Source organism: Lepidochelys kempii, chromosome 6, assembly GCF_965140265.1.
Source record: "Lepidochelys kempii isolate rLepKem1 chromosome 6, rLepKem1.hap2, whole genome shotgun sequence".
NCBI classification, from domain to species: domain Eukaryota; kingdom Metazoa; phylum Chordata; order Testudines; family Cheloniidae; genus Lepidochelys; species Lepidochelys kempii.
In genome coordinates this window covers 134,496,178-135,649,610 of record NC_133261.1, presented here as the reverse complement: position 1 = coordinate 135,649,610, position 1,153,433 = coordinate 134,496,178, and positions in this window count along the sequence as shown.

Sequence of the window (1,153,433 nt, the reverse complement as noted above, 5' to 3'; positions counted from 1 at the left end):
TCTCTGGTCACGCAATCACAGACATGAAGGTCGCTATCTTAAAACAAAAAAACTTCAAATCCAGACTCCAGCGAGAAACTGCTGAATTGGAATTCATTTGCAAATTGGATACTATTAATTTAGGCTTAAATAGAGACTGGGAGTGGCTAAGTCATTATGCAAGGTAGCCTATTTCCCCTTGTTTTTTCCTACCCCCCCCCCCCCCGGATGTTCTGGTTTACCTTGGATTTAAACTTGGAGAGTGGTCAGTTTGGATGAGCTATTGCCAGCAGGAAAGTGAGTTTGTGTGTGTATGGAGGTGGGGGGGGTATGAGAAGGCCTGGATTTGTGCTGGGGGTGGCCCACCTTGATTATCATGCGCATTGTGGGGAGAGTGGTCACTTTGGATAAGCTATTGCCAGCGGGATAGTGAGTTTGTGTGTGTGGTTTTTGGGAGGGGGTGGGGGGGGGTGAGAGAACCTGGATTTGTGCAGGAAATGGCCCAACTTGATTGTCATGCACATTGTGTGGAGAGTTGTCACTTTGGATGGGCTATCACCAGCAGGAGAGTGAATTTGTGTTGGGGGGTGGAGGGCGAGAAAACCTGGATTTGTGCTGGAAATGGCCCAACTTGATGATCACTTTAGATAAGCTATTACCAGCAGGACAGTGGGGTGGGAGGAGGTATTGTTTCATATTCTCTGTGTGTATATAAAGTCTGCTGCAGTTTCCACGGTATGCATCCGATGAAGTGAGCTGTAGCTCACGAAAGCTCATGCTCAAATAAATTGGTTAGTCTCTAAGGTGCCACAAGTACTCCTTTTCTTTTTGCTAATACAGACTAACACGGCTGTTACTCTGAAAACTTTCTTTCAGTGGAGTCTCTGTCCTGTTGGGGTAAAGATTGCTTTGCTCTCTGTTTGGACTGGAACATTCTTAAATATCTGAAGATGCAATTAAAGTCTTTTAATAAAGTTAAGCTATGGGCAGAGGTATAGAGCTACTGGTAGAAGTATTCACTGTGGAATACGTTAGCAATTAGCAACTTGCATGGTTTTTTTTTATAGTGCTGCCATTCATAGAATCATAGAATATCAGGGATGTAAGGTCATTTTCTGCGGAAAAGGACCTACGGGTGACAGTGGACGAGAAGCTGGATATGAGTCAGCAGTGTGCCCTTGTTGCCAAGAAGGCCAATGGCATTTTGGGATGTATAAGTAGGGGCATAGCGAGCAGATCGAGGGACGTGATTGTCCCCCTCTATTCGACATTGGTGAGGCCTCATCTGGAGTACTGTGTCCAGTTTTGGGCCCCACACTACAAGAAGGATGTGGATAAATTGGAGAGAGTCCAGCGAACGGCAACAAAAATGATTATGGGTCTGGAACACATGCCTTATGAGGAGAGGCTGAGGGAACTGGGATTGTTTAGTCTGCAGAAGAGAAGAAAGAGGCAGGATTTGATAGCTGCTTTCAACAACTTGAAAGGGGGTTGCAAAGAGGATGGATCTAGACTATTCTCAGTGGTAGAAAAGGACAGGACAAGGAGTAATGGTCTCAAGTTGCAGTGGGGGAGGTATAGGTTGGATATTAGGAAAAACTTTTTCACTAAGAGGGTGGTGAAACACTGGAATGTGTTACCTAGGGAGGTGGAGGAATCTCCTTCCTTAGAAGTTTTTAAGGTCAGGCTTGAGAAAGCCCTGGCTGGGATGATTTAATTGGGGATTGGTCCTGCTTTGAGCAGGGGTTTGGACTAGATGACCTCCTGAGGTCCCTTCCAACCCTGATATTCTATGATTCTATGATTCTATGATCTAGTCCAACCCCCTGCTCAAAGCAGGACCAATCCCCAACTACATCATCCCAGCCAGGGCTTTGTCAAGCCTGACCTTAAAAACTTCTAAGGAAGGAGATTCTACCACCTCCCTAGGTAACGCTTTCCAGTGTTTCACCACCCTACTAGTGAAAAAGTTTTTCCTAATATCCAACCTAAACCTCCCCCACTGCAACTTGAGACCATTGCTCCTCAATCTGTCATCTGTTACCACTGAGAAGAGTCTAGATCCATCCTCTTTGGAACCCCCTTTCAGGTAGTTGAAAGCAGCTATCAAATCCCCCCTCATTCTTCTCTTCCGCAGACTAAACAATCCCAGTTCCTTCAGCCTCTCCTCATAAATCATGTGTTCCAGTCCCCTAAACATTTTTGTTGCCCTCCGCTGGACTCTTTCCAATTTTTCCACATCCTTCTTGTAGTGGGGGGCCCAAAACTGGACACAATACTCCAGATGAGGCCTCACCAATGTCGAATAGAGGGGAACAATCACGTCCCTCCATCTGCTGGCAATGCCCCTACTTATACATCCCAAAATGCCATTGGCCTTCTTGGCAACAACAGCACACTGTTGACTCATATCCAGCTTCTCGTCCACTGTAACCCGTAAGTCTTATTCTGCAGAACTGCTGCCGAGCCATTCGGTCCCTAGTCTGTAGCGGTACATGGGATTCTTCCTTCCTAAGTGCAGGATTCTGCACTTGTCCTTGTTGAACCTCATCAGATTTCTTTTGGCCCAATCCTCCAATTTGTCTAGGGCCCTCTGTATGCTATCTCTACCCTCCAACATATCTACCTCTCCTCCCAGTTTAGTGTCATCTGCAAACTTGATGAGGGTGCAATCCACACCATCCTCCAGATCATTAATGAAGATATTGAACAAAACGAGCCCGAGGACCGACCCTTGGGGCACTCCACTTGATATTGGTTGCCAACGAGATATGGAGCCATTGATCACTGACCGTTGAGCCCGACAATCTAGCCAACTTTCTATTCACCTTATAGTCCATTCATCCAGCCCATACTTCTTTAACTTACTGGCAAGAATATTGTGAGAGACCATGTCAAAAGCTTTGCTAAAGTCAAGGAATAACACATCCACGGCTTTCCCCTCATCCACAGAACCAGTTATCTCATCATAGAAGGCAATTAGATTAGTCAGGCATGACTTGCCCTTGGTGAATCCATGCTGACTGTTCCTGATCACTTTCCTCTCCTCTAAGTGCTTCAGAATTGATTCCTTGAGGTCCTGATCCCAGGATCCTCCTTCTTCCCTTTTTTAAAGATTGGCACTACATTAGCATTTTTCCAGTTGTCCAGGACCTCCCCCAATCGCCATGACTTTTCAGAGATAATGGCCAATGGCTCTGCAATCACATCCACCAACTCCTTTAGCACTCTCGGATGCAGCGCATCCGGCCCCATGGACTTGTGCTCGTCCAACTTTTCTAAATAGTCCCGAACCACTTCTTTCTCCACAGAGGGCTGGTCACCTCCTCCCCATGCTGTGCTGCCCAGTGCAGTAGTCTGGGAGCTGACCTTGTTTGTGAAGACAGAGGCAAAAAAAGCATTGAGTACATTAGCTTTTTCCACGTCCTCTGTCACTAGGTTGCCTCCCTCATTCAGTAAGGGGCCACACTTTCCTTGACTTTCTTCTTGTTGCTAATATACCTGAAGAAACCCTTCTTGTTCCTCTTAACATCTCTTGCTAGCTGCAACTCCAGGTGTGATTTGGCCCTCCTGATTTCACTCCTGCATGCCCGAGCAATATTTTTATACTGATCCCTGGTCATTTGTCCAATCTTCCACTTCTTGTAAGCTTCTTTTTTGTGTTTAAGATCAGCAAAGATTTCACTGTTAAGCCAAGCTGGTCGCCTGCCATATTTACTGTTCTTTCTACACATCGGGATGGTTTGTCCCTGTAACCTCAATAAGGATTCTTTAAAATTTTGGCCTACTGCTCCTGCTGGGCAGCATGGCAGCTTGGCTGGCTCTGGCCGGGCAGCGGGGCTGCGAGCTCCTGCTGCTCTGAGCAGCATGTAATGGGGCGGGGAGCAGGGGGTTTGGATAAGGGGCAGGCAGTCCCGGGGTGCGGTCAGGGGACAGGGAGCAGAGGGTGGTTGGATGGGGTGGAGGTTCTATGGGGGGGCAGTCAGAGGACTGGGAACAGGGTTGGGTTGGATAGGCTTGTGAGTCCCGGGGTGCCTGTCAGGGGGTGGGGGTGTGGATAGGGGTCAGGGCAGTCAGGGGTCAGGGAGCAGGGGGGGTTGGATAGGGGGTGGGGTCCTGGGGGGGCAGTTAGGGGCAGGGGTCCCAGGAGTGGGTGGTCAGGGGACAAAGAGCAGGGGGGTTGGATGGGTCAGGGATTCTGAGGGGGGCAGTCAGGGGATGGGAAGTGGGTTGGGGAGGATACGGGGTCAGGGCCAGGCTGTTCGGGGAGGCACAGCCTTCCCTACCCGGCCCTCCGTACATTTTTGCAACCCCGATGTGGTCCTTGGGCCAAAAAGTTTGCCCACCCCTGCAGAAACAGGAAATCATCGAGTTATCCATCCCGTGTCTTCCACTCCCAGCTTGTGGCAATTTGAGGCTATGGATATGCAAAGCATGGGGTTGCATCCCTGGCCATCTTAGCTAATAGCCATTGGTGGACCCATCCTCTATGAACATATATAGTTCTCTTTTGAACCCTGTTATACTCTTGGCCTTTACAACATTCTCTGGCAAGGAGTTCCACAGGTTGCCCATGCATTGTGTGAAGTACTTCCTTTTGTTTGTTTTAAACCTGCTGCCTATTAATTTCATTTGGTGACCCCTTGTTCTTGTGTTTATAAGAAGTAGTAAACAACACGTCCTTATCTACTTTCTCTACTCGAGCCATGATTTTATAGACCTCACTCATATCTCCCCTTAGCCATCTCTTCTCCAAGCTGAAAAGTTCCAGTCTTATTAATCTCTCCTCATATGGAAGCCATTCCATAGCCCTAATCATTTTTGTTGCCTTTTTCTGAACCTTTTCCAATTGCAATATATCTTTTTTTGAGATGGGGCGAACACATCTGCACGCAGTATTCAAGATGTGGGCATACCATGGATTTATATAGAGGCCACATGATTTTCTCTATCTTATTATCTATCCCTTTCTGGATGATTCCTAACATTCTGTTTGCTTTTTTGAATATCGCTGCACATTGAGAGGATGTTTTCAAAGAACTATCCACAATGACTCCAAGTCCTCTTTCTTGAGTGGTAACAACTAATTTAGACCCCATGTATAGTTGTGATTATGCTTTCCAACGTGCATTACTTTGCATTTATCTACTTTGAATTTCATCTGCCATTTTGTTGCCCAGTCATCCAGTTTTGACCGATCTTTTTGTAGCTCTTCACAGTCTGCCTGGGACTTAACTATCTTGAGTAGTTTTGTATCATCTGCAAATTTTCCACCTCACTTTTTACCCCTTTTTCCAGATCATTTGTGAATATGTTGAATTGGACTGGTCCCAGTACAGACCCCTGGGGGACACCACTATTTACCGTTCTCCCTTCTGAAAACTAACCATTTATTCCTACCCTTTGTTTCCTAACTTTTAACCAGTTAACAATCCATGAGAGGACCTTCCCTCTTATCCCATGACAGCTCACTTTGCTTAAGAGCCTTTGGTGAGTGACCTTGTCAAAGGCTTTCTGAAAATCTAAATACACTATATCCACTAGATCCCCCTTGTCCACATGCTTGTTGACCTCCACAAAGAATTCCAGCAGATTGGTGAGGCATGATTTCTCTTTACAAAGACCATGTTGCCTCTTCCCCAACAAATTATGTTAATCTATCTGACAATTTTGTTCTTTACTATAGTTTCAACCAGTTTGCCCAGTACGGAAGTCAGGCTTACTGGCCTGTAATTGCCAGGATCACCTCTGGAGCCCTTTTTAAAAATTGATGTCACATTAGATTCGTCCAGTCATTTTGTACAGAAGCTGATTTAAACAATAGGTTACAAACTACAGTTAGTAGTTCTGCAATTTCACATTTGAGTTCCTTCAGAACTCTTGGGTGAATACCGTCTGGTCCTATTGAGTTATTACTGTTTAGTTTAGAGGTGGGCAAACTATGGCTCGCAGGCCACTTCCGGCCCACGGGACCCTCCTGCCCAGCCCCTGAGCTCCTGGCCTGGGAGGCTCACCCTTAGCTCCTCCCATGCTGTCCCCCGTCCCCACAGCCTCAGCGTGCCGCACCGCCAGTGCAACGCTCTGGGCAGCCGAGCAGCACAGTGCAGAGCTGCAGCCGGACCTGGTGCTCTGGGCGGTGCGGCTGTAGAGCCACCAGCCACCAGTTCTCCAGGCAGCATGATCAGGGGGTAAGGGGGCTGGACAGAGGGCAGGGGAGTTGGGGGTGGAGGTTGAGGGCAGGGGTGAGGATAGGGGTTGGGTTGGTCAGAGGGTGGGGAACAGGGGGGTTGGATGGGGCAGGGGTCCTGGGGGGGCAGTCAGGAAGGAGACGGGGGTTGGCTGGGGCTGCAGAGGACAGTCAGGGGTGGGGCTCCGGGGGTGGTCAGGGGACAGGGAGAAGGGGTGGTTGCATGGGGCAGGAGTCCTGGGGGGGCAAGTCAGGAATGAGAGGGGGAGTTCGATGGGGCGACAGGGGGCAGTCAGGGGTGGAGAGTCTGGGGCTGGTCAGGGGACAGGGAGCAGGGCGTGGTGGATGAGATAGGAGTCCCAGGAGGGCCGCCAGGGGACTGGAGGCGGGGGGGTTGGATGGGGCAGGAGTCCTGGGGGAGCCGGCAGGGGGCGAGAAGTAGGGGGGTCGGATAGGAAATGGGGACCGGGCCATGCCTGGCTGTTTGGGGAGACACAGCCTTGCCTAACCGGCCCTCCATACAATTTTGAAATCTGATGTGGCCCTCAGGCCAAAAAGTTTGCCCGCCCCTGGTTTAGTTTATCAATTTGTTCCAAAACCTCCTCTAATGAATCCTCAATCTGGGACAGTTCCTCAGGATTTGTCACCTAAAAAGAATGGCTCAGGTGTGGGAATTTGCCTCACATCCTCAGCCGTGAAGACCGATGCAAATAATTCATTCAGTTTCTCCGCAATGGCCTTATTGTCCTTGAGTGATCCTTTAGCATCTCTTTTATCCAGTGGCCCCACTGGTTGTTTAGCAGGCTTCCTGCTTCTGATGTACTTTAAAAAAAATCTTGCTATTACTTTTTGAGTCTTTGGCTAACTGTTCTTCAAATTCTTTTTTGGCCTTCTTAATTATATTTTTACAGAGTTTATGCTCCTTACTATCTTTTTTCCCCACTAGGATTTAACTTCCACTTTTTAAAGGATGCCTTTTTGTCTCTCACTGCTTCTTTTACACTTTGGTGGCACTTTTTTGGTTCTCTTACTATGTTTTTTAATTTGGGGTACACATTTAAGTTGAGCCTCTATGATGGTGTCTTTGAAAAGTTTCCATGCAGCTTGCAGGGATTTCACTTTTGGCACTGTACCTTTTAATTTCTGTTTCACTAAAGTCCTCATTTTTGTGTAGTCCCCCTTTCTGAAATTAAATGCTACAGTATTGGGCTGCTGTAGTGTTTTCCCCCTCACAGGGATGTTAAATTTAATTATATTTTGATCACTATTACCAAGCAGTCCAGCTATATTCATCCCTTGGTCTGGATCCTGTGCTGCACTTAAGACTAAATCAAGAATTGCCTCGCCTCTTGTGGGTTCCAGGACTAGCTGCTCCAAGAAGCAGCCATTTAAGGCGTCAAGAAACGTTATCTCTGCATCCCATCCTGAGGTGACATGTACCCAGTCAATGTGGGGATAGTTGAAATTCCCCCATGATTATTGAGTTTTTTTTTAATTTTAATAGCCTCTCTAATCTCTCTGAGCATTTCACAGTCACTATCCTGGGCAGGTGGTGGTAATATATCATAGAATATCAGGGTTGGAAGGGACTTCAGGAGGTCATCTAGTCCAAGTAGTCTATCCCTACTCCTATATTCTTATTATCTGAGCATGGAATTACTATCCATAGAGAGTCTATGGTACAGTTTGATTCATCTAAGATTTTTACCTCATTTGATTCTACACTTCCTTTCACATATAGTGCCACTCCCTCACCAGCATGACCTGTTCTGTCCTTCTGATATGTTTTGTACTCTGGTATTACTGTGTCCCATTGATTATCCTTATCCCACCAAGTTTCTGTGATGCCTATTATAGCAATATCAAACCCAGGGAATTACAGACCAGTTAGCTTAATTTCTGTACCTGGGAAGATAATGGAGCAAATAATTATGCAATAAATTTACAAACATCTAGAAGATAATAAGGTGATAAGTAACAGTCAGCATGGATTTGTCAAGAACAAATCTTGTCAAACCAACCTGATAGCTTTCTTTGACAGGGTAACAAGCCTTGTGGAGAGAGGGGAAGTGGTGGTGGTATATCTTGACTTTAGTAAGGCTTTTGATACTGTCTCACATTACCTTCTCATAAACAAACTAGGAAAATGCAACCTGGATGGAGCTACTATAAGGTGAATGAAAAACTGGTTGGAAAACCGTTTCTAGAGAATAGTTATCAGTGGCTCACAGTCATGCTGGAAGGGCATAACGAGTGGGATGCTGCAGGGATCAGTTTGGGGTCTGGTTCTGTTCAATATCTTTATCAATTATTTAGATAATGGTATAGAGATTACACTTATAAAGTTTGTGGATGATCCCAAGCTGGGAGGGTTTGCAAGTACTTTGGAGGATAGGCTTAAAATTCAAAATGATCTGGACAAACTGGAGAAATGGTCTGAAGAAAATAGGATGAAATTCAATACGGACCAATGCAAAGTACTCCACTGAGGAAGGAACAATCAGTTGCACATGTAAGCAGTGTCAGGATGAGCTCCACCCTGACATCTGGTGGTGAGGTGTGGCAAGTTGTGGAAAAGAACTTCAGGGGCCGATCTCATTTGCATAGGCACACCCACCACGCCTAGAATGAGACCATAGCTGCCCAAATGGTCACTTTGGCTGCTTTGGGATCCCCAGTGTCTCTGTTATTCGGGCAGGAAGAATAAATTGTTATTACCCTGATTATGGGAACTGTGCTTGGAACTGTACGTGGCCTTTTGTTATGATGGAGGGATTCACCATCAACTAAGTAGCACTCGCTAGGCAAGGGTCAGGGGTTCCAAAACTGTGTGAATGGAGAGAGGCTGGGGACAAGTAGTAATACTTGGTGAGGGCCTTACATGCTAATTGCACTTCCTCCTCTCTCCACTGTGGAATATCAGAGCTAATTTTGATTTCATTAGAAGTCTAGTTATAGGCTGCTGAGCTCACTTTGGGCTGACAGTGCACCAGCACTGGGGCTCCCCTACTACAAGCTGAATTCACCTAAGAGCTGAAATCACTGAGTGTTGTGTTAAGTAGTGGGGGAGCTTGAAGATATACTGTGGAGCAGTTTGCGGGACGGCTGGTGAAGCAGTTCGACGCGGAGCAGTGTGTGGATGGCAGGAGCTGCTTGTGGGCCGTGGAGCTGAGCGAAGGAGTTCGTGTGGCGGCTGGCGGAGCGGAGCGCAGCTGAGCGAAGGAGTTCGTGGGGTGGCTGGCGGAGCGGAGCGCAGCTGAGCGAAGGAGTTTGTGGGGCGGCTGGCGGAGCGGAGCGCTGCTATGGAGCTATGGGGCGGTCAGCTTCAGATCATGTAAGGTGCCTCTTACCCCCGTCCCATTTCCACCCAGGTTGGGAGGTAAAGCTCTGCAGATAAACTTTCGAACTCTGGGGCTGCCCTGACCAGGGACAGAGACTTTTGGGGCATTGGACTTTTGGGATTTTGGGTGATTTGGGGTTGCTGGACTCAAGAACCAAAGGGAAAAGGGCATGCCCCAATTTGCCTGGGGTGGGTTTTTTTTGCTCATGGGTTGTGTTATGAATCCTGTTGGTGGTGTTTCCCCAACATAATGCCACATTGTTTCTCTCTGTTATTAAAAGGCTTTTTGCTACACTCAGACTAGGTGCTTGCGAGAGGGGAAGTATTGCCTCTTGGAGGCGCCGGCGGGGGTGGTATATATTTGTCCCAGGTCACTGGGTGGGGGCTCGAGCCGGTTTGCATTGTGTTATTGGAATGGAACCCCTAGATATTGAACCCGGCCCTTGTTGCTGCCAACTCTGACGGGCAGAAGGGTTACATTTTTGGGGGCTCGTCCGGGATCGCCTGGGTCAGTACCCCTCGCAAGCACCTGTTGAGTGATCCACTACATTGGGAAACAATTTACATTTTTTTTGTTTGTGCTTATATTTTGAGGAAATTACTGTTTGTATAATGGCTAATATGTCAGGTTTGTTGGGCCCTGGCTCAGCAGCTTCTAGCTCAGAGGCTGCAGCCTCGGCTGATGATTGGACAAAAGCTCTGGGGCAAATATTGGAAAAGGTTGTGCTGCCCCATGCTGAGTCAGACTCTTGTCGTAAGTTAAGATTATTTGCTGGGGAGGAGGAGTTTGAACCCTGGTTAGAGCATACCACTGAAATGCTGCAAGAGTGGGCCGTACCAGATGCAGAAAAGCGAAGATGCCTTATAGAGAGCCTTGGCGGCCCAGCATTAGATGTGATTCGCACCCTGAAGCTCATTGACCCTGGGGTCAGTGTGAAGGACTGCCTAGAGGCCCTTGAACACAACTTTGGGAGCGTAGAGGGCCCTGAAGACAGCTACTGTAAGTTCCTTAATTCCCGACAACAAAAGGGCGAGAAGGCTTCAGCCTACATACAGAGACTGGAGAGATTGCTTCAGAGAGCTGTCATGAGGGGAGCAGTGACTGCTGAGCAGATGGATCAGACCAGACTGGCTCAAATTGTAAGAGGAACTCAGTATCAGAACCCGATTCTACTTCATCTCCAGCTAAGAGAACGACGGGAACATCCCCCAAGTTACTCCCAGCTGATAAAAGAGGTCCAAGAGGAGGAAGAAAGGCAGGCTGCCAGTGAGTTTTGGGAAGCCCAAACATTGGAGCCAGGCAGCACAACACCACTGCAAAAGGCCAGTGTACTGATGGTGAGCACCAGAGAGGAACTTGCCCAACAAATGCAGGTCCTGACGGAACGGATAGCTGAGCTGCAAAGTACCGTTGACCGAGTTAAGACTTCCAGGAATAAGAAGCCTCAAACTGTGGCGATTGAGAAGCCCGCACTTAGAGCCACCATCCCCCCCAGGCGAAGGGGGAAAGGTCAATTCTTCTGCTACCGATATGGTCAGGATGGACACAGTGCTGCCAAGTGCCGTAATGAAGAAAACCCCTCCTTAGTGTATGGAAAGCTGAGGATCAGTTGGGAGAGATCCGGTAGCTGCCAGAGGGTCTGGGGACAGGGACCCGCCAGGTCTGCAGGATTTGAAGATTCCCCCAGAAAAGACTGTCCAGGTGGGATCCCTGCAGGACTGATAGGGCCTCGAGCAGAGGTCATGGTGAGGATTGAAGGGGTGGAGTGTAAAGCAGTGCTTGACACTGGATCTCAAGTGACTATTATATTTCAGTCATTCTACCAACAGATGCTTAGGCACCTGCCTATACAGCCACTGACTGGCCTTGGCCTGTGTGGCCTCAGCATGGATGAATACCCCTATCAAGGGTATATTATAGTGCACCTGGAATTCCCAGAGGAGGTTGCTGGGGTAAGAGAAGAGGTAGACACAGCTGCCTTAATATGCCCTGACCCTAAAGGGACTTCTGATGTGTCTGTGCTGATAGGGACCAACTCCAGTCTCTTCAAGGTACTCGCGGATTACTGCAGAAGGCGGGCTGGGGACCAATACCTGAATACCCTGATGATCCATACGCTTTGTGCTGAAGCCTATAGGAAAATTGAGAGCGCTAAAAGGGACACATCTGAGCTACCGCTTGGGGCACTGAAGTACGCGGGCACAACCCCCTTAGTAGTGCCTGCAAGGACGGAGCAAGAAGTGCTTGTCATGAGTACCTGTCTGAAAGGCAGTAAAGGGACGTTAGCAATGATAGAGCAGCCGATGGGAGGAGAGCTCCCTGAAGGAGTGCTGGTCCCCAGTGGAGTCATAACCCTACCTGCTGAAGCCCAGGAAAGGGTGACTATACTGATTGCTAATGAAACGAGTCGTGATATTTTTGTGAAGCAAGGACAAAAGATAGCAGACCTCTTTGAGCCTGAGTCGATTGTAAAACCCCAGTGTGAAACTCAAGTTCTGACAATAGACCCAGCAAAGTTTGAGTTTGGAGATTCACCAGTGTCCGAGGACTGGAAAGATCGCCTGAGGAAGAAACTTTGTGAAAGATCCAAGGTGTTCTCACTGCATGAGTGGGATGTGGGATGTGCAAAAGGAGTAGAGCACAATATCAGACTACATGACTCTCGACCTTTCAGGGAGAGATCTAGGAAGATTGCTCTCTCTGAGATGGAAGATGTGCGACATCATCTTCAGGAGCTGGCTGCGAATGGCATCATTACAGAGTCCCGCAGCCCATATGCCTCACCCATTGTGGTAGTCCGCAAAAAGAATGGGAAAATCCGGATGTGTATTGACTACCGCACCCTAAACAGCCGTACTGTGGTCGACCAGTACACTATGCCTCGAGTGCAAGATGCCTTAGACTGTTTGCTGGGAAGCCAGTGGTTCTCTGTGTTGGATCTTCGAAGTGGATACTACCAGATCCCTCTGGGAGAAGAAGATAAGGAGAAGACAGCCTTCATCTGCCCATTAGGGTTTTATCAGTTCGAACGCATGCCCCAAGGGATTTCTGGAGCACCTGCCACCTTTCAACGTCTCATGGAGAAAGTTGTGGGAGACATGAATTTACTGCAAGTGTTAGTTTATTTGGATGACCTGATTGTGTTTGGAAGAACCTTAGAGGAGCATGAAGAAAGACTTCTTCAAGTGCTTGATAGGTTGGAGGATTATGGTCTGAAACTTTCAATTGACAAATGCCAGTTCTGCAGAACCTCAGTGAAGTATGTGGGTCACATTGTGTCCCAAGAAGGTGTGAGTACTGATCCTGATAAAATAGAAGCACTCACTACATGGCCACGTCCAAGTAACTACAGAGAACTCAAGACCTTTCTTGGATTTAGTGGCTACTACCGCAGATTTGTGAAAAACTATGCTATGATTGTAAAGCCTCTGAATGATCTTACCAGGCGACATCAGTCCAGCAAGAACAAATCTAAGTCCAAGAATAAGGGGAGGTCCCCAAAGCCTCCTGTGCAGAGACACAATGGCCCCTTTGCACCATTTGGGCCACAGTGGGATGAGAGATGTGAAAGGGCTTTTCGAGAAATTATTACTTGCCTAACTCATGCTCCAGTCCTAGTTTTTGCTGACCCAAGCAAACCATTTATCCTGCATACTGATGCCAGTTTGGAGGGTCTGGGAGCAGTCCTGTACCAGGAAGTGGAAGGCAAATGTAAACCTGTAGCCTTTGCCAGCCGAGGATTGTCTGATAGTGAAACTCGCTATCCCACCCACAAGCTGGAATTTTTGGCCTTGAAATGGGCCATCACTGAGAAATTTTGAGACTACTTGTATGGTGCTCAGTTCCAGGTGTGGACAGACAACAATCCACTGACTTATGTGTTAACAAGTGCTAATCTGGATGCTACAGGGCAGAGATGGGTGGCCGCCTTGGCTAGCTATGAGTTCAGCATTCAGTACCGATCAGGGAGAAGCAATGTAGATGCAGATGCATTGTCCAGGCGTCCACAGGCTCCAGAAGTTGCTGTGATACCCACAGATGGAGGGAGAGCTATTTGCAGTGTGAGTCGCCGAGAGCCAGAGGCCCGTGAGGGCTTTCAGGGATGTGTTGCAGAAGCTTTGGGCCTGCCCCCTGAATGCATGCCTTCTGCTTCAGTGAACTATATTGCATTAGACCAATCTCCTTTGCCCATGCTCAATGCGGCTGACTGGCAAGAAGCCCAGCGGCAAGATATTGACATTCGTGATACACTACTTGCCAAAAGGGAGGGGCGAAGCCCAGCTGCGGTTGTCCCACCTAACCCGGAGGGTAAACTACTATTGAGAGAATGGACCAAACTAAAACTGATTCAGGGAGTGCTACACCGAATGACCACTGACCCTTTACAAAAACAACGAGCACAACTAGTACTGCCAAAAAAGTACAGAGCCCTGGCCATGAGGGCCCTGCATGATGACTTTGGGCATTTAGGGATGGAGAGGACCCTGGAACTTATTCGTAGTAGGTTCTATTGGCCCCGAACGGCTGAAGATGTTCGCAGGAAATGTGAGACTTGCGCTCGATGTGTTCAAAGGAAAACTCTGCCCACGAGGGCTGCATATCTCAAGAACATCACCAGCAACAAACCTTTGGAGTTGGTATGCATTGATTTCTTGTCTGTAGAGGTAGACAAGAGGAATGTTGGAAACATTCTAGTAGTGACTGACCATTTTACACGGTATGCACAAGCATATCCCACACGTGATCAGAGGGCCACCACCGTTGCTCGAGTATTGTGGGACAAATATTTCTCAGTCTATGGATTCCCGGCTCGGATACACTCTGATCAGGGGCAGGATTTTGAGAGTCACCTTCTGAAGGAGGTGCTGAAGATAGCAGGAATTAAAAAGTCTAGGACAACGCCTTATCACCCCCAAGGTGATCCTCAGCCAGAGAGGTTCAATCGAACCCTATTAGATATGTTGGGAACTTTGCGACCAGAGCAGAAGGCAACCTGGAGCCAGCATGTCGCATTTCTGGTGCATGCCTACAATGCCACAAAGAACGATGCTACGGGAGTCACCCCATATCTCTTGATGTTTGGGCGAGAACCAAGATTACCCATAGACTTGTGCTTTGGTGTATCAGAGGATGGAGATAGCTATGAAACTCATCAGCAATATGTATCCCGACTAAGAGAAAAGCTGCGGGATGCTTATCGCTTAGCTACCGCTGCGGCTCGGAAGAACGCAGACCGCAACAAACATCGATATGATGCTAGAGTGCGTTCGCAGGAGCTCCAGCCGGGGGACAGAGTCCTGCTGCGAAATTTGGGTATTGCTGGCAAACACAAGATAGTTGACAGATGGAAGGCAATACCTTACCTGGTGATGGAAAAGCTGGGAGATCTGCCGGTCTACAAGGTCAAACCTGAAGACGGTCCAGGGCAAATAAAGACGGTGCATAGAAACCTTTTGCTCCCTGTGGGGGAATTGGTAAGCACCCCTTATGAGATGGGCCACGGCAGGGCCGCCGGGCAGAACAGAGATGCTAGACCAAAGCCGCCATCCAACACAGACAGTGGGCCCCCTGCAGCTAACTTACCCCTATTCTGCACATCTGAGAGTGAGTCTGAGGAGGAAGACACAACCCTGGTGTATCCTGGGATGGAGACAAGGTTTCAGTCTCGATCAGCTGAACCAAACGAGAGTTTTCCCTCTTCCGCCCTAAACCCAATGGCGGAACTATTTAGGCCCCTTTCTGATACCCCGGTGCTGCTGATGAGACCCCCCTGTGATGACACACACAGATTATTGGACAATGGGGACAGACAGGTAGAGGATGTCCTGGGCACCTTGGACCCTCCAGCGTTAGAACTAGGAGTGCAGGGGCCTACGCCAGTAGCCGAGGGACCCTCCAGGGAAACCTCTCCGTCCGTCACTCAAGAGGATGTTCCCCCTACCTCGGCAACAGGGATTCTCAATAGACGAGACAGGGTGATAAGACCAGTGAAACGGCTAACTTATGATGCACCTGGGGTGACTAGTGAGGAGCCAATACATTTAGCACACAGGCTTGTGGAAGCTAAAGTGGGCTTCCTGAGGCCCTTTGGAGGAAACCAATGAGTTGGTATAAAGGGAGTGTGATTTGTCGGGAGGACAAAGTCTCGGCTGGGGGGAGGATGTAAGCAGTGTCAGGATGAGCTCCACCCTGACATCTGGTGGTGAGGTGTGGCAAGTTGTGGAAAAGAACTTCAGGGGCCGATCTCATTTGCATAGGCACACCCACCACGCCTAGAATGAGACCATAGCTGCCCAAATGGTCACTTTGGCTGCTGTGGGATCCCCAGTGTCTCTGTTATTGGGGCAGGAAGAATAAATTGTTATTACCCTGATTATGGGAACTGTGCTTGGAACTGTACGTGGCCTTTTGTTATGATGGAGGGATTCACCATCAACTAAGTAGCACTCGCTAGGCAAGGGTCATGGGTTCCAAAACTGTGTGAATGGAGAGAGGCTGGGGACAAATAGTAATACTTGGTGGCATGGGCCCCTTGGTGAGGGCCTTACATGCTAATTGCACTTCCTCCTCTCTCCACTGTGGAATATCAGAGCTAATTTTGATTTCATTAGAAGTCTAGTTATAGGCTGCTGAGCTCACTTTGGGCTGACAGTGCACTAGCACTGGGGCTCCCCTACTACAAGCTGAATTCACCTAAGAGCTGAAATCACTGAGTGTTGTGTTAAGTAGTGGGGGAGCTTGAAGATATATTGTGGAGCAGTTTGCGGGACGGCTGGTGAAGCAGTTCGACGCGGAGCACTGTGTGGATGGCAGGAGCTGCTTGTGGGCCGTGGAGCTGAGCGAAGGAGTTCGTGGGGCGGCTGGCGGAGCGGAGCGCAGCTGAGCGAAAGAGTTCGTGGGGTGGCTGGCGGAGCGGAGCGCAGCTGAGCAAAGGAGTTCGTGGGGTGGCTGGCAGAGCGGAGCGCAGCTGAGCAAAGGAGTTCGTGGGGTGGCTGGCGGAGCGGAGTGCAGCTGAGCGAAGGAGTTTGTGGGGCGGCTGGCGGAGCGGAGCGCTGCTATGGAGCTATGGGGCGGTCAGCTTCAGATCATGTAAGGTGCCTCTTACCCCCGTCCCATTTCCACCCAGGTTGGGAGGTAGAGCTCTGCAGATAAACTTTCGAACTCTGGGGCTGCCCTGACCAGGGACAGAGACTTTTGGGGCATTGGACTTTTGGGATTTTGGGTGATTTGGGGTTGCTGGACTCAAGAACCAAAGGGAAAAGGGCATGCCCCAATTTGCCTGGGGTGGGTTTTTTTTGCTCATGGGTTGTGTTATGAATCCTGTTGGTGGTGTTTCCCCAACATAATGCCACATTGTTTCTCTCTGTTATTAAAAGGCTTTGCTACACTCAGACTATGTGCTTGCGAGAGGGGAAGTATTGCCTCTTGGAGGCGCCCAGCGGGGGTGGTATATATTTGTCCCAGGTCACTGGGTGGGGGCTCAAGCCGGTTTGCATTGTGTTATTGGAATAGAACCCCTAGATATTGAACCCGGCCCTTGTTGCTGCCAACTCTGATGGGCAGAAGGGTTACACACACATACAAAATGGGAAATGACTGCATAGGAAGGAGTACTGCAGAAAGGGATCTAGGGGTCATAATGGACGACCATAAGCTAAATATGAGTCAACACTGTAACACTGCAAAAAAAGCAAACATCATTGTGGATGTATTAGCAGCAGTGTTATAAGCAAGACACAAGAAGTAATTCTTCTGCTCTACTGCAAGCTGATTAGGCCTCAACTGGAGTACTGTATCCAGTTCTGAGTGCCACATTTCAGAAAAGATGTGGGCAAATTGGAGAAAGTCCAGAGAAGACCAACAAAAATGATTAAAGGTCTAGAAAACATGACCTATGAGGGAAGATTGAAAAAAATGCGTTTCTTTAGTCTGGAAAAGAGAAGTCTGAGAGGGGACATGATAACAGATTTCAAGTACATAAAAGGTTATTACCAGGAGGAGAGAGAAATTATTCTCCTTAACCTCTGAGGATAGGATAAGAAGCAAAGGGCTTAAATGGCAGCAAGGGAGGTTTAGGTTGGACATTAGGAAAAACTTCCTAACTGTTAGGGTGGTTAAGCACTGGAATAAGTGGTCTAGGGAGGTTGTGGAATCTCCATCACTGGAGATTTTTAAGAGCAAGTTAGACGAACACCAGTCATGAATGGTCTAGATAATACTTAATCCTGCCATGAGTGCAGGGGACTGGACTAGATGACCTCTTGAGGTCCCTTCCAGTCCTGTGATTCTAGCCTCACTTAATACAAGGCACTCTAGTTCACCCATCTTATTAATTAGACTTCTAGCATTTCATGGAATCATAGAATATCAGGGTTGGAAGGGACCCCAGAAGGTCATCTAGTCCAACCCCCTGCTCAAAGCAGGACCAATTCCCAGTTAAATCATCCCAGCCAGGGTTTTGTCAAGCCTGACCTTAAAAACCTCTAAGGAAGGAGATTCTACCACCTCCCTAGGTAACGCATTCCAGTGTTTCACCACCCTCTTAGTGAAAAAGTTTTTCCTAATATCCAATCTAAACCTCCCCCACTGCAACTTGAGACCATTACTCCTCGTTCTGTCATCTGCTACCATTGAGAACAGTCTAGAGCCATCCTCTTTGGAACCCCCTTTCAGGTAGTTGAAAGCAGCTATCAAATCCCCCCTCATTCTTCTCTTCTGCAGGCTAAACAATCCCAGCTCCCTCAGCCTCTCCTCATAACTCATGTGTTCCAGTCCCCTAATCATTTTTGTTGCCCTTCGCTGGACTGTCTCCAATTTATCCACATCCTTCTTGAAGTGTGGGGCCCAAAACTGGACACAGTACTCCAGATGAGGCCTCACCAATGTCGAATAGAGGGGAACGATCACGTCCCTCGATCTGCTCGCTATGCCCCTACTTATACATCCCAAAATGCCATTGGCCTTCTTGGCAACAAGGGCACACTGCTGACTCATATCCAGCTTCTCGTCCACTGTCACCCCTAGGTCCTTTTCTGCAGAACTGCTGCCTAGCCATTCGGTCCCTAGTCTGTAGCTGTGCATTGGGTTCTTCCGTCCTAAGTGCAGGACCCTGCACTTATCCTTATTGAACCTCATCAGATTCCTTTTGGCCCAATCTTCCAATTGGTCTAGGTCCTTCTGTATCCTATCCCTCCCCTCCAGCGTATCTACCACTCCTCCCAGTTTAGTATCATCCGCAAATTTGCTGAGAGTGCAATCCACACCATCCTCCAGATCATTTATGAAGATATTGAACAAAACCGGCCCCAGGACCGACACTTGGGGCACTCCACTTGATACCGGCTGCCAACTAGACATGGAGCCATTGATCACTACCCGTTGAGCCCGACAATTTAGCCAGCTTTCTACCCACCTTATGGTGCATTCATCCAGCCCATACTTCCTTAACTTGCTGACAAGAATACTATGGGAGACCGTGTCAAAAGCTTTGCTAAAGTCAAGAAACAATACATCCACTGCTTTCCCTTCATCCACAGAACCAGTAATCTCATCATAAAAGGCGATTAGATTAGTCAGGCATGACCTTCCCTTGGTGAATCCATGCTGGCTGTTCCTGATCACTTTCCTCTCATGCAAGTGCTTCAGGATTGATTCTTTGAGGACCTGCTCCATGATTTTTCCAGGGACTGAGGTGAGGCTGACTGGCCTGTAGTTCCCAGGATCTTCCTTCTTCCCTTTTTTAAAGATTGGCACTACATTAGCCTTTTTCCAGTCATCCGGGACTTCCCCGGTTCGCCACGAGTTTTCAAAGATAATGGCCAGTGGCTCTGCAATCACAGCCGCCAATTCCTTCAGCACTCTCGGATGCAACTCGTCCGGCCCCATGGACTTGTGCACGTCCAGCTTTTCTAAATAGTCCCTAACCGCCTCTATCTCCACAGAGGGCTGGCCATCTCTTCCGCATTTTGTGATGCCCAGCGCAGCAGTCTGGGAGCTGACCTTGTTAGTGAAAACAGAGGCAAAAAAAGCATTGAGTACATTAGCTTTTTCCACATCCTCTGTCACTAGGTTGCCTCCCTCATTCAGTAAGGGGCCCACACATTCCTTGGCTTTCTTCTTGTTGCCAACATACCTGAAGAAACCCTTCTTGTTACTCTTGACATCTCTGGCTAGCTGCAGCTCCAGGTGCGATTTGGCCCTCCTGATAACATTCCTACATGCCCGAGCAATATTTTTATACTCTTCCCTGGTCATATGTCCAACCTTCCACTTCTTGTAAGCTTCTTTTTTATGTTTAAGATCCGCTAGGATTTCACCATTAAGCCAAGTTGGTCGCCTGCCATATTTACTATTCTTTCGACTCATCGGGATGGTTTGTCCCTGTAACCTCAACAGGGATTCCTTGAAATACAGCCAGCTCTCCTGGACTCCTTTCCCCTTCAAGTTAGTCCCCCAGGGGATCCTGGCCATCCGTTCCCTGAGGGAGTCGAAGTCTGCTTTCCTGAAGTCCAGGGTCCATATCCTGCTGCTTACCTTTGTTCCCTGCGTCAGGATCCTGAACTCAACCAACTCATGGTCACTGCCTCCCAGATTCCCATCCACTTTTGCTTCCCCCACTAATTCTACCCGGTTTGTGAGCAGCAGGTCAAGAAAAGCACCCCCCCTAGTTGGCTCCTCTAGCACTTGCGCCAGGAAATTGTCCCCTACGCTTTCCAAAAACTTCCTGGATTGTCTATGCACCGCTGTATTGCTCTCCCAGCAGATATCAGGAAAATTAAAGTCACCCATGAGAATCAGGGCATGCGATCTAGTAGCTTCCGTGAGCTGCCGGAAGAAAGCCTCATCCACCTCATCCCCCTGGTCCGGTGATCTATAGCAGACTCCCACCACTATATCACTCTTGTTGCACACACTTCTAAACTTAATCCAGAGACACTCAGGTTTTTCTGCAGTTTCGTACCGGAGCTCTGAGCAGTCATACTGCTCCCTTACATACAGTGCTACTCCCCCACCTTTTCTGCCCTGCCTGTCCTTCCTGAACAGTTTATAACCATCCATGACAGTACTCCAGTCATATGAGTTATCCCACCAAGTCTCTGTTATTCCGATCACGTCATAGTTCCTTGACATCACCAGGACCTCCAGTTCTCCCTGCTTGTTTCCAAGGCTTTGTGCATTTGTATATAAGCACTTGAGATAACCTGTTGATCGCCCCTCATTGCCAGTATGAGGCAGGAGCCCTCCCCTCACAGACATTCCTGCCTGTGCTTCCTCCCGGTATCCCGCTTTCCCACTTACCTCAGGGCTTTGGTCTCCTTCCCCCGGTGAACCTAGTTTAAAGCCCTCCTCACTAGGTTAGCCAGCCTGCTGGCAAAGATGCTCTTCCCTCTCTTCGTAAGATGGAGCCCGTCTCTACCCAGCACTCCTCCTTCATGGAACACCATCCCATGGTCAAAGAAACCAAAGCCTTCTCTCCGACACCATCTGCGTAGCCATTCGTTGACTTCCACGATTCGACGCTCCCTACCTAGGCCTTTTCCTTCCACGGGGAGGATGGACGAGAACACCACTTGCACCTCCAACTCCTTTATTCTTCTTCCTAGAGCCACATAGTCCGCAGTGATCCGCTCAAGGTCATTCTTGGCAGTATCATTGGTGCCCACGTGGAGAAGCAGGAAGGGGTAGCGATCCGAGGGCTTGATGAGTCTCGGCAGTCTCTCCGTCACATCACGAATCTTAGCCCCTGGCAAGCAGCAGACTTCTCGGTTTTCCCGGTCAGGGCGGCAGATAGATGACTCAGTCCCCCGGAGGAGAGAGTCCCCGACCACCACCACCCGCCTTCTCCTCTTGGGGGTGGTGGTCGTGGAACCCCCAACCTCAGGACAGCGCATCTCATGCCTTCCAACCAGCAGAGTCTCCTTCTGCTTTCTCGCCCCAGACATATCATCTGGTCCACTCTCCGCAACGATACCTGTGGAGAGAACATGAAAGCGGTTAGTTACCTGTGTCTGTGTTACTGGAACCCGGACATTCCGCTTACCTCTTCTGGAGGTCACATGTTGCCAAGCTTCTTCACTAGCCTCTTGGCTCCTCTGTGCAACCTGCTCTATATCTGTAGAGCTTTGTGCCCCTAGAAGCCTATCCTGAGTTTCGTCCAGGAAATCCTCAGTTTCCCGTATGCAATGCAGGGTTGTTATCTGTTGTTCCAGACCTTCAATCTTCTCTTCCAATATGGAGACCAGCTTGCACTTTGTACAGACAAAGTCGCTTCTGTCCTGTGGAAGAAAGACAAACATGGCACATCCAGTGCAGGTCACAACAGCTGAACCCCCCCCTTCCATATCACCTTCCTACTATGAGCTTCCTCAGAGCAGTTTGCAAGACGTAAGCCTCACTGGGCTCCCTCCAGGCGAACTCCCAGGCAAACTCCTGCTGTGTGCTGCTCTGCTGTCCCCGCTGCTCAGCTGGTTCTCCGCCGCTCAGCTGGTTTGCGAAGCTCTGGCTATTTTTAAACAGCCAGGCTTCCCTGTCGCAAACAAACAGACACCCTACTGCCCGCCCCCTGCAGGCTAGCAGCCAATCAGACACTCACTCAGGCTCTCTTTTGTATGTAAGCACTTTAAAAACTTGACAATTTTTACCTTTCTGCGATTGCATGATGTAATTGAATGGGACTCTCTTTCATTTGACTGTTCCTTATCAGATCCAACTCGTATTTTATTATCTTCCATTCTCTCCTCTTTAGTAGGCCATAGAGAATCTCCATTAATAGATCCTCCCCTAAGGGATGCCTCTGTCCGAAACACATACTACTCCACACTTGTCAGCTTTCCCCAGCCCTCAGTTTTAAAACTGCTCTATGACCTTTTTAATTTTAAGTGACAGCAGTCTGGTTCCATTTTGGTTTTGGTGGAGCTCATCCTTTCTGTATAGGCTCCCTTTCCCCAAAGTTTCCCCAGTTCCTAATAAATCTAAACCCCTCCCCCAACACCATCGACTCATCCATGCATTGAGACCCTACAGTTCTGCCTTTCTAACTGCCCCTGTGCATGGAACTGGGAGCATCTTAGAGAATGCTACCAGGGAGGTCTTGGACATCAGTCTCTTACCTAGCAGCCTAAATTTGTCCTCCAGGATCTCTCTCCTATCCTTCCCTATGTCATTGGTACCTACAGGTACCAGGACCACTGGCTTCTCCCCAGCACTACACATAAGTCTATCTAGATGTCTTGAGAAATCCACAACCTTTGCACCAGGCAGGCGAGTCACGATGCAGTTTCACGGTCATCACAAACCCAGCTATCTATGTTTCTAATGACTGAATCACCTATTACTAATACCTGTCTCTTCCTAATAACTGGAGTTCCCTCCCCTGGAGAGGTATCCTCAGTGTGAGAAGATTCCACAGCATCATCTGGAAGGAGGGTCCCAAGTATGGCATTGGTTTCAGAGTGGTAGCCATGTTAGTCTGTATCAGCAAAAAGAACAAGGAGTACTTGTGGCATCTTAGAGACTAACAAATTGATTTGAGCATAAACAAATGGGATTGTTTCCCTCTGCTCTAGTTGGACGTTCTCCTTCCCTGAGACTTTCATCCTCCTTAACAGCACAGAGGCTGTCAGACCGAAGGTGGGACCATTCTACTGTGTCCTGGAAAGTTCTCATCTATGTATCTCTGTCTCCCTTAGCTCCTCCAGTTCAGTCACTCTGGTCTCCAAAGCCAATCATACACAGTCTCTGAGGGTCAGGAGCTCCTTGCACCAAATGCACACATACACCACCTGCCTATAGGGCAGGTAATCATACATAGAATCATAGAAGAATCATGGAAAATTAGGGTTGGAAGAGACCTGAGGAGGTCATCTACTCCAACCCTCTGGTGAAAGCAGGACTAATACCAACTCAATCCTCCCAGCCAGGGCTTTGTCAAGCCGGGTCCTAAAATCCTCTAAGAATGGAAATTCCACCACTTCCCTAGGTAACCCATTCCAGTGCGTCACCAACCTCCTAATGAAATAGTGTTTCGTAATATCCAACCTAGACGTCCCCCTCTGCAACTTGAAACCATTGCTCATTGTTCTGTCATCTGCCACCACTGAGAACAGCCAAGTTCCATCCTCTTTGGAACCCCCCTTCAGGTAGTTGAAGGCTGCTATCAAATCCCCCCTCACTCTCTTCTCTTCTCTTCCCTTCTCTTCTCTTCTGCAGACTAAATAACCCCAGTTCCCTCAGCCTCTCCTCGTAAGCCATGTGCCCCAGCCCCCTGATCATTTTCATTGCCCTCTGCTGGACTCTCTCCAGTTTCTCCACATCATTTCTGCAGTGGGGGGCCCAAAACTGAATGCAATACTCCAGATGTGGCCTCACCAGTGCCGAATAGAGGGGAATAATCATTTCCCTCCATCTGCTGGCAATGGTCCTACTAATGCAGCCCAATATGCCGTTAGTCTTCTTGGCAACAAGGGCACACTGCTGACTCATATCCAGCTTCTCATCCACTGTAATCTCCAGGTCCTTTTCTGCAGAACTGCTGCTTAGCCAGTTGGTCCCCAGCCTGTAGCAGTGCATGGAATTCTTTCATCCTAAGTGCAGGACTCTGCACTGGTCCTTGTTGAACCTCATCAGATGTCTTTTGTCCCAATCTTCCAAATTGTCTAGGTCACTCTGGATCCTATCCCTACCCTCCAGCATATCATAGAATATCAGGGTTGGAAGGGACCTCAGGAGGTCATCTAGTCCAATCCGCTGCTCAAAGCAGGACCGATCCCCAATTAAATCATCCCAGCCAGCGCTTTGTCAAGCCTGACCTTAAAAACTTCTAAGGAAAGAGATTCCACCACCTCCCTAGGTAACGCATTCCAGTGTTCCACTGCCCTCCTAGTGAAAATGTTTTTCCTAATATCCAATATAAATCTCCCCCACTGCAACTTGAGACCATTACTCCTTGTTCTGTCCTCTTCTACCACTGAGAACAGTCTAGAGCCATCCTCTTTGGAACCCCCTTTCATGTAGTTGAAAGCAGCTATCTAATCCCCCATCATTCTTTTCTTCCGCAGACTAAACAAGCCGAGTTTCCTCAGCCTCTCCTCATAAGTCATGTGTTCCAGTCCCCTAATCATTTTTGTTGCCCTCCAGTGGTCTCTTTCCAATTTTTCCACATCCTCCTTGTAGTGTGGGGCCCAAAACTGGACACACATCTACCTCTTCCCCCTGCTTAGTGTCATCTGCAAACTTGCTGAGGGTGCAATCCATCCCATCATCTAGATCATTAATAAAGATGTTGAACAAAACCAGCCCCAGGACCAACCCTTGGGGCACTCCGCTTGACACCAGCTGCCAACTAGATATCGAGCTGTTGATCACTACCCAGTGAACTCAACAATCTAGCCAGCTTTCTATCCACCTTTATAGTCCATTCATCCAATCCATATTTTTTTAAACTTGCTGACAGGAATACTGTGGAAGACTGTATCAAAAGCTTTGCTAAAGTCAAGATATATCATGTCTACTGCTTTTCCCACATCCACAGAGCTAGTTATCTCATCATAGAAGGCAATCAGGTAAGTCAGGCACTGACTGTTCCTGATCACCTTCCTCTCCTCCAAGTGCTTCAGAATGACTTCCTTGCGGTCCTCCTCCATGATTTTTCCAGGAACTGAGGTGAGACTGACTGGCTTGTAGTTCCCCAGGTTCTCCTTCCCTTTTTAAAAGATGGGCACTATATTTGCCTTTTTCCAATCATCCGGGACCTCCCCCGATCGCCAAGAGTTTTCAAAGATAATGGCCAATGGCTCTGCAATCACATCAGGCAATTCCCTCAGCACCCTCAGATGCATTAGATCTGGACCAATGGACTTGTGCATGTCCAGCTTTAATAAATAGTCTTTAACCTGTTCTTTAACCTGTCCTGCACTATAAGGTGGGTAGAAAGCTGGCTAGATTGTCGGGCTCAACGGGTAGTGATCAATGGCTCCATGTCTAGTTGGCAGCCGGTATCAAGTGGAGTGCCCCAAGTGTCGGTCCTGGGGCCGGTTTTGTTCAATATCTTCATAAATAATCTGGAGGATGGTGTGGATTGCACTCTCAGCAAATTTGCGGATGATACTAAACTGGGAGGAGTGGTAGATACGCTGGAGGGGAGGGATAGGATACAGAAGGACCTAGACAAATTGGAGGATTGGGCCAAAAGAAATCTGATGAGGTTCAATAAGGATAAGTGCAGGGTCCTGCACTTAGGACGGAAGAACCCAATGCACAGCTACAGACTAGGGACCGAATGGCTAGGCAGCAGTTCTGCGGAAAAGGACCTAGGGGTGACAGTGGACGAGAAGCTGGATATGAGTCAGCAGTGTGCCCTTGTTGCCAAGAAGGCCAATGGCATTTTGGGATGTATAAGTAGGGGCATAGCGAGCAGATCGAGGGACGTTATCGTTCCCCTCTATTCGACATTGGTGAGGCCTCATCTGGAGTACTGTGTCCAGTTTTGGGCCCCACACTACGAGAAGGATGTGGATAAATTGGAGAGAGTCCAGCGAAGGGCAACAAAAATGATTAGGGGTCTGGAACACATGACTTATGAGGAGAGGCTGAGGGAGCTGGGATTGTTTAGCCTGCAGAAGAGAAGAATGAGGGGGGATTTGATAGCTGCTTTCATCTACCTGAAAGGGGGTTCCAAAGAGGATGGCTCTAGACTGTTCTCAATGGTAGCAGATGACAGAATGAGGAGTAATGGTCTCAAGTTGCAGTGGGGGAGGTTTAGATTGGATATTAGGAAAAACTTTTTCACTATGAGGGTGGTGAAACACTGGAATGCGTTACCTAGGGAGGTGGTAGAATCTCCTTCCTTAGAGGTTTTTAAGGTCAGGCTTGACAAAGCCCTGGCTGGGATGATTTAACTGGGAATTGGTCCTGCTTCAAGCAGGGGGTTGGACTAGATGACCTTCTGGGGTCCCTTACAACCCTGATATTCTATGATTCTATGATTCTTTCACCACCGAGGGTTGCTCACCTTCTCCCCATACTGTGTTGCCCAGGACCGCAGTGTGGGAGCTGACCTTGTCTGCGAAGACCGAGGCAAAAAAAGCATTATGTACATCAGCTTTTCCCACATCATCTGTCAGTAGGTTGCCTCCCCCATTCATTAAGGGTCCCACACTTTCCCTGACCTTTTTCTTGTTGTCAACATACCTGTAGAAACCCTGTTTGTTACCCTTCAGATCCCTTGCTAGCTGCAACTCCAGTTGTGTTTTGGCCTTCCTGATTACACCCCTGCATGCTCGAGCAGGTTTTTTACACTCCTCCATAGTCATCTGTCCAAGTTTCCACTTCTTGTAAGCTTCCTTTTTGAGTTTAAACTCACTGAAAATTTCACTGTTAAGCCAAGCTGGTCTCCTGCCATATTTGCTAGTCTTTCTGCACATCAGAATGGTTTGTTCCTGTGCTTTCAATTATGCTTTTTTAAAATACAGCCAGCTCTCCTGGACTCCTTTCCCTCTCATATTAGCCTCACAGGGGATCCTGCCCTCAGTTGCCTAAGGGAGTCAAAGTCTGCTTTTCTAAAGTCTGGGGTGCTTATTTTGCTACTCTCCTTTCTTTTTTTTGTGAGGATCCTGAACTAAACCATCTCGTTGTCACTGCTGCCCAGGTTGCCACCCACTTCTACTTCCCTTATCCATTCTTCCCTGTTTGTAAGCAGCAGGTCAAGAAGAGAATGGCCCCTGGTTGGTTCCTTCAGTAGTTGCACCAGAAAGTTGTCCACAACACTCTCCAAAAACTTCCTGGATTGTCTGTGACTGCTGTATTGCTCTCCCAGCAGATATCAGTGTGATTGAAGTCCCCCATTAGAACCAGGGCCTGTGTTCTGGAAACTTCAGTTAATTGTACAAAGAAAGCCTCATCTACCTTGTCCTCCTGGCCCGGTGGTCTATAGCACAAGCCCCCCACGACAGCACCCTGGTTGCTCTCATTTCTAAGCTTAACCCAAAGACTCTCAACAGGCTTTTCTCCAGTTTCATTCTGGAGCTCTGAGCAATCACACCGCTCTCTAACATACAGTGCAACTCCTCCACCTTTCCTCCCCTGCCTGCCCTTCCTGAACAGTGCTCCAGTCATGTGAGCTACCCCACCAAGTCTCTGTTATTCCAATAACATCATAGTTCTTTGTCTGTGCCAGGACTTCCAATTCTTCCTGCTTGTTTCCTAGACTTCTTGCGTTCATGTATATGCACCTAAGATAACTAGCCGATTGCCCTGCTTTCTCAGTATGACTCAGGAGGCATTGGATGCAATAAACTGGATAGCCCCCACCCTGTAGCTGGACTTCTAAGTGCATTCTCTTTTTACTCTTGAAAGCTCATTCCTTTGTTGATGTTTTGTTTTTATCAGGGGGTGTTTTTGGCTTTAAGTTTAAAGAATGTTAACTGTATTTAGCCCTGCCCCACACTGCTGCTCTAAACTCCCTTGCAAAACTCCCCTGTTAGCTGTTCCTGTTCTCTAGCTCCTCTGGTTGCTTAGGAGGCTTTTTTAAACCCCCTGGTTAAGAGAGGGGCCAAAGTGGACCCAGGCAATGGTCATGACCTGATACCAGAAGCTGCTACAACAGTGATTTTGTGTTGAGTTGTACAGGTGGCGAATCAACCTTTGAAGATAGTTGGGCCAACAATACACCTTGTTTGCAGTCTTTCTCATCTCAGAGACCCAATTGTTGCATGTAAATTTAGCTGTAGAGTCAGGGTGGTGATTGGTTGAGTTACCTCTGCTACCACAGTGTTTTAGGAGTCACGGCATAGAAACATGTCTTATTGTTTTGCTATATGTAGATGGTCTGTCTGATTGTTTTTAGAAGCCATGGGCTGCACTCTTAAATCTAGTAAGAGACCCTTTGACTTCAATTTAACCCTAAACATTTGAACTGGAGTATAATTTTCCAACAGGGACCAGTGAATAACTACCTCTTCACTTCCTTCCTAATCTTTAGCCCTGGTGCTGTGGAGAGGAGATGTAAGACATGTTGATAGCCTCCTGCATAACTAGTTCCTGGCTGGAGTTGGAATCAGTGACATGGATGGTGCATAGTCTAGTTTCAGGTGTGTAGGCACGTTTGGAGGCATGCCACATCCGCTTTGGCTTTGAACGTATCCCCTTCTATATTCTTATCACTTTTGCTAGCTATGCATTGTATGTGTATATTTACTGAGAAAGACAGTTTTATGCATGGGGCTCAAGTGTCTGAATGGTTCTCTGCTGTTTTTCTCAACTGTTCTTCTCTACTTAGTTGTATGGTGAGCTGGACTTTTGCCCTTCCACAGACAGTTTTGAAAGTCAAACAAGTGTTGTGCTGCTGAACATGTTTGGCTTCCTGTCTCCCCCTCATCACAATAATTTCTGATGCAGCAAGATGATCCTTGTTAACAATGTGTTCCTGACACTAAGGGCTGTTTGACTAAGTGAGGCTTATATTTTACATATGATACTGCTTGATTCAAAGGTCTTTTTCACTAATGAATTTTAATGTTATTTATTTCTTTGAGCTGGAAGAATCAGGTTTTAGTCATTTCTAAGTCCAGTTGATTTCCTTTGGAAATATAGAGGCAGTGGTGGGGAATATCTGATAACTTTGACAAACATAAGACAACACTAGAGCAATCCTCCCTATGGCTCAATACTTTATCAAACTTCATGTATGTCAAACTCTATGTATAACTCTGACCCTAACAGGCTTAGCTATGTTGCTTCATACAGTACTCTAGTGCAATAATACTCTATTTGGAATCTATATGAAATTTATTATTGCAACTATGCCTGGACTATCTGTATTCTTAGTGTAGAAAAAACATTTAAATGGGGTCTGATGTTGATTATCTAACTAGCAACCACTTCTTAAATTGATTTGAGTTAGTATGTAAATCCTACAATTTATCTCATAATTCATGTCATGAACACAATGAACATATGATGAAAGGATTGCTTAATTATTAAGATGGGTGGTAGCTCACAGGCCTCAGGCAAAATATCTAAAGCAATGTTTTTAATATGCTGCTGGAAAGAGTACATAAATCTCAGTAAAATGCCACTTCCCTTGTTGTATTGTTGTGAGGCTGCCAATGATTAATGCCCATTAGCTGATTTACTTTTGGTGGTTTTATGTGCTCAGTTCAATATGAAGAATGAAGTAAACATTAGACTATCATACTCTTGTTAAGATTCTTGCCACACTTATTAACAAATAAGGGCCATGAACCAAAAATACTCTGATTAATAGTTTCATATATTTTTTATTTAAGATTTAATTTGCCAGGCAATATACTTTTTCTGATTCATCTGAAAGCTGTTTAGCTGTTTCTTTAACTGCACAAACAATGCAGATTCTTTTTGTATCTCTGAATATATTTGACAGTCAGGAGACTGCATTTTCCCACTGATTTAATTTTACAATTAAATTCATGGTTTAAAATAGCAATTTTTCACACAATGACTGGCAAAGTGTAGTAAGATAGCTGAAACAACACAGTTTGTGTGTGTTAGCGATGGGCAAACATCAAAAGGTTCAGAGTTTTGTAAGGACTCTCAACTGTTTGAGAGCTTCCATCTCCCTTTAGGGGGGTGGGGAGAAAGCCTGGATTTGTGCTGGAAATGGCCCATCTTGATTATCATACACATTGTAAGGAGAGTGATCACTTTAGATAAGCTATTACCAGCAGGAGAGTGGGGTGGGGGGAGAGAAAACCTTTTGTAGTGATAAACACCCATTTTTTCATGGTCTGTGTGTATAAAAACATCTTCTGTGTTTTCCACAGTATGCTTCCGATGAAGTGAGCTGTAGCTCACGAAAGCTTATGCTCAAATAAATTGGTTAGTCTCTAAGGTGCCACAAGTACTCCTTTTCTTTTTGTGAATACAGACTAACACGGCTGTTACTCTGAAACCTGTTCAGGTTGAAATTTCCCATGCTGGGTGTCTGCCTCAGGCTGAATTTTTGGGAGGAAAATTTGAGATAAATCAAATCTGCAAATTTGGCCAATCTGTAAACCTTTGAAAAAATTCAGTGACTGTTTGTACATGGTGTGATAGACCCAGGCCAGTTGGGTACAGCAGAGTAGCCTTATTGGGTCTATTGGGATCCAGGAAGTGGGCAGGCAAAGCCTACAGCACAGTAGCAGAAGGCAGATATATTGGCCACTGGATTAACAGTTTTCTGTTCCTTGACTGACCAGAGCAGGGGCTGCTCCAGGCTAATGAGAACACCTGACTCCAATTAACCTGCAAAGAGTCAGGTGAGGCCATTAAGCTAATGTGACCACCTGACTCTAATTAAGGCCCCTCTGATAATATAAAAGGGCTCACTCCAGTCAGGCAGAGAGGAGCTAGGGAGCCAGAGGAGAGGAAATGCAGCTCAGGGGCTGGTTAATGAAGACACCCTCAAGACATTAGTAAGGGAGAAGCAGGAGGGTGGGGAAATGGCCCAGGGAAATGTAGTAACTCTGGCAGTAAAAGGTTGGTTGCTAACAGCTGCTACCATTAGGGTCCCTGGGCTGGAACCCGGAGAAGAGGGTGGGCCTGGGTTCACCCCAACCCACCACTGCAGAAACACCTCCAGGGAGGGGGAAACAGGCCCCTGTCAGGACAGGAGGCTAAACTGTTTTGGCATGAGATTGTAAGAGCAACAGAGACTGTGGGAATTCTCTCACCAACCTCCATTGCTGGCTTATGATGAAGAGGGCTCAGTAGACTTTATCCCTGGCCCTAGAGAGAGAGAGAGAAGGGCTATGTGGAGGGTTGCAGTGAGCCTCTGAAGCTAGCATAAACTGCCTGGAAGTGTGGGACCCATGGGGACAAGGTTGGAGCTCTGCCACAATGGGCAGGAACAAAGGTAAAACAAAATGGGGGTTAGGAACAAGTGATGGGGGACAGCAACAGGCGTTGGGAAGCATAGGAGTGGGGAGGAGTAGCATGGACAGAAGCTGGGGGTGGGGCCAGAAGTCAGGTGGGGCAGGGTAGGCAAGAGCCAGACAGGATCGCAACATGGGAGGGGGCAGGACATGGGGCGGGGGGATATGTGCAGTAGGGGATAGGGAGAGGCTGGGGGTAATGGGCAGAAGGGTATGAATCCACTAGAGTACACTCCCCTACAAAACTGAAATTGAACCCACTAGTCCTAAATATCAGTATTCCTTTGCTGATTAGCAAAGTTTATGTCTCCATCCCTCTGTAGTGGCAGGTCCCTATAAAAGATAACCTTCTATTTCTACCAGTTACTCCATTAGCTCATTGGATCATTTAAAGATCTCAACTGTTTTGATAATCCATGTGGGATGTCAACATAGTTCCACATAATTTTTTTTAACTAAGTATTTTAAAAATCTAGGAAATTACATTGAAAAACTCTCTGTTAAAAGAACATTAAGGTTGAAAAGTCAAGCACTCGGAAGATAGGAAGGGTCAGGATTAAGATAGCCCGTGTAAGCTTTGTTCTGCTTCTTGTGTGTATGCATTACAAGAAGTATGCATTATGATACAGTCTTTAATTGCATGATCCTGCACTATTTTTTTTCACAGGACCCCATTTCACTCAGTGCACAGGTTGGGACTGTTCTGAGTATGAATTGGTTGTGCAGTGAATGAGAGTATTGTGGGACCTCTGCCTTTTTGATGCAGACATTGCAGACGTGTGCAGTGAATGTGGTGGTGTTACCTGGGGTTCTTTCAACCCAAAGCTCTTGGTAACTTTTACTCTGTGCGAGGTGGTGTCAGGAAATAAATCAGGGGAGACACGGCCATCTGACCAATAGATGGCTGGCACAAACAGGACAAACAGTGCTTTCACTTAAAGCTAAACTTTACTTAGTCTCAAGCACTTAAACACATCTGCAAAAGGTTAGTAAAAAACCCCCAACCCTCAATAATTACTGAAGCTGAGTGTGGCTCTCAAGTGGCACAGCGACAGGCTTCCTTTGGCCAAACTTTCGTCTGCCAGTGGGGACTGCAAGATGTATCCAGATGGAGAGTCCAGTCCAACTACCTCAAACTTTTTCCCATTATTTATACACTAGTAATACAGAGACATGTCCCTTAAAGAAAACTTGTTAAGCAAGCAGTTTCAACAGTCAAGCAAGCGGTTTCCTTCTGATGATTGATTAACCAGGTTTGGTTTGGTTTCCCAGAGTTTGCAGCTTTGAGGCCCTAACAGAGATTCCTGAAGGCACATCCTGCTCTTCTAAAATGAATGTATCCGCAACTTCAACACAAATCTTATCAGGAAGGATGCGGGGTCAAGCTGCTCTTTCTGTGGCACCCAAACCCCCCTCCCCTCCTGCCTCAGTTAAGCTGCTGCTGCTGCATGGCCAATTTACCTGGCCTGCTGACTTGGATGCTTTTAGCAATAAGCAATAGTGGTTTCAGGCACTTTACTGGTTTGCTGAAATCTCCCTGTATAGTAGGGAACTGCAGGAAGAGAAAAGAGTTTTGTGGTTAAAGCAGTTGAATGCTGCTCTGGACAACTGGAGTCTATCTCTGCCTCTGCCACAGAGTTCTTGGGTGATTCTGGACAAGCCACTTAAACCAAACTTTTTGCATCATTTTTGTTAATGTAATTTAATATTTCCATTACAGTAGTACCTTGAGGCCTCAACCAGATCAGGGTCCCATTGTAGTAGGTGCTGTACAAACACTGAGAACATAATAATCCTTGCCTCAAGGACTTTACGGTCTGGAAGACCTAAAGAGGCATCATGTTCTGTTGTTCTAAAGCTATTTCAAGCTTTTACTGTATGGCTACTAAAAAATTTTGTTGCCAGGCCTGCTTAGAGGTGGAGCATGTTAAGCTAATGCCCAGCTCTCCCTTGAAAGAAGTGTTGTGATTACCTCTCCTCATGAAGAAGCTTCATACAGTTCATATGATAGTTTCATTGTCTTAATTTTTGCTGGCTTGACTTGTCAGCTCAGTTATCACAGTTTGGCTGTTCTTAACCCAGAAATATACAGAGGTACCTGATCCTCTTAATCCTTTGGAAGCCATTGTGTTCTGCTATGCAAGTGATGCACTACACCATTCTGAAAGGCCACATGGCATTGGTCCTGCTTTGAGTGGGGGTTTGGACTAGATGACCTCCTGAGGTCCCTTCCAACCTTGGTGTTCTATGATTCTAAGAGATTCATGGTTTCCCCAGATAAACCCTTCTCCTAACTATGAAGATTGTATGTGGCATGTCATAGTCTGGGAAAAATGGTATAGAGTTAGTGTAATCATAAATCACAATTAACCCTAGGTGAAATTACTAAAATGCAATTTGGGCATTTTTCCTTTTCTTTATGCTCACTTGGCTTTACTGTTGCCAGTGTTAAAAGAGCTCAGGTTTAGAATAAAATGTTACCAGGAATATATGTTCTGATGGAGAAAATGCTACTGGGATAGGAAGGAAAAAAGAAAAGTATCATCATTACTTTTTTCATTTTGTTTTTGCTACTGTCTCTCCTCACCTCAGTTTTCAAAGATGACTGCTGTATTAACATCTTTGTTCAGACTTCCATGAGCACAAGAGACACTTGAAAGCTACATTGCACTTGGAAAGTAGCTTTTCAAGTAACCTCCCCTCCACAAACCCATTCTGACATGACCAGAAATGTACAGTAATCATGACTTCAAAATTCTGGATAGCAAAAATCTCATGACACAAGTGTTAATTTTCTGATGAAGTGTAATGAAAGCACGAACACCGGCAGACACTGTCCTTTGTTGTATATAACCATAACTTTAGCATGAAGCTGTTCTAATATCCTATCATACTGATTCATTCTCCTATAATGCTGAGTGCTGTGCGATTAAAGTCTCATAACATGAATAACCTCCACAGAGTTGGGTGACATTTGAGCAGATAATGGGCTTTTAAATTTCTGTAGGCTCAGGAACTGTTCTTGGGTTCCAGTGACAGGCAATGGGAATACGGAGTCATTGTAGAGCTCTGTGACAGCCAGAGCCTAAAATTATTGTAGGGAGATGGGCAGAATTCCTTGGAAATTATCTGGGACTTAGCTGATTAAACCTGAAATATAATTATCTAGGGTTCTGTACCCACATATAGAATCATAGAATATCAGGGTTGGAAGGGACCCCAGAAGGTCATCTAGTCCAACCCCCTGCTGGAAGCAGGACCAATTCCCAGTTAAATCATCCCAGCCAGGGCTTTGTCAAGCCTGACCTTAAAAACCTCTAAGGAAGGAGATTCTACCACCTCCCTAGGAACGCATTCCAGTGTTTCACCACTCTCTTAGTGAAAAAGTTTTTCCTAATATCCAATCTAAACCTCCCCCACTGCAACTTGAGACCATTATTCCTCGTTCTGTCATCTGCTACCATTGAGAACAGTCTAGAGCCATCCTCTTTGGAACCCCCTTTCAGGTAGTTGAAAGCAGCTATCAAATCCCCCCTCTTTCTTCTCTTCTGCAGGCTAAACAATCCCAGCTCCCTCAGCCTCTCCTCATAACTCATGTGTTCCAGACCCCTAATCATTTTTGTTGCCCTTCGCTGGACTGTCTCCAATTTATCCACATCCTTCTTGAAGTGTGGGGCCCAAAACTGGACACAGTACTCCAGATGAGGCCTCACCAATGTCGAATAGAGGGGAACGATCACGTCCCTCGATCTGCTCGCTATGCCCCTACTTATACATCCCAAAATGCCATTGGCCTTCTTGGCAACAAGGGCACACTGCTGACTCATATCCAGCTTCTCGTCCACTGTCACCCCTAGGTCCTTTTCTGCAGAACTGCTGCCTAGCCATTCGGTCCCTAGTCTGTAGCGGTGCATTGGATTCTTCCATCCTAAGTGCAGGACCCTGCACTTATCCTTATTGAACCTCATCAGATTTCTTTTGGCCCAATCCTCCAATTTGTCTAGGTCCTTCTGTATCCTATCCCTCCCCTCCAGCGTATCTACCACTCCTCCCAGTTTAGTATCATCCGCAAATTTGCTGAGAGTGCAATCCACACCATCCTCCAGATCATTTATGAAGATATTGAACAAAACCGGCCCCAGGACCGACCCTTGGGGCACTCCACTTGATACCGGCTGCCAACTAGACATGGAGCCATTGATCACTACCCATTGAGCCCGACAATCTAGCCAGCTTTCTACCCACCTTATAGTGCATTCATCCAGCCCATACTTCCTTAACTTGCTGACAAGAATACTGTGGGAGACCGTGTCAAAAGCTTTGCTAAAGTCAAGAAACAATACATCCACTGCTTTCCCTTCATCCACAGAACCAGTAATCTCATCATAAAAGGTGATTAGATTAGTCAGGCATGACCTTCCCTTGGTGAATCCATGCTGGCTGTTCCTGATCTCTTTCCTCTCATTGAAGTGCTTCAGGATTGATTCTTTGAGGACCTGCTCCATGATTTTTCCAGGGACTGAGGTGAGGCTGACTGGCCTGTAGTTCCCAGGATCCTCCTTCTTCCCTTTTTTAAAGATTGGCACTACATTAGCCTTTTTCCAGTCATCCGGGACTTCCCCGATTCGCCACAAGTTTTCAAAGATAATGGCCAATGGCTCTGCAATCACAGCCGCCAATTCCTTCAGCACTCTCGGATGCAACTCGTCCGGCCCCATGGACTTGTGCACGTCCAGCTTTTCTAAATAGTCCCTAACCACCTCTATCTCCACAGAGGGCTGGCCATCTCTTCCCCATTTTGTGATGCCCAGCGCAGCAGTCTGGGAGCTGACCTTGTTAGTGAAAACAGAGGCAAAAAAAGCATTGAGTACATTAGCTTTTTCCACATCCTCTGTCACTAGGTTGCCTCCCTCATTCAGTAAGGGGCCCACACATTCCTTGGCTTTCTTCTTGTTGCCAACATACCTGAAGAAACCCTTCTTGTTACTCTTAACATCTCTGGCTAGCTGCAGCTCCAGGTGCGATTTGGCCCTCCTGATATCATTCCTACATGCCCGAACAATATTTTTATACTCTTCCCTGATCATATGTCCAACCTTCCACTTCTTGTAAGCTTCTTTTTTATGTTTAAGATCCGCTAGGATTTCACCATTAAGCCAAGCTGGTCGCCTGCCATATTTACTATTCTTTCGACTCATCGGGATGGTTTGTCCCTGTAACCTCAACAGGGATTCCTTGAAATACAGCCAGCTCTCCTGGACTCCTTTTCCCCTAAATAGGCTCATCTTGTACAAAATTAGTTACAATCTGCAGCTCCTTGAATTCTGACAAGCCAGGTGCTATCTGATCAACATGTTCCAAATATTATATGTATTGTGTCTGTCAGTGACTCCTTGTGAAGCAAACACTTGGATATGTGGTATGTGCATGTTTTAGTAATATTATCTTAATACTGTTAATAGTGGTTGCCATTTGAGACCGCATGGGAGAAGGACAAGCAACAATAATTAATATCCTAGTCTCTGTGTGGTTAGGGAAGATTTGGACACCTGTAAAGAGGTTAACCAATTTATTAGAGCATAAGCTTTCGTGAGCTACAGCTCACTTCCTCAGATGCATATCGTGGAAACTGCAGCAGGCTTTATATATACACAGAGAATATGAAACAATACCTATTCCCACCCCACTGTCCTGCGCAGGAAATAGCCCAGCTTGATTGTCATGCACATTGTGTAAAGAGTTGTCACTTTGGATGGGCTATCACCAGCAGGAGAGTGAATTTGTGTGGGGGGGTGGAGGGTGAGAAAACCTGGATTTGTGCTGGAAATCACTTTAGATAAGCTATTACCAGCAGGACAGTGGGGTGGGAATAGGTATTGTTTCATATTCTCTGTGTATATATAAAGCCTGCTGCAGTTTCCACGATATGCATCTGAGGAAGTGAGCTGTAGCTCACGAAAGCTTATGCTCTAATAAATTGGTTAGTCTCTAAGGTGCCACAAGTCCTCCTTTTCTTTTTGCGAATACAGACTAACACGGCTGTTACTCTGAAACCTGTAAAGAGGTTGTCAGACAGTGTTCATGAGTATTTGTTTGGTTTGACCAAGTTCATGCCCTTTATTATTCACTGTCCGCAAACAAGTACAGCGGAGGGCAATGAAAATGATTGGAGGGCTGGGGCACATGACTTATGAGGAGAGGCTGAGGGAACTGGGCTTATTTAGTGTGCAGAAGAGAAGAGTGAGGGGGGATTTGATAGCAGCCTTCAAATTGCCAAGAAGGCCAATGGCATTTTGGGATGTATAAGTAGGGGCATAGCGAGCAGACTGAGGGACGTGATCGTTCCCCTCTATTCAACATTGGTGAGGCCTCATCTGGAGTACTGTGTCCAGTTTTGGGCCCCACGCTACAAGAAGGATGTGGATAAATTGGAGAGAGTCCAGCGAAGGGCAACAAAAATGATTAGGGGTCTAGAACACATGAGTTATGAGGAGAGGCTGAGGGAGCTGGGATTGTTTAGTCTGCAGAAGAGAAGAATGAGGGGGGATTTGATAGCTGCTTTCAACTACCTGAAAGGGGGTTCCAAAGAGGATGGCTCTAGACTGTTCTCAATGGTAGGAGATGACAGAACGAGGAGTAATGGTCTCAAGTTGCAGTGGGGGAGGTTTAAATTGGATATTAGGAAAAACTTTTTCACTATGAGGGTGGCGAAACACTGGAATGCGTTACCTAGGGAGGTGGTAGAATCTCCTTCCTTAGAGGTTTTTAAGGTCAGGCTTGACAAAGCCCTGGCTGGGATGATTTAACTGGGAATTGGTCCTGCTTCGAGCAAGGGGTTGGACTAGATGACCTTCTGGGGTCCCTTCCAACCCTGATATTCTATGATTCTAACTACCTGAAGGGGGGTTCCAAAGAGGATGGAGCTAGACTGTTCTCAATGGTGGCAGATGACAGAACAAGGAGCAATGGTCTCAAGTTGCAGTGCGGGAGGTCTAGGTTGGATATTAGGAAAAACTATTTCACCAGGAGGGTGGTGAAGCACTGGAATGGGTTACCTAGGGAGGTGGTGGAATCTCCATCCTTGGAGATTTTTAAGGCCCAGCTTGACAAAGCCTTGGCTGGGATGATTTAATTGCGGTTGGTCCTGCTTTGAGCAGGAAGTTGGACTAGATGACCTCCCGAGGTCTCTTCCAACCCTAATCCTCTATGATTCTAAGTTGGTCCATGGAAGCACTCTGGGAACATGTGGATGCCCCACCAATGAATGAAGGATTGGTGGTTGGCAGATATTCAGTGGGGGTGTGCATGTGCCTGAGACTGGAAGATTTTTCAGTAGCAGCGTCTATTGGTCTGTGCCTGGGCCCTACCCCTCCTCATGCTGTGAACCAAGGGCATGAGGGGCTGACTGCCTCTCCAGTTCCTTTTTATTGCTTGTGATCTGAGGTGGAACCTCCCGTGTCTGTAGCTTTGCTCATGTCTCTACTAGTCGGATGTCCTCAGAGCTCTAACCTCCTACTTGCAAAGGACAAGGCGCTTTAGGAAGTCTCTGAGGGTATTTGTTTCCAGCACCTGAGAGAATGAAGGGAGAAGCAATCTCATGGCAAAGACACTAAATTGATCTGAGGCTGCATCTTACTTTGTAATGAACTTAAGAAAGCCCCGTCCCACAGTGTGTCAGGGTGCTCAACCAGATCCCAAGCCGCCTTGGTGATTTCCCTGCAAGGAATTCCCCTCATGGAGATCTGCAGAGCAGTGATTTGGGGATGTGTATGCGCTTTTACTGGACATTGTCTCCTCGTTCAATCTTTATCCTTAGACGCCTCCTTCAGTTCAGTGGTCCTGCAATCTGTGGTGCAACATACTTCCTTGCACCCTCCTCAGAAAGTACTGATTGGGAGTCACCCATGGCAAATGCCCAAAGGGACCAGCAGTTGAAGAATAAAGAAAGGTTAGTTACCTTATAATAACTGGAGATCTTTGAGATGTATGGTCCCTATGGGTATCCCATGACCTGCTCTGGTTCCCCTCTGCTCAGATCCTCACTTGATTCACAGAGTAGGCACTGGAGAGGTTTCTGGTCCACACCACCCCTTGTGCCCTCATTTGAGAGGAGGAGAAGGGCACAGGTGCAGACCAACAGACACTGCTACTGAGGGAGGGAATACACTCACAGTGAATAGAGTTAGGGGGCACATCTCAAAGCACTCGAGTTTTCTGACCTTACAGTAACTGCTGTTATGGAATGAGAGAGAGCGGCAAGTACTAGAATGGGGAATCCTCAGTTCAGAACAGTTTGCCATAATGTTTTGTTTCTTTGCACTTGCTAAGGCTCAGTAACCCCTTGTCTTCCCCCATAGGGCTTCACAGTGGCATTGCCATTCCTGAGGATGGTCAGGCCAGCCTGGGAAAGGGCTTGGAGTGGATGCATAGCAGCTGTGCAGCTGGGACCTGGGCAGGCCACGTGCAAATAAGTTTTGCATCCCTGACACTTCTCTATGCTGTGCATGGCTGCAAGACTCAATTCTGCCTATGCATTCATCCCCACAGAGAAACTTTCTGCAGGGATAGAGATCCAAGGACTCAGGGACCCTGAAAACAGATCAGTAAACCCCAAACCAGATTATATCTGTGGCTGCCTGTGAGGGGGAAAGTCAGCTGGACTGAGCCCCCAGTGGTCACAAGGGATTGTTGTTGATAACTGGGCTCTATTACCCCTGAAGTGGTTCTTTACTAGCTCCTGGTGGAGCAGATTACTGTCATACCAGTAAAAAGAAAAGGATGACTTGTGGCACCTTAGAGACTAACAATTGGTTGGTCTCTAAGGTGCCACAAGTCCTCCTTTTCTTTTTGAGGATACAGACTAACACGGCTGCTACTCTGAAACCTGTCATACCAGTGAAAAAGGTTCACAGTAATTATCTTCAATGCACAGCTGTTTATTGAGAAGGAATTACACAAAGGGTAAAGGGTTACATTAAGCACATAACTCCTGTGATAGTCACTAAGAGCTATACATTCCTCTTAATGAGTCTCTTTCACAAACTTACACAAACAGACCCTGTGCTTGCCTCACACAGTTCCTGCCTGGCAAACAGAGAAGGTAGTTACCAATTTTATGGATGGCTTCTTCTCTCCAGGTCTGTTCTTCTCAGCCTTCTGGTCTGTCTCGGATTCCCTCAAGGCCAGGCCTTGGCTGCCTTGAGACCTCTCTGGTTCACAGTCCTACTGGAGGCCACGGAGCAGAGGTTTGACTGCTCTGCAAGGCAGTGTTGCTTCTTCAAGTGTCAATTAAGGAATCCCAACCACAGTAATTTACTTTGCTTGATTCTTGCACCCTTTCCCTTGAAGGAGTCACATGCTTTACAAGCGTGCCCAGGGGGCATGTGGTTATTAATTTTATCTGATAAGTATTTTAGAAGGGGGTGGTGGTACCAAAAGAAGATCACCCCACATTTACTCACTCATCAATCATTCACTCTGGCTCTTTGTGTGGTGTCCTTGCTGTAGGGTCACTATAACCAGGTCAGCCTGTGCTCCATGCTGGCACTTTAGACATGTGATATAAACTTTTGCATGGGCCCATATTTGCTGACCAATAGGTTCAATATTGGTCACACACGCAGGCTTTGCTCGCCCTTTATCAAATCTGTTTCTGCTTAAAAGGGAACCCTGCTCCCAGGATCCTCTGCAGCCATTCATCCATGTTTAAGACATGTCAAGTTATGCTCATAGCATTCATTCATCATAGAATATCAGGGTTGGAAGGGACCTCAGGAGGTCATCTAGTCCAACCCCCTGCTCAAAGCAGGACCAATCACCAACTAAAACATTCCAGCCGGGGCTTTGTCAAGCCTGACCTAAAAAACTCCTAAGGAAGGAGATTCCACCACCTCCTTAGGTAACCCATTCCTACCCTCCTAGTGAAAAAGTTTTTCCTAATATCGAACCTAAACCTCCTGCACTGCAACTTGAGACCATTGCTCCTTGCTCTGTCATCTGATCCTACTGAGAACAGTCTAGATCCATCCTCTTTGGAACCCCCTTTCAGGTAGTCGAAAGCAGCTATCAAATTCCCCCCCCTCATTCTTCTCTTCCGCAGATTAAACAATCCCAGTTGCCTCAGCCTCTCCTCATAAGTCATGTGCTCCAGCCCCCTAATCATGTTTGTTGCCCTCCACTGGACTCTTTCCAATTTTTCCACATCCTTCTTGTAGTGTGGGGCCCAAAACTGGACACTGTACTCCAGATGAGGCCTCACTAATGCTGAATAGAGGGGAATGGTCACGTCCCTTGATCTGCTGGCATTGTTCCTACTTCTACAGCCCAAAATGCTGTTAGCCCTCTTGGCAACAAGGGCACACTGCTGACTCATATCCAGCTTCTTGTCCACTGTAACCCATAGGTCCTTTTCTGCAGAACTGCTGCCTAGCTCCTTGGTCCCTAGTCTGTAGCAGTGCATGGGATTCTTCCATCCTAAGTGCAGGACTCTGCCATTCTGCATGGTCATACCAATTTGGCACCATCCCAACAATCGTTGTGAGAGGCTCTGCTGACCCCTTGCTCTCTAGGGACCATCATAGAATCATAGAATATCAGGGTTGGAAGGGACCCCAGAAGGTCATCTAGTCCAACCCCCTGCTCGAAGCAGGACCAATTCCCAGTTAAATCATCCCAGCCAGGGCTTTGTCAAGCCTGACCTTAAAAACCTCTAAGGAAGGAGATTCTACCACCTCCCTAGGTAACGCATTCCAGTGTTTCACCACTCTCTTAGTGAAAAAGTTTTTCCTAATATCCAATCTAAACCTCCCCCACTGCAACTTGAGACCATTACTCCTCGTTCTGTCATCTGCTACCATTGAGAACAGTCTAGAGCCATCCTCTTTGGAACCCCCTTTCAGGTAGTTGAAAGCAGCTATCAAATCCCCCCTCTTTCTTCTCTTCTGCAGGCTAAACAATCCCAGCTCCCTCAGCCTCTCCTCATAACTCATGTGTTCCAGACCCCTAATCATTTTTGTTGCCCTTCGCTGGACTGTCTCCAATTTATCCACATCCTTCTTGAAGTGTGGGGCCCAAAACTGGACACAGTACTCCAGATGAGGCCTCACCAATGTCGAATAGAGGGGAACGATCACGTCCCTCAGTCTGCTCGCTATGCCCCTACTTATACATCCCAAAATGCCATTGGCCTTCTTGGCAACAAGGGCACACTGCTGACTCATATCCAGCTTCTCGTCCACTGTCACCCCTAGGTCCTTTTCCGCAGAACTGCTGCCTAGCCATTCGGTCCCTAGTCTGTAGCTGTGCATTGGGTTCTTCCGTCCTAAGTGCAGGACCCTGCACTTATCCTTATTGAACCTCATCAGATTTCTTTTGGCCCAATCCTCCAATTTGTCTAGGTCCTTCTGTATCCTATCCCTCCCCTCCAGCGTATCTACCACTCCTCCCAGTTTAGTATCATCCGCAAATTTGCTGAGAGTGCAATCCACACCATCCTCCAGATCATTTATGAAGATATTGAACAAAACCGGCCCCAGGACCGACCCTTGGGGCACTCCACTTGATACCGGCTGCCAACTAGACATGGAGCCATTGATCACTACCCGTTGAGCCCGTCTGTTGGAGGGGTGCTCCATGCCTGTATCACCCTCTGGCTGGCTGACAGCTTTGCTTTGCAGTCCTCAGTGGGCTCCAATGCTGGCTAGGGAAGGGAGAGCTCTTCCCCTTGCTGTACTCAGCCAGGAGAATGCTCCCATGTTTAGGAGGAAGTTGTGGGCACTGACAATACTGTGCTATGTATTGCCACGAGGGGGACACAGACTGGGGAATCTGCCCCGGGCACCCTTCCTGCACTGTTATGCTCAAACAAGGCTGCTATTTCCAGGTCACACTCCCATTGGCATCAGTGGCAAATGGCCTAGATCCGTGCTATGGGGTAAGCTGTAATATGGCTTTGTACATCTTGGGCCAGGACCCTGCTGGGCAAGGTGCTGTATAAACAAGAAATTAATTTCAGCCAGTCATCTGAATGAGCTCTTTCTTGCCATCTACTGAGGAACTAGAGGAAAAGACCTTTTCTTTGCCTTGTGTTTTTCCCCACAGCTCCCAGTGGGAGGCTATTCCAGAACCTCCACCCACTGCCAGTTACAGGGGCTTGGATTCTCCCATGCTGTCAGTAGAGGGCAAGGGGAATAAGGCTGAAGGAAATATGGAATAAGGCACAGACATGAATGACGATTATTAGTTTCAGTTACATTAGTTTTACTGTTTTCTCTCGGCAGGTGTACAAGTTAGTGGGCACTCAAATTACAGTGGTGCATAATAACCAATGAGGCCCTAAATCTGCATTGTTGAGCCCTTCTCCAAAAGGCTGGACACTTCTCGCCTCAGGTTCTACCATATCCACTTCTCACTGTGGAGCAAAGGCAAGAGACTGCCTGACTTTCCTGGGGGCTGAAGTCATTCCAGACCAAAGCCTGGTGATTGGTGACCTGAGTTCCATTGGCAGGGAGGGATGGCACTCTCAAAATAGCCTGGTGACCTACAGCCCATTCCCACCTCTGTGTGGTCCAATCAGCTGGCCCAGGAATGGGTCTGCAAAAGAAGCTACTGAGGCTGCCTGGACTTGGAGCAGAGAACAGAGCAGGTGTAAGCAGGAGTGAAGGTGATACACCCTGAGAAGACCACATCAGGGAACCAGAGACCAACACATATCAAAGGAACCAGAGGCAGCCTCTGAATAGGAACAGGGACCCCTCACTGAGGTCACAGCATGCTGCAGAGGGTGCTGCAAAGGGGATTAGCAGGTACCTTTTTGTCCTGGCTGGGGGCTAAGCTGTTTGGACCCTTGACCAGTCAGAGAACATTCTTTTGTGTGTAGCTAGGTGCTGAGCAGAGATCATGTTGCTCTGTTGATGAGGAAGCTATGTGAAACTATCTTGATCTCCCCCTGGGATCACGCTTGGTATTTACTGTGGGCAGTACAGCATGGTGTCCATTTCTTGGGGTTAACCCCTGCCTTCCCAAAAGGGGTCAGGTGCTTAGTTAGAGATATGTGGCCTGGAATTTGGGAACCATTCCAACAGTCGGGGTGGGGGCGGGCACCTGACAAAGAGCATCCTAAGTGGAATCGGGGAGTTTGGGAAGAAACCATTGGGACCATGTTGAGTAAGGATACCCCATTGGCAGGCCTCTTGGCTCTGATGACTATAGTTATACCCAGGGTGCTAGGGAGGGCATGGATGTCCCAGTTTACAGGGAAAGGCTGGACCAGTTTTGTGACTTGCCTAGGGGGGGCAGAATCCACTGCTCCCAGAGAACCAGAAAGTTGGAGTCCTGCTGGGTCAGCTGTGGGAAGCTGCCCTCTGCAAAGTGAGGACCTGTCTAGCCCTCCAAATGACACAGCTGACAAGAATTTTAAGTGGCAGGGGACTCCTTGGGCCTTTGACCCACCATGAAAAGAGGAAGAAGTCTGTCACAGGGCAGTTGGTCCCAGTAAATGAAGTAGGTCCAGCTGCATTGGACCAGAACAAGTACTTCCAGTTTGGCCAATCAGGCAGGTGGGGCAGTACCTGGGAGCTATAAAAGATCAGGAAGGGAGATCTAGGGAGGGAGGGCTGGAGTCTGGAGAAGGTCTCTGGGAAAAGCTACAGAAAGCATAAAACTCCCTGACAGTTCTTCCCAGGGAGGCCTGCAGAAAGAGCAGCATGCAGGGTTTGCTGGCTGGCATGCACAAGTCAAACAGTCATGGCCAAATGGCTCGAGGGGGCTGAAGGCCAGGGAACAGCAGAGGAGCTTACCTGCTGATCTCTCCTGGGTGGGAGAACTGGACCAAGAAGAAATGAGAGGGTCTGAGGGAGTGAGGAATGATCATTTGGCAAGGATGCTCCTAGTAGAGAGGCTGTGGGGGTCCTGCTGGGAAAAACGGGATTGCACTGCAGCTGGAAGGGTGGGTTGGCTGTCCTAGTACAAGGACAAGAGAGGACTGTTCTGGAGATCTAGAGGGTGGTGAGCAATGCCAGGACTGTAGTTGCAGGCACTGTTGGGACTATGATGGAGGAATTCTGGAATGTGGTTGTGGGCAAATGTGTGGTGATTTATGTTGTCAGGGTTCCCTCCCCACTCTGACCTCTGGGGTACAGATGTGGGGACCCGCATGAAAGACCCTAAGCTTATTTCTACCAGCTTAAGTTAAAACTTCCCCAAGGTGCAAATCCTTTCCTTGTCCTTCGATGGTATTGCTGCCACCACCAAGTGATTTTAAACAAAATCCAGGAAAAAGGGCCACTTGGAGTCCCCAGTTCCCCGAAATATTCCCCCAAGCCCCTTCACCCCCTTTCCTGGGGAGGCTTGAGAAAAATATTCTAAACAATTGGTTACAAAGTGAGCACACACCAAGCCCCTGGGTTTTTAGGACACTGAAAATCAATCAGGTTCTTAAAAAGAATTTTATTTTTAAAAAAAATGTAAAAAGCACACCTGCAAAATCAGGATGGAAGGTAACTTTACAGGGTAAATAAAAATTTTAAACACCGATTCCCCTCTAGGCTCAGCTTCAAAGTTACAAAAAACAGGAATAAAACTCCCTCTTAGCAAAGGGAAAATTCACAAGCTAAAACAAAAGATAATCTAATGCATTCCCTTGCCTTTACTTACAATTTCTGTAATTTTAGACGTATCATTTCAGGTATCTTTTTAGGAGATGAGTCTATGAGTTAGTATGAGATGGTTTACCTGCTTGGTCTCTTTCTCTGTCCAGAGCGGGAACAAAGAGCACAACCAAACCTCTCCCCCACCCCAGATCTGAAAGTATCTTCTTTCCATATTGGTCCTTTTGGTCAGGTGCCAACCAGGTTATCTGAGCTTCTTAACCTCTTACAGGTAAAGTGATTCTGTACCTCTGGCCAAGAGAGATTTTATGTTACTGCATACATAAAGGTTGTTACCCTTCCCTTTATATTTGACGTATGTGCACAGGATTTTTGTAATAAATGAACCCCACAAGGGGCTATATTTATACTGAACGTGCTTTGGACTATTTATGGGGACTCAGAAGGGGGGAAACTCGGGCATACAGTCAACCCTCCCCACCACCAAGATGCTGATGGAGTTTGCCACCAGCCTCCAATCCATCAAATGGATGATTTCTCCCCTGGCCCAGATCCTGGACAGCAGCTGGCTGGGTGATTGACAGTGGGGCCTGTAATGTTGTTGATCAGCACATGTCTCTCATGCCCTATGGACCCAAGCATGGACTTTGGAGACCAAGAAGAAGGCTATGCAGGTGATTGGGTCACAAAAGCCTGTTGGCAAGAAGGGACCATTGTGATAATCTAGTCTGACCTCCTGAATATCACAAGTCATAGAACTTCCAGAAAATAATTCCTAGAGCAGAGCTGTTAGAGAAAAATCCAGTCTTGATTTCAAAATTGTCAGTGATAGAGAATCCACAATCCTTGGTGAATTGTTCCAATGGTTAACTACTTTCACTGTTAAAAAAGTGTGGCTAATTTCCAGCCTGAATTTTTCAAGCTTCAACTTCCAGCCATTAGGTAGTGTTATACCCTTCTCTGCTAGATTGAAGAGTCTATAAGTGCCTATGAGGGGGAATAATAGATGGTAATCAAGTCACCCCTTAACCTTCTCTTTGTTAAGCTAAGTGGATTGAGCTCTTTGAGTCTCTCGCTATAAGGCATGCTTACCAATCCTTTAATCATTCTCATGGCTCCTCTCTGAACAGTCTCCAATTTATCAATATCCTTCTTGAATTATGGTGGCCAGGTCCCTTTACTGAGTGAATCAGTTAATTTAGAACATGTGAATAGTTTCATTTTTCCATCCAATGTGCATTACTTTGTATTCATCAACACTGAACTTATCTGCTATTGTATTGTCCATCTATTTATCTAGTTTCCTCTGCTGAGTCTGTCTTTTCTGATCCAGACTAACAGAAATAACTGTCATCTGCAGACTTCCTTCCAGATCATTAATAAATGTATAAAACAACACAGGATCTAGTATGGAAACTTGAGGCCACCACTGTTCACTTTTTGCCAGGATGACCATTTACTCCTTTGTTTCCTGTCGCTAACCAGTTTTTGATTCTTGGCAATACTTTCTCTAATGACCAACTAGTTTTGTTAGGAAACTCTCATGAGGGAGGTACCATGTCAGACCTTTTGAAAGTCTAAAAAAATTGTGTGAGCCAGTTCTGCTTTCCTGCCACATTCAAACAATTCTAGTATAGTGTAAAAGGAGCTGATGGAGCAAAATGTCTGACTCTCTCCAGAAAGTGCCCTGTACTGAGAAACTGACCCTGAAAATCCTGGCTCACTGGAGTAGTTCATATCCCACCAGCTCTTCTGGACCAAATACTAATGTCTTTGCATATATTTTACTCAATTGGAGTCAATGGGAGCTTTGTCTGAGTAAGAACTGAGTAAAGATGGGTGGAGAGTGAACGCTCCTGTCATAAATATAAAGGGAAGGCTAAACACCTTTATATCCCTCCTGGGCAGAGGAAAAATCCTGTAAAGGGTTAAGAAGCTAAAGATAACCTCGCTGGCACCTGACCAAACTGACCAATGAGGAGGCAAGATACTTTCAAAGCTGGGGGGGTGGGGAACAGAGGGTTCTCTCTGTCTGTGTTGGCTTTTGCCAGGACTAGAGCAAGAATGCAGGTCAGAACTCCTGTAAAGGGCTAATAAGCAATCTAGTTAGATATGCATTAGATTCTGTTTTGCTTAAATGGCTGATAAAATAAGTTGTGCTGAATGGAATGTATATTCCTGTTTTTGTGTCTTTTTGTAACTTAAGGTTTAGCCTAGAGGGATTCTCTAGGTTTTGAATCTGAATACCCTGTAAGGTATTTACCATCCTGATTTTACAGAGGTGATTCTTTTACTTTTTCTTTAGTTAAAATTCTTCTTTTAAGAACCTGATTGCTTTTTCATTGCCCTTAAGATCCAAGGGTTTGGGGTCCGTGTTCACTTATGCAAATTGGTGAGGCTTTTTATCAAACCTTCCCCAGGAAAGGGTGTGTAGGGGGGATTTTAGGGGGAAAGACATTTCCAAGTGGGCTCTTTCCTGGTTATATTTGTTAGACACTTGGTGGTGGCAGCAATAAAGTCTAGGGACAAAAGGTAAAATAGTTTGTACCTTGGAAGTTTTTACCTAAGCTGGTAAAAATAATCTTGGGGGGGCTTTTCATGCAGGTCCCCTCATCTGTATCCTAGAGTTCAGAGTGGGGAAGGAATCTTGACAGCTCCTCACGGGAAATCTCCCCTAATGTGGGAGCTGGGAGGGTGACTGCACTGTATAGCAAGCACTCCACAAACATGGAGTCTATACAAAAGGAATGCATGTGTTTGGGGAGACACTATCCCTGCCAGGTTTAACTGGAAAAGAGAATAGTCTGGCTGACTTGTCTTCTCTGCAGAGCCGTCTCCTCTCTGAGAATCCCCAAAGGCAGTTGCAGTGGCCAGGGTATCCTTGGTAATGAGCTTTTTGGAACTGCAGAGGCTCTGGTTGGCCCCTGTGAGGGCGCTCCTGGATATTTCCTTCCCTTGAGCTTCTTGCCATGGGTGTAGTTGCAGGCTCAGCTTTTAGGGGGTTTCCGTTGACAATGGTGGGGCTACATGTATGAATTAAGGAGTGGCCCAGTCAGATGCAGGTGTAGCTTCAGTAGCTGCTGTTATCAGCTGAACATCAACTCAAACAAGAAATCTCTTTGCCTAGAGGCAGAAACAAAGCACTGATTGCCTCATTAACAGATTCTATCCAAAACCATAAAAAAGCCAAAGTCCTAAACTGCCCAAAGCTTGACTGATCCTCCCATAAACACTTCTCATATGTATTGTACTTACCGCTGGCTGGGTGCTTTTATTAATGTAGCTATAACTCAAAGTGACGCTGTAATATAAATCTCTGGGATGGATATTATGAAGGCTACATAGGTATAAAATCAAGACATGTTCTGAAAGAGCGCTTTTATTCTTTGGATGTGCCTGACTACAGCTCAGCATGTTTTATTCTTTTGTCACCTTCACTCAACCCCCCCATGTTGGATGATACCTCTCCATGCTAATAGTGGTGCAGTATGTTTGTCATTTGATTTGATACAGTCTTTTAACCAGCTGTGCACCTACCTTATAGTAGTTCCATCTAGACCACATTTCCCTAGATTGCTTATGAGACTGTCATGTGGGATTTGGCTAATACCTTACTAAAATCAAGATGTATCAAGTCTACTGCTTCGCCTCATCCACTAGCCCTGTCAAAGAAGGAAATTTAAGTTGGTTTGGCATGATTTGTTCTTGACAAATCCATGTTGGCTATTCTTTATAACACTGTTATCCTCTGGGTTACAAACTGATTGTTTAATAATTGTTTCCTGTATCATTCCAGGTATTGAAGTTAGGTTGAGTGGTCTATAATGCCCTAGGTGCTCTTTGTTCCTCTTTTTAAAGCTAGGTACTGTCTGTCCTTCTCCAGTCTTCTGGGACCTCACCCATCCTCCAGAAGTTCTTTGAGATAATTGCTAACTGCTCTGGGATTGCTTCAGCTAGTTTCTCAAGTACTCTAAGATTAATTTCATCAGACCCTGCTGACTTGAATAAATCCAATTTACCTAAATATTCTTAAACCAGTTCTTTACCTATTTTGGTTCGCATTCCTTCCCCTTTGTTGTTAATAGTGACCAGATACTCAAACATAATTAATATTAACCTTTTTAATGAAGGCTGAAGCAAAATAGGCATTAAACACCTCAGATGTCTTGATGTCATCAGTTTATAAGTCTCTTTCCATGCTAAGGAGAGGACCTATGCTTTCCTTCATCTATCTCTTGCTCTTAATCTCTCTAAGGAACATTTTCTTATTGCTTTTTATGTTCCTTGTTAGATGTAACTCATTTGTGCCTTAGCCTTTCTGATTTTCTACTTACATGGTTGTGCAATTCTTTTGTACCCCTCCTTAGCAATTCATCCAGGTTTCCACTTTTTGTAGGATTTCTTTTAGATTTTCAAGTCATTAAAGAGCTCCAGATGGAGCCATATTGGCTTCTTACTATTTGTTCTATCTTTCATTCACATAGTTTGCAGTTATGTATTTAATATTGTCTCCTTGAAATGCTGCCAGCTCTCCTGAACTCCCTTTTCCCTTGGACCTTACCTATTGGCTCTCTGAGTTTGTTAAAGTCGTCTTTTAAAAATCCATTGTCCTTATCTGCTGCTATCACTCCTTCCTTTCTTTACAATCGTAACATAAGAGTGGCCATACTGGGTCAGACCAAAGGTCCATCCAGCCCAGTATCCTGTCTGACAGTGGCCAATGCCAGGTGCCCCAGAGGGAACGAACAGAACAAGTAATCATCAAGTGATCTCTCTCCTGCCATCCATCTCCACTCTCTGACAAACAGGCTAGGGACAGCATTCCTTACCCATCCTGGCTAATACCATTAATGGACTGAACCTCCATGAATTTATCCAGTTCTCTTTTAAACTCTGTTATAGTCGTAGCCTTCACAACCTCCTCAGGCAAGGAGTTCCACAGGTTGACTGTGCACTGTGTGAAGAAGGTTTCAGAGTAACAGCCATGTTAGTCTGTATTCGCAAAAAGAAAAGGAGTACTTGTGGCACCTTAGAGACTAACCAATTTATTTGAGCATGAGCTTTCATGAGCTACAGCTCACTTCATCGGAGAAGAACTTCCTTTTGTTTGTGTTAAACCTGCTGCCCATTAATTTCATTTGGTGGTCTCTGGTTCTTATATTATGGGAACAAGTAAATAACTTTTTTCCTTATTCACTTTCTCCACACCACTCAGGATATACCACTTTATATACACCACTTTATACCTCTATCATATCCCGCCTTAGTCTTCTCTTTTCCAATCTGAAAAATCCTAGCCTCTTTAATCTCTCCTCATATGGGACCGGTTACAAACCCCCAATCATTTTAGTTGCCCTTTTCTGAACCTTTTCTAATGCCAGTATATCTTTTTTGAGATGAGGGGACCACATCTGTACACAGTTTTCAAGATGCGGGTGTACCATGGATTTATATAAGGGCAATAATATATTCTCCATCTTATTCTCTATCCCTTTTTTAATGATTCCTAACGTCCTGTTTGCTTTTTTGACTGCTGCTGCACACTGCGTGGATATCTTCAGAGAACTATCTACAATGACTCCAAGATCTTTTTCCTGATTAGTTGTAGCTAAATTAGCCCCCATCATACTGTATGTATTATATGTTGGGGTTATTTTTTCCAGTGTGCATTACTTTACATTTATCCACATTAAATTTCATTTGCCATTTTGTTGCCCCATCACTTAGTTTTGTGAGATCTTTTTGAAGTTCCTCACAGTCTGCTTTGGTCTTAACTACCTTGAGCAGTTTAGTATCATCTGCAAACTTTGTCACCTCACTGTTTACCCCTTTCTCCAGATCATTTATGAATAAGTTGAATAGGATTGGTCCTAGGACTGACCCTTGGGAAACACCACTAGTTACCCCTCTCCATTCTGAACATTTACCATTTATTCCTACCCTTTGTTCCCTGTCTTTTAACCAGTTCTCAATCCATGAAAGGATCTTCCCTCTTATCCCATGACAACTTAATTTACATAAGAGCCTTTGGTGCGGGACCTTGTCAAAGGCTTTCTGGAAATCTAAGTACACTATGTCTACTGGATCCCCCTTGTCCACATGTTTGTTGACCCCTCCCCCCCCAAAGAACTCAAATAGATTAGTAAGACATGATTTCCCTTTACAGAAACCATGTTGACTTTTGCACAACAATGTATGTTCTTCTATATGTCTGACAATTGTATTCTTTACTATTGTTTCAACTAATTTGCCTGGTACTGATTTTCAATTTACCAGTCTGTCACTGCCAGGATCACCTCTAGAACCCTTCTTAAATATTGGCGTTACATTAGCTATCTTCCAGTCATTGGGTACAGTAGCTGTTTAAAGGACAGGTTACAAACCATAGTTAATAATGCTGCAATTTCACATTGAGTTCTTTCAGAACTCTTGGGTGAATGTCATCTGGTCCCAGTGACTTGTTACTGTTAAATTTCTCAATTAATTCCAAAACCTCCTAGTTGCACTTCAATCTATGACAGTTCCTCAGATTTGTCACCTACAAAAGATGGCTCAGGTTCGGGAATCTCCCGAACATCCTCAGCCGTGAAGACTGAAGCAAAGAATTCATGTAGTTTCTCTGTGATGACTTTATTGTCTTTAAGTGCTCCTTTTGTATCTCAATCGTCCAGGGGCCCCACTGGTTGTTTAGCAGGCTTCCTGCTTCTGATGTACTTTAAAAAAAAACATTTTGTTATTACCTTCTGAGTTTTTGGATAGCTGTTCTTCAAACTCCTTTTTGGCTTTTCTTATTACATTTTTACATTTAATTTGGCAGTGTTTATACTCCTTTCTATTTACCTCACTAGGATTTAACTTCCACTTTTGAAAAGATGCCTTTTTATCTCACTGCTTCTTTTACATGGTTGTAAATCCACAGTGGCTCCTTTTTAGTTTTTTAACTGTGGACTGTGTTTTTTAATTTGGGGTATACATTTTAAGTTGAGCCTCTATCATGGTGTCTTTGAAAAGTGTCCATGAAGCTTGCAGGGATTTCACTCTAGTCACTGTACCTTTAATTTCTGTTTATCTTCCTCATTTTTGCATAGTTCCCCTTTCTGAAATTAAATGCTATAGTGTTGGGCTGTTGAGGTGTTAATGATCTCATGATCACTTTCACCCAGATTGCCTTCTACCTTCAGATTTGCAACTGTTAGTCAGGATGAAAGTCTAACTAACTAACTAACTCTCTGTTAGTCAGGATGAAAGTCTAAAATGGCTGTCCCCCCAGGCTACTTCCTCCACTTTCTGAAACAAATAGTTGTCCTCAATACATTCCAAGAACATACAAGAAATTTTGTGTTTTGCCATGTTACTTTTCTAACTGGTGTCTGGGTAGCTTAAAGTCCCTCATTACTACCAGATCTCATGTTTTGGATACTTCTGTTTGTTCTAGAAATGCCTAATCCATCTTTTTCTGATTTGGTGGTCTGTGGTAGACCCCTATCATAGGACTGGAAGGGACCTCAGGAGATCAGCTAGTCCAGTCTCCTGCATTCATAGCAGGACTAAGTATTATCTAGACATACACCTGTCAGGGATGGTATAACCTGCTCTTAAAAATCTCTAATGATAGAGATTCCACAATCTCCCTAGGCAATTTATTCCAGTGCTTAAGTATCTGGAGACTTAGGAAGTTTTTCGTCATGTCCAACCTAAACCTCCCTTTCTGCAATTTAAGCCCATTGCTTCTTGTCCTATCCTCAGAGGTTAAGGAGAATAAATTTTTCTCCATCTTCCTTGTAACAACCTGTTATGTAATGTGGAAAGGGATCTGGGGGTCACAGTGGATCATAAGCTAAATGAGTCAACAGTTCAAAGCTGTTGCCAAAAAAAGCAAACATAATTCTGGGATGTATTAGTAGGAGTATTGTAAGCGAGACACGAGAAGTAATTCTTCTGCTGTACTCCACGCTGATTAGGCCTCAACTGGAGAATTGTGTCCAGTTCTGGGCACCACATATCAAGAAAGATGTGGACAAATTGGAGACAGTCCAGAGAAGAGCAACAAAAATTATTAAAGAAAGAAAATGAGTGGCATAAGTTATTACTAGTGATTAGTGGCGTGGTTGTGACCCCCAAAATGCCACATATGAAATCATGACCTATGAGGGAAGATTGAAAAAACTGTGTGTGTTTAGTCTGGAGAAGAGAAGACTGCGAGGGGCCATAACAGTTTTCAAGTACATAAAAGATTGTTACAAGGAGGAGGGAGAAAAAATATTGTTCCTAACCTCTGAGGATAGGACAAGAAGCATGGGCTTAAATTGCAGCAAGGGCAGTTTAGGTTGGACATTAGGAAACTTCCTAACTGTCAGGGTGGTTAAGCACTGGAATAAATTGCCTAGGGAGGTTGTGGAATCTCCATCATTGTCCAACCTGCTCTTAAAAATCCCCAAACACGTGTCAGGGATCTAGATCGGTGCTACTCAAAGTGGTGGTCCCTCTGGACCGGTGCTGGTCTGTGAGCCATCGGCTGCTGGTCTGCACGCACATTTGGAAAAAAAAAGTTAGCTTGAGAAGCACCGATCTAGATAATCCTTAGTCCTGCCTTGTGTGTGGGGGACTGGACTAGATGCCCCCACGAGGTCCCTTCCAGTTCTGTGATTCTATGTCCCCTCTCAGACTTCTCTCCTCCAGACTAAACAAACACAGTCACTGGTCATGTTTTCTAGACCTTTAATCATTTTGTTGCTCTTCTCTGGACTCTCTCCAATTTGTCCACATCTTTCCTGAAATGTGGCTCCCAGAACTGGACACAGAACTCCAGTTGAGGCCTAATCAGCGCAGAGTAGAGCGGAAGAATTACTTAGTGTGTATTAGCAGGAGTGTGGTAAGCAAGACATCCCAGAATGATGTTCACTATATTTGCAACAATGTTACACTGTTGTCTCATATTTAGCTTGTGATCCACTATGACCCCAGATCCCTTTCTGCAGTACTCCTTCATAGACAGTTATTTCCCATTTTGTGTGCACATGATCGTTCCTTCCTAAGTGGAGTACTTCTTGCATTGGTCCTTATTGAATTTCATCCTATTTACTTAAGACCATTTCTCCAGTTTGTCCTGATCATTTTGAATTTTAATCCTATCCTCCAAAGTATTTGCAACCCATCCCAGCGTGGTATCATGCACAAACTGTATAAGTGTACTCCCTATACCATTATCTAAATGTTTCTCTTTCCTTTTGTCTTCACCCGGAGACCTTTAACTGGCCTGGCTCTCATCTCCTTCTGGACCACAGAACAAGTTGGTATTTATTCTTGATATATTAATGTATAATGCAACACCTCCTCCCTTTTTCCTGCTGATAGTCCAGTCATGAGATTTATCACACTAAGTCTCTGTGATGCCAATTAAGTCCTAATTTAGCTTTTATACTAATACTTCAAGTTCTTTCTGTTTATTCCCCACACTCCTTGCATTTGTGTACAGATATCTAAGATGTGCAGAAGATTTCCCTCACTGGTTTCCCTGTTGTTGCTTCTATGATCTTACTGTATTTTTCCATGTCCCTCCACAACATCTAGCAGTCTGGTAAGGCCCCACCATTTTATGAGCTTTTTCTCACCCCCCACTTTGAATCATAGAATATCAGGGTTGGAAGGGACCCCAGAAGGTCATCTAGTCCAACCCCCTGCTTGAAGCAGGACCAATTCCCAGTTAAATCATCCCAGCCAGGGCTTTGTCAAGCCCGACCTTAAAAACCTCTAAGGAAGGAGATTCTACCACCTCCCTAGGTAACGCATTCCAGTGTTTCACCACCCTCTTAGTGAAAAAGCTTTCCTAATATCCAATCTAAACCTCCCCCACTGCAACTTGAGACCATTACTCCTCGTTCTGTCATCTCCTACCATTGAGAACAGTCTAGAGCCATCCTCTTTGGAACCCCCTTTCAGGTAGTTGAAAGCAGCTATCAAATCCCCCCTCATTCTTCTCTTCTGCAGGCTAAACAATCCCAGCTCCCTCAGCCTCTCCTCATAAGTCATGTGTTCTAGACCCCTAATCATTTTTGTTGCCCTTCGCTGGACTCTCTCCAATTTATCCACATCCTTCTCGTAGTGTGGGGCCCAAAACTGGACACAGTACCCCAGATGAGGCCTCAACAATGTCGAATAGAGGGGAACGATCACGTCCCTCGATCTGCTCGCTATGCCCCTACTTATACATCCCAAAATGCCATTGGCCTTCTTGGCAACAAGGGCACACTGCTGACTCATATCCAGCTTCTCGTCCACTGTCACCCCTAGGTCCTTTTCCACAGAACTGCTGCCTAGCCATTCGGTCCCTAGTCTGTAGCTGTGCATTGGGTTCCTCCGTCCTAAGTGCAGGACCTTGCACTTATCCTTATTGAACCTCATCAGATTTCTTTTGGCCCAATCCTCCAATTTGTCTAGGTCCTTCTGTATCCTATCCCTCCCCTCCAGCATACCTACCACTCCTCCCAGTTTAGTATCCTCCACAAATTTGCTGAGAGTGCAATCCACACCATCCTCCAGATCATTTATGAAGATATTGAACAAAACCGGCCCCAGGACTGACCCTTGGGGCACTCCACTTGATACTCCACTCCACACTCTGCCAACTAGACATGGAGCCATTGATCACTACCTGTTGAGCCCGACAATCTAGCCAGCTTTCTACCCACCTTATAGTGCATTCATCCAGCCCATACTTCCTTAACTTGCTGACAAGAATACTGTGGGAGACCGTGTCAAAAGCTTTGCTAAAGTCAAGAAACAATACATCCACTGCTTTCCCTTCATCCACAGAACCAGTAATCTCATCATAAAAGGTGATTAGATTAGTCAGGCATGACCTTCCCTTGGTGAATCCATGCTGGCTGTTCCTGATCACTTTCCTCTCATTCAAGTGCTTCAGGATTGATTCTTTGAGGACCTGCTCCATGATTTTTCCAGGGACTGAGGTGAGGCTGACTGGCCTGTAGTTCCCAAGATCCTCCTTCTTCCCTTTTTTAAAGATTGGCACTACATTAGCCTTTTTCCAGTCATCCGGGACTTCCCCAGTTCGCCACGAGTTTTCAAAGATAATGGCCAATGGCTCTGCAATCACAGCCGCCAATTCCTTCAGTATTCTCGGATGCAACTCGTCCGGCCCCATGGACTTGTGCACGTCCAGCTTTTCTAAATAGTCCCTAACCACCTCTATCTCCACAGAGGGCTGGCCATCTCTTCCCCATTTTGTGATGCCCAGCGCAGCAGTCTGGGAGCTGACCTTGTTAGTGAAAACAGAGGCAAAAAAAGCATTGAGTACATTAGCTTTTTCCACATCCTCTGTCACTAGGTTGCCTCCCTCATTCAGTAAGGGGCCCACACTTTCCTTGGCTTTCTTCATGTTGCCAACATACCTGAAGAAACCCTTTTTGTTACTCTTAACATCTCTTGCTAGCTGCAGCTCCAGGTGCGATTTGGCCCTCCTGATATCATTCCTACATGCCCGAGCAATATTTTTATACTCTTTCCTGATCATATGTCCAACCTTCCACTTCTTGTAAGCTTCTTTTTTATGTTTCAGATCCGCTAGGATTTCACCATTAAGCCAAGCTGGTCGCCTGCCATATTTACTATTCTTTCGACTCATTGGGATGGTTTGTCCCTGTAACCTCAACAGGGATTCCTTGAAATACAGCCATCTCTCCTGGACTCCTTTCCCCTTCAAGTTAGTCCCCCAGGGGATCCTGGCCATCCGTTCCCTGAGGGAGTCGAAGTCTGCTTTCCTGAAGTCCAGGGTCCATATCCTGCTGCTTACCTTTCTTCCCTGCGTCAGGATCCTGAACTTGACCAACTCATGGTCACTTCCTCCCAGATTCCCATCCACTTTTGCTTCCCCCACTAATTCTTCCTGGTTTGTGAGCAGCAGGTCAAGAAAAGCTCCTCCCCAGTTGGCTCCTCTAGCATTTGCGCCAGGAAATTGTCCCCTACGCTTTCCAAAAACTTCCTGGATTGTCTATGCACCGCTGTGTTGCTCTCCCAGCAGATATCAGGAAAATTAAAGTCACCCATGAGAATCAGGGCATGCGATCTAGTAACTTCCGTGAGCTGCCGGAAGAAAGCCTCATCTACCTCATCCCCCTAGTCCGGTGGTCTATAGCAGACACCCACCACTACATCACTCTTGTTGCACACACTTCTAAACTTAATCCAGAGACACTCAGGTTTTTCTGCAGTTTCGTACCGGAGCTCTGAGCAGTCATACTGCTCCCTTACATACAGTGCTACTCCCCCACCTTTTCTGCCCTGCCTGTCCTTCCTGAACAGTTTATAACCATCCATGACAGTACTCCAGTCATGTGAGTTATCCCACCAAGTCTCTGTTATTCCGATCATGTCATAGTTCCTTGACATCACCAGGACCTCCAGTTCTCCCTGCTTGTTTCCAAGGCTTTGTGCATTTGTATATAAGCACTTGAGATAACCTGTTGATCGCCCCTCATTCCCAGTATGAGGCAGGAGCCCTCCCCTCACAGACATTCCTGCCTGTGCTTCCTTCCGGTATCCCGCTTTCCCACTTACCTCAGGGCTTTGGTCTCCTTCCCCCGGTGAACCTAGTTTAAAGCCCTCCTCACTAGGTTAGCCAGCCTGCTGGCAAAGATGCTCTTCCCTCTCTTTCTAAGATGGAGCCCGTCTCTGCCCAGCACGCCTCCTTCATGGAACACCATCCCATGGTCAAAGAATCCAAAGCCTTCTCTCTGACACCACCTGCGTAGCCATTCGTTGACTTCCACGATTCGACGGTCCCTACCCAGGCCTTTTCCTTCCACGGGGAGGATGGACAAGAACACCACTTGTGCCTCCAACTCCTTTATCCTTCTTCCTAGAGCCACGTAGTCCGCAGTGATCCGCTCAAGGTCATTCTTGGCAGTATCATTGTTGCCCACGTGGAGAAGCAGGAAGGGGTAGCGATCCGAGGGCTTGATGAGTCTTGGCAGTCTCTCCGTCACATCGCGAATCTTGGCCCCTGGCAAGCAACAGACTTCTCGGTTTTCCCGGTCAGGGCGGCAGATAGATGACTCAGTCTCCCGGAGGAGAGAGTCCCCGACCACCACCACCCGCCTTCTCCTCTTGGGAGTGGTGGTCGTGGAACCCCCAACCTCAGGACATCGCATCTCATGGCTTCCAACCAGCGGAGTCTCCTTCTGCTTTCTCACCCCAGACATATCATCTGGTCCACTCTCCGCAACGGTACCTGTGGAGAGAACATGAATGCGGTTAGTTACCTGTGTCTGTGTTACTGGAACCCGGACATTCCACTTACCTCTTCTGGAGGTCACATGTTGCCAAGCTTCTTCACTGGCCTCTTGGCTCCTCTGTGCAACCTGCTCTATATCTTTAGAGCTTTGTGCCCCTAGAAGCCTATCCTGAGTTTTGTCCAGAAAATCCTCAGTTTCTCGTATGCAACACAGGGTTGTTATCTGTTGTTTGAATCTAGTTTAAAGCCCCTCTCACTAATTTGGCAAGTTCTTGGACCTGTGGACTCTCTCTTCCCAGCAATCCTCTCTCTTGCAACAGCATTCCATGGTTGAGGAAGCTAAAGTCTCCCACAAAACCATCTGTGCAGCCATATATTCACCTCCAGGGTGTGTCCCTGCCTGGGCCCTTACCCTCAAATGAGAGGATTGACAAAGACACCGTCTGTGCTCCTGAAACCTTCACCCTTCCTGCCAGAGCCCTGTAGTTACTGCTGATCTGATCAGGGTCTCGCATGACCCTGATCACTAGTGTCCACATGAACTAGTGGTCAGCGGGATGGCTGAATCTCAGCAACCTTTCTCTAACCCCTTTTAAAAAAGTAGGGGTAGCAATTAAAGGTCAGCTCCTGCAAAATCTTCCTGATGTGAAAAATTCTGACCCTTTATTTAAACATGACACAAGATAGTCCCTGCCATATTAGAGTTTGTTTGGGCTGGGCCCTGCACAATGAGCCACTTATCTGGATTAGGGTCACTAGCTGCTACTGTGATGATAAAAGCTAGGCCTGGCTGGAAAACAAGAATTCTGTTTTGTGAAAAAGATATTTTGCCTCTATTTTTTCATTCTGATGCAGAATGAAATTGAGACCTTTAAAAATGTTTTGTGAAAAAATGTAGACCCATCCCCACCCCATAACACCCAATGGCTGATGGTCAGGGCACTCCCCTGCAATCTGGGAGAATAGCAGGCCAGGGAATTTCTCCCTCTCCCTCCAATTCCTAACCATCTTCCCCCCCCCTGCAAAAAAAATCCACCCTGAGTGAGAACCTCCCTTACAAAATATCATGTTTTGATGGAAAAAAGTTTTAATCCAATGTTTTTTCTAGTTCTAAAACCATGAGTAGTTTGGCTGAGGTAATAGAGGGTGACTCAAATGGCCAAGGATGGTTCACATGAGTGAGGTTCTGTGGGACCAGATCTAACTCGCATTCAAATCTGGGAGTGTCTAGGCTGTTCAGACTCTTGCTTAAAGCCAGTAACAGAATGTCAAAATCAAAACAATGCTTTACATTGCTGGAATGGTCCTTTAGGTCCAGAGATCTCCACTACTAGTAAAAGTCACTGTGGGTGATTAGTTTGTACTCCCATGAGAACAGCTAATGAAATCTCAATCAGCAGAGAAGACACTACTGTGGTAAAGGCCATCCTGCATACAGGACATTGGGTCCCTATAAAGCTGTTGAGTGGTTTTTAATATAGTTGGGTACAGGGCTACAAGTCTCAGATGCCACAGTACTCAAGTAGTTTTAAACATGACTTTGTTTTATCTGCAAATTCTTTTTCTTACTTCAATTGTCAAAAATTCCCAAGCGTCTCAGAGACTGAGAAGAGGCTAAGGCAAGACCAAGCACACCCCTGTTTAAGGTGGTATTGAGTAAATCCTATTTCTTGGAAATTCGGTCTACTTACTGACCTGACAGGGTATATTTTCATTGCAGTGTTAGCCTGGGCTATAACCCCACTGGTTTCCCTAACCTCCGTTCTGTCCATACAGAAAAACCTCTAACCTGAGCTTCAGAGTGCTTCAAACCCAGGCTAACAGGCATAGCTGCGGGTATAGGTTTGAGGTCAGTTTTGGCTTCAGCCTGGGCTGGCTACTCATTCACTTTGCAATGAGACCACAGATTAATCAGGCTTGGGTTCTGTTAGTCCTCCAGAACTATTGCACAATTCCACATAGGTTCTACTTTCTTATTTAATTCCTCGCTGCTTTTGTTCATCGCTTTAACTGCCTGCCTGCTCCATTTCTGTTACCTTTCCACAGCATTTGAACAGAGATGCCATCCATTACAGTGGACGAGAAGCTGGATTTGAGTCAACTGTGTGAACTTGTTGCCAAGAAGGCTAATGGCATTTTGGACTGTATAAGTAGGAGCATTGCCAGCAGATCAAGGGATGTGATCAATCTCATCTATTTGGCATTGGTGAGGCCTCATCTGGAGTACTGTGTCGAGTTTTGGGCTCCACACTACAAGAAGGATATGGAAAGAGTCCAGCAGAGGGCAACAAAAATGATTAGGGGGCTGGAGCACATGATTTATGAGGAGAGGCTGAGGGTACTGGGATTATTTAGTCTGCAGAGGAGAAGAATGAGGTGGGATTTGATAGCTGCTTTCGACTACCTGAAAGGGGGGTTCCAAAGAGGATGGATTTAGACTGTTCTCAGTGGTAGCAGATGACTGACCAAGGAGTAATGGATTTTGTTTGGATATTAGGAAAAACTTATCCACTAGGAGGGTGGTGAAGCACTGGAATGGGTTACCTAGGGAAGTGGTAGAATCTCCTTTCTTAGAGGTTTTTAAGGCCCAGCTTGACAAAACCCTGGCTGGGATGATTTAGTTGGTGATTGGCCCTGCTTTGAGCCGGGGGTTGGATTAGATGACCTCCTGAGGTCCCTTCCAACCCTGATACTCTATGAATCAATCCTCCTCCCATACTGCCTGTTTGCCAGAAACTGACACCAGGCTCTAGGAAAGCAGAAGGGTGATGTCCATAAGACCCGTAATATGGGAAAATGTACCTAAAATGACCTTATGTTCAGTGAACAAGGAGAGGGAGAGAAGTCAGTTGGATCCACTGTGAATCAGTTTGGAGGTTGCATGGAATTGGGGAAATACACAAACTTTATTTGATACAGACAACTATAACTGAAATCATAGGAAATCAATATACATAAATATAAGTACAGTAAAGGGGTTTCCTGCATTGTTCATACTTGCAGTCTTGCATTATGTATACATACTTTTCCTTCTATCTTTGTTTTTTAATGGTGACTATAATTTGTAAGTGGAGCCCATCAGAAGGGAGGTCTGGATTCATTTTATACTGGCTTGGAGACACGACAAACCTGATAATAGGGAACTGGATTGGATTCTTTATACCCTTCTTAATGTAATTTGTTGGATATCTAACCATACGTGACCACCTTGCATGACCATGTCAAGATTAGTACCTGTCCATTATCCATATGTGGCACTTTGGGGGGTCACAACCGTACCTGTCGAGGTTCCTTCCCCACTCTAAACTCTAGGGTACGGATGTGGGGAGCTGCATGGAAAAAACCCTAAGCTTATTTTTACTAGTTTAGGTTAAAACTTCCCCAAGGTACAAACTATTTTTTACCATTTGTCCCTGGACTTTATTGCTGCCACCACCAAGCATCTAACAAATATAACCAGGAAAGAGCCCATTTGGAAACATCTTTCCACCCAAAATCCCCCCCCAAGCCCTACACCCCCTTTCCTGGGGAAGGCTTGGTAAAAATCCTCACCAATTTGCATAGGTGAACACAGACCCAAACCCTTGGATCTTAAGAACAATGAAAAAGCAATCAGGTTCTTAAAAAAAGAAGAATTTTAATTAAAGAAAAAGTAAAAGAATCACCTCTGTAAAATCAGGATGGTAAATACCTTACAGGGTATTCAGATTCAAAACCTAGAGAATCCCTCTAGGCTAAACCTTAAGTTACAAAAAGACACAAAAACAGGAATATACATTCCATTCAGCACAACTCATTTTATCAGCCATTTAAACAATACAGAATCTAACGCATATCTAACTAGATTGCTTACTGACTTTTTACCGGAGTTCTGACCTGCATTCCTGCTCTGGTCCCGGCGAAAACAACACACAGACAGAGAGAACCCTTTGTTTCCCTCCCCCTGCAGCTTTGAAAGTATCTTATCTCCTCATTGGTCATTTTGGTCAGGTGCCAGTGAGGGTGTCTTAGCTTCTTAACCCTTTATAGGTGAAAGGATTTTTCCTCTCCCTAGGAGGGATTTAAAGGTGTTTACCCTTCCCTTTATATTTATGACACAACCATACCACTAATCACTAGTAATAACTTATGCCACTCATTTTCTAATAGACCGCAGTAACATATAGGAATTAACTCCCAAGTTACTGCTTACTAATCAGATTGCTAAAGCCCCCTCAAAACATGTCTTGCAGAATTCTGCAGTGTACTGCCTTACACATGTTCCAAAGTAATAAGCAATACACCCCTGTCAATCTTAGGCTCCTATAAAATAATTTTACCTTCAGCAAGCATAAGGTCACTCATAAGACACGAGACAGGGATATAGGTTATAACATCAGGTCAGGGGTCAATGGTCAACAAATGAGTAACTACAGTTAAGTTATTTATATACAGTATGGTTTTCATGTCACTGCCACAGACAGCAGCTCAACACTAGGTTAGAGAGCACCTAGTGCATGAATTCATAGAGCAACCCACTCTAATGTACCACCAAGTCCCATGGGATATCCATCCAAGCACATTGGCTAGCACAGCACCATTATGGATGCAGTAACACTGATCTGGTGCAGGTAGCACTTTGCAGTGGAGATGCTCCACCCATGTTGGCCATCCTGAGTTAATGCTGCAGTGAAAACATACCCACATAGATGGCCTGGGAAGCAGCCCATAGAAAGATGGTGAGCTCAGAATAACAGCCGCATGTATCCTTGGGATATTTTCTGGATTGTTTTAGTCTACTTTATATGATGTGACTGAGATTGGCCAGGAAGAATAACCATATGGATAAACCCAAAATCAAACTCTGTGTTCTTCAGGTTTCCCCCCCCCCTGACATCTGTACAATTTGGAGACTAGATCCACAGGTGCTGATGGGGGTGGAAGGGACAAACTCCACCCAATTGTAAAAGTCTGGAGAAAGAGGAAGCTCACCAGTATTTCCCCATCCTGGGCTCCTTCTGGCAGAATTTACCCTGGGATGTGGAGAGCTGGCCCCAAATCAAGTGGCTAATTTTTTAATTAATAAATTAAAACTTTGGGGTGCTAAGAGAATGCACGTGATACCAGGATCTTCCTGCTCTGTGACTCTGGAACTTGCCTACTGATCTAGTTTTGAGGGAAGACATTAATTTTAGGAAAATAAAAATGATGCTTAGCCTTGAGCAAATCTAGCTGCACAGGCTTCAGGGGAGCCATCAGAGTATTTCTCTGCAAGCTCAACTCCGAGATTTTCTTGGGCTTGTCTATGATTCCGGCTAAATTGGCACTGCTCCTATTGATGCAGTGGTGTCGATTTAGCGGCTCTTGTGCAGACAAGCTAAGTCAATGGTAGAGTGCTCTCCTGTCAGTGTTTGTATTCCACCTCCCTGAGAGGTGGAAGGTAAGTCAGGGGGAGAGAGTCTCCCATTAACATAGCACCGTGTAGACAGTGCTGTAAGTTAACCTAAGTTACATCGATTTCAGTTCCGTAACTGAAGTAGCATAACTTAGGTTGACTTACAGCTTTAGTGTAGACCAGCCCCTTATTAGCTACTCTCATGCTGTCTTAAAATTGTATTGGGCCTGACTCTGATTCTGTTACACTGCTGCGATTCCACCACCTTTGCTTTTGTCCATGGAGTCATCCTGGTGTAAAACTGATGTGAGAGGTGAGGTAGGCCTATAACTGTTGTGACACAGAGCCAGTGACTTCAAGCAGAAGAACTGTCTCATCAACCCCTGGTTAGTGCTGAATCACACTTTTTGGATAAATATTTTATTTGTTGAAAGATGCAGTTCTCGATGCTCCTGTGCTATTTTCAAACTTTACACAAATTCATTGAATAGCCTTGGCCCCTGTGACGGGGTGTACTGGGCTCTTTAAGGCCACCTGCTGGAGGCCTCATAATCCTACTAGACCCCACCCCAGAAAAGGAGCGGTCAAGGTGTGTCCTCCAGATCTGCCTACAAAGGCTATAGGAAAGCAGCCAATCAGAGTGCAGCAGGTTCACGTAAAAGGAGCTGCAGGGCCTGAGCAGATTAGTTCCTGACTGGGACACTACAGAACTGCTAAAGGTGAAAATCTCCAGGGAAAAAGCCCTGGGAGTTCTGCTCTATAAGAGGTCGGGGTGGACTTAAAAGCTAGCCCAAAGGGATTGAGACTGAACCAACAAGGGTCCAGTTCTAGTTCTTCTTGGACCTTTGTTACCCAGGAAGGGGTTCATTCATTTTAGACAGTGTGTGACTTAGCTGGAGGGCTGAGCCACCTGGTGAGGGCAACAGCCAACAGGGGAGCTGGCAGCACAGAAAGGGAAGAGTGCAGGTTTGCACCCAGCCAAGAGGAGGCACCCACATGAGGTCAGTGAGCCCCATCACATCCCCACAAAAATTTTAGGCTAGAATCAGAAGAGGGTCTTGGGAACCATTCATAAAACAACAGAAGGAGATTGTATAACCTTGAGCCCAGGGATTGGGCACCCTTCGGTGCGGTGGGAGACCCATGTTCAGAGCTCCACTGTGGAGCAGTGATTTAAGCCAATATCTCACAGCTCAGTGCCTTACGCATCAGGCCACTGGCTGTTGTGAGGTGGGTCTCTTGCAATCTCGCCTGTTTTGAAGCTTGTTCCACTTTGTATAAATAATTAAAAATTAATTGGAGCAGAGACTTGAAGTAAGGTTTCCCACATTCTTGGTGACCGCCCTCACCATCAGGCTATAGAGTCATTCTTATTTGCTTGCTATTTCTCCCTCTCTCGCTCCCAAACAAAAAAAAAATCAGTTATTTGCCCAGCTCTTCTCCTGTTTCCATTGCTGTTTTAAATCCTACCAGAAACAATTCAATGATTCCCTGCAGGTCTGGTGGAGGGAGGGTACATTTCTGAAGAGTTGTTTTGTATGTGTGTGGTTTTTTTTTTGTTTTTGCAAAAATCAGGCCAAATTAGCCTTTGGCGTAATACCATACACTTCAGTAGAACTATACCAGTGATTAATTTGGCCCATCCTATTTCATTGCAATGTCTCCTGGGGAATGGAGAACAACAATCTGTATTGAAAGCTGTAAAATTTCTGATTCCTGTAAAAGCAAGCGGGTTCAACTCTATTACAAACTCCCCCAAATAATCTCTAATTAACTAGCTACTTTGAAATGTTCAGTGTTTCAGAATATGGATGCCTAGTTATTTTGATGGAAGCAGCACTACAAAGTGCCACTGTTAAGTACCTGAATATGATCATAGATGAACATCTAGAATAGTGAAGAATGATTCCTTTCACTGCAGGATCCCCTGGCTTAAGTTCTCAGCCCTGTCATATGTTGTGCAAGAATTGGTAGCTGATCATGGTCCTTTCTGAACTGTAAAGCATCTGTGATAAAGCACAATTCCCCAAAGTCCTGCTACTGATCCAGAAATATGCGCACGGGTCTAAGCCACAACAGCCTTCCCAGCCAGCTTCTCAGTGCCATATGGCACATTCTGATCAGTCTCCTCACCAGTTTGCTGGGCCTGAATCTTTCACCTTGCTGGATCATGAGTAGCAATGCACCATACTCCACAACACTTGATAGCTTTAGCATGGCTCTTACAACATTTATTTGGTCCTATACAATTCCACTGAAATCCACAGACTAATTGGAGAAATCAAAACAAGAGCTCAGGGGGTACCCATGCACCTACAGACTAGGGACCGAATGGCTAGGCAGCAGTTCTGCAGAAAAGGACCTAGGGGTGACAGTGGACGAGAAGCTGGATATGAGTCAGCAGTGTGCCCTTGTTGCCAAGAAGGCCAATGGCATTTTGGGATGTATAAGTAGGGGCATAGCGAGCAGATCGAGGGACGTGATCGTTCCCCTCTATTCGACATTGGTGAGGCCTCATCTGGAGTACTGTGTCCAGTTTTGGGCCCCACACTTCAAGAAGGATGTGGATAAATTGGAGACAGTCCAGCGAAGGGCAACAAAAATTATTAGGGGACTGGAACACATGAGTTATGAGGAGAGGCTGAGGGAGCTGGGATTGTTTAGCCTGCAGAAGAGAAGAATGAGGGGGGATTTGATAGCTGCTTTCAACTACCTGAAAGGGGGTTCCAAAGAGGATGGCTCTAGACTGTTCTCAATGGTAGCAGATGACAGAACGAGGAGTAATGGTCTCAAGTTGCAGTGGGGGAGGTTTAGATTGGATATTAGGAAAAACTTTTTCACTAAGAGGGTGGTGAAACACTGGAATGTGTTACCTAGGGAGGTGGTAGAATCTCCTTCCTTAGAGGTTTTTAAGGTCAGGCTTGACAAAGCCCTGGCTGGGATTATTTAACTGGGAATTGGTCCTGCTTTGAGCAGGGGGTTGGACTAGATGACCTTCTGGGGTCCCTTCCAACCCTGATATTCTATGATTCTATGATACTGAAACCAATGGAAGCAGTGGCGGATTAGCCACCGGGCCAATGGGGCCCATGCCTAGATGCCCCAGCCAATTGGGTGCCCCCATGTCCCAAACCACTCCACCTGCCTGCCCGACACTCCTGCTGGGGAGTGGGGTTGGGGTACAGGGGCTTGCTCCGCGTATCTGGCAGTCCTGCCGGGGAGTGGGTTCGGGGTGTGGGGGCTTGTTCCGCTCTGCCTGCCCACCCAGTGCTCCCGCTGGGGAGCAGGGTCAGGGTGCAGAGGCTTGCCCTGCTTTGCTCGCCACCCCCCCCCCCCCCATATACACACCTGGCACTTCCCCCAGGAAGCGGGGAAAGCCCCCAGGCCTGACCCTGCTCCCCAGCAGGCGTGCCAGGCAGGTGGAGCAGGGGGGACTGCATGAAGAAGGGGTGAGGAGGGGCCCCCACTTATTATAGAATATTAGGGTTGGAAGAGTCCTCAGGAGGTCATCTAGTCCAATCCCCTGCTCAAAGCAGGACCAACACCAATTAAATAATCCCAGCCAGGGCTTTGTCAAGCCAGGCCTTAAAATCTCTAAGGATGGAAATTCCACCACCTCCCTAGGTAACCCATTCCAGTGCTTCACCACCCTCCTAGTGAAATAGGTTTTCCTAATATCCAACTAGACCTCCCAGACTGCAACTTGAGACCATTGCTTCTTGTTTGGTCATCATCCACCACTGAGAACAGCCTAGCTCCATCCTCTTTGGAACTCCCCTTCAGGTAGTTGAAGGTTGCTCTCAAATCCCCCCCCCTTCTCTTCTGCAGATTAAATAACCCCAGTTCCCTCAGCCGCTCCTCGTAAATCATGTGCTCCAGCCCCCTAATTATTTTCGTTGCCCTTCACTGAACACTCTCCAATTTGTCCACATCTCTTCTGTAGTGTGGGGACCAAAGCTGGATGCAATACTCCAAGTGTGGCCTTACCAGTGCCAAATAATCACTTCCCTCAATCTGCTGGCAATGCTCCTACTAATGCAGCCCAATATGCCATTGGTCTTCTTGGCAATGAGGTTACACTGCTGACTCCTATCCAGCTTCTCATCCACTATAATTCCCAGGTCCTTTTCTGCAGAACTACTGCTTAGCCCATTGGTTCCTAGCCTGCAGCGGTGCATGGGATTCTTCCTTCCTAAGTGCAGGACTCTGCACTTGTCCTTGTTGAACCTCATCAGATTTGTTTTGGCCCAATCCTCCAATTTGGCTAGGTCACTCTGGACTGTATCCCTACCCTCCAGCATATCTACCTCTCCCCTCCCCCCCAGTTCAGTGTCATGTGTGAACTTGCTGAGGGTGCAATTAATCCTATCATCCACATCACTGATAAAGATGTTGAACAGAACACCTGCTCTGGCCTAGGGCCCCACCAAACTCCTAATCTGCCTCTGAGTGAAAGTTATGCCACTTGCTTGAATATCAGGTGGTTCATGCCTTGACCCTCTAACCCTTACTCTTGTGAATAGCCTTGTAGACTCATAGACCAGAAGGTACCTTTATGAACATCTATTCTGACCTCCTGCATAACACAGGGTAGAGAACTACACCTAGTAATTTCCACATCAAGCCTATCTAGCACATCTTTTGGAAAGATATCTTGATTTAAAGGCTTCAAGTGATGGAAAGTCCTCTGAATCGCTAGGGAAGTTGTTCCAATGGTTAATAACCTTCCCTGTAAATGTGTACTTAGATTATTTCCTGTCTGAATTTAACCTGAATTTAACCTGAATTTAAACTGAATTTGATGATTTAACTGGGAATTGGTCCTGCTTTGAGCAGGGGGTTGGACTAGATGACCTTCTGGTCCCTTCCAACCCTGATATTCTATGATTCTATGAACATCCACTTCCAGCCACTGGATCATGTTCTGCCTCTGGTTGCTAGATTAAAGAAACCTTCACTAACAGAAATCTCTTCCCTGTGTATGAACTTGTAGACTGTGATCTAGTCACTTCTTAATCTTTTCGTGGATAAACTAACTAAAGAGCTTCATAAGACTCTCACTATCAGTTATGTCTTCCCAAACTTCAGCATGCCTGCAGTACACCTTTCCAATGCTTCGGTATCCTTTTTGAAGTGTGGGGGCACAAGCACTGGATGTGATATTCTAGTAATGGTCTCACTAGTGTTTTATACACAGGTAATACCACCTCCCTACTCTTACTTATGCAGCCAAGGTTGTCTTTGCACTCTTAGGCCATGTCTAGACTATAGCTGCTACAGCACTGCAGACTCTATAAACACTGTGCAGACACTTCCCACATTGTCAGAGATGTTTTTCTGTGAATGTAGCTAATCTGTCTCTCCAAGAGACACTAGATTGACAGAAGAATTCTTCTGTCAACCTAGCTGTGTCTACACCAGGGGTTAGGTCGACCCAACTATGGTTCACAGGGCACACAATTTTTCACAACCCTGAGCAATGTAGCTAGGCTGATCTAAATATAGTTCGGGCCTTAGCAACAGTGTTGCACTATGAGCCCATGTTCAGTCAGTTTTCTACCATTACCCCTAAGTCTCCTGGGTGTCACTGCATTTCAGGACGCTGCCTCCCATTTTGTAAGTGTGACCTTTAGTCTTTGTTCCTCCTGGATATATGACTTTGCATTTGGTTATATTAAAATGCATAATGTTCAAATGAGCCCATCTTATCAAACTGATCCAAGTCATTCTGCTTTACTGACCTGGTGTCATTGTTTGCCACTCTACCAGTTTGTGTCATCTACAAATTTTACCAGCTATGACTTTACATTTTCTTCCTGAGTTGATAAAGATATGGAATATCATTGAGCCAACAACAGAACCCCACAGAACCACACTAGAAATAGCAGCACAGGAGGATGATTACTTATTGACCATTACTTTTTGAGATTTATCAGTTAACCAGTTTTTAATTAATTGTATATGGTGTCATCATTCCAGATCTGCCCTGCACGCATTCTTGCAGGCAGGTGTTGTGTTGTGGGAGAGACCTTACTTGATTTTTTTGTCTCACCCAGGGTATCAACAAGTCATAGAATTATAGAATATTAGGGTTGGAAGAGATCTCAGGAGGTCATCTAGTCCAACCCCCTGCTCAAAGCAGGACCCAACTAAATCATACCAAGTCTAGACAGTCTGTTAGATGCAAATGAGCACCCCTTTTTGCAGGGTTTAATTTATTAACAGATAAGTCAAAACTTTCACCCCAACATCTTAGCTGGGTGACCAGGTGATTGTGGAGTCCATTTGTCCCCCACCTGAGACCAGTGCTCACCTCTATTCATGCTTTTTCCTAGGGGTTCTCTTGATTCTGGGCTCTGCCCCTGGTGTTTGGCCTCTTGCCTTTACCCCGAGTAAGATTCTTCTCTGTAGTCATGGACCGGGAGATCTGTCCACTGTGACTCTTCTCCAGGAACAGCCAGTGATCCTTGTCAGGCTGGGCTTCTGACCAGTCTCTGGGAGATCCGTGGCTGAGATTTCCCTCTCTAGGAGCGCCTCTTACAGGCTCCCCATTCTGCTGGGTTCCCAGAGAGCTCCCATTCTAGGTTCCCCTGCTCAGGTCTCTCAAGAGAGGGTGAGCTTCCGGTCTCCTTTGAGAGCTCCCCTCTAAACTGAGCTTGGGTAACTTTTGTTAGGACCAGATGATTGGTTACTAATGAGACACCTGGGGCAGTTACAGACTGCACTGACTTTTTTTTTTTTAAAGGTGTTGATTTTTTTTTTTTACAGATTATCAGTTGGGACTAAGCCAAATGCCTTACACAAGTCTAAGTCAAGACAAAAACAATGAGGAGACCTTGTGGCACAAGACAGTTACCTTCATCAACCAAACTCGTAAGCTATCAAAAATGATGACACCTTTGTCTAACAAAACCTATTTTCCATAAACTCATGTTGATTAGCATTAATTATACTATCCTCTTTTAATTCTTCACTGATTGTATTCCATATCAGATGTTCTAGGACTGCCGGGTATCAATGTCACACTATATAATTACTCTGATCATTTTTCCCCTTACCCTTTTTAAATATTGGCACAACTTTAGCTTTTTTCATTCCTGTGGAATTTCCTGAGTGATCTAAGATTTGTTAAAAATCATTAATTGTTCAGAGAGCAATTTTTGGCCAATTCGTTTAATGCTCTTGGGTGCATGTTAGTTGACCCAGCCAACTCTAAAGCATTTATCCTTGTTAGTTACTGTTTAACATCCTACCTAGTTACTGATGGAATAGAAAGTATTTCATTATCCTTTTAAGATATGTATATCTCATCCTGTTTCTTTCAAAATACACAATAGAAATATTTATTGAATACTTCTGCTCTTTTCTGCATCGATGCATGATTGACAGTTTTGCCATCCTTATCTAGTATCAGACCTATATTAAAGTTAGGTTTTTATTTCTTCCTGATATATTTAAATATAATTCCTTCTTATTGTTCATAACCCTGCTTGACAGAGATTTTTAGCTATAATTTTAGATTGTAAGATACCTTTAGCTTTCCTTATCAGTGGCTTGCATGTCATAACTGACACTTTGTATTCATTACTATCAGTTTCTCCATTTCTTAATTTGTTATATTTTAAAAAAAATACTACTTTCATTTTCTGCTTCACCAGGTTGTTTTTTAACTGAAGTAGACTTCTTACAGGATGGCAGAATTATGTTTCTTTGGGCAACTAATAAGGCATTCTTAAACAATTCCTAATTATCTTTCATATTTTTATGTTTAATTTTTTTCTCCCAAATAATTTTGCCCATAATTGTTTTCAACTTTGCGAAATTGGACTTCATTCTGTTTACACATAACAAACTAAATTAGGTCATGATCACTTGCATGTGGGCCACAATCAATTTTTAGACCAGTGATCAATTCATCTTTATCTGTCAGAATGAGGTCTAAAATAATTACCACAATTTAGTTGCAGACCTTTTTAGGTTAGAAAGTTGTCTATAATTTTTAGAAGCTCCAAGCATTTTTTTAATGGTAGCACAAGATCTCTAGCCTAAATCCCCTCACTGAAATTTCTCAGAACAACACATATTTTATTTCTACACATTACAGACAGATATTTCAGGAGCTATGCAGCCTGTTCCCTCATTTGATTTGGTGTCTGTAACAGCCTCTACTACCACCCCATCTTGTGGTCTGTCAGTAAGAACTTGGATCCATCAGTATTCATGGACGACTTCCAAATTGTCAATAACTCTAAAGTAGGTAATGGGTATTTTGATGTAGAGTGCACCCAGACTTCCTTCCCTACTGCCCAGGCTGTACTTCTGTTTTATGCACCCAGTAACTCCACTGACTCTTGGCAGACTACCTGCATGAAGAAAGCTGGCAGAATGGGTGCCAGATGGGAAGATGCTGAGTGCACACAGCTCCCATTGATTCCGGGGGGAGGGGGGCAGAGTTGATCAGCACCTCTGAATCGTGGCCAATGAGCTGCTCATCCGTGTGTAAGCCTATGAGCTGCTGAGCATCCATGCTTATAGCTTCTGGAATGGACGTGTCAGGGGTCTGATTCTAGATTCTTTGAACACTGACAACGCCCATCCAAATCACTGGAGGTCTGGCTGTGCCAGAAACTCAAGACCAGACCCTAAATGTGTGAAATGTTTTGAATAACTCTGCAATAGAGTGTTGTACAAAACTGCTGTACGGTGTCAGCTTTGGTTATTTTATTTGCTTTAGTGGTGCACCAGCTAGAGCCAGATTGCAAAGAGATTCCTAACGAAGGGTTTCAGAAATCTACATTTACAGCAGATGATTTGCATCGATCCATTTTATTACAGTAACTATCAGCAGTAATGAAATAAGCAATGTAAATTGAAATGACTGTCAAATACAGAAACAGCAGTACAGCTGTGAAGCTTGATGATCTGTAGGCTTTACGTAAAAGCAACGTATTCAGAGGGTATGGAAATGTTCATTACATTAATCGTTAGGCTTGTTCGAAGATTTATATGCAATTGTTTGATTTTTATGCTGCAAATGTATGTCTTTTTAATCTTGAAATTTATCCTTAAGTATAATGAAACTGAACAGTTAATGGTATTTGTACCTTGGAGTGAAAGTTCTGACATGTCATTACTTTCAGTCTTCTTTATTCTAAGGCACCTTGAACATTTCAGCAGTGATGCATGGTGCTCCTTGGCTTTACATAATTGTTATAATAGAACCATTTTTTAAAACTTTTGAATTTTGAAACACATTTTGTTTTCCCAAATCATTCTCACTAACAATTTTGTTTAGTAAGTTTCAAACACAAACTGCATCTGAGTCAGTCTGTTGTTGCTTAAACCACTCTGGGATATAATGGATAGGGTACTGAATTTCAGCTGACTGCATCTCCTGTTTCTGATGAGCTCTCTGAGCTAAGTTTTGTTAATAGGAATGTTCATGGAAACTTAATTTTTAGCCTGGTAGCTGAAATTTGTTTAGTGACAAAACAGAATTCATTTGCTGTGGAGGAAATGTAGTCCTAGAAAACAGAGCTAGGCAGAGAACAGTAATTCTATTCTGCAGAGGATTTCAAGATCTCAAAATGTAGTTTCATTCTGATTTGGAATGAAAACTGAAAGTTTTGATTTTCTCCAAACAATGAAATCCCTTTCTCCACTTAGTTCTGCTGGGAATCCCAGTTGTGGGACAGTCTGTATGGGAAGCTCTGGGAGCCTGTGCTGCTGAGGTCAGGAAACCAGGCCCAGTCCCATGGAATGGGGGAGGGGGAATGCAGCATGCCTGGGGGAGGAGGTGGGGCTGGAGATTTGGGGAAGGGGTGGAGTTGAGGCAGAGCCGGGGGGGGGGGGGTGGGAGTGGCCACAAATTTTTTTGCTGGGGGCAGCAAAAATCCTAGAGCCAGCCCTGACTAAAGAGTGTAGACTCAGTAATATAACCTACAGTTTTCTACATTTAAAAAATAGTAGGGGAAATACAGTCTTTGAAATGGAATCTCACCACTTAACCCTCAGATGGCGGGTGTCCTTTCCATATGGCTGGTCCAGAAGTTGGTAGCACTTTGGGTTCTCCGGCTTCTTGTGCTGGGTTCAGTTAACTCTCTTGAGCACATGGTGACTTCAGTTTATTCACCCTAGTTTCAAGGCTGTTAGGAGGGGGCGACCCTCAGATTCCTATTGGACACATGCCAAGAGAGTACTTAGGTTTTAACTCTTTCAGTTTCTTTGCTGCTTCCATGGGTATCCTGTGACGGTAATGGTGTGTAACACATTTTTTCAATCCATTTCTTATTGGAGGCCTTTTAAGTTTGATTCATTTCAAGGACTGTATGTCATCATTAGCCCCTATTAACTGCATATCTCCTCTTTTAAGCAATTACTTTTAATATCCCATGGTTATACCCTGGTTTATATCTTTTTAACATGTCTTGTGCCAGATAATTCCTATTATTTCTAGAGCACAGCAATTATTTACAACAAAAACAAAAAAAATCTGTATAACCTGCTAAAGTTGGAGGACATATTCCATATATTCTGTGATTATACAGAAGCATTGCATGTTATTTAGGATTTACAATAGAACAAGAGATATTTTCCACATATAGAAGACTATAGATCTGGCTCACTGGGAAAACAAATGTGCAGATTCTAATTTGAGGTGAATGTCCAATTAGGCATTGTATATTTGGCTTACAAGGAAACAATGTATAGTTTATCAAACGGGGTGAAAACAAGTGGCTTGGATTTCTTGGGGTAACAGTTGGTCAATTTGATCTTCAATCTTACAACCACATTTCTACTTTGTTTAACTTTCAGCACAGCTTCCCCACCCTTTTCTTTACTTCCTGTGCAATAGGCCACTTGCCTGGTAACTTGATGTTCTTTTTAGCTAGACTGGGTGGGAGAAAATGGGTTTAGCCATATGCATATTATGAGAGATTCTCACCTAGGTCATTAACAGTACTCTATTTTTTCCATTAGAGTTTCTATTTTGTGGGAAGTGAATGCCCAACTGTGGCTGATTTGTGGGTCCTTAGACAAAGTGACTCACGTGACGTGAACAGTTTTCTCATTGAATTCATAGGTGGGTCCTATTTTGAGAGAACTTTTCTAATTTTTGAGGCTAGAAGGAATCATTGGTCATTAATCATTCAAGGCACATCTGTTCCATGTACCCTTTGGAGGGGTAGTGTTACAGTGATGAGATAGTGACAGCCCTTTGTAGATACACTGCTTCAACATGTCTCCCAGGCAGTCTCTTCTGTAAATCACAGCTGCCTCCCTCTGCAATAGCAGTAGGGCAGAGAAACTGCATTGGTCTTATTGGATAATGATATCTGCCTGTACGTGGATGGATTTTGGCTTTCTCAGCTGTCGAGCGCAAGAAGCCATTGCTGTAGCTGTGATCCCTAGCATCCACGGCAAAAATCCAGTATGGATGGAACCACTTTCAAAGGGCTTTGTTCTTACCTCTCTGGAAGGACCTGCTGAAAGGGGGTTGTGTGAATCCTGTTCTCCCCAAAGAGATTTCTTGTGTGAGGTAATGCTAGAGTGCACTCTGTCATTCCTCTGCTTAATGCGCGTGTAGGAGGGGTCTTGGGCTGTGATGCTCTCAATATGCAGCTCTTTGTCTCTGTTTCATCAGAGCTGGGCCAGTGTGTGTATGAGAGGGAGCTGGCTGAGACTCAGTCTAGTTAAGACAATGTTAATAGAGGCCAGGGGAGGGAGAAGTGTCAGCAGTGAGATCCGCTTCCTCGGCTAAAGGTTCATAACCTCAGCATTTTATTAGCTGCTTCTGGAGGTCCAGACAGCAGCAATGGCCAAGTGCTCCTTTACTGTCTCTGCCTGGCAGGATTCAGACCTCGCTGCAGAAAACTGTGTACCTTTGATCTCCCCAGACTGGATGGCTACCATGCAGCCTACATGAGGCTAGAAAGCGAGAATAATATATAGTGTGTCAGCAAGTTGCTGAGTAGTCTCCTGCACAGGACCAATCACTCCTTTGCTTCAGGCTCAGAACTGGCTTGAATCATGTTACTGGTGAATTGTATGGCTTTGGTTTAATCTCTAAGGCCCTAAATGGTTTAGACCACAGGGCCCTCAAACTCCAGGTCTGTCTCTGTGTGATACCATGCCACTAGAGGTCAGGTGAGTGCTGGAGCTTGAAGTCTCCATTAGGTCATGCCACAAAGCTCACCTACTCTCCCTGGGCTTTTTGGAATGGAAGGGTGAATGTAGGAGCAGATTTTTAATAGTGCAGACCCCAGTAACATGCTTAAAACCACTGCCAGTGGCTGGAATATCAATTGGTATGCTTATTCCTGAAAGCAGCTGGAAGTCTTTCTGAAGTCTTAGCATGACTAACAGACCAAGAGGGGAGGGGAAAGTGAGAGATCTCGAGGAGTAAACATGACACTCTGCCCTCCTGACTTGAGTTGTTTGTCTGAAGCATGTGGTTTTGCAAGATGGAAATTCTGGCAACAGGTAACTATTTCTGTGTGAAATGCAGTTGGTTAACCGATGGAAAACTACAGGCTGTAAATCTCCACATTTGACTTAGCTTCTGCTCAGCTGTTTTTTTTGATGAACAAGCTATGTAATAATAACAAATTTGGTATAAAAAGGGGAAGAAATCTGAGCTCGATGGACACTTGAGCACATGGACACCTCTCAAGTTCCCCTGCAGACAGAAGGCTGACCACTGGATGCCTGCAGTTATCCAAGCGAGACCTCGTCAAGACTCTGGGTAAATATAAATCTTGGATTTTTTGGGATGTTTTACACACATCTACAACAGGTTAGTAAGTGCCGGAAACTAAATAAAGTAAAGTTTTAAGTGAAAGCACTCTTGTATAGTGCTGTTTGTGCCAGCCACCTATCAGTTAGACAGCTGTGTCTCCACTGATTTATTTCCTGCCACCGCCTCGCCAAGAGTAAAAGTTACCAGGAGCTTTGGGTTCAGATACACTGGGTAACAGGGAAAACCAAATAGAAATAAATAACATGCAATATCCTTTGTGAAACTGGCCATTAGGGAACCCAATGGGAGAGCTGAGAAATCAGACTGCAGTTTCTCAGTGGTAGCCATGTTAGTCTGTATCAGCAAAAACAACAAGGAGTATTTGTGGCACTTTAGAGACTAACAAATTTATTTGGTCAGACGCTTTCGTGGCCCACTATAGTTTTTAAATGGCCTAATTTGTGACTCTCGTGGGACAGAATGGGGCGTCTGTATAGGAAATATTAAGATGGCAGTCTTATCTGTGAGTCATGGAGATTTCATTCTCTTCTCATCCCTGGAGCTGGGACCTGCAGATCTGGACTGAAGCCACTGGTGAGGCAGAGTGGGGGAAATCATACTGCCACTATCTTGCCACACCAGGGCTGCCAACCTTACACCTTCCAGAAGCATTAAATGTATTAACGTTTTGTAAAGATTATACAAAAAACAAGGCCATGCCCAACAATAGCTAATAGAATGTGGGGAAAATTCTGTAGCCAAAGCAAACTCAGTCTCAGGAATGTCCTTCGTTAACACCCATTGATTAGGTTATCTTCACAGAACTGGAAGTATCGCCAGAGTCTCTGACATGATCCCCTCAGGCACTAACGTTACTGAGACTAATGATAAATTAGTATTCCAAAAAAAACCCTGTGTACTTATAAAATGAGTCATCCTCCCACACTGAATCTCTCTGAGCACTTACAGCACATACACCAACAAATAGCTAAAAAGGACCCATAATTGGTTAGGATAGTGTTCAGGAGTTGGAGCAGTGAGTCATATTTATCTCTGCCATTTAATGAAACATCTTTACCCTGAGGACACTGTGTGAGCCAAGGGTCTGAAATGCAAATAAGTCTTAATTTTGACAGCCTAGAGGCAAAGCAACAAGCTAGGCATATGGAAAGCTTCCCAATCAGCTGTGAGAAGGAATAGGAAGAGTGTTTAAGAGCCTAGTTCTGTATTGTTTGCATGCCCACCACTTGCACTGAGGTCATTGGGAAGGTCGGGCATGCAAGGAATGTAGGATTGAGCTCTGAAATAGAGAAAATCTAACAAATCTATTCATGTTACACAAGATGGGTGCAGTGACAAGTCAACAGTGCAGTTATGCAGGTGGAACCATTTCAGGTATGTGCCTTCATGAGGGAATTCATTATTGTTGGGTGAAGATGTCTCTTCTCTGTCATATGTATGGATATGTCCACGCATGTTCTACCTTCCACTCCAATTATTTCACTTCATTTGTTCTTCGGGCAAAACAACACTTTGTAATGAACCATGTTCATTCTCTTTACCAAATGCCCCAGGAGGTGAGGCTCACTGGAAACAAGACCCTCATTTTATGGAAAAAGTGCCCAGATGCTAAAAGCCACAGCAGGTGATTTTATTCTTTAACTTCTTAGCATTTACCACACCATGGATTTACCTTACTGCAGTACTCGCTATATGCTGGTAATAGCTCACCTTACCTGATCACTCTCGTTACAATGTGTATGGTAACATCCATTGTTTCACGTTCTCTGTGTATATAAATCTCCCCACTGTATTTTCCACTGAATGCATCCGATGAAGTGAGCTGTAGCTCACGAAAACTTACGCTCAAATAAATTTGTTAGTCTCTAAGGTGCCACAAGTCCTCCTTTTCTATATACAGAATGGGAATTCTGAATACACTCTAGTAACCACTATCTATACAAGGTTAATAATGAAAGCCAGCTTACATTAAATCTGGGGTTTCATAAGCATTTCTCTCCATGTACCCCCGTTGGTCTATTATTGCACAACTTAAAAAGCAAGCTCTCCCACCTGCTTTTTGTGGTCCTGGCAAGTCCCGAGATATCTGATTATCACACCACATTGAAGTTACTGTATAAACCACAAGACTGTGCCAGGTAATTAATAGCACCTGCTAGTATTAGTTACATTAGGGCTCTTCTGCAGCCTAGTAGCTGCTGCTAGGGAAATCCCTCTTTCATAGACAGTAAGCTCAGAAGGGACCATCATGATCATCTAGTCTGACCTCCTGCACATTGCAAGCCATAGAACCTTCCCTCCCCACCCATTCCTGTAACAGATTCCTAAGCTCTGGCTGAGTTACTGAAATCCTCAAATCATGGTTTAAAGACTTCAAATAACAAAGAAGCCACCATTTACACTAGTTTAAACCTGCAAGTGACCCATGTCTCATGCTGCAGAGGAAGGTGAAACTCCCCTGGTTGATGCCAAACTAACCTACGGAAAGATTGCTTCGCAACCCCAAATATGGTGCTCAGTTAGACCCTGAGCATATGGGCAAGACCCACCAGCCAGACACCTGGGAAAGAATTCTCTGTAGTGACTCAGAGCTCTGTAATAACTCAGAGCCTCCCCATCTAGTATCCTGTCTCCAGCTGTTGGTTAGATATTTGCTGCTAGCAGTCACAGATCCTCCTGATTGCCCACATAGTGCCCACAGGTAGGATTCTGCCGCTTGGTTCTGGGGTTTTTCCACAGATTTTTTTTAGGCCAGAAGGAACCATTGTGATTATCTAGTCTTACATTTTCCATAACACAGGCCATAGGACTTCCCTGAATTAATTCCTGCTTCACATCCAATAGTGATATTTAACTAGGTCACATCTTGTAGAAAAATATCCAATCTCGATTTAAAAATTTCCAGTGATGGAGACTCCCCCACAGCCCCTCACTGTCAAAATTTACAGCTTAGTTCTAGTCAGAATTTGTCTAGCTTCAACTTCCAACCAGTGGATCATATTCTACCTTTTGCTGCCAGATTGAAGAGCCCTCTGTTGTCAAATTTCTGTTCCCCAAAACTGTGTGCTCTGCAATATCCGGCCCTTTCCTGGACCATACAGAGGAATAGTAAGGTTCATTGTCATCTCTAAAGAGACTACATACACAGCTTATCACTTAAACTAAAGTTAATAATTATTCAGTTCCAACGCAGCACTGGGTTGGTTTAGTTTAAAAGTAAAACAAGTTTATTAACAAAAGGAGAGCAGATTTTAAGTGAATTCAAGTACAAGGGTTAGAGTTAGAAATGGTTACAAGCAAATAAAAATGAAAAACCCTTGCTAGAGGCTAAGACTTAAGAAAACAAACTACGGCCTTTGTTCAAGGTAGTTTCCTTACCAGGCTACCTTCCAAGAAGATGGCTGACCACCTCTCTGGTCAGGATCTCCCACAAAGTCACAGTTCCTTTGTCCACTTAGGTGAAAGATAACTTGGGGTTCTTTGCCTCCCCTCTTTTATAGTGCCGTGAACCTTTGAAATGGATTCTTCTGAAGATTACTCTGCAAAGTAAAGTTCATTCAAGTTGTAAGGAAGGTGACATGGGATCTCCTAGTGAAGGAAGTTCCATGCTGGCTGCTTTTCCCACTGGTGTTTGCTAAAATTAAAACTGATCCGTTTTCTGCAATCTTCTCCCCCAGCTATGATGCTGAGTGATAATCTCCAACTTGATGGTTCTGTTTATCTTTTATGTAAATTGCATTCCCATTGTCTCTTCAAGGTGGCAGAATCACATTCCTTTGTCTAGGATGGGGTGATTTCAGCCCTGCCTGGCAGACATACTTTAAGAACATATTCTCAGTATGTTTTAATTTTGAAGTTGTTCTCTGTACAGAATACCCACAGTAATATTAATGACCAGTACGTTATTAGCTTTCTATCGCTATTGTACATAACACATTTTAGATACCGGTTATGAAATTAGTGAATGGGGGTACACTCAACTGTTCAGGCGAGCTGAAACTCACTACCAGATACCAGTGAGCCCCGGCCTCTTGCACTGGGATGCTGCCGCACACTCTGCAACCTTTTTTGGTAATGCAGTGGGTTGGATGAAGTGTCAGTGAAGTGGGTGGGTGTGACCTCTGCCCATCATTTAATGTAACTGTAAGAAACAGTTACGCTCCCTTATAGCAGCCTTTGCCTAAAACAAAGGCATATGTAAGTCTGCCCAGGAATTAGAACTATGTGGGCAGAGAGCTTCACTGGGTATTGTTTTGGGAAAAGGGGTATGTGTGTGTAAGAGAGCGAGCATGAAAGAGAGAGAAGCACACAGAAACAGACCGTTACAGAAGTTACACACGCAGGCTGGACAATCATGGTGTCGTGCTGGCTAAAAGAGACTTAAGCCAAGAGACTATCTTTTGTTGTTTAATTCCTCCTGTATTCAAGGAAACAGGTGTTTGTAAATTATTTGTAATTCAACAAGATTTGTCAAAGGCACTAGACTCCTCAATTTCTCCTAACTGGAACAAATTACAGCCCACAAAATTTTGGCTAGCTCTTCAGGCCAGAAGAGGTAACATTAAGGTAAATAGACTGGGCTCCTTGAACCTCTCATAATAAGGCATGTTGTCTAATCCTTTAATCATTCTTGTGGTTCGTCTCTGAACCATCTCCAATTTATCAATCACCTTTTTGAACTGTGGTCACCAGAACAGGACATACTATTCCAGCAGCGATCATACCAGTGACAAATACAGAGGTAAAATAATCTCTCTGGTTCTACTCAAGATTCCCTTGTTTATACATTCAAGGATCATATTGTCCCAGTTAGCACAGCTTGGCACTCGTAGTCACTCCTGGTGAGGTTTTCCCACTCTTTTTATAAAATAGCTATTCGAGCAGAGACTGGAACCCAGGTCTGCGAGATAATTGCTCTAACCACCAGCCTATGGAGTCATTCTCATGCCCTCTCTGGCCAAGATGTATGTATTTTACTAGGGCTCTTGATTAATCTCACCTAACTCGCGATTAACAAAAAAATAATCACGATTAAAAAAAATTGTGATTAATTGCAGTTAAACAATAGAATACCAATTGAAATGTATTGAATATTTTGGATGATTTTCTACATTTTCATATATATTGTATTCTGTGTATATTATTTTTATTACAAATATTTGCACTGTAAAAATGATAAATGATATTTTAATTCACCTCATACAAGTATCATAGGGCAATCTCTTTGTCATGAAAGTGCAACTTACAAATGTAGATTTTTTTCTTTGTTTTGTTTTTGAGTGAAGTAATGTAATATTTCAGTCCTACTTCTTGTTCAGCCAATCACTAAGACAAACAAGTTTGTTTACATTTACAGGAGATAATGCTGCCCTCTTCTATTTACGTTACCAGAAAGTGAGAACAGGCATTTGCATGGCACTTTTGTAGCCAGCATTGCAAGGTATTTACATGCCAGATATGCTAAATGTTCGTATGCCCCTTCATGCTTTGGCTGCCATTCCAGAGGACATGCTTCCATGCTGATGATGCTCGTTTAAAAAAAAATGTCCATTTAAATTTGTGACTGAACATCTTGCGGGAGAATTGTATGTCCCCTGCTCTGTTTTACCCACATTCTGCCTTATATTTCATGTTCTAGCAGTCTCGGATGATTACCCAGCACATGTTCATCTTAAGAACACTTTCACTGCAGATTTGACAAAATGGAAAGAAGGTACCAATGTGAGATTTCTAAAGATAGCTACAGCACTCGACCCAGGGTTTAAGAATCTGAAGTGCCTTCCCAAATTTGAGAGGGACGAGGTGTGGAGCATGCTTTCAGAAGTCTTAAAAGAGCAGCACTTTGATGCGGAAACTACAGCACCCGAATGACCAAAAAGAAAACTTTCTGCTGGTGGCATCTGACTCAGATAATGAAAATGAACATAAAATCATGGAATAGAATAATAGAATATTAGGGTAGGAAGAGACCTCAGGAGGTCATCTAGTCCAACCCCCCTGCTCAAAGCAGGACCAACACCAACTAAATTATCCCAGCCAAGGCTTTGTCAAGGAAGGAAGGAAGAATCCTATGCACCGCTACAGGCTGGGGACTGAATGGCTAAGCAGCAGTTCTGCAGAAAGGGACCTGGGGATTACAGTGGATGAGAAGCTGGACATAAGTCCACAGTGTGCCCTTGTTGCCAAGATAGCTAATGGCATATTTGGCTGCATTAGTAGGAGCATTGCCAGCAGACTGTGGGAAGTGATTATTCCCCCTCTATTGGACACTGGTGAGGCCACATCTGGAGTACTGCATCAGATGAGATTGCACTATAGTACTTGTATTAGGTGAACTGACATACACTATTTTGTTGTTTTTTATATAGCAAATACTTTTAATAAAAAATATAAAGTGAACATGGTACACGTTGTATTCTATGTTGTAATTGAAATCACTGTATTTGAAAACGTAGAAAACATCCAAAATATTTAAATAAATGGTATTTTATTGTTTAATTGCAATTAATCAAGATTAATTTTGTTAATTGAACAATTAATCACAATTAACTTTAATTGCTTCACGGCCCTCTATTTTATACAGCATATAAGAGCTTCTATCAGAGACCATGAGAGAGGCTCTCCCAGAATACCCTATAGCCCTTTGGTTAGAGCACTCACCTGGGAGGCAGGAGCAGAGCCATAACTAAGCATTTTAGTGCCCAAGGTCAGCAATCATATTTGCACCCCGTAGAGGTGACGTGGGGGGAGATATGGGGTCATATGCCTCCCCCAATTTCTGCCTCCCACTTAGCACAGAGGTTTTCAAACTGTGGGAGCATGCCTCTCTAGGGGGAAGTGCCCCACAGCTTGAAAACCGTCACCTCCTACCAGGAGCCAGCACATTGAAAGTTGGTGGGAGCTACCCTGCCCTCTGGCTCTCCATGCCATAAAAGCCGGGGTGCTGGTTGGCTGCCTGGCAGCTCTCCTGGCCCTGCTCCCTGAGCCAGCGGCCTCTGCACAGCCAGGCAGTCCTCAGGCACAGTGGGCAGCACAGCTCCAAGCTGCGTTTGCCCCAAAGGAGCCTGACTGCCACGAGATGTCCCTACTCCCTGCATTACTCGTTCCCCTTGGGCACCTGCCTCTCAGCAGCCCGATCACACCCCAGTGGCCACCTGGGAATCTGCCATTGCACCTAGTGACTCTTCCCACCCTCCCTACATGCAGAGTGAAACTGCCTCTTGCTTCCCTTGGCTGCCGTGCCCCAGCCCCATAGCAGCCAGGCTCGCAGTCACACAGCCTGAGCTCTGCCATGCGAGTCTGGTGCCCAGCCCAGGTACTGGGGACAGGCAGCTGATGGCAGGGCATTCTCGCTCCCACCAGTTCCAGAAAGCAAAGCCGTGAGAACAGAGTGACCCCTAGGGTTACCATATTTTAAGTTCCCAAATAGAGGATGCTGCCAGGGGGAAAGAGCCAGATGGGGTATTTGGGAGGTGTCTGTGTACTACGAGGGATATTTGCAGAGTGCTGGAGTGGGTATTTGGAGGGCTCCAGAGGGGGCCCCTGCTGCAGGGGTACCCGCTGGAGGTGGGCTGCCAGTGCGGGGCGGGAGCAGGGGGAGAAATGGGCTGGCTTAATGGGGATGCTACTACTGAGGGGATGCTGAATGAGGGGCTCCTGCTTTTCTGCTATCCCCTTCTCTTCCTCATCCTATCCCTCTGCCCCACTCCCACATCCCCTTCTCTTCCCCCTGCCCGATACTGTCTCCCTTACTTCCCCATTGACTCTTCCCCACCTCAGCTCCCTTCCCTTATATCGTGCATGCTCCCACTCCCCCCCCCCCCCGGATACTCACCATTGTACAGAAAACAGGATGGGGGCCATGTAGGGTACCCATCACATGCAGAAGGGGAAGATAACAGGCACTAGGACCCAGGAGGTGGCCTCCAGCTGCAGGGGCGGCTAGAAGCCGCTGCGCACCCCCCCTCCGCTCCAGCCAGGCCTCTGTTTGGGGGTAGGGAACTGTGACCAATGGGAGCTGTGGGGCAGCGTGGAGCCTCCCTGGCTGCCCATGTGCCTCGAGGGCCCCAAGGACCTGGCGGTGGCTTCTGGGAGCCACAAGGAGCTAGGGCAGACAGGGAGCCTGTCTTAGCCAGGGCCCCTGCTGCACTGCCAACCGCACTTTTAACAGCCCAGTTGGCTGTGCTGACTGGAGCTGCCAGGGTCCCTTTTCGACCGGGAGTTCAGGTCGAAATCCGGGTGCCTGGCAAGCCTATTTGGGGGGCATTGCCCCCCCCAAACTACGCCCAGGATTCTGGCCAACATTGCTGGGCCCAATCCTGAGGGGAGGGGGGGCTGACAGCACTGGACCTGATCCTGCAGGGGTGCTGATGCCACTGGGCCTGATCCTGCACTGTCCAATTTTTGAGCCCCCACTGGCTCTGCACCCTGGGTGGCTGCATCTCCTGCCCCGCTCTAGTTACAGACCTGGGTAGGAGATTAATGTTCAAGTCCTTGCTCTGAACGAGGTAGAGGAGGGATTTGAACTGGGGTCTCCCACATCCTAATGGGGAGGGCTGGGGGGCTCCTCCCCCATGTTTTAGGTGGGACCCCTATCTAGCAGGCAGCTTCTTGAGCATGTCTACCTGATTGGGCCCCATTGTCAAATGTCTAGATTGAGAATCCTGCTGGGGTTTAGGCACTGAGCAGCTCTGCAGCGTCGGTACTCATGGCTTTGTGTAACATTTACACATGCCCACTGGCAGAAATCTAGGCAATATGGGGACTTCATTGGTGAAAACTTAAGTACCTAGGGACTGTGGAAGCCTATGGGTTAGGGGTAGCTGAGCAGGGGTCTGAGGCTTTAAATGTTGAGTTAGCAACTCAGTCCCTTTGTGGATCTAGTCCTTAGATACAAGTTACCCAGAGCTGCTGAATTTAAAATGTCCAATGTCAGTAGTTGGATGGGCATTAGGTAAACTGCCTGGCACTCTGGCTGCACCCACTCTCACTGCTTCTGTGCAACGGTGGCAGTCTCTGACTCAGGAATATGAAGGTGCTCAATGAAGCGAGTATCCTTCAACTGGACCCCACCCCTCCTCAAACCACAGCATCCCCAGTTGGGTAACCAGGAACTGAGACATGCGGAGCCAGGGACTGGTATTTAAAGTCTGGCTGAAGACCTATCTCCTTTGTAGACCCTGCCCAGGTTTCTGCATATTTGATTGTTAACTCTTCATACCAAAACTGACCTAAATACCCTGCTTTTTGACTATTTCTGTTCCTCCATTTTTCTTTCAACTTTCCAAACACTAATCTCACCACAATTGTCTATAAATGCTGCTGTAATTGAAATGGTCTCTGTGATACAGTAGTAACAGGTAAAACACAACAAGAGACCCCTGCCAAGAAGCACATAATGCCTTCTTGTAGGAACTACATTTCCCAGCATGCCCTCCTTTGACCAGCCCTTTATATTTGGTAGACCCAGACTGCTGCAGACCTAGCATGGCTATTTTGCTCCTGATCGCTGTGTGGTGCCTGCTCCCCTCTCACCATTTTTTTCCTGTTTTCTCCATTTCCCTTTTGCTATTGCTGATGTTCTCTTTCTGGGAGACTTGAAGGATGGTTTTATATGTAATTTTTAAATCCTATTTTTAAGCATATAAAATAGCAAATCCTATTTATTGTTAAGGTTATTGCTCTCAACACCTGTGAAGAGTAGAGTTTAAATTGCTGAAAGGTACACCCGTGGATTGGACATGGAAATAATTACAGGTAGGGAGTTTCTAAATGAGTGGTTCTTTTTTGCTTCTCTCTAATTACTTTCCTATCTCCTTTGGTTTTTAATTCTGCAGGCCACAATAAGAAAGCACTGAGCCTGAATAATTAAAGATTGAAAATAAACGGAAATCCTCTGATTTGTGAAAAATAGAGAAGTCTCCAGAAGAGTTTAGGATAAACTGTTTGCAGAGTCCTAGATTATGAAGAATCTCAAGAGAAGGGTGGGCAGCATAATCAAATCCTGGGTGATCCAATCCTGTACTGGAGTTGTGGACTTGTTCCCAATAACTGTGCCTTATAGGGCTTCTGTGTATAAATACTGTGATTTTTTTCTGAGTATTATGGGAGTGAGTGAATATTGCAGTTAAGATCTGTTATGCAAATCGCACGGCATTTCCCTCAGTGAAAAGCAAGAAAAGAAAGAAATTGTGGACATGAGCTTTGATCATTATTAACAGATTAATGTTTTATACACCGTACATTCAATAAACGTAACTAGCATTTGTGTATTCTGCCATGAACTATGGAACACATGCAATAGAAAATACAGTACTCTGGAATTACAGTCCGATCAGTGCTGGTAGCTGTGAGTAACTGCAAACTGGAGATGACACTATGCAGAGTTCACAAACAAATGTGTTACACATCTTTTTTTGCTCTTGCAAGGAGGGAGGGATACCATTATTACTTAAAAATTGATTGATCTCCAGTGTTGCATTCAATCTTTACTCAGGTTTTATTCTGACATTGCTCAGTGACAATGTGAGCTTTCCCTAAGAAAGCACTGAATAAAAGCCGAACAAGGGTTGCAAAGTTGGCTCTTTGTGCCTATGTAAATGGATTGTCTTCAAGAAATGAGGAGCTCCTTACAGTATCATGTCAAAACTGGTAAAGAATGTCTTTTTTGTTTTTTTCAGTGTTTCTTTTATTCGTGATTTAGAGAAATATCCCATCCATTGCTGGACAGTCCCACCAGAAAAACAGATTGGCCCAGTGTGTTGCATCCGAGACACTCAGCTCAGAACTATTTTTAATAGGCAGGGTGCCTGTGACACACTAGTTGCATGCAACCTGCATAGCCCCTTCCCTAGGACACCTTCTCTTATGACCCTGCTCTCCCTGCCAAGTGCAGGGTTGTCTTCATACAGGCCTTACTTTTCCCTGCATGCCTGTCTGGGGCTGGTGTTTAACACCAGGCAGAATCAAGCACCTGTAGCCCTAAAGTGGATATTTTGCAGGGCTGGCCTCTGTTTGATGCCCCTCTCTCTCATACATCTGGCATGCTGCATCTGTCATGTTCCATGTTGCTACAGGAGACGGCACATTTGCAACAATGGCCTTAGGAACTGGGTTCACCAGTGGAGGGCAGAGGGTGGTGTTATGCCATGTTTCTGCCCCTCGTGCTGCATCCTTGTGATAGTGTGTCAACAGAGCTGCTTTAACAGGTTCCTAGGGTCATTGTGTCACTGATCATGGATTCCAGTGTGCTCGGTCCTTGTCCTTTCCTGTCTCTCAGAGTCAGGCTTTAACTAAAGGTCCAACTAATTTATACTGAAAACCCTGGAGCCAGTGTAACCAGAAGCTATTGATAAGGAAGTGATTATGCTGATAAGCTGATGTAATAACAGTATGGGAATGACTGGCCCCAGAGCATGCCAAGTGTGAACAGGGTATTTCCACTGGGCAGTGGCTGATCAAACTGTGCACAGGCCTTCTTTCCAGAGCAGCCTTTGTCCTGAATATTTAGTGAACATTGCTGATCCTTTCTGGTGGGAGCTTCAGGAAGGATGTGGCTCCTTTCACAACACTAGCAGAAGCCGTATGCGTCAACACAATTAGGATAAGTTTGTTAATTTTGTATCTACTGCCCACTGATATTCAGTTCACCATATAAAACACCCCTTTTGCAAACTTGACAGTGCCTAGCCTCCTGGAGTCTTGATAGCAGTTCCTTGACATCCAAGTCCTGGCTGGTCCTTGGGGTTTTGCCGTATATTTTATGCTCATACCTAGATCTCTATGAGACAGACAAGTATAGCACAAGAGTGACCTACTTGCTAGTGCTTTAATGCCAATCCTGGCTGTATCACAGTATAAAGACATTAATTCTGGGACTAATGCCACCACTTGACACATCTGCAAGTACAAAGGTATTGCTGGTGCCCTTGTAGGTAGAAATAGGCTCCCACTAATAGTAATTGGTAGAAATTGGCTCCCACTAATAATAATTGGTAGAAAACCAGGCAGAACTCTAGCTGCAAAGATTTCAATATTCTGTCTTGCCTAATGGGAAATGTGGTGGTTTCATGACCAGGCATGGTCATGCACATCAATGCTTCCATCAAAGTTTAGTTTGCAAAAAATTGAAATGTAGCTTCCTCAGACAGTGTTGTGCCGGAGATTGCTGCCTGCATTATGCACTGGCTTGCACTGTATTGTAAACATCTACCCTTCAGGTAGTTGAAGGCTGCTATCAAATTGCCCCTCACTCTTCTCTTCTGCAGACTAACTAAGCCCAGTTCCCTCAGCCTCTCCTCAAAGGGACCAGCTTGCACTTCATACAGACAAAGTTGTTTCTGTCCTCTGGGAGAAAAACAAACATGGCACATCCTGTGCAGGCCACAACATCTGATGGCTCACTATCCATATTGTCTTCCTGCTAAGAGCCTCTTCAGATGTTGTATTTACTGCTCACAGAAGCCTGAAAGGCAAAAACCCTGTGGGAACTTGCACCAGGCGAACTCCAAGGCAAATGCCCTCTGTTTGCTTCTCCTCTGTTTACAGCTCACTCAGTATTTATTGTTATGAAACTCCACCTGTGTGCTGATGGGGCTGAGGATGTTACACAAACAATTATGTGTACAAAACCAAACAGCACCACCGAGCGAACAGCTGAGACGTGAGGTTTGCACATGGGCGTTCAGAACCCGTGATTAGTTATAAACAAAAAAATTCCCCCAATGAGTCTAATTTTGCTCCCAAAGGATGGGTGTTGGCAGTAGAAGGGGAAAGGATGGGCTGAAGCAGGTGTTAGTTCAATGAATCTCCATATGCTACAGGTGGCTCAGCCAACTGATGGTTTAAGGAGAGATGATGTAATCACTATGAGTGGGTGATGTGAGAGCTCACCTAATGTGTGCAGCTGCATGGGCTTGTTCTTTTAACAGGTTCTCTTTGTGTTGGCCATGAGCTAGAATTTGTATTAGCAGTTGTCCCATTTGGCTTTCCTGCAAGACAAGGTCACTTCAGCTATTAAAATGCAAAGAGGGACATTTACATAATCAGGCCAATACATTTTATTACAGGAACAATTAAAATAAATACCATGTTTTTTTTTTACTGAAAGTGCTATGGACTAATCAATGATCTCAATGGGTTTGCCACCTCCCTTCAACTTCTTAATCATGATGCACTCAGTTTACACAGATGAAAAACTCCTTTCTTTACATTCCCTTACTATTCCCATTCCAACCGCAGCGAAGCTTCACCACAATCATATCCTTTTGTCACGGGACCCTTGCATGATCAGTTATTTGACAAAAATGCAGATTATCAAACAATTTTAAAACTATCCAACTCAACCATTTTGCATGTAAGCTGCGAACCAGCTGAGTGGCAGCGAACCAGCTGAGCAGCGGGGAACAGCAGAGCAGCAAACAGCAGAAGTTTGCCTGGGAGTTCGCCTGGGGTGAGCCCACTGAGGCTTACACCCTAATGGCTTCTCTGAGTAATTACTGCATCTCCTGAGGAAGCTCGTAGTAGGAAGGTAGTATGGATGGGGAGTCTTCAGCTGTTGTGACCTGCACTGGATGTGCCATGTTTGTCTTTATTCCACAGGACAGAAGCGACTTTGTTTGTACAAAATGCAAGCTGGTCTCCATATTGGAAGAGAAGGTTCAAGGTCTGGAGCAACAGGTATCGACCCTGTGTTGCATAAGAGAAACTGAAGATTTCCTGGACAGACATCAGGATATGCTTCTACGGGTACAAGGTTCTGAAGATTCAGAGCAGGCTGCACAGCGGGGACAGGAGGACAGTGAAGAAATTTGGCAACATGTGACCTTCAGAAGAAGAAGGGGGACTGTCCATGTACCAGCAACGCAGATACAGGTAAGTAACCATTTTCATGTTCTCTCCACAGGTACCATTGCGGCGAGTGGACCAGATGATACGTCTGGGAGAAAGGAGCAGAAGGAGACTCCGCCAGTTGAAAGGCATGAGATGCACTGTCCTAAGGTTGGGGGTCCCACGACCACCACTCCCAAGAGAAGGAGGTGGGTGGTGGTGGTCGGGGACTCTTTCCTCAGGGGCACTGAGTCATCTATCTGCTGCCCTGACCGGGAAAACAGAGAAGTCTGCTGCTTGCCAGGGGCTAAGATTCACGATGTGACGGAGAGACTGCCAAGACTCATCAAGCCCTCGGACCGCTACCCCTTCCTGCTTCTCCACGTGGGCACCAATGATACTGCCAAGAATGACCTTGAGCGGATCACTGCGGACTACGTGGCTCTGGGAAGGAGGATAAAGGAGTATGAGGCGCAAGTGGTGTTCTCGTCTATCCTCCCCATGGAAGGAAAAGGCTGGAGTAGGGATCGTCGAATCGTGGAAGTCAATGAATGGCTACGCAGGTGGTGTCGGAGAGAAGGCTTTGGATTCTTTGACCATGGGATGGTGTTCCAAGAAGGAGGAGTGCTAGGCAGAGACGGGCTCCACCTAACGAAGAGAGGGAAGAGCATCTTCGCGAACAGGCTGGCTAACCTAAATGAGGAGGGCTTTAAACTAGGTTCACCGGGGGAAGGAGACCAAAGCCCTGAGGTAGGTGGGGAAGCGGGATACCGGGAGGAAGCACGAGCAGGAGTGTGTGAGAGGCGAGGGCTCCTGCCTCATACTGAGAATGAGGGGCGATCAGTGGGTAATCTCAAATGCCTATATACAAATGCACAACGCTTGGGAAACAAGCAGGGAGAACTGGAGGTCGTGGAAAAGTCAGGGAATTAGGATGTGATTGGAATAACAGAGACTTGGTGGGATAACTCGCATGACTGGAGTACTGTCATGGATGGGTATAAACTGTTCAGGAAGGACAGGGAGGCCAGAAAAGGTGGGGGAGTTGCACTGTATGTAAGGGAGCAGTATGACTGTTCAGAGCTCAAGTATGAAACTGCAGAAAAACCTGAGAGTCTCTGGATTAAGTTTAGAAGCGTGAGCAACAAGGGTGATGTCCTGGTGCGAGTCTGCTATAGAGCACTGGACGAGGGGGATGAGGTGGACGAGGCTTTCTTCCGCCAACTCGCAGAAGCTACTAGATCGCACGCCGTGGTTCTCATGGGCGACTTCAATCATCCTGATATCTGCTGGGAGAGCAATACAGCAATACAGCGGTGCACAGACAATCCAGAAAGTTTTTGGAAAGTGTAGGGGACAATTTCCTGGTGCAAGTGCTGGAGGAACCAACTAGGGGCAGAGATCTTCTTGACCTGCTGCTCACAAACTGGGAAGAATTAGTAGGGGAAGCAAAAGTGGATGGGAACCTGGGAGGCAGTAACCATGATATGGTCAAGTTCAGGATCCTGACACAAGGAAGAAATGAAAGCAGCAGAATATGGACCCTGGACTTCAGAAAAGCAGACTTTGACTCCCTCAGGGAACTGATGGGCAGGATCCCCTGGGAGAATAATATGAGGGGGAAAGGAGTCCAGGAGAGCTGGCTGTATTTTAAAGAATGCTTATGGTGGTTACAGGGACAAACCATCCCGATGTGTAGAAAGAATAGTAAATATGGCAGGCGACTAGCTTGGCTTAACAGTGAAATCCTGGCTGATATTGAACACAAAAAAAGAAGCTTACAAGAAGTGGAAGATTGGACAGATGACCAGGGATGAGTATAAAAATATTGCTCGGGCATGTAGGAGTTAAATCAGGAAGGCTAAATCACACCTGGAGTTGCAGCTAGCAAGAGAGGTTAAGAGTAACAAAAAGGGTTTCTTCAGGTATGTTGGCAACAAGAAGAAAGCCAAAGAAAGTGTGGGCCCCTTACTGAATGAGGGAGGCAACCTAGTGACAGAGGACGTGGAAAAAGCTAATGTACTCAATTCTTTTTTTGCCTCTGTCTTCATGAACAAGGTCAGCTCCCAGACTACTGCACTAGGCAGCACAGCATGGGGAGGAGGTGGCCAGCCCTCTGTGAAGAAATAAGTGGTTCGGGACTATTTAGAAAAGCTGGACGTGCACAAGTCCATGGGGCCGGATGCGTTGCATCCAAGAGTGCTAAAGGAATTGGCGGATGTGATTGCACAGCCATTGGCCATTATCTTTGAAAACTCATGGCGATCAGGGGAAGTCCCGGAAGACTGGAAAAAGGCTAATGTAGCGCCCATCTTTAAAAAAGGGAAGGAGGAGGATCCTGGGAACTACAGGCCAGTCAGCCTCACCTCAGTCCCCGGAAAAATCATGGAGCATGTCCTCAAGGAATCAATTCTGAAGCACTTAGAGGAGATGAAAGTGATCAGGAACAGTCAGCATGGATTCACCAAGGGCAAGTCATGCCTGACTAATCTAATTGCCTTCTATGATGAGATAACTGGTTCTGTGGATGAAGGGAAAGCAGTGGACATATTATTCCTTGACTTTAGCAAAGGTTTTGACATGGTCTCCCACAGTATTCTTGTCAGCAAGTTAAAGAAGTATGGGTGGGATGGACGCACTACAAGGTGGGTAGAAAGTTGGCTAGATTGTTGGGCTCAAATGGCTCCATGTCTAGTTGGCAGCCGGTATCTAGCAGAGTGCCCCAAGGATCGGTCCTGGGGCCAGTTTTGTTCAATATCTTCATTAATGATTTGGAGGATGGAGTGGATTGCACTCTCAGCAAGTTTGCGGATGAAACTAAACTGGGAGACGTGGTAGATACGCTGGAGGGTAGGGATAGGATACAGAGGGACCTAGACAAATTGGAGGATTGGGCCAAAAGAAATCTGATGAGGTTCAACAAGGACAAGTGCAGACTCCTGCACTTAGGACGGAAGAATCCAATGCACCGCTACCGACTAGGGACCAAATGGCTAGGCAGCAGTTCTGCAGAGAAGGACCTGGGGTGACAGTGGACGAGAAGCTGGATATGAGTCAATAGTGTGCCCTTGTTGCCAAGAAGGCCAATGGCATTTTGGGATGTATAAGTAGGGGCACTGCCAGGAGATTGAGGGACGTGATCATTCCCCTCTATTCGACATTGGTGAGGCCTCATCTGGAGTACTGTGTCCAGTTTTGGGCCCCACACTACAAGAAGGATGTGGAAAAATTGGAGAGAGTCCAGCGAATGGCAACAAAAATTATTAGGGGTCTGGAACACATGACTTCTGAGGAGAGGCTGAGGGAACTGGGATTGTTTAGTCTACAGAAGAGAAGAATGAGGGGGGATTTGATAGCTGCTTTCGACTACCTGAAAGGTGGTTCCAAAGAGGATGGATCTAGACTATTCTCAGTGATAGCAGATGACAGGACAAGGAGTAATGGTCTCAAGTTGCAGTGGGGGAGATTTAGGTTGGATATTAGGAAAAACTTTTTCACTAGGAGGGTGGTGAAACACTGGAATGCGTTACTTAGGGAGGTGGTGGAATCCCCTTCCTCAGAAGTTTTTAAGGTCAGGCTTGACAAAGCCCTGGCTGGGATGATTTAGTTGGGGATTGTTCCTGCTCTGGGCAGGGTGTTGGATTAGATGACATCCAGAGGTCCCTTCCAACTCTGATATTCTATGATTCTAATCTATTCTGGAACTTCATTTGGCAAAACATCTATGTTGGTACCTTTTGTGCCTTACCTTTTTACCTCTGCTTCACGTGAAAACATACAGTATTTGTCTGTTGATTGGATATCACAATGCATACTCTCCCGAATCCCTTTGTGTGTTATATGTAGGCCAGTTTTTTATAAGCAAAAGACTTTTAGTGCCTTGAGGGCCCTTCAGCTTATCCATAACTCAGCACATTTTCCAGTAATTGTTAATTTAAAAAAATTGCAGTTCTCCTTCTTATTTGTGGTATTTTACCAGAAGGTGCAGCTCATTAGCACCAACTCCTTGAGTGCTGCAGGAGGGAAGCAGTGCCAAAGCACTTACCAGGGAGTCATGCAGCAGCCAAGCGCAAGTTACCAGTGACCTTTGGGAAGGGACATCATTTTGGACAGCCTCTATCATTAGTTGGAAAAAGATCCAGAATGGGAGCAGCTAACTTGAATAATTTTTGCAGCTCCTTTAGAAACCAAGTGTGTTTGGGGAGAAATAAAGCACTGGAGAAACTACATTCCAGAGTGTTGAGCCAAGGTAGCCTTGACTGATATGGTAGGCCACAGTGCAGCACCTAGCCATGTTCTGTATGGTGTGCATAATTCATTGCAATGTCAGCTGGGAAATGGGAGCCGCCTCCATGGTTTTAAATGTAATGGTCCTAGGATTATAATCCTAGAGTGTAAGACCAGAAGGGACCAGCAGATCATCTACTGTGACTTCCTGTGTATGACAGCCCATTAACACCACCCACACACTAAACCCATTGTTAAGTACTTTGTTACTAAAATTGTGCAATATGTTCATAGTCAATCCATGTGCTGTTTGCCTTGTTCCGTGCCCACAGGGACCACTTGCAAGATGTGCAGAATCGTTCAAATGTATTTTGAGCAGCTGCACAGAGCATTTCCCATGCTCAAAAGAACTGCCCCAGGTTTGGCAGCTGGGGGAGATGATTAGCTGTTTGTTGCCTCCACTGAGAGTAACAGTTCTTGGATGGGATAGGACAGGAGAGAGATGTAGTTTGAGGAAAGATTACTTACTGGCAATTCTGTCTATTATCCTCCTGTGTATCCCCCTTCCGCCTCTTCCCTTGGGCAAAGTACAAGTTTCCCACTCTACTTCATTAACTCTTAGGGACTAGAAGTCTATTGCTGACTGGCGGGTTATGCACAAGATGAGTAACTGACAGTTCTCTCTCTCTCTGGTTGCTCCTATAGATGTGTTTCCCTTTGCCTGGTCCTCTCCCCCTTGCACAAGTTTCCTTTCTATTTGGTTCCTTTTCCCTGTGTTGCCTGGTCATGCTGCCCAACACCCTGTCCTCTCTTTCCTCTTCTGTACTGGACATAATACTCAGCTGCTTTGTTCTGTTCTCCCATGAACATTCATCTCTTCTTTATAGCTGGCAGCTCCTACTCCACTGGGACTCCAGTTCCTGTTCTCTCCCTGCCCTCCCTTATCCAGCAGTGCCCCTAGTTTAGTCAGCTAAGCTGGCTCCTCCTGGCTTCATTGCAATGAAATGCCTGGATGCTTTATAGAAGCAGCTTAAAGCCAAGGAGAAAAGTCAGCCTCTGAAAGACATCAGTTTCTCTGCAGAGCATGAGCAAGTGCTTTGGGTTGGAGTTTGGAGGGTGGAGGTCAGGTAAATATGAGCAGGTCTCCCCTTTTATCTAGCCAATGTGGCCACAGACATGTTAGTTGGCTGGTACATTATAAAGTCTTGCATGTTTCATTATGAATGGCATATTGAACATGTCTGGAACCCATGCACAATATCTGGTTTTCCTTTATAATTAATAGGTTATTGAAAAGTTTTATCATAATAAGTACAATGATAGATTTAATTTTTATATGGAACCTGTACAACTCTCTCATTTATAGAATGTATTGCAAAATTATAAATAATATATAAATATTAAATATTTATTAAATATTTCTGACACTGGCATGTTAGAAACACATTAATCTTTCATAGCGCTTTTATAGACGACCTTCAGGTAAAGTAAACTCAGAGTGGCTGTCAGTACAAAAGGAGGCTTAACTTTTAAAAAAATTGACTTTTACCCTGAGCGTTAGCTAGAGTGTTTTAGAAATAATAGTACAGTTAGTACAAACATCTTGGTTTTTAAATGAAAGGAATTTCACAGGATTTTGGGTCATGTTGCAACCTGGTGTCTATAGAAGAAATTAACTCTAAAGGAATGCCTACACAGCATTTTGGAGCAAGCCTCCTAGCCTGGGTCAGCAGTCTTAAAAATAGCTGTGCAGACCGAGCTTGGAAGTTGTGGCTTGGGCTCTGATGCCCATCCTCCTCCCTTGGACTTCATCTCCCTGAAGCTTTTGCTGACAGCACATTTTGCTCTCTCTAAGTAAGAGCTGAAATCACAAGTTTTTAATGCTCCATTTTTTGCTCTCCTTTAATGAAAATTGAAAGTTGTAGGTGTTACAGCCAAGGACAAAAAAACATTGCTAACTGTTATTAATGGAGCAGAAAACCCATGAATGACACTGATTTGTAAAAGTGAAGGCTTCCAGGCTATTGATGTCCTGCGCTTGCTATTTTCTGGGCAGCATTGACGGGATAGGTGTTTTCCCCCTTAGATTTTAGTGTTGCCTCCCAGACCTGGATTCCCTCATATGGTTCCCCCCAAGAGTTGGCCTTTGAGCCCTCAGAAGCCCATGGTCATGGGGGAACTAGAAATATAAAATAAAAATTACCACATTCATTGCTGAGAGTCTGTAGTCTTTCCCATGCTAATATAGGGCAGGAAAGGTGACTGGTGACTGGCTGTGACTGAAAGGAAAGAGTTTGCAAAGTAGAAATCTGGGCTCCATTTCTGCAGTAGGAGGCTGGGTTGGAGACAAATGATTTGCTCTTGCTCGTCTCATGTAAAGTGTCAGATGACTCTGAGCAGTATCACAAAGAGCCCTCTCCCCAAAGCTGTTAGGTCACCAATCCTACACGTAATAGGGACTGGCTGTGTTTGCTATGTGGGGTTGTGATGGGGTGTTACCCCACACTTTCCCTGAAAGGGTTAATGCAGCCTGAGAAGAGGGCTAATTAACCCAACAGGCCATAGCGAAGAGGAATCAGGTGGCCAAGGAATCCCCTGAGAGAGTGAGGGAGCCCAGCCAAGAAGGAATGAGCTAGGCTAGGACTATAAAGGCAGGAAATTAGCAGCAGAAGAGGGCTGCAGGGATGTAGGCTGTAGTCTCTCCTTGGGAACAGGGAGGTGCGTTAGGGGTGGAGGGTAGTCCACAGTTACTCCCTGAGAGGAGGGAGTTGGGAGGCTGGCGAACATAGAGAGGGGGCAAGCCAGGAAGGTAGGAAAAGCTCAGGGGAAAAGCAGCAAGATGTGGGCCTTGGCTGTTGATTGGAGGGTCCCTGGACTGGAACCTGGAGAAGAGGTCAGGCCTGTGTTCCCTTACCAGCCACAGGTGACGTGGCACAGACCATGCCAGCAGACTGCCTGGGAGTCCTGGAAAGACTTTCTTACACCAACCCCAGAAGGGGGAGCTATGTAATGACCTGGCCAGAGGAAACTGCAGCTCCTGGAGTGAGAGGGGCCACAAAATGAGACAGGGGGACAAGTGAAGACACTGCCAAAAGGGAGTGGAGTGCCTGGCAGAGATAATCCGCAGGATGGCCAGAAGGAGGCACCACTAGCGGTGAGAGCAGCCCCTAGTCACAAAGGCATGTAAAAGATTCCTTGGCAGACCAGTTTTCTATATGCACTTTTGGAGTACTAGACCAAAGCTGGAACCACCTTGCATGTTTAGGGTGTAAATCTATGAAAAATAATAGGGGATTGCTGTGACGCTAGTAAACCAGGTGCCAGCTCTTGCCAAGGCTGTAGGCATCAGCTGAGCCCTGACAAATTCATAACTGGGAACCAGACCAGCTCACCTGTATGTTAGTGTTGTTCAAGACAGGTGTTAGACTTGTAAGGATGTCTTTAATGTGTAGACTCTCTAAAATGCTTATAAGTTGCTACACACACTAATCTTTCTTGTAATGCATGTTTCCTGTGCTATAAGGTAAAATATAAGTTTGCTTTATGACTATAAAAGCACCTGCTCTGAACGTATGAATCTAGACAGGAAAAGTGGTTCCCCCAGCCCATTCAGAAATATCAAGACTAAATGCGCCATTGTGGAACATCACAACACAAAGCCTGGTTTACTGGCCCTCTTACACCCATGCAAGCAGCTGGAATTATGGAAGAGGGAAATAAAGGTAGCTTGTAAGAGTCCAAGAGAAAGTAAGAGACTCTTGTAAGAGTCCAAGAGTGTAAGAGAAAAATCTTAGTCAGATTTTTCATCTGTTTTCTGTTTGGACTCTTACAAGGGTTGGAGCTAAAAACAGGGTGGCCAGATATCCCAATTTTATAAGGACAGTCCCAATATTTGAGGCTTTGTCTTTTATAGGTACTTGTTACCCCCACCTCATCCCAATTTTTAACAATTGTTAACTGATCACCCTAGCTAAAAACCAATGCAAAGGTCCCCAGGGTCCAGCTGAGTTAGCCCTAAAAAGACACTGTGGACAGATTACTACATCTTGTGGCCTATTGGAACCATACACTGAACTCATTTGTGTGTATATGTTGCTTGATGTAACTTGTAAATAACTTTTTAATTTCTTTTTTTTAGTTAATAAATCCTTAACTAGTTTACTACAGGACTGACTACAAGCGCTGTCCAAAGGTGCTGGAACAAATTGTATAGTGGGGGTGCAGAGAGAATCATAGAATATCAGGAAGTCATCTAGTCCAACTCCCTTCTCAAAGCAGGACCAACCCCAACTAAATCATCCCAGCCAGAGCTTTGTCATGCCTGACCTTAAAACCTCTAAGGAAGGAGATTCCACCACCTCCCTAGGTAACCCATTCCAGTGCTTCAACACCCTCCTAGTGAAAAAGTTTTTTCCTAATATCCAACCTAAACCTCCCCCACTATAACTAGAGAGCCATTGAACCAAACTGTAAACCCTGTGTATGATGGAATCCACTTCAAGCCAGGGGATCCAGCACCTATGGTGTTGTCTGTGGTGTGCGATCTAAGGGACAAATTGATCTGGGATAAGTGACTGGTCTCTTGGGACTGGGAGGAATCAGAATATTTTATGATTTTTGGTGTAAGTGTGGAGGCAAAATAGACTGGAGTACCCAAGGGGATTGTCTGTGACTCCATTATAAGACTATTGTAATACTTTAGGAGTGCACACTTGTTACTGGGTTGATGAAATCTAATTATAGAACATACCTCCAGGTCAGCGTGTCTGCCCTGCTTTTTGACAGTCTGCACTGTGGTTAGCATTGTCAGTTGTGAGCCACTCCAGACAGAGTGACAATGGCAAACCAATAAGCTTCTGGCTAAAAGAGGATAAGGAAGTGATGAAAGTTCCCAGTAAGTTCCTGACCTGTCTGAGGTGCCCCAACACAGATGTCAATTCATCTGCCTTCTAGGAAGTTTGCGGAGCCCTCCAGCCTGTCTATCCTGATTAGTCCTTCAAGCTCTTCAAAAACACTTTCTTGAATTATTTTAATTTGCAGTCTGTGAATTTCTAATCTCCTTAGTCTGTAAATTTGCAAAATCCCCTGTAATTCAGTGTTGGGAAATTTTTGATTTAAGATATTACCTGTTGTTGAGACTGTCACGGTGAAATAGACTACATTATTTAAAGAGTTCTTAGAAATAGTTTTAAATAGACAAGGCCGGCTCTCGGTTTTTTGCTGCCCCAAGCTCCGAGAGTGAAACTGCCCAAGTGCGCAAAAAAAAGGGGGGGGGCGGGTGGCCGGATACCCCCCCTGGAATTGTGCTGCCCCAAGCACGTGCTTGCTTCGCTGGTGCCTAGAGCTGATCCTATAAATAGAACTGAATGTAAAAATCCTCCAAGAGTTAAATTGGACCCTCCCTAAATTAAAAGCATCCACTCTTGCAGCAATCTGTATTTGAAGACATGGCTTGAAATGGAAGAGTAAATGGGGTATACATGCCATGAGACCCCTGTAGAAGAACTGATCTTTGTGGTGGGTTTGGAGCATGCGTGGCTCTAGCTGAATGGTTTTCTAGTGGTTTGGCCTCTGATTCTATCTCAGTAATTGTGACTCGCTGGCTATGTGTGTGCCAAAATCTAGACAATTTGGATTTCTTTAACTCCTGGCAATATAAAAAGAAGCAGTGCCCACAAGATTTCCTATAGTAAAAAAAGAGGGTAAGCAAATTCATTGTCTCATTTGAGACAGGAGAACCCTGATCTTGCATTCCTTGGAGAGATTAATAAAAGGAGGAGTTGTTTGTGGGGATGATCACAGTGTTGGATATTACGCTTGATCAGTTAGCACTAGAACTGTAAAACCTTCGGAGACTGCAGTGGAAGAGAATGCAATATCACTGGAGTCATGTGATTGAGAGCTACTGAGTTATCAGATCTAACCATTCCAGACTACTGTACCCCTTTCAGGAGTATGATTTGTCTTGTGTACCCCCAAGTTTCACCTCACTTAAAAACTACCTGCTCACAAAATCAGACATTAAAAATACAAAAGTGTTACAAGACACTATTAGTGAATTTTTTTCTCATTTTACCATATAATTATAAAATAAATCAATTGGAATATAAATATTGTACTTACGTTTCAGTGTATAATACATAGAGCAGTACAAACGAGTCATTGTCTGTATGAAATTTTAGTTTGTACTGACTTTGCCAGCGCTTTTTGTGTAGCCTGTTGTAAAACTAGGCAAATATCTAGATGAGGTGATGTATCCCTCAGAAGATATCTGTGTACCCTGAGGGGTATGCATACTCCTGATTGAGAACCACTGCTCTAGTTGACCAGTTAGGGGCTGGGAACTTTAAAACAAAATGTGAAGCTGGTAGCATAGAGTTTCACCACCACCTCTTTCTCATGGGATAAGAGCATGCTGGCATGCTAAACTCCATTGTCTTCTCTGGCTGAACTCCAGAGTGAAGAAATCAGTCAGGAAGATCAGAGGTGCCATACCTTGTTATTATTTATTTGTACAGCATGTGTAACAGCATAGCTGCCCCCTGAAATCAGGCCCAGCTCTCCTATTCTAATCTAGGTGCACCCTGGCTCGGTGCAATGAGGAGGGCAGGTCTGCCCTAGGGATTATAAATGAGAACCAACCCAAAGGTGAGAAGGCACGTTCAGAACCCAGAGAGCTCAGAGGAAGAGCAGAGCTGGGATTGAGAGCATCAGGGAGGGAATGCACCTAAAGGAAAGAGCTGTGTGAGTTCCCCAGTGACCTGTGGCTCTATATCAGGCTGGTGAAAGCAGAAGGCAGGAAGGTAGTTGGGAGTGTGGAGGGGAGGAGCACCTACAAATTTCCTCAGGCCAGAGAGCCCTGTCCAGATTGGGCTGGGGGCTGAGTGCCTCAGAGGGAAATGCCTGCTTGTTCTTTGAGCCATGGAGCTGGAGTCAGAGGGCCAGAGAGGGCTGAAGGCTGGGGAATGATGGATTGGTGAGCTTGTTAATATCTCCAGGTGAGAGCAGGAACCCTACCTGAGAATGAAATGGAGAAGCAGGATTCCAGCTAGAGGGGCTTGGTGGAGTGGTGGTGGGAGGTGCTGCAGCTGTACTGAGAGGTGGGGCACATAGTAAGTGACACCAGAGCTGTATTTTGTGTTCATGGACTGTTGAGACTTGAAAGAGTGAATATATTGGTTGGACTGTGCTGGGGAATCCTGGACTATGGTTTTAGACCTTTTCATACTAAATTAACCCAGCAAAGGAATATTTGTACGCCGAAAACTTATGTGGAGTTACTGCGGGCTATGGAAGAAAGGAGAAACTGAGGCAGACACACCAGTTGTGCCACAGCTTGTGGCAGGAGGGTACCTGAGGAAGAGGCTGCTATATGGCATAGCAAAGACTGCAGACAGGCCATTGACCCTTGGGAAGAGGGGACACTGAAAGAGGGAAATCAATGCACGGGCCGCTTCCAGAGCCACCCTCTGTCACAATCCCCAGGGGATGCAGTCCTGGAGCAGGGCTCTGTTGGGTTGGGGACTGTCCCAACACATAACCAGAAGAGGTAGGATGCAATGAGCAGCTTAAATCCCTTTTGTCATTCTCTGAATCCATTTGTATGTGACTGGGGCAAATTACTTAATTTTATCATCATTTCCACCCCTATCCCACTCTCTTCCCCTTCTCCTTGCAGGATTCACATGGAAATCCCCATGTGTGCACTTGAAATTGACACTACAATATGGCTCAATCTGAAGTAGAGGATTTGAGGGTCTGGATGCCTTGCATGAGTCTCTGGAAAACTCAGAGATCTGGTGATAAGCACTGGCCAAATTAATCCTGGTGTAAGAAGAGGCTACTGTGGTTTGCATTGCCTCTCCATGGGACTAGTAATTGGATTTGCATTGTTCAGAGATAGGGACCAAGAAGAGGGCATGTTGCAGAGACTAGCATCCTGATCCCTTTGGAATCCATGGGGATATCTGTGCAGTTAGTTCAGACGTAGAGTTCTTGCTTCTGATGGCTCCCCCAGAACCACAGTATGCCCACCTAGTTCAGTGGGCATGCGATTGAGACTCAAGTAGCATTAGTCCTCTCTTGTTTGTCATGCAGTGAGATGCAAGTGGCAGGAAAATCAGTGTGGATCAAATGCCCTGGCAGGTGTGGCTGAGAGAAGGGCTGGGCCCAGTGCCCATGTTCTGTAGAATGCTGCCCTCACAGGGCTGTTCACGTTGTGTCCTGGGCAATCCCATGAGTTGCTCTGCCAGAAGGGCTGGGCCCAGTGCCCATGTTCTGTAGAATGCTGCCCTCACAGGGCTGTTCACGTTGTGTCCTGGGCAATCCCATGAGTTGCTCTGCCTAGACAGTAACTCCAGTATTGGAACAAGCACGTGGCAGTCTGGAACATTTGATCAGTTTGCCTGGCACATGATAGCCAGTGTTGGCCCTGGGGAGCCAAAAACTGCGTGCAGAGGTCCTAGACACCTTCCACCGAGCCCTGCCAGTGCTGAGGCAGAGAACGCAGACAGATAAGAGATTCAGTGAACAGTCCATGAGGGAACCTGGCTTCTGAACCCCACAGAGATGTCCCTGTTCATGTGATGCAAGGGCTCTTCTCAACATTCTGATTATTGGAGGCCTCACTGCCAAGCCAGCATAGATGGTGTTTTTGAGGACTTTGCATGCATTTGGGGAACCTGGGCATGATGGCCTTTATTGCTTCCCTGCCCCTTTCATTTCCACAGAAGGAAGCACACAAAGGTCTCTGCTCTGAAAACCACCTCACTTCCTGCAGGCTAAGTGATGAGGTGCTTGGAAAGGGTTTGACAATCCACTGCCCCTGCTGTGCACTCAGGGAACACAAAGCAGAAGGTGATTTGCTGCCTTTTATAATAATGTCATTAAGAACAAAGAAAGTGTATTGCTTCCTCAGCAAAGAGTGTGGAATTTGCCTCTTACAGATGTAAAAAAGTAATGAGGGCAAGGGGCATGTTCCTCATATGCTACTGAGGTAACTCCAGGTGACTCCTGCCAGTGGAGCTACACCACCAGGAGAGCAGAACTGGTGCCATTTCTCAGAAAAAATATTCTTAATTTTCCAATATTACGATCAGGGCCAGGCCATTGTTTGCCTTGCACAGCCTTATCTTGTGATGAACCTAACAAGGCAGTGCTAATGCTGGGGTCAGAAAAACATTTTTTCAAGTTTTTCAAATAGTGTCTAAAATCAACTGACCTGCTGCAGGCTGATTTGTCATGTGTTCTTATTTCCTTTTCGCTATACTCAGCTTCTCACCAGACCCCATAATAAAAACAGCAGGAAGCTGGACGTGAAACCAAATAGCAGCTGAAATGACATTTTGTGTGTAGGAGAGAAATGTTGTGTTCAGTCAGCATCTTTCTCTCATGATGGGGATGTAATCATAATTCCTAATTACCTAGTGAAAACTAATTACCATGTTGTGGGTTTCAGTTTGCGCCTCTCATTTTGAAAGCAGAGAGCCCAATGTTAATCCTGTGGTAGCTGACACACTTCAGCTTGACAAACAATATATTCTGTGCCAAAAATTTCCAGTCACCTGTGGGCCAGAGACAGTTGCATTAAACATGTTGAGTAAAGAAAGGAATTCCAAAGTGTAGCACACGGTCAGTAGGAGACACCATTGCTCAGCAGCTAATTAAAATTTGTAAATGATTTTGTTTCAGATTTTTAGAAAAGAAAGACATTTACTGTTTGTTGTGACAATTTTCACAAATCAAAATTTTGTTGGTTTTCACATTTTCATCCCTTTTCTTTCTCCATTTTTCCTTTTGTTACTGAAAAAGGTATAAAAGGGGTGGGAAGGAAAAGTTGAAAACCAAAAAAGAAAAAGCAAATTTTTCATTCTTATCAAAACACTGTCCCGAAAAACACATTTTTGTTGTATTATCATTTTAGAAAAAGAAGTCATCAGAAAAATGTTGACGAACTGTAACTGAAGGAATGTATTCACCTCAATTGAAATTACTTTGTATCTTGGTGCTACATGTACCACTTCAATATATCTGGCATAAAGAGGACTTCTCTGATTACCCTCTAGCATGATAACTTTACAACAAACTTGGGCAGTATGAAGATAGCAGTGTTAATGAATGTTCTAGTGGTCAGGTTTGCACCGTGACAGTTCAACACACAAAATTTTAGGCTTTTACTTGTCAGAAGGCTCCAAGACAAGTAAGGCAGGGGTGGTGTCCCTAGCCTCTGTCCGCCAGAAGCTGGGAATGGGTGACAGGGGTTGGAACACTTGCTGAATATCTGTTCTGTTCATTCCCTCTGGGGCACCCGGCATTGGCCACTGTCAGAAGACAGGATACCAGGCTAGATGGACCTTCGATCTCATAGAATCATAGAATATCAGGGTTGGAAGGGACCCCAGAAGGTCATCTAGTCCAACCCCCTGCTCGAAGCAGGACCAATTCCCAGTTAAATCATCCCAGCCAGGGCTTTGTCAAGCCTGACCTTAAAAACCTCTAAGGAAGGAGATTCTACCACCTCCCTAGGTAACGCATTCCAGTGTTTCACCACCCTCTTAGTGAAAAAGTTTTTCCTAATATCCAATCTAAACCTCCCCCACTGCAACTTGAGACCATTACTCCTCGTTCTGTCTTCTGCTACCATTGAGAACAGTCTAGAGCCATCCTCTTTGGAACCCCCTTTCAGGTAGTTGAAAGCAGCTATCAAATCCCCCCTCATTCTTCTCTTCTGCAGGCTAAACAATCCCAGCTCCCTCAGCCTTTCCTCATAACTCATGTGGTCCAGTCCCCTAATAATTTTTGTTGCCCTTCGCTGGACTCTCTCCAATTTATCTACATCCTTCTTGAAGTGTGGGGCCCAAAACTGGACACAGTACTCCAGATGAGGCCTCACCAATGTCGAATAGAGGGGAATGATCACGTCCCTCGATCTGCTCGCTATGCCCCTACTTATACAGCCCAAAATGCCATTGGCCTTCTTGGCAACAAGGGCACACTGCTGACTCATATCTAGCTTCTCGTCCACTGTCACTCCTAGGTCCTTTTCCGCAGAACTGCTGCCTAGCCATTCGGTCCCTAGTCTGTAGCTGTGCATTGGGTTCTTCCGTCCTAAGTGCAGGACCCTGCACTTATCCTTATTGAACCTCATCAGATTTCTTTTGGCCCAATCCTCCAATTTGTCTAGGTCCTTCTGTATCCTATCCCTCCCCTCCAGCGTATCTACCACTCCTCCCAGTTTAGTATCATCCACAAATTTGCTGAGAGTGCAATCCACACCATCCTCCAGATCATTTATGAAGATATTGAACAAAACCGGCCCCAGGACCGACCCTTGGGGCACTCCACTTGATACCGGCTGCCAACTAGACATGGAGCCATTGATCACTACCCGTTGAGCCCGACAATCTAGCCAGCTTTCTACCCACCTTATAGTGCATTCATCCAGCCCATACTTCCTTAACTTGCCGACAAGAATACTGTGGGAGACCGTGTCAAAAGCTTTGCTAAAGTCAAGAAACAATACATCCACTGCTTTCCCTTCATCCACAGAACCAGTAATCTCATCATAAAAGGTGATTAGATTAGTCAGGCATGACCTTCCCTTGGTGAATCCATGCTGGCTGTTCCTGATCACTTTCCTCTCATGCAAGTGCTTCAGGATTGATTCTTTGAGGACCTGCTCCATGATTTTTCCAGGGACTGAGGTGAGGCTGACTGGCCTGTAGTTCCCAGGATCCTCCTTCTTCCCTTTTTTAAAGATTGGCACTACATTAGCCTTTTTCCAGTCATCCGGGACTTTCCCGGTTCGCCACGAGTTTTCAAAGATAATGGCCAATGGCTCTGCAATCACAGCCGCCAATTCCTTCAGCACTCTCGGATGCAACTCGTCCGGCCCCATGGACTTGTGCACGTCCAGCTTTTCTAAATAGTCCCTAGCCACCTCTATCTCCACAGAGGGCTGGCCATCTCTTCCCCATTTTGTGATGCCCAGCGCAGCATCTGACCCAGTATGGCCATTGTTATAGTCTCATGTTCAGGTATTTTCTTTAAAGGTCTAAAAATCAAAAAAGAGTCCTACAAAAAGTGGAAACTATGTCAAATTATAAAGAATGAATAAAAACAAATAAAACAAGTATGCAGGGACACAAAATAAGATGAAACTAGCTAGAGACATAAAGGGTAACAAGAAAACATTCTACAACTATATTAGAAGCAAGAGTAAGACCAAGGCTAGGGTAGGCCCATTACTCAATGAGGGGGGAAAATACTAACAAAAAAGGTGGAAATGGCAGAGGTGCTTAATGACTTCTTTGTTTCGGTTTTCACCAAGAAGGTTGGTGGTGATTGGGTGTCTAACATAGTGAATGTCAGTGAAAATGAAGTAGGATCAGAGGCTAAAATAGGAAAAGAACAAGTTAAAAATTACTTAGACATGTTAGATGTCTTCAAGTCAGCAGGGCCTGATGAAATCCATCCTAGAATACTCAAGGAGCTATCTGAGCCATTAGCGATTATCTCTGAAAAGTCATGGAAGATGGGAGAGACTCCAGATGACTGGAAAAGGACATATATCGTGCCAATCTATAAAAAGGGAAATAAGGACAACCCATGGAATTAAAGACCAGTCAGCTTAACTTCTGTATCTGGAAAAATAATGGAGCAAATAATTAAGCATTCAATTTGCAAACATTTAGAAAATAATAACGTGATAAGTAACAGCTTGAATTTGTCAAGAACAAATCCTGTCATACCAACCTGATAGCTTTCTTTGACAGGGTAGCAATCTGTGTTGAGAGGGGGGAAGGAGTAGATGTGCTGTATCTTGCCTTTAGTAAAGCTTTTGATACTGTCTCACATGACGTTCTCATAAACAAACTAAAGAAATGCTACCTAGAGGGAGCTACTATAAGGTGGGTGCAAAACTGGTTGGAAAACCATTCCCAGAGAGTAGTTGTCAGTGGTTCACAGTCATGCTGGAAGGGTGTAATGAGTGGGGTCCTGCAGGGATCAATTCTGCGTCTGGTTCTGTTCAATTTCTTCATCAATGATTTTGATAATGGCATAGAGAGTATACTTACAAAGTGTGCGGAAAATACTAAACTGGGAGGGGTTGCAAGTGCTTTGGAGGGTAGGATTAAAATTCAGAGGATAGGATTAAAATTAAGTAGCATGTTTTGGTTGGCATTTTTTTTACCCCTTTTACAATATACACTGCACATGTCCTGGGGAAAATGCACATTTCTTTTATAGTTTAACATTTATAACGTTCTATTAGCTATATCAATTTTTACATAAGGTGTAACTGGGTTTTTTTTTGTGCTCAGAGTTTTTATGTACCCTTATTAAAGTGACACCTTAAGGCTCAATGTTTCTAAATTGCTTCTTGTTCTTTTTTTTTTTTTTTTTTTTTTTCATTTTACCCTGCTGTTACTCCAGAGAGGCAATGTCTTTTTAAATTTTTTTTTAACTACATTTCTTCTTTGGTATTTTGTTACAAAAAATACCCCCAAATGCCAAATCTCTTCCCATTCTTTTCGTTTTGACTGCCATGCTGCAACCACAACTTTGGTCTTTAAAAATATATTGAACTTTATAAAGCATTGAGGTACCTTAAGGATTAAGTGCTAACTACCAAAGACAAATAACACTAGTTACCTGTGTCTGGCAAAAAGTGTCTATTAGTTTTGCATCTTTGAATGAAAGATTGAAATGGATTTTTAGTGGTATTTAAAAACAAAACAAAAAGCAAAAATCAATTTATTTTAAACCTACAAAACAGAGTTTTGGAAATCAAGGGTGTTGGTTTAGGTCCTAAACACTCAATGTATTTACACAAATTTACATACACATACAGATACATAAATACTCTTTTGCTTAACATTCCTTACACTGCTTTAATTTTTACACAGCTGTATATAAATTACATTTCTATATATTTGCGTGCAGTTAAGTTCCATTAGAAATCCATTATGTTCTTTTAGCAAATTTGACTAAATTGTCCATAGTCAAATTATTTATTTTAGATTGTCTCTTTGTCTGGATTATTTATAGACATTTCTTTGGAAAAGGGCCCATTTTTTCTTCAGAACGGCTGCAAAGAAACCCCAAATTTTCTCCTTATAACACTTTTTCTTTTTAACAGTTTTACAAAGTTTAACTGCTTAATTCCCTCCAGCCTTTGCAGAGTTAATGTCTCACTTTTTCCTTAAATCACTTGCTTATTTCCCAAAATGACACCTTCATCAGCTCAGGTATTACCATTCCAAATATTGTTCCAGGGATCTGAAATCCCCATGCCTGCGTCCCTTATTCCTGCCACTATGCCCCTCAGGGCTCCCAACCTGTTTTCCAATCTCTTTATCTGTTGCCTGCCTGCTTGTCTGGGCCCGATCCTGCTTTCCTCCCTGAACCGCCCCTTTTCATGGACATAGGCTTTGTTCCACTACCAATTTAGCAAGGCAGTGGGCTCCTCAACTAGTCCCCACACCTCCTGGTCTCTTTTCTGAAACATTTTTTTTAAAAATTGTGAAATCACAACATAACTCTTCCCCCCCCCCCCCCAAAAAAAAAAAAACAAAAACCTACCCTACCCAAACTCCTATATCTTTCAAAGTTTGGTTTAACACAGCAAAATCTGTTTAAAAGGAGCAATCTCTTGAACAAAAGGTAGTGATCCTTGTCCTCCCCCCTTAAAGGTATCATCTTTCATAGAATCATAGAAGATAAGGGTTGGAAGAGACCTCAGGTGATCAACTAGTTCAACCCCCTGCTCAAAGCAGGACCAACACCAACTAAATCATCCCAGCCACAACTTTCTCAAGCCAGGCCTTAAATGCCTCTAAGGAGGAGATTCCACCACCTCCCTAGGTAACCCATTCCCTCCTAGTGAAATAGTGTTTCCTAATATTCATCCTAGATCTCCCCCACTGCAACTTGAGACCATTGCTCCTTGTTCTGTCATCTGCCACCACTGAGACCAGCCGAGCTCCATCCTCTTCGGAACCCCCCTTCAGGTAGTTGAAGGCTGCTATCAAATCCCCCCTCACTCTTCTCTTCTGCAGACTAAACAAGCCCATTTCCCTCAGCCTCTCCTGGTAAGTCATGTACCGCAGCTCCCTAATTGTTTTCGTTGCCCTCCGCTGAACTCTTTCCAATTTTTCCACATCCTTTCCGTAGTGGGGGGGCCCAAAATTGGATGGAATACTCCAGATGTGACCTCACCAGTGCCAATTGGATTGCTTCCTTTTCAACATTTTTACACAGGTGCTACCACTATTTGCCCACACTCCTATATCTTTCAGAGTGAGGTCTTACAGAAATCTACTCCTTATTTGCCCTTGCTCTTCTATTCTTCAGAGCTGTGTCTCACATAGAAAATATCGCCTGGACATATTTTTTTTATGAATTTTCTTTACCCTTATAACTTTTCCTGTAGATCAACGCTTGTGCTGGGACTTACACAACACACAAAAAAGTCTCTACCCACTAAAAACCCTGACTGACAGAGCAGGAGGGGGGAACACTAAGCCCCCTATCTTTTGCGCTCGATCCTGCTAAAACCAAGGGTATATTCACCTATGCAATTTTTCCCTGACAGATTGGTAGGAGCAGCGAGGACTCAAATTCTACCCCTTATGGCCTGGTATCTCTATGACCAGGCGTGCATATACCTAGGCAGTTTGTACGAACAGTTTGTTTATAGTTTTTCCCGACGGACGAGTAGGAGCACTGAGGACTCTAATCCTCTCCCTATTGCCAGGTATCTCTACTACCGGGGGTGTGCACACCTAAATGATCGATTACTTTATACGTATGGTATAACTTTTAGCAGTATTTTCAACAATCAGGGTGCACGTCTTCCCCCTTTTGCAATTCTCCACCAAAAATCTTATGTTTATAAGAAGCACACAGGATCTTTTTCAGGGGAAAAGGCAATAAGCCGCATTTATTGGAAATACAACAATTAGCATATGCATTCAATCTCACACTCACGCTCACACTCACACACACTGTCCCACTAGTCGATGTTATCGTTACCAGTCCACAGTCCAGATCAATGTAGTGGCCAGCAAGGTTGATCACGGGTTGGTAGGAGTCGTGTTCTGTCAGTCACGACACGATGCTCCGGGGAAGTCTTGCCAGGATGAATCCAAAGTTTCATGGCAAGGCACCCTGTTTATATAGTGATTTTTCTTCATTGGGATCAATGAGTTTTGCACCGTCATGCTGTAATTAATTGTCATTTGATGAGTGTTTGTTTTCTTAAATTGTTCTTTTAATTTTTTATTTTGTTTTTTTTTTATTAAGTCTCCTAGGGAGACTTTTATTAAGTCTCCATGCTGGTTTTGATTACAGCTATCTTGTCCCCATTGATAGGCATCTGTCTCATTTTTAGAGTCGTCAATCTGCCCTCCTCTGACATTTCAATAGGGGCGTGTTGCAATCTCCTGTTGCCCTTATGTTTGTCCTCAGTTCCTCCCTAGAACATCTGGTCCGGTGATGGCCTTCACACTTGTCTTCTAACACACACATTCCTTATTCACATACTAAACAGGATTGATTTACACAGAGCATTTGAACAAAAACATCAAATTGCAATGCAGGAGAAAACAATCATTGCATTCTTATTTTATAATGCTAAACCTACAACAAAGTGGTGACTCTAACAGTCTGTCCCTGCCTTTAAATCAGCTTCAGACACAGATTCTGGCTGATGTATCTTTACCCATGGTCCATTAGGCCATTCCTTTCTGCTTTCAGAAAGGGTGGCTGGCAGGATATGGGCAAATCATACACAAATACATTTAATGCATGCTACATTATTATTCTTTATTCTAAATGATACAAAATACAAACATAAAATCATCCTATTACTACAATAGTGCCCATCTATAAAACAGGAAATAAGGACAACCTGGAGAATACAGACCAGTTAGCTTAACTTCTGTAGCCAGAAAGATAATGGAGCAAATAATTATGCAATCAGTTTGCAAAAACCTAGAAGATAATAAGGTGATGAATAACAGTCAGCATGGATTTTTCAAGAACAAATCATGTCAAACCAACCTGATAGCTTTCTTTGACAGGATAACAAGCCTTGTGGATGGGGGGAAGCAGTAGATGTGGTATATCTTGACTTTAGTAAGGCTTTTGGTACTGTCTCACATGACCTTCTCATAAACAAACTAAGGAAATACAACCTAGATGGGGCTACTATAAGGTGGGTGCAAAACTGGTTGGAAAACCATTCCCAGAGAGTAGTTATCAGTGGTTCACAGTCATGCTGGAAGGGCATAATGAGTGGGTTACCGCAGGGATCAGTTCTGGTTCTGTTCAATTTCTTTGTCAATGATTTAGATAATGGCATAGAGAGTACACTTACAAAGTTTGTGGAAGATACCAAGCTTGGAGGGGTTGCAGGTGCTTTGGAGGGTAGGATTAAAATTCAAAATGATCTAGAAAAACTGGAGAAATGGTCTGAAGTAAATAGGATGAAATTCAATAAGGACAAATGCAAAGTATTCCACTTAGGAAGGAACAATCAGTTACACACATGCAAAATGGGAAATGACTGCCTAGGAAGGAGTACCGTGGAAAGGGATCTGGGGGTCACAGTGGATCACAAGCTAAATATGAGTCAACAGTGTAACGCTGTTGCAAAAAAATCAAGTATCATTCTGGGATGTATTAGCAGGAGTATTGTAAGCAAGACACGAGAAGTAATTCTTCCGCTGTACTCTGTGCTGATTAGGCCTCATCTGGAATATTGTGTCCAGTTTTGGGTACTGCATTTCAGGAAAAATTGGATTTGTTTAGTCTGGAGGAAAGAAGACTGAGGGGGGACATGATAACAGATTTCAAGTACTGTACATAAAAGGTTATTAGAATGAGGAGGGAGAAAATTTTTCTTAACCTCTGAGGATAGGATAGCAATGGGCTTAAATTGCAGTAAGGGTGATTTAGGTTGGACATTAGGAAAAACTTCTAACTGTCAGAGTGGTTAAGCACTAGAATAAATTGCCTAGGGAGGTGGTGGAATCTCCATCATTGGGGATTTTTAAGAGCAGGTTGGACAAACACTTGTCAGGGATGGTCTAGATAATACTTAGTCCTGCCTTGAGTGCAGGGGACTGGACTTGATGAGCTCTCAAGGTCCCTTCCAGTTCTATGATTCTATAATCCCTGTTTTTGAAGCAAATTCAAAAATTTGAAATGCAGTTTTATGTCTATGTAATACAATTTCTAGATTTATTTGTTCTTAAGGGGTAATTAATGTACATAGATTTTCCTGGGGGTGAACCAGATAAATCATAGAAACATATCATATCAGGGTTGGAAGGGACCTCAGGAGGTCATCTAGTCCAACCTCCTGCTCAAAGCAGGACCAATCCCCAACTAAATCATCCCAGCCAGGGCTTTGTCAGGCCTGACCTTAAAAACCTCAAAGGAAGGAGATTCCACCACCTCCCTAGGTAACGCATTCCAGTATTTCACCACCCTCCTAATATCGAACCTAAACCTCCACCACTGCAACTTGAGACCATTACTCTTTGGTCTGTCATCTGCTACCACTGAGAACAGTCTAGATCCATCCTCTTTGGAACCCGCTTTCAGGTAGCTGAAAGCAGCTATCAAATCCCCCCTCATTCTTCTCTTCCGTAGACTAAACATTCCCAGTTCCCTCAGCCTCTCCTCATAAGTCATGTGTTCCAGTCCCCTAATAATTTTTGTTGCCCTCCTCTGGACGTTTTCCAATTTTTCCACATCTTTCTTGTAGTGTGGGGCCCAAAACTGGACACAGTACTCCAGATGAGGCCTCACCAATGTCAAGTAGAGGGCAATGATCACGTCCCTTGATCTGCTGGCAATGCCCCTACTTATACAGCCCAAAATGCCATTGGCCTTCTTGGCAACAACGGCACACTGTTAACTCATATCGAGCTTCTCGTCCACTGTCACCCCTAGGTCCTTTTCTGCAGAACTGCTGCCTAGCCATTTGGTCCCTAGTCTGTAGCGCTGCATGGGATTCTTCTGTCCTAAGTGCAGGACTCTGCACTTGTCCTTGTTGAACCTCATCAGATTTCTTTTGGCCCAATCCTTTAATTTGTCTAGGTCCCTCTGCATCCTATCCCTACGCTCCGGCGTATCTACCTCTCCTCCCAGTTTAGTGTCATCTGCAAACTTGCTGAGGGTGCAAGCCACGCCATCCTCCAGATCATTAATGAAGATATTGAACAAAACAACCCTTGGGGCACTCCGCTTGATACTGGCTGCCAATTAAACATCGAGCCATTGATCACTACACGCTGAGCCTGACGACCTAGCCAGTTTTCTATCCACCTTATAGTTCTTTCATCCAGCCCATACTTCTTTAACTTGCTGGCAAGAATTCTGTGGGAGACCGTATCAAAAGCTTTGCTAAAGTCAAGGAATAATACATCCACTGCTTTCCCCTCGTCCACAGAACCAGTTATCTCATCATAAATGACATTTGCTGTGCTTTAACATGCTGTGAAGAGCTGATTTGCTTTTTGTTTAATGCATTTTGTTCATTCTGACCATTTCCTTTAAGGATGAACACACTCATTGGAGAGCATTTTCAATCTTTTGCTTAGGAGGACCACATACCTCAGATCCAAGCATTGTGCCCTGCTTTAAGTCCACAAAACAATTATAGATTTAGCAAAGCTGAAATTGTCGAGTTCAGGATCCTAACACAAGGAAGAAAGGAGAGCAGCAGAATACAGACCCTGGACTTCAGAAAAGCAGACTTTGACTCGCTCAGGGAACTGATGGGCAAGATCCCCTGGGAGAATAACATGAAGGGGAAAGGAGTCCAGGAGAGCTGGCTGTATTTTAAAGAATCCTTATTGAGGTTAAAGGGACAAACCATCCCGATGTGTAGAAAGAATAGTAAATATGGCAGGCGACCAGCTTGGCTTAACAGTGAAATCCTTGCTGATCTTTAATACAAAAAAGAAGCTTACAATAAGTGGAAGATTGGACAAATGACCAGGGATGAGTATAAAAATATTTCTCGGGCTTGCAGGAGTGAAATCAGGAAGGCCAAATCACACCTGGAGTTGCAGCTAGCAAGAGATGTTAAGAGTAACAAGAAGGGTTTCTTCAGGTATGTTAGCAACAAGAGGAAAGTCAAGGAAAGTGTGGGCCCTTTACTGAACGAGGAAGGCAATCTAGTGACAGAGGATGTGGAAAAAGCTAATGTACTCAATGCTTTTTTTGCCTCTGTCTTCACAAACAAGGTCAGCTCCCAGACTACTGCACTGTGCAGCACAGCATGGGGAGAAGGTGACCAGCCCTCTGTGGAGAAAGAAGTGGTTCGGGACTATTTAGAAAAACTGGACGAGCACAAGTCCATGGGGCCGGATGCGTTGCATCCGAGAGTACTAAAGGAGTTGGCGGATGTGATTGCAGAGCCATTGGCCATTATCTTTGAAAACTCATGGCGATCCGGGGAAGTCCCAGATGACTGGAAAAAGGCTAATGTAGAGCCCATCTTTAAAAAAGGGAAGAAGGAGGATCCTGGGAACTACAGGCCAGTCAGCCTCACCTCAGTCTCTGGAAAAATAATGGAGCAGGTCCTCAAGGAATCAATTCTGAAGCACTTAGAGGAGAGGAAAGTGATCAGCAACAGTCAGCATGGATTCACCAAGGGCAAGTCATGCCTGATTAACCTAACTGCCTTGTATGATGAGATAACTGGCTCTGTGGATGAGGGGAAAGTGATGGATGTGTTGATCCTTGACTTTAGCAAAGCTTTTGACACGGTCTCCCACAGTATTCTTGCCAGCAAGTTAAAGTATGGGCTCGATGAATGGACTATAAGGTGGATAGAAAGCTGGCTAGATTGTCGGGCTCAACGGGTTGTGATCAATGGCTCCACGTCCAGTTGGCAGCCGGTATCAAGTGGAGTGCCCCAAGGGTCGGTCCTGGGGCCGGTTTTGTTCAATATCTTCATAAATGATCTGGAGGATGGGGTGGATTGCACACTCAGCAAGTTTGCAGATGACACTAAACTGGGAGGAGAGGTAGATACGCTGGAGGGTAGGGATAGGATACAGAGGGCCCTAGACAAATTGGAGGATTGGGCCAAAAGAAATCTGATGAGTTTCAACAAGGAGAAATGCAGAGTCCTGCACTTAGGACGGAAGAATCCAATGCACCGCTACAGACGAGGGACCGAATGGCTCGGCAGCAGTTCTGCAGAAAAGGACCTAGGGGTTACAGTGGGTGAGAAGTTGAATATGAGTCAACATTGTGCCCTTGTTGCCAAGGCCAATGGCATTTTGGGATGTATAAGTAGGGGCATTGCCAGCAGATCATTCCGCTCTATTCGACATTGGTGAAGCCTCATCTGGAGTACTGTGTCCAGTTTTGGGTCCCACACCACAGGAAGGATGTGGAAAAATTGGAAAGAGTCCAGCGGAGGGCAACAAAAGTGATTAGGAGACTGGAACACATGACTTATGAGGAGAAGCTGAGGGAATTGGGATTGTTTAGTCTGCAGAAGAGAAGAATGAGGGGGGATTTGATAACTGCTTTCAACTACCTGAAAGAGGGCTCCAAAGAGGATGGATCTAGACTGTTCTCAGTGGTAGCAGATGACAGGACAAGGAGTAATGGTCTCAAGTTGCAGTGGGGGAGGTTTTGTTTGGATATTAGGAAAAACTTTTTCACTAGGAGGGTGATGAAACACTGGAATGTGTTACCTAGGGAGGTGATGTAATCTCCTTCCTTATAAGTTTTTAAGGTCAGGCTTGACAAAGTCCTGGCTGGGATGATTTAGCTGGGGATTGGTCCTGCTTTGAGCAGGGGGTTGGACTAGATGACCTCCTGAGGTCCCTTCCAACCCTGATATTCTATGATTCTATGATCCTTTGAAGCAGTGACTCTGACAAAGAATTGGGTGTCTGGAGGGATAATCAACTGAATAGGGGCTCTTAGTGCGACTCTGTGGCCAAAAGGCCTCATGCGATCCTGGGATGCATAAACAAGGATGTGACTGGTTCCCCTTTGGGTGCTACCTGGAACTGTGGTACCACTGAGCCCTCTGACCCACGAGCCTGGTCTTCCTCTCACAGTGTGCTGCTGTGACAAGCTGCAGACCCGCTCCTGGTCCTACACTTCTTCCAGCATTCACAGGTAGGGACACACCAGCTGCAATTATATGCAGTCTCTCTGACTAGCCACTGCATGTGAACCAGCAATAGAGGCTACAGGCAAAATAAACCCCAGCTTTCCAATCCAGGACCCCAGAGCTGTACCATCCTGCCTTGGTCAAAACCCCGACCAGTATTAATTTATTATCCAGTTTGCCTGCCCCTCAGTATGGTGAGGAAATGCAACAGCCCTTACTAAATTAAGCTGAGGTTTTTCCCCAGACACTTCACTTAAAGGTATTCTGGGTTTAAATTAAAACATAAAACAAGTTTATTAACCTACAAAAAGATTTTAAGTGATAATAAACAGATAAAAGCAGATAATCTAGCAAATAAACAAAAACTAGGATTAACCTACTAGAAAGGTAGGATTTGAATTAACAATCTCTCACTCTGACTGATGATACAAGTAGACTTGCAGACTCTTAAGGGACAAGCTACACTTGCTTTGCAGATTGAAATCCCCAGGCTTTTCATACACAGACTAAGAATATAAGAATGACCGTACTGGGTCAGCCAAAGGTCCATCCAGCCCAGTATCCTGTCTACTGACAGTCGCCAATGCCAGGTGCCCCAGAGGGAGTGAACTTAATAGGTAATGACCAAGTGATCTCTCTCCTGTCATCCGTCTCCACCATCTGACAAACAGAGGCTAGGGACACCATTCCTTACCCAATCCTGGCTAATACCATTAATGGACTGAACCTCCATGAATTTATCCAGTTCTCTTTTAAACCTTGTTATAGTCCTAGCCTTCACAACCTCCTCAGGCAAGGAGTTCGACAGGTTGACTGTGTGCTGAGTAAAGAAGAACTTTTTTATTTGTTTTAAACCTGCTACCCATTAATTTCATTTGGTGGCCCCTAGTTCTTATATTATGGGAACAAGTAAATAACTTTTCCTTATTCACTTTCTCCACACCACTCACGATTTTATATACCTCTAGCATCTCCCCCCTTAGTCTCCTCTTTTCCAAGCTGAAAAGCCTCTTTAATCTCTCCTCATATGGGAGAGCGGTTCCAAACCACTAATCAGTTTAGTTGCCCTTTTCCTAAACTTTTCTAATGCCAGTATATCTTTTTTGAGATAAGGGGGCCACATTTGTATGCAGTATTCAAGATGTTGGTGTACCATGGATTTATATAAGGGCAATAAGGTATTCTCTATCCCTTTATTAATGATTTCTAACATCCCGTTTTCTTTTTTGACGGCTGCTGCGCACTGCGTGAACGTCTTCAGAGAACTATCCATGATGACTTCAAGATCTTTCTCCTGATTAGTTGTAGCTAAATTAGCCCCCATCATATTGTATATATAGTTGGGGTTATTTTTTCCAATGTGCATTACTTTACATTTATCCACATTAAATTTCATTTGTCCATTTGTTGCCCAGTCACTTAGTTTTGTGAGATCTTTTTGAAGTTCTTCACAGTCCGCTTTGGTCTTAACTATCTTGAGCAGTTTAGTATCATCTGCAAAATTTGCCACCTCACTGTTTACCCCTTTCTCCAGATCATTTATGAATAAGTTGAATAGGATTGGTCCTAGGGCTGACCCTTGGAGAACACCACTTTTACCCCTCTCCATTCTGAAAATTGACCATTTATTCCTACCCTTTGTTCCCTGTCTTTTAACCACTTCTCAATCCATGAAAGGATCTTCCCTCTTATCCCGTGACAACTTAATTTACGTAAGAGCCTTTGGTGAGGGACCTTGTCAGAGGCTTTCTGGAAATCCAAGTATACTATGTCCACTGATTATGTAAGAGAAATGGCAGCTGCCCATTTAAGAATAGGGTGGGGTCCAGTGGGTGAGCCAGGGCTAGAGGGTGATCAGACATGTGTTGCTGCTCCTAGGCACTGAGCAGGGCTCTCTTTCTGAGAAGCTTCTAAAGCAAAAGTTTTGAATTCCCAGAATAAACCATGTGGGGTGCTGTTGTTTGGGGGCTCCCTTCTGAGGGGGACAGATGCAGCATCTGCCGACCTGACATGATGGACAGAACTACATCAAAGAGTTTTAGAACAACTGAGTCATGCTCTGTCTAATCCTTCAATCATGGCTTACCCAGATTTCCAGAAACCATTCACCTTGCATAGTGATGCCTCAAATGAGGGCCTTGTGGACGGTCCTGTAGCAGCATCAAGAGGGAAAACTCCAGGTGATTGCCTCTGGATCCAGAACTCTAGCACCTACAGAGAAGAACTACCACTTCCATTCTGGGACACCAGAGTTTCTAGTTCTGAAGTGGGCTATAACAGAAAGGTTGAGCAATGACGTCTTCTATGCACCTTCATGCACAGTCTGCAGAGATAACTCACTAATGTAGCTGGGCATATAGGCTAAATTAAATGCTTATAGTCCATAGATGGGTTTCAGAGCTTTCAGATTTCAAATTCACCATAAAATACCATCCTGGAAAAATGAACATTGATGCCAAGTATTTGTACAAGGAATCTTTACATATCGTGTGGGAGAATGCATACAAGAATATGATCCTGAGAGCATTTGTTCAAGCTGGGAAAACCCAAAATGAGGGTCATGTGAAGTAGATTACAGCAATTCTATACTTTACAAGAAAATCAATACAACATATTGAACCCATAGTGGAAAAAAATATGTCCTGACGAGCTGAAATCAGCTCAAGCAAGTGATTCTACAATTCAAAGAATTATAGAGCTAAAGAAAAGCAACTACAAACTGGTCTGAAGGAAAGAAAAAGGGATTCAATGAAGTTGAACACTCTCTATATGAGTGGACCAGGCTTCATATTGACTCCAATGGTATTCTGAAATGCAGGACAACCTGCAGGACCCAACCTGTGCTGCCAAAACAATATAGTGAGCTAGGCTATAAACAATTGCATGAAGAAATGGCTCACTTGGGAACAGAATGAGTAGAGAACCTAGCAAGGGACAGGTTCTTTTGGCCTAGGATGAGACCGGAGTTAGAATATTATATCACAAGAGTTTGTAGACGTGTGAAGCAAAAAATTGCTTAATGTAACTAGCAAGCACCTATGCAAAGTGTCGTCTCTGCAGACACTCTTTGAAAGGATTTGCGTTCCCTTCATTTGGGGAGAAGTAAAGGAGGGTCTGAAAGAGTCCTGATGACTGGGGATCATTTCACACAATTTGCCGAAGTTTACATTACAACAGATAAGTCTGGTAAAACTGAGGCTGAGAAATCGTCCATGGCTTTGCAATGAAATTTGGATTTCCTTCAGAGATATACCATGGCCAAGGACAGGAATTTGAGAACAGTTGTTTTAAAAAAACCACAGGTATACATAGGTAGCCAAATCTGAAAACAACCCCTTACCTTCCTCACGCAGTGAACTCCCAGGGGGCACCCTCTTCACAGCCACCAATTAGTCTGGGATCCCCTTGTAAATGGCTGGACTCAGAGTCATAGCTTCCATGCCCCAGAGAGACTAGCCCGGAGTGACTGTAAGGGCAGCATGATTAACTCATGGGTTCAAGAGAAAATCACTGCAGCAGCCTTTACATCCCTGAGGCTCATTCCACTGAGTGACCGGTTAGACAGCTTTGTATCCCATCGCTTTGCCAGCCACAAAGCACATTGACATCTCTAATTGCTTAATATCTCACTGTCCAAGCAAAGGACCAGCTCATCATAGGAGTGGAGGTGTGGAAGGTGTAAGCCTATTTCAGAATGGCAGCAGCTCCCTCTTAGCATGGAGTGCTTGGTACGCTGTTCTTCTAAATACCATCCTACAGGAGATTAAAGCTCTGCAGAAAGCAACACCTGTCTGCAAATCCAGGCCAGGGAGCAAATGGAATAGTCCTTGCAACTTTAAGAGAAACTTTCAAGACAACTTTCGGTAGGTATCAGAGGAGTTTATTTTGTTCATTCTTTGAAAAAATTAAAGCACCTTCTTCATATGTTGTTCTCCCATGGCTGGCTTGATCCTCCTTCCTAGAACTTTTAAATCTGCCAGTAGCTAGAATTTTTTATCCTGCAGAAAGATTCCAAAAGTTGGCAGGATGAGTTCAAATATTATTGTTCAGTGATTAGAAATCCTTTTATATTCAACATGTCACACCTTCTGGGGCAATTTTTATGCCCATTTTGGAGGCAGCAAGATAGATTTGAAAGAGAGGGACCTAGATAGAATCTGAATTAAGACCTTTGGATCTCTGGTTTCTAGTGCTTTCTGCCTTTTCCCTTCTGTGAGGACTGACATCTCTCATTTAGGAAAGGGTTTTTTCTTTTTTTAGCTGAATGCCAGTAAAAATCAGAGGGCTTCAGGATAATGTTTATTATGTCATTACAGGCGCTCAGAGCAGTGACCTTTGTGTATTCTTTCCAAGCAAAACTAATAGCGCTTAGTTTGAAGACTAGAAACCATGCGAATTAAGATAATTTAAAGATAGAATGTAAAAATAATGGGCAGCAACATTGAAAATGATTCTAGATCAGATTACAGAGTAGCAGCCGGGTTAGTCTGTATCCGCAAAAAGAACAGGAGGACTTGTGGCACCTTAGAGACTAACCCATTTATTTGAGCAGGAGCTTTCGTGGGCTGTAGGTCACCGCATCGGATTAGAGTCATTAAGGCAGAATAGAAGCAGAACCTCTTAATTATGTTGGTCTTTTTGTTATTGTATGGAGCTAGTAGTGAGATAGCCGGGGAAAGCTGGCGAGGAGCTTGTGCCAGGGAGAAAAAGCAGCTGTTTGTAGCGATGTACTTTCTTTCTTGCCCGGTTTGCAATGTGTTTTGGCTATAACCATATTGATTATGTTTCTTTATTCAGTGGATACACGTGGTCCGATTTTCCACCCCCAGATAGGTGTGCATATGCATGCACGCTTGACAGGATGTGCTTCCACTTTTAACACTGCCTTAAACCCATCAGGCTTGTGAGACTTAAAAGTTGGGCCTATCGTTTGTAAAGAAGAATATGGCCCAGCACAACCATGATTAAGCCGATGTCAAGGATTGAGCAATGTTGTTGTTCTTTGTGACTTGGTAACTTCGCTGTAGTTTTATAGACAAGTGTTTTAGAACCATTAAGGGCAAGGTCTGGAGCTATCGCAATAGCAAACTAAAGCCGTTTGCTGGGGATTCAGTATAATCTAGAGTGCCCACCATCTTCGCTATCTCAGGCCCGCCGTACGGTTACATCTACTGGTAGCCGATGGAGACAAGAAATAGCCCTATGACCACCTGAAATTGTTTTCTAGCACACAGTGATCAGACTGCCTGCCTGCAATTTTGGAAGATCCGCTGCCCCTTTCCTGACTTTCCCCCCACCATTTAACACTTGCTACACATACAGTGTTTAATCATAGCAAATAAAGTTATTTTTTAAGTTTAACACAATCAAATGTTATTTTAATAGAAAATTAGACCTATTTGAAGCACGCCCTTCTGCTTTTAAATTTTTTTTCAGCAAAAGCGGAGGACTACATTATTTAATTTTATACCTAGAGGGCTGCCAAATTTTACTGAACACACAAAGATTTCAATTTGTAAAATCAACACCTGTTTCATGAATGTTAATGGTAAAGAAATAGCAATATCACCATTGACAATAGAATTAACACTTTTTTTAAACGGTTTAAATGGACTTAATTGTTTTGTAGTGAAATAAAGAGGCCCCCTTTTAACAACAACTGCTTTAAACTGTTATAAAATGTGAAGAAGTCCTGTGTATAGTATAAAAATCCTCAACTAAGGAGGGATAAATGTTTTTTTTAATAAAAAATAGCATGCAGTGAGGCCTATTTGAAGCAGCATGTGAATTGCCCAGAATGCAAAAAGATAACCAAACAAAACTACTTTACCTGTAAATTGTAAAGAAAGCTTTAAAAGTCTAGGGTGCAGTTAAAATCCCATCACATGATAGATTTTACAATAAAAAAATTAAAAAGTCAAAAGTCACAGCCATAGAGAACAGGACATGGGTATAACAGAGATGTTGTGGTTTTAGGGGGAATATTGATAACTTATTTAGTTAAATAGTTTTGTAGGTAGCCATTCTATTTGTTGTTATGCTTTAGCATCGGCAAGCATTTGCCAGTCAGAATCACTTTCCCACTTTATGATGTATTATCTCCCCCATCCAACGGACTATCAGAAATAATAATAACAAAACCATATTTGAAGATACTTTGTAGCAGGGCCTGCAAAGCAACAATTACAATTTTGCTTTTCAATATCTTGTCTAACCCCCTAGAGATTTGTATTTTGTTTTTATAAATTACTTTTGTGCAAACTGTAACCCCAGATGCTGTACACATTAAAAAATATGAATCAGTAGATGAGAGACCTGAGACATTGTTGAAATCAGAGGGGTCATGATTAAGTCCTAATGCAGAGGGCCTGGGGAATGAAAAGGTACCGCTGAAGTGGAAGATAGTATGATTTAAGAGGGGTTCTGGGGCTACTTTGCAATGGTCTAGAGGGCCCAAGATCCTATATCCCTCATGCACAAGCACCCGGGGGAGCCCTTGTTAGAGGAACAGGCCACCCATATATTTCTTGTTGTTGACAAATTGTAACCTAACTACAAGTATACTATGGGGCTACTGACTTCCCTTTTGATATCCCCCTATTGAGCTCCATAAAAACACGCTTTGCACAGTTATTTTCAACTGATTCTTTTAATTTAAAACCCGCATCTTTATTTTATTTTACAGCACCCTGATTGTTCCCAAAACATGCTCTAACTTGGAGTGTTTTTTCTTAGCTGGATTTTGTAATTTGCTGAAAAAAGAAGATGTTCAACATTCTGCATTAAACATTTATCTATCGGTTGAATTATTTCATCTAAAATGCTATTTGGGTCTTCGGCCTTCATCACTTTGTCCACCAGCTCTGCCCCTGGACCTAAATGTTCCTGGGTTAAACAGAGGCACTGCAGCGCGTATCCCAGTGAAATGACAATATTTAACAAACTTTCCATACACAAGCTACCACTAATTTTTTTTAATTTTACAGTTCACATCATCTTCAGTCCAGTTCATGCAGTCATGACACGTCTGACCTGGGGCATCTATCATGCACTCAGGGCAATCTTCAAGTTGTTTCTCTTTCAGGCAGTGCTTAATGATTCTGTGCATAGCAACTTGTACAATTGCACACATAACGGTTTTGCAGTTATGAACTTGTACAGGGTCAATACCAAATTTCTCCCTTAACTTTAGATAGTATAGGCTTATAGAATAAGCATCCATGTCTCTATCAGTATCCTCTTAAGCATCTAGTTTTGGGCCTGGGCAAAAACAGATTGGGCCCAATCCATTTGCCCCTTCGGAGCTGCCGGTGTCCAGAATCTCCAAGTTGTCTGAAGAATCATTGCTCAGCTGCTGAAAACGTTACACTAAGAAATTCTTCCATACAGTGTTCCTGTGCTTTGTCTCCGTACCTCCCTTTGTTGAATCATTTAGATTCTACCGGCCGGGGTCCAGAGTCTCAAACAAATCTTGGCTCAATGGTCCAGCCTGGTGTTTCTCCTCTGTGTCATTTTTGCGGTCACAGTCATAGTCCGCTATCCCCGTTTCCCCACTACCGTGATCCATCTCAAACACCGTTTGTGTCAATGGTGTGTTTGTTTCTTCAGGTCCCACAACATTGTCCATATAATGCCTTTTCATGAGAGGCTTCACTGTTGATGTATGGCCAAGGCTTTCTAGGTGCTGCCATCTTTAATCAACAGCCCCATTTAAATGCCCCATCCTCTTTTATATGACAAAAAGAAAAGGAGGACTTGTGGCACCTTAGAGACTAACCAATTTATTTGAGCATAAGCTTTCGTGAGCTACAGCTCACTTCATCAGATGCATACCGTGGAATGTGTAGAACATTGTAAGGAGAGTGATCACTTTAGATAAGCTATTGCCAGCAGGAGAGTGGGGTGGGAGGAGGTATTTTTTCATGCTTTGTGTGTATATAAATAGATTTTCTACACTTTCCACAGTATGCATCTGATGAAGTGAGCTGTAGCTCACGAAAACTTATGCTCTAATAAATTGGTTAGAATTTAAGGTGCCACAAGTACTCCTTTTCTTTTTGCGAATACAGACTAACACGGCTGCTACTCTGAAACCTTTTATATGACAGCCGCATGATACTCTAGGCAACAGTTTAGGGCTAACATTTCAGAATATTGTTCAATCCTTAGCATTGGCTTAATCATGTTTGCTCTGGACCATATTCTTCTTCTTTACAGACTATGGGCCTGATTTGTAAGTCTCACAAGCCTGATGCATTCAAGGCAGTGTTAAAAATGAAAGCGCATGCTGTCAAGAAGATCTGGGGGCAGAAAATAAGACCCTGCGTATCCACTGAATAAAGAAACATAATCAATATTGTGATAGCCAAAACACATTGCAAACCAGGCAAGAAAGTAAGTAACTCAGGTCACTCTTGTGCATATGAAAGACAAGATCAATTGGTTTGCTGCTTTTTGTCTCCTTTTAGAAGAGTATCCTCTTTTTTTTTTTTTTTAATTGCTGTTCAGTGCTTCTGCAAGTAGTGATCTTGTGATGTTAGTTACATACTAATAACTTTTAGGTAAATTGAGTAAACCTTTTCATTTACTGACATTTCTGTTATGGAGGAATATAAATTCTATATATTACTATAAAATTACTTTAAACTGATTCAAAACTCACAGTAACATAATTATGCAGTTTAGAGTGAATAGGTTTCAGAAAGCAAGCTTAATAAATCCTTTTGGGATTCAAGGGAGTGTGTGTGGGGGAATTTCAGAAGCTAAGAATAAGGTTACAAAAGGAATTCACAATTAACGTGCCTGTAAATGGGTCGATCCTACCTTAAAAACGTTATTTTTAAAAGGATAGGCTAGTGAAGCTTACACATATTTATGTCACAGAGCTTTTACGAACATTAAAAAAAGCCTTTCTCTTTCTTAGCATAAAATTGTAAAACAGTTTTATATTAAGTCCGTTTAAACAGTTAAAAAACATTGTAAATGGTAATATTGTTATTTTTTATCATTAACATTTTTGTAGTTAGAAGGCTTTGAAATCTACACCCCAGTTCCCTTTAATGAAATTCATGACCAGGGCTTTTGTTTAATGGTAACTAAACAGATTTTTAAAAACAAACATGCTGGTTTAAACAGGCCTCATTCACAAATGACCACTGTTGATTTTTTACTAAGGGCATGTGGTTTTAACCCTAGGATGCTTTTCCCCCCTTATTTCACATTGTTAATAAGTTAGAAAATATGTCTCTCTAGGCAGCACTTTAAAAAGCACACTGCTGTAGGTTTTAAAACCTACACATTTGTTTCTTTTAATTAAAGTAATATGTACAGCAACTATACTAGTCTTCCGTATTTTACCCAGCATCCATGCATGGGTCCCTGGCTAGTCTAATTAGTCTTATCTGTTTTTAAAATGTAGAGGGAGCTCCAGCTCCAGCCTGTGATGTATCATTTTAATAACATTTTGAAACCCCAAACCAATACAGGAGTTAGCACATGGGCTGCAAACGTTTGCTCTAACTTTTGATAATGCAACAACAAATTCCTACTAAAATCCCTAAGTAAATAAAAACTTAATATAACTTTCACTTCTATTTGTTAAAAAGTTAGAAATTGGGGGAGGGGGAGCAGTCTTCTTATCTGTAACAAAAACTGATTTTGGTAACTCTGCTTTTGCTGCAACTTCAAATTGTCCTTACTAAAAAGAGACCAATGTTAGCAAAAACATAGGGGAAAACCTTTTTTTAAATCACTTTTATAAACCAAGCTTAGAGTTAGTGTTAGGAAAGATGTTTATCTTGCTGCTTTATGCTTATACGACATTCCTAAAGCAAGTTTGTTTGTCCTTGGTTTATATTTGAAAAAACATTTAAAAGAAAACTGTGTGTGTGTGATGGGAAAAAACAGACTCCTTATCTCTGTTAACTTTTTCACAAAAGCTGGTTTTTGTGTGTGTTTTTTATAAATTTAAAGTTGTGTTAGCATGCCCTGCAGTTCATTAAAGTAATATGTAAAGCAACTATACAAATCTTTTGTATTTTACATAGCATTATTTCTAATAAAAATATTTTGTTATATTGTAAATAACATTCAGCCTTTACAAAGCTAAAGAAAACAAAATTCTTATCTCTAGTAGAAAGGGTTAAGTCAGCCTGTGTGCGCTTTGTATAAAATCTAAAGGCTTTACGCAAAACTAATGCATTTAAAAAGTAAGAAAAGTGGAAAAAACAAACTGGGATGATTTAACTGGGAATTGGTCCTGCTTTGAGCAGGGGGTTGGACTAGATGACCTTCTGGGGTCCCTTCCAACCCTGATATTCTATGATTCTATGATTCTATGAAACTACTTCTCTCTCATCTACTGGTTTACAAAATAAGGGAAATATTTATCTTACTCCTTTTAATTTGTATTTCAAATAACATTCAGCCTTTACAAATCTAAAGAAAACAAAATTCTTATCTCTGGTAAAAAGGGTTAATTCTTTTAAGATAACCTATCCTTTGTATACATTCTTTACAAAAGTTTTCCGTTAGGAAAATATTTTAAAACCAAGCCTAGGGTTTTCATATTGTGTTCTGGTCATCTAACAGTCTTCTTATCTCTTACAAAAGTTGTTTTTGGTAACTATGCTTTTGCTGCAGCTTCAAATTGTCCTCACTAAAAAATAATCAAGGGTCTGTGGTTTTAACCTGGGGGTGTTTCTGCATTCTAATTTTTTTATTGAAACACATGTAAAAGTGCTAAATGAAGGAAAGGTGGTGGGGAAATGTTTCTTCACATAGGCTTGTTTTTTTAGTGTTTATTCCTTTACAAAACTTAAATTTAAAGTCAATTTTCAGAAATACTTTAAGTAAATAAAAAAAGCCTGTGGAAATATCCTTCATGCAGGGCTTGGGGAGGAAAGGGTAAGGAAGGGAGGAAGGAGGAGGCAGTGGGCTGTAGAACAGCTTCTGATTGGTCCGCCAGGGTTTGCTCCCAAGGCTCGCAGCCCCCTGGATAGTTATTTTCCTGGGAACAGCCAGCAGGTAAGCTTGCTGCTTGGCTCTTGTTGCTGCTGCTTTCTACACTTTACCTCTCTCACTAGCCATGTATTCTGCTCACTAACAAAAAATGGTCTTTCTTACTCTTGCTGCTCTTTTCTATACTTTACCTCTTTCACATAGCCCGGTGTCACTGAACACAGGCTCTCTAGCTAATTTTTAAAATCCACTTTTTTTTTGCCATGTGCTTTTTCTCAACCTAACATTCTTTTTTTACATTTATATTTTCCTCTTTTATTTCAAAATAACTCCTTTCAAATGCTCCTCTCTTAACCTGATAAACTATGTTTATATTTTTCTCTTTTATTTTGAAATAACTCCTGTTTTTCTTAAAGCCCTTTTTGCTCCTCTCTTAACCTTCCTTTATATTTTCCTCTTTTATTTAATAAACCTTTTGCTTTTTAAAATTTATTTTAAAAACATTTCTATTCTTTAATAACCTTGTTACTCTTTTCTTTCAAACTTTTTCTCTTAAACCCTCTCTCCTTAATAAACCTAACCAAAAATCACTCTTCTTTGATAGCCAACCTCTCTCCTTACTAAACCTAACTAAATAATATTTTTTTAAAAAAAAACCCTCCTTTTCTTTAAGCCTCTTTCCATTCTTTCAAACTCACCCTTACTTTTTTCTAAACAAATCAGCCAAACGTGTCAACACGCAAGCACACAATATGCCCCCATCCAAAAATAAAATAATAGTTTTTTCAAAATGGCCGATGGCACTGAGCCTGTACACAGCTGGAATTAGGAATGGAGGTGGGACAGAAACCCTAAATGGGGCTGGAAACCAGTCAAAGAATACATGGTGATGAGTACTATTGAACCATATACCACTGGTTGCCAGGCTGTGTGAACATGGCTAATGGGATTAACCTACTGGCTACCCATTTGGAATTTGTAGCTGTTGTTCTGTTGTCCTTAGGTCATCTTCACTGGCAAGGGGAGAACAGCTGCTGTGCCTCACCGAGGCAAAGCCAGAGGATTCAATGTGTGTGAGCAAAGGCTGGGAAGAGTGAAGCCCATGCTGTGAAACCTGGATTAGCTGGATGACCTGGGGAAATTGGATGCAATCAGATAATCAAGAGAATTGTCAGTAGAATTGTTAGTTGCTGGAGGACATGATGGTGTGACAGGGTGTTTCAAACAAATGCAGTTTTATAATCACGTTCATAGCAGTAAAAACTAGGTTTATTATAAAAGGGAGGTGTGATTGTGAAAATTGTATGTAATAAAAGCATTCCTAGTCTAACCCCCTTGTTCCCAAAGTATCACTTAGCCATCTGAAGAGCTGGTCAAATAAAAAAACAACAACGTGTTCCCAAACAAACTTATTCAATGAAAAACTGAAATTTTGTAACTAACGGTATTGATGATAGCTTATTATTCTAGCCCTGGAGACACTGAGGATGCCACGCAAGGCAGCTTCCATGCTGTGCTGCAAGTCAGCTCCCTTCTGGGCAGGCTGCTGGCTAGAGAACACATTGGATCACAGGGCTAGTCCAAAGGGCCTCTGCAGGCACCAGAAAGTGGTGGTGTCATTAGGCCGCTGTGGTGTGCAGCCCCTGCTGGTTCTAGCCTTGCCAGAACACGGGGCGTTGAGCTTTACAGGAATCCGTAGGAAAGCACTGGCTGGTGCCAGACTGACGCCTGCCCATCCAGGCCATTGGGCAGGTGCAGTTCTGAGGGGAAATTCCATGTTTGGGAGGTGGCAGAGGAAGCTTTGGCACTTTGATTTATAAAAAATGGGGCTGTTGGGAGCTGCACAGGGGTGAGATGCACACTCATAGAATCATAGAATATCAGGGTTGGAAGGGACCCCAGAAGGTCATCTAGTCCAACCCCCTGCTCGAAGCAGGACCAATTCCCAGTTAAATCATCCCAGCCAGGGCTTTGTCAAGCCTGACCTTAAAAACCTCTAAGGAAGGAGATTCTACCACCTCCCTAGGTAACGCATTCCAGTGTTTCACCACCCTCTTAGTGAAAAAGTTTTTCCTAATATCCAATCTAAACCTCCCCCACTGCAACTTGAGACCATTACTCCTCGTTCTGTCATCTGCTACCATTGAGAACAGTCTAGAGCCATCCTCTTTGGAACCCCCTTTCAGGTAGTTGAAAGCAGCTATCAAATCCCCCCTCATTCTTCTCTTCTGCAGGCTAAACAATCCCAGCTCCCTCAGCCTCTCCTCATAACTCATGTGTTCCAGTCCCCTAATAATTTTTGTTGCCCTTCGCTGGACTCTCTCCAGTTTATCATCTGCAAACTTGCTGAGGGTGCAATCCACACCATCCTCCAGATCATTAATGAAGATATTTCCAGATCATTAATGAAGATAAAGAAGGAAATATTTACAGCATAATGTAGAACTAACAGTTCTTTAATTCTCAGGTCCTTTGCATTTCTTAAAGAAATTGTTTCTCCATTGACCTTTCCATTTTACTCTTTTCCTTTCTACTGTCCCCACTTCATATTAGCTTCACTATATACACTGCTTTTAGATAGTGAAACTCTAATGATCCTTGTTTTTTTGGGTTTGAAAAGCTCATTTCTGCCCCATTAGTATATGTATAACATATAATATGGCAATGTTCTGGAAGATGAAACCTTCCAGGAATATCATACAATCGTAGTATCATAAAATATCAGGGTTGGAAGGGACCTCTGGAAGTCATCTAGTCCAACCTCCTGCTCAAAGCAGGACCAATCCCCAACTAAATCAACCCACATACCACAGAAAGGTGATCTGACAATGTGACACCAGCTATACCTTGGCATCTAAAACACTTTTTTGAGATGCAAAATGTCTTTGCATTGTGTAACAGTCTGAGCGCTAAATAAGCATCATTACAGCATCATTAGACTGGAAGTACGATTGAGTGTGGGGATCTGAAATAGGTATAGCTAGTGCATATCCATCCACTGATGCCTGCAGAATATGGTACAGGAGAGTTTACATTCTCTCCAATTGCAGTGTAGATGCCTGACATTTAGAGAGGAATGCAGTTATGCTTTACCAAATGCTAGTTTCCTTGGATTTGCTCCATTCCAAATGTTCACGGAGAATCCCTATGTACTCCTGACTACTGCAGAATCCCAGAGAAGCCTGGATTCCACAAACTCATATATACCTGCTCACTTTTACACACTGAAGTAGCAAACTGAGTACAACAGGAATATGCAGCAAAGTGAAGCACATATGCAAGTGTTTGCAGGTCTGGGGCCCAAGTTTGTTCAGTTTCGGTACCATTTCAGTGGAATGCAGTGACCCTGGATAAAGATTTAGGGGTCATGGTAGATAACCCTCTGAACATAAGCTCTTGGAACAATACAGTAGCTAGGAGCATGAACACAATCCTTGGATGTATGAGCAGGGGAATATTAAGTGGGAGGAGAATGTTATTACCTTTGTACATGGCCTTATCATAGAATCATAGAATATCAGGGTTGGAAGGGACCTCAGGAGGTCATCTAGTCCAACCTCCTGCTCAAAGCAGGACCAATCCCCAAGCTTGTTGATATGATTACTGTATACTGTGTCCAGTGCTGGGGGCTACACTTCACAAACAATGTTGAAAAACTGGAAAGGTCACAGAAAAGAGCTACAAGAATGATTTTTGAGACTTAAAGAAATGCAATCTGTTTAGTTTATTCAAGAGAAACTTAAGAGGAGATGTGATCACAGTCTACAAGTACCTGCATGGGGAAGAGATTTCGCACAGCAGATCAATCTTTGGTCTAGCAGAAAAAGGTAGAATGAAATCCTATGGCTGGAAGATGAGGCTAGGCAAATTCAGACTAGAAGAAATAAGGCACAATTCTTTTAAGCAATGAATAATCAACTACTGGAACAATTACCTAGTGACATGGTGGATTCTCAGTCACTTGAAGTCTTTAAATCAAGACTGAATGTCTCTCTAAAAGATACACTATAGCTCAACCAGAAGTTGTGGGCATGATGCAGAAATTACTGCGTGACATTCTGTAGCCTGTGTTATGCACAAGGCCAAGATAGGTGATCATGATGGTCCACTCTGGCCTTAAAATAAATGAATTTCAGCTTACAGCTATGCATGACTGCCAGAGCATTGGGCATGTCAGGCATGGGAGCATGTGTGGCTGAAGCATACTGCACTCCAGGGATCCCATACTGCAGAATGTCCTCGGGGGTATTCCAGCTGGCACAGGTGACAGCAGCCCTGAGGATGATCCAAGATGGTGGCCCACTGTCTCTTTGATTGGAAGGGCAGTGAAAAGCCATCTATTCACTCTCCCTCCTCCCATCAGGCATGCCAAGCTGGTCCATAATATGCATGAGTGTCTGGGCAATGTATTCACACACACTCTCCTGCATCACTGGGCTGTAGTGATCATTGCTTGTGCATTTCTTTCTTTTGTAGTTCTCACTACAATAATTGCCTCTGCTTTTCTACTAATCCACAGTGTAGCTGGGAGATGGAACTTATAGCTGACTGACTGGAAGATAAGGAGGACTTGTGGCACCTTAGAGACTAAAAAATTTATTTGAGCATAAGCTTTCATGAGCAACAGCTCACTTCATTGGATACATTCAGTGGAAAATGCAGTGGGGAGATTTATATACACAGAGAACATGAAACAATGGGTGTTACCGTACACATTGTAACGAGAGTGATCAGGTAAGGTGAGCTATTACCAGCAGGAGAGCAGGGGGGGAAAATCCTTTTGTAGTGATAATCAAGATGAGCCATTTCCAGCAGTTGACAAGAACATCTGAGGAACAGCTGGGGGGATGAGGGGGAGGAAATAAACATGGGGAAATAGTTTTACTTTGTGTAATGACCCATCCACTACCAGTCTTTATTCAATCCTAAGTTAATTGTATCCAGTTTGCAAATTAACTCCAATTCAGCAGTCTGTCGCTGGAGTCTATTTTTGAAGTTTTTTTGTTGAAGAATTGCCACTTTTAGGTCTGTAATCGAGTGACCAGAGAGATTGAAGTGTTCTCCGACTGGTTTTTGAATGTTATAATTCTTGACGTCTGATTTGTGTCCATTTATTCTTTTACGTAGAGACTGTCCAGTTTGGCCAATGTACATGGCAGAGGGGCATTGGTGGCACATGATGGCATATATCACATTGGTAGATGTGCAGGTGAACGAGCCTCTGATAGTGTGGCTGATGTGATTAGGCCCTATGATGGTGTCCCCTGAATAGATATGTGGATACAGTTGGCAACAGGCTTTGTTACAAGGATAGGTTCCTGGGTTAGTGGTTGTATGTGTGGTTGCTGGTGAGTATTTGCTTCAGGTTGGGGGGCTGTCTGTAAGCAAGGACTGGCCTGTCTCCCAAGGTCTGTGAGCGTGATGGGTCGTCCTTCAGGATAGGTTGTAGATCCTTGACGATGCGCTGGAGAGGTTTTAGTTGGGGGCTGAAGGTGATGGCTAGTGGCGTTCTGTTATTTTCTTTGTTGGGCCTGTCCTGTAGTAGGTAACTTCTGGGTGCTCTTCTGGCTCTGTCAATCTGTTTCTTCACTTCAGCAGGTGGGTATTGTAGTTGTAAGAATGCTTGATAGCGATCTTGTAGGTGTTTGTCTGAGGGGTTGGAGCAAATGCGGTTGTATCGTACAGCTTGGCTGTAGACAATGGATTCTGTGGTGTGGTCTGCATGAAAGCTCAAGGCATGTAGGTAGGAATAGCTGTCGGTAGGTTTCCGGTATAGTGTGGTGTTTATGTGACCATCGCTTATTAGCACCGTAGTGTCCAGGAAGTGGATCTCTTGTGTGGACTGGTCCAGGCTGAGGTTGATGGTGGGATGGAAATTGTTGAAATCATGGTGGAATTCCTCAAGGGCTTCTTTTCCATGGGGCCAGATGATGAAGATGTCATCAATGTAGCGCAAGTAGAGTAGGGGTGTTAGGGGACGAGAGCTGAGGAAGCGCTGTTCTAAGTCAGCCATAAAAATGTTGGCATACTGTGGGGCCATGCGGGTACTCATAGCAGTGCCGCTAATTTGAAGGTATACATTGTCCCCAAATGTGAAATAGTTATGGGTGAGGACAAAGTCACAAAGTTTTGCCGGGGAGTATCGGGGATAGTGTTCCTGACGGCTTGTAGTCCATCTTTGTGTGGAATGTTGGTGTAGAGTGCTTCTACATCCATAGTGGCTAGGATGGTATTTTCAGAAAGATCACCGATGGATAGTAGTTTCCTCAGGAAGTCAGTGGTGTCTTGAAGCTGGGAGTGCTGGTAGCGTAGGGCCTGAGGAGGGAGTCTACATATCCAGACAATCCTGCTGTCAGGGTGCCAATGCCTGAGATGATGAGGCATCCAGGATTTCCAGGTTTATGGATCTTGGGTAGCAGATAGAATACCCCTGGTCAGGGTTCCAGAGGTGTGTCTGTGTGGATTTGTTCTTGTGTGTTTTCAGGGAGTTTCTTGAGCAAATGCTGTAGTTTCTTTCGATAACACTCAGTGGGATCAGAGGGTAATGGCTTGTAGAAAGTTGTGTTGGAGAGCTGCCTAGCAGCCTCTTGTTCATATTCCAACCTATTCATCCATGTTTATTTCCTCTCCCCCACCCCCCGCCCCCCAGCCCCGCTGTTCCTCAGATGTTCTTGTCAACTGCTGGAAATGGCCCACCTTGATTATCACTACAAAAGGTTCCCCCTCGCCCCCGCTTCCTCCTGGTAATAGCTCACCTTACCTGATCACTCTCATTACAGTGTGTATGGTAACACCCATTGTTTCATGTTCTCTGTGTATATAAATCTCCCCACTGTATTTTCCACTGAATGCATCCGATGAAGTCAGCTGTAGCTCATGAAAGCTTATGCTCAAATAAATTTGTTAGTGTCTAAGGTGCCACAAGTACTCCTTTTCTTTTTGCGGATACAGACTTACACGGCTGCTACTCTGAAACCTGCCTGGAAAATGCCACTATCCCCATTAATCACCATCAGCAAATGGAAAGATGAGCTTACGCTTAAATGGCCAGACAGAACAAAAGCGTGTGGAATGTAAGAGCCAGTGAAGCCCCGCTGGCAGTTTGACCCTAGGGTAGCATAAAAGGCCGCCGGAGCAGTCATCCTGCAGGGAAATTCCCAAAGGGGATCTTACAGACAGGAGATGCTGAGAATGACAAATCCTCTCCATAGATGAGACTAATGAAGTGGAGCATCCAAGTGCTAGAGGACATATTCACTCCCCACAGTGCCAAAGACAGCTTCCTGCGAGAGACAGAGACTCTCTGGCCAGCTGTCTCTCAGACACACATGGAGGCGATTCATTACAATGAAGACATGTTCTTCATACATTTAGTGTGTCACATGGGTGACTTTAATTTTCCTGATATCTGCTGGGAGAGCAATACAGCGGTGCATAGACAATCCAGGAAGTTTTTGGAAAGCGTAGGGGACAATTTCCTGGCGCAAGTGCTAGAGGAGCCAACTAGGGGGGGCGCTTTTCTTGACCTGCTGCTCACAAACCGGGTAGAATTAGTGGGGGAAGCAAAAGTGGATGGGAATCTGGGAGGCAGTGACCATGAGTTGGTTGAGTTCAGGATCCTGACGCAGGGAAGAAAGGTAAGCAGCAGGATACGGACCCTGGACTTCAGGAAAGCAGCCTTCGACTCCCTCAGGGAACGGATGGCCAGGATCCCCTTGGGGACTAACTTGAAGGGGAAAGAAGTCCAGGAGAGCTGGCTGTATTTCAAGGAATCCCTGTTGAGGTTACAGGGACAAACCATCCCAATGAGTCGAAAGAACAGTAAATATGGCAGGCGACCAGCTTGGCTCAATGGTGAAATCCTAGTGGATCTTAAACATAAAAAAGAAGCTTACAAGAAGTGGAAGGTTGGACATATGACCAGGGAAGAGTATAAAAATATTGCTCGGGCATGTAGGAATGATATCAGGAGGGCCAAATTGTACCTGGAGCTGCAGCTAGCCAGAGATGTTAAGAGTAACAAGAAGGGTTTCTTCAGGTATGTTGGCAACAAGAAGAAAGCCAAGGAATGTGTGGGCCCCTTACTGAATGAGGGAGGCAACCTAGTGACAGAGGATGTGGAAAAAGCTAATCTACTCAATGCTTTTTTTGCCTCTGTTTTCACTAACAAGGTCAGCTCCCAGACTGCTGCGCTGGGCATCACAAAATGGGGAAGAGATGGCCAGCCCTCTGTGGAGATAGAGGTGGTTAGGGACTATTTAGAAAAGCTGGACGTGCACAAGTCCATGGGGCCGGACGAGTTGCATCCGAGAGTGCTGAAGGAATTGGCGGCTGTGATTGCAGAGCCATTGGCCATTATCTTTGAAAACTCGTGGCGAATCGGGGAAGTCCCGGATGACTGGAAAAAGGCTAATGTAGTGCCAATCTTTAAAAAAGGGAAGAAGGAGGATCCTGGGAACTACAGGCCAGTCAGCCTCACCTCAGTCCCTGGAAAAATCATGGAGCAGGTCCTCAAAGAATCAATCCTGAAGCACTTGAATGAGAGGAAAGTGATCAGGAACAGCCAGCATGGATTCACCAAGGGAAGGTCATGCCTGACTAATCTAATCGCCTTTTATGATGAGATTACTGGTTCTGTGGATGAAGGGAAAGCAGTGGATGTATTGTTTCTTGACTTTAGCAAAGCTTTTGACACGGTCTCCCACAGTATTCTTGTCAGCAAGTTAAGGAAGTATGGGCTGGATGAATGCACTATAAGGTGGGTAGAAAGCTGGCTAGATTGTCGGGCTCAACGGGTAGTGATCAATGGCTCCATGTCTAGTTGGCAGCCGGTATCAAGTGGAGTGCCCCAAGGGTCGGTCCTGGGGCCGGTTTTGTTCAATATCTTCATAAATGATCTGGAGGATGGTGTGGATTGCACTCTCAGCAAATTTGTGGATGATACTAAACTGGGAGGAGTGGTAGATACGCTGGAGGGGAGGGATAGGTTACAGAAGGACCTAGACAAATTGGAGGATTGGGCCAAAAGAAATCTGATGAGGTTCAATAAGGATAAGTGCAGGGTCCTGCACTTAGGATGGAAGAATCCAATGCACCGCTACAGACTAGGGACCGAATGGCTAGGCAGCAGTTCTGCAGAAAAGGACCTAGGGGTGACAGTGGACGAGAAGCTGGATATGAGTCAGCAGTGTGCCCTTGTTGCCAAGAAGGCCAATGGCATTTTGGGATGTATAAGTAGGGACATAGCGAGCAGATCGAGGGACGTGATCGTTCCCCTCTATTCGACATTGGTGAGGCCTCATCTGGAGTATTGTGTCCAGTTTTGGGCCCCACACTTCAAGAAGGATGTGGATAAATTGGAGAGAGTCCAGCGAAGGGCAACAAAAATTATTAGGGGACTGGAACACATGAGTTATGAGGAGAGGCTGAGGGAGCTGGGATTGTTTAGCCTGCGGAAGAGAAGAATGAGGGGGGATTTGATAGCTGCTTTCAACTACCTGAAAGGGGGTTCCAAAGAGGATGGCTCTAGACTGTTCTCAATGGTAGCAGATGACAGAACGAGGAGTAATGGTCTCAAGTTGCAGTGGGGGAGGTTTAGATTGGATATTAGGAAAAACTTTTTCACTAAGAGGGTGGTGAAACACTGGAATGCGTTACCTAGGGAGGTGGTAGAATCTCCTTCCTTAGAGGTTTTTAAGGTCAGGCTTGACAAAGCCCTGGCTGGGATGATTTAACTGGGAATTGGTCCTGCTTTGAGCAGGGGGTTGGACTAGATGACCTTCTGGGGTCCCTTCCAACCCTGATATTCTATGATTCTATGACACTAAACTGGGAGGAGAGATAGATATGTTGGAGAGTAGGGATAGGATACAGAGGACCTAGACAAATTAGAGGATTGAGCCAAAAGAAATCTGATAAGGTTCAACAAGGACAAGTGCAGTGTCCTGCACTTTAGGACGGAAGAATCCCAAACACCGCTACAGACTGGGGACCGAATGGCTCGGCAGCAATTCTGCAGAAAAGGACCTAGAGGTTACAGTGGACGAGAAGCTGGATATGAGTCAACAGTGTGCCCTTGTTGCCAAGAAGTCCAATGGCATTTTGGGCTGTATAAGTAGGGGCATTGCCAGCATATCGAGGGATGTGATCGTTCCTCTCTATTCAACATTGGTGAGGTCTCATCTGGAGTACTGTGTCCAGTTTTGGGCCCCACACTACAAGAAGGATGTGGAAAAATTGGAAAATGTCCAGCAGAAGGCAACAAAAATGATTAGGGGACTGGAACACATGACTTATGAGGAGAGGCTGAGGGAACTGGGAATGTTTAGTCTGTGGAAGAGAAGAGTGAGGGGGGATTTGATAGCTGCTTTCAACTACCTGAAAGGGGGTTCCAAAGAGGATGGCTCTAGACTGTTCTCAGTGGTAGCAGATGACAGAACAAGGAGTAATGGTCTCAAGTTGCAGTGGGGGAGGTTTAGGTTGGATATTAGGAAAAACTTTTTCACTAGGAAGGTGGTGAAACACTGGAATGCGTTACCTAGGGAGGTGGTGGAATCTCCTTCCTTAGAGGTTTTTAAGGTCAGCCTTGACAAAACCCTGGCTGGGATGATTTAGTTGGGGATTGGTCCTGCTTTGAGCAGGGGATTGGACTAGATGACCTCCTGAGGACCCTGCCAACCCTGATATTCTATGATTCTTCCTGTTAGATGGTGACACACCATAAGGCCTGCTGGGCACATTGGCTGGATCCATGCAAGGGCATAGAATCATAGAATATCATGGTTGGAAGGGACCTCAGGTTCAGCAGTCTGGATCACTGGATGGGGCTGGCCTCCATGTCCCATATTTAATTCATTTCCCGATTCTCTCCTTTAGAAACATTGCACATAGGGTTCTCTCTACAATACTGAATAATAGAAGGGGAGCTGGTGGTGACCTCTGTCTGGATTGCCTAACACTTTCTAGTATAAAAGATACTTGTGACTTTTTTGAGAAAGCCTAATGCCTCGGTTACTTGCAGCAGGCCCAAGATACTTGGCAGGGAGAAAACCCTCAGGCTAGGGAAGTGCCTTTTCTTTGTCCCATAAAATTCCGTTTAAGCTCAGCTGAGTTATGAACTATTAAACATCACCCTTGTGCTCACATGTTGTTATATGCTCTTTAGTTACATGATCACATACTGTTTTTTTCATGGCACTCTGTCTTATTTAGCGCACAGGTTGGATGCACAAGGGAGGAGAATTAAAGTTGCATGAGTAACTGTAAATGTGGCATTTCTAAACTTTCAGACATTTGACTTTGCAACCTAAAACATTTTCTTTTAACAGTTTTTTTGTATATAATCTCTGCTGTCAGAAACAATAGGTACCTGGGGATCTGTCCTCAAAATGATAGCATTATGTACAGGTGGATGGGATGGGGAGGGTGTGTTTTATTCATTTCTATTCTTTAGAGCCTTATTATTTTAATACCTGCAGTTCAGATATCATTTGCTTTTGTGTATGGAATTCACAATGAAGGCAATGAAAGTGGCACATGTGCACAGTCAGGTTGGTTAGGCCCAGGTCAAATACGAAAAATACTCAAAAAGACTCACTGGTTAGGCAAAAAAGGGAGGCAGACCCTAATGTGCTATAAATCAACATAACTCCATTGAAGTAAATTATGTTCTTAATTAGTCATTTGTATAATCCTTCCTTTGCTTGTGGAAATCCATAATGTGTAAGGGAAAAAAAACTGCCTGGTCGCAGGGCTTCAGTTGGACTGATGTTTGCTGGAGGTCTCATGCTGACAGTACTGAAAAATTCTTGAAATTTCTAAATATCATAGATGACAATTTCTTAGTTGAAAATTTGTTGCAGCCCACATGGGGAATTCTGTATTAGAGCTTGTCCCCTAACAGGTAAAGATGAACTGATCACAGAACTAAAAATTAATGGTAGCTTAGGTACAAGTTATCATGACTTGATCATATTTATAATGTGCAAGCAGACTATAGCCCAGACCACTGATATACATACCTGGTGCTTCAACAGGGCCAATTTCACAAAGCTGAAAACAGTTATGAGCGAAATCGGCTGAGAGGGAGAATGTAATCAGAAAAATGTGAATGATAATTGGGAATCATTTAAGAACATTTACTAGATGCCCAGAAAGCCACAACCCCACAAGTGAAGAGGAAGTCTGTAATGGTTAAAAAACCCAACTGGGTTTCTATAAAAAATGAAAAAAAAATACATTACAAATAGAAGAAAGGGGGAATTGATAATAATGAACATAAATCAGAAGCTAGGAACTGCAGAAAATCAATAAAGGCCACCAGAGTTAAGGACAATAAGAGTTTTTAAGTATATTAGGAAGAAAAAAATTCTTCTTCAAGGAGTGTCCTGGTGGTTGCTCCATCTTAGGTGTCTTGGCGTCCTGTGCTTGTAATTGGAGATTTGTAGTAGCAGTGCCTGGTGGGCCGCGCATGCATAACAGCCATCTCACATGGCTCCAAGCGGTTACATAGCATGTGCAGCCAATCATCTCCCAGTTTCTTCTCTGACATCTTTGACTGAGTCGGAGTGACAGCAGCACCCTCTCTTATCTCAGCGCAATAGTTCTTTTTTTATTATTCCCGGTATTGTTAGCCTATCATTTCATTCTTTACATCCAATATTTTACTTAGTTTTTCCCTTTCAGCCCACCTCTCCAGTGGGTACCTGGCTTTGAAAAACAAGAAGAGAGAAACAAAAAATGGCTTATCCCTCTTCTTTCTCCAAAGCAAGTACCCTCTCAGGCATGCCCAGCTCTCCTGGCTTTAAACTCTGCCTGACTTGCAGACTTTCGATACCGGTCTTGGACGGCCACGCAGTGTGTCCACTGCCTTGGTGAGACACACATTGCCCCAAAGTGTCCACAGTGCAAAAAATTGACTGCTAGGACAAGGAAGGCCACGGATCTCCAATTGAAACTTCTCCATCAGACCTGCCTCCGACCCAGAGTCCAGGATGCCTCCTGGCCAACGGTCATCAGCGGCAATGTCTGAGGGGCTCTACTTCAAAAACAGATGCTAAGGAGCCCGCTTCCAAAAAGGATGCTGAAAAGAGGTCTCCCTTATCCCCACAATGAGTTTCACCTAAAAAAAATAATAAAAGCGATCTCTGAGTGAAAAATCTGCCCCGGTACCGATGGCACCGAGATCCCCAGACCATGAGGCACCAGGAACGTCCAGTACCAAAACATCCCAAGGAGCTAAAGACCCATGTGCACTACAGCCAAACCTCCCAGCTCGGCACCTATGGAGCCGAAGAAACCTCGGCACTGGAGTAGTCCAATGGTGCCATCTGCTGTACCTATACAACACAGCAAGTCATCGGAACTGACAGCTCTGACCCTGATTCTGAGTCCGCGCACGCAGCCATCCCCAGCGCCGAGCCTCATGGTTCTGCAGCAATTCATGAGACAGGCGGACCTGATCGTTGCCTCAACGCCTGGGACTCCCCTATTCAGTACCAACGGTAACCCAGCGAGACCGGGACCAAGCCTGGTGACCACTCCCTGTGGATCAGCTCCTCCCCTCTTCAGTGATGAGGAAGAGGAGGATGATTCAGGGGTATACACCTCTTGCCACTCCTCCCCTAAACCGGGACCTTCTCAGTACCAAACATCTGCAGACGTGCGGGGCTGGCAGGCTCAGCATGGGTACTGCCTCCTATGACCTTCCCACCCAATTGGCCATACTGGGTTCTGTGGGCCATGTAGAGGGTCCAGAATCTCAGCCCCCAACCCACTGAGATCCAGAACAACACGGCCCCCTTCATCAACTGTCCCAGCACCCTTAGAGATGCAAGATGAACAGGTCAAGGAGCCTGAGGACGCACCTGAAGGTGATACTTTGCGCCCACCCACATCTCATCTTTGTTGCCGGATGAAACAATAATGCCACCCCCCACACATACTTTGAGGAATGATTTCAAATCTTTCCAGGACCTATTTAAAAGGGTAGCGGAATCCCTGAACATTTCGTTAACTGAGCTACCAGAGACCCAACACAAGCTCACAGACATACTTCAGGCATCCCCAACAGCAAAGATAGCACTGCCTATTAATGATGCCATAATGGACCCTGCAAAAATAATCTGGCAGACACCTGCCACAGCCCCTCCCTCTTGTAAAAGGTCTGACAAAAAGTATTATGTGCCAGAAAAAGGAGTTGAGTTTCTGTTCACCCACCTGCACCAAATTTGCTGGTGATAGGTGGCGGTCAAACAAAGGGGAAAACACCAGTCTAGAATGACCCATATGATAAGGACTGGAAAAGGCAAGACCTTTTAAAGTGGAAAGCCTATTCCTCAGCTATAATAGAGCTAACTATTCAGTCCTGCTGGCTAAATATACACATAATCTGTTCTCCAAAATGTCAACTTTTAATGAAAATCTGCCAAAAAGAAATCCTGTACAAAGCAAACATTTCTGAAGGGTCTCTTATCACAAGGACAGCCCTACAGGCCTCTCTTGGCTCGGCAGACACAGCAGCACAATCCATTCACCAAGCATCCTGGCTCCACCTCTCCAGGTTCCCCAGGGGAATCCAAGCCACTGTGGAAGACTTATCCTTTGAGGGTCTGTCAGGGTTCCTTCCCCACTTTGAGCACTGGGGTACAGATGTGGGGACCCACATGAAAGACCCCCTAAGCTTATTCTTACCAGCTTAGGTTAAAACTTCCCCAAGGTACAGATTTCTTTCTTGCCTTGGGATCCCTGCCACCACCAAGTGATTTAACAAATAATCAGGGAAAGGACCATTTGGAGTCCTATTCCCCCAAGCCTACACCCCCTTTTCTGGGGAAGGCTTGAGCATATATCCTCACCAATTGGTTACAAAGGGACTACAGACCACAACCCCTGGGTCTTAGAACAATGGAAAAATCAGTCAGATTCTTAAAAAGAAGGATTTTATTTAAAGAGAAAAAGGTAAAAGAATCACCTCTGTAAACTTAGGCTGGTAGTTAGCCTTACAGAGTATCAGAAAATTCAAAGAGCACAGAGGAACCCCCTCTATCCTTAGTTTCAAAGTTACAAGAAAACAGGGATAAACCTCCCTCTAGCAAAGGGAAAATTCACAAGTTGATAAATTCACAAAGATAAACTAAAAGTGAGCTGTAGCTCACGAAAGCTCATGCTCAAATAAATTGGTTAGTCTCTAAGGTGCCACAAGTACTCCTTTTCGCTTTGCCAGGCTGTTACTTAAAAGTTTGAAATATGAGAGACTTGTTCAGAAAGATTTGGAGACTATGGATTGATGTCCGATCCCTCTTATTCCCAAGAGCGAACGGCCACAGAAAACAAAGAACCCAAAACAAAACCTCTCCCTCCTACACCAGATTTGAAAGTATCTTTTGTTCCCATTGGTTCCTTTGGTCAGGTGCCAAACAGGTTACTTGAGCTTCTTAACCCCTTACAGGTAAGGAGGAATTGAGGCTACCCCTATGTTTATGACAGGATCAAAAATTATTTGCAGAAAAAAACAACATATCCTTACACACGTTAAATGACTCCCGGACAACCTTAAAAACCCTGGGCATATATATACCTGCAAACAAAAAGAAACAGCAGGTTTTACAACCAGAGATTCTGGCCCCCAAAGACAGTATGACCAACGACGTAAGTAAGCAAAGACAGACAAGACACCAGCAGAACCAAAATCAGCCTTCCTCGTCTCAACCATCTGTCAACCATCTGTCCCCATATTACCCACTCTGGAATAACATCACTACAGACAAATGGGTTCTGGAAATTATTCAGAAGGGTTACTCCATCTCCTTTATTTCTGTTCCACCTACCCACTCCCCCTTCTCCATCCCTCTCCATGGATCCCTTTCACGAGCACCTGTTACAACAGGAAATAAACCACCTCGTACAATTTGGTGCCATGGAACCTGTACCAGCTCAATGCAGGGGGATAGGGTTTTATTCCCATCACTTTCTTAATCAGAAAAAGACCAGTGGGTGGAGATCCATCCTGCATTTACGGAAACTCAACAAATTAATGAGAACACAATGTTTCAAAATGATGAATCCACAATAATTCCAGCATTAGAGAAAGGAGATTGTCCTAGAGGTTGAGAGCCACTTATTTTCATGTTACCATTCAGCTGGAATGCAGAAGATTCCAGAGATTCACCTTAGGAAATCAGCATTTCCAATACACTGTGCTACCCTTCGGCCTGTCAACTGCCCCAGAGTTTTTTTCTGTACGGAGGTCACTGCAACACAGCAGGCAGCGATAAATGCCACACACACCACTGTAACCCTGTTCACGGACCTTGGGGTACAGATAAATGCACAGAAGTCCAATATAGTTCTTGTCCAACAGTTGGCATTTATAGGAGCCTACCTCGACTGTCTCACAGTAACAGCAAGGTTACCCCAACAACACTTCCTTACCGTAGCCAATCTAATTGCAATGGTGATGGACAGCCCACAAACGTCTGAACATGCTTGCAACTCTTGGGGCACATGGCTGTGACAACGTTCATTGTAAAATATGCCAGGCTCCACATGGCTTTGAACTGTCTATGTACCACACACACATTTGCTCAACAGATGTCTCACGATGCCCCATAGGGTTAAAGGACTCGTTCACATGGTGGACACAACCACAGAATGTCTACTCTGGTGTCCCTTTTCAACAAAAAGCTCCAACTATAACAATCACAATGGATGCTTCTCTGGTGGGTTGGAGGGCACATTTACATGACGATATGACCCAGAGCCACTGGTCCCCAGAAGAGTCCAACCTGCACATAAACTTACTGGAGCTAAGGGCAGTCTGAAACACATGCAAGCACTTTCCCTATCATAGAATATCAGGGTTGGAAGGGATCAAGAGGTCATCTAGTCCAACCCCCTAGTCCAACCCCCTGATCAAAGCAGGACCAATCCCCAACTAAATCATCCCAGCCAGGGCTTTGTCAAGCCTGACCTTAAAAACCTCAAAGGAAGGAGATTCTGTGGCCAGTGCAGAAGTCCCAGGGACAGAGTGCCTCTTGGCAGAGCGCCGAGGATCATCAGCCAGGCCCTGCTACGACAAATCTCCAATTACAAGCACAGGACATCAAGAAACCTAAGATAGAGCACCCACAAGGACACTCCTCGAAGAAGAATTTTTTGTTCCTAATATACTTCTCCCTATTATCCTTAACTCTGGTGGCCTTTACTGATTTTCTGCAATTCCTAGCTTTATATTCATGCTCCCCCTTGCCTGTTGATGTAGAATATCTAGGCTGTGTTGTCCGTCGGGACTCTGACTACTCTTCCCGACAGAGAAGATAGGAAGACTGAGCATGCTCTGTGCACCGCCCTGAGCTCTTTGACATTTATGTGTAACATCATTTCCTCTGGGAACCACATACCTTGGGTCTGGATGGTGCTGGGGCACACCTCAGCCAAGCTCTGAGGCGTCCAAAACCAACTCGATTGAGTGAGGAGTGCTAACAAAGGGAACTCGTTCCAGGACTTTCCCAGGGTTGGTCCACCGTTGCAGCAAGGTAAGTAGTGTTGCAGGGATGGTAACGACCTTTTTCAGGTGGTCCCTGGACTGGGAGCAGGGTGGGTGTATAGGTACTCCTGGCCTTTGGATGGCACAAAGTACTTGCACTTAGCCCTCTTGCAGATGGGTGGCAGGGAGGAGGGAATTTGCCACATGGCATTAGTGATCTTAAAGACCCCATCATGAAGGGGCAGAGCCACCCTGGCCAGTACTGTGGAGCAGAGGACATCAAAAAGAGAGTCTGAAGGCTCCTTTTGCTGCTTCACCTGAAGACCCAGGTTGGCAGCAACCCTCTTCAGTACTTCCTGGTGTGTTTTAGCATCATCCTGAGGAACCGAGGGAGGGGGCCCTGTTATAGCTTTGTCTGGCAATGATGAGGAAGATGCCAGTGCTGTAGGGTCCTCCACAATTGGTGGCCCAGTGGCTTGTTTCTCCACTCCCTCTTGGACCTGCAGGGTCCTCTCACTCGAGGCGTCATGCACCGGAGGAGGGCGGGAGAGAGAGGCAGGTGCTCCTTCTGAGGCTTCAGACACTGAGCGGGCAGCCTGGGAGGGCTGGGTGAACCCCCATGGTTTCCATGCATACCACGGCACTGAGGCCACGGGGCCGGTTTCAATGCCGACAATATAGCTGATACTGCCGGTAGCGGAGCTTGTCACGCCATCAGGGAACCTGGCTCCGAACCAGGGCTGGATCCTGAGTAGTCACTCCCAGGTGACTAGGACACAGCGGTACAGTGACTCTGTCTCAACCAGTGCTGGTCACTCCTCCTGGAGTCCAATCTGGAGTGGGGTCTTAGGGACTGGTGACGCTCAATGGATGTGTGACGGCTTGGAGCCAGCGATCTACATCTCGCGCTTGACAAGCGGTACCAGAATGAGGAACGGGACTGGGAGTTGGAATGGGCCCGGTGCCGGGAAGTGCTTGCACGCAGTGATGCCCTCCTAGGGGATTGGCGATGGTACAAGGAATGGTAACTTAGATCCCTCAATGGGTCCCTGGAGCATTACCGTGGTGTCGGAGATACTGGGTGCTGGGACCGGTAATCCTTCCGGGGGCGCATCCCTCCAAAGGTCTGTGCCCGGTGGCTGGCGAGCTGCGCCTTGAGCCTCTCTGCCCATACCCAAGGTCTGGGGACTGAATGGGGCTACGTTGCATTTGCCTTTCGTGGTGGCTACGGGAGGGCAAGCCCTGGTGGGACATCCCCCGCAATGGGGAATGGTGCCACTGAGGTGGGGACTGAAGCGGTCTGAATATGGGTTTACCCCATGACCAGAGAACTGAAGAAGCCCGTGTGGGTGGCACCAGGAGGGATATTATCTCCTGCATTACCTGCAGGGCCTCTGGTGTGGATGGCACCCAGAGCTGACAGAGGCCTCTGCCACTCTCTGGGGTAGCCAGTGGGCAGTGGGTTGGGCTACATCGTTCCACCAGAGCTTGGGCCCAAGATCCCGATGTGGATGAAGAGTTGCCTGGCCTGGGACCTTGCTTGCACCCATCTTTTCCTTTCTCTTGTGGGAGGTTGGAGACCGGCCATGCACCATCTTCTTGGTCGGAGCCATGGATGGGGACCAGTGCTGGCCAGTAGACGGTCCCGGTGGTGTGCAGCATACCGAGGTCACAGTACTTGCCACTGAGTCGGAGCATTGCTCCAATGCCAGGTGAGGCCCGACTCCATAAGGAGTGTTCTTAAACTAATATTGTGATCCTTCTTAGTCCTTAGCTTGAAGAACTTGCAAATTTTGCACTTCTCACTCATGTGGCTTTCGCCCAAGCAATCCAGACAACTACTGTGTGGCTTGCTAATGGGCATGGGCCTCTTGCAGCGATCACAGGACTTTAAGCCTGGGGACTGGGCATGCCCCATCCAGAGGCAAAGTCCCATTCGGGACCTATGAAGTCTCTAACTATAGCTAAGGGATTTATAAACACTAACAGAGCACTATATCCATTGTAATGTAAGAGCTAACTAGTGTGTATGAACAAGCAGCAACAGCACTAGCGGAAGCAGGAACAGTCACTGGTGGCAAGAAGGAACCGAGGGTGGGTGTAACTGGTGGCACCCTATATTCCTCAGCATGTGTGCGTCACTGTAGGGGGCACCGGAGCCGGTCCCCTACGGACGCTGCTGAGGGAAAACTTCCCAGTACCAGTGCACGTGATGCACACACACATCTAAGTTAAACGGACACGGGCAAGCACTCAAAGAAGAATGTGGAGTTGCGCGCACAGGTGCTGGTTTTGCAAGGACAGATAGTTGCAGCTACGCACTGAAATTAACTTTAGGAAGCTCATTGAAAATCTCGGGCTACGTTTTCCTAAGTACATATGACTGGTTACATGGCTGTGTGATACCACCCCATCCCCTCCCACCTATGAGATGGCAACCATACTGCTTAAAAATGCTGCAATTTATTTCCGAAGAACTCTACAAGAAGTAATGAAAGGCAGTCCGAGGCCTGCTGAAGCACAGATATGTCCTCCCTGTCAGGACTGTGAGTAAGTACAATGTGAAATAGAAGGAAGAGGGTACCATTAAAAACTCTATAGTTTTCTGTTTCTGCATTTTAATCATGACTAATAATATACGCAAACATGAAATGGCATTAATCTTCCCTCCAATCTCAGGACATGCTCTCTCCTCCTGGCATCATTATGATTACTTTTTACATTTGCTTTTACTTAATTGTTAACAAGTGCAGCAATTTCCTTGTAACAGCTAATTAGATCTGGTGACTAGGTAGGCCAAAATCTGCTTGCATGTAAATCAAATAAAGCAATTTTCCAAAGCAAAGAGTTGAAAAGAATAAGTAATAAGCAAATACTTGAGAGAATCCTCTGCCAAACATTTAGTCCATATGTTCTGACACTATCAATCACAAATTGTTCATGCTGGGGCCTTCCACTGGAAATCTGACCCAAATAGAAATAGATGGAAAAACAAGCATGTTTTCTGAAAGAGGATTTGGACTATGCTTGTTTAGTTGTCTCCTGTAACAAAAATCCCTGCATTCTGTACAATTATTATTCACACATACAATTCAAAAAAGCTATATAATGTAGCCTGTCCTTTATGAAAGTCACCTGTCCTAGCCTGAAACATTCAACATAGAGAACATGCAATCATGCCCAGGTAAAATGTCTAGGTGAGCAAAGAAGGGGTGCCTGTTAGGATATAGATATTCAGGCCTGTCTGCAAAGGCCTATACTCTAAGAATTTAGGTATATTCTTATCACTTAGCTAGTTCTAGAGGTATAAAAGAAAGAATCAAAATCACTGTCTGCCGATGTAAGGTCCTTCTTTTACTGTTGACAGTCTGAGGCCCTGTTCTTAGGCTAAGGCCTTTGGCTAAGCAGCAGAGGCAGCCATAAGACTGGTCACCTCCTCACATTCCAATCTAGTCTCATTGAAATAAGGTGCTATTGGGCAGTTAGAAATACAATCCTGTCCTGATAATGCCTATCACCTCCAGAGAAAGGGAAGTGCCTCAAAAATGTAAAAGGAAACTTAGTTTGATAGCATCCTGCCTGGCAAGAACTCACTTATCAATAGCTGGGATGTGAAATTCTCACTTCTGTATTGTTTTGTCATTATAGTTCCCACTTTGCTATTGTTTATTTGCATGGTCTCTGTCTGGTTCTGTGATTGTTTCTGTCTGCTGTATAATTAATTTTGCTGGGTGTAAACTAATTAAGCTGGTGGGATATAATTGGTTAAATAATCATGTTACAATGTTAGGATTGGTTAGTTAAGTTTCAGGAAAGTGATTGGTTAAGGTATAGCTAAGCAGAACTCAAGTTTTACTATATAGTCTGCTGTCAATCAGGAAGTGAGTGGGTGGTGGGGAATTGGAATCATGTTTTGCTAAGGGAGGGAATAGGAACGGAATGGGGGTGGGGAAATTGGAATCATGTTTTGCTAAGGGGGGGGGAATGGGAACAAGGACACAGGTAAAGCTCTGTGGTGTCAGAGCTGGGAAGGGGGACACTAAGGAAGAAAACTGGAATCATGCTTGCTGTAAGTTCACCCCAATAAACATCAAATTGTTTGCACCTTTGGACTTCGGATATTGTTACTCTCTGTTCATCCGAGAAGGACCAGGGAAGTAAGTGGGTGAAGGAATAAGCCCCCTAACAGTGCCCAATATGGTGAGGTGTACTACCATGCCTGAATGTGTGTGCGCTCCCAGTGTGCTCAGCAGTTGTGCATACTCCTTTATGCCCAGGATCAGAGTTACCCAGGCAATAGAGCTTTGGGAGTGAGGTGGAATTTCCCCTCTCCAGAGGGGAAGAGCTCAGTTGACATTAGCTGGCTCTACCAGACAAATGCAGATAGAGCACATGGCTCTGCATTCAGCACTGCAATGCAGGGATCTTTGGGATGGAAGGCTACAACCTTGTAATGTATGGAAACCTAGCAAATACTGACAGCTCAGGGTGCATCACAGCACTTCCCCAAACACATTAACATGTGTCCACCCTATGGATACGCCACACACCTTTTCCAAGTGCCCCGACCAGAACAGCCAGCGTCCCGAGCCTTAACCACCCTTTTCACAGCCCTCTGAACTGCAGAGCTCTCTTGCTTTCCACCCAAACACACTTCCGAAAATGAGTCTCTGGCCTTCCTCCTGTTCCCACCTCCTCACACTGGTCAAAGTTTTGTGGTGTTTCATCCTAAATGCAGCAGGTCAAACAAATCCAGGCTTTCCCTTCACAAGCACAATCCAGGTTATAATGGGTTTTCCAATTTTTACTGAACACCTATGCTATGTTTACACTAGAAAGGGTTTACTAGTATCGCTATACTTGCAAACTCTCCTGGTGGAGATAGAGCTTGTAGGCGTGCAAGGCCATCCCTCCCTGTCAATCTCCAAGGGAGGCCACGCCTTCTTGCTACAAAGCTTATATTGGCAAAAGCGTTCTCTTGCCAGTATAGCTTATCCCATTTTCCTGAATGAAATAAACTATACCAGCAAAAAGGACTTTTTGCCAGTTTAGTTATGTTGGTTAGGGGCGTGATTTTTACATTCCTAACTGACAGCTATTTTGGCAACACTTTTAAGTGTAGACCAGGTCTTAGGGTTAAACTCTGGCTCCACTGAAGTCAATGATCCTCAAAGTTAGCTCTGCCAGACAGCCCTCTTTCTTCAGAAACTCATTCTTACTGGCCATAGCCAGGAAACTAATGTGCTTGTTCTCACATTGCTGGAGATTCCTCCATAAAATGCACTTTAAGGCAAAGTCGTGTCACCATTAAGCTTCTCAACAATCCTTGGAGCACGAATAGCTCCAAACAGCCACAGAATTTCCTTACTACTGCAACTGAAAATGATTTCCTTCTGACCTTGATGTAAGAGTCAAAGATCCACAATATGTAATTGACTCAGAAAGGTGCATGACAATTATGTCAAATGCAACCTTTCAGGATCAAAGTAATTTGATCTAAAAGAATCTACTTGCCCTTATTGGCAGGCATGTCTCAAGATAATGTCATAATATTGTCACTCTGATTTCTTATTGGGGATGCACTGAACGTTTGAGACAACAGTCTATACTTCCTATTCATAAACAAGTGTGAAAAATAACTTTTTTTCCTCACAGGCAGAGGTGGGTGGGAGTTGTTTGAGAAATTATGGCTGGCTGGCAAGCAGCAGTAATGTAGAACCACCTCTTTTGCTTGTTTTGCCTTTTCTTCCTTTTAAAAAAATTAATTAAAACTGTGCCGTATTTGCACTGTGGCTTTAACCATTTGTTCTTTGCTCTCTCTGAGCCAGATTTAACTGGCCACATTGTTGGCTACTCTCATTGAGAAAGGGTTTAATTCAATGGGAATGCTCTCAGAAGAATACACAGGACTGCAGGGTTCTGTCACCCTTCCTGTTGAAGAGGAGGATGTGGGAACTTGAAGTGTTTAACTCAAACCATTGCCCACAAATGTCAACAAAGACTCTTCCTGTTGCACTTTGGCTGGCCACAGGAAAACTAAGGTTCTCCTCTGTCATCTTGTGATTAGCTCCTGAAACACAGAGGGATCATCAAGGTCCAACCATGGAGTGTCTGGTGGTCCTTTAGTACCCCACAAAGAGGGGCTCTAAAATGGGATTATCTGAACCAGCTGCCTCTCTATGGCATTATGAAGCAAAATCATGTCTTCATTAACCAGCCCTTCAACCACACTTCCTCTCCTCAGCCTGACTGGAGTGAGCCCTTTTATAGTAGCAGAAGGGCCTTAATTAGAGTCAGGTGTTCACATTACCTTAATGCCCTCACCTGACTCTTTGCAGGTTAGTTGGAGTCAGGTGTTCTCATTAGCCTGGAGCAGCCCCTGCTGTGGTCAGTCAGGGAACAGAAAACTGCTAATCCAGTGGACAGTATATCTGCCTTCGACTACTTTGTTGTACCCAACTGGCCTGGGTCTATCACATAACATGAAACAATGTAACATTCATAACACAAACACATATCTTTATTAACCCAAACCTACAGACAGATACTTATTGCTCCTGTTTTACACTATAGTTGATATGCTCACTCTCCGTCACTGTTCCCTCTAAGCTGTGCACGTGGACACACAGATCCTAAACCCTGCGCACAAGGCGAAACACCACACACACACACACACACACACAAATTTGCATAGAAGAATTTTTTTGGTCACACAGCCTGTCAAAAATTAGAGGGAACATTGCTCTCTGTAAAGTCTTCTCTCACTTTGCTCTGTCTAAGGCTCCTTCTGTTCTGTCCCTGGTACTGCAGCTGCTGTGACTGCTGCATCTTCTTTCCGGCTGTCTTCTCTGCTGTTCTTCGCTCTTTTCGGTTTCTTTTTTCTGATAGAATCTTCTCCCAGCTCCCTATCTTGACTGACTTTTGCCTGCTGACTGCCTCTCTTTTATTCATTTTTACCAGCCACTAGACTCTTCCAGACTGGCTTGTTTTCCAATCCTGACATTAGCAAGCATGCTCTATCCTCCAGTCACCTTTAAACCCTCTCGGATTGGTCCATACCAATAATAGAACAATTACAACTGCTAAATTTCAAAAAGAAAAGGAGTACTTGTGGCACCTTAGAGACTAACCAATTTATTTGAGCATAAGCTTTCGTGAGCTACAGCTCACTTCATCAGATGCATTCCAACCCCTCAGACAGAGACAAACACCTACAAGATCTCTGTCAAGCTTTCTTACAACTACAATACCCACCTGCAGAAGTAAAGAAACAGATTGATAGAGCCAGAAGAGTTCCCAGAAGTTACCTACTACAGGACAGGCCTAACAAAGAAAATAACAGAACGCCACTAGCCGTCACCTTCAGCCCCCAACTAAAACCCCTCCAACGCATTATTAAGGATCTACAACCTATCCTAAAGGATGACCCAACACTCTCACAAATCTTGGGAGACAGGCCAGTCCTTGCCTACAGACAGCCCCGCAACCTGAAGCAAATACTCACCAGCAACTACATACCACACAACAGAACCACTAACCCAGGAACCTATCCTTTTAACAAAGCCCGTTGCCAATTGTGCCCACATATCTATTCAGGGGACACCATCACAGGGCCTAATAACATCAGCCACACTATCAGAGGCTTGTATACCTGCACATCCACCAATGTGATATATGCCATCATGTGCCAGCAATGCCCCTCTGCCATTTACATTGGTCAAACTGGACAGTCTCTACGTAAAAGAATAAATGGACACAAATCAGATGTCAAGAATTATAACATTCATAAACCAGTCGGAGAACACTTCAATCTCTCTGGTCACGCAATCACAGACATGAAGGTCGCTATCTTAAAACAAAAAAACTTCAAATCCAGACTCCAGCGAGAAACTGCTGAATTGGAATTCATTTGCAAATTGGATACTATTAATTTAGGCTTAAATAGAGACTGGGAGTGGCTAAGTCATTATGCAAGGTAGCCTATTTCCTCTTGTTTTTTCCTACCCCCCCCCCCAGATGTTCTGGTTTACCTTGGATTTAAACTTGGAGAGTGGTCAGTTTGGATGAGCTATTACCAGCAGGAGAGTGAGTTTGTGTGTGTATGGGGGTGGGGGGGATGTGAGAAAACCTGGATTTGTGCTGGAAATGGCCCACCTTAATTATGCACATTGTAGGGAGAATGGTCACTTTGGATGAGCTATTACCAGCAGGATAGTGAGTTTGTGTTTGTGGTTTTTGGGAGGGGGGTGAGGGGGTGAGAGAACCTGGATTTGTGCAGGAAATGGCCCAACTTTATTATCATGCACATTGTGTAAAGAGTTGTCACTTTGGATGGGCTATCACCAGCAGGAGAGTGAATTTGTGTGGGGGGGTGGAGGGTGAGAAAACCTGGATTTGTGCTGGAAATGGCCCACCTGATGATCACTTTAGATAAGCTATTACCAGCTGAACAATGGGGTGGGAGGAGGTATTTTTTCATATTCTCTGTGTATATATAAAGTCTGCTGCAGTTTCCACGGCATGCATCTGATGAAGTGAGCTGTAGCTCACGAAAGCTCATGCTCAAATAAATTGGTTAGTCTCTAAAGTGCCACAAGTACTCCTTTTCTTTTTGCGAATACAGACTAACGCGGCTGTTACTCTGAAACCTGTCATTATGCAAGGCACTGCATTTAGCCGTATGGAGTGGAAATCTATCAACTGCATGAAAAAACTTGTACAGATACAGACAGACATCATCTTCCTTTCCAAATGCAAACAGATGGACATCGTACCAAAGGGACTGAAGGTAAAAAATCCATTACAATCTATATACCACACAGACTATGCTGACAGCTTGTGCCACACGCTCTCAAAGAAACTGCGGAATCACCTGATCAACATCCTCTACAGCAAACAGGGAAAGATTAAGAATGAGCTCTCAAAAATGGATACTCTCATAAAAAACCAACCTTCCACACAAACTTCCTCGTGGCTGGATTTTACTAAAACTAGACAAGCCATTTACAATGCACACTTTGCTTCTCTACAAAAGAAAAAGGACACTAAACTTTCTAAACTACTACATGCTACAAGGGGCCACAGCAATGGTTCCCTCAACCCACCTAGCAATATTGTTAACCTATCCAACTATACTCTCAGACCAGCAGAAGCAGCTGTTCTATCTCGGGGCCTTTCCTTCTGCCCCTCCACCCCCACGAACATGATACAGTTCTGTGGTGACCTAGAATCCTATTTTCGACGTCTCCGACTCAAGGAATATTTCCAAAATACCTCTAAACAACATACTAATCCACAGAGACCTCCCTACCAACACTACAGAAAGAGGGATTCTAGGTGGACTCCTCCTGAAGGTCGAAACAGCAGACTGGACTTCTACATAGAGTGCTTCCGCCGACGTGCACGGGCTGAAATTGTGGAAAAGCAGCATCACTTGCCCCATAACCTCAGCCGTGCAGAACACAATGCCATCCACAGCCTCAGAAACAACTCTGACATCATAATCAAAAAGGCTGACAAAGGAGGTGCTGTTGTCATCATGAATAGGTCGGAATATGAACAAGAGGGTGCTCGGCAGCTCTCCAACACGAGTTTCTACAAGCCATTACCCTCTGATCCCACAGAGTTACCAAAAGCAACTATAGCATTTGCTCAAGAAACTTCCTGAAAAAGCACAAGATCAAATCCGCACAGACACACCCCTGGAACCCCGACCTGGGATATTCTATCTACTACCCAAGATCCATAAACCTGGAAATCCTGGGCGCCCCATCATCTCAGGCATTGGCATCCTGACAGCAGGATTGTCTGGCTATGTAGACTCCCTCCTCAGGCCCTACGCTACCAGCACTCCCAGCTACCTTCGAGACACCACTGACTTCCTAAGGAAACTTCAATCCATCGGTGATCTTCCTGATAACACCATCCTGGCCACTATGGATGTAGAAGCCCTCTACACCAACATTCCACACAAAGATGGACTACAAGCCGTCAGGAACACTATCCCCGATAATGTCACTGCTAACCTGGTGGCTGAACTTTGTGACTTTGTCCTTACCCATAACTATTTCACATTTGGGGACAATGTATACCTTCAGATCAGCGGCACTGCTATGGGTACCCACATGGCCCCACAGTATGCCAACATTTTTATGGCTGATTTAGAACAACGCTTCCTCAGCTCTCGTCCCCTAAAGCCCCTACTCTACTTGCGCTATATTGATGACATCTTCATCATCTGGACCCATGGAAAAGAAGCCCTTGAGGAATTCCACCATGATTTCAACAATTTCCATCCCACCACCAACCTCAGCCTGGTCCAGTCCACACAAGAGATCCACTTCCTGGACACTACAGTGCTAATAAATAATGGTCACATAAACACCACCCTATACCGGAAACCTACTGACCGCTATTCCTACCTGCATGCCTCCAGCTTTCACCCTGACCACACCACACGATCCATCGTCTACAGCCAAGCTCTGCGATACAATCACATTTGCTCCAACCCCTCAGACAGAGACAAACACCTACAAGATCTCTGTCAAGCTTTCTTACAACTACAATACCCACCTGCAGAAGTAAAGAAACAGATTGATAGAGCCAGAAGAGTTCCCAGAAGTTACCTACTACAGGACAGGCCCAACAAAGAAAATAACAGAACGCCACTAGCCGTCACCTTCAGCCCCCAACTAAAACCCCTCCAACGCATTATTAAGGATCTACAACCTATCCTAAAGGATGACCCAACACTCTCACAAATCTTGGGAGACAGGCCAGTCCTTGCCTACAGGCAGCCCCGCAACCTGAAGCAAATACTCACCAACAACCACATACCACACAACAGAACCACTAACCCAGGAACTTATCCTTGCAACAAAGCCCGTTGCCAATTGTGCCCACATATCTATTCAGGGGACACCATCACAGGGCCTAATAACATCAGCCACACTATCAGAGGCTCGTATACCTGCACATCCACCAATGTGATATATGCCATCATGTGCCAGCAATGCCCCTCTGCCATGTACATTGGTCAAACTGGACAGTCTCTACGTAAAAGAATAAATGGACACAAATCAGATGTCAAGAATTATAACATTCATAAACCAGTCGGAGAACACTTCAATCTCTCTGGTCACGCAATCACAGACATGAAGGTCGCTATCTTAAAACAAAAAAACTTCAAATCCAGACTCCAGCGAGAAACTGCTGAATTGGAATTCATTTGCAAATTGGATACTATTAATTTAGGCTTAAATAGAGACTGGGAGTGGCTAAGTCATTATGCAAGGTAGCCTATTTCCTCTTGTTTTTTCCTACCCCCCCCCCAGATGTTCTGGTTTACCTTGGATTTAAACTTGGAGAGTGGTCAGTTTGGATGAGCTATTACCAGCAGGAGAGTGAGTTTGTGTGTGTATGGGGGTGGGGGGGATGTGAGAAAACCTGGATTTGTGCTGGAAATGGCCCACCTTAATTATGCACATTGTAGGGAGAATGGTCACTTTTGATGAGCTATTACCAGCAGGATAGTGAGTTTGTGTGTGTGGTTTTTGGGAGGGGGGTGAGGGGGTGAGAGAACCTGGATTTGTGCAGGAAATGGCCCAACTTTATTATCATGCACATTGTGTAAAGAGTTGTCACTTTGGATGGGCTATCACCAGCAGGAGAGTGAATTTGTGTGGGGGGGTGGAGGGTGAGAAAACCTGGATTTGTGCTGGAAATGGCCCACCTGATGATCACTTTAGATAAGCTATTACCAGCTGGACAATGGGGTGGGAGGAGGTATTTTTTCATATTCTCTGTGTATATATAAAGTCTGCTGCAGTTTCCACGGTATGCATCCGATGAAGTGAGCTGTAGCTCACGAAAGCTCATGCTCAAATAAATTGGTTAGTCTCTAAGGTGCCACAAGTACTCCTTTTCTTTTTGCGAATTCAGACTAACACGGCTGTAACTCTGAAAACTGCTAAATTTGGTTGTCAATCAAAGCTGTTACGTCTTCGTATTATGGTCTGTTTACTATTATGGTCTGGTGACCTTCACCTATTTTTGGACTGAGCATGCCTGAGTGGCCCCTCCCTGCTGTGTTGGAGTGACCTTTACCTGACCTGAGTCCACACTTGTCTGCCTGCCAACAGAGCAGCTATAGGCTAACCTGAAACTGCTAACTCATTCTCCTTGACTGCGTGCCAATGTTTTACACATACCACATTACCAAAACTATTAAACTGTAAATAATTACCTCATCCCTTTTAATATGTATCTAATTGTTAATTTATGCATCTTAATGTTAAGGTCTGCTGTTTCTGCCCTATTTCTTACCAATTTAGTTCATTTTATTTTAGTTCTTCCCTTATTTTCAATTAATGGTGGCAAAGCAAAGTTTTCAGTGCTGTGCTTAGGAAACAGAATAGAGCAGCTCAGAATTTCTGGATTGCAAGGAAAATATTTGGGAACACTGAACCAGTTCTGGAGAAAACCTTTTTCTGCAATATTATTATTATTGTTATGATTTTATTTATTAAACTTTTTCCATCTTTTTCTTATAACCAAATTCTTGGTGCCAATGTATAAAAGAAGTACAAAAACGCGATGCATCAGAAAAGGGAAATGAGTAAGATATTTACCCAATGCTTGGATTCCTGTGTATTGCTGCAATATTCCCTCCAGATCCCCTGATGGGATTTTTTTTTTGACCATTCCTAGGAATCTGCCCTAATAGACTCAGATTTTCTCAGGGTTTCATGTCTATTGTCCATTGTATTGTGTGTGATCCTTCTAATCCAATTTATTAAGTAGGCCTGTTGTGTATATTTAGTTAGTCCTAATGCCTCGGAGTTGCTGCAGTTAATCTTGTATCCAGACAAGTGCCATACCCTTCGATGAATTCTAATAATGTGGGTATTGAACATTGTAGGTCAAAAGGTAGGACCAGCACATCATCTACATACAACATCATTTTTTGTTCTGTCTGACCAATCTTAATACCTGTCTCCCGCTGCCCCAGATTGCATGTGGCAGAAGTTTCAGCACTATGTTGAAGAGTAGCGGAGACAGTGGGCAGGCCCACCTCTTTATTCTCTATAATGGTTAACATGCAGACATTTAGTTTGCCATTTGCCATTACAAATCTATTGTGTGTGTGTGAGTGTGAGGGGGTCTGTTTCTTGCTCAGTGACTGGGAGAGTTAATAATTTGTGAATCAGTTTTGTAACTCCTCTAACTCTAGAGTTGTCAGAACTTAGAAATATCTGCTTCCACCCAGTACTGCTCTAGGGTTTGCACCTCTTGGTCAGTTAAATGGGTCTTGTCAAGGTTCCTCCCCCACTCTGAACTCTAGGGTACAGATGTGGGGACCTGCACGAAAACCTCCTAAGCTTACTTTTACCAGTTTAGGTTAAAACTTCCCCAAGGTACAAATTAATTTTATCCTTTGTCCTTGGAATATCCACTGCCACCACCAAACTCTAACTGGGTTTACTGGGAAACATAGTTTGGACACGTCTTTCCCCCCAAAATCCTCCCAATTCTTGCACCCCACTTCCTGGGAAAGGTTTGGTAAAAATCCTCACCAATTTGCATAGGTGACCACAGACCCAAACCCTTGGATCTTAGAACAATGAAAAAACATTCAGTTTTCTTACAAGAAGACTTTTAATAGAAATAGAAGTAAAGGAATCACCCCTGTAAAATCAGGATGGTAGATACCTTACAGGGTAATTAGATTCAAAACATAGAGAATCCCTCTAGCATTAATCAAAATCCCTCTAGGCAAAACCTTAAGTTACAAAAAAGACACACAGACAGAAATAGTCATTCTATTCAGCACAGTTCTTTTCTCAGCCATTTAAAGAAATCATAATCTAACACATACCTAGCTAGATTACTTACTAAAAGTTCTAAGACTCCATTCCTGTTTTTTCCCTGGCAAAAGCAGCATACCGACAGACACAGACCCTTTTTTTCTCTCCCTCCTCCCAGCTTTTGAAAGTATCTTGTCTCCTCATTGGTCATTTTGGTCAGGTGCCAGTGAGGTTACCTTTAGCTTCTTAACCCTTTACAGGTGAGAGGATTTTTCGTCTGGCCAGGAGGGATTTTAAAGGGGTTTACCCTTCCCTTTATATTTATGACAGGTCTCCTGTAGCATTGTTATGCCAGCTCTTTGTTTTAAAAGTAATGAATATATTTTTTCCTTTTAATGGGTTATTTAGCACATTAATGTGTCAGGAGACACAATTAATATTATTGGGCACATCGACTGTAATTGATAACTGATATTATGTGGGGATGTGGGCCCGTGCCATGTGTTGTCATGTATGTAGCTTGCAGAGGAGGGTTGTGCTATGCTTGGGTGTTGTGTGATCCTTAGGAGGCTTCCCCTCTGCTGTTGTTCAGCTGTGCTCTGAAGGTTCCAGCTGTCTGTAAAAGAAGGCATGATGTTGCCCCATTCCTACAGATCCTGAGATATAAGGTGGGGGAGGATGGATGGTGGAAGATGTATAGGGTAAAATGGGATAGTTGGAGGGGGAAGAAGGGGGAAAGTAAAGGAGAGAGGGAGGGGCAAAACAGGGTAAAGGCAGGTCAGGAAGAAAGGAGTGTGCAGTCAGTGAGGGTGTCCCTGCAATCCTTGCATTTTGTGGGTTATTTCCCGGAAGAAGCTGATGTCCTTTGCTGCTGTGCTTATTCCTTGAGCTTGTGGTTTTTAAACATTCAGGAGACCTCTAGTAACTCATCCCCAGTACCTATTGATTTCTTCAGTTCATTCCGGTCCAATGCATTGGTGAGACCGTTGGCTGACATGGATAAGAGAATGTTTGTGACCTTGATTCCTGTGATACAAGTGCAACACTGCTTTGCAGAGATCTGCTTGCACTGTAGTTCTTGTATCATATCATAGAATCATAGAACATCAGGGTTGGAAGGGACCTCAGGTCATCTCATCCAAGCCCCTGCGCAGGACCAATCCCCAACTAAATCATCCCAGCCAGGGCTTTGTCAAGCCTGACTTTAAAAATACCTAAGGAAGGTGATTCCACCACTTCCCTAGGTAACGCATTCTAGTGTTTCACCACCCTCCCAGTGAAAAAGTTTTTCCTAATATCCAACCTAAACCTCCCCCACTCCAACTTGAGACCATTACTCCTTGTTCTGTCATCTGCTACCGCTGAGAAGAGTCTAGATCCATCCTCTTTGGAACCCCCTTTCAGGTAGTTGAAAGCAGCTATCAAATCCCACCTCATTCTTTTCTTCCGCACATTAAACAATCCCAATTCCCTCAGCCTCTCCTCATAAGTCATGTGTTCCAGTGCTCTAATCATTTTTGTTGCCCTCCGCTGGACTCCTTCCAATTTTTTCACATTATTCTTGTAGTGGGGGCCCAAAACTGGACACTGTACTCCGGATGAGGCCTCACCAATGTCGAATACAGGGGAATGATCATAGAATCATAGAATCATAGAATATCAGGGTTGGAAGGGACCCCAGAAGGTCATCTAGTCCAACCCCCTGCTCGAAGTCGGACCAATTCCCAGTTAAATCATCCCAGCCAGGGCTTTGTCAAGCCCGACCTTAAAAACCTCTAAGGAAGGAGATTCTACCACCTCCCTAGGTAACGCATTCCAGTGTTTCACCACCCTCTTAGTGAAAAAGTTTTTCCTAATATCCAATCTAAACCTCCCCCACTGCAACTTGAGACCATTACTCCTCGTTCTGTCATCTGCTACCATTGAGAACAGTCTAGAGCCATCCTCTTTGGAACCCCCTTTCAGGTAGTTGAAAGCAGCTATCAAATCCCCCCTCATTCTTCTCTTCTGCAGGCTAAACAATCCCAGCTCCCTCAGCCTCTCCTCATAACTCATGTGTTCCAGACCCCTAATCATTTTTGTTGCCCTAACGTCCCTCGATCTGCTGGCAGTGCCCCTACTTATACACCCCAAAATGCCATTGGCCTTCTTGGCAACAAGGGCACACTGTTGACTCATATCCAGCTTCTCATCCACTGTAACCCCTAAGTCCTTTTCTGCAGAACTGCTGCCTAGCCATTCGGTCCCTAGTCAGTAGCGGGGCATGGGATTCTTCCATTCCAAGTGCAGGACTCTTCACTTGTCCTTGTTGAACCTCATCAGATTTCTTTTGGCCCAATCCTCTAATTTGTCTAGGTCCCTCAGTATCCTATCCCTACCCTCCAGCATATCTACCACTCCTCCCAATTTAGTGTCATCCGCAAACTTGCTGAGGTGCAATCCACACCATCCTCCAGATCATTAATGAAGATATTGAACAAAACCGGCCTCAGGACCGACCCTTGGGGCACTCCACTTGATACCGGCTGCCAACTAGACATGGAGCCATTGATCGCTACCCGTTGAGCCCGACAATCTAGCCAGCTTTCTATCCACCATATTGTCCATTCATCCAGCCCATACTTCTTTAACTTACTGACAAGAATACTGTGGGAGACTGTGGCAAAAGCTTTGCTAAAGTCAAGGAACAACACGTCCACTGCTTTCCCCTCAAGCACAGAGCCAGTTATCTCATCATAGAAGGCAATTAGATTAGTCAGCATGACTTGCCTTTGGTGAATCCATGCTGCCTGTTGCTGATCACTTTCCTCTCCTCTAAGTGCTTCAGAATTGATTCCTTGAGGACCTGCTCCATGATTTTTCCAGGGACTGAGGTGAAGCTGGCTGGCCTGTAGTTCCCTGGATCCTCCTTCTTCCCTTTTTTAAAGATAGGCAATAGATTAGCCTTTTTCCAGTTGTCCAGGAAACTTTTTCCAGTAGTCCAGGAAATGGCCACGAGTTTTCAAAGATAATGGCCAGTGCTCTGCAATCACATCCGCCAACTCCTTTAGCACTCTCGGATGCAGCCCATCTGGCCCCATGGACTTGTGCTTGCCCAGCTTTTCTAAATAGTCCCGAACCACTTCTTTCTTCACAGAGGGCTGGTCACCTCCTCCCCATGCTGTGCTGCCCAGTGCAGTAGTCTGGGAGCTGACCTTGTTCGTGAAGACAGAGGCAAAAAAAGTATTGAGTACATTTGCTTTTTCCACATCCTCTGTCACTAGGTTACCTCCCTCATTCAGTAAGGGGCCCACACTTTCCTTGACTTTCTTCTTGATGCTAACACACCTGAAGAAACCCTTCTTGTTACTCTTAATATCTCTTGCTAACTGCATCTCCAGGTGTGATTTGACCTTCCTGATTTCACTCCTGCATGCCCAAGCAACATTTTTATACTCTTCCCTGGTCATTTGTCCACTCTTCCACTTCTTGTAAGCTTCTTGGTCGCCTGCCATATTTACTATTCTTTCTTCACATCGGGATGGTTTGTCCCTGTAACCTCAATTAGGATTCTTTAAAATACAGCCAGGTCTCCTGGACTCCTTTCCCCCTCATGTTATTCTCCCAGGGGATCCTGCCCATCAGTTCCCCAAGGTTGTCAAAATCTGCTTTTCTGAAGTCCAGGGTCCGTATTCTGCTGCTCTCCTTTCTTCCCTGTGTCAGGATCCTGAACTCGACCATCTCATGGTCACTGCCTCCCAGGTTCCCATCCACTTTTGCTTCCCCTACTAATTCTTCCCAGTTTGTGAGCAGCAGGTCAAGAAGAGCTCTTCCCCTAGTTGGTTCCTCCAGCACTTGCACAAGGAAATTGTCCCCTACACTTTCCAAAATCTTTCTGGATTGTCTGTGCACCGCTGTCTCCCAGCAGGTATCAGGGTGATTGATGTCTCCCATGAGAACCAGGGCCTGCGATCTAGTAACTTCCATTAGTTGTCTCCACTGTATATGTGCTCCCTTTGAGAAGTCTCTGGAGTGGTGGATTCTTTCCTTGATTGGTGTTGATGAAGCATGAATGCTGTCTAGTTACTCCATTGTTGAACCTGAAAGGCCAGTTGTAGGTGTTCCCAACCTCACAACATATTTCAGTAACATATATAGCAATACCTCAAATACAGTGATAGTACATACAATCCAACAGGGTATTAATGTTCATCAGATCAAGACTTTTAAAATGAAACCTCACAAGGCATCCTTTGTACAAAGCACATCATAATTATATGAGAGTGGTGAATATGGGAGTACCAAGGTGCTACTCTGAGGTACAGAGTGTCACAGTATTGAATGATGTTTTTGGCCTGGCCAGTGCCTGGATTGAGTAAAACATGCTCTTCATTCAATGATCTCCCTGGCCAGGTCCTGAAATAACATTATTCAGGCAGGTGGGTGCTCCTTTCTCACTTACTGAGCTCTCCAGCCTGCCTGAGTAGCTTCTCCTTAACCATATATTTAAGGCGTTTGATAATAAATGCTCCGGATCCATTCCCCTGTGTAGGTTTAGGGGCCAGAGTCATGTGTGCTCTCTCTATCTCCAGGTCAGCATAAGAAGGAATTTCAGGGCCTCCTTCAAGGATTGAATAAACTCCATGGATCAAAGCTTTCCTACACTATTGGGAATACCCACAACTCGAATGTTATTTCTGCTTGACCTGCTTTCAAGGTCTGATAGGGTCTGAATTTCCCTGCTGACCTCTCTATTTCACCAGCCTAATCCTTCAGGCTGGATAGTCATGCCTCTGACTCAGTAATTTGCATAGCACATCCAGTTAACACGTTGTACATGGTGCATACAGAAGTTTGCAAAGTGACTATGTTGTTTTAATGTATGCCACAGAACCAGCCATGCTTCTGATTGGCTCCACAAACTGATCCTGGTCTCAACTTGTCTCTGCCGGTGCTGTCATCTTAGATTTGGGGAAAGGGGCCACAACAAATCATAGTTCATCTAAATCCGTGCTTAGGGGGCCCTCCAAAACAACTGTACAGGTATTGTTAAGCTCAGACCAACTGGCTAAGCAGCAGTTCTGCAGAAAGGGACCTGGGGATTACAGTGGATGAGAAGCTGGATATGAGTCAGCAGTGTGCCCTTGTTGCCAAGAAGGCCAATGGCATATTGGGCTGTATTAGAACGAGCATTGCCAGCAGATCGAGGGAAGTGATTATTCCCCTCTATTCAGCACTGGTGAGGCCACACTTGGAGAGTTACATCCAGTTTCGGTCCCTCCGCTACAGAAAGGATGTGGACAAATTGGAGAGAGTCCAGCAGAGGACAATGAAAATGATTAGGGGGCTGGGGCACATGACTTATGGGCAGAGGCTGAGAGAACTGGACTTGTTTAGTCTGCAGAAGAGAAGAGTGAGGGGGGATTTGATAGCAGCCTTCAACTGTCTGAAGGGGTGGTTCCAAAAAGGACGGAGCTCTGCTGTTCTCAGTGGTGGCAGTTTCCTTTTGGAAATGCTATACAATTCATAATGTAAGCATGAATGGTAAAGGACAGAGTTCAATGGAGTGAGACCTTGGACTTACTTTCTTTTTTCTTCGTTTTCTATTTCTATTTCTATTTCTTTTTTCTTTTTTCTTTCTTTTTTCTTCTGTTGCATTATTCCATTCACAAAACAAGCTTTTCTTTAAACACCTGGGCTGATTTTTTAAAAAGGCAAATTCATTGTGTTGCTGAGACCCTGTCTTACAAATTTCAGTATGTAAGTGTATAAAACAACAAAATATCATGCATTCTATGCACATTCATTAGAAAGCAGAATGCATTGTAGGAGTGGTTCACACCTAGGGAAATACAGAGTGATTTCAAGAGATGAGAGAATTATAGGAAGAAGGCATTCAGAAATGAATTTCATATCCATAGCTATGGGACAGAGCTCTGTGGAAACAGCACATTGAGACTGCTTGTTTATTTTATTGCTACAGCTTTTGGACATACTGTCCGTTTTCCCTTCAATGTATACTGTTAGTTCCATGGAAACTGAGTCTCAGATAAGGGAGAGTTGGCTTTCTGTGGAGGTGGTGTCAGATTTTTAGGGGAATGCATTTCTTTCTTTCTTTCTTTTTTCCTTGCCGTGTAAAAATACAAAATGAATAATGTCGATGTCCCCTCAGAGGAATAGCAGAGGAATTACTGTGCATAGATGGCCATACCTCTGAGTGGATACTGTGTGTGTATGCATGCAACAGAAGTGTTTAGAAAGAAAAAGCTAGGTACTGGTTGTTGATAGATGTTTGGCTGTGTGGGTTTCCTCTGTATGCTGTCCCAGCTCTGCACAGACAGCTGGCACAGCAGACCTTGAGTGAACCGCCCAATGACCACGAGATCCATTAAGGTGTGAAGGCACTTAGGTTTATTGTCAATGAAGCATGGTCCTCTAGCTCCCCGGATCAATGTCTACAGTTATACTAGCACATGTATGCCCATGACAATGGGCGCAGTTCAGTGAATGGCAGGACTTTCCATTCCCCCTTCAGCTAGCCAAAGACATTCCCTTTGAGATACCTCTTTAAACAGTGATACAAACAAGCTATGTACTTCCCCTCTGATATATCTGAGTGCCACCTTCTGACTTAGAATCATAGAATCATAGAATATCAGGGTTGGAAGGGACCTCAGGAGGTCCCCTAGTCCAACCCCCTGCTCAAAGCAGGACCGATCCCCAATTAAATCATCCCAGCCAGGGCTTTGTCAAACTGACCTTAAAAACTTCTAAGGAAGGAGATTCCACCACCTCCTTAGGTAACGTATTCCAGTGTTTCACCACCATCTTAGTGAAAAAGTTTTTCCTGATATCCAACCTAAATCTCCCCCACTGCAACTTGAGACCATTACTCCTTGTCCTGTCTTCCGCTACCACTGAGAATAGTCTAGATCCATCCTCTTTGGAACCCCCTTTCAGGTAGTTGAAAGCAGCTATCAAATCCCCCCTCATTATTCTCTTCTGTAGACTAAGCAATCCCAGTTCCCTCAGCCTCTCCTCATAAGCACTTACCTGGGTGCTGCCCATTGCCTTGTACCTGTTGGCTCGATCAAAACATCTCTATCCATCATGCTGTTATCCTGACCTTATCTTTAGGATGGGTCAGCATGTTTCTGTTATCTTTGATGAATGTGTTTGATTTTGAGGTGTTCTGGTACCACCCTTCTGGAATGTGTTTACGTGAGTGCCTACTTTGGAATGTCAGCCCTGTTCTTGCTAGGTTCTGTGAGCCGGGACTGACTCTTGCTCACAACTTAAATTTGCTTTATATCAGCAAAGCTTTTACCACTACTTTGGCCCAGGCCTCAGGGTATATCTACACTACGAAATTAGGTCAAATTTACAGAAGTTGTTTTTTTAGAAATCAGTTTTATATATTTGAGTGTGTGTGTCCCCACAGAAAATGCTCTAAGTGCATTAAGTGAATTAACTCGGCGGAGCACTTCCACAGTACCGAGGTTAGTGTCAACTTCTGGAGTGTTGCACTGTGGGTAGCTATTCCACAGTTCCCGCAGTCTCCGCTGCCCATTGGAATTCTGGGTTGAGATCCCAATGCCTGATGGGGCTAAAACATTGTCGCGGATGGTTCTGGGTACATATCGTCAGGCCCCCGTTCCCTCCCTCCCTCCATGAAAGCAAGGGCAGACAATCGTTTCACGCCTTTTTTCCTGAGTTACCTGTGCAGACGCCATACCACGGCAAGCATGGAGCCCGCTCCGGTAACCGCCAGCGTATGTCTCCTGGGTGCTGGCAGACGCGGTATTGCATTGCTATACAGTAGCAGCAACCCCTTGCCTTGTGGCAGCAGATGGTACAATACGACTGGTAGCTGTCATCGTCATGTCCAAGGTGCTCCTGGCCATATCGGCCAGGAGCGCCTGGGCAGACGGGGGCGCAGGGACTAAATTTGGAGTGACTTGACCAGGTCATTCTCTTTAGTCCTGCAGTCAGTCCTATTGAACCATCTTATGGTGAGCAAGCAGGCGATACGGGTTGCTAGCAGTCCTATTGCATCATCTTCTGCCGGGCAGCCATGAGATGTGGATGGCATGCAGTCCTTCTGCACCGTCTGCTGCCAGCCAAAGATGTAAAAGATAGATGGAGTGTATCAAAACAAGAAATAGACCAGATTTGTTTTGTACTCATTTGCTTCCCTCATCCCCCATCTAGGGGACTCATTCCTCTAGGTCACACTGCAGTCACTCACAGGGAAGGTGCAGCGAGGTAAATCTAGCCATGTATCAATCAGAGGCCAGACTAACCTCCTTGTTCCAATAAGAACAATAACTTAGGTGCACCATTTCTTATTGGAACCCTCCGTGAAGTCCTGCCTGAAATACTCCTTGATGTAAAGCCACCCCCTTTGTTGATTTTAGCTCCCTGAAGCCAACCCTGTAAGCCGTGTCGTCAGTCGCCCCTCCCTCCGTCAGAGCAACAGCAGACAATCGTTCCGCGCCTTTTTTCTGAGCAAACGCCATACCAAGGCAAGCATAGAGCCCGCTCAGATCACTTTGGAAATTAGGAGCACATTAAACACCACACGCATTATCCAGCAGTATATGCAGCACCAGAACCTGGCAGAGCGATACCGGGCGAGTAGGCGACGTCAGCGCGGTCGCGTGAGTGATCAGGGCATGGACACAGATTTCTCTGAAAGCATGGGCCCTGCCAATGCATGCATCATGGTGCGAATGGGGCAGGTTCATGCTGTGGAACGCCGATTCTGGGCTCGGGAAACAAGCACAGACTGGTGGGACCGCATTGTGTTGCAGGTCTGGGACGATTCCCAGTGGCTGCGAAACTTTCGCATGCATAAGGGCACTTTCATGGAACTTTGTGACTTGCTTTCCCCTGCCCTGAAGCACATGAATACCAAGATGAGAGCAGCCCTCACAGTTGAGAAGCAAGTGGCGATAGCCCTGTGGAAGCTTGCAATGCCAGACAGCTACCGGTCAGTTGGGAATCAATTTGGAGTGGGCAAATCTACTGTGGGGGGCTGCTGTGATGCAAGTAGCCCATGCAATCAAAGATCTGCTGATATCAAGGGTAGTGACCTTGGGAAATGTGCAGGTCATAGTAGATGGCTTTGCTGCAATGGGATCCCTAACTGTGGTGGGGCATAGACGGAAACCATATCCCTATCTTGGCACCGGAGCACCAAGCCGGCGAGTACATAAACCGCAAGGGGTACTTTTCAGTAGTGCTGCAAGCTCTGGTGGATCACAAGGGACGTTTCACCAACATCAACCTGGGATGGCCGGGAAAGGTAGATGACGCTCGCATCTTCAGGAACTCTGGTCTGTTTCAAAAGCTGCAGGAAGGGACTTTATTCCCTGACCAGAAAATAACTGTTGGGGATGTTGAAATGCCTGTAGTTATAGTTATCCTTGGGGACCCAGCCTACCCCTTAATGCCATGGCTCATGAAGCCGTACACTGGCAGCCTGGACAGTAGTCAAGAGCTGTTCAACTACAGGCTGAGAATGTGCATTTGGACGTTTAAAGGCACGCTGGCGCAGTTTACTGACTCGCTTAGACCTCAGTGAAACCAATATTCCCACTGTTATTACTGCTTGCTGTGTGCTCCACAATATCTGTGAGAGTAAGGGGGAGACATTTATGGTGGGGTGGGAGGTTGAGGCAAATCGCCTGGCTGCTGGTTTTGCGCAGCCAGACACCAGGGTGGTTAGAAGAGCACAGGAGGGCGCGGTACGCATCAGAGAAGCTTTGAAAACCAGTTTCATGACTGGCCAGGCTACGGTGTGAAAGTTCTGTTTGTTTATCCTTGATGAAACCCCCTGCCCCTTAGTTCACTCTACTTCCCTGTAAGCTAACCACCCTCCCCTCCTCCCTTCGATCACCGCTTGCAGAGGCAATGAAGTCATTGTTGCTTCACATTCATGCATTCTTTATTCATTCATCACACAAATAGGGGGATGAGTACCAAGGTAGCCCAGGAGGAGTGGTGGAGGAGGGAAGGAAAATGTCACACAGCATTTTAAGCACAGCACTTTAAAAGTTTACAACTTTAAAATTTATTGAATGCCAGCCTTCTGTTTTTTGGGCAGTCATAGAATCATAGAATCATAGAATATCAGGGTTGGAAGGGACCCCAGAAGGTCATCTAGTCCAACCCCCTGCTCAAAGCAGGACCAATTCCCAGTTAAATCATCCCAGCCAGGGCTTTGTCAAGCCTGACCTTAAAAACCTCTAAGGAAGGAGATTCTACCACCTCCCTAGGTAACTCATTCCAGTGTTTCACCACCCTCTTAGTGAAAAAGTTTTTCCTAATATCCAATCTAAACCTCCCCCACTGCAACTTGAGACCATTACTCCTCGTTCTGTCATCTGCTACCATTGAGAACAACCTAGAGCCATCCTCTTTGGAACCCCCTTTCAGGTAGTTGAAAGCAGCTATCAAATACCCCCTCATTCTTCTCTTCTGCAGGCTAAACAATCCCAGCTCCCTCAGCCTCTCCTCATAAGTCATGTGTTCCAGTCCCCTAATCATTTTTGTTGCCCTTCGCTGGACTCTCTCCAATTTATCCACATCCTTCTTGAAGTGTGGGGCCCAAAACTGGACACAGTACTCCAGATGAGACCTCACCAATGTCGAATAGAGGGGAACGATCACGTCCCTCGATCTGCTCGCTATGCCCCTACTTATACATCCCAAAATGCCATTGGCCTTCTTGGCAACAAGGGCACACTGCTGACTCATATCCAGCTTCTCGTCCACTGTCACCCCTAGGTCCTTTTCCGCAGTCCTCTGTGGTGGAGTGGCTGGTTGGCCGGTGGCCCCCCTACCGCGTTCTTGGGCATCTGGGTGTGGAGGCTATGGAACTTGGGGAGGAGGGCGGTTGGTTACACAGGGGCTGTAGTGGCAGTCTGTGCTCCAGTTGCCTTTGCTGCAGCTCAACCATACACTGGAGCATACTGGTTTGATCCTGCAGCAGCCTCAGCATTGAATCCTGCCTCCTCTCATCACGCTGCCGCCACATTTGAGCTTCAGCCCTGTCTTCAGCCCGCCACTTATTCTCTTTAGCCTGCCACCTCTCCTCCCGGTCATTTTGTGCTTTTCTGCACTCTGACATTATTTGCCTCCACGCATTCGTCTGTGCTCTGTCAGTGTGGGAGGACAGCATGAGCTCAGAGAACATTTCATCACGAGTGCGGTTTTTTTCCTTTCTAATCTTCACTAGCCTCTGCGAAGGAGAAGATCCTGTGATCATTGAAACACATGCAGCTGGTGGAGAAAAAAAAGGGACAGCGGTATTTAAAAAGACACATTTTATAAAACAGTGGCTACACTCTTTCAGGATAAACCTTGCTGTTAACATTACATACATAGCACATGTGCTTTCGTTACAAGGTCGCATTTTTCTCCCCCCACCACATGGCTACCCCCTCAACCCTGCCCCCTCCCCGTGGCTAACAGCGGGGAACATTTCTGTTCAGCTGCAGGCAAACAGCCCAGGAGGAACGGGATCCTCTAAGTGTCCCCTGAAGAAAAGCACCCTATTTCAACCAGGTGACCATGAATGATATCTCACTCTCCTGAGGATAACACAGAGAGATAAAGAATGGATGTTGTTTGAACGCCAGCAAACATACACTGCAATGCTTTGTTCTGCAATGATTCCCGACTAAGTGCTACTGGCCTGGAGTGGTAAAGTGTCCTACCATGAAGGACGCAATAAGGCTGCCCTCCCCAGAAACCTTTTGCAAAGGCTTTGGGAGTATATCCAGGAGAGCTGTGAATGCCAGGGCAAATTAATCCTTTCACATGCTTGCTTTTAAACCATGTATAGTATTTTAAAAGGTACACTCACCGGAGGTCCCTTCTCCGCCTGCCGGGTCCAGGAGGCAGCCTTGGATGGGTTCGGGGGGTACTGGCTCCAGGTCCAGGGTGAGAAACAGTTCCTGGCTGTCGGGAAAACCGGTTTCTCCGCTTGCTTGCTGTGAGCTATCTACAACCTCATCATTATCATCATCATCTTCTTCATCCCCAAAACCTGCTTCCGTGTTGCCTTCATCTCCATTGAAGGAGTTAAACAACACGGCTGGGGTAGTGGTGGCTGAACCCCCTAAAATGGAATGCAGCTCATCATAGAAGCGGCATGTTTGGGGCTCTGACCCGGAGCGGCCGTTCGCCCCTCTGGTTTTCTGGTAGGCTTGCCTCAGCTCCTTAAGTTTCATGCGGCACTGCTTCAGGTCCCTGTTATGGCCTCTGTCCTTCATGCCCTGGGAAATTTTGACAAAGGTTTTGGCATTTCGAAAAATGGAACGGAGTTCTGATAGCACAGATTCCTCTCCCCATACAGCGATCAGATCCCGTACCTCCCGTTCAGTCCATGCTGGAGCTCTTTTGCGATTCTGGGACTCCATCATGGTCACCTCTGCTGATGAGCTCTGCATGGTCACCTGCAGCTTGCCACGCTGTCCAAACAGGAAATGAGATTCAAAAGTTCGCAGTTATTTTCCTGTCTACCTGGCCAGTGCATCTGAGTTGAGAGTGCTGTCCAGAGCGGTCACAATGGAGCACTCTGGGATAGCTCCCGGAGGCCAATACCGTCGAATTGTGTCCACAGTACCCCAAATTTGACCCGGCAAGGCCGATTTAAGCGGTAATCCACTTGTCGGGGTGGAGTAAGGAAATCGATTTTAAGAGCCCTTTAAGTCGAAATAAAGGGCTTCATCGTGTGGATGGGTGCAGGTTTACATCGATTTAATGCTGCTAAATTCGACCTAAAGTCCTAGTGTAGACCAGGGCTTAGGTCTCATTCCAGGCCTCTGATACAAGGGCTTATGTCTCAGGCTCTCTTCCTACTACACTGGTGGTTTCTTCCAGTCTCCTGCTACACCAACTTAGGCAACATCTTCCACTGCTTGACTCTATACAAGGATATTTAAAAACAATCCAACCACACACAACTGAAATAAAAAGTAAGATTTGGGGGTTTTTTGTTGTTTTTTTCCTCACTGAATGCATCCAATGAAGTGAGCTGTAGCTCACGAAAGCTTATGCTCAAATAAATTTGTTAGTCTCTAAGGTGCCACAAGTACTCCTTTTCTTTCTGTAAATGAATGACTCTTCAGTTAGGGATCCTGCTTCATCCCCTGGGATTACTTCATCCCCTGGGAAAAGGAATCTCCGTTTGCACATTTTCATTGGTGCAACATATCACCAGAGGTATCAAGGGAACTTTCAAAATGCTGTGAAATAAATTGACTGTAATTTCTTCTTTTTTCAATTTTCCTAGGCCAGATGCCAAAGGATACGTTCTGCTTGCATCATCTGCTGCTTTTTCTAATTTGAGATGGAGAAGCTGATCTCCAAAAATTTAAAATATCCAGTTCTGCAGCCTTGGCTCTGTTCCATACGAGAAGTATGTGAACAGGGTACAGCAGTCTCTGGCAACAACTACAAAGAAAGGTAAGCAAAGAAATGTAGAAAATGTATGGAACTGAATGGGAAAACACTGGCAGGATTCTCTTGCTCCTGTCCAAGAAAACAAGACATATCACACCCACTTGGCATATTGTAAAATACATTTTAACCAATTTATTTTCAGCCACTAAAGTTGCTAATCTCTTTGGCTGAAATTCATCCTTATGTAGAGGACCAGTATAAGGCATATGAGACACAGGTATCTCCTTTGAATTCTCATGGACTTGTGATGGCTCTCTACACAGGGGTGAACTTCACCCAAAGGGATTAGCTTCTCTCTTCACTGTGCTAAGTGAGGATGATCTGCTGCAATGACCTGATGATTGAATTTTAGTTTATTTTGCTGTTTCCATGAGGCTTCTCATGAAGATATCTGTGGTTGTATTCAAGAGGAACACTCTGTGTGCATGTAACACCCCAGGTAAATTTATGCAGAAGAATTGAAAGATCCCTTCTACTTTGTTGCCACTTAACACTGGCATGTTAAGTAACGGATGATTCCTTTCTTCTTGCCATGTGCCGTACTTATCCTCTAAAGGCTTCTCTGGTCCAACTGAGAATGGCCATTTGAAATTCACTTTGTATTAAATGCTACAGGAAAATCAACTGCAATTCTAGTTTTTGTTAAAACAGAATGTACGACAAATGGAGATGCTATCCTCCAAACTTTTGTATGTTTCTGAATGCCTTTTGATGAATTATGATTTATGAATTTCAACAATGAATGTGGTTGCTCTTGAAATTTAGGAAGCTAAAAGTAATTCTTTGTGCTTGGCTGTCCTTTTAATCAGAGCATTTCATTGTTGGCAGAGTAGGTTTTTAGCCAGATTAGCTAAGTATACATTTTTGGGGGGCATATGAGTAGCAAAGGAGCATCTAAACATCAATGAGGGGAAGGGTTGGGCACTGAACTTGGAGTCACCTGACCTGGGTTCTATTCTCACTCTGCCACTTACCTGCTGGGATACTTGGTCAAGCCATTTGCCTCAGTTTCCACATCTGTAAAGGCAGACACTGATACTCGGCTTGCGTTGAAAAGGGCTTGGAGAGCTCCCTACAGCCATGCAAAGAACAGCTAGGTACTCTCATTTTCAGTAAGGAGTGCCCGAATTCTGTCCTTGTCCCTTACGTATCCCAAAAATTCAAAGTCTAGGACCAATTCAGATGGATTGTTTTTAGACTTATCCTGGTTGTTCTCTGAGAATACAAATGCATTACATTAAATTCAATCTTTACTCTCAGAAGGGTGGATACAAATCGATTAAAAAAAATTAAAAACATATTTTTTAACTTTAATTTAGATTTTTATTTACATATTTTTTTTAAAAAATAAACATGTTTACAATGAAATATGAATATAATACAAATATGTTAAGGCCTAAATTTACAATTTCTTAAACATATAAATAACAAATAAATATGCTGAATCCACGATCCTCTATTAAAAAAAATGGAATTAAAGGCTGCTTTTCTATATAAAGAAAGAATCGGTGAGAACCATCTACCTTTTGAGATCAAGCTTTATAAATATGGAGGCATAGATCATATACTGTACTAAGAGCTTGATCCCATGGGGAATCTTAGGACTGTGCTACTGGGAGCAAAATCTGGAAAAGTCATCACAGGCATTAGGAGCCGGCCTCTGACTGCAGGAGACATCATCATGTATCTCATCAGCATCATCCACTGAGCCCAACAGGATGGTCTCAGACCTATTTTATAGCTTCCGCCTACTTGAGCTCTGATTGGCTAAATTCTCAAATTATATGACTTCACCCACCTTGGAAATCTACTTGCCAGCTCATAGAAAAACACTGATCTGCCCAGTAGCTACCAGCCCTTGCTTCTGGGTGATTCAGAGCATTTCAAGAAAATGGACTTGCTCTGTTCCCTTGCACAAACAGAAATCCATTTGTTCCTCAACTGCCTCCCTCTCTGTGGAGTCTTGGATTGTTGTTAGTCCTTTTGTTTTTCTGGTGGTGGGAGAAGGGATGGGGTTGGGGGAGGAATTTATGTTACAAGGGAGATGGCTCCTTTCTGGCTGCATATTCTGCTCCAACACTGGTGTAAAAGCAGGATGCTGTGGGAAGAAGAGACAACATTTGATAGAGTGCAGCCTCTAGAGTTGATTTCAACACCTGGGCGCTGGAAAAGAAAAACTGCCATGGCTGCAGGTCACAGAAAAAAACCCTGCTTGGGAATATTTTCAAGAAATTTCTGTATCTCTGAGAGGGAAAGAAATATGCCGAATGTAAACAGTGCAAGAAAGAGATGCAAAGGCTTGTTATAAGAATGACAAGGTGCAAAAAAACAACAACAAAACATTGATGGGAAATGTGTTAATCAGAGTCTTGCTGGGTAGAGATATGTACACAATGACCCAGTAATATGTTGTTCTTGCAAAGAGAATGTTGGGAATCATTAAGAAAGGGACAGATAATTAGACAGAAAATATCATATTGCCTCTATATAAATCCATGGTACGCCCACATCTTGAATCTGCGTGTAGATGTGGTTGCCCCATCTCAAAAAAGATATATTAGAATTGGAGAATAATAGAATCATGGAAGATTAGGGTTGGAAGGGACCTCAGGAGGTCATCTAGTCCAACCCCCTGCTCAAAGCAGGACCAACCCCAACTAAATCATCGCAGTCAGGGCTTTGTCAAGCCAGGCCTTAAAAACCAAGGGGAGCCAACTGGGGGGGCGTTTTTCTTGACCTGCTGATCACAAACCGGGTAGAATTAGTGGGGGAAGCAAAAGTGGATGGGAATCTGGGAGGCAGTGACCATGAGTTGGTTGAGTTCAGGATCCTGACGCAGGGAAGAAAGGTAAGCAGCAGGATACGGACCCTGGACTTCAGGAAAGCAGACTTTGACTCCCTCAGGGAACGGATGGCCAGGATCCCCTGGGGGACTAACTTGAAGGGGAAAGGAGTCCAGGAGAGTTGGCTGTATTTCAAGGAATCCCTGTTGAGGTTACAGGGACAAACCATCCCAATGAGTCGAAAGAATAGTAAATATGGCAGGCGACCAGCTTGGCTTAATGGTGAAATCCTAGCGGATCTTAAACATAAAAAAGAAGCTTACAAGAAGTGGAAGGTTGGACATATGACCAGGGAAGAGTATAAAAATATTGCTCGGGCATGTAGGAATGTTATCAGGAGGGCCAAATCGCACCTGGAGCTGCAGCTAGCCAGAGATGTCAAGAGTAACAAGAAGGGTTTCTTCAGGTATGTTGGCAACAAGAAGAAAGCCAAGGAATGTGTGGCCCCTTACTGAATGAGGGAGGCAACCTAGTGACAGAGGATGTGGAAAAAGCTAATGTACTCAATGCTTTTTTTGCCTCTGTTTTCACTAACAAGGTCAGCTCCCAGACTGCTGCGCTGGTCATCACAAAATGGGGAAGAGATGGCCAGCCCTCTGTGGAGATAGAGGTGGTTACGGACTATTTAGAAAAGCTGGACGTGCACAAGTCCATGGGGCCGGACGAGTTGCATCCGAGAGTGCTGAAGGAATTGGCGGCTGTGATTGCAGAGCCATTAGCCATTATCTTTGAAAACTCGTGGCGAACCAGGGAAGTCCCGGATGACTGGAAAAAGGCTAATGTAGTGCCAATCTTTAAAAAAGGGAAGAAGGAGGATCCTGGGAACTGCAGGCCAGTCAGCCTCACTTCAGTCCCTGGAAAAATCATGGAGCAGGTCCTCAGAGAATCAATCCTGAAGCACTTGCATGAGAGGAAAGTGATCAGGAACAGCCAGCATGGATTCACCAAGGGAAGGTCATGCCTGACTAATCTAATCGCCTTTTATGATGAGATTACTGGTTCTGTGGATGAAGGGAAAGCAGTGGATGTATTGTTTCTTGACTTTAGCAAAGCTTTTGACACGGTCTCCCACAGTATTCTTGTCAGCAAGTTAAGGAAGTATGGGCTGGATGAATGCACTACAAGGTGGGTAGAAAGCTGGCTAGATTGTCGGGCTCAATGGGTAGTGATCAATGGCTCCATGTCTAGTTGGCAGCCGGTATCAAGTGGAGTACCCCAAGGGTCAGTCCTGGGGCCAGTTTTGTTCAATATCTTCATAAATGATCTGGAGGATGGTGTGGATTGCACTCTCAGCAAATTTGCGGATGATACTAAACTGGGAGGAGTGGTAGATACGCTGGAGGGGAGGGATAGGATACAGAAGGACCTAGACAAATTGGAGGATTGGGCCAAAAGAAATCTGATGAGGTTCAATAAGGATAAGTGCAGGGTCCTGCACTTAGGACGGAAGAACCCAATGCACAGCTACAGACTAGGGACCGAATGGCTAGGCAGCAGTTCTGCGGAAAAGGACCTAGGGATGACAGTGGACGAGAAGCTGGATATGAGTCAGCAGTGTGCCCTTGTTGCCAAGAAGGCCAATGGCATTTTGGGATGTATAAGTAGGGGCATAGCGAGCAGATCGAGGGACGTGATCGTTCCCCTCTATTCGACATTGGTGAGGCCTCATCTGGAGTACTGTGTCCAGTTTTGGGCCCCACACTTCAAGAAGGATGTGGATAAATTGGAGAGAGTCCAGCGAAGGGCAAGAAAAATGATTAGGGGACTGGAACACATGAGTTATGAGGAGAGGCTGAGGGAGCTGGGATTGTTTAGCCTGCAGAGGAGAAGAATGAGGGGGGATTTGATAGCTGCTTTCAACTACCTGAAAGGGGGTTCCAAAGAGGATGGCTCTAGACTGTTCTCAATGGTAGCAGATGACAGAACGAGGAGTAATGGTCTCAAGTTGCAGTGGGGGAGGTTTAGATTGGATATTAGGAAAAACTTTTTCACTAAGAGGGTGGTGAAACACTGGAATGCGTTACCTAGGGAGGTGGTAGAATCTCCTTCCTTAGAGGTTTTTAAGGTCAGGCTTGACAAAGCCCTGGCTGGGATGATTTAACTGGGAATTGGTCCTGCTTTGAGCAGGGGGTTGGACTAGATGACCTTCTGGGGTCCCTTCCAACCCTGATATTCTATGATTCTATTATTCTAACTGCTACGGATGGAGATTCCACCACATTCCTAGGTAACACATTCCAGTGCTTCACCAGCCACCTAGTGAAATAATTTTTCCTAATATCCAACCTAGACCTCCCACACTGCAACTTCAGACAATTGCTTCTTGTTCTGTCATCTGCCACCACTGAGAACAGTCTAGATCCATCCCTTTTGGACCCCCCTTCCGGGAGTTGAAGACTGCTATCAAATCTCCCCCCGCTCTCCTCTTCTGTAGACTAAATAAGCCCAGTATCCTCAGCCTCTCCTCATAAGTCATGTGCCTCAGCCCCCTAATAATTTTTGTAGCTCTCCACTGGACTCTCTCCAATTTGTCCACATCCTTTCTGTAATAGAGGGTCCAAAACTGGACACAATACTCTGAATCTGGCCTCACCAGTTCTAAATAGAGGGGAATAACCACGTCCCTTGATTTGCTGGCAATGCTCCTACTAATTCAGCCCAATATTTTGTTAGCCTTCTTGGCTACAAGGGCCTACTGTTGACTCATATCCAGCTTCTCGTCCACTGTAATCCCCAGCTCCCTTTCTGCAGAACTGCTGCTTAGCCAGTCGGTCCCCAGCCTGTAGCAGTGCATAGGATTCTTCCATCCTAAGGGCAGGACTCTTCACTTGATCTTGCTGAACCTCATCAGATTTCTTTTGGCCTAATCCTCCAAGTTGTCTAGTTCACTACGGACCCTATCCCTACCCTCCAGCATATCTACTTCTCCTCCCACTTAGTGTCACCCATGAACTTGCTGAGGGTGCAATCCATCCCATCATCCAGATCATTAATGAAGATGTTGAATAAAACCAGCCCCATGACAGACCCCTGGGGCACTCCGCTTGATACTGGCTGCCAACTAGACATCGAGCCACTACCTGTTGAGCCCAACGTTCTAGCTAGCATTCTATCCACCTTATAGTCCATTCATCCAATCCATACTTTTTTAACTTGCTTGCAAGAATACTGTGGGAGACCATATCAGAAGCTTTACTAAAGTCAAGATATATCACATCCACCACTTTCCCCATATCCACAGAGCCAGTTATCGCATCATAGAAGGCAATCACGTTGGTCAGGCATGACTTGCCCTTGTTTAATTCTTGTTGACTGTTCCTGGTCACCTTCCTTTCCTCCAAGTGCTTCAAAGTGGATTCCTTTCTTCCCTTTTCTAAATATGGGCACTATATTTCCCTTTTTCCAATCGCCTGGGACCTCCCCCAATCTCCACGAAGTTTCAAAGAGAATGGCCAATGGCTCTGCAATCACATCAGCCAACTCCCTCAGCACCCTTGGATGCATTAGATCTGGACCCATGGACTTGTGCATGTCCAGCTTTTCTAAATAGTCCTTAACCTGTTCTTTCACCACTGAGGGCTGTTCACCTCCTCCCTATACTGTGCTGCCCAGTGCAGCAGTCTGGGAACTGACCTTGTCTGCGAAGACAGAGGCAGAAAAAAAGCATGGAGTACTTCAACTTTTTCCACATCATAAGAACATCAGAATGGCCGTACTGGGTCAGACTAAAGGTCCATCAAGCCCAATATCCTGTCCTCTGACAGTGGCCAATGGCAGGTGTCCCAAAGGCAATGAACAGAAAGGTTATCATCAAGTGATCCATGCCCTGTCACCCAATCCCAGCTTCTGGCAAACAGAGGCTAGGGACACCATTCCTGCCCATCCTGGCTAATAGCCATTGATGGACCAATCTTCCATGAAACTCTCTAGCTCCCTTTTGAACCCCGTTATAGTACTGACCTTCACAACACCCTCAGGCAAGGAGTGCCACAGGCTGACAGTGCGTTGCGTGAAAAAATACTTTATTGTGTTTGTTTTAAACCTGCTACCTATTCATTTCATTTGGTGGCCCCTTGTTTTTGTATTATGAGAAGGAGTAATAACACATCGTTATTTACTTTCTCTAAACCACTTATGATTTTATAGACCTCTATCATATCCCCCCTTAGTCGCCTCTTTTCCAAGCTGAAAAGTCCCAGTCTTATTAATCTCTCCTCGTATGGAAGTCGTTCTAAACCCTTAACATTTTTTGTTGCCCTTTTCCAATTCTAATATATCTTTTTTTTGAGATGGGACAACCACATCTGCACGCAGTATTCAAGGTGCGGGCGTACCATGGATTTATATAGAGGCAATATGATATTTTCTGTCTTATTATCTATCCCTTTCTTGATGATTCCCAACATTCTGTTCACTTTTTTGACTGCCGCTGCACATTGTGTGGATGATTTAAGAGAACTATCCACAATGACTCCAAGATCTCTTTCTTGAGTGGTAACAGCTAATTTATACCCCACCATTGTATATGTATCATCTGTCACTAGGTTGCCTCCCCCATTCAGTAAGGGTCCCACACTTTACTTTACCTTCTTCTTGTTGCTAACATACCTGTAGAAACCCTTCTTGTTACCCTTCACATCCCTTGCTAGCTGCAACTTTAATTGTGCTTTGACCTTCCTGATTACACCCCTGCATGCTCGAGCAATATATTTATACTCCTCCCTAGTCATCTGTCCCAGTTTCCATTTCTTGTAAGTGGTTCACTTCTTGTAAAAGGTTCAGTAAAGGGCAACAAAAATGATTTGGGGTACGGAACAGCTTCCATATGAGGAGAGATTAATAAGACTGGGACTTTTGAACTTGGAAAAAAGATGACTGAGGGGGGATATGATAGAGATCTATAAAATCATTACTGGTGTGGAGAAAGTATATAAGAAAGTTCTATTTGCTTCTCATAACACAAGAACTAGGGGGTCACCAAATGAAATTAGTAGTCAGCAGGTTTAAAACAAACAAAAGGAAGTATTTTTTCACAGGACACACATTCAATCTGTGGAACTCCTTGCCAGAGGATGTTGTGAATGCCAAGTGTATAACAGTGTTCAAAAAAGAAGTAGATAAATTCATGGAGGATAGATCCACTAACGACTATTAGCCAGGATGGGCAGGGATGGTGTCATTAGCCTTTCTTTGCCAGAAGCTGGGAAAGGGTGATGGGGGATGGGTCATTTGATGATTACCTGTTCTGTTCATTCCTTCTGGGGCACTTGGCATTGACCACTGTTGGAAGACAGGATACTGGGCTAGATGAATCTTTGGTCTGACCCAGCATGGCCATTCTTATGTTCTTATGTTATGTTCTTATGTGACAACATAAGATGGCATTTTCTGTCTTGCAGAAACAGTGGATACATCAGGAAATGCCCATATAGCAACATACTTACAAGAAGTAGCAGTAAAAACGGTAACAAACTGTGAACAGAAATGCAAGTGTCAATTGCATAACTATGTCACAGGCAATGCTGCAGTGTTGCATAGATGAGAAAAAATCTGGAAGAAGATAATGAAGGGAACCTGAAACTTAAAACATACGGGTGGAGTGCTCACTTGATGCATCTTTTAGCCAAAACTTAAGTACAACTCCAGGTTCTGTAACAAGTGTTTGCTTCTGCTTCACTGAAGAGAGCAAGATGATCCAAACTAATTCTCCCCAAGATGTTTGATGGAAGTCAGTGGCTGGCTGTTTTGAGCAGTATAGTAAGAACTGGCCTAGTCCAATAACAATTTCTGAAGAAAATGATGACGTAATAGATGGAAGCATCACAGCCAAAGTCATCAACATTGGACTGAAGAGAAATGTTGATGATATGCTGAATATACTGAAACCTATGTCTGTAGCCTTGGCCTAACTGCAGGAAGATTGCTGCCCTCTGGCTCATGCTATTGAAATTCCCAACAACACTGTTTGATAGCAGGCAGTGAACAAGCGGATGGATCAAACACTTACTCCACCCCATTTTCTTGCCAATATTCTGAACCCAAAATACCAGGGCAGAAGCCTTGTTGCTGAAGAAGAAAATGCTGCCATGACATGGGCATCTAATACTTACCCGTTGCTCATGCCAACCATAATACATTTCAGGGCTGGAGGTGAACAATTCAAGCAGTATATGTTTGCTGTTAACGTTTGAAAGCAAGTCACACCACTGAACCAACCGGTGGAAGTCATTGGCTAAGAACCTGGAAAGAGAGTTTGTTGATGTGTTAAATCCTCTTTTGACAGCAGTAGCCTCTTGTAGCCTCTATTGGTTTTGATATTGAATAATATTGATACCACCTTTTAAATTGTAGTATTAGATAAAAGTCTGATCTCCAATGGCTACTCCAATATTTAAAACATTAGGGCTAACACCTCCATGTGGGCTAGCATCACTGCTGGAGGTTAGAGGAGCATGCGAGAAACAATGATCACATTTAATTAGATTTACCTTTACTAAAAGTCTTATCACATAGAAAACCCCAATTAAAATAATGTCACATAAATTGTGATGGTTAGAAAAAACAAAGTGTCCAGCCCCAGTATTTCCAATTCTTTCATACTCACATCTCCATGTGGAATCCTGAACCAGGATGGAGGTGGCCAATTCCTGTGGAGTGTCAGGAAGCAATCACCTCCAGGAAACAAGTGATCTGGTATTGATACTGATAGGTAAGCTGGAGAGATGTGGGCTTGGTAGAACTACCATTTAGGGGACACATAAGTGATTAAACAACTGCAAACACAGAGTAGTCAATAATAGAATGATGTCAGATTGGAAGGAGGTCTCAAGGGGGGGTCCACAAGGATCAGTTTTGGGTCTGGTGTTTTTAACATCTTTATCAATGACCTGGATGTAGGAATAGAGAGCATACTGACCAAATTTTCAGATGACACAAACATGGGAGGAGGAAGTTTGCAAACACTTCTTAGAATAGAGTTAAAATTCAGGAGGATCTTGATAAATTGGAGAACTGGGCTATAGACAACAAATGAAATTCAACAAAGATATACGTAACGTGCTACACTTAGGGAAGAAAAACCAAATACACAAATACAGGATAGGGGATAACTGGCTTGGCAGCAGCACTGCTGAGAAGGATTTGGTTGTTGTGGTGGATCACAACCTCAATGGGGAGCATGGATCAGTGTTTGTCTTGCTTCCCGTCAGTACCTAACCCGGGCCAGGGAAGCTAATGATCCAACCAGTGGACCAAATTCAGTGGTGAATCCTGGTCATGTGCCACCTGAAGCACATTGCGCGTACTCTAAGAAGACAACCTCAACATGAGTCAAAAATGCAATGCTGTTGCAAAAACATCCACATTCAATTTTGGGTTGCATTAACAGAGGCATAGCATGCAAGTCACGGGAGGTAATTGTATCAGTCTACTCAGTGCTGGTTAGGCCTCAGCTGGAGTAGTGTATCCAATTTTGGTCACCAATGTATAGAAAGGATGTAGAGAACCTGGAAAGTATCCAGAGGTGAGCAGCAAAGATGAGCAAAGGGATGGAATGTAACATACGCCATGTGTGCGAAGGCAGAAGGAACTGGGTTTGTTTAGTTTGGAAAGAAGGAGATGAAGCAGGGACATGATAGCTGTCTTCAAATACTTGAAAGGCTGCCATAAAAAATGGAGAAAAGTTGTTCTCCCTTGCCACAGAGGCAGGAGAAGAGGCAATGCGTTCAAACTACAGTATAGCAGATTTAGATTAAATCTCTTAACAGATAAACTTCTTACTGGTAAGAACAGTAGGACAATGAAACAGACAGCCTAGGGAGGTCGTGGAAGCTCCTTCACTGGAGGTTTTCAAAAGGAGGCAGGATAGCCACCTGTCTTGGATGGTTTAGACACTACCAATCCCCTTGGCAGGGGTTAGACGAGATGACCCTTGTGGTCCCATCTAACACTATGGTTCTATGATTTTATTCTATGATCTCCATCCATGTGTGAGGCCCTATTTATACTAAGTTATTCATATGCCCACCAAAGGTCATTAATACACAGGAGGCTTGAACCCCTGTCAAGGTTCCTTCCCCACACTGAACGCTAGGGTACAGATGTGGGGAGCTGCATGAAAACCTCCTAAGCTTACTTTTACCAGCTTAGGTTAAAACTTCCCCAAGCTACAAACTATTTTACCCTTGGACTTCCACTGCCACCACCAAACTTTATCTGGGTTCCTGAAAAAGCGTAGTTTGGAAACGTCTTTCCCCCCCAAATCCTCCCAACTCTTGCACCCCACTTCCTGGGGAAGGTTTCGTAAAAATCCTCACCAATTTGCATAGGTGACCACAGACCCAAACCCTTGGATCTTAGAACAATGAAAAAGCATTCAGTTTCCTTACAAGAAGGCTTTTAATAGTAGTAAAAAGAAAAGAATCGCCTCTGTAAAATCAGGATGGTGAATACCTTACAGTGTAATTAGATTCAAAACATAGAGAATCCCTCTAGGCAAAACCTTAAGTTACAAAAAAGACACACAGAGAGGAATATTCATTCTATTCAGCACAGCTATTTTCTCAGCCATTTAAAGAAATCATAATCTAACACATACCTAGCTAGATTACTTACTAAATTCTAAGACTCCATTCCTGTTCTGTCTCCGGCAAAATCATCACCACAGACCCTTTGTTTTTCTCCCTCCTCCCAGCTTTTGAAAGTATCTTGTCTCCTCATTGGTCATTTTCACTGACTGACCAGTTGCTTTCCCTCTCAGAGAGTTTTTTGCTGAGAAACACTACAGGGTGGAATTCTTGATCTGGTCCTTTCTGCATTAAAACTGCTCCCACACCACGCTCGGACGCATCTGTGGTTACTAGGAATGGTTTGTCAAAGTCTGGGGCCCTTAGTACAGGGTCAGATATGAGTGTCGCTTTAAGCTGGTTAAAGGCCTTCTGACACTCTTCGGTCCACTGAATGGCATTTGGCTGTTTCTTTTTAGTTAGGTCTGTCAGTGGGGTGGCGATTTGGCTGTATTGCGGTACAAATCGTCTGTAATAACCGGCCAAACCTAAGAAGGATTGAACCTGTTTCTTTGACTTCGGGACAGGCCACTTTTGGATAGCATCCACTTTGGCCTATAGGGGGCTGATAGTTCCTTGACCCACCTGGTGTCCAAGGTAAGTCACTCTGTTTAGGCCTATTTGACACTTCTTAGCCTTAACAGTTAGTCCTGCCTCCTTTCTGTGCTCAAGGACTTTTTTTAGATGTTCCAGGTGTTCTGCCCAGGAATCCGAAAATATGGCCACATCGTCAAGGTAGGCGACTGCATATTCTCCTAATCCCGCTAGGAGACCATCTACAAGTCTTTGGAAGGTGGCAGGTGCATTTTGCAGCCCAAAAGTGAAGACATTAAATTCAGACAGCCCGAGATGTGTGGTGAAGGCTGACCTTTCCTTGGCGGATTCATCTAGCGGTACCTGCCAGTACCCCTTGGTTAAGTCCAAGGTAGAGATGAACTGGGCCCATCCCAGTTTCTCTAATAGTTCATCTGTGTGTGGCATTGGATAGTTGTCTGGGAGAGTTACAGCATTTAGCTTATGGTAGTCTACGCAAAAACGTATCTCCCCATCTGGTTTGGGAACTAGAACCACTGGAGATGCCCATGTACTTCCAGAGGGGCGGATTACACCCATCTGTAACGTATCCTGGATCTCCCGGTCTATAGCAGTTTTAGCTCGAGGAGACACCCGGTAAGGTTGGACTTTAATTGGGTGAGCATTACCTGTATCAATGGAGTGGTATGCCCGTTCAGTCAGTCCTGGGGTGGCTGAGAACATCGGCGCATAGCTAGTGCACAGCTCCTTGATCTGTTGTCGATGCATACGCCCAAGGGTCATGGAGAGGTTCACCTCTTCCACACCACCAGCACTTTTCCCTTTGTAGTAGACACCTTCAGGCCAATCAGCGTCATCTCCTCCCTGGGCTGTAAACTGACAAACCTTTAATTCTCTGGAATAAATGGGCTTTAGAGAAGTAATATGGTACACCTTAGGCTTTCGGTTGGAGGTGGGGAATGCTATGAGATAATTAAGAGCTCCCAGACGCTCCTGGACTGTGAATGGCCCTTCCCACGACGCTTCCATTTTATGGGCCTGGAGCGCCTTTAAGACCATGACCTGGTCCCCTACTTTGAAGGAACATTCTCTGGCATGTTTATCATACCAGGCTTTTTGCTCCTTTTGAGCATCCTGTAAGTTTTCTTTATCAAGGGCTAAAGAAGTTCGGAGGGTGCTTTGTAGGTTGGTTACAAAGTCCAGAATGTTAGTTCCTGGAGAAGGTGTAAATCCCTCCCATTGCTGCTTCACCAACTGTAATGGCCCCTTAACCTCACGGCCATATACAAGTTCAAATGGGGAAAACCCTAAACTGGGATGTGGTACAGCTCTGTAGGCAATAACCGTAATAACTGTATGACCCCCCAAACGGTCTTTGGTCCTGTTCATCCCAGCATGGCCACTAGGATGATCATGGACTAAGCTCAAGAGTTTGGCCCGTTATTTAGTTGGAACTACCAACTGTCTCTGAGGATGCCAGTCTTCCTGGTGTCCACCAGAAAGAGTTTCCTTGTATAAAAGTCCTTTTTCTACAACAAATCTGGATCGATTAGAAGAGCTGAGAGGCATTGGGTTGCTCTGTGCCGCTGTCCAAGCTCTCTGGAGGCTTTCATCTGCTTCCTGTTCGGTCTGGAACTGTTCCCTTGATGCTGGAGACATTAGTTCCTCATTGGATTGTGGACCTATGCTTGGTCCCTCTGGAAGCGATGTAGGGGATGGGGCTGTTTCCGTTGACTGTGAACCGCTCTCTGCTGGGACACTATGTTGGGGTTCAGGCTCCGGCTGAGCCTCTTGTGTAGGGTTATGGGCTGCTGCCGGTTCAGGTTTGGTGGGGCCCTCTGGTGTTGAGGTTGCAAGTACTGGATTCACTGCTGGCAATGGGTCTGGGGCTGGTTGTTCCGCTGGTTCTGATTCTGGGACTGGTTCCGTCTGGGTCTCTGGGACTGGATCCACTACTGCTGTTGCAGACATTGGCCTGGGTTTCAGGTCCATGACCTCTGACCGGGTCCTGATAGAAGTTTCTGGAACAGAACTAGGCGTCACGGCTTGTTTAGCCTGGCTGCGGGTAACCATTCCCACCCTCTTGGCCCGCTTCACATGTTTGGCCAAGTCTTTCCCCAATAGCATGGGGATGGGATAATCATCATAGACTGCAAAAGTCCACGTTCCTGACCAGCCCTTGTACTGGACAGGCAACTTGGCTGTAGGCAAATTGAAAGAGTTGGACTTGAAGGGTTGAATCATCACTTGGATCTCTGGGTTGATTAAATTGGGGTCCACTAAGGAAGCATGGATAGCTGACACGTGCTCTGGTGTCCCTCCACGTGGTGACCTTCTTCCCATCCACACTCACGGTTTCCCTCCGCTCCAAGGGTATCTGGGAGGTATCTGGGCCTGCAGATCTCTGGTGTGATTCCGGTGCAATGGACTGTAATCTGTTGGGGTTCTTGGGGCAGTTGGCCTTTACATGCCCCAGCTCGTTACATTTAAAACATCGTCCAGCTGACGGGTCACTGGGGCGAGGCGGGTTGCTGGAGAATGGGGTGGTGGGACGATAAGGTGTCTGGAGGATTCTTTGGGAGGCAGGTGGGGCCTTGGGCGGCCCCTGGTAATAGGGTGTGGTCTGGGGTTGTCCCTTCTGGTCTCCGCTCCAACTGCGACCAGTTTTCTTCTTCTCTGCCACCTCCACCTGTTGCGGTTCAGTATAAGACAGGACACGGCTTTAGGCGAGCAAGCAGGCTGGTTTGCTGACGGGATTGCCCCTGTCAGCTTTTCCACCTCTCTTTTATTTCTCTTCCCCCTGCACATTACATACTCTGACCGCAAAAGGCATCAACAAAGGAAATAATATGACTTCGATTAATATTCTTATTTACCAGCCTCAGTCTACTACAATCCTTGTTCTCAGGCCTTGAGCCCAGTCCAAGGAAGCTTCCCACGGTTCATGTCCTCTGAGCGACTTCCCATGGTCCATGGCTTGGACGGAGCAATGTGTGCACCGCTCCTACAGAACAGTCAGGGTGTGCCCTGAATGTTTCTTGGTGCATGAGCTCTACATGAACCCTTCATCCCCCCTTTTTTTGTTTATTTGTGCTCAGTCATCTCATGGTAGCCATCAGTTTGCTTTTGCAAGCGATTTAACTCCCGGACAGACAAGGACATAACTCGCGGAGCCTGCCAAGGCAGGTCTCTACAAAGCCGTAACAAAGAGGGAATACATTGTACACAGCAGCAGCAAAAAATAAGCCCAGCAATCACAAATACAGCATAACCAAAAAGTTGTCACAGCCACCCTAAAGAGGGCAGCCAACCTGTAAGCCAATTCCAAAAGCCCTCAAACCCCAGATCTTGGCGTATGCGTGCTGTAAGATTGGCCAATTCGGCCAGTCTACTTTCTATGGAATGACTATTATCAGTTAAATTAAAACAACACATATGCTGAAACATGGAACAGCCTAAATGATGTTTCAAGAGCAGAAAATCAATGGCTGCTCTGTTATCCAAAATTGCATCCCTTAATTTGTGTTGCTCTGTATTAAGTAGGGCAATTGCCTGGGATGTTGTATTAATTGCCTTTGCCGCAAAACACGCCAGGGCATTTAAAGTTCTTGCTGTATAAGTGGCAAGCCCGGGGACCCCAACAATAGAGGCCGCTAAGGCAGTATACTCAGAGTGGCTGAGAAGATTGACATCTGCGACACAATCTTCTGAAAGGGGTGTAGCCCTTTTACTGTGCTTTTGACCGGCAAAAGGCAAAATGAGTGTCATTTTACTGAGGCAGCAAAGGGTGCCATCGCTTAAATTTGCGGGAATATAACTAAAGGTTCGTGAGCCGCAGGTAAAAAACCACCCGGATGGTAGGATATGGCCATAATTGTACGAAACCTTCACGGCGTGGGAACAATTTAAAAAGGGTTGAGAAATTTGCCGACAGCCTAAGGGCACCTTTGTACTAGTGCAGTTGACTACACGAGCACAGGTGACATTGTTGGCCCCAGCCGAATACGGTGTGTGGAGGGATATGGCCGTGTGAGGCAAAGTATAGTTGGTCGGTCCCCAATTAGCCATGCCAGAGTACTGGGAAGAGAGATTCACGTAAGCAGCGAGCATCGTCTCATTCCCTATTTCCTCAGGGTGATGACATACTGGAATAAGGCATGTACCTAACAGTTCTCTGGCTGCTACAGAATCAGATAAACAAAAGTGGGTAAACATTTGCTATTGAAGCCAATCTTTCCCATAGGTTATATGTCATTTGGGCCTGTAACGGAGAAAGCACTCCCGAGCCAACCCCTACAGGAAATAGCAGGCACAAAAGGCATACAATCAATACAGAATTAGCAGTAATTTGGGCAAGAATTGCCACAAACAGAGTCTCAGGAGTCTCTGGCTGTTGGTTTGCTGCCAGTCTTCGTTGAGCTGCGGCGACCAATGCTTTTACTGCTCCCCATGTCACGGGCTGCCTTGGGACGCTACACCTCCTCCGTTTCCGTCCCGCCATTGTCGACCCGGGAGGCATCGCGCTCTCCTTCAGGGTCAGCTGAAACTCCGGTATGGGGTTCGATAGCCCCTGGTGCCACGCCATGCTGTTTCAGTGCCGGTCGCACACACCGGGCCGGAACCCACAACAGTCCTGCAGAGGGAGACACAGCAGCATATCCCTGACCCCAAGTGATTAGAGGTATTGGGCCCAGCCATTGCGGATCAGGCAGCTGACAGTAATAGACACGCGGTCTTTCCAGTACGTGCTCAGGTAAATTTCACATTTCGGTTTTGTGAAAATGCCGATCCGTGGGGGTCTGCTGATCTGCATTCAGCGTTAAATTATTTAAAGTGAACAAAAGGATATGCAATTGCTGCTGAATGTCTCCTAAGGTTCGGAGACGCAGCTCCCCTTGTTTTAATTGTTTGTCGAGCAAGGTTTTTAGCGTGCAATTTGCACGTTCAACAATGGCTTGGCCTGTGGAATTATAAGGGATCCCGTGTGTGAGACGGACGTCCCATTGGGCACAAAAGGTGGAGAGGGCTGTGGAGCAATAGGCTGGGGCATTATCTGTTTTTATCTGGCTGGGGCGAACCATAACAGCAAAACAGGCTAGCAAATGGTGAATAACTTTGGGAGTGGCTTCCCCACGCTGTGGGCTCGCCCAGAGGAATCCTGAATAGGTATCAATGGAAACATGTAAAAACGAATAGGGGCGGAATTGTGGCACGTGAGTGACATCCATTTGCCACAGCTGATTCGCCGTGGTGCCTCTGGGGTTAACAGCATAAGAAAAGGTAGGGGCAGCAGCAGCACATTGGGGGCAGGAACGAACAATAGAAGGTGCGTGATCAGCAGGAATGTGAAACTGTCAGGCCAAAACAGAGGCAGACTGATGAAAAAAGGAATGGCTTTCAATGGGGTCAGAAAAAAGGGAATTTACCTGACCACGTAATGCGCGATCGGCACGCGCATTGCCTTCAGTGAGTAGCCCAGGCAGAGGGGTATGACTGTGAATATGAGCAACAAAATAAGGGAAATTACGACTGGTGATGAGATATTGTAAGGACAAAAACAGGTGAAAAAGGTCTGCATCGACCTGAGGGGTAATGAGGGCAAGGGGTAAATGATCAATTACCTGATAAACATAATGTGTGTCCACAATCAAAGGGACAATCAGCGAAAAGTTGAAAGGCCAAAATAACAACAGCCAGTTCTGAGCGCTGCGAGGAACGCTGAGGCAGCGTAAAATGAGAATGCCAACGAGGGGGGTCACCAAATTGATAGGTGACAACACCTCGACGTGGAGAGCCATCAGTAAAAAGAGTGACGGCTGAAATAATAGGTCGAGAGCGGCAAAGACGATGCACAATTAGGGGCACCTGTTGGGTAATCACCAATCGGGGATCTTTTGGGGGATTATAAGAGATCTTTCCCACATAATCACAAAGAGCAACCTGCCAGGCCAAGGAGGTGTGGTACAAGGAATCAAATTCACTATGTGATAAGGGGAACACAATGGCAACTAGATCAGTGCCCGTGAGTTGCACTGCACGGTGGCGGGCTTTACGAACAAGGTCAGACAGGGCATCTAAATAAGGATAAATGTTCCGAGGAGGAGTGGAAGACAAATACATCCTCTCTATGATAGAGACGGCTGTGTCTGTACGAGGTACAAACAGAGCCGCCGTGGGCGTATGAGGGGTGGCAAGGAGAACCAACCGCAGGGGACGGACCTCCGTGAGTCTGTCCACAAACTGTTGACTCAACACTGCATTGATCTGTTGAATGCAGGCAATGTGCTCCTCAGTGATGGCAATAACTGCACCCGGTGCTCAAGCTCCACGTAGGAGCTCGAACAACGGCTGTAGCATTCATGTGGGGAGACGGAAGTAGGGTCGAATCCAATTTAAATGACCCAAAATCTGTTGTAATTTAACAAGGGTCAGAGGTTGGGGAAGGACTAGTTCTGGGCGAACAGGGGCAGCATAGGTTTGTAAAACCTTATGTCCGAGGTATTGGTAGGGATAAGAGTGTTGGATTTTTTCTGGTGCCACTAACAGGCCATTTTGGCCGAGAATCTGGGACAAATATTCAAGCTGTTGTGCCATGACCTGGGGACCACTAAGCAAAATGTCATCCATATAATGGTAGACTTTTAGTGTGGGGTATCAGGCACGAAAAGAGGTGAGGGCCCGATCCACAAAAAGTTGACACAAGGTTAGACTATTTTGCATTCCCTGGGGCAAGACCTTCCACTGATGCCTGTGAGAGGGTCGCTGATTATTATATTCTGGCACCGTAAACTCGAATTTTTCGCAATCTTGTGGGCAGAGGGGGATGGTGAAGAAACAATCTTTTAAATCTAACACACAAAGCTGATCGGTTTGAGGAATTAAATTCGGGTTTGGCAACCCAAACTGCAAGGGGCCCATGGGTTGGATGCATTTATTTATTTCCCTTAAATCATGTAACAGCCGCCATGCACCCGATTTTTTCTTAATAACGAACACCGGGGTGTTCCAGGGACTAGTGGAACATTCCAAGCGCTGTGCATGCAAATGTTGTTGCACAAGTGAATGAAGCGCTTTCAGCTTCTCTAGAGGGAGGGGCCACTGGTCAATCCATACGGGCTCTACGGATTGCCATACCAATGGTAATGCGGAGGGCAAGGTGGGTGAGGGAGGGCTTTGGGCCATTATATATTAATATCGAGGGTGGTGTCCAGCTTTGTAAGTAAGTCACGGCCCCAAATATTGAGGTGGACAGGGAGCACAAAAGGACGGATCATAGCAAGGGCACGGCCTCCTGGTTTAGAGACCGTGACCCAAGACAAACTTTGGCGCCCGGGTTTGCTACCCCCGATCCCCCACAACTCTTTAGAGGAACTGTTGGCCAACTGACCGGCCACTCTGGATCACAAATCACCGTAACGTCAGCTCCAGTGTCCACCAGTCCTGTAAAAGGAACATTATTTAAGAGAAGTGTTAACTGAGGTTTCGAGGGGTGGACTGACATTGTTAGAGCAACAAGTGGAGAGGACATGTTGTGAGATGGCGACTGAGCCAGCGTCGATCCAAAGCCGCCTCCGCCCTGGGCTCAATCCTCTGCGGCTGGCACCTGATAGGGGACTAAAATCAATTGTGCAATTGACCGTCCACGCGGGAGCGACTGCAGAAGATGGGTCCACACCTGGACCTTAATAACGCCGGTGTAATCAGCGTCAATGACCCCTGGGATGACAAAAAAACCCTGTTTCCCAGCGTGTGAGCGAGAATAGGAGCAACAAAGGAAATAATATGACTTTGATTAATATTCTTATTTACCAGCCTCTATCTACTACAATCCTTATTCTCAGGCCTTGAGCCCAGTCCAAGGAAGCTTCCCACAGTTCATGTCCTCTGAGCGACTTCCCATGGTCCATGTCCTTGGACGGAACAGTGTGTGCACCGCTCCTACACAACAGTCAGGGTGTGCCCTGAATGTTTCCAGGTGCATGAACTCTACATGAACCCTTCATCCACCCATCTGGCTTCAATCTCTCCTGCCTCGATTACAGTTTTGGGCTTCCCATCTAGGATATATCTTTCTATTTCCTCAGGAACACCCTCTAAGAATTGTTCCATTTGTATTAGGAAGGGCAAATTTACTGGAGATTCAACACTTGCTCCTGATATCCAGGCATCCCAATGTTTCACAATGTAGTAGGCATGTTGGGTAAATGACATGTCTGGTTTCCACCTTAGGGCTCTGAACCTCTGACGAGAATGCTCGGGTGTTATTCCCATTCTGACTCTCGCCTTGGATTTAAAGAGTTCATACTTGTTCACGTGTTCTTTAGGCATTTCAGCCGCCACCTCAGCTAAGGGTCCACTGAGCTGCAACCTCAGCTCTACCATGTATTGGTCGGTAGAGATGCTGTACCCAAGGCAGGCCCTTTCAAAGTTTTCTAAGAAGGCCTCAGTATCATCGCCTGCCTTGTAGGTGGGGAACTTTCTGGGATGGGAAGTGGTACCTGGAGAAGGATTGCTAGGGTTTGTTGGTATATTCTGCTGAGCCTTTATCTTCTCCATCTCCTCCACATGCTTCTTCTCTTTTTCCTTCTCCTCCAGTTCTTTGGCCCTTGCCTCCATTTCTTTGTCCCTTGCTTCCATAGCTCTCCTGTGAGCAGCCGCTTGGTGTTGTTCTGCCTCCGTCACTGCCTCCCTTTCTTTGTCCCTTGCCTTCATTTCTCTGTCCCTTGCCTCCATATCTTTGTCCCTTGCCTCCATCTCTTTGTCCCTTGCCTCCATCTCCCTCCTGTGGGCAGCCTCCTGTACCTCCCTTCTCCATCCGCATGAGTTCTGTCTGTCTTTCATGTTCCTTTTGTTTTTCAGCAGCCTCAAATCTGGCTAATTCCAGCCTTTGTTGAGCCGTGGAGTCTGTCATCCTAACCTCTCTGTTTTTAACTAACTTTACACCAAAGGTTTAGAAATAAAATAAACAAAACTTGGCTTGTCAAATTTTGCTCTGCTGGAATAGAATCATAGAATCATAGAATATCAGGGTTGGAAGGGACGCCAGAAGGTCATCTAGTCCAACCCCTGCTCAAAGCAGGACCAATTCCCAGTTAAATCATCCCAGCCAGGGCTTTGTCAAGCCTGACCTTAAAAACCTCTAAGGAAGGAGATTCTACCACCTCCCTAGGTAACGCATTCCAGTGTTTCACCACCCTCTTAGTGAAAAAGTTTTTCCTAATATCCAATCTAAACCTCCCCCACTGCAACTTGAGACCATTACTCCTCGTTCTGTCATCTGCTACCATTGAGAACAGTCTAGAGCCATCCTCTTTGGAACCCCCTTTCAGGTAGTTGAAAGCAGCTATCAAATCCCCCCTCATTCTTCTCTTCTGCAGGCTAAACAATCCCAGCTCCCTCAGCCTCTCCTCATAACTCATGTGTTCCAGTCCCCTAATCATTTTTGTTGCCCTTCGCTGGACTCTCTCCAATTTATCCACATCCTTCTTGAAGTGTGGGGCCCAAAACTGGACACAGTACTCCAGATGAGGCCTCACCAATGTCGAATAGAGGGGAACGATCACGTCCCTCGATCTGCTCGCTATGCCCCTACTTATACATCCCAAAATGCCATTGGCCTTCTTGGCAACAAGGGCACACTGCTGACTCATATCCAGCTTCTCGTCCACTGTCACCCCTAGGTCCTTTTCCACAGAACTGCTGCCTAGCCATTCGGTCCCTAGTCTGTAGCTGTGCATTGGGTTCTTCCGTCCTAAGTGCAGGACCCTGCACTTATCCTTATTGAACCTCATCAGATTCCTTTTGGCCCAATCTTCCAATTGGTCTAGGTCCTTCTGTATCCTATCCCTCCCCTCCAGCGTATCTACCACTCCTCCCAGTTTAGTATCATCCGCAAATTTGCTGAGAGTACAATCCACACCATCCTCCAGATCATTTATGAAGATATTGAACAAAACCGGCCCCAGGACCGACCTTTGGGGCACTCCACTTGATACCGGCTGCCAACTAGACATGGAGCCATTGATCACTACCCGTTGAGCCCGACAATCTAGCCAGCTTTCTACCCACCTTATAGTGCATTCATCCAGCCCATACTTCCTTAACTTGCTGACAAGAATACTATGGGAGACCGTGTCAAAAGCTTTGCTAAAGTCAAGAAACAATACATCCACTGCTTTCCCTTCATCCACAGAACCAGTAAGCTCATCATAAAAGGCGATTAGATTAGTCAGGCATGACCTTCCCTTGGTGAATCCATGCTGGCTGTTCCTGATCACTTTTCTCTCATGCAAGTGCTTCAGGATTGATTCTTTGAGGACCTGCTCCATGATTTTTCCAGGGACTGAGGTGAGGCTGACTGGCCTGTAGTTCCCAGGATCTTCCTTCTTCCCTTTTTTAAAGATTGGCACTACATTATCCTTTTTCCAGTCATCCGGGACTTCCCCGGTTTGCCACGAGTTTTCAAAGATAATGGCCAATGGCTCTGCAATCACAGCCGCCAATTCCTTCAGCACTCTCGGATGCAACTCGTCCGGCCCCATGGACTTGTGCACGTCCAGCTTTTCTAAATAGTCCCTAACCGCCTCTATCTCCACAGAGGGCTGGCCATCTCTTCCGCATTTTGTGATGCCCAGCGCAGCAGTCTGGGAGCTGACCTTGTTAGTGAAAACAGAGGCAAAAAAAGCATTGAGTACATTAGCTTTTTCCACATCCTCTGTCACTAGGATACCTAGGAATAGGATACCTATTTTCTGATAGTGATATCAGCCTACAGAAAAAGACAGTTCCCTTTGTCTCTGCTCTGGGCCCAAATCAAAGCAAAAAACCTCCACTACTTGGAAACCTCCTTTCCAGCAGCCCAAAGGAAAAAAAAAGTCATTTTCAAATCTGTGGTCTTTGTAAAAAAAAAATCAAAATCCTAAAAAAAAAAAACAACCCCTACCACTTTTGTCTCCAGGCAAATGGGTAGAACACCCCCCCCCCCTATTTACTTTTAGGGGGGAAAAAATCCTCAGGTTTGTGAAGACTGTGAATTTCCCTGCAGGAGGTTAACTACTCTGCCTCCAGGCAAAGAAAACCTGGAATTCACAAAGGTAATTCCCTTTTGTCTCTGCTCTGACCCCAAAGCAGAGAAAAAACTAGCTGCTTTCAGTTGGACCTCCTTTCCAGCAGCCCCAAAGGAAAAAAAATTCCTTTTTAATATCTGTATTTCTGGTTCAAAACATCTCAAATTGATCTCAAAAGGATTTCAGGTTAATCCCACCACCCTGCCACCATGTCAAGGTTCCTTCCCCACTCTGAACTCTAGGGTACAGATGTGGGGAGCTGCATGAAAACCTCCTAAGCTTACTTTTACCAGCTTAGGTTAAAACTTCCCCAAGATACAAACTATTTTACCCTTGGACTTCCACTGCCACCACCAAACTTTATCTGGGTTCCTGAAAAAATGAAGTTTGGACACGTCTTTCCCCCCAAAATCCTCCCAACCCTTGCACCCCACTTCCTGGGGAAGGTTTGGTAAAAATCCTCACCAATTTGCATAGGTGACCACAGACCCAAACCCTTGGATCTTAGAACAATGAAAAAACATTCAGTTTCCTTACAAGAAGACTTTTAAAGAAGTAAAAACATTTACTTCACCTTTCTACCACAGTAATATGCAGTTACCTTAAGGAAGTCTCTAACATTTCACCCCAGCTACCCATGAACATCTCGTGGTGTCTACTGATCGCTGACATTATCCATTATTACCCAAACTCAGCAATTATTTTTTTAAATCATCAGCATACAAACATAGATACAAGCTCAGCAAATTTATTATTAACTTACTTATCTTTATATTACGGACAATTCAACCTAATTCTAAAGCCTAATTTGGCCTAAACCTGTAGGTTTCATGCATTTAAACCCTAAAGGTTTTACCCATTACCTATCAGGTATTAATCTCTTATATCTAGCTCTTTTATAATAGATTATTTTATTAGTTACAAGCTATACTCTTCTGCAGGCACAGAACATTTTCTTTATTTTGACTAATGAATTTAAAGTAGAGAAATCATTTGGGAGTTGAAAAAGCAGGAAAACGTGGCTTTCTCTTCCAGTGTATGAATAAAAACAAGGAGGGAGGGGTTGAGATCTACTTGTTTTAAAAGTTTGAAGGACAGCATAAGTAATTTTGGAGACTGTTGTCTCACTTTCAAGAGATTTAGGTGAGTAGGAACTTAAGCTCCAGTCACTTTCACTCAGGCATATTTGAAAATTTTCAGAGGCCGACCTGAAATAATCAGTTTAACTGACTACAGTTAATTCCTGTGTTCCTTTAAATAAATCACTTAGTTATAACTGTGAAACATGTTTTGATGAGAGAAGTTCATGTGTCCAAAACATTTAAGGATGTTTTGTTTAATAAAAATAAATTGTATATGCTGTGTTTGTGTGTTTAGTTAAATTCCAGTCACCATCCAGCTTGACACAAACCGTAAGCAGAAAATTAATTATCTAGTAAATAAGCAATATCTCATTCACCATTTTCTAACATACTAAAATGTACCATGGATGATGATCTGAAAATATTAAGCTATATAATTGCTTAAATAAATGTATACATTTATACTGTACTGTGTTTGGTAGCAAATAGATGTACCAATTAACATGTTTATTGGTTATACCAATGAACGAGAATTCACCTTTCTTTAGAAAATAATTTAAGTACAAATTCAAAGGTGATTAAAATCGAGGCTTTCCACTTGGTGATTTAAATTGCTTTTATTGGAAATTAGTCCACCCTGAAGAGAATGATATGATCAAGGTCCTACCTGCAGGAAGAGCTTTTGCTTCCATAATAGTGAAGCATATGCTTAATAAAGTTATTCATGACATGTTCACAGGTGCCATTCCAGCTCATTCATTAAATACAAAGCTATTTTGCTAGTGTAATAAATTCCCAGAAATATGCGCATCCTATAAAAATTTCAGCTGTTCTGTCAAACACACTAAACTACAGTGGCCAAATGAGCAAAGCCAATTTTGATTAAAAAAATCCTAGAATTTATACCAGTCTGTTAAGTGTTTGCTTAGTCGGTTGCCCATATACTTGTCTTTCCTCCTCTCATATTTTATTTCAGTTGATGGGGAAGTAGCATACATCAGGGGAACTAGCTGATTTTCTGCAGACCCCACACAAGATTATTTGAGAGGATTTTGTGTGCTGGGTGGAATTTCAGTAGTGTGCAGGCACTGATGTTCTGGATGGCATTCTCAGAGGTAGCTGATGACACAATAAGGAGTAATGGTCTCAAGTTGCAGTGGGGAAGGTTTAGGTTGGATATTAGGAAAAACTTTTTCACTAGGAGGGTGGTGAAACACTGGAATGTGTTACCGAGGGAGGTGGTGGACTCTCCTTCCTTAGAGGTTTTTAAGGCCAGGCTTGACAAAGCCCTGACTGGGATGATTTAGTTGGGGATTGGTCCTGCTTTGAGCAGGGGGTTGGACTAGATGACCTCCTGAGGTCCCTTCCAACCCTGATATTCTATGATTCTATGTACTTTTCATTCAGCTGGATTTTCATGGATAACTGGTAAAAAACAAAACAAAACAAAGAGTCTGGTGGCACCTTACAGACTAACAGATTTATTTGAGCATAAGCTTTCATGTGTAAAAACCCCACTACTTCAGATGAATGGAGTGAAGAAGTGGGGTTTTTTCCCATGAAAGCTTATGCTCAAATAAATCTGTTAGTCTTTAAGGTGCCACCGGACTCCTTCTTGTTTTTGTGGATACAGACTAACATGGCTACCCCCTGATACTTATGGATAACTGGTGGCATCTGATGTGCTTCACACAAAGTAGTAGTGTACTACGCTCTTCTGTAATCTCATGAGACACAGCGAGAGGGAATCAAGGCATTGCAACTACTGAGCATAGCATGGAGCAAAACTTCGCGTAGTAACTGCTATGTCAGCCTGGGTTTACCCTGTCATGTTTTCCCTGTAACGTTCAGGTATTCCATACAGTTGCAAAGTGTCAGCTGCTGGCAGTGTCAGTATAAAAGGCATGTGTCACAGTTGTGAACAAGTGTTCTACAGCATTTTATTGTAATCTTTATCAACCTGACACTAGCAGACATACTGAAATGGTTATAGCAATGACAACTTTCTAATTAGGTGGGCACAGTGACTTATGACTGAGTGGAATATCAGCCAAATCCATAGGGCTGAATATGAATGGCCATTGTAGGTGATAACACATACCGATGTGTGGGTGCAAATTCCTTATGATCTTAAAGGACCTATTCCCGTTCCTATTGAAGTCAATGGCAAAAGTCCCATTGACTTCACTGGGGAGATTAGGCTCCATGTACATTTGGCAGTTCCAGGAATGTCTAAATAGGCCCCCATTTTTAAGCAGATTACTTGTACCTAAAGGAATGTGCCAGTGTTTGTCCATTACTTGGATGGATTACAAAGCAAACCTGGAAACCTCTCTCTGCAGTTGTGTAAGTAGTGTAGTCTGTTTAATCGATCACATTGGTGTTCTGGCTTTGAAGAGGCAGATCAATGGCATAATCTGTCTGACTTTTATCTTAGGAGATCCAGGTGGATCCCACTTTTCTTTAGTGGTGAGGATGGCTGAATGCAAAACCACTTCCAAAGTCTTCAACAAATGGACAGACACATAAATGCAGCATATTTTAACATGGGAATACCTGTCTTCCTGCAGGAACGCATTATAAAAAAGGAAACATCCTGTACGTTTTAACCTTAGACACTCTGTAGTCACTGCACATACTCCACTGAATAGTGTGAGACTTACATTGACATGTACACCTTTATTTACTATTAAAAATACTTTGCATTCACACGTCTTTAGGAGGTGTCTGTGCATAATTGGCAGGAAATGTAAAAAAACTGAAGAAACTCAGAGACATCTGCCTAACCACTTTACTGAACATTTGAGCATTTCTGAGGCAATGATATTCCTATCACCTGTGGCAGAACAGATGGGACCACAGTGTGCAGCATATCTTACTGATATGAAGGCGATAAAACATATTCTACAAAAATGTAGAAAAACAGGCATTTTAAACCTACAAAAGGAAATTCCTTGAATGAGCCTCCGAAGAATCAAAATATTCCATATTTATTTCATCCCCATAGGCTATTTCAGAGAAAAAGACGATGTGCGTGTAGCATAGGCAGATCCCCAGCTGAGCAAGCATTTTATATTGCAAGATTTTCAAGCACATTATTGTATTTGTCGTCTAAAGGTTTTTGTGTGCGTCATAGTGTTGAGCAGTTAGCAGACTTAAACAGAGAAATGAATTGTTCCTCTTGAGAGAGAAATGAGTGGAAAGCAAACACATGACTATTGAATCCACAAGTGGGGGCGCTACCCCACACAGATGGTAGAAGGTTTAATGTGGGCCTGAGAGGTTGTACCTGGAGCGTTGGCCAAACCTAATTAATGGTGAAAGCCAGCTGTAGAGGGGCTAGGTGGAGCTATAACAGAGGAAGGTTGGTAGTAGGGAGTGAAGAGACCTGCAGGGAAAAAGAAGGCTCTTGTAAGGGGAGGAAGAAGGCCAGAGGTAGCAGCAGCAACAAGGAATCTGGTGGAGTGACCCTGGACTGCCTGTCCTAGGGTCCCTGCACTGGAACCCAGTGTAGAGGGCAGGCCAGTGCTCCTCTACCAGCCCCTGGGAAGGTGACATGAAGCCCCTGTGAAAGAGATATGACTGCCTGAAGCCCTGAGAAAAGGTGTATGAACCTCTGGGGCCACAATCAAGGCCAGCAGGCTGGATGGAGGGATCAGATTTTGTCTGGACATTCTTATTCTGGAAGGGGTGGGACTAAACATGACGTGGCTGGAGGGCTGATTCATGAGAAGAGGCAGGCCAGGATGGGCAGCCATCAGCAGGAAGGTAGAGGAGAAGAGCCTGCTACTGCTATGCCAGGCCCGGCTAGGAGGGGCCCTCCAGTTGTGAGTTGACTCTCCCACAATTCATAGCAGAGATGCGTTAGGAAAAGAATTGGAATAATTCTGAACAGAAGGCAGGAAAGATGCAATTGTTGATGCTAACTCGGCTACATTCACAGGGAATTGTGCCTCAGTAATCCGTCTGTTCTCTGCTGATATTGTCGCTGAATAGACAAGTGGTGATAAAGCAAACATTACAAAACAGCCTCCACTCACTGCATTAGAATTAGGCCACTGGAGGTAAATGGTACATAGGAATTGCCCACCCTAAATTAGATCAATGCTCAGTCCATCATCTAGCAGTGGCCAGTCCTCACGAGAGAGGCAAGAAAAGCTGGGGTGGAGGGGGAAAGAAAAGAGAAATACATCGGGCCAGTTATATAAAATGGATGGAAAAGATTCCTTCCCAGCCCTGAGCGAGCAAGACAGGATCAGGTTTGCCTGCACATAGAAGAATGCTTTGGCTTGCAGAGTTCAGATGCTAATTGGCAGGAAGTTATCTACCCCTATTAGGGGGTTGGACTAGATGACCTTCTGGGGTCCCTTCCAACCCTGATATTCTATTTGGAGAAGAGTCTGACCCAGCAGTACGCCAATCTCATTTGAGCTTCTCCCTGGAGTGTAATGGAAGTCTGAGTCTGGATCCAGACTCAGTGCTCAGGCTCTCCTGTGCCCAGGAAGTCTGTAGGCTGACTGTCTCTGATGCAAAGCACTAACATATGTTTTCTCTGTTGGAATTTCTGCAGTTGTCTCTTTGTTGTCCCATTACAGGGAAGGGCACTGGAGCTGTACAAAACTAACCAATTAAAAGTTCACAAAAATCACGTGAGGCTTTTCCTCTATTTCCTGTCATGTGATTTTATTTCACCCTCATAACTGTAACTGTTCATAAATGTTCCCTGTGAAACAAAGGGGTGGCCTGCCCCTTTAAGAGCCAGAGTCCTGGGGCCAGGAAGCCGTGAAAAATCATCAGACCCAGCTGGAAAGGGAGTAAGTAATTATAAAAGCCAGCAAATGGCTTAGGTGAGGGGATCAGAGAAGAGGCAAACAGAGGGAGTTCGCCCAGAGGGTTTTTGTTGTTTGTTTTGTTTTTGCCTTTTAGGCATCAGAGAAAATGAAGGCTTTCTGGACAGAAGTCAGCTTTTGGTACTGCAGGCACAGCATGCTGAAGAACCTGAGAGGGCAGTGAAGAACAGGGAAGAAAATTGGCAGCATGTGACCTCCAGAAGAAAAAAGAGGAGAACACATGAACCCACAATGCTGACAGCGGTAAGAAACTGTTTTCACGCTGTCTGTACAGACCATAGAATAATAGAATATCAGAGTTGTAAGGGACATCAGGAGGTCATATAGTCCAACCCCCTGCTCAAAGCAGGACCAATCCCCAACTAAATAATCCCAGTCAGGGCTTTGTCAAGCCTGACCTTAAAAACTTCTAAGGAAGGAGATTCGACCACCTCCCTAGATAACGCATTCCAGTGTTTCACCACCCTCTTAGTGAAAAAGTTTTCCCTCATATGCAATCTAAACCTCCCCCATTGCAACTTGAGACCATTACTCCTCGTTCTGTCATCTGCTACCACTGAGAACAGTCTAGATCCATCCTCTTTGGAACCCGCTTTCAGGTAGTTGAAAGCTGCTATCAAGTCCCCCCTCATTCTTCTGTTCCGCACACTAAACAATCCCAGTTCCATCAGCATCTCCTCATAAGTCATGTGTTCCAGTCCCCTAATCATTTTTGTTGCCCTCCGCTGGACTCTTTCCAATTTTTCTACATCCTTCTTGTAGTGTGGGGCCCAAACTGGACACAGTACTCCAGATGAGGCCTCACCAATGTCGAATAGAGGGGAACGATCACATTCCTCGATCTGCTGGCAATGCCCCTACTTATACAGCCCAAAATGCCATTGGCCTTCTTGACAGCAACGGTACACTGCTGACTCATATCCAGCTTCTCATCCACTGTAACCCCTATGTCCTTTTTTGCAGAACTGCTGCCGAGCCATTCGGTCCCTAGTCTATAGCGGTGCATGGGATTCTTCCGTCCTAAGTGCAGGACTCTGCACTTGTCCTTATTGAACCTCATGAGTTTTATTTTGGCCCAGTCCTCCAATTTGTCTATTTCCCTCTGTATCCTATGCCTACCCTCCAACATATCTACCTCTCCTCCCAGTTTAGTGTCATCTGCAAACTTGATGTGGATGCAATCCACACCATCCTCCAGATCATTAATGAAGATATTGAACAAAACCGGCCCGAGGACCGACCCTTGGGGCACTCCACTTGATACCGGCTGCCAACTAGACATGGACCCATTGATCCGTTGAGCCCGACAACCTAGCCAGCTTTCTGTCCACTTTATAGTCCATTCATCCAGCTCACAATTCTTTAACTTGCTGGCAAGAATACTGTGGGGGACTGTGTCAAAAGCTTTGCGAAATTCAAGGAACAACATGTCCACTGCTTTCCCCTCATCCACAGAGCCAGTTATCTCACCATAGAAGGCAATTAGATTAGTCAGGCATGTCTAGCCCTTGGTGAATCCATGCTCACTGTTCCTGATCACTTTAGCACTCTCAGAAGGAGAGAATACTGGCTATAGAATCTCTATGGATAGAAATTCAGTTCTTAGAATCATAGATCTTGAATAATTATCTTGAATAATATGATTTATGAGGAGAGGCTGAGGGAGCTGGGATTGTTTAGCCTGCAGAAGAGAAGAATGAGGGGGGATTTGATAGCTGCTTTCAACTACCTGAAAGGGGGTTCCAAAGAGGATGGCTCTAGACTGTTCTCAATGGTAGCAGATGACAGAACGAGGAGTAATGGTCTCAAGTTGCAGTGGGGGAGGTTTAGATTGGATATTAGGAAAAATGATTTCACAAGGAGGGTGGTGAAACACTGGAATGTGTTACCTAGGGAGGTGGTAGAATCTCCTTCCTTAGAAGTTTTTAAGGTCAGGCTTGACAAAGCCCTGGCTGGGATGATTTAATTGGGGATTGGTCCTGCTTTGAGCAGGGGGTTGGACTAGATGACCTCCTAAGGTCCCTTCCAACCCTGATATTCTATGATTCTATGAAACTGGAATCATGCTTGCTGGAAGTTCACCCAATAAACATCAAATTGTTTGCACCTTTGGACTTTGGATATTAGGAAAAACTTTTTCACTAAGAGGGTGGTGAAACACTGGAATGCGTTACCTAGGGAGGTGGCAGAATCTCCTTCCTTAGAGGTTTTTAAGGTCAGGCTTGACAAAGCCCTGGCTGGGATGATTTAACTGGGAATTGGTCCTGCTTCGAGCAGGGGGTTGGACTAGATGACCTTCTGGGGTCCCTTCCAACCCTGATATTCTATGATTCTATGATTCTCTGGTCCTTCTCGCATGAACAGAGAGCAACAATACCCAAAGTCCAAAGGTGCAAACAATTTGATGTTTATTGGGTGAACTTCCAGCAAGCATGATTCCAGTTTCATAGAATCATAGAATATCAGGGTTGGAAGGGACCTTAGGAGGTCATCTAGTCCAACCCCCTGCTCGAAGCAGGACCAATTCCCAGTTAAATCATCCCAGCCAGGGCTTTGTCAAGCCTGACCTTAAAAACTTCTAAGGAAGGAGATTCTACCACCTCCCTAGGTAACGCATTCCAGTGTTTCACCACCCTCTTAGTGAAAAAGTTTTTCCTAATATCCAATCTAAACCTCCCCCACTGCAACTTGAGACCATTACTCCTCGTTCTGTCATCTGCTACCATTGAGAACAGTCTAGAGCCATCCTCTTTGGAACCCCCTTTCAGGTAGTTGAAAGCAGCTATCAAATCCCCCCTCATTCTTCTCTTCTGCAGGCTAAACAATCCCAGCTCCCTCAGCCTCTCCTCATAACTCATGTGTTCCAGTCCCCTAATCATTTTTGTTGCCCTTCGCTGGACTCTCTCCAATTTATCCACATCCTTCTTGAAGTGTGGGGCCCAAAACTGGACACAGTACTCCAGATGAGGCCTCACCAATGTCGAATAGAGGGGAACGATCACGTCCCTCGATCTGCTCACTATGCCCCTACTTATACATCCCAAAATGCCATTGGCCTTCTTGGCAACAAGGGCACACTGCTGACTCATATCCAGCTTCTCGTCCACTGTCACCCCTAGGTCCTTTTCCGCAGAACTGCTGCCTAGCCATTTGGTCCCTAGTCTGTAGCTGTGCATTGGGTTCTTCCGTCCTAAGTGCAGGACCCTGCACTTATCCTTATTGAACCTCATCAGATTTCTTTTGGCCCAATCCTCCAATTTGTCTAGGTCCTTATGTATCCTGTCCCTCCCCTCCAGCATATCTACCACTCCTCCCAGTTTAGTATCATCCGCAAATTTGCTGAGAGTGCAATCCACACCATCCTCCAGATCATTTATGAAGATATTGAACAAAACCGGCCCCAGGACCGACCCTTGGGGCACTCCACTTGATACCGGCTGCCAACTAGACATGGAGCCATTGATCACTACCCGTTGAGCCCGACAATCTAGCCAGCTTTCTACCCACCTTATAGTGAATTCATCCAGCCCATACTTCCTTAACTTGCTGACAAGAATACTGTGGGAGACCATGTCAAAAGCTTTGCTAAAGTCAAGAAACAATACATCCACTGCTTTCCCTTCATCCACAGAACCAGTAATCTCATCATAAAAGGCGATTAGATTAGTCAGGCATGACCTTCCCTTGGTGAATCCATGCTGGCTGTTCCTGATCACTTTCCTCTCATGCAAGTGCTTCAGGATTGATTCTTTGAGGACCTGCTCCATGATTTTTCCAACTCTTAGGTGAGGCTGACTGGCCTGTAGTTCCCAGGATCCTCCTTCTTCCCTTTTTTAAAGATTGGCACTACATTAGCCTTTTTCCAGTCATCCGGGACTTCCCCCGTTCGCCACGAGTTTTCAAAGATAATGGCCAATGGCTCTGCAATCACAGCCGCCAATTCCTTCAGCACTCTCGGATGCAACTCGTCCGGCCCCATGGACTTGTGCACGTCCAGCTTTTCTAAATAGTCCGTAACCACCTCTATCTCCACAGAGGGCTGGCCATCTCTTCCCCATTTTGTGATGCCCAGCGCAGCAGTCTGGGAGCTGACCTTGTTAGTGAAAACAGAGGCAAAAAAAGCATTGAGTACATTAGCTTTTTCCACATCCTCTGTCACTAGGTTGCCTCCCTCATTCAGTAAGGGGCCCACACATTCCTTGGCTTTCTTCTTGTTGCCAACATACCTGAAGAAACCCTTCTTGTTACTCTAGACATCTCTGGCTAGCTGCAGCTCCAGGTGCGATTTGGCCCTCCTGATATCATTCCTACATGCCCGAGCAATATTTTTATACTCTTCCCTGGTCATATGTCCAACCTTCCACTTCTTGTAAGCTTCTTTTTTATGTTTAAGATCCGCTAGGATTTCACCATTAAGCCAAACTGGTTGCCTGCCATATTTACTATTCTTTCGACTCATCGGGATGGTTTGTCCCTGTAACCTCTACAGGGATTCCTTGAAATACAGCCAGCAGAAGTAAGTGGGTGAAGGAATAAGCTCCCTAACACGGCCCCTTTCGGGTTGGGTGTGAGCCTGCTTTTCTTTCTTACAATGGGGTGGCACCTGCCTCTCATGAGCACCTCCCTGGCCAATAGTTGTTAGGTGGATCTTCAGTGACAGCACTCCAGCCAAGTCACACACACTGTCCACCCTCTCCAGGGTATCCAGTTTCTAGTTCTTTCTCCCTGGAGGCACTGCCTTCTTTAACAGCCCAACAGGTGCCCACCATGGTACCCTCAGCTGGTGTCCTTTTAGCAGCCCCCTTCTGGACTCAGTCTTCAACCAGCCCAGCGGGACCCAGCATGGTGCGATCACCTGGTCTGTCTAGGTTCTGGGCTCAGCCTGCCCACACTGACCTGTCTATGGTCCTGCTGCTCTTCCAGCCAGCTAGGCACCCGGTCTTCTGCAGCCTTCCCTGGGCTCAGTGTTGCCTGCCATCAGCTGCCCACAGTGCTGCTGCTTTTCCAGCAAGCCAAGCACCCAGTCTTTAGCAGCCTTCCCTGGGCTCAGTCCTGCCTGCCGTGAGCTGCTCTTCCAGTCAGCCACCTGGCCTCCTTTTTCAAGCTCCAGGGCGCAACTGACTGCTCTGCCTCTGCTGCTTTCTTTTATGTGGCCCTTCTGGACCCTGATTGGCTGCTCCAGCATCCCCTCTAGGCTTCCTGGAAGACTTCTCCTCTGCTCTTTTCTGGGGCAGGACCACAAGGCCTCCAGCAGGGGGCCTCCAGAGCCAGTTCACCCAGTCACATAGGTCTACAACCAAGACAAAATAAGTGGGGTGAAGTTTTAGATTATAGGAAAGAGCTGCTGCTGGACGTGTTTGAAGCATCGCTTTCAAGATCTGTAGAAGTAAACTGGAAAAGCACTGGGAAAAAATGTAGGGAACTACTGGGCATTAGCATGGAGTATACGCCCTACAGTGTGTGTATTTCCTCTATACTTATATTAGAGATCTAGAATAGACTAGAATGTGCAATACAATTGTAGGTGCCCATGATGTTACTGTACTGTAAGAAATTACAGAACCTCTAACTGTGGTATGTCATCTGTGGTATGTCACTGGCAGATTGCTAATGTAACATTTTTTTAAAAAAAGGCTTACCGGCCTGTAAGCGCCAAGATCACCTCTGGAGCTTAATTTCAATACCAGGCAAAGTGGCTGAAACTAGATGAACACAATATGTTGGAGCAGAGTCAACATGGCTTTTGTAAAGGGAAATCATGCCTATTAGAATTCTTTGAGGTGGGGTCAACAAGAATATGGACAAGGGTAATCCAGTGGATATAGTGTACATGGACTTTCAGAAAGCCTTTGAGATGGTCCCTCACCAAAGGCTCTTAAGGAAAGTAAGTAGGCATGGGATAAGTGGGAAAGTCCTGTCATGGATCAGTAACTGGTTACAAGACAGGAAACAAAGGGTAGGAATAAATGGTGTTTTCTCACAGTGGAGAGAGGTAAATAGTGGGGTCCCCTAAGGATCTGTACTGGAACCAGCACATTTCAACATATTCAGAAATTATCTGGAAAAAGGGGTAAACAGTGAGGTGGCAAAGTCTTCAAATGATACAAAATTACTCAAGACAGTTAAGCAGACTGTGAAGAGTTACAAAGGTATCTCACAAAACTGAGTGACTGGGCAACAAAATGGCAGATGAAATTTAATGTTGATAAATGCAAAGTAACACACTTTGGAAAACATAATCCCAACTATACATACAAAATGATGGAGTCTAAATTAGCTGTTACCACTCAAGAAAGAGATCGAAGTGTCAGTGTGGATAGTTCTCTGATAACGTCCACCCAATGTGCAGCGACAGTCAAAAAAGCTAACAGAATGTTGGGAATCATTAGGAAAGGGATAGATAATAAGACCGAATATATCATAATGACACCACGTAAATCCATGATATGCCCACACCTTGAATACTGCGTGCAGTTCTGGTTGTCCCATCTCAAACAAGATGTATAGAATTGGAAAAAGAACCGAGAATGGCAACAAAAATGATGAGGGGGTAGCTTCCGTATGAGGAGAGATTAAAAAGACTGAGACTGTCCTGCTTAGAAAAGAGATGATGAGGGGAGGCAGTGCGGGGGATGTGACAGAGGTCTATAGAAGCATGACTGGTGCGGAGAAAGTAAATAAAGATGTGTTATTTACTCCTTCTCATAACACAAGAACTAGGGGTCACCAAATGAAATTAATAGGCAGATGGTTTAAAACAAAGAAAGGGAAGTACTTCTTCACACAATGCACAGTCAACCAGGGGATGTTGTGAAGTTCAGTTGTATAATTGGGTTCAAAAAGGATTAGCTAAATTCCTGGAGGATAGGTCCATCAATGAGTATTAACAAAGATGGTCAGGGATGCAACCCCATGCTCTGGGTCTCCCTAACCCATTGACTCCCAGAAGCCACTGACTGGATGACAGGGGATGGTTCACTTGATAAATTGCCCTGTTCTAACTAATTTATTTGAGCAAATTGGTTAGTCTCTAAGGTGCCACAAGTACTCCTTTTCTTTTTGCGAATACAGACTAACACGGCTGTTACTCTGAAACCTGCCCTGTTCTGGTCATTTCCTGTGAAGCATCTGACACTGGCCAATGTTGGAAGACAGGATACTGGGCTAGATGGACTATTCCTATATTCTTATTGCTCTAAAAGTATTGTCTCACCTTCTTGCAAATTTTTGAAAAGAAATAATTGAGATCACACTCAGGCAAATGCATTAAAAGCTAGATGTCTTGACGCTACCCAAACTCACTTAAGATTTTTAATTTATAGCCAGAGAGAGACTAATTAGCTGAGAAGTTGTAAAATTTAATTTCCTGCCTAATTTTTAAATGTACTTGAAGCAGATTTTACTAATGTCTTATGAGTTTATGGCCCTTTGGCTTAATATTTCACTAAGATCATACCAACAAATCTATTGCTGTTAAGAAAGATTTAATGATGATCTATTATGGAAATAGTGAACACTTGTTTAAAAAAGAATATTCAGCCTGATTTTGTAATCCTAATACCCTATTCTGTTCAACTCCTATTGCATTTAATAATGCTACTGTGCGATGCTGTACCCTAGGACATGTTCAGTTCCTATGTAACTCACCATGCCGTGATAGCAGCCTGACCTTGATGCCTGGGAAGCAACTAGAGCAATGTAAAAACTTTCAATTTGCAAATATCTAGAGGACGGAGGGGTGATCACTAGCAGCCACCCTGGATTTACCAAGAAGAAATCATGCCAAACCAGCTTGATTTATTTCTTTGATGGTGTAATTGATTTGCTGGATAGGGGAAATGCAGTGGACATACTATACCTGGACTTCAGCAAGGCTTTGGACACAGTCTCACATGACATTTTGATAGGTAAGCTGGGGAGAAATGCGGGCTTGGCGGAACAATCATTAGTTAGATATATAATTGGTTAGTCTAAATGATTTATGCTGCCCCTGGAGTATATCACTTTCAGGAGAGAGATTAATTCATTTTTTTACAAATTGCTGTTTGTCTAAATCCCTCTATTGGTTGTGCATTTCCTTTGCTATCATCCTGTCTCTCTAGCTAAGGGCTTAGAAGCATAATTATCCCATAATACACTAGATGGCAGACACAGCTATAGAGACAGGCATTCTAATTAGATGTACTGTAGGATGGGTGCTCTATCCCTTTTTAGCTAAATTTAATTATTCCTCTAATTTAAAACCAGTAATGTGCACCCCTGACACTGACTATGTAAGAACAGTCATGAATGAAGGGATTAAGAGATTGTGGAGATATGGTATTAGGTGCTGACTTGTGTCGTGCCATCTCATTGGTCAGATGTATTCCATGAGAACAAGGAGGAACAGTCAGATCAGGACAGTGCACCTGTCCACATATGAATACAAGAGTGGCAATACAAATATTAAGGCGTGTTACTGTAAGGCCTAGGGCCCTAGTCACAGGCCAGGCTTCAGAGTGGTAAGTGCTGTACAAACACCCCAAACAAAAAGATGGGGCCTATGCCCCAAAGGGCTCACAGTCCAAGTTGTATGTTAGCACTCGTGAGTACATAGCCAATATACTCGGGTGTGGGAAGGAATGCTGTACCGTAGCTTTTAAATTCATCTCTTGAAGCCTTAACAGTCCATGAAACTAAGCTCCGCAGGAGCTCCATTACTTGACACAAGGTGCATGAATATCAGCTCTTTGCTGATCCCCCAGGATGGAGGAGAGGATTGAGACTTGCTGCAATTAAGTTACTTAGGGTATGTCTACAGTGCACAAAAAAAAAACCCAACAAACCTGCAGCAGCAAGTTGCAGAGCCAGGGTTAGAATCATAGAATATCAGGAAGGGAAGGGACCTCAGGAGGGACCTCAAGAGATCATCTAGTCCAACCCCCTGCTCAAAGCAGGACCGATCCCCAACTAAATCATCCCAGCCAGGGCTTTGTCAAGCCTGGCCTTAAAAACCTCTAAGGAAGAAGATTCCACCACCTCCCTAGGGAACCCATTCCAGTGCTTCACCACCCTCCTAGTGAAAAAGTTTTCCCTAATATCCAACCTAAATCTCCCCCACTGCAACTTGAGACCATGACTCCTTGTTCTGTCATCTGCTACCATTGGGAACAGTCTAGATCCATCCTCTTTGGAACCCCCTTTCAGGTAGTTGAAAGCAGCTATCAAATCCCCCCTCACTCTTCTCTTCTGAAGACTAAACATCCCCAGTTCCCTCAGCCTCTCCTCATAAGTCATGTGTTCCAGTCCCCTAATAATTTTTGTTGCCCTCTGCTGGACTCTTTCCAATTTTTCCACATCCTTCTTGTAGCGTGGGGCCCAAAACTGGACACCGTACTCCAGATGAGGCCTCACCAATGTCGAATAGAGGGGAACGATCACGTCCCTCGATCTGCTGGCAATGCCCCTATACACCCCAAAATGCCATTGGCCTTCTTGGCAACAACGGCACACTGTTGACTCATATCCAGCTTCTCGTCCACTGTAACCCCTAGGTCTTTTTCCGCAGAACTGCTGCCGAGCCATTCGGTCCCTAGTCTGTAGCGGTGCATGGAATTCTTCCGTCCTAAGTGCAGGACTCTGCACTTGTCCTTGTTGAACCTCATCAGGTTTCTTTTGGCCCAATCCTCCAATTTGTCTAGGTCCCTCTGTATCCTATCCCTGCCCTCCAGCGTATCTACCACTCCTCCCAGTTTAGTATCATCCGCAAATTTGCTGAGTGCAATCCACACCATCCTCCAGATCATTTATGAAGATATTGAACAAAACCAGCCCCAGGACCGAGCCCTGGGGCACTCCACTTTATTCCGGCTGCCAACTAGACATGGAGCCATTGATCACTACCCGTTGAGCCCGACAATCTAGCCAACTTTCTACCCATCTTATAGTGCATTCATCCAGCCCATACTTCTTTAACTTGCTGACAAGAATACTGTCGGAGACCGTGTCAAAACTTTGCTAAAGTCAAGAAACAATACATCCACTGCTTTCCCTTCATCCACAGAACCAGTAATCTCATCATAGAAGGTGATTAGATTAGTCAGGCATGACCTTCCCTTGGTGAATCCATGCTGACTGTTCCTGATCACTTTCCTCACACGTAAGTGCTTCAGAATTGATTCTTTGAGGACCTGCTCCATGATTTTTCCAGGGACTGAGGTGAGGCTGACTGGCCTGTAGTTCCCAGGATCCTCCTTCTTCCCTTTTTTAAAGACTGGCACTACATTAGCCTTTTTCCAGTCATCTGGGACTTCCCCCGTTCGCCACGAGTTTTCAAAGATAATGGCCAATGGCTCTGCAATCACAACGCCAATTCCTTTAGTACTCTCGGATGCAACTTGTCCGGCCCCATGGACTTGTGCACGTCCAGCTTTTTTAAATAGTCCCTAACCACCTCTTTCTCCACAGAGGGCTGGCCATCTATTCCCCATGTTGTGATGCCCAGCGCAGCAGTCTGGGAGCTGACCTTGTTCGTGAAGACAGAGGCGAAAAAATCATTGAGTACATTAGCTTTTTCGACATCCTCTGTCACTAAGTTGCCTCCCTCATTCAGTAAGGGGCCCACACTTTCCTTGGCTTTCTTCTTGTTGCCAACATACCTGAAGAAACCCTTCTTGTTACTCTTGACATCTCTCACTAGCTGCAGCTCCAGGTGCAATTTGGCCCTCCTGATTTCATTCCTACATGCCCGAGCAATATTTTCATCCTCTTCCCTGGTCATATGTCCAACCTTCCACTTCTTGTAAGCTTCTTCTTTATGTTTAAGATCCGCTAGGATTTCACCGTTAAGCCAAGCTGGTCGTCTGCCATATTTACTATTCTTTCGACACATCGGGATGGTTTGTCCCTGTAACCTCAACAGAGATTCCTTGAAATACAGCCAGCTCTCCTGGACTCCTTTCCCCTTCATGTTAGTCCCCCAGGGGATCCTACCCATCTGTTCCCTGAGGGAGTCGAAATCTGCTTTCCTGAAGTCCAGGGTCCGTGTCCTGCTGCTTACCTTTCTTCCCTGTGTCAGGATCCTGAACTCAACCAACTCCTGGTCACTGCCTCCCAGATTCCCATCCACTTTTGCTTCCCCCACTAATTCTACCCGGTTTGTGAGCAGCAGGTCAAGAAAAGCTCCCCCCTAGTTGGCTCCTCTAGCACTTGCACCAGGAAATTGTCCCCTACGCTTTCCAAAAACTTCCTGGATTGTCTATGTACCGCTGTATTGCTCTCCCAGCAGATATCAGGAAAATTAAAGTCACCCATGAGAACCAGGGCGTGTGATCTAGTAGCTTCTGCGACCTGCCGGAAGAAAGCCTCATCCACCTCATCCCCTTGGTCCGGTGGTCTATAGCAGACTCCCACCACTACATCACTCTTGTTGCTCACACTTCTAAACTGAATCCAGAGACACTCAGGTTTTTCTGCAGTTTCGTACCGGAGCTCTGAGCAGTCATACTGCTCCCTTACATACAGTGCTACTCCCCCACCTTTTCTGCCCTGCCTGTCTTTCCTGAACACTTTATAACCATCCATGACAGTACTCCAGTCATGTGAGTTATCCCACCAAGTCTCTGTTATTCCAATCACGTCATAATTCCTTGACATCACCAGGACCTCCGGTTCTTCCTGCTTGTTTCCAAGGCTTTGTGCATTCGTATATAAGCACTTGAGATAACCTGTTGATCGCCCCTAATTCTCAGTATGAGGCAGGAGCCCTCCCCTCACAGACATTCCTGCCTGTGCTTCCTTCCGGTATCCCACTTTCCCACTTACCTTCCTTAGTATCCTCCTTCCCAGCTCTGACACCACAGAGCCTTACACCTGTGTCCCTGTTCCCATTCCTGCCCTTAGCCAAACATTATTCCAATTTCCTTACCCCCATTCCCTGTTTCCATCTCCCTCACCCACATGCCCATGCCCACCCCCACCCCCACCCCCACCCTCCTACTTCCTGATTGACTGCAGACTATATAGTAAAACTTGAGTTCTGCTTTGCTATACCTTAACCAATCATGTTCCTGAAATTTAACTAACCAATCCTAACATATTGTAACATGATTATGTAACCAATTATATCCCACCGCCTTAATTAGTTTACACCCAACAAAATTAATTATACAGCAGACAGGAACAATCACAGAACCAGACAGAGATTATACAGACAAAGAATAGCAAAGTGGGAACTATAATGACAAGACAATACAGAAGTGAGGATTTCACATCCCAGCTATTGATAAGTGAGTTCTTGCCAGACAGGATGCTATCAAACTAAGTTTCCTTTTACATTTTCTAGGCACTTCCCTTTCTCTGGAGGTGATAGGAATACAATCCTGTCCTGATGGAGCCTAACAGCCCAATAGCACCTTCTTTCAATGTGACTAGTTTGGAATGTGAGGATGTGACCGGTCGCTTCCTAGCTTACGGCTGCTTCTGCTGCTTAGCCAAAGGCCTTAGCCTAAGAACAGGGCCTCAGACTGTCACAGTAACAGAAGGCCCTTACACCAGCAGACAGTGATTTTGATTCTTTCTTTTATACCTCTAGAACTAGCCAAGTGATAAGAATACACCTAAATTCTTAAAGTACAGGCCTTTGCAGACAGTCCTGAATATCTATATCCTAACAGGCCGTCCGCAAGAGGTGGGTGCTGCTGTGTTCAAAACTGGGGGATTGCAGGCATGTATCCGCCAGATAGGGGGTGCTTGCGAGAGGCAGGTGCTGACAGCGATACAACCCAATTGTGTCACCCTAAAAATTTATTTGTTAGTCTCTAAGGTGCCACAAGTCCTCCTTTTCTTTTTGCAGATACAGACTAACATGGCTGCTACTCTGAAACCTAAAAATTCAGTTTCCTTCCTTGGATTCCAATCAATCCATCATGGAGTATCACTGCAATAAGTTAGTACTTCTACAGATGTCATTATATGTCCAGAAACACTTTTCCCTGAATTAATTTCCTAAGTGCAAGAGCTGCCTTCTGAGCTGGCCTCACAGACGGGGTTGCCCTGTGTTTCAGTTTGGATGAGCAGCCAATGTCAGGTTGCTTATTTTAACCTTATCTGTGGCCATGCTGTGGACCAGATGACTGGCATAAGCCGGCATAACTCCATTGACCTCAGTGGATTAACACCGGCTGAGCATCTGGGCCGGAAATCTCTTTAGAAACAGGCTGTCTTGTCAGAGTTCTGCTGCTTCAGCTTCTTGCTGAGAAACACAATGAGAACTGCTTCTCCCAAGGCCTGACTCCTATTTCCTGAATGCCAGATTCACACTGGTAAATCAGATTGCCATCAGGTCCCTGCCACTCTGGAATTTCTCTGTGTAGTTTTGGCAAAGTCTTGGAAATGCAGAAACTCATGGAAAAATAACGAGGAAAGGAGATTCAGACTCGTAACCTCAAGTTTTGTTTGAGGTTTGCTTCGAGCAAAGGTTTGGGGAATAACTATTTTATCTGAGCCAATTCATCCACCCCAAGCTTAACATTACAGGGTGGGGCCCAGATCCTCAGTGATGCATGCTGCCAGAGTTCCTCCCGCTCCAGGGGCGCTGTGGCAATTGACCCATGTGGAAGATGTGTCCCAGGGTGATTATTTTTATTTAAAGTTTTGTATTTTAATTGTTCCATTATGCAAGAAATTGCTTCCTGAGTGAGGATTTGACAGCGTGCCTTCTTAGGAGATGCTGTTTCTTTCCACTTGAGGATTGCTCACAGCAGAGAGCAATTGGCAGTGCTCAGTAAATGGTGGTATAACACACTGAGAGTATCATCATTAGGCATGAAGTGAAATATAGATGAAAAAAGAGTTCTCATTAAATAACATAATACCTCTCCAGATATCTTGAAAGACCCATTAAAATCCATTTTCTTACCTTTGGTGTTTGTTCCACCTCCATAGACATAATCGGCTCATGAAAATTACTATTCTGAGCCTTTTTTCATAATCTATTTTCATTAAACATTAATGTAATTGCAAAGGAAATGAACCAAAACAAATCTTTCACAGAAAAGTACTTGCCTTTAAAGCTTTGAGCTTGCATTTCAATGGGTTTTAAAGTCAGATGAAAATCTGTTAGCTTTTTCATGTAGTTAACAGAGCTGAGGGGTACACATTATACCTCTACCAACCATTTACAAAATAGCCACTAAAATGAGGGGAGAAATAATTCATTCTTGTTCTGGAATGGGATGCTGATGAAAAGGCTAAAAGCTTGAATTACTCAAGGATTTTTCAAAAAGTTAAGTTTTGTTGGGACACGGGAGCCATTTCAAAGTAAAGGTGATTTAAAATTTGGTGAGTGCCCAAAACACTCACCGAACATGAATGGAAACAGTAGTGAGACTGGCAAGTAACTGAGTTGACTTTAGTTCTATTATTTTTCATTCTTGCAGTTGAAGGTTCACTCTGTAGCCTGGAACAGATTTAGAGATATAGAATTTCTAAGCCATGGGCTAATCTCATGGGAGGTGCTTCCGAATTTTGCATAATTCAGAGGTTCCAAGAACACTCAGACAAACATCAGCATTTTGAGAGCTTATCTCAATCAAACTCCAGCACACTACTCAGCATACTGCCAGCATGACAGCAAGGGCTGGCTAAGCAGTGAGGAAAGCATAAATCAGATAAATTATTTGAACAAAAAAGGGAAATTTGTTAAATAATGAATTTGACAAAATATCCAGTGGTAATTGCTTGGAAATGGGGGCACAAAAATAAAATTAGTCTTGATACAGTTCTGGCCTTCTAAAAGTACTATTTGGGCTACAAGATGAATTCCATTGAATAACACTGATTTCCTCTAAAGGCACGCCACTGTAGGAGAGAGGAACTATTAAAGGCTCTTGAGCTGCTGTCTCTTGGGGAATTTCCTCCTCCTGTTAGAAATAAATAGGGATTCTTGGGGATGAGTCATGGACCTTCACTAAAAGAGAGGAAACAAAAGGCTGTCTTGCTGGAGGGGACTGAGCTTGGCACAGAGTTTGAAAAGCCACTTTCAAAGAATAATCCACATTCAAACATTTCATTTACAATCGTTTAAGCTGAACCCAAAGAGGAATGCCAAAGGTGCCTTGCTAGCATGCGCTGTTTGGCCAGGGTACAGAAGAGGCAAAGGCAGCTTCAGCCCCGCCTTACCAATGTGTCTCAGCCTTGATGGAGCAGGACTGCTCAAAGATTAAGCATGTGCTTCAGCCCCTGTTCCCAGCACTCATCACCACCTCGTCCCCCTCCATGCTGTGTTAATGGGGGTTGCAATGGGACTTCTCTAATTGGCTGACAGTTCTTTTCTAAGGTCCAGATCTAGCAAAGCTCTTAAGTACATGCTTAACTTTAAGCACCTGAGCATTCCCACAGACTCTAGTGGAGCCGTTCATGAGTTTAAGTGCGTTGCTGCATGAGCGCCAATGCTCCCATTAAGCATAGTTTTCAAGTTCAAATTTACTTTTTTCTTCATGTATTATTTTGAGTAAGTGGTCTCTTTCGGCTTCTGCAGATCAGCCATACTGCTCCTCCGTGAGCACTGGGCCAGAATGCCCAAACCCCATTCCCATACCCCAGTACTAAATCCAAGTGCCCTTAGGGGCTTTGCTTAGCTCCTTCATGAGTTCTGCACTAGCAGGATGTCAGCACTTAGGCAAGTTCATGTGTCCGCCCCATGGCACCACCGAGGGAATGCACATATATAGAATAGCAGACAGGGAAGTTAAACTACCCCCCCCACCACCACACACACACAGGTTGGAAGGGAGCACTGGACAAGCAAAGCCTGGGTTGTCACCACCCCTTCCGCTCATTTGGGGGATAAAGGCCATCTGTCAGCCCAAAGGGTTGTGAAGCCAGAACCTTCCGTTAGCGCTAGATTTACTGGGACAAAAGCATCCAGCACACAGGGGTTCAGCTGAGTCATGGCATCAAGGTCCTAGTACAAGGTAAAGAATAATAAATAGCAATAGCATGGGATGGACACAGGGCATCAATAAATCCTGTAATGAGTCCATTTGCTTTCAGGAGATAGATAAGGATTTGCTACCGTTTATCACTTCTCTTCTATGCTATCCGGGTTGTTATGCTGCTCATTCCTGTCGTATCTGAATGCCCTCCAGCAGTGCATTAAGCATGTTACAGATGTTAGTCATGTTGTTGGTTGTTGTCTCATCCTCTCCCCAGTGAGATGAGTGCCTGCAGTAGTGTATCTCGGTAGCTGTTTGTTTTAATACATATACTTGTGGGGTGTGTGTTAGAGAAAGCAAAGTCAAGGAAATGCACCTTGCACTTGGAGTGTAAAGTGGGGAGGTTTGTGATGGACCTACATTCCAGAGGCAGTTCATTCCACTCTCGGACTGCCCCCGGCAAAGGTTCTGTCTCCTGCACAAATGAGCTTCATCCTTATTGTTGAGAGTCAGTCCCACAGTGCCAAAGTTGTCAACTACAGTTTTCATCCCAGAGCTTTAAATGGTCTTTTAGGTAACCAGGGCCCAGGCCATGGAGTGATTTGACAATAATGACTTGATTTGAAATTCTGTGGGCTGACAGTATAGAGAGTGGAGGGCAAATCTGCTGAGCTCGCAGTAGCCTGTGTTGCTGAGAAGATACACTGTGGGGTAGTGTATTATTTGGGATTTCCTAACTGCTGAAGGCTTCCAAGCCAGGTGTACTGCATTGGTGGAGTCCAGTTGGTTTGGCACTGGATTATTTCCAATGTCTTCACAAAGTAGATAATCATGGTTGTACTCAGAACATGCTTTCCATTTGTGAGAGAGCTTCTGAAGTGTGATGAAGGATATAGTTGTGCAGTAGGTTGAATATGAAGGGGCAGCATTTTACACTGTGGGCTGAGGCCCACATGCATGCTTGTGCCACACACATGTTGAACTCATGCAGTGTCAGGATTGCACATGGAGGTTTTGTGTTGATGCACCATTGGGGGAGCAAGGAATCCTTCACAAACCTTAAATTCCCTTCCCATGCACCAGAATGCATCCCAGCTCCGAGAGCTGATAAAGGAGCTTACAGCCTTTTTTGGACACTGTCGTCTAATTAAGAAGCATTGGCTTTTACATCTGCTGACCTAAGTCAAGTTAGATCAGCCAAAAGCAGAAAGTATCTGACTGAACCAATTTGATTTTCTCCAAGGAAGGAATGATAACGAGAAGCCTTGAATTAGCATCAGCCCCAAAATTAAAGGATGTATTTTCTTTCTTCACTCATTTTATGTATCCAAAGGCAAACAATGTACAAGGAACCTCTCAGACTCCAGGCACTGGAGAAAAGTATTTCTACATAATTATTGTTGTTTGCACTAACTTTTACTTTAGTGCTGAGATAAATATAGATATAGGAGTGCATCAGCTTTATAATGAGCTAGCAAACAGATCAGAGTGAACATGTCCTTTTTACAACAAATAATCTTTCACAAAGCTAAGGAACTGTCCAGAAGTTAATTTGGATTTAGCTCCATTACCCTCACCCCTGCATGTACTGTTCTTTCCTGCAGCTGCTAGCCACAATGTTTACCAAGCAGAACAGTACAAGAAATCATTCACCCATTTCTCAGCAGTAAAAGACAATAATGTGATTCCAGTTACATACCATGAGCTCTGGGGTCCAGGAATGATGGGGCATCACTATGGGACCCACCCATGTAGATTTGGAGGAGGACAATGTGGTGGCTTTGCAGGTATTATGGGGACCTCCTTTCATGCATGAGGGGCAGCACAGGAGAAAACATAAAAGTGTTTGTTTGAAAATGTAACAAGTGGACAATGGAAGCTGGCATCATGGGCTGATTGAAGGTGGGAGCCAACATCTTGATAGCGGATGAGAGGTGTAACTAGGTTGGAGATAGGTCGTGCTGGGTCTTGAAAGTGAAGACAAGCAACTTATGCTTGATGAGGTGGAGAAGAGGGAGGCAATGGAGGGATGCAAGGAGAGGGCTGAGGTGGTCCAAGCGACAGGCTGGGAGAAGGATCTTTGCATTAGAGTTCTGAATGGTGTGAGCAGAGCGAGGTCATAGTCAGAGAGAAGATAGTATTAGTAATGAAGGTGTGATGAGTAATGAGGGATGAATAATGAAGGTGTGAGATGAGGTGATGAAATAAGCAATGCTCACACTCTATCCCAGGGCCCTACCTGCCTTGTGCTTGACCATGAGATAAACAATGTGCCAATCCAATGGCAAGGACTCCTGCTAAATCCCACCAGCCAGCTCTTAAGTACTGCCTCTCTCAGCATGCTGGGCCAGCTGTAGAGTTCTCTCGTGAGATCCTCAACACCAGGCAAGTGCTTTATCACTTCCCTAAGCCCCCCCTCCTTCCTGCCATGGTCAGCTCAAGCTGCCTTCACCACTGCTCACTGAACCCAGCCAGGGGACATCTCTGGCCATATTAAGATGGTGGTAGGAAACAGATGACTGAGGTCACATTTCACCTGTATTGCAAGTTCATCCTGGCTCTCGATAGCTAAGCTGTGTATTACCTGAAGGTGATCTATCAGGAACCACGGTGAGTGCAGGCTTTCCTCCTTGGAGGCCAGTACAGGATTGGCTGGTGCCATGGCCAAAGCCCAGCTGGGCTCCAAACTTTCCCCCCTGTGCTGTGGCCATTGATTCTCCCATCAGCACTGGCAAACATTGCAGAGAAGCTATACCCTAGAAATGCTGTGGAGGTGCCTACTCACCCTTCCATAGGAAATACGCAGGTGATGAGAGTGGTGCTATTGTACATTACTGCTCTGAATTGCAACCTGTTCAAATTCCAGCCTCCCTAGGTTGGCATAGTGACATCCCCCTCCCTGGGGAACCAGGAATTAATTCCTCAGGGATTGAATCAAGCATGGAGCCTGATACAGTCTGTGCATTTCTGCAGAACCTGATTGCATACAAAACGAGCCCAATCAACCTTGGAAGGCTGCAGGGATATGACAGCACCCCCATTAACTCACTGCAAAACCCAAACCCAACATTTCAAGTCCCTAGGAAGCCTAGACTTTGATGCTTTACTCCCGTTTCCCAAGAGCAGCTTTGTGTTAACAGTGTTGAGGTCGCTGCGGAGAAAGTGTATAGCAATTACTCATAAAGATGAGGTTTAGTGTGTTTGGGTTACTGTATATGAAACAAAGCTAAAGGAGTATTAACATGAGAAATGCCCAGTAAAATTACCAACTTACTGATGCTTTCAAGACTCATAATTGTAGCTCTGGAAAATGTCAGCAGTGAGTAGATGAAATAACCCTGTTATTCACACATCAGGGTTTGTGTGCCAATGAATAAAAACAGTGCTTTCCATTGCTGTGGTTAGACTTTAATAAATATGCCAGTGATACTGAATTATTGTAGAAAAGAAACAAAAGGGCGATTTATTGTTTAATGTACTTTCATTACCATTATAGTTTGCTAAACATATCATGGCTTGTTTATCACACTGATTTCACAATGCAATACATGTAACAAAATCCCCAATGTTTAATGTTTTTTTGTAGGGATGCCATTTAAAGTTATTAACTGAATCTGAACAATTACCCTATGCAAATGTCCATGGAAGAAAAGGATATCTTGATTGCTCAGTATTTTGGTTGCATGGAAGGCAGCCGAGGGCTCAGTAATAACAATTACAGTAATGTTTCACTGCTATACTAATTTGTTTCTCTTTATTGTTCTGTACCCTCTAATACACATTTCCTCACTGAAAGGGAGATGGATGGGAAATCACAGAGCTCCTCCCCTCTGAGCCATTGTTTGTATTGTGGACTCCCATTGGTAATGTGAAATTTGAAGACTTCCAGACCAGTCGACCGGTAGGTGACATGGTTCCCCAGTGCTTCCATCTTTGCTTTGTGAAAGCCCATTGAAGTCAAAGGAGTGACCCCAGCAATTAATTTGGCCTCTTGTTACCACTTCTTCCCCCCCTGAAATTCAGCTTTGGCCCTTAGAGCCATAGATTCACAGAGTTTAAGGCTAATATGGATCATTAGTGCATCTAGTCTAACCACCTGTATAATGCAGTACAGAATTTCACCCTTTTCCCTTCAGTGTTGAGGGCTGTTACTTGGGTTTTACTAAAGCATGTCTTCTGGAAAGGTATGCCATCTTGATCTGAAGACATCAAGAGACGGAGAATCCACCACTTTCCTTGGTAGTTTGTTCTAATTATTAATCACCATCACTGTTAAACTGGAAAAAAAATTAACATAAGGACATAAGAACGGCCATACTGGGTAAGACCAATGGTCCATCTAGCCCAATGTCCTGTCTCCTGACCGTGGCCAATGCCAGGTGCGTCAGAGGGAATGAACTGAACAGGCAATCGTGCGATCCATCCCCTGTCATCTCATCCCAGCTTCTAGCAATCAAAGGCTAGGGACACTCAGAGCAGAGGTCACATCCCTGACCATCTTGGCTAATAGCCATTAATGAACCTATCCTCCATGAACTTTTCTAGTTCTTTTTTGAACTCTGGTATACTCTTGACCTTCACAAGCTCCCCTGGCAATGAGGTCCACAGGTTGACTGTGCATTGTATGAAGAAATACTACTTTTTGTTTTGTTTTAAACCTCCTTCCTATTAATTTCATTGGGTAACACAAGGATCAGGGGTCACATGAAGGGGTAAATAACACTTCCTTATTCACTGTCTCTACACCATTCATGATTTTATAGACCTCTATCATATCCCCTCTCAGTAGTTGTCTCTTGTATAAGCTGAACAGGTCCCAATCAATGTTCCCTCTAATTTTTGACAGGCCATGTGTGCAAAAAATTTCTTCTGTGCAAATTGCTGTGTGTGCAGTGTTTCACCGTGTGCGCGGGGTTTAGGATCTGTGTGCACACACACACGTGCACAGGCACAACTTAGAGGGAACAGTGGTCCCAATCTCTTTAATCTTTTTTCACATGGAAGCTGTTCCATATCCTTAATTTTTGTTGTCCTTATCTATGCTTTTACAATTCTAATATTTTTTTGAGATTGAACTGCACACCATATTCACAATGTGTTCTTACCATGGATTTATATACTGGCATTATGATGTTTTCTGTCTTAATATCTATCCCTTTCCTAACGGTTCCTAACATTCTGTTAGCTTCGTTGACTGCTGTTGCACATTTTAATTTTAATTTGTCTGGCCTGTAGTGGACAAAGTTATAAGAGAGACTGTACTAAACACATGTAGATGTGCAAGTTGCAGTGGGGGAGGTTTAGGTTGGATATTAGGAAAAACTTTTTCACTAAGAGGGTGGTGAAACACTGGAATGCGTTACCTAGGGAGGTGGTAGAATCTCCTTCCTTAGAAGTTTTTAAGGTCAGGCTTGACAAAGCCCTGGCTGGGATGATTTAATTGGGGATTGGTCCTGCTTTGAGCAGGGGGTTGGACTAGATGACCTCCTGAGGTCCCTTCCAACCCTGATATTCTATGATTCTAGATACAGAGAAATAGCAGCTTTCCCTTTGGGACAACCAGCACCCTGCATAAGCACTGAGCTCATCTAGAGAAGAGATACGCTTCAGTGTGAGGCGCTCCTAGGAACCCCCGGACAGGGGCATTTCTGGACATTGTTATAAACCAGCAGTTTGCCAAAGATAGATTCATAGGCTTCAAGGACAGACAGAACCATCATGATCATCTGGTCTGACCTTGTGAACGTTGCAGCCCCCAGAACACCACCTGCTCCTGGAACAGACCTCTAACCTCTAGCTTTGTGCCTAAAGTCCTCAAATCATGTTTTAAAGACTTCAAGTTACAGAGAAGTCACCATTTACGCTAGTTTAAACCTGCAGGTGACCTATGCCCCATGCTTCAGAGGAAGGCAAAAAAACCTGCCTCTCTGACCCGGGTGAAAATTCGTTCCCAAATATGGCTGTTAGTTGGACCCTGAGCATTTTGGCAAGACCCACCAGCAAGACAGCAGGAAAGAATTCTCTGTAGGAATTCAGAGCACTCCCCATCTAGCATTCCATCATTGGCCACTGGGAATATTTTTGCTACTAGCAGTTGCAGATCAGCTATGTGCCATTTTAGGCAGTCTTATCACACCATCTCCTCCGTAAACTTATCAAGCTTAGTCTTGGGACAAATCAGGTTTTTTGCCCGCTCTGTTCCCCTTGGAAGATTGTTCCAGAACTTTTCTCCTCTGATGGTTAGAAACCTTCAGCTAATTTCAAGTCTAAACTTGTGGATGGCCATTTGTTCTTATGCCCACATTGGCGCTTAACTTAAATAACTCCTCTCCCTCTCTGCTTTTTCTCCCTTTGATCTATTTACAGTGAGCAATCGTGTCTTCCCTCAGCCTTCTGTTGATGAGGCTAAACAAGCCAAGTTATTTGAGTCTCCTTTCATAAGGTAGGTTTTCCATTTCTTGGATCATCCTAGTTGGCCTTTTCTGCAGTGTTCCAATTTGAATCTTTCTTAAACATGAGAGACCAGAATTGGACACATTATTCCAGATGAAGTCTCTGCAGTGATATAATGGTACGGGGAGTCCTTGGACTTACAACACAATTTGTTCCTCAGAATTGCATTGTAAGTCAAAATGTTGTAAGTCAAAACCGCTTTTACCAAAGGAATTAATGGTATAAAGGGGGGGATTGGTTCCTGAACCAAGGCTTGATACACTATTTTCACCACAATAACCCAGATTTTTGTACTAAATGATTTCTAGATGACTAATGTAGTAACATCAGTGTATGTATTTGGTAAAGAGCATTCAAAGAAACATATAAAATCACATCTGCTTTCACTTTCCTGAACTTTTTGAAGGGCTCTTGGCTGGGGGCTTCTCTGGAGTCTTCTCTGAAGTCTTCTCTGCAAGCTTAAAGAACGTATCCAAGGACGTTTGGACAGATGTTTTCTTCTTCTCCTTGTAAATTTCTCTGTAGCAGCTGTGCATATTGGATATGCCCCTATTCACAGATGCACTGCGTTCAGTATTGGGGTCGTGTTCCTCAAACAGGGACATGGCAATTTCCAAATGTTGAAATGCCTCAGCCAACATTTTTGTTGTCAAGACTTTACATGCAGGAGTCTCAGCAGTGCGTGCATCTTCTTCCTCTGTCATCTTCTGCTTTTCCAATTCAATGAGGTCCTCATTAGTTAATTCCTCACAATGTGATGCCAGCAACTCATCAACATCCTCTGGTGCAATATCTAACTTGAGTTCTTTGCCAATCTCAACAACTACTTGGGTCACCTCTTCAACAGTGTCTGTGAATCCTTGGAAATCAGACACGAAGTCAGGACAAAAAATTTTCCAAACACCATTCATATTGGATTGTTGCACCTCATTCCATGCCTCACCAATGTTCTTAACTGCAAGGTAAATGTTGAAGCCCTTACAGAATTCCTTCAGAGTTGGTCCACCTTGCTTCTCAGTTGCCCTGATGACCTGGGCAAATGTGCTCCTGAGATAGTAGGCCTTGAAGGATGTGATTACCCCCTGGTCCATGGGTTACAACAATGAGGTGGTGTTGGGGGGCAGAAACAGCACTTTGATGTCAGGATGCATGTCATCAAGGATGGTTGGATGACCACGAGCATCACTGAGGATTAACAGTGCTTTAAATGCAAGATAGTTGTTGCTGTAATTGCTCCTGACACTTGGTACAAAATGATGATTAAACCAATCCTCAAAAATGTTCGGTGAGCTTAAACTCAAAAAGGGAAGTGGAAATTTAGAGAGATGACTAGGGAGGAGTCTAAAAATATTGCTTAAGCATGCACGGGTGTAATCAGGAAGGCCAAGGCACAAATGGAGTTGCAGCTAGCAAGGGATATTAAGAGTAACAAGAAGGGTTTCTACAGGTATGTTAGCAACAAGAAGGTCAGGGAAAGTGTGGGAACCTTACTGAATGGGGGAGGCATCCTAGTGACAGATGATGTGGAAAAAGCTGAAGTAGAATCATAGAATCATAGACTATGATTCTATGAACTCACAACCCTGGGTTTAGCAAGTACTCAATGCTTTTTTTTTTTTTTTTGCTTCAATCTTCACAGACAAGGTCTGCTCCCAGACTGCTGCACTGGGCAACACAGTATGGGGAGGAGGTGAGCAGCCCTGAGTGGAAAAAGAACAGGTTAAGGAATATTTAGAAAAGCTGGACATGCACAAGTCCATGGGTCCAGATCTAATGCATCCAAGGGTGCTGAGGAAGTAGCCTGATGTGATTGCAGAGCCATTGGCCATTATCTTTGAAACTTCATGGAGGTCCCAGATGATGGGGAAAAAGGTAAATATAGTGCCCATATTTAGAAAAGGGAAGAAAGAGAACCCGGGGAGCCACAGACCAGTCAGCCTCACTTCAGTCCCCAGCAAAATCATAGAGCAGGTCCTCAAGGAATCCATTTTGAAGCACTTGGAGGAGAGGAAGGTGATCAGGAACAGTCAACATGGATTTACCAAGGGCAGGTCATGTCTGACCAACCTGATTGCCTTCTATGATGAGATAACAGGCTCTATGGATACGAGGAAAGGGGTGGATGTGATATATCTTGACTTTAGCAAAGCTTTTGATACAGTCTCCCACAGTATTCTTGCCAGCATCTTAAAGAAGTATGGATTGGATGAATGAACTATAAGGTGGATAGAAAGGTGGCTAGATCGTCAGGCTTAACAGGTAGTGATCAACAGTTTGCTGTCTAGTTGGCAGCCGGTATCAAGCAAAGTGCCCCAGGGGTCGGTCCTGGGGCCGGTTTTGTTCAACACCCTTATTAATGATCTGGATGATGGGATGAATTGCACCCTCAGCAAGTTCACAGCTGACACTAAGCTGTGGAGAGGGAGGGTCCAGAGTGACCTAGACAAATTGGAGGACTGGGCCAAAAGAAATCGGATGAGGTTCAACAAGGACAAGTGCAGAATCCTGCACTTAGGATGGAAGAATCCCATGCACTGCTACAGGTTGGGGACAGACTGGCTAAGCAGCAGTTCTGGAGAAAAGGACCTGGGGATTACAGTGGATGAGAAGCTGGATAGGAGTCAGCAGTGTACCCTCATTGCCAAGAAGACCAATGGAATACTGGGCTGTATTAGTAGAAGCATTGCCAGCAGATCGAGGGACGTGATTATTCCCCTCTATTCGAAACTGGTGAGGCCAAACCTGGAGTATTGTGTCCAGTTTTCATCCCCCCACTACAGAAGGTATGTGGATAAATTGGAGAGAGTCCAGCGGAGGGCAATGAAAATGATTAGGGGGTAGGGGCACATGACTTACGAGGAGAGGCTGAGGGTACTTGGGTTATTTAGTCTGCAGAAGAGAGGAGTGGGGGGGGGATTTGATAGCTGCCTTCCACTACCTGAAAGGGGGTTCCAAAGAGGATGGAGCTCGGGTGTTCTCAGTGGTGGCAGATGACAGAACAAGGAGCAATGGTCTCAAGTTGCAGTGGGGGAGGTCTAGGTTGGATATTACGAAACACTATTTCACTAGGAGGGTGGTGAAGCACTGAAATGGGTTACCTAGGGAAGTTGTGGAGTCTCCGACCATAGAGGTTTTTAAGGTCAGACTTGACAAAGGCCTGGCTGGGAGGATTTAGCTTCCGTTTTTCCTGCTTTGAGCAGGGGATTGGACTAGATGACCTCCTGAGGTCTCTTCCAACCCTAATATTGTTCTATGATTCTAAGCCCAGGGAGGGACTGCTGTAGGTTTGGTGTTTTCAGTTGCTTTTCCTCCTAGAGGGAAGAGGCTCTGTTGCTTTATACGTCAGACAGAACCATTTTTGTTTCACACTAAACTGACACGTTAGCTCAAGCCCAGTGTGACTACACTGCAACATCCTTTCTCTCACCCACTCCATCTGATCAGAGGGCTTGTGAAGCTACTCTCCCCCTCTGCTGGGGAGGATGTGAAAGAAAAAAAGCTGCTATCTTTTCACACCACAACAATCTGGGGAAAGCTTTGCAAGTGAAGCTGTGTGGTGGTTTCCTCCGCTTCGCAGGGGCATCCAGCAGAATCAGGCAATGCAGCTGGAGAGCAGCAGGTTCAATATCCCTTTGTGATAGTCACGGGCAATAACTGTTCTGTCTTTGCCATGCCTGTAAAATTAACTTCTGCACAGCCCCTAACTATGCAGTGGACACTAGGAGACAGCTCCTCAGCAGCTTTAGCAATGGGGTACATTCTCATTTATCCCCCGTTGTGCCCTGGCCACAGCACATTGAGCGAGATTCGTGCTTCCAGGCTCACAATGTGAACTGGAGCTTCACTCCAGATGTCCCTGGTGATTCACTGACTTTTTTGGTAGAAAGTCACTAAATTAAAATGGATTTCTCCTAAGAACTTGAGTCTAAAGTTCATCCTGTGATGTGGCTTTGAAAAAGGCAATATGATCCTGGAATGTATCAGGCGAGGCATTTCCAGTGACAGTAGAGAAGTATTAATCCTATTGAACAGGGCACTAGTAAGACCTCATTTGGAATACTGGGTACAATTTTGGTCACCTGTGTTCAAGAAGATGAATTTAAACTGGAACAGGTGCAGAGAAGAGCTACTAGAATGATCAAGGGATCGGAGGACCGATCTTATAGAAGAGACTAGACGAGCTTGGCTTGTTTAGTCTAGCAGAAGGAAGGCTGAGGGGATATGATAGGTCTCTGTGAACACATTAGGAGGTAAATACCAGTGAGGGTGAAGAGGTGTTGTAGCTAAAGGACAGTAGTGGCACCAGATCAAATGGGAATAAACTGGCCATGAACAAATTCGGGCTAGAAATTAGATGATTTCTAACCATCAAAGAGGTGAGGTTCTGGGCTCAATAAGAGGTGTGGGGGCACATAACTTAACTTGTTTTAAGGGAGAGATGGGCAAATTATGAGTGCATTATATGACTAGGCTGTTTGTGATTGCATAGGGCAGGGCCCAGCATGTCTGGGGCTCACTTCAGGTTTGTTTTAGGTTCCCAAAATCTCATGCTTCAGGGTTTCAGTTGGGTCCCGGCAGGGCTCAGGAGGGGATTCTTCCCTCCCCATGTATTCTGGGATTTTTTGTTTTGTTTCATCTCCCTCCTCGGAGCATCAGGGATGACCGCGGCTAGAGCTGGGACATTGGACAGGGTGGGCCAGGCTCTGAGATGGCACTGAGCATCCTCTCGCTCAGGTGCTTGCTAACATGCTCAGGGTCTAACTGATCACCATGGGTGGGGATAGGAGGGAATTTTCCCCCAGGTCAGATTGACAATGACTTTGGTGGAGTTTCACCTTCCTCTGCAGTGTGGGGTGTGGGTCACTTGCCAGGATGGTCTGGGGGTATCTCGTTTCACCACAGCTGGAGCTAACTGTACATGTGTAGCCTCATGAACTGTGATAAAGGGAGTGTGAAACATTGTGTATGTCAAATTCCATATACACAACTGCTCAGCCCTGGGAAAGTCCCATCTGTAAAAGAAAATGGTCCAAAATATGCTTTAGCTAAACAGAGAGAATATAAGCATCATGGGACTGATGGAACTGGAGCTGCTGTGTCACCATTGCTGCTGAATGTGGACAAAGAAACCTTTGTAACACTCTGACCCCATGTACTCTGTGGAGGAGGGGAAAGCAGTGGACGTGTTGTACCTTGACTTTAGCAAAGCTTTTGACACGGTCTCCCATGGTATTCTTGCCAGTAAGTTAAAGAAGTATGGACTGGATGAATGGACGATAAGGTGGAGAGAAAGCTGGCTAGATTGTCGGGCTCAGTGGGTAGTGATCAATGGCACCATGTCTAGTTGGCAGCCGGTATCAAGCGGAGTGCCCCAAGTGTCGGTCCTCGGGATGGTTTTGTTCAATATCTTCCTTAATGATCTGGAGGATGGTGTGGATTGCACCCTCAGCAAGTTTGCAGATGATGCTAAAGTGGGAGGAGAGGTAGATACGCTGGAGGGTAGGGATAGGATACAGAGGGCCCTAGACAAATGAGAGGATTGGGCCAAAAGAAATCTGATGAGGTTCAGCAAGGACAAGTGCGGAGTCCTGCACTTAGGACGGAAGAATCCCATGCACCGCTACAGACTAGGGACCGAATGGCTCGGCAGCAGTTCTGCGGAAAAGGACGTAGGGGTTACATTGGACGAGAAGCTGGATATGAGTCAACAGTGTGCCCTTGTTGCCAAGGAGGCCAATGACATTTTGGGCTGTATAAGTAGTGACATTGCTAGCAGATCGAGGGACGTGATCGTTCCCCTCTATTTGACATTGGTGAGGCCTCATCTGGAGTACTGTGTCCAGTTTTGGGCCCCACACTACAAGAAGGATGTGGAAAAATTGGAACTGTGGAGGGCAACAAAAATGATAAGGGGACTAGAACACATGACTTATGAGGAGAGGCTGAGGGAACTGGGATGGTTTAGTCTGCGGAAGAGACGAATGAGGGGTATTTGATAGCTGCTTTCAACTACCTGAAAGGGGGTTCCAAAGAGGATGGATCTAGTCTGTTCTCAATGGTAGCAGATGACAGAACGAGGAGTAATGGTCTCAAGTTGCAGTGTGGGAGGTTTAGGTTGGATTTTAGGAAAAACTTTTTCACTAGGAGGGTGGTGAAACACTGGAATGCGTTACCTAGGGAGGTGGTGGAATCTCCTTCCTTAGTAGTTTTTAAGGTCAGGCTTGACAAAGCCCTGGCTGGGATGATTTAGTTGGGGATCGGTCCTGCTTTGAGCAGGGGCTTGGACTAGATGACCTCCTGAGGTCCCTTCCCACCCTGATATTCTATGATTCTATATTCTACTAGATTCAGTTGGGAATGTGTCTTGAAACAGCTGCTTTCACCAAGAGATTTCACTGTGACTTACAGAGGAAGGTAAGTGGTGGTATCCCTTCTGACAGAAAAGAAAACTGACACACTGACAAATTAAGGGCCGTGCCCTGAACAACACAGGTTAGTAGAAAAGCCAGGAACAGAACCCTGGTGTCCTGTCCAGTGGATCTCACTGCCTCCCTTTCCCAGTGCCCTGTGGCACAGCTTGGATCCCTAGGAGTTAATTCGGAGCCATTCTCTAGCCTGTGTCATGCAGGAGGTCAGGAGATCCCTACAATGGTCCCTTTTGGCCTCTCAATCTATTTGTATGTATTCAGGTGATACCCAGACTAGTTTTCAGTGCCCCGAGCCTTTCAATTTCCATCTTTGCATTGGTAAGTTGTTGCTGGATCTCACTGCCAAGAAGTGTTGGTTCCTGAGATACAACCTACCTTTTCCATGCACCAATTTCCTCCTCTTAGTGCTAGTTATTCTGATTGAGCAAAATAATTCCTACCTCTTGCTGGGGTTTAGACACTTCAGACTTTGGGACCATCCCTAATTCTCACCAGGGAAGCTCTGCTGTAGCTCATGGGAGCTCTATTTGCCGAGAGATTGCTAGATCTGCCCTTGGAGGCCAGATGCTAGAATTACTCTAGAGCATGAATTAATCCAGTCAAACAAGACCACACTGTCTGACAATGATTCTGTTTCCAGAGCTATACTGTCTGAATGAGACACTTGGGTACATTTGGTTTTCTTCATTCTTTTTTGAAACCACTGTGATCCATAATATTTAAAGTAAAAGGTTTCTTAGAGATTTTTGTATGACTTTCACACATGGATTGCTATAGTTTAATTCAGGTTTCTTTAATGTGTCAACTCAAGGTATATCATTAGTAGGTACCCATTTGAACAGTCTCACTGCTGTCAGATTGCCTTTTCTATCAAGGACTATCACAGAAAGATGATTCAAAAAGCAATGAAGCAATGCTCTCAGAGGGCATCTTTGATGGAGCATTTCTCAATTTGTGGAGATAAGATTGCCTTTCCTGGCAGCAGAATATAAGGTGATTGACACTCATGGCCTCTGGGCTGGTAAAGGAACCGTATCTCATGGTCAATGAATGCAAATGTAAGGATAACTATTAAATGAACTCTAAAAATCCATTCCTTAGTTGCTTATCTGGCATGAGTGCTCATTCATTTAAATGAGTGAGTATTTATTTTCAGGATTCCTTTGCTTATTCCTGGCTGGCTAGAGTTGTTTGGATTCAGCTGCTAATTTAAATAATGCCAGTGTTTTAAAATGTTCAAAAATTGAAAAGGAGTTTTCCATCAATGTTGCACTGTATTTGTGTCTATGGTCCCTTCTCTAAACTCCTTACTAAACTAACTTTGCAACATGGCACACAGATAACATGACCCAAGTCCTGTTCCAGTGACCCTGCCCAGCACAGAGGAACCACAATCAAAGGAGGGAAAAGTGCCAGCTGCAGATTGAGAGCTTTATGGCTGCTACTTCAGCCTAAAAACTGGAATTACCAGTGTGGTTTTTGGCCTCCCTCTGCCCTGCTACACTTGAGGGAACAGCTGTGGTAGATCCCCAATTGCCACTCAATGCAATTGCACCAAGCACCCATGCTGAGCTGTGTTTCATGGTTGACTCCTATTCAATTTGTGATCCCCTATAATCCCCCGATGGTTTTCAGCAGTACTACTGCCTTGCCAACTATGCCCCAGTTTGTAGCTGTGTATCTGATTTTTTTTCCTTCCTAAATTGTACTTTTCACTTGTCTTTACTGAATTTCATCTTGTTGATTTTGGACCAATTCTCCATCTGTAAAGGCCATTTTGAATTCTAATCCTGTCCTACACAGTGTCTGCAAACCCTCCCACTTGGTGTCATCCACAGATATTATAAGCATCCTCTCCACTCCATTATCCAAGTGATTAAATATTGAATCATACCAGACCCAGGACTGATCCCATATGACCCCACTAAATACACCCTCCCAGTCTGACAGTGATCCATTGATAACTACTCTTTGAGTACGGTCTTCCAACCAGTTTTGCTCTCACTTTATAGTATTTTCACTTAGACCCCATTTCCCTTTGACTCTGTCAGACACTTTATTAAAATCAAGACATATCACATCTGCCTCTTCGCACAGCCCCATCCACTAGGCCAGTAACCCTATCAAAGAAGGAAATTAGATTGGTTTGGCATGATTTCTTATTGAAAAATCCATGCTGGCTGTTATTTATAACCCTGTTATCCTCTAGGTGCTTCCAGACTGGTTGTTTAATAATTTGTTCCAGTATCTTTTCAGGTATTGAAATCAGGCTAACTGGTCTATACATCCCTGGATCTTCTTTGTTCTTCCTTTGTAAGATATATTTGCCCTTCTTCAGTCATCTGGTACCTCACCCATTGTCTGTGAGTTCTCAAAGAAAATTTAAAATGGTTGTGAGATTGCTTCAGCTAGTGCTAAAGAAGCACACAAGGAAGATAAGGTCACTGCAGAGAAGATGCCTGATGCAAAGAATTCATTTTTCACTGCAGAAGATGTGAGAGAGATTTCCACCCATGAGCCATTCTTTTTAGGTGACAAATTGGATGAACTGCCCCAGATTAAGGTGTCATTAAAGGAGGTTTTGAAGCAAATTGATAAATTAAACAGTAGTAAGTCAGTAGGACCAGATGGTATTCACTCAAGAGTTCTGAAGGAATTAAAATATGAAATGGAAGAGCTACGAACTGTGGTATGTAACCCATCGCTTAAATCAGCCTCTCTACTGGATGACTGGAGGATAGCTAATGTAACACCAATTTTTGAAAAAGGCTTCAGAGGTGACCATAGCAATTAGAAGCCAGTCAGCCTAATGTCAGTACCAAGCAAAATGGTTGAAACTATAGCAAAGAACAGAGTTATCAGATACATAGATGAACATGATATGTTGTGGGAAGAGCCAACTCAGCTTTTGTAAAGGGAAATCATGCCTCATCAATTTTTAGGGGTTTTTGAGGGAGTCTGCTAGCATGTGGACAAGGGGCATCCACTGGACATAGTGTATTTCCATTTTCAGAAAGCTTTTGACAAAGTCCCTCACCAAAGGCTTTTAAGGAAAGTAAGCTGTCATGGGATGAGAGGGAAGGTCTTCTCATGGATCAGTAATAGGTTAAAAGATAGGAAACAGGATAAATATAAATGATCAGTTTTAGGCAGGTAAATAGCATGGTCCCCCAAGGATCAGTACTGATATGGAAAAGGGGGTAAATGGTGAGGTGGCAAAATTTGCAGCCGAAACAAAATTATTCAAGATTGTTCAATGCAAAGCTGACAGCAAAGGGTTACACAGGGATCTCACTAAACTGGATGCCTGGACAACAACATGTATGATGAAATTCAATGCTGATGAGTGTGAAGTAATGCACATTGGAAAAAATAATCTCAACTACAAATCTATGATTATGGGTTTTAAATTAGCTGTTACCATTCAAGAAAGAGACCTGGGAGCTTTAGTGGATGATTCTCTGAAAACTTCAGTTCAGTGCACAGCAGCAGTGAAAAAAGTTAACAGAATGTTATGAACTATTAGGCAAGGGATAGATAATAAAACAGAAAATAACATAATGCCACTATATAACTCCATGTTATATCCACATCTTGAATAATGCATACAGTTCTGGTCACCCCAGGAAAAAAAAAGAGATATTAGAACTGGAAAAGATACAGAAAAGGGCAACAAAAATGATTAGGGGTTTGGAACAGCTTCCTTACGAGGAGAGATTAGAAAGACTGGGACTGTTCATCTTAGAAAAGAGATATCTAAAGAGGATATGATAGAGGTCTATAAAATCATGACTGGTGTGGAGAAAGTGAATAAGGAAGTGGCATTTACCCCATCACATAACACCAGAACTAGGGGTCTCCCAATGAAATTAATAGGCAGCAGGTTTAAAACAATCAAAATGAAGTAGTTCTTCACACAACGCACAATCAGAGATTAGGGTTGGAAGAGACCTCAGGAGGTCATCTAATCCAACCCCCTGTTCAAAGCAGGACCAATCCCCAACTAAATCATCCCAGCCAGGGCTTTGTCAAGCTGGGCCTTAAAAACCTCTAAGCATGGAGATTCCACCACCTCTCTAGGTAACCCATTCCAGTGCTTCATCACCCTCCTCGTTAAATAGTTTTTCCTAATATCCAATCTAGACCTCCCCCTCTGCAACTTGAGGCCATTGCTCCTTGTTCTGTCATCTGCCACCACTGAGAACAGCCTAGCTCCATGCTCTTTGGAACCCTCCGTCAGGTAATTGAAGGCTGCTATCAAATCCCCCCTCACTCTTCTTTTCTGCAGACTAAATAAACCCAGTTCTCTCAGCCTCTCCCCATAAGTCATGTGCCCCAGCCCCCTAATCATTTCCATTGCCCTCCATTGGACTCTCTCCATTTATCCACATCCCTTCTGTAATGGGGGGCCCAAAAACTGGATGCAATACTCCAGATGTGGCCTCACCAGTGCCAAATAGAGGGGAATAATCACTTCCCTGGATCTGCTGGTAATGCTCCCACTAATGCAGCCCAATATGGCGTTAGCCTTCTTGGCAACAAGGGAACACTGCTGACTCATATCCAGTTTCTCATCCACTGTAATCCCCAGGTCCTTTTCTGCAGAACTTCTGCTTAGCTAGTCTGTCCCCAGCCTGTAGCAGTGCATGGGATTCTTCCATTCTAAGTGCAGGACTCTGCACTTGTCCTTGTTGAACTTCATCAGATTTCTTTTGGCTTAATCCTCCAATTTGTCTAGGTTATTCTGGACCCTTTCGTACCTTCCAGTGTATATACCTCTCCCCCCAGGTTAGTGTCATCCCTGAACTTGCTGAGGTGTCAGCCTGGGAGACTCATGAGCAGGAAATGTAGGAAGACCAAAAATAGAATTGGGTTCAAAAGAAAATTAGATAAGTTCATTGAGGATAGGTCCATCAATGGTTGTTAGCTAAAATGATCTGGGAGGAAATCCCATGATCCAAGTGTTCTTAAATCTTCAATTACCAGGAGCTGGGATTGAACAAAACAGGATAGACCACTCAAAATTATGCTGTTCTGTTCATTCCTCTGAAGTATCTAGCACTGACCACTTTCAAAGACAGGATACCAGCCTAGATGTTCCATTGGTCTGACCCAGAATGGCCATTCTTATATTCTTATGTTCCTTTTGGTCTTGGATGAATTTCATCTGGCCCTGCCAACTTGAATATTTCTAACTTATCTAAATATTCTGTAACCTGTTGTTTTCCTATTTTGGCTTGCATTCCTTCTGTCTGGTTGTTAATATTAATTGTGTTGAGTATCTGGTCACCATCAAGCTTTTTAGTGAAGACTGAAGCAAAATAGTCAATGAGCACCTCAGTCTTCTTGATGTCATCAATTATTAGCACTCCTTCCCTGCTAAGCAGAGGACCTACGCTTTCCTTCATTGTTATCTTGTTCCTAATATATTTAAATAATCTCTCTCTTTTAATTGCTTTTTATGTCCCTTGCTAGGTACAACTTATTTTGTCCCTTAGCTTTCCTGATTTTGTCTCTACATATTCATGCTATTCTTTTGTGCTTTTCCTGAGCAATTTATCCATGTTTCTACTTCTTTTAGGACTCCTTTTTGATTTTCAGATCATTAAAGAGCTCCTCATGGAGCCATATTGGCCTCTCCACAGCAGGAGAGTGGGGTGGGGGGGAGGTATTTTTTCATGCTTTGTGTGTATAAAAGATCTTCTACACTTTCCACAGTATGCATCCGATGAAGTGAGCTGTAGCTCACGAAAGCTTATGCTCAAATAAATTTGTTAGTCTCTAAGGTGCCACAAGTACTCCTTTTCTTTTTGCGAATACAGACTAACACGGCTGTTACTCTGAAACCTGTTACAAGGTAATCAGATTCAAAACATAGAGAATCCCTCTAGGCAAAACCTTAAGTTACAAAAAGACAGAAAAACAGGAATCTACATTCCATTCAGCACAGCTTATTTTCTCAGCCATTTAAAGAAAACAGAATCTAATGCATATCTAGCTAGATTACTAAGTTCTAAGACTCCATTCCTGTTCTGTTCCCGGCAAAAGCATCACACAGACAGAGAGAGCCTTTGTTTCTCCCCCCTCCAGCTTTTGAAAGTATCTTGTCTCCTCATTGGTCATTTTGGTCAAGTGCCAGCGAGGTTATCCTAGCTTCTTAACCCTTTACAGGTGCAGGGGTTTTTCCTCTGGCCAGGAGGGATTTTCATAGAATCATAGAATCATAGAATATCAGGGTTGGAAGGGACCCCAGAAGGTCATCTAGTCCAACCCCCTGCTCAAAGCAGGACCAATTCCCAGTTAAATCATCCCAGCCAGGGCTTTGTCAAGCCTGACCTTAAAAACTTCTAAGGAAGGAGATTCTACCACCTCCCTAGGTAACACATTCCAGTGTTTCACCACCCTTCTTGTGAAATCATTTTTCCTAATATCCAATCTAAACCTCCCCCACTGCAACTTGAGACCATTACTCCTCGTTCTGTCATCTGCTACCATTGAGAACAGTCTAGAGCCATCCTCTTTGGAACCCCCTTTCAGGTAGTTGAAAGCAGCTATCAAATCCCCCCTCATTCTTCTCTTCTGCAGGCTAAACAATCCCAGCTCCCTCAGCCTCTCCTCATAAGTCATGTGTTCCAGTCCCCTAATCATTTTTGTTGCCCTTCGCTGGACTGTCTCCAATTTATCCACATCCTTCTTGAAGTGTGGGGCCCAAAACTGGACACAGTACTCCAGATGAGGCCTCACCAATGTCGAATAGAGGGGAACGATCACGTCCCTCGATCTGCTCGCTATGCCCCTACTTATACATCCCAAAATGCCATTGGCCTTCTTGGCAACAAGGGCACACTGCTGACTCATATCCAGCTTCTCGTCCACTGATTTTACCACCATTTTAAAGGTGTTTACCCTTCCCTTTATATTTATGACATGATATGGTTGCTTGGTTCTGAATACAGAGATGTGCAAATAATTCATCACAATCTGTGTGGTGAATTTGGCTTTTTTGCATTTATGAAATGGCCAAGACCAGCTCACAATTTTCTTGAACATATTCACTCGAACATTTTTTTTTAAACTCTGTGGTTTGCTAATTAAATTTAATCCAGTTTGCTTAGTTAAGATGGGATGAAATAAGCCAAGGCACATTTGTGTTTGCTGCTGGATGGCTATAATTCTCCTATCATATCAGATAAAAAGTTTAAATTCATTTTCCAGGAACATAGAAACATGTGAGCTTAAATGATGCTTTGTACTAGGATTCAGGCTAGCATAGCAGGTCTGGAATCATTTTTGTGAAAAGCAAAGACAGAATGAGTACGAATCCAAGGAAAATTAAATTATTCAACTATTCAAGCACATATTTGTGTACACTTTATTGGACAGTTCCTCCACGTCCAGTGGAATTAAAAAAAGAATGTGGACGTAATGAAAGACACCATCAATATTAACCATCAATGGATTAGTCAATGTAATTCATCACATCGTCAGTATTACACATTTGGTCAGAGAATGTAATGCACAACACCATCAATATTAACCCATCGGCCAGAGAGCACAATGCAAGGCACCATCAATATTAACCCATGTCTGAGAGAGCGCAATGTATGACATCAACATTAACCCATCGGCCAGAGAGTGCAATGCATGACACCATCAATATTAGGGTGAAGATTGGTGTATGTACAGCATCCCTCAATGTCAATATTAGACAGCAGGTCAGCAAGTGTAACGCATCCCATCACCAAGATTACATCTGTGTCCTTCCCAATATTACACCATGGATAAGACTGGGAATGTTTACAACTACAGGAGTGTTTAATGACCTATGGATAATGTGAATATTTTGACATTTCACTAATTTATACTGCAGCCACCTGGCTTTTAAATATTTGTTTTCAAGGCACCCCTCCAATTTAAACACATTTTGCTCACAGATGATTTGACATTTCATACTCATTAAAGAGCTATGGAGTGAACCAGAAAGGAATTCTTCTGGCATCCCATTCCAAACTTGGATCACCCATAGATGTCTAACGGGGACCTTATGGGGTCACCACACAATGCTGTAGAACTGGAAGTCCCGACTGCTATGTGTCTTGACTTGACTATCCCATTTCTCTTTACAATTGAGGATTTGATAAGCCATCTGGTCCTGCCAATAACATCTCAGGACACCATTCTTTGGGCAGACAGATGCGTGTAACAGAACTCGTGCTGCACACTAAGAATTGCAGTGTGCATGCTGAGGCTCCAGGAGAGACTCAGGCCAGCCACCCATGCCCAGCCCCACGGGGTTGGGTGAGCATGAGAGCCTGTTGCCTGAGCTGCAGTGTTGTGTTGTGTGGCTATGAAGACTGCTAGTAACACCAAAGGAAAACTAAGCTTTGTGTTTAACAAATGGATGCAAACAGCTTCTTGAGTGTGATACTCGATCGGTGCTCAAAAGTGTCACTTCCAGCTGTGTAGTATTACTGACCCCATATTGAATCCCCCAACACCACCATGGAAATAATCCCAGCACTGATGCTGCAGGAAGTGCAACACCTCCTGAATCACCACCAGGTAACAGGGTCCAATGCCCTCATTGACCAGGTCCAACTGGGCACAATATGGGAGAGGCGACAAGATCAGAGACCAGGAGAGCATAGCAGTGGCCACCAGATCATATCAGTTGATTCAGGTTAGTCCAGAATGCCATCTTGAATTTATCCTGTAAAGTTTTACCCACTCCACCTATTGGCGAGCTACAGCTTCCTTCCTTTGCCAGAGTTACAAGCTTTGTTTTCTTTCTTACCATGGTCTTAACTTTTGTGCAAAAAAGAATCCAAGTTTCATGTAAAAAGCGTTTGGACCTGGAGAGCCACTGGAAACTGTGCCAAGACCCAAACAATGAGACCGCAGAAGGGGATTCTTATTTTAAATGCTTTGGATGGTGGAAAGTCACTGAGAGACCCAGGAGGAAATGGAGGGTGGGGTGCCTGCATGGTCACCTCCCTACTACACATGAGTTTAGCTGATTAGCAAGTATAATGTTTTGATACTAAAATAAGATATGTGGCAGATATGAAGCACAGGTTTAAACTGGATGATAAAGAATATATGTGGCAGCTGCTGGGCTGTGGTTCAACATGCTACAACCTACAACATAAACTGCCTTGGAGGAGCAGAGCCTTGTTAAAATTAGAGATAGGTCTGAGCATCTTGCTGGAAGAAAAGTGCTTTCAAATCCACAAACATCCCAAATGCTGTGTAAAGCAAAGTGTGAATAATTCTCATTGAATCCATGCTATTGTGTTTTGCATAAACGCTAAAGAGGACTTATTTGGTCTATTAGCTAACATTTCTGACACTAATCCCACTTACAATGTTTAAAAATAATTATGGTCATTGAGATAATATGGAAATGACACAGAAAACAAAATTTTGTAGCTGGGCTAGTGCATTCCCTGGAGAAGCCCGGAGAGATAGAGCTAGTAAAGCGTGTTGGCATGAAAGGGGCAAAGCGACATATAATGATTTGAAATTAAATGCCTTTTTCCTACACACTAGAAATGAGATTGTCCAATAAAACAATGTGTTGATAAGGGAAACAAAAGGTCTGAAAATACATGGTGAGGCTGAATGCTAACCCCGGCGCAAGCTGAACCCCCTTAATGGGGAATACAGAGGTTATTAAGAAAGTGTCTAACCTGACCTAGTTAATGATATGCTAGGGCCCAACAGATTTCACTGGGCAAAGGACTGACATTTTGCTGTGTTTTGTTGTTAGTAGCTATTTTGTCATTCTTGTAGAACTTGTGGAAATGACTTAGTGACTGGGGATTTGAAAAATGGAGAAGATTGAAATCAGATCAGTGATCAAGTACCTCCATGCATGGAGTGCAATGTACCTCCATGAGAAAGGCTTGACCCCCAAAGGAGATCCATGAGTCCCCCTTCATATGCCATGGCCAAAACTGGGCTGCTGAATTTAAATGTGAGCAAATCAGCACCGAGGCTGAGCCAAGGTCAGGATACCTCCAAGAGGCCACCACACCAGAGGAAGTTGACACAGTCCACAAGATGGTGATGAATGACAGAAGAGCAACAGTCAGGCACATAGCTGAGCCAGTGGGCATCAGTACTGGATCCTCACACCATCCTCAGTGAAGACTTGGGCATGAGGAAGGTGTCACCAAGATGAGTGCCAATATTGGTGAGTGCTGATGAGACGAGAGTGCGACTTGCTGTTTCCAAGGACCTTTCGGGGCAGGTTCAAGCAAACACACAAAAATTAATGAGCAGGATTGTGGCTGATGCTGTGACATGGGTTCCCATCCAGTCTAGTTATCTGATTTGGCTCCCTCACACTTCCCTGATCCCCAAATTGAAGGAAGACTTTTGTGGGAAGAGTTTCAATGATGATGAAGAGGCAATTGCAGCAACTGGGGGCTTTCTGGGTGTGCAGGACAAGGGCTTCCATGAGACAGAACAAACCAGCTGCAGCTGCACATTAATGTCAAGGGTGACTAAATAAACAAACAATGGCATGCAAATTATGTGTTTTTCTTTGCCAGGCTAGAAACAATATGAAGGTCTCTGGGCTGAGGAGATGGGGCCGTTAGTTCTGTTGTTTCACCCCGATGTGAGGCTAGGGGGCTTTCATACATGCCACCCCCGCCCTATAAAGCAGTGCATAATGCAGAACAGTTCTGCTTTGCATGGACATAGAAACAGGGACATTGCCTGTCATTCAGCTAGTGCAGTCAGGCACTTCAGCATACTAATTGAGCGCCTCCCAGCTCTCTCTCTACTTATCTGCTCCCCGGGAGTGTAGTCTCTGAACATCCCAAATCCAGCTAGATGGCTCATTACTGCCCAGACTGCTGGGAAATGTGTGTGTGTGTGTGTGTGAGTGAGAGAGAGAGAGACTGGACTTCTCCCTCCTTCTCTCTGGTTCTGTGGATGAAGGGAAAGCAGTGCACGTATTGTTCCTTGACTTTAGCAAAGCTTTTGACACTGTCTCCCACAGTATTCTTGCCAGCAAGTTAAAGAAGTATGGGCTGGATGAATGGACTATAAGGTGGATAGAAAGCTGGCTAGATTGCCGGGCTCAATGGGTAGTGATCAATGGCTCCATGTCTAGTTGGCAGCCGGTATCAAGTGGAGTGCCCCAAGGGTCGGTCCTCAGGCTGGTTTTGTTCAATATCTTCATAAATGATCTGGAGGATGGTGTGAATTGCACCCTCGGCAAGTTTGCAGATGACACTAAACTGGGAGGAGAGGTAGATACACTGGAGGGTAGGGATAGGATACAGAGGGACCTAGACAAATTGGAGGATTGGGCCAAAAGAAATCTGATGTGGTTCAACAAGGACAAGTGCAGAGTCCTGCACTTAGGACGTGTCATAAATATAAAGGGAAGGGTAAACCCCTTTAAAATCCCTCCTGGCCAGAGGAAAAATCCTCTTACCTGTAAAGGGTTAAGAAGCTAAAGGTAACCTCGCTGGCACCTGACCAAAATGACCAATGGGGAGACAAGACACTTTCAAGAGCTGGGAGGAGGGAGAAAAACAAAGGGTCTGTGTCTGTCTGTGTGATGCTTTTGCCAGAGACAGAACAGGAATGGAGTCTTAGAATTTAGTAAGTAATCTAGCTAGGTATGTGTTAGATTATGATTTCTTTAAATGGCTGAGAAAATAGCTGTGCTGAATAGAATGAATATTCCTGTCTGTGTGTCTTTGTTGTAACTTAAGGTTTTGCATTGAGGGATTCTCTGTTTTGAATCTAATTACCCAGTAAGGTATTCACCATCCTGATTTTACAGAGGTGATTCTTTTCTTTTAACTTCTATTAAAAGTCTTCTTGTAAGGTAACTGAATGCTTTTTCATTGTTCTAAGATCCAAAGGTTTGGGTCTGTGGTCACCTATGCAAATTGGTGAGGATTTTTACCAAACCTTCCCCAGGAAGTGGGGTGCAAGGGTTGGGAGGATTTTGGGGGGAAAGACGTATCCAAACTCTGTTTTTTCAGTAATCCAGATGAAGTTTGGTGGTGGCAGTGGAAATCCAAGGGCAAAGGGTAAAATTAATTTGTACCTTGGGGAAGTTTTAACCTAAGCTGGTAAAAGTAAGCTTAGGAGGTTTTCATGTAGGTCCCCACATCTGTACCCTAGAGTTCAGAGTGGGGAAGGAACCTTGACAGGACGGAAGAATCCAATGCACTGCTACAGACTAGGGACCGAATGGCTCGGCAGCAGTTATACAGAAAAGGACCTAGGGGTTACAGTGGACGAGAAGCTGGATATGAGTCAACAGTGTGCCCTTGTTGCCAAGAAGAAAAGGAGGACTTGTGGCACCTTAGAGACTAACCAATTGATTAGAGCATAAGCTTTCGTGAGCTTATGCTCTAATAAATTGGTTAGTCTCTAAGGTGCCACAAGTCCTCCTTTTCTTTTTGCGAATACAGACTAACACGGCTGTTACTCTGAAACTTGTTGCCAAGAAGGCCAATGGCATTTTGGGATGTGTAAGTAGGGGCATTGCCAGCAGATCGAGGGACGTGATCGTTCCCCTCTATTCAACATTGGTGAGGCCTCATCTGGAGTACTGTGTCCAGTTTTGGGCCCCACACTACAAGAAGGATTTGGAAAAATTGTAAAGAGGCCAGCGGAGGGCAACAAAAATTATTAGGGTCTGGAATACATGACTTATGAGGAGAGGCTGAGTGAACTGGGGATGTTTAGTGTGCGGAAGAGAAGAATGAGGGGGGATTTGATATCTGCTTTCAGCTACCTGAAAGGGGGTTCCAAAGAGGATGGATCTAGACTGTTCTCAGTGGTAGCAGATGACAGAACAAGGAGTAATGGTTTCAAGTCCCTTCCAACCCTGATATTCTATGATTCTATGATTCTCCCTCCACTGCTCTCCTTTTCTTTCGGGGCAGTAGCGAATGGCAGGAGGAGAGTTGGCTAAAGTGAGCTCTGAAGGGTTGGAGTCTGTGAGCATTCCTGCCCCATCCCCCAGGGCCAATGACTGAAGCAGCTGTGTTCCCACTGCTACACGTGCGACCACTGTGGAATGCTCAGATAAATTTGTTAGTCTCTAAGGTGCCACAAGTACTCCATTTCTTTTTGCAAATACAGACTAGCACGACTTCTACTCTGAAACCTGTGGAATGTAGCTGTCTCAGGAAGCTGGGATCCAGGAGTGCATGGAGGCCACTTTCAGGCAGGTTTCCATGTTTCAGAGAGGCCGTGAGCACCAATATGTGGAAGCACAGCCAGTGTCCTCTAGGAAGTCAGCATCAGGAGAAGAGCTCTGGAGCAACATGTGCCCAGTAGCTGCTGTCACTTGGCAGATCATCAGTCCGGGATAGGTGGCCAGTGCAATAGCAGGCAGGCTCCCTACAGGTGCTTCGTTTGTGGAGAGGGTGATAGCGACCTTGTGAGCCTCTGAGGCATTTCACATCCAGGTACGGAGGTAGATTCCATTGGGAGCTGATTGAGAAGCCTGCTGGGGAACATGAGCACTCAACAGCTTTACACTTTGATGTTGCTATGCCTCCCCATTAAAAAAATGGAGCTGGCCAGCAGCAGGCTTTTTAAAACACTCCTAATTTCCTGTAAAGCCATTTGTAACCCGATCTTATGATCCAGCCATTAAATAACAAAACAGTCTAAAGCACTAAATGGGATGAAAGGAGATTGAGTTTGAGGCTGGAGGTCTTGTGGGGTTTTGCTGATAGGGACTTGGGGAGCCCGGTATGTGCAGAGAATTGGGTTTTCTGATGTTCTTACTGGCAGGTTCCCTTGTTTTTACTGCACAGGGCCTTTTGGGATGTTCACTTGAGCCACGGCAACTGTGTTTGGTGAAGTTTTCTTGTGTGGGCTCTCAGTAAATGAGATCGCACACCCTGGTTCTCATGGGAGACTTCAGTCACCCTGATATCTGCTGGGAGAGCAATACAGCGGTGCACAGACAATCCAGGAAGTTTTTGGAAAATGTAGGGGACAATTTCCTGGTGCAAGTGCTGGAGGAACCAACTAGGGGCAGAGCTCTTCTTGACCTGCTGCTCACAAACTGGGAAGAATTAGTAGGGGAAGCAAAAGTGGATGGGAACCTGGGAGGCAGTGACCATGAGATGGTTGAGTTCAGGGTCCTGACACAAGGAGGAAAGGAAAGCAGCAGAATACGGACCCTGGACTTCAGAAAAGCAAAGCAGACTTTGACTCCCTCAGGGAACTGATGGGCAGGATCCCCTGGGAGAATAATATGAGGGGGAAAGGAGTCCAGGAGAGCTGGCTTTATTTTAAAGAATCCTAATTGAGGTTACAGGGACAAACCATCCCAATGTGTAGAAAGAATAGTAAATATGGCAGGCGACCAGCTTGGCTTAACAGTGAAATCCTTGCTGATCTTCAACACAAAAAAGAGGCTTACAAGAAGTGGAAGATTGGACAAATGACCAGGGATGAGTATAAAAATATTGCTCGGGCATGCAGGTGTGAAATCAGAAAGGCCAAATCACATCTGGAGTTGCAGCTAGCAAGGGATATTAAGAGTAACAAGAAGGGTTTCTTCAGGTGTGTTAGCAACAAGAAGAAAGTCAAGGAAAGTGTGGGCCCCTTACTGAATGAGGGAGGCAACCTAGTGACAGGGTGTGGAAAAAGCTAATGTACTCAATACTTTTTTTGCCTCTGTCTGCACGAACAAGGTCAGCTCCCAGACTACTGCACTGTGCAGCACAGCATGGGGAGAAGGTGACCAGGCCTCTGTGGAGAAAGAAGTGGTTTGGGACTATTTAGAAAAGCTGGATGAGCACAAGTCCATGGGGTCGGATGCGTTGCATCTGAGAATGCTAAAGGAGTTGGCGGAAGTGATTGTGAAGCCATTGTCCCTTATCTTTGAAAACTCGTGGCGAACCGGGGAAGTCCCGGATGACTGGAAAAAGGCTAATGTAGTGCCCATCTTTAAAAAAGGGAAGAAGAAGGATCCAGGGAACTACAGGCCAGTCAGCCTCACCTCAGTCCCTGGAAAAATCATGGAGCAGGTCTTCAAGGAATCAATTCTGAAGCACTTCGGGGAGAGGAAAGTGATCAGGAACAGTCAGCATGGATTCACCAAGGGCAAGTTGTGCCTGACTAATCTAATTGCCTTCTATGACGAGATAACTGGTTCTGTGGATAAAGGGAAAGCAGTGGACTTGTTGTTCCTTGACTTTAGCAAAGCTTTTGACACGGTCTCCCACAGTATTCTTGTCAGCAAGTTAAAGAATTATGGGCTGGATGAATGGAGTATAAGGTGGATAGAAAGTTGGCTAGATTGTCGGGATCAACGGGTAGTGATCAATGGCTCCATGTCTAGTTGGCAGCCGGAATAAAGTGGAGTGCCCCCAGGGTCGGTCCTGAGGCCGGTTTTGTTCAATATCTTCATTAATGATCTGGAGGATGGTGTGGATTGCACCCTCAGCAAGTTTGCAGACGACACTAAACTGGGAGGTGTGGTAGATATGCTGGAGGGTAAGGATAGGATACAGAGGGACCTAGACAAATTAGAGGATTGGGCCAAAAGAAATCTGATGTGGTTCAACAAGGACAAGTGCTGAGTCCTGCACTTAGGACGGAAGAATCCCATGCACCGCTACAGACTAGGGACCGAATGGCTCGGCAGCAGTTCTGCAGAAAAGGACCTAGGGGTTACAGTGGACGAGAAGCTGGACATGAGTCAACAGTGTTCCCTTCTTGCTAAGAAGGCCAATTGCATTTTGGGATGTATAAGTAGGGGCATTGCCAGCAGATCGAGGGACGTGATCGTTCCCCTCTATTCAACATTGGTGAGGCCTCATCTGGAGTACTGTGTCCAGTTTTGGGCCCCACACTACAAGAAGGATTTGGAAAAATTGGAAAGAGGCCAGCGGAGGGCAACAAAAATGATTAGGGGACTGGAACACATGACTTATGAGGAGAGGCTGAGGGAACTGGGATGGTTTAGTCTGCGGAAGAGAAGAACGAGGGGAGATTTGATAGCTGCTTTCAACTACCTGAAAGGGGGTTCTAAAGAGGATGGATCTAGACTATTCTCAGTGGTAGCGGATGACAGGACAAGGAGTAATGGTCTCAAGTTACAGTGGGGGAGATTTAGGTTGGATATTAGGAAAACCTTTTTCACTAGGAGGGTGGTGAAACACTGGAATGCGTTATCTAAGGAGGTGGTGGAATCTCTTTCCTTAGAAGTTTTTAAGATCAGGCTTGACAAAGCCCTGGCTGAGATGATTTAATTGGGGATCGGTCCTGCTTTGAGCAAGGGGTTGGACTAGATGACCTCCTGAGGTCCCTTCCACCCCTGATGTTCTATGATTCTATGAAATGTTGAATGTGCTGCTCAGAGAAAACAGCTCACAAGGCAGTCTTGGCATTGAACTGAACCTGTCAGTTGTATCACGTTCCTGGCGCTTCCAGGGACAGGTGGGCCATTGCTGTGGATATTAACTCTTCCAGATCAGTGGCTATTACACATCTCAAAACAGGCAGGCTAGCTCCTCCATGGGGAAAGGCTCTAAGGGCCAGGACAAGGAAGAACTGTTTAGTGGTGGGGATGGGCGGGAGAAGCTATTCCTGCCTATGCACAGAGATGGGCAGGGTCTTAGCACACACATGCATGCTCAAGGCCCCCTTTGAGGAGCAGGAGAAGCCAGGTAGGAAACAGGGAGACTGCACAGGACGTTTTTTCTGGTGAGAGACAAACACAAAGGGAGGGAAATACTCATTGACAGCTCAAGTCCTTAGGGCTCAGCTGAAGCCTTGTCACAGCCCCTGGCCCAGCCCCTTCTGACTGATACCATGGTGTCAGTCCTGGCAACATGAGCCAGTGGTTTCCCTAGCTCCCCATTCCATCCCTGGCACGGCCCTCGAGCTCCACCAGGCTGAGGCTGCGGTTTGGACTCCTCAATGACACCTCATCCACTGTCTGGCACTCCCATGACCAGCCTGGAGCTGGCTTCTCCCTGCCTGTGTCACCCCGAGAAATGCACACCAACCGCAGCCCAGCCTGGGCTGTGAGGCCACACTCAGCCCCCTCTGGCTGCTCTGGGGACCAGTGACAGACAGTTTCACATTTGGCCATTATTCCAACCTCTTCCATTGTCCCAACTGAATAATAAAGCAAGTGTGAGAGTGTTATCTGGGGTTTACATAATCTCTTGATAAATGCCACAGGAAACCCAAGGAATTCACATGCAGGACCTGCAGTGGCTAATCAGCTTTTGAGGGGGAGATTTAGCTGTCACCTGAGGGATCATGGTCTTGAATGGAACTGAAAGGTTCGCAGTAATTCATTTTCCCCTGTGATTCTGAACGCCCATTGTGACTTTCATGTAGCTCATACTGAGCCAATTTGGGCAGCTGTAATTGAGGTTTTCTGCTTATTTCTTCTTCATTGTCAGAAATTCAGTATAGCTCAAAACCAAAAGTGCATTTGTAAGTACTGACACACTTCTACAATAACCTTTGTATCAACGTCTTGGTGTTAGAGAGGGGAATTTGGATTTTGCCTCATAAAAGTTTCATGGAGTTTTTATGAATTTCCTGAGCACTGATCGTAAGATCTCTGAATGGGTGCACAGTTGAAGGGGCACAGTCAAGTCTGTCAGGCCCAGCATTTAATCTACCAACCCCAAAACCAACATTTTAAAATTGCCATAGTGCTCCTTGAAAATGTACCACCTCTCTGAAATGAAAGCTGGAACAAATGTAAACCGCTAGTATTTTTGGGGATCCAATCACACTGCCACCGGGGGCAGAGGACTTCTTTTTCATGAAAGGAGCATGTGCCGCTGGAGTCCTGTCCATCCCATGGCCCTGCCAGTGCGCAAGAGCAGAGGGACACTGTGGCATGGGTTGGCTCACCTGAAAAAGCAGCCCAAGGTCTGTTGCTGCTGGTCTAAATTTACCTGCATGTGATCCCTCAAGCACATGCTAAAAGGTGACCGCTCCTGACAGTAGACTCTGGGGCTTTGCAGCAAGTCAGTTGCCTGTTGGGACTGAAACTGGTGATACAATCTCAAAGTAACGCCTTCATTTAATTGGAAGGTTCAATGCTCAAGTGAGAGGGAGGGGTCATAGACAGAGAGCCGCAGACCTCTGCTGGAAGCAGCATTTATTGCACTTTTTAAAAAAATGCAGCCTGTGGGTTCCCAGTGCTGACTGCTGAGTGCATGGGGGATGCAGGACCTAGTCGTGCTCCAGCCAACCCAGATATGACCCCCTCTGGGGGAGTGGGGATGGCAGAGCTACCAGCCGTGCTCACCAGCCCCGCCCTGGCAACACTGCACTTGGGAACAGCAGCTGCCCTCGGGTGGCTGTCTCCTGTATGGGGCCCTGATCTCAGCCCAGAGATGGACTTTTAAAGAAAGTGGGTAAATTGGCTGGTACGAGTTTGTTCACATTTGGCTTTTATCTATTTCGTTTCGGTCTCATCCAGAGCTAAGGAATAAACCACAACAGCTGCCCAAGGTGGACGTGTGCGCAGGCATGGGACGCACTTGCTCACGTGGATCAGCTCCTGCCACAAGAGCAGGGAAAGGTGACTGAGTGCATCACAGATGACTTCTTGCTGAGCAAAGCCTAGATCAGGCTGATGTGCTGCAGGAGACTTGAACAAGCAGGGTCATGTGGCCAACTTTATTTTTTTTCTCACACTGCTGGGAAATTTATGATCAGTTTGTTCTATATTTTTTTTAAAATTACATCTAAATCTGTAATTTGTGAGCTAAACCCCACAATTAGTGTAACAAAGTGACAAATGTGGTGATAACACACAATCCAGTGTCGCAGTGACAGAGTGCTTCCACAAACACGTTCCACCAGCAGAAAAAAACGCAAGCAAGAACCTTGATGACAAGCTGGCCCTTCACCCTGTTTATGGCCATAACATGTGTTAATTGTTTTATATTACTCAAACAGCTGGTAATTAGAGTGATGGTCTGACTCACCCATAAAAGCCAATCATGCCCACTCCTTTGGAAGGTTTCAGAGTAGCAGCCGTGTTAGTCTGTATTTGCAAAAAGAAAAGGAGTACTTGTGGCACCTTAGAGACTAACCAATTTATTTGAGCATTATATTGAGCTTTTGGAAGGCGTCAGTGGAGTTCCTGAAATCCATGGGAGTGTGCAAAGGCAGGTCCCTGGGTTGTTTTGTTCTGATGCTGACTTATTTTACGCCAGCCATTTGGAAGCGTAATATAGTGAACATAGATTAGCAATCTCAGTGGTCCCATGAGGTCTGAGCATGGGATATTACGTAATTCAGAACTGTGTAAGGTGATAAACAGGATAATGGAGTCTAGGTGCTAGCTGCCTAATGCACCTGTGCTCTGTCCCTGCACCTCTCCCCCAGTCATGCCCCTGCCTTACCTGTCTCAAGGTTGGGGGCCCTCGCTCAGGCAGAGCGTGTAAATTCAATCCCTAGGGAAGAGACGCGGTTATTCTGGCTTTTATGCCAGTGTCACTGAGCGCAGCTGAGAACTCGGACTGTATCTCAGGCTCTCTCGTGGTCACTGCTGTCAGTGCACCAGGTCTCAGCTGCCGGCAGGTGTCAGAGCAGCGGTTGTGCTAAGCAGCGTTGAGCAGCTCTCCAGGCTTTCCCCATCCAGGCGGTATTAGCCACTGGCACAGATTTAATTAATGGAGGCTTTTACTTATTTTTATTGTGGTAGTACTTAGTGGGATCACGGATTAGGGTCTCAATGTGCTGGGGACTGTACCCACTATGACGGAATATACCCCTGGGTGAATATACACCCCACACTATTGTAATAATCTCTGTACAAAGTGTGCCTTGTAAGGTGGTACTTGAATACTCATATTTGCAGGTCAGTATGGTCCTGGTAAAATATATGTACCAAGGTCCAGTGTGCTTCAGCAGCACCTGCCATGGGAACTGCAAGTTGTGAACTACAAATGGTGGCATGTTGGAAGAACTTCCTGGTTGCTGCCAGGATGTCCCATCTTCCCTCCTAGCAGGAAGTTCCAGCACTGGCAGAAGCTGGGAACACAGGGCAGGCAAACCGAGAGGAGGCTACTGCACTGTCATCCTGTTCTGTGTTTCTTTGCACACTGAAACCTTGTTCCTTGTGCTTTATCTGAGTGGGTCTGGTCTGAGGTGACACAGTGACATACAATGCAGAGCATACGGTGGTGCTTCAGAGTCAGTTTCCCAAAGTTGTTTAAAAAGCTCCTAGGCAGACTTACTCTATCTTGGACAACCTCCTAGTGGGCCAGTGGACAGGAGGTGTCTCTCTATGTGTGGCAACTCTGTGTGTGACATTATAAGATTCTTCTGTATGATGTTACTAACATGTGTGATAAACTCTATCGAAGCAAAAGTCAGCAAACAGGTCTGTCCGAAACAAAACAATGGGTGCCTTAATTTGCATTTAAGCAGTCAACAGAGTCATCAAGCAGGGAGGAAAAACAAAGAAAGTTCAAACAGGTGAGAAAACCACCAGTGTCTCAGCTGGAGATGGTTTTCAAGATGGGGATTGAAACTATAAAATGTATGGACAAACACCGCAAGATATCCTTCCTCTCTCTTCCTGTCTCTCTATGGTTTTGTCAGTAATCTGCTGGCACATGTGGTGAGAAATTTTTCTTAAATCTAACATAGTTTGTTAAATTAGGCCCTAGTAAGCATTTTGTCTTTATTCTTCTTGTAACCATTTCTAACTTTTATTCTCATTACTTGTAGTCAATTAAAAAAATCTATCTCTTGGTAGTCAATAAACTTATTTTACTTAATCCAGTGTTTAAATTGAAGTGTATGGGTAACTATTTAAGGTAATGAGTTGGTATATTATTTCCTTAAAGGAATAACAGACACTATATTTGTCCTGTCCAGGAGAGGGCTGGGCAGTACAGGACATACATTTCTGGGGGAAGATCTGGGATGGGGTGTGTGTGTTGGGGGTCACCCTGCAGTGTAACCAAGGCTGGTGAGAGCCATGGTATAGCTGGCAGATTGCAGTTACACACAGACACTCAAGGTGTGGCTTGCATGCTGGAGGCGGTTTGTGAGTGGCCCAGGTGGAAGCTTCACAGCAAGGCATTAAGGTTTCAGGGCAGGGATGTCACAGCCTCCAACTGGTCTGGATTGTGCCCCGGTATGTCACAACCCATCTAAAACAAACAGGCAGTCTCAGCTCCTGAGCGCTCACAGCCTTTATATAGGACAAGAACCCACAGGTGCAGAGACAAATGCATGAGATTAGGGACAGTGTCTCAAGCTATTCCCCTGCCTGGTGGTTCATGTGACAGCTGCAGGCTGCTGTATGTTATATGGTGAGTCTGGAAAAACAATGACCATTATGGCTGAGGACAACAAATAATTTAAATCTAGAGCAAGTGGCAGAGCGGTGTTGTTCCCATATTGCTTACAGGCAGTGCTGCAGCCCGGGGGGTGGGGGGGGGGGGGTTAGTGGCAGGCTTGGGTGGCAAGGAATGGCGATGTGGGATTCTGGGGTCAGCCAAGCTCCATTACATTATCGCCATGCACACCTGCAGCTAAAGCAGCACAGAGCATGCAAATAACATATGCTGCTTCTCTCGCCTGCCCCCCTGGGGGTATGTCCCTAGGGACAGTTGTGTTGCAGGAAGCCCCTGGAGGGGTGCAGGGGTGGCAGAGGCAAGGTGGAAGGGGCTGTGTGTAAAAGCACATTGCTCACAGCAGGTCGGTGAGTTACAAAGGTTGGGGTGAACTCACTGCCACTTCTCCAGGGAGGGATGCCTCACACTGACTGGGGTATGAGAAGGAATTTCCGCTGGCTGCAATCAGCACAGATTATCTGTGCCAGAGACACAGAGGGAGGAGCCGCCTGCAAGAGGGAAAGGAAGCTGCAATGGGCATATCCAGCGCAGCTCCCCAGGGCCACATCCTGTGCTGTTATTGCACCGTACAATGAGCACAGGAGGTGTAGCTGCCCAGTGCCCAGAGATGGTGCCCATGAAAACACACCGGCCATGTGGGATTTACAGTCCAAGGCAGACCCCTGACTCCATGTTTGCAGGATTGGGTTGCTCTGGTTAGGGTTAACCAGCGGGTGAGTGTGTGATGCTGGCCGAAGGGCAGGGCAGGGGGAGGAAGGATAAACTAGAATCTTGCACTTGTTCTATTTTACTGACAATGTTTAAAACCCACCATGGGACTAAGTGTCCGTTAGCTGGACCATCCCACATGCCTATTAATGCCTTGAGGATACTGAAGGGTTTTGCCTGTGCCCAGACGTTTACAAAGGTGTTTGCCAGGAGCAAGACACTGACGCCCCAGGGTAGCCAGTGTCTCTGGCTCGAACCAAAATGCTGTGACAAATGCATAAAGTGAGTCCTGAAAACACAGTCCCTCGCTGTACCCAGCATCTCAGCTCCTCCCACCATAAGGCCAGTGGACGCCAGTCACACACACACACTCTCTCTCTTCCTGTTGCCCGTGTCACTATGGGGTTAGCGACTGGCCTGAGGGGCCTGACATTGCAGCTCCCAAAGTAGCTCCCAGGAGCAGCCGGGTGAGTTGCTTCTACCTGCCCTCAGGAAGCTCCAGCCTGTTCCAGGCGGGGAAGGTGTGAGTGGCTTCTGCAGGAACAAGGGCTGATCTTAAAAACCTCTAAGGAAGGAGATTCAACCACCTCCCTAGGTAACGCATTCCAGTGTTTCACCACCCTTTTAGTGAAAAAGTTTTTCCTAATATCCAATCTAAACCTTCCCCACTGCAACTTGAGACCATTACTCCTCGTTCTGTCATCTGCTACCATTGAGAACAGTCTAGAGCCATCCTCTTTGGAACCCCCTTTCAGGTAGTTGAAAGCAGCTATCAAATCCCCCCTCATTCTTCTCTTCTGCAGGCTAAACAATCCCAGCTCCCTCAGCCTCTCCTCATAAGTCATGTGTTCCAGTCCCCTAATCATTTTTGTTGCCCTTCGCTGGACTGTCTCCAATTTATCCACATCCTTCTTGAAGTGTGGGGCCCAAAACTGGACACAGTACTCCAGATGAGGCCTCACCAATGTCGAATAGAGGGGAACGATCACGTCCCTCGATCTGCTCGCTATGCCCCTACTTATACATCCCAAAATGCCATTGGCCTTCTTGGCAACAAGGGCACACTGCTGACTCATATCCAGCTTCTCGTCCACTGTCACCCCTAGGTCCTTTTCCGCAGAACTGCTGCCTAGCCATTCGGTCCCTAGTCTGTAGCTGTGCATTGGGTTCTTCCGTCCTAAGTGCAGGACCCTGCATTTATCCTTATTGAACCTCATCAGATTTCTTTTGGCCCAATCCTCCAATTTGTCTAGGTCTTTCTGTATCCTATCCCTCCCCTCCAGCGTATCTACCACTCCTCCCAGTTTAGTATCCTCCGCAAATTTGCTGAGAGTGCAATCCACACCATCCTCCAGATCATTTATGAAGATATTGAACAAAACTGGCCCCAGGACCGACCCTTGGGGTACTCCACTTGATACCGGCTGCCAACTAGATATGGAGCCATTGATCACTACCCGTTGAGCCCGACAATCTAGCCAGCTTTCTACCCACCTTATAGTGCATTCATCCAGCCCATACTTCCTTAACTTGCTGACAAGAATACTGTGGGAGACCGTGTCAAAAGCTTTGCTAAAGTCAAGAAACAATACATCCACTGCTTTCCCTTCATCCACAGAACCAGTAATCTCATCATAAAAGGCAATTAGATTAGTCAGGCATGACCTTCCCTTGGTGAATCCATGCTGGCTGTTCCTGATCACTTTCCTCTCATGCAAGTGCTTCAGGATTGATTCTTTGAGGACCTGCTCCATGATTTTTCCAGGGACTGAAGTGAGGCTGACTGGCCTGTAGTTCCCAGGATCCTCCTTCTTCCCTTTTTTAAAGATTGGCACTACATTAGCCTTTTTCCAGTCATCCGGGACTTCCCCCGTTCGCCACGAGTTTTCAAAGATAATGGCCAATGGCTCTGCAATCACAGCCGCCAATTCCTTCAGCACTCTCGGATGCAACTCGTCCGGCCCCATGGACTTGTGCACGTCCAGCTTTTCTAAATAGTCCCTAACCACCTCTATCTCCACAGAGGGCTGGCCATCTCTTCCCCATTTTGTGATGCCCAGAGCAGCAGTCTGGGAGCTGACCTTGTTAGTGAAAACAGAGGCAAAAAAAGCATTGAGTACATTAGCTTTTTCCACATCCTCTGTCACTAGGTTGCCTCCCTCATTCAGTAAGGGGCCCACACATTCCTTGGCTTTCTTCTTGTTGCCAACATACCTGAAGAAACCCTTCTTGTTACTCTTGACATCTCTGGCTAGCTGCAGCTCCAGGTGCGATTTGGCCCTCCTGATAACATTCCTACATGCCCGAGCAATATTTTTATACTCTTCCCTGGTCATATGTCCAACCTTCCACTTCTTGTAAGCTTCTTTTTTATGTTTAAGATCCGCTAGGATTTCACCATTAAGCCAAGCTGGTCGCCTGCCATATTTACTATTCTTTTTACACATCAGGATGGTTTGTCCCTGTAACCTCAATTAGGATTCTTTAAAATACAGCCAGCTCTCCTGGACTCCTTTCCCCCTCATGTTATTCTCCCAGGGGATCCTGCCCATCAGTTCCCTGAGGTTGTCAAAGTCTGCTTTTCTGAAGTCCAGGGTCCGTATTCCGTTGCTCTCCTTTCTTCCCTGTGTCAGGATCCTGAACTCAACCATCTCATGGTCACTGCCTCCCTGGTTCCCATTCACTTTTGCTTCCTGTCATAAATATAAAGGGAAAGGTAAACCCCTTTAAAATCCCTCCTGGCCAGAGGAAAAATCCTCTCACCTGTAAAGGGTTAAGAAGCTAAAGGTAACCTCGCTGGCACCTGACCAAAATGACCAATGAGGAGACAAGATACTTTCAAAAGCTGGGAGGAGGGAGAGAAACAAAGGGTCTGTGTCTGTCTATATGCTGCTTTTGCCGGGGATAGAACAGGAATGGAGTCTTAGAACTTTTAGTAAGTAATCTAGCTAGGTATGTGTTAGATTATGATTTCTTTAAATGGCTGAGAAAAGAACTGTGCTGAATAGAATGACTATCCCTGTCTGTGTGTCTTTTTTGTAACTTAAGGTTTTGCCTAGAGGGATTCTCTATGTTTTGAATCTAATTACCCTCTAAGGATTTTGGGGGGAAAGACATGTCCAAGCTACGTTTCCCAGTAAACCCAGTTAGAGTTTGGTGGTGGCAGTGGATATTCCAAGGACAAAGGATAAAATTAATTTGTACCTTGGGGAAGTTTTAACCTAAGCTGGTAAAAGTAAGCTTAGGAGGTTTTCATGCAGGTCCCCACATTTGTACCCTAGAGTTCAGAGTGGGGGAGGAACCTTGACACTTCCCCTACTAATTCTTTCCGGTTTGTGAGCAGCAGGTCAAGAAGAGCTCTGCCCCTAGCTGGTTCCTCCAGCACTTGCACCAGGAAATTGTCCCCTACACTTTCCAAAAACTTCCTGGATTGTCTGTGCACCGCTGTATTGCTCTCCCAGCAGATATCAGGGTGATTGAAGTCTCCCATGAGAACCAGGGCCTGCGATCTAGTAACTTCCGTGAGTTGCTGGAAGAAAGCCTCGTCCACCTCATCCCCCTGGTCCTGTGGTCTATAGCAGAGTCCCACCACGACATCACCCTTGTTGCTCACACTTCTAAACTTAATCCAGAGACACTGTTTTTTCTGCAGTTTCATACTTGAGCTCTGAGCAGTCATACTGCTCCCTTACATACAGTGCTACTCCCCCACCTTTTCTGCCCTGCCTGTCCTTCCTGAACAACTTATATCCATCCATGACAGTACTCCAGTCATGTGAGTTATCCCATCAAGTCTCTGTTATTCCAATCACATCATAATTCCTTGACTGTGTCAGAACTTCCAGTTCTCCCTGCTCTGCAAGGCTCCTTTGGCTTGGTGTGAGGAAGGCCAGATTGTGACCAATGGAGCATAACTACAAGACTCCACCGGCCAAAGTCTCCTGGGGAAGGAGACTTTGTTCATAGTGTAGGACCCCTAGAGGTTCAGTTCAGAGTTCCAGGAAGTGGCAAACTCCAAGTGAGGTTGCAAATCATTCCTGTAATTCTTTTCTGAGCCCTTTCTAATTTGTTAGTACCCATTACAGATTTCAGAATTGGGCCCAGCAGCCAGTAATGGTCTCGCTAATGCTAAGGTAGGACACATCTTCCATCCCAATTTCTTGGAGATGCTGCTTCAGTTTTGATGCCAAGTCAGTTCCTGTGGGGAGGGGGGTGGTCCAGCCCTGTCATGGACATGCTTACTGATGAAGAGGAGTTTATTTGGACAAGGTGGAGTATCCTTGAAGTTCCTGCTCCACCTGCCTGCTAGCCCTAAGTTTCTAACTTGCAATAGCCTGATTTAAAGGGCTGTGACCTCAAACAAATCATCCCTATGATTTTTAGTCTCCAATTGACCCTTATCTCTCCAATTCTTTCCTACACCTGCTAGAGTCTGTCTGGCACCATCCATTGCTTGTGTTACACAGATGCCCCTAACTCACTGCCTTCTGGCTAAGGTTCAGGTCTTCTTTCCAGTGCACAGCCTGAATAAATGCCTATGCTGCGCAGAAGCCTGCCTCAGTTAGAGGTAAGAGGGGAGAAATGTTCCTACTGGGCATGGAGGCATCCTCCAGCCACGACGGCAGATGGAGGGCTGCAGACTCCCAACAGCTGCTGGGCACTTCCCCAGGAGATTTTGCCCAGTGGAGTCTTGTAGTTATGCTCCATTGGTCACAATCTGGCCTTCCTCACACCAAGCCAAAGGAGCCTTGCAGAGCTGTGCTCCACAGTGCCTGGGGATCTGTGCTCCAGACTTGTGCCAAATCCCTTCTAGTGCAACACAACTGCAGTGGCTCCATGGCATTCACGACCACTAGTGTCCCTGCAGGACTTGCCTGTAGGTGATAGATTTAAAATAGAGCCTCACAGCCTACACTAACATTGCTGTTTCACTGGTGTCCTCTGTGCCGAGATTCAAGATGATGTCCATCTATAAGACAGGCCCTAGAAACCAAAAGTTGCTGGGCTTGGAGGAGGAATCCCTAGGCGAGGGTCTCTGGCCTGCACAGGGAAAACTGGTGATCAGACCGATCCCTTCTGGCCTTAAAAGCTACGAAAAGCCTGTGAGGCCAGTGCAAATAGGATTGTGCTGCTCTCCCACCAGCAACATTGCTGTATTCAGTCCACACTTGAAAAGGGACGTCTACTGCCAGGAGTTTGTCTGATTTCAGCCTTGATGCACAGACACTGCAGCGGAATATTAGCAGCCCAGTGCAATCTGTGGTACTAATTCAGGGTTGCACCCAGGACAAGCTGGGCACTTCTCAGACATCTCAGAAGGGACACAGCCAGTGGGCCCCAATGGAAGGTCTGTAGCTGCTACTCCTGTCCCTAGTAACAACAGGTTACGGCTTCCTGAGTCACCCTCAAGAGACAGATGCTTCTGATTTTCTGTGGGTAAAGTGGGTTTCGCCCATTACACACAGGTACACTGCAGGTAAAGACTAACCAGGTCAGACAGGCCAGCGCACTGTTGATGCTGGATTTTATTACTGCAAAGAGAAGTGGCTCCCAGAGGAGTAACTATTGTGCACGTAGCAGCACCATATTTGCAGGTCTGAAATTTATCTCTGTGCCATTTTCGATGTATTTGAAATGCTTTCAAGCACCAGTGTTAGCCAGGAGGACGGTTTCTCACCTTGCGTCTGGAACACTGTCAGGTCTTTTTCTTCCCGACAGCCTTCTGTGCCTAGTGGAAGGACCTTGTTTTAAAGCAGGGGGTCAGTGCGGGCTCAGACTCCAGGCTGGGATTAGCAAGGGCTCTCAGCAAGCTGTACGGTTTGCATGCCAGAGCAGCCAGCTAATGAATCACCAAATATGCAGCTACCCACCAGAAATGTGAACCTGGGGTGCATTTTGGCAGCTTTCCAGGGCTACTTGGGAATACTTTCCCCAGTTGCCGAGCACTTTCTCTATTTCAGAAAAGTTTCCCTGGACAAAGTCAGAGTCTCAAAAAAATTCACAAAATGAAAATCTGGAAAAAAAAATTGATTCAGTTCCACTGAAATGTTTTGATAATTTGAAAACACATTTCAGTACTGGCCATTTTTTAAAAAAAATTACTATACTTAGTTTAAATGTTGAAATAAAAAAAGTCATTTTGAACCAGAAAACTGGAATTTTATATTTTGAAAATGTAGAAACAAAATATTTTGATGATTCCAAAATATTTTTCTGCCAAAAAAATTGAGTCAAGAAATTAGTTGAAACCAGCCCTTTGCTGCAAAAAGTTTCAATTGCAACGAATCAACATTTTCTGGCCAAACAAACAAAAAAAGTTTGAGAAACTCCCGACCAGTTCTATAGATTTCTTTTAAGTTACCCATACGGTGACAAACTAGAAAGTCTCTTGCTGTCGCTCGTGGCGTATTACTGCTGAAGATGGGACACACAGGAATTGGTATAGTCCGTCACTCACTGAGTTACAGAACTTTTAAAGGCAGAACTTCACAGGAATAGGTTTGAATATAGCATCAGTGGATATGAGGGCATTACATCAACAGGAGAGGGAAAATTGCAACACAGTAGTCATATATGATATTCCTGTAGAATTTAATAGAAAATTAGAGTTTTCCTATAAGCTCTTAAACAATCCTGTGCTGTTGAGGAGGAGGAAAGTCTCAGGCAAGGAGAACATCCAACTGGAGCAGAGGGAAACAATCCCATACTTGGGATCCTCCTTCCAGATGATGATGTGGTATCCTTTTGCATGGAGGATAACTCTCCAGGGGAGGGAACTCCAGTTATTAGGAAGAGACAGGTATTAGTAATGGGTGATTCGATCATTAGAAACAGAGATCACTGGGTTTGCGATGACCAGGAGAACTGCATGGTGACTTGCCTGCCTGGTGTAAAGTTTTCAGATCTCTTGAGGCATCTAGATAGACTTATGTGTAGTCCTGGGGAGGAGCCGGTGATTGTAGTACATGTAGATACCAATAACATAGGAAGGGATAGGAGAGAGATCCTGGAGGCCAAATTTAGGCTGCTAATAAGAGATTGAAGTCCAGGACCTCCATGGCAGCATTCTCTGAAATGCTTCCAGTTCTATGCACAGGGCCAATTAAACAGGCAGAACTGCAAGGTCTTAATGCATGGATGAGATGATGGTGTAGGGAGGAGGGGTTTAGATTTATTAGGAACTGGAGAAACTTTTGGGAAAAGGGGAGCCTATACAGGAAGGATGGGCTCCACCAAAAACCAAAATGGAACCAGATTGCTGGTACTTAAAGTTAAAAAGGTCATAGACCTGGGGAAAAGCTGACAGGTGCAGAGGAGCATGTGGTTCGGACAGAGACATCCCTTAGGGTAGGATCTCTTAATGGAGAGTCTGTATGTCCTAGTAAGGAGGAGAGGATGGAAGATGATAAAATACAGGTAGGAACAGATGAGAAAGAGTTAAATGAAAAAAAGTCCCATTCAATTATATCACGTAATGGCAGACAGCTAAAAAGTGACAAGTTTTTAAAGTGCTTTTTTACCAATGCTAAAAGTCTAAATAATAAGATGGGTGAACTAGAGTGCCTCATATTAAATGAGAATATTGATATAATAGGCATAACAGAAACTTGGTGGAATGAGGATAATCAATGGGACGCAAAAAGAAAAGGAGTACTTGTGGCACCTTAGAGATTAACAAATTTATTTGAGAATAAGCTTTCATGAGCTACAGCTCACTTCATCGGATGCATACTGAGAGAAAAGGAGTACTTGTGGCACCTTAGAATCATAGAATATAAGGGTTGGAAGGGACCTCAGGAGGTCATCTAGTCCAACCCCCTGCTCAAAGCAGGACCAATCCCCAACTAAATCATCCCAGCCAGGGCTTTGTCAAGCCTGACCTTAAAAACTTCTAAGGAAGGAGATTCTACCACCTCCCTAGGTAACGCATTCCAATGTTTCACCACCCTCCTAGTGAAAAAGTTTTTCCTAATATCCAACCTAAACCTCCCTCACTGCAACTTGAGACCATTACTCCTTGTCCTGTCCTCTTCTACCACTGAGAATAGTGTAGAACCATCCTCTCTGGAACCACCTCTCAGGTAGTTGAAAGCAGCTATCAAATAGAGACTAACCAATTTATTTGAGCATAAGCTTTCGTGAGCTACAGCTCACTTCATCGGATGCATGGTGGGGAAAACACCACAGCAGCCCAACACTGTAGCATTCAATTTCAGAAAGGGGAACTACACAAAAATAAGGAGGTTAGTGAAACAGAAATTAAAAGGGACAGCGCCAAAAGTGAAATCCCTGCAAACTGCATGGAAACTTTTTAAAGACACCATCATAGAGGCTCAACTTAAATGTATACCCCAAATTAAAAAAAAAAAAAACATAGTAAGAGAAGCAAAAAAGTGCCACTGTGGCTAAAAACAAAGTAAAAAAAAAAGCAGTGAGAGACAAAAAGGCATCCTTTAAAAAGTGGAAGTTAAATCCTAGTGAGGAAAATAGAAAGGAGCATAAACTAGCAAATGAAGTGTAAAAATATAATTAGGAAGGCCAAAAAAGAATTTGAAGAAGAGCTAACCAAAGACTCAAAGACTTTAAATATATCAGAAGCAGAAAGACTGCTAAACAACCAGTGGGGCCACTGGATGATCGAGATGCTAAAGGAACACTCAAGGATGTTAAGGTCATTGCGGAGAAACTAAATGAATTCTTTGCATCACTTTTCATGGCTGAGGATGTGAAGGTGTCATAAATATAAAGGAAAGGGTAAACACCTTTAAAATCCCTCCTGACCAGAGGAAAAATCCTCTCACCTGTAAAGGATTAAGAAGCTAAAGGTAACCTCGCTGGCACCTGACCAAAATGACCAATGAGGAGACAAGATACTTTCAAAAGCGGGGAGGAGGGAGAGAAACAAAGGGTCTGTGGCTGTCTGTATGCTGCTTTTGCCGGGGATAGAACAGGAATGGAGTCTTAGAACTTTTAGTAAGTAATCTAGCTAGGTATGTGTTAGATTATGATTTCTTTAAATGGCTGAGAAAAGAGTTGTGCTGAATAGAATGACTATCCCTGTCTGTGTGCCTTTTTTGTAACTTAAGGTTTTGCCTAGAGGGATTCTCTGTTTTGAATCTAATTGCCCTGTAAGGTATCTACCATCCTGATTTTACAGAGGTGATTCCTTTACTTCTATTAAAAGTCTTCTTGTAAGGAAACTGAATGCTTTTTCATTGTTCTCATATCCAAGGGTTTGGGTCTGTGGTCACCTATGCAAATTGGTGAGGATTTTTACCAAACCTTCCCCAGGAAGTGGGGTGCAAGGGTTGGGAGGATTTTGGCGGGAAAGACGTGTCCAAACTACATTTCCCAGTAAACCCAGTTAAAGTTTGGTGGTGGCAGTGGAAATTCCAAGGGCAAAGAGTGAAATTAATTTGTACCTTAGGGAAGTTTTAACCTAAGCTGGTAAAAGTAAGGTTAGGAGGTTTTCATGCAGGTCCCCACATCTGTACCCTAGAGTTCAGAGTGGGGAAGGAACCTTGACAGAAGGTGATTCCCAAACCTGAGCCATTCTTTTTTGGTGACAAATCTGATAAACTGTCCCAGACTGAGGTGTCATTAGAGGAGGTTTTGGAACAAATTAATAAACGAAACAGTAATAATCACCAGGACTAGATGGTATTCATCATACATTGTATGATACAATACAATGTATTCATACATTGGTGAGGCCTCATCTGGAGTACTGTGTCGAGTTTTGGGCCCCACACTTCAAGAAGGATGTGGATAAATTGGAGAGAGTCCAGCGAAGGGCAACAAAAATGATTAGGGGTCTGGAACACATGACTTATGAGGAGAGGCTGAGGGAGCTGGGATTGTTTAGCCTGCAGAAGAGAAGAATGAGGGGGGATTTGATAGCTGCTTTCAACTACCTGAAAGGGGGTTCCAAAGAGGATGGCTCTAGACTATTCTCAATGGTAGCAGATGACAGAACGAGGAGTAATGGTCTCAAGTTGCAGTGGGGGAGGTTTAGATTGGATATTAGGAAAATCTTTTTCACTAAGAGGGTGGTGAAACACTGGAATGCGTTACCTAGGGAGGTGGTTGAATCTCCTTCCTTAGAGGTTTTTAAGGTCAGGCTTGACAAAGCCCTGGCTGGGATGATTTAACTGGGAATTGGTCCTGCTTCGAGCAGGGGGTTGGACTAGATGACCTTCTGGGGTCCCTTCTAACCCTGATATTCTATGATTCTATGATTCTATTCACCCAAGGGTTCTGAAGAAACTCAAATGTGAACTTGCAGAACTAATAACTGTAGTCTGTAACCAATCATTTAAATCAGCTTCTGGACCAAATGACTGGAGGATAGCTAATGTGATGCCAAATTTTAAAAAGGGCTCCAGAGTTGATCCCAGCAATTGCAGGCTGGTAAGCCCGACTTCAGTACCGGGCAAACTGGTTGAAACTATAGTCAACAACAAATTTGTCAGACACATAGATGAACATAATTTGTTGGGGAAGAGTCAACATGGTTTTTGTAAAGGGAAATCATGACTCACCAGTCTGCTGGAATTCTCTGAGGGGTCAACAAGCATGTGGACGAGGGGGATTCAGTGGACATAGTTTACTTAGATTTTCAGAAAGTCTGTGACAAGGTCCCTCACGAAAGGCTCTTAAGCAAAGTCAGCTACCATGGGATAAGAGAGAAGGTGCTCTCATGGAGTGGTAACTGGTTAAAAGATAGGAAAAAAGACTAGGAATAAATGGTCAGTTTTCAGAATGGAGACAGGTAAATGGTGGTGTCCCCCAGGGGTCTGTTCTGGGACCAGTCCTATTCAACAGAGTCATAAATGATCTGGAAAAAGGGATAAACAGTGAGGTGGCAAAATTTGCAGATGATACAAAACTACTCAAGATAGTTAAGTCCCAGGCAGACTGAGAAGAGCTACAAAAGGATCTCACAAAACTGGGTGACTGGGCAATAAAATGGCAGATGAAATTCAGTGTTGATAAATGAAAAGTAATGCACATTGGAAAACATAATACCAACTATAGATATCAAATGATGGGGTCTAAATTAACTGTTTCCACTCAAGAAAGAGATCTTGGAGTCATTGGCACCAATGATACTGCCAAGAATGACCTTGAGCAGATCACTGTGGACTATGTGGCTCTGGGAAGAAGGATAAAGGAGTTTGAGGCTCAAGTGGTATTCTCATCCATCCTCCCCGTGGAAGGAAAAGGTCTGGGTAAAGACCGATGACTCATGGAAGTCAATGAATGGCTACGCAGGTGGTGTCGGAGAGAAGGCTTTGGATTCTTTGACCATGGGATGATGTCCCAAGAAGGAGGAGTGCTAGGCAGAGACGGGCTCCATCTAATGAAGAGAGGGAAGAACATCTTTGCAAGCAGGCTGGCTAACCTAGTGAGGAGGGCTTTAAACTAGGTTCACCGGGGGAAGGAGACCAAAGCCCTGAGGTAAGTAGGGACATGGGATACCGGGAGGAAGCACAAGCAGGAGAGTGCGAAAGGGGAGGGCTCCTGCCTCATACTAAGAAAGCAGGACAAACAGCAAGTTATCTCAAGTGCCTATACACAAATGCAAGAAGCCTGGGAAACAAGCAGGGAGAACCGGAAGTCCTGGCACAGTCAAGGAATTATGATGTAATTGGCATAACAGAGACTTGGTGGGATAACTCACATGACTTGAGTACTGTCATGGATGGATATAAACTGTTCAGGAAGGACAGGCAGGGCAGAAAAGGTGGGGGAGTTGCATTGTATGTAAGGGAGCAGTATGACTGCTCAGAGCTCTGGTATGAGATTGCAGAAAAACCTGAAAACTCTGGATTAAGTTTAGAAGTGTGAGCAACAAGGGTGATGTGGTGGTGGGAGTCTGCTGTAGACTACCGGACCAGGGGGATGAGGTGGATGAGGCTTTCTTCTGGCAACTAACGGAAGTAACTAGATCACAGGCCCTGGTTCTTATGGGAGACTTCAATCACCCTGATATCTGCTGGGAGAGCAATACAGCGGTGCACAGACAAGCCAGGAAGTTTTTGTAAAGTGTAGGGGACAATTTCCTGGTGCAAGTCCTGGAGGAACCAACTAGGGGCAGAGCTCTTCTTGACCTGCTGCTCACAAATCGGGAAGAATTAGTAGGGGAAGCAAAAGTGGATGGGAACCTGGGAGGTAGTGACCCTGAGATGGTCGAGTTCAGGATCCTGACACAGGGAAGAAAGGAGAGCAGCAGAATACGGACCCTGGACTTCAGAAAAGCAGACTTTGACAACCTCAGGGAACTGATGGGCAGGATCCCCTGGGAGAATAACATGAGGGGGAAAGGAGTCCAGGAGAGCTGGCTGTATTTTAAAGAATCCTAATTGAGGTTACAGGGACAAATCATCCCGATGTGTAGAAAGAATAGTAAATATGGCAAGCGACCAGCTAGGCTTAACAGTGAAATCCTTGCTGATCTTCAACACAAAAAAGAAGCTTACAAGAAGTGTAAGATTGGACAAATGACCAGGGATGAGTATAAAGATATTGATCAGGTATGCAGGAGTGAAATGAGGAAGGCCAAATCTCATCTGGAGTTGCAGCTAGCAAGAGATGTTTCTTCAGATATGTTAGCAACAAGAAGAAAGTCAAGGAAAGTGTGGGCCACTTACTGAATGAGGGAGGGAACCTAGTGACAGAGGATGTGGAAAAAGCTAATGTACTCAATGCTATTTTTGCCTCTGTCTTCACCAACAAGGTCAGCTCCCAGACTGCTGCACTGGGCAGCACAGCATGGGGAGAAGGTGACCAGCCCTCTGTGAAGAAAGAAGTGGTTTGGGACTATTTAGAAAAGCTGGACAAGCACAAGTCCATGGGGCCGGATGCGCTGCATCCGAGAGTGCTAAAGCAGTTGGCGGATGTGATTGCAGAGCCATTGGCCATTATCTTTGAAAACTCATGGCAATCGGGGGAGGTCCCGGATGACTGGAAAAAAGCTAATGTAGTGCCCATCTTTAAAAAAGGGAAGAAGGAGGATCCTGGGAACTATAGGCCAGTCAGCCTCACCTCAGTCCCTGGAAAAGTCATGGAGCAGGTCCTCAAGGAATCAATTCTGAAGCACTTAGGGGAAAGGAAAGTGATCAGGAACAGTCAGCATGGATTCACCAAGGGCAAGTCATGCCTGACTAATCTAATTGCCTTCTATGATGAGATAGCTGGCTCTGTGGATGAGGGGAAAGCAGTGGACGTGGTGTTCCTTGACTTTAGCAAAGCTTTTGACATGGTCTAACACAGTATTCTTGTCAGCAAGTTAAAGAAGTATGGGCTGGATGAATGGACAATATGGTAGATAGAAAGCTGGCTAGATTGTCGGGCTCAACGGGTAGTGATCAATGGCTCCATGTCTAGTTAGCAGCCGGTATCAAATGGAGTGCCCCAATGGTCGGTCCTCGGGCTGGTTTTGTTCAATATCTTCATAAATGATCTGGAGGATGGTGTGGATTGCACCCTCATCAAGTTTGCAGATGACGCTAAACTGGGAGGAGGGGTAGATACGCTGGAGGGTAGGGATAGGATACAGAGGGACCTAGACAAATTAGAGGATTGGGCCAAAAGAAATCTGATGAGGTTCAACAAGGACAAGTGCAGAGTCCTGCACTTAGGATGGAAGAATCCCATGCACCACTACAGATTAGGGACAGAATGGCTAGACAGCAGTTCTGCAGAAAAGAACCTAGGGGTTCCAGTGGACAATAAGCTGGATAGGAGTCACCAGTGTGGCATTGTTGCCAAGAAGGCCAATGGCATTTTGGGATGTATAAGTAGGGGCACTGCCAGCAGGTCGAGGGACATGATCGTTCTCCTCTATTCGACATTGGTGAGGCCTCATCTGGAGTACTGTGTCCAGTTTTGGGCCCTACACTACAAGAAGGATGTGGAAAAATTGGAAAACGTCCAGAGGAGGGCAACAAAAATGATTAGAGGACTGGAACACATGCCTTATGAGGATAGGCTGAGGGAGCTGGGATTGTTTAGCCTGCGGAAGAGAAGAATGAGGGGGGATTTGATAGCTGCTTTCAACTACCTGAAAGGGGGTTCCAAAGAGGATGGATCTAGACTGTTCTCAGTGGTAGCAGATGACAGAATGAGGAGTAATGGTCTCAAGTTGCAGTGGGGGAGGTTTTGGTTGGATATTAGGAAAAACTTTTTCACTATGGGGGTGGTGAAACACTGGAATGCGTTACCTAGGGAGGTGGTGGAATCTCCTTCCTTTGAAGTTTTTAAGGTCAGGCTTGACAAAGACCTGGCTGGGATGATTTAGTTGGGGATTGGTCTTGCTTCGAGCAGGGGGTTTGTCTAGATGACCTCCTGAGGTCCCTTCCAACCCTAATATTCTATGATTCTATGATTGTGGATAGTTCTCAGATAACATCCACTCAATGGACAGTGGCAATCAAGAAAGCTAACAGAATCTAGTGAATCATTAAGAAAGGGATTGGTAATAAGACAGAAAATAGGATATTGCTTCTATATAAATCCATGTTATGCCCACATCTTGAATACTGCATGCAGATATGGTTGCCCCATCAGAGAAAAGATATTTTGGAATTGGAAAAGATTTAGGGCAACAAAATGATTAGGAAAAAGAAAAGGAGTACTAGTGGCACCTTAAAAACTAAACAATGGAACGGCTGCCGTATGAGAAGAGATTAATAAAACTGGGACTTTTCAGCTTGGAAAAGGGACGAGCAAGGGGGAATATGATTAAGGTCTACAAAATCATTACTGGTGTGGAGAAAGTAAATAAGGAAATATTATTTCCTCCTCATAACACAAGAACTAGGGGTCACCCAATGAAATTAATACGCAGCTGGTTTAAAAACAAATAAAAGGAAGTATTTCTTCACACAATGCACATTTAACCTGTGGAACTCCTTGCCAGAGGCTGTTGTGAATGTCAAAACCATAACAGGGTTCATAAAAGAACTAGATACATTCATGGAGGATAGGTCCATTAATGGCTATTAGCCAGAATGGGCAGGGATGGTGTCTCTAGCCTCTGTTTGCCAGAAGGTGGGAATGGGTGACAGGGAATGGATCACTTGATGATTACCTGTTCATTCCCTCTGGGGCACCTGGCATTGGCCACTGTCGGAAGACAGGATACTGGGCTAGATGGACCTTTGCTCTGACCCAGTATGGCCGTTCTTAGGTAATGTAACAGAGAATGGTATTCCTGCTCTACAATGTAGAACCCATTTAATTTCTAGAGAATCCTCTTAGCTTTGTTGCTAGTCAGTTTGATATAGAACATAAAGGTCAGCTCTGTTCAATATTTTTATCAATTATCTAGATGATAAATCTTTATTGGAAAGTTTACAGATGAGACAAAATTTTGTGGTAAAATGAGGAGGAGGATAGGCTAGTTACAGAGTGAGCTGAATCACCTAAGAAAGTGGCCACATACCAATACAATGTGTTTTAATACAGCCAAATGCAAAGCAGTATCTGGGAACAAAGAATGCAGGCTACACCTACACAGTGGGAAATCTGTCTTGGGAAGCAGTGACCTGGAGAAGGATTTAGGGATCATCGTAGATAATTACCTCAAAATGAGCTCTCAGTGCAGTGCCAGGCAAAACGGCTAATGTGATCCCTGAATGTATAAAAAGGAGCATAACAAGTAGAAGCAGGGAACTGGTCTTGCCCCTGTACACTGCACTGGTAAGACCACTATTAGAATACTATTGTGACAGGATCCCTGGGGACTGTGGGACTGCTGTGTTCCCTTTAACTCTCTCCAGACTTGGCTGTCTCTTACAATGCCTTGCTAGTGACCAGCAGCAACCCCTCCAGGTGCTGTTATCACTCAGCACAACCGCATGTGGAGCCCCTCACCCAGCTAATTGCATGAATGCTCCAAGAGCCACTCATGAATCACAAAGAGAGAGGCACCAGCCAAATCCCCCCAGCTCCCAACACAAATGGACATACACCAGTCTTTGCAAACATGAGCAGATTTGTCACATACTTCAGGTAAACTCACTGGTAAAGTTAAACAGTTAAACAAATGTATTGACTAAAAAAGATATATTTTGAGTAATTATAAGTGATAGGCAAAATGTCAGAGTTAGTTACCAAAAGAAAATAAAACATAAGCATGCAGTCTAAACTCTCAACCCTATTAAACTGGGCAACATCTAGATTAAGCAGTTTTTCTCACCCCACAGGTTATTGCAGTCCTTCATATACAGGTTTGTCCCTTAAACCTGGGCCAGCCTCCTCTGTTGGAGTCTCCAGTCTCCTTCTGAGTGTCTTGGTTGTTTGTAGCATAGGTGGGGGCAGGAGAAAGGCCAAGCACAGGGCCCCTGTGTTTTTGTTTTATACCCTCAGTCCCATGCGCTTGGAGAACACAAGTGCAGGCATGTCTGGTGGGCCTTTCTGAGTCCCCAGGCAAGGCTGAGTAATTCCCTTGTGTGGCCACATGCAGGTGAGTCATTTCATTGTAGCTTCTTAGCTGGACAATGGCTGTGGATGGTTTTGTTTGACACCCTGCCCGGGCGTTGGTTACTTTCCTTGCCCTTGTCTCTGGGGAGCTATCATCTGGCTGATGGTCTGGCTGGATGGTCGTGGGCCTTTCCGGCTTTGGAGTCTGTCAATCCATAAATTCCCCTGTTCATCCCCTCCTTCATGGGGAGAACAGGATTACCTGTATTGCCTCAACATGCCAGTTAAACTTGCATCTCTGCATTATCACAGTGACCAAATCAAATCTCAGGCTTCAAGACTTCAGCCTGCAGGGGACAGAAAGGATTTTTCTTCTCTGATGCACAATTGGCCAGATGTATTCTGTGGTAGATTCCCACCCACAGACCTTCCTCTAAAGCATCAGGGACTGGCCACAGCTGGAGGTGGGACACCAGATGGGGTGAACCTAACAGTGGATCTTCTTTCTTAGATGCCTGGGTGTTCTGTGTCTTGCTCACATGCTCAGGATCAAAGCGATCACAGGACTTGGGGGCAGGAAGTAATTTTTTGCCCAGGTCTGTTTAGCTGGGAATTTGGGAGGATTTCTTGCCTACTTCTGCAGCATGGGGAATGAACTCCCTGCTGGGTTTATCTGGGCAGATCTCACCAAATCCATTCCCTGCCATTGCAGGGGCATTGCTGGCCCCTCGGTCTCTCCTGTTCTGTCTGTGGCACACAACAGTTTAGTCTCCCAAGGAATGAAATGCTTCTCTCTAACTCAGTTATTTGGCATAATGTAGGGGTGTCTGGGTGCATGGCATGGGATAGACATGAAGTCAGACTGATGGTCTCTTCTGGCTTGAAACGGCATTAAATTATAGGTCTTCCCCATAAAGGTTATTGTTGAAAAAAAAAGGAGTACTTGTGGCACCTTAAAGACTAACCAATTTATTTGAGCATGAGCTTTCGTGAGCTACAGCTCACTTCATCGGATGCTGTAGCTCACGAAAGCTCATGCTCAAATAAATTGGTTAGTCTTTAAGGTGCCACAAGTCCTCCTTTTCTTTTTGCGAATACAGACTAACACGGCTGTTACTCTGAAACCTGTTGAAAAAAAGTTAGCAACGTTACAGCTACAGTGCTTTGCAGTGTGACCCTCAGCCGCCTCCGATACATTGGAGAGTGGGAAAACCCACTTTTCATCTTTTTAAGGCTAGTTTTACTTAACTTTACTTTACTTATCCAGCTGACTAGCAAAGCCCTGGGAACTTGGCATCTGCACATTAGCCAGTCAGGGTCCTGCTTGCAGTAATTCTGCGTACCCCTGCCCTGTGCCCACACAGGTGCACTTGCAGGCTCAGGGATGCAGTCGAGTCAGAATTTGCTAGGTTTGGAGAAGAACTATGCTATCCCATATCTCTCTGGGGATGGCTACTGGGACAATCGGCCTATGGGAAACTGCAGTTGTCACCATGACTCACATGCAGTACAAGTCTCCTTGAAATCTGTCCTTGATCTGCACCCACTGGAGTCAATGAAAACTTTGTCATTGGCTTAAATGACAGTGGATTTGGGCCCAACCTCTCCCTCTGTTTCTGATCCTGCTGTATCCCACTGCTGCTGTTTCAGCTGTCCTGTTGCCAGCGGTGAAAGTAACTTGAAGGATTTACCGGTACTCCAGAGTCCTGAGCAGAGGGCGGGGCCTCAATTGAAAGGGGTGTTGCCTCAACCGGAAGGGCAGGGCCTTTAGAGGCCTGGGCCCTTTAAATCACTGCCGGAGCTACCAGCTGCTGAGGAGGCTGGGAGTCCCGGGGCCATTTAAAGGTCCCAGGGATCCCGCCACCGCTACTGCAATGGAGCCCCGGGCCCTTTAAATCACCACCTGAGCCCTGCTGCCAGAGCCCTGGGGTAGCGGCGGCGGGGTTCCAGCAGTGATTTGAAGGACCAGGGGCTCCCAGCCACCGCTAGGGCAGTGAAACCCTGAGCCCTTTAAATCACTGCTGGAGACCCAGGGGTCCTGGTCACCTCTGCTACCCGGGGGGCTCCGGCAGTGGGGCTCTGGTGGCAATTTAAAGGGCCTGGGGCTTTAGCCACTGCTGGGAGCCCCGGGCCCTTTAAATTGCTGAGGGAGCCCCAGGGGTCCCGGCCACCGCCGCAACCCCAAGGCTCTGGCCGCAATTTAAAGGGCCCAAGGTGGTAGCGGTGGCTGGAGCCCCAGGCCCTTTAAATTGCTGCCTGGGGAAGCCGGTCCGGTACAGTGTACCGGCTCTTACTGGTGTACCATACCGGCGTACTTTCACCTCTGCCTGTTGCCCTTTTAACCCAGCCGGAAATAGAGAGTCTCCAGCTAAATCAAATAAGACAAATACACTTCTGTTTGCCAGAAGCTGGGAATGGAGAACAGGGGATGGATCACTTGATGATTCCCTGTTCTGTTCATTCCCTGTGGGACACCCGACATTGGCCACGGTCAGAAGACAGGACACTGGGCTGGATGGACCGTTGGTCTGACCCAGTCTGGCTGTTCTTGTGGACTCCCTCCTTCCCACCTTGCTCCTTCAGCGAGTTATAATTGTAACACAGTTTTTGCATTTAATACTGTGCTGAAAAGCTACCTTTGATCTACCTTCTTCATGAACAGTGTATATCATTGCACGTATTTCTGTATGGATTTTAGTGATGCTGTATGCCATCTATGAGCTAGTCAACTGGTTCAGACTGGTTATTGAAGAGTAACAAATATGTATGCATGAACAAAGGCATTCCTGTCCTATAATGTGCTTAGAGAGAACAATTTACTTCTATATAAATATTTGCTCCCCAGACTGTTGGGGCTGGTACCTTCTTCACAGGGCATTATGGTTCACAGCTTCTCCCAGAAGCCCTGCTTTACCTCATGCAGGTGATTTTCACAAATAAAAACTCCGTTCAGATCCAGGAGAACAACAGGTCACTACACAATACATAAAAGTTACACACATTGAAAAATAAGGCTTCGCTCATATTCCCTTTACTGCAGAGGTGCTGCATGCTTGTTGATAAATACTTCTTTACTCCCCAGTAGTAGGTTCAAAATACATGACTGCAGTGTTGAGTTGCAACTCTGACACCTGAATTGAAAGCAAATAAACCTCCAGGCATGCTCAGCATCTACCTTTAAACCTTTTAGATCTGCTGTATCACATGTTCCTGACTGTATGATTTAATGGTGTCTCCAAACTACAGAACTCAGGGGTGTAATCTCTGAAAGCCTGAGGTATCAGGTCCTTCTGTAACATGGCCCTGTGTTTCCATCTCCTGTGCAGGAAGGGGTGTCCGACGCTGATACAAAAACAGCTTCCATTGCACACTTGCCTTGTTCAGGGGAACCAATATGTAAAATCTAGCTAGGGAAAAGAACCAACAGCACCTCCCAAGCCCATGAGCTGGTTCATGACACTCATCATGCATGACTCAGGGCAGGGAATCACCAGGTGCACATGCAACCCGCCCTCCCCCGGAGCTCCATAGCTCATTCCTAGTGATCCTGCCCACCTGAGACAGACAGAGTAAGAATTTTGCAAAGGGTGTCATGCATCCATGAGGTATCTCAGCAGATTCCCCAGACTCTGCAACAGCTTCAGAGAGTTTGTATCATCACCTCCCAAGTGTTCAAACTGTAGGCCTGATTCTCATGGGCACTCTGCCCTACTGCCCATGGCACTGATTCCCCAGACTGGGGATAGTTGCTGGCAATGCTATTAGAGCAACAGACAGGTGCTTGCCTTAGAGATCAAGTACAACAAATCAAATGGACCCGCCAGTGGACACCTCAGTCAACCTGTCAGATAGTTCACTCCAAAGCAGACTGGGAGGAGATCCAAAGGGCAACAAAACTGCAGACGGAATTCAACCTTCATCAGTGCAAAGTCATGCACATTGGAAAAATTATAATCAACTACACACATGAGTTTTAAGTTAGCTGTTACCACCGTGGATAATTCTCTGAAAATTTTCACATGATGCACATTATTGGTGAAAAAGGCTAACAGTATGTTAGTAACTATCAGGAAGGGAATAGAAAGCAAGACTGAAAATATCATAATATCACTATATAAATCCACCTTCAGTACTGCAGCCTGTTCTGGTCACCCCCTCTCAGAAAGGAGACGTTTCCTCTTGGAAACGTTTCAGAGAAGGGCAACAAAGATGATCCAGGGTAGAGAAGAACTTCCATGAAAAGAGATAAACGAGGAGGGCTGTTCATCTTAGAAATGAGATGGTTAAGTGTGGACATGGTGGAGGTCTATAAAGCCATGAATGTTTTGGAAAAAGTGAATAGAGAAGTATTATTTACACTTTCACACAACCAAAAACAACAGGGGTCACCTGATGACATTAAGAGGTAGAAGGTTTAATACAAACGAGAGGATGTGCTTTTCACACAATGCACAACTAAACTGTGGAACTCATTGTAATGGGATGTTGTGATGGCCAAAAAGTATAACTGGGTTAAAAAAAGAACTGGATAAGTTCATAGATCCCAAGGCCAGAAGAGACTATAGTGATCATCTCATCTGATCTCCTGTATAGCAGAGGCCGTAGAATGGAGAATGAATCCATCAATGGCTATTAGCCAATATGGGCAGGGATGCAACCCTGTCCTTTGGGGGACTGTAAACCTTGAGCACTGAGGCTCACTCCATAATTGCCCCATTTTGTAAGCTTTCATAGAATATCAGGGTTGGAAGAGACCTCAGGAGGTCATCTAGTCCAACCCCCTGCTCAAAGCAGGACCAATCCCCAACTAAATCATCCCAGCCAAGGATTTGTCAAGCCTGACCTTAAAAACCTCTAAGGATGGAGATTCCACCACCTCCCTAGGTAACCCATTCCAGTGTTTCACCACCCTCCTAGTGAAATAGTGTTTCCTAATATCCAACCTAGACCTCCCCCACTGCAGCTTGAGACCATTGCTTCTTGTTCTGTCATCTGCTACCATTGAGAACAGCCTAGCTCCATCCTCTTTGGAACCCCCCTTCAGGTAGTTGAAGGCTGCTATCAAATCTCCCCTCACACTTCTCTTCTGCAGACTAAATAAGCGCAGTTCCCTCAGCCTCTCCTCGTAAGTCATGTGTCCCAGCCCCCTGATCATTTTCGTTGCCCTTCGCTGGACTCTCCAATTTGTTCACATTTCTTCTGTAGTGTGGGGCCCAAAACCGGATGCAGTACTCCAGGTGTGGCCTCACCAGTGCTGAATAGAGGGGAATAATCACTTCCCTCGATCTGCTGGCAATGCTCCTACAAATACAGCCCAATATGCCATTGGCCTTCCTGGCAACAAGGGCACACTGCTGACTCATATCCAGCTTCTCGTCCACTGTAACCCCTAGGTCTTTTTCTGCAGAACTGCTGCTTAGCCAGTTGGTCCCTAGTCTGTAGCAGTGCATGAGATTCTTTTGTCCTAAGTGAAGAATTCTGCACTTGTCCTTGTTGAACCTCATCAGATTTCTTTTGGCCCAATCCTCCAATGTGTTTAGGTCACTCTGGACCCTATCCCTGCCCTCCAGCTTATCTACTTCTCCCCCTATTTTTGTGTCATCTGTGAAGGTGCTGTGGGTGCAATTAATCCCATCATCCAGATCATTAATAAAGATGTCGAACAAAACCGGCCCCAGGACCGACCCCTAGGGCATTCCACTTGGTACTGGCTGCTGACTAGACATCAAGCTGTTGATCACTACTCATTGAGCCTGACAATCTAGCCAGCTTTCTATCCACTTTATAGTCCATTCAGCCAATCCATACTTTTTTTAACTTGTTGGCAAGAATACTATGGGAGACCGTATCAAAAGTCAAGATATATCACATCCACCACTTTTGACATATCCACAGAGCCAGTTATCTCTTCACAGAAGGCAATCAGGTTGGTCAGGCATGACTTGCCCTTGGTGAATCCATGTTGACTATTCCTGATCACCTTCCTCTCCTCCAAGTGCTTCAGAACGGATTGCTTGAGGACCTGCTCCATGATTTTGCCAGGGACTGAAGTGAGGATGACCAGACTGTAGTTCCCCGGGTTCTCTTTTTACCCTTTTTAAAATATGGGCACTATATTTGCCTTTTACCAGTTGTCTGGGATCTCCCCCGATCACCATGAATTTTCAAAGATAATGGCCAATGGCTCTGCAATCACATCAGCCAACTCCCTCAGCACCCTTGGATGCATTAGATCTGGAGCCATGGACTTGTGCATGTCCAGCTTTTGTAAATAGTCCCTAACTTGTTCTTTCACCACTTAGGGCTGCTCACCTCCTCCCCCTGCTGTGTTGCCCAGTGCAGCAGTCTGGGAGCTTTCCCTGTAGCTGTGGTCTGGGCCACTGTCAGAGACAGGACATGGGGCAAGATGAACCATGGTCTGACCCAAGACAGCAGCCTTCTATTCTGTCTTTTTTCTCCTCTTGGCTCAGCAATGACCAGAATCCCCACTGATAGCAAGTCCTTTGATTTGTATTCAGTTACAACATAAATCAAGCCAGCATCTTATTAAACTCACTTGTGTCTTCCAGTTACCAAGACACTTAAGGAAAGGTGGATAATACAATACAGAACTTCCCTACAAGAGTTCTAGAGAAACTTCTGGATTCAGTTTTAACCTACTTGTGTTGTTATCATCCTGACATTTTGGCAGTCAGCATGTAACTCCATGCAAGTCTGTATTAAATGTCCCTGGGCCTCATTATTCAGCAGGGCTGAAAGAAAGTTTCCCTTCTTGTTTGCTGCTTGAGCACTTTCCCAGTTCTGTCCCATCAGCAAATTTAACAGGTTTATAGATTGTTTCATAGCCTGGGTCATTTATATGGATTAGAAAGAGGAAGGGTTCCACCAGTGACCCCGAGGACCCACAATCAACATTGCCTCAAAGTTTGATATATATTCATTTCTGAGAGAGTCTTTCGTTCCTGCAGTCTATTTTAAGTATCCTAACATCTAATCTGAACTCCTACTGCAGTGACTGAAAATAAAAGCCTACAGCTCTTTTCTGAAAACCATGCAAATGCTTCTGTATAGACTCCCACTGTCCCCTGGGGATTGGTGTGTGCCTGTTCTAACGATGATGGGTTCAATGACACAACATGAACTGGGGACAGACAATGCAGTTACAAGTACCATAAACTATTGTGCAATAATCCCCACCTCAGAACACCTGTTCTCTCCCTGAATTCCTTTGGGCCAGCCTGGAGTAAGGGCCTGATTCTCAGAAGTGCTCAATTTACAGCGCTTATAGCTTGGGATCAAATCACCCCTGAACCTTCTCTTTGTTAAGATAAATACATTGAGCTCCTTGAGCCTGTCACTATAAGGCAGGGTTTCTAATCCTTTAATCATTCTCATGGCTCTTCTCTGACCCCTCCCCAATTTATCAACATCAGCATCAGAACTGGACACAGGATTCCATCAGCAGTCGCAGCGGTGCCAAATACAGAGGTATTCTCCTGTTTATGCATCCAAGGATCACATTAGCCTTTTTGGCCACAGCATCATACAGGGAGCTCCTGTTCAGCTAATTATCTATCATTCACTAGGATGGTGGTGAAGCACTGGAATGAGTTACCTAGGGAGGTGGTGGAATCTCCATCCTTAGAGATTTTTAAGGCCCCGCTTGACAAAGCCCTGGCTGAGATGATTTAGTTGGTATTGGTCCCACTTTGAGCAGGGGGTTGGACTAGACGACCTCCTGAGGTCTCTTCCAACCCTAATCTTCTATGATTCTATAATTCTGGGACAAGGCTAATGCTCTGACAGTATCCTCATTCAATCCTGAGGCAAACTGGAAAGAATTCTGAGACAATGCTAGTGTCCCAAGCAAACACCTAGTCACCAACGCCACAAAAGAACTTGCAGGTTTCAATCTACCTTGGAGCCATGTTCCATATTGAACCATTTTAGAACATTGCGTGGCCCAGACAGTCATCTCTCACTCCCTTGAAAGATAAGAGGCAACGCACAACATGACTGAACACCCCATCGCAAAGTATGGGCCACATTGGAAATCAGTTCCCGCATAGACCATTTGCCAGTGACATCTCAGACTTACATTAAGACACTCCCCGGAGCTACCCACTTGATCACAAACCCTGACTGGATTATTTGAACATTGCTAATCGCCTCCCTTGCCATATAAAAGAAGAAAGAATCAGTAAAGATTTTATGTGTTCTTCCACATTGTTGATAAAAATATTCACTAGCACTCCAACATTCCAAGAACTGATCCCTGCAGAATCCAACAGAAGCACACCTACTGATGATGATTCCCCATTTACAATTACATTTTGAGACCTATCAGTTAGCCAATTTTTAATCTATTGAATGTGTGCCATGTTAATTTGATATTGTTCTATATATTTTAATCAAAATGTTGTGTGGCACCAAATCAAATGCCTTACAGACTAAACATAAACTCTATTACCTTTGTCAATGAAATTTGTAATCTCACCATGACCAGATATCAGATTATTTGACAGGATCTGTTCTCCATACACCCATGTTGGTTATGCTGTAAAATGAAACTGACCAATAGAAAAGTGTGTGTGCTCGGGCACGCAGTGCCAGACTCCTCTCTGCCCTTGTACTGTCACTCACAGCTGCTCAGAGTGAGTGTAAGAGTATAAGCAGTTTGACTTGGAACCATTTTATTCCCCCTTTGCGCAGGCAAAGGCACAAGGGCCAATCAATGCAGAATCTGGTCTCTGCTGCCTGATCTTGCTCTTGTTCAAACCAAGGGCAAAAATCTCCTATTAAATGATGTCAGTGGGGATAGGACTGAGCACAAAATTATCCACAAGAAAATCCATAACTTAGATTAACTACAAACTCTTTTCTTTACATGCCTGGCACACATGTTCTGCTATGTGCAAAGTCTGCAGGGACAGCTGCAAGCCATAGAGGAACTAAAGAAAAATACCACGGGTAGACAAATCAAAGTCTCAAAATAAGGTACTTATCTTAGTGACCTGTAACAAGAAATAGCTCAACAAATTCTCTTTCACCTTTGCCTTCCAAGTAAATCCAGCAATTTCCAAGCCAAAAGACATTTGCAAAACTAAAATGAGGGCTGGGGTGGGCTAAAATAAGACTTCATAATAGAAGCCAATTGCAAGTTTAACAATACTGGAAAATCAACTATCTTTCCAGAAAAAAGAAAAGGAGGACTTGTGGCACCTTAGAGACTAACAAATTTATTAGAACATAAGCTTCCGTGAGCTACAGCTCACTTCGTCAGATCCATACAGTGGAAAATACAGTGGGGAGATTACACAGAGAACATGAAACAATGGGTGTTACCGTACAGACTGTAAGAAGAGTGATCAGGAAAGGTGAGCTATCACCAGCTTTTGAGAGGGAGGGGGGTGGAGGGGAGGGACCTTTTGTAGTGATAATCAAGGTGCGCCATTTCCAGCACTTTACAAGAACAGTAGGAGGGAAATAAACATGGAGAAATAGTTTTACTTTGTGTAATGACCCATCCCCTCCCAGTCTCTATTCAAGCCTAAGTTAATTGTATCCAGTTTGCAAATTAATTCCAATTCAGCAGTCTCTCATTGGAGTCTGTTTTTGAAGTTTTGTGGTTGAAGAATTGCCATTTTTAGGTCTGTAATCAAGTGACCAGGGAGATTGAAGTGTTCTCCGACTGGTTTTTGAATGTTATAATTCTTGATGTCTGATTTGTGTCCATGTATTCTTTTACGTAGAGACTGTCCAGTTTGACCAATGTACATGGCAGAGGGGCACTGCTGGCACATGATGGCATATATCACATTGGTGGATGTGCACGTGAACAAGCCTCTGATAGTGTGGCTGATGTGCTCTCCTGCTGGTAATAGCTCACCTTACCTGATCACTCTCATTACAGTGTGTATGGTAACACCCATTGTTTCATGTTCTCTGTGTATATAAAATCTCCACACTGCATTTTCCACTGCATGCATCTGATGAAGTGAGCTGTAGCTCACGAAAGCTTATGCTCTAATAAATTTGTTAGTGTCTAAGGTGCCACAAGTCCTTTTCTTTTTACGGATACAGATTAACACAGCTGCCACTCTGAAACCCATCTTTCCAGAGCAACAAAATGAAATGTATGACTCCCCATTTTATTGGGGTCAGTGTTTATAGAAGGAAAAATAAAGCAGGGTACAGCAGAAGCCCCAAATGCTATGTACAAGAGGATGGGCCATTAATTGAAGTTATTATTCAACTTCAGATGTGGCTGGTAAGCACAAGCAGGCAGCATTTTCTTTTAATCTGAGAAATTAGTTTTTCTCAGAGAATTTGCTCCAGCCAGCTGCAACTGAAGTCTGCACTTTAATCCTGCATCTGTTTTGCCTGTGAAACTGGTTCAGCTTTCTCTGTCAAGCTAAACAGGAGATATTCAGGGTTTTTTTGTCTCCTCCCCATTACACAGTTCATCCACACTGTAGCTCCTCTCTCATCTCTCCTGGGCATGCTGGAGCTGGTGTTAGACATGTGACACAAAGAAGGGTGATCGCCCCCCTCTATGTTCAGGACAGTACCACTATTGTTTGAAATAAACTATTGAAACAGTAGAACTTTCTGTTGCCAGATACCCTGCTGTTAGAATCTTTCACTTCATCATCATAGGTCAGGAGGACAGAATATTGTGTAGCAGCTTCTTACAGCAGGAAAAAGAGCAACTTCATCTACATAGCAGAATCTAATCTCTGTTTCCCATAATGCAGAAAGAAGCAGCTTGATGAACTCATATCGCATGAGGAAGCACTTTCCAGTCTACTAGAAAGTAAAGAGATTTTTTTTCCTCTAATTTCCTCCTTCCCCTAGCAGACCTTGGTAATTTGCACCCAAGAGTCCTAAAAGAGTTGCAGGAGGAGACCAAGTTTTAATAAGTCTAAGATCCTGGGGAAATCACAAGAGACTGGAAGAATGCTAATGAGCCAATATTCACATGGGAAAGCTGATGACCTAGGTAACCATAGGCCAGTTAGCTTTACTTCAGTTCCAGGCAAAATAATTTAAAAACTGATATGTGATTCAATCCACAAAGAATGAAAGGATATGAATAAATTAACGCAACCTTGTTTTATAGAAAACAGGTGTTATCAACCAAACCTGATTTCATTCTTTGAGGGGATTACAAGTTTGGTTGATAAAAGTAACTACGTAGCTGTAATAGACTTTTGTTAGGTGTTTGATTCAGTACCACACAACATTCTGATTAAAAATGAGCACTACACAATATCAGTAAAATGCATTAAATGGATTGGGGGGGGGCATGGATCAGCATTCACGTCGCACGCCTCATCCGTACACGTCCCAAGCCGAGGAAGCTAATTCAACCAGCAGACTGAATTCAGTGATGAATCCTGATCACCTGAGGCACGTTGCACATAGGCTAAGAAGAAGAACGGTTTATGGACTGGCTAACTGACAGATCTACAAAAGTAGCTGTCTCTAGACACTTCCTAGCTCCAGTGTAGGCATAGCAAGTCTGCCTTAGATACTGGCTGGTGGGACAAGGACACTGTTTTCTCGGTGCTTCTTTATTTATTTTATAAGTGACAATAAAAATATAGTTATCTTATTTATAATTGGTCTCTTGCTATACAATTATGTTTGTAGAATGGGGAGGATAGTTTATATGCCTTCATATAATAGCTGTTAAAGAAATACAACTGACTGTATACTTGGCCCTATGCCATTCTAATTATGTTATAAAACAACATGGCTGATACTATGTGTTTAACTCTTCTGCTGACAGACTCTCAAAGTTAGTGACTTTCTTATTTTCTGAAACTAGTTTTTAATTATTTTCCCCTTTTACTTGGCTTGAAGCCTTGGGATTGTCATTTCTTTCTCTTTCTAGTTGTTCTAATTCATGTGTGCATAGTGGACCTTGATACTTTTCATTTCTGTTTTTGCTTTGTTTCATTCCTCAGGATTTCTGGACCTCTTGATCTGGTGACTGCAGAGGCTGTCCAAATGGGAACAGAAGAAAGCGAAAAATCTTTCAAAAGTAATTCAAGTTGTATGGAGGAGGACAACAAGGAGGAGAATCTACCAGCAGATATGTATAGCTTCTGCAGTACAGCAAAACCTCAGCTCTGATAGTAATGCATAGGACGCCTGTGTCATTCGCTATGTATTTCTGCTGCATTTCGGTGTGTGCTATCAAACCAGTACACGGAAGGAGCGAGATGCTGTGTGCGGAAAAAAACTTGAATTGGCATTTCTTGCCTTATGGGTGCTTCACTTTGCAGTCATTGGTGTATGTGCAATGTGCCCAGCCATTTAGTGGCATCATCATCAGCCAGGTGGAGAGGTGGTAGCCCACTGCTGAAATAAGTCAGTGGGCACTCGACAATGATATGTGACATAGTCTGAAGTTGACTGCAACTGCATTGCAGGTCATCAGAAAAACCCCATTTAAAGAGACTGGCCACACAGGTGCTCGGACCGGTTCAAAACTGGCTCAGAGATGACCACTGGTGCCTTGGCAGATCAAAACTAGGTGGACAGATGGTTGAGTGAGTGATGAGAGAGTGATTAATGACTGTGATCATTGGCCACTCATTGTGCCAAGCAGATTGCACTGTCATTCCCATAAATGACCATAAAGGGTGTCTAGAATACAGGTGAGCTGGTGGGTAGTCAAAGAGGTCTGCATAAAACGGCAGGTTGCTATCATCACAGATATGGACCAGAAGCATTTGCAGTCTCAACATTATTTTAATGCAGAATTTATTGGAATTTCCTAGGTTTTCTTTTTTAAGAAGAAAAACAATGAACAGGCTAATTTATATGATGTGAAATGATTTGCAGTAAGCATGCTGTGCCCTGCATGAGACATGATGCACTCAATTAGGCAAGAACAGTGCCCTACCTTCTACAATAAAAAATCCTAATTCCATTTCTTTATCATGCATGTGCAGTGCCAAGAGAACAAACCCACACAGAGAGCCCATTTAAAACCCTTATGATTTGGCCAAATCAGAACACAGTTTGACAGGACCACAGCCCCTTGTTAGAGAGCTTATTCCTTCACTCTCCCACTTCCCTGGTCCTTCTCACATGAACAGAGAGCAACAATACCCGAAGTCCGAAGGTGCAAACAATTCAATGTTTATTGGGGTGAACTTCCAGCAAGCTTAAATACAAGTTCCTTTTCCTTATTTCCGAATCCCAACTTACTTCCTGTTTGCCCCTAATTTATATCGTAATATTCTTAGCTATACCTTAACCAATCATTCTACTAAAATTTAACTAACCAATCCTAACATATTGTAACATGATTATGTAACCAATTATATCCCACCACCTTAATTAGTTTACACCAAGCAAAATTAATTATACAGAAGACAGGAACAATCACAGAACCAGACAGAGATTATACAGACAAACAATAGCAAAGTGGGAACTATAATGGCAAGACAATACAGAAGTGAAGATTTCACATCCCAGTATTGATAAGTGAGTTCTTGCCAGACAGGATGCTATCAAACTAAGTTTCCTTTTACATTTTCTAGGCACTTCCCTTTCTCTGGAGCTGATAGGCATACAATCCTGTCCTGATAGTGCCTAACAGCCCAATAGCACCTTATTTCAATGTGACTAGTTTGGAATGTGAGGATGTGACCATTCGCTTCCCAGCTTATGGCTGCCTCTGCTGCTTAGCCAAAGGCCTTCGCCTAAGAACAGGGCCCCAGACTGTCACAGTAAGAGAAGGACCTTACATTGGCAGACAGTGATTTTGATTCTTTCTTTTATACCTCTAACTAGCCAAGTGATAAGAATACACCTAAATTCTTAAAGTACAGGCCTTTACAGGCAGGCCTGAATATCTAACACCCCTGTCTAAGGAGAGGGCCAAATCACTGAAATGCTAGAGCTATTAAGACAAATCATAAAACAGACATTGTGATGTAAAGAATGCATTATTTCCCTAATCTTTGCACCCAAAAAATGGCAGAAGAGTTTGTTCTCAAATTTATGAACACCCTCCCTCAGGCAAAGCCCAAGTGGTGAAAATTTGAAAAAGTTATAAGAAAATGAAAAAGACTCACGAGAATGGAAACTATTAAGCATGTTAATGATAGGTGTCTATATAACAAAAATTCTCTGGATTCATTGCATGAGTCAGTTACTGGCTGCTAATTTCCTCCAAAGGAGAGAGAAAGGCAGAGACTCTCCGGTCCAGGAGCTAGGATTCTGTGCACATATCAAAGTTCCATGGAGAATCCAGGGTGAGTGAATGAGTGTTTAAGCAACTAGTTTGAATCAGAGCAAGGATCTTGGAAAGGCTGAATTCTTAGCCTTTGTCACTAGAGTACCAGATGTGGTGGTGATGTAGGGCCTGCTAGAGCAAGTTGAATTGAAAAGTTGAATTGACTCTAGCCCTGACAGAGCCCTGTTGCACAGTGGCTGTGAATGTGAGAGGTGTAAGCGATCATCCATATCACAAGTTGTAACCTGAGCTCTGAGCACCATGGTTTTGGGCAAAGTTCTAAGGCTTAACATCTATTTCACAAAACAGTACAAGCATCTGTGAAATGAAAGATCTCTGGATGTGCAGTGAAACCAAAGCACTCCCATCTTTAAACTGGTATGCATTGTTACACAGACCTGCAATTATAAATGAATATCGAATGCATATTTGCGTTACATAACTAGTAAATGTCAGAGAGCTTTTGATAGCCCCAAAGGACTCAAGTCACTTAAATCACACCTAGTCTCAGCCTATAAAACCAATTATCCATAAACAGCAGGTTCCGCGCCTTCTCCTACTGCACACTAGTCTGGCGCTAATCCAGGGGTTCCCACACTCCTTTTCCTGAGGCCCAACGGTGCAGCTGCACGAGGCACGGTGGGCCATTATTTACACTTCTGGAGGTAAATGATTAATTTTAATGATTACTTACTTAGAAACTATAATACTGTAAATAAACCGTGTCCATGTTTCCTTTTCATTTTAATGTAAACAATTGTAATAAGAGAAATCCCAAGCAATATGCACTCAAAGAAATTCTTCAAGATCTTTGAAACCAAATAGTTTTAGTAAAACTACACTGTGGTGTTCCAAAAGGGAAAACACCATGTGTAAATGTACAGTACAATGTATAAAAGTGAACAATAAGCAACACAACCACGTTAACAAATTATTAAAAAAACTAGTTGTGTTATTTGTTGATTTTAAAACAAAATAGTTGTCCAACATTGAACATTATTTTCTGTTTTCAAATTTTAGGGTAAAATCTGAATTACTGTGCTGGGTAAGTAAAGACCCAACTCTACTCTCTACTAATTACAAAATAATCAAATAGGGTAAATAAAAGTATAAAATAATGATTACATTGTAACACACTGAGGCAACGAGTACTCATCTGACCCAGTAAAGGAGAAGCCACACTTCAAGAATATGTCAAATTTTCTTACCACTTTCTTTATTTTTTTGGCTGGCTCATTTTGTGCAGCTATAGATGGCCTGGGACTTTCATTATCTTTTCCACTACTGCACTCTTCTCGTTTTCAAAAAATAAATCGATCCACGTCAGATTGAAATACTGCTTGCCTTTTTTTACAGTTGTAAAAGTTGGACTGTCTGAATGTTGCTAGGTTACCCTGAAGTGAAACACACCATTGTGCTCCTGAGCATTAAACTTGACATATTGCAGCTTATGTTTTTAAATAAACTTTTTTTTTTATCATCTGTCCAACATATACGGCTCAATACATTACATTTACAGAGCTATTACTTAGCTTACACGAGTCACATGGAGTTAAAGGTTCACTAAGACCTGGTCTGGAGAATGCCCAGACCATTCAGGACTGTGTTGCAGCCCACCTTTGGATCGCAGCCCACACTTTGAGTTAATCTATATAGTGTGCTAAATTCATCCTTGGTGACACTTCACAGAAGTGAGTGGATTTATACCAGTTTAGCCCAGAAAATCAAAACCAACTGCAATCCTTTTTGCCACAGTGTCACGATGGCAGTTCTTATTCAAGTGCTTCTCCACTATGGCCCCTACATCCTTTCCAGAATCCCTGCTTCCCAGGATACCAGCCCCCATTCTGTACGCATGGCCAGCATTCCTTGGCCTTAGATTTATAGAAATTTATACTTGGGTGTTTGAATGGGCCTAAGTTCCTCAATGATTCAGACTGCTCTGTGTGACTGGTAGATGGAATAATGGTGAAGACAGGGCTGCCTCTGTCATCCATACATTTTTATCAGCAGTGATTTTCTATTGCCTAGGGAAGCAGGTCAGAGTGGTACAGGAGGAGAGCGCTTGTCTGCATAGCATCTGAAAACACGAGGCCCTCAGCGAAAGCATGTATGTGGAAACACCTGGGATGGAGGATGCTAGCTGACGAGAGATGACTACAGGGCATCAGTGGAGGAAGGAGAAGCTGCTGCTCTATGGAGAGAAGACTGGCTGCTGGCTACCTTGGGCAGTAGCTAGAGCTCCACCTCTGCACCCAGGTCCCTGTCTAATGTGATCAGAACTAGTATGCAGAGCAGGAGCCACCTGTCCCAAAGGGTAGGAGGCTCATGACCACTACACTCCAGAGGAGACAGTGTAGGGTGCTGGTGATTAGGGGCTCCCTTCTGAGGGAGACAGAGGCATCATCTGCTAACCTGACCTGATGGCCTGTGAGATGTGCTACCGGCCTGAAGCTTGCATCCGAGAATCTATGGCAAGGTTGCTGGGGCCCATCTCACCTTTGGACCAATACTCCATGCTACTCATCCCCAAGGGCATTAATGATACTGCCAGGGATTACCCTGAGCAGCTTAGCAGTGACTGCAGGGCTCTGGAGTGAGGGCACAAGTGATGTTCTCATCCATCCTCTAAGATGAAGGGAAGGGTCCAGGCAGGGACATGGATATCCTGCAGATGAGTGCACAGCTGCAGAGATGGTGTCAACAGGAGGGCTTTGGCTCCCTTGACTATGGGAGGCTGTTCGTGGAAGGAGGACTGCTGGGAAGAGATGGGGTCCACCTCACCAAGAAGGGAGAAAACAACATCTTTGCATACCAGCTCACCAACCTAGTGAGGAGGACTTTATACTAGGCTTAAAGGGGGAAGGTGAAAAAAGCCCACATGTAGCATAAAAAAGGTGATGTTAACAGAGGACTAGTTGTTGGGGGGAACAAGAAAAAATATAATATGGTCACAGAAGCAACAAGAGGGAAATCCATGGGGCAATCTACTCAACACCTTAGATGTGTAAAGACAAATGAAAGGAGTGTGGGGAATAAACAGGAAGAACTGGAAGTATTAGTATATAATTTTAAAGAATTATTTTACAGACTCTTTATTGAGCTTACAGGAACAAACCATAGAATCATAGAATCATAGAATATCAGGGTTGGAAGGGACCCCAGAAGGTCATCTAGTCCAACCCCCTGCTCGAAGCAGGACCAATTCCCAGTTAAATCATCCCAGCGAGGGCTTTGTCAAGCCTGACCTTAAAAACCTCGAAGGAAGGAGATTCTACCACCTCCCTAGGTAACGCATTCCAGTGTTTCACCACCCTCTTAATGAAAAAGTTTTTCCTAATATCTAATCTAAACCTCCCCCACTGCAACTTGAGACCATTACTCCTCGTTCTGTCATCTGCTACCATTGAGAACAGTCTAGAGCCATCCTCTCTGGAGCTACCTCTCAGGTAGTTGAAAGCAGCTATCAAATCCCCCCTCATTCTTCTCTTCTACAGGCTAAACAATCCCAGCTCCCTCAGCCTCTCCTCATAACTCATGTGTTCCAGTCCCCTAATCATTTTTGTTGCCCTTCGCTGGACTCTCTCCAATTTATCCACATCCTTCTTGAAGTGTGGGGCCCAAAACTGGACACAGTACTCCAGATGAGGCCTCACCAATGTTGAATAGAGGGGAACGATCACGTCCCTCGATCTGCTCGCTATGCCCCTACTTATACATCCCAAAATGCCATTGGCCTTCTTGGCAACAAGGGCACACTGCTGACTCATATCCAGCTTCTCGTCCACTGTCACCCCTAGGTCCTTTTCCGCAGAACTGCTGCTTAGCCATTCGGTCCCTAGTCTGTAGCTGTGCATTGGGTTCTTCCGTCCTAAGTGCAGGACCCTGCACTTATCCTTGTTGAACCTCATCAGATTTCTTTTGGTCCAATCCTCCAATTGGTCTAGGTCCTTCTGTATCCTATCCCTCCCCTCCAGTGTATCTACCACTCCTCCCAGTTTAGTATCATCCGCAAATTTGCTGAGAGTGCAATCCACACCATCCTCCAGATCATTTATGAAGATATTGAACAAAACCGGCCCCAGGACCGACCCTTGGGGTACTCCACTTGATACCGGCTGCCAATTAGATATGGAGCCATTGATCACTACCCGTTGAACCCGACAATCTAGCCAGCTTTCTACCCACCTTATAGTGCATTCATCCAGCCCATACTTCCTTAACTTGATGACAAGAATACTGTGGGAGACCGTGTCAAAAGCTTTGCTAAAGTCAAGAAACAATACATCCACTGCTTTCCCTTCATCCACAGAACCAGTAATCTCATCATAAAAGGCGATTAGATTAGTCAGGCATGACCTTCCCTTGGTGAATCCATGCTGGCTGTTCCTGATCACTTTCCTCTCATGCAAGTGCTTCAGGATTGATTCTTTGAGGACCTGCTCCATGATTTTTCCAGGGACTGAGGTGAGGCTGACTGGCCTGTAGTTCCCAGGATCCTCCTTCTTCCCTTTTTTAAAGATGGGCACTACATTAGCCTTTTTCCAGTCATCCGGGACTTCCCCGGTTCGCCACGAGTTTTCAAAGATAATGGCCAATGGCTCTGCAATCACAGCCGCCAATTCCTTCAGCACTCTCAGATGCAACTCGTCCGGCCCCATGGACTTGTGCACATCCAGCTTTTCTAAATAGTCCCTAACCACCTCTATCTCCACAGAGGGCTGGCCATCTCTTCCCCATTTTGTGATGCCCAGCGTAGCAGTCTGGGAGCTGACCTTGTTAGTGAAAACAGAGGCAAAAAAAGCATTGAGTAGAATAGCTTTTTCCACATCCTCTGTCACTAGGTTGCCTCCCTCATTCAGTAAGGGGCCCACACATTCCTTGGCTTTCTTCTTGTTGCCAACATACCTGAAGAAACCCTTCTTGTTACTCTTGACATCTCTGGCTAGCTGCAGCTCCAGGTGCGATTTGGCCCTCCTGATATCATTCCTACATGCCCAAGCAATATTTTTATACTCTTCCCTGGTCATATGTCCAACCTTCCACTTCTTGTAAGCTTCTTTTTTATGTTTAAGATCCGCTAGGATTTCACCATTAAGCCAAGCTGGTCGCCTGCCATATTTACTATTCTTTCGACTCATTGGGATGGTTTGTCCCTGTAACCTCAACAGGGATTCCTTGAAATACAGCCAGCTCTCCTGGACTCCTTTCCCCTTCAAGTTAGTCCCCCAGGGGGTCCTGGCCATCCGTTCCCTGAGGGAGTCGAAGTCTGCTTTCCTGAAGTCCAGGGACCGTATCCTGCTGCTTACCTTTCTTTCCTGCGTCAGGATCCTGAACTCAACCAACTCATGGTCACTGCCTCCCAGATTCCCATCCACTTTTGCTTTCCCCACTAATTCTACCCGGTTTGTGAGCAGCAGGTCAAGAAAAGCGCCCCCCCTAGTTGGCTCCTCTAGCACTTGCGCCAGGAAATTGTCCCCTACGCTTTCCAAAAACTTCCTGGATTGTCTATGCACCGCTGTATTGCTCTCCCAGCAGATATCAGGAAAATTAAAGTCACCCATGAGAACCAGGGTGTGTGATCTAGTAGCTTCTGCGACCTGCCGGAAGAAAGCCTCATCCACCTCATCCCCTTGGTCCGGTGGTCTATAGCAGACTCCCACCACTACATCACTCTTGTTGCACACACTTCTAAACTTAATCCAGAGACACTCAGGTTTTTCTGCAGTTTCGTACCGGAGCTCTGAGCAGTCATACTGCTCCATTACATACAGTGCTACTCCCCCACCTTTTCTGCCCTGCCTGTCCTTCCTGAACAGTTTATAACCATCCATGACAGTACTCCAGTCATGCGAGTTATCCCACCAAGTCTCTGTTATTCCAATCACATCATAGTTCCTTGACATCACCAGGACCTCCAGTTCTCCCTGCTTGTTTCCAAGGCTTTGTGCATTTGTATATAAGCACTTGAGATAACCTGTTGATCGCCCCTCATTCCCAGTATGAGGGCAGGAGCCCTCCCCTCCCCTCCCATCCCATCCCACTCTGTAGAAAGAATAGTAAATATGGCAGGCGACCAGCTAGGCTTAACAGTGAAATCCTTGCTCATCTTGAACAAAAAGAAGAAGCCTACAAGTGGAAGACTGGACAAATGACCAGGGAGGAGTATAAAAATATTGCTCAGGCATGCAGCAGTGAAATCATAGAATCATAGGATATCAGGGTTGGAAGGGACCTCAGGAGGTCATCTAGTCCAACCCCCTGCTCAAAGCAGGACCAACCCCAACTAAATCATCCCAGCCAGGGCTGTGTCAAGATTGATCTTGAAAACTTCTAAGGAAGGAGATTCCACCACCTCCCTAGGCAACCCATTCCAGCATTTCACCACCCTCCTAGTGAAAAAGTTTTTCCTATCATGCTGACTGTTCCTGATCACTTTCCTCTCCTCTAAGTTATTCAGAATTGATGCCTTGATGACCTGCTCCATGATTTTTCCAGGGACTGAGGTGAGGCTGACTGGCCTGTAGTTCCCAGGATCCTCCTTCTTCCCTTTTTTAAAGATGGGCACTACATTAGCCTTTTTTCAGTCGTCTGGGACTTCCCCTGATCATCATGAGTTTTCAAAGATAATGGCCAATGGCTCTGCAATCACATCAGCCAACTCCTTTAGCACTCTCGGATGCAGCGCATCCGGCCCCATGGACTTGTGCTCGTCCAGCTTTTCTAAATAGTCCCGAACTACTTCTTTCTCCACAAAGGGCTGGTCACCTCCTCCCCATGCTGTGCTGCCCAGTGCAGCAATCTGGGAGTTGACTTTGTTCGTGAAGACAGAGGCAAAAAAAGCATTGAGTACATTAGCTTTTTCCACATCTTCTGTCACTAGGTTGCTTCCCTCATTCAGTAAGTGGCCCACACTTTCCTTGACTTTCTTCTTGTTGCTAACATACCTGAAGAAACCCTTCTTATTACTCTTAACATCTCTTGTAGCTGCAACTCCAGGTGTGATTTGGCCTTCCTGATTTCACTCCTGCATGCCCGAGCAATATTTTTATACTCTTCCCTGGTCATTTGTCCAATCTTCCATTTCTTGTAAGCTTCTTTTTTGTGTTTAAGATCAGCAAGGATTTCACTGTTAAGCCAAGCTGGTCGCTTGCCATATTTGGCCCCCTCCTCTGGCCTCTACAACAGACAAGGTAATTCTTCCTCTTCTGCTCCATTGCCAAGGCCAGCGCACTGTCAGGGATGCTGCAGGGGTGGGTTCTTTGCCCTGTCCCCTCAGTGGCAGGGTGAGATGGGGCCATGGAGGGGCTGTGGCTGCTGTTCAGATGATATTCCTACTTGGGACTCTGAATATCATCTGTATATAATGAATACCAGTCCCATCCAAGCCCAACTATCAGTCTCTCCATCCTTGCTCATTTGCATCCCTCTCTGCCTACAAGCTCCCAGAGCAGAATAGCGCTCTGTAATATTTATGAATAGTGCTTTTACCATATACTGGAAAAGGTTTTCATCATTTTCTTACATTTTGAACTGGGAGACTACCAGAAACAACAAAAGGGAAATTGCAACCCCAGCCCTGGAGTGTTACTTGCCTGAACTACCTACTTTTGCTATCATCGGGAGACAAATGTATTTGCTTCTTAGGGATTTGCAAGTTTTTAAATCAGCCTTAAACAAAAAACTGCACTTCATCTGCAGAGCCAGTGATTGCAGCTTTATGACTTATGAAGTCTCTAAATTGTTTGCTTTTAAGCTGCTTATTGAAGATGGATTTTTCTCTATCTTGCAATGTGTGACAGCTATCATTGGGCTTTGGAAACTATATAGTAAGCTCCAATGGCGTTTAAAAAATAAAGCTTACTGAAAAACTTCCAGCTTTCATTGGAGTTCATGTAAATTCTGTGGCTTTCACCATGACAATAAAAAGAGTTTGAGCACTAAGAACAGAGAGAGAAACTGTTTATCTGTCTTAGGTAAGTCTGAAAAAAAGTCACCTGTGTATGTGTGTAGTGCAACACGGCAGCATCATTTTTAAAGTTCTCTGTTTTCTTGTGAGCCTGTGAGTATCCTGCAGATGGCGGTGAGCTATCCAGCAAGGCTTTTAAATAGGTGGACATCTGGCCATTCTCTTATGCTGAAATTCACCTCCTGTGCCTATCAGGAGTGCTGAGTGGAAACAAACAGCCCTATGTAATGAACTGTTAAATGATAGTAATTGAATCACCTTGCTCCCTGAGCAGGAAGGCAAAGTAGACACAAAGAACTATCAGCCAGGCATGTTCTAGTCAGTAGTGAGTCGGGTTATTCAGTGGGGTTTCTGTTTGAGTTCATAAGACCAGAATGTCACAGTGGCCTCAACCTGGCCTGTGATTTTATATGTGCCATCTGTAGGTGTTTCAGATGTTCATGGGCAAATGCACAGCAGCTGGCATTGGGGATCAGGCCATGGTGCCTGGACTCCCTATGTACCCTCTGCCTCATCAGGCTCTCCATGGAGGGGTGTGTGATGAACACTCTAGAGCACTGTGATTTTGCATAGGGCTTTCCAGAGATGAAAGTTCACATGGCCTTTGTCCTAAGGGGTTTTCAGTTTGGAGTATGAAGCCAGACAAAGGGGGGGGGGAGAAGAATGAGAGGGGAGGGCTCAAAAAATTAAAACTACTAATAGCCTTTTTTCCTAATAAACTGATCATATAAACAGTGAGGGTGAGGACATGAAAGAAAGTAAGAGCAGGCAGAGTGGGCGAGAAGTCGGCAGTGGAAAGCAAAACAAGGATGTTTGTTGTGTAGGAGGGATTAGAAAGGAAGCAAAATAAAGGATTCTGTGTGCAGGAAAAGAGCTGTAGTTCCAGGCATCAGGAGCAGCACAGAATCATAGATCAGGAAGCCAGAAGGGACTAATGTGATCATCCAATCTGACCTCCTGTATTAATTTCTGGTTAAATTAGAGCAGATCTTTTAGGAAAAAAACACCAATCTTGATTTAACAGTTTCCAGTTTTCAGGAACCCACCATAAACCTAGATAAATTGTTCCAATAGTTAATTGCCCTCACTGTTAAATTCAGACCTGAAATAAGGTGCAAAATGTGTCTAGCTTTAGCTTCCAACTATTGGACCTTGTGATATCTTTTCCTGCTAGATAAAAGAACTATCTAATACCAGATTTTTGTTCCCCATCAGCACTTTTAGAATGTGATCAAATCACCCCCTAGCATTCTCTTTGTTAAATTAAATATCTTGAGCTCCTCAAATCTATCACTAGAAGGCATGTCTTCTAAACTTCCATTATTCTCAGGGCTCTTCTCTGGACTCCCTCCAACATTTTACCCGCTTTTTTTAATTGTGGGCACCAGATCCAGACACTGTATTCCAGTGCCAAATGCAGAGGAATCATCCAACTCCTGCTGAGAAACCCATGCATTCATCTGCTTCTCATTACTGACTCTGACCCTCTGACTACCAGTAGCTGGGAGTGGAAGGCAGGTGGATCACTCCATAATTGCCCTGTTCTATTCATTCCCTCTGAAGTGTCTGGTACTGGCCACTGTCGGAAGACAGGCTACTGAGATCGATGGACCATTGGTCTGACCCCATATGGCCATGCTTATGTAAAGACATGGAAGCGATCTGTAATTCCAGACAAGATGGCAGCACCGCCTGCTAGTAAAGGTTTCTGATACTTCCCATTAGAAGACACGAGTTCAGTTGCTTATAAATCTGTGACATATTAACTATCTGAATTGAGACTGTTCATGCCAGCTGTCTGCCTCAGGCCGAATTATCATGGGAAACTTTCAGTCAAAACAGTACAGCCGTTTCTAAGACCAAGGTTGTGCTCTTCAGACTTTTTCTCTGAAATGCTTTAGTACCCCATGCTTTGGAGGAGATACATGAAATACATGTCATGGTTGGTGTCATAACTAGAAAGGGAAGGGTAGCCACCCTTCTGTATACAGTGCTATAAAATCCCTCCTGGTCAGAGGCAAAACCCTTTCACCTATAAAGGATTAAGAAGCTAAGGTAACCCAGCTGGCACTGACCAAAATGGCCAATGAGGGGACAAGATTTTTTTCAAATCTGGAGTGGGGGGGGGGAACAAAAGGTTTGTCTGTCTGTCTGTGTGATGCTTTTGCTGGGAACAGATCAGGAATGCAGCCTTACAGCTCCTGTTAAATTAGTAAGTAATCTAGCTTGAAATGCGTTAGATTGCCTTTTGTTATGCCTGCTGCTCTGTCCCCCAGGCAGAGAGACAGAATCTACAGCTGCAATCACCTTTTACAAACCCTTTTAAAATCCTGCTGTGCTTCTGGTTCAAAATGATCTCAAAATGATCCCACCGCTCTGCCACCATGTCAACTTTCCTTCCCACTCTGAACTCTAGGGTACAGATGTAGGGACCTGCATGAAAGACTCCCTAAGCTTATTCTTACCAACTTAGGTTAAAACTTCCCCAAGGTACAAACTTTGCCTTGTCCTTGAACCGTATGCTGCTACCACCAAGCATTTTAAACAAAGAACAGGGAAAGAGACCACTTGGAGATGTCTTCCCCCAAAATATCCCCCCAAGCCCTACCCCCCCTTTCCTGGGGAGGGCTTGATAAGAATCCTCACCAGTTTGTATAGGTGAACACAGACCCAAACCCTTGGATCTTAAGAACAATGAAAAATCAATCAGGTTCTTAAAAGAAGAATTTTAATTAAAGAAGAGGTAAAAGAATCACCTCTGTAAAATCAGGATGGTAAATACCTTACGGGGTAATCAGATTCACAACAGAGAATCCCTCTAGGCAAAACCTTAAGTTACAAAAAGACACAAAAACAGGAATATACATTCCATCCAGCACAGCTTATTTTACCAGCCATTTAAACAAAAGTCAATCAAACGCATTTCTAGCTAGATTACTTACTAATTTAAACAGGAGTTGTAAGGCTGCATTCCTGATCTGTTCCGGGCAAAAGCATCACACAGACAGACCGAACCCTTTGTTTCCCCCCCCTCTCCAGATTTGAAAGAATCTTGTCCCCTCATTGGTCATTTTGGGTCAGGTGCCAGCAGGGTTACCTTAGCTTCTTAACCCTTTTCAGGTGAAAGGATTTTGCCTCTGGCCAGGAGGGATTTTATAGCACTGTATACAGAAAGGTGGTTACCCTTCCCTTTATATTTATGACAGTTGGGGTGGCCTTTTCATCAGGAACACTCCTCTTGCCATCCCTGTGATCACCTGCCCAAAGTTGGCCAAATTGTAAGCCTTTGGAAAATCTGTTCACACATGCTCAGTAGAAATGTCTTTCATTGTAACAGATAAATCTTCCAAAGATTCCATCTTCACAGAGCATACTCCATCACAGCTCCTCCTGCTCACCAGACTGCACGTGAACAACCGCACAGAGCGACTCCAGCCACAGTCCAGAGATGATGTCCCCGTAATAGTTGCTCCAGTCTGGGGTGGGACTGGGCACCAGAACTGAGAGCTGGGGGCCTGTCTCTCCTTTGCTGTCAGAAACCCCCTTGCTAGCATCAAACCAGCACAGAGAAGGAAGGTGTCTGATTTGAGGGGACAACTTAGGAATGCTGCAATATTTCCAATGGCAGGACACATCAGTAACATTATTTCTTCTGCATTTTCATGTGAGGATCTAGGAGAGACCACCATCTAGTTTAATGCAGCTTGTTGACTCTAACTTTCTAAAGCTATTTATTGACGGCCCTTTTTGCCAGAACTAATACCAGGTTCACTACTTGAAGGGAAATACACATCAAGCTTGCTTTACGTAAGCATTATTCGGTGCTAGCTTCAATCTGTCACTCATGCAGTAAGTATGCTTTTTGACTAAACTGTGTGACTGCTGTTGTTAGTGTAAATCCACATAAAAACCCCTCTTTCCTTGTGTTACTGTTGATTTCTTAACTGTTGATTTCCGATGATCACTTTGAGCAGAATTTAGTTCTTGCTGAAGAGTCTCCAGAGCAATACAATGGTACAGGAGAAGCATGGCAGTACTCTGAAACTTCACCATTCAAGCAAAGGATTTCATTTGCTGTATAAAGTACGTGAAGACCTGTTTACTTAATGCTATTTGCATCACTAAATGCACGGTTAAAAACTGCATTTCTCCTCAGTGTAGTGAAACCAAATGGAAAAGTCATTCCAAGTGGGTCACTTTTCAGCCATCTACTTTTCCTCATTACCTGAGCTTCCACACGTTTAAAGACCTTTCCCATGTATGTTCTCGATTATTCAGCAAAAAGCTCTTTTTTCCATTCACTTCATTTTCCTGTCTAATTACAACATCAGTCTGAAGGCATTTACAGTGTACACTGTGAGAATATTATGAGGTTTCTGTAACTATCTGCATGTATATTACACCAGGCTACATTTGTTTGCTATGTGACTAATTACTGCTGTAAAATTACTTCTCTCTGGTAACTAAAGCCCAGAATTTTAAAGGCATTTATTACTCTGTAACTTAGATGGCTAAGGTCCATTTTCAAAAGCAATGTAGGCACTTAGGGCTAGAGCCACAAAGGGATTTAGGCATCTAACTCCCACTTTAGGCCTGTGAATCCAAAATTTAGATACTCAACCCCCCACTCAGCTGCCACCCAAGCCTGTGGGCCCCTAGATTCATGAGGTGCCTACGTTTCTGCTGGCAAAGCACTCTCTGCTGGTGGGCAGTCACACAGCTCCCTGTATCCTGACACCCGGTGCCTATTTCATGCCTAAGCCCCATTGGGATTCACAAACTAGGTGTTCCTGCCAGCTCAGCTGTCGGGCCTCACCCTGTCAGTGTACTCAGATGCCATCTGAGAGCTGCCTGCTGGACCGGGCCCTGCACAAGTAGTAATGATAGTGGTGCTGTTGCCAACCCCTTAGCCCAGCCCAGCAGTGAGGGCACATGCCCAGGAGGTGAGAGACCCAGCTTCGAAACCCACCTCTGCCTGATGTGGAGCAAAGACTTGAATACAGCTCTCCCATATGCCAGGAAAGCACCCTAACTTTTGGGCTACAGTGCATGACTCTCTCAGTCTGTTCTGCTGAAGCTTTTCTATATTGCATGAAATCATTAAATACTCACCAATGCAGGGACTGGATGTCCCGGGTGAATGCGCTAAGTACCAGGTGTGGCAGAGCTCTGACCTTGTCCCCGTGGGTCCCACGCTTCTAGGCAGTTTATGCTAGCCTCAGAGGCTCACTGCGACCCTCCACGTAGCCCTTCTCTCTCTAGAGCCAGGGTTACAGTCTACAGAGCCCTTTTCAATATAAGCCAGCAAGGAGGTTGGTAAGAGAACTCCCACAGTCTCTGTTGTCCCTATGGGTTTATTCCAGAACAGTTTAGCCTCCTGTCCTGACAGGGGCCTGTCTTCCCCTCCCAGGAGGTGTTTCTGTAGTGGCGGGTTGTGGGGAACCTGGGCCCTCCCTCTATTCTGGGTTCCAGCCCAGAGACCGAAATGGCAGCAACTGTTGGCAGATGACCTTTCACTGCCAGAGTTGATACATTTTCCTGGGCTACTTCCCCACAGCTCTCCTCCTTCTCTCTCTCAACACCTTCTTCACCCCTACCTTAGGGTTCCCTTTACAGTGGCTTGAGGGTGTCTTCACTACCCAGCCCTTTAGCCACATTTCCACTCCCTGGCTCTCTCCAGCCTCACTGGAGTGAGCGCTTTTATAGTATCAGAGGGGCCTTAATTAGAGTCAGGTGTTCTCATTAGCCTAACAGCTTCAACTGACTCTTTGCAGGCTAATTGGAGTCATGTGTCCACACTAGTCTGGAGCAGCCCCTGCTCTGGTCAGTCAGGGAACAAAAAACTGCTTATCCAGTGGCCAGTATATGTGCCTTCGACTACTCTGCTGTACCCAACTGGCATGGGTCTATCAGTTAGGTTACAGGGTCAGTCTCAGGGACCGAATGGCTAGGCAGCAGTTCTGCGGAAAAGGACCTAGGGGTGACAGTGGACGAGAAGCTGGATATGAGTCAGCAGTGTGCCCTTGTTGCCAAGAAGGGCAATGGCATTTTGGGATGTATAAGTAGGGGCATAGCGAGCAGATCGAGGGACATGATCGTTCCCCTCTATTCGACATTGGTGAGGCCTCATCTGGAGTACTGTGTCCAGTTTTGGGCCCCACACTTCAAGAAGGATGTGGATAAATTGGAGAGAGTCCAGCGAAGGGCAACAAAAATGATTAGGGGACTGGAACACATGACTTATGAGGAGAGGCTGAGGGAGCTGGGATTGTTTAGCCTACAGAAGAGAAGAATGAGGGGGGATTTGATAGCTGCTTTCAACTACCTGAAAGGGGGTTCCAAAGAGGATGGCTCTAGACTGTTCTCAATGGTAGCAGATGACAGAACGAGGAGTAATGGTCTCAAGTTGCAGTGGGGGAGGTTTAGATTGGATATTAGGAAATACTTTTTCACTAAGAGGGTGGTGAAACACTGGAATGCGTTACCTAGGGAGGTGGTAGAATCTCCTTCCTTAGAGGTTTTTAAGGTCAGGCTTGACAAAGCCCTGGCTGGGATGATTTAACTGGGAATTGGTCCTGCTTTGAGCAGGGGGTTGGACTAGATGACCTTCTGGGGTCCCTTCCAACCCTGATATTCTATGATTCTATGATCCTATGATTCTCTCACTGGTCCAATGACCCCTCTGCAGGCCAGATAGGGGAGGGGCACAGTGCGCGAATCCCACGGGGACTGAGGTGCTGTAATAAGGTAGCTTTGCCTATGGCCACTGGGAGACATTCAGGTGCCTAGTATACTTCCCCAGTGAATGTTTAGGCACCTCAGGAAGTTAAGAGGCCTACAGAGTCAGGCAGCAGCTGAGTGGGAAGTTTTGAGGGTCACCCTGGCATTACAGGTATGTGTTTTTCCCAGAGCTGGCCAAGTTATAATGCTTTGAAAAAATCTCAGTTTGCACATGCTCAGTAGAGTCTTGTTAGAGTTTGGCAGCTAAATTCTCATAAGCTTCCATCTGTACTCGGCGTGCTCCATCTCCTCTGAGCTCCTATGTGTTGGCTGGACTGTGCATATGCTGGACTGGGCTTCAAGAGCTGAGCAGGGCTTTCCCCAGTCCTGGAGGTAGCCAGGGGCAGCATATGTACCCAGCAATTACCTTCTCTTCCTGAAGAGACACTGCTCTGACCATCCATAAAGTGCCTATACTGCTTCCTAACAGCTCAGACCCTGGTTCCTTGCTTCTAGGCTCTCCAGACCTTACTCAGCAGAACTTGCACTGAAGTCAATTGCAGTTTTGCTAAACAAGCACTGAGTAAATGATGAAGATCCCACTTTTCCCCTATGCTCCCAGCAGAAGAGAACATCTTGGCGAGGGCACAGAAGTGGGAGCAACACTTCTCAGGTCACACCCCACCCTCCCCTGGACTCTATAGAATCCCCTGAAGAGCCTCGTTTTGTCACTGAAGATGGTGTTCACGCCACCTCCCAGCCAGTTTCCCACCCTTTTCCCTCGCTTCTGTGGCTTCATGCTGCCCTGGCTCACTCTGCCCCATGACTAGTGATGCTGCCTCCATGGCTGACTCCACCTAGCGACTAGTGATGGTATCTCTGTCCCTCTCCCGCAGCCAATGGGAGCTGTGGGGGGTGGCACCTGCAGCAGACAGCTGGCTGTATGGATCTCTCCTCCGTGGCTCTCCCGGCAACAGCAGGGATAGGGAACCCCTTGCAGGGAGCCGAGCTGCCCGAGGTGAATGACATGTTGCTGAGTGCAACCCCTGGGAGGGCCCCAGGAGCAACAGGATGGAGCAACGTTGGGGGGGAGGGGCATGTGAATCTCTCCTGCCCACCCTCCTCCCCCCAGCCAACAGCCAGGAGGGCCGGATGAAAAGAACTTTTTAAAAAGTTTACGTGGGCTGCAGTGGGGAGGTTCTTGGACCGCAGGCTGGGACTTTGAGACCCCTGGTTTAGTGTCTCGACTACCGGTCTTGTACAATCTCATCTATTTACTAGGGCTGTCCAGATGGGGAAACTGAGTGAAGGAAGCCTGGTGTGGACCTTAGTAGTTCTGGGCTCATCTAGTATTGACATTGGCTTCATGGAATTAGTTCTTGGGGATTAGTGTTGGGGTGTCTTTTTCTTAAAAGATGTGCTGCCTGCACCTAGCACATTTTACAAGTCTAACTACATAAGTAAATAAGATCTACAGGACACCCTGAAATGGAACGCTCACAGAGCAATACAGCCTCAGGAATCCATGGCTGCAAACACTTCAGTTCTGATGCTGGACTGGGTGCCAGTCCATTGTGAAGGTGTGGAGTGAGACCCCACCTACATGCAGGGCACTGGGCTAGCACATCCCAAAGCAGATCTCCTTCCATGCAGCAGAGAAGAGTGGCCAATACACATATCAACAGCTACAGTACAGGGGTAGCAAACACCGCTCTCCCTGGCTGTTCTCTCTCTTTATATGCTAGCCGTGATTTACAACTTCAGCTCTGGATCTAGGGACTGGGACTGAGGATGTGAGGGAGATCCCCACACCTGAGCCACTCCAATATGAAACTGCAGAACTAGTAACTGTGATATGTAATCTGCCATTTAAATCAGCCTCTGCACCAGGTGACTGGAGGATATCTAATGTGATGCTAATTTTTTTTTTAAAGGCTTCAGAGGTGATCCAGGCAAACTGGTTGAAACTATAGTAAAGAACAGATTTGTCAGACACATAGATGAATACATATTTGTTGGGGAAGAGTCAACATGGCTTTCACAAAGGGAAATCATGCCTCACCAAACGATTAGAATTCTTTGAGGGGGTCAACAAGCATGTGGACAAGAGGGATCCAGTGGATACAGTGTACTTAGATTTTCAGAAAGCCTTCGACAAGATCCCTCACCAAAGGCTTTTGAATAAAGTAAGCAGTCATGGGATAAGAGGACAGTCCTCTCATGGTTCAGTAACAGGTTAAAAGACAGGAAACAATGGTCAGTTTTCAGAATGGTGGTGTCCCCCGGGGTCTATACTTCTACCAGTCCTATTCAACATATTCATAAATGATCTGGGAAAAGGGGTAAAGAGTGTCTTAGAATCATAGAATCATAGAATATCAGGGTTGGAAGGGACCCCAGAAGGTCATCTAGTCCAACCCCCTGCTCAAAGCAGGACCAATTCCCAGTTAAATCATCCCAGCCAGGGCTTTGTCAAGCCTGACCTTAAAAACCTCTAAGGAAGGAGATTCTACCACCTCCCTAGGTAATGCATTCCAGTGTTTCACCACCCTCTTAGTGAAAAAGTTTTTCCTAATATCCAATCTAAACCTCCCCCACTGCAACTTGAGACCATTACTCCTCGTTCTGTCATCTGCTACCACTGAGAACAGTCTAGAGCCATCCTCTTTGGAACCCCCTTTCAGGTAGTTGAAAGCAGCTATCAAATCCCCCCTCATTCTTCTCTTCTGCAGGCTAAACAATCGCAGCTCCCTCAGCCTCTCCTCATAAGTCATGTGTTCCAGTCCCCTAATCATTTTTGTTGCCCTTCGCTGGACTCTCTCCAATTTATCCACATCCTTCTTGAAGTGTGGGGCCCAAAACTGGACACAGTACTCCAGATGAGGACTCACCAATGTCGAATAGAGGGGAACGATCACGTCCCTCGATCTGCTCGCTATGCCCCTACTTATACATCCCAAAATGCCATTGGCCTTCTTGGCGACAAGGGCACACTGCTGACTCATATCCAGCTTCTCGTCCACTGTCACCCCTAGGTCCTTTTCCACAGAAAAAGGTCTTAACTGACCTGGAGCAGCTTCCATTTCACATAACCTGGTACCAGGGATTTGTTTAGTCTGGAGCTAATATATCTATTTCCCACTACTTTTCTATAGACATCTGGCCTTGCCCCGTCACAATATACACAGAGAACGTGAAACAATGGGTGTTACCATACACACTGTAACAAGAGTAATCAGAAAATAAGTGAGCTATTACCAGCCGGAGAACGGGGTGGGGCAGGGACCTTTTGTAGTGATAATCAAGGTGGGCCATTTCCAGCACTTTACAAGAACAGTAGGAGGGGAAATAAACAAGGGGAAATAGTTTTACTTTGTGTAATGACACATCCACTCCCAGTCTCTATTCAAGCCTAATGTAATGGTGTCGAGTTTGCAAATTAATTCCAATTCAGCAGTCTCTCATTGGAGTCTGTTTGCGAAGTTTTTTTGTTGAAGAATTGCCACTTTTAAGTCTGTAATCGACTGACCAAAGAGACTGAAGTGTTCTCCGACTGATTTTTGAATGTTATAATGTCAAACATCAAGAATTATAACATTCAAAAACCAGTCAGAGAACACTTATAGAATCATAGAATCACAGAATATCAGGGTTGGAAGGGACCTCAGGAGGTCATCTAGTCCAACCCCCTGCTCAAAGCAGGACCGATCCCCAAATAAATCATCCCAGCCAGGGCTTTCTCAAGCCTGACCTTAAAAACTTCTAAGGAAAGAGATTCTACCACCTCCCTAGGTAATGCATTCCAGTGTTTCACCACCTCCATAGTGAAAAAGTTTTTCCTAATATCCAACCTAAACCTCCCCCACTGCAACTTGAGACCATTACTCCTTGTCCTGTCCTCTTCTACCACTGAGAATAGTCTAGAACCATCCTCTCTGGAGCTACCTCTCAGGTAGTTGAAAGCAGCTATCAAATCCCCCCTCATTCTTCTCTTCTGCAGACTAAACAATCCCAGTTCCCTCAGCCTCTCCTCATAAGTCATGTGTTCCAGACCCCTAATCATTTTTGTTGCCCTTCGCTGGACTCTCTCCAATTTATCCACATCCTTCTTGTAGTGTGGGGCCCAAAGCTGGACACAGGACTCCAGATGAGGCCTCACCAATGTCGAATAGAGGGGTACGATCACGTCCCTCGATCTGCTCGCTATCACTGCTCACTGTCACCCCTAGGTCCTTTTCCGCAGAACTGCTGCCTAGCCATTAGGTCCCTAGTCTGTAGCTGTGCATTGGGTTCTTCCGTCCTAAGTGCAGGACCCTGCACTTATCCTTATTGAACCTCATCAGATTTCTTTTGGCCCAATCCTCCAATTTGTCTAGGTCCCTCTGTATCCTATCCCTGCCCTCCAGCGTATCTACCACTCCTCCCAGTTTAGTATCATCCGCAAATTTGCTGAGAGTGCAATCCACACCATCCTCCAGATCATTTATGAAGATATTGAACAAAACCTGCCCCAGGACAGACCCCTGGGGCACTCCACTTGACACCGGCTGCCAACTAGACATGGAGCCATTGATCACTACCCGTTGAGCCCGACAATCTAGCCAACTTTCTACCCACCTTATAGTGCATTCATCCAGTCCATACTTCTTTAACTTGCTGACAAGAATACTGTGGGAGACCGTGTAAAAAGCTTTGCTAAAGTCAAGAAACACTGCTTTCCCTTCATCCACAGAACCAGTAATCTCATCATAGAAGGCGATTAGATTAGTCAGGCATGACCTTCCCTTGGTGAATCCATGCTGGCTGTTCCTGATCACTGTCCTCTCAGATAAGTGATAAGGATTGATTCTTTGAGGACCTGCTCCATGATTTTTCCAGGGACTGAGGTGAGGCTGACTGGCCTGTAGTTCCCAGGATCCTCCTTCTTCCTTTTTTTAAAGATTGGCACTACATTAGCCTTTCTCCAGTCATCCAGGACTTCCCCCGTTTGCCACGAGTTTTCAAAGATAATGGCCAATGGCTCTGCAATCACAGCCGCCAATTCCTTTAGCACTCTCAGATGCAACTCGTCCGACCCCATGGACTTGTGCACGTCCAGCTTTTCTAAATAGTCCCTAACCACCTCTTTCTCCACAGAGGGCTGGCCATCTATTCCCCATGTTGTGATGCCCAGCGCAGCAGTCTGGGAGCTGACCTTGTTCGTGAAGACAGAGGCAAAAAAAGCATTGAGTACATTAGCTTTTTCCACATCCTCTGTCACTAGGTTGCCTCCCTCATTCATTAAGGGGCCCACACTTTCCTTGGCTTTCTTCTTGTTGCCAACATACCTGAAGAAACCCTTCTTGTTACTCTTGACATCTCTCACTATCTGCAGCTCCATGTGCGATTTGGCCCTCCTGATTTCATTCCTACATGCCCAAGCAATATTTTTATACTCTTCCCTGGTAATATGTACAACCTTCCACTTCTTGTAAGCTTCTTTTTTATGTTTAAGATCCGCTAGGATTCACCGTTAAGCCAAGCTGGTCGCCTGCCATATTTACTATTCTTTCGACACATCGGGATGGTTTGTCCCTGTAACCTCAACAGGGATTCCTTGAAATACAGCCAGCTCTCCTGGACTCCTTTCCCCTTCATGTTAGTCCCCCAGGGGATCCTACCCATCCGTTCCCTGAGGGAGTCGAAGTCTGCTTTCCTGAAGTCCAGGGTCCGTATCCTGCTGCTTACCTTTCTTCCCTGCGTCAGGATCCTGAACTCAGCCAACTCATGGTCACTGCCTCCCAGATTCCCATCCACTTTTGCTTCACCCACTAATTCTTCCTGGTTTGTGAGCAGCAGGTCAAGAAAAGCTCCCCCCCCCAGTTGGCTCCTCTAGCACTTGCACCAGGAAATTGTCCCCTATGCTTTCCAAAAACTTCCTGGATTGTCTATGCACCGCTGTATTGCTCTCCCAGCAGATATCAGGAAAATTAAAGTCACTCATGAGAACCAGGGCGTGTGATCTTCAATCTTTAGTGACTTCAATCTCTTTGGTCAGTCGATTACAAACGTAAAAGTGGCAATTCTTCAACAAAAAAACTTCGAAATCAGACTCCAATGAGAGACTGCTGAATTGGAATTAATTTGCAAACTCGACACCATTACATTAGGCTTGAATAGAGACTGGGAGTGGATGTGTCATTACACAAAGTAAAACTATTTCCCCTTGTTTATTTCCTCTCCTACTGTTCTTGTAAAGTGCTGGAAATGGCCCACCTTGATTATCACTACAAATGGTCCCTCCCCTCCACTCCCCCGCTCTCCTGCTGGTAATAGCTCACCTTACCTGATCACTCTTGTTACAGTGTGTAGGGTAACACCCATTGTTTCATATTCTCTGTGTATATAAAATCTCCCACTGTATTTTCCACTGCATGCATCCGATGAAGTGAGCTGTAGCTCACAAAACCTTATGCTTAAATAAACTTGTTAGTCTCTAAGGTGCCACAAGTACTCCTTTTCTTTTTGCAGATACAGACTAACACGGCTGCTACTCTGAAACCTATGAATGTGCAGCAGCAGTCAAAAAAGTCAACATAATGTTGGGAACCATTAGTAAAGGGATATATAATAAGGCAGTACATATCATAATGGCTCTATATAAATCCATGGTATGCCCACATTTTGAATACTGTGTACTGTTCTGGTCACTCCATCTCAAAAAGATAGATTGGAATTGGAAAAGGCGCAGAGAGGGGCAACAGAAATGATGAGGGGGATGGAACGGCTGCCATCTGAGAAGAGAGCAAAAAGACTGGGACGGTTCAGGTTCGAAAAGAGACGACTGAGGGGGGAGACTACCGAGGTCAATAAAACCATGACGGGTGTGGAGAGGGTGAATAAGGACGTGTGATTTACCCCTTCACACAACACACAAACTTGGAGTCATCAATAAAATTAACAGGCATCGGGTTTAAAGCAAACAAAAGGAAGTATTTCTTCACACAAAACCCATCCAACCTGTGGATCGCATTGCCAGGAGATGCTGTGAAGTTCAAAACAAAAACTGGATTAAAAAAAAGAATTCAGTAAGTTCCTGGAAAACAGGTCCATCAATGGCTAATGGCCAAAGTGTTCAGGGATGCAACCCCAGGCTGTGGGTGTCCCTAAACCTCTGAGTGCCAGATGCTGGGATTGGATGACGGGATGTATCACTTGATATTTTTCCCTCTTCTGTTTATTGGTTTTGAAGCATCTGGCACCTGCCATGGTTAGAAGGCAGGATACGAGACTAGATGGACCATTGGTCTGACCCAGTATGGCTGTTCTTAGGTTTTTATGGAAAATTGAACAGCACAGCTATTGTGAAATAAGCTATTGCATGATAGCTTATTCCAGAATAGCTCCTCATGTGGAGACTCTATTCCAGAATAAAAGTGACTTTATTCTAGAATAATTGCTCCACTCACAAAGCAAAGTATTTATTCCACAATAAAATCACTTTTATTCCATAATAAGTATCGGGGGTAGCCGTGTTAGTCTGTATCCACAAAAACAACAAGGAGTCCGGTGGCACCTTAAAGGCTAACAGATTTATTTGAGCATAAGCTTTCATGGGTAAAAACCCCATTTCTTCAGATGCATGGAGTGAAAATTACAGATGAAAACATAAATATACTGACACATGAAGAGAAGGGAGTTACCTCACAAGTGGAGAACCAGTGTTGACAGGGCCAATTCGATCAGGGTGGATGTAGTCCACTCCCAATAATAGATGAGGAGGTGTCAATTCCAGGAGAGGCTGTCTGTAAGCAAGGACTGGCCTGCCTCCCAAGGTCTGGGAGAGTGAGGGAACATATTCCAGGATAGGTTGTTGATCGTTGATAATGTGCTGGAGAGGTTTTTGCTGGGGGCTGTATGTGATGGCCAGTGGTGTTCTGTTATTTTCTTTGTTGGGCCTGTCCTGTAGTAGGTGACTTCTGGGTACTCTTCTGGCTCTGTCAATCTGTTTCTTCACTTCAGCAGGTGGGTACTGTAGTTGTAAGAATGCTTGATAGAGATTTTGTAGGTGTTTGTCTCTGTCTGAGGGGTTGGAGCAAATGCGGTTGTATCGTAGAGCTTGGCTGTAGACAATGGATCGTGTGGTGTGGTCTGGATGAAAGCTGGAGGCATGTAGGTAGGAATAGCAGTCGGTAGGTTTCCGGTATAGGGTGGTGTTTATGTGACCATCACTTATTAGTACTGTAGTGTCCAGGAAGTGGATCTCTTGTGTGGACTGGTCCAGGCTGAGGTTGATGGTGGGGTGGAAATTGTTGAAATCCAGGTAGAATTTTTCAAGGCCTCCTTCCCGTGAGTCCATATGAAGAAGATGTCATCAATTTAGCGCAAGTGGAGTAGGGGCATTAGGGGACAAGAGCTGAGGAAGCATTGTTCTAAGTCAGCCATACAAATGTTGGCTTACCGTGGGAGCATGTGGGTACCCATAGCAGTGTCACTGACTTGAAGGTATAAGTTGTCTCCAAATCTGAAATGGTCGTGGGTGAGGACAAAGTCACAAAGCTCAGCCACCAGGTGTGCTGTGGGCTCATCAGGGATACTGTTCTTGACAGCTTGTAGTCCATCCTCATGTGGAATATTGGTATAAAGAGCTTCTACATCCATGGTGGCCAGAACGGTGTTTTCAGGAAGATCACCGATGGATTATAGTTTCCTCAGAAAGTCGGTGGTGTCTCGAAGATAGCTAGGAACGCTGGTAGCGTAGGGCCTGAGGAGAGAGTCCAAATAGCTAGATAATTCTGCTGTCAGGGTGCCAATGCCTGAGATGATGGGGCATCCAGGGTTTCCAGGTTTATGGATCTTGGGTAGCAGATAGAATATGAGGGGTCGGGGCTTTGTTCCCGTGCTGTAGCATGGAGTTTCTTAAGCAGATGGTGTAGTTTCTTTTGGTACTCCTCAGTGGGGTCAGAGGATAGTGGCCTGTAGAATGTGGTGATGGAGAGTTGCCTGGCAGCCTCCTGTTCATAATCTGACCTGTTCATTATGACTACAGCCCCTCCTTTGTCAGCCCCTTTGATTATGATGTCAGAGTTGTTTCTGAGGCTGTGAATGGCGTTGTGTTCTGTACAGCTGAGGTTATGGGGCAAGTGATGCTGTTTGTTCACCATTTCAGCCTGTGCATGTCTGCGGAAGCACTCTATGTAGAAGTCCAGTCTGTCATTTTGACTGTCAGGAAGAGTCTACCCTGATCGAATTGGCCCTGTCAACACTGGTTCTCCACTTGTGAGGTAACTCCCTTCTCTTCATGTGTCATTATATTTATGTCTGCATCTGTAATTTTCACTCCATGCATCTGAAGAAGTGGGTTTTTTACCCATGAAATCTTATGCTCAAATAAATCTGTTAGTCTTTAAGATTCCATAATAAAGCATCGACTTGGGGAAGTTATTCTGGAATGGCTAAATTATAGCAGAATAGTTATCCCAGAATAACTATGGTGTCTATTTCTCCTGTGTGGACAAAGGCACAACACCCTGCTATATGAGAATGGTAGGGCTGGACACTGACTTAGCTCTCACTCTACGCACACTGACAGACAGCCTCTGGCACAGGCCATGGGATGTAACACTGCTACTCCCTTCAGCTTCTCTCTCCTGGGTCCTACAGCTTCAACCACTCTCACATGTGAGGTCTGATGTAGTCAGACTCTCCCTTTCCACATTCTGCACTGAGGTCTCTCCCACTGAAGGCATCATTTCCACTGTCCTCAAATGCAAGAGGGCTTTCACCAGCTTTTGCTGTTTGCTCACTGAGGAGCTGGAAATAGATTCCACTTTCACGTTTCTCTTTGCATGGGTGAGAGGTCACCATGTCTATATCCTCACTGTGGTGCAAGCAGTTTGGCTCCAGATGTGTTTGGCCATTCAGGGTAAATTAGTGGGAAAGTTCTTATCTCAGCTTCCATCTCCCATTTTGCTCCACAGAGAAGAAAACCTCTCTCTTGGTATAGTACTGACTTCCGTCTCTTGTTCCAGTAGTGCTGTTCTTCCCAGCCTACCCTTTAAGCCGTCAAAAGGAACAATTTTCATTTTGCAGCTTGCTATAGCAAATTGCTGCCCTGAACATGCTGAAGTGCTCATAATTGTGGCTTGTATGCCCTTGTTGATACTGGAGGGGAATGATATAATTAACTGGCATTTAAAGAGGCTCCCATGCTTTCTTCAGTCCCACCCAAGGTTTACATCCTCAGTGCTCTCCTAATGAGTAGGAGAAGCAGTCTAGCTTCCAGTGAGCTCTGTTCTCATGGGGGCAGTTATTGAGAATGCCTGGGGCAGTGCTAAAATTAGATATTTTTAGAAGTCCATTTAAAGATTATCTTTAAATCATTATCTTTAAATGGATTCACCCATGCTTAGAAGATGTTTCAGGGATTCTGTTGTTTCACCCTTCCTTTCTTCCTCATGGAGCCAAAAACTGCCCTCCAGGCTCAGGAAAGTGGGAAGCAACTGGTTCTGGAGCAAGGCACCATCACCCTGGTTTAGGAGAAAGCCCCTCAGAGCAAAGTGAGGGGCCCTCACCTTGCTGACCTGAGGTTAGAGGGATTCAAAACAGTTTAATCACCACCTTGTGCTTTCCCCATCTGTTCAGATTTCTGTTCAAAAGTAGAAGGCACAGGAGGTTGATGCTCCAGACACCTCTGCCAGAACTTTTAAAAAAAAAAAACAGACACAAAACTGTAGCCAGCTGCTGTCTCTCGTCTCAGTGTGATGGGCTGGGCTGGGCTGGAGCTTGGGCTCTGAAACCCACTGCCTGCCCCAGGCTTCACAGTCGGAGCTCCAGCATCAGCCTGAACAACAAACCAACCCCTACATAGCTATTTTTAGCATTCTAGTGCAAGTCTCAGAGTAGCAGCCGTGTTAGTCTGTATCCGCAAAAAGAAAAGGAGGACTTGTGGCACCTTAGAGGCTCTGAGACTCCCTCCCATCAGCTGTGTAGACATACCCAAAGATGCTAGCACAATACAGGTAGCCCAGCTGGACTCTGGCATAATGGCTACTGCCACTGCTGGGCAGAGGTGTATCTCCTCTCAGGAAACATGCCTTCAACCACAACGTGGGGAGACGGAATCCTGCAGCCTCTCATGCTGCCACATCCAACTGCTTTCTGGCAGGAAGTCAAGTAATCTTCATTCTGAAAGGCAAACAGCATTTTGCACTGGTACATGCTACTTCTGTTTGAAATGAAAATGAGTTACACTAGAGAAGAAAATGCCAAATTGAAAAACTCCAGTTTTAATTTACATACTACAAAAGTTCAGTCCTTTTTGTACTATGTCCTGGTTATTAGACTTAGACTCCCGCCAGGGAATCCGTGACTCTGAAAAAGATTTAGGGATATTGTGGACAATCATGAACATGAGCTTCCGTGCGACTCTGTGGCCAGAAAGGCTAATGGGTTCTGGTGCCCACAATTCAAGGGGGAAGTTGATAAATTGGAGAAGGGTCAGAGAAAAATCATGAAAGTGTTTCAGCCAACAAGAAGGAATTCTTAATTACATCTTGCCCTAACAGATAAAGTGATCACAGAAATAAAAATTAATAGTAGCTTAGGTACAAATAATCATGGTTTGATCAGTTTATAATGTGCAAGCAAAATAAAGGCCAAATCAGTAATTGTTATGCTTGGTGTAGAAATAGGGCCAATTTCACAAAGCTGAAAACAGTTATTAACCAAATCAGATGGGAGGAAGAATCTGTCCAAAAATGTGCATGATATTTTAGAATAATCTAAAAACACCTTACTAGATGCCTCAAAAGCCTCAATCCCACAACTGAGGGAAAAGGCTGTGCTGGTAAAAAAATCTAACCGGGTTTAGAGGGGAAGTGAAGGCAGCTATCCAAATTTAAAAATAATATGTAACAAATGGATGAAAGGGGAAGTTGATAGTAGTGAATATAAATCAGATGTTAGGAAATGTAGAAAATTGATAAGGGAAGTAAAGGGACACAAGGAAAAATCTATAGTTACAGTTATGGACAATAAGGAGTTTTTTAAATATATTGGAAACAAAAAGAATCCTGGCAATAGTATTGGTCCATTACTAGATGCCTAGACATTAAACATTCATAGATCCACCACCCTACTAGGAGATGCTGATCTTGTTCAGAAAGGGTTACGTTAGTGATACCTAAACTGTGGGGCACATCCCTTTAATGGGGGTGTGGAGGAACATTCGGGGGGTGTATGGCAGGCAGGGGTGCTGGAACAATTTGTATAGTGAGGGTGCTGAGAGCCATTGAACCAAACTGTAAATCCTGTATATAATGGAAAAAAGTTCAAGCCAGGTGCGGCAGCACCCCCCTGCATCCCTAGGTTCCAGCACCTGTGGTGGTGAGGCCGGGCTAGCCCCTGTGGGAGGTGGGGCCCGGAAGAGCCCCCAGAGGAGGGGGATGAGGAGGAGAGCCACCTAGCTCCGCTCTGCCCCCAGACCAGCTCCGCCCACTGCCGCAACTCCACTGCGCCCCCCTGCTCTGCCCCCAGATCAGCTCTGCACCTAGCCCCAGCTCCTCCCCCACCCCCAGTTCTGCCCCCAACTCCACCTTCAGCCCTAGCTCCTCTACTGAGGAAGCCTTGGTGGTGCAGTAATGGGGAGGGGGGCACAGACAGATTCCGTTACTGGTAAGGGGGAGGCGGGAATGACAGGAAAAGTTTGGGCTTCACTGGATTAAGTGGCCTGTGTTGACTCACCAAGGCAATTTGCTCCTCACCCCATCTGGATCTAAGGGAGGTAAGTGTCTCTCTAGAGATGATCTAGCGTACAGGCAGAACAATCCAGAGGGAGGATCCCTAGAAGCAGCCAACCTGGACTTTGTTCTCTTATTGCTGGCTGGTTGTTGATAAAGCCAAATTCAGAAAAGGGGTAAGTTTGGACTTTACGCAGTACAGAGTGGACTGGGGTGCACCCGCTCATACACAGAGTGCTGTCTTGTGGGCCAGACTCACCCAAACATGGTAGGAAAGCATCATTCACATTTGGGAGGCAAGGCGGGTGAGGTCATATCTTTCACTGGACCAACATCTGTTGGTGAGAGAGACACACCTTTGAGTTGCACAGACAGGGGTGGGTGTTGTTAAGGAAAAGTTAGCACATGTGACTCCATTTTGGTTTGGGGCCCACCATTGTTTAAATGCCAGCACATCATACACCAGGAGGAGTGATCCTTAGATACTGAATCCCTGTGAAAATCGTCCTCCTTGTCTCCAGCCTGCCTTGACTCCCAGTATCTGGTTTTTGTCAGTCTCTAACTCCCTGTCTCTTGGCCTCGATGTGAGGCCTCCCATTCTGATAATAAAAGTTACTGATGCATGGCTTTAGGACCATGCTGTGTAATTAACATACTGGTATAGCATGAGGAATGCACCAAGCAGGGACAGGTGGTAGATAAGACAAGGGTTTCTTTATTGCCTAAGGTTTCCGATGCACGAGGGCAACATGCTTTGCTAAAAAGTATATAACCTTTGTATAATCTGTACTCAGGGTTCCCCCCTGGCTAGCAGGGGGGCACCACGCTCGAGCGTAATAAACTTAGTGTCTTTTGGGAACTCTGCAGTTGTGGACTTTGTTTCTGTGCCTCAGCCTAGATTCGAACTGTGCGTGACCTATCAGGTATAATTCGCAGCATTGGTGTGCGTGTCCTATCAGGTATAATTCGTAGCATTGGTGTGCGTGTCCTACAAGGTGTAATTCGTAGCATTGGTGTGCGTGTCCTACCAGGTGTAATTCGCAGCAGTTGTATGCGTGTCCTACCAGGTATAATTCGTAACAGTGTGGGAACAATGTTTATAGAAAGGGTGCTGATGATGGACACTCTCAAAACTATGTATTTGGTGTGTGTTATTACTACTCAAACCAGAGGGTACGGCAGCCTCCCTCGCCCAGCTCCCACAGTTCCAGCGCCTCTGCACCCAGAGCTCTTCTTGCTCAAAGGCGTCTGTCTCTCTCAACAACAAAAGTTGGTCCAATAAAAGATATTACCTTACCTACCTTCTCTCTCTAATACCCTGGGACCAACATGACCACAGCTGCACTGCCTACACTAATGTACATGTGTCTGTTCACTTTGCATTCTGGTGTTGGGGGGGTTCTGCTTCTCCTCATTTGAGGTTTCTTTTAGGCGGGCAACTTTAATTTCATCAGGGCACTCCCCAAATGGGATTGGTGAGGGGATGCAATGGACCAGCACAGCCTCCAGCCACCCAGGGCATGAGCTGCCCACTCCGGGAGCCTACTTGGCCCATGACACCCCCATGGAAGGTGTGCAGGAGCCCCTTTCAGCCCGAATGCTCTACCCATGCCCAGTCCAAACATGTTCCTATATCTTCTGGCTAAAGGAAGCCCTACGGCTCCTGTAACTATGCAGGGATTATCTAAAACCCTTATTAGCACTTGTGCATTTTACTCTTGTCATTTGCAGAGGAGAAGGAGGGGTTGTTACAAAAGTAGCATTTTACTTGTTGCCTTCACTGAGACTGCAATATCAGACAAAACCCCACGCACAGCCTACATGGTGGAGTTGATGAAGTGTTGCAAGGTCCCCATAAGCATGAGATATTCTCACTGATGTGGCCACAGATCTGAAGTTCCTTTACAAATAATTCTTCTCTCCACATTATGTGATGGTGAAACGTCCAGAAATAAAAACTAGTTAGATCTAGAATGTAGGCACAGAACAATATGACTACAACTCATTTAAGTCCATCAGTCAAAGCTTCTGCACATTTGTTCTGTGACTGTTCATGACAAAAGTAATAATCTAATGCTAATTGTTCCACAGACTCTAGGGCCAATCACAAGTGGAATTATAATCCTGAGAGACAGAGAACTCACATTTCCTAGACTCTACTGGGAAGCAGCAGACCTTCTACAAAAGTCAAGTTTCAGACATTTGTATTTTTCAGATGTTCCTGGTCTTGAAGGCAGGTGTTTTCATGTGGTCCCTGGAGTTAGCTTTCCTAAATTCAGTTCCTGTTATTTCATCTAGGTTCCTTTTTCTTATATCCAAATCCATCAGCATCTTTGCATATCTCATGTACTTTTCATACTGAAATAAAGACAAATGCATCTGGCATTTAAGGACACACTGATGATATTAATCAATTATTCATAATACTTTTCCTCTGAAGCAAGAGAACTTTAACTAACCAAAGCACAAATTAGTAATCTTCAGTAATCACTGATAGGGATTACCAGACTGGATCAGAACTGAGCTCCACCCAATCCAGTATCCCGGCTGAGACAGCACCAGATGCTGCAGAGGGCGATGTAAGAAATCCACAGTTGACAGCAGTGGAATACTTTGCCCCCTAAAATAGGTTTTATCCTGGTCTCTAATAGTTAGCATTTGGCTTAAGTCCTGAAGTATGATGTTTAATATCCATTCCAAAATGTTAACAACTACTGTAACTGAATAGTCTTGGTATTCATATAAACGGCTGATCCTTTTGTGAATCTTCCTAACTTCTTGTCCTCAACAACTTCCTAGGGCAGTGAGTTCCATGGTCTAGTTGTGTGTGCTGTGATGAAGTATTTCCTTTTATCAGTTATGAATTTGCCACCTTTTAATTTCATGGAATGTTCCCTTATATTGCAGCAGTCAGGACTCATTGTACTAGGCAATGTGAAAACACACATAACCAAAAGATGGTCCCTGTCTGACAAGCTCAGAACTGAAGTACATGATGAGATGAAACACGTAGCTACAGCAAACACAGAGGGATAACAAAGTAAGAATTAAACAATTATGATCCATGTAATAAGCAATGGCCACAGAACACCAGCTGCCTTGTCATCGTCAAGTGTTATGTAGACATCACAAAAGAGGTGGGTTTTAAGGAAACAGTCACAAAAGAGGTGGGTTTTAAGGAAACAGTCAAAGAAGAATAATGTAGTGACCTTATAGATTTCTGCAGGGAGTCTTCCCAGTTTGATTTAATTTCCTATAGGTATATTTCACCCTCTATGGACTCTATTTATCTATCAAGTTATGCAGCTGACTGGGTGGTACATGCAGTCCATGTACAGGGCCACATGTTCCTCAACCAGGCTCACTACATACACGGAGTAGAACCTGGGACTCAGTCCTTGGAACAAGACAGAACTTCGAAGAGCTAGGCTGCTATTTAAACAAACTGATGTGCAGGAATCAAAACGGACTGAAGGAGGAATACAACTCTGCTTCTGACTCTAGGAGTGGGGTGCTGCTTATGACATTAGCACATGAGAAACCTGTTTGCAAAGTCCTTTGTAAAGCTGTGAATGGAGAGAGGAATGGGAAGTCTGTATTCCCTTGGAGGGTACATTTAAGATGCATCAAGCTGTTTGTTTAGAGACTCCATGCATACATCACTGCCTCAAGGGACATAATCCAACTTCAATTAGCCAAGACCCTTTATTAACCATAATAACATGGTCCCTTCCAACCCTGATATTCTATGATTCTATGACAGCCCCCCAACCTGAAGCAAATACTCACAAGCAACTACACACTACACAACAAAAACACTAACCCAGGAACCAACCCCTGCAACAAACCCCGTTGCCAATTCTGTCCGCATATCAGTTCAAGGGACACCATCATAGGACCCAACCACATCAGCCACAGCATCAAGGGCTCATTCACCTGCACATCTACCAATGTGATACATGCCATCATGTGCCAGCAATGCCCCTCTGCCATGTATATTGGCCAAACCAGACAGTCTCTACGCAAAAGAATAAATGGACACAAATCAGACATCAAGAATTGTAACATTCAAAAACCAGTAGGAGAGCACTTCAATCTCCCTGGACACTCAAAAAAGACTTAAAAGTTGTAATTCTTCAACAAAAAAACTTCAAAAACAGACTTCAGTGAGAAACTGCAGAACTGGAATTAATTTTCAAACTTGAGCCCATCAAATTAGACCTGAAAAAAGACTGGGAGTGGCTGGATCACTACAAAAAATAATTTTCCCTCTGTTGATACTCACACCTTCTTTCCAACTGCTGGGAATGGGCCACATCCACCTTGATTGAATTGGCCTCGTTAGCACTAACCCCCCCACTTAGTAAGGCAACTCCCATCTTTTCATGTGCTGTATATTTATACCTGCTTAATGTATTTTCCACTCCACGCATCTGATGAAGTGGGATATATCCCACAAAACCTTATGTCCAAATAAATTTGTTAGTCTGTAAGGTGCCACAAGGACTCCTCATTGTTTTTACTGATACAAACTAACATGGCTACCCCTCTGAAACTTTTACTTTCATGTGGTTATCTCCATTCTTAGAGGTTTTTAAGGCTCAGCTTGACAAAGCCCTGGCTGGGATGATTTAGTTGGGGATTGGTCCTGCTTTGACAAGGGGATTGAGCTAGATGACATTCTGAGGTCTCTTCCAATCCTAATCTTCTATGATCTGCATGTGTGATATGTAAGCAGACATGCATATACACATTCCGTGGATGCCTTCTGTGTGTGCTGAATTCCAGGTCCCCATTTCAAAAGTCAAACTGAGTTCTGGAAACCAGATGCTTTGGTGATGATGCCATGGCCAAACCTCTATAAACATAAGAACGGCCATACTGGGTCAGACCAAAGATCCATCTAGCCCAGTATCCTGTCTTCTGACAGTAGCCAATGCAGTTGCCCTGGAGGGAATGAATAGGTAATCATCAAGTGATCCATTCTCTGTTGCTCATTCCCAGCTTCTGGCAAACAGAGACTAGGGACACCATCCCTGCCCATCCTGGCTAATAGCCATTGATGGACCTATCCTCCATGAATTTACCCAATTCTTTATTGAACCATGTTATAGTCTTGGCCTTCAAAACATCCTCTGGCAAAGAGTTCCACAGGTTGACTGTGTGTTGTATGAAGAAATACTTCCTTTTGTTGGTTTTGAACCTGCTGCCTATTAATTTCATTGGATGACCCATAGTTCTTGTGTTATGAGAAGGAGTAAATAACACTCCCTTATTTACTTTCTCCACACCAGTCATGATGTTATAGACCTCAATCATATCCCCCCTTAGTCGTCTCTTTTTCAAGCTGAAAAGTCCTGGTCTCATTAATCTCTCCTCATATGAGAGACGCTCCGTACCCCTCAACATTTTTGTTGTCCTATTCTGAAACTTTTCCAATTCCAATATATCTTTTCTGATATGGGTCGACCACATCTGCACACAGTATTCAAGATGTATTCAAGTACTGAGTGGATGTTTTCAGAGATCTATCCACACTGACACCAAGATCTCTTTCTTGAGTGGTAACAGCTAATTTAGACCCTATCATTTTATATGTATAGTCAGGATTATGTTTTCCAATGTGCATTACTCTACACTTAACATTGAATTTCATCTGCCATTTTGTTGCCAAGTCACCAAGTTTTGAGAGATCTTTTGTAGCTCTTCACAGTCTGCCTGGGACTTAGCTATCTTGAGTAGTTTTGTATAATCTGCAAATTTTGCCACCTCACTCTTTACCCCTTTTCCCAGATCATTTATGACTATGTTAAATAGGACTGGTCCCAGTACAGACCCCTGGGGACACTGCTGTTTCCCTCTCTCCAGTCTGAAAATTGACCATTTATTCCTACCCTTTGATTCCTATCTTTTAACCAATTACCAGTCCATGAGAGGATCTTTCCTCTTATCCCATGACAGCTTATTTTGCTTAAGAGCCTTTGGTGAGGGACCTTGTCAAAGGCTTTCTGAAAATCTAAATACACTATATCCACTGGATCCCCCTCACTCACATGCTTGTTGACCCCCCACCCCAAAGAACTCTAGCAGATTGAGGCATGATTTCACTTTACAGAAACCATGTTGACTCTTCCCAAACAAATTATGTTCATTTATGTTTCTGACAATTTTGTTCTTGACTATAGTTTCAAACAGTTTGCCCCGTACTTAAGTCAGGCTTACTGGCCTGTTATTGCTGGGATCACCTCTGGAGCCCATTTTAAAAATTGGCAGCACATTAGCTATCCTCCCGTCATTTGGTCCAGAAGCTGATTTAAATGATAGGTTACAGACTACAGTTAATCGTTCTGCAATGTAATATTTGACTTCCTTCAGAACTCTTGGGTGAATCCCATCTGGTCCTGGTGACTTACTGCTGTTTAGTTTATCAATTTGTTTCAAATCCTTCTCTAATGACACCTCAGTCTGGGATAGTTCCTCAGATCTGTCACCTAAAAAGAAGGCTCAGGTTTGTGAATCTCCCTCACATCCTCAACCGTGAAGAAAGATGCAAATAATTCATTTAGTTTCTCTGCAATGCCCTTATATTCCGTGAGTGCTCCTTTAGCATCTCGATCATCCAGGGCCCCACGGGTTGTTTAGCAGCTTCCTGCTTCTGATGTACTTAAAAAAATTGCTATTACTTACTCTTCGTTTTCAATCTATTAACAAGGGAAATGATACAATGTGGAGAAGGTGCCTCTGAATTGCAGGAAGTTCAGTAAGGTATCCAGACTCTAGAGAGACCAAGATAATTATTGATATTGCTCCCCCGGTGACTGGATTCACTGAGTATATCCTGCCCATTTCTCCACGGGAGCCTTACAACAGCACTCATGTTCTGCAGGATGTACTCCATATATGTGTTTGCCTATTGTTGCGATTTGTTTACCAAACAATAATGCTCTGCAAATGAATATGTTCATTATGCACATGGAACAGGCTGCTCCCACTGAAAAGATTTCACTAACTGGCAGCACAGCACTATAATGGGTGATAAATAATGCTGGTAGATTACACGTAGTACTCAAATTTCCGAGCAAGACATCTGCAGGGATGGTAACATGCTGTATGTTAAGGTATGTTGGCAGCCGGTTGACTCATATCCAGCTTCTCATCCACTGTAACCCCTAGGTCCTTTTCTGCAGAACTACTGCCGAGCCATTCGGTCCCTAATCTGTAGCGGTGCATGGGATTCTTCCATCCTAAATTCAGGACTCTTGTCCTTGTTGAACCTCATCAGATTTCTTTTGGCCCAATCCTCCAATTTGTCTAGGTCCCTCTGTATCCTATCTCTACCCTCCAGCGTATCTACCTCTCCTCCAAGTATAGTGTCATCTGCAAACTTGCTGAGGGTACAATCCACACCATCCTCCAGATCATTAATGAAGATATTGAACAAAACCGGCCCCAGGACCGACCCTTGGGGCACTCCACTTGACACCGGCTGCCAACTAGACATGGAGACATTGATCACTACCCGTTGAGCCCGACAATCTAGCCAACTTTCTACCCACCTCATAGTGCATTCATCCAGACCATAATTCTTTAACTTGCTGACAAGAATACTGTGGGAGACCGTGTCAAAAGCTTTGCTAAAGTCAAGGAACAACACGTCCACTGCTTTCCCCTCATCCACAGAGCCAGTTATCTCATCATAGAAAGCAATTAGATTAGTCAGGCATGACTTGCCCTTGGTGAATCCATGCTGACCGTTCCTGATCACTTTTCTCTCCTCTAAGTGCTTCAGAATTGATTCCTTGAGGACCTGCTCCATGATTTTGCCGGGGACTGAGGTGAGGCTGACTGGCCTGTAATTCCTAGGATCCTTCTTCTTCCCTTTTTTAAAGATGGGCACTACATTAGCCTTTTTCCAGTCATCCGGGACTTCCCCGGATCGCCATGAGTTTTCAAAGATAATGGCCAATGGCTCTGCAATCACATCCGCCAACTCCATTAGCACTCTTGCATGCAGCACATCCAGACCCATGGGGACGGGGGGGCAGCGGGGAGGGATAGCTCAGTGGTTTGAGCGTTGGCCTGCTAAACCCAGGGTTGTGAGTTCAATCCTTGAGGAGTCCATTTAGGGATCGGGGGCAAAAAAAACAATTGGGGGATTGGTCCTGCTTTGAGCAGGGGGTTGGACTAGATGTCCTCCTGAGGTCCCTTCCAACCCTGATATGCTATGATTCTATGACTTGTGCTCGTCTAGCTTTTCTAAATAGTCCCGAACCACTTATTTCTTCACAGAGGGCTGGTCACCTCCTCCCCATGCTGTGCTGCTCAGTGCAGTAATCTGGGAGCTGACCTTGTTCGTGAAGGACAGTGGTAAAAAAAAGCATTGAGTATATTAGCTTTTTCCACATCCTCTGTCACTAGGTTGCCTCCCTCATTCAGTAAGGGGCCCACACTTTCCTTGGCTTTCTTCTTTTTGCTAACTTACCTGAAGAAACCCTTCTTGTTACTCTTAACATCTCTTGCTAGCTGCAACTCCAGGTGTGATTTGGCCTTCCTGATTTCACTCCTGCACGCCCGAGCAATATTTTTATACTCATCCCTGGTCATTTGTCGAACCTTCCACTTCTTGTAAGCTTCTTTTTTGTGTTTAAGATCCGCAAGGATTTCACTGTTAAGCCAAGCTGGTCGCCTGCCATATTTACTATTCTTTCTACACATCGGGATGGTTTGTCCCTGTAACCACCATAAGCATTCTTTAAAATACAGCCAGCTCTCCTGGACTCCTTTCCCCCTCATGTTATTCTCCCAGGGGATCCTGCCCATCAGTTCCCTGAGGTTGTCAAAGTCTGCTTTTCTGAAGTCCAGTGTCCATATTCTGTCGCTCTCCTTTCTTCCCTGTGACAGGATCCTGAACTCGACCATCTCATGGTCACTGCCTCCCAGGTTCCCATCCACTTTTGCTTCCCCTATTAATTCTTCCCAGTTTGTGAGCAGCAGGTCAAGAAGAGCTCTGCCCCTAGTTGGTTCCTCCAGCACTTGCACCAGGAAATTGTCCCCTACACTTTCCAAAAACTTCTTGGATTGTCTGTACACCGCTGTATTGCTGTCCCAGCAGAAATCAGGGTGATTGAAGTCTCCCATGAGAACCAGGGCCTGCAATCTAGTGACTTCGGTTATTTGCCGGAAGAAGGCCTCGTCCACCTCATCCCCCTGGTCCAGTGGTCTATAGCAGACTCCCACCACGACATCACCCTTGTTGCTCATGCTTCTAAACTTCATCCAGAGACACTCAGGTTTTTCTGCAGTTTCATACTGGAGCTCTGAGCAGTCATACTGCTCCCTGACATACAGTGCAAGTCCCCCACCTTGGATATTAGGAAAAACTTTTTCACTAGGAGGGTGGTGAAACACTGTAATGCATTACCTAGGGAGGTGGTGGACTTCTCCTTCCTTAGAAGTTTTTAAGTTCAGGCTTGACAAAGCCCTGGCTGGATGATTTAGTTGGGTATTGGTCCTCCTTTGAGCAGGGGTTTGGACTACATGACCTCCTGAGGTCTCTTCCAACCCTTTTATTCTATGATTCTGTGTCCATGGAGCCCTCTGCATTGCGTCAAATATCCGCACCCTCCCATGGAGCCCTGAGAAATTCCCCTCATTCCTTCCACATCTCAGGACATCATTATCCATTCACCAAATTGGGCTTGATTGCATGGAGACCCCATCTTCCTGGTCCTTAATCCTCCTGAGGAATTTGTTGAGAAATGTGAGGCATCCCCTGTGATCACTCCTGGGAACAAACATACTGCTTTGGCAGCTTTCCACAGCCTCTCAGAACACGCTGACAGGAAATGCACATCTCTGCAGACTTCATTACACAGGAGACTTTTGATCTTAACCTCAGACTCTTAGCCAAGTTTCACACTAATAACAGGTGAGGAGTCACTGAGCATACCCAGCTTGGCATTTTACATCAGACTTCCTATGTGATAACTTTTTAATTGGAAGGGAAGAGGGGTAATTCACAGATTGCAAGGCCAGAAGGGACCACTATGACCATGAAGTTAGCTGTAACTCACGAAAGCTTATGCTCAAATAAATTGGTTAGTCTCTAAGGTGCCACAAGTACTCCTTTTCTTTTTATGATTGTCAAGTCTGACCTCCCACACAATACAAGCCAGAGACCTGCCCTAAATAATTCTGAGAACAGACCTATTCGATTAAACATCCAATCTTGATTTAAAACTTGTCAGTGATGGAGAATCCACCACAACCCTTCTTAAATTATTCCAATGGTTAATTCTTCTCACCATTAAAAAGTACATCTTATTTCTAGTCTGAATTTGTCTAGCTTCAACTTCCAGCCATTGAATCGTGTAGACCTTTCTCTGCCAGATAGAAGAGCCCATTATCAAATATTTATTCCCCATATAGGTATTTACAGACTGTGATCAAGTCACCCCTTAACCATCTCTTTGTAACACTTAATAGATTGAGCTCCATGAGCCTATCACTAGAAGGTGGGTTTTCTTAACCTTGAATCATTCTCTTGGCTCTTCTCTGAACACCTCTCTGATTTATCAACATCTTTCTTGAATTCTGGATACCAGCCCTGGACATTATCCCAGCAGTAGTCACACCAATGCCAAATACAGTGGTAAAATAATCTTTCTACTTCTACTTGAGATTCTTGTTTATACATCCAAGGATTACATCAGCCCTTTTGGCCACATCATCATACTGAGAGCTCATGTTCAGCTGATTATCTACCACAGCCCCCAAATCATTTTTGGAGTCATTGCTTCGCAGGATAGAGCTCTCCCCCCCAACCCTCCACCCATATTATGTAAGTATGGCCTGCATTCTTTGTTCTTAGATGCATATATTTACATGGCCTCAGGTGTGGGCTGCAATAAATCTGAGAAAGAGGGGGTGCACCCAAACTAAATCCACTTATGCTCCAAATTCCCTGAGTAGCTGGCATGCTGCCCAACTGGAGGGGATGAGGGATAGGGGATGCACAAGGAGGAACAGCAGGAATCCTTTCTAATTTAATTCTCTACATCTGCCTGCAGCCCTTCCTGCCGGAGTGAGGTCTGTTAAATAATTTAACGCAGGCAAAGGGTAAGCGAGACAGCAGCAGAGAGGAGTGGATGGCATTAAAATCACAGGAGTCCTCATTGGTTTAAATCGGCGTCACCTGGACTGCCTCTTGCTTTGCTGTGTGCGCTTTAACAGGTCTGCCACAGCTCCTGGGCTAGTCAGAGAGGTCTTGGCTTGCATATGCATGCATATGTACAGGTCCATCTGCATGTGTCTGATCATACGTGACATTTCTATAGAGATTTACATTTAGTCTGGGAAATGTCAATGGGGTTGACAGCAAGCAGGGATGGCTAGACCAAGTTAAACCCCACATGAGCCCTGGCAGTGAGCAACCAACATTGCGTAAACTGAGGCATGGAGGGCGGGGTAGGTGACTTGCCCTAGGTCATAGCCCCAGCACTACGAATGGACCCTGGATATTCCAACCCCCCCAGCCCTTTGTTTTCACTACAACACCTTATCTAATCCCACCCCAGCCTTTCAATACATGGTGTAACATCAACAGCTGCAGGCAGCTCTGTTTCCAGCGCTGAGCAGGGCCCAGGCCAGCCTCCTGCGCCCTGGCCATCATGTACATGAGAGGAAGAAGAGAGCATCAGCAGCTAGCAACTGACTGGGTGAGGCGGTGTCCCCGCACTGCGCCCACCAGCTCCCACGCAGCTGTGATCACAATCAGTGCACTGGCCTCGTGCTGCACGTACACACATCTTATCCCTGCGAGAGAGCCGAGAGAGAAGAGCAAACAAGGGGGAATCTTTGAGGCATGAGCAAGGTGAGGGGCAGGGGAAGCACTCGCAGCACAGATTGCAAGGGAAGGGCAGCAGATGCAGCAGCTTTAGAGACTGAGTCCTACCCTCACCTTAAAGACCAAGCCACGAGCTCAAGAAGCAAAGCCAAATGAAGGCTCAGCCTGGGGCCCCAGCTCCCAGAGTAACTGGCAGGTGTCAGGATCTCAGTGATCATTTTTTGAAAAATGAATTGAAAGTCACTGTCATAAATCTAAAGGGAAGGGTAAACACCTTTAAATCCCTCCTGGCCAGAGGAAAAACCCTTTCACCTGTAAAGGGTTAAGAAGCTAGGATAACCTTGCTGGCACCTGACCAAAATGACCAATGAGGAGACAAGATACTTTCAAAGCTGGAGGGGGGAAGGGGGAACAAAGGGTCTCTCTCTCTGTCTGTGTGATGTTTTTGCTGGGGCCAGAGCAGGAATGCAGGTCAGAACTCCTGTAAAGAGTTAGTAAGCAATCTAGTTAGATATGCATTAGATTCTGTTTTGTTTAAATGGCTGATAAAATAAGCTATGCTGAATGGAATGTAGATTCCTGTTTTTGTGTCTTTTTGTAACTTATGGTTTTGCCTAGAGGGATTCTCTATGTTTTGAATCTGATTACCCTGTAAGGTATTTACCATCCTGATTTTACGGAGGTGATTCTTTTAATTTTTCTTTAATTAAAATTCTCTTTTAAGAACCTGATTGTTTTTTCATTGTTCTTAAGATCCAAGGGTTTGGGTCTGTGTTCACCTATGCAGATTGGTGAGGATTTTTATCAAGCCTTCCCCAGGAAAGGGGGTGTAGGGCTTGGAGGGATATTTTGGAGGGGAGACATTTCCAAGTGGGCACTTCCCCTGTTCTTTGTGTTACACTTTGGTGGTGGCAGCTTTTAACCTAAGCTGTTAAGAATAAGCTTAGGGAGTCTTTCATGCAGGTCCCCACATTTGTACCCTAGAGTTCAGAGTGGGGAAGGAACCTTGACAGTCACTGTGTAAAATTCTGGATCAGCTTTGCCTCTCTATCAAGGCAAGGATAGCCCTGAGCTGTAACAAACAAGAGAACATGCCACAATATCTGCTTATTCAGGGGAGTTAAAGGTATGAGAAGTGTCATTTACTATCTTCTTGAGAAAGTTGGGCCTGTACAGCAGTAAGGAGAAAAGCACAGAAAAAAAGCCAGGACAACTGTCATAATGACTCACACTCATCAGAAACTAATTGCCTGTTTTGGTTCCTTTTGCTCTTATTTGATACAGACACTTTGGAAGTCAGCCCCACGGCTGCACATCAGACAAGTACTGCCTGCAATCAGGTACTTGGGGGTACTCTGCAATCTATCCAAGTCCAGACCTGGGCTGAAAACTGACCAAACAAGCTGACATTATGGTAACAGTAAAGCAGACAAGGCTCTAATCTTTTCACATACAAACAATCAGGGACGTTAGAAAGGAGACAGGGGAATACCTGCTGTGGCTGCAAAGCAGCAGCACCAAATGCTGTCCTGGGGGGAGAGATGGCCCAGGACAGGGTAGCTCGGGCTGCGGAGGAGAAGCGACATACATTATAGCGACAAAAGTGGTAGTGTAGACGTAGTGTCTAGCAAGGTTATGAATTCAAGCTCAAAGGAAACCTACACAATGCTTTCAAAAGATGAGCCTGACAGCTTAAATTCATACCTTTGTTAGGCACTAAAAATCATGGTCTTAATAAAGACACTGGTTTTATTGCTTATTGCAACAATCTGTAACCCACTAACCCCCTTTCTGTCCTATGCCTGGCGGGGTGTAAATGGGCCACTTCACCTAGAAGGGTGTTGCAGAATATGTGCTAAACACTTATGCTGAACTATCTGTTTGATCTTGTATTTATCTGTGACACACTGAGGATCTTTCCCAGACCTGAAGAAGAGCTCAGTATAACTGGAAAACTCATCTCTCTCCCCAACAGAAGTTAAAGGATGTTACCTCACCCACCTTGTCTCTCTAAGCTGGTGTAGGATCAGTGTTTTCCAGTTTCACTCCACATGGCACATAGAGCCAAAACCTGAGAGGGGCTGAACATTCACCGGCCCACTGAAACCAATGGGTATTACTGGTGCCCAGCACCTCTCAGGATTTGGACCTGTGTACACAATCTTAGTGCTGAATAACATTATGCTGATGTAAAAATGAGAAGGAGCGAAGAGCAAGGTAATGACATGACTTTGTAACACTCCCTTGAATCAGTCCAACCTAACTAGACTGCACCCAGCACCTCATTCAGAACCAACCTGAATGCACTCTCTAATTTATTTGCATTGACTGTTGAACAGGAGATGAACAGGAACTCCGTGACATTGTATGGCCTTACTACATAGGCACCAGGACGTCTTCTCAGCAACATGGGCAACCACAAGCACCTCACGCCTGCCCTCTGCTCACTCCATTAGCTTCCCACAGAACTCAGAGTAAAATTCTAGGTCTCAGCCCTTACTGTCCAGGCACTCAGTGGCATGGGCCCAGGGTCTCTAAAGACCCTGAAGCTCCAGGATAGAGTGACCAGATAGCAAGTGGGAAAAACCGGGATGGGGGTTGTTAGGATACAGATATTCAGGCCTGTCTGTAAAGGCCTATACTCTAAGAATTTAGGTGTATTCTTATCACTTGGCTAGTTATAGAGGTATAAAAGAAAGAATCAAAATCACTGTCTGCCGGTGTAAGGGTCTTCTCTTACTGTGACAGTCTGAGGCCCTGTGCTTAGGCTAAGGCCTCTGGCTAAGCAGCAGAGGCAGCCATAAGCTGGGAAGTTATCGGTCACATTCTCACTAGTCACATTGAAATAAGGTGCTATTGGGCTGTTAGGCCAGGATTGTATTCCTATTGCCTCCAGAGAAAGGGAAGTGCCTAGAAAATGTAAAAGGAAACTTAATTTGATAGCATCCTGTCTGGCAAGAACTCACTTATCAATAGCTGGGATGTGAAATCCTCACTTCTGTGTTTGTTCTATCACTGTAGTCCCCATTTCCCTATTGTTTGTCAGTATAATCTCTGTCTGGTTCTGTGATTGTTTCTGTCTGCTGTATAATTAATTTTGCCGGGTGTAAACTAATTAAGGTGGTGGGATATAATTGGTTAAATAATCATGTTACAATATGTTAGGATTGGTTAGTTAAATTTCAGGAAAATGATTGGTTAAGGTATAGCTAAGCAGAACTCAAGTTTTACTATGTAGTCTGCAGTCAATCAGGAAGTAAGGGGGGAAATGGGAACAGGGAATGGGGGGTGGGGAATTGGAATCATGTTTTGCTAAGGGGGATGGGGAATGGGAACAGGGACACAGGTAAGGCTCTGTGGTGCCAGAGATGGGAAAGGGGACATTAAGGAAGGAAACTGGAATCATGCTTGCTGGAAGTTCACCCCAATAAACATCGAATTGTTTGCATCTTTGGACTTCGGGTATTGTTGCTCTCTGTTCATGTGAGAAAAACCAGGGAGGTAAGCGGGTGAAGGGATAAGCCCCCTAACAGGGGTGGAGGGGTCATAGGCACCTACATAAGACAAAGCCCTAAATATCAGGACAGTCCCTGTAAAATCGGGACATCTGGTCACCCTACTCCAGGATGAGGACTGGTTGACAGCTCTGTGCCTCAGCCACAATGGAACTCCCTATCACAAGAGTACAGCTTTCTTGGGGCCTTGCCCCAGACTTTGGAGTGAACTCCCATAGGAATTCAGGACCACCACAACCTCCCCGACCTTCTCCCCAAGTGCAAGGTGGGCTCCTCTGAGCTGCCTTCTCAAATATAAACAGCGTTGTGTGTCCATCAAACAATAAACCCACCCAAAACCAAATACTCCACTGTGCACACAATTCCCTCTCTGGGGGAGACGATGAGAGAAAACAGTGAAAACCATGCCATGGTAGTGAGGTCAGATACCTGGTGATGATGGTGGTATAAGAACCTGCACAGAGTAAAATAGTGCTTTAACCATGTTAAATGTAAAGTACAGAGGTTCCATTATAGACTCATACACTTCCCAAGCCTTATACTTACAACAGGAAATAACTGGTACCTCAGACACCAGCAGGTGATAACTCTTCCTATGTGACTTATTCACAATCACTGTTGTTGAATTATCAATTTGTCAAAAATGTAATTTACTGTCCTTAGTGTATTTAAATATAACTAAAAATCACTCCTTTTCTGTGAACTATGAGAATCTGGTCAATTTAATTTCAAATTACACGGCACCAGTCATTAGAATACTTTATTCTTAATTAAAGATTCTGTCACAGCATGAAAGAATATAAGCTTTGAATATACCAAACGACAAACCAGATGATAAAGTTTCTAAAACAAGCACAGTGGTTGGCAGTTACTCAATTTAATACTGATAATCAACTCTGTTTGCGCATTGTGGCTCAGGTAGCTTTCTGAATGCTGATGGTGGCATAACCAAAAAGATACAGCTGTTACTTTCCTGAAGAACATACGGTGTGTAGCGCTCTCCCTGTCATTTATCCAGTGGGTAGGACACTGGGTGCACATCCCCCTTTGGCTGACCTCAAAGGTACATGTGCTCGGCACCACTACTGATGAGCTCAACAATGCTTCAGAAAGGCCATTTCTTTGGTATTTGAGAACATGAACTTTGAGTTGAGATGGGCGAGGGAGCTAGTGCAGCCTGAAAGAAAGGGCCTGAGCCATCAGAGCGTCTCACCCAGCCATGCATTCACCAGCTCTGTCCGACAGCTCTCTGGTGCTCATGTCAGCTTTTCCCATCCACCTGTTTTAGGTTATGAGGGGTTTCAAACTATAAGCTCTTTAGGGCAGAAGCCACGCCTTCCCGTGTGCCCAGCTGGGGCCTGTGGGTAACTGAAAATAGAAAAGTTAGGGTCACAGAGTCATCTGCTTTACTCAGTCGCTGTTGCTGCAAGCTCCACCAGAGCAAAAAGGACAGGGCAAGACGCCACACCCAGCCACAAGGCAACCGTGCAAACACCCTCCTCTCACAACAGCCACTTACAGTATCTAGAGAGATAACACATATTTATATATATGAGACTGATAACATTGCAAGTGACACAAAGACTCTTTCACACACCCGTGTGGTGCGCTTGAGTATTGGTGGGTAGACAGCTGCAGTTTTCAGCAGTTTTGATCTGTTATTGCTTAAACTGCAGAAGTGGGAACACTGCAGCATCTTTAGCTGGACACAGGAACTTTTAACATTAGATATCCCACTGCATTCTGAGAATAATGCAGATCTTTAGACCCACATTAAAACAAACAAACAAAAAACAATGGCAGATTGAATTATTTTTCTGGCAAATGGAAAATCCATAAAAAACCAGACAGGCTGGTCAAATACCAGCCAGATGGTAACCCTCACTGCTATTCATGTTCAGGATTGCCATAATAATCTGAGAGCAGAGGCCTTTGTGGGATGATTGCCTCGGCGGGAGTTCTCATTGGGATTCCCCTATTGTGACAAATCCACTTTGTTATGAGTATGAGTCTTTAAAAGAGAGGCCATGTGTACTCAGGGACACAGGAAATTAAGGCAAAGCAACTAAAGGTGTAAAGTCAATGTGCACAAATCAAAGTATGTTAAACGTGTGGATGCTCATATTCAGGAGTAAAGTGGGCCTAGTTCACTGTAACTGAATCTAATGAAGGATGAATCTTCCTGGGTGTCCCTGTACAGACGTGGATTCAGCTAGGCCTCTATTTTAGGAGCCACGGCCCAGTCAAAGGCGGACAGACACAATGGGGCTCACAGATGGGTGAAGCAACCCACATAAGAATATAAGAATGACCATATTGGGTCAGACCAAAGATCCATCTAGCCCAGTATCCTGTCTTCCGAAAGTGGCCAATGCCAGATGCCCCAGAGGGAATGAACGTAACAGGTAATCAAGTGATCCATTCTCTGTCACCCATTCCCAACTTCTGGCAAACAGAGGCTAGGGACCCATCCCTGCCTATCCTGGCTAATAGCCATTCATGGACCTATCCTCCATGAATTTATCTAGTTCTTTTTTTAACCCTGTTATAGTCTTGGCCTTCACAACATCCTTTGGCAAGGAGTTCCACGGACTGACCATACGTTGTGTGAAAAAATACTTCCTTTTGTTTGTTTTAAATCTGCTGCCTATTTATTTCATTTGGGAGCCCCTGGTTCTTGTGTTATGAGAAGGGGTAAATAACACTCCCTCATTTACTTTCTCCCCACCGGTCATGATTATATAGACCTCTATCATATACCTCCTTAGTTGTCTTTTTTCCAAGCTCAAAAGTCCCAGACTTATTAATTTCTCCTCATATGGGAGATGCTCCATACTCCTCATCATTTTTGTTGCCCTGTTCTGAAACTTTTCCAATTCCAATCTATCTTTTTTTGAGATGGGGCGACCACATCTGCACACAGCATTCAAGATGTGGAGTACCATGGATTTATATAGAGGCAACATGATATTTTCTATCTTATTATCTATCCCCTTCTTAATGATTCCCATGATTCTGTTCACTTTTTTGACTACCACTGCACCCTGAGTGGATGTTTTCAGAGAACTATCCACAATTAGTCCAAGATCTCATTCTTGAGCCATAACAGCGAATTTTACCCCATCATTTTATACATATAGGCATAGAGCAGCTACACGGGAGACCTTCCAGTGGCATAGCTGCAGCAGTAGAGCTGTGCTGCTGTCAGGTCTGTAGTGCGGACAAAGCTTAAATGTTTGCACTAAGTTCACTTCTCTTATTCTTCGCAGCGATTATTGGAGAGTGAGAGAAATGGTTTTAAAATTGCATCTTTGTTAAGAGTGATGATTTAAAAATGACAGGTTTTTTCCCATCTCATTATCATGTTACAATTCTAACATCTTCACCAATGAAATATTAATGCTACTGTTTCTAATGTAATTTGCAGGGAAAGGGATTAGAATTGTCACTAGGATTTATTTGACATAGAAATAAATTACTTTAATTCAGAAGTTTCACACCAGCATAACAATTGTAAATGTATGTATCTTATTTTGATGAATTTTAACGTTGTAAAGAGAAAGCAACTAAAAACATGCTTGTGTAAAAATATATATATGTTTCTTATAGCATTTACCAATAGCTTCTTATAGTATTTTAGTCAATGAACTGGGCAAGTCCATACAGCGAGCCAGAAAGGTTAGGCCACGGTTATTAATTCAGAATATTATTAATAATCAGTGTGTGTTAATAATATACAGAGTGTTATAAATAAATGCACATGACACTTAAACACAGGGTAAAATTCAGTTCCTTGCTGTAATAATAATTTGCAATCAAAGATGGATAAATAGAGACTAAAACAAGACACAAGAGAATAGTTCAGATAGGGGAAGGTGTAGCTCAATCTTGGTAAAGAGAGCAAAATAATAAGGATCCCTGTATGTTCCAAGCATTAGAGGGCAGGAGCAATAGGGCACAAAGACAAGATAAAATAGTTCTTTGTGCATTATACAATTAGCCTGTGGAACTCAGAGCCATAGGATACTATTAAGGCTAAAGGCTTAGGAGGAATCCAAAAAGGATTAGATCCACTGTTATATTAGCTATGTAACATTAGAAAATGTAGCAAGGATATAAGTTGTCATGACTCAGGGGTAAATCAAACAAAGGTCAAGCTTATGAAGAAATTTTACTTATGTAGCTTATTGCTTTGTTGTCTGTTCAGGGTTTCTTGTACCCTCTTCTAAAGCAACTGGTACTGTGGCCACTGTCAATGACAGGATACTGAATTGGATGGACTGTTAGTCCGCTCCAGTCTAGCAATTTCTATATTCCTAAGAGTGGAAGGAAGGAAAACAGTAAGGACAGAGGATTAGGAAGGCACACCAAGAGGAGCAATAAAATGAAAGCAGAGATGGAATTCAGGGAGGGAATGACATGGTCAGCAGAGTGACAGGCAAGGAAGATCATTTTAATAGCAATACTCGGGTTGGCTCAATGTAAAGAGGACTTGTCGACAGTAATCAAGGAGAGAGATGACCAAGGCATCAACAAGGTTTTTGACACTGGAAGTAGCTGCAGAAAGATTTGATTGGGGCAGGAGAAGGGAGTTTGCTGTAGTGTCTTCATTTCCCATGCATAACTCAAATATTGCACTTGCAGGGAGGAGAGTAATTCATTGGAGGGAAAAAATCTTATAGACGCTTTCAGTGAACATTGTTTTTAAAGTCCACTTAAAAGAGAACTGTGTACTCTTCAATTAAGAGTGGGATAGTTTTCATACTGTGCACGCAGGTTTTTCCAAGCTTCTTTAATTTCATACATTCATTAATTGTGCCTGTGATGGGGTCCCTAACCCATACAGGCATAGAAGGGTATCAAGTATCAGAGGGGTAGCCTTCTTAGTCTGTATCCACAAAAACAACAAGGAGTCGGGTGTCACCTTAAAGACTAACAGATTTATTTGGGCATAACCTTTCACGGGTAAAAAACCCACTTCTTCAGATGCACGGAGTGAAAATTACAGATACAGGCATAAATATACTGACATATGAAGAAAAGAGAGTTACCTTACAAGTGGAGAACCAGTAAGAACAAGGCCAATTCAGTTAGGGTGGATGTGGTCCACTCCCAATAATAAATGAGGAGGTGTCAATACCAAGAGAGGGAAAATTGCTTTTGTAGTGAACCAGCCACTCCCAGTCCCTATTCAAGCCCAAATTAATGGCAAATAAACTGTAGCTCTGAAGTTTCTCTTTGAAGTCTGTTTTTGAAGTTTTTTTTGTTGAAGGATGGCTACTTTTAAATCTGTAATAGAATGTCCAGGAGGTTGAAGTGTTCTCCTACTGGCTTTTGTATGTTACCATTTTTGAAGTCTGATTTGTGTCCATTTATTCTTTTACGTAGAGACTGTCTGGTTTGGCCAATGTACATGGCAGAGGGGCATTGCTGGCACATGATGGCATATATCACATTAGTAGACATGCAGGTGAATGAGCCCCTGATGGTGTGGCTCATGTGGCTGGGTCCTCTGATGGTTTCACTAGAGTAGATATGGGGACAGAGTTGGCAATGGGGTTTGTTGCCGGGATTGGTTCCTTGATTAGTGTTTCTGTGCTGTGGTGTGTATTTGCTGCTGCGTATTTGCTTCAGGTTAGGGGGTTGTCTGTAAGCGAGGACTGGCCTGTCTCGCAAGGTCTGTAAGAGTGAGGAATCATTTTCCAGGATAGATTGTAGATCGTTGATGATGTGCTGGAGAGGTTTTAGCGGGGGCTATATGTGATGGCCTGTGGTGTTCTGTTATTTTCCTTGTTGGACCTGTCCTACAGTAGGTGACTTCTGGGTACCCATCTCACTCTGTCAATCTGTAGCTCATGAAAGCTTATGCTCAAATAAATTTGTTAGTCTCTAAGGTACCACAAGTACTCCTTTTCTTTTTGCGAATACAGACTAACACGGCTGCTACTCTGAAACAAGGAGGAGGGTACAAGATGGGAAGTCTCCTGATTCATACTGAGAAAGAAGGGCAATCGGCTAGTTATCTTAGGTGCATGTACATGAACGCAAGAAGCCTGGGAAACAAGCAGGAAGAATTGGAAGTCCTGGCACAATCAAGTAACTATGATGTGATTGGACTAACAGAAACTTGGTAGAGCAGTTCACATGACTGGAGCACTGTCATGGATGGGTATAAACTGTTCAGGAAGGACAGGTATGGATAGAAAGATGGAGGAGTTGCATTGTATGTAAGAGAGCGGTCTGATTGGTCAGAGCTCCAGTATGAAACTGGAGAAAAGCCTGTTGAGAGTCTTTGGGTTAAGTTTAGAGGTGAGAGCAACAAGGATGATGTTGTGGTGTGCGTGTGCTATAGACCACTGGACCAGGAGGATGAGGTAGACGATGCTTTCTTCGGACAACTAACTGATGTTTCCAGATCACAGGCCCTGGTTCTAATGAGGGACTTCAATCACCCTGACATCTGCTTGGAGCCCTCAGTGGTGAAAGAACAGGTTAAGGACTATTATGGAGTTGTCTGATGTGATTGCAGAGCCATTGGCCATTATCTCTGAAAATTCATGATGATCAGGGGAGGTCCCAGATAACTGGGAAAAGGCAAATATAGTGCCCGTATTTTAAAAAGGGAAGAAAGAGAATCCAGGGAACTACAGACCGGTCAGCCTTACCTCAGTCGCTGGAAAAATCATGGAGCAGGTCCTCAAGGAATCCATTCTGAAGCACTTGGAGGAGAGGAAGGTGATCAGGAACAGTCAACATGAATTCACCAAGGGCAAGTCATGCTTGACCAACCCGATTGCCTTCTCTGACGAGATAACTGGCTCTGTGGATGAGGGGAAAGCAGTGGACATGTTATTCCTTGACTTTAGCAAAGCTTTTGACACGGTCTCCCACAGTATTCTTGCCAGCAAGTTAAAGAAGTATGGGCTGGATGAATGGACAATAAGGTGGATAGAAAGCTGGCTAGATTGTCGGGCTCATTTTTTTTGTTGAAATATGCGGGGAGCAGGACGGAACTCCCGGCTGGCTGTGGGACAGAGCAGCTGAGTCCCTGAACTGAGGGCGAAGAAAATCCTGGGCAAGTGTCCCAGGGAAAAAGAGCAGCATTGACAGAGGTTACGGAAGAGCAGCAGGAGGCTGCTATTTACAGGGTCCCGGGGTTGGAGCCCAGAGTAGTGGGCGAGCCCAGGTCCCTCCCACTCACCACTGTGGAAGAGGCTGGACTGTTGGACAGAGATACCCTCCCCCCCAGAGGGGGGATACTCAGTCGGAGGGCTGGGTTGCAAAGAGGGTGCTGCAGTTCTAGTAGCAGACACAGAATGCCGGTGTGCAGACCACGGGCGTAGGTGTCGGCCTCTAGCGAATGCCCAGCATGCCCAGGAGGAAGTGCCAGTCCAGCAGTGAGGGTTGTACCGCCTGACAGTGCCATAATAGTTTAACCGCAGAATGGTGATCCCTGAGCACAGGGTATACATCCCCACAATGGAAGCCACTGACATATGTTCCCCTGCTGTGTGTAGGAGCACCTGGCAGAGAAGTAGCCTGCTGTGCGACTGACATGAGGGGAAATACACCAGCCACACACAGGATTTGCTCCAGAGCTACTCTCGGAGCAGATTGGAGAAATCTGATTCCTTTTTTGTAACTGCTTTCACGGTACTGAGAGACTGTGCGTCTACACGCAGAGTTTGTGACTGTGCATCTGAACAGCTGCCTCATAGTTTGTTATAGTTGCACACCAGCTGTTATCAGTTCTGAGATGAGCAAGAGAACAAGATGGAGTGAAAAGGCCTCATTTGTCAGTACAAGAACCTCTTGGGGTTGGTGTGAAGGGAGGCCTGAGCTCTGCTGGCCAGTTCACCCTGCAGCCCCAGGAGTGCTGGTTAAGCAATGCTATGCAGTCTAGTTTGTTGATTAGCTTGCTCAGCAAAGGCATTGCATAGTGTTTGTGAAGCCACCTGATGGGGTAGTGTCAAGTGATTATTTGCCTTCGCACATGTGGGTCTGTGACCTGTCTTAGGGTGGATGCCCCAGGAGTTCTCTGCGCTGGAGGGACAAAGATCAGCATCACAGGGGTGGCATGGATTGATCACAGCACTTCTGTGACAAATTGGAGGATTGGGCCAAAAGAAATCTGATGAGGTTCAATAAGGATAAGTGCAGGGTCCTGCACTTAGGACGGAAGAACCCAATGCACAGCTACAGACTAAGGACTGAATGGCTAGGCAGCAGTTCTGCGGAAAAGGACCTAGGGGTGACAGTGGACGAGAAGCTGGATATGAGTCAGCAGTGTGCCCTTGTTGCCAAGAAGGCCAATGGCATTTTGGGATGTATAAGTAGGGGCATAGCGAGCAGATCGAGGGACGTGATCGTCCCCCTCTATTCAACATTGGTGAGGCCTCATCTGGAGTACTGTGTCCAGTTTTGGGCCCCACACTTCAAGAAGGATGTGGATAAATTGGAGAGAGTCCAGCGAAGGGCAACAAAAATGATTAGGGGTCTGGAACACATGACTTATGAGGAGAGGCTGAGGGAGCTGGGATTGTTTAGCCTGCAGAAGAGAAGAATGAGGGGGGATTTGATAGCTGCTTTCAACTACCTGAAAGGGGGTTCCAAAGAGGATGGCTCTAGACTGTTCTCAATGGTAGCAGATGACAGAACGAGGAGTAATGGTCTCAAGTTGCAGTGGGGGAGGTTTAGATTGGATATTAGGAAAAGCTTTTTCACTAAGAGGGTGGTGAAACACTGGAATGCGTTACCTAGGGAGGTGGTAGAATCTCCTTCCTTAGAGGTTTTTAAGGTCAGGCTTGACAAAGCCCTGGCTGGGATGATTTAACTGGGAATTGGTCCTGCTTCGAGCAGGGGGTTGGACTAGATGACCTTCTGGGGTCCCTTCCAACCCTGATATTCTATGATTCTATGATTCTATGATTAATACGTGAAAAAAAAATAGTAAATGTGGTTCCTCCTGGCAACCTGTGACTCGTTCCAAACTAAGGAAGCAAGTTCCTGCAGAAAAAAGCCTTACTGCACAATTTAAATCTGCCGGGGAGGCAGACAGTGCGTCTCTAACCTCCTCTGGAGAAAATAATTCTCATTCAAAAAGTAGCAGTGAGGAGGAATTCTTCCCCTATTATCCAATGCCTCCTATGCTTCATGAGCTGTTACATGAGGTAAAAACTGATAAAAAGACAAAAATCTGGGCCTCCTCTAGCTCAAATACTTAACCCTGAAGCTGCACCATTTGTAACCCATCAGTCAACAATACAGCATGATAACCCATGCCTGTTGGTACCGTGGAAGAGGCAAATGGTTTACCAGCTAGTATGGTTCCACTTGCAGAAAACGTGGAACAAGCCATGCAACCTGCAGAAAGAAAGATCATTAATTGTCCTGCAGCCATTACTGCTAAAAGCCCTAAAAATAAAAAGGCTCCTGTACTTCGACGTTCAAAACAAAAGCAAAAACCTGTACAAAAACTCATTTCTGACATTCCAGAAACCTCCATCTCTGTCTCTTTGCACTTAGTAAATAAAGGGGGGAAAGGTGGCCTTTTATTGTGCCTAATAGTTCATAAAAACTCCAAGGTTAAGTCATTTCTTTCAATACAGTAAAAATGGGTTATTAATGTAAATTAAATAATAATTAATGTTGTTTTAAATTAATATTGTATGTGGGCATGGCAGTACCTACTTGTTGGCAAATAACATTTATTGTCCACTAAGCCATGTCTATTATTACCTGATAGAAAGGACCTTGCATGTTTGTGTTGTGGTTAAATGACCCTTGCCTAGGGTGGGAAGAACTTTCGCCCAGGGAGAGTGTAACCCCGAGGAGATTACCCAGATTCCTGGGGCTCGGTCTGCGGGCAGCTCAGGGAGAGGTACAGTGTCCCTGGCAGGGAGGGGGAGCCAAGGCAGACTCAGAGACCGCCCAGCAACCAATAGGGAGTGAGAGGCCCTCCCAGGGAGTTGAGAAGAAGCCATTCTGGAGTCAGTCTGGAGGCTGGGCTAGGAGGCTACAGTTTGGATGTTAGTGTAGTTGTGTAGCCTACACCTTGAGCCCTGCACCCCTTTATGGTGAGGGGAGATCCTGGGACAGATGCAGCCTGATTCCTGCCTGAGGAGGCTCCCTGCCCGCAGAGAGCAGCCCCTCTGCAATGCCCCGGGTTCAGTTGCCAGCACTATGCAGAAGATACTCAGCTCTGTAACTCATTCTCCGTGAACGAAACCAGGTCAGGACTAGGATGTCAGAGTGCCTACAGGAAATCACTGCCCAGATGAGGAGCAGCTGGCTCAAGTTAAATCCAGGCAAGAATGAAGTGACAGTGGAAAATAGAAGAGAGGTATTGATTTGAATGATAGATGACATTTAAAAACACATTTTATACCAAGGATTAATTAATATTCACTTCTGCTATGCTTGCACTGCTCTTTGACTGATTTACTAATAACTTAATTTCTCATTTTGTCATCCACAGAGATTTCATACTAATTGATTTTAATGGACTGTGAGCTACTGAAATATTTAGAGTCAGTTGTATTAAAAGCAAAATATGCTTGCTAATGGAATAAAGAGAGAGCTGGTAAATCAATGCAGATGTAAGTCATCTAAGATCACTGAGCCCATAAGAACTTAATGGAAGAAATATCTCCATACAGTATGCTATTGCCACCAAGAATGGGTGTGTAGCAGGCAGACTGATGCAGCAAACTGATGTGTGAATAAACTGAAAGTCAGACTGTTCCTTCACCCTATACCGGAAACCTACTGACCGCTATTCCTACCTACATGCCTCCAGCTTTCACCCTGACCACACCACACGATCCATCGTCTACAGCCAAGCTCTGCGATACAACCGCATTTGCTCCAACCCCTCAGACAGAGACAAACACCTACAAGATCTCTATCAAGCATTCTTACAACTACAATACCCACCTGCGGAAGTGAAGAAACAGATTGGTAGAGCCAGAAGAGTTCCCAGAAGTCACCTACTACAGAACAGGCCTAACAAAGAAAATAACAGAACGCCACTAGCCGTCACCTTCAGCCCCCAACTAAAACCCCTCCAACGCATTATTAAGGATCTACAACCTATCCTGAAGGATGACCCAACACTCTCACAAATCTTGGGAGACAGGCCAGTCCTTGCCTACAGACAGCCCCCCAACCTGAAGCAAATACTCACCAACAACCACATACCACACAATAGAACCACTAACCCAGGAACCTATCCTTGTAACAAAGCCCGTTGCCAACTGTGTCCACATATCTATTCAGGGGACACCATCAAAGGGCCTAATAACATCAGCCACACTATCAGAGGCTCGTTCACCTGCACATCCACCAATGTGATCTATGCCATCATGTGCCAGCAATGCCCCTCCGCCATGTACATTGGTCAAACTGGACAATCTCTACGTAAAAGAATAAATGGACACAAATCAGATGTCAAGAATTATAACATTCATAAACCAGTCGGAGAACAGTTCAATCTCTCTGGTCGCGCAATCACAGACCTGAAGGTCGCTATCTTACAACAAAAAACTTCAAATCCAGACTCGAGCGAGAAACTGCTGAATTGGAATTCATTTGCAAATTGGATACTATTAATTTAGGCTTAAATAGAGACTGGGAGTGGCTAAGTCATTATGCAAAGTAGCCTATTTCCCCTTGTTTTTTTCTACCCCCTGCCCCCCCCCCCCCCCCCGATGTTCTGGTTAAACTTGGATTTATGCTGGAAATGGCCCACCCTGATTATCATGCACATTGTAAGGAGAGTGGTCAGTTTGGATGAGCTATTGCCAGCAGGAGAGTGAGTTTGTGTGTGTGTGTGGGGGGGGGGGTGAGAAAACCTGGATTTGTGCTGGAAATGGCCCACCTTGATTATCATGCACATTGTAGGGAGAGTGGTTACTTTGGATGAGCTATTACCAGCAGGAGAGTGAGTTTATGTGTGTATGGGGGTGGGGGATGAGAAAACCTGTATTTGTGCTGGAAATGGCCCACCTTGATTATTATGTACATTGTAGGGAGAGTGCTCGCTTTGGATGAGCTATTACCAGCAGGAGAGTGAGTTTGTGTGTGTGGTTTTTGGAGGGGGGTTGGGGGTTGAGAAAACCTGGATTTGTGCTGGAAATGGCCCACCTTGATTATCATACACATTTTAAAGAGAGTGGTCACTTTGGATGGGCTATTACCAGCAGGAGAGTGAGTTTGTGTGTGTGTGTGTGGCGGGGGGGTGGTGAGAAAACCTGGATTTGTGCTGGAAATGGCCCAACTTGATGATCACTTTAGATAAGCTATTACCAGCAGGAGAGTGGGGTGGGAAGAGGTATTGTTTCATGGTCTCTGTGTGTATAATGTCTTCTGCAGTTTCCACAGTATGCATCCGACGAAGTGAGCTGTAGCTCACGAAAGCTCATAGAATCATAGAATATCAGGGTTGTAAGGGACCCCAGAAGGTCATCTAGTCCAACCCCCTGCTCGAAGCAGGACCAATTCCCAGTTAAATCATCCCAGCCAGGGCTTTGTCAAGCCTGACCTTAAAAACCTCTAAGGAAGGAGATTCTACCACCTCCCTAGGTAACGCATTCCAGTGCTTCACCACCCTCATAGTGAAAAAGTTTTTCCTAATATCCAATCTAAACCTCCCCCACTGCAACTTGAGACCATTACTCCTCGTTCTGTCATCTGCTACCATTGAGAACAGTCTAGAGCCATCCTCTTTGGAACCCCCTTTCAGGTAGTTGAAAGCAGCTATCAAATCCCCCCTCATTCTTCTCTTCTGCAGACTAAACAATCCCAGCTCCCTCAGCCTCTCCTCATAATTCATGTGTTCTAGACCCCTAATCATTTTTGTTGCTCATGCTCAAATAAATTGGTTAGTCTTTAAGGTGCCACAAGTACTCCTTTTCTTTTTGTTTCTTCACTGAGACTTATCTCGCCTCAAAGAGCGGAGAACATTCCCATTCCCCTATTGATCGATTTTTAAAAAATAAATATACATTATCACACATATCCGGGGACTGGACTACGTCACTTCTCAAGGTCCCTTCCAGCCCTATGAGTCTATGATACTTGATTGCACTAAGAGATGGTTTCTCTTCATTCCGTGTTAATTTTTTTCCCTTGGCACTATCCCTTCAGAAGGCACAGAGTTGGCTTCCTTATGTATTTAGCATCAGCACTAGATTCTACTTTTTAAAACAATCACTTTGTGAGTCTGTCCTGAGTATCAGTAACTTGTGGCCTATCCTATGCCTGAATTATTTTTTTCCCAAGTCACAATAGCATCTCAAGTGGCATGTAGCACGGTTACATTTTCAATATAATGTAGGGTTTCAGCAGCATTTATTGTCAGGTTGTGCTATGTGTGGATACATGTGACAGGGAAGGATGGGGAAGAATCCTGAGCCCTGAACCAATCAGCGTTGGAAATGAAGGGAAGCTAAGCCTTTGGGAGAGCTGTGGCATGCTTTCAAAGGGTTAGGAGCTCTGCAGCTCACAAGGTTTAAGGCAGGGAGGGGACTTGTTCACCCAGAGCTGCATGTTAGTGTTCCTGGCCACCTGGGGATGTAGCCAGGGATTCTGTGTCATTCTGTAGGTTAAAAACAATGGAGAAAGAAACCCTGAGGCAAAGGGCTTCCCTCTGCAGGACTGGGGGCTGCGCTGGGGGCAGCTGCTGGAGTAACACTGGGGCAGGTGGGGAGCCTGTGGTAGGCACATTCGGAGGTCTGCAGGAAGTAGCACCTCTCTGATGAGCTTTAGGAGCTGCACAGAGGGATGGAACTTCGCCTGCCGTGCACTCAGCACGATGGGGAACCAGCGAGGGACTCATCTCACACTCCTGCACACGTCACAGCCAACAGAGCACAGTCAAGTGACCGCAAGGAGACCTTTGCTCCTGTTCACTTTACAAAGCGAGTTATGGCCTCCCCCACCACCTTGTAAGGCCAGGAGCAACTGAGCTGATGCCTCCTTCAGGCCAACACCACAGACCAGCCACACCTTCAGTACACGTTTCACTACACAAGTGGATTAGTCATGCTGACGCGCATGGCAGTCCTCCCTCGTGGCACACGTTATCAACTTTGCAAAATACTCCATGCAAAATGTGCTGCTCAAATCGACGTGTTTGGAAAGCTCAGATCCAGTCACATTAGACCAAATATATTGGAACACGCGAGGACCCGTCTCATCAGTGGGGATTCATTTCCTGTCCTAGTTCACCTTTATGCTCCTTTTGGGATCTTACAGCAGGGTACTTGTTTTAAACAGCTAGCAAAACTTATTTTATAGTGGTGAAAACTATTTCTACCCCCGTCTCCTTGTACACGTGAAACAACTGAAAGTCACACAGAAGCAGCTTTTACCCAGATTTCCAGAACAATGAATCTTTGGGCAGAAATCAACCCTGTGCATGGTGAGAGGTGGCCACCACGTCTCCTCTCCGCCACTGTCGGGCCCCTACCGGCAGCTGCTTTGAGGGGGGTAGTGGGCACGCAGGATGCTGCGCCAGGTCCCTGTCGGGTTCAATAATGCGCAGCGCCGTGTCCAGCCCTACATGCATGAGGCAAAGGGCAGGAGCCTGGTTCCCCCCAGGAGAGGGGAACTGAGCCTGGTGGAGGAGCTGCTGGCTGTGGGTGCCCAAGCTGAGGCATGCGTTTGCCCAGCTCGGCAGGTGAAGCCCTGTGTCTGGGGGCACCAAGGCTCGGAAGTGGGCGTGGTGTCGGTGGAGACGCTGAGCTATCACAGGTCTCAGAGTAGCAGCCGTGTTAGTCTGTATCCGCAAGAAGAACAGGAGGACTCGTGGCACCTTAGAGACTAACACATTTATTTGAGCATCAGCTTTTGTAGGCTACAGCTCACTTCAATGCATCCGATGAAGTGAGCTGTAGCTCAGGAAAACTTATGCTCAAATAAATTGGTTAGTCTCTAAGGTGCCACAAGTACTCCTTTTCTTTTTGCAAATATGTTAATGTGTGGAAATGCACCATTAAGGTACCTAAACAACCTTAACTCTGCCCCACAATGATGTCATGCAATAGCCTGACATTATGGTTAATTATGATCAGGACCATCTGTGAAAGGTGCAGTTGTTAATTATGAGTACTGCAAAATAGCGTTTGTAATTGGAAAATCTATTTTAAATTAAACTGATTTTTAAAGGCATATTAGGTTTGATCATTTCCCCCATCATGGTGTTACATTTTTCCATTGTTCTCAATGGCACGGAAGACGCTGCTTTGCAAAGGCACCCTCTTTCAAAATGCCAACTTCCTTTTATTGTTCAAAATAAGAGTGAAGAACAGAGTTTTCAGCAAAGATGGTTGCTTCCTAGGGTGCCAGGGCCCACCATATTAACTGAGGGCAGCTTGACATCACTGCCATGGTTTCCAGGGGGTGATGGAAGCCATTTTGAAAGAGGACAGTTCTTCATGGATTTCTGTTTGTCTTAGCAATACAAAGCCCAAAGGTAACCCTGGGTGCATCTAGGAGGCAATACTTCCTCTCCCACGGGCAAGGAGTCTGTGTATAACAAAGGAAAACTTTTATTAGCAGGGAGAGGGAACCCAGCTTTAATCTTGGAAAACACCACAAGCATGAGCCAAAAGCATGTGAATGTCAGCAAACACCCCCCGCCACAGCATGTTGAGCAGTGTCCTTTGCCTCAGTTTCCCACCTTGCATTATGAAAGTCCAACAAACAAATGTTCCTTTAACATGCCACTCCCCTCTCCGTCCGCACCACCCCACTCACAGCTGCTGTCCTTGGCCAGCAAGGCCCCAGAGTTCAGAGGTGCATTTGTAACCCAAACACCTTCTGGGTAAGGTGTTCTGTCCTATCCCGTGTCACTGACACCACTTAGAGAGAGATATAAAATGAGTCTGCTCTACAGCCTTAGCTCCAGAGGTTCCCGGTTCGATCCCGCCTGCCGATGACTGGGGTCTGTCGGCGTTACGCGTTCACACGGCTTCATCTCCTGTCCCTCAAGGGGAGGCCGTTGAGCAATGTCGCTGCTGCAGCCTCTGCAGCTGGCTCATGGCTGCTGCTTTCTCAGCGACTGATGATGCTGAACTGCCACCTCCTTTACCCTTGTCACTGCTGCTGCTCACTGTCCCTTCTGCGATGTCCCAAGCTGCATGTCCGCCACATACCCCGGCTCTCAGTGATTTCACCCAGCAGCAGCAAACCCCACTGCTGGTGCAGTGTCTGTGCTGGCTTTCACTGCAACGCTGTCCCCACACTAGGTCTAAGGTTCAAGCCCTAGACCTGCTCAACAGTCATGTCAGCACGAATAAACAGTCATGTCAGCACGAATAACCACTGAACAGAAAAATAGAACTTAAACTCCATTGAGCCTAATCAGATCTGTCTTTAAATGCTGGGGGCAGGAATTGGCCTCTAGCCCTCTTTAAGCAGCATCCGCACCACCAGCTAAGAACAACTACACCCACACCATCTCATTTGGTGTCCCTCCCCCCTGCTTAGCAAGAGCGTTTCCTTTTAGGGTGACCCCCCACCCCGCAGCCCTCTACTTGTACAATAAGGATAACAACATTTCATTACTCCTGCATTCCATACTAACATGATTTGTAACCAAAAACTAGCCAAAGTTGATCATGCTGGCAAAGCAGCTCCATCTGCCGAATACCTAGGCAGAATAGGCATGTCTATGCCAATACAGACTGCTCCTGCAGTCTTTTCCCCCTAGCGCATCACTAGACATTGGGGACAGCTCATTCAGACCCTGCTGACATCCACATAGGCTCATGCCGAACATGGTTTAATATGCTACTATCCAGGTGGTAGCTTCCCTTGTGTTTGCAGGTCACGTGAAACTTTCACGTCATGAGACAAAGTGAATCAAGAGCGTCTGACTCCGAATCCCACGTGCACCGATGGAATAAGTTGCCTCCTTCAGTTGTGCTACCGCTCCCAGCCGCAGGTCTGTTTTACCGCCTGCACTCATTGCACTTCAAAAAAACAAATACCAAGAAGATTTGTATAATAACTTCAGCAGAACAGGCACAGTATCAATGTGTGTGAAAATTGTTAGGTAACAACTCAACAGTGACTAATTAAATAACTGGCTACTGATTCTGTAGAGTAATCCAGGCAGAAAGAATGCTTTCCACTGGGTAATAGCATCTTCAACAGCATCACTGAATATTAGTGCTTGCTTCAACAGTCATTTTCACAAAATATTTCCTGTAAGTCTTTGAAAAGTGTATGTGTTTAAAGTAATAGAAAATGAGATTGTTTTAACAGGATTAGAGCATGCACTGAGCCCTGATAATCAGGCTCATTTACATAAAACATCCTGCACTAATATTGTATATATTTGCAGCTAGCAAAATAGAGTGAAAAATGAAGCTAAAACTCCTTGACCATTCTACTGAATAAATTCCTAATGAGGAAGTTGCCAGTGTTGTAAAAGAGACTGGTGAATAGTTGAGGCTTGTGTCGCCCACGCTGGGATGACTTGTGCTTTATTAATTGTAATTAGTGAGATCTTCAGGAAGTTTATTTGTAGCAAATCATGAGGAATTATTTTTAACTTCAACAACTGTAATTCCCATTCCTTCCTGGTTTTAGGTGGGAGCAGGCGACACTGCCCTGTGTGCCGAGGTGCCTGATGCTGTTGATAGTAAAGGAGATTCTGAGTACCCCAGGAGTGATGTTGAACAAGTGGGAATCTTCTAACTACCCATCTGCTGCAGCCCTTTTACTTGTAAAGGAAATTAATCCGGGCTGTGTTTCCTCCTGGCTGAGCCCTGCACACACTCCCTGGCCTGCCTTGGGAGCCGCCAGGAGTAAACCAGAGCTAATCTATGCAATGGGTCTAACCCCAAAAGTACCAAATATAAACGCTTTAGCAACAAACAATGCACTCGAATATTAGTGGTAACACACCTTTACTTAATTTAGAAAAACATGACAGATTTAAAGTGTTACCAGCACTTTAAGTCAGGAAGGGGTACTTCAATAATAAATAAATGAAACGTAACCAGCTTACATTTACACTGGCTGTGGTTGCCCCCCGCCGCTCCTCTGAATGCCAGAGTGCTGGATGCTTGCTTGTGTGGGTGTGTGCTGTGTGCATGAAGATCTGGAAACTGGGGACAGTGCTCTATGGGTTCGGTAAAACAATCCTGCCCAGGTAACAAGGGGCAGAGCGATGCTAACTCGGGATCATTCCAAGCACAGACCCTCTGGGGATGGGAGTCGTTATACCCAGACATCAGTGACCTGGATCCTGGTCAGACCATCAGACCACTTGTCTCTTCTCAGACTCAGGGAGACCCCCCCACAGTCCCGTCGCTGCCCCCCTTCCTCTGAATACACTCTCCCAACAACACAGGAGGTTGTCAGGCATAACAACGGTCTCTGCCCTGGGTCCCAGGACTCCCAGCCATAGCCCCCATGCTCCCAGTTTGGTGAAAATGAGCAAGTAAGCAAGAGTGGGGTAGAATGAGCAAAGGAGGAAGGGAGGATGAAGTGAGCAGGGGGCAGGATCTCGGAGAAGGGGAAGTGAAGGGTGGGGCTTTGGGGCAGGAGCACAGCAAGGGAGTTCGGTTTTCTGCTATTAGAAGTTGGCAACCCTAAATTGTCAATCAATGTTGCTCTCTTAAAGTCTTCAGCAAAAGGATCTCAAATACAGAGCCCAAACACTGGCTTGTCTCACTAATCCTATACAGCCTCAGTCTACTGCAGGGCATCTCCATGTTGTGATAAACAGCTTCCCAATACAGGGAGCTATGGTATGATTATGGATAGGAACAGAGATCTCTACATTCAGGAAGTGCATGATGAGAAAGGACAGTTTACGTGGAGAAAGGAATAAAGTGGGCATGTTGCACTGTCTTGGCTCTCTTTAGTTCTGCACACAGAACATGGTGTCAGAAGTGAGTCAGCTTTGGCAAGATGTGAAATCAGAAATGAAGAATACTGCAACCAAACAAAAACCTAAACGGTCTAGTATCAGAGAACAGAACCCAATTTACTCGCAGTGAGCTTGCACAATTTACCCAGGAGTGAGAATTCAGTCTTGCCACATCATCATACTACCACAGCCAATCATATAGCAATGCTGACCTGGCAGATAACATTGCTAAGATCCATTAAGGAAATCTGCAAGCTACAAAGAAAATGTATCACAGGCCATTCCTGTATGGAGCAACATTCCCACAGAAGGTATTATTAGCAGTCCAGGATAACACTTGATGTCAAGATGATTGACACTGGGAATTGGTCCTGCTTTGAGCAGGGGGTTGGACTCTAGATGACCTTCTGGGGTCCCTTCCAACCCTGATATTCTATGATTCTATGCACACACACCTTGGTGCCTAAAGCCCAGCATTATGGCAACCAGCATCGCTGGAGGTGTAACAAAAAGAGAGACACACAAAAAAGCCAAAGCCTACTATGACGAGCAACCTAAGATCTTCCAGAACTACAACCAGGAGACCCTGCCTTATTTCCTCAAGACAAATCTTGGATTTGGAAAAAAGTGTGGGGTGAACAAAAAAATCCTCTTTCATATAACTTAGCAGTGGATGGGCATATATTACACTGAAACCACAAATGCATCTGCCACTACAAACACAAGACAAAAAAGTGAAATGGAGGATGGTGAAATTTGCACTCCACTGAGACTTGCTCAGCCCGACAGAAAAGGAACACAAGCAAATGAATGTCTGACTGCAAATGAATGGAACAGACTCTCAAAACACCACCCAACGAGACAAGTGCAAGGCAATCTCCTGTCATCAAAAGAAAGACACACACTGACTCTAATATCAAACCACCTGCAAAGTGTGCACAAGACTTTGTACAGTACTAAGGCATGAAAAAACAATCCTTGCAAACCAAGAGGAAACTACATTAGCAGCCAAGGAAATTAAGAGAGTTAGTAAATTAAAAACCATGTTAGTGTTAATCTAGATCTGGGAAGATCTAGGCTTTATGGGGTATCCGAGTGTAAGCAGGTTACGAGACTCACATTTAATTTCACTATCTCAGATAAATGGGACAGAAGGGATGTTAAGATAAACAGCTTCTCAAGAGGAGGAGCTAGAGTAGAATAATGCACAAGAACTCAAAGAACTGTGCTTTTGGGAATGGCTTGGTGTGAGAGGATAGTACATGTGGAGGAAGGGACAAAGCCTGAATATTGCACTTTCTTGGCTCAATCTCTCTCTCTTTATGCTTGAATGCAGACACCACTTCCTTGCTTAGACACCATATTATTCTGCCACAGGATACCAGTAATTCTCATTTACAACACTGCTGCAGTGGGAAAACACAGTGCCTGGCATTTGCCACATTTATGGCATGTAAACCTAGTGGGGCCTCATTCAGTCCTTTGTAGTTCAGAATTTGTGCAGAAGGACTTACAGCAGTTACTTGAGACTTGAGCTGCACACATGAATACCTCCCCTGCCATCCCACCATGGGGACAAACATGTGCAGTGGGCATGTGAACACTCTTTGGATACCAAGGGGCCAATCTCAGCTCCTGTGGGAAATCCCCAGGGAGGAGATTAAGAGGAAACAAACAATCATAGAATCATAGAATAACAGAGTTGGAAGGGACCTCTGGAGGCCATCTAGTCCAACCCCCTGCCCAGAGCAGGACCAATCCCAACTAAATCATCCCACCTAGGGTTTTGTCAAGCCTGACCTTACAAACGTCTAAGGAAGGAGATTCCACCGCCTCCCTAGGTAACGCATTCCAGTGTTTCACCATCCTCCTAGTGAAAAAGTTTTTCCTAATATCCAACCTAAATCTCCCCCACTGCAACTTGAGACCATTACTCCTTGACCTGTCATCTGCTATCACTGAGAATAGTCTAGATCCATCCTCTTTAGATCTACCTTTCAGATAGTTAAAAGCAGCTATCAAATCCCCCCTCATTCTTCTCTTCCATAGACTAAACAATCCCAGTTCCCTCAGCCTCTCCTCATAAGTCATGTGTTCCAGACCCCTAATCATTTTTGTTGCCCTCCACTGGACTCTCTCCAATTTATCCACATCCTTCTTGTAGTGTGGGGCCCAAAACAGTATTCCAGATGAGGCCTCACCAGTGTAGAATAGAGGGGAATGATCACGTCCCTCAATCTGCTGGTAATGCCCCTACTTATACACCCCAAAATGCCATTGGCCTTCTTGGCAACAAGGGCACACTGCTGACTCATATCCAGCTTCTCGTCCACTGTCACCCCTAGGTCCTTCTCTGCAGAACTGCTGCCTAGCCTACCTAGTCTACGGTCTCTAGTCTGTAGCGGTGCATTGGATTCTTCTGTCCTAAGTGCAGGACTCTGCACTTGTCCTTGTTGAACGTCATCAGATTTCTTTTGGCCCAATCCTCCAATTTGTCTAGGTCCCTCTGTATCCTATCCCTACCCTCCAGCTTATCTACCACTCCTCCCAGTTTAATGTCACCCGCAAACTTGCTGAAGGTGCAATCCACACCATCCTCCAGATCATTTATGAAGATATTGAACAAAACCGGCCCCAGGACCGACCCTTGGAGCACTCTGCTAGATACCGGCTGCCATCTAGACATGGAGCCATTGATCACTACCCGTTGAGCCCGACAATCTAGCCAACTTTTACCCACCTTGTAGTGCATCTATCCAGCCTATACTTCTTTAACTTGCTGACAAAAATACTGTGGGAGACCGTGTCAAAAGCTTTGCTAAAGTTGAGGAATAACACGTCCACTGCTTTCCCTTCATCCACAGAACCAGTTATCTCATCATAGAAGGCAATTAGATTAGTCAGGCATAACTTGCCCTTGGTGAATCCATGCTGACTGTTCCTGATCACTTTCCTCTCGTCTAAGTGCTTCAGAATTGATTCCTTGAGGACATGCTCCATGATTTTTCCGGGGACTGAGGTGAGGCTGACCCGCCTGTAGTTCCCAGGATCCTCCTTCTTCCCTTTTTTAAAGATGGGAACTACATTAGCCTTTTTCCATTCATCCAGGACTTCCCCCAATCGCCATGAGTTTTCAAAGATAATGGCCAATGGCTCTGCAATCACATCTGCCAATTCCTTTAGCACTCTGGGATGCAACGCATCCGGCCTCATGGACTTGTGCTTGTCCAGCTTTTCTAAATAGTCCCGAACCACTTATTTCTTCACAGAGGGCTGGTCACCTCCTCCCCATGCTGTGCTGCCCAGTGCGGTAGTCTGGGAGCTGACCTTGTTCGTGAAGACAGAGGCAAAAAAAGCATTGAGTACATTAGCTTTTTCCACATCCTCTGTCACTAGGTTGCCTCCCTCATTCAGTAAGGGGCCCACACTTTCCTTGACTTTCTTCTTATTGCCAACATACCTGAAGAAACCCTTCTTGTTACTCTTAATATCCCTCGCTAGCTGCAACTCCAGGTGTGATTTAGCCTTCCTGATTTCATTCCTACATGCCTGAGCAATATTTATATACTCATCTCTGGTCATTTGTCCAATCTTCCACTTCTTGTAAGCCTCTTTTTTGAGTTTAAGATCAGCAAGGATTTCACTGTTAAGCCAAGCTGGTCGCCTGCCATATTTACTATTCTTTCTACACATCGGGATGGTTTGTCCCTGTAACCTCAATAAGGATTCTTTAAAATACAGCCAGCTCTCCTGGACTCCTTTCCCCCTCATGTTATTCTCCCAGGGGATCTTGCCCATCAGTTCCCTGAGGAAGTCAAAGTCTGCTTTTCTGAAGTCCAGGGTCTGTATTCTGCTGCTCTCCTTTCTTCCTTGTGTCAGGATCCTGAACTCAACCATCTCATGGTCACTGCCTCCCAGGTTCCCATCCACTTTTGCTTCCCCTACTAATTCTTCCCGGTTTGTGAGCAGCAGGTCAAGAAGCAACCCTGGTTGAGAACTTTCCAAAATGGTTCCTTCCAAAGGCAAGAGGGCCATATTCCTCAATGGCTGACTTTTTTACATTTTTGTCTGGATACTGTCTGCAGGACCTACTGCAACCACCTCACCCACCTTTCAGATGCAAAACATACAGCCAGTCCTGCCTCAGGTTTCATTTGCTCTCCTTTCTGGTGGTACTTAGTACTAGAAAAATAGATCTCGAGCGTAGGTGTCTGTCTACAGGTAGGTCCAGTATTCTGAAACTAAATTCAATCCAGCATCTCATTTTTATTTCTGATTCTTATTTTATTTCTTAGCAGTGAACTTTGATTCAGTGTTTCCCCACAAACTGCTAATGACTCTGTGCTCCACTTAATTTTTTTTAACTAAACAACAACGCATGCCATTTTACTAATCTCTGCCTCAGCTGCAAGAAAATCTAGCTACCCTTAGTGCCAGAAAGTCCAGCCATACTGCGGGCAAGCAGGCTTCCCTGAAAATCTTAAAGGGGAAGTTGAACCTGGGGACAACTTGAATAAAGACACCATTATTTAAAATTCATTTTTATATTCCTTTTGCTATTATTTCTCTTCCAAGATAGATCTTTTCAAGATTTTTACATCAACATTGAAGAGCCACTTTTTGTAGCCTAGTAAGATTCTCTGAGAGATCGGTGAAGGGTGCCATAAAAATATAAGTGGTTTATTGTTAGTGATGTATCATCATTATTTGGGGTCGGGAAGGAATTTTACCTGGGTTAGATTGGCAGAGACCCTGGGGGGGCTTCGCCTTCATCTGCAGCATGGGTCATGGGTCACTTGCAGATTTAAATTAGTGTAAATGGTGAACTCTCTGTAACTTGAAGTCTTTAAACCATGATTTGAGGATATCAGTAGTTCAGCCAGAGGTGAGGGGTCTGTTGCAGGAGTGGGTGGGTGATGTTCTGTGGCCTGCAATGTGCAGGTGGTCAGCCTAGATGATCACAGTTGTCCCTGATGGCTTTAAAGTCTATGAGTTTATTATTACAGATTTATACTGAAAGGCTTGTGCTTTAAGACTCAGCTAGACTTCTTTCTTGATTCTACAGTGAAGCCAATCAAAAGAGACGGTTGCTACATCAAGTTCAGCCCTCTGACTGATTTAATTGCAGGATCAAATTGGTAAAGAATTTGGGCTGGAAAGCAACAGGCTGCTCTTCAACCACGAAGATTTAATTTGCCAATGTGGAAAGAAGAGTCATGAAAAGCAGCCAAAGAATAAGTGAGTTTGTGCTTTGCATTGCCTCGTACTACAAAGACCCTTTGTTAACCTTTCAGAAATGACAAAAATCTTATTTTCGGTGCAAATTTATGCCAAAAAGATAGAAACATGAAAGAAACCATTTCCCCTTTATGAAGTATTATAATGCAGTGCAATTGATTATTAGACATAATTTCCCATATACTACAATTATAAAATATTTGTGGACAATTACAATCCTGACCATCACTTGGTCGGATGGAATACACCCTGCGAGTAGCTTCTGTAGATGCGAAAGGTAGAACTGAATTCGGAGACAAGAGCAAAGGGTCAGGTGATCTAATATGATCATATGGTATGTCCGTTTAAAAACACAGCAGGAAGAGAGACACTTGGAAGAAAGTGGGTGAGTGAAGAAAGAGCGAGTGGAAGCACTAAAGAGAACTTGGTCTGCTCCAGTAGGGACCCAACAGTCACAGTTCCCTTTATTGGCCTTCCTTCTTTTAGAAAGCACATTTCTGACCACAACGTATCCGCAGTACACGCAGTATTAAATATGAGAAAAAAGGCCTGTGGAGAGTGTCATTAAGATTTTAAGATAAACAACCTAGCAGCATGTGAAGAATCTGATGGTAACCTCATGAAATGAAATATAGATTTGCTTTGAAGTAATGTCCAGGGACATCAGCTTGCATACTCCTATTCAGCATCTTCATTATTTATTACTGATGACTTTTACTAATTCTTAAAGAAAGAATTACATAAATGCTGAAGCAGGCTCGCCCTTCAGATCAGAACTGAAAGAACTTGAGCTAAACAGAGCAACCTTCAGTAAGGCTGAGACTATTTAGGAAGGCGTTCAGAGAGCTTAACTCACATTGACTTTAGACTAGTCAGGGTCAGGAACTAAAAAACACAAGAACATAAGAACCGCCATACTGGGTTAGACCAAATGTCCATCTAGCCCCGTATCCTGTCTTCTGACGGCAGCCAATGCCAGGTGCTTCAGAAGGAATGAACAGAACTGGTAATCATCAAGTGATCCATCCCCTGTCACCCATTCCCAGCTTCTGGCAAACAGAGGCTAGGGACACCATCCCTGCCCATCCTGGCTAAAAGCCATTGATGGACCTATCCTCCATGAACTTATCTAGTTCTTTTTTGAACCCTGTTACAGTCTTGGCCTTCACAACATTCACTGGCAAAGAGTTCCACCGGTTGAAAAGCATAAAATAATGAAATTCACAAAAAAAACTTGTTATGCAAGTAAGTTGGTCCCTATTCTATTTAGCCCACAAAAAGTTGGCCCCTGTTCTATTTCACCTACAAGACAACAATTTCAATGATACAAACAGCCAAATACAACTGGGGAAGCAACCAGAGGAGATGGCGACAGTAACATCAGCTCCTTCATGTCAGCGGATGTGCCTGCCATTTATTGGTTAGGCAAGTCTCCCCCCAGCTGCTAGAGCAGCATGACCAGGTCACCAGATTTCACATGGACATTTATCCAGGAAGATGCAACTGTTCCTTTTGGATGCCAACCTTGTGACTGTCTTCCAAGCCCACACAGCAGTGTGCTCTACATGGCACTATGCCATAAAACCATTCAGACACCTGAGCTGGGGCACAACAAAGAGGCTAGACAAATTCAGATAGGAATAAGAAAACTTTTAAACAATGAGGTTAATTAACCATTGGCACTAGATGCCTGGAACTAGAACACTGTCGCTCACCCAGAAGTTATGGGATTAATACAGAAATCCTTGGGTGAAATTCTCTGGCCCGTGTCGTGTAGGACAGATTAGATGATCATAGTGGTCCTTTCTGGCCTTTACATCTATGAATCTGTGGTCTGAACTTCCTAAAATTCATAGAGTCCAGGGCCAGAAGGAACCATTGTGATCATCTCATCTGATGCCCTGTGTACTACAGGCCAGATAATTTCTACAAAATAATTTCTTTTGAAACACAGGTTTCAGAGTAGCAGCCGTGTTAGTCTGTATCCACAAAAAGAAAAGGAGTACTTGTGGCACCTTAGAGACTAACAAATGTATTTGAGCATGAGCTGTAGCTCATGAAAGCTTATGCTCAAATAAATTTGTTAGTCTCTAAGGTGCCACAAGTACTCCTTTTCTTTTTGAAATACAGCATATCTTTGAAAATGCAATCTTGGTTTAAAAATTGCCAGGGATGTAGAATCAACCATGAACCTTGTAAATTGCATTGGACACAAGATTTCCAGTTAGCTTTAAATGAATCACAGATGGATTAACAGCTGATTCTGGGCTCTTTTGGAATCAGGCCTGAGTTGTGGAGCCGGGCATCAGCCAAACCACACACAGCAGCCAGCCAGGAGGCAGGTCAGAGCAAGAGAGCAGCAGTAAGTGATCCATCTCCCAGTTGGAATATGTGGGTCTTACGGATATGGAAGAAACAAAGAAACTGGTAGTAGAAAATAATATACTGAGGAGAATTGCAGACAGGCATGGGTTGGACAAAAAGTGAATGGAAGATATTAGGGAGGAGATGAACTTAGGACTCTAAGTGATAGAGGGCCTGGAAAGCGCACTATTGACGTGGGCTGGATATGTGCAGAATGACCAGCAAAGAAAGCATGGGAGGAAGAGGACAGCAAGAAAGAATGTGGAAGATCAAGGATACAGGCTCATAGCCTTTAAGGTCAGAAGGGATCATTGTAATCATCTAATCTGACCTCTTGCACATTTCAGGCCACACAACCGCACCCACCCACTCCTGTAATAGACCCCTAACCTCTGGCTGAGATACTGAAATCCTCAAATCATGGTGTAAAGATTTCAAGTTACAGAGAATTCACCGAAAAAAGAAAAGGAGGACTTGTGGCCCCTTAAGAGACTCACAAATTTATTTGAGCATAAGCTTTCATGAGCTACAGCTCACTTCATTGGATGCATCACATCGTAGCTCATGAAAGCTTATGCTCAAATAAATTTGTGAGTCTCTAAGGTGCCACAAGTATTCCTTTTCTTTTTGCGGATACAGATTAACATGGCTGCTACTCTGAAACCAGAGAATTCACCATTTACACTAATTTAAACCCGCAAGTGACCTGTGCTCTATGCTGCAGAGGAAGATGAAAAACCCCCAGGGTCTCTGCCAATCTGATTTGGGAGGAAATTTCTTCCTGACCTCAAATATGATGATCAGTTAGACCCTGAGAATATAGGCAAGATCCACTAGGCAGATACCTGGGAAAGAATTCTCTGTAGTAACTCAGAACCCTCCCCATCTAGTGTCCCGTCTACAGCCATTGTGTATTTTCACTATTGGCAGTCACCAATGGGTTACATGCCATTGTAGGCAGTCTTGTCATACTATCCCCTCCATAAACTTATCAATCACAGTCTTGAAGCCAGTTGGGTTTTTTGCCCCCTCCCACTCCTCCCCCCGCTCCATTTGGAAGGCTGTTCCTGAACCTCACTTTCACACCTCTAAACTTGTTGAGGGCCAATTTACATCCATTTGTTCTTGTCTCCACATTGGCACTTATTTTAAATAGAATCATAGAATTTCAGGGTTGGAAGGAACCTCAGGAGGTCATCTAGTCCAACCCCCTACTCAAAGCATGACCAATCCCCAAAAATAACTCCTCTCCCCCTTGGTATTTATCCCTCTGATGTATTTATAGAGATATGATGGAAAGATTCTGTCAAAAGAAGTTTGAAGACAAAAGGACTGGAACACCAAGGTCTATGAACTCGTGCCATGGACTGGAAGGGGTGGCGAAGAATCATGGGCACCTCTGACCCTGTGTAAATGGGAAAAGGAGTTGAGAAGTGAAGTGAGAGCAGAATGTGGGCCTGTGCCTTTGATCAAGGAAAGTGCATTTCCACATGTGACACCTTCCTTTCTAGATCACTCGCATACTGGAGAGCATAAACCAACACAAAGCACATTGGCGATTTCATAATTATTTAACATTTTGATTGTGGTTTCACCTCAATGCCACAACCAGACTGGACCCCATTGTTCTAGGCACTGCAATTATGGCCATATTCCACAGTGGACATTCACATGCTAAAGTAACTGGATCTCTTTTCTCGATGAAACTACAGGTTTGGTTGATAAAGGTCATAGTGTTAATATAAAATAAGAGTTTTTCCACCCTATGGATTCCAAGGCCAGAAGGGACCAATGTGATCATCTAGTCTGACCTCCGGCGTAACACAGGCCATAGAATTCCTTTTGAACTAGAACAGATCTTTAAAATAAAAAAATAAAAAACCCCTAACATTTGCCTTGGTACAGTATGGCATTTTGGTTAAGAAACTATAATGATACAAAATCAATATGGCACATATTATATAGATTAAAAACTAGCTAACTGATAGGTCTCAAAATGTAATTGTACATGGGGAATCATCATCGAGTGGGTGTGTTTCTAGTGGGGCACTGCAGGGACCAGGTATGGTCCTACACTATCTAACACATATCAGTCATATACTCTATAGAAATGTAGAGCTCAAGAGATTCTTGAGATGTCATCTAGTTCTAGTCCAGACCCGGAGGCAGGACCAAATATTCCTAGATCACCCCTGACTGGTGTTTATCTAACCTGTTATTTCTTACAAACATCCAGTGATGGGGATTCCACAACCTCCCTGGGTAACCTATCCAGTACTTAGCTATCCTGTAGATATATTTTTTTTGTCTAACCTAAATCTCCTTAATGGACTTAACCTCCACGCACTTATCCAGTTCTCTTTTAAGCCCTATTATAGTCCTAGCCTTCACAACATCCTCAGGCAAGGAGTTCCACAGGTTGACTGTGCACTGAGTGAAGAAAAACTTCCTTTTATTTGTTTAAAACCTGCTACCCATTAATTTCCTTTGGTGGCCCCAAGTTCTTATATTATGGGAACAAGTAAATAACTTTCCCCTATTCACTTTCTCCACATCACTCATGATTTTATGAAGTGAGCTGTAGCTCACGAAAGCTTATGCTCAAATAAATTGGTTAGTCTCTAAGGTGCCACTAGTACTCCTTTTCTTTTTGCGAATACAGACTAACACGGCTGCTACTCTTATACCTCTATCATATCCCCCCTTAGTCTCCTCTTTTCCAAGCTGAAAAGTCCTAGCCTCTTTAATCTCTCCTCCTATCGGACCTGTTCCAAACCCCTAATCATTTTAGTTGCCCTTTTCTGAACCTTTTCTAATGCCAGTATATCATTTTTGAGATGAGGGGACCACATCTGTATGCAGTATTCAAGATGTGGGCATACCATGGATTTATATAAGGGCAATAATATAGTCTCCATCTTATTCTCTATCCCTTTTTTAATGATTCCTAACATCCTGTTTGCTTTTTTGACTGCCGCTGCACACTGCGTGGACGTCTTCAGAGAACTATCCATGATGACTCCAAGATCTTTCTCCTGATTAGTTGTAGCTAAATTAGCCCCCATCACATTGTATGTATAGTTGGGTTTATTTTTTCCAATGTGCATTACTTTACATTTAACCACATTAAATTTCATTTGCCATGTTTTTGCCCAGTCACTTAGTTTTGTGAGATCTTTCTGAAGTTCTTCTCAGTCTGCTTTGGTCTTAACCATCTTGAGCATAGAATCATAGAATATCAGGGTTGGAAGGGACCCCAGAAGGTCATCTAGTCCAACCCCCTGCTCAAAGCAGGACCAATTCCCAGTTAAATCATCCCAGCCAGGGCTTTGTCAAGCCTGACCTTAAAAACCTCTAAGGAAGGAGATTCTACCACCTCCCTAGGTAACGCATTCCAGTGTTTCACCACCCTCTTAATGAAAAAGTTTTTCCTAATATCCAATCTAAACCTTCCCCACTGCAACTTGAGACCACTACTCTTCGTTCTGTCATCTGCTACCATTGAGAACAGTCTAGAGCCATCCTCTTTGGAACCCCCTTTCAGATAGTTGAAAGCAGCTATCAAATCCCCCCTCATTCTTCTCTTCTGCAGGCTAAACAATCCCAGCTCCCTCAGCCTCTCCTCATAAGTCATGTGTTCCAGTCCCCTAATCATTTTTGTTGCCCTTCGCTGGACTCTCTCCAATTTATCCACATCCTTCTTGAAGTGTGGGGCCCAAAACTGGACACAGTACTCCAGATGAGGCCTCACCAATGTCGAATAGAGGGGAACGATCACGTCCCTCGATCTGCTCGCTATGCCCCTACTTATACATCCCAAAATGCCATTGGCCTTCTTAGCAACAAGGGCACACTGCTGACTCATATCCAGCTTCTCGTCCACTGTCACCCCTAGGTCCTTTTCCGCAGAACTGCTGCCTAGCAGTTTAGTATCATCTGCAAACTTTGCCACCTCACTGTTTACCCCTTTCTCCAGATCATTTATGAATAAGTTGAATAGGATTGGTCCTAGGACTGACCCTTGGGGAACACCACTTTTACCCCTCTCCATTCTGAAAATTGACCATTTATTCCTACCCTTTGTTCCCTGTCTTTTAACCAGTTCTCAATCCATGAAAGGATCTTCCCTCTTATCCCATGATAAGAAAAAAAAAATTGTCAAAAACTGTAACCTTTATAAAATTTGATTCCAGAAAGCCTTTGACAAGGTCCCTCACCAAAGGCTCTTACGTAAATTAAGTTGTCCACTGGATCCCCCTTGTCCACATGTTTGTTGACCCCTTCAAAGAATTGTAATAGATTAGTGAGACATGATCTCCCTTTACAGAAACCATGTTGACTTTTGCACAACAATTTATGTTGTTCTATCTGTCTGACAATTTTATTCTTTACTATTGTTTCAACTAATTTGCCCGGTACTGACATTAGCCTTATCGTTCTGTAATTAGCAGGATCACCTCTAGAGCCCTTCTTAAATATTGGTGTTACATTAGATATCTTCCAGTCATTGGGTACAGTAGCTGATTTAAAGGAGAGGTTACAAACTATAGATAATAGTTCTGCAATTTCACATTTGAGTTCTTTCTGAACTCTTGGGTGAATGCCATCTGGTCACGGTAACTTGTTACTGTTAAGTTTCTCAATTAATTCCAAAACCTCCTCTAGTGACACTTCAATCTGTGACAATTCCTCAGATTTGTCACCTACAAAAGACAGCTCAGGTTTGGGAATCTCCCTAACATCCTAAGCTGTGAAGGCTGAAGCAAAGAATTAATTTAGTTTCTCTGCGATGAATTTATCGTCTTTAAGCGCCCCTTTTGTATCTTGATCGTCCAGGGGCCCCACAGAGCATAGGCCATACTTACAGGATGGGGGACTCTACCTTGGGAAAGTGACTCTGAAAAAGAGTTAGGAGTCATGGTATATAATGAGCTCCCAGTATGATAAAGTGGCTAAATGGGCTAATGCAATCCTTGGGTGTATAAACTGAGAAATATTGAGTACGGTAGAGAGTTTATTTTGCCTCTGCATTTGGCACTGGTGCAAATGCTATGCGAATGCCATATCCAGTTCTGATGGCCAAACTTCAGAGGGAGGCTGAAAAACTGAAGGTGATTCAGAAAAGATCCATGAGAATGACTAAAAGATTTGTAAACGTGCCTTACAGTGATAGACTCAAGGAGTTCAATCAAAGAGAAGCTTAATCAGTGATGGGGTCACAATCTGTAAGTACCTACACAGGGAGCAGAAATGTTCAAATAGAGGGTTCTTCAGTGTAGCAGATAAAGTTATAACATGATCCTACAACTGGACACTGGAGGAAAACAAATTCGGAATTGAAAGAAGACAGCCACTCCAGGCCAATGGGGGCTGCGGGAAGCAGCATGGGATGAGAGATGTGCTGGCCGCTGCTTCCCGCAGCCCCCATTGGCCTGGAGCGGTGAACCACGGCCAGTGGGGGCTGTGATCAGCCGAACCTGCGGATGCTGCAGGTAAACAAACCAACCTGGCCCGCCAGCGGATTTCCCTGACAGGCTGCGTGCCAAAGGTTGCCGACCCCTGCTCTAGTTCATTCACAGTTATGGGAGCTGAGCAAGAGCTAATTCAGGGAAGTCCTATGGTTTGTGTTCTGCAGGAAGGCAGATTAGAGATGATCACAATGGTCCTTCTGGCCTTAAGTGTCTCTGAATCATGATACCTGCTGGAGTTCTGGCCTTGAAGGTACACTGGGGATAAAGAAGTAGGTTATAAATTTGTGCAGAAAATAATTTGTTTTTCAGAGTTGTGGATTTTTAGGCCAGATGGACATTAGTGTCACTGCATTTCAGTTGAAAACACAGAGGTTATCATCATAATATGAAGAGTTAAGGCAAGAGATGTGAAAGAAGTGCCATATACTTGTAATGTAAGACCAGCTTTATTCAGAACAGCCTTTGTATTCCTGTATCATCAGATGAATCATTAAAGTGACTGTGGATCTGATCCAAAGCCCACTGTAATCCTGGGAGCCTTTCCCGTGACTTCAGTGGGCTTCAGGTCAGATCCTATAATAATAAAAGGATCAATTATTCAGGCGTTTGGTCTACCTAGGCTATGTCTACACTTCATATGCTACAGCAGCCTGCAGCTGTATCACTGTACCACTTTAGTGTAGACACTTACCGTGACAGGAGGGAATCTTCTCCTGCTGTAATAAACCTGCCTCCCCACGAGGTGGTAGTTTGGAAGCATTCTTCTATTGACATAGCACTGTCTACACAGGGATTTAGATTGGCTTAATGACAATGCTTAGGGATGTGGATTTTTTAGCTGGGTCAATATAGTTTTCTAATGTACACCATCCCTTAGCCTTTCAAAGTGTCGCTATTGTTGAGTACATCTAATTATCCTACTTCACGCCCCAAACTGTTACATGCACTGAATGATTTGAATAACAGTTCTGTATTTCATTATTTTCTGTTTATCACAAATTTCAATCTTTTCTTTTGATTTCTTCAGTAAAATGTATTTAAAAAGTAATTATAGGGACACAAGATTAATTGTTTTGAAAAAAACCAACCATTTCTCACATACATTAAATAATTTTTATTGTACTCTGAGAAACTGAAGGAGTTTTGTTTTGTTTTTTAAATACTGGGGTGTTATGAATATTTTAAAGTGACAGAAGTGTACCAGTACAATGATCGATCCAATGGCTAAAATGCATTGCTGCTATGATACAAAAATCCAATCTTATAAAGTTTACAGGTTTTGACAAACTTTTTTTTTTTGCAAGACCACTTCACTTCTTTGCTTTTAGCAAGCAGAAGATCATGGTTTTGATGGTTTATTTTGTTTCAAGTGAACCTGCACAGGGTTTTTTTTTAGTGGATTATAATACCTTTGAAGAAGAAGAGGAGGACTCGTAGCACCTAAGGTTGCTCCTCTGACACCTTTGAAGAAGAGTTATTCAAACTGAAATTATGTTTGCACATTGACCCAAATGCATATTCCAAACTGTCAAATGTTTGCAATGACGTATACATAAATGTCAGTGTGAATTATTTTCTGAATCTTGAGTTTATTTTTAAAATATAACTGTAGTTCAACATAAAGGGACATGCATGGCTCTATTGTAAGAAAGAGCTGAACATGAAAAGATGCACACCTTGCAAAGCAAAACCAAGGTAGTTACCTTTTTTTTCTTCAACCGTGCCCCCTCCCCCCCCCCCACACACACACACCCACAAACTCCTTTTCATCTATCTGGTTTCTCTCCTTTTTTGAAAGAAGAGAACAGCTTTTTTGTCATAAAACATGCCTTCAACTGGGCCCTTTTAACAGCCCTGAGCTCACTGAATCAGTCCTGCACATAGAGAAAATAGAAGTGATGTGATAAAATGGCAAGTGCCTCTTGCGGGAGATTCCAGAGGGACGTGTTTCTCTTCTCCCCAGATGGTGGTACTGACTCAAGATCGAGGGTGAACGTTTTCAGAAGTGACTAGGGAGTTGCGGTGTCCAGTCTGAGGCTCCTTTAGTACAGGCTGGATTTTCATAAAGTCCTGATCACTCAGCCTCTCAAATCAGGCCCTGTGAAAGTCTCACGCTGGATAACCAAAATCACTAATTAGTTTAGAAACTGTAGTATTTTGACTGTTAGAAGGTCTGCAAATGCTGTGACCAAGGCAGTTTCAAAATAAAACTACACAGTGGTTGTAGAATGATGCTTGCAGCTGTGAGCCTGGGGCTAGCGAGCTCAGTCTCCAGGCAGACTAATGAACATACGTGAGCTACAGCAGAATCCTGCCTGGCAGGACAACCCGCCTGATTGCTGAGGGGAACCAGCAAGCAAGCTCTTAAGCCCAGCAGCAGCAGATGCCTGGTACTCAATGCTTACATCTGCAGCTGCGATCACTGCTGTATCTGCCTTGGTCTCAGTCCTGCTCCAGCCCTGTTCCCAGCCTTGCTCCCCTGCTCAGTTCCTGACTCCAGCTCCCACCCTTGGCTCTGACTCCTGGTTCCTGACCCTAACTCTGACCACGAGCCCTGACCACCACTGTTCTGACTATTAGGGCTGACCGTCCATGTCCTGATTGCAGACAGATGGGAAGTTGCTAACTGAAGGGAGCAAAGACACTGCACTGACCTCCTTTAAAATTCACTTCTGCAACGAAGCCTACAAAATGTCTGATGAGAGAAGTGCAGGTGATCTGTGATTGGCCAAGGACTGGAATTTCATCCAAAATGTATCAATTTCTTGAGATAATTTAACAGTCATAATCTCTTCTATAATTGACACAGATACAGGAATTTCATAACCCTTCACCAACATCCTCCTCCTATTTTGACTGCAACAAATAACTGTACCCATCCCATTGGAGGAAATGATGTTTTCTGTACATTTGTACCCACATTACATTAGGTGTATCATCGTGTTAGGCAAGAACTGTCAGTTTTTCAAATCAGAAGGCTCCCTGGGGAAAGGCGAGGCCAGACACACCTTGTCAGATATGGCCTGGGGTAATATTCCAAGAAGTCAGTCAGGCACAGGGCTTTGAAAGGGACACACCATTTGCCTTCATTACGAAAGGGATTGCTGACAGAGAGAATTTACATTTAAATTTGCCAGTTTGGGCTATTAACCACTTAGCTATAATAAATAATACTGGGAAATGATTACTTTTTCTGTTCCCCAAAACTTAGGCTTGTCTTCCTGATTAAATTAGTCATGAGTCAAGGTGCACTTCATGATTAAAGTTGCTGATGTAATGAACATGGGCCACACACACAGCCAGACACCGGCAGTCCTCAGACCCAGGCCAGCTGGTGCCACTACCCAATGAGGCAAAGGAGGGACTCTGGAAGATGTCATAAATAGCAGGCAATTATCCTTGTTTTGGACGGACACTAACTGATCATTACCACTACAGACAGAAAGCATGTTACACGGGGATGTTCACTTGTGATCTCTACAGGTATTTCTTGCAGAAAAATATCCTCTCCACACTAATGCTCCTTCTCATAATTACAAGAAACAGAATACCCACCTTGTAAAGCACTGCTTTGGTAGATCAAAAGAAAACATGACAGAACACTGACAGTGACATCTTCTGCTGTTGGACTATGTACTAAAAAGTGAGGGAAATTAATTAAAAACAGAGGTGGCTCATATTCAGTTATTTCTCTTTTCCTGGTGATCATCAAAGTGAACTAACTTGTTGATATAGACTTGGACATACTGTTTAGAGTTCATGGACCACCACCAAGTATGCAGAGATTGCACCACATGCTGCAGAGCTCTCTGATGAGAGAGAGCAGAAAGTATCTAGACATTGCTGGACACACAGTATTTGATCTAGGAAGGTTTTTAAGCACATTGAAATGTGAACCTTAAATCTGAGAACTGGAGCCACAAGGAAGATGTAGAACAATGTGAGGCTCCTGCATGCCTGGAATCCTGCATGTAACACGGGAGACTTGTCTAAAAATATCAATATGGGGGGGACAATCCTATAAAGTGCAAGAACTCCTTCCCCAGTGCACTTGGTAAATATAAACCATGTTTTCATAAAATGTAGCAAATCAGATGTCAAGAATTATAACATTCATAAACCAGTGGGAGAACACTTCAATTTCTCTGGTCACGCGATTACAGACACGAAAGTCGCTATTTTACAACAAAAAAAACTTCAAATCCAGACTCCAGCGAGAAACTGCTGAAATGGATTTCATTTGCAAATTGGATACAATTAACTTAGGCTTGAATAGAGACTGGAACTGACTTAGTCATTATGCAAGGTAGCCTATTTCCCCTTGTTTTTTCCTACCGCCCCCCCCCCCCAGACGTTCTTGTTAAACCCTGGATTTGTGCTGGAAATGGCCCACCTTGATTATCATACACAATGTAAGGAGAGTGGTCACTTTGGATAAGCTATTACCAGCAGGAAAGTGAGTTTGTATGGGGGGGGGGGAGTGAGAAAACCTGGATTACTCTGGATTAAGTTTAGAAGTGTGTGCAACAAGAGTGATGTAGTGGTGGGAGTCTGCTATAGACCACCGGACCAGGGGGATGAGGTGAATGAGGTGGATGAGGCTTTCTTCCGGCAGCTCACGGAAGCTACTAGATCGCATGCCCTGATTCTCATGGGTGACTTTAATTTTCCTGATATCTGCTGGGAGAGCAATACAGCGGTGCATAGACAATCCAGGAAGTTTTTGGAAAGCGTAGGGGACAATTTCCTGGCGCAAGTGCTAGAGGAGCCAACTAGGGGGGGCGCTTTTCTTGACCTGCTGCTCACAAACCGGGTAGAATTAGTGGGGGAAGCAAAAGTGGATGGGAATCTGGGAGGCAGTGACCATGAGTTGGTTGAGTTCAGGATCCTGACGCAGGGAAGAAAGGTAAGCAGCAGGATACGGACCCTGGACTTCAGGAAAGCAGACTTCGACTCCCTCAGGGAACGGATGGCCAGGATCCCCTGGGGGACTAACTTGAAGGGGAAAGGAGTCCAGGAGAGCTGGCTGTATTTCAAGGAATCCCTGTTGAGGTTACAGGGACAAACCATCCCGATGAGTCGAAAGAATAGTAAATATGGCAGGCGACCAGCTTGGCTTAATGGTGAAATCCTAGCGGATCTTAAACATAAAAAAGAAGCTTACAAGAAGTGGAAGGTTGGACATATGACCAGGGAAGAGTATAAAAATATTGCTCGGACATGTAGGAATGTTATCAGGAGGGCCAAATCGCACATGGAGCTACAGCTAGCCAGAGATGTCAAGAGTAACAAGAAGGGTTTCTTCAGGTATGTTGGCAACAAGAAGAAAGCCAAGGAATGTGTGGGCCCCTTACTGAATGAGGGAGGCAACCTAGTGACAGAGGATGTGGAAAAAGCTAATGTACTCAATGCTTTTTTTGCCTCTGTTTTCACTAACAAGGTCAGCTCCCAGACTGCTGCGCTGGGCATCACAAAATGTGGAAGAGATGGCCAGCCCTCTGTGGAGATAGAGGCGGTTAGGGACTATTTAGAAAAGCTGGACGTGCACAAGTCCATGGGGCCGGACGAGTTGCATCCGAGAGTGCTGAAGGAATTGGCGGCTGAGATTGCAGAGCCACTGGCCATTATCTTTGAAAACTCGTGGTGAACCGGGGAAGTCCCGGATGACTGGAAAAAGGCTAATGTAGTGCCAATCTTTAAAAAAGGGAAGAAGGAAGATCCTGGGAACTACAGGCCAGTCAGCCTCACCTCAGTCCCTGGAAAAATCATGGAGCAGGTCCTCAAAGAATCAATCCTGAAGCACTTGCATGAGAGGAAAGTGATCAGGAACAGCCAGCATGGATTCACCAAGGGAAGGTCATGCCTGACTAATCTAATCGCCTTTTATGATGAGATTACTGGTTCTGTGGATGAAGGGAAAGCAGTGGATGTATTGTTTCTTGACTTTAGCAAAGCTTTTGACACGGTCTCCCATAGTATTCTTGTCAGCAAGTTAAGGAAGTATGGGCTGGATGAATGCACTATAAGGTGGGTAGAAAGCTGGCTAAATTGTCGGGCTCAACGGGTAGTGATCAATGGCTCCATGTCTAGTTGGCAGCCGGTATCAAGTGGAGTGCCCCAAGGGTCGGTCCTGGGGCCGGTTTTATTCAATATCTTCATAAATGATCTGGAGGATGGTGTGGATTGCACTCTCAGCAAATTTGCGGATGATACTAAACTGGGAGGAGTGGTAGATACGCTGGAGGGGAGGGATAGGATACAGAAGGACCTAGACCAATTGGAAGATTGGGCCAAAAGGAATCTGATGAGGTTCAATAAGGATAAGTGCAGGGTCCTGCACTTAGGACGGAAGAACCCAATGCACAGCTACAGACTAGGGACCGAATGGCTAGGCAGCAGTTCTGCGGAAAAGGACCTAGGGGTGACAGTGGACGAGAAGCTGGATATGAGTCAGCAGTGTGCCCTTGTTGCCAAGAAGGCCAATGGCATTTTGGGATGTATAAGTAGGGGCATAGCGAGCAGATCGAGGGACGTGATCGTTCCCCTCTATTCTACATTGGTGAGGCCTCATCTGGAGTACTGTGTCCAGTTTTGGGCCCCACACTTCAAGAAGGATGTGGATAAATTGGAGAGAGTCCAGCGAAGGGCAACAAAAATGATTAGGGGACTGGAACACATGAGTTATGAGGAGAGGCTGAGGGAGCTGGGATTGTTTAGCCTGCAGAAGAGAAGAATGAGGGGGGATTTGATAGCTGCTTTCAACTACCTGAAAGGGGGTTCCAAAGAGGATGGCTCTAGACTGTTCTCAATGGTAGCAGATGACAGAACGAGGAGTAATGGTCTCAAGTTGCAGTGGGGGAGGTTTAGATTGGATATTAGGAAAAACTTTTTCACTAAGAGGGTGGTAAAACACTGGAATGCGTTACCTAGGGAGGTGGTAGAATCTCCTTCCTTAGAGGTTTTTAAGGTCAGGCTTGACAAAGCCCTGGCTGGGATGATTTAACTGGGAATTGGTCCTGCTTTGAGCAGGGGGTTGGACTAGATGACCTTCTGGGGTCCCTTCCAACCCTGATATTCTATGATTCTATGATTCTATGATTTGTGTTGGAAATGGCCCACCTTGATTATCATACACATTGTAAGGAGAGTGATCACTTTAGATAAGCTATTACCATCAGGAGAGTGGGGTGGGAGGAGGTATTGTTTCATATTCTCTGTGTATATATAAAGTCTGCTGCAGTTTCCACGGCATGCATCTGATGAAGTGAGCTGTAGCTCACGAAAGCTCATGCTCAAATAAATTGGTTAGTCTCTAAGGTGCCACAAGTCCTCCTTTTCTTTTTGCGAATACAGACTAACACGGCTGTTACTCTGAAACCTGTCATTATGCAAGGCACTGCATTTAGCCGTATGGAGTGGAAATCTATCAACTGCATGAAAAAACTTGTACAGATACAGACAGACATCATCTTCCTTTCCAAATGCAAACAGATGGACATCGTACCAAAAGGACTGAAGGTAAAAAATCCATTACAATCTATATACCACACATACTATGCTGACAGCTTGTGCCACACGCTCTCAAAGAAACTGCGGAATCACCTGATCAACATCCTCTACAGCAAACAGGGAAAGATTAAGAATGAGCTCTCAAAAATGGATACTCTCATAAAAAACCAACCTTCCACACAAACTTCCTCGTGGCTGGACTTTACTAAAACTAGACAAGCCATTTACAACACACACTTTGCTTCTCTACAAAAGAAAAAGGACACTAAACTTTCTAAACTACTACATGCCACAAGGGGCCACAGCAATGGTTCCCTCAACCCACCCAGCAATATTGTTAACCTATTCAGCTATACTCTCAGCCCAGTAGAAGCAGCTGTCCTATCTCGGGGCCTCTCCTTCTGCCCCTCCAACCCCACGAACATGATACAGTTCTGTGGTGACCTGGAATCCTATTTTCGACGTCTCCGACTCAAGGAATATTTCCAACATACCTCTGAACAACATACTAATCCACAGAGACCTCCCTACCAACACTACAAAAAGAAGGATTCTAGGTGGACTTCTCCTGAAGGTGGAAACAGCAGACTGGACTTCTACATAGAGTGCTTCCGCCGACATGCACGGGCTAAAATTGTGGAAAAGCAGCATCACTTGCCCCATAACCTCAGCCATGCAGAACACAATGCCATCCACAGCCTCAGAAACAACTCTGACATCATAATCAAAAAGGCTGACAAAGTAGGTGCTGTTGTCATCATGAAAAGTTCGGAATATGAACAAGAGGCTGCTCGGCAGCTCTCCAACACCACTTTCTACAAGCCATTACTCTTTGATCCCACTGAGAGTTACCAAAAGCAACTACAGCATTTGCTCAAGAAACTCCCTGAAAAAGCACAAGATCAAATCCGCACAGACACACCTCTGGAACCCCGACCTGGGGTATTCTATCTACTACCCAAGATCCATAAACCTGGAAATCCTGGGCACCCCATCATCTCAGGCATTGGCACCCTGACAGCAGGATTGTCTGGCTATGTAGACTCCCTCCTCAGGCCCTACGCTACCAGCATTCCCAGCTACCTTCGAGACACCACTGACTTCCTGAGGAAACTACAATCCATTGGTGATCTTCCTGATAACACCATCCTGGCCACTATGGATGTAGAAGCCCTCTACACCAACATTCCACGCAAAGATGGACTACAAGCCGTCAAGAACACTATCCCCGATAATGTCACGGCTAACCTGGTGGCTGAACTTTGTGACTTTGTCCTTACCCATAACTATTTTACATTTGGGGACAATGTATACCTTCAGATCAGCGGCACTGCTATGGGTACCCAAATGGCCCCACAGTATGCCAACATTTTTATGGCTGATTTAGAACAACGCTTCCTCAACTCTCGTCCCCTAATGCCCCTACTCTACTTGCGCTATATTGATGACATCTTCATCATCTGCACCCATGGAAAAGAAGTCCTTGAGGAATTCCACCATGATTTCAACAATTTCCATCCCACCATCAACCTCAGCCTGGTCCAGTCCACACAAGAGATCCACTTCCTGGACACTACAGTGCTAATAAACGATGGTCACATAAACACCACCCTATACTGGAAACCTACTGACCGCTATTCCTACCTACATGCCTCCAACTTTCACCCTGACCACACCACACGATCCATCGTCTACAGCCAAGCTCTGCGATACAATCGCATTTGCTCCAACCCCACAGACGGAGACAGACACCTACAAGATCTCTATCAAGCATTTTTACAACTACAATACCCACCTGCGGAAGTGAAGAAACAGATTGACAGAGCCAGAAGAGTTCCCAGAAGTCTCCTACTACACGACAGGCCTAACAAAGAAAATAACAACGCCACTAGCCGTCACCTTCAGCCCCCAACTAAAACCCCTCCAATGCATTATTAAGGATCTACAACCTATCCTGAAGGATGACCCAACACTCTCACAAATCTTGGGATACAGGCCAGTCCTTGCCTACAGACAGGCCCCCAACCTGAAGCAAATACTTACCAGCAACCACATACCACACAACAGAACCACTAACCCAGGAACTTATCCTTGCATTTTGTATATTTTGTATATTTTGTATTATATAATAAGATCTTCTAAACTTTCCACAGTATGCACAAAAGCTTATGCTCAAATAAATTGGTTAGTCTCTAAGGTACCACAAGTACTCCTTTTCTTTTTGTGAATACAGAAGAGTAACACGGCTGTTACTCTGAAACCTGTCATATATATTGATGCTCTCTCCACGTTGTGCTTGGTAATGTATTGAAACCCAAAGATAGAATCATAGAATCATAGAATATCAGGGTTGGAAGGGACCTCAGGAGGTCATCTAGTCCAACCCCCTGCTCAAAGCAGGACCAATTCCCAGTTAAATAATCCCAGCCAGGGCTTTGTGTAGCCTGACCTTAAAAACTTCTAAGGAAGAAGATTCCACCACCTCCCTAGGCAACGCATTCCAGTGTTTCACCACCCTCCTAGTGAAAAAGTTTTTCCTAATATCCAACCTAAACCTTCCCCACTGCAACTTGAGACCATTACTCCTTGTCCTGTCCTCTTCTACCACTGAGAATAGTCTAGAACCATCCTCTTTGGAACCACCTCTCAGGGAGTTGAAAGCAGCTATCAAATCCCCCCTCATTCTTCTCTTCTGCAGGCTAAACAATCCCAGTTCCCTCAGCCTCTCCTCATAAGTCATGTGTTCCAGACCCCTAATCATTTTTGTTGCCCTTCGCTGGACTCTCTCCAATTTATCCACATCCTTCTTGTAGTATGGGGCCCAAAACTGGACACAGTACTCCAGATGAGGCCTCACCAATGTCGAATAGAGGGGAACGATCATGTCCCTCGATCTGCTCGCTATGCCCCTACTTATACAACCCATAATGCCATTGGCTTTTTTGGCAACAAGGGCACACTGCTGACTCATATCCAGCTTCTTGTCCACTGTCACCCCTAGGTCCTTTTCCATAGAACTGCTGCCGAGCCATTCGGTCCCTAGTCTGTAGCGGTGCATGGGATTCTTCCGTCCTAAGTGCAGGACCCTGCACTTATCCTTGTTGAACCTCATCAGATTTCTTTTGGCCCAATCCTCCAATTTGTCTAGGTAAGATAAGAGCTTTAAGTAACCAAATACTAGCTTAACCCTAAATAATCCTCTAACATTGAACAAAAACGGCTTAAGCTCCACAGAAAGAGCTGAGCATTCAAACCTGAAACCCATTTAGTCTGATGTTAGCTAGGAACCTGCTGATAATGCAAATTACACCCAGTTACCAGCCAGGCAGGCCCCACAGAGACCAGCTAGTCAGCCTAGGCTGGTCTGGCTGCTAGCCTGATACACATGCCTTGGCACTGATTCCCCGTGCCATCGCCCAGTTATAGCCTCCAGTGTTGCTGAAGCAATGTGAGGGACAGGGTGCGCCCTCCAGGAGATACCTCTGGGTAGCAGACCTTCCACCTGGCCTTACCGCTTCCCCCTGGATAGAGGGGTTGGAACAGCCCAGGAGTGTGTGTGTGTGTGCACGTGTGCATGGTGATACATCTGTGTGGCAAGGCTTCCTCATGGTCTGAGTGTTGTCCCTGCAGCCCTTGGAGGGAGGCTTGGGAAGTGCGATAACAGCAGAGGTAAGGTTATTCCCCTCACGATTTGCAGATCTCCCATCCTTCCTTTCCGTCTATTCTCTCTTCTACTCTTTTCCCAGTGCATCCTGGGACTTGTAGCTCATAGAGGCAAGGCTGCAGGAGTTACCTAGGAACAAATGCCAACACAAACGGAGGTAGCTATCAGCACCTAGCTGGATACAGCACTCGGGGCTTTTCCACTGGGGTGGGAATGACCGTGGGGGGAAATATTCCTGTGTAATGGGGTTTCCTCAGGGCTCTCCTGTTCCTGCTCCCTTCACTGCTCAGTCTGCACTAGGAGCCAGGTCCAGTACCCCACTGGTGTCCTGGGCAGCTCCTTAACTCCTCTGAGGGAGGTGCTCTGGGCGAGGTGCTCTGGGCAGAGTTTCTGCAGTCAATTGAGTTAACTCTACGAGTGTTGCAAAGCTAAGGAAAAAGCCAGGCACCTGCCAGGAGCATGTGTGACCAACCTAGGACAGGTCAGACATTGCCTTGGGGAGTTGTTCCCTTAGGGCCCTTTATCAACCCTGTGTATTCCTGACCAGGTGTCATGCCATGCCATCTCTTTCCTGTCTCAGGCATGGTTTTTCCTAGTTGCTTTTCAATTTGTAATCTGCAACCCCATTCCAGACAGATGAGTTTCAACCTTGCTGACAAACATATGTCTGTGTAATTATGCCGCTCGGGGGTGAATCTGCAGTTATACCAACCACCCTCCTGGTGTAGATGGCTCTATGTCAAAAGCAGGGCTTCTCGCATCAACATAGCTGCCCCCTCTTGGGGGGTGGAGTACCATTTGCATAAGCTCATCCATTCCTTGATTTCACAGTGTTGAGGAGGATGCAGGGCGAGTTATCCTGGGGGAGCAGCCGTGGGCAGAAGACTGTTTGTGGCAGTGCTGAGCACACTAAAGACAGAGCCTAGCAACATTATGCTCCCATGCAAGGGCTGTTCCTGTGCTCTTTTCTTCTATGGCTCTGACTCTAAGCCCTGCCTGACTCTCTGCAGTCCTAGTTCCACAGAGGAATTGTGTCGTTTTGGAGTTTCACTGGTGGCTTTCACCTGCCATGTGCTCAGCACACCTGGACCCAATCGGACATTTACCACTGTTGGATAGGATTCTGCTATGACTAGAGAAGGCTGAAACTTTAGGGGTTGGGGAGCATGGAAGCCAGAGCAGAACATCCAACGTTTCACATTTACCAAGCCCAAACCCTTCCGGTTTCCCATCTCTTTGGGGCAGAGGTGAACAAGAGCCACCTGTCTGAACTCTGAACCCTCATGCTCAGGATAAAATGGGGTTGGGATATGAATTAGCCCTGGGTTTTGATTTTGAAAATCTGGAGCCAAAACCACTTCCACCTCCACCTCCGCGTTAGATTTTGATTCTAACGCAGTTTGGGGCCCATCTCAGCTGGTGTAAGTCCACGGAGGTCCACTGATTTATGCCAGATGAGCATGTGGCCCTGCGTAGCTACATCACAGACAGAATGATGGTGATGAGCTAGTTTTGAACCTTCTGTTCCGTTTGGGTGCATGGCTCAGCATTCTCAGTGCAGTCACCATTTCCCTGTCCTCTTTTCCCTCCCTCCTCTTCCCACTTGAGTTCACATTTCCTGTCTTGGCAATTTCCTCCTCACCCTCTAGCAGATCATTTTAAAAACAGTTTCAAATACTTAAGTTATTGCTTCTTCAGTTGCAATTCTTCCTCTTTCCAGTAGCATAAACTGAATGAGCAAGAGGCATATCTAAGAGACACAAGTGTTTCTTATCTCAGAACATTTCTGATGTCTCACCTTGGGAAAAAGTCGTTAGAAAGGGAGATGTTACAACCAGGAAACACAAACTAGGAGCTTCACTGTGGAAAGTCATTCTGAGCAAAGCAGAACAGTGGATGAAGGAGGGATGTGGAAAAATTGGAACAAATTCAGCGAAGGGCAACAAAAATGATTAGGGGGTTGGAGCACATGACTTATGAGGAGAGGCTGAGGGAACTGGGATTGTTTAGTCTGCGAAAGAGAAGAATGAGGGGGGATTTGATAGCTGCTTTCAACTACCTGAAAGGGGGTTCTAAAGAGGATGGATCTAGACTGTTCTCAGTGATAGCTGATGACAGAAAAAGGAGTAATGGTCTCAAGTTGCAGTGGGGGAGGTCTAGGTTGGATATTAGGAAAAACTTTTTCACTAGGAGGGCGGTGAAGCACTGGAATGGGTTTCCTAGGGAGGTGGTGGAATCTCCATCCTTAGAGGTTTTTAAGGTCAGGCTTGACAAAGCCCTGGCTGGGATGATTTAACTGGGAATTGGTCCTGCTTCGAGCAGGGGGTTGGAGTAGATGACCTCCTGGGGTCCCTTCCAACCCTGATCTCCTATGATTCAGTTCTTAGTTACCTATAAAGGAACCTGTAGAGTCAGAGGTGTGTACTAGATGAGAAACAGAAACGTGGGCTGCGAGGAGGGACTTACGCTGATCACCGGATGGTCCCCTGGCTCCTGCTTTGCAAGGTGACTCTCCACAGGCTGCACTTTCTGCTAGTGAGAGCTTACAAAGCCATGCCAATTCACGGAGGAAAGGAAAAAGGAGGGGACCAAGACCCTGATTTAGAAAAGCAATCCCCGCATCCTACTCAAGTCAGTGAAGGCTCAGCACACGCATAAATGCTTTGCTGATTAGAGATGGCCCTCATCATATATTCAGGCGCTCTCCTGACTCTGGGCCGGAATCTGGGCAGGGAGGGGTAGGAGTGGCAGGGTTTAAAGAAAGCGCGAGCCCAGTACCGAGACGCGCAGTGACAGCGCCGCAGGAAAGGGCCGCTGCAGTAGCACTGCTGTGGTTTATGGACTGCTCTTTCCTTGGCACCTTCGTGTTGTGACGCTCTAGCCTCGCCCAGACACGTGCGCGAGAGGTCACTCAGCCCGGGTGCCTGCTCTGAAGGCAGAGCTTGTAGCAAAGCGACGACTCACTGGTGTGGCGCCTCCTGCTGGCAGCCTTGGGAATTAGCTCTTCCAGCCCAGAGCACCCCCTGCAGGCTGGTGTCTCGCCTGCCTTAGGGCCCCCATCTCCCTCCCGGACCCCAGTGCCCCTTACCCTGGGGTTCTGCCCCAGCAGCACCCCACACTCTGGGTCTCCCCTCCCTGGGAACCCCCAACCCTCTAAACCCACCTTGCCTCAGTGGCTACTGCCAGTCATCATCTAGCCCCCGCTCACTGGGGCAGACTGCAATGTCACGGCCAATCATCATTGGCAAGGGGTTAGGACCAGCTTATCTCTGGGCTGCCCCTCTGCAGCCCCAGGACCTTTTCATAGGCCTTCATCAAGGCCTCAGCCTGGGATTTTACCAGGCTGGAGCTCCCCAGCTCCCTCTGCCCTTTCCCAGCACTGCTCTACCTCAGGTACCTCGCTCCCACGCTAGAGTGAGACTCTTTCTCTCCTGGCCCCCAGCCCTCTTATAAGGGACAGCTGGGCCCTGATTGAGCTGGCCACACCCATGGTCAGCTTCTCACTCAGCTTTTTCCAGCCGCAGCCCTCTCCAGGGCTGCTTTTACTATTGGCTCCCCCAGGCAGCCCTCTCCCAGGGCTGTTTTAACCCCTTTGGGGCCAGAGCGGGGTGACCACCCCACTACAGAGCTGTCTTATTCTACAATAGAAAGGGAAGCCAACAATACAGAGGCGAAGAGTATCCCAGTTTCCAAGGCCAGAAGAAAACATTGTGATCATTTAGTCTGACCTCCTGTGTTATGTAGGCTAAACGACTCCCCAAACTGCAGACAGGATTCAAACCTGCACAGGGAAACCCCAGTGGATTTCAAGCCCAATGCCTTAAGCACTCAGCTAGGAAATGTACAGGTACAGCCACTTTTACTCTGTCCGCTAAGGAAGCAGAGAGATTTGCTTCCTTCACAACCACCACCATTGGAAGCAGGAACCATAACCCTACGCAACCAAGCCAAATTTGTCCTCCTTCCACCGGTGGAGTAGAAGGACCTCATCAGTGCAACTCCACCTCAACTCCAGCATCATGACGGTGAAAAATGCAGCAAAAAATATTTTTCCTCTTTCCTGATTTTCCAGTGTTGAGACTTTGGTGGAGGTAAATGGCAGGCACTCTGCTGAAACCTAGTAAATAAGTGCTTGCTCTTTGTAATCCTCCCGATTCTTTGTTGAAAGGTGAAGATCATTGTCAATCACTTTCCCAGCTTTGTTTGTTTTTCTTTCTATATAAGCAGATTTAATAACATCACAAACACTTGGCTCAGCTTCACAGTATTAAATGGTGCTCTCAGACTGTGCACAGGAACAAGATTCTTGCTATTTCTTTTATTCTTCATGTTGGTTACAAGTAGCAGCTGTTGTCTTGTGCGATCTGTAGTACTGACTATTTTGCTCCGCATCCATTTGTATTGAGATTGTTATATGCAGCTATGTAATTATTCTCCACTGTCCTAGGTAGATGGAATGTAATTGTTTCAATTGTATTCTACATACTGTGACAGGGCCAGACCAGATGGCTATAGGAGAGTAATAGAAGGCAGATATATTAGCCCCAGGTTAAGTAGGTCCCTTTTCCCTGGGTAAGGTAACAGGGAAGGTTCCAGAACAATCAGGAACCTTCTGGAGACAATTAAGACAGGCTGATTAGAACACCTGCAGCCAATCAAGAAGCTCCTAGAATCAATTACGGCAGGCTAATCAGGGCACCTGGGTTTTAAAAAGGAGCTCACTTCAGTTTGCGCTGTGCATGTGAGGAGCTGGGAGTAAGAGGCACTAGGAGCTGAGAGAGAGAACACGGACTGTTGGAGGACTGAGGTGTACAAGCATTATCAGACACCAGGAGGAAGGTCCTATGTTGAGGATAAAGAAGGGGTTGGGAGGAGGCCATGGGGAAGTAGCCCAGGGAGTTGTAGCTGTCACACAGCTGTTCCAGGAGGCACTCTAGACAGCTGCATTCCGCAGGGCCCTGGGCTGGAACCCGGAGTAGAGGGTGGGCCCGGGTTCCCCCCAAACCTCCCAACTCCTGGTCAGACAGAGGAGGAGTCGACCTGGACTGTGAATTCAGAAAAACGGCCAAGCTGAGGGCTGCCGTGAAGCTCCAAGGTGAGCAAATCTGCCAATAAGCGCAAGACCCACCAAAGTAGAGCAGGAACTTTGTCACAGTACACACTTTTCATCATCCTTTATTCAATTTCAACAATCTGAAAGGCTGCTGGAGATGATTCTGGTTTGTGTTAGCCCTAATAGCAGAGTTCAGCGATAGTGGTGAAATCTCCCTCATTGTGTTTCGTTTGTTACAAACTGATGGGAACATGTGAGACAGCAACAAATGAAGGCACCTTGTTTCTCAATGCTTCCTTGTTTCCCTTCCTTTCCTAACTGTTGCTGAATCTTCAAAAACCCACAGAAGGCACTTTCTCTGCATGCAATACTGAGTGGTAATGAAATGTAACACTGTATGAAAACTGTGTCTATAGCATTATAGAAAATCACATGTACGACTAATTACATTTCATGCATGCAACTTCCATTCAATGTTTTGAAAATTCAGCCCTCTATCACTTTGAATTCCAAAATAATTTCCCAGAGGGCTATATTGATGGCCCTTTCATTATCCCAGCCAAGGAGTAGCATTTCTCTGAGCCTGAACAAAATTATAGTCATAAGTTAGCCACACAAATCTGGGGAAATTCTTTAGAAGACAATCACTGAGATTCCTTGCAGTGGCACATATTATAAGGGAAACATTGAAGTAAATTCCCTGTAACACTGTTCCTCTCTCCCCCACACTGTCTATTCTATTAACACGTCTATCTCCTTTTTATGTGATGAAGGAAATAAACTCTGACCAAATTGAATCATATTCTATCAGTCAGTCTGTCACTGAGGCTAAGGACAGGTGTTCAATGTGCTTTTAAATATGCTGAAACTTAATAAGCAAGTTCAAGGGTGTTATACACATTAAGTGTGAATAATAATATTGAAATAGCACCTTTAGTTAAGATGCTTATGTAAATAAGGAATGTTCAAATAAAAATCTTTATGCTATTTTTTGATCAATTGAAATGAAACACCAACAGAAAGTATTTTAAAAACATATGGCTGCTCTTTTCCATATACTTACTTATGGATGTGAATGTTAAAGACCAAGAAATGTGGGCTATTAATTTCTTTTTTTAAAAAACAACTTGTTTTTCATTCAGTTCTGTAAACTGATTGCACTCACACCACTGGCAGACAATCATGCTGCAGATTTTCAGTGCAAGAGAAGGTCTCTTGTTTTAACTATTGTAGATTGTATCTGCTCTAAATGCATTAGTGATAGGGTATGTTTCTACATGCAGGCAGGAGAATGCTGAGGAGTACAGGGGCATCTGTTTGAGTATCATTAAGGTATTTAGACACAGACCCATTTCCAAAGTCCTCACACAGACAGGAGGCCCTTTTGAGGTGGCCAAATCAAAGCCCCTTTTCCTTTTGCTCCCTTATGGCCTGCAGAGCAAAGACAGGGGTGAGGGAAGGAATTTGGGTTTCATCAGATTGTGTCTTGATTATACCTGTGCAGCTGCATTGTCATCAGTGAGGATGTCTGGGTAACCCAGGGCAGAACCTGAAGGGAATTTATGTGCACTGGAGTGTTACATACAGAGTGTTTATTACAAATGATTAAATACCAGCCAGAAAGAACAGGACTGATTTTTAGATCCCAGAGTGATTTTGAAGGGCTGGCAGTTTGGAAAAACAAACACAAACATTGTCACTTGTAAACTGATCTGAAAATTAGTGAATCAAAGTAATCCCTATGTTTGTAGAGAATGATTCACCAGGCCAGTGCTTCACATTGACAGAAACATCAGAGGGTATGGCCAACTCACAGATACCCAGGATGAGATATTCCAGACAACACATGGCACATAGGGATTGTAATGGTGAAAACGTTATCAGGAAGTATGCTGGTATTTCTGACTGTGACAGCGTAGCATCATTCACACTGGTATCTGCTGGCTTTCAGCCATGCTTGAGATTCTACAAACATGACTGTCTGTCCTTGAATTTACTCACTAGCAACTACACACCGCACAACAAAAACACTAACCCAGGAACCAAACCCTGCAGCAAATCCCGGTTTCAACTCTGTCTGCATATCTATTCAAGGGACGCATCACAGGACCTAAGCACATCAGTCACACCATCAAGGACTCGTTCACCTGCACATCTACCAATGTGATATATGCCATCATGTGCCAGCAATGCCCCTCTGCCATGTACATTGGCCAAACTGGACAGTCTCTATGCAAAAAAATAAATGGACACAAATCTGACATCAGGAATTACAACATTCAAAAACCAGTAGGAGAACACTTCAATCTCCCTGGTCACTCAGTTACAGACTTAAAACTGGCAATTCTTCAACAAAATAACTTCAAAGACAGACTCCAACGTGAAACTGCAGAACTGGAATTAATTTGAAAACTGGACACTATCAAATTAGGCCTGCATAAATGCTGGGAGTAGATGGGTCATTACAAAACCTAATTTCCCCCTACTGTTACTCATACCTTCTTGTCAACTGTTTGAAATGGGCCACCCCCATTACCACTAACAAAGTGATTTTTCCTCCCTTGGTATCCTACTGTTAATTGAATTGTCTTGTTAGACTGACCTCTCACTTGGTAAGGCAACTCCCATCTTTTCATGTACTATATATATATATATATATATATATATATATATATATATATATATATATATATATATAGCTGCTACTGCATTTTCCACTCCATGCATCTGATGAAGTGGGTTCTAGCTTATGCCCAAATAAATTTGTTAGTCTGTAAGGTGCCACAAGGACTCCTCATTGTTTTTGCTTGAATTTACTGTGTCCTGGAAGCAGTAATTTCAGGACTGGTATCATATATCTGTAAATATTGCCAGGTAGTACTTACAGACACACTTGGGCCCTGGGTTATACCTCCAAGAGCCTCCAGCGGGCCTGGCTCTGCTCTCAGGAAATGGGCACAAACACAGACTTTGTAGGAAGAATGACCCATGTACCAGAGGAGCTCTCTTTTCTGATGCAGAACGTACACAGTTGCTACTTGCCAAAGCTGAATCACATATGCTGAGATTGTGGAGCTCTGTGTGTGTGTGTAAAAAAAAGGAAACTAAAAAGCAGGGCAAAAGCATTTTCTGCAAACTATAACATGGTGTAATTTGTATAATTACATGTGGTCACATGCTGACCTTTCAGTGCCCTCAACAGCAAAAATTCGTGTTTGAACACTTTTAAAAGATTCATCAGTTAAGTAAAATCTCACTTGAAAAATAAAAGCTGATTGTGTGGAATAAAAGCCTTATCACCAAACTGTGTGTGTGTGTGTTTCCTGGTTTTTCAGAAGAGAAACAAAGTGTCCAAATAAGCACCAGCCAGATTACGGGACTGCCCCACATGCAGGAAGAGGCCATTTAACACATTTTTACCCTAACAGTAACCATTCTGGGGCAGGGGCATCTGACATGCTCCCTCCACACCAGGATCCAGCGAGGAAGATTAAGCTGAGTGCACAGGCCTTTGAGATGTGCAGCCCCAAGAAGCCCTCTAGCCCAGTCCCTGTTGGGAACAATTTCCAAAGATCCAGCAACTCTCATGATTTAGCCCCGAGGTGAGGCGTCAGCCTGGGAAACTTCACCCCCTCTCCCTCCCTTTCCCTTTCCCCACTCACTATCCCAGACCTCAGAAACTTTCATCAAAAGAGGTACATGCCCATAAAGAGTCTCAGTTTTGATGAGCTGCCAAACAATTTAGGTGACGACTTGCTGATCAGCTCCAGATACAGCACACCCTGACACCAGCTTGCTCTGTTGACAATATGGTAGGGTTACCCCATTATAAGCAGAGTGAAAAATGAGGCAAAGTTAATGTGTTTTGTTCTTCACAACATAATGATGAAAAATGGTCAAAGAAAACTAATCTAAACTTAATGCTGATTAAGCTGCAAACAAAATACAAAAAATTACAATGAAAAACATGGTACAGTAACTTTATCTTGGTAAAATTCTGTTTGCAAATTAGACTTTTGGATAGTCAGCATTTAATTAATTGCAACTACATTTTAAGCCCTGTTCTAATAAATGCCAGTAAAATCACTGGAAACCCTTAGGAAATTGTGATTAGCTCATAACCAATATTATGCTGTGTAAATAAAGATAGGCATTATCAGATCAAGCACTGTGGGTTAAGATGAAATCTCAAGGTCAATACCACATTTACAGAAACCTTAAAAATTAAATGGTTAAAGTGTGCCATTAATACTCGGAGAATAATATATGTTAAGCAAGGCTATGAACAATATTGTGTGAATAGTCACAGACAAACACCTTGGTTTTTGCCAAGGAAAACTATGGGCATTTATGAATTATTCATGGAGATATAAGCACATTATTGACACGTAGCATATCAAATCTATTAACACTGACTGTGCAATTACTTTTATACGATATATGTAAAAAACATGCTGTTTGTCTACATGAGTGTTAACTTATCCTCCTGAGAAAACAGGAGGAAAAAAAAACCCAAGAGAAATACGTCATGACCATAAAATAAAAGGAAGAGGCTGGATTAATGCAGATGAAATCCCAGCTCTGTAGTAGCCTCTATGCCCACTTATCATAATCCAGAATCAATAAACAATTCAGTCTTCTTTGACAACGTCAAAGGCGATCTCTGGCTTTCCAGTCATTTCTAATCAACATGCGTTCAATAGCCACCCTCCTATTCCCCGAAGAGCTCTAGAGTGTGATACATGCATATGGATGATGAACTGCAGAGAAGATATCGGGGGATTCCACCAAGCCTGCTACAGAATGAAGACTCAGGCAGCGGTGATAATGCTTATAAGAAGGACTGGATTTAGGGACAGGTAACCTAGGTGACCACCTGGGGTGCTGGGCTTGGGGCACTCCAGGCTCGGGGGCTGTTTTTGTTGTTAGAGACAAAAGGGAAAATGGATGCTTGAAGTAAAATGTTTCAGGTATTCTATATGTGGATTCATTTGTCACTGACTTCCTTGAATGTCCTGGACCATTGTAGAATCTCGTGGAACCTTCTAGACTTTCTGAGAACTACATTTTCCTCGAGCCTCCTAGAGTGTTGTCAGCCATGCTCTGATGGATAGATAAGGGGTGGGGCATCACCAGTCAGTGATCAATGGCTCCATGCCTAGTTGGCAGCCGGTGTCAAGTGGAGTGCCCCAGGGGTCAGTCCTGGGGCCGGTTTTGTTCAATATCTTCATAAATGATCTGGAGGATGGTGTGGATTGCACTCTCAGCAAATTTGCGGATGATACTAAACTGGGAGGAGTGTTAGACACGCTGGAGGGCAGGGATAGGATACAGAGGGACCTAGACAAATTGGAGGATTGGGCCAAAAGAAATCTGATGAGGTTCAATAAGGATAAGTGCAGGGTCCTGCACTTAGGACGGAAGAACCCAATGCACCCAATGCAATACAGTCTAGGGACCGAATGGCTAGGCAGCAGTTCTGCGGAAAAGGACCTAGGGGTGACAGTGGACTAGAAGCTGGATATGAGTCAGCAGTGTGCCCTTGTTGCCAAGAAGGCCAATGGTATCTTGGGATGTATAAGTAGGGGCATAGCCAGCAAATCGAGGGACGTGATCGTTCCCCTCTATTCGACATTGGTGAGGACTCATCTGGAGTACTGTGTCCAGTTTTGGGCCCCACACTACAAGAAGGATGTGGATAAATTGGAGAGAGTCCAGCGAAGGGCAACAAAAATGATTAGGGGTCTGGAACACATGAGTTATGAGGAGAGGCTGAGGGAACTGGGATTGTTTAGTCTGCAGAAGAGAAGAATGAGGGGGGATTTGATAGCTGCTTTCAACTACCTGAGAGGTGGTTCCAGAGAGGATGGTTCTAGATTATTCTCAGTGGTAGAAGAGGACAGGACAAGGAGTAATGGTCTCAAGTTGCAGTGGGGGAGGTTTAGGTTGGATATTAGGAAAAACTTTTTCACTAGGAGGGTGGTGAAACACTGGAATGCGTTACCTAGGGAGGTGGTAGAATCTCCTTCCTTAGAAGTTTTTAAGGTCAGGCTTGAGAAAGCCCTGCCTGGGATGATTTAATTGGGGATTGGTCCTGCTTTGAGCAGGGGGTTGGACTAGATGACCTTCTGGGGTCCCTTCCAACCCTGATATTCTATGATTCTATGATAAATCATGCATGCAAATCATGCATCGAAGTCATGAAATGGGCTACGGATGTAATAAAAAATAAGGTATTCCAAAGTTTAACAAATGGAGAAGGGGTGTGCAGAAGATGGTCCTTGCCTGGGACACCATTTGGTTTAGGACCAGCCCCATTTATAACCCTGTCTTATAGGAAAAGTTAGCAATTTAAAGTGTTGATTCAGTGTAGTTTTGTAGACTTTAAGGCCACAAGGAACTATTAGAACATCTACTCTGACCTTTGGTATAAGACAGGCCATTAAATTTAACCCAGTTATCCCTGTATTGAGCCAATAACTTGGGTTAACTAACACAATGAATGTCATTTCAACACCTGAGCATTGGCTTTGTGAGTGCAGTCACTGGTACTTGGATGTTCGGTTACATTAACTGTGCCCACCATTACTGACACATGCAATTTTATGGGCACAGGAAGGTAGGCCAATTCTGAGGTGACTCCAAATACGTCACTCAGATGTTTTTCATGCAACATAGGAAATAAAACTTATCCAAGGCAGGGGGAGATAGGGAAACCCAAACACCTTGCAGTTCTCTATAGGTACACCTATACTGCAATAAAAAAACCTGTGACACCGAGTCTTAAAGCCCTGGTCAGTTGACTCAGGCTTGCAGGGCTAAAAATAGCAGTGTGGACATTCATGCTCGGGCTGGAGCCCAGGCCCTGGAGACCCACTCCCTTAAAAGGGTCTCAGAGCCTGAGCTCCAGCCTGAGCCCCAACATCTACACTGCAAGTTTTAACCCCATAGTCCAAGCCCTGCAAGCCCAAGTCAGCTAACCCAGGCCAGCTGTGGGTCTTTCCTTGCACTATAGGTGCACCCTATGGTTTTGATGCCAAACTTATGGTGGAACTAGTCCAACACAGAAACTGCAGCAGTCGGGTCTTTTTTAGTGATGGATGCTGTGACTCTGCCCTAGTTATTAAGTGAGGTAATGTGTTTAGGGTATTTCCCAATCATAGAATCATAGAATCATAGAATATCAGGGTTGGAAGGGACCCCAGAAGGTCATCTAGTCCAACCCCCTGCTCAAAGCAGGACCAATTCCCAGTTAAATAATCCCAGCCAGGGCTTTGTCAAGCCTGACAATAATTGTGACTTTTTCAAATGTACTGGAAAACTTAAGAACCCCAATTTAATTGTAAGTCTCTTCCTTAGCCTTGTTTAGTCCTGTGTATGATATAAATATACACTGTACTTTCATCAACTCTTCAGGTGGCAATAGGAGTTCAATATGAGTGAAATATCAAATGGTTCCATGAGCAAGCAAATTAAGTCATACCTCATTTCTTTGTTTTCATCATACATAAAGGGCAGGTTTTTGTACCTTCTAAGATGGGACAGGGGAATGGGTGATGGTGCATCCCAGGGCCACTTGCCTTCCCTCCCCATAAACAACTGCTGTAAAATTTTAGCAAAATGGCAACAAATTTGTAATATTTGAAAAAAAGATTGCACTGAAGACTGCTTAGGGCGATGGTGGGAACTCACAGGTTTTGTGCCACTCAAGTGAAATTTCTGTTCTTTATTTTCAATGCCATGCATCTTCTGAGTTGAGAACAGGTGTATACCACTTTGTTACAGGTGTGAATTCTTGTTATCCATAACTGCAGTTAGAGACAGTTCATTAAGCTAGCCTCTCACTTTCCCCTCCTGCTGTGCTAAATTGCTCGGTCTTTGATTGCCATCATACAACTTTTTTAGTGAGAGTTCGAGTTGCCCAAGAAATTCAGGAGTAGCTCCTGTTCCCCACAAGATAGTTGGCAGGCTTGCCATGGGAATGAGCCTGTGATGTACAGGGGCATTACAGCTACAGCTGCTCAGAAAGGTTTTGTTACAATTTTTGTTTTTTTATGAAAAGTGCCATTTTTGCTAAAATCTAAACATTTGGAAAATGGGTCAACTGCCAAAACCCTGGAATGAAGCTTCTCGGTTATGCTGAAATGTCCAATGAAAAGTTTTGATTTTTCATTTTGAATGACTAAACAAAAGGTTCTGTGTTGTATACAAAGAACATTTAAAAACGATTAGAACATTGAAATCAGAACATTTTGTTTTGATAAAGTTGAAACAAAACATTTCAACTCACCTGACTTTTTTTTCCAAATTTGGTTTCATGGGAAATTTCAAAACGTTGTTTTGTTCCATTTTAGCAGTTTCATTCACCAAAGTTCCCAGGTAATGGATCGTCTGGTTCCCACCCAATTTATGCCATTGGCTACCGTGTCACACAAGGCCACTCTAAGGCCACCTGGGGGTCACAGAACTGTGTCCATGGTGGCCCCACCTGTGAGATGGCCCAGCCTCCCCCCATCGCTGCGGCTGTATCAGGGCATCCCACTCCCCACCCAGAGAAGCATGAGTCCCCTTTTACCCGCCTCGGGAATGGAGGAACAGGTCCCTTCACCCCAGGCAAAAGCAGGGGTGGTTGCAGGACAGTTGTCCCAATATGTACCCGAGCACCTGGGGTGTATCTGTTAGAATGCTAGGGCTGACCTCACCTCACCCATCCCCTTCTGTTACACTGAATCTCATGAGGTGGTGTTGCCAGGCCCGGCCTTCTCCCCGAGCAGTGGGGCTGGGAATAAACACCTAACTGAAATGCATGGAACAGTTCCCCCCATAGAGCTGTTGCCTCTCACAGACATCACTGCACTGGTTACACTTGGCTCAGGGTTTTAAGCCTGAATTTCCAGGCCAGAAGGGATCACTAAAATAATCTAGTCTGACCGTCTCTATAGCACCGTCCATAGAATTCCAACAGGTGATTCCTGAACCAAGCCCATACCTTCTGCTTGGGCTAGAACAGATCTTTTAGAAGGACCTCAGTCTTGATTTAAAGACTTAAAGGGATGGAGAATCTATCATAGCCCTTGGTAAATTGCTCCAATGGTTAATCACACTCACTGTTCAAGATGTGCACCTCATTTCTCATCTGGATTTGTCTAACTTCAGCTTCCAACCGCTGGATGTTGTTATACTTTTGCTGCTAGATTGAAGAGCCATCTACAATCAGCAATCTCTCCCAGGTAGGTATTTACAGGCTGTGATTAAAATCACCTCAAACATCTTTTTGTTCAGACAAGAAACTGTATTATCCCCTTCTAGGCTCTCAATATAAAGGCAGAACTTAGATCATTCTTGTAGCTCTTTTATGAACACTTTCCAATTTGTCAACATCCTTTTTAAAAAGACACCAGAACTGGACTTAGTATTCCAGTAAAGATCTGACTTATGCCATTTAAAGAGGCAATACAGCCTCCCTCCTGCTATTAAAAATATCCGTCCACTTATAGATCCAAGAATTGCATTTGATCTTTTCCGTACAGCATTGCACTGGGAGCTCAGGTTCACTTGCTTGTCCACCCTAATTAGAACTGGGCAAATTTTTTCATGCAAATCATTTTTGGGCCAAAATGCAGATTTGGGTCAATGAAAACAACTTGCAAATTTGGGTTGGATTCACATTGTTTCAGTCAAATAAAAAAAATCAGAATGTCAAAATAATTTATTTTGGCATTTCTGAATCAAAATGTTTTGACTTTCATTTTGGAAAAAAAATGTTTTGCAAGTTCACACAGTGTTATTAAAAAGTTAGAAAAGGTGAAAAGCCCCTCACAGCTAAAATGATTTTTTCAAATTTTTATTTTGCCACAAAAAATTGTTTTAGGTTGACCTTCTTCAGCCACTAAACTCAAATTGGTTGCTCACCCAGTTCTAACCATGACCCCTAACTCCTTTCAAAGATGTTGCTTAGCAGGATACAGCCTCCATTTTGTAAGTGTGACCTTCCATTTGACTGTACTAAAACCCATCGTTCAAGTGGGCCCTGCTTCCCAAGTGATCCATCTCAGTCTGTAACACTGACCTTTCACTAACTTTTCCATAATCTGCAAAGTGGTTTTCTTCCAGATCACTGAAAAAAGATATTGAATAGCATATGAGGAACAATTATATTCCTGTGGGAGCCCACTAGAAACCTCCCCATGGGCTGACATCTCCCTGTTTGCAATTACTTTTAAAGATCCATCATTTAGCCAGATTTAATCTGTTTACTATTGTGCTGTATTGATCTAGCTGTGAGTGAGGCACCATGAGAGCTAGAGATCTTAACTGAAAACAGGATGCAGAGATTCTGATATTGCCACAACTCCAGTAGCTGGGGCCCTAGACATTCATCTACAGTATATGCATCAATTTGGCCCTGGTTATACAGCAAACCAATGGTATAATTTGACAGCTGCCTCAGTGGATTTGCCTTGCTCATCAACATAGGGTACTTCTTGTTCCTTTGGTAAGAGAGGCTGCTTGGATTTAATGCTCTTGGTTTGAGCAGTGTGGTGTATTGAAAATTCTGTTAAGATTATAGGCTGTCACTTTAAATGGCAGGTGTTTCCTGGTTCTGCTGGCAGACAGGGGGCTCTGTCCAGAAGTGGACCGAGCAGTTGTCAGGTCAGCAGACACTGAGACTTATACTAAGGTGGGGTGATTTGAGCCTCTCTGCCTTAGAACTCATAACAACACAGAAGAACCCAAAATAGACACACGGAAAGTGGGCAGCTTCCTAAGAAAAAGTTTTGTTACTTTACAACCTTCCAACAAAAGTATTTATGCATATCTAACTTCTCTGTGCGTATGCTGGAACAGGAGCAGAAGGGGAAACAGCCTCCCGAGTTCAAAACTGTCTCAGATCACAAAAGTGTTTTAAAGTAGAGAGTGAGCAGAAAGAACCCTGTTTACTACAGGTAATATACAAAGTAAACATGGACCACACACTTCTGTTTGCATTCATAGGGAATTCTGTGGCCCTAAAAGCATGGATAAAAAAGAAATGAAAAGGAGTACTTGTGGCACCTTAGAGACTAACCAATTTATTTGAGCATAAGCTTTCGTGAGCTACAGATCACTTCATCGGATGCATACTGTGGAAAGTGTAGAAGATCTTTTTATACACACAAAGCATGAAAAAATACCTCCCCCCACCCCACTCTCCTGCTGGTAATAGCTTATCTAAAGTGATCACTCTCCTTACAATGTGTATGATAATCAAGTTGGGCCATTTCCAGCACAAATCCAGGACTTAGCCACTGGGAGAAAACCTGGATTTGTGCTGGAAATGGCCCAACTTGATTATCATACACATTGTAAGGAGAGTGATCACTTTAGATAAGCTATTACCAGCAGGAGAGTGGGGTGGGGGGAGGTATTTTTTCATGCTTTGTGTGTATAAAAAGATCTTCTACACTTTCCACAGTATGCATCCGATGAAGTGAGCTGTAGCTCACGAAAGCTTATGCTCAAATAAATTGGTTAGTCGCTAAGGTGCCACAAGTACTCCTTTTCTTTTTGCGAATACAGACTAATACGGCTGTTACTCTGAAAAAAGAAATGGTGACTATACAGGAAGAGAAAATAGCAATGAGTTGCTTAGGAGCAGAGCTGAGTGAAATACTGCAAGGCTTGCTTTGGTAAATCTTCCATAAAATAATTGCCTTTCAGTCCAGCAAAAAACAATTGGAGAATGAGAAATGCTAAACCTTCTCACATGTGTTGGGAATGTTTCCCCCTTGCCTCTGTGTAGAAGCCTTTCTAAAATACCCAGGACATGGGAATAGTCCAGTACAGCACTATAGGAAATGTTTTGTCTTTTCATTGGTAATTCTTTTTAGTCACAAAACAGTAAGAATATAAATAATATTTCATTCATTCACGCCCCACATAAACAGCTTCTCCACTGACGTGCTGCTATTCAGGACAGAGGGACTGCACAAATAAACACACAATGCCTTATACAGAAACTTGGCAAGGGGAAATCAGCCAGACACAAGGGTCAAAGCCCACAATTTTCAAAATTGCCTTGGGATCTCTAATGTCCCTGCACACCAGAGAGTACAGGAACTTCCTTATTAAAGTTTTATTCAAAAGTCTCCACCAACAGTTTTCAAAGGTATTCCAGGCATTTACCGCAGGGTGAAGGACTGAGCCAGCATTGAGATTCAAGCCGGCGGTGTCTGGAATCTGATACTCAGACGAGGAAGCAAGTATCAAAGGGCACGCTCTGAACTGAAGGGTGTGTAATTTTCTGTTACTAACAGGCACTTTTAAAGTGTGTGGTACAGAAAAGCAGCAAGTTGGAGCCCATTGTCACAGGTTCAGTGTGTGGTAAGTTCGTGGCAGGGGAAGTGTAACAGGGTGGCTGGCTTCTTCAGGACTAGCAGCCTGGGGCCTGCCAGACCTAGTTACTGAGGAGATGTATCCAAGCCGGGATGACCTGACTCCCCCATAAAGCACAGCAGGAAGGTGCAGGTGGATGGGAACGCTCACGAAGCTGTGAGAGTGCAGAGAGCGAGCCAGGCTCTGGCATGGATGAGCCTGAGAGCAGGGGAGTTTAGGGCTGTGCCCAGCTTAAGGTGAGGGAGAGATTTATGTTTGTGAACATCAGCAAACCAGACCCTGAGAAAGGCTATTGTCACTGGGCTCATGAAAGCCTGTGAAGCCCCTTGAAGGAGGGAGGGGCAGAGGGGAACTGAGGCAGGCCATCTGCAGAGTGACCTCTGGCCAGCAGGGGAAAGTGGGAGGCAGACCACCCAGTGACAAGCAACTTGAGAGTCCGAGTCAAAGTAAAACAGGAAAGACAATTACTTCTAGAAACCAATTGTCTCTTGCAGGGTGGAACGGACACTTATCCTGGGAAGCTTGGAGCAAAGCTCCTGAGCCTGTCGCAAAGGCTGCCGTGACAGCTGGGCAGCTTCACCTTCAGCATGCACTGGGGCACCGTGGCCATGACCGGCAGTATGTCCACTGGCAGAGGTCAGGATCAGCCTCTGGAGCCAGGGAAGGATCCTGGCATTGCACTGGGAGGCTGGGAGAGGAGAATCAGGCTCACAAGGGACAGTATAAGTAGAGTGGATCTTCTGTCACTTTCAAACACATTCTCATAACAAGTACACCACTTTCCGTTATTGGCAGGGAGTCTAGCCTTTGGTTCTCACAGACTGACAGCATTTGACTGTTTCCAGCAACCAGCAGAATTAGCCTGCCTTGGGCGTTTCCAGCCTATGGTAATCTTCTGCCTGTCCGCTGCTCCTTATCTTTAGCATGATTAACAACCATCTTGGGAAACTCTGCTGAGCTGTTTTGTTTTGCAGTTAGCTGAAGTCAGAGTTGCCCCTTCTGAGGAATGTTACCTGTGTTACAGTGAGCCCCAGGTAGCTGGTAGATGAATCTGACAATTAATGACCATTATTCAGCCACACTAGCTGTACACAGAGCCCACTTCGTCTCCAGATGCAACAGGAAACAGACTGCTCTACCTGTAGAGCCATATAGTTCCAATTTGGAATTCACTCCGTAAGGAAAGGGGAGGATGGGGAGTAAAGATAAAATTGTTCTGGAGACGAGGACTCAGAGTCCCAGGCACTCAGGGCTGGAACCTGGGTCTCCTACCTGCAATCACTAGACAGCTGCAGCCTGGACAGGAAAGACATGCTCATTCCCTGCATCTCAACTCTTCCATCTGAAGAATAAGACAAGAATCCTTCCTGTAGTTGGAACAGGGCCATATTCATGATATAATATGTGCGCAGCCCCACAAGGTAGTCACAAAATGCATCAGTTACAGACAATTTCAAAACTAGAAATTCCACCTTTCCTGAATGAAGGTGATAATTCTTCAGTTCCTCCCTGCTGCAGTCTGTGTTCTTCACCCCAACCGAGGACTCTTGGTTTACCTTCCAGACGTTGGTATGAGATGGCACCTAATCCCTTATTGGAAGCATTTAGATGTATTATAAAGGGTAAGGCAGAATGAGCTTATGCTATTATTAATGGCTATTTCAGGGAGGCAATTAGCCGGTTTAAAATATTTTGGTGTTGCTCACGGACTGTTTGGAGGGATCTGTCCAGAGCCCATCCCTTATCCTTTGGCTTTCCTCTTTTTTTTTGAGTCCACTTTTGATACTGTTGCGTGTCAGATTCCAGTAGAAGAGTTAACAAGCTGTTCAAGAGAAGTCTTGAATGTACCTTTTATAGCAAGGTGTGGCAGCTTCCCGAGTTCTCCTATCATGCTTTTTGGAAGAACATGGATAGCCAAAGTGTCTGCTAGTTCCTTCTTACAGAATCCAGCAGCTCTACCATTCCCAGGCAAGGGCTTGCTCTCTCTCTTAAATGGTCACATTTAGAAATTTTCAGTTTAATTCCATGTTTCTGTAACTGTTGCAATAATCTCCTGACATTCTCCATGTGTTCAAGGTGCAGCTGCACACAAGGACATCGCCCACAAATGGAGTACACATTTCACCTGTGGGAGCCATATGGCATTCCTCTGTACACCGTTGGAAGGCAGCAGGTGAATTTGTTTAATTGAATAGGATTCTAACCTGTTCATACAGGCCCCATGTCATAATGAATGCTGTGCTGGCTTTGTTCACCCATGAAACCTTGATGGTAGGCCTTCCTTTGACCTAAGCATATATTTAGAAAGGGTAAATAGAGGGACACAGGTAATTCTAGGCCTGTCAGTCTGAAAAAGATCCCAAGTAAGACAGTGGAGTGGCTGATACTGGACTTGATTAATTTCATTAATGCCAATCTTCATGGGTTTTTGGAAAATAGATCCTGTCAAACTAACTTGATATCTTTTTTGATGAGATTACAGGTTTGGTTGATAAAGGTCGTAGTGTTGATGTAATGTAAGTGATGTACTTAGATTTCTGTAAGGAGTTTGATTTGGTGTCACATGACATTTTGATTAAAAACTAGAAAGCTATCAAATGAGCATGGTACATGTTAAATGGATAAAAAGTTGGCTACGTGACTGGTCTCAAAATGTAATTGTAAATGGGGAATCATCATTGAACAGGTTTGTTTTGAGTGGGTCTCTGCAGGAATTGATTGTGGACCCTGTGCTACTTAACATTTTTTAATAATGAACTGGAAGAAAACATAAAATTATTACTGAGAAAGTTTACAAATGATACAAAAATTGGGGGACTGGTAAATAATGAAGAAGATAGGTCACTGATACAGAGTAATCTAGATTGCTTGGCAAACCGGTTGCAAGCAAACATTTTTTGTTTTACTATGGCTAAATGTGAATGTATACATCTAGGAACAAAGAATGAAGACCACACTCACACAGTGGGCAACTCTACTTGGGGAATCAGTGACTCTGAAAAAGATTTGGGGTTTGAGGTGGATAATATGAACTCCCAATGTGACACTGTGGCCAGAAGGGCTAACGTGATCCTTGGATGCATAAACAAAGGGATTGTGAGTAGGAGCAGAGAATTTATTTTACCTCCATATTCGGCACTGGTGTGACATCTGCAGGAATACTGAGTCCAGTTCTAGGGCCCACAATTCAAGAAGGATATTGATAAACTGGAGAGGGGTCAGAGAAGAGCCATCAGAATTATTAAAGGATCAGAAAATAAGTCTTATGGTAACAATCAAGGAGCTCCACTATTTAGCTTAACAAAAAGAAGGTTAAAGTCTGTAAGTAAGGGGGGAAGCAGGGGAGGGGTCTGGGTTTGCTCCTTGCTCTGAGTCCCAGCCCCTCTCAACCCCTGTGGGTTTCTTACCCTCATCCCCCTTACGTGGGGTTATCCTCGGTGCTTAGATGCTGGGGGGAAGGGAGTCTCCCTGTCCTGCTGGGCAGAGTCTCCCTTACTCCAATTCTCAGGTCTTCCAAATCTCTCAACACACCTTCAAACTCCAGTCCTTCCTCCTCCTCTGTCTGCCTGACACAGTGGGTTTTATTAGGTTCCTAACAGGGCCTTAATTGACTGCTTATGCTCCAATTAACCTGCAGCCACCTTCCCTAGCCCTGGTCTACACTAGGACTTTAAGTTGAATTTAGCAGCGTTAAATCGATGTAAACCTGCACCCATCCACACAATGAAGCCCTTTATTTCGACTTGAAGGGCTCTTAAAATCGATTTCCTTATTCCACCCCAACAAGTGGATTAGTGCTTAAATCGGCCTTGCCGGGTCGAATTTGGGGTACTGTGGACACAATTTGACGGTATTAGCCTCCGGGAGCTATCCCAGAGTGCTCCATTGTGACCGCTCTGGACAGCACTCTCAACTCAGATGCACTGGCCAGGTAGACAGGAAAAGGCCCGCAAACTTTTGAATTTCAATTTCCTGTTTGCATGGTCACCTGCAGCTTGCCACGCTGGCCAGAGCTCATCAGCAGAGGCGACCATGATGGAGTCCCAGAATCGCAAAAGAGCTCCAGCATGGACTGAACGGGAGGTACGAGATCTGATCGCTATATGGGGAGAGCAATCCGTGCTATCAGAACTCCGTTCCAGTTTTCGAAATGCCAAAACCTTTGTCAAAATCTCCCAGGGCATGAAGGACAGAGGCCATAACAGGGACCCGAAGCAGTGCCGCGTGAAACTTAAGGAGCTGAGGCAAGCCTACCAGAAAACCAGAGAGGCAAATGGCCGCTCCGGGTCAAAGCCCCAAACATGCCTCTTCTATGATGAGCTGCATGCCATTTTAGGGGGTTCAGCCACCACTAACCCAGCCGTGTTGTTCGACTCCTTCAATGGAGATGGAGGCAACACAGAAGCAGGTTTTGGGGACGAAGAAGAAGATGATGATGATGATGAGGTTGTAGATAGCTCACAGCAAGCAAGCAGAGAAACCGGTTTTCCCGACAGCCAGGAACTGTTTCTCACCCTGGACCTGGAGCCAATACCCCCCGAACCCACCCAAGGCTGCCTCCTGGACCCGGCAGGCGGAGAAGGGACCTAAGCTGAGTGTACCTTTTAAAATACTGTACATGGTTTAAAAGCAAGTTTGTGAAAGGATTAATTTGCCCTGGCATTCGCGGTTCTCCTGGATGTACTCCCAAAGCCTTTGCAAGAGGTTTCTGGGGAGGGCAGCCTTATTGTGTCCTCCGTGGTAGGACACTTTACCACTCCAGGCTAGTAACACGTACTCAGGAATCATTGTACAACAAAGCATTGCAGTGTATGTTTGCTGGTGTTAAAACAACATCCGTTCTTTATCTCTCTGTGTTAACCTCAGAGAAGTGAGATATCATTCATGGTCACCTGGTTGAAATAGGGTGCTTTTCTTCAGGGAACACTCAGAGGTGCCCGTTCCTGCTGGGCTGTTTGCCTGTGGCTGAACAGAAATGTTCCCCGCTGTTAGCCACGGGGAGGGGGGAAGGTTGAGGGGGTAGCCACCAGTGGGGGGGGGAGGCAAAATGCGACCTTGTAACGAAAGCACGTGCTATGTATGTAATGTTAACAGCAAGGTTCACCCTGAAAGAGTGTAGCCACTGTTTTATAAAATGTGTCTTTTTAAATACCGCTGTCCCTTTTTTTTTCCTCCACCAGCTGCATGTGTTTAAATGATCACAGGATCTTCTCCTTCCCAGAGGCTAGTGAAGATTAGAAAGAAAAAAAAAACGCACTCGCGATGAAATGTTCTCCGAGCTCATGCTGTCCTCCCACACTGACAGAGCACAGACGAATGCGTGGCAATAATGTCAGAGTGCAGGAAAGCACAAAATGACCGGGAGGAGAGGTGGCGGGCTGAAGAGAGTAAGTGGCGGGCTGAAGACAGGGCTGAAGCTCAAATGTGGCGGCAGCGTGATGAGAGGAGGCAGGATTCAATGCTGAGGCTGCTGGAGGATCAAACCAGTATGCTCCAGTGTATGGTTGAGCTGCAGCAAAGGCAGCTGGAGCACAGACTGCCACTACAGCCCCTGTGTAACCAACCGCCCTCCTCCCCAAGTTCCATAGCCCTCACACCCAGACGCCCAAGAACGCGGTGGGGGGGCCTCCGGCCAACCAGCCACTCCACCAGAGGGGATTGCCCCCCAAAAAAGAAGGCTAGCATTCAATAAATTTTAAAGTTGTAAACTTTTAAGGTGCGGTGTGGCATTTTCCTTTCCTCCTCCACCACCCCTCCTGGGCTACCTTGGTAGTCATCCCCTTATTTGTGTGATAAATTAATAAAGAATGCATGAATGTGAAGCAACAATGACTTTATTGCCTCTGCAAGCGGTGATTGAAGGGAGGAGGGGCGGGTGGTTAGCTTACAGGGAAGTAGAGTGAACCAAGGGGCAGTAGGTTTCATCAAGGAGAAACAAACAGAACTTTCACATCGTAGCCTGGCCAGTCATGAAACTGGTTTTCAAAGCTTCTCTGATGCGTACCGCGCCCTCCTGTGCTATTCTAACCTCCCTGGTGTCTGGCTGCACGTAACCAGCAGCCAGGCGATTTGCCTCAACCTCCCATCCTGCCATAAATGTCTCCCCCTTACTCTCACAGATATTGTGGAGCGCACAGCAAGCAGTAATAACAGTGGGAATATTGGTTTCACTGAGGTCTAAGCGAGTCAGTAAACTGTGCCAGCGCGCTTTTAAACATCCAAATGCACATTCTACCACCATTCTGCACTTGCTCAGCCTGTAGTTGAACAGCTCCTGACTACTGTCCAGGCTGCCTGTGTACGGCTTCATGAGCCATGGCATTAAGGGGTAGGCTGGGTCCCCAAGGATAACTATAGGCATTTCAACATTCCCAACAGTTATTTTCTGGTCTGGGAATAAAGTCCCTTCCTGCAGCTTTTGAAACAGACCAGAGTTCCTGAAGATGCGAGCGTCATGCACCTTTCCCGGCCATCCCACGCTGAAGTTGGTGAAATGTCCCTTGTGATCCACCAGAGCTTGCAGCACTATCGAAAAGTACCCCTTGCGGTTTACGTACTCAACAGCTTGGTGCTCCGATGCCAAGATAGGGATATGGGTTCCATCTACGGCCCCACCACAGTTAGGGAATCCCATTGCAACAAAGCCATCCACTATGACCTGCACATTTTCCAGGGTCACTACCCTTGATATCAGCAGATCTTTGATTGCGTGGGATACTTGCATCACAACAGCCCCCACAGTAGATTTGCCCACTCCAAATTGATTCCCGACTGACCGGTGGTTAGAGGTGGTTAGGGACTATTTAGAAAAGCTGGACGTGCACAAGTCCATGGGGCCGGACGAGTTGCATCCAAGAGTGCTGAAGGAATTGGCGGCTGTGATTGCAGAGCCATTGGCCATTATCTTTGAAAACTCGTGGCGAACTGGGGAAGTCCCGGATGACTGGAAAAAGGCTAATGTAGTGCCAATCTTTAAAAAAGGGAAGAAGGAGGATCCTGGGAACTACAGGCCAGTCAGCCTCACTTCAGTCCCTGGAAAAATCATGGAGCAGGTCCTCAAAGAATCAATCCTGAAGCACTTGCATGAGAGGAAAGTGATCAGGAACAGCCAGCATGGATTCACCAAGGGAAGGTCATGCCTGACTAATCTAATCGCCTTTTATGATGAGATTACTGGTTCTGTGGATGAAGGGAAAGCAGTGGATGTATTGTTTCTTGACTTTAGCAAAGCTTTTGACACGGTCTCCCACAGTATTCTTGTCAGCAAGTTAAGGAAGTATGGGCTGGATGAATGCACTACAAGGTGGGTAGAAAGCTGGCTAGATTGTCGGGCTCAACGGGTAGTGATCAATGGCTCCATATCTAGTTGGCAGCCAGTATCAAGTGGAGTACCCCAAGGGTCGGTCCTGGGGCCAGTTTTGTTCAATATCTTCATAAATGATCTGGAGGATGGTGTGGATTGCACTCTCAGCAAATTTGCGGATGATACTAAACTGGGAGGAGTGGTAGATACGCTGGAGGGGAGGGATAGGATACAGAAGGACCTAGACAAATTGGAGGATTGGGCCAAAAGAAATCTGATGAGGTTCAATAAGGATAAGTGCAGGGTCCTGCACTTAGGACGGAAGAACCCAATGCACGGCTACAGACTAGGGACCGAATGGCTAGGCAGCAGTTCTGCGGAAAAGGACCTAGGGGTGACAGTGGACGAGAAGCTGGATATGAGTCAGCAGTGTGCCCTTGTTGCCAAGAAGGCCAATGGCATTTTGGGATGTATAAGTAGGGGCATAGCGAGCAGATCGAGGGACGTGATCGTTCCCCTCTATTCGACATTGGTGAGGCCTCATCTGGAGTACTGTGTCCAGTTTTGGGCCCCACACTTCAAGAAGGATGTGGATAAATTGGAGAGAGTCCAGCGAAGGGCAACAAAAATGATTAGGGGACTGGAACACATGACTTATGAGGAGAGGCTGAGGGAGCTGGGATTGTTTAGTCTGCAGAAGAGAAGAATGAGGGGGGATTTGATAGCTGCTTTCAACTACCTGAAAGGGGGTTCCAAAGAGGATGGCTCTAGACTGTTCTCAATGGTAGCAGATGATAGAACGAGGAGTAATGGTCTCAAGTTGCAGTGGGGGAGGTTTAGATTGGATATTAGGAAAACTTTTTCACTAAGAGGGTGGTGAAACACTGGAATGCGTTACCTAGGGAGGTGGTAGAATTTCCTTCCTTAGAGGTTTTTAAGGTCAGGCTTGACAAAGCCCTGGCTGGGATGATTTAACTGGGAACTGGTCCTGCTTTGAGCAGGGGGTTGGACTAGATGACCTTCTGGGGTCCCTTCCAACCCTGATATTCTATGATTCTATGGTTCTATGGTAGCTCTCTGGCATTGCAAGCTTCCACAGGGCTATCGCCACTCGCTTCTCAACTGTGAGAGCTGCTCTCATCTTGGTATTCATGCGCTTCAGGGCAGGGGAAAGCAAGTCACAAAGTTCCATGAAAGTGCCCTTATGCATGCGAAAGTTTCCCAGCCACTGGGAATTGTCCCAGACCTGCAACACTATGCAGTCCCACCAGTCTGTGCTTGTTTCCCGAGCCCAGAATCGGCGTTCCACAGCACGAACCTGCCCCATTAGCACCATGATGCATGCATTGGCAGGGCCCATGCTTTCAGAGAAATCTGTGTCCATGTCCTGATCACTCACGCGACCGCGCTGACGTCGCCTCCTCGCCCGGTATCGGTCTGCAGGTTCTGGTGCTGCATATACTGCTGGATAATGCGTGTGGTGTTTAATGTGCTCCTAATTGCCAAAGTGATCTGAGCGGGCTCTATGCTTGCCTTGGTATGGCGTTCGCTCAGAAAAAAGGCACGGAACGATTGTCTGCTGTTGCTCTGACGGAGGGAGGGGCGACTGATGACATGCTTACAGGGTTGGCTTACAGGGAATTAAAATCAACAAAGGGGGTGGCTTTACATCAATGAGTATTTCAGGAAGGACTTCATGGAGCGTTCCAATAAGAAATGGTGCACCTAAGTAATTGTTCTTATTGGAACAAGCAGTTTGGTCTGGCCTCTGATTGATACATGGCTAGATTTACCTCGCTGCACCTTCTCTGTCAGTGACTGCAGTGTGACCTAGAGGAATGAGTCCCCTAGATGGGGGAGGGGGGGAAGCAAATGAGTACAAAACAAATCTGCTCTATTTTTTGTTTTGATCCATTCCATCTATCTTTTACATCTTTGGCTGGCAGCAGACGGTGCAGAAGGACTGCAAGCTATCCACATCTCTTGGCTCCTCAGCAGAAGATGGTACAGTAGGACTGCTAGCAATCCGTATCGCCTGCCTGCTCACCATAAGATGGTTCAATAGGACTGACTGCAGGACTAAAGAGAATGACCTGGTCAAGTCACTTCAAATTTAGTCCCTGCACCCATGTCTGCCCAGGCGCTCCTGGCCAACATGGCCAGGAGCACCTCGGACATGACGATGATGGCTACCAGTCGTACTGTACCGTCTGCTGCCACAAGGCAAGGGGTTGCTGCTACTGTGTAGCAATGCAGTACCACGTCTGCCAGCACCCAGGAGACATAGGGTGACGGTTACCTGAGCGGGCTCCATGCTTGCCGTGGTATGGCGTCTGCACAGGTAACTCAGGAAAAAAGGCGCAAAACGATTGTCTGCCCTTAATTTCATGGAGGGAGGGAGGGAGGGAAGGGGGGCCTGACGATATGTACCTAGAACGACCCGCGACAATGTTTTAGCCCCATCAGGCACCGGGATCTCAACCCAGAATTCCAATGGGCAGCGGAGACTGCGGGAACTGTGGGATAGCTACCCACAGTGCAACACTCCGGAAGTCGACGCTAGACTCGGTACTGTGGAAGCACTCCGCCGAGTTAATGCACTTAATGCACTTAGAGCATTTTCTGTGGGGACACACACACTCGAATATATAAAACCGATTTCTAAAAAAAACGACTTTTATAAATTCGACCTAATTTTGTAATGTAGACATACCCCTAGTCTACAGGGAACCACGCCTTAATTAGCCTTGAGCTTATATATCTAGCACTCTCCTACTGCTCCCTGGCCCTCCTGTATCACAGTCCTGTTTTAGAGTAACAGCCGTGTTAGTCTGTATTCGCAAAAAGAAAAGGAGGACTTGTGGCACCTTAGAGACTAACCAATTTATTAGAGCATGAGCTTTCGTGAGCTACAGCTCACTTCATCAGATGCACTATTCAAGTTAAAAGTTGACCCAAAAAGAACCTTGTATTAACTTTAGTAAGCTCATGGACTCAGTAAAAAGGGGTTATTCAGGAACTTTCCTCTCTAATATGGGCTGTAATTATCATCTAGTTTTCTACATCTACACTACAGACCTTACAGCAGCACAGCTGTACCATGGCAGTTGTGCAGCTGTAAGGTCACCCATGTAGCTGCTCTGTGCCAGTGGGACAGAGCTCTCCCACCGGTATAATTAAACCACCCCCCAGGAGTGGCAGTAGCTACATCAGTGGGAGAGCATCTCCCACAGACGTGGCACTGTCTACACAGGCACTTTTGTCAGTTGGGGTGGGGGGAGGGTTTCTTCACACCCCTGACTAACAAAGATTTTACCGACAAAAGCGCTAGTGTAGACAAAGCTTTGGTGAGTGGAATGCCTAACCTTGGCTGATCTGTGGGTCCTCAGACAAAGGGTCTCACGTGACATGAGCCACTTTCTTATTTTGTCTTAACTTCCTAGGTGGATCCTATTTTGGGATAAACAGAGGTGGATAGCTGTTCTAAGTTTTGAAGGCCAGGAGGAAGGGAATAGATTCCCAAGAAGAATCGCTATATCTAGAGTCATGCAAATCCTTTTTATTTCATTTGAGAATTTTTTAAAATCCTTTTTTCAAAACATAAAACTGAAGCAAATTAAAAAAAAACAAATTATCAAATCTTCCATTTCAAATGTTGAACAAAACTTTTCAACTTTTATGGATTTTTTTCTGTTTTTCTGACAAAACAATTTTGTGAATTTAAGACCCATTCAAAAAATGTTTCAGTTGAGACAAAAATACCTTTCTGGTGAAAAAAGGTTTTGTCTAAAAAAAACCCATGTTTGGCCAAAGCTACCTATACCATCTACCACTGGCTGTAAGAGGGGAGCTTTCCCTTTGCATTACCTGTAGATTTCTGCTCTCAGAATCCTAAGCCAGCTTCTGCCAAGGCCCCAGTGCTGCAATCGAAAGCAAGCAGGTGAGCGGCTGCACCCACACACTATTGGTTATAGGAAGGGAGCCTAAGAGCTCATTTCCTGAGACGATAAGTCTGGGAAAGGAGACAGTGAAGGAGGGAGGCCACTGGATTGGCAGTAGATGGCAGCCAAGTATCATTTGGAAATATCAGCTCGTTTTATCTAGTAGCATTCCACATTCATCTATTTAGAAATACATGAACATCATCATGAAGCACTCCTTTGTAGCATATTAGCAATAGGAAGCTGGGTCAGCCTCTGTAATTCATGAAAACTCAAAATGAGAAGTAACATTTAACCTCCAGGATCATACTGAGCAGGCCCTTGTTTTCCTAGTTCCTTTTTTACTAGAACTGGATTTCGTGAGAGAGTGTTTTTGATCCATCAGTTGTTCTGAGTCACTTTTTCCTATACTCAGGGGTTATGAGATCCAGTTTCAGAACTTGATTTTCAAGCCATCAGAAGCCAAGAAGCTGCATGCAAATCATCAGTACAATTACTGTTATTGAACATGCAAACACTCAGATGCAGATACCATACTTACATATGTAAACGAAGCAGAAAATGCTGCAAAGCCTTGAGAAAGTCAGGCCTTTTTGTGGTGTTTTTTTTTTTTAAATAGTTATCAGGTGCCTTATATTTAACTCATCTGCAAAATGCTATAAGTATTAAAAAAGTTTTCCATGTAAACCTTCCCCACTCCATTAACATGTATGGACCTAGGGAACATCAGTAATTTGTACTTAGTTCAGTTGCAGATTCAGGCCAGGACCCTGCAGTGAGACCCGCAGAGGTGAATCCCTGTTATCACAGACAGCATGTTTCCGGGAGCAGTGCCACAGTAATTCTGACCAGAATAAAATCCATCTCCCGACGCCCATGTGCTATTTAGCAAATATGCATTATCAGAGCTCTGTACTTTGATCCTTCATCACTTTCATCATATAATGTATATTTTCTTCTTACCAAAAGAAAGCCAGATGGCAGATACTTGGTCTAAGATATTCATCTGTTCTTGACTGATTTGGTCCGGCAAAACTGATGGAGTGTTAATAGCCTCTGCCCAAGTAAGGCTGCACCCGAGATCACTTTCTAAAGCTAATTTTGACTCAACACTTCCCTTGGGAAGTAAAAAAAAAATACATATATCCCTGTCATAAATATAAAGGGAAGGGTAACCACCTATCTGTATACAGAACTATAAAGTCCCTCCTGACAAGAGGCAAAACCATTTCACCTATAAAGAGTTAAGAAGCTAAGGTAACCTCGCTGGCACCTGACCAAAATGACCAATGAGGAAACAAGATACTTTCAAAAGCTGGGAGGAGGGAGAAAAACAAAGGGTCTGTGTCTGTCTGTATACTGCTGTTGCCAGAAACAGAACAGGAATGGAGTATTAGAACTTGTTAGTAAGTAATCTAGCTAGAAATTAGTTAGATTTCCTTTTGTTTAAATGACTGGTAAATAAGCTGTGCTGAATGGAATGTATATTCCTGTTTTTGTGTCTTTTTGTAACTTAAGGTTTTGCCTAGAGGGATTCTCTATATTTTGAATCTGATTAGCCTGTAAGGTATTTACCATCCTGATTTTACAGAGGTGATTCTTTTACTTTAATTAAAATTCTTCTTTTAAGATCCTTATTGATTTTCCATTGTTCTTAAGATCCGAGTGTTTGGGTCTGTGTTCACCTATGCAAATAGGTGAGGATTTTTATCAAGCCTTCCCCAGGAAAGGGGGTGTAGGGCCTGGGGGGTTATTTTGGAGGGAAGACATCTCCAAGTGGGTTCTTTCCCTGTTCTTTGTTTAACACGCTTGGTGGTGGCAGCATAGGGTTCAAGGACAAGGCAAAGTTTGTACCTTGAGGAAGTTTTTAACCTAAGCTGGTAAGAATAAGCTTAGGGAGTCTTTCATGCAGGTCCCCACATCTGTACCCTCGAATTCAGAGTGGGGAAGGAACCTTGACAATCCCTCATGGTGCTACAGCTTTTGGTTATATCTGATTAGCAAATAGCACAAGCACGGGCAGTCCCAGGTCAACTGTGTATAGAATCGTAGAATCATAGAATATCAGGGTTGGAAGGGACCTCAGTAGGTCATCTAGTCCAACTGTGTAGGCACTTTGATATTTACAGGCTTAAAATGGCTCCTTATAAAGTTGGTGCAAATTGTCTAGCATTTCTGACTCCCTCTAGCAGCCCAGCTAAAGCCCTAGCTACACGGCAATACATAAGGAAATTTGAACAATGGTGCTTCTCTCTCTAATCCTATCGACAATTGCTGGCCTTGATCAGGAATCACTGGGAGGGGTTTTCTGGCCTGTGTTAGCAGCTCAGACCAGATGATCTAATCATGGTCCTTTTCTGGCCTTAAAGTCCATGGGGCCGGACGAGTTGCATCCGAGAGTGCTGAAGGAATTGGCGGCTGTGATTGCAGAGCCATTGGCCATTATCTTTGAAAACTCGTGGCGAACGGGGGAAGTCCCAGATGACTGGAAAAAGGCTAATGTAGTGCCAATCTTTAAAAAAGGGAAGAAGGAGGATCCAGGGAACTACAGGCCAGTCAGCCCCACCTCAGTCCCTGGAAAAATCATGGAACAGGTCCTCAAAGAATCAATCCTGAAGCACTTGCATGAGAGGAAAGTGATCAGGAACAGCCAGCATGGATTCACCAAGGGAAGGTCATGCCTGACTAATCTAATTGCGTTTTATGATGAGATTACTGGTTCTGTGGATGAAGGGAAAGCAGTGGATGTATTGTTTCTTGACTTTAGCAAAGCTTTTGACATGGTCTCCCACAGTATTCTTGTCAGCAAGTTAAGGAAGTATGGGCTGGATGAATGCACTATAAGGTGGGTAGAAAGCTGGCTAGAGTGTCAGGCTCAACGGGTAGTGATCAATGGCTCCATGTGTAGTTGGCAGCCGGTATCAAGTGGAGTACCCCAAGGGTCGGTCCTGGGGCCAGTTTTGTTCAATATCTTCATAAATGATCTGGAGGATGGTGTGGATTGCACTCTCAGCAAATTTGCGGATGATACTAAACTGGGAGGAGTGGTAGATACGCTGGAGGGGAGGGATAGGATACAGAAGGACCTAGACAAATTGGAGGATTGGGCCAAAAGAAATCTGATGAGGTTCAATAAGGATAAGTGCAGGGTCCTGCACTTAGGATGGAAGAATCCAATGCACCGCTACAGACTAGGGACCGAATGGCTAAGCAGCAGTTCTGCGGAAAAGGACCTAGGGGTGACAGTGGACGAGAAGCTGGATATGAGTCAGCAGTGTGCTCTTGTTGCCAAGAAGGCCAATGGTATTTTGGGATGTATAAGTAGGGGCATAGCGAGCAGATCGAGGGACGTGATCGTTCTCCTCTATTCGACATTGGTGAGGCCTCATCTGGAGTACTGTGTCCAGTTTTGGCCCCACACTACAAGAAGGATGTGGATAAATTGGAGAGAGTCCAGCGAAGGGCAACAAAAATGATTAGGGGTCTAGAACACATGACTTATGAGGAGAGGCTGAGGGAGCTGGGATTGTTTAGCCTGCAGAAGAGAAGAATGAGGGGGGATTTGATAGCTGCTTTCAACTCCCTGAGAGGTGGTTCCAAAGAGGATGGTTCTAGACTATTCTCAGTGGTAGAAGAGGACAGGACAAGGAGTAATGGTCTCAAGTTGCAGTGGGGGAGGTTTAGACTGGATATTAGGAAAAACTTTTTCACTAAGAGGGTGGTGAAACACTGGAATGCGTTACCTAGGGAGGTGGTAGAATCTCCTTCCTTAGAGGTTTTTAAGGTCAGGCTTGACAAAGCCCTGGCTGGGATGATTTAACTGGGAATTGGTCCTGCTTCGAGCAGGGGGTTGGACTAGATGACCTTCAGGGGTCCCTTCCAACCCTGATATTCTATGATTCTATGAGATCTCTGAAAACGTTGATGGTGCTCTACCCATTTGTCAGTGAAGCTGGCTGTGGCCTCCACTAGGGCGAGTGGCCAGCTGCAGCTTTGAGCAGGCCTGAAGCCAGCCCCTCTGCAGCTCTGCTCCAGGAGCTTCTTAAGAGCTCTGTGCTGGCCTCAGCTGGGGAAGCCAGATCCCGAGACTCCAGCCAGGCCATTGTATGGCCCTGCTGTACTGAAAGCACTTTCTGTTCAGTGCCTTGTCTCCTCAGTGCTATGATATGATCACCGGTCCCACTGTTAGGTATTCAAGCTTGATAAATGTCTTTTGAAACTGTCTCACCAGATAAATTAGCACATTCCTCCAAGTGCCTCTGAGACTGTTTCAAAGATGGAAACTTTTCACACCTTTGACAAGAAAAGTGATTTAAAATTACCCCTTAATATATATAAGTCTAATATACTAGTGTATAAAAGGAAAATTGCTACCCTCACATCTCTTTACTTGTGACATTTTTATGCATTAGCAGAGCACAATGCCATTAAACCCACCACTGGCCTTTCTGTGTCCTTACTAAGGAACAATGACTGGTGGGGGGAATCATAAAACCTAAAAAAGCAGTTCTTGCAAAGCATTGCAGGTGTGAGGAAAGGTGATAGATGACCACATCTTGCAGTCAGCATGCAGAAGATACTCATTGACTAAGAATGTCCAGCACAGTTCTCACAAATACGGCAGTTGTGGAGAGTAGGTCACTTTGTTGCCCAGTTGATTAGGGAACCATTTCAAAGCTTTTCTGCTTCAGCATCTTTTTGTCAGATGGATTTAATAATAAATAAATAAATGCCTAGCTCTTATACAGCATTTTTCATCAGTAGATTTCAGAGTGTTTTACAAAACGTATGGTTTGTTATCCCTGTTTTAAAGAGGGGAAACTGAAACACAAAGAGGCAAAGTGACATGGCCAAGGTCACCCAACAAGCCATTGGCAGAGGCAGGAATAGAACCTAGGCCTCCTGAGTCCCAGGCCCATGCTCTAGCCACAGGGCACATTACCTACAAGGCAGAGGTTTTTAAGAGTACAAGATTCAGGTGGGTGGAATGCATTACACTTGAAATTCATCTAATTTCCTCAATATTTGGTGCTCTATTGATTGGCTGGACTAGGGGTCTCAAGAACATAGAATCTTGTGCTGCCATAAAACGAGAACTTGATAACAGCCCCATCCTTTACCTCTGCAAGTCCACATAGGCTTAAACTCATTGGTAAGCATGTGCTGTGTCAAGTCATTTCTTCCCTGGGAGAAAAAGGGGAAAGAGCAAAGACTTAGAGGGTTATGGGAAAATACCTGAAAAGCTCAGAGCTCCAGTTCATAAAAATCACAAGGGTTTCCTTCAGCTGCCTCAATGTGCAACTGTTTGTTGTATCTCCTCAGCAGTGCTTTAAAAATAAGGGCACATGCCACTCAAACCCACTAAGGTACCGTGTTCAACAAGACATCGAAAACGACACATCTTTTCAATAAGTAGGTTAAAATGTGGCTCTACCTTAAAGGTGACCTTGCAGGAATGGCTCTTGGCTTTCAGCATTCATTGCATCTCACAGGCAGTGGCAGATAACACGATCCGTTTGCAGCTAGAGAAATGTTTCTTCTAACTACGAATCCTGCAAGCAGAGTCAGGTTTGACTGTTCCTATATAGTTGCCAACTTTCCGATTGCAGAAAACTGAACATCCTTTCTGCACCCCTGCTCTGCCCCTTCCCGAGGTCCTGCCCCCCCACTCTGAGACTCCACCCCCACTCACTCTATCCCCCACCATTCTGCCACTCGCTCTCCCCCACCCTTGCTCAATCTCTCATTTTCACTGGGCTGGGCAGGGGGTTGGGGTGTGGAAGGGGTGACGGGGTCTGGGCTGGGATGCAGGCTCTGGGGTGTGGCTGAGGGGTTCTGAGTGCGAGGGGTCGGCTCTGGGAGGTAGTTTGGGTGCAGGGTTAGGGATGCGGGCTCCGGGCTAGGGCAGGAGGTTGGGCTGCAGGAGGGGGGTGCAGGCTCTGGGAGAGAGTTTGTGTGTGGGAGGGGAGGGGGCTCAGAGCTGGGATAGAGGGTTAGGGTACAGGAGGGAGTTTGAGTGTGGGAGGGGACTGACTGCAGGGGCATGGGGTTTGGGGTGTGGGAGGAGTGTGGGCTCTGGGCAGCACTCACCTCAGGTGGATCCCAGAAGCAGCCGGCATTTCCATCCGGTTCCTAGGCCGAAGCGTGGCCAGTGGCTCTGCACACTGCCCCCATCCAAAGGTGCTGCTCCCGCAGCTCCCGTTACTTGCAGTTCCTGCCATGGGAGCTGCGGAGCTGGCCACACCTCTGCTTAGGAGCTGGGGGGAAATGCGGTCTGCTTCCAGGATCCACACAGAGCCGGGGCATGCAGGGAGCCTGCCTGAGCTCCGCTGTGCCGCCGACTGGACTTTTAACAGAGCCGCCAGGATCCCTTTTTGACCAGGTGTTCTGGTCAAAAAACAGACACCTGGTAACACTATGTTCCTATGTCCAATAACAGAGGCTCTGGAGGCTAAACCATCCCCTCAGCTACACCTGTGCAGCCTGATTGACTTCTGATTTTGCCCTCGCTGACACCTGTGTCTTCACTGCTGGGAATGGGGCTCCACACATGCAGCCAGGACACCCTGTGGTCAGCAGCAGCTTTGACTGTCTGGGCCCAGAGCTTTTGCAGAGCTGACAACTAGAAACAGCATGCTTGTGTACAAACTGGGTATGGAAATCAGTGAGACATCATGAATATCTATCCAGAACTTGTGAGGCTGCACTGTCTCTGTGGTGGAAAGTATTTACCTTTCTGTAATGTTACATGTATACATGAAAAACTCAAAGAATCTCAAACATTCAAAACTATGGAAAGTCACATCTAATGCAGCCAAACTTATAGAATCATAGAACTGGAAAGGACCTCGAGAGGTCATCTAGTCCAGTCCCCTGCACTCATGGCAAGACTAAATATTATCTAGACCATCCCTGACAGGTGTTTGCTCAACCTGCTCTTAAAAATCCCCAATGATGGAGATTCCACCACCTCCCTAGGCCATTTATCCCAGTGCTTAACTTCCCTAAGCCTGCAGCCATAGAGGTATCCCGAGAAAGCCAAACTCACACCACCCCCCTTGCACAGCTGAGAGTCTCAATTCAGTGCACACATGCGACTGGGGTTTGAAGTAGCTGAAGCACTAGCTGGAGTTACAGTATGCACAACTGAATGGGGCAGACACGGCTAGCACACTGGGCTCAGCATATCGACCCACCACAGAGGCAGAGCTGTGCACCCGAAGCCTGGCATGACCGTGCTGCAAAATGTGGTTTTCCTTGTTGACAAGGCTGGACTGAGCCACAGGAACTCTCAGCTCACGCTGGGGGTCCTGGTCTCTGGAACATGGTTTTACAGCAGAAGCTGAGCTTTGGATACATTTGTAGACCTCAGGGTAGCAAAGCAACGTTTAAAAATGTGCCCCAAGTGCAACCAATGCAGTGACCTCTACCTGAATCTGCAGAGTGCCTAAAACAATAGCTCCAAAAGGGGGAACATCATTACGCATCACAACACATAACTCCAGGGGCTACTGCTGTGGGCAGCCTGACACTACCAACACTGGAGAGGAGGGCTCTGGGTGGCAGGTGGGGAAGGGGGTGGTCCCTGCAACGTCCTGCCTCTCTGGGAGAAGAGGGGAGCCCCCTATTGCTCCAAGTGGTGTCAGGGGTGGGGAGACCAGGCCAAGGCAGAGGCAGAGCCATGCAGGGGTGCCAGTGTTGTGTTGTGCTGAAGGCTCCAGATTTCCTTCATCCAGCCCTGAATTGAGTTGTTCTGAGTTGGCATTGTACAAAGCAGAACAGGCTGCCCTGAGTGCTCCCTGAGCATAGGGCTACAGTGAACCAAGAGCTAGATGACCTGTGCTGATGGCAGGAGCAGAACAACAAGGGCCAGACCTTCCCCTCTCATGCTGGGCATGGGCCAGTCTGTGCGGCTCATGTAACTGCGGCTGACGATCTGAATTATTTGTTCCTTTTCTTGGAGTAGGCTAATGAGTATGGAGTCAACACATCATTTCCTGTCAATGTGCTCATGCCAGGTAGTCACTACTGCTATGCACAGTAGGTTAGTGATTTTACAGATTGTTTAAGGAGATACAGTAAGAAAGGAGAGGATCACTAGTGTTTTTCAGAAAACTGGACATGTAGACGATGTATACATGTATATACTTAGATTTGGTTGTGGGGGTTATGACTCCTTAAGAAATAACATTTACTCTGTGTGCACTGCTACAGAAGGGGGGAATGTCACAGGACCTCCTCCAGCAAAAGTGAGGTGTCATAGAATCGTAGAATATCAGGGTTGGAAGGGACCTCAGGAGGTCATCTAGTCCAACCCCTGCTCAAAGCAGAACCAAACCTCAATTAAATCATCCCAGCCAGGGCTTTGTCAAGCCTGACCTTAAAAACTTCTAAGGAAGGAGATTCCACCACCTCCCTAGGTAACACATTCCAGTGTTTCACCACCCTCCTAGTGAAAAAGTTTTTCCTAATATCCAACCTAAATCTCCCCCACTGCAACTTGAGACCATTACTCCTTGTTCTGTCATCTGCTACCACTGAGAACAGTCTAGAGCCATCCTCTTTGGAACCCCCTTTCAGGTCGTTGAAAGCAGCTATCAAATCCCCCCTCATTCTTCTCTTCCGTAGACTAAACATCCCCAATTCCCTCAGCCTCTCCTCATAACTCATGTGTTCCAGTCCCCTAACCATTTTTGTTGCCCTCCACTGGACTCTTTCCAGTTTTTCCACATCCTTCTTGTAGTGTGGGGCCCAAAACTGGACACAGTACTCCAGATGAGGCCTCACCAGTGTCGAATAGAGGGGAACGATCACGTCCCTCGATCTGCTGGCAATGCCCCTACTTATACAGCCCAAAATGCCATTGGCTGTTGTCAAGGTTCCTCCCCCACTCTGAACTCTAGGGTACAGATGTGGGGACCTGCATGAAAAACCTCCTAAGCTTCTCTTTACCAGCTTAGGTCAAAACTTCCCCAAGGTACAAAATATTCCACCCATTGTCCTTGGACTGGCCGCTACCACCACCAAACTAATACTGGTTACTGGGGAAGAGCTGTTTGGACGCGTCCTTCCCCCCAAAATACTTCCCAAAACCTTGCACCCCACTTCCTGTACAAGGTTTGGTAAAAAGCCTCACCAATTTGCCTAGGTGACTACAGACCCAGACCCTTGGATCTTAAGAACAATGAACAATCCTCCCAATACTTGCACCCCCTCGTTTCCTGGGAAATGCTGGATAAAAAGCCTCTCCAATTTGCATAGGTGACCACAGACCCAAATCCTTGGATCTGAGAACAATGAAAAAGCATTCAGTTTTCTTACAAGAAGACTTTTAATAAAAATAGAAGTAAATAGAAATAAAGAAATCCCCCCTGTAAAATCAGGATGGTAGATATCTTGCAGGGTAATTAGATTCAAAAACATAGAGAACCCCTCTAGGCAAAACCTTAAGTTACAAAAAAGATACACAGACAGAAATAGTTATTCTATTCAGCACAATTCTTTTCTCAGCCATTTAAAGAAATCATAATCTAACACATACCTAGCTAGATTACTTACTAAAAGTTCTAAGACTCCATTCCTGTTCTGTCCCTGGCAAAGACGACCAACAGACAGACCCAGACCCTTTGTTTCTCTCCCTCCTCCCAGCTTTTGAAAGTATCTTGTCTCCTCATTGGTCATTTTGGTCAGGTACCAGCGAGGTTACCTTTAGCTTCTTAACCCTTTACAGGTGAGAGGAGCTTTCCCCTGGCCAGGAGGGATTTCAAAGGGGTTTACCCTTCCCTTTATATTTATGACAGCTGTCTTGGCAACAAGGGCACACTGTTGACTCATATCCAGCTTCTCGTCCACTGTAACCCCTAGGTCCTTTTCCGCAGAACTGCTGCCTAGCCATTCGGTCCCTAGTCTGTAGTGCTGCACGGGATTCTTCCGTCCTAAGTGCAAGACTCTGCACTTGGCCTTGTTGAACCTCATCAGATTTCTTTTGGCCCAATCCTCCAATTTGTCTAGGTCACTCTGTATTCTATCCCTACCCTCCAGCATATCTACCTCTCCTCCCAGTTTAGTGTCATCTGCAAATTTGCTGAGGGTGCAATCCACACCATCCTCCAGATCATTTATGAAGATATTGAACAAAACCAGCCCCAGGATCGACCCTTGGGGCACTCCACTTGATACCGGCTGCCAACTAGACATGGAGCCATTGATCACTACCCGTTGAGACTGACAATCTAGCCAGCTTTCATCCCACCTTATAGTCCATTCATCCAGCCCATACTTCTTTAACTTGCTGGCAAGAATACTGTGGGAGACCGTGTCAAAAGCTTTGCTAAAGTCAAGGAACAACACGTCCACTGCTTTCCCTTCATCCACAGAGCCAGTTATCTCATCATAGAAGGCAATTCGATTAGTCAGGCATGACTTGCCCATGGTGAATCCATGCTGACTGTTCCTGATCACTTTCCTCTCCTCTAAGTGCTTCAGAATTGTTTCCTTGAGGACTTGCTCCATGATTTTTATGGATATACCAGTTATCAGCAGATGTACCTGGTCTGTAAAGTACTATATGGACCATCATTCCAAGTCTGTTACATGTATGGAATAACTATTATTGCTACTTACACGTCCTCTGGAGTTGTAATTGGTTTGGCTGTGCCTATAGCACTTTGTGCAGTAATCCCCCACACACTAACCAGAATTGGGCAGAATCAGTACCCTTGACGGAAAATCTTCAAGCAAGACCCAAGTCCAGCAGTGATGTAAACTAGACACAAAAATCCCCTACAGCTTCAGCTGGCTACTGTGGCATTCTTCACTTCCTGGTTTACATTTTCTGTAGTGTTCTGGGCTGTGAAACATTAGCTGCCTTTCAGTGCAGTGTTGCAGGCAACGATCCCTTCAGATCAGATTCTTAAGGTTGTAAAGTACGTTGGGATCCTTCTGGATAGAAGCATGACGAGACATTTATTTTTTACTCCATTGTTCACTGTTAAGTAGCTGCCGTGTTCTACTCTAGGGATGGCTACATCTCAGCTAGAGATAACACAAACACCACATTTTATATATTGTTTCTTGTACATGAACACAGTCCCACTGAAGGCATTCTGAATCTCTTGGAGAACAGGACCATGGCAAGGACGAATAGCAGCTAGTCCCATGTGCATGGCACATCAGCTGAGACAATCAGCATTCAACATGTAATCAGACCTGTAACTTGTTATGCAAGCCCTTCATTTTAAGATATTGTGGAATATAATGAGTGAGATAAAGAGTGACAGTGTCCCAGAGTTCCTGTGAAAGTATCTAGCCAAAGATGTGCACAGATTTTGCAAGCCTGAAGTTTCCCACGGCAATGCAAAAATTACCATTCAATGAGAAGCACTTTTAAGGCGAGGCCCTGGAAGTCCATGACATTATTGTCAAATGGGTTAATCCTCTATATGCAGGCTCTTTAGCCATGTGCCATTGTACTGCACATGCTCAAATGCCTCTGTCTTCTCAGTTTAATGTCATTAGTGTGGAGACCTGTGGTGGTGGATCACTGATCTTTCCCGTTGTTTCCCACAGGACAAATCCTAAATGCACTCCATGACATTATCTGGGCTGCAGGCTACTCCAATGCTCCCCAAGAGGCTCTTGTAGACTGAGGAGGACAGAAATACCTGAATGGTTCTGGGGAACAGTCGCAAGCTGATATTGTTCTACTCTGAGGACTCAAACAGTGATTCCTTATTCTGTTCTCCTAGGGCTCTGCTACTGCAGCTCATCTGCTGAAGTTCCAGACCAAAATGGCCAGATCATAGAATATCAGGGTTGGAAGGGACCTCAGGAGGTCATCTAGTCCAACCCCCTGATCAAAGCAGGACCAATCCCCAATTTTTGCCCCAATCCCTAAATGGCCCCCTCAAGGACTGAACTCACAATCCTGGGTTTATCAGACCAATGCTTAAACCACTGAACTATCCCTCCCCCCTGTGCAAACAGACTCTGCTGGCTGAGCAGGGCCTGGCTGGGACCTCTGTCTAGGACCTCTCTGGACGCTGTATGTTTTCAGAACTGAGTCATGGCAGGAAAAAGCCCAAACTGCCAGACATGTTTGCTCGAGAACTCCCGACAAGAAATAGCAAACCACAGACTCTGAACTAAGTCTCAAAACAGCTATCAACTGACCACAAAGAAACAGCTGGGACACTTGAACTGCACAAAGCTGCTTGGGAAACACTGTGAGAGAGCTTCAATCTCCATTTCCTACACATGCTGCGGAGCCTGAGATGGTGTTTGATCCACATACAGTGCATGCCAGGAAGTGGTAGCCGCATAATGCTGCCATATTGCTATCTCGGGTAGCACCCTCACCAAAGAGCGCTATGCAGCAATGCTCCCTCTGGAAGAGCTCACAGGTGTGTTGCGTATGAGCAATGTGCATCACTGCTCCTGAGAAATACCAAGGGAGGACAAATTTAAAAATGCAACCTATTCTTATTCACACTGCATATCAGACCAGCTCTTATTGCCTGGAAGCTCCTGCTCCCCTTACTCGGGCAAAACTCCCATTGAAGCCAACAACCCTTATGTATTCCCTGAAATTCCTTTTGTTTTCGTATCCACAGTATCAGCTAAAAAAACAGCTGTTCCTCATGCCGCTCATGCATGGGAGGTACTCCCTGCAAACATCTGCAAAGCTACCTTATTATCTGCGTCCAGATCCCTCCTTAAAATTCTCCTCTGCTGTGATGCCTACAATAAACTCAACGACAGTTACACTGCTGATGTGCTGTGACTACAGGCTACCACCAATATTGTCTCCTTTTAGTCACCATCTGGTATTTCTTATCTTGTACTTAGGTGGGTCCCTGCCCTAAGGAGCTCAACAGTCTATCACACTGAGGTTCTGGTCCATGTCTAGGACTCAGAGGCATTATTCTAATACAAATAATGGCTAATAATAACCAACATCTGCAACAATTAAATCTAGGTTTTCAAAGTTAGGCCTGTGCTATTGTATATCTAGGTTTGCATGAACCTGATGGAAATAAGCTGTCTGCAGGCAAATTACGTATATGCATGCCTATAAGGCCTGGTGTGCACCTCCCTGGCTATGTCCATGGTCAGTAGCTGATATGGCTATTGGGAGCTTGCACACGCAGCTTACGAATGTACAATGTACAGAGATCTGGCTTGTAACACAGCACTGTACTGATGGGATGCCATGTTTAGAGTGCTGGTTTAATTCTTTTATAATATAGGACATTCCTCTAAAATGAATGTAAGAACAAAACCATCTGACCGACAGCGTTTCGCTCTTTAGCACAGACATTGCTTTAGAAAAAGTTCATCATAATCAACAGGAAGAGAAGCCAGGTGGAAATGTTCCTCCAATCCCTGGTCCCAGGACTTACACCCACAGCTCTTCTTCACTTCCAAATGCCTTTCTGAGCTGGGAAAGAGGAAAGAGAAGAGAGGAGGAAGAGTCAGGTTGGCTTCACAGAGGCTATGCCTTCAGGTCCTTGGTACCAGGTATTCCTGTCTGATCAATGGGATGCTCAGTACAGGATCCCCAGATAGATCCATGATCTCTAACTTAAAAGGCAGGTAAATGGGAGCATGTATCTATCTAATCTCTCTCTCTATCTATCTATCTATCCTGCCCTCAGCGGGTATGGACAATAAGTTATATCCACGTTGCTAAACTAGTGGCTATAGATGACAGACTTAGCGACCCTCAAGTGTACCCATTGGCAAACACACCTGGCTGTGATATGAAAGCCTTTATGAATTGTGTCCTCCAAAATCACCAGTGCAAAGTAATGAATTTCGGAAGGTACAAACCCACGTGGCAGACAAATACCAATTCCTGAATGGGCTGCCTCCATGAACCCCTGACCTCATGGGAGCAGCATGTGCATTTCTGACCGTTGAATTTGAAGCCTTGTTTGAGACTATAGGGAGAACTTCTGGGTAAGAAACACCATGTAAAGAGAAGGTATTACATAACACTACAACAAACTGTCTTCTGATAACAATATCACTGTATGAAGTTCAGTGTAGAGGACGGTTATCCGCTGCGAAGACTGGAAGTGTTTATTGTCAGACAAGAATGTGCAACATTGTCATGTGTGTCATGTTTCTTAACAAGAGGGTTACAGCACTACACTGCCAGCATAGAAGTTTAAGCTAATATACATGGGAGTCAGTAACTAGCTGATTTCTACAAAATTTTGAAGTCCCAACATGTGGCATGATAGTTCATATTAATTCATGTTACAATATTACAAAGTCATTTTGGGATGCAAAATTTGCTGTAATTTCCATTCTCTTTTTCTCTGAAGAACATTATAGTCATAGATTTCAAGTCCAGAAGGGATCATTGTGATTATCTAGTCTGACCTCCTGGATAACACAGGCCAGAGACCTGCCACAAAGTAATTCTCACAGCAGATCATCTAGAAAAACTTCCAATCTTGATTTAAAATGGTCAGTGATGGAGAATCCACCACAATGCTTGGTCAGTTGTTCCAATTGATAATTACTCTCACTGTTAAAAATGTACACCTTATTTCCAGTCTGAATTTGTCTAGCTTCAACTTCCAGCCAAAACAGAGTGAGCTCCTTGAATCTATCACTGTCAGGCAGGTTTTCTAATCCTTTCATCATTTTCATGGCTCTTCTCTGAAGTCTCTTCAGTTTATCAACATCCCTCTTGAAGTGTGGGCACCAACACTGGACACAGGATTCCAGCAGCGGTCAATTCCAGTGCCAAATACAGTGGTGAAATAACCCCTTTGCTCCTACTCAAGATCCCCATTTATGCACTCCAGGATCATGTCTTTTTGGCCACAGCGTCGCACTGGGAGCTCATGTTCAGCTGATTATCTACCACAGTCCCCAAATCTTTTTCAGAGTCACTCCTTCCCAGGATAGAGTCTCTCATTGTGTAAGTATGGCCGATATCCTTTCCCCTAGATAATACATTTACATTTAGTCATATTAAAACACATTGTTTGTTGGTACCCAGCTTATCAAGCAATTCAGATTGCTCTGTATCAGTGACCTGTCCTCTTCATTATTTACCACTCCCCCCATTTTTGTGTCCTCTGCAAACTTTATCAGTGATGATTTTATGTTTCCTTCCAGTCGCTAAAAATGTTAAATAGCCTAGAGCTGGTGTTACCCAGGGTTCTTTCAACCCAAAGCTCTTGGTCATTTTTACTGTGTGCAAGGTGGCGTCAGGAAATAAATCAAGGGAGACATGGCCATCCGACCGATAGATGTGAATAACGTAGCTGAAGTCGACGTACTTAGATCGACTTACCGTGGTGTCTTCACCGTGGTGAGTCGACTGCTGCCACTTCCCTGTTGACTACGCCTGCACCTCTCGTGGTGCTGGAGTACAGGAGTCGACGGGAGAGCGCTCGGGGGTCGATTTATTGCATCTAGACTAGACACGATAAATCGATCCCTGCTGGATTGATCGCTGCCCACCGATCCAGTGGGTAGTGAAGACATACCCTTAGTCTCAAGCACTTACACACATTTGCAACAGGTTAGTAAAACATCCCCAACCTGCGATAATTACCAAAGTTGAGAGTGGCTTTCAAGCAGCACCATAACAGGCTTCTGCTGGCCTTGCTTCTGTCTGCCGGTGGGGACCCGAAGATGCGTCCAGAGGGAGTGTCCCTGAAAAGCCCCTACTGAGAAGTCCAATGACCTCAAACTTTTCCCCTTTATTTATACATTAGTAATAGAATGACATATCCCTTAAAGAAAACTTGCTAAGCAAGCAGTTTTTAAAGATCAAGCAAGAGATTTTCTTATGGTCATCAGTTTACCAGATATGTTTTTTTTTTTTTTTTTCAGAATGTCCATGCCTTAGGTCCCTGAGAAACACTCCTGGGGGCACATATAGACAGACTCTCTCTTTTTCTAAAATACTTAGATCAGCAATTTCAACATTCTCAGCAGATAGGACATGGAGTCAAGCTGCCCTGTCCATGGCACCCAAAACCCCCTCCCCTCCTGCCTTGGTTACACTGAGGCCGCTGCATGACCAATTTACGACCTGCTGACTTGGTTACTTTTAGCAATGAGCAAGAATGGCTCAGTATGGCCTGCTAACTTGACTACTGTTAGCAAAAAGCAATAGTGGTTTAGGTTCTTTACTGGTTTGCCAAAATCTCCCCGAACACTGGGAACCGATTCCTGCGGAACGCCACCAGAAATACTTCAGAAATGTTTTTTGAATATCATAGAATCATAGAAGATTAGGGTTGGAAGAGACTTCAGGAGGTCATTTAGTCCAACCCCCTGCTCAAAGCAGGACCGATCCCCGACAAAATCAATATAAAGAAACGCTTCAGTTTTTCATTTTCAAGGAGAGATTGTTAGATCCAGCAGAGACCAGGTAGGTTCTTTATATGTATATATATTTTTATAAACGTTTTACCAATTATATTTGATCACTTTATCCTGTTTGTCCCATCCTTCCTCACAGGGTCCAGATGCTAATCTAATAGAGGCACCAAGTTATTCCATTTTTCTTAATTCTTCTGGCCTGGTCAGCTGCACATCTTCAATTGGCTGTCGCTTTGCAACTTTCACCAAGAGAAAAAGCTTGGGAATTTTCTACATAATGAGCAATTGTAAGAGAATTCAACGTTTCAAAGAGCATATGCCAAACCTTTACATTTCTAAGAAACCAAAAACACTTTTTTCCTGTTGTGCAGTATTAGGGTTTCCTGGCTTCAAACCAAAGTAAATAGGACAGTTTTTTAACCTAATGGATTATAGACAAAGTCACAGATTTATAATTAACAGGAAAAAGATATGTCAATAGTATTTTGCTATATTTGATTGAAGGCAGAATCTCATGAACCATGCCATGACTGGGCTTCACATGTCTGTTAAACAGGTGGCAGCTGTGTAGAAAGACTTGTTGAACCACACAGCTGAGATCCCTGAATCAGTAGCAGCACTCGGGGCCTGAGTGTGCTAGGCACTGTACAAACTCATCGGGAGAGAATTTCTGCCACCACAGAATTCACAGTCTAAAGAGACCAAGGGTAGAGGGAAGTGACCTGCCTGATGTCACTCGCTAGTCAATGGCCAGACCAGAAACAGAACCGGGTCTCCTGTCTCGCAGACCGGAGCCCTGTCCACTGGACCCTGCTATCACTCCTGGAGGTGGAGGTGTAACTGCCCTTCCCAACTCCTCAGGGCTGACCTGAGAGGAAAGACACCTGCATTCCTATTCACTCCTGCAAGATCTCAAAGGTGAGTCAGCAGCATCTCATGAGCTGAATGCTGCTGAGAAATCCAATGGTGCACATACAGTATGCTTGGCCGGCAGATCATCCAGCATTAATATTCTGCACTTCCATAGCACCCACAGCCACAGATCTCAAAGTGCTTTAGAAATATGCATAAATTAAGTGGCAAGTTTAAAATTTAGTTTAACTGCTTCGATAAATCATGAGGTTGGCCTGTGCGAGTAGTACAAGCCTCCTTCATCAGGCACCTATTCAGTGGGAACAGACCAGGGCTGTTTGTGACTGCCCACAGACAGAATGCAGACAGATAATGTTATTTAAAATCAATGTAGCACTTGTAAAAAAGGCAGCTCAGGAGACTGAAGCCCTTTCCTTATCCAAAACTCAGAAGTGACAGACAATGACAACAGATTAACAGCCCTGCCCACCACCCTGCCTCACACTCCATGGCCAGAGCCAGTCCTTGGATTTAGAAAGGGGTCAAATGCATTCTGACCTGCCCTCTCTGCAGAGACTGCTGATTTGTGCCAAATTGGAGAGAGCTTCCTGTTCTCTCTCCACTAAAATTAAAGGTCAAAACTTCATTTCACGCAGGCCAGCCAATGCATGGCTGGTACTGTTACAGAATTCCCTCAAGCTCTGAAATTTGTGGGCAAGCAGAAGTCATTGTGCTCTTTGGGCACAGCACTATTCGTTTGTATAAAGCACAAGAATTGCCAAGGCCATGCGGTAAAGACAGCTATGCATCTTTGCATCTTAATGGACTCCACTAAATGTGCCCCAAATATTTACACGTACATCATTACTCTTATTGGTTTACACATGTGCACCTAGAGACTGCAAGAAAATTTGGGGTCCCACTGTGCTAGGTACGGTACAGATACCCAGATTGGGAACTCCTTGGGGCACAGTCCATTGAATTAGCGAGACAGGCAAAGCATGGGAGAAGAGAAGGAATGATTATTACCTTCATTTTACAGATGGGGAATTGAGAGATGAAGTGACTTGCTCAAGGTCATGCAGGGAGCCAGTGGCACAGCTGTGGAATTGAAACCAAATCTCCCAAACCCAAGTCCAGTGTTTCAGCATGGCCAGCCTTCCTCTCTGTGACTCCAAACCTGGACCTGGCACATTACCATGACATAGATTAGTGCACAGACAATTCAGGATTTACATTTTTATTTCTCCATTCGGCACACACCAACAGCTGTGTCTACAAAGACAGTAGGATGCAGAAGGTGTGAACTGCTTGGGCACCCCGGCTGAGTTCAGGGCCTTGGCACACTGCAAGTTTTCAGGCCTCCGAAGTCTTAGAGGAGATTAGCTGCACCCTAGAGGAGCCTTTATAAATTTCAGGAGTAAGACTTCCATAGGCCTGACAGCCCAGATTGCCACATTCCCCACACATGCTGGTTGTTCAGTGGACAGGGAGGTGGTTTGGATGGTCTGGGTTCGGTAAACCACTTTTTCTACCTGTCCCAGCAACTGTCCAATCATTGTGCAAATATCCACCACTTTCGTCTGTCCGAGGCAGTAATAAAGTCCATCTGCTTATCTTCTTTGATGCAATCCAGACATCACTTCCTCAGCTTTCCTCAGAGTCTCTTTCCTACCACCCTCTCTTGGCATGCTACCTTCACCTCATTCTCTTCATTCATCTTCTCCTGGTTTAGACACATGTAAAATGGAGCTTCCTGGATTTTGTCAGTCACATCAAGGACTTTGATTTCAATCCTAATACTCTCCTTTTGAAATCTGTTTCTTTGTGTAACTCCTCTTATGACATGAGGAGATCTCATCTCAAACATGTGTAGATGTTGTATCTGCTGTCTCCATCGCCCATCCTTCTACCCCCTACAGCATTGTGGGCTGCACTATAGATCTATACAGTTTCACTTTTCATACAGAACACTTGAAATGTGATTCCACACTCTTCCAGCATTTCCCAGTGTCAAGGTTCCTCCCCCACTCTGAACTCTAGGGTACAGATGTGGGGACCTGCATGAAAAACCTCCTAAGCTTATCTTTACCAGCTTAGGTCAAAACTTCCCCAAGGTACAAAATATTACACCCGTTATCCTTGGACTGGCCGCTACCACCACCAAACTAATACTCGTTACTGGGGAAGAGCTGTTTGGACACGTCCTTCCCCCGCAAAATACTTCCCAAAACCTTGCACCCCACTTCCTGGACAAGGTTTGGTAAAAAGCCTCACCAATTTGCCTAGGTGACTACAGACCCAGACCCTTGGATCTTAAGAACAATGAACAATCCTCCCAACACTTGCACCCGCCCTTTCCTGGGAAATGTTGAATAAAAAGCCTCACCAATTTGCATAGGTGACCACAGACCCAAACCCTTGGATCTGAGAACAATGAAAAAGCATTCAGTGTTTTACAAGAAGACTTTTAATAAAAAATAGAAGTAAATAGAAATAAAGAAATCCCCCCTGTAAAATCAGGATGGTAGATATCTTACAGGGTAATTAGATTAAAAAACATAGAGAACCCCTCTAGGCAAAACCTTAAGTTACAAAAAAGATACATAGACAGAAATAGTTGTTCTATTCAGCGCAGTTCTTTTCTCAGCCATTTAAAGAAATCATAATCTAACACATACCTAGCTAGATTACTTACTAAAAGTTCTAAGACTCCATTTCTGTTCTGTCCCTGACAAAGACGACCAACAGACAGACCCAGACCCTTTGTTTCTCTCCCTCCTCCCAGCTTTTGAAAGTATCTTGTCTCCTCATTGGTCATTTTGGTCAGGTGCCAGCGAGGTTACCTTTAGCTTCTTAACCCTTTACAGGTGAGAGGAGCTTTCCCCTGGCCAGGAGGGATTTCAAAGGGGTTTACCCTTCCCTTTATATTTATGACACGCCCCCCAAATCTCAGCTAGGGTGAACCACTGGCTGGGATTTCTTCCTGGAGCTCTAGGAAAACAGAGTTAATAAGACACATGCATCTCTAAATATACTACCAAGTACATAAAGACTAACAATATTTTCCACATCTCAAGGACGATTTTAACCAGTTGATTCTTGGAAACTTTCACGGGAGAGTGCATCAGCCACTTTGTTAGAAGCTCCTGAGATGTGTTGGATGTCGAAATCAAAATCTTGGAGAGCTAAACTCCACCGAAGAAGTTTTTTTTCGTTTCTTTGACGGTGTGAAGCCACTTTAGTGCAGCATGGTCGGTTTGCAGGTGGAAACGCCGTCCCCAACATATGGGCGTAGCTTTTCCAGAGCGTAGACAATGGCATAACATTCTTTTTCAGTGACTGACCAGTTGCTTTCCCTCTCAGACAGTTTTTTGCTGAGAAACACTACAGGGTGGAATTCTTGATCCTGTCCTTTCTGCATTAAAACTGCTCCCACACCACGCTAGGATGCATCTGTGGTTACTAGGAACGGTTTGTCAAAGTCTGGAGCCCTTAGTACAGGGTCAGACATGAGTGTCGCTTTAAGCTTGTTAAAGGCCTTCTGACACTTTCCGGTCCACTGAACAGCATTTGGCTGTTTCTTTTTGGTTAGGTCTGTCAGTGGGGCAGCGATTTGGCTGTAGTGCGGTACAAATCGTCTGTAATAACCGGCCAAGCCTAAGAAGGATTGAACCTGTTTCTTTGACTTTGGGACAGGCCACTTTTGGATAGCATCCACTTTGGCCTGTAGGGGGCTGATAGTTCCTTGACCCACCTGGTGTCCAAGGTAAGTCACTCTGTTTAGGCCTATTTGACACTTCTTAGCCTTAACAGTTAGTCCTGCCTCCCTTATGCGCTCAAGGACTTTTTGTAGATGTTCCAGGTGGTCTGCCCAGGAATCCGAAAATATGGCCACATCGTCAAGGTAGGCGACTGCATATTCTCCTAATCCCGCTAGGAGACCATCTACAAGTCTTTGGAAAGTGGCGGGTGCATTTCGCAGCCCGAAAGGGAGTACATTAAATTCATACAGCCCGAGATGTGTGATGAAGGCTGACCTTTCCTTGGCAGATTCATCTAGCGGTACCTGCCAGTACCCCTTGGTTAAGTCCAAGGTAGAGATGAACTGGGCCCGTCCCAGTTTCTCTAATAGTTCATCTGTGCGTGGCATGGGATAGTTGTCTGGGCAAGTTACAGCATTTAGCTTACGGTAGTCCACGCAAAAACGTATTTCCCCATCTGGTTTGGGAACTAGAACCACTGGAGATGCCCATGCACTTTCAGAGGGGCGGATTACACCCATCTGTAACATATCCTGGATCTCCCGTTCTACAGCAGTTTTAGCTTGAGGAGACACCCGGTAAGGTTGAACCCTAATTGGGTGAGCATTACCTGTGTCAATGGAGTGGTATGCCCGTTCAGTCAGCCCTGGGGTGGCTGAGAACGTTGGCGCGTAGCTAGTGCACAGCTCCTGGATCTGCTGTCGCTGCATACGCCCAAGGGTCATGGAGAGGTTTACCTCTTCCACACCACCAGCACATTTCCCTTCGTAGTAAACACCTTCAGGCCACTCAGCATCGTCTCCTCCCTGGGCTGTAAACTGACAAACCTTTAATTCTCTGGAATAAAAGGGCTTTAGAGAATTAATATGGTACACCTTAGGCTTTCGGTTGGAGGTGGGGAATGCTATGAGATAATTAACAGCTCCCAGGCGCTCCTGGACCGTGAATGGCCCTTCCCACGATGCTTCCATTTTATGGGCCTGGAGCGCCCTTAAGACCATGACCTGGTCTCCTACTTTGAAGGAACGCTCTCTGGCATGTTTATCATACCAGGCTTTTTGCTCTTTTTGAGCATCCTGTAAGTTTTCTCTAGCAAGGGCTAAAGAGGTTCGGAGGGTGTTTTGTAGGTTGGTTACAAAGTCCAGAATGTTAGTTCCTGGAGAAGGTGTAAATCCCTCCCATTGCTGCTTCACCAACTGCAATGGCCCCTTAACCTCACGGCCATATACAAGTTCAAATGGGAAAAACCCTAAACTGGGATGTGGTACAGCTCTGTAGGCAAAGAGCAACTGCTGCAATACTAGGTCCCAATCATTGGAGTGCTCATTTACAAATTTACGTATCATGGCCCCCAAAGTTCCATTAAACTTCTCCACCATGCCATTTATTTGATGGTGGTAAGGAGTGGCAACCAAGTGATTTACCCCATGAGCTTCCCAAAGGTTTTTCATAGTTCCTGCCAGGAAATTAGTCCCTGCATCTGTGAGGATGTCGGAGGGCCAACCTACCCTGGCAAAAATGTCTGCTAGTGCCTGGCACACACTTTTAGCCCTGGTGTTGCTTAGAGCTACTGCTTCCGGCCATCGCGTGGCAAAATCCATGAAAGTCAGTATGTACTGCTTTCCTCTGGGTGTCTTTTTCGGAAAAGGACCCAGAATATCCACAGCTACTCGCTGAAATGGAACTTCAATGATGGGGAGTGGCTGTAGAGGGGCTTTGACCTGGTCTTGGGGTTTTCCCACTCTTTGGCACACCTCACAAGACTGGACATAGGTAGAAACATCCTTGCCCATTCCCTCCCAGTGGAATGACCCCCCCAAACGGTCTTTGGTCCTGTTCACCCCAGCATGGCCACTAGGGTGATCGTGGGCTAAGCTCAAGAGCTTGGCCCGGTATTTAGTTGGAACTACCAACTGTCTCTGAGGATGTCATCTGGAGTACTGTGTCCAGTTTTGGGCCCCACACTTCAAGAAGGATGTGGATAAATTGGAGAGAGTCCAGCGAAGGGCAACAAAAATGATTAGGGGACTGGAACACATGAGTTATGAGGAGAGGCTGAGGGAGCTGGGATTGTTTAGCCTGCAGAAGAGAAGAATGAGGGGGGATTTTATAGCTGCTTTCAACTACCTGAAAGGGGGTTCCAAAGAGGATGGCTCTAGACTGTTCTCAATGGTAGCAGATGACAGAACGAGGAGTAATGGTCTCAAGTTGCAGTGGGGGAGGTTTAGATTGGATATTAGGAAAAACTTTTTCACTAAGAGGGTGGTGAAACACTGGAATGCGTTACCTAGGGAGGTGGTAGAATCTCCTTCCTTAGAGGTTTTTAAGGTCAGGCTTGACAAAGCCCTGGCTGGGATGATTTAACTGGGAATTGGTCCTGCTTTGAGCAGGGGGTTGGACTAGATGACCTTCTGGGGTCCCTTCCAACCCTGATATTCTATGATTCTATGATTCTATGCCAGTCTTCCTGGTGTCCACCAGAAAGAGTTTCCTTGTATAAAAGTCCTCTTTCTATAACAAACCTGGATCGATTAGAAGAGCTGAGAGGCAGTGGGTTGCTCCGTGCCGCCGTCCAAGCTCTCTGGAGGCTTTCATCTGCTTCCTGTTCGGTCTGGAACTGTTCCCTTGATGCTGGAGACATCAGTTCCTCATTGGATTTGGGACATAGGCTTGGTCCCTCTGGAAGCGATATAGGGGATGGAGCTGTTTCTGTTGACTGTGAACCGCTCTCCGCTGGTGCACTATGTTGGGATTCAGGCTCTGGCTGAGCCTCTTGTGTAGGGTTATCGGCTGCTGCCAGTTCACGTTCGGTGGGGCCCTCTGGTATTGAGGTTGCAAGTACTGGATTCAGTGCTGGCTCGGGGTCTGGTGTTGGTTGTTTGGCTGGTTCCGGTTCTGGGACTGGTTCCGTCTGGGTCTCTGGGACTGGATCCACTACTGCTGTTGCAGACATTGGCCTGGGGTCCAGGTCCATCACCTCTGACTGGGTCCTGATAGAAGTTTCCGGAACAGAGCTAGGCCTCACGGCTTGTTTAGCCTGGCTGCGGGTGACCATTCCCACCCTCTTGGCCTGCTTCACATGATTGGCCAAGTCTTCCCCCAACAGCATGGGGATGGGATAATCATCATAGACTGCAAAAGTCCACATTCCTGACTAGCCCTTGTACTGGACAGGCAACTTGGCTGTAGGCAAATTGAAAGAGTTGGACTTGAAGGGTTGAATCGTCACTTGGATCTCTGCGTTGATTAAATTGGGGTCCACTAAGGAAGCATGGATAGCTGACACTTGTGCTCCGGTGTCCCTCCACGCGGTGACCTTCTTCCCGCCCACACTCACAGTTTCCCTCCGCTCCAAGGGTATCTGGGAGGTATCTGGGCCTGTGGACCTCTGGTGTGATTCCGGTGCAATGAACTGTAATCTGTTGGGGTTCTTGGGGCAGTTGGCCTTTACATGCCCCAGCTCGTTACACTTAAAACATCGTCCAGCTGACGGGTCACTGGGGCGAGGAGGGTTGCTGGAGAACGGGGTGGTGGGACGATAAGGGGTCTGGAGGGTTCTTTGGGAGGTAGGTGGGGCTTTGGGCAGCCCCCGGTAATAGGGTGTGATCTGGGGTGGTCCCTTCTGGTCTCCGCTCCAACTGCGACCAGGTTTCTTCTTCTCTGCCACCTCCACCCATCTGGCTCCAATCTCTCCTGCCTCAATTACAGTTTTGGGTTTCCCATCTAGGATGTATCTTTCTATTTCCTCAGGAACACCCTCTAAGAATTGTTCCATTTGCATTAGGAAGGGCAAATTTACTGGAGATTCAACACTTGCTCCTGATATCCAGGCATCCCAATGTTTCACAATGTGGTAGGCATGTCGGGTAAATGACATGTCTGGTTTCCACCTTAGGGCTCTGAACCTCCGACGAGACTGCTCGGGTGTTATCCCCATTCTGACTCTCGCCTTGGATTTAAACAGTTCATACTTGTTCATGTGTTCTTTAGGCATTTCAGCTGCCACCTCAGCTAAGGGTCCACTGAGCTGCGGCCTCAGCTCTACCATGTATTGGTCAGTAGAGATGTTGTACCCAAGGCAGGCCCTTTCGAAGTTTTCTAAGAAGGCCTCAGTATCATCACCTGCCTTGTAGGTGGGGAACTTTCTGGGATGGGAAGTGGTACCTGGAGAAGGATTGCTAGGGTTTGTTGGTATATTCTGCTGGGCCTTTATCCTCTCTACCTCCTCCACATGCTTCCTTGCCTCCATTTCCCTCTTGTGGGCAGCCTCCTGTACCTCCTTCTCCAGCCGCATGAGTTCTATCTGTCTTTCATGTTCCCTTTGTTTTTCCTCAGCCTGAAATTTGGCTAATTCCAGCTGTAGTCGAGCTGAGGATTTGGTCATTCTAACCTCTCTGTTTTTAACTAACTTTACACCCGAGGTTTAGAAATAAACAAACAAAACTTGGCTGTAAAATTTTGCTGTGCTGGAATAGAATACCTATTCTCTGATAGTGATTGTCAGCCTACAGAAAAAGACAATTCCCTTGTCTCTGCTCTGGGCCCAAATTAAAGCAAAAAACCTCCAACTACTTGGAAACCTGCTTACCCAGCCCAAAGAAAAAAAAATTCCTTTTCAAACCTGTAAAACAAAAACTTGTAAAACAAAAAAATCAAAATCCTAAAAAAAAAAACCTGCCACTTTTGTCTCCAGGCAAATGGGTAGAACACACACCCCCTATTTACTTTTAGGAAGAAAAGAAAAAAAAACCTCTGGGTTGGAAGACTGTGAATTTCCCTGCAGGAGTTAAGTACCCTGCCTCCAGGCAAGAAAACCTGCAATTCACAAGATAATCCCCTTTTGTCTCTGCTTGGCCACAAAGCAGAGAGAAACCAAGCTGCTTTCAGTTTCAAAGCTGCTTTCTGGACTTTCTTTCCAAAGAAAAAAAAATTCCTTTTTAAAATCTGTATTTCTAGTTCAAAAAATCTCAACTGAATCTCAAATGATTTCAGGTTAATCCCACCACTGTGCCACCATGTCAAGGTTCCTCCCCCACTCTGAACTCTAGGGTACAGATGTGGGGACCTGCATGAAAACCTCCTAAGCTTATCTTTACCAGCTTAGGTCAAAACTTCCCCAAGGTACAAAATATTACACCCGTTATCCTTGGACTGGCCGCTACCACCACCAAACTAATACTGGTTACTGGGGAAGAGCTGTTGGGACGCGTCCTTCCCCCCCAAAATACTTCCCAAAACCTTGCACCCCACTTCCTGGACAAGGTTTGGTAAAAAGCCTCACCAGTTTGCCTAGGTGACTACAGACCCAGACCCTTGGATCTTAAGAACAATGAACAATCCTCCCAACACTTGCACCCCCCCTTTCCTGGGAAATGTTGGATAAAAAGCCTCACCAATTTGCATAGGTGACCACAGACCCAAACCCTTGGATCTGAGAACAGTGAAAAAGCATTCAGTGTTTTACAAGAAGACTTTTAATAAAAAATAGAAGTAAATAGAAATAAAGAAATCCCCCCTGTAAAATCAGGATGGTAGATATCTTACAGGGTAATTAGATTCAAAAACATAGAGAACCCCTCTAGGCAAAACCTTAAGTTACAAAAAAGATACACAGACAGAAATAGTTATTCTATTCAGCACAATTCTTTTCTCAGCCATTTAAAGAAATCATAATCTAACACATACCTAGCTAGATTACTTACTAAAAGTTCTAAGGCTCCATTCCTGGTCTATCCCTGGCAGAAACCAGCATACAGACAGACATAGACCCTTTGTTTCTCTCCCTCCTCCCAGCTTTTGAAAGTATCTTGTCTCCTCATTGGTCATTTTGGTCAGGTGCCAGCGAGGTTACCTTTAGCTTCTTAACCCTTTACAGGTGAGAGGAGCTTTCCCCTGGCCAGGAGGGATTTCAAAGGGGTTTACCCTTCCCTTTATATTTATGACACCCAGTCTGGATGGTCGCTCACATTCAAGCTTGGTATCTTCCGTGACCCATTGCAGGTGCAATTAAGGAGACTTGTTGAAATTCTAACCCAGTGTGGACTGAACTTCCACAGAGCACTGAAGAGGTTAAAGGAGTATTTAAATGGTAACAGTTAGTTATTCCCCATGTTCACAGTTACTTTTTAAGAGTCCTAGAAAGAGCAGGTTTTCCTGTCTGAAGGCTGAATGTACAGTAAATGCACTTTCTTTAGTGGAGTCTCTGGTTACAGAGAATGCCATTTCTGTTCTTAGATGAAAACAGAGCAGGATGGCCCTCAAGAATCTGGGACATTTGATGGTCATACGGAAACCAGTGACAAATATGCCAAAATGACTTTGTTCCAGACTGTCCTGCAGGTGGCAGCCTCGTGCTACCAAGCTGGTGCTGGATGGAGCCCCCTGCTTTTTTCCTCCCTCCAGTTTTCCTGTGGCAGGGATCTCTTAGCTTTGGCCTTACATCTGCGTAGTTACATGCACTGTGGAACACACGGTGTTCCAGCTTCTTTCCGATGGCTTCTGTAACACACACTCCAGAGAGATGCTTATAATAGTTAGCTACTTTTGTAAAACAAATACACAGAGATTTGTCTTCCTGCGGGGTCATTCATTTCAAAGGGTACGATCTGGTGTGTTACAGGGCATAACAGCACTGTGCTGTATGAGGTTACATTCCAGTGACGTGAAATTCCAGGTACTCGGCCCTGCCTGCCCTAGGACTCTGCATGCTCTTCACTGACTCTGGCACAATGGAACCAGTGAGTGGCAGACACAAGAGCAAACTAGTTTTCATCAAGGATATTTACAGTTTTCCAGACAAAATAGTCATCTCTGCGGTGGCTCCCTGACCCCCAGCCGGTGGGAGTTTCCAGGTGGGGTGAGAGATGCCTGAAGCAGTGATGGGACTGGTCTGACAAGACAGCAGAGGCTCATCTCTCCTAAAAAGTCTGGCTGCAGGAGGCATCTGCTCACTCTATAGCTACTCATCTTAACACCAAAAAAGGTATATAAAATGGACAAGGGCCCCAAATTTAACCCCACTAGCTGCCCTGCTCCCAATTAAAGCATTAAAGTTAAACAGTGTTAACAAAACTTTTGCCTCATGGCTAACTGAAGAGTTGCTGAGAGTTGCACAGCCCTGAATTGCAGCCCCTTGTTCCAAGTGCTGGGGGAGTTTGATAATGGACAGTTTCTGTGATTTCAGAAGCCCTGAGCTTTTGTTTTATTTTTAAGTTCTTGTACTGCAATTGCCATTCCCACTCCTAGCGTGCTAGCCATTTCCCTGCTCTGTTGAGGCAGCCAACAACAAAAGGAAGGGCCAGTTACTCAGGAAAGGAGCTGCTCGCCTCTGTACAGTCAGTGACAATTGCAGTAACAGAATCTCAAAGTCATGGGGAAAATGGGGAAAAGGAAGATATGGAAACAGATGAAAAGGAGAACAAATGAAGGAGGAAATTGTAATTGTGTATGGGGGAAAATGGCAAAGAGCTGAGTGTGCATTTTTATTTCCACATGACTTTACACCAGATTGAAGGAGAGAGGAAGAAAGAAAACTTGTAAAGCCTTCAGGAGAGAGTGAACTATGAACTCGCTCTGTGAAATTCTGTAGCTGAAATGAAAAACAAAACGACCACTCCCTGTGCAGCAGAGAGGCTCCTTTGCACTTAGTGAAGTCAATGGTAAAGATCCCACCCACTGCAATGAGGCAAGACCCTTAAAGCAGAATCACAGCACACCAGAGACTGGCAGAGCAAGGCTGCACTTCCTTTCTGCATTTCAGACTAAAACAGAGGGAAGCAGGCAAGGGGGTGGGAGAGAAGGAACAAAGGTTCAAAGAGAAAACAGGGGAACGGGTATAAGGTAGGATTGAGCTGGGGACAGAAAGTGGAGCAGGTGCACGTGTCTATCTTGGGACTCAAGATAAAGAAATATGACCTGTTTTTCGAAAATCTTCAGACAGCAGCAGCTCTCCCAAAAGCTGCATGTTAAATCAAACAAACTCCGTCTCCATATACGGTTATTTTCCTTCCTAAGCATGGAGTCTAGAGCTCTGTCTAAACACTAAGATTCATATCCTGCCTTTGAACATTAAGCAAAGAAGAAAGCTGAAAGACGAGTTGCTTCTTTGGTTTTCCTAAATGTTGAAGCAATGCAGACAACAATAGCAAGCTTAGCACGAAGCTGAATGCATCTTCATGCTGGTATAAAAATAAATTGAGTGTTCCTGGGGCTCACTGGGCTGTTCCTAATCCTGAGGCTGCACAGAATGAGACAATACAAACCATTAAGAGAAAAGAGAAAATGGATTCAAACCACCATATTTTATTCCTGCAGCTCCTGGTGCAAAAAAATGATCCTTTCAATTAAAAACAGTTAATTGAAAACAATAAATTGTGAGCTACATTCAGATAAGCTACAATAGTTATGTGGAATTGAGGAAATAGGATTAGGGGATTAGGGGACTGTAAAACTGGTTCTAATAGTCAATCAGGAATATAACTGACCAGAGCTTAAGTTATGATCTGTCTGTTAAGAAAAATCCATGCTAGCAGGAAGCATGGTCTGGAGACTGTAATGGAATGCTAAACTATATTATACGGTTCCGCCGTTAAGTGATGCTGTTTGTACAATACCTTATTTAAGCTACCCTCAGTCATACCTGGCAGAGCATTAAAGGACCTAATGAGGAACACATGGGGTGTGTACCAGGCTCAGAAGAAAGCTCTGTAGCCAGTCCATATCTCTTAAGGAACATGATGTGTTAGCAGTAGGATTAGTGGCAGAGGAGAACAGAGACAGAAGGAAGAAAGGGTTCAGGATCTCATTGACATGCCACTCTTCAATGTCCCAGAGAACTTCAAACTTTGACAAACCTTCACAATGTGTAAACTGAATACAGTATTTATTTTGCAAGAGTGCTCATTGCGAACAAGCTCCACAAGGAAACTGGAGACATATAGGTATTTTCTTTAATTTAAGCTATGGTAGATTATATCTTTAAATCCTTTGACTTTATTGAAAACAGTCACAAAGATGACTATGAAGGGGTTCTGGCTTTGTTTGCTACATATTTTATATTCCAGAGAAATGTGGTTTATGAAATAGCATGTTTTCAGCAGAGAATTCAGGAACCAGAGGAAAATTTTGAATATTTTATAAGAGCTCTAAATACATTGGTTGAAAACTGTGATTTTTGGGGATGCAAAACAAGAAAATATCAGAAACAGGCTGGTTATTGGGTTAACAGATAGAAAGCTTTCACAGCAGCTACAATTGAAAACTGATTATACCGATTAGTCTGTATAGCCACAGCTATACAGAAAGTAAGGCAGGATGGCAGGATTAATTAAAAAAAAAAGAACAGAAACTAGCTTAGAAGCAAAAAACAGACACTTGAGGGTTAAAAGTAATTATCATAAAACCCCTGAGGCAAGGAGAGAAAACTCCCAGGCCAAGAGGGCCAAATTCCAGCCAACACGCACAAGGTGTGGAAAAAGTAACATCCCAAGAGAGGATGCATGTTCATCCAGGAGCACATGGTGAAATAAATGCATGAAATGTGGACATTCTGCAGATGTTTGCCAGACCACAGTTGTCATGGAGTTGACTCATATTACAGACAATCAAAAGCCACTATTTCTGGATTGAGTATTTGTGATGACACAGATTGCCTGGAGAGTGAAACTGAATATTCATGGCAAGAGTGTTTACTTTAGAATGGACTCAGAAGCAGATGTCACAGTCATCTCACAATCACCTTCAACCCCTCCCAGAGCTGAAGTCACCTGACACAACTCTGACCTGCCCTGGATGGATTATGAACTACATGGGTCAGTTCACCATGGAAACAAATTACAAAGACAAAAGCTTTGCATTCACAGTGCATGTGATCAAAGGATTACAGGCCAATGGACTTCTCAGCCACAGTGTGGCAACCATGATGGGCCTAGTGAGAAAGGTGGAGGAACTTGACAGAGGATTTGATAATGGACTTTTGAAAGGTGATCCAGTACAAATCAATGTAAAAGGAATGCTGAACTATACATTGTATAAACACCCCTATCAGAGAGACCTTGGAAGAGACCAGCTTCAAATTTATGCTAATTAATTACCCGGCTATTGTGGACTATTTTTATAGGTATTCAGAAGTAATGTACTTGAAAGACGTAACATGTCACAGTGTTATCGAGAAACTGACATGCATTTTTGCTCATTTCGGTATTCCGGGGCAATTAGTGAGAGGCAACAGGCCACAATTCGCTGCACCAGAATTTAAGTCATTCCAAACTAAATATGATTTTGATCATATTACTAGCAGCCCACATTACCCACAAGCGAATAGAGAGGCTGAGAGAGCTGTCCAGACAAACAAGAAAATCCTATATCAGGAAGATTCATTCCTTGCTCTTCTGAGTTACGGATCAAACACCGACAGCGACCACTGGATATAGTCCAGCACAACTCCTGAAGGGAAGACAACTCAGAACTACTGTTCCAACTTTGGGGGAAAACCTATTTCTAAAGGGGCCAGACATGAAAATAGTAGCCAAATTGGATAAATTTGGTACGGGAACAAGACAGGGACTGTAAATGCTGAGATGTTCGGACATCAGTCTCTTCAAAGGGGCATTTCTGGTGAAAAAGGAAGAAGGGCACTTAAGGAGCTTTCCCATGGGGAGGGAAGGATGAAGTTAGAAACTCCATGTCCAGTATTAAGCTATCAGAAAGTGCCATGTTTCCTTCCTCATACAGACTCTTTGGTCACTAAGTCAGCCTTGGCACCCCAGTGTTACTGCTTGAGAACAAACAAGGGACAAAGAGAAGATAGCAGGAAACCATAACACAATGGAGCCAACGCACATCAAGCGGAGTGTTGAAGGATGAAAAGGGCCAGTTGGCACTGAGGTGGGATTAAATTAAGCAATTATAATGCAGAAAGCAATGTCATGTGATGAGCACATGGCTGAGCTTGAGAGGTCATGGGTCACCAGACTGTTGTATTTAAACTGCACAGTTCTCACTGAGATTATCAGGAATCACAAAAGCACTTAGAGGAAGGGCAGCCTTGTGGTTAGTGCATTGGATTAGGCCTCAGGATCTCTGGGTTCAGTTCCCAGCTCAGCCAGAGACTATGTAACCTTGGTCATGTCACTTTACCACACTGCACTTCAATTCTCCAGCTACAAAATGGTGACTCTTCCTTTTGATTTGGACAATAAGCTCTTAGTATGTGTCTGTACAGCACCTAACACAGTGGGGCTCTGATTTGGGTTGGGATCCTTCAATACAAAAAAAGATGAAAACTAATTCCTTTGTGTTTATATCACTTCATATGCAGAGTTACTATCACTGTCCAAATCTAAACAAGTCATTTTAGCAAACCATTTTCCTCAGACATAGAACCCTAAGCCAATATCTCAATATCTGTATAACCTTTGAATTAACTGAAAGTAGCGAATCTTGCTTTTTGTGCCCATAGACAGCAACGTGGTTGAACTAATAAGAAAGCAGCTGACTTAGCTTTTTCTTGAGAAAGATCTCTTATTTCAGATTTTGTCCTTTATTTTCACTTTAAGTATTGGTAACAAAAAACAACAACAGTTGTCTGTTAGAGACCTCCTTGCATTCAAGTGTGTCTTCCGCAATTATCAGATTGTGCACATCATGCTGTTGTGAACCTTGAATTGTTTATATAATCCAGATAAAAGAGAGCACTGGCTAAAATCTGATGTTCTGTCAGATTTTAAATACATACTTGCATTTAGCTCTGTATGAGCCCCTAACTGACATCTCCATACCAACCATAAGAACTACAGTGGAATCTCAGAATTACAAACTGACCAATTAACCACACACTTCATTTAGAACCAGAAGTATGCAATCAGGCAGCAGCAGAGACAAAAAAATAAATACATAAAGCAAATTCAGTGCAGTGCTGTGCTAAACGTAAACTACTAAAAAATAAAGGGAAAGCAGCATTTTTCTTCTGCACAGTAAAGTTTCAAAGCTGTATTAGGTCAATGTTCAGTTGCAGACTTTTGAAAGCACAACCATAACACTTTGTTCAGAGTTTATGAACATTTCAGAGTTATGAACAACCTCCATTCCCGAGGTGTTTATAACTCTGAGCTTCTACTGTATAGACAATCTGGGTCTGACAAGAGTCACTGCATAGAGAGGAAAAACCTTTTCAAACTCTTGCTTTTTTTTCTTTATAGAATCATTTTGACAGATCTGTTATAAAATGTAATCCATCATCATTGGAAATCAATGTCATTATCACGAGAACATGTTGTTTTGGCTCTGAAATATGCACCCATATGGCCAAGGCAGGAGATGAATTATTGAATTAAAATCTTGCACTGCAGTTCCTTACTGCGTTGTTCCTCTGTACCAAAGTGTTTATGTAGAGAAACAAGCAGAGCAACTCTCTTGCTGGCTGGTACACATGCATACATGCGGGCTGTGAACTCATCAGTTTGAATAAATAAGCAAGGCTGAGCCTAGTCATTGCTTGAATGGCGACCTTTAGGGAAAACCCACAGGGCTACAGGAGGGAGCTGGCTAATTACATTCAATTTTCAGCTCTCTGTGCTTCTTGGTCTCCCAAGGGTGAGAGAGCAGTATTGCTGACCGAATGGTCCTTCTCATTCCATCTCTGACTCATCTGAAAGCAGGAACACTAGTACTAATGCCAACCTGGGAGGATTGCTAGGCCAAAGGAGCTAATGTAAGTTCAGCATCCAAACCTTCTGAGCTCATCTCCATGAGGTCATGCCAGTTGGCATCCAATCTGCTAACACAGGAAGCGCACGCAGGGCAGGAATAGGTCACAGCCTGCAGCTCACATGCAGGCACCGTGTCGCCAGCTAATTACATTCTTGTAACCTAGGGAATAGAATTCCTGTGGTTTCACTCTGTGAACTCTGGTCTCACAAGTATTGTTTTTATTGCAGGGGCCTATAGAGGCTCCAGCTGAAATTGGAGTGCCACTGTGCTAGGTGCTGCACAAACATATTGAGAGACAATCTCTCACCACTTGAATTGTTTCCAGTCTAAAAATAGAAAAGATGGAAAAAAAAAACATGAGTGAAAGGGAGAACAAGTGACTTGTCCAGTCAGACACAATTCTCAGATTAAACCAGACATGCAGAGCCCCAGACCAGGATCAGGAGAGGGAGTAAAGCAAATGTTCTATTGATTTTAGCTAGCTGTTGTAGCCATGCATGGAATGAAATGTAACTATTCCAATCTGTGACTGATCCAGTTATAAGAGTTAGGCAAAACGTCAATTTGATGGTGTTGAAGATTTATTTGTTGCTTACAATTATTGGCTGTATAATTTTTGTAACTCTCACTCTGTAGATTGTTCATGAGAACTTTATTCTAATATCCAATATTTGAGCAGTGTTGGCTACTTTGAATCATAGAATATCAGGGTTGGAAGGGACCTCAGGAGGTCATCTAGTCCAACCCCCTGCTCAAAGCAGGACCAATCCCCAACTAAATCATCCCAGCCAGGACTTTGTCAAGCTGGGCCTTAAAAACCTCTAAGGAAGGAGATTCCACCACCTCCCTAGGTAACCCATTCCAGTGCTTCACCACCCTCCTAGTGAAAAAGCATTTCCTAATATCCAACCTAAACCTCCCTCACTTCAACTTGAGACATTTACTCCTTGTTCTGTCATCTGCTACCACTGAGAACAGTCTAGATCCATCCTCTTTGGAACCCCCTTTCAGGTAGTTGAAAGCAACTATCAAATCTCCCCTCATTCTTCTCTTCTGCAGACTAAAAAGAATCCCAGTTCCCTCAGCCTCTCCTCATAAGTCATGTGCTCCAGCCCCCTAATCATTTTTGTTGCCCTCCGCTGGACTCTTTCCAATTTTTCCACATCCTTCTTGTAGTGTGGGGCCCAAAACGGGACACAGTACTCCAGATGAGGCCTCACCAGTGTTGAATAGAGGGGAATGATCACGTCCCTCAATCTGTTGGTAATGCCCCTATTTATACATCCCAAAATGCCATTGGCCTTCTTGGCAACAAGGGCACGCTGTTGACTCATATCCAGCTTCTCGTCCACTGTAACTCCTAGGTCCTTTTCTGCAGAACTGCTGCCGAGCTATTCGGTCCCTAGTCTGTAGCGGTGCATAGGATTCTTCCGTCCTAAGCGCAGGCTGCACTTTCCTTGTTGAACCTCATCAGATTTCTTTTGACCCAATCCTCTAATTTGTCTAGGTCCCTTTGTATCCCATCCCTACCCTCCAGCGTATCTACCTCTCCTCCCAGTTTAGTGTCATCTCCAAACTTACTGAGGGTGCAATCCACACCATCCTCCAGATCATTAATGAAGATATTGAATAAATGTTTGAAAAAATGTTTTCCAGGATTTACCCAGCTTTGCCTAAACCTGGGAATTGCACATTCCCCTCAGCGACTGGTGAGAAGAGTGTTGCACTCAAGGTGCCAAGTTTCTTGACAAACAGTTCCGGGTGTATTTGAGTGGCTGCCTGTGAAGCATTCAAGGTCTCTTGTTTTATATCTTCTGGGGTAGTCTGAGACAGCATCACTTACAAATGCTCTGTCTGTGGACTCTCACTGATTCTCTCTCATGTATTCTAGGAGCTCCACTGAGCAACATTTCTACTAGGCCTTTTCCATCTTACAACAGTCCCTTTTTCTCAGACTTTGCTTCCCTGAGGCAAAGGAGGCTGTTTCCAGTTCAATTAAAAGAAGGCTAATGGAGGGGGCAGAGCATCCCTGTGGTCAGATGCTCCCTCCATCCCCCAACATCCAGCACTGTAGAGTCACAGATTCTGGCTGTGATAACTACAGGGGAGAGCTTCTCCCCACAGTACACAAACAAACCGCCTGCTCCAGCAGGATGGTGGAGCCTGGAGGAAAGTAGTAATCATGTGTTTAAGGTGCTTCTCTGCAGGGACATTTTATGCAACATTACAATAGTCCCAACAATTAAAGGATTATTCAAAAGTACAGGAAAAAAACCAAACCCATTTACATGAAATCAAAAAACAGAGCTAGAAATGGGGCTGAACACTGATTAAAGGAGCTGATTCACCTGAAGAGTGATGAAGTGCCGAGCCAGGCCTTGGAGACAGAAATGTGGACAGTGCTCACTCAGGACGAAGGAGAAACACCTACACGCAAATGAAGGCTGATTTGCACTGCAGAACGGACACAACCAGAAAACAGAAGGCATTGCTAGAAAAAGCAAATGACCTTGGCACTAATTTTCAGCATTGCCTTTTATTTTTGCAGATAGCTGCATATGAACAAGAGCTTTCTCCACTGACACCCAGATTTCAGGTGTAGGATATTTATTTATGTAGGTTATTACAGTAGTGCCAAAGGGCCCCATGGCGATAGGCACTGAACAGACACAGAGCAGCAGATGGGCCATTTCCTGAAGACGTTACAATACAACCAGACCAGGCAGACACAAGGTGAGGGAAGGGGCAGAACACGCCAGCAGCATGAACAATGGGAAGGCAGCAAACATCATGTTAGTGCCGCAACGTGGGGGGCAGAGAGGGACGAGCTAAACAGGAAGTGGGGGAGAGGGTAAGAGGGCAGGTGTGGCGGTGAAGAGACTGACTGGGGGAGGGTTGGAGCAGAGCAACCAGGGCAGAGAAATCCAGTCACACAGCTCGCTGAATGCCCAGAGGAGGGGGTAGGGCTGCTGGACTGGGCCGGATGAAATGCAGGAGGGAGCTATGCTCCAGCACGACCCCCCCAATGTTCCCGCTGACGCACGCGCACTGAGAGCCAAGCCCAGAGGTGCTTTCCGCTCCCCCTCACGCCGACGTGCCAGCAGGGTACAGAGCCGTGCCAGAGGAGCAACGGAAGAGGCTGAACTTGACTCTTCCTGCCCCCCACATGGTGCCGGGGAGCTGAGAGGAGCCAGCAGGAGTGTGCTGAGCTCGCGGGGGGGTGTGGGGGGGTGTCAGTGTCTTTCCCCGACATGGCAGAGCCACCTTCTTCCTGGCTGCTCCATGGGGCCCCAGCTCTCTGGGGAGGGGAGCGGGTCCAATGGACAGGAGGCTAGAGCCTCACCAGCACCTACTCAGCGAAGCATGGAGTAGGCCCCCGGCCCCCACTCCCACACAGACCCCAACAAAGTGCACTGGAAACTTTAAGCAAACTAAAAGAAACACCAAACAAACAAGCCCGCCCACTCGCCCCATGAATCTGTGCTCACTCCTTCAGCAGGCATCTCCCACTCACTCTTCCCTAAACGTAAAGAACCGCTTCTTACTGCCTGTGACATCCCTCACCAGGCGTTACTGGGAGACCAGAAAGGAGCTGCTGTCCCCCAGACTCAGCTCAGTCACTGGGACCCGTCTGTCCATCAGTCCCCCAGACTCAGCTCAGTCGCTGGGCCAGTCCGTCTGTCCCCCAGACTCAGCGCAGTTGCTGGGCCAGTCCGTCTGTCCCCCAGACTCAGCGCAGTCGCTGGGCCAGTCCGTCTGTCCCCCAGACTCAGCGCAGTCGCTGGGCCAGTCCGTCTGTCCGTCTGTCCGTCTGTCCCCCAGACTCAGGGCAGTCGCTGGGCCAGTGCCGTGGCTGAAGTTTCTGTCACAGATCCCCCTCCGTCGTGTCTCGTGGCTCTACGCTCTGTCATAGCCACAGGTATTCATGAGAGCAGCAGCCACCGGCCTCTGGCTGCTATGCCGTGCACGTGCAGTCCCTTCAATCTGGATACCTACTGTGACTACACTCACACTGAGCCCAGTGAAGCCCTATTTGGCTTTCCCAACATGACCTGCTATCTTGTCTTCACTCTTTGGGGCATGCTCTCTCGATTGCCAAAGCAGCAATGGGTGTTTTGACTTTGGCTTCATGGGGATGTGGATCAGGTGCTAAAGCAGAATGGGGAGTAATGAGATTTCTGTGCTTTTCAGTCATCCAGCTTTTTAAAGCTATGCTGTACCCAACTATTCCCTGAAGGAGAGCCCTGGAATTTCACCTCAAATCCACATTAGGAGCAAAACTCGCGAACATTTGGAGATTTTCACATTTACGTTTTGGATCTTAATGCAGTGTTAGAATTTTCATGTTCAAGGCATTTGCCCTAGGTTAGAAATCTAGGTTATCTATCAAATTAACTCTCCAGAGGACTTTTAGTGCAGTGATTGTGGTCTCAGTTTAGTTTTTCCAAATGAGACATATTATCCCTTTGACCTGATAGAGCATGTGCTTGTTATCTAGTAGTTTAGTATCAGCTTTCCCTTCTGATTAGCGAGTGAAAGATCACTGTGACAGTTTAGTCTAAGCAAGCAGCAAACATTCAAAGATTGCCTGAATGCTCCCTGCAAAGGTTTTCTAGTTTTTGGTTGTTAAAGTCTTTGTTTAATCATAAATCACTGATGTGTTTGATTTTGGGAATATTCCTAGAGAGATCAGCAACATCAGCATCTGAAAACATAACCTACAAAATGAGGAGAGTTCTGTTAGGTCACAACACAGTAGAAGAACAGGAAGGCATCATACTCTCATCCCTGTCTCCAGACATTGGTAGATATGTGAGGTTAATGCTGTGATATGTTAAAACAAATAAAGTAAAACCTTCTTTTAATGATTTTATCCAATTACAGCACTAAGCTGTGACCTGTCTGTCTCCCTCAAGTCATAACAAGAGTCTTCAAACTCAGGCCCAGTAATTAAAAGGTGCTTTACACAGACTACATCTAGTCATAGCAGAAGGCTGGTTCTAAAAATAACCGCTAGAGTTAATTCAGGCAAAAGCATCCTGAATTTAGAGGGACTTATAAAGTAAAAACAAAAACAAACTTACAACCTTTTTTCTTTTTAGAAACCTTTTGGATTTAAAAATAAATTCCTAAATTTCTTATCAATTTACAAAGAAAATTAAACACACAAACAGAAAGCCCCTTAAAACCAAAAATAACCAGAAAGCCTTGGGTATTTTAGCCAAGGACAAGTCCAAACAAGTGGGTTTCAATGAAGTCACACAAATGAGGGTCATTCTTGTCAGTTGTCAGCTTGTGCAGATCAAGGAGTGACTGGTTCACATTCTTTTCCAGGTGCAAGGCACACTCCATTCCTGTCAACCCATTGTCCCAAGAGGTTTTTTGCTGTCCACTATGTTTCTTCCATAAAAAGCAAATACCCTCACTTGAGAGGCTAATTGGGTCAGATAGAAATACTTCAAAATTTAGAAAGCTTACCCTCGGAAAGCCAACAAATGGGAACACAAGTCTCAGCAGGCATTCTATGTAATAAGGAAATTAAAAGAACAAATAGCTAAAGATGTACAAGAGAAAGAAGACGGTCTAAGTATGTCCGAATCGAGAAGCCTGTGAAAGAACACACAAGCTACATGATGGAGTGGGGACATGATAAAATTTATCACCCTTTTTTCATAATTGTTATCATGACCCCACTCCATCTTCTTTTCTCCAGATTAAACAAACCCAAGTTTTCAAACTTTCCTTGCGGGTCATGTTTTCTAGACCTTTAATCAATTTTATTGCTTTCCTCTGGACTTTCTCCAATTTGTCCACACCTTTCCTGAAGTGTGGAGTCAGAACTAGACACAATACTCCAGCTGAGGCCTTATAGGTGCTGAGTACAGAGGAAGAATTACTTCTCACATCTTGCTTACAATGCTCCTGGAATACATCCCAGAATGATTACTGTATTTTTGCAATAGTATTACATTGTTAACCCATATTTAGTTTATGATCCACTATTGACTTACGAGGAGAGGCTGAGGGAACTGGGATTGTTTCATCTGCAGAAGAGAAGAATGAGGGGGGATTTGATAGCTGCTTTCAACTACCTGAAGGGGGGTTCCAAAGAGGATGGATCTAGACTATTCTCAGTGGTAGCAGATGACAGAACAAGGAGTAATGGTCTCAAGTTGCAGTGGGGGAGGTTTAGGTTGGATATTAGAAAAAACTTTTTCTCTAGGAGGGTGGTGAAACACTGGAATGTGTTACCTAGGGAGGTGGTGGAATCTCCTTCCTTAGAAATTTTTAAGGTCAGGCTTGACAAAGCCCTGGCTGGGATGATTTTGTTGGGGATTGGTCTTGCTTTGAGCAGGGGGTTGGACTAGATGACCTCCTGAGGTCCCTTCCAACCCTGATATTCTATGATTCTATGAAAATGCAGAACTGGTTCTGAGAAAACAGGTGTTGGCTCAAACCATGGCCACTCCCTCTGCTGCCAGCCCTCAGATCCAACCTCCAGCCCTTGTTGTATTAGATTCATTCCATGTATAATAAGAGCATCAAATGTGTTAGCATGACCCAGTCACTGTCCAACTTTAAATAGTTTTAAGCAAAGGTTGGGGTTTGGCATACTGAGACCTCAGCCTGCTGAGTACCATGACCAGCACCATGAAAAATCCTTTGAAACGTCTATTAAAGATACAGAAAAAGAAGAGTATCAGGGCATAGCCGTGTTAGTCTGTATCCGCAAAAAACAACAAGGAGTTTGAACAAGTGTTTTTTTACCCACGAAAGCTTATGCCTAAATCGGTTAGTCTTTAGCCACCGGACACCTTGTTGTTTTTGAGAAAAAGAAGGGGAAATAGTGAAAACATTTAAAGTGTAATGTATTAAATAAGGCTTTTGTTTTAACAGCATCCCTTGTTCCCTTCCCTGGAGAGAATTTTAGAAAGAAAAGCCCCGTAGCTGGAGGAGATCTCTGTGCCAGCCACAGCCCCAGGGCTGGAGTAGCTGTGCCCCCCATCTCTCACTATAATGATCCCCTAGATATACTGAACAGGGGTTCGTTATAGCAAGGGTGTACTGTATCTCCACTGCTACAATGATCAACACCCACCACAACATACTTTCAAGGTCCATGGCTCCTACACATGCCTATCACAACATGTGGTGTACCTCATCCAATGCACTGAATGTCCCAATAACAACTACGTGGGTGAAACCAGATGATCGCTATGCTCTTGAATGAACTCACACAGGAAAATGATGGAAGACAAAAACACTACATCACCTGTGGGTGAACACATTTCACAAAGACAGGTTTCAGAGTAGCAGCCGTGTTAGTCTGTATCCGCAAAAAGAAAAGGAGTACTTGTGGCACCTTAGAGACTCACAAATTTGAACATAAGATTTTGTGAGCTACAGCTCACTTCATCCACTGTATGCATCCAATGAAGTGAGCTCTAACTCATGAAAGCTTATGCTCAAATAAATTTGTTTTAGTCTCTAAGGTGCCACGAGTACTCCTTTTCTTTTTACATTTCACAAAGTGATCACTCAAAATCTGACCTACCAGTCCTCATCCTCAAAGGAAACCTGCACACCACTTTTAAAAGACGAGCCTGGCAGCTTAAATTCATAACTCTGATAGAGACTAAAATCATGGTCGGAACAGAAACATTGGATTTATAGCTTATTACTACAATTTTAACTAGGGCTATCAAGCGATTAAAAAAATTAATCACGATTAATTGCACTGTTAATAATAAAATACCATTTATTTAAATATTTGTGGGTGTTTTCTACATTTTCAAACATATTGATTTCAGTTACAACACAGAATACAAAGTGTACAGTGCTCACTTTATTTTTATTACAAGTATTTGCACTGTAAAAAAAACTAAAACTTAAGAACATAAGAACGGCCATACTGGGTCAGAACAGAGGTCCATCTAGCCCAGTATCCTGTCTTCCGACAGTAGCTAATGCCAGGGGCCCCAGAGGTAATGAACAGAACAGGTAATCATTAAGTCATCCATCCCGAGGTGCTCATTCCCAGCTTCTGGCAAACAGAGGCCAGGGACACCAAAATAAATCGTATTTTTCAATTGACTTAATACAAGTACTGTAGTGCAATCTCTTTATCATGAAAGTTGAACTTACAAATGTATAATTATGTTCAAAAACATTGCATTCAAAAATAAAACAATGCAAAATTTTAGAGCCTGCAAGTCCACTCAGTCCTATTTCTTGTTCAGCCAATCGCTCAGACAAACAAGTATGTTTACCTTTGCAGGAGGTAATGCTGCCCGCTTCTTGTTTACAATTTCACCTGAAAGTGAGAACAGGCATTCTCATGGCACTGTTGTAGCCAGCATAGCAAGATATTTATGTGCCAGATGTGCTAAAGATTCATATGTCCCTTCATGGTTCAATTACCATTCCAGGAGACATGCATTCACGCTGATGATGGATTCTGCTCAATAACAATCCAAAGCAGTGCAGATTGACTTATGTTCATTTTCATCATCTGAGTCAGATGCCCCCAACAGAAAGTTGATTTTCTTTTTTGGTGGTTCGGGTTCTGTAGTTTCCGCATTGGAGTGTTGCTCCTTTAAGACTTCTGAAAGCATGCTCCACACCTCATCCTGCTCAGATTCTGGAAGGCACTTCAGATTCTTAAACCTTGGGTCGAGTGCTATAGCTATCTTTAGAAATCTCACATTGGTACTGTGGCAAATTGCCAGCACTACTATGATGGGTCTCGCGCTTTCTCTTCTTGGGTGGGGGTTCAGGGCACTGTTTCTTGCCCCGAACTGGGATATTAACTTCCCCCCTAGTGTCCTAAAGGAGGGGAGTGGAGAGGGAGGGACCCGGGACAGCCCTCTATTCCAGGTCCCAGCCCAGGGGCCCTCGGGATAGCGGTAAACTGCTTGAACTAGCAGTTCCTTCCCCTGGGTTACTTCCCTCTCCTGCCCTTCAGCTTGCGGGGCTTCCTGCCCTCCCTCTGCACAAACCAGGTGTCCCTTTACCTAGGATCTTGGTCTTCTTAGCCCACCGCAGCACTTCTCCAAACTCTCCTCTGCTTCCCTCCAAACTGCTCTCTGCTCCAACGCCAATCCACTCTGCTTCACCTCCTCCTTCTGTCTGATTGAAGCGGGGGGGAGGGGTTTATCATGTGACTGGCTTCAGATGCTTTAATTGGCTTCAGGTGCTTTAATTAATCTATAGCAAACTTTCTTCCCTCTACAGGGAATAAGGCTGCCTTCTAACACTCTCCAGCTGCCCTCTGGCCATGCCTATCACAGTACCTTCTTTGCATTTTGTCAAATCTGCAATGAAAGTGTCCTTAAAATGAAGATGTGCTGGGTCATGATCTGAGACTGCTATAACATGAAATATAGGCAGAATGCAGGTAAAACAGAGCAGCGAACATACAGTTCTCCCTCAAGGAGTTCAGTCACAAATTAAATTTAACACATTATTTTTTTAACGAGCATCATCAGCATGGAACCATGTCCTCTGGAATGGTGGCTGCAGCATGAAGGGGCATACGAATGTTTAGCATATCTAGCACATGAATACCTCACAATGTCAGCTACAAAAGTGTCATGCAAATGCCTGTTCTCAATTTTTGGTGACACTGTAAATAAGAAGAGGGCAGTATTATCTCCTGTAAATGTAAACAAACATTTTTGTCTTAGCGATTAGCTGAACAAGAAGTAGGACTGAATGGACTGTAGGCTCTGAAGTTTTACATGGTTTTGTTTTTGAACAAAAAAAATCTACAGTTGTAAGTTGCACTTTCACGACAAAGAGATTGTACAACAGGACTTGTGAGGTGAGGTGAACTGAAAAATACTGTTTCTTTGTTTATCATTTTTACAGTGTAAATATTTGTAATAAAAATTATATACACTTTGATTTCAATACCAACAGAGAATACATCAGATGTGAAAATGTAGAAAAACATCCAAAATATTTAATAAATTTCAGTTGGTATTCTATTGTTTAACAGTGCTATTAAAACTACGATTCATTTTTTTTGAGCTAATCGCATGAGTTAACTGCGATTAATTCACAGCCCTAATCTTAACCCAAGAACCCCCTTTCTGTACTATGACTGTCGAGGTACTAATGGGCCACTCCACCTTGAATGGTCATTTACAATAGATGCTGTCATAAATATAAAGGGAAGAGTAAATCCCTTTAAAATCCCTCCTGGCCAGAGGAAAAATCCTCTCACCCTTAAAGGGTTAAGAAGCTAAAGGTAACCTCACTGGCACCTGACCAAAATGACCAATGAGGAGACAAGATACTTTCAAAAGCTGTGAGGAGGGAGAAAAACAAAGGGTCTCTGTCTGTCTGTCTGGTGATGCTTTTGCCGGGGACAGAACAGGAATGGAGTCTTATAACGTAGTGAGTAATCTAGCTAGGTATGTGTTAGATTATGATTTCTTTAAATGGCTGAGAAAAGAACTGTGCTGAATAGAATGACTATCCCTGTCTGTGTGTCTTTTTTGTAACTTAAGGTTTTGCCTAGAGGGATTCTCTCTGTTTTGAATCTAATTACCCTGTAAGGTATTTACCATCCTGATTTTACAGAGATGATACTTTTTTACTTCTATTAAAAGTCTTCTTATAAGGAAACTGAATGTTTTTTTCATTGTTCTAAGATCCAAGGGTTTGGGTCTGTGGTCACCTATGCAAATTGGTGAGGATTTTCACCAAACCTTCCCCAGGAAGTGGGGTGCAAGAGTTGGGAGGATTTTGGGGGGAAAGACGTTTCCAAACTACATTTTTTCAGGAACCCAGATAAAGTTTGGTGGTGGCAGTGGAAGTCCAAGGGCAAAGGGTAAAATTAGTTTGTACCTTGGGGAAGTTTTAACCTAAGCTGGTGAAAGTAAGCTTAGGAGGTTTTCATGCAGGTCCCCACATCTGTACCCTAGAGTTCAGAGTGGGGAAGGAACCTTGACAGATGCGACGTACAATCTGTTCCACCTAGGGTTGCCAACATTCTAATTCCAGAAAACTGAACACCCTTGCCCCGCCCACTGCCCTGCCCACTGCCTCTCCCCTACCTCACCCCTTCCCTTCCTGAGACTCCACCCCCCGCTCACTCCATCCCCCGTCCCTCCGTGACTTGCTCTCCCCCATCCTCGCACACGTGCTCATTTTCACTGCCTGGCCCAAACAGGCATATTGATTGTTTTGACAGATGTATTATGCTAATTTCAGGTTTGGTTTGTTGCATGACACTAGAGTTGGCAGCAAAATCGTCAAAAAGGGTAATTTTTAAAAAAATGAAATTGCATAAAGATTTTCATGGTTCTTTCCCACCCCTCTTCCCATTTTTTGAATTGTACGTGTGGAATTAAGACCACACATTAACACCGCAGCAATGGGTCCATTAAAGGCCCACACCTGAAGCCCAAATACAAATCCACAGAACACAGCCACAGAAATGCACCTGTCCAGATACCTATAAAATAAACCTGTAGAAACTGACTCCTACACCTACATGCAGATACACACGTGTATTCATGTGTACACATCTAGCATGCACTAACACATGTACTTCCACATTATTTATTATTATAATTGTTGTTTGTGCCTAGAGACCACAACTAAGATCAGGGCTCCAGGGTGGTCGGTGCTGGACATACAAATAAAAAAATAGAGTCTGCAACGTAGAGTTTATAATGTAGCTAGACAAAGGTGGGGAGGAATGTATGATACGCTGGCTCTTCTGCAATTACTGGTCAACAACATTCACTTTTTAAGAAATAATACATTTATTTTAGATTTCACTTCTCTTTAAAAACTTGTTATGAAATGAATACGTAACCTAAATACACACATTTTATGTCATCATTTTTTGTGAGGGGAAGTGCAGGATGGGACAGGGGAGGGATGCAGTGAGGGGGATGGGAGTGGGAGGGTTGGGGTGGAGAGGGATGTAGTGAGGGGGATCAGGGTGCTGCCCCATTTCCAGATCTTGAAGATGGGGATACTTACCTCCAACTCCTGGGTGCTGGCAATGGGGTGACAAACCATGGTTCGCTGCAGGGCACGCACCACAGCTTGAGCCCAGCCACAGGAGGAGCGCGAGGAGGAGAAGAGGGCCAGCAGCAGCGGGAGAGACACACGCCACAACCCCTCAACTCCCTCCTGCTAGGTGCGCTGGTTCGTCCCCTGCCCTGCTCTGGCCAATGGGAGCTGTGCCTGAGGGCGGGGCAGCACAGGACCTCCCTGGTCACCCCTAAGCCTAGGAGCCGGGCATGGTGGCTGCTTCCCGGGAGCCACATGGCAGCTAGCAGGGAGCCTGCCAGATCTGCTGCGTGGCTCTGCCAACCGGACAGTCAGCGGTGCTGACCGGAGCTGCTACGATCCCTTTTTGACCAGGTATTCCGGTCAAAAAACAGACACCTGGTCACCCTAGTTCCATCTTGCATTTAGCTCCTTACAAACTTATCTACAATGTGTAGGGGGGAAAAGCTCCTTGATCATGGGGAACTTCATTTTGAGCAACACATGCTGGAGATCTCATACTGCCAATAATAAAATGTCCTTAGAATTTGTAAACATCATAGATGACAATTTCCTTAGTCAAAAAATGTTGCAGCCAACCAGGGGGAATTTTTTATTAGACTTTCTCCTAATATATAAAGAGAAACTGATCATAGAACTCAAAATTAATGGTAGCTTAGGTAAAAGTTATCATGATTCATCATGCGTAAGCAGAATAAAGTCCAAACCTGTAACATATATACTTGGTACTTTAATACAGACAGTTTCACAAAGCTGAAATAATTTATGAGTCAAATCAGCTGGGAAAGAATTTAATCAGAAAAATTTGAATGATAAGAACATAAGAATGGCCATACTGGGTCAGACTAAAAGTCCATCCAGCCCAGTATCCTGTCTCCTGACAGTGGTCAATGCCAGGTGCCCCAGAGAGAGTGAACCTAACAGGTAATGATCAAGTGATCTCTCTCCTGCCATCCATCTCCACCCTCTGACAAACAGATAATTGGGAATTATTTAAGAACATCTTACTAGAGGCCCAAAAAATCCACAACCCCACAACTGAGAAAGAAGGCCATACTGTTTAAAAAACCCAACTGGTTTAGAATGGAAATGAAGGCATCTATATATACATAATGGAAGAAAGGGGAAGTTGATAGTAAATATAATATAAATCGGAAGATAGGAATTGTTGAAAATTGATATGGGAAGCAAAGGGACACACTTAACTGAAAGAAAACATAAAATCACTGATACAGTTTGCAGATGACAACAATCGGGGTAGTGATAAATAATGGAGTGGACAAGTCATTGATTCAGAGCTTTCTGGATTGTTTGATAAGCTGGATGAAAGCGAACCATATGCATTGTAATACAGCTAAATGTAAATGTATACATCTGGGAACAAAGAATGCAGGTCATACTTAAAGCATGAGGAAATTTTCTGGGAAGCAGTGACTCTGAAAAAGATTTGGGGGTAGTGGGGGATAATCAGCTAAACATGAGCTCTTGGTGTCACACTGTGGCCAAAAGAGCTAATGCGATCTTGGGGAGGCATAAAGAGGGAAATCTCAAGTAGGAGTAGAAAGGTTATTTTACCTCTATATTTGGCACTGATGCAATGCCTGCTGGGATACGGTGTCCATTCTGGTGTACACAATTCAGGAAGCATTGTTGATAAATTGTATGGGGTTTGGAAAAGAGCCATGAGAATAACTGAAGGATTAGAAAACATGCCTTGCAGTGATTGTGCTTCTTGGGTTTATCTATTTAGCTTAAAAAAGAGAAGGTTCGGGGTGACTTGATCAGAGTCTATAAAAATCTACATGGGGAACAAATAGTTTATAATGGGCTCTTCAGTCTAGCAGAGATAGGCGTAACAGGCTCCAATGGCTGGAAGTTGAAGCTAGACAAGTTCAGACAGGAAATAAGGTGTACATTTTTAAAATTAAGCATTAGAACAACTTACTAAGGACTGTGGTAGATTCTCCATCATGGACCAATTTTAAATCAAAATTAGATGCTTTTCTAAAAGATCTGTTCAAGGAATTTTTTTTTTGGGGTGGGGGGTTCAAGGAATCCCTGTTGAGGTTACAGGGACAAACCATCCCAATGAGTCAAAAGAATAGTAAATATGGCAGGCGACCAGCTTGGCTTAATGGTGAAATCCTAGCGGATCTTAAACATAAAAAAGAAGCTTACAAGAAGTGGAAGGTTGGACATATGACCAGGGAAGAGTATAAAAATATTGCTCGGGCATGTAGGAATGATATCAGGAGGGCCAAATCGCACCTGGAGCTGCAGCTAGCAAGAGATGTCAAGAGTAACAAGAAGGGTTTCTTCAGGTATGTTGGCAACAAGAAGAAAGCCAAGGAATGTGTGGGCCCCTTACTGAATGAGGGAGGCAACCTAGTGACAGAGGATGTCGAAAAAGCTAATGTACTCAATGCTTTTTTTGCCTCTGTTTTCACTAACAAGGTCAGCTCCCAGACTGCTGCGCTGGGCATCACAAAATGGGGAAGAGATGGCCAGCCCTCTGTGGAGATATAGGTGGTTAGGGACTATTTAGAAAAGCTGGACGTGCACAAGTCCATGGGGCCGGACGAGTTGCATCCGAGAGTGCTGAAGGAATTGGCGGCTGTGATTGCAGAGCCATTGGCCATTATCTTTGAAAACTCGTGGCGAACCGGGGAAGTCCCGGATGACTGGAAAAAGGCTAATGTAGTGCCAATCTTTAAAAAAGGGAAGAAGGAGGATCCTGGGAACTACAGGCCAGTCAGCCTCACCTCAGTCCCTGGAAAAATCATGGAGCAGGTCCTCAAAGAATCAATCCTGAAGCACTGGCATGAGAGGAAAGTGATCAGGAACAGCCAGCATGGATTCACCAAGGGAAGGTCATGCCTGACTAATCTAATCGCCTTTTATGATGAGATTACTGGTTCTGTGGATGAAGGGAAAGCAGTGGATGTATTGTTTCTTGACTTTAGCAAAGCTTTTGACACGGTCTCCCACAGTATTCTTGTCAGCAAGTTAAGGAAGTATGGGCTGGATGAATGCACTATAAGGTGGGTAGAAAGCTGGCGAGATTGTCGGGCTCAACGGGTAGTGATCAATGGCTCCATGTCTAGTTGGCAGCCGGTATCAAGTGGAGTGCCCCAAGGGTCAGTCCTGGGGCCGGTTTTGTTCAATATCTTCATAAATGATCTGGAGGATGGTGTGGATTGCACTCTCAGCAAATTTGCGGATGATACTAAACTAGGAGGAGTGGTAGATACGCTGGAGGGGAGGGATAGGATACAGAAGGACCTAGACAAATTGGAGGATTGGGCCAAAAGAAATCTGATGAGGTTCAATAAGGATAAGTGCAGGGTCCTGCACTTAGGACGGAAGAACCCAATGCACAGCTACAGACTAGGGACCGAATGGCTAGGCAGCAGTTCTGCGGAAAAGGACCTAGGGGTGACAGTGGACGAGAAGCTGGATATGAGTCAGCAGTGTGCCCTTGTTGCCAAGAAGGCCAATGGCATTTTGGGATGTATAAGTAGGGGCATAGCGAGCAGATCGAGGGACGTGATCGTTCCCCTCTATTCGACATTGGTGAGGCCTCATCTGGAGTACTGTGTCCAGTTTTGGGCCCCACACTTCAAGAAGGATGTGGATAAATTGGAGAGAGTCCAGCGAAGGGCAACAAAAATGATTAGGGGACTGGAACACATGAGTTATGAGGAGAGGCTGAGGGAGCTGGGATTGTTTAGCCTGCAGAAGAGAAGAATGAGGGGGGATTTGATAGCTGCTTTCAACTACCTGAAAGGGGGTTCCAAAGAGGATGGCTCTAGACTGTTCTCAATGGTAGCAGATGACAGAACGAGGAGTAATGGTCTCAAGTTGCAGTGGGGGAGGTTTAGATTGGATATTAGGAAAAACTTTTTCACTAAGAGGGTGGTGAAACACTGGAATGCGTTACCTAGGGAGGTGGTAGAATCTCCTTCCTTAGAGGTTTTTAAGGTCAGGCTTGGCAAAGCCCTGGCTGGGATGATTTAACTGGGAATTGGTCCTGCTTTGAGCAGGGGGTTGGACTAGATGACCTTCTGGGGTCCCTTCCAACCCTGATATTCTATGATTCTATGATTCCTATGGCCTCTGTTGTACAGGAGGTCAAATTAGATGATCACAATTGTCTCTTTTGGCCTTGGAATCTATGAATTAATGAGATGCTGTTTTTAATCAAGAGCTCAATTCTGCCTTGTTATAAAGGAAGCCTTTTCTCTTGGGGGGTGAAGTAGTAATTCATTTCTGGCCTATGTAGAAACACTACCCACAGCAACAGTTGTGGAAATTTGCCCCCTGCAGCGTTACCCACTGATGAAATGCAGTAAGTGGCAAAAGCCATGGCCAGCCGCTGTCACCAGGCAAGGTACAGACTGGAGGTTGCGGATGGAGGGGCGTGCAGCACGGCAGGGCTATGGACAGAAATCTGCTCTCCATGGTACAGCGCAGCTACTGCCATACACTCCTGCAGCTCAGCCAGCATAGTCCCTTAACATCGTTCCCCGGCCCCATCGTGGGAGGATGGAGGACAAATACTTGAGGTTCTGCTGCCTGGAAAAATCTCTGCACCTTGAGGGGGGAGGGTTTGGGCCTCAGGATATTGCAGTGCTGCACAGCATGCTAGAGCCCTGCATTTCCGATTGATTCTACCTTCATTGGTTTCTAAGGGCTGCAAGCATTTGACTCTCAAGCAAAGCACAGGTGGCTGAGAAGGGCATGCTGTGCATTTCTGAGATGTGTCATGTTATTGACCTGGACTGGGACCGCATAGATCATTGTTGCAACCAAGGTCCTTTAGTGGCACCAAAGGGGGTCAAATAAGGTGTCTAAGACAAGGCGATGGTTTGCTGGCTAGGATTATGCTGTCTATCTGTGTGTATCATTTTTGTAGTTAAAGTTATAAAGTATTGGCTGTATACTGTCTGTATTTCAAACTTGTGCTATGCTTCTGGGTGACACCCCAGACAATTTGGTGTCAGCTCTGCCTAGCCTGCTGGATGGCCCATTACGGACCATCAGTTATACAACTGACCCACTGAGAGAAGGCAGACATGCCTTGGGACTCAGCAAGGTGTGCAGGGACCTGCCTATGGACAGAACTCTGAGGTGTTTCCAGGCCGTGTGGTGGGCAGCTTGTCTTTGGGACAAAGAAAGCAGAGACCACATGGCAAGAGACTATAAAAAGTTGCTGCAGCTAGTCCATTTTCAGTCGTGTTTCTTACCTCTGGAGGGATTTTGCTACAAACTGAAGCTCTGAACAAAGGACTGAAAGACCCATCCCAGCTGGGGTTGTTCTGCAGAGACTTGATTTGAACCTGCAGTTTATTCTATCACTGCTACAAGCCTGGTCCAAGAACTTGGCCATTGCTGTATGTCATTGATTCCATTTAACCAATTCTAGCTCTCATCTCTATCTTTTCCCTTTTATGAATAAACCTTTAGATTTTAGATTCTAAAGGATTGACAACAGCGTGATTTGTGGGTAAGATCTGATTTGTAGATTGACCTGGCTCTGGGGCTTGGTCCTTTGGGATCAGGAGAATCTTTTTTCTTTACTGGGGTGTTGGTTTTCATAACCATCTGTCCCCATAATGAGTGGCGCTGGTGGTGATACTGGGAAACTGGAGTGTCTGAGGGAATTGCTTGTGTGACTTGTGGTTGGCCAGTGGGGTAAAACTGAACTCCTCTCTGTCTGGCTGGTTTTGTTTGCCTTGGTGCGCATAGAAACCCCAGCCTTGGGCTGTGACTGCCCTGCTCTAAGCAATTTATCCTGAATTAGCACTCTCAGTTGGGTCCCGCCAGAACCAGCATGGTTACAGTAAGTACTTGCTATTCAGTTCTCTCCAGAAAGGGTTAAACAGGAGCCTCAACTCATCATTGTGCCACAGACCCCTAATGCTCCCCCTAGCAGTGCAAAGGGGCCATCAAACTGATGGATCCAGCCCCCAGCAGTGTGTGTCCTGGCCAGGACTGTGCTGAGGCAGCAGCTCCATGCTCTCTTCCTGCTCTAGCCAGGTTCTTACACTGCGCTTATCACTGGCGTGCCTGATCCCTTTCCGTACTACAGTATGTAATGGGACTAATGTCTGTCATGTCTCGTGCACCCAGGCATGACTTGGGAAAACATTCTGAGACTGTCACTAATTTCCCTTCCAACACCAAGAAACTAGTCCACTGTCAAGCCCACAAAATACTGCTGCCATATGCCGAAGGAGCAATGGTATTTTAGCCTGATTGTGTAGATCTATGTCCTACAGCCCCAGTCTCTGTTTTTAAAATAGCACAGCTTTTAACCCTTTTAAAAGAATCAGTTATTGTGATGGGGATTTTTAACTCGTTCCTGCAAAATCCAATGGCCTTGGCACAATACGTTCAGCAAAGGATTGTGCTTTCCCTTCTGAACAGTATCTCAAGGATTAGTGTTGAAACTACATTGCTCATATTCTCTGGAAGTGTTGGAGCAGCACTGATTAAGCCCAAAAAGGGAATTTTCTGCTCCTTCAATACACTAACACTATGCAGTATGCGTTAAGTGCTGCTGACTCCAGGCTGGATATCTATAGCCAAACATGCTTGAAAATTGAGTCTAGTAAACTGCAAGTGAAATTTAATTGCAGAAACATTTGCCAAAACTTCATTAAAGGTTCAAATTAATTCTGGTCTTATGAAACCAATTTCACATTTCGCCTCTTTAGGGCCAGCAGGAAAACAAACAAACAAACAACAGGAAAAGAAAACCCAGCCAGTCCAAGTGTGATCCTATGGCTAGAAAAAAACATGCTTTGCTATATTAATGATAAATGTCTTTCCTTTTAATTGTGTTGTGCATTCATGTAAAGCTGTTTTATTTACATATCATCTTCCATTACCATCTCATATAAATGGATATCTATATAGGATGTACAGGTATATTAATTATGCATGAATCTGACAGGGACTTTGCATTAAGAATAGTTTGGCAGCTTAAGAATAAAGCAAAAAATAAATTTTTGCTCACAACTAGTGTTGGGTAAAAAAATATTTTCCCACCCCAAGAAAATCTGAGATTTCAAACATGTTTCTATTCTGCATCAGGACCAGAGACTTTTTGAAGATTTTTTGCAGAGAGAGAGAAGGGACGTGACCCTGGGTCATAATCTGTTCATAATAGATAGGAACGATTTTTACATCTTACCATTGTAGAAGTTGGAGATTAAAATCAGGGTTTACAGTCTTCTCTCCAGCTGCTCTCTAAAATAGATGTTTCTACCTTTTTATTTGGGCATTAAAGGCTTTTAGGTTTCCTGTCAAAGCAGGGCTCAGTTTAAGCTAAAAGAAAAAAAATGGAGTTAAGGTTCATTACTCATTTTGATGCAACCTGCCAGTAACCTCCATTGTGATATATGTAATTTTTGTCAACACAGGTACTAGTAGTCAGTGTGTAAACCGGAGTTCTAGAATGGACATAGAATCATAGAACATCAGGGTTGGAAGGGACCTGAGGAGGTCATCTAGTCCAACCCCCTGCTCAAAGCAGGACCAATCCCCAACTAAATCATCCCAGCCAGGGCTTTCTCAAGCCTGACCTTAAAAATATCTGAGGAAGGAGATTCCACCACCTCCCTAGGTAACGCATTCCAGTGTTTCACCACCCTCCTAGTGAAAAAGTTTTTCCTAATATCCAACCTAAACCTCCCCCACTGCAACTAGAGACCATTACTCCTTGTTCTGTCATCAGCTACCACGGAGAATAGTCTAGATCCATCCTCTTTGGAACCCCCTTTCAGGTAGTTGAAAGCAGCTATCAAATCCCCCCTCATTCTTCTCTTCTGCAGACTAAACAATACCAGTTCCCTCAGCCTCTCCTCATAAATCATGTGTTCCAGTCCCCTAATCATTTTTGTTGCCCTCCGCTGGATTCTTTCCAATTTTTCCACATCCTTCTTGTAGTGTGGGGCCCAAAACTGGACACAGTACTCCAGATGAGGCCTCACCAATGTCGAATAGAGGGGAACGATCACATCCCTCGATCTGCTGGCAATGCCCCTGCTTATACATCCCAAAATGCCATTGGCCTTCCTGGCAACAAGGACACGCTGTTGACTCATATCCAGCTTCTCATCCATTGTAACCCCTAGGTCCTTTTCTGCAGAACTGCTGCCAAGCCATTCGGTCCCTAGTCTGTAGCGGTGCATGGGAGTCTTCCGTCCTAAGTGCAGGACTCTGCACTTGTCCTTGTTGAACCTCATCAGATTTATTTTGGCCCAATCTTCTAATTTGTCTAGGGCCCTTTGTACCCTATCCCTACCCTCCAGCGTATCTACCTCTCCTCCCAGTTTATCGTCATCTGCAAACTTACTGGGGGTGCAATCCACACCATCCTCCAGATAATTAATGAAGATATTGAACAAAACCGGCCATAGGACCGACCCTTGGGGCACTCCACTTGATACCAGCTGCCAACTAGACATGGAGCCATTGATCACTACCCGTTGAGCCTGACAACCTAGCCAGCTTTCTACCCACCTTATCGTCCATTCATCCAGCCCATACTTCTTTAACTTGCTGGCAAGAATACTGTGGGAGACTGTGTCAAAAGCTTTGCTAAAGTCAAGGAACAACACATCCACTGCTTTCCCTTCATCCACAGAGCCAGTTATCTCATCATAGAAGGCAATTAGATTAGTCAGGCATGACTTGCCCTTGGTGAATCCATGCTGACTGTTCCAGATCACTTTCCTCTCATCTAGGTGCTTCAGAATTCATCCCTTGAGGACCTGCTCCATGATTTTTCAGGGACTGAGTTGAGGCTGACTGGCCTGTAGTTCCCAGGATCCTCCTCCTTCCTTTTTTTAAAGATGAGCACTACATTAGCCTTTTTCCAGTCATCTGGGACCTCCCTCAATCGCCATGAGTTTTCAAAGATAATGGCCAATGGCTCTGCAATCACATCTGCCAACTCCTTTAGCACTCTCGGGTGCAGCGCATCTGGCCCCATGGACTTGTGCTCATCCAGCTTTTCTAAATAGTCCCGAACCACTTCTTTCTCCACAGAGGGCTGGTCACCTCCTCCCCATGCTGTGCTGCCCAGCGCAGCAGTCTGGGAGCTGACCTTGTTCGTGAAGACAGAGGCAAAAAAAGCATTGAGTGCATTAGCTTTTTCCACATCCTCTGTCACTAGGTTGCCTCCCTCATTCATTAAGGGGCCCACACATTCCTTGGCTTTCTTCTTGTTGCCAACATACCTGAAGAAACCCTTCTTGTTACTCTTAACATCTCTTGCTAGCTGCAACTCCAGGTGTGATTTGGCCTTCCTGATTTCACTCCTCCATGCCCGAGCAATATTTTTATACTCTTCCCTGGTCATTTGTCCAATCTTCCACTTCTTGTAAGCTTCTTTTTTGTGTTTAAGATCAGCAAGGATTTCACTGTTAAGCCAAGCTGGTCGCCTGCCATATTTACTATTCTTTCTACACATTGGGATGGTTTGTTCCTGTAACCTCAATAAGGATTCTTTAAAATAAAGCCAGCTCTCCTGGACTCCTTTCCCCCTCATGTTATTTTCGCAGGGGATCCTGCCCATCAGTTCCCTGAGGGAGTCAAAGTCTGCTTTTCTGAAGCCCAGGGTCTGTATTCTGCTGCTCTCCTTTCTTCCCTGTACCAGGATCCTGAACTCGACCATCTCATGGTCACTGCCTCCCCGGTTCCCATCCACTTTTGCTTCCCTTACTAATTCTTCCCAGTTTGTGAGCAGCCGGTCAAGAAGAGCTCTGCCCCTAGTTGGTTCCTCCATCACTTGCAACAGGAAACTGTCCCCTACACTTTCCAAAAAATGTAGGGCTCAAAGAGACCTTGAGAGCTCACGTAGTCCAGGTCCCTGGACTAAGGCAGGACTAAGTAAACCTAGATCATCCCTGACAGGTGTTTGTTCAACCTGCTCCTAAAATCCTCCAGTGATGGGGATTCCACAACCTCTCTTGGAAGCCTGTTCCAGAGTTTAACTATTGATATAGTTCATATGGTTTTCCTAATATCTAACCTACATCTCCCTGGCTTCAGATTAAGCCAATTACTTTTTGTTCTACTTTCACTTAACATGAAGAACAATTAATCACCATCCTCTTTCTAAAGTCCTTAACATATTTGTAGACTGTTGTCAGGTCCCTCCTCAGTCTTCTTTTCTCAAGACTGAACATGCCCCATTTTTTAACCTTCCCTCCCACGTCAGGTTTTCTAAACCTTTGAGGGATGTCTAGAGGAAAGCAACAAATATGATCAGTTTGTCCACATCTTTCCTAAAGTGTGGTGCCCAAAACTGGACCCAATATGCCTCACCAGTGCCAAGCAGAGCAGGACAATTACCTCCCATGTCTTACATTACTTCTGTTAATACACCACAGAATGATATTAGCATTTTTCACAACTGCATCACATTGATGACTCATATTTGACTCCATTTGTGTTCCACTCTAACTTCCAAATCCTTTCCTGCAGTACTACTGCCTCGACAGTTATTTCCCAGTTTGTATGTGTGCAACTGATTGTTCCTTCCTAAGTGTAGTATTTTGCACTTGTATCTATTGAATTCCATCTTGTTGATTTCAGACCAATTTGACAAGATAATTTTGAATTCTAATCCTGTCCTCCAAAGTGCTTGAAACCCCTGCCAATTTGGTGTCATCTGAAAAATTTATAAACATATTCTCCACCCCATTATCCAAGTCATTAATGAAAATATTGACCAGTAGCACAGCCCGGACTGACCCTTGTAGGATCCCACTAGATATGTCCCCGCCCCAGTTTGACAGTAACCATTGATAACTACTCTTTGAGTATGGTTTTTTCAAGAAGTTATACATCTACCTTATAGTAATTTCATCTAGACCACATTTTCCTACTTTGCTTATGAGAATGTTGTGGGATTGTGTCAAAAGCCTTATGAAAATCAAGATACCTCAAGTCTGCTGCTTCTCTCCTGTTCACTAGGCCAATAATTCTGTCAAAGGAGGAAATTAGGTTACTTTGGCATGGTTTGTTCTTGACAAATCCATGTAGGATATTATTGATTACATTACCATCATATAAGTGCTTACAAATTGATTGCTTAATAATTTGTTCCAATATGTTTCCAGGTATCAACGTTAGGCTGAGTGGTCTATAATTCCCCAAGTCCTCTTTTCCCCCATTTTAAAGATAGGTACTACCTTTGCCCTTCTCCAATCGTCTGGGACTTCATCCATCCTTCATGAGTTCTTGAAGATGATTGCTTCAGCTAGTTCCTTCAGTACCCAAGGATGAACTTCAACAGACCCTGCCAACTTTAATGCATCTAATTTTTCTAAATAGTTTAGCTTGTCCTTTCTCTAATCTAGTTTGTGTTCCTTCCTTCCCACTTGTTGTTAGTATTAACTGTATTGAGCAGCCGGTTACAATTAACCTAGTTAAAGTCACCTATTACTACCATATCCATGTTTTGGATATTTCTGTTATTGTTCTAGAAATGCCTCATCCATCTTGTTTTCCTGATTTGATGGTCTATAATAGACCCCTATCATGATATTGCCCCTGTTTCCCCCCACCGACCCACCCATTTTATCTTCACTCAGAGACTTTCAACTGTTCTACTGCTCACCTCCTTCTGGACCTCAGTACAAGTGTATAATGATATAGAATACACCACCACCTCCCTTTTTTCCTTGCTTTTTTCTGACTTTGTCCCAGGCTCAGCTAAATAAGGATATAGGAGAAGATAATTTAAGGACTGAATGGCAAAGGCCATAATGGGTGCCCTCCCCACAAGCATCTGCTAGTGAGAACACTTTCTTGGTGCCTCTGGAGGTCTGTGTCAGATGGTGTGAGACACAGCCTCCCCTAACCAGCCTTCCATACAATTTCAGAAACCCGATGCAGCCCTCAGGCCAAAAAGTTTGCCCGCCCCTGCTTTAGGCCAACAACCCCTTAAATTTTACCCTTTGCTATATACTTAATGTGTAATACAATGTGTACATATGATTCACTGTATATAGAGAGAGGAATAATATACGGTGTTCAGGTTCCAGAGTAGAATAATCTAATGTTCTCTTCGGGACTTAACATCTTATATATATAAGCAATATAACTTCAGCCATTTACCACTGTACTGATCTCAATAACTTGTGCTAAACTAACACATCTTCCAGAAAGGTATCCTGCCTTCATTGGAAGACACCAAGAGATGGTGAATCCACCACTGCCCTTAGTCATCTGATTCCAAGGGTTAATCACCCACCCTGTTCAAAATATGTGCCTTACTTCTAACTGGAATGTGTCTGGCCTCAACTTCCAGCTGTTGGTTTTGTTTTGCCTTTCTTGGCCAGACTTAGGCGTGAGACCTTCCTGCCTCTGACACCAGTGAAAGAGTTTTTGGACAGAGTCTAGCCTGACGCAGCTGAACGGATTGTGCGGGAGGCTGTGTGCATTCCAACTCCTTCTTGGTTAGGCACAGATCCAGACTGGAGAGTTTATATCTGAACCATCTCAAAGCTCTCTGGGATTCAGATCTACTGCTCTACTTCAGGTTCATCTAAGAACTTGGCTACATTAGCTCTGCAGGACCAACCGCTCCTGCTTCCACTGAATTTAATAGGCAGAGGTTTGGACCCTTGTTACGTCTCCTTCACATGCAGGAAGGGAGCTCAAGGGGGCCAGGGGAAGCATTGTGACCAATGAGAAAGTCCTGGTTTCTACAGAGTCATTCCCCACCTCCCCGAAATGTGAGATTTCAAGCAAAAACAGAAAGGCAAATATAGACAGTGGACTAGGCAATGTTGACGTTGCATCATTCAAAGGCTTCTGGTGTTCGGATCCATGTGAATCTCTAACCAACTTCCACGTGGGCTTACCCACCATTAGTTTATCGAAAGATGATATGTCTCTAGCTCCCCACTCCCCCAAAACCTTGATTTTAGGTACTGAGGTCTGTTTTAATCTGTTGTTACAGACATGTGAAAATGCCTTGGTCAGGTAAATAGATGGCAAAGTGACAGGCACTTTAGATAGAGAAATACGCCATGGCTTTGGGATTTGTTTCTCCCCTATATCTATGTGAGTGTTTAAGACAGCTGTTCTGAGTGACAAGGACCAACAAAGTTATATTGAAAAAAAAAAAAAGGAGCAGCCAGGTCTCAGGACCGCACAGCATGGCCACACCATGCTGGTTCTCTCAGCTTCACGACACTGGCCACATATTGCTAGTGACCAAATAGACCCACCAGGTCCACAAGGTAGCCCAGTTCAGAGTGAGCAATTGCCCAGTCTACCCAAACCAGCGTGCTGTTGGTACACTCCTTGGCAGTCTCAGCAGTGCAACCAAGGAACTGGTGGCATTAAGTCTGAGGTCCTGATTTTCAAAGATGTTTGGGTGCCCAAGGTTGCAGATGGGATTTTTGGAAGCACTGAGGCACCTCCAGAGCATCTAGAGGGAATCCAAGATGTGTCCCTCTCACACTCGTTGCCAGGTTTGTTTGTGTACATGCTACTCCAGCACTAGGGGGACTCACGGTAAATTCCATAACCTGCAGCTGTTCAGCTGAAAAATTGGAAAAAATGATGAACATTTCTCACTGTTTTTCCTTCTTTTTGGTCAAAATTTCAACAAAAATTCTCACGGAAGTTTGAAAAACTGTGACCAGCTTAGAATCATAGAATCATAGAATATCAGGGTTGGAAGGGACCTCAGGAGGTCATCTAGTCCAACCCCCTGCTCAAAAGCAGGACCCATCCCCAATTAAATCATCCCAGCCAGGGCTTTGTCAAGCCTGACCTTAAAAACTTCTAAGGAAGGAGATTCTACCACCTCCCTAGGCAACGCATTCCAGTGTTTCACCACCCTCCTAGTGAAAAAGTTTTTCCTAATATCCAACCTAAACCTCCCCCACTGCAACTTGAGACCGTTACTCCTTGTCCTGTCCTCTTCCACCACTGAGAATAGTCTAGAACCATCCTCTCTGGAACTACCTCTCAGGTAGTTGAAAGCAGCTATCAAATCCCCCCTCATTCTTCTCTTCTGCAGACGAAACAATCCCAGTTCCCTCAGCCTCTCCTCATAAGTCATGTGTTCCAGACCCCTAATCATTTTTGTTGCCCTTCGCTGGACTCTTTCCAATTTATCCACATCCTTCTTGTAGTGTGGGGCCCAAAACTGGACACAGTACTCCAGATGAGGCCTCACCAATGTCGAATAGAGGGGGACGATCAAGTCCCTCGATCTGCTCGCTATGCCCCTATTTATACATCCCAAAATGCCATTGGCCTTCTTGGCAACAAGGGCACACTGCTGACTCATATCCAGCTTCTCGTCCACTGTCACCCCTAGGTCCTTTTCCGAAGAACTGCTGCCTAGCCATTCAGTCCCTAGTCTGTAGCTGTGCATTGGGTTCTTCCGTCCTAAGTGCAGGACCCTGCACTTATCCTTATTGAACCTCATCAGATTTCTTTTGGCCCAATCCTCCAATTTGTCTAGGTCCCTCTGTATCCTATCCCTGCCCTCCAGCGTGTCTACCACTCCTCCCAGTTTAGTATCATCCGCAAATTTGCTGAGAGTGCAATCCACACCATCCTCCAGGTCATTTATGAAGATATTGAACAAAACCGGCCCCAGGACCGACCCCTGGGGCACAATGACATGGAGCCATTGATCACTACCTGTTGAGCCCGACAATCTAGCCAACTTTCTACCCACCTTATAGTGCATTCATCCAGCCCATACTTCTTTAACTTGCTGACAAGAATACTGTGGAAGACCGTGTCAAAAGCTTTGCTAAAGTCAAGATACAATACATCCACTGCTTTCCTTTCATCCACAGAACCAGTAATCTCATCATAGAAGGCGATTAGATTAGTCAGGCATGACCTTCCCTTGGTGAATCCATGCTGACTGTTCCTGATCACTTTCCTCTCATGTAAGTGCTTCAGGATTGATTCCTTGAGGACCTGCTCCATGATTTTTCCGGGGACTGAAGTGAGGCTGACTGGCCTGTAGTTCCCAGGATCCTCCTTCTTCCCTTTTTTAAAGATTGGCACTACATTAGCCTTTTTCCAGTCATCCAGGACTTCCCCCGTTCGCCACGAGTTTTCAAAGATAAAGGCCAATGGCTCTGCAATCACAGCCGCCAATTCCTTTAGCACTCTCGGATGCAACTCGTCCGGCCCCATGGACTTGTGCACGTCCAGCTTTTCTAAGTAGTCCCTAACCACCTCTTTCTCCACAGAGGGCTGGCCATCTATTCCCCATGTTGTGATGCCCAGCGCAGCAGTCTGGGAGCTGACCTTGTTCGTGAAGACAGAGGCAAAAAAAGCATTGAGTACATTAGCTTTTTCGACATCCTCTGTCACTAGGTTGCCTCCCTCATACATTAAGGGGCCCACACTTTCCTTGGCTTTCTTCTTGTTGCCAACATACCTGAAGAAACTCTTCTTGTTACTCTTAACATCTCTCGCTAGCTGCAGCTCCAGGTGCGATTTGGCCCTCCTAATTTCATTCCTACATGCCCGAGCAATATTTTTATACTCTTCCCTGGTCATATGTACAACCTTCCACTTCTTGTAAGCTTCTTTTTTATGCTTAAGATCCGATAGGATTTCACCGTTAAGCCAAGCTGGTCGCCTGCCATATTTACTATTCTTTCGACACATTGGGATGGTTTGTCCCTGTAACCTCAAAAGGGATTCCTTGAAATACAGCCAGCTCTCCTGGACTCCTTTCCCCTTTGTGTTAGTCCCCCAGGGGATCCTGCCCATCAGTTCCCTGAGGTTGTCAAAGTCTGCTTTCCTGAAGTCCAGGGTCCGTATCCTGCTGCTTACGTTTCTTCCCTGTGTCAGGATCCTGAACTCAACCAACTCATGGTCACTGCCTCCCAGATTCCCATCCACTTTTGCTTCCCCCACTAATTCTTCCCGGTTTGTGAGCAGCAGGTCAAGAAAAGCTCCCCCCCTAGTTGGCTCCTCTAGCACTTGCAGCAGGAAATTGTTCCCTATGCTTTCCAAAAACTTCCTGGATTGTCTATGCACAGCTGTATTGCTCTCCCAGCAGATATCAGGAAAATTAAAGTCACCCATGAGAACCAGGGCATGCGATCTAGTAGCTTCCACGAGCTGCTGGAAGAAAGCCTCATCCACCTCATCCCCCTGGTCCGGTGGTCTATAGCAGACTCCCACCCTACATCACTCCTGTTGCTCACACTTCTAAACTTAATCCAGAGACACTCAGGTTTTTCTGCAGTTTCGTACCGGAGCTCTGAGCAGTCATACTGCTCCCTTACATACAGTGCTACTCCCCCACCTTTTCTGCCCTGCCTGTCCTTCCTGAACAGTTTATAACCATCCATGACAGTACTCCAATCATGTGAGTTATCCCACCAAGTCTCTGTTATTCCAATCACGTCATAGTTCCTTGACATCACCAGGGCCTCCAGTTCTCCCTGCTTGTTTCCAAGGCTTTGTGCATTCGTATATAAGCACTTGAGATAACCTACTCATCGCCCCTCATTCTCAGTATGAGGCAGGAGCCCTCCCCTCTTAGACATTCCTGCCTGTGCTTCCTCCCGGTATCCCGCTTTCCCACTTACCTCAGGGCTTTGGTCTCCTTCCCCCGGTGAACCTAGTTTAAAGCCCTCCTCATTAAGTTAGCCAGCCTGCTCGCAAAGATGCTCTTCCCTCTCTTGGTAAGGTGGAGCCCGTCTCTGCCCATCACTCCTCCTTCATGGAACACCATCCCATGGTCAAAGAATCCAAAGCCTTCTCTCCAACACCACCTGCGTAGCCATTCGTTGACTTCCACGATTCGACGGTCCCTACCCAGGCCTTTTCCTTCCACGGGGAGGATGGACGAGAACACCACTTGCGCCTCAAACTCCTTTATCCTTCTTCCCAGAGCCACGTAGTCCGCAGTGATCCGCTCAATGTCATTCTTGGCAGTATCATTGGTGCCCACGTGGAGAAGCAGGAAGGGGTAGCGATCCGAGGGCTTGATGAGTCTCGGCAGTCTCTCCGTCACATCGCAAATCTTAGCCCCTGGCAAGCAGCAGACTTCTCGGTTTTCCCGGTCAGGGCGGCAGATAGATGACTCAGTCCCCCGGAGGAGAGAGTCCCAGACCACCACCACCCGCCTCCTTCTCTTGGGAGTGGTGGTCGTGGAACCCCCAACCTCAGGACAGCGCATCTCATGCCTTCCAACCAGCGGAGTCTCCTTCTGCTTTCTCCCCCCAGACATATCATCTGGTCCACTCTCCGCAATGGTACCTTGCTTAACTTACCATTACATGTTTCACACCCTGAAGACTCTGCTCAGGGCCAACTGAGTCCAGTGAGAGTGTAGGAGGCCAGTTTAAGTCACATGACAAGAGGCTACAGTAGAGTGTGCCAATAATAATAATGATTGTGAACAGTGATCATTCCTGCGTTAACTTACACCTTCATTTGGCTCCGCAAGGTGTAGTTTACACCAGTTCAGGCACTTCCTTACTCACTCCTTGGTAAGTGTGTGTAGATCAGAAGGAATCAGTGACAGGGAGCACATGTGATCCTATCACTATGGCAGGGAGACTGGGTTACTTTTCTCCCGCCAGTCTGGGGCACAGGCATGGTCAGATGGGTGAGAGTCTTGCACGATCAGCCCTTTTTATAGTTAAGAGAACTTTGAGCCCAGAACTGCCACCTTTCATGACCGCTGTAGCATGTGGTTTTTTTTTGTTTTTTTTTTTAAAAACAGGAATAAGCTGAAGAACAAAACTAATGATGCTCTTAGTTCATCATACATCATAGGATGAAACAGAGTTCTCACTGATCCAAGTTGTTTTCGTGTCTAAACTACACTTACAGTTGTTAACTCTATGCATATTTAACTATAACATTTGCTCACAGAAGTGTACAAGGATAATCCTAGCTTTACAGTTGTCTAGGAGATAATCCTACCACAGAGAAATGTGCAGGTGTTAATACCCAGAAAATACAACAACAAACTTCTAGGAAAGTAAACATATCAGCAAGTTTAAAACCTTTGTGACAATACACTGAGGTATTAAGAAGCTGGAATTTCCAGTCTGACTTTTAAATTTAAATGCTCTAGCAATCTAGGTGTAAAGAAACTATAATTTTTAAATTTGTGATTGCAGAGAACACATCCATTAGAAAGAGCATTTGTATGGGGAAGCTGAAAGTGCTTTTTCCTGTTTGATATGGTTTAAAAGTACTTTGATATTCTGCAGTACAATTTATATTACAGAACATTCATTGTCAAGGCAAAGAACACAAAAACTGCCATGGTGGTGTATCTTATAGCACAGTTCAGAAGAAAACAGCTCCAAAACAACCCTAATTAAATATCATTTAATCTCCTAGAAACATCACGTTCAGTAACTGTCTATGCCTCTAAAGCCAAAATGCAAGTAAAAACTGTTTCTTCCTGCTCATTCCATCACACAGGAATGCCTGCAGACAGCAAAGTCGTTGAATTTCAACTTTTCTGATGCCATTTTTGGCGCCAGCGTAGGAAACTCTCGTGACAGGTTCTACAGCACAGTCTGGAAGTGAGGCACTCTTTTGCTGACTCTGATGCCAAGTGCCAGCACCCTTCCCAAAAATTCAGAGATTTACCAGATCAAGTTGGTCTTATTAGCTCTGTTGATTGATTGTCTAGTCAATTGCTTGACCACACTTTGGTTCATTACGAAATATACTTATGAGACTAGCTAACCAATGTCAGCCAGGTTTATTAATTTGGCACAGGAAATAGGTTCTGATAGGAGCCTCAGAAGAGCAGTCCCATGCAGCAATGTTACACCTCGCGGAAGGTGTGCTCCTCAAAGTTACATCCCTAAAGCCACCTTTTTATACCCTACATGTTTACCAGTAAGAGGTACCTATACATCACCCAAAATGAGATTCAATTAATCACCTTTTACCCTTTGTTTCTGCTATCTGCTACTCCTTTATCTCTTTGTTCTGAACTCATGCATTCCAGGTCATGATGCACCTTTCTCTTTGTTCTTAGCACACTCATTCCAGGTACTAAGTGACATAAAAACATCTCCTAAGTCTGTGTGGGTAACTCCTTTCTTGTTGCCATGAATAAAGTGTCCTGATTCTGACAGTTTTCATATGTACTCAACGCAAGGCTTACTTCAGCTAATGCAAGGTGTTATGGGATACTTAGCATAAGTCGGAACAGGCCGACACATCCCAAAGATGGGGACAAAAGGGTAATATGATGGATAGAGCTGTTCTGTTCGAACCAACATGAAACAAGGTGTTTCTGAAGACACCAGAAAATATCAGTATACAGTGAAGAAACCCCAAGCATCAAGAAAAGAAAAATGAAGTGCTTTATAAATAAGAGACTGGTCAAATACACCTCTGTCTACCATATATGGACAATTATTATTCAATCTTGTTCAGTGTCTGGATACCAAACTAAATCCTGACAGCAATAATTGATTAATTGGTTACTGACCATTCAGTAGGTTATCTGGAAGACAGCATCCATAAGAAACAACTGGATTTACATCAACTACCAGTGTATCACAGAGCAGTTCAATCAGTAGAACAGAGAAGCTCGCCACTTCTGTTTCCTGGCCAGCGAAGTTACCAGAGGGTGACAAACGGCAGTAAGGGGTAATCTACAACATGGATGGGCAGTACTGGGTAGTAACTAATTACAATATATTTATGTATAAAGGCCTCAGTCGTAGTCTCACTACTCCAAATGTCTGTTTTACTTCTCGTATTCATAGCACTGTGGGACACATCATCACAATCCCTACCCCAGTATTTCAAAACACTCAGCCTATTACTAATGATGATACAGGTGATAACTGGAATTGCCCTAATAGGAGGGTGTTTCTATCTGTGTCACCAGAGTAAAAGGGCCCGAGTACAACACCAGATTGGAAAAGAATAGTTATGCTTGGACATAAAGTGCTGTTATATGTACACATACATACTATATATATATATATTGTGGGTAGTATTATCAGCATAATATATATGTATGCTAGCCAGCATATATTAGTCAACAGCTCCAACCCAGAAACACAAAACAATGTATATGTCTCTGAGGCAGATAGAATGAAAGACTGGATCTGTAGAGAGAAGCCAAGGAATTCAGGAGATGGTTTAGACTGAGGTTTATGGCTGTTTCCTTTAACAACGAAGGAAACCATGGGATGGGGTAAGTTGGACCTTCACTTGAGTGTATGCATCTCGGCAGGAGGAGGGGTGGAAGTGGTGCCTAATTACAGTGCCCAATAGTTCAGCATTGACCTTCCAGGCTAATATCCAACTTTTACATCAGGGGTCTTAAACTCAAATAACCACGAGGGCCACATGAGGACTAGTACATTGGCCCGAGGGCCGCACCACTGATCATCCCCTCCCTCCCGGTGCCCTGGCCCCGCCCCCACTCCACCCCTTCCATGAGGCCCAGCCCCTGCCCCGGCTCTTCCCACCCCTTCTCTTCCCCCATTTCAACCTCCCTCCCTCCCGCCCTGCCTGCCCTGCCCTGTCCCCGCGCCACTCTGGGGAACCACGGCCAATGGGAGCTTCGGGGGAGGTACCTGGAGGAGCAGCCAGAGCAATACACAGACCCCTGTGCCCCACTCCTCCTCCCCCCCAGGTCCCGGCTGCTTCCCAGAGTGGCGCAGGAGCAGGGGTGCGCCAGGCCAGAGCCTCTCTTGGTAAATGCTGGGGGGGCTGCGGGCAGCTGGCAGGCTGCAGAAAAGAACCCCACAGGCCGTGTGTTTGAGACCCCTGTTTTACATCCATTCGACATTCAGAACTTACTTAAACTCTTTCCTCACCCAGATACAGGCTCAGTATCTTGGCTATTCCAGAGGAATAGTGGCCACAGACTGGCACACCTTTCCAAGTACAATGGAATTGACCAACACCTTCCCAACAGTTTGGCTGGATGCAGTGGTGTGGTAGCTGCGGGTCTGTACAACAGTAACCCCAACTGCAGAGTTTTATTGCTGCTCTGGCTATTTTTGTTCAGGTACACAGGGCTTGGGTTTGCTTTGCAAATACACACTGAAGATACCCTGAGTCTGTCACTGATGGCTCTCTGACTGAGAAACAAACCCACAGCCAAGCACCAAGACCTGCTACCATCAACCTTAATTATACAGCAGACAGAAACAATCACAGAACCAGACAGAGATTATACAGACAAACAATAGCAAAGTGGGAACTATAATGACAAAACACTACAGAAGTGAGGATTTCACATCCCAGCTATTGATAAGTGAGTTCTTGCCAGACAGGATGCTATCAAACTAAGTTTCCTTTTACATTTTCTAGGCACTTCCCTTTCTCTGGAGGCAATAGGAATACAATCCTGGCCTAACAGCCCAATAGCACCTTATTTCAATGAGACTAGGTCGGGATGTGAGGAGGTGACCAGTCGCTTCCCAGCTTATGGCTGCCTCTGCTGCTTAGCCAAAGGCCTTAGCCTAAGAATAGGGCCTGTCACAGTGAGAGAAGGCCCTTACACCGGCAGACAGTGATTTGGATTCTTTCTTTTATACCTCTAGAACTAGCTAAGTGATAAAAATACGCCTAAATTCTTAGAGTATAGGCCTTTACAGACAGGCCTGAATATCTATATCCTAACAAACTCCCTCCTGGAGTTCCTCAGCTTGTTTTTATTCGGAATCCTTCCCTTCTCTCCCTGCAGCCACCTTCAGTTCCAGGTTTCCTCTCTTTGTAGAGCCATCCAGCTCTTCCCCCAGTGGGGACTCATCTTTAACTGGGCCTGCCCTGCCCATCCATCTGCAGCGGGTGTGTGAATTGTCCTCAGGCCCATGTTAGTCATTTCATCACCTGCATGGGACAGACACCCATTCATACCACATTTATCCTTTTCTAGCGTCCTGGCCCAGAGCAGAGCCAAGTCGGAGAAGCAGCACTGTGATGTACACACCATGCAGCGGTGTTCTAGGGTAGCCCAGGCTGGGCCTCTCTTGCCCCCTGGGCGCGAGGATGGACTTCTCATTTACCTCACACTTCTTCCCTGGGGGATGGAAATACTGTGGAGTGGCTCCTCTAGCTGTACCGCTCAGCACTGCCGCCCCTTTCCAGGGGTATGGAGCAGTGCAAATGGAAAAGGAAAACACCTCTACAGCTCCCAAGAGGCTGAGTTCCTTGCAGGCTCAGCCAGGGGACGGGAAGTATCTTTCAGACCCCAAAAAGGAGTCTTGGCTTCTATTCTCCCATCCAGCGAAAGCCAGACCTCAGCCCTAGAGATCTCAACAACAACAATAACAACACAGATCTTCCTTTCTCAGAGGGCTCAGGCACTCGCAAGCCATTCCTCTGTAAGTAACCCAGTGTCCTGGTCTGGGAGCACCGAGCTCCAGTTCTGCTTGTTTCAGCACACTGTCCAAACTTCTCCAGGCCTGAGAGGCCCCACGGGGTGATGGGCTGGGGTGCATAACCACCAGCAGCAGTCAAACTCCTGTGGTGGTTCAAGTGCCCCAGCACAGCCATTCAACCGACAGAAGGGCAAGGCATCTTTCTACAGGCTTCAAACTCAGGGAGACCGTGGCCCATCAATGCCAATGACCAGGCTTTCCTGTGATTTTTTTGCCCAGTAATTCTCCACCAGCTCCAACTCTGGAGGCACTCTGGGGATTGAGTATGTCTGGGATATAACTGGGCTGAAATGCTCTGAACATTTTGTTAAAAATCTTCCTGTTCTGACCCAGTGGAACAGGAATCCCAGACCCTGGCTCTCTGACTGCCCCAGAGATTGGGCAGGGGGTGGGGGAGACTGATCATCTGTCCTTCCTGTGCTGCCTGACGTACATGACTAGTGTGCAGGGTGCTGAAGGAAAACATGTTCCTTACTGTGTTTATCGCGTGACTGATCCTCGGCTTTGGGCCCAGCGGATGCTGCTAACAACTGAAGCGGCCGGGGGTGAGGGGGTGGGGGGGAGGGGAGAGCCTGGACGTTTGGGGTACAGTGATCCTGGAACTAATGGGATCATTTCAGTTCCCCCAGACACGGCGACTCATTCCTATGCAGAAATTTCTGTGCAGTAACAAGTAGACTCAAAACCATGTCAGCCGTGATGGTTTAATGGGGAGTCTTTCAACAGCCAGCCACTTGTTCCGTATGTTCGAGGCAGATGAACATACGGAAGTTTATTGCTGCAATAGAACTGAATCTATTCCCTAATGTGATAATCTAATCATCATCTTCTCTTAGAGAAATAACAGTTTACGCTATAAATCTTTGTACGTGCATGGGCATGCCAAATTCCCTCAAGTACTGTATATGGATTTACAGAAATAAGTTAATTGCTTTCATAATGATTAATATGGTTTCCAATGTAAGCATTATCAAACCTTCCGGATAGCCTGTCTTGTGAACTTCATTTCAGATAATGAATATTTATAATGGTTTCATTCTAATCTTTAAAAAAATGCAAAGACTTAATGTTCCTTTAAAAATGTATGATAATCCCTGCCATCATTGTTGTGCAAGTCAGTTTACTGTTAATTTGGTTATACTCAATCTTTCTATCACATTCATGACTGCAGTGCAAACAGTTTGAATTGATCAACTAGGATTATTAGAAATTCTTGTCACTAGTCACTCAGCCATGACACCATTATGGATTTATTAAGCAAACTCACAAGGAAATTAAACTTATGAACAAAAATTACAAAACAAAATACAGAAATACAGAGATGATTATGCAATCTGCATCACTGCCACATTATGAACTGATTTTTAATTAAACCCATAAGAAATCTACAAACCGATTCTGTAACAGAGAATTATAGTAAACAGAACATTCATCCTGCCAGATTTGTTTTGTCTTTGTGCCAATTCCATCATCTTTATTGATAAAATAATTTCAATATTTTAATAAAAAGTGTATTGCCATCAAAATTGAATGTACCAACTTGCTTCCATTGCCCCATCTCTCTTCTTCCAAGTGCCTCCCCCGCTTTTCCAGATTCTAGAAGCTTATTTTTTCCACTGTCTTCCTGAACCCCACCTCTGTGTAAATCTGTTTTTCTCTATTTGCTTTCAAGGAAAGTTCCCAGCCACTAGCCATCCAGTACATGATGTCTGTGCTTTCCTCTTCCTTATCTGTCCAGGACTTCCATCAGTCTCCACTATAGGCTTCTTCTCCCCCGTTGCTGCCAATAACAACTGACACTATAGTTACCACCACTGCATTTCAGCAGGGTGACCAGTTATGAGCTTATGCACCATGTGCGTTGCTAAAACGGCCCTTAAGGAGGTAGCAGTAATTCATAAGCGCTTGCTCCTCCCATATCAATGTAAGAGCCATTCAAGTTTGTTTTCAGCTGTGCTGAAAGAGAATGCAGCTGATACAAATGTGCCTTATTTAATTTCCTACATCAGAATCATGTGACAATGCTCTAGAAGAATGTCTGACAAGTGTGGGTAGCATACAAGAGAGTGTGATGCAGCAAACATTTACAAATGCACAACATTTCATATTGTGTGCTACACTTTGAAACAAGTCCCTCGGAATTACGGTAGGCCACTTACAAATGCAAATAGTAAGTCAAATCCTAGTGCTCACTGATGTGCTGCTGAGTCTGAGCTGAGTAAGCAGTGCCAGGTCTGGCTGATTTCATGGAAGATTTATAGTCTCTAAGGTGCCACAAGTACTCCTTTTCTTTTTATAAAGACTATGTACATCTGTCATTTGGAAGGTGTGAAATAGAAGTAGCTCTAGAGTTTGCAGGCATAAGGTTAAGACTTTAAGTTTTAGAAGTTGTTGGTTATGTATTAAAAATGGAAAGGTTCTGAGTCAACACATGCAAACTAATGGAATTAAAGTTTTAACTGTGTTTATTTACTCCTCTCCAGGATATAGTGGAAGCAAAATGGTTGTCTTTTCTCCTGTAAATGTCATTTCCTGCTAATGTCAGGCTTTACTGACAGTGCCTGCACTGTGACAATAATGAGAGTAGACACTATGCCAACCAAGCTAGTAAATATGCTAATGGTATAGGGTGATTGAACTTGAGTTTTAGACTTTGGGTATAAATATTAATATAGGCTTGCATTTCATTAGCAATTCTCTGGTTTCAGATGCGCTCTGTTTCCAGGGGCCGTGGGAGTCTGGAAAAAGTTTACATGATACTCTGTGAGTTATCTAATTAATCACTGATACATTATATTTTAACCTCTTTCTGGTGGTGAAATGGGTTTGAGCAGATCCAAAAATTCTCAATGTAGTCATTACTCAAAATTATTTGTGAATATCTCCATGATTTTTCCTGCCTCATGAATAATTTGCTGCAAACATTCAGACTTTGAAACCCGGGCAGTTCTGATTAATGTCAGAAGTCACGTGCAATTGTTTCTGTTCCTTGAATGGACGACTTCTAACACTGTGTATACCAGTGACTTGTGCAATAGCATGAATTTTGAAGTTTGAATATTAAATTAACCTGTGCAATTCAAAATGTTCCGTAGGCAATTACTAGAGCAATTGTAAGGGGACTGTGCCCCCCTTACTAACATTCAGGGGGGTGTTTTAGTTGCTAGCTCCCAGTACTAAAAAGGGGGAAGGGTCGATGGGGAATCAGGACCCTGAGACTGACAGTCCCCAGGAACAATGGGGAGAGGCCAATGCTCCAGGTCAGCCTGAATGACAGGGCGGGCAGGCTAATCAGGGAGTCAGGAGGCCAGGGAGGTCCCGTCCTCCATGTGAGCTGGATTTGCCTGGGTCAGACAGAGTGGGGCTGAGCTAAGGAGAAAGCAGGGGTATGAGCTGAGCTGGGGATCCAGATCCAGAGGGACCAGAAAAGAAGCCCAGAGAGAGCAGACCCTGCCCTGGGAACAGAGCTGCAGCAATGAGAGCCGGAGGGGCCAGAAAAGCAGCCCAGGGAGCAGGTCAGTGCTGGGAGCTGAGTCACAAGAAGCAGCCTGCAGAGCAGACCTGTCCTGGGAGCAGAGCTGCAGCCCCAAAGTCAGAGGCACAGCCCAGAGAGAGCAGACTTGCCCTGGGAGCAGAGCTGCAGCAACCAGAGCCAGAGGGGCCAGAAAAGCAGCCCAGGGAGCAGGTCAGTGCTGGGAGCAGAGTCACAGAAGCAGCCCAGGGAGCAGACCTGTCCTGAGAGCAGAGCTGCAGCAACCCGAGCCGGAGGGGCCAGAGAAGCAGCCCAGGGAGCTGGAGGCAGAAGAGCAGCCGTGCAGAGACCGAGTGGTGGAGCTGGGGCTGGAGCAGTCCGAGCTGGGTGCGGTGAGCAGCCGGGGAGAGCGAGGGGGACCCTGGGCAGCGGGCCCAGCACAGGGAGACGCCTCAGCCAAGAGGCTCTGCAGGCCAGGCTTGGATCATAACCCCAACAGGGCGGGGGTGACGCTGGGCAGAAGGACGCTTAGAGCCTGAGAGCGTGTGGCCACCACCAGAGCGAGTGTCCGACCCACAGCATCCCTGCAGCACAGCCAGGGCCTGAGAAGGGGCCTGGGACTTACAAGGAGCAGACTGAACTACCCTGACACTCCAGAGACACTGTTTGTGATGTTCTCTGCCACAGAGCTGGGTGATGTGTTTCCTTTAACCTTTCCCATTATTCCTTATTCTTTTTAAAATTAGTTGATTAAATAACTTGCATTTGCTTTAACTTGTATGTAATGGTCAGTGGGTCAGAGAAGTGCCCAGTGCAGAGAGAGTACCCCAGAGTGGGGACACCTTAGCCCCTGTCCTAGGGGACCACAGCAGCGTTGAGGGTTGAGCCCCCCAGGAATCCTGGGCCCAGCCTTGTTGGGGTTACGAGGACTCTGCCAGACAGGAGAGTGGAAGAGGAGCCCTCGAGGGCACGGAGGCCACTGGGTAAAGAAAGTGGGAGCGAGGACTCAGATCCTTTCGCTAGCCCACTTCACCGGGGTAGTGCAGAAGCCAGGAAAGTTCCCCACAAGAGCGGGACTGTTCCCCCGCTTACATAATCATTAAACCCAGTTCACCGCAGCTGAGCCTTAACAGCACAATTTAGCTTTAACTGTAGGACAAAATTCTGACCGTAAGGTACTGGCTGGAGCTGGGAGCATTTCACTGTGAAGCACATGGAATGCTGCAGATTTGAAGGCCCCTCGTGCTCTTAAAATCTGATTCTGAGAGTTGTTACGCTCCATGCAGTCTAAGAGCTAAATAATTACTCAGTTCCTCTAGCACCACAGCCACTTCCAATCAGTCTCAATCTCATCAGTTATTTGTTGTAGCACTATAAGTATTTACTATAAAATGTTTCCTCTGTGGTATTTAACGTACAGAAAATCAATCCATATGACCCAATAGGTAAACACTCTTTAGTATCCACCCTGTCTATACCAGGACAACCACTTATGGCCTTTCAGATAGTTAGCCTTGCATCTTATCACTTCTAACTTTATTGGGGTTTCTTTGGTTTTTTTTTGGCTAATAGACTTCTGGTACGAATTAGGCAATAATCACTTTTCTTACTGTATGATAGCATGTGTCTCCCAGGCATCCACTTCCAAAAGAAGCAACAACATCTTTGCCTCTGGGGCTGTCAAGTGTCTACTGCTAAAATCCTAAAAGCAATTTTCTTCAGACACCTTGAATGCTACATGCCTCCATATCCCTTTGTGAGCAATCCCTCTTGACATTTGTACCTAGACCCCATTAGGAAAAGTGTATTCACCGCAAAACACTAATCACATCTTTAAAAGGCAGAACTGATTCCAACACTGGCTTGAAGACATGAAAATAAGGACATTGTGCCAAACCCCAAGGGGGATCCTTATTTAGTGTTTACTTAACTCTTACTCAAGCAAATCTGCATCCAAAGGTCAATGGGAGGTTTGCCTGAGCAAGGACTGAATGCTGTAGCCTATAAGCGAAGGTATAAGGCATAGGTATAAATTAAGGCAATGAGCTTACAAGTCTCAGGCCCTGTAAAACAACAGTTTAGCTAAACTAATCAAGGCATATGGCCCAAATAGCCTTAGCAGAAATAGCTAACCAGGAATAACCCTAGATCATAGGATCTCACAAGATAGATGCTGTAATACACAAGGATGACTAAACTGCAGCTAGGTAACCACAAGATGTTCGTTTATACCTGTCGGAGATATTTTTAATTAGGGACATCAGCAAATGTCTAACGACATGGATACCACAATAACTAATGGACATGTATGCTAATGAACGTGAGGTTAAAAGGCTCAGTGACCTATGGGAGAAAGGCACCCAAATGCTAGTAGGGTAAGGAAATACAAATAAGGAAAAGGGGTCACGATCTCACCTGAACAGTAATTCTAATGCTGGGCCTGATCCTTGAACAAGAACCTTCTAAACTCCTCAGTGTTAACTGGGAATTCTTAAAATGATCAACATAATTAATGAACAAATAATAGATCAGGCAACAATGCAAACTGAATGAGAACCTTATGATTCAGTCCATAATGAAGCATATTTTATAGATTATACTTATTTGAAACACCATGAATAAAGAATAATATGGTGATGCCCTAAAACAATACAAGTCTAGTGTTATTTGATAACAGTTTGAATAGAATGGAAAATAGGAAAACAGGTTAGAAAGTCATATAGGTTCCACTGTTAGCATTAACCCAATTTAATTACAATCTATATGGATTTTGCATTAAACATAGTGGGCCAAAGTCATCTCTGGGTTATTTAAACCAAGAATGAATTTAGTCTGCGGTATTATAAACCACACAATCAGTGATGCAGAAAGAAATTTAACTTTTCCTAAGTTTAAAAAAACCCCAAAACCTCCAGTACACATCCCTATAAATAATTTTGGGTTTCTATTAAAATGCTTTGTATATTTTGGGGTCCAATTCAGACTTCGTGTTAGTGGTGAAACTGCACTGATTTTAAGTTGACTGGATTTTTCCCTCATACCTAGCTGTGAAAAACAATGTTCTGGCTTGGTAATGAGTTGATCCGTGGCACTATGAAGTATTTTTATGCTCATGACGTTTTGGCTGTGTAAAGACTGTGGTCCTATTTCTTCTCCCATTGAAGTCATGATCAAGCCACAGAGACTTACAACCAGTGCTTAATGTATGCCAGGCAGTGCCAGGGTTGAGCCCCAGCACCTCCAGGCTTGACAGTTCACAGCTCTGGCACCTCTGGACTTGCTGTGTCAGTTAAGAAAAGTAAAAAAAAAAAAAAAAAAAGCTTAAGCTCCAGCTCCTCTTTCATTACAAATTAAGCCCTGCTTACAACTCATTATATACTTTTGTAGCAGTGTCAAATAAAATGAAGTTACATTATCTTGGAACACCTGAAATACCCTGCACTTCTAGTTCTGCGGAGATGCTTTAGCAGCGTCAGTCTGTATGGAGAAGGGGGAGGTGACGGCTTACAGATTCCATGGCCAGAAGGGATCATCTAGCCTCACCTCCTCCATTACCTGTAGAACTTTCCCAAACAAATTTCTGGAGCAGATCTTTTAGAAAATCTAACGTGCCTTTAGAGCCTCAGGGAAGCATGCTCACACTCACTCCAGGAGATGGGGGTGTGATGTGTGAACTGCCAGACAAACTAATAAACACAAACCCCCCATGCAGTGGGCAGACGCTCTGTGGAAGTAGGAGAGGATACAGCAGGCTAGCTCACACACTGGCAATAAAGTGAATTTGATGGGTTGGACCCCACTTCTGGGATGCCATCTGATGTGCTGGGGTTTAACTGAGCCTCCCCTGCTCAGTCAGGCTGGGTTCCCTCTCCCTGCTGTGCTGAATTAGGCTCTCCAGTCTCTTGCAAGACACCCACACAGGTAGAGCCACACCCCGCTGTAGACAGACTGAAGTCAGCTCTGTGTGAGAGGGCTCCCCCAGCACTCATGTGCCCACCCCTTTTGGGAGACAAACCCAAAATTCTACTGTCTTGCACTTTATAGAAATATCTGCACAGCGCAAGCTCATCAAATTCGTCCTCTTCCTCAATGTGAAGAGAGATGTGCATGACTTTTTGCTCATCCAGTTAGAAATTACATAAACTGGGTTTTATTATAAACAAGTGATAAATTTATTAACTACAAAAGGTGAATTTAAAGTGGTTAAAGAAATAGCAAACAGAACAAAGCAGATTGCCTTAGTAAATAAACAAAAGCCTCAGACTGAGCTTAACACACTAGATAGGTAGGATACTAATTAACAAAGTCTCACCCTGAGTGATAAACAGGCTGGCAGATTCTTAAGGCAAAAGTTGCCTTGACTTTCCCAGGTTTTCTTACACAGGCTAAAGATCTTAGCCTGGGACCATCACTTCTCACAGTTCAGTCTTTGTTCCTCAAGTGTTTTCAGGTGTGTTGTTGTAGGAAGAGTGAGGATCTCCCCTGTTGTCATTGTCCCTCTTTTATATTTTCCCCCCACTTGCTAGAAAGTTTTTTCGATGTGATCTGGGTCAAACGGTTTCCATTGTGTAGAGCTATCTCTGAGAGGGTTCTGTTGCACACAGTTCCCGGGGTAATCCTTATCCTTATATGCATTTCTTCAATAAGTCACTAACATTGGTTGGCCTCATCCAACATAGCACATTTGAAATACAGAGACATGGTGCATACATACACATTGAATAAACACATTCTGTAAATTATAACCTTTCCAATGATATCTTACAAGACCCATCTTGCATAAAGTACATTTCTGTTATATCATATACATAACAACCATATTTCCATAAAGACTGTGGGGTGTAATGTCACAGGAAGGTTTTCCCCTCTCCCCTGTTATGGGTTGTTTATGTTTTTACAATGGATTGCACAGTAATTGTCTCAGGCACCCACCCAGGGACCTGAGTTGGAGAATGAAGAGAAAGGAACCATTCCATACCCTTTTGAAGCTAGCTGCAGCTCTTGCTCAAGAGCTAGCTGTACCAAGAAACCCCTGTGTTCCCCAAAACAGGTCAGCAATGCAGAGCAGGCCTAATACACCTGCTTGACACTGTCGCTTCTTTTCTAGAATGGTCAGAAAGGGGACAAGATTTTATCCCCGTGTACCTGTTAATCATTCACACAGTCCTGACAAACAAAAGTAGCTGTACCACTTTTCAGGAACACACAATATTTTTAAGTATTTGCTAGAATAAACACAAGCCCCCTCAGATACGTTGTCTACAGGGAGCTCTCTGGCCACTTGTAATTTTAAACATCTTTCAGTTAACTTACTGGTCTAAATGTAAAAACCAGTACTCAGGGACATCCTAGGGAATTTATGATGCTTCAGAGGATCGTATCTATGTACCTGAATAGGCTACAAAAAGACCATGCTAAGAAAATGGTTTGAAAGATGGTTTCACCAAACATGGCTTTGGCCCTAATGTAGCCAAGGCATTATTTGGCTTAAAATGCTTTTGAAAAGTCATTCGCAGCACAATGTCATTCTGAAGAGCAGTTTTCAACACTTCCCCACTGGGACAAAACCAGACTAATTGATACCATTTTGGAAACTAATTTCCTATCGTGGCATTTTCTATAACTAATGGACCCTGGAAGACTATGAACAGAAAATGCTTGAGGTCCTTGGATGGAAGGTGCTCTAGAAGTATTTCTATATTCTGTAGCGGTAGGTGTAATATTGACACTTTTCATTTAAGTCATACAAGTATAATTCAGAGCGTGTTACTCATCAGCTAGATATTGAACAAGTAAATAGAATGGAAAACATAATTCACGTATTGAATATAAATTGCAGATAAAATGTGGGAGGGGACTACAGCACCACGTGACACACTCCAGAACTGCTGAGCCATCTTTGCTCAAAGCCTGTGAAGCCAAAAGCACCCCCCACCCCGTGGGTAGAGTTCAATATCCGATTTCGTCGTGCTACAGTTGTACACAGGTGTAACTGCTAAGTTCAGTGAAGTTACGCTGGTGTAAAACAGGAGTAGCTGAGACTAAACTCTGGCTAAAAGACTGGAATTGCTCACCTGGAAAAGTAAAAATAATGACTAGTTCAGACCAAGTGAGAATGGCAGGGTTATGACAACTTTGCTACGGTGGCCACTTCCGTTGCTGCTTCGACGGCTGGCGTATTGCAGTAAAGATAACGAACGGCACGACTTGAACCCCATTAATGACACAGGGCGCCACACCAGCAGCAGAGCGCTCGCGCAGCTAGAAAATTGGCCTTTGCTTACGTCACTAGTCCCAGCCGAGCCCCCTCTCAGCCACTCAGCCGACGGCCGTGAGGGAACCAGTCACAGGGCCCCAGGTATTTTAAACTTCCCTGGGTCTCAGCCAGCTGCAGTAGTATTTTCTCAGCTGGCCACTCTGCCACGTCTCCTGGGCACCTACCCTTCTCTGCTACTTTGTGGTGGAAACAGAACCCCTCAGCCCATCAGCACTGCCCCCCAAGATACCCCAGGAACTTAAAGGTATCTTCTCTCAGGACTCCATCCAAAGAGCTGAGCCTTCTGGTTTAACATTTACCTCCCTCAGAGGCAACATGGCAATTATGAACCACAAAACATAGACAGGCATTTTGCCCAGGTTTCTAACACTACTCCTCTTTAATACAGATCATCTCCCTCACTAGCTCACCCTTCCCTTGGGGGACCATCTGTGTCCAGGAAGGAAGTCAGGGACTCCTGCCTTATCTGGCTTCTCCACACTGGGTTGCTTCTCCCCGCTCTTGAGCTGGAGAAAAATGACCCTGAAGAAGAACAGCTACCACCCCTTTTATAAGTTTTAGCCCCCCTTGTCAGGACAGATCAGTCTCCTCAGGTGGCCAGAGACCCCTGCCAGGTGACTTTATTGCTAGGCAATCTCTCCTCTGACAAACCAGCTCTCCTAGTTGCAGCCAGCCTGGGGTTCATGAAGTGCTGTTCAGAGCTAATCCATTTCATTTCAAGGGCTCGCTTGTTATCCTTCTGCTAGCAGCCTTTGGAATTTCAGCCCAATCTGGAGGTAAACAGAAGAGAAGGCAAATGGACTGCCATTTGAAATACAGTTTGCAGGTTGACATAGATACAAATAGAGTTCATAATCTCACACAGAAAACATAAACTGTACAGACAGTTTTCAAGTCAGCACAGTTTAGGCTAGTTTCAGAGTAACAGCCGTGTTAGTCTGTATTCGCAAAAAGAAAAGGAGTACTTGTGGCACCTTAGAGACTAACCAATTTATTTGAGCATGAGCTTTCGTGAGCTACAGCTCACTTCATCAGATGCATGCCGTGGAAACTGCAGCAGACTTTATTTATACACAGAGAATATGAAAAAATACCTCCTCCCACCCCATTGTCCTGCTGGTAATAGCTTATCTAAAGTGATCATCAGGTGGGCCATTTCCAGCACAAATCCAGGTTTTCTCACCCTCCACCCCCCCACACAAATTCACTCTCCTGCTGGCTAGAATTCAAAGAGAAGCATTTTCTCATTTAGCATAAGCAATTAGTCATTTCTTTTTTAGAAAAGTCTCCAAATGAAACTTAAACAGTAGCAAGAGTTCTCCAGGAGTCAATTCTGAGTCACAGTCAACTGGTATTTCAATGAACTTTCTGAAAGTAACTTCACTCTCTCCAGGTAATTAGAGGTTTGGCGAAATGATAAATAAGCTGTGAAATTGTCAGTTTCCTTGAGGTAAAACACTCTAGCTGATCAGAGTCTGATTTGTTTAAACATTGGCGCCCAGGGAGATATTGTCAAACTTACTGCACTGACAGATCCTTAATTTACAAAAAGGAATTAACACAGACTTTATAAAGCTACAAATTGCTACATTAAAAGAGAAAATCTTGACAACCTGATAGGAATGTGAAAGAATTTAAATGAAGAATGTTACCATATATTTCAGAAAAACAAGTGTTTTTTAGTAACAGGAAACTCACCAGCGCTGCCACAGACTATGTCTCACAAATGAGACTTTTACAAGAGAGGTGAATAATCTAATGGCAAACGGTTTCTTACAGAAATTTATCCTTTTACAGGCAAACGCTGACCCTGTTGGTCTGGAGTTCCCGGGCCACAGCGGGACAGCGAGGTTCTGCAGTGCAGGCGAGCAAGAACACAGGGAGCAGTGATAATGCTGAATTTTCAACGTCATCTCTGCATTTCTTGTTTGGTGTAGTCTGAACTTATTTCCAGTCTGAACTTCTCAACTTCATCCCTGCCTTAGAGCAGAACAGTCCGTGGGGTTTCAAGGTGCTTTGCAAATAGATGCAGGAGCTTTACTCTAAAGGGAACGCAAGTGCTGTGGAGCCCAGGAACTATATAGGGTCAGAACTTCAGGCGGAGCTTTAGGAACTCCACAGGACTAACCTGCACAAGGGTTTTATACATGCTGTCTCTACAGAATGTATTGTTGTACACGTACACAGACACACACACACACAGACAGACACACACACAGAGGAAGCCTTGGTTAAGTGACCACCCACTGTAGGTAAACCAGCACGAGCATTTGAAAGTGTTAAACTGTCTATATCAAATGAATTATTTTCCAATGCAAAAGAAACTACCCAGACCTGATCCGCTGTTCAGCTCTAACCTCTTGGAAGGCCCAGTAATGGACATGCAGTTTTTAACTTTCAGTGCCAGGAAGGCCCACATTGCACATAATCACTATTTGCAGGAAACTCTGCAATTGGTATAGTTCTGGGTCTTGCTTTTTTTATGTATTATATTGAGAGGTAGATCAATATTGATACACAGAAACTGCAGTTGGCAGGATAATAGGATGCATATCTATTTACCTACATCTTTGGTAGACAAACTTTCAGGGAACAGAGACCTTTTATACATTAAAATTCCATTTTGATTTTATAAAATGTTTTAAACCATTATTAATAATTCATTTGCATTTTAAGCTTTCTAAATATTTTACTGTATTATTTGGTATCAAGTACATATTTGATTACTTATTGAATTCCCTCTGTGGCAAGATCATATGAGCAGCTCTTCCAAATAAAGGTAGCTGAGGATTTTAAGTGAAATACTGAAGTCTTCCAGGATGAAAGAGGGAAGTCTTGTGAAAGCTCAAGTTCGGTTCTGCCACCCATACTCACTTGAGGCAAAACTTACCCTGTTCAGAGAATGAGCACCACAAGGTGTATGCACCTCTGAAACTCAGGTGGGATTAAACAGGATTTGGATGGTGCACAGGCCTCTTGATGGGCCCTGTCACGGTTCCTCCCCCACTCTGAACTCTAGGGTACAGATGTGGGGACCTGCATGAAAAACCTCCTAAGCTTATCTTTACCAGCTTAGGTCAAAACTTCCCCAAGGTACAAAATATTACTCCCGTTATCCTTGGACTGGCCGCTACCACCACCAAACTAATACTGGTTACTGGGGAAGAGCTGTTTGGACGTGTCCTTCCCCCCAAAATACTTCCCAAAACCTTGCACCCCACTTCCTGGACAAGGTTTGGTAAAAAGCCTCACCAATTTGCCTAGGTGACTACAGACCCAGACCCTTGGATCTTAAGAACAATGAACAATCCTCCCAACACTTGCACCCCCCCTTTCCTGGGAAATGTTGGATAAAAAGCCTCACCAATTTGCATAGGTGACCACAGACCCAAACCCTTGGATCTGAGAACAATGAAAAAGCATTCAGTGTTTTACAAGAAGACTTTTAATAAAAAATAGAAGTAAATAGAAATAAAGAAATCCCCCCTGTAAAATCAGGATGGTAGATATCTTACAGGGTAATTAGATTCAAAAACAGAGAGAACCCCTCTAGGCAAAACCTTAAGTTACAAAAAAGATACACAGACAGAAATAGTTATTCTATTCAGCACAATTCTTTTCTCAGCCATTTAAAGAAATCATAATCTAACACATACCTAGCTAGATTACTTACTAAAAGTTCTAAGACTCCATTCCTGTTCTGTCCCTGGCCAAGACGACTACAGACAGACACAGACCCTTTGTTTCTCTCCCTCCTCCCAGCTTTTGAAAGTATCTTGTCTCCTCATTGGTCATTTTGGTCAGGTGCCAGCGAGGTTACCTTTAGCTTCTTAACCCTTTACAGGTGAGAGGAGCTTTCCCCTGGCCAGGAGGGATTTCAAAGGGGTTTACCCTTCCCTTTATATTTATGACAGGCCCTTTGAACAGGAGTGAATTTCATCTGTTGTGTGGAGCCTTACTTTGTGAACAGTCCCATTGATTTCAGCAGCATGGCTCGTGGGGTCATTAGCAATGGTATAAGAACCAGGCACTGTCAGGCCATCTTTATGGGCCATAAAAGGACCATCGATGGGGGAACGGACCTTTTTGGATATGCATCCAATTTGCTTTGTCAGAAAAAGGCACCACATTCCCTGCAAATGGAGCTGTGCCAGTTTACACCAGCAGATAATTTGGCCCTGTTTATAGATTTCAAGGCCAGAAGGGATCACTGTGATTACCTAGTCTGACCTTCTGTATAACACAGGGCCTGGCACTTCCTCAAAACCTTTCTTGGAATAGATCTTTTAGAAAAAACACCCAAGCTTGGTATAAAAATGTATGGCTTATTTCCAGTCTGAATTTGTCTAGCTTCAACTTCCAGTCATCACATCGTCTTAGACCTTTCTCTGCCAGATTGAAGAGCCCATTATCAAACATGTGTTCCCCACGCAGATACTTATAGACATTAACCAAGTCAGCCTTTAACCTTCTCTTTGTTAAGATACATAGATCAAACTCCTTGAGTCCATCACTACAAGGGATGTTTTCTAAACCTGCCATCATGCTGAAACCCCTCCAATTTAGCAACATCCACCCTGAATTGTGGGCACCAGAATTGGACACAGGATTCCAGCAGCCTTCACTCCAGTGCCAAATACAGAAGTAAAATCACCTCTCTGCTCCTACTCGAGATTCCCCCCTTCGTGCATCTCAGGATCACATGTGCTCTTTTGGTCACAGTGTCACACTGGAGCTCGTGTTCAGCTAATTGTCCATTACAATCTCCAAATCCTTTTTAGAGTCGCTGCTTCCCAGGGTAGAGTCCCCCACCTGTACATAGCGCCTGCATTCTTTGTTCCTGGACGTATACATTTTAATTTAGCCATATCAAAGTGAATAGTGCAGTACAGCAATTTAACATGAGGAGGGAAATTAGACAAATAAAGAACAGTCAGGGTTGTTTAAATGCTAATGAAAAACCCCGTGATAATAAAGATGGTTTGCTCATGGGGAAGTTTCTTCATTACATGGTAAATGAATGTCAAAAGTAAGAATCTTAGGTGCCTCTTCATTTCTGTAAGTTATTAATTGGACAAATGAGAAAAACAAGCAGGTTTCCTGGGAGTTTGCTGAAAATATAATTGTGTATTTGTGGTCTAAGGCCATGCCTCAGAGTTAGCTACCACTTCCCACATCTGCCTGCAGTATTTTTGAATGCATTATTTATGAAAATACCAAAAGCAGGCTAACAGGTAATGCAGTAATCAGCAACCCTGCCCTTTTATCCTTCGCTGAGACTGCTTAGACATCAGTCTTCCTGTCAGTGTAGTAATTATATGCCAAATCTGGTGGGGGGGGGGGGGGTAGACACAATGGGAACATGCATGGGCCTTTCACCCACCCCCACGAATTGCTGACTTGCCAGGCACCTCTGAAGTCTGGTACCTCAGAGAATGCAATATTATGAGCAACAAAATACTCTGTATTTCATACGTGACTTGCACAGACTTGTTTAATATATTATTTATTTAATGTATATATTCTTATTTAATCACATTACAAATCTATACATTATAAATTAGAAAAATAATAATAATAAGACATATTATATAATAACACATTAAATATTAATAAATAAGATGTATAAATAAAATATATATTATTTAATCTTATTTAATATATATATATATATTATTTAATATATTAAAGCATAGTACTGGAAGGGACCCCTGCACTCATAGCAGGAAGAAATATTATCTAGACCATTCCTGACAGGTGTTTGTCTAACCTGCTCTTAAAAAAAAACGTTTTTTTACTTATATTAGAAAGAAAAGAATTCTCAGAAATAGCATAGGCCCATTACTAGATGGAAATGGTAAAACTCTGCTCAGAGAAATACCCCTTATGTTCCATCCACACCTTAAACAACATTTATCCCTGAGTTTAGCCCCTGGATTATATTACTTTGTTTATAAGCTTCCAAGAGGTGTGCTTTGAGCACCTGCTAGCTGGATGAGCCTGCAGAATAAAGAGGAATTGGCAAGAGATATGGCTTGAGTGTCAGTCTCTGGGGTGTGAAACTAAATAGCAATATAGTTCCAAATGAATCATAGAATCATAGAATATCAGGGTTGGAAGGGACCTCAGGAGGTCATCTAGTCCAACCCCCTGCTCAAAGCAGGACCAATCCCCAATTAAATCATCCCGGCCAGGGCTTTCTCAAGCCTGACCTTAAAAACTTCTAAGGAAGGAGATTCTACCACCTCCCTAGGTAACGCATTCCAGTGTTTCACCACCCTCCTAGTGAAAAAGTTTTTCCTAATATCCAATCTAAACCTCCCCCACTGCAACTTGAGACCATTACTCCTTGTCCTGTCCTCTTCTACCACTGAGAATAGTCTAGAACCATCCTCTTTGGATCCACCTCTCAGGGAGTTGAAAGCAGCTATCAAATCCTGCCTCATTCTTCTCTTCTGCAGACTAAACAATCCCAGTTCCCTCAGCCTCTCCTCATCAGTCATATATTCCAGACCCCTAATCATTTTTGTTGCCCTTCGCTGGACTCTCTCCAATTTATCCACATCCTTCTTGTAGTGTGGGGCCCAAAACTGGACACAGTACTCCAGATGAGGCCTCACCAATGTCGAATAGAGGGGAACGATCACGTCCCTCGATCTGCTCGTTATGCCCCTACTTATACATCCCAAAATGCCACTGGCCTTCTTGGCAACAAGGGCACACTGCTGACTCATATCCAGCTTCTCGTCCACTGTCACCCCTAGGTCCTTTTCCGCAGAACTGCTGCCTAGCCATTCGGTCCCTAGTCTGTATTGCATTGGGTGCATTGGGTTCTTCCGTCCTAAGTGGAGGACCCTGCACTTGTCCTTGTTGAACCTCACGAGATTTCTTTAGGCATAATCCTCCAATTTGTCTAGGTCCCTCTGTATCCTATCCCTGCCCTCCAGCGTATCTACCACTCCTCCTAGTTTAGTATCATCCACAAATTTTCTGAGAGTGCAATCCACACCATCCTCCAGATCGTTTATGAAGATATTGACCAAAACCGGCCCCAGGACCGACCCCTGGGGCACTCCACTTGACACCGGCTGCCAACTAGACATGGAGCCATTGATCACTACCTGTTGAGCCCGACAATCTAGCCAACTTTCTACCCACCTTATAGTGCATTCATCCAGCCCATACTTCTTTAACTTGCTGACAAGAACACTGTGGGACACCGTGTCAAAAGCTTTGCTAAAGTCAAGAAACAATACATCCACTGCTTTCCCTTCATCCACAGAACCAGTAATCTCATCATAGAAGGCGATTAGATTAGTCAGGCATGACCTTCCCTTGAATCCATGCTGACTGTTCCTGATCACTTTCCTCTCATGTAAGTGCTTCAGGATTGATTCTTTGAGGACCTGCTCCATGATTTTTCCGGGGACTGAGGTGAGGCTGACTGGACTGTAGTTCCCAGGATCCTCCTTCTTCCCTTTTTTAATACTGCTCCCCTGTGTACACTATGGTAGTAAATATCTTATGTGAACTGCAAATCTTTTAAAGGTACAACAGAGAATGCATCATGGTCACTGTTAACTACTAAAAGTAATTTCCTGCCTTCACAGTTTGCTCTTCACGGCTCCTAACCCTGCTGTTTTGAAGAGTGTGTATATCAGCAACATAGTCCTGCTGTCAGAAGTAAATCTCTCTAGCAACACTGTTTAGCAGAAACTCCCTCCAAAAACATAATGTCCCAGTCTGTTCAGGTCAATGTACTTATGGTACATTAAGTGTCAGAAAATGAAAACTGTTACCACAGTCCCATTTTTGTGAGCTTAGGAAAGAGAATCTATGGAAGGACAAAAGATGCCTTCTTAAAGGCTGCTAGTTTTACCTGGAAGTCAATTTAGACTGAATAAAAACTAAGCTGTATTTAGCTGTACTTTCCACAGGAAGAAGCTGAAGTACATTACATACCTTTAAAAAAAAATCTGTAAGCAGAATCTGAATGAGCTCTCTCCTGACATCTAGTGGTGAGCTGTGGAAAAGGCCTTCAGGAGCTGAAGTCATTTGCATGGACACATCCACCCTGCCGAGGTGCTCACCGTGGTGGGGTTGCTTGCCCAAATCATAGAATATCAGGGTTGGAAGGGACCCCTGAAGGTCATCTAGTCCAACCCCCTGCTCGAAGCAGGACCAATTCCCAGTTAAATCATCCCAGCCAGGGCTTTGTCAAGCCTGACCTTAAAAACCTCTAAGGAAGGAGATTCTACCACCTCCCTAGGTAACACATTCCAGTGTTTCACCACCCTCTTAGTGAAAAAGTTTTTCCTAATATCCAATCTAAACCTCCCCCACTGCAACTTGAGACCATTACTCCTCGTTCTGTCATCTGCTACCATTGAGAACAGTCTAGAGCCATCCTCTTTGGAACCCCCTTTCAGGTAGTTGAAAGCAGCTATCAAATCCCCCCTCATTCTTCTCTTCTGCAGGCTAAACAATCCCAGCTCCCTCAGCCTCTCCTCATAAGTCATGTGTTCTAGACCCCTAATCATTTTTGTTGCCCTTCGCTGGACTCTCTCCAATTTATCCACATCCTTCTTGTAGTGTGGGGCCCAAAACTGGACACAGTACTCCAGATGAGGCCTCACCAATGTCGAATAGAGGGGAACGATCACGTCCCTCGATCTGCTTGCTATGCCCCTACTTATACATCCCAAAATGCCATTGGCCTTCTTGGCAACAAGGGCACACTGCTGACTCATATCCAGCTTCTCGTCCACTGTCACCCCTAGGTCCTTTTCCGCAGAACTGCTGCCTAGCCATTCGGTCCCTAGTCTGTAGCGGTGCATTGGATTCTTCCATCCTAAGTTCAGGACCCTGCACTTATCCTTATTGAACCTCATCAGATTTCTTTTGGCCCAATCCTCCAGTGATGATCCCCAATCCTCCATTGATTTATAGCCCTTCTGCCAGGTGGAGCCAGTGGCAACAAGGGCCAGGTTCAGTATCTAGGGGTTCCTTTTCACCAATAGAACACAAAACCAGCTCGAGCCCCCTCACTGGGAAAATTATACATGACCCTCTGGGCACCTCTAAGAGACAACACCTCCTGTTTTGCAAGCAATGAATCCCATGAATAAATGATCCCCAGTCTCCTTGTTATTGGGGCAGGAGTAATAATTGTGTGAATTGAGGTCAGCAAAACTGTGCCTGGCCTACCCCGCCGGAGGGACTCACCTTAACGGTACTTGCTAGGCAGGAGACATGGGTTCCAAAGCCCAATGAGTTTAGAGAGGGTGAAGACAGGTACATGTACTTGGTGGTGTGGGCCCTGTTTAAGGGTGCTAGACACTTTTTGACCCTTTCTCTCTCCACAGTATAATAAAAGAGCTAATTTAGACTCAGCTGAGAGTCTTGTTACATACTGCAGAGCTGAACCCACTGATACCTAATACTTAGACCTACTTTGGGTCAAGAGACTGTGCACCAGCCATGAGGCTCCCCCACTGATAGCTGAAATCACTGAGAGTTGTGGTAAGCAGTGGGCCCTGAAGACATCTTGGAAAGTGGCCAGCCAGGCAGCTGTCAGAGAGGTCCAGAGTAGAGCCCCACAGAGAGGCACGGCAATCGGCAGCGGGGAGGAGAGTGAGTTCCTCCGCAGTGGAGCATGTAAGGTGCCTCCTTAACCCCCCTTCCACCCGGAGTGGGAGGTGAATGCTGCACATGAACCTGTGAACTCTGGGGCTGCACTGGCCAAGAACAGCAAGTGTGAGGGGTGCGGAGAAGGGACGGGTACGTTAAAGGGACTTTTGGGTGGCTGGACTTAAGAACCTGAGGGGAAAAGGACACTGGTCAACTTACTTGGGGGTGGGTCTTTTGCTCATGGTTTATGATTATGCGGTGTTTTCCCAAATTAATGCTGAGTTACTTCCGTCCTTTTATTAAAAGTTTTTACTACATGCAGACTCTGTGCTTGCAAAACGGGAGGTGTTGTCTCTTAGAAGTGCCCAGAGGGTCATGTATAATTCTCCCAGTGAGGGGGCTCGAGCTGGTTTTGTGTTGTATTGGTGAAAAGGAACCCCTAGATACTGAACCTGGCCCTTGTTGCCACTGGCTCCACCTGGCAGAAGGGCTATAAATCAAATGCATTAGAAGCAAAATTAATCTTAGAAAAAACAAACAGAATGAGACAGAGCAACTGGAAAATTGCATATAATATACAGGGTCTTGATTATATATCTATATATCTCAACTCCAAGCAAACAATCTTTAGTTAAATCTGTTAAATGCCAATTCTGGGCAAATAATGCCTTTTCTGGAACAAGTGCTCTGTATAACAAATTATTAATATAGTGATAAAATACTAAAAAAAATATAGAACAGGAAAACTGATTTTGCACACTTTATTTATAAGACACGGCTACAGTCATCACCCTAACAACCTGGTCACTTTGCGGCAAAACTACCTTAATAGAAGACTTGATCTCCACTGAATTACCTGAAAGCAATCCTCATATGTGGAATTACACTGCCCAATAAAAAGGCTATTAAAGACTGATTTACTATAATTGACCTTAAGCTAGCCGGTTGTTAGATCTCCCTATTAAGCAGTAAAGTGTAGTGTACAGTACACTATAACTAATAGTTAACCTGAAGTTGTGCTCACTGCAAAAGAAGTGTATGAAGATGGCTCATGTGTGTCTTAAGGTCACGTCTACACTGCAACTGAAAACCTGCAGCTGGCTTGTGCCAGCTGACTCTGGCTCTCTGGGCCCGGGCTAAGGGGCTGTTCAATTGCAGTGTAGACGTTTGGGCTTGGCTGGAGCCCAGGCTCTAGGAACCTGTGAACGGGCAGGGTCCCAGAGCTCGGGCTGCAGCCTGAACATCTATAACACAGTTAAACGTCCCCTTAGTCTGAGCCACACAAGTCAGGGACACGGGCCAGCCACGGGTGTCTCATTGCAGTGTAGACATACCTCAGTCTCTTGCCTGCTAGTCCCTAGGCTTTACAGGGTCTCTCTCACAGAAGGGCTCCACATGGCAACCCCGATATATCTCCTGCAGGCGACCTGGGAATGCCTCCAGACCATTCATTTTTTTAAGGTCTCTTTCTTTTCTCCTGTCGGTGTACTTGCACTCTGTTAATTGCATTCTCTTTGCATCGTTTCTCATGCCTGCTTTATTGCTGATGTTTCCTATTTTGTTTCTGGCTCCGTTCTGCTCAGTGGTGCCACAGAACACCATTCAAGTAGTTCCACCGCTGTCTGCAGACGTGGAAAGGCTGTGCACTGATTTTCCTCTGGGGATAGCAAAATATCCCGTCATTTACCAACCACAATCGGTTCCTACCCAGACCGTTATAGACGTGTTGGAAATAACTTGGCAAGGGCCACACATGTCATGTATTTCTTGTTCAGAGTAAGTTGCAGGGCTGTTACTAGCAGGTCAGGCTTCTGTGTCAGATATAGACTGGTGTCAGAGCTGTCTTCTCAGAGATATACACACCAGGTGTGTTTGCTGTGAGATCCTTTAATGCTCTGCCAGGCGTGGCTGAGGGTAGCTTAAAGAAGGTATTTTGCACAGCTCCAGCTACTGGCTGAAATGTGTAATACAGTTTAGCGTTCCATTACAACACTGATGCTGGTTTTCTCTCTCTCTCTCTTGCTTTTTAAGGTGGCATTTCTCAAAAGTGTTGCTGTTGAGCTAGGTGGAAACCAGCGCAGCCTGTTTGGCTGTGACTGGGATTAACATAAGTGGTCTCACTCCAGCACCATTCAGGTAGCGACATGTGTTTGTGAGCAGCGTCAGCAAAGCGCCTTGGAGTTGCCTGGAGATCACGCCACTGAGGGCATGGGGGAGGCAGATTTCATTCCAGGTTCTGCCCCCAAGCCTGACCCTGGGATCTGAGGGATGCCAAAGCCAGCCATGTGGAGGCGTGGTGCATCCGTGTCAGCCCTGGGGCCACCAGACCCCACCGAAAGGAAGTGTGCAAGTCCAGAAGTGTTTCTCTGCAGAATGTGACAGGGCTAGAGGCTGGATTACCTGCTGTGTGGACCGTTGGTGAGGGGGAGGGGAAGGGAGGGTCTTGCCTTCCCTCTCCATCCCTAGGCCTTCCCTCCTTCCCACAGTTCTGTCACCCTGCAGAAGGCTCCTGGAAGGAGGAGCTGTGCTGGCAGAAGCTGCCCCTCCCCAGGACAGGTGAGCCAGCCTGGCACTGGTCTGCAAATCACTCCCTTTCATAGATGCCAAGGGACCACTGTGCCCATTGAGTCTGACCTCCAGCATAGCACAGGCCAGAGACCCGCCCCAGTCTAGTCCTTATTGCCAGGGATGGAGAATCCATCATGACCCTTGGTAAATGGTTCCAATGGCTAATTCCCCTCCCTGTTAATAATTAACACCTTGTTTCCAATCTGCATTTGTCTAGCTTCAGCTTCCAGCCCGTGGGTGGCGTGATACCTTGGTCTGCTGACACGAACAGCCCTGGCTCTCGCACTTTCCCTCAGTGTGAGCTGGAGTGTTCCTGATTTCACAATCGTTTTCTGATGTTCACTTAGCAGATTGTGAGCGAGAGAATGATGTGAATCAGGGTAATCGAGCAAAGCATAAACATTCCCCTAGTGACTGACCTTGTCAATTTACGCTCGTGTTTTATCAGCGGCTCAGATGGTTTGTTCTTGTGGTCTACGTATAGTACTAAGCCGACTGTCTCTTAGTAATACTCTTCTCTCCTGCGTGGATCACAACTTTTGGAATAAACTGAACCTCAGGGCACATAATATAGCTCTCTTGTCCAATCTAGTTGACCTCACTAAATCTGACACCCAGCATTCAAAGGGGCCGCTCTTGGGCTGCATGGATGCAGTGGAAGGGGTGGGGGAGGGTGCGGAGAGAGGAGCACGAGAGACAAGGAGAACGAGCCCACGGAGCGAGTTCAGAACTCTCTCAGAGCGCAGGAGCTCGTGATGCCCTTGCGAGCCACCTCCTGTTTTTTTTCTTACAGCAACTAACAGGAAACTCTGCTTCTGCCGCTCTATGGCTGATTCTGGCACTCTTGCCATGCTGAGCAGCCCCTTAACGGTGAGCAAGCTCTTTGAATCCAATGCCCAGGTGGTGAGGGGCTACCTATGGCAAGGGTGACTTGGGCCCTAAACACATTGTGGTGAAAGTCAGAGGAGCCTGGGGGAGTTCAGTGCCTAAAGGCTGTTGGCAGGCACAGAGAGCCAGGGGCCGGGAAAGTCAGATAAGAAATAATGCACCTTTTATCCACTGCACACACCATTGGCTGGAGCCTCGGGTACGTACACGACACGGCCCCTGGCCTGGCAATAAATAGCAGCGTAGAGGGTGAGTCACTGCTTAGGTGAATAAAGACTCCCCTGAACTGTGTGGGTCTGTACCTGCATCTGAACCGTTCAGGGCGCTCTCATCCCCCAACAGCGCCTCCACCAGCTACACAGCTATCTATGCAGCATGGTGCCCTGATGCCTCACTACAGAGGCAGGGAAAGACTGCAGCGGGGAGATGCAATGGGGAAAGGCTCTGGCAGCTCCCTGCTGCAGGAGTCCTTCCAGGTGGTGGGGAAAGGCTCCAGCGGTGAGGAGCTGCTACCGCCATTTCTCTCACCTCCCCCTGCCAGAGCCTTTCACTGACACGTGTGGCTACACGCCGCAGTGAAGACAGCCTGCTTTTCCCTGTGGCGTGTAACTCGCATACTCTATATGCCACTGCAAGAGCTGTGCAGCGTCGACTCCGCCTTAGGGGTGGGTTGTAGTCTTCAGCATTTGAAGTTCGGAGTTCTTTCTAAAGAAGTGTGCTTTATTTCATCGGAAGCTATAGCCTTGATTCAGGAAACATGGGGTGACGTCTTCCTGCCTGTGCTACAGAGATCAGTCTGGAAGATCACAGTGGCCCCTAAGTCTATGACTCATTAGCAGACACCCACTTGTCAGTGATGACTAAATCAAACATTCTCAATTCAACTTCTTACCGAGTTGGAGGTAATATGTAATTTCTTTATTTCAGATCATAGAATCATAGACTCATAGAATATCAGGGTTGGAAGGGACCCCAGAAGGTCATCTAGTCCAACCCCCTGCTCAAAGCAGGACCAATTCCCAGTTAAATCATCCCAGCCAGGGCTTTGTCAAGCCTGACCTTAAAAACCTCTAAGGAAGGAGATTCTACCACCTCCCTAGGTAACTCATTCCAGTGTTTCACCACCCTCTTAGTGAAAAAGTTTTTCCTAATATCCAATCTAAACCTCCCCCACTGCAACTTGAGACCATTACTCCTCGTTCTGTCATCTGCTACCATTGAGAACAGTCTAGATCCATCCTCTTTGGAACCCCCTTTCAGGTAGTTGAAAGCAGCTATCAAATCCCCCCTCATTCTTCTCTTCTGCAGACTAAACAATCCCAGCTCCCTCAGCCTCTCCTCATAACTCATGTGTTCCAGTCCCCTAATAATTTTTGTTGCCCTTCGCTGGACTCTCTCCAATTTATCCACATCCTTCTTGAAGTGTGGGGCCCAAAACTGGACACAGTACTCCAGATGAGGCCTCACCAATGTCGAATAGAGGGGAACGATCACGTCCCTCGATCTGCTCGCTATGCCCCTACTTATACTTAGATATTTAAGTATGGACAATACATGTGCATACAGTGGAAGTGTCCCAATTCCTCACATGATAACTAACAACCGGTACAGATAGGTGTTAAGGGGCTTTCATAGAATCATAGAATATCAGGGTTGGAAGAGAGCTCAGGAGGTCATCTAGTCCAACCCCCTGCTCAAAGCAGGGCCAACACCAATTAAATCATCCCAGCCAGGGCTTTGTCAAGCCGAGCCTTAAAAACCTTCACTCCTTCCCCTGGTTCTTGTCACGCAGACAAAAAGCAGAACACTGGAAATCCAAAGTGCAGACAATGTGATTGTGATGGGGCTTGACTCACCACCGCAGCGCCTCCTGCTGTTTGTGCTGGGAATTACCTCAGGGTTGCCAATGCTCATTACTCAGGTGGTGTCTCACCTGTCGTCACTCCTGTCTCCACATCCAGGACCTGTGTCGGTCCCCGGACTGCATCATCTTCTCCTGGACACAGCCCTCCGGCTGTGCCCCACTCAGTTCTCTCCCCCTTCTGGGGGACCGACAGTCCTCAGTCCAACCATTTGCCTCAGTGGCAATCTGCAGTCCAGGTTCTAGCCACTCATCTCAGTGGCAGACTGCAGTCCATGCACTGGCCACTTCCCTATAGCCGGCAGCCATGTACCACCCCTCATCCAACTCTGCCATCTCCTTCCCTGGGCCACGTCCCCGCAGCCCCAGCATCTCCTCTGCCCTTGTACCAGGGCCTCAGTTTGGCAGATGTCAGCCTGGAGCTTCCTCCTACACTGCTGATCCTGCAGACCCTGCCCAGCACTGCTCTGTCCATGGTGCTCCAGCTCTCTAAACAACCAGTCCTCCCTCACCCGCCAGGGAGTGACTGCCCCTGCTCTGCTCGGCAGCCCCTTCTTATATGGGCCAGCCTGGCCCTGATTCGCTCCTCCAATAAACCTTCCCCTGATTGGCTGGCCCTGCAAGCCTTTTCCTCATTGGCTGCCTCCAACGGAGCCTCCCCAGGGTGGCTTTTTCTCCTTACATACCAGTGAGGGGCAGCTGCCCTATCACAGTGGTGTTTATTTGGGTTAGTTTCAAGCGAGCATATCCAGAGTATCCATAGTTCTAAAGCCACAGAGCCTTTTAACAGTGTCCCTACTCCCACCTCCTCCTTCTTAGCTGGCCCAAACAGACCTGCAGTGCATGCTCCTGTTCCTGCCCCTTACAACATATGGTCATGGCCCGTTCTAGTGGTCCTGAGTCTGAGGGCTTGGTACCACCTCTCTTGTATCCCATGGAAAGGGTAAGGAGTGATGCTGTGCTTTGGTCAGGGACAGGCTTTTCTTTGGCTTTTAGCGTTTTTTATGCCTCCCCTCCATCCCCCTTTGTCCCTCCCAACTGATTGCTTGACCTTGTCTTGAGAGAGGAGCAAGGCAGCCTTCCAGTGAGTGCTCGTATATTGTGCTCCCACCAGATCCAGGAACACTTTAGCTCCATCTCTTACCTTTTCTCATTATACTAACAAACCCATCCTGCTGGGCATCAGACACACACAGTGTCTTTGTTCACACATATTCATAAGGATATAAGAGTATCAAAAGTCAAACCCAAAATTCTATCTCTGGCTAACAAACAGGCCTATATACTAACAATAGAATCCAACCCTGTCCCCACTGACAACAGTGGACCACATTCTGTTGCACCGTTATAAGTACAAAGCAATGGTAATGAATTCAATTTCAGATCATTCACAGTGCTTTTCCAAAGATCAGGTTCAGACAATACGTTGTTCATTCTGTCTTGATGTAATGTTCTGTCAACTTAGTCACTTATTAACCTAGTGGTTAATAAATACATGCTAATAGAACCATATAGAGCAAGCCCCATACCATGTAGTTCCAAAGATATGAGAGAGAGTCTATTGAGACAGTCCAATGGCTCGGCAGATAACATATGGAAAGCCACGAGAGCCACTGGGTCGATCTCTGCTCAGGTACGCCGGTGTAAATTCAGCGAGACTCCACAGAATACTCTAGATGCACAACAATGTAACGGGAGAGGGTCTGGCCCATGGTGACTACTGACTGTTTTTAAGCCTCTGGGATTTACTAGTGTATTAATTCATACCGGTGAGGCAGTGAGGGATGATTTACACCATTTCATTTCTTCCAGGGATCTTATCTACATCTTTGTGCCGCTCTACTGTACATATGGACATTAAGCTTTGACTAGGAATTTATCCTCATCACTAGAGGCAGTGCGGTCTTAGGTCAGAACATGGGATAAGATTTGTCAAAACAGGAAAAAAGACCTTTTTGAGATTCCAAGATCAAGTTTCAGGCAGGAACTTTTTTTTGAGATTTCATAGGGAGACATGCTGTAGGTAAAACAAACTCCTCATTGCTAAAAACGTTCATCTAGGGTTAGTGGCCCAGAGCTCACTCAGGAAGCCACCCTGCATTCCGTCATAGAATCATAGAATCATAGAATCATAGAATATCAGGGTTGGAAGGGACCCCAGAAGGTCATCTAGTCCAACCCCCTGCTCAAAGCAGGACCAATTCCCAGTTAAATCATCCCAGCCAGGGCTTTGTCAAGCCTGACCTTAAAAACCTCTAAGGAAGGAGATTCTACCACCTCCCTAGGTAACGCATTCCAGTGTTTCACCACCCTCTTAGTGAAAAAGTTTTTCCTAATATCCAATCTAAACCTCCCCCACTGCAACTTGAGACCATTACTCCTCGTTCTGTCATCTGCTACCATTGAGAACAGTCTAGAGCCATCCTCTTTGGAACCCCCTTTCAGGTAGTTGAAAGCAGCTATCAAATCCCCCCTCATTCTTCTCTTCTGCAGGCTAAACAATCCCAGCTCCCTCAGCCTCTCCTCATAACTCATGTGTTCCAGTCCCCTAATCATTTTTGTTGCCCTTCGCTGGACTCTCTCCAATTTATCCACATCCTTCTTGAAGTGTGGGGCCCAAAACTGGACACAATACTCCAGATGAGGCCTCACCAATGTCGAATAGAGGGGAACGATCACGTCCCTCGATCTGCTCGCTATGCCCCTACTTATACATCCCAAAATGCCATTGGCCTTCTTGGCAACAAGGGCACACTGCTGACTCATATCCAGCTTCTCGTCCACTGTCACCCCTAGGTCCTTTTCTGCAGAACTGCTGCCTAGCCATTCGGTCCCTAGTCTGTAGCTGTGCATTGGGTTCTTCCGTCCTAAGTGCAGGACCCTGCACTTATCCTTATTGAACCTCATCAGATTCCTTTTGGCCCAATCTTCCAATTGGTCTAGGTCCTTCTGTATCCTATCCCTCCCCTCCAGCGTATCTACCACTCCTCCCAGTTTAGTATCATCCGCAAATTTGCTGAGAGTGCAATCCACACCATCCTCCAGATCATTTATGAAGATAAATGAAGATAAATAGATGAAAGATTCCCTTTCAGTGAATTAGGCATCTCAGACTAATCAGAATTCCCTTCTTTTCGCACAGAAATCCTTTATCTGTCAACAGTGTTTTCCATGTTACAGACCACGAAGAGAATGCAATTATCTAAAACAGGGGATAAGTGAAAATGTGAAGTCATGTTTAGCTATAGCTCTACTTAAAATAATCAACACTGAGAATACTAGTCACATTCAACAGTAATATGCCTTATTTGATATTGCAATATGCAAGTTAGCAAGCATAATTTAATCCTACACTTTCAGCAGCAGGCCATGCTAACTACTTTCATGTTTAAAAGCCAGAATCATTTTTAGTTTTACGTTTTCACCAATAGACAACATTAGACACACTGGTATTTGTTACAGTCAGAACTGCTCCTGCACCATTTCATTGCCTGCAGAAGATATCATTAAAATCATGGTATTTATCAAGTTGTGGTAGATTTCTTTATACATGAAATGGTTTCGAACTTTAGCAGCTATGGGAAGTACTTTCAGGGCCCCGCCGCTAGGCATCTGGGTTTATCACAGTTCTCATTGTATCAGTCCACCAGGATAAGTCACCATCCTGCCTGAAGTCTTTAGTTACTTTTGTCTTCTCCTCTCCAGTATGCTTCCATTTATTCTATGTTACTTGCCCTGGATCTGTGAAAAGATGAGCAATATTATTGGCCTGCTCTCATTTTCTCTTTCTACATTTAAAACAGTAACAGACTGAGAACAATGCTTTCAGAAATACTGAGGGACTGTACACAAAGCACAGTATACTCAGGTATAGATTTGCAGTCACCCTAGGTTTTCATGCCCAGCACTTGAGGAATACAGACATACATACTAGCATTTCTGAAGTCATGAGTGACGTTGGACTCTCTTGCTGTGTTTTATATTCACTGATCTCAGAAGGGCACTTTTATCTGCATGTGTTTGCCAACAGAGACTCTGCAGTCTGAGGTACTTCATGTATTTCCAAAGCTCAGCAGTCAGGTTCAGACAGCACTAGTGCTCGCCCTGCCTTACCATGCTGTAGTGGTTAAGAACTACATGTTAGCAGAGACTTTTAAAGCAGGGCAAAGGTCCACAAACACCACAATGGCTCAGCAGCTAATTGATGGGCTGCTCTAGGAGAGACCTACATTTAAGCTTGTGTGGCTCTGACTCTTTGGGTTGGGTCCCACTCAGTGGAGGGATTTAGAGCCATTCCAGTCTTGCAGGAAGCTGTGCCAGGTCTTCCATTTGCCAGGCTGGATGTAGCTGCCTGTGGGTGAACAGCAGGAATGCTGAGAGGAGAATGTGTGTTCAGAGTGAAGGTGAGGGATGTGAAACTCCTCACTGAGCTGTGTTTATGGCTCAGCATTCCTCAGCCAGGGCAGAGCCTGTGTGAGAGCAACAGCTCACAAATGCCACATCAAAATTCACAGCAGTGACCTCGGGACAGTGGCGCAGAGCTCTGGGGAGAAGGTGCTGGGAGGGTCAGCCCACTGGGTTGTGTCTGATGACATCTTCATTAGGTAGGTCTTGGGGTTTACTCTGGGGGTGGGGAAATGGGGGACCCCCTGGACATGATGGCAGCACAATGCAGGCAGGGACTGAGTGCATTGGGACACATGCTGCTGTTATACCGATGGACCTGATGACTTCCCCCAGGTGGCTGGAGAGCAGATGTGGGTCTCCGAGGATTATAACTCAGAGGAACTGAGACGTGGAGATTGAGGCACTGCCCTGAGACTCTCGAGATCTGGGCTCTTGGCTCTGCCACAGATGCTCGGTGTACCTTGGGCCAGTTATGGACTTGCTCTTCGTCTCAGTCCCCCTGCCGCATAGAGATGCTGCTGCTGCTGCCTTTTCCCACACAGAGTCTTGTGTCTTCTCTGTTTAGATTGTGAGCTCTGCAGGGCAGGAACTGTCCCTTTCATGGGTCCTAGGCTCTGTGCACACAATAGGCCCTGGGCTAGGCGGGGGCCTCTTGGTGCTACCTAGCCACCACCACAATGTGACAGGTTTCAGAGTAACAGCCGTGTTAGTCTGTATTCGCAAAAAGAAAAGGAGGACTTGTGGCACCTTAGAGACTAACCAATTTATTTGAGCATAAGCTTTTGTGAGCTACAGCTCACTTCATCGGAAGCACAATGTGAAACACCGGCAGGACTCATCCTCAATCTGTGTCCATCTTACTTAAGAGAAACATGTTTAAAAACGGTTCTGTCCAACACAGTCTCCCTGATATGCAGATGGGGTGCGAGTGGGTACAAGGACGAGGCTGTCAGTGTGTCAGAGCCAACCACTGGAAAGGGGCAGAAGTGTTGACCTTGATTAAATACACAACAGCTGGAAAATTCTCCAATATAGAGCACTGTGGTAGTGGATCCTTGGGAGCAGCTGTGTTGTGAGAAGGGGGCTCTCTGCCCGTAGTTGTGTCCACTATCCAAAACTTTACTTTCCAGGAGAATCAAGCCATCCACGTACCTCTTTTACTGTAGTATTCATCTATATTTTCTGCCATTTACAAACTGAGTATGAAAGAAAGGCCCCTTTTCCTCTGGGTTTATCTTTGTAAAGGTGTTTATCTTCTTATTCATGGGTATCAACAATTTCTCCACTGCCTGTCTGTGTCTATATATTATCTTAGAAAACCCAATTGAATTTCCTTGTTAGGAATACTCCTCTTGTCATAAAGTTATTTAGCCTGGCTTCAGAGTGTGTAATAACCTTGCAACAGAAGGGAGTGAAGTCTAACAAAAGACTCTGAAAACTAATTAAGATGTTAAGCCTTCCATACCACGATGGTTCAGAGCTCTTGTGCAATAAATTATTGACCCTTAATGCTTAAGGATTATAATTTATACCACTGTCTATGCTGTTAAAGCTAGGACCTGAATGGTGGGACTAAACATATTCAGTTTTGATAGCAATAATATTTAACCTGCCTTGAAGGAGCCAGCCATCACCTGGGATGGAGACGGAAAATATGCTAAGTTTCAGTTAGTTACAATGGGTGAGTGGATATCATGGTGTTTTTTAAAATCTTATTGTAAAAGAAGGGTTTTTATATAAAAACCCAAACCATGCATACATTAAGACCACAAAGAATTATATCAGCTCATTCAAGTGGTCATAAAAATCACCCTGACTTAAATCAAAGTGCTACCATACACATAAGTCTACATTCCAACTCCTAGCAATATGCATTTTATCCTCTAACAATAATTTAAAATCTCTTTATCTAAACTTCTTGTTTCAACACTTGAGTAATCAAGAAAGTCTCAGAAGAAACACCACAATAGTAAAATAAAAACCAATGTTGCAGATATGGATGGTATTTGTGTACAGGTATGAGTAATTCACGAGAAAAAACATTGGCAGCATTCAAGTATGTTCTCAGAAGCTTTGCTCTGAAACAGCCATGAGGGATTTTGTTACGCATATTAACTAGGCTGTGGTCTTTTGCAGTTGATTAAGTAAAACAGTGCTTTTCAGTTCTTTACATACCAAGATCCCTTTTCTCTTGCTAGCCCCCTTCAGAATTCCTCATTCCTCTAGGTACGATCTAGCCAGGACTGCTTTCCCATTTAACAATATGGGAAAGGCAGAGTGACCGTGATCCCTGATACAGTTTCTAGGTTGAGAGCCCATGATTTAAAGAAATTAATAGAAAAAGACATGTTTAATCACTCTCTAGAGAGTTCTTTAGCAGGGATAGAATTCTCTAATAAGTTCTGCAAAATGTTTTTTAAAAAAAACCTATGGCAAGGTCATCATTTCCTATTATAGTCCATAGGACTTTTCCATCAGGTGCAGATGCTCTTTTCGTGCAAATGCTGCCTATTTTCAATAAAAGTCTTTCATCAAAAGTTACAATGTGAAACATTCAAGACCAGGCCAGGCCAGGCCGATCTAATTTATCTCTGTAAGGGATAAATTAGGAGAGGTTCCTCTTTTCTGTGAAATCTCCAGCACATGATTAGATATCTGTAGTTTTCCACCAGAGTTAATTTATGATTTATCAAAGACAATTACCATGCATGATTGCAGTACCCGTATGCTGAGAGCTTCTTGAGAAGAGGTTGCAAATTCCTCATCCTCAGAAGGTATTGAATGGATGTATTTAATCCATAAGGTAAGGGAGTCCTGGCAGCACTTTCTCAGCCTCCCTCTGAAATGTCTTGAGAGGCCATTCACAGAGTGTGCCAATCAGGAAAACAATCGCAGGCTGATTTACTACTGTGGGCAAAATACTCCAGCAGCCTTGAAGCTGTCGAAAACCTCATCCATCTATAATAGCTGCCACTAGGGAATGCCAGGGAGGAGGTGGAGGAAAGAAGAGATAATTTACTAGGGAACCAGGAGTCCTTTGGAAGAGGTGTCAGGTACTGACTCTTCTATAAGACAGTCTGAAGGAGGAGGACTGCCCAGCACAACAATTTGCAGGGGCAATATTTTTTTAATATACCATGGAAGAGCCATCTCCCACAGCCACCCCTTTGAGATGCAGGGTACTCAAAGCCAAGCCTGGAAAGAGCTAGCCCTCTTTAGGTCCTTCTTACCTGGAAATCTCATTTTCTTTCTATACACTTGCCAGCTGGCCAGAGACACTTTATCTACAGTAAAGGGGGAGGATCAGGACTGCATACGTTACTGTGTAGTTCTCAAGTATTGTGTTGGTAAATAGCAAAATTGTTTTAAATCAAATTGCTGAGTCAAAAGTGAAGAAATCGCTGTATTAAATTTCAGGATGGTCTTGTAAACACAGGAGAGTACAGCTCACATAAAAAAATCACTATATGTATGACCCTGCCTCAGAGTCCTCACCATGCCAGGGCATTCTTTGGGGCAGGTGAGAGTCCCTTGGGTTGTCCAGAATCCTTATGCTTCGGTGCATGGCACATGGGCTGCCACATGCTGGGTTGCGTCTCTCCCATGGAATGGAGCCCTTTAGGAATCAGTCACCTCTCGCTCTGCTTTTTGACAAGCTAAAAGGATTTGTCACCCTACTCCTACCCTCCAGTTTGGGCAGCGCTAGTGTGGCTGTGGTGGGAGCCTCCTAAGAGGCCAGGAGGCAGAATCCTTGGTGTTTTACTGGTTAGTGCTGTGGTTATGGTTGTCTGGTACTGGTGCTAGGCGTGCTTCCTTTTGCCAACAAGTGTCCAGGGCCTCAGGCTTCAGCAGTGTCCTGGGGTCAATCAGCATTTTAAACTGCCATCTGAGTCAGCAGGAAATGCTAGCCATGGCTGCTCTCTGGGTGGTAGGTGCTCTTACAGTGGAATGTTTTGGACACATTACAGACAATTTTCTTTGGCAGCTTTGCACAAAGGGGTGAGGTACAGTCAAGCAGTGGGCTGAAGGCAAGACAGCAAGCCCAGCTACTAGGTGGGAAACTCTGCAAATTGGTTAAATCTTCTCTAGAGTTAATGACAAAACTCCATTTGACTTCAATGGGGCCAGGATTTCATCCCAAGAGGCTGCCCATCAGCAGCAGACAACATTGGGTCATTTCAGCCCCATTGTCTTGGGGTACTCCCTCTTTAAACAGGATGCAGAGTAACCTCCACTTTTCAGTGTCTACAAAGAATGTGACAATTTAAGGGACTGCAGCCCTGCTCGGAACAACAGTGGTCAGTTTTAGCAGTGTACAATCCCAACACTTCTCTCTTTTGTTTCAGTTTTCACCAAGAAGGTTGGTGGTGATTGGATGTCTAACATAGTGAATGCCAGTGAAAATAGGTAGGATCAGAGGCTAAAATAGGGAAAAAAAACAAGTCAAAAATTACTTAGACAAGTTAGATGTCTTCAAGTCACCAGTGCCTGACAATATATATCCTAGTATACTCAAGGAGCTGACTGAGGAGCTATCTGAGCTATTTTCAAAAAGTCATGGAAGACAGGAGATATTCCAGAGGACTGGAAAGGGGCAAATATAGTGCCAATCGATAAAAAGGGAAATAAGGACAACTCGGGGAATTACAGACCAATCAGCTTAACTCCAGTACTTGGAAAGATAAGGGAGCAAATAATCAATTTGTAGACACCTAGAAGATAATAAGTTGATAAGTGACAGTCAGCATGGATTTGTCAAGAATAAATCATGTCAATCCAAACTAACAGCTTTCTTTGACAGAGTAACAAGCCTTAAGGATGGGGGGAAAGTGGTAGATGTGGTATATCTTGACTTTAGTAAGACTTTTGACACAGTATCACATGACCTTCTCATAAACAAACTAGAGAAATACAACCTAGATGGAGCTACTATAAGGTGGGTGCATAACTGGTTGAAAAACAGTTCCCAGAGAGTTGTCATTAGTTGTTCACAGTCAAGCTGGAAGGGTATATCAAATGGGGTCCCACATGGATCAGTTCTGTGTCTGCTCTGTTTAATATCTTCATCAATTATTTAGATAATGACAGACAGTACACTAATAACGTTTGCAGATGATACGAAGCTGGGAGGGGTTGCAAGTGGTTTGGAGGATAGGATAACATTCAAAATGATCTGGAGAAACTGGAGAAATGGTCTAAAGTAAATAAGATGAAATTCAATATGGACAAATGCAAAGTACTCCACTTAGGAAGGAACAATCAGTTGCACACATACAAAATGGGAAATGACTGCCTAGGAAGGAGTACTGTGGAAAGGGATCTTTGGGTCACAGTAGATAGCAAACTAAATATGAGTCAACAGTGTAACACTGTTGCAAAAAAAGCGAACATCGTTCTGAAATGTATTGGCAGGAGTGTTGTAAGGAAGACATGAGAAGTAATTCTTCCACTCTACTCTGTGCTGATTAGGCCTCAGCTGGAATATTGTGTCCAGTTCTGGAAGCCACATTTCAGGAAGGATGTGGACAAATTGGAGAAAGTCCGGAGAAGAGCAACAAACATTAGTAAAGGCCTAGAAAACATGACCTAAGAAGGAAGATTGAAAAAAATGGGTTTGTTTAGTCTGGAGAAGAGAAGACTGAGAGGGGACATGGTAACAGTTTTCAAGTATGTAGAAGATTGTTACAAGGAGGAGGGAGGTGCATTGTTCTCAACCTCTGAGGATAGGACAAGAAGCAATGTGCTTAAATTGCAGCAAGGGAGGTTTAGGTTGGACACTAGGAAAAACTTCCTGTCAGGGTGGTTAAGAACTGGAATAAATTGCCCAAGGAGGTTGTGGAATCTCCATCATTGGAGATTTTTAAGAGCAGGTTAGACAAACACCTGTTAGGAATGGTCTGGATAATACTTAGTCCTGCGATGAGTGCAGGGGAATGGACTAGATGACCTCTTGAGGTCCCTTCCAGTGCTAGCATTCTTCAAATATAACACTCCGAGGCTCAAAAATAAAGGTGAATGTAAAAGTTCTGGAAGATGTCGGTTGAGTTGGGAAGAGATTTCCTTTAAGGGCTGATCCTGCTGGTTCACACTGACTTCAGGGACAGTTGAAGCTACAGAGTATTCAGTGGCCCCCAGGATCAGGCTTCAGCAGCAGCTCCAGAATGATGACTCCGCTTTTGCTGCAACCCAAACAGAATTCAGTGCACCATTCACAATCCCTCACTGCTATTGCATTCAAGATCAGTAAGAAAAAAGATTCTCAGCAGAGCAAGTCACTAGCCAACCAATTTTAATTCTCCTTTAGGGCTGAAAAAATCTGCTTTGCCAAAAAATTGGATTCTGGAATTTGGTTTTATTCTGCAGGAGAATGGAACCAAGACTTTTTCTGAGGGGGAAACAAAAACAAAAAAAAACCTAGAGCGAGATGAAGATACAGACCCGTCCCAGATTAGCCAGTAGCTCAGTGGTCAGGGCACTAATTCAGAGTAGGGACATTAACTTGATTTCCCAGATGAGTGAAACACACATATCCTGGACCTCAGAAAATGGCCTGGAAAAAGTTTCAGTGAAACAGATCTGTTTCCACAAAGAGTTTAGGTTTTGACCAAAAAAAAAAAAACCTTCCATCAAGGAGCTCCTAATCAGGTCTACTTTTCTTTTCAGATACTAAGAGCCATATAGCCCTGGTGTAAAGGGATGCAAATAGACCAAAGTCAGCAGGGTTACACACCCTCTTAAACCTTGGCTGGATTTGGTACTAAATATGCACCATTGGATTAGAAAAATGAGAAGAGGGAACAGTGAGAAATGATGTTCTTCTTCATTTCAGTGTTCCACCATTCATAGACGCTTATTACTCTCACTACTCCTCAGCCCTGTCGGTTTGAAGCAGACAGGTCACTCACTCCTGTGCATGAGCAGACAGGAGATTAAAACCTTCAGAGAGGGAAGTGCTGTACTTATCATATGCATCCATATGCTTCTAATCTGAATCCCATTTTTAAACTGTAATCTTGTTTTCTCCCCACAGAAAAGTCCCCCAATCACCTTTACAAGATAAGAGTCTGTAACTGAAAGCTACTCTTCACTCACAACAGCGCAAGGACATTCTGAAACTGTAATATGTCAAGAGGTACTTTCCGTGTTCATGAACCTACCGTAAAAATGGAGTATCTGAGTCCTGGTACTCAGATAAATTAAGCTACACGTTGTCTTTGGTGTTAAGAGAAGATGCATTCACAGGCTTTTCTCTTCTCCTAAAGATTCCATTCTGAAAGCATGTTTCAAAGCCATGACATTCAGGTGATGTCAAAATGTACTTGATCGTACTTTCCCATGATTAATTCTCCTCCTCACAACCATAGGAATGCTATTGACAAACGGACATTTCTAAAGCTTGACTCAATATTGCTCAGTGATTTAAAAAACTTAAGTCTCTGGCGAACAATATGCATCACATTATGAACACTGCTCTTCTAGGTTTAAACAATGAGGAGTCCTTGTGGCACCTTAGAGACTAACAAATTTATTTGGATATAAGCTTTTGTGGGCTAAAACCCACTTCATCAGATGCATGGAGTGAAAAATACAGTGGGCATATCATATTATATTATATTCACCCCTTTTTGTCAACTGTTGAGAATAGGCCATGTCCACCTTGATTGAATTCGCCTCGTTAGCACTGACCCCGCCCACTTAGTAAGGCAACTCACATCTTTTCATGTGCTGCAATATATATACTGCTTACTGTATTTTTCACTCCATGCATCTGATGAAGTGGGTTTTAGCCCACGAAAGCTTATGTCCAAATAAATGTGTTAGTCTCTAAGGTGCCACAAGGGCTCCTTGTTGTTTTTGCTGTTACAGACTAACACGGCTACCACTCTGAAACCTCTAGTTTTCCATTAAATCCCAGTTTGCTCTCCTCAGAGGCTGCTACCTACTTCTTTAAAAAAAAAGATAACTTTCAATTAGTGGCACATGTTGAGACACACGTACTACCACAATGCACTGAATTAGCTCATGTCTGGTGCATCATAACCTGAGCTGACGGTCAAATATCACATAACTGTTGCATTAGTCCAGGGGTTATCAAACTGTGGATTGCGACTCCGTTTGAATGGGGTCACTAGGGCTGGTGCTAGACTTGCTGGGGCCTGAGCCCCACCACCTGGATATGAAGCCGAAGGACTTCAGCAGGGCTCAGGTTACAGCCCCCCTGCCCAGGTCTGAAGCCCTTGGCCATTGGCTTTTCCCCCAGCCTGGGGCAGTGGGGATTGGGGCCTCCCAACCCAGGGTAGCAAGCTCAGGCTTCAGTACCTGCTCCTGGGGTTGTGTAGTAATTTTTGTTGTCAGAAGGGGGGTCATGGTGCAATGAAGTTTGAGAACTTCTGCATTAGTCATTAAAAACAGAGCTTCAATAAAAATAGGTAAATATTTGCGGACACAACCAGACTGAAAGCATGGGGGCTATTGCCACACAGCTATAGGGCTCTGAAATGTCACCACGTACCATCCAGCATCTGACGGAACTTTAGCATACCAAATTGTTAGCATGTGAATGTGTGTATGTGTAACCCTTCTGCCCGTCAGAGTTGGCAGCAACAAGGGCCGGGTTCAATATCTAGGGGTTCCATTCCAATAACACAATGCAAACCGGCTCGAGCCCCCACCCAGTGACCTGGGACCAATATATACCACCCCCGCTGGGCGCCTCCAAGAGGCAATACTTCCCCTCTCGCAAGCACCTAGTCTGAGTGTAGCAAAAGTCTTTTGATAACAGAGAGAAACAATGTGGCATTATGTTGGGGAAACACCACCAACAGGATTCATAACACAACCCATGAGCAAAAACAACCCCACCCCAGGCAAATTGGGGCATGCCCTTTTCCCTTTGGTTCTTGAGTCCAGCAACCCCAAATCACCCAAAGTCCCAAAAGTCCAATGCCCCAAAAGTCTCTGTCCCTGGTCAGGGCAGCCCCAGAGTTCGAAAGTTTATCGGCGGAGCTTTACCTCCCAACCTGGGTGGAAATGGGACGGGGGTAAGAGGCACCTTACGTGATCTGAAGCTGACCGCCCCATAGCTCCATAGCGGCGCTCCACTCCGCCAGCCGCCCCACAAACTCCTTCGCTCAGCTGCGCTCCGCTCCGCCAGCCGCCCCACGAACTCCTTCGCTCAGCTGCGCTCCGCTCCGCCAGCCGCCCCACGAACTCCTTCGCTCAGCTGCGCTCCGCTCCGTCAGCCGCCCCACGAACTCCTTCGCTCAGCTGCCCCACGAACTCAGCTCCACGGCCCACAAGCAGCTCCTGCCATCCACACACTGCTCCGCGTCGAACTGCTTCACCAGCCGTCCCGCAAACTGCTCCACAATATATCTTCAGGCTCCCCCACTACTTAACACAACACTCAGTGATTTCAGCTCTTAGGTGAATTCAGCTTGTAGTAGGGGAGCCCCAGTGCTGGTGCACTGTCAGCCCAAAGTCAGCTCAGCAGCCTATAACTAGACTTCTAATGAAATCAAAATTAGCTCTGATATTCCACAGTGGAGAGAGGAGGAAGTGCAATCAGCATGTAAGGCCCTCACCAAGGGGCCCATGCCACCAAGTACTACTACTTGTCCCCAGCCTCTCTCCATTCACACAGTTTTGGAACCCATGACCCTTGCCTAGCGAGTGCTACTTAGTTGATGGTGAATCCCTCCATCATAACAAAAGGCCACGTACAGTTCCAAGCACAGTTCCCATAATCAGGGTAATAACAATTTATTCTTCCTGCCCCAATAACAGAGACACTGGGGATCCCACAGCAGCCAAAGTGACCATTTGGGCAGCTATGGTCTCATTCTAGGCGTGGTGGGTGTGCCTATGCAAATGAGATCGGCCCCTGAAGTTCTTTTCCACAACTTGCCACACCTCACCACCAGATGTCAGGGTGGAGCTCATCCTGACACTGCTTACATATGTAAGGCATGTTAACCGAATGTGTTCTTCTCTCCCTATAATTCTGTTCACCCATGTCAACTATCCACAAAACTTTGCAAGCTAAAGTCAACTATGGCATTGGAAATTGGAGGCCTGTTAGTGCCAATCTACATGAATGGTGTGTCCTACCACAGATAGGGATGTCACTCTACACCCAGCTGGTTTGGAATGAAGTATCCAAAACAGAGATAAAAAAAGTACAGAACAAAACAAAGTTAAGGAACTGTTACAAACCGGTGGTTGGATTTTAGTGACGTATAAACAGTTTTGTAACTTGTGCATTTCAGCTAGCAGTATTTAAAGAGTGATTTTACATCTTCAAAGTACACCTGTGTAAGGGGAACATGCTGCAAAATAATAATTGCTTTCAGGAAGGAGGATATGTAGGATATTTCCTTTTTATATTGCACTGCTCTGTCCTTCAACAAAGAATTTGGCTAAGTTTGGTTACTTGGTCTCTTGAACGTTTTTAAGAACAAACTGCTAGTGTTGTCAAACAATCGGCTGCACTGGTTAGTCAGTGACCCATTGTTTGAGAGCTCAAGCTCCGTGAAATTTGGAATGCCAAGGCATTGGACATTTTGCTAGCACACTCATTTATAAGAGCAGTTGTGTCACTATTCACATTCAGAAGCAAGCAGTAGCTGTTTCTGATTTACTAATATAAAGCAGTCTTCAAATTTTATATAGCAGAAGAAAGGTGATTCGAAAAACAGAGCCATGTGCACATTGGTTCACCTGCACCCACAAATGCCTAATTTATGATCAGTTGGGGAATTTTCATAGATCCAGATTCCAAGGCTGGAAGGGACATTGTGATCATTTACTCTGACCTCCTGAATAACAAAAGCCAGAGAACTTCCCCCAAATTATTCCTGGAGCGGAGCTTTTAGAAAAACATTCTATCTTGATTTAAAAGTTGTCAGTGATGGAGAATACACCACAACCCTTGGCAAATTAACCATTGGAATAATTACCTTCATGGTTGAAAATTTATTTGGGCATGCACATGGCCAAGTGAGTGCCTGACAAGGGTATTTTTTGTTCTGTGTTTGTACAGTGCCTAGCACACTGAGGTCCAGGTCGAGGACTATGGCTCCTAGACACTGTGATAATACATATAATTAATAACTATTCAGGTGAGCACACCAACAGCTTGCATCAGGCACTGGGTGTTTGGATGTCTATATTAGGCATGTGCACAATTACATGTCTACATTGGAAAGCGTGGTCCGCAAAGACAGCATGAGCACTTCCCCACTCACTGGGATGTTGCATGCACACTAGGGTTTCACTGTTACAAGGAAATTTCACAGATTTCTATTTAGGATTATTTCCTAGTTTCATAGATTTTGAGTCTAGAGGAGGCCGTCAGGATATCTTGGCTGATCTCCTGTACGTCATGGGCCATTACATTTCACCCGGTTACCCCTAGTCCCCAAGACACCCAGTTACCTAACAACTTATTGAAACCAAAACGTTTTAGCCCTTTAGAAACGAGATTGTGTGCCATGGACAGAACAGGAGAGACCAAGGGGCCACCAGTGCCCAAGCCCCTGCGATGGCAGGGAATGGATTAGGAGAGATGTACCCAGATGATCTCATCAGTTAATTCATGCCCCAGGTTGCAGAGGAAGGCAAAACCTCCACAGTTCCAGCTAATCTGGCCTGAGGGAAAACTCCTTCCAGACCCTGAATCTGGTGATCAGATAAACCCTGAGTGTGTAAGCAAGACCCACCAGCCAGTTGCTGGGGGCTAAAATGCGGCCCAGCCTCCCCTCAGCACCCACTGATCCAGAATTGTGCAGGGTGATCCCTCTGAACTCTGGGAAAAACCAGGACCCAGGGGCTACCTTACTTCTCTTCTTCTCTCCCTCTCCCCACAATGTGGTCTTGAGGAAACACTACTGCAAGGAGCTAGCCAGAGACGTCAGCTGGTTGGTCAGAAGCAGCCAAAGCCGAGCCTTCTGGACATGTAGAGTACTGTCTGTGACTTTCATTGGACTGTCTCTGACTGGTGCCAATTTACTTTTTGTTCCAATCCCCACAGTTTCTTCACCTCAGCTTCATTCCATACCTGTCCCTCTTATCCCCCTCCCCATCCCACCTCCTTCCCTTAAACCTCCCCACCTGAGCTTCTCTTTCAATGTAGCCAATCCCCCCCTCACCCAACAATGATCATGGCATGAACATGCCCCTTGCTGCCACCAGACTATTCCCTCTGCTGGAGGGCCCTGCTTCTTCCCCCACCCCAGGTCTGTCTGGTTACATTACACCATAAGCTTCAGGGCAGAGGCTGTCTGCTACCCAGTGTTTGTACAGTGCCTGACACCATGGGGCTCCTTTGGTACTACCATAGTAACCATGGTTGTTAATAATGCACACCTCACACACGTACGGCAGCTGGGTGACACCTTACACCACAAGGGACCCCACAGGGTCCCTCAAAGGGTCAGGTTCTGGAGCAAGGCCCTACTCAGTATGAGGAATTATATCTGAGAGTCTAGCCAAGGCCTTGTGTATGATAGCTAATGAAAAAGTTCTAAAGAACAATAGGACACATACAGCCCGCTGCAAATAAACCGGCGGAGAGCACAGAACAAGACCCACAGTTTCCAACTCATCATGTATTGCAAGTTGCACATTTGTTTTTTTTAAAAAAAAATCCCCAGCTCCTGAAGTCACATGATCCTCAGAGAATCTCAGCTTTCACTGGCAGAAGTAGGTTTCTAGCCCTTGTAGATGCAGAGAAATGCCTGGAAACATGCCCTGAATGCACCCTAGCAGCCCAGAAACGAGAAAGAAAAGAAAAGAACCTCACATTGGTTAAGTCTCATGATCTCTGTGCAGATCTCATGATTTATGAGAGGGGCTGACATGTCTGTCTGTCTGCCCTTCAAGCACGAAGGACCAGTGAGGGAAGTGCAGCCATGGTGAACAGAGGACATCACTCCTCTCTGTACTGCTCTGGCCTCCCGCTGCTCAGAGATTCGTAGGCCTGAGCTCCTGCAGAGCACAGTATACAGGATATCTCTGCATTAATTCCTGTTTGTTTGAACTAGCGCATCGCTTTGAGAACAACATTCACCTCTTGACAGAGCCATTGCCAGTGATGGAGAATCCACCTCTTAGCAGCCTGTTTCTGAAGGCAGCTGTGCAAACGGTGAACCATACAGCTGCCTTTCTATGGCGTGGTGTTGTGGGGGGGGAACACACACCTGGTGTTGGGCTTGCCGCTGGTGTCAATAGCAGTAATGACTGGGCGCACGGTCATGTCTCAAAGGAAGCATGAGAGGGAGCGGAGAATCTCCCTTGCTCCGCCTCCCCGATGCAGTACCACCCCGAGGCTCGGAGCAACAGCAGCCTGATCTGACTCTGCTGTTTGGCCAGGGTGGCATGGTTTGGCCCGCTTACTGTTTCTTTATTTGGGGTATGCATTTAATTTGGGTCTCTCTCTCAAGTCTCATTTGTCAATATAGTGTTTCCTGCAGCTTGCAGGAATTTCACTCTTCAGACCATTCCTTTTAATTTCCATTTAACTAACCTCCTAGTTTGTGTGTAGTTCCCTTTTTTGATGCTGAACGTTACTCCGGTGGGTTTCCTTTGGTATTTTGTCCTATATAAGGGTGTTAAACTTGACTACCTGTTGGTTACTATTACCAAGCAGTTTCCTATATTCCCCTCTTTGCCCAGATCAAGAATTGCCTCCCCCTTGGTAGGTTCCAGGACTAGCTGCTCCAAGAAGCAGTGAAGTGTCTAGAAGTTTTCTCTCTGCATCCTATCCTGAGGGGACATATACCCAGTCAATATAGGGATAGTGTAAATCCCCCATTATTATTGGGTTTTCTGTTTTTGTTCTCTCTAATCTCCCTGAGCATTTTACGATCACTGTCATAGACTCCTTTCCTCCTGTGACTTCATTTTTGGGCCATTGTTCACTGTAAAACAGTTCTGTACTAATCATTCGATGGTTTGGATTACTCAACTCATAGTTTTTTTTAAAGTCCAAGGGCAAAGGACAAAGCAGTAATCATTTGTAATTAGTGTTCTTACAATACTGTGCAAGACAACCAAGGTTACCCCTGCAACCGCTTCTCCTGCCCTAAAGGTATAAACATGAAAATGGGGGAGGTGGAGAGGGGGGGAAAATGGAACAATTGCCGGGAAAAATTTCAAAACAATTTCCTCGATTGCTGTAGTAAACGCCTGCTAGCTTAATTCCTGTAATCTGGCGCAATAACTGAATAGAAAAAAGCAGCTGCAGTCAGCAAAGTCTTATTCTCAAGGGTTAGAGTTAATAGCCAGATAAATACAATTTAGCAGTTTGTGTCCAGTAGCATGCACCATGTTCCAAATGCTGAAAAAAGCATAAAAGGAGGCCTGGCTCCTGCCCCAAAGAGTTCACAGTCTAAAAGAACCAGAAATAGGGAATAAAAGCAGAACATATCACTGAAGTGGTCAAGGGGTTCACTGGCCACACCTTGGCCATGCCGTGTCTGATAACACACATGGGGATTTTAAATGTATCGTTCCTTTTAGGTGTACAGATTATGCTCAGTTACTCCTCCTTGCCATTATCAGCCAGCTAGTTCCTTTTAGGTATCACCGTATGAGGGGACCTGCAGGAGGAGGATTTGAATGTGGAGAGGACTGGGTCCATAATATTATCTTGGGAAGAGAGTGTTTGTAATGGTGACATGGAAAAAGAAGTTAAGGGGCATGTCTGAGCTGGTGGAGTGGAGAGGACAGGAGTCATGGAATTTCTCATACCATGTTTCCTGATAAAGGTAATTTCCTTTCTGTTGAAGCTTCTCTCCACATTGGTCACTCATGGGCTAAGGCCTACCTCCTGTGGAGTTCAGAGGTAGTCCAGTGGTGTGGGACTGGGCTCTACCCTTGAGTTCGGCCAGAAGAAGATTTTTCCCACAGCTGCAGAAAGTCTCCAGCAACCAGCCAGTCAGTAGCATTAAAGCACCTTGACAATGTATTAAATTCTCATTAAGAGAGTATATGTTGAAGGCTCTCTTCAGAGAAGATTTTCAATTTATTCAAGTCATTTACCAGACTACCAGGGTGGGTTGAATTCAGAGAAAAGTCATGCAAAAAATGAGAAATTTCTTACCTGATATTGTGCTGTGTCTGTTACATTCGGTCTCATTTGTTACTTGTGGGAAGCAGCAAGCAAGGAATCCCAGAAGTAGAGAGGGAAAGGATGAGCAGTGTTCAAATCATTATTCTCGAATAGGCAATCATGGCAGTTCCCCCATATAAAGTGAGAGATTTATAACTAAGGAGTTGTGTGGGAACTGGCTGAGTGGCACCTTCCTACCCAAGGAAGCCTCCGCAAAATAGAAAATTACTTTGTAAATCTTCCTCAGACGAGGCTCACACGTGTTCCCCACGGTGCCTCTAGGAACTTCCGTGAACAGCCTCCCAGATGGGAAGAAGGATAAAGGATGAGCACAAGTGCATGGGACCGGGTGCACTGCATCCAAAGGTGCTAAAGGAGTTGGTGGATGTGATTGCAGAGCCATTGGCCATTATCTTTGAAAAGTCATGGTGATCAGGGGGAGGTCCCGGATGACTGGAAAAAGGCTAATGCAGTGCCCATCGTTAAAAGAGGGAAGGAGGAGGATCCGGGGAACTACAGGCCAGTCAGCCTCACCTCAGTCCCTGAAAAAATCATGGAGCAGATCCTCACGGAATCAATTCTGCAGCACTTAGAGGAGAGGAAAGGGATCAGGAACAGTCAGCATGGATTCACCAAGGGCAAGTCATTCCTGACTAATCTAATTGCCTTCTATGATGAGATAACTGGCTCTGTGGATGAGGGGAAAGCAGTGGATGTGTTATTCCTTGACTTTAGCAAAGCTTTTAATATGGTCTCCCACAGTATTCTTGCCAGCAAGTTAAAGAAGTATGGGCTGGATGAATGGACTATAAGGTGGATAGAAAGCTGGCTAGATCTTTGGGCTCAACAGGTAGTGATCAATGGCTCCATGTGTAGTTGGCAGCTGGTTTCAAGCAGAGCGCCCGAAGGGTCGGTCCTGGGGCTGGTTTTGTTCAATATCTTCATTAATGATCTGGAGGATGGCGTGGATTGCACCCTCAGCAAGTTTGCAGATTACACTAAACTGGGAGGAGAGGTACGGATAGGATACAGAGGGCCCTAGACAAATGAGAGGATTGGCCAAAAGAAATCTGATGGGGTTCAACAAGGACAAGTGCAGAGTCCTGCACTTAGGACAGAAGAACCCAATGCACAGCTACAGACTAGGGACCGAATGGCTCGGCAACAGTTCTGCAGAAAAGGACCTAGGGGTTACAGTGGATGAGAAGCTCAATATGAGTCAACAGTCTGCCCTTGTTGCCAAGAAGGCCAATGGCATTTTGGGATGTATATGTAGGGGCATTGCCAGAAGATCGAGGGACGTGATCATTCCTTTCTAGTCAACAATGGTGAGGCCTCATCTGGAGTACTGTGTCCAGTTTTGGGCCCCACACTACAAGAAGGATGTGGAAAAATTGGAAAGAGTCCAGCGGAGAGCAACAAAAATGGGACTGGAACACATGACTTATGAGGAGAGGCTGAGGGAACTGGGATTGTTTAGTCTGCGGAAGAGAAGAATAAGGCAAGATTTGATAGCTGCTTTCAACTACCTAAAAGGGGGTTCCAAAGAGGATGGATCTAGACTATTCTCAGTGGTAGAAGAGGACAGGACAAGGAGTAATGGTCTCAAGTTGCAGTGGGGGGAGGTTTAGGTTGGATGTTAGGAAAAACTTTTTCACTAGAAGGGTGGGGAAGCACTGGAATGGGTTACCTAGGGAGGTTGTGGAATCTCCTTCCTTAGAGGTTTTCAAGGTCAGGCTTGACAAAGCCCAGGCTGGGATGATTCAGTTGTGGATTGGTCCTGCTTTGAGCAGGGGGTTGGACTAGATGACCTCCTAAAGTCCCTTTCAACCCTGATATTCTATGAATCTATGATGCCCAGCATGCCAGCTCATGCGGGACTTTTCCATCTTGCCTGCACCAATACTGAAGCTCTAAAGCCTTGACATTTTGGATAAAATGAGGTAAACAGGGTACAGTTAACATACATTCTTCCTATGCTGAGATATCCATGAGGCTCTAGGAATGCCCAGTTATGCTACAATCTTCCAACGGTTAGAACACAATGATGGGAGACCCATTTCCCAGGAACCATGGAAAGAGGAACTTACCTGGGACAGAAAGTTATTCTTAGAGTTCCAGAAACTTATTTCCTCCTGACAAAGGCAGTGTGTACACGGAAACTTATTACAAAGCTTGCCTTTGGAGGTAATGGCAACCAAACAAGCCAGCCACGGGCTTGTCTAGCCTGACATTCTGTTTAAATTTGAATCCTGCATTTGAATACTAGATGCCAATGTGCCTGTCTACAAAACGTTGCTTTGGCTGGGATCCATATTTCTAAGTTGTTTGGATTCCAACTACAGCTCCTGGAGTCACTCTAGTGTAGCTGATAACACCTGACCTTTGGGATAACAAGAACATTTGTATCACAACAGCATCTAGGTGTCGGGGCCCCATCATGCTGGATGTAGCTAAGATCGACCTGACATGAGTAATTAACACACAAAGGGAATCCTTATTTTTTGGAAGATAGAATTAGGTAGATAAATACATCAGGTTAAAAACAGAATGTTTGTGTTAAATAAAATAAGTAACTACGTCAGTAGGCTAAGATGACAACGTCTGAGCCAATTAAGATAAGAGGGAGAACACCCAGGAACTATTTACTGTGAACTAGATAACAAGGGACAAAAACTTTTAACTTAAAGATAAAGGTTAAGAGGAAGTCAAATCATAGAATCATAGAATCATAGAATCATAGAATATCAGGGTTGGAAGGGACCCCAGAAGGTCATCTAGTCCAACCCCCTGCTCAAAGCAGGACCAATTCCCAGTTAAATCATCCCAGCCAGGGCTTTGTCAAGCCTGACCTTAAAAACCTCTAAGGAAGGAGATTCTACCACCTCCCTAGGTAACGCATTCCAGTGTTTCACCACCCTCTTAGTGAAAAAGTTTTTCCTAATATCCAATCGAAACCTCCCCCACTGCAACTTGAGACCATTACTCCTCGTTCTGTCATCTGCTACCATTGAGAACAGTCTAGAGCCATCCTCTTTGGAACCCCCTTTCAGGTAGTTGAAAGCAGCTATCAAATCCCCCCTCATTCTTCTCTTCTGCAGGCTAAACAATCCCAGCTCCCTCAGCCTCTCCTCATAACTCATGTGTTCCAGTCCCCTAATCATTTTTGTTGCCCTTCGCTGGACTCTCTCCAATTTATCCACATCCTTCTTGAAGTGTGGGGCCCAAAACTGGACACAGTACTCCAGATGAGGCCTCACCAATGTCGAATAGAGGGGGACGATCACGTCCCTCGATCTGCTCGCTATGCCCCTACTTATACATCCCAAAATGCCATTGGCCTTCTTGGCAACAAGGGCACACTGCTGACTCATATCCAGCTTCTCGTCCACTGTCACCCCTAGGTCCTTTTCCGCAGAACTGCTGCCTAGCCATTCGGTCCCTAGTCTGTGGCTGTGCATTGGGTTCTTCCGTCCTAAGTGCAGGACCCTGCACTTATCCTTATTGAACCTCATCAGGTTCCTTTTGGCCCAATCTTCCAATTGGTCTAGGTCCTTCTGTATCCTATCCCTCCCCTCCAGCGTATCTATCACTCCTCCCAGTTTAGTATCATCCGCAAATTTGCTGAGAGTGCAATCCACACCATCCTCCAGATCATTTATGAAGATATTGAATAAAACCGGCCCCAGGACCGACCCTTGGGGCACTCCACTTGATACCGGCTGCCAACTAGACATGGAGCCATTGATCACTACCCGTTGAGCCCGACAATTTAGCCAGCTTTCTACCCACCTTATAGTGCATTCATCCAGCCCATACTTCCTTAACTTGCTGACAAGAATACTGTGGGAGACCATGTCAAAAGCTTTGCTAAAGTCAAGAAACAATACATCCACTGCTTTCCCTTCATCCACAGAACCAGTAATCTCATCATAAAAGGCGATTAGATTAGTCAGGCATGACCTTCCCTTGGTGAATCCATGCTGGCTGTTCCTGATCACTTTCCTCTCATGCAAGTGCTTCAGGATTGATTCTTTGAGGACCTGCTCCATGATTTTTCCAGGGACTGAGGTGAGGCTGACTGGCCTGTAGTTCCCAGGATCTTCCTTCTTCCCTTTTTTAAAGATTGGCACTACATTAGCCTTTTTCCAGTCATCCGGGACTTCCCCGGTTCGCCACGAGTTTTCAAAGATAATGGCCAGTGGCTCTGCAATCACAGCCGCCAATTCCTTCAGCACTCTCGGATGCAACTCGTCCGGCCCCATGGACTTGTGCACGTCCAGCTTTTCTAAATAGCCCCTAACCACCTCTATCTCCACAGAGGGCTGGCCATCTCTTCCCCATTTTGTGATGCCCAGCGCAGCAGTCTGGGAGCTGACCTTGTTAGTGAAAACAGAGGCAAAAAAAGCATTGAGTACATTAGCTTTTTCCACATCCTCTGTCACTAGGTTGCCTCCCTCATTCAGTAAGGGGCCCACACATTCCTTGGCTTTCTTCTTGTTGCCAACATACCTGAAGAAACCCTTCTTGTTACTCTTGACATCTCTGGCTAGCTGCAGCTCCAGGTGCGATTTGGCCCTCCTGATAACATTCCTACATGCCCGAGCAATATTTTTATACTCTTCCCTGGTCATATGTCCAACCTTCCACTTCTTGTAAGCTTCTTTTTTATGTTTAAGATCCGCTAGGATTTCACCATTAAGCCAAGCTGGTCGCCTGCCATATTTACTGTTCTTTCGACTCATCGGGATGGTTTGTCCCTGTAACCTCAACAGGGATTCCTTGAAATACAGCCAGCTCTCCTGGACTCCTTTCCCCTTCAAGTTAGTCCCCCAGGGGATCCTGGCCATCCGTTCCCTGAAGGAGTCGAAGTCTGCTTTCCTGAAGTCCAGGGTCCGTATCCTGCTGCTTACCTTTCTTCCCTGCATCAGGATCCTGAACTCAACCAACTCATGGTCACTGCCTCCCAGATTCCCATCCACTTTTGCTTCCCCCACTAATTCTACCCGGTTTGTGAGCAGCAGGTCAAGAAAAGCGCCCCCCCTAGTTGGCTCCTCTAGCACTTGCGCCAGGAAATTGTCCCTATCATGGTCAATGCATAAACATCACATGCTGCACAGGGATTGTTTCCTGCAAGTAACCAAGCCAATTAAAACGTGACGTAATGTATAGTAAATTAATAAAATGTGTAATGTACATAAAGAGAGGGGCTTTGTGCAACTTTGAAGCTGTAATATACCCTGAATCCATTCCTCCCATTTTTAAGTCTAATCAACTCAGCATAGCAGCGCTGTATGCCATACACAGATACCTGAGTGATGAAGGTGGAAGCCAAACTGAGTTCTGAAAAAGCGGAGTGGAAAGAGGTCTTGAAAAACAAACCCAATCCTGGACACTGCACAAAGAGGCAGTCCTTGCCCCAAAGAGCTGTTTCCCTTTACACCAGGGACATAAGTTTGCTCAGATCAATGAATGGCTGAGTTGCCGTCTGGATACCAGACTGCATGAGACGTTAATGGAGAATCCATGCTGAACTATACTTCTTTTCCAGTGCCCAGGCTGTTAACTGTAGGTGTTCCTGGTCTGAATGAAGGAATCCCTGCTTCAAGACACTGGTGTTTTCTGCAGGTACAGTGTGCGGTCTTTGGCTAGCTAGCAAGTTCAAAATGCCTTCTGGGCCAGGGGAGGACAATGAGGAGGACCTCAGCTCTCGCTTTTTGATATCATTTATGTGAACTATCTTAAAAGACTGTCTTCTCTCCGCAGGACATTATTTCCATTACCACAGAGAGGCTTTGCCTCTGTTACTCCCTAGTTTTGGTAGAGATATAAATCACTTATGCCTCAATCATAAGCCTCTCCCCTAATGGGAAGTATTAGGAGGAGCCTTCCTTTGTGGAGTTCCAATATTGACCATTATGTGGTTGTTTGCAACTTCTTCTGATGCAGCTGGTACTGGTCACTCTCACAGACATGATGCTAGACTAGATGGACAACTGGTCCAATCCGTTAAGTCCACATCTGTGCATTTTGTCTCTCCCTCTTTTTTAAACATACCCCTATAGAAAAGTTACACAAGGAAAAGTCCCACCCATACGGCCAGCCACATGTACACTGTAGTACAGAAACATGCTCCAGGCAGATCTGACACCACAAGTTCTCACTCCCAAATTCAGTAAAAGATTCCATTAGAATCATAGAATATCAGGGTTGGAAGAGACCTCAGGATGTCACCTAGTCCAACCCCCTGCTCAAAGCAGAACCAATCCACAATGAAATCATCCCAGCCAGGGCTTTGTCAAGCTAGGCCTTAAAAACCTCAAAGGATGGAGATTCCACCATCTCCCTAGGTAACCCATTCCAGGGCTTCAACACATTCCTAGTGAAATAGTTTTGATTGATAATTACAAATGAAGCTGGTTGGAAAACTGAATTTTCATGCCCTGGAAAGCGCCAATATTTGGAAATTGGTTTTTATTCTGAATCAGATACAAAAGTCGGAATGCCAACATTTACCACTGAAAATTTGCAAAATATTTGTTCTGAAACATTAAAATGAGATCTCAAACTAAAATATTTTGATAAGACACAATGTTGTGACCTTAAGTTAAGTTAATAATGTAACACGAGTCAAAGAATATTGACCTTATTGAAGTGAAACATTGATCACTTCCTGGAGAGAACATCTCATAAGAATGACCATACTAGGTCAGACCAAAAGTCCATCTAGCCCAGTATCCTGTCTTCTGACAGTGGTCAATGCCAGGTGCCCCAAAGGGAAAAAACAGAACAGGTAATCATCAAGTGATACATCCTGTTGACCATTCCCAGCTTCTGTCAAACACAGGCTAGGGACGCCATCCTTGCCCATCCTGGCTAAAAGTCATTGATGGACCTATCCTTCAAGAATTTATCTAGTTCTTTTTTGAACCCTGTTATAGTCTTGGCCTTCACAACATTCACTGGCAAAGAGTTCCACAGGTTCACTGTGCATTGTGTGAAGAAATACTTCCTTTTATTTGTTTTAAACCTGCTGCCTATTAATTTCATTTGGTGGCTCCTAGTTCTTGTGTTATGAGAAGGAGTATATAACACTTAATCATAGAATCATAGAATATCAGGGTTGGAAGGGACCTCAGGAGGTCATCTAGTCCAACCCCATGCTCAAAAGCAGGACCCATACCCAATTAAATCATCCCAGCCAGGGCTTTGTCAAGCCTGACCTTAAAAACTTCTAAGGAAGGAGATTCTACCACCTCCCTAGGCAACGCATTCCAGTGATTCACCACCCTCCTAGTGAAAACGTTTTTCCTAATATCCAACCTAAACCTCCCCCACTGCAACTTGAGACCATTACTCCTTGTCCTGTCCTCTTCCACCACTGAGAATAGTCTAAAACCATCCTCTCTGGAACTACCTCTCAGGTAGTTGAAAGCAGCTATCAAATCCCCCCTCATTCTTCTCTTCTGCAGACTAAACAATCCCAGTTCCCTCAGCCTCTCCTCATAAGTCATGTGTTCCAGACCCCTAATCATTTTTGTTGCCCTTTGCTGGACTCTCTCCAATTTATCCACATCCTTCTTGTAGTGTGGGGCCCAAAACTGGACACAGTACTCCAGATGAGGCCTCACCAATGTCGAATAGAGGGGGACGATCACATCCCTCGATCTGCTCGCCATGCCCCTACTTATACATCCCAAAATGCCATTGGCCTTCCTGGCAACAAGGGCACACTGCTGGCTCATATCCAGCTTCTAGTCCACTGTCACCCCTAGGTCATTTTCCGCAGAACTGCTGCCTAGCCAATCCATCCCTAGTCTGTAGCTGTGCATTGGGTTCTTCCGTCCTAAGTGCAGGACCCTGCACTTATCCTTATTGAACCTCATCAGATTTCTTTTGGCCCAATCCTCCAATTTGTCTAGGTCCCTCTGTATCCTATCCCTCCCCTCCAGCGTATCTACCACTCCTCCCAGTTTAGTATCATCCGCAAATTTGCTGAGAGTGCAATCCACACCATCCTCCAGATCATTTATGAAGATATTGAACAAAACCGGCCCCAGGACCGACCCCTGGGGCACTCCACTTGACACCGGCTGCCAACTAGACATGTAGCCATTGATCACTACCCGTTGAGCCCGACAATCTAGCCAACTTTCTACCCACCTTGTAGTGCATTCATCCAGCCCATACTTCCTTAACTTGCTGACAAGAATACTGTGGGAGACCGTGTCAAAAACTTTGCTAAAGTCAAGATACAATACATCCACTGCTTTCCCTTCATCCACAGAACCAGTAATCTCATCATAGAAGGCGATTAGATTAGTCCTTATTTACTTTCTCTACACCAGTCATGATTTTATAGACCTCAATCATATCTCCCCTTAGTCATCTCTTTTCCAAGCTGAAAAGTCCCAGTCTTATTAATCTCTCCTCATACGGAAGCTGTTCCATACCCCTAAACATTTTGTTGCCCTTTTCTGAACCTTTTACGATTCCAATAGATCTTTTTTGAGATGTGGTGACTACATCTGCATGCAGTATTCAAGATGTGGGTCTACCATGGGTTTATATAGAGGCAACATGATATTTTCTGTCTTATTCTCTATCCCTTTCTTAATGATTCCCAACATTCTGTTTGCTTTTTTGACTGCTGCTGCACATTGAGTGGACGATTTCAGAGAACTCTCTGCAATGACGCCAAGATCTCTTTCTTGAGTCGCAACAGCTAATTTAGACCCCATCATTTTATAGGTATACTTGGGATTACATTTTCCAATGTGCATTACTTTCATTTATCAACATTGAATTTCATCTGCCATTTTGTTGCCCAGTCACCTAGTTTTGAGAGATCCTTTTGTAGCTCTTCACAGTCAGCCTGGGTCTTAGCTATCTTGAGTAGTTTTAAATCATCTGAAAATTTTGCCACTTCACTGTTTACCCCTTTTTTCTAGATCATTTATGAATATGTTAAATAGGATCTGGCCCAGTACAGACCCTGGGGGACACCACTATTTACCTCTCTCCATTCTGAAAACTGAGCATTTATTCCTACCCTTTGTTTCCTATCTTTTAACCAGTTACCAATCCATGAGAGAACCTTCTCTCTTATCCCATGACTGCTCATTACAACTTCTAAATGTTGATTCAGTCAAATCAGCATTTTCCAGTGGAAAACTTTGTGAGAACATTTCAATCAGCTCTAATTACAACCTCCTTTCTTGGGCCTTGCACTCTGAGCACTCCTCCCCACAAATCCCACTGAGATTTCAGGACAGAATTTGTGTGGATGTATTTCAGGATCACAGCTCTAAAGCTTTATAGTTTTCCTGCAGCAGTGAAACAAGAAGTGCTTTCTCCAGCCCTATTTGAACTCTTAGCCTGCCCCACATGGAAGGTTTTGTAGACAATAGAGGTGCATGTATTTTCCACTGTATTAAATTAAATAAGCCTGATAGCCAGGGTTCCTGAGTTGGAGCAATGAAGAACATGAACACCTTCAGCATATTCCTGACTTATTTGATTGCCAACGGAAATGGAGACGTGATTAAAATATCTTCCAGGCACTCTTCAAAGCACAGTGCAGTTATCACCTGCTAGCACTGCTTCTTGTGAAGAACAGAGAACCATTTATGCACCATTTGTTTTATTATGCAATATGTAACTTTTTTCTCTGCACCTCTGAAAAGTGGTGATTTATATAAGGCCTTCACAGGTGCTGAGCACCATGACTCCAGGCAGAATGCATGGCAGGTGCAGCTGTGCTGCAAGCTTTGTAAAGCATGAGTTTTAATAGTTTTATATATGAAGTTAATTTACAGTACATTAGAAGTTGTATATAACAAATAATATATTTATGTTATATACAAATAGATAGATGTTCATTAAGTGGTCTACTCATTTTCCATCAAGATGTCAGGATAAAGCTGCCATCTCCACCAGGGTTAAAAGAATGAGCTGAACAAAAAATGCTGAGTTTTCAATTTCATAGCATTCTATATTACTCATTTGGACATGTAATTACCTATTCATTTAGCTAATGCATAGGGTGTAAAAATTAGGAACTCCCTGACCCAACAGAGAATGCATCTCTTGTATCTGTATTTCAGTTTATGTCCACCTCCAGAATATGTTAATCAAATGTAGGCTAGAAACCTGACAGAAATTTAAACCACCACTCTGCTTTTTGTATCTAGAGTGTTTTAGAGCTAAGCAAACAAGGCCTGATAATCTGAGTACTGTTACCTGTAGAAAATTTAAACATTAATTCTTAACGGGATGCTGTTCTGAGAAGGACTGTGAGCAGAGATGGGATCCACCTGCCAAGGAAGGGGAAGACCATCTTTGGAAACAAACTAGCTAACCTAGTGAGGTGGGCTTTAAACTAGATTCAACAGGGGCAGGAGACAAAAATCCACAGCTAAATCCAAAACATGGAGCCCTGAGTGAAGGACCAGAATCTGGGGCAGGGACCATAGGCAATCACAACAGTAACAAAGAATACAAAAGAAGGCGAGAGAGAGGGAAGATAACAAATATCTTGGCTGTCTGAACACTAATACCATAAGTATGAGAAGGACTTGGTGGGATAATTCACATAAAGGGCATGTGACGGGTTTGGTTACAGAGACCCCCTTGGGACTTTCACTTGGTGTGCTAAAATTACCTCCGAGTCCATTTTCCCTGCCAGCTTGGGACTCCAGAACCCTGCCTTGTTGAGCCAGACAGGCTAGCCAGCTGTAACACAATCCCAGGTCTGTACTGTGCCCCCAAAGCTGCAGGCTTTAACTGAAAACCACTCAGCAGGTTACCTATCTCCAGCACTCACACACCCAGCTCCCAATGGGATCCAAACCCCAAATAAATCTGTTTTACTCTGTATAAAGCTTATACAGGGTAAACTCATGAATTGTCCGCCCTCTATAACACTGATAGAGAGATATGCACAGCTGTTTGCTCCCCCAGGTACTAATCACTTACTCTGGGTTCAATAATAAACAAAAGTGATTTTATTAAGTATAAAAAGTAGGATTCAAGTGGTTTCAAGAAATAACAGACAGAATAAAGTAAGTTACCAAGCAAAATAAAACAAAACACACAAGTCTAAGCCTAATACATTAAGAAACTGAATACAGATAAATCTCACCGTCAGAGATGTTCCAATAAGCTTCTTTCACAGTCTAGACTCCTTCCTAGTCTGGGCCCAATCCTTTCCCTGATACAGTCCTTGTTAGTTCCAGCTCAGGTGGTAACAAGGGGATTTCTCATGACTGTCAGCCCGCTTGTTCTGCACCACCCCATTTTATAGCTTTGGCCCAAGGTGGGAATCCTTTGTTTCTCTAGATCCCCACCCTTCCTAAATGGAAAAGCACCAGGTTTAAGACAGATTCCAGTAACATGGTCACATGTCCTTGGAGTCCCCAGCCTTCACTCTTCCAGGGCTGGTCTACGTGTACCCAGGAAGGTTTGCAAGTAAACAGAGCCATTCACAACCAATTGTCCTAGTGAATGGGAGCCATCAAGATTCCAAGCCACCAGTAATGACCCACATTTTGCATAATTACAATAGGACTTCAGAGTAATACTTCATATTTCTAGCTTCAGATACAAGAATGATACATTCATACAAATAGGTCGAACACACTCAGTAGATTATAAGCTGTGTAATGATACTTTACAAGAGACCTTTTGAATAAGGCATATTCCAGTTACATCATATTTACACTCATAGGCATATTTCCATAAAACATATAGAGTGCAAGATCACAAGGCATCTTGGTACAGATGGGTACAGCTGGTTCAGGGAGGACAGGCAGGGAAAAGGGGAGGAGATGCTGCTTTTGTGTATCAAAGATCCATACAGGATACGCAATTAGATCTACCCATGGGTCGACTGGAGGATCTTAGGACAAGAAGCAGGCCATTGCGCAGAAAGCTGCAAAATAAGCCACCACTTCAGGTGCCAATCAATAAAGACCTTGATTGCAACATAAGTATTAATGTTTCTATCTTTTTACAACATTTATAAATCAACATTGCTACCTGGGCTTTGGTTTCCAAATGGGGCAGGGGATACAGAAGAGCAGTGCTGCCCCGCACATCCCTCTCTGTATGCCGTGTGCATGTGTGTGTGTTAATTTTCTACCCCACCTGATCCCTTGCTCCCATACAAAGGGGTTGTGGTCTCCACCACCTGAACCCAGATCTCTCCACTCTTGGCCAGGATGGGGGCACCTGCTCTGCTGGAATCCCCTGTGGGGAAGAACACCGCACCCTTTGCTCAAGGGGGTGCGGGATTTCTCCCACCTCTCACATCTTCCGGGTGTGGGTCTCCTGCAGGGGTGGGCTGAGCAGTGCCCCCTCCCCACTGAGCATGCCTGCTGCTGGAGGCTGCAGCAGCCTGGATCGCAGGCACCATCGTGGGGTGAGTGGCCCCCCCAGGCCAGAGCACACAGCCGCCTCTCAGCCTGGTGCATCTGGCGTGCCCCACTCTGAATGCTCCGTGCATCTGCTCTGCCTCCCCTGGCAGGGCCGTGGCTGCGGGGCCACCTCCTGAAGCCTCCCTCCTGCCCAACTCCCCCTGCCCTGCCCTGCCCTGCACCCCAGCTGCACGGTCACCTCCCCAGTCCCTGACACCACACTTCTCCCCTTGCTGCCAGCTCTGGGGAGTCTCTGCCCCTCCGGGACCCCCCAGGGGGCAGTGCCTTCTCGCAGGAGTTCCCCAGGAAGCCAAGGGGGCAGTGGTGCTAGTGATGCTGGGGGTCCCTACTTCTATTTCAGTCTTCCTTCATGAGCCTTGGGAAGAACAGGATTGCATAGATTGCCCTCCACTTGCTAAGAGCACTTGCATTGGGGGGAGGCATTGAGGGGAGAGCAAAGGCACTAGGAACCACTGATCTAGGCAGCCTGAGGAAACAGGAGCTATTGGGAAGAAAGTTGATGGCTTGTGGGTTTTGTAGGGTGCTGTTATGATTGTTCGTTCTCTCATGGTTGGGGTATGGGAAGTTCTATGCAGGACAGGGCAGTAGAACCTATTTTAGGTACCTCTCTAGGCCCGCATTACCCTAGTGTCTGAGCACCTTATAACTTTTAGGATATTTATCCTCACAACACCCCTCAATGCCATTCTCCCCTTTCTACAGATGGTAAACTGAGGCCTTGGTCTCTCTGGGCCTAAGGAGCATTGCAAAGCCTGAGTGACTTAGCCAGTCAAATACATTGATTTCAGTACTTACATCGCTTATGAAAATGGCACTTGGCTGGCTAAGCTACACAGGCCATGCAATACGGTGGATGGAAGCCAAAACCCCTGAAAAGCTGGGCATAAGTGTCTTGCCTGAGGTCACACAGAAAGCCTTTGGCAGAGCCAGGAATTGAACTGAGGTCTGCTCTGATACATCCTCCTTTTCAAAGAGCTCTCCACAGGGAGAACTGGATTCCCGTTCAGAGAGAGACACATTTCCATGAGAAAGTTTCATCCTGGTCAGAAATTGCTGTTGATCTTAATTCAGTTGCAAGCACAGTAGAAATCTTAACTTGACTAACAAGAAAGAGAAACCGTACAAGGGAAGCTGCTTGGGAAGTTTGTAGGAAATTCTCTTAGCTCCATGAAACCAGAGTAATGAGGCTTTATAAAAGTGATGTGCACAGAGAAAACCCACCTCACTTGGGGTCAAGGAAGTAGCTCATCCATTCCCTGTGCTTTCCTCTGCCCACCCTGAGCCCACTCACTTGATGGACCTATGCAGTACCAGAGTAGAAGCCACCTCAGCATTGGGCTGTGAATGCGGAGACCCCAGTGTTGGCTGCCCTGCCATTGTGGGGCTGCAGAGGGCCAAGACCCTTGCATGAGCCATCCCATCAGGTGGAGGCCACTCCTGTGCAGAACAAAGACAAAGGGAGGAGCCATTTTAACAGAGACATTACGCACACACAGAAAGCAGAAGGGTGATCCAACAGGTTGGTCTTCCTATGAAGGAAACTGCAGTGATTAACCAGGTAGAGAGCTCATGGTGAAAGTGGAAGAATTTGACCAACTGAGCATGTTCACCCATATTTCATGAAGTTGCACCAGGGTAAAGTGCTACCGCTATTCTGACAAAAAATTAAACAAGTTTCACCTATAGCCATTTACCACATTCTAAAGAGATATTTATTGTCCCCTTCTGCCCCGGAGGAGTGGAATACCTTGCAAAAAATGCATGAATTGGTATATTTTGCATTTTCTTTAAATGAAAAAAGAATTGTTGGAGGCTTTGCAGGGGTTTGGATTTCTTCATATGACTCATTAGGTACAAGAAACAGTCATAACTCTATGAATGTCATGTTTTAAACACAGCACATTTTCAAAGAGATTTGTCACCATGTCATAGACATCTGCAATGGAACACTAAAACTGATGTTTTTTGCACAAGAATGAGTAAAACTAAAAGAACTCCACCACAATCACACACACACAAGTGTATAGATACTGCAATTGCCAGCCATCAATTGAAAAAAGAATGCTGTTTTTTGTAGCAAACACACAAACTACAATGAAATCAAATCAGAGCTGAAATAATGATGATTCACTTCATAAGAACGGCCCTAATGGTCGGACCAAAGGTCCATCTAGCCTAGTATCCTGTCTTCCGACAGTGGCCAGTGCCAGGTGCCCCAGAAGGAATGAACACGTCACAATGGGGAGAGTTTGTATTTTCATTTGCTAAGAGGTTAGAGACAGCTGTGTGATTGCTGGGGTGCCCCTTCTCTGTAACCTATGCACTATGCTGGTGTAACGAAGAAAACCATGCTGTTAGTGGCTTGCTGGAGGGGCAGCTAGAAATAACTCACCCTTTGGAGTGAGAGAGCTAACAAAACATGTGGCCCAACAGCACCCAGCACACTGGGCTACCACCATTTATCCTTCGCCCCTCCCCATCCCCTTGGTAAATTCGTTGTGGTAGGAGCATGTTTTACATGCTGATGCAGCTTCTAGGGCAGTGGGGCTTCAATCTGGAAACAGACACACTCAAGAGAGTCAATGTCTTAGTTGTACAGGCAGCCAAATGGTAACATCATCCTAAGTCCCTCTCTCTGTATCCCAAAGGCTGGTGCTCAGATACCACAAGGATAGGTGGAGTATGGGGTAAGAGAGGTGGATGGATTAGAGGAGAGAGGACAGTGCTGGGGAGAAGTTTGATGGCATACTACAGGGATGGTTTTTGCAGTTTATGAATTTATCCTACATCTGCTAAGCTTACATGTAATATTTACTATACCTAATGCAAATACACTCATTCTTCTTCCTAGTTCCTCTCTGTTATGCAGTATTAAGAGTGGTCAGAAGTATCTCCTGCACCATGTACAAAGGGTTGCTTGGCTTCAAGGAAAAGGGCAACGGTGATATAAGAGTAAATGTTTTTTTTCTAACAAAAAGAAAAGGAGTACTTGTGGCACCTTAGAGACTAACCAATTTATTTGAGCATAGGCTTTCGTGAGCTACAGCTCACTTCATCCGATGAAGTGAGCTGTAGCTCACGAAAGCTCATGCTCAAATAAATTGGTTAGTCTCTAAGGTGCCACAAGTACTCCTTTTCTTTTTGCGAATACAGACTAACACGGCTGTTACTCTGAAACCTTTTTTTCTAACACGACTCTCTGTGTTCAGTATCCGTGCTTTGGGATTTAGTGCTCAGACACAGGTCCAGGACCCTTCGTTCACCTACTGAAGACCGTTGTAGAGTACAGTTCCCAAGAGTATTGCAGAAAGTGAGTCAGAGAGAAATCTGCATGAGAATACAGAGCATCCTACACCCTGAAAGCTGCAGGTGCTGCAGAGTCTGGTGGGAAATATTACAGTTCTCCAATCATTTCTGTTGTATTAATCTGGCTCCCTTCAGTCCTGCCAATCATGTTTAATGGTGTTTCATTGCAGTGGCTATTACATGCTAATAGTTTGAGGTATTGCTTAATTACTGGACTAGCTTGTTACACTGGAGCCATCTATCAGATGCTGCAAGTCTTATGGCACAGCCCTTTGGACAGCTGCTGCAAAATGAATAAGCAGAATTTGCCAAGGCGACAAACATTTAACCTGACAACAAAGTGGACAGTTTCAGTATTACATACAGAGTGCTCTTCAGATAGTTTCAGGGTGCTCCAGAGAGATACACTCAGTTATTAATTAGAGCTGGCCAGAGAATACAATCTTATATTCACAAAAAAGATTCCTGGTCATGTTGCAAAAAGTTCAAAACACTTGCTTTCCTGTTAAAAAAAATGTTGGTGAAGTTTTAACTGAGGACTCAGTAAATATCTAGAACATTTTTTTTAAAAAAAGCTGGACAATGTTGGCAATTAGGCCTTTAAATTAATTAAATAAACAAACAAACTTTGTCAAAGATTTTCTACCAGCTCTACTATTTATCAAAGACCAGAACTGCATCAGATTTCTTTATAGTAAGTCTGGATAATGTGAAGTGTGACAGAGTCAGGCCAGATGGCTACAAGAGAGTGCTAGAAGGCAGATATATTAGCCCCAGGTTAAGTAGGTCCCTTTTCCCTGGGTAAGGAAAGAGGAAAGGTTCCAGAACAATCAGGAACTTTCTGGAAACAATTAAGGCAGACAAGGTGATTGGAACACCTGCAGCCAATCAAGAAGCTGCCAGAATCAATTAAGACAGGCAGGCTAATCAGGGCACCTGGGTTTTTAAAAAAGGCGCTCACTTCAGTTTATGGTGCGTGTACGAGGAGCTGGAAGAAAAAGGCACAAGAAGCTGAGAGTGAGAAGGTGTACTACTGGAATACTGAGGAGTACAAGCATTATCAGACACCAGGAGGAAGGTCCTGTGGTGAGAATAAAGAAGGTGTAGGGAGGAGGCCATGGGGAAGTACCCCAGGGAGTTGTAGCTGACAAGCAGCTGTTACAGGAGCCACTGTAGACAGCTGCAGTCCACAGGGCCCTGGGCTGGAACCCAGAGTAGAGGGCGGGCCCGGGTTCCCCCCATCCCTCCAACTCCCTACTTGATACAGGAGGAGTTGACCTGGACTGTGGGTTCCACCAGAGGGGAAGGTCTCTGACCTGTTCCCCGATCCACTGGCTGGATCAGCAGAGACTGCAGGTATTGTTCTTATTCCTTTTCCCCATGCTATCCAGTGATGAGGCTAACTGAGTGAATGGCAGATTTGAGCCACAGAAGTGGCCAAACTGAGGGCTGCTGTGAGCCTCGGAGACAAGCAAATCCACCAGTAAGGAGGAGGAACTTTGTTAGAGAAGCAATGTAGTTCTTTAGCTTTTTTTGAAGATGTACAGAAATTCCTGGAGACTGTAAACAGTAGATCTCAATTTTGTGTTGAGGTCTGGAGCTACATCACAGCCATTTACACCTGGTCAGTTGTACTTTGGTGTTTTTTTTTTAAAGCCATGTAGTAAACACTAACAAAATACCCACATCTTATTTTGCCATTAACAGGGGGAAAAAGCAATTTCACTTACACAGATGTTTAACAGTAAGTAAATTAACATTTCTACACAAGCATCAAATCTCTGTGTATGCTCAGCTACTCCTTGCAGTCAGTCTAGATTTTTCTAGACAGTGAAATTAAGCATGGAATTTTCCTCATACTATGAGTTGTGTGTGCACTGCAGTGTACAAGAGCATTATTGTAGAGTAGGGTATCATGAAAACATTTTTGCCATGTTCTACTCATAGTACTTTGCAGAGTTTGCATCTATTTTCTTGTTCGCTTTGGTTGGCTAAACACACGGAATTGACTTCGTTCCTTGCTGGTGCCATGCTCTTACAAACTGCTACTATCTCCAGTTGGGTGGAAGACTATGCCCTATTGGTGGATGAGAACAACATCTCCCCTAGCTCTTTGTCACTGTCCATCTGTACTACAGCAATGCAGTACATCTGGATTTGGAACCATCAGCCCTTGGTAAACTCCAGCTAGCATGAAACAGAGCAGTGAATCAGCTACATGGTCAATAGGGAGCAGAGCTGGGTAAATAACAGATTTTTTTTCAGTTTGCTAGAAGTTTGGAAAAAGTAAAGAGACTTGCTCAACCTGAACCTGAATTTTCTGGCAAATTCAGAGTTCGACACGGTGACTGGGGCCTTGGATTTCGTGGACACAAGGGGAATTTAAGGGCTAAATTTGCAGAACCTGAGGAGGAAGAGGAGAATCTGCACCCTGTGCTAGGGACATTTCCATTGACTTGAGAGCTGATGAGACATTACAAGCACAGCTTTCCACCTAAGCCACTCCAAAGCCTGGCAAGTTCAATTACCAGGCTGAAAGCACTATACCCAGCTGGCCTTTTCCATTACAGCATGGTTGGAAGAGCATGTTTAGTGGGCGAAGGCAAGCCTGACTCTTAGATGGCAAACAGAAGTGAGGTTGTGGGAGAGAGAAAGTAAAGAGACCCACTGGAAGGGATGGAGAAGATGCACTAGCATGAACTTCAGCTCCCCATCCCAGGTATAGATAACTGAATTGGACGGAGGTGGTGATGTCAGCGGATTCTCTCATCAGCAGACTGGTCAGGAAATGGATGGCTCAGGGATGTGATGGAGGAGCCCTGCAAGTAGCTGGTCTCAGCATTCATACTGGAGAAGCTCATTTCTTCTGTAAACTAATCTTCCCACGCTGGAACAGTTGTTCAGTGACCAGTTGTTCAGTGATCAGTTGTTCAGTGACCCCCCCACAGAAAAACAACATCCAGGAAATGTGAGAGTCATCTTATCCCATCAAAGTTATCCAAATATCAACCAGAAATTCCAGTTATAAATGTGTCATCTTAACTCCTTCTTTGTCTGTTGCTGTAACAATTGTGTAACCTAAACAGGAAATGGTAAAAAACTTGTCAGTGCTTTTAGCTTAAAACGTCCGGTTTGTACCAGTCTACGTTTTATTTACAATTAGTTTAACAGCCTGAGCTTTACCCACTCTATTTTTAAAAATCAGATTTTTAATTTTTTTTAAAAGAAGCCTATTTAAAATTTCAAATTGACAACCTATGTTAAGGCTGAGATTTAGAATCATTTAAATTAAATTATCAGGATTACATTTTTGTTGTCAAGTTTTAAAGAATTTCAGATCACTGACCTGGTGGAAGTCACTGGCTTTGGTTCCAGGTTTCTTAATCTGTTGATGTGCTAAACCAACAGCAGGTGCAGTAAGAACATTTCATTTCTGTTTATCCAACTAGTTTAGTTCAGTAACCAGTTTATTTAAAGTTAAGAAACCAATTGAAAAAAAAAAAACAGAAAAGCTTGTTTTCTTCTTCTAATTTGTGAATTAAAACTAGATGGGAAGAGGAGATCTACTAGTTGTAAAGTTAGTTCAATTATTAACTACACAATAGCAGTTTCCTTATCAGTTTTAAGTGCAAAACATTGATAAAGTTTACATATTTAGCATATTCAAACTAGTTTTATTTAAAATTAGAATGAACTTTGTGCATTTTAATTTTAATTCCCAGATAGATGGACACAAATCAGAAGTTAAATCTAGCAAATAAATGCATCAGTCACCATTTTTGAACATAATTAAATGTAAAAATGAATTCGAATAAGTGAAAGTTAAGCTACATAAATTACTTAACTAAGTGGGTTGTAACAGGGTCGAGCCAGATGGCTACAGGAGAGTAATAGAAGGCAGATATATTAGCCCCAGGTTAAGTTGGTCCCTTTTCCCTGGGTAAGGTAACAGGGAAGGTTAGATTAGAAGGCTGATTAGAACATCTGCAGCCAATCAAGATGCTACTAGAATCAATTAAGGCAGGCTAATCGGGGCACCTGGGTTTAAAAAGGAGCTCACTTCAGTTTATGGTGCGTATGTAAGGAGCTGGGAGCAAGAGGTGCTAGGAGCTGAGAGTGAGAACGCGGACTGTTGGAGGACTGAGGAGTACAAGCATTATCAGACACCAGGAGGAAGGTCCTGTGGTGAGGATAAAGAAGGTGTTGGGAGGAGGCCATGGGGAAGTAGCCCAAGGAGTTGTAGCTGTCACACAGCTGTTCCAGGAGGCACTCTAGACAGCTGCATTCCACAGAGCCCTGGGCTGGAACCTGGAGTCGAGGGCGGGCCCGGGTTCCCACAAACCTCCCAACTCCTGGTCAGACACAGGACGAGTTGACCTGGACTGTGGATTCATAAAAATGAATCCAAACTAAGGGCTGCCGTGAAGCTCCAAGGCGAGCAAATCTGCCAATAAGCGCAAGACCCACCAAAGTAGAGGAGGAACTTTGTCACAGGGTATAGATATTATGTATCCCCCTGCTTAACAGAGAGAAGCACCAAATTTAGTGTAGAAGCGATATTCAGGTTCAAATCAATGTTTTAATGGTTATCAACAAAGGAGAATCAACCTTTCTTTAGGAGAAAAAAGTACAGTTGCAAAACAATTAAAATAGGTGATTTAAATCAATGGTATCCTGCTTGCTGACTTAAATTGTGATTAAAACTGGTGATTCAAGTCACTCGGATTTGAATCAATCCACCTTGCACTCAGAGGAAGTTAGAATAAGCCTTTTGCACAAGAGGTAGGTTGAGGAGGATCGTGATAGATGGTATCAGAGGCCGCATAGAGATTGAAGGGAAGGATCAAGTACAGCCATGAGACTTGGCCAGGTATTTGGTTATAAAAAACCCAGCATTACAGCTCCTATGCCAGCACAATTTTTCTAATTTAGGTCTGATTTCGGTCTTTTGCACCAAGAACTCAAGTGAATTTCATTCCAATTTTGGGTGACTAAGGAATTCAAGATTTGTCCCGACATTTAGATCTCCTGTCCTGTATTTGACTTCAAAATAAAATCTAATTCTCTCATTTTAAGTCTCACTATTCAGAAAGTCTGCAGAATTTGTTCATAAGAAGAAAACATACTACGTTGAAACTGAATATTTTCTGATTTAGACTACAGGATCAAAACACTCTGCCATGCTTCTTTGGAACTTCAGTCTATGAGATGTCAGTGACATTACACATTTTTCTTCTTTGTATAGGCCTTAGCTAATTTAAAAGGTTATATTCAAATGGCTGTATTTTAAAGAATCCTTACTGAGGTTACAGGGACAAACCATCCCAACATGTAGAAAGAATAGTAAATATGACAAGCGACCAGCTTGGCTTAACAGTGAAATCCTTGCGGATCTTAAACACAAAAAAGAAGCTTACAAGAAGTGGAAGATTAGACAAATGACCAGGGAAGAGTATAAAAATGTTGCTTGGGCATGCAGGAGTGAAATCAGGAAGGCCAAATCACATCTGGAGTTGTAGATAGCAAGAGATGTTAAGAGTAACAAGAAGGGTTTCTTCAGGTATGTTAGCAACAAGAAGAAAGCCAAGGAAAGTGTGGGCCCCTTACTGAATGAGGGAGGCAACCTAGTGACAGGGGATGTTGAAAAAGCTAATGTACTCAATGCTTTTTTCGCCTCTGTCTTCACGAACAAGGTCAGCTCCCAGACTACTACACCGGGCAGCACAGCATGGGGAGGAGGTGACCAGCCCTCTGTGGAGAAAGAAGTGGTTCGGGACTATTTAGAAAAGCTGGACGAGCACAAATCCATGGGGGCTGGATGCACTGCATCTGAGAGTGCGAAAGGAGTTGGCGGATGTGATTGCAGAGCCATTGGCCATTATCTTTGAAAACTCATGGCGATCGGGGTAAATCCTGGACAACTGGAAAAAGGCTAATGCAGTGCCCATCTTTAAAAAAGGGAAGGAGGAGGATCTGAGGAACTACAGGCCAGTCAGCCTCACATCAGTCCCTGGAAAAATCATGAAGCAGGTCCTCAAGGAATCAATTCTGAAGCACCTAGGAGAGGAAAGTGATCAGGAACAGTCAGCATGGATTCACCAAGGGCAAGTCATGCCTGATTAATCTAATTGTCTTCTATGATGAGATAACTGGCTCTGTGGATGAGGGGAAAGCAGTGGACATGTTGTTCCTTGACTTTAGCAAAGCTTTTGACACAGTCTCCCACAGTATTCTTGCCAGCAAGTTAAAGAAGTATGGGCTGGATGAATGGACTATAAGGTGGATAGAAAGCTAGCTAGCTTGTCAGGCTCAATGGGTAGTGATCAATGGCTCCATGTGTAGTTGGCAGCCGATATGAAGTGGAGTGCCCCAAGGGTCGGTCCTGGGGCTGGTTTTGTTAAATATCATCATTAATGATCTGGAGGATGGTGTGGATTGCATGCTCAACAAGTTTGCAGATGACACTAAAGTGGGAGGAGTGGTAGATACGCTGGAGGGTAGGGATAGGGTACAGAGGGCCCTAGACAAATTAGAGGATTGGGCCAAAAGAAATCTGATGAGGTTCAACAAGGACAAGTGCAGAGTCCTGCACTTAGGACGGAAGACTCCCATGCACCGCTACAGACTAGGGACCGAATGGCTCGGCAGCAGTTCTGCAGAAAAGAGACCTAGGGGTTACAGTGGACGAGAAGCTGGATATGAGTCAACAGTGTGCCTGTGTTTCCAAGAAGGCCAATGGTATTTTGGGCTGTATAAGTAGGAGCATTGCCAGCAGATCGAGGGACGTTATTGTTCCCCTCTATTCGACATTGGTGAGGCCTACCCATCAGTTCCCTGAGGGAGTCAAAGTCTGCTTTCCTGAAGTCCAGGGTCCGTATTCTGCTGCTTCCCTTTCTTCCCTGTGTCAGGATCCTGAACTCGACCAACTCATGGTCACTGCCTCCTAGATTCCCATCCACTTTTGCTTCCTCTACTAATTCTTCCCGGTTTGTGAGCAGCAGGTCAAGAAAAGCTCTGCCCCTAGTTGGCTCCTCCAGCACTTGCACCAGTAAATTGTCCCCTACATTTTCCAAAAACTTCCTGGATTGTCTGTGCACCGCTGTAGTGCTCTCCCAGTAGATATCAGGATGATTAAAGTCGCCCATGAGAATGAGGGCGTGCAATCTAGTAGCTTCTGCGAGTTGCCAGAAGAAAGCCTCATCCACCTCATCCCCCGGTCCGGTGGTCTATAGGAGACTCCCACCACTACATCACAGGATTGGTCCTGCTTTGAGCAGGGGGTTGGACTAGATGACCTCCTGAGGGCCCTTCCAACCCTGATATTCTATGATTCTGTCATTTCTCAGTAAATTGGATTAAAGTATACGTAAAGGTAAGCATAAAACAAAAATGAACTAACAGTGTAAAGCCATTAACTACATCTCATTTATTACTACTGAATGGTTAACAAGAAAGCTAAGCTGTTGCAAGTATTAAGGAATTAAATAAATGGAAGGACAATAGGCTGAGATTAGTTATTGTCTGAATATTCAAGTATTAAGTAGTAATCTTGAGAGGCAGAAAATCTGGTTAAGTGTAGATAGCAGGTTCAAATCAGGCACTTGATAAGTATTTCACCTGCACAACAATCCAAGAATGCATGCATATGCATGGAGGGAGAGTTTCTATTAGTAACTAGAAATAATCACAGGTTCAACATAATTCCTAAACAGCAGCTCTCGTCTGGGGAGAGCCATTCTAGGTGAGCAAAGGCTCTTGAGTAGCTCCAACACAATCCAGACACGGCAGGATTTTGCAAATTTGGTGTCAGGTTGTCACCTGGACAGAGTATCATTAGCAGTCCCAGTGAAGTTTCTGGGTATGTTCACAGACGGGATTGCTCAGCATGAGTACCAGCCCAGCCCTTTGAAATGTAACAAGGTATTTTAGTGACAGAATCTGCAATAAGACTGTACAGACAGGTTTCCAAACTGAAATGGCAACATGTAACTTCACATTTTTCACTCAATCTGCATGTTTATTCTTTAGGCTCCTTACATTGCTAGGCTGGTTGAAGTTGCAGTTTTTATACCCAACATGGAAAAAACAGAAGCTACATACAACTCCCCCAGCAAGACAGATTTCCACCCCCTGCCCCCATTATATAGCTGGGAAAGGTGGCAATGATTTATGTTCCTAATGGATGAGCATCTGCAGTGTAAGTTGACTACACAGGGTCCTGGGTTAGGTGCATATTCGGCACTTTGATAGTCCTGTGGAGCTCTCGGAGCCAATTTTGTTTTGAAGGGGGGCAGTGGAAATACTAGAGGGCTGCTCCCCGCGAAAGCTGTCCCCTGACGCCGCTGCTCTGGAAGCATGAGTGGCAGCACTCTTCCTCTTCTTGCAGGTTGGGTGGAGGGGAGCGGGCGCCTCAGCAGGCCCAGCTGGCAGTGAAGCCACTGTGGGTGGCAGTCTGTACAGGGAGACGCAGCACGGTTGTTTATCTGGAAGCATTTTCCCCTTTCTGTTGAGCCGTGGCTAAACAAATCCTGATGTTGAACTATTTTAATTCTGAACATTAAACGGTAGAGCTCGGGTTTATCCATCTGTTCCCTTACTGCATGTGCGAACACCACATCCGGCTAGCAAAACTGATTTTGCACACGTTCATACACATGAGCTCCTTTGACTTCTGTAGAGAATAGATTTAGTCTTCACCAGCCTCAGACTCTTGCCTGGTAGAGTGAGGGCTAGATCATTTCACAGCAGAGACAAAACTAGAATGCAAATTCACAATTGGCTCTCGTTGGCTAGGCTGCCTTGCCAACAGCTGTCACTGTTCTACTGGTCCCTTTTTATAAGAACAGGAACGCCAGGTTTCAATTAGCCCTCAGGGAAGGCATTAAAGAAAAACCCTCTCCGACAGTTCCTATATCAATAATTCAGTATTGTGACTAGATTGTTCTCTGAACTTCTGTTGTGTGTTAGCTGATTTGGGGAGAAGAGCCATAAAGTCCTGCGACACATTTAGCCTCAGATAAGAGCCAACTTGGACTTGTCAGTTAGAGCTTGACAATTAACCAAATCTTTTCATGTGTCAGTACATTCTGATTCTGGCTGGGACTGGAAGCAGATGTGACGAGGCATTACGAGGAGGCTAGTCTTACTGTATTTCCAGCCCAGAGATTTGATTTTTGTCCAAATTCACATCAATAAGATGCCTATTCATTTCACGAGGAGAGGGAGTCCCAGTGCCAAATAAAGAGGTAATATGATTCCTGTCACTAGGATGAGGTCACAGAAGATCCTTCCCCTCCCTCCCACCACAACAGAGCATCTGTCAGGGACCTTGGAACTTCTGATTCACTGGCCATTGCAACTTGGGTGTATCACACAACTGTTATTTTCTTGATTGCCAAAGCAGCATATAAGTTTCTTGACATGCAAATATTTGATTTTGTAAGCCAGTGCCCTGGAAGTCTTAGAAAACTGACGGAAATGCTTATAAAAATCCACAGCTTTTATGCATTCTGTGCATGCAAAATTTAAAAGAAATACATTAAAATGTTACAAGACATATCCCCTACTATAAGAGAGAATGAAAGCTTCAAACTGATGCACTTTGCATGCACTGAATATCCCCCGACACATACACATTCCTGTGTGTCATTAGAAGCAGAGCAAAGCAATGCAGTATGCAAGACCCAGCACAGGCTGACCTTGGTTTCTTGTATCTGAAAGTGGGTCAGATAAGCAAGAACAAGAGTGAAGTCACTGAACTCCATGTGATCTGTGTGATATACTCTCATCAGCATTTCCAACTCCTATGATTTTTTTGGCGGGGTGGGGTGAAAGCAGGAGCTAGAGGGGGATTGGCTCATGATTTGTGAATGCTTGGGGCTGGGGATACAACCATGTGAACAATAAAACAAAATATTTAGAACAAAGCAGGTTCATTCTGAATTCCTGAGACAATGCAGTGTGCTGCCAAATTGTGTCTGGTTGAGTCAAGTTATAGTTTTGACTATTATGAAATTTTCTTCAAATTGATAGTTTTTGGTAGTAATAATTAGGGATTATTTTCTACTATGGGAAGCAAGCTACATATAACATTTTGCAGTAAGCATTTCAAATTATCATGATTTTCATTTCTTTTTAAGTGAAAAGTCAATTATTGTTTTGAAGCTTTGTTTAAGCCTACAGCAACTTCTGAACCCTGACATGTTCGTTCTAAAAAACCCATGCTCATTAGCAAACATCTGAGTTTCTTCACTGAGGATCCGATTCAGCAATATAAATATAGGTTACCTCCACTAAAGTCAATGGAGTTACTCCAGATTTACGTTGGGTACCAGATTAGAACTTTAGCTCCATGGTTCTGGTCCTGAACTCCTGTACTCTAGCAAAGCCCCATTGACTTCAGTGTGTCATGAAATCAATGCGAGTTTTGCCAGAGCACAGAACAGAGTAATAACCTTTGTTTTTTTGTTCCTTAGGGTTGAGTTTTGCCTATAGACATGTGCTTCCTTGTTATGCTCCCACCACACCCAAAGCAGCTAGATACAAACAAGTTCTCTTGCTGGAAGGTTGCCATATACCACTATTTTCTTTAGAATTTAGAACACCCAAGAACCCCCAAACAGGAAGACAAAGCAGTCTGCTCCCCAAAACCAGGCACTACTCACCCCACCTTACTCTAGACTCTCTGCTGACTGACTGCAAGCTCTCGTACAGAGCCCTCTAGTCTACAAGCAGCACTAGGAAACCCCTTACAAATTAATGTGACAACCTACAATTCCCACAGCTTTCAAATACACCACATGCCTCCCCTCCCTTTCTAGTAGGATCTCTTGATACATCTCTGTTCATGAGCAAGGCACCCCAAAGAGCTGTTCACTGCATTTGGTTCCAAGTGTTCAGCGACTATGTAGAATCATAGAATATCAGGGTTGGAAGGGACCTCAGGAGGTCATCTAGTCCAACCCCCTGCTCAAAGCAGGGCCAATCCCCAACTAAATCATCCCACCCAGGGCTTTGTCAAGCCTGACCTTAAAAACCTCTAAGGAAGGAGGTTCCACCACCTCCCTAGGGAACCCATTCCAGTGCTTCACCGCCCTCCTAGTGAAATAGTGTTTCCTAATATCCAATCTAGACCTCCCCCTCTGCAACTTGAGACCATTACTCCTTGTTCTGTCATCTGCTACCACTCAGAACAGTCTAGATCCATTCTCTTTGGAACCCCCTTTCAGGTAGTTGAAAGCAGCTATCAAATCCCCCCTCATTCTTCTCTTCTGCAGACTAAATAATCCCAGTTCCCGCAGCCTCTCCTCATAAGTCATGTGCTCCATAAGTCATGTAGTTTCAACAATGACTGTAACACCAATTGCCAGCAAGATTCAGCCATGCTGCTACGAAAATGCAAGCTCAGCACTCTGGAGTGGGCCCTCAATCTCAGGAGGGTTGGGTGCTTCCAACTAATGGAAAGAGAATATTGGCCATTACACAAGCATTATCCTCTTTCTTTTTCAAAAGGGATCAAGGGCCATTAACAGCCTCCGCACCCCACCCAAAAGGATATTGGCTTAACTTTGGATCTGCAGGATCGGCCCTCTAGCACCACATGACCGGATGAGGGTGCCAATGTGACATCTCAATAAAAAATTCAAAGTTCCTCTGAATGTTCTCTATCATGCCCCGCCAGTTTCTACCCCTGGGTTATTGTCCTGCCAGATAGCTCATGACCTAGGATGTTTGACAAACAAACAAGGGCATGGAGAGGAACAGGGTGGAGGCTAACAGAACCCAGCTGGGTTCTCCCCACAACCATAGTAATATAAGTCACTGCAATGTCTGGATGTTCCCCCCATGCCTCTGTTGGCCCACAAGTCCCTCCCAATGGAGGAATTCCATTGGCATGGGAGAGTGGAAACTGGGCATTCCCGCATTCCTACACAGATCAGTCCCACGTAGGGGATAACTGTACTGGGGATTTTTTAATTCTCAAGGCTTACTATCCCCACGAGTTTCTATGTTGTGGCGAACACAGCTGTATCCCTTTGAAGTTCAGGTGCACTTGAGGTCGGGTGCCAACACACGAGCATTGGTGGTGCATACTGTCAGTTTTGCTTGCTACATGGAGATGCATTTTGTCTGGTGATGTTAGAGGGCAACCGCAAAGGAGTTAAGCCTCAAGACCAATCTGCATGAGTCAGCTCAGACATCTTTGCATCGTGAGCCCTCCATGCCTGAAGATGACGTTGATTGTGTTTTCTCGTCTGCTGAACAGCTTGCCTTAAGGTGCCACCTACAACAAAAATAACTTTCCCCTTCCTTTCACCTCAGCTCACTCACCTACGAAGAGAAAACAGCACACGGCTGCTGTGAGAATACATGTTGCTTAAATCTGCTCCTTCCCTTTGGGCCTGTGAGGTAAGCAGGCAGGCAGGCCTCTCTGTTGCCAGGTTTTTGGACAAGGAGGGCAAAATACCCCCATTAATGAAAAGCCAGTCTTCAGCCCCTGCCAGGTCAAAGCGCACTCACTCCGCCAGAGGCAGCCTCTAGAACTGGGCAATTTGGAAGAGACAAATAGAGCCAAAAGCTAAGTTTATAACTGCAGTGCCACTAGCGTTGGTCAGTTCTGGACGGAGCTCGTGCTCAGGAGGGGAGTTCAGCAGGCAGCACTGTTCTGCTACTGGTTACAGCCTGGACACGTTTCCCTAGGCCTCAGAGCAGGTGCAGAATGGAAAGCAGGAGGGGAGTTCCCTGCACTGCCTCATTAGCGAGCCTTAACCTCAGACTCCAGGAGCCAGACGGCAGCTCAATCCCCCCAGAGGTTCACTCCTGCACTGTGTCACTACCGCGGGAAGGCTCAGGATGAGCGCTGACCTCAGGACAACAATTACTTTTCACAGCAACTTTTGCAAGTGTGGCCCCAGACTTAGGAGACCCAGGCTCAAGGCTCCACTCTGCCTGATTCAGAGCAGAGCTTGTCATCCCAGGTCACACTCAATCAGGTAGAGCAGGGACTTGCAGCTGGGTCTCCTGCATCACAAGGCCAATGCTGTAACCACCAGGTTAGAGCATCCATCTCAGCGGTTCCCTCTAAAACCTTCTGGACAAACATCAAAACATTTGATCTCCATGGAGCATTTCAGCTTCGGTGAGACAGCATCATTCACCGTCATTTCATTCCATCAGCGTTCTGCACTGCTCTTACCCAGAGCCCCGACTCTCAGGGTCAGCAGCACACAGGCCAGCAGACCGCTTCACACAGGTGCTGGTTTATCAGAGCCTGCACTTGGGGCATGTGCTAACCTGCAAAGGCAAATCAACACCTAATTCCCCATTCCAGGAGTGCTACCCCGGTTCTGACAGAGCCAGCAGAGATGTTGGGCCAAGTTAGCTGCCTTCCCACGGTTAGTTCTAGTCTGGTTTATGCTGGTGTAAAGTCGGCAGTAGCTCAGTGTGTAGTGAGAACACTGCACAGGCAGGTAATGTCGGAGAGAAAGAGAACACGACAAAGCTTAATCTTTGCTGCAGCAATTCTCTCCCACCACGGGGCGGGGGGGGGGATCCTACACTGTCTCCTCTACTCAGCAAGGGTGGTGGCTGGTACCACAACATTTAATCTTGATACTTTCACTGCTAGCTGTAAAATCAAGCTAAGACGTGCAAAGCAGAACAGTTGTGCTCGTGCCCGAATACCAGTTATTGAATTACACACACTTAGCAGCTGGCTTTACAAAGTGGATTAAAACCAAACAGCAGCAGGATTTTCAGTCATGACATTTGATTTTGTTCACAGCACCTTGTGACTTTCACACCCGTTATCTAATGAGCCGTCACCATAACTCCTTCTGACAACACATTGTGTTCTGTTAGCAGCCAGGTGACTAAAGCCCTTTATCTAGGGGGCAGCAGCAGGGCAGGGTTCCTCACACACGCTGCCCTGATCGGTGTGAAGGGAACTTCGGTCTCCATGGGCCTCTCTGCTGTGTCTGCCAGTTGGCATAAGAGCGGTGAGCTGGAAGCGAGACCCACGAAACCCATCTCAGTCAGGGGCTACCAGGCATCTCGTAGATGGGAACAATTGTTAACCCTCCTGTGTGGTGCTGGATTCACACTGGTGACCGACAGACAGGCCAAAGGCTCAGAAGCCTCTGATTAGAAACACCTCCCGGCTCCAGCTCCCCGCGCGGTAGTGTTACACAGCATGGGTTATGCCTGGATACCGATTCTGGTAAAAACCTGCACCCCTGTTCAAAGTAGCTGCCTGGTACAAAACCGACGTGTAGTCCAGCCCCTACACAGCCAGGATCTGCCCCTCTCCACACACAGACAATGTCTCCAAGGCGCTCAGTCTGCCATCCCCTGCTCTTAGAGGGAGTCCCCATTAGCCAAAATACAACTAATATGAACGCAACATCCAGATTCTCTTCTGAATACAACATACCACCATGTCAACACTTATCCCAGGGTCCTCACACAACATACCCCTACCCCAAGAAGGATCATCTGCTAGGTTTGAGCCCAGTCTTTAGATAGCCCAGGCCTCCTACTTCAGCTCCAGGAGTAACTCGGGGGTGGGGAAGATGTGTGCAGTCAGGATCACCTGTCAAGAGCAGACCATAAAGAGAGACACCTCTCTGAACTATTAGGGCATTGGGTTACCAGGATTCCTAGCTCTGAGAGCAGATTGTGGCCTAGTGGTTAGACACAGCATAGCCAAGTGTCAGAACAGTGCCCTTTCTCGGCCGAGTATTGAATCACACAGCTCTATAGCTAAATGAGTGGGAACCTCTACATTTGAGCTAAAGGCAGTAGCAAATTCAGCCCACAGAGGGATTTACATGGTCAAGAGAGACAAAGATCCCCATTTACCATGGGTTCATCAAGCACATAATCTGGCCCATTTCATCTGAAAGACAGTGGGGCGCAGTGCATGAGAGTCAGGTCTGTGGTTCCAGTCCTGTTCTGCCTGCAGGTACTTCTCCAGCCTTCCTGCTACCTTACCCCTGGGGTGGGGGAAGGAGACGCGCCTCCCCTCAGGCTGGGCAATCAGGCCTTGACTAACTAGGACTGAAGTGCATGGACCTGTTAAGATATTTAATGAACTGAGTTTATTGTAACAATGGAGTAGCTGCGAGCTGGGAAGTGTCTGCCTCATAGCGAGGTTCCCATCCTTCATAGGGAATACAGATTTTTATTCAGTACACATCTGACATTGAACATTAATTTGTCGGGCATTTGGTAAATTCCTTTTTGTATGACATGGCAGACTATTAAGAATTAACGTTAATGACTTTGAAAGTGATATTTCTCATATTTCCCACCAACTCACTGGCATCCAGAGAGGGAGGTTAAGATTTTGCAGTCCTGAAGGAGTTAATTCTATGTCCTTCCCCATTCTCACTGGGATTAGTTAAAGCACCCTCGGTTTTCATGCCTTCCATAGCCCTATAGTGCCCCAGAAAGTTGGCAAAAGGCTATAGACTGACTTACAGTACAATACTTTAACCGTGGCATGCCAGAATCTGGAGCTCCTCCAAGAAATAAGTTAAAAAGCAGAATTTTCACTCACATATCCCACAGGGAGACTGCTGAAGCCGAAGTGTGTCATGCAAAAGGCTACTCCTGAAGTAATTTGTGGGGCTCTGTGCAGTTCCTAGTGGACAGGTGGCTATGCCCCAAAGTACTAAGGTGCACCCTTAGTGGAAGTCCAGCAGAGAGCCAAGAACTGAACAGGCACAGAAGCTAAACAGGAATGGATATGAAGAGTATCCAGAGCCATCATGACTAACACATGCACAATATAAGGCAGTGGCTCTAAACCTTTCCAGGCTACTGCACCCCCTTCAGGGATCTGATTTGTCTTGCGTAACCCCCCCCCCCCAAGTTTCAGCTCACTTAAAAACTATGTGCTTACAAAATTAGACGTAAAGAATACAAGCGTCCCAGCACACGGTTGGTGAAATATCGCTGACCCGCTCAGTTTTACCAGCTAATTATAAAATAAATCAATTGGAATATAAATATTGCACTTAGGTGTCAGTGGATAGGACACAGAGCAGGACAAACGAGTCATCGTCTGTGTGAAATTTTCGTCTATACGGACTTCGCCAGTGCTTTTTGTGTAGCCTGTTGTAAAACCAGGCAAATCTCTAGATGAGTTGATGCACCCCCTGGAAGACCTCTGCGTATCCCCTGGTTGAGTACCACTGCTATGAGGGATCTTAAGCTTCATGCATCATGGCTGAAGTCAGTCTCTCTCAGCAAGAAAAATCTAATATGGGGCAGATTTCCCTACAGCTGCCCCGGGGGAGGGGGGGGAGGCGTGTTTCTAACTTACACCTTCCTCTGAACCATTTGGTTCTGGCCAGTGCCAGATTGACTCCAGGACCAGCTGGATCTCAGGTCTGGAACAGTCTGCTAACTTCTAACCCCTGGCTCCTAACCTTTCCAGTTACTAGGGCTGGACACAGAAAAAATTAAACTGCACGGGAACATGGAGAAATGCAAGGACTGAAGTCAGCAGGAGACAAGGAGGAGGATCTTATAAGAAAGTGTGGAAGCCAGTGTGGAAGATGGTAACATGGCAGACCTCCAACACTGCATAAGAGAGAGCCAGTAACTATTAAATCCTTAGACCCAAGCTAGAAAGTCTAAATACAATTGCACCTAAGAGGCCCATCCACCAAAAAACCCAGGAACACCCTGAAAAACAGCTAACCACTAAGTTCTCCCCAAGGCTTTCCCTGAACTCAGTCCCTATGGCCTCAGCATCATCAAAGCAAACAACCCCCACAAAGCACCACCCAGGGGGCTCAAATATACACTCACCGCTGTGTTAGAGGCTCCTGCTACAAGCACCCTGCTTTCCCCTGGCTGGCTCCCTAGGCAGCCCCAGCAGCTTGTCCCCGACTTCCCCTGCCTCCCCCTCCTGTTTTTTGCCCCAGAATGGTTTACAGGGAGGCCAATGGACTCCAGCTGCTGCTGGTTCTGGCCCATTAACTCTTGCCGCTCCACTCAGAGCCTTAGCCCAGAACTCGGCTGTTCCTGAGCAACCTGCTTCCAGACAGCAGTAACCCCCAGCAGGAGGGATAGCTGCAGCCTTGGTAAAAACAAAGCAGTTCTGCATCCTACTTAGGGCATTTTCTTCTCTTTCCTCTTTTTAGCCACGCTTCGCTTGCTCAGCCTGGTTGTCCAGGGGGAAGGCTCAGACAAAGCAGTCACTATCCACTGCATGCCAGCTGGTGCTGGGACATACAGTAAGGCTGGACAAGTGTAACCAATCCATGGGGAACCATAGATCATGCTCTCAGCCCACACCTCTCTCAGGGCTATTTTATGGCAGTCTGTCGCTGTGATTCTTCCAGGCTCCTGGTGCTGTCCCCAGCACTCGCTGCTGTGGGGCCTTGTTACAAACTGCTCACAAATTGTTATCGTTATGTGGATTATGATAGTGTCCATTGGCCCCAGTCAGTGCCCCCTTGTGCTGGGCATTGTATAAACCCTTATCAAAGTGTTCCTGCCCCTTGGAACTCACAGTCTGGGCCCAAGATTCAGCAAGGAGGAGATCACGAGAGACTTGGCAGAGAGTGGTGTATTGTACCGTAACAGTACTAATAATCTGCTTGCCTCCATGCAATGGAAAAGATTTGCACCAGTCATGTATGACACTACAGATCTCCCCGACCCTTTGCCGCTGTGCAGGGGCCCCGGTAGTGGGGGACCTGGTGTGGTTCTGTGAAGAGAGGCAGGTCTCAGGCCAGATGTTGCGGGTAACATGAACACCAGTTTCATAGTGGTGAGCCGCATGCAGTGTGAGTTCCGTAGGCAGCACTGGGCACCACTGTGAGAGATGGCCTGAGGCAGGCAAGGCAAGAAACTCGCATCATCTGCCCCAGAAAGGGGCCAGGTATGAGCCCCCAGAGGCATCTTCAGCTAGACAGTGGGCAAGAGTGGGAGTAGAAGAGAGGGAGAAAAGTTGCGTGTGAGAGCAAGAAAGAGAAGGAGAAAGAGCGTATAGATTCATAGAGTCCAAGGCCAGCAGGGACCATTCTGATCAGCTAGCCTGACCTTCTGCATAGCACAGGGCACAGACCTGCTCCAAAATAATCCCTAGAGCAAATCTCAGAAAATCATCCAATCTTGATTGAAGAATTGTCAGCGATGGAGAGTCCACCACAACCCTGGGTAAGTTGTTCCAATGGTTAATTCCTCTCACCATTAAACATATACACCTTATAACTGCTGGGAGGAGGTAGGAAGAAAGGGATAGTTCAATAGGGAAACCTCTCCTCCGCAGTACGTACACATGGGATATATTTTGTCACAGCAATCATGCATTGCAATGATCTTAAACACCCTAGTCACCCATCCAAATACTAATTTGTTATCAAAATATAAATATAAAATTGATTAAAATCACCCAAATAAAAGTATTTGAAATGGAAATGTAGCTAAGATGAAAAGATGAGGAGATGAATGTGGAATCTAATGAGGTTATTTAAAACACTTTAAGATTACTTTGATTCTTCATACTAATTGCCAGGATTTAAATATGCATCAGGATTAAAATTTAGGAAGGCAGCGATGTTTGCTTTGAGCAGTCCTTTCAGTCTGTCATTCTCGGACAACCACAACGAAATTCCATACAGGCATGAGACTCTTTGGGGATATCTAGGGTGAAACACTCGTCCCATTGAAGTCTTGAGGGACCCAATCATGCTCCCAGTGATGACAGCACCAAAACTCCTACTGATTCTACCCACCTTTGCAGCATTTTAAAGTTATGCAAACCTAGGCACTGGGTCACAGCCTATTGAGCCATCACACAGAATCGATATAGCGCATTGGTGCCGCGGACACCATACACTCCAAAGTCATGATGATCAGCGTCTGTCCTGAACAGTTTACAGTCTAAGGCCCTGATCCCGCGCTTGGCAGATAGACACCTCTCCACCGTCAAACCTGCCAATACAGGATGTCCCACATGGGACAAAACGGCCAGGATGTGGCGGATTTCCCACCAGAGCAAGTGCCCTGGGACACCATACTGTATATTGTAGCTCCTTCTTTATTAGGCCTGCAAGGGCAGGGCTCACAAAGGGGAGGAGTGCTCACTTAGCTGAAAACTCAGCAGCCTGTCAGTTTCAAACCCCATTAAAGGAATGAGAATCTGCCAATTATTAATGGTACCTAAATCCCATTAAAACCAGCTGTTATTAAGAGCATTGCCACGCTCCTCCTTCCCTTCACCCCTTTACTTAGCCCTGCTCTACACTAGGAGTTTAGGTTGAATTTAGCAGCGTTAAATCGATGTAAACCTGCACCCGTCCACACGATGAAGCCCTTTTTTTCGACTTAAAGGGCTCTTAAAATCGATTTCCTTACTCCACCCCTGACAAGTGGATTAGTGCTTAAATCGGCCTTGCCGGGTCGAATTTGGGGTACTGTGGATGCAATTAGACGGTATTGACCTCCGGGAGCTATCCCAGAGTGCTCTATTGTGACGGCTCTGGACAGCACTCTCAACTCAGATGCACTGGCCAGGTAGACAGGAAAAGGCCCTCAAACTTTTGAATTTCAATTTCCTGTTTGCATGGTCACCTGCAGCTTGCCACGCTGGCCAGAGCTCATCAGCAGAGGTGACCATGATGGAGTCCCAGAATCGCAAAAGAGCTCCAGCATGGACTGAATGGGAGATACGGGATCTGATCGCTGTGTGGGGAGAGGAATCTGTGCTATCAGAACTCCGTTCCAGTTTTCGAAATGCCAAAACATTTGTCAAAATCTCCCAGGGCATGAAGGACAGAGGCCATAACAGGGACCCAAAGCAGTGCCGCGTGAAATTTAAGGAGCTGAGGCAAGCCTACCAGAAAACCAGAGAGGCAAATGGCTGCTCTGGGTCAGAGCCCCAAACATGCCGCTTCTATGATGAGCTGCATGCCATTTTAGGGGGTTCAGCCACCACTACCCCAGCTGTGTTGTTTGACTCCTTCAATGGAGATGGAGGCAAAAGGTTTCTGGGGAGGGCAGCCTTATTCCGTCCACCATGGTAGGACACTTTACCACACCAGGCCAGTAGCAGGTACTCGGGAATCGTTGTAAAACAAAGCATTACAGTGTATGTTTGCTGGCGTTCAGACAACATCCATTCTTTATCTCTCTGTGTTATCCTCAGGAGAGCGATCTTATTCATGGTCACCTGGTTGAAATAGGGTGCTTTTCTTAAGGGAACATTCAGAAGGTGCCTATTATTGCTGGGTTGTTTGCCTATGGCTGAACAGAAATGTTCCCCGCTGTTAGACACGGGGAGAGGGGAGGGGCTAGCCACGCAGTGAGGGGAGGCAAAATGCAACCTTGGAATGAAAGCACATGTGCTATGTATGTATGCAAGCTAACAGCAAGGTTTACCGTGAAAGAGTGTAACCATTGTTCTAGAAAATGTATCTTTAAATACCACTGTCTCTTTTTTTTCCCTCCACCAGCTGCATGTGTTTCAAAAATCACAGGATCTTCTCCTTCCCAGAGGCTAAGGAAGATTAGAAGGCGAAAAAATGCACTCGTGATGAAATGTTCTCTGAGCTCAGGCTGTCCTCCCACACTGACAGAACACAGATGAATGCGTGGGGGCAGACAATGTCAGAGTGCAGGAAAGCACAAAATGAATGCGAGGAGAGGTGGCGGGCTGAAGAGAGTAAGTGGCGGGCTGAAGACAGGGCTGAAGCTGAAATGTCATGGCAGCGTGATGAGAGGAGGCAGGATTCAATGCTGAGGCTGCTGGAGGATCAAACCAATATGCTCCAGTGTATGGTTGAGCTGCAGGAAAGGCAGCAGGAGCACAGATCACCACTACAGCCCCTGTGTAATCAACTGCCCTCCTCCCCAAGTTCCATAGCCTCCTCGCCCAGGTGCCCAAGAATGCGGTGGGGGGCCTCCGGCCACCTGGCCACTCCACCCCAGAGGATTGCCCAAGCAACAGAAGGCTGGCATTCAATAAGTTTTAAACTTTTAAAGTGCTATGTGGCCTTGTCCTTCCCTCCTCCACCACCCCTCCTGCGCTACCTTGGTAGTTATCCCCCTATTTGTGTGATGAATGAATAAAGAATGCATGAACATGAAGCAACAATGACTTTATTGCCTCTGCAAGCGGTGATCAAAGGGAGGAGGGGAGGGTGGTTAGCTTACAGGGAAATAGAGTGAACCAAGGGGCAGTAGGTTTCATCAAGGAGAAACAAACAGAACTTTCACACCGTAGCCTGGCCAGTCATGAAACTGGTTTTCAAAGCTTCTCTGATGTGCACCACCCCCCCCCCAGCCCGTGCTCTTCTAACCGCCCTGGTGTCTGGCTGTGCGAAACCAGCAGCCAGGCGATTTGCCTCAACCTCCCACCCCGCCATAAATGTCTCCCCCTTACTCTCACAGATATTGTGGAATGCACAGCAAGCAGTAATAACAGTGGGAATATTGGTTTCGCTCAGGTCTAACCGAGTCAGAAAACTGCGCCAGCGCGCTTTTAAACGTCCAAATGCACATTCTACCACCATTCTGCACTTGCTCAGCCTGTAGTTGAACAGCTCCTGACTACTGTCCAGGCTGCCTGTGTACGGCTTCATGAGCCAGGGCATTAAGGGGTAGGCTGGGTCCCCAAGGATAACTATAGGCATTTCAACATCACCAATGGTTATTTTCTGGTCTGGGAATAAAGTCCCTTCCTGCAGCTTTTGAAACAGACCAGAGTTCCTGAAGATGCGAGCGTCATGTACCTTTCCCGGCCATCCCACGTTGATGTTGGTGAAACGTCCCTTGTGATCCACCAGAGCTTGCAGCACTATTGAAAAGTACCCCTGCGGTTTATGTACTCGCCGGCTTGGTGCTCCTGTGCCAAGATAGAGATATGGGTTCCATCTATGGCCCCACCACAGTTAGGGAATCCCATTGCAGCAACGCCATCCACTATGACCTGCACATTTCCCAGGGTCACTACCCTTGATATCAGCAGATCTTTGATTGCGTTGGCTACTTGCATCACAGCATCCCCCACAGTAGATGTGCCCACTCCAAATTGATTCCCGACTGACCGGTAGCTGTCTGGCATTGCAAGCTTCCACAGGGCTATCGCCACTCGCTTCTCAACTGTGAGGGCTGCTCTCATCTTGGTATTCTTGTGCCTCAGGGCAGGGGAAAGCAAGTCACAAAGTTCCATGAAAGTGCCCTTACGCATGCGAAAGTTTCGCAACCACTGGGAATCATCCCAGACCTGCAACACTATGCGGTCCCACCAGTCTGTGCTTGTTTCCCGAGCCCAGAATCGGCGTTCCACCGCATGAACCTGCCCCATTAGTACCAGGATGCCCACATTGCCAGGGCCCGTGCTTTGAGAGAAGTCTGTGTCCATGTCCTCATCACTCACGTCACCGCGCTGACATCGCCTACTCACCTGGTATCGCTTTGCCAGGTTCTGGTGCTGCATATACTGCTGGATAAGGCGTGTAGTGTTTAATGTGCTCCTAATTGCCAAAGTGATCTGAGCGGGCTCCATGCTTGCCATGGTATGGCGTCTACACAGAAAAAAGGTGCGGAACGATTGTCTGCCGTTGCCCTGATGGAGGGAGGGGCGACTGATGACATGGCTTACAGGGTAGGCTTACAGGGAATTAAAATCAACAAAGGGGGTGGCTTTGCGAGAAACTGAATGGACCCCTCAAGGATAGAACTCAAAATTGTGTTTAGCAGGCTGTTGATTTCACAGAGGGAGGGAGGGAGGGAGGGAGGAAGGAGAAAATGAATACAAAACAAATCTGGTCTATTTATTGTTTTGAGCTACTTCATCTATCTTTATACATCTTGCTGGCAGCAGACTGTGCAGTACGAGCACTAGCCATCAACATTTCCTGGGTGCTCGGCAGAAGACGGTGCAGTATGACGACTAGTCATCGTCTTCTGCTAGCTGGAGGTTAAAAGGCACTGCACTGCCGGTAGGACTCAATCGCCATGAGACGAAACAAGGGAAATGACCTGGCTGAGTCACTCCCATGTTTGCCCAGGCGCCTGGTTAAAAGAGCACCCAGGACTACGTCGATGACAGCTACCAGTCATAGAATCATAGAATGTCAGGGTTGGAAGGGACCTCAGGAGGTCATCTAGTCCAACCCCCTGCTCAAAGCAGGACCAATCCCCAATTTTTGCCCCGATCCCTAAATGGCCCCCTCAAGGATTGAACTCACAACCCTGGGTTTAGCAGGCCAGTGCTCAAACCACTGAGCTATCTCTCCCCCCTACTGCACTGTCTGCTGCCAAAAGGCAATACACTGCTCCTGTGTAGCAATGTAGTACCATGTCTGCCAGCACCCAGGAGACATACAGTGACCATGAGCTGAGTGGGCTCCATGCTTGCCATGGTATGGCGTCTGCACAGGTAACTCAAGAAAAAAAGGTGCAAAACGATTGTCTGACGTTGCTTTCATGGAGGGAGGGAGGGAAAGGGGGCCTGACGATACGTACCCAGAACCACCCACAACAGTGTTTTAGCCCCATTGGGCACTGGGATTTCTACCCAGAATTCAAATGGGCAGCAGAGACTGCGGGAACTGTGGGAAAGCCACCCATAGTGCAACGCTCCGGAAGTCAACGGTTGCCTCGGTACTGTGGACGCACTCCGCCGACTACATGCACTTAGAGCATTTGTGTGGGGACACACACAATCGACTGTATAAAAACACTTTCTACAAAACCGACTTCTATAAATTCAACCTAATTTCATAGTGTAGACATACCCTTAGCTTCTCCCTTCCCTGCCTTCCTGGGAGCAAACAGCACTGACGGACCAAGTCGGGGGCAGGAGCTGTGGGGGCAGCGGCCTCTCTCCACTGCCCCTTGCTCTAGGATGCTGCAGCAGCTGTCCCCCTCCTCTGGCAGGGGGCGGCACTTGACTTTGCAGGTTGAGTGGTAGGGCTGAATTCAGCAAGGACCTCTCTTCTCCGGGTCAGGGGGTACATCGCTGTGGGGTGTGGGAAGGAATGGCAGAAGCAGACGATATTTGACAGGTAAAGGCCTTTCAAAGCTGGGATGATTTTCAAAAAGATCTGCTCTAGTTTAAACAGGAATTATTCTGGGGAAGTTCCAGGGCCTGTGCTATGCGGGACGTCTGACTAGATGATCACAACAGTCTCTTGTGCCTTTACAGTCTAATGAAGGAGTTGCAGGATCTCCAGCGTAGTTCACAGGGGCCTTGTACACAGAGTATCAAAGGCTCATCCCACTGCATGCAAAGACAGTAACAGAGGTTTCTAGCCTGCTCTTCAATGGAAATTAGACTGTTCCAGGGGAAATATTTTAAAATCTTTATTTATTTGTTAAAGTTTGTAGAGTTTAAATGTGATGCTAGTAATCAGACCATATCAGAGTTTGATTACAAATATACTCCTGTCTGTTTCATATGCATTAGCGCTCTTAGACTGGAGTATTTTTGAAGTCTTTGGTGGAGTCTACAGATGGGCAATTATCTTAATGGTAGCTGGGGGGAAATACTTTTCAGAGCTTTTGGATAAAATAGAGAGACAAGATGTAGCAAGCCAAACAAACTGCATTTAGTCAAGCAAGTGTACAAGAAAAAAAGTTTCACACCATCCAAACACACAGATGGTGGTAAGGACCTGCAGATGGACTGAAACAAACTGGGGGATTGGGCAGTGTGGTGGCAGATAGAATTCACCGTGGATGTATGTCTCTGTCCACCTGAGTAGACAGCATCTGCCTAATTTACAGGGTTATAAAAATGACTTGACCTGAATTTTTTCTCTCCGCCCTTTTCAGGGGCAGATAAAACTGCCAACAATGTCATTCCCCTTATCCTCACATTCAGTATGAGGTAAAGGCAGAGTGACCTGTACTTTTCATATACATGGATATCCACTGATCTTGCAGAAGCTTCTAAAGACTGAGATGCTGGAATTAGTTTGGGTAGCTCCATGAGGGTGTATCTAAAACTCAGCAATAATTTAAAAAGCAACTAGGGCGCTTGGTTCCATTAATAAAGGATAAATAAACGGAGGTCATGTGGAAGTCATGAGACACAGGACAGTCATGCATTATCCATTGGAACATTGCGTTCGGAGTATGTCCTGTATTCATTCAAATGAAGCCACTGGAGCTGGAAATGTCCAGAGAGGGGCAAACGAGAAGCCTCAAGGGACAGGACTGCAGACACTACGTGAGAGATTATGTAGTCTGCAAAAAGATGAGCTAGGTTCTGACTTCACAAGGGAAAACTGGCCAGTTTTATGCTGCCTCATTATAGAAAAACAATTCGCCACTCAATGAAATGAAGGGAAAATGAAACAGAAGAAGTGCAAGGAAAGGCTGCAAATACACTCTGAGAAGCAGCATATTGAATCCCCAACCCCCTGCGGTCAGTGCCACTGAATTGTTTTTTTTTTGTTTTTTTTTAAATCCCACCCATTTTGTTCAAGCATCATGTAAAAACCATAACTGTGTGGTCAGGAAAACCTCAGTCCAGCAAAGCACCAATGTGGACACTTCACCTGGAGATTGAGGAGTCCGACTGACTCCAGCTCAGCACATCCTCAAATGCCTGGCTGAATGGGGGCCTGACACAGGAGCTGGGTCAACAGGGAGCCGGATAGCTCCGTGAACAACAGTGGTTCCAGGCCACCATAGGGACAATTGCATCACGTGGTTCAGGCTATAAGCTGATCCCACATGAGTGATGAAAGATATTCTACCCATTACGCCCGTGCACAGCATTGCACAATTGCTGCACATATTGTCACAGTTGCTCAGCTTCTTCTTGTATATTCAGATACTAAACTCCTATCTGATGCCGGACTCATCCAGAATAGCAAACCCTGGGCGCCCGAATGACATTCCCTCTCTGCTTCTGGGGCTGGTAGGTAATTGTATGTTCCATGACACCCAGCAGTGTGCTCATCTCGATTATTTATATTATTGAATTTTAAATTTAAAAAAAAAAGAAAAAGAAAACTTCGGAAAATTTCCAAAGGATTCTCATTTGAATATATTTTTAAAGTGTTGTTGGTGAGACCTCACCTTCAAGATTTAGCAGACTTACAGACAGAGAAGAAATTTTCATTTCTTTGGTGAGAGACTTCAGGTACAAATTGATCTGAGGTAAGTGACTTGTCTCTTGGGACTGGGAGCTACCTAAATATTTTGTGATTTTTGGTGTAAGTGAACACTGATCACTAAGTCCTACTTGCCTGCGTGGCAAGTGCCCTCAGGCACTGTCTAACTCCATGGTAAAACTGTTACAGTGATCCAGGAGTTCACATTGGTTGGATAAATCTAATTAGAGAACATACCACCAGTCCGGGGTGTCTGCCCTGCCTTTGACAGAATACGCTGGGGTTGGCACTTGTGGCCGTGAACTGCTCAAGGAAGCGTGACACCCTCCTCAATGTAAATTGCCCGGCTGCATTTACTTGCTCTGGTGCGAGAAGCAATTCCCAGATCCAGGCATGAGGAGCTTCAACCCACTGTACAGAGCTTGGGGCTCATCAGACATTTAATGTTACTCAGTTATTCTCTTCAAAAAATTGCTCTGAACATTTTCCATTCGTATCATTTTTCTTACTTCCCCACAATCTGTTGTGACTGTTCAGATCACCACAGGTAATAAAGTGGCATGTGACATCTGCAATTAATTCTTTCAAGTCCATAGCCTCCAGTTTCCTGTCTGGGTTACAAACATCATAAAAAGTCTTAGAAATGCAGAATTGCTTTGTATTGGTAGCTGAGTATCATTTCAATATTTAGCTTTTTAAACTTTACTTCAAGGTAGTTCAGGTTCTCCTTAACCAGCAGACACTCCACCCTTTCCTAATTCTCTATCGTGTCACTATAGACCATACCCCAGGATTTTATAGTGTAGTTTTTCTATTCGCCAAGTCTCCTATATATATAATATATCTGGCTTTTTTCATATCAATAATATTTTTCTTTCATTCCTGCCCCTGTGCTATTAGGCTGTGTGCATTCCAAATGAGAATAGCCACCACCATTCTTTTAACCGTCAATATTTCCCTCACTTGCGTTGCTAGCCTATAGGTCCTTTTCAGCAGCTTTAAATAACAATTCTCATTTTCTTTCTTGTTTGAGACACAGCTTAGAACTTCAACCATAAACACAACAAATCTGTTTCACTAAGTAGCATGTCGTCATCTCCTTTTACCCCAAGGTCACTCCATACTTCGTTCCCAGTCATTTGTTGCTGGCTATTCCCTTTCCCCATATCAGGTTCTCTTTCCTTCTAGAACTTTCCTAGCAGCTTCTGCCCATGAGCTATCAGTAATTTCGCGTTCCTCCAGTACATCCTCCATCTGCCGAGCAGTGTTTTCCTCCACAGTTGCAACATTTTGCCCTGTCCTTTCCTCCCAATCAATGTTCACTTCCATACTTACTGCACTGTATTTTCCCATTGCAATTACTTGCTACATAACCAAATCTGTGTGATGCTACAAGTGCCAGAGGAGGAGGAATATAGAGCTTAGTCCAGAGTATCGGATAGCCCAAAGTTACTGTACCAGGTAGCCCAGCTGTCAAGGGCTTGCTAGCACCTCCTCTTTTGCTAAACAGCCTCTTAACAGTTCTTACCTTATCTTCACCTCATCCTTGCTTTATTTCCTCTTCTGGCATTTCATTTCACACACCATATACTTCCCCTCTGGTTCCTGAGGAATCTCGATAAAATGAAAATAAGCTGTCAGCTACCTAGTGCCAATGTCTTAAGAGGGTTTTTAACATTCCATTAACAAGTCTCCACCAGGTAGTTTCTTAAATCCTACTATATCTCTTGCACTTTTTTTTTATACCAACCCCTGGAGGACTAGAGAGAGTCTCTCCTATCTTTATGCCCTTACCAAGAGATTTTACTATTATGTAATTTCCCCATTTCCCCCTCCTATTTGCTGGGCCTTCTTCTAGTTCCCGAGTATCTACTAGTTAGTGGTTTCTTGTTTGCATACAGTCTCCTCAATGCTTTCCTGATCCTTGCTGGCAAGCCTGGTTTCAGTTCTATTTGTTGTCTCTTCCTTCGCACTCTGCCTAGCCTGGCGCCCCACAGTTCAGCCAGCCAGCAGCCCCTGCCCAGACAGTTCCCTCACTGAGCACAGACAGCCAGGCCAGGCCAGCCTTATGTATGGCCGACCACCAGACTCAGGCCCCACTGAGCACTGGAATGGGCTGCCTAGGGAGGTGGAGGAATCTCCTTAAAAACCTCTAAGGAAGGTCAGGCTTGACAAAGCCCTGGCTGGGATGATTTAGTTGGTGTTGGTCCTGCTTTGAGCAGGGGGTTGGACTAGATGACCTCCTGAGGTCTCTTCCAACCCTGATATTCTATGATTCAGCACTTCTAACTCCTCCCTCCAGGCTTGACAACTACCGCAGGGGCACCAGGGTCAAGCTGATTGGGACTACAGGCTCTCATTAACCCCTGTGGGCCCAGGGTGGGATTCATAGAATCATAGACTATCAGGGTTGGAAGAGACCTCAGGAGGTCATCTAGTCCAACCCCCTGCTTAAAAACAGGACCAACACCAACTAAATCATCCCAGCCAGTGCTTTGTCAAGTCCGACCTTAAAAATCTCTAAGGATGGAGATTCCACCACCTCCCTAGGTACACCCTGTCACACCTTATTACTACTTTCCCCTATGAACAATTGCTGTGGATACCACAGTAATATTATGTAATTGTGAACAGTTGTAGAGTGAGCCTGCAGAAGCATCAATGGCTGGAGTGCCAGTTCATGAGATAATTCATATCCTCTTCTTGTAAATTGTCTCTCTTCTCCCATTAGGGAGACCAGATAGAGAGGGTAAAAAAATTGGGACGTGGCGGTGGTGGGGAATAGGTGCCTATATAAGACAAAATTGGGACTGTCCCTATAAAAATCGGGACAGCTGGTCACCCTATTTCCCACTCTGAGTGCCTTGTCTACACAGATTATAAAACACTTTGGGACTGGGACATTAATCTATGTTTATACAGCAACTCGCACAATCCCATTCTTAGTCGTATCTTAGGCAATACAATAAATAACACCTCTGAGGTGAAATGCAGTCCAAGCCTTGACAAATTCTGTGTTAAATAAGTACAGTGTACTATAGAGTGCTTTATTTTTAGCATATAATATATGCAAGAGCTTGTAGATAAATCCCAGGTTGAGTTGAGATTGAAAAAACTGCCTGGATAATTTCACTGTAGAACGACTGCCAAAGTCTTTACTTTTGGGGGGCAAAAAATGAATAACCTCTTACTAATTCATAAGGAATTTCCAAAACACACAAACAAGTATTTAAAGATAGGTTTCAGAGTAGCAGCCGTGTTAATTTGTTGTAGTGTTTGATGCATTGTTTGAAATAAACCACCACCTAGGCCCACAATCCTGGCACTAGCTCCAAGCAGCATAACCAGCAGATCTGACATAAGATTAATTACTGCCACATTGGGAGACTGTTTGCTTACTAAAACAATCAGCGATACGAGAACTACTGAGCTCCACAGTGGCATGTCGATTGGAATCATCCCTGAATGGAACTACTTGTTTATGCTTTTTCATATAATTATTTAAACTAAACAGTTCATGTTTCTTGTTGTTCAGAGAAAGGGACTTTCTCCGTTTGCATATTGAACAATGATATATCGGACACTAAAGTTTACCTGACATTTTAAGAAAATACGTTTTGCTAATGAATGTGCCACAGGCATGACGACGCAGGAGTGGTGCGGCAGAGTACGCGTTGGAACAGTATGTGGGAACACAGGCCTCAGTATGGAAAATGCAGAAACAGGTATTTGTCAGTGCATGATGAATATGCAAATGCTAATAAGAATAACTGACTATTAACAGCATTTTTCACCAGCAACTAGCATGAATAATCAGTTAATAGAATCTGAATCCTCTGATGAGGGCAAAAAAGATTTATGCTTACTAGGGCTTTCCAATCAAAGTCATTTAGAAAGAGACAACTATATTCCAGGTATCACAATTACTCCAATTACTAGCTTTTGTTTGGTTATTAGTCATTCATTTGCAGATGACACTAAACTGGGAGGAGAGGTCGATATGCTGGAGGGGAGGGATAGGGTACAGAGGGCCCTAGACAAATGAGAGGATTGGGCCAAAAGAAATCTGATGAGGTTCAACAAGGACAAGTGCAGAGTCCTGCGCTTAGGACGGAAGAATCCAATGCACAGCTACAGACTAGGGACCGAATGGCTAGGCAGCAGTTCTGCAGAAAAGGACCTAGGGGTGACAGTGGACGAGAAGCTGGATATGAGTCAGCAGTGTGCCCTTGTTGCCAAGAAGGCCAATGGCATTTTGGGATGTATAAGTAGGGGCATAACGAGCAGATCGAGGGACGTGATCGTTCCCCTCTATTCGACATTGGTGAGGCCTCATCTGGAGTACTGTGTCCAGTTTTGGGCCCCACACTTCAAGAAGGATGTGGATAAATTGGAAAGAGTCCAGTGGAGGGCAACAAAAATTATTAGGGGGCTGGGACTCATGACTTATGAGGAGAGGCTGAGGGAACTGGGATTGTTTAGTGTGCGGAAGAGAAGAATGAGGGGGGATTTGATAGCTGCTTTTAACTACGTGAAAGGGGGTTCCAAAGAGGATGGATCTAGACTGTTCTCAATGGTAGCAGATGACAGAACAAGGAGTAATGGTCTCAAGTTGCAGTGGGGGAGGTTTAGGTTGGATATTAGGAAAAACTTTTTCACTAGGGGAGGGTGGTGAAACACTGGAATGCGTTACCTAGGGAGGTGGTGGAATCTCCTTCCTTAGAAGTTTTTAAGGTCAGGCTTGAAAAAGCCCTGGCTGGGATGATTTAGTTGGGGATTGGTCCTGCTTTGAGCAGGGGTTTGGACTAGATGACCTCCTGAGGTCCCTTCCAACCCTGATATTCTATGATTACCGTAGTCTCCAACCAAGTCTATATCTCCATTGAACTTGGCCTTGTGCAAATTGAGTAGCTGTCAGTGCCTGTCCTGGAGAGTTTGTGATCTAAGTAGAAGAGACAGACAGGATGGGGTAAGGGTCCTGGCATACAAGGAGAGGGAACCTGGTGATGAAGTCAAAGTGTGCTAGTTACATCATTTGGGGGCAGTAGTTAGCTGGGAAGCTAAATGGACAGAAAAGTGAAGGGAGAAGGAGATTGAGTGGAGGGAACAAGACAGGGGAGAAAAAGATGGTAAGGGAGGCAGGTGTTGGGGGAATCCAAAGGAAAAAGTGGTTGGGGCAAACAGCCAGTCAGCACAACAAAGAGAAAGTCCAGTCAAATAAAACAGTAATAAAAGTTATCAGTCTCCATTGGTTCCTGTGTAAGGGGTTCTGCAACTGCTCCAGCTTCTCCCCACAGGGTTTCCCCAGGACTACATAGCTGGAGGGTGGGGGCACCTGCATGGCTCACAGTAGTGCCCCAGAGAAGGGGCTCCTTCTGCACAGTTCTGGGGCCAGGAGGTGCTGGGAACAACAACAGCACAACCCTCCTGCTATAGGAGAGATCTTGGTCTGCATTTCCTGAACTTTCAAGAAATGGGAAACCATAAGATCGGAGACCCTTATTTCCAGGAGTTTTGAGCACCCACAGCTTGACCACAATTTGCTTCAGCTGGGAGAGAGGGTGCTCAGCACATCTGAGGAAAAAAGGAAGTCCAGCCTAAGGTGTCGCAGGTTGGGTACCCAAAACTGGGACCCCAAAATCAAAAACCGCTTTTGAACATTTTTGCTCTTAGCGCAACTCTGCTCCCATTGAAGTCAATGACAAATCTACAATTAATTTCAATGGGGTCAAAGTTAAGGCCTTTAGAATAAGCAGAGCAAAATAAATCTTGCAGAGGATCTGATGCTGCCCCCCTTATTCACAGGAAGTTGCCCTTTTCTCCATTCACAGTTCCCTTAGGACAGCTGCTCATGCAAATCAACTAATGCGTGCACACATTAGATGGCTAATGGTAGCTCTGGAGAAAGCTTTCCATGGACATGGGTGGCAGACCTGGGCCTTTCAAAGATTACAATTTTTGGATAACATAGAGTCCTGCTGCTGTCCTAGCTGGACCTTATCATCATTGGGAAGCTGAATCTTCACGAACTCCTTCTGGCAGCTTTTAAAGCAGTGAGAACAAGGGATTAGGGGAAAATATCACATTAACATTTGCAAAGGAGAAATCCTCTTGGGGGTCTAAAGAAAAAGACTGCGTACATTGACAAGACAGGTAAAGTTAAGGGCTTACAGTAGAGAGTTCATTCCTGCTCAGGGCACATGCAAACTAAGGTCAAATTAAAAAATAAGATTGAAATAATAAAAGTTTGTAATTGAGCCAGGAAAATATATGCCTCTACTGCTCCTGAAAACACATCAAGCTCTAGGGTTAATACAGAGACCATACTCAGAGGGGCAAGGGGACTCAGGCACTGAGCAGTTTCATGATCTCTAAGGTCATAGGAAAGCTGCCAACAGAATGTTAGATTAGTAGGATTAAAATTTGACAAGCAGCAATGTAAATTTTAGGTTTCAGATAACATATATTTGGGAGAAGGACTCACAGAGCACAGAGTCCAAATAGAGCCTAACACAGTTCAGGTAATTACAAACATGACACCCCGGCAGACAAAGAGCAACACAAATATTCTTAGGAATGGTCAACTTTGTGGGAAAGTTGTACCTATTTTGACTGCTAAACCCAGCAACCTTAGAACACTCTTGCACAAAAATAATCAGTGGACATGGGATGCTGTCATAAACATACAACTAAGGGTAGCATAAAATCCCTCCTTTACCTGTAAAGTGTTAAGAAGCTCGGCACCTGACCAAAAGGACCAATAAGCGGAGAAGATCCTTTCAAATCTGTGGGGGGAAGGTTTTTGTTTTGGGCTGTTGTTCTCTCTGGAGACAAAGAGAGAGACCAAGCAAGTAATCCAGCTCCTACTGAATGATACATCTAAAATTACAGAAATAGTAGGTAATAGCAAAGAAATGTTAGATTATCTTTTTTTTTATCTTGTGAATTTTCCTTGTGCTAAGAGGGAGGTTTATCCCTGTTTTTTGTAACTTTGAAGTTTTGCCTAGGGGGGAATCCTCTATGTTTTAGGTCTTATTACCCTGTAAAATTACCTTCCATCCTGATTTTACAGAGGTGCTTTGTTTACTTTTTTTCCCTTCTTTATAATAAAGTTCTGTTTTTTAAAGAACCTGACTGGGTTTTTAGTGTCCTAAAAACCCAAGAGTCTGGTCTGTGCTCACCTTGTTTACCTATCTGGTTGGTAGATTATTCTCAAGCCTCCCCAGGAAAGGGGATAAAGACACTTGTGGGAATATTTGAGAAACAGGAACTCCAAGCGGTCCTTTTCCTGAATCTTTGTATAACTCACTTGGTGGTGGCAGCGGTACTCATCCAAGGACAAGGAAGGATTTGTGCCTTGGGGAAGTTTTTAACCTAAGCTGGTAGAAATAAGCTTAGGGGGTCTTCAATGCAGGTCCCCACATCTGGACCCTAGAGTTCAGAGTGGGGAGGAACCCCTGACAGATGCCAAACTAGACAAGGGATTTCAAAACTTGAAACACTAATTAGGAGGGTTCCTGTCCTTGTATTTTATGATTGTATGAGACACAAAAGTGTCCACAGCTGCCTCAAAGGAAGGCATAGGAACAACTTTACTATGAAAGTATGATGAATGTAAGACAGGAAGGGATTTAGTAGTAGCCAACACTCTAGCAGAAAACAATTTAGAATCAGATACAGCATATGTGAACCTTATAAGAAAAACTACCAAGTCTCTGACAAATGTGGACTGTGTTTGCTGCAGCCACCGCACAAGATAAGACCTTGCAAAGTGCAACCAAATCGATAATAGGTTGGCCTGGACTCCACATACCTCGTCCCAATTTTCACTTTGAAGAAGAACTTTCAGTGACGGATGGTATTTTGTACAGAGGTAACCGATTAATTGTTCCCCAAAAGTATTGCAATCTTGTTTAGGACTTGAAAAATGCAAAAGAAGGGCCAGAGATGTGATGTATTAACCTCAAATGAAGCTGGATATAGAAAAAAAAACAGTTAAACATGAAACGTGTCAAAAATTCCAGCCCAGGTCTGTGAAAGAGCTCATGCTGGTACACCAGGAAGCTTTTGAAGCTTCATGTAAGTTGGCATTGATTTATTCAGTTATGCTGGTAAACATTACGTTTTGATTTTAGACTATTCTTCACACTTTCCAGAGATTGCTTTACTGGACACTACCATGGCAAAACATGTAATAATGTGCATCAAACCCATATTTGCTAGACATGGTATCCTTTGCATCACTAATGTCAGACAATGGTCCACAATGTGCAGAGTATGAATTCAAAAAAATTGAGAGAAACTTTGGGTAGAGACATGTTACAGAAAGTCTTAGCTACCCCTGGTCAAATGGTCGAGTAGAGAATGAGTAAAAATAATAAAGAAGATACTCTAAAAAGTAAAGGCATCTAAGTCAGATCCTTAGTTGGCATTGCTTAGCTCTAGGGCAGCACCTTGAGACACGGACTGTCTCCTGCAGATTCTGTTTAACAGAAAACTAAAAACTCGGCGGCCTCATTTCGCTGAAAACAATGCTAAGAATCAACATGGTGTGAATGGGTTGAAGAAAAACAAAAAATGTCCTACAGCCGAGGATCCCGAGACCTGGGGCCTCAGCAGCCGAGGGATGAGTTGATAAACTGGGGGAGCTGTGAGCAGAGTGGATTCCGCCATCTAAGCAGTGATACCATATTCTGAGTTGCTGAGCCCATAACAAACTAGGTTTCAGAGTAACAGCCGTGTTAGTCTGTATTCGCAAAAAGAAAAGGAGTACTTGTGGCACCTTAGAGATTAACCAATTTATTTGAGCATAAGCTTTCGTGAGCTACAGCTCACTTCATCAGATGCATACTGTGGGAAGTGTAGAAGATCTTTTTATATACACACAAAGCATGAAAAAATACCTCCTCCCACCCCACTCTCCTGCTGGTAATAGCTTATCTAAAGTGATCACTCTCCTTACAATGTATATGATAATCAAGTTGGGCCATTTCCAGCACAAATCCAGGGTTTAACAAGAACGTCTCGGGGGGGGTAGGAAAAAATGAGGGGAAATAGGCTTGAATAGAGACTGGGAGTGGCTAAGTCATTATGCAAGGGAACCTAAGTTAATTGTATCAAATTTGCAAATGGATTCCAATTCAACAGTTTCTCGCTGGAGTCTGGATTTGAAGTTTTTTTGTTTAATATCACAACTTTCATGTCTGCAATCGCGTGACCAGAGAGATTGAAGTGTTCTCTGACTGGTTTATGAATGTTATAATTCTTGACATCTGATTTGTGTCCATTTATTCTTTTACGTAGAGACTGTCCAGTTTGACCAATGTACATGGCAGAGGGGCATTGCTGGCACATGATGGCATAGATCACATTGGTGGATGTGCAGGTGAACGAGCCTCTGATAGTGTGGCTGATGTTATTAGGCCCTGTGATGGTGTCCCCTGAATAGATATGTGGGCACAGTTGGCAACGGGCTTTGTTGCAAGGATAGGTTCCCGGGTTAGTGGTTCTGTTGTGTGGTATGTGGTTGTTGGTGAGTATTTGCTTCAGGTTGGGGGCCTGTCTGTAGGCAAGGACTGGCCTGTCTCCCAAGATTTGTGAGAGTGTTGGGTCATCCTTCAGGATAGGTTGTAGATCCTTAATAATGCGTTGGAGGGGTTTTAGTTGGGGGCTGAAGGTGACGGCTAGTGGTGTTCTGTTATTTTCTTTGTTAGGCCTGTCCTGTAGTAGGAGACTTCTGGGAACTCTTCTGGCTCTGTCAATCTGTTTCTTCACTTCCGCAGGTGGGTATTGTAGTTGTAAGAAAGCTTGACAGAGATCTTGTAGGTGTTTGTCTCTGTCTGAGGGGTTGGAGCAAATGTGGTTGTATCGCAGAGCTTGGCTGTAGACGATGGATCGTGTGGTGTGGTCAGGGTGAAAGCTGGAGACATGTAGGTAGGCATAGCAGTCAGTAGGTTTCCGGTATAGGGTGGTGTTTATGTGACCATCGTTTATTAGCACTGTAGTGTCCAGGAAGTGGATCTCTTGTATGGACTGGACCAGGCTGAGGTTGGTGGTGGGATGGAAATTGTTGAAATCATGGTGGAATTCCTCAAGGGCTTCTTTTCCATTAGTCCAGATGATGAAGATGTCATCAATATAGCACAAGTAGAGTAGGTGGCTTTAGGGGACGAGAGCTGAGGAAGCGTTGTTCTAAGTCAGCCATAAAAATGTTGGCATACTGTGGGGCCATGTGGGTACCCATAGCAGTGCCACTGATCTGAAGGTATACATTGTCCCCAAATGTAAAATAGTTATGGATAAGGACAAAGTCACAAAGTTCAGCCACCAGGTTAGCCGTGACATTATCGGGGATAGTGTTCTTGACGGCTTGTAGTCCATCTTTGTGTGGAATGTTGGTGTAGAGGGCTTCTACATCCATAGTGGCCAGGATGGTGTTATCAGGAAGATCACCGATGGATTGAAGTTTCCTCAGGAAGTCAGTGGTGTCTCGAAAATAGCTGGGAGTGCTGGTAGCATAGGGCCTGAGGAGGGAGTCTACATAGCCAGACAATCCTGCTGTCAGGGTGCCAATGCCTGACATGATGGGGCGCCCAGGATTTCCAGGTTTATGGATCTTGGGTAGGAGATAGAATATAATAAACTATATTCTCTGATCTTACTACCCTCATTACGCAGAACTCACAGCCACCACATGTTGGATGGAGCAGACTCTGATGCCCAGTGCACCGGGCCAGTTCAGAGTCACCTGTTTCCCACCCTTCTCCATCCCCATTTGGCAGCTTGAAGACAGGATCTGCATGTACCAGAAACCAGAATGCAAAGAGAAAGCATTGGAGTTTTTAAATCTCATAATTTTGAGGGGGCAGGGGGGAAGTGACTCATGATTTTTGAAGGTGAGGGGTTGGTGATGCTGTACATGTAAATTTCAGGGCCTTCCACTAGCCAGACATGGGGATGTACTAGATCTCATGGGTTCACCTCCAAAACCCCAGGCTTCTGTATGGTGCGAGATCTCCACAAGCTCAACCGCAGAACGAACTGACAGTTCAGCAGACAGTGTGTGGGACACAGGGCAATTACAGGGGCTGATTCTCTGCTCACTCCCACAGTGTTGTACCATTGCACTTTACACAACATACAAAATATGAAGGAATCACCGAGGCACAGCAAGGTCCAGAGAACTGTATTTACTAATTCTATAAAAACACACAAGGGTACACACACACACAAATGTTCTGGCAGCTTTCTGGTGGCTTCCAGAGCATAGAGGTAGCAAAGTCCTCTACAGAGCTCAAAAAACTATTTCCACCAGTGCAGGGGAAAATTGGTGCCTATGCCCACATGCTCAGGGTCTAACTGATCATCAGATTTGGGGTCGGGAAGGAATTTTTCCCTGGGTCAGATGGGCAGAGACCCTGGGGTTTTTTCACCTTCCTCTGCAGCATGGGGCACAGGTCTAAACAACTATAAATGGTGGATTCTCTGTAACTTTTAGTCTTTAAACCATGATTTAAGGATTTCAGTAACTCAGCCAGAGGTTAGGGATCTATTACAGGAATAGGTAGACAAGGTTCTGTGGCCTGCAGTGTGCAGGAGGTCAGACTAGATGATCACGATGGTCCCTTCTGGGCTTAAAGTCTATGTGGTGTGGCTTACACCTCCTCTCTCTTCTCTCTGCTCTTTGCTACCACCAATATTAGGAGCAGTTCCTCCTCACATGGGTCAGGTCCTGGTATCTTCTCTGGTCCCTCTGATCCAAGTGTCTCCTCCCTGTGCCAAATACAGGGTGGGCTGGTCCTTGAGAAGTCAATGCCAATATGGCACCTGGCAAGGAGAGTAAAGTCCTATACACAGGGAACAGTACAGTAAGTAAAACAAATCCTAACAAAGGAATGTACTCACTGCTTTTTTTGCCTCTGTCTTCACGAACAAGGTCAGCTCCCAGATTGCTGCACTGGGCAGCACAGCATGGGGAGTAGGTGACCAGCCCTCTGTGGAGAAAGAAGTGGTTCGGGACTATTTAGAAAAGCTGGATGAGTACAAATCCATGGGGCCGGATGCGCTGCAACTGAGAGTGCTAAAGGAGTTGGCGGATGTGACTGCAGGAGCCATTGGCCATTATCTTTGAAAATTCATGGTGATCGGGGGAGGTCCCAGACAACTGGAAAAAGGCTAATGTAATGCCCATCTTTAAAAAAGGGAAGAAGGAGGATCCAGGGAACTACAGGCCAGTCAGACTCACCTCAATCCCTGGAAAAGTCATGAAGCAGGTCCTCAAGGAATCAATTCTGAAGCATTTAGAGGAGAGGAAACTCATCAGGAACAGTCAGCATGGATTCACCAAAGGCAAGTTATGCCTGACTAATCTAACTCCCTTCTATGACAAGATAACTGGCTCTGTGGATGAGGGGAAAGCAGTGGACGTGTTATTCCTTGACTTTAGCAAAGCTTTTGACACAGTCTCCCACAGTATTCTTGCCAGCAAGTTAAAGAAGTATGGGCTGGATGAATGGACTATAAGGTGGATAGAAAGCTGGTTAGATTGTCGGGCTCAATGGGTAGTGATCAATGGCTCCATGTCTAGTTGGCAGTCGGTATCAAGTAGAGTGCCCCAAGGGTCGGTCCTGGGGCCGGTTTTGTTCAATATCTTCATTTATTTAAGTTTGCAGATGACACTAAACTTGGAGGAGAGGTAGATACGCTGGAGGGTAGGGATAGGGTACAGAGGGCCCTAGACAAATGAGAGGATTGGGCCAAAAGAAATCTGATGAGGTTCAACAAGGACAAGTGCAGAGTCCTGCACTTAGGATGGAAGAATCCCATGCACCGCTACAGACTAGGGACAGAGTGGCTCGGCAGCAGTTCTGCAGAAAAAGACTTAGGGGTTACAATGGACGAGAAGCTGGATATGAGTCAACAGTGTGCCGTTGTTGCAAGAAGGCCAATGGCATTTTGGGCTGTATAAGTAGGTGCATTGCCAGCAGATCGAGGGATGTGATCGTTCCCCTCTATTCGACATTGGTGAGTCCTCATCTGGAGTACTGTGTCCAGTTTTGGGCCCCACACTACAAGAAGGATGTGAAAAAAATTGGAAAACGTCCAACAGAGGGCAACAAAAAGGATTAGGGTACTGGAACACATGACTTATGAGGAGAGGCTGAGGGAACTGGGATTGTTTAGTCTGCGGAAGAGAAGAATGAGGGGGGATTTGATAGCTGCTTTCAACTACCTGAAAGGGGGTTCCAAAGAGGATGGATCTAGACTGTTCTCAGTGGTGGCAGATGACAGAACAAGGAGTAATGGTCTCAAATTGCAGTGCGGGAGGTTTTGGTTGGATATTAAGAAAAACTTTTTCACTCGGAGGGTGGTGAAGCACTGGAATGGGTTACCTAGGGAGGTGGTGGAATCTCCTTCCTTTGAGGTTTTTAAGGTCAGGCTTGAGAAAGCCCTGGCTGGGATGTTTTAGTTGGGGATCGGTCCTGCTTTGAGCAGGGGGTTGGACTAGATGATCTCCTGAGGTCCCTTCCAACCCTGATATTCTATGATTCTAATGGGTGAGTGGGAATAGGACAGAAGGGAATAGGGAAGGAAGAGGTGAAGGTTATAATAATCAATAACCATTTATGAATAAGCCAGTTCCCCAACTCCCCATACCGACTCTTCCAGCCCCATCTCCCTCCCTGGCCCCGTCCTGAGGTGGATGGCATGGCGAAGGTGCTAAGGATTGGGTTGGAGGCTGCTATAGCCCTGGGGTAACAGCTGGCTTTAACAGAGGCCCCTTGACTTTTTCCTCCCACTGGGTGAGGCAGGGTCCCCTCCCGACTCCAGCGGACCTCGCTGGATCTCTGGCCCAGGCTCCTCTGGAGGTCCTGGCTGGCTCCAGGTAGCTGGGCTGGGTGGGATCTCTCTGATGGATGCCGGACACTGGAGTGCTGGTGCTGCCAGATCCATGCAGCTAGAATTTCAGAGCAGGGCGAACACTCCCGTTTGGTCTGAGTTGTCCCTCCCCAGCCTCCAAACTCAAACTCTCTGCCCCTGTGGGTGATCAGGCTGTTCTCCGGCACAAACTGCAAAGTGCTTGTAGCGAGGACCCGTGGCCTCCTGCCCTGTCAGAAGGGGAGAGACCCGAGATCGCCCCCTGGTGGGCAGAACCAGGCCACCTGCGGCTGCCCCGCCAGAAGCGGAGGGGTGGGACAGGAAGCTGGACTATGAAAGGCCAGCTCCTAGCTCAGTAAGGGGAGAGCTGCCAGAGGAGCAGGACGTCTCTTCCTTGCTGCTGGGGCTCAGAGCTGAAGGAGACAGCTGCCTGACCAGAGGAGTTACCGGAGACCAGCTGATGAACTGCCAGGACTGCTATTGACTGTTTGCCCTGCGGAGACTGAGGATGACCCTGGAACCCAGGTACCCCAAGCTGGGGAGGGTAGGAAGGAGCCCAGGGATGCTGAATAGGATTCAGGTGTGGAGTTATTGTCAACTGGCCAGTGTTGTGGGGTGGATCCCCACTGACCTCGTGGTGCACTGCCCTGCCACTAATAGGGCCCTGGGCTGGGATGCAGTGGAGCGGGAGGGCCCGTGTCCCTCTACCCAGGTTCTGGTGCCCACTGGAGCCAGGGTGCCAGGTGCATTTGCTGTTGCTCTCAGCTGGGAGCTAATTCCCCCATCCCCCCGATCTGCTGGGCTGTATCACACAGACTCGGCCTGAGCTATAAACTGTGAACTGCCCTGATTGAGGGACTGGGGTGGAAAGACTAAGGCCTGGGCTGATTGCCAGCCAGGTCTGCTCACTGCCCTGATTGAGGGATTTGGCAGAAGGACTAACTGCTAATTGGACCAGTCACCAGATGGACTCACGAGCTGTGCCCTGCTTGTGAAGCAGTGAGGAGATGCAGCCTCCCACCCTGTCTGAAGGGGAGAGACAAGTGCCCCTCCTTGCAGTGTCTTTGTATTGTCCGGCATTTTATTAACTGGTTGTGTTTCATACTTCTGGTTTTTTTGTAATTAAAACATCTGGTTGCCATGGCAAGTGGTGCAACAATTCAATCTGCCTGCTTGCTGTTGGACACAGGACTGGTGCCTGAGTGACATGTGCAGCTGTCGGTCCATCTGCACCAGACTAAATGCCCTGTGCTTACTTGTGGCTGTGTGTAAAGGTAGCTGCATGGTTCTGAAAGTGAGGGCCTGAGAGGAGCGTCCGTCCGTTCCTGCGGTTAATGCCTTCCCAAGGGGATAACGGGAGCAGGGTCCTCTTTTTAAAAAGCCAAATCTTGTGGCGGCTGTCAGTGTGGTAAAGCTGTAAAAAGTAGGACAGCAAACTTCTGGCCTTCAGAGTCCCCTCCGCTACCAGTTTTCATACCTTCATGAAGGCAATGGAGCTATGGCTATTGGAAGCACGCTGCCCTGGAGTGGGGACAGATGGCAGCTACCTGCTCGCCTTCTTTTCCTTGGGTGCATTGCTGAGTGTGTCAGCTCTTTTTGAAAAGTGACCTTTCAAGTAGTTGCTCTAACTTCACAACTGCAGCAATGCAGTGTGGATGTTAGAACAACTACCCTGCTCTGCAATCCTTTGTCACAGTCAGAGTAACAGCCAATGTTCCAGCTTGAAGGGCTTCCTCACGCCCTTATTGTGCATTCCTGAAGGCTCACGAGATCAATCGGGGGTTCTGACACCCCCGCCTGCTGATTAAAGTACCCAAGTGCAGAAATGGAAGATGGTAAATTGTATCTAACCAGTGTGCAATGGCTGAAGTCCTAGTAACTGGCAAATTATTAGCCATGGGCGCACAAACGTGGAGACCTATGGCTAAATGTGGCACATGCCCCTTGTACACATGTCACCTCCCAGCTGCCTCTTGTAGGGCCTCATGCAGAGAGTCTGAACAGAGCAGGGAGGATGAGAGGGGTAGAGATTTGTCTCACTTAGCTGGGACTTGAGCTGGCTCTCTGTAGAGGGGTGAATGTCACCCAGAAAGGAAATAACCCAGGCACACTTAAAACCCATGTTTCTCTTCCTGCTGCTTCCTTACCTTGTCTTCTAAGCACTCTCCATTTCATTCCCTCTCTTAGTCTGACCCTGAGGCACTGAATGATGATGAGACAATATTTGACCTTACCGCCAATGTTCATTTTGGAGGAATTAATTTGGGTTTCTATATTTGCTTAATACAAAGGTTACAGCTGCCTTGAAAAGTTGGTTTCCTTGCACAATATTTCTTAACTCGCATTAAATGCTAGAATGTCTAAACTCTTGAAACAGCCTGAGATCATGTGCATGCATTTCCCTGCTCTACATGACAGGAATTATGAAAAATTGATAGTTTTGAGCCTTTCCTCTAATTAATTTTTAATTGCTAGCTTGCTGGTAGCTATTCATATTCCAAATCTGTTTGTTTTCCCTAAAATGACCCACCTTTTGGGGACATCTTGGTGCTTAGTTAATAAATACCGACAGCTCCATCCTGCCAACGCTGCATGAATAAAACTCCTGAAGGGACAAAACAAAACACAACTTTTCAAACACCATATCTGCAAGATGTGGAATGGAGACTGACTGAAATGTGTGCCCCAGGGATCTCTCCATCGGCAAGGTCTGCCAATACCCAGCGCCTGGCCTACCCTTCTCTTAGTTTCCTAAAATGCCTCACCCTTGCTCACACTGATGCCACTCCTGTGATGGTTACAGTGCAGAGAACTCCTGTCTAGACAGGGCACCAACAGCTGGTCTGAGTTGGGTTTGATGACACATGTGGTTAAAACAATGTCAGCTGGTCAACATTAATGATCCCATCATTGCTACTATTAATTATTACCATTTACACTGTGGTAGCAGCTAGAGGGCTCAGCCAGATTGTGAGCCCATGGTGCTAGGCCCTGTACAAACCTACCACAAGTGACTGGCCCTGCCCCAAGAGCTTCCAGACTTAAAGACAAGATGTAATGTGTGGCAGGGAATGGGGTAATGTTGTATGTTCAGCACAGATAGCTGTGTGTGCAACTTGTGGCCAATTCACAGCAGCTGTCAAAGTAATCACAGATCATTACTGGCCATGGGGTTATCATAGGAAGAGAGCCTGAGACATAAGCCCTTGTATCAGAGGCCTAGTATGAGGCAGGACCTGCTCACAGAATTTGGCAAGAACAGGGCTGATATTGCAGAAATACACATTCCTAAAGAAGTGCTAGTTAGAGTGCTCATGCAAACACATCATGATATCAAGGATCGTACAAAAACATTCCCCAAGGATAACGGGCACACACTGACCCCTCCTAAAAGATCAGGTCAAGATGACTGTGTAAAAATGTTTTGATCAAAACAACATGTACAAGGTGATGGGTGATAACTAGTCACCTCAGGGGGCAGTAACTATGTCAGAGGCAGCATGTAACTGACGTTACTGACTTAACCTGTGACTGTATAGATCATTGTTGCAACCATTGCTATATATTTGCAGCAAATATTGTACAAGGATTGTTGTGTAAGGTGTCTATGGAAAGGTTATGATTTGCTCTGTGTGTATCATTTCTGTAGTTATGAATATTGGCTATGTACTTGTATCTCAATGTGTTTTGATTCCAAGTAGCCTCAGTGAAGCATTTGATCAGCTTCTTGAGAAGGGACTATTCTCAGGAAGTGCCCAATCAAGAAACACTTAACTGACAATGGACTTTGGGAGATGCCAATCCACATCTGAGCTTTCATAGAATATCCGGGTTGGAAGGGACCTCAGGAGGTTCTAGTCCAACCCCCTGCTCAAAGCAAGACCAATCCCCAACTAAATCATGTTTCCTGGGAACATTCAAACTAACATGTATACTATTGCGTTGGCCTGTAAAGAACTGAGTCATGCATGAACATGTGACTCCAAGCTTCATCTTGCTGCTGTAATTTTCCACAGTAAGAACAAAGCAGGGTCCTTCTACCTGGAAGAGACTATAAAAAGCAGCTGCCTCATATCCATCTTGTCTTCAATCCTGCTTCTTACTTCTGGAGGAACCTTGCTACAAACGAAGCACTGAACAAAGGACTGAATGACCCATCCCAGCTGTGGGTATTCTCCAGAGACTTGATTTGAACCTGCAGCTTATTCCATTCCTACAAGCCTGAACCAAGAACTTTGCCGTTACTGTATGTCATTGATTCCATTTAACCAATTCTAGCTCTCATCTCTATCTTGTTTCCTTTTATGAATAAACCTTTAGATTCTAAAGGATTGGCAACAGCGTGATATTGTGGGTAAGATCTGATTTGTATTTTGACCTGGGTCTGGGGCTTGGGCCTTTGGGATCGAGAGAACTTCTTTTCTTTTACTGGGGTTGTCATAAATATAAAGGGAACGGTAAACCCCTTTAAAATCCCTCCTGGTGAGAGGAAAACTCCTCTCACCTGTAAAGGGTTAAGAAGCTAAAGGTAACCTCGCTGGCACCTGACCAAAATGACCAATGAGGAGACAAGATACTTTCAAAAGCTGGGAGGAGGGAGAGAAACAAAAGGTCTGTCTTTATGCTGCCTTTGCCGGGGATAGACCAGGAATGGAGTCTTAGAACTTTTAGTAAGTAATCTAGCTAGGTATGTGTTAGATTATGATTTCTTTAAATGGCTGAGAAAAGAATTGTACTGAATAGAATAACTATTTCTGTCTGTGTATCTTTTTTGTAACTTAAGGTTTTGCCTAGAGGGGTTCTCTATGTTTTGAATCAAATTACCCTGTAAGGTATCTACAATCCTGATTTTACAGAGGGGATTTCTTTACTTCTATTTACTCCTATTTCTATTAAAAGTCTTCTTGTAAGAAAACTGAATGCTTTTCCATTGTTCTCAGATCCAAGGCTCTGGGTCTGTAGTCACCTAGGCAAATTGGTGAGGCTTTTTACCAAACCTTGTCCAGGAAGTGGGGTGCAAGGTTTTGGGAAGTATTTGGGGGGAAAGATGTTTCCAAACAGCTCTTCCCCAGTAACCAGTATTTGTTTGGTGGTAGCGGCCAATCCAAGGACAAAGGGTGGAATATTTTGTACCTTGGGGAACTTTTTGACCTAAGCTGGTAAAGATAAGCTTAGGAGGTTTTCATGCAGGTCCCCCCCCCATCTGTACCCTAGCGTTCAGAGTGGGGGAACCACCTTGACAGGGGTATTGGTTTTCATAAACATCTGTCCCCATAACAAGTGGCACCGGTGGTGATACTGGGAAACTGGAGTGTCTAAGGGAATTGCTTGTGTGACTTGTAGTTAGCCAGTGGAGTAAAACCAAAGTCCTCTGTTTGGCTGGTTTGGTGTGCCTTAAAGGTGGAGAAACTCCAGCCTTGGGCTGTAACTGCCCTGATCCTAAGCAATTTGTCCTGAATTGGTATTCTGAGGGGTCCCACTAAAGGCAGCATTGTTAAAGTAACTTGTTAGTGTCCAGGTATAAAGATGTATCTCTGCCCAGCCGAGCAGGGAATAGAAAGTCCTGCTGTTCACTGAGCTGCGTCCATTGTCACAGGCATACATGTTAGTCTCCTTGTAGAGTCTGCCGGGGCTATTACCGTGCTCTGTCTGTACCTTAACAGATCTTGTGACCATTGGGTAGTTCGCTCGAGGTGTGGTGTGCTGTGCCGGCTGTCTGTGCAGAGCTGAGGCAGCTCACGGGGAGAACACCCACACGCAGCCAAACATCTAACTACAGGGGTTATTACAGGGCACTTGACTAGACACATTATGGCAGAGATTAGTTATAAGGAGGGGAAGATGGTGGTTTTGCAGATTTTGGCCGTGTAACTCCACCGTTGATAGCAACTGTAGGAAATTTCAGGAGGAAAAGTCTAGTTGTAGACCCCAAGGGTCTCTACCCAATTTTTTTCCAAATTTTAGATGACCTTGGAAAATGAGAAATTTAGACATTTGTCTCTTCTTCCCCCCCCCCTTCAGCTTTTTTCCTCTTTCCTTCTGCCACACTTTTCAGTGGCAAAGTGGAAATAGGGAAATAAGTTGGGGAGGGGAGAATATTAGAGGACAAATGGATTTCTCATTTTTGTTTTAGTTTTCAAAAACATCCCCAAACTGAAAACCTTTGAGAAACATTTCTTTTTCACAAGTCATTTTCCTCCAAAAGCACCTACCCTCCCACAGCCCACACCATTTTGTGACCACCTCCAAATCAGCCCTGGGTTATTCTTCAGTAAGGCAAGAGCCCATGGGAATTCTTCTAGCCGAAGAGAACACCAAATAGAGCCTGCAGAACTCAGTAATCAGACCCTTGGCTTTAGTCTCCTTGAGTATATAGAGACTTGACATAACAGGAAGAGTGCACCAACAGGCACCCACCATGGAGACTCTGTGCAATGACTGGCTGAAAAGCTGGAAGAACACTTATGCAGCTAATTAAACAGAAAACAAAATTAACTGGGGCCAAATTCTGCTGTCAGATTCCTATCCACAGCTTCTAGTGCCTTCAGTGGGAGCTGTGTAAACACATCTATGGCAGAGTGCTCTATTATTCGTTACTGAAAGTCCAGGCTGCTCCAGGGGTGTAATTAGTAAAATCATGTGAGTAAACAAACCGAAAACTTGGACAGTCACTGCCTGTGAATCCCAGTGATAGAATCATATTCTCATAGACTATCAGGGTTTGAGGGGACTTCAGGAGGTCATCTAGTCCAAGCCCCTGCTCAAAGCAGGGCCTAATCCCCAAATAAATCATCCCAGCCAGGGCTTTCTCAAGCCTGACCTTAAAAACTTCTAAGGAAGGAGATTCCACCACCTCCCTAGGTAATGCATTCCAGTGTTTCACCACCCTCCTAGTGAAATTTTTTCCTAATATCCAACCTAAACCTCCCCCACTGCAACTTGAGACCATTACTCCTTGTTCTGTCATCTGCTACCATTGAGAACAGTCTAGAGCCATCCTCTTTGGAACCCCCCTTCAGGTAGTTGAAAGCAGCTATCAAATCCCCCCCTCATTCTTCTCTTCCGCAGACTAAACAATCCCAGTTCCCTCAGCCTCTCCTCATAAGTCATGTGTTCCAGACCCCTAATCATTTTTGTTGCCCTTCACTGGACATTTTCCAATTTTTTCACATCCTCCTGATAGTATGGGGCCCAAAACTGGACACAGTACTCCAGATGAGGCCTCACCAATGCCATATAGAGGAGGATGATCATGTCCCTCGATCTGCTGGCAATGCCCCTACTTATACAGCCCAAAATGCCATTGGCCTTCTTGGCAACAAGGGCACACTGTTGACTCATATCCAGCTTCTCATCCACTGTCACCCCTAGGTCCTTTTCTGCAGAACTTCTGCCGAGCCATTTGGTCCCTAGTCTGTAGCAGTGCATGGGATTCTTCCATCCTAAGTGCAGGACTCTGCACTTGTCTTTGTTGAACCTCATCAGATTTCTTTTGGCCCAATCCTCTAATTTGTCTAGGTCCCTCTGTATCCTATCCCTACCATCCATATCTACCACTCTTCCCAGTTTGTCATCTGCAAACTTGCTGAGAGTGCAATCCACACCATCCTCCAGATTAATGATGACTGGACCTGATACTAAACAAAAAGAGCTCCCAAGCCCTGCATGTGGCTGTCTCCATTGCTTCAAGGTCCAGACTTCAAACCGATATTAAGGGTCTTTGTGTGTGCTGGTTGTATTGTTGTGTGGATGGCTGTGTTTATTTGTGGGGGTTGTGGTGTGCCAGGAGATGTGGGTGGCAGTTGTCCAAGTAATCTACCATCTGTGCAGTCCCCCTCATAAATCCAATGGAATTATTTCATGCAAATTAGCTGGAGTGTAAGAGCAGTGATTGGTTTAATCACCTCTGTCACAAGGACCTAGGACTCTTGACATGGAACCGATACATGCCTAATTATAGCTGTAAAACTCAGGCAGTGAACTCCCAATGCCAAAATGTCTGAAAATTGGACAGTAACCAATCACAAATGGCATGAATGATTCAAACTTGATGATACTCTGAACTAAAAGAGCTCTCAGCCATGCTTGTAACTGTTCCCATCACTTGCCACTGGCTCTGATGTGTTACACAGAATGACATTCCTGGAATTGTATTCTATAGATTGTCACCACTGTGTAGAGGGCATGTAGAAGACCTATGTACCACATAAGCCCACTCAAATTCTTGGAACTCCCTCATTTTCCATTGGGGCGTTCAGACACTGCCCTGCCCCTTGCCCTGCCCAGCTCCCAAGAAACCCTGAGATAAGTGCTTGCTGTGCATGGAGAGAACTGAGTCCTCATGTACAAGGAAACTGCCTTCCATTCAATGGAACTGCATTGGCTCCCTAATCTGAGCCTTTATTTGGCCCTTTCATTAGTGGGAGGATCTGGCCTATTCTTCTAACATCAAAATAGAAAACCCTGTTTAAACCCCCCAGAGTGAAGTACATGGCTTCTGGCTACCCTGGCAATGCCAGTTCCTTTCAGAGTTTATTTGCACTGTGAGTCCCTAAAAAACAGAAACCACATAATGAACAATTTGCCAGGACCCAGCTACAATGCCCCATTAAAACACATGCCAACAATACACTCTCCCATGGGCTTCAGAGTAGCAGCTGTGTGCAATACTCTACAGTAGGGAATTAGTCTTCCATCTGGAACAAACTACACTGCCCTGTCAAGAAACTGAAATGATCAATGTTAACATGTCTCATCACATGTTAGATCAAAGGGTGGCTTCTGGAAGTTTTTCTGGGGTCAGACTACAGCTGATCTGGCTGGTGTTCCACTCAACCTGTGTACTCAAGTCCCGATCTAACCCACACTAATAACATGCTTATCTCCCCAAAGTGCATGTCCCAGTTTTAGTTTCTAGTACTTCAAATTAGAAAGCTATGAAACTCTTGTGACAATTACTGAGCAGAAGCTTGAGATTTGTCTTTTGGCAAAGGTTCAACACAAATTATATAGAAATATATATAATTATATATAGAAATGCCTGGGGCAACATTCGCACATAGTCTCTCTTTTAAAATGAGCAGAGCTATGGGTTATACTGGGACCACACTACTACTCTGCTTGAGTAAGTGGGGCCTTATTTAGATCATACTTGTCATTAATCCTTTGTGATAGTTGGTGGAAGTGCTATGGCCTATGTTATACAGGAGGTCAGACAAGATGATCAAAAAGTCCCTGCTGGTCTTCAAATCTCTGAATACAGTATTTATACAGGAAAAGATGTATTCTTTCACATATCATGTGGTTCAGTATTTTACATCACTTTCCATATAATCTGTAATGTATTTCTTTCCTATTAGGAGCTAGAGGGGAGAGAAATCAGGAAGCAATATATAGAGATATAGGGATTAACAAGTCTTTAGACAGGTCTCATACAATCAGCACGATTTTAATTGCAAACCAAAGATAACAGACAGGTCCTCTACAATACCTCCTTAGTAATAGCCTATTAGAAATAACCATTGCACATCCCCAGACTTATTTTGGTCATGCCTAGAAAACACATGTTTTACTTAACATTTAAAAGACAGGACATTTATGACAAACTGTATTAGTCTCAAACTGCTTAAAATATAATTTCAGAGGCAGCATTTAACGTTTGTAGCATCACAAGTGACACACTTTCATATCCTATTAGCTCCTTGACATCATTTACCCCACAAATGTTGACAATGTTAATTTACAGAAATTGCTCAATGACTTAAATTTAACAGTAAAAATGATTTCAGTGGATATGACCAACATCTTTAAAGATTCCAAACAGTCCAATGGATTAGTGAAACACTTAGTGCAAAAATAGTATAACCCATTGCCTCTTGTGTTGGTTTGGTAGATTTTGTGATGGGAATTCTGAAGGTTTAGTCCAATTTCCCCACACTGAATAGTGCAAATGGGCTAGATGCGTAGGCTAGGAATGGTCATACAATACTGTATTCTACACTACAGGGCTTTCCTGTGTTTAACCACCCAGCTGGACTAGCAGTAATCAAGGAGAAACGGGAGTTGATATGAATGATTAAAGACATTCTTACTTTAGAAGAATCTCTGCATTCTTTAACATGCCTGACATTCTGGTTTCTCTGGTTGGAAAAGTAGGATACCTGTGCTGCCAAAGAGTAGGGGCAAATTGCTGCTTTGAAAGATTTGTTTAGCATTGTCACTAGTTGTTTCTTTATTGAGAGACCAGTTTGAGTGGGGAGGAGTGTTGCTCTACAGATTATGGGCTGCATTTACTTAGACCATGTCTACGTTCAGAACAAGCTACATGTATTGCATGCAGGGATCACTTCATACACCACCAGAATTCACCCCCTCCAAGACTATAACAGGGTTAAAAAGAACTAGATAAGTTCATGGAGGATAGGTCCATCAATGTCTATTAGCCAGGATGGGCCGGGATGGTGTCCCCAGCCTCTGTTTGCCAGAAGCTGGGAATGAGCGACAAGGGATGGATCACTTGATGATTCCCTGCTCTGTTCATTCCCTCTGGGGCACCTGGCATTGGCCACTGTCAGAAGACAGCACACTGGGCTAGATGGACTTTGGTCTGACCCAGTCTGGCTGTTCTTATATACACTGCCGCTTACGTTGTCAAAACTTATGTCGTTCAGGAGTGTGGAAACCTCTCCCCCCCAAAGTTACATAAGTTTCCCAGGCATAAGTGCTCATGTACACAGCCCTATATTGGCCAGAAAGCTTCTCCTGCTGACGTAGCTATACTGAGGTGGCTTTATTAGGTCCACAGGAGAGCTCTCTCCTGCCAGCAAAGAGCAGCTACCGGAGCGATCTTACAGTGATGCAGTTGCATCGGTACAACTATGCCGCTGGAAGTTTGCTAGTTTAGACATCGTGTTAGAGTGAAATACAGCTCTAAGTATGGGGGGGGGGTTAATCAAAGAAACGCGTTATTTGAAAGGTTGGAGGTTAGTTCTTGTTCCCCCAGAGCTCCCCTTTGGCTGGATAGGTTTCTCCAAACTGCCTTCCTCATCCGTATCTGTTTCTTTAAACATTTGTTCTAATCTGAATTAAATATGTCCCCAAAAACACACCCACCAACCACAGCAAGAGGAAATACTTAGGTCTGTATTTAGATAGCTTTTCCCTAAGCCTCCTTTTTAAACTGCTTAATAGCAGCTGATCCTGTTCGACTGATGCCCGTTAAATACAGCACCTACGTGGTCACAGTGTTATCAGCAGAGGCAGTGACTCATGGCAGATTGTCTTATTCAACTGAGAGGTCACCTGCCCTGCAGAAGGAGCCTTGGAATCTATGCAGAAAGTGTAGCTATGTTCTCTCCCAAGGGTGCCACAAGGACTCCTCTTCTTTTTGCTGATACAGACTAACACAGCTGCTATTCTGAAACCTCCCAAGGGAAGGTTCACTGTTTCTAGTTTTTTTTTTAAATAGCTATTTTATGTAGAAGAAGACAGTTCATGTTAAGAGGACTGCAGCTATTTCTCTATGGAAACAGTGTGTAGAAATATCAGATTTCACAAGAAAACTGACCTTTGTTTTGGGTACATGGTTGGCCCTTAAAAGCTGGCCAATTCTGTCTAAGGCTAATAGGTGTGTTAATCTCAGCGTGGGCGTGAGAAGGGCATGATGCTCGTTGATTTCCCTGCTCCAAGACTGGCCCTATCATGGCTATTCCCATCTACTTCGCTGTGCTCACTGTACACAACAACTAGGAGACCCACCTCAAGCACTGCCTGATTCAAAGCCTTGATGTATAAGGAAGAACTGGGTACATGAATCAATACTGAGTTACTGTGATTGTTTTTAGAACATACAAAAAAAGGCTAATCAAATAACGGTAAATCCCAAGTTCAGGGAACATCATATCCCTTGTGAGGCCTGAGATACCCTCTTGTCAACACAGCCCATTCCATGGCATTCTTTGAACTGATAATGAGTTTTGGCTCATGGCAATGAACAGTATTTACTCAAGAAGAGGTCATAGAATCATAGAATATCAGGGTTGGAAGGGACCCCTGAAGGTCATCTAGTCAACCCCCTGCTCGAAGCAGGACCAATTCCCAGTTAAATCATCCCAGCCAGGGCTTTGTCAAGCCTGACCTTAAAAACCTCTAAGGAAGGAGATTCTACCACCTCCCTAGGTAACGCATTCCAGTGTTTCACCACCCTCTTAGCGAAAAAGTTTTTCCTAATATCCAATCTAAACCTCCCCCACTGCAACTTGAGACCATTACTCCTCGTTCTGTCATCTGCTACCATTGAGAACAGTCTAGAGCCATCCTCTTTGGAACCCCCTTTCAGGTAGTTGAAAGCAGCTATCAAATCCCCCCTCATTCTTCTCTTCTGCAGGCTAAACAATCCCACCTCCCTCAGCCTCTCCTCATAAGTCATGTGTTCCAGACCCCTAATCATTTTTGTTGCCCTTCGCTGGACTCTCTCCAATTTATCCACATCCTTCTTATAGTGTGGGGCCCAAAACTGGACACAGTGCTCCAGATGAGGCCTCACCAATGTCGAATAGAGGGGAACGATCACGTCCCTCGATCTGCTCGCTATGCCCCTACTTATACATCCCAAAATGCCATTGGCCTTCTTGGCAACAAGGGCACACTGCTGACTTATATCCAGCTTCTCGTCCACTGTCACCCCTAGGTCCTTTTCCGCAGAACTGCTGCCTAGCCATTCGGTCCCTAGTCTGTAGCGGTGCATTGGATTCTTCCATCCTAAGTGCAGGACCCTGCACTTATCCTTATTGAACCTCATCAGATTTCTTTTGGCCCAATCCTCCAATTTGTCTAGGTCCTTCTGTATCCTATCCCTCCCCTCCAGCGTATCTACCACTCCTCCCAGTTTAGTATCATCCGCAAATTTGCTGAGAGTGCAATCCACACCATCCTCCAGATCATTTATGAAGATATTGAACAAAACCGGCCCCAGGACCGACCCTTGGGGCACTCCACTTGATACCGGCTGCCAACTAGACATGGAGCCATTGATCACTACCCGTTGAGCCCGACAATCTAGCCAGCTTTCTACCCACCTTATAGTGCATTCATCCAGCCCATACTTCCTTAACTTGCTGACAAGAATACTGTGGGAGACAGTGTCAAAAGCTTTGCTAAAGTCAAGAAACAATACATCCAGTGCTTTCCCTTCATCCACAGAACCAGTAATCTCATCATAAAAGGCAATTAGATTAGTCAGGCATGACCTTGCCTTGGTGAATCCATGCTGGCTGTTCCTGATCACTTTCCTCTCATGCAAGTGCTTCAGGATTGATTCTTTGAGGACCTGCTCCATGATTTTTCCAGGGACTGAGGTGAGGCTGACTGGCCTGTAGTTCCCAGGATCCTCCTTCTTCCCTTTTTTTAAAGATTGGCACTACATTAGCCTTTTTCCAGTCATCCGGGACTTCCCCGGTTCGCCACGAGTTTTCAAAGATAGTGGGTAAGTCCTACTCCTGGTGAGCAAAGGCAGCAGAGTGAGGCCTTTAGGTATCGTCAGCCACAGACAATCCCTAAGGGTACCTGAACAAACACCAGAAGGGCTCCGAAATATCAGGCCTGGTAATACGGGTGCACGTACCCACTGGCAAAATGATGTCCTTCCTCTTGGTTCCACAGCAATGACATTTTTAGGTTTTTAATGATTCTCCCCACCCACTCCCCCATGACCCTCACCTATTTTCTATATTACTAAAGCCGGCCTCCCTCTGGCTGACAGCACAAGGGGGATCTCTAGGCCAGGGGTTCTCAAACTGGGGGTTGGGACCCCTCAGAGGGTTATGAGGTTATTACATGGGGGGGTCACGAGCTGTCAGCCTCCACCCCAAACTGCGCTTTACCTCCAGCATTTATAATGGTGATAAATATAAAAGTGTTTTTAATGTATAAAGGGGGTCGCACTCAGAGGCTGTGCCTAGAGATGTTAGCTGTCAGAGCTGCAGGTGGGAGGTGGCTCTTTCAAAGTGGACTGAAAACCCCTTGGGGGACGTCTCTAGTTCTAGAAAGGTTCCGCTTGACAGCTGCTGCGTTACCAACAGCAACGTTCCCTGGAGAGCGATTGCAATAACAGCGTCCGCTCTAAATTCAAACACGACAACACCAGCACCCCACTACCACTCTCAGCAAGGCCAGGCCGGGCCGGCTGGGCTCCCCTTTACCAGACAAAGTAACATGGTCATTCCCTATTGCTCTGTTCTCCTGCTCACTGCACAGCTGAGTCTCTTGGGAGTGGCGTGGGAAGCCTGCTCTAGCTCCCAGGCCTCGCGGTAGGCTGTTTCTGAGGCAGGCAAAAGCTGTTGCTTTTCCATCATCCCCTGTGCAGAACTCTCACACTGTCCAGGTCATCTTTCTAGAGCTCCCAGGGCAGCTTGTTCTTCTCTGGAGTGGCTCTAGGCAGGTGCAGGGTGAGGGGTAGAAGAAAGGAGCCAGGAGTTGAGTGGAGTGGGGTGGAGCATAGCAGGAGTACATACCATTCCCCCCTGCCGATCTGTCAGGATCCTAGACTGAAGTTAACTCCGTTGCATAGTGTCCTGGACACAGCATAGAGAAACATGCTCTGCGCACCTGGCCCTGCACCTCCATAGAATTCCCAAGATCTGCAGCTGTCCTACAGGATCTAGGTGCTTGGCACCTTGACTGCCTGCTTCTCCTGGGGCGGAAGATTTGGGAGAATTGCTGTAAGGAGATTTTGTTACTTCCCTTCTCAGCTTGATCCACTTGCACTGGAGGCTCCCTCCCCAAAGGGAGACATTCGGGCACAATTCTCCAGCCCCTACCCTAGTACTGGGCTTTGCCTTGATGGGAGCTTTACCAAATGAGCTGTGTGTAAACAGAGAATGAGCTAATGGGGAGAAAATATTAACAAAATGTTGAGTGTCCATGGTGTGGGATATGAGAGAGCAGATCAGAAGATGGGGACAGTTTATGGTGTGGCTGTCGTTGACTTTTTAAATAACATAATCACAGAGCCAAGTAGCCCTTTAAGATACAAATACCTGTATGAGATCTACAAAACCTTTCAGCAACTATTATGAATGCCTGACAATGATCAAATATAAACATGGGTCATTAGTGCAACTTCACATTGCAATTAATATGCAATATACAGTAGGTGAAATAAATGTGATAAGAGTGTAGCTGCAGTTTTGACTGGATGGCTTTTTCCCTGTTCCTAACATTTATTGTGTTCTCTCAGGTATATTTTACATGTTCGATCAGTAAACACACTTCTTACACATGACGTGACAACTTACCAGCGAGGTGACAACTTACCAGCACAGCATCTCCTGGGAATAGCTCTCCAGCCTCCTGAGCACCCTCTGCAGGCCGGTGTCTTGCCTGCCGCTGGCGCCCATGTCCCTTCCGGACCCTGGGGTCCTGTCTCTTGGCAGTGCCTCCACACTCTAGGTCTCCCCTCCCAGGGGAACCCACAACCCTCTAAACCCGCCTTGCCTCAGGAGTTACTGCCAGTCATCATCTAGCCCCTGCTCACTGGGGCAGACTGCAGTCCATAATGACCACTCATCATTGGCAAGGGGTTAGGACCAGCTGCCACTGCCTATTCCCAGGCTGCCCCTCTGCAGCCCCAGTACCTTTCTGGGCCTTTACCAAGGCCTGCAGCCTGGGGGTTTACCAGGCTGGAGTTCCCTTTGCCCGGCCCGGCCCGGCCCGTTCTGTTCTGTGTACCTTGCTCCCAGGCAGCTAGCCCTCCCAACTCCAGGGCTAGAGGGAGACTCTTCCAGCTCCTGGCCCCTAGCCCTCTTATAAGGGCCAGCTGGGCCCTACTTAAGCTGGCTACAGCTGTGGCTGCTTCCCCAACCAGCCTAGCTTGGCTGCTTTTAACCCCTTTTCCCCAGCTGCAGCCCTCTTTGGGGCTGCTTTAACCCCTTCAGGACCAGAGGAGGGTGACCACCCTGCTACACATGTTTGTGAAATAAAATTGAGATATGATTGTAAAACAACATCCCTAGACCCTGTGTCACCCATTCTCTGCTGGGTTCATGCTCCTCATATTTCAATGCCTCATGGCCACAGAGGCCTTTTGATAAGGATGAAATTTCCTACTGGGACAAAGTGCTGGACTGCACCCTATTTCACCTCTTCCCAGGGGGTTTGCGCACACACTGTGTTACTTCTTTTCAGCAGAGGTGTTCTAATGTGGCATATACAATAGAGCAGAGATAGAAACACCAGGAAGATATGTATTGACACAAGTACACTGTCCACAGTAAAAGATATTGAAATGTGATAATTATCTTTAGATACAAATATTTCTTTTTCAATTACTGTAACTATTACTTGGCACTTCCCAACTATTCCAGTACTGGATCTTTCTGATAAGTGGATTGTGGCATTATCTACACCTACTTCTCCAGTCCTATAAACCTGAAAGCCTGGCACACATTGAATTACATGAGCATGCGCAGTAAAATGGCATTGGATCTTTGCTAGGCGAGGCCCGTACGTGGGGGAATGTGTCCAAGTGGGATCCTATCGCTCTCTAACCGGAAAGCTGGAAAGCCAGGCTGAAGAATCACGCTGTGTCAGTGTTCAGGTGCCCGGTCACTGTCCGTCACCAGGGCAATGCAAAGCACATTGGGTAAGGAGTTGGATTAGACACTGTTGAAGCCGGGGGGCTGTAACAGCTGCCTTTCATTCACAGCAAGTGCCAAGAAGTCATTAATATCCTTTATGTAACCCGCCCCCTCAAACCCAGGTACATGGCAAGGACTGAGTAAAGCTGAACCATGTGACCCCAGCAGCTAAGGCATTGACTGGTGCTGTGTGTCTCTAGGTGTGAGAAAAGGAGCAAAAAGCCCAGAGATGCTGAGAGAAGGCAGCAAAGAAAGCACCAGACAACTGCAGAAGCACTGACAGCAGAGCCCTGAGAAAGAGCTTGGGGAGAGAGAGAATAATTCCTTGGGAACTAGAACATCTTCCAAAAAGAAAAGCAACCTAGAGTTAAAAATTGTCGCTGATGCAGAATTCACCATGGTTAACACTTTTCTTTCTTTGCTCCTCCTTCCATGCACAATCATGGGGAGTGGACATTGGGTGTCTGTCTGCCTTCAATGTAATGGTGATTCGACCTGGACATCTGGGAAATCTAGCCTGGAGATCTGACTGTCTGATGTCTTCTGGTTTCAGCTTGACTGGAACACCCACAAGGACAACCTGCCACCTTCTGTGTGGGACCGTGACCAGGCCCGGCTCAGCCCTGGTCAAAGCCTTGAAGAATTTTTAAAGACGAAAACAAGCGAACCTCCAAGGTTCAAGTCTGGCTGAGCCTTCTGTTGTTGTTCTCTCTTAAATGCTTCTCTCGTGTCTGCTGTGCTGTATACCAGCCAATCAGCATGCCTACAGCCAATCAGCATGCCATGCAGGGAATCTCCTTCTTCTGGAGCCAACATAAAACTTCACCTTCCCGTGAAAAAAGTGAAGGCAGCACAAACAGGGTCAATCAGGTCTATAAATAGCCCTAATTAGACACTCGTCACAGTTCTACACCCTCTCGGGGCATGACAGGGGCGTGGTCTCACCCTGGTTCTGGTCACCCACAGGGGGCACTCTGTAGAGTGGGTCAGGGTTGGACTATGTCTATTATTAGCTGAGGTCCACAAGAACAAATAGACGAGCAAGGAGCAGGGAAATAACACAGTCCGTCAGTCCCAGGCAAGCTGCCAGCCTCTCTTGCCTCAGAGGGACCCTGGCCAAGCCTGAGTCCAGCTCATGTCTGCTGGTGAGCCGTCAGAAGGAAGACAGTTCATCCTGCCATCACTTCAGGGGGCTGGCGCCTTCCAGAGGCAGGGGAGCAGTCTCTGCCTCTCCCTAGGAGCTGGGGAGTTCCGCAGTCCACTCTTGTATATGGCCGTGAGGTTAAGGGGCCATTGCAGTTGGTGAAGCAGCAATGGGAGGGATTTACACCTTCTCCAGGAACTAACATTCTGGACTTTGTAACCAACCTACAAAACACCCTCCGAACCTCTTTAGCCCTTGCTAGAGAAAACTTACAGGATGCTCAAAAAGAGCAAAGCCTGGTATGATAAACATGCCAAAGAGCGTTCCTTCAAAGTAGGAGACCAGGTCATGGTCTTAAAGGCGCTCCAGACCCATAAAATGGAAGCATCGTGGGAAGGGCCATTCACGGTCCAGGAGCGCCTGGGAGCTGTTGGGACCCAGAATATCCACAGTCCACTCTCCTCCCAGAGCTGCCCACTCCGGAACTGACCTTCTTTCCTTTTGAAAGTGTCCACTGTGCCTGCTGCAATTTGCAGGTGCAGTGGGTGGGGCTGCTTTAGCCCAGAGCAGTCCCTTAACTCTTTATGCTATGGGATTTGCACCCCACCACAACAACTGACATTGAGTTCCCCTAACCATTGTCTAGAGCACTTCAGAACCCAGCCTGAGACAGTGCTCCGAGGTAAGGGCATGTCCCAGTTCTTTATGGGTTGCTATCTATCATAGAGTCATAGAATATCAAGGTCGGAAGGGACCTCAGGAGGTCATCTAGTCCAACCCCCTGCTCAAAGCAGAACCAACACCCACTAAATCATCCCAGCAAGAGCTTTGTCAAGTCTGACCTTAAAAACCTCTAAGGGTAGAGATTTCGCCACCTCCCTAGGTAACCCATTCCAGTGCTTCACCACCCTCCTAGTGAAATAGTGTTTCCTAATATCCAACCCCCAGTTTGAGAACCCCTGGCCTAGAGATCCCCCTTGTGCTGTCAGCCAGAGGGAGGCCGGCTTTAGTAATATAGAAAATAGGTGAGGGTCATGGGGGAGTGGGTGGGGAGAATCATTAAAAACCTAAAAATGTCATTGCTGTGGAACCAAGAGGAAGGACATCATTTTGCCAGTGGGTACGTGCACCCGTATTACCAGGCCTGATATTTCGGAGCCCTTCTGGTGTTTGTTCAGGTACCCTTAGGGATTGTCTGTGGCTGACGATACCTAAAGGCCTCACTCTGCTGCCTTTGCTCACCAGGAGTAGGACTTACCCACTATCTTTGAAAACTCGTGGCGAACCGGGGAAGTCCCGGATGACTGGAAAAAGGCTAATGTAGTGCCAATCTTTAAAAAAAGGGAAGAAGGAGGATCCTGGGAACTACAGGCCAGTCAGCCTCACCTCAGTCCCTGGAAAAATCATGGAGCAGGTCCTCAAAGAATCAATCCTGAAGCACTTGCATGAGAGGAAAGTGATCAGGAACAGCCAGCATGGATTCACCAAGGCAAGGTCATGCCTGACTAATCTAATTGCCTTTTATGATGAGATTACTGGTTCTGTGGATGAAGGGAAAGCAGTGGATGTATTGTTTCTTGACTTTAGCAAAGCTTTTGACACTGTCTCCCACAGTATTCTTGTCAGCAAGTTAAGGAAGTATGGGCTGGATGAATGCACTATAAGGTGGGTAGAAAGCTGGCTAGATTGTCGGGCTCAACAGGTAGTGATCAATGGCTCCATGTCTAGTTGGCAGCCGGTATCAAGTGGAGTGCCCCAAGGGTCGGTCCTGGGGCCGGTTTTGTTCAATATCTTCATAAATGATCTGGAGGATGGTGTGGACTGTGGATATTCTGGGTCCTTTTCCAAAAAAGACACCCAGAGGAAAGCAGTACATACTGACTCTCATGGATTTTGCCACCCGATGGCCGGAAGCAGTAGCTCTAAGCAACACCAGGGCTAAAAGTGTGTGCCATGCACTAGCAGACATTTTTGCCAGGGTAGGTTGGCCCTCCGACATCCTCACAGATGCAGGGACTAATTTCCTGGCAGGAACCATGAAAAACCTTTGGGAAGCTCATGGGGTAAATCACTTGGTTGCCACTCCTTACCACCATCAAACAAATGGCATGGTGGAGAAGTTTAATGGAACTTTGGGGGCCATGATACGTAAATTCGTAAATGAGCACTCCAATGATTGGGACCTAGTATTGCAGCAGTTGCTCTTTGCCTACAGAGCTGTACCACATCCCAGTTTAGGGTTTTCCCCATTTGAACTTGTATATGGCCGTGAGGTTAAGGGGCCATTGCAGTTGGTGAAGCAGCAATGGGAGGGATTTACACCTTCTCCAGGAACTAACATTCTGGACTTTGTAACCAACCTATAAAACACCCTCCGAACCTGTTTAGCCCTTGCTAGAGAAAACTTACAGGATGCTCAAAAAGAGCAAAGCCTGGTATGATAAACATGCCAAAGAGCGTTCCTTCAAAGTAGGAGACCAGGTCATGGTCTTAAAGGCGCTCCAGACCCATAAAATGGAAGCATCGTGGGAAGGGCCATTCACAGTCCAGGAGCACCTGGGAGCTGTTAATTATCTCATAGCATTCCCCACCTCCAGCCGAAAGCCTAAGGTGTACCATATTAATTCTCTAAAGCCCTTTTATTCCAGAGAATTAAAGGTTTGTCAGTTTACAGCCCACGGAGGAGACGACACTGAGTGGCCCGAAGGTGTCTACTACGAAGGGAAATGTGGTGGTGGTGTGGAAGAGGTGAACCTCTCCATGACCCTTGGGCGTATGCAGCGACAGCAGATCCAGGAGCTGTGCACTAGCTACACACCAACGTTCTCAGCCACCCCAGGACTGACTGAACGGGCATATCACTCCATTGACACAGGTAATGCTCACCCAATTAGGGTCCAACCTTACCGGGTGTCTCCTCAAGCTAAAACTGCTATAGAACGGGAGATCCAGGATATGTTACAGATGGGTGTAATTCGCCCCTCTGAAAGTGCATGGGCATCTCCAGTGGTTCTAGTTCCCAAACCGGATGGGGAAATACGTTTTTGCGTGGACTACCGTAAGCTAAATGCTGTAACTCGCCCAGACAACTATCCAATGCCACGCACAGATGAACTATTAGAGAAACTGGGACGGGCCAAGTTCATCTCTACCTTGGACTTAACCAAGGGGTACTGGCAGGTACCGCTAGATGAATCTGCCAAGGAAAGGTCAGCCTTCACCATACATCTCGGGCTGTATGAATTTAATGTACTCCCTTTCAGGCTGCGAAATTCACCCGCCACTTTCCAAAGACTTGTAGATGGTCTCCTAGCGGGATTAGGAGAATATGCAGTCGCCTACCTTGACGATGTGGCCATATTTTCGGATTCCTGGGCAGACCACCTGGAACATCTACAAAAAGTCCTTGAGCGCATAAGGGAGGCAGGATGAACTGTTAAGGCTAAGAAGTGTCAAATAGGCCTAAACAGAGTGACTTACCTTGGACACCAGGTGGGTCAAGGAACTATCAGCCCCCTACAGGCCAAAGTGGATGCTATCCAAAAGTGGCCTGTCCCAAAGTCAAAGAAACAGGTTCAATCCTTCTTAGGCTTGGCCGGTTATTACAGACGATTTGTACCGCACTACAGCCAAATCGCTGCCCCACTGACAGACCTAACCAAAAAGAAACAGCCAAATGCTGTTCAGTGGACCGAAAAGTGTCAGAAGGCCTTTAACAAGCTTAAAGCGACACTCATGTCTGACCCTGTACTAAGGGCCCCAGACTTTGACAAACCGTTCCTAGTAACCACAGATGCGTCCAAGCGTGGTGTGGGAGCAGTTTTAATGCAGAAAGGACAGGATCAAGAATTCCACCCTGTAGTGTTTCTCAGCAAAAAACTGTCTGAGAGGGAAAGCAACTGGTCAGTCACTGAAAAAGAATGTTATGCCATTGTCTACGCTCTGGAAAAGCTACGCCCATATGTTTGGGGACGGCGTTTCCACCTGCAAACCGACCATGCTGCACTAAAGTGGCTTCACACCGTCAAAGAAACTAACAAAAAACTTCTTCGGTGGAGTTTAGCTCTCCAAGATTTTGATTTCAACATCCAACACATCTCAGGAGCTTCTAACAAAGTGGCTGATGCACTCTCCCGTGAAAGTTTCCCAGAATCAACTGGTTAAAATCATCCTTGAGATGTGGAAAATATTGTTAGTCTTTATGTATTTGGTAGTATATTTAGAGATGCATGTGTCTTATTAACTCTGTTTTTCCTAGAGCTCCAGGAAGAAATCCCAGCCAGTGTTTCACCCTAGCTGAGATTTGGGAGGCGTGTCATAAATATAAAGGGAAGGGTAAACCCCTTTGAAATCCCTCCTGGCCAGGGGAAAGCTCCTCTCACCTGTAAAGGGTTAAGAAGCTAAAGGCAACCTCGCTGGCACCTGACCAAAATGACCAATGAGGAGACAAGATACTTTCAAAAGCTGGGAGGAGGGAGAGAAACAAAGGGTCTGTGTGTCTGTCTATATGCTGGTTTCTGCCGGGGATAGACCAGTAATGGAGTCTTAGAACTTGTAGTAAGTAATCTAGCTAGGTATGTGTTAGATTATGATTTCTTTAAATGGCTGAGAAAAGAATTGTGCTGAATAGAATAACTATTTCTGTCTATCTTTTTTGTAACTTAAGGTTTTGCCGAGAGGGGTTCTCTACGTTTTTGAATCTAATTACCCTGTAAGATATCTACCATCCTGATTTTACAGGGGGGGATTTCTTTATTTCTATTTACTTCTATTTTTATTAAAAGTCTTCTTGTAAGAAAACTGAATGCTTTTTCATTGTTCTCAGATCCAAGGGTTTGGGTCTGTGGTCACCTATGAAAATTGGTGAGGCTTTTTATCCAACATTTCCCAGGAAAGGGGGGGGGGTGCAAGTGCTGGGAGGATTGTTCATTGTTCTTAAGATCCAAGGGTCTGGGTCTGTAGTCACCTAGGCAAATTGGTGAGGCTTTTTACCAAACCTTGTCCAGGAAGTGGGGTGCAAGGTTTTGGGAAGTATTTTGGGGGGAAGGACGTGTCCAAACAGCTCTTCCCCAGTAACCAGTATTAGTTTGGTGGTGGTAGCGGCCAGTCCAAGGACAACGGGTGGAATATTTTGTACCTTGGGGAAGTTTTGACCTAAGCTGGTAAAGATAAGCTTAGGAGGTTTTTCATGCAGGTCCCCACATCTGTACCCTGGAGTTCAGAGTGGGGGAGGAACCTTGACAGAAGGGACCTCAGGAGGTCATCTAGTCCAACCCCCTGCTGAAACAGGACCAATCCCCAATTAAATCATCCCAGCCAGGGCTTTCTCAAGCCTGACCTTAAAAACTTCAAAGGAAGGAGATTCTACCACCTCCCTAGGTAACACATTCCAGTGTTTCACCACCCTCCTAGTGAAAAAGTTTTTTCCTAATATCCAACCTAAACCTCCCCCACTGCAACTTGAGACCATTACTCCTTGTCCTGTCCTCTTCCACCACTGAGAATAGTCTAGAACCATCCTCTTTGGAACCACCTCTCAGGTAGTTGAAAGCAGCTATCAAATCCCCCCTCATTCTTCTCTTCTGCAGACTAAACAATCCCAGCTCCCTCAGCCTCTCCTCATAAGTCATGTGTTCCAGACCCCTAATAATTTTTGTTGCCTTTCGCTGGACTCTCTCCAATTTATCCACATCCTTCTTGTAGTGTGGGGCCCAAAACTGGACACAGTACTCCAGATGAGGCCTCACCAATGTCAAATAGAGGGGAACGATCACGTCCCTCGATCTGCTCGTTATGCCCCCACTTATACATCCCAAAATGCCATTGGCCTTCTTGGCAACAAGGGCACACTGCTGACTCATATCCAGCTTCTCGTCCACTGTCACCCCTAGGTCCTTTTCCGCAGAACTGCTGCCGAGCCATTTGGTCCCTAGTCTGTAGCGGTGCATTGGGTTCTTCCGTCGTAAGTGCAGGACCCTGCACTTATCCTTATTGAACCTCATCAGATTTCTTTTGGCCCAATCCTCCAATTTGTCTAGATCCATCTGTATCCTATCCCTGCCCTCCAGCGTATCTACCACTCCTCCAGTTTAGTATCATCCGCAAATTTGCTGAGAGTGCAATCCACACCATCCTCCAGATCATTTGTGAAGATATTGAACAAAACTGGCCCCAGGACCGACCCATGGGGCACTCCACTTTACACTGGCTGCCAACTAGACATGGAGCCATTGATCACTACCCGTTGAGCCCGACAATCTAGCCAACTTTCTACCCACCTTATAGTGCATTCATCCAGTCCAAACATCCTTAACTTGCTGACAAGAATACTGTGGGAGACCGTGTCAAAAACTTTGCTAAAGTCAAGAAACAATACATCCACTGCTTTCCCTTCATCCACAGAACCAGTAATCTCATCATAGAAGGCGATTAGATTAGTCAGCCATGACCTTCCCTTGGTGAATCCATGGTGACTGTTCCTGGTCACTTTCCTCTTATGTAAGTGCTTCAGGATTGATTCTTTGAGGACCTGCTCCATGATTTTTCTTGGGACTGAGATATTCAGGCCTGTCTGCAAAGGCCTGTACTTTAAGAATTTAGGTGTATTCTTATCACTGGGCTAGTTCTAGAGGTATAAAAGAAAGAATCCAAATCACTGTCTGCCGGTGTAAGGGCCTTCTCTTACTGTGACAGTCTGAGGCCCTGTTCTTAGGCTAAGGCCTTTGGCTAAGCAACAGAGGCAGCCATAAGCTGGGAAGCAACCGGTCACCTCCTCACATTCCAAACTAGTCACACTGAAATCAGGTGCTATGGGGCTGTTAGGAATAGAATCCTGGCCTGATAGTGCCTATCACCTCCAGAGAAAGGGAAGTGCCTAGAAGATGTAAAAGAAAACTTAGTTTGATAGCATCCTGTCTGGCAAGAACTCACTTATAAATAGCTGGGATGTGAAATCCTCACTTCTGTATTGTTTTGTCATTATAGTTCCCACTTTGCTATTGTGTGTCTGTATAATCTCTGTCTGGTTCTGTGATTGTTCCTGTCTGCTGTATAATTAATTTTGCTGGGTGTAAACTAACTAAGGTGGTGGAATATAATTGGTTACATAATCATGTTACAATATGTTAGGATTGGTTAGTTAAATTTCAGGAACATGATTGGTTAAGGTATAGCAAAGCAGAACGCAAGTTTTACTATATAGTCTGCAGTCAATCAGGGAGTAGCGGGGTGGAGGTGGGAATGTGGGTAAGGAAATTGGAATCATGTTTGGCTAAGGGCAGGAATGGGAACAGGGACACAGGTGTAAGGCTCTGTGGTGTCAAAGCTGGGAAGGAGGACACTAAGGAAGGAAACTGGAATCACGCTTGCTGGAAGTTCACCCCAATAAACATCGAATTGTTTGCACCTTTGGACTTTGGGTATTGTTGCTCTCTGTTCATGCGAGAAGGACCAGGGAAGTAAGTGGGTGAAGGAATAAGCCCCCTAAACCCTCTGCTTGAGACTCTCCGATTTGTCAACATCCCTTCTGCAGTGGAGGGCCTAAAACTGGACACAATACTCCAGATGTGTCCTCACCAGTGCCTAATAGAGGGGGAAAATCACTTCCCTCAATCTGCTGGCAATGCTCCGACTAATGCAGCCTAATATGCCGTTAGCCTTCATGGCAACAAGGGCACACTGCTGACTCATCCAGCTTCTCATCCGCTGTAATCCCCAGGTCCTTTTCTGCAGAACAGCTGCTTAGTCTGTCCCCAGCCTGTAGCAGTGCATGGGATTCTTCCGTCCTAAGTGCAGGACTCTGCACTTGTCCTTGTTGAACCTCAGCAGATGTCTTTTGGCCCAATCCTCAAATATGTCTAGGTCACTCTGAACCCTATCCCTACCCTCCAGTGTATCTACCTCTCCCCCACAGCTTAGTGTCATCTGCAAACTTGCTAGGGTGCAATCCATCCCATCATCCAGATCATTAATGAATATATTGAACTAAACCGGCTCCAGGACTGACCCCTGGGGCACTCCGCTTGATACCAGCTGCCAACTAGACATTGAGCCGTTGATAACTACCCACTGAACCTGACAATCTAGCCACCTATAATGTCCACCTTATAGTCCATTCAGCCAATCCATACTTTTTTAACTTGCTGGAAAGAATACTGTGGGAGACTGTATCAAAAGCCTTGCTAAAGTCAAGATATACCACGTCCACTGCTTTCCCCATATCCACAGAGCCAGTTATCTCATCACAGAAGGCAATCGGGTTGGTCAGGCACGACTTACCCTTGGTGAATCCATGTTGACTGTTCCTGATCACCTTCCTCTCCTCCAAGTGCTTTAAAATGTTTTCCTTGAGGACCTGCTCCATAATTTTTCCAGGGACTGAGATGAGGCTGACCGATCTGTAGTTCCCTGGGTTCTCCTTCTTCCCTTTTTTAAAGATGGGCACTATATTTGTCTTTTTCCAATCATCTGGGAACCTCCAATCACCACGAATGTAAACAAACTTATTTGTCTTAGCGATTGGCTGAACAAGAAGTAGGACTGAGTGAACTTGTAGGCTCTGAAGTTTTACATTGTTTTGTTTTTGAGTGCAGTTAATTTAACCAAAATAATCTACATTTGTAAGTTGCACTTTCACGACAAAGAGATTGCACTACAATACTTGTATGAGGTGAATTGGAAAAAAACCTCTCTTTTGTTTATCATTTTTACAGGGCAATAATGTACACTTTGAGTTCAATTGCAACACAGAATAGGATATATGAAAATATAGAAAAACATTGAAAATATTTAATAAATTTTAATTGGTATTCTATTGTTTATCAGTGTGAATAAAACTGTGATTAAGCATGATTAACTTTTTAAATCACGATTTTTTTTTTGAGTTAATCACGCGACTTAACTGAGATTCTACATTTCCACCTGCAGGAGGTGTTAGCAATCTCCAAGAGCTTGTTCTCAATAAAACATTGAACCGTCTAGCCTGGAGTTCGTTAAAAACAATTCATACTGCTTCAGTCACCATGGCTTCTGTGAAAGTGTGCTATCGAGTCCAGCCACAAGCCAAAAGTGTCTACAAATCTCCAAAGCTGGGGCAGGGATCTCCTTGTTCAGGTAGGGGGGTATCCAGTAGGAAATGCCCTCGTTTCTTCACAGACTGAGAAGAAAAGTGTTTGAGCAGTGAAAGCAGCCGGTGGAGCAGTGTCTGTGATGCCAGACACCAATGTAGAGCTGCTGGTGGACCCAGAGTTTACCCAAGCACACCATACCCCCCAGCACAAAGACTTCCCCGAGACAGTGGGGTCCACAGTCAGGTCACTCCTTTCACTGGGGTCACCCACCAGACACATCCATTGGAGGGTACTACTCTTTTGAGTCCTCCAAGAAAACTTCCAGTTTGGGCTAATTTGTGCATCACATTCACCAGTTGTTCCTTGGCGTCCCCTGATTAGTCACCCATGACCCGTGCATCTGGCCAGACACAATATACTCCCTGATACTTCCTGTCTTGCAGACAATCCTGTTTCCCGAAAGGTGAGCTGGGACCAGCAACATGGTTTCCTTGGTCCTTGGGACTACTGATAGCAGTCCAACATCCTACATCCACTCCCCAATGGCCTGTTTGAAACCCACATCTGCCAGACTCTCAATGATGTGTGCACTCAACCTGATTCTGAGTTCAGTCTACAGCATGGCCTCCTCTATTGCAAAGATAATATTTATGTTCCAGAGAGATGACCTAGGCTTCAGATATTGAAACTATGCCACAATTTGTCACTGGTGGTCCCTTTTGGCCAGTTTAAGGCCTGGAATTTGGTCTGAAGGAGCTTCTGGTGGCCAGGCCTATGAGTTTGCAAGAAGAATTACATAAGGTTTTGCAACCTCTGCACCAGTGCCAAGAACCCATGATCAAGACCTCTAGCTCTCCTCCAGCCTCTCCCCATGCCCCTGAAGCCTTGGTCTTCTATGTCAATAGACTTCACTGTTGAACTGCCATGCTCCAAGGGACACTTGATAATCCTGATTGTTATTTAACAAAGGTGGCACACCTCCTGTGCTGTACTTTTCCTGCGTACGGAAGATGGCTCGGATCCTCCTGGAAAACGTCTCCCAATACCATGGGTTACTGACAGCCATTGTATCAGACCAGAGTTCATCTCCTGATTCTGATGGGAATTTCTCAGACTCCTTGGCATTGAGTCCCTCACCTTGTCTGCTTACCACCCGCAGGCTGATGGGGAAAAAACAGAGAACCCATCACATCTGGGAGCAGTATTTTGCTGCTTTCTGAGCTACCAACAGGACAACTGGCCCCTGCTGCTGTGCTACGCTGAGTCTGCATATAACAATGCAATCCAGGCCTCGACCCAGCATAACCCATTCTTTGCAAACTTTGGTTTTCAGCCGCGCTTCCACCCAGACTTTCCTGGGAGCTCTCTAGCACCAGCCGCTGTGGAATTATCCTCCCACCGACACCACGTGCATCAGGAGCTCACGGAACACTTGCAGTCTGCCCGAGAAGCTTATAAGCCCCAAATGGACCCAGGCTGCCCCCAAGCAGCCCATCAGGGACAAGGTTTGGCTCTCTGCCCAGAACCTGACATTGAGCTGTCCATCCATGCAACTCAACTACCAATACCTGGGCCCCTTCACAATTATAGAAAAAGTGAAAGCATGGTCTTCAGGTTACAGCTGCCCAGTCAATGAAGATCCACCCCATCTTTCACATCTCACTTGTAAAGCCCTACACTGAGAACCCATACCCACGCCACTCCCACCTACCACCACCAATCACAGTCCTTGGGTAAGAGCAACACTTGTTCCACCAACTCCTTGCCTCTTGGTGAGTTAGGGAAAGGGGATGGATCACTTGATTACCTGTTCTATTCATTCCCTCTGGAGCACATGGCATTGGCCACTGTCGGAAGACATGATACTGGGCTAGATGGACCATTGGTCTGACCCAGCATAGCCATGCTTATGTTATAGTAACTGGTGGACTGGGAAAACTATGGCCATATGAGAAGTCTTGGAAACACCCATGCCTCGGACCTATTATGAGAGATCCACCAGACGTACCCCCAAAAACAGGCCCTGAGGCCCGTAGGAGATGCCTTCATGTCAGGGAAAGAGGGAGCAGTACTGTCAGGAGGCAGGGCCTGGTGCAGAACCAGTCTCTGGGCAACCTAATGAGTGCAGCTTGCCTGTAGTCGGCTGCCTGGTCAGCTATGCCACTTGACTGGTTGGAAGAGTCAGCAGGTCAACTCATTGGCCTAGCAGTAGCAGTTCAGCGGCTCCTTGAAGCATTTGCCCAGAGCATTTGCTCCTGTGCCTGTTCATTTCCAGCCTTGCCTTATGCCAGGGAACCTGATTCTTCAGCTCCAATTCTGGACCTTTGACTTTGGCTCTGATCCTTGGTTTTGGCGACTGATCATAGAATCCTAGAATATCAGGGTTGGAAGGGACCCCAGAAGGTCATCTAGTCCAACCCCCTGCTCAAAGCAGGACCAATCCCCAATTAAATCATCCCAGCCAGGGCTTTGATTCTGATTCCTACCTTGGGGTCCGATTCCTGGTGACCGAATCCTGCTCTAACCAATAGGCATGACTCCTGTTCTTACCACTATGCATGGACTGTCCAAGTCACTGACACAGGGAGCCAGTCACCTGGGAATCTGGGAAGTCCCAGAATTCAGGTTTTTCATGGAGCCTGGGGAGCGGGTGAGTAGAGGAATCTAGTCACCCAGGAAGCCGGGCAGCTTGGGGGGCCAGCTGTATGCTGAGCTCAGGGAGCTAGCTACCCAGGGAGACCTGTGAACCCAGCAGCCCATCAGGCAGGTAGTTGGGAAGCCGGTCAGCCTGGGAGCCCAGCGGCTGAGTGGTGCACAGGCTGGCAGGAAACCACGCAGACTGGCCAGCTTCTTAGTTCCACTGATAACCGTGAGGGAATCGACATGTTCCCACAGAACACTTCTGTTCCATCGAACCAGCATTTCCTGAGGGAAGATTGTTCTGTCAGAACATTTTCAACCAGCTCTAGTAATAAGAACAGCCTTTTCAGAAAAGCAGATTGATCTCCAGGCCTGGTCGATGGAACAATTCCTCTAAGGCTGGGCACTGGGCTTTGGCTGACAGTTGGCTGTTAGAATTCAACAGTGAAACAGGACAACATAAGCTCTTCATCCACCTTCATCAGCCTCTGTATTCATTGGAGCCATGGTGGTTGCAAATCTCCATGGGCAATATGGCTTGAGTTATTCACCCACGGCTCTGAGCTGTACCAGTACATAGCTACATTAATGAACTGAGGTTTCTGTGGGAACATTGATCCCTGACCCTCATCTCACAAATCCTAGGGCTGTAACAGGTCCATAAAACATCATAACAAGCCTGACCTGATCTCTGGATTGCTAGTGAATTTCTGTGGGGCAGGACTCTGTGTCTTTCCTGGGCTCAGAGGTTTGTTCAGGGATATCAAATAACTTCACAAAGAAATTTCCAGAAGACTAATAACTGAGTGTTTCCCTTTGGTGAGGCTAAACTATGCTAGAGCCCTTTCTAACATCTATATGAAAAATGGGTCTCTCCGATTTAATAACTTGAGCCAGTAAATTAGTGGACTTATTGCCAAATGTAGAAATGTTTATTTTATTGACAATAATGCCCATGAAACCTGGGTATTTGACTAAAGATCTGCAGTAACTGCTAGCTTGCTGTATTAAGCTGCCCCAGAACCTTTGGGGAGTTAGGCTATTAAGATTGCTTGGGTAGCAACTTCCCTGCCTCCTCAAGGGAGTGATATTTGTTGTCAAATCCTATCTTTTGCACACACTGCAAATAAAATTATCACCCTCCTTAAATCAACCTTAAACGAGGGAGGCATTCTTAATACTGCCATTAAATACTCTTTGCTAAAATAAATCTTAGTGCATTTAAGATAATCAACTGAGAGAAGAAATGCATTCAGAAGGGAATCTTATCTCATCCAAATTAAGGAAAGCTGAACAGAACACAAATACCTTCAGGTCCAATCATAGGTACTGGAATTGGGGGTGCTGGCTTGAACTGGTTTCCATTACAATATATACAGAGTTTACAGTTTGGCTCAACAGCTCTAAGCACCCCCCCATAAAAAATGTTCCAGCACCCCTGGGTCCAATACAACAAATGTAGAGATACCTCTTCTCACTGCTTTGCAGTGCTGTATTCCAACCCCCGCCCCACCACGCACCCTGCTTCACAGTGCCACATGCCAGCCCTGTCTCATTCTACCCCCTCCTCTGGACCCTGCCTTGCAGTGCTGCAGTCTAACCCTCCTCCACCACCCTCCGGACACTGCTAGTGGAAGGTTTCAGAGTAACAGCCGTGTTAGTCTGTATTCGCAAAAAGAAAAGGAGGACTTGTGGCACCTTAGAGACTAACCAATTTATTTGAGCATAAGTTTTTGTGAGCTACAGCTCACTTCATCGGATGAATACTGTGGAAAGTGTAGAAGATCTTTTTATACACACAAAGCATGAAAAAATACCTCCCTCCACCCCACTCTCCTGCTGGTAATAGCTTATCTAAAGTGATCACTCTCCTTACAATGTGTATGATAATCAAGTTGGGCCATTTCCAGCACAAATCCAGGTTTTCTCTCCCCCCCCCGCACAAACCCACTCTAGTGGAAGGAGGAGGCAGGGAGTATGAGGATCTGTTAGAGATAAACAGCCGAAGTTTCCCTGGAGTGCAAACAATAGAACAAATTTATGTTGGGGCTCAGATTTGCCAAATTCCGTGTCTAACAATTGAACCCAAATCCAGCCTCTTGGACTACCAAGGTCAAAATAATCCAGCTATGTACATCCACAGGAATAGCAAGAATGCTGTGTTTCCCCACAAATAGCTATCCACCCCTCATAGTTTCCACATGCCCCAGAACAGCTGAGTTCCCAGTTCTGCATGGTTTCTGCTCTTAGTTACACCATGCAGAACATCAATTTACTACAGATATTTTCAGGTCTGTATTCCCCTGCCACTGTCACTCACTGGTGTCCTCACATTTTAGCTTCCACAGTTCTTTGCATTGTGTCTGTGCCCCACTGCCCTTAGCTACGTGGAATCAGAACTTCCCAGGAGAGGGTGGCATGCAATGGAACTGGCATTGTAAAACAGAACTTGGCATTCAAAAACAAATAATATGAAAGGCAGGAGGTGTATGGGGAAATACAAATGCATGTCTTTAAAATGAAAACAGCTCAGCTGCAGAAATATGGGGCAGACACAGGTAAAGCAATGCAAAAAAAAAATATGACTCTTGTGACTGACTAATTTTGGAAATAAATTTTCATATTTGCATAACTTGAAATGGTAAAAATAATTAACCATTGTACCAATTTACTGATAGTCATGTTGGATTCTCCATCACTGACAATTTCTAAGTCAAGATTGGATGTTTTTCTAAAAGCTCTGCTCTAAGAATTATTTTGGCGCAGTTCTCTGTCCTGTGTTATCCAGGAGGTCAGACTAGAGGATGACAATGATCTCTTCTGGCCTTGGAATACATGAATCTATGAAATCTCTGAATATGAAAAGACCCTTGTATACTGGCACTTGCAGTTCCTCATCACCATTACACAGCCACGAATGCTCATAACCAGGGTGTTAAGGGGCACTCACTTCTTGAGCACCTCCGAGTGGCAGGGTGCAGTACCACACTCCTTTTCTCGCACTGGGGGCCCCCTGGAAGATGCTGGCCGATCTTAGCAAGTCTTCAGTGGCTTGGTCCTCTGACCAAGTCACAAACTCCAAATGAACCCCTTCTGGGGTATTAAAGAGTCCAACAAACACACCATCCATTTCGGGCTTCTGCCTCAGCTCTTGGCCCTTTAAATTCAGCCCTTTGTTTAGGCTCTCAAATAAGCTCTGTCCCCTTCTTGGGGTTTAGGGTTAGGGTTTATGCCACTTTATGTGGGACCAGGAGGGGAAACCAGCAGACCCACTGCCCTGGGTTCCGACCCAGGGACCCTGTACACACCAGCTGGTCACAGAATCATAGAATATCCGGGTTGGAAGGGACCCCAGAAGGTCATCTAGTCCAACCCCCTGCTCAAAGCAGGACCAATCCCCAACTAAATCATCCCAGCCAGGGCTTTCTCAAGCCTGACCTTAAAAATATCTAAGGAAAGAGATTCCATCACCTCCCTAGGTAACGCATTCCAGTGTTTCACCACCCTCCGAGTGAAAAAGTTTTTCCTAATCTCCAAACTAAACCTCCCCCACTGCAACTTGAGACCATTACTCCTTGTCCTGTCCTCTTCTACCACTGAGAATAGTCTGGAACCATCCTCTCTGGAACCACCTCTCAGGTAGTTGAAAGCAGCTATCAAATCCCCCCTCATTCTTCTCTTCTGCAGACTAAACAATCCCAGTTCCCTCAACCTCTCCTCATAAGTCATGTGTTCCAGACTCCTAATCATTTTTGTTGCCCTCTGCTTGACGCTTTCCAATTTTTCCACATCCTTCTTGTAGTGTAGGGCCCAAAACTGGACACAGTACTCCAGATGAGGCCTCACCAATGTTGAATAGAGGGGAACGATCATGTCCCTCGATCTGCTGGCAATGCCCCTACTTATACATCCCAAAATGCCATTAGCCTTCTTGGCAACAAGGGCACACTGCTGACTTATATCCAGCTTCTCGTCCACTGTAACCCCTAGGTCCTTTTCTGCAGAACTGCTGCCGAGCCATTCGGTCCCTAGTCTGTAGCGCTGCATGGGATTCTTCCATCCTAAGAGCAGGACTCTGCACTTGTCCTTGTTGAACCTCATCAGATTTCTTTTGGCCCAATCCTCTAATTTGTCTAGGTCCCTCTGTATCCTATCCCTACCCTCCAGCGTATCTACCACTCCTCCCAGTTTAGTGTCATCTGCAAACTTGCTGAGGGTGCAATCCACACCATCCTCCAGATCATTTATGAAGATTTTGAACAAAACCGGTCCCAGGACTGACCCTTGGGGCACTCCACTTGATACCGGCTGCCAACTAGACATGGAGCCATTGATCACTACCCGTTGAGCCCGACAATCTAGCCAGCTTTCTACCCACCTTATAGTCCATTCATCCAGCCCATACTTCTTTAACTTGCTGGCACGAATACTGTGGGAGACCGTGTCAAAAGCTTTGCTAAAGTCAAGGAACAACACGTCCACCGCTTTCCCCTCATCCACAGAGCCAGTTATCTGGTCAATTACATTTGTTGTTTCTTCCCTGGGCCTTTTCTTCTCGGGCCCTTGAGCTTTGCCCTCACCTCAGGGTGAAGGTTCCTAGATCCTCTCACCTCTGCAAACCCAGTTAAGCAAATGCAGCCAGAACCAAACTCGGACTGTCCCTCAAGTCCCTTTGGCCAGAGAGGAGCTCCCTGCTCTGCTGTGCCATGCCCCACCCCACTCTCTCCCTTCCCTACCCCGCCCCACATTTCTCTGCTCTAGTCCACACTTCCCTGCCCCACTTCATCCCTCCGTACCCTCCCCCTCCCTGCTGTCCCACTCTGCCCCTTCCTTCCCCCACCCTCCCTTTCCACCCCTCCTTCCTCTCCCCTCCCTGCTCTGCCCCGCCCCATCCCACTCCTCTGCCACTTCCAGTCCTGCCCTTACTTTCCATGCCTCTCCCTTCCCACCCCTCCTTTCCTGCCCCACTCCACCCTTTCCTGCCCCACCCGCCTCTCCCTGCTCTTCCCATCCCCTCCCCACCATGCCCCACCCCACTCTCTCCCTTCCCTGCCCCGCCCCACACTTCCCTGCCCTCCCCCACGCTTCCCTGCTCCACTTCACCCCCTGTACCCTGCCCCTCCCTGCCACCCCACTCTGCCCCTTCCTGACCTGACCTCCCTTCCCACCCCTCCTACCCTGCCCCATGCCACCCTGTCCTGCCCCACCCCACCTCTCCCTGCTCTGCCCCACCCCAGTGGTCCCAGCAAGGAAGTGACCTGCTTAGCCAGGCAGCTCCTGATTGGCAGTTGCTTGCTGTTCTAGCCAGTGGAGGACCAGGTCTCTGTGGTTTCCAAATGTCCGCTCCAGAGAGTCCTCTCTAGGCAAGCTTGGAGGACCCACCTTTGCTGCTCCTTTCCTCTCAGCCTGCTGCTCCGTGGGGTGGGGCACCGCAGGGAGCCGCAAAGGCCAGACCCTCCTGCGGCACAGGGCGGCGAAGAAGGGCACAGTAATTGCCTTTGTTTCTCACCAAGGCCAAGAGCTGGTCAATGAAGGGGTCAGGCGTGGCTGCGGCCAGCACATGCCACTAGCAATCCTGTGAACAAGCAATGGCGCTGACAGGCCGGGTCCAAGTCCTAGGCCAGGCCCCATGTCTCTTCAGTGCAGTATAGGCCTCTCCCGTCATCCGCGAAGAGAGAAGAGGATGGGGAGGCTTATAGAGCCTTTTCTGGACTAAACACATTCAGTGACACCGTTATAAAATCTAATGTACATTGACAAGATTTACTCATCAGCATGCCCGTGAAGCTCTATGCTGTTAAAGTGGCCTGAGTTTACACGGTCGTGCTTTGAGCCGCAGACCAGGAGGCATGGGGGTGAGATCTGGTTTTCCCCTACACTGATGAAATGCTCTCTCCGCAGGAATGAATTGTTTGCTGTATGTGTTCTTCAGGTCTTGGCTTGGCACCAGGATTCACAGAGGTGTTAGACTTTTGTTTATCTGCTCGCAAACACCCCTGGAATCGTTATAAGTCCTCCGGACTGAGCTACAGCTAGGAGCAAGCATCCCCGCTTGAAGCCTGACAGATGATTCACCATTGTCACGGCAACAGCTTGGCTTATAAGTGCCAAACTGGAAGCTACACACACATGTGTGCTGGTGAAAAATGGAAGCCTGTTTTCACAAAAAAATCCACAATGGCAAAGTTATTTTCATTTGGAAGCATTTGAAACAGATCCATTTTTTGAGTGTTTTTTTAAAAACATCTTTTCAATATATATTGTCTTATTGAAAACTTTATAAAAATGTTGTCAAAATTGCTATTGATATTTTTCAAAATTCAATCAACTTGTTCCCCTTTATCCACTTCTTTGTTGACAAGCTCACAATTCTAATCGGGCAGTGAGGTCGGCATCCTGGTTGTAATTTCCAGCACCTCTCCAAAGATACTGCAGGTACAACAGCTGTTAACCCTCCAGTACCGAGCCGGATTTTAATGAGAGAACTCTGAATGTCAAGACTTTGTATGTTCCGAACTATTCTGACAGCAAATCTTCAACAGTCTTTGCACTGTCAGCAATCCAGCTCCCTGCTCTTGCTTCTCTGTATTTTGGATCTCTGATTGCTAATCTACTGTGAAAGATTCATGTAAGATTGTAGCCATCCCACGTGGTGCTGGGTCCCGCCTGCTGGATTAATAAAACATTAATAAAGCAGGACATTTTTAAGTGCTGAATATATTATTTGATTTATCTGAACAGTTCTACTGGCTCTTTTACACAACAATTTTACTGCTACCTCAATAAGAGTCACTTTAGAATAATATAATTGCTACTCAAGTAATATGGAATGGCTGGAGAATAGCAGGGAATCATTAATAAAAATGGTTTCTGCAGTCTTTTGAGGAATTTCTCTTTCAGACAGCTCTTTCTAGAGCTAAGCTAATTAAATGTCAAATTTAATATAGAAAATGTTTTTTAACCATTTGCTTTGGTACCAGTGAATGCTGGGCTTCTTTTTTTACCCAGCAGGAAAAGCAGTTAGGAAGTCAATTAGCTATTCAGAGATATGAAGCTAATGTACTGGTATTTTATTTTTCTGGCAACAATTGCTAAACTCAGATGTACATAAAGGATGAATTTTAGGATAAGACTTGATCATTTTCTGTTTCTCAGAAAAGTTTCCCAAGCCCAAGAAGATAATTAAACTTTTTCACTGGCAGCCAGGGACAAGACCATGTAAGGAAGTGAAATAGCTCCAGCTGAATCAAGCCACAAGCCTTTATAGTGCTAATATAATCTGCTTCTCATAAAACCATACCAAGAGTGATTCCTTAAAGATAAAGCACAGACCTTACGGTGTATGGTTCCCATAAAGGGCTGGTAAAACATTTTGAATGTGCTGTTTTGGAGCCAAGAACACTAGCGCAGATATGCATTAATTCTTGGGCATTTGTGCTCAGGTGACCTTAGCCTGCTCTCTTGCACTTGGATAAATCAAGGGCAATTCCATTGTCTTCGTTGCTAATGCAAGCAGGTTTTATGCAATATCCTCTGAAGAAATGACTCAAAGATCCGTGCCCTGTGTGCTGACTCCAGAGACTAAAATATTGTGACCAGTCCTTTTAGGTACCTTGTTTTGCAAATACCCAACTGAGCAGCTACCCTCTGAAATTTAGGTTTCTTTAAGGTGTCGCAAGTTGAGCACTTAAAAAAATCTTGAATGTTGAACCTTATACTTTGATCCTTCATCATAAACTTAAATGGCATCTACTTTCTTGACATGGTTAAGAAGCCAGCCCTCTACTGATCTTGGGTACCTATGTGGCCCCTGTTGCCTTAGTATCCAAGTGCCTCACAAACCCACAGGAGGCAGGGCAGGGCTGTTCTCCCCATTTTACAGATGGGGAACTGAGGCATGGGGAGTGACCTCCCCAAGGTCTCCCAGAATTGAATCAGTAGCAGAACAGGTTTCCCAACTCCCAGGCTAAAACTCTGACCTTTCTTCATCCTTTCCCTCTTCAGTCCCTCCTTGGAATTCACTGCACTTGCCTCGGGCAAGAGCTTCTCTTAGTGGCTTTTAATTAAAGCAAAGAACTTTCATTTGCAAACAAAGGCTCAAGCAACCAGTCACCCTGTAAAACTACAAGCGAAAAGGGTATCAGGCAATTTTTCAATGTCCTGTAAGAACGGCCAGTCTAGTGTTGGTACAGAGCCACTGTGTCAGAACTCATAACCCCTTAAGAGTGTGAGGCACAACTCAAGCAAAACCATGAGATTGATGTTGGCACTTAATCCAGCTGCAACCACAGTCAACCACCAGGCCTTTCTCCACTGCTTTGAATGTAAAGCAGGCTAATTTTACAGTGAGCATATTTATCCCAGTCAGTCTCTAATCCCATACTGTAAATCAACTACAATGCCCTATTCCTAAACACAAGTTGAAATAATCCAAACCAAGTGCATAACTATTCATTTTAACACACTCCTATTAGTCATCTCCTATTATCCCTCTACTTAGTAATAAAGAAGCTATCAAGAAGTGTACCTTTCTACTAGGGCTGTCAAGCGATTTAAAAAAATAATCACAATTAATTGCACAATTTAAAAAAATGATTAATCACGTGATTAATCACACTGTTAAACAATAATAGAATACCATTTATTTAAATATTTTTGGGTGTTTTCTACATTTTCAAATATATTGATTTCAATTACAACACAGAATACAAAGTGTACAGTGCTCACTTTAAATTTATTTTTGATTACAAATATTTGCACTGTAAAAAAAACAAAAGAAATAGTATTTTTTAATTCACCTAATACAAGTACTGTAGTGCAATTTCTTTACCATGAAAGTTGAACTCACAAATGTAGAATTATGTACAAAAAAAACCTGCATTCAAAAAGAAATTAAGGTAAAAATTTAGAGCCTGCAAGTCCACTCAGACCTACTTCTTGTTCAGCCAATCGCTCAGACAAACAAGTTTATTCACATTTGCAGGAGGTAATGCTGCCCGCTTCTTGTTTACAATGTCACCTGAAAGTGAGAACAGGAATTCTTATGGCACTGTTGTAGCCAGCATAGCAAGATATTTACATGAGCTAAAAATTCATATGTCCCTTCATGCTTCCATTACTATTCCAGGGGACATGCCTCCATGCTGATTATGGGTTCTTCGTGATAACAATCCAAAGCAATGTGGACCAACGCATGATCAGTTTCATTATCTGAGTCAGATGCCACCTGCAGAAAGTTGATTTTCTTTTTGGTGGTTCGGGTGCTGTAGTTTCCACATCAAAGTGCTGCTCTTTTAAGACTTAGATTCATAGATATTTAGGTCAGAAGGGACCATTATGATCATCTAGTCTGACCTCCTGCACAATGCAGGCCACAGAATTTCACCCACCACTCCTAAAAAAGACCTCACACCTATATCTGTGCTATTGAAGTCCTCAAATTGTAGTTTGAAGACCTCAAGGAGCAGAGAATCCTCCAGCAAGTGACCTGTGCCCCATGCTACAGAGGAAGGCGAAAAACCTCCAGGGCCTTCCAATCTGCCCTGGAGGAAAATTCCTTCCCGACCCCAAATATGGCGATCAGCTAAACCCTGAGCATATGGGCAAGATTCATCAGCCAGATACTACAGAAAATTCTTTCCCGGGTAACTTGGATCTTACCCCATCTAAAAACCCATCACAGGCCATTGGGCCTATTTACCATGAATATTTAATTACCAAAACCATGTTATCCCATCATACCATCTCCTCCATAAACTTATTGAGTTTAATCTTAAAGCAAGATAGATCTTTTGCCCCCACTACTTCCCTCGGAAGGCTATTCCAAAACTTCACTCCTCTGATGGTTAGAAACCTTCGTCTAATTTCTAATCTAAATTTCCTAGTGGCCAGTTTATATCCATTTGTTCTTGTGTCCACATTGGTACTGAGTTTAAATAATTCCTCTCCCTCTCTGGTATTTATCCCTCTGATATATTTATAGAGAGCAATCATATCTCCCCTCAACCTTCTTTTAGTTAGGCTAAACAAGCCAAGCTCCCTGAGTCTCCTTTCATAAGACAAGTTTTCCATTCCTCGGATCATCCTAGTAGCCCTTCTCTATACCTGCTCCAGTTTGAATTCATCCTTCTTAAACATGGGAGACCAGAACTGCACACAGTATTCCAGGTGAGGTCTCACCAGTGCCTTATATAACGGTACTAAAACCTCCTTATCCCTACTGGAAATACCTCTCCTGATGCATCCCAAGACGACATTAGCTTTTTTCACAGCCATATCACATTGGCAGCTCATAGTCATCCTATGATCAACCAATACTCCAAGGTCCTTTTCCTCCTCCGTTACTTCTAGTTGATGCGTCCCTAGCTTATAACTAAAATTCTTGTTATTAATCCCTAAATGCATGACCTTACACTTCTCACTATTAAATTTCATCCTATTCCTATTACTCCAGTTTACAAGGTCATCCAGATCCTCCTGTAGGGTATCCCTGTCCTTCTCTAAATTAGCAATACCTCCCAGCTTTGTATCATCTGCAAACTTTATTAGCACACTCCCACTTTTTGTGCCCAGGTCAGTAATAAAAAGATTAAATAAGATTGGTCCCAAAACTGATCCTTGAGGAACTCCACTGGTAATCTCCCTCCAACTTGACAGTTCACCTTTCAGTAGGACCCGTTGTAGTCTCCCCTTTAACCAATTCCCTATCCACCTTTCAATTTTCCTATTAATGCCCATCTTATCCAATTTAACTAATAATTCCCCATGTGGCACAGTATCAAACGCCTTACTAAAATCTAAGTAAATTAGATCCACTGCGTTTCCTTTATCTAAAAAATCTGTTACTCTCTCAAAGAAGGAGATCAGGTTGGTTTGGCACGATCTACCTTTTGTAAAACCATGTTGTATTTTGTCCCATTTACCATTGACTTCAATGTCCTTAACTACCTTCTCCTTCAAATTTTTTTCCAAGACCTTGCATACTACAGATGTCAAACTAACAGGCCTATAATTACTTGGATCACTTTTTTTCCCTTTCTTAAAAATAGGAACTATGTTAGCAATTCTCCAATCATACGGTACAACCCCTGAGTTTACAGATTCATTAAAAATTCCTGCTAATGGGCTTGCAATTTCTTGTGCCAATTCTTTTAATATTCTTGGATGAAGATTATCTGGGCCCCCCGATTTAGTCCCATTAAGCTGTTTGAGTTTCGCTTCTACCTCAGATATGGTGATGTCTACCTCCATATCCTCATTCCCATTTATCATGCTACCATTATCCCTAAGATCCTCTTTAGTCTTATTAAAGACTGAGGCAAAGTATTTGTTTAGATATTGGGCCATGCCTAGATTATCCTTGACCTCCACTCCATCCTCAGTTTTTAGCGGTCCCACTTCTTCTTTCTTTGTTTTCTTCCTATTTATATGACTATAGAACCTTTTACTATTGGTTTTAATTCCCTTTGCAAGGTCCAACTCTACTTGACTTTTAGCCTGTCTCACTTTATCCCTACATATTCTGACCTCAATAAGGTAGCTTTCCTTACTGATCCCTCCCTTCTTCCACTCCCTATATGCTTTCTGCTTTTTCTTAATTACCTCTCTAAGATGCTTGCTCATCCAGCTTGGTCTACAACTCCTGCCTATGAATTTTTTCCCCTTTCTTGGGATGCAGGCTTCCGATAGCTTCTGCAGCTTTAATTTAAAATAATCCCAGGCCTCCTCTACCTTTAAATCCATAAATTCTTCAGTCCAATCCACTTCCCTAACTAATTTCCTTAATTTTTGAAAGTCAGCCCTTTTGAAATCAAAAACCCTAGTTGCAGATTTATTTTTGTTAATCCTTCCATTCAGTTTGAACTGAATTAGCTCATGATCACTTGAGCCAAGATTATCCCCTACAACCATTTCCTCTATGAGGTCCTCATTACTCACCAAGACCAAATCTAAAATGGCATCCCCTCTAGTCGGTTCAGCAACTACTTGCTGAAGGAATCCATCAGCTATCGCATCTAGGAAAATCTGAGCCCTGTTATTATTACTAGCACTAGTCCTCCAGTCTATATCTGGGAAGTTAAAGTCTCCCATGATCACACAGTTTCCATTAGTATTTTCTTTATTAAAAACATTAAAAAGGGCTCTATCCATATCCAAATTAGATCCCGGCGGTCTATAGCACACCCCAAGCACTATCCCAGGGGAGGCTCTAATAGTTTTCTTCCCCAATTTAATTGTTGCCCAGACAGACTCAGTCATATCCATTTCATCGCTTCTTATTTCTTTACATTCTATCTCATCATTGATATACAGTGCTACTCCACCACCTTTACCTTTATTTCGGTCTTTCCTAAACAGCACATACCCTTCAATACCTGTAGCCCAGTCATGACGACTATTCCACCAGGTCTCTGTTATACCTAGAATATCTGGTTTCACTTCCTGCACCAGTAACTATAGTTCCTCCATTTTGTTACCCAGGCTCCTTGCATTAGTGTACAAACATCTTAATTTTTGCTGTTTGGCCTCACTCACATTCTGTACCCTATTAGGCACGGTTATTTTACTACCAGTATAACCTATTAGACTTGTATCTACACTGCCCTTCCTCCTACCTACAGCTGTATCCACTCTTACTTCATTTTCTTTCCACTCTATGCTAAATTCTGGCGTGGAGATTACCTGGACATCTCCCAACCATCTCCCCCAAATTCCTAGTTTAAAGCTCTCTTAATCAGTTGTGCCAGCCTCCATCCTAGAAGTCTATTTCCTTCCCTACTCAGATGAAGTCCATCCCGAGAGAACTGTCCTCTGTCCATGAATGCCTCCCAATGGCCATACATCCCAAAGCCCTCCTTATAGCACCACTGCCTGAGCCATCTATTGATAGTCATAATCTTGTCACACCTTTGTTGCCCTTCTCTAGGAACAGGCAGAATCCCACTAAAGATCACCTGAGCCTCAATTTCCTTAAGCGTCCTCCCCAGCCTAGCATAGTCTCCCTTAATACTTTCCAGCGAGAATCTAGCCGTATCATTTGTTCCCACATGAAGGATAATTAGGGGATTCTTTCCCGCTCCCTTTAGAATCCTTTTCAACCTCAGGTCTACATTCCGTATCTTAGCACCTGGAAGACAGCACACCCTCCTATTTTCTGGATCAGCTCTGGTTACAGGCCTATCTATTCTTCTCAGTAAAGAGTCCCCAATCACATAGACCTGCCTTTTCCTAGTGACGGTGCTATTCTCTAGTCTATCCCCTGTTCCCTCTGGCTGCAAGTTCTTTCCATTCCCATTCTCCCTTGTAATCCTTTTTAATCCATCCTGTATCCTCCTGGGGCTCATATTTGGTGTAATCTCCATTAACTCTTCCCCTTTTCCTATAGGGGTAACCGCTCTTCTCTTCTTCCTTGCGCTATCACCTTCAGTGACTACCTGCTGAGCCCCTTCTTCATTTTCCAACTCTGCAAACCTATTCTGAAGCTCTATTTCTCCTTCACTAGCCCGTCTTTTCCTCTGCCTAGTTCTTTTAGTCACATGCTTCCACTGACCACTTTCCTCACCCAGTCTCCCCTCAGAATTCCCTAGTCCTGCTTCCATCTGCAAGTCTGAGCTTTTCCCTTCAGATACCTCATGTCTTTGCTCCATAATCTGCTCAAACCCCTTCCTAAACTCAACCAGACTTTCCACCTGCATCTCCAAACCTCTGATCTTTTCCTCCATCAGCTCTATCAGACGGCATTTCATACAGACAAAACTCTTACCAGGTGCCCCCTCCAGGATCATGTACATACCACAGCTTCCACATCCAGTCATCTTCATTGTGTCATCTGCTGCATGGGTCACTCCCATTGCCACCTCTGAATCTGTCATAGCCTTCCCACCTAAATCCTGTTAATCTGGGAAACACAAACCACACCAAAACACCACCACCCACAGCAAAACCAAACCCCACACAAGCACCACAAGACAAACTCCCCTTTCAAACTCCCCTGTTTACAGCTCTGTTTGCTAGCTCCTGTGCCGCTGCCTGACTGGCTGCTCCCTTTATAGGACCCCCAGTCAGTGAAGCCCCGCCCCCTAATCAGGGCTCAGCTTCTCTCCCAGCACAAAGCCCCTACAAGCCTCTACACATACAGATACCACCAATACAAAACCAAACACAAATACCTTCTCCTCCAACAGAACTCCCACTCCAACTCCCGTTTACAGCTCTGTTTGCTAGCTCCACACCTCATCCCACTCAGATTTTGGAAGGCACTTCAGATCCTTAAACCTTGGGTTGAGTGCTGTAGCTATCTTTAGAAATCTCACATTGGTACCTATTTTGTGTTTTGTGAAATCTGCAGTAAAAATGTTCTTAAACTGAACGTGTGCTGGGTCATCATCCGAGACTCCTATAACATGAACTATATGGCAGAATATGAATAAAACAGAGGAGGGGACATACAATTCTCCCCCAAAGAGTTCAGTCACAAATTTAATTAACCTATTATTTTTTAACGAGCGTCATCAGCATTGAAGCATGTCCTCTGGAATGGTGGCTGAAGCATGAAGGGGCATACGAATGTTTAGGTACCTGGCATGTAAATACTTTGCAAGGCCAGCTACAAAAGTGCCATGCAAATGCCTGTTCTAACTTTCTGGTGACACTGTAAATAAGAAGAGGGCAGCATTATCTCCTGTAAATGTAAACAAACTTATTTGTCTTAGCGATTGGCTGAACAAGAAGTAGGACTGAGTTAACTTGTAGGCACTGAAGTTTTACATCATTTTGTTTTTGAGTGCAGTTAATGTAACAAAAAAAATCTACATTTGTAAATTGCAGTTTCATGACAAGGATTACATTACAGTACTTGTATGAGGTGAACTGAAAATACTATTTCTTTTGTTTATCATTTTATAGTGCTAATATTTGTAATAAAAATAATATACACTTTGAGGTCATTTACAATACAGAATATGGTATATATGAAAATATAGAAAAAACATTGAAAATATTTAATAAATTTTAATTGGTATTCTATTGTTTATCAGTATGATTAAACCTGCAATTAATTGTGATTGATTTTTTGAATTAATTGTGTGAGTTAACTGAGGTTAATCGACAGCCCTACTTTCTACATTTCCACCCACAGGAGGTGCTAGCAATGTCTACCTTGTTTGCAATGTTTTCATATGAAAATTTTAATGACATAGAAATAGTATATTTCTAGGAAAGTCCTGGAGACATAATAAGACAGGTATTAAATTCAAATATATTCCCACATGGTTTTTAAAATGTCCAGCACACACAGAGAAAACTGTGCTAGTTGCACACACCTCTGTCTTGATACCAACACATTTGTGTGAATGGTGCCAAAATCCAGGTTGAAATCTAGTCACAGGGAGCCAAACACCCATGTCTTATTAGGCTAAAGGCCCTTAGGCACCTTTGAAAGTCCCAGGTTTTCATGTTCTCTGCTGTTTAAAAATGTTCGAAAAATAGGAACAAGAAATATAATATAAATAAATTTGGGTCTTTTAAAATTAAAGATGACAATAATAGGTGTTAGGTGACATTACAGAAAGCCCAACCTGCTCTTCTGCCATTGTAATTGTCTCTAGGTGGGTGAAATGGGCACTCTTATCACTCCTGAGAAATACAAAGGAGAACTAAAACCATGAGCATGTGTCTTGAGAGCTAATGGATAGGAGACCTTCCCAGGTCCTGACCCCAGAATCCTCATCCGGGAACATTCGTCAAGTAAGTGGAGGTTACGGGCGTGAAACCAAAGCATGTAAATGTTGCCACTGCATGTGTTTACCTGGAACAAAGAACAGTCAACCCAGGGAGTCCTGCTGGAGGCAGACACAGGCAACTCTCTCTTTGTCGCCCATGGCCGATTTTAACCAAGGAGCAGGATGGATTCTCCATCATTGGCAATTTTATAATCAAGACTGGATGTTTTTCTAAAAGATCTGCTTTAATTCAATCAGGAATTTTGAACATTCAAAAAGGAGGACACTCTACTGGGGGTGGGGTGGATTTGCACCAGTACCTACCAACTTGTGTTGTATGAGTGTGTTATACTGTTATATGTGCTGTGCGCTACATCATCTATATTGAGTATATATAAGAAGAAGTGATATGGCCTCAAAAGTGAAGTTTAATTATTTAAAGTTTACTGTACTACTTTATATGTAGTGAGTCCTTTCCTTTCACCAGTTCTTCAGTTTTCTTTCTCCTCATGTGCCCACACATACTTCTCTGTAGATCACATTTTTCTCAGCAGTGGTTGATTGCTCTTTAAGAAGGCATGAAAGTCTTTACAAGAAGTTTGTCTGAAGTTGCACTGTACAAGTAGAATTCCTTTCAGCGACTCAACATTCAAGTTGTTTCTTTCCTTTGTCCACTGGCTTTGCATCAGTGAAAAAAAATCTGCTCCACATTTGCATTGTGAGAAGGAATAGCAAAGAAGAACTGTGCAATCTTTAATAGTGTTCTGAATGACACTCAATGTTTTTGGATTTCTCAGAATATTTGGTCCACTTCTGGTGTGCTAGGAAATAATTACTGAACTCTTCATCACTGTTGCAACTTTCCATAAACTTCTTCAGGTTGCTGACCTGATCAAAACACTTCACATCATCAATTTGCAACCCCTTATCGATCAGGTACTTGATACAAGGTTCCACATCACTCCAGTTCGGTGTCTCACTCAGGGTAATCCACCTGAAACAAGAGAAGTCTCCAAATATTCTAATCATCTGCTGTACATTTTATCTACTTCAGCACAGAATTCGTCACACTCTTCATCAATTCCTTCCATGCACTTTTGTGCCAGTAGTCCCTTAACTTCCCGGGACATAAAGTTTGTGGGTCTTGCATTCAAGAAGGATAACGTGAACCGAGTTCAAACTTTTCAGCACTTCCAGGACAGAATTGCTTTCCCTTTCGATTTCTTGGATGTAATTTGGAATACACTCATGAGTGAATGCATGTGCCAGAGGTAAATCTCACTTAATTCATACTCAAAAAATGTCTTAAGCACTGTGGGTGGTTTGTCCTGTGACAGAAAGAATGACTTCAAGGCCGGAAACATGTGTATCAGCCTTGTAATGCCTGGAAATAATGACAGCCATCGTGTCTTGCTATGAGAAAGCAGCGTTCTGTATTCAGCATCAACAAACGCACAGTACTCCTTCAGCTGCTCAGTTTGGACAGTGTAGAAATGAAAGTACTCGTAAATTTTAAAAATAATGTTCTCAATGTCAGTGTTCATTCTTTCTGCTGCATGGTGAACAAAGTTGTTCAAAATGTGTGCTGGGCAACCCACACCAATTAATGTTCTCTTCTGCAACAACTTCTTTAAGTTTGCAAACACTTTCTTTCCATCTTCATCAGGCCGGAGTCCTCCAAACATTGTACTGCAGTTGTCACCTGTAAATGTAATACACTTCTCGAACAAACCATTTTTTCAAGCGTTTCTTTTACGTGATGAGCAATCGTGTCAGCAGTCTCATTAGGTGTGTTCTGGACCTCAATCAATTTTGACTGCAAACCACCATTCTTCCAGTCGAAATACTGAATAATTACTGGAAATATTTTCACTGAACCGAGATTGCCTCCATCTGTAGCAACTCCACAGTAAGCTCTGTCATTTTCTTCAAACGTTTTCAGAACAACATCAGCAGGATGCGGTGCAAGCACAGAGAGAACAATGGCTTCTGTCTTGGTTCTAGCACTTGAAAATTTCCATGCTACTTCACAATCAGGGAATGTCTTCTTCAGCCAGACAGATGTGCAATCCATTGACGTAAAGCAATCATGGTCCTTAATGGTGTGAAATGCAAAAGCACCCTCTGCTGCAACAACAGCGTCCTCTGATTCGCTGCCTAGTTTTACAAACTAATCCGTCCCGTTTGTTGATGAGCTCTCCCGGAACTGCCTCTCTCTGCTTGTCAGAGTCCTCCTGAGTGTGTAAATCATTAGCGCCTTTATTTTTCACAGAGATATAAGTACCGGGTCTACCGACCAAGCACTCAGCTTCCCATTCTTCTCCTCCACTTCGAAAACACGGGAATTTCATCTTTAGTTCTGCAGTGAATTTACACTTTCGTTTTGGTATTGTGTCTGGGGGTAGTAAAATTAAATATCAAAGAAAGAGCTCTTGAGGAAACACTACTGTGCATGGTCCGAACTCAGAAAAGACACTGAAATTGTTGACGTTACACTATCGCCACTATGGAAAAGTGATCAGACCTGTTGGGAACCCTAGGGCTCGGCGCCAACTTTCCCCGGCGCTGGTGGGTGCTCGTGCCCCCTAGCCCCGCCCCAACTCCACCCCTTTTCCACCCCTTCCCCAAAGTCCCCACCCCCATTCCCACCCCTTCCCCGCCCCCATTTCCACCCCTTCCCCAAAGTCCCCACCCCAACTCCACCCCTTACCCGCCCCCATTTCCACCCGTTCCCCAAAGTCCCCAACCCGGCCACGCCTCCTCCCCTGAGCGCACTGCATTCCACCTCCTTCCTCCCAGCTTTGCGAAACAGCTGTTTCGCAGCGCAGGCGCTGGGAACTAGGGTGAAAAAGCGGACACCCTCTCGAGTGATAAACATTCACTTTCTTTCTCGAATGATCAACATTCACTGTCTTTCTTGAATGATCAACTCTTCTTTGGGGAAAAATAATAATGTCAAAATCCCGGACGTTTTTAGATAATTAAAAATTCCTCCCAGATGGTGATTTAAGAACGAAAAAGCCGGACATGTCCAGGAAAATATGGATGTATCGTAACCCTACTCACTACATTCAGGCTCCAGGCGAAAATCCCTCTGCTGAGAAAACTTTGCTGCCAGGTAGAAAGTTCGAACCCAGGAATTAGCATTAAGAGTTCCCAGCCGACTGCCGCCACTTCACACAAGGGGAAAAGCTCAGATATTGGATTCCTAGTTCATTTCTGCAATAATAACTTCCTAGATTGTTTAGCCAGAAACCGACATTTGGCTTTAAATATTGGACAAAGTATTAAAGATTGTTGCATATAACAAAATATTCAACTCTTGGAGAATTGAAGTTTTTCGGTACAGTACTATTTAACATCTGATTTGTTGTTTATTTTGATGAGAGAGGCTCACAGCTCTCCTGTCTCCCATCAGAGCGTTACCATGCCCTTGGCTTTCTCATAGATGTAAGAGAACAAACAAAACAAAACACACCGATACGGACTTTCACTGCCTGAAAAAAATAATGATTTTTGTTGGCTTTCAGCCTGTCAGGTGTGTTTCATCGGGTGCAAAACAGTGTTTGCCATCATTTAAATGTTCTCACAAGAGAACTCCATTATCTTAAATTTCTCAGAGTACCACTGTGACCGAATGCACAGCTCCTCTCTGCTCTGGACTGCACCCCACAATGTGATAACTATATTTAAAATGTGTAAATAAACCTCCCATGAGGCCTCCACTCCACAGGGTTTCATACAGACATCAGGGCTATTCCATAGCTCAGGCCTAGCGTTCTCCATGGAGAGATTCATAAATTCCAGGCCCAGAAGGGACAGTTGCAACCATCTTGGCTGACCTCCCATATGACACAGGTTAGAGATCTGCCTCACGGTAATTCCTAGAGCAAACCTGTTGGAAAAAACATCCGGTTGTGATTTAGAAAGTGCCAGTGATGGAGACTCCAGCATGACTCTGGGTAAATTGTTCAATGGTTAATTTCCCTCACTATTGAAAATATATGCCTTATTTCCTCCCTTTTAAAGCTCTGTCCGTCTAGCCATGCTTTCACACTGCACTCCTCACAGGGATACCTTGAGCACCTCACACAATATATAGGAAACACACTGTTTTTGGCCTCTCCCTGCTGGCAGGGGCAGGGGCAGACACTTATTGTTGTCTAAGAATCTTGCAGGGAAGTGATCTCACAACAGTGTGTCTGGTGGGGACACATCTGGAATGCTGATAGTGATGATGCTTCCTGGTCATTCAGAGTCCTGGCTAGTTTCCACCCTGCTCCCCTTCATGCAGCTGGGTTTGCTTTTCTGAATGAGTGCCTCCCACTCTGTCCCTCCTCCTCTTTTTGTGGCTGGGGAAAGCCAAGCTAACAAAATGCATTTAAATCACTTTACTGAAAGTTGTGAGGTCTGAGACCAATCCCACCTCCCTCTGGGGGAGTCTAGGGACCTAAACTGCTGCTAGAAGAGCTCCCTCCTTGACGTTCATAAGCCTAACCCGCAGGGGATGACCGTCCTGCTGCCCTTGTCGAACATGCCTCTCCGGGCAGGTGGTGGTCTTTGGGGGAGGTGTTCTCACAAGGTTCCTGGATCCACAGGGCCTGATTCTCAGTGTCACCAAGGCCCATTCACTCCATTCCAGTGCTGAGCGGAGGACAGAAATCCCATTTCATGAAGGGTTACAAGATTTGGCTTCGTTTTGATTAGAAATGAAACGAGTAAATTTCAAAATTCTCCCTCAAAGAGAAAGAAATAAATCAGGTTGATCAAACCATGTTGTTTCATTTTTGCCTTTTCCATTCTGAGTTTTGTTGGAACAGCCATTTCCTAACCAAAAATCTAAATGCCCTGTTCTGAGAAATGCCATCAGACACGGGAGGGCTGGGTATTCCTGGGCCACTGGGTCCAGTCTCTGGCTGGCGCCGGCTATCCCCTCAGGTCATTCTGTTCAAAACCTTATTCGGCTGCTTCCAACTAGTGAGGCTGTTCCCCGCCACAGCTCCTCCTGGGAGGCTGCTCCAGGGCCTCACCCCTCTGATGGTTAGAAACTTCGCCCAGGCCCCAGCCTGAACTTCCAGCGTGGCCAGCTCGTCCCCGTTTGCTCTTCGGCCACCGTTGCCGCTCAGCTTCTCAGCTCTTCACTCTCCTTGGTGTGTCTCTCTCTGATGTATGTACAGGGAGCAATCGTAGCCCTTATTCTCACAGACTGAACAAACCAATGAGACGTTTTGATAATCTCAGAAGTTTTTTCCCTGTCAATTTTTCTCCTAAATGAAATCTTGGCAAAAACACCACGGTTGTGTGAAGCCTTTCACCTTTGCCGGAAAATGGTTCAGCCTAATCTTTTCTGGCCAGCTCTACCCCACTCTGTCAACACAGTGGGGCATCAGGGTACCCCATCCAAGAGGTGTCATGGCTCGTGGAGTACCAGGCCTGCAGATTTTGATGGCCAGAAGAGGCCACTATGATATCTTTGTCTGACCCCCGGCACAGCAGCTGCCAGAGAGCTTCACGCAGGGATACCTGCATCAATTGGGCCTTAAAGGTGAGCACTGGCTCCTCAAATGAGACTCGATATTTGATGGGTATCCAGTGCAGAGGGCAGAGCACCAGAGCAATGGGCTCACTCAGGGCTCACAGAAATGTCTGAAGGACAGAAAGGACCATTGTGTCCAAGGGGCTGAGCATTCAGGCTGATCTAGCAAAGCACTCACACATTCAAGGGGTCTCCTTGGAGTCAATAGGACCCTCACCAAGTCCTGAATCTCTGTGTTATGATTCTCCTTCATTCATGTCCTTTATTAAACAAACAGTGGCAGATCGTCATTTCCAGTTTGCATGCAATGCTCACTTTTCTCAGCAGCTGCCGTTTCAGTGAATCCCAGGTATTTTGGTTACTGTAATAAGTTTGTACAAGATTCAGGGCTGCATCGAATAAGTCAGTCTAGTCCTGGGAAATATAGAGTGGGTGACACAGTGTGGCCTAGTTATGACAGTGCAATAGTACTTTGGTTGGGCTATGATAGGAGCCCAACAGAACATATGGTTCACATACAGCAGTCACTCTGGTGAACGATTAGTGCGGGTAGCACTGTGTATAGTTGCAGGTTATTTCAATCATGCAACTTCCCACCCTTTGGTAAATTAGACTTTGGTCCCCTGCTTTTAGGATGGTCACTGCTTGGATCAAGCTGTTCTGCTGCTGAATCTCAGAACAGTGGCCATGGAACAAACCATCTGATGGAGACTGGGTTTGTTCCCAGTGAATGCCAAGCTCAGGGCAGACTGTTACAAACAAGGACACAAACCACAAAGTGGTTGGGAGTTCTAGACTTAGATTTCACCTGTCAAGTCTGAACTCCTCAAGCACTATACCAGGGCTGGCGTGGAGTCACAGAGAGGCCCCTTAAGCACACCGGTCTACCTGGCCACCCAGGAAAGCCTGCCTCTGTGCTAGATGGTCCCTTACACCAAAAATCACAACAATGTTCAGTTACTGTCAAGGTTCCTTCCCCACTCTGAACTCTAGGGTACAGATGTGGGGACCTGCATGAAAACCTCCTAAGCTTATTTTTACCAGTTTAGGTTAAAACTTCCCCAAGGTACAAACTATTTTCCTTTTTCCCTTGGACTTTATTGCTGCTACCACCAAGCGTCTAACAGATATATAACCGGGAAAGAGCCCGCTTGGAAACTTCTTCCCCCCCCCAAATTCTACCCAAATCCTACACCCCCTTTCCTGGGGAAGGCTTGATAAAAATCCTCACCAATTTGCATAGGTGAACAGAGACCCAAACCCTTGGATCTTAAGAACAATGAAGAAGCAATCAGGTTCTTAAAAGAAGAATTTTAATAGAAGAAAAAGTAAAAGAATCACCTCTGTAAAATCAGGATGGTAAATACCTTACAGGGTAATCAGATTCAAAACATAGAGAATCCCTCTAGGCAAAACCTTAAGTTACAAAAAGACACAAAAACAGGAATATCCATTCCATTCAGCACAGCTTCTTTTCTCAGCCATTTAAAGGAATCAGAACCTAACGCATATCTAGCTAGATTGCTTACTAAGTTCTAAGACTCCATTCCTGTTCTGTTCCCCTCCAGCTTTTGAAAGTATCTTGTCTCCTCATTGGTCATTTTGGTCAGGTGCCAGCGAGGTTATCCTAGCTTCTTGACCCTTTACAGGTGAAAGGGTTTTTCCTCTGGCCAGGAGGGATTTTAAAGGTGTTTACCCTTCCCTTTATATTTATGACACTCCCTGTCCCAAATGACCAGTCACTTACCCCAGGTCAAGTGCGCACTAGATTTCTCACGAAAGACAATGCTTGTAGCCAATCCTATATTAAACTATCTAAGTATTTATTAACTAGAAAATAGAAATAAGAGAGTTATTTACCAGGTTAAACCAGATAAATATACACACATACATGAGTTACAGTCATAGGTTCCAAAAAGTAATAGAGGCTGTTGTAATGTGCAAGCTCTACATGTCCTCTAGGGCTAACTCAGGCTAAGCAGCCAGGGATCCCTTGCTTATGCTTAGAAGTCTGGCCCTCCTCAAGCAGCATAGGGATAACAATTTCTTCTTGATGTTTTTTTTGTATTTCCCCCCGCCCCCAGAGTTCAAGCCTTCATGGGAACAGGGTGTGTGCATGTCTCCTGTTCATAGGGGTGTGAGCAGCAATCACCAAAGTATTTTGTTCACTGATGTTCCACAATGGTTGTTCTGGTATCTACAGGCCTCCTTTGTTGGGCAGGAGATGACACTTCTCATGATAAACTCACATTTCACTCTTGGTAATGCTTCTCTCTGTCATCACATATTTGGCTGCATGCATGTTCGCCCATATGCTGTCCACCCAATAAATACATGGACTTGACTCGTAGCGAAAGCACTTGGTCAGGTTCATTGCCAATGAAGCATGATGCTAATGCCCCGGCTCAGTGGTTACAGGTACGCTAACACATGTATGCTTGTGACCTAGTGGTTACAGTGGACAAGAAGCTGGATATGAGTCAACAGTGTGCCCTTGTTGCCAAGAAGGCTAATGACATTTTGGGCTGTATAAGTAGGGGCATTGCCAGCAGATTGAGAGATATGATCATTGCCCTCTTGTCAGGGTTCCCTCCCCACTCTGAACTCTAGGGTACAGATGTGGGGACCCACATGAAAGACCCCTTAAGCTTATTTCTACCAGCTTAGATTAAAACTTCCCCATGGTACAAACTCTTTGCCCTTGGAGGGTACGCTGCCACCACCAAGTGATTTAACAAAGAATCAGCAAAAGGACCACTTGGAGTTCCTATTCCCCCAAAATATCCCCCCAAGCCCTTACACCCCCTTTCCTGGGGAAGCTGGAGAATAATATCCTAACCAGTTGGTTACAAAGTGATCACAGACCCAAACCCCTGGGTCTTAGGACAATAGAGAAATCAGTCAGGCTCTTAAAAGAAAGAACAAAGGTAAAAGAAGCACCTCTGTAAAATTAGAAGGGAAGCTAATCTCACAGGGGAATCAGATTTAAAGCACAACGGATTTCCCTGTGGGCAAAACTTTAAAGTTACAAAAAGAAAACGAGGAATACACCATCCTCTCAGCACAGAGAAAATCACAAGCCAAAACAAAAGTAAACTAATGCATTTCCTTGCTAGTACTTACTAATTCTAATGGAGTTGGATTGCTTGCTTTCTTGCTCTCTCTCCGGCAAGCACACAGAACAGACAGACCCAGAACAGAAAAACAGAAGCCTTTCCCCCGCCCCCAGATTTGAAAGTATCTTGTCCCCTTATTGATCCTTCTGCTCAGGTGCCAGCCAGGTTACCTGAGCTTCTTAACCTTTTACAGGTAAAAGGACTTTGTGCCTCTAGCCGGGAGGGATTTTACAGTACTGTATTCAGGAAGGTTGTTACCTTTCCCTTTACATTTATGACACCTCTATTCAGCATTGGTGAGGCCTCATTTGGAGTACTGTGTCCAGTTTTGGGCCACATACTACAAGAAGGATGTTGAAAAGTTGGAAAGAGTCCAGCGGAGGGCAACAAAAATGATTAAGGGGCTGGAGCATAAGATTTATGAGGAGAGGCTGAGGGAACTGGGATTGTTTAGTCTGCAGAAGAGAAGAATGAGGGGGTATTTGATAGCTGCTTTCAACTACCTGAAAGGGGGTTCCAAAGAGGATGGATCTAGACTGTTCTCAGTGGTAGCTGATGACAGAACAAGGAGTAATGGTCTCAAGTTGCAGTGGGGGTGGTTTAGGTTGGATGTTAGGAAAAACTTTTTCACTAGGAGAGTGGTGAAGCACTGGAATGGGTTACCTAGGGAGGTGGTGGAAACTCCTTCCTTAGAGGTTTTTAAGGTCAGGCTTGACAAAGCCCTGGCTGGGATGATTTAGTCAGGGATCGGTCCTGTTTTGAGCTGGGGGTTGGACTAGATGACCTCCTGAGGTCCCTTCCATCCTTGATATTCTATGATTCTATCTGACAATGAACTGACTCAGTTAGTGGCGTGACTTACCACTATCCCCTACTCCAGACAAAGGCACTCCCTCTGAGATACATCTTTATACACTGATACAAACAAGTTATGTATTGTTCTTGACATATCAAGATGATTTAACTGGGAATTGGTCCTGCTTCGAGCAGGGGGTTGGACTAGATGACCTTCTGGGGTCCCTTCCAACCCTGATATTCTATGATTCTATGATTCTATGATATCAGGGTGCCACCCTCTGACATAGCAGGGTGCCACCCATTGCCTTGTACCTGTAGGTTCGATTGAAACATGTGTATTCATCATGCTGTCATCCTGACCTTATCCTTAAGATGGGTCAGCATTTTCCTGTTATCTTTGGGGAATGTGTTTATCAGAGTGTCTGGTGTTTCCCTTCTGGAATGTGTTTATGTGAGTGTTTTGAGTCTTGCATATTTATTTAGGAGTATTTATTTTTGCAATATCAGGCCTATGCTTGCCAAATTCTGTGAGTAGGGCCTGCCTCTTGCTCACATCTTAACTTTGATTTATATTAGCAAGTTCTGACCATTACTTTAGTTCAGGCCTCAGGCCTCATACCAGGCCTCTGATGCAAAGGCTCATGTTTCAGGCTCTCTTCCTACTACACTTTCCTGGCTGTGGGGGTTTCCAGTTTTAGAGCAAACACTTTTACAGTTACAGAGCAAATACTTAAATATTGCCTCATAACATGGGATACAGATATCATAAATGAGATTAATGCAGACAGCAACTCACAAGCATTTTATAAAGTCCAGACACTAAACACATCTCTATAAATCTAATCCCTATGTTAACAACACTAACCGGCAGGAGAGCCGGACTGGCTCCAGCCAGGAATTTGTCAGTGGTCAGTGGGGCCTAGGGGCCTTGCCATGAGCTGGCACCTGATCTTTAAGCATCACAGAGCTTCCTCCAGGTTTCCATGCATTGTGGAATATTCCCACTTGGTCTCATCACCTTCACGCATTCCCTTCGGGTTACAAACTAAAACCTAACTTAACGAACTAGAGCCTTTTGGTGACAGCAGTTTTCTCACCACAGCTGTTCTTCCAGCCCGGCTGGCTAGTCCTTAGCCAGGATACATCACAGAGCCCAAAGCCCTGGGTTTCTGTGTCTCCTCAGGTTAAGAATGGCAACATGGTGCTCTCTCTCTCTACTCATATCCCCAAAGTTTATCTTTCAAAGTCAGGAAGCCCTCCTGTAGGCTCAGCTTGCTGTGTTGCCCAGGGAGCTGATGCCCAGAGGAATGTTTTCAGGATCATGCCCCCATCATGATAACTACGTGGCTGTCCCCACACTCGTTAGCTTGATGGCTTTGTTTACCTTTTATGTACATGTACTTCCATCGTCTCTCTCGGCTCAAATTACATTGGAGGCACATTCGAGAGGCAGCACCACATTCCTTTGGCTAGAGTGGGGTGTTTTAAGCCGTACCTGCCAAACACATTTTAAGAACGTTTGCAGCACATATTTGTAGTTTTTCCTATTTCATCTGTGCACACACTGCACAATAGCATTAATGACCAGCGTGTTACCAGTTTACATATGACACCTTTTAGATACCAGCCGTGACAACCACGATCCACTGAGCTGCTCAGGCCAGCCAAGTCTCACTGCTAGGTACCAGGGAGCCCCTTGCATCAGCATCGGGGTGCTCTTAGGGTCACAGCTGTCTATACTCTTCATTTGTACAGCATGCAGCACAATGGGAACCGCTCTTGTTTGGTCCTTCAGCACCATGATTGAAATAACAACAAGAAGGAATTAAATGTGTGTGTTCCCTGAAAGGCTCTTGGACAGAAGCACACTGCACAGTGGACTTGGAAACAGTCTGGGCAGGCTTGCCATGCATCTAGGGACTCCTTGTTCTGAGGAGATGTGAAATTATTCTTACACTAGCGTGAGAGTTACTTCTGATGCTAGGCATTATTTGGAATAGGTGTCACCTTATTGCGTATACTGGCTCATGCCAGGGGAAAGAGAGATGCGATTTTGCTTGGTATCACACAAAGTGTCGTTTCTCTAGCACCTTTGTCCCTGTGTGTAACCTGGGGCACACAAAGCCCTGGAAGCTCCTGGAACCAACTGAACACATGAAATACCCAATGACTCTGCTCACTCTTCGGCCGACCAAGCGTTTCAGTTCCTGTTCCAACAACAGTTTGCCCCAGCATTTCAATTACAGGTTTTGTTAAAAACAAACTGACTCATTGCAAATGCTGTGCAATAGGAATAACTTCCACTTTTCAAAAATCTGCCTAGTTTCCATTCTTTGAGCTGGTGTGGCAGTGACAGAACCATTATCGTGCATAGGAGCCTGGGGGCTCAGCCCAGCCTCGGACGGGTGAAGCTGGGTGTAAAGGTGTGTGCTGGCCCTTTGCACCGCCCGGTGGGCAGGTGTGGCACTGCGACTGAGCCCCACCGCGCTTTCCCCGGTTGGGGTATCAACATGTTCCTGATAAAGGATCTGGGGCAGGGGAAGCCAGAACACGCACTCCAAATAAGTAAGGCTATTTAATAAGGTTTCATGGGGGGAGCAACTACAACAAGCCAGCCGTAATTAAACTTGGCAGGATTTGATTTTTTGGGGTTAATGTCGGTAAGCATCGATTTCACCAAGCACACAAATGGATGAAAAAATATTTCCATCACTCGTAAAAAGTTTACAGATAGGCAAAGTAAGAAAAATGCTGCTTGAAAATTTAGAGTTTGCTCTGAAGATATTTCTTTGTATATTCTGAGATATGATGTTTGACCCCCATAATTTTGCATAACTGTGAAAATTTAAATAGATAATAATAAAAAGAGGCTTACAAATAAACATCAGCATTATCCATCCACATTTTATAAAAAAATAAAAAGCAAGTTTTGCCAACCCTAGTCATAAAATCCATGCCTCAGTACACTGGTCCAAAGCTCTGGACTTAAAGGGAATGTGTACACTGCAATTAGACACCCATGGCTGGCCCATGCCACGGGGCTCAGGCTAGGGGCTGTTTAATTGTGGTGCCGATATTCTAGCTCGGGCTGCAGCCTGAGGCCTGGGACCCTCCCACCTTGCGGGGTCCTAGAGCCCAGACTCCAGCTCAAACCCCAACGTCTACATCACAACTAAACAGCCCCTTGGCCTGAGCCCTGCGAATCACCTGGTGTGGGCCACCCAGGGGTGTCTAATTGCAGTGTAGATATACCCAAAACTCCACAAAACAGTATCTCTGAGCCTGGTCAGGCTAACCTCCTGGAGTCTGAGAGAGAGAGAGATCACAACCCCTTGCACCTGGATGGATCCTTGTCTGGTCTCTTAGGCATGTTTGGCTTTCCCAGGGGGGACTACTTCCTGCCATACCTGCCCCTCGATCTCAACTTCCTGCTCTTGTTTAAATAGCCCTGGGGCAGGGTCTGCTTGCTTCTCCCCAGGCTGTCCCTGGCCCTAGGCTCCAGCCTGTCCCTTAAAGGGGTAATGCACTCCTTCCCACTCCCCGGCACCCTTACCAGCAGGATGCCCTGCAATGGGGCTAGCCTCAGGACTCCTGCTGGGGTGGGAGCTGTAGCTCTGAAACACCTCGTCCTGCTCCTGCCCATGTCGGTGAAAAGGACTGGGGAGTGCGCGTGGGTGAGTATTCACAGCCTCTCTGGCTGCTGCTGCTGAATCAAGGAGCAAGATTCTAAGGGGAAACATGGGAGGGCAATTGCATTGCCCTGGCCTTCCCGAGAGGGCACTGTAGACACGTAGGCGGTAGTGCCCAGGGGCAGAGAAAAGGCCTCCATTACAGAAGAAGGTGAGGTGTGGATAAGCCATGCGATTTTCAGAGATCACTGTGGCAGGTTGCTAGCCCCAGGGACTGGTTTCCAGTTTGAAGGCTGTCTGTCCAGTGACGAGGGCTGGGAGCATCATGAAAAGAGCCAAGTGTGCGGGGATTTGCACTGACATCTCAGTGCTGAAGTTTATGAGTGCCACCGGTGACTTGACTGAGTGGTAAATCATTCTAAAATTAACCACCCAGCTCTGAGAAGAACACTCCAAAGGCTCCAATTAGCACCTGAATGAAACATGCAGGCAGCATCTAGAATAGGCCATTTCTGAGTTATCAGGTTCCAAAAAAGCGCTAAGTTTTTCCCAATGCAAAACTCCACTCACATTTCTGTCTCTCAGAACTCCTGCTAACCTCAATTCTTAAAAAAGCAAACCTCTTCTGACTAGTGTGCATGCAAGTGATGGCTGCAGTGCAATGCTGGTTACCACCTTCCTCAGTGGTTGCTAGAAGATGCCAGTTGCCTGGTTGCTACCAGGGCTTGCTAGAAGATGCCAGTTAGTTTCTTGGAAGTGGCCAGTTCAACAGAAGATTATAAACATTGCAGCCGGTGTGTCTGCTACTGCCATGCACAGCACCTTCCCTGAGCCCCAAGTCACCTAACGAAGCAAGGTAGCAAGTGATTAAAAGGAAAGAAAAACTCAGGCCCAGCTCCCTGGCTCTGGTTCAGAGGCAAGCAGCATTTCTGTGCGTGAGAGTAACACACATTTCATTCCCAATGCAATTAACCGGGATTGTCAGCTTTTCGTTCCTGTCAGGCTCTGTGACAGAATACCGGGCCTCCCACTCTCAAATGCCCGGGCTCTTGCCTCCCCTGCAAGCACGGCTCCAGTCTGGTGCCTTTCAAGCATCTGCCTCCTGCAGAGAGGCCAGCCCACTATTACCCTAAATAAATTCTGAAAGCATTTCTCTAGTGAGGGTCACGCTTTGGCAGCCTCACAGTCTCCATATCCCACCTGTGGCATGGTGTTGGTGTCTGCAGGCCCCTGTAGAAGGAAGTCAAAGGGCCGAGCCTGCAGACAGCAGAGACGGACCCACAGGAAAGAATATCGGTGGGGGGACACCACAAATGGGAGCTTCCCCCGGTAAGGGAGGAAGTTACTCCCCACACCCCCAAGCCCTCCATCTTGGTCGCTCCTTTTGGGTTGGGAGAGCTGACCCACTAGTTCCATAGGAACATAGGTCTTGCCAAACTGACCCTGAAGCAGAGCATTCTGTCTCTGACCCCGGCCAGCGCCAGATGCTGCAAGGGAAGGGGTATGACCCATGCAGTAGCAGATGTGGGATGATCTGCCCTGCTCAGAGGTCTCACCCTGACTCCCAATAGTCAGTGATTAGTGTACACCCTGAGACGGGAGGTTTAATAGCAAACCAAAATGTTATTAGCATTATGATAACTAGGAGGATCCTTATTATCGTTCTGTATTTCCAGTCTCTTTAGTCTCTTTAGAGTCTTGCTGAGCTCCTGGCCTCAGTGATATCCTGTCTAATCACATGTGTGTGAAAAGATGTTTCCTTGGATGGGTTTGAATTTGGCATCTTTTAATTCATTGACAGTCCCTTGTTCTTGTGACATGAGGCAGGGAGAACAGAAGCACCTAAGCTACCGTCTCTGGCCCAGTCCTTACTTTATAGCATGTCCCTTTTATTCATCTCCGTTCTGAGGGACCAATCCTAGACTTTTCAATCTCTCTTCAGAGGAGAGGTTTTCCAGGCTCTTCGCCGAGCACTCTCCAGTTCACACTGTCCTGCTGAGTTGGGCTCACCAGCACTGTGCACAGCACCACGGTGAGGCTGTATCACTGAGCTGGAAGAAGGCATTCCGTTGTCCGTATCATTCACCATTCCATTCTTTATGCAGCCAGACAGCTTGGTATTTATTTTGACCATAGCTGCATTGAGCAGTGATCGCCATTGAGCTGTCTGCAGTGACGCCCATGTCCCTCTCTTGACCTGAGGTAGGACCTGGAAGATGTGCAAGTAGTTTAATTTTTCCCTCCAGTGTGCATTACTCAGCATTTATTGACAATTCATTGGGTTTGCCCAACCAGCATGATTAGATCTCCCTGAAGTTCCTCAGAGCCCTCTCTTGTCCTCACTAACCTAAATAACTTTAGCAGATGACACAGTTTTGCTATCTTGCTGCTCACCTACCTTTCCAGATCAATAATAAATACTTTAAAAATCACCAGGGGACAGATGTTGTTATTAAGAAAAAGGAAATCCCGGAGGCCCTCAGCACTATCTCCGACATCTATGTGATTATACTAAGCACTGTACTGCACATAACTATTCCTGTCCCTCATTGTTCCTTTTAACAGATGATGTGGAAAAAGCTGAAGTACTCAATGCGTTTTTTTACCCCAGTCTTCACAGACAAGGTCAGCTCCCAGATTGCTGCACTGGGCAGCACAATAGGGGGAGGAGGTGAGAAGCCCTCAGTGGTGAAAGAACAGGTTAAGGACTATTTAGAAAAGCTGGACATGCACAAGTCCATGGGGCTGGATGCAATGCATCCAAAGGTGCTGAGGGAGTTGACTGATGTGATTGCAGAGACATTGGCCATTATCTTTGAAAATTCATGGCTATCGGGGGAGGTCCCGGATATTTGGAAAAGGGCAGATATAGTGCCCACCTTAAAAAAGGGAAGAAGGGGGGATTTTAACAAAGTGTTTAACCCCAGTTTGAATCAGTTGAATGTACACATGGGGCGTCTGGGGGGAGCCAGTGCAAATTTGTTGCATCATTTAGAAACTGAGGAGCTTATGGTGTATGGCAGAAAATGAATCCAGATATCCGGCGCTATTCATATTATTCCGCTACTCATGGATCTTACTCAGGTCAGGATTAATAGGGTTTCTGTCTAGGACCTTGGCTAATTTAGTCACAAAAGTGAATCTGGGAGTTCTGTCTTGGTCTGATCAAGCTCCTGCATGTACTAAATGAAAAGATTGGGAGCCAGTAGGAAGAACAAAGGACATTGCAGCTGAATAGAGCTTTGTTGTATGATTCCCTTAGAATTCAAGAACTGGGAGAAAAAAACCCAGGAATATTTAGAAGAAAAGGTGTTGAGCCCTATTTTAACTGAACTGTTCACTGGTATGTTGCAGGGCAATGAGATTCCACGTTCATGGAAAGAGGCAAAAATGGTGATAATTACTAAAGAAGGGAAATAATTTACCAATTGTGCATCACAAGCACCTATTTCTTTCATTAATGTGGTTGCTAAAATTTATGCTAAGGTGTAGCAAACAGACTGTGTGTCACCTTGCCCAAATGTTTTCACCTGACTGACCTGGGTTTGTGGCTGGCAGCCATCTGGTAATATCAGAAGAACTCTGGATTTGCTCTATAATATTAATTCTAGCACTTCATGTGTGCTGCTTTCTGTGACTGCTGAGAAAGTGTTCAACTGGCTGCAGTGAGAGTATCTCAAGACTGATTTTAGGAAGGTTTGGCTTCAGAAATGAGTTCTCTATAGGCATATTGGCCCACTATACTCATTGGTGAGCATCTGTTTTGGTTAATGGTCATCGATTTTCTCCTTGTAATTTGTCCAAGGGTACCAGACAGGGCTGGCCCGTATCCTCCTGTTGTTTGCTCTGGAAAAAGTGCCATTTGCAATACATGTGAGAAAACAGACCCTTGGGAAAGGGCATCAAAATGTCTTCTGGATTCGGCCATAAAATAGCTTTGGATGTTGACATTGTCTTGTTATATTTGCAGGACCCAGATGCTTCATTAAAAATTAGATTGATTGACTTTGGGATTTGGGCAGGTATCAAACTTCAAATTAAACTATGATAAATCTGAAATTTTAGAAATTAGCATTCCCCAAAGGGTCAAAAATACGTTGCCAGCCACATAAATGTAAATGGGTGAAGGACTCTAAAATATTTAGGAATAAATGTTTTGGAGAGATATAAACTATTTCTAAGGCAAATTACCCTCCACTGTGGAATAACATAATAGAAGACTTGGCAGACTTATTTTTGGCTAGGTAGGGTAGCCTCAGTTAAGGTGAACATCTTCCCAATGTTATTTTTGTTTCTGTGCATTCCTATTGCTATCCCTGATGTGACATTAAAAACATGGGAGGATGCACTATTAAAATTCATATGGAAACATACAAGACAAAGGAGGAGTTCTAAAATTCAGTAATTCTAAAAAGTGGGGTGGACTTACTTTGTCTTATTAATATGCATTGCAATTAAAAGATGTAATCAGTTGGGTTAACCATAGACCATTCAAACACTGGGTAAAACTTGAACAGGACTGGAGCCCAGATATAGCCATTCGTAGTAACTGTTGGGTTAAAAATAAATGTAGGTCACCACCAATAAAATTACTCGTTCACCAGACCACCTTAGCAGATCTGAACAATTTTCTTTCAGTTTCTGTTGCCAAGACTTCTCCCTTAACTGCTTTCATTAATAATCAGGAATGTATCCCTAGGAAGCAAAGTGACTTCATTGTAGGTAAGAGCTGAGAATACTCAATTTGGACAGCTATTCCTGTGTCCTGATCTGAAATCATAACAAGAGATTTCAGAGTAGCAGCCGTGTTAGTCTGCTTAAATAAATTTGTTAGTCTCTAAGGTGCCACAAGTCCTCCTTTTCTTGTTGCGTAACAAGAGGTGTGTCATAATGTGTGAATAATATAAAGATCCCATATTTTCTGTATTTATAAGTCAAATATTTTATTGTGCAATCTGGATACAAGACAGCTCTAGCTAGACCTTTCACTACATCTGAGGTGCTGACCCAGGAGCAAGCTTGCACAAAAGGTTTATTTTCTAAGATATATACAATTTTGATTTTAAAAAAGATGTTAATAAGGGAAAGAACCCAGATGAAAAGGTCAAAATGGGATTTGGATAAAGAAATGGATCGAGATGAGTGGGTCTCTAGATGGAAAGGGGATACATATCTTTGGTTTGTGTAGCTCACAAAGAAATATTTTATAAAATTACTGTGTAGATGGCATTTGACTCCAATGAAGATCCATCACATTTTTGCTAGGAAGTGCTCTGTTGGAGTGTTTGTAGGAAGGCTCCCCAGCAAGCAAGCCAGAATCTTTAGCCAAGTTCTTTGAATATGAACCTGATCCTGAATAAGTAATATGTAATGTATGATACAGTATATTAACATTTTATTGTAATTTTGCCTCAATAAAAAATTTCAGCAACAAAGAAAAAAATGGATGAAAGTTATCCAGACCTGCTGACTTAAAAGATGTCTAATTTTAGTGGCTACTGTTTAACATCCTCCTGACTTACTATTGGGATAGAAAATGTTTCATCACAATGATCCCTACATTTTGTTTCCCGAGTAGAAGATATACATATTTATTAAATACTTCTTCCTTTTTCTGTATTATTACCAATGATTGCACCATTTCTATCTAGTAATGACTCAATACACTTGTTAGTATTCTTTTTGTTCTTAATATACTTAAACTGACATTATGGTCATCAAAGTTAAGGACACAGGTCTTCTTTTGTTCTTTTGCTTCCCTTATCAATTGTCTACAATTTCTAGTTTCTGATTTATATTCATTACTATCAACTTTACTTTTTTCATATGTTATGTATTTTTATATGTATAGCTACTTTTACTTCCCCTCTAAATCAAGGGTTTGAAACCAATGCATCCTGTCTTTCTTGATTGTGACTTTTTAGCATTGTGCTAAAGTTACTTACCAGGCATTTTTCCTCCTTGTAGCTAGATTCAGTGTGGCAGGGATTTTCTCTCTAGTCCTGACCAGGTCCACTGGTGACCCCCTTCTCCCTGGTGACTTAGCTATCTGTCCAGGTGTCACCTCCATCAAGGTAAACCAGGGTTTTAACCCAATAGACCCAGAACATCACACCGGGTCAAAGATCTTGGTCCAGGCCCATTAGTACTTCTGATCCTTTGTATCTGATGTCTTCCTGTTAGTCTTCCCAAGTCCCTTTCTTCACCCTTGGTTCCAGCTCAGGGACCACTGTAACAAGTGGTTAAGGTCTGTCTGGTCAGACCTCTTGCTTTGTCCCTTGGCTACTTCCTAAGTTAGCCCACCTTCTCTGCAGGAGGCTTGTATTCCCAGCACAGGGTGGAGGGAGAGGGAAAAAGAATCTGCCCCAGTGTCAAGCCCCTAGTGCTAGTTCTCAAAATAACAAAGGAAAGGGAAACTAAATTAACAGAAAAAGAGCAGCACCAGCTTCTTTCCTACCAGGAGCCTGCAGACAACTGTCCCACCACTCAGTGCTTGCCATATGTAGCTGGCTCTCCGCTGAGTTCCTTCCTAGGAGTGGAGGATGAGAGGTCTGTGCACATCCCCAGGCTGGGGCTTTCTGAACGGAGTTTCTCCCTTTTTAAGGTCCCCTATCCCAAGACTGGTATGCCCCACAGGTGGTGGGGGCAGGGCTGCCGGAGCCCAAAGCTAGTCTTTATCCCCTTCTTCCCTGGTGTGGGATGTGTACACTCCCTCTAGTAATGTGTTAAACAATTCCCAATTCTCATTCACATTTCAATGTAAAATTCTTCCTTCAGCTCATGGGTTCATCGTTGTTTTCAGCTTTGTGAAATTGGCCCTTTTAGAGCAGCAGGTATATGCACTATTGGTTTGGTTTTATTCTGTTTGAACATAACAGACGTGATCAAGTTATGATCCCCTGTACCTAAGCTAATACTTATTTTTGGGTCTGTGATCAATTCCTCTTTGTCTGTCAAGACAAGATCTAATATAGAATACCTTCACGGTGGATGCAACAACTTTTGAGTTAGGAAATTGTCATCTATAATATTTAGATATTCTGAGGATGTTTTCGTACTGGCAGCATGAAACCTGCACATCTTTCTCTGGCTAAATTGGCTGTTCAGCAACCTCCCCCTGCTTACTGTTTCTGTTACAAACTGTTTCTTAATCTTCTTTTCTTCTTTGTGAACTCAGAGAGATGAGCTATTTGGATGGTTTCCCCCAATGTTAGCTCTGCCTCCATCTGAAATTTCAGAGGCACTTCTTTCTGAGCAGTGCTGGTTAGAAATGCCTGGTCGCTCATTTGCGTTTCCTTCTATCTCCTAATGTTTAATGATTGCTCAGACAATACACTGCTCTGGCATTACCTGAAATAAGGTGCCTCTCCAAAAGAATATTATGTCTGGGAAGGAACTGCTCCTTACATTTCACTGTCAAAACATCATAACTAGTATTGGGGCCTTCTTCAGATACAAAATAAATCTATTCCCTTTCCACACAGTAGAGAGGAGGAAGTTAATTGACTCTGCACTCCTTGCCTGTTCATTTCAACAAAGCATGGAATCTGAAGAAATACTCTCTCTTTTGAGGCCGCAGTGAAAGTTGGCCGAAGTGAGTATTTTCTGCAGGATTGTAATTTAACATACTGCACATTTGACATTTGCATTAGTGGCATATGCCAAACATTCCTAAATTGGGCTATTGCTGACACCACCTCACTTTGCTGAGAGGAGGCATGATGTAACTTTCTTGTTCTGTCTAATTTGTTAACACCACACAAAACTCTCAACTCCTCTGGCCAAGAACTGATCCCCCCGTGTGTATAGATGGGTCTTGTTCTGTCTCTGGGCAGAGCAACAGCAACTGTGGCCAAAGCTAAACTTTAGGCACCAAAATCCCAATTTTAGGCATTCAAATAAAAAGTCTGATTAATCTGAGGTGCTGAACACCTTAAGTCCCTGAGTATTTTAGGGGTACCCTACAGATCAGAATCTCCCTCTCTCTCTCTCTCTCTCTCTCTCACACACACACACACACAGAATCCAAACAACATAGGATCTGAAGTCTGAGGGTTTGCAAAGCTCTTTTTTTACATAAGATTAGAAAATTTCTCTTCTGTGCACTTCCTGTTTTCACCTGGCACCAGAAATCAAAAGAGCTAGAGCTGCTTTGCTGAAATGAGATGAAACTTATTTGTGTGTTGCTTTCCATTTTTTGGTTTTTTTGGTATTATGTTTAGCCCCATTTGTAAATCAGAAAAATGCACAGACTATATAGAGAAATAAAATGGAGACTGAGGAGAAGGGAGATTCAGGAAGGGAGCTGGGCTGATGGCACTAGTAAGATCATAGAATCATAGAATCATAGAATATCAGGGTTGGAAGGGACCCCTGAAGGTCATCTAGTCCAACCCCCTGCTCGAAGCAGGACCAATTCCCAGTTAAATCATCCCAGCCAGGGCTTTGTCAAGCCTGACCTTAAAAACCTCTAAGGAAGGAGATTCTACCACCTCCCTAGGTAACGCATTCCAGTATTTCACCACCCTCTTAGTGAAAAAGTTTTTCCTAATATCCAACCTAAACCTCCCCCACTGCAACTTGAGACCATTACTCCTCGTTCTGTCATCTGCTACCATTGAGAACAGTCTAGAGCCATCCTCTTTGGAACCCCCTTTCAGGTAGTTGAAAGCAGCTATCAAATCCCTCCTCATTCTTCTCTTCTGCAGGCTAAACAATCCCAGCTCCCTCAGCCTCTCCTCATAAGTCATGTGTTCTAGACCCCTAATAATTTTTGTTGCCCTTCGCTGGACTCTCTCCAATTTATCCACATCCTTCTTGTAGTGTGGGGCCCAAAACTGGACACAGTACTCCAGATGAGGCCTCACCAATGTCGAATAGAGGGGAACGATCACGTCCCTCGATCTGCTCGTTATGCCCCTACTTATACATCCCAAAATGCCATTGGCCTTCTTGGCAACAAGGGCACACTGCTGACTCATATCCAGCTTCTCGTCCACTGTCACCCCTAGGTCCTTTTCCGCAGAACTGCTGCCTAGCCATTCGGTCCCTAGTCTGTAGCTGTGCATTGGGTTCTTCCATCCTAAGTGCAGGACCCTGCACTTGTCCTTGTTGAACCTCATCAGATTTCTTTTGGCCCAATCCTCCAATTTGTCTAGGTCCTTCTGTATCCTATCCCTGCCCTCCAGCGTATCTACCACTCCTCCCAGTTTAGTATCATCCGCAAATTTGCTGAGAGTGCAATCCACACCATCCTCCAGATCATTTATGAAGATATTGAACAAAACCGGCCCCAGGACCGACCCTTGGGGCACTCCACTTGATACCGGCTGCCAACTAGACATGGAGCCATTGATCACTACCCGTTGAGCCCGACAATCTAGCCAGCTTTCTACCCACCTTATAGTGCATTCATCCAGCCCATACTTCCTTAACTTGCTGACAAGAATACTGTGGGAGACCGTGTCAAAAGCTTTGCGAAAGTCAAGAAACAATACATCCACTGCTTTCTCTTCATCCACAGAACCAGTAATCTCATCATAAAAGGCAATTAGATTAGTCAGGCATGACCTTCCCTTGGTGAATCCATGCTGGCTGTTCCTGATCACTTTCCTCTCATGCAAGTGCTTCAGGATTGATTCTTTGAGGACCTGCTCCATGATTTTTCCAGGGACTGAGGTGAGGCTGACTGGCCTGTAGTTCCCTGGATCCTCCTTCTTCCCTTTTTTAAAGATTGGCACTACATTAGCCTTTTTCCAGTCATCCGGGACTTCCCCAGTTCGCCACGAGTTTTCAAAGATAATGGCCAACGGCTCTGCAATCACAGCCGCCAATTCCTTCAGCACTCTCGGATGCAACTCGTCCGGCCCCATGGACTTGTGCACGTCCAGCTTTTCTAAATAGATCCTAACCACCTCTATCTCCACAGAGGGCTGGCCATCTCTTCCCCATTTTGTGATGCCCAGCGCAGCAGTCTGGGAGCTGACCTTGTTAGTGAAGACAGAGGCAAAAAAAGCATTGAATACATTAGCTTTTTCCACATCCTCTGTCACTAGGTTGCCTCCCTCATTCAGTAAGGGGCCCACACTTTCCTTGGCTTTCTTCTTGTTGCCAACATACCTGAAGAAACCCTTCTTGTTACTCTTGACATCTCTTGCTAGCTGCAGCTCCAGGTGCGATTTGGCCCTCCTGATATCATTCCTACATGCCCGAGCAATATTTTTATACTCTTCCCTGGTCATATGTCCAACCTTCCACTTCTTGTAAGCTTCTTTTTTATGTTTAAGATCCGCTAGGATTTCACCATTAAGCCAAGCTGGTCGCCTGACATATTTACTATTCTTTCGACTCATCGGGATGGTTTGTCCCTGTAACCTCAACAGTGTGTTTATCCGAGTGTGTGTTTGAAATACAGCCAGCTCTCTTGGACTCCTTTCCCCTTCAAGTTAGTCCCCCAGGGGATCCTGGCCATCCGTTCCCTGAGGGAGTCGAAGTCTGCTTTCCTGAAGTCCAGGGTCCGTATCCTGCTACTTACCTTTCTTCCCTGCGTCAGGATCCTGAACTCAACCAACTCATGGTCACTGCCTCCCAGATTCCCATCCACTTTTGCTTCCCCCACTAATTCTACCCGGTTTGTGAGCAGCAGGTCAAGAAAAGCGCCCCCCCCTAGTTGGCTCCTCTAGCACTTGCGCCAGGAAATTGTCCCCTACGCTTTCCAAAAACTTCCTGGATTGTCTATGCACCACTGTATTGCTCTCCCAGCAGATATCAGGAAAATTAAAGTCACCCATGAGAATCAGGGCATGCGATCTAGTAGCTTCCGTGAGCTGCCGGAAGAAAGCCTCATCTACCTCATCCCCCTGGTCCGGTGGTCTATAGCAGACTCCCACCACTACATCACTCTTGTTGCACACACTTCTAAACTTAATCCAGAGACACTCAGGTTTTTCTACAGTTTCGTACCGGAGCTCTGAGCAGTCATACTGCTCCCTTACATACAGTGCTACTCCCCCACCTTTTCTGCCCTGCCTGTCCTTCCTGAACAGTTTATAACCATCCATGACAGTACTCCAGTCATGTGAGTTATCCCACCAAGTCTCTGTTATTCCAATCACTTCATAGTTCTTTGACATCACCAGGACCTCCAGATCTCCCTGCTTGTTACCAAGGCTTTGTGCATTTGTATATAAGCACTTGAGATAACCTGTTGATCGCCCCTCATTCCCAGTATGAGGCAGGAGCCCTCCCCTCACAGACATTCCTGCCTGTGCTTCCTCACGGTATCCCGCTTTCCCACTTACCTCAGGGCTTTGGTCTCCTTCCCCCGGTGAACCTAGTTTAAAGCCCTCCTCACTAGGTTAGCCAGCCTGCTGGCAAAGATGCTCTTCCCTCTCTTCGTAAGATGGAGCCCGTCTCTGCCCAGCACTCCTCCTTCATGGAACACCATCCCATGGTCAAAGAATCCAAAGCCTTCTCTCCGACACCACCTGTGTAGCCATTCGTTGCCTTCCACGATTCGACGGTCCCTACCCAGGCCTTTTCCTTCCACGGGGAGGATGGACGAGAACACCACTTGCGCCTCCAACTCCTTTATCCTTCTTCCCAGAGCCACGTAGTCCGCAGTGATCCGCTCAAGGTCATTCTTGGCAGTATCATTGGTGCCCACGTGGAGAAGCAGGAAGGGGTAGCGATCTGAGGGCTTGATGAGTCTCGGCAGTCTCTCTGTCACATCGCGAATCCTAGCCCCTGGCAAGCAGCAGACTTCTCGGTTTTCCCGGTCAGGGCGGCAGATAGATGACTCAGTCCCCCGGAGTAGAGAGTCTCCGACCACCACCACCCGCCTTCTCCTCTTGGGAGTGGTGGTCGTGGAACCCCCAACCTCAGGACATCGCATCTCATGCCTTCCAACCAGCGGAGTCTCCTTCTGCTTTCTCGCCCCAGACATATCATCTGGTCCACTCTCCGCAATGGTACCTGTGGAGAGAACATGAAAGCGGTTAGTTACCTGTGTCTGTGTTACTGGAACCCGGACATTCCGCTTACCTCTTCTGGAGGTCACATGTTGCCAAGCTTCTTCACTGGCCTCTTGGCTCCTCTGTGCAACCTGCTCTATATCTGTAGAGCTTTGTGCCCCTAGAAGCCTATCCTGAGTTTCATCCAGAAAATCCTCAGTTTCTCGTATGCAACGCAGGGTCATTATCTGTTGCTCCAGACCTTCAATCTTCTCTTCCAATATGGAGACCAGCTTGCACTTTGTATAGACAAAGTCGCTTCTGTCCTGTGGAAGAAAGACAAACATGGCACATCCAGCGCAGGTCACAACAGCTGAGCCCCCCCCCCCTTCCATATCACCTTCCTACTATGAGCTTCCTCAGAGCAGTTGGCAAGACATAAGCCTCACTGGGCTCCCTCCAGGCGAACTCCCAGGCAAACTCCTGCTGTGTGCTGCTCTGCTGTCCCCTGCTGCTCTGCTGTCCCCGCTGCTTAGCTGGTTCTCCGCTGCTCAGCTGGTTCGCGAAGCTCTGGCTATTTTTAAACAGCCAGGCTTCCCTGTCGCAAACAAACAGACACCCTACTGCCCGCCCCCTGCAGGCTAGCAGCCAATCAGACACTCACTCAGGCTCTCACACTACCCTCCCAGCAAACACAGGCTCGGATACTTCCTCAGCAAGCAAACAAACACACACTCGGATAGACACACTGTTGAGGTTACAGGGACAAACCATCCCGATGAGTCGAAAGAATAGTAAATATCATGACAGATTTCAATCAGCAGAGCTTTCTTTTTACAAAGGAAAGGAACAATATGATCATACTGAGAAGCTCTGAGTTCATTGGTTAAGATGAGCACTCGCTGGCGATTTCCTTCCTGCTAGAATGATCAGAATGACGAATTTTAAAGAACTGAAATGAGGTTTACTACAAAGTGTTATGAGGGGGAATATGAGCGACACATGAACTGCCGGCTTAGGGAGGCTAGCCCCCAGCCCTGCCCCTTACGCCAGAGGCCAGGCCCCATCTCCCCTGCCAGAACCCAGAGCCCCCCCATCACAGCCGCGAGCCCCTCACCTTAGCCCTCGGCTGCCTGAGCACCTCCAACCCCAGAGCGCTGGGCGACATGGCCCCCAGCCCCGGAGGGCCAGGCAATATAGGCCCCAGAGCTGGAGCACTGGTCCCAACCGCAGTCTTATTAATCTCTCCTCATACGGAAGCTGTTCCATACCCTTAATCATTTTTGTTGCCCTTTTCTGATCCTTTTCCAATTCCAGTCTATCTTTTTTGAGATGGGGCGACCACCTCTGCACGCAGTATTCAAGATGTGGATGTACCATGGATTTATATAGCAGCAAAATGATATTTTTCTCTCTTATTATCTCTCCCTTTCCTAATGATTCCCAATATTCTGTTCGCTTTCTTGGCTGCCACTGCACACTGAGTGGATGTTCTCAGAGAACTATCCACAATGACTCCAAGATCTTTCCTGAGTGGTAACAGCTAATTTAGACCCCATCATTTTATACATATAGTTGCGATTATGTGTTCCCATGTGCATTACTTTGCATTTATCAACAATGAATTTCACCTGCCAATTTGTTGCCCAGTCACCCGGTTTTGAGAGATCCTTTTGTAGCTCCTGGCAGTCTGCCTGGGACTTAACTATCTTGAGTAGTTTTCTATCATCTGCAAATTTTGCCACCCTCACTGCTTACCCCTTTTTCCAGATCATTTATGAATGTGTTAATTAGGACTGGTCCCAGTACAGATCCCTGGGGGACACCACTATTTACCGCTCTCCGTTCTGAAAATGGACCATTTATTCCTACCCTTTTTTTCCTATCTTTTAACCAGTTACCAAACCAGGAGAGGACCTTCCCTCTTATCCCATGACAGCTTACTTTGCTTAAGAGCATTTGGTGAGGGACCTGGTCAAAGGGTTTCTGAAAATCCAAGTGCACTCTATCCATTGGATCCCCCTTGTCCACAGGCTTGTTGACCCCCTCAAAGAATTCTAGTGGGGAGGCATGATTTCCCTTTACAAAAACCATGTTCATCTATGTGTCTGATAATTTTGTTTTTTACTATAGTTTCAGTTTGCCAGGTACTGAAGGCAGGTTTACTGGCCTGTAATTGCCAGGATTATCTCTGGAGCCCTTTAAAGAATTTGGTGTCACATTAGCTATCCTCCAGTCATTTGGTACAGAAGCTGATTTAAATGATGGGTTAGAGATTACAGTTAGTAGTCCTGCAATTTCACATTTGAGTTTCTTCACAACTCTTGGGTGAATACCATCCAGTCCTGGTGACTTATTACTGTTTAGTTTATCAATTTATTCCAAAACCTCTTCTAATGACACCTCAGTCTGGGACCATTCGTCAGGATTTGTCACCTAAAAAGAATGGCTCAGGTTTGGGAATCTCCCTCACATCCTCAGCCGTGAAGACCAATGCAAAGAATTAATTTACTTTCTCTGCAATGGTCTTAACGTCTGTGAGCGCTCCTTTAGCATTTCGATCCAGGGGCCCCACGGGTTGTTTAGCGGCTTCCTGCTTGTGATGTACTTAAAAAATTGCTATTACTTTGTGAGTCTCTGGCGAGCTGTTCTTCAAATTCTTTTATGGCCTCCCTAATTATGTTTTTAAACTTCATTTGCCAGAGTGTATGCTCCTTTCTATTTTCCTCATGAGGATTTAACTTCCACTTTTTCAAGGATGCCTTTTCATCTCTGACTGCTTCTTTTACTTTGCTGTTTAGCTACAGTGGCACTTTTTTTGGTTCTCTTACTGTGTTCTTTTTAATTTGGGGTATACATTTAAGTTGAGACTCTATTACAGTGTATTTAAAAAGTTTCCATGCAGCTTTCAGGGATTTCACTTTTGGCGCTGGACCTTTTAATTTCTGTTTCACTACCCTCATCATTTTTGTGTAGTCCCCCTTTCTGAAATTAAATGCTACAGTCTTGGGCTGCTGTGGTGTTTATTCACCTCTTGGACCAGATCCTGTGCTCCACTTAGGACTAAATCAAGAATCACCTCTCCTCTTGTGGGTTCCAGGACTAGTTGCTCCAAGAAGCAGTCATTTAAGGTGTCAAAAGACTATCTCTGCACCCCGTCCTGAGGTGACATGTACCCAGTCAATATGGGGATAGTCGAAATCCCTCTTAATATTGAAGTTTAAATATTCATAAACGATCTGGACAAAAGGGTAAACAGTGAGGTGGCAAAATTTGCAGATGATACAAAACTACTCAAGGTAGTTAAGTCCCAGGCAGACTGCGAAGAGCTACAAAAGGATCTCACAAAACTTGGTGACTGGGCAACAAAATGGCAGGTGAAATTCATTGTTGATAAATGCAAAGTAATGCACATTGGAAAACATAATCCCACCTATACATATAAAATTATGGTGTTAAATTAGCTGTAACCACTCAAGAAAGAGATCATTGTGGATAGTTCTCTGAAAACATCCTCCAACGTGCAGAGGCAACCATACAGAATGTTGGGAATAATTAGGAAGCAGATAGAGAATAAGACCGAAAATATCGTATTGCCACTATATAAATCCATGGTGCGCCCATATCTTGAATACTGCGCGCAGATCTCATCACCCCACCCCAAAAATACATTTGGCAACAAATGGCAACAGAAATTATCAGGAGTATGGAACAGCTTTCATATGAGGAGAGATTAATAAGACTGGGACTTTTCAGCTTGGAAAAAAGGCTACTAAGGGGGATATAACAGAGTTCTATAAAATCAAGTATGTTGTGGAGAAATTGAATAAGGGAGTGTTATTTACTCCTCCACATAACACAGGAACTCGGGGTCACCAAATAAAATTAATAGGCAGCAGGTTTAAAACAAACAAAAGGAAGTATTTCTTCACACTACACACCTGTGGAACTCTTTGCTAGAGGATGTTGTGAAAGCTAAGATTATAACAGGGTTCAAAAAAGAACTATAGATTCATAGATTCATAGATATTTAGGTCAGAAGGGACCATTATGATCCTCTAGTCTGACCTCCTGCACAACGCAGGCCACAGAATTTCACCCACCCACTCCTGTAACAAACCTCTCACCTATGTCTGTGCTATTGAAGTCCTCAAATTGTGGTTTAAAGACTTCAAGGAGCAGAGAATCCTCCAGCAAGTGACCCGTGCCCCCTGCTACAGAGGAAGGCGAAAAACCCCCAGGGCCTCTTCCAATCTGCCCTGGAGGAGAATTCCTTCCCGACCCCAAATATGGCGATCAGCTAAACCCTGAGCATATGGGCAAGATTCATCAGCCAGATAGGACCGAAAATTCATCCCTGGGTAACTCAGATCCCACCCCATCTAATATCCCATCACAGGCCATTGGGCCTATTTACGATGAATATTTAATTACCAAAACCATGTTATCCCATCATACCATCTCCTCCATAAACTTATCGAGTTTAATCTTAAAGCCAGATAGATCTTTTGCCCCCACTAGATAAGTTCATGGAGGTTGGGACTACCAGTGGCTGTTAGCCAGGATGGGCAGGGATGGTGTCCCTAGCCTCTGTTCGCCAGAAGCTGGGAATGAGCAACAGAGGATGGATCACTTGATGATTCCCTGCTCTGTTCATTCCCTCTGGGGCACCTGGCATTGGGCACTGTCGGAGGACAGGACACCGGGCTGGATGGACCCTTGGTCTGACCCAGAATGGCCGTTCTTATGTTCTTAAGGGCCTGACCTTGCAAGGAGCAGGTTGTTCTCAGCTCCCACTAGGGAAGGAGTGTGCCCAACTTGAGTGTGACTCTGCCGACAGCAGTGGTAGGCCCAAAGGTAGCACATTGCAGGCTAGGACTAGACCAGCGCAACCTTTCTTCCACTGTGGACACAGGTCTCCCACCTCAAGGTCAGGAAGGGGCTCTGATGCTAGTCTGGAGAATTTTGGAAATCCTGGGCCAGATCCTCAGTTGGTGTCATTAGCTCCAATGCCAGGTTACACTAGCACAGGACCTGGCCTAGCGTCACTGGATCTGTAAAGTTTTATAAGAACGTAGGATTTTCCATCTACAGTCTAATTACTCAGGTTAGTCTCCACCCGAAACCGATAGGGTGCCAGTAGCATGCCAGGTGTACACGTCTCAGAGACACACACTGTAGGTGCTTCAGCAGCTAGGCCCTGTAAGTGTGAGGGGACTGTGCCCCCCTTACTAACATTCGAGGGGGGGGGGGTTTAGTTGCTAGCTCCCAGTACTCAAAGGGGGGAGGGTCGGTGGGGAATCGGGACCCTGAGACTGACAGGCCCCAGGAACAATGGGGAGAGGCCAACGCTCCAGGTCAGCCTGAACGACAGGGCGGGCAGGCTAATCGGGGAGTCAGGAGGCCAGGGGGGTCCCGTCCTCTGTGTGAGCTGGATTTGCCTGGGTCAGACAGAGTGGGGCCGAGCTAAGGAGAAAGCAGGGGCCTGAGCTGAGCTGGGGAGCAGAGCTGGGGATCCAGATCCAGAGGGACCAGAAAAGCAGCCCAGAGAGAGCAGACCCTGCCCTGGGAGCAGAGCTGCAGCAACCAGAGCCGGAGGGGCCAGAAAAGCAGCCCAGGGAGCTGGAGGCAGAGCAGCAGCAGCCGTGCAGAGACCGAGTGGTGCAGATGGGGCTGGAGCAGTCCGGAGCTGGGTGTCGTGAGCAGCTGGGGAGACCGAGGGGGACCCTGGGCAGCGGGCCCAGCGCAGGGAGACGCCTCATAGAATCACAGACTATCAGGGTTGGAAGGGACCCCAGGAGGCCATCTAGTCCAACGCCCTGCTCAAAGCAGGACCAATCCCCAACTAAATCATCCCAGCCAGGGCTTTGTCAAGCCTGACCTTAAAAACCTCTAAGGAAGGAGATTCCACCACCTCCCTAGGTAACGCATTCCAGTGTTTCACCACCCTCTTAGTGAAAAAGTTTTTCCTGATATCCAACCTAAACCTCCCCCACTGCAACTTGAGACCATTACTCCTTGTCCTGTACTCTTCTACCACTGAGAACAGTCTAGAGCCATCCTCTTTGGATCCACCTCTCAGGTAGTTGAAAGCAGCTATCAAATCCCCCCTCATTCTTCTCTTCTGCAGACTAAACAATCCCAGTTCCCTCAGCCTCTCCTCATAACTCATGTGCTCCAGCCCCTTAATCATTTTTGTTGCCCTTCGCTGGACTCTCTCCAATTTTTCCACATCCTTCTTTGACCATGGGATGGTGTTCCATGAAGGAGGAGTGCTGGGCAGAGACGGGCTCCATCTTACAAAGAGAGGGAAGAGCATCTTTGCCAGCAGGCTGGCTAACCTAGTGAGGAGGGCTTTAAACTAGGTTCACCGAGGGAAGGAGACCAAAGCCCTGAGGTAAGTGGCAAAGCGGGATACCGGGAGGAAGCACAGGCAGGAATGTCTGTGAGGGGAGGGCTCCTGCCTCATACTGGCAATGAGGGGCGATCAACAGGTTATCTCAAGTGCTTATGTACAAATGCACAAAGCCTTGGAAACAAGCAGGGAGAACTGGAGGTCCTGGTGATGTCAAGGAAATATGACGTGATTGGAATAACAGAGACTTGGTGGGATAACTCACATGACTGGAGTACTGTCATGGATGGTTATAAACTGTTCAGGAAGGACAGGCAGGGCAGAAAAGGTGGGGGAGTAGCACTGTATGTAAGGGAGCAGTATGACTGCTCAGAGCTCCGGTACGAAACTGCAGAAAAACCTGTGTCTCTGGATTAAGTTTAGAAGTGTGTGCAACAAGAGTGATGTAGTGGTGGGAGTCTGCTATAGACCACCAGACCAGGGGGATGAGGTAGATGAGGCTTTCTTCCGGCAGCTCACGGAAGCTACTAGATCGCATACCCTGATTCTCATGGGTGACTTTAATTTTCCTGATATCTGCTGGGAGAGCAATACAGCGGTGCATAGACAATCCAGGAAGTTTTTGGAAAGCGTAGGGGACAATTTCCTGGTGCAAGTGCTAGAGGAGCCAACTAGGGGGGGGCGCTTTTCTTGACCTGCTGCTCACAAACCGGGTAGAATTAGTGGGGGAAGCAAAAGTGGATGGGAATCTGGGAGGCAGTGACCATGAGTTGGTTGAGTTCAGGATCCTGACGCAGGGAAGAAAGGTAAGCAGCAGGATACGGACCCTGGACTTCAGGAAAGCAGACTTCGACTTCCTCAGGGAACGGATGGCCAGGATCCCCTGGGGGACTAACTTGAAGGGGAAAGGAGTCCAGGAGAGCTGGCTGTATTTCAAGGAATCCCTGTTGAGGTTACAGGGACAAACCATCCCGATGAGTCGAAAGAATAGTAAATATGTCAGGCGACCAGCTTGGCTTAATGGTGAAATCCTAGCGGATCTTAAACATAAAAAAGAAGCTTACAAGAAGTGGAAGGTTGGACATATGACCAGGGAAGAGTATAAAAATATTGCTCGGGCATGTAGGAATGTTATCAGGAGGGCCAAATTGCACCTGGAGCTGCAGCTAGCCAGAGATGTCAAGAGTAACAAGAAGGGTTTCTTCAGGTATGTTGGCAACAAGAAGAAAGCCAAGGAATGTGTGGGCCCCTTACTGAATGAGGGAGGCAACCTAGTGACAGAGGATGTGGAAAAAGCTAATGTACTCAATGCTTTTTTTGCCTCTGTTTTCACTAACAAGGTCAGCTCCCAGACTGCAGTGCTGGGCATCACAAAATGCGGAAGAGATGGCCAGCCCTCTGTGGAGATAGAGGCGGTTAGGGACTATTTAGAAAAGCTGGACGTGCACAAGTCCATGGGGCCGGACGAGTTGCATCCGAGAGTGCTGAAGGAATTGGCGGCTGTGATTGCAGAGCCACTGGCCATTATCTTTGAAAACTCGTGGCGAACCGGGGAAGTCCCGGATGACTGGAAAAAGGCTAATGTAGTGCCAATCTTTAAAAAAGGGAAGAAGGAAGATCCTGGGAACTACAGGCCAGTCAGCCTCACCTCAGTCCCTGGAAAAATCATGGAGCAGGTCCTCAAAGAATCAATCCTGAAGCACTTGCATGAGAGGAAAGTGATCAGGAACAGCCAGCATGGATTCACCAAGGGAAGGTCATGCCTGACTAATCTAATCGCCTTTTATGATGAGATTACTGGTTCTGTGGATGAAGGGAAAGCAGTGGATGTATTGTTTCTTGACTTTAGCAAAGCTTTTGACACGGTCTCCCATAGTATTCTTGTCAGCAAGTTAAGGAAGTATGGGCTGGATGAATGCACTATAAGGTGGGTAGAAAGCTGGCTAGATTGTCGGGCTCAACGGGTAGTGATCAATGGCTCCATGTCTAGTTGGCAGCCGGTATCAAGTGGAGTGCCCCAAGGGTCGGTCCTGGGGCCGGTTTTATTCAATATCTTCATAAATGATCTAGACCAATTGGAAGATTGGGCCAAAAGGAATCTGATGAGGTTCAATAAGGATAAGTGCAGGGTCCTGCACTTAGGACGGAAGAACCCAATGCACCGCTACAGACTAGGGACCGAATGGCTAGGCAGCAGTTCTGCGGAAAAGGACCTAGGGGTGACAGTGGACGAGAAGCTGGATATGAGTCAGCAGTGTGCCCTTGTTGCCAAGAAGGCCAATGGCATTTTGGGATGTATAAGTAGGGGCATAGCGAGCAGATCGAGGGACGTGATCGTTCCCCTCTATTCGACATTGGTGAGGCCTCATCTGGAGTACTGTGTCCAGTTTTGGGCCCCACACTTCAAGAAGGATGTGGATAAATTGGAGAGAGTCCAGCGAAGGGCAACAAAAATTATTAGGGGAATGGAACACATGAGTTATGAGGAGAGGCTGAGGGAGCTGGGATTGTTTAGCCTGCAGAAGAGAAGAATGAGGGGGGATTTGATAGCTGCTTTCAACTCCCTGAAAGGGGGTTCCAAAGAGGATGGCTCTAGACTTTTCTCAATGGTAGCAGATGACAGAACGAGGAGTAATGGTCTCAAGTTGCAGTGGGGGAGGTTTAGATTGGATATTAGGAAAAACTTTTTCACTAAGCCCTGGTCTACACTAGGACTTTAGGTCGAATTTAGCAACGTTAAATCGATTTAAACCTGCACCCGTCCACACAGTGAAGCCCTTTATTTCGACTTAAAGGGCTCTTAAAATCCATTTCCTTACTCCACCCCTGACAAGTGGATTAGCGCTTAAATCGTTGTTCCCAGCTCGAATTTGGGGTACTGTGGACACAATTCGATGGTATTGGCCTCCGGGAGCTATCCCAGAGTGCTCCATTCTGACCGCTCTGGACAGCACTCTCAACTCAGATGCACTGGCCAGGTAGACAGGAAAAGAACCGCGAACTTTTGAATCTCATTTCCTGTTTGGCCAGCGTGGCAAGCTGCAGGTGACCATGCAGAGCTCATCAGCACAGGTGACCATGATGGAGTCCCAGAATCGCAAAAGAGCTCCAGCATGGACCGAACGGGAGGTACGGGATCTGATCGCTGTTTGGGGAGAGGAATCCGTGCTATCAGAACTCCTTTCCAGTTTTCGAAATGCCAAAACCTTTGTGAAAATCTCCCAGGGCATGAAGGACAGAGGCCATAACAGGGACCCGAAGCAGTGCCGCGTGAAACTGAAGGAGCTGAGGCAAGCCTACCAGAAAACCAGAGAGGCGAACAGCCGCTCTGGGTCAGAGCCCCAAACATGCCGCTTCTATGATGAGCTGCATGCCATTTTAGGGGGTTCAGCCACCACTACCCCAGCCGTGTTGTTTGAGTCCTTCAATGGAGATGGAGGCAATACGGAAGCAGGTTTTGGGGACGAAGAAGATGATGATGAGGAGGAGGTTGTAGATAGCTCACAGCAAGCAAGCGGAGAAACCGGTTTTCCCGACAGCCAGGAACTGTTTCTCACCCTAGACCTGGAGCCAGTACCACCCAAACCCACCCAAGGCTGCCTCCTGGACCCAGCAGGCGGAGAAGGGACCTCTGGTGAGTGTACCTTTTAAAATGCTATACATGGTTTAAAAGCAAGCATGTGAAAGGATTACTTTGCCCTGGCATTTGCGGTTCTCCTAGATGTAGTCCTAAAGCCTTTGCAAAAGGTTTCTGGGGAGGGCAGCCTTATTTCGTCCTTCATGGTAGGACACTTTATCACTCCAGGCCAGTAACACATACTCGGGAATCACTGTAGAACAAAGCATTGCAGTGTATGTTTGCTGGCATTCAACCAAAATCCGTTCTTTCTCTCTCTGTGTTATCCTCAGGAGAGTGAGATATAATTCATGGTCACCTGGTTGAAATAGGGTGCTTTTCTTCAGGGACACTCAGTATAGCCCATTCCTGCTGGGCTGTTTGCCTGTGGCTGAACAGAAATGTTCCCCGCTGTTAGCCACAGGGAGGGGGGAAGGTTGAGGGGGTAGTCACACGGTGGGAGGAGGCAAAATGCGACCTTGTAACGAAAGCACATGTGCTATGTATGTAATGTTAACAGCAAGGTTTACCCTGAAAGAGTGTAGCGACTGTTTTATAAAATGTGTCTTTTTAAATACCGCTGTCCCTTTTTTTTTCTCCACCAGCTGCATGTGTTTCAATGATCACAGGATCTTCTCCTTCCCAGAGGCTAGTGAAGCTTAGAAAGAAAAAAAAACGCACTCACGATGAAATGTTCTCCGAGCTCATGCTGTCCTCCCACACTGACAGAGCACAGACGAATGCGTGGAGGCAAATAATGTCAGAGTGCAGGAAAGCACAAAATGACCGGGAGGAGAGGTGGAGGGCTGAAGAGAGTAAGTGGCGGGCTGAAGAGAGTAAGTGGCGGGCTGAAGACAGGGCTGAAGCTCAAATGTGGCGGCAGCGTGATGAGAGGAGGCAGGATTCAATGCTGAGGCTGCTGCAGGACCAAACCAGAATGCTCCAGTGTATGGTTGAGCTGCAGCAAAGGCAGCTGGAGCACAGACTGCCACTGCTGCCCCTCTGTAACCAACCGCCCTCCTCCCCAAGTTCCATAGCCTCCACACCCAGACGCCCAAGAACGCGGTGGGGGGGGCCTCCGGCCAACCAGCCACTCCACAACAGAGGATTGCCCAAAAAAAAGAAGGCTGTCATTCAATAAATTTTAAAGTTGTAAACTTTTAAAGTGCTGTGCTTAAAGTGCTGTGTGGCATTTTCCTTCCCTCCTCCACCACCCCTCCTGGGATACCTTGGTAGTCATCTCCCTATTTGTGTGATGAATGAATAACGAATGCATGACTGTGAAGCAGCAATGACTTTATTGCCTCTGCAAGCGGTGATTAAAGGGAGGAGGGGAGGGTGGTTAGCTTACAGGGAAGTAGAGTGAACCAAGGGGCGGGGGGTTTCATCAAGGAGAAACAAACAGAACTTTCACACTGTAGCTTGGCCAGTCATGAAACTGGTTTTCAAAGCTTCTCTGATGCGTACCGCACCCTCCTGAGCTCTTCTAACCGCCCTGGTGTCTGGCTGCGCGTAACCAGCAGCTAGGCGATTTGCCTCAGCCTCCCACCCCGCCATAAACGTCTCCCCCTTACTCTCACAGATATTGTGGAGCACACAGCAAGCAGTAATAACAGTGGGAATATTGGTTTCGCTGAGGTCTAAGCGAGTCAGTAAACTGCGCCAGCGCGCCTTTAAACGTCCAAATGCACATTCTACCACCATTCTGCACTTGCTCAGCCTGTAGTTGAACAGCTCCTGACCACTGTCCAGGCTGCCTGTGTACGGCTTCATGAGCCATGGCATTAAGGGGTAGGCTGGGTCCCCAAGGATAACTATAGGCATTTCAACATCCCCAACAGTTATTTTCTGGTCTGGGAAGAAAGTCCCTTCCTGCAGCTTTTGAAACAGACCAGAGTTCCTGAAGATGCGAGCATCATGCACCTTTCCCGGCCATCCCACGTTGATGTTGGTGAAACGTCCCTTGTGATCCACCAGAGCTTGCAGCACTATCGAAAAGTACCCCTTGCGGTTTATGTACTCGGCGGCTTGGTGCTCCGGTGCCAAGATAGGGATATGGGTTCCGTCTATAGCCCCACCACAGTTAGGGAATCCCATTGCAGCAAAGCCATCCACTATGACCTGCACATTTCCCAGGGTCACTACCCTTGATATCAGCAGATCTTTGATTGTGTGAGCTACTTGCATCACAGCAGCCCCCACAGTAGATTTGCCCACTCCAAATTGATTCCCAACTGACCGGTAGCTGTCTGGCGTTGCAAGCTTCCACAGGGCTATCGCCACTCGCTTCTCAACTGTGAGGGCTGCTCTCATCTTGGTATTCATGCGCTTCAGGGCAGGGGAAAGCAAGTCACAAAGTTCCATGAAAGTGCCCCTACGCATGCGAAAGTTTCGCAGCCACTGGGAATTGTCCCAGACCTGCAACACTATGCGGTCCCACCAGTCTGTGCTTGTTTTCCGAGCCCAGAACCGGCGTTCCACAGCATGAACCTGCCCCATTAGCACCATGATGCATGCATTGGCAGGGCCCATGCTTTCAGAGAAATCTGTGTCCATGTCCTGATCACTCACGGGACCGCGCTGACGTCGCCTCCTCGCCCGGTATCGCGTTGCCATGTTCTGGTGCTGCATATACTGCTGGATAATGCGTGTGGTGGTTGATGTGCTCCTAATTGCCAAAGTGAGCTGAGCGGCCTCCATGCTTGCCTTGGTATGGCGTCCGCACAGAAAAAAGGCGCGGAACGATTGTCTGCCGTTGCTCTGACGGAGGGAGGGGCGACTGACGACACGGCTTACAGGGTTGGCTTCAGGGAGCTAAAATCAACAAATGGTGTGCCTGTACATCAAGGAGTATTTCAGGCAGGACTGCACGGAGGGTTCCAATAAGAAATGGTGCACCAAAGTTATCGTTGTTATTGGAACAAGGAGGTTAGCCTGGCCTCTGATTGATACATGGCTAGATTAACCTCGCTGCGCCTTCTCTGTGACTGACTGCAGTGTGATCTAGACAGGGGAGGAGGAAAATGAGTACAAAACAAATCTGGTCTATTTCTTGTTCTGACCCACTCCATCTATCCTTTACATCTTTGGCTGGCAGCAGACAAAAAAGGCGCGAAATGATTGTCTGCCCTTGCTTTCATGGGGGGAGGGAGGGTGGGAACGGGGTCCTGACGATATGTACCCAGAACCACCCGTGACAATGTTTTAGCCCCATCAGGCATTGGGATATCAACCCAGAATTCCAATGGGCAGCGGAGACTGCGGGAACTGTGGGATAGCTACCCACAGTGCAACACTTCGGAAGTCGACGCTTGCCTCGGTACTGTGGAAGCGCTCCGCCGAGTTAATGCACTTAATGCACTTAGAGCATTTTCTGTGGGGACACACACACTCGAATATATAAAACCGATTTAAAAAAAACCGACTTCTATAAATTCGACCTAATTTCGTAGTGTAGACATACCCTAAGAGGGTGGTGAAACACTGGAATGCGTTACCTAGGGAGGTGGTAGAATCTCCTTCCTTAGAGGTTTTTAAGGTCAGGCTTGACAAAGCCCTGGCTGGGATGATTTAACTGGGAATTGGTCCTGCTTTGAGCAGGGGGTTGGACTAGATGACCTTCTGGGGTCCCTTCCAACCCTGATATTCTATGATTCTATGATTCTTGTGGTGTGGTGCCCAAAAGTGGACACAGTACTCCAGATGAGGCCTCACCAATGTCGAATAGAGGGGAACAATCACGTCCCTCGATCTGCTGGCCATGCCCCTACTTATACATCCCAAAATGCCATTGGCCTTTTTGCTACAAGGGCACACTGTTGACTCATATCCAGCTTCTCGTCCACTGTAACCCATAGGTCCTTTTCTGCAGAACTGCTGCCGAGCCATTCGGTCCCTAGTCTGTAGCGGTGCATTGGGTTCTTCCGTCCTAAGTGCAGGACTTTGCACTTTTCCTTGTTGAACCTCATCAGATTTCTTTCGGCCCAATCCTCCAATTTGTCTAGGTCCCTCTGTACCCTATCCCTACCCTCTAGTGTATCTACCACTCCTCCCAGTTTAGTGTCTTCTGCAAATTTGCTGAGGGTGCAATCCACACCATCCTCCAGATCATTAATGAAGATATTGAACAAAACCGGCCTGAGGACCGACCCTTGGGGCACTCTGCTTGATACTGGCCGCCAACTAGACATGGAGCATTGATCACTACCCGTTGAGCCCGACAATCTAGCCAATTTTCTACCCACCTTATAGTGCATGCATCCAGCCCATACTCCTTTAACTTGCTGACAGGAATACTGTGGGTGACCGTATAAAAAGCTTTGCTAAAGTCAAGGAACATCATGTCCACTGCTTTCCCCTCATCCACAGAACCAGTTAACTCAGCCAAGAGGCTCTGCAGGCCAGGCTTGGATCGTAACCCTGACAGGGCGGGGGTGACACTGGGAAGAAGGATCCTACCACTTAGAGCCTGAGAGTGTGTGGCCACCACCAGAGCGAGTGTCCAACCCACAGCATCCCTGCAGCACGGCCAGGACCTGAGAAGAAGGCCTGGGACTTACAAGGAGCAGACTGTGAACTGCCCGGACGTTCCAGAGACACTGTTTCTGATGTTCCCTGCCACAGAGCGGGGTGATGTGTTTCCTTTAACCTTTCCCATTTTTCCTTATTCTTTTTAAAATTAATTATTGATTAAATAAGTTGCATTTGCTTTAAATTGTATGTAATGGTCAGTGGGTCAGAGAATTGCCCAGCGCAGAGAGAGTACCCCAGAGTGGGGACACCCTAGCCCCTGTCCTAGGGGACCACAGCAGCATTGAGGGTTGAGCCCCCCAGGAATCCTGGGCCCAGCCTTGTTGGGGTTATGAGGACTCTGCCAGACAGGAGAATGGAAGGGGAGTCCTCAAGGACAGGGAGGCCACTGGGTAAAGGAAGTGGGAGCGAGGACTCAGGTCCTTTTGCTAGCCCACTTCACCGGGGTAGTGCAGAAGCCAGGAAAGTTCCCCACAATAGCGGGACTATTCTCCCGCTTACATAATCACTAGCCCTGGTGGATCCCAATGACCACTTGGAGACATGGCTCAGGGAAAGTGTGTTTTACTGGGGCTGGCTGGACAGGGAAAATTTTGCAGATCCCCCTAGGTCCAGAGGCTTAAACAGCTACAGTTCAAAGTGATCAATAGCTGCTCCTGTTTGGGCCCTGGGGCAGCTCAACCGGGAGTCAGGGCTCTTCAGGTGCAGAGCCTGTCTCTATTCTAGCAAACAGGAGCTTGCAGGTTTCCGAGCCAGACCCAGTTATTGTCTCTTTGCACTGGCTCCCAGCCCAGCCACTGCTGCTCCCCGACACTGAAAACAGCCAGTTTTCGTGTCCAGCACTCAGAGCCAGTTCAATGATTTAGATAATGAAATAGAGAGAACACTTATAAAGTTTGCGGCTGATACCAACCTGAGAGGGTTGCAAGTGCTTTGGAGGATAGGATTAAAATTCAAAGTGATCTGGACAAACTGGAGAAATGATCTGAAGTAAGCAGAATGAAATTCAATAAGGAGAAATGCAAAGTACTCCCCTTAGGAAGGAACAATCAGTTGCACACATACAAAATGGGAAATGACTGCCTAGGAAGGAGTACTGCGGAAAGGGATCTGGGGGTCATAGTGGATCACAAGCTAAATATGAATCAATAGTGTAACACTGTTGCAAAAAAACCGAACATCGTTCTAGGATGTAATAGCAGGAGTGTTGTAAGCAAGACAAGAAGTAATTCTTCCGCTCTGCTCCGCACTGATTAGGCCTCAACTGGAGTATTGTGTCCAGTTCTGGAAAGATGTGGAAAAATTGGAGAAAGTCCAGAGAAGAGCAACAAAAATGATTAAAGGTCTAGAAAACATGACCTAGGAGGGAAGATTGAAAAAGTTGGGTTTGTTTAGTCTGGAGAAGAGAAGACTGAGCGGGGACATCATAACTGTTTTCAAGTACATGAAAGGTTGTTACAAGGAGGAGGGAGGTGCATTGTTCTCCTTAACCTCTGAGGGTCGGACAAGAAGCAATGGGCTTAAATTGCAGCCAAGGCGGTTTAGGTTGGACATTAGGAAAAACTTCTTAACTATCAGGGTGGTTTAGCACTGGAATAAATTGCCTAGGGAGGCTGTGGAATTTCCATCATTGGGGATTTTGTAACCCTTGTAACCTCCCCTTTTGCAAACATTTTGCACCAGGTTGGTGGTATTGCTAACTTTAGAATAACACTGCCAGGACTTCCCTAGTCATCGCAAGGGGGGCTTGGAGCTGTATAGAATAGTAAGTTGAGATCATTTATATACTAACCTATAGGAGAAGGACACCCCAACATTAATAGGGTGAGGAAATAAAAATACAGAAGAGGGACAAACCCCTACTAAATATGCATTCGGCAGTGTGGCATCAGAGTCCCATGTTACACAAGTTGTATCCCAGCCGGTGTGCAGGAGGGGAGAGAGATGTCGTCCTTGGAGGTTCCAGGATGATGCCCACTGTTGATGAGGAAGATGATGGCTGACGTTTCAGGTTGTGGTGTGAGGGTATGGATGTGCAGATGGACACTGTGTTATCTCTAGCTACCTTGCAGGGCTAGAGTGTTTGTGCTCAATGTATTATTACCAACACAGAAGGGTTCCTGAAGTGTGAGTCTTGTGCCCATGCACATCGGGGTTGCCAACTGAACAGTGATTTTAATAATTCTGGGCCTGGTCTTGGAACAGGGACCTGTCAAATTTCAGAGAGATCACTGGGAATTCTTAAGGAATCAGTAACATTATTTCATAGATCAGCCTACTCCTATCTACTCACCCACAATGGAGTCTATTTATCCAGCTAGAGAGCTGACTGAACATGCCCCAAACTATCCCCCCCTTTCCAGAAACTTCAGGGCAGGGAGTGCTCAATGTGCATGATCCTAGCAACAAGGACCCCGACACAACTCGTTGCTCCCCCTCCTCTCTGGAAATCCCTGACAGAGCTATCCCCCTAGTAGGCATGGCAGTTACATCAGTTGCTGCTTCTCAGTTCTGTTCTTCATTCTGTCTCTTAAATTTCCCCGGGTTGTTTCCCATCCCGTCCCCATCTGCTCATTGGTGGTCGGTGGTTAATTCTGTGTCCTTGCCTGGGAGCGGCACTCCAATCTCCAGCTAATCAGGTTTGTGCAGAGCAGTGGGGCAGAGGACCGGAAGGGAGGGAAAGGAGCTCTCTACGCGGCCAGGGGAAGGGAAATGAAATAGGGAGAGGAATGATGGGAGCTGCGGTCCCCTGCTTTGCAGATCCATCTCCCCAGGCACTGCCACACAAAGGAGATCTCTGTTCCCGCTGCACAACTTTGCTTAGCCAAAGTATAGAAAGAAACTCCTGAAGACTTTAAAAATACAGCAAAGAATAATTTTCTAAAGGCAAGCAATGATGATAAATGGCCACTTTGAAAATGATTATTGCTGTCTTAATGGATATTTACACGGGATTTTTTTATTTGACAGTATAACAATGAAGACTGCTGTTTTTATCTGTCTTAATTAACAGGACGTTATGACACTCAGCTTGTTCCATTGTAAGAGCTCTCTTGTGTGGGAGGTTCTAATTCTGCTGCCTTTTTCAATAACCCCTCAAAGAAATTCTAGATGCAAAGAGCTGATGTTCAGTAATTATATTAAAAGCCCTAAAACGGAAGATTTCTTTCCTTCTCTCAACATAAAACATATTTTACTTCATTATCCGCGCTTCTTGGAATAATCTGCTGAAATTGCTTGCAGCACTTTTTATTGTGTTGATAATGACTAAAAAATTCTAGAAGACTAAATATAAAAAGATAGCTTCATTTAAAGACACACTCAGGCATTGTTTAAAAATTCAGCTCATGGTGTCTCATATACAGGACTGCACAGCTGGTGCTGTTTATTCTTCAACCTGTGGCAATCAATTCAAACGACACGTCTTAAGCACAAACCAGGAGTCCTCAGATAAACGTCCTACTTCTGTTTTATTTATTGTAGATTTTTTTCCTTTGCTCCACATTGTTTTGGTACTTGAGAAATGTTTCTTTAGAGATTTCTCAGGGCCAGAGTCAATGGGACTTCTTGTGTGTTCGCAACAATAGGAGCAAAAACAGCCTGACCACGAGTTACTCACCACGTGGGATTGAAAAGTACAAAAGGTTTGGCTACTGTCAGCACTTTGGTCTGGCTACCCAAGACTCAGCTTTTACCAGGGTTTGCAACTCAGACGGATCCTAACTGTAACTCTTTAAAAGAGCTGAGCAAATTGTGAGACATTTTCTGTAACTGTTCTTTCAAATTCTCCACAAAAGTGAGTACCACGCTTGAAGTCATTTCCTGTTTGCTTTCTGGAAGCATTTCAGCGTCCTTGCTTTCCTCACAAATACTGGGGGACAAAAAGAGAACTCAAACACCCAAATAGTGGCTGGAAGTCCATTTTGAGTTTTATGACCATTTGTAAAAGCCTGTTTGTGATATCATTTACAGTTCAGGCTGAGGCTGGGTGGGATCGTTACCAAAGTTACTTGGTACGTCTCTGTATCCTGACTGGATGAGCTACATACCAAACCAACAGTACGCCTAATTTTTGTAAATTGTACTTGAATATAAAATGGGAATGGTCACAAAGAGTCATTATTAAAGAACAAGAGAGAGCCTCATTGTTACGTCAGATTCAGTTGCAATATTTGCAATTTGAATGATATACAGAGAAGAATTAGTCATAGAAGAAACCTGCAAATAATTTCGAACTACAAAAAGTTTTAAGCATTCTGTGATCTGTTCAGGCAAGTCACACGAAGAGAAAGAGTTCTATTTCGTCAGCGTATTACTCAAATGTATTACTAATTGTGGACTAGTGCCAAAGCTCTACTCATTACTTCCCAAGCATTCCCTCGGCTTTGAGAGAAGAGACGGTTAAAAATCTCGACAAGACCAGGCAATATAATATCAGGTGTCTCAGTTCTCTCACAAACCTGCTGATTTTTCTTGGCTGAGACTGACTGCGCCGGGAATGCAAATTTTGCAAAAATACATGTTGTCCCTTTCCAATATAACCCATAATTTGGGTTTCAGACTGGGTTTTTGACACCCGCCACATCATTCCCTGGTCTTGGCTGATTGTATTATTGATAACATTTTGTAAGAGAGACAAGGTGGGTGAGGTAATATCTTATATTGAATCAGTTTCTGTTGGTAAAAGAGACAAGGGTTTGAGCTACACAGAGCTCTGCTTCAGCTCTGTGTCACTTGAAAGCCTGCCTCTTTCACCAAGAGAGGCCTCTTCAATAAAAGAGATCACCTCACCCAACTTGATTCTCTAATATTCCGGGACCCACATGGCTACAACTACACTGCAAACAAAAGGTGAAAAATATTTTTAAGTCCGTCAAAACAAAGGAAATAGAAATACATTCCTTCACCTTCCCTCAACCTGTCCCCAACATTTGCTATCATGTGAGAAAGGTGTCACATGCCATGGGTTGGGGGCATGGGTGTGTTACGTGCATATTGACACTTGCAGAGAGCTGGAGTTGTTGATGCATCATGAGCAAGGTCAGGAGCTTTAAGCTGGTGCAATGGAGAAAGTGGGTGGCATGGTCAGAGGGAACTGATTGGCTTTGTGCAGACTTCAGGAGGGGGTTCGGGTGTCACCTGAGAGGAGCAGATGCCACTAATGAAGATGTGGGACATTCAAGGCAGGGCGAGGGCTGGGATAGAGAGGAGGGGCTGGATCTTTGAAACGTTGCAGAGAAAGAATGGCAAGATGAGAGGGGAGAATGAGAAGAATGAGTTGAAGCTGAGACTTGAAAGCCCACCCGGACATTTACCTTACCTGCTGTTTTTTCTCTGGTAGAGACATATAGGATACTTCTCTTCACTTATTAAGTAAACTAAGTAAAATTCAAATTAATAACATACATAACAATATTCTTCATGCCTTTGTATTTGACAGCATCCTGAATGAGAGCAAACAATGCTTGCGGTACAAACTATTCCAGGCTCGCCGTGCGACACGGTATAGCACATATATCATCTGTGCTGTAGTCACAAGTTATAGGGCTTGATCATGTTCACTGAGAGTAGGGAGGAATAACTCCCTCCACTGCAGGGATTGTGGGGTGAGGCCCTATGGCCTGTATTATAAAGGAGGTCATTTGTATCAGTATCTCAGGAGAACTGCCTCCTTCCTTCCACGTGATCACCTGGCGGGGTCAGAGCTCAGCGACTGTCACTTTTAAAATTCAAGTTGGGCACAGTTTACTACGGTGGGCAACACACACCATTAAACAACCCTAATCGCAGGCCTTCCCGGCGTGTGCATTCCTAGCCTCTCTTTCCAGGCAGCTTCAGTGAAGGGACTAAAGTATTTCTCAGTTACTTTCTATTGAGGGTTCACCAACGAGCTGCCTGGAGCAGAAGTGCGGGTATAGACTTCCAATCCCACAGCTTGTGTGACACCGCATCCCCTTTGGTTTGTCACTGCCCTGAAATGCTGGCTGCTCAGCACCTTCAGATGCCATCAGGAGCTGTCAGTGCTGTGAAAACGGGTGGCCTAGAAAAGCCAAATGCATTTCATTTGAATTCTGTGAACAGTCATTCATACGTAAGTGTTCTCAGGGCGCCACTGATGAAATTTTGAGGTAGACAGTGGACTAATGAGGGGTGCAATCCTGCAGACACTTAGCAATGCTCATTGTTCCATCAGCTTCAATAGCCGTGCAGGCAGGGACAAGGATGCAACAGAACAGGGTCCTACACTGGGGCCTGAGTGCACCTACAAACATATGAATCTAAAAAATTCGCCTGACCAACCTAAGAGAAATGCTCAGGACAGAACAGACAATATTTGGGATTTTACTGATTATTTTCAGTTTTCATGAATAAAGCAACACATGGGTGTGATTTATTAAGGGTCTGAGTGCGCAACCGTCATGCAGATGCTCACACCAGTGATCCCACTGAGGTCATGAGAGTGAGTAATTGTGAGACAAATGAATACGAAATGACTAAACACAACAAGAGCTCATGTAAGCAAGCATAGTCCTGCCACAGGGTTCACTAGCGGTGCTTCCTTGTGGCCACATCTGGGATTAGCTCTATTCAGGTGTGACGATCCCTTCCTTGCACCATGGCCCCTCTCTCTCCAGGACTCAAGGTGCTCCTTCTTCATGACTCAGCCCTCTGCCAGGTCACTACAGTCCTTCCCGTCTGGGGAAACATGGTCGCTGCAAACCAACTGTCCGGCTGGCATCTCCAGCACTCCTGCTGGTGGAACCCAGCCCCACCCACTACAGGGGTTCCAGCCCAGGGACCCTGTAACAAGCAACCAAGGTCTGCACAGGCCTACCCCTTGTTGCTCTTTCCCTGGGCCTCTTCCTACCTAGCCCTCCCAGGCCTCCTCTGGAGCTGACCCTTCTTCCATGGCTAGAACCCCAGGGCTGATTCTTGCTCCTGGGTTTTCCCTTTGTCAAGGTTCCTCCCCCACTCTGAACTCTAGGGTACAGATGTGGGGACCTGCATGAAAAACCTCCTAAGCTTATCTTTACCAGCTTAGGTCAAAACTTCCCCAAGGTACAAAATATTCCACCCATTGTCCTTGGACTGGCCGCTACCACCACCAAACTAATACTGGTTACTGGGGAAGAGCTGTTTGGACGCATCCTTCCCCCCAAAATACTTCCCAAAACCTTGCACCCCACTTCCTGGACAAGGTTTGGTAAAAAGCCTCACCAATTTGCCTAGGTGACTACAGACCCAGACCCTTGGATCTTAAGAACAATGAACAATCCTCCCAACACTTGCACCCCCCCTTTCCTGGGAAATGTTGGATAAAAAGCCTCACCAATTTGCATAGGTGACCACAGACCCAAACCCTTGGATCTGAGAACAATGAAAAAGCATTCAGGTTTTTACAAGAAGACTTTTAATAAAAAATAGAAGTAAATAGAAATAAAGAAATCCCCCCTGTAAAATCAGGATGGTAGATATCTTGCAGGGTAATTAGATTCAAAAACATAGAGAACCCCTCTAGGCAAAACCTTAAGTTACAAAAAAGATACACAGACATAAATAGTTATTCTATTCAGAACAATTCTTTTCTCAGCCATTTAAAGAAATCATAATCTAACACATACCTAGCTAGATTACTTACTAAAAGTTCTAAGACTCCATTCCTGGTCTATCCCCGGTAAAGACCAGCATATAGACAGACACAGACCCTTTGTTTCTCTCCCTCCTCCCAGCTTTTGAAAGTATCTTGTCTCCTCATTGGTCATTTTGGTCAGGTGCCAGCGAGGTTACCTTTAGCTTCTTAACCCTTTACAGGTGAGAGGAGCTTTCCCCTGGCCAGGAGGGATTTCAAAGGGGTTTACCCTTCCCTTTATATTTATGACACCCTTCCTCTCCTCTCTGCACCTAGACAGAGACTGCAGACCCTCTCCCTGCAGCCCCCTTCTGCTGTGCACTTCCTGGCTTTTTAACCCAGCCTGGTCTGGCCCAGCTGGGCTTCTTGTTCAGTTAGGTCTGGCTGTCCCTCCAGGTGCAGCCAGGTGCCCTGACTGGCCCCTCAGGACCACTTAACCCTTTCAGGGCCAGTGTGGGGTACACACCCATTGCAAGCCCCAAAATTATTCATTTGTTATGTGTTAATGCAAAAGTTCACCAGTCATAGTTAATAGCCCAAAGAAAGTGAATGCAGGTTTCTACATGAGACAACAGCAGTGCAAAATTTCTGTAACAAGATTTGTTCTTGTGCCTCAAGAAACACTTTTAAGTGCAAATGTAGGTGTAAGAGTAATTTTTAAATAATTTTCAGAAGCAGTGTCAATCTGTTTTTTATAAAGAATGGACTGCAACTTCTAGCTGTAATACACCACAGAATTACACCTTCAACCTACGTTTTGCAGTTTATTTCCTTTTACAGACTGCATTAAGCATTCAAACCAATGTAGTATCTTACGGAAAAGAATGATTTGCTGAACTCTTCTATTACTCTTTCCTGAACATGCATGCCCACATTTCAAAGCACTACCTGGAGTTTTAGCCACGCAGCTAGAGCTGACTTTAATGGGAGTCACACAGCTAAAGCTCTGTGCAAAGCTTTGAAAATTGAAGAGTTGAATCATCGAATATCAGGGTTGGAAGGGACCTCAGGAGGTCATCTTGTCCAACCCCCTGCTCAAAGCAGGACCAATGCCCAACTAAATCATCCCAGCCAGGGCTTTGTCAAGCCTGACCTTAAAAACCTCAAAGGAAGGAGATTTCACCACCTCCCTAGGTAACGCATTCCAGTGTTTCACCACCCTCCTAGTGAAAAAGTTTTTCCTAATAACCAGCCTAAACCTCCCTAACTGCAACTTGAGACTATTACTCCTTGTTCTGTCATCAGCTACCACTGAGAACAGGCTAGATCCATCCTCTTTGGAACCCCCTTTCAGGTTCCAATCTTGAGGGAAGACTAAAGATAATTTCTGCTAAGTGGTTGCATCTTTTGCTTAAAAAACAGAAGGATGCGTTAAAAAAAAATCATGTGGCCAATATTAATGACATGCTCCAGACAGAGCCAAGCCAGGGAGCTGTGAAGAGGCAGGCAGCCAGTCCTGGAAAGCACCACATTAGGAATTGAAGGAAGCATCTATAGTTACATATAGCATGTGTCACCTGAGTGATGCCCCAACATCACTGAACCTGGTCCCAGAACAGTGGAGAAAAGTGGTACTAGGGCATCTGCTAGCCAAGACAGAGGGTTGGGCCCATGTAGTGAATCCCAGGGGTCACTAGCTGCCCAATACTAATAGCTCTGGGGCGCTGCCTACCTTTGCCATGACTGTGACCCAGTGGTAGGGGAGAAGAGCTCCTCCTTTCCTGTTCCCAGAGGCTTGGGAACAGCGGTGACACTCCTGGGCACTCCATGAAAACCAGGGACAGATGAGTGGAGAGGCCCTGTCCCTCCAAGGGGTGGGGAGGGGGTAGGAACAGCTCTGGTTTGGGTTAATCAGGTGTTTGTGGGCCTCCTGGTTTGCGCAGAACTCAGCCCCACTATGACTCTGGGTGGGTTCAGGTGCTGTGCTGATTGTTGTGAGTGATCAGTCACCAAATTGTCTGGGGTGTCACCCAGAAGCAGAGCACAAGTTTGGAATACAGACAGTATAGAGCCAATACGTATAACTTTAAATACAAAAATGATACATGCATACAGATAGCTTAATCATAACCAGCAAGCTTCTGGACAAGCTAGTTCCTGAACCCAGACTTTTACTAGCAAGGATTCATAGAGGGGCAGTCTGGGGCTGGCATGGGGAGAAGGGCCCAAAGAGGAACACCTTGCCCCTGGACCCCACAGTCTGCTCATTAGCCACCCACAATGACATTGCCACCCAGCTTCCTCCCTGAGGCATTAGGATGAGTCCTACCCCAAGGGCAGCAGAGAGGGGCAGGAACGTGGTGTGAAACAGGAGGGCCAGTGGGAAGATCTCAATAGGGTGTGATGTGGCCAGGGCAGTTGACAGGCTAGGACGGCAATGGTAACCGTTGGGTTTTGCCGGGATTAGGATCTCTGGGACCTAGTTCTGGAACAAATGGGAATAGAACAGGCACCAGTGTGCTCTAGAAAACAGGGAACCTTGGACAGAATGTGTGGCTCATTGTCTTATTAACAGCAAGCAATCACCCTGTAGTTTTTCTCTGTCAAATGAGTCAGATCTTTCAGAGATAGTGGAGGAGGGTTTTCAAAACCGAGGGACTGAATGATGTACTTTCCTCTCAGCCTGGGTCTTGTGGAGAAATAATCCCACTGAAGCTAGTAACTATCTAGAGCCGTGACCCCATGCACACCGTGTGAATCCCCCATGTGTGAAGGTAACAGGGCAAGAGTTCAGGATTCAGCCCCCATGTATCAATCCTGGATGGAAATCAGTCTCGTAGGAAACTATCGTGTAACATTTGTTGTGTAATACAGCCCGAAGGCTGGAAGTTGAACCTAGACAAATTCAGGCTGGAAATAATGTGTACATTTTAACAAGGAGAGTAAATTAACGATAGTAACAATTTCACAAAGGTGACAGTGGATTCTCCATCAGCTGGTGGATTCTCCATCAATCTTTTAAAACCAAAATTGGATGTTTTTCTAAAAGCTCTGTCCCAGGAATTATTGCGGGGCAGGTCTGTGGCCTGTGTTATACAGGAGGTCAGACTTAATGATCAACATGGTCCATTTTGGCCTTGGAATCGATTAATTTATGAGCCTATAAATCAGAAACATTCAACACACTCTACCAAGAAAAACTACCCGCTATAAAAAGATCCAGTTGTCTCAGCTATTTTCTACCAGGCTCCCACTGCTGTGTCATGCAAGGGAATACAAATCTGAAGGGTATTCGTGTCTACAGCAAAATCCATCAGAAAAATCAGTTTGAGCCTCTCCATGTTACTGGACACGCTATTCCCCTCCGCCAGAGCCTCGGGAGCCCGAGCTGTGTGGACATCCGCCACCTGCTTCCCGTTCAGACAAGGCCAGTGCCCCAGCTGGCTCAGGATGGGCATGATGCCTCTCCTGGGACCACAAGTGGTGCAGAGCTTACATGAGAATACACACAGCTTTGCGTTTTCCCTGGTGCAGAGGGTGACCTGGGCATGGCAGTGCTGTCAGGGTGGCTCTGTGCCCCCTTTACAGCCTGGCACAGGGGCATGGCATGTGGCTGGAATGCTGCTGTTCTCTAGGGGTGATCCCTGGCTAGCTGAACCCACACAGGCAGCCGGCTGCGACTAAGAGCAGCTATGCGAAAAAGCTGGCCCCAGCAAGACCCATGTTTGGCAAGCGTCAAAGGCTAGTAAAGGAATAATTTCCCACCGCCCGCAACGATGTGACTAGCGTCGCTTGACTGGAACATAGGGACCAAGCCAAAGACTGTCACTGTAATTTTCAGTTTTACTGCAAAGCAGATAACACAGAGGCTGCTTTTCTCTTGGTAATGTACTGACCAGCTCATAACTGAAATACCAGAGCCCCCTTCCAACCAGGGACAAGGGGAAGAAAAACACACAACAGAACTTACTTGGACTGTCTACCAGACTGACAAGTTTCCTCAGAAGTTATACTGGAGGGAGAAGCAAAGTAGTTCATAGATCAGGAACTGTGAAAGACACAAGAAACAGAAAGTCGCATATGCAGTCAATATTCATCATGACACAAGGTTAACAGCGGAGTGTCTCCAGGCTGCAGGTTAGCATCAGTGTTGTTTAATATAGATTGGAAAAGAAAGTGAATAGTGGAGGAACAAAGTTGCAGAGCACACGTTATTTCGGTTATTCAAGACCAGAAGAGACTGAAGAACTTCAAAGGACCTAAAAAAGGCGAATTAATGGGTAACAAGACAGCAAATGAAAAGCGGTTCTGGTAAATGCAAAGTGTTGCACATAGAGGAGAAAATTTGAACAGTTCATCCTCCTTACTGCGTTCAGAAATTAACCACACCAACTCCGGAAAAGGGCCTGCACACCACTGGGAGTGCTCAAAGACTCAATGTGCAGCAGCAGTCAAAAACAAACAAACACTCTTGGGGCGCATAAGGAATAGGATGAAACAGTACTGAAACTCTTTTTAAACCCCCCCCCCCTTCCCGGAATACTGTGTTCAGCTCTGGTCACTGTCTCAAAGAGTGCAGAGCTGAAATAGGGGTGGGCGAGGGGTGAGGAAGATGATGAGAGGCCTGGAGAGACGTCTCTAGGAGGAGAATTGAACAGATTAGGACTGTTTACCGTGCACAGTCGGTGATGAAGGGGGGACCTGACAAAGGTAAACCAAACACCAAACAGGGCCGTGAAGGGAGATTGCGGACTTGACTTGTACACATCCTGTCTCATAGACCAAAACCAAGGGAGGGTTCTATGAAAATGTCATGGAGCAATATTCAAACAGATAGCAGGGCACCCTTTTTTACCCACAGCATAATTAGCCTGTGGAGCTCATTACTGCAAGATATCGATAAAGCCCAGAGCCTAGCTCGATTCACTGATAATTCAACATGTATACAGATAATGGGAACTTCTAGGATTACCTTAGCAAAGATTAACAACAAAACAAGAAATTTGAAGGGGTATAAACTTTCATTCTTCAGGGCATGAGGCAACCTCTGAATATCAGGCGTGTGACAAACATGGAAGTGCACTTGGATAAGGAATAATTCTGGATCTGCCCCTGCCATGGGGTGTCTGTGCCACAGAAGGCAAAGGATATGTCACCCTAGGGGTCGTCAGGGTAGCAGAGCCTGCTTACCGTGGGAAAGAAGGAGCAGACCCTCCTTACTACTCACCTAACAGCTGACTAGGAAGGGAAGAAGCACAGGTGTCCAGATACCAGAAGAATCGCAGGCTGGGTGGCACACGAGTCCTGATGTGAGCATGGAAGAATGGTGAGATTCTATCCTGAAACCCGTGAAGGCAAGAGGCTGCACACCTGGGTGAGGCAGAGGAACCACTAGCTCCATAAACACAACAGGGAGTCTGGAGGAATTTCCCAGGTTATTCCCTTATTTCCCACCTCAGGGTCTCTTGAGGATCCCTGTGAAGGAGTACGTAGTAACTATTCTCACAGATGGATACTGGGCTAGGCTGACCACTGCTTTGAACTGGAATGGCAATTCCGAGCTTAAGAACATAAGAATGGCCACACTGGGGCAGGCCAAAGGTCCATCCAGCCCAGTATCCTGTCTTCCAACAGTGGCCAATGCCAGGTGCTTCAGAAGGAATGAACAGAACAGGGCAATTTTAAGAGATCCATCCCATTGTCCAGTCCCAGGTTTTGGCAGTAAGAGATTTAGGGACCCCTGGCACATGTGGTTGTATCCCTGACCATCTTGGCTATCCTCCATGAGTTTATATAATTCCTTTTTTCACCCAGTTATCCTGTTGTCCTTCACAACATCCCCTCACAATGAGTTCCAGAGACTGAGTGTCTATTATGTGAAATACTTCCTTTGGTTTGTTTTAAACCTGCTGCCTACTAATGTCAGATGTGTTAATTCTCATCCATGTGTTGTTAACAAGACATCTGTGTGTCTGTGCATTACAACACAGGTGAGAAACACAAGGAAGCCCTTTAATATGAAAGGGTCTTTCAAGGGCCAAGGACCAAATCCATGGGGGATGTTAAGAACTTTGGGGAGATACTTCTATTAATAGGGTGGGATGCTCTGCAGGCCACTTAGGGGAGTGGTAGGCAACCTGAGGCCCGCCGGTCGCACGTGGCCCAAGAGGGTAATCCGCTGGCCAGCCACAAGACAGTGTTTACATTGACTGTCCACAGGCACGTCCATCCGCAGCTCCCACTGGTTGCGGTTCACTGTTCCCAGCCAATGGACACTGCGGGAAGCGGCGCGGGCTGCAAGGACGTGCTGGCTGCCGCTTCCCGCAGCTGCCATTGGCTTGGAACGGCAAACTGTGGCCACTGGGAGCTGCGGGTGGCCGTGCCTGCAGATGGTCAATGTAAACACTGCCTCGCGACCTTCCAGCGGATTACTCTGACGGGTTGTGTGCAGCCCACGGGCCGCAGATTGCCCACCACTGACTTAGGGTGATCATCTCTGAGTGGTACATTTGTCTTCCAGCCTGAATTTATCCAGTATTTGAAACATGAATTTGCTTTCTTGGCTGTAGGAGAACAGAGGGTGTAAAAAAAAAATCAATATTTGTCAAATGGGAAAGACCAAGGCCATTATGGAAAGACATTTTAGTTTTTCAAGCCTCAGAGTACAAGAAATAATGGAAATCTGAAAGCGTGCTGTGAGTGCCCCTTTAGGTATAAACACTAATGATTTTTTTAATTTTACTTTTTGTAAAATACAGCAATTGTCAAAATCATTCTTAAGCCCTTTACTGCATTTGAATGCAATATATTTCATATTTTGTTCTAAGGTAATTAACTAGACTTTTGTGTATAATGAGCTGTGCAACAAGTTGTACCTAGCCTCACTACACTCTAAGTAGAAACAATTGCCAATCGGTAGGAATATTGGTTACCATTTAATTAGGGGAAGAAAAAGATAGCTATCAGACTAAATGTGAACAGGGAAAATCTGTTAGGAATATTTACAGTCTCTGATGTGTTCAGGGTATAAATCTGTTTGCTTTTAAATTTAAAAGTATAAATGGTGCTTTGATACTCCAGTAACTTCAGAGACACAAGTAAAGCCTTTGCCACAAAGAACAGTCTTGTTATTCTATTTGTGCTTTAGTCACAGTGAATCAATCCCATCAACATGGAAATTAACAGCTTTGCTTCAGTCTACTCCAGTATTAAACCACAGGTTTGGTCCACAAGGGTGAGTTTTATTCTAAATCATCTTTTTTGTTATATATATATAAACAAACACACACACTATTGTACAGTCTGACTGAAAAAGGCCTAGCTAGCTAAGTTTAAATTGAGAAAGAAAAGAAATTATTTTTATAGAGCACCCCCACCCATGTTGTGCTCCCGTCAGTGGTTGGCAGTTGGCTAAACAGACCATGGAGACACTCTCTGAAAACTGTATTTGCAGTGTAACTATTTTATAACGCAACTTTTCATTACACCATCATCACCTGCCAGTCTTCATACAAGGCATAATCCAGCATCCATTGAAGTTGACGGTAAAGCTCCCATTGACTTCAGTAGGGCAGGATCAGATACATCAAGATGGTCTATACCCGAGTTATGCATCCCACTGTTCTGGGTTCTCAAACCCGCCCCTATTAAAATGTGCTGGTGAAATGCCCTTAGCACCAAGGGTCTTATGGTGTATCTACCCTAGGCAAAGTGGGACTGCTGTTGTCACAGACCTAGCTGAGCACTCACCAGACTGTGATCCAAACACTGGATCCCATGTTCTTTAAGACTCTGTTAAGACTCCAGAGTCCAGGCCCTGCCCCTGGTTCAGGGTCTCTAGGCACTCTCGGGGTGCAGATCCTCTGCCCAGCTCCCTTCCAGAGAACTGAGACCTTGCAGTCCAACTGCCCAGCTCCTGGCACTAATGATGAGCCCTCAGGGTAACTTCTCAGGGGCCCAGGACAGGTGTAACACAGAGCACACACTCAGACACACTTTGCACAGCAGTCTCACACACCACTGCTCTTTCTTTAATAGCACGATAAATACACAGATCTAGACAAAGATAATCAATCCTCTGTGCATGTCCCTGCCTCAGTTTCCTCATAACTCCATAGTTTTCCTGGACCCCTGCCCAGATATTACTCTGCGGGCAGCCAGGGTCTTTCTCCTGCAGGGCAGGGCTCGGCTTCCAACCACGGAGCGTTTCTCTCTCCCCCTCACCAGATCAGCTTGCTTGGACCTTGGCTGGTCCAACAGCTAAGGGTGCCCCCTGCTGCTATGAAAGCATGCCCATCTTTTCCCCCTCTCCTTTCCAGAACATCCTGCGATCTTTCCCTTTCCCACACACCTGCTGTGGGTTTAAGGGCAAGCGTGAACACCTTGGTGTTTTGGGTCTGCATTTGGGGGTTTTCTAACCTCTCCCCTTCACAAGCTCCCTGTAGCGATGTGGGGGAAAATGGGTTCTTCCAGTTTCAGCCAACCTCCTTTGTATATCCGCTGTGTGGTCAGAGTATAGGCATGAAGGTTACCTACTCTCCATTACCCAAGTCTGGTGGCTATATGCTACCGGCCCTGTCAGCCCACACATAGAGGCATTCAATGATACAGCAATGTTCGTAGTAACAACTTCACAATATCAACCAGAATTCACAAGTGGTACAAACAGATTCTCCAAACTGTCGAACTGAAAACTCTGCCACAGGAATGCCTCATCCCATGCAAGCCTGGCAGGAGCTCACACTCCAGGGAGACCCATCACATTCGAACATCGCCAGGCCTAAGGAGCAGGGTTCAGGGGAGTGCGGCAGCTGCCATCACTATCATTTAACATTTGCGTTACAAAAGCACTCCAGTGGGGCTGCAGCCCGTTTCTAAGCCTGGTACAGCTACATACAAAGATGCAGGCCCTTTGATTGGCAGCTGGGAGATGAGACCAGAAGCATGAAGCCTGACTTATTTCCTGCTTCACTAGCTGGGAGGGAGGAGGAGAACCAACAGCATCTCAGGAACCTGGGGAAGGAGGAGGCTCAAAATGGAGGCTTTGAGATCAGTCTGGAAAGAAGTCGTTAGAGACTTTGCAAGGGCAGCAAAGGTGACAGAAGCCAGATCCGATGTGTTGGAGGAAAGACATTGCTTTAAATTGCACATTCAGTGGGCTCAGTGGGGAGGGGAACGCAGGGGGATAGAAACTCAAACTGAGTCTACCAAGAGAATCAGTATCAGCCCATGAGAACAGGCCAGGTGTTACACTCCCGGAACACTCCCACGGGAGTGAATAGAGAGGAAATCTGGAGGCACCTCTAGAAATTTCATATTATTGTAACTATTAATTGAAGCACCCTCTAGAATTCCAGAGCAGGGATATAATGCTGCATTACATAATGTAGCTTGGTTCAAACTAACCTACAGAAAGATTGTCATGCTGACCCAAATTCAGTCGGACTGTCCGACCGGAGTGTAAACAGCAATGTCAAATCACACATGCTTTGGATTTATTGGTATTATTTGTATTTTGGTGGTGCCTAAAAGCCTCGACCACAGTGGGGACCCATTGTGCTAGGCGCAGTACAACAGCAGCCTGTTCCTGCCCCATGGAACTTACAGTCTAAAGACTTAAGACAAGATGAGATAGACAAACACCACAAAAGAAATTTGCCAAAAGTTCAGAAGTGGTGAGTAGTTCCACTGACATTAATGAGACATAAGTACCCTGTCAGTCAGGGGCCAGGGTATTTATTCATAGATTCATAGATACCAAGGTCAGAAGGGACCATTATGACCATCTAGTCCGACCTCCTGCACAACGCAGGCCACAGAATCTCACCCACCCACTCCTGCGAAAAAACCTCTCACCTATGTTTGAGCTATTGAAGTCCTCAAATCGTGGTTTAAAGACTTCAGAGCAGAGAATCCTCCAGCAAGTGACCCGTGCCCCCTGCTACAGAGGAAGGCGAAAAACCTCCAGGGCCTCTTCCAATCTGCCCTGGAGGAAAATTCCTTCCCGACCCCAAATATTCATTAACTTTACTACTGGTGTTTATTTGTTAACTTTTGGACAGAGCAGTGCTGGATGGATAAACTTTGGTTCCCCATCATTATGGATGTGCTGGAGACATCTGTGGGATGAATGAGGACAAAAAGTTGTGAAAGAGGTGATCCCGGCAATTACAGGCCAATAAGCCTGACTTCAGCACCAGGAAAACTGGTTGAAACTATAGTAAAAAACAAAATTGTCAGACACAGAGATGAACATAATTTGTTGGGGAAGAGTCAACATGGTTTTTGTAAAGGGAAATCATGACTCAATAGTAAATTTTGAGCTTGAATTCAGTGGAAACTTCTGCAACTGTAACCACATCATGGTTACCAATCCCCTGTGGAAAAGCAGATGCCTAAGATCTGAGAGCAGCCCGCGATTTGCCCACCGCTTGCACTGGCATTAATGGGACGTCCACATGTGTATGCAGAAGTCAGTAATTCTCCTTTGTTCCTGCAATGGGGCGAGGTTCAACCTGGCAAAGTCTCTGAATAACCCTATGTTCCCCTTCCCCTGCCCCAGCAATGGCTCATGGTGTACGAGATGCACTGACACACGGGAAAGGGTTCGGAAAAGAGCCACAATACCGGTTCCAGGTGGGAAAACCCGTCCTACAGTGAGACTTGGGTAGCTCGATCTCCTTAGTTTACCAAGAGAAGGTTACGAGGTGGCTGGAACAAAGTCCAGCTGTGTTGACATGAGGAGAGGGTTTATAGAATCATAGAATATCAGGGTTGGAAGGGACCCCAGAAGGTCATCTAGTCCAACCCCCTGCTCGAAGCAGGACCAATTCCCAGTTAAATCATCCTAGCCAGGGCTTTGTCAAGCCTGACCTTAAAAACCTCTAAGGAAGGAGATTCTACCACCTCCCTAGGTAACACATTCAAGTGTTTCACCACCCTCTTAGTGAAAAAGTTTTTCCTAATATCCAATCTAAACCTCCCCCAGTGCAACTTGAGACCATTACTCCTCGTTCTGTCATCTTCTACCATTGAGAACAGTCTAGAGCCATCCTCTTTGGAACCCCCTCTCAGGTAGTTGAAAGCAGCTATCAAATCCCTCCTCATTCTTCTCTTCTGCAGGCTAAACAATCCCAGCTCCCTCAGCCTCTCCTCATAAGTCATGTGTTCTAGACCCCTAATCATTTTTGTTGCCCTTCGCTGGACTCTCTCCAATTTATCCACATCCTTCTTGTAGTGTGGGGCCCAAAACTGGACACAGTACTCCAGATGAGGCCTCACCAATGTCGAATAGAGGGGAACGATCACGTCCCTCGATCTGCTCGCTATGCCCCTACTTATACATCCCAAAATGCCATTGGCCTTCTTGGCAACAAGGGCACACTGCTGACCCATATCCAGCTTCTCATCCACTGTCACCCCTAGGTCCTTTTCCGCAGAACTGCTGCCTAGCCATTCGGCCCCTAGTCTGTAGCGGTGCATTGGGTTCTTCCGTCCTAAGTGCAGGACCCTGCACTTATCCTTATTGAACCTCATCAGATTTCTTTTGGCCCAATCCTCCAATTTGTCTAGGTCTTTCTGTATCCTATCCCTCCCCTCCAGCGTATCTACCACTCCTCCCAGTTTAGTATCATCCGCAAATTTGCTGAGAGTGCAATCCACACCATCCTCCAGATCATTTATGAAGATATTGAACAAAACCGGCCCCAGGACCGACCCCTGGGGCACTCCACTTGATACCGGCTGCCAACTAGACATGGAGCCATTGATCACTACCCGTTGAGCCCGACAATCTAGCCAGCTTTCTACCCACCTTATAGTGCATTCATCCAGCCCATACTTCCTTAACTTGCTGACAAGAATACTGTGGGAGACCGTGTCAAAAGCTTTGCTAAAGTCAAGAAACAATACATCCACTGCTTTCCCTTCATCCACAGAACCAGTAATCTCATCATAAAAGGCGATTAGATTAGTCAGGCATGACCTTCCCTTGGTGAATCCATGCTGGCTGTTCCTGATCACTTTCCTCTCATGCAAGTGCTTCAGGATTGATTCTTTGAGGACCTGCTCCATGATTTTTCCAGGGACTGAGGTGAGGCTGACTGGCCTGTAGTTCCCAGGATCCTCCTTCTTCCTTTTTTTAAAGATTGGCACTACATTAGCCTTTTTCCAGTCATCCGGGACTTCCCCGGTTCGCCACGAGTTTTCAAAGATAATGGCCAATGGCTCTGCAATCCCAGCCGCCAATTCCTTTCTGAGAGTCAAGGGCTCTGTAACTTAGCAGGCACCTGCAGAGTGAAACCCAGTGACCGGAGGCTGAAGAGAGACAAATTCAGACAAGACACAGAGCGCAGTTTTAACAATGATGGTATCTGATCATTGTAATAATGAACATGGGGGAGCAGCCACCCTTTGAAGTAGTTAAATCAAGTCTGGGACCTTTCTAAGGCAAATCTGCTCTAGCTCAGCCTGCAAAACAGGCTTGATGCAGGACCACAATGGTGAAATTCTCTGGTTTGTGCTCTGTAGGCGGCCATATAGATCATCACAGAGGTCCCTTCTGGCGTTAAAATGTCGGAATCTAGGAATACTGAGACAAGCAAGGATTTGTTCTCATGTAGCTTGCTGCAGACATCAAAGAGAGAAGTTTGCTGTACAGCTTTCTGCTTTGTTTTGCCTAAACGTTACTAAGAACTTTAGCTCTTCTTCCTAAGCAAGGCTAACAGAGATCCACAGCTAGCCAGAGCAAGAGCTGATTTGCAGTGGGTGGCAGCGTGCGGTAGAGTGGGAAGACAAAGGCTGGTGGAGGAGACAGTGAGCAATTCCAGAGAGGTTCTCCTTTGCTTCTGCATCTGACTCCACCGCTGGCACATCTGCAGTGCCCACATCCCAGACTTGTTTTTCCTTTTAGAAAATAAAAGTCTTTGTAGCGTTTTAGAGACCTGTGACGGCTGTTCTTGTGACAGCACCTCACCAGTCCAGAGACGCGCTCCTACCCACACCCCAGGGACAGTACCATGAGCACCGGCAATGTTCCCCAGGCAGCCACACTAACGTGCCTTTGTGTCACTCTGGATGGACCACGGTAGGGGACAGCGTAGTTCCCGTCTTCATGCCCAGTTGAATCATAGAATCATAGAATCATAGAATATCAGGGTTGGAAGGGACCTCAGGAGGTCATCTAGTCCAACCCCCTGCTCAAAGCAGGACCAATCCCCAACTACATCATCTCAGCCAGGGCTTTGTCAAGCCTGACCTTAAAAACCTCAAAGGAAGGAGATTCCACCACCTCCCTAGGGAACCCATTCCAGTGCTTTACCACCCTCCTAGTGAAAAAGTTTTTTCTAATATCCAACCTAAACCTCCCCCACTGCAACTTGAGACCATTACTCCTCGTTCTGTCATCTGCTACCTCTGAGAACAGTCTAGATCCAGTCTAGTCTGGTGGTAGATGCTGCCACCATCCAAGTGCAGAGCCCCTTTGAGAGCCCAGGAAGGTGCACTTGGGAATTCCTTCCTGTGGGGTAACCTCAAGCCCTTTCACGCCCCATCTGGGGAAGAGCTGAGAAAGAAAACAAAGGAAATTAGCTGTTGCCACCAGCTAATGAAACATGTGCACAAAGCTCTTAAGACACAGAAATATAATCCTGTTCTTAAAAAAGGTAAATTTTATTTAAAAAAGAAGAAGAACATACGTCTGGAAACTCAGGCTATTGCTAGATTTTAAAAGAGTAACTACAAGGATTAAGCACCAAGAATAGCTTTCTTGAGGTCCCACTTAAAGGTTACAAGCAAAACAAAAGCACCCTGGGGTGAGCACAGAGAAGTCCACAAGCCATAAAGAAATAAAAAGAGATAAACCCAGTCGCGTCTTCCTAGATACTTCCTGATCTACTTACATATCTGGGGTTTCCAATGGGTAGTTTCTAGGTAGATGTGACAGGTTTCAATTGGTCCACTAAGCCACGGGGGGCAGTGGGGAGCTACTGCCTCACTGGCAGGCCTTAGTCGCACCTTTCTGTCACTAGCGAATTAGCGGAAGGAGGTGCGCCGGCCAGAGTCAGGGGCGCGCCCCCTCCGGCTGGGGTGTTACCCGGGGTTCTTTCAACCCAAAGCTCTTGGTAACTTTTACTCTGTGCGAGGTGGTGTCAGGAAATAAATCCGGGGAGACACAGCTGGCCGACCGATAGATGGCTGGCACAAACAGGACAACACAAGAGTGCTTTCACTTAAAGCTAAACTTTACTTAGTCTCAAGCACTTATACACATGTCCACAAGAGGTTAGTAAAACACCCCGAATCCTTGATAATTACCAAAGCCGAGTGTGGCTCTCGAGTGGCACAGAGGCACCCCGTCTGCCGCTGGGAAACACAAGATGCATCCAGAGAGAGAGAGAGTCCAGTCCTGAAGAGTCCCCCTACCTCAAACTTTTCCCCTTTATTTATATATTGGTAATAGAATGACATGTCCCTTAAAGCAAACTTGTTAAGCAAGCAGTTTCAATAGTCAAGCAAGAGGTTCCTTCTGATTATCAATTAACCAGGTGTGGGTTTTTCCAGAGTTTGCAGCCTTGAGGCCCCAGTAGACATTCCTGGGGCACATCCTACTCTTCAAAAATGCATGTATCAGCCACTTCAACACAATTCTTATCAGGAAGGACACGGAGTCAAGCTGCCCTTTCTGTGGCACCCAAAACTCCCCCGTCCCCTCCTGCCTTGGTCAAACTGAGAGTGCTGAATGGCCAATTTACAGCCGGCTGACTTGGCTGCTTTTAGCAATAAGCCATAGTGGTTTCAGGCACTTTACTGGTTTGCCAAAGTCTCCCCACACAGAGGAGTTACAGCGGACAAGAAGCTGGATATGAATCAACAGTATGCCCTTGTTGCCAAGAAGGCCAATGGCATTTTGGGATGTATAAGTAGGGGCATTGCCAGCAGATTGAAGGACGTGATCATTCCCCTCTATTCGACATTGGTGAGGCCTCATCTGGAGTACTGTGTCCAGTTTTAGGCCCCACACTACAAGAAGGATGTGGAAAAATTGGAAAGCGTCCAGCGAAGGGCAACAAAAATGATTAGGGGACTGGAACACATGACTTATGAGGAGAGACTGAGGGAACTGAGAAGAATGAGGGGGGATTTGATAGCTGCTTTCAACAACCTGAAAGGGGGTTGCAAAGAGGATGGATCTAGACTGTTCTGAGTGGTAGCAGATGACAGAACAAGGAGTAATGGTCTCAAGTTGCAGTGGGGGAGGTTTAGGTTGAATATTAAGAAACACTGTTTCACTAGGAGGGTGGTGAAACACTGGAATGCGTTATCTAGGGAGGTGGTGGAATCTCCTTCCTTAGAAGTTTTTAAGGTCAGGCTTGACAAAGCCCTGGCTGGGATGATTTAGTTGGGGATTGGTCCTGCTTTGAGCAGGGGGTTGGACTAGATGACCTCCTGAGGTCCCTTCCAACCCTGATATTCTATGATTCCTACCCTGTCTCTTGAGCGGGTCCCTCTGGTCCCTCCAGCTTGTCAGGATATTCCGCTGCTGGCAGCTCCAGCTCTGCGACAGGCTCATGCTGCCACGGGTTACTGCTTGGCTCCTCCAGTTCCTCCGGGTACTCAGCGGCTGGCAGCCCTGGTCACCCCAGTCCTTCCTCCAGGTCAGGTTCTCCTGGCCCAGGGCCTCCCCTGGCTCGGCAGCAGGGTCTGGAGGGAACAGCCAGCAGCCTGGGTCTGTCTCCTCCCTGGTGCTGCCCTGACTGGGCCAAGGGCCCCACCTTTTGTACTTCCTTTTCCACCCCTCCCCTTCCCGGGGCTGGAGTAAGCTTGGTGTGGCTGAGAGAGCGGCTGTTTACCCTCTGGTTCGGAGGGAAGCCACCCTGGTTCCCTACAGTATGATACTGAGGATTTTTCACACCTGGCCCCAAGCTTCTTACAGTATAGCTGTTGCCCTGTCTGCCTCTCCCCAGAGAACAATAATAGAGAGACAACAGGGGAGCCTTTGTGCAAGTATCAAAAGTTCTGGCCTTTCCATTGGTTCTTTTGGCCAGGTTCCCGCTCACTTCCTTTTACCGATGCATAGCAGTGAGACTTTTTAACCATTTACAGGTAGAGCAATTAAAGAACAGCTACTAAGAGGGTTTTTATAGCTTCTGGCTGGCTGGGTGTCCATAAAAGGGAGCTATCCTCCCTCTTCATTTATCACACAGGGGCTTCTCCACCAGAGCCAGCAAGCAAAGTATTTTGCTTGGTATTCTTCAGTGCACTGTGTCCAATCTGCTTTGGGGGAGCATGTCTATTGGAACCAAAGCAATTTTGGTGCAGAGCAGCCTGTTGAGAACGGTAGGAACTTGCAAAACGCACAAATAAATGGGAAGTTTGGGGAACGCACCCTGATTTGAAATGCCACGGAGAAAAGTTTCTCTTTAAAATTCCGGGAAAACACAGTGTGACGTTCACACGGTGCTGGGGGAGACATAGCCCAGTGATGCAGCCCAATTTATGCATTTTACATTTGAAAAGTTTTTCAATAAACACAATTTAATAATTGCCCTTTCCCCCCATCCTCAGGAGGAACAACGGATCCTCCTCTTTGCTAGTGCACACAAGGACCCACATGGCAAATGGTACTCTACCAACCAAATCGTGGCAGGACTCTGCGTGCGGATACCCACAGAGCCCCGTCCATCCGAGGAGAGCGTGAGGTGGAAGTCTCCTTCCCAATCTAGGTTCCCCGCAAGAGCAACCTACACAGGCAAGTCCACTGGGACTTTGCTACTGCTACATTGTATTGCTGTGTGGTGGGTCCCTAGATACTGCAGTGAGGGGCAGCAGTATAAAACCCAAGACAGATAGATTCCCAGGCCCCTAGTGTGGTCATCTAGTCTGACTTCCTGTATAACACAGGCCAGAGACCTGCCCTGAAATACTTCTGGGAGCAGAGCTTCTAGAAAATTATTGAATCCTGCTTTCAATATTGCCAGTGATGGAGAATTTACCAATTGGTAAATTGTTCCAGTGGTTAATCACTCTCATGGTAATTTCTCACTGGAAATACACCCTCTTGATGATGATTTCCTGTTTACAGTTACATTTCAAGACCTCTCACTTAGCCAGCTTTTAACTGGGTCTCTGAGGAGATGCTGCTGCCAGACAGAAAGTGGGTGCCCAGCAGCGCTGCTTGGCGTCAGATGTGCACATGCTTCAGGGACCAGAATTTGTTCTAAAGGTGGAGTATGATCATGTCTCGGAGATGCATGGCACTTATTTCTTTCCAAAGCCGTGCAAAACTGAGTGCACGTGGTGAAATTGTACCATAATACCCTAAACGGGGCCTCTTACTAACAGCTTTTGCTGGGAAACTTTCTCACCTTTACATCTGCATTGGAACATGTGTAAGCAGGGTCGGAATGAGCTCTGCTCTGACATCTAGTGATGAGCTGTGGAAGAGGATTTCAGGAGCTGATCTTGTTTGCATGGGCACACCCACCCTGCCGAGGTGCTCAGCTTGATGGAATTGCTTGCCAAAATGATCACTTTTGACTGGTGTTGGATCCCCAGTCTCCTTGTCATTGAGGCAGGAGTAATAAAGGTCTGTTATCCTTGTTGTATCAGTTGAGGGCAGCAGAACGGTACTTGGCATATCCCTATGGAGGCACTCACCCTCAACTAAATGGTACTCGCTAGGCAGGGGACATGGGTTCCAAAGCCCTCTGAGTTGAGAGAGGATTTGGGTTGGTATTTGAACCTGGTGGTTTGGGGTCTACTTAAAGGTCCTAGATCCCATTTGATCCTTCCTCTCTCTATTGTGTAATAAAAGATCTACTTTAGGCTGAATGGAGAGATATGTTACACACCACGGAGCTGAAATCACTGATACCTGGGTCTAATTGTTAGACCTGTTTGGGACAGTGTCTCTGATGTAAGAGTCTGCAGCAGCTGTGAGGCTCCCTCACTAACAGCTGGAATCACTGAGGGCTGTGTGAGTGGTGGGACCTGAAGCCGTCCTGGAGGACCAGCAATCGGCTGTCAGGGTGGCTGCTGGAGAGGATCGGAGTGCAGCCTGGTGAAGAGGTGTGGTGATTGGCCAGCAGGGCAGCTAGCGAAGAGGAGCAGTGACCGAGTGCCTGGGCAGAAGACTGAGTAAGGTGCCTTCTTCCCCCCCAGGCTGGGAGGTGAACTCTGCAGATGCACCTCTGAACTCTGGGTCTGCACTGACCAAGGACAGCAACTGTGAGTGGGGTGCAGAGAAGGGATGGGCATGTTAAAGGGACTTTTGGGTGGCTGGACTTAAGAACCTGAGGGCAAAAGGACACTGCCCAACTTACTTGGGGGTGGGTCTTTTGCTCGAGGTTTGTGTTTATGAACCCTGTTTGCGATGTTTTCCCCAATTAATGCTGAGTTATTTCCCCCCTTTTATTAAAAGTGTTTTGCTATACTCAGACTCTGTGCTTGCAAGAGGGGAAATATTGCCTCTTAGAGGCATCCAGGGGGTCATGTGTAATTGTCCCAGGTCACTGGGTAGGGGCTTGAGACAGTTTTCTGTTGAATTGTTGAAAAGGAACCCCTGGATGTTGAACCCAGCCCTGGTTGCAGCCAATGCTGACTGGCAGAAGGGTCACACATATAAGGTACTTTCAGTGGAACAATAGCACCATTAATGATGGATGGATGGATGGATGGACATCTAGAATGGTCCATAAGCCCATAAGATTTAGTCCTTGTTTTATTGTATGTTAAAAAAAAATAGATAGGTGACCCTTACACAGCAGAACTGGATGTTTTATTCCTACAGCCTGGTTTTGTGAGTGAACAACTGGGTTACTCAGAGCATCCAAATCACATTTCCTGCTTTGAAAAGAGCAGTGAAAACCTTCATTCCCATGGCAGGCAGGATTGAAAGATACATGCAGTAGGTGCCTACATTCCCAGCTTGATGTGAATTCAGTTTGATTATTCATACAAATAGCCCTATGTTCAAAAGCAATGCGTTTTTCAGCTCCTTAATTAGCACTTTAGCCGGTAGCTGGCAGGGCTACCTACCATTTTTGCAATATTTGAAATATCAGGTAGTGAGGGATTTTCCTCCTCATAGATAATCGGCTGGGCTTCAGAAGTTTTCTACCCTTCTTTTCACAGTGCTTTAGGCTTTCCCTTTGAAGATTTCATTTGTGTCTGTGGGGGAGCCCTCAAACTCTCTAGCACAGAACATCAGATAGATCATTTATATTAATGCTTTCAGTCTGATTCATGGTGCGAATTGACTAATTCATCCAGCTCGGTACAGTGTCAGGAGGGGTGTGTGTGTGGGGGGGTGTTCTCACACAAACTGTGTTATGGGCTGGTTTGTTTATTCAAGAGTAAGGACAGTGACGGAGCCAGACACCTAGAGGTGCAGCAAGGTGGGGTTAGGACTCGAGCCAATATAGTTTGTGCCAAGGGAATCATAACACCTAGGAGCCCCAGTTGTAGAGCTGTACCCAATTGTGGTGGGTGCTGTGGACACACAGTACAAGAAGTTAGTCCCTCCCGCAAGGAGCTTACAATCCAAGGATACGACAAAAGACAACAGGTCAATACAGACAGATGGACGGGGAGTACAAGGAGACAGTGTCGGCCAGCATGACAGGCTGTGGCCTGAGCAGCCTAACCACTGTCAAGTTTTCTGTCAGCGTCGTAGCGGAGGAGAGTTTTAAGGAGGATCTGAAAGACAATGAGTTCTGCAGGTGTTTACGGGGAGCCTCCCAAACATGAGGGACAACCTGGGAGAAGGTATGAAGGTGCTTGTTTGTAATTTTAACAAGTGGGCAGTGGTCATTTGGAGTTGGGAACTGACCCCTTGATAGGGAATGAGAGATCATAGGTAGGGGGGCTCGGCTATTCATAGAATAGAATAGAATATCAGGATTGGAAGGGACCTCAGGAGGTCATCTAGTCCAACCCCCTGCTCAAAGCAGCACCAATCCCCAATTTTTGCCCCAGATCCCTAAATGGCCCCCTCAAGGATTGAACTCACAACCCTGGGTTTAGCAGGCCAATGCTCAAACCACTGAGCTATCCCATCCCCCTATGAAGGGCTATGAAGGGCCTCGAAAGTGAAGACAAGCCGCTGATGTTTGAGATGATGGAGAAGAGGGAGCCAGTGGAGGGATGCGGAAGGAGGGTCACATGATCAAAGAAACAGTTTGGGAGAATGGTCTTTGTAACAGCATTCTGAAAGGGTGCGAACGGGGCAAGGCACCGTTTGTCAAGGCCAGAGAGATGGATGTGGCAATAACGGAAATGCGAGATGATGAGACCTGGAGGAGGGTGTTAGCTGGGTGGATGGACAGCAAAGGCCGTATCTGAGAGCTGGGGGGAGGGTGTTAGCTGGGTGGATGGACAGCAAAGGCCGTATCTGAGAGCTGCGGGGAGGGTGTTAGCTGGGTGGAAGGACAGCAAAGGCTGTATCTGAGAGCTGTTTTGCAGAAAGAATCTGCACAGTTTAGACACAGCCCAGAGGTGAGGACCTAAAGAGAGATTCGAGTTGAAGATGATGCTCTGGTGAGGGGCCTGAGTGACAGGCCAGATGTGGGGTTCCACGGTGATAGAGGGAAGGAGGTAGTGGGGAGGACTGGAGGTGGGGGGAGATTAAGAGCTATACTCTAGCCATGTTGAGTTTGAGCCTGTGGCTAGCACAGATGTCACAGAAACAGCTGAGAGTTTAGTTTGGCCCGACGGAGACGAGTCTGAAATAGAGAGGTAGCTCTGAGTCATCAGCATAGGGGTGGTAGCTGAATTTGTGGTTGCGAATGAGATTACACAGAGATAAGGTGCAGAGGGAGAAGAGAAGGGGACCAGGGCGGAGCTCTGTGGAACCCCCACAGAAGGTTGGAAGGGGGATGAGTTGGATCCTCTGAAGGACGGGCTGAAGGAGCAATTGGAGCAGTCGGAAGAGAACCAGGAGAGGACACAGTTCTGCTGCGCACGGAGTGGATGTGCTCAGAGAACTGCCCACAGTGACCACAAGATCCTTCCTGAGGGGTAACAGCTAATTTAGACCCCATCACTGTATATGTGTAGTTGGGATGATGTGATCCCATGTGCATTACTTTGCATTTATCAACACTGAATTTCATCTGCAATTTTGTTGCCCAGTCACCCAGTGTTGTGAGATCCCTTTAGAACTCTTCGCAGTCTGCTTTGGACTTAACTATTCTGAATAATTTTGTATTGTCTGCTAATTTTGCCACCTCACTGTTTACACCTTTTTTCCAGATTTCTAGGGAACCCTATTTACCTCTCTCTGTTCTGAAAACTGACTATTTATTCCTACCCTTTGTTTCCTGACTTGTAGCCAGTTACCAGTCCACGAGTGGACCTTCCCTCTTATCCCATGACAGCTTACTTTGCTTAAGAGCCTTTGGTGAGGGACCTTATCAAAGACTTTCTGAAGTCCTAGTACACCAGTGGTTCTCAAAGCCGGTCCGCCGCTTGTGCAGGGAAAGCCCCTGGTGGGCCGGCCCGGTTTGTTTACCTGCTGCGTCTGCAGGTTCGGGCAATTGTGGCTCCCACTGGCCGCGGTTTGCTGCTCCAGGCCAGTGGGGGCTGCAGGAAGTGGCGCGGGCCAAGGGACGTGCTGGCTGCCCTTCCTGCATCCCCCATTGGCCTGGAGCAGCGAACCGCGGCCAGTGCGATCTGCGATCAGCTGAACCTGCAGACGCGGCAGGTAAATAAACCAGGCCGGCCTGTCGGGGCTTTCCCTGAACGAGCGGTGGACTGCTTTGAGAACCACTGGTGTACACTACATCCACTGGATCACCCTTGTCTATGTTTATTGATCCCCTCAAAGAATTCTAGTAGATTGGTGAGGCATGATTTCCCTTTGTAAAAGCCGTGTTAACTCTTCCCCAACAAATCGTGTTCGTCTCTGGGTGTGATAATTCTGCTTTTTACTAAACTTCCAATCAATTTGCTGGGTGTTGGAGTCAGGCTTACCAACCTGTAATTGCCCGGATCACCTCTGGAGCCTTTTTCAAAAATTAGTGTCACGTTAGCTGTCCTCCTGTCATCTGGTCCAGACGCTGAGTTAAGTGCTAGGTTCCATACCACAGGTAACAGAATGAGGTTCAAGAAGAGCAAGGTTGATGGTGTTGATCTGACAGGTCAAGGAGAAGGAGCACAGGAAGTTCTGAGCTGTGGTGGTTATGCACAGGAAGGGGTTCAAAGGTACCACAAGAGCAGCCAATCCTGACATACAGCTTCCAGTGGTACTCCCAGTTCAGGGAACAATCCTGGCCCAGGGCAGCAGTCTGAGAAGCTGGGGTGTGCAGGAAGCCATATGTGGGTGGGGCTGAAGGGCAGACGCCTTTTCCCCAAGAGGCAGCAGGCAGCTCTAAGCTATGCAGGACAGGTACAGAGGCAGCAGGCGGGGTGGGGGCTCCCGCTCTACATGGATTTGTGAAGCAGTGGACCTAGCTTTAGCCCGGCGGTAACATACTGACAGTCTCCTTTAGCAGCAGGTTCTAGCCGTGGTTGTGTGGTCAATGTGACTGACCTAGTGGGTCCATGCCACCCACGCCCCTGCTGTGTTCCCATAGCACACCGTTCCCTAAGGCCCAGGGAGCAGCAGAATCCCCTGCCCTGGCCTCCCTGCACTCCCACCCCGGCCCCGCTGCACAGTGAAAGCAAGCCATTTCCTGGAGACCCTGCCTGTGGGGCGCTGCAGGATTTCCCCACCCGTCAGCAGGCTGCATTCAGAGGTCTACGACAAAGGGGAGAACTATGCTAGCAAGGAGCCAGGCAGTGGAAGTAGCTCTCATTGCACTGATGTTCCAGGTGGCTTACATTCCTGCAGCCTCCCAAGAAACGGCTTTTAACAGTTGTTATTCTGCTGTATCAGAACAACTGCAGGATGAGAGTGCCCTCGCAGTTCCCAGGGATCTCATGTCATCGTCAGCAGCTGCACTGGACTGCAGTGCATCCCAGACATGGGCCGGAAAGTCTCTGTACCCCGCTAGCCCCTGAGCAGGGAAGGCTAACCCAATGCAACACCTTGACCCAGCACTCTCCACCGGCTGCCTCTGTTCTTGCACCCAGGTGCTGGTCGCACATTGCACAGACGCCATGAAAGGGACAGCTCCTTCTATGGGCTGGGAGGCCTAGACAAGTGACCAGGTTTGCGCTATAGCCAGACGGTCACACCCTGGTCCTCCAGACGGTCACACCCTGGTCCTCCAGACCGTCACACCCTGGTCCTTCAGACCACACAGGCGCACCCAATGGCAGTGCTGGAGCTGCAGGATGCTGAGCGACAGCCAAGCAGCACCCTGGCCTCCCGTCGGCCTCCGTGACTCCCTGTCAAGGCACCATCCTCTCTGCCTGCCCCAGGAGAGGAGGAGGCGTGACCTCTCCAGCCACCAGCCTGCCCCTGCTGCCCCGGCCCTCGCTCCATTCTGCACCTAAACGGCTGTGATCCTTCTTTGTGCCTTTGTCCTTCCTCTGTCTCCCCATCTCCTGCCCTTCTGGCTTCTTGCTCGCTCTCTGTTTAGTCCACTGGTCACTTGCCTCATTATTATGAAGTCCCAGAGGAAAACAATGTCAAACTGGAGTTAAGACTGAGAGTGTATCCCTGACTGCAGGTAAATGTATCATTAACTGCAGGGCAGAACCATTGCCGGGATTATCCTGGTGCCAAGGTCTGCAAACCCAGGAAATTCAGAGTTACATTTAAACGAAATCTACTTCTGTGAAGAGCTGGGAATGCACCAATAAGGCACCCGAATGACTTTAACTCTGCCCCGCCCTGACACCATGCGATAGCATCCAGTGAGGATCAGGGTGCAGTAGGGTTTGTGTCTCAGATTAGATTACATTGATTTTGTAAAGACACATTTGATTTTTAGACACTCCTCCCACCATTTAGGATGGTGTGTGCCTCAAATCACATGAAAGCTCCCTCTTACCTGACAGCCCACCGATAATGATCCTCCCAGGGAATATGCTCACCTGGGGCTCTTCACGCTGGTGTAAAGAGACAAGGCTCAGCAAATAATCTACAGCATTATCCCAGGAGAGTTTCTCTCTGACATGGCTTGGCAATATGAGAAATGGCTTTGTGCTGTGTCCAGTGACAAGGATCTTGCACAAACTGTGCTGCACCAACAATCTAGCACCTGACAAGGGTTTGAACATCAGAGTTAATCTATGTCCCAAACACTCAGCGATGTCGTGCTGCAGCTCCTGTACCTCGCTGTGCTGCATTCTGTGAAAGACAGATCGCACCTCTTTTAGGCTGTGGCAAAGCAGCAAAGAGATGCCCTGGGGCTGCCAGTTTGTGAACTGGCACCAGTTAGGCATCACACCATCGTTACAAGAGCACGGGCGTGACACTCAGCTTAGCTTCACTGAAATGCATGGAACAAAGCAAAAATAACGCAGCCCGTCTCACGCTTTTGGTAAGTAATTCCCATCAGGGTGGGCGTCCTCTTCCATTGTACAGTTACAACAAAGGGAAACTAGCACAGGCCACGCTATGCGGCTTCTAAAAGTAACCCCCGTTTAGTCTCACCAATGCCTGGCCCTTTGCATTACAGCTCACTCAGCTTCAAAGAAGCTTCTTCTTTTAACTTTCCAAGCGGCGGTGTGAAGAGAGTCCTGGATACCGCGCTAGGTGGTACCTAACGTGAACAGTGGAGCGAAATCATAGGCTCAGCCCCCTTTTTGTTAACTTAGTAAGAGCCTATTTCTGTCCGAGATACAAACAGCAAATGGTGATGCAGTGATTGAATCGCCCTCTCTCTACCTTGGTAATCACTGTGGCAACTAGGCTATATATTAGACTGGTAATTCTTTGGTGCATACATGTGCATCCCTGAGATCGCCCTATGGACACTACAGATTTCCCTGTGCATGATCTTCTATATTTATATAGACACACACATGCCCCCACACACCCGTGTGCACACACACACACATACACCGATGCACACCTCTTTGTTAAACCATTTCTGTAACTCTTACTCACAGTGCCTCTTTCTCGGAGAAGACGATATAAACACATCATAAAGAACTAAATTCAACCAGAGTCAACAAAACAACCTAGAAAGGAAAAAAACTGCTTTCAGAATCCTCTTAGGGAATGGCTCAGGTTAGCCTTTGTGCAACTCCATTGATTTTACAGCAGGGATGAATTTAACCCCACTGTCTTAGTGCTACATTTGCACTTGGTTCTCTGGGGTAGCAGACAGATTGGAACACGTACAGTCAACAGAAAAATCCCGGCCCCATTGAAAACAATGTGAATTTTATCACTGACTGAGATGGGGCTAGTAATGCAACCCCAGAGATTACACAGGTGTGCATGCTTCAGATCCCATATTGTGCTGGCTAAGGTGAAGAGTAATGTATGTTTTAAGATTAGGTTGCCCGCTTCACACCAATCACAGTCTGTCTTGTAATAACAGAAATGGTGATCTGTCCTTTTTCTCCAGGATGGTGTCATAAATTCCAGCCAATTATCTATTTAGTTTGGTAGCTGCTGGCAAGATCCATAATTCATAAAGACGCCCATGTTTCTGAGATCTGCCAAGCAAGTATGATGGTGTCACATGGGACCATGAACTGAATAGTAAATAGTAGCCATGTCTTTTGCAATATATAATCAAGAGTGTTATATATGAGACTATTACTTCTTTTAGTTGACTGATATGATACAATTTGATCTGCTTTTTAAATATTAATGTTTCTATATTTTCTTAACAACATTAGATGTTACCGATTTGGGGTTACATTGAGCTATCAGTTTTGGTACTGTAGTTGTTGTGAGCAAATGCACCCCTGTATTCTCTCCCTACACACTGTTGTAATATTTTTTGTACAAAATATGCCTTAGAATCATAGAATATCAGGGTTGGAAGGGACCCCAGAAGGTCATCTAGTCCAACCCCCTGCTCAAAGCAGGACCAATTCCCAGTTAAATCATCCCAGCCAGGGCTTTGTCAAGCCTGACCTTAAAAACCTCTAAGGAAGGAGATTCCACCACCTCCCTAGATAACGCATTCCAGTGTTTCACCACCCTCTTAGTGAAAAAGTTTTTCCTAATATCCAATCTAAACCTCCCCCACTGCAACTTGAGACCATTACTCCTCGTTCTGTCATCTGCTACCATTGAGAACAGTCTAGAGCCATCCTCTTTGGAACCCCCTTTCAGGTAGTTGAAAGCAGCTATCAAATCCCCCCTCATTCTTCTCTTCTGCAGGCTAAACAATCCCAGCTCCCTCAGCCTCTCCTCATAACTCATGTGTTCCAGTCCCCTAATCATTTTTGTTGCCCTTCGCTGGACTCTCTCCAATTTATCCACATCCTTCTTGAAGTGTGGGGCCCAAAACTGGACACAGTACTCCAGATGAGGCCTCACCAATGTCGAATAGAGGGGAACGATCACGTCCCTCGATCTGCTCGCTATGCCCCTACTTATACATCCCAAAATGCCATTGGCCTTCTTGGCAACAAGGGCACACTGCTGACTCATATCCAGCTTCTCGTCCACTGTCACCCCTAGGTCCTTTTCCGCAGAACTGCTGCCTAGCCATTCGGTCCCTAGTCTGTAGCTGTGCATTGGGTTCTTCCGTCCTAAGTGCAGGACCCTGCACTTATCCCTATTGAACCTCATCAGATTCCTTTTGGCCCAGTCTTCCAATTGGTCTAGGTCCTTCTGTATCCTATCCCTCCCCTCCAGCATATCTACCACTCCTCCCAGTTTAGTATCATCCGCAAATTTGCTGAGAGTGCAATCCACACCATCCTCCAGATCATTTATGAAGATATTGAATAAAACCGGCCCCAGGACCGACCCTTGGGGCACTCCACTTGATACCGGCTGCCAACTAGACATGAAGCCATTGATCACTACCCGTTGAGCCCGACAATCTAGCCAGCTTTCTACCCACCTTATAGTGCATTCATCCAGCCCATACTTCCTTAACTTGCTGACAAGAATACTATGGGAGACCGTGTCAAAAGCTTTGCTAAAGTCAAGAAACAATACATCCACTGCTTTCCCTTCATCCACAGAACCAGTAATCTCATCATAAAAGGCGATTAGATTAGTCAGGCATGACCTTCCCTTGGTGAATCCATGCTGGCTGTTCCTGATCACTTTCCTCTCATGCAAGTGCTTCAGGATTGATTTTTTGAGGACCTGCTCCATGATTTTTCCAGGGACTGAGGTGAGGCTGACTGGCCTGTAGTTCCCAGGATCTTCCTTCTTCCCTTTTTTAAAGATTGGCACTACATTAGCCTTTTTCCAGTCATCCGGGACTTCCCCGGTTCGCCACGAGTTTTCAAAGATAATGGCCAGTGGCTCTGCAATCACAGCCGCCAATTCCTTCAGCACTCTCGGATGCAACTCGTCCAGCCCCATGGACTTGTGCACGTCCAGCTTTTCTAAATAGTCCCTAACCACCTCTATCTCCACAGAGGGCTGGCCATCTCTTCCCCATTTTGTGATGCCCAGCGCAGCAGTCTGGGAGCTGACCTTGTTACTGAAAACAGAGGCAAAAAAAGCATTGAGTACATTAGCTTTTTCCACATCCTCTGTCACTAGGTTGCCTCCCTCATTCAGTAAGGGGCCCACACATTCCTTGGCTTTCTTCTTGTTGCCAACATACCTGAAGAAACCCTTCTTGTTACTCTTGACATCTCTGGCTAGCTGCAGCTCCAGGTGCGATTTGGCCCTCCTGATAACATTCCTACATGCCCGAGCAATATTTTTATACTCTTCCCTGGTCATATGTCCAACCTTCCACTTCTTGTAAGCTTCTTTTTTATGTTTAAGATCCGCTAGGATTTCACCATTAAGCCAAGCTGGTCGCCTGCCATATTTACTATTCTTTCGACTCATCGGGATGGTTTGTCCCTGTAACCTCAACAGGGATTCCTTGAAATACAGCCAGCTCTCCTGGACTCCTTTCCCCTTCAAGTTAGTCCCCCAGGGGATCCTGGCCATCCATTCCCTGAAGGAGTCGAAGTCTGCTTTCCTGAAGTCCAGGGTCCGTATCCTGCTGCTTACCTTTCTTCCCTGCGTCAGGATCCTGAACTCAACCAACTCATGGTCACTGCCTCCCAGATTCCCATCCACTTTTGCTTCCCCCACTAATTCTACCCGGTTTGTGAGCAGCAGGTCAAGAAAAGCGCCCCCCCTAGTTGGCTCCTCTAGCACTTGCGCCAGGAAATTGTCCCCTACGCTTTCCAAAAACTTCCTGGATTGTCTATGCGCTGCTGTATTGCTCTCCCAGCAGATATCAGGAAAATTAAAGTCACCCATGAGAATCAGGGCATGCGATCTAGTAGCTTCCGTGAGCTGCCGGAAGAAAGCCTCATCCACCTCATCCCCCTGGTCCGGTGGTCTATAGCAGACTCCCACCACTACATCACTCTTGTTGCACACACTTCTAAACTTAATCCAGAGACACTCAGGTTTTTCTGCAGTTTCGTACCGGAGCTCTGAGCAGTCATACTGCTCCCTTACATACAGTGCTACTCCCCCACCTTTTCTGCCCTGCCTGTCCTTCCTGAACAGTTTATAACCATCCATGACAGTACTCCAGTCATGTGAGTTATCCCACCAAGTCTCTGTTATTCCGATCACGTCATAGTTCCTTGACATCACCAGGACCTCCAGTTCTCCCTGCTTGTTTCCAAGGCTTTGTGCATTTGTATATAAGCACTTGAGTAACCTTGTGAGTTATCATTTGAAAATTAATAACTTGCTGGTCAATACTATCATGGTGAAATGTGTGTGGCAACTTTATATAGAGAGTTATGAGCATAAGCTGAAATCAGGACTGAGATGTGTTTCCCAGGCTAGTCTGGGGAGTGGGTAAAACCTGTTTCTCAAAGACAAAGGACACGCTGAGGCCTCTAGCCAGGGGTCATCAAAGCTGATGGGCCATCACCCTGCCAAGTGGCCATTCTTTGGCAGGGAAGATGGACAGGAACAAACAGTTCTGCAGCTTAGCAAACAACAGCAGGGAACCTCTTTCACCTTCTCTCCATCCTCACAGTGGGAATGAACTTTACCGAGGGGTATCCTTCAGGAAAATGCATTTCAAAGGGGGACTGGATTATAAAAATGAGGGTCAAAAACACCCCAACTTCTCTTTCCCTCTCATCTCTCTGTCTTTCACCTAAGGAGAGAGACTAAACATGCTTTGGACTTTGGGAGCGGATCCTGGCCTGAGAATTCAGTCAGCAATGTTACTGGAATCATGTGGTGAGGGATTTCACCTTGGACCAAGTCTAGTTGGTTAAGATTTAGTACTAGGAAGTGTTTTATCTTTATTTCTCTTATAACCATTACTGACTTCAATGCCTTATCCTTGTACTCACTTAAAAGATGCCATTATCTGGTATACTGCCTTAGCTGCCATTCCCCAGCTTCCAGTGATGCAGGACCTGGACCAAACACCAACTCTTGAAGATGCAGAGAGGTTCCCAGGCGTCCAGTTCTCAACCAGAAGGCCCGGTTGAAAAGTTGACCCTGGCGCTTGGGGCAGGACCGCTGACTGGGCTGTTAAAAGTCCGGTCGGCGGTGCAGCGGGGGCCTGGGGCTAAGGAAGGCTCCCTGCCTGCCCTGGCTCCGCGTGGCTCTTGGAAGTGGCCACCAGGCCCCTGCGGCCCCTCGGCTCCTGGGTCACACACTGCCCCCATCCTGAGGGCTGGCTCTGCAGCTCCCATTGGCCGAGAACCACAACCAATGGGCACTGCGGGGGCGGCACCTGCAGGTGCAATGACAGCCTTGACAGCGCAGAGCCTCCCTGGACACCCACACACCTAGGGGCTGCAGCGACCTGGTGGCTGCTTCCCGGGAGCCACAGAAAGCGCTGCTGGGACCCCACACCGCGAACCCTCTCCTGCACCCCAACTCCCTGCCCCAGCCTGGAGTCCCCTTCCGCATCCAAACTCCCTCCTGTATCCCTCACTCCCCCAACACCCAGCCCCAGGCCCCTCCTGCACCCCAAATCCCTCATCCATGGCCCAGTACACAGCCCTCATCTCCCCAGCCTGGAGCCCTCTCCTGCACACTGAACCCCTCGTCCCTGGCCCCACCCCAGAGCCTGCATTCCCAACCAGAGCCCACACACACCCCCACATCCGCACCCCAACTCCCTGCCCCATCCCAGAGCCCTCTCCCACACACTGAATCCCTAATTTCTGGCCCCACCCGGAGCCCAACCCCCAGCCCAGAGCCCATGCCCCCACACCCCAACCTCCTGCCCCAGCCTGGAGCCCTCTTCTGCATCCCAAACTGCTCATCCCCGCCCCAGATCTTGCAAACCCAGCCAGAGCCCTCACCCCCTCCTACACCCCCATCCCCTGCCCCAGCCCAGTGAAAGTGAGTGAGGGTGGTGGGGAGCAAGTGATGGAGGCCGTGGGGATGGAGCAAGTGGGATGGAGCCTCAGAGAAGGGACGTGACAGAGGCAGGGCCTCAAGGATGGGGGGGGGGGGGGAGGGGATGGGGCGGGGCAGGGGTGTTTGATTTTCTGCTATTAGAAAATTGGCAACCCGAGGTCCAAGAGGTGACTATAGCTGAACCGCTCAGTAATAGTTACTATAGTGTAACTAAAATTTAACATCCTTGGGTGGGGGGACACCAAAGACACCCACCACAGCAGCATTTACCTCCAGAAAGGGGAACTACCCAAAAATGAGGAGCTAGTTAAATTAAAAATATACAGCCACAAGAGTGAAATACTTTCAAGCTGCATGGGAACTTTTCAAGAACTCATAATAGAGGCTCAATTTAAATATACCCCAAATTAAAAAACACAGTAAGAGGCCCACAAAAAGTGCCTCCATGTCTTTAAAACAAAGTAAAAGAGGTGGCTAGAGGCAAAAAAGGCATCCTTTAAAAATGGGAAGTCAATTCCTACGGAGGAAAATAGAAAGGAGCATAAACTCTGACAAATCAAGAGTAAAGGTGATATTAGGCAGGCCCGAAAAGAATTGCAGCAACTAGCAAAGTCTCAAAAACTAACAAGAAAATTTTAAGTGCGTCAGAAGCAGGAAGCCTGCCAATCAGGGGGCCACTGGACCAAAGTGTTAAAGGAGCACTCAAGGAAGATAAGGCCATTGCAGAGAAGCTAAATGAATTCATTGCATTGGTCTTCACTGCAGAGGAAGTGTGGGAGAGTCCCACACCTGAGCCATTCTTTTCAGGTGACAAATCTGAGGAACTGTCCCAGATTGAGACGTTAATAGAGGCGGTGTTTGAACAGATTGATAAATGAAACAGCAATAAGTCACTCGAACCGGATGGTTTTCAACCAAGAGTTCTGAAGGAAGTCAAATAGAGTTGCAGAGCTACTAACTGTGGCATGTACCCTATTCCTCAAATCACCCTTTCCAGCAGATGATTGGAGGGTAGCCAATGTGACACCAATTTATTAAAAAAGGCTTTAGATGCAATCCTGCCAATTACAGGCTGGTAAGCCCAGTGCCCCAGGAAAATTGGTTGAAAGCATAGTAAAGAGCAGGTTGATCAGACACACAGATGAACATGATTTCTTGGGGAAGAGTCAACATGGCTTTTGTAAAAGGAAATCACTGATCTATTCGAACTTTCTGAGGGGGGGCAAAATCATGTGAACCAGGATGACTCTGTGGAAAAGTGTATTAAAACTATCAGAAAGCCTCTGAGAAGGGCTCTCACCAAAGGCTCTTAAGCAGAGTAAGCTGTCATGGGATAAGAGGGAAGGTCCTCTCCTGTAGCAGTAACTCGTTAAAAGACAGGAAACAAAGGGTAGGAATAAACTGTCAGTTTTCAGTATGGAGAGAGGTAAATAGTGGTGTTCCCCAAGGGTCTGTACTAGGACCAGAAGCTGGGAATGGGCGACAGGGGATGGATCATTTGATGATTGCCTTTTCTGTGCATTCCCTCTGAAGCACCTGGCACTGGCCACTGTCAGAAGACCGGACTCTGGTCTGACCCAGTAGGGCTGTTCTTATGACTGCATGGAGGCAGGCTTGCACCCACAACATTTAAAGAGTAATCTGTCATTAAAGGAATTAAAAATGCAAAAGAGTTTGCATCTGGAGAGTGTGTGTAATGGGGGAGGATGGTGCATGTCACAGACCCCTGGACCCTGCGCCTCCAGACACCACTCTGCGAGCAGGCAGTAGAATTGTCTAAGCTGAGCTAGCTGCTGCAGGGTTTGATACCGTTCCTGATGTCAGAACCTGCACATGACATTCTGGAGCTGGTAGCACAGGAGTCCGATCACATCACACCGTAGATAACTAGAGGGCCTGGCATTTTCCGACAATGCCAGGCACAGCTGGGCGACATGTTACTAGTTATTGAGACCCATCTCTAGCTCCAAGGTGTCTTCGAAGAGTTATTTAGGAGAAGCTGCATTGCTAAGTCATTGTTTACTTTGCTTTCCAAAAGTATGTTGGAATCAGATCCTTTTTACAGGATCCTTCCAACCTGTGTTTCAGAGCCTAGCACCGGCTTTGGAGATCTTTGGCTTTGTGAGGGAAATACTGGTGCTGTTCTCCAGGATGGATTTGTTCTGTCAGTCAAAGTTACATTCTCACCAGCCAACTCTCACTCCCAGCCGTGTAGTGCTGCACAACTTCACACGCTGGGTGTTCCTTGTTGTCTTGCAGATCATTAGGCACATTTTCAGAGGCTGTTAAAAATGCAGCTTTAAATGGTGTTAGCAAAGCACTGGGTAGCACAGGAAACTTTGTTAGTGATGATTTTATGAAGCAATGTTAGTTCCACCAGTCATTACATTACGAGACTGTTAACATGACAACAGTATGGAATTCTTTCACAGACAGGGGACTAACAGGAAGGACCAAATCAGCTCACGCCTGTTTGAAACAGCATCATAGACTTTAAATAGACTTTAAGGTCAGAAAGGACCATTATGATCATCTAATCTGACCTCCTGCATAACACAGGCCACAGACTCTCACCCACCCACTCCTGTAATAGACCCCTAACCTATGTCTGAGCTATTGAAGTCCTCAATTTATGATTTAAAGACTTCAAGGTGCAGAGAATCCTCCAGCAAGTGACCCATGTCCCACGCTGCAGAGGAAGGCAAAAAACCCGCAGGGCCTCTGCCCTGGAGGAAAATTCCTTCCCGATACCACATGTGGCGATCAACTGAACCTTGAGCATGTGGGCAAGACTCACAAGCCAGACACCCAGGAACGAATTCTCTGTAGTAACTCAGATCCCACCCCATCTAACATCCTACCACAGACCATTGGGCATATTTACCGCTAATAGTCAAAGATCAATTCTTTGCCAAAATTAGGCTATCCTATCATACCATCCCCCCCCCCATAAACTTATCAAGCTTAGTCTTGAGTCAGATATGTCTTCTGCCCCGACTGCTCCCCTTGGAAGGCTGTTTCAGAACTTCACTCTTCTGATGGTTAGAAACCTTCATCTAATTTCAAGTCTAAACTTTCTGATGACCAGTTTATATCCATTTGTTCTTATGTCCACATTGGTACTGAGGTTAAATAATTTCTCTCCCTCCCTGGTATTTATCCCTCTGATATATTTATAGATAGCAATCATATCTCCCCTCAGCCTTCTTTTGGTTAGGCTAAACAAGCCAAGCTCCTTGAGTCTCCTTTCATAAGACAAAAAGAAAAGGAGTACTTGTGGCACCTTAGAGACTAACCAATTTATTTGTCTCTAAGGTGCCACAAGTACTCCTTTTCTTTTTGCGAATACAGACTAACACGGCTGTTCCTCTGAAACCTTTCATAAGACAGGTTTTCCATTCCTCGGATCATCCTAGTAGCCCTTCTCTGTACCTGTTCCAGTTTGAATTCCTCCTTCTTAAACATGGGATACCAGAACTGCACACAGTATTCCAGGTGAGGTCTCACCAGTGACTTGTATAATGGTACTAACACCTCCTTATCTCTACTGGAAATACCTCGCCTGATGCATCGCAAGACCGCATTAGCCATATCACATCGGTGGCTCATAGTCATCTTGTGATCAACCTGTGATCAGTACAGTCAGTGTTTCTTGGTGATTTAGTTTCACAGTAAGAAACTGACAAGTACAGTGACTGATATCAAACAGCAGGAGCAATTTCAGCTACAACAGAAGGTTCATTCTTTCGGCCATTTCTGTAGAAACATTCCTTGAATGCTTAGGGTAGCCAGGGCTGGAGTTCCCTCAGGAGCCTGCATGGTGGAATGAGTAGGGTTGGTTTTGGTTTTTTACATTAAAACAGAGTTTCCTTACAGCTTGTGTTTTCTTTCTTCTCTGTCTAACCATGCAAGTGTCTAACAAAGGAGAAACCAGAGATTTTCTTTCATTTATATCAACCTTCTGAAAGTTAAGGCTTTCAATTGATAGTTATCCGATCAAGCCTCTAGGGCTTATGTCAGAAACATTATGCAGAGATCTGGACTACCTGGAATAAAGATGCTTACTGGGAGAGCTGGAATCACAAACCCAAGCTCACCTCAACTTTTCCTTTATCTCAGAAGTAATTTTCAAGGGAGAAGTTACGAAGCATCACACTCTAGAGGGACTGCTCAAGTCAGTGTGGGCTGCAGGATTGGCTCCTGGTTAATGGCACCTTGTCATGAGTGGTGCAATGCGGGGTAAGTTTAGTTCATTCTGCACAGAGAGCAGCTGCAGGGAATTGGTCACCTGAGTTCTGGTCACAAGCGACCAGCCTGGCGCCTTGTTAGGGGGACTGTGTTCTCATTAGGTTTGCAGTGATCAGAATTAGAAGGTCAAGTGGTTGAGGCATAACATTTTGCCTGTTTAAAATGCTCTAATGTGAGTGAGAATGTCTGGTCGCTTCTCAGGGCTGGTTCCATACATATCTGTTCTGCGAATGCAACACCCAGAGCTGTCAGGGGAATTGTCAGAAGAAAAATTTTCCGGCATGCCCACTGAGCCAAGAGAAGCCACAGAAACATCTTCCCAATGCTCCATCTTCTTAGAGGTCCTGCAGCCCCCCCTCTGCTTCACTTCCAACCCTGAGTCCCCTGGAACAGGCTCAGTCCTTCCCCAGCTATCTGCACGTTGGCCTGGAAAGAGACTGATTGCTGTGGGCCAGATTCTGCTCTCACTCACTAGTGTCAATCAGTTCAACCCAGACAGTCCATGGGGTTACCTCGTGTGTGAGGGCAGATCCAGGAGCGGTCTTCCTCCTGCCATCTCCAGGGCTCAGTTATTATTGGTGTTGCAGCAGCTCCCCAAGCCCCAGCAGGGCAGGCCCCGACTGTGCTGGGGCTTCACAGGTTGGGCCTCTGGCTGTCACTGCAATACAAATAGCAAACCACAACTGCAACACATGGTGGCCCTTGACTTATACCATGATTGCTATAAATAGCGATTGCTGATTGCCAACTGCTCCCTCCTTTCTGGAAGGCTTTCAGTTGATTTAATATATTTTTCTTACCATTTTCATTTCTTGCTGCTTGAATTAAAATTCTTCACTGAATTCAATTTAAATCAACTCGACTCAGAAATCTGGCAAACACATCAGGCTGTTGCTTTAAAACTGAGCTGGCTCGAAGGAGGGGCCGTGTTCCAAGCCTCACCAAGCACCTGCGCAGCCGACCCATTAACCACCTCTCTCGCAAATGGTTCTGCAACAGTTGGTGACGTGGCATAAAAACAACTATTCTGAAAGTGAAAGTTGCAGAATATTTATGCTCTGAAAGTTACAAAACTCCAAGGAGATCCCAGGCAAGTGGAGATTTATTTGTAGAGCTAAAAGCTGTTTGGGCTTCAGGTTGTTAGCTACCAAGTTGCAACTCGGAATGTTTTGATTCTTGTATTCCACAGTATTCTTGTCAGCAAGTTAAGGAAGTATGGGCTGGATGAATGCACTACAAGGTGGGTAGAAAGCTGGCTAGATTGTCAGGCTCAACGGGTAGTGATCAATGGCTCCATGTCTAGTTGGCAGCCGGTATCAAGTGGAGTGCCCCAAGGGTCGGTCCTGGGGCCGGTTTTGTTCAATATCTTCATAAATGATCTGGAGGATGGTGTGGATTGCACTCTCAGCAAATTTGCGGATGACACTAAACTGGGAGGAGTGGTAGATACGCTGGAGGGGAGGGATAGGATACAGAAGGACCTAGACAAATTGGAGGATTGGGCCAAAAGAAATCTGATGAGGTTCAATAAGGATAAGTGCAGGGTCCTGCACTTAGGACTGAAGAACCCAATGCACAGCTACAGACTAGGGACCGAATGGCTAGGCAGCAGTTCTGCGGAAAAGGACCTAGGGGTGACAGTGGACGAGAAGCTGGATATGAGTCAGCAGTGTGCCCTTGTTGCCAAGAAGGCCAATGGCATTTTGGGATGTATAAGTAGGGGCATAGCGAGCAGATCGAGGGAAGTGATCGTTCCCCTCTATTCGACATTGGTGAGGCCTCATCTGGAGTACTGTGTCCAGTTTTGGGCCCCACACTTCAAGAAGGATGTGGATAAATTGGAGAGAGTCCAGCGAAGGGTAACAAAAATGATTAGGGGACTGGAACACATGAGTTATGAGGAGAGTCTGAGGGAGCTGGGATTGTTTAGCCTGCAGAAGAGAAGAATGAGGGGGGATTTGATAGCTGCTTTCAACTACCTGAAAGGGGGTTCCAAAGAGGATGGCTCTAGACTGTTCTCAATGGTAGCAGATGACAGAACGAGGAGTAATGGTCTCAAGTTGCAGTGGGGGAGGTTTAGATTGGATATTAGGAAAAACTTTTTCACTAAGAGGGTGGTGAAACACTGGAATGTGTTACCTAGGGAGGTGGTAGAATCTCCTTCCTTAGAGGTTTTTAAGGTCAGGCTTGACAAAGCCCTGGCTGGGATGATTTAACTGGGAATTGGTCCTGCTTCGAGCAGGGGGTTGGACTAGATGACCTCCTGAGGTCCCTTCCAACCCTGATATTCTATGATTCTATGATTCTGTGATTAGTGCACACATGGCTGAACACCTTTTACCAGACTTGCCTGCAGGGTCAGCAGTGCCTCAGACTACGTTCTCTAGCATGTGCCGTTCATGATTCGCAAATACTGTCGAAAGCTGATGGGACCTGCAGAGCCTGGCACCTGCCCGCATCACTTCCTGGGCAGACCTTCATGCTGAACATTGAGCTCTTTAAATTAAATGGGGCACCTGTGACTCTTGTGTTAGCATAAGCAAACAACCATCTGTGCATGCAGCCAAGGTCATTGTAATGATGAGTGGGAAGTTAGTCCAAATTGGTATCTGCAGCTAACAAATGCAAGGTTTGGGGAGACATACCTGTTGGAGTTAAGCCTGAAAAATTGGACCTCTAGGGTGTAGTTAAATCAATAGGTCCTGAATATAATACATAAAGTCCCTGTTCGACCCATAAGTCAGCAACAACTTCTTCCCTTGTTGTCCAGGGTGAGGTTTGCATACCCCAAGTCAGCATCCCCTGCTGCCTCACATGCTTATTGATATACCGGGAGCTTTTAAGGGGACATTAGACCTTCAATTAGGGCTGGCTGGTTACCTGGAGCTGCTACAGAGAGCTGACTGGGGTATAAGGCCATCTGTGCCTCGGCAGTGGTTTATTTTAATCTTAATCAAAATTAACAGTTTAATATACATAGAGACAGTATTTTTGTTAAGTTTTCTTCGTTTTCCTTTTGTAAAAAAGAAAAACAAAAAGGAAATTAGAACATAAGAACGGCCATCCTAGGTCAGACCAATGGTCCATCTAGCTCAGTCTCCTGTCTTCTGACAGTGGCCAGTGCCAGGTGCCCCAGAGGGAATGTACAGAACAGGTCATCATCAAGTGATCCATCCCCTGTTACCCCTTCCCAGCTTCTGACAAACAGAAGCTAGGGACACCATACATGTGCATCCTTGTTAATAGCCATTGATGGACCTATCCTCCATGAATTTATCTAGTTCTTTTTTGAACCCTGTTATAGTCCTGGCCTTCACAACATCTTCTGGCTAGGAGTTCCACAGGTTGACTGTGCGTTGTGTGAAAAAATACTTACTTTTGTTTGTTTTAAACCTGCTGCCTATTAATTTCGTTCAGTGACCCCTAGTTCTTGTGTTATGAGAAGGAGTAAATAACAGTTCCTTACTTACTTTCTCCACACCAGTCATGATTATAGACCTCTATCATATTCCCCCTTAGTCGCCTCTTTAAGTCCCAGTCTTATTAATCTCTTCTCATATGGCCGCTGTTCCATACCCCTAATAATTTTTGTTGCCCTTTTCTGAAAATTTTCCAGTTCCACTATGTCTTTTCTTAGATGGGGTGACCACATCTTCATGCAGTATTCAAGATGTGGGTGTACCATGGATTTTTATAGAGGCAACATGATATTTTCTGTCTTCTCTATCCCTTTCTTAATGATTCCCACCATTCTGTTCGCTTTTTTGGCTGCCGCTGCACATGGAGTGGATGTTTTCAGAGAACTATCCACAATGTCGCCAAGATCTCTTTCTTGAGTGGAAACAGCTAAATAAGACCCCAGCATTTTATATGTACAGTTGGGATTATGTTTTCCAATGCGCATTACTTTGCATTTATCAACACTGAATTTCATCTGCCATTTTGTTGCCCAGTCACCTAGTTTTGTGAGATCCTTTTGTGGCTCTTTGCAGTCTGCCTGGGACTTAACTATCTTGAGTAGTTTTCTATCATCTGCAAATTTTGCCACGTCACTGTTTACCCCTTTTTCCAGATCATTTATGAATATGATACATAGGACTTGGCCCAGTACAGACCCCTGGGGGACACCACTGTTTACCTCTCTCCATTCTGAAAACTGACCATTTCTTCCTACCCTTTGTTTGTTTTGTAACAACCCATGAGAGAACCTTCCCTCTTATCCCATGATTGTTTACTTTGCTTAAGAGCCTTTGGTGAGGGACCTTGTCAGAGGCTTTCTGAAAATCTAAGTACACTGTAGCCACTGGATCCCCCTTGTCCACATGCTTGTTGACCCCCTCAAAGCATTTTAGTAGATTGGTGAGGCATGATTTCCCTTTACAAAAACCATGTTGACTATTCCCCAACTAATTATGTTCATCTCTGTGTCTGACAATTTTGTTCTTTATTATAGTTTCAGCCGGTTTGCCCAGTATTGAAGTCACTCTTACCAGCCTGTAATTGCTGGGGTCACCTCTGCAGCCCTTTTTAAAAATTGGTGTCACATTAGCTATTCTCCCATCATTTGGTACAGAAGCTGATTTAAATGATAGGTTACAGACTACAGTTAGTAGTCCTGCAATTTCACATTTCAGTTCTGTCAGGGTTCCCTCCCCACTCTGAACTCTAGGGTACAGATGTGGGGACCCGCATGAAAGACCCCCTAAGCTTATTTCTACCAGTTTAGGTTAAAACTTCCACAAGGCACAAATTCTTTGCCCTTGGACGGTACACTGCCACCACCAAGTGATTTAACAAAGAATCAGGGAAAGGACCACTTGGAGTTCCTATTTCCGCAAAATATCCCCCTCAAACTCTTAGAACCCCTTTCCTGGTGGGGGGGCTTTAGAATAATGTCCTAACCAATTGGTTACAAAGTGATCACAGACCCAAATCCCTGGATCTTAGGACAATAGAGAAATCAGGAAGGTTCTTAAAAGAAGGATTTTATTTTTAAAAAAAGGTAAAAATCACCTCTGTAAAATCAGGATGGAAAATAACTTTACATGGTAACAAAAGATTCAAAAACACAGCAGAACTTCCTCTAGGCTTAGTTTCAAAGTTACAAAAAACAGGAATAAACCTCCCTCCAGCAAAGGAAAAATTCATAAGCAAAACAAAAGATAATCGAAGACGCCTTGCCTGGCTTTTACTTACAATTTTTGTAATATGAGAGAAAGTTTCAGGATGGTTTATAGGAGAAGGAGTTTTCTGACCTGATGCTTCTCTGCTTCCCAAGAGAACACACCAAACAAAGCCTTCCCCCCTCCCCCAAGTTTTGAAAATATCTTCTTTCCCCATTGGTCCTTTTGGTCAGGTGCTAACCAGGTTATTTGAGCTTCTTAACCCCTTACAGGTAAGGAGGAATTCTAGGCTACCCTTAGCTGTATGGTTATGACAAGTTCCTTCAGAACTCTTGGGTGAATACCATCTGGTCCTGGTGACTTATTACTGTTTAGTTTACCATTTGTTCCAAAACCTCCTGTAATGAGGTGTAATGACACCTCAATATGGGACAGTTAGAATCATAGAATCATAGAAGATTAGGGTTAAAAGAGACCTCAGGAAATCATCTAGTCCAACCCCCTGCTCAAAGCAGGACCAACACCAACTAAATTATCCCAGCCAGGGCTTTGTCAAGCTGAGCCACAAAAACCTCTAAGGATGGAGATTCCACCACCTCCCTAGGTAACCCATTCCAGTGCTTCACCACCCTCCTAGTGAAATAGGATGATGTTAAGAGTAACAAGAAAGGTTTCTTCAGGTATGTTGGCAACAAGAAGAAAGCCAAGGAAAGTGTGGGCCCCTTAATGAATGAGGGAGGCAACCTAGTGACAGAGGATGTGGAAAAAGCTAATGTACTCAATGCTTTTTTTGCCTCTGTCTTCACTAACAAGGTCAGCTCCCAGACTGCTGCGCTGGGCATCACAACATGGGGAAGAGATGGCCAGCCCTCTGTGGACAAAGAGGTGGTTAGGGACTATTTAGAAAAGCTGGACGTGCACAAGTCCATGGGGCCGGACGAGTTGCATCCGAGAGTGCTAAAGGAACTGGCGGCTGTGATTGCAGAGCCATTGACCATTATCTTTGAAAACTCGTGGCGAACCGGGGAAGTCCCGGATGACTGGAAAAAGGCTAATGTAGTGCCAATCTTTAAAAAAGGGAAGAAGGAGGATCCTGGGAACTACAGACCAGTCAGCCTCACTTCAGTCCCCGGAAAAATCATGGAGCAGGTGCTCAAAGAATCAATCCTGAAGCACTTAGAGGAGATTTAATTGGTATGATTTAATTGGGTATGGGTCCTGCTTTTGAGCAGGGGGTTGGACTAGATGACCTCCTGAGGTCCCTTCCAACCCTGATATTCTATGATTCTATGATTCTATGAGAGGAAAGTGATCAGGAACAGTCAGCATGGATTCACCAAGAGAAGGTCATGCCTGACTAATCTAATCGCCTTCTGAGAGATTACTGGTTCTGATGAGATTACTGGTTCTGTGGATGAAGGGAAAGCAGTAGATGTATTGTTTCTTGACTTTAGCAAAGCTTTTGACACGGTCTCCCACAGTATTCTTGTCAGCAAGTTAAAGAAGTATGGGCTGGATGAATGCACTATAAGGTGGGTAGAAAGTTGGCAAGATTGTCGGGCTCAACGGGTAGTGATCAGTGGCTCCATGTCTAGTTGGCAGCCAGTATCTAGCGGAGTGCCCCAGGGGTTGGTCCTGGGGCCAGTTTTGTTCAATATCTTCATAAATGATCTGGAGGATGGTGTGGATTGCACTCTCAGCAAATTTGCGGATGATACTAAACTGGGAGGAGTGGTAGATAAGCTGGAGGGCAGGGATAGGATACAGAGGGACCTAGACAAATTGGAGGATTGGGCCAAAAGAAATCTGATGAGGTTCAATAAGGATAAGTGCAGGGTCCTGCACTTAGGACGGAAGAACCCAATGCACAGCTACAGACTAGGGACCGAATGGCTCGGCAGCAGTTCTGCAGAAAAGGACCTAGGGGTGACAGTGGACGAGAAGCTGGATATGAGCCAGCAGTGTGCCCTTGTTGCCAAGAAGGCCAATGGCATTTTGGGATGTATAAGTAGGGGCATAGCCAGCAGATCGAGGGACGTGATCTTCCCCCTCTATTTGACACTGGTGAGGCCTCATCTGGAGTACTGTGTCCAGTTTTGGGCCCCACACTTCAAGAAGGATGTGGATAAATTGGAGAGAGTCCAGCGAAGGGCAACAAAAATGATTAGGGGTCTGGAGCACATGACTTATGAGGAGAGGCTGAGGGAACTGGGATTGTTTAGTCTGCAGAAGAGAAGAATGAGGGGGGATTTGATAGCTGCTTTCAACTACCTGAGAGGTGGTTTCAGAGAGGATGGTTCTAGACTATTCTCAGTGGTAGAAGAGGACAGGACAAGGAGTAATGGTCTCAAGTTGCAGTGAGTGAGGTTTAGGTTGGATATTAGGAAAAACTTTTTCACTAGGAGGGTGGTGAAACACTGGAATGCGTTACCTAGGGAGGTGGTAGAATCTCCTTCCTTAGAAGTTTTTAAGGTCAGGCTTGAGGAAGCCCTGGCTGGGATGATTTAATTGGGGATTGGTCCTGCTTTGTGCAGGGGGTTGGACTAGATGACCTCCTGAGGTCCCTTCCAACCCTAATATTCTATGATTCTATGATTCTAATATCCAACCTCGACCTCCCCCACTTCAACTTGAGACCATTGCTCCTTGTTCTGTCATCTGCCACCACTGAGAACAGCCAAGCTCCATCCTCTTTGGATCCGCCCTTTAGATAGTTGAAGGCTGCTGTCAAATCCCCCCTCATTCTTCTCTTCTGCAGATTTGTTCCTCAGATTTGTCACCTATAATGATGAGAATTACCCCAAAAGGGAAATGGAAAAGAGAGATTTTTAACCCAAGACAACGTGAACAGTTTAAGGTAGAGTAGAATCGATGTATTTCATAACAGCAGGGCTGCCTCAGGCTGAGAGATGAGAGCTTGTTTGAAATTCCCAGCACTTAGGTTCTAGTTGCATATAGAAATTGCAAGAAATAGACATGATCACTGCAAGCAGTCATGGCACATACCAACCAGTGGGCACTGCGGGTACTGGACAATTTGATTTTATAGATAGATAGGTAGATAGATAGTGTGTATATGGACAGGTCATGAACCTATGGGTAAAAAATATTGAGTACAAGGGAAATGTTAATTTCCATTTGGGGTTTAGTAAATACAGTGGTGTACACTCATACGTTAGTTTTAATTCCATTTTGGGTGGTAAATGAACTTCTAGCACATCTCTTGAGCCATCTGTATAATTTATAAAAAGCCCTGTTTACTGAGTAATTAATAAAATATACTTAGCAAGTGCTTCATTATATGGCAAAATGAGGTAATACTAATTAATTTCATGCACATGGTGAGATCTCATGAAAAGTCATGATGGTAGATATTGTGGGCTCTGATTTCTGCTAGTAGTAATCACCTGGCCCACATGTTAATAGTGTCTTGTTTTATTACGGCAATTATGTAGCATCGCATGCTTGTCTCTACAGCCGTTACAGTGTGCTAGCTGTGATCTGCACAGCAGCCTCGCACTTCCTCGCGCCTGTCTCAAGACAGTGAAGTCCTCTTAATAAGATATTTCATTTTATTTTTAAAAATCTGAAGAAAACCATAACAGGTGAAATGGGTCAAGTCAAGCCTCTATTCTGTTTTAGCTGTAAAGCACAGGGCTAAGTTTGTTAGGTAATTTATTTTGCATGAGTAAATTCCATCAGCTCTGCAGAAGACACACGAGTTAAAAAGAGAGAAAGCTAGTGAGCCATTGGCTTCCACACAAACGCTGAGTCACAGCCGGACCGGGGTGGGGCAACAACTGGGCAAAGGTCTGTTAGCTCCGCAGGGCAGGGACCATCTTTTTTATTATGCGTGTACAGTGCCTAGTACAATGCAACCTGGATTGGAGTATCTGCTACAGTTATAGTAATAAACTTTGTACATCATTTGCTTCCCCAGTAGGGATGGACAGTGTTCCAGAATGTGTTTACCCACCCCACTCTGACCACTAGTGCAGAGATAAGAAATCTTGGTTGCTATATGAAATGAAATGTTGTTTGCACATACAAACATCACAAACACAGACTCTGTGGTCCAGATGCTGATCTTGTGCGACTCAGCCTAGCCCCATTGATTACACTCTGATCTACAACAGCAGAGGGCCTGACCCATTGTGACTAAGCAATATTTCCATGTGATTCTGAGTTCTTAGTCTGTAATATTAATGCAACAATAAAACTAAGGACCCAAGGACTGTTTTAAGACCCAGATAGCATTTGCAAAATATAGCCAGCAATTTCTTCTTTCTGAAGGTCAGGAGTATATTTAATTATTCAGTTATCAAGCACAGAATCATAAAATCTTAGAATATCAGGGTTGGAAGGGATCGCAGGAGGTCATCTAGTCCAATCGCCTGCTCAAAGCAGAACCAACCCCAACTAAATCAAATCAAAACCCACCTCTTCTGAAGGGAAGACAGCCTTAGATTTAGTTGGGGATTGGTCCTGCTTTGAGCAGGGGGTTGGACTAGATGACCTCCTGAGGTCCCTTCCAACCCTGATATTCTATAATTCTGTGAAATTATCCCAGCCAAGCACTATCCACTATTCTGTTAAGCCCATGTTCAGGAGAAGTTATTTGCTAGGAATTTCTGATTAGAAAGGATTGGAATTATTTGGTTTAACTACACGTGTTGGGCCAGTTGAAGAGTGTCGCGAAAGAAACAGACACCTGTAGTTTTATTCCAAACAGAAGAAAGGTCCCATGTGAGTTCTTCAAGTTTCCCACTGCACCTTCCAGAACCCACTTTGGGAACAGTGTCTGCTCCTGAGTCACCTCCCATAGTAGATGCTGAACTGACGTCTTCTCCTTTCTCTGAAACTCCGAAACCTGAACCTCATCCCATCCCCTGAGTTCCCTCCAGCTCCCTGGCCTCCATCCCCAGTGGCCTCCATCCCCAGTCAGTCCTGCTGCTGCCCCTTTCTCCTACTCTCAGAGATCAGAGGGGGAAAGAGAGGCTCCTGCATTCTGTGCTTGTCTCCAAGATACACCCACCTCCCCCTCCATCCCTGGCACCTCTGTACGTGGCACAGGCCTCTGGTAAGAGCAAGGAAGTTTTGACGCGAGAAGTCAGGAAAGGGCTGCTTGTCTCTAGAGAGAAGAGAGAGTATTTTAGCAGCTGGGAAGATGGACCCGTCAGGACCTGTCTCTGCTGTGAGGTGGGTTTCAGTGAGAGAAGCATCACCTTATAGAAACATGCGGCTACTCTTACACAACGTAACAGCATATATTGGCTGGGTGCAGAATTTAAATCACGTTGTCTCAGCATTTCCCACAAAGCAATAGCATTTGTATGGATTGTCTGGTTGCGAAAGGCAGTCCGAGCCTCAGCTAGCTCATTTCACTGGGCCTACTCCAAAGCCTTAGTGACAGGATTTGGGAGCCCTGTCCTTCTGCTCCGGCAATCAGCTGCTGTACATCACCCAGGCAGAACTCAGAAAACAATCAGTAATCCAGAATGTAATTGGAAATGACTGGCCATGTCAGAAATGTTCATTCCAATCAGAGATCAATTCTGTAGGCTTATTGTCAGGGCCCTGATTAACCACCGAATTTGATGAGAATTCACCCCACCCTCCATGTGTAAGAATAATATTCCAGACTCTCAGCTCTCATTGGGGGAGGGGGAGATTTTTATGCTTGCAGAGAGAACCATGAAAATGTAGAATGAATATAAAGCCAGCTGCAGAAGGCTTGAAACAATAGCCAAGAGAGGTGTGAGGTGCCCTTTCCTCCCAGGCGGTGGGCACTGAGAATCTGTCATTTTTGCCTGATACCAAATGATTCAGCCTCTTTGTTTTGGAATTCTCCATTTTGCTTGAGCGGGGAAACTGCCATTTCGCTTTCTGTCTCCCAGCCCTGCTGGGAATCATAGAATCATAGAATATCAGGGTTGGAAGGGACCTGAGGAGGTCATCTAGTCCAACCACCTGCTCAAAGCAGGACCAATCCCCAATTAAATCATCCCAGCCAGGGCTTTGTCAAGCCTGACCTTAAAAACTTCTAAGGAAAGAGATTCTAAGCAAGGAGATGACTTTAGCAAAGCCTTTGACACGGTCTCCCACAGTATTCTTGTCAGCAAGTTAAAGAAGTATGGGCTGGATGAATGCACTATAAGGTGGGTAGAAAGTTGGCTAGATTGTCGGGCTCAACGGGTAGTGATCAGTGGCTCCATGTCTAGTTGGCAGCCAGTATCTAGCGGAGTGCCCCAGGGGTTGGTCCTGGGGCCAGTTTTGTTCAATATCTTCATAAATGATCTGGAGGATGGTGTGGATTGCACTCTCAGCAAATTTGCGGATGATACTAAACTGGGAGGAGTGGTAGATAAGCTGGAGGGCAGGGATAGGATACAGAGGGACCTAGACAAATTGGAGGATTGGGCCAAAAGAAATCTGATGAGGTTCAATAAGGATAAGTGCAGGGTCCTGCACTTAGGACGGAAGAACCCAATGCACAGCTACAGACTAGGGACCGAATGGCTCGGCAGCAGTTCTGCAGAAAAGGACCTAGGGGTGACAGTGGACGAGAAGCTGGATAGGAGTCAGCAGTGTGCCCTTGTTGCCAAGAAGGCCAATGGCATTTTGGGATGTATAAGTAGGGACATAGCGTGCAGATCGAGGGACTCCTCTATTCGACATTGGTGAGGCCTCATCTGGAGTACTATGTCCAGTTTTGGGCCCCACACTACAAGAAGGATGTGGATAAATTGGAGAGAGTCCAGCGAAGGGCAACAAAAATGATTAGGGGTCTGGAACACATGACTTATGAGGAGAGGCTGAGGGAACTGGGATTGTTTTGTCTGCAGAAGAGAAGAATGAGGGGGGATTTGATAGCTGCTTTCAACTACCTGAGAGGTGGTTCCAGAGAGGATGGTTCTAGACTATTCTCAGTGGTAGAAGAGGACAGGACAAGGAGCAATGGTCTCAAGTTGCAGTGGGGGAGGTTTAGATTGGATATTAGGAAAAACTTTTTCACTAGGAGGGTGGTGAAACACTGGAATGCGTTACCTAGGGAGGTGGTAGAATCTCCTTCCTTAGAAGTTTTTAAGGTCAGGTTTGACAAAGCCCTGGCTGGGATAATTTAATTGGGGATTGGTCCTGCTTTGAGCAGGGGGTTGGACTAGGGGACCTCCTGAGGTCCCTTCCAACCCTGATATTCTATGATTCTATGATTCTACCAACTCACTAGACCCTCCCTAGAACCTTGGGACCTGACCTGGGTCTTGCTGTGTTACACACTGATTAATTTTATATCAATGAGTATTCTCAGGCACACACCATTGCAGTATCTGGTAATGGTGTGATGGGAATGAAAGGAAGTTCATTGAGACAGAATAAATTAAAGTGTCTGCAGAATTCAGTCCCATTGCACCGTGCAACACACAGGACCCAGCTTGTAGTAGTGACAGCCCTGGAAGCAGGAAAATGCATTCTGCTAAACATCTTGTCATTCAGATGTAAAATACAAATAGAGTGCACTGGCTTTGCCTCAATCACAAGCTTGTTCAAGTAAGATCTTACATTATAATTAAACGTAGGATGCACTTGTCCTGTGTAAATATGGTAATTGGTTCATAAGCTTATAATGCTGTTAATTAGTTTGTGATCTCTTGTAATGTAGGGATGTGTGTGCCGCTCTCTCTGGAGATTCTCCTGTAGATGGAATGCTGTATCTGAAAGGGCTTGCAACATTTTTAAAGGATATTAAAATAGTTCATTAAGCTGATGATGTTCAGCAACTTTGATTGCAAGAATAAGGAAATAGAGATGTGCCTCAGCTCCACCAAAACAGTCCTTCTGGGAACCTGGGAACCATCCAGTAGAGAATGCAAAGTATTTCACTCTGCAAATTTGAAGATCTGCTTTTCTTCATGGCCCTTATCCCCAATGAGATCCAGAGGCCAATCCCCAGATCATAGCTCCAGAACTGCCCTGTATCCTCCCCTTCGTCACAAAGAAATGATTTAAAGAGCTAAATAAGGACATACTTTCGTGCAGACACAAGCGTACATGCAAACACACCAATGAATACTATTTCTAGTGCTGGAATGTAGATTCAATTTATATTAGGAAGCATAAGTCTGTAGATTTCAAGAACAAGCAACTCCATTCAGAATGCCTGCACTATTCAGGATAGTTTCCATAAATTATTCATTCAATTGTTCATTTTGTTCCTGTTCAAGGCTTGTTAGAACAGTTATTTTCACTTGAAAGGTATACTTAGAGGCACCTGTGAACAACTGCAGACTATTAGCATTTTGCAGTGAATCAGCATGTTGGTTTAACAATGCCTGTTAGAAATTTAGTATCATAGTTACATGATCTAACCAGGCCATTATGTTAACCTATGTGGAATATAAGACGTTAATGAGCCATAATATATTTAAAATCATGCAACATAACTGACTACATCAATGGAAACAAATCAGAGAATAGCTAAATCCTTATACAGTCGGTGCCTTGCCTGTTGCATCCATCAAGAAAACAGTCCCTCAACTCAGTCTGAGCTTTAATGGATAAATATTTGGCCACGACTGTAAACCTACAACATCATATTTACATCCACAAATACATATTTGCATTTGCAAATCATCCCATTATGTGCAGAAGTGGGTAGTCAGACCTGTAATCCTCCAATCTGTGCAGGTGAATGGGGGGTATGACTGCACAATGGGGCCAACTGGCTCTCAGATTTTTTGTTCTTTAGACTTGGTTTTTCTCTTACCCAGGGAGGTCCAATTAGCTTCGAGACAATGCCAGCCCCCCTGGGAGACAAGGCTCGACTGAACTTTGGTTTTTGAGACAGGCACAACAGGTGGGAGTTGATAAATATTTTTGCGCACCCCTGTGTTTCATGGTTTTATGTGGGGCTGGTGGCACCAAAGCACCACAAGAAGCATCCTGCTCACATTGTAGCTTCATGCAAGTGGAGACTAAGGAGCAAGCCTGACCGTGGGAGATTTCCAGTCCCCTTTCCAAAGTAAAGAAGGGTTCATAGACCAGAACAAAGCTGTGATGTTTTGGGGGAGGGGGACCTGAGCTCTGGGGTATCTTACCAGGGCTCAGAGAAGTGCCTGTGGGAAAAGTCCCCGAAAGAATCTTTAGGCGTGGTTGTACTCACATGCTAGTTTCACACCTGTGTAATTTCATTGAGTCCAGTGGAGTTACTTCAGACTTACACCAGTGGGGAAGAGCAGAATGAGGCTTCTCTCCTTCGTTAGCTCCAGCCGCTCTCTCGTAGGCTGCTTTCTGATTAGTTAGCAGTTGCTGGTCTCCAGGGGTAAAAGTAACTTAATGGACTTACCGGTATGCAGGGCGGCTGGGGTCCTGGGCAAGGTGTGTGTGTGGGGGGGTGGATCTGGGCCCCCAGAAGGGGCGGGGCAGGGCTGGGCCCAGACTCCCCCAGCCAGCCCTTCAGAGCTGCCCACCCTTTAAATCACCGCCAGAGCCCCGGGGCCCTTTAAATCACCGCCGGAGCCCCAGGGTAGCAGCGGGGGCAACCGGAAGCCCCGGGGCTCTGGCAGCGATTTAAAAGGCCCGGGGCTCCAGCTGCTGCCAGGGGCCCCTGGGCCCCAGGGCAGCTGCCCCTCTTGTGCCCCCTCCCCCCCGCCCACCAGTGGCCCTGCCAGTCCGGTCGCCTGTGTACCGGCTTTCGTACCGGAACTCAGGACCAGATCGGACCGGCTTACTTTCATCTCGTCTGGTCTCCCAAATTGGTCTCCCTCTATCTAGCCCCAACGCCACCTTATGTTACGTACTCGGGCTTCGTCTGCATTGCCCAAAGAGGTGTGTTTTTACAGGGGATAACAAACATGTGGTACCCATTCCACCATGGAAACAAGGAGCTGTAGCGTTCCTGGGAGGTACACGAGGCAAGCTCAACCACGGATGGAGGCGTAGCACTGACCCTGCCTCGCTACCCCACAGTAACATGAGCGATGCCTGGTCTCCACTGGAATTTTACAGTGGGGCAGCTAACTGACATCGCTCTCCCATGGTGAAAAACCCACCTCTTCTGAAGGGAAGACAGCCTTAGTCATCTCCTTTGGAACCAGCTCCTTCCAGATTGTCCCGCTTCCACTCCAGACCTTCAAGGAAGGAGGTCTGTGCATTGTTTCCTTACTGGTTTTCAGGACGTATATAATGACCCCATAACAACATTGTAAAATGGCTCTTTCCCTGGGCTATTCTAATGACTATTTCTAGTTACAGGAAAAAATCTGCCCTATTTCTTTCTCTGTTGGCACCCATACAGAAGTCTAGTTTAGTCCCAGAGTTTACAGGGACTCACAACATTGTGCAGAAGTTGCCCCAAAATGCTGAACAGACTTGATCATACAGCCAGAGTTATTTATTTTATTTCTTTGTTTTTTTCCAACACAACCCCTAGGCACCACGCAGCGCTCTGAGAGCCTCTCCCACACATTGCCCGTCACAGCACAAACGTAACCAAAGGGATGCCCACACGGAGATCTATTTCAGCCCATGCCTCCTCAACAGCCTTAACACAAAGAGGGAAATGAGATGCACTTTGCAGCATGCGGGGAAGAGCAACAGAGCAATGGTACTCTGGAGGAGCAAGGGCGGGGGAGTGAGTGTGAGTCCCAACACCAAGGAGCCTCACCAAGAATATCCATTGGTCAGACTGTTAATATACTCGAGTTATAGAGTGTAATGCCAAAAGGGACCATTAGTTCTTCTAGTCCAGTGGTTCTCAAACTGTGTGTCAGGGCCCCAAATTGGGTCACAACCCCATTTTAATGGGGTCACCAGGCTGTCATTAGACTTGCTGGGGCCCAGTGCCCAGGCCAAAGCCCAAGCCCCACTACCTGGGAGTCAAAGCCAAAGCATGAGGGCTTCAGCCCTTGGTGATGGGGCTCAGGGTACAGGTCCCATGCTTGCGGCAGAAGCCCTTGGGCTTCAGTTTTGGCCCCACCAGGCTTGGAATTGTCCGTCCCCCTTCTGCCCCCCGCCCAGGGCAGTGGGACTTGGGTGAACTCAGGCTTCAGTCCCCGCTCCTGGGGTCATGTAGTAATTTTTATTGTCAGAAGGGGGTCACGGTGCAATGAAGTTTGAGAACCCCTGATCTAGTCTGAGCCCGTGTGCGGCACAAGACCCCACAAAACTTGGCTTTGACTGAAGCATGTCTTCCAGAAAGGCTTCCGGTCTCGATATGAAGAAATGGAGAATCATCCATTTCCCTTGAGTTTCCAGCACTGTTCTCGTTATGCCTTTTTGCCACCGCCCTGGCTTGAAGGCAAGTGTTCAGGTGGTTGTCCACTCTGACCCCTAAACCTTTTCAGAGGACTCACTTCCCCCTCTGGTCGCTCTGGCTGCATTCCTTGTTCCTAGGCGCATTTTGTGTGACCGCGCCCAGCTTGCCAAGCAGCCCAGATTGCTCTGTGCAAGTGACCTGTCCTCCTCAGTACTTACCACTTCACCAATCTTTGCGTCATCGGAAAATTTGATCAGTGGTGATTTTATATTTACTTCCAGACCATTGATCAAATTGAGGAATAGTGTCTGGCCTAGTACTGATCTGTGCAGAACTCCAGCAGAAATAACCCATTCAGTGATTCCCCAGGGACAGCTACTTTTGGAGAGCTGTCAGTTAGACATTTCTTAAACCATTTAACATGTGCTCTGTTAATACCATACAGTGCGAAATGTAATCAGAATGTCATGCAGTACTAAGTCAAAAGTCAGGTCTTACAAAAGTCTGTGTATATTATATCTAAGCAGTTTCCTTTATCAGACAAACTTGTGATCTCCTCTAAGAATGCAATCAGATTTGTCTGACAAGAGCTCTTTCCCATAAACAGGTTCCGTGTGTATGTAGCTACATGACAGATGGAATACATTCTTCCATTTCAAGTCTTATTTTCTGTACTTGTTTAGCCAGTCCAAAAGACTCCCCTCATTGCACCTTGTCCTAGCTGAAATTCTATACATTCCATCCTGAGCTGAAGCTCTCCATACACTTAGAGAGGAGAGCCCCAGAGGGACAAGAGAGAGCTGAGCAATAAAACAATAAAAACATGAAAGAAACTGGGGTGAATGCACTGTTGTAGCAACTTGGCAAGGTACTAACAAACTTCAACAGGACTTTATTTTTAAAGTGGAAACCTCTTTACCAAGCTGCTGCTGCACCCTCAGTAGCTCTCACTCTGCCTCCTCAACTCCCCCCCCCTCCTTCTTCTTTCCTGTCCTTTCAGACTCCCAATAGCCAGTGCTCCCAGTTTTAATAATTACAAGCAGCATCCAAACACCACAAGCACCCCTCCCAGTAGTGGCCTGCTGGCCTGGCGACCGACAGGGCGAGCGTTTCACCAGAGTGGAGTACATACCTACATGCAGACCAATGGCATCTCCCTCCAGTGGTTCTCTCAATACTCTGAGATGCAGCAAACAGATCTGACTGGACTATGCTGGTGCAGCAGAGATCCTGCAAATCAGCTCCTATAGAGACCCTCAGCTTTGCAAAGGCTCTTCTTGGAGGTTCCTTTCTGTGTTTCCACTTTAAAAGCTTGGCACCATAACTATTATCTGATCCTAGCCAAAAACAATTAAGAACTACAGATTTGGCATGGTTTAAGAGAACCATGTGAGCCCAAACCGAGCCCTGTGAGAGCACAGAAACAGGTAGAGAACAAAGGCTGTGCCAGCTGTCTGAGCAGCAGAGCAATGGGGAATATTAGCAGCTCAGCAGTAACAACAAGCACCAGCCTGAAGTTTCAATGAAGGAGGAAAGATGGCAGGAGGAAAGCTCTTCAGTCACCCAAGAAATGGACTTAAAGCAAGAATTAGGGGAAATATACTGACATCAGTGTTGTAAATCAAGGTTTAAAGGTCCTGGTAAACGTCTGTGTACATGCACAGCTCAGGAGGTGGCTTTATGGATCTGAATCATGAGATTTGCACGATGGCGTGAGCTCTCAATAGATATCATAGGTTTGCATTCTCTCCGTAGTGAATAGATGGCGGCGGATGGTCCGTTGCTATCTGCGAGGAGCAGAGCATGGCAGGAGGGAACCTGTTTCATCGGCAGCAGCTGAAGGTCAGTGCAAAGGAAAGAGAGAAAGCATTTCCCAAAAGCTGGCCTAAATTTAGTCTTGATTGCCTCGGCACCCATTGTGAAAAATTAGCTGTTGTGATGTTCTTAATCCACCCCCTGATCGCTGGTATTTGTCAGCTTTACAGTTTTCATTACACCACTGCTTCCATTTGCGTGAAGAGAATGAATGGACGACAATGGATAATACAACAGCTGGCTAAAACAAAGCGTTGGTGCCATGAAAGGGTTTCTATAACTGGAGAAGTGGATTTGAGAAGACAGATACAAAATATGACTTCTCCTGGAAAGCGTCTTGTAAAATGAAAATAAAAGCAAAGGAAATTGCTGAAACAGTTGGAGACAGATTGGGAGTCCCCACTCCCCAGAGTTTAATGCATCAAAGATACAATAGATTATATTTCCCAGAGTCCAAGAGGATGGGAGCAAGCCAGCTAAACACAGATCAGTTGTCTCTTGCACTCATAATAGCAATGTCTGATTGCACCAATCTGTCACATAAAACTCTACAAAATATTTAATTGCCTCATAAGTAAAACATTCATTTTTAAAATGGAATTGCTGGAAAACGTTTGCAAAGATTTGACTTTGGCTCGGGTGCCAAGAACAGAGGAAATGGATCATAAGTGAATTGTGCTTTCTGCAGTGGATTTCACTGCATTTTAATTTAATCATGCTCCCAGAGTCTTATTCATTTATCTCATGGATCAGTATCTCAACACTTCTACTCTCAGATATCAGCTCCAGTTTACAGTGTCTTCAGCCTTTCGGTCCCTTTTCACCTGGGTCACAGATTACAAAGATAGCGAACAAAACAATATGAACTTTACAACAGTCCCTTGTCCACTTTTCATATGCAAATGAGGCATCTGCATCTTCATTTCTCCTAAAGTTTCCCTGCTTGTCACTTTGAAAATATCACAGACCCAGAGCTACAAAATCTGACAGTAACTGCAAGTTACTGGACTATAAGCGGGGTAGAAAGTTGGCTAGATCATCGGGCTCAACGGGTAGTGATCAATGGTTCCAAGTCTAGTTGGCAGCTAGTATTAAGTGGAGTTCCCCAAGGGTCGGTCCTAGGGCCGGTTTTGTTCAATATCTTCATTAATGACTTGGAGGATGGTGTGGATTTTACCCTCAGCAAGTTTGCAAATGACACTAAACTGGGAGGAGAGGTAGATACACTGGAGGGTAGGGATAGGATACAGAGGGACGTAGACAAATGAGAGGATTGGGCCAAAAGAAATCTGATGAGGTTCAACAAGGACAAGTGCAGAGTCCTGCACTTAGGACGGAAGAACCCAATGCACAGCTACAGACTAGGGACCGAATGGCTCGGCAGCAGTTCTGCGGAAAAGGACCTAGGGGTGACAGTGGACGAGAAGCTGGATATGAGTCAGCAGTGTGCCCTTGTTGCCAAGAAGGCCAATGGCATTTTGGGATGTATAAGTAGGGGCATTGCCAGCAGATCGAGGGACATATTCGTTCCCCTTTATTCGACATTGGTGAGGCCGCATCTAGACTACTGTGTCCAGTTTTGGGCCCCACACTACAAGAAGGATGTGAAAAAATTGGAAAACGTCCAGTGAAGGGCAACAAAAATGATTAAGGGGCTGGAGCCCATGACTTATGAGGAGAGGCTGAGGGAACTGGGATGTTTAGTCTGCGGAAGAGAAGAATGAGGGGGGATTTGATAGCTGCTTTCAACTACCTGAAAGGGGGTTCCAAAGAGGATGGATCTAGACTATTCTCAATGGTAGAAGATGACAGGACAAGGAGTAATGGTCTCCAGTTGCAGTGGGGGAGGTTTAGGTTGGATATTAGGGAAAACTTTTTCACTAGGAGGGTGGTGAAGCACTGGAATGGGCTCCCTAGGGAGGTGGTGGAATCTCCTTCCGTAGAGGTTTTTAAGGCCCCGCTTGACAAAGGCCTGGCTGGGATGATTTAGTTGGTTTTGGTCCTGCTTTGAGCAGGGGGTTGGACTAGATGACCTCCTGAGGTCCCTTACAACTCTGATATTCTATGATTCTATGATTGTAGGTTGCTGGAACTTGATGCCACCTTTTGGGCTCTGTTCTGATGTGTTTAGAATTAACCACATGTAAGCGGTCTGAGAGCAAAGGATGGTGAGAAGAGGAGACAACTGATCTTTCCCAGTTTTTAATGCTAATGCATTTTCCAGCTCTTGCCTGGTCTCAGGCAAGCCATCATTACTGTACAGAGTTAATAAGAAGCACAGGGACCAGGGCAAGCTGCTGTATCTCCATCCGGGCACAACTTGGGTTGAGGCCTGTTCTGTATTCGCCTCTGCAGTGACTGACCAGCATCTACATGCTGGAGCAGCTCACTCGCCTTCATTGTATGTCCCCATTCCAGCAGCCGGCTGCTCATGCTCTGTGCTTATGCACCATTTCCCACACTTACTAACAGCCGTGCAGGGGACATTGAGAATCTGGCTACACCAAACATTTCGGCTGGGTAGAAATCTGGTTTTAGCCAAAATTACGATAGAGATTTCGGGGTAAAGCAACAAGGAGATGGTGGGATCCCAGCTCCTCTCCCTCTGCTGAGAGAGAATGGCCCGGGCTTCTCTCTCCCTGGCCTCAGCTTCTCCTACGGGGCTGGTGCGGCAGCATTCCCAAGACAGGAGAGTGAAGTGGGAGCAGTGGGAGGAGTTGGACTGGTTGGGGGGTCCCAGCTTCGCACCAGTGGGCTGAGCAATGACAGCACTTCCTGGTGAGATGACGCTGGGGCACCTGTTCTAATCCCACGTGACACAGTCACCTTGGGCATTCATGGAAATTTGTGTAAATGTAGGTCTGGTCCCCCTAGCGAAGAGGCACCCGTGGCATACCCCTCCCCCACGCCACCATCGCCCGCGTCATAAACCCGACCACCTGCAGCATATACCCCCCCACATGTAATAGCCCCTTCAACCTCGGCATACGCCCCCCCAGCCTCACCCGTGGCATACAGCCCCCACCATCACTCGCATTATAAACCCCCCCAGCACCTGCAGGATATACCACCCCACACTTCCCGCAGCATACACCCACCGCCACCATCACCCATGGCATGCCCCCCACCGCCTGCGGCAGACACACCCCACCATCACCTGCACCCACATCATACCCCCATCATACCCCAGACACACAGCCACCGGCACTAATATGCGCCCGGCACCCTCAGCTGAGGGGCCGAGGATTCGGGAGGGAGGGGGCAGAAGTTGCTTCCACAGGTCAGGGTGGAGTCAGATTAGCAGGGCAGCTCATGGAGAAGCTTGCCCTGCTCCTGGGTTGTGGACAGACAGGACACTCTGCTCTCCAGAGCTGGCAGATGGCACCTTTCACAAGGATTAGGTCAGGGGTGGACAAACTATGGCCGTGGCCCGTGAACCATTTTAAGCAGACCTGCGAGCTCCCGCTGGGGCGCAGAGTCGGGGGCCGCACCATGCGGCTCCTGAAAGCCACGGCATGGCTCCGCTCTGGCTCCTAAGTGCTCCAGTGGGAGCTGCAGGATGGATGGGGCAGAGTGCAGAGTCGCCTGGCCACACCTCCACGTAGGAGCTGGAGAAAGGACATGCCACTGCTTCCAGGAGCTGCTTGAGGTAAGCACCGCCTACAGCCTGCACCCCCTGATCCTCTCCCCATGACCCAACCTCCTGCCCCAGCCCTGACCCCCCTACCGCCCTCCAAACCATCATACAAATCAGGTGCTATGTTACACGCCAGAGAATGACAGCATCTCACCCAGCAACCTGCCTGAGCACAGCATTACAACCTACAGAATCTTATTTCTGTGAAAGCTAAGGAGTTTAGGAGAATCCTGCTGGTGAGACAGAAATGCGGGGGAGAGAGGATGCTGTATGGGAGGCCCTGAGGTGCAGGGCCTTCTGCACAGTCACTCCAAGATGCACTCCTGCAACTGAGAGATGTTTTGGTATTTTACTAATTTACCGGAGCTATTTCAATGTAAGGAGAGGTGAGTTCTGCTAACGATCATAAGGGACACAGGAGCAGTGCAGGGTGTGTTATGAGCTCTGATTAAGTCTTGGCTATTCTGGAACTCCCCCGGCCCTGATTAACAGAAATGCTCGGGACGATTTATAATCAGTGGCCAGCTCTCAGCGGGTGGACAGGCGTTGCTGTTTGACGTCACCGGCATGATGATGGTTGAACCCTTACTCCGGCCTTTGGGCATTAAGACTGTTCTACGCGTGTCCTGTTGCTATGCCTTGTTGTGTATGGGCACAGAGCTTGTTTCAGTGGGTTGGCCACTTCCTGTGGATCCCACTTTGCAATGGAGCTAATGGAAAAGGGAAAGTAACTCCGGACTCTTTCCCATGGTTTTTGCCGAGCCTTGGGAAAAAGCGACTTTGCAATGCAGGCCCTCGGCCCGGAGCAGAGAGACAAGCTCCTGCTGCAGTGCTATACCTCAATGTCTAGTTGGCAGCCGGTGTCAAGTGGAGTGCCCCAAGGGTTGGTCCTGGGGCCGGTTTTGTTCAATATCTTCATAAATGATCTGGAGGATGGTGTGGATTGCACTCTCAGCAAATTTGCGGATGATACTAAACTGGGAGGAGTGGTAGACACGCTGGAGGGCAGGGATAGGATACAGAGGGACCTAGACAAATTGGAGGATTGGGCCAAAAGAAATCTGATGAGGTTCAATAAGGATAAGTGCAGGGTCCTGCACTTAGGACGGAAGAACCCAATGCACAGCTACAGACTAGGGACCGAATGGCTAGGCAGCAGTTCTGCGGAAAAGGACCTAGGGGTGACAGTGGACGAGAAGCTGGATATGAGTCAGCAGTGTGCCCTTGTTGCCAAGAAGGCCACTGGCATTTTGGGATGTATAAGTAGGGGCATAGCGAGCAAATCGAGGGACGTGATCGTTCTCCTCTATTTGACATTGGTGAGGCCTCATCTGGAGTCCTGTGTCCAGTTTTGGGCCCCACACTACAAGAAGGATGTGGATAAATTGGAGAGAGTCCAGCGAAGGGCAACAAAAATGATTAGGGGTCTGGAACACATGAGTTATGAGGAGAGGTTGAGGGAACTGTGATTGTTTAGTCTGCAGAAGAGAAGAATGAGAGGGGATTTGATAGCTGCTTTCAACTACCTGAGAGGTGGTTCCAGAGAGGATGGTTCTAGACTATTCTCAGTGGTAGAAGAGCACAGGACAAGGAGCAATGGTCTCAAGTTGCAGTGGGGGAGGTTTAGGTTGGATATTAGGAAAAACTTTTTCACTAGGAGGGTGGTGAAACACTGGAATGCGTTACCTAGGGAGGTGCAATGCAGGCCCTTGGACCGGAGCAAAGAGCCAAGCATGCCTGGTGCAGTGCAATGCAGGCCCTCGGCCCGGAGCAAAGAGCCAAGCTCCTGGTGCAGTGCAATACAGGCCCTCGGCCCGGAGCAAAGAGCCAAGCTCCTGGTGCAGTGCAATGCAGGCCCTCGGCCCGGAGCAAAGAGCCAAGCTCCTGGTGCAGTGTAATGCAGGCCCTCGGCCTGCAGCAAAGAGCCAAGCTCCTCGTGCAGTGCAATGCAGGCCCTCGACCCGGAGCAAAGAGCCAAGCTCCTGGTGCAGTGCAATGCAGGCCCTCGGCCCGGAGCAAAGAGCCAAGCTCCTGCTGCAGTGCAATGCAGGCCCTCGGCCCGCAGCAAAGAGCCAAGCTCCTGGTGCAGTACAATATAGGCCCTCGGCCCGGAGCAAAGAGCCAAGCATGCCTGGTGCAGTGCAATACAGGTCCTCGGCCCGGAGCAAAGAGCCAAGCTCCTGGTGCAGTGCAATGCAGGCCCTCGGCCCGGAGCAAAGAGCCAAGCTCCTGGTGCAGTGCAATACAGGCCCTCGGCCCGGAGCAAAGAGCCAAGCTCCTGGTGCAGTGCAATGCAGGCCCTCGGCCCGGAGCAAAGAGCCAAGCTCCTGGTGCAGTGTAATGCAGGCCCTCGGCCTGCAGCAAAGAGCCAAGCTCCTCGTGCAGTGCAATGCAGGCCCTCGACCCGGAGCAAAGAGCCAAGCTCCTGGTGCAGTGCAATGCAGGCCCTCGGCCCGGAGCAAAGAGCCAAGCTCCTGCTGCAGTGCAATGCAGGCCCTCGGCCCGCAGCAAAGAGCCAAGCTCCTGGTGCAGTACAATATAGGCCCTCGGCCCGGAGCAAAGAGCCAAGCATGCCTGGTGCAGTGCAATACAGGTCCTCGGCCCGGAGCAAAGAGCCAAGCTCCTGGTGCAGTGCAATGCAGGCCCTCGGCCCGCAGCAAAGAGCCAAGCTCCTGGTGCAGTGCAATACAGGCCCTCGGCCCGGAGCAAAGAGCCAAGCTCCTGGTGCAGTGCAATGCAGGCCCTCGGCCCGGAGCAAAGAGCCAAGCTCCTGGTGCAGTGTAATGCAGGCCCTCGGCCTGCAGCAAAGAGCCAAGCTCCTCGTGCAGTGCAATGCAGGCCCTCGACCCGGAGCAAAGAGCCAAGCTCCTGGTGCAGTGCAATGCAGGCCCTCGGCCCGGAGCAAAGAGCCAAGCTCCTGCTGCAGTGCAATGCAGGCCCTCGGCCCGCAGCAAAGAGCCAAGCTCCTGGTGCAGTACAATATAGGTCCTCGGCCCGGAGCAAAGAGCCAAGCTCCTGGTGCAGTGCAATGCAGGCCCTCGGCCCGCAGCAAAGAGCCAAGCTCCTGGTGCAGTGCAATGCAGGCCCTCGGCCCGCAGCAAAGAGCCAAGCTCCTGGTGCAGTACAATATAGGCCCTCGGCCCGGAGCAAAGAGCCAAGCATGCCTGGTGCAGTGCAATACAGGTCCTCGGCCCGGAGCAAAGAGCCAAGCCCCTGGTGCAGTGCAATGCAGGCCCTCGGCCCGGAGCAAAGAGCCAAGCTCCTGGTGCAGTGCAATGCAGGCCCTCGGCCCGGAGCAAAGAGCCAAGCTCCTGGTGCAGTGCAATGCAGGCCCTCAGCCCGCAGCAAAGAGCCAAGCTCCTGGTGCAGTGCAATGCAGGCCCTCGGCCCACAGCAAAGAGCCAAGCTCCTGGTGCAGTGCAATACAGGCCCTCGGCCCGCAGCAAAGAGCCAAGCACCTGCTGCAGTGCAATGCAGACCCTCGGCCCGCAGCAAAGAGCCAAGCTCCTGGTGCAGTGCAATGCAGGCCCTCGGCCCGGAGCAAAGAGCCAAGCATGCCTGGTGCAGTGCAATACAGGCCCTTGGCCCGGAGCAAAGAGCCAAGCTCCTGGTGCAGTGCAATGCAGGCCCTCGGCCCGGAGCAAAGAGCCAAGCTCCTGGTGCAGCGCAATACAGGCCCTCGGCCCGGAGCAAAGAGCCAAGCTCCTGGTGCAGTGCAATGCAGGCCCTTGGCCCGCAGCAAAGAGCCAAGCACCTGCTGCAGTGCAATACAGGCCCTCGACCCGGAGCAAAGAGCCAAGCTCCTGGTGCAGTGCAATGCAGGCCCTCGGCCAGGAGCAAAGAGCCAAGCCTGCCTGGTGCAGTGCAATGCAGGCCCTCGGCCCGGAGCAAAGAGCCAAGCTCCTGGTGCAGTGAAATGCAGGCCCTCGGCCCGCAGCAAAGAGCCAAGCCTGCCTGGTGCAGTGTAATGCAGGCCCTCGGCCCGCAGCAAAGAGCCAAGCCTGCCTGGTGCAGTGCAATGCAGGCCCTCGGCCCGGAGCAAAGAGCCAAGCCTGCCTGGTGCAGCAGCCTGGGGCGTTGACGGTCAAAGGGTTTTAGGCTACGAGGGCAGAAGGTGGCTCACTGTCTCTCCCATGCTCTGGGATCCCAGAGATTGCTCTTTCTTTCTCTCCCACGTCCCCTCCAAACACCACCCAGCCGGACAAAGGCCTGTAAAGACCCAACCACCATCCGCAGGAAATGGTGGAAGGTGCTGCCCTTTGGGATTAAGGTTGCCAATTTTCTAATCCCACAAAACTGAACACCCTGGCCCCACTGCTGCCCTGCCCCTTCTCTAAGGCCCCCTCCCTGCCCCACCCTTTCTCTGAGGCCCCCCCACTCGCTCCGCCCCCCCTCCTGTCACTCGCTCTCTCCCACCCTCACTCACTTGCTCATTTTTACCTGACTGGGCAGGGGATTGGGTTGCAGGAGGGGGTGAGAACTCTGGCTGGGGGTGCAGGCTCCAGGGTGGGAGCAGAAATGGGGTGCAGGAGGAGGCTCCGGGCTGGGGAAGGGGGTGGGGTGGGGCTCCAGGAGGGAGTTTGGATGCGGGAGGGGGCTCAGGCCTGGGGCAGGGGGTTGGGGTGCGGGAGGGGGTGAGAGCTCTGGCTGGGGGTGCAGTCTCCAGGGTGGGAGCAGAAATGAGGGGTTCAGGGTGCAGGAGGAGGCTCCGGGCTGGGGAAGGGGGTGGGGGGGCTCCAGGAGGGAGTTTGGATGCGGGAGGGGGCTCAGGCCTGGGGCAGGGGGTTGGGGTGCGGGAGGGGGTGCAGAGTGCAGGCTCCGGGAGGGAGTTTGGGTTGGGGAGGAGGTTCCGGGCTGAGGAAAGTGGTTGGGGTGTAAGAGGGGGTGAGGGCTCTGGCTGGGGTGCAGGCTCTGGGGTGGCACCAGAAATGAGGGGTTCAGGGTGCAGGAGGGGGCTCTGGGCTGTGGCAGGGTGTGGGGGTGCTAGGAGGTGGGCTTCAGGAGGGAGTTTGGGTACTGGGGGGGCAGAGTGCAAGCTCCGGGAGGGAGTTTGGGTGCAGGAAGTTCTGGGCTGGGGCAGGGGGTTCGGGTGCGGGAGGAGGTTCCGGGCTCGGGAAGGTGGGAGGGGGTGTGGGAGGGGATGCGGGCTCTGGGTGGCACTTACTTTGGGAGGCTCTCTGGAAGCGGCAACATCTCCCTCGGCTCCTAGGCGCAGGGGCAGCCAGGCGGTTGTGTGTGGTCCAGTTCTCATTGTCTGTGGTTCCTGGCCAATGGGAGCTGCAGAGTCGGCACATGGGGTGGGGCCAGCGTGCAGAGCCCCCCGGCCACCCCTGTGCCTGGGAGCCAAGGCACGTGTCACTGCCTCTGGGTGCAGCGCACTCGGGCAAGGAGCCTGCCTAAGCCCCACCATGCTGCCAACCGGACTTTTAACGGCTCCATCAGTGGTGCTGACCAGAGCCGCCAGGGTCCATTTTCTATGGTATGTTCTGGTCGAAAACTGGACACCTGGCATCCTTATGTGGAGTTTGCGTCTGGGTTGGGGTTGTACATAACTCCTGGGACACAAATACGTTCCCTGCCCTCACCCTGCCACAGGAGAGAGGTTTCTTGGCTTCCTGCACTTTTCAACTTCTAAAAGTCCAGGAGAACAGCTCCAGCCCCAGCCCCAGCCCCAGTGGGTTTGATGTTTGGTGTTTGAGCCCGGGTGCACGAAGCTCATACCGGAGTTCAGTCAATCACCACTAACACAGATACACCCAGACGAAAGCCAGACACTCACCAGCTGCTGTCAGCAGCCCGCTGTATTACCCAGGCTGCCCCACCTCGAGAGACAGCTAGCGACCCCTTGGACACATGGGGCGGAGAATGTAACTGAGCGCGGCGTGTGAGCCAGACCTGTCCAGTGTCCGTGCAGTATGCCCCTCCTGGACACCCCTTTCTTTGGTTAAATTCAGTGTCCCAAGCGGACCTGGCTATTGCAGCATCCAAGGCGGGTCCAGGTCGACAGGCCTCAGAACCACCTGGGCTGAGGGGAAGAACCATCCCGTCTCAGGCTCTAAACCCTCAGCTTCCTGCAGGGCATTTTGGCTGCAGACGAGCGACCCTGGCGAGTGTAACCCACAGTGCCGCAAGGAGTCTCTCCCAAAGAGCGAGCGAGCAGCGGCGGGCAGGGATGTGGATGTGTTGACTTGTCTGTGTCTGCACAGGTGCAGAGGGCAGGGCTGGGCACGGAGCCAGAGGGGCCAGACCCAGCCAGCGGAAAGGGGTTTGGCAGTTAGCAGCGTGGCAGGCTTAGTAACTTTCCCGGAGCGGTGAGAAACCTGACAGCCTGGCAAGCTCAGGTCAGTGCGCCTGGCACTGTCTGGGCCCGAGCTAGGGCGGCCTCCTCTGAGGGGCAGAAAAAACGGCACAGGCCGATCCTGGGCCCAGAAGACTGGCCAGCTGGCAGGGTGGACTGAGCACCTCCGGGAGAGCGCCCTCAAAACGGGACCATCCTCGTGGGTCAACCTGGTCAGCCTGAGGCGCCAGCCAGAGCTCAGGGTCGGGCGGGGCAGACTGACAGCTCATCGCATTGGGCTGAGTGACACAACACCTGGGGGTATCTGCTGGGGGCTGGGCCCCAGTGTCTGTCACGCTTTGGGCTGGGGATTTCCTCCCTCTCCACAAGTTCAGGAGGGCCAGAGGGCCGGACGCTGCTCCTCAGAGGGAGCCACCCAGGTGGCTTGGGACTGAACGGCTGCAGCTTTCAGGCTCTGTGGAATGAAGGTCACATGCACACACACGTGTGCACACACACGTGTGCACACACACACACACACGCATGCGCTGTTCAGGCCCCATTATTGACGGAGAAATTATCCCTGTAGGAAGGTCAGAGAGGCAGGAGTGTTGGACTGTGTGAGCTGACGTACAGAAGGGAAAAGTGGTGGGGGGTGCAGGATCTGGGGTGGGACCAGAAATAAGGGTTCAGGGTGCAGGAGGGGGCTCTGGGCTGGGGCAGGCTGTGGGGGGGCTAGGGGGCGGGCTCCAGGAGGGAAAAGTGGTGCAGTGATGTTACTCCATAACGCAGATGTTAGACACGCCCCCCGTTCATTCCACAGACCCCAGCGACTGCCACACCCCCGGGCATGGCTGCAGCAGCAGAGTGGTGAGAGGATAGGGAGAAACACCGGCAGATTTACTAACCAATGCCTTTGGGTTTTAAAATGACTTAAGACAATATTTTAAATTCTGTTTACATTGGGCTGTGTGTGTTTTAGATCTTTGCTTCCTAAGCGATTGCCTGGAGGGTGACTGGAAGCTGTTACTAACACCCTCATTCAGGATTTTAACCCAATAACCCTTGGGTTTGACCCACTGTACTCCTTTCCAAACAGTCCTGGGAAGACAGCCCCGGCCTGTAGTCCAGAAGAACACCATGCTAAGGGACTGGAAAGGGGACGATCGTAGTGGTGTGGAATTCACCCCATCAGCTAAAAGAAAAGGAGTACTTGTGGCACCTTAGAGACTAACCAATTTATTTGAGCATGAGCTTTCGTGAGCTGCAGCTCACTTCATCGGATGCATACTGTGGAAACTGCAGAAGACATTATATACACAGAGACCATGAAACAATGCCTCCTCCCACCCCACTCTCCTGCTGGTAATAGCTTATCCAAAGTGACCACTCTCCTTACAATGTGTATGAAAATCAAGGTGGGCCATTTCCAGCACGAATCCAGGTTTTCTCACCCCCCCCACCCCCATACACACACAAACTCACTCTCCTGCTGGTAATAGCTCATCCAAACTGACCACTCTTTTTCCAATGTGTATGATAATCAAGGTGGGCCATTTTCAGCACAAATCCAGGTTTTCTCACCCCCCCACCTTTTCTAAAAACCACACACACAAACTCACTCTCCTGCTGGTAATAGCTTATCCAAAGTGACCGCTCTCCTTACAATGTGCATGATAATCAAGGTGGGCCATTTCCAGCTCTATCAAGCATTCTTACAACTACAATACCCACCTGCAGAAGTGAAGAAACAGATTGACAGAACCAGAAGAGTTCCCAGAAGTCTCCTACTACAGGACAGGCCTAACAAAGAAAAGAAGAGAACGCCACTAGCCGTCACCTTCAGCCCCCATCTAAAACCCCTCCAACGCATTATTAAGGATCTACAACCTATCCTGAAGGATGACCCAACACTCTCACAAATCTTGGGAGACAGGCCAGTCCTTGCCTACAGACAGCCCCCCAACCTGAAGCAAATACTCTCCAGCAACCATATACCACACAACAGAACCACTAACCCAGGAACCTATCCTTGCAACAAAGCCCGTTGCCAACTGTGTCCACATATCTATTCAGGGGACACCATCACAGGGCCTAATCACATCAGCCACACTATCAGAGGCTCGTTCACCTGCACATCCACCAATGTGATATATGCCATCATGTGCCAGCAATGCCCCTCTGCCATGTACATTGGTCAAACTGGACAGTCTCTACGTAAAAGAATAAATGGACACAAATCAGATGTCAAGAATTATAACATTCATAAACCAGTCGGAGAACAGTTCAATCTCTCTGGTCACGCGATCACAGACATGAAGGTCGCTATCTTAAAACAAAAAAACTTCAAATCCAGACTCCAGCGAGAAACTGCTGAATTGGAATTCATTTGCAAATTGGATACTATTAATTTAGGCTTAAATAGAGACTGGGAGTGGCTAAGTCATTATGCAAGGTAGCCTATTTCCCCTTGTTTTTTCCTACCCCCCCGCCAGACGTTCTGGTTAAACTTGGATTTATGCTGGAAATGGCCCACCTTGATTATCATACACATTGTAAGGAGAGTGGTCAGTTTGGATGAGCTATTACCAGCAGGAGAGTGGGGTGGGAGGAGGTATTTTTTCATGCTTTGTGTGTATATAAAAAGATCTTCTACACTTTCCACAGTATGCATCCGATGAAGTGAGCTGTAGCTCATGAAAGCTCATGCTCAAATAAATTGGTTAGTCTCTAAGGTGCCACAAGTCCTCCTTTTCTTTTTGCGAATACAGACTAACACGGCTGTTACTCTGAACCCCATCAGCTGTTACACAAGGGGGTTGAGATTTGGCTCACTGCCCTGTTGCATAAACAAGACAGATGGGGCTGGGGGGAGTAACTTCCTTAAACAGCACTTAACGCTGCTAATAGGCTTTAGATTATACCCTGCCTGTTTCTTCCTAGCCGGCTCTAAGGTGGTTACACGTGCGATGCTCTTTACTCTACACTCTGTGCAAACAGAACTTATGAACCCTGCAAAGTTTCAAAGCACCCCTGAAATGAGTGGGAGCTACAGCAGCATAACTCAGCCCTGCGGCTGATGAAGCAAGTGGACTGGTCAGCAGGAAAACTCCAGCTGCCGTTAGCCATTCGTGTCCTACTACAAGAGAAATGTCAGCTTGAAGCATACAGCGCACTGCCCAGGCACAATGCTACATCTGCTTTGGAAATTCTCTCTTCATTCTAAAGTCCAAGCCCTTCTGCAGCTCCCAGCATTTAAAACTGCACGACAGCTGACATCCTTATCTTCCGTATCTAGCCAGGCACTGGCCATCGCTGAGCTGAAAGCTCACTCCCTTTAGAGAGATCCTGGGGCTGGTCTGCCAGGCAGCAGAGCTGCAATGTGGCCCTTTCTCCTGTCTCCTTTCTCACCTGCCACGTGTACTTCAGCCTTACAGCAGACCTCTGATTTCAGGTACGGGCCGGTTGCACAGCCAGCCAGTTCTTACTTCCTGTACATACACTTGGCAGAGTAGCTGTGACAGGCAGCGTGGCAAGTGACAATAACGCAGCTAACGCCCAGCTTTCTCCCTGATTACACCGGCTGATCACAGAGAGAAGGTGGTGAAAGGGGGAGAAGGAACACGAAGGATGCATTGGTATTTATGGCCACGAGAGGGGGCTCACGTATCTCTGCACTGCACCCACCCTGCTGGCGGCTGAGGGTTCAGTCCTTTACATCGTGTTTTGTTGGCGTTCAAAGGGAACTGGCACTGTTCTCTCAGGAGCTCGTTCTCGGGTGGCATTGACCTGTAGGTGTAGAGTCTGCCCCCCACGCCCCGCCATGGCTTATGTTCCCCGTCCGCTCGAGCCCTGGTTTCCAGAGAGCTTCACCTCCTCCATCCTGCTCTGGGAGATGGGTGAAAGCAAGCCACACGCCCGGCGCTCAGGCTGGTCTGCATCCTAACAGGCCAAAGGAAATGCCCCCCTCGTTCGGGACCCAGGGCTGCCAACCCCCGAACTGAGGTCGCTATGCTGAGAGAGACCCGCCGACCTGCAGCTGGTCGCGCAGGGATTATTCTGCCTCAGAGGCGGTGTTTGTACCCGCCTTGGTTCACCTGTAACCTGCAGACACGGGGCTGTGTTTTGGGAGCTGCTTTGCCCCTTGTTCCTGGGGCCCATCTGAAAAACCTTGGGCTTGACATTCAGCAATGGCGAGCACGCTGGTGGATTTCCGCTGGCACTGTTGGGTACCCGCCTCTGGAAATCTGGCCTCGGTACCCAGTTGGGCACCCAGAACTGAAAGTCACTGGAACGGGTTTCCCAAGGACATCCCTGGGAACGCTGCCCATGGGATGGAGCCCAAGACGTAGTCCCTCTGTGTCAGCCCTCGCCTGCGCTCCGAGGCTGGAGGCTGGGCTGCTCTCAGCCCATCACAAGCTGCTGCTGGGGCAGTACGGGGAGCTGGCCAGAGGAGCAGTGTCTGCAGCTGCTGCCAAGCCAGGCTCTTCTTCCGCAGTCAGCTGTGCGGCTCAGGTCTGCCTCTTGCACCCCTTCTGCTGGCCCGACCCAAGCGGAGCTGGGGACTGAGTCCCCCCTCTCCTGGAGGCGGGAGACACGTGGAGGCAGAACTGTGGTAAGTGTGAAGCCGGAGCAGCCTCAGCCTCTCCAGAACACTTGGCTACAGTAGCCCATGTGCATCCTCCAACCCCATCTCTGCAGCTACACTCAGCGCCAAGGCAGAGCAAGCCAGGCTGCCAGCCATTCGACCCACCACCACCATGCTACAGACCACACCTCTGGGACCAAGACACGGGTCTTCCCAATACTGCCAAGAGGTGTGTGGCGGTGAGGCCCCAAGGCCCTGCTCCCACCCGCTGGGGCTCTGCTGGTGGATTCAGCTGTAGGATGGGGCACATCACAGGAAAAGAGTCTGTTTGGCTGAGCAGCCAGACTGGCCATGCCACCTCCCCTAGCCCTTCCGCTCACAGGCCGGTAACCTGCACCCCGGCTCACGAGCAGCTCCTTTCCCCAGCGGCACCTGACGTGCTCGGCCATCCGCTGCTGGGCATGCACATGCCCTTCCGGACACGAGGTCCGCCTCACTGGCCTTTGACACCAAGTCCCGGCAGGTGGTTTCTGCCTCGCAGCTTTCTCTTCCAGCCCTGCTCAGGGCGGAGGGCGTTCACAGTGCCGGCTCTGCCGCGGAGCCATCCCCTTGCTTGGGAAAGCTGTCGTGTTTGTGGAGGATCCATTCCGTGATGGTCTTTTCGAGAACCAAGTAGAGCAGATGGATCCCAGAGGTCCATTCCAGGTTTTGGGTTTGGCGAGAGCGCGCATTAGCTGCGAGCAGAGAAGCTGCGTCTATGCTGTGTTCTGGGAGCTGCAGGATTAAGGCAGTGGGATGCAGAATCTTACTTTAAAATGATCCCTGGGCCATTGCAGAAGCTCCTAATCCGTTAGGACCCCACACTGGCAAGGGAGACGGGATCAAGCAGACCCAGAAAACAAACACAAACAAACAGGACACAGAAAGGGGGAAGGGGCCGTGCAAGCTCTTCCTAGCTGTTGAATGTTTGGATTGTACAATGCTGTCCATGAAAACGAGAGTCTCCCTGCCATACTGAGAGTAGCATGGCCTGTGCCTTGCTTAGGGTGACCAGACAGCAAGTGTGAAAAATCGTGATGGGGTGGGGGGTAATAGGAGCCTATATAAGGAAAAGACCCCAAAACTGGAACTGTCCTTATAAAATCAGGGCATCTGGTCACCCTACCCTGCTCCAGCAGCCAAGCAGTGGTGGCAGCCATTTTGAGTATGGCCTAGGCTCAGAACTGCATCAGGAAGTCTGAACACACATCGTTCATTTAAAAACAAACTAACAAACCAACACACAACAGCGTCCACAGAACATTACTACCCCAGGTTCTCTGACAGCAAATCTCACCTCCCATTGCCACATAGTACACTTTGGTGTACTGCAGTTTTCACTTACAGAAAAACAAATGTTCCCGAACATCCCTGAGTTTCCTGGCCATGCATCGCACCCCACTCTGGGACCCAGGTGGGAACACTGGCTTGAGGGGGGAAAAAATCTATTCCTTGCAATGACGGAAGATGACTCCACCACAGAGCATGGTGTGCTTCTACACGTCGCAGGAAGCATGATGCACTGTATTTTTAAACATTGCCTGACACTGGGGCTAACAAGAACTCTGAAAAAGCACAAACAGCATGCACCAGGCACTTTAAACCACATAAAACATTGACTTTGAACAATTCACATTCCTGCAAGTACATCAGCGAGAAGGGGGAAACATGAGTGAGTATCATGCTTGCCTACGTTGTCATCCGAATTTGTGTGAGTTCAAAAATATGGCCTATGAAATAAGGGAGTAGGTAATACAAGGATGTTTGACAGCTAAGCTGAGAAGACAAATTCTCCAAGATCCCCAAATGATTTTGTTGGAATACTGAACACAGCTCGGGAAAACGAGATGTTGGAAACACGTGCTCAACAGGTACAGTGAAGAAACTTGGCAACAAGTACAGAGACAGCCCGTGTACGCCACACTAAGAACTCAGTCAGGAATCGAGTGTGGCGTTCTCAATACGGTAAACAGCCGGAAAACTCAGCCACAAAGATGACACACGTAAAAGGCTACACATGTGGCGGCTCGTACCCGCACCAAGGTGATTGCCTAGCAAAAGGGGTTGCCTGTCGTAGCTATGGAAAACAAAATCACTGTGCAAAAGTCTGTAGATCTACCATTCCCACGCAGGTTCAGACAAATTTCCAACAAAGATGTCAAGATTGAGTGAACACTCTTCAAGATGACACCTCAGAATATGACAGCTTTTATGCCTGCGCAGTACTCCCCGAGAGACCAAAGTCTTCTGTGATCAGTGTTCCACCATGATGCCACACCATCACATCAGGATATGAGGCTGAAATTCTAGTGGACACTGGTGCATCAGTGACTATGCTGGATAGGATAGGTCTGTTACCAGTCTGATGTATGTGGTGACTAAGGGCACAGATACACTGACTAGTGATGCCATAGCAAGAATACTAGGACTGATTCAGATGATCTAGTGGGCTAAACCAACTCCTCCAGTCTCATGGGGACATGTTCAAAGGAATAGAAAAAATTGAAAGGACAGCAAATAAAAGAGCACTTTGATAACTTGATTCAGCCCATAGCTTTAACACACGACACACTCCTGTTCACGTCAGAAAGCTGGTGAAAGAAGAACTGGCACACCTGGAAGAGCTTGACATCACTGAGTGAGTGGAAGACTCCACACCATGGGGTCTCCTTTATTGTAGTTGTCCAGAAGCCAAATGAACCAGGCAAAATCCAAATTTGCATGGACACGTGTTTACCCAGTTGGGCTATTGAGCGTGAATGACATCACCCCCCCCGCCCCACTGGACAGGACATTATTACAGATCTGAATGGAGCAAACATTCTTCTTCAACCTCAACCTCACATTACGATACCATCAATTTGAGCTTCATCTTGAGCCAGGGTAAATAACAACCTTCACATGGCTCTACGCTGCTATAAACAGCTGTCTTGGCATTTCTTTAACTGCAGAAATATTTGAAAGCATCATAGTGAGGTACTAGCTGGAATCCTGGAGTTCTTAATGTGAGTGATGTCATATTAGTGTTTGACACAACATCTGAAGAGCACGTCACTTAACTAGCAGCTGTTTTTGAATGACTGCAGGAGCAGAATCTCACATTAAACCCAGACAAATGTGAGTACGATAGAGCCACATTAGAATTTTTGGGATACATGTTCTCCAAAGAATGTGCCTGAGTGGATCCTAAGAAAGTGAAGGACATTCACAACACCACTGCACCCACAAACCCCACTGAAGTTCGCAGCCTGATAGGGCTTGCAATTTACCATGGCAGATTCATTCTGAGATTAGCAACTATCACACAGATTTGAAAGCTCTTCCCAGGAAAGATCAAATATGGATTTGGTCATATGAACATAAAAATGCATTTGCGGAACTAAAGAAATCTCTTCCCAGTGCTGTAGTTATGTCCTATTTTGATTTCAGTAACAGAACTGAACTTTTATTAGATAGATGCCAGCCCATTTTGATTAGGAGCAGTCCTCAGACAGGTTGAACTGAGTAGTCAGACTTACACCATTGCTTATGAGCAATACTTTAACCCAGAAAGAGAAGCTCTTCTTGTAGCATGAGGGATGGTTCCAGTTTCATTTATACATTCACAGATGCCATTTCACGATTATGACTGATCACAAACCTCTTGAATCTATGTTCAACAATCCTGCTTTTCACCCACCAGCTCGCATCGAGCGGTGGATGCTCAAATTACAAGGTTTTGACTTCAGAGTTATCTAATGGACAGAAACACATAACTGCTGACTGCTTCCCCAGGCACCCTAATTCTGAAGCAGCTAACAATTGCAACACTACAGAGAAGGCAGAAGCACATGCAAAACTTCCTCCTCCCACACCCCATTCCTAAAGCACTCTTGTTACAACAAATAAAAGCCGCAGTCTGACAGAAGCTGGGAATGGGCGACAGGGGATGAATCACTTGATGATTCCCTGTTCTGTGCATTCCCTCTGGGACATCTGGCATTGGCCACTCTCGGAAGACAGGATACTGGGCTGGATGGACCTTTGGTCTGACCCAGTATGACCGTTCTTATGACATGTCTCCAAATGGTTATTAAAACCATTCAAAGGTTCAGTGGAAAGAACTTCTGTGTAGCCTACAACATTTGAGGCCTGCAACACAAGTTGTCCTAGGATTGTTTCCTCTTGTTAAAGGTGAACTTACTGTCATGGGCAATGACCTCCTACTCTGAGATACAAGACTTGAGAGTCCAGTTTGTTGTGGGAATCTATCCTGAAGCACTTACACGAGAGGAAAGTGATCAGGAACAGTCAGCATGGATTCACCAAGGGAAGGTCATGCCTGACTAATCTAATCGCCTTCTGTGATGAGATTACTGGTTCTGTGGATGAAGGGAAAGCAGTGGATGTATTGTTTCTTGACTTTAGCAAAGCTTTTGACACGGTCTCCCACAGTATTCTTGTCAGCAAGTTAAAGAAGTATGGGCTGGATGAATGCACTATAAGGTGGGTAGAAAGCTGGCTAGATTGTCGGGCTCAACGGGTAGTGATCAATGGCTCCATGTCTAGTTGGCAGCCGGTATCTAGCGGAGTGCCCCAAGGGTCAGTCCTGGGGCCGGCTTTGTTCAATATCTTCATAAATGATCTGGAGGATGGTGTGGATTGCACTCTCAGCAAATTTGCGGATGATACTAAACTAGGAGGAGTGGTAGATACGGTGGCAGGTAGGGATAGGATACAGAGGGACCTAGACAAATTGGAGGATTGGGCCAAAAGAAATCTGATGAGGTTCAATAAGGATAAGTGCAGAGTCCTGCACTTAGGATGGAAGAATCCAATGCACCGCTACAGACTAGGGACCGAATGGCTAGGCAGCAGTTCTGCGGAAAAGGACCTAGGGGTGACAGTGGACGAGAAGCTGGATATGAGTTAGCAGTGTGCCCTTGTTGCCAAGAAGGCCAATGGAATTTTGGGATGTATAAGTAGGGGCATAGCGAGCAGATCGAGGGACGTGATCGTTCTCCTCTATTCAACATTGGTGAGGCCTCATCTAGAGTACTGTGTCCAGTTTTGGGCCCCACACTACAGGAAGGATGTGGATAAATTGGAGGGAGTCCAGCGAAGGGCAACAAAAATGATTAGGGGTCTGGAACACATGACTTATGAGGAGAGGCTGAGGGAACTGGGATTGTTTAGTCTGCAGAAGAGAAGAATGAGGGGGGATTTGATAGCTGCTTTCAACTACCTGAGAGGTGGTTCCAAAGAGGATGGTTCTAGACTATTCTCAGTGGTAGAAGATGACAGAACAAGGAGTAATGGTCTCAAGTTGCAGTGGGGGAGGTTTAGGTTGGATATTAGGAAAAGCTTTTTCACTAGGAGGGTGGTGAAACACTGGAATGTGTTACCTAGGGAGGTGGTAGAATCTCCTTCCTTAGAAGTTTTTAAGGTCAGGCTTGACAAAGCCCTGGCTGGGATGATTTAATTGGGGATTGGTCCTGCTTTGAGCAGGGGGTTGGACTAGATGACCTCTTGAGGTCCTTTCCAACCCTGAAATTCTATGGTTCTATGATTCTGTGAATTGATTTAGCTCACAAAGGTCACCGAGGACTGGTAAAAATAAAATCCCTGCTCAGAGAAAAAATCTGGTTCTCTGGGATCAATAGCCTTACTGAAACTTGCCTGAAGCCCTGCAGACTATGCAAGCTGCAGTTCTGGGGAAAAAAACAAATCACACTCCTCCATTATAGGTAACTCTTCTGCCCATTGTTAGAGAGCTTATTCCTTCACTCTCCCACTTCCCTGATCCTTCTCACATGAACAGAGAGCAACAATACCCGAAGTCCGAAGGTGCAAACAATTCGATGTTTATTGAGGTGAACTTCCAGCAAGCTTAAATACAAGTTCCTTTTCCTTATTTCCAAATCCCAACTTACTTCCTGTTTGCCCCTAATTTATATAGTAATATTCTTAGCTATACCTTAACCAATCATTCTACTAAAATTTAACTAACCAATCCTAACATATTGTAACATGATTATGTAACCAATTATATCCCACCACCTTAATTAGTTTACACCCAGCAAAATTAATTATACAGCAGACAGGAACAATCACAGAACCAGACAGAGATTATACAGACAAACAATAGCAAAGTGGGAACTATAATGACAAAACAATACAGAAGTGAGGATTTCACATCCCAGCTATTGATAAGTGAGTTCTTGCCAGACAGGATGCTATCAAACTAAGTTTTCTTTTACATTTTCTAGGCACTTCCCTTTCTCTGGAGCTGATAGGCATATAATCCTGTCCTGATAGTGCCTAACAGCCCAATAGCACCTTATTTCAATGTGACTAGTTTGGAATGTGAGGATGTGACCGTTCGCTTCCCAGCTTATGGCTGCCTCTGCTGCTTAGCCAAAGGCCTTCGCCTAAGAACAGGGCCCCAGACTGTCTCAGTAAGAGAAGGACCTTACATTGGCAGACAGTGATTTTGATTCTTTCTTTTATACCTCTAACTAGCCAAGTGATAAGAATACACCTAAATTCTTAAAGTACAGGCCTTTACAGGCAGGCCTGAATATCTATATCCTAACACCCATGTTTCTATTGACGGAAATTAGCATGGATTTGTGTGATCTCCCTAGGGGAAAACATTTACTAGTTGCTACAGATGACTGTCCTTGTTACCCAGAAGTTGAAATGGTCAGCACAACTTCTGCCCATGCTGTTCTACCTAAACTAGATAAGACTGTATCAGCCCATGGAATACCTGCTGTTACTAAAACTGACCATAGTCCTCCCTTTCAAGTCTTGCAATGCTCAGCTGGAAGAATACATTGGTTTCAAACATCATAAAAAGAAAAGGAGGACTTGTGGCACCTTAGAGACTTGTGCCACAAGTCCTCCTTTTCTTTTTGCGAATACAGACTAACACGGCTGTTACTCTGAAACATCATAAACTTACTCTGCATTGGCCACAAGCTAATGGAGAAGTTGAGAGTTTTATATGTACACTCAAAGCACTGTGAATTGCTGCAGCTGATGGATTGGACATGAAACAGGAGTTATTTCATTTTCTTCACAGTTATCAAATCACTTCCCGCTGTTCAACTGGCCTGGTGCCAGCAACTGTCCTATTTAGTAGACAACAAAATTGCCAGAAGCGGAGATAAGAGCCGATGATGAACCTCTACATCAACAGGACAATGAGGCAAAGCTCATCATGAAAAAAAATGCCGACCATCTTTCAATGTGGGAGGTGTAGTTCTTGTCAGAACCTTTCAGCTGCACAGCAAACTCTCTGAGCCCTTTTATCCTTACAAGTCCCAGCTCTGCTGCCGAGGCAACCTCTCTCTTGGGAAAAGTGAGACAAATTCTAAGAGAAACAATTTAAATTAATCAATTCTCTGTTGACTCACCATTTCAGTAATGTAGGAAGTCTGGTGTAAGCACAGTTCAGCTCCTGGCTTTCGCTGGTTAATTGTCCAGTATCCTAATAACAAACATTGTCACTTGCTATACCAGTGCTAATTGGGTATTGACAACACGTCTTGGAGCATAAAGGAAATTAGGAGCTCATTAAATGCATCATAGAGTCTCTTGCAAGCTATAGGGCTCCTTCAAGAGATAATTCTCTTTTTCGGAATCACCTCTCAAATTCCCATGAAATAAAGGCTAGGAAAAAGTCTTAGAGTAAAGTGAAAACAATCTTCAGATCTCCAGAGACAGGCAGCTAGAGCTGGTTATGTTTTTCCAATGGACTCATTTCCTGTCAGAACATGCTGTTTCATTGACATTGAAATGCTCTTACAGGAATTATGACGAAATTTTCAACAGAAAAAGTTCATAATGATTCAAAATCTACTATTTTATTTTGATCCATTTTGTTTAGACTTTGTTTTGTTCTGATTTGTATAATCTATTATAAAATTTTATTTTTGATACTCTTTTGCATATTATCTTTAATATTTATTATATAATGCTTTGACTATCAAACCACTTTGTTTTGATAAGGTCATTCTAATGTTTACACATCAATTCTCTTCAGAATTTTGGTTCTATAACAAAAATTCAACATTTTGACTCTTTGTCCCATTTGGCAGGAAAACAAAACTTTGAAATGTCAGAATTTCCCACAGGATGGAAATTCCATTTTCCAACCCAACCCACAGGTAGCTATTGACACAGCTTCCCTAAAAGCTGTCAACATGCATCCGACTGAGGCTTGTTTCCCTTCTAGTGTGAGGTTCTAAAAGGAGTGAGTGACCGGTCGGTCAGAGCTGGCCCACACCCATGTGCCCACTGCACCCTGGCATGTGTCTTGGAGGGGCCACAGCATCCGTTTATGTGGATCCAGAGGCCCAACATACCATCAGAGAGGGCTCAAAGTGACGGAAGGCATTCTTGGGGTTCCCAGGCTGCAGTCACAGCTGCAGAGGCACTGTGCTGCAGCCCTGTGGGCTGCGGAATCTAAATTCCAGTCCCCAACCCCCTGTCTCATGGAGTTCCTGCCCAAGCCCTTTTACACAGGAGTTCATAGTCCACCCCTATTCAAACTGGGCCTATGTAAGGAACTCCATGAGAACAGGGGGTTGGGGACATGGTCACCTTAAATTGCTGGGGAAGCAGTGCAGACAGGAATTTCTGATTGGATGGGGCCTGGTGTAAAGTCAATGTGTCAAAACAACTCTCAGAATATTAGTCAGTGTAAACTGGCATGCAGAGCTCCAGAATCCTGACTTCCTGTGTAGTCGGGCAGGAAGTAGGTTCCCAAGCTGCATGTCTGCAGGGTCTTGCTTGTTTTGCAGTTTCTTCTGCATTACTGGAATTTGATTGTTTCCTGGAGATTTTCTAGTAGAGGCACCAAGCACAAATATAGATCAAATCCAGGGACCAGGCAACAACTTTAAATAATATCTTGGATGAGAGGATTGTTACACATGCCTAGAGGTAGGACAAGTGTGGTGCAATGCTTTGTCTCTTAATGAAAGTACCATAATCTTCTTCTTTCGCGTGGGACTTGAAAAGCAAAGGCCTGGCATTATAACTGCATTTTAAGATTTGAAAGCCATCCTACTGTTTCTGGCATGGCTATCTGGATCCCCCCTTGTACCACCACTGTAAGCATAAATGAGGCAGCTGTCTGTGATGTGTGCATGGTTTGTTCCTCACCACAGTCACAGTTTAGTGATTCTTTGATTTTCCATTTGTGGAGGAAACATCCATACCTGTGTTGTCCAGACATGGACAATGCAGTCCTCTGCTTAAGGGGAAGGCAGAATCCCAGGACTACCCTTTACCATAATACATTTCACATTCATGTTTCCAATTCTATTTGACTGCAAGATACAACATATCTCAGAACATTTCCTATCCTGTATTACAGCACCTCTGAATCCTATACTCTATAGTAAAATGAGAGTTGGGCAAAAAATTTCTTTTTTGCCCACAAAACGCAGATTCAGATCAACTGAAACATTTTGCACATATTTGTTGAATTGTTTTGGTCAAATGTCTTAAAGAAAGAATCAAAATGTGTTTATATTTTCTAAATAAAATGCTTTCATTTCTAAATTTCCTTTTTATTATTTTTAAAAGGTAAAAACCTCAAGTGAAATAACATGCTTTGATTGACCCAAAACAATTTTTTCAACTTTTTGGTTTGCAAAAAAAAATTTCATTTTGGGTTGACCCAAAACTATGTTTTTTAAAAAAATATTTTTCGGTACAGCCAGCATAATCACGTAAACACGCAGCTCTAATAGTAATAACACAGAGAATAATTTGGGTGTCCCCTTCAACGGTCTCTTCTAGGTGTTAGATTTTTGTGTGTTTTCCATGAAATCAAAAACGCCCGTAGAAACACTTCTTCTAGCTCACTGCATGAAGTATGATTACAGGATATAATGAACAGCGTTTGACTGACTGAACTCAGGAAGCATGATAACACAGAGCATTTCTCATGAGACCTCACCTTCTGACACCTCCTGTGGGTTTTGAAGTACCAAAGAACACCAGGAGGACAGAATAGCATACAATGTATGTTTTTCATATTACAATTTAACTGATTATTTTGATGCAAGTGATTTCCTACTATGCCCACTGCAAAGCCCTCACCAGACCTCCCTTCTGCTGAGTTCCCCACAGACCCTTGAGGAACAGCTGGATGGGGGGATGCTGACGCTGTGGCCTACTGGGAACCAATGTTCTCTCTAATTTTTTATGTCCATGTGCGAAATGAATTTTGTTATGTGCACCAACATGAAGGTGATGTGTGACACATCATCTTCATATTGGCACACATAAAAAATTCATGTGGTAGGGGTGGGGCTGAGGGTTTCAGAGTGTGGGAGGGGGCTCCGGGCTGGTGCAGAGGGTTGGGGTGTGTGGCAGGGTGAGGGCTCTGGCAGGGAGTGCGGGCTTTGGGGTGGGGCCAGGAATGAGGGGTGTGGTAGGGGGCTCAGGGCTGGGGCAGAGGGTTGAGGTGCAGGCTCTGGGGTGGGGCCAGGGATGAGGGGTTTGGGGCCCAGGCTGCCCAGAGGCTGCGGTTGCAGTGGGGAGAGAGGACTCCACCTAGCCCTCTCTTGCGGCTGCAGCTTGGGGTGGGAGGAGAGGCACCTGTCCCCGGCTGCAGCAGCTCCGGCAGGACTGGGCTGGCCGAGGGAGGGGCGCCTTTCCCCTGACAGTGGTAAGTCGGGGCAGGTCCATGCTTGGGGCTGGCGGTGACAGGTGCCACAGTCCTGAGCCCCTGCATGGGGTTAAATAGGCAGCTGCGTGGCCGTGCGCACACGCAGCTTAGAGGGAATTTAGCTGGGCACCACCATTTTGTTGGGATTCCCTCTTTGGCCTCTTTCCACTTGGAATCCCAAGAACTCAGTCTGACTGCAGACTCTGTCACGGAGGTGTTTTTAGTTGGCATCCAGTAGTGCTAGGCTGAGCTGATTAGACTTAAAAGCAGGGGCGGAAGCAGGATGCATCACAGATCTGAACTTACACAGACAGCCTCTCTGTGATTGACATTCCTAGACACTGCATTGCACATTGCGGGGTTGGCTTGGTTTCTTTGTAGGAACCCATCCCTGTGCAGCATGCTCCATCCACCCACTGTCTGTGTTTGACCTAGTCTTTACCGGATCTTTACATTCTTGACATATCTTGTCCATTGTAAATGGTTCTTCCCTTATTTGAGCTGGTTCAGGCATTTTGTCTTTGAGCTCGCTGACTCATGTACCTGAATTAGTGAGCACAAACATTCTGTTTTCAGCCTGCTGATCTATTTACTGCTCTTATCTCGCCTTCCAAGAACGGAGACCTCCCCCACGTTTAATTATTCATGTCAATGTTTCTCTGCTCCTTTGCACAGATCTGCCTCCCTCGGCACCCTGTTTTGCTAAGAATGTGAGCTCTAAAGGCAAGGAACTGTGTACAGCTTCTAGCACATTGGGGCCACGATCCCTGATGGGGCCTTGATGTGCTAACGCAATCCACATAATTAACAACAACATCTCATATGAGGAGGAGACCTTAGGGCTTCATTCATGAGTCAGGAGAGACAAAACTCCCAGAAAGGCCATTTCTTTGTCAAACTCTCCACAGCTCTATTTTGTAATGCAGAGAGGATTGGGTCCTGCCCATACAGGCTTGTCCGTGATGATGTCTCCGACCTAAAACAGCATACAATATCAGTTCAAGAGAGTCTTTACCGTTCTAAGCAAATGTAGTTCAGCTCAAAGGCTGTGGCCCCCAGTAGGATGATAAATTCAGAAGAAACCATTAGTCTACAATTTGCAGTTACATGCCCACACTTTGCCAGTGCCACATGTCCCATACCCACCACCACAGCTACAAGGGGAAGGAATCTCTTTGCTTGGGGTTGGGCTTGAGTCACATGGATTCCTGCATGTGCTGTACAAATACCGGACAACATGAATGATTAGAAAGATGAATATCAGATAATTGATGCTAAAATGTCCCAAGGCAGATTCCAAATGACCTGTGAATAGTTGATTTATAAAGGAAGAGGAACAGATGCTCTACTTCTTGCCAGCGGATCCAAGGGTGGGTTTCACTAGCACATCAATTTAGGCATGAAGTGGTCCTATGCTTCTATGTACCTCCAATCCCTACCTCACTGCAATTCCCACCACTCAATCCAGACCTTCGTTTATCTTTGCCACACACAAGCATCATGTGCCAGCAATGCCCCTCTGCCATGTACATTGGCCAAACCGGAGAGTCTCTACACAAAAGAATAAATGGACACAAATCTGACATCACGAATCATAACATTCAAAAACCAGTAGGAGAGCACTTCAATCTCCCTGGTCACTCAATAACAGACCTAAAACTGGCAATTCTTCAACAAAATAACTTCAAAAACAGACTCCAATATGAAACTGCAGAACTGGAATTAATTTGCAAACTGGACACCATCAAATTATAAATGAATAAAGACTGGGAGTGGTTGGGTCATTACAAAACCTAAACCTAAATTCCCGCTACTGTTACTCACACCTTCTTGTCAACTGTTTGAAATGGACCACTCTCACTATCACTACAAAAGTGATTTTTCCTCCCTTGGTATCCTACTGTTAATTGAATTGTTTTGTTAGACTGACCTCCCACTTAGTAAGGCAACTCCCATCCTTTCATGTGCTGTGTATTTATACCTGCTACTGTATTTTTCACTCCATGCATCTGATGAAGTGGGTTCTAGCCCCCGAAAACTTATGCCAAAATAAATTTATTAGTCTCTAAGGTGCCACAAGGACTCCTTGTTGTTTTTGTTCACACTGTAAATAATCACTGCTCCCCAGTGCTGAATCTATGCAGGACTGAGGAAATGGTTCCTACAAATGGGCCCTTCCTGCCAAGGGTTAACCACTGTGAAGTGGCAAATTAATCTGCAGACTGGGAGCTGAGGGTGACATGGGAAGTGCAGGCTGTAAACTCTACATTCTCCATGGGCACGGTCTCACCTCTGCTCCTGTGTGCCCAGAGAGGCGCATGTGTACGTCTGGGAGGAGAAGAATTCACCCTAGCCTCATTCTGGGGCAAGCACATCAAATAGGATTCCAGGTGGCACACTGTTGGTACTTCCAAGCCTCTATCAGCTCCCTAATAACTAGCCCTCCTCCCATAACCCCCAGTGAGGTCCATTTGTTAATATTTGTACAACACACAGGGCTGTAAGTTAGAATCGGTAATGTATCGTACGTGAGTCTGGTTTTAAACACAGATCCAAGGTTTTATGAGACTAACATTCTAAATGAAGGATTAATCCTGCACTGAATTGTTGATCATGAAGTAATTGTTTGAGCTTGTCATTTAAACAAGAAATGTTATTTAGGTTGAGGAAAGAAAAAATATTGAAATCTAAACCAGCTAACTAAACAACACCCCCAAGTCCCCTCAACCCCCCTCCCCCTCCCGCCAAGTTGTACGAGAGCCAAAGTGTCTCTGATTTTTACTTCACTTTTATCCCAGTTAATATCTTTAACCAATATTTCTGTTAGGATCCCATGTTAATGATATAAACTAGTTTCACTTCAGTACAGTGTTAAGGCAAAGATTAGGTCACCTGTGGGTCAAACTAAGAGCTTTTTAAAAGGTCACCTACATAAAGAAAGAAAGAGAACAAAGCGCTAAACAGTAAAACACCAGTGAGGTAAAGGTTTGATAGAGCAGATTCATAGATTCCAAGGCCAGAAGGGACCATTGTGATGGTCTAGTCTGACCTCCTGCATAACACAGGCCAGAGACTGTCCCCAGAGTAATTCCTAGAGCAGACCTTTTAGAAAAATATCAGATTGCAATGTAAAAGTTGTCAGTGATGGAGAATCCACCATGGCCCTGAATAAATTGTCCCAACTATTAATTTCTCTCATTGTCAAAAATGTGCACATTATTTCCAGTCTGAATTTGTCTAGCTCATCTTCCAGCCATTGCAGTGTGTGATACCTTGCTCTGCTAGACTGAAGACCCCATTATTAAATATGTGTTGCCCATGTAGATACTTACAGAGTAGGTGGAGTTCCAGGGGTTTAATGATGGAGGCTTTCTCCTTCTCAGTAGGACCTAGGTTCAGGTTCCTTTGGTTTAGCTGCTGTGATAGTTTATGGCATCGTTAACAGTTAAGGCTCCAGTCCTGACACTTGTTGTATGCAAACTGCACCACCTGTGCAGAGCCCATTACAGCCAGTGGCACTCCGCGTGGGCATATCAGCCCAGCCACGGGCAAGAAGGTGCAGGACTGAGGCCTAGAATGGCCTTGGAATCTGCATTTCAGAACTGCTTTAGGTGTTGGGGTGTAATGGAAGCAGCATGAGAAACACAGAACTATGCAGCAGGCCGGCAGCTTCAGTAAAAGTGCCGCCTAGAACTGGTACGGGCCCCTCGGTTCGGGGTGAATGTCACCCTAACAGAATTATGTTTCCATCCTATTGTGCATGTGCTCTTCCTGATGCCAGCTATTCTCCTGTCCCTGTTCTCATTCGTTCCAGGTCGGGAAGGGTAATTGTGAGGTATGGTTGAGAGACAGTGACTGTATGAATACACAAATTCCTCAGACATCAGTGAAACAAATCTAGGACCAGCAAAGGTAGCACAAACAGAAGAAGGGAAATGAGCTGCGAAAGCTGCCTTGTGGGAAATGTCATTCCATGGACATTTTGGAGAGAAAGCTCATCAAGTTCCAGGAGAACAGTGGTGTTCTCGTCCATCCTCCCCGTGGAAGGAAAAGGCCTGGGTAGGGACCGTCGAATCGTGGAAGGCAACGAATGGCTACGCAGGTGGTGTCGGAGAGAAGGCTTTGGATTCTTCGACCATGGGATGGTGTTCCATGAAGGAGGAGTGCTAGGCACAGACGGGCTCCAACTTATGAAGAGAGGGAAGAGCATCTTTGCCAGCAGGCTGGCTAACCTAGTGAGGAGGGCTTTAAACTAGGTTCACCGGGGGAAGGAGACCAAAGCCCTGAGGTAAGTGGGAAAGCGGGATACCGGGAGGAAGCACAGGCAGGAATGTCTGTGAGGGGAGGGCTCCTGCCTCATACTGAGAATGAGGGGCGATCAACAGGTTATCTCAAGTGCTTATATACAAATGCACAAAGCCTTGGAAACAAGCAGGGAGAACTGGAGGTCCTGGTGATGTCAAGGAACTATGACGTGATTGGAATAACAGAGACTTGGTGGGATAACTCACATGACTGGAGTACTGTCATGGATGGTTATAAACTGTTCAGGAAGGACAGGCAGGGCAGAAAAGGTGGGGGAGTAGCACTGAATGTAAGGGAGCAGTATGACTGCTCAGAGCTCCGGTACACAACTGTAGAAAAACCTGAGTGTCTCTGGATTAAGTTTAGAAGTGTGTGCAACAAGAGTGATGTAGTGGTGGGAGTCTGCTATAGACCACCGGACCAGGGGGATGAGGTGGATGAGGCTTTCTTCCGGCAGCTCACGGAAGCTACTAGATCACATGCCCTGATTCTCATGGGTGACTTTAATTTTCCTGATATCTGCTGGGAGAGCAATACAGCGGTGCATAGAAAATCCAGGAAGTTTTTGGAAAGCGTAGGGGACAATTTCCTGGCGCAAGTGCTAGAGGAGCCAACTAGGGGGGGGGCGCTTTTCTTGACCTGTTGCTCACAAACCGGGTAGAATTAGTGGGGGAAGCAAAAGTGGATGGGAATCTGGGAGGCAGTGACCATGAGTTGGTTGAGTTCAGGATTCTGACGCAGGGAAGAAAGGTAAGCAGCAGGATACGGACCCTGGACTTCAGGAAAGCAGACTTCGACTCCCTCAGGGAATGGATGGCCAGGATCCCCTGGGGGACTAACTTGAAGGGGAAAGGAGTCCAGGAGAGCTGGCTGTATTTCAAGGAATCCCTGTTGAGGTTACAGGGACAAACCATCCCGATGAGTCGAAAGAATAGTAAATATGGCAGGCGACCAGCTTGGCTTAATGGTGAAATCCTAGCGGATCTTAAACATAAAAAAGAAGCTTACAAGAAGTGGAAGGTTGGACATATGACCAGGGAAGAGTATAAAAATATTGCTCGAGCATGTAGGAATGATATCAGGAGGGCCAAATCGCACCTGGAGCTGCAGCTAGCAAGAGATGTCAAGAGTAACAAGAAGGGTTTCTTCAGGTATGTTGGCAACAAGAAGAAAGCCAAGGAAAATGTGGGCCCCTTACTGAATGAGGGAGGCAACCTAGTGACAGAGGATGTGGAAAAAGCTAATGTACTCAATGCTTTTTTTGCCTCTGTCTTCACTAACAAGGTCAGCTCCCAGACTGCTGCGCTGGGCATCACAAAATGGGGAAGAGATGGCCAGCCCTCTGTGGAGATAGAGGTGGTTAGGGACTATTTAGAAAAGCTGGACGTGCAAAAGTCCATGGGGCAGGACAAGTTGCATCTGAGAGTGCTGAAGGAATTGACGGCTGTGATTGCAGAGCCATTGGCCATTATCTTTGAAAACTCGTGGCGAACCGGGGAAGTCCCGGATGTCTGGAAAAAGGCTAATGTAGTGCCAATCTTTAAAAAAGGGAAGAAGGAGGATCCTGGGAACTACAGGCCAGTCACCCTCACCTCAGTCCCTGGAAAAATCATGGAGCAGGTCCTCAAAGAATCAATCCTGAAGCACTTGCATGAGAGGAAAGTGATCAGGAACAGCCAGCATGGATTCACCAAGGGAAGGTCATGCCTGACTAATCTAATCGCCTTTTATGATGAGATTACTGGTTCTGTGGATGAAGGGAAAGCAGTGGATGTATTGTTTCTTGACTTTAGCAAAGCTTTTGACACGGTCTCCCACAGTATTCTTGTCAGCAAGATAAGGAAGTATTGGCTGGATGAATGCACTATAAGGTGGGTAGAAAGCTGGCTAGATTGTCGGGCTCAACGGGTAGTGATCAATGGCTCCATGTCTAGTTGGCAGCCGGTATCAAGTGGAGTGCCCCAAGGGTAGGTCCTGGGGCCGGTTTTGTTCAATATCTTCATAAATGATCTGGAGGATGGTGTGGATTGCACTCTCAGCAAATTTGCGGATGATACTAAACTGGGAGGAGAAGTAGATACGCTGGAGGGAAGGGATAGGATACAGAAGGACCTAGACAAATTGGAGGATTGGGCCAAAAGAAATCTGATGAGGTTCAATAAGGATAAGTGCAGGGTCCTGCACTTAGGATGGAAGAACCCAATGCACCGCTACAGACTAGGGGCCGAATGGCTAGGCAGCAGTTCTGCGGAAAAGGACCTAGGGGTGACAGTAGATGAGAAGCTGGATATGAGTTAGCAGTGTGCCCTTGTTGCCATGAAGGCCAATGGCATTTTGGGATGTATAAGTAGGGGCATAGCGAGCAGATCGAGGGACGTGATCGTTCCCCTTTATTCGACATTGGTGAGGCCTCATCTAGAGTACTGTGTCCAGTTTTGGGCCCCACACTACAGGAAGGATGTGGATAAATTGGAGGGAGTCCAGCGAAGGGCAACAAAAATGATTAGGGGTCTGGAACACATGAGTTATGAGGAGAGGCTGAGGGAACTGGGATTGTTTAGTCTGCAGAAGAGAAGAATGAGGGGGGATTTGATAGCTGCTTTCAACTACCTGAAAGGGGGTTCCAAAGAGGATGGCTCTAGACTGTTCTCAATGGTAGCAGATGACAGAACAAGGAGTAATGGTCTCAAGTTGGAGTGGGGGAGGTTTAGATTGGATATTAGGAAAAACTTTTTCACTATGAGGGTGGTGAAACACTGGAATGCGTTACCTAGGGAGGTGGTAGAATCTCCTTCCTTAGAGGTTTTTAAGGTCAGGCTTGACAAAGCCCTGGCTGGGATGATTTAACTGGGAATTGGTCCTGCTTCGAGCAGGGGATTGGACTAGATGGCCTTCAGGGGTCCCTTCCAACCCTGATATTCTATGATTCTATGATTCTATGACATTCCCCCCGGAAATTTCTTTCCATCCTCAGAACGAGACGCATCAGTGAAAGTGCCACCACTAAAAGACTGTTTCCACGTCGGAGCAAGACCAAAAAATAAAATAAAATAAAATAAAATAAAAGAGAGACGAGTCTTTGGGCAATAATGAACTCCAATAATATTCTTGCTTGTGTGTCAAATTCCCCCCTCTACCTCGGTGGGTCTTGCGCTTACTGGCGGATTTGCTCGCCTCAGAGCTTCACGGCAGCCCTCAGCTTGGCCGTTTTTCTGAATTCACAGTCGACTCCTCCTGTGTCTGACCAGGAGTTGGGAGGTTTGGGGGGAACCCGGGCCCGCCCTCTACTCCGGGTTCCAGCCCAGGGCCCTGTGGAATGCAGCTGTCTAGAGTGACTCCTGGAACAGCTGGGCGACAGCTACAACTCCCTGGGCTACTTCCCCATGGCCTCCTCCCAACACCTTCTTTATCCCCACTATAGGACCTTCCTCCTGGTGTCTGATCATGCTTGTACACCTCAGTCCTCCAACAGTCCGCCTTCTCACTCTCAGCTCCTAGTGCTTCTTGCTCCCAGCTCCTCGCATGCACACCACAAACTGAAGTGAGCTCCTTTTTAAAACCCAGGTGCCCTGATTAGCCTGCCTTAATTGATTCTAGCAGGTTCTTGATTGGCTGCAGTTTCACCACCCTCTTAGTGAAAAAGTTTTTCCTAATATCCAATCTAAACCTCCCCCACTGCAACTTGAGACCATTACTCCTCGTTCTGTCCTCTGCCACCATTGAGAACAGTCTAGAGCCATCCTATTTGGAACCCCCTTTTAGGTAGTTGAAAGCAGCTATCAAATCCCCCCTCATTCTTCTCTTCTGCAGACTAAACAATACCAGCTCCCTCATCCTCTCCTCATAAGTCATGTGTTCCAGACCCCTAGTTCTAATCAGCCTGTCTCAATTGTCTCCAGAAGGTTCCTGATTGTTCTGGAGCCTTCCCTGTTACCTTACCCAGGGAAAAGGGACCTACTTAGCTTGGGGCTAATATATCTGCCTTCTATTAATCTCCTATAGCCATCTGGCCCGACTCTGTCACACTTGTTATGCTGCTGTGGACTTCTCTACTCACATCATGACTCCTGCCAAAGAAACCTGGTAGTTACAACCACCCAACCCTGTTTTTGTTATTAACACTAAAGAAGGGAGTTGAAGTTATTAATGTGGCTTGACAAAATGACTCTTTCTCCTCATATTCAGTATACTATTGACATTGCTCACACCTGCAGCTCCCCCAGGATCCATTTCCATCTCTCGACTTGCCCATGGGATCTCAGTAGAGAAGGTGTGTACAATTAGCTAGACACTGGATGTCACTATTGCGCTACGCCAAAGAGCACTGCCACTGAACAACATTCCTCCGGAAAGGAAAAGCTGGAGCTGAAATTAGGGTTTGGCAAGGCTCTTCAGAGGGGTTGGAGAGCAGGACCAAGTCAACGTGACGAAGGTATCTTTTAGAGTGCACCAGCTGGGTCTACATGGGGCAGTTAGAATGACACATCCGAGTGCTGTGTTAGAGAATACGTGTTTTGGAGGGTCATGGTAAGTAGAAGCTGAGGCCAGGCCTGAGCTTGGGAAGTATTGTCAAGGGTTAATAAGCTTTGCTAATGGAAAATGTCACAAAACACACCCCAGCAACAGTTTGTGTCAGTTGGGTGCTAAGGCAGATAACAGTCTGCTTGTGAAACACAAGGTACCCCACACCCAAATGGTCAAGCACAAGAACAAGGCCCAAGAAGAGCTACATTGAGAAAACCAGAAAACATCTGGACAGGGGAACCAGGCAAGATGACACGGTTACTATGGGTGATCTGCTTGTGATTGATAAGAAAGAACCAATTAGGGGGTGTTTTGGTGCAAAAATGAAGCGTGGAAGGGGCTGCAAGTGCTTTGGAGGAAGGGATTAGAATTCAAACTGATCTGGACAAACTGGAGAAATGGTCTGCCGTAAATAGGATGAAATTCAATAAGGACAAATGCAAAGTACTCCACTTAGGAAGGACCAATCAATTGCACAGATACGAATGACTGCCTAGGAAGGGGCCTAGGGGTCTTAGTGAATCACAAGTTAATGTGAATCAACGGTGTAACACTGTTGTAGAAAAAGCAAACATCATTCTGGGGTGTATTAGGAGGATTGTTGTAAGCAAGACACAGGAAGTAATGCTTCTGTTCTACTATGTGATGATAAGACCTCACCAGGAATACTGTGTCCAGTTTTGGACACCACACTTTAGGAAAGATGGGGACAAATTGGAGAAAGTCCAGAGGACAGCAAAAAAAAAATGATTAAAGATCTAGCAAACATGACCTATAAGGAAAGATTGAAAAAATGGATTTAGGTCTGGAGAAGAAAATAGTGAGGAGGAACATGATAAGAGTCTTCAATTACATAAAAGGTTCTCTTTAATCTCTGAGGATAAGACAAGAAGCAATGGGCTTAAATTGCAGCAAGGGCACTTTATGTAGGAAATTAGGAAAACATTCCTAGCTGTCAGGTTGGTGAAGCACTGGAATAAATGGCCTAGGGAGGTTCTGGAATCTCTGTCATTGTAGATTTTTAAGAGCAGGTTGGACAAACACCTGTCAGGGATGGTCTAGATAATACTGAGTCCTGCCTCAGTGCAGGGGCTGGGCTAGTGACCTCTCGTGGGCCCTTCCAAGCTCACATTTTTATGATTCTATTTACATAGCATGAAATATATCAGCTATGGACACGAGTGAGAAGTGTTTAGTTAGGTAACGAATGCAGGAGCAGGACCAAGTCTTGAGGAGGCCGTTCGAGAACTCGCGGGTACCACCTGCATCCTGGCAGGACCTTCCAGGTGTGCTAACGGAGCACGGCATGTATTAACATGCCACGGCGCTGGATGCGTTACGCTCTCTCTGTTTGCTTTGGAAGGAAAGGGACCCTCTGAAGGCCACCTCAATGGAAGAGTCCCTGCCGGGAGCACAAGCATGGCAGCAGCACCCGCACTGACAGTGGGGAGCCAGTTGCCTCGGGGAAGAGCTTCCAAGGCACAAATGACGGGCAGGTACCTGTCATGGTGTCGGCAGGCGCTGGGTGCCCCCTTTCAGCCCAGTGAGGCACGGTGGGTGGGTCCCACCTTAAGTTCCCCCAATTGGGGAGCAGTACGTTTGCTTTTTAACAGCCTGATGCAAGAAGCCAACACACGCTCACAAAACAGCAGGTCCTCCCGGAGCAAGGCTTCAGGGCAGGCGCAATTCACAGAAAGAGTTCATGAGCTCCTCCCCTCAGAACCCTCCTCCCGCCCCCCGTCTAAGTCCGCAAGTGGAGTCAATGGCTGGAGTCGTCTCCTAGGCTCCCTCTGCACACGGAAGGGGGGTCAGATCCCGAGCATGTGCAGACGAACTCGCACTCGCTCGAGGGGTGTTAGCAGAGCCCGGGGAGCACAGGGAGGGGCAGGGAGGCACAGGCTGGTGGCCCTCAGAACAAGCTTTTCCCGAACAAACACCGACATGTTCAAGTACAAGGGCCAGATTGGCAGCGCTCAACTGGAGCCCCTGGGCCAGCTCCCCGGCTGGTGTAAAGCAAACGGCTCCGCGGGCGCCAAAGGGCCAGATCCCCGGCGGGTGTAACGCAAACGGCTCCACGGGCGCCCCCGGGCCAGATCCCCGGCTGGTGTAAAGCAAACGGCTCCGCGGGCACCAAAGGGCCAGATCCCCGGCGGGTGTAACGCAAACGGCTCCACGGGCGCCAAAGGGCCAGATCCCCGGCGGGTGTAACGCAAACGGCTCCACGGGCGCCCCCGGGCCAGATCCCCGGCGGGTGTAACGCAAGCGGCTCCACGGGCGCCAAAGGGCCAGATCCCCGGCGGGTGTAACGCAAACGGCTCCACGGGCGCCCCCGGGCCAGATCCCCGGCGGGTGTAACGCAAACGGCTCCACGGGCGCCCCCGGGCCAGATCCCCGGCGGGTGTAACGCAAACGGCTCCGCGGGCGCCCCCGGGCCAGATCCCCGGCGGGTGTAACGCAAACGGCTCCGCGGGCGCCAAAGGGCCAGATCCCCGGCGGGTGTAACGCAAACGGCTCCGCGGGCGCCAAAGGGCCAGATCCCCGGCGGGTGTAACGCAAACGGCTCCGCGGGCGCCAAAGGGCCAGATCCCCGGCGGGTGTAACGCAAACGGCTCCGCGGGCGCCAAAGGGCCAGATCCCCGGCGGGTGTAACGCAAACGGCTCCGCGGGCGCCAAAGGGCCAGATCCCCGGCGGGTGTAACGCAAACGGCTCCGCGGGCGCCAAAGGGCCAGATCCCCGGCGGGTGTAACGCAAACGGCTCCGCGGGCGCCAAAGAGCCAGATCCCCGGCGGGTGTAACGCAAACGGCTCCACGGGCGCCCCCAGGCCAGATCCCCGGCGGGTGTAACGCAAACAGCTCCACAGGCACCAAAGGGCCAGATCCCCGGCGGGTGTAACGCAAACGGCTCCGCGGGCGCCCCCGGGCCAGATCCCCGGCGGGTGTAACGCAAACGGCTCCACGGGCGCCCCCAGGCCAGATCCCCGGCGGGTGTAACGCAAACGGCTCCGCGGGCGCCAAAGGGCCAGATCCCCGGCGGGTGTAACGCAAACAGCTCCGCAGGCGCCAAAGGGCCAGCTCCCCGGTGGGTGTAACGCAAACGGCTCCACAGGCACCAAAGGGCCAGATCCCCGGCGGGTGTAACGCAAACGGCTCCACGGGCGCCCCCGGGCCAGATCCCCGGCGGGTGTAACGCAAACGGCTCCGCGGGCGCCAAAGGGCCAGATCCCCGGCGGGTGTAACGCAAACGGCTCCGCGGGCGCCCCCGGGCCAGATCCCCGGCGGGTGTAACGCAAACGGCTCCGCGGGCGCCAAAGGGCCAGATCCCCGGCGGGTGTAACGCAAACGGCTCCACGGGTGCCCCCAGGCCAGATCCCCGGCGGGTGTAACGCAAACAGCTCCGCAGGCGCCAAAGGGCCAGCTCCCCGGTGGGTGTAACGCAAACGGCTCCACGGGCGCCAAAGGGCCAGATCCCCGGCGGGTGTAACGCAAACGGCTCCACGGGCGCCCCCGGGCCAGATCCCCGGCGGGTGTAACGCAAACGGCTCCGCGGGCGCCCCCGGGCCAGAGCCCCAGCGGGTGTAACGCAAACGGCTCCACGAGCACCCCCGGGCCAGCTCCCCGGTGGGTGTAAAGCAAACAGCTCCACGGGCGCCCCGGGGCCAGATCCCCGGCGGGTGTAACACAAACGGCTCCACGGGCGCCAAAGGGCCAGATCCCCGGCAGGTGTAACGCAAACGGCTCCGCGGGCGCCCCCAGGCCAGATCCCCGGCGGGTGTAACGCAAACGGCTCCACGGGCGCCCCCGGGCCAGCTCCCCGGCGGGTGTAACGCAAATGGCTCCATGGGTGCCCCCAGGCCAGATCCCCGGCGGGTGTAACGCAAACAGCTCCGCAGGCGCCAAAGGGCCAGATCCCCGGCGGGTGTAACGCAAACGGCTCCGCGGGCGCCAAAGTGCCAGATCCCCGGCGGGTGTAACGCAAACAGCTCCGCAGGCGCCAAAGGGCCAGATCCCCGGTGGGTGTAACGCAAACGGCTCCGCGGGCGCCCCCGGGCCAGCTCCCCGGCGGGTGTAACGCAAATGGCTCCATGGGCGCCCGTGAGATTTTGGCTTCTCCATTCAAGCCATTGGGTCTCCAGCACTTTCCATGGGCTGAGTGTCTGACCTTCAAGCTTTTAAAGCTTCTGAAGGGCCTGTGAATATTCATGTACCAAAGCCTTGGTCTACACTAGGAGTTGAGGTCTAATTTAGCAGCATTAAATCAATTTAACCCTGCACCCATCCACACGACAAAGCCCTTTTTTTCGACTTAAAGGGCTCTTAAAATCGATTTCCTTACTCCACCCCCAACAAGGGGATTAGCGGTTAAATTGGCCTTGCCGGGTTGAACTTGGGGTACTGTGGACACAATTCGACGGTATTGGCCTCCGGGAGCTATCCCAGAGTGCTCCGTTGTGACTGCTCTGGACAGCACTCTCAACTCAGATGCACTGGCCAGGTAGACAGGAAAAGAACTGCGAACTTTTGAATCTCATTTCCTGTTTGGCCAGTGTGGCAAGCTGCAGGTGACCATGCAGAGCTCATCAGCAGAAGTGACCATGATGGAGTCCCAGAATCGCAAAAGAGCTCCAGCATGGACCGAACGGGAGGTACGGGATCTGATCGCTGTACAGGGAGAGGAATCCGTGCTATCAGAACTCCGTTCCAGTTTTCGAAATGCCAAAACCTTTGTCAAAATCTTTCAGGGCATAAAGGACAGAGGCCATAACAGGGACCCAAAGCAGTGCCGCGTGAAATTTAAGGAGCTGAGGCAAGTCTACCAGAAAACCAGAGGGGCGAATGGCCGCTTCGGTTCAGAGCTCAAAACATGCCGCTTCTATGATGAGCTGCATGCAATTTTAGGGGATTCAGCCACCACTACCCCAGCCGTGTTGTTTGACTCCTTCAATGGAGATGGAGGCAACACGGAAGCAGGTTTTGGGGATGAAGAAGAATATGATGATGACGAGGTTGTAGATAGCTCACAGCAAGCAAGCGGAGAAACTGGTTTTCCCGACAGCCAGGAACTGTTTCTCACCCTGGACCTGGAGCCAGTACCCCCCGAACCCACCCAAGGCTGCCCCCTGGACCCGCCAGGCAGAGAAGGGACCTCTGGTGAATGTACCTTTTAAAATACTGCACATGGATTAAAAGCAAGAATGTTTAATGATTAATTTGCCCCGGCCTTTGCGGCTCTCCTGGATGTACTCCCAAAGCCTTTGCAAAAGGTTTCTGGGGAGGGCAGCCTTATTCCGTCCACCATGGTAGGACACTTTACCGCGCCAGGCCAGTAGCACTTAGTCGGGAATCATTGCAGAACAAAGCATTGCAGGGTATGTTTGCTGGCGTTCAAACAACATCTGATCTTTATCTCTCTGTGTTATCCTCAGGAGAGTGATATCATTCAGGGTCACCTGGTTGAAATAGGGTGCTTTTCTTCAGGGGACACTCAGAGGAGCCCATTCCTGCTGGGCTGTTTGCCTGTGGCTGAACAGAAATGTTCCCCGCTGTTAGCCACGGGGAGGGGGGAGGGTTGAGGGGGCAGCCACCGGTGGGGGGAGGCAAAATGCGACCTTGGAACAAAAGCACATGTTCTGTGTATGTAATGTTAACAGCAAGCAACAACATGAAAGAGTGTAGCCGTTGTTCTATAAAATGTGTCTTTTTCAATACCACTGTCTCTTTTTTTTTTCTCCACCAGCTGTATGTGTTTCAAAGATCACAGGATCTTCTCCTTCCCAGAGGCTAGAGAAGATTAGAAGGTGAAAAAAACGCACTCGTGATGAAATGTTCTCTGAGCTCATGCTGTCCTCCCACACTGACAGAGCACAGACGAGTGCGTGGAGGCAAATAATGTCAGAGTGCAGGAAAGCACAAAATGACCGGGAGGAGAGGTGGCGGGCTGAAGAGAGTAAGTGGCAGGCTGAAGAGAGTAAGTGGTGGGCTGAAGACAGGGCTGAAGCTCAAATGTGGCTGCAGCGTGATGAGAGGAGGCAGGATTCAATGCTGAGGCTGCTGGATGATCAAACCAGTATTCTCCAGTGTATGGTTGAGCTGCAACAAAGGCAGCTGGAGCACAGACTGCCACTACAGCCCCTGTGTAACCAACCGCCCTCCTCCCCAAATTCCACAGCCTCCACACCCAGATGCCCAAGAACGCGGTGGGGGGGCCACCGGCCAACCAGCCACTCCACCCCAGAGGATTGCCCAAGCAACAGAAGGCTGACATTCAATAAATTTTAAAGTTTTAAACTTTTAAAGTGCTGTGTGGCCTTGTCCTTCCCTCCTCCACCACCTCTCCTGGTGCTTCTCTCCTCCACCCCCGTCCCGGGCTACCTTGGTAGTTATCCCCCTATTTGTGTAATGAATGAATAAAGAATGCATGAATGTGAAGCAACAATGACTTTATTGCCTCTGCAAGCGGTGATTGAAGGGAGGAGGGGAGGGTGGTTAGCTTACAGGGAAGTAGAGTGAACCAAGGGACGGGGGGTTTCATCAAGGAGAAACAAACAGAACTTTCACACCGTAGCCTGGCCAGTCATGAAACTGGTTTTCAAAGCTTCTCTGATGCGCACCGCGCCCTCCTGTGCTCTTCTAACCACCCTGGTGTCTGGCTGCGCGTAAGCAGCAGCCAGGCAATTTGCCTCAACCTCCCACCCTACCATAAACGTTTCCCCCTTACTCTCACAGATATTGTGGAGCACACAGCGAGCAGTAATAACAGTGGGAATATTGGTTTCGCTGAGGTCTAAGCGAGTCAGTAAACTGCACCAGCGCGCCTTTAAACGTCCAAATGCACATTCTACCACCATTCTGCACTTGCTCAGCCTGGAGTTGAACAGCTCCTGACTACTGTCCAGGCTGCCTGTGTACGGCTTCATGAGCCATGGCATTAAGGGGTAGGCTGGGTCCCCAAGGATACATATAGGCATTTCAACATCCCCAACAGTTATTTTCTGGTCTGGGAATAAAGTCCCTTCCTGCAGCTTTTGAAACAGACCAGAGTTCCTGAAGATGCGAGCGTCATGTACCTTTCCCGGCCATCCCACGTTGATGTTGGTGAAACGTCCCTTGTGATCCACCAGAGCTTGCAGCACTATCGAAAAGTACCCCTTGCGGTTTATGTACTCGGCGGCTTGGTGCTCCGGTGCCAAGATAGGGATATGGGTTCCATCTATGGCCCCACCACAGTTAGGGAATCCCATTGCAGCAAAGCCATCCACTAGGACCTGCACATTTCCCAGGGTCACTACCCTTGATATCAGCAGATCTTTGATTGCGTTGGCTACTTGCATCACAGCAGCCCCCACAGTAGATTTGCCCACTCCAAATTGATTCCCAACTGACCGGTAGCTGTCTGGCATTGCAAGCTTCCACAGGGCTATCGCCACTCACTTCTCAACTGTGAGGGCTGCTCTCATCTTGGTATTCTTACGCCTCAGGGCAGGGAAAAGCAAGTCACAAAGTTCATTGGAAGTGCCCTTACGCATGCGAAAGTTTCAGAGCCACTGGGAATCATCCCAGACCTGCAAAACTATGCGGTTCCACCAGTCTGTGCTTGTTTCCCGAGCCCAGAATTGGCGTTCCACGGCATGAATCTGCCCCATTAGCACCATGATGTCCACATTGCCAGGGCCCCTGCTTTGAGAGAAGTCTGTGTCCATGTCCTCATCACTCTTGTCACCGCACTGACGTCGCCTACTCTCCTGGTTTCGCTTTGCCAGGTTCTGGTGCTGCATATACTGCTGGATAATGCGTGTAGTGTTTAATGAGCTCCTAATTGCCAAAGTGATCTGAGTGGGCTCCATGCTTGCCGTGGTATGGCGTCTGCACAGAAAAAAGGCACAGAACGATTGTCTGCCATTGCCCTGATGGAGGGAGGGGCGACTGACGACATGGCTTACAGGGTAGGCTTACAGGGAATTAAAATCCACAAAGGGGGTGGCGTTGTGAGAAACTGAATGGACCCCTCAAGGATAGAACTCAAAACTGGGTTTAGCAGGCTGTTGATTTCACAGAGAGATGGAGAGAGGAGAAAATGAATACAAAACAAATCTGGTCTATTTCTTGTTTTGAGCTACTTCATCTATCTTTATACATCTTGCTGGCAGCAGACTGTGCAGTACGACTGCTGGCCGTCGTCATCTCCTGGGTGCTCAGCAGAAGACGGTACAGTATGACGACTAGACATCTTCTTCTGCTGGCTGCAGATTAAAAGACGGTGCACTGCCGGTAGGACTGAATCGCCATGAGACGAAACTTAAAAGGGAAATGACCTGGCTGAGTCACTCCCATGTTTGCCCAGGCGCCCGGTTAAAAGAGCACCCAGGACTACGTCGATGACGGCTACCAGTCATACTGCACTGTCTGCTGCCAAAAGGCAATGAGCTGCTGCTGTGTAGCAATGCAGTACCACGTCTGCCAGTGCCCAGGAGACATACGGTGACCGTGAGCTGAGTGGGCTCCATGCTTGCCGTGGTATGGCGTCTGCACGGGTAACTCAGGAAAAAAGGCGCAAAACGATTGTCTGCCGTTGCTTTCACGTAGGGAGGGAGTGAAGGGGGGCCTGACGATACGTACCCAGAACCACCCATGACAATGATTTTGCCCCATCAGGCATTGGGATTTCTACCCAGAATTCAAATGGGCGACGGAGACTGCGGGAACTGTGGGATAGCTACCCACAATGCAACGCTCCGGAAGTCGACGCTTGCCTCGGTACTGTGGACATACTTTGCCGACTACATGCACTTAGAGCATTTGTAGGGAGACACACACAATCGACTGTATAAAAACACTTTCTACAAAACTGACTTCTATAAATTTGACCTAATTTCGTAGTGTAGACATGGCCTCAGACTAGGGGTGGCTGGGGCCCGGTGGGCCCCACAGGACTAGTTAGATTCATGCAGTGCTTTAGGCAGGCAGACTAGCCACTGTTGTGCCCGCCCACCCTTCACCCCTGCTCTCAGTGCAGCCTCAGGGCCCACCGCACTTCTCCATTCATGGCTGTCTAGAGCAGGTGTCGATTTCCTGGAGCTATCAGATGTAGTAGTGTGGTGAGGCCTTCAGTCCCTGTGTACGGCAAAGCCTTTGTTTTCTTCAGTTGATCTGATTTGATCTGTAATGACAAACCCTGTACTCTCTCCATTCCACCTGGGTGCTGCACCGGGAAACAGTAGGAGAACCGCACAAACCAGGGAAAGGTATCTAGAGACCATGAGGGGCACAGAGTAGGATTCTGGGAACACGTATTTCGTCTCCTCAAGGCTGATACAAGCCAAGGGCCTGGTAGCTCCAAGCACCTCCTCATCTCACCTTCCCCAGTGTGGACGTTACTAGACACAGTCTCCTCATTATACACCCAGGTGGGCAGTTCGGCATTTACTCCGATGTGTAACTATCCCTGGCCCCAATCCTGCAGACATTCACACACGAGCCTAACTTTAAACCCGTGACTGAACAGCCCCATTGACTTACATGGACTGACACCTCAAAGGGACGCATACACATAAGTGTTTATAGGACCAGAGCCAGGTTTCTAGCTGCCTTTGGCAAGACTAGCCACATAACCAGGACTGGTTCCCTCACCCCAGAAAGCAGTGTAAATAGCTCTCCGTTTGTTTTCCCTGCAATTGCTGGATTCAAAACAAATTATTGGTGAGTACAAACATTCTGTAGTTGTCTTGGGTCAGAAGGGGCAATCTTTTCATACAGAACTTCTGTAGTTTGAAAACATTCAGCAGTTGCACCTGCTTTGTACAATAGATGCTTTGGGGCACTGTGCTCGTTCTAATTTAAGGCTTTTAACCTGGAGAGTGATTTCTGAATGCGACAATGAAAAGAATGCTGCTAAAGATTAGCTTTACATGGGAGCTTGAAGAACCTGTGAATAATGAGATGAATGTTTAAACAGAGTTTCTGTCATTTTAATTCTTTGGGGTTTGAATTCATTGCATGTGGATAATTCCAGTGTATCGAGTCTAGAGTAAATAGTGTATCCATCTCTCTTGGGCAGCTGCATTCTATTTGAAAGAGAAGACTTGCAGCAGTTTCTAAAATTGTTTTGATGGTTTATCTGCTTCCGGAGGGCACCTTCGCTTGACATTTGCATTGGGGACACTTTCTGAGCCTCCTGGAGACAAGCAATGGGCTGTTTAGCCTTTGGAGCCCAGTCAGTAGAGACAATGTTGAGTAGTTGACTGGTCTAGAGAGAATCTTTAAACGCGGGGCTTGTGGGGGAAACCCCTCAGATGCCCACAGAATCATAGAAATGTAGACATCATCCATCATTTCCCCCCTTTTATCTTTACCCAGAGACTTTCAACTGGTCTATCTCTCATCCTTCTAGACCTAAGAACAAGTGTATATATTCTTATAGAAAAACATAAAAACAGCCATGCTGGGTCAGACCAAAGGTCATCTAGCCGAGTGTCCTGGCTTCCAACAGCGGCCAATGCCAAGTGCCCCAGAGGGAATGAACAGAACAGGGAATCATCGAGTGATCCATCCCCTGGCATCCATTCCCAGCTTCTGGCAAACAGAGATTTAAGGACACCCAGACATGGGGTTGCATCCCTGTCCATCCTGGTTAATAGCCATTGATGGACCTATTCTCCATGAACTTATCTAATTCTTTTTTGAACCCCATTATAGTTTTTGCCTTTGTGATATATAATAGAACACCTTCTCCCTTTTTTCCGTGCCTGTCCATTTGATCCCCCTCTATACCAATATTACAGTCATGATACTTATGTCACTGAATCTCTGTGATGCCAATTAAATGATAATTTAGCTGATGTAGTAATACTTCCAGTTCTTCCTAGTTATTCCCCAAACTCCAATAGACATTTAAGATGTTGAGCAGATTCCCCCACTAATTTCCTCTTATTGCGCTTATGATCCTGTTGTAATTTCCCATTCCCCACCCCCGCCCCACACACACACAACGTCTAGCCCTCTGTTAAGGTCACCCTTTTAACTTACCTGTGAGCTTTTGTCTCCTGCCCCCTTTGAACCTAGTTTAAAGCCTGCCTCGTGAGGCTGATGAGTTGGTGCATGAAGATGCTCTTCCCCTTCTTGGTCAGGGGACCCCATCTCTTCCCAGCAAACAGCCTTCCTTTATTTCCCATCTGAATTTGTCTAGCTTGAACCTCCAGCCAATGGATCTTGTTACAACCTTGTCTGCTAGATGAAAGAGCCCTCATGTCAAATTTCTGTTCCTCATGTGGGCACTTGCAGACTGATTTCACTCACCCAGTTTAGATCCTAGGAGTAGCTTTAGGTAAATCAAAACATTTAAAACTAGATTGTCCTCCCACTTTCGTTGTTCATGCAGCAGTGTAAGTCCTCTGTACGGGGAGACTTTGCCAAACTATTAAAGTTCCTGAAACCACTATAGCTTATTGTTAAAAGCTGCCAAGTCAGCAGGCTGTAAATTGGCCATTCAGCAGTCTCAGTTTAACCAAGGCAGGAGGGGAGAGCGGTTTTTGGGTGCCACAGAGAGGGCAGCTTGACCCCGCATCCTTCCTATTAAGAATAGTGTTGAAGTTGCTGATACATGCATTTTTGAAGAGCAGGATGTGCCCCAGGAATGTCTGTTGGGGCCTCAAGGCTGCAAACTCTGGAAAAACCCACACCTGGTTAATCAATAATCAGAAGAAAGCCTCTTGCTTGACCATTGAAACTGCTTGCTTGACAAGTTTGCTTTAAGGGACATGTCATTCTATTACTAAGGTATAAATAAGGGGGAAAAGTTTGAGATGGTGGGTCTCTTCAGGACTGGACTCTCTCTCTCTGGATGCATCTTGTGTTTCCCAGCGGCAGATGGGCTGCCGCTGTGCCACTCGAGAGCCATGCTCAGCTTTGGTAATTATCAAGGGTTGGGGGTGTTTTACTAACCTCCTGCGGATGTGTGTATAAGTGCTTGAGACTAAGTACAGTTTAGCTTTACGTGAAAGCACTCTTGTGTTGTCCTGTTTGTGCCAGCCATCTATCGGTTGGCCGGCCGTGTCTCCCCGGATTTATTTCCTGACCCCACCTTGCACCGAGCAAAAGTTACCAAGAGCTCTGGGTTGAAAGAGCCCTGGGGAACTCGTTGACGTCCAGCGATTTCCTTCCCATTTTCACCAGTGTATGTGAGATGAAAATCAGGCTGTTCAGTACCATGGAAGATTTTCAGTATCATCAATGGTGGCCCTATTTTCTGAGCACTGCTGGCATGTGAACGGGCCGCGTCTATCCTGGGCCTTACACTGGGTTTTATTCTGCTGACTTGGAGCTAGTCCTGATTCGCACCGGTGTGAGGAGGTGCAGGCTCGTTGACTCCCTGGGGGTTGTTGTACAACTCTCTGCAGGGTATCTAGTAGGCACAGTAATGACATCACATTGTTGCCTTGAATTTTCTTGGTACCACAGTGCACTACACACCTGGGACAGGCAGACTCCAAAGGTTCAGAACCAAGTTCAGTTCAACTGAAAGAAGCATCCAGAATCTCAGATGCATCTCAGAAATTAATCCAAACTAAGGTGACCTCTTGAGCATGCAACCTTGGTTGATAATCTTGCAAGAACTTTCTCATGTGATTCCTGGTCAGAGTTCTAACTAGGGAAAAAAACAGGAATTGTACTCTTCCCAGCTCCACCCACAAAATAAGCTCTACCCATGTGAGTCCATGAGAATGTATCCCCCTCGGTGAGGCTGTTTTCTTCAGCAGCTTAGGAAAGGCTGGAGTTAACTGTAGCACCCTGTCCTGGCTGAGACTGAACCCTGTTGCTGGTACTTCCAGCTGCTGGATGGGCTGGAAATAGAAAGAGTGAGCACCATTTATTGTTTTTATGACTACTGCTTCTAATCTCCATAAGAATTAAGAAATGCAAGGGCCAGTGGGAAACCAGGGGAAAATAAAGAAAAAAAGATTCATGGACCACAACTAATTCTAGACCGTGGTTCAGCTTGTGTGGGACTTTCAGATATTTATTTTCTAATTCAATTTGCTCAACACAATTCTGTGTAAGATGCTCCCATACTATGAGAATGAGGAATGGGGATAATATTAAATAATAAAATAATAATAATAATAATTAATAATTTAACTTGTTCAGTTTTTATCTATACTTTTGAAAATTCAATCACTTTATATTGAGGATCAATTTATAAATAGGTTATAAATGATTACTGTATATTTTAATACATAATGAATCTATAATTATAGGTTCTGTAGTTCAACAGGTCCAACAGGGATCAGTTCAGGGTCCAGTTCTGTTCAATATCTTCATCGATGATTTAGTTAACGGACTCGAAGATTCATCTGAGGGAAGGGAACAGAAGGAGACTCTGCCGATTGGAAGGCATGAGATGCACTGTCCTAGGGATGGGGGTCCATTACCCTTGCTCCCAAGAGGAGGAGGTGGGTGGTGGTGGTCGGGGACTCTCTCCTCAGGGGGACTGAGTCATCTATCTGCCGCCCTGACCGGGAAAACCGAGAAGTCTGCCGCTTGCCAGGAGCTAGGATTCACGATGTGATGGAGAGTCTGCTGAGACTCATCAAGCTCTCGGATCGCTACCTCTTCCTGCTTCTCCACGTGGGCACCAATGATACTGCCAAGAATGACCTTGAGCAGATCACTGCGGACCACGTGGCTCTGGGAAGAAGGATAAAGGAGTTTGAGGTGCAAGTGGTGTTCGCATCCATCCTCCCGTGGAAGGAAAAGGCCTGGGTAGAGACCGTCGAATCGTGGAAGTCAACGAATGGCTATGCAGGTGGTGTCGGAGAGAAGGCTTTGGATTCTTTGACCATGGGATGGTGTTCCAAGAAGGAGGTGTGCTGGGCAGAGAGGGGCTCCACCAAACGAAGAGAGGGAAGAGCATCTTCGCAAGCAAGCTGGCTAACCTAGTGAGGAGGGCTTTAAACTAGGTTCACCGGGGGAAGGAGACCAAAGCCCTGAGGTAAGTGGAGCCGTGGGATACCGGAGGAAGCACGAGCAGGAGAGTGTAAAAGGGGAGGGCTCCTGCCTCATACTGAGAAAGAGGGATGATCAGCGAGTTATCTCAAGTGCCTAAACACAAATGCAAGAAGCCTGGGAAACAAGCAGGGAGAACTGGAAGTCCTGGCACAGTCAAGGAATTATGATGTGATTCGAATAACAGACACGTGATGGGATAACTCACATGACTGGAGTACTGTCATGGATGGTTATAAACTGTTCAGGAAGGACAGGTAGGGCAGAAAAGTTGGGGGAGTTGCACTGTATGTCAGGGAGCAGTATGACTGCTCAGAGCTCCGGGATGAAACTGCAGAAAAACCTGAGTGTCTCTGGATGAAGTTTAGAAATGTGAGCAACAAGGGTGATGTCATGATGGGAGTCTGCTATAGACCACCGGACCAGGGGGATGAGGTGGACGAGGCTTTCTTCCGGCAACTAACGGAAGTTACTAGATCACAGGCCCTGGTTCTCATGGGAGACTTCAATCACCCTGATATCTGCTGGGAGAGCAATATAGCAGTGCACAGACAATCCAGGAAGTTTTTGGAAAGGGTAGGGGACAATTTCCTGGTGCAAGTGCTAGAGGAACCAACTAGGGGCAGAGCTCTTCTTGACCTGCTGCTCACAAACTGGGAAGAATTAGTAGGAGAAGCAAGAGTGGATGGGAACTTGGGAGTCAGTGACCACAAGATGATCGAGTTCAGGATCCTGACAAAAGGAAGAAAGAAGAACAGCGGAATACGGACCCTGGACTTCAGAAAACAAACTTTGACTCCCTCAGGAAACTGATGGGCAGGATCCCCATGGAGAATAACATGAGGGGGAAAGGAGTCCAGGAGAGCTGGCTGTATTTTAAAGAATCCTTATTGAGGTTACAGGGACAAACCATCCCGATGTGTAGAAAGAATTAATAATTTTATTAAGATAATGTTGAAGTAAAAAGAAAACGGTACAGAGTTTAAGCATAGAAGTTTCTGGTTATCAGGGAATAAGGTACAGATTATCAAGGGGTGCGAAATTCAGTTTAGGAACGGGTGGCATAAGGAATACATAATCTGCAATCACCCGATTTGGGGTAAAAGTTTAACCGGTCAGAGTACAGACATTGAGATACGGAGGTATGTTGTCCATATAATGGCTATGTTCAGGTGTGGAGTATAATGAGTGGATACCATGATGGGGATGGATCTACCCTCATTTGGTGGGATTTAATGTTTATTGAGTTTATGGTTCCAGTTCATATGGTCCAATGGGAAAAAGCCTCTCAGTCCCTTTCCCATAGTGGATGCACGATGCCGTACCTCCTGCTGCTGTCGGTGGCTGGTGATGTGTTCGATGTAGATATCCCTGGATAATTGGATGGTGTCCGAGACCATGAGGCGCCGCATGAGCCGTGCATAGCGTCGACCGATCCCACAGGTCTGCAGCACACGCTGGTTGCAGGGATCCCAAGCGCCCAGGGCTCTGACGATCATGGCGTCCATCTGCACCTCGTAGCCCTTCGCTCTCAGGGTGGCGGCCAGAGGGGCGTATTTTTCCAGCTTACAAGCTCGGGCTTTGAGGAAGGCCGGGCTCCTGTTCTCAAAGGAGACCGTGATGTTAATTTTAGAGTAGCAGCCGTGTTAGTCTGTATCCGCAAAAAGAAAAGGAGGACTTGTGGCACCTTAGAGACTAACAAATTTATTTGAGCATAAGCTTTCCTGAGCTACAGCTGACTTCATCGGATGCATGCAGTGGAAAACATATTGGGGAGATTTATATACATAGAGAACATGAAACAATGGGTGTTACCATACACACTGTAACAAGAGTGATCAGGTAAGGTGAGCTATTACCATCAGGAGAGCGGTGGGGAAAAAGCCTTTTGTAGTGATAATCAAGGTGGGCCATTTCCAGGAGTTGACAAAAACGTCTGAGGAACAGCGGCGGGGTGGGGGTGGGGATAAACATGGAGAAATAGTTTTACTTTGTGTAATGACCCATCCACTTCTAGGGCCTAATCACATCAGCCACACTATCCAGAGGCTCGTTCACCTGCACATCTACCAATGTGATATATGCCATCATGTGCCAGCAATGCCCCTCTGCCATGTACATTGGCCAAACTGGACAGTCTCTACGTAAAAGAATAAATGGACACAAATCAGACGTCAAGAATTATAACATTCAAAAACCAGTCAGAGAACACTTCAATATCTTTGGTCACTCGATTACAGACCTAAAAGTGGCAATTCTTCAACAAAAAAAACTTCAAAAACAGACTCCAAGGAGAGACTGCTGAATTGGAATTAATTTGCAAACTGGACCCCATTAAATTAGGCTTGAATAACTGGGAGGGGATGGGTCATTACACAAAGTAAAACTGTTTCCCCATGTTTATTCCCCCTCCGCCCCCCCGCTGTTCCTCAGACGTTCTTGTCAACTGCTGGAAATGGCCCACCTTGATTATCACTACAAAAGGGCCCCCCCTACTCTCCTGCTAGTAATAGCTCACCTTACCTGATCACTCTCGTTACAGTGTGTAGGGTAACACCCATTGTTTCCTGTTCTCTGTGTATATAAATCTCCCCACTGTATTTTCCACTACATGCATCCGATGATGTGAGCTGTAGCTCACGAAAGCTTATGCTCAAATAAATTTGTTAGTCTCTAAGTTGCCACAAATCCTCCTTTTCTTTTTACAAATGATTAAAGGTCTAAAAAACATGGCTTATGAGGGAAGATTGAAAAAAAAATGTCTTTTGTTTTGTCTGGCAAAGAGGAGAGTGAGAGAGGACATGATCACAGTTTTCAAGTACATAAAAAATTGTTACAAGGAGAAGGGAGAAAAAATGTTCTTCTTAACTTCTGAGGACAGGACAAGAAGCAATGGGCTTAAATTGCAGCAAGGGAGGTTTAGGTTGGAAATTAGGAAAAACTTCCTAACTGTCAGGGTGGTTAAGCACTGGGATAAATGGCCTAGGGAGGTGGTGGAATCTCCATCACTGGGGATTTTTAAGAGTAGGTTGGACAAACACCTGTCAGGGATGGTCTATATAATACTTAGTCCTGCCTTGAGTGTAGGGGACTGGACTAAATGAGCTCTCAACTGGTCCCTTCCAGTTCTATAATTCTATGTTTCTATAACAATGGCTTATAACCAACTATCACACCTGCTACTGATGTGCTTATAGCCATGTCTAACACATTGTGGAAGTAGATAAAGGGAATTTGGATGCAGGCCTCTGAAATGAGCAGGAGGCAGGCTAACTCTACTTTAATAACACAAGATTTGTAGACGCCGGGATAGTGTGAAGTGAGTGGAAAAGAACTGTGAAAAAGGCTGTTGTGACCTTGTATTAGGTAAGAATAGAATGTAGACTATAAGAGAAATTGGTGAGAAAAATAAGAGATCATGAAGGAATATGTATAAACAATATGCAGCTGTAATAAAGGTATAAATGCTTGCTCTAATTGTTTATCTTCAGAGAGACCTGCCTAGGTGGGGGAAACCCTGTGTCCTAGGGCACTCTCTCCCTCTGTGCAATTGCTTGAGATAATAGAGTGTATCTGACTTGCTGCACCCAAGCTGAGAGTGAGAACTGTGTTTTTCTCCGACACATGGTACTCCTGCATGTGACATGCTTAACGACATCAATAAATAATTTAAGAACATAAGAACAGCTGTACTGGGTCAGACCAATGGTCCATCTAACCAGTTTCCTGTCTTCCAACAGTGGCCAATGCCAGATGCTTCACAGGGAGTGAACAGAACAGAGCAATTATCGAGTGATCCATCCCCTGTCTTCCAGTCCCAGCTTCTGATTGAGGGACGCCTGGAGCATGGGGTTGCATTTCTGACCATCTTGGCTAATCATAGAATCATAGAAGATTAGGGTTGGACGAGACCTCAGGAGGTCATCTAGTCCAATCCCCTGCTCAAAGCAGGACCAATCCCCAACTAAATCATCCCAGCCAGGGCGTTCTCAAGCCTGACCTTAAAAACCTCCGAGGATGGGGATTCCACCACCTCCCTAGGGAACCCATTCCAGTGTTTCACCACCCTCCTAGTGAAATAGTGTTTCCTAATATCCAACCTAGACCTCCCCCACTGCAACTTGAGACCATTGCTCCTTGTTCTGTCATCTGCCACCACTGAGAACAGCCGAGCTCCATCCTCTTTGCAACCCCCTTTCAGGTAGTTGAAGACTGCTTTCAAATCCCACCCCCACTCTTCTCTTCTGCAGACTAAATAACCCCAGTTCTCTCAGCCTGTCCTTGTAGCCATTGATTGTCTTATCCTCCCTGAATTTTATCTGTTACACCCTTTGTCAATCATTTATTAGTGAAACCTTAATATAAAATCTGACTCAGAGTTCAGAATATAGGATTCATGATATTGAAGAGCAAATCTGGACAAATGCATATTGTTTGATGAACAGAGTTCCAGTCTGCTCTAACAGCTACAGCTATGCAAATAGCGGAAAGAAGTTGTGCTATAAATATTCATTGCCAATTGAGAGTGAATTTTGATTCACACCATTTCATGGCCATTTGGTTTTCACTTTCTGTGAACATTTAAAGCTTGAAAATTCACTCTAATAAAAAGTTCTAATGAAAAGAAAATTTAGTTCAAATGCTGAAGTGTTCGCCTGAAGCAAACTTCAGAGGTACATTTGATTGAAAAATTGTATTTTAAGATGCATTTGCTAGTTACCTCAGACATCCAAGCAAGGAACAGAAACAATGCCAACAATAAGTAAAAGAAATTTTTTTTAGAAAGCAGGCAAGATCACAAAATTAAATAAAGAGTAAGAATTTCTCTACAGTTTATTAGGTTGCCTCTGGACAAAACAACTCAATAGCTAAAACTTATTAAATTCAATTTTAATGAAGTGCCTTGGTAGTTATACAACCCACTGACTTATCACTTTCTTGGGTGCCACATTACCAAAGAACTTTAGCAGAACTAGAAACCCAGAGAACAAGGGCAGTCTGTATTCTCACAGTTTCCGCAACTTTAATTGATTCTTAAAAGGAAAACTGCATTGGTTGCTGCTGGCTAGGAAATCAGCCGAGGGAATGCACTCTCTGTCTCCTTCTCTTCTTTGGTGAACTGATGAGGAATCTGTTTTCCATTCCTCTTCAGGAAGGCAGTACATCATCACCTTACTATTTCCACAAGGAGGAATTGGCCCGAGAGTGCTGTAGAGCAGGATGTAACAGGACATTCATTTGGCCGCTCGTCTATAGGTACTGATTCTGAAGTCAATGGCAGAGCTCCTATGCACCAAAATGGAGAGGAATCAGATCAAGAGAGAAAGAAGTTTTCCCTGGTGGATGAGGGGCAAACACATCAGTTTGGGAGACAAAGAATGAACCAAGAGGGAGGCAAGGAGCTGCCCACACAATGGTGGGGCTGTTGTCTCTATGTATCCCAAAGAAGTGGCAGCTCTGAAATCAGTCTCGCACTTTTAACCTTTCTGGGCCTGACCCAAAGCCCATTAAAGTCAATGCAAGTCTTTCTGTTGACTTCATAGAATACCAGGGTTAGAAGGGACCTCAGGAGGTCATCTAGTCCAACCCCAAGCTCAAAGCAGGACCAATCCCCAATTTTTGTCCCAGATCCCTAAATGGCCCCCTTAAGGATTGAACTCACAAACCTGAGTTTAGTAGGCCAATGCTCAAACCACTGAGCTATCCTCCCCCTAGGCGCTGGATGAGGCCCTAGATCTGCTACACCGTACGTCTGGGATTTTCAGCATGCTTCAGCTAGCCTCTTCCTCCACTTGCTTGGCATTCTGTGCAGTGTGAGCCCTGGCAGCCATTTCCTGTCTTCTGGCTCATCACAGACCGACCAGAACATGTGATGACTGAATGGTCAGAGTGGCACGCGCTCTGGAGTACTAGGGGCTGAAGTCTCTGCATTCAGCATGTCCTTCACGGGGTAGTTCACATATCTGCAATAATGTCCAGCATCTATGACTGGTCATACAGAGGCACAGAGACATCCCTTTCCTCTACATTTGGTTATTTTTATCACATAATCTCAACTAGAAGAATTCATTCATTCATAGAATTCTATTTAATGTGCATGGATTATTTCCCACGCCTTGGATTGGGATCCCTGTTAGAGAGTCAGGGCTCAGCCCTACAGTCCACAGTGAGGCAAATCTGGGCTGCATGGGAGTGTCGCATGTGTTAGTGCTGCTTAATGCCATTTCAGAAACAGGACATCTAACCCTTTCTAGTTTTCCTCAAATGAATCATGGAATATCAGGGTTGGAAGGGACCCCAGGAGGTCATCTAGTCCAACCCCCTGCTCAAAGCAGGACCAATCCCCAACTAAATCATCCCAGCCAGGGCTTTCTCAAGATGGGCCTTAAAAACCTCTAAGGGAGGGGATTCCACCACCTCCCTAGGTAACCCATTCCGGTGCTTCACTGCCCTCCTAGTGAAAAAGTTTTTCCTAATATCCAACCTAAACCTCCCACACTGCAACTTGAGATCATTGCTCCTCGTTCTGTCACCTGGTACCATTGAGAACAGTCTAGATCCATCCTCTTTGGAACCCCCTTTCAGGTAGTCGAAAGCAGCTATCAAATCCTCCTTCATTTTTCTCTTCTGCAGACTAAACAAGCCCAGTTCCCTCAGCCTCTCCTTGTAAGTCATGTGCCCCAGCCCCCTGATCATTTTCGTTGCCCTCCACTGGACTCTCTTCAATTTCTCCACATCCCTTCTGTAGTGGGGGGCCCAAAACTGGACACAGTACTCCATATGTTGCCTCTCCAGTGCCGAATAGAGGGGAATAATCACTTCCCTTGATCTGCTGGCAATCCTCGTACTCATGCAACTCAATATACCGTTAGGCTTCTTGGCAATGAGGGCACACTGCTGACTCATATCCAGCTTCTCATCCACCGTAACCCCTAGGTCCTTTTCTGCAGAACGGCCGCTTAGCCATTAAGTCCCTAGTCTGTAGTGGTGCATGGGGTTCTTCCGTCCTAAGTGCAGGACTCTGCACTTTTCCTTGTTGAACCTCATCAGATTTCTTTTGGCCCAATCCTCTCGTTTGTCTAGGGCCCTCTGTATCCTATCCCTACCCTCCAGCATATCTACCTCTCCTCCCAGTTTAGTGCCATCTGCAAACTTGCTGAGGGTGCAATCCATGCTATCCTCCAGATCATTAATAAAGATATTGGACAAAACTGGCCCCTGGACCGACCCTTGGGGCACTCCACTTGATACCGGCTGCCAACTAGACATGGAGCCATTGATCACTACCCGTTGAGCCCAACGATCTAGCCTGCTTTCTATCCACCTTATAGCCCATTCAGCCAATCCATACTTTTTTAACTTGCTGACAAGAATACTGTGCGATACTGTATCAAAAGCTTTGATAATGTCAAAATATATCACATTCACTGCTTTCCCCATATCCACAGAGCCAGTTATCTCAGCACAGAAGGCAATCAGGTTGGTCAGGCATGATGTGCCCTTGGTGAATCCATGTTGACTGTTCCTGATCACTTTCCTCTCCTCTAAGTGCTTCAAAATGGATTCCTTGAGGACCTGCTCCATGATTTTTCCAGGAACTGAGGTGAGGCTGACTGCAATGACCGCAATGGTCTTTTACTTCCTTTGCTCTGGGCATTACTGTACTTCTGGACTGATAGACATTTTATTGGATGCTTTCTAGGTTCTCTCACGTATAACATCTTTTCTCTTTTAACTAACAGTTTTTCAGTTCTGTAAAGCTCAGCTCTTAGCAGGACTTTGAAGACAACAGCAGAACAAGAATTAAGTTCTATCATTTAGTTTGCATATGTCACTCTTTTGAACCAGTGGGTTTCCAATCCCTGGGCCTGGAAAGAGACTTGCTTTTTAAAATCACTATTCAGGCGTCCTTAAGAAACTGGACTCAAGAGACTGGGGCAATTTCCAAAGCACAGCAAAAGGAAAGGAAAGGATTGCATTCAAAAATATTTTATTTTGCATAAATATTATGTCTGTAAAGTGTTAATGTATGTGTAATTTTCTCAGTCATGGAGGAAGAATGAAGCTCCTTGAGAGGCTGGGTCCTTACTATGAAAATTAACCCATGGTTGTACAAGTTGTAGTTTTTTTAAAGATGGAGAAGGAGCACTGGTAAAGACATGCCTGATGGTGTTGGATGACGACATCCCACAGTGTTCAAGCAGCTTCCCCCCAGGAGAACAGAGCATGCTGATACCCGGAAGAGGGTGGAAGCAAAGCAGCAGCTCGGATCACAGTGCTCATGGTCTAATCAGCCAATAAATTACTTGCTACCGCGTTTTGCTTTGCTTTGTTTTATCAGCACCTCCTAGCTAGCACCTGCACAGCCCCTAGAGAACCAGCTGCCAGCAGGCCAGTGATCTGATTCAATTACGCAAAAGGGATTATGGTGCCTGGAGTGGGATTACCCAGGTGCTGGATGTAAAGTGTGTGCTCAAGTGCTTTGCTGGGCTGGGGCCTGGAATGGGATTAATTTTTTGTGGCCTCCAAAACAAATCTTAGTAGCAGTAGTAGGCAGCATTGCTCTGAAACAGGGTCACAACATGCAGAGCCCCGCAGGAGCCAGGCAGCGAGCAGCACGTGACGTAAGCAAGCATGCTGGCCCTTGAAGGCCAGTCCCAGAGGGCCTGTTACAGGGCCTCAGTCCCATGAAAGGTCTGGGGGCTGTAGGCCAGGAGGCAGGCCCTGACTGAACAGAGCCAACTGCGAAGGCGGGAGCAGGATATGAGAGAGTGTTCTGGTCTCAGCTGGGGAGAGATTGGGTAGATCAGCAGCTGGGAGGGAAGCGCTTCAGAGCTGGGATTGGAGCCCCAAAGACAGGTCAACATGGGTAGTGGCCTTGGGAGCCAGAGAGAGGGACAATTTGGAGCTGGAGAGAGGACAGCCTCTTTGCAGTATGTGACCCGAGTGGCAAAGGCCCTGGGTTCCCCCATGATGACCCCAGCATAAGGAGAAGGATTTTAGTCCAAGGGAGAAGGAACTGCTGGATTTCTTGCACTGTCGCAAAACCGAAGCATACAAAAGTCATGAATCAGAGGCCAAAAAGTGTCAGCATTTTAAAAATCATAAATGGGGTCTGTCTTTGACGTCTAGTCTGAGCCTTCAGGACGCACTCAGGCCACATTTTCAAGCTTTCCTCAGCAACCGTGACAGCTAGAAATGTGATGTTTTAGAAAAGGAAGCAGAAACTTGCCTGCAGTCCCTCCATTCCCACAGCCAGAGCTTCAAGGAACACACTAAATATTGAGAGACCCGCAATACAATTGCAAAGGTTGGCATCACTGGGCTTGCTGTGCCCTTGGATTTCATTGAAGGGGACAATTTTTATTTTGTACTGAGTATCAGGGCCTCAAATCTCCCCACCTGCTGCTCAGGGTCAACATGTCCAGGGGAAGTAAGGGACAGCCACACACCTGGCCAAGGGTCTGAGTAAGCGGACCCAGTCACAGGTGGCCACATTCAGAGCCAGTGTAAATGGGGAGTCCATCCACTGCATCCAGAATAGCTGCTCCATCAAGGGTGCCATCAGTGTAACTAAGGCTTTGTCTGTGCTGGAGAAATGACTGGATGACCTTCTGAGGTCCCTTCCAACCCTGATATTCTATGATTTAAATGTCCCCGGAGAACTCAGTGACCTGGCAAGCTCCTCGTGCCGACGCACACCTGCTACACGGTGATGGTCAGGGAGGGCACTATCAGTGTGACTTCACCTCTTGTATCAGAAGAAAATTTTGGGGTGAAACTGACTGACCCAGCTGCTCTGCCAGCTCCCTCATCTGTTTACCCCGAGTCCTTCACCTGCCTGCATCCGTGCCCCTATTGAGATTCCCTCCCTCCATAAACATGTCCGTCCTGTGTGAGGCACACTCTTCTCCCTCTGCGCCAGGACACGGAGTTTCCACAAAGGGCTCTGTGACGGGGCTCCGCTCACAACCCGAGCACCCCCTGCCGGTGGTCTCGGAGATCAGCTGTGCAGGTCACTACACCCACTCCCAGTGGTGCTGCACCTGCTGTCACTTCGCTCCCGGACCCACATCTCTCCAAGGACCACAGCGTCCTCTTCATGACACAGCCCTCCAGCCGTGCCGGGATCTGCACGGCCACTCCGGGGCCCGTACTGCAGTCCCCCTGTCCAGCCACTTTGTGGTGAGTGGGGGGGACTCGGGCCAGCTCACTACTCTGTGCCATGGCCAGGGACCTCTGTGGCCCCCAGAACCTGCTTCTATCAGCTCTCTCTAGCTTCCCCGATCCCTGCCAGTAGCATTGCTCTGTCTAGGGGGCTGGCGCACCTTCCTCTTGCTAGGAACTTCACCTTGCCTCCCTGAGCTCTTCTCTGCAGCTCTTCTTAAATGGGCCTGCCAGGCCCTGATTGGCTGCTCCTCGCAGCCCCCCTCCTCCACCCCATTGGCTGCTTTCCGTGCACCCTCCCTAAGGCTCGATTAACCACCGACAGGCCAGTGTGGGGCAGACACCCCATTGTAGGGTCACTGAAGGAGAGGACAGCAGTTCCAGTCTCCGTGCCGCACCGTGTGCCCAGGCAGTGGAAGCAGCAAGGGGAATGAGCAGATCTGAAGTAAGAGAACACACCTAGCTGGTACAGCAGCGTGACGCACAGGAGTTGGAGCCAAAGTTTTTAATTTCCTTGCTTTTGTGAATTTAGATTGATCCTTAATCTTTTCTAAAAATTGTACGACATTAATATTTGTAAAAAACTTTACTAATTTAATTTGCCTTCTCACTGCTACATGGTGATGACTCACTCTCACTAGGCTGTTGTTCACAGTATGCAACAGTGATATGTGGTGTTTGTCACAGCAATTTCATTAGTCTGGTTTTAGATCTTGATACAGCATATCAGTATATTAACATTTCCACTGTAAAATGGGGCTTGTAATTAACAGATCTTTAAATAGCAGTGACATAGCAGTATCTTTCTCTGTTGAAAATATCAAGCAGCAGCCATAGTCTTCTGCTAATTAAAATGGATTCTGGTCAATACTTAGCATTTTTCTACTACAAAGCAAATAAAAAAATCAATAATTAAGAGGGGAAAATTGAGAACTTCCTGAGCTGCTGTGACTTTGATTTGTGGAAATGTTTAACTTGGTTCATGAATTGGATACCTTTATGAAGTTCTCTATAAAGTTATTTAGATTGTAAACTCCAGGGGAGGGACTTTCTTTCTGTTGTATTTCTAGAGCCCCTAGCACCAGGGGGCTGATGTCTTGAGGCACTCCCACAATACTCGCCTATGGAAATGAAATGCAGACTATATGTTCATCATCCTGTGCTTTGGAGACACTTCTCCACTGCTCACACAGGTTCCCATTCTCCACATTTAGTAATGGAGACTCCTTCTAAGCTCTCTAATGATTCCCTCCCAACTTGCCAATTCTGTAAATTCTCAACTCTCATCAATGGTGCAATTTCTGGACAATTTCTTAGTGTTGTCTGTTTCCTCACTGACTTGTGTGGTTTCTCTGGAATCCGTGTGTCTCTCTTTGGCTGCTCATATCGGTTTTGTTGTAGATTATTTATTTGTGCTACAGATCATTAGGAGACTTTCCGTAAGTGGGAGGTCAGTCTCCCTGCAACGTGACTGTGTTCAAACAGCACTTTCTAGCTCCACACAGCTACTCCCCAGGTGTACTCAGTCTCACCTGATCTCTGCAGTGAGGGCACTTAGTGTAGGCTCCCTGGAACTCTTAGCCTTGCAAGGACTACGAAGACATGGTGAAGGAGGCGGCTTCTGTTCTAACTCACAAATCATTAGCAGAAAAGCTCCAAGTGCTGGGCCAATTCTGTCCTCAGTGAGAGCCTTTAAATCAACCTGCATTGCTCCTTGGGTTCCTTTTAGCCACTGTGTCAAGTTTACACCTCTCATTCACAACAACCGGGCGCTGCACAATCCAGCCCCAGGCCCAAACCGAGACCTCCTGTTTGTTTAGTCCCCTTGCCTTCTTTGCTCTGCTTGTGGTGACTAACCTTTTATTGCCTTCTCCATCTCCCATCTAGGTGTCTTCTTGGGTATATCTATGCCGCGATAAAACACCTTCAACTGGCCCTGGTCAGCTGATTCGAGAGCATGAGACTTGGCTTGTGGGGCTATGTAATTTCAGTGTGGACATCCTGAGCCCAGGCTCTGGGACCCTTCCCCCACCCCCTATTGTAGGGTCCTAGAGCCTGGGCTCCAGCCCACACTCACACGTCTACACTGCAATTGTATAGCCCCACGACCTGAGCCCCGCAAGCTCATATCAGCTGACACAGGCCAGCCATAGGGGTTCTATTGCAGTGTGCCCATAGCCTTACACGCTCCCCTAAGCCATGGAGTGATTCCCCCAGTTCTAGCCCACCAAACCCTTGTCTTCTCATCCAAATCCTGACTGGAGTCCCCGCCCGCCCCAACCTTGCCACCCCCAAACACACACATGGGAAATAACATATTGCAAGACTGACAAATAACCTCAACCCAGTGGGGCTTGTCCCTCAGTCTCTCCTCCATGGTAAGAGCTCCAGAGAAGAGAGGAACCCAGAAGCTATTGCCCGGTTGAGCTGCACTCAGTGCAGAGAGTGGGGAGAGTTCAAGGATGGCTTTAAATTGGCCAGAGAGTCAATCTGCCCCCTGGATAAATGAGCAGTTTCTCTGATTTACCCCCAGGGATGGTCCCGAGGGAGCTGTTCCAGGAGCTGGCAATCACCAGGGAGTGGGGATGCCCTGGCCTTGCACCTTTTCCCCGGAACGCCCCTCACACCGGGGTAGTTTTACATTCCATGGAGCATCAGACCCTCAGTGTTTCCCGCTGCGGGCAGTGCAGCCTCCCTCTTGGCACCTGTCTCTCCTCCAGCGACGAGCACGTCACCTGCGCTTATGAGAGAATAATCCGATTGCCAGGCTTCAACTGCAACACGCCTCCGGTGGGAGGGTGGCTGAGCTAGGCTGCGTGAGTACTGCCTGGTCTTCGTGCAGATCTAAGGAACTCATTTTACCCTCAGGTATTTAAAACAGGCTATTTAGCACCCACACTACTTCACATTCATAAATGGTTTAAAAATGAAAAAGCACCAAGAAAGGCTGGTTGAGTGTGATTAGAACCCATCTGTCTGGGGGCTGCACAGGGACAGGGGCTGGTTTCAGCCACCTCTGAATGTAAGATAGGAACCAAGGAAGTGGCATGAATGTCCCGGCCCCACCACCAGGGGAAGTATTTGCAGCGGGGGGAGGGAGGGGAGCATTGGTGAGTACTGACAGGGATGTGTTTAGTCTTCTGAGTCCATACAAATGGTGAGAAACAGCATCTGGGATGACCCTGACCCCACTGAAATTAAGGGAAGTTTTTCTATTGATTTCAGTGGGGCCAGGTTTTCACCCCAACACTCAGGACAACTCACCAGTTTGATCCTCAATGCCAGAGAAGTCACAGTAACAAACAATTAGTCTGGGCCAATTCATAGTCTGGCCGGAGTGCAAAACACAGCTCCAATTCAGCTTGGAATCCCTTTGTCCATCAATTGATTATTATTTTCCAGCACAAAAAGAACCAAATCAGTTCAAAGAGAAAAGTGATAGGGAGAAACCAGATAAATACAAACCAGGGAAGGGCTCCAGTGGGACAATCCCACTCTGAGTTGGCCAGTGATTTGGCCGGACTAAGCTAGAACACAACCTCCTTCCCTGGGCAGTTCTGTCAGTAACGCACCCACTCTGATCACCGGGTGTGGTCAGAGCTAAGGCCATTTGGGCTGTGACCGCAGCTTGTCTTTTGAGGGAAAGTCACTGCATGACTGATAAAGGAAACAATAAAGGGGAAGGAATTTGTTAGTCCTGTGAGGAACCTTTCCTCATAGGTTGGGTGTCTAAACCTTTTCGTTGCTCTCTTCTGGACTCTCTCCAGCGCAAATCTTTCTTACAGTGCCCCCCGCCCCGCCCCGTGCTCCACCTGAGCCCCCACCATTGTCTAGGAAGGTGCAGCAGCTAGCACCCGTGTCTTGCCCATGCCCCAGAATGGAATTGGCCTTTTAGCAATTGCATCACATTGTTGACTCATATTCAGTTTGTCATCCACTGTAACACCCAGGGCCTTCTCAGCTGTACTTCTTCTGAACCAGTTAGTCTCCGTTTTGTAGTCATGGATTTGATTTTTTTTCTTCCTAAGTGTTGTACTTTGCACATGTCTTTGCTGAATTTCATCTGGTTGATTTCAGACCAATTCTCCAATTTGTCAAGGTCGTTCTGAATTCTAATCCTGCCCTGCAAAGTTCTCAGCTCCCTCCTCATTCTTCTCTACCCCCAGCTGTCTTCTCTGCCTGGAAGCTGGGTGGCTTCTGAAAACACCGTCTGGAAGGAACTCTTCCAGTCTTTCCTCTGACCCCACCCTGACTTTGACTGAGCTCTCCCTTCTGGGGGTTGGTTATATTAGCGAACTGGGCCACGTTAGGACCTGTGCTAGCTGACGACACAAGCCGTGGTGTTTAACATCATGTCAGCTGGTTGTAGTTCGCCCAAGTGTCCTTGACCATACTTGGGGAGAAAGCTTGGCCCCACTGCAACCAATGGAAAAATTGTCATTGGCTTCAATGGTGCAGGATTTCACCCTCAGTGTGTCACACTGTGTTAGTTAGTGTTGGTTTTAACATGACCTCTTCGTCTAGGGAAGATGAACCCCTTTTCTGCCTCAAGCCCCTTCCTTGTCCCCCAATCCCATCCACTTGCTCCTTCTCTCCCTCACCTTTCAGCACTCTCACCCCTTTCTCTCTGCTGCTATTATCACTACACTTATTATTTGTATTCCTGTAGCACCAAGGGGCCCGAGTCATGGCCACGACCCCATTACACGAGATGCTGCACCAACACAGAACAGGAAGATGGTCCCTACCCCCAGGAGCTGACAATCAAAGTGTACGACAGGAAATAATAGATGTCCATAGAAAGACAGGGGAGTACAAATGAACAGTGAGCACAAACTCTTAGCGCCTGCCACCTACACTCTCATTTGCCCACTCTACGCCAACAAAGCTTGATTAAGTCACTAAGCATCTCCCCCAGCTACATCAAAGGTGTTCTCCTCTAGGGTTATTGTGTTCTGTTACCTAGGGCACATGGAACCCATGTGAAGTCCTATTACCAATGACAGATAGCTGGCTCCTGCACCATGCACCGGGCCGAGAAGGAATTCATGTAAGAGGGAATAGTTTTCCATCTCCAAACTGTCCATACACCAGGGCTGATGAGCCTAGTAGGGTGAAATTTATATTCACATGTATGTGTCTATCCTGGGAAAAATAAATCCATCCCCCTACCAGTCTGCATTCTGTGGCCATCCTGGGGATTTCTGAGCATCATTCCAGTAAGGCTGCAGAGTGAGACCAGTGAATGCAGACGGCGAGCGAGGTCTTTGGCATGTTCCAGTGCTGTGTTAACACTGATTTGCTTTTGCTGGTATGCACATAAAACATCACTGTGTATATCAGATTTCTGGCTAAGGCCTGGTCATTGGCTCAGTTCAGCTGTGACCATTTGCCTCCTTTCTACACCAGCTTCTCCTTGTTTCCCCTTGCTCACCCAGCTTGTGTGTGTGCCAGCTCCTCCAGGCAGCGAGCCACTTTGCTTTAATTTTAATTTCTGCTTTATGAATGCTACAGTGTCCTAGCTACTTTTATGAGATGGGCACTTTATATGCAGATGAAATAATAAATACTCATGAAAAGCTTGAAGCAAAGGCTTGCAAAGAAAGATTTATGCAATATTACATCTGGAGTAGATAGAGTATTATGGCTACGGCAGGCAATATATTACACATCACTGTGTTCGGAGTCAGCAATGAGGCAAAGTGGTGTGTTCTTTCTTTATTGCTCAGTGTGACTAATATGAATAGAATAATTGACTTGGAGAGTGTAAATACTATCAGATACATAAACAAACGATATGTTACAGCTGGACATTGTAAGCGTGGTGATAATATCCATGTGATCAATTGCATTTATCATGCTTGTTTGCCTCGCCTACATGAGGCCCAGGAATCCATTTCCCTCAAGAATTTATTCTGACAATCTAGAAGTCTAAGACTCCTCAGACAGCTGAAATCAGTCTGAGGAAAAGATACTTCCTCCTTTGCCCGCCTAAAGAAGTTTTCTTCATTCACGGACGGGTGCACTCCCGAACCGCAAGAGCTAATTTTGGTCATTTCGAGAGGTGTTTTAAATGAGCTAGTTACAAATTCTCTTCTACGGAGTCCTGAGTTGTTGGACTCATGGGATTAAGTCACCTGGCATTCTAGCCAGATGAATACAAAAAATAGCTTAAATAAAATGGAAAACTGTCCCAAACTATTCTAGACTCCTCCTTCTGTGTCCTCTGTGGCTGATGGTGTACGTGATTATTATCTGTGACAACCTGCATAACACGCTCATGGCTTGTCCAGTCATGAGTCAAATAGCCATGCCAAGTGCGTAGCACACGTTTATGACATAATGATTACATGTGTATATTCACAAACCGACAAACTCCATTACACGTCAAGAGAGGCTGCTCACCAACCTAAATTCAAAGATCAAGCAATGAGCAGCTAAGGAATTCAAGCAATTCCCCACCACAATATAATCCTTCACCACTTGCCACCACCCACTCCAATTTACATTAACACAGCCTTCATAGGTTTCAGAGGAACAGCCGTGTTAGTCTGTATTCGCAAAAAGAAAAGAAGGACTTGTGGCACCTTAGAGACTAACCAATTTATTTGAGCATGAGCTTTCGTGAGCTACAGCTCAAATTTACTAACACATATATGGTTTGCAGCATTAAAAACACACTCCTTTGTCACCAAGGGTGGACTTGGCCCTGCAGTGCTGGCCATGTAAAATTCCCTCTCTCCCACAAAAGAGAGCATTTATCAAAGGAATTCAAGGGTAGACAATACTATTCACCCTGTGGGAAAGGAGGAGTTTTAAAAGATCTAAGCCTTTCTAGAGTAAGTGCTGTTCCAGTGAGTGAAGGTTAGAATAGCCTTTACCTTTACAGTCAATGACTTCTGAGGGTTTAAAGTTCTAAACATAACATTGCATCAACATAAAGTTTCATATTTAGTTGCAATAGTAAAAGTTTGTGCCCTACATTTGAAAGTAAAAAGCATCTTCTGGTTGGTTAAACAGACAAAAGCTATATTTTTGTTCTCAAAATTCTCTTTAGATCAAAATTAATACAATTGCTTATAATAGACTCTACTCCTAATTCCTCGAATATAACAATAATTTGATCTGATGGTGCATTAGGTGCCAGCACTGAGATAAAAGTTAGAGGCATTCTATGCGAGTATGTGCTTGCCTCAGAATATAATTTTTTAAATTGCTAATTACTTGATATTTTGCATTTTACAGATAAAGTCCCTATTTCTTATCCCCACAAAAGCATTTCAGAAGATTAATTAGCTCTTCATTAATAAATAATTAAGCATTTTATCTGCTCATTGCCCAAAAGCAATTGTAAATTTGATGTTACTAATTCGATGTCCTGCGACCAGCCCTGCTTGAAGAATTCTTTGTAAATCAGGCTTATGATATATTTGCTGCAGTTTGCTTGTCTCTCATTTCCTTTTAATTGTTGCAAACGATAATCCGGTTACATGAATTATATGCACCATCAGAGAAAACAAGAGGGCCAGCATTCACCCCCTAGTGCAGCCTTTCCAGAGGGGAATTGATCGAGCACTGTGCTGCAAGGGACAGCAGGGATCACGGGAGGACCATTGCAGGAGGGGTCTTGAGTCTGAGTGGATCCAACACAGGGGGTGTGGAGCCCCCTGTGCTGCACTCCTGCACTGGGCCCGCCCGTCCTCAAGCATGTTCATGCGGCCTAGGGGCAAGCAGAGACATGGGGGAGGTAGCCCGTGAGGCTAGCTTGCCTTTGTTATATTCACCGCTTTGCATTATATGCAGCAGTAATGCAAGGAACCTCCAGGCCTGTATCCTGTAAGTGGGCCCCCCACTACAAGAGGGATGTGGACAAATTGGAGAGAGTCCAGCGGAGGGCAACCAAAATGATCAGGGGACCGGGGCACATGACTTACGAGGAGAGGCTGAGGGAACTGGGGTTATTTAGTCTGCAGAAGAGAAGAGTGAGGGGGGATTTGATAGCAGCCTTCAACTACCTGAAGGGGGGTTCCAAAGAGGATGGAGCTCAGCTGTTCTCAGTGGTGGCAGATGACAGAACAAGAAGCCATGGTCTCAAGTTGCATTGGAGAAGGTCTAGGTTGGATATTAGGAAACACTATTTCACTAGGAGGGTGGTGAAGCACTGGAATGGGTTACCTAGGGAGGTGGTGGAATCTCCATCTTTAGAGGTTTTTGAGCCCTGGCTTGACAAAGCCCTGGCTGGGATGATTTAGTTTCTCATGGCAACTGATGGCCTGGGCCCTTCCCCCCTGCAAGGTGAGAGCTAAAGGGTTGGAGAACAAAGGAATCAGGTGACCTTCTGGCCCGGGAAAGGGACAAAGCCCAGAGGAGGAGGGGCTGGAGGGGGAGTCAGGTTGGGGCTGGCTGGGGACGAGGAGTGAAGTGCAGACGGGGTTGTCTGGCTCACTACCCCCCAAAATGGACCCAGCTGAGGGGTCCTGTTCTCTGCCCTACAAGCTCTGTGTTAGACCATGTTCCTGTCGTCAAATAAACCTTCTGTTTTACTGGCTGGCTGAGGGTCCCGTCTGACTGCGGAGTTGTGGGGGCAGGATCCTCTGGCTTCCCCAGGAGCCTGCCTGGGCGGACTCGCTGTGGAAAGTGCACGGAGGGGCAGGGGATGCTGAATGCTCCGAGGTCAGACCCAGGAAGGGGGAAGCCGGGTGAGCTGTGTGTCCTGCAGACAGGCTGCTCACAGAAAGGAGACTTCCCCAGAGTCCTGCCTGGCTTCGTAGGGAGCAGTTCCAGAGCATCGCCCAGGGACTCCGTGACAGTGACTCCTATGGATGTCATTGGGACTGGCCTGGCCTTTAAGTGGTGTGCGAAGGCCACTAGGTCCAATCTGACAGGATCCGGTCCACAGACACTAGGGTTAAACTGGATGTGCAATTAAATGAGAATTCTGAGCACAGAAGTGGACAGCTGCATTAACCACTATGTAAACAAGTGTAACCTTTCCGCCAGACCGAGTTGATAGCAGCAAAGGCCGGGTTCAGTACACAGGGGTTCCCTCTCTTCAAAGCAAACGCAAAACTGTCTCGAGCCCCCACCCAGTGACCTGGGAAAATCTTACACACACCCCTGGGTGCCTCAAAGAGGTGATACTTCCCCTCTCGCAAGCACAGAGTCTCGGTGTAGCAGAGAATCTTTAATAACATGAGGAAAACGACATCAGCATTAAATTGGGGAAACACCACAACTAGGGTTCATCAACCAAACCATGAGCAAAGACCCACCCCAGCAAATTGGGCCATGTCCTTTCCCTCGGGTTCTTGAGTCCCACAACCCAAACGTCTCTTGAGTCCAGCAATCCACAAATCACCCAAAGTCCAAAAACTCCAACAACCTAAAAGTCCAACCCCAGAGTTTAAAAGTTCATCTGCAGAGTGTTACTTCCAGTCTGGGTGAAAATGAGTGTGTGTGGGGGTGTGGGGGGGAAGAGGTAAGGGCACCTTACATGATCTGAAGCTGACTGCCCGGCAGCTCCATAGGGCTTCACTCCGATCCGCTCCACGAGCCGCTCTGCTCCGCTCCACCAGCCGGCCCACGAACTGCTCTGCTCCGCATCCCACAAGCTGCCCCCGCCTTCCCATGAACTGCTCCGCCAGCCGGTCCACAAGCCGCTCCAGCCATCCCATGAACTGCTCCGCTCCACAGTAGATCTTCAGGCTCCCCACTACTTAACACAGTGCTCAGTGATTTCAACTCTTAGTAATTTTAGCTCTTTAGTGATTTCACCTGGTAGTAGTGGGAGCCTCAGTGCTGGGGCACCATAAGGCCAAAGTGAATTCAGCTCAGCACCTGTAACTAGACTCCTAATAGACCCAAAATTAGCTCTAATGTTCCACAGTGGAGAGAGGCAGAGGTGCAACTGATGTTTCAGTCCCTCACAAAGGGGCCCACACCACCAGGTACTAATTAATTAATTAATAAATAAATACATAAATAAATAAATAAATATCTACCTCTCAATTCACAGAGTTTTGGAACCCATGTCCCTTGCCTAACGAGTGGTACTTAGTTGATGGCGAGTCCCTCCATCATAACAAAAGGCCAAGTACAGTTCCACTGTCCTTGATTCCCATAATCAGGGTAATAACAATTTATTCTTCCTGCCCCAATAACAGAGACACTGGGGATCCCACAGCAGCCAAAGTGACCATTTGGGCAGCTGTGGCCTCATTCTAGGTGGGGTGGGTGTGCCTATGCAAATGAGATCAGCCCCTGAAGTTCTTTTCCACAACTTGCCACACCTCACCACCAGATGTCAGGGTGGAGCTCATCCTGACTCTGCTTACACAAGTTATAGGTTTCCTGAGCTCATTTACTTTGCTTCATTACAAAGCTATTCATAACCGCCATGGGGTAAGTTAGGAGATCAAGATTTTTGACCTAGGAAATAGTCAAACAAAGCCAAAGGCAAACAGACTCAAAGTCAATGGTGCAAGAATAATATATATTTCTAAAGGCTTCCAAACATATACAGCAGCTCTTTCCCCACAATGTCACCTCATTAAAATGCTAGCAATAACTGTGAAAGGCTACAGAAATAGGGCATTTCAAAAGTATGTTGGCTCTATATATTTCCTCCCCCCTCCAATACTGTGATGTCCATAAGTGTAACATGAAAGAGAATCTAAAACAATTGTTACTAGAAGATATTACCCTTTGTTATTAGTGTGCGGGCATTCCACAACGGATCAGCCATGGCCATAGGCAAATAACTTCTCTTCTATTGGCTCCTGGTCCGGAATCAGTGGTTGTAGGGTTCACGGTGGCAGAAGCAGCTCATTCCTGACCTACCAGAATCCCGATCATACTGTCGCAGTCTGACTCTAGAGCCACAGCGTGTACGCAAAGGGCCAAACCCTGTTCTCATGCACACAGGTGTGAACGTGAACTATCTCCCTTGAAGCCAATGGAATTACAACAGTTTTGTACACTGCTGCAAGTGACAACAGAGCTTGCCAAAGGGGCCTAATGTTACATCCAAGTACAGCCGTCCTAAGGAAGGGTTTTGTATTCGTAGGTAACCTTGGGAAGTAACTGTCGAAGGCACGAATGGTGGTGAAGCAACTAACTGCTGCCTAGCACACTGTCAGAACTTGTTTTTAACCATCTGTTTCCTAAGTATCTTTTAACACTCTTTTCCCTCTGCTGCTGCTGTCACACGACTTGTAAATTTGTAACACAGGCTTTGTAACAATTCACCATCTTTAACATGCTCTGCAGCAAATCTGTTAGCAGTTGAGGTCAAGCTAAGAGACAAAATATGTATAAATGGGTCACAATGACAGAAGCATCCTGCTAATGGGTGTTATCAGATGGGGACAAACACACAGGTGTGTTGATATGCAATGTTCTGAGGACAGGTTATTACCTTGTGCATTGCTGACAGAAATCAGTGTCAGATTGTCTGCCTTGCAGCACTCTCCGCTATTTACCCAGGAGACTCTGCAGTTGCTTTTCACGCCCCCACGCCCCCCCCCATTGGCGAGTGATGTCCAGACACCAGCCCAGGGGTGTTCATACCCAAGGTAGGGCTGGCTTGCACCACTGCACTCCTGAAGGGTTCCCCTGGGGCAGGCAACCGGCACATGCAGCTGCAGCTCGGAGAAGAGACCTGCGTGGGGGAGGCTGTTAAAAAAATCCGATTTTGGGATTGCTCTGGCCAGCTGCAGCCCCCAGGCGACGCAGATCTGCAGAGTTCCCCGGACACTGGGCACCTTGATCTCTAGGCAGGTGCTGAACCACCATACTTCTGAAGTCTCTTTATAAAAATGCAGAAACATGTAAAAACCATGTAAGCAGAACCTGTCTCAAGTCATCGGCAAGCCCAGTGCCGTCACACGCTGTCCCTCAGCAGCAGTGCCATGAACGGCCCTAATGCAGCAGCCTCCTCTGGCTTCTGCAACCTGACAGAAATGTCTCCTGACTGGGAACAAACATCTCAACCTGGAGCAGACCAGCCTGAGAACAGGCCTGGTGCCAGCCTGGAAGGCGAATGTGGGGAGTGGCCCATGTGCTGGAGTGGCCAACTCAGGGTTGCTGCCATACGCTGAGCGGTGCAGGGAGGAAGCCAGAGAAGGGCAGGCAGCTGGGCTGGGGCTGCTAGTTACCTTAGCATTATGTTCCCTGTCACCTTCCTGGCTTTGCAGTTGAGAGCAAAGAACCCTGCCAGGCCTCTCTGATTACCTTTGCACATTGCCTGGTGCCGAGCGGATTTGCTCCCTTGCTTCCACAGGTGGTTTGAAAAGGGGCGTTCATGCGTACGCTGAGCTAATGAAGCTCTCCAGCTCACTCGCTGGGAGACGTGCTGGGAGGGAGGGGGTCTGGCAGCAAGGAATGCCCTGCAGTGAGCCGGTGAAAGTCCCCACACTGTGAGGCCAGGGTCCCTGGCAAAGCACCGCACGGGGTGTCTCATGGAATTAATTAATCCGCTAAGCGCCTCGCTCCAGAGAGCGGGGACTGGCCACAGGCCGGCCGGGGGGTGACAGGTGGGCAGCGGGACTACACTTGCTGTGCGCCGTCGGCTATGCACAGTGCGGATTGAGGTTTCCTGGCGCTTTGGGCTAGAGCAAGTGGGGCCCCTCCCTACCCCTTGCACCTGTGGGCCCACCCCCGTTCTGCCACTCCTGTCTGTGGCCCCGCCAACAGCCCCACCCTTTCTGCCACTTCCCTGGCCCGCCCCTGTTCCACCCAGGGTGCCCCCCAGAACCATTTCCCCCTTTCTATCCCTCCCCTCCACTGCAGCCCCAAGACCAGAGAAGCTCTGTCCCCACCATGGCCCTCGGTGCACCGCGGAGTGAGAGCTCCTCCAGGCCCAGGACCACATCGGGGGTCCAGGGCCTGGGGCTTCCCCCACCACCCCTGGCCTTCTGCAGGGGACCAGGGTCGGGGTGCTGGAGCGTCTCCCGCCCCGCCCACTCAGCACGTCTGCCAAAGGGTGGGGTTGAGCATGGGGGGTTCTGCCAGGGACAGGATATGGGGCTGCTGTGGGGAGGGGGTTCCCTTGCCTGGCGGCTTCTGCCAGGGAGTGGGTCGGGGGAATGCTGGGGTGGCTTCCACCAGGAAGGGAGTCAGGGGGACTTCTTGGGGGCTTCCCCCACCCTCCAGCTTCTGCTGGGGTTGAGGGGGCGCTGCAGGGCCTTCCCCCGTCCCGCCCGGCTCTGCTGTCATGGAGCAGGGTCAAGGCATGGGGGCTTCCCTGCCCCACCTGCTGGGCGGCGGAAGCCGGGGGCCCCCAATTGGCCAGGGCCACTGGGCACGAGCCCCATGGGCCAGTGGCTAATCCGCCCCTGACGAGGCATGATATTCTGTGCCAGCACCGATAGCCAGGGACAGGTGCTGAACTGATAAGCTGACTTTACAAACACAGAGCTGGACCATGGCTTCGCCCTGAGCACGGGACGCCGCATTCGCTGGGCTGCCCATGAAGCCGAGCCTGTGACTTTCAGGGGGAACCCAGCATCACCGCTACACCTGGCACAGAATCAGGGCAGATTAGCCACTGGCCCAACGCAGCCAGTGCCGAGGGGCCCCGGCCAACTGGGAGCCCCCACGCCCCGACCTGCTCCGTCCACCCAGCGCTCCTGCTGTGGAGCAAGGGAAGCCCCCGCACCCTAACCCCACTCCCCGGCAGGAGTGCCAGGAGGCGGTGGGGACTGCAGGCAGAAGGAGTGGGGAGGGGCCCCCACTTGCTCTGGTCCAGGGCCCCACAAACCCGTAATCTGCCGCTGCACAGGATATGCCTCTGAACAAGGGTGGGGCGGGGGGGGATGTAGTGACCCCGGGGGGCTTGTTCACCTCCCTACATTACCACCTGTGCTGAAGGCGCCCGTGCAAGGACGTCAGTGGGCATCTCACACTCCCTTAGGCCTTGTGCCATCACAGGCAGCAGGCCGCAGTGTGACCCAAAGAGTTGGCAGCATAAATAATGGTGGGTGCTGTGTATTGTGGGGTGACTGTTTGAGTCCCCTGACTGCAACCCCCAGTGTTACAGCAGCGAGCTTCCGTCAAAACCCAGCCACATTCTTGTAACACGCTGTCTCGCTCCCGATCTTCGAGGGGAGCCTGCTCAGGACTCAGAGCATAAATCTGCAGAGCAGGAGGCTGGCTGAATGTTTAGATATTTTATTTGTTTGTTATATTATAATACGGGGACAATAATCTCTATAAATCTATAGAAAAGAGTATATATAATACCAGCATTCCTGTGCATGCTACACTGAACAGAGAATACACAGTACATAAAAGGGAACATAAAGCAAACCGCTTTCCCGTGAAAGTCATCATTAATTCAATATGAAAAGGAGGGAACTTTTCCCTTAGACATCTAGGAAGGCAGATCGGTTTTCTGTGAAACCATCTGGATTGTCTCTCACTGAAGGTGACTTTTCCCAGTAGTGTATTGGAGTTCCAGTAATTCATCTTGCCAGGCACTTGTATTCAGGCGAGAAAGCAATTTCCAGGACTGAAGTAGTAATTTCTTTACCTTCACTGATGCTCATACAATTTATTTTTAAAATTCTCACAGACATGCACATCAGACGATGGGCGCACATTTCAAAGGCTGATTTCCATGTGTGTATGTGTTCATTCAGGTAGCAGGAAGACATGGCTTGGCGCCTGTAGGGACCTAAAAATTAGAGTGACTCCTACAGTTCTCTGACAACCTGTCGGCACCAGACTTCTCCCAGCAAACCTGTTCTTGGCCTCTTGTTCCCTACACCACATTCCCATCTGCTGCCGCAGCTGAGTGGTCTCTCTCCCTACAGCTTTACACAGTCAGAGCAGCAATGGCCACCTTTCCATAGACAACTAGATTCAGCGATTCCAAAGCCAGAAGGGTCGACTGTGATCATCTAGTCTGCCCTCCTGAACAGCACCGGCCAGAGAAGTTCCCAAAAATAATTCCTAGTGCCGGTCTTTTAGAAAAACATCCCATCTTGATTTAGAAATTGTCAGTGATGGAGAATCCACCACCACCCTTGGAAAATTGTTCCAATGCTTTGTTACCATCACTGTTGTTGCCTGATTTCAGAGGTTAATATTATTAATTTGGATAGTATGGGTTATAGGCTCAACAATTAATCTGATCAGAAGATGATAAGGTTCTTGTCCCAGAATCAGGCTACACAGAATGTGCACATGGCCCTCGGGGGTATGACAGGATGCTCACACTGAGACCAATATAGTCTTAAAGACTGTTATTGAGATAAAAAGAATTATAATCAAATAGTAATCAAAAGGTAAAATAACCAGAGCTACAAATTCAATACTATTATTTTAAAGCTACCTATGGTATAATATACTATAAAGCCTTTGATTAATATATCACACCCTGCCTTGATGACTTGGTGATAAGAGAGAAAGGACCAGCCTCACCTCGGGTTCCTCAGTTCTTGAGTGGGAGGTGCAGAGCTTAGAAGAAGCTAGAGCTAAGAGCTATTGAAGCTAACTTAGAATTTCACTTAACTAACTGACTTAAAACTTAAAATTAAACTAACAGACTAATAAACTAAGTATAGGGTGACCAGGTGTCCCAATTTTATAGGGACAGTCCCGACTTTTGGGTCTTTTTCTTATATAGGCTCCTATTATCCCCCCACCTCGTCCCGATTTTTCACATTTGCTGTCTGGTCACCCTAACTAAGAAAGAAAAGGAGTACTAGTGGCACCTTAGAGACTAACCAATTTATTTGAGCATAAGCTTTTGTGAGCTACAGCTCACTTCATCGGATGCATACTGTGGAAAATACAGAAGATGTTTGTTTTTTATTTTATTTTCCACAGTATGCATCCGATGAAGTGAGCTTATGCTCAAATAAATTGGTTAGTCTCTAAGGTGCCACAAGTACTCCTTTTCTTTTTGTGAATAAAGACTAACATGGCTGCTACTCTGAAACCTAACTAAGAAAGATGCTTGGAGCTTAGATCCTTAGATGCATAGATGCTTAGATTTCTAGATTAGATTAGATTTCTTGGCATGTTGGGTCACCCCTCTTATAGGGCATGCGTACTTGAGCCCTCCTTCTATGTCCAAACTTAGTTTCCTCACCCACCAAAATGTTGGGGTACACTTACTCCATAGGCTGTACATATTGATGACATATACATACATATTAATGACGTTAGATCATTCTCACATTTGTTATTTTTGTCCTCCTGGCTTTTTCGATTCTTTCCTTGTGGTGTACCTGTTTACAGAGGTCATGAACTTCGGAAAGATCCCTACGCCTCCCTGCTTTGACGCATCCTTTATCTAGCTAAGTTAAAGGTTGCTGCCATATATGAACCTTATACTTTAACTTATCACTATTTATCTAGGTGAAAGGTCCCAGACATATGTCTGCTAACTTTTTCCTAGCTTAACAGACGTGATATGGCCTGTAGGTCTCTTGTGTTACAGTCAAACTACTTTAATATAAATCTATAAACCTATTATAATAAAACAAACAATCAAAACTATATGAAAATAAGAAACCCATAAGAAAAGATATATAGGCAAGCAAGCTAGCCTTGTAGGCTACACTGTTAAAAAATTATGCCCTATTTCCAGTCTGAATGTATCTAGCTTCAACTTTGAGCCATTGGATCATGTTATATCTTTCTCTGCCAGACTGAAGAGCCTATTATTAAATATTTGTTCCCCATGTAGGTACTTAGAGACTGTTATCATATCACACCTCACCCTTCTCTTTGTTAAGCTAAATAGATTGAGCTATTTGAATCTATTACTTTAAGGTGTGCGTTCAAATTATTTAATCATTCTTGTGGCTCTTCTCTGAAGACTTTCTAATTTGTCAATATCCTTCTCGAATTATGGGCATCAGAACTGGACATAATATTCTAGTAGCTGTTGGACCAGTGCCAAATATAGAAGCAAAATAACCTCTTTACTCCAACTTGAGATTCCCCTGTTTATGCATCCAAGGTTTGCATTAGAACTTTTGGTCACAGCCTCACCCTGGGAGCTCATGTTCAGTTGATTACCCACCATGACCCCCAAAGCTTTTTCAGAGTCACTGCTTCCCAGAATAGAGGCTCCCATCCTGTAAGTATGGTTTATATCCTTGGTTGCTAGATGAATGCATTTACATTTAGCGGTATTAAAATGCACATTGTTTGTTTGTGCCCAGTTTACCAAATGACCCAGGTCCCTCTGTATCAGTGATCTGTTCTCTTTATTATTTACCAGTCCACCAATGTTTGTCATCTGCAAACTTTATCAGGGATTATTTTATGTTTTATTCTAGGTCACTGATAAAAATATGAAATAGTGTAGGGCCAAGAACTAATCCCTGCAGGATGCCACTAAAAACACACCCACTCCATGACAATTGCCAGTTTACAGTTACATTTTGAGACCTATCATTGAGCTAGTTTTTAATCCATTTAATACGCACCATGTTAATTTTATATAATTCTAATTTTTTAATCAAATTGTTGTGTGGTACCAAGTCAAAAGACTTACAGAAGTTGAAGTATATTACATCAACATTCTTATCTTTATCAATCAAACTTGATACCTCTTTTGGGAAGTGTTATGATTTGCTCATTCAGTACCATGAGCAGGACACGTAGGGTAGGAGAAAACCTTCAGGTGAATGATGACTAGGTTCTGTGGGCCCACTGTGCACAAGGATGGCAAAGACTACTGTACATCATGCCCTGAGAGTCAACTGGCTGGCCCCAGAAGGACCCCAAAAGCTCCCCTAATCCCACTTCCTATAGAGGGTGTAGCATTTGAAAGAATAAGGATTGAGCTAGTGGGACTATTGGAAAGAAGTGTGATAGGGAACCAGCATATCCTGGAAATCCTAGACTACATAAGCTGCTATCCCAAGGCCATCCCTCCCCCAGTTCAATGATTGTGGTGACCATTGCAGGTGAAACTATGGAGTTGTTCGCTCAAGGTGGGATACTAAAAGAGATGCTGACCAATCAAGGAACTATTTTTCTTGTTCACGTTCAATGTTCATGTTCAAGGAACTTCATGTTCAATGAAGGAACTATGTGATCCGTTAAAGTTGGAGACATGAAGTATGTCAGTTTTCCACCCCTGAGCAGAAGAATTAGTTGAAGAATTAGTTCAACTGGATGCTGAAAGAGATGTTGAAGAAGTTCATAGTATCAGACCTTCATCATTTGGACCAGTTAATGCCACAGCTGTTATTTGACATCAAAGAGGTTCTGCAGGTGTCCACAGGATTGTCCCCATTTGAGCTGCTACATGGGAGATAACCTTGTGGGATTTTAGAACTTTTCTAAAACAAGGGAGAGAGAATAAGATGGAGAATATCTCATTGCCCTTATATAAATCCCTGGTACACCCACATCTTGAATACTGCGTACAGATGTGGTCCCCTCATCTCAAAAAAGATATACTGGCATTAGAAAAGGTTCAGAAAAGGGCAACTAAAATTGGAATGGGTCCCATATGAGGAGAGATTAAAGAGGCTAGGACTTTTTAGCTTGGAAAAGAGGAGACTAAGGGGGGGATATGATAGAGGTCTATAAAATCATGAGTGGGGTGGAGAAATTGAATAAGGAAAAGTTATTTACTTGTTCCCATAATATATGAACTAGGGGCCACCAAATAAATTAATGGGCACCAGGTTTAACACAAATAAAAGGAAGTTCTTCTTCACTCAGCACACAGTCAACCTGTGGAACTCCTTGACTGAGGAGGATGTGAAGGCTAGGACTATAACAGGGTTTAAAAAAGAACTGGATAAATTCATGGAGGCTAAGTCCATTAATGGCTCTTAGCCAGGATGGGTAAGGAATGGTGTCCCTGGCCTCTGTTTGTCAGAGGGTGGAGATGGATGGCAGGAGAGAGATCACTGATCATTCATTTCCTGTTAGGGTCATTCCCTCTGGGGCACCTGGCACTGGCCACTGTCGGCAGACAGGACACTGGGCTGGATGGACCTTTGGTCTGACCCAGTCTGGCCGTTCTTAGGTTCTTATCTTCTTAAGGGAGGAACAAGGGTGACAAACATAGTGCAATGCATAGTTCAGTTGTGAGAAAAGCTTAAGACTTTATGGGACTTTGTAAAAAAAAAAAATTACTGAAGTCCCAACAAACCCACAAAATGGCCTGTCAGAGAAGGGCTCATCGACAGGAATTTAGACCCAGTGAGCAGGTACTGTTCTTACTGCCAAGTACAGAGCCAAAATTATTGGTCTACTGGCAGGGGCCATTCAAGGTAAGTGGGGCTGGTCAATGGCCGGGGAAGAAAAAGGAATGGCCACGTACAACATTTTGCAAACTAGCCTCTCCTTCAGTCTGATGCACAGCCTGTCTCTATGGATGAGCAAATGGTTTGGGATAGAACAGGAACCTTCCTACCAAAGAGCTCTGCACCCTTTCCAGCTGAACTGCCTTGTAAGATTAAGGCCCTGCCCCCCACTTTTTTTTTTGAAAACACAGTTACACTCACTGTTCAGTGGGTGCAAATTATAATACTTATTCCTCCAGCTACCTAACTGCATGCACAAACCAGGCACATCTAGCTGTTCCAGATAGGTGTGTATACTACGCTCATCACAGTAGTATCTGAGCACTTTCTAGTAGTACATTAAGTAACATGCCAACATTTGTCATGTGTTGTTCTCCCATCCTCTCCCCAGAGGGAGAGCCATGCACAATGGATGCAGTGTTTGTGTTTGTTTGTTTTTACTATAAGTATACCTATTGCTATGTGTGTACACTAGACAAGGCAGGTCAAAGTAAAGTTTCTTGCACATTGAGCAGAAAGCGGTTAGGTTAGGTCTGGTCCTTAGCTCCTGAGGGAGTTCATTCCACAGCCTTGGACCACTCTCAGAGAAAGTTCTGCCTCTGCGCAGATGAGCTTTACCCTTACTGTTGAAAGTTCCATTGTGTCAAAGGAGTGGAGCTGTTGACCATGGTCTTCATCCAAGAAGTTTAGAGACCGAGACCTTGAATTTGACTAAAAAATCTGTGGGCAGCACAGCATGGGGAGGAGGTGACCAGCCCTCTGTGAACAAAGAAGTGGTTCGGGACTATTTAGAAAAGCTGGACGAGCACAAGTCCATGGGGCCAAATGCGCTGCGTCCGAGAGTGTTAAAGGAGTCGGCAGATGTGATTGCAGAGCCATTGGCCATTATCTCTGAAAACTCATGGCGATCAGGGGAGGTCCCAGATGACTGGAAAAAGGTGAATGTAGTGCCCATCTTTAAAAAAAGGAAAGAAGGAGGATCCGGGGAATTACAGGCCAGTCAGCCTCACCCCAGTCCCTGGAAAAATCATAGTGCAGGTCCTCAAGGAATAAATTCTGAAGCACTTATCATAGAATCATAGAATATCAGGGTTGGAAGGGACCTCAGGAGCTCTTCTAGTCCAACCCCCTGCTCAAAGCAGGACCAGTCCCCAACTAAATCATCCCAGCCGGGGCTTTGTCAAGCCTGACCTTAAAAACTTCTAAGGAAGGAGATTCCACCCCCCCCCCTAGGTAACGCATTCCAGTGTTTCACCACCCTCCTAGTGAAAAGGTTATTCCTAATATCCAAACTAAACCTCCTCCTCTGCAACTTGAGACCATTACTCCTCATTCTGGTCATCTGCTACCACTGAGAACAGTCTAGATCCATCCTCTTTGGAACCCCCTTTCAGGTAGTTGAAAGCAGCTTTATCAAATCCCCCCTCATTCTTCTCTTCTGCAGACTAAACAATCCCAGTTCCCTCAGCCTCTCCTCATAAGTCATGTGTTCCAGTCCCCTAATCATTTTTGTTGCCCTCTGCTGGACTCTTCCCAATTTTTCCACATCCTAATCTAATTGCCTTCTATGACGAGATAACTGGCTCTTTGGATGAGGGGAAAGCAGTGGATGTGTTATTCCTTGACTTTAGCAAAGCTTTTGACATGGTCTCCCACAGTATTCTTGCCAGCAAGTTAAAGAAGTATGGGCCGGATGAATGGACTATGAAGTGGATAGAAAGCTTGCTAGATCGTCGGGCTCAACGGGTAGTGATCAATGGCTCCATGACTAGTTGGCAGCCAGTATCAAGTGGAGTGCCCCAAGGGTCAGTCCTGGGGTCGGTTTTGTTCAATATCTTCATTAATGATCTGGAGGATGGCATGGATTGCACCCTCAGCAAGTTTGCAGATGACACTAAACTGGGAGGAGTGGTAGATACACTGGAGGGTAGGGATAGGGTACAGAGGGACCTAGACAAATGAAAGGATTGGGCCAAAAGAAATTTGATGAGGTTCAACAAGGACAAGTGCAGAGTCCTGCACTCAGGATGGAAGAATCCAATGCACCGCTACAGACTAGGGACCGAATGGCTCGGCAGCAGTTCTGCCGAAAAGGACCTAGGGGTGACAGTGGACGAGAAGCTGGATATGAGTCAACAGTGTCCCAATGGCATTTGGGGCTGTATTAGTAGGGATATTGCCAGCAGATCGAGGGATGTGATCGTTCCCCTCTATTCGACATTGGTGAGGCCTCATCTGGAGTACTGTGTCCAGTTTTGGGCCCCACACTACGAGAAGGATGTGGAAAAATTGGAAAGTGTCCAGCGGAGGGCAACAAAAATGATTAGGGGACTGGAACACATGATTTATGAAGCGAGGCTGAGGGAACAGGGATTGTTTAGTCTGCAGAAGAGAAGAATGAGGGGGGATTTAATAGCTGCTTTCAACTACCTGAAAGGGGGTTCCAAAGAGGATGGATCTAGACTGTTCTCAGTGGTATCAGATGACAGAACAAGGAGTAATGGTCTCAAGTTGCAGTGGGGCAGGTTTATGTTGGATATTAGGAAAAACTTTTTCACTGGGAGGGTGGCGAAGCACTGGAATGCGTTACCTAGGGAGGTGGTGGAATCTCCTTCCTTTGGGGTTTTTAAGGTCAGGCTTGACAAAGCGCTAGTTGGGATGATTTAGTGGGGGATTGGTCCTGCTTTGAGCAGGGGGTTGGACTAGATGGGACCCAGAGGTCCCTTCCAACACTGATATTCTATGATTCTATGAGTCTATGAATCTAGACAGCAGAGGACAGGTGTGATGTGCTCATGGTGCCTACATTGCTGAGGAGATGTGCTGCAGCATTCTGAACTACTTGGAGTTTCCTAAGGTTTCCTAAAGGCTTTCTGCCCAGGGATACTAAGCCAAAAGAATTATAGAACCATATAGTTAGAAAGGACCACAAGGGTCATCTAGTCTAACCCCGGCCAGGATGCAGGATTGACTGTGTCTAAACCATCCAAGACAGGTGGCTATCCAGCCTCCTTTTGAAAACCTCCAGTGAAGGAGAGTCCATGACCTCCCTAGGTGTCTGTTCCATTGTCCTACTGTTCTTACAGTTACAAAGTTTTTTCCTGAGATTTAATCTAAATCTGCTATGTTGTAGTTTGAACCCACTGCCTCTTGTCCCGCCTTCTGTGGCAAGAGAACAACTCTTCTCCATTTTTATGGCAATCCTTCAAGTATTTGAAGATTGCTATCATGTGCTCCCTTAATCTCCTCTTTTCCAGACTAAACATTGGTGACCAAAGTTGGGCACTGCACTACAGCTGAAGTCTAACCACTGCTGAGTAGAGTGGCACTATCAACTCCCGCGACTTGCATGCTCTGCCTCTGTTAATGCAACCTAAAATTGCATTTGCTTTTTTTTGCAACAGCATCATATTCCTGACTTGTGTTGAAGTTGTGATCCACCACAACTCCCAGATCCTTCTCAGCAGTGCTGCTGCCAAGCTCGTTATCCCCCATTCTATATTGTGCATTTGTTTTTCCTTCCCTAAGTGCAGCACTTAATGTTTGTCTTTGTTGAATTTCATTTTGTTGTCTACAGCCCAGTTCTCTAATTTATTAACATCCCTCTGAATTTTAGCTGTACTCCCACCCCCTAGTTTTTTTTTCATCTGCAAATTTGATTAGTATAGTCTCTATTCATTCCTACATCCAGATAATTAATAAAGATGTTAAACAACACCAGACCCAGAACAGATCCCTGTGGAACTCCACTTGAGACCTCCCTCCAATCTGACATCATTCCATTAATAATTATTCATTGTTTGTGGTTGTTTAACCAATTATGTATCCACTTAATGGTAGTTCTGTCAAGCCTGCATTTCTCCAGCTTACTTATAAGAATGTCATGTGGGACTGTGTCAAAACCCTTGCTGAAGTCCAGGTACATTATGTCCACTGCATTCCCCCATCCACCAAACCAGTTACCCAGTCAAAGAGGAAAATCAAGTTGGTTTGGCATGATTTGCTTTTGGTAAATCCATGCAGGTTGCTAGTGATCACCCCTCCATCCTCCAGGTATTCGTAAATTGAATGTCTTATACATTAGTAGCTTCCCAGGTATCGAGGTCAGGCTGACTGGCCTATAGTTCCCCAGTTCCTCCTTTTCCCACTTTTTAAAAGACGGGCACCGGGCACTATGTTAGCCCTTCTCCAGTCTTCTGGGACCTCTCCTGTTATCCATGAGTTTGTCAATATTATTGCCAGTGGCTCCAAGATTTCTTCAGCTAATTCCTTCAGTACCCTGGGGTGAATTGCATCAGGCTATTCACCTGAGAGTTGATGAAGTTGTGAATATCTGAGGCCAGGTCTTCACCTGCCAGAACAGGATGGAGGCCTCTCATCAAGCAGTGATGATAGAAAGTGTTACTCATGGACACTGCTGTGTGGAAGCTCAGCATCAGCAAGGAACTCAAGAGTACTCTTAAACTGCAGATTGAATTGACCAACTGTGGGTGTGTATCTTCAACCAATAGAGATTGCACTGTAGCTATAAGCTCTTCAAATACTTTCCTCTACCTACCAGCCTCACCTGTCTTGCTTGGATCCAGCTTCAGGCAGCTTTTCTTCTGATTAACTTTCCAAGGCATGTTCATTGTTGCTTTGGTGTGGAAGGAATGTCCAGTGTCCTCATCACAAATCAGCTGACAAGCTAACAAGTGTATCACAACATTTTCCATGAAAAATTGTCAGGCCCTAGCTACTGTCTGTCAAATGCTAGGCTGCCAATACAAGAGACTGAAATAAATCTCGGAGGAGCTCAGTTGTTTCTGCAGAGGTTATAACTGTCAAAGGCACCATCCTTCTGGGCCATGTAATTTCCCATTCATAGCAACCACAGAAGACTGTCTCCCTTTCCAACCAATTCGAAATGTGCCCTCTCTTGGTCATTTCCAGTTTCTAGGGGAGCTAAGGGGCACTTGCAGATAGATCTCTAGTGGTCTGAGCAGCAGACTGACACTCTGTTCCCAATCTCTGCATCTGACCTAGGATATCAGAAATAAGGTCTGCCAAACAGCTTCCTCTCTGCACCGTGGCATGCCTTTCCTGGGATACAGTGACACTTGTTTTATGTCACTGCTCTCGCTGCCCCGACATCTCATCCTGCACATTTCATAGATTACTGCAGCCCAGCTTGGCCCATTGCTCTACAATACCTCCATGCACTGTCGGTGTGACACCCCCACAGCCATAAATAGAAAGGGAAGGCTAACCACTTTCTGTATACAGTGCTATAAAATCCCTCCTGGCCAGAGGCAACATCCTGTTACCTGTAAAGGGTTAAGAAGCTCAGCTAACCTGGCTGGCACCTGACCCAAAGGACCAATAAGGGGACAAGATACTTTCAAATGTTTGGGGTGGGGAAGGATTTTGTTGCTCTTTTTACGTGGTTGTTCTCTCTTGGGACTGAGAGAGGCCAGACAGAAATTCATCTTCTCCAACCCATCCTAATCCAAGTCTCCAATATTGCAACCCGTATAGGTAAGCCAGGCAAGGCGGATTAGTTTATCTTTTGTTTTATGTGAATTTTCCCTGTGTTAAGAGGGAGGTTTATTCCTGTTTTCTGTAACTTTAAGGTTTTGCCCAGAGGGGGATCCTCTGTGTTTTGAATCTGAATACTCTGTAAAGTATTTTCCATCCTGATTTTACAGGGATGATTTTTACCTTTCTTTTTTTTTTTAAATAAAACCCTTCTTTTAAGAACCTGACTGATTTTTCCATTGTTCCAAGATCCAGGCATTTGGGTCTTTGATGATTTTGTAACCAATTGGTTAGGATATTATTCTCAAGCCTTCCCCAGGAAAGGGGGTATAGGGCTTGGGGGGATATTTTGGGGGAAGACGTCTCCAAGTGGGCTCTTTCCCTGTTCTTTGTTTAACACGCTTGGTGGTGGCAGCATAGGGTTCAAGGACAAGACAAAGTTTGTACCTTGGGGAAGTTTTAACCTAAACTGGTAAGAATAAGGTTAGGGGGTCTTTCATGCGGGTCACCACATTTGTGCCATAGAGTCCAGAGTGGGGAAGGAACCCTGACACCCACTATTCCGCCTCTCACCCAGACCAATAATATGAGGGGGCATAATTGGCTTCCAGGCTCCTTCTCTTGAAATATCCAAGCAATGGCCAAATGCTGTCATCTCTGCAGCATTCCTACAATTCTACCCCTTCCTGACCATCCTGCCAGCCAGGCTGTTTGTCCAGGCTCTACTTATGCCCTGCTGCCAATACTGCGAACTCCTGCGCTTTGGTCTTTTTATGTTCCCCTCCAACCCATCCTCAATGCTTCTGCTCACCTGTCTTTGTTTCTGGCTCCTTGTTATGCCAGCCCCTTTGAGTCACTTTTTGCTCTTCTTCAAACTCAAACCTCCCGTCCTTGCCTTCAGAGTCCAATCTGCAGTTCTGAAATGGTGCTGAGCATGTTTGTTCTTGTCCATTCTTATAGATCAGCCTTGCTCTACCCCTCCCATGCCGACTCCTGTTCAAGCGATTGGTCCTTTCTCTGGTGTACCAGTTGAGAAAGCACGAGTAGGAAGAGTACATGTTAAATGCAAAAGCCATCACCCTCAGAAAACAGCCCATTTTCAGTCAGAAAGTGACATTTCCATATTTCTGCGTTGGACAATTTTCAGGGGAAAATGGAGACACATTCACAGGAAAAGCTCTCTCGGTGAGTGACTTGGGCACATTTTTCACAAACCTGGCCCCATTTTCAAGTTTGTAAAGAAATAAGAAACCACTAATACCACACTAAAGAGCTAAACTTCTGAATCGTTTATTTTTAAAAATGAGCTCTTTAACGAAAGGAGCACGTAAGACATGCCAGAGATTTCTGCTCCACCTAGCAAGGGATGAAGGGAGGTCAGTGTTACCAGTGCATCTGCCTGGAGCCACAGACAGATCAGCATTTGGGGCCACTGAGTGCACAATGAAGGGAACAGACGATTTTATGCCACGGTGTCTAGTTTGAAGTTCCCCATTTTGGGGGGGAAATTGCTTTTATGTCTCAGGTGGTATATTTCTTGTGTGCAATTTTATTTATCCCATGAAAATAGGAATAAGAAAAGGTCCCGGCTATGCATGACCAAAAGACAGACTGTAGCTCAACTAAATGGCTGAGGTTTCTTTTCAAAATGTGCAGGTGAATACATTCTGGCCTTGAAGTATGTATCCACCTCAGACGTAAGAGTATCCAGTTGGATGTTTTCCTTGAGTTAATACAGCTGGTGTTCTGCTTTCTCAGGAATGGTGGGCCTCTCCGGAAGGTCACTCCTTTATCAGGAGCCATCCCAGTACAGTGAAATCAGCACCACAGCTAACCTGCAGGACTTGAGAACAACTGTGGCTGAACATGAAGAAGAGAAGAATGAGGGGGGGATTTGATAGCTGCTTTCAACTACCTGAAAGGTGGTTCCAGAGAGGATGGTTCTAGACTGTTCTCAATGGTGGAAGAGGACAGGACAAGGAGTAATGGTCTCAAGTTGCAGTGGGGGAGGTTTAGGTTGGATATTAGGAAAAACTTTTTCACTAGGAGGGTGGTGAAACACTGGACTGCGTTGCCTAGGGAGGTGGTGGAATCTCCTCCCTTAGAAGTTTTTAAGGTCAGGCTTGACAAAGCCTTGGCTGGGATGATTTAATTGGGGATGGGTCCTGCTTTTGAGCAGGGGGTTGGACTAGATGACCTCCTGAGGTCCCTTCCAACCCTGATATTCTATGATTCTATGATTCTTTGAACGGCTTCCTTGGAAGAACCCATTTACACAGATTTCTTGCTCGATTGTGTCCCAATTACGTGGAACTAGAAGATTGATTTGGAGCATTAACTTATGCAGACATTTCCCTGGCACAGCAGGGTGACCCTTTGCTTTACTGTGGATATTCTCCTTGAACTTATCCTGCAGGAGGGAGTGAAACACTCAGGACCAGCTTCTTAGCCTGACATCCATCCAGCTCCTCAGCAGTGCCTTAGCTTTCTTATCTGTCCCCCTCCAAAGCAGGGCTCTCTTGCTGCCCCTCTATTAGGTTACCCCTATTCTTGTCATTCCCCCATGGTTTTGGGTGTATCCAGGTTGCTTTTCTGCTGCTAGGCTCCTCGGCAGGTGCAGGAGATACGGCTTTCGCTTGCTCTTCCATGACCTGCAGGGGTAGGGCTACTGCTCTCCTGGAAAATTCCCTCTCCTTCTTCTAGTACATCTCTCGCTGCCCCCGATGATGATATACACTGAGATTTAAATTCAGCAATGGTGGTATCTATCAGAAAGCCTATTGGGTCTGTAATGATCTTGGGGCTCATTAAATAACAAACCAAATGAATGAGAAAGGACTAAAACTTTTAATAAAAGAAACTGGAGAGCTTCTGTAGTGAGCTGCTGCACATGGCCATGTGGTGTTCCCAGCCTCCGCCTCCAGGACACCTCTCCAGATTCCCATGATCCTAATACTGTCCCTTATGAAGGAGTGTCTATAAATTATAATCTTCTACAAACATCTCTCTACATCTTCCCTCTTTAAAAAAACACCAAATTAACTATATATATATAGTGACGGGGCAAGGCCAGATGTCTATAGAAAAGTAGTGGGAGATAGATATATTAGCTCCAGACTAAACAAATCCCTGGTATCAGGATAAGTGAAATGGCAGTTGCTCCAGGTCAGTTAAGACACCTGGGGCCAATTAAGAACTTTCCAGAAGGCAGGGAGAAGGCTAGGTTGATTGGGAGACCTGAAGCCAATCAGAGGCTGGCTGAAACTAGTTAAAAGACCCCCCGTCAGTCAGGTGGGTGTGCATGTCAGGAGCTGTGGGAGGAAGTTGCGCTGTTGGAGAGGCTGAGTAGTACACACCATATCAGGCACAAGGAAGGAGGCCCTGAGGTAAGAGTGAAGTGGAGCTTGAGGAAGCGAGGGCTGCTGTGGGGGAAGTAGCCCAGGGAATTGTACATGTCATGTTTCTAAAAGGTCAGCTACCATAGCTGATACTATTAGGGTCCCTGGGCTGGAGCCCGGAGTAGAGGGTGGGCCCGGGCTCCCCCCACCTTTTCCCCCTGATTAATCACTAAGACAGGGAGACAACAAAGACTGTGCAAGGAAGGATAACTTCTCCTCACCTCCCTCGCTGGCTTTTGATGAAAATGGCTCAGTAGACTGTGACCCTTGCCTCCAGAGAAAGAAGGGTTACATGGAGGGTCACAGTGAGCCTCTGAGGCTAGCGAAATCCGCCAGGAAACGCAGGACCCAAGGAGGCAAGGACAGAGCTTTGTCACTATATTATACATAGATATATAAACAGCTAACACCTATTGAATAACACATGCATTAAATTCTCAGCAGATGAAGTACATTTCCCTAAACCCAATGTGTCAACTACCTAAAGAGGAGAGGTTACCAGCACATCACTCTGAGTAAGTCTTTACCACTCACTTTCCTCAACTACTGCTTCTCCAGCAGGTTAGCAAATTTCTATGCATCTTTCAGGACATTTAATCACCCCATCTGATCTTCTGATGAGTTGCCTAGGGAGGTGGTGGAATCTCCTTCCTTAGAAGTCTTTAAGTTCAGGCTTGACAAAGCCCTGGCTGGGATGATTTAATTGGGTATGGGTCCTGCTTTTGAGCAGGGGGTTGGACTAGATGACCTCCTGAGGTCCCTTCCAACCCTGATATTCTATGATTCTATGATTCTCAGTATCAGCCTATCATTAGATTCTGACAGGTTTCAGAGTAGCAGCCGTGTTAGTCTGTATCTGCAAAAAGAAAAGGAGGACTTGTGGCACTTTAGAGACTAACAAATTTATTGGAGCATAAGCTTTCGTGAGCTACAGCTCATTTCATAGTTGTTCTCTTGTTCCTCAGCAGTTTCTCCTTTGTGCTTTGATGAGAAAGGATCAGTCGAATGGGAAATGCCAGAGTCCACTCTACTGTCAAAATGTTGGAACTTTCTGGGATTACTCGTAGATCCCCTTGATGACGTTGAAATATGTCCCCCTGGTCTGTCTGGACTACATAAGACCTTGGATGCAGCTGTTCTTCAATGGTAGCCCTTTGGCCCCCGGTATTAGAGGTATGATTCCTCAGGCACACGCTAACATCTGGGGTAAGAGATGGGAGACCATGCGCCCTTTTGTAAAACTACTATTTCTGATTAGGTTTCAGAGTAACAGCCATGTTAGTCTGTATTCGCAAAAAGAAAAGGAGGACTTGTGGCACCTTAGAGACTAACCAATTTATTTGAGCATAAGCTTTCGTGAGCTACGAAGTAAGCTGTAGCTCACGAAAGCTCATGCTCAAATAAATTGGTTAGTCTCTAAGGTGCCACAAGTCCTCCTTTTCTATTTCTGATTACACGTCTGATTCTTTTCTGTATGATTTCATTGTTATGAGATTTCAGCAAGTTATCAGTAATTGGTAAATAGGATCTGATCCTTCTTCCCATTCACAGCTGAGCTGGAGAAAAGTCATTCTCCCGGGGTGTACTTGGGTAAACCAGTAATGCTTTATACAAATCACCCCCACTGTCAAAAGTATTCTTCATAAGGTTCTTTACTGTCCGTATAGATTGTTCCACAAGTCCATTTGATTGGGTGTAATTTGGACTTGATGTTTTGTAATGAAATTGCCTAAAATCTGCACAGAAAAATGGTGGCCCATTATCGCGAAAGACTTCATCTGGAATTCCATGTCTGGAGAAGATTCCCTGCATGCTGGCTATCACTGACTTACTATTAGTACTGTGCAGTATACAGATTTCTGGATATAGAGACTAATAACCTGTGACTATTAAATAATTATTTGGTTGCCAGATAAATAAATCAGTGCCAACCTTCTCATAAGGCCTTTGTGGAACCGGATGCACTAGAATTTTCTGTATTTGGGATCTGCAGCATTGAGTATTTTCCCCACATTTCTGACAGTTTCGCAAAGGCAACACACTGTTTGCGGCCACACTGTGATCCACACATTCCACATGACCAGTCTTCCACCTAGCAGTGCTTTTCATAGCAAGTGATTCCACTCTTTGATTTGACCAACTCAGGCTATATTCTTTTGTACTCAATACATGGATAACCCCTTCTGGTGAATTCAGCTCTTTGGCTTGTGCTTTCACAGCTTTTGTTGTCCTGAACATCTAGAAAGCTTTTGTCTAAACTTAAGTCTCCTTCATGGAGCAATCTCTCTTGTAACACATTGTCTTTAATGCCACAAATGATTCTATCTCTGACCAGAGACTCTGTCACTTCACTAAAGTCGCAGGTTTTACTGAGTTTCCTTAATTCCGTGACATATTGCTTATGGTGTCACCAGTTTTTGCATGCATGTAAAAAATGTCTCTCTCTCTCCAAGGTTTCATTCCTTTTTGGCATGCAATGTTGCTCAAATGTAGTCAGTATTTTACATAACGTCATGCTTTTACCTTCTTCAAACTGAAAGTTGTTAGAAATATCCAATGCTTCCTCCCCAACAACATTCAAAAAGATTGATGGTTTCACTTTATTATTTCTCTCCTCTGCCCCTGCACCTGCTAAATACAATTAAAATCTTTGTCTGGTTTTTTTCTAGTTCCTTGCAACATTGCCTGAGAATTGAAGACTGGATGGAGGTTGCAACACATCCATTTTTGGTATTTTTCCCCTGCTTAAGCTAGTCAGCGTCTGGTGTTGCCTGTCTCTCTCCGGCCAGACAACAGACCATGCCATCTGGGGTTCGAGTCCTCGACATCAAGATACTGCTGGGTTCACCAAATGCATGCAAAAGCCTCTGTGTCTGGTGTTCCAAGTGCTTCTCTGGTGCCTCACTTTGTCTCTGCTTTCAGTCGCAAACACAGGAGTTCACTTCAAAATGACTTCAGTTTTCTTCTCATTCTGTGCTTCAGACACCATTTAATGATCTTGGGGTTCATTAAATAACTAACTAAATGAATGAGAAAGGAATAAAACTTTAATAAAACAAACTGGCGAGCTTCTATAGTGAACTGCTGCACATAGATAGGCAGTGTTCCCAATCCCTGCCTCAAGGGCTCATCTCCAAATTCCCATGTTCATAATACTGTCCCTTATGAGGGAGCCTCTCTAAATTATAATCTTCTACAAACATAGCTCTATCCTATCCATTGTTAGACTTGATGTTGCCTCTTCTAGGGGACTTGAAATAAACTCAAGACAATGAAAATAAAGGGATTTAACATTATTAATGAACAAACTTTGTTTTATTTTTCGTGAGCTACAGCTCACTTCATCGGATGCATACTGTGGAAACTGCAGAAGACATTATATACACAGAGACCATGAAACAATACCTCCTCCCACCCCACTCTCCTGCTGGTAATAGCCCATCCAAAGTGACCACTCTCTTTACAATGTGTATGATAATCAAGGTGGGCCATTTCCAGCACAAATCCAGGTTTTCTCACCCCCCCCCCTTTATTTTTTTTTTTTGGCCCACCTTGATTATCATACACATTGTAAGGAGAATGATCACTTTAGATAAGCTGTTACCAGCAGGAGAGTGGGGTGGGAGGAGGCATTGTTTCATGGTCTCTGTGTATATAATGTCTTCTGCAGTTTCCACGGTATGCATCTGATGAAGTGAGCTGTAGCTCACGAAAGCTCATGCTCAAATAAATTGGTTAGTCTCTAAGGTGCCACAAGTACTCCTTTTCTTTTTGCGAATACAGACTAACGCGGCTGTTACTCTGAAACCTGTTTTATTTTTGTTTCCAGAATGCAGCTCTCAGGAATGTAGGAAAGGAGGACAGGTGGAGCTTATTGTAGTTTTGTTTTAGAAATACTGCTTTGTTTTAAGGAGAAGCTGGCAGGAGCTTTTCCTAGAAAGCAGCCCCTAGGCCAGTCACAAGAGGTAAGTAATACCACTGAGATTCTCACTTTGGCTCTCTTGTCCTGCCATGCAGTGTAGTTGTGTCCATGTCACTGCAGCACTTTATACATCTTAATGCAAAGAATTTAGAGACTGAGAATTAAAACTGGCTTCAGTCATTCACCCTCTTATTTATAGTTTAATTTGTGAGTATAGAGCTCAGATGAACTGGGCCTTTTTTGTCTAGCTGAATCATCTGCCAGGAAAACACTTCATGTTACTGTCAAAAGAAAGTTGAAATATCAATTTATTTTGCAGTGTCTGGTGTCAAACGATGATGAATGCCCTTTATAACTAGAAGAGAAACCTTGATTTTTCTTTTATTAAAGGAACTCCTGTTAAGTTTGAACAATGTTTGCACAGCTCCTCCACTATTGTTCAAAAGATGATAGGCTTTACATACCTAGCGATAGTGTGGTGTGGTACAAAGGGTTTATCAGTGTGAGAGTTGGGTGGGCATGTTAGGCAGTAATAAGTTCTGGAGCAATTACTAGTAATTATAATATATTATCATATTATAGCATAGTAATTATCATGTAAAGGTTATGAGTCTGCTCCACACTAACAGAGCAAAGTCCTCATTTACTTTTAAACATTAATTCAATATTATGGCAGAGTTTTATACCTAGCAAGCAGACAGATTAATTTCCTACGTATTACAGTCACTGTCCTCACAAACATTTATAAATGAAGCTTTTTGCTGAGTGTACATAACAGCCTCTGTCTGTAAGGGTGAAGGCATCTGAAATCTGGGAACTGGAAGAAGAGTTCATGAATTGTATTCACAGCAGTGTCATTCTGAGTTTGAGAGTCTGACTCCATGGGAGATGCAGTCTTCGTGCACAACATCCTAAGGCAGCAGTTCTCAAACTGTGGGTCAGATGCCCAAAGTGGTTCACAGCCCTATTTTAATGGGGTCACCAGCGTTAGACTTGGAGGGCAGCAGGACTTGGGCTCTGGTCTCTACACTTGTCCGGGTTGGTGGGACTCAGGCTCCAGCTCCGCCACTCCCATCCCCCTCCACCCAGGGTCATGTAGTAATTTGTATTGTCAGAAGGGGTTTGCAGTGCAATGAAGTTTGAGAACCGTTATCCTAAGGAATTTCCCTTTGGGTATCACACTTCCCAGATCAGGCACCTTTCTTTGAAATGGCATTTTGAGGTGTTTTGAACACACTGGGGTGATCAGAATAAGCAAAAGAGCTCAGCAAACCACTCTTAGGCAAGTGCTGGAACCACCCTTCCTGCAAAGTTTCCCAGGGATTCCCAGGGCAGAGCTTGTGCACATGTGCTGATCCACACTTACAGGCTCTTTGCATACCTCTTGACATGACAGAGTGCAGCAGCTCTGAAGAAACTACTACAGTCTAGTGTGTCAGTCATCCACAGATAATGAGTCACTGGGAGATTTTGAAGTGTACCTTTCCATCAATACTGTAGTGCTTTGAAGACGTGTCAGGGTGATTCAAATCTCAGTGCATGCTGAGGCATCTCTAAGGACCTCAGGCATTAATTCACACAGTTCCTTTCAGACAGAGCTGGTACGGTCACAGTGGATTTCAGTGATAGGAGTCTAATGCATTCCCTTCTCTTTGGAGTGGCCGGATCTGCACCAGGAGTGGTGGGAAATCTTTTAAAAATAAAGAAAGTATGTACAAAATCTGGGAAGTATGCTAAGATTGCAAAGAAAACTAATTGAAGCAAGGAAATCCAGAGTGAAGGCTGCTCCTCTGTACTGAACTAGTCTGCCTCTTACAGTAATTGGAAATTATTATTTTTTGTATCATGGTAGTGCTCAGAGGTTTCATCCAGTTCAGATCTCCACTGCACTAGGCACTGTACGAAGATACAGCAAATGACAGGCTCTGTCCCAAAGAACTTACAAGCCCATTGAAATACAGGCTTCTAAACCCTTCTCACACCAACACAGGCTTTTATCTCACATGGTGTACGTATTCCAGTGCCTACCTAGCTACCTCTGGAGCTCTGTACTTTATTCTTTTTATTTATTAGCAAAGCCAACAAATTCTTACAAAGTCATTCTTATGCTAACTTCACAATCCCACAAAAATAGGTCTGGGGCAAATACAAGTTCAAATACATCAACTGGCATCAGAAATCTGTAAAACTAGGATGGTGGGTGACTAGGGGGGTGCAGTTTCTATAGTATTCATAAGTAGTTTTCAGTCTCCAAAGTTTTATGGCTGGAAGATGATGTTTCTAGATAAGTATCTTTTTTCCCCCTTCTCCTCTGCAGAACTCTGACTTGATGAATCAGCTTGTCTACTGCTAGCATTTCCCATAATTTTGGAATCCACCAATTCATTTGGGGGAGTTTTGTGCCCACCACCACTATGTGATTGTTTCTTGCTGGAATTAACAGATGGGAAATCAGTTCATCGTGGCTTTTAGATGGCACAGAATTATCAGGAAAATGAAACAAAAATAACGATGGGCTTATCTGACAACAGGCAATCCATCAACTCCTTAGTGGAGTCCCCAACCTCTTCCGAAAATGTCCTCATTTTTAGATAGGTCACCATGTGTGCAAAATCCATCCATTGTGTTACATTCTCTCCACCATTCCCCAGGCCCATACTATAAATGAGTTGACTTGAGCTGTAGTTCTGAGTGCCCAGTATTTCTGCGAATCAGATCAGAATCTCAGCTTGGGCACCCAGAAAATAAGGAGCACACACAAATCTATGGCCACCTGTGAACAGTCTGGTTTAAATGACTTGCTCAGCATCCCCTAGGAACTCTGTAGCAGAGGCAGGGATAGAATCCTCCAGGGCAGCTTTCAACTGCCTTATCCACAAGACCCTCCTTTCTCTTCCTGAAGTCCTCTGCCCCATTCAGAGACGATGTGTAACTGTTGATAGTGTGTGGGGGAGGGAATGTAAAGTTCGGGTGATATGCAGCATGATTCAGAGCAGGGCAGAGAAACTCTAGCAGAAACCGTGGGGGCGGGAGGAGGGGACATGACCCTGCATGCCCTGCCACCAAGCATTGCCTCTGGCTTCATTCGCTAAATAGCTTCAAAATTCTGCAACAAATGAAGCAGGAGTCCGGCCTCCTTCTCTACACAACCCTGACTCATAATTGGACAGGTCCATTGTATCCACTGAATGAGGGAGGGCTCCTGTGGAAAAATAGTATGTTAATGTAATTAAACATGGTATCATATGCATATGCAGAAGGGGGCCAAATTAAGGTTGTGAGGGCATGGAGCATGCCCAGTGTGGATGGAATTGTCTGAGAATTTAGCCAAACTTTAACAAGAGTTTATTGAGCATGTGCAAACTGAAATGTTTCAAAGTCATATAACTTGGACACATTTAAGAGAAGGTTAGAAAAACACCTGTCAGGGATGGTATAGGTAATAGTTAGTCCTCAGTGCAGGGGACAGGACTAGATGACCTCTTAAGGTCAGTCCCTTCACGTCCTATTATTCTATGATTTAGGTGAATTTTCATGGGATAGCAAAAGGCACATCCTTCACAACCGGGAAACCTCCTTGCCAAAGTGCAAGTCCCTGCTCCAAAGCATAGAGATGCTGGAGTTTCTCAACAAAACAGTTGTAAGAATATTTTTAATAAGGGAAAAACATATTTTCCCCTAATCTCATTCTTGGAAATGACTGAACCATTTTACATGAAACCTAAAAAAACCAACAACAGCCTGAGCCGGAACCTGGCTCAGAACATTTCATCCAGAATGGGTTCCATTGAGCACAGTCATAAGCAGCTGGAAACAGGTCCTTATAAGAGAAAGTATAAGGCAACCTTAACCTTAGGCAGCATTACCAGCTCCACCTGTAATGCACAATTTTATAATAAACTCTTTTGACACCAGATAACCTCAGAAATTAGAGTAATCTCATGGAAACTATATGAAACATAATCAGTAATTCCCAGGTTCACAGGAATCATTTAAAGTGACTGTAACAGTTTTTTTTCCCCACTCAGAACAAATGTCAGTATTGGTTAGATTCACCATAAATATAAATATTAATCACACCAGCTTATATGCCAGTGGTAGACGAACAAAAATGGATTCACTGAATGCTGGAAGGAGAACTAGCATTGTGCAAATTACTTTTCAAATTTTGATTCTACTTTAAAGCAGGGAGGTTCGTTTTAAGATTTGAAGAACACAAATATGCCATATTGGATCTGAGAAATGGTCAGACTAGCCCAGTTTCCTGTCCAGTGCCAGATGCTTCTGGCAGTTGGAGATTTAGGGACACCAAGAGCATAGGGTTCCATCCCAGACTATCTTGGTTAGTAGCCATTAATGGACCTGTGACAGGTTGGATCACAGAAACCCCGCTTGGGGCTGCCAACTGATGTGCCTAGACTACTTCTGCCCCTGCCTTCCATGCCAGCTTGGGACTCCAGAACCCTGCCGGGTTGTGCCAGACACACTTGCCAGCCACAAGCACAGACCCAGGTCTGAACCATGTCCCACAAACTGCAGGCTTAACTGAAAGCAGCTTAAGAAGTGTTCCTGTCTTTAACACTCAGATGCCCAACTCCCAAAGGATAACCCCAAATAAATCCGTTTTATCCTGTATAAAGCTTATACAAGGTAAACTTGTAAATTGTTTGCCCTTTATAACACTGATAGAGAGATATGCACAGCTGTTTCCCCCCTCACCACCTCCCCCCAGGTATTAATTCATACTCTGGGTTAATTAATAAGTAAAAAGTGATTTTATTAAATACCAAAAATAGGATTTAAGTAGTTCCAAGTAGTAACAGACAGAATAAAGTGAATTACCAAACAAAATAAAATAGAACACGCAAGTCTATGCCTAATACAGTAAGAAAACTGAATACAGATAAAACCTCACCCTCAGAGGTGTTCCAGTAAGCTTACTTTTACAGACTAGTCTCCTTCTAGTCTGGGCCCAGAAATCACTGACGCTCCCTATGGTTACTGTCCTTTGTTCCAGTTTCTTTCAGATATCCTTTGGGGGTGGAGAGGCTATCTCTTGAGCCAGATGAAGACAAAATGGAGGGGTCTCCCAGGGGTTTAAATAGACTTTATCTTGTGGATGGATACCCCTCCCTCTCCCTGTGTAGAATTCCAGCTACAAGATGGAGTTTTTGAGTCACATGGGAAAGTCACATGTCCATGCATGACTCACAACTTACAGGTAGCAGCCATGGTTCACACGCTACCTTGAATGTCCTCAAGTAGACTTCTTATGTGGATTGGAGCCTTCCCACATCCATTGTCCCTAAAGTGAAGGAGTACTTGTGGCACCTTAGAGACTAACAAATTTATTTGAGCGTAGGCTTTCATGAGCTACAGCTCACTTCATCGGATGCAGCATCCCCCGCCACCTAGCACCCAGGCCACCATCCCTGAGTCTCCTCCAAGTTTTAGTCAAGGGTATATAGTAAAAGTCATGGACAGTCATGGGCCGTGAATTTTTGTTTACTGCCCGTGACCTGTCTGTGACTTTTACTAAAATACCTGTGACTAAAACATAGCCTTAATCATGATAATCTAATCTGATCTCCTGCACATTGCAGACCACAGACGCTTCCCCACTCACTCCTTTAATAGACCCCTAACCTCTGGCTGAGTTACCTCAAATCATCGTTTAAAGACTTCAAATTACAGAGAATGCACCATTTACAATAGTTTAAACTGCAAGTGACCCATGCCCCATGCTGCAGAGGAAGATGAAAAAACCTCAGCCAATCTGACCTCGGGAAAATATCTTCCTGATCCCAAATATGGTGCTCAGTTAGACTTTGAGTATGTGGACAAGACCCACCACGCAGATACCTGGGAAAGAATTCTCTATAGTAAGTCAGAGCCCTCCCCATCTCGTGTCCCATCACCAGCCACTAGAGATATTAGTTGCTAGCAGTTGCAGATCGGCTGCATGCTGTTGTAGGCAGTCCCATTATACCATCCCCTCCGTAAACTTATCAAGCTCAGTCTTGAAGCCATTTAGGTTTCTTGTGCCCATTGATCCCAAGTTTTCAGGCTTTTCACCCTGGTGACTGTTCCTTTTAATTTCCATTTAACTAGCTTCTTCATTTGTGTATAGCTCCCCTTTTGGAAGTTAAATGCTACCTTGGAAGGTTATTTGACATTCCCCCCCCCCCCACATGGACGTTAACTGTAATTACTTTATGGTCACTATTACTGAGTGGTTCAACTCTATTTATCCCCCGGACCACCTTCTGTATTGAGGGAATCCAAAGGGATCATTGAGGCCCATGATATGGTTTAGTTTATACTATTTATGCATATGAGTAAGTATGCACTTGCACATAGAATTCAGCAATTACATTCACATCACTTGCATTTCATGATCCACACAGTAATGGCACCTCAGATGGGAAACATTTATATGCACAATGGACCATTGTTCTCATAGCAAAAATTCTTATACATCATAGAATCATAGAATAACAGAGTTGGAAGGGACCTCTGGAGGCCATCTAGTCCAACCCCCTGCCCAGAGCAGGATCAATCCCAACTAAATCATCCCAGCCAGGGCTTTGTGAAGCCTGACCTTAAAAACTTCTAAGGAAGGGGATTACACCACCTCCCTAGATAACACATTCCAGTGTTTCACCATCCTCCTAGTGAAAATGTTTTTCCTAATATCCAACCTAAACCTCCCCCACTGCAACTTGAGACCATTACTCCTTGTTCTGTCATCTTCTACCACTGAGAATAGTCTAGAACCATCCTCTCCCTTCCAACCATCCCTTCCAACCCTGATATTCTATGATTCTATGATTCTCTGGAACCACCTCTCAGGTAGTTGAAAGCACCTATCAAATCCCCCCTCATTCTTCTCTTCTGCAGACTAAACAATCCCAGTTCCCTCAGCCTCTCCTCATAAGTCATGTGTTCCAGACCCCTAATCATTTTTGTTGCCCTTCGCTGGACTCTCTCCAATTTATCCACATCCTTCTTGTAGTGTGGGGCCCAAAACTGGACACAGCACTCCAGATGAGGCCTCACCAATGTTGAATAGAGGGGAACGATCACGTCTCTCGATCTGCTGGCAATGCCCCTACTTATACATCCCAAAATGCCATTGGCCTTCTTGGCAACAAGGGCACAATGTTGACTCAGATGATAATGTACAAAATGGCCAAGCTGTTCAAGACTGACTAGTGACATAGGTGCCTTCATTTTCGAATGTGCAACTTGAGACAGACTCAGTGCTTTCTGAAAATTGGGCCTGTTTCAGTGTCTTACATAGGGCCCCACATCCCTCACCACTCTTGAAAACCTTGGCCAGTCAGAACTAAACAAACAGCTTCAATTTAAATTCCTCACAACAAACTGCTCACAAAAAAGCTACAGAACAAAAAATTACTCCCAGCAAGCATTGGGGTCTAAATTCACCATGAGCAGAGGGTCAGCACAAGTCACAAGCATCACTGACAGCCCACTTCAGCTATCAGGGAGGGCTTCAGGGAGACTTATGTGGCTCCTCGGCCTTGTGCTGGCCCCTCTGCCCAGGGTGTATCTCATCCTCCCTGAGCAATCATGCAGAGGGAATAAATCAGAGAGAGCTGTCAGCTGTCCTTGGCCCTTGGCAAAGATAAAGGGGTTCACAATCCAAACCAATACTTTGCCTTGGACATCAACAACCAGCCAGACAGTGGACGTTGTTCTTGTAATTTATAAAGAAAGAAAAGAGTTTCCCATAGAGCACATCAAAAGGGAGGAATCATGAACACTTCTCCTTCAATTGTCAAAGGGTTTTCCAGACCCCTTCCAAAGCAGCGTCAGGCACTGCAGTGCCGTCTATAACATTTTAATCCCAAACTTTTAGAAAAAGGAGCCTAATACAGCAAAGACAAATGAGAGCAACCACAAGCTAAGATCAGCTGCTCCCGAGGGAGACCGTTAGAAGGATGAGTGATACACTCGCTCAGGCATAACAAGCAGTAACACTGGGGCTAGAATACATCCTCAGAAAGTATAGTCTACACATGTACACTCCTCTGAAACAGTGTTACGGTAGTGAGACAGAACCCACTATTGCTTCCTATGCCACTGCCTCCCCTTTACAACCCCCTCCCGCCACACACACACCTCTTTAACGCTTCTCACATTTGGGGTTTTAGACTGGAAATATGCAAGAAGGAAGAACAGTGAATGCCGAGTCACGTTACCGTTGGAGTGCAGCACAGACAGCCTGGGCAGCCTAGTGGTTAGTGCACCTGACCTCCAGCTCCTTGCCTGTCTGTCAGGATGGTAGAGGTACCTAGTTTCTGCCCCTAAGCAAGGAATCTTCTGGCTTCCACCCAATTCAGCATGTCAGCTCACAAGAAGGGTGTGGTAGGGGGACCCAGGCCCTCCCTCTCCACCAGATCCCAGCCTAGGCCAGGTTGACTGTCCTTTATAAAGATTAATAATTAGATTACTGGCCAATTGATCTGACTGTGAAAGGTTCTTCCCGCAGAATCAGGCCACACAGAATTCATACTATGGAGTTCAATATCTTTTGGGGAGTCTCTGTGTAGATGAAAAGGGATCACAGAGAGGGCAAAGTAAAACCTTAGATACGTTTATTACAATAATGGATCAAGCTAGAAAAGCCCCAAGCCCCATAACAAGGTGGAGATAATACAGGATGAGGGTAATCTGTGGTATCATTCAATGCATTGGCTCTTAGAATTGCATACTCACAACCTTAATTGAGGACTTGGTGGTAAGAGACAAAAGGACCAGCCCTTGCTCTGGCAGTGTCCGATGGTCCAAGTTCCCCAACGAGTTGAAGGATCAAGTAGAAAAGAAGCAGACAGCAATGGGAGAGGCCCAGGAAAGAACAGCCCCAGACCACATGGTGACTGCCTGTCATAAGGCCAGAGCATCATCTGCCCATGCATAGTCCGCCATGCCCATATTTAGGCTTTTTGCTAGTATAATACTGAGCTGTACTTATTCTATAGGTTAACACATCGATACATGCAGCTGCCATTTCAGCTCATGATCACACCCTCACCCCTCGCGTAACCAGATTGGCGGTTATTATTGCCCGGCTCCTTGCGGTAGCACTTACCGGAAAATTCTAACTCCTACCATTGAGCTAGATTTCCTTCGTTCCCCAAATCTAAAAGTAACCGTTGATCTGTGCCAAGGGTTACGGCCTACTTACCCACACCTATGCTAACTTATTCTCAGCTAATACATTACAGGATACAGGCCTGGTAGGGTTCCTGCATTACAACTGAATATAATAGAAGGCAATCCAGTGAACGTAATGGGGTGAATATAATAGGGCAGACTTGCCCTATGGGCTATAGAAAGCAGCACTGGCAGGGTCCTCCCTGCAGAGAGTCTAAGTCTGCTGCCCTGGGCAATTTCCTACCCATAGGTCTCTTCATATAGGAGTTGGGCCCTGTAGGACCAGCTGGTTCTCAATGGGGCGGTGGCTGGAGAAGTTCCTACCAGGGGCCTTATCCACTTTGTGGTCCCCTCTCAGTCTCCACGTTTTGCCTGGCTTCCCAGAGGAGGGTTCCTTTCTCCCGCAGCCAGTCCACCACCCCTTGCCTGGGTGTCTGAGGCCCTTTTAACCTGCTCCTCCAGCTGGAGCATGCTCGGCAGTGCACACTTACAAATGATGTCCCTGTGTGGCCTGACCTAGCACTCAGTGTGAGCACGAGGTCACGCCAGTGGGGATGGTGTGGCATGCTGTTCAAAATGGTGTCCTCATCTGATATCGGACAAAACCACATCCAGTTTGGTCCCAGTACTGGATGGGGGATAAACCAGCCAAAATGAGGACTCTCCGGTATAAAACCGGACAAATGGCCTCCCTGCCCATCCCAGGCAGAATATGTAAAACATTAACATGCAGAATGGCAAGGCAAGGCACGCTCGAGGAGAATCAATGCTAAATGAAAACACCTTGAAGCAATTCTGTATTGTGTTAGTGTGGAGCTGGTGTCATAATGTGGGATTCTTGTTACCCAGCTCTACTGTTGGAACAGGTGTTCACCCCCCCCCCCGCCATCCAACCCCCCAGGATCATCAAACAAAGCTGAGTGGTCCCAATTGTCTAATCAGAGGCCATTACACGCAGACACAAAACCTCTCAGTAGTTCAGAATGCTCCCCTCTGCTCCCACAAGTGCTCTTCCTTTCATTCCCCTACACAACAGCTGCTGTTTCATTCCCCAATTACTATCCCCTGATTTCCCAGTTAGGGTGAAAAATTCAAGACTTCATGAGGAAAAGACCTTGCAGAGAAAAACAACCCTTTATTCTCTCTATATGTTTGCTCTATTGGCCAAATAATAACCTAATTTAAACCTGTCTGAGATCTTTGGTATTGCGTCTAAAGGAGAGAACATCCAACCTCAATCAGTATGGTCTCGACTTTCACAATGACCCTCAGGGCACTGCACACCTGTGCCGTAGAAAATTATTTTAATCGTCCCAGTCCCCTGGATGGCGGAAAGTGTTTGGGAGAAATTAGTCTCACCGTAGAGTTTCTTCACCATTCATAAGAAGGACATTGTAATAATTGTATTTGTGCCTTTTTTTTTTGCATCTGACATATAAAAACAGGCCTGAAAGGTTTGTGTAACAAAACGAGGTTTGGATTTGATCCTCTGCTTGTTCACCTCATGGATATCAGTAACGTTAGATCTCATTGTGCTGGGGAACCTTCTGGAGGCACCAAAGGTGCATACATAGAGTGAGCTCACACCTGTCCTGAGGGATGGTGATTGGGGTCTGAATTATTAACCTTTTTCACCACATGTTCTTTAGACATTGTTGTGCAATGTGTGAACAAAAATAAACTGACCAACGAGTTTTAAATCAAGTGTCTAAAACTCCCTTCCCCCATCAAGTGATCAGCCTTCCATCTCAGATGGCAAATATCTCCCAGTGTTCCAGTTACCGCAGAGTCTGCCTGGGCAGGCAAGCCCTGCCCAAACAATAAACCATTGTAATGTAAAAGCCAAACAACAAACCGTTCTTTGGAAAAACAAGTGCCCCCTTTGGTAGGTGTGGCCTGCATTCTCCGTACCCAGGTATATCCCTTAGCATTTGGCTGAATTCAGCTTGCCAAGTGTTCCAGATCACTCCGTATGATTGGCCTGTCCACACCATTATTGATCACTCCACCAATCCTTGTGCCCGCTGCAAATAGGCACCAGTTCTTAGTCCATTTCACATGCGCCCTGTTGATACTGAAAATTGCTACTGTTTAACGTTTGAATATTGTGTGGCACGAGCTCAAACACCTTACAAATGGCTACCTACACAGTTCCCTTTACCAACCACCCTGGTAGGCTCAAAGAATGGAAGCGGGTTTATGTTGCTCCCCCTTTTTGCACAGTGGAACCAGCTCAGTTCCCTTGCCAGGGAGACATCAATACCCACAGACCTGGGGGCAGGATATGCTTCTAGGTGTGGGGATTGCACAGATCTCTGCAAAGAACTCTGAGTGCAAACCAAGCTAGTCTGAGGTCCCATGGGTTAATTAAGGCACTTCTTCCTAAGAGAAACCCCCTGCCCAAGTAACCCAGTGCCCCCAAGCAGAGGTGTCAGAGGAAAATAGAAACAGAAGGTGATAGCTAGCAAATCCCTCTAGGACTGAACACTGTCCCAGATTCAGTTTTATCTCCAGCAGCATGGACAGAGAACCCTCAAAATTACCCTTATGGCGAGACAAAGCTCAAGTCTGTGCAATGTCTGGGCTACGAGAAAAGGCCAAAAGGAGCTGCAAGAGATGCTGGAACTAAATTTCCTTTCACCTGAGCTATTACACAGAGTGTCAAAAAACAAACCAGACCAAATATAAATGACAAAACACTCTTTATATTCAGCCAAATTTATTAACACTTTTGTACCTCTCTGATAGATTCAGTTCCAAAATATAACCCATTATTTAATTAGTAGATAGAAATTAACAGATGATCTGACTTTAGAGTATTATTTTCCTTATTTTGGTGTGCTTAATATTTTAATACTTCTATCCTGAGGCATGAAGTTATAATTAGAAATCTTAAATCCAGCCTTACCATTTCATTTTATATGTAGCCTACATGCAAAATGACAAAGGATACAAATGTTTGTCCATTCCCCCTGTAAGGCTGAACTACAGCAAAATCCTATTTCAAAAGTTTCTTCTACCAGTCATGGCCACTGCTTTACATTAGGTTACAAATCTCTTCCAAAACACACACATGCAGAATATTAATAATGCTGGCTTGCGAGTGTGGTACCTTGCCGGTGTTAACCTAGAACATCCCATACGGGAGACGCAGGCTTCAAGGTTTCACAGATGGAGCATATCGGCACATGCACTTTGGCACTCAGATTTGGAAGCAATCATGCATCTAATTATTGCTTATTGCTTTGTTTGTCAAAGTACTATTTCCCTGTGTCTCACAGTGAGTTGATAATTGGATGATTATCTCTTCACTTTGTCAAAAAGTTCAAAGCAGCTGGGAAACATATATTGAATAGTGGTGAAAAAAAAAAACATACCTAGTAATAAAAATGAAATATTAGCTAAAAGATAAGCAAGAAATGGGAAAAGGCAGACCTGAGAACATGACCCAACCTTATTAAAATTACATTATGGACAGTGAGAGATGTCAGAATGACATGCACCCAATGTAGCCGTTCCATACCTGCTACTGTTCCAAATATGTTAGCCTGGCCAAGGTGACATGAAATGTGTATATTATGTGACAAAGTTCCTCCTTAACCTTGGTGGGTCTTGCACTTGTTGGTGGATTTGCTCACCTCGGAGATTCAAGGCAGCCCTCAGTTTGGCCGTTTTCGTGAACCTACAGTCCAGGTCAACTCCTCCTGTGTCTGACCTGGAGTTGGGAAGTTTGGGGGGAACCCAGGCCTGCCCTCTACTCCGGGTTCCAGCCCAGGGCCCTGTGGAATGCAGCTGTCTAGGGTGCCTCCTGGAACAGCTGTGTGACAGCTACAACTCCTTGGGCTACTTCCCCATGGCCTCCTCCCAACCCCTTCTTTATCCTCACCACAGGACCTTCCTCCTGGTGTCTGATAATGTTTGTACCCCTCAGTCCCCCAACAGTCCGCGTTCTCATTATCAGCTCCTAGTGCCTCTTGCTCCCAGCTCCTCACACGCACACCGCAAACTGAAGTGAGCTCCTTTTTAAACCCAAGTGCCCTGATTAGCCTGCCTCAATTGATTCTAGCACCATCTTGATTGGCTGCAGATGTTCTAATCAGCCTGTCTGCCTTAATTGTTTCCAGAAAGTTCCTGATTGTTCTGGAACTTTCCCTGTTACCTTACCCAGGGAAAAGGGACCCACTTAACCTGGGGCTAATATATCTGCCTTCTATCACTCTCCTGTAGCCATCTGGCCCGACCCTGTCACAATTTCTTTTATTGAGCGCTCCAACCTGCCCTAGTAATGTAACTGCATTTTAATCCTAATTGGCTAGCTCTGGTTCAAGACTTGCAAACAGTACACTGCTCGAATGCATGACTTCAGCTCTGGCCCAGGCTGGTAGGTACTAACCAGAATACATAACCGTGGGATGGCTGTTCAGCAGTGTATGTGAAATGAGTGTGTGATCACCGTCCATTTGCTGCTGTTCACATCACATAAACTAATTGCAGTTAGCTCCTTTGTTCACACTCCATTCACCCTCACAGGTGCTTCCTTCATGTCAGAATAGACACATATCAATAGGGTTGTGCGGTTGGAGTTTGCACAGGTTCACTGCTATACTTGTTCTGTGGCTTCCAGCCCCGGGGCTGTCGCTCCCTGCCGCTACCTCTGAGAAAGCCCTAACCTTGAATTAGAGGTGTGCTCACACACTCTGGTTATTTTACTGTCAGAACAAGGCTTGAAGACACAGCTAACATTTTGCCTTGAGAGGTGTGTAAATATTTAATACTGACAAGATCCAGTTAGCTGGCACCCAGTGGTAAGCAAGAGTAAGTGTTTGTGATAGGTATCACATTCTAAGTGAAGGCAAAAATCAACCAGGGCACATTCATTCTTCTCTTTGAGGTTGACATGCTGTAGCTTGGAAATTAATTTGGAGCAAGCTGCAAGGGAAAAACCTTGTTTCTTCTCAAGTCCATTAACACAACATGACATAAGATGCTTAATTGTTTACTACACAGGATCAAAAGTAAAGGAACTGCCAGAGAAGGTCAGGGATGCTACTCAAACCTTTGGTGAATATCATCAGATATTCCACCACAGAACAAAGGAAAACATGTTCACAACATTGATTAGTACCCCCATGAGATTGTTCTTCTCATATTAGTAGCTAAACTCCTGCTGAATGTCTAGGTGAAAGAGTCAACAGAGATGTCTTTTCTTCACGTCTTTGAATTGTTAGCAAACTACATTCATTGTTAATGTTCGTCAATTAAAAACATCTGACAGGATTCACTGGTACATGCTGGTGATGCAAAACTGAGGTAAACTCATTTTATTCTCTGTAATGATCCTACATTGAGTTTCTGTAGATGAGATTTTTCCAAAGTTTGTTTGCTTCAATATGATTCTCTATGTTAATATTTTATTAGACCACTTATGCATTAAGCTGTTGTTTGGGGACTGCACACAGCCTCCCCAGGTGGGGCAGAGCAACTCTGAGCCAGCAAAGCCTTCTTTATGCCAATGTGACTCAGGAAACCAGGGTTCAGTGGCACTATGCTGATGGGAGTGGCCGTGCAGACAGGTTGCTGCATCGTCGGAATCAGAGAAAGGCGTTTCGTCCTTCTCTAGTGCAGGGTGAGCACATATAAACGCTTCCTGGCTGAAGGGTGGGGTTAATTTTGCCAGTGCCTCAGGAACTGAGTGTGAATTGTCTGCTGCTGTGGATTCACACAGCTCCGTTGAGGGTGTCCTGGGGATAAAAGGGTAGGGTTTTTCTGAAGCACTCAGCCCTGACTTCAATAGGAGCAGAATTTGGGCAACACTGGGTGCTGTTTAAGATCCCTACCTGAATCTTTAAGGAACTTTAACAGACAGCTCCGAATACTTATTGTTTTAATCCTTAATTTAAAAAGAAAACACTCATCAGCGGTGATAATTTGTGCTTCACATCACCTCGTTACTCTTTGTATCCATTTTTCCTTTAGTAACATTGCTCATGGTCCAATCAAACTTCACCACTTAGGCAGGATATGGGGAGAAAATATTTCAAAGGACACCCATGGCGTGACAGGAATTGACAAAAGGCCTGATCGTGCAAATGCTTAGGCCTTTACTCACATGTGCATGTACCAATAGCACCCCAAGACAGAGAGATTCGGTGCAGAGTTCTGGGGAAAATCGTGTCAGCCATAACGACAGAAATAGCTAGCAGCACGGTCTCTCTCTGACGGCAAAGCACAGTTATGAAGGACTCATCTGCATGGGTTCCTTTTCTAGCCATTGCTGCACTTACATCACAGGGCTTTGGGTTTGTTTGATTAGTAAACCCTACTTGGATTCCATCATGTCGCATCCCAAACATCCCAGCTACGATAACCTATGATAACACAGTCATTGTGCTATGCCTCGTGTCTTTTTTTTAAATGATGGATCTGTGTCTTACTTGATATTCGTACACAAACTCCACTCATTTCTAATTTTTTCCTGTATTACAAATGCACACAGACTATTTCAGATAAAATGTGTGCTTTTTAAAATGGAGGCTAGTTTGGCAGTAATACACTTATAGGGTAAGATCCATCCTGTATTCTGTTGACTTTACTCCTGTCCCCTTAGTTTGTGTTCTTTTTGCTTAGTGGGATACAAGACATCCACAGCCTACACTTGTGATTCGTAATCACCCTCCAATTGGATTCTGTGTTCTGCCAGACTCTGGTCTTTGGCCTGCTGCTAACTATGTCCGGAGAACTGCCAACTTGCCCTCTCAAACCTCATCTGCTCTCCCTTAGTTCGCAATATGCTCCCCTCCTGCATTAACTCCCACATATCATAGAATATAAAGCTAAGTGGAACATCCTGGGTGAAATTCTGGCCCCACTGAAGTCAATGAGAGTTTTGCCAGTAACTTCAATGGGGCTAGGAAGTAATCCTTTGTGGGAACCTAAACAGACTGCTCTGAAAACATTGATGGGATAAGGGTATTTCTCCTCCAAGCCATGCCCTGATCAACCAGGGTAATACCCAGCTGACATTGTGGCATTTAAAACTGCTGTAGACAATTATTTTAGTTTATTGTTCATTTATTGTGTTATGATTAACTAACATGCTGTGTCATATGTCATCACTGTATGCTAAATAGAGTGGCATGGCAGGGTGATAGAAGTCTAAGACGGATCAGTGTGTAGAGGGAATGATCATGTATTAGGTGCCTAAGTAAGTAGGATTGAAACACGAGGCCTGTAGGCTGAGGCCTGCAAGATTTAACATAGCTATTTTAGGCCTTGGAGCTAAGAAAGCAAGTAAGTGACCGAAGAATAACCTGATGCCCTCAGATGATGGGAAAAGAGGTACCAAGTGGTAATATTGTGAAAAGTTATCCGGAAGATTAATTTTAGATCATAAAAATGTTGTAAATGCACATCTGTTTCCAACATGTGTCTCAACCCCAGGATACAGGTGGTGCGTTAATGCTAATGAGAATCATAGAATCATAGAATATCAGGGTTGGAAGGGACCCCTAAAGGTCATCTAGTCCAACCCCCTGCTCGAAGCAGGACCAATTCCCAGTTAAATCATCCCAGCCAGGGCTTTGTCAAGCCTGACCTTAAAAACCTCTAAGGAAGGAGATTCTGCCACCTCCCTAGGTAACGCATTCCAGTGTTTCACCACCCTCTTAGTGAAAAAGTTTTTCCTAATATCCAAAGTCCAAAGGTGCAAACAATTTGATGTTTATTGGGTGAACTTCCAGCAAGCATGATTCCAGTTTCATAGAATCATAGAATATCAGGGTTGGAAGGGACCTTAGGAGGTCATCTAGTCCAACCCCCTGCTCAAAGCAGGACCAATCCCCAGTTAAATCATCCCAGCCAGGGCTTTGTCAAGCCTGACCTTAAAAACCTCTAAGGAAGGAGATTCTACCACCTCCCTAGGTAACACATTCCAGTGTTTCACCACCCTCTTAGTGAAAAAGTTTTTCCTAATATCCAATCTAAACCTCCCCCACTGCAACTTGAGACCATTACTCCTCGTTCTGTCATCTGCTACCATTGAGAACAGTCTAGAGCCATCCTCTTTGGAACCCCCTTTCAGGTAGTTGAAAGCAGCTATCAAATCCCCCCTCATTCTTCTCTTCTGCAGGCTAAACAATCCCAGCTCCCTCAGACTCTCCTCATAAGTCATGTGTTCCAGACCCCTAATCATTTTTGTTGCCCTTCGCTGGACTCTCTCCAATCTATCCACATCCTTCCTGTAGTGTGGGGCCCAAAACTGGACACAGTACTCCAGATGAGGCCTCACCAATGTCGAATAGAGGGGAACGATCACGTCCCTCGATCTGCTCGCTATGCCCCTACTTATACATCCCAAAATGCCATTGGCCTTCTTGGCAACAAGGGCACACTGCTGACTCATATCCAGCTTCTCGTCCACTGTCACCCCTAGGTCCTTTTCTGCAGAACTGCTGCCTAGCCATTCGGTCCCTACTCTGTAGCTGTGCATTGGGTTCTTCCGTCCTAAGTGCAGGACCCTGCACTTATCCTTATTGAACCTCATCAGATTTCTTTTGGCCCAATCCTCCAATTTGTCTAGGTCCTTCTGTATCCTATCCCTCCCCTCCAGCGTATCTACCACTCCTCCCAGTTTAGTATCATCCGCAAATTTGCTGAGAGTGCAATCTACACCGTCCTCCAGATCATTTATGAAGATATTGAACAAAACCGGCCCCAGGACCGACCCTTGGGGCACTCCGCTAGATACTGGCTGCCAATTAGACATGGAGCCATTGATCACTACCCGTTGAGCCTGACAATCTAGCCAGCTTTCTACCCACCTTATAGTGCATTCATCCAGCCCATACTTCCTTAACTTGCTGACAAGAATACTGTGGGAGACCGTGTCAAAAGCTTTGCTAAAGTCAAGAAACAACACATCCACTGCTTTCCCTTCATCCACAGAACCAGTAATCTCATCATAAAAGGCGATTAGATTAGTCAGGCATGACCTTCCCTTGGTGAATCCATGCTGGCTGTTCCTGATCACTTTCCTCTCATGCAAGTGCTTCAGGATTGATTCTTTGAGGACCTGCTCCATGATTTTTCCAGGGACTGAGGTGAGGCTGACTGGCCTGTAGTTCCCAGGATCCTCCTTCTTCCCTTTTTTAAAGATGGGCACTACATTAGCCTTTTTCCAGTCATCCGGGACTTCCCTGGTTCGCCACGAGTTTTCAAAGATAATGACCAATGAAGAATAAATGGAACCTACATAACCCATAGGTATTGGATGTCTTATGTTTCTAGGGGACATTAGACCAATAAGGGACAAGAGGGTTGACACTTTCATGTACATGCACAGAATGTAGGTATAGTCAGAATTACATTATAAAAGAGGGTGCCTAGATTAGGAAAATTGAGCTCCCTATGGGAAACTGTAGCAGGAACCATCCCTCTACTGATGATCAATCCGTGAGACGCCCATCAGACCCTAACGCTGTTGTTAAGGATATGAGTAGAACTATATTTGTAATTTATGCATGTCTGTATAACATTGTTATAGGCTTTGGTAAAACATAACTTTAATTGTAACTTTTAATAAGACTTGTAAAACAGACTAGACCTTCTACTGGTGAATGTCTGTGTGGTCGCTACCCTTGGTCTTTGTGTGCTCCTAGAGACTCTAAAACAAATAGCAGACATGACTTTCACTCTGATAAGCTTGAAACTGTAGCCACCGGAGCCGAACCCACAGTGGTCCAATATCACATTACAAAATTCACTTTAAATAAAATAAAAGGCTGCACTGCCCAGCCACCATTCCTGCGGTGTAGGACGAGCACTAGTGATGCAAATGCTGTTTGAGTGGTGAGCATGTCCCACTGGATCTTCACTGAAAGCACTGACTCACTCTACACATAGACCATCAAAAGGTAAGTCATCAGTCACTGACTCTCCATTGAACTGGGCTGGATTTAAACCAACCACCTAAACAGGGCAGTGTCCACATCCCATCACCAGTCCCCTCAAACACCCAGCTCTGCCCTGCAGGAAGGAGTCCGCCCCAGTTAACTCACAGCTGTGACCTCCGAGGGCTCTGCTGTCACTTGTGCAGGCAGAGCAGCGCAGAGTCTGGTGGGGATCTGCAGGTGTGGAGGACTGAGGCCACCAGACTGCTTTGGGGAGCACGGTGATGCACAAGACAACATTTTCAGCTGAGGGTTCAGTGTCATTGGCCACCTATGAAAATGTTGGCCTCAACATTTCGGTGCGGCCTGCGGTCCTCCCATCCCCAGGGCCAGGTCCCAGCAAACTCAGTCGCTGCAGGCCTGGAGAGTTCAAATACTACCCTCTCTCCTGCACTAAATCCTCCATGGCACCAGGGATACTGAGTCAGGCCACCCTTTGGTATACAAACTGCTCAACACACCTATCATTCACTCTGCAAACCTGCACTCTCCGATTTACTTGTTCCTGGTTTAGCCACTTCCTTGGCAGGTAATCTAGTTTTTTTTCAATGATGTATAAATTGTTACAAATTCACAGCCAATGGCCTTGCTCAGGTGTCACTCAGGGCAGAATCTGGCCTAGACTGCCTGGGAAAATGAGGATTTAGGTGCTCCTCCCAAGGCTGCTAAACTAGCCACAGGATTTAAGTTACACTATTTCGGAGCTTGCATGTGGAATAGGCCCCCAAGGAAAACCTTGACAGAATGATCTTCCACTGCCTGAGAGGCATCTGCCTGCACAGTATATGTGCCAAAGGAAAAAAAGAGTAAATATGACAACGTCTTTCCAGAGAGGGAAATTTGTCGTGATTTCAAGATGTTAAACACGATACAGGAGAGTCCGTGTTCTCCTACAATAGCCACATGTGTCTCACTTGGCTAGTTCTGCCTCTGCAAGCCCGGGTGACAATGAGAAACGGCTATAGTATCATCCAGATAACGAGTTGAAGGTTAAAAACAAAAATAAAAAACGGGCTGTCCCCAAGGAAGGTTAATATAGAAAATGAGTTGGGCTCTTTAGGATCCAAACCAACGTAAAAAATGCCCCTGTGCTACTGCCCAGCAACCCCCATGGTGCCATTGGTGTTCTCCGCTGAAGTTCAATCCACCCCCACTCACAAGTGTCTGCCAGGTGGCTGGAATGTTGGTGTGCGAATTCGCCCTTTCCTCTGTGGGGCGACCGCAGGAAAGCGAGCGGCTCCCTGGTCCTCCGGCCAGGGAAGACAGCTGGGTAAAGCTCCTCTGTATGAGGAGATCACTCTCGTGCCAAGTCCCAGTGGGAAGGAGCCAAGCTAAGAAACTCAACCCCTCTTCTGCCTCTGTCCTGTCCTTTGAAAGGCTGTCTGTGTAGCAGGAAGGGACTTTCTCAGTTGCCTAATTTGAGAAGGTTGTGCCTTTTCCTATCCCAGCACGACACTGGAAAGAGGAACACATGCCTTTGTGATCGGGAGGAATGATGTCCCCTCCTGAGAGGGCTTCCTGCAGGATCATGCCGCAGTTTTCTCACAATGCAGCAGCATGATGCTCAGCAACTCAGTCCAATTGGCTCCTGTCATGACTGCCCTGCCCACTGTTCTCTACGCAGACTGCCTATAGAGTGGCAGTTTTACTTATGTTGGTGGGATTGGCTGTTCAAGCTCTGAGCTGTGTGAGCTCTGGAAAAATGCAAAAGCAACTCCCGGAGCCGCACACGGATGGGCATCTGCTCACACCCCAGTGGCTGCTCACAATGGTACCCTGGTGCCAGCAGTTGGCAGACTGCAGTTTTGCTGTGGTGGGTCCTATGGTGGGGAATTCACTTCATGTTGTTTAAGGAGGTTTTGGTTGTTTTGCAAAGATCTGAGCTCCTCTTATTTTCCAGTATCTTTCTCTTCCTTTCTTGTCCGTCCAGAGCCAACTGTAGCTCTGAGACAGTCCAAGCCAATGTACAACCTCACCTTTAAATCATCCCCCAGGCAAGGGACATACTAGGCGTGCACAAAAACAGTGTAAAGGGAAGGCAGTGGAGGGTCCGTTCCAATGTATCTGCGGGAAGGAGGTCTGGCACTATGATCAGAGCTTGGGTTTGGAAGTCAGGAGCTCTGGGATCAGGCACAGCTCTGCTGCTGACTTGCAGTGCGATTTTGCTTGCTTCAGTTTCCTTCCTTATGAAAGGGACAGGGATATTTACGTATCTCTCATGCGCCGTGGATGCTGAATGTTCATAAGAGAGTTAGAGATCCAGGGATGGATGCACTGGAGAAGTGCAAAGGACCTGCTATGCACTCACACCCACTAACCTCCAAGAATTCCGCTTGTAGCTTCTCAAGCTGGCTGTTTCAACATTGTTCATCTCCCGTCTCTATTCTGTTCAGCACACGCACCCAGAAACAATTGGTTCAGCTTGTATTTGTTTGCAGCTCATCTGCCGTTCCCTCCTTTCCTAGGGCTTGAGTGGGTTTCCCAACAGCAGAGCCTGGCACTGCAAAATCAAAGTAATCAATAACATTCAGAAATCACATTTTTAAAATAACAGTCAAAGAGCATTTCCTATTCCGCTTGATCATGTCTGGAACCACTGCCTTTCTGGGATGCCGTTTCAAACATAATGGAAGGAAATTCTGCAGAAGCATCTGCTGAGTTTGGAAGGAAGATTGGTACCAAAATCTCTCTCCTACCTACAGGTGTTCAAATGCTCCCCAAGGGCCTACAAAGGCCCGCATATCCCACAGGGGAGCCACCTGGAGTCCCTTCGAAAGCAGGTAAGAGAGCTTCAGGAGGAGGTGGGTCTCTGCATAGCATCCAGGAGCATGAGGACTTAATCACAGGTGGTCCATGGAAACATCTGGGATGGAGGATGCTAGCCAAATTCAGAGGACCACAGTGCACCAGAGGGGGAAGGAGAATGAGTCTCTCTGCGGGGAGGAGAGTGGCGCCTGGCCACCTCGGGCAGTAGACAGTGCTGCACCCCCCACCCAGGCTCCTGTCCATCGAGGTCAAGATGTAAGTACACTGTACTGGCAACAGCAGGTGAGAGGCAGCAGGTGAGAGTGCCTGAGGAGAAGCTCACCTGCCCCCACAGCTGGGAGACTCACAGGCACTGCACTCAGGAGGAGGAGATGTAGGATGCTGGTGGTCAGGGACTCTCTTCTGAGGGGAATGGAGGCATCCATCTGCTGACCTGGGTGTCCCTAGCCTCTGACTGCCAGAACTAGACTAAAACGTTGGCGCTCTGCCAGTTACAGGCAGGGGAAAGCGAGAAGCCACACCAGAGACAGCTGGAATTGAAACGGACGGAAATTGATGAGCAAAAGGCTGCACACCAGAGAGCCATGGAAATTAAAGACAAAAACATGGAAGTCCAGAAGCAAGCGACGGAGGAGAAAGAAAAGGAGATAAAGCATAAATTGGCCATAATGGAGTGGAGGAGACAGAACTGCCTACCAGGGGGCTGCACCTCTCCAAATATCCACAAGCGGGAGCGGTTGTGTCCTGCATACAGCGAGTCTGGGGCATTGCTGAATACTTCATCACCTTTGGGAGGCTGTGTGTGCTCCATGGGATTCAGCAGATGATCACTTTGGTTGCAAAGTTGTCTGGAAGAGCTCTGGACATATTCAATAAGATGTCAATTCAGGATGCATCCAGTTATGGTAAATTTAAGGAATTGGTTTTAAAACTGTTTCAGATTACACCAGAAACGCATTGAGCATCAGAAGCCTTAAGAGAGGGGCTGGATTGAGTAATGTGGCTTGTGTAAACCACATGAGAGATTTACTGGAGAAGGGGGTAAGGGGAAAAGGTATTTCAGGCTTTGAAGAAATGTCTGATTTGGTTGCTCAGGAACAGTTCTTGAATATGTGTCGTGATGATGTAAAACAGTGTTTATGGGATAAAAGTGTAAAAACTGACAAGGAACTTGCAACTTCTGCGGATAATTATGAACAGTCCCAAGCATCTATTTGAAATAAATCACAGGCAGAGAGGTTTAAGGTTGGTGGGAAGCAGGGTTCCCATTTTACCCCTGGGAAGGAGGAGGATGGATGGGAGGCTGGACACTCTCCTCCCCAGGTTCCTTCCTCCAGTTCCTGTCCCAAATCTCCTGTAAAAGCAGAAGAGCCCAGAAGGTGCTATCGCTGTAATTCCACTGAGCAACTGAGGAATAAACACTCTTTGCTGAGTAGGAACAGGCAGCAGACAATACATGGAAATGCTTCTACCCAGTATAAGTAGGGGCATTGCCTGCAGATCGAGGGACGTGATCGTCCCCCTCTATTCGGCATTGGTGAGGCCTCATCTGGAGTACTGTGTCCAGTTTTGGGCCCCACACTACAAGAAGGATGTGGATAAATTGGAGAGAGTCCAGCGAAGGGCAACAAAAATGATTAGGAGTCTGGAACACATGAGTTATGAGGAGAGGCTGAGGGAACTGGTCTTGTTTAGTCTGCAGAAGAGAAGAACGAGGGGGGATTTGATAGCTGTTTTCAACTACCTGAGAGGGGGTTCCAAAGAGGATGGATCTAGACTGTTCTCAGTGGTGGCAGATGACAGAACAAGGAGTAATGGTCTCCAGTTGCAGTGTGGGAGGTTTAGGTTGAATATCAGGAAAAACTTTTTCACTAGGAGGATGGTGAAACACTGGAATGGGTTGCCTAGGGAGGGGGTGGAATCTCCTTCCTTAGAAGTTTTTAAGGTCAGGCTTGAGAAAGCCCTGGCTGGGACGATTTAGTTGGGGATTGGTCCTGCTTTGAGCAGGGGGTGGGACTAGATGACCTCCTGAGGTCCCTTCCAACCCGGATATTCTATGAACACAGAGGCACCTCAGGCAATTGTCACTTATCAGACCGGGTTTGTAAAGATGGCCACTGCACAGCCCAGAAAGAAGCATAAAAGGTTGCCAGAGTAAATGTCAGAGAGCTCCCTGGATGGAGAGATACTGGTGCTGAAATTTCTGTGGTCAGGAGAGACCTTGTTCAGGAGAAAGTCTTACTGCTAGGAGAGCTGGCAGAGCTTTTGTTAGTAGGGAGTCACAAAATCCTTGTGCCTTTGGCTGAAGTGCCATGGAAACTGAAAATGTGCAAGCTGAATTGACAGTTGCGGCTTTTCCCCATAACCCAACACAAATATTAATGAGTAACGGCTTTTTCAATGTGGCTCAGGCTGTCTAGGAGTCTGTCAGCGACAAGGAGGATCGGGTTCTGAAGCCCCAGACGGAAAGAGTAAAGTCACAGAAACTGCTGGGGAAATGGGAGAGTGTCTCTTTAATTCCTCTGCAGCAGTGGGAAATAGTCTGCTGCCAGGGGTGGGTGTGGTTAAGATCAGCTATTACCCTGAGGCTAAAGACAGGCTTTTCTCCAAGGAGGAAGGGAATGTTTTCCCTGATTGTGAGAAAACAGTCCAGGTTGCTGGCTGTCAGGAGGTTGCAGTTAAGCAAAAGATAAATCTCACTCTAGAATGTATTGGGAGATGTGTCCTAGAGGAAAGCCCAGAGGAGGGTGGTGGAATCCGAGATACCGCTGCGGTGGGTGAAGATTCCATGGGTGCTGTAACTGGAGACAAACCCAAGTCAAAGAGGGAGGAGGGTACAGTGCTTACCAGTGAAAGGACTATTCTCTCTGTTAGCTGTGAACCCACAGCTGACCAGGGGATAGATCCTGATCTAGAGAGCACAGAGGTGTGTGCCTTAGAGGGGGCCACAGAGAAAGAAGTTAAGAAGGAATGTGGGGCTGTATAGGAATGTCTCCTCACTAATTAAAGGGAAGGGTTTGCCCAGGAGGATTTTGCTGGAGTGGCATCTGTGCTCCCAGGCATCCAACCTGTGACTCAGGTTTTAAGAGGGAACTGTGTAACTGTCCTCCCGGAGGGGAGCAGCCATACAGCTGACCTCTTGGGAACAGAAAGAGGGGTGACAGAGGGTACCCCAATCCAGGTCCCACTTTTGCAAAATGTTGTTCCTGTTGTACTTGTGAAAACCAACTCTGTCCCTTTAAGGCAGAATAAGAGTCTTTCCAACGACTCTGGTGTCAATGAAAATGCTAACGACCCACCTGACAAAGGGCAGGAGGCAGCCATTTCTTAGGCAGGTAAACCCCTCCCAGCAGCTAAGCATGGAACATTGAGTAATGGGAGTCAGAAACACCGAGAAACCTCAGGAGATGGGTCAGAGTCTTCTCATGGGCTTAGCCATGGAGAGGAAATGCAGCTCCACAGGGGGTGAGCCAGTAACATGCAAGGTCTCCATGCACCCTTTCCTTGCCAAAACCCCGAAGACACACATAAACTAAGGACCTCTACTAAAGGGAAGAGAAAACCTGTATTTAAACACAAAAAGGGGTTGGAAAATGCAATAAATGCTGAACAAACTGAATTGTCTGAAGAGAAGGCATAGGATAATAATCATACTTGAAAGAGCCTGCCTGTCATGAATTTGCTGGTAATTTTATGTCTCTTACTACACAATCTATGTGTTGAGACAAAGAATTTGGTATGAAGGGTAAATCCTTTAAAGATGTGGAAGATGCATGATTTTTGGAAGAAACTTTGGTACAGGCTAGGAGTGGTAATGAGGAAGTCCTGTAAGAATACTTCTTCTCAGCTTGTACCTCTAAATAGGCTTAGAGCTTTGCACAGCAGAGAAAGCATAACCAATCTAGAGTGCTGTGTGAAAGGGGAAACTGGGGCACACCGCCTCATGGCATTAGTGTCTAAATGCTAAGACACCTACACTCTAAAAGATATTAATATCTACATTGTGTTAACAATGCTGCACGCTAAAATAATTTCAGGCAACCTGGGAAAAGAAACCCAGAGATTTTGTAAAAACACCTGTGAATAACACTTCAATTTTTGGTAATGCTTGCAAGCTGGATACCCAAGACCTAAAGAAAATTTTAGGCACATGGCCTTCACATTAGTCAGTTACTAACCCTCTGGCAGTAAACTAAGGGGAGAGGTGTGACACTGTACCCATTATTCTTCATAATAATATTGTTCTAATATGAATATGGCATAACTAAGATATGTTGTATCCAAGATGGGTCTTGTGAGCTATCATTGGAAAGGTTTTGTTTTATTGAATGTGATTATACTATTTGTATGCATATATCACGTCTGTATCTGAAGTTAGGAATATGAACTCTGTATACATTGCAAAAGTGTTTGCATCTGGGAAATGCCCACTACATAGGAAAACAGCTATCAACTATGAGCACATTCCTGACCCTCAGGACTGCCTGCGCCACAGCAGGCCCTGATCACCCACTTCAAACCAACATAAAGGCTCTTAGCTGCTTACTGGGGGTTCCCTCTCCACCCCTCCCCTCCATCTAGCCATTTGCACGTTTGTTTGTGAAATCACAAGAGCTACTGTGTGCACACATTTTGCTGAGTATTTGAATAGCCTTCTCCACTTTGAAATTACATCCCAAAGACCTGGCCAGCCATCCGTCTGGCTGGCAGCCCATGAAGTGCAGCTTGCCAAGGAGGGAGCTTCAGGAAAGGTGAAGCATCGCGTTCTCTTCACATGTGAGGCCAGGGGTAAAGCTGCCACTGCAGCAGCCAGCCTGGGAGGGTCCTGTCAAGTTTCATTGATACTGAAATACACAGAAGCTGGCAAACTGTCTCAGACTGGCTGCTCCATGTAGACAGAAGTTTAAATATCCATTTATGTAAATAATTAAATCCTCCTCACTGATTTTTTTTAATTATCTGTCTGTGCTCAGGGAAAGCAGCTAATGATACTGAGCCTGCTTTCAAAATTCAGGGAACAGCTGAATTCCGAAGCGCGTTGGTAAAGGGTCTGGCATGCCAAAAAGAGATTCTGAAGGCCGAGGCAGTCCTCTTGCTTCAGGGCAATTACAAGGAGAAGCAGCAGGAAGAGGAAAGCAATTACCTGTGAAATGTTTATTCAATGAATGAAAAAAAACACACCAGCCAAAACCGCCTTACTGACTATAGGAACATTGATCCAATGGGCAGGGCCTGGGACACCAGAAACCTGGGTTCAGTTCCTGATTCAGCCAGATTCCCTGCATGATTAGTGTCCCAGGGCACCTCCATCGCTACCTGGTGTGCAACTCCATCACTTCACAGTCAGAAGCATGCCCCAGCTGCTTTCCTTTCACCACATGCATCTTCTATTCCTCCACACTTCTACAGGCAGAACATAACCAAGGCATCTGTCACATCAACGAGTTCTTTCCACATAGCCTCACTCTCCAGCACAGCTCCCCTTCTGAGCTCCTCATGGCTTCCTGTTCCTTCTACTTATAGCCTCCAGTTACTCCATGAGCATCACAATCACCAGCCAGATGCTCCAAATACCCCAAGAGAAAGTGTTTAATTGCTCCCAGCTGAGCCTGCAGCGTCCGCCTGTTGCAGCAGCATCCGTGGTCAGGGTACAGCTGCCAACACTCTGACGCACTTGGGGAGTCAGTCAGCCTGTGGCTCATTTCCTCGCTGGTGAAATGGGGATAATGCACCTATTCCAAAGAGGTGTTGTGAGCAGGCATGCCCCCCCTCCCCCCACACCACAACATGCATGGGGATCTGGCTGCAAGGAGCACGCATGTCCCCCCCACACACCCCAACACGCATGGGGATCTGGCTGCAAGGAGAAGGCATGCCCCCCCTCCCCACACACCCCAACATGCATGGGGATCTGGCTGCAAGGAGCAGGCATGCCCCCCCTCCCCACACACCCCAACATGCATGGGGATCTGGCTGCAAGGAGCAGGCATGCCCCCCCTCCCCACACCCCAAAATGCCATTGGCCTTCTTGGCAACAAGGGCACACTGCTGACTCATATCCAGCTTCTCGTCCACTGTCACCCCTAGGTCCTTTTCCACAGAACTGCTGCCGAGCCATTTGGTCCCTAGTCTGTAGCTGTGCATTGGGTTCTTCCGTCCTAAGTGCAGGACCCTGCACTTATCCTTATTGAACCTCATCAGATTTCTTTTGGCCCAATCCTCCAATTTGTCTAGGTCCTTCTGTATCCTATCCCTCCCCTCCAGCGTATTTACCACTCCTCCCAGTTTAGTATCATCCGCAAATTTGCTGAGAGTGCAATCCACACCATCCTCCAGATCATTTATGAAGATATTGAACAAAACCGGCCCCAGGACCGACCCTTGGGGTACTCCACTTGATACCGGCTGCCAACTAGACATGGAGCCATTGATCACTACCCGTTGAGCCCGACAATCTAGCCAGCTTTCTACCCACCTTATAGTGCATTCATCCAGCCCATACTTCCTTAACTTGCTGACAAGAATACTGTGGGAGACCGTGTCAAAAGCTTTGCTAAAGTCAAGAAACAATACATCCACTGCTTTCCCTTCATCCACAGAACCAGTAATCTCATCATAAAAGGCGATTAGATTAGTCAGGCATGACCTTCCCTTGGTGAATCCATGCTGGCTGTTCCTGATCACTTTCCTCTCATGCAAGTGCTTCAGGATTGATTCTTTGAGGACCTGCTCCATGATTTTTCCAGGGACTGAGGTGAGGCTGACTGGCCTGTAGTTCCCAGGATCCTCCTTCTTCCCTTTTTTAAAGATTGGCACTACATTAGCCTTTTTCCAGTCATCCGGGACTTCCCCGGTTCGCCACGAGTTTTCAAAGATAATGGCCAATGGCTCTGCAATCACAGCCGCCAATTCCTTCAGCACTCTCGGATGCAACTCGTCCGGCCCCATGGACTTGTGCACGTCCAGCTTTTCTAAATAGTCCCTAACCACCTCTATCTCCACAGAGGGCTGGCCATCTCTTCCCCATTTTGTGATGCCCAGCGCAGCAGTCTGGGAGCTGACCTTGTTAGTGAAAACAGAGGCAAAAAAAGCATTGAGTACATTAGCTTTTTCCACATCCTCTGTCACTAGGTTGCCTCCCTCATTCAGTAAGGGGCCCACACATTCCTTGGCTTTCTTCTTGTTGCCAACATACCTGAAGAAACCCTTCTTGTTACTCTTGACATCTCTGGCTAGCTGCAGCTCCAGGTGCGATTTGGCCCTCCTGTTTTTGCCAATTATCATCATGAGCCAACCACAGCTCATGCTCCAGCCTGGACCTTTCCCTGCTGTGCTGTTTCCACTTCACTACTTGGATTCACAGCTGAGTGCTGTGGTAGTCCTATGGCAGTGAGAATATGAGACTTCGCTACCAAGCAGGGAGCAGCTAATGAAAACGTGCGCAAATGCAATTTCAGAGACATGTCGCTACCTAACCTGAAAGAGAATGAAAGGAAACCAGCATCTCACAGGCTGGACAACATGGGCCCCACCTGTGATACTGGGCAAACACTATTTCTAGTGCTATAGTGAGCTTCAGATGGCAGTTCACCACCTCTGGCATCCTGTAGTGCCCCCTCTTTCTGGAGCACTCCCCCAGACACCCCACAGGTACGGGTCCTGAGTAGCACTGGATCACTCCAGCACATTGCTCCTGCGGTATATGTCCTACCCAGCACTCCTTGATGAGAAATGCAGACAGTGATGGGATCAGGAACAGCTGGTGTAGATGTGGCCAGTGGTGTGATGCAACCAAATAACTCTGCGAATGTGTTGTGGTTGTATTTCCTCCTCGCGCGTTCAGATTCTTCCCTCTCTCCTTCATACGAGTCAGAAATAGAACAGCTTTTCTACCGAGGGCCTGGTTCACCGCCCCTTTACCCCTCGACCCAGGTGACAGATCCTGCTCCACTCTGGCCCCACGCGGAGCACCCTGCTGAGCCAGCAGCAGATTCTGAGCATTATGCAGTCAGAAGAAGAGGCAAAATGTGTTGAATAAATTATTCATGATGACTTTCTCGTTCCGCTCTACTCATAACTAACGACTGCTTTAGGAGCAAGCACTGTACAGCAGTGTGTTATGGTGCTAGCAGAGAACGCCTTCCAAAGCTCTGCACATTTCATCTCTAGCTGTCCTTTCCCTCCCCCCCCCCCACTGCAATACATTTCCTAAGCTAGATTTTCTGTGAATTAGTTTTTAATGCCCCCTTATGAGAGGCAGTTTTTCATATTTTATAACTCCATCAATAAAGATTTCTCTCTCATCACCACTAAAATTGGACTTTTGATTAAAAATGAGCCAGCAGGTCTAAGCACATAGTCTGTATTACTTTCAGTGCCCCGTTATATGCCAATTGTATTTATATGGGGGTGTATATCAAATATATTATGTGTATATAAGCAGACAGATGCAGAAGAAATGCTAGATATATGAACCATAAAAGAGTGCTTACAACTGAAATGAGAATCTCACTTAAAACAGGCAAAGCAAATGCATTTAACGCCCCCTTTGTAGCAAGGCAGTGACGGGACCTCATGGGCGAAGATGCTGCAGGTGCTGGAGGTGCATCGGGGCCTTAAGAAGAACGGTTACATTATGGAGAGACTCATCAGCCGAATGTTACAGCAACAGTTCAATGTGCTGCCATAGATGAGTCCAGGCCTGAGCTCAGCAGTTCACTCCCGGACATTGGGAGGCCATGAACTCCTCCTCCAGGGACAGACCCCGCTTTGTCTGTTGGGTTCCCTCTGATGCAAGGCAGCAGTGGTGAGCTCTAGAGAGAGCTGCATTTGGCCTTTCTTTACTCCAGGTGTAGCGCTGTGATTTGGGGACCAGACTCTGACATTGGGGAAGGACCGGCTCATAAACAGGTCAGGACTGTATATCTGTGTGCACAAGCAGAGAATCAGACATCCCAAGGCATTAGGCTGAAATTCCCAGTAAACAGACAGCTGCTCCAGTACCAGGAGCCTCTGATACTTACAACATAAGAAAAGCCATATTGGGTCAGACCAAAGGTCCATCCAGCCCAGTATCCTGTCTTCTGACAGTGGCCAGTGCCAGGTGCCCCAGAGGGAATGAACAGAACAGGGAATCATCAAGTGATCCATCCCTTGTTGCCCATTCCCAGCTTCTGGCAAACAGAGGCTAGGGACACCATCCCTGCCCATCCTGGCTAATAGTCATTGATGGACCTATCCTCTATGAACTTATCTAGTTCTTTTTTGAACCCTGTTATAGTCTTGGCCTTCACAACATCCTCTGGCAAGGAGTTCCACAGGTTGACTGTTTGTTGTGTAAAGAAATACTTCTTTTTGTTTGTTTTAAACCTCCTGCCTATTAATTTAATTTGATGATCCCTATTTCTTGTGTAATGAGAAGGAGTAAATAAGACTTCCTTATTTACTTTCTATACATCAGTCATGATTTTATAGACCTCTATCATATCCCCCCTTAGTCGTCTCTTTTCCAAGTTGAAAAGTTCCAGTCTTATGAATCTCTCCTCATACGGAAGCTGTTCTATACCACTAATCATTTTTGTTGCCCTTTTTGAACCTTTTCCAGTTCCAATACATCTTTTTTGAGATGGGGCGACCACATCTGCACGCAGTATTCAAGATGTGGGTGCACCATGGATTTATATAGAGGCAACATGATATTTTCTGTCTTATTCTCTATCCCTTTCTTAATGATTCCCAACATTCTCTTCACTTTTTTGACTGCCACTGCACACTGAGTGGATGTTTTCAGAGAACTCTCAACAATGACTCCAAGATCTCTTTCTTGAGTGGTAACAGCTAATTTAGACCCCATCATTTTATATGTATAGTTGGGATTAGGTTTTCCAATGTGCATTATACAGGAGACTACCTAAATATTTGAAGCCGTACTTTCACCCCTGAAGCTGAGACCACTGCCTTTCACCTTGGCCAGTCTTGTCTCATTGTTTCCTGGAGCTCCCTGCTCACTCTGCCTGCATCCACCTGCTGCCTTTGGCTTTATATCTAGATTTTAAGCTCTTTCGGGCAGCGACTGGCTCTTTGCACTGTGTTTGTACAGTGCCTAGCACCATGGGTCCTGGTCCAGGGCGGGGCTGCTAGGCACTACAGAAATGTAAATAATAAATAACAACACGGTAACTGACTGCTGCCATTCCTACTGGGGCTAGCTTGGGCTACCCTTATTCACCTGGGGAATACTTCCTCACATGTGCAGTTCCTCTGAACTCAATGGAGGCATGCATGGAGCACAGTGCTACTCAGCCTGTCTAGGGAAGATGTTTTATATTTGCGTAACTTTGTATCAATTTGTTTCATACAGAGTTCAAGTTGATAGAAGAATCCAGGTGAAATTTAAAAGGAGACAACACTGAATTGTTTTCTGATCACTGACCTAAGTGCTCTTCGATTGGCAGGGCCAGGAAAAGGCACGGTGAAGGTGGTTCTGTTCTCACTTCTCAGTCATGAATAACCCTCTTTAAGTCAGTGGAGTCCTGATGGTGATGCAAATGAGAGCAGAGTCAGACACAGCGCTTGGAAATGAATGAGAATGCTGCCAGATGCTCTGTCTTGCGGGACAAAGTTTCATTCTTAATGTTATTCAGTCTTGCAAAAATCCCAATGTTTTTTCTTCGAGAATGTGTGTGACACAGGATCCTAAAGGGGGAATGAGCTTTGGCAATCTGGGTTCCTGTTCTATTACTGCTTGACACTGAGATTTTGCTAATGACCAGAGGCCTCCGAAAGACCAGGCCCATTGTGCAAGGTGCTGCACATACACATACCGTGAGAGTGTAACCCCAGAACTTGACATTACTGCAGTCAGCATTTTCTGTATCATAGAATCATAGAATCATAGAATATCAGGGTTGGAAGGGACCCCAGAAGGTCATCTAGTCCAACCCCCTGCTCAAAGCAGGACCAATTCCCAGTTAAATCATCCCAGCCAGGGCTTTGTCAAGCCTGACCTTAAAAACCTCTAAGGAAGGAGATTCTACCACCTCCCTAGGTAACGCATTCCAGTGTTTCACCACCCTCTTAGTGAAAAAGTTTTTCCTAATATCCAATCTAAACCTTCCCCACTGCAACTTGAGACCATTACTCCTCGTTCTGTCATCTGCTACCATTGAGAACAGTCTAGAGCCATCCTCTTTGGAACCCCCTTTCAGGTAGTTGAAAGCAGCTATCAAATCCCCCCTCATTCTTCTCTTCTGCAGGCTAAACAATCCCAGCTCCCTCAGCCTCTCCTCATAACTCATGTGTTCCAGACCCCTAATCATTTTTGTTGCCCTTCGCTGGACTCTCTCCAATTTATCCACATCCTTCTTGAAGTGTGGGGCCCAAAACTGGACACAGTACTCCAGATGAGGCCTCACCAATGTCGAATAGAGGGGAACGATCACGTCCCTCAATCTGCTCGCTATGCCCCTACTTATACATCCCAAAATGCCATTGGCCTTCTTGGCAACAAGGGCACACTGCTGACTCATATCCAGCTTCTCGTCCACTGTCACCCCTAGGTCCTTTTCCGCAGAACTGCTGCCTAGCCATTCGGTCCCTAGTCTGTAGCTGTGCATTGGGTTCTTCCGTCCTAAGTGTAGGACCCTGTTTTGGTAACCCTGATAATTAACCCTGATAATGGTTAATTATCCAGCCAGTGCTAGCTGATAACCAAATACTGCAGAGCTAAGAATAATCTTAGGGCTCTGAAAGGCAAGGCCAAACAGCTGCATGGTCAGAAAGGAAAACGGTGATGTTCTAGTCTGGCCTCCTGTACAACACAGGCCATGGAACGTTCCTAGACAGATCTTACAGAAAAATATCCATTCTTGATTTAAAAAATTTCAGTGATGGAGAATCCACGACAACCCTGGGTAAATTGTTCCAATGGTTAATTAATCTCAATGTAAAAATGTACATGTTATTTCCAGTCTGAATTTGTCTAGCTTCCACTTCCAGCCACTGGATTGTGTTAGACTTTTCTCTGCCAGATTGAAGAGCCCATTACCAAACATTTGTTCCCTGCGTAGCTACCTATAAATTGTAATCTAGTCACCTCTGAACCTTCTCTCTGTTAAGCTCAATAGATGGAGCTCCTTGCATCTGTCGCTATAAGACGCATTTTCTAATCCTTTATTCATTCTTGTGGCTCTTCTCTGAACCCTCTCCAATTTATCAACATCCTTCTTGAATTGTGAACACCAGAACTGGACACAGGATTTCAGCAGCGGTCGCACCAGTGCCAAATACAGAGGTAAAAATAACCACTCTACTCTTACTCGAGATTCCCCTGTTGTTGCAACCCATCATTATATTAGCTCTTTTGGCTACACCATCACACTGGGAGCTCATGTTCACATGATTATCCCTCCTGACACCCAATTCTTTGTGAGAGTCACTGCTTCCCAGGAGAGAGTTCCCTGTCCTGTAAATATGGCTCTACGCTCTTTATTCCTAGATGTACAGATTTGCAATTAGCTGTATTAAAATGCCATGTTATAATGCATATTGTTTGTTTGGGCCCAGTTTATCAAGTGATTTCGATTGCTCTGAATTGGTGACCTGTCCCTTTCATTACTTATCTCTTCCTCCAATGTTTGTCTCATCTGCAGACTTCATCAGTGATGAGTTTATGTTTTCTTCCAGTTCATAAAATTGTTAAATAATGTAGGGCCAAGAACCAATCACTGCAGGATCCCACTAGAAACACGCCGGCTCGATGATGATTCCCTGTTTACAGTTCCATTTTGAGACCTATTAGTTAGACAGGTTTTAATCCATTTAATGTCGGCCATGGTAATTTTATAGCACTGCAGGTTTTTTAATCAAAATATTGTGTCGGACCAAGTCAAATGCTGTGCAGAAATCCAAGTCTATTAGAAAAGGAGTACTTGTGGCACCTTAGAGACTAACCAATTTATTTGAGCTTAAGCTTTCGTGAGCTACAGCTCACTTCATCGGATGCATTGCTACTCTGAAACCTACTTATTTTGACAGGATTTATTTTCCATAAACTTTGTTGATTTTCATTAATTACATTGCCCTCTTTCAGTTCTTTATTAACTGACTCCCTTATCAGCTGCTCCCTTTTCTTGCCCACAATCAATGTCAGGTAGAAGCTTATAATTATCTGGGTCGTCCCATTTACCCTTTTTAAAAATTGACACAGCATTAGTGTTCTTCTAGTCTGTGGAACTTCCCCAGTGTTCCAAGACTCATTGAAAAGAAATGTTAGCTGTGAGCCTGCGATGGCAGGAATGCCAGTGAGCTCCTCTGCCAGCTCTTTATAACTCTTGGATGCAAAGTAGCTAGACCTGCTCATTTATATATGTCTGTGTGGTGAGGTGGAGTAGCCCCCCACTAAGTCAGAGGGGGAGGAACCAATATCTGAACCCTGGTGGGTGGAATCAGGCCGTGCCTGCTCTTCCTACCAGACGTTAAGAAGCAGACAGGAAGTATAAAGGGCAGGTCCTGGAGCTCAGTTGTGCTGCAGCTGCCAGAGGAGACAGACACCTTCTGCCTGCTTCCAAGCCGGGAGACTGAAGGGGAGCCTCACCCAGCTAAGGACTGGCTAGAGCTGCTGGGGCCACCAGCCAACACAGAGAGCCACTGGGACTGCCGCTGGCTACCCACCCCAGGGAGACGGATCCAGGTGTACCCCACGGGGACCCAGGTATACCCCACGGGGATCCAGGTATACCCCACGGGGATCCAGGTGTACCCCCTGGGGATCCAGGTATACCCCACAGGGATCCAGGTATACCCCATGGATCCAGGTGTACCCCACGGGGATCCAGGTATACCCCATGGATCCAGGTGTACACTGCGGGGACCCAGGTATACCCCACGGGGATCCAGGTGTACCCCCTGGGGATCCAGGTATACTCCATGGATCCAGGTGTACCCTACGGGGATCCAGGTGTACCCCACAAGGATCCAGGTATAACACACAGGAATCCAGGTATACCCCATGGATCCAGGTGTACCCCCCGGGGATCCAGGTGTACCCCCCGGGGATCCAGGTGTACCCCATGGATCCAGGTGTACCCCTAGGGGAGGATAGGAAGTGGCCCAGAAACAGCCAGGTCTAGTCCAGCTGTGTTGCTGCCTGAACCCAGGTCAGCGTGTTGTGGCTGGACCCCCGCTGACCGACTGGCAGAACACTCTGCCACTGTCAGGACCCTGGGCTGGGACCCAGTGCATTTGAGTGGGCCTGGGTCCCCCTACCCCTGCCATCCTACTACCTGGGGTGGCAGCCTCCCCACCTTTAGGCCAAGAGGTGAGTTTGTTGGCCATCTTCCAGAGCCAAGACACCCAGATTGCTTAGAGCCTGCCCGGTCTGAAAGCCAGAGCCCCTTAAAACTGCGAGTCTGCTCCACCCTGGAGCCTCACGCCAGATTTTGCTAATTCCCTGACTGTGGGCAGGGCCCATTGACATAGTGGGGTACAGTGGCCTCCCACTGAGTCAGAGGGGGGCACCCACCACTAACCCAGGACAATCTGACTTTAGTAGCTTCTACTTAATATCTCCCAGAGAAACTCGTGGAATGGACAGAGTGATCACCACTGTACGATAAGCCCATATTATCTGTCTCCCCCCGCCCCCCCAAATACAGAACAGAATTTTGTATTGAACACTTTGTCAGGTAGCCAGTAAAGAGAGTTGTGGTTAAACTTGCTATCCCTGGGCTCACTATGCAGGCTCCTGACTGTGTTAGAAAACATGCCAGGGTCACTCTGCATTTACACTGGTGGAGAACAGAGGCTGACCTCAGTGTTTAATCTAAGAATCACTAGGCCTGCTCTTGCTCTCGTTTCTTGCACCTGTTTTACACTGGTGTATCTCAGCTCCAGCGGCAAGAGGCCTGATTTAGACACATATCAGCACAGGGAGGCTCAGGGCCCATGTCTCCCCTTGCAGCCTCTGCCCCGGAAGACGTGGTGCTGTAACTTTGCCTGCGGCGGAGGAGCAGCTGCGCACTGGGCCTGTACGTTTACAGGCATTCAGGTGAGTGACACCTAGAAACCCAGGCAGAGCAATTCAGTGTGTGCCCCTCCCGGGGATGCTACTGACCCCTCATGGGCCCAGGGTAGAATTAACCCTTGGTACGCCTGACCCAGGGCAGGTAGCTGGGGGGCAATAAGGTTGCATCTTCTCCCAGCTCTCTGATGTGTCTCACTTGGATCACACAGTGCCCCTGCCCTCACTCTGAAATTTCTCTGGCGTGCTGTATCCATTAAGACCCAGCTCACTCACAGCCTGCTCATCCTGGCACTTTCCCTCCAGCAAGAGCAGGTGAAAAACTCTGTCAAAAATCTCCAAGATTACCGCCCTTGGACTCTGTGAACCTGGGCCCTAGTGTGGCAGACTTTCCCAGCACCCTTTGGCATGGGCCACAGCTACAGCATCTCAGGAGGTGTGAAGCCAGGCCAGGCTTTGAACATGGCAGCACGTGGTTCCACCCCTCAGCCTGCGAGGTGCCAAACACACACCACTGCTTGCTTCCTGTTAAATTGCCTCTGTCCCCTCTCTCTTTCTTCCCTCTCCCTTTCCTGACTGCCTGTTCCCCTTTCTGCTCTTTCTGTGTCCTCTCTCTCCCCACAGCTTTCTCTGACCCTGAGCTACTCCAGTTCTCACCGAGCCTGAGGCCTTCACTAGGCCTCAGCTGTCCCTGTCTAGCCCAGCTTCCACATATCTCTTTCTCACAAGCTTCTAAAGCAACACTGTCTTGGTCATTCCATCTCGCATACTGAAACCAACAGTGTGTCAGCATGGCCCCATGCTCGCTGCATGGCACGAGGACAGGCATTTGCAAATGCCCATGAGCATGCTTGTTCAACATAGAATCGTAGAATCATAGAATATCAGGGTTGGAAGGGACCTCAGGAGGTCATCTAGTCCAACCCCCTGCTCAAAGCAGGACCAATCCCCAACTAAATCATCCCAGCCAGGGCTTTGTCAAGCCTGACCTTAAAAACCTCTAAGGAAGGAGATTCTACCACCTCCCTAGGTAACGCATTCCAGTATTTCACCACCCTCTTAGTGAAAAAGTTTTTCCTAATATCCAACCTAAACCTCCCCCACTGCAACTTGAGACCATTACTTCTCGTTCTGTCATCTGCTACCACTGAGAACAGTGTAGATCTATCTTTATTAATGATCTGGATGATGAGATGGATTACACCCTCAGCAAATTCACAGATTACACTAAACTGGGGGGGAGAGGTAGATATGCTGAAGGGTAGGGATAGGGTACCGGGGAACCTGGACAAATTGGAGGATTGGGCCAAAAGAAATCTGATGAGGTTCAACAAGGACAAGTGCAGAGTCTTGTATGTAGGATGGAAGAATCCCATGCACCGCTACAGGCTGGGGACCGACTGGCTAAGCGGCAGTTCTGCAGAAAAGGACCTGGGGATTACAGTGGACGAGAAGCTGGATATGAGTCAGCAGTGTGCCCTTGTTGCCAAGAAGGCCAATGGCATATTGGGCTGTATTAGAAGGAGCATTGCCAGCAGATCGAGGGAAGTGATTATTCCCCTCTGTTTGGCACTGGTGAGGCCACACTTGGAGTATTGTGTCCACTTTTGGTCCTCCCACTAGAGGAGGGATGTGAACAAATTGGAAAGAGTCCAGTGGAGGGCAACCAAAATGATCAGGGGGCTGGGGCACATGACTTACGAGGAGAGGCTGAGGGAACTGGGGTTATTTAGTCAGCAAAAGAGAAGAGTGAGGGGGGATTTGATAGCAGCCTTCAACTAACTGAAAGGGGCTTCCAAAGAGGATGGAGCTCGGCTACTCTCAGTGGTAGCAGAAGACAGAACAAGGAGCAATGGTCTCAAATTAAAGTGGGGGAGGTCTAGGTTGGATATTAGGGAACACTATTTTATTAGGAGGGTGGTGAAGCACTGGAATGGGTTACCTAGGGAGGTGGTGGAATCTCCATCCTTAGATAATGACAGGTTTCAGAGTAGCAGCCGTGTTAGTCTGTATTTGTAAAAAGAAAAGGAGGACTTGTGGCACCTTAGAGACTAACAAATTTATTTGAGCATAAGCTTTCGTGAGCTACAGCTCACTTCATTGGATGCATACTGTGGAAAATACAATGGGGAGATTTATGTACACAGAGAACATGAAACAATGGGTGTTACCATACACACTTGTAACGAGAATGATCACTTAAAGTGAGCTATTACCAGAAGGAGAGCCAGGGCGGTGGGGGGGAAACCTTTTGTAGTGATAATCAAGGTGGGCCATTTCCAGCAGTTGACAAGAATGTCTGAGGAACAGTGGGGGGTAGGGGAAGAATAAACATGGGGAAATAGCTTTACTTTGTGTAATGACCCATCCACTCCCAGTCTCTATTCAAGCCTAAGTTAATTCTATCCAGTTTGCAAATTAATTCCAATTCATAGTCTCTCGTTGGAGTCTGTTTTTGAAGTTTTTTTGTTGAAGAATTGCCACTTTTAGGTCTGTAATCGAGTGACCAAAGATATTGAAGTGTTCTCTGACTGGTTTTTGAATGTTACAATTCTTGACATCTGATTTGTGTCCATTTATTCTTTTACGTAGAGACTGTCCAGTTTGACCAATGTACATGGCAGAGGGGCATTGCTGGCACATGATGGCGTATATCACATTCGTAGATGTGCAGGTGAACGAGCCTCTGATAGGGTGGCTGATGTGATTAGGCCCTATGATGGTGTCCCCTGAATAGATATGTGGGCACAGTTGGCAACGGGCTTCCTGGGTTAGTGGTTCTGTTGTGTGGTGTGTGGTTGCTGGTGAGTATTTGCTTCAGGTTGGGGGGCTGTCTGTAAGCAAGGAACAGCCTGTCTCCCAAGATCTGTGAGAGTGATGGGTCGTCCTTCAGGATAGGTTGTGGATCCTTGATGATGCGTTGGAGAGGTTTTAGTTGGGTGCTGAAGGTGATGGCTAGTGGCGTTCTGTTATTTTCTTTGTTGGGCCTGTCCTTATAGTAAGTGACTTCTGGGTACTCTTCTGGCTCTGTCAATCTGTTTCTTCACTTCAGCAGGTGGGTATTGTAGTTGTAAGAATGCTTGATAGAGATCTTGTAGGTGTTTGTCTCTGTCTGAGGGGTTGGAGCAAATACGGTTGTATCGTAGAGCTTGGCTGTAGACGATGGATCGTGTGGCGTGGTCTGGATGAAAGCTGGAGGCATGTAGGTAGGAATAGCGGTCAGTAGGTTACTGATATAGGGTGGTGTTTCTGTGACCATCGCTTATTAGCACCGTAGTGTCCAGGAAGTGGATCTTTTGTGTGAACTGGTCCAGGCTGAGGTTGATGGTGTGATGGAAATTATTTGCACAGACAATCCAGGAAGTTTTTGGAAAGTGTAGGGGACAATTTCCTGGTGCAAGTGATGGAGGAACCAACTAGGGACAGAGCTCTTCTTGACCTGCTGCTCACAAACCGGGAAGCATTAATAGGGGAAGCAAAAGTGCATGGGAACCTGGGAGGCAGTGACCATGAGATGGTCGAGTTCAGGATCCTGACACAGGGAAGAAAGGAGAGCAGCAGAATACAGACCCTAGACTTCAGAAAAGCAGATTTTGACTCCCTCAGGGAACTGATGGGCAGGATCCCCTGGGAGAATTACATGAGGGGGAAAGGAGTCCTGGCTGTATTTTAAAGAATCCTTATTGAGGTTACAGGGACAAACCATCCCAATGTGTAGAAAGAATTGTAAATATGGCAGGCAACCAGCTTGGCTTAACAGTGAAATCCTTGCTGATCTTCAACACAAAAAAGAAGCTTACAAGAAGTGGAAGATTGGACAAATGACAAGGGAAAAGTATAAAAACACTGCTCGGGGATGCAGGAGTGAAATCAGGAAGGCCAAATCACACCTGGAGTTGCAGCTAGCAAGAGATGTTAAGAGTAACAAGAAGGGTTTCTTCAGGTATGTTAGCAACAAGAAGAAAGTCAAGGAAAGTGTGGGCCCCTTACTGAATGCGGGAGGCAACCTAGTGACAGAGGATGTGGAAAAAGTTAATGTACTCAATGCTTTTTTGGCCTCTGTCTTCACGAACGAGGTCAGCTCCCGGACTACTGCACTGGGAAGCACACCATGGGGAGGAGGTGACCAGCCCTCTGTGGAGAAAGAAGTGGATTGGGACTATTTAGAAAAGCTGGACGAGCACAAGTCCATGGGGCCGGATGCGCTGCATCTGAGAGTGCTAAAGGAGTTGGCGGATGTGATTGCAGAGCCATTGGCCATTATGTTTGAAAACTCATGGAGATCACAGGAAGTCCCGAACGACTGGAAAAAGGCTAATGTAGTGACCATCTTTAAAAAAGGGAAGAAGGAGGATCCGGGGAACTACAGGCCAGTCAGCCTCACCTCAGCCCCTGGAAAAATCATGGAGCAGGTCCTCAAGGAATCAATTCTGAAGCACTTAGAAGAGAGGAAAGTGATCAGGAACAGTCAGCATGGATTCACCAAGGGCAAGTCATGCCTGACTAATCTAATTGCTTTCTATGATGAGATAACTGGCTCTGTGGATGAGGGGAAAGCAGTGGACGTGTTGTTCCTTGACTTTTGCAAAGCTTTTGACTCAGTCTCCCACAGTATTCTTGTCAGCAAGTTAAAGAAGTATGGGCTGGATGAATGGACTATAAGGTGGATAGAAAGCTGGCTAGATTGTTGGGCTCAACTGGAGTGATCAATGGCTCCAAGTCTAGTTGGCAGCCGGAATCAAGTGGCAGCCGGAATCAAGCTACGATACAACCGCATTTGCTCCAACCCCTCAGACAGAGACAAACACCTACAAGATCTCTATCAAGCATTCTTACAAGTGGAGTGCCCCAAGGATCGGTCCTCAGGCCGGTTTTGTTCAATATCTTCATAAATGATCTGGAGGATGATGTGGACTGCACCCTCAGCAAGTCTCCAGATGACACTAAACTGGGAGGAGAGGTAGATACACTGGAGGGTAGGGATAGGATACAGAGGGCCCTAGACAAATGAGAGGTTTGGGCCAAAAGAAATCTGATGAGGTTCAACAAGGACAAGTGCAGAATCCTGCACTTAGGACGGAAGAATCCAATGCACCGCTGCAGACTAGGGACCGAATGGCTCGGCAGCAGTTCTGCTGAAAAGGACCTAGGGGTTACAGTGGACGAGAAGCTGGATATGAGTCAACAGTGTGCTGTTGTTGCCAAGAAGGCCAATGGCATTTTGGGCTGGATAAGTAGGGGCATTGCCAGTAGATTGAGAGACGTGTTCTTTCCTCCCTATTCGACATTGGTGAGGCCTCATCTGGAGTACTGTGTCCAGTTTTGGGCCCCACACTACAAAAAGGATGTGGATAAATTGGAAAGCATCCAGCAGAGGCAACAAAAATGATTAGGGGACTGGAACACATGACTTGTGAGGAGAGGCTGAAGGAACTGGGATTGTTTAGTCTTCGGTTGAGAAGAATGAGGGGGGATTTGATAGCTGCTTTCAACTACCTGAAAGGGGGTTCCAAAGTGGGTGGATGTAAACTGTTCTCAGTGGTAGCAGATGACAGAACAAGGAGTAATGGTCTCAAGTTGCAGTGGGGGAGGTTTAGGTTGGATATTAGGAAAAGCTTTTTCACTAGGAGGGTGGTGAAACACTGGAATGCGTTACCTAGGAGGTGGTGGGATTTCCTTCCTTCGAAGTTTTTAAGGTCAGGCTTGACAAATCCCTGGCTGGGATGATTTAGCTGGGGATTGGTCCTTCTTTGAGCAGGGGGTTGGACTAGAAGAGCTCCTGAGGTCCCTTCCAACCCTGATATTCTATGATTCTATGATTCTATGAAATCATGGTGGAATTCCTCAAGGGCTTCTTTTCCACCATCAATGTAGCACAAGTAGAGTAGGGGCATTAGGGGACAAGAGATGAAGAAGCGTTGTTCTAAGTCAGCCATAAAAATGTTGGCATTCTGTGGGGCCATGCAGGTACCCATAGCAGTGCCGCTGATTTGAAGGTATACATTGTCCCCAAATGTGAAATAGTTGTGGGTGAGGACAAAGTCACAAAGTTCAGCCACCAGGTTTGCTGTGACATTATCGGGGATACCGTTCCTGATGGCTTGTAGTCCATCTTTGTGTGGAATGTTGGTGTAGAGGGCTTCTGCATCCATAGTGGGCAGGATGGTGTTATCAGGAAGATCAGCGATGGAGTGTAGTTTCCTCAGGAAGTCAGTGGTGTCTCGAAGATAGCTGGGAGTGCTGGCAGCATAGGGCCTGAGGAGGGAGTCTACATAGCCAGAGAATCCTGCTGTCAGGGTGCCAATGCCTGAGATGATGGGGTGGCCAGGATTTCTAGGTTTATGTATCTTGGGTAGCAGAATACCCCAGGTCAGGGTTCCAGGGGTGTGTCTGTGCGGATTTGTTCTTGTGCTTTTTCAGGAAGTTTCTTGAGCAAATGCTGTAGTTTCTTTTGGTAACTCTCAGTAGGATCAGAGGGTAATGGCTTGTAGAAAGTGGTGTTGGAGAGCTGCCGAGCAGCCTCTTGTTCATATTCCGACCTGTTCATGATGACAACAGCACCTCCTTTGTCAGCCTTTTTGATTATGATGTCAGAGTTGTTTCTGAGGCTGTAGATGGCACTGTGTTCTGCACGGCTGAGGTTATGGGGCAAGTGATGCTGCTTGTCCACAATTTCAGCCCGTGCACATCGGCGGAAGCCCTCTATGTAGAAGTCCAGTCTGTTGTTTCGACATTCAGGAGGAGTCCACCCAGAATCCTTCTTTTTGTAGTCTTGGTAGGAAGGTCTCTGTGGGTTCGTATGTTGTTCAGAGGTGTGTTAGAAATATTCCTTGAGTCGGAGACGTCAAAAATAGGATTCTAGGTCACCACAGAACTGTATCATGTTCGTGGGGGTGGAGGGCAGAAGGAGAGGCCCTGAGATAGGAGAGATTCTTCTGCTGGGCTAAGAGTATAGTTGGATAAATTAACAATATTGCTGGGTGGTTTAAGGGAACCACTGTTGTGGCCCCTTGAGGCATGTAGTAGTTTAGATAGTTTAGTGTCCTTTTTCTTTTGTAGAGAAGCAAAGTGTGTGTTGTAAATGGCTTGTCTAGTTTTTATAAAGTCCAGCCACGAGGACGTTTGTGTGGAAGGTTGTTTTTTTATGAGAGTATCCAGTTTTGAGCGCTCATTCTTAATCTTTCCCTGTTTGCTGTAGAGAATGTTGATCAGGTGATTCCGCAGTTTCTTTGAGAGTGTGTGGCACAAGCTGTCAGCACTATGGTGCTAATAAGAGATGGTCACATAAACACCACCCTATATCGGAAACCTACTGACCACTATTCCTACCTACATGCCTCCAACTTTCATCCAGATCACACCACACGATCCATCGTCTACAGCCAAGCTCTACGATACAACGACATTTGCTCCAACCCCTCAGACAGAGACAAACACCTACAAGATCTCTGTCAAGCTTTCTTACAACTACAATACCTACCTGAAGAAGTGAAGAAACAGATTGACAGAGCCGGAAGAGTACCCAGAAGTCACTTACTACAAGGACAGGCCCAACAAAGAAAATAACAGAATGCCACTAGTCATCACCTTCAGCACCCAATTAAAACCTCTCCAACGCATCATCAAGGATCTACAACCTATCCTGAAGGACGACCCATCACTCTCACAGATCTTGGGAGACAGGCCGTTCCTTGCTTACAGACAGCCCCCCAACCTGAAGCAAATACTCACCAGCAACCACATACCGCACAACGGAACCACTAACCCAGGAATCTATCCTTGCAACAAAGCCCATTGCCAACTGTGCCCACATATCTATTCAGGGGACAGCATCACAGGGCCTAATCACATCAGTCACACTATCAGAGGCTCGTTCACCTGCACATCCACCAATGTGATATATGCCATCATGTGCCAGCAATGCCCCTCTGCCATGTACATTGGTCAAACTGGACAGTCTCTACGTAAAAGAATAAATGGACACAAATCAGACGTCAAGAATTATAACATTCAAAAACCAGTCAGAGAACACTTCAATCTCTTTGGTCACTCGATTACAGACCTAAAAGTGGCAATTCTTCAACAAAAAAACTTCAGAAACAGATTCCAACGAGAGACTGCTGAATTGGAATTAATTTGCAAACTGGATAGAATTAATTTAGGCTTGAATAGAGACTGGGAGTGGATGGGTCATTACACAAAGTAAAACTATTTCCCCATGTTTATCCCACCCTCCACTGTTCCTCAGACATTCTTGTCAACTGCTGGAAATGGCCCACCTTGATTATCATTACAAAAGGCCCACCCCCGGCTCTCCTGCTGGTAATAGCTCACCTTAAGTGATCATTCTCATTACGGTCTGTATGGTAACACCCATTATTTCATGTTCTCTGTGTATATACATCTCCCCACTGTATTTTCCAGATGTAAGCAGAGTCAGGATGAGCTCCACCCTGACATCTGGTGGTGAGGTGTGGCAAGTTGTGGAAAAGAACTTCAGGGGCCGATCTCATTTGCATAGGCACACCCACCCCACCTAGAATGAGGCCATAACTGTCCAAATGGTCACTTTGGCTGTAGTGGGATCCCCAGTGTCTCTGTTATTGGGGCAGGAAAAATAAATTGTTATTACCCTGATTATGGGAACTGTGCTTGGAACTGTACTTGGCCTTTTGTTATGATGGAGGGATTCACCATCAACTAAGTAGCACTCACTAGGCAAGGGTCATGGGTTCCAAAACTCTGTGAATTGAGAGAGGCTTGAGACAGGTGTCAGTACCTGATGGTGTGGGCCCCTTTGTGAGGGCCTGAAGCACCAATTGCACCTCTGTCTCTCTCCACTGTGGAATGTCAGAGCTATTTTTGGGTCTATTAAGAGTCTTGCTACAGGTACTGTGCTGAATTCACTTTGGCCTTATGGTGCACCAGCACTAAGGCTCCCACTACTATGAGCTGAAATCACTGAGAGCTGGAATCACTGAGCACTGTGTCAAGTAGCGGGGAGCCGGAAGATCTAGAGTGCAGCGGTGCTGTTCGTAGATAGGCTGGCGGAGTGTTCATGAGACGGCGAGGCAAGCTGTGCCGAGCGGAGCCATTCGTGAGATGGTGGAGTGGAGCGTTCATGAGAAGGCGAGGCGAGCTGTGCAGAGCGGGGCCGTTCGTGAGACGGTAGAGCGGAGCGGAGCCCTGTGGGGCAGTCAGCTTCAGATCATGTAAGGTGCCCCTTACCTCTTTCCCCCACACACAGGCACATTTTTAGACAGACTGGGAGTAACACTCTGCAGATGAACTTTTGAACTCTGGGGCTGGACTTTTTGGACTTTGGGTGATTTGTGGATTGCTGGACTCAAGAGACGCTTGGGTTCTGGGACTCAAGAACCCGAGGGAAAGGATGTGGCCCAATTTGCTGGGGTGGGTCTTTGCTTGTGGTTTGGTTGCTGAACACTAGTTGTGGTGTTTCCCCAATTTAATGCTGATGTCGTTTAGAATCATAGAATCATAGAATATGAGGGTTGGAAGGGATCTCAGGAGGTCATCTAGTCCAATCCCCTGCTCAAAGCAGGACCAATCCCCAATTAAATCATCCCAGCCAGGGCTTTGTCAAGCCTGACCTTAAAAACTTCTAAGGAAGGAGATTCTACCACCGCCCTAGGTAATGCATTCCAGTGTTTCACCACCCTCTTAGTGAAAAAGTTTTTCCTAATGTCCAACCTAAACCTCCCCCACTGCAACTTGAGACCATTACTCCTTGTTCTGTCCTCTTCTACCACTGAGAATAGTCTAGAACCATCCTCTCTGGAACCACCTCTTAGGTAGTTGAAAGCAGCTATCAAATCCCCCCTCATTCTTCTCTTCTGTAGACTAAACAATCCCAGCTCCCTCAGCCTCTCCTTATAAGTCATATGTTCCAGACCTCTAATCATTTTTGTTGCCCTTCGCTGGACTCTCTCCAATTTCTCCACATCCTTCTTGTAGTGTGGGGCCCAAAACTGGACACAGTACTCCAGATGAGGCCTCACCAATGTCGAATAGAGGGGAACGATCACGTCCCTCTATCTGCTGGCAATGCCCCTACTTATACACCCCAAAATGCCATTGGCCTTCTTGGCAACAAGGGCACACTGCTGACTCATATTCAGCTTCTCGTCCACTGTCACCCCTAGGTCCTTTTCTGCAGAACTGCTGCCTAGCCATTCGGTCCCTAGTCTGTAGCTTTGCATTGGGTTCTTCCCTGCACTTATCTTTATTGAACCTCATCAGATTTATTTTGGCCCAATCCTCTAATTTGTCTAGGTCCCTCTGTACCCTATCCCTGCCCTCCAGCGTATCTACCACTCCTCCCAGTTTAGTATCATCCGCAAATTTGCTGAGAGTGCAATCCACACCATCCTCCAGATCATTTATGAAGATATTGAACAAAACCGGCCCCAGGACCGACCCCTGGGGCACTCCACTTGACACCGGCTGCCAACTAGACATGGAGCCATTGATCACTACCCGTTGAGCCCGACAATCTAGCCAGCTTTCTATCCACCTTATAGTCCATTCATCCAGCCCATACTTCCTTAACTTGCTGACAAGAAGTTTACCTCATGTTATTAAAGATTCTCTGCTACACCGAGACTCTGTGCTTGCGAAAGGGGAAGTATCGCCTCTTTGAGGCGCCCACGGTGTGTGTAAGATTTTCCCAGGTCACTGGGTGGGGGCTTGAGCCAGTTTTGCGTTTGCTTTGATGAGAGGGAACCCCTGTGTACTGAACCTGGCCCTTGCTGCTATCAACTTGGCCTGGCAGAAGGGTTACACACTGAATGCATCCAATGAAGTGAGCTGTAGCTCACGAAAGCTTATGCTCAAATAAATTTGTTAGTGTCTAAGGTGCCTCAAATACTCCTTTTCTTTTTCCATCCTTAGAGGTTTTTAAGGCTCCGCTTCACAAAGCCCTGGCTGGGATGATTTAGTTGGCATTGGGGGTGGTTGGACTAGATATCCTCCTGAGCTCCCTTCCAACCCTGATATTCTATGAATCTATGGATGTGGGCAGGAGGCTACGGCCCTCCAGATGTGCTCTGAGCCATGGCTGCTGGACAGGTTTGCCCTGCGGCCTGAAGATTTCCCCCCCATTTGTAGATGTATTTTCTCATTGGGAATGCTCAACTCAGTGGTTGGTTCTGACAGAAGACAAATATGTATCCACATGTAGCACTGCCTTGGGCCCTGATCCTGAATTGGGTTCCCGGGGGACAAACCCTTGACCCCTACGGAACCCCGGGGATCTTATCTACCTATGCAAAGCTCAGTGCAGGATCAGGACCTTCACATGCAGAGGGATCTGTCTTTACAAAATCTATACAAATAAAGTCCCCCATAATAGCTATCCATGCATCCCATTGGACTGGGCCACGTTGGACAGGTATGGTGCCGAGCAGCGAATCAGTGAGTGTGTGCCTCACCTTTACCTGTTCAAAACCTTTAATTATGCGCTCCCTTTTTATTTGCTTTTGTTTCTTTCTGAAAGAGCTCTCAAGCAAACCTGCATCTATTGTGCCACCTGACAACAGCCATGAGGTACTATCTTCAGACACTCACAGGAGATGTTTGTGCTATTTCTCCTTCCCAGGAATAGCTCTGTCATAGAAACAGATAAAAGTTTTCACAACTATTTTCACACTTTTAAACTGCAGCACCTTGAAAGGAGATGAAGATTTGCTGCTCTCCATTTGCTGTTATAAATGGTGAGGGTCATAGGTTATCTCCTCCTGGCAGCATGCAATTTTTGTTCTAACACATTGCCCGGTGCTTCTTCTTTTCGTGCTCATAGCTATAACCACATATGTCAGAAGAGCAGCCAAATAATTCATCCGTATACGAAATGTGGTTATGGCTTGAAAAAAGACCAGTGTACAAACTCTTGTTTGTTCTCAAGGACAATTATAGGTGTGTGTGTGACAGCGATAATGGCCTTTCTTAGCCAAGGTTTTAACACTGAACATCTTGCTTTCATTTACTTTAGCGGGGAGAGCAGCTGACAATTAAGTTTCAATGCTTCCGTGGATCTCTTCTTTCAGGTTTCTTTATGTTTTCTTTGAGAGATAAAAGACAGTAGTTTTGATCTAATGTACTAAATTACATGCTTGTGGTTGCTGTCCACAGTTAATGTTAAAGCTACTGCCCCTTAGAAGACTTGTCTTAGTACCGCCATCCCCCTTTCCAAAATTCCCTACAAGAAACCAGTATCCCTGAAATGTTGCGTCTCCCCTCAAACCCTGAGTAGAACTGCTCCCGGTGATTGGAGGAAAATTCTGAAAAGGGATCTTGAAATTACTGTGTTTCAAAAGTTTCCATGTTGTTGCCATCTTCACAGATTTCCAATTTGTTTTTCTTACGTCTCATGGGTCTGATCACAGGTGGTGTTGATCAACTTTGAGGGAGTTATGCCTATATCTCCAAAATGAGACTCAGTTTGGCCTGCAGACACCAGATGTCGTTGGGTTTGTTAGCCTCGTTGAACTGCTTTACGCATTGTTTGGGGTGGGGCTTAGCGAGGGAAGGTGAAGGTTCACAGAGTTGTTTGTATGTGTCTGAGATGGCGTATAGTGTAAATCTGTGCGTGGGATGAGGAATGCGACAGGATTACGTGGCAGTGGCTGGATCCCTTAACTGTGCAGTTCCATATGCTGTGATAAGTGGGTGTCAAAAGTTAACGTCCGGAGACCATCGGGGTGAGAGCAGGTGCCTTGCTTACCTCTCCCCCGTTCTCTGGACAGTCGCACCCTGTGGCCTGGTTCTGGGGTGTGGAGTAAAGCCCTCCAGCTGTGCCTTTTAGTGAGTCACCCCCACTCCCTTTCAGGGGATACGAAGGAGTCCAAACAAAGGGAAATACTTCCTGCCCTCGTCCTGGTGTGAGGGAGAGGGAAGCAATCTCTCAAGCCACACGGGCAGTCTCAGTGCGAGGAAAGGTTGGGGCTCAGTCCTGGGGGGATTTCAACACAGAGCGTCAGCCCAGCCCATATTCTCCCTCCAAGGGCTAGGGCAGTGGGGTTTCATGGTACAGGGCCCCCAGGCTCGGAGCCCTCTCTCGGCTTGGCCCTGCCTTTGAGGGGCCTGCCGAAAGCTGACAAGCCTCAGGGGGCTGGGGCTGGCTGTGTCCCTAGGAGTTCCTTCCCCTGGCCTGGCTGGGGGTGGGGGGCGAGGTCGCCCCCCATCACACACACACACACTGGGTTCTGAAGATATTGTGGGGATATTTTTGATGAAGAAAGTGTCCTTGGGGAGGAGGGCGAGGGGCAGGTCTCTGTGAGCCAGACTCCACTGAAACACAACGTCAATCTGCAGTTTTTCACCATGTGTCTGTTTATGAATACAACTCTATTTATTACACAGAGACACCTCCCCACCCCCCCACCCCCCCCCCCCACACACACACTTCACTCTGTGACTTCAGTGATGTCCGGGCCTCTAGCAAACAGTCACATGTGAGGGTTGAACTTCCACCTGCCGAGCTGGGGCCTGGCTTTCTCTGTGCAGGGGCACATGGAGTTCTGTCTGATGTCGAGTTCTGTCTGTCTGAAACAACTGGGTTTGTTTAGTCTGGAGGAGAGGAGACTGAGCAGGGACATGATAACAGTTTTCAAGTACATAGAAGGTTGTTACAAGGAAGAGGGAGAAGAATTGTTCTTTTTAACTTCTGAGGCTAGGACAAGAAACAATGGGCTAAAATTGCAGCCAGGGCGGCTTAGGTTGGACATTAGGAAAAATTTCCTAACTGTCAGGGTGGTTAAGCACTGGGATAAATTGCCAAGGGAGGTGGTGGAATCTCCATCATTGGAGATTTTTAAGAACGGGTTGGACAAACACCTGTCAGGGATGATCTAGATAATACCTAGCCCTGCCGTGAGAGCCGGGGACTGGATTCGATGAGCTCTCAAGGTCCCTTTCAGTTCTTTGATTCTCTGTTCCTGGCCATTGCTGAGTACGCTGAAGTTCTGTGTCTCCAGATGGGAGCACAGAGGGGAAAAGCACGCCCAGGACAAGCAGCCATGCTGTAAAGCTCAGGGTGAAAGTGAGACACGGCAAACAGAAGTCAGGCTGCCTCCATCTAATGCTGGTAATGGCTTGTCTGGGCAGCTCTCACACACCCATTGTGCAGGACCCAAGGGTGCAGATGAACCTGAACAATGGAGATCACACCAAGAGACTTCCTGGTTCCCGTGCCCTATGCCCAGGCTGACCCTGATGTCGCAGCTCGGTTGGTAAATGAGAAATAAATTGGTAAATGGAGAATAAATATAGGTACTTATAGACCATGATCATGGCATCCTTAATCTTCTCTTTGTTAAGCTAAATAGATTGAGCTCCTTGAGTCTGTCATTATAAGGCAGGTTAACCAATCATTTCATAATTCTCATGGCTCTTCTCTGAACCCTTCCCAGTTTATCAACATCCTCCGTGAGTTGTGGGCACCAGAACTGGACACAGAATTCCAGCAGTGACCGCACCAACACCAGATACAGATATGAAATAATGTCTTCTCCTACTCGAGACTCCCCTGTTTATTCATCGCAGATTTGCATTCGCTCTTTTGGCCAAAGTGTCGCACTGGGAGCTCATGTTTGGCTGATTATCCACTATGACCCCAAATCTTTTTCAGAGTCCCTGCTTCCCAGGGGAGAATCCCCCATAGTGTAAGTCTAAATTCTTTGTTCCTCGATGTATCCATTTACATGTAGTCATATTAAAACATATTTTGCTTGAACCCAGCTTATCAAGTGATCCTGATCATTCTGTATCAGTGACCTGTCATCTTAATTAGTTATCTCTCCCCCACTCTTTGTCATCTGCAAACTTGATCAATGATGATTTTGTTTCCTGCCAGTTTATTGATAAAGATGTTACATAGCCTCGAGCCAAGAACTGATCCCTGTGGGACCCCACAAAAACATGCCCAATCGATGATGAGGCCCCATTTACAATTCTATTTTGAGACCTATTGGTTACCTTTTTTAAATCCATTTAAAGTGTGCCGTGTTCATTTTGTATCATTCTAATTTTCAATTAACCTGTGGTGTGGTACCCAGTCCAATGCCTTACAGATGTCTAAGTATATTGCTTGAACCCTATTGCCTCTATCAGCCGAACTTTAAAATCGTCCAGTGATGCAGATTCTACCACATCCCTTGGTAAGATGTTCCAGTGGTTAATTATCTTTAAAATTAACCCTTATTTATCTTTTTTCTTTCTCTCTCTTTTTTTTTTTTTTTTTTTTTGGTTTCAGCTTCCAGCCATTGGATCCTGTAGCCTGGTCTGTAAACATTTTTGGGAAATCAAAATGAATAGCTACTCCTAGTAGTTCAGAAACAGTTGGGTTCTCTTGATAAGACAGGTCAGTAAAGGAGGCTCCTGTGAGATTTGTTTGTTTGGAGAAATTATGAGCCAACATCAGAAAGAAAAAAAAAAAGGCAAATCGGGTATTAAAAATACGTCTTAGATTAAAATCTTTCCAAAGGAAACCAGAGTAGGAGTCAGAGTAGCAGCCGTGTTAGTCTGTATTCGCAAAAAGAAAAAGAGGACTTGTGGCACCTTAGAGATGAACAAATTTATTTGAGCATAAGCTTTCGTGAGCTACAGCTCACTTGCATCCGATGCATTCAGTTTTTTCCACTGAATGCATCCGATGAAGTGAGCTGTAGCTCACGAAAGCTTATGCTCAAATAAATTTGTTCGTCTCTAAGGTGCCACAAGTCCTCCTTTTCTTTCAGAGTAGGAGTGTGAATGTGAATATTCAAAGCAACATACAACATATCCAGACAGATATTGATCTGATTACACAATCTTTATATTGGTGATTACTACAGCAATACTTCAAAACAAGTTCTTCACTACAAAAACAAGTAATTCACAGGAGTCTTGGAACTTAATTATAGTTCTAATATGCTTAGTATTGAATTTGAGCATAATTATGTCATGGAGTGATTTCAGGGGTGTTTCATGCTAATGCTAATCACGTCCATTTAATGTGCACACCAGTTAATGAACATACTATTTACTCCCAGCAGATGTCTCAGACACACTACAAGTGGTTAATTAAAAACATCATGTCTGCAGGGTGAAAGGGAAGTATTCAAGTTACACATTCCCCTGTTTCCCATGGAGATCCTCTGCCTGGCTGTGCAGGCAGCAAAACCTTCCTTCTGACATGGTATGGCATCGTAGAGTGTTAAAATGTAGCTGTTGGCCTTGGGACCTGGACAGTGAGTATTTGACTCAAAATAGTCCACGGTTGGACACAAAACTCTTTCTTTATTCCTAAGCTGTCTTTTGGCTTAATAAACTGATTTATTGTGATGTTTAAAACAGAGTAAGTATTTGTGCATCCTAGATGAGCAACTTCTTAAACACAAATGCCCATCGGTGAGCAAAGCAGAGCAGAAACCTTCTTCTTTTCATGGATTGTGCCACACTGCAATGAGCTTCCCTCAGGAGAGTCTGCATTGCGTGAACCTTTTTCAAGCAGCAGCCAGCTATGCTCCCCAGGTTCATGCCAGCTTCTGACAGCTCCACTAACTTCCAGGCCCTGCCTCAGAAAGTCTGCTGGTGATGCAAGGCAGCGGCCAGCTCCCTCCGCCAGGAGGCTGCAACAGCCAGCCTTGCCCCAGAAGGAAGCAATTGACCGTGGGGAAAGCATTGCCACAGAGCATTCCCACTACCTGGTGCCTGCGGAGTTCCCATCTGAAACTGGCGCTGCTCTGCACCAGGGTAGTAGAGGTGCAAGTGGGATCACCAACCTGGGAAGTGGCTGAAAACTGGGGACTGAGAAAGTTCAGCCATTCCTCTTAGCTAACAAAGGGCCCGCTGCAGCAATGCCCAGCATCCCCTGCCACCCTTCTGGTGCAGCTAACCCGAGTTAACAGGGTCCCACCCCCAGGGAGGGAGCTGCACTGTGAAGCAGAGGGCTATACTCCTGGAGCTCTTCGGCACCCTCGCTGGCTCGCACCCACTGCTCCGAGCGTCTCTTTCGGCTGTGCTGGGCTAGGTGGCATCGGGGAGGGGTAGCTGGAGGTTTGATGTCAGCAACCCCTGTGGCGGCTAGCAGTGTGTTGGTGCCATGCACAGGGCCATTGGTGGGCAGGCCACATTGGTGCCAGGCACAGGTACCCTTTGCCATGCACTCAGGGTTAAACTACGTGCCTGAATGATACACGGTGATGAAGTGAGCTTTCCTGAGAAAATGTGTGTTTGGAGGAAGAAAGACAGTTCTGGCAGAAGAAAGGGTTAAATAGTCCAGACAAAACTCCATTTCTCAAACAGGAGGGCCAGGCTGAGAGGTGAGCCTGAACCCTACAGTGCGTGCGTGACTAATAGATGCCAACAGAATTTCATACCTCCGGGCAAAATAACAAGCTTCCCCCTTTTTTTTTTTTTTTGGTCTCTTGTTCATGTCCTATTTTATGCTTGCAAAACATTCCGAAAGTCAGGAAACACGACACGTCTCTTCATGCTCTGTCCTTCTCAAGGCAAGGTTTAACCACTGGGCAAGAATATTGATTAGAGAAGTTTTGCAAAGAGCAATACAAATGACAACTGTTATTAAAATGGAAGCTCAGACTTTGGTTCAAAGTAAAGGCATATTCAGATTGAGACATGTTCCTGTCTTTCTTTCAGATAATTTAACAAAGTTTAGGCCTCCTCTGTGAGAAATAATTAATTGAGCAAAATGTTAATTAAGCAAAATTATTTGTGCACGGAACAATTCTTCTAAAGGCATAACACTGAGTTAAAAAGACTAAAGTGTAACTTGATTAAAATTGGTGTCAATCCTTACATAGGCTCACAGCTTGTGCTCTCTCTATGCCTGACAGCATTCAAAATTCATCCAGTTTCAACATAATGAATATGTCCAAACTCAGGGTTTTAGCTCTCCTGCACTGTGAAAACTACATATGCCATTTCCTGGAGTCCACCCTTCGCTGTAAAGGGTGGACTCCAGCTGGGAGGAGCTGCAGACACTGTGCAGGGCAGGATTAGAATTCAAAATGGCCTTGACAAATGGAGAATTGGTCTGAAATCAACAAGTTGAAATTCAGTAAAGAAAAATGCAAAGTACAGCACTTAGGAAGGAAAAATCAAATACACAGCTACAAGCTGGGGCATAGTTGGCAAGACAGCAGTACTGCTGAAAACCATTGAGGGGGGGAAGTTGGGGATCACAAATTGAATAGGAATCAACGATGGGACACAGCTCTTCATGGGTGCTTGGTACAACTGCCTCGAGTGGCAAAGGAAGGACAGAAGGAAGAAAAGGACAAGTAGGCAGAGTTTGAACCTGAAGTCATTGGTGCCACCCAGAACTGCAGCTGCAGCCGCTCATGTCCCAGCTGTCCGGTTAATCAGAGTGACCTTCCCAGTCATCTTAATGGTTTCGCCTCCTGCTTGCAGCTGTGAGAGGACCTTGTTTGTTGCCTCTCACACAAAGACCATCCAAGCTCCCTTTACTCCCCGCCCACTGCGATTCCTCACTGGTCTGAAGGTCCATCCAACACCCGGTGAAGTACAACAGACGCAAAGAGGTCAGGGCCCTAAATGCTGTTTCCAAAGGTGCTGCTGTTACCACGGATGCTGAAAGTGCTTGGAGTCCCCGCTGGTTCCTCTATGAGTTTTCACTAAGGCCCCAAGTCCCCTCTGTGGACGGGAGATGGATTCCTCTGGCTTCCAATGCAAAGATCTCAGCTAGAGAGCCGGCTCCTTCGTGCTGTTTTCATCTTGTGGGAACAGGGCACATGAGTGGAATTCTCTGTGGCTATCTGAGTGCGGCGAGGCACGGAGCAATGTGCATGCACATGGGCAGCAAAGCCAGACAGCAGGGCCTGATAGATGTGGGTAGAGAGATGTGGCTTGGGGTGTATTTGGGCCACTATCTCGCACAACGAAACATGGGAAGGGGCATTAAATCATGTCACGTACGATTATTTCTACTCAGAATGAACGGTGGCACCTCCTAAAGCTGAACGTCTTTGTGTTCTCGCTCAGCAGGTACCTAGGGCAGGGCTGGGCTGTCCTCCCACTCTCCGCGCAGTGCCTTCGATTCACCCCCACTCCCAGTAAAAGCCCCTCTGCTCAGGAACACGAGTGTCCCGAGGCCTGACCCAGGGGCACCTCCTCATCGCTGCCAGCGGACTGTTCCTCTGGCCAGCAGTGCCCTCACGGGGGGCATGTCCTGCGTTAATTGGGCTAATTCTGTGTTACAGATGGAGCAGGGCTGACCACCTGGTCTGGCTTCCGGCTGGCTCTGCCTCAGTTTCACCCCCCCGAGTGCCTCGGTAATGACAACACCGGGTTCATAGAATCATAGAATCACAGAATATCAGAGTTGGAAGGGACCCCTGAAGGTCATCTAGTCCAACCCCCTGCTCGAAGCAGGACCAATTCCCAGTTAAATCATCCCAGCCAAGGCTTTATCAAGCCTGACCTTAAAAACCTCTAAGGAAGGAGATTCTACCACCTCCCTAGGTAACGCATTCCAGTGTTTCACCACCCTCATAGTGAAAAAGTTTTTCCTAATATCCAACCTAAACCTCCCCCACTGCAACTTGAGACCATTACTCCTTGTCCTGTCCTCTTCTACCACTGAGAATAGTCTAGAACCATCCTCTTTGGAACCCCCTTTCAGGTAGTTGAAAGCAGCTATCAAATCCCCCCTCATTCTTCTCTTCTGCAGGCTAAACAATCCCAGCTCCCTCAGCCTCTCCTCATAACTCATGTGTTCTAGACCCCTAATCATTTTTGTTGCCCTTCGCTGGACTCTCTCCAATTTATCCACATCCTTCTTGAAGTGTGGGGCCCAAAACTGGACACAGTACTCCAGATGAGGCCTCACCAATGTCGAATAGAGGGGAACGATCACGTCCCTCGATCTGCTCGCTATGCCCCTACTTATACATCCCAAAATGCCATTGGCCTTCTTGGCAACAAGGGCACACTGCTGACTCATATCCAGCTTCTCGTCCACTGTCACCCCTAGGTCCTTTTCCGCAGAACTGCTGCCTAGCCATTCGGTCCCTAGTCTGTAGCGGTGCATTGGATTCTTCCATCCTAAGTGCAGGACCCTGCACTTATCCTTATTGAACCTCATCAGATTTCTTTTGGCCCAATCCTCCAATTTGTCTAGGTCCTTCTGTATCCTATCCCTCCCCTCCAGCGTATCTACCACTCCTCCCAGTTTAGTATCATCTGCAAATTTGCTGAGAGTGCAATCCACACCATCCTCCAGATCATTTATGAAGATATTGAACAAAACCGGCCCCAGGACCGACCCTTGGGGCACTCCACTTGATACTGGCTGCCAACTAGACATGGAGCCATTGATCACTACCCGTTGAGCCCGACAATCTAGCCAGCTTTCTACCCACCTTATAGTGCATTCATCCAGCCCATACTTCTTTAACTTGCTGACAAGAATACTGTGGGAGACCGTGTCAAAAGCTTTTGCTAAAGTCAAGAAACAATACATCCACTGCTTTCCCTTCATCCACAGAACCAGTAATCTCATCATAAAAGGCGATTAGATTAGTCAGGCATGACCTTCCCTTGGTGAATCCATGCTGGCTGTTCCTGATCACCTTCCTCTCATGCAAGTACTTCAGGATTGATTCTTTGAGGACCTGCTCCATGATTTTTCCAGGGACTGAGGTGAGGCTGACTGGCCTGTAGTTCCCAGGATCCTCCTTCTTCCCTTTTTTAAAGATTGGCACTACATTAGCCTTTTTCCAGTCATCCGGGACTTCCCCCGTTCGCCACGAGTTTTCAAAGATAATGGCCAATGGCTCTGCAATCACAGCCGCCAATTCCTTCAGCACTCTCGGATGCAACTCGTCCGGCCCCATGGACTTGTGCACATCCAGCTTTTCTAAATAGTCCCTAACCACCTCTATCTCCACAGAGGGCTGGCCATCTCTTCCCCATTTGTTGAGTAACACCCTGTCCTGGTTTATTAACACAGCTCACCCGTAACCACCAGAACCCCCCTCAGTCTTCGCAGCCAGCTCATGCCCTCAGTGCTGGGCTCCTAGTCCACTCCTGAGGCTCTCCTCTAGCAGATTGTCCCTCCACACTCCAGCTTCCCAGCTGGCAGCCTTGCACCATGCAGGCCTCTGCCTGGGAAGTGGGGAGAGTCTCGCTGTGTAAAGATGCTCGCCCAGCCTCCTGCCCCTTTGAGCTTCCACCTGCTCCCTAGCAAGCAGCGAGTCTCCAGGCTTCCTAGTGGAGTCCCCTCCTGTCTCCTTTGACTCTGCACAGGCTTCTCTCCTATCTGCACCACAGAGAGGCTGGTGTTAGCCCTACAACTTGCCTGCCATTGTCTCCAGCTGGAGGGATGAGTTAAGGTGGGGCCCCTCTTAATGGGCCAGTCACCCAGGGACAAGGAACTTTAAAGAGAGGCGGGGAGCCCTATGGAATTCCCTGGGGTTTTTCCATTGACTTCACTGGCATTGCAGCTTTGCCCCCAGTGAACAGAAGCAGAGCGACAATTGGAACAAGGCCCCTTTGTTCTTATGCTGTTGTTAGTCACTTAGTGGGGACCCTTTGGGGGCCAAATGCAGGACTGAGAAGCCACGTTCCCACGTTCCCGTGACTCTCTGTTTGCCTGCTAGATGGGAGGACGCGAATTGTCTTCTTGAACCTATTAGTGACAATTAATGGAAACGCTTCCTTCTGAGCAAGACATTGACATTCAGCAGTCGGCAATTTACCGAGGCCTTGTCTAGACTGGGAGGAAATGGTGCTTTCAGTTGGGCAAGCTTAACTCCACTGAAACCCTCCGAACACCAGTAGGCTGAATCTGTATCCACTCTCCAGCACTGACCTAACGGGGTCAAACAGCGTTAACACTGGTGCTCAGTGGAGGTTTTGGTCGCGTTACGCTAGCTCACCTGAGCTCACTCACGGGAAAGGCACCGATTTCCTGGTCTGGAGAGACCTGGAGAGACGAATCTTTGCACAAGACCTTTAAACAAGGAAGCCCTACGTGCTCTTCATGAACATGGCTGATACCTTGGGGTGTTTGCTTCAGCGACCTTGGCCAAACATATGTCTGGGACCCAGCTTAAACCTTTGGGCAAATGAGAGCCCATCATATCCCCAGGGGAGTGAGTCAGAGCATACAACCTATGTTTGAAAAATACCTGGCTGTTTTCACTGTGACATTCCTGTCTGCAAACAGAGACATTCTGCTTGGGGCAAATTCACAGAAAGTAGCAATTTACCCAGCAAGGCAGGATTTACAGTTCTCCCAGTAAAAGGGACGTGGTCCCTGGTGGGAAAGGTGAGTTTCTTCCTGGAGCAGTGTGGGGCTGCTAGAATCATCTCACTGGGACAGATTTGGGGTCTGCCTAGCCCCTGATTCTGTCTCAGACCATGGCCAATGCCACCAGGTTCAGAGGAAGTTATAAAACCCACATAGCAAATGAATGTGAGCAGTGTTATCTCACCAAAGGGGTGGGCTGGGGGGTCCCTGCCAGAGCAAGCCTCCCAAGGCCCTGCCTAGTGAGCGGCATTGCACCAGATGTGTTGATGATTTAGTTGGGGATCGGTCCTGCTTTCAGAAAGGGGTTGGACTCAGTGACCTCCTGAGGCTCCTTCCACCTCTGATATTCTAGGATTCTATGTGCTGCAGACAGGGATCTGCCATATTGCAGAGGAGCATGCAGGGTTTGCCCTACCTAGCATAACACGCTACAGACAAGTGTTATCCATGCAGTGGGCAAGAACCCTTCGGTGAGAGATCAAGGCAAGGCCCACATGATTTCCTATATGAGTCTGCACTGGAAAACTGTCAGTGCACAAGGCGCCAGGCATCAAGCTCCTCTTATGGAAGGTGCTAATACCCGCCTCTGCCTTCTGATTTATTTGTTCACAGCTCTCCAAATAATTCCTCCTTTATCAGCACCCTCCACACCTCGTCTCAGCACAGACCCCTCTGGAGCCAGGTCTCCCAGGCCAGCATATTCACTGAGCTTGCTGCATCTGCTGCGGCTGCCTGTCTGAGAAACGTCCTGCAGCCCCGCTGCAGCTCCCAGCTCAGCGTCGTTTGTCATTCACTTCTGCCCTTTGTGTCTCGAGCGCCTGATTTCCCTCCAGTTACTGTTTTGCCTCCTGGAGGGATGATCACCATTTATTTCTTATTGGGGGGGCTGTGTTTTACAAGCAGGGATGGAGATGCACTACTCTTCCTCCTGAACATCCCCTCTCTTGCTGGATGATATTCTTAGAATCCTAGAATATCAGGGTTGGAAGGGACCTCAGGAGGTTCTAGTCCAATCCCCTGCTCATGGCAGGACCAACCCAACTAAACCATCCCAGCCAGGGCTCTGTCAAGCCTGACCTTAAAAACCTCTTATATTGCAGGTCTGGTCCCCCTGCTCCTTTCAGATTCTTTTCTCAGATTTGCTACATTAACATGCTTTTCTGGGGGCAGTGACCAGCTGGTGCTGCGACACATAGTCTTACTTTTTGGTGCAAGAGCACACAGCTGTGGAAGAGATGAGGTGCCGCTGTTAATTTTGTGATAATTTCTTGTGGGGGAGCTGTGGCAAGCAGCAAGGGAGATTGCTTTCATCCTTAACCAATCTAACTAGAGTCAGTCCTTGGAGATTGTCGCTTCCCTGGGACCCTGATGCTGGTGTTTGGGGTCCCTGGAATAGGGGATTGCCAGCATGCTGTGTGACACGTCCTCTGTGGAAAGATTGGTGTATGTGTGTAAAGAAAGCAAGTTACGCTAAGGAAATACCCCAGATTCACAGCCCTGATTCCCTTCCAGTGGAAAACCAACCTGTGTCTGCTACTGCTCCACAGAGGCTCAACAATACTGTAAGATGGGGTCTGCTAGCTCTTACATTGCAATGCTGTTGCTTTGTTTATTGCAATCCTGTTGCATTTTTTGTTTTGTTTTGGATTTCTTGGGTTATCAGGCAAAGAAACAAAAAAAAAGAGAAAAAATATTTCTCTCTTTAAAGTTTTAAATCTCTTTCCCACAGAGAAGAAAGTAAGGAAAGGAAGATAATATTTCAGATAAAAACAAAAGCAGAACCAGCATTTTCATTTGAAAATTGCTCCCAAATATTTTCTAACATAAATTTGGATAAAACTATTTTTTCAAAGGGAAAAACATTCTTTTTCAGCCACAAATAGTCCTTGGACTGTGACCTCCATTCGTGCACTTTGTTCACTCCTTGCTGTTCCTCTTGTATGGGAGCACGGAGCCATTCAGACAGCAAGCAGTGCCGCTGTTCTTCCCCTTGCAGCTTGTGCCGAAATTCCTTTCTTTCATGCTGAGGCTTTTCCCTCAGCTTCCTTCTCCCGTAGCTTCTACTCTCTTTCCTGTACTGCCCTGCTGCAGGCCACAACTCAGGCCCTGTCTATGCCAGGCTGATGAGGCAGAGAACCGTGAGACAGAGACTCTATGATCCCAGGCACAGAACTCCCCCCACTTTACTGATGTCCACCTTACAACATTCCCTGGTCCTCTCTAGGAACTGCAGTACCAAGAGCTTTATGGCTATAACGGCTACACCAGAAATAGACCACAAAACCCTGTGCGTCACATTCCGGAAACCATTGGGCAAAGCACTGCCTAGTGTTCCCTGATTTGTCAGTTGATTATTGATCATGTTGGCTATAGTAACTATTTAGAATCCCCAATTAGTAAAGTAATTAGACTTCTGAGGCTTAATGGGTTCTAGCCCCAGAATGAGGCACAGCAGAGTCGTGATCTCTGTCTGGCTGGGACCCTGACGTGCCCAGCAGAGACACACACAGCCAGGGCAAAGCTGAGTTAGTAATAGTTAATACTAACACTGTTAATAAAAGCACACATGTTCCAATCCAAAAGGGAATGTAGCTATTGTGCAGTGTCAATCTGACGTCCCATGTCATCCCATACACTTACTCACATTGCCGGCAGACACCTGAGGACAGGTAGTGATCCACAGGGGTCCTATCCTGTCTCTCTGGCATGTCAAGCAAACCCAGTGGTCAAGGTCTTCCACCTACATCATATTTGGGCCGATTATAGTGTCTGATGGCCACCAGAAATAGTCATAGGAGTGTTCTGCCTCTTTTCTCATAACTTACTTCCTCACCCTGACAAGCTTGGGGTGCCCTTACCCTGTCGGCTAGTATAGTCATTATCCCAAACTTATTAGCGTATACGTCAATTGGTTACCATGGCAATCTTGCAATTGTACACCTGCTGATAGTCCGATCTCAAAATACCCAAAGCTGGCACCAGCTGGTTTCTTGTGGTCGCTTGTCTGCATTTTATGCAAGATCACAGCAAAAGCACTTATTGCAACATAAGCAAAATAACATCTGACGACCTCTTGGGACTTAGGGTCACAGCTGGTCAATGTACTTACGCTAAGGCTCATAGGCCTAACCACCATGTGCCAATTGCTTAAGCTAATGATTTACAGGTTTAGACCCATAGGTTTCTCACCTGACAGCTGGGTATACTATCCTAAATCTGGCAGTGAACTCTGCAGGCTGCACTAGATTTCAGAAAATGATCACAGAACTGCAAAAGGACTCGTGAACTGTGAAACACAAGTCCAGGGAGCTCGAACGACTAGTGGGCAATGAGTGGCTAATGCGGCAGCAGCTTCTTCTTTCAAGAGGGCCTATGAGCAGTGAAAGCAAGGAGCTGCAGAAAGATGTGGTTAATGTAAAGGATAATTTTCCCCACTATCCGTATTGCCAGTTGAAATCCTCTGTCCTGTGCTATGCAGGAGATCAGACTAGCTAAGCATAATGGTCCCTTCTGGTCTTAACATTTAAATCTGTAACTCAGGTGTCCCCCATTCCTGAAACAAAATGTGAGATGCTCAAACAGGAACCACCAAGTTATGGACGCCCTACAGAAAAATGCCCTGACTTGTCCCAGCAGGAAATCATATGGGGACCTTTAAGATGAAACTGTTGCACAGAGGACAATCTATCCCTCCTAGCGCCACCCAGCATGAGGTCAGAAACGCCAAGTATAGTCTGCAGCCCCCATCTGAGTACTGAGAAATCTATGGGGCTGAGATGACCTATTCTGACAGGTGTGAATGGTGCCAGGGAAGACAAGGAATCCAAGTGTGAACTCTGTGATAAACACAAGTCAGAGAGTACAAGAGAAGTACCAAAACCACATTCAGCATGCTTGGGAGCAGTTTTCTGTGACCTATCCTCTTTCAGGATAGAGTCCTAACGTGGATCTAAGGCACATATGTTTGTAATTGTGAAATCAGGGCCTTGGATTCTCCCACTCCACCCCCTGATATTTTTGCTTCTTCTTGTTCACTGAAATATTACTATCATATGAAGAATTTTGTCGCAAGAGTCAATTGTAAGCAATATTTCAGAATATTAATGGAAAGCACTTTAAAATTTGTAACAGAATATCTTTTTACAAGAAAATTGAGTCTAAGGCCTTGTCAACACTACACAGTTTTGTAGACAAAAGTCAGCTTTTGTCGACAAAACAGTGGAGGCGTACACACTGAAATGTTCGTCCGGCCGATGGAACTCCCCTGCTACGCCGACAGAATAAAAGGATCTCAGTGAGTGGCACAGGGATTTCCGGGATGTAGTTAGAGGGACGCAGTGCCAGTGTAGAGGCTGCAAATGGGTATGTCGCCCTAACTGGCCTCCACGAGGTGTCCCACAACGCACATCATGACCACGCTGGTAAGCAGTTTGAACGCCATTGCCCTGGAGATACGCAAGTATGCACCTTCTAAAGGCCTGGGACTTTCTGAAATTCCTCTTCCTGTTTGCTTTGCGTGGACAGTTCACATAACATCTTCCCAGCGGCTGTGCCGGCTTTCTGCAGCAGGAGAACACCGGAGTGGAGCACACAGGAGCTGTTGGATCTGCTGGGTTGGTGGGGAGAGGAGGCTTTGCAGTGGCAGCTGCGCTCCAGCCGTAGGAAATTTGATACCTACCGGGCTGATTGCTAGTGGCAGGCCGGAGAAGGGGCATGAGAGGGACATGCTGCAGTGCTGGGCTAAAATCAAGGAGCTGAAGCGGGTGTACCAGTGTGCAAGGGAGGCCAGTTGTCGCTCTGGTGCGGCACCGAAGACATGCCACTTCTACAAGGAGCTGCACACCATCCTCGGTGGTGACCCCCCCTGCACTGCCAAGAGCCCTGTGGATACTTCCGGGGGTCTGGAGGCAGGAGCCATAAACTCAGCCCCAAGAACGATGTGGTGGGCAAGGACGTGGAGTTGGAGGAGGACATGGAACACAGAATAGGGCCTCCAGTGGTGCGGTGAGTCAGGACCTCTTTTTGGCTCCAGAGGGGTCTAGCCATGCCCAGCACTCCAACTCTGGCATGCATGAAGCAGGGGACACGAGCACGGGTAGCAGCATTTTGCTTTGATATTTCACGGTGAGAGGATATTGAGCTCTCATGTATTTTGTTACCTGGTAGGGGAGCGATAAGGGACAGAAGTTAACAACAGAGCCTCTGTAGCTACGGAGTAGGGGCCTGGCAAAAAGGTTTGTTAATGGACACCGGGGCATCCTGGGAATCCTGCATAGTGATCTCTAGGAAACACTCCTGTCGGTATTCTGCAATCCTCTGCCAAAGGTTCCCTGGGACAGCTGCCTTGTTTCTTCCCCCCCACTCACACACACACACACAACCTAACCCCCTCTGAAGGAAACTTTCCCATACCAACCAGCAATTATTTCTTCAGGGACCAAACCTGCACAGAGGTGAGCAGCATGCGGCACTGATCTGAAGCCACATGCATGCAGGAGATGTATCTTTGCATCCTGGGTTACCCTCAGGACTGAGATTCTGGGTTCAATTACCCCAACCTGTGCAAAGGGTATCCATATTCAGAATACTCTCCATAAGTGCTTGTAGGAGCCCCCTTCTCAGACCACTCAGGCCCTTCAACTCTTCTTGCCCTTTCCCCGTAGCCTCTGCTTGCCAGAAGCTGGGAATGGGCAACAGGGGATGGATCACTTGATGATTATCTGTTCTGTTCATTCCCTCTGGGACAGATGGCATTGGCCACTGTAGGAAGACAGGATACTGGACTAGATGGACCTTTGATCTCACCCAATATGGCCGTTCTTATGTAAGCACTCCTTGCTGCTGTCTAGATTTCCAGTGTAAGGCTTCTTGAGCCACAGGAGTAAGGGGTAGGCTGGGTCTCCCAGGATCACTATCGGCATTTCCACATCTCCCATCGGAATCTTCTGGTCTGGAAAGAAAGTCCCAGCGTGTAGCTTTCTGTACAGTCCAGCGTTCCGAATGGTGCATGCATCATCACTTTCCCTGACCACCCCGCATTGACGTCAGTGAAACAGCCCCAGTGATGCACCAGCACTTGCAAGACCACGGAGAAGTAGCCATTTTGATTAATGTACTCTGTTACAAGATGGTCTGGAGCCAAAATGGGGATATGCGTTCCATCTATCACCCCACCAAAGTTAGGGAATCCCATTGCCTTGAAGCCATTGAGTATTTCCTGCACATTGCCCAGAATCGTAGAAGGACATGATAAATTGCCTGGCACACTTACATCATTGCAACCCCCACGATGGATTTTCCAATCGCAGACTGACATGTGACTGACTGGTAGTAGTCTGGAGTTGCCAGCTTCCCCACAGCAGTCGCAACTTGCTTTCCACAGTGAGGGCAGCTCTCATTCTGGTGTCCTTGTGCTGCAGTGCTGGGGTGAGCTCCGCACACAGTTCCAGGAAGGTGTATTTGCACATCTGAAAGTTCTGCAGCCACTGCTCGTCATCCCAGACCTACATTACGATGTGATCCCACCCCTCAGTGCTTGTTTTCCAAGCTCAGTATCAACGGCCCACCACGTGCAGCTGCTCTGTGAATGCCAACAGCAATCTTGAATGATTTATGACCATGGAAAACAGCAGGGCAGGCATCACTGATTCACTTTCTTCTTTTGCAGCTCATGCAATATTGCAGGACCGGCTGCATTGTGTTTATAACGCTCATCACCAGGCTGGTCAGCAGTTCAGGATCCATGCTTTCAGGCAGAGATGGCAGGTGCAGAGTTTACAAGGGTTGTTAAAAAATGGTGCAAAACAAAGTCAGAAGCCCATGGAATGATGGGACGGAAAGAACTGCATCACGGGACGGTGAGCATGCCCCCATGATGCACCACAATCCATTCCCAGAGCTCCCAGTGGCAGAGAGTGGCAAGTTGCACCATGGGATAGCTTCCCGTGATACAACACTCTCTCTGTTGATGCAAGAGCACCTACTATGGACGCCCTCCGCCAACACAAGGAGCGACCTGTGGACATGCACAACCAATGTAATTAAAGCGTCATATGACCGTCAAAGTAATTTAAGTCACCTGAACTCTGTAGTGTAGACATGGCCTTATTGTTCTTCTCTCCAAGTTAGGAAATGAAAACAAGTCAGGTGATCTGTCTGTCCACTCAAAACAGCTCAAGTATCAAATTTTGTCTGGCAAGCACTAGCCAAGAATTACCACAGAACTAAGGTAGCAAATACTTTCAAGAAAATTCCAATATTTTCATACAATTTGTTAATGAAAAAAAGGTGAACTTTGTCCAGGTAACCTACCTGCCACATGGATGTTGCAAGGCTTAACTGAGATCTGCAAATACCTTGAAATGTGTGGCTGAACTGTGCTATGAAGATGCTACGTGCTGATGTATTGTTACGTTATAAAATATTAAAGAACGTCTAGCCTGGGAATCCGAAGAAAGCTTTTCTTCACTTGCTAAGTAGTGGCCTTTGATTCTGGTTAACATTTTGTCTCTAAAGTAATCCAAGGAGGATAGTTTGTTGGGCAAATCCTTCAGGGCTGAGCTGTGATTCTGTCGACCTGAAGAATCTGTGTGACTGTGGTGTGTGAGCAGAGAGCCCGCTGCCCAGGCTGCCACCGGTAGGTAATAGTGCACAGCAAGCAGCAGCACCGCCATGCTAAATCATGGTAATTTGCGTTTTAGCTTAATCTGGGAAATCTGCTACCCCAGCTGAGAGCTGCACTTCCAAGCAGGAAGAAGTGAAGCCATGGATGAGAAAATCTCAAAGGTGGCCTGCTAAGCAGCTTTATCTGCATCTTTCTGACATGAAGTGGACATAGCGCTGCATCGGGAATGGAATTCCTTTCAAAAAAGCCCCTTGATGTGCCAGCTGTCTCCTTGGCTTCCTGCCCCATCACTAATTTGATCCCAGACTGCCCAACTGCACCTTCCAGCAAACTGTGGTGTCTCTTACCGGTCTCTTGCTGGCTGACATGAGATTCCCAGCATGTGCGTTGGCCTTCACTCAAATGCTGCACTCTGGACATAGCTGGCAGAATTAAGGATTTTATTGACTTGCAACAGTGGGGTAATTTTGGTCAAAAAGCAGATTGATGGGAGAACAGATCCATTCCCCTGGATCCTCTTTCTCTACAATACCACTTGCATCCCACCTGCCATTAACATAAAAATACTCCAAAACCAAACAAACACGAATCCCTTCCTGTGTGCACTTGCTGTCCCATGTGTGAATGTGCAGAACCCATTTTTTGTTTGCAAGCAGAGGGCAATTGGCTGTGCAGGTTTAAAACTGACTCTTTGTGTGTGTAAGTGACACTGTGCTCAAGTTGTGTCACTCAACACAAGAGTCGCGGTGGGTTCTCCGTCACTGACAATATTTAAATCAAGACTGGATGTTTTTCTAAAAGCTCTGCTCTGGGAAATATTCCAGGATGTTGTATGGCCTGTGAGCTACAGGAGCTCAGACTAGGTGATCTCAGTGGTTCCTTCTGGCCTTGGAATCTATGAATCTACAAAAGTGGACTCAGGTCAGGGCTCCTTTTAAAAGGTGGCTCTGAGGATTTAGAAACACTCCCTAACGTCTATCAGGAATGATACGCTGGTGGCATAAGGTAGAGCAGCACCTGGGCTGCTCTAACTGATGCTAGGGCCAGGGCAGGGCAGAATCAGGGATCTGTCACTTGCTCTCTGATGTCCCCCAGCCCACCCCACCCACTCAGCTTGAGCACAGGGGAGAGCTGAGCTCACATTCTCTTATGTTTCTGTGCTCCCCCGCCATGGCGATTTAAGGGATTCTGGGGGCTGCCAATGACTGCAGAAGCTCTGACAGCCTGGCACCAAGGGAAGCACTTTGTCAGGGATCAGTGATAGGGAGGCAGAGCCAGTGAACAGGCATGGAGCCTCCACCCCGCCCTGCCTGCCCTGGGCCTGGTTTCTCTGCAGTCCCAGGAGGGCACAGGGTGTATGGATGGGCTCCATTGAGCAATTAGAATGAAATCTGCCAGAGGAGAACCTTGGGAGCAGCTGATCAGGCCCTGGGATCGACTATTTGTGCTCCTTAAAACTCCCCTGACTCCTTTTGGGAGAGTAGGGCAGGTAACTGCAATGTCCAGCTAACTCCCATACCAAGACACTGTGCTTGACATTCTTGGTGGGAAGTTTCAGTCCAAAGGGCCTGCATTTCTGTCTGATACAGGGATCCACTAAACTCAGACTCCCTCACAAAGGCAGGAGCCAGACCCTGCAGTTATAAGGTACCATTTGACATTGACACACTTTATTTTGGCTCTAGCAATTGGTCCACAATATGCCTTTCACAGGCTATGTAGGGAGAGTGAGTGACCATACACACCAGCTGGCTAAGGAAAATAGCTGGGGTCTTGTTTAAGCCACAAATTTTGATACTGAACAATTTTTCACTCATCTTCTCATTTCTTTCTCAAACGTTCCCATGAATCTGAACCCAAATGTCTTTATTTTAAAATTAGAGCAATTTCTGCCATCAGCTTAATGAAATACATATTTTATTTGGTACAGAATTTCTTCACATCAGCAGTAGGTGTGTTCTTGGATTTCACTCCCCCCAAAATATTAAAGGAACTGTAACTCCTGGATAACTGCAAAGTGTGTTCCATTGCACCTGTATCTGGGGTGTGCCCAGATCCTCAGACGTGGTTTGGTGCCTGACTCCCATTGGTTCTGATGGGAGTTTGGTGCTTAACTACCTCTGACAGGTTTCAGAGTAACAGCCGCGTTAGTCTGTATTCGCAAAAAGAAAAGGAGTACGTGTGGCACCTTAGAGACTAACCAATTTATTTGAGCATGAGCTTTAAATTGGTTAGTCTCTAAGGTGCCACAAGTACTCCTTTTCTTTTTGCAACTACCTCTGAGGTTCACAACCTGGGAGTCTTTCTATTGACTCCACAGGACATTGGATCAGCTCTAAATGGATTATTCCCTATTCACCAGAGAAAGTCAGAGGAATAGGCCCACTCTGACACATCACAGGAACATGAAAGGATCTTAGCGCATTTGTCTTTTGGTTGCTTGTCTCTTACGGTAACTTGGTTTCGAACAATACAGGCAGATTAATCTTAAATTCTCCACTTTATCTTTTCTTAACCATCTTTTTGTTTTATTCTATTTTTCATAATATGTATTTCTTTCAAAGAAATTTCTCTGAAGGATAAAATATTTCACAATTAATCAAAGACTCATCATGACAGTTGCAAGAATTGTGCTTTGATTTATTCCACATTGAAATAAAACTTCTGAGCGAATGATATCCAAGTTGCATCTTTATGCTTAAAATGTTCTGTGCTTCCATTTCACGCTGCACCTTACTGAATATCAACAAGTCCCTAGAACCTTCCTTAATCTAATGCCCTTTAATGGCTGTGTAGGTGTTCACTGACTCTGGGATTTTGAGCTTTCTATCAAACCTTCCAACTAAATTCTTTCCTACCTGCTGTTCAAGGAGCACTTTCTGCTGTGGATATTTAAACAAGAGTCTGTTTCATCTCTATGGTGACAGTTGTATCTGAAATAATGACCTAAAGGCCAGGGGTTTGACAGGGCCCCATTGCACGAGAGAGCACTGTTCCAGAGCTAGCACTGTAATAAGAACATAAGAACCTAAGAACGGCCAGACTGGGTCAGACCAAAGGTCCATCCAGCCCAGTATCCTGTTTGCCGACAGCAGCCAAAACCAGGTGCCCCAGAGGGAGTGAACCTAACAGGTAAGGATCTAGTAATCTCTCTTCTGCCATCCAGCTCCACCCTCTGACAAACAAACAGAGGCTAGGGACACCATTTCTTACCCATCCTGGCTAATAGCCATTAATGGACTTAACCTCCACGCATTTATCCAGTTCTCTTTTAAACCCTGTTACAGTCCTAGCCTTCACAACCTCCTCAGGCAAGGAGTTCCACAGGTTGACTGTGCGCTGAGTGAAGAAGAACTTCCTTTTATTTGTATTAAACCTGGTGCCCATTAATTTCATTTGGTGGCCCCTAGTTCTTATCTTGTGTGAACAATTAAATAACTTTTCCTTATTCACTTTCTCCACACCACTCATGATTTTATAGACCTCTATCATCTCCTCCCCCCTTAGTCTCCTCCTTTCCAATCTGAAAAGTTCTCGCCTATTTAATCTCTCCTCCTATGGGGCGCGTTCCAAACCCCTAATCATTTTAGTTGCGCTTCTCTGAACCTTTTCTAATGCCAGTCTATCTTTTTATATACCCATTAGATACCCAAAGGGTATCACCATTTCCTGCTACGTAAATGAGAAAATATCTGTGAGAACAAGGGCTAGCGTACTTGACTGGCTGCTAGCGTACTTTTCTAATGTGACTTGTATTGAGCTAATACCATTGGCAGTTACCTGGCTAAATTGGAGAAAATGTCGCCCAAGTCCGAGGGTTGATTTGTTTATATGGATTGTGCTGCTGACCCTGTATTTTGCATCATTCTGCTAGGCTATTATTATTTTTACTGTTTTTTATTTTTCAGTAATGCCTAGAGGCCTTGTAAACAGGACAGCTGGCCCCCAAGCGCCCCATAGTGGGCAGAGGCCACTCTGCAGGTGCCCTGCCTCAGTTTACCCACCCCAGGGCTCCTTAAACAAATCCCACTAGCCCAAAGTCCCTAAAACATTCCCCTTCTCAGTCTAATTTATTTATATACAATTCACAACAACATTCAGTGCTGTGGGTTTTCCCCTTCATACAGACAAGAACGCTCCTCTCCCCTGGAACCCTCCCAGGCCTTCCCACCTGCAGTCTGCAACTTATGAAATGAAGCCATGAAACCACAGCTCTCCTCTGAGAGCTCCAAGTGAAAGTGTGTGTTCTGATCTTTGCAATGCATTATCAATTTGCAGTCTGCTGAAATCATACTGTGTTCCCTGACTGCTATTTTTAGATAGTCTCTGATTTGCATTTTCCTTGCATGCCATTCTTGTTTCCCCCAGAAGCTGGGAATGGGCGACAGGGGATGCATCACTTGATGATTCCCTGTTCTGTTCATTCCCTGTGGGGCACCTGGCATTGGCCACTGTCAGAGGACAGGACACTGGGCTAGATGGACCTTTGCTCTGACCCAGTCTGGACGTTCTTATGTTCTTCTTATTTTTATTTATTTTGTTTTGTTTGTGATTCTTTGTTTGCCTTGTTCTGTTACTTCACCCTGTGGAGTGACATCCCAGTGTGTGTTTACATTGCTGCTCATCCTGTGTAAGGATGTTTCTACTTTCTGCTGCTCTGCTCCCGGCATACTGAGGACAATGGTTGAGGTTTGTTTGCCAGTCCTGTTGTGTGCAGGAGTCTCTGACAATGTGCAGCAACAGCCAGAAAAGCAAACAGCATTTTAGGGTGTGTAAATAAATAGTAGAAAACGCCACTATCTCCATCAAGGCCCTGCTTGTCCTTGCAGTGCTTTGCCCGGCTCGGCTCTGCCCATCCCCAAAAGGAGATAGCAGAAGGAGAGATTTAGAGGCAAGGGACAAAGATTCAAGGCTGAGAGATTTAAAAGCTGGGGACTTTTCAATCTGCAGAGGGGATGAATGGGAGGTGACATGGCAGAGATATACACGGTAATGAACAGCACGGAGCAGGTGGATGGGGAGCTCTGATTCATTTCACCCTCCTGATGATCCAAGAACAGTGGGAAAGTAAATGAAATTGACAAAACTTGACAGTTGAATGGGGGACAAAGCATCATAGACGGGTGCATTTCCATAAATTAGTTGTCACAAGTGTGTGCCAGCATAACCAATAGCTTCCAGCACTGAAATCACTCCGTAAGCACCAGGAGCCCTGGTGAAAGGAGAATGCATCAAAAGACTAGGGCCGGGAACATCTAAAAATGGTAGTGTAACTGTACTCCCCTAGACCATTGATCACACCTGGCAGATGTGACAGGCAATACGGAACAGAGATGAATTAGTCCAGTACACAAATCAAGAGCAACGCCATCATTATCGCAGCTTCCCTACATTTTGTTTGACTTGTCAGTTAAATTGCTATAAGGGCACAGTGAATGGTCAGACATGGAAACTGCAGGGAAAACATATAGTAGAAAGCGTTTTCAAAGACGGTTGAAGCTGCCCTGTGTACACACAGGAGAAGGGAGAGCCATGAAGAACAGCAGAGGGCGCTCACACGCGGCCTTTCATGGTTACATCAATGCTGAGCATTTTTCAAATCCGCTTATTTCCTATTGTGTATTTATTAAGGGAAAACGGGCAGCCCCAGGACACAGACTTCAGGGCAAACCCCGGCGACATTCCTTCTGTCTTCCCAGGCTGATCTCCTGGGGCAAAGGCTGGGAGTCTGGCCCCGACGGTCCACGTGCACAGGGCTGGATGCAAATAGTGCGTAATATTTGCAAACATCTTTCGAAATTCCTTTGAGTCTTCCTTTCAGTCAGCCCCATTTGATTTTGCATTTATAGAAATGTCATTCAGACAAACACTCATCCAAATATGAGCAAGCACTTCTGCATACAACTATGGATAAAGAAAAGGAGGACTTGTGGCACCTTAGAGACTAACCAATTTATTTGAGCATGAGCTTTCGTGAGTTACATGCTCAAATAATGCTCAAATGCTCATGCTCAAATAAATTGGTTAGTCTCTAAGGTGCCACAAGTACTCCTTTTCTTTTTGCGAATACAGACTAACACGGCTGTTACTCTGAAACCTGTAACTATGGATAGTCATTCTTCACCTCCAACTGCTCTTCCCTGCTTCATAACATTTCAATGAGCCAATATCTAAGCTCTTTGGGGGAAGGACTCTCCTTTTGTTCTGTGTTTGTACAGTGCCTAGCACAATGGGTTCATGACAAGGGCTGCTAGGCACTATGATACTGGGTAAGAATGATAAATCATGTGACTCAGGCGACCAATGAGACACTGCAAGTGACAGAAAATGAAACAGAAAAGTGGAAGACACAATGAAAGTGAATTACGGCGAACAATCCATAGGCTGAAGGATGTTTTCATAAATGATTTGATGAACAATTGCACATAAGACCGAATAACATGAAGATCTAATTCTATGCCCAGAAACCAGGCTAATTTCTAATGTAAATTCAATATTAAAAAACCTATGCTAATGGAACATTAAGATTGAAAAATTATGGAATCAAAAACCACACAATGCAGAATTTGGGGTGAACCCTTGTGCATCTCCCTTAAAATATAACATCTCTTTATAGCATTATAATAATATAATTAATGTAAATCTTTATACAATTAAAATTATATGTCTATAATATATCTTCATAGCATTATAGTCAATTAATACAAAAGATAACGCAAACAATTTTTTTACAACATGATATACAATAATTTACAGATACAAAACACAGTCTTCAGTCTTGGCTCATTTTGTAGAGCTCCCAAATCTAAAAACCAGGCACATTTTAAGAAAAGCAGTTGAGTCATTTTACAGTTGTGAACATTTACATCAGTAAGTGGAAACATTATTTGTTTTATTACTGTGTTTAATGCCATTAAATCACATTAGCTAGAAGGTCATAGGTTGAGTTATTCCATGGTTGAAAATGGTGAGATTTATATCAGTTCTACAGATGGAGAAAAATACAATTTTCTTTGAAGTACAGTGGGGCCATTTGGGTTTGCTGATTGTATCAGGAAGTGGAGAGACTTAACCTAATAATATCTGGAAATTGGTGTTTATATACAAAGCATTATTCAGACCAGGCAGTGATAAAGATGAGAACTCAATAGAATGAGGGTCCCAGCTCTCAGAGTAACAGCCGTGTTAGTCTGTATTTGCAGAAAGAAAAGGAGTAAATTGGTTAGTCTCTAAGGTGCCACAAGTACTCCTTTTCTTTTGGTCCCAGCTCTGTGCCTTTTCCACTTCAGAACTTCTGAGCCTATCTCCTTCAAAGTGGGCTTGTTCCTTGGACTGGTACAAGAGATATCAAACCAGCCAAATTTGAACAAAAGTCTATTTCCTGCTGTTGAATAGGCCAGAAACAACATTTCTGGTTGAAAAAGATGGGATAAATATATCAGTGAGTTTGTTTGTTTTGTATTTGCATGTGAATTACTATTTCTAAATAGATAAACCATCTCCAGGTGAACCATAGCATGGGAATAGCAGGCCAAAAGAACTGTAGAGAACAAGTGAGAATGGGAAGGGGAAGAGTTAAAATGAAAGATCCATTTCACAGTAAGTACAGAGCTTATTATGGCTTCTACCATTCTTTCCATACACATCTAATACAAACAGCACTCCGGCTCTAGTAGTCTAGCAGAAGGTTATTCAACTCACATACTTATGGGAGGGCGAGTGTGTGAGAGTGGGAAAGAAAGCTTAGTGGTTTCCCCTGAGTTCTTAATGGCATTTTAATGTTGATTCCATTTGTTGACTTTGCTTAATGAATTACTCATGAAATGTCATATGTTAATACAATTATCTCAAATGAAATATAACCCCCGCCAGTGGCATTTCTGTTGTTTTCACTGTAAAGCAGCATGTTGATACATTTCTGCCATTATTTTAACTGGGGCAATGCAGTCATCTGATATAATTGCCATTAATTTGTGCTGATATGTCATTGAATTTCCCAAGTTTGTCTCTATTGTCCAGAAGTTGGTCCAATAAAATCTTACTTCACCCACCTTGTCTCTTATTGCATTTCGCAGGCACACTAGCTGATTTCCCACCATATAACTAACCACAATACTATCAATTAATGCCTGGGCTGTACAGGGGCAGCAGCCCTCTCGCACTGGTGGACAGCAAGAGACCACGGATTTTCCACATTCCATAAAGAAACTGTGTGGAGTTTTAAAAAAGAAAGTTCCTGTTATTAGCTTGACATGGGAGTCCTTTCTGTGAATGGGAAGGCTGCACTGCTGTATGGTGTTCTGGCACTAAACTCTACTCATTGGCCAGCTACAAAGGCAAAATTATACAGCTCTTTTAGACACCTGGGTCTGGATGGTTACCATTGTGCTATTCTTCCGTTGTGTTAATGAGCCTTTTTCAAATCTGATTAATGTAAAAAAATATAAAGTTCAAAGCTTTGATCTTCCCTTTCCAGACAAAGCATGAAGACAAAGTTCAAAGCAATAGCCCTTTGGTAATGGTTTCCCTCTTGAGTAATTCAACTGGCTGTGGGGAAAAAGAAAATGCTTTTGTCTTGCCCCCCTGCTCAGTAAAACTCAATTAGCTGCTAAGTGTCCCAGTGCATAGAAAAATACAACATCTCAAGGTGAAGTGAGGCCAGCACATTTGCTGCAGCAAGTTGTTTTGCAGGTGGAAATCTCAGCTGCCCTTCAAGTGTCACCAGTTTGGGAATTAGGCAGCAGTTACTTGGATTCAGTAACTGAAAACATTTATCTTTTTAGCAATTGTTTAACTTTGAAACCTGCCCTTGGGGTAGGATGTTTTCAAAACGTATTGATTGAGCCCTGTGTGGAGTCAAGGCATCTAGGGCAGGTAACACAAGGGAAGCAGATGAATTTCAGTGTTGATAAATGCAAAGCAAGGCACATGGAAACACATCATCCCAACTATACATATAAAACGATGGGGTCCAAATTAGCTGTTACCCCTCAAAAAAGAGAGCTTGGCGTCATCATGGACATTCTCTGAAAGCATCCGCTCAATGTGCAGCAGTAGTCAAAAAAACTAACAGACTGTTGGGAACCGTTAGGAAAGGGATAAATAATAAGACAGAAAATATCATCATGCCTCTCTGTAAATCCACGGTGTGAACACACCGTGAATACTGGGTGCAGGTCTGGTCACCCTGTCTCAAAAAAGACAAAGTAGAATTGGAAAAAGTACAGAGAAGGGCAACAAAAATGCTGAGGAGTCTGGAGCAGCTTCCCTAGGAGGAGAGATTGAAAAGCCTGGAGACTGTTCAGTTTACAAAAGAGACGACTAACAGCGGATATGATAGAGGTCTATAAAATCATGAATAGTGTGGAGAAAAAAGAAACGGAGGACTTGTGGCACCTTAGAGATTAACCAAGGTGCCACAAGTCCTCCTTTTCTTTTTGCGAATACAGACTAACACGGCTGCTAGTGTGGAGAAAGTGAACAGGGAAGTGTTGTTTACCCATTCTGACAAGACAAGACCAGGGGTCACCCAATGAAATTAACAGGCAGCAGGTTTAAAACAAACATAAGGAAGTATTTCTGCACAAAACACACAATCAACCACAGAACTCATTGCCAGGGGATGCGGTGATGGCATACGTATAAGTGGGTTCAGAAAAGAACTGGAAAAGTTAATGGTGGATCTGTCAATCAATGGATATCAGCCAAGGTCAGGGATGCAACCTCATGTTCTGGGTGACCCTGAACCTCTGATTGCCAGAAGCTGGGACTGGACAACAGGGGATGGATCACTTGATAATTGCCCTGTTCTGTTCCTATCCTCTAAAGCATTTGGCACAGGCTAGACTGACGGGCTAGATTGACCATTGGTCTCACCCAGTAGGGCCATTCTTATGTTCTTAATATCCTCAGAGTAAGGCCAGAAATATTGCATTCTGATCATGGCTTGACAGGTGGTGAGTTGGGATCATTGCTTCTGAGCAGTTAGGTATTTCTCTCTCACCTAGTCTGGGCTAAAACATCCCGTAATTTGTGTTACTTTGTCCACCCTGCTGCTTTTTGTTTCTGTCATAAATATAAAGGGAAGGGTAAACCCCTTTGAAATCCCTCCTGGCCAGGGGAAAGCTCCTCTCACTTGTAAAGGGTTAAGAAGCTAAAGGTAACCTTGCTGGCACCTGACCAAAATGACCAATGAGGAGACAAGATACTTTCAAAAGCTGGGAGGAGGGAGAGAAACAAAGGGTCTGTGTCTGTCTGTATGCTGGTTTCTGCCAGGGATAGACCAGGAATGGAGCCTTAGAACTTTTAGTAAGTAATCTAGCTAGGTATGTGTTAGATTATGATTTCTTTAAATGGCTGAGAAAAGAATTGTGCTGAATAGAATAACTATTTCTGTCTGTGTATCTTTTTTGTAACTTAAGGTTTGCCTAGAGGGGTTCTCTATGTTTTTGAATCTAATTACCCTGTAAGATATCTACCATCCTGATTTTACAGGGGGGATTTCTTTATTTCTATTTACTTCTATTTTTTATTAAAAGTCTTCTTGTAAAAAACTGAATGCTTTTTCATTCTTCTCAGATCCAAGGGTTTGGGTCTGTGGTCACCTATGCAAATTGGTGAGGCTTTTTATCCAACATTTCCCAGGAAAGGGGGGGTGCAAGTGTTGGGAGGATTGTTCATTGTTCTTAAGATCCAAGGGTCTGGGTCTGTAGTCACCTAGGCAAATTGGTGAGGCTTTTTACCAAACCTTGTCCAGGAAGTGGGGTGTAAGGTTTTGGAAGTATTTTGGGGGGAAGGACGCGTCCAAACAGCTCTTCCCCAGTAACCAGTATTAGTTTGGTGGTGGTAGCGGCCAGTCCAAGGACAACGGGTGTATAATTTTGTACCTTGGGGAAGTTTTGACCTAAGCTGGTAAAGATAAGCTTAGGAGGTTTTTCATGCAGGTCCCCACATCTGTACCCTAGAGTTCAGAGTGGGGGAGGAACCTTGACAGTTTCATCTGCCTGTTATATCTCATTTTTTTAGATTGTAAACCCTTTGGAGTGGGAACCGTCTCTTGCTCTCACTGTATCTGTATGTACAGCACCTTGCACAATGGGACTGACTCTTTTGAGATCTCTAGTCACTAGCAAAATCTAAAGGGCATGCAGTAATAGAAGTGGGACCCAGATTGCCATAGCAATTTGAGTGACCCTCTCCAAAGCTCATTCCCCCTTTAGGACCCTGTGTCACACACAGTCCTGAAGAGGTAACATTGGGTTTTTTGCAAGACTGAATAACATTGAAATGAAACCTTATCCCGCAAGACAGAGCATCTGGCAGCATTCTAATTCATTTCCAAGCTCTGTGTCTGACTCTGCTCTCATTTGCATCACCATCAGGACTCCACTGACTTAAAGAGGGTTATTCATGACTGATAAGTGAGGACAGAACCACCTTCACTGTGCCTTTTCCAGGCCCTGCCAATCAAATGGCACTTATGTCAGCGATCAGAAAACAATTCAGTGTTGTCTCCTTTTAAATTTCCCCTGGATTCTTCTATCAACTTGAACTCTGTATGAAACGAATTGATACAAGCAAAGTTATGCAAATGTAAACCAATCCTCAGACTCAGTGACAGGAAATTAGAATGAAGGCCATGGCGGCCTTATCTCCCTTATCAGGCTGGGTCGCCCTGTACTCCATGAGCCGCTCCCTGGAGATCAGGCACAGTAGAACTCAGGTTATCTAGGTCAGTGTCCGGGTGGGAACCCCGATGTGCACAACCACAACCTTCACACTGAGGGCAAAGAAAAGCTTTAACCATTTTTATTAGCACGATTCGTAAAGACACCAGTGCTCCAAACCACATAAAAAGTTAGCTGCAATATCAAGTTGTGGTCATATCATGTATCATTCCTTACATATACTTACACCCTTTCTTGGGGATCTGGTGGTAAGACACAAGCAATCATCCATGAAGGTCCAATCCTATCCCTGGCATGCCAAGAGATTCCAATGGTCCAGATCTCCCCATACATGGTGGTCAGGATTATTATACGGCCTGATAGTTGCCATGAATATTCATAAAAATGCCCATCCTCCTTTGTCCATATTTAACATCCTTACACTAATGTTGGAGTGTTCTCATTCTATAGATTAGTATATTAATGATTATTCATTATCATATATGTCAATTAGTGGCCAAGGCATGGTTGTGGTTAAGCCAATGTTTCTATTCTATAATATCCAAGCCTCAGATGAGTTCAATGTCCCTGCGGTTACCTGGGATCATTTTGTACAAACTCCACTTCTAAGCACAGTGTTCTCACTTCCCTAAAACTCAGGGTCACTGTTGGCCACTTACTTATGCTAAGGCTCAAAGTCTTGTGCTTACGACTTAAGCTGATGCCTGACGGGTAGGCCTGTAGGTTCCTTGCATTGCCACTAAATAAAATGCTAAAACTAGCTCTATGGGCTACATCTTATGATGGGTCACATTGGATTCTCCATCACTGGCCATTTTTTCGATTGGATGTTTTTCTAAAAGCTCAGCTCAAGTAATTACCATGGGGCAGTTCTCTGGCTTGTGTTATACAGTAGGTCAGACTAGATGATCACAATGGTGCCGTCTGGTCTTGGACTCTCTGAACCTCATGTATTACATGCAATAAGGATATCCGTAGAGCTGCAGACCATCTGTCTGAGACATGAATGAGACACTAGGGCTGGAGACACTATGAGATGATATTATGACACAATAGTATGTTCCACTATTGGAGAAATTGTCATTTGTCATTGCCCCAGCCTCTGTTTTTGCTGAAATTTCAAAACTTTCAAAATGTTCCCACTGGTGCTAATGGTTATGTAACCACAGGGGAACCCACACCCAAAGAGCGGAGAGAATTTCCTGAATTTTGAGTGTTAAGCCATGTGAATTCAGGGCTAGTCTACATTACTCACACTCCTGTGGGTGAGCACTCATGCAGAATGGCAGTGACTTGACATCAGGAGGAAAACTCACCCGAGTTACTACCCAGCAGAGGGATTGATGCATCCCCTAACTCTTGAAGTCCTCTCCAAGTTGCTTACAGATGGTGCCAAGCTGCCTGGAGGGGTGCAGGAATGTGAATCCCAATTGTAGGGCAGACTGTGGCAAATCAGGGCCCAAACCCCAAACTGACTGTGAGTTCTATATTTCGATTTCACAAACCAAGTACCAAGTGTGAACTCCTGAGTCTCTATAACAGCCTCAGCATGGAGTCACTGACAGTCCCCTTTAGGTTCTCTGATATACCTTTACTTCCAAGAAAGCCTGCCTTCATGATTATCATAGAATATCAGGGTTGGAAGGGACCTCAGGAGGTCATCTAGTCCAACCCCCTGCTCAAAGCAGGCCCAATCCCCAATTTTTGCCCCAGATCCCTAAATGGCCCCCTCAAGGATTGAACTCACAACCCTGGGGTTAGCAGGCCAATGCTCAAACCACTGAGCTATCTCTCCCCCCAAACATAAAAGGGATGAGTGATAGCTGGTCCCTTACACCAAAACTCACAACAATACTCAGGTTTCAGAGTAACAGCCATATTAGTCTGTATTCACAAAAAGAAAAGGAGTACTTGTGGCACCTTAGAGACTAACCAATTTATTTGAGTATGAGCTTTCGTGAGCTACAGCTCACTTCATCGGATGCATACTGTGGAAAGTGTAGAAGATCTTATTATATACACACAAAGCATGAAAAAATACCTCCTCCCACCCCACTCTCCTGCTGGTAATAGCTTATCTAAAGTGATCACTCTCCTTACAAATTTTGTGCTGGAAATGGCCCAACTTGAATATCATACACATTGTAAGGAGAGTGATCACTTTAGATAAGCTATTACCAGCAGGAGAGTGGGGTGGGAGGAGGTATTTTTTTCATGCTTTGTGTGTCTATAATAAGATCTTCTACACTTTCCACAGTATGCATCCGATGAAGTGAGCTGTAGCTCACGAAAGCTTATGCTCAAATAAATTGGTTAGTCTCTAAGGTAACAATACTCAGGTTACTCCTAATCATAGAATCATAGAATATCAGAGTTGGAAGGGACCCCTGAAGGTCATCTAGTCCAACCCCCTGCTCGAAGCAGGACCAATTCCCAGTTAAATCATCCCAGCCAGGGCTTTGTCAAGCCTGACCTTAAAAACCTCTAAGGAAGGAGATTCTACCACCTCTCTAGGTAACGCATTCCAGTGTTTCACCACCCTCTTAGTGAAAAAGTTTTTCCTAATATCCAATCTAAACCTCCCCCACTGCAACTTGAGACCATTACTCCTCGTTCTGTCATCTGCTACCATTGAGAACAGTCTAGAGCCATCCTCTTTGGAACCCCCTTTCAGGTAGTTGAAAGCAGCTATCAAATCCCCCCTCATTCTTCTCTTCTGCAGGCTAAACAATCCCACCTCCCTCAGCCTCTCCTCATAAGTCATGTGTTCCAGTCCCCTAATCATTTTTGTTGCCCTTCGCTGGACTCTCTCCAATTTATCCACATCCTTCTTGTAGTGTGGGGCCCAAAACTGGACACAGTACTCCAGATGAGGCCTCACCAATGTCGAATAGAGGGGAACGATCACGTCCCTCGATCTGCTCGCTATGCCCCTACTTATACATCCCAAAATGCCATTGGCCTTCTTGGCAACAAGGGCACACTGCTGACTCATATCCAGCTTCTCGTCCACTGTCACCCCTAGGTCCTTTTCCGCAGAACTGCTGCCTAGTCATTCGGTCCCTAGTCTGTAGCGGTGCATTGGGTTCTTCCGTCCTAAGTGCAGGACCCTGCACTTATCCTTATTGAACCTCATCAGATTTCTTTTGGCCCAATCCTCCAATTTGTCTAGGTCCTGATCCCAAAGGATCAGTCACTTATCCCAGGTCAATTGTACCTTAGATCTTACACCAGAGACAATGCTTGTAGCCAAACCTAAAATAAATGAACTAAAGGGTTATTAACTAAAAAAAATAAATGAGAGTTATTTACCATGTTAAAGCAGGTAAATCCACACACACCAATGAGTGACAGTATTAGGTTCCAAAATTTGACAGAAGCTGCTGTAATATGCAAGCCCTATAAATTCTCTGGGGTTAACCCAGGGCTAGCACTGGGGATCCCTTGCTTATGCTTAGAAATTTTGCCCTCTCCAAGACCAAGCAGCATGGAGATACAGTTCCTTCTTGTCAGGGATGTTTATTCCCTCCCCCCAGAGTTCAAGCTGATGGGACGAGTCCATCTACGTCTCCTCCTCATGAGTGTGTGTGGGGGGAAGAGCAATCAACAAAGTCTTTGTTCTTCAGTGTTTCACAATAGCTCATTAGGTTTCACTGGGCATCCTTGTGGGCAGGACCTAACCCTTTCTGTAGGAAGCCAGCATTTCTGCATTAATTAGTGCTCTTTTCCTGGTTGGTGAGTTACACAGTCACAGAGGATTGCAATGCAAACCCTTAATATAACTTTCTAATATTGGAAGCAGATGTTATCGTTGGGATCACTACATACAGCATCCTTCAAGCATTTCACAAAGTCTAAATAGCTAAAAGCTTTCTTATAAATCTAAGACCTGTTTTAATAACACAGGTGAGCCAGACTGGTTTCCAGCTGTGTATTGGTCAGCCTTCAGAGGAGGCCTAGAGGCCTTGGCATGAGCTGGCACCTGGTCTGCCAGCATCACAGATGCCATTTCCTGGGACTGTTTTTTTCAAGAACAAACGGGGGGCAGAGGAGAAATATACATAAAAGGACTCTCCAGCTGCCCCATCGGTCAATGGCAACTATAGGCGTTATAAGAAAAGGAGTACTTGTGGCACCTTAGAGACTAACCAATTTATTAGAGCATGAGCTTTTGTGAGTTACAGCTCACTTCCTCAGATGCATATCGTGGAAACTGCAGCAGGCTTTATATATACACAGAGAATATGAAACAATACCTCCTCCCACCCCATTGTCCAGCTGGTAATAGCTTATCTAAAGTGATCATCAGGTGGGCCATTTCCAGCACAAATCAGGGTTTTCTCACCCTCCACCCCCCCACACAAATTCACTCTCCTGCTGGTGATAGCCCATCCAAAGTGACAACTCTTTACACAATGTGCATGACAATCAAGTTGGGCTATTTCCTGCACAAATCCAGGTTTTCTCACATCCCCCCCACCCCCATACACACACAAACTCACTCTCCTGCTGGTAATAGCTCATCCAAACTGACCACTCTTCAAGTTTAAATCCAAGTTAAACCAGAACATCTGGGGGGGGGGGTAGGGAAAAACAAGAGGAAACAGGCTACCTTGCATAATGACTTACTATAGGCGTTATGGTATCCTTCAGAGAAGGCTCCAAGACCTGGCTGGCTTTCAAAAAGTGGCCCCCAGAATTCATGAATTCTGCACCTGGGACGTGTTTGGCCAGACTGCCCCCCTCCCCCCACCCCGCAGGACACTCTTTCCCATGCATCTTAGGAGGCCCCGTGGAACAATCACCTCCCAAGCTTCAACCAAGCAGGACCCTCTCCGGACCCTGAGTCAGGCACACAGGCCCCTTCCATTATGCTCAAGTGGTGGGCATGTTCAGTGTGTCAGGATAAACAACTGGCATGTGTTGCTGAGGTCTGTGAGCTGGTGACATGACTGGCAGCCTGTTACCATGCCGAGCTCACTGCAGCAGGCGCATCCTTGGTTTAAACAGGCAGGAGCTGCTGGAAGGGCTGTCCCAAAGGGCCTCTCTGTTCTGGAATGCCATTCCCCTTGGGTCCACCCGAGCCCAAGCTCCTAGGTGTGGGTACATGCCAAAGGCTTTTATTTCTTCTGTGCCCTTGGGCAGAGTGGGAGCTAGAGTGGGATGCTGAGTCTTCTAATGATGGCTGATAGGTGGGTTACTGCTACGTGCACAGTATTGTATTTCACTCTGAATTTTAATTGCTCCTAGGAGCTCAGAGCTTTGGTGGGGCATTCATAATGATTATAAATCAAAGTGGAGAAATCCAGCAGATGCTAAAGCGCTTGCGGAAACACCGGCCACACAGGCAGGCACCCTGGTTTAGAAGCCGTGCTTTACTGCGCGCGTCTGAGGAGGAACTCCGCATTCTCCATGTGGGACGGCTGCTACAGTTGCTAATGTGGAAAGAGGAAAATGAACTCGGAGAAGACGGCATTTAGCATATGGCCAGAAATAGTTTCTCTTTGCTTTGATTTGAACCCAACCCCCCTGTCGAAGCTCTGGTTTTGATCTTCACATGGCAGGGGACGGATGACGTCCAACAAATTTCTATCAAACCTGTTTTTTAAAAGCATGCTTTTAACAGGATGGGGGACACTGACTAGATCTGACACATGAGCCAGCCTAAGCAGCCCGGGACTGCAGAACGATTAAAGTGAGGTCTGGCATAAAATATTGCTTTTTTATTCGGTGATCTGAGCCTTTCAGCAATAAGGTTTGGGTGCTATTATCCCAACCTGACAGCTAATAGTTAATATCCAGGGAGTTGTAATTCTTGTTTTTCCCGTCTGCTATCTTTCCAGTTTAACAGAGCATGCCCTGGCGCACAAAAGCCTTATTAGCAAGTTTCCTGAAATGCAGGTTTTGTGACATAACACATGCAGTTTTGCTGGCATGGAAATACAAGCTTCTTCCTGCTCCTTCGGCTTGTGGGGGACACTAGAAAAGCAGAATTTATAGCCACGAGTGAAATGGTGCCAAGGCGCAGAACCAGCTACTCGGGGCCAGTGCCACACAGCTGGGGAGTCCTAAACCCACCGACCTGGGGAACTGGTGCCTTCCAGCAGGAGTAGAAGGCCAGGGCCTGGAGAACAGGACTCCGCCTGCTGCAGCTGATCAAGGGGACATCGTGAGACCAAATGGTGAGGGCCAGTGGTATTATCCTGTTGCTGGCCAGGCTGCTCGGAAGGGACTTCCTACGTGGCTGGGAGGAAATTACTCCTCTCCTCAGGATTACACCGCAGGATTTCACAGCTGCTATCCCTGCTCAGAACCAGAGCAGCCTCCCCACGGGCAGGCAATGGCTGGTGGGCAGAGATGGGTATCCTCACTACACATCACAACAGAAGGACCCCGGTAGAGCTGGGCTAAGCAGCACACAGAGGGCACACGTCTTGTGTGCAGGTGGCTCGTGCCCCGGTCCTTTGCAGGGGAGCCCTTTGCCGGAGGGTTCTCTGCAGCCATGCAGGGGGAGACAGGAGATGTCCCGTCTGCCATGGCCCCGCCAGACACAGATATTTCCTGCAAACTGAATCCAAACATTGCCGCCTGTGACTCCTCTGGGAGCAGCTAGCTAGAGAAACTCCCGCTGGGCCGCCCAGCCAAGGGGTGCAGTGATGGAGCTCTGCTTATAGTCCCTCAGGGCTCCCCAGCCATGCAGGGCCAGGAGGAGGCTCCTGGGCCCAGACGCTGGTACTCCCTTTCCTGGTACCATGCCTGTTCTGTACGTCATGCAGCCCCGCTGCCTTCACATGCACTGGACCTGCTCACGGGGCACGTGGAAAACGGCACCCGGTCCGCAGGAAACGGAGAGATGCCAGAGACAGCCTGAGGAGCTGACAGCTGCCCAAGCATCATCTGCTTAATCTTCTGACCGCCCAGGCAGCCAGGCTGCACCGCTGTCATCGGTCTGCAGAGCCACCTCGGCCACTGGGCTAAAGCCGCCTCCGTAAAACAGGCTCTCTGAGAGCTGCAGGCTCTCTGGGTGGCCTGCTCGCCTCCCCACCTGGTGCAGCCACTCCGCTCTGGGCCTGACGCGGCGTGTGTGTATTGCACAGGAATGAGACACTTGAAACTTCAGTGTAAAAAAACAACAAATGAGTTGACGTCAGGTGGGCAGCACAGCCAACCTGAACCGGATTTAAACCGCGCTGGGCCAAATTCTTGGGCAGTGTAAGTAGCAGAACTCCGTTGAAGGCAAGAGGACTTCACTCCTTTACACTACAGGGAACTGGACCCTCTGTGTTCAGCCTCTTGTGACTGACAGTCTCTGGGGTTAGTCAGCACACAAAATGGCAGCCAGTCACCGGTCAGCTCTGCAAGGTCCCCGCGGAGTGTCTGGGGCGGAGTAGTCAATCCCACAGAGGACTGAACGCTGGGGATGCATGGTTTGGTCTCCTGTGGTGTCAGGCTCTTGGGAGGGTTAGTAACTGTGTCATTTTGCCTTCAGTTACCCAAATGGGAAAAAGATTGCGGGGTGAGGGAGGCCACCAGCTTTTATTGCTGTGTGACTGCACAGGACAGAGAATGCAGACACCCAGAGGCTTGCTCTCCATTTGGTAACTGTTTCGTTTTAGAGCTAGGCTCTCTTTTCATGAATTCAGTAGCACAGGGCCTAGACTGGGCTCCCAATCTGGTTCTCAGCACGCAGACCAGGTGCTAGAACAAGGATTGCTAAGGTATCCCGAGCATAATTATTCACTCAAGCTACAATAAGTGAGTATTTGGAAATGCTTAGACCTGACAGAGGGATTTTTCCTTTTTACTCTCTGATATGCAAAGCATAGAATCATAGATTCTAAGCATAGGACCTCAGGAGGTTCTAGTCCAACCCCCTGCTCAAAGCAGGACCGATCCCCAACTAAATCATCCCAGCCAGAGCTCTGGCAAGCCTGACCTTACAAACCTCTACGGATGGAGATTCCACCCCTTCCCTAGGTAAACCATTTCAGTGCTTCACCACCCTGTTAGGGAAAAAGTTTTTCCTAATATCCAACCTAGACCTCCCTCACTGCAACTTGAGACCATTACTCCTCGTTCTGTCATCTGCTACCATTGAGAACAGCTGATCTCCATCCTCTTTGGAACCTCCCTTCAGGTAGCTGAAGGCTGCTATCAAATCCCCCCTCATTCTTCTCTTCTGCAGACTAAACAAGCCCAGTTTCCCCAGCCTCTCCTCATAAGTCATGTGTTCCAGCCCCCTAACTATTTCCATTACCCTCCGCTGGACTCTCTCCAATTTTTTCACATCCCTTCTGTAGTGTGGGGCCCAAAACTGGACACAGTACTCCAAATGTGGCCTCACCAGTGCCAAATTGAGGGGAATAATCACTTCGCTCGATCTCATGGCAATGCTCCTACTAATGCAGCCCAATATGCCATTAGCCTTCTTGGCAACAAGGGCACACTGCTGACTCATATCCAGCTCCTCGTCCACTGTCACCCCTAGGTCCTTCTCTGCAGAACTGCTGCCTAGCCATTCGGTCCCTAGTCTGCAGCGGTGCATTGTGTTCTTCCGTCCTAAGTGCAGGACTCTGCACTTGTCCTTGTTGAACAGAGTGGGAGCTAGAGTGGGATGCTGAGTCTTCTAATGATGGCTGATAGGTGGGTTACTGCTACGTGCACAGTATTGTATTTCACTCTGAATTTTAATTGCTCCTAGGAGCTCAGAGCTTTGGTGGGGCATTCATAATGATTATAAATCAAAGTGGAGAAATCCAGCAGATGCTAAAGTGCTTGCGGAAACACCAGCCACACAGACAGGCACCTTGGTTTGGAAGCCGTGCTTTACTGCGCGCGTCTGAGGAGGAACTCCGCATTCTCCATGTGGGAGATTAAAGCCATGAGCCAGCCTAAGCAGCCCGGGACTGCAGAACGATTAAAGTGAGGTTTGGCATAAAATATTGCTTTTTTATTCAGTGAGCTGAGCATTTCAGCAATAAGGTTTGGGTGCTATTACCCCAACCTGGCAGCTAATAGTTAATTTCCGGGGAGTTGTAATTCTTGTTTTTCCCGTCTGCTATCTTTCCGGTTTAACAGCGCATGACCTGGTACACAAAAGCCTTACTAACAAGTCCTCCAATTTGTCTAGGTCACTCTGGACCCTATCCCTCCCCTCCAGCTTATCTACCTCTCCCCCTAGCTTACTGTCATCTGTGAACTTGCTGAGAGTGCAATCCATCCCATCATCCAGATCATTGATAAAGATGTTGAACAAAACCGGCTCCAGGACCAGCCTCTGGGGCACTCCTGTTACATTTTTTAAATGTTGCAATATTTGGTAGAATCATAGAAATTAGTATCAGAATTATATGAAATTGCCTGTAATTATTACTTATGCTTTGCCGAATTCATGTTCTGCACAGAAGTCACACGACAATTATTGCTGTTACAAATTGTACAAGGGAAAAGAGATAGGGAACTTTTCAAAGTATGTTACACACAATATATATTTATTCCAGTTTTCATTACTCCACATTGAAAAGTGTCTGTCCAAAGCTCTGGGCTGCTTTGACAATCTTTCAGAAGGAAGCACATAAGCAGAACTAGCGATTACCTCACGTCAGATAGCCTCGATCAGAGATACAACACATTGTGTCGTCATTCAGTCATTCCTGCCTTCTGTTTTGCACGCATGAAAGAGAAAAGTGTTCCAAAACTTTAAAAAAATGGAAGTTAGCAACCGCAAATACACAACTTGTCCCAACACCGGCAGTCAGATTATAGTGCTGTGCCATGCTCTGCACACACTGGGCAGGAGGGCAGTTTGCAGCACTGAAAAGCATTCAGATCCCAGAGACACTTGGGTGCCAGATGAGTGCAGGGCTGCTGCCTAGGGAGGTCAGACTGTCAGAGCGGATGCTGACATTGCTTCCAGCCGACTGTGGCTGCCACTCCCAGTGCATATTACTGATGTCACTTCAAATACCGGATGATCCTTGCGACACGGAGGCTGAAAACTATTTCTGATTTAAATGAAGCTGTAGGAGACCAGCTTGGATGCTATGTAGAACTGAGACGAATGTGCCAGCGGGGTGTGACCTGGGCAGCAAGGCTTAGTTCAGAGCAGTCCTAGTGCACAGCCAGCCCAGGGGTCGGGGGTGCCGGGTGGCATGAAGCCTCTCTCTGAGTGCAGCTCAGCCAACCTAGATGATCTGGGGTAGAGTCCAGCTCTGTCTCTGCAGGGGCCTCCCGCACTCATCCCTGAGATCAGGATGGTGCTGCAAACTCCCATTAAATCCATGGGGGCTGCACTGGGCCCAAACTAGCCACCACAGAAATCATCAATAACTTCATTACAAGCTCCAGCCAGCCCAGAACTCAGGACTCAGCCACAGAGTGTTGCTCCAAAACTCTTTGGAGCATCACTGAGAAGGGCTCCCTTGTTTTCAACATGTTCCCCAGCCTGTCCCCTACAACAGGCTGGGAGGATGATGGGGTCAAAGCCAAGATGGAGGGGCATGACAAGGCATTGTCCTATATTGGGGGAATCCCTCTGCGTTGCTTCATGCCACCCAATTAGTGAAAAACAGCCTTAAAGGTTCAGGGTCAGGTCATAAGACTGGTTCTACTGGCAAGACAAGGTGCAGGTGAGCTCAGCAATATGCCTGCAGGGATTTCCCCTCCTCTGACCCTGAGTCTCCTGTGCCTTTCATCAGAATAACCAGTGGCTGCTGGTTACACTGGTGAGCCGGGCACAGCGGGTCTGCAGTGACCTTCAGAGCACCTCTCGGTACACAAAAGGAAGACACTAACTGTGGTAAAAACGACAAGGAGCATTCACCTCCCACCACTTTGTGCAGAAACGTGTTCCTGAGACAAGCACTGGGCAGTAGAGGACACCACATGGAGCAGGGGAAATGACTATTTACTCATTAGGGACCGAACTCACGCTCGGGGCATGCGAGATGGGAAAAGCAGTCGAAGGGCTGTAGAGAGCATATACAGAGGAGTTGAGCAGTGCTGTGGCAATCCACAGCTCTCCACGGGGGGCCATAAAAGGAGGCACCATGGTTAGGTTCGGGATTGCCAGGGGAATGACCAGTGGCTGTGCATGTCAACCTGTCTGGAGTGGCTGAGGACTGTGAGTGCCAACCTCTGAGCAGCCTGTTACAAACCAGTGTGCAAACCCCCAACTAGGTGTGAGTTCTACACTTAAATTTCACCAACCAACAAGTGTGAACTCCTCAAGCACTATGCCAGGGTTGGCGTGGAGTCACAGACAGGCCCCTTGGGCACACCGGTCTATCTGGCCACCCAGGAAAGCCTGCCTTTCATAGAATCATAGAATCGTAGAATATCAGGGTTGGAAGGGACCTCAGGAGGTCATCTAGTCCAACCCCCTGCTCAAAGCAGGACCAATCCCCAACTAAATCATCCCAGCCAGGGCTTTGTCAAGCCTGACCTTAAAAAACTTCTAAGGAAGGAGATTATACCACCTCCCTAGGTAACGCATTCCAGTGTTTCATCACACTCCTAGTGAAAAAGTTTTTCCTAATATCCAACCTAAACCTCCCCCACTGCAACTTGAGACCATTACTCCTCGTTCTGTCCTCTTCCACCACTGAGAATAGTCTAGAACCATCCTCTTTGGAACCACCTCTCAGGTCGTTGAAAGGAGCTATCAGATCCCCTCTCATTCTTCTCTTCTGCAGGCTAAACAATCCCAGCTCCCTCAGCCTCTCCTCATAACTCATGTGTTCTAGACCCCTAATCATTTTTGTTGCCCTTTGCTGGACTCTCTCCAGTTTTTCCACATCCTTCTTGTAGTGTGGGGCCCAAAACTGGACACAGTCCTCCTTTGTGATAGATGGTCCCTTACATCAAAAATCACAACAATGTTCAGGTCATTCCCAGTCTCAAGTCACTTACCCCACTTACCTCTCGCTAAAGACAATACTTGTAGCCAACCCTACTCATGATTTATTGACTAGGAAATAGAACTAAGAGAGTTATTTACTCGGTTAAACCAGGTAAACACCCCCCCCCCACAAATGAGTTTCAGTCTTAGGTTCGGAAAAGTAATAGAGGCTGTTGTAATGTGCAACTCTACATGCCCTCAGTCCAGGGCTAACCCAGGCTAAGCAGCCCAGGGTCCCTTGCTTGTGATCACAAGTCTGGCCTTCTCCCTGAAGGCCAAGCAGCACAGGGATAACAATTTCTTCTTGACTGTTTTTTTTTTATTCCCTGCCCCCAGAGTTCAAGCCTTGATGGGACCAGGGTGTGTGCATGTCCCCTCTTCATGGTTGTGTGGGGAGCAATCACCAAAGTCTTTTGTCCATTGATGTTCCACAACGACTTGTTCAGTGTCTGTGGGCCTTCTTTGTTGGGCGGGAGATGACACCCACCCTGGTAAACCAGCGTTTCACTCTTCATAAAGCTTCTCTCCTGGCTGCGGGGGTTTCCCGTTTCAGAGCAAACACTTTTACAGTTGCTGCTTGCATCAATCTCACATATAGCATCGGTATCCGTTGTTAGAAGTTATATCAGAGTGTTTGCTCTGTAACTTACAAGCATTTAGAATCATAAAATCATAGAATATCAGGGTTGGAAAGGACCTCAGGAGGTCATCTAGTCCAAGCCCCTGCTCAAAGCAGGACCAAACCCCAATTAAATCATCCCAGCCAGGGCTTTGTCAAGCCTGACCTTACAAACTTCTAAGGAAGGAGATTCCACCCCCTCTCTAGGTAACGCATTCCAGTGTTTCACCACCCTCCTAGTGAAAAAGTTTTTCCTAATATCCAACCTAAACCTCCCCCGCTGCAACTTGAGACCATTACTCCTCGTTCTGTCCTCTTCTACCACTGAGAACAGTCTAGAACCATCCTCTCTGGAACCACCTCTCAGGTAGTTGAAAGTAGCTATCAAATCCCCCCTCATTCTTCTCTTCTGCAGACTAAACAATCCCAGTTCCCTCAGCCTCTCCTCATAAGTCATGTGTTCCAGACCCCTAATAATTTTTGTTGCTCTTCACTGGACTCTCTCCAATTTATCCACATCCTTCTTGTAGTGTGGGGCCCAAAACTGGACACAGTACTCCAGATGAGGCCTCACCAATGTCGAATAGAGGGGGACGATCACGTCCCTCGATCTGCTCGCTATGCCCCTGCTTATACATCCCAAAATGCCATTGGCCTTCTTGGCAACAAGGGCACACTGCTGACTCATATCAGCTTCTCGTCCACTGTCACCCTTAGGTCCTTTTCCGCAGAACTGCTGCCTAGCCATTCGGTCCCTAGTCTGTAGCTGTGCATTGGGTTCTTCCGTCCTAAGTGCAGGACCCTGCACTTATCCTTATTGAACCTCATCAGATTTCTTTTGGCCCAATCCTCCAATTTGTCTAGGTCCCTCTGTATCCTATCCCTGCCCTCCAGCTTATCTACCACTCCTCCCAGTTTAGTATCATCCGCAAATTTGCTGAGAGTGCAATCCACACCATCCTCCAGATCATTTATGAAGATATTGAACAAAACCGGCCCCAGGACAAACCCCTGGGGCTCTCCACTTGACACCGGATGCCTACTAGACATGGAGCCATTGATCACTACCCGTTGAGCCCGACAATCTAGCCAGCTTTCTACCCACCTTATAGTGCATTCATCCAGCCCATACTTCTTTAACTTGCTGACAAGAATACTGTGGGAGACCATGTCAAAAGCTTTGCTAAAGTCAAGAAACAATACATCCACTGCTTTCTCTTCATCCACAGAACCAGTAATCTCATCATAGAAGGCGATTAGATTAGTCAGGCATGACCTTCCCTTGGTGAATCCATGCTGGCTGTTCCTGATCACTTTCCTCTCATGTCAGTGCTTCAGGATTGATTCTTTGAGGACCTGCTCCATGATTTTTCCAGGGACTGAGGTGAGGCTGACTGGCCTGTAGTTCCCAGGATCCTCCTTCTTCCCTTTTTTAAAGATTGGCACTACATTAGCCTTTTTCCAGTCATCCGGAACTTCCCCCGTTCACCATGAGTTTTCAAAGATAATGGCCAATGGCTCTGCAATCACAGCCGCCAATTCCTTCAGCACTCTCGGATGCAACTCGTCCGGCCCCATGGACTTGTGCACATCCAGCTTTTCTAAATAGTCCCTAACCACCTCTTTCTCCACAGAGGGCTGGCCATCTATTCCCCATGTTGTGATGCCCAGCGCAGCAGTCTGGGAGCTGACCTTGTTCGTGAAGACAGAGGCAAAAAAAAGCATTGAGTACATTAGCTTTTTCCACATCCTCTGTCACTAGGTTGCCTCCCTCATTCAGTAAGGGGCCCACGCTTTCCTTGGCTTTCTTCTTGTTGCTAACATACCTGAAGAAACCCTTCTTGTTACTTTTGACATCTCTCGCTAGCTGCAGCTCCAGGTGCGATTTGGCCCTCTGGATAACATTCCTACATGCCCGAGCAATATTTTTATACTCTTCCCTGGTCATATGTCCAACCTTCCACTTCTTGTAAGCTTCTTTTTTATGTTTAAGATTCACTAGGATTTCACCATTAAGCCAAGCTGGTCGCCTGCCATATTTACTATTCTTTCGACACATCGGGATGGTTTGTCCCTGTAACCTCAACAGGGATTCCTTGAAATACAGCCAGCTCTCCTGGACTCCTTTCCCCTTCATGTTAGTCCCCCAGGGGATCCTACCCATCCGTTCCCTGAGGGAGTCGAAGTCTGCTTTCCTGAAGTCCAGGGTCCGTAGCCTGCTGCTTACCTTTCTTCCCTGTGTCAGGATCCTGAGCTCAACCAACTCATGGTCACTGCCCCCCAGATTCCCATCCACTTTTGTTTCCCCTACTAATTCTTCCTGGTTTGTGAGCAGCAGGTCAAGAAAAGCTCCCCCCCAGTTGGCTCCTCTAACACTTGCACCAGGAAATTGTCCCCTACGCTTTCCAAAAACTTCCTGGTGCACATTTCATAAAGCTCAAACCCTAAACACATCTCTATAAATCTAATCCCTATGTTAACAACACTAACCCGCAGGAGAGCCGCACTGGCTCCAGCCAGGCATTTGTCAGTGGTCAGTGGGGCCTAGGGGCCTTGGCATGAGCTGGCACCTGGTCCGTCAGTGTCACGGTGCACACAGCACAGATGCTTAGGCCTAGGATCGGTACAGAAAGCCCCTTGCCTACTGCCAACCCCACCCCCAGGGATAAAGCCACAGTCCAGCTGAGACAGGAGAGCATTCCGTCCCTCCAGCTTTGTGTTGCTCCCTGACACAAAGGTCTCCTCCGGTGGCTGTCTGCAGTGGAGCCGGTTTGGCCCTCATCACAGAGCAGACACTGGCAGAGGAGAGAGACGCACACTCTGAAAACCTGCCACCAGCTGGGTTTCAGTTCTGTGTGGACTGGTTGGCTGCAGTTCCAGGCGTTTCTTATTGTGGGCTGACGGTTAGGCAGATGGGTCTCTGGGTACGCTTTGCGCACACAGAAGATTTGTGCAATCACATTCTTGGTATTAACTGGAGGGATTATTAAAACACAGACTTCCCCCAGCTGTTCTTCTTTGTTCTGTGTGAAATAGAGAGGGGAAGAGCGCAGCCTGCTCTCCTGTCTCACACTCCCAGACTTGCTCCAGCCACTGTCAGGGATGTGCAGCTCCACCGAGCCACCATAAGAGCTTGGTCTCCCACAGGCCCATCAATGGCTATTAGCCACGATGGTCAGAGATGCCTCCCCATGCTCGGGGGGTGGGGGGAGAGGGTCTCTAGCCAGAAGCTGGGAGTGGATAACAGGATGGTCACTTGATGATTGCCTCTTTTGTTCATTCCCTCCGAAACATCTGGCACTGACCACTCTCAGAAGACAGGACACTGGGCTAGATGGATCTATGGTCTGACCCAGTATGGCTGGTTTTATGTTCATAAACAGCTGTTCTCCACATCAGGGCATGCTCAGAGAGCAGAGTGAATTATTCTGGTCCCTAGAAACCAGGGACTAAATTCAGGGCTGGTGCACCATCGGTTTATGAACTACAGACCCTACCTTGACATCTTTTCTGATGAGATGAGAAGTCTGACTGATAAAGGGGATAGTGCTGATGTAACATACTTCAACTCTTGTAAGGCGTTTGACTTGGTGCCATTGACTGTTTAATTAAAAATTTAGAACATTATAAAAACTAACCTGGCACACATTAAGTGGGTTAAAGCCTGGCTAACGTATAGATCTCAAAATGTAACTAAACGGGGAATGGTTATTGAGCAGGTGTATTTCTAGTGGGGGCCCACAGGGATTGGTTCTTGGCCTGACACTATCTAGCATTTATATTAATAACCTGGCAGAAAACATAAAATCATCACTGACAAAGTTTGCAGATGACACAAAAATTGGGCAAGTGATAACTAATCGCTGATAAAAGAAAAGGAGGACTTGTGGCACCTTAGAGACTAACCAATCTATTTGAGCATAAGCTGTAGCTCACCAAATAAATTGGTTAGTCTCTAAGGTGCCACAAGTCCTCCTTTTCTTTTTGCGAATACAGACTAACACGGCTGTTACTCTGAAACTAATCACTGATACAGAAGGATCTGGATTGCTTGGTAAACTGCCTGCAAGCAAATTGTATGCATTTTATTCCAGCTAAATGCAAATGTACACATCTAGGAACAAAGAATGCAGGCCATGGGTACAGGGTGGGGACCTCTAATCTGGGAAACAGGGGTTATTTTCCATCAGTATTTGGCACTTATGTGACCACTGCTGGAATCCTGTATCTAGTTCTGTTCTTCAAAACTCAAGAAAGATGTTAATGAACTGAAGAGGGTTCAGAGAAAGGCAGGAGAATGATTAAAGGTTTAGGAAACCTACCTTAGAGTGATAGACTCATGGCACTCAATCTATTTAGCTTAAAAAAGAGGTGATTATGAGGTGACTTAATCACACTCTGTAAGTACCTATATGAGGAGCAGAAATCTGATAATAGAGGACTCTTCAATTGAACAGACAAAGAGTAGAACAAGACCCAATGGCTGGAAGCTGAAGCTAAACAAATTCAGACTGGAAATAAGGTGCAATTTTTCAATAGTGAGGTTAATTAACCACGGGAACAATTTACCAAGGGTCCTGGTGGATTCTCCATCCCAGTTAATTTTTAAATCCAGATTGGCTGCTTTTCTGAAAGATCTGATCTAGTTCCAACAGGAACTATTTGTGGGCAGGTCTCTGGCCAGTGCTAGGCAGGAGGTCAGGCAGACGATCACAATGGTCCCTTCTGGCCGTTGAGCCAGCACGTTTATGAATCACTGCAGTGCATGGACTGTGCCTACTTACGCCAGGTTGGACTGTGGGTGTTGGACTCCTCAGTGAGTCTCATTTCTAACCGTGAATTTGGCAGGAACTCCGTGGTTTCACCAGCCCCAGCGGCTTTCTCATGCTGCCCGTGCTGCTTCCTTAGTACAGGGCGACTGGCCAGTGTCACGCTTTTCAGGGTGCTCATAGTCATTTGCAACGTACAGTCAATTGCTGAGGAGGAACCACAGTTTCCTGTTTGTGACGTTATTGACATAATCTGGGACCCTATAGATCATTGTTGCAACCAAGCTCCTGTAGTGGCCCCAAATCTTGTATGGGGGAGGGGGTCAAATGAGGTGTCTAAAACAAGGTTATGGTTTGCTGGTTGTGAATATGCTGTCTATATGTGTGTATCATTTTTGTAGTTAAAGTTATGAATATTGGCTCTGTACTGTCTGTATTTCAAACTTGTGCTGTGCTTCTGGGTGACACCCCAGACACGTTGGTGTCAGCTCTGCCTAGCCTGCTTGGTGGCCCATTAAGGACCATCAGCTACACAACTGATCCATTGAGAGAAGGCAGACATGCCTTGTGACACAGCAAAGTATGCAGGGACGAGCTCATGTGACTCCAAACTCCATTTTGCTGTAATTTTCCACAGTAAGAACAAAGCGGTGTTCTTACACCTGGAAAAGATTATAAAAGGTTGATGCCTCATCTCCATCTTGTCATCAATCCTGCTTCTTACCTCTGAAGGGTTGTTGCTACAAATGGAAGCTCCACACAAAGGGCTTGAAGGACCCATCCCAGCTGTGGATGTTCTCCACAGACTTGATTTGAACCTGAAGTTTATTCCATCACTGCTAAAAGCCTGAACCAAGAACTTTGCCATTACTCAAAAAGAAAAGGAGTACTTGTGGCACCTTAGAGACTAACCAATTTATTTGAACATAAGCTTTCGTGAGCTACAGCTCACTTCGTTGGATGCATACTGTGGAAAGTGCAGAAGATCTTTTTATATACACACAAAGCATGAAAAAATACCTCCTCCCACCCCACTCTCCTGCTGGTAATAGCTTATATAAAGTGATCACTCTCCTTACAATAAGAAAAGGAGTACTTGTGGCACCTTAGAGACTAACCAATTTATTTGACCATGCTCAAATAAATTGGTTAGTCTCTAAGGTGCCACAAGTACTCCTTTTCTTTTTGTGAATACAGACTAACACGGCTGTTACTCTGAAACCTCTCCTTACAATGTGTATGATAATCAAGGTGGGCCATTTCCAGCACAAATCCAGGGTTTAACATGAACGTCTGGGGGGTAAGGGGGGAGGTTAGGAAAAAACAAGGGGAAATAGGTTACCTTGCATAATGACTTAGCCACTCCCAGTCTCTATTCAAGCCTAAATTAATAGTATCCAATTTGCAAATGAATTCCAATTCAGCAGTTTCTCGCTGGAGTCTGGATTTGAAGTTTTTTTGTTTTAAGAGAGCGACCTTCATGTCTGTAATTGCGTGACCAGAGAGATTGAAGTGTTCTCCGACTGGTTTATGAATGTTATAATTCTTGACATCTGATTTGTGTCCATTTATTCTTTTACGTAGAGACTGTCCAGTTTGCTCAATGTACATGGCAGAGGGGCATTGCTGACACATGATGGCATAGATCACATTGGTGGATGTGCAGGTGTACGAGCCTCTGATCGTGTGGCTGATGTGATTAGGCCCTGTGATGGTGTCCCCTGAATAGATATGTGGCACAGTTGGCAACGGGCTGTGTTGCAAGGATAGGTTCCTGGGTTAGTGGTTCTGTTTTGTGGTGTGTGGTTGCTGGTGAGTATTTGCTTCAGGTTGCGGGGCTGTCTGTAGGCAAGGACTGGCCTGTCTCCCAAGATTTGTGAGAGTGTTGGGTCATCCTTCAGGATAGGTTGTAGATCCCTAATAATGCATTGAAGTATGTCATTGATTCCATTTAACCAATTCTAGCTCTCATCTATATCTTTTTCCTTTAATGAATAAACCTTTAGACTTTAGATTCTAAAGGACTGGCAACAGAGTGATTTGTGGGTAAGATCTGATAGTATATTGACCTGGGTCTGGGGCTTGGTCCTTTGGGATTGAGGGAACCTTTTTTCTTTTACTGGGGTATTGGTTTTCATAACCACCTGTCCCCATAACGAGTGGCGCTGGTGGTGATACTGGGAACCTGGGGTGTCGAAGGGGATTGCTTGTGTGACTTGTGGTTAGCCAGTGGGGTAAAACCAATGTCCTCTCTGTCTGTCTGGTTTGGTTTGCCTTAGAGGTGGAAAAACTCCAGCCTTGGTCTGTAACTGCCCTGCTTTAAGCAATTTGTCCTGAACTGGCGCTTTGGGTTGTGTCCCACTGGAACCATCCTCGTTACACTGGTTTATAAGGTAGTTTGGCTCTGCTAAGGGATGATGTAATTGTCTGAAGAGGATCTCGCTCATTCTCTCTGGAAGGGCTCCATAATGTTCCCTAACGCCTGGCTGTTCCACAGCACCTAGGCCTTGTGCCGCATCCATATAATAATGTTGGCTAGTACCACGGGTGTGGATGGCCTGCGTTGAGTGAATATTAGCATTTTGTGCATCGTATATTATCTTCCCTTCACCCTCGATGAAGCTCAGTCAGCTACAATAGGAGAGAGGTGTAATCACATGCCGAGCAGGCAGCCCAAGGAAGGGAACAGGAATAGGAAGCATGTCTGGAGAGGCAGCTGAGAGAGAGAAACAACTGAGCCTCAAATAATGTGATGCTGTCCAGCAAACACATCCAGCGTTAACATGAGCCCTCTGTCCTTCTGTAATCCATTCCAAAAACACGCCACAGCAAGGAGCCAGCAGACCGTAGTTGCTAGACTGGAATCCAGAGTAGTGGGCAGGCCAGGTTCCCCTACCAGCCCCAGGACCTGGCCTTGGAGCACCCGGCAGTCTGGAATGGTATGCGGACAGCTGACCCAGCTGGGCTATGACACCCCAGAAGGGGAGGATGACACGGCCACCTGGCCAGAGGGCTGAGTCACAAAGAGCATCCTGGAGAGCGAGGAGGGACATGGTGAGAGCAACTGGTTGGAAAGGGGGCATCAGAGCTGAGTGGAGCTAATCCTCAGACCCAGCGTCAAGCAGGTACCGAACAGCGAGTGAACCCTGAGACATACGTACACTCCATGCAGAAACAGGAAAATGGAAGGATTTCTCAGGGTGCATATGGACAATTTTCGGCATTTTGTTGCCTGTGCATAGCTGAGAATATTATTCTAATAATCGTCTCTAAGTCCTGGCACTATTTTTAGCTATGTACGTATTTTTCACATAAGAAATAAAAGCATTTTTGTTTTTCTCACTCATTTTTCTCAGAGATGAGGAAAAGAAACACTTGCCACCTGGTGAATGTTTGCATATGTTGCTGTAAGCGGAATCTGTTTTTCTCAGAGAATATATGGACCTGGCCTATCCCAGCAGCAGGAGAGCTGGAGGGGCACTGCCTTTCCCAGCCTGCTACCAGCAACTGCTGTCTGTAAAAAGCGCCAAGAGGGAAGGGAGACGGGAGAGGCAAAGACTGTGGGCTGTGGGCTGCGGGAAGATGTTTCAGGGTCACTAATATAAATGGGGATCTGAGATTGAGTGGACATTGGAACATTTATTTTTCAACAAAACCAGCTCTTCAGAGCCTGGTTCTGACAGGAGGAGGATGCGTTTCCAGACCTCCATCCACTGTAGACAATGCAGCTGCTCACAGGCAGTGCACAGAGGGAGGCCCAGCAGACAGGACCTGCTGCTGCTGCCTTGTCAAGCAATGCTGATGTTACAGCCCTGGGAACACAAACACAAGTGCATTATTTGGAGGAGCACAGATCTCAGAGCAGTGTCAGAGATGGGAGCATATGTTGCAACAAATAGAGGTGAGAACACCTGGCGCTGCTTAGCAAAAAGAGCAACTCATTCAAGTGGCAAAGGAAAAGCCTCTTTCCCCATTCTCTTCAGTGTCTCATTTGAGGCCAGGATCTCTTCCCGCTCTTGGTTTACACTATTTTAAACAAAATCAGCCCGAATGTCAGACAGAAAAAAGAAAATGGTTTTCTCATCTGCTCCTTCCCAGCACCTGCAGCATGAGTGCACGTCGGATGTCCTAGGCTGGGAGAAGAGCAATGCCATGCTGGGGGAGGTAACTCTCTACTCTGAATAGAGCTCAGCACATCATTTAAAAAATCATTAATATCCATTTAAACTTTTCAAGAGGCTTGTTTTGGCTGCAAATAGCCTCGCAAACACAGGCCAGCGCCTGGAATGCGGGGCAGAAGGAAGCGCGTGACCCCGGCAGGGCAGTCGCGCAGAGCAGGGTCGAACTGAAGGCGTCGGAGTCACTCGGCGCTGCTTACCCAGTCAGGGGACCGGAAACGCGCCCTGTGACCTACGTGCTCAGGCGAAACGTTTATCAGCCAATCATTTCAGATAAAAAATTAATTTAAAAACAATTGTGATTGGGTTTGGACTGTGATAGGAGAAAGAGGCATTCTGGACCTCCCCGGCGCCTCTGCGTCTCCACACCACCCCTTACGCACAGCGCTGTGGCTTGGAGCCATGATCTAGCCAGCAGACATTATTGCTCTTGGTCTGCAGCAACATTCCAGTCGGAGGGATGTTAGCTTCCACTCAGCCGCAGGGAACCCCGAGCCATATTTCTTCACCTCCGCAGAGCGCATCACAGTGACAGCTTAGGTGTCGGAGCCAGACACGCTGTTGATCTGTCTAGCCACTTGTGCAGCCCTCGTCTCTGCACACCATATCTGATATGTGTTCTCCCACCAACACTTCCGCCGGGTATGGATGAGCCACCCACATCTGACAGAGGGGGCCTGAGGTACAGGGCGGGTAAGTGACTTGCAAGACGTCACACAGGGACCTGTGTCAGAGCCAAGAACTGAACACAAGTTTTCTCTGTGTAAATCCAGTGCTCTCTCCATTAGGCCATCCTGCCTCCCTCCCCAGTCCAGCAAATGAGCCCCGACTCACAACCTAAGACTACAAACAGCTTAGCCCCAGCCTAATTCTCTCCTACAGCACATTGGGGCATTTCTGGGCAAGACGTGAGGACAAGCACAACACAGGTCCCCATGAGGCACACAGCACAACACCCGTCTGTGACATTATTGACATGAACTGTAACTGTATAGATCATTGTTGCAACCACTGTTATATATTTGCAGCAAATATTCTACAAAGGTTGTCATGTGAGGTGTCTATGAAAAGGTTATGATTTGCTGGTTATGATTATGCTGTGTGTATCATTTTGTAGTTGAAGTTATGAATATTGGCTGTGTACTTCTATCGCAATATGTTTGATTCTAAGTAGCCTCAGTGAAGCGTCTGGTCAGTTTCTTGAGAAAGGGATTTGCAGATTAAGTGCCCAATGAAGAAACACTTAACTGACAATGCACCTTGGGAGACCCCAATCCACATGAGAAGTGTTCCTGGGAACGTTCAAGGTAACGTGAGCAATGGCTGCTCTCCCTGTACAAGACCTGAGTCAGGCATGGACATGTGACCCGCCCATGTGACTCCAAACTCCATCTTGCGGCTGTGATTTTCCACAGTCAGAACAAAGGGGTGTCCTTCCACATGGCAAAGGATATAAAAGGCCCTGGAAACCCGTCCATCGTGTCTTCAGTCCTGCTTCTGACCTCTGGAGGAACCTTGCTACAAAGTGAAGCTCTGAACAAAGGACTGATGACCCATCCCAGCTGTGGATGTTCTCCAGAGACTTGATTTGAACCTGCAGTTTATTCCATCATTGCTACAAGTCTGAACCACAAACTTTGCCCTCACTTCACTAGGAGGGTGGTGAAACACTGGAATGCGTTACCTAGGGAGGTGGTGGAATCTCCTTCCTTAGATATTTTTAAGGTCAGGCTTGACAAAGCCCTGGCTGGGATGATTTAACTGGGAATTGGTCCTGCTTCGAGCAGGGGGTTGGACTAGATGACCTACTGCGGTCCCTTCCAACCCTGATATTCTATGATACTGTATGTCATTGATTCCGTTTAACCAATTTTAGCTCTCATCAAAATCATTTTCATTTTATGAATAAACCTTTAGATTTTCAATTCTAAATGACTGGCAATGGGGTGATTTGTGGGTGAGATCTGACTTGTATATTGACCTGGGTCTGGTGCTTGGTCCTTTGGGATCAAGAGAACCCTTTTTCTTTTACTGGGGTATTGGTTTTCAAAAACAGTCATCCCTATAATGGCCCTTTGCCTCCTTTCAAAATCCCACCCAGAGGATTTAGTTGACCTTTATATCAACAGTCTCACAAACTGAAGACTTGCCTCGGAGAAACTGACACTGTCAGTAAAGAAGGTCCTCTTTGCCCTGCTGCTGAAAGCTCAGAGTGGACCAGCACTCCTATTAATAACCTTGGTTGTTGGCATTTCAGTGCTGAGGAGAGAATGTGTTCCTTTTCACTTCTCTTCTTCAATCTCCCTCCCACCTCCCCATTACTTTACTGCCTCCTTTTACATCAATTCCTTTCGGTAGGGGGGCAAGGTGGTGGTGGGGGAGGGCGGGGGGGTGTTATTTCCTGCAGACGTTGTGGAAAGGGAAGGAATCCTATGGTCTTCATTTCCAAAGACAAGTTTTCCATTGTTATTTCAGGTCTTGCTTCACTGAGCTTCCTAATAATACACTAACAGTTAAATGCAGATGGACCAAAATGCTTTGGACACACTATTGCCTAGAACATGGAGGTGAGAGCTCAGAAATCAAGTGAAATCATTCTCTGAACTCCTTGAGGTTTCCCTGAGATGACAGGGATTAGTTATGCACGGTATAGCTTTAATATTTCAGTCACAAGAACATATACCCTTCTACAAGATGCTTTTAGCAAGTGATAAATTTGTAGCTGTTTGTGAATGAATGTTTCTTTGTTAACGCTGTGATCTCCTTGGGAAATTATAATCTACTATCACCACAAAAGTAATGATAGACCCCATCTACCTGGCACTGCATAAAGCAATGGATTATTAATAAGCAAAGTACATTTTGGTTGATTTTCCATGTTGGCAAATATCCTATTTTTACTTCCTGCATGTGAATCTTCAGAATTAATTATTAAGGAAAACATATTTAGTGTGACAACATTTCCCATTCTACGTTACCAACCAGTTTATTGCTGGTCTAGATTTGGGGAAAATCAGTTTCACATGGAAGTAATTCTTTGAATTTTTATTGACAGTTTTTTCCTCTTGCTCTTTGTTGCTATGGAAACCTCCCCTTTTTTATTCTTAAATCATTTGATCTTAACATTTCCCATTAAGCAGATTCACATTTCTCTCACAGTTGCAGTCAGGCCTTGCTAACAACTGTTTCCCTAAGTGATTGCTGACCAGGCATGACCAGGGGCTTTTACATATCTTCATTTCACCAGAGAGAGAAAACAGTGACATTCCCTCAAAGCAGCTTGTCCTTGGCAGTATACATGGGTTAAGACAGGTAAAGCTCTGGGGGCCGGATAGTGTACGTCCATCAAGCGTGTGCAGAAAGAGGGAAGGGACAATCCAACGGTCAGCCGTACCAGCAGCTCCTGGGATGCAGACAGCAGTGTGTGAATGCTGTGGGGGGTGAGCAGTGAAGGTGCAGGTTGTGTTGGCGGAGGTTGGTACCAATCAAGGATCATGCCTAAATGGCTGCACCTGGCCCTATATGGGAGAGGGGTCCATTAAATAGGCTCCCGGGGGAACCTCAAGTAGTAAAAAAGGAAGATCCATTTTGGATGAGAATCCCCACTTTTTGCAGTTTATCTATGGGTAATAGCAAACGGAGAATTATGTGAGGCAACTGGTGGAGCCAGTATCATCCGCAAATTTGCTGAGAGTGCAATCCACACCATCCTCCAGATCATTTATGAAGATATTGAACAAAACCGGCCCCAGGACCGACCCCTGGGGTACTCCACTTGATACCGGCTGCCAACTAGATATGGAGCCATTGATCACTACCCGTTGAGCCCGACAATCTAGCCAGCTTTCTACCCACCTTGTAGTGCATTCATCCAGCCCATACTTCCTTAACTTGCTGACAAGAATACTGTGGGAGACCGTGTCAAAAGCTTTGCTAAAGTCAAGAAACAATACATCCACTGCTTTCCCTTCATCCACAGAACCAGTAATCTCATCATAAAAGGCGATTAGATTAGTCAGGCATGACCTTCCCTTGGTGAATCCATGCTGGCTGTTCCTGATCACTTTCCTCTCATGCAAGTGCTTCAGTAGTAGAAGTTCATAATAGTTCAGAGGTTTGAACAGGAAAGAGGCAAAATGGAGATGTTTCCAGCACCTTTTATAGCTTCTCTCAATTGAAGAGAAACCCATTGTTCTCACTCTGGAGAATTACAGGTAGCAAGATGGTGTTTGGAGTTACATGGGCAAGTCATGTGTCCATGCGTGACTTTGCTTTGTCACAGCAGAAGCCATCACAAGAAAGTCCATTAAGTGTAGATAGGCATCTCTCATGGTACATTGTGAGTTAAGTGTTGCTTGTCCTTCAACTTGAATAGTCTCTTCAAGATGTGCAGGCTAAATACCTTGTTGGCATTACCACCGGAGCAAACATATTTGAAATCCAGGTATAGAGCCAATACTTATAACTTCCAATACAAAAATGATACATGCATCCAGATAGCATCATCCTAACCAGCCAATCCTAACCTTTCCACAGACACCTTACTTGGCATACTTTGAACAAGGTTTGTTGCAATTATATAACAGTGGTAGCAACAATGATCTATATGGTCACCACTGTGATCGCCTAGTGTGACCTCCTGCAAGCACTGGCCATAGAACTCCCTGAGTTAATTCTGGTCTGAAGTAGAGCAGATCTCTTAGAAACACATCCAATCTGGATTTTAAAATTGCCAGCGACAGAGACTCCACCATGACCATTGGTAAATATTTCCAGTGGTTAATTACACTCTCTGTTAAAAATTTGCATCTTATTTCCAATCTGAATTTGTCTAACTTCAACTTCCAGCTATTGAATATTGTTATATGTTTGTCTGCTAGATTGAAGAGCCCTCTATTATCAAATTTCGGTTCCTCGTGTATTTATTTATTTAAAGAGTGTGATCGTCACCCCTTAACCTTCTTTTTGATAAGCAAAATGTATGGAGCTCCTTGAGTCTATCATTGTAAGATGAGTTTACAGTCATTTTATCATTCTCATCTCCCCTGAGCTCTCTCCAACTTGTTAACACCCTTCTTGAATAGTGCATGCCACAACTGGAGACTGTGGTCCAGCAATGGTTGCACCAATATTCTTTCACCTCTTTTGTCCACAGTGTCACATTGAGAGCTCACGTTCAGCTCATTGTCCACCCCTTACATTTTAGTGTCCCTGTCTGGTAGTACTCCAGTTCCTCCATGGATTATGGTTGCTAACTAGTTGCGGTAATTCTTCCCAGGTAATGCCAGTCCATTCAATATCCTACGTCTGTCTCTTCTGCCAGTCCTTCCTTGGTCTTTCCTCCCTCAGGTACCCAGTTCAATGCTTGCTTCGCATGTCTCCCATCTTCCATACAGAGAACTGGTCCCAGCCACCTGGCCCTTCTTTCGTTGATTATATTTTCTAATGTGTCCTGCTTTGTCAGCTCCTTACGCTCACATCTGTTATTTTGTCTTTCCATGACATATGTAGTATCTGCCCCAGCCATCTCTGATGAGCAGCCTCCAGTCTCTTCTTGTTAGCCATGGTCATTCGCCAAGTCTCTGCTCCACGCAGGAGTGTGGTCAGTACAAGGGCATGGTTTAATCTGACCTTTAGTTTGGTGTGGAGATCTCTGTTTGGCCACACGTTATTCATCCTGCCAAACATGGTGTTTGCTTTTCCTAACCTCCTATGAATCTCTCTATCACAGCCATCTTCAGCTGTCATCACTTTCCACAGAACGCAGAACAATTCTACCTGTTCAATTTCTTTTCCAGCCACATACACATTTCACTCTGTTGTTCAGTTTCCTACCTTCATAATCTTGGTATTCTCTGCAATCCAATTTTTGCTGCTTCCCGTTCTACTTCTGCTGTAAGGGCAATCACTCCATTCACATCACACTTCGTAAAACCATGTTGTTGGCAAATTGAAGGTTGTGTTACTCATCTCTGCTAATTCGTTTTACACCATCCATGGTGCCTTTCATTGCTACCTTTATCACCCAGTCTATCTCTAGTGCAAAGGGGATTCGTGATGACACACACCCCTGTCTCACTCCAGTTACAATATCAAATCATTCACCCAGGGCTATATTTGATTTTGCTTCACAAATACTTCCATCGTATAAACTCTTTATTACGTTGATCAGCTTGTCTGGTAGCTGATAGTATCTAGCAATATTCCACAGGGTCTCTCTGTGGAAACTATCAAATGCTTTCTTAAAGTTGATAAAGTTTATTGAGATGGCTTTTTGCCAAGCAGTAGCTTTTTCGGTGATCTGTCGAATAATGAATATCCGTTCACAACATGATCTCCCTGGAGAGAACCCACCTGTTCTTGTAATATTTCATCCACTGCCTTCTCCATTCTGTTCAGAATAATGTAACCAATACTCTGCCCAGGATTGATATCAGTACAACATCTCTCCAGTTCATGCACTAAGATCCCCCTTTTTGGGCAATGCCATGATGACCACCTTTCCAGGCTCGTTGCACCTGCTTTTTCACCCATGTTTTGTTAGATGCTCAGTCATAATTTCTCCTCCTGCCTTTAGTACCTCTGCTTGATTTCTGTCAACCCCAGGTGCTTTCCCTCTGTGTGAAGCCTTTGATGTCTGTTTTAATTTCATCTGGGGTTATTGGTCCCTTTTCTGTTTCTAACTTAGTATTGGCATTTCTCTTGAACATGTACATGATCGTCGGCTCTGGACCGTTTAGTATGGAGTAAAAATGTTCTTTCCATTGTCTGGCTTGTTCTTCTTGTGTTTTCAACATCTGTCTGTGAGAGTCCCTGATGGACGTCAACTGTGATCGTTTGGTTCTTCCTGAAATGTCATTCACTATTCTACAGCTCTGCTATTTCTGCCTCATCAGCCTTCTTCTGAACACAGGCATTTCTATCTGACCTGCATTTCTCCTTTATTTCTTTGTCTTTTTCTCTGTATCTACAGGGTCTGCCTTTGTCTTTCACTGTTCTTTTTTTGCCTTCAGCACTTTTCACTCATCAATTGCTGGCCATGTTCTACTTGGGAGGCCCACTACTTCTCCTGCTGTCTCAACTACTTCCAGTCTGACCATCCTTCCAGACCTTCAGCAGCCTGGTCCTGTAAAACACTGGACTGGTTGCTAAGTGCAATCTGATCTGTGTTTTTGTCCCTGAATTTCTCTATTGCTATAACACTTTTTTATCCATCTTTGTGAGCTTTTGGAGTTGAAGTTGTGACATGGGCACTAAACTATAATGATTGGAGCCAATATCTGCTTGTCTGCTGACCCGGACATCCCTCAAAGAAGGTGCCAGTCTCTTAGAGATATGTACAGGGTCTATCTGATTGACAAGTCACATTATCCATACAAAGTCAAGGGAGGGATATGGTTTTTCCATCCGAAAATCAGCTTTCTCGTTCCCCTTTAAGGTGAACCTGAGACATTTTGAATTTCTTTTGAAAACTAGAGAGAGTGAAAGAGCGGAATAGCTGGGAAATGGGAGAGCCAGTTTCAAGTCCCTGCAATACCTAATTCTGAGCAGAGCCTTGAACGTGCATCTCCGTCTGAGTGTTCTAACCCCAGCCTACAGGGTCAGTCTCCCTCTCTTGCCCAATGAATATTCAATTATTTGTACAAAGTGGGACAGTTCCTGCACGAGACACTAAGACTGATGGACTGACTTTATAGCCTGGTGATTAGTGCACTCTCCTGGGATGTAGGAAGTCAATGTCCAGGTAGGAGCTCTCTGACTCAGAGCAGTGACTTGAAGCTGCATATCCCACGGGAGTGCCGTAACCACATGGCTATTGGCTATTCCAGAGCTGGGTGGGTCTCACTTTCTCTAGCTCATCTTCAACCTCAGAAACCTTCTGAGGAAAGTTTTGTCACAACTGCTACATTTATGTGAAAAGTTCCGGCTTTGCGGACCAGCATTTTCCAACAACAAAGACAACAACGTTTTACTGAAAAATTCCCAATCAGCTCAAATGCAAAGTCACATCCTTCATGGGAACATCCTCCAATCCTGTCTGTGCTGCTTCCCTGGGCTGCCATTGCAAACGCACAGAAGGGGCACGTAACCGAACAGAAAGTCAGTCAGCTTCATCAACAGCACAAAGGTGATTAAGAAACAGGAACAGAAAATGCCGTCACGGTAACACAGACCGCTCAGAAGGTGTTTTAAAATATATCCAATCCACACCAAAACACTGTACGTCCTAACAAGAGCTTGCTAACTGTGCTTAATGGGTCTGATTCCTGTGCACCACTACTTCCTCCATGGAGTCACCCTTGATTTATCTCTGTGTAAATGCAGAACCTGGTCTAATCATGTTATAGTGTTTGATGTTATATTGTAAGCACCCAAAAGTGCCAGGTGCTGTACAGAACACATAGAAAGACCTGGTCCATGCCACAAAGCGCTCACAGTCTAATAAGGGATGTGATGCAAAGAGTGTGAGTAAGAACTGGAAGGGAGGTAGAGAAGCATGAGAAAGGACAAGGGATACATCAATAAGATGATGAGGTTACTCTGAGGCCATATCCCTATCTTGGCACCGGAGCACCAAGCCGCCGAGTACATAAACCGCAGGGGTACTTTTCAATAGTGCTGCAAGCTCTGGTGGATCACAAGGGACGTTTCACCAACTTCAGCGTGGGATGGCCGGGAAAGGTACATGACGCTCGCATCTTCAGGAACTCTGGTCTGTTTCAACAGCTGCAGGAAGGGACTTTATTCCCAGACCAGAAAATAACCATTGGGGATGTTGAAATGCCTATAGTTCTCCTTGGGGACCCAGCCTACCCCTTAATGCCCTGGCTCATGAAGCCGTACACAAGCACCTGGAGCATATGTGTTTGATCCTCCAGCAGCCTGAGCATTGACTCCGGACTTCTTTCAGCAAGCTGACGCCACCTACCATCTTCAGCCCGCCACCTCTCCTCGCGGTCATATTGTGCTTTCCTGCACTCTGAGATTGTCTGCCTCCACGCATTCGTCTGGGCTCTGTCAGTGTGGGAGGACAGCATGAGCTCAGAGAACATTTCATCGCGAGTGCATTTTTTTCGCCTTCTAATCTTCGCTAGCCTCTGGGAAGGAGAAACAGATGCAGCTGGTGGAGGAAAAAAAGGGGGAGAGTGGTAGTTAAAAAGACACATTTTATAGAACAATGGGTACACTCTTTCACAGTAAACCTTGCTGTTAACATTACATAGCACATGTGCTTTCTGAACAAGGTCGCATTTTGCCTCTTATTGAGGGTCTGCAGGTTTGGTGGGAGAGATCACTCACACAGGGCAGCAGAATTCGGCTTGCAGGGAGCCATGGTAAGCCACAGTCTTTAACCTTCATAACATGTGGGAATGGTTTCAAACAGCAGGGCCCTCATTTCCCATACCAAGCAGCCGTTGGGTTGGCCATTAAAAATGGGTTGGCAATTTAAAAGGAGGAGCTGCGGTTTCCGGGTTCATGTGCAGCAGAAACCCAACTAACCCCCCCCCCCCCACACACACACACACACAAGTCTCTGGGATGATGGCTTCACCCCTCCCCTTCCCCGTGGCTAACAGCGGGGAACATTTCTGTTCAGCCACAGGCAAACAGCCCAGCAGGAACGGGCACCTCTGAATGTCCGCTTACTAAAACCACCCTATTTCAACCAGGTGACCACGAATGAGATCACTCTCCTGAGGGTAACGCAAAGAGATAAAGAACAGATGTTGTTTGAATGCCAGTAAACACCAGGACTATACGCTGCGATGCTTTGTTCTGCCGTGATTCCCGACTCTGTGCTATTGGCCTGGCGCGGTAAAGTGTCCTACCATGGTGGACGGAATAAGGCTGCCCTCCCCAGAAACCTTTTGCAAAGGCTTTGGGAGTACATCCAGGAGAGCTTTATGGAGATGTCCCTGGAGGATTTCCGCTCCATCCCCAGACACACTAACACATTTTTCCAGTAGCTGTACTGGCGGCGAATGCCAGGGCAAATTAATCATTAAACATGCTTGCTTTTAACTATGTATAATATTTACAAAGGTACACTCACTAGAGGTCCCTTCTCTGCCTTTAGGGTCCGCGAGCCTGCCTTGTGTGGGTTCGGGGGGAACTGGGTCCAGGTCTAGGGTGAGAAACAGATCCTGGCTGTTGGGGAAACCGGTTTCTCCACTTCCTTGCTGTGAGCTATCTACAATCTCCTCCTCATCATCATCTTCCTCGCCCCCAAAACCTGCTTCCATGTTGCCTCCCACTCCTTGGATTGAGTCAAAGCGCAGGGTTGGGGTAGGGGTGGCTGCACCCCCTAGGATGGCATGCAGCTCATCATAGAAGCGGCATGTCTGGGCTCTGAACTGGAGCAGCCGTTTGCCTCTCTGGTTTTTTGGTAGGCTTCCTGAGCTCCTTAATTTTCATGAAACACTGCTGCGGGTACCTGTTATAGCCTCTGTCCTTTGTGCCATTGGAGATTTTTTCAAATATTTTGGCATTTCGTCTTTTTGAACAGAGTTCTGCCAGCACAGATTCGTCTCCCCACACAGTGATCAGATCCCGTACCTTCCGTTCAGTCCATGCTGGAGCTCTTTGGGGATTCTGGGACTGCATGGTCTCCTGTGATGATGGGTTCTGCATGGTGACCTGTGCAGGTGAACTCGCTGGCCAAACAGGAAATGAGATTCAAAAGTTTGCAGGACTTTTCCTGTCTACCTGGCCAGTGCATCTGAGTTGAGAGCGCTGTCCAGCGCAATCACAACTGAGCACTCTGGGATAGTTCATGGAGGACAATACAGTCGAATTGTGTCCACAGTACCCCAAATTCGACCCCGCAAGGCCCATTTCAGTGCTAATCCTCTTGTCGGGGGTGGAATAAAGAAATCGATTTTAAGAGCTTTTAAGTCAAAAGAAGGGGCTTCGTCGTGTGGACGGGTGCAGGGTTAAATCGAGATAACGCTGCTAAATTCAACCTAAACTTGTAGTGTAGACCAGGCCTGATACACCTACCTACATCCTGAGGGTTGGACTAAAAGGTTGGGGGTATTTTTTAAACGTTGTTATTATTATTGAATCATTTCTTCTGGGTCTCACACAAGAGGTGAGTTTTTGCAGGGGGGTTAGGTTCTGATCCAAGTCCATTGATGTCAAAGGGAAAACATCCATTTAACTCCAATGGGCCAGGCCCTTAGAGGAGACAGCGTCTAGATGAAGAAGGTGGAAGGACATCTGAGGCACAAGAGAGGAGGTGTGAAAAAGGGACGTTACGAAGCACATTTCACAAGCCTGGCTGAAGTACGGAGTGGAGTCTGAAGGCAGGTGGGGTTCCTGGGGGTTTGGTGTGGGCTGGGAGTGTTTCACACACCAGGAAGCACAACACGCCAAGGGAAGCAACTCGTGCACAGATCTTTGGTCATCTGAAAAGGAAATGTTGAGTGCTCAAACCTGCCTTTCCATCCGGCTCCGATACAGATGTGAGTTCACACCGGAGTTGGTTGCTGCAGGGCTGTTGTAGCCACGTGAGTCCCCGATATTAGAGAGACCAGGTGGGTGAGATAATATCTGCTACTGGGCCAACTTCAGCTGGTGAAAGAGACTCGCTTGATTCCTCTATTCCACTAGCTTAGACGGTAGCAGTCTCAGTGTAGATTGCTTCTGCTCTGCTCTGCTAATCTACTAATTATTTTGTCCTCAGGGCTTGCTGCTTCCCTGATATAGTCTGGGTGCCGGTGCAGTCTTTAGAAATGATGCCATGCAATCTAGGTCCAAGTCCAGCACATTACTGTGGAGGGAGTAATAGAGTTTGACCTAACCTGGCTGACAGTAAAGAGGCTGAGAGCTGGTCTGACATTACAGGGAACTGCTTTGGAAGTTAATTACCCACAAAGCCATTAATTTTCATTTAATTTTTGAACAGTGAAGATGAACAGGGTTGCTATTATTTAATTTTGTCCACCTCCCATTATTCCCACTGACACTAATGCCATTGAAGGGCCAGTGACCCAAGAGAATTTTGCTGTCAGTAAAGTCACTGCCATCCGAACGAGTCACAGAGAACACTCCAGGGCACACAGCCTTGCTGAGAAAACAGTTTGCTCCAGGGAACAAGCTGAAGCAGAAGGCTCAGACAAGCGCTTTCAGCGATCTGAGGAAATGGTTTTCTCTCTTTGCGGCCACGTGTGCTGGAGTGCTTTATTTGCGTGTAATTTTGAAGATAGGTATAATGGTATTTTAGGAGTGTCAGAGACAGAGAAGAAAAAAATAAGGCCGACAGTTTTAAAGAAACAGTAACTGAACATAGGCAAAGATCTGTTTCCAGTCACAAGTCAATTATAAAAGTATTCAAAATTGACAATAAGTCTCAAACAGCCAGAACGTGCTTAACTGCAAGCCAGTGGGCTAGGCAAATCATTTGTTGTTTGGGTTTTGGGGTCAGCATAGGTGAGAAAGCTAGCACAGATCACTAGCCATTTTTAGCAAATTTCATGCACAAATATGCTTTCCTGTGGCCAGTCTACCCCAGACTTTATGGTACCAGCTCTGTGGAACGGGGCCGAAGGGCTGCACCGTTGGGCTGGCTGCAGCAAGGAGCCAGTGCAGACAGGACTGGTGTTTTTTGGTGGGTACCAGCTAAGCAGCTGCTATGATATTTGTGTGCAGGAACCTAGAGTCAGGCTCCTCTGGCCGGGTGCTCCTTCCCGGGCCTGGGTACTGCCCCGGGCGCTGCTCTGGCCGGGTGCTCCTTCCCGGGCCTGGGTACTGCCCCGGGCGCTGCTCTGGCCGGGTGCTCCTTCCCGGGCCTGGGTACTGCCCCGGGCGCTGCTCTGGCCGGGTGCTCCTTCCCGGGCCTGGGTACTGCCCCGGGCGCTGCTCTGGCCGGGTGCTCCTTCCCGGGTCTGGGTATTGTCCTGGGCACTTCCCAGGCCCTGCCAGCCCTGAGCAGCTCACTTACAAGTGCCGTGTCTGTTGTTGTTAGCAGTGGGGATGGTGAGTTGCTGGGGATGGGGGTCATGAGGCAGAGGGAGAGGCGGGCGTCGTCTGAGAGTGCGGCTGTGGGGAGCAGTCAGGTGGACAGGAGATGGAGGCATGGACAGGGAGAGCTGCTGCAGTGCTGGCTGAAGAGGAAGAGTGAGTGATTATTTCCGCTCTACCTGCATCTAGCCTTCTGGAGAGAGAGTTCCTGTCTGCCCGGAATTCCTCCCAGCTCAGGGTCAGAGTGGCTGGCCTGATTAACCACTAGATTGAGTCATAGCCCCTGCAGTAATTGGTGATATTTAGCATTATAGAGGGAGAAGGTGAATCTGCTAGTGATCTTTCCCAACATATTTCCACAAAATGTTCGATGCAAACGCTCCTCAAGCCTTTTGGGGGGCGGGATGTGAGCACACAGACACAGACAGACACACACCTAAACAATAGCAGAAAATGCTCAACTTATGAGACATGAAGGACCCTGCAAACTTTCAAAGTTCTAGGAACAGGCTAGTGAAAGATCTGAGCAGAGTGAAAGCATCTGCTGAGCTGTATGTTCCCTGAGACGCAGAGTTCTGGAAGGGCCGTGGGAGTTTCCTCTATACCAGTCCAGTATTTACGCCTCTGCAATGAGTTCTATAACCTTCCCCATTCGTCCAGCCAGCAATGCCCAGGGGGACTAGATATAAGTTCTTCTTTGTGCATGTGTGTGCTTTCTCCAGCCTCTGTGATGAGAAAAAACAGCGTGGCTTTGGCTTTACAAACCAAACACAGAGGTGGTGAAAGTATAAGCTCTATTTTATCCATATCCCCAAAGTCTGGGATATGGAAGGGTTTTGCAAAGAAGGCAGCTCTTGAGAAATCCCTACAAGTTATGTGTAAACCCTTGTAAAGATGTGCTTGATATCAAGACTCCAAAGCTTTCTTGACACCCACATTTGCTATAGGATAGAGAAAGGTCCCCTCTTTTTCCATTGCTTAGCCTAGTTTGAAAAAGACTATGTTTTTGTGATTCATTATTTGAGAGTAAGTGCTTCCATCTGGTACCACGACAGGTATCTGTTGATAACCTCTCTGAAGCTGCATCCATGTCTCTCTCTGAACCCTCCAGAAACAGCTTGGCTGGATTATGGATGGAGGAGATGCTCTTCCCCAGGGGTATTGTGCCAGTCAGACTGCAGAGGCAGGTTGCAGGTGGAATGAGATGCTGCCAGTTGCAGATGCGGGTAGGGATTCCATGCTCTACTCAGAAATGCGTTCTTCACCTCGCTGCTAATAAAAAGATATTACAATATTGAAACAAAGCAAGGAGCAATGAATAATGATGCACCAAGTCAGCAGAATAATTGTGACTTGTTTGAGTCAAACATCCAATCTTCATTTAAAAATTGCCAGTGATGGGGAATCCACCATGACCCTTGGTAAGGTGTCCCAATGGCTAATTACCCTCACTGTTCAAAATGTACTCTTTATGTCCAGTCTGAATTTGTCTAGCTTCAACTTCCAGCTATTGGATCATGTTACACCGTTCGTTGTTAGATTGAAGAGCCCATTACCAAATATTTTTTCCTTACGTCACTATTTATAAACTGTAATCTAGTCACCTCTTAACCTTCTCTTTGTTAAACTTAGTAGATGGAGCTCCTTGAGGCTATGACTCTACGGCATGTTTTCTAATCATTTAGTCATTCTCTGGCTCTTCTCTGAGCTCTCCCAATTAATCAACATCCTTACTGAATTGTGGGCACCAGAACTGCTTCCGGCAGAGCTTGCACCAGCGTCAAATACAGAGGTAAAATAACCTCTTGAGCCTCCAGTCCCTGTGATCCATTCAAGTGCTACCCGAATTGCAACGGGCTTACCTTCATTTGGAAGGGTGGGTAGTTATTACCAAGGGACACATCTCTGGAAATAGGGAATTATTCCGATCGTACTATTTGTATGGATCTGTTTCAATGTTATTGAAAGTTGATGGAAGTCAGGTGCCTATGTAGGTCTGTTTCTGTTGTTAAAAATCTCCCCTGAAAAGTGGTGCAGGGAAAGCAGGACTCAGATCTGTTTGTCTAAAGCAGCAGAGACAACCCTTGTGACATGTACAATGGACATGTCCTCATAAGACACTGCTAATCTCCTGCTCAGAGAGGAGGTCTGGGCCATTACATACATGGGAGTGGCCCTGACCTGGGAAGGACTGGAAGGACCAACCTAGGGAGTCCTTGGTATTGGTACCCAGTGGCTCCCTGTGGCTGACCCAGGAACACCTGGGACAAATTTCACAGGGAACAATTTACTCCCTTATTTACTGGGAGGGTGATCCAGCTCCATGAATGAACTTTGAGAGGGATGTGGAAGGTGGTCTGGAGAAATGGTCTGAAGAAAATAGGATGAAATTTAGTAAGGACAAATGCAAAGTACCCCACTTAGGAAGGAACAATCAGTTGCACACATACAAAATGGGAAATGACTTCCTAGGAAGCAGCACTGCGGAAAGGGATCTGGGGGTCAGAGTGGATCACCAGCTAAATATGAGTCATCAGTGTAACGCTGTTGCAAAAAAAAGAAAATATTCTGGGATGTATTGGCAGGAGTGTTGTAAGCAAGACATGAGAAGTGATTCTTCCGCTCTGCTCCGCTCTGATTAGGCCTCAACTGCAGTATTGTGTCCAGTTCTGGGCGCCACATTTCAGGAAGGATGTGGACAAATTGGAGAAAGTCCAGAGAAGAGCAACACAAATGATTAAAGGTCTAGAAAACACGACCTCTGAGGGAAGATTGAAAAACTGGGTTTGTTTAGTCTGAAGAAGAGAAGACTGAGGGGGGACAGGATAAGAGTTTACAGGTACGTAAAAGGTTGTTACAAGGAGGAGGGAGAATTTTTTTTCTTACCCTCTGAGACTAGGACAAGAAGCAATGGACTTAAATTGCAGCCAGGGCGGTTTAAGATGGACATTAGGAAAAACTTCCTGACTGTCTGCGTGGTTAAGCACTGGAATAAATTGCCTTGGGAGGTTGTGGAATCTCCATCATTGGGGATTTTTAAGAGCAGGTTAGACAAACACCTGTCAGGGATGGTCTAGATAATACTGAGTCCTGCCATGAGTGCAGGGGACTGAACGAGATGACCTCTCGACTGGTCCCTTCCAATCCTACGATTCTATCCCACAGAGCCACCTCTGCCCCATCTTCCCTCAGAAAGTCTAGACCTTTCTTGGGTAGTTCAGAGATGGGGCCAGGCATCTGCAGTAGTTTGTCTGAGCTCCATTGAAGACAATAATTGTTCCCTTTGATGCCAGTGGTCAGGGCATCCCTAACCATTTGGGTGCCCTATGCAGCCCCCACCGTGGGGCAGCTGTGGGGAGCCCCAGGTCTCCCCCTGCCCTCCCCCACCAGGGTCTGGGAGGCAGGAGCTCTGGGGGGCAATTTTGGGGGCTCCACCGGCCCAGAGTGGCCCCGGGGATCAGCAGGAGGCTGGCAGCAGCCTGCTCCTCTTCTCTTGCCCCGGCCCCAGCCCTGTCAGTCGGAGGAGGGGGCTTGGGGGAAGGGATCCCCACGCACTCACCAGCAGTGGTAGGAAGCGAAGCAGTCCAGCCCCAGCCCGCTCTACTCCGCCAGCTCCCAGCCACGGCACTCTGCTTCCCACCGCTGCCGCTGAGCGCGGAGTGGCTGGGGGAGGAGGTGGGATGGGGGCGGGCCAGGGGCAGAGCAGGGGGGAAGGGGAAGAGGTCGGGTGGAGGGAGTTGTCCGGGCCCCTCCCAAGGATGGGCCTGCCCCTTGCAATGGGCACAGCCCGAGGGGGTGAGGCCGGGGGATAGGGCTGGTTGCCGGGGCTGGTGCTGCCGTGTATGCAGCACGCAGCTGCCTAGGGCACCATGAAATTCGGGGCAATTTGGTACCCCAAAGGTCATGGTGCCCGACGCAGCTGCATGAGCTGCGTACGCCTAAGGACGGCCCTGCCAGTGGTTTCCATCAAAATGGAAAGTTCGATGGAAACGGCAAATTCTTGTCTAGTCTGGCGCCTCACAGTGCCCAGCGGGGGCTGGACCCGTGCAGCCTATAGGGGCTGGAAACCTGCAGCAGGTATTGAGCCACTGCTGATTAAAGAAACAGTCCAGTTTCAAACAGACCCCAGATAGTCTGATATTACAACGTTATAATTCTCCGAGTATGACGATGAGAAACTGACAGCTCTGAAGGAACTGCTGACTTCCCCATCGGTTATTGAATTCTGAATAAATGATTTACAGCTTTGGAAGGTCAGTGTGCTACTTGAGGACAAAGCACTCTGAGATGCTATTGATTGTGTGGAGACAGCTATGCCTTTGGATTTGCCGGCTTATCTTTGAGACACTAATGAAAGAGAACTTTGGCACAACCGAAAACCTGAACCATTTGAAAAACATCAGGGTAAAACTAGAAAAAAAACAACGAGCTCACACCTGGCCCAGGGAGCAGGAAAGAACATTGCTCTTCCCCTTGGGCAGTGTATTGTCCTCTCTCCCCAAAGTAACTCTATGGCTATAAACTTAGTTGCCAATTAGAATTTTTATTAGACCTATGCATTTTTTTAGACCTATTAGACCTGGGGCCGAAAGGGCTAATGTGATCCTGGGGTGCATAAATGGCAATCTTGAGTAGAAGGAGGGAGGTTATTTTACTCTGTATTTGGTACTGGTGCTCCTGTTGGTGAAATACAGAGCCCAGTTCTGGTGCCCATAATTCATATGGAGAGAAGGAAATAGTCACACTACAACTGACTTGTCTCTGCTACTCTATTTTATTTCCACCTATATTTAAATCTGTTTTGATCTACTGCTGTCTCTTCAGTTTCCAGCCATGTGGCAGAGGGTACTGCAGACAGTCCAGTGTCCCAGTGAAACTGTCCTGCAGACTCCAGCACTTGTAGCCAACCCTACGTCTGTGTGGAACCTGACACTATGAGCAGCTCACCTGGCTGCGGGATTTGTTACAGATTCGCAAATCAGTGCAGGTCTTGATGCCAGAAAGAGTCTCTAGGGTTCATCAGCTTTTCAAGCAAGCTTGGTCCCAGTTTATGGCTTCTCATTAAACCGTGCAAAGTCTGCAGTTCTATTTGCTTTAGGTTCCATGGGGAACTTCAGTTGTGAATGTCGGGTTTATCTGAAAGCAAACTTCAATGAAAAGACTTCCTTTGGGGGATTGAAATCAAGGGAAACATTTGCATAAACTCTTGTGAAGGGAAAATTACATGTTTTCCACTGCTCTGGTCAATACTCATTTCCTGATCTCTATGACGATAGATGGAGTATGAGCTAGAATAAAAATAACCAATGGTTAGTTAGCAGCTGTCAAGGTTCCTTCCCCACTCTGAATTCTAGGGTACAGATGTGGGGACCTGCATGAAAACCTCCTAAGCTTAGGTTACCTTAGGTTTTACCAGCTTAGGTTAAAACTTCCCCAAGGTACAAATTAATTTTACACTTTGCCCTTGGATTTCCACTGCCACCACCAAACTTTATCTGGGTTCCTGAAAAAACAGAGTTTGGACACGTCTTTCCTCCCAAAATCCTCCCAACTCGTGCACCCCACTTCCTGGGGAAGGTTTGGTAAAAATCCTCATCAGTTTGCACAGGTGACCACAGACCCAAACCCTTGGATCTTAGAACAATGAAAAAGCATTCAGTTTCCTTACAAGAAGACTTTTAATAGAAGTAAAAAGAAAAGAATCACCTCTGTAAAATCAGGATGGTAGATATCTTACAGGGTAATTAGATTCAAAACATAGAGAATCCCTCTAGGCAAAACCTTAAGTTACAAAAAAGACACACAGACAGAAATAGTCATTCTGTTCAGCACAGTTCTTTTCTCAGCCATTTAAAGAAATCATAATCTAACACATACCTAGCTAGATTACTTACGAAAAGTTCTAAGACTCCATTCCTGTTCTGTCTCTGGCAAAAGCATCACACAGGCAGACAGACAGACAGACAGCAACCCTTTGTTTTTCTCCCTCCTCCCAGCTTTTGAAAGTATCTTGTCTCCTCATTGGTCATTTTGGTCAGGTGCCAGCGAGGTTACCTTTAGCTTCTTAACCCTTTACAGGTGAGAGGATTTTTCCTCTGGCCAGGAGGGATTTTAAAAGGGGTTTACCCTTCCCTTTATATTTATGACAGCAGCCCATTGGGCCAGTCCCTGGCAGCAGGGAGGTTTTGTAATCCCTCAGTACCAGTAGAAATTATTGTGTCTTTTGCATTTTTCTGCCAGAGAAGGAAGGAGAAAAGAAATTCAAACACAGAATGAGAAAAAGGTAAATAGACAAAAGACACAAAAAACTCTCTTAATTGTTTTGTGAGCCTTCCCTGCTTAATGGATCCCTTTGTGATGCCACAGCTGGATGGCTTATCCGCAGCTGTGGACTTATCCGCAGGGACACACAAGCTTGTAATCACCAGCAAAGAAGAGCAAAGATTTCTCAGCTTTCCTCTCACTCCAGGGACCCTGCACAAAGGTCATGTGCCTCTTTGGCATTAATTCTCCTCCAAAAATATTTGTTGCTTGAGCCAGGGCAGCTGTTACCCTGACTGAGTCACTGTTATGATCCTCCCTGCCCTGCATCATGTGTCTTCACTGGCAACTGTGCAATGAGAGCAAAGTGGTTGTAAAAGGCCAGAATGGTCACATGCTTACACTCAGTCTGCAGGGAAGGAAATGACGGCACAAGGTGCAGGGCAGTAGGGAATCCGACCTTCTGTCCTCTTAACAATGACTAAGGAGGAAATTATTCCTGTGGAAATGAGATCGATACAGCACTTCTCAGCTCCCACGCCCAAGAGCAGGTGCTATGCGTTCCTGTGATCGCATTTAGCCTACCACAGATCTAGACCTATAACCATGTGCCGGGGAGGAGGAGAAGATACTTACTGGTTTTCCTGGGCTGAGTGTCAGCCCTGACTGCGTGGTGTTCCGAGTTTCTGCTCTTCTACTACATTGTACTTGAATCCCAGCTGGACTGTGCTTCAGATTAAACAGTCTCTGGCAGTGGGCTGGGGAAACAAGGTCACAGAGACTGTCAACGTATTAAAAACTGCACTACCAAGGGGCTGTCAGGAGCCCGTCATGAAATGAGATGAAACCCAGGATCGAGAAGCACAGCGAGAACAAATGAAATGAGAAGCAAGAGCAGAACGGGGTTGTAAATTGAAGCGTGCAGGCTAGTTAATGCAGAGCACTACTGGTGTATCATGAGCACCCATTCTGGCAGAGAAAGTGCTTTGAAGGGGTTTCTCATGCCATAGTACACAAAAGTCATTCATCTCATTTACAGTTCTGATTTATTAAAATGCCACTTGTTTTTATAACTTAATTCTGTTTCCCTAAAATATTTAAATTTGGGGGAACGTTTAGGCTGCTTAATAATTTAGAACCTGGTTCCCCCTGGCAGACTTAGTGGCATTATGTGCTGAAAGCTAAAAAAAATTCACCTCCCAAAATAGTACCTGGACAGATGTGCACCCTGTGTGCCCATGGTTCTGGAAGAGCTCTGTGTGGCTCAAACGGCTTGCCTTTCTCACCAAGAGAAGTCGGTCCAGTAAAAGATATTACCTCACCGACTCTGTCTCTCCTGGTTCTGGAGCAATCCTGGTTCTGGAGCAATCCCTGTTTGCGACAGGGAAGCCTGGCTGTTTAAAAATAGCCAGAGCTTCGCGAACCAGCTGAGCGGCGGAGAACCAGCTGAGCAGCGGGGACAGCAGAGCAGCACACAGCAGGAGTTTGCCTGGGAGTTCGCCTGGAGGGAGCCCAGTGAGGCTTACGTCTTGCAAACTGCTCTGAGGAAGCTCATAGTAGGAAGGTGATATGGAAGGGGGGGGTTCAGCTGTTGTGACCTGCACTGGATGTGCCATGTTTGTCTTTCTTCCACAGGACAGAAGCGACTTTGTCTGTACAAAGTGCAAGCTGGTCTCCATATTGGAAGAGAAGATTGAAGGTCTGGAGCAACAGATAACAACCCTGCGTTGCATACGGGAAACTGAGGATTTCCTGGACGAAACTCAGGATAGGCTTCTAGGGGCACAAAGCTCTACAGATATAGAGCAGGTTGCACAGAGGAGCCAAGAGGCCAGTGAAGAAGCTTGGCAACATGTGACCTCCAGAAGAGGTAAGCGGAATGTCCGGGTTCCAGTAACACAGACACAGGTAACTAACCGCTTTCATGTTCTCTCCACAGGTATCGTTGCGGAGAGTGGACCAGATGATATGTCTGGGGCGAGAAAGCAGAAGGAGACTCCGCTGGTTGGAAGGCATGAGATGCGCTGTCCTGAGGTTGGGGGTTCCACGACCACCACCCCCAAGAGGAGAAGGCGGGTGGTGGTGGTCGGGGACTCTCTCCTCCGGGGGACTGAGTCATCTATCTGCCGCCCTGACCGGGAAAACCGAGAAGTCTGCTGATTGCCAGGGGCTAAGATTCGTGATGTGACGGAGAGATTGCCGAGACTCATCAAGCCCTCGGATCGCTACCCCTTCCTGCTTCTCCACGTGGGCACCAATGATACTGCCAAGAATGACCTTGAGCGGATCACTGCGGACTATGTGGCTCTAGGAAGAAGAATAAAGGAGTTGGAGGCGCAAGTGGTGTTCTCGTCCATCCTCCCCGTGGAAGGAAAAGGCCTAGGTAGGGAGCGTCGAATCGTGGAAGTCAACGAATGGCTACGCAGATGGTGTCGGAGAGAAGGCTTTGGTTTCTTTGACCATGGGATGGTGTTCCATGAAGGAGGAGTGCTGGGTAGAGACGGGCTCCATCTTACGAAGAGAGGGAAGAGCATCTTTGCCAGCAGGCTGGCTAACCTAGTGAGGAGGGCTTTAAACTAGGTTCACCGGGGGAAGGAGACCAAAGCCCTGAGGTAAGTGGGAAAGCGGGATACCGGGAGGAAGCACAGGCAGGAATGTCTGTGAGGGGAGGGCTCCTGCCTCATACTGGCAATGAGGGGCGATCAACAGGTTATCTCAAGTGCTTATATACAAATGCACAAAGCCTTGGAAACAAGCAGGGAGAACTGGAGGTCCTGGTGATGTCAAGGAACTATGACGTGATCGGAATAACAGAGACTTGGTGGGATAACTCATATGACTGGAGTACTGTCATGGATGGTTATAAACTGTTCAGGAAGGACAGGCAGGGCAGAAAAGGTGGGGGAGTAGCACTGTATGTAAGGGAGCAGTATGACTGCTCAGAGCTCCGGTACGAAACTGCAGAAAAACCTGAGTGTCTCTGGATTAAGTTTAGAAGTGTGTGCAACAAGAGTGATGTAGTGGTGGGAGTCTGCTATAGACCACCGGACCAGGGGGATGAGGTGGATGAGGCTTTCTTCCGGCAGCTCACGGAAGCTACTAGATCGCATGCCCTGATTCTCATGGGTGACTTTAATTTTCCTGATATCTGCTGGGAGAGCAATACAGCGGTGCATAGACAATCCAGGAAGTTTTTGGAAAGCGTAGGGGACAATTTCCTGGCGCAAGTGCTAGAGGAGCCAACTGGGGGGGTGCTTTTCTTGACCTGCTGCTCACAAACCGGGTAGAATTAGTGGGGGAAGCAAAAGTGGATGGGAATCTGGGAGGCAGTGACCATGAGTTGGTTGAGTTCAGGATCCTGACGCAGGGAACAAAGGTAAGCAGCAGGATACGGACCCTGGACTTCAGGAAAGCAGACTTCGACTCCCTCAGGGAACGGATGGCCAGGATCCCCTGGGGGACTAACTTGAAGGGGAAAGGAGACCAGGAGAGCTGGCTGTATTTCAAGGAATCCCTGTTGAGGTTACAGGGACAAACCATCCCGATGAGTCGAAAGAATAGTAAATATGGCAGGCGACCAACTTGGCTTAATGGTGAAATCCTAGCGGATCTTAAACATAAAAAAGAAGCTTACAAGAAGTGGAAGGTTGGACATATGACCAGGGAAGAGTATAAAAATATTGCTCGGGCATGTAGGAATGTTATCAGGAGGGCCAAATCGCACCTGGAGCTGCAGCTAGCCAGAGATGTCAAGAGTAACAAGAAGGGTTTCTTCAGGTATGTTGGCAACAAGAAGAAAGCCAAGGAATGTGTGGGCCCCTTACTGAATGAGGGAGGCAACCTAGTGACAGAGGATGTGGAAAAAGCTAATGTACTCAATGCTTTTTTTGCCTCTGTTTTCACTAACAAGGTCAGCTCCCAGACTGCTGCGCTGGGCATCACAAAATGCGGAAGAGATGGCCAGCCCTCTGTGGAGATAGAGGCGGTTAGGGACTATTTAGAAAAGCTGGACGTGCACAAGTCCATGGGGCCGGACGAGTTGCATCCGAGAGTGCTGAAGGAATTGGCGGCTGTGATTGCAGAGCCACTGGCCATTATCTTTGAAAACTCGTGGCGAACCGGGGAAGTCCCGGATGACTGGAAAAAGGCTAATGTAGTGCCAATCTTTAAAAAAGGGAAGAAGGAAGATCCTGGGAACTACAGGCCAGTCAGCCTCACCTCAGTCCCTGGAAAAATCATGGAGCAGGTCCTCAAAGAATCAATCCTGAAGCACTTGCATGAGAGGAAAGTGATCAGGAACAGCCAGCATGGATTCACCAAGGGAAGGTCATGCCTGACTAATCTAATCACCTTTTATGATGAGATTACTGGTTCTGTGGATGAAGGGAAAGCAGTGGATGTATTGTTTCTTGACTTTAGCAAAGCTTTTGACATGGTCTCCCATAGTATTCTTGTCAGCAAGTTAAGGAAGTATGGGCTGGATGAATGCACTATAAGGTGGGTAGAAAGCTGGCTAAATTGTCGGGCTCAACGGGTAGTGATCAATGGCTCCATGTCTAGTTGGCAGCCGGTATCAAGTGGAGTGCCCCAAGGGTCGGTCCTGGGGCCGGTTTTATTCAATATCTTCATAAATGATCTGGAGGATGGTGTGGATTGCACTCTCAGCAAATTTGCGGATGATACTAAACTGGGAGGAGTGGTAGATACGCTGGAGGGGAGGGATAGGATACAGAAGGACCTAGACCAATTGGAAGATTGGGCCAAAAGGAATCTGATGAGGTTCAATAAGGATAAGTGCAGGGTCCTGCACTTAGGACGGAAGAATCCAATGCACAGCTACAGACTAGGGACCGAATGGCTAGGCAGCAGTTCTGCAGAAAAGGACCTAGGGGTGACAGTGGACGAGAAGCTGGATATGAGTCAGCAGTGTGCCCTTGTTGCCAAGAAGGCCAATGGCATTTTGGGATGTATAAGTAGGGGCATAGCGAGCAGATCGAGGGACGTGATCGTTCCCCTCTATTCGACATTGGTGAGGCCTCATCTGGAGTACTGTGTCCAGTTTTGGGCCCCACACTTCAAGAAGGATGTGGATAAATTGGAGAGAGTCCAGCGAAGGGCAACAAAAATGATTAGGGGACTGGAACACATGAGTTATGAGGAGAGGCTGAGGGAGCTGGGATTGTTTAGCCTGCAGAAGAGAAGAAGGAGGGGGGATTTGGTAGCTGCTTTCAACTACCTGAAAGGGGGTTCCAAAGAGGATGGCTCTAGACTGTTCTCAATGGTAGCAGATGACAGAACGAGGAGTAATGGTCTCAAGTTGCAGTGGGGGAGGTTTCGATTGGATATTAGGAAAAACTTTTTCACTAAGAGGGTGGTGAAACACTGGAATGCGTTACCTAGGGAGGTGGTAGAATCTCCTTCCTTAGAGGTTTTTAAGGTCAGGCTTGACAAAGCCCTGGCTGGGATGATTTAACTGGGAATTGGTCCTGCTTTGAGCAGGGGGTTGGACTAGATGACCTTCTGGGGTCCCTTCCAACCCTGATATTCTATGATTCTATGATTCTATGATTCAATTCCTACAACCTATTTACCGCCTCCTATAAGAAAGTACAAATAGGTCCGAGAGTCTGGGTTTGACCAGCCAACTGGTGTATTAGCAAATATTGTTGGGTTTGCTTTCTGCACAAAATCATTCAAGCAATTTTGCTTTGTCACATGCTCACATGTTATTTGTGCTGACGCTAAAACATTTTCTTACCCATTATATTGAATTAGTGCTAGATGGAAAAATGGTTTTTTTCTGTTGAAAATTTCAATTTTTTTGTCAAAAAACAAAACAAAACTGAAAGTCTTGAAAGTTTTTGTCGGAAAAGCTTTTGGTTTTCAATTCTTCCTTGACAAGTAAATTTTTCCACAGCAGGCAGACATTCCCCCCAAAAACCACATTTGGTTAAAAAACAACAACAACAAACAAACAATTTTCTGTAAAAAGCCAGTTTAAACAGAAAAATTCCACCCAGCCTGAAGAAGTGCGGCCTCCCCAGGAGAGCGCCTACTTGTGACTGGGTGTGGTGCAGCTGCTGTCATGTGCAGCACCCCCTGCTAACAATTGCTCCAGGACAGTGACAATCTCCCTTTCCATAACTTGGCCCTCCAGCCAGGCCACGATTTAGTCCCCACCCATTTTGGGATGACAAAGTCCAACCAATAAAAGTCCAGACGTCCTTGCAAAAAGGTCTTTGGCCCCAACTCTGGGCCCCCTGGTCCTCACACCTTCTTTGCTGGGCATTCCCATGTCCTTATCCCCTGCTTCATGCCACCTTCTCCAGTGGCTGATAGGGAAATTCATGCCCACCCACTCCAAAGGGCCATCTAGTGAGCAGGCAAGCCCTGCCCACCCCTGCCACCGCTCTAGACTTTTTCGTACCATAGCCTTTTAACCAGACCCTCTGTGGAGATATAGTCCCACAGTAGATCTGGGTGAACAATGATTTTAAATTGAGTTTGGATGTTAGCATGAGCAATAGGCCCAAATCATGTGCCCAGAAAGATTAAAGAGATCATGAGAAATAAGAGCTGTTTGTGTTTAACTTGTAGTGACTTGTGACATACTTGCATTATCTTACTTAAGATTTGGGCTTAGGTAGTAGATTAAAGAAAACACAGTTTGCTGTAAATTATGGGCTGCACAGATTGGTTTAATGCATTTTTTAAAATGCCTCATCTGGCCTGAAGTAAGGCCTCATTCCAGAAAAGGCATCACTTTTTTATTGTAAGGTATAAAAAGGCAAGATTTCTAGGGGTTTCTTTCTTCGAGCTCGGGAGCCATGGTGGAAAGGTATCTCTCCATCCCAATCCCATTCCGAATATTTGGCCAATATCTCGGCCTGTATTGTCGCTAGGATACAGTGCGTGTAGGCTTATATTTGTCCTTTTGATGTAACCAACACCAAATGGCCTTTGGAGTAATAAAGGAATGCTTGTGTGGAAATGAATTTTGGTAAACTTTAATACATGTACGAGGAAAATGATTTCCAACACCTTTTCCTCACCTCTTGAGGCTCACCCTTCTTCCAGGGTCAGGAGTCACAGGGCTCTCCCTGGGAATTCCCTCCCCCCTCACCCCCCCGTAAAAAAAAATAAAATAAAAATCCCAACTCAGAGTACAAATGTAAACCTCCTTCTGCCCTCCTTGGGCTTGGCCTTTCGTTCCCTTCTGTTCCTCAGTTAGACCCTCCGAGGGCTCTCTCCCTGGAAGTCCAGATCCTGCTCTGTTATCAGAGCCCCTCACCGCTAGAGCCTGCTTCACCCCGTGGTGCCTGTGAATCTTTCCAGGCCTTTGGTCAGACTTCCCTGTCTAAGAGAGGCTACCAGGGCCAACTTCCTCCTTGACCCTCCCAGTCTCTCCATTCCAGTCCCAGAGAGTTCGTTCCTCTGCTCCCTGCAGCCCCCTTCTGTTCCACACTTCCAGCCTTCGTAGTCACCAGCCACCTCCTCCGCCAGCTGGACGCCATCTCTAAGTCAGTTTGGCCCCCCCTCCTGCTGCCGTCAGGGGAAGTAACTGGCCTCAGGCCCACAGGAAGCCTTTCACTGCCTGTCGGGGGGGCACGCCCCATGAGGCAGCTCAACATGCAATGTTTTTTAGGATGAGCCATAACGTAACGATGCCGGGATGGTGCCCGGGCCTGCACTGAATGCATACAGGTTTGATGAGTGTGCCATTGGTTTTACATATGCCTCTTTCCCTGGTGTTACTCACTGCCTCAAAAGGCCGTCAAGATGTACATTCTGTTTGCATTTTAAATGGGTTGGAACTTTATTAACAAGCTAGGAAAGTGACCTGGATAATCACTGTCCTAACCACAGAGAGCCAGGCTTTGCTCATCTCTAGATTAGGGGATCACAGCTCATTCTGCCTGGGGCTTACTAGGTAGACCATGTAGGATGGCATCTGTCCAGTGGATTAGTTCTAGCTCTGACGGTGGGCTGATCGGTTCTCTTCCTATAGCATGGGTGTTGGCATACCAAGAGAAGCACACCTGCCAAAAATGAAACAACTGATCCCACCCCACTTCTGCTGGCCCCCAAACTTTGGGAAAATTGCCATACAGATCTGTATTTTCAGTTCAGGTCCTGCTAATAAAACCCATAAAAGTCCAGAGGCCTCATTTCCTACCACAGAAGGATGTGAAGCACCAACAAGGACTTCTTTCTCTTGTCGCAGTAGTTCTTCTAGTTTCTATTTTGTTTAGAAGACAGCAAATAAAGAGAGTGGGTGAGGTTCTGTGGCCTGCAATGCGCAGGAGGTCAGATAAGATGATCTTGATGGTCCCTTCTGACCTTAAATCAATGAGTCTATGAGAACCCAGCAGTACAATTCAGCCACACCACCTTTTCAGCAAGCTGGGTTTGAAAAACAACTGACTATGTTTTCTCTTGTTACACTTAGGAGCCCAGAGGTGAAAACTAAACCTGTCTGTCTGAACTGAAATATTTTAAACTTGTTCATGTCTGGAAATGAAATCAGATTTTTGTTTATAATGAAATGAAGAGTGATGTCCATTTCACAGTCTGACTGCTCTAATGCACTACTCCCCTTGGCTGCAGAAAGTTACTCAATATCAGGGAGAGCTTCAGCCCTATATTTATTAAAGTCACCAGCAAAGGTCAATGAGGACACTGGAAAAACCATGTAGACAGCACTTGTTAATGTTATCCAGGAGAGCTGTTTGAGCACAGGAGAAAGGTGACTGTGCATCAAAGATCATTGAGCAAAGTTAATAATCTCTGCATTTCATGTTGTGGGGGTTATAGGCTGAAAGTGATCTGAGCTGGGAGTGTCTTAGCTGACACTCCAGAAGCTGTAGGTAATTATTATAAGAGGCATCCAATACGTTCCTCAGCTCTGCGCCCGAAGCTCCAGGCACTGTCATACAATTTCTGTCCATTATTCCACGTTCTGATGTTGGTGCCCATCACTGGAATATCTGAGCATAGATTTTAGGTTCTTGACTTAGAGTGCCAGGGAAAGTGACTTTGATTAATCATTTACATGGGAATAAAAAAAGGAAAAACAACCTGTAACACGGCACATAGACTTATAATCTCATCACATTGCTGTATGGGGTCACCTGGCAATTCCCCTATAATGGATTCTATGCGTTTTTCTACTCCTTTCATGAAAAGATTTTTCTGGCTGATTTCCTGCTTTTTTCTATTCAGACATTATTCATACACACCATTTAATTTGTATTAACTCGTTTGTTTAACACTTGTGTGAACGTATTTGAGGCAAAGGGTTTTCCTCATAGTATTCATGTGGTCTGATTTTGGCTCTGACTATTTATTATCCATGGATATTATTTCCTCAGCATGCTCTGACAGGGCCACTGAAGCACCGTAAGCAGAGCAGAGGAGCAATTCCAGCACTAGTAGTGAGCAAAGCATAGACCGGACATAAGACAAATGGGGATTTGCCTGCAGAAGAGGCGTTCCCCAGAACAAAACTCCATTTGCATGTTTATGGAAAAGCAAAACGACGGGGCGCAACACGCAGGGATGAGCCCGGTTGGGAGTTCAAGCCAATGTTCAGCTCTGCACATGACGAGAGAGCGAAGGCAGTAATGCTGCGCTGCCCCACTCTCTGTTTGTAAAGCTGTCATAAGCACCCGGGGCAGGGACTGTCTCTGAACAGTGCCTAGCACAACGGGGCCCGGACCTGACTTGGGACCTTTAGGTCCTACCACCCTACAGTTAATAAATCCCTACCATATGATGTTTCAATTAAAAAGGAGCAGAGTACATACATACAGTAATGGTATGTATTAAATGGACTGGAACTGGCTAAGTGATAGATCTTAGCATGCAGTTGTTAATGGGCAACCATCAGCCGGGGCGCTACACACTGGGTCCTGCAGGAGAAAGTTCACATCCCTGTTCTGTTCACCAGGGTAGGTTCTCTGGCCTGTGCTAGGCAGGAGGTCACACCAGCTGCTGCCGCTGCTGGGCCCCTTTAGCCTGAGAATCTGTGAAATAGAAGAATGGAACGTCCAATATCAAGTCCTTTGTCAGGGATGGCCACGCTCCTGTATATGTTTGCACCTGCGACCCAGCTGAGCCATTCAGAGCTCTTGTAGTGGGATTTCTGCCATCAGCATGGCTTCCAGGGCAAGCCCTGCAGGTTGTCTTTCCCCTTTGTCTCAAGGCTTGTTTCAGGCCGACTGAGCAGTGGTGTTGCTGCCAACCAAGAAGTCACCTGGGACACCCCACGGAGACCATGTACTGGCTGTGCCAGAGGAGAGCAAACAGTGAACCTCCAACGGGAGACCAGGCGAGCGGGAAGGTAATGCAGAGTCAGTGCAGTGCTCCCACAGGAGCAGTCAGCAAATCCCCAGCCTGCCTGTCCCCTCCGGATACAGGTGCTTCTTCTTCTTCTTCTCCTTCTTCTCCTTCTCCTTCTCCTTCTTCTCCTTCTTCTTCTCCTTCTTCACAAAGGGAGTATCCCAATGCCAGTAACTAGGAGTTACACGGTAAGTTTAGGAGAAACTGTACTAGACTCTGAGAGCTCCCATCACAAATACTAAGCCACGGCCTAACTCAGGAGGTACTGAAGCTACAATTGTCTAGCTTCGGTCTGAAGCCAGCGGTGGTATAGTTATCAGCTGAACAGGCCAAAAGGCAATCACAATTGAAAGTGTTCTTTCAAGTGCACAACGGATATTTTTGAAGCCGTTTTGTTGGAAAAGAAACAGAAAATCTTCTGAACTGTTCTTGTGCAGCCGTTGAGTTCATAGACAAATGACCCAAATAAAAGTAGGGGGTAACTGTTTCTAGGACCCTTTCTCTGAGCTGTCACTGGTTAATTTCCCCTGCTCTCCAAACAGCCTTGGGAAGAGGCATGGGGCAGTCAGTATAGCAGGTGCCATAGCAGGAATGTTCAGTATGGACCATGGTGACTCTCCAAATCACATGCTCTCTTCCTGGGTTGAGATGTCCAGAGCAGCTTGGAGGATTTAGACACATCTTCCATTAAAGGTGAGGGAGGCACCCTGTCCAAGTTCCCTGGAGCATGACTCTCAGGCCAGCTGTGTTCTGGGAGTGACGGATCACTGGTATCAGAGTGTTAGTCTGTATTCGCAAAAAGAAAAGGAGTACTTGTGGCACCTTAGAGACTAACCAATTTATTTGAGCATGAGCTTTCGTGAGCTACAGCTCACTTCATCGGATGCATACTGTGGAAACTGCCGCTTCCTCAGCTCTCGTCCCCTAAAGCCCCTACTCTACTTGCGCTATACTGATGACATCTTCATCATCTGGACCCATGGAAAAGAAGCCCTTGAGAAATTCCACCATGATTTCAACAATTTCCATCCCACCACCAACCTCAGCCTGGTCCAGTCCACACAAGAGATCCACTTCCTGGACACTACAGTGCTAATAAACGATGGTCACATAAACACCACCCTATACCGGAAACCTACTGACCGCTATTCCTACCTGCATGCCTCCAGCTTTCACCCTGACCACACCACACGATCCACCGTCTACAGCCAAGCTCTGCGATACAACCGCATTTGCTCCAACCCCTCAGACAGAGACAAACACCTACAAGATCTCTGTCAAGCTTTCTTACAACTACAATACCCACCTGCAGAAGTAAAGAAACAGATTGACAGAGCCAGAAGAGTTCCCAGAAGTCACCTACTACAGGACAGGCCTAACAAAGAAAATAACAGAACGCCACTAGCCGTCACCTTCAGCCCCCAACTAAAACCCCTCCAACGCATTATTAAGGATCTACAACCTATCCTAAAGGATGACCCAGCACTCACAAATCTTGGGAGACAGGCCAGTCCTTGCCTACAGACAGCCCCCCAACCTGAAGCAAATACTCACCAACAACCACATACCACACAACAGAACCACTAACCCAGGAACCTATCCTTGCAACAAAGCCCGTTGCCAACTGTGTCCACATATCTATTCAGGGGACACCATCACAGGGCCTAATAACATCAGCCACACTATCAGAGGCTCGTTCACCTGCACATCCACCAATGTGATCTATGCCATCATGTGCCAGCAATGCCCCTCTGCCATGTACATTGGCCAAACTGGACAGTCTCTACGTAAAAGAATAAATGGACACAAATCAGACATCAAGAATTATAACATTCATAAACCAGTCGGAGAACACTTCAATCTCTCTGGTCACGCGATTACAGACATGAAAGTTGTGATATTAGAACAAAAAAACTTCAAATCCAGACTCCAGCGAGAAACTGCTGAATTGGAATTCATTTGCAAATTGGATACTATTACTTTAGGCTTAAATAGAGACTGGGAGTGGCTAAGTCATTATGCAAGGTAGCCTATTTACCCTTGTTTTTTCCTACCCCCCCCCCCCAGACGTTCTGGTTAAACTTGGATTTAAACTTGGAGAGTGGTCAGTTTGGATGAGCTATTACCAGCAGGAGAGTGAGTTTGTGTGTGTATGGGGGTGGGGGGGATGTGAGAAAACCTGGATTTGTGCAGGAAATAGCCCAACTTGTTTATCATGCACATTGTGTAAAGAGTTGTCACTTTGGATGGGCTATCACCAGCAGGAGAGTGAATTTGTGTGGGGGGGTGAAGGGTGAGAAAACCTGGATTTGTGCTGGAAATGGCCCACCTGATGATCACTTTAGATAAGCTATTACCAGCAGGACAGTGGGGTGGGAGGAGGTATTGTTTCATATTCTCTGTGTGTATATAAAGTCTGCTGCAGTTTCCACGGTATGCATCCGATGAAGTGAGCTGTAGCTCACAAAAGCTTATGCTCAAATAAATTGGTTAGTCTCTAAGGTGCCACAAGTACTCCTTTTCTTTTTGCGGATCACTGGTATGTCACTTGTGGGACCAGCACTGAGTAATGGCGAATGCTGCCCACTGTGTTCCAGGCTGTGCCCCCAGAGCAGGACTCATCAGTGGAAATTACCCCTCTCCTCCCAGCCCCAGGCCATGGCAAACTAGATCCTCAGGGATACACCAACAAGGGAGGCTCAGAAGTCCATGCGGGGTAAGAATTTAGGGGCAGATCCTCAGCTGGTGTTAATTGTCATAGCTACCTGCAGTCAGTGGAGCTGTGACTCTTTACCTCAGATGAGGATCTGCCCCTAGACATCCACAGTTGTAAACCTTTGGGTACCAGGTCTTAACAGGTCCCTCCTCTCTCACAGCCACCAGAACTGTGGCCACTGGTCTTCCATCGTTTACAGCCCCTTGCGTACTTTCATCTTCCTTCAATATGGGGCTGTCGCCCGCTTTCACCACAGGGCCTGGGCCTCCAGTTCTCCCTTCCTGCTGCACCGTTTGCTCCCACGTCAGACTTTCCCAGGCATGGATGAGCTCGGTGCATCCACCGGCCCCTGATACCCTGGCATGAGTCAGAGTCAGGCACTTAAAGGGGACGTACTCGGGATCCAGAAAAGAAGCATCTGGGTCCCTGAAATAGCAGCACCATTTGTCATTTGACATCCTCGGGGTGCTCTGCAATCATTAACTATCTGTTGACCAGTGGAGAGAGACAGAGTAGTGACTTGCCTCGGTCAGAAAGTGAATCAGGGCTGTGCCAGAGGAGAGCAACCAGGTCAGAGCTGAAATTAGCTTTTGGGGATCCTGACTCAAAGTCCTGTGATCAAACAAGACCATGCCTCTTCCAACGTCAGTCAGCAGGGTGTTATGGGTGCTAGAGGAAAGGATCTGCCTATCTTTGAGGGAGCAAAGAGGGTAATTAATCACTGGAACAGGATGCAGGGGATTCTGTATCATTTGGAGTGTAAGTCCAGATGGGATGTCTATTTAACAGGTCTATTCTACCTCACCCCAAAGTACAGGAATCCCTGGGTGAGGTTCTCTGGCCGGTGCTATGTTGGAGTCAGACTAGATGATGACACTGGTCCCTTCTGACTCTACAAGCTTGGTTCTATGAGCCATGGGGAAGCCAACAGTGTGTTGGGGTCTTGGCAAAGTCTCTGGAGACAACTGGGAATTGGTAGGCAGCTGGTGCACTGTGGGGTTCTTCTTCCCCATACCGTTCCTAAACTCTGGTGCGGGACAGGGACCTCTTCTGTTGGGAAATGAGAGGAGGTTCAGTGAGGTCAGAACTGGGTCACCACCCTTAGTTGCCATTATACAGTTTCTAGGCATGAGTCTCACCTCAGTCACATGGTGTAAATGGAGTCAGACCAGTGTAAAACCTGTGGGAGAGGAGAACTGGGCCCTAGCCTTGAATCCCCTCTAGGCACCACACTTCATAATGATCATGTGATACAGTGCAAAACTCTCTCAGCAAATCCCTACTGGCCACATGAGCACACTGATGCTCTCTGACAATGACAGCTCGTTAATGAAAGCTGTAGCAATCACAACCACATGGCACAATGGCAGGTTACCGTGGCAAAACTGATAGTGCAGCATGAATTGTGTTGGTCTAGCACCACTTTCAAACATAAAGCACAATTTCAGAGGCTGCCAGCTTTCCTGTTAGACATGCTGTCACAGACCCTGACACGGTAACACAAGCATAACCATCCAGCCTGGGTGGCAGATCAGAGGGGCCCACGGGCGCTGGGGGGCGGACTGAGAGACGCTTGCTTGGCTGCTTGCTCAGTACAGAGAAAGCATGAGGGGGTAGAAGAGCAGACGTGGCAGGACATCCATTAGGAGGGTGTTGGCCACTGTCTCCACCAGCCTGCATTACTGGGGTGAGCTGTCCCCAGTAATGCAGGCTGTCCCCAGATTGGACCCCAATTAGCCTGAAGCAAAAGTGAGACCAACATTCTTGGTGAAATGATAGCCCGAGTGAAGTCAATGGGAGTTTTGACATTGACTTTAACACAACTGGGATCTCACCATCATTCAACAGTGGTCGGAGGTCAATGGGACTTAATGGGTATCTGGTCACGCCCTACCCATAGCTGTACAAATGCATAATGGAAAGGCGCTGTGTACGGACATGCCAGCTACCCATCCTGACAAGCAGATAGACTCTGGAGCAGCTAGCATACTGTGGTAACCGTAAATCAATGGGCTAAAAGCTGTCATTGACATTCAATTCAACAGGACATTGCATTTTCTCTGTGCTGAAAGTTTGAAAATAGTTCCTTTCCCCATAGAAAAGTAGGAAGCATACTTTGTATATTTCCAAAGGGACCAGAGCTCTCAAAGGCTACCTATTGGCCTTCAAAAGAGTCCAAAAGTCCCATTTATCTGCCAACAATGCCAGATGGTGAAGCACTGGAATGCGTTACCTAGGGAGGTGGTGGAATCTCCATCCTTAGAGGTTTTTAAGGTCAGGCTTGACAAATCTTGTTTCATATAATATATTAATTAAGGTGACATAAAATAGCGTCCATTCTCATTCATATACTGTTTTCTCCATTTTTCCTCAGTAAAAGAGTATCTGTATTTTCTTCTTAAAATAGGCAAAACCAAGACTTGCAATCTTAGTAAAGAAAACTGCCAGCACTTCCCCATTCCTTTTATATTCCTCCTGCTCCAAGTACAGGAAAGTCAGTTATATGCATGTGACATTACTGACATAACCTGTGACAGTATAGATCATGGTTGCAACCACTGTTATATATTTGCAGCAAATATTGTATGAAGGTTGTCATGAAAAGGTTATGAGTTGCTGGTTATGATTATGCTATCTGTATGTGTGCATCATTTGTGTAGTTGAAGTTATGAATATTGGCTATATACTTGTATCGCAATGTGTTTCGATTCTAAGGAGCCTCAGTGAAGCATTTGGTCAGCTTCTTGAGAAAGGACTATTCTCAGTAAAAAAAACGAGGAGTACTTGTGGCACCTTAAAGACTAACACATTTATTTTGGCATAAGCTTTCGTGGACTAAAATCCACTTCATCGGATGCATCTTCTCAGTCAGTGCCCAATCAAGAAACACTTAACTGACAATGGACTTTGAGAGCCAATCCACATCTGAGCTTTCCTGGGAACATTCAAGCTAACATGTAAACAATGGCGTCCCAGCCTGTAAAGAACTGAGTCATGCATAGACATGTGACTTGCCCATGTGACTCCAAATGCCATCTTGCTGCTGTGATCTTCCACAGGGCAGAGAATATAAAAGGCCCTGGAAACCCCTCCATTTTGTCTTCAGTCCTGCTTCTTACTTCTGGAAGAACCTTGCTGAAAACTGAAGCTCTGAACAAAGGACTGAATGACCATCCCAGCTGGGGATGTACTCCAGAGACTTGATTTAAACCTGAAGTTTATTCCATCACTGCTACAAGCCTGAACCAAGGACTTTGCCATTACTGTATGTAATTGATTCTATTTAATCAATTCTAGCTCTCATCTATATCTTTTCCTTTTATGAATAAATCTTTAGATTTTAAATTCCAAAGGATTGGCAACAGCGTGATTTGTGGGTAAGATGTGACTTGTGTATTGACCTGGGTCTGGGGCTTGGTCTTTTGGGATCATGAGAACCTGGGGTATTGGTTTTCATGACCATTCGTCCCCATAACGAGTTGCACTGGTGTGATACTGGGAAACTGAAATGTCTAAAGGAATTGCCTGTATGACTTATGGTTAGTCAGTGGGGTAAAACCAAAGTCCTCTCTGTCTGGCTGGTTTGGTTTGCCTTAAAAGTGGAAAAACCCCAGCCTTGTGCTGTAAGTGCCCTGCTCTAAGCAATTTGTCCTGAATTGATACTCTCAGAAGTGTCCCTCCAAAGCCAGCAATGTTACAATGCATTTATACTATTGTATCTGATTGATGATAATCCACAATATACCATGAAACACCATGAGGCAAATTCTTTGTTGGTGTAAATCAATAGAGTTTATATTTATATAAAAATCATTATATATTTCAGACTAACATATGAAACTTGAACTGAATGGACCAAAAACCATTAGAGAGCATTATTTTAAGTCAAACCTGACATTACTTTTTGATATTATAACTTCCTGTCTAGCTTCAGGTAAAAGATGCAAATTTTGCTTCTGCTATTAGCCCCTCCGTATCTTGATTATTAAATGTTTATGCTTTCCGTAGCTTCTCTCTGTATATAGGTTATTAAAGCTCATAAAATTAGCAATAGTTACTATATGATCAACTCTTGGTATTAAAGATAAACTGCTTTTAAATTTTGCCTCTTTATTGGCTCTGCTAGTCTAGTACCATACAGAACACTTTTGCTACACAATTTATATTAGGAAGTTGAATTTATAACTGAGAAGTGATCTCCATCTTCTCCTGTGCTCTTTAAAAACCAGCACGCTTGAGTTCTGATATATATCAGAACACTAGGAAGGAGATATCTCTCTCTCTCTCTATAGATATATCTCCTCACTAGAGTTGCTGTCATTTGCTCTTCGCATACTAATTATTCTCTAGACGAATGATGCTCTAATTTTGTCACTCATGTGGGACTGATCCTGTGTATATGTGACAGGCACCATCCTGGCCACCTTACCAGGTAGTGCACTAAAAGCAGAAGTCTCTACGGCTTGAGCTAACGAGGGTGGGTCTGAAACCGGGGCTGTCTCAGAGTCACACCTGAGGGGACAGTTCATCAGACACTGTGCCAGGGGAAGCTGTGGGCCTCCCTGCTCTTTTTCCTGCTCTCCTAGGCCCATTTCTCTGGGTGGGGGTGAGGGGACCGATGACCCAGCCTTAAATCTAAACCCTTTCGCCATTGTTGAGCACTCTTTTACAAAGAGACATGAAAAGTGCCGAACAGCTTTTCTCCCTAGATCCCCAAGGGCTAACTCTGAAACGCTAAGGCAAAACGAGCTCAGCATCAAGGACTCAGCTCGCTGGACACAGAGATTACACTGGCATCCGGACAGGCAGGCACAGCAGACAGCCGGGCGTGTGATTTGCCTCTCACTTGAGTTACATTGGGAGAAATCTCTCAACAGATGGAGCCTCAAGGACCTTACCTTACAAGGTGGTGGGCTACTCATTCATCAGTCCAGGGGCATCAGGATCACAGCCCCGCTTTGCTATCAGAGGAATCATTCTGGGCTTGGGTGGTTTCTCAGTAGAACAGTATTTGAGCAAAATCTCCTTCCTGCTATGTGTGTTCCCCCGCCACCCCATTTTGCTAAATGGAACGGGAGTTCCAAACCAAGGGAAAGTTGCTATTTTGACCAGGAGGTCAACAAATGATCTTCGGTCTCCGACCTGGGTGCATTTGTTTGTACAATAGATTAAAGTGCACATAACAGGGTGGCCCATGTGACGGTTGCCACCATCACTCCAGAGACCAAGTGCTTGCACGGCCTGCACACATTGGCAGCTTTAAATGGCTTCAGCTTTTATTGCCTTGTTGTCAGCCTATGATGCCTCCTGCTAAATCCATCCAACCTGCTTCAATGCAGCCAGATGTCTTCCACTCATTAGGTCAGTGTGTCACCCTGACAGACCCTGGTTGTCGGCAGGCGGGGTCGAACCTGGGACCTCTGGAGCTAAGTGCATCAGACTCTACTGCATGAGCTAAAAGTCACGTGACTTTTTAAAGCCACGCGGATGTTAGCTAAGGCTGTAGAGCAGACTCAGCAATCTCTCTCTCAGTGCCACTAGATGGGCCCCAACACCACACCCAGAAGGTGTGTGGGTGACATATTTCCCCGAGCTGAGGAAGTACGTCCTGAGCTTCAGAGACTTCCCAGTTGAAATCCCAGATGAGCCCCCACTTGTAACGCTGACAGACTGGTTGTCGATGGGTGGGATCAAACCTAGGACCTCTGGAGCTAAATGCAGGAGCTAAAAGCCACCTGGCCCTTAGTGAAGGCTGCCGAGTTATACAGGATGAGGTGAACAATGGGATTGTTACAGACAGGGCAGCTGTTCTCAGTACAAACTGTGTGTATCCTGAAGGGAACAAAGCATACACCTTTGTGTTTTAGAGCCCTTAAAGTTAAGGTTCCACTGTTCCTGCCAAACCCAACATTTGGCCACAGTAATGTATGATAATCGCATCTAAAACGAGGTATTTCCATGTGCAATCACCAAATCTGCCTGTACAAACTGCTGCTGGAATAGAGGAAAATAGGGGGTTGTAAATGTGCCTAGGGACCCATTGCACAGTTTACTCAGAGTGTGGCCCTGTCATAAACATACAGCTAAGGGTAGCATAAAATCCCTCCTTTACATGTAAAGCGTTAAGAAGCTCAGATAACCTGGTTGTCACCTGACCAAAAGGACCAATAAGGGGAGAAGATACTTTCAAATCTGTGGGGGAAGGTTTTGTTTTGTGTTTCTTTGTGTTCTCTCCGGAGACAAAAAGAGAGGCCAAGCAAGTAATCCAGCTCCTACTGAATGATCCATCTAAAATTACAGAAGTAGTAAGTAACAGCAAGGGAATGTGTTAGATTATCTTTCGTTTTAGCCTGTGAATTTTCCCTAGGCTAAGAAGCAGGTTTATTCCTGTTTTTCTTTTTTTGTAACTTTAAAGTTTTGCCTAGAGGAGAATCTTCTCTGTTTTGAATGTTATTACCCTGTAAAATTACCTTCCATCCTTATTTTACAGAGGTGCTTCTTTTATTTTTTCTTTATAATAAAGTTCTGCTTTTAAGAACCTGATTGGTTTTTAGGGTCCTAAAAACCCAAGGGGCTGGTCTGTGCTCACCTTATTTACTCTCAAGCCTCCCCAGGAAAGGGGGTGAAGGCGCTTGGGGGAATATTTGAGAAACAGGAACTCCAAGTGGTCCTTTTCCTGAATCTTTGTCTAACTCACTTGGTGGTGGCAGCGGTACTCATCCAAGGACAAGGAAGGATTTGTGCTTTGGGGAAGTTTTTAACCGAAGCTGGTAGAAATAGGCTTAGGGGGTCTTTCATGTGGGTCCCCACATCTGTATCCTAGAGTTCAGAGTGGCGAGGGAACCCTTGACAGGCCCTTTCAAAAATTATGCTCTTAATATTTATTTCAATGTTTTTGACAAACTATGTACTTCAGTATTTATAGATGTAAGAAACTAACAAGTCCCGGGTGGATCAACACTCTCAGTCCCCTGGTATTTTAGTTCTGGGCTTTTCCATAAGTAAATTACATATATATATATATATGGAGGCTTTGAGATGTATGCAAATGTGTGTTTGGGACTCAAATAAGATGACAAAATTCATTTACCCTATAATCTTAGGCAAATGTGAGGCCAGGTCCCCAGAGTTGGAGACAAGGGCAGAGCAATTCATATTTGAATATAGAATACATCTTGTTTGCTTAACTTGATAAGGGGAATTTTTCGTTCTCAGTTTTGAAAGACATGCATAGACAATTTTCAGAATTGACTGGCTAATTGGTTCAAAGTCAGAAAGCACAAAAATAGAGAGCTAAATCTAATAAAGAAGTATGTAATAAATAGTAAATTATTAACAACTTTCTCATCCTCTTATATTATCACAGATATAATGTAACCAAAATGCACATTTCTAGTGTATTCTGAGAACTAAAATATATAGAGTGGGGGAAAAAAACTTTAAGTAACATTATGGCTGAGTTTTTAAACACATACATTTAAGAGATTTAAAGTTGCAGTAACAACTTGTTGGTCCATGAAAATGTTTGAGATTTTAACTTTTTGTCTTGACTCAGAATGGATTTTTTTTTTTGAAATCTCAAAAACGTTCCTGTGATGGGAAACCCCTTTTCCACCCCACTGCATCTGGGACTTGGGGACCTGGGCTTAATCCTTGTCCCAGCACACAGATTCTGTGTGACCTTGGGTAAGTCATTTAGCCTTTCTGTGTCTCAGCTCCCTATCTGTAAAACAGGGATGAGAGTCCTGGCCTACCCCCAGGGGTGTTGTGAAGCATTTAGAGACTACATAGGTACTCAAGATAGACATATTGTAGAATACACACTTAGGTATTTTAATACAGAACACTGATGGGGGGTGAGGGGGTGAAGCGGGGAATTAACGTTACACCATGCCAGGCTGGAGTCTTTGATCGTACCTTAACACATCCTTCAACTTCCCTGTAGCTTCACTACCACAAGACCAATGTAAACTAAACAGGGCATATTTTTGCCAGGTAAGAGACTAAATGGCCTACAATCTTGGCTCATGGAACATAACCACTCTTTGGATAAATAAAGCCAATGGATTGGTCTCTCAAAGCCAGAGCGAGCAATGATGGCATCCATTTAATGTCATTCTCATGTATGAAAAAAGATCAATAAATAAAATGAGGAATTCAGGCCAGACTGTCTAAACAGAAGGCATGGTATGAAAGATCTGCAGTTACCGTTAAACCTTGTGATAAGGATTTTGATACTAACGTGAAATCTTGTGATAAAATAGATTATGCACAATTTGGGAGAAAAGCCTTTGAACATGCTAGGAATGGTAATTGGGATCACATGTTATGTTAAAAAACCTTCTGATAATCCTGCTTCTCAGCTCTTACCTGTAAAGAGACTTAAAGCTTATCACAGTAGAGAAACCATAATGAATGTGGACTACTGTGTGGAAGGAGAAACTGAGGCACACCCTTTCTTGGCTTTTATGGCTGGATGCCAAGATACCTACACACTGGAAATCTTTAATAAAGCTAATGTTAAAAAAATATATTATATATAATACATAGGTTGGGAAAAGAGTGTCTGTACATCTGGGTATATTGCTCAGATTATCCACAAATGTAAAGTTAGCTTTTAAAAGTCGTACATAGAGTACATAATCAGCAATAACCCACATTTAGATGAATAAATTTAACAATACAGTTTAGATATTAGAATCCGAATACTCGGGTACATCACTCATGACAAGTTGTACAGAGATTTGGTTGTGGAACGCAAAATCTATCAAGGAGTGGAGATTGTCCTTCAGTAATTGAGAATGAAATAGGTTGTCCATGTAGAAAATACAGTCCATGTGGAAAGTATTTCAGCTATATTCCTGACTGCACTTCTACACTGAGTTAACACCAGTTAGGAAAGCATAAGTGTTAACAGTGATGCAAAAGTGCACGGAGAGGCTTTCTAGCAACAATTGGAAATTATGTTGTTAAAACTTGAAAGTACCATAACACACATTGCTGTCAAGTTAGTCAGTGACTAACCCTATTGCAGTGAATTTTGGGGGGTATGTGGCACTCTGTACCTCAAAGCAGCACCCCGAAGCATCACTGTCATATAATTATTATATATTTCATACAGAGCAAGCAATAAGATATCATATGAAAGGTCATGAGCTGCTGAAACCTGTCTTTCTGTTAAAATATGTATACTGTTGGTGTATATCAAGTTAAAGGATTTTGCTGTTTGGTTGTTACTGAAATATGCTGTAAATTCGCTAGTACATACAAAGTACCCCACCCAGGAGGGTGTTCAGCAACTGTTAATCAGCGGGGGCATTGTAATCAAGGGATTTATAATTCTCAGTATAAGGCAGGAGTCCTCCCCTCTTGCGCTCTCCTGCTCATGCTTCCTCCCGGTATCCCACTTCCCCACTTACCTCAGGGCTTTGGGTCTCCTTCCCTGGTGAACCTAGTTTAAAGCCCTCCTCACTTAGGTTAGCCCGCCTGCTTGTGAAGATGCTCTTCCCTCTCTTCATTAGGTGGAGCCCTTCTCTGCCTAGCACTCCTCCTTCTTGGATAACCGTGCCTGGAAGGGTTTGCTCACTAGCAAAGCACTGAGAGAGACAGCCCAGGCTGGAGAGTTAAGGGGGCATGGCGGTACTCCAGTTCCAGGTTGTACCCCAGGGATCCTGTCACAATAAGAAATGTCACCCATCCAAATGACTTTGTGGGAAGAGATACAAACCCCATTTCTAAGGTTTTGCTTTCAAGTTTCACATAGTTGACTGTTTAGTAGCTTAGATAAATGCACCCTAGTCAGTGAATTCATCACGGATGCTCTCTCTTATTTTGTGCATTGACAAAGGCTGCCCTGTAATTTGTTATTTACAGTATGCTGCACACGTCTGTTACCATGGTAGCACAAACTATCATAGAATCACAGAATCATAGAATATCAGAGTTGGGAGGGACCTCAGGAGGACATCTCGTCCAACCCCCTGCTCAAAGCAGGAACTAACTAAACCCCTTCAATTTTTAAAACTTTGATCATGTTTTACGGGACTGATTAACTGTATATGACAGTTATGCTGATTTTTTTTTTGGTACAGATTTCTCCAAAGAAAGCCCAGAGGAAAAAAAAGAAATTGATGAATGCTGGGTTGTCAGAGAGCTGTAATTATTTTCTGTGAGACTAGATGGAGTGCAGCATTAACTTGCTTCTCACGCAGCTAGAAATAAGGACACTAGTGGACAAATTGGCTCTTTTATAATAACACCCCCCCCCAAACAACGCTCTTTTGTTAAGCCAAACAAGAGTCAGGGTATACAGAGTATTTAAGAATGTGAGCGTGGCTCCAGCCCTGTGTGCTTGGGGTGGAAGGGGAGCGGAAGCTCAAATTCTTATAGGTATATTTCCAATTTTCCAAAAGTAAATTGACCCCATTGAGACTTTCTCCAGAGAAGTGTGTCAGAAGTCTCACGAATCTGGAAGTTGGTTGACTCCCGAGTTTAAAAGCAGGAGATAGCTTCTCCATGATCTCTGCTCTGCCCCGATGGTAGCGACAAGAAAGCCAAGGGATTGCATGAAGCTTTGTAGCAAGGGTGACATTATGTCCCATTTTGGCTGGGATGGTCCCTTTTTTAAGCCCTGTCCCAGCCATCCTGACTTTTTTGGCAAAACCGGGCATGTGTTGATCAGTGGGCAAGAGCAAACAGGACAAATGCCCAGCTTTATCACAAAGTGAGGTGCGACCCCTAGTGGGGCACGGAGGAATGTGTGGGCAGAGCGGGAAAGCAGCAATGCCAGCCATGAGCGGAAGGGAGAGCGGCTTGGGCAGGGCAGGACCGGGCCAGCCCCACGCGGGGGGCGGGCAGAGGACGGGGGGCCTCGGGCAGGCCTTGTGCGGTGTCCCGTTTTGGGAAAATATGGTCACCCTGTTTGTGGCTGAACCAACCCCCCATGACTAGTTGGACTCCGGCTCTTCGGAAAGCAAAGGGCATCCCTACGTTTTTCAGCCACTACGAGTGATACACTGATGCATTCGGCTTGATCCTCTGTCGTGCTGAGTGCCCTCAACTGCCTTTCGCTCTCGTGGGGCTGGTGGCACTTGGCATGTCCCAGGCGCTGTTCAGCCCTTCACACAACTGGGCCTCCAGTTTTGTGTGTGCGGCTGGGCCCCCCTTCAGAGTGTCCCTGTCCCTCTCCTTCCCAGGGACTCCAGTTCCTGTACCTCCACCCCCAACACACACACGCGCAGAGGGCAGCGGGGTACCTGGGTGAGTAGGCACAGTAATGACGCTAATTGCAGCAGGCTGAGTCCCGGAGCTGCTGGCACACTGCTGCCCTCTTGCAACCACTGCTCTCTTGGGGCCTGGAGTCAGCCAGCTCAGCCCAAAGGAGTGGGCAGGGCCCTCCAGGAGGAGATGGAGCCAGCTTGCCAGGGATGCTCGTTGCTCCAATGGATTTCCAGTGAGCCTCCAGCTGCTCTCCTCTATCAGGCCTGCACGCTGCTCCGGAGGTGAACCCAGTATGGGAACCACGGCCACTGCAGATAAGAAGGATGCCCTGCAGTTCAGATAGAGACACCTGCAGCCATCCGGCCAGGAGCTGGGGAACACAGATCTAGCTAAACAGGTGCAAGTCCCCTTGGAGATGAGCCATCTGGCATCAGGGTGTCGATGCTGGGGGGTCTCCCCATTGTAACTGCAGCACTGTTCCCTCCTACAGAGATGAAGTTATTTCCCTAGTCGAGATAAGCCCCAGGATCTGCCAGAAGCAGCCTCTTGGGACCTCGATGCGAGAGAGGGAAAGTTAAGAATATAAATTGTTAAAATTTCGGAACAAAGCAGCGAGAGGCTGGGGAAGCAGGAGTTGTAGCTGCTGTTTTGTCCTTAGCTCACCCTTCCCGCTTACCGCTGAACAGGGTGGACATGAAATGCAGATAAACAACCCCGGGCCCTCAGGCGGCGGATGCCATGGTTCAGTGAGACACAAACGCTCTCCAGCTGAGTTACACTGTTGTAGCATTATCCAGACAAGACAATGGCCTGAGTCTGCTCTCACTTCACACAAACCACCTGGGAGCTGTGGGGCTGCGTTTACGCATTAAGACCCAGCTCTGGGACTAGTGGCAGTGCAAAAGTTCGATGAACCTCGCCGAAGTTTGGATAGCCCCCCTCTGCTTTGAAGCTGAAAGCAATTTTCTGAATCACTTCTTGTTGCATACGTTGCCTGGGAGTCTGATGAAACAGAATTTTTTTCCAGAGGTTTCTGGTAATTTCTGCTCCCCATAAGGCCAGACATTGTGTAACAGCAGAGCGCGTTGCCGGGATTTCTGTTCTTTCGTTCCCAGTAGAGCTGTTCAAATAATTGATTTTTCAGTTTGCTGGTTGAACAGAAAAAGATTTTCCATTTTCTCTGCAAAATGAGTGATGGTGGTGCCCCTTTATACCTGCTAGCCCTGTGGTCAGCGCACTCACCAGGGACAGGGATGCAGGAGATCCAGGATCAAGTCCCCACTGGACCTGAGTCCAAGCACGGATGTGAACCAGGGTCTCCCACCTCCCACACAAGTGCCCTGAGCACTGGGCTGTGGGCTATTTTGGAGTCAGGCTCGCTCAATATCTCCATTTTAGTTCTTGAAGAGCAAGTGAGAATGACTCTATTGCCTAGTGGTTAGGACACTCACCCCGGGGTGGGGGGGGGCACAGCTGCCTTCCAGTCCCTGCTGCAATGAACATGTGTTTATTTCAAGCTCCCTGCTGTGACGTATAGCATTGAGTAAAGCTTCCTGTCCTCAGCCTCTGTCACCAGTTTGGTCCTTGGTGAGGATGGCAACATTTCCAATAATAGGGGAAGTGTGGTTGGAAGAGCCATTCTCAGGCATAGGATGAAACTGCTGAACGGAGAGAAAATGGCCAAAAGTTCATAGCAAATGGAGAACATATGTTCTTCCGCTCGCAGGCTGATAATCGACAATAAGGGATAAAATCCCTTTTCCTCCTCTCAACTGCAGCCAGAGACAAGGGCCTTGGACTTGCCATTGCTTGAAAATGAAATAAAAGCAAACTCCACATCCCCATCGAGAGCGGGGAGAGGGCTCCTGGAGGATTTCTGCCACATCGACAGCCAAGTGAGGGTCCTCCCCCGCCCACCTCCCCAGTGGGGAGATGCCAGAGAATTCACTGTCAGTCACAGGCACTTGTCTGATTCCTGCTTCTGCCCTGGAAGTGCTCGGAGCAAGCTGGGGCCTGCAGCCAAGGGGCAGGTGGGAGCCATCCTGCCCCGGGGAGCCATTGTGTCTGCCCCAAGCTCTCAGCCCCACCAGGCAGTGCTCTGCTTGCTCTCTCCTCGGGGCGTGTCCCTCTGCTTTGGGCCTGTGGCAATGCAGGGAGCCATCAGTGTCAACTGGGTGTCTCTGCAGCATTACTGTTCAATAACAACCACGAGAGTGCATGGGGGGAGACAGACTTAACGGCGCTTTGCTCTTCAGTAGGGATAGATGACTCAGGACTTGCCTACACAGGGAAATATGGCAGCAGAACTGCACCTGCTTTGTACGCTGGCGTTGGTACAACTCCCCTGTTGCTCTGCAAACTGTGTAAACGAACCCACAACACGGCGCTTTGCCTGCTGAATAGGAGTGGTCACCTGGGGGGGCGGGGCGGGGGGAGGGCACATCACTGTAGCCCTATCGTTCTGCTGGAAAATTTCCCCGTGTAGACTGACCCCAACAGAAATGGTAAGTTAGATGATGCAGACTGGGCCTTCTTGGGAGATGGAGCCTAATCCGTATCCCCCCATCTATGCTGCAGCATTGTGCCACACGGTATGGTGGCCAGGCTGTGCCGTGCAATGTGCTGGCTGTAGGAAGCACTGGGAAGTGTGGCTGCTTTCCCAACCTATGGAATATTATCCTATGAACAGCACAGTCCTGCAGGAACGATCACATAGCTTTCAATGGAGGAGAGCCTATTTCTGTGAGGGCTTTACTCTTAAATAGCCCTGGGACTTACTGGGCTGTGCACAGAACGGAAGAAATGGACAAGGTATGGGGCTATTTACAAGATGAGGCCAACACATCTTGTTTTCAAGGAAGGGTGTGCGGTGTTGGTGAAACATCGGAGGAACAGCGTTCCTTCAGAGCAACATGTATAAACAATGAATTGCATCTGTCTACACTGCGTGTGAACAAAGAATTTCCCAAATCTGCTTGGAATGTTTCTGTTTTTACTGCTATCTCATGCTATTTTCTAATTCTCTTTATAATACCAGGAGAAAAGGGGTAAATGATATTTCAGCATTCTCTCTGCTAACTATAGAAAATACTTCATTTAAAGCTCTCACTGCTCCTTATCTCTTCCTTTCTGAAGAGTTTGATCATGAATTATACATTCTATCACAGCAGGAAATATTCAGCTCATGTTCTTCCATTTCCATTCAAGCCACCAGACAAAGAAATGAGCTGTTGAGTGCCGAAAGGCCTGGGTGCATAGATATGACTCTCCCAGTGGTTATAATAGCCTTCCTCCTGCTGTCGTGCCAGATCAATAGACCAGCAGCCCTCAGAAGGCTTCAGGTGGCCAGCACGACTGTGTGTGCCATTCAATTAATTAGAGGACAAACCTGGGCGTAAGCAGATGGACAGAGCAAATATGAATTTAGCCTGAGTGTCACTGAGAATGTACCTGCAGCGTTCTAAAGGTTAGGGGGAAAACTATAAAAGAAAAATGTAATTATTGCTCCTGGAAAGTAGTTATTCCTTCATTTCTTCAAGTTTCTAAAGGCCTTCTCGAAAGGTCACAATGGAGTATTGCAACTGAAAAGTGTGAAAGCGGGACGTAGCCTCAGTATCAAACAGTGTTAGCAACTAGCTCAAAACAGCATGCGCGTAGTTCACACACAGAGGAATGGAAATGTTGTGCTCTGGAATATGTATGGCCAAAAATAAGGGGCCTGACTCACTACTGTTCTACTCCAGTTTAATGCTGACTTTTCAGTGGAGTTACGCCCTTATAAAACTGGAGTAAGACAGCGGCAAACCAGGCCAAGAGTTGAAAACAAAGACATTCGATTTCCTTGAGATCCAAGCACATATTACTATTGTTATACAGCACATAGGAATTAGAGCTGAATGGAATTTTGATTTGGTTTCTACATTTATTTACAGCAGTCAGTGGCTGGCCAGCACGCAGTGCCTTTCACACTAGTTGTCCAGCATACACCATGGTTATAGATTGACTGCCATGGTCTACGCGAAAAATAAGAACAAGGAAGTTTCAACCAGCTTCCACGTTCAACTACATTAATTTTGTTCACTGTTGTTCCATTCATACAGGGAACATATAAAACAATTTCTGAATGAAATCTTTCTAAGACCTGCTGAAAACTCTCCTGCAGCGTTAGAATGGCATAACTGCACATCGTAACCTGGGCCTGAGGTTTTCAATGACATAAAACACATTTAAGAAATACTAAAAGATTTTCTTTGAAGTTCTCTTTCCTTCTGGTGGATGTCACTGGCTGGTCCACTTTCTGTCTGTTGCAGCATTTAGTACCACATAGGGCAAGGCACAGAAGATATGTTACTTCAAGGACTGTCTTTCAGATTCTTTCTCCTGTACATGAAGTGGCATGGAACTGTAGAATCTTGTAGCAATGGCTAATTGCATCAAATGCTACTGTATTGCACTGTATCACTTCACAGGCATGCCACCATCTTCAGAAACACATCAAAACACGTGTCTTCTGGTAGGCTTGGAGCACTGTGTCTGAAGCCAGGTAGCCGGTGCTGGAAAAATAGAATCTCCAAGAGTCAGACAGGGCTGGCTGAGCAAATCCATGCCTCTTCTGGAGGCTCAAATCCTACCGCCCTAACCTAAGCTTTCAATTAAAAAATAAGTCTTTAGCATTAAGGTTGGAAGGGTAACTTCAAAATGTGAAATGGGTGTAAATGACTCGAGTGAGAGCTGTGCAGTATTCTGGCAGCCTGAAAATACAGCCTGAAGAGGTGTGAACTGGCTCCACTTCACTTCTACTCAGGGTCTAGCCTGGAAGTTGAACACTGACATTTCTCTACTGTACTGCACAGTGCTCACCCAGTCATGCGAAGGACATAGGAGAACCTCAGTTGCACGGCGCTCAGGAGAGTCCTGCCACTCATGCCCTGTCACCCCCATCGCTTCAAGCTCCGGATGTTAGGACGTTCTATCACCAACAAAAGGCCATACTGCAATGCTGGGATTGATTCAGTGGAGTCAGGGAGACACACCTCTGAACAGTGCATTGGATTAGCAAAGCACAGTGGGTATAGGACAGTTTGTGTCAGATATTTACCTTCTGGGCCCAACATGCAGTTCAGAGGACATTGGCTCATCAGAGTCTAGCCCATGCCTCTGCCACTTGCTCCTCTAAGTTGTAGGAGTCTGTTTTTTTGCCAGAAGAATGGAGCAGCCTCCATTAACTTCCGCTAGTCCGGGACTAGCGGAGGGTGGGGCGGGGGAGAACCCCTGGAGCATGCTCAGTAGGGCATCTCCAAAGGTGGGGCCAATTCCACTCCCAAGTGGGGAAAAAGGCACCAAACTCGTCAGTTAGTTCAGCCAGCCCCAGAGGGAGAGGGGAGGGCTGGTGAGGATACCAGGCCTGCTTTCACTTACAGCAGGGTGTGCTGCAGCCATGCTTAGCTAGGGATTGTTGGTGTGATATGTTCCCTGTGAGCAGCTGCTGTTGTCGACTGTTCAGGAATATCGCATTACGAGTGGTTGTGACGTATGTTTTATATGAGAGATGGGGGAGCTGCTGCTCAAAACTCTTCAGTGAGTTAGTTCAGCCAGCCCCAGAGGGAGAGAGCCGCACCGGAGGGCAGGTGAGGGTCTCTGCCCTGAGGACTGATGCTCACAGCCTGCTTTTCCCAGCTGCAGCAACAAGGTAGCCTCAAAGAGAAGGATACCAGCCTCTGCAGAGAACTGGGCACTCCCTGCGTGTTCAGCTCAGGACGGTGAGGTGATATTAACATGTGGCCTGTAATGAGAAGATTGCATTTAGATTTATAAGGCCCCTTAGTTGACCCTTAGTTTGTCTTCTTATAAACATAAAGAGTTTTTCTGGGTTTCTTTGGAATAAAGGCACCACAATGTAGTAAAGCTGCTCAGACTAAAAGCAGCCTGGAGCCACGCAGGGTAGGGCACGCACGCTGTCCACATTTACCTACGTATCTTCTGTGTTCTTATCCACAGGGGACAGTTCCGCTCTCAGAACTGACTGATCCCGCTTACTTTGAAATTTTAGTGGGTACTTGTGTAATCAGTGGTTAGTGGGCTACAAGTGCATTTATTCATATTTATTGATTTTAGGGTGAGCTAGTCTAAAAGCTGGATGAATTGGCCTCATCAGACTTTCAATTTCAGCGTGTCACTGACCCTGGGACGTGGCGTGCGCTATGTGAGGAGATGTGAGATGGGGACAGAGAGAAGAGGTTTGATTTGTGTTTCCAGATCTTTGTCTTACTATCTCCACACTTACTGCCAGGTGAAAATGTATGAGTGCAGCTCTCTAGAGCATCACTGATAGCCATTGCTCACACTGGCTGCAAGGGGGGGCAGCTTCCATTGCAATCCTAGCACACTGAGAGGTTTCTCCTTCCCACAAGTGTTCCGCTACTTGGGGTGGTTTTTTGGTTTTGTTTGTTTCTGGGGTGGGGTTGGTGGTTGTTTTTTTTTGGGTTTTTTTTGCTGAACCAACTAATTTCCCATTTTTTCATCTTTAAAAAAAAATTAAATGAGATTGTTTACACATAGTAATTCATAGACCTGTCTCACTGCCCAGCTGCTAGCTTTCACCTTTCATTCTGAGGGATGGCTGAATCTCAACACATTTTAAAAGTTCATTTTAATTTCAATAATTATCCAAGTGTTGATGGGCTTATCAGACACACATCCAAACCACCAAACCATTTGGATCTGCAAGATGAGACTGGCGTTGTGACAGCAGGCTGCTTTATTATGGGATTCCTACCATAGAATCATAGAATATCAGGGTTGGAAGGGACCCCAGAAGGTCATCTAGTCCAACCCCCTGCTCGAAGCAGGACCAATTCCCAGTTAAATCATCCCAGCCAGGGCTTTGTCAAGCCTGACCTTAAAAACCTCTAAGGAAGGAGATTCTATCACCTCCCTAGGTAACGCATTCCATTGTTTCACCACCCTCTTAGTGAAAAAGTTTTTCCTAATATCCAATCTAAACCTCCCCCACTGCAACTTGAAGCCATTACTCCTCGTTCTGTCATCTGCTACCATTGAGAACAGTCTAGAGCCATCCTCTTTGGAACCCCCTTTCAGGTAGTTGAAGCAGCTATCAAATCCCCCCTCATTCTTCTCTTCTGCAGGCTAAACAATCCCAGCTCCCTCAGCCTCTCCTCATAAGTCATGTGTTCCAGTCCCCTAATCATTTTTGTTGCCCTTCGCTGGACTCTCTCCAATTTATCCACATCCTTCTTGAAGTGTGGGGCCCAAAACTGGACACAGTACTCCAGATGAGGCCTCACCAATGTCGAATACCATACGACTGCTTCCAGAGGAAAGCCTCGGGAACCACTGTAACATCTACTAGCATTGTGCTTTGGCATGTTCATTCTGATCCTGGCCTGGAACCAAGTTGTGCAGGCCATATAAAAATTAAAAAATAATAGGAAACATTGGCCAACAGCTTCACTTTAGGGTTGGGCCAGTCATCTGGGGGAAAGTTTGACTCCTTTCTCATTTAGCTGAACTGGTGCCCTGGCCTGGAATGGAAATGTCGGAAACACAGCTACCTTTCCACCCCTTTGATGAATCAGGATAACTTACATCTTCAGTAGTCACCAAGAGGCCAAGACCTCATGCTGGCATCAGCAATCAATTGGCACAAGATTTATTGAATTAAATCTGACATACATAGATTTTTCTATCAGCTTCTGAAGCTTACCCTAGTCATGGAGTCACCGTGGCCTTCTTCAGCAATGTATATACAGATTGCTGGTTTGAAGCAAGGCTTCATAAATAACAGTGTTGCAGAACAATCTTCCCTAATCACAGAATTGGATATCAGAGGAGGTAACTGTATCAGCATGCAGAAATGGAAAAGGAAAGACACTGAGCAAGGCAGTTTGTTTCTGTGTAGATATTTAGTCTTTTGCATGCATCCCATACCTAAAGCCCAATTTATCAATGGTTGTTTCAGTGTAAAAACAAATGTGCTGATGGACAGCCAGGGAGCAGCTAGAGAGAGAAAGTTCACACGAGGCTCAGGTTTAAACACAGACATGTGTAACCGGGTGGGGTCCCACCCCGCAGAATGCAACAGACACAGATATGTACTTGTTCTAGCCACCTACAGGGCTGAGGGAAGCTCGGGGTGGTGCTTGGATTGCCTTTACACCATTGCCTTTATGCTCTGCTTGTGCTCAGCAGGCCCATGACATCCAACTTCTGGTCATCTGGGAGAGCTGGGTGCCTGGAAGGGATTCACATAGCTGATTTAGAGCTTCTCTTAGCTACTGGTGCAAGGCTCAGTCAGAACCAGCTTCATTTAAAGACCTGTGTCTGGTGCTATCATGCTACTCTGCTGACTTTGTGGCAGACACCAAGCCGTGTTGTGACTACGGGAAGGAGGGGCCAGGTGTGATGAGGAATAAAGTCACATCTAGGAACATGGATAATTTTACTTTCCGGAAGTGCCTGAGGAATAAAGGAGGTGCATGTGGAGGAGAGAACAAAGCCTGAACGTTGCACTGGCTAGGCTCTCGCCTAATAACATCAGCCACACTATCAGAGGCTCGTTCACCTGCACATCCACCAATGTGATCTATGCCATCATGTGCCAGCAATGCCCCTCTGCCATGTACATTGGTCAAACTGGACAGTCTCTACGTAAAAGAATAAATGGACACAAATCAGATGTCAAGAATTATAACATTCATAAACCAGTCGGAGAACACTTCAATCTCTCTGGTCACGCAATCACAGACATGAAGGTCGCTATCTTAAAACAAAAAAACTTCAAATCCAGACTCCAGCGAGAAACTGCTGAATTGGAATTCATTTGCAAATTGGATACTATTAATTTAGGCTTAAATAGAGACTGGGAGTGGCTAAGTCATTATGCAAGGTAGCCTGTTTCCTCTTGTTTTTTCCTACCCCCCCCCCCCCCAGATGTTCTGGTTTAACTTGGATTTAAACCTGGAGAATGGTCAGTTTAGATGAGCTATTACCAGCAGGAGAGTGAGTTTGTGTGTGTATGGGGGTGGGGGGGATGTGAGAAAACCTTGATCTATGCAGGAAATAGCCCGACTTGATTATGTAAAGAGTTGTCACTTTGGATGGGCTAGCACCAGCAGGAGAGTGAATTTGTGTGGGGGGGTGGAGGGTGAGAAAACCTGGATTTGTGCTGGAAATGGCCCACCTGTTGATCACTTTAGATAAGCTATTACCAGCAGGACAGTGGGGTGGGAGGAGGTATTGTTTCATGATTTCTGTGTGTATATAAAGTCTGCTGCAGTTTCCACGGTAAACATCTGATGAAGTGAGCTGTAGCTCACGAAAGCTCATGCTCAAATAAATTGGTTAGTCTCTAAGGTGCCACAAGTACTCCTTTTCTTTTTGCGAATACAGACTAACACGGCTGTTCCTCTGAAACAAAGAAGATGGTGTCAGAAGTGGTTGCTCCTGCAGGTACGTAAAATAAGAAATGAAGACAATGGCAAACAAAACCCAGGGAAAACAATAATTATGGCATCATACCAGACAGCATGTTGTAGGTGGAGAGAGTGGCTTAGAGAGATCAGGATTATTGTTTGGAAAGCACCAACAAGATACTTTAAAATAAAATAATATAATAAAAGTGTGCCCAAGAAGACACTCCCCTGTACACACTTTGTGCCCTTGTGGGGCAGGGGGCTGAGAGAACAGAGACGTGACAGATGTTGGTCATGCTGCTTCATGCACATCTGGAAGGCACTCAGGTGCTATGGAGAGGTGCACAATACAAGAACCTAGCTAGGACAGAGCAGAATAGAATACTTGGCACTGTGTAGACAATCTCTGATCTGCCGAGATTACCGGGCAGGAATAGCTAGATATAAATGATTATTCATGCTATTGCTGATCATTTCTGGTGGGAATTGCAGCAATGGTGAGTCTTTGGGGGTATCTGAGCAAAGAGAGGTTAGTGGCTTGAAAGACTAGAATATGGAGCCTATTCCATGTGTACAGGGTGGATGAGTAGCTGGCTTTTGGCCACATCAATGAATCTCAAAGTCAGTAGAACATTGTTTCAGTCTCTACCTGTTATTGCTTGTATGAATATGTTTTACTGAAGATACAAGGCTAATGCTGCCCTCGCTTGTACCCATGCATCCCCAAAGTTAACAGGGATGTAGGTGGAAAGCGGTGTCGGGATATCTCATTGTATTTTTCTGCAGAATGGTTACTCATCTGTGCTGACACAGCCTAGTAACTGGAACTTCTTGAACAATGATCTCTGGTTTATATTAAAACCACCATGTGTGGCCTATTTTCTTAGGGGAGTAGATTCATAGATGGAAGATGGAAATCTTGCCAGTTCCTGAAGAAGTGCACAATGGTTCGCAGTGTTGCAAGCAGCGACAGAGCAGCACACGCCTGTCATTTTGCAGGTTCAAAGCCATGGCCATTGAACTGAGTTAGGTTTTCAACACAGTCCAAGTATGAACATCCTGGGTGGTCATCAGGCAGCTGCCCTTCCACTATTCGTGCTATTCTACCATTTACCATCTATTCATATAGGGAACAGGCTACGCACAGTAAGAATATTGGGTGGTAACTCTTTGCAGAGTTAGGTTCTTTAGGTGATTTGAGTAGTGCAACCATTTCGGCCTGTCTCCACAACCTAGGAATTGTCTGATTGTCTCCATGCAAGAGTTAAAGAAGTCAAGCAGTCACTTTGGTATGCTTGTTTTGAAGTGCAGTAACAGTTCATTAGATAAATCATCAAGTCCAGTTGCCTTTCCACATCTCAGGGTTTTCACGTCTATTGTCATTCCTGAGTGTTGAGTTGCTCGTTGTGGATTTTGCTGCCTCTGAGGAGTGAGCAAATTTCCTGTTTCCCTTGTTTCTTCCTGCTCTTTGCTGCATGGTTGTTTTACTATTTAGGAAGAGTTGGTGTGCAGCTTAGTTGGGACATGGTGCAGTGGTGCGCTTTGGCTGTTGTCCACCAGGGTTGTGAATATGCTTTTTTTTTTTTTTTTTTTTTGCTATTATGGCACAGGTTTGTTGTTTCAATCAGCTCCTTCCAGCAGTTATGTCACTCCTTTCTGATGTCTCTCATAAGCCTTTCCCTAAGCCCAGAGGGTTTTTCACTAAAAGGATCTGCTTCTAGCAGTTCTGAGTATCTCTTATGTTGTTAGTGTGTCTGTTCTGAAAGCCCAGGTACATACGGTGTTCGACCTTCCCTAGAGATGTGCTTTTGGGCAGTCTGCCACACCAGGGAGACAAATTCTCCTTAGTGCTTTGTGTTAGAGAAATATTACAGATAGTTTCACCAAATTCAGAAGAAAATCCTTCCCAGGCAGCCTTTCTGAAGTTGAATCTCATCAGATACTTTGTTTTCCTGGGTTATACTGAAGCCTCTGTTGTCACTGTCACTTGGGATCACTGCCATGGCCTCCCTTCTGACGTTGCCTGAATTTAGTACCCCTAGTTCCACTGTGTGCTTTGGAAGGTCTATTTGTCCTTGAAATCATAGATCAAGGTCAAGTTGTTTGTTGCCATCCATGTCTCTACTTCTTCCCTATTGCTGTCATTGTTGGGGTATCCCCAGATGGTGTTGTGACTGTTGAAATCAGCTTTGAGAAGTCATGGTTTTTCTGACAGGGGAAATTAAGTTGCCCATGCAAACTGTTCAACCGGTGGTTTTTAAACAGAAACTACTGTTAGTTGATTGAGTTCCACCATGATAACATCTTCCATTGTACCATGGTGTTTCACAGCCGTCTTTAGTCATGTACAAGTATCATGCTACCACAGATGTTACTTTTGACGTTTATAGCCATATGCATGACAGGGATATTTGGTGCTATTGTCTCTTGCAAGCACATAATATCTGCTTTCATGCAAGACAAAATTTCACCCTTCTCTGCAAAGAATCCCTCCATGTTGAAACTGATGGTTCTGAGTGTTGTCTTTGGCTGAGGCCCTGAAAGGGACCATTTATGTCTATGTCTTCTGTTGTGGTCTTGGTGCTTATTGTCAGGTTTAGTTTCCTCCATGGGTAGTTGCAATGGGAGATTAACAGTTGCACAAGATGAGCAATGTTTGCCTCAGCCAAAGATGGGACTCAAACCCATTGGTTTCAATGGGGAGGGATTCTCTGCAGAGAAGGATGAAACTGCAGCTGGCATGAAAGCAGATTGTACGTGCTTGCAAGAGACACACCGATTAACAGGGCGCACATCCTGGGCAACATGGAGGGTGATTGCTTCAACCATTTCCTGGCCACATCCCCATTTTCTCCCAGTAACTACTGTAAGCCAAGCCACCAAATAAGTGAAGCTCCACAACCTGGTCCCAACACATCTTTCGGCCACCCTTCAAGCTAGCACAGGCCCTAGATCTTCATTTAGGCCTTTGGGTTGTAATGTCTAGAAGACTGTCCCTATAAAGAGCAAGTCAGCATTCACCTACTTCCAGGAAGACACAGATCGTTTTTGTAAACCCCCTGTTTGAGACAAGACAACATTGTAAGAAGTGCCCATACCAGAGGTCTGATGGAACTTCTCCATTACTATTGTTCATGGTAGCTTTTTAAAACCATCCCAAATATTGTTGGGTTATTGACAATGTGCATCATAGCATTGTTGGGGCTGGTTTATAGTTTTCTCATCATAATTTCCCCAGGTTATCATTTTAAAATCCTTTAAAGAATTCTTTTCTTTGCATGCTGCTCATATCTTTTTGGCAGCAGTAATCTCTTGCTGTGTGAAGAAGAATGACTGAATTAAAGAACCTTGTTACCTATGGGTCAGTTGGTATCCTTGTGAAGCATGCTGACATAAGGTGTTCTGGAACATCAACTGTACTCAGCATCTGAAGAATGAAGAACACACCCATTCACCCGGCAGTCAGGTCCATACACTGAGCACACAATATATGCAGCCTAGGAAGCAGAGGGCCATTCATCAGCAAGTAATTTGTTCATGTACCATTCCGTACAAATCCATTTGTCTATTAGAATCCTCACTAGTTAGAACATAAGAATATAAGAGCAGCCATCCTGGGACAGACCATGATACATCTACCCCAGTATACTGTCTCCAACAATGACCTGTATCAGAGCTTCAGGAGTAATATACAGAACAGGGAAATTATGGAGTGATCAACCTCTATCTTCCACTCCCAGCTTTGGGTAGTCAGAGCTTAGAGTCACCCCGAACATGAAGGTGAGTCCCTGACTCTCTTGGCTAATAGGTTGATGGAGGATAGGTCCATCAATGGCTATCTAATTCTTTTTTGAACCCAGTTTTACTTTTGGCAATCACAACATTCCCATGGTAATGAGTTCCACAAGTTATTTGTGCATTTTGTGAAGAAGCACTTCCTCTTGTATATAAGAAACCTGCTGCCAGTTGATTTCACCAGGTGGTCCCTGGTTTTTGTAGTGTGTGAATAGGTAAATACCACTTCTCTATTGACTTTTCCCACACGATTCCTGATTTTATAGTCCTCTATCATATCCTCCCTTAGTCATCTCTTTTATAATCTGAACAGTCTTAATCTTTGTAGTCTCTCCTCATATGGAAGCCATTCTATATCCTTGATCATCTTTATTGCCTTTCTCTGAACCTTTTCCAGTTCCACTATATTTTTCCTGTTCTGCTATATTAATACACCCTGATCTATGACACTAATTTACTAGTAGTAATTCCTACAGTAAGCAAAGTAAGAATGAAGCAGTCATATGGGACAAAAATAGCTCTTTTCCATCATTGCTTCTCTCTTTATCTGTATCAGGAATTTAAACACTGAAGCGACAAAGACATAATTTAGGGGTCAGTTCTTTGCCCTGAAATGATCAAGGAGAAGTGTGAGGAAAAATAAAGCTGAAAAATGGCATAACATAAAAAAAGAAGCCAACCCAGGCTTTACATCTGGATGAAGAAAAATACAAGGAAATATTTGGAGAATTCATCAAATGCCATTGTTTTAAAGCTCTGTTCTTATCTTTGATTGGGAAAGAAAAACCTATAATGCTTGATTCATCCCAGTGAAAGAAATATAGACTTTTCTTCCGAACCGCATGCTGTGGCCACGTGGGAGCTGACTCCCCTACTCTCCTCTGCTAACATGTGTTGAATTGAACTGGCTCTTGGATGGGTGGACTGCTTTGCCTCATTTTTTAATCCAGTGGGATACCATGGGGCAGATCCTGCCCCCCTCCCCTCCTGCCACATTCCTATGGCATGGGATTGGGCTCTGCTCAGAGCAAGTGAGGGGGCTGAATCTGGCTCCATGTCTTAGAAATTCCACTTGAGTTTTAAGCTTTTCAAGGGACTTTGCAGAGGGTGGGGTAGGAGCAGAGTGAAAAGTTCCAGTGAAACAAGAGGGTGAAAAATAGAGTCGTGGAGGTGCAAAAACCAACAGGGGGAGCTTGTGAAAAGTGGAGCAGAGAAAAATATTCACACAACCTGGTACACGGTCTGCCCTCTCTCTCCCACTCAGAATATTTCAGAATTCCCGTTCCCTGGAAATACCGTTTATACACCGTAGTATCCTTGGAGAAAAACTAAAGGCTAGAAAAGAATTGAAAAGAGGTTCGCAATTCCTCCCCCTCGAGGGGGCTCCTAGGTGAGTTCATGGGAACCCAGCTCAGTGCCCGCTTGCCCAGGCCGAGACTGGTCAATGGGAGCACTCAGCTGACTGACGGGAAACTCACTCCACGGCTCTTCCTCTCCACTTCTGTGAACCTCTCTGAATGTGAGAGCAGCATTCAGGGACTGCCGTGTTACGCTGCGAGGCATGTGAAGGCCCCTTTGTTTCCAGTATCGAACGGGCTGGGCTCATCCCAGCTCATCCGGCGTGAAGCACGCACACCGCCACTGCTTGTCATCAGGTCTGTGTGCAGCACGTCCGGGCAGGCAGCGAGGGAGCAGGGCGTAGGCGTGAACGGGACGTCCCGGGACATGCAGTTGAGTCCCCTGCTTCTGACGGTGCCCCCTGCGTGTCAACCCAGCGATGAACTCCGGAGTTCCTTTGTTGCCCTCACTTCTCCTACTGGGAGGCTGCTGCAGAACCTCACTCCTCTGAGGGCTAGAAACCTTCTAATTGGTTCATGGTCATGTGATATGCACTAGCCCCCCCCCCCCAGTGCCCAGTGCCCAGTGCCCAGTGCCCACGATTCTTGGCAGCCCCACACCCTGGAGACGTCCCATCACACAGGGCCAGGAGCCATACTGTCGCTCCAGCATACACAGCTCTGTACGCTCTGGGGCCGCCCCGGTGCCGTTGCTCCTGAGGAGTGCAGAGCAACGAGAGACAGCAGAACCTGGTGCAGGGTATTGTACAGACACTGTCGGCTCTGCGCAAGGACTCAGCAGGAAAAGCCACCACATGTCCTACTGCTGCCACGAAACGCTGTCCCGGCCCTTCAGCGGGCAGCGATACAGACTGAACTGCGAGCCCTTCCAGAACACCTAGCACTGTCTGAGCTCATAGCAAATAAACATCACTACTTTGCTTCATTCCTGATTCATTATTACTCTAAAGTGAGCCCGAAGAAAGTTCCTACAGGCCTTGCTAACAAGTCACTTAATGGGTTTTTATTATGCAGCAGAATGCCGTATTCTGCAGGGCAAAGACTGTCAGGAGAAGTGCAGGATCTGTTTGGGGGGTTTCCTGCTATGCAGAAATTGCTTTTGTTGCGATGATTTATGTAGACTCCAGGAAATCAATATGGCTTCAGGTCTAACCTTTCCGTTACCAGCTCAGCCAAAGCGGTGCAGAGACAAAGCAGAAAGCAACGCACTGGAACACAACACACTCAGTCCTAACCCTCCGTTACGGCACAACAGAAGTGATGGACGGGTGGGAGTTTTGGTCCCCATCACTCTGACCCCCATCTTCAGTCCCGGGACCTGCTGGAGAGCGACTGAGAAGAGCCCAGCATGCTGCTCCGGGAGCTCTGTCCATTATGGAGCTTGTGTGGCTGCTAGGGGTGGGAAAAGCCCCCTGATTGTTTGCTGGGTGTCTTTGAGCTTGCCCGTGGGAGCTTACGCTAGTTCACAGGAGTGATGTGAAATTCCTCCGTTTCCCTGTACAACCCGAGAAAGCTCACGCAGGATCCAAAGTCCTGCACAGCTGCAGGAATACAGCTGAGTAAAGCAGTGCTGCTCCTTGGGTGGGAGCACTAATTAACGGCTCCGGCCCATTGCCCATGTTGACCTTCCTTGGTCGCTGTCATTAAAGGGGGATGTCAATCATGGCAATTTGCAATGCCTGGCGCCAGGCGGATATTTTCCCATTGTTGATTGAGGCTGTGTGGCACAGGGCAATGGCTGGAGACTTTTCTCCAAACTTCAGGCTACCTGGCCTCTAGGGCTGGAAGTGGAGAGATGGGGAAACCAGGAGAAAGGAAAGAAAGGCGGGTGAAGCCTAGAGGAGAGGAGAGAGAATGGAAACTGCAGAGGTTCTTATGTCTTGCTGTCATATTGGAGAGTGCACTCTCCTGGAATCGCACCAAGCAATTTCAGTCAATACCCATAATTTAATACCAGAAGTTCAAGTGAAAAATTATCTCACCATTATTCTGGCCTCATCTTCGAGTGCAAAGTACTTCACTAGGAAGGAAAAATCCAATGTACCTCTACGAACTGGGGAATAACAGACTAGGTGGCAGTACTAGGGGGTTATGGTGGATCACTAACTGAATATGAGTCAACAATATGATGCAGTTGCTAAAGAGGCTAATATCATTCTTGGATGTGTTAACCGGAGTGTCATGGATTAATGGGGGGTAACTGTCCTGCTTTACTAGGCACTGCTGAAGCCTTAGCTAGAGTACTGTGTCCTATTCTAAGCACCACAATTTAAGAAAGATGTCTGTCTGTCCGTCCATCATTTTACCCCTCCCGGGCACGTATCGGGGGAACAGGAGGATGTTGCCCAGTGGGATTTTGGCCAGCCTGTCCACAGGGGTGGTGTGGAGAGGGCAGAAAGTTTCTTTTGGTCTCTCCCCCACTGAGCATGCATGCAGGGGCTGCTCAGAATCTGGCCCTTTTCCCCTGCTTTTCACCCACAGACCACTGACAGAGCCCTGTGCCCTGGCAGAGCCCCACTGATGTCAAGTGTCGTCCACATGGGTCTGGTTGCAGGGTTGGGGACTCGAACTAATCACAGGGTAGGATCAGTTTCCAAATGAACCTTGAATTCCACCTCCCCGAGGGCCAGGGAACAGATGGAGCCCAGCTTCGTTCCCTCGCTGGCACATCCCCCCTGTGACGCCATCTCTGCCCCTCCTCATCTCTCTCATTCACTCCCCTGGGGGGGCAGAGGGACAGAGAATCAAGGGCTGTGGTCAGTGCTGAACACGGCCCTTTGCTGGGCCTGACTCCAGCAGGGACGGTGTCTGGCCACCCCCGGGCTTACCCAGAGCTCTCTGCTCTCTCAGTCCCCCACACTTGCAGCCTTAGCCAGTTGGATTTATTACTTACTGTGCTTCAGCAGGGGGAGGGGGACGGAGACTGGGTGCGTCGTGTGTGCTCCCCAGTCCCTGGGCCCTACCTCTCTGCCCTGGGGAGCTCTCACACCCCCAGTTTGCAGGGCTGGGGGGCCGGAAGGGAGTTCAGTGGAGATGCATGTTAGCTGGGAATTCCCCCAGTCGGGGTAAAGCAGTTTTACAGCAATTGGGTCCTGGGCAGGGCTCCTCTGTAATACGCTGCATTAGCTCTGCCCGGTGAAACAGCAGATGGCATCTGCAGGCAGAGACCTGGAAACGTAAAGGTGCAAGACAGGAAACAAAGCCACTTCACCATGTGCACCCCGGGCTCAAAGCCAGTCTGAATTAACAGAGTAGTCTGAGCACCAAGCAAGTGCTAAAAATCAAAAGGAGGTGAACTATAGCATTCCCTTCAGGTAGTGCTTTGGCAAGTCTCCAAGCTGGCCCCGATCTGTTCCCTCCATGATATACGGGCTGCAGGCCCTTGAGTTCTCATTTGGTTTCAGAACTCTTGTTGAATCACAGGCAGGGTGGTTTCCTGACAGGCTTCCAGGGTCCCTGGCTCTAGGGCAGCCCCCCGGCAGGAAGCCTGGCAGCCCTTAGAACCATGGCTCAAGCTGGGGCTCTTCGAATCTGGGCTCCAGGCTCCTCAATCTGGGGCCTTCAAGGCTTCCAGCCCCCTGAATAGGAACAAACCAAATTTACAAATATCAAAATGTCCTGGATCCAGATATCCTGAGTGTCAGCCAAATCTTTTGGCAACAGTGCTCTGACACACATGGCATTGACTACTGTGATGTTATTGATTTGAACTGGGACCGTACAGAACATTGTTGCAACCAAGATCCTGTCGTGGCACCAAATCCTGTATAAAGGGGGTCACATCGGGTGTCTAAGACAAGGCGATGGTTGGCTGGTTAGGATGATGCTGTCTGTCTGCATGTATCATTTTTGTATTTAAAGATGTAAGTTTTGGCTCTCTACTGTCTGTAGTTCAAACGTGTGCTGTGCTTCTGGGTGACACCCCAGACAAGTTGGGGTCAGCTCTGCCCAGCCTGCTGGGTGGCCCATTAAGGACCGTCAGCTACACAACTGACCCACTGAGAGAAGGCAGACACGCCTTGCGACTCAGCCAGGTAGGCAGGGAGCTGCCTATGGACAGAACTCTGAGGTTTTCCCAGGCCGTGTGAGGGACAGCTTGCCTTTGGGACAAAGGAAGACAGACCACATGGCAAGAGTTTACCTCTGGAGGGACTTGGCTACACTGAAGCTTTGAACCAAGGACTGAAAGACCCATCCCAGCTGGGGATGTTCTCCAGAGACTGGATTTGAACCTGCCGTTTATTCCCTCACTGCTACAAGCCTGAACCAAGAACTTTGTTATTACTGTATGTCATTGATTCCATTGAACCCATTCTAGCTCTCAATTCTAGCTTTGACTGTTCAGAGAGCACAACCTCAGCTCACTTTTCTTTCTCTATAGTTCATCAGTCAAACCACTCAGAAGTCCAGGCACAGTGGCAGAGCCTGGATACATGGGTTATTTTGCTGTCCAGGTGCAAGAATATCTGGTCTCACTTTTGGACAGAACCTGAGTTAAAGAAGTGGTAGAAAGCCAGAGCCACTTCAAGGCTGAGCACCCTTGACCTTTGGGAGTAGTCAGACCAACTTTCAGTGTCATTAACAAACTAGGCACATTTTGATGTCTTTTGTTCACTATATTGCAAGTCCTAGATTTATGTTGTTTGTTTGTTTGTTTTTTGCTTTTCTGGGTCTCGTCATGGAGCAGTGTATCCATATCTTAATGCTGCTTGATCTATAGCTGACTGCCCTTGTTAACAGGGACGCTTTGTCAGGGCTGCTTCCGCAGCACCACAGACAACTCCCTGCCTCAAGGCCGGCACCAGGAGGTACATTCACCAGAACCTGTGTCATTCTCCAATAATAAAGAAGGCACAAATGAGACCCTCTGGGGCCTGTGGAACAGCTTTATCCACAGAAATGGTGTCATTGGAAGAAGCAGTTTGCATTATTTATGAGTTCTTGGGATCAGATGACAGTGTTATCCTCAGCAGCCCTTGTCTTGTCTTGGATTTCCCTAATGTTAGATGTTGGTTCTGAAAAAAACCCAGTGACGGAGGTGGCCCCACCTACTACTTATCAAAACCTCCACCTCTGAAGACCTCTCCTGCAGGTGATTGGAATTGCGAACTTGCCAGCCTGGCCTGGGAATTTCACTCCTCTAAGTCACTAGCTTCCCCTTTGCCAGTGTTCATATCTGCCCAGAATTCATGAATCAATAAGTTACAATAGTTATTGCTGAATCTCTGCTCAACACTCAGCTCCCTTTTTGCCTCTCACACTGCTTGCCAATTGCAGAAAAACATAAATCTTACCGCGCAGCTGTGACGGTGCTGCCCGTGGGAGCCCGCTGAGGTCACTCAATCAGGGTGAGCTGCAAACAGACCGGGGCAGACAAACCCCACATGCTGGTGGCTATTCCAATAGTTAGATTTACCCAGCCAGCCCAAACCAGCCTCTGTCTTATCTCCCTGGGTACTCAGACGTCCAAATAATGCAGTTCCCTTAAAATGCCCAGCCTCCGGCCAACCTCCAGACACACCTGTCAAACATATGACAATCAATTCTGAAAATCTCATTTCATCATAGAAAAGAAAAGGTTCTCCTGACCCCAAGGGACCAAGCCCCAGACCCCGGTCAAATGATAACTCAGATCTTACTCCAAATACATGCTTATAGTCAATTCTTATTAACTAAACTAAAATTTATTTAAAAAGAAAAGAGAGAGTGTTGGTTAAAAGATCAATATACAGACAGACTTGAGTTCAATTCTTCAGGTTCAGATACAGGGCAGAGATGAGCTTGTAGTTGCCAAAAGTCCTTTTAGAAATAGTCCATGGGTTATAGTCCAATGTTCATATTCAGGGTGACTCCAGTCAGTGACTGGGGATCTCAATCCTTATGGCTTAAGGTTTCCCCCTCTTGAAACCCAAAGCAGATCTGAGATGAAGAAGGATCATGTCCCAGGGTTTCTATACATTTCCTGCAGCCTTTTGGCCTGAGAAAACAATAGGCTTAACTTTCCTTCTCCTAAAGGTCATGGCAATTAGCACAGGGTCATTTATCCATTAAACAGTTCAGACACAGGTTATCACAACCTTCAATGAGACACAGACAATAAAACTATTTCACTCAAGTCTCTTCCTAAATGTTAATATTCCTTTTTTTGATCTTTGAATCAAAGCTACAGCGGTAGACAAGACTTGTTTGCTGACATCAGAAGACCTGAGCAAACATCTACCCTTCTATCTCTAACAATGCAGACTTGCATTTCAAAGCTCTGTTCATTTATATGTCTTCCTAACCAGTCTCTAAAGTTCAGCCATGGGTCAGGTCAGTCTGTGAGTTCATTAACTCTTTCTGGCCCTGTCATCTTTCAATGAGATATTATATTACACTCATAATGTCACAGCAACCCAAAGAATTTGTGAAAGTTTCTTAGCAGACGGTTACGTTGCATAGGGTGTGTGCAATATGCATTGAACATGTTCCACACTACACAGACACACACAGAGAGAAGGTGAATGTTCCATGCATAAAGGCAGTGACATAGCTTAACAAGAAAATGATGACTAGAAAGGCCGTGCTGCCTAGAGAGGACAGGGCACTGAACTGGGAATCAAGGGACCCAGGTGAAATGAGAACTGGGCACTGAAATACCCTTTATGCTTTTGAAAAAAATAACGTTTTAATTAAAAGAAAATAATTGGGCCATATGACCATATCGACATCACACTGTAAGAGTAAGACAGCTCCAGTCTGTGTTGTCCCCAATATCTGGATTAAATATTTAACACTATTAAATGTCACAGTGTGCATGTAAATGCAAACCAAATCTTCAGAAGCTTTTCGCATTTATCAAAATTGTATGCTATTTTTCTATTTGTCTTTTATCCAGTTTAAGTTAACTACATATAAACAAGCTGCAAGCTTAAGCCTCTTAGAAGCCTAAAGGTATTCTATTTCTCAGAATACTGGATGCTTTGCCACGAAGTTGCCTTGGCTGGCTGGCTGCTTGAAGTTGCCACAATCCAGGGACAAGCTATTTTCCCCCTTGAAAAGCTGATGTTTCAAAGAGATGCATTTTTCTAATAAGTGCTGAGTTCAAAACTATTAAAACATTAGATCCTGTACAAGAAAAACAGCTTTGTTTGGAAAACTGGCATTTCTAAAAAAATGATCTATTTATTGGTGACTGTTTCTGAAAACTAAAATCCCTTCTTCTTACCAGAGTTAGCGTACGAGGGTCAATTTCCCACTGTACAGTAGGTATAGAATACAGCTGGTGGGGAATTTTCTGGTGTAATTTTTTTTGGTTAGGAAATGCCAATTTATGGAACCCAGAACTGTTCCCGAGTCAGTGTCAGTTTCAATTAATTTCCTGTTTCGAAAACAGAACATCTGGGGATTCCCCCATGCTGGAATGCCTCCGCTGCTTCCTTAAGTGGCTTTCTGGACCCTTAGAATCCTTGAAATTTTGCAAATGAGCTGACCTAGAGCAAACGATCTGGCCTGAGGTGCTATTCAGTCAGCCTCACAGACCCACACAAATGTGGGGAAAAGCCTAAAACTTATCAGGATACGTTACGTGTCTGAGCTTTGCAAGACTGTGTCAGAAATGTGTTCTTGTCACACTGTTACCCTCAGACCTGTCTCCTCCTTGCTCTTTGGGTTTCTCCCCTCTGCCTGCCACAGGGTTTGAGATACACAGTATTGGGAGAGGACAAGCCATGTCCGCTTGAGACTATGAATGGCAGGGTCAGACTCCAGGGACTCCTTACCCAACCTCCTCTCTTTTTAGAGGGATTCTCGCCTCTTTGGGGAGTGGGTACGTCTGCGTCAAGTTACCCATACAAGAGCAGTCACCCTGAAAACAAGATTTGCGAAAGATACTTTCAAATCTGGAGTTAGGAGAAACACAGGGTTTGTCTGTCTCTGTGATTCTTTTGCTGGGAACAGAACAGGAATGCAGCCTCACAACTCCTGGAAAGTTAGTAAGTAATCTAGCTAGAAATGCATTAGCTTTCCTTTTGTTTAATGGCTGGTAAAATAAGTTGTGCTGAATGGAATGTATATTCCTGTTTTTGTGTCTTTTTATAACTTAAGGTTTTGCCTAGAGGGATTCTCTATGTTTTGAATCTGATTACCCTGTAAGGTATTTACCATCCTGATTTTACAGAGGTGATTCTTTTACCTTTTCTTTAATTAAAATTCTTTGTTTAAGAACCTGATTGCTTTTTCATTGTTCTTAAGATCCAAGGGTTTGGGTCTGTGTTCAAATGTACAAATTTGTGAGGATTCTTATCAAGCCTTCCCCAGGAAAGGGGGTAGGGCTTGGGGGGGATATTTTGGGGGAAGACGTCTCCAAGTGGGCTCTTTCCCTGTTCTTTGTTTAAAACGCTTGGTGGTAGCAGCATATGGTTCAAGGACAAGGCAAAGGTTTGTACCTTGGGGAAGTTTTTAACCTAAGCTAGTAAGAATAAGCTTAGGGGGTCTTTCATGCAGGTCCCCACATCTGTACCCTAGAGTTCAGCGTGGGGAAGGAACCTTGACAGAAGAAATATGTCCTCTGTGAAATGATTCAGTCACTTGTGTGCTTCCTTCACTCCCCTGGGCAATAGAAGTCAGTATTCTGGGGGCGGGGGTGGGGGGGGGAAGTGAACTCCTTTTCATGACAGTACTGCAGTGCTCTGTTAATACAAAGCTTTGTCGATGAAGGATTAGAAAGAAAAGCAACTCCTTGAAATCCCTAATTAAATAGAGCTATCCTAATTTAGCAAACTGGAACACTGAGTTTTAACTTTGCCAACTGGTAGCTCTGGGGCATTCTTTGAAAGGATGGACTGATTGATAATATTAGATTTGGAATCTGCCTATTCATTCATTGATACTCAGTTGGAGAAACAAGTAATGAGAGATGGCTTGAAACACCCCGAAAGACGTGGGATTATTTTACACAAACAAATCTATGAATATTTATTCTTTCAAAAATCTTTGTGAACAGTCAAGCAGACGAAAGGGGTCGAGTTCAGCAAAAGGCTGCATTCAAGAGGTGGTGAATTATGAGATATGAAAACATGTAGACTGGAGTTTTTAACAGGGTAGTCTGGCTCCATTACAACATCTTAAATATTTTTTAACTGGGAACCTTTCACCAAGGATCTCTAACTCAGTCCCCACTGTACAGACAGCTTCAACTAAAAAAAATCAAAACCAAAAAAACAGGAAAAGGCTGCTCACGAACTAGCAGAGAGCTACAAGATAGCAAGATCTGTCGGTCGCGCAAGACTAAAGTGTGCTGTGCAAGCCACAGCCCATCACTGCAAAACTGCTGAATATTGCCTGATCTGGATGGTCACTGGGATTAGCAAGTACTTGTGTAGGCTGGTGGACCTGCCTGGGCCAAACAATCAGCCAGGCCCAGTTTAGTTTCTTGCCTCAGGGCCCTATTTATTCAATAGCATACAGGTGCCAACATATGGAACAACATCAACAGTTTTGCACTCAGCTGAGATTATGGGACCCTCTGGCTTCCTGTAGTTTAATGGGCTGGACCTTTCCCCAGCCTAAGCCTCCCCTAAGGAGGGCCACAGAGCCTGCACCCTCCTGCAGCCACAGCAGCTTGGACTCCCACTGCTCTCCTGTTCCCAACAGCCCTCAGCAAGCCAGGGCCCTCCTTTATATCCTCTGGCCGAGAAACATCAAACCCAATCAGGAGATGCTGTCCAGCTTGGTCAGATGATTCCCAGCACCTGCCTGCTGGGCTTGTCTCCAAACAGGGCTGGCTCCTACCCAGCCCCCCTGGCTCAAAAGGGGTACACAACTCTGTTACAATGTACTTGAATAAAATGCACATTCAGTGCTAGATTCTGCCAGGGAGCTCCTGTCCCAGGCAGCCTGGCTTACAGGAGCTGCTCTGTCTTTGACCTTTTTCATTAGTTTTCTATTTTTGTTTACAAGGCAAAAGTCACACAAATATTCCTGTCAATGTGTGCATAGGCTAATGTAGTGCCAATCTTTAAAAAAGGGAAGAAGGAAGATCCTGGGAACTACAGGCCAGTCAGCCTCACCTCAGTCCCTGGAAAAATCATGGAGCAGGTCCTCAAAGAATCAATCCTGAAGCACTTGCATGAGAGGAAAGTGATCAGGAACAGCCAGCATGGATTCACCAAGGGAAGGTCATGCCTGACTAATCTAATCGCCTTTTATGATGAGATTACTGGTTCTGTGGATGAAGGGAAAGCAGTGGATGTATTGTTTCTTGACTTTAGCAAAGCTTTTGACACGGTCTCCCATAGTATTCTTGTCAGCAAGTTAAGGAAGTATGGGCTGGATGAATGCACTATAAGGTGGGTAGAAAGCTGGCTAAATTGTCGGGCTCAACGGGTAGTGATCAATGGCTCCATGTCTAGTTGGCAGCCGGTATCAAGTGGAGTGCCCCAAGGGTCGGTCCTGGAGCCGGTTTTATTCAATATCTTCATAAATGATCTGGAAGATGGTGTGGATTGCACTCTCAGCAAATTTGCGGATGATACTAAACTGGGAGGAGTGGTAGATACGCTGGAGGGGAGGGATAGGATACAGAAGGACCTAGACCAATTGGAAGATTGGGCCAAAAGGAATCTGATGAGGTTCAATAAGGATAAGTGCAGGGTCCTGCACTTAGGACGGAAGAACCCAATGCACAGCTACAGACTAGGGACCGAATGGCTAGGCAGCAGTTCTGCAGAAAAGGACCTAGGGGTGACAGTGGACGAGAAGCTGGATATGAGTCAGCAGTGTGCCCTTGTTGCCAAGAAGGCCAATGGCATTTTGGGATGTATAAGTAGGGGCATAGCGAGCAGATCGAGGGACGTGATCGTTCCCCTCTATTCGACATTGGTGAGGCCTCATCTGGAGTACTGTGTCCAGTTTTGGGCCCCACACTTCAAGAAGGATGTGGATAAATTGGAGAGAGTCCAGCGAAGGGCAACAAAAATGATTAGGGGACTGGAACACATGTGTTATGAGGAGAGGCTGAGGGAGCTGGGATTGTTTAGCCTGCAGAAGAGAAGAATGAGGGGGGATTTGATAGCTGCTTTCAACTACCTGAAAGGGGGTTCCAAAGAGGATGGCTCTAGACTGTTCTCAATGGTAGCAGATGACAGAACGAGGAGTAATGGTCTCAAGTTGCAGTGGGGGAGGTTTAGATTGGATATTAGGAAAAACTTTTTCACTAAGAGGGTGGTGAAACACTGGAATGCGTTACCTAGGGAGGTGGTAGAATCTCCTTCCTTAGAGGTTTTTAAGGTCAGGCTTGACAAAGCCCTGGCTGGGATGATTTAACTGGGAATTGGTCCTGCTTTGAGCAGGGGGTTGGACTAGATGACCTTCTGGGGTCCCTTCCAACCCTGATATTCTATGATTCTATGATAGGAATTCTGGCTCTGGGAGGGTTTGTAGAGTGATGTTGGAATTAACTTACACAGAATTAAACAGCACATACTCAAAGCCCTTGGAGCAATAAACACCTTGTGAGCAGAACAGTCTGGGCGCATAAACCCAACAAACAAACACACACATCCTAAGACACACCAAATTCTGTTCATGAAACACTCAGGAACAAAAAAGAGACAGAAGGGAGCCGCTAGCGACTTGTCGTCTTTGAATAGTTTGCCGAGGTCTAAAGTATGGGGAATTGTAGGCAGCCGAGAAATTTAATAAACTCACCTTTGACTTAAAGCCTAGAAACCAGGTGAAGTGAGTTACTGGCTTTGTTCCTCATAGGAAATCACAACACATAAATCACCCCATCCTCACCTCACAGGGACTAATATAACCAAATTCACAGGAGAATTTATAATAGGTTCAACCTGAGTAAGAGTATAAAAGATGGATTTCTCTTAATGAATCCGGACTTGGAGTTCAATTTTTCGCATTTGACAAGCAGGTTTTTAATTTTCATTTACCCATTCAAGTATTCTAACACTCTTTGCAGAGAGACACAGAGTGCTGTTTTTTTTAATTAACTAATTACCCACTCTGGATGTTGTACTTTACTAGAAATAACTTTCTCTCCTGGAAGGTTTGAAAAGCTGTCTGATTGATGTGGGTGATGGATATTCTTCCATCAGCACAGATACTGTGGCTTCACTGTTCATCGTTCAGTATAATTTCAAGGTGAGAAAGTCAAAATTTCGAGCCTTGATGCAGCTCAGGCTGGTTTTGCAGCAGATGTGTGGGCCTGCTCCTACTGGTATCCATGAGAGTTTTACCACCAATTTCAATGGGACCAGGACTTGGTCTTGATGAAGATAAACCAGAGAGAATACATTGGCACTGTTTCCAGCTGGCCAGTGACTAGGAGCATCTCACTGCTGCTTCTGAGTTCCAGAATTACATTTTTCCCATTATAATGACAGGTTTCAGAGTAACAGCCGTGTTAGTCTGTATTCGCAAAAAGAAAAAGAGTACTTGTGGCACCTTAGAGACTAACCAATTTATTTGAGCATGAGCTTTCATGAGCTACAGCTCACTTCATTGGATGCATACTGTGGAAACTGCAGAAGACATTATATACACAGAGTGGGGTGGGAGGAGGTATTGTTTCATGGTCTCTGTGTATATAATGTCTACTGCAGTTTCCACGGTATGCATCCGATGAAGTGAGCTGTACCTCACGAAAGCTCAAGCTCAAATAAATTGGTTAGTCTCTAAGGTGCCACAAGTACTCCTTTTCATTTTTCCCATTGCATTAAATGGAATAAAATAATGAGGGATAACCCCTACGTCTGGTTGAGTGGGGAGAAGAGTCCCAAAATCTGAACTCCCCAAGGTGCCTGGGCCTTCAAAATGAGATGGGAAATATTTTGAGGGTAGGGTTTTTGTTTTGTTTTGTTTTTTGACTCACAGGGTTTCTGGGACTTCACGTTCTGCAGAGGCTAGAAATGGCACAAAAGCAGACTTGCACCTCATGTCAGGATATCATGGACTTCCACTTCGGCCCTAGCACAGGCCAGGAAGTTCAGAGGCAGGAGAAAAAAGAAAGAAGGAAGGAATGAAAGAGTTCTGAAGATCTTTCTGAATCTCAAAAAGAGTTACATTTGCAGTTTGAGTGAATTATAACTTTATCTGAACTAATTCTTTCTAAAAGCGGCAAAGAGTCCCGTGGCACCTTATAGACTAACAGATGTACTGGAGCAGGAGCTTTTGTGGGTGAATACCCACTTCGTCAGATGCTTGTCTTGGTAATTTCCAGCGGCAGGTATAAATATGCAAGCAATTCTTTCTACATTCATATGTAGCACTCTTAGTCACCTGCTTACCTCCTTTAACACTAATCTTCTCATACATTTTGTGGGACAGCCCAGGGTTCCTTTGGATCCCGCCGTCTGCTCAGCAGGGTGTAATTTCCCTATTCTCCTCCCAGAGATGGCTGTGCCTTCACTCTCTCAGTCCTTCCTGGCAGGGTTACCAGAGCAGCTTGGAAGGGAAATTCTAACCACAGCATAACCCCCACTTATGTGCCAGAGAGTTGGAGATTCCCAAGGAGTAACACGAACTCACAGTATATCATCAACGGAGTAATTGTGTTAAACAGGGAAAACCAATACTCTCAGGGTTACCGGTACCCTTCCCACGCTGGTAATAGCCATGAATTTCCCCAAAGGTCCCAGTCCCATGATCTGATACAGCAAGATTGAAATGTCCCGCTGGTACGCATACTCCGCGGGGGCCCTTGCTAATCTGGTAAACGATACCTTCTGTAGCAGTGATAAGGAACTTGGCCCCAAAGACTCACACATGGGATAAGATGGTAAGACCCTCCAGAGCTTTAATAGACAATAGGGAATGAAATCCCCAAGTATTCTCTGGAGTGCCCTGGGAAGGGCATAGGGGGCTCCCAGGTAACTAACGGACTCCACGACGGACCCTCAGCTGGAGTAGATAAGGAGGGGCTGGCATTCTCAGCTGGCAGGTGTCCTCTTCAGACAGGAGTCAGGCTGCTCCTGTGCCGAGATTGCTGCTCACCACAAAAGGATGCAGGGCTCAGGGGAAGATGAGGTCAGAAAGCCTAGGTCAGAGCTCAGACTCGCCCGCAGCAGGCGGGTGGCCCTGGCCTTGCAGCCGGAGCAGCGCTGGCCTCCTGGTGCTGGTTTATCTCAGGAGCCTGCCTGGCTCCAACACAATCCAACAAACTGAGAGTTACCTTGAAGAGGGAAAGGCCCAAGGTGAGGGATGTTGCTGCCAGGAACCCAGAGGCCAGTTCTCAGGGGGACCCTGTATTCACCCTGCCCCTCCAGCCCCCCCCAAGTCCCTCCCAGTCCTCCCGGGGGTGGGTGTCTCGCTGAGGACCTTCCTTATTGGTCTGGCTACCTCTGCTTTCCCAGACTTTCTCCTGTCCATAATCTGAACTCAATTCCCCCACTCCCCCCCAAGGACACTGCTGCCCCCTGAGCAGGCGGCTGGTCGCTACCCAGGCACCTGCCACCCTCCCCAGCCAACCGGGCCCTATCGCTGGAATAGTGCCTCTCCTCTCTCCCTCTTGGTTGCCTCGCGACCAGGACTCTCCCTCCCAGGGCCTTGTGCCTCTCCCTGAGCTGGGAGTGCAGAGACATCCAACTCTCCAGGGGTTACAGACACAGAGATCACTGTCCTGGGCGTTTGTTTGTCTGGCTATCAGAATAATCCCACACAGACATTTAAAGAAGGTACTTATTTCCTAATCACTCTACAGATGGGCTGATTTTAGTGCTGACGGGCTGTAGTAATCCCTGGTGACACTACTGAAGACACAGAAGTTACAGCAGGGATTCATTTAGCTCAGTGCATTTCTGTTTAGCTGGTACTTTGCTGCCCCAAAATTTGTGTTTTCAAGGCGCATTAAAATAATGGATTTGAAGAAAGAGATTGATAATTAAAAGCAAATTCATTCTTGGTGTTCTAATGATGTATGAGAGCTTCGTTCTTGTGATTGATGAAGTTCTCTGCACTACTTGATTGAACTGCAGTTTTGTAATGAGCCCATTTATTATCCTCTGGTGAAAAACCCTGAAAAGTTTCATATCCTGTTTTTCTTGGTACTGCACAATCAAACCGCCAGCTGCAGATCACACAGATTTATGACAAACTCCTGGTTAACAATGATGAACATGTTAGGTCACAGGAATATTTTACACTCATTTTTATCAGATGGCTCGCTCTCATTTTGAAGCTAGATATCTAAGCCTTGGAGCCTAGACGGGGTTACTTTCTACGCTGGATTATAAAACATCAGGAGGGGCAAAGGAACAGAAAGTTAAGCCTGTATTTGTAGCCACTCGTGCTGACCTCACTTTGCACTTTCTAATCTCATGCTCAGGAAGACTAAGGAAGAGCTGAAAAAGGACTCAGGCACCAATCACTCACGCAGTTGCTTGGCTTTCAGCGAGGGGGCACCTCATGACACGAGAGAGGGTTGGGAATTTTTCAGTGAAACTTGTTTTTATTGCACATGCTGTGTGGTATTTCAGCTCTGTAGGCCTGGCAAGCACCAGGTGGCTCAGAGGCACGTGAAAAAGGAATGAATGGGGGAATAAAAGAACACTGGGGAGGGTTGCCTCTGTCTTCACGAACAAGGTCAGCTCCCAGACTCTGCACTGGGCAGCACAGCATGGGGAGGACGTGCCCAGCCCTCGGTGGAGAAAGAAGTGGTTCGGGACTATTCAGAAAAGCTGGACGAGCACAAGTCCATGGGGCTGGATGCATTGTATCTGAGAGTGCTAAAGGAGTTGGCGGATGTGATTGCAGAGCCATTGGCCAATATCTTTGAAAACTCATGGCAATCGGGGGAGGTCCCAGACGACTGGAAAAAGACTAATGTAGTGCCCATCTTTAAAAAAGGGAAGAAGGAGGATCCTGGGAACTACAGGCCAGTCAGCCTCACCTCAGCCCCTGGAAAAATCATGGAGCAGGTCCTCAAGGAATCAATTCTGAAGCACTTAGAGGAGAGGAAAGTGATCAGGAACAGTCAGCATGGATTCACCAAGGGCAAACCATGCCTGACTAATCTAATTGCCTTCTATGATGAGATAACTGGCTCTGTGGATATAGGGAAAGCGGTGGATGCGATATACATTGACTTTAGCAAAGCTTTTGACATGGTCTCCCACAGTGTTCTTGCCAGCAAGTTAAAAAAGTATGGTTTGGATGAATGGACTATAAGGTGGATAGAAAACTGGCTAGATTGTCGGACTCAACGGGTAGTGATCAATGGCTTGATGTCTAGCTGCCAGCTGGTATCAAGCGGAGTGCAGTGGATGAGAAGCTGGACATGAGTCAGCAGTGTGCTCTTTTTTGCCAAGAAGGCCATTTGGGCTGTATTAGTAGGAGCATGAGGGAGGTGATTATTCCCCTCTATTTGGCACTGGTGAGGCCACACCTGGAGTATTGTCCTGTTTTGGTCCCCCAACTACAGAAAGGATGTGGACAAATTGGGTAACGGAAATCATCAGGGGACTGGGGCACATGGCTTATGAGGAGAGGCTGAGGGAACTGGGCTTATTTAGTGTGCGGAAGAGAAGAATGAGGGGGGATTTGATAGCTGCTTTCAACTACCTGAAAGGGGGTTCCAAAGAGGATGGATCTAGACTGTTCTCAGTGGTACCAGTAGACAGAACGAGGAGCAGTGATCTCAAGTTGCAGTGGGGGAGATCTAGGTTGGATATTAGGAAAAACTATTTCACTAGGAGGATGGTGAAGCACTGGAATGGGTTACCTACAGAGCTGGTGGAATCTCCTTCCTTAGAGGTTTTTAAGACCTGGCTTGACAAAGCCCTGGCTGGGATGATTTAGTTGGGGTTGTCCTGCTTTGAGCAGGGGATTGGACAAGATGACCTCCTGAGGTCTCTTCCAACCCTAATCTTCTATGATTTTATGATTCCATGGTTATTTCAGTTCTTTCCAAGTTCCAAGTTGTGGTGTACCTGTTAAGTTTAACAAGGTATGAACTTAGGAAATCCCCCTATGCCAACCTGCTTTAACATATCCTCTGCGTTAAAAGTCTCAGCCATATATGGACCTTATGCTTTAGTTTATCACCATCAGAGGTGAAAGGTCCCAAACATATGTATGCTCACTTTGCCTTAGCTCTACATACAAGAGTACAAAATATACTCTTATATAAATGTATAAACCTATTATAATAAAACAAATAATCAAACCCATAAGAAACATATAAGAGATATAGGCAAGCAAGCAAGCAGTCTAGCCTTAGATGTATCTCATATACCTGTTATGTACGTCAGTTCGTTGCCAGGACACTTCTGTGGTTGACTCATGTACCTGTGGTCAGAACTTCACCTTAAACTCTAATTTCAGCTCCCCAAATACTTGCGTTTTTTTGTTGGGCTATTTATCTGTGCAAAGTTTATTTGCGCAAAGTTTAGCTTGGTAATACTGACCATAGTATAATTACAGTTAACATCTCTGTGGCGGGGAAATACCACAGTGGCCCAACACGGTAACATTTAATTTCAGAAAGGGGAACTACACAAAAATGAGGAGGGTAGTGAAACAGAAATGAAAAGGCCCAGCGCCAAAAGTGAAATCCCTGTGAGCTGCATGGCAACTTTTTAAAGACACCGTAATAGAGGCTCAACTTAAACGTGTACCCAAAATTTAAAAAACATAGCAAAAGAACCAAGACAAAGCCACCCTGGCTAAACAACAAAGTAAAAGAAGCAGTGAAAGGCAAAAAGGCATCCTTGAAAAAGTGGAAGTTAAATCCTAATGAGGAAAATAGAAAGGAGCATAAACTCTGCAATGAAGTGTAAAAATATTATTAGGAAGGGCAAAAAAGAATTTGAAGAACAGCTAGCCAAAGATTAAAAAAGTAATAGCAAAACATTTTGAAGTACATCAGAAGCAGGAAGCCTGCTAAACAACCAGTGGGGGATGATTGAGGTGCTAAAGGAGCACTCAAGGACAATAAGGACATTGCGGAGAAACTAAATGAATTCATTGCATCGGTCTTCATGGTTGAGGATGTGAGGGAGATTCCCAAACCTGAACCATCCTGTTTAGGTGACAAATCTGAGGAACTGTTCCAGATTGAGGTGTCATTAGTGGAGGTTTTGGAAGAAATTGATAAACTAAACGGCAATAAGTCACCAGGACCAGATGGGATTCACCCAAGAGTTCTGAATGAACGCAAATACGAAATTGCAGGACAACTAACTGTAGTTTGTAACCTAGCATTTAAATCAGCTTCTGTATCAATTGGCTGGAGGATAGTTATTGTGATGCCAGTTTTTAAAAAAGACACCAAAGGTGACCCCAGCAATTACAGGCCGGTAAGCCTGATTTCAGTACCGGGCAAACTGGTTGAAACTATAGTCAAGAACAAAATTGTCAGACTCATAAATGAACATAATTTTCTGGGGAAGAGTCAACATGTTTTTTTAAAAGGGAAATCATGTCACACCAACCTACTAGAATTGTTTGAGAGGGTCAACAAACATGTGGACAAGGGGGATCCAGTGGATATAGTGTATTTAGATTTTCAGAAAGCCTTTGACAAGGTCCCTCATCAAAGGCTCTTAAGCAAAATAAGCAGTCATGGGATAAGAAGGAAGGTCCTCTCCTGGATCAGTAACTGGTTAAAAGTTAGGAAACAAAGGGTAGGAATAAATGGTCAGTTTTCAGAATGGAGAGAGGTAAAAAGCAGTGTCCCCCAGGGGTCTGTACTGGGTCCAGTCCTATTCAACATATTCATAAGTGATCTGGAAAAAGGGATAAACAGTGAAGTGGCAAAATCTGCAGATGATAGAAAACTACTCAAGATAGTTAAGTCCCAGGGAGACTGTGAAGAGTTACAAAAGGATCTCACAAAACTGGGTGACTGGGCAACAAAATGGCAGATGAACTTCAATGTTGATAAATGCAAAGCAATGCACATTGGAAAATATAATCCCAACTATAAGTATGAAATGATGGGGTCTTAATTAGCTGATACCACTCAAGAAAGAGAGCTTGGAGTCATGGTGGATAGTTCTCTGAAAACATCCACTCCATGTGCAGCAGCAATCAAAAAAACGAACAGAATGTTGGGCATCATTTAGAAATGGATCGATAATAAGACATGTTGCCTCTATCTAAATCCATGGTACATTCACACCTTGAATACTGTGTGCAGATGTGGTCACCCCAGCTCAGAAAAGATATATTGGAATGGAAAAGGTGCAGAAAATGGCTGCAGCATACCTATGGGGCCCTGTAGGTCAGATTGCATTTCTTTAATGGGTACAGCTGTCATTACATTAAAGTCAGAGTTTGCCAGCAGTTGCCTCCTAGCAACCTCTGAGATGCTGCACTTCTCTAAGGAGAGGGGGAAATTGCAGAAACCCAGATGTCAGCATGTGCTTATCTGCTGGCCAATGCTGACTTTGCAAAGATGGCGAATGCAGCAGCATAAACCTGTTTGCAAGTGCAGTAAATTAAGTTGCACAATTGAGGAGACTCATATTTTTACTGTGTGGAACTCAAACTGTTCTCCAAAACATTAAATTTTGTTAGGATGATCTGCACGCCAAGTGATCTTCATGCCCAGTGATCTGCATGCCCAGTTTAATTAACTGGTTTCTTTTACAACCTTGGCAGCCATCAGTAAATATGTCTTGCTCTGTGTCAGACATCTGTGACCAGGTAAGTTGCACCATCTAGCTCCTTAACTCGGTAAGGAGAACACTCCGTGTCTTTTATGCCCACTTTAATTTATTTCACAATAACAGAAACCTGAGAGCTCCCCACTTGCTTTTATCACTTTTTTGTGCCATCAATAATAATTCCAGGAAGGACCATGAAACAGTTTACACGAAATGGCCTCTTCTGAAACGCCTGAGCTTACCTGCTGAGCGCTTTCGGCAATATCATGAAGAGGCACTGAAAGAATGGGACCTCTTCTAACAGCACTCTCCGCGTGGTCGTACGGCAGTTAAGGCTGTGTGAGTGTTTCCATTACAAACCTCATCTCAGAGGGCCGCTTCATATGGGCATCAATCTTTTTCTTTGGAATTGTTTGTTGTGAGAGTTCTCACTTCAGTGGGTTTGTTGCTGATGTTTAAAACAAAATTTAATTTAAATTAATCAAGCTTTTGAAAGTCAGACTGTGTCGGGTGACATGGATTCTGTGTGACTGTTTTACATTCTGCTCGCTGAGGCATGAGGGTGAAGTTATCTGCTGTGGGAGGTTGACTGGCATGGAGAGCAGTAACAGTTACTGGGCACCGGTCTCAGAAGAAGCAGTCACAAGGGCACCAGAGTCTGGTACCTGCTGGCAAATGTTTACTGTTATTGGCATTGAGAATTATATGGAACATCTAGTGAAACTGGAAAAAAATAAGCTCTAACTAGCACTGTGCAGGTTACCACGTGAAGATGCATGTCCCTGGTGAGGAGGTGTACAGACCCCACGCTGGGCAGCAGAGTCTGGTTTGCCCTGGGACACTAATACTGGACGTGATCTTCATTTGGCAACAAGCATGGGTGGAACAAATTCTCCATCCCAATCCTTCTCCTCTCTTCCAGTGGAAACTTCTCTTAGAACAAAACCATCCAAAGCAGTGACCGGAACACCTTCCTGACACACCCCTCGGGGTGGGGCGGGGGAAGCCCAGCTAAGGAGTAAACTGACTGGCAGGAGCTCCACTCTCATGTTTGCCCCTGGAAAGGAGGCCTGGGGCCCAGCAGACATCCAGAGATTGCCTAGACAAAGGCCAAGCTGGGGCCAGGATCTTCCTAGATGCTGTTAGGCACCAGAGCCTCCCAAGGGGGCTGGGGTGGGGAGGAGTCAGAAGGTCGGAGGTATGACTGTGGGAGGCAGACTGTGGGAAAAGCAGGAGGCAGACTATGGGAAAAACTAGAAACAGGCTGAGGTAGGGAGTGGCCCAGCAAGGAAGCAGGGGTCTGAGTAGGCAGAATTTAGCTGCTTGCTTCAGGGTCCCAGGGCTGGAATGCAGAGCAGGGGCAGTAGCCTGGTTCCCTGCACACCCACGGAGGAAGGTGGCATGGAGACCCGGAGACAAGGAGTGGATGGACTGTGGGGTCTGGCGTCAGGCTGAAGACCCTACATGAAGGCACTGGACTCTTGTTGTGCTGGACTTGGTTTACCCCAGAAGAGGTGGGACTACATGTGAGAAGATGCTGCCATGCCATGCCCAGACAGGAGGGACCATGCCAGCCGGTGAGTCACTCTTCTACGGTCATTAATGTTACCAATTTTCAGAACCAGGCTGTAACAAACCCATGCCTGCCGGCTGTGTCTGAAGACGCTTCAGAACAAAGGCTAAAGGGAAGGTGCAACGGCACGCCGGAGCTTGCTCCGTACAAGGTTGTGTGTGTGCTGTGCAGCCGCACTTTCAGCGTGACCCTGGCTCCTCGGATATGCCGATCTTCCTCCCCCCACGCCTGGCAGTATCCGAGACCCCCCTGCTACAGCACACCGCAGGGCGGGGTCGCTGCACCTGTGTGAACTGGCCCCTGGAGTCTCTGCCTCAGTGGATCTTAGTGCGTAAAGCCGGGACTGTTTGAGGAATAGAAATAAGAGCCTATGTTTATGATTTCATCCCATAACCCTATTCAGACTGCGAGTTTATAGCTAAAGGCTTTGGTGTTCAGCAGCTGCAAATGACATCTCCACTGGGGGAAGGAAACAACCTTCCTGACACATGAAATATCTACTGTCTGCTTCTGAACTAGCAAGGAATATTTTATGAACTACTAAATGGCTAGTAACATCTAATAGGAAGTTATGGCTTTGACTGCTAATAGCACAGACAGGCCAATCCCTTAGCCCGGCACAGGAGTTTGTAAAAAAGCAACACAGAGGCCCGCATTCTCTTTATCCAGTCCTGTCTCACTGTGCTGCATCTCCCTGAGTCACACGCTGGCGCCAGAAGAGAACTGGGCCCATAGCCCCAGCCCTCCTCTTCCTTCTCCAGGCCAGACCCTCACCACTTCTCACCTGATATCTCTCAGCAACCTTCTGCAAGTCGACCACGTCTGTCTCTCTGCTGCCAGGCCCTGAGCACTCACTGCTCACAGAGGATAGTGGCACTGGACTTCCCGTTCAGCTGAGAAGCCCGAGGCACCCAGACAGCACTAATTACGCTAGCCCCGGTGCCATGCCGTGTGCGGGTGACAGGCTGTGTGCTCTAGCAGCATGAGCAAAAGTGACTGGGTTCGCCCTGGCCCCTGCTCTCCCATCTCTCTCCCTACTCCTGTCCAAATGCTGCTGTCAGGCTCACCACTTTCCTGCTACTCTGACCAGCTGCTCCCCTCCTGTGATAGTTGGCTGCTCCCTTGGCTAACCTCAGTTCAACCCCCCTCACCTCCAAACCACCTCGACCAGCCCTTGCCAGCGGCTCCGCCCTCCCCTCTGTCCACCTGTCTCCTGCTGTCATGCTGGGGTCCCAGCCTTTCCCTGTCTCCCACACCAGCTGCCCTCCCCCTCGCTCCTGGTGCCCAGTAACGTCCATGTGTGTCGCCCTGTCAGCACATCGCTGCTCTAAGCATCCCTGCGGGTTTCCCTGGCATCAGAAGCCCTGAGTAACGTGAAACTGGCACAGCCAGATCTACATCACCTCCCCCAGTCCTCCAGCACAGGGGTGCCTGAGCGTGGTAGCCGGGGCAGGCAGTCCCCACTGGAGCAATGGCCCCTTGGGTGCTATTCAAAGCCAGAGTAGCCTACAGGAGGCCTGAGGCTGCCAGAGCTTGTGTCAGGGACTGGGCTGCCACTGGCTGCTCCAGGACCCTAGCAGAACATCATGTATGCTGCCCAAGCCCTTCAGGACTCTACACGCTGCTCCTCTGACCCTGGCCGTTGCCTCCCAACTTCCCGCCACAACTAGGGTGACCAGACAGCAAGTGTGAAAAATCGGGACGGGGGGTGAGGGCTAACAGGAGCCTATATAAGAAAAAGACCCAAGAATCAGGACTGTCCCTATAAAATCGGGACATCTGGTCACCCTAACCACAACCCATTCCAGCCCACACACTGGCAAAAGCCTCCAACTTCATGCAGACCAGGCTCCCTCCTCCTGCCCCCTGAGAAGTCACCCAGCTGGAGAGGCGTTCGCGTGGCAGGAGCCATGCTCCATGCTGTACAGCCGTCGTAAAGGCCTTGGAACGGTCGCCTCAGTGGAAGGGAGCAGGGGACGCTGGGATGTGTCTGTTGTGTGTCACTCACTGTACAGCACTTTGTACGCCCAGGGCTGGAAACTGTCACATCCAGAAGAGCACGTACAGGGACTGGTTAAAGCCCAGGGAAGGGAGGCTCTGAGCAGTTTGAGAGGAAAGCAACGTGTGGACACTGGGTCAACTGCGAATTATTCAAACCCCACACTTGGGTTCTGCGGGAATGTGTTTCCATGCTGTGTTTAACAGAAAACCCCATCAGAGAGGCATCGGGGGAGTGCCAGCAGTGAATATTTATGGGTAAACGGTGACATTAAATCAAGGAAATGGAAAGTGACTCATTTCACTAAGTGGGCTTATCTATAGGTTTTTAAAATGCAATGTAAAATGAAGAAATTACCTGATTTCTTGCAAGTTTGTTTATTACCCCCTTCAAAATCTAATAACGAAATATGTCAGACTTCTTTATTTACCTGGAAAGATAACCAGGCAGACCTATCTGCAGGAGCAGACCATCTGCACACACTGTCTGCAAAGTTATCGGCCCGGAAATGTAAAACCTAGGACTCCATGCAGCTTAGATCTCTCCTGTTTCTCTGCTCTCATAGTTTATTAGCACAAGACAGGTGATGAATATTATTTCTTATGGAAAGTGCAGCCCTACCTCCTCCCCAGCCCCTGTGTCAGCTCCCCACAGCAAACAAAGAAAACACACAAGGCGGGAAATCACTACAACGTGAACATAGTCGCATGAAGCTGGGAAGCATTTTATCTGGGTCAGAAGCAACTGTTGAGCCTGGTGTCACGACTGCCGCGGCAAAGAGCACCATGGAGCAGGGGACAGGGAGGTCAATAAAATAAGCCAGATTGAGGGTAAGAGTCAGCGGAGGAGCATGTACCCGCACAGCAACAGAGGGATAACTTTCCACGGCTGCAGCAGCCTGGCTCTAGAGTGCAGCAAACAACAGAGCAAATGAGGAGAGACTTACTAAGTCTTTGCCATTTCTGCTTCCAGCCTGGTCTCATGAGCTTTTGAGCCCAGAAGGGTTCAGGTCCGTTCGCACAAGTAGCCAGATGCCCAGCTAAACTCAAGAATATCCCAACCTGGCTAAGTTCTAGAGATGCAAAATAATTAGAAGAGACGTTCTTGTAGGAGTCCTGTGCCAGGCTGGGACAGAGAGGTCCTGCAGGGCTGTCGGGGGAGAAAGATTAGCCTGCAGCTTGTTGTGCTGCTGGCATTTAACTTTCCAAGATGGCTGATTGCCCAGAAGGCCGAGTTCTGAAAGTCGCTTTATCTACATAGATATAAATAGGTAACAAGATGCCAGTAGATGGCACTCAAGAATATGTTGTACAGTTTCTGGGATTTGTAGAGCCCACCCAACTCTTTGTAATTATGCATGGCCAATGGCTTCCTCTGTGCAACTCTGATCAGGAGGCACGGCAAGTGGGGACTTTATCTTGAGAGCGCCTACTTTGTGAGGAGTGTGGTGCGACCTCAGCTGCTCCCACTGGTGTATCTACAATCACAGCTGAGCCCAGCTGTCGGGGGCGGGGGGCAGGACCTTCTAGTTGTTTCAATGTTGTAGAAGTTGGCAGCAGACGCTGACCTACGTTAGCTGTACCACACGTGGTCTGGCCCACGGGAGAGCTGCTTGTCAGGGACTCCAGCTTAGGAAATTAAAGATGACTTGGGGATGTCAAAGAGAGTCTGTTTTAAGAAAATGGCAGGTATTTCACGAAGTAAGGCTAGAATGTACTTCAAACACGCACTGTAGGGGTGGTGAATACTCCAGTGTTCATCTGGCCTGTTTCTAGGCCTTACCTGACTGACACAATTCAAATAAATCGGCAACATTTTCCCCAAAACTCCCCTTAGTATATCCAAGTGCATCTAGTGTGAACCAGGACGGGAACACCACCAGAATCAGCGTCACGGCTGAGTGACCCATGGCTGGATGAAAGCAGGTATCCCTTAGGGTGGGTCTGGTCGTTGTGCTGATAAGCAGAGATAACCAGGGGCAGCAGAACCGGGGGGTGCATTGGATATAGTGTGGGGACTGACCTATGTTGCCACCCCGAGTGTCATTCCCTGTAACTGTGCACACGTACAGGGGGACGGAGACGAGAGAGGGATTCAGAGGGGCTTGAGTGGCGGCCGCAGAGTTGGGGGTTGGGCCAGGGAGCAGGTCGGTCCTCCCCAGCCCACCCAGCAAGGCTCAGCACCTACCCATGCAGAGCACACAGCCAGCTCCCCCCATCCCTGCCACCCCAACATGCCCGGCTGACGCGGCTCTCTCCTCATGCAGCGCACTTCTGCTCTGCCCCCCATTCACAGTGAGCCCCCAGCGCCTCTGGAGCGAAGCAGTGTCTCCTGACGCGAAGAAGCATTCCTAGTCCCCTGAAAGCACTGCCCAATTCCAGCTCCTCCTTTCGCTAGGACTCAGGAATGCCGAGGTGAAGTCTGTAATGAAGACACTGGCTGCTGGCGTGGCTGAATGGCTCCACAGAACATGCACACTGGCTGATCGGTGACCATTTAGAGGCTAGTGAGAAGCCGGTGGATCTAGGACGCAGAAAACAGTGAACTGACCTGGGATAGCTGGTTACAAAGGAACGTTCTGCAACGTTGTCCTCTCAGCAAAAACTATTTGGGGCTTGTGTTCTCAGTCTGCTCTTCAGATCTTAGCGGGCACTAGAGGTCATTGTTTTTTTGGAGTTTTTATGTGGCATCTCGAGACACATTGCCTTATTGCTGGTTTACAAACTGTTCCTTGGAGGCGTTTGTGAGACTCCTTCTGCTTTCTACTCTCCGGAATAGTTGCATAGTCTCTACAGATGGTTCGGAATGCCAGGTGTAATATACGTTGAAAGGGTTTGTTTACTGTTATTTGAGTGCAGCTTTGGACGTACGTCTATCAGATACTTAAAAGCCACTAAGCTGAAGGAGGATGAATGAAAGTTAAATGGTCTGTACAATATTTATATATGCTAAATATTTCATTTATTCTGTAATCTGCAGACGGTCTGAAATTGAAAAGTCTGGCTATCGCAGTGCAGCTCTTTTGTTCTTGGAATGAGCTGTGGGTTATTGAAGCAAAGCTTCTGAAAAACTTATTTATGCCAACAGCCACCTTTAAAAAAAAAATCAACCTTTCATTAGAAGTGAGATATTGTGTAATTCCCAGACGCAATTAACAGGGCCTTTGATAAGCAGGCAGCTGCTTTGTTTGAGTTCTCTGTGCCACTGGAAGATATAATGGTGTATGTGGAAAAACAATTGAAAGGGAAATCCTAAATGCTACCTACCATAGTGGAGAGTTACCTAACCAGCTATCAGATCACGGGGTGTGTGTTTGTATGACTTCCTATACCCCTCTCAGGACAGGATAAGAGCCCCTTGTTAATTCTTCTGCTCAGTTTTATGTAGCAGCATTTGTCACATGCAGGTGCTTAAACCCCAGGCTTCATTGTGCTTGTCTGTATCACAAGCTGCAGAAAAACACGTATCTAGTTCTGGTGTGAGAGGGCACCAAGGGGTCTGTATCCCATAAATCCAGGTGTACTGCCCACTTCTCTTTGCTCCCAGTGAATGGGTGATGGGTGCAAATTGAGTCAAACTCCTTAATCTGCAGGTCAAAGATCTCCCTGTATGTTGGTCTGCCCCGCTCCACCAGTATCTCAGGGGGATGTTCAACAGAAGCTACTCAGGTTAGACATTTTGAAATCAGCAGGGACAGAGAACTTTCATCCAAGAGTTTTAAAAGAGCTGTCTGAGGTGCTTGCTGGACCGCTGATGTTGATTTTCAATAAGTTTTGGAGCACAGAGGACATTCCAGAAGACTGGAAGAAAGCTAATGTTGTGTCAATTTTTAAACAGGGTAAATGGAATGACCCAGGTAATTATTGGATTGTCAGCCAGACAAGGAGTAATGGTCTCAAGTTGCAGTGGGGGAGGCCTAGGTTGGATATTACGAAACACTATTTCACTAGGAGGGTGGTGAAGCACTGGAATGGGTTCCCTAGGGAGGTGGTGGAATCTCCCTCCTTAGGGGGTTTTAAGGTCAGGCTTGACAGAGCCCTGGCTGGGATGATTTAGGTGGGGATGGGTCCTGCTTTGAGCAGGGGGTTGGACTAGATGACCTCCTGAGGTCCCTTCCAACCCTGATATTCTAGGATTCTACTTATAGACTGTAATCAAGTCACCTCTTAACCTTCTCTTTGTTAAGCCACAAAGATTGTCCCTTGTTCTGTCATCTGCCACCACTGAAAACAGCCGAGCTCCATCCTCTTTGGAACCCCCCTTCAGGGAGTTGAAGGTTGCTATCAAATCCCCCCTCACTCTTCTCTTCTGCAGGCTAAATAACCCCAGTTCCCTCAGCCTCTCCTCGTACGTCACGTGCCCCGGCCCCCTGGTCATTTTCACTGCCCTCCAGCCTGCACGGGGAACATCCAATTAATAATGGACCCTTCAGTCTAGCAGACAAAGATATCACACAATCCAATGGCTGGAAGTTGAAGCGAGACAAAAGCACCCTGAAAATAAGGTGTACTTTTTTTAACACATCTGCACCCAGTCGCACCCAGACTTTGCAGGAGGGGCTGAAGAGGGAATTGCTGCCTCGCCTCCTCACGGCCTGGCTCCCAGGCAAACTGGAGCTCCCTGCACACCCTGCGCCCAGCTCCCACCTCAGAAAGCAGGGTCTGCAAGGCACCTCTGCCAGCCAAGGGGCACTGCCCATCCCTAGGTCAGGGGAGGAGGGAGGGAAGCCTCAGAAAAGCCTGTGAGCAGGAGATCTGGGGAGTTACAGCCACCCTGGCAGCAATTCACAAGTGCCACAGGGAAAAGGAAGGCAGTCTGGGAAGGCAGAGCACACCTTGGCAATCACCGGGCAGCTGCTTGTCCCCTAGCTGCAGCTGGGGCTTCTGACCCCATGCAACGGAGCAACGCCAGTGTAGCAGGATCAGGTCCTTGATACCCAGCCCAGTACATCCAGAGCCAGGCCAGGGCAGAGATTCTGGCTCTGCGGGTGCCTCCTGCGATCTGAGGCTGAGGGTTTGAGAAGGCAGCTCACATTAGCTTTTTTCCAGACTTTCCCACTGAAAAGGAAGGTCCTGATCCCTGGAGTGGTTGCCTCACTTACCTCGCATCCACAGTGGTTCTAGTTTAAACTGTCACTGTAGCTGAGCAATAATTCATGCCCTGTCATATCGCATTGCTGAAGGCCCAGCTCCAGGGGCACTCTAGGTCATGAATATGTCGAACCACAAAAAAGGGAATTCATTGGAATTTCACTCACAGCCGAAGCCCCGCTGAGCCCTGTGTGTTTTGTTTACAAGGGATAAAGCAATCATTGTGGATATTTCTATATAGGAGCTATAACAAGACACTTCAGAGTCTCCCAGGAAGGCAGCATGGGAGATGAGACAGCACACAAGTGTTGTCTCCCTCTCACAGGCCAGACTTGTAAATACACTAGAGAATAAAACAGCAAATAAACAAAAATTTCTAAAAGTCGTACAAAAAGTGTCCCGTTAATTCAAATTTCTCTGCTTCTGGAAAATCATATAGGGTCACTTTGATGTTATGAGTGTAATATAATATCTCATTGAAAGGTGACAGGGCCAGAAAGAGTTAATTAACTCACAGACTGACCTGATCCATGGCCGAACTTTAGAGACTGGTTAGGAAGACATATAAATGAATAGAGCTTTGAAATGCAAGTCTGTGTTAGGTTTCAGAGTAGCCGCCGTGTTAGTCTGTAGCAGCAAAAAAACCAAGGAGGACTCGTGGCACCTTAGAGACTAGCAAATTTATTTGGGCATAAGCTTTTGTGAGCTAAAACCCACTTCATCAGATGCATCCGATGAAGTGAGTTTTAGCCCATGAAAGCTTATGCTCAAATAAATTTGTTAGTCTCTAAGGTGCTACAAGTTCTCCCTGGTTTTTTTAAGCCTGTATTGTTAGAGGTAGAAGGGGAGATGTTTGCTCAGGTCTTGTGATGTCAGCAAACAACTCTTGTCTATTGCTGTAGCTTTGATTCAAAGATCAAAAAAGGAGGACTAACATTTAGGAAGACGCTTGAGGGAAACAGTATTATTCTGAATATGTCTCTTTGAAGGTTGTGATAACCTGTGTCTGAACTGTTTAATGGATAAATGACCCTGTGCTAATTGCCATGACCTTTAGGAGAAGGAAAGTCAAGCCTATTGTTTTCTCAGGCCAAAAGGCTGCAGGAAATGTATAAAAACTCTGGGACATGATCCTTCTTCATCTCAGATCTGCTTTGGATTTCAAGAGAGGGAAACCTTAAGCCATAAGGATTGAGATCCCCAGTCAGTGACTGGAGTCACCCTGAATATGGACATTGGACTATAACCCATGGACTATTTCTAAAAGGACTTTTGGCAACTACAAGCTCATCTCTGTCATGTATCTGAACCTGAAGAATTGAACTCAAGTCTGTCTGTATATTGATCTTTTAACCAACACTCTCTCTTTTCTTTTTTAATAAATTTTAGCTTAGTTAATAAGAATTGGCTGTAAGCGTGTATTCTGGGTAAGATCTCAGTTATAATTGGACCTGGGTGTGTGGCTGATCCTTTGGGATTGGAAGAACATTTTCTTGTATATGATGAGATAAGATATTCAGTAATCATCGTCATATCTGACGTGTGTGTCTGGAGGGAGGCCTGAGGCTGGGCATTTTAAGGGAACTGAATTGTTTGGACGTCTGATTACCCAGGGAGGTGATAAAGGAGCTGTTCTGGGCTGGCTCGGTAAATGTAAGTACTGGAATATCCACCAGCTTTTGGGGTTTGTCTGCCCGTGTCTGTTTGCAGCTCACCCTGATTGAGTGACCTCAGCAGGCTCCCACGGGCAGCACCGTCACAGTCAGTCCACGGTCAGAGAACGTTACATTCCACCTCTGTGCACAGAATCCAAGGGGGAAAACTCCTGAGGAGCGGGGACCATATGGTAGACGTACAAATCCCAAGCATTAAGAATACAAATATCTTAGCAGGGTTATACTGCTGGCCTCCTGCTCAGGAGCAGGATATCAAGTGTGCAATGCTGAGGGAGATTAAAAAAAAAAACAAAACAACTAAGTCTAAAAGTCAGGAGCAATGGGAACCATCCAGATTGCCTGAATCTAAACTGGCCCCATGTCACAACAGGACTAAATGTAGAGGAGCAACTTCTCAGCCTGGGAAATGATGGGCTCTTTGAAGCAAACAGGAAAGAAGAGGCCATCCTCAGACTTAGCCCTTTGCAGCTGAGTCACCAAGAACAGTAACCACGGTACAATGAGGACAACCTCCTGGCGAGTACCAAGCACTCTAGGCCGACAGCACATGCCGGAAAGGAAGGGGTTTGTTTAAAGAGGAAGCTAGTGAACCTGGCCCTCAAGTGTGAAGCACAGACATGAAAAGCCTGAGACTCCACATGGCGCCTTGTTAAGTGACTGACAGAGTCACAGATGGAAGACAGAAAAAAAAAAATGAAACCCCATCTGTGATTAGATGACAAGGTGCAGTGGGCTGTGTGACCAGACAGGTGAAAATGGAAATCAAACCCAAGTGAAGCCAATTGATTCAGCGATTCCGAGGCCAGAAAGGACGACTGTGATGATCTAGTCTGACCTCCTGCATAGCACAGGCCATAAGACTCCCAGAAATAATCGCTGGTTCAACCCGAGCTGATCACTTAGACTGGATAAGAGACAAAACAAAGAATAGGGGTGAGTGATCAGTTCATTGTGGCAAATGGGGAATGGCAAATGGAGCCCCAACTGACATGGGAGCGGGGGTTGTTTGTTAATGACCCGGAGAAGGGGGAGTTTAGAAGTTTACTGAAGGCAAACTGGTCACCATAAGAAATTAACACGTCGGAATATGTTGGTCCTGATTCAACCACCCTTACTCATGGCAAATGGAGCCTTGCTCTGTGAGTGGTCCTGCTGATTGCTGTTGGACAGATCCATGCATATTACTTTTAGAAAATGCTATGTCACAAGATGTAATGATGCTGGTTCTGGCAGGACCCAGCTGAGAGTGCCACTTCAGGACAAATTGCTTAAAACGGGGCGGTCACAGCCCAAGGCTGGGGTTTCTGTGCACACCAAGGCAAACCAAACCAGACAGACAGAGAGGACTTTGGTTTTACCCCACTGGCTAACCACAAGTCACACAAGCAATTCCCTCAGACACTCCAGTTTCCCAGTATCCCCACCAGTGCCCCTCGTTGTGGGGACAGATGGTGATGGAAACCAATACCCCTGTAAAAGAAAAAAGGTTCTCTCGATCCCAAAGAACCAAGCCCCAGACCCAGGTCAATATACAAATCAGATTTTACCCACAAATCACGCTGTTGCCAATCCTTTAGAATCTAAAATCTAAAGGTTTATTCATAAAACCCAGGCTTCAGGGTGCCCCAAGCCCATGCTGGCAGGCACAGCCGGGGGTACAGGTTTGAGCTCAGCTTTGGCTTCAGCCCAGGCTGGCAACCTGACTGCACTGCAGTGAGACCACAGGCTAACCAAACCCAACTGTAACTGGTCCTCCCATGCTACTCCCAGTTCTACCTGCGCCCCACTTTCTTGTCTAACTCCTTCTTTGAGGGACACAACCCCACACTCGGTGCAACCCTACACCTCTGAGTGCCAGCAGCCAGGACTGAAACACAGGGCTGGATTACTCATAAGACCATAAGAACAGCCAGACTGGGTCAGACCAAAGATCCATCTAGCCCAGTATCCTGTCCTCTGACAGTGGCCAATGCCAGGTGCCCCAGAGGGAATGAACAGAACAGGGAGTCATCATGTGATCTATCCCCTGTCACCCATTCCCAGCTTCTGGCAAACAGAGGCTAGGGACACCATCCCTGCCCATCCTGACTAATAGCCATTGATGGACCTATCCTCCATGAATTTATCTGGTTCTTTTTTTAACCCTGTTAGTCTTATCCTTCACAACGTCCTCTGGCAAAGAGTTAAACAGATGAAGTGTGCGTTGTGTGAAGAAATGATTCCTTTTGTTTGTTTTAAACCTGCTGCCTATTAATTTCATTGGGTGACCCTAGTTCTTGTGCTATAAGGAGTAATTAACACTTCTGTATTTACTTTCTGCATGCCAGGCATGATTTAATAGACCTCTATGATATCTCCCTTTTGTCGTCTCTTTTCCAAGCTGAAAAGTCCCAGTCTTATTAATCTCTCCTCATATGGAAGCCGTTCCATATCCCTAATAATTTCTGTTGCCTTTTTCTGAACCTTTTCCAATCCAATATATCTTTTTTGAGATGCGGCAACCACATCTGCATACAGTGTTCAAGATGTGGGCATACCATGGATTTATACAGAAGCAACATGATATTTTGTCTTATTATCTGTCCCTCTCCTAATGATGCCCAACATTCTGGTTGCTTTTTTGGCTGCCGCTGCACACTGAGTGGATGTTTTCAGAGAACTATCCACAATGACTCCAAGATCTTTCCTGAGTGGTAACAGCTAATTTAGACCCCATCATTTTATATGTATGTTTTCCAATGTGCATTACTTTTGCATTTACCAACATTGAATTTCATCTGCCATTTTGTTGCCCAGTCACCCAGTTTTGTGAGATCCTTTTGTAGCTCTTCACAGTCTGCTTTGGATTTAACTTAAGTAGTTTTGTATCATCTGCAAATTTTGCCATCTCACTGTTTATCCTTTTTTCCAGATAATTTATTAATATGTTAAATAGGACTGGTTCCAGTACAGACCCCTGGGGGACTCTGCTATCTACCTCTCTCCTTCTGAAAACTGACCATTTATTCCTACCATTTGTTTCCTACCTTTTAAACAGTTACCAATCCAGGAGAGGACCTTCCCTCTTATCCCATGACAGCTTACTCTGCTTAAGAGCCTTTGGTGAGGGACCTTGTCAAAGGCTTTCTGAAAATGTAAGTACTCCATAACATCCATGTTCTGTGCACACCCCCTGGTACTGGCCACTCTCAGAGGCAGGGCAGTGGGCAAAATTTACCATGGTCTGACCCAATATGACTGTTCTTATGTTCTTCTTCTGCATAGCATTTAACCTTCTGTTTGCCTGCTGCATTCCTGTTTCCCTTCCATGGAATCGCAGAGCTGCCGTCTGACCCATCCTCCTCCAGTGCTGCCTGGGTGCCAGACGCTGACTCCAGCCATTGGGGAGAGCTGTGGGTTGATGTCACTGAGACCCACAACAGCACCTCCACACAGGTGCCCAGAGAGTTCTCTCGCCATACACTGTGAATTCATTCATAAAGTGTCCCAGTTTATTGCACCGCTAAGAGCCATGGGATATTCTGACACACATCCATCCCAGCACACGGGTGAGTACAGCATCATTGCAACACAGCCACATGGGTCTGGCACTGGTCGCGCTCTGCAGTGGGGATGCTCCACCCGTGCTGGCCTAGCCTAGGCTAACTCTGCAGTGAAGACATACACGTCGTGTCTCTGTAATGGCGTGGCTGGCAAAGTGCTCCCTTGTGGACCTTCCCGGTGTCTTTATGCAGCTGTGGGTCTCCGCAGGGGGTGGATGGGGAGAAAGTCTCTATCCACGGTGCCCACTGGGCGCCCCTACATCTTATCACATCAGGGAGTCTGCAGGGGTTTAGCCCCAAAATGTTCCCGAGCAAAAACTAAAGTCCGCTCACTACTAACCTCAGTCCCCCTTAGCTGAGCGTTGCTCTTTCCTGGCAGCTGAGTGCTTCTTCCCCAGTGGCTGCGCTGGCTAGTAGGCCTGTCTCTCCACCAGCAAATCTCCCTTCATGCAAAGAGGCAGAGCTCCATCCTGCGGCTTCACCAGCCAGCCCTCAACTGAGCCACGGTCTCTCCCTTTATTCCCCCTCCAGGCCTGGCACTGGCCGCAGGCGTAACAGGGCAGGGCTGGCTGGGCCCACAGGCTCTCATTAACCTTTTCTCTGCTGGCTGGGGCCTCTCTGCTCCATCACAGTCTCCAAGAGCTGGGAGCACTCCGGCACCAAGCTGTAGCAAAGGGCCCTGAGAGTTCGGATCCACTTGGAAAGTTACTGCGCCAGTATGGACAGAAATTCACATTTTAGGAAAACACCGTGAAGGATGGAGGAGGGAACGCTGAGTTAGTGTCACTGTGTTGGACAGCAGACACGCTCAAGGAGATGTGCAAGGGAACCTCTCTTCTAAACTGCAAGATACAAGAGCCGACTCCACATAGTAACGTGTAATGCACAGACTGAGTATCCTGGCGACAATGTCTGTCTTGATTAGCACCTGCAGCCAGACAGAGTGATGTCTCACCAGCAGTGACTGTCACAGGTACCAGAGAACTATTCTGGAGAAGATCCATCACTTCCTGTGCTCCAAACCTGACAGACTGCTTAGACATTAATTAGAGCCGGCATTCCAGGTGCAAGTTTGCCTTGGCATATTGAAAGTGTGCCAAAAACCAATCATCACATCACCATTTATGATGCTCGGGACATCTGCAATATAAAAAATGTCTCCAGAATTGCAGAGTTGAAAACAATTCAATAAGACAGCTGACGTAACCCACTACAAACTCATGCTGGTCTCTTAAATGTATGCCCAGCATGCCATGTCTTTTGTGGCTAGTCTGGACACTGGATCATCAGGTCTGCCCTTGGACAGCTGTACTTCCCTTTGCCTGTTTAGCCAAACATACTAACAGTGGCTCTGCATGGGGATGGGCAAGTATCTGCTGAGCCAGCTTGGTAGTATAGTGCATCTCCATCCGCAGGCAATAAGGGATTTTTTAGGACCCAAATACCATTGTGATCAGTGCAGAAGAGGAGTATGTTCATGGACAGAAATTGCTTCGTATAAATATACCCATAAGCCCAGTTAAAAGCAGCAGACAGAGGCAGCCTTACTCCTGATAAAGCCCCACCTCTGTTACCTGTGGGATACTGGGGTTGATTCTGATTTCACCTTGTGGTTTTTCACCATACTAACTCCATCTACTTATCCATACACTTTAAAACCAAAAGGGACCATCATGATCATCTAGTCTGACCTCCTGCACATTACAGGGCACAGAATCTTGCCTGCCCACTCCTGTAACAGACCCCTAACCTCTGGCTGAGTTATGGGTGTCCTCAAATTATGATCTAAATACTGCAATTTACAGAGAATCCACCGTTCCCAGAGAGTAGTTATCAGTGGTTCACAGTCATGCTGGAAGGGCATAATGAGTGAGGTACCAAAGGGATCAGTTCTGGGTCCGGTTCTGTTCAATATCTTCTTCAGTGATTTAGATAATGGCATGGAGAGTACACTTATAAAGTTTGCAAATGATACCAAGCTGGGAGGGGTTGCAAGTGCTTTGGAGGATAGGATTAAAATGAGCTGGAAAGACTGAAGAAATGGTCCAAAGTAAGTAGAATGAAATTCAATAAGGACAAATGCAAAGTACTCCACTTAGGAATGGACAATCAGTTGCACACATACAAAATGGGAAATGACTGCCTAGGAAGGAGAACTGCGGAAAGGGATCTGGGGGTCATAGTGGATCACAAGCTAAATATGAGTCACCACTGTAATGCTGTAGCAAAAAAGGGAACATCATTCTGGGATGTATTAGCAGGAATGTTGTAAGCAAGACGTGAGAAGTCATCTGGTCCAGTGCCCTGGACTCAGGGCAGAACTAAGTATTATCTAGACTGTTCCTGAGAGGTGTTTGTCCAACCTGCTCTTAAAAATCCCCAGTGATGGAGATTCCACAGCGTCCCTAGGCAATTTATTCCAGTGCTTAACCACCCTGACAGGAAGTTTTTCCCAATGTCCAACCTAAACCTCCCTTGCTGCAATTTAAGCCCATTGCTTCTTGTCCTGTCCTCAGAGGTTAAGAAAAAAAAAGTCTCCCTCCTCCTTGTAACAACCTTTTACTTACTTGAAAATTGTTATCATGTGTCCCCTCAGTCTTCTCTTTTCCAAACTAAACAAACCCAATTGTTTCAAACTTCTCTCCTCGGTCATGGTTTCTAGACTTTTAATCATTTTTGTTGCTCTTCTCCGGACCTTCTCCAATTTGTCCACATCTTCCCTGAAGTGGGGCACCCAGAACCGGACACAGTACTCCAGTTGAGGCCTAATCAGCGCAGAGTAGAGTGGAAGAATTACTTCTCGCATCTTGCTTACAACACTCCTGCTAATGCATTCCAGAATGATGTTCCCTTTTTTGCAACAGTGTTACACTGTTGACTCATATTTAGCTTGTGGTCCACTATGACTCACAGATCCCTTTCTGCAGTACTCCTGCCTTGGCAGTCATTCCCTATTTTGTATGTGTGCAACTGATTGTTCCTTCCTAACTGGAGTACTTTGCATCGAGCACAAATCAGAGCGCTCGCTGCACAGAGGCAATGGATGCTCTGGGGGGCTCATGTGTGTAGCAGGGCTCGTATTTCCAGGAGCAATGTGCAGGCTCTAGGGGAAGGCGTAGAAGGCTACGAGTCAGCACGTGCTGTTATCTCCAGCAGGCATGCTGTACAGTTCTGGCTGAGTCACTTCACCTCTGTCTAGTGGGGATTTCTCAGATTCCCCACCTCTGTGGTAAGGGGTGATGTTTTGGGGATCACCTAGTCCACTAAGGGGTTCTGTCACCACCTGCCCTGTCACCTGGGGTCCCTTAAAGATGTGCTGCTCTGGCTCAGACCCCTGACTCCAGTAGCCAGCTCATGAACATAAAGGTCTCTGCCTGGCTTCCCAGGCTAATTACTCCATGCAGGGTCACCTCAACAGCCCTTCCAGTCCTGAGTCTCCCCAGATTCCTTCACCCCGAGTTCTTAAACTACCAGACACTTGGGCTTTCCCACTGGCTCTTCACCCCAAAGGCGTGAAACCAGCCCCACAGACACCAGCTCGTTTTGCCACACATACCCCACAGTGTGTACACCAAATCCTTGCTTGGGGTAAAAATACACAACATGTTTATTTAGTGGAAAAAACACAGATTCAAAGATGGAAAAGCAAGGGATGCTGAGATGAGGTATTCCCCCCATACTACACTAGGGAGGGCTAATGAGGCCGAGAAGGGCCAATGAAGTGGGTAGGCCACACCTGAGGGGAGTTTGGTGGCCTACCTGACCCCCGACTGATGATGGAGCCCAGCTGAGCAGGAACAAGCAGAGCTAGTATAAAGCCGGGATGTTGGCTACAGAAAGGGCACTAGAGAGGGAAAGGAGGAGAAGCTCTGGTGATCCAGGCCCTGGAGGAAGGGTTTTCCCAGAAGGGTCGAATAGTAGCCTTTCAGAGGTGGAGTAGAAAAAGTCTCATTGTAACAGGCCTTTTTTTTTGGTCAATACAACTGCAATCACCATCTTTTTCTCGGGGTGGCACCTGTCTCTTGTGGTGCCTTTTGTTGGTTAGGTGTAAGCAATAGGCCATGGAACTTCACTCCGTTAATTCCTGTTTGGAACATCCAAACTGGATTTAAAAGTTGCCAGTGTTGGAGAATCCACCACAACCCTTGGTAAACGGTTCCAATTGTTACTTACCCTCACTATTAAATATTTGTATCTTATTTCACATCTGAATTTGTCTAGCTTCAACTTCCAACCATTGGAGCTTTTTATACCTTTATCTGTTGGTCTGAAGAGGCCATTATGAAATTTATGTTCCCCAGGTAAGTATTTATAGACTAATCTAGTCACCCCGATCCTTCTCTTTGTTAAACTAAAGCGATTAATCTCCTTGAGTCTATCACTAGGAGGCAGGTTTTCTAATCATTTCATCATTTTCATGGCTCTTCTCTGAACACTGTCCAATTTATCAACGTCCTTCTTGACTTGTGGGCATCAGAACTGGATACAGCATGCCAGCAGTAGTCACACCAGTGCCAAATGCAGAGGTAAATTCTCCTCTCTACTCCAACTTGATATTACCCTGTTTGTGCATCCCAGGAGCACATTAGCCCTTTTGGCCACATACTCGGAGCTCATGTTCACACAATTATCCACCATGACTCCAAATCCTTTTCAGAGTCACGGCTTCCCAGGATAGAGTCACCCATCATGTAATATGGCCTGTGCTCTTTGTTCCTAGATTTATTCATTTATATTTGGCCATACTAAAACTCATGTTGCTTGCACCCAGTTTACCAGGCAATCAAGATCACACTCTATTAGTGATGTGTCCTCTTTGTTATGTTTCACATCCCCGATCCTTGCGTCATCTTCAAATTTTATCAAGGATAATTTTGTTTTCTTCCAGGTCATTGATAAAAACATTAAACAGTGTAGGGCCAAGAACTGATCCCTGCAGGACACCATTCGAAACACACTCATTCAATGATGATTCCCCATTCACAATTACCGGTACATTTTGAGACCTATCAGTTAGAAAGCTTTGAATCCATGTAATGCGTGCCATGTTGATTGTTTATCATTCTAGTTTTTAATCGGTGTAGTGCAATAGTAAGTCTAAAAAAAGGCTAAATATATTACTTGACAACTATTGCCTTTCTCCTCCAAACTTGTAACCTCATCAGAAAAAAAATCAGATTAGTTTCTATGGACCTATTTCCATGGACCCATTTCAACTGGGATTTATGATGTTACCCTTTTGTGACGTATTTTATCAATCAAATCCTGTATCAGCAGTTCCATTCTTTTGCCCGAGATCAGTGTCAGGTTAACAGGCCTATATTACCTGGGTCAAATGTTCTGCACATGCCTATTTGTGATGCGAGGCATCAGAGAGCACAAATGCAAGCGACAATATCTGTGAAAACACATGAATCACGGAGAAGATGGGCTAAACTGACAACCCAGAAGGCTCACCGCCGTGCTTTGGGGGACCACACCATGCCACTGAGGTATAAGGAGAACTCTGATTTCAATGTGTGTTCTCTGCCTACATCTGATGGGACTCTGTGGCTCGTAAAGGCTGCAGGTACAACTCTAACTTCTCTCTCAGTACGTGCCATCCAATGACAGCCACGCCCATCCACATTTACTTGCTAGTTTGGCTTGTCAAGTGTTTCATAGATCCCATGGGTGTAGAGGAAAGGTGTTCACTGTGCCTTGACATAAGAGAAGAATGTGAAACCAACTGAGTTCCTGGAGTGAGCTTTCCTGGGCTGCAAAGCTCCGGGAGGGCGTGTGCCACCTTAGGGAATGCTCACCCAGGTTAGAAACCAAGAGCCTGTTTCTCCCCCAGCCCTGCTCGGGTAAGTGAGGAGTAGTTCCATGGAGACCAGCTACTTGAGAACTAGAGGCAGGAAGGAGTCCCACTCCCAAGTCCTTCCAGAGCAATAGTCTGTCTCATTTCTGCAAGTGCCCTTGAGATCCCAGCCTAGTAAAAATAAATTACATCATAAATAAGTAATGCCTGCAGCCAGAATCCATTCTCCTGGGTAAACGTAACTGGTTCCTCACTTCCTAGTGTCAGGGTGCTGAATGAGTTTGGAATGCCAACCACCTCACGCTAAACACACTAGGAACAGAGGAAGCATGGTTTGTTAATGAGTGGTGGGGAAGTACAGGTTTGCTGGTTTACTTTAACGATGAGCCATAAGCCTATGGAAGTATGAAAATTTAGTAATATCTTTTCAGCTTCTGCTCATTTGTATGTACGCTGCAGGTGCTGTAGTTGATAGGTTTGTACTTTCATTAAAATAATATATAAACTTAGAAACAAAACCCTTGTGTTACTAGGGTCTTTTGATCCCTAATCCCCTTAGGATCCCTTGACAGGGGGGCGGGACTAACTCATGGAGGACGGGTTTGAAAAGCCAAAACATAAGTGACCAGAAGAGCTAGCGAACAGGAGCAGCAAACAGGAGTTTGGTGAGGGAGTGTGAGAGCCAGATACATCTAATAAATATTCTCTAAACTTCGGCCAGTAAGCCCCCCCACCCCCAAAACACACACACACACGCACAAAGACCAAACAAAGAATGCAGGCAGGAGTCCAGCACAGAGTGGGAGCTACCCAATCTATTGCACTGAATGCAGCATGTGTGAATAGCTGCCTCAAGGGCAGGTGGCCTATGTGTGCATTCGGTGCAAGGAGCTCCTGACCCTCAGAGACTAAGTACAGGCTCCAGAGACCAGGCTGGCTGAGCTGGAGGAGCTAAGGGAGACAGGGAGGTACATAGAGCAGACTTTCCGCGACACACTTGAGCACCTCCCCTCCAGTCTGACAGCCTCTCTGCTCCTGAGGAGGAGGAAGGTCTCAGGCAAGGAGAACATCCAACTGGAGCAGAGGGAAATGATCCCATAATTAGGACCCTCCTCCCAGATGATGTTGTGGTATCCTCTCACACTGAGGATACCTCTTTGGGGGAGGGAACTCCAGTTATTAGAAAGAGACAGGTATTAGTAATGGGTGATTCAATCATTAGAAACAGAGATTGCTGGGTCTGCAATGACCATGTGAACCACATGGTGACTTGCCTGCCTGGTGCAAAGGTTGCGGATCTCTCGAGACATCGAGAAAGACTTATGTGCAATGCTGGGGAGGAGCCGGAGGTCGTGGTACATGCAGGTACCAATGACATAGGGAAGGACAGGACAGAGGTTCCGGAGGCCAAATTTAGGCTGCTGGGAAAGAGATTGAAGTCCAGGACCTCCATGGTAGCATTCTCTGACATGCTTCCAGTTCCATGTGCAGGACCAGTTAGACAGGCAGAACTGCAGGGTCTTAATACATGATGAGACGATGGTGTAGGGAGGAGGGGTTTAGATTTATTAGGAACTGGGGAAACTTTTGGAAAAGGAGGAGACTATACAGGAAGGATGGGCCCCACCTAAACCAAAATGGAACCAGATTGCTGGCACTTAACATTAAAAAGGCCGTAGAGTTGTTTTTTCAATAAGAGCTGGGGGAAAGCCGACAGGTGCGGAGGAGCACGTGGTTCGGACAGAGACACCCCTTAGGGGAGGATTTATTAAAGGGAATTCTCTATATCTTAGTTAAGAGGAGAGGATAGAAGTTGATAAAGTGCAGGTAGGAACTGAGGAGAAACAGTCAAACAAAAGAGTCCCATTCAATTATATCATATGTAGGCAGACAACTAAATATTGACACATTTTGTAAGTATTTGTATTTGTATTTGACAAGGTCTCTCACCAAAGGTTCATAACCAAAGTGAGCAGTCATGGGATAAGAGGGAAGGTCCTCTCCTGGCTCAGTAACTGGGTAAAAGATGCGGGGGAAGGATTGGAACAAATGACTAATGCTCTTCAACAAGTTCATAGATGGTCTGGAAAAGGGGTAGTCAGTGAGGTGCAAAGTTTGAAGACAATACAAAATTACTGAAGTTAGGTAAGTCCTAAGCTGACTGCAAAGAGTTCCACGGCATCTCACAAAACCGGAAGACTGGGCAACAAAACGGCTATGAAATTTAATGTGATAAGTGCAAAGCAATGTACACTGGAAAACATAATCGTAACTATACACATAAAATGATGGGGTCTAAATTAGCTGTTACCTCTCAAGAAAGGGATCTTGCAGCCCTCATGGATAGTTCTCTGAACACATCCACCCAATGTGCAGTGGCAGTCATAAAAGCAAACAGAATGTTAGGAACTGTTAGGAAGGGGCTAGATAATGAGACAGAAAATATCATAATCCCACTACGTAAATCTATGGTCTGCCCACACCTTGAATACTGTGTGCAGTTTCGGTCACCCCAACTCAAAAAAGATATATTAGAATTGGAAAAAATAAAGAGAAGGGCAACCAAAAGGACTAGGGATACGGAACAGCTTCCATAGAAAGAGAAATTAAAGAGATGGAGTGTTCAATTTTAAAAAGAGGCAACTAAAGGGGAGAAAGCAAATAAGGAAGTGTTCTTTACTCCCTTCATATAACACAAGAACCAGGGGTCAGCCAAAGAAATTAATAGGCAGCATGTTTAAAACAAAGAAAAGGCAGTACTTCTGCACACAACACACAGTCAACCTGTGGAACTCATTGCCAGGGGATGTTGTGAAGGCCAAAAGTATAACTGGGTTCAAAAAGAGTTAGGTGAGTTCATGGAGGATAGGCCCATCAGTGGCTGTTAGCTAAGGTAGTCAGGTATGCAACCCCATGCTCCGGGTGTCCCAAAATATCTGGCTGCCAAAAGTTGGGATGACAGGTGATGGATCACTCAATAATTGCCCTGTTCTGTTCATTCCCTCTGAAGAATCTGGCACCGGCCAGTATTGGAAGACAGGATACTGGGCTAGATGGACCATTGGTCTGACCCAGTAAGGCCACTCTTATGTGTCTGGCAATACAGTTTCTCCATAAGCTATGTGGAGATGTATTTCGTACTGTTAAAATAGTATTTGTTCTATAATATTTTACATGCCCCAAAACGCATAATGGGACCCTGTTCATCAGTCTAACTGAATACATAATGAGCATTGTAACACATTTATTGACCGGGAGATAAATAGGTGATTACTTGCACTCAGCTGTGATTAATGGGACTGGTGAGTGAGCTGTGTGCAGTTTCCAGAACCTTTTATAGAGCTACTATAAATCACAGCAGCTTGTGAGTGACCTAATGGAACTGTAGCCAGGCAAGACAAGAACTAATTTTAAAGAATGAACTGGTTGTGAACGCTAAGATGCTGATAAACCTACATACAGCAGGTGGCTGGCAAGGCTGGGGGCCGGGTTCACAGGAAGGCTGGGTGAGGTAGGCACCTTCTCTGGGGGTTCTGCTCTATTAACCAGGCTCCTCACCCACATAAGCACAGGCCTGGCCATACCAGCTTCCCACTGTTTAGCTATTGGTAAACGCCAGGCAACTGGGTTCCTTTCCCTGCCTTTGCTCAGCAAACCTTTCCCTCCGCAGAGGGCTGGCCGGCCCTTCTTTAGGTTCTGAGCCTGGTGATCCTTTGCTGCAGCCAGTGGCCTCAGCTGAAGGAGGCCCCTGTGGCTGGGAATGTGACATCCTGCTTGGGTTTAACTCCCACATCCGTGCGCCATCTGGCTCACAGGAGTCTCCTCCAGGTGGCTGCACTGGTGGCTGCGTCGAACAACAGGCGGCCTCCCAGGGGCACCAGACTGTCTGTCCAGCCTGGGCCAGGGCCCTTCTCCCTGGCAGGATCCACCTGGATCCCTGTGACACGTGTGACAAAGGGCTAACGTGGCCGGGAGCAGGATGGTTGCAGAGGCCTGGCTGCACCCACCATGAGAGGCTGCTCACTCGGCAGACAGCTTTGCCCCATGGAAAGCCCAGGGAGAGGCAGATAATGATTCTACGCTGGCTACAAGCCACCATTGCACTGGCCACTGACAGAAGCCACGGCTTGGGTGGAGCTAGCAGCCTTGTCACTCGCTGCCCCTCATGCCTCGAGGCTCCCTCAGTCCAGCTGTGCATCTCGGCCAGTGCTCCCTGCTCCTGAGATTCTGCACGGCACTTTCAGAGGCTCCTGTCAGCAGTTTACGTGTCTCCGTACTGCCCTGGCACAGCATCCTCCTTGGCGGCCCAGTGGCTGGAGCACAGCAGCCTGCTTCTGCTCCCAGCTGCCAGCACGGCTCCTCTCGCGCCGCCGCGAGCTGATGTCTGCACTGTGAGGCTGGAGACCCGCAGGTTGGAGCCTGCGGCTGACGCAGGCAGGGGACCTGTGTCACGTCCTCTCTGACGGTCCTGAGTGCTCATTGACCCCTGGGAAGAGGAGATATCCTAAGCCCTCTGCTGTGAGTGACGGCTGTGATCCAGGAGGCTGGGTACGCATTATTAATGCGCCCGTCACTCTGTGTGCTCGCAGCAGCACACCGGCCAAAAAGGGACCCCGATGGGCCGGTCAGCATTGCTGACTGGGCTGGTAAAAGTCCAGTCCACGGCATGGCGGGGCTAAGGCAGGCTCCCTGCCTACCCTGGCTCTGGTGGCTCCTGGAAGTGTCTGCCATGTCTGACTCCTAGGCATGGGGTGGCCAGGAAGGCTCCGTGTGCTGACCCCGGCCCGAGCACCAGCTCTGCAGCTCCTATTGGCTGGGAACTGCGGCCAATGGGAGCTGCGGGGGCGGCACCTGTGGGCACAGGCAGTGCGTAGAGCCTCCGGACCACCTAGAAGCCATAGGGACATGCCGGCCGCTTCCGGGAGCTGCCTGAGGTAAGTGCTCCCAGCTGGAGCCCGCACCCCGAACCCCCTTCCCTAGCCCGGAGTCCCCTACAGAACCCTGAACCCCTTGTTTCTGGCCCCACCCCAGAGCCCACATCCCCTGCTGGAGCCCTCACCCCTTCGTGCACCTCAACCTCCTGCCCCAGCCCCGTGAAAGTGAGGGAGGGTGAGGGAGAGCAAGTGAGGGAGGGAGGGGGATGGAGTGTGTGAGGGGGCCTCAGAGAAGGGGCAGAGCAGGGGGATGCACAGGGTTGGTGTTTGGGGTCTGCCTGCCTGGCTACTTGCACTGCACGGGGTCGGTGTTTGGGGCCTGCCTGGCTACTCACTCAAGGTTGGAGTTTGGGCCCGCCCAGTTACTTGCCAGTGGAAGAAGCAGTTTCTGTGTGTAAGCAAGGTCTGAATGAATGCTCCCCTGACAGCTAGCTGGGAGGGGAAAACACTTTGGGTGTGTTTATATAAATACAGTTTGCTTCTTCTCTGCTTACATAGTCAGCAGATACACCGGGTCAAAGTGATCAACTTTGGTTGGTGTTGGGTACAATTGACCTTAGTACTGAATGCAGGGGTAGTGAAATATGGTTACCAATGTTGTAATTATTGTAGGAATACAGGAAAGCAGGACTGTGCTTAACCTGTCCCAAATGAGGGGGCCACGCTCAGTTGAAAGAATCTACTTAAGCCAGGGGCTCGAATGTCAGAGCCTTGTGAAAGTAAGAGGGATGGGGAGAAGTATCCTGAGCCAGAAGGCTGCACCCCCTCAAGGGTCCTCCCTAGATTGGTTTAACCTGTTCCTCCCCACTGTTAAAAGAATAGATCTAAGCAGGCTTTATTAAGAACCTCTTTCTTATGTTAAATGCGCAATCACGGAGCCCCCTCACCCAGTACCTCAGGATGGTGCTAAGTGAAACTATTGATGAGGGTCGCATTTAACCTGGGGCTTCAGGCCGAGGAGTTGGAGGAGCCTTTGGACTCCCTGTCTGATGTCCTCTGCTCCTCGGCCCCTGCCAGTGTAGCTTTACCCCTTCATGAGGGGTGTGACAAAGTTCCTCCTCTACCTTGGTGGGTCTTGCACTTATTGGCGGATTTGCTCAACTTGGAGCTTCATGACAGCCCTCAGTTTGGCCGTTTTCGTGAACCCACAGTCCAGGTCAACTCCTCCTCTGTCTGACCAGGAGTTGGGAGGTTTGTGGGGAACCCGGGCCCACCCTCTACTCCGGGTTCCGGCCCAGGGCCCTGCGGAATGCAGCTGTCTAGAGTGCCTCCTGGAACAGCTGTGTGACAGCTACAACTCCCTGGGCTACTTCCCCATGGCCTCCTCCCAACCCCTTCTTTATCCTCACCACAGGACCTTCCTCCTGGTGTCTGATCATGCTTGTACATCTCAGTCCTCCAACAGTCCGCATTCTCACTCTCAGCTCCTGGTGCCTCTTGCTCCCAGCTCCTCACATGCACACCACAGACTGAAGTGAGCTCCTTTTTAAACCCAGGTGCCCTGATTAGCCTGCCTTAATTGATTCTAACAGCTTCTTGATTGGCTGCAGGTGTTCTAATCAGCCTGTCTGTCTTTAATTGTCTCCAGAAGGTTCCTGATTGTTCTGGAACCTTCCTGTTACCTTACCCAGGGGAAAGGGACCTACTTAACCTGGGGCTAATATATCTGCCTTCTATTACTCTCCTGTAGCCGTCTGGCCTGACCCTGTCACAGGGGTATAGAAAATTACCACTGCCCTGTGGCAGACTCCCTCCTCCTTGCCCCCTATCTCCAAAAGGGCCAAGCACAAATACTTTGTGCCAACCAAGGGGCATGAGTACTTATACTCCCACCCTGCCCCCAATTCCCTGGTGGTCAAGGCAATTAACTACAAGGAGAGGCAAGGACAACCCAGGGCCACCCCCAAGAACAACAACTCAAGGAGGCTGGATTTCTTTGGACGCAAAGTTTATTCATCTTCCAGCCTGCAATTGAGAATGGCCAATCACCAGGCCCTCCTTGGCTGCTACAATTACATGTGGCAGGCCATGGCCAAGCTTGAGGCTTCGCTCCCCAAAGGGACCAGGAAGGATTTACGGGCAATCCTCGAGAAGGGCACAATGGCAGCCAGAGCAGCCCTCCAGGGAATTTCAGATGCAGCAAACTCTGCAGCCCACACCATGGCCTCCACTATTTCCATGCAGTGAGCTTCCTGGCTGCTCCTCTTGGGCTTGTCCACCGAGGCTCAGCAATCGATGCAGGATCTTCCCTTCAACAGCCAGGCCCTATCTGAAGAGCAGACAGACAGCAAATTGCATGGGTTAAAGGACTCCCGTACCACTCTGAAAACTCTGGGGCTTTATGTCCCAGGCCCGGCACATAAGCGGTTCAAACCACAACATCCTCAGGGACAAGGGAGTCAGCCTTGATAGGACCCCCCATCACAGGAAGACCAAGGGCTACAAATGCCGCACGAGCCACCTTTCTCCACTCTCTGCTCAGTCAGGCTCTGAAACAAGCAGGGTGCCAAGTGATCATTTTGAGGGTGCGCTTGAGGGCAACCAAGCATACTATTCCCTGGATCCACCTTCCCTGTTTTTTCCAACCACCTTTCCTTTTTCCTCCCTGCCTGGACCTCTATAACCTCTGACTACTGGTCCTGAACATGGTGGCTCAGGGCTATAGCCTCCAGTTTCTTTCTAGCCCCCCAACTCCTTCTCCGTCTCTCTTCAGGGACACTTCTCACCAGGCTCTCCTCGCACAGGAGGTTCAAGTATTACTACAGCTGGGTGCGGTGGAGGAAGTTCCTCTCGAGTACAGGAACAAGGGGTTTTATTCCCTACACTTTTTAATCCCAAAGGCCAAGGGCACTCTATGCCCATTCTGGACCTGTGAGACCTCAACAAGTACCTAAGGAAGCTGAGGTTCTGTATGGTCCCCCTGGCCTCTATCATCCCCTCCCTGGATCGAGGAGACTGGTACACTACCCTCGACGTGGCATGTGTTTACCAAGTGCATGTCTGTGGTGGCTGCTTACCTCAGGCGTTGGGGTATCCATATCTACCCTACCTTGACAACTGGCTGGTCAAAGGCAGCTCCAGGTCTCAGGTCCAAGAGGACGTTGTGATGCTTCAAGCCAGGTGCCGCTTTCTGGGCCTAGTAGTGAACGACAAAAGGTCTATGTTAGTTCTGGTAGAGAGGACAGAGTTCACCAGAGTGGTGCTCAACTTGACCTGCCCCAGAGCATTCCTGTTGCTAGAAAGGTTCTAGACATTGGTGGACCTCATCATGGAAGTCTCCGCATTCTCCCGACTATGACCAGGGTTTGCCTGCGTCTGCTGGGCCGCATGGCAGCGTGCACATAGGTTGTCCACCATGCCAGGCTCCAGATGCGGCCCCTGCAGCAATGGCTGTTGATGGGTTATTCCCAGTCCAGGGATCATCTGGAAAAGACGGTTACCATCCCCTGTCGATACTTACCTCGCTGTGATAGTGGACCGATCGCAGGACAGTCCTAGAGGGGGTTCCATTTGACCCCCACCCCCACTCCTCACTCCATTGAGTTGGTATTGGATGCCTTGGACCTCGGACAGGGCACACACCTTGGCAAACTTCAGACCCAGGGTGTGTGGCCCCAGAGAAGATGATGTTACACATAAAAGTCAAAGAACTCAGGGTGGTCTGCTTGGCATGTGGAGTCCTCCTACCTCACCTGTCGGGCAAGGTGGTGAGAGTCCTGAGGGACAACACAGCCTCAAGGTTCTACATCAACAGGCAAGGGGGACCACACTCGTCGACTCTCTGCCAAGAGGCACTCCGTCTCTGGGACGTCTGCATTGGCCATGAAATCCACCTGGAAGCTTGTCACCTCCCTGGTGTCAGGAACATGCTAGTGGATCACCTCAGCAGGAGGGACTTCTCCTCTCACCATGAGTGGTCACTCCACAGAGAGGTAGCCTGCATAATCTTCCAAAGGTGGGGAACTCCCCAAGTGGACCTGTTCGCCACCAGGCAAAACAGGAAATGCCACCAGTTTTGTTCTCTGCAAGGTCTGGGCAAGGACACCCTCTACGATGCCTTCCTCCTGTCATGGTCAGGGAGCCTGATGTACGCATTCCCTCTGATTCCGCTGAACAGCAGGGTCCTGGCAAAGATCAAGAGAGACACAATGCAGGTTGTCATGATAGCCCCAGCATGGCCTCGCCAGCATCGGTTTGGAACGCTCATGAACCTGTCAGTGGTCCTTCCCTGACCCCTGCCCAACCGACCGGACCTGCTGCCACAGGACCACTGTCATAAGAACATAAGAATGGCCACACTGGATCAGACCAAAGGTCCAGCCAGCCCAGTGTCCTATCTACCAACAGTGGCCAATGCCAGGTGCCCCAGAGGGAGTGAACCTAACAGGTAATGATCGAGTGATCTCTCTCCTGCTATCCATCTCCACCCTCTGACAAACAGAGGCTAGGGACACCATTCCTTACCCATCCTGGCGAATAGCCATTAATGGACTTAACCTCCAGGAATTTATCCAGTTCTCTTTTAAACCCTGTTATACTCCTAGCCTTCACAACCTCCTCAGGCAAGGAGTTCCACAGGTCGACTGTGCGCTGCGTGAAGAAGAACTTCCTTTTATTTGTTTTAAACCTGCTACCCATTAATTTCATTGGTTGGCCCCTAGTTCTTATATTATGGGAACAAGTAAATAACTTTTCCTTATTCACTTTCTCCCCACCACTCATGATTTTATATACCTCTATCATATCCCCCCTTAGTCTCTTCTTTTCCAAGATGAAAAGTCCTAGCCTCTTTAATCTCTCCTCAAATGAGACCTGTTCCAAACCCCCAGTCATTTTAGTTGCCCTTTTCTGAACCTTTTCTAATGCCAGTCTATCTTTTTTGAGATGAGGGGACCACATCTGTACGCAGTATTCAAGATGTGGGCGTACCATGGATTTATATAAGGGCAATAAGATAGTTTCCATCTTATTTTCTATCCCTTTTTTAATGATTCCTAACATCCCGTTTGCTTTTTTGACTGCCGCTGCACACTGCATGGACGTCTTCAGAGAACTATCCACGATGACTTCAAAATCTTTCTCCTGATTAGTTGTAGCTAAATTAGCCCCCATCATATTGTGTATATAGTTGGGGTTATTTTTTCCAATGTGCATTACTTTACATTTATCCACATTAAATTTCATTTGCCATTTTGTTGCCCAGATTTACAGATATCTGTTACATGGCATATGTAGCACAGAACATATTCCAGTTATGTCATATATATTCATAAGCATATTTCCATGAAGCCTTACTGGGGGCACCGTCATGCTGCGAGTCCCCAGCCAAGGGGGCAGACCAAGGGGTATGGACAGAGCGACTCTGGGCTCTGGCAATCCCTGGCTAATGAAATGGCCCTTGGGAAATGTTGGCAGCCAGGAGGCTGCTGAAAAGTGCACCCAGTAGTGATGGGACACTTGGTGGTCCCGGGAGCAGTGGGTTGCTGGCTAAACAGGCAAGGTCCCTGGCTCCCAGGGCCACTGAAGGGGTTCATACCGTAATTCCTATTAGCAACTCTGTTCAATGGAAAGAATCAGCCACCTTCAAACCCCTCCACCCTCTGGCATGACACACAGCAGCTTTGTGACTTGAATGTGTCACTCTAAATAGCAGCCGTGCAAATGGAAAATTATCCGCTAACAGAGGTAAAACTGCAATTAGAGCAAGCAGCTGCCTACTCATAAGTAATTTGGGAAAAGCTCCACAGCACTCCAGAAAGCATCCCTGTTAATTACTAAGAGACATAAGGAAAAACCCCAGCCAAATATTGGGAAAAGGCACAGGAAGAATTGAATGTACCATTTTCTACAATCAAAGACTAGCAGGCAAAAGGAAGCTGGAGAGTTTACATGACTTTTCAATGAGTATAAAGTGAAAGAACTTTTTTAATGAGTGTATTTTTTTAATTTCTTCATAAAAATTAAAGTAGTGCACTGTAATAAATCTTTTTAAAACATGATCCCATTATTAGGAATAAAAAGGCTACATTTCTAGTGGCACCTTAGAGACAAACAAATTTATTTGAGCACAAGCTTTCGGGAGCTACAGCTCACTTCATCGGATGCATGCAGTGGAAAATACAGTGGGGAGAATTATATACACAGAGAACATGAATCACTGGGTGTTACCATACACACTGTAAGGAGAGTGATCAGATAAGGTGAGCTATTACCAGCAGGAGAGCGGGAGTGGGGGGGAACCTTTTGTAGTGATAATCAAGGTGGGTCATTTCCAGCAGTTGACAAGAACATGTGAGGAACCAGGATGGGGAAATAGTTTTACTTTGTGTAATGACCCATCCACTCCCAGTCTCTATTCAAGCCTAAGTTAATTGTATCCAGTTTGCAAATTAATTCCAATTCAGCAGTCTCTCTTTGGAGTCTGTTTTTGAAGTTTTTTTGTTGAAGAATTGCCATATTTAGGTCTGTAATCGAGTCCACTGCATGCATCCGATGAAGTGAGCTGCAGCTCATGAAAGCTTATGCTCAAATAAATTGGTTGGTCTCTAAGGTGCCACAAGTCCTCCTTTTCTTTTTGCAGATACAGACTAACACAGCTGCTACTCTGATACATTTCTAATGTAATTACTGCCGAGGAAAAGCCCCTGAACATGTCCAGGACATGAAAAATTCAACTGAAACCAAGAGAAAAAGCAAGAGCTAATTTTAAATTGAAACTCCAAACACCTCATCAGCACTTTTATCATCAAGATGTAGTGGCTGTTTGGCTCTGTTTTATGTCTAGACAACATATTCTTAATGGATTCTGGAATCATTGTAAAGTCACTATGGAACACAGGTGAGTCAAATACTGCAGTCCATCAGTCAGGAAACTTGATCTCATTGTTCTGGAGGATATCACTCATCATTCCACTTTAAAAGAAAAGGAGGACTTGTGGCACCTTAGAGACTAACCAGTTTATTTGAGCATAAGCTTTCGTGAGCTACAGCCCACTTCATCGGATGCATACTGCATTCCACGTTAGTGTGAGCCAAAGTCAGCTTTGGCTGGAACTCTGAGATGGCAACCAAGCTTGGACTCAGAATAGTGGCTGTGAAACTGTTTTGAACCTTGATATATTTAGATGTATCAGCAAGAACATTACTGAGAGCAAAGCTCACCTAGCGAGAGTAAGTGAAGCCTATGCTGTGCCCAGCGTGTTTGGGTCAGATTCAGGGAGCTCTGCTGAGCCTCACAAGTGCTGGGGCTCTGTGCATGGCAGACAAATGGCTGGTTTTGTTTATCAGCCAGCTGTCTGGTTTTGTGCTGATGCCATTGCTCAGAACAAGGCTGCAGTGACAGCTCATTCGAGGGTTTTCCCAGGGCTCCGTGACTCCCATTAGCCCTGCCTATTGCAGGGGCAGTGCCAGGCTGCCTTGCCCCAGGGCAGCACCAGATCCTGGCCTGCAGAGAGAGATCCATGGGCTGTGCAGTGTGCGGCCCCTCCCTGACAGGCCAGCGCCAGCAGGTAAAATGGAAGGGACACCGCCTGCCTCCTCTCCACCCCTTCCTTAGTTTCCACTTGGAGGACAGCAGGGACTCACACTACACCAGACAGACATTGCCAGGGGGGAACACGTGGAGGGTGGATTGTGCCAGGGCCTTGCATGAGTTCAGGGCAATGACCTTGCCCGTCCCCCCCATGCTGGCTGCTCTGGGAGCAGAGCATCCCATTGGGGTGACATTCACCCTCCTCTTCTCACCCCTCAGTGCAATGGGATCCCTGAGAGCAAAGGGTGTCCCCGTATAGGAGGGGTGTCTCTGAGACGTAGCACCTCCGTGCTCTTCTTGGGGCAGTGCAGAGCCCTTGCTCTGGGCTGTGCTTTGTTTGTGTGGTTTAACCCTTATCTCGTGTAAGCCAATCCGGCTCTGTGGGAGAGCACACAACTGCAGCTGTGGCCAGCACAGGCTGGGTTTATTTCCCCCTCCACAGCCCCTGCCCAGGGGCAGACCACATCCTGTCCTGTGCCAGGCAGCACAGACTCCCTGAGCCACTAATGGGCATACGTCTCGGTCGAGAGCTCCCAGGGCTCTGCCTGGGAAAAGGCCACTTTGAAAATTCAGACAAACATCCCCTAATGTCCGAGTCAAAGCCCCTTGGTTACACAGTCTGCGACCGGGTCTGAGACTGGTTCTGGGACCGGTTCTAACTGGGAATTACTCACAGCTTCTGGGCTCTGCTCCTCTGGCTGTAACTGGCAGCACTTGGGCCCCAATCCTCCACTCTGTCCCACCGCAGGCTCCCTGGAAAGGGAGGGAGTTGTGCCCCATAGCTCTCCAGAAGATCAGCTTCAAGCATGTGAAAGGAGGAGGAGCAGAAAGGGATGGGCTGGGGAGTCCAACCGTTTTGGCCAGGGGAAATGTTGCCAGTCGTGAGACCCTGGCTGGGACTTGGGGATTTCCATTTCTTCCTCCTGAAGAAAGAAGGAACAAGGAGGTTTTCTTTGTTTAATCCTGGAACAAGGGAGTTTGGGGATATTTGTTTCAGCTCCTGCAGACATGCAGCTCTGGGGTCAGGGTGGACCCTGATGAGAACTGCTATTCTCCTTGGTTCACCTGCGTTCTCTTCGGCTGCATGAGCACTTGTCCTAAGGCCTCTGAGTGACCAGTCACGTGGGCATATGCAAATGCCGGTGGCTCAGGAAAGTCTGGGTGGTGTTAGAATCATAGAATCATAGAATATCAGGGTTGGAAGGGACCTCAGGAGGTCATCTAGTCCAACCCCCTGCTCAAAGCAGGACCAATCCCCAATTAAATCATCCCAGCCAGGGCTTTGTCAAGCCTGACCTTAAAAACTTCTAAGGAAGGAGATTCCACCATCTCCCTAGGTAACGCATTCCAGTGTTTCACCACCCTCTGAGTGAAAAAGTTTTTCCTAATATCCAACCTAAACCTCCCCCACTGCAACTTGAGACCATTACTCCTTGTCTTGTCATCCACTACCACTGAGAACAGTCTAGATTCATCCTCTTTGGAACCACCTTTCAGGTAGTTGAAAGCAGCTATCAATTCCCCCCTCATTCTTCTCTTCTGTAGACTAAACAATCCCAGTTCCCTCAGCCTCTCCTCTTAAGTCATGTGTTCCAGACCCCTAATCATTTTTGTTGCCCTTCGCTGGACTCTCTCCAATTTATCCACATCCTTCTTGAAGTGTGGGGCCCAAAACTGGACACAGTACTCCAGATGAGGCCTCACCAGTGTTGAATAGAGGGGAACAATCACGTCCCTCAACCTGCTGGCAATGTCCCTACTTATACATCCCAAAATGCCATTAGCCTTCTTGGCATCAAGGGCACACTGTTGACTCATATCCAGCTTCTCGTCCACTGTAACCCCTAGGTCCTTTTCTGCAGAACTGCTGCCGAGCCATTCGGTCTCTAGTCTGTAGCGGTGCTTGGGATTCTTCCTTCCTAAGTGCAGGACCCTGCACTTGTCCTTACTGAACCTCATCAGCCCAATCCTCCAATTTGTCTAGGTCCTTCTGTATCCTATCCCTACCCTCCAGCGTATCTACCTCTCCTCCCAGTTTAGTGTCGTCTGCAAACTTGCTGAGGGTGCAATCCACACCATCCTCCAGATCATTTATTTATGACCGGCCCCAGGACTGACCCTTGAGGCACTCCGCTTGATACCGGCTGCCAACTAGACATGGAGCCATTGATCACTACCCGTTGAGCCCGACAATCTAGCCAACTTTCTATCCACCTTATAGTCCATTCATCCAGCCCATACTTCTTTAACTTGCTGACACGAATACTGTGGGAGACAGTGTCAAAAGTTTTGCTAAAGTCAAGGAACGCCACATCCACTGCTTTCCCTTCATCCACAGAACCAGTTATCTCGTCATAGAAGGCAAGTAGATTAGTCGGGCAATTAAATTAGTTAGTGTTGTGGAAACCAGTCTGCTGTTCTGATATCCTGGTAGGTTCTAACAAGATGCCTTGGCAGAATGGAGTCAGGATTCGTTACTGGTCTTGCGGAGAAGTGAAATACAGAAATATGGGAAGAGACTTTCTGAGCACCCAGGTCCCCGCTGCACTGTCGTCTGTGTGTATGGCTCAATGTGTGAATGAAGGTAGATGGAGTGTCCCTGCTCCCGTGGTGGGCTGGAAACGAGCAAGGCGAAAGTATGATACACGTGGACTTTCTGACAGGTGTCCAAGAGCACAGGCAGTCAGGTGCAGGGGGGCTCTCTTTGTGCCACACAGGATGGTTGCAAAACGTTGAGGTGTCTTGTCTGGCTGAGCCAGACTGTTATTAGACAGAGGCAAAATGAGAGAGAGAAGATGGGGAAGGAAAATGACACTAGAGAGAGGAGGTGAAAGCAGGAACCCAACTCTCACACACAAGGTGCTGTTCTGGCTTTAACTGAATCTGGTGGAGGTGGTGGTGTCCTTTACTTCATCTCTGGGTCAGCACCTCTTTCGGGATCAGGTGGATAAAAGTTCTGTATTTAGCAAGAGCCTGGCTGGCCCCTTAGCACAACTCTTTTGACACTAACGATCCTGTTTGTACCAGCCTGTTTGTCTCCAAATTTTGTTGCTTTTATTAACCATTTACTACAATGTCCTGAGTTAGGCTGGTGTTGCTTTGGGCACCTGACAGTGCAGGCCCCTGTTCGGTACTAGGTTTGGGGCTGTCAAGGTTCCTCCCCCACTCTGAACTCTAGGGTACAGATGTGGGGACCTGCATGAAAAACCTCCTAAGCTTCTCTTTACCAGCTTAGGTCAAAACTTCCCCAAGGTACAAAATATTCCACCCGTTGTCCTTGGACTGGCCGCTACCACCACCAAACTAATACTGGTTACTGGGGAAGAGCTGTTTGGACACGTCCTTCCCCCCAGAATACTTCCCAAAACCTTGCACCCCACTTCCTGGACAAGGGTTGGTAAAAAGCCTCACCAATTTGCCTAGGTGACTACAGACCCAGACCCTTGGATCTTAAGAACAATGAACAATCCTCCCAACACTTGCACCCCTCCTTTCCTGGGAAATGTTGGATAAAAAGCCTCACCAATTTGCATAGCTGACCACAGACCCAAACCCTTGGATCTGAGAACAATGAAAAAGCATTCAGTGTTTTACAAGAAGACTTTTAATAAAAATAGAAGTAAATAGAAATGAAGAAATCCCCCCTGTAAAATCAGGATGGTAGATATCTTACAGGGTAATTAGATTCAAAAACATAGAGAACCCCTCTAGGCAAAACCTTAAGTTACAAAAAAGATACACAGACAGAAATAGTTATTCTATTCAGCACAATTCTTTTCTCAGCCATTTAAAGAAATCATAATCTAACACATACCTAGCTAGATTACTTACTAAAAGTTCTAAGACTCCATTCCTGGTCTACCCCGACAAAGACAGACACCCAGACCCTTTGTTTCTCTCCCTCCTCCCAGCTTTTGAAAGTATCTTGTCTCCTCATTGGTCATTTTGGTCAGGTGCCAGCGAGGTTACCTTTAGCTTCTTAACCCTTTACAGGTGAGAGGAGCTTTCCCCTGGCCAGGAGGGATTTAAAAGGGGTTTACCCTTCCCTTTATATTTATGACAGGGGCCACCACTTGCTGGTGGAGTGATGCAGGCAGTGTCTCTAGCTAAACGATCTGCTCCCAGGGGGGACAGGTCTCTGGCCTGTGTCGTGCTGGAGGTCAGACTGGAAGATCACAACAGTCCCTTCTGGTGTTGAAAACTAGGAATCGATGATGCTCGCTGCTGGGCCAAGCAATGTATTTCCTTAGCTGAGATCACAACAACATGGTGCTGTCCAAGGAGAGAAAATCCAAACCCAGTAATGGCTATTCATCCCATCAAAACAGAGCCACTGGTTATCCAGGAAATAGGGAAGGAATTCTGACATGTGTATTTTCACTTGGGCATTGTTGACATGTAGCAGATTAATACATTTTTAAACCGAAAACAATAGCAACATGAAGCCATTCTGCCAGGTTCCTGGTCATTCCAACCATATTTTCAATTATCTCTTAATATTTCCAAGTTTCTGGATGTTGAGTTTCCAACTCAAGTAGCTCTTGCATAAATGAGAGCAGACCACAGTCAGGACAGACATAAATTCCCTTCGTTGTTCTGTTTGACTCTCTTAGCTTTGCACCCATAAAGAATGGCTCTGCTTCTTGGTGACAAAACTTGACTTCCTAAGTAAACATGTAAACAGGTAAGAGTGCTTTATATTGTGAAGTCTTATGACTGATAGAAACAGCTGTCATATGTGGGGTAATTTTAAAAAATGGCTTGCCTGGAGTATTAATTAGCAGACAAATAAGCAGTCCCATACTGAGCACCTGAGCTCTTTAATTGTGCTTCACATATGCCAGCTCTGGCCATTTTGCTAGGAATCCAGCACTGACTAAATGTGCAGATCGGTGCATTAAAATGCTCCCTTGCTTACAACATTTTAATTAAAGGAAGGTTGAGTGAAGAAATCTCATTTTCACAGGTGTCAGTCATCTATGAAATCTCCAGCTTGTGCTCAGTGCAAATTCATTAAACACATCTATGCAGGGGAAAGGTTCAGGAAAATAAGAGGAGTTCTCTGGTGGTTTGAGGAAAATAAGTTTTAGTTCTTCCCCCCCACACACTTTTCTTTGTGCCCTTTGCTTTCCACACTCTGTATTAAGAGGAGAATAGGCTGCAGTTTCATGCAAAATGCAACAGGTGCAAGCAGCTCTCTAGCCTAGCAGACAAAGGTATAATAAGATTCAGTGGTGGAAGTTCAAACCAGGAAAACTGGAAATGAGAAACTAATTGTTAACAACAAGGGTAATTAACCATTGGAACAATTTACCAAGGGTTGTGGTAGATTCTCCATCACCGGAATGCTTTTAAATCAAGACTGGATGTTTTTCTAAAAGCCTTGCTGCCCTTCAGACAGGAATTAATTCAGGGAAGTTCTCTGGCCTGTGTTGTACATGGGGTCAGCCTAGATGATCACAGTAGTCCCTTCTGGCCTTGGAATCGATGAATCTGTGCTAGCGGTGAGATTTCATTCCCCCTATTGTGTAGTATGATGCTCCAGCAAGGGTACAGCCTCGCGCAGTCAGCGAGATCGGGGTTATAAGTCAGACGGGGAACCGTGAACAAACACACAGTCCATTTCAAAAGCAGCTCAGGAGTCATTCATTACCCTTTGGTCGGCTGACACGCTATCCAGTGGCTGAGGGCTCTAAGTTGCTGCCCTAAGACCTGGCTTTGGCTCTAACTAGCTGCAACCTCTTCTGCCTGCTTGCTTGCTTGGCGGAACCGGAGAGTGCTGAAGAGTGCGTTCGTGCCCCGGCGACGGGGCCTACCTGGAACCCGCCAACAGGTGCGACATCTGGCCAGTTAGGAGACTGCAGAGGGACGGCAGTACAGTCCTGCGCTCAGCCAGAGGATGAGTCTGATGAGGACAATGAGGGGAAAAGACTGTTGGGGAAAGTTGTGTGGACCCTTCCTGGCACTGAGAGGGACGTACAGCCCCCCTTGAAATGCCAAGCAAAAATTGTAGAAAGGCCCTGTGAGATGTAATGGAAATGGCTTTTTGTACTTCCTTCTAGAATTAAGTAGACAATTGCATCTCTGCATAGCGTTCTCCAGGGTGGTTCCAGACTTTATCGCACGATCCTAGTTTTCGATGCAACCCTACAGGTTTTTAGAGTAATTTCTGTAGAATTGTATTGTACGACTGTTGGACCTTATTGGTTTCAACTCTGTGAAATTCTCTAGGCCGTTCTATGGGGGAGAAGAGGTGACTTTCACGTGGTTCTCATAAGCCCCAAAAGGTGATGTGAGGAATATGCGCTCCTAAGGGCCTACTTGTAATGGGCCAAAGCAGCCTGGCGCCAGCTGGGTTGTGCAGAGGTTGTGAAGCCAGAAGCCTGTGGAGAGAGTCTCTGTTTGCTGCAGGTTTCATCACCAAGGTCACAAATCTTCTTTTGGCTCCTCCACCTCGTCGTCAGTCCTGGGAGCACTCCGGGCAGGGCATGCCTCCAGCGACGCGGTCACAGCTGAGCGCCAAAGCAGGGACTTCTGTACCGGAGGGAGGGGGTAAAATGGGGACCATCCAGGGCCACCCCTCCCCTCCAAGCCCCTCCAGCACCCACCAAACTCTGAACCGCTCAGGGGAGTCCGGGAATCAGGTGCTGCCTCCCCACCTGCTATATGACCTTGGGGAGAACTGCAGAGAGGAGTTGGCGGGATGCTCCAACTGTCAGGTCACAAGCAGCCGAATAGGGGCCCTCTGGCCCCTCAGAGAATGGTCTGCAGGTTTGACTGGGCTTTCCCTGTCCTGTGCTGATGGGCTGTTTGCTCCAACCCTCCTCCTCGCCCAGTCACGGACTCGTTACCTCAGCTTCCCTCTACACCTGCCCCGCTGGATCCTCTCCTCTCCTCTCCTCTCCTCCCCTGCCCTGCCCCCTCCTTCCCTTCAGTGTCTCTGGTCCCTGCCCCTTTCTTTCAACTTGTCTGATCCCTTCCTCCCAGCTGCCCCCTCCCCCCCAAATCCTGGCACTAACGTGATGTTTGCTGCCACCCCCTTTTTCACTCTGCTGGTGGGTTCTGCCCCTGCCCCCACCCCGGGTGTCTGGTTGACAGCGTGTAAGATCTCTGGGGCAGGGACTGTCTGCTACTCTGTGCAGCACCTAGCGCAACGGCTGGTGCGTAGGCACCACAGTCACAAACACAGCTAATAATAAATCACTCTCACGCGGGGCTGGAGTGGGATGATCCCCCTCGCGTGGTGGCTGGATGGGACAGGCAGTGTCCAGTGGCGTGTCTGGGAGGCAGGTGTGGGGATGGAACAAGCCACCTATTTGTTGCTCCAGTCTTTGGGCTAAGGCAGGGCACCCCCTATGGTCTGGCACCAGGGAGAGCGAGGGCCCGGATTCTGCATCGAAGTGCCAGGAATCACAACTCTGCTTCTGTCTGGAAGTGTATTGTGTGGGAATTGTCATGGTTAGCAGCCAGGGGCCTTTGACGCTCCCGTACAGCGCCCAGTGATGGGGCAGCTTGAATGCTGTTAGTTAGTTGGATTCGTTTTATGCATCCCGAAATGTTGCGGGTGCCGCTCAGAAATATATAGAAATATGTCTCTCTGCCCCTCGGGGCTCACAGTCTGAGTCCCAGGTGGGACCCAGCCAGTGGAGAAAGTGGTCAGTGGTAGGAAGCTCTATTACTCAGCTGATGGTGCCACTATTACTCATTTGTAATGTGTCCCACTTCCCTCTGCCTGATCCAAAGCCTGTTGCAGCCAGTGGGGAGCTGCCATGGCCCCTGTGGAGGCGTCTCAGCAGAAATGAGCTTTTGGGAGGGTTCTCATAGAATCATAGAAGATGAGGGTTAGAAGAGACCTCAGGAGGTCATCTACTCCAACCCCCTGCTCAAAGTAGGACCAACACCAACTAAATCATCCCAGATGGGGCTTTGTCAAGCCGGCCTTAAAAACCTCCAAGGAAGGAGATTCCACCATCTCCCTAGGTAACGCATTCCAGTGCTTCACCACCCTCCTAGTGAAATAGTGTTTCCTAATATCCAACCTAAACCTCCCCCACTTTAACTTGAGACCATTACTCCCTATTCTGTCATCTGCCACCACGGAGAACAGCCAAGCTCCATCCTCTGTGGAACCCCCCTTCAGGGAGTTGAAGGCAGCTATCAAATCCCCCCTCATTCTTCTCTTCCGCAGACTGAATAAGCCCAGTTCCCTCAGCCTCTCCTCGTACGTCATGTGCCCCGGTCCCCTGATGATTTCCGTTGCCCTCCGCTGGACTCTCTCCAATTTGTCCACATCCTTTCTGTAGTTGGGGGACTGTAGCGGGGTGGTTACCCACTCCGGCCCTGACAGGGCTGAGGCCAGCCCAGGGAGAGGGCTGGGGCTGTGGGGAAAAGCCCAGACAGATTAAAGGAGAGGCCGCGGCTGTAGCCAGCTCAATCAGGACCAGCTGGCCAGAAGCCCAGTCAGTCTCCCTCTGCCTGTAGAGGGAGAAGGGCCCGGCTGCAAGGTGCCGAGCAGGACACCTAGACTGGAGCAGGGCTGGGGAAGGGCCAGAGGAGCTGGGAGCTCTGGCCTGAAAAGCCTCAGGCTCCTGGCCTGACTACAGGCTGAATAGGTGCAGGGCTGCAGAGGGGCAGCCTACGGGTAGGCAGAGGCAGCAGGTCCACCCCCTTGCCTGTGATGAGTGGCATATACACTGCAGTCTGCCCCAGAGAGTGGGGCTAGATGGGGACTGGCAGTAGCCCAGACTGAGGCGAGGTGGGGTTAGAGTGTGGGGGGGTCCCCTGGGTGGGGAGACCCAGAACCCAAAGGTGTGGGGGTACTGCCAGGGGGCAGCACCCCAGAGAAAGGGGCACCAGGTCCTGGGAGGGACTCGGGGACCGGCGGTAAGGTGGATCACGTGCCTGAAGAGGGCGCTCCGGGGCTGGACAAGCTAATTCCCAATGACTAGCAGCAGGAGGCGCCGCAGGGGTGAGTCTGAACCTTTACAGGGACCAAAACTGGACACAATACTCCAGGTGTGGCCTCATCAGTGCCAAATAGAGAGGAATAATCACTTCCCTCGTGCTCCTACTAATGCAGCCCAATATGCCGTTAGCCTTCTTGGCAATGAGGGCACACCGTTGACTCACATCCAGCTCCTCATCCACTGTCACCCCTGGGTCCTTTGCTGCCGAGCCATTCGGTCCCTAGCCTGTAGCGGTGCATGGGATTCTTCCATCCTAAGTGCAGGACTCTGCACCTGTCCTTGTTGAACCTCATCAGATTTCTTTTGGCCCAAGCCTCTCATTTGTCTAGGACCCTCTGGACCTTATCCCTACCCTCCAGCGTATCTACTTCTCCTCCCAGTTTAGTGTCATCTGCAAACTTGCTGAGGGTGCAATCCATCCCATCATCCAAATCATTAATTAAGATTTTGAACAAAACTGGCTTCAGGACCAGCCCCCCGGGGCATTCTGCTTGATACTGGCTGCTAACTAGACATTGAGCTGTTGATCACTACCTATTGAGCCCAACGATCTAGCCAGCTTTCTATCCACCTTATAGTCCATTCATCCAGCCCAGACTTCTTTAACTTGCTGGCAAGAATACTGTGGGAGACGATAACAAAAACTTTGCTAAAGTCAAGGTATATGACGTCCATCACTTTCCCCATATCCACAGAGCCAGTTATCTCATCATAGGCGGCAATCCGGTTGGTCAGGCACAAGTTGCCCTTGGTAAATCCATGTTGACTGTTTCTGATCACCTTCCTCTCCTCCAAGTGCTTCGCAATGGTTTCCTTGAGGACCTGCTCCATGACTTTTCATAGGGATTGAGGCTAACCAGTCTGTAGTTGAGGTGAGGCTAACCAGTCTGTAGTTCCCCGGATTCTCCTTCTTCCCTTTTTTAAATATGGGCACTACATTAGCTTTTTTCCAGTTGTCCGGGAACTCCCGTCATTGGCACAAGTTTGCAAAGATAATGGCCCATGGCGCTTGTCAAGGTTCCTTCCCCACTCTGAACTCTAGGGTACAGATGTGGGAACCTGCATGAAAACCTCCTAAGCTTATTTTAACAGCTTAGGTTAAAACTTCCCCAAGGTACAAATTAATTTTATCCTTTGCCCCTGGATCCACTGCCACCACCAAACTTTAACTGGGTTTATTGGGAAACGTAGTTTGGACACGTCTTTCCCCCCAAAATCCTCCCAATCCTTGCACCCCACTTCCTGGGGAAGGTTTGGTAAAAATCCTCACCAATTTGCACAGATGACCACAGACCCAAACCCTTGGATCTTAGAACAATGAAAAATCATTCAGTTTTCTTACAAGAAGACTTTTAATAGAAGTAAAGGAATCACCTCTGTAAAATCAGGATGGTAGATACCTTACAGGGTAATTAGATTCAAAACATAAAGACTCCCTCTAGGCAAAACCTTAAGTTACAAAAAAGACACACAGACAGGAATAGTCATTCTATTCAGCACAGTTCTTTTCTCAGCCATTTAAAGAGATCATAATCTAACACATACCTAGCTAGATTACTTACTAAAAGTTCTAAGACTCCATTCCTGTTCTGTCCCCGTCAAAAGCAGCATACAGACAGACACAGACCCTTTGTCTTTCTCCCTCCTCCCAGCTTTTGAAAGTATCTTGTCTCCTCATTGGTCATTTTGGTCAGGTGTCAGCGAGGTTACCTTTAGCTTCTTAACCCTTTACAGGTGAGAGGATTTTTCCTCTGGCCAGGAGGGATTTCAAAGGGGTTTACCCTTCCCTTTATATTTATGACAGTGCTGCAATCACATCTGCCAGCTCCTTCAACACCGTCAGATGCATTAGATCTGGACCCATGAACTTGTGCATATCCAGTTTTTCTAAATAGTCCTTAACTTGTTCTTTCACCACTGAGGGCTCCTCACCTCCTCCCCATACTGTGCTGCCCAGTGCAGCAGTCTAGGAGCTGATCTTGTCTGTGAAGACAGAGGCAAAACAAGCATTGAGTACTTCAGCTTTTTCCACATCATCTGTCACTATGTTACCTCCCCCATTCATCAAAGGTTCCACAGTTTCCCTGACCACCTTCTTGGTGCTAACATAACTGTAGAAACCCTTCTTCTTACCCTTCCCATCGCTTGCTAGCTGCAACTCCAATTGTGGTTTGGCCTTCCTGATTACACCCCTGCATTCTCAAGCAATGTTTTTATACTCCTCCCTGGTCATCTGTCCAAGTTTACACTTCTTGTAAGCTTCTGTTTGCATAAGGGGATGGAAGATTTTCAGATTAAATTAAAAGGACCTGCCCTGAAGGAATCCTCCCAACACTAGTGTGTGTAACATCAGCTGGGCGCAGGCCATGATGCAAATCCCCACGGCACCCCAAGAGCAGTCACAGCTTGGAGACAGGGATTGGTTTCTCTTCTTTTTCCCCTATGCCTGGTTTGGGGGGCTTTGTATGAAATGTAACAGAAAATATTAATAAAGGCTTAATATCCCAAGCCCTGTGGTGCTGACTCTCTACAGAGAGCAGACTGGGGGCTGTCATGCAGCTCCGGGGACTAAGAGAGCAGTAAGGAAACACTCCAAGCAGGGAGCAACAACGGGAGTGAGCGCAAGATTGTTGAAGTAATTGGAGAATGCTCAGAGGTATCTGAGTCACTTTCCTCATCAGTCGATGGCCGGCTCCACGGGACATGCTGCAGACACATTTCTCTAGTCCTCTGACGGTGCCTGTGTTTTACAAACAGTCAGAACGGTTGTTATAAATGGGCAAACCCCAGGAACCTTCCTTCTCCTGGGGCCTGAAGCAGAGTTGAGCAAGGGGGCAGAATTTTGTGTGTGTCCATTTCTCTTGCAGGGGAGTTCCAGTAGGTCCGTTATGGACACCCTGGTGGGAGCAATTTGCTTTTTCCCCAGACTGATGTGTCTTTATGCAAATCCAAATTTCTTCAAACCCAAATTTGTTGTTCTGCTCACTCCACACACACTGATCCCGGATGGGGGTCATCCTAGCTGACCCCTGGAGCTCTGCACATGGCCTGGATCCAAAATCTAGTAGCCCTAGTGCAGGGGATCTTACTTCCCTGTGCAGCTACATTGGGGTGAGTCCGAATCTGCCCCCTGAAATTAAAGATTAAATTAAATGAAATTAAAGTGATTAAACTCTTACTGCCTCTGGACATGCAGGAGTGACTTCCACACAGTAATCCCAGGCCAGATTTTGGCCTCAAGACTCGTTCTTTCTATTTCTCTCCTTCCTCATTTTTACACATCCTTCGGTTCCTCAGCCTGTCTCCCTTGCATGATTTTCTCTCTAGAGGAGGACTGGCAAGCTGCAAATGTTGTGTCAGTCAGTGCTTCCTGCAACAGCTGTTCCAATGCACCTGGTCTATGGTCTGCAACAGCTGCTAGCCCCATCCTGGGCTATTCAGGAGTGTTGAGTTCCATGCCAGCCAAACAGATGCCCCTCTCTTGGCACACGACTTCCACTGAACTCACTGGAGCTGATCAGATCACCCCATTTGATTAAAAAGCAAAACGTTTGCATTTTTTCACCCTGTTTGTATTGTGTGGAAGGAAGAGTGTGTGCGGCAAGGAATTAACAATTCCAATTAAATGAAATAATAAGAGTAGGTGCAATATTGATTTCCATGAAACCTTTTCATTGACTCACAGCGCTAGGCTTATTGATCTTATATTTTTCTCAGTGTTGAAGCTTGGCAGTAGAGCACTTCTCTCTCTCTTACACCCAGAGAGTTCTATTTAAAGTGGATTCCAAAGTTCTGTATTGTGAAATTGCTCTATTAAGAAACCCTTTTGTTATTGCTTTAAGGCAGGTTTTGTGGTTTGGTAGCTAGGGATGGGGAGATATTGTGGAGTTGTGGTATCGTACTGTGGTTGCTCCAGGTGTGTGCTGACCTTTGATGGTAACCAGAGAAGCACTCTCTAGTGCTAGAAATCATAGAATCATAGAATCATAGAATATCAGGGTTGGAAGGGACCCCTAAAGGTCATCTAGTCCAACCCCCTGCTCGAAGCAGGACCAATTCCCAGTTAAATCATCCCAGCCAGGGCTTTGTCAAGCCTGACCTTAAAAACCTCTAAGGAAGGAGATTCTACCACCTCCCTAGGTAACGCATTCCAGTGTTTCACCACCCTCTTAGTGAAAAAGTTTTTCCTAATATCCAATCTAAACCTCCCCCACTGCAACTTGAGACCATTACTCCTCGTTCTGTCATCTGCTACCATTGAGAACAGTCTAGAGCCATCCTCTTTGGAACCCCCTTTCAGGTAGTTGAAAGCAGCTATCAAATCCCCCCTCATTCTTCTCTTCTGCAGGCTAAACAATCCCAGCTCCCTCAGCCTCTCCTCATAACTCATGTGTTCCAGTCCCCTCATCATTTTTGTTGCCCTTCGCTGGACTCTCTCCAATTTATCCACATACTTCCTGAAGTGTGGGGCCCAAAACTGGACACAGTACTCCAGATGAGGCCTCACCAATGTCGAATAGAGGGGAACGATCACGTCCCTCGATCTGCTCGCTATGCCCCTACTTATACATCCCAAAAGGCAATTGGCCTTCTTGGCAACAAGGGCACACTTGACTCCTATCCAGCTTCTCATCCACTGTCACCCCTCAGTCCTTTTCCGCAGAACTGCTGCCTAGCCATTCGGTCCCTAGTCTGTAGCTGTGCATTGGGTTCTTCCGTCCTAAGTGCAGGACCCTGCACTTATCCTTATTGAACCTCATCAGATTTCTTTTGGCCCAGTCCTCCAATTTGTCTATTTGTCCTCCAATTTGTCCTCCAAATAGTCAGTCAAACAACCAGTACCTAGAACTATGAAGCTTGGGGAGACAGCTTCATTTTGTCAGTATTTTTCTGAGCTGGCTGATTTTTGTTTTCAAAATTTTCCATGAAGTTTTTAATCATTTTGTGTTTTTAATAATCACTGTTCATACTTTCTTGATTTTGAAAAATCCCCCAAACCAACTGTAATTTGCAAAGAGTGAACATTCCCAGAAGGGTGAATGGAAACAAAAACCAATAAACAAATTCAAAACGAGAAATGAAAGGTGAAAAGACATTTTGGGAAAATACAGGAAATTTCATAAATCAATGAAAATTGGGGGGAAATTTGCCTTTTTTGAAAAAGGGCATTTCACCCATTTTTTTGAATGAAGCATTTGGCTAGCTGCCAAGCCCTTCGCTCTGGGTGTCTCCGAGTGTCTCGTTCTGGGATTATGACAATGCCTAGGGCTTGCAGTTCTGGGGTGGATCATAAACGTGATGCCATGACTCAAATTAAAGGCTCTTCAGGACTACAAGTACCTTACAGTTTTCCTGCTGGGGACATCGCCCTGTTGCTATGTGGGTTTGAGTTCTTTGCCCCTGGGATAGCCAGACCCTGACGCTCAGAGCCCCTGAGAGCTATCTACATGGACAGGGTATATGGCCCAGGTATGGGCAGACGGGCACATATAGGGTGACCATACTTCCCATTTTGGCTGAGACAGTCCCTTTTTTAAGCCCTGTCCCAGCCGTCCTGACGTTTTTGGCAAGACTGGGCCTTTGTCCCGATTGCTCTTGCCAGCTGATCATCAGAGCAAATAGCAAGAGCAAATGAGACAAATGCCCAGTTTTGCCAAAAAAGAGGGGCACGACCCCTAGCAGGGCACGAAGGAAGGTGCGGGTGGAGGTGGGAGAGCGGCAACACCAGCCCTGAGCGGAAGGGAGGAAGGGCTCGGGGCAGCAGGTTGGGCTGGGCCAGCCCCACACCGGTGGGCAGCAGGGGGCTTCAGGCTGGCCCTGTGCAGGGGGCCTTGGGCCAGCCCTGCACAGTGTCCCATTTTCCTTTGGGAAAATATGATCTCCCTCGGCATATACCATATGAAATGTAGCTCTGGAGCGGGGGGCTGCTCTCACCAGCCAGGGGCCAGCCCACTGAGGAAAAGACGAGGCCATTTACTGCAGGCAGGGCTGCTATCATTGCACATTATTAAGGTTGCCTAACCTTCCCACTACAAGAGCCTGTTTTCAGATGATTATACCTTTGCCAGATGGCTGAAATGTTGCCTGGCCGGTGTCTGCCTCAGGCTGAAAGTTCTTCATTTTCAATGTTTTTTTAACATCAGCCCAAATGGTTCAGCCATTTCTGAGCTCAAGGCGGGGCAGGAAATGCCCCTGTTTTGCCCATGTTAAAAAATTCTGGCAACCTTTTCTTGGTGCGATCTAGCACCCCCATGCTTTGGAGCAGGGACTAGCTATTTAGCAGGGGGAGTGTCTTGTGCCAGGCCTGGGCCTTTTGTCACCCTCGTGGACATATGCCCAGCTGAGGTTGAGTTGCAAGCCTCCAGAACAACACAGTTCACACATGGTCAGTGGAAACTTTTGTGATTTTTAGCAGCTAAATTCCCCACAGATTCCAGCTGTATGGGGCACATTCCAGCCTGGGGCTCAGCAGAATTTTCCTTGGCAACGCAGCCTGGTGTGCTCACGGCTGGGCCAGGGCCGGCACTGGAAGGGAGAGCAGAGAGCCTCGCCTTGCTCTCAGTGCCTCCCTGCGGGGCCCAGGCAGCCTGCAGGAGGGAGCTGCCTAAGTCTAGGACAGAGGAGAGGAGAGCCAGGCCTGCGGGGTGGGGCGGGGCGGGGCGCACAGTGGGAGCCAGGGAGGTGGCAGGGGGGAGCAGAAACTCAGACTGGGGGCTGGCAGGAGGACAAGGGCAGAGGGAAGCGAGGAGTTGGGGGAGGGAGAGAGAGTGACTGGCTGGGCAAGGAGCTGGTGAAGAGTGGGAATGGAAGCTGGGGAAGGAGGATGGGCCTGAGAGCCGGGCGGCCTGGGAACCAGTTGATGGGAAGTGTCGCGAGGTGGCTGCCAGCTGCGCATGCTCCCTTGTCGCCTGGCACGGAGCTGTCCTCAGCCCGCACGGGCTCCTCCAGTCGATGGCTTCAGACAGAATCCCCCTTGGCAGAACCCGGTTCATTCACTCTCTTTGCAGAGCATGACCCCCTTCTTTGGGCTCTCGCGTTCACACCCATCTCACTCCTGGTCGACTTCCTTCGCCCCCACCCGCCACCCAGAGCTGGGCTGTCCTGCAGCTCGTCCCTGTCTCTCCATACACCGGGAGCCCACCGCTCCTCCTGGAGCTGGGCGATCGGGCAGTTCGTAACGCGCTCCCTAAGCCAGGAGGTCTCCTCCTGGGCGCTGGGTTGCACGTTAGGCCGGCTGCAGGGGCCAGCTCCTCCCCCTCGCCCTTCTCCCACCCAGGTCAGGAGGACCCTGCAGACAAACCCTCCTCTGCTGCTATGAGGTAGAAGGCAGCATATACCCTGGTCCCCTTCCCAAAGCTCATCCCAGTTGGCTGGGAGAGGGGAGCCTTGTCCCGCCCTCTCTGCAAGGGTCCGGGACCCTTAAAGAAATAGTAACCAGTTTCCTCCCAAACACCACTTCTTTCTGTGGCCGCTTCTTCTCCAATGTTTTGTAGGTCCTTGCACAGAATCCTAGAATATCAGGGTTGAAAGGGACCTCAGGAGGTCATCTAGTCCAACCCCCTGCTCAAAGCAGGACCAATCCCCAACTAAATCATCCCATAAGACCTCATGAAAACTTAAAAGCCATGCCATGGGATGGGTTGGGCTGACCCTTAGGCCCCACTACCCTTAAAGGGAGAGACTATCCTTGTCACACAGGGATTGATTGAGACTGGGACTGGCAGGGCAAGGAGACAGAGACTGATAACCTCTGGGGCAGGGGAAAAGGAATACAGACCTGATGGGCCAGAGCGCTAGAGGAGAAGTGGGTCTGGCTGGGACAAGGAGCTGGGTTGGGGACACTACGACTTGATGAGGAGTAGGGGCGGGGATGTTGGGACTGGGAGGCTGGGGGGTGCGGGGACTGGCAAGCAGGGGGAGAGACACAGAGCAGAAGCGGGAGGGGACTGGGACTGGCTGGGCCAGGGGAAGATGGGCTAGGAATTCTGTGGGGCACATGTACATGGTCTGGTTCAACACTGACACCTGAGACTGTTCCTGCTGGTTCTGCTTTTAGAGGTGCAATATCACCAAATTGTCTGTCAGCTTCTTCCACCTGCCTCACATTACCCATCGCGGCCCCCACGCTGCGACTGTCAGCCTCCGATCCTCGAAGCACACGCACATTGAGATGAATGCTTTTGTCTTTGCGTGTTCCGGGGGAAAATGGCCCGTGCCGCTCAGATGGCTCCAGGGCTATTCAGGGCTCTCTGCGGATTTCGGCCCCGGGAGGGGCTGAAGCTGAGACCATAAGTCCCTCCTGGTAGGACTGTCACATCTGCACCCAAGTCCATTTTAAAATGAACAGTCTTTCCATATGTATTCAGTGGCACCCTCCAGGCTGGCTGGGTGCCACTACCTACCACTGATCCCCCAAACCATGGCTCTGGCCTCTCAGGGGTCACGTCCCACACGGCCTCCAACTTGTCTGCATTTACGGCACTGCCCAGCGAAAGGAGAAGAATTGCCTCAGGACTCTCGCCTTTGCCACATATTGTGCCTCGAGGCTGAAAAGTGTTAGATTTACCTGGGGCTTGCCCCACATTGACTTTCGGCTTTATTACAACTGCTGTTGGCAGCTGTGCTGTATCTTCTATCACATTGGTCCCCAAACTGTTACCTCCCCCCATCAAGCCAGGGCCGGGAGCAGAGCCCTGGGTGCGGGGCTGGCAGACGGGGCCAGCAGTCAGGGCTGGAGCCAGGAATGGAGCTGAGTGGCATTCCTCCCCACCCCCCCATGGGGGCTGGCCCAGGTTCAAGCTGTGCACCCCCAAAATGTGCCTCTGTGCCCCCCTTGGGGGGGCACCCCACAGTTTGGGGACCTCTTGTCTACTGTGACTCTGTAAATCACTTCTAGCTTCCTGTCTGGTGGCCACTGCTTCTATTTTAATTTTTAGTCATCTCCAATTGTCTTGCCCTTTTTATTTCTGTGTGAAGGGTTCAAACCCTCTTCATCTGCAGTTTCTCTGACAGTCCTTTGTCTCCACACCACTCCCTGCTCTGCCTCTGATGTGCTCTTCCTTTTTGTCTTCCAAACCACAGCTTTCTTCCAGGCCATACAAGGCTCTTATAAAAGATCCCATGGGCCCCGCAGGAGTTTGGACCCTCTGGGGGAAACACGTTCGCTCAGACCCCCATTACACGTAGGTATAAAATGCTCCTCGCATGCAGCCAGCACTACAGTGTAACTGTTCTCCTGGCTCTCCTCTCCAAGGGCAGAGATTTGAAAGACGTGTTCAGCTTCCCTGCCCATGGCACAGGCGAGGGAGATACCCGGCACCCCCCCCACTTCCCTCGGGGGGTTAGCCGCAATGTGAAAATGTGCAAACGGCTCCATGCAGTCAGGCTGGCCGGATGGTCAGGCGAAGCTGCAGCTTTCTGGTGCGTGGAACTGGCATTTGGACGAAATACTGCAGTTTCTGTAGTTCTTCTGACACCGTGTTGGGCCAGTGACACAGAGGTACAATGGACACTAGCTTGACGAGCGATACTGTAAAACGAACGCAGACTGTCTCCTGACCCGGCAAAGATGTGCTGCAGTATTCTGCACCCAGCGCTACCGAATGGCTCAATATTATTATGCAGTTGCCATGGGATGTATTTCCCCACTGGCCCTGTAAGAGCTGAACTGGGCCAAGTGGGCCCAATCAGCCAATTAGGCTGCAATCAGGGAGAATTAAGCCTGGAAGGAAAGCCCTGCTCAGGGGAAGCTCATCTGTGTGGGGACAGGCGGGGTTTATATTAAGACAGGAGACTGGCACAGAGGAGGTAGTGGGGAGGTATCTGCAGTCGCTCCCTGAGAGGAGGGAGGTGTGTTAGAGACAAGGAGCCCATGGTTACTCCCTGGGAGGAGGGACTTGAGAGGGTGGCAAACCCAGAGGCGTGGGGAGGGCCAGAAGGTGAGGAAGAGGCTCAGGGAAAGGCACCAAAGTGCAGGAGGGACCCACACCTGGCGGCTGTTTAGAGGGCCCCTGAGCTGGAACCCGGTGTAAAGGGCAGTCCTGGGTTCTCCTACCAGCCAGCGAGGGAGCGGCTCCTGGGGCAGTGAATAAGGGGACTATCTGAAACTGCTGAGGAGCAAGGACTTTGATACCCATCCCTGGAAGGGGAACCACACTGAGCTGGCTGGAGGGCTGAGTCATGCAGAGCACGCTGTGGTTCCTGGAGCAAGGGACAGTTGCAGGCTAAGAGCGGTGGAGTGTAACTGCTGGAAGAGGTATTGGCCTGGCGGAGCTAATCCCCAGAATGGCCAGGAGGAGATGCCACCTGCGGTGAGTTCAGTGCCCTGTAACTGCAGTTTGCGTTTTCTGACACAGTTCGGGGGAAGGCTGCTCATAGAATGACTTTAACAGCACTGGCCGGACAATGTGCTGGTCAATGCAATTAACTGTGTGTTGGAGACACTGGGGCATGGCCACTAGGTAACTTGAGGGGATGGAAGACCACGAGTGGCGATGAAGCCCCCTCGCACTAGGCCCAAGTGTCCTTGGCCCCCCCGCCTGGAGGCACACACAGCAGTTATGCTGAGGATCTGCAACAATATGTTGCAGAGTCAGACTGCCTGAAACTAAGCAAGGCCACACAGGGCAGATATGGAAGAACAATGCTGAATAAAGCTGCTTTATGTATAGTTTAACAGATGATACAGAGAACCAGGGAACTAGCTGAGAACTGGATTGGCTGGCTAGATGGGTACTTAGGGCAGCTTGCTATTGGATAAGTATGCTGGGAAAAAGGATGTATAAAAGCCTGTGTAACTGCCTGCTCTGTGTACAGGATTTGAGATTCAAATTTCCCTGTACCTTTTTGAAGCTTCAAATAAACTTTTCTGCTTCTCCACGCCGTTGTGATTCTTGGGTGTAGCACACCGGGTAACGAACCAACTCAAGCTGTTGTTCAACCTCTCGGCACCGGGTGCCGGCAACATGTGGAATGCTACTGCACGTATATGCCCTGGCTCAAATTAATAGTGCAGTATGAGAGCCAGGACATACTCTAGAGACGTTTCTCTACCATCTTTATGCAGCATGCGGTGTACAAAGGGCCCCTTTCTCAGAGCGCTGTGAAAATGTGCTCTCAATGCAAAGTGAAGGATTCATGTACTGGGGCCACGTAACCGTTCACCTCTTAACTTGTGTCGCTCAGTCAGAGCGACGACGGGCACCATGATGTAATGGATGGACAACAGGGAACTTCTGAGGCCTGTCTCCTCAAAGGTGCTTCGGCTTGGCTCTGTGCAGCCCTGCACTGCCTCACCCCAGGCAGCCTCGCGCAACACGCAGCCCGAGCGAGGCCCTGGGCTCCCCAGGCAATGTCTGAGCGGAGTTGGGCTCCTCAAAAGCCTGCAAGGTGAGCGGGGAGCTGCCAGAGATAGCACCAACACCCCGCGCCTCAGCCTCGAATTTCTAGCTACGTGGCTACTGGAGACAGGCCCCTCCCTTGGCTTGGTTTCCTGAGGCGTCAACCCTCTGCTGGAGTCGGGCACCTTAGGTAGCCCCTGCCCTAGCAGTTGAAACCGTCCGTCTCTTCTACTCATGCCTGATGCCTCTTGCGTTCACCTTGTGCCCCGAGACGGCTCTTGTGCGGGTTCGGTGCCGTCTTCCCGCACACCAACACCCATTGGCAGCCTGCCTCTGGCCCTCCTGCTGCAGGCACTGATTGGTATCAGGGCGAGGTGAGCCCAGAGCTTGCCTACAGCCTCCAGGCCTGCTGGTGAGATAGGCAATAGCTTGTGCCTCTTGCTTCAGGGCCTCTGGGGCTTTGATGTGTCCTAGGGAGCAGAGTGCTCTTCGGCTCTGGTGGTGTCAGGGCCTGGGCGTGTACATTGGGGGTGCTGAGAGGTATTCAACCAAACTGTCAACCCTGCATCTGATGGAATCCACTTCAAGCTGGGAGGGGGCGTGGAGCCCCCCCGGGACCACCAGTGCCAGCAGCTGTGACCAGCAGGAACATAGGCACCATGGAGGTGGGCAGCAGCTTTGAAAATACCAATTGTGCCTAAATGGTACCTAAATACCTTTGTGGGACTGGACCCCAGGGCTTGTCCACTGTGCTGTTCCCTTGTGCCATAGCCACAGGTCTGCTTGGCAAGCGTTCAAGCTGGTCTTTACTATTCGTAAACAAAGAGTTAGGCAAAATTGGAGTGGGGGGTGGGGAATTGTGTATACCCACAAAGCTCCTTCCAGCTGAAAGGCCAACCTGCACTTTGACTCGCCCAGGCAAACCGTGGAGTCCCGCTGAGCGTTTCAGTGGAGCTCTGCAGAGGCAAGATCTGCCCACATGCATCGCGTTGCCGGACTTGGGCCTCTGTTCCTAATGCATTTAAAATGGTTGGGGGATGTTTACGAAAGTAATAACAATAATAATGGAATGGGCTGTTCATTAAACAAATTCTGCACGTGCTGTGAACTGAGAGGTGGCAGTTTGTCTTTACCAGCTGGCTCATGAATTCTGGACTTGGAGAGAAAACAAACAATGTCTATATTCTGTGAATGTAAGGCAATCACAATCTGCATGCATTTGGCAAGAAAACAGGCCGTTCACCCCAGGGGATAACTCTTTTGATGTCCCTTTTAACATCTGGTTTAAAGGTAACTAATTCTGCAGTGGATGTTCTTGCACAAAAATCCTCTAGATTTGTCTGTTCCTCGCTGTAGGATTCACAGTCTGGGATTTCAGCAGCGCTCATGTCTTGCTGGATGGCTCTCAGCCAGGCTGGTTAATCATTTCCTTTAACTTAATTTGAGTTTGAGCAATTTGAAGCTCCCTTGAATTCATTGGAGCTTCCTGTTAAGACACCAGCTACTATTGGTGAGAGATGACTGGTTACAGTAGCTGGAGGCGAACCTCATGCTGATTCACAAGCCACTTGAAAATAATATGCTCTTTAGCCATTAGAATTATTAACACAGGCTTTGCTTTCCTACCTTGGGGCATTTAACACACTAGGATTTGAAAATTTAGCCAATCAAGAGAATAAAGCTCTTAGCTTATTGAAGCCTACAAACCCAAATCTGGCTTCTCGGTAGCTGAAGTGATGTGCATTTTTCACTCAGGACCGCAGGCTGTTTGGTATTTTAGCATAAACTTTACTGTTATGTTGCAATTTCTCCTGTCCCTCTTCACTAAGACTAAACTGCAAGGGAAGAAAGCTGTGTGGGCGATAACCAGCCAGCTGGGCCACATTCAGACCACTGAACTGAACGACTTTATATCGTGTTACCAGACATCACAACCCTCCACTTTTGAATGCTTACAATTGAAGTGTGGCCTCTTCTTTGCCATTGCTCTTCCCCAGGCTTATGTGTTTCCATCCCTGTGTTTGAATTTGCAAGTATCCACTTTGAATATTCATGCATGATTTCTAAGGGCATTATGGATTTTACTGGGTACACACACACTTTTCTATGTGCATTAATTGTCTTTCTGTAAAACATGGCCTGTAGTATATTGTCTTACAGCTGATCTACAGTGGAAGCTCTCAGACATTGTGCTCAAGTGATTCTGCAGCTAATTCATAGTGATTTGAAACATGTGAAATGAAGCCATAATTATGCTGCCTCCCAGGTCTGCAGCAGTGTTATCGGAGCGTGAATTTGGTGGATGTTAGGCATTACTAATTCACACTTCTTAGTGTGCCTTTTTTTGATGTGCACTTTGCCTAGTAAGAATGTGGACTATTCATATTTCTACTTCGCTTGTTCCTTAATGAGCATGTGGGATGGGGTGGGGGAGCTTTCAGAGGTGTTGCCAGTGTGGGGAAACTATCCGTGATCTAATGCTTTAGAAACAGGACGGGCAGAGTCAGCCCCGTAGGTGCTGTGCCAGTGTGTGATCTGGAGGAAGCATGTTGGTGAAACTCTAGGGAGACTTGTCTAGAACCGGCATTGGAGGGAGTGTTGTGGGGCACACCATGTGGTCAGATTTAGAACTGGGGCAGTGAGGGGCCCCCCGATCATTCTCAGATAAGTCCTTTCAAGCCTTGATTGCAATACAGGGCCCAATACTGGAGGGTGCTGAGTGAAGTTGCAGCTAGCAAGAGATGTTAAGAGTAACAAGAAGGGTTTCTTCAGGTATGTTAGCAAAAAGGAAAGCCAAGGAAAGTGTGGGCCCCTTACTGAATGAGGGAGGCAACCTAGTGACAGAGGATGTGGAAAAAGCTAATGTACTCAATGCTTTTTTTGCCTCTGTCTTCACGAACAAGGTCAGCTCCCAGACTGCTGCACTGGGCAGCACAGCGTGGGGAGGAGGTGACCAGCCCTCTGTGGAGATAGAGGTGGTTAGGGACTATTTAGAAAAGCTGGACGAGCACAAGTCCATGGGGCCGGATGCGCTGCATCCCAGAGTGCTAAAGGAGTTGGCGGATGTGATTGCAGAGCCATTGGCCATTATCTTTGAAAACTTATGGCAATCCGGGGAAGTCCCGGATCACTGGAAATAGGCTAATGTAGTGCCCATCTTTTTTTAAAAAAAAAGGGAAGAAGGAGGATCCTGGGAACAACAGGCCAGTCAGCCTCACCTCAGTCCCTGGAAAAATCATGGAGCAGGTCCTCAAGGAATCAATTCTGAAGCACTTAGAGAAGAAAGGGATCAGGAACAGTCAGCATGGATTCACCAAGGGCAAGTCATGCCTGACTAATGTAATTGCCATCTATGACGAGATAACTGGCTCTGGATGAGGGGAAAGCAGTGGACGTGTTGTTCCTTGACTTTAGCAAAGCTTTGACATTGTCTCCCACAGTATTCTTGTCAGCAAGTTAAAGAAGTATGGGCTGGATGAATGGACTATAAGGTGGATAGAAAGCTGGCTAGATTGTCGGGCTCAACAGGTAGTGATCAAGGGCTCCATGTCTAGTTGGAAGCCGGTATCAAGTGGAGTGCCCCATGGTCAGTCCTGGGGACGGTTTTATTCAATATCTTCATTAATGATCTGGAGGATGGTGTGGATTGCACCCTCAGCAAGTTTGAAGATGACACTAAACTGGGAGGAGAGGTCGATACGCTGGAGGGGAGGGATAGGATACAGAGGGCCCTAGACAAATGAGAGGATTGGGCCAAAAGAAATCTGATGAGGTTCAACAAGGACAAGTGGAGCCCTGCACTTAGAATGAAAGAATCCCATGCAGCGCTACAGACTAGGGACCGAATGGCTCGGCAGCAGTTGTGCAGAAAAGGACCTAGGGGTTACAGTGGACGAGAAGCTGGATATGAGTCAACAGTGTGCCCTTGTTGCCAAGAAGGCCAATGCATTTTGGGCTGTATACGTAGGGGCATTGCCAGCAGATCGAGGGACGTGATCGTTCCCCTCTATTTGACATTGGTGAGGCCTCATCTGGAGTACTGTGTCCAGTTTTGGGCCCCACACTACAAGAAGGATGCGAAAAAATTGGAAAGAGTCCAGCGGGGCAACAAAAATGATGAGGGGACTGGAACACATGACTTATGAGGTGAGGCTGAGGGAACTGGGATTGTTTAGTCTGCGGAAAAGAAGAATGAGGTGGGATTTGATAGCTGCTTTCAACTACCTGAAAGGGGGTTCCAAAGAGGATGGCTCTAGACTGTTCTCAGTGGTAGCTGATGACAGAACAAGGAGTAATGGTCTCCAGTTGCAGTGGGGGAGGTTTAGGTTGGATATTAGGAAAAACGTTTTCACTCAGAGGGTGGTGAAACACTGGAATGTGTTACCTAGGGAGGTGGTGGAATCTCCTTCCTTAGATATTTTTAAGGCCCAGCTTGACAAAGCCCTGGCTGGGATGATTTAGTTGGGGATTGGTGCTGCTTTGAGTAGGGGGTTGGCATAGATGACCTCCTGACGTCCCTTCCAACCCTGGTATTCTATGATGGATACCAATGGAATGTGTTCGGCAGGAGAGACACAGAGGGCCCACATCAGAAGAGCCAGTGGCTAGGGTTCTGGCCTAAGAGAGAGCAGAGCCCTAGACAAATCCCTTCACTACATCAGGCATGGCGGGGAACAGAAATGGACCCTGGGTCTCCAGCCCTCACAACCTGGACCAACACGTCTCAGGGAGGCTGCCTTCTCCCACCCATTGTGGAGAGAGTCAGGCATGCTCTGACCACACCAGACCAGGCAACATAGGCATCGCCCTGCTGATCACACCAGGCATCCCTGGGAGACAGGCATCCACGCAGTGGGGCTTATCCCCAGAGACCGAAGCCTAGGTACTCAGGGAACTTTTACAGTGAAAATTCAGGCACTGAGTAAGTTTGGGCACCAGAAACGTTAGGCCTAGATGTGCCCTTTAGCCACCTAAGTCCCTTTGTGGATCTGGACTCAATCCACTGGAATGGATCAAAGACTCAAAGGTTTGAGCCATGTGGTCCTCAGAGACATAGAATCATAGAATCATAGAATATCAGGGTTGGAAGGGACCCCAGAAGGTCATCTAGTCCAACCCCTTGCTCAAAGCAGGACCAATTCCCAGTTAAATCATCAACATGAGCAGATGTCTCTCCCCAGGCCTGTTCAGGGGCCCAACCCAGCCACATGGCCCAGCTGGAGACAGACTGTTCCTTGGTCTCCAAGCACAGGACCCAGAGCTTTGCCCTCCAGATCTCTCCTGCTTGCTGCTCCTATTCCACTTACAGAGGGAGGCTTGTTGAGAAAATGGTTGTTTATGGGATTTTGGGGGGCAGGGGGGAGGAGAAGTGTGTGTTGGGGGAGGAGGGCAAGGATTGCTTTTATTTTATTTACTCTTAACATCTCTTGCTAGCTGCAACTCCAGGTGTGATTTGGCCTTCCTGATTTCACTCCTGAATCCCTGAGCAATACTTTTATACTCTTCCCTGGTCATTTGTCCAATCTTCCACTTCTTGTACGCTTCTTTTTTTGTGTTCAAGATCAGCAAGGATTTCACTGTTAAGCCAAGCTGGTCGCCTGCCATATTTACTATTCTTTCTACACATCGGGATGGTTTGTCCCTGTAACCTCAATAAAGATTCTTTAAAACACATCATTAAATGTGCATTAGGCTAGAGAATGACTACCATGTTGGGGTTCAGTGAGAGACCACCGGTCAACGCCCTGTTCACCAGGCAGAGAGTGAACTTGACCTGGGGCATGCCCTATCCCAGGTGAGGTCCCTTCTCATTGGACTGAACATTAGTCGGGGGGCAGGGGGCATACCCTCCTCCTTGACCTGTCTGAGTGGCGTTAAATGCATTGCTGCTGTCCTTGCAAGTTACATCTTAGGGGCCTGACTCCAGGAGACTGATCCTGGCTGTGGATCCCAAACAGAGACAGGTGCTGTAAGGATAAGGCTTTTCTCTGCAGCCAGATTAGGACAACCGCCGTGAGCTAAGAAACAATGTCACATCCTTGCATTCCATCTAACTTGCATTACAACAATGAAATATCCAGCTGTTAAGAAAGAGACTGTCCTAATAGCATACATCATCATCAGATAAGATCTGTTTCTCTAAGATGGTTAAGGAACATTTTGTTCGATGGCACCTGTCTAGCAAGGAATCACTTAACAGTTGCGGTTGTGAAATCCCTACTTTGTTTTGTCTTTATTGGTCTCCACTTCTCTATTGTTCATCTGTATGGTCTCTGTCTGGTTCTTTGTCTGCTACATAACTAATTTTGCTAGGTGTAAATCAACTATGGTGGTGGGTATGGTTGGTTAAAGAATCTGTTTTACAGTACATTAGGATTGCTTAGAAAATTGTTTAGTAATATTTTAGTACAATGACTGGTTAAGGTACAGCTAAGCAGGACTCAAGTTTCACTGTATAAACTGGGGTCCAAAAGGAAGTTCTGTGGAACCAACTCCAGGACACAGCCCCAAGATCAGAGATGCCAGACCTCAACACCCTGCCATTGACACTGTGCAGAAGCTGGAGTCCCCCAGATGACCTGATTCTGACTGGCCAGTGTTATTGGGAGTGGTGAGCATTGTATGCGTAGCCTGTGCATTCTGTTTTGGTGATTGTTAATAAATAGCTGTTAAGATCTATACTGGGCCAATATTCTCATATATACTATTTCTCACGCATTCTCCCACCCTGACCTTTGGAGTGAGGTTTTCTACCAGAACTCCTTACACTACAGGTTTCAGAGTAACAGCCTTGTTAGTCTGTATTCGCAAAAAGAAAAGGAGGACTTGTGGCACCTTAGAGACTAACCAATTTATTTGAGCATGAGCTTTCGTGAGCTACAGTATGCATTTCCACGGTATGCATCCGATGAAGTGAGCTGTAGCTCACGAAAGCACATGCTCAAATAAATTGGTTAGTCTCTAAGGTGCCACAAGTACTCTTTTTCTTCTTACACTACAGGGGGTAAGTTAAATCAAATTAACTTTTCAAGGTTAGCTGTCATTTCTTGTACAGCTAACAAAACAAAGACAACTTTCAGTTTTCCAAAATTCAGATTATCACACAATTAGTCTGTTACTCTTTAACCAATAACTTCACCTATAATTTCATTTTCATTGGTAACAACATATTCAAAGATCACAAATTCTTGTCCGATATGTTTTCTTTTAATCCCCATTGCCAACAATTAAACCTTGGCTCAAGTTGTGGTTTGTCCCAATGTAGCTCCCAATCACTTCTGCGAGTTCATATATCTCAGGATCTTTTGCCATGTGTGTTGGTGGAAGGGGTCTCCTGTGTGGCAATGTTTGCATCATGAGAAAAAAATACCTCTCTTTTCCTACTTTTTAATCTTTTGAAGTAGAGGAGAAATGATGTAAATGCATAAAACACAAAAGAAAACTGTCTGGTCTACACTAACGAAATGTATTGGTATAACTATGTTGCTCAGGGGTGTGAAAAATCCCCACCCCTGGGCAATATCATTGACAGAACAAGGAGTAATGGTCTCAAGTTGCAGTGGGGGAGGTTTAGGTTGGATATTAGGAAAACTAGGAGGGTGGTGAAGCACTGGAATGTGTAACCTAGGGAGGTGGTGAAATCTCCTTTCTTAGAGGTTTTTTCAGGTCAGGCTTAAAAAAGCCCTGGATGGGATGATTTAGTTGGGGATTGGTCCTGCTTGAGCAGGGGGTTGGACTAGATGACCTCCTGAGGTCCCTTCCAACCCTGATATTCTATGATTCTAAGTAGGATATTACTGTGTAAGGCTCTTTCACTGGTAAAAGCTCCCACACACCTGCAGAGTGTAAGGTTATGCACTGAGCCCTAGAGAATGGAGTAAGGGTGGGTGCCCCTAGAGTGTACGAATAACAGAATTTTGTGCAGGTGTCCTCTGAAGGCTCCTAACTGAGAGGGGATGGGCATAGCCCACACACCTCTTGTGGGTATCTGCTATTGGCTAGCATAGGCATCACCCATGCAGAGTGTTGGCTTGCATTCTCCGACACCTGTCTTCCTCCGCATATTGGACAGGGAGCCTTGGTGACTAGCCCAGGGCTTGTGGATTCCACTCTTTGGCTAGGCAGCTGTAAGTTATGTTTAAGTCCCTGAAGTGATTAACTGCACACTGTGAGTGGATGTGTGGAGCTAAGCAGCAAGACCTAGTCTATAAGTCCATTCCCAACTGAACTCTCCCCTTAAACAGGGGCAGCAAAGAGGAATTCTGGAGGGATGTTAGAGTGTAAATGCAGTACAAATGCAAAGTGAGCATGTCAAACACACTGAACTGGGTAGCAAGCAAAAGGAATGCTCAATGAGGCAAAATTTGATTTAAGTGGCATTAGAGAAACTTGGTGGAATGATTTGCATGACTGGACTGTTAAAATCACTGACTACAACCTGTTTGGAATGGACACAGTGGGTAAAAGGGAGAGAGAGACACTATTAAACACCATTTTCTGTTTCTCAGTTGTTAACTCTGAACCACAGGATCATAAATGTATATAGATCAATGAGCTAGCTAACGAAGCCGAGGTACTGGTGAGAGTCTATTAAGACCACTGAATCATAGTTGAGAACAGAATGAGTTATTGTAATATTCAGGAAAAAAATTGTATTCTTATGGAGGGCTTCAATTTGGGAGAGACATGCTGGAGGTCTCATGCAGCCAGTAGTAACAATTAGTTATAGATATCCTAACACAGGTATTTCACCCAAAATGAGGCAACTCTAGTTCATCTTTAGCTGCCATAATGTCCAAAATAATCCCTGGATTGGAAAATTGGTGGTTGCTGAAGGACCAGTGGTCATGACCTGATTTTATTTCATATGTGCAAGCAGAGGACAGTCCCAAACAATAGTCTGTACATTTGGTGCATCGAAGGGGCTAATTTCCCAAAGATGAAGAAAATAATCTAAATTAAGAGTAATTTTTTTTGACAAATGACTGAAAATTGGGGAGTCTTTAAGAATGTATTAGATGACCAAAAAGCATCAATTCCACAATTAAGAGAGAGGATAACTTAGGTTAAAAGCCCATATTAGTTCAATGGTGAAGTGAAGGTAGCAATTTGAAATAAAGTAGTTCTAGAGATAAGAAATGGGGGTGGGGGAAGAATGGGTTGCTATTACCCTTATCAATTAGATGTTTACGAAGAGTAGAGAGTTGATAAGGGTAGCTAAAGACATCAAGGAAAAAAATCCATTTCTGGAGAGCTAAGGACAATAAGAAGTTCCAGTAGAACAAAAGAAATTTTAGCAATTCTCTATGCCCATTTACTAGATGGAGATGGTGAAATGTTTAATGATGCAGGAATACATATTCCTAATCTGTCTTTGGAAAGAAACAGGAAGATGAGCTTGTATCACATGAGGATGATGAAGTATTTTCTGGTCCATTAGTAACCAAAGAGGAGGTTAAACAACATCTATTTAAATCCGCAAATCCTGGATAATTTCTGGCTTGATCAGATTTAACAAATCTTGGAAAACTGGGGAAATTCCAAACGAGTGAAAGTACTAGTGTGCCAATATTCAAAAAGGGCAAGTGAGATGTTAACCACCCTACAGTACTAGACATCAGTCCCAGGCACAATGACGAAAAGCTGATGCAGCATTCAGCTGATAAAGAATTAAAGGATAGGAATATAATTAGTGCTATGGTTTTATGGAATATAGCTCTTGTCAAACAAACCGGATTTCATTCTTTGAGGAGATTACAAGTTTGGGAGAAGAAGACATATAGGTGATATATTTAGACTTTTGTAAGTCTTAGAATCATAGGACATTCTGATTACGGAATGAGCCTTATTCAATATCCTAAAGTGCACATTAAATTGATTAAGAACCAGCTAACTCATACATCTTAAACTAGCTGTCAGTGGTAAATCATTGACTGGACGTCCTTCCAGGGGGCTGTGCAGGGATCAGTACTAGGCCCTGTGATACTTTTCCATTAATGATCTGCAAGTAAGTATAAAATCACTGCAGATAAAATTAGTGGATGACCCAAAGATTAGTAGTGGTAAATGAGGAGGACTGGGCAGCCCTGCAGAGGAAACCAGATTGCTTGGTCAACTGGTCCCATTCAAACCGTGTGTTCTAATCCAGCAAAATGTAAAATTAGAGCTCTAGGAACAGGGAATGTCAGCTATACCTGCAGAATGGGGGACTGTAATGCACTGGACAGCAGCGATTTCTGTGACTCTGAAGTCAGGGGTCATAGTGGAGAAGTAACACAATGAGCTCCTGTGCAATGCTGTGGCAAAGAGTAATGCTGTCTTTCGATGTATTAATAGGGTATTAGTCAGCAGGAGTAGCGAAATGATTTTTGCCTCTGTATATGGCCTTGCTGAGGCAGATCCTGGTATTATTCCGGTGTCAATGTTTTAGAGAGGATGTTGGAAAAAATAGAGCGGGGGCAAAAAGTCACACACAATTTGGGGGCTGGAGAAAATGCCATGCAGTGAGATTGAGAGGTGCCTTGGCAGCAGTATGCTGGAATGTTTGAGGGGAGAAAATACTGAGCACTAAAGAGCTCTAATAATGTAGCAGAGAAAGTCCTAACAAGAACCAGTGGCTGGAAACTGAAGCCAGACAGATCACAAATGGAAGTAAGGCACCCCTTGTTAACAGTAAGGGTGACTTCCCTCGGTGGTTTTCTCTAGTGGTTAGTGATAGTTCTCCTTCTATGTCTTCAGATCAAGTCTAGACACCATTCTGGAAGATGTGCTGTATTCACAAGCAAGTCATTTGGCTTAACACATGGGTAACTGGTTGAAATTCAATGGCCTGTGTGATATGATCTAATTGTCCCTTCTGGCCTTATGTGATTTCATAGATTGTAATGGTGAACAAAGCTCCCTTGAGTATACAGGATTTCTATGGGCACATACATGTTCAAACAGCCAAGAGTTAATGTTTGACGTTTATTTGCCGTTAATTAGGGAAAAAACCCTGAGTACAGCTTGACTAGTGAGAAATCTTCTGTAATCAAGTAAAAAGTCACCAGACGTCATGCTCTTCTTTCCATTTTGTTTGTTTGATAATATTCATAGTCTAAATCTTAACCTAATCTACGTCTACACTATCACTTTTGTCGGTAAGACGCTTGTTGGGCAAGGGTGTGGAAAAGCACCTCTCTGACCGGCATACGTCTCCCCAGCAAAAGTGACAGTGAGGACAATGCCATGTGTCTGCTGCACCTTTACGACTTTGAAGTTGGGCTCTGGGTTTAGTGGCTAATGTAGGGGTAAAGAGTCTTCAGTCTGTAATTTAACAATCACAGGTACAAATATAATTGCATTTTTAGAAAAGAGAGCTGCACATTCCACTTATTTAAAAAAAAAACAAAACAGCTCTTCCCTCCAGGGTTTCACTTAAGAAGCAAACAGCAGAGACGTTCCCATTAAGCAGCGTTTGAAACCAGAGATGAGGGTCCATTAAGGGTGGATTCAGCTACGCAGAGAACTGTTCTTGAGATTCCAGTTTGCAATACACCACAAATGGCGCGTGTCCCCTTTCTGGTCTAGTTCCCGCCTTCCGACAGTGGCCCTAGACAGCTAGTGAGAAGGACCTTTCTGTGTATTGACTGAAAACACCACAACACTGCACTCTCCTCTGTAATGGATAGATGGCAGCTTTCTGAGACTGGGAGGGCACTTCTCCCCATTTGAAGGTGCGGAACACGCAACCATTCATAACGTATACCAGCCACCTCCACTGCTGTTCTGACATGGACCACAAACTGCCCCTTGTCGCAGGAAGCAAACCTGAGACATAGTCCTTGGATTAGAGGCCTGGGATGAGGCAGGCCCTGCTCATTGAAACTGGCAAGAACAGGGCTGATATTGCAGAATTACACATTTCTAAGAAATGCTAAGCACTAAAGAATACTCAGACAAACACATCCCGATATTAAGTGGTACCAGAACATTCCAATATCAAGGATGGTAAAAAAACATTCCCCAAGGATAACAGGAATGCACTGTCCCCTACTACAAGATATGGTCAGAATAACAGTATGTGATAGAAATGTTTTAATCGATCCAACATATACAGGGTGATGGGTGATAGCTAGCCAATTCAGGGGGCAGTAACTAACTATGTCAGAGGCAATATGTAACTTGTTCATATCAGGGTATAAAGATGTATCTCAGAGGAAGTATCTCAGTCCAGCCAAGGCAGAAAATGGAAAGTCCTGCCATTCACTGAGCTGCATCCATTGTCACAGGGGCATACATGTCTTAGCATCCTCGTACAGTCTGCCAGGGGCTATTAACAAGCTTTGTTGACAATGAACCTGGCATAGTGCCTTTGTACCTTAACAAATCTTGTGGTAATTGAGCAGCTCATCTGAGGTCTGTTGTGCCGACTGTCTGCACAGAGCTGGGGCAGCACACAGGGAGAACACACACACGCAGCTGGGTATCTAATCAACCCCTTCCCCCCATTTGTTTGGTTTGTTTTTTTTACTCCAACTCAGCTGAGTAAAGATTGCGGAGCCATGCTAAACTGATGGATTCCAATCTGTCTCTTCCCCCAAAACACGCTGGTAAGCCCATTCTAAAATTCTGTTAATTGATCCTCACTGGTTTTTGTCCCTATTATATTAGATGTTTGGGCACAAATGCTCTGTTATAGGATGACTGATGTGAACAAGAGTCCAAATATTGTGCTGTTGCTTTGTTAAATATGGAACAACTCCTCTAGTCACTGTGAGGAAAATGTAAAGTGACAAAATAGCCACACAACCAAAGGGGAACAACCCTCTAAGGGGCCAGAGTTTTAAACCTGGATATTTACAGTCAAACACTTTTCAAAATGGCTTAAAGAAAATAATGGTGACATTCACCCTCCACAAGGGCATCAGAAAAAGACATTAGTCAAGACTTTCATCAAAAATCACTGGAAGTGACTAACTCTCTGCAGAAAAATCAAAGACCTGCGGAGATTGAGAACTATCCAGAAACTAGTAAAATCAAACTTGTAAAACTAAGACCCTCAAATGGGGCTGTTAAAATGTTCCATTGCTGGCTAACACAGTGAAACAAGTTAATATCACAAACTAAGAAAAGAGAAGCTAGGGATAATCAGCACTATTTCCAGGCTTGGTGTTGCATTCACTAATCCTTCACTTTGCAGTTGAGGGAGAATAATTATATTAGACTTAGTTGGAACATTTTTTTAGATTTTTTTTCACTGCAATAGGCTGTTTCATCAAAGCTGAAACGTTTCATGGATAAGTATACATTCCAATGAATTTCTCAACAATAAAAGGTTTCAGAGTAGCAGCCATGTTAGTCTGTATCTGCAAAAAGAAGGAGGAGGACTTAGTCTCTAAGGTGCCACAAGTCCTCCTTTTCTTTCAACAATAAAAGTTTGAGGTCCAGGCTGGAGTCTCCATCACTTCCAGAGAAAGAGACAAATTGAAAACTTGAGGTTTTCAATCCAAAACAGACATTGCCATCATCATTCCATTTTCTGAAAACATTCAGAAGCTTTTATTTTTGTTCTACATTGGAACAAAACTAAACTTGGAACCTGAAATTGCTGGGAAACAGAACTGCCATCCTCTGGACAGCTGTAGTGTGTATCTTGCTTGATTTTAGCTTAATGTGTTCACTACTTGTGTTGATTCTACACATTTAGCTAGACACCGGTCGTTGTAGGCCAGTTTGGTAGCCCTTCCAGTTGCTAAGGTTATCTGACACTTCCCATTATAAGGCCATGGTTTTAGATGCTCATACTTGCCAAATTTTAACTTTTTTTTTTTCACTGAAATTTTACATGCTAAGTGTCTAATTCAGGCTGGATTTTGTTTGGTGAACTTCAGACAAAAACAGATCAGCTGTTTCAAAGAACGAGGCTAGGAAAACTTCTTTTACCCATGTTAAAATATTTGGGTGACCTTTACTTTGAATGGCTCTGTGGCCCTATGCTTTGGATGAGAGACTGGAAAACTGTCAGGAGAAGTGGCTTTTGTGTCAGGGATGTGCCTTTTGCAACTCCTGTGAAAATCTGCCTGAATTTGGCCAAGTTATAAGCCCCTGAAAAATCAGTTTGCACATGCTCAATAGATACTACTTCCATTATAGCAGCTAAAACTGCTGAATATCCGTCCTCACAGAGCATGCCCCAGCCTCTCTCAGCTCCCAGTGTGGACCAGAGTGCACAGGAACCATCCTGCTGGAGCAACTGAGCACGCTCCAACTCCTCACAACTCTCGAGTGGGACAGGACTGTGTGTGCCAATGCCAAGAGCACCTGAGCCTGTCCAGCCCAGGGCTTGAGAGCCGAAGCCGGAGTTCCCCTGGAAGGGCTGCTTCCAGCTGCTCTGCTCTGCATGGAGGTTGGGTAGGGTACAAGGTCGGAGCAGGGAGCCTGGCCCTCCAGGGCTCTCAATGACCTGCCCACCCTCTGCCCACAGGCAGCGTGAGGGAGGCAGCTGTCTGATCTGAATGCAGAGAGGGCAGTCGTTGGACCAGGGAAGGAAACTGGGATGAGAGGCCTGAGGAGTGGAGATGGGGAAGCTGGGCAATGAGAATGGGCCTGGGCCAAGGAACCAGGGGTCAGAAAGAGCAGACTGGGGCAGAGACAGGGTTAGGGCGATGGAGCAGGAGTCCAGCTTTGGGAGGAATGGGCATAAGAGGCTGCGCCCAATAGAGCACGTCCCTTCCAGAACCTGCGATAGAATGCAAGGTTCGTGCACCTCTCCACGGCTTTGTCTTGTCGTTGCTGGGCAATATGCCTCTTGGTCCCGCTTCCTTGCGGATACAACTGTAACTTACTAAGCTCGCTCCTGTTCCAGGTGAAGTAATAACAAAATGCTAACCCCCTCCATGGGGAATGAACAGGCATTTATCAGGTAGCCACCCTAACTCAAAATAGATATTAGAAAGGCAAAATCCGCAGGCATTCTCTACCACAGAGTTTGCAGCTGGAAAGGGCATAGTTTTCCTAGCTGTACTAAATATATGCAGTGTCATTGTAGCAGAGGGAGACTCACCGGCACGGCGCCTCCTGCTGGCCATCTCAGGAATTAGCTCCTCCAGCTTGGAGCGCCCTCTGCAGGCTGCTGTCTCACCTGCTGCTGGCCCCCATGTCCCTCCTGGACCCCGGTGCCTCTTATCTTGCGGTTCTGCCCTATGCCCCTCCAACAGTCTCTGGGTCTCCCCTCCCCAGGGAACCCCCAACCCTCTATCCCCACCTTGCCTCAGCGGCTACTGCTAATCATCGTCTAGCCCCCTCTCACTGGGGCGGACTGCAGTCTGTAACCAACTCACCACTGGCAAGGGTGGTTTGGACCTGCTGCCTTTCCCTGCAGCCCAATACCTGCTTTGGCCTTTCTATCAGGCCGCAGCCTGGGAGGTCGCCAGGCCTGAGCTCCCCAGCTCAGTCTGTCCCTTCCCTCACATTGCTCCATTCCCTGTACCCTGAGCTCCCGGGCAGCCAGGTCCATCTCCCTCTAAGGCTGGAGAGAGACTATCCTAGCTCCTGCCTAGCAGCCCTTTTATAGAGCCAGCTGTGGCCTGATTGGGGTGTGGCCCCCGCTGGGGCTGCCTTCCCATTCAGCCTATTCTATTGCCTCCCCCCGGGCAGCCCTTTCTCTGGGCCGTTTTAACCCCTTCTGAGCTGGAGCGGGGAGACAGCCCCGCTACAGTAATACAGTAAGGATGAAAGTAATAGGGAGATCTCAGAAAAAGCGCTGTCTAAATATCCTCCATTATTTTCTCCAATTCCCAGATGGCAGGATTTGGAGAGAACAGTTTGCAAAAGGTGTTTTCCAGTCGCGTCTGCAGGGCTTCCCCCACACATATATGCACACTGACACGGGATGAACTCGAACGCCTGCATGCCTATTCCAGTAGCCTCACATTTGTACACAAACTCTAGAAATTATGACCCACAATTGGCAGTTGCAAATTCCAACACCTGCCCATTTATCTGTTCATAGTGCACGTGCAGGCATTACGCTTTCTGAAGGGAGACCTCAACAGGTGTGTCCAGAGATACGCCGCACCTGTCTCTGCTGACAGCTGGGGATCTTGCTGGAGCCCTAGATTGCCAACCTGCATGATAATGGCATAAGAGGGAGAGAGGAAATCATTGCTGTGTCACGTCTTTTGGTCCTTCCACCTTACCTGCATCTCTTCAGTCTTCTCCATATGTGCCCACATGTGGTTGTGCTGGTAGAATTTGGCCATTTTAAAATGTTTGTGCACTAAACCAATACTAAGTAGGCAACTAAAAATCTCTATGAAAATATAATCACTCTGTATTTTCGTTCTTATAGCTCAGTTTTTGGATTTTTAGCCTTTTTACTTAGCCAAAAGCACTGAGCCATCTTATGGACTGATAGTCTTTACCGTTTTATCTTCCAAACAGAGGCTGGTTTTGAATGATGGGACCATAAAATCATGGATCTGAAAACAGGCCAGAGGCGCTCATGATGGAAATACTGACAGTCCCTGAAGTACACAGTGACATGTGGGTGCAGCTATCCTGTTTCTAAAGGAAGTTCTATTTTCAAGGTAGCCCTGTTTGTGCTGCCCAGAACAATAATTCAAGGCTCAGAAGGCACTGGTTAGTTAGGCATTTAAGAAATGTTCTGTGCAAGGACTCTTCAGAATTACAGCTGTTCTACAAGAGTATTCTGTTTATAACAAGAGCTGCAGCTGCCAGTGTCTGTCTTTCAAACAGCACATTAGAGCTGACCAGCTGCCGGGTGCTGAAGTTACAGTTGACTTCCCATCTGTAATAGAATATCCTTCACACTGTTCTGCGTAATAGCACATGCTAATAGGCAGTGAATCTGTCTGTTTGTTTGATCTGCATTAGTTGTTTTAAAACACACAAATTTATGCCAGAAACTACCTATTATAAAAAAGGAGAAACAGTATTTTACAATTCTCATTCATATATATTTGGATTGGTGGCCACAGCCATTATGCAACTTGTTTGGCATTGTTATGAATTTGTTAATGTTCCTGTTTGGAGATAAGAGTGAAATCCTTGCTGATCTTAAACACAAAAAAAGAAGCTTACAAGAAGTGGAAGATTGGACAAATGACCAGGGAAGAGTATAAAAATATTGCTTGGGGATGCAGGAGTGAAATCAGGAAGGCCAAATCACATCTGGAGCTGCAGCTAGCGAGAGATGTTAAGAGTAACAAGAAGGGTTTCTTCAGGTATGTTGGCAACAAGAAGAAAGTCAAGGGAAGTATGGGCCCCTTACTGAATGAGGGAGGCAACCTAGTGACAGAGGATGTGGAATAAGCTAATGTACTCAATGCTTTTTTTGCCTCTGTCTTCATGAACAAGGTCAGCTCCCAGACTCTGCACTGGGCAGCACAGCATGGGGAGGACGTGCCCAGCCCTCTGTGGAGAAAGAAGTGGTTCGGGACTATTTAGAAAAGCTGGACAAGCACAAGTCCATGGGGCCGGATGCGCTGCATCCGAGAGCGCTAAAGGAGTTGGCGGATGTGATTGCAGAGCCATTGGCCATTATCTTTGAAAACTCATGGCGATCGGGGGAGGTCCCGGACGACTGGAAAAAGTCTAATGTAGTGCCCATCTTTTTTTTAAAAAAAGGGAAGAAGGAGGATCCTGGGAACTACAGGCCAGTCAGCCTCACCTCAGTCCCTGGAAAAATCATGGAGCAGGTCTTCAAGGAATCATTTCTGAAGCACTTAGGGGAGAGGAAACTGATCAGGAACAGTCAGCATGCATTCATGAAGGGCAAGTCATGCCTGACTAATCTAATTGCCTTCTATGACGAGATAACTGGCTCTGTGGATGAGAGGAAAGCAGTGGACTTGATGTTCCTTGACTTCCAATGTGCATTACTTTGCATTTTATCAACATTGAATTTCACCTACCATTTTGTTGCCCAGTCACCTTGTGTCGTGAGATCACTTTAACTCTTTGCAGTCTGCTTCGGACCTAACTACCTTGAGTAATTTTGCAAAGTCTGTAACTTTTGCCACCTCACTGACTACCCCTTTTCCAGATATTTATTAATATGTTGACAGCACTGGTCCCAGTACAGATCCTTGGGAAACCCCTCTAGTTATTTACCTCTAGCCTCTGTGCAAACAAATCATTCATTCTTTTAACCAGCTAAAGATCCAAGAGGACCTTCCCTCTTCTCCCATTTGTTTAACAGGTTTTGTGTGGGCCTTTGTCAAAGGCTTTCTGAATTCCAAGTATACTATATCCACTAAATCACCCTTGTCCACATGCTTGTTAGCCCCCAAAAGAATTATCATAAATTGGCAAAGCCTGATCTGTCTTTGATATAATAGATAGATGTAAGGGAGGAGAGGGGTGACATGGTCAAAGCCACAGACTAGGGAAATGACCTGTACAGCAGCATTCTGAACTGATATGAGCAAGCAAGGATGCGTTTGTCGAGGCTAGTGAGGAGTTTGTTGCAGTAGTTGAGAGATTGAGAACCTGGATGAGAGTTTCAGCTCTGTGGATGTATAGGGAAGGCTGCATTTTTAGAGTCTTTGTGCAGAAATAAACAGCAAGATTTACATGTAGCCTGGATGTGAGACCCTAGAGAGGTCTGAGGTGAAAGTGACCCCATATTATGGGCCTGCATGACGGGCAGGAAGGTTGTGTTGTCCAGAATCACTGGAACAACAGGAGGGTTTCACAGAAACACTTGGTTATTTTTTCCACGAAACAAATACTCAGCCAATAAGACCAGTACACTTCATTTCTGTCTGTGAATATACCCTGTATGTAGCTCATACATTTTAAGGAAAACAAATACTGAAGGAATCAAATGTGGCTAAAACAAATTCATTTAACAAGTCAAATAACCACAGATCATTTTTGTTCTATTCATCCAACTCTTAGCTGTCCTAGCTCTCAGTTGTGTTCCCTTTCAACAGTGCAGATCACTTCTCCATGGGGACTTTAGGAACATGCACTCACACAGGTGTGCAAAACAGCTTTGTTTTCTTTGGAATGTAAATCTCGGCAAAATTGACTTTAAAATTCAAGACACTGTTCATTCCTCATACGTTCACTGCGCTCTTTATCAGTAAAAATTGTCTCATTCAGAGGTTAAGCATTCAAAAGAGGGAGCAAATGTGTGTAACCTCGATGGCTAGTAACAATTCAGTGCACAAGTATGCTGTATTTGGATTAATTTACTGAGTTTTAAATAAATACTTCCCGGAGGTGTTTCTGGCAATCACAGGCACACACTGTTAAATTCCAGTTCTCCCCTTTGAAAATGAAGGGGTTAGATTCTCCCAACAGAGTCATTCTAAAAGCCAGACCTTTCAACTCATGTACCACTCTGCATTTTATTTCAGGCTATTAATAAAGTTTTGTTGTCCGGAGAATTTTTTGTTCTGGAGGGTGACAAGTTCCCAGAGTAGTTGTCTGTCTCTGACCTTGGGACCTCTATATAATTGCAGATATTTAATTAAAATCCACTTTTTTATTTTAGGCCTTGTCTTTAAGAACACTTGTATTCAGTATAGCTGAATGACTGCTGAAAAGTCACATCAAAGCGAGGGAGACTTATTACAGTTCACACTGCACTTTTCAAGATGTCTTACCTTAACTTCATGTTACTGGATCCAAAAGCTTGCAAACTGGGGGGTAGCTTTCCAAGGCTGATCCCTGGTGTGAGTGAATCTTCTCTGAAAAGCACCGAATAAGAGTTCCTAGAACTGAAAATTGTTTTGGGTATCCAGTTTGGTTTCTGTTAATAGTATCTGCGTGGTGTAGGTCAATATTATATCAACGTTAAATTCTACTTTATCCTTAGTGTCTCCTCCTTAATCCCTACCTCCCCATCCCCACCCCCTGCAATGATGTGTATACCTCACTGCCATTTGGCTAAGCTAGTGGCCATCTGACTACTGAGATGACTTTGCATACATATTCTATCTCCAATATTATCTTTTTCCTACCATGCTCCAGCCAACCCCCCTCCATCCTCTTCGCTCACTCCACCTCTGTTTTCTTGCTTCTTCCTTTGTCACCATAATCATTGACTGGAGGCTCTCTGGGACTGTCTCTGTTTTACTTTCATATATAGTGCCCAGCACAATGGGCTTTCACAGAGCCCATTGCTCTAGACGGGGTTGCTGCAAGGATGAGTAAAGACCCACAGCTGAGAAGAAGGGGTGTACATTGCTTCCCAGCCAGAGAGAACAGCAGGTGCTGTCGGTACAGTCTGTGCGTCTAAGAACAGGGGTGAGCCCAGTTTGGTCTCTAAAGTGCACATCCCTGTAACAATAACCAGCAGACATCCTCTGATGGGTTCAGGGAGCAGCCAGGGACTGCCAAAGCCTTGACCTGCTTCCTGCTGGCTCCTGCTTGTATGTCCTCATCAAACCCTGGGTGAGTCTGGTGACTGCAGTGTCAGCGGCCAATGAAAAGAGACATGGGCTGAGTAATGGCAACAGGAGGCTGTAACTTCTGTCCTCTCATGTTCTTCTAGCCCCGCCAGAAAGCAACATGCTGAGCCCTGTTGCATTAATCTCAAGGGTCAAGAGTTAAAGGTGTTACAACCACTTTCATTGTCCAACATACAAACAGGAACAGAAGGATGTGTGGGGTATTTTTCTATCTTGGCAAACACTCATTCTAAATTATTGATCAAACACAAGAAGGAACAAGAAATTAAGCAAAGCATTTATATCAAAAGTGAAATTGAGTGATTAAAGGTTTTGTTTGTTTGATATGTGAAAAGTGTCTCTCCTTTTGGAGGCAAAATATCCATCTCTGATTTCCAGGACAACCTGTGATTTAAAAGGAAAGGGTTACTTTTACTCTGCCTGTGTGACAGGTATTCACTGCTCTGTTTGACAGACAAGGCACAAGGTGGATAAGAGAGATGCTTTTGTCAGTGTCTTTGGAACACTGGATGGCTGGTCAATCCCGACACCTGTTGCTTGGACCCTGGGTCACTTTTGGGTGAGGGATACCCTCTGGTTGGATCTTTCTGGACAGGGCTGTGTCATCACTGCACCAGCACAGTGAGATGAGAAGTTGATTTCAGGATCTGATGAAACAATGAGTGAGAGATCATGGGGTGGGAGGGCAGAAAGTAACACAAGGAAAGGAGACAGAACAGGATCTTACATGCCTCCACAGAGCTGGCAATTTGGTATCCCTACTGATGGGCTGAGAGCTGGATGTCATGATTAGATCATGATTTTCCAGACTCACAAATGAACTAGAGCAAGGCCCAATGAGTTTCCTCTCAGGAAGAAAGTCTTAGGGTCTAGTGGTCTGCACTTCCTGTTGTAGGATCAGGGGAGATGACCTGGGATGCTTTAGGACAGGAGATGAGAGTTGGATTTTTTTCCCCAAAGTCTCTCTCAAAGAACCCCCAAAAGGGGAAAAAAGGTGGGTGGCATATTTCATCCTCCTCAATATTTTTGATTTACCTCTCCAGTCCCTTCAGAACAGTGCTAAGGCCACCTTCCTGTTGGTCTCATTCTGAGTCTCTCCACTAACTTCCCCTTCTCCACGGCATCAGATTCAGGCTTCTTGTCCTTAGCACCAAGCTTCTGCTCAGTTTAGTGCCACTTTACCCCCGCTGCTCTGTTATTTGCATTGCATTGTCAACCTGTGCCTTTGTTACACCAATGAAGGTAGCTCAGATTCCCCTCAGAAAGTCGGGGCGGGGGGAGGGTCACATTATTGCTCCATATATATATTTTAACTAGTGGAATAGTTAATAACAATACCTGTCATTGCAGAAAGAAAAGGAGTACTTGTGGCACCTTAGAGACTAACCAATTTATTAGAGCATAAGCTTTCGTGAGCTACAGCTCACTTTATCAGATGCATATCGTGGAAACTGCAGCAGACGTAATATATACACAGAGAATATGAAACAATACCTCCTCCCACCCCACTGTCCTGCTGGTAATAGCTTATCTAAAGTGATCATCAGGTGGGCCATTTCCAGCACAAATCCAGGTTTTCTCACCCTCCACCCCCCACACAAATTCACTCTCCTGCTGGTGATAGCCCATCCAAAGTGACAACTCTTTACACAATGTGCATGACAATCAAGTTGGGCTATTTCCTGCACAAATCCAGGTTTTCTCACATCCCCCCCACCCCCATACACACACAAACTCACTCTCCTGCTGGTAATAGCTCATCCAAACTGACCACTCTTTGCAGAATAAGCCTGGCCCCACACATTTTCTTTTCTTTTCTTTCCAGGTGTCAAAATTCTCTTACTGTTCTGTGCATTTAGCCATGGCACAATATTGTTTTCTGTCTTCATATCCATTGTGTACCGCACACCTCTGAGGGTAAAGAATACAAAGAGGAGAATGTAAGTTCAGTAGGGGACTGGTTAAAACGAAATGCAAAACCACCCTGTCATGGAGAGAAATCTCTATTATAACGTTTCAAAAGGAAGTGAAAACAAGAAATGTCTCTGTCGGTGGAGCAGAATGTACAGTCAATGAGCTTGACTTGTTAAATCAAAGTGTTTTAAATAGAAAGTTACATTTGGCAATTGGAAACAAGCTGTAAATTCTTGACAGAATCAGGGCTGTTGAGAGCATGGCATACATTAAATAGCTCCCAAGGCTCCCTAATGTGCTGTATTATAAATATAATGAGCATCCTATGTCACACTTGCCATGAAATTAATTAGTGTGTTATACACATGCCTATTGTCCAAAGAGGTAATGTATGGCTATACATTGTTCCTTATGCTATCATTAATTCCTCTACTGTTGACCAGCAGCATCTCAGCGGGGGCTCTGCTGTAGAAAGTTTGCTCCTTTTAAAATCTAAATTAATAGTCTCTGTGGAAGTGCAGTGCTTTCACAAGGTTGAGGGCTTTCTTCCAAAGCTGTGGATTATCAAAGTCAAGGAGTTGTTTAATTTCTTGGAAACTTGTCTGACAAAAACAAAAATAGTAAGGAAGCAAACTTAGTGAAGGGGTCTCAGCCCACGGACACTGCAGTGTATGTGGAATTTCACTTGTGAATAGTTTCATTCACTCTAAAGTTAATCACTCGTGTGGCTGCAGCATCAGGTCCATATGATGATGATGATTGATGGAGTCTTGTGTTGATGTACAACAGGATTGGGTGAAAGTGATCATGAAATGATACATTTCAAGATTTTACAGAAAGGAAGGAGTGAGAGCAGCAGAACAAGGATAACAGACTTCAAAAAACACCGACTTTAACAAACTCAGAACTGGCAGGTGAGGTCCCCTGGGAAGAAAATCTAGAGGAAAGAGGTGGTCTGGGGATCTGCCGGTTTTTGAGTAGGCAATATTGAAGGCACAACTGAAAACTATCCCAATGTGAAAGAAAGACGGGAAGACTAATGAGAGGACAATATGGCTCCATCAGGAACTTTTTAATTAATTGAAAATCAAAACCAGAACCTACAAAAAGTGGAAACATAGACTAATTGTGAAAGAGATGTACAAAAATATAGCACAAACATATAGGACAAAATTAGAAAGGCTAAGTCACTAAATGAGTTACACCTAGCAATGGACAAAAATGGCAATAAGAAGAGATTCTTTAAATTCATTAGGAGCAAGAGAAAGATGAAGGAACATGTAGATCCTTTGCTTAGCAGGGAAGGAGAGCTAATAACTGATGACATCAAGAAAGCTGAGGTGTTTAATTCCTATTTTGCTTCAATCTTCACTAAAAGGGTTAATGGGGATGTTAATACTTGTTGTTGTGTTGAGTATCTCGTCAAGGCAGGAGGAACACAAGCCAGAATAGGGAAAGAAGAAGTTAAATAATGTTTTGATAAGTTGATGATTCCAGTTCTTGGGGCTGATGAAATTCATCATAAGGTACTTCAGGAGCTATCTGAAGCCATCTCAGAACCATTAGCAGTTATCTCTGAGAAATCCTGGATGACGGTTGAATCATAGAATCATAGAATATCAGGGTTGGAAGGGACCTCAGGAGGTCATCTAGTCCAACCCCCTGCTCAGAGCAGGAACAATCCCCAACTAAATCATCCCAGCCAGGGCTTTGTCAAGCCTGACCTTAAAAACTTCTAAGGAAGGAGATTCCACCACCTCCCTAGGTAACCCATTCCAGTGTTTCACCACACTCCTAGTGAAAAAGTTTTTCCTAATATCCAACCTAAACCAAAGAAATGGAGAAGGCTACTTTTAAAAGGGGGAGAAGGAGAGAACCCAGGGAATTATAGACCAGTCAGACTAACTTTGATACCTAGAAAGATACCAGAACAAATTATTAAACAATTAGTGTGTAACAACCTAGAGGATGTCAGGGTTATAAGGAATAGCCAGCATGGATTTAGCAAGATCAAACCATGCCAAACCAGCATCCTTTCCTTCTTTGACAAGATTACTGGCCCAGTGCATGAGGTCAGAGGGGGAGCAGTAGAAGTTAGGTATCTTTATGTTTAGTAAGACTATTGACACATTTCACATGGCATTCTCATACCAACACTACGGAAATTACTCGAAGGTGGGTGCACAGCTTGTTGAAAGACCATCCTCAGAGCAGTTATCTATGGTATCCTGTCAAATTGGGCAAGCATATCTAGTGGGATTCTGCAGCAGTCATTCCTGGGGCCAGAACTGGTCAATATTTTCATTAATGACTTGGATAAGTTTCCAGAGACCCTGACAATTTACAGAATCAAACACTTTAAGTAGATGAGCATCATATAAAGACCATGATTTTGCTCCTGACCCTTTCCCTGAAGCTAATGGCCTGAGAAGATTTGTCTCTATAGTGCTTTGTTCTGACTGAAACCCACAGTGAGACTTGGGAGGATGGTTTCCACAGAGTAGGTGTTAAGTCTAGTCAATATGACCTGTGTAATAGTTTTCTCAGGAACAGAGGGTAGGGAAATGCTGGAGTCTTTAGCCAGTTGGGGGCCAGGCCCATTAGCTGACTCAGCTGAGGGCAATCAGCTGCGCCTAAGGTTAGCTGTGGGTCCCAGACAGGACAGTTCTATCAGGTTCTTGATCGTGGCATCAGAAGCTCTCCTGACCCTCGTTTGTATGGATTGTTGCTGGTGCATTTGTGCTGAAGACAGAAGAGCAATGACCTTTAGCAAGGTCAGTGTGCAGGAGAACAAGTCTGTTGTTAACTCCCTTTGGCAGTGACTCCCTGGTCTACAGGTCAAGTCTGTTAAACCATTAACACTGTTTGGCAGTGACTCACATTTGCAGGCAATCAAAGAGCAGGTGGCAACAAAAAAAGGGAGTCGGGGTTGCCTTAGATATTAAAAATGGACACACGTGGACTGAGGTTGAGCTGGAAATAGGAGACAGACTTATTGAAAGTCTCTGGGTAAGGATAAAAAGGGTAAAAACCAAGGGTGATGTCATGGTCATGGTCAGGGTCTACTACAGACCACCAAGCCAGGAAGAAGTGGTGGATGAGACTTTTTTAAGCAACTAACAAAATCATCCAAAGCCCAGAACTTGGTGATGGTGACTCCAACTCCCCAGGCATCTGGAAAAATAACAGAGCAGGGCACAGATTATCCAACAAGTTCTTAGAATATATTGGAGACAATTTCATATTTCAGAAGGTGGAGAAAGCTACTGGCACTATATTTTCCCTTTTCCAATCTATAAAAATGGGAAAAAGGACAACCTGGGAAATTACAGACCAGTCAGCTTAACTTCTGTACCCGGAAAGATATGGAACAAATTAAGCAGTCAATTTGCAAACATAAAGAAGAAAATAAGGTGATAAGTAACATTCAGCATGGATTTGTCAAGAACAAATCATGTGAAACAAACCTTATAGCTTTCTTTGTCAGGGTAACAAGCCTTGTGGATGGGAGGAAATGGTACACATGGTATATCTTGACTTTAGTAAAGCTTTTGATACTATCTCACATGACCTTCTCATAAACAAACTAGGGAAATGCAACCTAGATGGATCCACTATAAGGTGGGTGCAAAACTGGCTGGAAAACCGTTCCCAGACAATAGTGATCAGTCATGCTGGAAGGGCATAACAAGTGGTATACCGCAGGGATCTGTTTTGGGTCTGGTTTGGTTCAATATCTTCATCAAGGATTTAGATAATGGCATACAGAGTACACTTATAAAGTTTGCTGATGGTATCAAGATGGGAGGGTTTGCAAGTGCTTTAGAGGATAGGATTAAAATTCAAAATGATCTGGACAAACTGGAGAAATGGTCTGAAGTAAATAGGATGAAATTCAATAAGGACAAATGCAAGGTACTCCAGTTAGGAAGGAACAATCAGTTGCACACATACAAAATGGAAACTGACTGCCTAGGAAGGAGTACTGTGGAAAAGGATCTGGGTGTCATAGTGGATCACAAGCTAAATGCGAGTCAATAGTGTAACACTGCGGGGGAAAAAAATGAGAAGTAATTCTTCCGCTCTACTCATGCTGATCAGGCCTCAACTGAAGTATTGTGTCCAGGATTTGGATTCAGAGGTTGAGGAGTCAGGGTTGCATTGTTGCATCACCTGTGCTATATCTGGCCCATTTAACTGCCAGAAGAATCAGAAACTTGGCCTTACCTTTCCAGAAAGGCTCTCTAGCCATGTACAAACCCTGTGGCCTGAAGGCACGGAAAGTTCACTGTTGACACCAGTTGATGAACAGGGAAAGAGGCGGCCCAGAGCTGCTTGAGAGCACCAGGTGACCGAAGGGAAAATGACAGTGGGCCAGGCCTCATTTTCATTTCAGTTATGTCGCTGTTTGGGGCATTTTGGTATAAGTTCAGTTAAGTGTTAAGTTTAGGGGTGATGAAACTTTATTACCCCTGATGGAAACTAAAGGGCAAGTGACCTGCACCCAGCATTCCTGGGGCAAGGGTTCACCCTGACCAGATCCACAGTTTGGGTCAGGGAGTTTTGACAAGGCTGGGAAAAAGGGAAATGTTTGTCTTTTGGGGAGCGTGTTTCTGGGTGGAGTGCCTTTGCGGGCTCCTGTGAGTGACTGAGTTTCTGTGAAGATTTAGTACAGAGCGGAGGTCATGGCACTGGAGTGACTTGGGCTGCAATTGCAGAGAAGAGCAGCAGAGTGATTGTGGGGGTGGATCGCCCTCCCTGACCCCAAGCTGTCATTATTTCTGTTGGGTCAGGAGGCAGAGTCCCCACAGCAGCCCAGGTAGCACTGGGGCAGATGACCCCCCCCACCTCCCCACACTTCTGGGCTGCACTAGCCCTAGAGGAGGAGCTGTGAGTGGAGAGCAGGGGATAGGGGCAGGGGCTGTGGCTACAAGGCACTGTTTCATTATCTGCCACTGCCGGCTGAAGGAGGAGGTTATAATTCTTGCCAAGACACCCTGGGGGTGGCATCAGACCTAGTTGATATTGTTGATCTATTCATTTCTGGCTTTCCCAAGTTTATTTGGTGTTCCCCTTCCTCCAAATCGGATGCTCTCTGTTTGAAAGCCCTGGACTCTGTGCTTGCCAGGGGGAAGTACTGCCTGTCAGGAGTGCCCAGGGGGCATTTAGCTTTCCCCGGTTTCCGGGTGGAGGCTCAAGCTAGTGTAATTCAAGTTTTGAGAAGGAATTCCCTTAATTGAACCTGGCCCTTTTTCTGCTCCCAACAAGCCCTGGCAGACAGGCTACATGTGCATGCAGCTAGCTCTCCAATTTGCACATAAGATGCCTGTGTTTGGGTTTGCACACATCATGGGGAGTATCTCTGCCTTGTGCTGTCCTGAGCACAGGGGCTGAAAACCTGGCCATCTTATACAAAGGCCACCAAGACTCCCCTCTGCTCTCTCCCTGAGTGCTGCATCCCCGTGAGGGCTGGCCAGAGTCTACCAGGAATCTCTGCACTGTCTTTTCATACTGAATCCATTAAAAACCCCTTCGCCTGCCGCAGCAATTCCCTTGCAGCACCCAAAACCCAGGGAATTTTGCTGCACAGCTGGTGTGCACCTTCCGGTGTTTACAGCTTTGCTGCTTAAGAGGAGTTCATAATGAAAGGATACATTGTTCTCCCAGGAGAGCGAGACACTTCAAGGAGTGGTAATGGTGAACTCCCTGTAAACGTGCTTAATTCTGACCTAGCTGAGAAGACCCCAAGCTCTCCGGCCCTGTGGGTCTCTAGGCAAGGCTTGTTGAGTGCAGCACTCTGTGGTATATTTTGTTATTTTATTTTATTGTCAATAGTCCTTTTCAGAATAGCCCTGTCATCATCCATTTTCCCTCCTTTTTTTTTTTCCTATCACGTGCTCCTTGTGGCCCTGTGTATTTCACCATTTCTGTGATTTAGAGATAGGAAAATGAAGCTGGACTAGCATGGCAACGTAACTGAACCCCCGAACCCCTCCCGTGAAATGTTTCCATTGTGAGAAAAATAAATGTTAAGTGTCATTGTGTTATGAAGGGAGAAGCTTTTGTGGCCAGGAGTGAGACCACTGAAGAGGGCTGAGCTGGTGTTTTCGTCTGTGAAGGGCTTTTATCTACTTCCACGCAGCTTGCAGTTTCTTTGGTGACTAAAATAGAACTGAAGGAAGAATTCCTTTCAGCCAGGCTGATTCTGAACCATCTCGCAAGCACAAACCTGGTTTAATAGTTAAAAAGGCCACAGGAACCACGGGGGTAAAACAAGTTACGGGAGAACTAGTGGGTTATTTTAATGCCTGCTAGAGAGTAGTGTCTACAGGAGCCTCATGCAGTAATCTGAGCCCCCTCTAGTGCTGTACGCTGCACTTCGGAAGGGTGGGGTTTCTTTGATCCTTACACAGCTGTAAATGGGAAAGGATTCCCTGGATCACTTTCCCAGAGTAGAAGTCTAGTGTTCCTTTTTTTAAGCTGTATGTTCTCCTGAATTACCACAGCTAAGGAAATGACCCATGCCTTTCTGTCTTCAAGGTACCCAGGAAGACAGGATGTGATATTTTCTTTTCACTGCTGCTTGAAATTCCATGGTGTTCCTTTTCATGTGTAAAGCTGTGCAGAGCTGGCATTAAAAGCTGCATGTATGCTCCTATTTTGACCTGTTCTCCAAACTCCTGATGGTCACTAGCTATTTCCCTGTGGGGATTCTAGAATCATTATTTTTAGATGAGAGCATTTTAAATATGCCTATTCTCCATTAAGGTCTCTTAACATTCTCAGTTCAGTTTCTGTCTCTGAAATCCAGATCACCACTCAAATTTCTCAATTAGAGATTTAATGAGGAGAAGAGCAAAAGTTTGATTACCACCCTGTGATTCACCCCTCACCAGCAGGGATGGGGTTAAAGAGCAGTCAGAGTAGGCTTGAATTAGCTGAGATGAGCCAAATGCTGTTCTTTCCTTTTATATCCACCATGGTGATCGGTCAGTTTATTGCTCTGTGTATTCTCCTGTGTTTCTCAGAAAGTATCAACACCACCCTACCATTATGGCACCCAAAATACCATTGAAAAGCAAAGAAGAGAAGCATAAGAATTGTGTTGACATTAAAACAGAAAATAAGTATTTGTACATCTTGAAAAGGGTGAGAATAAGAATGTTTATTTATTTTACTGTGTTCTAATTCTTTGAAAATTGGTAATCCATTGGTAAGTATAACTCTTAGTTAACAAGAATTTTTGATTAACTGGCACCCCCCGTTACCCTAACATGCTGGATAACAAAGCTTTTACTGTATTTAGAATTGTTTTGATACAGCTAGCAAAGTCCCAAACACTTTGATCCAGCAAAGCAGGTAGAGAGAATACAGAATGAGTGAGCATCTTAAATGAACCAAATTGTACCATAGAATCTCTCTGGATAGTAATTCCATGCTCGAGTAATAAGAATATAGCAGTAGGATATGTTACCAGCCACCTGGCCAGAATGGTGATAGTGACTGTGTCATAAATATAACGGGAAGAGTAAACCCCTTTAAAATCCCTCCTGGCCAGAGGAAAAATCCTCTCACTTGTAAAGGGTTAAGAAGCTAAAGGTAACCTCGCTGGCACCTGACCAAAATGACCAATGAGGAGACAAGATACTTTCAAAAGCTGGGAGGAGGGAAAGAAACAAAGGGTCTGGGTCTGTCTGTGTGATGCTTTTGCCGGGGACAGAACAGGAATGGAGTCTTAGAACTTAGTAAGTAATCTAGCTAGGTATGTGTTAGATTATGATTTCTTTAAATGCTTGAGAAAAGAGCTGTGCTGAATAGAATGACTATTCCTGTCTGTGTGTCTTTTTTGTAATTTAAGGTTTTGCCTAGAGGGAGTCTTTATGTTTTGAATCTAATTACCCTGTAAGGTATCTACCATCCTGATTTTACAGAGGTGATTTCTTTTTACTTCTATTAAAAGTCTTCTTGTAAGAAAACTGAATGCTTTTTCATTGTTCTAAGATCCAAGGGTTTGGGTCTGTGGTCACCTATGCAAATGGGTGAGGATTTTAACCAAACCTTCTCCAGGAAGTGGGGTGCAATGATTGGGAGGATTTTGGGGGGAAAGACATGTCCAAACTATGTTTTTTTTCAGGAACCCAGATAAAGTTTGGTGGTGGCAGTGGAAATCCAAGGGCAAAGGGTAAAATTAATTTGTACCTTGGGGAAGTTTTTACCTAAGCTGGTAAAAGTAAGCTTAGGAGGTTTTCATGCAGGTCCCCACATCTGTACCCTAGAATTCAGAGTGGGGAAGGAACCTTGACGGCTGCTAACTAACCATTGTTATTTTTATTCTAGCTTATACTCCATCTATCGTCATAGAGATCAGGAAATGAGTATTGACCAGAGCAGTGGAAAACATGCAACGAACAAATGTATATCTAAGTTTGCTAGCCAGCACATTGCCACAGCAGTGAGTTGTTGAATGTCCTTCAGGCCCCCAGCAAAAGAAGGAAGGGGACACTCAGCTGTGACATGCTCTATTGTTTGTGCCTGCTGATCAGAGTTGCCTAGAGGTGTTTGCCTCATTTTTCATTTAAAGAGGGTTTGTCCACCTCTCCCATGAGATGTCCTGATGCGATTCAATCAGCACCAGTCTTTCCGACATAAATCAAACCCTGGTAGTTCCTCAACATGCACAACAATGAGCTGTTTATTTTGAGTGGTCAAAGTGCTCCATGTGACTCTCCATTGAGCCTTAGCATCAAAGTTGGGTGTAAGGATCTTGATACGGTTCTGTAGAGGGTTGCGGAATTTTAATTTAGTCTTTGGCAGATTCTGCAGGTGATGGTGCAGTGGGATCCTCGTATTTGCATTGATGTGATTAAGTAAGTGAGATGTCTGAGCAGCTCTTCTAACCTGTGGAGTCTGGGTGTGCGATTGGACCAGGAACCAGTGAACTGGAGTAGATATGAGCATCCCCAACGCTGTGCACATAGCATTATTGAGTTTCGTGTCATGGAGTTTAGTGTGACTGCTATGAGACCACCTTGGTGCACAATGGGACTGCGGTGGCAGTCAAAAAAGCTAACAGAATGCTGGGCATCATTAATAAAGGATAGATAATAAGACAGACAATATCATATTGTCTTTATATAAATCCACTGTACGTGCACACCTTGAATACTGTGTGCAGATGTGGTCGCCCTATCTCAAAAAGGGCAACAGAAATGATTAAGGATATGGAACAGCTTCTATATGAGGAGAGACTAATAAGACTGACCAAAGGAGGATATGATAAGAAGTTTATAAAATCATGGCTGGTGTGGAGAATGTAAATAAGGAAGTGTTGTTTACTCCTCCTGATAACACACAAACTAAGGGTCCCCCAATGAAATTAACAGGCAGCAGGTTTAAAACAGATAAAAGGAAGTATTTTTTCACACAATGCACAATCAACCTGTGGAACTCTTTGCCAGAGGATGTTGTAAAGGCCAAGACTATAAGAGGGTTCAAAAAAGAACTAGATAAGTTCATGGAGGATAGGTCCATCAATGGCTATTAGTCAGGATGGTTAAGGTTGGTTTCCCTAGCCTCTGTTTGCCAGATGCTGGGAATGGGTGACGGGATGGATCACTTGATGATTCCCTGTTCTGTTCATTCCCTCTGGGGCACCAGGCACTGGCCACTGTCAGGATACTGGGCTAGATGGACCTTTGGTCTGACCCAATATTGGCCGTTCTTATGTTCTGTACACTTACAACCTGAATTTGTAGTTGTCATCTTCTCCTTACCAACACCAACTGTCCTCATCTTGGTATTTCTGAAGGTGGGCAGGCTGGGATACTGTGTCCTACTGACACCACAATACCTAATGCATATTCAGAAGGGGTTTCACCCCTTTTTTCTTATGTGTAGTTCCTAAACCTGCTGACATTAGGGTGCCTTTCTCCCATAGGCTACTAATCCTTTTACCTCAAACTTATTAACATATATGTCAATTAATTACCATGGCATTCTTGTGGTCAGACAACCACTGATGTCCCTAAATTAAAATACCCCAAGCTAGTATAGACTAGCATCTCGTGTCTACCTATCAGCAGGTTAGTCATTACAGCGCTCTACCTTGTGCGATCTTGTGATTTAGGGTTCTCTTGGTTAGCCATTTACGCTTCAAGAGTTTGGGGTCTTGTGCCCTAATTAGTTTAGCTAAGCTATTGTCTTACAGGCTTTGTAGGCTCATTGCATTATTGCCTTAACTTACAGGCCACACTTTGGTGTCTGTCTCTTTGGGACTAACGAGGCCTCCATTGTACTGTGCAGTCTCCCTGCATCTTTCACGCCATCCTTTCAATTGCTTTAGTTTATCAAGAAGTGTTAGACTGGAGAGAGCTCACTGCTGTATCTGACCTTTCCATTCTAATTCAAAGTCTCTCTGAGCCTTTACTAGCCAAGCAGGGAAACTCAGTTAAGAAACATCCCAATCTCCAGAGGATTGGCTGAGCTGATATTTCCTGGTGATGGCTCCTTTTATCACAGCCAGCACATACAATCACTTAGCATGAAGATGTGCTTCTCAGCCTGTGTAAGTAGCTTGTCAGGGTCTGAGAATCATAACTAGACCTATTGAGCTTTGATTTTGCATGAATTAAAGTAGCCATATCTAGAAAGAACATGGTATGTGGGCTCATTTGTCATTGCTAGAATTCCTTAACTTGATTTCTAATAACAATAGATTCTCCTAGGCTGAGAGAGAACAGGACCTCTCTTTTTAACAAGTTTTAAATTGTTTCTGTGAAATCAGAAGATGACATATGGGACTAAAAGGCATAAGAAACAAATCTCTAATACTGCACAGTCATCTTTACCCAACTATGGTAGAAGTCTATAAAATCATGAATGGGGTGTGGAGAAAGTGAATAAGGAAGTGTTGTTCACCCATTCACATAGCACAAGAATTAGGGTATCACCCAATTAAATAAATAGAAGATTTAAAACAGAAGGAAGTACTTAACACAGCTCAGTCAACCAGCGGAACTCATTGCCAGGGGATGCTGTGAAGGCCAAAAGTATAACTGGGTTCAAATAGATAAGTTCATGGAGGATAGGTCCATCAATGGGTATTAGTGAAGATGGTCAGGGATATGACCCCTGCTCTGGGTGTCCCCAGCCTCTGACTGCCAGAAGCTGGGAGTGGACAACCAGGGATGGATCACTTCATAATTGCCCTATTTCGTTCATTTTCCCCTGAAGCACCTGGCACTGGCCAGTGTTGGAAGACAGGATACTGGGCTAGATGGACCATTGGTCAGACCTAGTGTCATAAATATAAAGGGAAGGGTAAACCCCTTTGAAATCCCTCCTGGCCAGGGGAAAGCTCCTCTCACCTGTAAAGGGTTAAGAAGCTAAAGGTAACCTCCCTGGCACCTGATCAAAATGACCAATGAGGAGACAAGATACTTTCAAAAGCTGGGAGGAGGGAGAGAAACAAAGGGTCTGTGTGTCTGTCTGTATGCTGGGTCTTGGCCGGGGATAGACCAGGAATGGAGTCTTAGAACTTTTAGTAAGTAATCTAGCTAGGTATGTGTTAGATTATGATTTCTTTAAATGGCTGAGAAAAGAACTGTGCTGAATAGAATAACTATTTCTGTCTGTGTATCTTTTTTGTAACTTAAGGTTTTGCCTAGAGGGATTCTCTATGTTTTTGAATCTAATTACCCTGTAAGATATCTACCATCCTGATTTTACAGGGGGGATTTCTTCATTTCTATTTACTTCTATTTTTATTAAAAGTCTTCTTGTAAGAAAACTGAATGCTTTTTCATTGTTCTCAGATCCAAGGGTTTGGGTCTGTGGTCACCTATGCAAATTGGTGAGGCTTTTTATCCAACATTTCCCAGGAAAGGGGGGGTGCAAGTGTTGGGAGGATTGTTCATTGTTCTTAAGATCCAAGGGTCTGGGTCTGTAGTCACCTAGGCAAATTGGTGAGGCTTTTTACCAAACCTTGTCCAGGAAGTGGGGTGCAAGGTTTTGGGAAGTATTTTGGGGGGAAGGACGCGTCCAAACAGCTCTTCCCCAGTAACCAGTATTAGTTTGGTGGTGGTAGCGGCCAGTCCAAGGACAACGGGTGGAATATTTTGTACCTTGGGGAAGTTTTGACCTAAGCTGGTAAAGATAAGCTTAGGAGGTTTTTCATGCAGGTCCCCACATCTGTACCCTAAAGTTCAGAGTGGGGGAGGAACCTTGACACCTAGTATGGCAAGTCTCATAAGAATGGCCATGACTTGCACTCAAAAGACACTTGGAAAATGATTTCCTATGGGGAATAAATTTGAGAACTGATCTGTCACAGACAAATTACAAGCAAGGTCCAGTACCAGGGTAACTGGGTGAAATTTAATGGCCTGTGAGATATAGGAGATCAGAGTTGATGATCTATTCATCCCTTCTGGCCTGGTACTCTAAGAATCTATTGTAAGGTGTAGACATTAAAATACACTTTGAAAATGTGTTGATAAGTGTTCTCTCCACCCTTTTAACTCTCTGGCTCTGATCACCCTTATGCATATCCCCATCCTAAACTTCCTCTTGGAGTGAAAGAGAATGAGAGTTAATGGGCCCATCCCAACAGGTGGGACATCTTGTCTGGGAAGCAATTTATTAAACTAAAGCTAAAATACACAATTTTCAGGACCGGAGAGCTGGAATGCTTAATCAGAAATTGTCCAGCTGTTAGATTCCCATACCTAAGACTTGCATACACATGAGACTTCTGTCTCTTGGTCTAGCACAGGAAAACCCTTGCCAGGCAACAGACAAGAGTAACTGCCTCCTGTCCTAGGCAGAGTAACCTGTTGTCTCCTATAGCTTAATTAAGAACCAGAAGGGGGAGAGAAAAAAATGTAGGTTTAAATCAGTTAATAGTTCCAGTGGTCAAAGTTCTGGATACCTCTGCAAGCCAATCCACCCATTCAATGTATGGATATGAGGCATTACCTTAGAGGAACAAGATAGATTATTCACATAGAGAGGTGGGGGGGGTGTATGTGTGTGGATAGATATTGAAAGATATGCATATCTGATTCATAAGGCAAGCATACAGTTTAAGTTATTTTTACTTTTCACGTAATGTCTCAATCCTATAATAAGCCTTGAAATATGTGAAATGAAGAGTGTTAGCTTTTAAAGCTAATTATATCTAACTGACTCCTTGGCAAATGCAGGAAAATTGCCTTTCACACCTACACGATGAACAGTAAAACAGACGATTCATCCCCAAATGACTGATTTGCTCAGCCTCACCCGTAGCAAAGCATCTTCTTGGGGGCCGTGCTGCCAGTCCTACCTATTCACTGTGCCTTTATGGGCTCTCACCCACACTGCAGCTGTTGGCTGCTGATTTCAGTGTCACGTAGACCTATGTAATTTAGGCCTAACCTAATAATAGCTAATAATAGCAACCTATAATAGCTAGCAAAATAATCCTATGGGCTACACACCACAATAGCACTTTGTATGCAGCTTCACAAAGAACATTCACATGAGACAAGAGTAAGTGGGAGCAACCCAAGGGCAGTGCTCCTCATGCAAGTTTAGTGCTTGTTGCTTACCTGCTGTGTGTGCCAACAGCGTCCTTGACCTTTCACAAGCCAGTGAGGAGGGCTTGTGCCTGACCCAAGGTGCCCACAATCTAGTGCAAGGCACAGTAAGCAAGATGCACGTAGTGCAGAGGATAGCAGTGTGAAAGCAAAGCAGTGCAGGAATCTTGCATGGGGCATTTTGGAAGGACTTCTCCGAGCAAAATTTGTTCTGAGGAGGGATGCCAATTTGGTTCTGACAAGTTTCCTTCCACCAGATCGGGGCCCAGACGCGGGGGAACAGAGCAATGATGTTGCACATGGAAAGGCCGTGCAATGGTTTGCTAACGATGAGATCCTTTATCTACAGTCCTCTTGTTTTCTTTGGCCCAATCTGGCAAGTTGCTGAACATCCGCAGCTCCCATGGAAATGCTCTGGGCAGGGGGTTGGACTAGATGACCTCCAGAGGTCCCTTCCAACTCTGATAGTCTACGATTCTATGAAATCAAGGTTCTTGCCAACTCTGCAGGCTTGAGGCCGGACTCTGGCCTCCTCCCTCCTGTTCAGGGCTCCCTGTGCTGGTGCTGCCCCCAGAAACCTCAGCTCCCCCTGAACGGCCTCCCGGGGTGACTTCCTGAGTTGGGACCTTGCCTGTGAGGGGCTGTCTGTGGGTGCTGCAAGCATAGACCCAGCTCAGCCATGCCCTGGCCTTGCCTGGGGAAGAGAATTCATGCGCGGTGAAGGCAGAGGGGCAATTTGCCATGCGTAGGGCCAGCATTACGCTGGGTTTCAGTAAGATGGAAGGGTTGCATGGCCCATCTCTCTGCACAGGCTTGACCCTGGGCCACAGGGACAAGGGTGGCTGCCCTGTATGCACTAATCCTGCTCCTGGAAGAGACGTGACTGGGCATCCTGCGAGAAGGTGGCAATTGGCATTGGCAGTACCAGGATCAGTGTGTGTGTGTCACAGATCACCGTAAAAGCCTATGGAAAGCGACTGTTCACAGTGAACCAAAGAACGGCAGTTGAAAGCCAACTGGTGAACACCTGACTGGAAACTTCCCACTCACGTCAAGGAAGAGGGACCTGATGGGGAATTAACGAGATGCCTAGGAAGGAATCGCTGAGGACGTGGCCTGAGGAAAAGACATTACATCAATAGCAGCAGTATTGTAAAATACTGTAACATGGAGAGATGTGAAAACAAACCATAACTTGCAGATAAAATGAAGACTGATTCCGAGGAAGCTTTTTGATGCCATTCTGCAAAATGGCTCTTCAATGATTCCGAGTCTGCCTGAACTGGGAAACCCTCCACACCTGTCAGGGTGTTTGTGGGATTGCTTTTAAACATCTCTAAGGATCAGACACACAGCGTATGAGGTAGGGGGAGAGTTGGCTACACTTTCCCACTTAGGAATCCCTGGCAGCATCGATTGCCCCGGAGGCGGGAATGAACCTTTATTATATTTTAATGGCTGCCTTTTTAAGTGTGTTTCTTGATGATCACAAGATAAAATAAATGCAATGATAGAAACAATGCAAACGCAGCTTGCTGCTTCTGAAATCAAGAGCAGTACACTGCTGGGTTGAAGTGGCTGTAATATCTGGTCTGTATTGTTACAGCTAGACATTGTGTAGGTACTTTCCTCCCTCAGTAGTGTCGTGCATGTGAATTTATACCTTTTAACTTACTGAAAAATCACACCCAGTACAAAGAAATTCCCCCCTTTTAGTTGCTTTATTTCATCCTTGAGTCTAATTACACTGCAGCAAATCCACTCCATGCTGATCTTCATATTCTTCTTTTTTCTTGTTTCCTCTGCAAATCCTAGAAATATTCCCCAGGCTTTCTCAGAATCACCCACCACTCCCAAAGTGGCTTTTACATGATGATGTTATGACTTGGCCAGATTCTGGTTTCAATTGCACCACGGCTAATCTGGAGTAAATTCATCCTCATGCCATGGAAAATACTCCAGGTTAATGCTGGTGGATCTCAGACTCTATCGGAAGGCTCTGGGTACTACTGCAATTTAGTCTATTCTTTGGTTTAAAATATTTGAATCTAAAAGATCTGCTCTCAGGCTTATTTTGGGGAAGATCTATGGCCAATACAATATAGTTATACAGCAGGTCAGACTAGATAAAGTCAAAGAATTCTATTATTCTAGCAAAGCTTTTGATACCGGCTCCCACAGTATTCTATATCCGGCGGAGTGCCCCAGGGTCGGTCCTCAGGCTGGTTTTGTTCAATACCTTCATTAATGATCTGGAGGATGGTGTGGATTGCACCCTCAGCAAGTTTGCAGACGACACTAAACTGGGAGGAGTGGTAGATACGCTGGAGGGCAGGGATAGGATACAGAGGGTCCTAGACAAATGAGAGGCTTGGGCCAAAAGAAATCTGATGAGGTTCAACAAGGACAAGGGCAGAGTCCTGCACTTAGGACGCAAGAATCCCATGCACTGCTACAGACTAGGGACCGAATGGCTCGGCAGCAGTTCTGCAGAAAAGGACCTAGGGGTTACAGTGGACAAGAAGCTGGATATGAGTCAACAGCGTGCCCTTTTTGCCAAGAAGGCCAATGGCATTTTGGGATGTATAAGTAGGGACATTGCCAGCAGGTTGAGGGACGTGATTGTTCCCCTCTATTCGACATTGGTGAGGTCTCATCTGGAGTACTGTGTCCAGTTTTGGGGCCCACACTACAAGAAGGATGTGGAAAAATTGGAGAGAGTCCAGCAGAGGACAACAAAAATGATTAGGGGACTGGAGCACATGATTTATGAGGCGAGGCTGAGGGAACTGGGATTGTTTAGTCTACGGAAGAGAAGAATGAGGGGGGATTTGATAGCTGCTTTCAACTACCTGAAAGGGGGTTCCAAAGAGGATGGATCTAGACTATTCTCAGTGGTAGAAGAGGACAGGACAAGGACTAATGGTCTCAAGTTGCAGTGGGGGAGGTTTAGGTTGGATATTAGGAAAAGCTATTTTACTAGGAGGGTGATGAAGCACTGGAATGCGTTACCTATGGAGGTGGTGGAATCTCCTTCCTTAGAAGTTTTTAAGGTCAGGCTTGACAAAGCCCTGGCTGGGATGATTTAGTTGGGGTTTGTCCTGCTTTGAGCAGGGGGTTGGACTAGATGACCTCCTGAGGTCCCTTCCAACCCTGATATTCTATGTGCTGGGGACTGGAGGATGGGCTTTGCCCACTACATCTTTGATGGCTGTGGTAAAAAGCCCCCTTTGATTTCCCTGGAGATCTGAGTTACCCCCCGTGTGTAGAGAGAACAGCTAAACTCATCCCTCCTGAGTCCGAGTCTACCAAGGTCTCCTTGGCTCAGGCACATAGGATAATTCTTATGACATTTTAGTTTTCAGATGTCTCCATTTAGAGCTATAATAGGTGCTGAATGGCTAACATCACACTTTTGTCCTGTGAGCTTGCTTCTGCTTATGTGCACAGTAGCTCGGCCACATGCTTATTGTGACGAGGAGCAAAAATGCTAAGAGCCTACAAACTGGTTTCCTCGCAGGATGGCGTACCTCCATACTCTCCCAACACCTAGAAATGGAGTGTTTAATTAAAATGTCCCAACAGCTATTACCGCAGAGCAGTGAACGTGCCCCGGTAATTATGCAGCAGTTTGAGCTTTTAGAGAGGAATCTGCTGAATGCAGTTATAATATCACAATTGCAAATACTAAAAATAAAGAAATAAAAGTGAAGTGATTGAGAAGGGTACAGACCCTCCTGCTCCAAGTCCACCCCTAGCTCCTGCAGGTCACAAGGAACCTTTCCTCAGGGGCGGGTTACAGCTTACCTAGGGATGTGGAGGACACTCTGTCACCTGGAATCTTTAATTCAGGGCTGGGTGTCTCAATGATCTGTTCTGCGTTTGATGCAGGAGTCTCTGGGAGAGGTCAGACTACATGATCATAATAGTCACTTAAAATCTACAGGGCTATGGTGCAACTGCTTTCTGCAGGGCTCTTGCACTTTCTCTGGGACAGAGAACATTACAGGAGTGAGGCAAATTGGAGGGAATTCATATAAGTAGTTGTTTGCCCCTTCGCTTGGGGAGAGCATGAGTTGAGTCGCCCCATATGCTGCTTTCTATCTGGATGTGAAGGCACAATCTCAGAACACAAAATGCACTAGAAATAGAAAGGCTAAAAGGAATCTGGCCCCCACTGCATTTGGTGTTTAACTTCACAGAGATAATACAAAGGCACAGTAGATGGGAGTCCCTCAATAGATGGGTCGAAATCTTGCTGAATGCATGTGTCACAGATTTGCTTTTGCTTATCTGGTCCGCGTTGGGCATGTGAAATCGCTGCACAATCCAACTCCAATAACTTCTAGGTTCCAAAGAGACCAAATGCTTCCCTGCTAAGGGTGCTGTGTAACATACACAGCTGGTACTGACACAGAAGAGCAGGAGGTCAAGAGGCCAGATACTGGAAGAAGGGGAACAGAGGCCCCTGGTCCACGGTTCTCATGCTCCCCATGCACCCTGACCGATCCTTTGTGGACCCTGAAATACTACTGGGCTGAGAAGAGTGTTGAGTGATATGACTCTAGCATCTGTTTTCTTCCGAAATACAGAACTGATATTTACTGAATATTTCTGCCTTTTTCTGAAGTATTATTGATGATGCTGCTATTTCCATCTAGTAATGGACCAGTACTACTGTCAGGATCCTTTTGGTTCCTAACATACTTAAAACCTCCCTATTGTCCTTAACTCTGCCAGGCACAGATTTCTCGTTGTGTCTCCTGGCTTCCCTTATGAATTTCCTACAGTTCCTAGCTTCAGATTTATATTCATTACTATCTACTTCCTCTTTCTTCCATTTGTTATATGTTTGTTTTTTTTATAGATGTCTTTACTTCCCCTTAGCTGTGAGTGCAGTATAAATTACTATCAAGAGATATCCAATAACTAGGTTTAATCAATTTATTCGTCACTTAATAATACAGAAGGAAAGAGTACACACCTCACTATCCCCTCCGGAAGACAGCAGCTGCAGCAGTCAGACTGTCTGAAAATTCTGTGCTTACCCCTAATTGTGCCTTATACGTCATGGGAGGAGTTTCACAATCTTTCCTGTATCACTTAACCAAATACATCTTCCTTAACTATCTTTTTTGGACATGTTTTTTTTTCACAGACTGCCAGGCGCTAAGAATAGCCTCCACCTGGTATGTTTCAGAGTAACAGCCGTGTTAGTCTGTATTCGCAAAAAGAAAAGGAGTACTCCTTTTCTTTCTCCACCTGGTATGTGGCACATATATTTTTAGTTTCAATGTGACATGTATTTCATATTTTGACAGTTATACAGACCCTGAACACTACACATAAAACAGAGATGGACATGCACAGGACAAGACTCTTCTTCTGAGCATTTCAGGCATAGTATTTTAGAAATTAGCAAAGTTTAAAGGGACTTGTTTTGATGGTGTGTTGTGCCTAGTCCTGGAATCATAACGTGTCAGCTCACCCCTTCATTAAGGGAAGTAAAAGCATTTGGGGAAGATCTTAACATGGGGACAATTCAAGAAACATATTTAATATTATATACAATATTGGCCAAACTTTTTCTCAGCTAGCGCCATATATTTGGTAGTAGCCAGGTGCAGCATGATTTCCACAAACTCCCTGTATCTTAGTTTTCGGTAAGTTTGCATTCTTCAGCATGGATACAGGTAGCATTTTTTTTAACCAATATGGCCTTCCTTCTCAGTTGTGGGATTCTGGCTTTAGGGGCATCTAGTAAAATGCTCTTAAACAATTGTCAATTATCACTCACACTTTTCTGATTAAATTCTTCCTCCCTGATGATTTGGTTCGTCACTGCTCTCAGTTTTCTGAACCTGGCCCTTTTAGAGCACCCACTATGTATATTATTTGTCTGGATTTACTGTGGTTGCACATTATAAATGTGATCTAAGCTACCATTACTTCTTAGTCCTGTGATTAGTGCCTCTTTACCTCTCAGGATGAGGTCTAATATAGAACTTCCCTGTGTCAGGTGCAACACGTTTTGAGTTAGCAGGTTGTCATGTATAATATGTAGAAATTGCACGGATGTTTTTTAGTCCTAGCAGCATGAGACCTCCAGCATTGAAATCCCTCGTGATCATGCAGCTTTTTGCCTAAACATTATAGCTAGGTGCCTGTAGCAGACACCAGCAATTTCCCATCTTATACTTTACCTGGGGCTGTGAGCCAGAAGCACTAGAGATCGTTTTCTTCTGAGTTATCAGTGACTCAGAAACAGGAAATGCCATTTCTGACAGTGTCCCGCCTCCTCCCCTTTTGCCCACTCCATCCTTCCTAAATAGATTATAACCATTGATTGTAACATTCCAATTGTGTGAATCATCTCCCCAGATGTCAGTAATACCAGCTGGATTGAATTTATGCTCATAAATATTTCCAATTCTTCTTTTTTGTCACCCAGGCTCCGAGCATTGGTGTAGAGACAATTAAAAATTTTCTTCTTCTGTCTTTTGGTTCTTTGATTTTGTTCTCGTTTTACCGCAGCTCCCCTTTTGCTATTTTTCCTCACTACTCTACCCAGCCTGTTCCCAAGGATATTGGTTCCCCTTCTGCTGAGGTGGAGGCCATCCAAACTATCCAGCCCCCACTCCCCGTAGAAGGTGGAGTAGTGTTCCACAAAACCAAAATCCTACACCACTTACCTGACCTGTGGTTCACTTCATCTTTTGTCTTCCTTTGCTCGTGGGACAGGAAGGATCTCAGAGACGATTGGTTGCCCATTCTTCTTCAGCACACTTCCCGGTTCCCTGAACATCACCAGTGGTTTCTTGCCTGTTGACTTCAGAGGCCTGTCCAGTGTCAGAGCCTCACCTCGTCTCCAGGCTCGTAATTCACCAGTCTGGAGAACAGCTCGCAGGAATTTCAACCCATTCCAAAGTATGAGCTCAATTTTGCTCATATTTATATCCCACTTGTTTACAAGACATAGAAAATTCCATAAATTCCACTGTATTATATTCTTTACCTGGTTTCATACCAGTCTTCCTGGGAACAACCCTTGCTAGCATACTGCACCAGCCATACACAATAACATTCAGGATGTCACTAGATTGTAGAGACTTCTGCGCTAACCGTACCCAACACACAGTTCATATTTGGCAAACCTTACCAGAACATACATCTTGTTTGACGTATTCTATTGTTTCTGACAGATTTTACACAGATAAAGAATGGAGGTTATTTACAGATAAACTACTACTAACTTTCCACAATGAATCTTAGCATGAATAAAAGGTATTCTGGGAATATAGTACATAGTTACACAATGCAGTGGAAGTACAAAGCATTCTGGTTCATACATAACATTGGCTAACAGGGTGGGGACCTTTGCACTGACTACAACAGTCGACTGGAGTTCATACCTCCTTGGTTCCCTTCCCAGCTACACTCATTTGCAACCTTTGGCTGCTAGTTGTTCCCTATGTGCAAAGTGGATTAAAGACAGCAAAGGGGAAAGGAATCACCGTTGTCATTAGCATTCCCCTTTCACACTGTGAATGAGAACTGAACCTCTCACCGCCCTGAACCCTCTGCCCTTAAAAGCCAGGCAAGAGAGAAGCTGTGCGCTAGGTGCAGGTGATTCATTCCAACACCACAGGACAAGACAAGGATTAAGTGAGAGCTGAGAATAATCATTGATATTTACCAACAAGCATTTCCAAGAGTATATTTGGTTTACTCGAGACAAGGAAAATTGTATTAACTGCAAATTGCAACCTTTTTTGCTACCAAATTGAGCAAGTACAGAATATGCCTCAAAGAGCTCTGGCACTTAATTTCATTACAGTATTCGTTACGAATGAAAAAGTAAAATTAATTGCATGTTAAGGATTGGACTTGATTTGGATGGAGTGAATGTAGCTGAAGTGTCTGTGGTACATCATTCAGACTTGAGTACCTAGTGAGAGGATATCAAATAATCTTCAATTTTCTTTAGTGACACAGTATTTGAACTGGCTCAGTATGACTGGTCACTGCTCATTGTGGTGTGCCTTAGATTTCTGTTCCCACTTGTGTTCAGGATAGGGGCAATGAAGAATTTCGAAGCTAGTTTCTGGGCACATAACATCAGTTAATAGAATGTCTTTCTCAATCCAGGAATTTCATTCCTGTCCTGTCATTTCCCCCCTTAATGATGCAGGAGACTTTAGAGCCGCACTGTGACTCCAGGCACACACGACGTCACTAATGCATGAGGAAATCTGTGTACAGGAGGTTCAGTTTAGTGCAACAGCCAGGGATCTGCCGTTCTCTCCTCCTCAAACTGTTCCAGCTGAATAACTGTCAGGAATACATTAGGATGGGGCTTTTTACAGCTGCACAGCGATGAGCAGAGAGAGGAGGAGCAAATGAAAAGGCTGCAAGCTAGCCCACGCCATCTCCAGGGAAAGGGTGTGCACCTTTCTACGTGACCTGGGTCTCTGCCAGCCACATGAAATGGGCTGCTAATGAGAAGTCTGTGCAGCTCTGCGCCTGGGGCGTAGGGAGCCCTCTGAGGCCGAGTGACAGGCAGCCATTTCTGCTGCCAGTGCATTGAGGGTCCAAACCGGCACGGGGGGGTTGCAGAACAAGAGTAAACGTGGGCAGTAATGAAGGGATCCCCTGTGTCACCAGCTTGCCCTTTGGGATTGGATCTCTCAGCATCATTGGTGTTTTGCCTCCGACTGAGAGAGACGACATCCTGCCTATGCCAGGGAGTGGCAAGTGATCAGTAAAAACTAATCACTTCACAGACCCCACCGAAATGTTTGGGGAAAGGGTTTTAACAGTGGGCTCAATTGGTTTGGGGTTTCAGTCTCTGGGGGGAATGGGACTGTGAGCAAAGTCTCTGAATAGCTGGATGCCTGCCAGGAAAGGAGGCCAGTGGTCAAACAAGGCTTGGTGTCAATGAATAGGTCAGTCGGTCTGTCCGTCAGTGCAGAGCTTCCCCTCACATGCACACGTCCCTGTTGGTTATAATGATAAACTGAACACCAAAAAGCATTCAGGGAAAACTTCCCCTCCAGCTCCTGCCCAGACAGAAAGGTAAGTCAAGGCCCTGCGCTCAGGAGGGGAAAGCCCAGAGCAGGGAGAATCCAGGGGGCTGGCGGCTCCTGGATGCCCAGGCTGAGCGGCCCAGGTGGGAAGGGGAGCTTGCTCTCCACCCCCAGCCCCGCTTTGCTCTGTTGTGTGGGCAGCCCCAGCATGAGGCCCTTGGGGTATCTCCAGGGCTGGCACATTGGGCAGGATCCCACCTCGCGCTAGGCAATGTGGCAAGCAATGGCCAGGGCTTTTGTCTTGTTTTTCTTTGATGGGTGGTCACCTTAAAAACCAATGGTTTAACTTCTGCTAATAGAGAGGGTGCCACTGTGTAGGTGCTGGCCCGATCTGCCACTGCCAAAGGATGGGTGCTACTCAGATGGGAGGGAGCAGCCTCCAACCGTTGTCTCCTGTGTAGCCTGGAACGAGCACTGCATAAAACACACCTGCTCTAGGAGATGCTTAGCACTGAGACTCGGGCAGGAGACAAGTTTAAAGGATTTAATCTACTTTTCTGACTGTTCACATAGAGAGTGCATTTAATGTCCCAACATCTGTATTTTTCTGGCACTTTGAACTGAAGTGGTTTCATTTCATTGGGCTAATTGTGGATCATCCTATTGCACAACCTGTTTCATTTCCTTTGTGCTGGCCCCAGCACCAGTGGGCTTTCAAATACCAACACTAATCACAACTTGTATTATCTATTCTCCTCTAATTCATAGATTCCAAGGCCAGGAGGGACCACTGTGATCATCTAGTCTGGCCTCCCGTTCAAGACAGATTTCTCTTGACTTAATTCTGTCTCTTCTACTGGAACTCAATGTTATCCTGCAGTATGCCCCTACTCAGGGCAGGGCAGAGCCGATCTTAAAGCAGCATTTAATACCCAGTCTCATCCCCCCAGCAGGCTGGTGAAATACTTCCCAGCCTCAGAGAACTAACCCTGAGATCTGTGCGTACATCTGGCAGTCAGAGTTGCACTCGGCGACAATGACTGTTACTCTGCCAAGACTGTAAGATACTGATGCAAAGATTGGCAGTGGTAAATAACAATGAAGACCAGGCAGTCACACAGAGCAAGCTGGACAGCTTGATAAACTGGGCCCATTCAAACATAGTGTGTTTTAGTAGAGCCAAACACAAAATGATACATCCAGGAACAAGGAATGCCAGCCATACCTACAGGGACAGGATTGTATCCTGGAGAGCAGCAACTTTGGAAAGGATCTCGGGATGTGATGTTATGAGTGTAATATAATATCTCACTGAAAGGTGACAGGGCCAGAAAGAGTTAAATGATCTGGAGGATGGTGTGGATTGCACCCTCAGCAAGTTTGCAGATGACACTAAACTGGGAGGAGTGGTAGATACGCTGGAGGGTAGGGATAGGATACAGAGGGACCTAGACAAATGAGAGGATTGGGCCAAAAGAAATCTGATGAGGTTCAACAAGGACAAGGGCAGAGTCCTGCACTTAGGATGGAAGAATCCCATGCACCGCTACAGACTAGGGACCGAATGGCTCGGCAGCAGTTCTGCAGAGAAGGACCCAGGGGTGACAGTGGACGAGAAGCTGGATATGAGTCAACAGTGTGCCCTTGTTGCCAAGAAGGCCAATGGCATTTTGGGCTGTATAAGTAGGGGCATTGCCAGCAGATTGAGGGACGTGATCATTCCCCTCTATTCAACATTGGTGAGGCCTCATCTGGAGTACTGTGTCCAGTTTTGGGCCCCACACTACAAGAAGGATGTGGAAAAATTGGAAAGAGTCCAGCGGAGGGCAACAAAAATGATTAGGGGACTGGAACACATGAGTTATGAGGAGAGGCTGAGGGAGCTGGGATTGTTTAGTCTGTGGAAGAGAAGAATGAGGGAGGATTTGATAGCTGCTTTCAACTACCTGAAAGGGGGTTCCAAAGAGGATGGCTCTAGACTGTTCTCAGTGGTGGCAGATGACGGAACGAGGAGTAATGGTCTCAAGTTGCAGTGAGAGAGGTTTAGGTTGGCTATTAGGAAAAACTTTTTCACTAAGAAGGTGGTGAAGCACTGGAATGCGTTACCTAGGGAGGTGGTGGAATCTCCATCCTTTGAGGTTTTTAAGGCCCGGCTTTACAAAGCCCTGGCTGGGATGATTTAATTGGGGATTGGTTCTGCATTGAGCAGGGGGTTGGACGAGATGACGTCCTGAGGTCCCTTCAACCCTGATATTCTATGATTCTAAGAGGCCACCCTGACCCGAAAGGGGCTGAGGATGACTGTCTTCCCAGCACCAGAGCCCTTACCCAGACATTCCCATTGCTTTCAGTGCACGTGGGCAATGCAGTGAGAGAAAGGAGTGGACAAACAGGAGGGGACAGAGGTGGAAGGGCCAGGCAAGGTGAGGACAAGAAGCTTTTGTGTGCTGAAGGGAAGCCATGGAAGGATCCCTAGAGGAGGAGATGCATCCGAAGGACAGGAAGGGGATGAGCTTAGCAGCTGCTCTCAGTTAACCTGGGGGTGAAGCCAGACCTGAGATGGGGGGGCGTGGAAAGTGGCTTAAAGCCGCTTTCCACAGAGCATCTGTGCCCAATGCAGGGCTCTGCCCCCCCCCCACGTTTGCTTTTGTTTCATAGACCCACATGCTCTCTGTCCATGGGTACAGCATTTGATTCCTTCAATCAGCCTAAAGGCTATGGACTGGATTCCCCATCGCAGTCAACATCTGACTTTAAGAGAGGCTGGTAGGAAAAGAGCATTTCATCCATCTCAACAGGGATAGCAAAGTGTTTTGTGAATCAATGGAGCCTTCACCCCCACGCAAGGGCATAGTTACTTGTATCCCTGGCTACGCAGGGTGCTGCGGCTTGCAGAGCTTATGGAGTACATCTTTCCAAGGTGTCCAGCCCCTCCGCAATGGGCTTGCTTTGCGGGTGGCCACGTAGAAAATCCCAGGACCTGATTTTCAAAAGGTCCGAGCACCCACAGTTCCCGCTGAAGTCCGTGGGAGCTAATTGAGATCAGCAGTTCTGAGCCAGCCCTAGGATAGCTCAACCTGGGAACCCCAAAGAGAGTCACGGTAGTTGTGGGCATTCTGGGAAATGCAGCCCTAACAGACTCCACCATGCTCAGAGAGGCAACCTGCAGCACAGCAGAAAATTCAGCTATTGCACAAAAATTCTTACTCTGAGTCCAACCACTGGTGAAGCTACAGCTGGGAGGAGATTTCCTCACTGTCATGAGGCCGGTGCTGGGGAAGGGACCAGTAATAATTCCTGCAGAGAGGTCCTAAGGAAATTGTGTTTTTTATGTTTCTTCTTCATAAAGAGAAAAATAACCTGTAAGCTCCCAGGTTTCATCTCTGCTTTTTTCACTGGACTTTCGTAATGGACTGAGGAGATAAGTGTTGCCATGTGCATTGAAAAGACAACTAAAAAGGAGGGTGTTTTGGAACTGGTGAAACTGCAAAGAGGGTTTTCCCTGAGTGTGGGGTGTCTGGGAAAGTGGGAGCAAGTGTCCACTTCCTGCTTTTTAAGGAAGACTGTGACAGGTCAGTAAGTAGTGATCACAGGGCAGAGTGGGATCTTTCCCTTGCCTGTCTCTTTGGCCACCCCATAGACCACCCACCTTGGGAGGGTCGGGGGTTATCTCTAGGTACCTGAGCTGGACGCCAGCAGAAGAGCTGCTGACAGGTGTTCACACAGAGCCAGTGCCCTTCCCCTAGGCTGACCTGCGGCCAGGGAAGGGCCCCTGCACTTCCCCCAAAGAGCCTGGATACAATAGCCGTGCTGGGTTCCCCTGAGCACAAGGAGGGTGCAGAGCTAACACCATGAACCATCCCAATGGGGTGGGGCCTTTCCACCCCCAGGAGCACTGTAGCCATGGCCACACTGCACCACTCCAGGAGGTGCTGAGGACAATTTCCCTGCGTAAGGGCCCAGGGCCTGGCCCAGGACATAGAGCTATTATGAATTAAACTAATATGGAATAAGGATTGAGCTAATTTGGAATAAAGAACTCTTACTCTGGAATAAGAGCATCCCCAGATGGGGGAACCAGGAATAGCTCATCTTGTAACTCCCCGTGAAGACAAGCCCTAATAGGGCTCAGGGAAAAGTCAATCTGCCTATCACCCTCGCTTCCACTCAGTCATTTTCCACTGTTCTGAACTACGGATTGGGGCAGCGGCCGAGCTTTGCCCCCCAGAGGGAGGCCGCCTGTTGAGAAGAGACAGGAGAAATGGAGGGGAAGATGCAGCCATCTATTAAAGGCGGGGTCCAGAAGTGCCAGAAATGGCACCCTTGAAGGATTTTTACCCTGGCCCACAGTCACCCCTGAAGACAGTAGAGTTACCCTGGAGGTGAACTTTGCCCTGGGCTGTAGAGTTAAAGACCTCAAACTGAAGGCAATAAAGATAGTAAGCTGGTAGAAAAATAAATAAATAAAAAAAGTTGTAAACACCTAAGAAAGGGAACTGAAGATGGGGAGATGAAAGCAGATATCAAAAAAGTCTTGTGAAAAGGTTAATTAAAATATTAATAATGCAGGGTTTCAATTACTCATTAATAAATAATGAGACCTTTAATGAGTGGAATACAGCGAACAGGAATCTGCAGTTGGGGCCTCAGCGGGAACAACTGAGGTCTTTGGTTTTCAGCAGAGCGAAATGTTGGAGCATGGAAGAAGTGTTCGCTAAGGCAATGGGGTGAGGGGACTCAGGGGGAATGAAGAGTGTTCAGAGGCAAATAGCTGTGTTCCCTCCCACAATAAATACCCCTGTTGAGAGGCTTAAAGGGATGAACAGGGAAGTGCAAACAGTAATTGCAGATAAGCAATAGGTATGTGCGAGGGACGAAGCATCAGGTACTCCAGCAGATGGGAAGTTCAGAGAAGGATCAAAATGAAAAGCAGAGATTGAAAAGAAAATTGAAAGAAAGACAAAATTATATTTTCCAAATGCCTTAGGGATCAAGGGCCTTTGTAGGGGGTAGGCTTGCCATGCTGCTCACGAGCAATGCCTCCCCGGTCCAAGAGCACTCTGCCTTTGTGCTCAGATGGTGAAGGCAGGAGGAGACAGAAAGGCACGTTCAGCATTAGCACTGAAGTAGTGGGAGAAGGGGGCTGGCCGAGCAAGGGCCGAACATTTAGCCCTAGGATCGTGTGATGCCTCTCTCTGCTAGATTGAGCCCATTGCTAAATATGTGTTCCCAATGCAGGTACCCATAGCCTATAATCAAGACACCTCTTAATCTTCTCTTTGTTAAGCTAAATAGATTGAGCTCTTTGAGTCTCTCACTACAAAACATGTTTTCTAATCCTTTAATCGGTCTCATGGCTCTTCTCTGAACCATCCCAGCATCCTTCTTGACTTGTGAGCATCAGAACTGGATGCAGAATTGCAGCAGCAGTCGCACCAGTGACAAGTAGAAAGGTAAAATCCCCTCTCTGCTCCTCCTCGAGATTCCCCCGTTTATCCATCCCAGGATCACATTAGCTCTTTTGGTCACAGCATCTCATTGGGAGCACATGTTCAGCTGATTATCTGCTACAACTCCCAAAACTTTTCCAGTCACCGCTTTGCTGGATCGAGTCCCTCATTCCAAACGTATGGCCTACGTTCTGTGTTCCTAGATACATGTATTTACATTTAGCCATATTAAAACACACACAGTTTGCTTGCACCCAGTTTACCAAATGATCCAGATCACTGTGAACCAGTGACTGACCGACCAGTCCTCTTCATTAGTTACCACTCCCCAATCTTTGTGTCAAAAGCAAACTTTATCCGTAATGATTTCATGGTTTCTTCTAGGTCACTGATAAGAATGTTATATAGTGTAGGGCCAAGAATCAGTCCCTGGGGACCTGCACACCTGCTGGTTGATGATTGCCCCTAGTTTCATTTTGAGACCAATCATAGAACCAGGATTTTATCCCTTTTTTGTCGGCCGCGTAAATTTTATATTGATCTAGTTTCTTAATGAAAATGTTCGGCGGTGCCAAGTCACATGCCTTGGAGAAGTCCAAGTATTCAATCAGCTCGACCACCTTTCGCAGCCGAACTTGCGATCTTTAAACCCACCCTCTGTTCGACAGGGTTCATAAACCCGTGTTGATTGGCATTAATTCCATTACCCTCTTTCAGTTCTTTATTAACAGAGTCCCATATCAGCCGCTCTATTATCTTTCTGGAATCAGTGTTAGGCTGGCAGGCCTGTAATTCCCCAGGTCATCCCATTCACGCTTTATACCAATGGGCCCAACATTCACTTTCTTCCAGACATCTGAAACTTCTCCAGTGCTCGAAGACTCTTAGAAAATCAACATTAACAGTCCAGCGAGTTCCTCAGCCAGCTCTTGGATGCAAATTATTCGGATCTGCTGATTTAAAAATGTCTGACTTTAGTAGCTTCTGTTTAACATCTTCCTGAGATACGAATGGAATGGAAAGGGTTATCGGCATAATATGATGAGACTGTATCATCTGTGTTTTCCCCCAGATACAGAACAGAAATGTTTATTGAACGCTCTGCCTTTTCTGCATTTTTATTGATGATTCTACCATTTCCATCTTGCAATGGATCAATAACATTGTCAGGATTCATTTTGTTCTTAACATATTTTTTAAAAATTCCTTTGCATTGTCCTTAACTCTGCTGACCACAGATTTCTCCTCATTTCTCTTTGTTCCCTTATTAATTTTCTACAATTCCTAACTTCTGATTTATATTCATTACTATTAACTTCCCCTTCTTCCATTGGTTATTTTTTATATACATTTTTATAGCTACCTTCACTTCCCTCCTAAACCAGGCTGTTTTTTAACCAACACAACTTTCTTCAGCAATTATGGGATTGGCAGCATCTGGTAAGGTGTTCGTAAATGGTTTCCAATTAGTATTTACATTTTTCTGATTAAATTCTTCCTCCCAGCTGATTTGGCTCATAATAATTTTCAGCTTTGCAAAAATAGCCCTGTTAAAGCACCAAGTATATATATCACTGGTCTGCACTTTATTCTGCTTGTGTATTATAAATGTGATCAAGTCATGTTCACTTGTACTTAAGCTGCCATTAATTTTTAGTTCTATGATCAGTTCCTCTTTACCTCTTAGGGATAAGGTCTAATAAAGAATTCCCCATGTGGGCTGCAACACTTTTTAAGTTAAGAAATTGTCATCAATAATGTTTAGAAATGCTAAGGATGTTTTAGTACCGGCAGCATGAGACCTCTAGCATGTATCACTCAGGCTGAAGTCCCCATGATCACACAGTTTTTGTTCCTACACATTGTAGATAGGTGTGTAAGAAGCTGGACATCCTCTTCCCCACATGTAATTTTCTGGTCTGTCAGGGACATCAACCACTTCCCCACCTTATGCTTTATTTGTAAGGACATTGATCTGGGAGTATTCAAGATCATTTTCTTCCAAGTTAGCAGTGATTTGGAAACAGATAATGACATTTGGACATAGAGTGCCCCTCCCCTTTTGACCACTCCATCCTTCCTAAATAGGTTATAACCATTGATTGTAACATTCCAATTGTGTGAATCATCCCACCAGGTATCAGTGATACTTACTAGATTGAATTTATGCTCATAAATGAGCAATTCCAATTTTCATTTGTCACTGGTGTGTAGGCAAATTGGTGCTTTGAAGGGGTGCCATGTACCCCTGCAATGCCAGCCTCTGCAGAGGAGCTGCTGCATTTGGAGGTGGGACTCTGGGCCAGGCCAGGCAAGCCATCTAAAGCTCAGGGAGATCGGGCTGTGTCATTGTGGCTATCTCCTTGGTGTTTGCAAGTCCCCTCTGCCACCCTTAAAATGTATTCTGATATTTGCACCAGTAATTTCTAGCCTTTGTGGTTGCAGAGAAAAGCTTGAAAGTGTGAAATCTAATGGGTCAAAAGCCAGAACCAATCACAGAAACTCACAATGCATTATTTAAAAAAAATCTCATGGCTTTTAAATCAGTCTCATGGTAGTTGAAGTCTTGGGGTTGGCGACATGGAGCTATCTGTCTGACACATCCTACAGAATCATAGAATCATAGAATCATAGAATATCAGGGTTGGAAGGGACCCCAGAAGGTCATCTAGTCCAACCCCCTGCTCGAAGCAGGACCAATTCCCAGTTAAATCATCCCAGCCAGGGCTTTGTCAAGCCTGACCTTAAAAACCTCTAAGAAAGGAGATTCTACCACCTCCCTAGGTAACACATTCCAGTGTTTCACCACCCTCTTAGTGAAAAAGTTTTTCCTAATATCCAATCTAAACCTCCCCCACTGCAACTTGAGACCATTACTCCTCGTTCTGTCATCTGCTACCATTGAGAACAGTCGAGAGCCATCCTCTTTGGAACCCCCTTTCAGGTAGTTGAAAGCAGCTATCAATCCCCCCTCATTCTTCTCTTCTGCAGGCTAAACAATCCCAGCTCCCTCAGCCTCTCCTCATAACTCATGTGTTCCAGTCCCCTAATCATTTTTGTTGCCCTTCGCTGGACTCTCTCCAATTTATCCACATCCTTCTTGAAGTGTGGGGCCCAAAACTGGACACAGTACTCCAGATGAGGCCTCACCAATGTCGAATAGAGGGGAACGATCACGTCCCTCGATCTGCTCGCTATGCCCCTACTTATACATCCCAAAATGCCATTGGCCTTCTTGGCAACAAGGGCACACTGCTGACTCATATCCAGCTTCTCGTCCACTGTCACCCCTAGGTCCTTTTCCGCAGAACTGCTGCCTAGCCATTCGGTCCCTAGTCTGTAGCGGTGCATTGGGTTCTTCCGTCCTAAGTGCAGGACCCTGCACTTATCCTTATTGAACCTCATCAGATTTCTTTTGGCCCAATCCTCCAATTTGTCTAGGTCCTTCTGTATCCTATCCCTCCCCTCCAGCGTATCTACCACTCCTCCCAGTTTAGTATCATCCGCAAATTTGCTGAGAGTGCAATCCACACCATCCTCCAGATCATTTATGAAGATATTGAACAAAACCGGCCCCAGGACCGACCCTTGGGGCACTCCACTTGATACCGGCTGCCAACTAGACATGGAGCCATTGATCACTACGCGTTGAGCCCGACAATCTAGCCAGCTTTCTACCCACCTTATAGTGCATTCATCCAGCCAATACTTCCTTAACTTGCTGACAAGAATACTGTGGGAGACCGTGTCAAAAGCTTTGCTAAAGTCAAGAAATAATACATCCACTGCTTTCCCTTCATCCACAGAACCAGTAATCTCATCATAGAAGGCAATTAGATTAGTCAGGCATGACCTTCCCTTGGTGAATCCATGCTGGCTGTTCCTGATCACTTTCCTCTCATGCAAGTGCTTCAGGATTGATTCTTTGAGGACCTGCTCCATGATTTTTCCAGGGACTGAGGTGAGGCTGACTGGCCTGTAGTTCCCAGGATCCTCCTTCTTCCCTTTTTTAAAGATTGGCACTACATTAGCCTTTTTCCAGTCATCTGGGACTTCCCCCGTTCGCCACGAGTTTTCAAAGATAATGGCCAATGGCTCTGCAATCACAGCCGCCAATTCCTTCAGCACTCTCGGATGCAACTCGTCCGGCCCCATGGACTTGTGCACGTCCAGCTTTTCTAAATAGTCCCTAACCACTTCTTTCTCCACAGAGGGCTAGTCACCTCCTCCCCATGCTGTGCTGCCCAGTGCAGTAGTCTGGGAGTTGACCTTGTTCGTGAAGACAGAGGCAAAAAAAGCATTGAGTACATTAGCTTTTTCCACATCCTCTGTCACTAGGTTGCCTCCTTCATTCAGTAAGGGGCCCACACATTCCTTGGCTTTCTTCTTGTTGCCAACATACCTGAAGAAACCCTTCTTGTTACTCTTGACATCTCTGGCTAGCTGCAGCTCCAGGTGCGATTTGGCCCTCCTGATAACATTCCTACATGCCCGAGCAATATTTTTATACTCTTCCCTGGTCATATGTCCAACCTTCCACTTCTTGTAAGCTTCTTTTTTATGTTTAAGATCCGCTAGAATATTGGAGGCAATAATAAAAAGGACGGAAGGGTGCCTAGATTTCAAAAAAAATCTTTCTTCAGAACATTACACAAAAGACAAATCTCTAACATCACACAGGAAACTGAGTAGAGCTGCTGTGCCTGGAGAGGGAAGAGAATGTTGTTAAGTCAGGAGAAAGAACTGGTTTTATATGAAAAGCTTGTAAAAAGTATCTATAAAATGGCAAAGGGCCCAATTCTGCATTCCTTATTCAGGCATAATCCCAACTGACAGAGACAGAATAGATGAACGAGCTCTCCTCTGACAGCTAGTGATGAGCTGGGGAGGGGAAAAGGCTTCAGGACCAGACTGTATTTACACGAACACACCCACTCTGCCTAGGTATCCCTGTGTTGCCAAAGTGATCAACTTTGACTGGTGCTGGATTGCAAAACACTTTAGTACTGAAGGCAGGGTAATGAAATGTTGTTATCCTTATTGTATGAGTAAAGGGCGGCAGATCTGTGCTTAGCTGGTCCTGACTGAGGGGGTCCCCCCAACTGAACAGAACTCACTAAGCAGGGGGCTTGGATGCCAGACCCCTGTGAAAGAGAGATGGGGTGGGTACAGGTGTCCCTGCGTGGAGGTGTGGGCTCTGCCTAAGAGTCCTAGGCATGGTTTAACTTGCCCCTCCCCACTGCTCAAAGACAGAGCTAATTAATGCTCCATTAGGAGTCTTGTTTTGTTAAGGGATCGCTAGAGCTGAAATCACTTGTTGCGGGACAGGGTTTCTGCCCAGCCGGCATCAGCAGGTTCCCCCACTGAGAGCTGACCGTCACTGAGAGCTGGCTGGAACGCAAGGGGCCGCCATGCCGGGGTCACAGTAGAGAGGCGGGGAGCTGCAGAAGGTGAGCGTGTGAGTAGTGGGTGACTGGCAGAGTGGCACAGTGGGAGGGCGGCTGGCGGAGCGGCTGATGCCAGAGCAAGCACCCAGACAGCAGAGTTGAGCCAGGTGTCTTGCCCCCTCCCCCAGGTCGGAGGTGACCTCACGCAGATGCACCTCTGAACTCTGAGTCTTCACTGACCAAGGGCAACTGTCAGTGGGGCGGGGTGGAGGGATAAGGGAGGGGCACATTAAAGGAACTTTGGGTTTTGGGACTCAAGAACCTGAGGCAAAAGACACTGCCCCACTGTAATGATGTGGCCTTTGGCGGGACACTACTGAGAGTATCAATTCAGGACACATTGCTTAGAGCAGGGCAGTCACAGCCCAAGGCTGGGGGTCCTTGGCACACCAAACCAACCAACCAGAGAGGACTTCGGTTTCACCCCACCGGCTAAGTCGTAAAAGCAATTCCTTTAGTCACTCCCTGTCATAAATATAAAGGGAAGGGTAACAACCTTTATGTATGCAATAATATAAAATCCCTCTTGGGAAGAGGTACAGAATCCCCTTACCTGTAAGGGGTTAATCAGTTCCATTAACCTAGTTGGCACCTGACCAGAAGGAGCAATGGGGAAAGAAGATACTTTCAAATCTGAGAGCGTGGGCAGGAAGGCTTTGTTTTGTGCTCTGTGTGTGTTCTCTCCATAGACAAAGAGAGACCAAGCAAGTAATCCAGCTCCTACTGAATGATCCATCTAAAATTACAGAAATAGTAATAGCAAGGAAATGTGCTAGGTTATCTTTTGTTTAGCTTGTGACTTTTCCCTGTGCTAAGAGGGAGGTTTCTCTCTGGTGGTTTTTTTTTTGTTTGTTTGTTTTTTTTTGTAACTTTGAAGTTTTGCCTAGAGGGGAATCCTCTGTGTTTTGAATCTGATTACCCTGTAAAATTACCTTCCATCCTCATTTTACAGAGGTGCTTCTTTTATTTTGTTTTTATAATAAAGTTCTGTTTTTAAGAACCTGATTGGTTTTTAGTGTCCTAAAAACCCAAAGGTCTGGTCTGTGCTCACCTGGTTTACCTATTTGGTTGGTAGATTATTCTCAAGCCTCCCCAGGAAAGGGGGTGAAGGGGCTTAGGGGGAATATTTTGGGGAAACAGGAACTCCAAGTGGTTCTTTTCCTTGAATCTTTGTCTAACTCACTTGGTGGGGGCAGTGAATACCATCCAAGGACAAGAAGGGATTTGTGCCTTGGGGAACCTAAGCTGGTAGAAAAAAGCTTAGGGGGGTCTTTCATGCGGGTCCTCACATCTGTACCTCAGAGTTCAGAGTGGGGAGGGAACCCTGACACTCCTGTTTCCCAGCATCACCACCAGCGCCGCTCCTTATGGGGATGAATGGTTATGAAAACCAATGCCCCAGTAAAAGAAAAAAGGTTCTCTTGATCCCAAAGGACCAAGCCACAGACCCAGTTAGATCTTACCCACAAATCACGCTGTTGCCAATCCTTTAGAATCTAAAATCTAAAGGTTTATTCATAAAAAAGAAAGAAATATAGATGAGAGTTAAAATTGGTTAAATGAAATTAATTACATACAGTAATGACAAAGTTCTTGGTTCAGGCTTGTAGCAGTGATGGAATAAACTGCTGGCTTAAGTTAAGTCTCTGGAGTACCTCCTCAGCTGCGACGGGTCATTCAGTTCTTTGTTCAGAGCTTCAGTTTGTAGCAAAGTTCCTCCAGAGACAAGAAGCAGGATTGAAGACAAGATGGAGGGGTTTCCAGGGCCTTTTATAGTCTCTTGCCATGTGGCCTGTGCTTCCTTTGTTTCAAACACAAGCTGCCCAGCACATGGCTTGGAAACACCTCAGAGTTCTGTCCATAGGCAGGTCCCTGCACACCTGGCTGAGTCCCCAGGCGTGTCTGCCTTCTCTCAGTGGGTCAGTTGTCTAGCTGATCGTCCTTAATGGGCCATCAAGCAGGCTACACAGTGCTGATGCCAAACTGTCTGGGGTGTCACCAAGAAGCACAGCACAAGTTTGAACTACAGACGTACATACATGTCTATAACTCATAACACAAAGCAATACAAACTTATGAACAATAGTATCATATCTGGCAAATTATAACCTTTTTGCAGACATCTTACATGGCAGATCTGGCTGTTTACTTCATAGGCGTTACCCCAGGAGCCAACATTGGAAATCCAGGTATAGAGCCAATACTTACAACTTTAAATACAATAATGCTACATGCATCCAGACAGCATCATCCTAACCAGCCAATCCTAACCTCATAGGCACCTCACCTGACCTCCTTGGTACAAGATTTGGTGCAACTCTAGGACTTGGTTGCAACAAAGATCTATACAGTCACAGTTCATGTCAAAAACCTCACACCAACGTACTCGGAGGGGGGGGGGGTATTTTGCTTGTGGTTTTATCGTTCTGAATCCTGCTTGTGACTTCCCTCCCTGTATTAAAAGTTTATTTTCTACACTCAGACTCTGTGCTTGCCAGAGGGGAAGTATGGCCTCCTAGACACACCCAGGGGTGGGGTGTAATTTTCCCAGATTACTGCTGGGGGCTTGAGCCAGTTCTGTATTATATGGTTAAGATGAACCCCAGGTATTGAACCCTGACCTGGTTGCGGTCGACTCCATCTGGCAGAAGGGTTTGGGCTGTGAGTTAGAACTGGGTGAATGTTGCAAAACTTATTCTTCAAATATTCATTAAGGAATTCACTCCACCTGTGCACTACATTCTGTATTCACCCTGGGCCCAGTCCAAAGTTTAGTGAAGTTAAAGGCAAGACTCCCACTGTGAAGATCGGACCCCTTGTGAGTTAACACAAGACTGAGTTTTGCCAGCATGAATACTTGCAGAAATGCTAAGTCTGGAAGCTGGTCTCCCTGCAAAAAGTGAATTTTATATTTGCTTTCAGTGAGATTCATAACAGAAATCTCATAAGCTGTCCCCTACGGGGTAACCTAGGAAAGGTTTAATGCATGTGTAAGAGGAAAGAGCAGAACAGAACCCAGTGGGACAGTTTCAAAAAGCACTTTTTTGGAGGTAAAATCATTCTGGTTTCTCATCTCCTGCAGACAATTGTATGTTATGCAATTTTGTCATTGGGCTGGCAATCCAAATCATAACTGGAATATAACGTTGCTTGGAGGACTTAGGTTAGGGTGCAATAGAACATCAGAAGACAGGTGATATGTCTGGAAATGAGTCTGGTTTGCATTCTTACAGGAATGAGGAGCAATACTTGTGTTAGCTTCCAAAGTAATATTGCCCGTTCCTAGCTGTTGTCTTCTGTTCTGTAAAGCATGCCCCCCTACTCTTGTCAAGTGACAAAAGGCACCGTGATAAACCCACGGGAGCAATGCCTAATCAGGATAATTTTCCTGTCAACATCTATCACAGTACTGCAAAATGTGTAGCAGGCCACGCTGTTCTGCGGATAGCTAATGAAGCTATTATATGATCGGCAGCTATTGTGCCTGAGGACCACCACTCCTGGTGGCATTTCATAGAATCATAGAATCATAGAATATCAGGGTTGGAAGGGACCCCAGAAGGTCATCTAGTCCAACCCCCTGCTCGAAGCAGGACCAATTCCCAGTTAAATCATCCCAGCCAGGGCTTTGTCAAGCCTGACCTTAAAAACCTCTAAGGAAGGAGATTCTACCACCTCCCTAGGTAACGCATTCCAGTGTTTCACCACCCTCTTAGTGAAAAAGTTTTTCCTAATATCCAATCTAAACCTCCCCCACTGCCCCCATTTATCTGAAAAGGGAAAAGCTTGGCCACATCTATTCTGATTAATGAGGTGTGATGTATGTAACAATGGTTCTCATTGCTTGGCAGGGAATAACCTTCTTTCAGAGAAAAGGGATATTATGATTTCCCAAAGATGCCTGAGTAGGGATGGAAGAACACACTGAAGTAAACACCAAACCCATGCAGATCTCTTGGGCTTGCAATTGACTCATAAATTAGTCCCTTTGCATATTCAGGGTGTTACAGGAAGATTCCCAGATGCACTGGGACACTTGTCAGCACAAGCAAAACTTGCGAAGAATGTATGCGTCTCTCACAAGCACCTTCCTGCTTTCCCCCAGGCTACACCAAAATCTGTAGCTCCTCCTTCAGATCTCTCCTTAGAACTCACCTCTGCCACAAATCTGCACCTAAAATCACCATCTCACAATGCTGAGGCAGGTGGTGAGCTGTGAACTGGCTACAAATGGCACACACAGCTCCTCTATGGCTCAGTAACCTCTTATCCTTGTTACCTCGTCCTCTCTCCCCCAGCTCCCACCTGCGTCTCATTCACCGGCTCTGTCTGGCCTTTTAGATGCGAGTTCTTTGGGGTGGTCACTATCCTTTACTCTTCGATTGCACAGCACCTTGCATCTGGGCTGGTGGGGACGTCTGGGCCATAGTGCAGCTCAACCAGTAATGCAGGAACTGCCAGAGGCTGCAGAAATTATCCTCGCGAACAGCATCATGGGAACCGGGGGCTGGAAAGGGGTCTCCTGGGTCAATGAGTCCAGTCCCCTGTCACTGCAGGCCACCCCATCGCATGGGAGCCATAGGGCCTGAGGGAGGGGTGTGAACCCCAGGGCCAGTTCCCACACCCCTGCGGCCCATGTGCCTAGGATGTGCAGGGCAGGGGATGAGCTGGACCCCGCTGGCAATCTGGCTACCTCCCTGTCTAGTGCAGGCCTGGCAGGGCACATGGCAGATCCCCTGCTCCTGGCTAGCAGGAGCCCTCCGCCCACTGTCCTCCTGGCCTGTGGCATTGAGTCCTCCCCGGGCCGGTGGCTGCAGTGTGAGGGACCTGGCAGCAGGCGGGCTGGGACCGCAGGGCAGGGCTGTGCACGGAGGGCAGGGCTCTCAGCTGAATCAGTGATGCGCCATTGACTGCTCTGTAGGGCTTGCAGCTGGTGTGGGATGAACAAGGGGGTTGCTGGGCAAGGCCGAATTAAGCACAGGAAAACGGGGCACGTGCCTAGGGCTCAGATCCATGGGGGAGTCCACCCTGAGTGGTACCAAAACCCCCTGCACCAGGGCATAGCGCCACGTACTCAGGTGTGGCCCACCTGCCCTCTCTCATGACGGAGGAGCGGCTGGACCAAACCTGAGTGAGCAGTGGGTCAGCCAGAGCTGCTGCTCTTCACCGCAGCCATGGCGCTGGCTTCTGCACCATCTTGGGGGCTGCCCGGCCTCACCCTGCGTCCACATGCCTGGGACTCCTCTGCTCTGCCCTCGGGACTCGCAAAACCAGCTACAAGTCTGGGGAGCTGCCATGAATGCCCACCTGGGAAAGCCAGCTAGCCCTGGGGCTGGACGTGCGAGGGTCAGTCGGGCAGCGTCCATGCAGCATGACCTAGACAGGGAAGCATTAACTCAGAAGCAGCATGGAAGCATCTCGTTTAGTGGACCTGTGGAGGGGCCCAGTGGTGTGTGTTTGCCTAGGGCTCCGCGATGGCTTACTCTGGCCCTGTTTGCGGGGATACAGCTTGGCCAGAGCTGGCCTGGCCTAAGGGGGGGAGAAGGAGAGGGAGATGGAACCGACACCAAGTGTGTATGAGGTGGGGGGAGACCCTGATCTGGGAATGAAATACAGGGGCTGGGATCAGAACTGAGGACTTCAGAGGACTTGGAACAAAGGGGTCTCGGAGCAGCAAGGCCGGCTGGGCTGTCTTACAGAGAAGAAGGCATCAGTGACTGAGTGGGAAGCTTTGCCCAAGGGGGCGTGATGGGTCAGAGACCTGCTAGGCAGCTGATTCAGAGGGATGTGTAGGGTTGCAAGGGGTAACAGGCTCTCTAATTGCATTTGGATTAACTGCCTGGGAAAAAGCAAATCCGTTTCATGTCAGGACTGCAAGTTTGATCTCCCCAAATGTAAGAGTGAAGGGTATGAGAGTTCCTGTCCTCTCTAATGGAGACACAGCTACCCCTGCTAGCCACTGCATTAAATGTCTCCTCATTAAGCTATTTTTTCCTCTTTGAACAAGTGACGTTTAAACACAGCTTTTCAAGGCTTTTCAAGAATGTGGGTCATAATGAGAGTCTGGGGCAGCAGGCAAAGAGTACAGTAAAATGAGAAACTCAGAGGTGGGTTAGGCAACTTATTGTTCCTTCCAAAGCAGCTAGTAAGGTCAGGTGCTTTATTTAGAGCCAGGCAGGACATGGTTTGCCCATCCCATGAACATTGCTGAGGTTTCCAAATGTTCCCATTCTGCACTGGGATGAAACCAAGACCTTTTGAGCTTTTTCTAAGAGTGTGTCCTACTCTGGAATGACCAGTAGCCCAGTGGCCTGGGCAATCACCTGTCATATGGGGTGGTAGGTTTGAGTTCTTGCTCAGGGAACATGAGAGCAGCAAGATCTTCCACATCCCAGGTGAGTGCCCCAAGCACCAGACTTTGGGCTATTCTGGGATGGGGCTTTCACAAAATACCCTACTAAAGCTGTTCCACTGTTTATAAATAATTAACTACTCATTGGGCCTGAGATACTGACTGTCTAGCCCAGTGGTGAGGGAGACTTAGGTTCAAGTTGCTTCTCTAATTAAGAAATACATATTTATGCCAAGTGGAACAGCTCCTAGATTCCCACATTCCAGTAGCCCTAATCATCAGGCTATTGCCTCTTCTGACCAGAAACTTCACCCTGGGCCTGAGAAACTCTCTCTCCATGAACGTGGAGTTGAAATGGATATGTTCCCCTGAAAAGTCTCTAGTTTGACAAACCAGCATTTTCTGACAAGAAACGTTTTGGTGCAAAATCTGGTTCTAGCAACATGAACATAAGAACTGCCAGACTGGGTCAGACCAAAGGTCCATCTAGCCCAGTATCCTGTCTTCTGACAGTGGCCAGTGTCAGGTGCCCCAGAGAGAATGAACAGAACAGGGAATCATCAAGTGACCCATCCCCTGTTGCTCATTCCCAGCTTCCAGCAAACAGAGGCTAGGGACACCATCCCTGCCCATCCCGGCTAATAGCCATTGATGGACCTATCCTCCAGGAACTTATCTAGTTCTTTTTTGAACCCTGTTATAGTCTTGGTCTTCACAACATCCTCTAGCAAGGAGTTCCACAGGTTAACTGTGTGTTGTGTGAAAAAAATAATTCCTTTTGTTTGTTTTAAACCTGCTGCCTATTAATTTCATTTGGTGACCCCTAGTTCTTGTGTTATGAGAAGGAATAAATAACACTTCCTTATTTACTTTCTCCACACCAGTCATGATTTTATAGACCTCTATCATATCCCCCCTTAGTCGTCTCTTTTCCAAGCTGAAAAGTCCCAGTCTTGTTAATCTCTCCTCACACGGCAGCCATTCCATACCCCTAATAATTTTTGTTGCCCTTTTCTAAACCTTTTCCAATTCCAATATATCTTTTTTGAGATGGGACGACCACATCTGCACACAGTATTCAAGATGTGGGCATACCATGGATTTATACGGACATGGACATGATGCTGCCTGCCACTGGGAAGTGTTCGATGAGTTATTTATTCATTGTATGCATGTAGCTCAGCCCCCTCAGCACTGTCCCCAGACTCAGCACACACATACAACCCTTCCATGCTAAAAAGGATCAGGAAAATCATGGACTAGAGCTCCCCTGCCCACCAGGAACGAGAGACGCAGCCTCTCCTAATGCCCCACCTCCTTGGCGTGAGCCAGAGGAGAGGCTCAGGCCTGCCACGCGCCCTGAAGAAAAGTGCAGCAGGTGGCTGGGCTCAGGCGGTTGCGCCAAAGGGAGGCTGCTCCGGGAGGCCCCTTAGTTTTGTTAGTAACCAGGGACCGGACCTTTTTTGGACTGCCTCCCTTTGCCTCAATTTTAATTTCTCCTTTTTACCCGTCATTGTTATTATGGGTATTGTTATACCCATGATTGTTATTTACCCATTATTGTTTCATGTGTTTCCGTCCCACGTTTTGGGGTTCCAATCCAACGCCATAAGGGCCCTAACCTTGGACTGGGACATGGTGGGTGGGGGTTCTGCAGGAGGCAGCGATGGCGATCCCAGGCCTAGCGGATCGCCATCGTCTTAGCTGTTTTTTGCTGCTTGCAGGCTCTTTGCTAAGCTGCTTTTAAAGCCTTAGTTAGCATGTTATTTTAATTCATGGGAGCCTGCTTATCATCCACCAGGACACTTACATTTTCTTTTTTAGCTGCTTGTTATTTGCCGACAGCTTTTTTACCATTGTTAGGAACAACCATTCCCACCCCCAATTTTTATAGAGTTTATTATGCCCATATATCTTTATTGCCTTTTTTTATTTGCTTGGCCAATTTGACTGGGGTGAGGGGAACTTTGTTCCTGTTCCATTCAACCAGGGGAGCCACCCGCCATAACAATTTGGCCACCAGTGCCCAGCGGGAAGTACTGCTTCAGCCAGGTATTTTGTTGGTGACCACAGCCCCACATTTTTGCTTACCCCACATCTGGCTACACCTGCCAGGGGTATCCTGCCATGTATCCTGCCAACTACGCCACGTATTGTGCCAAAGGGGGGCTTGAATACACTTAACGAAGCCACACCAGGTGTATAAGTGTAACCAGTTTATTGCGAAAGCATAATAAGCTTTTTCGCCTTTACACGTTACTAAATACGTGCCTTTTAGCACCAGAGCAGGCAAGCAAGAATTAATGCTTATGCCCCTTTTGCTACAAACAGTTCTGGACCCCTTAGCCTAATTTTTGAGGGCTTGTAGCAGGCGCTGCTTCTGTGTGGGGAGTTTTTGGGCACCCACAAGGCCAAGGTCCACAGGTGAGACTGTTTGTTTAAAGCAATTTTTATAGCCGGTTTTATTCTTCATCTTTTTAAGGGGGTACATACATTTATAAGCAGACTCTGGCAGGAAACACTATTGCTTTTTATTTTTACACTTAACACTTTGGGGCCTTGCTTATTTTTTTACGTGTTTATTCAGTCGAAGTGGCTGCAAGACAGCCTGGCCAGTTAAAGCCAGTTTACTACTAGCTCCACCCTGACCATTCTGTAATAACAGGCTAAGGTAACTTGCAGTAGGTCCCAACACTGCCCTAGGACACTCCCGTATAGGGATCGTCGGGCCAGTCAGCCGAGTTCCCTCAACAGTCCTGGGACAGCACAGCGTGACTCAGGGCCTGACCCAAAGCCCATTGAAATCAATGGGAAAAAATCCTGTAGAATTCAGCCCCCCACGGAGGTAATCCTTGTTGCTTTTCAAACCCAGCCCTCCCTGAAGTAACTGCGGCTATTTCCTGACAGAGGAAGGCATGGGAGGAGGAAGTGTTTCTCCTATTATCTTGTGTTGAATTGCTGTGAACTAGATGAGTTGCTGGGTAAAACCTGCAAGCACACACTTGCTGTGTGAGCAATCCCCTGCAGTTGCATGGATGCACTGGTGCTTGCATCAGCCAAATGCACCATCCACATGCAAATCTACGTCTTTGGCTGTGCACATGGTACATTTTGCCCGCACGATGAGCGTACACACACTTTGTACATCTCGCCCCTTGCATGGGGCTAAACAAACCTGGGCTTAGTGGTCTGCGGTGAGACTGCACCAGTGAGGTGGAGTGGGAGGCACGGGGGGTCTCTAGCAGGTGTTGTGCCTCAGTAACGATCCCCCCTCCGCGCCATGCAGTGGGTGTGTTCCCATGGCAGTGTGCAGGGGGACGAAGTGGGGAGGGGATGTGACACCCTGGTATCCCAATATTCAACACTGTCATGGAATTAAGATATGTTTCTACAAAGTGTGCCTCGTGAGGTATCATTCTAAAAGTCTGAGGAACGAGGACTGAACAGGGGGAAGTGATGGTCCCAGGCTAAGGGATTTCTAGCCTGTGTATGAAAACCTGGGAAACCCAACCTGCAGAGCCAAGGCAGCTTGTGCCTTAGGAATCTGCCAGCCTGTTTATCTCTCAGGGTAAGAATTTGCTAAATCATCTCCTACCTATCTAGTGTGTTACGCTCAGTTTGTGGTTTTGTTTATTTACCAGGTAATCTGCTTTGATCTGGTTGCTATCACTTATAATCTCTTAATATCTATCCTTTTGCAGTTCATAAACTTGTTTTAGTTATGTCTAAAACCAGTGTGTGAAAATCATACTTGTGGCACAAAGCTATTGCATATTTGCCTCCACATTGAGGGAGGGGACGAATTTCATGAGCTTAAACTGTACAGGTCTCTGTGCAGTGCAAGACGGTATAATTTTGGGTTTACCCTTCAAAGGGGTGTGTGTACTTCAGTAACTGGACAGTTCCTTAGCTGAGCCTTCCCAGGCACAGCTGGGTGTGTCCCGACCTGTGCGAATGCTGGTGAAAGGGGAAGCTTGGAGAGCTTAGCAACTTGTCACAGCAGCACAGTGTGAGAGGGAGTCCAGGCTGGTGGGTGAGGTGGGCTGAGTGGTACCCCAGTTTCAGGTGGCACCCCGAGGAGGGGAACCCCTCACAATGAGGTGTCTTAGGTTTTGCTGCCCCACACAAGGCAAGGTGTGATCTGGCCCTGAGCTGGGCATCAGGCTGTCTAGATACCATTGCAGATGGAATGCATCATGGAGAAATGGCTAGTGCTGTCTGACTCTCCAGTATTAGAGGGAATCCCTTCTCCAGAAATACTCCGTACCCGCCCCTGGGATCAGTGTTGTGCATGAAGAAATCCATCTGCCTGAGATAATCTCCATCTTGAGGGTTTTAAAACAATAATGACTTCAGTGCAGTGCATTGGCTGAGAGTTACTGGCTGAGGTTAAAAGCCCTTTGTTGGCGTTTGGGCCCATTAATTCCTCCCAGCTGGCTATTCATTACCAGGAAAAGCCGTGTGCTGAGGCTGGTATTGCTGAAGTATGGTAATGTGTGAAGAACAGTGAGAGTAAATCAGTCCCCCTGAGGAGCGCACACATTGAGGCCATTGTTCAAGAGAGCAGTTCTGGGAACTTCCTTAGTACAGCGGAGTGCGTTCCTAAGAGGAACACTCGGCTCATGCTAACTCCTCTGGTCAGCTGCTCCAGCCATGCTATGGGCTTTCACTGCCCAAAGGGGCTTTCTAAACACAACACAACGAGCAGGTGGTAGCTCTCCCTCTGGCAAATCCCAGTGCAGAGAAGGAACCCAGAATGCCACTGCGGACAGTGAGGCAGCTCAGCACTATATCCTGCCCATGGCTGAGCTCATGGTAGTGCTACCAGGCCCTGGCTCCATGAGCAGTGTCCAGTGGGTTCGCTAAACCATGGCTGTTATCCCACGGTACACACACCCTTCTCTGCGAGGAGGACAAAGCCCTGGAGTGCTGCTGATTTCAGTGTTTGCCTTTGCCCCTGCAATCTCTCCCCCCTCCCCACCCCAGCGTGGATTTCAGGGCAGGGTGAAGCAATGAGCTCTTGCACAAGTGGGATTTCTTTGCTGTGCTGCAGCCAGAGCCTGTGCACAAAGGCAGAGAGCTCTCAGCTATTCGAGCAAGGAGGATGTCAGCAGGGGACTGGCGCAGAGCTGACCCAACGTTTTCCTATAAGCTCTGCTCTAGGGGCTATTGGGGGCAGGTCCCCTCCCTGTGCTACACAGGAGGTAGGACTAGACAGTCACAAAGGTCCCTTCTGGGCAGGGGAGGCTCTACCAATTTTGCTGCCCCAAGCAGTCACCGCCGAATTGCCGCCGTGCCCAAAAGCCGCCGTGGTGGGAAGAGCTGCGGACGGCTGCCCCACTCTGAATGCCGCCCCAAGCACCTGCTTGGAAAGCTGGTGCCTGGAGCCTGCCCTGCTTCCGGCCTTCGCATCTGTGAATCTATGGTCTGGGGTCAGGTAACAATCGGTCCATGGCTATTGAGGTGTAACACCCTGCAGGGGAGAGACTCTGTCTAGCTCGGAGTAGCCCAGACTGAGCTAATGGCCTGGCACCCCTCCAAGTGGGGGGAAGCAGAGAGGAAGAGCACAGAGAGGGCTGGCTGTGAAGGAGACAGACACCCCTAAGTGCACTGACAGAAAAGGAGCCGAAATAGCCAGGGGTATCCTAGAGCATCTCATCCGGTCTGTGATTGCACACGACATGAGGCCTGACAGGATCACTGAAAATCAGTCACATTTTACCTCAAACGAAACGCATTTTTAATTTCAAATTTCCCACCAGAAAATTGTTGTTTACAGTGTTGCTATAGCCGAGTTGGTCTCAGAATATCAGCGAGACAAGCTGGGTGAGGCAAGATCTTCCCTTGGCAAGAGAGATGAGCTTTCCAGCTGCACTGAGCTCTTCTTGAGGTCTGGGAAAGGTCCTCACAGCATCACAGCTACATGCCAGGTGGAATAGGGTGTTTAGCGTAAGTAGTTAGGACATATTGTAAGGGGCCATTCAAGGTGGAGTGGCTCATTGACACCTCTGCAGGGATAGGACAAAAAGGGGGGTTAGTGGGTTACCAGATCTTGGTAATAAGCCATAAGTCCATTGTCTCTGTTCAGTCCATGATTTGCAGGCCAGATCTACACTACAGACTTTGGCTGTTTGTGTTTTTCTTTTTCTTTCAGGTTATTTAAGTTACAGGTTCAATTGGGATTGTGTGTTTGGGGACGGTTTGAGCCTTTGTTCCATTGATCATCCTTGATCAGCCTCAATCAGCCTTGTGATCACCCTTCCCCTGTGTGATTAACGAGGGAGTAGGGCTGACCTAGGAGGAAAGGCCTTAAAAGCCAGAGGCTAAGCGACCAAGGGGAGCTGGTGACCAGCGGAGTTTAAAAGAGGGATTTTGTTGGAGGGAGATGGAATAGAGTCGCTATGGTTAGGAAGGGCCTCATCTCCAGTGCCAACACTGATCTTGTCTCCTCCACCTGCGCCGGTGTCCAGACAGCGAACCGAACCATGGAGGCCTCTACCCAGATCCTGGTGTGGATTTGCAGAGACCTTGGCCTGCATTTCCCACTCTCGGAAAGCCAGGCTGGGGGGCCATCCAGTGTGCGAGGTGCCTGCTGGTGGAATCTCTCAGGAAACAGGTGGGAGAGCTACAGGAAGAGGTGGCTAGGCTGAGGAGCATCCGTGCCCAGGAGGAATTCCTCGAAAGCATTCACATGGAGACATCCAAGGCTGAGGAGGCTACCCAGCTGCAGAGGACTGCTGTCACACCACCGGGGGAGGAGGATATGGCTCTGTCACAGGGAGGACACTGGCAGCTGGTTACTTCTGGCAGCAGGCCGTGCGCCACCCCTACTCCCAACCCACCCACCATGGTGATGGAGAACTGTTATGCTGCCCTGGCAATGAGCGAAGAGGAATCACCCCCACAGGAGGAGGAGAAATCATGTACCCCCAAGGCTGGGAGAATCACAGCCACCATTCCCAGGAGGAAACGTAGGGTAGTGATGGTTTGAGACTCTCTTCTGAGGGGTATATCTTGACTTTAGGAAGGTTTTTGATACTGTCTCACATGACCTTCTCATAAACAAATTAGGGAAATACAACCTAGATGGAGCAACTATAAGGTGGGTGCATACCTGGTCAGAAAACCATTCCCAGAGAATAGTTATCAGTGGTTCACAGTCATGCTGGAAGGGCCTAATGAGTGGGGTCCCGCAGGGATCGGTTCTGGATCCAGTTCCGTTCAATATCTTCATAAATAATTTATATCAGGGGTGGGCAAACTACGGCCCACGTGCCGGATCTAGGCCATGAGCCATTTTAAGCCAGCCCATGAGTTTCAGCCAGGGCTCTGGGTCGTGGGCCACACCACGCAGCTCCCGGAAGCCGCAGCATGGCCCCACTCCAAGGGTCAGGGGCAAATCCACACATAGGAGCCGGAGAAGGAACATGCCACTTCTTCCGGGAACCACTTGAGGTAAGCGCCGCTCGGAGCCTGCACCCTTGAGCCTCTCCCCATACCCCAACCCCCTGCCCCAGCCCTCATCCTCCTCCCACTCTCCAAACCCCTCAATCCAGCATGGAGCACCCTCCTGCACCCCAAACTTCTCATTCCCAGCCCCACCCCAGAGCCCGCACCCACAGCCAGAACCTGCACTCCTTCCTGCACCCCTGCCCCAGACCTGATCCTCCTCCCGCTCTCCAAACCCCTCGATTCCAGCATGGATCACCTTCCTACACACCAAACTCCTCATCCCCAGCCCCCCCCGCCCCCCCAGAGCCCACACCCCCAACCAGAGCCCTCACCCCCTCCTGCAGCCCAACCCCCATTTTGTGAGCATTCATGGCCCACCCTACAATTTCTATTCCGGATGTGCCCTCAGTCCAAAAAGTTTGCTTACCCTTGATTTAGATAATGGCATGGAGAGAACGCTTATAAAGTTTGAGGACGATACCGAGCTGGGGGGGTTTACAAGTGTTTTGGAGGATAGGATTAAAATTCAAAATGATCTGGACAAACTGGAGAGATGATCTGAAGTAAATAGAATGAAATTCAATAAGGACAAATGCAAAGTACTCCACTTAGGAAGGAACAATCAGTTGCACACATACAAAACGGGAAATGACTGCCTAGGAAGGAGTACTGCGAAAAGGGATCAGGGTGTCATAGTGGATCACAAGCTAAATATGAATCAAAAGTGTAATGCTGTTGCCAAAAAAGCAAATATCATTCTGGGATATTAGCAGGAGTGTTGTAAGCAAGACGTGAGAAGTAATTCTTCCGCTGTACTCCAAGCTGATTAAGCCTCAACTGAAGTATTGTGTCCAGTTCTGAGAGCCACATTTCAGGAAAGATGTGGACAAATTGGAGAAAGTCCAGAGAAGAGCAACAAAAATGATTAAAGTTCTAGAAAACATGACCTAGGAGGGAAGATTGAAAAAATTGGGTTTGTTTAGTCTGGAGAAGAGAAGACTGAGGGGGGACATGATTACAGTTTTCAAGTACATAAAAGTTTGTTACAAGGAGGAGAGAGAAAAATTGTTCTTCTTAACCTCTGAGGATAGGACAAGAAGGAATGAGCTTACATTGCAGCAAGGGTGGCTTAGGTTGGGCATTTGGAAAACATTCCTAACTGTCAGGGTGGTTAAGCACTGGAATAAATTGCCTAGGCAGGTGATGGAATCTCCATCACTGGGGATTTTTAAGAGCAGGTTAGACAAACACCTTTCAGGGATGGTCTAGATAATGCTTAGTCCTTCCTTGAGTGCAGGGGACTGGACTAAATGACCTCTTGTGGTCCCTTCCAGTCCTATGATTCTATGATCAGTGTAACTGTGTCACTCAAGGATGTGAAAAATCCACACCCCTGAGTGACGTACTTATACTGACCTAATCCCTGGTGTAGACTGTGCTGTGTGAGCAGGAGAGCATCTCCTGTTGAGATAGCAACCGCCTCTCATGGAGGTGGATTAACTACACAGACGGGAGAACTCTCTCCCGTCAGCATAGGACCGTCTTCTCTTAAGTGCTAAAGTGGTACAGTTGATGTGTCCTGGTCTGTGGGGAGTTTGCTTCTGATGATGAGCTTGGAGAGGCTGGGGGTTGCTTGAAGGCCAGAAGAGGGGGTTCCTGGAATATTTCTTCCAGGATAGGGTCCTCATCGAGTATGGGTTCTAGTTGTTTAATGATAGCCTGTATGGGTTCCAGAGTGGGGTGGTAGGTGACAACTAGGGGTGTGCGGTCAGAGGGGGTTTTATTTCTGTATTGAAGCAGGTTCTCTTGGAGTATTTGGGTGGCCTGTTCCATGATGTGATCTACTTCTTTGGTGGTGTGTCCTATCTGACCTATCAGTCCGACTTATCAGTCCTCATCCTCAGGGGAAACCTGCACAACACTTTCAAAAGACCAGCCGGGGGCTTAATTCATAGCTCTGCTAGACCCAGTTGCAGTCGTTGCACGTGTGCTAGCAGGAGGCCCACGAGTGGGCCAGGTTCCTGTGAGGCCAGGGAGAGTGTAGCACTTGCCCTGTATGCACGCACACCCACACAAGGGCCAGGCCCAATCGAGTCCTTGATACCAACAAGGAAGTTCTTTGCGTATCTCACTGGAGTTCTTTGCATGCAGACAAAAGGAGAGATGTGTGCACATCATGTTAACAGCGGTCATCTGCTCTCGAGGAGCACTCAGCATATGAACTTTTGTATGTCCTAAGGAAGCCAGGGGTTACGGTACTCAGAGCAGTGCTCTCCGGGAACATGACCGTGTGTGCGGGTCTAAGGGGGCTTTGGTGATTGGTGTTTAGCTTTATTTTCTTTGTATTTGTGGGAGGGGAGGCTGAGTTCAATTTGTCTGTTCACTGCTCTCTGGCTTATGCTGCTCTTACCTATCTGGGGCCAAACCCCCCCTAGTCATTGGGATTTCAGTGCTGTTCCTTGGGTTGTTTCCTGCTCATTCAGATTTGCCCACGCGAGTCCACTTTCTGAGAGCTCGGGACTCCGAAGCCCTGGGCTAACCAGCACATGCACCTTGCTCCCTAAGTGCCCTCTTTGGTCTGCTGCTTCTAGGCGAGGCGTGCCAGCCAGCCATTAGGTCCCCAGGTCACTGAGCAGTCTGGCACTGCGGCTCACCTGGCTACATCCCACTGGGAGTGAGGGGGAGGAACAGACAACAGTGGAGTGGTTGCCTCTCCCACCGCTGGTGGAGCATGCGGAGACGAAGGCGTTGCCATGGAGAGCCGTGCAGTTCTTGTTCCATGCTGGTGAACTGAGTATTAAATTATAACGAGCTTGATATTAATAACCTTTGACAACCCCTCTATAATTTATGTGCCGTTGTGAATATCAGATGAGAATTGAATATTATTAACCAGTTTTAGGTTCAGAGGTAAACTGGTGACATTCCGGTTTTTATTTATCTTGACTCTGTGAAATGGAAAATCTGGCATAACTCATCATGATTATCCATCCCCGTGGGGACTGCCCGGTCACTCAAACAGAGAGCTCAACTGTGTAAAAAAAAAAAAAAAAGTACACGTTTGATAAGACGATATAATAACAAAGGCTGATAGGAAGGAGACGGAATAACTGAATTAGTCTCAACAAAAGCCAAGGAAATGATTCAAGGACCATGTTGAAATATGCTGGTTAAAACAGGATTTGTGGAGCTGGAAATTAATGAGTCAAAATTGGTAGGCTGTATATTAGGCCTAATTGTGGGCAAAATCAATTGGGGCTGATCTATTCCTTCCATCATTCCCTTTTGGGTCCTTGGAAGACAGAGACGGGGTGGGAACAAAACGAACAGAGGCAAAGAAGGGAGGCTCCTGGAGCAAGATTCATCGTCATGGCTGCCACGCCCACTGCTGCTGGTACCCTGGGCCCTCATCATCCTGATCCTAGAGGTGTCCTGAGCAGGCCGGGCCAGAGAGAGCCCTAGGTGACATCCCCCTGACTCCCAGCCACAGATGAATCCTAACATAGGTGCTGACTTACCGAGTTGCCGGGGGGATACTGGACCCCAGCTCTGCCCCAGGCCCCACCCCCACTGCAGGCCCCGGCCCCACTCCACCCCATCCCCCAAGCTCCCACCCCTGCTCCACCTCTTCCCACCCCAGACCTGCCTCTTTCCGCCTCTCCCCCAGCCTTTTCCTGACCTGCTCCTCCCCCCACCCCCCACACCTCCTGCTTCCGCAGCGGGCGGGAGGCACTGGGGAGAGTGGGGGGAGCCGATCGGCGGGCGGGAGGCACTGGGGGGCTGGGTCACTGACCCACGGAGCTGCCAGTGGGTGCTGAGCACCCACTACGTTATTTCCATGGGTGCTCCATCCAGGGCTCCTTGTGCTAGGTGCTGTGCAGACCACAGACCTTCTGTCTGGCTTGCTGCTCTGTGCGGCTGGGGCGGGGCCTTCAAGCCCTGCTGCCTCCAGGGCCTGACCTCTCACCTCTCCAGACCGATGTTGGAGAGGTCTGAGAGGTGCGCAGCATCTGCAGGATCAGGGTGGCAATGCCTCTTTGGCTCAAAGGTCACAACCTTGCCACGTGCGCGGTACGTTCAGCTCTCATTGAGACCAGACTCCGGTGGGACTGGAGGGATTCAGCCACGGTGCTCAAAACCTGGCAGGATCAAACTCTACAGCCACTGTTTTGTAGGAACACCGTTTGTGCGCCAGCATCCTGGGGCTGCTGTTTTCTATCTCTTTAGTCCATCCCACTGGACTCATTGACCCAGGTTTCCCTTCCAGTCCTATGCCCTATGCTCGTATGAATTGCTCTTTAATTGCATCAAACTTTTCTTTCTACTTTTGTCCACTCTTGCTTCTCCTGCTGTTCTCTGGAGGTTATATGCCACTGAGTAAAATGTCTGTCTATTTCTCTTTGGACCACAGGATAATCCCATCTCTATGTAAGGAACTTGTTATAATTTTTGTACACAACATTTCTATTGTTCTCCAGTCTCCTGCCTTTCCTTTGGTTACTCGTTACTACACAGCTGCTCTCTCCTCTCATTAATAATTAGTCTTTGGAAAATTTCAATATGCCCTTACTTTATGCCTGGTCATAGCTGCCTGAAATTGCTGCTTGTGGGGTTTCTAATGATTTACTTATTCTTGTTACTTTCTGTCCTGCTGCTCATGCAGCTTTTAACCAGCTCAATTTATCAGTAGAACTTGTGTTCTTTTGTTTTCTTCCTCCTGTGAAAGGCTGTTCATTTACTTTCAGCATCTTTTGAACTTTTCATGCTGACCTAACCTGGAACTTGTTCCCATGAGGGGCCAAATGCTCTCCGCTCTAATTGGTGTTGAGTTTCCTCTTCTTCACAAGGACTTCAATAGGAGCAAACTGTATTCTTTAATGTGAGTTGGGGGCACTCAACTGAGCACATGGGCACCGATCCTGCAATTGGGTCTACGTGGATGGATCCTGGCAGCTGCACAGAGCCCTTTGATGGTCACCGCTCAGACACAGGGATCAGTCTGCAGAGATCTGCATTGGGCCCTGTCATTATAGTCCCCAAATACCATTTTATTTCTAATCCATTTTGTATTTGATTTCAGATGCTGCTCTTCTGTTTAATTTTGAGTAGTTTATTGACGTGCTCCACTTTAACCTCATGCATTTTAGCATCCCTGTGACTTCTGTCTGGCAAATATGATTAAGTACTACAAACCAGGTGAGACACACGCAGGGCCAGGCAGGCCCATGCAGCTCTATTACCTGGTATCTGACCATATTCTATATATTTCACCGAAGGGGGTCATGTGGGGTCTCTGCTGAAAGCTAAAAGCTAATGTTGAGGTCATTGTTTTTGCAGGATGTTTGTATGGGAAACAACTCTAGATTCATGCAACATGTCTGATACTGTGTTACGAAACTGCTGGGAGTGAAACTTGTCACCTAAGGCGAGGGAGTCGGAGAGGTAACTCAACCAACACTGAGAACGACTGCTGTCTATGGAGCCAGCTGTGGGTTTGCTGTCTGGCTCAGGTGAGGCTGGAGCATTTACAAAGACTCTGAATAGGGGACCCAGGGGCTGAGAGACAAGAGTCTGCAACAGCAGAAGAAGAAAGCACAAGATGTTATCGATTGCAGAGGAGATGCTCGGCCAGTGGGAGTGTCTCATCACACGCTCTCTCTGGCCCAATGACTGTTTAAGTCTTGATCCACAGTGGAGCAGCCATTGGGCGAGAGAGAGCGGGATTGACTCTGTAGTCCAGTGGTTATGGCCTCCTGGTGGGAGGCGGGAGACCCCAGGTGCAGTGTTATCCACAGTATAACTGTTTCAGTGGGAGAAAGAGAAGGATCCCCACGCCAGAATGTCCCGCAGCCCAGTGCTTAGAGCGCTCTCCGGAGAGATGGGAGACCCCCTGTTCAAGTGCTCCCGCCATCCCCAGCAAAGGTGAACCTGGGTATTCCACGTCTCAGACGACTGCTGTGCCCACTGGGCTAGACATACCACCTCCCGCAGCTGGATTTTGCATGGGAACTGATCAGGTGGGCCGTCTCTGAGCACACTCACCAGATCAGGCCGCGGGAGGAGGAACGCCTACCTCTTCCCAGTCCGTGGATTGCTCTGGGGCGTAGGCCCGAGGTGGACGTCAGGAGGCAGCAATGGGCATACCCAGAGTCAAGAAAGCAGGTGCCCTGGGAATCTTTTCCCAGAAAACTTAGGGTCCGAGTGAGTTCGTGCTTACAGGGTTTGGGGGGAGTTTTGCAGATTGCAGTGGAGCCAAAACTGGGACTTAGGCAAATCTCACGTTCAGGCTTCTAAGGGCCTTCATGGATCAGGCTCATGCTGCTAAACATTACGGCTGGTTTCTTCCTCTCTCGGTGATGTCACTCTTCTGCCCTTCAGCGGTAAAGAAACAGGAGGGATTACTTTAAAATCTTGTGACCTTTTCAGAATCCTTCCACTGGTACCCTTAGAACAACTGACCCCCACTAAAAGATTCGTTCTAGGTTGCTATCGATTCTTCTTTAAGAATATTAGGTATTTTCCTTTTAATCTTAAAACAGAATTTTAGCCTTGTCAGCTGTTTTGCCTGATAGGACTTAACATAAATACTCATGAGTGCAGAATGCCCCTGATAGGTTTCACACAAAGAAAGGTGACATGCTCAAGCATTGGGTGCTGGTCAAAGACTTCACTGATTTTTAAACCTGCTCTCTTTAGTTATGAGGCATGGCATGAGTTTAGTCCAGAGTATCTTGCTGGTGTCTCTAAACCAATGTTCCTTCATCTCTGGCCTTCACTCGTGCCCAGGAGGGTGAGCTGAGTGTGTTTTGGTTTTAAATTGAGACTGAAAACTTATCTTTGTGATTTAGCTTTTGCTGCCCATTGATTTTATGTCCAGGCTTGAGCTGTTTTATCTATTGGTTAGTTTTATAATGCCTTGCATGGGTCCAGTACTAGTCAATATTTTCATTAATGACTTGGATAATGGAGTGGAGAGTATGCTTACAATGTCTGTGGATGACACCAAGCTGGAAGGGGCTGCTAGGTCTTTGGAGGACAGGATTATCATTCAATATGACCTGGCCAATTGGAGAATTGGTCGGAAATCAACAAGGCAAATTTCAGTGAAGACAAGTGTAAAGTACTGCACTTAGGCAAGGTCAGTGACTGGGATGTGGGCGGTCATGGCTAGTGGTTAGAGCAGGAATCAGTGTTCAAGAATAGGAGCCATGGGGCAGAAATGGAGTCAGGGATCCGGAGCCCAGGTCAGGACTGGGTTACGCGGAGTGAGGCAAGGCCGGGCAGGGCTGGATCCAAGGCTGGGAATGAACAGACACAGGAGCTGTTACAGCTGTGGGAAGCTGCTTTGAGCAGTCACCGAACTGCTGTGGCTGGACTAAGCAGCTGGTTTGCTGCCTCTTCCAGGGAATCAGGCAGTGTAGCCAACCAGGCAGCCTACTGCTGGCCAGCTCTGCTTGTTAGGTTGCTCAGAGACTGGATCAGCTGCAGCCCCTGATTCCTGACATTAACACACACCACCTCCATCCCCCAGGGCACCTGGCAGGGGAGGGGCCTTGGAGCCTGGTTTCTTGGGGTACTTCTGATAGAACTCTAACAACGGGTCTGGGGCATGGGAGTTCTCTACCAGTTCCCAAGACTGCTCATCCAGACCGTGGCCTTCCCAGCCCACCAGGTATTGGAGGCTTCCCCTAACTCACTGAGAGTCAAGTATTCCATGGACCAATTACTCCCCTTGTCTATGGACTGTGATGGGTGGTGGGTGGGAGTGGCATGGGCTTTAAAAGTGAGATGTGAAAGATGGGGTGGATCTACAAGGACTCGGGCAGTCGTAACCTGAAGGCCACTGGGTTCACCCATTCTGTAACCTTGAAGGGGCCCAGGTATTGGTAGGCTGGCTTGGCAGATGGACAGCTCGATATAATGTTCTGAGCAAAGAGCCGCACCTTGTCACAGAGGGCTGGATTGAGGGCAGCCTGGAAGTCTGGATCTGCATGGTACTCTAGGCTTCTCGGGCAGACTGCAAGTGTTCCGTGAGCTCCTGGTGCACGTGGTGTCAGTGGGAGGATAATTCCACAGCGGCTGGTGCTAGAGAGCTCCCAGGAAAGTCTGGGTGGAAGCCGGCTGAAAACCATAGTTTGCAAAGAATGGACTATGCTGGGTCGAGGCCTGGATTGCATTGTTATATGCAGACTCGGCGTAGCACAGCAGCAGGGGCCGGTTGTCCTGTCGGTAGCTCAGAAAGCAGCAAAGATACTGCTCCCAGATGTGATGGGTTCTCTGTGTTTTCCCGTCAGCCTGAGGGTGGTAAGCAGACAAGGTGAGGGACTCAATGCCAAGGAGTCTGAGAAATTCCCATCAGAATCAGGAGATGAACTGGGTACTCTGGTCTGATACAATGGCTGTCAGTAACCCATGGTAAGGGAGACATTTTCCAGGAGGAGCCGAGCCATCTCCCATGCAGGAGGAAGAGTACAGCTTGGGATGAAGTGTGCCATCTTTGTTAGATGTCGTTGATTATTAAGTGTTCCTGGAAGAATGGCAGTTCTGCATTGAAGTCCATTGCTATAATAGACCAAGGCTGTCGAGGTGTGAGTAGAGCTGCAGGAGACCTAGGCCTTTGATTGTGGTTTCTTGGTACAGGTGCAAAAGTCGAAGAACTTTCTATAATCCTTGAGGTAACCTTGTGCACTTGGCCACCAGAAGCTCCTTGAGACCAGGTTCTAGGTCCTGAATAGGCTAAAAGAGCCCATAAGTCGTGAATTGTGTTATTGTTTGTCGCTCCAGAATATAAATACAGCACTTGCAGTAGAGAAGGCCAGTCTGTAGTTGGGATTGTAACTTAAAAGAGCGAAGTGGCTGTACTAGTGATATTCCCTAAGCACCGAAACCCTGGAAGGACTGGTTGCTTCATGTATGATACCTGTCAAAGTACCGTAGCTATCTTGCTGCCATCAACCAGACTTACCTCGGACGCTGCAAAGCCCCCGCCTACACAAATTCAGTTGGTTCTGTGAAGGCTGAAGATCTTTTCCCTCTTTAGGAATGTTGCTGAGCACAGTGGGGATGAAATAGAGGTAAATGGCCTGCATTTTAATTGTATAAGGGTAACTTCCATCAAATACCAATGCAAATGATTGACTTTTCGCTCGGTGCAATTAGCCTCCTACACAGGTCTCTCCCTTCATAATGTACCAGCCTGGGTAAAATTAATAGCAGTGGAGAGTACTGACGACTACACTCGCCAAGACAGCTTTCTTCTCCCCGGCCATTTTTACTCTTGGCAATAGCTTATTTTGTTCTTTAAAGAGACACACTGACACTAACAGAAAAAAAAATCATTCAAAAAGATGTATCAAATTCTTTCTAGACTTCTAAGGCTTATAGCAAAGGATATTGATTGCTTTAACCTAGAAGAGATTGGTTTTGAAGAAAACCCAAGTTGCTCCTTGGACTTTCTGAAACCTACAGTATTCTCAGTGTGCATAAAACATTTACATTATCTCCATGAGGATATTAGGCATTTTTGTAAATACACTGTTTAATAGCAGCTCTAAGGATTTTTGCTATCTAGTAATTGATGCATGAAAAATCAAAGCATCAAACAACAGTATTTTCTCTTCATTTCATGTGTACAACATCCATATTGTAGATGTGGCAGCTCTCGGCACTATTCATTTGGAAAGTTAATGCAGCAAAGATGGAATAAAAGATATAACAAGCTGCATGTTTTAAAACTGGATGGCTGCAATTATCTAGATCCTAGCTCCTGATGTCAAAGCCTTGGATAACTAACAAGTTAACTGTTTATATTGGCATTTAAACTTAAAAGGACAGCATGACAAAAACAATGAGAAGAGTGACACATTATATCAGATTTCTCATTTAATTATGCATTTTGATCATCCTAATTTGCAATGCAGACTGCAAAGCACTTTCAGATCAACTGTAGGAAAGATTTTTAATCCCTTAGGCATTTTATACAGACCCTCCTAGAGCTACAAAAGTAGCAGATGCTTTACTCAGCTCACCTCATCATTTGCCCTCAATCATACTGGCACTATTTTTAAAACCTGTCTGTAGTTATGTATGTTCTGTATGTAAATGTTTTAAGTGTGCTAAAGGGAGAAGGGAATCCCTCCAAGTAAAGCTTAAGGCTCCGTCTACACTACAGACTAGGGCTATGAGTCCCCTGCTGGCTCACCAAGCTCTCATGAGTATAAATATCAGTGTAGCTGTGGAGCCATGGGGAGTGGCGGCACGGCTGAATCGTGCCGACTACGCCCACGGGTTATACACTCAGCCTGGCTTGGCTGCCCCAGCCCTGCTGCTACCCAGGTGAGCACGGCTACACTGATTGTTATGCTCATGCTGGCTCCTTGGGAGCTACCGCAAGGGTGCGTACACAATAGCACAGTCCTAGAATCCTAGATGATTAGGGTTGGAAGGGACCTCAGGAGGTCCCCTAGTCCAACCCCCTGCTCAAAGCAGGACCGATCCCCAATTAAATCATCCCAGCCAGGGCTTTGTCAAGCCTGACCTTAAAAACCTCAAAGGAAGGAGATTCCACCACCTCCCTAGGGAACCCATTCCAGTGCTTTACCACCCTCCTAGTGAAATAGCGTTTCCTAATATCCAACCTAGACCTCCCCCACTGCAACGTGAGACCATTACTTCTCATTCTGTCATCTGCCACCACTGAGAACAGCCAAGCTCCATCCTCTTTGGGACCCACCTTCAGCTATTGAAGGCTGCTATCAAATCCCCCCTCACTCTTCTCTTCTGCAAACTTAATAAACCCAGTTCCCTCAGCCTCTCCTCATAAGCCAGGTGCCCCAGACCCCTAATCACTTTTGTTGCCCTCCGCTGGACTCTCTCCAATTTGTCCACATCCTTTCTGTAGTGGGGGACCAAAACTGGACACAATACTCCAGATGTGGCCTCACCAGTGCTGAATAGAGGAGAATAATCACTTCCCTGAATCTGCTGGCAATGCTCCTACTAATGCAGCCCAATATGCCGTTAGCCTTCTTGGCAATGAGGGCACACTGCTGACTCATATCCAGCTGCTGGTCCACTGTAATCCCCAGGTCCTTTTCTGCAGAACTGCCGCTTAGCCAGTCGGTCCCCAGCCTGTAGCAGTGCATGGGATTCTTCCGTCCTAAGTGCAGGACTCTGCACTTGTCCTTGTTGAACCTCATCAGATTTCTTTTGGCCCAATCCTCTCATTTGTCTAGGTCCCTCTGAACCCTATCCCTACCCTCCAGCCTATCTACAAGCAGCAAAATCACACCCCTCACTCGTCGAGTTGATGTAGCCTCAACTGGAGTTGAATGGGGTACATCCCCTGTGTAATTTAAGGCTTGGTCTTGCAATCATTACTCAGTCAAAGTGAGGCAGATAGTAAGCCATTATAACACACATTAAGTGGATTTAAAAACTGGCTAATCAATGAATCACTAGGAGTCATCATTGAATAAGGATGTTTCTAATCAGATCCTGCAGGTGTTACTGAGTGTTTCTAAAAAACCCAAACTCTTTGTCACTATTAGTCTTGGCAAGGCAGTGGGTAGAAAATCAGTCAATGGAGATGCGTCTGTCTGACCGGTAGGTGACTGGCACAAGCCGTAAAATACAAGAGTGTTCTCATTTAAAGCTGCGCTTTATTCTAGACTCTCACACTTACACATGTCCGCAACAGGTTAGTAAAACACCCCAATCCCAATAATTACCAAAGTTTGGTATGGCTCTCAAGTGGTATGGTGGCAGCCTTCTGATGGCCAATCTTTCATCTCCCTGTGGGGACCCTAAGATGCATCAATGAAGAGATCCAACAAGCCCAAACATCTCCCCCCATATTTATCCTTGTCAGTAGCCAATAAGCAAGCAATTTCAAAGGCTAAGCAAGAGGTTTCCTCAAATTACCAATTAGCCAGGGTGTTTTTGCAGAGTCTGCATGCCTTGAGGCCCTGACAAACATCCCAGAGGCAAATACAGAAAAGCATCTTGTTTTTCTCCCAAAACATAGGCCCCAGCATGTCCAACAAAGACTTCTTCAGGAAGGGTGCATGGTCAGGCAAAGACTGAGCAAGAGCTCCCTTCCTGTGGTCGCCCAAACCCCTTCCCCTCCTTGCTCAGTCATGCAAAGGCTAAGGCTTTTGCACAGGCCTGCAAAAAGACTTACTAGTTTGGCTGCTGTTAGCAACAAGTATGCTAATCAATATTGGGTTCCAGGACTAGCTGCTCCAAGGAGCCGTCATTTAAGGTGTCAAGAAACTTTATCTCTGCATCGTGTCCTGAGGTGACCTGTCCCCAGTCAATATGGGGAGAGTTGAAATCCTCCATTATTACTGAGTTTTTTTATGTTAATAGCCTCTCTAATCTCCCTGAGCATTTCACAGTCACTAGCACCATCCTGGTCAGGTGGTTGGTAACATATCCCTTCTGCTATATTTTTATTATTCAAGCATGGAACTACTACCCCTAGAGAATCTATGGCACAGTTTGGTTCATTTAATATTTTTACTTCATTTGATTCTACACTTTCTTTCACATATAGTGCCACTCCCCCATCAGCACGACCTGTTCTCTCCTTGCAATGTATTTTATACCTTGGTATTACTGTGTCCCAGTGATTACCTTCATTCCACCATGTTTCTGTGATGCCTATTATATCAATATCCTCCTTTAATGAGACACTCCTGTTCACCCATCTTATTATTTAGACTTCTAGCATTTGTATATAAGAACTTTAAAAACTTGTCACTTTTTAGCTGTCTGCCATTACGTGATGTAATTGAATGAGACTTTTTTTCATTAGACTGTCTCTTATCAGATCCTACCTGTGTTTTCATAGAATCAAAGAATCATAGAATATCAGGGTTGGAAGGGACCCCAGAAGGTCATCTAGTCCAACCCCCTGCTCAAAGCAGGACCAATTCCCAGTTAAATCATCCCAGCCAGGGCTTTGTCAAGCCTGACCTTAGAAACCTCTAAGGAAGGAGATTCTACCACCTCCCTAGGTAACGCATTCCAGTGTTTCACCACCCTCTTAGTGAAAAAGTTTTTCCTAATATCCAATCTAAACCTCCCCCACTGCAACTTGAGACCATTACTCCTCGTTCTGTCATCTGCTACCATTGAGAACAGTCTAGAGCCATCCTCTTTGGAACCCCCTTTCAGGTAGTTGAAAGCAGCTATCAAATCCCCCCTCATTCTTCTCTTCTGCAGGCTAAACAATCCCAGCTCCCTCAGCCTCTCCTCATAAGTCATGTGTTCTAGACCCCTAATCATTTTTGTTGCCCTTCGCTGGACTCTCTCCAATTTATCCACATCCTTCTTGAAGTGTGGGGCCCAAAACTGGACACAGTACTCCAGATGAGGCCTCACCAATGTCGAATAGAGGGGAACGATCACGTCCCTCGATCTGCTCGCTATGCCCCTACTTATACATCCCAAAATGCCATTGGCCTTCTTGGCAACAAGGGCACACTGCTGACTCATATCCAGCTTCTTGTCCACTGTCACCCCTAGGTCCTTTTCCGCAGAACTGCTGCCTAGCCATTCGGTCCCTAGTCTGTAGCTGTGCATTGGGTTCTTCCGTCCTAAGTGCAGGACCCTGCACTTATCCTTATTGAACCTCATCAGATTTCTTTTGGCCCAATCCTCCAATTTGTCTAGGTCCTTCTGTATCCTATCCCTCCCCTCCAGCGTATCTACCACTCCTCCCAGTTTAGTATCATCCGCAAATTTGCTGAGAGTGCAATCCACACCATCCTCCAGATCATTTATGAAGATATTGAACAAAACCGGCCCCAGGACCGACCCTTGGGGCACTCCACTTGTTACCGGCTGCCAACTAGACATGGAGCCGTTGATCACTACCCGTTGAGCCCGACAATCTAGCCAGCTTTCTACCCACCTTATAGTGCATTCATCCAGCCCATACTTCCTTAACTTGCTGACAAGAATACTGTGGGAGACCGTGTCAAAAGCTTTGCTAAAGTCAAGAAATAATACATCCACTGCTTTCCCTTCATCCACAGAACCAGTAATCTCATTATAGAAGGCAATTAGATTAGTCAGGCATGACCTTCCCTTGGTGAATCCATGCTGGCTGTTCCTGATCACTTTCCTCTCATGCAAGTGCTTCAGGATTGATTCTTTGAGGACCTGCTCCATGATTTTTCCAGGGACTGAGGTGAGGCTGACTGGCCTGTAGTTCCCTGGATCCTCCTTCTTCCCTTTTTTAAAGATTGGCACTACATTAGCCTTTTTCCAGTCATCCGGGACTTCCCCCGTTCGCCACGAGTTTTCAAAGATAACGGCCAATGGCTCTGCAATCACAGCCGCCAATTCCTTCAGCACTCTCGGATGCAACTCGTCTGGCCCCATGGACTTGTGCACGTCCAGCTTTTCTAAATAGTCCCTAACCACCTCTATCTCCACAGAGGGCTGGCCATCTCTTCCCCATTTTGTGATGCCCAGCGCAGCAGTCTGGGAGCTGACAGGAATCATCTTCCAGTCTCTCCTCCTTACTAGGACATAGAGAATCTCCATTAATTGATCCTCCCCTAAGGAATATCTCTGTCCAAACCACATGCTCCTCTGCACCTGTCAGTTTTCCCCCAGACCTTAGTTCCATCAATGGCTATTAGGTAGGATGAGCAGGGATGGTGTCCCTAGCCCACAGGTGCTGGAACTAGGGGTGCGGAGGGTGCTGCAGCACCCCTGGCTTGAAGTGTCCATCAGATACAGGGTTTACCGTTTGGTTTAATGGTTCTCAGCACTCCCAATGTACAAATTGTTCCAGACCCCCGGGCCTCTGTTTGTCAGAGGCTGGGAATGGGCGACAGGGGATGGATCACTAGATGGTTACCTGTTCTGTTCATTCTCTCTGGGGCACCTGGCACTGGCCACTGTCAGAGGACAGGATACTGGGCTAGATGGACCTTTGGTCTGACCCAGTATGGCCGGTGTTATTTTCTTGTTTATTTGATTTAGTTTATCAAAGAGAAAGTTCCAAAGCAGCTTGGGTGCAGTGTGTAGATACCTGGCTAGGAAGACAATGTCTGACATTTGAGGAGGACCCTTCAATTTAGCAAAATCACAAGAGATAAAGGTTGGAAATAGAGGCTAAACATCAAATTCTAAATGAGATGCAAATTCGTAATGGTGAAGGTACAACTCGCTAAAGGAGGTTGTACATTCATGATCACTAGAAGTCTTTATTTAAAGACTGGATGTCTTTTAAAAAGATACATTCTTATTCAATAAGTTACTGAACTTCATGTAGTTTTCATATATATTAGTGAAGAATAATTGCCTCCATTAAAGGAATGATTGGGTGACATTCTTTGGCCTGAGTTATGCAGGATGCCAGACTAGTTGATCACTTCTACTTTTAAAATCTAGGAGTCTTTGCGGGGGAGGGATAGCTCAGCAGTTTGAGCATTGGCCTGCTAAACCCAGGGTTGTGAGTTCAGTCCTTGAGGGGGCCATTTAGGGATCTGGGGCAAAAATTGGGGATTGGTCCTGCTTTGAGCAGGGGGTTGGACTAGATGACCTCCTGAGGTCCCTTCCAAACCTGAGCTTCTATTCTATGAGTATAATCAAAGGCACATGGAGAAGGGTCTGGGAATTCTTGTGAGACCTGTTGTATGGTAATGAAATTAAATCCTCTTTTCTTATATCACGTTTTAATCTTCTTCTTTCCAATGTTGGTTGCTGATCAGAGAAAAGAACAGTGTACATGTTTGTGGAGGAGTACTGTACTGTACTACACATCTAGCTGTAACCATTGATTTGACACACACAACAACCAGTCTCATCTGGAGTCCTGTGTCCAGTTTTGGGCCCCACACTACAAGAAGGATGTGGATAAATTGGAGCGAGTCCAGCGAAGGGCAACAAAAATGATGAGGGGTCTGGAACACATGACTTATGAGGAGAGGCTGAGGGAGCTGGGATTGTTTAGCCTGCAGAAGAGAAGAATGAGGGGGGATTTGATAGCTGCTTTCAACTACCTGAAAGGGGGTTCCAAAGAGGATGGCTCTAGACTGTTCTCAATGGTAGCAGATGACAGAACGAGGAGTAATGGTCTCAAGTTGCAGTGGGGGAGGTTTAGATTGGATATTAGGAAAAACTTTTTCACTAAGAGGGTGGTGAAACACTGGAATGCGTTACCTAGGGAGGTGGTAGAATCTCCTTCCTTAGAGGTTTTTAAGGTCAGGCTTGACAAAGCCCTGGCTGGGATGATTAAACTGGGAATTGGTCCTGCTTCAAGCAGGGGGTTGGACTAGATGACCTTCTGGGGTCCCTTCCAACCCTGATATTCTATGATTCTATGATCCTATGATTCACACAGGCCGACAGTCCTGAGGGCTGTAAAGAACAAAGGCATCGTATGCTTTTGAGACACTCAACTAGGTTGCTTAATTCACTCAGAAAAGTGAAGGACAAGAAAATACCTTGAAAATGCTCAGCTGTGGTGTGTTTATCTGGGGAAAATTAGAAACGAAACCTGCTGTCACCATAGTGTCTCCGTGCATGGGGATGATGCGTGCCGATTAGACAAGCATGATTGTAGGTCCAACTTCTTTCAACAACTGGATAGACAGAGGAAAATAAAGCAAATTACTTCAACTGCAAAGACTTAACAGCCTTTTGGTTTCAACAGTGCTGACAACTATCCACTTGTCTCTGCAAGGAAAGTTTCTCCTACGGTAATTAGATGTTACTGTGGTACTGTTGTGTACAATATGAATGTGCTTCCTGCTGCTTGCACGGCTGGATGATTCTTCCCTCGATGTTGCTACATGTGTGGCTGTGCAGTGACCAGAGATTCACACTCTTCCTGGCTTGTGGCTGTCATTTGTTGTTTGAAACATCCTGCCAGCGTCACTGATTGTATGGGCGAATTCTGGCAATTCAGCGAGGTCTCTAACATGTAAGCAATTATAATGAAACTAAGGAAAAACTGACACAGTGAGACTTGTCTTTACAGTATAGCTTGAGGAACATGTGTGTGTCTATTTCCTTTGTGAGCACCAGATATTGTAATTGCATGATGCTTTTGTTTCACCACCAAGACCTATTCATGAGGCTATTATTAGAATTCAAAAAACAGTTTAAACATTTATACAGACAGTAGGAATATCTGCGGTTGCAATAAATAGGAGAACGGCTCATAAGGAATATAAACCCTCCTGCTTCAGGACATATGTCAAACGCTGCCTGGGAGGAGTTAGGAAGGAATTTCTGCTTTGAGCATGTGGTTGCATAATTGACATTATATCTTCTGAAATGGCTGCTGTCCAAGGCAGCATACTGGACCAGCTGGCCCTCAGCTCTGATCCTCTCTGGCAGTCTCTAGGGCAGTGGTTCTAGGGCAGTCTCTAGGGTGGCGCAGGATCAGACCAAGCATCAGCCCCTCTCTCCTGGGCAGGATCAGGCCCAAAAGCATTGGCAGAAGGCCAGGGTGTTCAGTGCCCCGCTGCCCCCCCACAGGACGGCGGGTCCAGTGACCCCGTCTCGCCTCTCCAGGCTGCAGGTGGGCTGCATGGCTGAGCAATGTGCAACCAAGGTAGGAAACCAGCAGGCATGGGGAGGGTTGGCAGGCGTCTAGGACCACCGGGGTGTGCAGGGAGCTTTGGCTGTGGGGAGGGGATGCAGCCAGTGCATGAGGGACAGACTCTATGTGGGGGGAACTGGTGGTGGGGCAGTACTTGGGGGGGCTGTTCTGCCCTGGATGCAGCCCCTCTGCAGGGCGCAGCCTGAAGAGTGAAGGGAGAGGTACCATGCAGCGCCAGCATCTGGCCTGCCCCCCCACCCCGAACCCTCCACTGCTCTGCCCAAAGTCTCCCCTCCCAGCCTTCAGCCCCTCTCCTCCTGTGCGGTCCCTGTGCGCAGGCAGGCGTGTGTGGCCAAGGCGGGGAAGGCACATCCCAGGGCTTTCTTCCCTGGCTGTGGCCTCACAACCCTGCCTGCAGCTGGGGCCTGTCTGCCAACAAGGTTTTCGTACTAAGCAGAATGTCATTGCCAATAGCTGAACCCCGTTAACGTCACCGGGACAGGATGGGTTCCCAGCCAAATGCTTCAATTAACCAGCAGTTGTTAATATTCGGGGTGCCGTGGAGTGGAGTGTTCTGTGTCTCTCTCTGTACTGCATGGCCCCCGTCGTATCTGAGCACCTCACACTCTTTAATGGGGGTTATTCTTTGCACGCTGTACAGCAGAGCTGTTATCCTATTGCACAGCTGGGGCTTCAGACAGACTAAGTGACTTACCCAAGGTCACCCAGGGAGTGTATGGCAGAGCAGGGAACTGATGCTGGAAAGTCACAGGCTAGTGTCCTATCTATTGTGCTGTCCTTCAGCCTTCTGTGACCTTGAGCTTATGCCTGGGCTTTGTCCTGGGCTGTTGTCTTAATAGGAAAAGTGTCTCCCTGCACCTTCCCCTGTCAATATGTGTTTTGTATCTGTACATATGGGGAGAGATTATACCTGGCATAACAACAAAGGAGCATGCTCCCAGCCCTGTGTCCAACGAGGCCACATTGAAACCTCTAAACTGCCCTTGCATTTTTGTCCCTTATCATTTTGTGTGTACAAAAATCTGTCTTTGTGCACCCAAACAACCGGTGCGTATCTAAGCCAGGCCTGCTTGGTGTGGCACCCTGCCCCCCTCTAGTGGCACCTAGACCAGTCTGACACAGCCTTAGCTAAGAGCCAGGGGACTTTTAGCTCATGCAGTAGAGAACATAGGAACAGCCAGACTGGGTCAGACCAAAGGTCCATGTAGCCCAGTATCCTGTCCGCTGACAGTGGCCAGTGCCAGGTGCTTCAGAGGGAATGAACAGAACAAATAATTATCAAGTGATCCATCCCATGTCGTTCATTCCCAGCTTCTGGCAAACAGAGGCTAGGGACACCATCCCTGCCCATCCTGGCTAATAACCATTGATGTACCTATCCTCCGGGAACTTATCTAGTTCTTTACTGAATCCTGTTATAGTCTTGGCCTTCACAACATCCTCTCACAAGGAGTTCCACAGGTTGACTGTGCGTTGTGTGAAAAAATACTTCCTTTTGTTTCCTTTAAACCTGCTGCCTATTAATTTCATTAGGTGTCCCCTAGTTCTTTTGTGTTATGAGAAGGAGTAAATAACACTTCCTTATTTACTTTCTCCACACCAGTCATAATTTTATAGACCTCTATCATATTCCCCCTTAGTTGCCTCTTTCCCAAGCTGAAAGGTCCCAGTCTTATTAATCTCTCCTCCTACAGCAGCCATTCCACACCCCTAATCATTTGTGTTGCCCTTTTCTGAACCTTTTCCAATTCCAGTACCTTTTTAGAGATGAGGCAACCACATCTGCATGCAGCATTCAAGAGGCTTATACACTAAGCTTCAGAGGTTCCAGGTTCAATTCTTCCTGCTGGCATTTCACATATGCAATACTTAGATCTCTGAAGCCCCAATTTCCACCAAATCTCAGGTTTTGCATAGGTAAACTTAGGTGGGAAGGATGGAAAAAAGATGGAATTTGTGAAGCAAGTTTTTAATATTTGGTCCTAAATCAAATTTAGGCATCTTAAAATTTCTGAATGACCACCTGAATTTCTATTTTCCCTCAAAGTACATAGGAGCAACCTTCTTAGGAAAGCTCTCCCTGTTGTGATGGTGTCACTTTAACTACATTTCAGCATGTCACTTTCATTTCCCCTGTGCACTTATACACAAAGTGTATCTTGGCTACCTGAAAAAATAAGCAAAACTGAACTCATATGGAGAGAAGTTTTCAGCTTTTGCACAACTGATTTTTTGTAGAGCTCTAACAGGGATAAACAAGTGAACAGGGTCGGATACATGGATATAACGTCATCTTCAAACGCCGTGCTTGCATTAGCAGAGATGCTGCAGGATATTTTATTAGTATACTTTTCCAGAAATCAAGTTAGTGTGAATAATTTTACTTACTATGTTGATTATATTAGTAAAGTGTAGATCTGGACACAGTACGCGTTGTAAGATTTGTGGGAAGTAATGTCATTACTGAATTACTATTCAGAGAATTTTGCTGCTAGGATAGTTTGTACTTACTGTTTTAGTATAATAGGATTTTGTATATACGATATCCCGGGGTAATGAAGTATGCTCTGGATAAGCTGCAGTTAGGTGTTCTTGTCCAGCAGCACTGAGTGCCCTGACAGTTAGTAAATTCAATGCCATCCTGGTCAGCATTGTCATGCCCTCAGGTGAGGGCTAACAGATCGACGTTGTTCCCTAAAGGTACGCAGAGGAAGGGAAGCTGAGAACAACAGCTCTTCTCTGCACCTGTTCTAATGTAACCAATACCCTGTACAATGGCATTAACACTTCTCTATCTCTGCTGCAAATGCCTCGCTCAGGCTCACATTTGCCTTCTTCACAGCCATAGCTCATGGGTGGCTCACAGTCATTCTGCGTTCAACCTTCCCACCCAGGTCTCTCTCCTCCTGTCACTTCCAACCGGTGAGCCCTCAGCTTTTAGCAGAAATTCTTATCATTTGACCCTGTTGTTAGGGGGCTTATTCCTTCACCCACTTACTTCCCTGGTCCTTCTCGCATGAACAGAGAGCAACAATACTCGAAGTCCAAAGGTGCAAACAATTCGATGTTTATTGGGGTGAACTTCCAGCAAGCATGATTCCAGTTTCCTTCCTTAGTGTCCCACTTCCCAGCTCTGACACCACAGAGCCTTACCTGTGTCCCTGTTCCCATTCCTACCCTTAGCCAAACATGATTCCAATTCCCCACCCCCATTCCCTGTTCCCCACCACACACACACCCACTCACTTCCTGATTGACTGCAGACTATATAGTAAAACTTGAGTTCTGCTTAGCTATACCTTAATCAGTCATTTTTCTGAAATTTAACTAACCAATCCTAACATATTGTAACATGATTATGTAACCAATCATATCCCACCACCTTAATTAGTTTACACCCAGCAAAATTAATTATACAGCAGACAGGAACAATCACAGAACCAGACAGAGATTATACAGACAAACAATAGCAAAGTGGGAACTATAATGACAAAACAATACAGAAGTGAGGATTTCACATCCTAGCTATGGATAAGTGAGTTCTTGCCAGACAGGATGCTATCAAACTAAGTTTCCTTTTACATTTTCTAGGCACTTCCCTTTCTCTGGAGGCAATAGGAATACAATCCTGGCCTAACAGCCCAATAGCACCTTATTTCAATGTGACTAGTGAGGAGGTGACCGGTCGCTTCCCAGCTTATGGCTGCCTCTGCTGCTTAGCCAAAGGCCTTAGCCTAAGAATAGGGCCTATCACAGTGAGAGAAGGCCCTTACACCGGCAGACAGTGATTTTGATTCTTTCTTTTATACCTCTAGAACTAGCTAAGAGATAAGAATACACCTACATTCTTAGAGTATAGTCCTTTGCAGACAGGCCTGATATCTATAGCCTAACATCTGTGATGGGGCGCCTGCCCCACACTGGGCTCTAAGGAGTTAATAGAGCCCTTGGGATGCTGCGCAGGAGGCAGCCAATCAGAGAAGGGCTGAGGGGAGCAGCCAATCAGGGACCAGCAGGACCCTATAAGAAGAGCCGCAGGACAGAGGACCTTCAGTCACACCCTGGAGCTCGAAGAGGGAGGGGGACAGCTTGCCTGGCAGGCTGAAGGCAGCAATCACCCTGGGGAGAGAAAGTCCCAGGGAGCTAAAGACAGCTCCTGGCAGGCTGCAGGGATCTGCAGATTAAGGCCCTGAGGCAAGGGCAAAGAGGGTGTTAGGGCCCAGGTCGTTCCCCCCACTCCCAACTCGCCACTGGGGAAGTGGCTAGACAGACTGCAGTGGCCACTGAGAGGAGTGGCTGGACAGGGATTGCAGAGACATCCCCTGGAAGGGGAGAGCACAGAGTGGCATGTGTCACTAAAGAGGACCCAGTGGTCGTTGGAGGGACGTGGGTACAGGCGCAGAAGAGGTGACGGATGGAGCACCCCCAGATCAGGGTGCACTGGCCACCAGAGATAATTCCCGTATCAGCCACAAGGAGGTGCCAGAGTGGTGAGCTCCCTTACAGACCCTAAATGCATGACCTTGCATTTTGTTCTATTGAATTTCATCCCATTTCTGTCCCCCCAGTCTTCAAGGTCATGCAGAACTTCCCATATAAAGTTCCAACCCTCCTCTGTATCAATGGTGCCTCCCAGCTTGGTGTCTTCAGCAAATGCCATTAGCGCACTCCTACCTTTAGTTCCAATGTCATTAATAAAATAATATTGAATAAGACTGTCCCAGGACTGATCCTTGAGCAACTCCTCTAGTAACCTCCCTCCACTCCATAATTCACCTTTCAGCACAACCTTCTGTCTTCTCTTTAGCCAATTCCCTATCCATCTTTCAATGCTGGTACTGATCCCCTCTTCCCTAATTTAACTAATAATCTCCCATATGATACCGTATCAAATGCTTTACTGAAGTCCATGTGTATTAGATCTACTGCACTTGCCTTATCTTAAAAAATCAGCCATTTTCTCAAAGAAGGAAATCAGGTTAGTCTGGCATGATCTGCCTTTGGTAACCCCCTGGTGCATTACATCCCCTTTGCCTCTTTGGATTTCATTATTGTTTCCGTCACAATTTGTGCTGAAAACCTTGCACACTGCTGAGGTCAGACTAACAGGTCTGTAATGGCCTGGATCACCTTTTTCTCTTTCTTAAATATCGGTACCACATTAGCTAGTCTCCGGTCATAGGGTACTACCCCCAAATAGGTAGATTTATTTTTAAAAATCCCTCTTATTGGACTGGCAAGCTCAATTCTTTCAGTAATCTGGGATGAAAGTTATCTGGTTCCCACCTGATTTGAGCTCATTAAGCTCTTTAAGTTTTGCTTCCATCTCAGATGTAATCATTTCCATTTCCAGACATTCACTGTCCATCACCATTCTTCCTTCAGCCACATGTTCCATAGGACCATCATTGTTGAAAACTGAGGCAAAGTATTGATTTAGTTTTTGGGCCATCCCCAGATTATCTTTATTCTCCTTCCCATCCACCCTGCACAGCAGCCCAACCTCATCCTTCCATTTTCTATTTTTATTTATATCATTAACAAATGACTTCTGATTGCTTCCCGTTTCCCTGGCAAGAGCTAATTCATCTTGGCTGTTAGCAATTCTCACTTTATTCTCATATTTTCTAGCCTCCATAATGTCGCTTTCTTTGCTGACCAGCCCCATTCCCTGCAGGCTCTCTGCTTATTCCTAATGACCTTTCTGAGGTGGTACTTTATCCAGCGGGGCCTGGGCTGCCTTCCCCTGCATGTTTTCCCCTGTTTATTAGGGTGCCTCCTTCCCCTCCCAACGGTAGATTTGCCCCGGGGTTAGTTGGCCATTTCCACATTGCTGGATGTAGCTCCTCGGGACTTGCCCTAACCCGGCACGGCTGCAGCGCACACCCCAGGATTAGGGGCTGTGTGGCACGCAGATGTGCTCAGTGTGCGTTTGCAGGGAGAGCCTTACTCACCGGTGGCTCACACCCGAGTGAGGTCAGCAGGACAGCTCTGCTGAGTGTTGACAAAGGGCCCGGCCCTGAGCATGGGGTGGTGCACAGGACATGGGCCAGGAGAAGCCCCAGAGCCATTCCTCCCTGGGTGCCCACTAGTGCCCGATCAGCTTCCCTGGCCAGTGCCCTCAGGGAGTCCGAGCCCTGGCTGTGGCCACTCCCACACCTTCTCTCCCACTCACTTCTGGGTGGAGAAGCAGTAACACTGAAGAACGCAGACCTCCGATCCTGGCAGCCCTAAGGTGGGCACGTGGGGTGGCACGAGGGCCGACACCCTCTAGGGTATGTCTGCCCTGCATCAGGAAGCGTGTCTCGCAGCCCGGGCACGGGTTAGCTTCACGGGAGCCAGCGCACCAAGGGCAGCAGTGTGGCTATTGCAGGGCAGGTATCAAGCCGCCACCAGCAGTGCGTAAGTCAAGATGGCAAATGCCACACAGGGCGGCCCTTGCTGCTGCTGCTGGTGGCACCTCCTTCAGAGCTGGGAGTCCAGCCAGCAGCCGCCGCGCTCCGCCGGCCCAGCTCTGAGTGTTGACGATGTCCCGGGCTGGCCTTAGGGAAAATGGCACCCTGAGTGAATGGCAGTGGGGGAGCCCCCCTTCCAGTGACACAACCCCCATGGCTGGGGAGAGATGGGGCAGGGAGCAGGATGGAGTTTCCTGCAGCCTGGGGTGGTTCCCAGAAGTGGGTTTGACCCCGCCCCAAAAGTGGCCAATGCAATGGAAGAGGAAGTCCTATCCTTCCCCAGGCCAGTCGGGACCAGCAGCTGGAGCCTGGCTCAAGGTAGGAGCCCACAGCCAGGCCCCTTCCAGCCTTGCCCTTCCTCAGCTCCAGGCCCAGGGCTTGGGGGTTAAAGGGGCCTTGGGCTGGCTTTGTCTGGGGATGCGGGGAGATTTGACTCTGGTGCCCTGGGTGGTTGCCCGCATAGCCCACCCCTAAGGCTGGCCCTGACAATGTCATCAATCCTTTTGCTGCAAATCACAACTCCGATGGGTTGTCTTTAAGTGAAACTTCTTCTCTGTGCTGTGTAGCCAATTACTTCATTTCATCATTTGTTTACAGTGCATTGTGTGATATGTCATCTATTGTCATTGTGTGCTAAATAGATAGGATTATAGAAGTATAAGACTGCTCAGTAGTCAGAAGGGATACATATGCATTAGGTATCTAAGTAAGTATGGCTGACATGCCAGGCCTACAGGCTGAGGCCTGTAAGAGGTCAGCTTGTGCGTGACAAAAGTAAGTGATCAAAGATTGACCTGATGCCACCAAATTACAGGAAAAAATGTGTCAGTGGGTGGAATTATGAAAAATGAACGGCAAGAGTAGTGTTTTGCTGCCAAGGTCCCCGGTAGTCACATTTTTCAGACATGTCCTAACTTCAGGGTGCACAATGTGTGTAAATGCTAATGAGATATACTCAGAATCCAGAGCAATGTGAATATCTCTGTAGCTATAATTGGCATGTGGATATATCTAGGAGTTGTATATGCTGTGACATCCATAACTTTGCTGGTAACTTTAATAACATTAAGATAAGAGAGTGACCCTTGTTCTGGTGGCTGTAGGTGTTACCTCTCTGGGTCTTCCAGTATTCCTCTGAGCTCTAGATCTGGAACAACAGGCAGAGGGAGGCAATTCTGTTGAACTGGAGACTGTAGCCACCGGAGCTGAGCCCACAGTGATGCAACACAAAGTCACTAACTCTACTTTGAATACAGATAAGAAGCTAGTGGTCAGTAGTAGCTCAATCTTTGTCCCTGTGTTTTGGTTTCATAATGTATGTCCGTTTTTCACTGGTTTAGTGAAAACCTTGAGAAACACTCTCCCTATGCTGTATGTTTAAGAAATTACCTGTATTTACATCTTGATTTTTGCTGCCTGTCAAATGCAGTTTTTGTGCTTTCTTGGCAGTGTTTGATTTGCGTTGTACTCCTTTTTGTATTAATTGGCAGTTCATTTAGTTAAGAGCCAAATTGCTTTTGTTACTTTAACAAAGACTGTGGCTCATGTGGGTGACTAACAGTTACAGGAAGAGTGACCCCCTCCAGCTCCGGGGCCAAAAGTGCTTTAAAAATGTTTTGAATTTTCCGTTTGCTCTTTCTGAGAAACAAACTGCAACTGTTGATGGTTTCCACCGCGCTCTCCACACGAATATGTGATCTGGGCTCTGAATTCTTTTCCTTTCAGCAGCTGGGAGTTCTCCATCCTTTTTCTCCATCCAATTTGCCACAAACACAGTCCCCAGGTTCTAGACTCGGCAGGTCTCTAACTGAGTGGTATCCACTGTAAAAGTGTTTGTAAGCTCTTGTTGGTTTTTTGTTTGATTTGGCTACTCGCTTCATGTCTAGCCACTTTGGAGATAGTCTTTCCAAATTTGGAATGCTGTTTTGAGTTGTCTTCCCTGCAGGAGTTACGCTGGACTATATCCAGTAGATGCTATTGGTGCTGCTCTGTAGCTCAGAAGAGCAAGGAATAGGTGTCCCTGCTGCAGGATTTTACTGGCTATCTGGACAGCTCTCTCAGCCTCTCCGTTAACTTGTGTGTAACATGGGCTGCTAGTAATATGATCAAAATCATATTTCTTTTGGAATGGCTTAAATTCCGCTCCAGGGAATTATGGTCAGTTGTCTGTCACTGACTGCCCTGGAATACTGCAACGAGCAGACGTGCACTTCAGTTTCTCGGTAACACTGTGACATGTTCTGTCTTTCAAGTACATTGTTTCTACACACCTGGAAAAATGGTCCACAAAGACCAGGTAATGATGTCCTCTGAATTTGCGTCCATCTGCATCGAGTCTTTCCCACGTTCTCTCTGTTTGGGGTGTTGTTATTAGAGGTTCTTCATGTTGTATTTGTCTGTTAGTTCTGCAATGTCCAGATGCAGATGCTTTTTTTCTTTATGTCCTTGCTGATGCCCGGCCAACACACTGACTGGTTGGCCCATTTGCCTCATTTCATGAATCCTTTATGTCCTTCATGGCTGAGGTTTAGGATTTCTCTTTTCATTTTGTTTGGAATTAAGATGCAATTGCCTTTAATAATGAGTCCATTTGACTCACTTAATTATCCATGCGTCACAAAGTATTTTTTGTCACTTAGTGAGTGTCCTTTAGATATTTGGGCCAGCCAGCACTAATGTAACTTAAAACTTCCTGAAGTCGCATGTCTGTTTGAGGTTGCTTTTTGTAGCTGGAGAAATCTCTTTTCTGAAACTGGTCAGTATGTGGCCACAGCATCTACATATGCCATTGCATCATATTTGAGCTCACAAGTAGTTGAGTACAATGCTGGGCTCCATGACAGAGAGTTTGCTACCACCAAATTTTTCCGAGGAACGTATTTAACAATCAGGTTAAATTACATTAATCTTATCAACAGTCGTTGGCATCTCAGCGCTATTTGATCCAGATCTTTTCCACTGTTCAGGGCTACAAGTGGTTTATGGTCTGTTATCAGTGTAAACACATCCAGTCAACACAGATACCTGTAAAAGTTCCCATGTGTCCATACACTTGCCGGGCACTCCTCTTCAATCAGTGCATTTTGTTTTTCTGCTTCTGAAATGTGAGAGCAAACTGCAACTGACTTCTACTCTGAGTCATGTCGTTGCAACAATACACCACCTAGGCCATTCCTGCTTGCGTCCTCACTGACCCCCATTGTGGGTTTGTTCATATCATAGTACTTGAGAACTGGAGATGCTAAGATAATTTCTTTTACCTTTCTGAAGGCAATTTCTTGATTTGGCCCAATAGTCAAGATCATAGAATCATAGAAGATTAGAGTTGTAAGAGACCTCAGGAGGTCATCTAGTCCAACCCGCTGCTCAAAGCAGGACCAACCCCAACTAAATCATCCCAGCCAGGGCTTTGACAAGCCGGGCCTTAAAAACCTCTAAGGAAGAAGATTCACCACCTCCCTCGGTAACCCATTCCAGTGCTTCACCACCCTCCTAGTGAAATATTGTTTCCTAATAGCCAATCAAGGCCTCCCCCACTGCAACTTGAGACCGTTGTTCCTTGTTCTGTCATCTGCCACCACGGAGAACAGCTGAGCTTCATCCTCTTTGGAACCCCCCCGCCCCTTCAGGAACTTGAAGGCTGCTATCAAATCCCTCCTTACTCTTCTCTTTTGAAGACTAAATAACCCCAGTTCCCTCAGCCTCTCCTCGTAAGTCATGTACCCCAGACCCCTAATCATGTTGGATGCCATCTGCTGGCCTCTCTCCAATTTGTCCACATCCATTCTGTAGTAAAGGGACCAAAACTGGACACAGTACTCCAGATGTGGCCTCACCAGTGCCGAATAGAGGAGAATGATCACTTTCCTCAATCTGCTGGCAATGTTCCTACTAATACAGCCCAATATGCCATGAGGGCACACTGTTGACACTTCTTGGCAATGAGGGCACACTGTTGACTCATATCCAGCTTCTTGTCCACTCTGATCCCCAAGTCCGTTTCTGCAGAACTGCTGCCTAGCCATTCAGTCCCTAATCTGTAGCGGTGCATGGGATTCTTCCATTCTACGTGCAGGACTCTGCACTTGTCCTTGTTGAACCTCATCGGATTTCTTTTGGCCCAGTCCTCCAATTTGTCTAGGTGACTCTGGACCCTATCCCTATCCTCCTGTGTATCTACCTCTCCCCCACAGCTTCGTGTCATCTGCAAACTTGCTGAGGGTACAATCCATCCCATCATCCAGATCATTAATGAAGATGCGTTGGACTTTAGCAATTCATTCAGTGGTTTTGTCACTACATAAAGTTCTTGTACGTATCAATGCAGGTAAATTACCAACCGCTCTATACATCTCAGTTCTGGAACATTACTTGGTGCATTCAATTCTCAGATTGCTTTTACTTTTTCCGGGCTAGGACGGATTTCACTTTTGTTTATTGTTTGTCCCAAAACTCATTTTGGGATAGGCAGAAAATACATTTTTCCTTGTTTCACTTCAGTCCAGAGTGTCTGATTAGGCTTAATGCTTCATTGAGGGTTTTGTAGCCTTCCATTGAAGATCCATATATAAGAATATTGTCCATGAAAACTACAACTCCATTTGGGTTCATTAACAATTCTGCCATCTTTCTTTGGAAAATTTCAGGTGTACTGGCAATGTTCCCTCTAATTTTTGACAGACCGTGGGTGCAAAAAATTTCTTCTGTGCAAATTTTTGACAGGCCATGTGCACAAAAAATTTCTTCTGTGCAAATTGTTGTGCTTCTGTGCAAATTTTTGTGTGCGCAGTGTTTTGCCGTGTGCATGGGGTTTAGGATCTGTGTGCGCGCTCTCACGTGCATAGCTTAGAGGGAATAGTGTGTACTGGTAATCCCAAAAGTTAATCTTCAAAAAGCAAAATCTCCCAAGGATTGTGATAAATGTACTCAGTTTAGCACTTTCTTTGGCTAAAGCAATTTGCCAGAATTTATTCAAGGCATCCAGCTTGGAGAATGTTATCGCTCCTTTCACTTTGGGGAGGATATATTTTTCTCTCACAACTGCTTCATTATGTCTTTTAAGTTCCTCACAGATTTGTATTTCCCCCAATTTTTTTATAACTGGTAATCTGTCAGACCAGGCTGTTGGGTCAGATTTTCTCAATTATGCCAGTCCCTTATATTCTCTTTAACTCAGTTTCCATTTATGAAGTAATGGGATAGGAAACCAGTGAGGTGTATGTACACTATATGGTTCAGCATTATCTCTTAAGGTGATTTGTACTGGATCACCTTTCAAAAGTCTAATATCACCACATACTCCATGAGGTTCTTCCACCTTTCTCACTAAGCCCATCCTGACTGCCACATTGCAGCTGTCATGGCTGTTGGTCTGTGATCCTTTTATCACATGCCCTCTGAATATATAGCTTTTGTCTTTGTAAGTTGTCTCTGTGGTGAACTGGCCCAAGTAGTTCAGAATCCCTCCAGGGCCAGTCAGAGCTGTGTCAGGTGCCTTCAGCTCTAGCAGGAGTTGAAGGTGATTGTAAGTTGCTTCTGAGATAACTGTGAAATCTGCTCCTGAGTCCATTTTAAAGTAAATACTCTTACCATGAATATTCACAGTTTCACTCTCCAGGCAGGCTCTGTGTCATGGATCCAAGAAGCAAAGGCTCTTCATTGGTTGTAATATGACTCAACTTTCTAATGGCTTTGGTGCTGCAAACAGCTGCAAAATGTCCATATTTCTTGCATTTATTACACTGTGTACCTCTGGCTGAACATGAATCATCTTTTGGGATATGACTTTTTTTCACACCTCCTGCACTTTGGCTGGAATTTGTCCCTCTTGGCCTGGGAGTTCTTTCTCCTTACCTCAGGGATTTTATGATAATGACTTTTAACACTGAAGTATCTGTTTATAGCTTTTCAGCTAGTTTCAGATTTTTCAGGTTGCTCCTGCCTTGTGTTCTGTGGTTTAACTAGTACAGACTGCTTTGCTTTCTGAATAGCTGTGGCTAGGGATAAGTCATAGGAACATAAGAATGGCCATGTTGGGTCAGACCAATGGTCCATCTAACCCAGTATCCTGTCTTCTGACAGTGGTCAGTGCCAGATGCTTCAAGGGGAATGAACAGAACAGGGCAATTTATCGAGTGATCAATCCCTTGTCATCCAGTCCCAGCTTCTGGATGCCATAGATTTGGGAATACCCAGAGCATGGGGTTGCTTTCCTGACCATCTTGACTAATGGCCATTGATGGACCTATCCTCCATGAACTTATCTAATTCTTTTTTTAACCCACTTATATTTTTGGTCTTCACAACATCCCCTGGCACCAAGTTTCACAGGTTGACTGTGTGTTGTGTAAAGAAGTACTTCCTTATGTTTGTTTTAAACCTGATGCCTATTCGCTTCATTGGGTGACCCCTGGGTCTTGTCTTATGTGAAGGAGTAAATAACACTTCCTTATTTGCTTTTTCCACATTATTCATGATTTTATAGATTTATATCATATCTCCACTCAGTTGACTCTTTTTTCTAAGGTGAACAGTCCCATTCTTTTTTAATCTCTCCTCTTATATGGAAGCTGTTCCATATCCCTAATAATTTTTGTTGCCCTTCTCCATACTTTTTCCAATTCTAATATATGCTTTTTGAGATGGGGAGACAAGAACTGCACATTGTCTCTGCACGTCAAGGTCTGGGCATACCATGGATTTATATAGTGGCATTATAATATTTTCTGTCTTCATATCTATCCTTTTCCTAATTGTTTCTAACATTCTGTTAGCTTTTTTGACTGCCACTGCACATTGAGCCGATGTTTTCTTTGTTATCCACGATGATTCCAAATCTTTCTAGAGTAGTAACAGCTAATTTAGATTCCCATCATTTTATATGTACAGTTGGGATTATGTTTTCCAGTGTGTATTACTTTGCATTTATCAACATTGAATTTCATCTGCCATTTTCTTTCCCAGTCACCCAGTTTTGTGGGATCCCTTTGTACTCTGTCTTCAACTGTAACTGCTGTGAAATATTGTTATCTGTTAACCCAATAATCAGCCTGTATCTGATATTTTTATGTTTTGCATTTCCAAAATCACAGTTTTCAGCTGATGTATGCCAAGCTCTTGTAGAACATTTAAGACTTTCCCCTAGTCTTTGAATTATCTGGTGAAAACATGCTCTTTCAAAAAACGCATTTCTCTGAGGTATAAAGTATGTATCAAACATAGCCATAACACTTTCATAGTCATCTTTGTGACAGTCTTCAGTAAAGTCAAAGGATTTAAACATTCTCTTTCTATTTTCCCATAGCATAGATTAAAGAAGATGCCTGTATATCTCCAGTTTCCTTGTGGAGCTTGTTTGCAGTTTGAAATATTGCAAAATACTGCATCCAGTCTGTCCACTGTGAAGCGTTGTCAAAGCTGAAGTTCTCTAGGGCATTGAAGTGTGTCATGTTGATAAGGTCCTGCAACCTTTGTTGCTTCGTTCTTTCTGTTTCCAACCTTTGTTGCTATTTTCCTTTTGTTTCTGTTCTCCTCTGGGACTAGTTTACTTCTGACACCATGCCATGATCCTGTACCAGATATTAACTGGCTACATAGCTTATTTCTGAATGAGATACACACCCAATGAGTTCATCATAAAATCCTTACATTTTCTCTGAGATATTGCTAAGGGTAGTTTAAATAAAGTATATTAAACACAGGGCTGCCTAGTGGCTAAACACTACAATACATCTTAGCATGCGATTATATACCCTTAGAAGCCAACCCAGCTCTATAGTATGAGCCTAAAGGACCTCAGTCGTCACAAAAGCCAGAAGCAAGTGGCCTTTTGTCATGCCTATATGCCTGCTGGATTTTGTGGGTTCCTAGTAAATTTTATTGTATTAAGAGAAGTTTAACAAATGAATCAATGAGCAATTGCAATGCAGCAAACTGAAACACAGACTGATATCCTTTAGGCTCTCACTATAAGGCAGGTTTTCCAAACCTCAAATTATTCTCTTTGATCTTTTCTGAACCCGTTCTGGTTTGTCAACGTCCTTTTTATGGTGTGGACACCAGAATTGGATACAGTATCCAGTCATGGTCTCCCCAATCCTGTATCCAGAGGAAATACCACCTCCTGACTCCTACTTGATCTTCATCTGCTGGTGTATCCAAGGATCCTGTTTGTCCTCTTAACTACAGTATTGCCCTGGGAACTCATAATCAGCTGAGTGCAGTCAGGGCTTGGTATCTCTTGCTCTCTCATTCATACACTTGGAAATTAATGTGTGACCTGATTTTGAATTAAGTCAAATATTTCAGCAGAATCATCAGAGAGGCCCATGTGATCTATGGCTCTGAATGAAGGAGACTGTCTTCATGGCTCCCTTCTGCTCTTTATTAACGTTATTTTCTCTTTTCACTTTAAAAATCACTCACAGTGGCCACCATTAAAAAATGGGTATTTACACCATCCCTCACTAATTTCCCCTTGTTAGTAGTGCTATTTCTCATTCTAAATATTAAATATTGCAAGTACTGTGGTAAAGGGTACCATGGCCTATCTTACACGAGCCCTACGTATTTAACAATGCCCACTGTATACAGCACTGTATATTAGGAGTTGGGTCCCCATTGTGCTAATTGCTCTATGGGCATGCAGTGAAATCACAGTCCCTGCCCCAGAGAGCTCACAAATTAGGTTAATTAGGAGATGAAACAGGCAGGCACAACACAGCTTTATTTCTGACATCACCTCCAGCACTGATCGTTCTGTTGAAAACATTTTTTTCTAGCTAATAGCAAAATCACAACTAGGACATTTGAGTTGTTATAGAGCAACACTCCACATCCTTGCAGTGGGTTCTGACAGCTGTGTGCTCTTTGCTCACCTGTCTGCCTTTCCTCCTTCTCCCCATCATTAAAAATGGCCTGGCAGTGTCTAAATAGGGAACTCTCCCACTCTTGTTTTCAGATCACCAGTGTGTCGCTATAAGGCTGGTCACTATTTCTGGAATCCCTAAAATGAAGCTTAAGAGCATAAAAAAGTAGTGTACAAGTAATCAACATAGTACGTGTCTCAGGAGGAGAAGATACTCACCCACAAGAATATTATAACCTGTAACCCCTTGGGGTTTAGAGAGCATGGCCCCTTTAAATCTTTTTCCTAGTGGGGAGAGGGAGCAGTGAGAAAAAGGAGGGAAATGTGGGGGTGTGGCTGTTGAGCCCGGGGGGAGAAGGGCTGCAGTGGGAGGCCCTGGGCAAAAAGTGAAGGAGAGAGAACCTGCCTGAAGCCGGGGAGGGACAGGGCAGCCGATCGGGAACACCCTAGGACAGGAGCCAGGAGGAGCACTGTGCCAAAGGGGGGAATCACCCCAGAAGCACAGGCTGGAGCTGGACCCAGGATCACTGCTGCCCGGAGCTGCATGGGGCCGTGAGTCCTGGGGCTGGTGACTTTGCACTGGGAATAAGGAGGGAGGCTGTAGCTAGTTAAGTGGGGAGGCGGTCGCTCTGGGTGGCTTTGCAGAGAGCCGCAGAAGAGGGCACTGGAGGGGTTTGTTGGGGAAAGTTCACTGGCGCCGAAGACGACTAGGAGCACCCAAGACTCACCATTGGACTGGATCTTTGCTCGGGACTCCCAAACTCTGTGTGCAGACACATCGCTCGGCGTCTGCCCTGTCAGACTGTGCTCCCACTGGGCCTGTGGGGCCTTGGTTTGGATGCAACCCTGTTCTGCTGCTCCTCCTATACTTCCCCCTTGTCTTTTTTCTCCTCTCATCCCTCTGTAAATAAATATCTCCCTTTGTTATATCCATTGTACTTTTCCGGTGGGTGTGTGTGTTCACTCTGGGGGGTTTGGAACAGGTGCCCCGGGGTGGAAGGGATTTTTCCTGCTGCATTCCTGTGCGCACCGTCTCTTGGCCAGAGCTGCCTGCAGAGCAGACTCCATCTTGGCCTTGAGAGCGCTAAAGTTACAAACCCAAATACTGCAAAATTAAATCCAACAGTGGCACTAAAAACTTTGAACTTTCTAATTCAAATTACATTTTGTAATTACACTTGCACTGCATTCAATTACAGTATATTAAAATTTACAGTGGCCAAATCTGCTGCACTATGAAGATAGTGATAAAAAAAGATTTATTTTTCATGCCCAAGATCATAATTAAAGGGACAAAATTGCATTAACATGTAAAGTAGCTTTTCATGTATCTGCAAATATCAGCAGTGCTCCTGGGAGGCTCTGGGGATTTTAAGGACAGTGCACAGCACAGACTTCGCAATTATGGTGATTTACTGGTAGCCATTTTCTCTTCAGCTAATTTTCCAAGACAGGAAATACAATGAGATGGCCTAGGCTGCTGACATTGATGGTGACCTCTGAGAAGTAAAGGACGTCCCCTAATGAGCAACTTCAATGACAGGATCATTCAAGACAGAGTCAGCTGTCAGGGTTCCTATCAGCTTTAATGAACACCACATAGGAAGGGCCTTGTCAGCTTTCTGTTAACAAATCATGCAAGTTGAACTGCTTTGACAGCATGTCAGGAAGGTAGGCAGTGGGAGCGCTGTGTGTGAGTCCGTGCGCATGGCACCAAATGTCCCCGCTGCTGCCTTCTGCACACCTCGTGTTCATGACTATTAAGGAGCAGGAGGCTTATGCAACACTCATTGCACAATGCAGAAGGAAAAGCCTCAGCAATCGCTGTAGCTACAGAGCTGCAGAGTCCTGGGTATCAGACCGTAGCACGGGAACACGATGACACGGGCGAGCATGGCAGGAGTGGTAGAGATGCAAAGGACCTTTGGGCCAGGTGAAGGAAGAGGAGTGAAAACCGGAATTCTTCTGTTGGGGGTGGGGCTGGTGTATGAAACCGCTCATGTCTCGCTCGGGGCTCCTCTTCGATTACTGGTCCCAAGGGTGAGACGTGCTGGCTTCAGCTCGCAATTGCTTGGAAAGTGGAGGCCAGAATCTGCCTTCACTCTCTTTTCCTTCTTTCTTTTTCTTGGTTAGGGAAGGAGCTCCAGGAAATCTGCTGTCCAGTAGGAAACACTCAGCCACCCGGGCAAACCCTCTCAGGCGTCACTCGCCCTCCATTGTTCCAGCACAGACACACTGAGTTCAGGCACTGGACTGTGTGTCTCTGGCCCTATGAACCGAAGCAATGTCTGTTCTGTGTGGATAGCAGGGGTTTCAGAGTACGTGGTGCGAGAGGTTTTCCCCCAGGTTTTCCCACCCAGCCCTAGAGAAGCTGTGTGCTGCCATGCTGCCAGCTTCCACACTGGCCTGAAGTGTGCAGGACTTGGGGCTCCTTTATGAGGAAAGTAAATGGGTATAACAGGGTTGGCTGTGGTGCTCTGACTCTCCTCCTATCACTGCACACACGCACTGGATCTGCCCCAAACTCCCCCACTCCCTGAAGTTTATAGCTAACTTAAATAACAGCAAAGTGTGAACCTTCACATAACTGTCCCTCCCTCTGAGCTTGGTTGTTCTTACTTTTCTTCCCTCCAGGATCTCCTCTGTCATTGCCCCTAATTTCTTTTCTCTGAGGGAGAAACTCAAACTCTTTTGTGCTTTTAGATAAATGCTAATGAGATCCACTTGGCCTCACATGGTGAATCATCTCTGTGCAGGGTCCTAGGACTAGGGTCCAATTGCAATTATTTATAGGTATGTAAATGAGTATATTATTTATTTATGCAGTTTAAGTGCATGCATGTTAGATCTAAAACAAAAAAAATACAGCTTCCTTTTGGACATAAACTAACATGACTGAGCTGTTCTTTTTGTGTCCATCCCATCTCAGTTGGATATGTGTGATTTTTATTGGAAATCTAATATGTGTGTCTCCTAAATAGCTGACTAGAACTTCTTGTAAGTGCTTCTGTCACCCAGACAAAGAGTGTGTGTCTTTGTCTCCTTCTAGTGTCTGGCTCACATAAGAAGATACCAACCTACTACTGCTACTCGCTAACAGAGCCGCTACCAGGTAATTTAGTTCAAGGGGTCATGGCTCAGGCTTTTAACCATGAAGGTTTGTCAGCAGGGTTTAACCCATTGGGCAGAGATTACAGCAACTGTTGTACAGGACTAGCGCGGTTCTCCTATTGGCCGTACCTCAGTCTCCCTCGTGTTCCAGTCTGTGTGTGATATTTTTTTTTCCTGAAGTGTCAGAATTTGTGCATCTGATACTAGAAATGATCTAAGCTGTTTCCTTGCATAACTTATACAACAATACAAAACAAAGCCCAGTAACTAGAGCTGACTCGGAGATCACAGCATCATAGCAATGCAGGGCTGGAAGAGACCTTGAGAAGTCATCAAGCCCAGCCCCCTGCGCTGTGTCAGCACCAAGTAAACCTAGACCATCCCTGACGGGCGTTTGTTCAATCTGTTCTTAAAAAAACTTCCAGTGATGGGGATTCCACAACCTCTCTCGGAAGCCTCTTTCAGAGCTTAACTATCCTTAGAGTTAGAACATTTTCCCCTAATATTTAACCTAAATTTCCCTTGCTGCAGATTACACTCATTACTTCTTGTGCTACCTTCAGAGGACATGGAGAAGAATTCATCACAGTCCCCTTTAGAACAACCCTTAATATATTTGAAGACTTTTATCATGTGCTCCCTTAGCCTTCTTTTTTCAAGACTGAACATTCAGTTTCTTCAGCCTTTCCTCATAGTTTAGGTTTTCTAAACCTTATCTTGTTTTCGTTGCTCTCCTCTGCATCCCCTCAGTTTGTCCACATCTTTCCTAAAATGTGGTGCTCACAACTGGACACAATACTCCTACTGAGGCCTCACCAGTGCCGTGTTGAGCAGGACAATGACCTCCTGTGTCTAACAAACAGCACTCCTGTTAATATACCCCAGAATGATATTAGCCTTTTCCGCAACTGCGTCACACTGTTGACTCAGATTCCATTTGTGATTCATTGTAACCCCCAGACCCATTTCAGCAGTACTGCCAACCAGCCAGTTGTTCCCCATTTTGTAGTTGTGCATTTGATTTGTCTTAAGTGCTGTACTTTGCATGTGTTTTTACTGAATTCCATATTGTTGATTTTAAACCAATTCTCTAATTTATCAAGGCCATTTTGAATTCTAATCCTGTCCTACAAGTGCTTGCAACCCCCGAAAACTTTATAAGCATATTCTGCACTCCATTATCCACGTCATTAATGAAGATATTAAATAGTAGCAGACCCAGTAGAATGACCTCTGTGGGACCCACTAGACATGTCCTCCCAGTTTGATAATGAACCATTGATAACTACTCTTTGAGTACAGTCTTTCAACCAGTTATGCACCCACCTTATACTGATTTCATCTAGACCGCATTTAGCTACTTTGTTTATGAGAATGTTATGTAGGACTGTGTCAAAAGCATTACTAAAGTCAAGATTTCTGTCTACTGCTTCCCCCATCTACTGGGCCAGTAACCCTGTCAAAGAAAGAAATGAGGCTTGTTTGGCATGATTTGTTTTTGACAAATCCAAGCTGGCTATTCATTATAACCCTATTATCCTCTAGGTGCTTATACATGGGTGGTTTAATAACTAGCTATAGTATATTTCCAGGTATCAAAGTTAAGCTGACTGATCTATAATTCCTTGGGTCCTCTTTGTTCCCCTTTTTAAAGATAGGTTTTAGTTTGCCCTTCTCCGGTCTTCACTGGTACTCCGTGAGGTTTTGAAAATAATTGCTAACAGTTCCGAGATTGCTTCATCTAATATCTTAAGTACCCTTTCATCAGGCCTTGCCGACTTGAAAACATCTCACTTACCTAAATATTCTTTAACCTGTTCTTTCTCTATTTTGGCTTGTGTTCCTTCCCCTTTGTTGTTAATATTAATTGTGTTGAGTATCTGGTCACCATGAACATTTTTAGTGAAGACTGAAGAAAAATAGTCATTAAACACCTCAACCATCTTGATGTCATCAGTTATCAGCTCTTTTCCCTTGATAAGGTCTGTTTTGACAGTTTCATTTTACAGCAACTTTTGTGGTCTTGAAATTTGATTTCATTCCACACTGTAATGAAAAAACAACAACTTTCCAATGTTTTTGAGCAATGGACCTTTGTCAGACAGTGGCTTTTGGATCGGAAACCTCAGCTTTTCAATTTTTGTCTCTCTCTCATCAGTGACCCTGGATCTCAAAACCCTTCCTGACAAAATCTTTGTCAAAACCAATACATCTATGCAAAATATTTTGGTTCTGATGAAACAGCATATTTTGATGACATTTCATTTAGCCAGAAATGTTCCAAACAGACTAGAGATAAGACACATTTTAATAGTTTGAGTGTAACTAACCATTACTACAACTTACAACATTTCGTTGAGAAGCTATCGTACCTTCGTGATTTAGAGCATGGATTGGGAATTTGGCTGGGAGTGACCATGATATCAGGGATATGCCTTTTGCCAAGCCTGTGAAAATCAACTCAAATTTGACTAAGTTATGAGCCTTTGGAATGTGGAAGTTTGCACATGCTCAGTAGAGCATGCTCCAACCTGGGGATGCAGGGCGAGAGCAGGAATTTCCCTACAATTACTGCTCTTGTCAGACAGGTGCTGCTGTGACACCAGGCCTTGGACGTGATTGCCAGGAGCCTGTCTCATGTGTTCTCAATGACCCTCCCTCACCCCTCCTCCCCTGCCCACTGGCACCCATATAGAGTGGAAGAGGAAGCCACCTGACTCAAATACAGAGGGGATAAAAATTGCAGGGTGTTTGAGGGTGGGGAGTTGAAAGTAGATTGGGACAAGAATCAACAGGGGGAAGGAATCAATAGGGGAAGGAAATGGGGGAGTCTCTGCACCACTCCCTACTGAGTGCAACAGCCACAAACTGACCATTCACTTGGTTCTGAAAAATATTTAACAATATACCTTTAATATGTAGGCTACCAGGAGAGTGACAATAGCATGCAGGGCTCCAGCTTAGCAATGTGGTTTCTATGCATAAAGCATCCTGTCCCTTAACCTAATTATTTTGGGCTGGACCCTCTAGACTTTGACCTGACATAGTGGCCAAGTTGACTGGCTGGCTGGCTGCTCCAGTAGGCAGGACCTGGTTTGCTGATGTGTTATACATTGCAATTCAAAGTTTTGTACAAAGTCACTAGTAATAACAAATATTAGTGTCTAGGGGTTGTGCATTTTTTGCTGAGGATCTATGCAACTTTCCAGGTGAGCCTGGATGTTTGGTCCTTTTGGTATCCAGGAAGTGGGTGGGCCCATTACTAAAGGACCTCCCCTAGCCTAAGGGGAGGATCCACAGGTCTAGGATTCCAAATATTTGTGGGGGGCAACTAATGAGATGACAGGGATGGGAGTGAGGTCACAGGACTAAGTGAAGGGAACTGGATGGGGACACTGAGGAGAGAATCCTGGACAGTGCCCACTGCTTCTCAAAGGCATCAAGGGAGCCAGTGGATGTCGCCCAGAGAAACTCTGCCCAAATGCGTGAACGAACCGAGGAACAGAAATAGGCCCCACAGTCGCAGGAAACCCCATCGGCCAGCCTCCTCTCCCTGGTTTTATAGATGGCCATTTTGGCCAGGGCTAGGAGGAGGTTGACAAGAAGGTCCTGTGACTTTGTGAGGCCACAGATGGGGAGTGCGTAGATGAACAGGTGAGGGAAAAAGTGCAACCATAAATGTAATAGGATATCCAAGAGGAGCTGGAATAGAGGCTGCAACCTGGTGCACCCCAGGTACACGTGTGCCAGGGTCTCCTTCACGCCGCAAAAGGGGCAGGTGTCTGGGAGGGGAGTGAACCACGCCAAGTACACGCCCATGCTCATGGCTCCATGAAGGATCCGCCAGCTGACATCCCTGGTGGGCCTTGGGACCAGGGTAGAATATAGGCTGGCCCACTGGGGCTCCTCACCCTCCAGAGGTGGCAAGAGGTCCTGCCACTTCATGTCAGGGTGGGACATGAGGGTGAGGACGTGAAGGGTGTGGAGCACAAGTGTGTACAGGGGTTTTCTTGGCACGGTCCAGAACTGAACTGGCTGCAAGTCGTGCAGCCAGCTCGCGGTAAAGGAGTGAAATGGCCTGGCAGGTCCATGGGGCAGGGGCCAAATGGCAAGCTCCAGAGGGCCTGGGGTGGAGGGTGGGCATGGCGTGCCCTCTCGCAGGACCTGGTCGAGGAAGACCTGAGCAATGGGCGGTAAAGTGTCATAGAATCATAGAATATCAGGGTTGGAAGGGACCTCAGGAGGTCATCTAGTCCAACCCCCTGTTCAAAGCAGGACCACCTCCAAAGCAGTCCCTCACCTCCTGAAGTACGTGCCAGGGAGTACAAGGTCTGGAGAGCCCCATGCGCTGAGCGAGCATCAGGGGATCCAGCCAGTCTCCCCGGTTGGATGTTTGGTAGCCCGCAATAAGAAGTAGCAGCGGCAGAGTGTCCTGTGCCCGTGGCTCTTCGTGTGAAAGGTGTGCCAGGGTTCTTTTATTCTGATTCTTGGGCCTCTGTGAAGAATTTTTTGATGCTGCCTCACCTCTTCAAGAGAGAATCCCTGGCAGTGCAATGAGCTGGAGATATTTACTTTCATTCAGCAATATTGCCCTGTCCAGTAGTACTACGGCAGTACGGCTGTTAGTGTTCCTTGTATGAACTCTGTCTTTCAGCACAAGTAGCCTTATTTAGAATGGGATATTTAATCTATGTACTGTGCAGTGGACTGAAAGGGATCTGTCTTCAAATCAGCTACTGTGATGAGTTTGTCATGTGTTCCTTGAGGTCCTCATGCCATTGAGAAATAATCAGCTGTGTTCTCTGATGAGTAACATCATAAATACTATTAGCAAAACAAACAAAATCCCAAGCACTGTAACATCTCAGAGAAGATAGAGCCAGGACAGAATGTCCAGTACTTGCATTACTCACATCATCCCTTGCTGGGAACCCCACAGAAGGGGAGGTGATCTGCGTGCGGTCATCAGGTCAGCACATCCCAATTATTCCACTGTCCACAGGCTCGGGATCATCTTTTATAAGGGGCTAAGCAGCGGTTCTCAAACTGTGCGTCGGGACCCCAAAGTTATGGGGCTTAGGCTTCGGTCCCCTTTTCCGGGGTCGTGTAGTAATTTTCATTGTCAGAACGGGGTCGTGGTGCATGAAGTTTGAGAACCCCTGGGCTAAGCTAACACTCACCATACCTGAGACACATATTGAGGGTTTCGGCTTCCTTTCCTTATATGTGCTTCCACACCTCAATAATACTGGGGTCTCTGTCTTCAGTATGTCACTTAGCCATTGATGTTATATTCATCAGCATTTACAACAATTAGTTGCCGTAGTGGGTCTGTTATTACTACATGTACATTTCAGTTACGCTCAACAGCCTTTAATCTTTCCCTCAAATTCCAAAAGTGTATTCTTGCAGTTCCGTACTTCACCTGTTCCCAGCACATAACACTGTTGTTTACTACCATACTCACCCTGCGACTGAAGCTCTTCTAACCAGTTAGTGCCTCGTTCAAGCTTCTCATGTCAAGCTAGGCCATGATGATGCCACGCTAACTGTCATGCTGGCCTGAGGCCTCTACATCCTTATATCACAGACGTATAATACGCAATTGTTCTTAGCCGTAGTTGCTGGCTGCGCAGCATAACAGGTGTGAGATTTTCAGTTCTCTCACCTCACCCAGTTTCACGGAACATTTGCTTTATTTCTGTATCCACCTAGATTTGTACACACCCGTCCTGTAGCCCCTGAATATGGCATTCCTTTGTGTGACCCCAGAATGTGACAGTCTGACAGTCAGGCATCCTGGGTGCTCCGTCACTGCCAGCTAAAACCCAAACCTCACAGAGCTAGAAATAGAGCGGCAAGGCCGGGCAACGGCGAGCCTGCAGCTCGGCTATCGGAATGGGAGGCTGGGGCAGGGAGGGACGGGTCCACGAAAATAGAAGGAATCTTTGGACAGCCTTGGTTTTAGGTACCTCTGACATGTACATTTTATTGTTTTTATGACTAGAAATGTTTTGCTGATAAGAAGAATAATGAATTGTTGTTGGCTGTTGCTAGGGAAACTGATACCCCCTTAGAGGCTATTTTGAGTTCTGTGCTTTGTTTGGAGAAAATTTATAAAAAGTTTCATTAGAAAGTGTGCTTTGGAGCAGTCCGAGGGAGTTTTCCTGGGGCAAGGATTTGAACCTAAGTTCCCTAGCAGCTAGACAGAAGGTGCCCACCCCACCTCACCCCAGAAGCCTGGCTGCTGATTCATCAAAACCATCTTAACTTCGGTAAATATAAAAGTTTAAGATGCTCTGAACCTACTGTTATAGCGTGTGTGTGTGTGTGTGTGTGTATGTGTGTGTGTGTGTGTGTGCGAGCAGGCACACACATGCTTAAGATCTAATAAAAAGCAGTTTTAGGTAAAAGCCGTCTGCTTTGTATCAGTAGTATTTCAGACGGAGGAACTGCATTCCCACTGATTTATTCCTGACACCACCTGGAGAAAAACAGTAAAGTTCCCACTGCTTTGGATCCTGAAACCCCTGGGTAACATTCCCTGCCATGTTTTGCTTTGAACCTAAGATGTCCCCATGAAAGTCAACGGAACTGCTGAGTTGTCACCGAGCGTCACATCCCAACCGTGCAGAACTCCAGCGTGCACCTGAAGTTACCAAACACACCGTCACGAGCAAGACTCAATGTTGTTCCAAAGGTTTAGGGACATTGATGCTTGTGAGGTGCCTTTGGCACAGCTCTGTCCACCCCAGCCAAGGACTGGATTTGACAGGAAAGTCACTGGCCCTCACTGGAGACAGACCCATAGAGGCTTCAGGAGAGGAGGGTGGCTCAAGAGGTGCTCCTTGGCACCAGTTCACATGCCTGGAGGCTCTGCTGTTCCCCAACCCCCTCCTGCTGACTCGCACCCCAACGCAGAAATGCACCAGCTCACAAAGAAGACACAATTTTGCCGCTCTGAGCTAAAATGTGCCCAGGGCAGGGCCTGTGCTCTAGCCCTAACCTTTGTCAGCAATTCCATTCATGCCAAATGAGCTTTTCCCGAAAGAACTTGGTGGTATGTAGTGTGAAAGATTACTGCTGCTCTTTGCAGGATCAGATGCATCAATACATTATAAATCCAGAAGGGACCATTGAGAACATGAGAGCTGCCAGACTGGGTCAGACCAGTGGTCCATCTAGCCCAGTATCCTGTCTTCCAACAGTGGCCAATGCCAGGTGCTTCAGAGGGTGTGAACAGAACAGGGCAATTACTGAGCTATCCATCCCCTGTCCTCCAGTCTTAGCATCTGGCAGTCAGTGGTTTAGTGACACCCAGAGCATGGGGTTGCGTCGCTGACCATCTTGGCTAATAGCCATTGTTGGACCTATCCTCCATGAACTTCTCTAATTCTTTTTTGAATCCAGTTCTACTTTTGGTCTTCACAACATCCCCTGGCAAGGAGTTCCATTGGTTGACTTCATTGTGTGAAGAAATACTTACTTTTGTTTGTTTTAAACCTGCTACCTATTCTACGATTATGATTATCTACTCTGACCTGTGTGGCACTGACAAGGGGATGTTGCCTAGTGATTCCTGCATCTACCCCATAACTCCTGGTAGAGCTCGAGAATATCTTTTACAATGATATCCAATCTCGATATCATGTGATTGAGAATCCATGTGTCCCTGGGTAAGTTGATCCAATGCCTAATTACCCTATTAAAATAATGTAAACCTTATTTCCAGTCCTAGTTTGTGTGTGAATTTGTCCATGGCCTTGATTTGAAAAGCCTCCTGGAAGGCTGTGTGTTCTCTCTTGTTGGCATCACCAGCTTTTGCCCAACGCTGAGCTGTGAGGACGGAAGGTGTTTCACTTCCTGTGGAAATGTTAATTTTCTATATTTTAAAGAAAAAATTGATTCTACTTGCTGACCCACTGCCCGCGAGCTCCGCCTTCCCTCCCTCCAGGGCCCTTGTCGAACACCGAATTCTGCTGCCCCCAAGCTCTAAATGCAAAGGAACTGGCCGTGCTCCCCGACACAAGGAGTTCAGCGTTTAGCGGCCTCTGCAGGGATCCCTGCTGCCTGGGTGCTGGCACCATTACAGGGCACGAGAGTGAGGCCAGTAGAGCCACAGCGATACAAATCTGCCAGACCCATTCTTGGCCAAGAGGGAGCTGTTCTGCAGTCCACGGCGTGTGGGGATGGAGACCAAGAGACACCCCTTGCACAGCCATTTGGCGGGGCTAGGGTTAGTCCTTCGCCTGCTCCTAGGGACAGTGTCTGGGCTTTGGTGTGCACACAGACCTGGGCCCGGCTAGCTGAGGGTCTCTGAATCCTAATGGACAAACAGTGGAGTGGGAGCACCAAGGACTGGGGCAGCCATCACAGAGAGACTGTGGGTCCATCTACACAGCAAAAAAACCCCAAATCCTGCAGCAGCAAGTCTCAGAGCCCGGGTCAACTGACGTGAGCTGGGAGCAAGGGACTAAACTCGGCCGTGTCAATGTTCCCGCTTGGGCTGAAGTCCAGCTCTGAGACACGCCCCTTCGCCAGACTCCCGAGCGATCGGGAACCGCTGCGCTGCTGTTTTTAGCCCTGTCGTGTGAGCCTGAGTCAGATGACCTGGACTCTGGGACTCATTGCCTTGCTTGGTGTCTTGGGGTCTGGGGGTTGTGCTCTGTAGATTCACCCTCAGTGTTGTAGCACTGGTGCCTCAGTTTCCCCACAAAAATCTTTGCCCTACTTCTGCAGTGTAAGTGACTTGCTGCAGGTACTAGGCCCTCTGCTTAAGTCATTCTGGGATCTCTAATTCCAAAATAAACAATACACGGAGTCTCCAACTGGGCCAAGACCCTCCTTCCCGTGGGCTCTGTTTCCTCTGATCCACGCTCTCTTCCGCCCACCCTCTGGGCTCAGATTTTGCCCTGCCTGGGCTCTTTTCCATCTCTCCCCTCAGCCCACCTGGGCTCCTTTGGGTTGCTCCCTGCTCTTTCCTGAGCTGCCACGCCTAGGACTTCCTCCTGGAGTCTCGTACAGCCCTCTGCCTGCCTTGTGCGTTGCACCAGCTCCTCCCAGACTTCGGCTCCCCTCTCTAACCAGTTCCTCCCTGCTGGGCTTCCCTCCTGTGTCCCAGAGTTGTGGGCCAGCCCCGGAGCCTCCCAGCTCCCCCTTGGGCTAGCATCACAGCTCCAGGCTTTGGCTCTCCAGCATCTCCCAGGCTAGACTGGGCACAGGTGCTTGTCCCCCATCGGAGCAGCCTGACCATTCTCCTCAGCTTCAGAAAATAAAGCCAAGTCTTTCCTTCAGCCTCTCCCCCCGGTAAAGTGTTCAGCCTCCAGAACACATGTGAGCATGTGCAAGGAGCACAGTACATCAGCTGGGCACACACATCCTTCCGGGAGGAGAATTTATGTTTTCAAGATCCAGCACTGGTGACAGGTTTATAGCATTCTGGGCTTATACCATCCAAGCAATTGCTTTGCACACTGACACCCAGACATTTGCACGCTGACATTTCTTGCCAGGCATCAGAAAAGAAGGAAAGGAAATAAACTCTCCAGCATTTCTGTGTTGTGATCCGGTGGGTCGGGTGGGGGTTTCCCCCTAGGTGGTCCCAGAAATAAAACTGAAGCTGGAGTCAGGTGCTTTTTATTAGCCCGTCCGCATGAAGGAACCCGGATCCTGCCCTGGGTGACGATGTGGACATTCCTGGCACAGAGAAAAGGCAGCTGCTGCTTCTAGCAGGTTGACATCCACGGAGGCAGATGTGTTCCGCAGTTAGGTACGGGTCTGGTAACAGGCAATGACCAACAACTCCACTGTCTTTGTACGAGTTTATGAATTCATTCATTAGACGTCTGAGGTGGCGGCGATGGCCCATAGCAAAAGACCGAGTGGCCTTCAGAATGAATGTGAATTACTGACCCACATGCTCTGTGAATCAACCAAAACGTGGACCAACATACACTCAAAGCCAGGAACACCAGCAGTAAATAATCTTACGTGCCCTATCTATTGAATTAACAGAACAAGCTGGTATCTTGGGCCTGACAAGTCGTCCATGCAGCTACGCCACTGGAACCAATAAATCAGTAGCTACGATATTGCTTGCATGATAACAAGTACATAAATCAAGTAGCAATAAGAAACAAACTATGAGATGTATATGACTGAGCAAATGGCCTGTCTCACACCCGAGAACGCGTCTCATGAGGCACAGACGAGACAGCCAAGGCTGTGTAAGGCACTGGGCCAATTTATGGCGTTCCATGAATATCTAATCACATGGGCAGTCCAGAAGCTGGCCCTTCATTCCAGTGCATGCAGGCTAAGGAGCTGGGGCTGGCAGTGACAGCAGAATGCAAAGCAATGTTAGAAATCTCCAGAGCTGACTTTTGTCAGCCTGAGGGACACTGTGTAAGACACAAATGTGCAAGCTCCCACTAATGGTTGATGGTGAAAATTACCCCTGTGCGGAGGATCCTCCCAATGCACTGTCTTAACATGGGGTGAATGAGACACTGAGGCTCAGCTAATCTCTTTGCTTGGGGGTGGATTTCACAATGGCAAGCGCAATGCAAGGGGGAAGAAAACAGCCTGAAAATTTGCCAGTTTGTTTGCAAGTCTCCAGGTGCTACTTTGGTGCCTAGTGAATGAGCAAGGGGGTTATTCAGGGTCCCCAGAGAAAACCGATCACAAGCCAAGAACAAGATAAGTGTTGGGTAGAACAGCAACACATTCTTTCTTTAAGGACTGGAAACTCGCATTAAGCTTCCAGACCACGAAACTAAAGGCTCCCATAAATCAATTTAACGTAATGGTTTACATATTGCCTCGGTAGAGATGAGTGCTGAAACATGCATCTCCAGCTCAGTGCAGGAAGGGCTGGCACAGTGTTCTCTAACTTCTGTCTTGTCTAGCGCTTCCTGGGGCTCCTCTCTCAACTCCTTTTCTCCTCTTTCATCCCCATCTCTAAAGGTCTGCATCAGGCTTCTCATGGCTCCCTCTGACCTGTGCTGGGGCCATTCCTACTGCCAGCTAGTTGTGGACATTTGTCTGAAGAGTTCTTGTTTGCCCAGATGTTTGGGAACCAGTTGTGCTGCACATGGCACCCCATATTCCCATGCCAGCTGGCATTCTGCACCTGCTCATCAGTAATTGCTTTTCTCCAGTGTGAAAAGTCTCAGCCATCCAGTCTGGGAGCAGAAATAACATCCTGGGATTCCTGTGAGCACATATAAGAATGGCAATAGTGGGTCAGACCAAAGGTCCATCCAGCCCAGTATCCTGTCTTCCGACAGTGGCCAATGCCGGGTACCACAGAAGGAATGAACAGGCAGGTTATCATCAAGTGATCCATCCCCTGTCACCCAATCCCAGCTTCTGGCAAACAGAGGCTAGGGGCACCATTCCTGCCCATCCTGGCTAATAGTCATTCATGGACCTATCTTCCATGAATCTATCTAGCTCCCTTTTGAACCCCACTCATGCTCTGGGAGTAGTGAATGGTCAACACAAACAGTTTGCAAACATCTGTTTGGCATTTTGGGGTGTATAAGTAGGGGCATTGCCAGCAGATCGAGGGACGTGATCGTTCCCCTCTATTCGACATTGGTGAGGCCTCATCTGGAGTACTGTGTCCAGTTTTGGGCTCCACGCTACAAGAAGGATGTGGAGAAATTGGAGAGAGTCCAGCGAAGGGCAACAAAAATGATTAGGGGTCTGAAACACACGACTTATGAGGAGAGGATGAGGGAACTGGGATTGTTTAGTCTACGGAAGAGAAGAATGAGGGGGGATTTGATAGCTGCTTTCAACTACCTGAAAGGTGGATCCAAAGAGGATGGATCTAGACTATTCTCAGTGATAGCAGATGACAGGACAAGGAATAATGGTCTCCAGTTGCAGTGGGGGAGGTTTAGGTTGGATATTAAGAAAAACTTTTTCACTAAGAGGGTGATGAAACACTGGAATGTGTTACCTAGGGAGGTGGTGGAATCTCCATCCTTAGAAGTTTTTAAGGTCAGGCTTGACAAAGCCCTGGCTGGGATGATTTAGTTGGGGATTGGTCCTGCTCTGGGCAGGGGGTTGGACTAGATGACCTCCAGAAGTCCCTTCCAACTCTGATATTCTATGATTCTATGATCCCCTCGGCTGACGGCCCAAACGCCCCAGTGCGTAGTTGTGGATCACGGCTATAGCTGTAGATGTCATATCAGCTTGTGGATGATTCACCAAAAGGGAGAGCGAAATTCCAATGGAACAATAGTCACAGCCAATAGTTCAACCAGCTCTCGCCCCAGGGCAGGACCACCAGCATCCCGATTCAGGGTCAACAATTATGCATGTGTTGAAATGCCATTGTGAGTTTTCTCCTGAATGGGGGCCTCTATTTTCAAGGGGCTGGTAGTTTTAGACTTGGCTGGAATGGCTACAGGATGGGTCTGCCAAGCTCAGGGCTTCATGTTCCATTCTCATTTTCAGGCCTGGCTTTTTCCTGGTGCTCTGTAAGTTGCTTCTGAGCCAGAAAATACCCCACATTTTCCATGTGCCAAGTTTCTTCTCACTCATTTGCCTAAGCTCTAATTAATCTTTTGTCATATATTTTTCCTCATGTCAAAAACACAGTCCCTATTACTCTGTCCCTCACAGCCGTGTTAGCCTAATGGGATCCGTAAATAATGAATTTGCATAATGATCAGTATTCATAAAAACCAATTACACTTAGAGTAAGTGACCTTGTGACTTTAAATGAGCTAATAACCTTTGAAATACAGGCAAGATAATCTAGTGCTAAACCTCAACGGATGTGGACTAGAAGGCAGCCCATCTTAAAGGTACAGGCCTTAGACTGCCGGCCATAATGGTTGCAGTTTTAAGAAGGTGTTATACACAGAGGGTAATACACAGAGTCTGTGGGAGATATAGAAATGATCCCATGTGACCTTCCAGTCCTTTCCTCTCCTGCACTCACTTGCCTGGAGTTTAGCTGCTCCCGGGTCTGACTGTTTGGGAAGTTACAGCTGGATCCACAAAATAAGAGTTTTGTGGGCCTTGGCAGGTGCCATGGTGCACAACAGGTGATTGGGCTTGTGCCAGGGTGGGGCTCACTCCTGTTTGGGCTGCTTATTGAAACACCTCCATTTGCCATCCCCCCCACCTTCAGTTACGCTCTAATTCCTCTTGGGTCACACTCTTTTCCCATGTCAAACAAATCACAGTGTTGTCTTAAAATCATGGAAAGTAAAATCAAATCCTCCATTTCTTGCAGGAAAGACAGACCAGGATGAAGACTTGGGGGAGGGGCATTATATCTAACGGTGTCCACAGAATCTAATGAGATACAAATTCTGAGTGGACAGGACCATACAGTTGCATCTAGGGCTACAAATCCCAGAGGTCAAAATGCAAATACCAGCCTCTGCATCAAGAAAATCAATTGAATGCACAATGCTGAGAGAGGGCAAGATTTAACAAAATGAATACTACTTAAATAGTCACTAATGAAATACCCAATTGCAGAGTCTCAGAAGCCATCCATAATGCAGGACTTAAAAGAAAAGAAGGCAAGAAGGCAAAGAATAATCCTTCCTGGCAAAATGGCAGATGCAAGAAGCTATTGGAGCCAAACAGAAATCCCACAAAATTTGGAAATATGACCCTAGCAAAGCCAATAAATAGGAACAAATTCCTGCAGATTAAGAATGAAATTAGAAGAGCCACATAGAGATAGAAGAACAAATAACTCCAGGTGTACAAATAACAGGAGATGCAGTAAGTAAGCCTTTGTGAAGTACCATGTTGGTCTGCTGAATCATCAGCGGTTGAAGGGAGCAGTGAGAGAAGAAAATGGCATTACAGAGCAGCCAACACAAGCACATATTCTATCTCCTTCCAGCCAGCCATTGCTCCAGAGGTTGCAGTGAAGCAAATGTTGTATCTATATTTTAAAAGGTTGTATGTGAGTTAGGCACCTAAGTACCTTCGAGAATCTGAGCCGAAGGCATCACAGGCAAAGAGTGTTGTCTTGGATCAAAAACTGCCTTGGAGACAGAAAGCAAAGAGCAGGTTTAAAGGGTAATTTTCATCATGGCAAAGGGTTAATAGCAGGAGCCTCGAGCTTCTGTACTAAGTCCCATGTTTAATACATTTATTAATGATCTGGAAAAGGGGATGAACAGTGAGGCAACAGAACTGTGCAGATAACACAGTGTTATTTAGCAAAAAGAAAAGGAGGACTTGTGGCACCTTAGAGACTAACCAATTTATTTGAGCATGAGCTTTCGTGAATACAGACTAACACGGCTGTTACTCTGAAAAGTGTTATTTAGGTGAGTGAGGGCCAGAGGGGCCTGGGAGGATATAGAGAGAGACTTAAACAAGCTGGGTGAGTGAGCAACATGATGGCAAATGAGATTCAATGTCAAAAAATGCGAAATAATGTACCTTGAAGAGAAAAATGTAAACTGCTCAGACACCTTCCGGGGCTCTAAATTAACTGTATCAACTCAGGAGAGGACCCTGGGTGTCACTGTAGACAGCTCAATAGATCCTCTGCTCAATGGGCAGCTGCAGCAGGGGATAGATCACTCTGTGATTGCCTGCTCTGTTCATTCCCTCTGAAGCATCTGGCACCAGCCACTGTTGGAAGACACGATACCGGGCTAGATGGACCATTGGTCTGACCCAGTGTGGCCGTTCTTATGTTCTTAACCTTGTAAATAATGCTCTTTTTTTTTTTCTTAGTTAGTAAACTTTAATTAGTTTAATACAGGATTGGCAACAAACATTGTCTTTGGTGAGAGATCTAAGGTAAAACTGATCTGGGGTAAGTGACTGGTCCTTTGGGACTCAGAGTAATCTTGGATGTCAAAACATAATAGAAGTTGCTGTAATGTGCAAGCTCCTTATGTCCTTTAGGGCTAACCCAAGATCCCTTGCTTAGAAATCTTGTCCTCTCCAAATTCCAAGCAGCAAAGTGCTACAGATCCTTCTTGTCGGGGATTTTTATTCCCTTCCCCCAGAGATTCAGTGGGACAGTCTGTGCACGTCCCCTCTTCCTGGGTGTGGGGGGAGCAACCAGCAAAGTCTTTTGTCCACTGATGTTCCACAATGGCTAGATGGAGCATTGGTCTGACCCAGTGTGGCCATTCTGATATTCTCCTGTTTCCACTAGTTACAAATGGAGAGAAAGGAGGGGAACACCAAAAACCTGGGGGGTGGGGGGATCAGGTTTTGAAATATGACCCCTGCCCCCAAAAAATTAGCCCAGTTTTTGTATCATTGAAAAATTCTGTGAAATGTCTAAAGGAAATGACCTTTCCTTCTGTTCAGAGGACGGGTCCAAGGGGGTCACAGGAACTGGTGAAATCAATGGCAACCGAACCCAGTGGGCAGTGTGTCTTCCTTTCTCCACATGCCTAGTTGGGAATCTGCCCTGACAATGCTAGGCCATGGGCATTTCTTTCTGCAAAGACAGACAGCATGGCCACTTTACCTCCCAACATCTGAGGGCTACGTTGGCGGCTGCTGTCTTGTCTGATGTTCAGGCATTGAGCCAGGGGCTCCCAGAGCCAAAAGCGGGAGTTGCTGCAGTTTGAACTAAGAAGCAGGCTCCATAGGTGGGTCTGTAACAGGCTCCCCTCCACTGTGGGTCTGGCACAGAGCAGTGTGAGCAATGCTCACCGACCAGCCAGGTACGTAAGGCCAGCTCACTCCACAGACAGCTCCGGCTCCTTCGCTGTCGTGCTAGGGTAGAGCTTTATTGCTCTCCACCCTAGTTGCAGTGGATGCTTCTCGTCTGTGTTTTGATGGTGTCTGTGGT